At 46.5% G+C, this 1,153,433-nt stretch overlaps 1 protein-coding gene and 1 pseudogene across 1 annotated transcript; one reads left to right on the forward strand and one right to left on the reverse strand.

Annotated features, from left to right (window-relative positions):
• Positions 1-185,884: 185,884 nt before the first annotated feature.
• Positions 185,885-665,254, forward strand: PHLPP1 (PH domain and leucine rich repeat protein phosphatase 1). The gene is made up of 16 exons (XM_086965387.1): positions 185,885-186,078; positions 206,743-206,868; positions 243,038-243,204; positions 350,605-350,751; positions 386,311-386,541; positions 395,177-395,379; positions 435,388-435,448; positions 469,646-469,741; positions 490,713-490,868; positions 532,468-532,668; positions 589,550-589,712; positions 591,141-591,271; positions 596,455-596,571; positions 619,700-619,894; positions 621,065-621,293; positions 663,199-665,254. Exons 1-16 carry the CDS (start codon positions 185,929-185,931, stop codon positions 664,354-664,356), a joined length of 3,531 nt encoding a protein of 1,176 aa, XP_086821513.1. The 5' UTR covers positions 185,885-185,928; the 3' UTR covers positions 664,357-665,254.
• Positions 665,255-1,070,760: 405,506 nt separating this feature from the next.
• On the reverse strand, positions 1,070,761-1,071,263 carry LOC147722988 (small ribosomal subunit protein RACK1 pseudogene; annotated as a pseudogene).
• Positions 1,071,264-1,153,433: the final 82,170 nt, after the last annotated feature.

Here is a 1,153,433-nt window from a genome sequence, read left to right on the forward strand (position 1 = left end):
ACCATTGGCTCTCATAGGCACTTTTTTTTATCTTTTGCTGTAAATCTAGTAACGTTTTTAACAATTGGTACGTTCGATTTCCCTTATTGGATTTATCATTTAGTGATATTTTGTTTTTTAAATTTTACTCTATTTTTTGTTTTGGAAATTTTATTGTTTTGCATTTTGACTTTATTCCTGTTTTAGTACTGAATAAATACTTTAAACATTGCCTCAAAGTTAACCCTGTAGGCTCTGTGCAGTAGCTACCGGGGGTTGAGTTCAGGTTTATTTAAAGTGGTTCACCCTGAGAAGGATTGTGTTTGTTTCTTGAGGAGGGTACTTATACCCCTCAACTAATAACCCAATTTCTTATCTTACATGGCATGGCTTTTTTATTTTTGTTTGTTGATCCTAGTTGAATCAGCAAATAAAAAACAAAGCTCAAAAGGGATTTGTTTTCCTTTGGCAGCATGGGTAGAATGAAGCAACAGGGCTGGGGCCTCACGGAGGCCATGTTTGGGGGAAGCAGTGCATGGGGTGGTGAGGAGAAGCAACAAGTGACCAAAGGAGCCTCAAGGAAACTGAGTCGTTGGGGGGGGGGGGGGCAGAAGTAGCACAGAGGGTCGGAATGGAAAGAAGAAGCAATGGGGGACAGAAGGAGGACATGGGTGGAGGGAAGCAACACAAGGGCAGTGGTGGGGAGGAGCAGCAACAGGCGGGAGCAACCTGGACAGGAAAGGTGGCTAAACATGTGGGGGAAGAAATTATGGGAGTGCAATATGGGTGGTGAGGATAAACACACTGGCCACAGTGAGCAACACAGAAACAGGCAAAGATAAGTACATGTGGTAGACAACTGGAAAATGCATGCACTCTTGTGGAGTGCTTAACCAAAAAGAAAAAGTATCAACTGGAAATCCAGCAGAGAAATCATAGAAGCCAGCCATTCAAAAGAGATAGTAAAAGTTATACGGGAGTAATTCAAGATTTGACAAGATGTGGCATGAATTAGAAGCAAGCAAATAAGCAACAGGAAAGCCGACCAATGGTAGGTAATGGGTGGGCTTCAAGCTACTATATTTTCTTGGTAAGGCCCCAATTTTTTCACAACCGGACAGCTGCGCAGCATGGTAGACTTGACCAAAAATTGTGGATATGTGCCATTTTTTGGAAAACATTTTGTAAGAGAATTTGTATGAATTGTTTTAATGTTGCCCATTCGCTAAACTCACCGTTTAAGACAATACTAAAACTGAACTATGCTTTGAGACATTGGAATATGGATGCTGGATGGGGATTGGGTGTAAAATATTAGCCATATTGCCCGTTTTATTCAGAAGTATATGCCCTTACTTAAACTTTACATACCTTTTGCAACGCTAAGCCACATTTATTTGCAAATATATAAAAAAATCTTTTCAATTAATAAAATTCAATATATTTTCTGAGATCACGGAGAACATAGTAGCACATCAGTGGTAAAAGTCCCATATATAAAAAAACGCATTTGTATCTATTGTTTACTGATGGTGTAATATTTTTATAAATAAGTCTGTAGTCTCTATTATAGTCATCTAGCGAAAAAGAAATGTGTTTTTCAGTTAATGCATTTCTGAATGTTGTTGTTAATTTAGATGGTAAGTGAATGGTGTAGGAAGGTGGATACCTGACTATGGTTGCCCCCAACTTTTTTCCTAGTGTTTTGCTGGTTTTCCGACTTAGTTGGCCTGGGACCCTGCCAATCAGGACCCCAGGCCTACTGCTCTCTCTCTAAAATGGATTCCATGTACCTTAGGTACATTTCCAATTGGTACTGGGCCACCTTATCAGACCCTGTAACTCAGGGCATAGGTGTACCCAGGGCCTACCAGGGGCTGAAGCATGTATTATGCCACCCCTGGATGGCCATCTAAATCTGACACAACTGGCTGCACGACAGCTGGGGCAAGGTGGTGTAATCACCATTTGCTTTAGATATAGTATACCTATATCTAACCCTAAAAATGGACACACAGATTCCTATCAGTCACTCCTATGGCAGGCCTTGACAATCCTGAAGGCAGAGTGCTTGGAATCGTGTGAAATGGTGCTCTGGCATGAGCTGAGCCCGTTTGCAGCTTGCGGAACCAAGTCCTAATAGCTGTTCCATGATAACGCATACCATATACTCTTAAGTGCATTATAATCCTCGCGGTTAAATGCTATCTTTGGTATTGCTTTATCAAAACATGTCGAGTAAGGTGTCATACGAATTGGAATACTAACCCCTCGCCAATTCTGGCGACGGGGTTAGCATTCCACCCTTCTAGAGGGACACGACATGTATGTAACTGTGAACCCCGGTTAAAGTTAACTGAAGCCTCAGCTCCACAAAATGGATGCTGCCACCACAGACACGAGTCTGACCTCCTGCTGCTGGGAGTCCTTCCAGCGAGGAGAGCTTGGAAAAAGGGTTTCCTGTCAGGGGCGGTGCTAGCACCATCCCAGACAGGGTTTTGTGTATCCTGGGTAGGCAGGGCTTTACAGGAAGGTGACTGCAGAGTGGCACCGGTGCTCACTACGCATCTGCCAGCTAGAACCAGTTCCAGGGGCACACCAGCCCCTGGCCTGGGGAAAGTCGGGCATGGGAGAGGGGTGTAACCACCCCCCTTCCTGGTCCCACCCCTAGGGCAGGACCTAGTCGCGTACCCACCCCTTTCTTTAGGATAAAGGCAGGAGCGGGGACCCTTCCAAATTTAGATCATCTTTGAATCAAGAAACTACTTTCTACGAAAGGAACTCTCGACTCTTCTCAAGATTTCTCCCTTGTGGCTAAGGAGTAGTCACCCTGCATCCGCAGGCACCATCTAAGAACTCTGCGGTTTGCTGCATGTCCTTCCTCAGGAATCTGACTGCCCAGCTCGACGAGAACCGGCTTCCCTGGCACCTCTGACCTCTACCCACATCGTCAGCTCAGCTGAGATCCGTGGGTGCGATGAGACATCGAGGGACCGGCCATCATCAGAACCTGCACGACTTCTAAACCAGCACGACCGCCGAGGGATCCTCTGGTGAGTGCTTTGGGGTCCGAGAAGCCCCGACCCTGAGCAGCTCCAGCACCGAAGTTCAGCCTCCCAGCATCTCCACGATCTGCGTGGGGCCCTTCTGCTTTTTGCTGCTCATCACGTAGTCTGGCTACTAGCCCCCTGGCTTGTGGCCTTCTCGACGACGCCCGACAACAACGTTGCTGGTCTGGTTGCTCCAGACTGGCCCTTGCTCCCTTCTGAAAGAGGAGCACCCCGGACCCTCCTGGTCCACTCAAGACGCCATTTTAGGTCCACCACGTGGCCCTGAATTTGCCAAGGCTTGTTGCCCCAATCCTGGGCCCAGCGACGCGACCGCATCAATCTTCGTGGGACAGCTCGCACCTCCATCCTGGTCGCCGACAACGCCTCCTGGTCCGTGAGACTGCAGAGCCTAGCGTCGCCCACTCACCTAGTCGAGGTGACGATCATCCGGTGCCCTCCTGGTACCCTCTGACTACTGGCTAGTAGTTACGAACTTGGTCCCCTCTGCTTTCAGGTGTCATCCATCTCTGATCCAGGCTTGGATCTCTACGAACTATCTCCACTGGTCGCCGGCCAGCAACTCCTTCCTTCCGGCTCCTGGTTCGTCAGCGAGGATTCCCGACGTCTGTAAAGACTTATGCAGCCGCAGCCCCTGGGCTAGGTAACTTTGGCATTTCGGTGCCCGCATAACCTCATTATCTAAGGGTCCAGAGTCACTGTCGCTTCCGACTTACCTTATCGGGTCCGCCCGAGAACACTACACTTTCCGTGCCCTTGGGCATTTGTGTAGATTGTGCACTTGAAGTATTTTCCTAAGAGTTTTGTTGTGTGCTTAGTACCCTGTCCTCATAAAGAGTACAGGGCTGTTGTGATTCTAATAAATACACTGTTTATTTTCATAACACTTGTGTGGTGTCCTTTCACTTGGTGTTCAAGGGGAATATGTGATGGTATAACAGCTGGCTTAACACGCCCTCTAGAGTTTAGCCCGAAGACTGCTCGTATCCACGCTACTAGGATAGCTGGTCTAAGGTTGACTTACAACCAATCACCATAAGGGTCGTTTGGACTGATGCATAGTGATCACTAGAATAGTGAGCACTGCATATCAGGCCAACTTCTCACAAATGGTATTGCACCTAAAAACGACATCTCTCTAAGTAATTCTTTAGTTGATGGTTCTGTGCCATGCTCTTGGAGAGCTGCTTGGGTGGCCCTGTTTCTATATGTTCTAATCTAAAGAGTGGTTTAAGATACTAAATGCATAATTTCTTGTACTTGAATTTCAAACTACGAAGTAAGCAAGAATTGACATAATACATACACAAGATAAAAAATAAAAATATTACAACTCCAAAATGAGTAAAATGCTCCCATTTTGAAACTATAGCTGCAGCCACAAAACATTTATATATGTAGTGAGATTTATATAGTCCATAGTTACTTCAGGCAAAATGTCCATGCGCTGAGGGTCTAGGTCCAGAGTTCAAGAGAAGCACAACACTAAACAAATCTGGGTCAAGCCAGCCTAAACTACCAGGTTTTTAGGTCGAGGACCGTAGGCTGCGCTTGCGCAGTCTCGGTCAGAGTTTTAATGTTTTGTAGTGTGGGGCTTGAACCCGCCCCTCTTCTCCATTGGCTGGCTTCGTAAATGCTGGCCAGCCTTTGGAGGAGAGGGGCGTCACTCCCTTTAAGCACAGTCTTTTTCCGATTTGGGGGCGTTTTTTTCTCTTCTTTCTCTCCCTGACGTCATCGGGAGAGAGCACGCCCCTCGTCACGCTGCCTGCACTCCCAAGTCAGCTCTCTGATTGGTATTCCTTATTAACAAATCGGAGGGCTGACTTGGGCGTGCAGGCAGCATGAGCAGACACATCGCCTCCTCTCCCCCCAATTCATTCCCTCGATCTTCTCCCCTCTTTTTCCCTCTCCTGATCCCATAGTTACATTACATCTCTTCTGCCCGCGCCCGGTATTATTTTCAGGGGCAGCTGTGTATGCGGGTGTTAGGGAGAGGCTGTGTGTGTTGTGGGGGAGCTCTGATGTGTTGGGTGGGGACAGGAGCGTTAAGGGTTCGGTAAGTGTTCTGTGGTGAGTGTTCGGGCTTGGAATATTTTCTCGGATGCTCGGTATACATGAGACGCCGCCCAAAGATAAACAGGGCGAGTTTGACGAATGCAGGTGTGGCCCTCTCAGGACATCCCCGTCCTCCATCATGCTTCGAGGGGTCAGGTGTGTGTATGATCGAGCTGTGGCCTCCGTCGCTCGCTGCTGACGTCTGCTGTGAGTAGCAGGCCGCACGCCGCCTTTCACCCGCTTTGTGTCGATCGATTGAGTGCCATTTCATTATGTATCAGTAACTCCCGTTATGTAGAGCGCCTATACAAGGCTGTTCTGTGAGCGCTAAGGGTTATGCTTGGAGCGGAAGTTTGCAGGGGACTCCTTCGTACTCGCACACATCATTCGATGTTTGCTCTTCAGAATTGTGGGGACTTACAGCCCTTTCTCCTCGGTGCGTGTCCGCAGGTGCATAAATAGGACTGTCCGTGGGTGAAAGGTTGTCTGTCGCACATGCTGACGAGGGAGGTCACAATACCAGAAGAGCTCTGTCTGCGTCAGAACTGACCGCATTGAAGGAGCTCGAATGATGAGCACGGAGAAGATACAATGAAAATAACCCAACCTCTAGCATGAGTGAAACACCCCCAGTTCCCTTCGCTGGCCGCGCACTCTTGTGGCTGATATTCCTTTTATGCCCGTGAGGTGTAGGACCGCCTGACATCGACCCGGCCCCTCCAGTCCGACGTGACTAGCTCTGATGACAAACAGCACAGGAGCGCCCTGCGGTCCGGCTGGGTACTGCACGCAGGAGACCGCTGTAGTCGAGGCGCTAGGGCTGATGGCAATCAGTGAATCCGAAGCCCGGGCCTTTGTGTCGCTAAGGGTGATGGCGCACATTGCAGCTGCTCGTTGCACGGGGTAAAGGTAGGCAGTATTGTGTGCGCGTGCGCACATATATTCTGTGACACGTGACACACACATCAACTTTGTATGTGAGGTAAGTGGCCAGAACACAACTCAGCAGCCTACTGCGCTTCACGTGGTAAGAAACAGAGAAGTGAGTGGCACGTGTGTGTGCGTTGCCATACACAACAGGATGTGTATGTCTCTGTACCCTCGTTGCCGTGATACACAGCACAGAAGATTTAACAGTCAGTAGACCGCTCCTGTTGACAAACAGCTCAGTCGGCGACGATTTCGCTGTGCGTAGGAAGAGGTGGCATTAACGAATGGGGTTAATGGGGAGGGTGTGGCGTTCCGGCCCGATCGCCCAACTTTGGAACTAGGGAACCAAGTTGGAGCCTCGGCGTCGGCTCAACATCTCTTCAAATCATGTAATCCCCTGTGCCAAAAAACATGAATGTGACTTTGTGTAATGTAACTGATGCTGCTGTAAAGCGCTCCAATACCTCCGGTCGCGCCCGAGCTGTGTAAAACTGCAAGAAAAAAATGGTCATCTCTGAGAACCGCCTCTCTTGGGGCAGAAATCCGGTATTTTGAGATAGAAGGGGAATATGTGTTTCTCTCTATAAAGTGTATGCAAACCTGAGTGGCAGTTTTACACCAAATGTTTTACTTCTTGGCAGAGTCCTCATGCCTCGAGGTGGAAAGGAGTCCAAATCATCTAATATGCAGAGTTACAGATCCCCCTACCCTCAGCCCGACCCCCACCCCCCGCTACAGTGCAGTCACGGGCAGTATGTGCAGTGCTGGTCGAGTTCAGATCCTGTCTCACCTCGAGGGGCACGGTGCAGTCACAGACAGTATGTGCAGTGCTGTTGAAGCAGAGCAAACCGGTGCATGCTGTCTCCAAGACAGCTGGAGGGGCAACATAGAGGAAGGACAACGCAACAGGCAGGCTTGGTATCCTCTGGGCTATTTGCCATAGCCAAATGAGGTGACCATCTTGGAACGGGAGATGTTTTAACCTCCATTGATGTCAAATATGAGCGCTACCCCTCTATATCAAATGCAAGAGGGTATGTTAAAGCACTGGACAAGCAAACTGCCCTTTAGACTGACAATGGATCACGAAGTAATATAGAGATCAAGCAATTTGCATTGTAAATAAACATCATATAGTCTTTTAGAGGCTATGTACTGACCGTATACAACATATTTATCAGAAATAGACTATCACAACTTCATAAAATATACATTTTAAAAAGCTGTGCAACACACTAGCTTTTTAGGTCACACCTTTTGCCTACTCCAAGCAGAGATCAGTCATGCGAATCAGACTTGGTTCAATAGAATCAGTCCAGCTGTAATTATTTGACCAAGACTCTAATCAGGAACACAGCAGTCCCAAAACGGTTACTACGACCTTGTTGTGCACACATGCACACATCCACCTCCCTCTGCACAGTGTGGCGCCAACTGAGAGGTATCAGTGTCTAACCTTGGCTTGGTCTATGGTATCTATTCTCTAGCACTGCCCTTGCTACCCTGGTGTCATGTGTAATTAAGGCAACTGCAGGAACAGAACAAACTGGAGGCTGATGAGTAGCAAAGGGGGCTACAGAGGGGTTTTCCTTGTGATGGCACTGAAGGTAAAAGGTACAGTGACGTCACTTGCTGTATCTCTGGCATTTAGGTGAATCTATTTTGGCTAATCAACATCCCTGCTGCACAGGGGTTTTCCTTGTGATGACACTGGTGTGTGTGTGGGTGGCTCTGTGTGTGGGTGGCTCTGTGTGTGTGTGTGTGTGTGTGTGTGTGTGGCTCTGTGTGTGTGTGTGTGGCTCTGTGTGTGTGTGTGTGGCTCTGTGTGTGTGTGTGGGGGTGGCTCTGTGTGTGTGTGGGGGTGGCTCTGTGTGTGTGGGTGGCTCTGTGTGTGTGGGTGGCTCTGTGTGTGTTGGTGGCTCTGTGTGTGTTGGTGGCTCTGTGTGTGTTGGTGGCTCTGTGTGTTGGTGGCTCTGTGTGTGTTGGTGGCTCTGTGTGTGTTGGTGGCTCTGTGTGTGTTGGTGGCTCTGTGTGTGTTGGTGGCGCTGTGTGTGTGGGTGGCGCTGTGTGTGGGGGTGGCTCTTTGTGTGTGGGTGGCTCTTTGTGTGTGGGTGGCTCTTTGTGTGTGGGTGGCTCTTTGTGTGTGGGTGGCTCTTTGTGTGTGGGTGGCTCTTTGTGTGTGGGTGGCTCTTTGTGTGTGGGTGGCTCTTTGTGTGTGGGTGGCTCTGTGTGTGTGGGTGGCTCTGTGTGTGTGGGTGGCTCTGTGTGTGTGTGTGTGGGTGGCTCTGTGTGTGTGGGTGGCTCTGTGTGTGTGTGTGTGTGGGTGGCTCTGTGTGTGTGTGTGGGTGGCTCTGTGTGTGTGTGTGTGGGTGGCTCTGTGTGTGTGTGTGAGGGTGGCTCTCTGTGTGTGAGGGTGGCTCTCTGTGTGTGAGGGTGGCTCTCTGTGTGTGAGGGTGGCTCTGTGTGTGGGGTGGCTCTGTGTGTGTGGGTGGGTGGCTCTGTGTGTGTGGGTGGCTCTGTGTGTGTGGTGGCTCTGTGTGTGTGGTGGCTCTGTGTGTGTGGTGGCTCTGTGTGTGTGGGTGGCTCGTGTGTGTGGGTGGCTCGTGTGTGTGGGTGGCTCTGTGTGTGTGGGTGGCTCTGTGTGTGTGTGTGGGTGGCTCTGTGTGTGTGTGTGGCTCTGTGTGTGTGGGTGGCTCTGTGTGTGTGTGGCTCTGTGTGTGTGTGGGTGGCTCTGTGTGTGTGTGGGTGGCTCTGTGTGTGTGTGTGGGTGGCTCTCTGTGTGGGTGGGTGGCTCTCTGTGTGGGTGGGTGGCTCTGTGTGTGTGGGTGGCTCTGTGTGTGGGTGGCTCTGTGTGTGTGGTGGCTCGTGTGTGTGGGTGGGTGGCTCTGTGTGTGTGGGTGGCTCGTGTGTGTGTGTGTGTGGCTCTGTGTGTGTGGCTCTGTGTGTGTGGCTCTGTGTGTGTGGCTGTGTGTGTGTGGCTCTGTGTGTGTGGCTCTGTGTGTGTGGCTCTGTGTGTGTGGCTCTGTGTGTGTGGCTCTGTGTGTGTGGCTCTGTGTGTGTGGCTCTGTGTGTGTGGCTCTGTGTGTGTGTGTGGCTCTGTGTGTGTGTGTGTGGCTCTGTGTGTGTGTGTGTGGCACTGTGTGTGTGTGTGGCTCTGTGTGTGTGTGTGTGTGGCTCTGTGTGTGTGTGTGGCTCTGTGTGTGTGTGGCACTGTGTGTGGGTGGCTCTGTGTGTGTGGGTGGCTCTGTGTGTGTGGGTGGCTCTGTGTGTGTGTGTGTGTGTGGGTGGCTCTGTGTGTGGGTGGCTCTGTGTGTGTGGGTGGCTCTGTGTGTGTGTGGGTGGCTCTGTGTGTGTGTGGGTGGCTCTGTGTGTGTGTGGGTGGCTCTGTGTGTGTGTGGGTGGCTCTGTGTGTGTGTGGGTGGCTCTGTGTGTGTGTGGGTGGCTCTGTGTGTGTGTGGGTGGCTCTGTGTGTGTGTGGGTGGCTCTCTGTGTGTGGGTGGCTCTGTGTGTGTGTGGGTGGCTCTGTGTGTGTGGTGGCTCGTGTGTGTGGGTGGGTGGCTCTGTGTGTGTGGGTGGCTCGTGTGTGTGTGTGTGTGGCTCTGTGTGTGTGGCTCTGTGTGTGTGGCTCTGTGTGTGTGGCTCTGTGTGTGTGTGGCTCTGTGTGTGTGTGTGTGGCTCTGTGTGTGTGTGTGTGGCTCTGTGTGTGTGTGTGTGGCTCTGTGTGTGTGTGTGTGGCACTGTGTGTGTGTGTGGCTCTGTGTGTGTGGCTCTGTGTGTGTGTGTGTGGCTCTGTGTGTGTGTGTGTGGCTCTGTGTGTGTGTGTGTGTGTGGGTGGCTCTGTGTGTGGGTGGCTCTGTGTGTGTGGGTGGCTCTGTGTGTGTGGGTGGCTCTGTGTGTGGGTGGCTCTGTGTGTGTGTGGGTGGCTCTGTGTGTGTGTGGGTGGCTCTGTGTGTGTGTGGGTGGCTCTGTGTGTGTGTGGGTGGCGCTCTGTGTGTGGGTGGCTCTGTGTGTGGGTGGCTCTGTGTGTGTGGTGGCTCGTGTGTGTGGGTGGGTGGCTCTGTGTGTGTGGGTGGCTCGTGTGTGTGTGTGTGTGGCTCTGTGTGTGTGTGTGTGTGTGTGGCTCTGTGTGTGGCTCTGTGTGTGTGGCTCTGTGTGTGTGGCTCTGTGTGTGTGGCTCTGTGTGTGTGTGGCTCTGTGTGTGTGTGTGTGTGTGGCTCTGTGTGTGTGTGTGTGGCTCTGTGTGTGTGTGTGTGGCACTGTGTGTGTGTGTGGCTCTGTGTGTGTGGCTCTGTGTGTGTGTGTGTGGCTCTGTGTGTGTGTGTGGCACTGTGTGTGTGTGTGGCTCTGTGTGTGTGTGTGGCTCTGTGTGTGTGTGTGGCTCTGTGTGTGTGTGTGGCTCTGTGTGTGTGTGTGTGGCTCTGTGTGTGTGTGTGTGGCTCTGTGTGTGTGTGTGTGGCTCTGTGTGTGTGTGTGGCTCTGTGTGTGTGTGTGTGGCTCTGTGTGTGTGTGTGGCTCTGTGTGTGTTTGTGGCTCTGTGTGTGTTTGTGGCTCTGTGTGTGTGGGTGGCTCTGTGTGTGTGGGTGGCTCTGTGTGTGTGGGTGGCTCTGTGTGTGTGGGTGGCTCTGTGTGTGTGGGTGGCTCTGTGTGTGTGGGTGGCTCTGTGTGTGTGGGTGGCTCTGTGTGTGTGGGTGGCTCTGTGTGGGTGGGTGGCTCTGTGTGGGTGGGTGGCTCTCTGTGTGTGTGGGAGGCTCTCTGTGTGTGTAGGTTGCTGTGTGGGTGGTTCTGTGTGGGTGGCTGTTTGTGTATGTGTTGGTGGCTCTATGTGAATGACTGTGTGGATGGCTCTGTGTGTGTGTGTGGCTTTGTGTGGGTGCAAATGCAATAGGTCTGGCATTTGCGAGCGATTAAGCTATTGTCATTGTAAATGACAATGCCGCCATTTATTTATGTTTTAAAAACAAAAACATAAATAAAAATGTCGTGAGCAATGCCAATAGCTCTAACTTTAACAATGCCGAGACCATTGCATTGTAAATGCTTGTTAATTCTTCTGATTTTGCCTGTCTTACATGAAGGGGAAGTGAGTGCCACAACTCGGGTGCGAAAAAGCTGAAGGAGCTACCCCCAATGCAAACTTTCATCACAGTGGTGACACAGGTCAGCAAAACCCTTCAAATCTGAGGCACCTGGAGGGAGAGTAAAGCTTGATGAGGGAGTGCAGATAGCGGGCACCCTTATTCATAAAAGTCCTGTAGCAGTAGCACAGGGCTTTAGAAGAAAGTTTCTTCTTCACAGGAAGCTAATGCAATTTAAAGAGTGCAGAACCCATGGGGGCTCATCTCTGAAGTTTCAACAACAGACCAACTGCAGAGTTCTGTACACACTGAAGTCTCATCAAGCGCAGTTGAGATACTCCTAGGTATAAGACTTTTCAGTAGTAGTCCAGCCTGGAAATAACCAGTGCCTGGACTACTGTTTTCCTGGCAGATTTAGGTAAAAAGCAAATTATATTCTTGTATTCCGAATGGAACAAATAGCTATTTGATTCTGTTGTTTTTAAACAGTACCATAATTGTTTGCTCCTTAAGAGTTCCTATGGTTTCAAGTAAAGTTAAAGTAGATCCTAGCTGTTATAGTTGACTATCTATATCCTACTTAAAGACATTAGTCGTCGTAGGGTTGTTCCTGTTAAATTGTTTTTGGTTCTCATCGGCTTGCGTTGGTGTAGCTCAGTGGACCCATCACTTATAAGTGAATGGCTCAATATCTATAGTTCTTCAAGCATAGTTTTCTTCATGTTTATACCATACAAGTACACGTCTGTGCTAGACAAAAATGCTTAATGCGCATCATCTTTTGTCCTGTCAAACCTCTGCCATAGGCAAAAGAACAATTGATTGACAGAATACAGAAGGTCTTACATTCACCCCAGTACAGAGATCGGGGCCTAAATCCATCGTTTTTTGCTCCACATGCCATTCCAGTTTAAACCCAGCCTCATGCAAATCAGTCTTGACCCTGTGCCCAATGGGAACAGTCCAGCCCGAACTGCCAGCTAGGTTCTCCCTGCACTGGAAACATTCCTAGGGTCGGTTTCGAGGTTTCACCCCCATCCTACAGGATTGCTCGACTCCAGTGGCATGGAGAGCACAGGACCTATGTCTGGGCATACCCGTCCCACTCAGGGCGACGAATGCAAAAAAGAACAATTAATGGACAGAATGCTGAATAATGTCATACATTCACCCCAGTATAGAGATCTGGGCCTAAATCCATTGTTTTATTATTTAACCCCTTGTATGCTGGTGACGAACCCCAGCCGTCACGCTCCATGGTGCTCGTGTGCTGATGACGGCTGGGGTTCGTCACGGCCCCGCCCTGTTCGTTTGTTTGCCGCACAGCGGCGGAAACGGGCCAGCAGCGAAGGGGTTAAACCTCTGCTATAGCCCAATTAGGCCCCTCCTGTTTGTTGGATGTCTGCTTGGCTAACCTTACTCTTGGAACCCACTAAGAGATCCTCAAAGTGTATTCTTACTCTTCTTTATACAAAGCCCACCTTATAATCCTTGTATTGGTTGGTCTTTTTTGTAGAATTACTGACACATGAAATACCGCCTCTGCAGAGCCGCATGCAAGATCAGCCATTACAGCTAATCCTTTCTTTTACAGGTTAGACAGGCAGTGATATCCTCGTATGTCTTGGTGATTTTATAATCGTACTGCACCATCCGTTAGATTTGCTCCACTTTTCCCCTGCCCATCTTCTGGCAGACGATATTTCTTCATTTGTGGCTGATCGTTGGCCAGTAAGCTAGAATGACCTTCAGATTTCCTAAGAGAAGTGGCCATCTCGGAACTCACCGGCTCAGGACTCCCACACTAGTTCAATTTTTCATGTGCAGGTTTTCTGGCTACCAGTTTTCTCTCGGGCCACGGATAAGGACACTTGCTCCTGTCATCTTATCTGACTTTGCCTTCAGGTGAAACTGTCTTTGCATTTATATCTTAACAGTTTTAAACATTAATACTGGTGCATATATGCAAAAAGCATTATGCCGCTTAATAGCAGCTAGATATAAAGAAGGCAGGTTATTTTGTTGTCGAAACTAGTACGTTTTTAATTTTTACTTGGCCAAAATATTTTCCACAGTTTGTATAGTTTTGAAGGCAAATCACCTTTTCACCTTTGCAAGGAGAGGTATATGTGTATTTGTCCTTAAGAACCATTACTTTCTCTTGATCAGCTGTAGCGCACCGTGTGACAGTCACTAGGGATAGCCGTGAACCATTTGAGGGGAGGAGCTGTGCAAAATATTTCTCTTAAGGAATTGGATATTGATCTGATAGCTAATGATTGTTTTTGGTTGATTGCACTATTTGTCACGTCCTGCTAGGAAATGCTCTTTCTAGAGCATATTTTTGCTGTGACCATACATAGCCTTAGTCCATTAGTCGGACTGTTTTCAAGCATCATGACCAATAGCTCCAGAATATTTTTTATTGGCGAAATATGTACTGCTGTCTTTATGAATATTTGTGAGCCTGTTTTGAAGTATGTATTTTATTCTTGCATGCAATTACATAATGTTGCCGTCTAGCTTATATCTGAGACCTAATATTGATTTCTGATTGTTTAGGGAAAGTAGAGTTTTGTGAGGTTGCCAGATGCTGTTAATTTTGGTTTCGCTTGTAGGCCGCCCTCCTTCTTCGGTGTAATCCCTGCCATATATTCTAAATGACAAGACTAATAACATTGTAGTAACTGAGACCTGCTGTACTACCCTGTCTCAGTTTGGTGTCGCACATAGGCTGTCGAACTGCGGTTCCCCACACAGTATGAATGGCAAATTAACTTTTTAGTTCTGGAAAGAATTGGACTGCATGTATTACACAGATCCAAATAATATTTGCGGGAAAGATAACATTAGTTCAGGTTAATATTCTCAGAAAGACCTATTGCAAAAGAAAACCAATACATTTTGCTGCAACTGATTTTCAAATCTGGTATGTTAAACCTAATTACCCGCATGTGCTAGTTTGGCGATTCCATTGGCAAGCTTAAAGCCAGGTCTTGGCACAGTCTTGATCTACATCTCACAGATAAACATTTGGCGCATATAGTCAGTGATAAAGAAACCATACTCAATTTGATTTGGTTGCATAAGAGACCAGCCCCCCAAAAAATATGAATGTTAACCAGGTTCTGGAGCCACTGAGTACTATGGGGGATGTTCGGGGAACTCGCGCTCCCAATATTGGTCTTTTTAAATGGCAAGCCATCACAATCTGCAGTTCACAGATGCTATGTCGCCAAAGCTGTTAAGTGAAAATTCTGAAGGTGCACTATTCTGGTAGAAGTTTTTGGGTAGAAACCTTCAAACCATTCAAGAGTTGTGAAAGTTTAACTTCTAATTTGACAAGGAGGACAGACTTGCTTACTGTCAACTTGGTTCTCTGGGCTTTACAGAGAACAGAATAGCAGGTACAAAGGATCTCCCAATTCTGCTTTAACATGATTTCTTATGCTATACATTTTGATGGAAATGTTAGGTTGTTTTAGGGTATCTTCTAAGTTGGACAGAATGTACCAGTTGGTAATTTTCTTGATCTTCTTACTGCCTGGATTGAATAAATCACACACATGAGTCAATATTGTGTGGTGTGACTTTTAGGGTCAGTAGATGTTTCTGATGTCAAAACCTGGCTGAAGTCATGTTTTACTAGTCATGTATGGCGTCCTCTTTCTGTTAAGCTTGATACAAGGATTTCTGATTTAGTGAAACAACTCAGAACTCTTCAGCTTAAATCTCTACTCACTGTCAGGAATTGACCTCACATAAGACTGTCTCGTAACTCAGATCGGTGGTGGGCACTGTAAGAGATTTTCATTTTTGTCCTTGATTTTTCAGTAGAGTAGCACAATGTTTTCCTTTCAGAAGCACAGCACCTGGGTAGCATTTGGGGGTGCCCTGGTAAACCTTGAGGGGGTACAGGCACAGTGGAGATGCAAGGAGAGTAAGCCCTGGTGGGAATGGGCAGCTGCTTTGCAATAGTAGCTGAAGAGCATGTCGTAGGTGGGACACCACAAGATATTGAGGCAAGCAGTATGTATGGTGAACAGAGCTAACAAGCCATTGTCCCTAGCCCAGCAGTAACGTGAGTCCTAGCCACCTCCTGCGCAGATTTGTATACCTTCTTGTGCACAAGAACATTTGACTTGTGGTTGCAACAGTTTGTAACTTTAGATTTATTAGATCTAGCCTGGCGCAATCTCAGCAGCTATAAATGGCCCAAATTCTGAAGAGCCTTAATCCAGCCTTTGCCTGACATGAGGCTCCTGTTCCACATTGGGGGTGCAGGATCCTGGACACTTTGTGTCCAGTCACAGAGACGAGTAGAGGAGTCCCCTGAAGCCCGGCCAAGGGAGTGGGCTCTTGGTGCACATGGTCGCTATGGTTCATGTCTTCTAGCCCAGAGGCACGCAAAGATTTACCGAGACTCTGTCCAACATATTCAAATCCACTCCGTAAATAACGCTTTTAAATGATTGCTTCCTGTCTCCCTCGAGAGCTTCCAAATGCCAAGGTTGTGTGAACCAAGCGTCCCCAAGGGTTCATTGTGTACAGCTGATCTAGGACTGCCTCGTTTCCAGATATACCCTGTTGATTTCAGCCTTTCAGGCTTGCTTTAAGAATGACCCCAGACCATTTTATTAGGGAGATTTTTCATATTGGAGACATTTTTCACCTTTGTTTCTGGTGTATAGTTTACAACCGAAAGAAAGGCAGAAAAAAGTCTGTCGTGGTTAGGCGCATTGTAAAGGTTATACATTGTAGTGGAGCAAAAGCACGCTAAGCAATGGTAGTTGAGCACCACAGTTCTGTCACCCCAGGACGTCTTAATTTCCCATCTATGCAGACTCCCTTATGCCATAGTTGTTATTTCATCTTAAACTTAGATTTTTGCTTTCAGTATGAAAACGGGTTACCCATCAATACAATGAGATAAACCCAAAGTGTTACTGTTTAGTTTCTTTTACTGGTTTTTACTTGATATTCATAATTTTGCATTCCAACAGCTTGCTGCACGACAGGGTTTGGATACTTAGTTGTCGAGTATTACAGCAGATAGCAGTCGTTCAATATTTGTCGTTCATTTATGGTTAAGGGCTTGAATGACTCCGAATAACACAAGTAAATAGATGGAAAATAATAATTGTGGAAGAAGGGTGCAACAACAATACCTACTGCCCTGCTACCTTTCGGTAGAAGTATTTTTCTCATTATTTCTAAGCTAGTCACCTACAAGACGAAAATATCATTCTGTTCAAGCCTCATGAATCAGATCTGATATCCAGCAGTCAGAGTATTTCGACCTACGGATTTTCTTGAGGCTTAAAGATTGTTTCTTCCAATCGCGCGACAGGGTAAATGAGAAATTTAAATCGTGCTAGAAGTTATTTGTGCAGTGTTGTAAATAGTTGCAGTAAATCCGTTGATGAGCAAGCTGGCATCATAAGTTGTAGTGTATTGTACAGTGGTGTAAACAAATACAATCTGTTATTAAAAGGGAGCACAGTAGTGCTAGCGGGCCTAATAAGCATTAGAGTGCCCCACTTTTGTTATAATAAGGCCGTGGTAAGCCAGAAATTGTAAGGTAGAAGAATTACTGTAGTAGCCGTGGCTTCCCTTCACTGCCGGTGGCAAAGCTTGTAGGTTGCCAGCCCACGGCAGACCTATTGGCTTTGCCAGTGTATTTTTTTCTTCCATGGACTTTCCGGCCGTTATTCGTAATAAAGTTAATTGCATTCTCAAGTTACTTGTATGTGCCTTTAGCAAGATATAGAATCACTTTGAGGTGATGTGTAAGTTCATGTAGGTTGTGTTTGTTTCATAAGTAATCTAAATAGATCCCGATAATAAAGTTATCATTGTGAAGCACTCAGCTGTTTAGTCTGCCTGCTTGCCTCTGATGGTTTTTCAAAGGACATTTTTGGAAATGCATGTACATGGCGTATTTTCAGAGACACCCCTACTTACTCAGGAGTTTCTGTATGTTTAATAAAGGCTTCCTTCAGATCCCTTAAGTTCTTAATTTGTGCCTGTGGTTGCTGCAGGGAGGCACCACCACATATTTTTACGAAGCCGGACTTTTCCTCATTGTGCATAAAACAGGAGAGAGAGAAGGACAACAAAGGGAGAGAGAAGGATGGGAAAACAACGATACGGAGGGAATTTGGGGTTGAACAAGATCCTGCAAGTGTGAAATAAAGTAGAAGCATAAAGTTGTGGAATGAAGAGGCTCAATGGTTCAATCAAGACTAGGCAGTCTTGGATTTCAGCAACTCCAACATTCACCAGTGGGGATCTATGAAAAACTTTGGGCACCTGCATGTGTATTTTTGCGCTAAGTAAGCTCCGGGATCGTTAGTTTTTAGGTTTCGCTGGGGGGCGGAGCCGTCAGGCTCCTCCTCCAGAGAAATCTGTAGTTTCTAGTATGGGTGACTTGAACACGCCTCTCTGCTTCATTGGCTAGCTCCATAAATGGAGGCTAGCCATTGGAACAGAGAGGCGTCCCTCAATGCCGGACCAGACACGGGGGCGTTCCCGAGATTCTTTGGCTTTTGCCGACGTCACGCGACGCCGGGAACGCCCCCGAGTCTGGTCCGGCCGGGCCGTGCTTGCTGCTGTCCTGCCTTGTGTCCCTCCTCCCGCCGTCCCCACGTTTCCCGCCTCCCTCCCGCCGTCCGTTCCTCTCGTGTCCTTTCCCGCCCCCCTCCCGCCCCCTGTGTCCTCTCCCGCCCCCTCCCGCCGTCCGTTCCTCTCCCGCCCCCCCCCTGTCCTCGTAGGTGCTTGTTACTTTTCTATTGGTTTCATTGTGCGGCCGATCTCCGCCAGAGGAAGTCCAGGTGAGTGCTGGCCGTTCCCGCCCCCCCTCCCGCTGTCCGTGTGCCTCCCCGCCCCCCCCTCCTGCTGTCCGTGTGCTTTCCCGCCCCCCCTCCCACTGTCAGTGTGCTTTCCCGCCCCCCCTCCCACTGTCTGTGTAGCGCTGTATTGTTGCTGCCTCTGTGTGCCGTAAGAAAGAGCAGCGAACGAGTTTACGTGATAGAGCGGGAGGATTGCTTAGCGCTGCATTGTAGTCCACCAGGCGCTGTAAAAGACAGGAGAGGAGACTGGTCGACCTTACTCTCTCCGTCTGGCAAGAATACGTGCCTTCCTCTTTCCCATCCCTTTTCTGGGTGCCTCTTCTAAACCGGTGTGCAGAGCACTGCTGGCCCCGCTCCCGGCTCCGAGCGCTAGAAACACTATCAATACACAGGCCGTACAAATGTATGTGGGAACAGGACGTGGATCTTCTCAGACACAAAGGTGCTTCTATTAAGCAGCATTTAAAATACATATTTAACACTCCGTGGTTTAGCAGCGCTCTCTGCGTGTACAGACACTAGAGACCCGGAACAGACCCGCCTGGGAAAAATAGCAGCATTTAAAATACATATTTAACACTCCGTGGTTTAGCAGCGCTCTCTGCGTGTACAGACACTAGAGACCCGGAACAGACCCGCCTGGGAAAAATACACGAAGCAAATGGTTCTATAAAATAATCATGCGTTCCCCCCATATGAGCTGCGATTCTGAACACTTTCATCGATTTTATTGGGTTTGGAGGAGGGGCCAAATGGTCTATATGGCTCAGAGTCCATATAGACCACTCGCATCCACTTCCAAGAGACCCGTGATGAGCAGGCGCCTCGCAGCCAACCTCGGAGGCTGCCTCGAGTGCAGGCGCTCGGGGTTCCTCCCGGGAGTTGGCGGGGTGGTGCTGTCGGCCCCTGGCCCTCTGCCTCTATCTAGGCAGCTACTAGATGCTTCTCACATGCCCAAGTGCACAGTGTCCATACGAGGATGCGCTGGCCTGCCTCCCTGAGGGTGCGGGACGCAGGGTGGCAGACGCGGGTGTCTGTCAGTGTCAGCATTTGAACCGTCAGTGACTTTTTTCTGACGTGGTATCGGTGATCAATTTTCAAAACACACTCGCACCCTCCCCTGTGGTTTGGTGGGATTTGAGGCGTGACATACGAATGCTGTGCTCATGCCAACTTCATCGTCTGTAACAAAACGGGGCGGGGTAATGCCCATCCCCCACTTAGTTCACCATTTTTGCTCTGAGCCTCGATGCGTGATGCTACCTCTGGTAGCTGCCACTGCCCATGTTTTCTATATTCCGTATTATTTTAGTATTTCAGAATGTTTACAGTGCTTCGAAGCCATCCGAAAGATGTGACTAGAAGCATGTTGGCGCTAAACCCCACCTAAATAAAACACGAGCACCCTGCTATGGTGCCCCAGATTTCACCTGGTGGCGCTTGATGGCAGAGCAGCTTAGGTACACTTCCGCCAAGGATGCCCGAAGGGGTCTCCAAGGGACATCAGATATCTTGTTTATTCTGACACAGCTACCACTTGCAAGGCGTCCAGGACCCGCGTGACCTAAGCTCCCCTGCCTGTCCCAATTAAGCAACAATTCCAATGCCAAAGGCAACTGTGCCGTTTGCATACAGCGCCCCACCCTTGCGTTCCTGCCTCTTACTAGGCGCTCCCATATATTTAAATGAATCTACTGAGGCATGCACCAATTAAGTGCCCAGGATGACACAATTAGGCCAAGTGGGAAAGCTGCGACCGCTTTCCCTTGGGTGCTTCATCGCTTGATCTCAGCTCCTAGAAACCTAACACCAATCTTCAAAATGTTTGTGTGCCATTTTCAGACACTTTTCTCCTTTCTGGTGCCACTGCTCAGGGTCAGCTCTTCCTGAAAGAAGGCTAACAACAGCGACTGGGTCAGGGCAATGTGAAAACCAGTGGTGGTGGGGGCGGGCAAAGACAGTCATTGTAGTAAATGCACGTTTGAGATGTTGCTGCCATTACATTCTGTATTAGGCCCTACATTATAATAAGACACTAAATGAAAGATAACTTTAGGCATTATGAGGTTGCATTATATGTTCCTGTTTTTCTATTTATATTTTTTGTACATGCATTTATTTCCTTAACATGCATGCATACATCAGAGGAACGGACGTACACACTTGAATAATCTAAATGTTACCTTTATGTTACAGAGGGGAGTGCTTCCTAAAAGCTTCCATTGTAGTGACGCCCTACAAAATATATTGTTATTTTCTATAAAACAGAATTAGATGTTCTGGGTGGACCAAATAAACCGCTATACGTCCTTATCTATACCTTATGCATTGTATTGTAAACAAGCGGTGTATTAGATGAACTGATTCCTGTATTACTATCTGGAAAAGTCATCTAGCAACAACACTACATGGAGGCTGGAAGGCATTTCACCATCACACTGTTTATCACTGGCGGGTGAGGGCGGGAAAGCACAACTCGGACGCTGAGCCGCTTTCCAAGGCCGACCTTGTCCTTAACCGTGTCAGTGATTGACTTATTTTTCAGTGTGATTCTGCAAATGCCAGAAGTTGTAAGGCCCCTATTTCATACGCATGACGTCATCCCTGCAAATAGCGGTATTTCAACCCCCAAAAGAACGTTTTATTGTTAATTACTCATAACAATTATTTTCCATTTTTGGGGGGGGTCCTACAATGCCATCTCATAGTCCTATGACAATAAAGAACAAGGCCGCGATTGACCTTGTCTCTAATATCCCATATGCAATTATAGGTCCATAATGCCTGAAATGTTCGCTTCACCCCCTCTTATTTCGTTGTCACTAACTGCGTCTCTTTTTCGGAGTCTGGCTCGCACTTTCGCGCTCTCTCTCCCACTCACTTTATATCTGTATCCACCGTATATATTTCTGACTACCATTCTCCCCAAAACAATGCATTTCCATTTCACAGTACTTTTCTTTCCATCTTTTTCTTCCTCACACACACACATATTTTTCCTCTCGCGCTCTTCCTCTCTCTCTCTCTCTCTCTCTCTCTCTCTCTCTCTCTCTCTCTCTCATTCTCTGATTCCCTCTCTTACACACGGACATCATTTCTCTCTCTTGCTCTCTCTCTCTCTCTATCTATCTCTCTCTCTCTCTCTCTCTCTCTGATTCCCTCTCTTACACACGGACTTCATTTCTCTCTCTCTCTCTCACTCACACTTTCTGTTTGTTTGAACATCTCACCATACTCGCTCTGACTCGGACTCGGTCACTTTGAAGGTCTCCACTGTCTTCTTCTCAGTTCTCTCTCCCCTCCCCTGTTCTCACTCTATGGTTTTCACTCTCTCTCTTTGTCATGGTCTCCGTACATATGTACTCACATAAACACACGCAGACATTCACATACAAACACCTGTATACATGCATGTATAGTCAACCCTATCAGAGAGTCCTGGGCTCATTTTTAGGTTTCGCCTGGGGCCGGAGCTCCTAGCTCCGCCCAGGAGAAATCTAATGTCCCTACAGTGTGGAGCTTAGTCCCGCCCTCTGTTCCATTGGCTAGCTCCATAAATGGAGGCTAGCCATTGGAACAGAGATCTGTCCGTCATGGCCGGACCAGACTCGTGGGCGTTCCTGCATTTTTTTCCCTCTCCACCCTTTTTGCATCGTCATCAAGGCCGTGGGCGGGGTTTATTTTTTTTTTTAGTCAGTTTCGTTTGGTCATTGTGCGGCCGATCTCCGCCAGAGGAAGTCCCGCTGTCCGTGTGCCTCCCCGCCCCCCCTCCCGCTGTCCGTGTGCCTCCCCGCCCCCCCTCCCGCTGTCCGTGTGCTTTCCCGCCCCCCCTCCCGCTGTCCGTGTCTGCATCGACCCCGAGAAGGAGCAGAGAAGCGGCTGGCAAGTGGGATCCCGAGCGGAGGACCGGAGCAGCCAACATGACTGGAAGGTGGGAATCCTCAACCCCCAGCCCTAATATAACTTACGACTTATCCCCTACTTCTCTAGCAAACACATAGCCCACCACATGATCATCTCCTCGTGCACCGTAAGCATCGACTGAGGATTTTTATTGGAAACCGTGCTTGCCCGCCACACCCCGCAGATCATCACCCGGCATCGCTAGGACAATGACTAACTATTTTAAAAGAACTAGCCCCATCCTCTGCCTCGTACCCCCAGGCAAAACCTGCCCACCAGATCCTGTAGAAACAGTGTCCATGCAAACACCAGCAGACATACATTCCCGTAAATTGCCTTAAAACACAATCCTGCGGCCAGATCTTTTAAACAAACACCTCACCAACTTATGATCTAAGAACACCTTGCAAGAAATAAATAGTCCCAGACCAACCGGCATGACTATGAGAAACAATATCTTAAATAGCCCTGGCAGAAACAGTACATTGATCAGCCCCTACCAATGACTCCCATCCTCCCAACACTAAGGCCCACGACTACTAAAGGCAAAAACCTCAGCTGCCAGACCACCTCCATCTCTTCGGAAACAATCCCCCCGAATAACAGACACTATCATACTTCTAGAGCTATACTTACGGCCACTTGTGCCAGTAACAGCGCTCAGATCCAACCTTTACCGTAAACAAATTCCAATCACTATCAACATCATGATATGGACCTTCTGGATACAGTTCGAATGATATCTGAATGACCGCATTATAAATGAGTGATGAAGTGGATTATGACAACTCCAGTGAGTCTTGACGTTGTAGCCAAACACCCTTTGCACTCTAAGACTTGCACTAATGCATTATCATTTGTATTTCGCAATTACTAGCCCTGCCTATATGGGCAGTATGCTACATCTTCTAAGGTGTGGGGCTGGAAGGGTGTTGTCTTAGTTTTGATTCTATGTTTGTAGTGTTTTTATGTAGCATACGATGACCACCAACATGTGGCTATCATGTTATGGGATGCAGCACTTGCTAGTGTGAATGGGGGAAGCAGTGTAGGTAGGCATGCAGTTTATCGTTTCCAGTAAGCTGCCAGCTTTGGTCAGTGCTGCAAGTTTCATTAGGGTACTTCCTATAGTGGTTACTGCATATAGTTGTTGTGAGATGTCAAGTAGCAGCCCTCACAGTATTTTGTTATTTGGGACATGCTGCAGTAGACTAAATTAGTCGTCCGGTGGCATATCTCATTAGTTTTTCCTGTTAAGTTGATGATTGGTTGTTTATTTGTATGTTGCTGTGGACCTGCACATTATTGGGTGCCAAACATGACCTGTAGCAGTACTGTCTTCCGAAAGCGTGAGAGGATCGAGCAGTACTAGTGAATTACTATGAAGCCTGTTTGAGCTGCGTGCCTGCTGGGTGAGAGCCAGAAGAGTTGTTTGTGAATTTATATTCCTGTATAATACCCCAGTTAGACACAAGTCAGCCCTTCATAACTTATCTGGACATAGAACGTTGTTTGCTTGGTAAGGCTGTTCTATATGTATGAACTGTAGATTGTACTTAAAGGAGCGATTACTGTTCCAGGTTCTAGCTCAGAGTCATTGTATAGTGTAGTTATGTTGCAAGCAGCTGTTTCCCCTCCCTCCAAAATGTTAAGGCTCCGAATCTTGGCTGATAGTGAGCTCTAGAGCTTGGCGTTATGAACATTGCTTATCTATCTAGTTGTGAATAACCAGTGGAGAGCTTCCAGGACTGATGTCATATATTCTCAAGGGTGGAGGGGGAGACGTAGTCTTGCAACACCATTTTGAATTAGTTACATTTACATATGATGTAGCTGGGGAGCCGAGGATGGGCTGTTTTCATAGTTGAGCTTGGAGATTACGAGTGTGAGGATAGATTGTAGTTTAATTACTTTGGGACAGATGCACAACCTTTTTTTTGCGGTCGCAAATGGGAAATTGGCCCGTTTGCGACCGCAAAATAGGAAAATAGGCCTGTGCAATGTACAAACCCTGTTTTGCGAATCTGCAACATTACAGACTCGCAAAATAGGGTTTGCCACTCGCTATTATGAAGGGATATACAAGGCTGAGAGAGCTGTGTGGTCTGAGAGAGCTGTTGGCAATGTAAATAACAATGCCATTTATTTATAAGTAAAAAAAAAAAAAGAAATGTCATGAGCAATGCCAATAGCTCTAACTTTTCCAAAGGCGAAACCATTGCATTGTAAATGCTTGTTCCTGATAGACATAGTGCTTCAGTCGGGTGTTTCGAAAAAACTTAAAAACCTGGCTTTTCCCCAAATAATTGATGCTACATCAGTCCCAAGTTTCTGTCAAGGTTGTTGTTCTTCACTGCAAAGCGCCCTGAGAGCTTACGGTGAATCGTGCGCTATACAAAAGCATCTGACTTATGAATTTTATGAATGCAAAACTAAAACGAAGCTTGCCCTTACTGGCAGTTTGCATCTGATAGAGCTGCTAATACATTTGTAGTAGAGGACGTGCAGTTCTGTGTGCCCACAGCCTACCGTTTATTGATGGATTTAAAGCATGCATACTTAAAATTCAGTGTCTGTGGTGCACATAAAAACATTTCAGAAAAGTGCGTGAAGTAATGTTTTGTCTGTAGGGTCAGCTTTGAAGCCACCCAATTCACTAGCATTGTTGACTTGATGCTTTCATTTGGTTTTGGTTCTCAGAAAAAGTCGGTAACCACAAAATTATAAAGGGCTCTTGTTCTGTGAATCTAATGGCGCAGAATACTTGTCAGGTTATTGTTTTTAATCTTTTGTACTTATTTCATAGTTGTCCAGTCCCTGATCACATTTTTTAGGTCGAGCATAGCAGACAGCACAGCTTACTGTTTGTGTAAGATATATTGTGTGATTACCAAGAAAGTATAAGTGCTTGTAGGCCACCCATTGTGTTCCATTGGTTGGCTTTACTCATTTGCCTGCTTATTTGATGGCTTGGCTTATCTTTTTCGAGTCTGTCCCTTTCCTGGAGTATTGCTATTTTACTTGTGTCTCTCCACTGCTCACTTTTTGGGTACTACTTTTTAGGTCTCGTGCCTGCGTTGCACTGCGCAGCAGTGCTCGTGCAGCACGAGAACTTTAGTCCGTGAAAAAACGGGGAAATCAAGCAGACCTAGGAATTGCACACGCTTGTGCGTGTGCGTTTCCTTTTCAGCCACCCCATTGGCATTTACGTGCGTCTTAATCTAAAAGACTCCACACAATTTGCCAGAGGTGGGCGCATTGCTCCGCCTATGGCCTATTGGTGTCTATTACGTGCTTGGTGCGCGTAATAGACACCAATAGGCCATGTGGTCACGTGTGTCGCTGGGGCACGCACGCACCTCTCGCGGGCGTGTTAGCAGCAGAGGCGCTGCAACAGACTGGCTGCTTGATTTCCATTTATAGGAGGCATTTGGGCATAAGGTCAGCTTTGTTGGTCAACGCAGGGATTGTCTGTGTCGTGGCAGATTTGGGGTAGACCGGATTTGTTATTTCTTTGGATCTTTTCAGAGATTCCCGTTGTCGTGCTGTTCCTGGTGATTTAGTTTGTCACGGGGGTGGGTGAGTGCCCCCCGAGGGGTAAAGCCCTACTTGAGTATTGTGCGCCATTGGTTCTAACAAATGGTATTCTTAACCTACAACATCCATACTTCCTGGATAGTCACACTGCCTCATTGCACGATGGCAGAGGTTTCCAGAGATTAGCGTGATTCACGGGCACTGATATGCTCTTGAACACATTAGGGGCTGTGCTGGCCACGAGTCCAGCTTACTTGCATTACCTTTCCTGTGAATTAAGGGTATTGAGCGCAGTTCCGGCGGTGTCTCCTTCTGTCTGATAACTAAGCGGTGAACTCTCTCAGACTTGAGCTACGCAATGTTGCCTTCCGGTGCATGCGGATGCTGTGCTTCACGAGTGGCAGTAGGTCAGCAGCTTAGTGGTTATAAGATGGAAGGCACTAATCCTGGGCGCTGCATGTGCAGTTTATTCTACTGTCCGAGTACTAGGTGTCCGGGCAAAGCACACGCTGATCACTCTTCAGTGCCTGGGACTGTATGTTTTGTACTTTCTGGGAGTTCTGGGTGACCCTGTGCAGGACGTAAAGATTGCACTGGTGTTTCAATTCTGGGTACTCGGACGCAGCCTATGCAGGTTGTACTTCAGGTCTGGAGTTCTGGTTGCAGATTGTACAGGTCATCTGTGTTTTGTGGACTACCTGGCTCTCTCTAGTTTTGTTTTGCTGTTTTTTATAGCGCAAACTCGTCCCAAAGTTATCAGAGCGCTTGTTTTTTAAAAGGCACGTGCCTTACCCCAAAGCCCTTTCGCAGGAGTTTTACTTTGTTTTAGTTGTATGTTTTTGTATAGTACCATACATGCTAGTGAGTGGAGCGTCTGAGTGCTAACAATAGACATGTATTTTGAATGTGTGTGGCTCGAACCACACCAACCCATCGTAGTTCTGGTGTCAAGATTCCGTAGAGTGCGAAGGCCAAAGAAGGAAAACTTTTTGAATTTCCAATATCTCTTCTTCTTTTGGACGCAATGAGAACATCGTGATTTTCATTGCTTCTCACCCTCCAACTCAACAATATATTTTTGCTGGTCTCCATCTTTAATCCGAAAGCTAGCATGTACCTCGTTGCTATTGCCCAATTTGATATACAGATGAATACACTAAGCAGTCTGTTTACATTGAATCTGTCATTTTAACAAAATGCTTATATATCGCATAAGATGGCTTTTACTTTTGGAATTGTTCTCATAACATTGAAAAGTGTAGAGTGGTTGTATGCTCATCTGGGAATGCTGCGTCCCTCTGGAGATAAATCATCACAGTGCTAAGAGGAATGGGACCAAAGTTAGCTCACTGAATAGAAAGTCAAATATTCCCTTTATTTTGAAAATCGGCCTTTGCCGATATTCAGTGTTTATTATTCTAGTCAAAAAATGTTTGCCTTTTATTTAGCAAACTCACCAAACAGGGGCCTAAAGTCCTTAACTGGCAGGCTAAAAAGTTTTTCCTTTGCTACTTTAAATTACGGTTTGTGGAACTGTTTTACTTCCTGAATATGTTGCGTCTACTAACCTGCTTTTTTTTTTTAAAAGGTGCAATCCAGCACCCACATAAAACCCGCACCCACATAAGTGGCATGGTTCATCATGATGTCTTTTCCTCACCTAGGCCAGTGGATAAAAGTATGGCTTATCCAGAGTGTTTGTCAGAGATCGGTTTTATGGCTCTCGAGTGTGGCTATTCAGTTTACCTTTGAAGGTTAACAAGCAGTTTTTTTTCTTTTTTCAGTTTTACATAGTACGAACTCTGCTCAAGGGCACTGAAGTGCTTTACACGAGTATGAGTTACATTACACAAGGCTAGATTCTGTTTTAGGCACGGGGGGGGGGGGGTGAGTAAGTGATTTGCCCAAAATCACAGGATGTTGAGGTGACGCCAGGACTCGGACTCTAGTTCCAAAGTCTGCAGTTCTGGCCATAACAGCAGCTAAGGTAACAAGCATTTGCAATGCTATAGGTCTCACATTATTAAAGTTTGAGCTATTGGTGTTGCATTATTATTACTAATGACAATAGCTCAAACTTTAAAATTGTGAGACCTGTTGCACTACAAGTGCTTGTTTCTTTTATCTTGAGCACTCCACAAGAGGGCATATGTGTTCCTACGGTCTCCTTAGTGTACCTGTCTTCCCCCTCAGCACTCTGTTGATCTCTCTTGCCAAGTGCTTCTCCCAGCTTTCTCCATAATGTTCCTGTCCTAGTTTGCTTTCTCCCTGCATTGCTTTCTCGTCTGCGTGCTTTTCCACCCCAGCTCCACATTGCTCTTTTGCCTGTTTGCTTCCATCCCCCTACCCTCCAACTTGCTTTCTTTCGCCTGTTTGCCATTGTTTTTCTTCCACCTTCGCCATTTGTGTTGCTTACCTGCCACCCACGCTCTGTTGTTTCCGGTCACCTCCCTCCGTGTTTACATCCACCTGCACCCTCAGTGTTGCGTCCCCATCCCCCCGTTTTGATTGTGTTGCTTACTACCTCCACACCACCTTTGTTCTTTCCTCTCCCCACCCTACCCCATGTTTCTTCCGGTCACCTGCACTCCCCTGCTTTAAAGCTAACAGCACTTTTTCTCTTTTTCCCTCTTTTATTTGCCGGTCTAAATCTTATCGGCAAATAAAGTAAAGTGCATGCATTATTTTGTAGGCACTGCATGTGTGGTGCATGCGCCTTCAACATTAAGGCAAGCGGCCACATCTTAGGCTCGCCTACTGATGCACTTGCGCATAGCTGGCGAAGCTCTATAGTGGCTTATCCAGAGTTTATCAAAGGGGGCGTAGGAACATCCCACGCTGAATCTTGGGGAGCGCCAATGGGCCTTGGCCTCTGGAATTTTCAGACGTTACTCCAAGTTTGAAGTTGAATATGTTTTTATTCACATTATATCAACATTGCAGTATATTCAAATATCATATATTCAATTGTAGATTGGTTATTGGAATCGTTATAATCCTTTAGAAATCCCGTAGTTAATCCCAATGCATTTCGGGACAAGAAGTCCCTTCATCAGGGGATCTGGTGAGGAGATAAACATCGTATTAGGGTGGACACTAGGGTAAAACTCATCTATCACCCGTGAAATTAAAGAAACAGAAAAGTGAAATGCGTCGCGTAAACCCAATCTGGTTACTAGTTATAGGATCCATTCTGTGTCGAGGTGATCTTAGCATGCAGGTGATTTAAAAAAATGGGCGTCCAAAAATCTAGCGTCAAGAGAAACGGCATAAAATAATAATAAAAGTCTGGCAGGAATCTTTGCAAAAGTGCTCCAGTGATCGAGAACGTAAACACACTGTTACACGCGAGAGTAAAGATCGAGTATATGAATCGACCCGCAGTCAGGATGGTTATAGTGAATAAACAAGAGTGCTCGAGTTATAGTGAATAAATAAGAGTGCTCGAGGCGCAACCAGTTCTAACGGACTCAAAGGTCCGGTGTAAAGTGCCTGTTGGAACTCACCAAAAGGTCGGGCGTGCAGTTAGTAATCCGGCGTTTCCGCGTTCTGTGAAGCTGGATGGCGTGTTATAGCAGTTAATAAAGTAAAAGACGGACAGCGTGATTAGGGGAGTACGTGAAACGAAAAGTGGACTAAAAAACGGACTGCGTGATTAGGGGAGTACGTGAAACAAAAAGTGGACTGAAGTGGAAGAATTATGGGTGAAACAGTAACAAGTAAGAAAACGGACCATAGGAGAAGGCTGAGATATTTGACACAAACAAGGGACTATGTAACCATCTAACGAGGGAGTTTACTGCTAAACATGACAAAATCTAAATCATAGACATTAAATGATGCGGTTAAAACGAGAAAAAATGATATATATGAAAGATGATATATATAAAAAAACACAAATGGTGGAACTGAAAATATGAGAGATAGAAACTGAGAGTAAGAAAGTTATAAAGGTGGGTAAGGAAGATAGGAGAAAATGAGTGAGGGAAGATGAGCTGGAAGGTTTGGAGAAAGGACAGTTTTATAAGAAACAACTAAATTCTGTACGGTCATTAAGACCAAAAGGTTGACACGAGTCCAAGATTTTCATCCATATTAGTTCTCGTTGTAAAAGTCTTTTATGATTGTCAACTCCCGGTCTCATGGGGACAACCTCCAGTGCCAGGAACCTCAACTGACTGATGTTATGTGAGGCAGATATGAAATGAGCGGCTAGCGGAGATTTAGTGTTTTGGGTTCTGATGGTACTTTTATGTTCCGTGAGACGGGTCTTTAATTTCCTCTCGGTCTTTCCAACGTAAGGTAACCCACATGGGCATTTAAGTAGGTACACTAAGTTCATCGAGTCACATGTAGCGTTGGTTTTAAGGTGTATGACTTTGCCCGTACGTGGATGGTTGATGGAATTGCCACTGATTATATTGTGACAGTGACCACAGTTGTGGCATGGTTTCGTTCCAGAAAAAATTTCAGCTCTGTGTGGTTGACTGTATTCTAACATGTTTTTTAAGTTCTTTGCTCTTTGGTAAGCAAACAGGGGGGTACTGTCGAAAATTCCTTGAAAGTCAGGTTCTAGTTGTACCATGGACCAATTGTGTAAAAGGATTTTCTTGATGTTAGGACTGTTGGATGAGTATTTTGACACAAAAACCGGTCTCTCAAGTTTTTTTTGACGTGTGCTCTGGGACAATAATTCATCTCTGGTTTTTGTCTTTATGCGTTCTTGTGCAGCTGACAGAATTGTGTCAGGGTATTTCCTGTCTTTGTATTTGTGTAAGATGTTGGTTTCAGATTTTTGGTAATCCAGAGTTTCAGAACATATTCTTTTAGCCCGTAACAATTGGGAATAAGGTAAGTGTCTTTTCAAAGAAGATGGATGACAGCTGGTGTATAATAAGGCATTGTTGCGGTCCGTATCCTTAATGTATAGACTGGTTTTCAGTCTGTCGTTGTTAATAGAGACCTGGATGTCTAAAAAAGGCAAGCTGTTAGAGTCCGTGTTGTGAGTGAATCGTATATGATCATCAACCTGGTTTAGATAGGTAAAAAACTCACTTATTTCTTCTGGAGTTCCAGACCAGATTAGGAAAATGTCGTCTATGTATCTCCAATAAGTTTGGATTTTGTTGCGCCATTGAGGAATTTCACATCCAGGTCTCTATTAACAACGACAGACTGAAAACCAGTCTATACATTAAGGATACGGACCGCAACAATGCCTTATTATACACCAGCTGTCATCCATCTTCTTTGAAAAGACACTTACCTTATTCCCAATTGTTACGGGCTAAAAGAATATGTTCTGAAACTCTGGATTACCAAAAATCTGAAACCAACATCTTACACAAATACAAAGACAGGAAATACCCTGACACAATTCTGTCAGCTGCACAAGAACGCATAAAGACAAAAACCAGAGATGAATTATTGTCCCAGAGCACACGTCAAAAAAAACTTGAGAGACCGGTTTTTGTGTCAAAATACTCATCCAACAGTCCTAACATCAAGAAAATCCTTTTACACAATTGGTCCATGGTACAACTAGAACCTGACTTTCAAGGAATTTTCGACAGTACCCCCCTGTTTGCTTACCAAAGAGCAAAGAACTTAAAAAACATGTTAGAATACAGTCAACCACACAGAGCTGAAATTTTTTCTGGAACGAAACCATGCCACAACTGTGGTCACTGTCACAATATAATCAGTGGCAATTCCATCAACCATCCACGTACGGGCAAAGTCATACACCTTAAAACCAACGCTACATGTGACTCGATGAACTTAGTGTACCTACTTAAATGCCCATGTGGGTTACCTTACGTTGGAAAGACCGAGAGGAAATTAAAGACCCGTCTCACGGAACATAAAAGTACCATCAGAACCCAAAACACTAAATCTCCGCTAGCCGCTCATTTCATATCTGCCTCACATAACATCAGTCAGTTGAGGTTCCTGGCACTGGAGGTTGTCCCCATGAGACCGGGAGTTGACAATCATAAAAGACTTTTACAACGAGAACTAATATGGATGAAAATCTTGGACTCGTGTCAACCTTTTGGTCTTAATGACCGTACAGAATTTAGTTGTTTCTTATAAAACTGTCCTTTCTCCAAACCTTCCAGCTCATCTTCCCTCACTCATTTTCTCCTATCTTCCTTACCCACCTTTATAACTTTCTTACTCTCAGTTTCTATCTCTCATATTTTCAGTTCCACCATTTGTGTTTTTTTATATATATCATCTTTCATATATATCATTTTTTCTCGTTTTAACCGCATCATTTAATGTCTATGATTTAGATTTTGTCATGTTTAGCAGTAAACTCCCTCGTTAGATGGTTACATAGTCCCTTGTTTGTGTCAAATATCTCAGCCTTCTCCTATGGTCCGTTTTCTTACTTGTTACTGTTTCACCCATAATTCTTCCACTTCAGTCCACTTTTTGTTTCACGTACTCCCCTAATCACGCAGTCCGTTTTTTAGTCCACTTTTCGTTTCACGTACTCCCCTAATCACGCTGTCCGTCTTTTACTTTATTAACTGCTATAACACGCCATCCAGCTTCACAGAACGCGGAAACGCCGGATTACTAACTGCACGCCCGACCTTTTGGTGAGTTCCAACAGGCACTTTACACCGGACCTTTGAGTCCGTTAGAACTGGTTGCGCCTCGAGCACTCTTATTTATTCACTATAACTCGAGCACTCTTGTTTATTCACTATAACCATCCTGACTGCGGGTCGATTCATATACTCGATCTTTACTCTCGCGTGTAACAGTGTGTTTACGTTCTCGATCACTGGAGCACTTTTGCAAAGATTCCTGCCAGACTTTTATTATTATTTTATGCCGTTTCTCTTGACGCTAGATTTTTGGACGCCCATTTTTTTAAATCACCTGCATGCTAAGATCACCTCGACACAGAATGGATCCTATAACTAGTAACCAGATTGGGTTTACGCGACGCATTTCACTTTTCTGTTTCTTTAATTTCACGGGTGATAGATGAGTTTTACCCTAGTGTCCACCCTAATACGATGTTTATCTCCTCACCAGATCCCCTGATGAAGGGACTTCTTGTCCCGAAATGCATTGGGATTAACTACGGGATTTCTAAAGGATTATAACGATTCCAATAACCAATCTACAATTGAATATATGATATTTGAATATACTGCAATGTTGATATAATGTGAATAAAAACATATTCAACTTCAAACTTGGAGTAACGTCTGAAAATTCCAGAGGCCAAGGCCCATTGGCGCTCCCCAAGATTCAGCGTGGGATGTTCCTACGCCCCCTTTGATATTGTTTCCAATCCTTTCTCTCACCGGCCGGGAGAGAAACATTCTTGAGGCGCCCAAAAAAGCGAAGTAAAAGCTGATTACGTAGTACCACCGGATTACAAACTAAACCCTTATGTGTGCCACACCACCACTTTGTTTTATCCAGAGTTTAACCACTGGCGATACCATGCAGTGCATGTGCGCTTTTTAGGTCATTGCGCAAGCCCTAAAAAGAGCGTGCACAATGCCACCAGCCGCCTGCCTGCCTCGCATTACCACATCAAAGGCAGCCCAGCCTCCCTCCCCACAAGCTTCTCAGCGTGCGCGCTGCATTTCTCCTCCCAGCGCATTTCTCATCCCCTAATTATTCATGGCCGGCCGGCCGTACTTTCAGTTTCACGGCCGCCAGGCCGTGTCTCCTTTTATCCAGCGCATTTCATACGGGTCTAAAACTTTTTTATGCTGGGTTTACCCTGGCGGATCATATGTTAGTGACTTCCCCCTACCTGGCACCACCTCGTTGTCGCATGCCTTTTACAAATGCGGTACCGGCACTTTTGTTTTAAACATCCTAATCAAAAGCGTGAGTGCCGCATTGCTTTCAATATAAAGAAATAGAAAAATAAAATTTAATGGAAAAGGGACTTGGGTCGGAGACTTGCCGTTATCGTAAGGATACACTAAAACAGCGTTTAAATACAACTCGATAACCTGTTCTTTCATGGTCCTTACCCCGGATTATGTGCACTTTTTATCTCTTCCCTGACCTGGTCGCTCCAGCTCAGCTCCTTGGAAGGTCTCTGTACAGCTTCACACGCAGTGCTGCTGCGCACAGAAACATGGCTCCACCTCTAGGGAAATAATGTGGTTGTCAAGCTGTGGCGGATATGGCAGTGTGGGGACAGGTGACCATTTCATCCGCACTGAGCCGCTGGTGCCCTAAGAACATCCAAAGGGGTAGCATGGACTTTCATCACTATCGTGCACCGCGCAGGCCCAGATGGAGAATAAAACATGCATGGCTTGCCCACAGCCCTGAAAATGATTACGCTCATTTACCATAAACAAAGAAAGCGCATTCAGCCAAGTCACCACCCATCATGGTGACACACGTTTGCATACGGATTAAGTTTACAGATGGAGACAATGGCTCTGATATCATTAACAGTGGCGGGGGGTTTGCAATGCGAACAGCGCAAGATAAATAGCACCATCATTTTACATTAGGCAGCCTACTGCACATCAAGGGGGCTCGGCTTCGCTGCATCTCACAGCTGCTGTTTGTCTGATCTCAGACTTGCAAAGAGAAACATTACGACACTTATTTAAAGACGATAAAAACATTACAAATATGTCGCCTACATTTTCTTGTGGGCAGGAATAGCTTGCAATGAAAAAGTAGTAGGCAGGATGAAGTGTGTTTTAGGAAGATGGGAAGAAGTGTTTTCTCCTCCCCTAATTATTCACTGCCCACGGCCGGCCGGCACATCAAAGGCTGCTGCTCCCCATGCGTTTTGTCACCCTTACTCTCCCCTATTCTACCCTAAACTATTTCTGCTTCTGCACAAATGCATCCTCAAGCCTTTGCTTTCAGGACAAGCGCATTTTACCGAGCTTCACATATAATTTCGGCTCAAACTTCTTAATCGAGGGAAACCGCAGAAAACATTATTATTCTTTCACAGTCTCATCAATCCAGAACGGAAGTATTGTCAATACTATATGCCACAAAGCGAACATTGTTGCTTATTTATCTTATGCAACTAACCGCCCTTGACAAAGCCAATAACGCTAGCTTGTTGTAGGTAAAATTACTTTTTGTATTATAAATTTAGATGCAATCACAGAGGCAGCAAAATGCCAATCAGGCGGCACTCTATGATCTGCACAGGTTTTTAGCTGGGGTGTTTTAAGCCACACTCTTAACTGCATCGGCCACGCCCCTTTGAGAGACACCCCCTCCCCCCAGGTCTGATGGGGAGGGGAGCCCCTGAACTATCACAGCTCCGCTGGTACATCTTACCATGAATGAATGTTATTCATTAGTAATGTGTTTATTGGACGAATGTCACACTAGTGCTCAAAGGTGATGTGGAAAGGAAGAGGGGCAAGTGAAAAAACACTGCTTGCACCAGCAGTGGCAATTTAGGTCATCTACTCTAGTCCAGGCGGTGATACCCTCAGCTGGTGAGCCGTGCACTGTCACAGCGTGCGCCGTGCATATGGGGCTGGTGTATGACACCATGTCCCCAAGCGGCCTTTCACTCTCAACCTTGTGACTTTCCTTGTAGGGGCGGCTCGTTTTATTCGTGTATCCAATAGCTCGGGGACCCCTTTACAGCCCCCCTGAAGGCACTGCCTGATTAGAACTCAGACTATCAGCTTTTGGTCGAAGGTTCATTGAAAAGACAGGCAGAGGCTGCGGTTTATCCACAGCGCTCAGACTCGAGTCACCCCAGCTGCAAACGTGACATATCCATGCGGAGGTTCAAGTATCTTCAAAGGCCGCAAAAGAAATAGAGCTGCAAGATTAAAGAAGCGAGATGGAGAGGCACCTCAACTCATGACTTGTCCGAGCCTGTTACTCCCGATTAAAGATCTGATTCACATAGAAAGATGAAAATATATAACATAAGAAATACGTCTAATATTCTTATTGAATTGCATTTGGGGACTTCTAAAATAATAATTACACATGAAATAAATCGAAATACCCTTCCCCCTCCCTCCCCTCCCTCTCCCCTCTCCTCACTCTCCAATCCGTCTCTCCCCTCCCTCTCTTTCCCCTCTCTCCCCACTCCCCTCTCTCCCCACTCCCCTCTCTCCCCACTCCCCTCTCTCCTCACTACCCTCTCTCTTCACTCCCCCCTCTCCTCACTCTCCCCTCACTCACCCCTCACTCTCCAATCCCTCTTCCCCTCCCTCTCTTTCCCCTCTCTCCCCACTCCCCTCTCTCCTCACTCCCCTCTCTCCTCACTCCCCTCACTCCCCTCTCTCTTCACTCCCCTCTCTCTTCACTCCCCTCTCTCTTCACTCCCCTCTCCCCTCTCTCCTCACTCCCCTCTCTCCTCTCTCCTCTCCATCTCCCCTCTGCTCACTCAACCCTCTGCTCACTCAACCCTCTGCTCACTCAACCCTCTGCTCACTCAACCCTCTGCTCACTCAACCCTCTGCTCACTCAACCCTCTGCTCACTCAACCCTCTGCTCACTCAACCCTCTGCTCACTCAACCCTCTGCTCACTCAACCCTCTGCTCCCTCAACCCTCTGCTCCCTCAACCCTCTGCTCCCTCAACCCTCTGCTCCCTCAACCCTCTGCTCCCTCAACCCTCTGCTCCCTCAACCCTCTGCTCCCTCAACCCTCTGCTCCCTCAACCCTCTGCTCCCTCAACCCTCTGCTCCCTCAACCCTCTGCTCCCTCAACCCTCTGCTCCCTCAACCCTCTGCTCCCTCAACCCTCTGCTCCCTCAACCCTCTGCTCCCTCAACCCTCTGCTCCCTCAACCCTCTGCTCCCTCAACCCTCTGCTCACTCAACCCTCTGCTCACTCAACCCTCTGCTCACTCAACCCTCTGCTCACTCAACCCTCTGCTCACTCAACCCTCTGCTCACTCAACCCTCTGCTCACTCAACCCTCTGCTCACTCAACCCTCTGCTCACTCAACCCTCTGCTCACTCAACCCTCTCCTCACTCAACCCTCTCCTATCTTATTCTCTCTCACCTCTCTTCTCCTATCCACTCTCTACCCTCTTACCTCTATCCTCTCCTCTCGTCCCGCTCCCCTCAGCACCACCACAACATCACTATGTGCCACTACAGCATCACTGAAGGCCACAGCATTATTCATCGCCACCACAGCATCACTCAGCACCACCCCAGCATCACTCAGCATCACCCCAGCATCACTCAGCATCGCCACATCATCAATCAGCATCACCCCAGCATCACTCAGCATCACCCCAGCATCACTCAGCATCACCCCAGCATCACTCAGCATCACCCCAGCACCACTCAGCATCACCCCAGCACCACTCAGCACCACCACATTATCACTCAGCACCACCACATTATCACTCAGCACCACCACATTATCACTCAGCACCACCACATTATCACTCAGCGCCACCCCATTATCACTCAGCGCCACCCCAGCATCACTCAGCGCCACCCAGCATCACTCAGCGCCACCCAGCATCACTCAGCGCCACCCAGCATCACTCAGCGCCACCCCAGCATCACTCAGCGCCACCCCAGCATCACTCAGCGCCACCCCAGCATCACTCAGCGCCACCCCAGCATCACTCAGCGCCACCCCAGCATCACTCAGCGCCACCCCAGCATCACTCAGCGCCACCCCAGCATCACTCAGCGCCACCCCAGCATCACTCAGCGCCACCCCAGCATCACTCAGCGCCACCCCAGCATCACTCAGCGCCACCCCAGCATCACTCAGCGCCACCCCAGCATCACTCAGCGCCACCCCAGCATCACTCAGCGCCACCCCAGCATCACTCAGCGCCACCCCAGCATCACTCAGCACCACCTCCGCATCACTCAGCGCAACCACAGCACCACTCAGCGCAACCACAGCACCACTCAGCGCAACCAGAGCACCACTCAGCGCAACCAGAGCACCACTCAGCGCAACCAGAGCACCACTCAGCGCAACCAGAGCACCACTCAGCGCAACCAGAGCACCACTCAGCGCAACCAGAGCACCACTCAGCGCAACCAGAGCACCACTCAGCGCAACCAGAGCACCACTCAGCGCAACCACTGCATCACTCAGCGCAACCACAGCGTCACTCAGCGCAACCACAGCGTCACTCAGCGCAACCACAGCATCACTGGTTCAAATATGTTCTTTCAATGTTTCAAGCTGTTTTCAAGCTTTCACGCTTTATTACAAATCACAAAAATGTTAATATTTCACTTCTGTCCTTGGATTTTCGTCACAATAAAAAACACTTAACATAATCTTCACAAAAGTTATTTACAAATGTTTAAGCTATTGCCATTACAAATTAAATAAATTAAGTATTAATTATGTAAAACAATTAAAAGCCATTGTTATTTGTAATATCAATAAATCTAAGTCACGTAAATACAAAACCTGTTGCATTACACATGCTATAGGTGTTCTACCTGTATTTAAACCCTACTGCTTCAAGTGGTAGACTCATCATAAACCTGAAAATAAGAGACTATGTATTTTCTTTCATTGGCTTCTTGTAAAACTCAGTATTTTCTATGTCAGTGGGTGCATGGCCAGCAGCAGAATCGGAATATGTAATTTAGGTTTGGTGTTTTGTAAGAATCTCTCCTTCAACCCACAAGCAACCATCTACCAGCATCACTCAGCGCAACAACAGCACCACTCGGCACCACCACAGCATCACTGGTTGTTTTTTAAATGAACTTCTTTAGCCATGCTGCACTGCATCTGGAATGCTGTACAGAATCTTAAAACACCATTGGCAAAGCCAGTAGGTCCCAAAGGCAAGACCTATTAGCTTTGACAATATTTTATTACTAGAGGGCACTGTTACACAACATTTTTATGCTAAATTCTATTGGGCAATTTGTCCCAACTATTTGAATATTTTAGATGGCTGTCAACTTGATTAAATGCTCTTTCTTCCCTACTATGAGAGCCCTGGGAATTAGATGAGGATGTTTTAGGCTCTTATCTTTTTTTTGTTGATGAGTTACATTTAAAAAAAAAAAGTGTTTTTATTTTTTATTTGTAATATTTATTTTTATTGATACAAGGCATTCAAATAAGTGCATAGAACAGAGGTTAGACATTTCCACACATCATTACAGCAATTCAAAAATACTCGGGGGATGTGAAAAGAAGGGGGAGGGAGGTCAAGATACTGTTACAGACAAGGGTCACGGGGATGCCAGTGTATCCAAAAGAGGGTCAATCGGTGGTACACAAATCTCACCCCTGTATCGATTCCACAGCCCCCAAACAGTTGCCCATTTACGGGGTCGGCCCCTGGCCAGGTAGACGGTCTTCTCTCAGGACATACACCAGTCCATGCTCTCTTTCCATTCCTCAAGCGTGGGCGGTCTACCGGATCCCCAGTGCAGTGCTATATTCCGCTTCGCTATCATTGCCCCTAGAGTGGCCCACTTGGTCTGTGCTATGTTTAGATCTGTGGGTTCCCAGATATTAAGGAGGCATCTCCTCTCTTCTGGCAGCATCGCTACCCCCAACACCTCCCGCATAACATCATGTATCAAACTCCAGTAGTCCACCATATAGCGGCATTCCCAGAGGATATGGAGGAACGTGCCCACTTGCCCACATCCTCGCCTGCACAAACCTTCTTCAGAAAGCCCCATCCGGACCAAGCGTGGACCTGTCACATACACTCTGTGTAATATTTTTAACTGGACTAGCCTCAATCGCGCCGGAATCGCAACTTCCTTTGGGGAGGACACGGCAGATTGCCAGTCTTCATCATCCAGTTCAATACCATCTCTCATCCATTTACCCATCAACGCTACAAGGAGATCTGCTCTCTGATTGATCAATTTCTTATAGATGAGGGGGATAGTTCTATCCGGCAAATGTCCATCCAATATCCTATCCTTCAATGGCGAGGCCTCGGGTAGTTCCTCCTCCGCCGGTAATGCAGACTGCAGCGCATGCCGAACTTGCACATAGCAGAAATACTCCGCTCCACTCAACCCAAACTCGGTTTGTAATTTAGTGAATGTCTTAATCCTGCCCTTGAACCAGATTACCCCAATTGTAGCATAAGTACCCTGGTTTATGGCTGCCAACTGAGAAGCCCAATAATATCTTCTGATGTCAGGGAGGGCGATACCACCGTCGTACCACGGCAACGTCAATTTAGTCAAAGCTATACGGGGTCTACCCTCCCACAATAAACTACCCTGCACCCCCTCCACCTCTCGGAAATAACTGGCCGGAACTATATCTAATGAATTCTGAAGGGCGTAAAGAAAGCGAGGTAGGGACATCATCTTAAAAAGGGCCGCCCTCACCAACAGGGAGAGAGGCAACTTCCTCCAACTATTCGCGTCACTTTTCAATCTAACTAAAGGGGGAAGGAGGTTTCTCTCGTATCGGACTGCGGGATCTAATGAAATAAAGATTCCTAGATATTTAAACCCATCAGTGGCGATTTGAATCAGGCAGTTTCGTGGAGGAATCGGGGTATTCCCACTCAGCACATACAAATAGGATTTCTCCCAATTTATAGTGAGCCCCGAATTCCTACCATAAGAGGCCAGAACATCACAGACAACATTTAAAGACTTTCTGGGTGAAGTCAAATAGAGCAGAATATCGTCCGAGTATAGAGAGATCCTGTCCTCCACCTGAGGGGACCATCGGATACCTCGAATGGAAGGCTCCCAGCAGATCCAGGCCGCCAAAGGCTCAAGTGCCATGAGAATAAAAGGGGAGAGAGTGGACACCCCTGTCGGGTGCCTCGCCCCAAACAAAACGTTGCCGACACCCGGTTATTCACTACCACCTGCGCAAGAGGGTCAGTATACAACAGATGCACCCAACTAATAAACTCAGGTCCAAATACGAACTTAGTCAAGACTGCCGACAAATATGGCCATTCTAACGCGTCGAAGGCCATTGTTGCATCAAGCGAGGCTATTATAGCCTGTTCCTTCAGGGTATGCGCCCTGGCCAACACCCTGTGCAATCGGCTAAGATCTAAGGCCGTATTTCTACGGGGAATGAAACCCGATTGATCAGCATGTACCAGACCGCTGATAACCTTGACAAGCCTGTTGGATAATAGTTTAGCAAGAATCTTGGACTCCGCATTCAATAAAGAGATAGGCCTATAAGAGGCACATTTGGTTTTTATCTTACCCTCCTTATGAATAGCTACAATAGATGTCACTCTCTGATCGTACGGCAACACTCCCTGTTCCTGTGCCTCCACGAACATACCTCTAAGATAAGGGGCAATCCTATTGGGTCTGAGCTTATACAGCTTAATCGGTAGCCCATTAGGACCCAGTGCCTTACCAGAGTTCAAAAAACGCACCGCAAGAGCCACTTCATCCACGGTAAGAGCGCTATCCATAAAATCACGGTCTTCCTTAGTCATGCCTGGGAGTCGGATGTCTCGCAATAATAGGTGGGAGTCCTCCTCTGGACGCTCCACTACTGAGGTATACACCATACGAAAATATTCTGCAAATCTATCCACTATACCTTGGGGATCTGTTATTCGTGTACCATCTGCTGTCTCTAGTTCCAGAACAACCCTGTCAGCCCTGTCTTTCTTATCTAGCCAGGCAATAAGCTTCCCGGCCTTATCTCCTACATCATATAAGCTGCCCTGCTGTTCTCTACTTAGCGCTCTGGCACTTTCAGTGACTAACGCTCTATATTCTAGCTGCTTAAGATTCAGGACATGCAGTCTAGCACGGGTCACCTCTTGCTCCAATTCTGCCTCAATACGAGCAATCTCAGATTCTATTTTCACAGTTTCCGCGTTCCGGTCATTCTTTGCCCCTGCAATCTGTGACGAGGCTTGGCCCCTCATGACCACTTTAAAAGCCTCCCATAGCGAAAGTGAGGACGACACCGATCCCTCATTCTCCTGAAAATAATGGTCCAACGCCTTCAGCAAATCCTTATGGATTTTAGGATTTCGTAAGTGCCAGGGATTAATAGGGGCTATCCTACCGCCCGACCCCAAGGACACATCGAACCTGACCCAAAGCGGCGAATTATCCGATATGCCTCTGGCTAGGTGTGTAGACTCTGTAATGCAATGTGCCTGTGCCGCCGGCACTAAACAGTCATCAATACGTGATAAACTACCATGTGCACCAGAGTGGAATGTGAACTGTCGCTGGTCCGGGTGAAGCAATCTCCAACCATCAATCAGCCTCACTGCATCCATCAACTCAGGAAGCCATTTTTGCGCCCGCCCCGTGTCTCTAGGGGGATGCCTATTCATAGTGCCGGAGACCACAGCGTTAAAGTCACCCCCCAGAATTAGAAGACCTTTTGGGAGGTCCAGAAGGATTTTCCCCAAATCCACCAATGTGGTTGCCTGCATACCCGGGGGGACGTACACTGACAGCAAGGAGAGGGTGTACCCCTCCCAGCGACCCGACACCCCTATATATCTGCCCCTATCATCCTCCATAACAGTCAATCACCATAGGGAGCGTCTTCCTAAGGAGAATCCCCACCCCCTGGATCTTGATGCGAACCCTGCGTGTGCCACTAAACGGTATCCCAACCTGTGCATTGCCCTACAGGTGTTCCCCCACTAAATGCGTCTCTTGTAGCAGTACCACATCCGGGGCTTGACGTCTACGGAACTGAAGAACCACACTACGTTTGATTTTGTCCCCCAACCCATTTACATTCCAACTTAAAACCGTGAGCCCTCTACCCCCCATCATGAAACATGTAGTGGATCAGTCCCCTCTCCAGTTCCTGCTCAGTAAACATGCCACCTTTATGAAAAAAGCCTTGAAATGCAATGCCAACAAGCAACAATACAAACAAGATAAATACATTCCCACCCCCAAACAAACCCCGTGCACCACCCCCCTCCCCGTACCCCTGCTTACAGTGTTTTTCCGCCCCCAACTCGCAGTGTGCCTGTCGCCCCATATTCTAACTACTAAACTATCGAAAAGTAACCCTGAGGAGAAGTACGACCCCCAAGCTCCCACCCGTCCCCATACCTTCCATCAGACGTGGCACAAAGTGTCTACAACTGACTTATCTGCATGATGTTATCATACCGTCCCCATCCCTCTATTCAGTTAAACATCACCAGCAAGAGGTTTAGTTCTTATTCTTGCTCTTGTGCGCCGTCCTCTTCGTCTCCACTCATTCGTCGCTGATCATTCTGAGAGGAGATGGTCTCTAACTAGTCCGAGGCAATTTCAGGATTATCAAAAGAACAGTGCCCTGCCCGCATTTTCAACTCTCAACTTGGCGGGGTACAGAATGGCATATTTAAGTCCTTTATCTCGAAGTTTCTGTTTGACGCCCATGAAAGTCTGCCGTTGTTTCTGCACCGCCTACATAAAGTCTGGATAAAAACTTAGGGTGGAGTTTTCAAACTGCAGAGGGCCCCCGGTCCTGAAAGGCTTGCAGGATAACGTCTCTGTCCCTAAAATTGAACACCCTCGCGATCATCGGCCGGGGTGGTGCACCAGGTCGCGGTCTTCGTCCTTGTATCCTAAGTGCTCTTTCAATTGTGAAGAAATGTCCCAGACCTTTACGTTTTAAGTGATTGAGAATGATGTCTTCGACGAAAATGTCAGCAGCTTGTCCATCTGCCTTTTCAGGCACTCCTATAATGCGCACGTTGTTTATACGGGCCCTCCCTTCATATTCATCCAACTTGCGACTTCACTGGAAGTTTTAAGCTCACAAACCTCCTGCTGCAAAAGGGCCACATCGTCTGTAAGACTGGAGGTTTTAATGTCTAGTGATTTAACTTTTCACTTGTCTTTCTGAGGTCAGCTCGAATTAGATTAACTTCTATAGTTACGGCATCAAGTTTATGGTCTAGGGATTTCATCTTCTTGCCGAAGGAGGTTTTCACCCCGTCTATCGCTGTCATCGCATCCTGTAGCGTAAGCTCCGCTGTAGAGGCCGGGTCCCCTATATGTCCCTCTTGGGACTTTCCAAACCCAGTTGGCGACCCTCTTGGTTGCGTGTAACGATCCAGCTTGTTGGTTTGGGTGAACCTAGCTCCCCTAGTCGTCTTGGACTGCAGCTTTTCAGTTTTAGTCGCCATTGTGTAGAGAGAGGGGGGGGCAAAATAAGAGGTAGTAGAGCTCCCACGCCAATCACTTTGTTCCGCCACACCAACCGCCCCAGAAATGTTCCTGTTTATTCAGCACTATTGCTCACTTGCGGCCCAGCATGATCTCCGGGTGAGGTAGGGTCTGTGATCATCCCAGTCTCACCATCAGTCTAGCACAAGGACTCCATAGTGATCCGTAAGGCTCACGATAATGACTCCTCTACAGGGCGCATCCTCACCCGGATGGCCTCGCACTGTATATACACGGATTTCAATATACGGTATTCGCCACCCTCTCACCACTGACCACAGCTGTAAAGTAGCTCCAACCTGCTGCGTCACAGTTCATGCACACAGTCCGCACGTTTCACAGTGGGGCCCTCTCAAATGCCAGTGGGTCTGTTACTCATAGTTCTGGGTGTCTGCCGTTATATATACTTCATTTCACAGTGCAGCGCGAGTCCCACAGTTGTGCAGCAGCAGCTCACAATTCTCTATTGCGGCTCCCACCGATCCACAGCACCCCAAAGCACCCCAAAGGCGTATGTGCACCCTTCTATTTGTCCATCAGTGCAGTACTGCGGGGGCAACGAGGGGGTGGGGGGGACGCAGTCAAACACGCGCCAGTAGCGCTGCTGGCCCTTTCACGGGGCCCTACCGGGGACTTCCGGGGTAGACTCCGATGTTGATGCACTGTGGCCCGGGTCTTCTCACCACCTGAGGCCCCGGCTTTTGGGCCTATCGGTCATGAAACTGCAAAGCCCCTTTTCTCCCTTTCTAGAGGGCCGATTGGGACACGGTTTGTCGGATCCAGCGCCGCTTCACCTCTGATGGTAATTCTGACGCTCTGATGGCAGGATGTTACTCAGGATATGCCCCGGGCGGCAGGGGTCTCGGGAGCCCGGTACTTAAGCTGCCATTTTGGTTGCCCTCCTGTGTTATTTGTTTTGATTGATTTTTACACAGCAATCAGCTAGGCTTTATAACGTGATACAGTATCATAATGGTACATGACATAATTACATACATTTGAAATCAGTATAGAAGAATACACAGTGACAGTGCCAAAGCACTATGAGAATCCTCACAAGTTGTTGCCTAGTAGTCTAAAATCAGTAACTGAAGCTCCAATTGCAAACAAGTATGGATAATTTCCAGCTTTTGTTCCCATAGCAGGAGTCTAATAAAACTTACAGTGATCAATAAAATCTATCATTGCTCAATACGTTTATAACAATTCAACTAAAACTTACCAACCCTTCCCTCCCCTCCTCGCATGCCCGGCAACAAGTATCTATAGTAGCATTTTCACATTTCCACATCTGGATTCATGTGCATCTCAGTTCCCCAATCTGAATTGGGTACATTGTGCAGTCATGTGAATCATACAATGTAAAAACTCATTGATAATGTAGGGAGCCCATGCGTCACATAGCAGTAGTCCAATCCCCCAATCTACAATAACAGTACACCCCAGTAGGATAATATATCTATCACAGCATATTCCTCCAGCATTGCATTCCAGCTCAGCGATATAGGTGTTTATCAAAGGGCCTCTATACTCCTCTCTTTTTATTTCAGCCCCCTCAGCCCTTCCCCATCTCCCCACTTCCGCATGCCAGTCCTGTATGGAGGGGGCTCTAGTGGCTTTCCATCCTGTGGTTATAGCTCTTTTAGCTAGAAGGAGCGTAAGGCTAGCAAATTGAGAGGCGGTATTACCCTTCTTTCCACAGGGCTCTAGTCCCAGTATGCAATATTCCAAGCTGATGGTATGGCACACCGGGGCTACATTCGCCAGTAGTTTGCACACTGCCGCCTAGTAGTACTAGTCGGGGGCAATCCCACACCATGTGTATCAATCCCGCATTGGGTGCATGACAGCGCGCGCAGGTATCACTTGCTCCCGGAAACATAGTGCTCAATTTGCGTGGTGTTAAATAAGCTCTGTGTAGCAACATCAATTAGATACATTTAAATCTAGATTACGAGACCCCTTCCTGGGGTATCCCACTATAGTATCCCATTCCTTAACTGTAAACTCACGGCCTACATCCTCTTCCCATCAGTCGCGTACCAGTCGTAAGGAGATCGCCATCTCAGTTCGAATACTGTGGGTGAGCCATTTTGTCAGTCGTGCTCCGTGTCCCATTAGGTATTGCATGGTAAGTAGGGCATTCGTGGTCGGTTCAGTATCACCCAGTGGCCATGTGATGCATATATATCTGCATATTTGTGCGTGTAATAGGAACATTGTATCGGGGCACCGTGTACACGCTCAAATGTTTCATGTGGCATTAGGACACCTTGCGAATAGAACTCTCCTATTGTGGTTACGCCCGCATCCGTCCAGTCCTGCAGAGCTCGGTTAGTGGTCAGTCCCAACCTTGTAGGGATACCCAGTAGCGGGATAGTGGGGGCATACAGTACTATCCGTCTAGTGTATCTCACCACACTCGTTCAGTAAGTAATGGCTAACTTCAATAAGTGGGGCATCGATGCCGGTAAGGGGGCCTGAGGTAGTAAAAGCTGTGAATAATCCCCTTGTCCCTGTCTCGTGGTGTCATGTCCAATTCATGCAAGTTACGTCCTACAAGCCAATAGGCTAGCCACTGCAATAAGCTAGCATAGCAAAATGCACGTAAATCCGGCACTCCCATCCCTCCTTGTTTCGTAGTTAATTGCAATTTCGCTAGGCTAATATGCCTGCGCCCTTTGCCCCACACCAGATCTATCACCAGATAGTTCAATACTTTAAAGATCCTCGAGGGGACAAGGATGGGTAGATTAGTGAAATAATAAAGGAGCCGCGGTAGCAGCACCATTTTTGTGATGGCCACTCTGCCCGCTACCAAAAGGGGCAGTGAGAAACCAGAATTGAATTTGAGATTTGAGCGCAGCGATCGCACGTGATAAGTTGCCATCTAAGAGGTTCCTGGCATTGCGATATATCTGTATTCTGAGATATTTTAATGTATTGGGCGCTATTTGGAATGTCCAGGGGCCGAATTGAAAGGGACCGTTCCTTGCAGAGTCATCAAAGAAATACGCATACGACTTATTAGCATTAATAGCCAGTCCAGAAAGGTCTTGAAACAACTCAAATATGGAAGGCATTGGGTGCGGGTCAGCCTCCATGTCTTTGATCTAAAGAATAAGATCATCTGCGTATGCTGAGACAGTGTGAGATGTGCGACCCGCGCTATTCGCCTACAGGTTGCAAAGGCACGGAGTCTGTGCAGAAGCGGTTCAAGAGCCAGGATAAACAGTGGCCACAAGCGGTAGTCCTGCCTGGTTCCCCGAGCCACCGTATATTGTCCTGAGATGTGCTGGCCCGTGCGCACCCGTTCAGTGGGGTTTGTGTATAGTAGGCGCACCCATGCTATATATTCGCCTGGTATACCAAACCGTGCAAGGGCATAGAACATATAGTCCTATCGCAAAGAGTTGAATGCTTGTCTCAAATCAATTGATATGCACCCCACCTTGGTACCTGTGCCAAGTGTGCCCAACATGACCTGGTGGGAGTCGTCTGATATTAAGTGCTGTATTTATACCCGGTACAAACCCACATTGATCAGTGTGTATTAGTGTAGGAATAAACTGATCGAGGCAAGTGGCCAACAATTTGCTCAGAATCTTATAGTCTGTATTCAGAAGTGATAGAGGTCTGTTGCTCGATATAAGTAAACCGTTACTCACTGGTTTTAATAAAGAGACCACTAATGCCTGCAGGGCAGTAGCAGGGAGCCCACCCACCTCCAACGACTCTTGATATATGCATTGCAAGCGGGGAATCAGCAGGTCAGCATATACAGCATAAAATTTGTCCTGTAAGCCAACACTCCTTGGGGTTTTATTGCGCGGTAAAGCCTTAATCGCCTGTCGAATTTCCGTTCCCGTTATTTAGCTAGTCACGTTGTTGTTGTGAGTTTTGGTAGGCGCAGTACGTCGAAAAAGGGTTCTAATTAAACGTCCGTACCGCCATTAAGTGGACCATAGAGTCATTCATAATAGTCCCTGAACGCGTTATTGATGTCTAATTGCGTGTTCGCCACAGCATCCACACTGTTCCAGATTTCCAATATGGGCATCGGGGTAGGGGCATTATGAACCAACCGTGATAGCAATGGCCCTGACTTATCTGCCTGTGTGTGTTGTTTCTGTGTATATATAACCGGTAATCAACAACATGTAGTTCCTCAAGTAGCTCAGCGTATTGAATATTGGCTTCCCCTAGTTGTCAGTTGTTCATTCGTCCCCAATGCCTCCCCTTCTAGTGCAGCCAAGGTACCCTCAAGCTTCGTGAGCCATTCTATTAGAGCAATTTGAATTCCTGTCTTAGTGCCTATTGCCACTCCTCTGATGACCATTTTAAAGGCATCCCATTCCGTCTGGCGAGTAGTAGCAGATCCTGCATTTTCTAAGAAATAATGATCAATCGCCTCCGATGGGGCATGACGGAAGACCGGGTCTTCCAGCATTAGGGGCTGCAACTTCCAAGTCGGTATTTGTGTTGGAACCTTACCCCAAAGCAAGGTTAATAACACAGAGTTATGGTCTGATAGGGTTTTACCCATATGGATCACAGAAGTAATGGACCCCATCAGGGTGTCGGAACAGAGGAACCGATCTATCCGGGTGTGTAGCCTGTGTGGTGGTGAACAAAAGGAATACTCCCTGAATTCTGGATGTATAGCCCGCCATGCATCTCGAAGTTCCCATCCCTCTGTCCACCTCTTAAGTTCCTCAGCTTGTTTTTTGCTTTCTGTAGCGTGTAATGGCGGGTGGGACCTGTCTAAGTCGACATCTAATACAGCATTAAAGTCGCCCCCTATCATATCACCCAAGGATACTCAGTCCAGTCTGTCAAGGCTGCGCTTAGTGTAGCTAGGCACTTGTCTTGATCAATGTTTGGTGCATATATACAACCCATGACGACTGGAGCCCCATTCAACAGTCCATGAAGTAACACATATCTGCCGTTGATGTCTATTTTCTGCTCTAGGAATCTGGAAGGGATATTGCTTCGCATCCACACCGCCACCCCCCTAGAGAAAGCAGAGTACGTGGTAGCAAACAGTTGCCCCCTCCCCTTCCTCTGCAGCTTGGCTACCTCATCAGCATTAAGGTGGGTTTCTTGTAGGTTAACTATAGCAATCTTCCTCCTATTTAGTTGCGCCAATATACGGTGTCTTTTATGGACAGAGCCCATGCCTCACACGTTCCAGGTGCAATAAGTGTTTTTATTATTTAATGCCATCACAGTGCAGAAAGTGTAGTAGCCATGCAGTTTGTGGATACAGAATCCCTGTAAAAATAAACTGTCTGTGCGCCGAGCATGCGTTAACATATAGATTCCCCAATACTAGGTTCCCCCAGGAAACATCAGAGGACCAAACCTGAAACAAAAATCCACATGGATTCCAAACAGTAAATGCCTAATCGCAATCGCCTGGGGTGTAAAGGCCTGAACTGCGACAGTTCGTAGAGGCAACCAATTGCCCATTTGAAAATGTCCTTGTTGTATTAGCAAATTTCCCTATACAGCTTAGTTACACTAGACCCATTACAGCAGTCACCAAGAGTAGCATATATTGCACATTCTCTGTATACGTTACCCGTCCTGGACCACAGCATTAGAAGTCTGTGCTGTAATCGATGGGAGCAGCGTTATGCTAGTTTCAGAGTCGGAGCGCACCGTGTCTCCAGCCGAAGAGTGCTCCGAGGTTGCCGCAGTCTGAGCATCGTGAGCAGCCAGCGCCGCCGCCGTCAGGAGCACATCTTTCTGGCTGCTCGTGATCTGTTCCGATGTCTGACCAACATCCATTGTGTTCATAGAGCTGCCAGATCGTAGTCTGGGTAGTCCGGTAGATCGTATCGGCCTGAAGTAGCTGTCCTGACGGAAGTGATGTCTGAGAAGTCTCCGGTGTAAAAGTTATATCGAGCCTGTCTGCTGCTTCCTCTGGGTTTTCAAAGAAATATGATTTTTGCCCGTGAACAACTTTCAGTCTAGCAGGAAAGAGCAGTGCATATTTCAAGTTGCGTGCGCGCAGGTTCTTCTTGACTCCCAAAAAAGTAGCTCTAGCTTTCTGGACTGCCGGGGTAAAATCCGGATAGAGAGAGAGAGAGAGAGAGAGAGAGAGAGAGAGTCTTGTTCTCGAAGCGTATGGGAGCATTTTCTCTGGCAGTTCGTAGGATCGTGTTGAGGTCCTTGTAATGTAGTATGCGTGCTATCAGCGGGCGTGGTGGTGCACCCGGTTGGGGAGGCCTGGGAGGCACTCGGTGCGCCCTCTCCACACTGTACAAGGACGTTAGACCCTCTGTCGCCACATGATCTCTCAGCCAGCCTTCAACGAACTGTGTGGGGTTGGATCCCTCGCTGCGTTCTGGTATACCAAGTATGCGGACATTATTGCTTTGGGACATCCCCTCCGCATCATCCACTCTGTCCTGCAGGCCTTTAAGTTGACGTTGGAATTGTTTGAGTTGAGTGGAGTGCATGGTCTGCTGGGGTATGAGATCTTCTAGTGCCAATTTAATCGATTTGACCTTATCGACCAGTTTCTTGTCATCTGCCTGCAGTAGGCAGAGATTGGTGGACATCGTTCCCATGCGCGCCTGTAGCGCCATCTGCGAATATCGTATTTCTTTCAAGATTAAGTCCAGCTTCGCATCGTGTAGATCTGCTCCAGTGGGAGGTATCACGTCATTGTCGGAGGCATTGGAGGTGTCACTGCCAAATGGGAACTGCATTTCACCTTATTTTTCAAAGAAAAAGAAAGCTGTTCCTCTGTGTTGCAAAATCGCCTACCAACTAATTAGTAGTGGTGAGTTATGGAAGAGAGAAAGGAGGTAGAGGGATCGGGGATCCCGCTTTTGCGGAACTAGGGTCCTCACACACCCAGCAAGCTGGGTGTCATGCTTCATCATATGGACCTGCTCCTCGTTGAGCCGGCGCTGCAATGCTCAACGGGCACCCGCGAAGGGGCTCTTTATCGGAGATCTTTTGTTCCTTTGCCGTATGATGTATTGGGGGTGTGTGGCCCGTGTGTGTGTAGATAATGTGTTGTGCTGTGGGGTGAGTTAAAAAAGGTTGGATATTCCAAAGCGATACGTTTTATTCTGGTTGGTAATCCACCTTACTAAAAAGAAATATATACAGAAGAGGCACCGGCCCTGTCCGGGGATGTTCATTCACTAATATGCTCTTCTCTTTGGGTCGACATGTTTCTTGTCCTGTTGGTCTGATAGTACCGTGGCAATTCTTCAGGACCTATATATGTGTAATCTGTGAAAAAGGAGGGGTGTGGTGTTGGGTATCTACACTAAACGGTGCTGTTAAATAAGGAGCTACCATTCAGAGGGGACTACCTATCTAAGTTAGTGTAGTCTGAAAGAAGAGGAGCTGGGGATATAAAAAAACAAAGGAGAACAGTGCGTTAAGAACGTGGTGTCCTGGTTATCTCCAAACAGCTCTATACCCTCATTCCTTATCTATCAGACCTCCTAGCTAAGCAATGTAATTACAGTGCCATTAATTAAAACCAACTAAAACACACATGATACAGTGGTAATTTCGCTCATACAATTTGGACCCATGTTGGTGGCCAGACATTGTCTATGCATTAATTAATGTCATCAGGCGCGGTCATATTGTGATGGATTGGTCACAGGTATGTTGCATTTGGTAAAACGCACGTAAAATAACAGGTTTATAAAAACAGGTTTAAAGCAACATATTCTCTCACTATATTTTACTCATTACGACTAACAAACGGCTCCTCAGAACAGGGACTTATCCACAATATACCATATCTTTTTCCCAAGCAGGGCTCCTGCTATTGAGGCGCCCCACGAACCTCCCGCCCACGTTGAAGCACCTCGCATCTGAGGGAGGTGAGTTTGGGCACATCTGACACCAAGCCTGGTTGTTTTGAACATCCCAGCGATAACTTGGTGCCATTCCAAGCGGATGCTATCACCGCTTGATACTTATACAAACGCCGTAATGAGTGAAACATAGTGAGAGAATATGTTGCTTTAAACATGTTTATATAAACCTGTTATTTTACGTGCGTTTTACCAAATGCAACATCCCTGTGACCAATCCATCACAATATGACAGCGCCTGATGACATTAATTAATGCATAGACAATGTCTGGCCACCAACATGGGTCCAAATTGTATGAGAGAAATTACCACTGTATCATGTGTGTTTTAGTTGGTTTTAATTAATGGCACTGTAATTACATTGCTTAGCTAGGAGGTCTGATAGATAAGGAATGAGAGTATAGAGCTGTTTGGAGATGACCAGGACACCACGTTCTTAACGCACTGTTCTCCTTTGTTTTTTTATATCCCCAGCTCCTCTTCTTTCAGACTACACTAACTCCGATAGGTAGTCCCCTCTGAATGGTAGCTCCTTATTTAACAGCACCGTTTAGTGTAGATACCCAACACCACACCCCTCCTTTTTCACAGATTACACATATATAGGTCCTGAAGAATTGCCACAGTACTATACTTAACATGTTATAAAAAAAGTGATTAGTTTGGAAAGGCTTCAGAGACTGCCTTGAAAAACGACATTTTCAGCACGCAATGATAGTGAGTTAAGCTACTTAATTAGGTATCAAGCAGTGATAAAGTATGACTTTGTTATATACGTAGCATTGTAATGAAGTTAATATACATGTGTTTCTGTATTGTTTACAGCGTACCCTGACGAAGAGCACTAGATGCTCGAAATGCATTGGTTTTAATAAACGCTGTTTTGGAAGAACCCCTGCATCTGTTGTGTTTGTGCAAGAGGTCTGGATCGGCACAGCATTCTCACTAGAAACTTGAAAATGGAATGATTATCCAGTTTGTGGATGGAAGCAAAGGATGATAATTTCAGAGAAACAGATTAAAAATGGTTGAAGAAGTGAAATATTGGATCAAAATAATTAAAACGAAGAAAGTGTTTGCCAGAGAGGCGCCTTGCAATAGTGCGGTCGGTTGGGGCAACATTTTGCCCCCTTCATGGACTAACCCAAAGAGAAGAGCACATTAGTGAATGAACATCCCCTGACAGGGCCGGTGCCTCTCTTCTGTATATATTTCTTTTTAGTAAGGTGGATTACCAACCAGAATAAAACGTATCGCTTTGGAATATCCAACCTTTTTTAACTCACACCCCCCCCCCCCCCCCCCCCCCCCCCCACAGCACAACACACTATCTACACACACACACACGGGCCACACACCCCCACTTCATCATACGGCAAAGGAACAAAAGATCTCCGATAAAGAGTCCCTTCACGGGTGCCCGTTGAGCATTGCAGCGCCGGCTCAACGAGGAGCAGGTCCATATGATGAAGCATGACACCTAGCTTGCTGTGTGTGTAAGGACCCTAGTTCCCTCTACCTCCTTACTCTCTTCCATAACTCACCACTACTAATTAGTTGGTAGGCGATTCTGCAACACAGAGGAACAGCTTTCTTTTTCTTTGAAAAATACGATTAAGGAGGGCATTAACCCCTTGCGTGCTGATGACAGAACGGTTCCGTCATCAGCATTGGTTGAGCTGTGCTGATGACGGAACCATTCCGTCATGACTCCGCCAGCGCAAGGCGGAGTCAGCACAGGCGGAAAATACGCCCCGCACGCAAGGGGTTAAGCTTGGACCTCTTTAATAAGCCCCCACTGACTTCCCCCCTCTTATTGATAAAACTGCATTTCACGGCCAGCGGCTGCATCTGCCTGTTTGCTTTTGGTGGTGCGTCCCATCGCGCCTCGGCGTCCGCCCCTCTCCAGGATGGTCACCCGATGGGCCACCAGGGCACTATATCCCACAGTGTGGCACCCACAAATAAGTTACGGGCCTCGTCTCACAAAAACGGCGTCCACAGCCCCAAGTCCCTCAGGTCACAGGTCCTGAATGTCATCCATGCGCTGGTCCTGCACCTCTCGCCCACACCGTCAAGAATGCAGGCCCCTCGTGCCACCAATGAGTAATAAATTCGCCCCAGCAGTGACGGTGTCAATGTAGTCACAGCCTGATCCCGTGCACTCCTCCACAATCAAAGCAAACAGCAGTGGGAGGGCATCACCAATCTCTGCATTTGTGGTCGCTAATCCTGTGGGCAGGAGCACAAGCAGTCACAAGAGGGCCCAGCAGCAGCGCTCTGGTCCGTGCAGCAAAGGTCAGTACCCACAGCAGACAGAGGCAGCGCGCGCAATACACTGCGATATGGCCGCATGCAGTTCGCGGTCTCCCGTATGCAGCGGGGTTCCGCGATGTCCGACGCTGTACCAGGGGTCCCCCCCCCCCCCCCGCAGTTCCTCAATTCTGCCTCGCGACCGAGGCTCACCTCAGAGTTGCCAAAATATGCCACAAGCAGGGGAGGGTTAATGCGGCCGCCGACTCCACCCTTCGTGCTGCCAACAGTCCCTGCACTCGCTCCCACACTCAGCAGGGCGCATCTCTTCTCCAGCTTCCTCAATGCCGGCCAAGGTCCGTCCCGCCCACATCTGCCATGGCCTTTGTTTTCGCGCCAGGAGTCGGAAAATCAAACTCTCACTGCAGGTTTTCTCCGCAAACCCGACGACCAGGCACGATGGCCGCAATCTTCTTGGCGACACCACCCACGGCCTCCATATGCACCGCAGCGATTGCAGAAGGTCAGCGGGACGGCCTCGTTGGGGACCTGGCTCCGCCCCTCGTTCCACGGCTCCGATGCCGTTCAGGATCTTCGTACTCCTTGACAGGATTTGTCTGATGTACGGCGTTCAGGAACACAGCCGCCGGGTCCAGAAGTGTTCCACCACGACAGGATGGGCGACCCAGCCATGCAGGTCCAGTAAATGCCAGGATATTCCGCTATTTGTCAGGGTAGGGAACCAAGCTCTTTCAGTTCACGTCCTCCATGCCCAGCAGTTGGCCACGCCCCTGTGTAACCGATTACATTTACTTGTATTTTTTTTCCTGTATTCTTTAGAAACTTACTGCATAGTCTTTGCAATGTAGTCTTCTTTCACCGAGCCAGGCTATTTGTACAATTCTTTCAAGGATTGTGAACAAATTGAATTGAGTCGCTTCTATGGTTCCAGCAGAAAGACAGGTAGTACATTAACCGATTACATTTACTTGTATTTTTTTTCCTGTATTCTTTGGAAACTTACTGCATAGTCTTTGCAATGTAGTCTTCTTTCACCGAGCCAGGCTATTTGTACAATTCTTTCAAGGATTGTGAACAAATTGAATTGAGTCGTTTCTTTGGTTCCAGCAGAAAGACAGGTGGTGCATGTACTAAGCACACAGCTACTAAGCAACTTGGTTTTGCTGCTCTGTATTGCGTGGTGACCGTCTTGAAATTGTACTGTTAAGTACAGCTTTTCGAGACCATGAATGTCTTAATTAAGCCCCTCGCCCATCTCTGCATTAAAAATATAACTGCTCCGTTTCCTTTCCTTGATGCTCCTTCCCTTTTGGAACGGACACTGCGTCCTGCAGCCCTTGCCAAGGATTCCCTCGCATGTCGCCATACCACTTCCAGTGTGTGCTGATTTGGATTCACTCCCATCAGCATTATGAAAGTAGCTGTCAGCTCACTTTTGTGAGGTTTTGCGCCATAGTGGAAGGTGCTATTTCAATTATTACCCCAAGTTCCAATGGAGATTATTATTGACGGGGATTTTAATTTCCTTCAAAATCTAAGCATTGATTATATGTAAAATGTAAAAGACCGCAAAAGTCTTAGGTCGCCAACATTATGCAGAACTACAAACAAACCCTTTCTCTCATTGACCCCTCGAGGGAGGCCTTTCCAGCAAAAAAAAGAATTCAAATGCCTATCAGAAATGTTTGGCAGTTCCCAGCAAATTTGTTTTTTTCATAATCTCAAACACCCTGATTTACGGGTCAGCAGACCCTCCCTAATGGCTTTTCTTACCGTGCAATTCTTAAGCTGTAGATTTTGGTGGAGTGAGGCAGCACACTAGTTAGGGGTGGGTTTTTATGAAACCGTAACAGGAGGAGGGATGGGTTCGGATATGCAAAGAAGAGTTTAAGGATTTTTTTTTAAAAGGAACCATGCAGCCGTCCCAGCATATGTGGTGTGGGACACTTTAGAGACTTTTGTGAGAAGGGTGGTGACAGCAAAGGATGTGGCAAATATTAGGAATGCCAGAGCACAGAAGCAGACCCTGGAGAAGGCCGCCCACGAAGTGCACTATAAGACAACCTTCCGCTGCAAATAGAAAAGAGCTGGAGAAGGCTAAACGGGCGCTAAGGGACTTCTATTTAACTACGTGCTGTGCATCCAACCTAGCCTACATGCAGAAAGTGCACAAAGAGAATAATTTTACGCGGTGGTATCTAGCTTGGAAGGTCGAAACCAAGCTGAAAGTAACACTATCCATTCCTTGAAGTGCCCAATTTCTGAGGTTAGTTGTAAGGTACAGAAAAGGCTGGGCGAAATTCTGCTTTAACATTATAGGCACATTTATTGTCCAAATCAAATGATCGATAAGGAAGCCATAGGAAATTTCCTGGCGGGGTTAGATATTTCCACTCTTACCGAGGAGGTTGCAGAAAATATAGCCTGCCCGTTATTGAAAGAAGTTTGTTTAGGTGGTTAGAAGCCTTCCAAACTGTAAGGTATGTGGCCTGAAAGGTTTTCCAGCCGAATTTTAGAAGTCCTTCCTTGAGTTGTTAGTGTTTTTTTACCACTAGTTGCTAATGCCATGTTGGAAGGCGGCCCCATACCTTTGTTTGAGACTGGGAATGCAGTTAGTTTTTTTAAAGGGAAGGATGGGGGAAGATCCAAGTTCATATCGCCTAATTACATTATTAAATTCAGATGACAAGATTATAATGCAACTATTATCCAATAAATTTAATTCCATAGCGGCAAACTAATACACCAGTACCAGAATGGTTTCATTGCTCGACGCCAGTTAGGAACCAACCCACATTATTTAGCTGAGACTCTGAATTATCTCTACGTTAATAATATTCCTGCCATAGTTCTTTTCTTGTACACTGATAAGGCATTTGACGTTGTGGTCTGGGGGTGCTTTTTTGTATTTTAGTCAAGTTTGGGGTACCTACCCAGATCACATAGTTGATATATAAGATGTATGAGAATGCTGAAGCAAAGATTATAGTTAATACCACTAAGGTGGGTAGACTACCAGTCTGCTGTGGTACTAGACGGGTATGCCCCTTTGAGATCTTCTCTTTTTACCAGGTGTTAGAGGGCTATAAGATTAATAGAAAGCAGACCAAAGCCATTTGTTGTAATTGTAAGCCAAACCTACTACTCCCAGATATAGCATCCCATGTAAACGCAGGGCACAGTTGTCTCTTCCTCTCAGTGCCTTCGGCCCCCGCCCAGTTCTACCGAGTCCGGAAATCTGTGATGCTCCTTTACCTACAAGAATGAGGACAGAGTTGGTGTGCTGGGTCCCTTCGCCTGTCAATTCAGCTCTACCTCAGCTCTCGGACCCTCAGACCACTGGTACCTTCCCACCGTTAGTCTCTCACCCCCCTGTCCACCGGTCCCCCAGCCACCCCTGCCTCCACCACCTGTTCGTCCGCTGAAAACCTCCTCCCCTCCAACATCCTCATCCCCGGTGTCTTCCTTTTTCTCCATTCCAACATGGTCACCACTAAAGCGGATGCGGGGCTTTGCCTGTCTGAGCCATGTCCTACTGCTCTGTTATGACTATTTCGAACAACCCATGACCCTGCCCCAAGAATGTCCACTCCTCCCTGTCCAACCTCCCGCAAATTTTTGTGACTGGAGCCTCTGTGGGGCCCTCTGCAGCCACTCCCACTTCCCCAAATGCGTCTCCTGCTCTATATCCTGGCCTCTGTCCTGACCTCTGTCCTCCTCCCAAAAGGCGTGCTTATCCCAGGAGAGCCCTTCTAGCTCATGGCCCTCCCCCAATATGCCCTTCCGCCCCTATGCTGCCACTTTTGGTAATAGGTTTCGTGATATCCAACTATCTATCCTCCGTCACACCTCTTTTTTTCCCACATAGCCTCCATCAGATGGTTCCCTATATACCGCCCTCTCTGGCTCCTCATGTCCGACCCCTGGGGCTCAGCCAATAACTGCATCCTTATTAGACTACAATTCCCCTTTCCTTGCAGGGGCACTCCTTTGTTTTTTGCCTAATGGGCATTGCGGGGAAACTCTGCGGATGCCACTTGCTTTTCCGCCTGAAGGGACACAGCCTGACAAATTCTGTTGCGGGCGGCTTTGCAAACGCCGCCTTTTTGCCTAGAGCACTGCTTCCCACTGCTCCATACACACAGGATGCGTTCTCTTGTTTCCTGGGTGCCTCGCGCAGCGGCATCATCCTTGACTGCAAGTTTTTCTCAGCTCTCCCCGCTCCTAACTCTCCCCAGGAAACGCTACGGTGCGGTTGGGCGCAAGGCCTGCCCCTGACATAAAAACTCCCCGTCTCCCTGCCTCTCAAGGGGCCACTCTTTTTGACACCGAGTGGCGCCTCACACTTACCCTCATATTGGACGATACCCGCCACTTGTGTGGCAGCAAGCAGGCTACCATCGTGGTGGCAACACGCGGCAACGCTGGTCAAGCCGGGCGTGCCGTGGTCACTGCTGCCTCGCTTCAGACCACGAGGTTGAGGCACCCAGCCTCCTTAGGAAGCCGCATTGCTTCAGCTAACATGCTATGCTCAGACATGCTGCCCAATATATATATATTGCAACCTGCAATGAAGCGAACCACGTCGTCCCACCAGAGTCTTATAATCCCCACAAACTGTTCAAATACGCCTAAAATATCTCATTGTCACCCGGTCACCTGAACCTAAAATGGTGGTAGGGAGCCCAAAGGGACTCCATATATGCTATTGGGCTACACATGTAGCTCAAACCAAAATGGCAGTTGTGGACTACACCACTCTCCCAATCAGCCGGGTGGAGACCTCCCCGTGGTCTCCTGCCCCCTCTAATCCCCCATCTCCTACACAGAAGAGTCATCCTTCACTTCCTTACTATCCTACTTTAAATCTGTGAATACTCTGTTATGTTAATGCTATTTAGTCTGGGGCACTTTCTGTCTTGAGGTCCAACTATCATCCAGCAACGTTCAAACTGATTCAGAGAGTTAGGCTCATGGAATCAGACTATGGTCTCAAGTTTCTAGGCCCTGTCTCAAAATTAGCCCAGGAGAGGACCTCAGGAACTCTGTAAATTTAGTTACCCTAGTGTTACCTGAATGCATGCTTCCTTAAAGTTCTGTACCCTCCTTTCGTTTTGAATGGTTTTGTGTGCTGGTTGTTTCGGATATTTCAGCGGTTTACTGCTTACACGAATTAGAGCTATTTTTGCCTTTGACTGATGAGGTTTCCATAGATTTCATTTTTTGTGTGGAGATTGGTATTCCACTGATTCCTTTCTTGTGCTAAAGAATGGTAGGTACATCGAGGATTCGGGAAAATCTGTCCACAGCTTTAGTTCAAGACCTGGATTGCATTCAACCTGCACAATTGGTATTTTACAACGACCTCATTCTAAGAATGGAAAGGCTTAGTGTTTAAAATATTAAATTCACAGTTCATCGCATGCCTTGCACTTTAGTTTGCGTGCCATGCTTTTTCGATATGAACAACACTTTGAAAAGAGCTCAGTAGTTCACTTGTATGTGCGTGATTAATGTACCTTTGCTCCCTACCGGCTGGGGCATTTATCAAATGGGAAATAAGGGGGACAGTACTCACTAATGGCATGGACTGGCTACGCTGTGCGAGGGTGCGAGCACAGAGGGAAACAAATACTGGCAAAGCTCTGCTGTAGTCTGGCAGTTTTTTTGGTTTAGCGCAGGCTCATTTTATTTTTTGAAAATCTTTATTTTTGGGGAAACTACCGGGCCCTAAATCCCAAACCCCGCCCCCCAAAAAAAACATTGGGCGAAAGCAAGAATGTACTTTTGGTATGAACAATTTGTGAAGGAATGTTAATAAAATTCAAATTCTGAAAAAAAATATATATTTTTTTGTAGTGTCAGAAAGCACACTGAAGGGAATAATTTGTGGGTGGATGTTTTCATTGTGAAAGGGACGAATGTAGTTACTCACAATGAAGTCAGTCAAAGGCTGAAGTTGCCTGACCCTGTGTGCCATGCTGTATGTTCTAGTTGGTGGAAGAAAACTGTGAATGGCACTATAGCAGAGCAATGGATGTAGAGGGCTAACTGAAAGTCTCCTATAAGTACATAGATTATACATATCATTTTATTAAAATCAAAAGCTCTTGGCTAACACCAAACCTTTAACCCCCCCCCCCCCCCCCCCCAAAAAAAAGATAAACTACCTTGAAATTCCTTGGATGATTGTGTAAAAGACAGCGTGCATAGCAGTTTTTAAGAGGGTACCAATTATTGGCATTGGCACTGAAGATGAAGGCCGAATTAAGTAAGTATATTTGTTTCAGTTAATTAAAACCTTAACATTTTCTGCAGGTAAGCCGAAACATAATTTCTCACAGTCTTATGTTATTCCATCAATACTTAAGGTTTAAGTGCTAGATGGTAGTGCAAATTTCCTAAAAAGTTCCAAACAGTAAAATTGTAAGCTAGTACAAATAGTATCTCCACATCCTTCTTATTTCTTTCCTTAGGCAGTAGCATTAACTCTTTCCATGCTCATGACGAGCTGAGCTAGTCATGAGCCACGGCGCTCCGGTGCTCATGACGAGCTCAGCTCGTCATGAGCCGTGGAACGCTCGCATGCGGGGATAATTCCCCTGCTGTGCTGAGCGTTCCATGGGAACGGGTGTGGTCATGACGAGCTGAGCTCGTCATGAGCACAGGAGTGCCGTGCCTCATGAGGAGCTCAGCTCGTCATGAGCATACAGGCGCCGTGCGCGCCCCCTCCCCCCCAGCACAGCGGGAAAATAACCCCCGCAGCGAAGGGGTTAAAGATAGAAATATTGATACAAATGTAAAAAAAAGTGTAAAACAGTAACATTGTAAACGAGTGCAGCTAGTATTATTTCTTGCAGTGTTTTAAATTATTTCTTTAAGGCTTCTAAATTAAGTGCAAAGATGTTAGTGCAATTTTTCTAGAAAGTACAATGCGTTTAAGTTCAAATTTAGTACAAATAGTATCTCCACCCCCATACATTCTTGTTTCATTAGTCTGTGAAAATAAAGATGGAAATATTGGTGCAAATTTCGCAAAAAGTGCAAAACAATGAAATTGTGAACATGTGCAGAAAGTAGCCACGTCTATACGTTCTTAATAGTGGGTACAATGTTACAGCCCCTTAACAGCAGCTCGTATTATTTATTGTGCCTGTTGCAGAATAGTCGGTGAACCCTTCACTGCCAATAACCCTTCTGATTTTGATAATTTTATGTAGGCTGTAGTTGCTTGAGGGGTTTTACTTTTTGATCAAATAAGTAGCTCATGTCGACATGATAGAATATCATGCTGGTTAAAAAGATCTGCAACAAACCCTTGCCTCGCTTAACAGCATGGGGCAAATCAATTGAATGTGAATCAAACTTTCTTCATGTAGGTGGCAAAGTCTGAACTTGATAGTGAGAGGTTTCTGAAGCCATTTACTGATACAGTCAATTGTTTGACAGAGACCAAAGAAGATGAAGGCCGAATTTTTGATTTTACACCCTTTACTGCAAATTGTTTCATGCTGACACAAGAGCATGATAGACAATAAATCAAAAGCTCATGTTTCATGGGCTTGGTGGTACAATATGAGAGTTTTAGAATAAACTGATAATCCAACAAAAAAAATTGGCCAAACAGCTTGAAACTGGGGTTATGTGGAATTATTGAATATGGCAAGCTGTAACACTAAACTGAAAGACTTTTTCAAGGATCTACTGTATGTTCCAGTTGAAGTACTGTGTGTTGCGGTTTAAACATAATTGGCAGAGAAGAGCTAAAAAGCTAGAGTAGAATGTCATATAGTGGAATGGCTTGAAGTACTGGAGTGACATAGAGTGGAGTAGTGCGTTTTAGAATAGAGTGAAGTAGAGTAGAGTGGAGTGGGGGGGGGGCAGTGGAGTGGAGTGGGGAGGGGGAGTGGAGTGGGGAGGGGGAGAGTGGAGTGGGGGGGAGAGTGGAGTGGGGGGGAGTGGAGTGGGGGGTAGAGTGGCGTAGAGCAGATTGGTGCAGAGTATACTGCACTAGTGTACAGTACAGTGGCATACAGTTTAGTGGCAGAAAGTACAGTGTTGGAGAGTAGGCTGTCGTAGAGTGTAGTGGAGTGGGAGGGAGTGGAGTGGCGTAGAGTGGCGTAGAGCAGATTAGTGCAGAGTAGACTGCACTAGTGTACAGTACAGTGGCATACAGTTTAGTGGCGGAAAGTACAGTGTAGGCTGGAGAGTAGGCTGTCGTAGAGTAGTGGTGTATAGTAGAGTGGTGTAGCGTGCTTTGTGGCAGAGTGCTTTGTGGTAGAGTGCTTTGTGGTAGAATGGCGGAAAGTACAATAGTGTAGAGTACAGTGGCGTAGTATGTTAGAGTATAGTGGTATAGAGGGCAGGTGCGTAGAGCTCATTGTTTTATAGTAATGTGGTGTTGAGAGCATTGGCATAGAGTGCAGTGGTCAGAGTGGTGTGGTGCAGATTAGATTGCAGTGATGTAGAGTAGATTGCTTCAGAGTAGAATGGTGCGGGGTAGTAGAGTGCAGTGCTATAGAATGACGCAGAGTAGAGAGGTGTATACTGAAGTCGGGTAGATTGGAGTGGTGCAGAGTAGAGTTCAGTTAACTCTGTGTGGAGTGGTGTAGAGTGCAGTGGTGTGGAGAAACTCAAGTTAGATCACCTAAAACAAAGCCAGCAAATACAAAGCAAGAAAACGAGTTAAAATCAAAAAGCCAATGTTAAGCAACAGGCAGGATGTATTACTAGGTAAGCTTTTTGAATGTCCCCAAGGTGTTTACAAACCAGACAACTGGGCTGTCTGGTAGGCTTTGACCTAAAAAATAATTAATTGTGTGTAGTGTTAATTAAATCCTCCCCCTTTATGCACAGTTGGTGTGGTTACAGCCCACGATGCTGTATGGCATTTGTAACGGCACCAAATCACTATTCAATGTAAATGTGTCAAAATTTTGAGTGGCAGATGGATCATCGTGGTTGACCGCAGAAAAATATCGTCCACGTGGTCAACTGCATTAGGTACATCTTGGCCGAATAATGAAAGTATATGAAATAGCGCATCTACTTTAGTCAAATTCTGAGTAGCACTTTACTGCCTGATGTAGAAGACAGATGTTAAAGATATGGTGCCTGTAGGATTGTGGTTTCTGTGTTACTACTAGAGAAGGTCATTTGTGTTGGTAAACAGACATCCACCCTCTCTATTTTAGGCGTTTGGGTGTGCTTATCTATGAACAATCTTAAAGCACTGTTAACCTTATATTGATATGCATCTTAAGGGGTTTATGTAGCACACATGGGCCCCAGGTGTAAAAGAAAAGGGATTCGCGTTTTGTGGTTTAATTCCTGCATCATTGAGGGCTGAAAGTGTTGATTGGGTGAATTCTGTTCACTGTATTTCAGTAAACTCTACAGAAGCTCAAAGTATGAGTCTGTTTTTTCTTGTGATCTCCAGGATTGTCCCTAAATGTATTGCTTTTACTTCGGTCTTGGTGTCCTCTGCAGTATTTGTTTTGTGTGTTTGGACACCTGTAACAGGTTTAGTATCTCATAACACACTGGTTTATTTAGTCAGCTATGCGATTTGACTCTTTGGCAGCAACCAATTCCATCATCTGTGTTTTTGCTTAAACAGAACAGGGCAGGCCCGCCCCATGTGCTCTATGTTCAAGGTGACTTGGTGTGTAATGATTTGTTAAGGTCATGTTGTTCCCCGCCTATTCTCAAAAGATGAGCCTACTGTGCCAGTATAACAAATTTCAGGCATTGTAGTTGACTTTGGGTCAGTTGCTGCTTAAGACGATTGCTTGCATTTAGCATTTGTCGTTCCTGTGCTACTGAGAGAGATGTTCTACGGCTTCCCTCCCGTGATATGTGTTGTGGGATTATATCTTGGCAACCTTTTATGATGGCTGCTTGGTTTAAGCACTCATAACTAACTTAGCAAGTATTCCACGAGTCGCAACTTTGAATCCTGGTACTGCTGAATTATCATTTGTTCCTTTCCAAACCTACAAGTTGAGCCGTATACCAAAGGTCCAACTGAACCATACTAAGGTTAATTTAAATTATGGTTTAATACAGTTAAGCAAGCTTGCAGAATGTCCTTCCTAAATAAAGGGAGGATCTCTTATTAATAGAACGCTGGACTCTCGCCCACAGCTATATGGGGCATGGTTATCTTTTAGTCCACCCTTATCCAAGGACACATTGTCCTAGGAGAGCTTCTCTATTCTGTTTTAGAACAGTTGTAGATGTGTAGAGATGCTTCACTCTGAGGTGGCCTGTTAAAATCGTGCATTGAAAGTAGATGTATTTTTTTTATTTTTTATCTTGCTATCAAAAGATTACAAAATAAATTTGGAAGGCCTATAATGGTCCACTAGAAACCTACGTGTGATATTTTTAAGAGTTGACTTGTCTCTGCCTTCTGATACATAGCTTAACAATGGTCTTGGGCATTTGACAAGACAGGAAAAAAAATAGATCCCTGCGTTGTCACTACTGCGGACCTTCTCACTGTTTGTAGACTCATAATTACAATGTTAGCTCTGGTGAATTAACATGTAATGAAAAACAAAATACAAACATCGCATCATTCAAAAATGTCCCTTTGTTACTTCATCAAATGGAAAAAAGCCCTGTCAAGTGAAGCTTCTCGTATTCATTCATTTGCCACATAGCCCAAACCTCCAAAAATGTTAATCATAGAAAACCATGCAGTCCTAAGGCAGAAAGCCACACGCATCCGCATGATGACATTGGTGCGTTCGCGGTTCTGGCAGTAGTTCCTTCCAGTTTGATCACAGGCAGTGAGCAATGTTCACACATTCTTTTCAGTGCTGGATATTGCATTATAACGTATACTACCTAGGGAACAAAAATATGACTATTTTGACAACTATCAAACCGTATCATCCAGTGTGAGGGCCTAGTTGTGTATCCCTTCTGTCTGAAAGACTTTCAATATATTTTGCGTATGGGAGGCTTACTCCTTATATGGCATGAGCCTTTCTTTTAGAGATGAGGAAAGCTTAACAGCTAATTTTTCAGGATAAGTATATAATGAGGACCAATCAGCATCATCATGTTAGTCCTGTAACATGTATTGGCCACTCAAAATTCACTCTTGTTCTGGTGAAGTAATCTGACACAGTGTGCGGAGTCTAGTATTGTGTGCATTTGATGTGATAGGCTGCTAATCTATTTTCTGTGAGGTAGACTTTTTCAAAACAACGAGTAATGCTTAATTTTCATTTAGTACAATCTGGTAAAACATAAATTTAATTTAATTTAAAAACCTGGCTTTTTACTCTTTAGTTATGTTATTGTGTTGGTCTGGAAAATCTTTCTTCTGTTATGTTTCTCTTTTCTGAGCTGCCAAAACAAAGCGCCGGGACACTCCGTTGGAGTAGCCGTGCGCTATAAAAATAAAGTATAACATAACATAACATAACATAACATAACATAAATGAGGGGAAAATTCATTCATTTGGAGCTTCTTATTTTTACTGCATCCCACACATAACGACCTACTGCATAGCAAACGAAATGGTTGAGTAACTAAATCATCAAACATTGGCAAAGCCAAAAGGTCTTGCAGATGAGAATTATGGACTTTGGCAATATTTTGTAGCCATTCTGTACAGCAAAGGTACAGAAGAAAGGGTGAACCCACTATAGTCACTGGGACCTGGGTACTTGGACGATACATATACAAAGGGGTCCCAGTACACAAAACTATCTAGCAAACATATGTTATGTTATGTTAATTTAGTCTTTTGGGTGAACCCACTATAGTCACTGGGACCTGGGTACTTGAACGATACATATACAAGGGGGTCCCAGTACACAAAACTATCAAGCAAACATATGTTATGTTATGTTAATTTAGTCTTTTATAGCGCGCGGCTACTCCATAGAGTGTCCTGGAGCTTTTATTGAAAGCCTGTAGCAGAATAACACAACACAGTAAAATAAAACGGACCCAGCAGAGAGAGAAAAAAGCGAACTAAAGGGCAAAAAGCCAAGTTTTAAGGCCCTTCCTAAAAGTCAGCAAATTAGAGGTGCTGCGTAATGCCAAAGGCAGAGTATTCCAAAGCTGTGACGCCAACAGCCTAAAAGAGCGACCACCAATGCGGGCCCTTTTTACTCGAGGGACCACAGCAAGGAACAATGATTCAGATCTCAGAGATCGGGCCGGATGGTAAAAGGCAAGCCTCCTTTGGAGATATTTTGCTCCCGAGGCGTGGAGAGCCTTGTGGGCCAAGGTCAAGGCCTTAAAAATTATCCGCTTACGGATAGGCAGCCAATGGAGCGACTGCAAAAGGCCAGAGACTCTGGCTCGCCTATACAGGCCAAAAATGGCCCGCGCTGCCGAATTCTGGACCACCTGCAACCGTTGCAGGAGATATTCCGGCAGGCCAAGGTATAGGACGTTGGAATAGTCCAGTCTTGAACCAATTAAGGCCTGCACCGTCGTCTTCCTATGATCTTCTGAGAGCAAAGGAAGGAACTTACGGAGCATCCTGAGGAGGCCAAAACATGTTCCCGTAAGACCAAGGATCTGAGATCTTAACGTCAGGCCATTATCAATCTTGATCCCCAAATTCTTTGCAAGCTGGGACGAGCGCGCTGGAGGAAACATATTAACAGGCCACCATTCCTGCCAGTCTGGGTCAGATGGACAGCCAAAGAAGAGTACCTCAGATTTGTCTGAGTTGCACTTGAGGCTGTTAAGCTGGAACCATTTAAAAACAGCCCCAAGGCACTCACGGATACTCTCTCCATCAAAATCTTCTCCTTTCCTGCACGTAAAGAGGAGCTGGGTATTGTCGGCATAGGATACGATCATATAAAGAAATACACACAAAAATAATCTGAAATCTCATCACACTTGTTTTTACTCAGTGTGAGAAAGAAGCAAAAATTACAAAACAGAGGCATTTTATCATCATCATAGAAAAGTGTGCCCCAGGTGGTGAAAGGAAGGAAGGGTAGTGCAACGTGAGGATAAGTAGGAGCAAATCTTTATACAATCATGGGTGCAATAAAAACGTAATAGTTTGCAAAACAGTACATAATTTGCCCTGGTTTAAAACGTGAGCCAGCTACACAAGAAGACACAAACTGTTCATAACATTATTATGCTACTACTTAACATTACGTTGCACTACCCTTCCTTCCTTTCACCACCTGGGGCACACTTTTCTATGATGATGATAAAATGCCTGTCGTTTTGTAATTTTTGCTTCTTTCTCACACTGTGAGTAAAAACAAGTGTGATGAGCTTTCAGATTATTTTTGTGTCTTTATATGTTTGCTTGATAGTTTTGTGTACTGGGACCCCTTGTATATGTATCATTCTGTACAGCAAGGCAGCTGATTTGCAGTTTTTTTAAAGTGCGCTATGACACAGCCTAGTTAAGGCATTTTTTTTTAAAGTACATAAGAACTGGATGCATTAGGGTTTTTTAAAATTTTTAGCCAATGATTCACAGAAATCATCCTGCTATACAGCATGGCTACAAATCATTGCTAAAGATTGGAACTGCTCCCATGTCTGTGTTTTAATAGAAATGCATTTGTAAGCAGATAACATCTGTTGTAACAATAAACATCTATTTCAAAGGAAAGAAGGGCTTCTTTGAAGTGTGTGTGGCATAGTAAAAGATACCTAGAAGTGGCAAGAGGTTAAACAAGCATTGGAAATGCAATAGGTCTCGCATTAGGAAAGTTTGAGCTATTGGTATTGTAAATGACACTTTTTTTATTTATGTGTTGGTTTTGAAAGTAGCAAAATTAATAGCTTTGTCAGTTACAATGTCAATAGTTTTAACTTTTGCAAATGTGACACCTATAGCATTTGTAATGCAATGTCTGTTGTATTTACGTGACTTAGATGTCTTGATATTACAAATAACAATGGCTTTTAATTTTGTAAATATTTAATACTTAAATAAAAGTTATTGTAATTTAGAATGGCAATGGCTTAAACGTTTGTAAATAACTTTTGTGAAGATTATGTTCAGTGTATTTTATTGTGACGAAAATCCAAGAACATTGCATTTGCACCTACACACACACAGAGCCACACACATATAGATGTGGTGGTGGTGGATCTGGGGGATATGGTGGTGGTGGATGTGGTGGTGGTGGTAATGGTGGATGTGGTGGTGATAGTGGTGGATGTGGGGTGGATGTGGTGGTGGATGTGGTGGTGGTGGCGGATGTGGTGGAGGTGGTGGATGTGGTGGTTGTGGATGTGGTGAAAGTGGTGGTGGAAGTGATGGTGGGTGTGGTGGATGTGGTGGTGGTGGTGGTGGATGCGGTGGTGGATGCGGTGGTGGATGAGGTGGTGGATGTGCTGGTGGATGTGGTGGTGGTGGATATGGTGGTGGATGTGGTGGTGGTGGTGGATGTGGTGGTGGATGTGGTGGAAGTGGTGGTGGAAGTGGTGGTGGAAGTGGTGGTGGTGGAAGTGGTGGTGGTGGAAGTGGTGGTGGTGGAAGTGGTGGTGGTGGAAGTGGTGGTGGTGGAAGTGGTGGTGGTGGAAGTGGTGGTGGTGGAAGTGGTGGTGGAAGTGGTGGTGGTGGAAGTGGTGGTGGTGGAAGTGGTGGTGGTGGAAGTGGTGGTGGTGGAAGTGGTGGTGGTGGAAGTGGTGGTGGTGGAAGTGGTGGTGGTGGAAGTGGTGGTGGTGGAAGTGGTGGTGGTGGAAGTGGTGGTGGTGGAAGTGGTGGTGGTGGAAGTGGTGGTGGTGGAAGTGGTGGTGGTGGAAGTGGTGGTGGTGGAAGTGGTGGTGGTGGAAGTGGTGGTGGTGGAAGTGGTGGTGGTGGATGTGGTGGTGGTGGATGTGGTGGTGGTGGATGTGGTGGTGGTGGATGTGGTGGTGGATGCGGTGGTGGATGCGGTGGTGGATGCGGTGGTGGATGCGGTGGTGGTGGTTGTAGTGGATGTGGTGGTGGATGTGGTGGTGGTGGTGGTGCATGCGGTGGTGGTGGTAGATGCGGTGGTGGTGGATGTGGTGGTGGATGTGGTGGTGGATGTGGTGGTGGATGTGGTGGTGGATGTGGTGGTGGATGTGATGGTGGATGTGGTGGTGGTGGGGGTGGTGGTTGTGATGTGGTGGATGTGGTGGTGGTGGATGTGGTGGTGGTGGATGTGGTGGATGTTGTGGTGGTGGATGTGGTGGTGGATGAGGTGGTGGATGAGGTGGTGGTGGTGGATGTGGTGGTGGTGGATGTGGTGGTGGTGGATGTGGTGGATGTGGTGGTGGTGGATGTGGTGGTGGTGGTGGTGGTGGTGGTGGTGGATGCGGTGGTGGTGGTGGTGGTGGATGCGGTGGTGGTGGTGGTGGTGGATGTGGTGGTGGATGTGGTGGTGGATGCGGTGGTGGATGTGGTGGTGGATGCGGTGGTGGATGCGGTGGTGGATGTGGCGGTGGTGGTGCTGGATGTGGCGGTGGTGGTGCTGGATGTGGCGGTGGTGGTGCTGGATGTGGCGGGGGTGGATGTGGCGGGGGTGGATGTGGCGGGGGAGGATGTGGCGGGGGTGGATGTGGCGGGGGTGGATGCGGTGGATGTGGATGTGGCGGTGGATGTGGATGTGGCGGTGGATGTGGATGTGGCGGTGGATGTGGATGTGGCGGTGGATGTGGATGTGGCGGTGGATGTGGATGTGGCGGTGGATGTGGATGTGGCGGTGGATGTGGATGTGATGGTGGATGTGGTGGTGGTGGATGCGGTGGTGAAGTGGTGGTGGATGTGGTGGTGGTGGATGCGGTGGTGAAGTGGTGGTGGATGTGGTGGTGGTGGATGCGGTGGTGGATGTGGTGGTGGATGTGGTGGTGGATGTGGTGGTGGATGTGGTGGTGGATGTGATGGTGGATGTGGGGGTGGTGGTTGTGATGTGGTGGATGTGGTGGTGGTGGATGTGGTGGTGGTGGATGTGGTGGTGGTGGATGTGGTGGTGGTGGATGTGGTGGTGGTGGATGTGGTGGTGGATGTGGTGGTGGATGTGGTGGTGGATGCGGTGGTGGATGCAGTGGTGGATGCGGTGGTGGATGCGGTGGTGGATGCGGTGGTGGATGCGGTGGTGGTGGTGCTGGATGTGGCGGTGGTGGTGCTGGATGTGGCGGTGGTGGTGCTGGATGTGGCGGGGGTGGATGTGGCGGGGGTGGATGTGGCGGGGGTGGATGTGGCGGTGGTGGATGCGGTGGATGTGGATGTGGCGGTGGATGTGGATGTGGCGGTGGATGTGGATGTGGCGGTGGATGTGGATGTGGCGGTGGATGTGGATGTGATGGTGGATGTGGTGGTGGTGGATGCGGTGGTGAAGTGGTGGTGGATGTGGTGGTGGTGGATGCGGTGGTGAAGTGGTGGTGGATGTGGTGGTGGTGGATGCGGTGGTGGATGTGGTGGTGGTGGATGCGGTGGTGGATGTGGTGGTGGATGTGGATGTGGTGGTGGATGTGATGGTGGATGTGGGGGTGGTGGTTGTGATGTGGTGGATGTGGTAGTGGTGGATGTGGTGGATGTGGTGGTGGATGTGGTGGTGGATGTGGTGGTGGATGTGGTGGTGGATGTGGTGGTGGATGTGATGGTGGATGTGGTGGTGGATGAGGTGGTGGATGAGGTGGTGGTGGTGGATGTGGTGGTGGTGGATGTGGTGGTGGATGTGGTGGTGGTGGTGGATGTGGTGGTGGTGGATGTGGTGGTGGTGGATGTGGTGGTGGTGGATGAGGTGGTGGTGGTGGATGTGGTGGTGGTGGATGCGGTGGTGAAGTGGTGGTGGATGTGGTGGTGGTGGATGTGGTGGTGGTGGATGCGGTGGTGGATGTGGTGGTGGTGGATGCGGTGGTGGATGCGGTGGTGGATGCGGTGGTGGATGTGGTGGTGGATGTGGTGGTGGATGTGGTGGTGGATGTGGTGGTGGATGCGGTGGTGGTGGATGTGGTGGTGGATGCGGTGGTGGTGGATGGGGTGGTGGTGGATGGGGTGGTGGTGGATGGGGTGGTGGTGGATGGGGTGGTGGTGGATGGGGTGGTGGTGGATGGGGTGGTGGTTGTAGTGGATGTGGTGGTGGGTGTGGAGGTGGTGGTGGTGGATGTGGTGGTGGTGGATGTGGTGGTGGTGGATGAGGTGGTGGATGTGGTGGTGGATGATGCGGTGGTGGTGGATGTGGTGGTGGTGGACGTGGTGGTGGATGTGGTGGTGGTGGTGGATGTGGTGGTGGTGGATGTGGTGGTGGTTGTGGCGGTGGATGTCATGGTGGATGTGGAGGTGATGGTGGGTGTGGTGGTGGATGTAGTTGGCCCTAGCCTGAGTAAAATGGCTGCTGGTACTGCTGGTACTCGAAGCGTTAGTGTGCGGCAAGGCTACATCCAGACTGGGCTGAAGCCCTGGCGAAATTTGTTTTAGTGATGATGCCAAACCCTTGTGTCCTCCTTTGTTTGTTTCTTTTGGGGCATTGTTGTGTTTTTTTCACGCATGAAATTTTAAGACTGCGTTCCCTACTACTCAGTAGACAACTTGGAAAAAGTTCCTGCCTGTTTGCACTTTCTCCGTTCAGGCGTTCGGCAGCCTTCCCCAGCCAGGTTTTCAGTGAATTTTGGGAAGGAGGGAGACGGAGATAGGGCGAGTGAGTGAGAGAGTTTGAGAGAAGGAAAAAAAGATGGGGGTTGGCTTTATTCCTGCTCGGCCTGAGCCTGCCTCTCGATATTTGCCAACTTTTGAAAGCAGCCAAGAGGGACGTGTTGGAGATAGTGCAGGGGAGGGGGCGGAGTGGGGAGAGGGTGTTAAGCAGCAAATAAAATATATACAACCGGGCGCCTGGTTAACAGAATTGGGCAAGCCGTGCGGAATTACAATAAGAAACAAGACGGATTGAAGGCAGAGAAGGGGGGGGAGGAGAAATGCAACACGGCGGGCAGGGAAGGGGGCGGAGTGGGGAGAGGGTGTTAAGCAGCAGGGGCCTTTGAAGTGAAGCTAAGCTTCACTTCAAAGGTGTGGGAGGAGTGCGGCTGAGGGAACAGACGGCGATTTGATGATGTGCACGCGCATTTTAGGTCAATGCGTTTGCGCATTGACCTAAAAGCCGCGGGCACAGCACCAAATCGCCCAGTCTAGGTAAAGCTTAAGTCCCTATATATCTTCGCTCCCGCTCAATGCGCATGCGCATTGGGATAGGTCGCTCGACCTAAAAAGGACATGGAAGAAGAAAAGTAGTACCTCAATTACGGCGTGATTAGTGGAAGGACAGCAATCAAACTGAAGCAATCGGTACTTGGTCCATGCTCCAGCCAAACGAAGAGGAGGTGAAACCAGCATGTGCTGGTCAATTAAAAGGCAACAAATAAGTGTGACATTGAAGCCAATGAATGTTGATCAATGTGGGGGCTGCAAGCCCCTTTTTAGGTCTCGCCTGTCAATGCGCATGCGCATTGAGCTTGCAAGACTATAGGGGCTTAAACAGAGTTTAACTAGACTGGCGATTTGATGAAGTGCATGTGCGCTTTTAGCTCAATGCGCAAGCGCAATGAGTTAAAATGCGCGTGCACAGCATCAAATCGCCAGCCATCTGTTGCCCAGCTTGGTGCCGCCAGCAGCTCTTCCTGCTCCACCCCCTGCTGCATCAAAGGCTTTCACGGCGGGCCGGCCGGCCGTGCTTTCAGTTTCACGGCCGCCAGGCCGTGTCTCCTTTTCTTTTTTTTCATTAATTGCCATTTTGTACAAGGAATGTTTTAAGCATGACCATTGATATATTGATATGCTTTATCCAACTATCATCTAAACCAAAGTACATTTTACCGGTGCTGCCGCACGTCAGTATGTCTTTACAATTTACTTAAATGTATTTATATCTACCTCCAATCATTTGTTCACGGATACATTATTGTACTGTATATAACAACCGCAATGCTTACTTCTTTAACTTAAGACGCAGTCCACTGTTACCATTGTCATTCTGCCACGCAATTAAACAGTTTTTCAGGCCGTAAGATGCCTAGGAACGCCCGGACTTGCCACTCTGACCGGATTAGGTTACCTTTTGTTCATTTGGCATATTTTTACGCACAATGAGCCTTATTAATGTGCTATTTGACATTTTGACCGTCTTGGCCTCTTGTTTTGACATAAATCACAAGCCTGCTCTTTTAGTGCTCCCTTAACTCAAATCATTGTTTCATCAAACCAGATGCAGAATGGGTTTATCTTTCCTTAACACCATCGAGTTTTTGTAGTTGGCACGTCTGTAGTAGTCTGTCCCTGTCTATACAGGCGGGATGACGCGATGCAGTTAGCATCTAGCGTCTGTTACCTACTACGTCACAGGAGGACTTGGGAGTTCGGGCGGCACTATTTAATAGTTTTTGTAATGCTGCCTTGTTTCCCACGTTCATGCATTATTCTTGAGTAATCAGCGAGTAGCGGTAAGTGTTTGTTTGCACCCCTTCAGTTAGCAACCCACGGCAGACACGCTCTTTTTATTACCCAGTACTGACGTAAGGCCTTTTGTTTTGTTTTGTTCAGACAAAGCACCTCTTGGGTAGTAAGGCGTTTCCTTCCCCGAAGACTGGTGAGTTTATCAGGATTCTAGATATTTCTACAGAGTAGTGTTGGGAGAAACTCGAAATTTGACTGTGCCAATTATTTTTCCGTTTCTTTCACAGATACAGTGCCACTGGCACTTTTGCCGTTTTCTGACACAGATCAGGTATTGACATTGTGGACCAGCCCACCTCTTTGATTCTTGGTTGTGTTTATCATAATAAAAAAATAAAAATAAAGCTACAGAACTCTCTCTCCTACTACCTTTTTTTTGCCAAGAACATTATTTCAGGCAGAACATCCTCACTAGCCATAGCTTTCTCCCACTACTCGATTGTGACAGTGCCACTGCTCCAAACCACCACATAATTCACACAAGCAATAGCTCCTTCTTTCTCTCTTCAGCTTTCACGGCCGGCCGTGCTTTCAGTTTCACGGCCGCCAGGCCGTGTCTCCTTTTCTGTTGCCCAGCTTGGTGCCGCCAGCAGCTCTTCCCGCTCCACCCCCTGCTGCATCAAAGGCTTTCATGGCCGGCCGGCCGTGCTTTCAGTTTCACAGCCGCTAGGCCGTGTCTCCTTTTCTTTTAAATTGTCTGTAATGTGCTATTTTATGTATTAATTTGTCTTTAATAAAAAGAACAATAAAAAAAAATCTATGTGGCAAGGCAAGTGGCTTTTGTGGGACACACGTGGTCTTAAATGTATGCAGTATCTCATACTCATTTTGCCGAGGACATCTTGTGAGACTGTCCGTTACATTCACTGTTTAAAGCAGAACATTGAGATGAATCAAAACAACTTATTTACTAGGCGTGTGTGTGTGTATATGTGACACAGAGCAATATTTCACAAACTACTAGACCAAATCATTATGCGTGTTACTCCTTAAAGTGGAGTAATGCGTCTGTGATTTTCTTTTTATTATGCATCAAGCTCCTAAACCAAACGTGCCTTCCTGGTATTTCATGGTGCTGGAGTCAATAACATGGTTCTCACTCTCTTCTCCTCTATCCCTCTCCCTGCTCTCCTCTCTCTCCCTCTCTCACTCCACTCCCTCTCCTCTCCCTCCTTCCCTCTCGTCCTCCCTCTCTCTCCCTGCCCTCACTCACTCTCCCTCTCTCTGTCTACCTCTCTCCCTTTCCCTCACTTTCCTCTCCTCTCACCCTCTCCTTCTCTCTCTCCTCTCTACCCCTCTCTTTACCTTCCCCCTGCTCTCCTTTTTCTCCCCATCCCCATCTCCCCCTCTGCTTGCTCTCCTCTCTCTCTCCCTCCCTCCCCTCTCTCTCCCCTCCGTCCTTCGCTCTCGTTCTCTCCCTCTCCTTACCCTTCCACTCTCCCTCTACTCTCCCTCTACCCTCTCTCCCGTTCCCTCTCTTCCTTTCCCTCACTTCCCTCTCCCTTTCCCTCTCTTCCCTCTCCTCTCTCCCCGTCTCCGTCTCTCCTCTCTCCCGCTCTCTCTCTCCTCTCTCCCGCTCTCTCTCTCCTCTCTCCCCCTCTCTCTCCTCTCTCTCCTCTCTCCCTCTCTTTACCCTCTCCCTCTCCCTGCTCTCCTTCTCCCTCTCCCCATCTCCCACTCAGCACCACTACAGCATCACTCAGCACCACCACAGCATCACTCAGCACCACCACAGCATCACTGGTTCAAATATGTTCTTTCAATGTTTCAAGCTGTTTTCAAGCTTTCAAGCTTTATTACGATGTTAATATTTCACTTCTGTTCTTGGATTTTTGTCACAATAAAAAACACTGAACATAATCTTCACAAAAGTTATTTACAAAAGTTTAAGCTATTGACATTACAAATTAAATAAATTATTTAAGTATTAATTATTTAAAAAAATTAAAAGCCATTGTTATTTGTAATATCAATACATCTTAAGTCACGTGAATACAAAACATGTTGCATTACAAATGCTATAGGTGTCACATTTGCGAAAGTTATAACTATTGGCATTGTAAATGACAAAGCTTTTAATTTAGCTATTTTAAAAAACAACACATAAATAAGTCATTTATAAGACCAATAGCTCAAACTTTCCTAATGCGAGACCTATTGCATTTCCAATACTTGTTGTATACAAGATCTCTTGCAAGAAAGAGTGTATATACAGCATGCGCTGACACACACTTGACCTAAAAATGGCTAAAAAAAACTCCTTCATTTAGCACTTCTCAATACAGGTTCAAGAAATCTTGGACAAGCGTTTTTGTAATAAAAGTATATATAGTATAGAATGTAATTTGAGCACATTTGCAATCTCAATGACGTAAAGTGCAGTAGGGGCTTTAGAAAAAGCCAAAGCCTTTGGGGAAGTTAGTTCTGATTCTGCATCTTCACCCTAAAGGTTGTTGGTAGGCGAAAGAGACCCCGCCTGGGTATGTTCCATCAAAGGAGGCGTTGTTTAGTACTTTAAGGAACACTTTTTTGGATGTTTATGTCCTCTTCAGAATTCCTAAACTTCAATGGTGATTTGACAAAAATACCTCCGGTCATGTAGCTGTGGTTTGAAACATGCCTTAAGATTAAAGGGTCATCCTGAAACCTAGTAATAATCACATTCTACTTAGTCACAGTTTATGCTGTTTTGTAAGTGCTGTTACTGTTGCCTAATTTAAAGGTTCCCAGTATTCTATTCCTGGAAGGATAAAGGGCTAAAATGGCAATACAATAATAATTGTGCCCTGCAGCTCGCACCAGGTATCAGTCCATGCTTAACTTACTGAGCCACCTGCAGTCATGAAAACTCCTTTTTTTCAACCCTGGGCAGCGCATTTGCTGCTCTGCGGGTCATGCTGTATTCAGGTATGGACTTGAAGCTCCGCCCACTCCACACATATTTTTCATTGCCATTGTCGGGTAGAGAATGTAGCTCAACGGCTCGGGCGGTCGACCTCTGAGCTGGGGAACCGGGTTCGAGCCTTGGCAGGGACGCTCCACATTTTGTGATTCAAATCACTCAATCTCCCTGAGCCTAACTAAAATGAATGTGTCAATCTCTGGTGCTCATGTAAAGCGCTCCGATACCTGCGGGTCTAGTTTGCGCTATATAAAACTCCTCCAAATCTTTTCTAAGCAAAGGGGCAGTCTACATTAAAGTGAAATCGACGCATGCGCGCTTTTACAAATAAGCATGTGCATTGCAATAGATCTTGCATTTACGAGTTTCGGAAATGCGAGACCTATTGCATTGGAAATGCTTGTTATTAAAAGATGGTCTCTACCATTTTATTTCCTTGTTTATTTTATTTAAGACTATTTAATTCCGTGTCTTTTCGAGTTACACGCCAGGGGGTTGGTTTCAGATGAAATAAGGGCCAATTCATCATGAGTACTTTCACAGAAACCTGTTTGGCTGAATCAAAAGCCAATAGTTGTCGTGAACAAAGTAGGTGACAACAGTTGAAAGTTTCTGTAACCTCTCATACATAAGATGGCAGAAAAGTCTGGTGATCAACATAAATGAACGTGATCCGAGGCAGTGCCAAGCAGCTGATGTGAAAGCAGACCTTGGCAGGATCCCAGGTGACAAGAGTCTGTCGCAATTTGCAATTCAGCGGAGGCTATGACCTTTCAGTTTCTGTCAAAGGATGAGGCTGTTGGCCAGGTTCAGGCTAGAGTTAGCAGGCAGGGAGCGCAGTCTCCCAGCAAGCAGGCAAAATATTGCCCCAGTAAATAACGTCATTGGATTCGCGTGGTTTGGATTGGAAACGTGACTGTAAAGACCTGGGAACTCCCAAAGGAAGCGTTGACTGTCTGTGCGAATCTGCTTTGGTCTGCACCAAAGAAGCTGGGGTGTTATGTCCATAAACGTGTTCGAAATTTTCGGCCATGGAGCTTGGTATTGAAAGGGAGTTTTGTAACCAATACGTGCTTGAAGGCGAATTTACATGTCCATGGGACTGACTAACAGTTCTTCTAAGGTTTTATAGGTTTGAAACCGAAAAATTATGCTAAATTTCACCAGTGAAGCTTGACCATTTATTAAAATCGAGACGCTAGGTTATTCACGTCAGAATTTGTATTCATTTTTTAAACTTGCAACAGCCACGCCCACAGCTGTAGTCCAGGAACCATGAAAGCTTTATACAGGTGTCACTTGAAGTGAGATCTTTGTGTCATCGGAGCTTGTCCTATGAGCTGTGATCTTGAATGTAGATTTCACTCAAAGATCCTTGGCTGCGAATGAATGATTGAATGAACCAAAACACAAGGGACTCTGGTGAAACGGTCTGAGCTTAAGTCTGTTTCTTGCATTTTGGGAAACATAATGCGCACAACTTAATAGTGTGACAGGGTTAACCACAGTAATTCTTTGAATATTCGCTTGCAGCCCCCCTGGTAAATGTGGTTGCACGTTTGCATGCTGCAATTTATAACACTTTTGTATCATGCATTAGAACTTCTGCGACGAGTATATCTTGATAGCTGTTGAAATAATGTGGCGATTCATTTTGCACAGCTTGCGCCAATATTAATTATTATTAATTCGGATATCAGTACCCAAGATTAAATCCCCAATATATTATAGGGTAACTTAGAGAGGGTCCTGTTACACAAGGGCAATCAATTCCTTTTGTACACACAGACCACTTGTGTGTATTGGTCCTAAGGCTGTTGTGACTGCTGTATAACTAAGTAGAACTTTTTCTTTTTGATTACATGAGCTGGCTTCCAGCTGGGCTTTTAATCTTACATCTTCTTTTATTCATATCTGCTGTGCCATTTTACCAGCAAGGACATTTTGCACCTGCACAAAATCCTAGTCGGGTCACATTTATTTTCCCGTTCACTTTTAGGCAGTATACATGAAAGCTGTTTTGGGAGAACTAGAAAAGTGTTGAGGGCCACAAAGTAATGAAAGGAGTGAAAACTTTGCCTATGAGTTTGCACGGTGGTCGTTGTCTTGAAAAATCCGTGCTAGTCAGGGTTTTTGGATTCTCTGGCAATTGAAGCTGTGTTGACGAAACAGGTCTTGACTTAAAGTTTTAAATCACTAGCCAGCGATTTATCTCTTGCAAGAAGTTGGGAGAAGAATTCTTTACTGAGTTATCAAGTTTCGAGAACTCTAATTTTAAAAGGCATTTTTAGTTCCACAATAATTAATAATTTTTTTTTGTAAACATCTTTTTATTGAAAGAAACAGTTCCATCATAAGACAAGTCATGGAGCAGTGAAAGTACAGTAGTGCTTACATTAGTGAAACATCCCATCAATGCAGTTATTAGCGGTTAAAGTGATGGTCTACCTTGCATTCAGTGCGTCCTATAGCCCGACCCCCTCCTTCGGCTCTTCCCCCACCCTCCTCGCCTTCCTCCCTCTTGCCCCCCCCGCCCCCTCTAGAAGTGGAGAACAAATCCGAGCCTAGGTCCACTACCTCCCTGAAAGGAAGAAGCGTTCGCAATCCGTGGGCAGCATCCCGCAGAGGAAAAGACCCCATTACTCATCCTCTGAGTCGTCCAGCCACTCCCCTCTGTACCTCCTCCAGGCCTGCCAGATATTTTCCCATTTTTTGGGGCAGCCCGACTATTGTGTATGACCTTTTCCGCCCTTTGGCACCAATCCATATCTCGCTCCCATCCCTCTATCGTCGGTACCAGATCACTTCCCCAGAGACATGCGATATTCCTCTTTGCCACCATGCTTACAAAAGCCAACCATACCTTATCCCCCTTGGGCCACGTTACCTCTCCCGTGACTCTCAGAATATGCCACCTATCCTCCAGTGGCACCTCCGCCCCTACCACTTCCTCCATTATGTCCTTCAGTCTAACCCACTATGAACGAATTTTAGGGCAATCCCAAAGGATGTGGAAGAATGTGCCTTCCTCCCCGCACCCTCTCAAGCAGAAGTGTGATGGTGCGAATCCCATTTTGAACTGCACCGTGCTTGAGGTGTAGGACCTGTGACGAATGCGGAGCTGCACCAAGCGGAATCGCGCTCGAATCGCCACTTCTCTGGGGCACTGCAGGGCCTCATTCCAATTAGCGTCCTCTAACAAGCCCAAATCGGATTCCCATTTTTCCCGCAGTGGACCGAGTGTATCTGGAATATTGTTAACGAGTTTCTTATATGTGAGTGATATAGCCTTATCAATCATTGGATCCAATAGCAGCCTGTCTTCGAGCGGGGCATATTCAGGTAGTTGGTCCCCCGGTGATAGATGAGAGTATATAGCATGTTTAAATTGCTGATAATGGAGGAATTCACCATTCCCCATATGAAATTCCGACTGTAGGACCGTAAATTCCTCCACTTGTCCCCTCTTCCAGACATCTCCCAACAGATCTATGTCTATCAGGCTCCATTGGCGTAGGTCTCGGAGTTGTACGACTTTCCTCAGGAAGTCGCCCTTCCATAAGGGCGTCTGAGCCGTGAGCCTCCTTTCCCAACCAAGTATTTTCGTTGCCCGCTTCCATATCTGGACCACCATCGCGGTCTGGGGGGCAGAGGCTGGCCCCGCCGAGTCCTGGAGTAGAGGGCCGCCAAATAAGGATCCGCGCCCAGGGCCATGCGGTCCACCCGATACGCCGGTTCCTCTTGCGGGGCAAAGACCCACCCGTTACCGTTAACCAGCTATGCTGCCCAATAATACAGGCGGATATCGGGTACTGCCAGTCCACCCTCATATGGACCGCGCTGTAGTTTACGAAGGGCAATCCGCGGACACCCACCGCTCCACAGAAGGGACTGCTGCTCTGCCTCCACCGTTTTGAAGACATGATCCGGGATCAGAAAGGGGGAGCTCTGGAGCATGTATAGCAGTCGTGGATAGGCCATCATTTTAAATAGCACAGCCCTGCCCATGAGGGAGACCGGGAGGGTCCGCCAGTGTTGCACGTCACTGTGCAAGCGGTCAAGTTGTATCTGCACATTGAGGCGGAGAAACTCTGAGTCAGACGGCGTAATCCATATTCCTAAGTAGCAAAACTACTACCGCCAAACCAGGCCCTCGCAGCCGACCACTGCGGGCGGTTGGGACCCTGTTAACACATAGCCTAGGGATTTGCCCCAATTGACACGGTACCCGGAGTATTCCCCAAAAGTGCCTAACATAGCCATTAGTCGTTGTATCGATTCCGCCGGTCTGTGGGTGTACAGCAGTATATCGTCGGCATAAAGCGATATACGTTCTTCCCAACCGCCTTTTATTTTTATCCCCCACACCCCAGGGTCCGTCCTCACCCAGTGTGCCAGTGGCTCTAGTCCCAAGGCAAAGAGGGTCGGGTACAAGGGACAGCCCTGTCTCGTGCCACGCCCCAATCGGAACTCACTGGACATGGCCCCATTAACTCGGACTCTCGCCAGCGGTCCTGCGTACAGCAGTTTCACCCAGGAGCAGAAATTGTCCCCAAAACCAAGTTTCTCCAGTACGGCATAGAGATAGCGCCATTCGATACTCTCAAAGGCCATATGGGCACCTAGGGAGAGCCGGGACGCCGGAACCACACCGGGCACTGCGGCCGTCTGTAGAACCCCAAACAGACGGCACAAATTGAGTCTCGTGCTTCGGTGGGGCATGAAGCCCGACTGGTCCGGGTGGACCAGTGATTGGATCACTGCTCCCAGGCGTGTAGCAAGGGTCTTCCCCAGGACCTTTGTCTCATAGTTAAGGAGGGAGATAGGCCTGTATGAGCTGCATTCACTCTGTGGTTTCCCCACTTTATGGATCACCACGATCGTGGCCAGTCGCAGATCTCTCGGAAGTTGCCCCCTTCCCGCGCCTCATGGAACATATTACACATATGCAGTGCAACGTGGCTAGCCACACAACCGAATGCTTCCACCGGAAACCCGTTGGGCCTGGGAGCCTTCCCTGTCTGCAGGTCCCCTATGGCATCTTCCACTGCTTGACCGTAATGTCCGCCTCCAGCACATCCCTATCAGTCGACTCAAGCACCGGAAGCTGCAGGGGGGCCAAGAAGTCATAACATTCCTGGTCATCACGAGACGTATGCGATCGGTAGACCTCCTCATAATAGCGCGCAAAGTCCTCCGCTATGGCCCTGCTCGTGGTATTCACCGACCCATCCGGGTGCTCTATGCTCGGTACCCAGCTGCGGTCCCGATCTCTCCTCTCCAACCAGGCGATCATTTTGTTCGCCTTGTCACCCAGGTCGTTTACTCTATGCTGAATAGCCAATGCATGCGCCCGTGCTTGTTCCGTCTGGTGATCCCTTATTTCTTTGCTGAGGAGGCGCGCCTTATGCATTCTAACCCGGTCCTGTTCTGGGAGGACCCCCGTCTCACTGTCCAGAGCCAGAAGCTCCGCCTCCAGGCGCTCCACCTGTGCATGCTTCTCCTTACGCCTCCGCCCCACCTCAGCCTGTACAAAATCCCTGGCCACAGTTTTATACGCCTCCCAGACTATCCCTGGGGAATCCACTGAGCCTACGTTGTCGTCAAAGTATTGACCTACTCTCTCCTTGAATCGCTCCTGCAAGTCCCTATCTTTAAAAAGAAAGGAGTCAAGCCGAGGGGGGACGCTCCAATCTCGGGTGGGACCCAACAACTGGACCCCCACCGGCGCATGGTCCGAAATTCCTCTAGCCTTAATGGGCCCACCCTGAAACAGATTCATGCAGTCAGTGCGTGTGAGAATTTAGTCGATCCTTGAGGAGGAGCCAAGGGCCGCTGAAAGGTGCGTGTAGTGTCTGAGGGGCGGGTTGTATGCCCTCCATAGATCGAGTAAACCCAGAGCCTGCGTAAAGTCCCTGAGATGGTGTATCCCTCTCCCCACCCAGTGAGGGCGACGACCTATCCAAATCTCTGGCTATCACATCATTCATGTCCCCACCCATCACCAACGTCCCCGGAGGCAGTTCCAGTAACAACTTCCCCACATCTGGTAGGGTGGACGCGTGCAGCTTCGGAGGTATGTATAGTGAGCAAAAGTTCAGAGGGCGACCCTCCCATTGCGCAGACAGTGCCGCATAACGACCCTGGGGATCAGACCAGCTGCACCCCAGAGCCAATGGTAGTGAATTTTTAATAAGTATACCCACCCCCTTTGAGCCTATCGTAAAGCCAGAGTGCACGCGCAGTGTGTAACCGAATCTATCCAGGGCCTTACAGTGATTCCCAAGCAGATGCGTCTCCCATAGAAGGACGACGTCTGGATCATGTCTACGAAGGTATTGTAGAACGACCGTCCGTTTGAATTTATTTTGTAGGCCATTCACATTCCAGGATAAGATGTCTATATGTTGCGTCTTAGGTGAGTGTGTGTCTATCATACCGTCCGCCATAGCTTCATGAGGAAGAGCCGTCCCTTCCCTCCCTCCCCCTCCCACCCGCCCCGTGAGTGTGTCGATGGAATCAGAACTGTCAATGTATTTATTTATTTAAAGGTGATTTATCAAGCAGTATATGCCACTAAGCCGCTTCAGAGCGCAGAACAGTGAAGGAGGCTTGGGGAGGATGTTAGACTTGAGAGGGAAACCAGGAAGGAGAATGCAAGGAACCACAACTAAATGAAGGCAGCCTTGTAAGTGGGTTTGGGTTTGATCTGCAGTCAAAAGTGGAACGTTCCGGAACCAGATGGGGATTAACACTTGGAAGCAAAGAACAAGGGAGGGGACAAGAAGAGAGGACTAGAGCATTGAGCAAAGATTTAGGAAGGCCTTGGACTCTCGGGGAAGTCTTGGCAGTAAATTGTGATTTTCAGTTCTTTCCTGAATTTGAAGTGATCCTGCTGGGCCAGAGCTTAGGAAAAGGATGGAGGTGGATTTTCTGTGATGATCCACAAGTGTTCAGCATTTTCCATCCAGGTATTTTTTTTACTGAATAGTGCTTTGCGAATCATGTTGTGTAGTTGAGATCTTGAGTGTGTTTGAGGGCTATTAACTTGGGAAGTTTTGAGAACTGTTTTGTTATCAATATCAAGTATGTTAAATATTTACTTATTCTTTCTGACATTGCTGCCTTGTAGCACATCCATTTGCCAGATTGTCGGTTCCATTATACTTCATTATCTGTTACCCACTTGCCTTTCCCTTTCCATTATCCACTCCTTCACTCTCGGTTTTCTAGGTTGCCGATGCCCAGCTTTCTGCTCTGCTTCTATCCTTTGTTGTGCCCCCCAAAAAACTCTTAGCCCTAGTGTTCCTTTCTCACACATTTTCTTTTTTCATTCCTACCTATTTCCCGCTTGAACTTCTTCCCCTTTGCCTCTTGATGTGACCCACTGCCATAGCATTTTGAAGTATACTTTCCACACCTCATCTTTAGAGTAATTCTCCTTCTACTATGTCTCTCTGTAATAATGGGCTTCTCCAATATCCCCCACCCAATAATTGTGGCTTCTTCACCACTACATATTTGGAGGGCTCGTTAAAACAAGTCTGCTAGTCTCTGTTGACCTCTAATAAAACTAGCCATTTGCATACTAGTCATAAACAAGATAATGTTTTGCAAGAACCAGGCAGTCAGTGTGGGACTACAGTACGCACTTTGAAGGGGAAAACGGGGGGGGGGGGGGAGGGGGGGGGGACAAACTGTTGTTATTGGAGGGGGTAATTCCAAACCCAATTTAAGAATATCTTCTTAAATGCGTGTTCACAGAGCTTGCAGGAAACAAACCAAACCTCTCTCATTGACTTAATGTTGAGAAAATGTAAATTATCTAGTTTTCCCATTGCCAGTTGCAACACGGATGCTTTGCATTGCTATTGGCAGCACAATTACCTGGATGAGGTTGACGTTCTAGAACGATTGTGATAAGCATTCTATTTATATTACTAGTAAACTAGTAAGTGGCTTCAACGGGAAGCTTTAGCTTCAGCAAAAATATGTTCTCATAATTCATTGGTGGGTGTGAAGAGTTCCCGGTTCCACAGATTATCCAACATACCTTCTCGACTCCCCCCGCCCCCCTCCCCCTTAAATACACCAGGTCCTGCTTAGACCTTTTGATACTTACACCTGTAGAAAGAGTCGATAGACACTCGCCACTTATTTATTGATACTACCATTGGATAGGAAGATCTACTTGGAAAGTGTATGGAATTCATCTTAAACTAATAAACATATCCACACCACCCAAGTGGTGTGTTTTATGACAACTCTATCTCACAGTGGGAGTACAGGGCAGTGCAAATGTAAGCTGCGTTTTTTCACTGCTGCCATCTGGGAATTGGTGTAGTGACTGCCTTCCTTTTCTTACCTCCTTACCTTCCCCAGATCTAAGCCAGGGGTGTAAAGGTGGATGTGGGGCTATCACCTAATCTGCCTCTACGCAGACTGGGTTGCCGTGTTGGAATGGTGGGGTGCAGTGGCACCCTTGCCTCGCTTGAATCTCCTGCCGTTTGCTGGACTTTTCAGACATGTCCGCAGCTGAGAATCTCTGTCATGCTCTGCAGCAGTAATACAGTAGCTTTTGCTGTGCATGGTGCCTGCTCATCGTTTCGTAATAGAGGAGGACTATGTGCACTGTACAAAGGGGGGAGAGAACATGGGAAACCATGTAGCAAGTTGCTGGGGTGGTCATTCACCAAATGCTGTGTATTCATTCTGTACGTTCAGTGGAGGTGGAAGACCAGAGTGGCTTAGAATAGCGAGAGATTAGCTATTTTGGGGAGGAACATATCACAGAAGGCTCCTATGTAAATTGTGCTCTAGATCTCAAACCCCACACTACTGTTCTGTGGGTCAACTGTTGAATGGAATTCATCGGAAGAAACCCCCAATAAGTTTTTCTATGGGTAGCTTGCCTAAGAGAGGTTTTCACTTCTAGGTTCTGATTGATATCATGGCCAACTTTAGATTCGTATTTTTTCTAAGATAAAACTGAGAGCCCCTCTGTAAGAAAACAGCTTTGGTGTTGTGAGCTACTTATCAGCAGTTCTGTGCATCAAAGATCCTGTGTAATGTGGATTTAGTGCTGCCTTTTGTATGCGGTGTATTGGAGGAAATGTGTCTCTGAGGGATTTTTGTGGTTTGCTAGACTTCCGTACATGGATGGACCTCGTGGCTGTTCTGTCCTGGTGGTGATCAGCAGGGTGAGGGTGATTTGTTAACGCCAGTCTGATGATCATGCTGGAAGATGCTGGCTGCGTCGATAACCTGTTGTCCAAATGCCATGCTTTCATTTTAGATGAGTCAGCATGACTTTAATAATGTGCTAAGGCGTGAAATCTCATTAACTGGTAACTATGAAAGACCTATTAACTGGTTCCATGCTGATGACGGAACCGCTCCGTCATCAGCCACGGTGGCGCTGTGCTGATGACGGAGCGGTTCCGTCATGGCCCGGCCACCGCGCCTGCGCGGCGCTGATTTCGCGCCTGCGCGGCGCGTTCTATTGAGCGGGGCGGGCCATGACGGAACCGCTCCGTCATGAGCACAGCTCAACCGCGGCTGGTGACGGAGCAGTTCCGTCACCAGCATGCGCCCGCCGCGCGGCCCCCCCGCCCCCTTAGCGCTGCGGCGGAATAGCCGCCGCAGCGAAGGGGTTAAGCTACCTATTTCTCTCTTTATCTGTCTAGCTCTCTAGTTAGCTCCCTCTCTCGCTTTCTCTAAACACAGGCGTGCACTGTCATTAAAGGTATGAGTTCTAGAAAGCAGAGCTCTTGCTCTGCAGAGCACAGAACACTGGAACATGTTATGATAGAGCTACTTTGCTTTCAGATGGGTAGCTCTGTAAAGAATAAGAATTAGTACTAGTAAAATGCACAAATGTAAGATACTTGAAGCAAACGGGAAGTTCCTTTCTCCCTTTAGCATGCCTGTGCTTTCTGGAACAGATAAATGGCTTCAGAGTGCTGGCTTCCCTGCAGAATGATTGCCCAGATCACAGAAATAGCACATTAATCCACATAATCTTCTGATTTAGAAACATCTGTAGTGTGAAAATTACTAAGCCTGTCAGGGTTTACTCATTCTCCGATGTATTAAGCCTTTACAATTTAGTATCTGCTGTTTCCCTTGTTCTTTTGTGGTGCAGATTTGTAGGGACATGATCTTCAATTTGTCAGCTTTCCTGAATGCTTGGTTAGGAGGATTGTATTTTGCGAAATAGCACTTTTAAATTACAATCTATTCCTTTGGTATTTCCTAGGTAAAGTCAGTGGGAGAACCCATCACTTAAGTCCAATTGTCAGTCTTTTTACCCTTTCAGCCAGTCTCTATTCCATCCCTTCTTGCGGTCAACCTCATGTGCTTACCATTCTTATGGCTTCTTCATCCCAGCTTATTGATTCCTCTGGCTGCCATTTCCTACCCATTTCTTTCTTGCTAACCCCCTTGTTGTGAAAGCAAGAACAGCTCTAAACTGCATGTGCTCCTGCACTCTCAAATGCCTATTTCTCAGTTGAGAAAGTCCAAAATAGGTACATGAAGAAAATCGGTCTTTACAGTAAATTATTTTGCAGGCTTTCAAATTAAGCTTAAACACAGACCAACCTGAAAGTCTGAACTGGTGCCAGCTCTTCTGTTAATCCCATTATTCAGTGACAACGTTCTAACGTGAAGGAATATATTCGATTACATTTGGCCATTTGTTGGTGGTGGTTATTTTGTTCTTCGTCTGGACTTCTAGATATACGTTTGAGGCTCAGTTATGTTAAAGCAAAGCTTGTCTGCCTGCTGCAAAAAATGTCTTTGGAAAGTTACTTGGGAATCCATCTGGTAATTGTTATCTTGTGTGTTGACTGCTGTGCTGTAAAATGTGACGTTTCTGTTGCAAAAAGGCCTGCTTCATGTTTGTGGGTTTATAGGAGGCAGTCTCTGGTTTCTTGCAGTTATGAAGGTCATCTGAGAATGAGGTGCCAGTCTTCGGAGTAGGTGGGTTACTGGGGCTTTTGCAGCCAGCTTGGGGGACTGGTGGAAGCTCTGTAGTGTGAAAGCTAGTTTCCTCAGCAAGCATTTGGTATTGTGGTCTTGGCTAGGCCCTCTGTGCATGTGGAAGACCTCACCATTGCATTGCAGATGCTGGGCTCAAGGTAGAAGGGTGCATTGCTCTTGGGTAGTTCTGTGGACTTGAATGGCTCCTGCAATTCAGTGTTTCCCTCCACGGGGTGGAAGTGGTCCACCTGAACCATAGGAGGAGGGTGTAAGTGCGACGCTGCCTACAGGATGAAGATTATAAACTGGCTAGAGGAAAGGTACCAAGCAACTACTAGGAGGATAAAAAAAGCTGTAGGTGGCATGTAGCTAATTCTAATGGGAAGATTATTGTATTGCAACATTTTTATTGGGCTTCGTAACCCAATTTGGAACATCGGAGAGCGTTCCTGTGTAGGTATCAAGCCACACCAATATGGGCTGTGATTAAAAGGGTGTTGTCAATAAAAGTATGCCGCTGTGGAAAGGGTTTTGGTGTTGCGTCAGTGACCAAAGAGTAGCTCTTAAATGTTCTTATGGTACTGTATTCAAAGGTGTAATGGATGAAAGCAGTGTAGGAGATTGAGACTGAAATTGAAACTTGTAGTACCTCGTGGGTATGAGATAGCTCTCCAGATGCCTGATTGTGAAATCAGTCTTTCAGGAATGGGTGAAGGTTGGGTTGGGTTGGAATGGGCTGAGACAGATATCCACCTGAAGGGCTTGTCCTAGTCATTCTTCTTGTGATTGGTATAAAAGCTGAAGGCTGATTAGATTGATACGGGCCTGTAGGAATTATCTTTGCTAGAGTCCTCCAGGTCACCCGCTGTGTATAGCAGATGGATTTATTAAAGGTTTTCTACCTATCTGGCATTGGATGCTTATGTTGAATTGGCCTCCTAATGCATTTGGTGGAACTGTCAGTCAGTGGATATTAGGTTGGAATTCATTTGAATGAATTGTGTTGAGATGTATAACATGCACGCTGAAAAAACGCTTTGCATCATCAGGGGTAGTAAGTGCTATACAATTACAATTACTCCTCTTTAGGATGCTCTATGTGGAGGTAAGCAGAGAAATCTTGGAAGCATTTTTAGCGCCTAGTGTGGTCTCTGTTAACAGCATGCGCATTCAATAATAGTGGTCATTGGCCCTCAACTCTCTACTTTCCACGCTCTACGCTCCACTCTACAGCGCTCTATTGTACACCAATGGTGAGAGAAATGGGCAACCCAAACTACCCTTGAGGGCTCGGGCAAAGTGAGAGGGATGGGTAAATGTGCCTTCCAGGGATTTATTCAATTGAATGATTAGTTTATTTTAAGCTAACATTTGGGAGCAAGATGGAAGATATGCTTGCTAATTGATTTCTTTCAACATGTCAATTCTTTTAGGCAATTTCTTGTAAACGGGTGCAACTCCGTTCAAGCGCAAACAATCATATGGAGTAAATCTCAGAGGTGTGTAGAACAGATAAAAACGGGTGTATATATGAAAGTATTCAATTTTATATTCGAATTTTTCAGGGTACTTATATACAATACATAAAATGAAACAAGAGGGTAATTATTATGCACTTGAAAATCTTCACTGTAACAATTGCAACACTTTTTCTTAAAATAAACCACAAATCAATATCAAAGAAAAAAGTGTATGAGTCGACGTTTCGGTCCCTAGTTTTGCATTAGTGAGACCATCTTCAGGACTGTATAGGATTGAGGTTGTAGACCCCTGTTATAATGTAGAACAAAATAAAATTACTGTTTGTTCTAATATATACATATAAAAGACAATCTTGTCATAACACCTGTGTAAGTGTAACACCATTATACAATTATTTCATTGGAAAAAACAAACATACTTGAATATACAATATGCATTAGAAAGCATTTGCAATTCGTGGGATATCTTCATGTCCTTAATTTGTAATGTAAATGCACATATCTAAGGCAGATACAAATAATCATACAAGATTGCGGTAGCCGTTCGTGTCCTGGTGGATGTGTATTATACCAGCTGAACGCCTGTCCTAGCATCATAGTTCGTTTGCTATTATTATAAGAAATGAGAGTTTTTTTTTGGGAGATTTTTTTAACTTCATAACCTCCATAAAGTGATGCCATAATGGCTTTTGAATCTAAACATTGATGGTATTTAATCAGTTTATTGCACATATCATACATTAGCCTATCTAATTGGGTCACTATATCTGTACTTGCATGTTAATCAAGAACTTGATACTAAAACTTCAAACATACCTAGAGACCATCAGACCAACTTGACTCAATTTTTTAAAAATCATGGTGCAGGAGATGTGCAACTCGATCTCATAAAAAGCAACGGAAGAAGAATATTTTTCAAATTATTATATATTCCCAGGAATCAAATAAACGTAAGCGCCTGAAGCACGCATTGTTACCTTAGTTGCCCTTGTGGCAGTGTGTTTAGATTTTTGTCACGATTCGCTCCCTGTATTCTCGTGTCCACCACCATGGGTCTGAAATGTGGGACTCTCCAGTGTTCTAATAAGCTTCCAGACCCTCCCCTGCATGAATATCCTGACTTCCAGCCATTTGGACAGTTATTGGGACCTGACATCCATTCCCAATCCATGCCGGGTTTTGTGAAAGCCAGCCTGCTCATGCCTAAAACTCCATTACCCAGAATTCCCTGCTCACTGCTTTGTCTCCACCCCTGCAGGCCAAGGATGGTTGGAGGAATTGAGCTCACCTGTGGCTGGCTTCTGCTAGCCTGCTCACACCTGATGCATGTGATTACTGTGAGCTATTTTAAGCCCCAGCTACCTTCAGGCCAAGGTTGGGCATTGTAGCTGTTTACTGGTGAGACCGATCCTTGGTTCCAGTGCTCCCTGAGCTTTTGCTATCCCTGTTTCCCGAGCATTAGTTATGCCTTGTTCCGGACCTGCTGCTGTTTTCCTTGTTCCTGAATTAGCACTGCCTGCAGTGCTACCTTGTTTCCTGAGTTCCTGAGCTATAGTTATTCTTTGTTCCTGGGCTTCAGCTAGTTCTTGTTTCTGAATTGCACTGCTTGCAGTGCTCTCTTGACTCCTTGTTTCCTGAGCTGTAGCTATGTCATGTTTCTTGAACTAGCACTGCCTGTAGTGTAGTGCTACCTTGTCTCCTGAGCTAAAGTAATTTCCCTGTTCCTGAACCAGCACTGTTTGCAGTGCTACCTTGACTCCTCAAGCTTTAGTAATTTCCTGTTCCTGAACCAGCACTGCCTGTAGTGCTACCTTGACTCCTCAAGCTTTAGTAATTCCCTGTTCCTGAACCAGCACTGCCTGTAGTGCTACCTTGTCTCCGGAGCATTAGCTCACTTCTTGTTCTTGCCCTAGCACTGCCTTATATTCTACTTTGTTTTCTTGATTTCTTAACCTGCACTATTCTAGTATACCCTTGTAGCCTCCCCTTCTGTATATCCTTTTCCAGTCCCTGCCCTTCTTCCCTTTTTCTTGGTTCCAGTTCCAGTTCCAGTTCCAGTTCCAGTTTGCTGTCTTTCTATTCTGATGTCTTGCTTCTGTTGCCTTGTATGTGTTACCTGCTTTCTGTCAAGTGTGCCCTGTCATTTCCTTGCTTTCCTGTTAAGCACTCCTCCTTGCTAGTTCCTTGTCTATTGTGCCTGCGTTTAGTTCTACTCCTTTGCTGTTTGTGCCTTATGTGTTCCGGTTTGATCGCCAGGATCAGTGGGTATAGCTGTCTACCTAGGTGGTGTTTCTTGTTCACTGTGAGTATTGTCTTTGAGTTACCATTATAACATCACCATAGGTATAAGCTCCACAGACCCTGCCTTTGCATCCATATCCTACATGTGGGTATTTGCAGTCAGTATCTGTTGCAGCAATTGTGGGTAAGAAACTCACTGAGCGTCCGTCTTCCCGTGTGGAGCTCCTGAGTGCTTTACGCCACACCTCCCTTTATTGTTAATGTTGTTTCATATATGTCTTGCACATTTGTCCTGGGTGTAGTTATTCTGAATGCTAAATTGCTTTGTGAGTATCTTTCCTTTCTAAGTCTTACCCATCTTGTTCACTTGTACAAGCTTCCCCTTTAGATCCCTCTTACTCCCTGTATGATCCTGGGCAGCGCTGTACTCCTCTTCCTGTGTAAGTTTTCTACCCAGTGGCCGGTCCTTGCCCAAGTCCCTGACTGTGTTTCCCACATAGTCCCGGCGAGTCCCTGACAATTTTATTGCATGTCGATAAAAACTTCCTCAGAATGGAGGGAAGTCTCGGGATTCATAAGAGTGTAGAACTAGAGATGGACTTATCAATCTATTGTGAAGTGAAAGAGGGAGGCTTTGTAATTCATTCAATTTTGCTTTTTATGAGCTAGAGTTGCACATCTCCTGCGCCATGATTTTGAAGAAATTGAGTCAAGTTGGTCTGATTGTCTCTAGGTATGTTTGAAGTTTTAGTATCACGTTCTTGAATACCATGCAAGTACAGATATAGTGACCCAATTAGATAGGCTAATGTATGATATGTGCAATAAACTCTGATTAAATACCATCAATGTTTAGATTCAAAAGCCATTGTGGCATCACTTTATGGAGGTTATCTAGTTAAAAAATCTCTCCCAAAAAATCTTTAATTTCTTATAATAATAACAAACGATGAACTATGATGCTAGGACAGGCGTTCAGCTGGTATGATACACATCCACCAGGACATGAATGGCTACCTCAAACATGTATGATTATTTGTATCTCCCTTAGATATGTGCATTTACATTGCGAACAAAGGGACATGAAGATATCCCACGAATTGCAAATGCTTTCTAATGCATATTGTATATTCAAGTATGTTTGTTTATTCCAATGGAATAATTGTATAATGGTGTTACATTTACACGGGTGTTATGATAATATTGTCTTTTATATGTATATATTAGAACAAACAGTAATTTTCTTTTGTTCTACATTATAACAGGGGTCTATAACCTCAATACTATCCAGTCCTGAAGATGGTTTCACTAATGCAAAACTAGAGACCGAAACGTTGACTTATACACTTTTTTTCTTTAATATTGATTTGTGGTTTATTTTAAGAAAAAGTTTTGTAATTCTTACAGTCAAGGTTTTCAAGTGTATAATAATTACCTTCTTGTTTCATTGTATGTATTGTATACAAGTACCCTGAAAAATTCTAATATAAAATGTAATACTTTCATATATTCACCCGTTTTTGTCTGTTCTATACACCTCTGAGATTTACTCCATATGATTGTTCGCTCTTGAACGGAGTTGCACCCGTTTACAAGAAATTGCCTAAAAGAATTGACGAGTTGAAAGAAATCAATTAGCAAGCATGTTTTCCATCTTGCTCCCAAATGTTAGCTTAAAATAACATTCAATTGAATAAATCCCTTGAAGGCACATTTACCCATCCCTATTGTACACCACGCCACTGTTTTTCCCCATGCTGAACATCAGCCATGCAGCTGTACAATATTACTAAAAGACTTTGAGAAAGCCAAACAAAGCAGAGTAGCCTCTAAATAGTTTAATTATAAACAGCCAGTGGAAATCTTGCAAGGTTAGCGTTGCGCGTCCTTGGATATAGGTGAAGTATTAGTCTTGCAGCAGTGTTCTGACTCCTTTGAAGTTTTCCTGTTAGAATTAGCACGGGTGAGGATGGCTTTTAACCAGTGATGGAATCGAAATATGCGAATGAAAAGTTTTCTCCTTGTGGTATCACGATATGTGGGATTAATACATTTGAAACCGTTGTCACTCTGAGATTCCTCACTTCCCTGATATTGCTGATGAAACTTAAGCTGTAAAGGTGTGAGCTGGAGGTTGTGCCATTGCCCACAGGTCACGATCTATGTTTTTGTGCATTTCAGTTTGAGGTTGTTCGTCATCGTCCATTAGAAAGTGGTACAGAGGTAGTAACTGAATCTCTGGAATGAAGATCCCCAGAACTGGCCATCCTTGTAACTGTAGCATGTTATAAAAGATTCCTTCTGATTCGGTAATGGTGTTTGGTAATTGTCGAATAGAAGAGGGAAGATGAGTGATCCCTGTGGAATGTTGCAGCTTGGACTGTAAGGGGGTGGGGAGGTGGATGGGCAGTGGTTTCCACCCATTGTCTGTCTCTTTGAGGTAGATGATTAAATTCAGTATGTTTCTGAGTGTCCCTAGACTTCCCACGTCGCGTAGTAATATTTGGTGTACTGTGTGTAAAGATTCAGATAAGCAAATAAGATCTATTCCGACATTTTGGAGAGAATGAATTTCAACCGTCCTGAATCTTGACTGGTCTTGAACCATACAAGACCTCCTCGAAAACAACTTCAAACAAATTGCTTAGATGGCTTTATAAGGAAGAGCTAAATAAATTGCCTGTATTACCATTACTGGTTATTTTCGTTGATTTGTTCCCACCTGTATGACATACGGTTATCGAGGTCGCCACAAGATTTTCAGCAAGCTGTCTTATTATGTACTATCTGTTCCCGCCTCTTCTGGCCTTACCCTATTGGCATTGTTGACCTTTTCTAGTTTGTTAGAAGTTAGTCGTTCTCGCAGAGATTATTTCTTGTATTACAGAACTGTTTTGATTCCATTAAATATAGACATTTAAATTTTATATTTGCCTGCTGCTGCAAGTGACCTTCGACTCCTCGGGTATTGAAACAAAAATCAATCTCATACTCTTTTTCTACATTTCTTTAATGATTGCAAATTCTCATTTGCTGAAGAGGGTGGTCTGACTGTAGTTAAAATTGACAATTGGAGGTAAGGTCGGCATGCTAAAAAGCCCCGCAGCAGAGAAAGTAATCTTTCTGACGCTGCCTTTTGCCCGCTGTGTTAAGAATCCGCATACACAGATTTAAAGTAAGTTCTGTATTTATTAATGCCAACACGAATGCTCCTACAGATGTCGGAGCGAACTACCAGTCAGCCCGGTGATCAGCTGATAACTGTCAAATGTGACAGTTCCAGCTGATGATCTCACTGCCAGTATGGTGTCCGCACAGGGACACTAGAATGCGCACTTGGTACTGTGTCCAGAGGAGGACACAAGTATTACAAACACAACACATCTTCCCCCTTTAGGGAGAAGTGAACCAAACAGGAAACAAGAAGGAGCATAAGGCTCCACTACTCACAACACAAACATAGTCCTTACGTTTAGCAGGCGGTCCAACAGTCTCCCTGCCCTGCTTCTGTCAATTGATTGTGCAGGTTCACACACTGGAATGGTAGGCAACTTGCGTCTGGCACCTTCAGGTCTGGTCTGATCCGTTGAACAGTTCTCCGGCATGGTATCTTTGTGCATACAGCTTCCACTCCTCTCTTCTGAAGGTGCTGGCCATACATCGTCTGATTCAGTGTCTGAAAAGTATTGTCTGGCAACACAACCTTCCTGTGCTCCAGGTTGCCCTTCAGTAGATTCAATGGGTGAATTGTCCTCCGTCTCATCCACAGGATGTTTGTATGCAGAAAGAGCTCTTTTTCACTTTTACAACATCTCCTGCCTTGATTACCACATCCTTGCATCCATGTTTGTTATCGTAGATGCTCTTGCCCTTGGATTGCGCTTGGGTTAGCTTTTCCTTCACTATCCTTGATGACCAGTGTACTCTGCGGGCAGCTTTTACCCAGCCCACATTGTCCTTGGTGAGCGGAGTCCGTCCCCGCATGAGTTCAAACGGACTGTGGCCTCACATGGCGTTATCTGTAGGCCCACACCGTCTTCAGTATTTCCTTCTTCCAGTCCAGCTGGTTGGAATTGGCTATTTGAATGATGCCTTTGATGACTCTATTAAATCTTTCCACTGCCCCGTTACCAGCGGGATGGTAGAGTGAAGTTGTCTTGTGCTCAATGTTGTGCTTCGACATGTATTTTTTGAAGAATTCAGATGTGAATTGCACTCCATTGTTACTCACTACCTGTTTGGGCAGTCCCTCGCGTGTAAAGGTGTCTTCCAGGAATTGGACTACATGCTGTGTGTCTGCTTTCTTTGTAATCCTTATTTCGGGCCACTTGGTGTAATGGTTAATAATGACAATTACGTATTGTTGTTCATTGTCACTGAGTACAGGTCCCATTATGTCAATGCCTATCCTTTCCCACGCCATGGATGGACATTATATGGGATGAAGTGGTGGCTTGAAAGTTACTTGTGTTTTGTCAGAATCCATGCATAACTTAGTCTCTTACTTTCCTTTCCACATCAAGGCTAACACCTGGCCACCAATACATGTTCTTTACCCTGTCTTTGGTTTTTGCGATGCCCAAGTGTCCTTCATGGCATATTTCCAGTATTTATTTTCTAATAACAGTGGGTGGTACAGATCTTCCCCTTCTCACCAGTAGTCCATCTTCCATAGATAATTCGTTTTTCACTTCCCAGAAGGGCTTTAATTGTTCATTTAATTTATTTTTGTTTGTCCAACCTTCTTTGATCATTTGAATTACAATTTCAATGTCTTTGTCTTTACTTTGTTCTATTAACCACTTCTTCTTCGTTGTCCCACTGGAACACTCCCATAAATTTGCTATACATAAATCATCCACCTCATTAATCTCCATGTTGGTGTTTGATTCAAGTGGCATTCTGCTTAAGAAGTCCGCTACCACGTTCTTTATGCCTGAGACATATTTTATGTCATACATGTAGTCGAACAGGCGCATTGAAATTCTTGCCAACCTTGGTGATGCTGTGTACAAACCGTTGGTAGTGAGCACCTTCGTTAAGGGTTTATGGTCCGTGCAAAGATTTACTTTCCTACCCCAGATGTACTGTCGGAAGTGCTCGAATGCGCAGACTCTGGCCAATGCTTCCCGTTCTATCACGGAAAATGTTTCTTCTGCTTTCGTTGGGGATCGTGATGCAAATGCAATTGTGTATCTCACTCCTTTAGTATCTTTCTGTGTAAGTACGGCTCCAATGCCCTTGTTACTGGCGTCCGTTGTTACGTACTTTTGGAGATTGGGGTCAAATCCTTGTAAAGGTAGTGCTTTGCACTGTCACTTTTGAGGTCTTGAAAGGTTTGTTCACATTCTTCAGTCCACTCAAATTTGTTCCTGAGTTTTAATTGTTGTCTTAATGTGTATTTGTCGAAAAATTCCTGATTAACTTCCAGTAGTAGTCCACTAACCCGAGAAATGATCTAAGCTCATCTCTGGTGACGGGCACAGGCGAGTCCTTTATGGCTTGGATCAGTTTGTTCTTTGGACTGATGCCATCACCAGTTATTCGATGGCCCAGATAGTTGACTGAATTGCTAGCGAATTTGCACTTTGAGTGATCAGCTGGTAATCCTTTTCCGTTCAATATTTCAAGAACTTGCTCCACTCAGCTGCCGTGTTCCTCTCTCGTCTTACCCATCACTAGGAAGTCATCTTGGAACAATAATATTCCGGTGACACCATCAAATAAATTGTTCATTAATCGTTGAAACATCGCGGCCGCAGTAGCCAAACCGAAAGGTACTCTGGTGAATCTAAAGCACCCAAACGGCGTCACGAATGTGGTCCGTGATTTACTTTCTCGATGTAGCTGTACCTGATGGTATGCTGATTTTAGATCGATGGTGGTAAACCTCTTGACTCCCTTGGTTGTGGACAACATCTCATTTATTTTTGGGAGTAGGTATTGTTCCACAATGATGTTTTGATTTAAATCACGAAGGTCTATGCAAAGTCTCAGCTTGCCATTAGGCCGTTTAGCAACGACAAGCGGTGCGACCCACTCTGACGCTTCCACTCTTTCTATTATACCATCAATGAGTAGTTTGTCAAGTTGGTTTCTGACTTCGTCCTTTATTGCAAATGGTATGTTTCTTGCCTTGTGCACTGTAGGTGTGGAGATTGGTTTCAATTTTATTTTGTGTTGGTATCCCTTCAGCACGCCCACGGTTCCACTGAACACTCATGGATATTTTGCTAGTATTTGGCTAGCATAGTCGCTGGCGTCTGATATACTTAGTACTGGCTAACTACTGTTCAGATCAAGCATGATCCCCAGGCTCCCCTAGTCCATCCACTCTGGAACGGATGGTCCCACCTTGGAAACGTAAAGCTTACAATCTGATTCTCTGCCTTTGTATATGAATTTTAGACTTTTGTACCCACACATTTCAATGGGTTGACCATTGAATGATTTTATCACAATGTCCGGTTTATTAAGTCTTTCACCAATCCTTTCTTTGAATTTTGCACTCCAGACTTTCTCTTTCACAATGGTGTATGGTGAACCTGAATCCGCTACAATGCTTATTTCAACTCCACCAATCGTCATTTTACATACAGGTTTTCTAGTTTTAACGCTGTTCTGCCTTTTCTGTAGCAGAATACTGCTTTTAAATACTTTTTGGATCTGGGGGGTCGCCTGCTAAAGGTTCGCCTGACGCAGACCGTGGGAGTGCGCCCTTACCTTAAAACGGCCCGGGCTTTCCTCGGGTGTACCTACACTACAGTAAGAGCGAGCCTGCCATTTGTTTAAGAGCTGCGCCGTTCCCATCACTACACTGAATGCTCAATCCGTTCCGAAAGCCTGCCCTTAAAGGGAGCTTACTTTGAATAGATAGTGGAAACAGCACGCCCTAGGATCTGATCGAAGCAGCCAGTTTTATGCAGTCTGAAGGTGGGATCGAATTCAGCGTGCGCCAAGTTAGGTTATATTACGTTTGTAATACGGCCCCGGCCCCTGGATATTAACAAACAATGGGAAATAAAATTAAGCCCGCAGTGAGAACCATTTACAGAAAGCGTTGATGGTCTGCAGATGGTAATGAATAATGATGCATGTACATCTAAGTTACATTGGACAGTGGCGTTAGTGCAGCGATGCATGCTAGTTAGAGGCGGCACTCTACTCCTGAACAACATTTTGCAGCTTTAGCCTGTAAATTCCTGCTGCTTTCGCTGAAAATGAAATAGTACGTTCTTGGAAATGGAATTGCAAAACAAACACGTTTTTGGCACGCTTGCTTGCTTTAGGGAATGGCATGTTTCATTTGAACTCGCCTTGTTATCTCACTGTGCAATTCTGTCAGACAGACTGTGCCAGAGCTCTCACTGGGAGATGTTCTGCTTTGCTTTTATGGTCATGCGGGAAGCGTGCTCAGTTGCTTCTAAATTCTTCTTTGCCTCTTTAGCTTTTTATGGCCCCAGGGTCTGAGTTCACACCCCTGTGACGACATTTTGATGGCCCGTATCCTTACAAAGGGCCATTCTGGGATTATTTTATATTATGCTCTTGGATAGTTTTTGCAACACACACTGTAATGAATTGTTTTGCTTTTACATAAGACAAAGGGGTACTGTTATCAATGTTAATACTCCGTTTTCGGAAACTGAATATAGTGCACTGTAGGGGGCACAACTAAATGAATCTAAGCTAGTAAAATGTGTCTGTTTAGTGCTTTCTTTCGACATCAGGAGTATACTATGTGCTCTGATGGTATCTCTTGCCTTCGGCATATGTCTTGATGCCGTGGAGGTATTTAAGTTAGCCAGGAGCATACATACATTGTTTGGATGATGCTGAGCAGTTACTTGGAGTGCAATTCTAATCTCTATTGCTAGTGACGTATAAATTAATAAGATTATATAAACCTTGAAGGTCTCTGGGCAACCTACTCTTGTGGGCTAGTTTGATGAATGCTGATGTAGTATCCCAGTTAGACCGCATGTGCAGAATTGCATAGAAGGACGCCTGTAGCTTTGTGCTCTTCATCTGCTATCCTAAGCAGGTTATCCCACGTGGTCTGGTGCAGTTTCATTCCTATGTAATGAAGCTTTTTTTTAAAATTTCATGCAGGCAGTGTTGTTTATTGCACTTGGCAAAGAAGATCCACCACCAAGTTTTTGTCCAAAGCTTTGAATTAAAGGTGATTTTAAATGGCTGACTAGCAGTAAAAATGTTGATTGTTAGGGATTTTATTTTTAGAATCTTTATGATCGTGTCAATGTGTAGACTCCCTGGAAAAGACTTCAGAGGGAACTCTTTCTGCGTGGTCTATGGCTTCTGTCTTGGGCAAGATTCAAGTCGAAGCCAGTGGTCCTTGTACAGATAATTAAGTTCTGCACATTGCTTCTCAAGCATAGACCGCTGCTACACCAAGATCTGGCAGGGTTACGGAGTGGCAACACAAACCGCTAATGGTGTATTACAATTCGTCACATTCATTCCGTATAGTGTTCTTTTTTCAATACAGAAATGCAGATTTTAGCAGGTACGACGACATCGGTCGTTTTTGTATGAAACTAAAGATACAGTGACCAAATGACAGACAGCTTGTAAATAATTTTGTTGCCGTTTAAATCATTCATCTAGAGTGAATTTCAGTTTTTAAGATGGTTTTCTGATTTGGAGGACATCATGCTTTGAATTTCGTTCTGTTCAACTGGTTGGAAATTTTAATTGGCAGCAAAATTTAGTTACAATTTGGATTTCCAAATCTGTTTTTTTATTTTTTTGATCAAGTTTATTAGCATTTCGAAAAAATAACAAACAAATTGACAGCACACAGTTTGCATGGTGAATCAAAATCCATCATCAACGGACAGCGAAAACCAAAGCCACAATAGGAATATTCAAGTAAGCCACCCCGGCTGAAAGGCAATACATTGGTGCATGAGAAAAACAGAGCGAATAATTTAAAACAGTAGGTTCAGCCACTTGCCCCAGACCTTGTGGAACTTCCCAGGACATCCCCGGGCCTCAAAGAGGTTCCTTCTGGGCCGAGCACCACCAAGTCTGTTTTTTTCCTCATGCTTTACATGCTGACTGTCTGAGTGAACAGATGTGCATTTAGAATGGGGGGATAATAACGTGTGCACACATAGGTGTTACCTAGAATGAAGGAGTGTTATTGTTTTCAGCTGCATTGTCCAGGTTAGAATTCGGTTATCTACATCTGAGCTTATACTTGTCCAATGTTATTGTTAAGCACCAGTTAAAAAATGTAGCACTGAGAGTGAAAGGGCGCATAAATCGTCCATGTAACCCGAAGAAGACTTTCCATGGAAAGATGTCTTGATCTTTGAAATCTTTTGTGCAGTCACATCAATTGCTGGTGGTCCATACTGAGAATGCACAATTGTGTTTAAGTTTACATTTTGAACGGTTTGTCGGCACCTCCTTTTTAATGGCTCTGCTTTTCTCTGTGACTGTGTACTTCTTATGATCCATGTAGCTCCCAAGCATTAAACAGCGCACACTCTGCAAAGGTTCTCATCTGCCTTACTCTTCTTTTCAATCATTACCTCGTATTCAGCACTAACACCCAGTGCTTCAAATCTTCAAGAGTAACCCGTCTACTTACTCATCCTCTCTTGCCTTCTGTCATAGAGTACCAGTGCCACCTTTCTTAAAAAAAAAAAAAAAAAAAAACCCTGAATGCCTAGTTTTTAACTTGTTTACACTATACCACTCCGCCTATGACATGCTTTACCCCTCCAATCAACTTTCTGCCCCTAGACTGCAGAATTTGCTTTCCATATGTTCATCACATTATCTCATCACATAGGCTGATTATAATAATGTATTCTTCTACACCTTGCAATCTCAGCATGTTTAATCAACTCACTAGTCTAAGCTTTCTGAACTCTTAAGTATCACTGGTTTAGCCTGGAAAAGGCTCTCCTATTTCTCTGACCAGTGATGGTCAGTCTCCTGGGACAAAAAACTATTTACATCCAGGGCAGTACCAATTGGCTTCCCTGAAGGTTTACTCCTGGGTCCACTGTTATATCCCCCTAACTCACTCAGTGTCTTAATTTTCTTTCTTTATTTTTTGCTTTTTATTTCAACCTTTTCATTGAGCCATATATCCTTTGCCCCTCCTTTCTTGAATTCTCACCCCCTTTGCCTAACCGTGATCTGCCATTGAATGGAGTTACGCTCTCTCGTGCTAAACTCATCAAAGACCAAAGTTTCATTTTTCCTTGTTCTACTGCACCTGTTTCTACCTTATTCAGACCAGTGGCAACTGTATTTTCCCCTTCCTGCGAAATGTTTTCTCCCTGTGCACCTAGTTTGTGCATCCAGGAGAAGGGTAGAGTGATAAGGGGTGTCTACCTATGGTCATTTCCTGTTAGAGCTTCTTAAAGCTGGGTCCTGCTTGGTGCCAGAGGCCCTGTCTCTTTGCCTTGACCATTGTCTTTTATTTAATTTAATATTTTTGTCTTCTCTGTCCCGCCTCTATTTCATACTTTACCTTTCATAGGTGCTCTTGTGAACTTATAGTTGGCTAAAAGCGAAGGACTACACTATAGTATGTACTTAAAAATGTATAGGTGGCCTAACAGTGTCTCTAAGGGTTGGGCGTACATTGATCGGAAGGGGCTTAACAATTCATCTAGTGATGGCCTTGTGTTCTGGATTGTACCCAGAGTATGATTTTCAGGGCTTCTGTACATTTTTTAAGGACCTGAGGAAACGTTAAATTATACCAATTTTGCGCAACCTGAATTTTTAATCAATGTCCCCCAGATTTTTTGTATTTGCAAAAGTTACCATCTTTATCGATTTGCTATTCTGTTGCAATTTGTGTAGAGTTTTGTAATCCATGAAAAAATTCGTTTTATAGATTTTTTTCGATGGTTTATTTTACCTGCTATTTTTGTCGTAATATACATGTGTAAAGTTTTAACTCCACTCAGGAAAGATTGGTTTTATAGATTGATTTTATGATGGCTAAAACTGCATATCGTTGCTTTTATGATAAATGTATGATTTTATTATTTCTGTTAAAATCGAATAAAGTGGATGTGATAGATTGACTTTTGGATTGCTTAACAGTACATCGACAAAAAGGCTTTTCTAACCCCTGGGTGTGCTTTTACAGAAAGTCAGTGGTGGAACTCCTCCTCAGGCCAGATACTCAAGGCTTGGAACTCTCCCAAAGAGTAAGAATCCTCTACAGCTGCTTAGAATTTAGGAATGCAGTTCAGACCTGCCACTTCCAAAACCCCGACTACAAATTCTAGTAATTTCTTAACACAGCCTGCAAAACTGTGCCTCACCCTGCCTTTGTATACTGCACCAGGTATATATTGCTGCTGTATTTCCACACCTAATCTGGAGAGTAGCTGCAGCCTGAAAACCCTATCCATAAGTGTTAACCTACCCAACACCCTTTTCTTCAAACCTGTATAACAAACTGAGTAGCTTCTGGCTCTACCAGCCTGAAGGTTTTTACGGACTTTGTCAAGGAGAAAGAAAGGGATAAAGAAAGGCTTTCAGGCACCAGTGAACATCCTGTGTTCGGCGGCCGCACCGGGTGGTGGTGGGAGAAGGACAGCGCCCCGAGGCCCTTGTGTGCTCTGGCGCTTGCCTTTGTACACCGGGAGTCAGAGTGCCGCCTGGTGACAGGGGTGCGTGCTCCCCCGAACAAGCCGCTCAGTGGAGCCCTGAGGCAGCAGAGGATGCCGTGGTGCGGCCCCGGGTGGAGGTACGCTTGGGCAAAGCCTGGAAAGTGGCTTCAGCGGCCCCCCGGGCATTGCTGTGGTTAGTGGCAGCAGTTGGTGGTTGGATCGGGCCATAGCCGTGAAGCCCTCTGTGGTGGGGCGAGGGTGATCCGGTGGCCATTTTGTGCGGCCTTGTGGCGGTCCTAACTTGCCGAGTGGCCTGGAGGAGGCGACGATTGTCTTGGGGTCACGATTCCTGGATGTCAGGCTGCTCCCACGGTCTGCCCTCAGAGTGATCGCCCTTGTTTGCTTAGGAGAAGCACCTGATCTACTGCCATGACACGCGATAAGGGCGGAGGGGGCCACACCAAGCAGGGCACCATTGACAAATTCACTGGGGGGGGTGCAGCGGCAGGGACTGCGGGTATTCAGGGCCAGTTACCAGACAATGCGGCACTCCAGGCGGCCATTACCCAGTCCAGGGAAATGCTTGACGCTAAGATCGGGGCCGTGGGCTGGGATGTAATGCTTCTGAGGCAGGACATGCGGAACACAGTGGAGTGCATTATGGCGACCGAGACCCGCGTATCGGAGGTGGAGGACGACGTCACGATCCTAAAGAAAAAAGTGCCAGTCATGGAGAAGGTCCAGAAAGGTCTGGCGATCCGGGCTGAGGATGCTGAAGAGCGGGCCCGGGGAAACAATGTCCGGTTCGTGGGATTTCCGGAGGGCTGCGAGGGAGATAGCGTGGAGCGATTTCTAACACAGTGGCTGGAGGGCTGGCTCCCCCCAGATGTCTTCTCACGCTGCTTCGTGGTGGAGCGGGCTCATAGGGCTCTAATACAGAAACTTCCGCAAGGGGCCCGCCCGCGGCCAATTATTGCCAAGTTCCTAAATTATATGGACCGGGACACTATTCTGAAGCAGGCCAGAGTTAAGGAATCCCTCACCTGTGAGAACGCATGTATCCTCATATTCCCTGACTACACGCGTCCAGTGCAGCAGCAGCGACAATCCTTCCTGGCGGCTAAAGCTCGCCTCGAAAACCTTAAGCTACAGTACGCACTTTTGTTTCCGGGCCGCCTAATAGTAATTTACCAGTCCTGCACACATTTCTTTGACTCTCCGGAGGAAGTCTTTAAATGGACGGATGATACTGAGGGTGCTAGTTCATACGTCACCAGGCAGGGAATCTGATTCATTGTTGAGCAAAGCGGCCCGGGGTGCCCCCGAGGTCCGCGGAGGGGCAATCGGAGATCGAGGTCCAGGCGTCGTTTGCTGTCCCGTGCCGCCCTCAGGCAGAGGGATTTGACACCTGAGAGACAGGCCATGGCGGACTGATCCGGGGATCTGGTGGGTGCTGAGAATCTGGAGACACTGGTTTTATGTTCAGATAGGCACACTGTTTTGGGCTGGGCACCTGGTCACGCAGTGGTGGGCGGGACGTGGTGAGGACCACTGTTTATGGGTGGCCAGTTGTGGATCCATTGGGAGGTATTGCTCATGTCCCCCCGGTTGGTGACTTGGTTCCTATCCGACCACGACAGATACTTCCATTTTCTTGAGGTATGGGGTGAGGGGTTAGTTGGGGCGGTAGGGGATTTGTTTTACTTGTTTGATTGCGCGCCCAGGTTGTTAGCTTGCAGCTCATCTCATGCACCGGGGTACACATACACCGGCCACAAGGGTACAAGTCACTTGGAATGTCTGGCACACAGAAGGGAAGGCAGATAGTCCCTGGTTCCCTGCGCATAGTTAGCTGGAATGTTCGTGGGGAGCTGGACTAGGTAAAGCGAGGGGCCGTTCTTCCCTATGTTAAACGAGCTAAGGCTGATGTGCTCCTGCTACAGGAAACACACTTACTTGGTACAAAAGCCCTATGTCTACAGCGGTACGGATATTATGTCTTTCATTCAGGCTTCACACGGGGCTCAAGGGGTGTGGCGATATTAATCCATTGCAGGGTCCCCTATGCACATGAGAGAATTTGGTCGGACTCACAGAGAAGGTATGTCTTCATACAGGGTAGAATTGCGGAGGATACTTTGATGCTGGGTAGCGTGTATGCTACACCACCGTTAATGTGGTCCTTAGTGGAACGACTTCTGGCTCTGTGTGGGGATATGCCAGATACAATTTCTGTTGTGGGGGGAGACTGGAATGATGTGAAGGAGCTGGGTCGGGCTAGATGGAGGAGTGGGAATGCCGACGAGGGGGGACCCCCCACCAAATTACACTCCCTGGTGACTGGGCTAGATTAGGTGGATGCATGGAGACCTCTACATGGCCTTAGCCGGGCCTACACATGTTTATCTACAACACATGATTCCATCTTGAGGTTAGATTGTATACAAGCCCTCTGGGGACAAATATGTAAAGTGTTGTCAGCTGATATAATTTGCCCAGAGGCCTGTCAGACCACTTACCCGTTGCCCTTACAATCCAAATTGGCCCGGGGAGGCAGCCACTCCGATGGCGTATGTTGGGGTGGCAGCTGCAGAAGGAGGAATACAGGGAACATTTGACCAAGGAGATAGATAATTATCTGGTGGCGAAAGTGGGGTCGTCGAATCGCCAGCAGTGTTTTGGGAGACATTGAAACCCACGCTGCAGGGGGTAGATATCTCATGGTGTGTGGTGGTGCGGCGGGAGCGACAGCTGCAACTGGTGCGTCGAGAGGCGGAAGTGGAGGCACTGGAACGTAGGGGTAAAGAGGCAGACGGCAACCAGTGTTAGCCCAGCAACAATATGCAGCCCTACTGATGGATGAGGCCCGTCCGGCTTGGCTGGCAACGCTTAGTAGGGTCTATCAATGGGGCGGGGGGATCAATCAAGCAAGATGATCCACCGCCTCTGTCAGGGCACCCTGCACGCCCAGCCCCTGCTGCGTGTCGTTAATCCTATGGGAGTGCCGATTCACGAGCCCCCAGCTATTGTAGAAAGCTTTGCGGCATATTATGAGGACCTGTACGCGCCAAAAGAATGTCTTGCAGCGGCAGTCATTACGAAATTTATAGATGACCTTTCCCCCCTCAGACCGTCTCGGATGATGTGCGGGACCAACTTGATAGGCCCCTGTCGGACGACGAGTTTGGTTTGGCTCTGGGGGAGTTGAATCCCGGGAAGGCCCTGGGCCCGAACGGCTTTCCCAGTGACTTTTTCAAACGTTTTTTTGTACAGCTGGCCCCACATTTTCGGCTGGTGGTGGAGGAGGCGCTGGAGCGCGGCTTGCTTCCACCGGACTGGAGACACGCGGAGGTGATGGTATTCCTCAAGCCAGGTAGACCTCCAGAGCAGCACACGTCGTACCGCCTGATCTCCCTCCTCAACGTAGAGGCAAAGGTTTTGGCCAAGGCATTGGCCATTGGCTCAAGCCAAACATCACTGCACTGGTACACCCAGACCAGGCCGGATTTATGCCTCAGACTGCGACTCGTCATATCTGGCATGCGCATGTTGCTGTATCAGCCAGTGGGCGGCTTGGGGAGCCAGCAGGGTTACTGCTGGCCGACATGGATAGCCTTCGATTCCCTGAGCCTGGTGTACTTGTTTGCTTTGCTGAAGAAACCTAATTTTGGCCCGCGCTTTTTGGCCTATTTGCAGCTGCTCTACACTGATCTCACGGCTTCGGTGCGTGTAGGAGGGGCGGTTTCTCGCTCGTTCTCCATCCAGCAGGGCACTTGCCAGGGTTGCCCCCTTTCCCCTTATCTTTTTGCGCTAGCCATGGAGCTGCTGGCGGCATATGTGTGCGCATTGATGCCGAACTTCGGGGGTTTGAGTGGGCACCGAGCGTCACAGACAAAATAGCACTTTATGCAGATGATGTCTTGTTCTTTCTTACTGCTCTGGACAGGTCGGGCCACGGCGGCTGTGTATCCTACAGATCTTCGGGGAGACCTCAGGATTGTACATGAATCCATGTATGTCCACGCTTTGGGTCCTGGGGGGTGCGTCGAGGGTGGGAGCATGGGCCTCATCCCTTCAACTGGCGACGGGGGGGCTGAAGTATTTGGGGGTCTTTTTGTCAGATATACCGGCAGTGTCCAGGGAACGCAATCTGATCCCGGTGTGGGATCGAACATGGGAAGACCTCAAGGTGTGGTCCTGCATGCCCTTGACCATACATGGTAGATCGGCCATCTTAAAGATGGTGGCGCTTCCCCATCTCCTATATCAATTACCGAACCATCCCTACTAGATTTCACCTCGATGGTTCCGGCAGGTGAACTCAGCACTGGGTGGGTTCTTGTGGGAAGGGGGCGCAGTTAGGGTGGCCCTGCGTACCTGTTTTTTATCTACCTACACCGGTGGTCCTGCTACCTCGGATGTTCTCTCCTATTACCAAGCTGCACATCTGTTGGTCCTCAATGAGTGGTTGTACGGGGACTGGGGGAGACCCAGCCTACGCGGTTGAGCAGCAGCTTATGGGCGTGACCTCTCTGCACACGTTATTATATTCAGCAGCGCTTCGGAAGCTTCTGCCCCCGGCCACTCGATGGTGTTCCATTTCTGGAGGCAGGTCCAGGGAAGGATGGGGTGGTGGAATGTCTTGACCCAGGAGACTCCTCTTTGGGGCAACAGGCATTTACCTCAGCTGGCGACCTTGCAGGGTTTCCGGGGCTGGGACTCTGTAGGTATTTCGGCCCTGGGGGACGTTAAGTCAGACCTGACACTTAAATCGTTCCAGGAGTTACAGGACGAATATGTGATGCCACGTTCCCAGTTCTTCGGATACTTACAGTTCCGACATGCTCTGGCACGTAGACTGGAGGGTCTGGAGTCTCTCCTCGATTATAGCCCCATAGAAGCGAAGGTCTTTATGGGGGAACTACCGGACCGCAAGATATCTTGCATATACCAGGCATTGGTAAATCACTGTTCCATGAATCTGCAGAGGCTAAAGACAGCATGGAAGGAGGATGTAGGTGAACTGGAGGAGGACTGAGCAGAGGCTTTAGCAAGTCCGCGGGGGTGGCAAAAGCTGCGCGCCTGCGGTTGATACAATTCAAATATCTTTGGGGAGGGGGTGTTTGTTCTAATGTGGTTCATTCATTTTCAGAAATGCCAATGTCATTCTTTTTGCATTATTGATGTGTGCAGTAGTCTCTGGGATGCGGAGCAATGCAGTTTATGTGAACCATGACAAATAAAACCTGTTTAAAAAAAAAAAAAATGCTTCAATACACACCTCTCTCCTGCCGCTCACATTTGCCTCCCTTGAAAATAATCTATCTTTTTTCCAATCCTTCTATACAAATAGAATCGTTAATCACTGAATAAAACTTGGCATTGAGTTCAAAACATATAGCAAAGACGCTCTATCATTCCTTTTTATGCAGTTAACACTAATTTCCTTGGTCGTACAAAAACTTTGTTACAATAACACTCTGCTAGTCGACCTTTTTTTTTTTTTTTTCTTTTTGTAGAGTTTTATGTAGCGCGAACTAGACCGAGAAATCTGGTATCAGAGCACTTTACATGAGCACCAGCTTCAATATAGATGGACACATTCATTTTTGTTTGGCACAGGGAGATTAAGTGATTTGCCCAGAATCACAGGATGTTGAGTGTCGTTGGCGTGACGCGAACACGGTTCCCCATCTTCGAGGTCGACTGCTCTAGCCGTATTGCTACATCCTCTCCCCAAAGCTCCTTTGCATCTTTGGACAAAGACTTGCACTTTGCAATAAGAACACTTTATGATCTCCCTGGCTATGATCTCACCTCATCTATTCACCACCCTCTGCTACCCGCAAAAACAGGGACCTTTATAAATCCTTGATCTTCATTTTCAAAGCTATCCATGGGTTATCTCCAGAACCTTTCGACCACACTGATCTGCTTTACCTACCCCCCCCCCATCCAACCCAACCCATTGTCTAGAGACTGCCTGTCCGAAGAATCTGGTATGACCTAAACCGCCCTGTGCTTCATGCAGATTCCAGTACGTCTATCTTCAAAGCCCCCATCACTCATAAGCCATTCCTCCAGTTACCCAGGCCTGCCCCTCCATTCACGATTGTAAATTGGCCCGAATAATCTTCTGGCACCAGAAGGAAATGGTGAGATCTGCCTCACATATCCCACATACAATATATGTGTGTGCATCTTTTTGGGTTTAAAGCATTTTATTAAAACATAAAAAAACATGGGGAAGGGAAGTAGGAGGTCAAGTTTACATACAGTGCAAAAAGAGACACGCTGCAGCAATTCTGGTGGAAAGTGGGGAGGTCGGTAGTCCCGGAGGGGAAAAAAGGCATATGCTATAAGGCAATAAGGCAGTGCGAAAAACCCTCCAAACGTCCCCAACCTCCCAATCAAAGCTAAGCACGAGCAGCGTCTCGCAACACAGCGAAAACAACACAGTCCCTCTAAGCCCCCCGTCCCCAGAAAAGGAAAAAAAAGGAAAACAATACCCCAACATCCCCGTCCAATAGCCCGTTGTAGAAACATTCACCCCAAGCCGCCTACCCCCAACCCCCAGTCCCCCTGATCCCATCCCTCTTAATCCGCTGGAGCCTCCGGCGGCGTCAGCCTAAGAAGGCGTAGGTACCTCGGACATGTGAGCTCGCGAAATTCCGTGGACAGCAGTGCCAAGAAAGGGTGCCAGAGCTCCTCGAACTGGTCTACATTTCCAGCCACAGTGAGCGACATCTTCTCCATACCCAGTACCTGCCAGAGTCTATGTAACCAGCCAGTGATAGAGGGGGCAGTGGGGGTGCGCCAGTGTACAAGGATATTTTGAACCGCTGAGCCTAGCGCAATAGCAATCTGCCTACCCCTGCGGGACTTCAGCGGGTACATCAAGTCGTTGGGAAGGCCTAGCAGGACGTATGCTGGGAAGCGCGGGAGTTCAACCTCAAAGTGCCTGTCCACCTCATCTAAGACCTCCTTCCAATAAGCAGACAGCACCGGGCACCCCCAGAGAATGTGCGATAGAGTACCCTCCTGCCCGCAGCCTCGCCAGCAGCCCTTGTCGGTGAGTTTGTGCATCTCGTAGAGCCTCTCCGGGGTGTAATACCAGTAGGTGGACACCTTGGTAAAGGTCTCCGTCAGCCCAGTGTGATACGCAGAGTGCCTCGCCCGATATGAGATCTTGTCCCACTCCTTGTGGCTCAGGGTTCTGCCCAGCTCCCTGTGCCAGCGCTCCCTCCCCGGGTTGTGGTAATGAAACGGCGGGGGTTGGAGAAATTTATACAGATCGGTGATAAGCTTGGCATCCGAGGTCCGGGTCACCAGCCACCACTTGTAAGGTGTGATTTGACGGGCTGCGACGTCGCGCACTTGGGGCTGGAGAGCCCAGTGACGGACCTGCATATAACGCAGTCTGTCCACCTCAGTCAGACCAAATTCCTGTCGGATTTGTTGGAAAGGGAGCACGCCCTCTGGCCCGTACATCTGAAAGAGCACCCTGCAACCCGCACTCACCCAGTGAGAAAAAGCTCCTGGTTCTAGGCCCGGAGTAAAGTCTGGGTTACCAACTATGGGTGTAAACGGTGATGGGAAAGTAGTTAGCTCGCGGAGCTCACAAACCGCATCCCACACTCGCAGTGGAACCTGGGTGACAAAGGAGGCGTAGAGATTAGCCGGGCGATGTGCGCGCCGCAGGAATGGAACCTCTTGAAGGGTGCGACCTGCAACCGCCTGATCTTGAAAGAGCCAGTGCTTGTCCGACTCCCACCTGCTCCACTCCACCAAATACCGGAGTTGCGCCGCTTGAAAATACTTCCGGAGGTCCGGAACACCGAGACCCCCCGCCTCCGGGGCAAGCGTGGAAAGAACCCGCTTCATCCGAGGCTTGCGGCCCTGCCACACGAAACGGGAGATGTCAGCCTGCGCTTGCTGTATCCAACCCACAGGGGGCTGGAGAGGTAGAGCGCGAAAAAGATACAAGATCTGAGGCAGTACCGTCATCTTCACCGCTGCGATACGGCCCAGCCACGAGAGCAGGCCCTTGCCCCATCGGCCGAGTTCCTCCTTAATCTTCTTGCTAAGGGAAGAATAGTTGGCTTTGACCATTTCAGGCAGCGAAGGTGTAAGCAGGATCCCCAGGTACGGCACCGTGGAAGAGGACCACTGCATAGGGAAAAGACGCTGGAGGTCCCGCCTGGTGTCCGCGGAGAGCGACACATCCAGGGCAGCCGACTTGGACATGTTCATTTTAAAGCCGGCCACGCGTGCAAAGGCGTTCAGTTCCTGGACACAAGCGGGGAGCGACCGCCTGGGGTCATCCAGGGTCAGCAGGACATCGTCCGCATATAGGCTAACAGTATGGGTATACTGACCCATCTTAACCCCAATAGCGTCCGGATTGTCGCGAATCCTCTGGGCGAACGGCTCCATATAGAGGGCGAATAAGAGCGGTGAGAGGGGGCAGCCCTGTCTCGTACCACGCTCAATGGCAAAACTGCTAGAGCTGTGTCCGTTGACTCGCACCGATGCTGACGGTCTCTTATAACAATTGAAGACCATGGTGCGAAACTTCTCGCCGATCCCCAGTTTCCCGAGAACCAGCTCAAGGTACGGCCAATGAACCCTATCAAAGGCCTTCTCCGCATCGACCGACAGTAACATCCGTTCCCCCGGGACGCGTGAGGCCTTTTCTAACACGTGCGTCACCCTCTTGGTGTTGTCGACTGTCTGCCTACCGGGCACAAAACCAGCCTGGTCCGCCTCCACCAGGCCCGGTAGGTGCAGTCCAAGTCTGGCCGCCAGGATCCCCGTGTAGAGCTTAAGGTCCACATTCAGAAGCGAAATAGGCCGATATGAACCGCACAGGGTCCGATCCTTCCCGGGCTTCGGAATAACCGACACCGTCGCGGAAAGGAGGTCCGGCGGGATAGCCCCCGGCTCAGAGAAGGAGTTGAACAGGCGAGCCAGGATAGGCGCCACAGTGGAGCAGAAGGTCTTGTAGAACAAGGCCGTGTAGCCATCCGGGCCCGGGGCCTTACCGTGCTTCAATCGTGCGATAGCGGAGATGACTTCCTCCACATGGATGTCCCTCTCCAGGTGGTCCGCCTGGGCGGGTTCCAGAGCCGGGAGGGTCACAGACTCCAGATAGGCCTCAGCTTCTCCCGGTGGGGAGGGTTCCGCGGCGTATAGCGCCTCGTAAAAGCTACGGAAGGAATCCGCCACGTCCGCGTCACCGGAAACCGGAACCCCATCTGCACCCACTAGCTCCTTCACCACATTGCGTTGCTGCGCAGCCCTGAGCCGATGGGCCAGGAGCTTACCGCATCTGTCCCCGCCCGTATAAAAGGCATGCTTCAGACGCAACGCTGCGTATTCCGCCCGATCTAGATCTAGCGCAGAGAGGAGTTTCCTCGCCGCTTTCAGCTGCCTCCAAACTCGAGGAGCCCCCGTTCGGCGGTGAACCTGCTCAAGTTCCCTGACTTGCGCCGTCAGTTCGTCCCTCTTACATTGCCGCTCTCTGTTCTCCGCCGAGGAAATGGAGATAAATTCCCCCCTGAGGACCGCCTTCAAGGCCGCCCACTGCGTCGCTAGAGACGTGTCGGAGTTGCTATTGTGGACCAGATACTCCTGAATGACTTCCCCCACGCGCTTCACCACCGACTTCTTATGTAGAAGAGTATCCCGAAGCCGCCACATCCCTCTGGAGGGGGGGGCTGCCGGCCAAGCAAAGACTCCGGACACCGGTGCATGATCGGACAGGGACAAAACCCCGATGTCTGCTGCCGTGGCGGCCGAGCGAAGCGGTCCGCTCACCAAGAGGTAGTCCAACCGCGAATAAGTGCGGTGCGCGTGGGAGAAGTATGAATAGTCCCGATCGGTGGGGTGCATAGTGCGCCAGAGGTCGTGCAGATCCATCTCTGCAATCCGGTCCTGCACCGCTCGGGAAAGCTCCCCCGTCTGCGGGAAGTGTTGGGCAGACCTATCCATAGCTGAGTCGAAGACCATATTTAGGTCTCCCCCCAAGACAACATGGCGATCGGGCGAGGCAGTGACGTCCACCAACACTGATTCCAGGAAACGATCCTGGTGGTCATTCGGGCTGTAAACGGAGCCAACCGTGAAGGCGATACCCCCAAGCCGCATGCGATACACCAGGAGCCTCCCCTTCTGCTCGGCATATTTGTACAATACCTCGCCCCTGAAGGAGCTGGCTAAGAGAATGGCTACACCCGCAGTCTTGGTCGCCGCCGAAGTGAAGAATTGGGTGGGGAACTTGGCGGAGCGCAGCCTGTGACAATCTTTGGAAAGTAAATGAGTTTCCTGCAAAAGGCAAATGTCCGCTTGCGTCCCCTCTAGCAGGGAAAGGATCGCCCTATGCTTTACAGGGTTGTTCAGACCCTTAACATTAAGGGTCACCACCTTCAAGGACGGCATCGCTCCCAGGGGATCGAAGCGCTATGCAGCAAGCGAGGGATCAGTGGAGGGGGCGCGCGGGGCAGGAGCGCAGGGAAGGCCAGGACCGGCCTCACGTGTGCTTGGGCATTATCAGACGGGACCCCACCAACAACAAAACAACTCTTACGCCCTCCCAAAACCAACCCATGGCAACTAGCCAAAACCACAAACAAATAAAAACACCCCATTGTCTCAGTCCAGCCCGGACGGGCAAGTCTGTAGAAAACAATCAAGTGGACGTTCAGCCACTCACCTCCAACCGTTCCCTCCCAACCCCCAGCCCCAACCCAGCATCGTAGAAGCTAAGCATCTCTCCCCCCGGAGTGAAATCAGGCCGTCAAGGCCACGCTGTCGGAGTCAGGCAAGTTTCTGGCCGCCGTTCTCAGGGCTTCTTCCATATCTGCCCTGATGGTGGGGGAATCAGGGCGACTCACAGTCGCTGACGATCTTCTCCTCGTCGATCTCCGCCGATTCCGTCTCTCCGAGCGCCTCCACGTGGGCGTCGCTCCGTCTTCCTCCGTGGCCGTGAGTCCCAACACCCCACAGATGTCCTGGAGGGAGCGCAGCTGGTGTAGCACACCGTTCCATCGAAAGATGAGGCGGAAGGGGTGACCCCAGGAGTAGGGCGTCTCGTGCTCCCGCAGAAAGTCTGTAGCAATCCGGAAGGACCTGCGCTTCTGCAGCGTGATGGCGGACAGGTCCTGATAGAGCGCCACAGGCCGCTCTCTGAAAGTGAAAGGCTGCTTCCTGCGGGCCTCCGCCATGATGCGCTCCTTCAAGGGGAAATCAGGCAGGAACGCCAGGATGTCCGGTGGGGGTGCTGAAGACTGGCGCTGTCGGCCCACTCTGTGCGCTCTGTCTATGCGGATCGGGAATTCTGCGTCCTCTCCCAGAATCTCCCGGAACAAGTCCTGTAGATAGGCCACCAGATCCGTCCCCTCGTCCGCTGATGGGACACCCCGCACCCGGATGTTGTTCCGTCTGGACCTGTTCTCGAGGTCTTCAGAGTGGGCCTGGAGCTCGACACACTGCTCTCGGAGACGGAGAACGTCCTGCTGGAGATGGACTATCTCCTCGTCACGGCGCTGGGCCGCCGTTTCCACCGTGTCAACACGCTCACCAAGGCCCTCCACCTCCTTGCGCACTTCTCGCACCTCGCTGGCCACCTCCTTCTTTAGCGTTTGGAAGTCGTCCTTGAGGGAGCTAAATAAGTCCTCCATAAAGGACCTCGTGACCGGTGGTTCGCCTCCAGTTGCGTCTGCCGAGGCCCGGGAGGACCCCGGCGACGGCTGCGTCCTGTCCCTTAGCTGCTGGGCCCTGCTGAGCATGTCCGGCAGAGTGCGATCGCCCCTTCTCGAGCCTCCTCTCCCAGTCATCGTGGCCACTGCAATGGGCAAGGTTCAGGGCCGGCCGCTGTAGATGCGTTCAGTCGCCTGCGGGCACCAGATGTGAGACCCCGCCGAGGACAGGGGTGCTGCGTCACAAGCGACAAAATGGCGGCTCAGGCCGGGGCGAGACAATCGTTGTACCGTTGTATCGTTGTACCGACCAAAGTGGCAATCAGGGGGGCCAAAGTCAGGGCCTTTCAGAAGCGCACCCCTTGGGCGATCAGGACATGAGCCAATGCGAAAGTGGGCACCCGCCGGCCAAAGGCACGGGTGGAGGTCGCCAGCTCCAGCTCCTCAGGGAGAAGATGGCGGCAGGGCGGGGCCCAATAGAGCGGCCCGTGCTGGCGAGACAGTCGGCGACCCCCGGGGCACAATAAGCAAGGAAAGTACACAGCTAATGTCTCACAGTTCCGCCAGTGGGTTCGCCCAGGTCGGCTGCCGTGTAGAAGCCTCCGTCCCTCTCCGCCAGGTCCGGGGCCCACGCCGCGCCATGCACCGTTGTCGGTAGCGAGGGGCCAAAGTGCCAGCTAAGGTCCAGGGTCTGCTGCGCGTCGATGGTACCGGTCACGTAGGCTTCGGCCGGGGAGTGCTGTTTTCCTCCGGAGCACGTCGGGACCGAACACTCGGGATCACCAGCTTTCAGCACCAGGCCCAGCCGAGGCGTCTGGACAGCACTGCAATACGCTCCGCCTCCCAGGCTCTCCTCCGTGCTCCGAACTTTAAGCAAACTTTCGGGGTACTTCCCCCGGGGCGATAGGAGTCAAAGTAGTATCAATAGGTGCGCCAGGAACTCCGACACATTCCTCTCACCCGCAAAGCAGCCGCGGGGGGAGAGAAGCGCTGAAATCGGGGCTCGAGCTGAGCCGGGCCGGAGGAGCTACGGGAGGAAGCGTCCGCTCACCCCGCCATCTTGGCCACGCCCCCCGTGTGCATCTTTTTAATGGTTACTATCGTATCACTTTTTATTTTAAATTCTCAACCTGGAATGTGTTAACCAGGCATCCTTCGGAGCTACTAAGTATATTTTACGGTTGGTTCTCTTGTAAAATGTTGGCTTGAAGTATAGCGCTGCCAAATTAAATAAATGTGTTCTGTGGTAATGTTGGTTCTCACTTCAAGAATGTGGGGCGAAATGCACCCCACTCCAGACGCACAGCCATCATTTAGGCATAACGAAGATGCACCAATTGTTCCAATCTTGTCCAAAATATTTTTATTCCTTTAATCCACAGGTTCTCTTGTGTTAACCTAGTTTCATCCAGTCACACGAAGGACTCTTATGTTTACATAAGTCTTAGTGCAGTAGAAATGCCGATAAGGGCCTTACTCTAGTGCATGGCATGTTACATAAATCCTCTTTCATGAATGATTTTCAATACCCAATGCATTTCGGGCCCTTTTTCAGCCCTTCGTCAGGGGTTATCTACAAAATGTAAAACATAGTAATTAGATTTTTGTATTGACAACTCATGTTTAGCCACATTATGTTGAAAATGTAAAACATACATGCTGATGATTTAAATGAACCCCATAATCAAACGTATTGCCCGCTGAACTCTTAAATGCATGTCCGATCTTTCCCATGTCTATACTATAATCCGATCAATCCCTCAAAACTATGGTTAACCTATTCCCACACGTACGCAATACCACATAATCAAAGAAGTCCCCCGTTTATTGCACAAAGCCCGCTCTTACCTCGAGCGTTTTTAGTGACTGCTTTCTCTCCCATTCAAAAACGATCTACAACAATTCACTCTCCTGCTCTATTTCAAACACCTGTGACGTGTCCCCGCTCATTCAAAACCCTCCAATTGCCGTTCGCTGATTCATCAAACTCCAGGGCCCATACTGCACTGCTTGCATTGTTACAAAATATCTACTTGTAAATGCTTTCACATTGCCTTGATGTATGATCTCGCATAACAGAATTACTTCTACATCGTATGTGTTTCAAAAGTTTTCTTTCCATCTCTAACTGCAATGTTCCATACCCCAGTAGATACGTATATAGTGTAAATTTAGACGGTGACTCTTCTCCCTCTCTTTTCGATTAATGTGGTGATACTCCTATCAGTTGTAAATCCCTCAATACATTGCCCAGTTATTAAACCTATCAATTGCGTGAAACTTTTAACCACTCGTATTTCTGGCATCTCCCTTAACCGCATCGCTGCTGCGGGGATTTTCGCGCTGTGCGGCATTTTTAAAAATACCGCGTTACATGACGAGCTCAGCTCGTCATCAGCACACGCCATCCGTGGCTGATGACGAGCTGAGCTCGTCATCAGCAGCGAAGGGGTTAATGTTGACAAACAGAATTCCCCGCCCACCCGCTGATGTAATTTTCCACGTAGATTAAACTGCATGTCTAATTTGTATACATGTGACTCCACAGTATAACATACAATAAACAATGAGTGCAACTAATCATTAACCATTTTCTACATTTTTAAAAAAAGTAGTTCATATACGCTTCACTTTAGAGAACTAGCTGTTCCAATAGTCCAATGTGTGACGAAATCATTTTTATCTATTTTACTTCGATCATCCATGGGTGCAACTCGTCGAGTAGGCAGCAAATTGTTAGTCACAAAAAAGAGAAGTGACGGAGTGCACACCGAATATGTTGGTTCTTTCATTTCAGTATAGATAGACATGGTCATTTTAATATTAATATTCCCTTTTCACTTGTGCTTTCTTTTACTAGTTCATGCATAAATTGTACTGTGTTGCTCGATTCGCAAGGAGTTAAAACGTGACAAAAGCCTTGGACTGATGGGCAGACATATTTGACTGCCAAGCAGGCATAGTTTCATGCACACTTTAAACATAGAAACTAAGGGTGGATAGAGAAGAACAGGTATTAATTAACTTCTTGGTGCAAAGATAGATGTGTGAGCTGTGAAATGTTTAAACGTTTGTGTAACTTGTACTATTGTTTGAGTGATGCTTATTAAAGGGCCAGCACAGGCAACCTAGGCCACTTCCTCTTGAAACAAAAGGTTCAACACTATCTCTTGATGTTCATTGTGGTAGTGAGAGATCAATATGTTTATTGGCACTGTTAACCTGGTCTATGTCCTTGTGGGTGATTGTTCCTACTGTGAAATAGTTGTTGGCTGACCGTGTCGCATTTCTGAAGCAGTCTTGGAAAGATTTTGACAAGGTTACTCTGCCCAGGGAGTGTGGAGAGGGAAGCCTCCGCTATTGTGCTGGTCACAATTAGGAAATGTGTGCAAGTTGTGTTTCGGAGCAGAACAATGATCAAAGCTGAGCTCTGCACTGGACATGGCATTTTTTGACTTGCAGAACGATCCATTTAAGGCCTTTTCCGAGGAGTTCTTAATTAAACTTATTTTGGTGCATGGCAGCTAAAGACCTTGTAGTCAAGATGTGTATTGTGTATTGTGTAATGTGTACATGAGTGACAAAGCCTTCCCTACGTTCTGGAGTGGTGCTTTAGCGGGTCGGGTGAACTTGGACACCCGTTGGACAGTAAGTAGTTTAACATAAACGGTATGTATTGAACACAACATTCCTGCTGTCACTGCAGTGCGAAAAATAGACCACCTGTGACAGGGTACAAAACTGAACCCGATAGGAACCCTTTTAGAGGTCCCTTTTAAAAACTGCAGGTATTCCGCACTTGCAGGACCCTGCACAAACTGTTATACGTCCACGAATCCCCCAGTGTAGTTCGATGGAAATCAGCAACTCTTCCTCCCATATCTGTCCTTGGGATGAGATTGCTTACCTGCCCTTCCTTGGAGTAAAATGAGGGGCCTCAATCTGCAAAATGCCCACAGGCAAGACCGTATTAGTCTCCTGATCTGAGGTGAACCAATGGCACCTGCTCTACGTGCGTCCATCAGTACTCTCTACAAGAGCGCAGACTCCCAGCAGTCCCTGCGGAGCCGATCGATGCATTCATTGGGTGTATGGGAGTCACGCAGCAGTCCCAGAACACTCTGATGGTGCCTGCTGCCACGCGCCGAGTGGAGATAACGACAAGTACGTTCAGGGCCTCGTACCTACGTGAAGGCGGCAGGCCCCTACGCGGCCAGCGCCGCAGGGCCTACGCCTAAATCCCAGTCGGTGCCTCCTCTGTGGGCTTCTGGGGTGACAGTGAATCATTCTGAATCATTGTAACTTGGCTAATGACAGAGGAGAAAGGTCTACATGAAATCACGCTGTTCTCTTTAATGAGAAGATGAATCACTGCAGAAAACCCTTCGCTGCGTGCCTGGTACCTAATCATCAGTGCTTCTGGGGTAATCTTCCCACTAAATGTTTTCTTTTTGAAGCTATGCTGATTTACTTGTCACAGCCAGAAGCAAATGTTCACAGTGATTTCGTTGCTCTCTGGCTTTGGCGACAGGGGTTCCTGTCATGGCTGCTGTGCCTCGAACGTGTTTGTTTTTGTTTCTAATTCGGGAGGGTCTCCCTTCTTAGTTTCAGGAATGTCTAAAGCTCCGAGTTAGTAGCGAGTGGCTGGCAGACCCGAACTTGGAACTGGGTGAGTTTACAAAAGCCTGCACTGGAAGCTGTTGATTTGAATTGTAAGCTGAGACTGTCGTAAAGTGGTATAGGTAATGTGAGGTTTGGCTACCTGTGAGGTGAGTGCAAGTTGCTAATTTACTGTGTATAGGAGAAGATATTAACTGACAGTGAATAACTACCCTCTCCCGGCTCCCCAGAATTTCGGCCCCAAGATGCCTGCGGGTTTTTTTAAATGGTAAATTGTAGGTGAGCAGGAAGAGATGGAGGGTGGTTTTTGAGTGGGTGGTACTGAGAAGAGGGTGCTGTTAAGATATTCTGAGAGGCCAGTTGCAGTGAATCAGTGACACTTTATATGTTCCATTTAAGGGTTTTGGCATGATCGTGATTTGTGGGGAAATACGCGATTCCTTTTTTTAGTGAATGTGGAGAGCATGATATTTTCTTTACGTTTTTTTAACCACCGGTTAACATTTTGATGTTTTCATAATTCTTCCTAGCAGCTGCTCGAAGACAGTACGTGCACTTTAGGCACATCTTGGCGAGGTACACATGAGCGGCATGAATAAGCTGGCGTTAGGCTCCAGTTCTTCAAGGAGCATGAAAAAAAACATTGAAGCCAACACAACACCCTGGCCGACTGTAAAGAATGAAGTACTGCAGTTACCGCTTGTATCCAGGCATATTAGAAGTGGAGGGAGGACCGGACAGCTTTCGTGTTTCGAGGCCTCAAACGAAGACCAATGTTTTCTAGTTCTCAAGGGCCCATAAATTACAGAGTATCTTAATTCGAGGACCTTGTCAAACAGCCACTACGGCTTCCTTTGGTACTTTAGTTTCCCTTTTTGGGTGGCCTAGTTGTCTCATTCTTGCTCCCTGAGCTAGGAGAGCGCTGAATTTTATAATTGCTCTCTTGACCTCTAGCCCCTCGCCTTGTGCCGTCGCACGGTGTGTCCAAGCGCTCGGTCTGGTGGAGTCCTCCCCTGAGGACCGGCTTTACTGCTGCGGTCAGTTGTGATGACCCCGTTTCCCATTTGTCACCGCCAGCCTTTGTTTCAAGGTTGTCGGCGACTTGTGCCCGTGCGCCTGTGCTGAACCGCAGTTGTTTCTGGGCTGGTGCCTCCTTATTTGACAAGCAGGCCGGGCAAGGGCAGCAAAAAATGCTTGCAGCTGAGCGACATTTGGCATTTCAGTTAGTTTCCTCATGGTCCGGGCCACCTCGTTCCTTGTAAAGCCTTTGCTCCCCTCTTCCCCCAAAATTGAATGCACTGGTATTTTTCATCCTCGGTTTTAAAACCTGCTTGCATCCGTTATTTATGTGCTCTGTTAGAATTGCTACTTTTTTGAATAGGCTATTGACACTATCAAAATGTAACACTTGATCTATAGATCATGTGTTAGGTTATAGGTATTTACTTGCTATGTCACAAATCTGTTAAAAAGGGAATCATTTACAGCTTGCGGGCAGTAGGTAGATAGGATTGCTGCACATTGAATATTTTGTTTTCTGCTACCCGTACTAGCATTGCGCAGAAACACCAAGGTTTACCGGTATAATGAACCTGACGAGATGTGCTTAGAAAATAATTGTTGGGAACTTGCGGAGTGTGGAGCAGTCATTTGTTTGAGGTAATGTGCTGAACAGAAAATAGGGGCTCTAATTCCTTAATGTTTTTTTCTTAACATTTTCTCATGGCATATAAAACTAGACAAAGAACAGTCCCAAAGTATGGGAAGCACTCAAGTGTGAACAATATAGCAAGCAGTGCATCGTAGAGACTACAGGTGACAGCAGGAGGTATATGAATAACCACAAACCGTGGTACACGGAAGGGAGATGCAAACAACCCAGTGTAGCCACAGAGTAGGCCGCTTCAGGCAGTCACAGTCACAGTTACGAGTCTGCGGGACCGTGAGCGAGCCATTGGCCCAAATCTGGCCACCGGTTTGTAATACATGAGCATGATCAATGAAATGAAACCGTGTGGCATACCCAGTTTCAAGAGTTTCGATTTATTCTCTGGAGTGGCCCTTCCTACAAAGGCCGTCTCTGCGTCCAACAGGGCTACGGTGGCTGGAACATTGGGGGAATTTCTATTAAGGACCGAGAAGACACTGCAGAAGTTCAAGGATGTGGAGCGGTGGGGAAGAAAACCCAACTGAATGGGGGAAATAATCTGGTCCATCAGGAGGGATACGGGATTAACAGTAACCTTAGCTAATATGTTATTATCAAAACTGAGCAATGACGAAGGACTGTAGGAGCGGCAATACGCCAGGTCCTTGCCAGGTTTCCGTACAAGGTAATCATTTCTTTCCTCAATGTTAGTGTGAGCACCCCAGCTTCGAGAACTCTGGTTACATGGCTAGCAGGTGGGAAGCCAGAATGATATGGTCTATCTATTTACCTTATTAGGGCCATGATTGTCTCAAAGAAATCAGGAGTATCAACATTCGGGGAGTATACATTAACCAACAATACTCGTAGCCCAGCAACCAATACATATATACGGTTCTCATCAAGGAAGTTAGAGGGATGTAAAGGAAGTTTTTTTGTGCATTAACGTGGATACTCCACACAAGTATGAGCTGTAGCTCGAAAAATATTGCTGTGGGCCCCATGAGGAAGCAAAGGAGCTTGAATTCCCAGGAAGAAGGTGTTCATCTTTGCAAATTGCAATCTGTGTGCTGTTGGGTCAAATATTACAATACTTGTTTACCCTTGTGGGGGTTATTGAGGTCCCTGATACTCCATGACATGAATGTGAAGGTGCCAATAGCAGAGTCTTGATGTAAACCACAGAGGCATTTTGGCTTTCTGAGATTTCACACCAAACCATTACAGAACAAAGAGTCAAAAGTCAAAGTCAAAGGGGATCTTTATTCGGATATAAAAGCATCCATAAAAGTACATGTTCATCACGATAATTTCATTATAAACAGTTTAAAACATTTTAAGAGCAATTTAAAAACACAGTGCAATGATAGCCTAACAGTCTATATTAGATGGGAGCAATCCGATAAAAACATGTATAAAAATACATCATACTTTATAATCTAAGCTGGCGTTCATTAGATGTAAGCACAGTGTAAACTAATTACTTTGTTGCAAACTTTATATAACAGAAACATTTTGATACGTATCATCAAATCAACAGTGGGGGCTGCTGCGTAGGGTAAATATGCAATAAATAAACGTACAAGCTCTTATTTAAAACCGCAGTAATGTGCAAATGATCCAATTTATCAGGGCATGTCCATAGTTGCTCGAGAACATATCGCAGATTGAAGAAAGCAACTTACTCTAAAGATGATTTCATCACAATTCAACAACAATAATTCATTAAATGCTAGATTAAAGTCCACCACAGCATGCTCTTTAAAGTAAGGAATTAGATAATGTTTTGTGTATCTAGCATAAAAACCGCAAAAGAACAAAAAGTGTAACAAAGTTTGTTTACACCCTAAGTTACAGGGGCATTGCAAATTTCCCAGATTTTTATTAAAGCCCAATGGGAATGATAAGGAATATTTAATACTTCCATCCCTAAGACGAAAGAGCAAACTTCTGTTCCACCTCCCCAGGTTTTTTCTGAGGTATCCCTGCGGCATGTTATGCCTGCCACACTGTGCCAAAAGGGGGATATACCTTATAAAGGCCGGTTTTTGATGCTCAGACCTTTCTCTTTCTTTCTGATATAAATTATACAATGCCCCTCTTACTAGCTTATGTTGTGATTGATCAGTAGCTATGGCGAGGGAAAATAAATACTCCATATCCACACTTGCCAGGCTTCTTTTTACTGCCCCTAGCCAAGGTATGCGATTTGCCCTATCGCACCTTAAACAATCCGTAATTATTTCTTGGGTCAAATGAGCGGCCGGGTTCCGCCATATTTTTAACCAAAATAATGCCGGCCTTGACCTGATGAAATCCTCCACATAAAAAAGATTCTGCTCCCAATGACAAACGTAAGTGGGTGCTGAGATACACGCCCCCAAGGTCTTTCTACAAAATCTATTCTCTTCAATCTGTATATTGAAGCTATTTGAGTACCCCCACACCTCTGCACCATAGGTTGCTGTAGGTAGGCATCGAGTTCTATAGATTTGTAGTAGCGGAATTACTACCTCAGCACGTTTAGGCTGTTGAAGGCTGATTATAGAATTTATTGCCTTACCCAGTTTATTCCTCCCATGCGCCACATGGGGCTGCCAAGATCCTGTATTTGAGAACATCAGGCCTAGGTAGGGGAAAGTGCTAGTGCTTTTTAGGGTATCGTTCTCTGACGCAATGTGCTGGATGCTATGTTTCTTAGGCCCGCACGACATTATGTATGATTTATTAAAATTGGTGCACAGGCCAAGATCCGCCATATACGAGACAAAGCCAGTTATTAAAGTGCGCAGTGCATTGGGTGTGCGGCCCATAAGAACCGCGTCATCTGCGTATAAAAGGACGGGGAGTAGTGTACCATTGATGCTGGGGACATCACTTGTTAATTTGGACAATGAGTTACTTAATTCATTTATATACAAGATAATAAGCAGGGGGGCCAAGACACAACCTTGCCTAACCCCCCTGCCTATTAAAATGTCCCCTGAAACCTCCCCTTCATTGTTTGTCCTAACACGGGCTTTCAAGTCACTGTGCAAATGGGCCAGGAAATATACACGTGCTTTATCCAATCCATAATTTAAAAGAATTACCCATAATCGATAACGGTTAACAAAATCAAAAGCAGAACTTAAATCCATAAAACCCAAATACAATGGAACTTTTTTAGCTATAGTATATTTGCCCATTATTAGGTTTAAATTCAGACATTGCTTCACAGTCCCCACATTGCTCCTAAAACCCAACTGACATGAATGTAAAATCTAATTGTCCTCCCCCCAAGCCCTAAGCTTGTTAAAAATTACTCTTCCTAGAATCTTTAAGGTGTTGTCGATTAAAGATCTAGGACGATAGCAGCTAGGATTGAGTCTGTCACCCTTCTTAAAGATGGGGACAATGATGCTATTGGACCAGGTTTCCGAGGCAGGGGTATGGGGTATGGGACAGGTTATTAAAAACGTTGCACAGTAGAGGTGACCAAAATTCAGGCTCTGATTTAATTTGATCAATGGATAGTCCGTCAGGACTGGGTGCTTTGTTGCCTGCGCTTTTATTTATGGCATCTTCTACCTCCGTTATCGTAATGTTAGGTGCCATGACTAGATAGATGATGATGGCTGATGCGCATGTTTGTGAAATGATCTTCCCACGTTTTGCCTGTTATGTTACAATTAATGGGGGTGATATTTGATCCTATGGACCTCAAAGATTTAACCTCACCCCAAAACCCGGCAACATCTTTCAGTGCGGCTGTGCGGGCAAGGGATTCCCACTGGTCCTTCAATAGCTCTTCAGCCCGAGTTTTTGTGGCACGCTTATAGTGTATCCTCAGTCTTACCAGGGGCTGATCCCGTGTTTCTGCTGAGAGTGCTGCTCGTAATTCCCGGTTTGCTTTAGAGCAAGAGCTATCAAACCACCTAGGATCTTGTTTAGGACGTATAACTGGTTTGAAAATCTCCTTTTTAAAAGCTACACATAGCCGTGCAAAAGCCTCAATAATTTCAGGACCTTGGTGTTCGCTGGATTAACAGATTTTAACAAATTGAGGTGCTTAATAATAATACACGCTAAAAGCCCCTTATTGTCAATCCCCTTCCAAATTACCCTTAGTTTATCAGTTGATGCCACCAGGTTAGTTGCCCCTATTTCCAGTCGCTTTTAATGGATTTAAAGGTAGTCAGAATGGGATTATGGTCACTATATGCAGTACTAGGGACGTCAGCCTTTATTAAACAGTCCACAAGTAAGGAGGATATAAATACGTAATCAATTGTGGAAGAACAGCCGCGCCCTATATAAGTGGCCAAGGGGCCTTCGCCTGTAATGCGACTAGCTATCTCCATAACATTGATTAAATCACGAATGGCTAGGTGATTGAGTAGTTCCTCCCCTCTTATGCAGGGTAACACCCGGCCAAGAGGAGCAACTGAGTTGGCGTTACCCTTGTGAATATGGGCATTAAAGTCCCCTCCCAAGATGATTCCATCTAATTTACCGTAGCTTTGTCCGACCACTATATTGTCTATAAAATCGAACAGCCGTATAAAATTAATATTCGGTTGTGATATAAAATCATTATTTTTAAAATTAATTAGACACAACTTTATCCTGCTTGAATAGATTAAGGCCTGGAAATTCTCATCATTAGTCTCCAGGATTTTAGTGTGACATACTGCTGTGATCTTTACCCATATTGATAGAACTCCACTAGGTCGTCCCACAGCCGGACATGGTACAATGGAATTATGGCAAATATAGCCTTCAAGAAGCAGACTACTGGTGCACCATGTTTCCTGGAGCATTAGGATGTCGAAATTATTAATCCATTCAGTCCAGTCTATAGATTCCATTTTTGCTTTTAGACCGGCAATGTTCCAGCATAATATGGTTAGCCTATCGGTGGAGGTAGCCTCAACAGTAACAGGATCAGTTATATTTAATTCCCGTGGTGATGCTGCCGCCGCACAGTCCATGGGAGCTATAATAGTGGTGCTTGGATTATTTTTATCAAGGGGGCCATTGTCATTGATCGTACATATTTCTATAGCGTCAAGGGCACCCGTTGATGGTCAACCCTGACTCTCTAGGTCAGATAGGGCACTAAACCTGTTAGATAATGGGTAAATTGGTGTAACTGGGTTATATAATCTCTGTGGAGGTCTGTAAAAATAACCCAAAGGTAATGGAGTCACAGCAGTTGAAGGACTAAAGTGGGTATTGTTGCTATTTAATATATATTTTACAGTTAAGGGATTCCTAAAGTTCATGACTATACAGTCACCATTAATATTCTTGGGTGTGGGACCAACCCAACCTACCCGTCGTACTGTCAGAATTTCCCTAGAGATCTGCATCCCGACACCTTTGTGCCTGGACAGCCAATCAATGCACTTATTCTTTAGCCGAACCCAAGACTCACTTTGATCATCTTTCAATGGGGGGACACCTGCTAGGATTAGGACGTACGGGCAAGCTTCGGGGGGCAAATGGAGGACTGGCCCTAGTTGTTTTTTGGGCCGTATAACGTCTGTAGAACCGTTGTTGGAAGCTGCTTTTTCCGGTTTCCCCGGTTTCGCAGAGGCCGGTTGGGAGTCCCCCGTTGGGGCTCCCACCACCCCACCATCTGGTACCTGCAACGCAATCTGGGATGGTGTAGCTGCAGTAAAACTATGTGATGGCAGAAGCTGGTTTTTCCCTGTATCATTATCCCTGGTTACACTCTTAGTGCCTAATGCGCCACAGGTGGGTCTTCCCCCCCCATAATGCCCCTGTTGACTGCCTCCATGTCTTTCAGGAATCGGTCTCCCCTTAGCTGATCAATACTAATGGCACCTTTCCTTTTCACATCTTCCTTTTTTACCAAGCTTTCTAATCTATCCAGTCTTTTAAAAATCATATTAAACTGTTTGTCCATTTGACTTTTCATTTATTTAAAAACGGAATCAATTATGGTCTCAATAAAGTTCCAGTTTAATTTGTCCTGTAAAACGCTCCCCATTGTAGGCTCAGTCTGTGTACAGGCAAAGTTTTTCCCTCTCCCTGTAGAGATAGCGACAGTGTTGCTGTCACATGATGGTACAATCTCTGTCAGGTCCCCTGCTGGATGTGGTTTTCCTTCGGGACCACATACTCAGTGGAGTTGGTTGCCCTTTGTTACGAGGTGGTTGTTTTCTTTTATTTAATGTTGGTTTAGTGGGACCTCTCTTCCGTTTCCCTCCAGCAGTATTATCACTAGAAGTCGGGGTGGGAATAGCAGTTAGGGCCGTAAGATCTTGCTGTGAGTCTATGATGGTGATAGTATTACAGTCCACTGGTAAAACAGCGGATGGCATGGCCGGCAAAACTGTTTTTGTAATTGTAACCACTAGGGAGAGCGGCAAGACATCATTTGTACGAATAGACTGAGGTTCTGGTAATTCTCTATGCGAGTTTGACAATCCCATGGACATTCTTATTTCAGTGTTAGCTATCTCTGTAGAGACTAAGTTAAAGGCATCTTCCAGCATGCTTTCAATAGAGGCAGGTATAACAGAGGGGGCTTTAGTAGGCTGGGAAGCGGGATTAATGTTACGTTTTCCCATATTCAATGATAGGCTCACCTTTGTCGCAGCTTAGGGGGTGGCCCTGCCCGGCCTCTTCTGGCCCCTGATGGCAACATATGGCCCCGCCTTTCTCCGGGCGCGACCCAGCGCGCGTCCCGCGGGGCGGGAGGAGCTCCCTATCCTTAAGGCGCCTCCGGGTGCACCGCTGACCTCACTCCCGTGCCAAAAGCTGGGGCAGCTGGTAGTGGTAGTCTAACCCAGCCGTTGCCCTCACGGCGCTCGGCGGAGCCCACGGGTAATGGTTGCAGCAGGCAGCAGGAGGCAGCAGGAGCCGTTTCCCTCACGGCGCTCGGCGGAGCTCAGGTGGCAGATGGGAAATGGGTTATGCACAGGAGGAGCCGTTCCCCTCACGGCGTGCTGCCTCTGCACTGCTGGTAGATCTTAATAATAATAGCAACTAACTATAGTTGTATGGAAGCTTTACCCACATAAACTGGTACCAGCTTTCCTCTTGCCATGCTACTCCTGCTCCACTCCAGCTCCAGTTTTCAACCCAAAAGAGCTTTTCCCTGCTCTTCCCCCGCTCCAACTCCAACTCAACCCGAACTCACTGTTTTTTTCAGGTTTGCAGATTTTACAGGCAGGGGCTGTCTGGAGCAATCAGGAGCAAGGCTCTGTTTCAGCAGTCCAAACCTCACTCTGCAACCACCGCCTTCACCCGCAGAAGTTCTGGTGCTCCGGGACGTCCCGACATGAAACCCGATCCGAGACTGACACAGGCTCGCAAAGGACTGGAATCAGCTGTTCAGCTTTTTTTTTTAAAGGCGTTTTCGCTGTGTTTTCCGCGATTCCTGCCACTACCACTATCGAGTTTCCACGTCTTCTGCGACGCTGTTGCTGCCCTGCTGTACCTCTGCAGCTTTTGGCAGCCACGGGCAGCCCTTCTCAACCCTCCTACGGCTGTGAGGAGAGCTAAAAAACGCACTCGGGAGCCGCACTCGGGAACCGCACCGGCAGCCTCTCGCACCAAGGAGCAGCTGAGATCAGGTGAGTCTTCTACATCAAACACAACTCGACTGAGCTTCTCCAGGCTTCCTTCGCTCGCCTCCAATGAGGGCGCTGCTCTATGTTGACACTGAGCACAGAACAAAGAATTCCAAGCATGAGGTGCAAAAATCTGTAATGTGCATACTACTTCTATAGGAGTGCTCATGATAAATTAGTTTGCATAATCACTTCCCGTACATGCATTATTTGTACTAGATTTGATTTAAATATGATTTTACTTTTATTATAATAATGGAAGTCCTGGTTATTTTTTTTTAGTCGCATTTGGTGGGCAGCGGCACTCGTTTTTGGGACGAGGATTTTTTAACATCAAACAAGCATTGGAAATTAAATCAATCTCATATTCGAGTTTTACAGCTATTGGCATTGTAAATGGCAAAGTAGGCAACTGAACGCAAACCTTTTATTTCACCAGCATAATGAAAAGCAATACACCATAACCATACAATTACCCCTTAAACATTTCACTGATATGGCGTTACACTTCCTTAGGCCTTGTAAGACGTTACCGTAAACACATCCTCCCAGCTGTAGAGCATTCGCTCCAACTATGGGAGAGTGAATTTAAAATTCATCCCACAGTGGGAAAGGTAATTATTTTGAGTCCCCCCCCCCAACTTCAGGTGAGGACCCAGATGTTGACCTGGAAAGGAAAAGCATGCTGTACAGAATTATTTTGTGGTGGTTCCTTCGTACAAGGACCACCACATGCTGAGTTATGGGCAAAAATGCGTTTTGGATAAAGGGCCCAGCAAAGCAATATAGTACGAGATTCCCTAGTGCAGTGAATCTTATAGTATCTGCTCCCCTGCTGAGAGAGGTGCAGTAACAATTTCCTTTTGTTTTATTTTTTTCTGTGGCCTAGTGGCTATTTTAAAACGTGGTCTGTGGCGCCTAGGATAAGCGCCAACTCTCTGAGCACAACCTCTGTGAAACGAAATCCGTTTCTATGTTCAATGCGTAGAATGCCAAAATAAAGTTTAAACCAAAATTGTATCAAACTTCTTCATGTTTTATTCACATGGGTTTCTCATTATTGGTCACAAAGTTTCATTTCCATAACTCATATCTGAAATCCACTTTAGTATATGCATTATAACATCATTTCCCAATGCATTTCGGACAACAGTCCTTCATCAGGGGAATCTGAAAGACAATAATCCAATCTAAGTATGATCGACCGAGACAAAACCAAACATATAAATGCATTCAGTCATATCCATTACTAAGTTGAGCAATATATCAATCACTTCTAAAACACAGAACCAAAGTGATAAATCATACAGTAGTATTGTTCCCGAATGCGTGTTATCCCGAAGTTGTGTTATAAGATAAATGAATTTTAGGTTGAATGAAAGGTAAAGCGAACCCAGTGCTAAGAAGAAAAGTGCCCAAAAACTCAATGGTGATTGTTCGTGCGAAAACCACGTGCAAAGTATAACCACAAATGATATCCAAAGCCAAACAAGATCGTGCGAGCCTCGTGTCTGTGAATAGAACTTACAGATAAAGTTGAGCAAGATCCCGCGTCTCACTCGTGCGCCCTTCGCTGGTAAATGTGAACGACGTGTGCCCTATATACGGAAGTAAAGTGAATGAAACCGATAGCATAGAAAGTGGCGGCCATCTTACAGTAGTTCCGAAGAATGGTGAAAAAAAACCGTAAACCCGCTTAGAAAATAGTGCATAAACAACAAATAATCAGAATTCTTATATAAAATAACAGTTCTGCATACAGTGTGAACTTAAAGGGAGATAAAACATTTCAGTTAGTTACTCAAAATAGCGGAACCAATGAAACAAAAAAATGCCGTTCTGAACATAGTTCTCTACAGATAACATGTAAATTCCAGCCGGTCATTAAGACCGGATAGTTTCATTGATTGAAGATATTTTATCCAGTGGTTTTCACGCTGCAACAAGAAATTGTTATTGTCTCTGTCATCACGCTTAGTAACCACTTCCACAGCAGCGAACCTGAGTTGGCTAATGTTGTGTCTGCTGTCTTTAAAGTGTAAAGCCAAATTAGATTTTACTTTCACAGTTCTTATATTGCTTTTGTGTTCGTTAATTCTCAATTTCAATTTGCGTGAAGTCTTTCCAGTGTATACCAATCCACACGGACATTTAATGATGTATATTACATTCTCAGTGTCACATGTTGCATTAAATCTCAATGTTATGTTGGTGCCCTTGATTGGGTGTTTAATAACAGGACCTTTGAGGTGATTACAGTTTTTGCAATTGAGACAAGGTTGATTCCCTTTGTACGTGATGGAGGAAATGTGTTTAGGGTTTTTTATGATTTCCTTCAAGTTGTTGCCTCTTTTGTATGCAAATAGCGGCTGGTCACAAAAGATATCATTGAAATCCTGTTCTTTGCTGATAATCGGCCAGTGTCTTAATATTGAACTCTTGTATGCCTTTGATGCCTCTGAGTATTTTGATACGACCACAGGTCTTCTGACATTGCCCTTTTGTTTTGTCGTCAACACATCTTGACGTTTCAATTTATCACAGCGTTCTTTGGCATTGGCCAAAATGGTCTTAGGATACCCTCTTTGCTCAAAACGTTTTAACATGTTAGATGCTTGCTCTTCATACTCGGAGGTGTCAGATACAATTCGTTTTACCCGGAGGAGTTGCGAGAATGGAAGATGATTCTTCAATGATCTCTGATGGTAGGAACTGTAATGAAGGGTGTTGTTTTTGTCTGTTGCTTTTCTGTATAAATTGGTTTCTAGATGATCACTGACTCTTGTTATTCTGACATCCAAGAATGTAATTGTCTGTTGGCTGATTTCAGAGGTGAATTGAATTCGATCATTGATGTTATTGAGACCTGTTAATGCCATTGTTAGAGATTCCTGGTCTCCTTGCCATAAAACAAAAATGTCATCTATATATCTCAGGAACATCCTGGCATGCACATTCCAAGGAGTCTGGTTCAAGATATTGTTCTCTTCAAAGTATTTCATGAATGCATTGGCATAGACCGGTGCTGCACAATTGCCCATAATTGTCCCGGACAACTGTGCATAAAGTTGATCTTCCCAAGAGAAATAGCTTTGGTATAATGTAAAATGCATGAGTTGCATGATAAAAATCTGAAAGTCACTAGTGGCTATTTTCACTTTTTTAAATGGGCGCACTAAAAAGCATGTGTTAAGTTGACAAAGAAATGCTTTTGTTTGTAAAAGTGCCCCACGCCGCGTTTTCGCGATAATGTCGGCTGCGCTCCGTTCTTTACATGAGCCGCGTTTAGAGGAAGGGTGCGGCCCCCATTTTAAAGTTTAAAAAATCAAATGTTGCAAGAGAGCTTGTCCTGCCTGCCTATTTAGCAAAATAGTGCTGGTAGGCCATAATTAAAGCTTACTGAGTAACGACACTTGTAATCTGGCGTGTCATCATGGGAGGTTACAAATTGAGACAAAGCGGTACTAAACCTACTGACCAATGAAAAGCTGTAGTTTCCAAAGGACAATCACAGGCCAATGAAAATATGGGCGGAGCTTCTAGTCCATACCACAATACAGGTAGTCGTCGTAGCTGGTGGGTGTTACCAGGGTTCACACACAATTTGTCGTGACCCAATTTGGGCGGTGGCACTTACCAAAACGGTGGTTTCACCCAGTTACCATCTGTTTCAAGGTAGGTATTACCATGTGTTTGTGATTTTTTTTTTTTGTTCATAGAGATTCATAGGGTGAGTACACCCCCAATTTTTCTTTTGAACGACAGGTATACTGCAGAAAGAGTGGAGTACTCGTTTGCGGTAGTCTTTTCTTCTTTATTTGAAGACTTGTGCAAACATATGAAAACGCGGACATGTGTTTCGCCCAGGGGCCTGCAGGCTGGGGCTTTCTGAAGCCAGAAAGATCTGTTAGTTGGTTGTATTCTAATTGGGTAAACACCCGTACTGGCAAAAAGTAGCGTCTTCTGTATGTTTGGTAATCTCTGTGGTCTGAAGCATGGTTTGCAGAGCAGCGCATGCGCTGCCCCGGCTCGACCTAAAAAAGGCAGAATGAGAGAGAGACTGGAAAACAGTTGCCAAGGGAGAAAGCAAGGATGAAAAAGAACCTTCTGTAATGAGGTTAAGGAACAGGCAGCGTGGTGGGGTGGGTGGTGTGGGGCTGAGGGAGGAGGAGTAAGAGGCTTGAGGTAGAATCAGGACCAGGCAGCCTTTGTGTTTGGCAATCCCAGCTTTCAGCACTGTCAGCAGCAGACACCTTAGAAAAACTTAAAGCCTCTGCACATGTTTATTTATTAACAAATTAAGCACTAGAAGGATTTCCTTATTCTTCGATTTCACAAGTTCAACCTGCCTGAAATTATAATGGCTCTAGCTTTCAGCAGGGATACTTTGAAAGCCAGAGGTGGTAGCATTAGTATGTTTATGGAAGGCTAAAGACCAGCAACTGTGTGGAGGATGCAGCGTACCCAAAGATTGTCTTGGTAACAACCTGTGGGAGGAACGATTGAATTATCATTTTGAAATGAGCTTTCGCCTTGCGCTGTAATAAATGCCTTTGTAAAGAAGTGTGTGGGTTTTGTGGCAACAATGAATTTGTACAATCTTTGCCAAACACTCCATTAAGATGAAAATTGTGATCCATTCTGTAAATGTACCTCTTTTTCGTGTACTTTAAAATTTACATTTTTGTACTTTTGTAACTAAAGCCACAGTCTTATAGAAAACTACTAGCAAGTTGCCTAGAACCAGTTAATGCTCTACTTCCATTATTAGAGCTTTATGCATGCTCACGGTCAGCAAGTGAGACCGTAGCCTAGCCCAAAGATCATAAATTGGAGAATTTCAAGTTGGTGTTTACTTGAAAATAGTTATGCCTTCCCAGTACCACAAAATGTGGTTTCTGCACTACAGTGGCGGCTCCTCCACTGAGAGCAGAGCAGACCCACCCCACTGCTTTTAGCAGAGGAAATGAAGGAAAAATTAAATGATAATAACTGGAATTTATCATTTTAGTTGATCTTGCGTCTTTGCAGGCTCGGTTGCTCTACTCTTCGAGTAGGGGAATAAGTGGCGGCACTCTGTAAAGTGTGGATGAATGTTTGACCAGCCCTCTTGCGCCGGTCAAACAGTTGTGCACATTTTGCATATTCTTCATGGAGTCTGCATTACAGTCTGCTTGGAGAACATGTCCAGGCCCTCATTCCCCATCTGAGCGCCTAACTACAGTGCTCCGAGCAATCACAATGCTGCAATGCATTGTTGTGATTGGTCAAGGTAGCCTGACTGCTGCTGCTTCCGGCTGGAGCGGAGGTACGATGACGAGGGACGACACAGAGAGACGTGAGGAAGTACGTTCTCTTTTTAATTTTTCCCCTCCTGCCCCGACCCATGCCAGCCGCTGCTGCTGCTCATCTCATGTAGAGGAACGATTTTCTGTAAACAACGCAGCTATATGCCCTTGTAGTAAGAGAACACGCTTATGATTGTACCTCCAGCCACTGTGACTGCATACCTACTTTAAAGGATAACTTCTCCTTTTCTATTAGTGCAACTGCCATCTGTATCTCAGTTTTTAGTGGTTATGAAAACCCCACTAGGAACAAAAAAGAAACGGGACACCTTTTACTTTCTATGGTTTCCACTCGGCCAATCTACTATTCAGTTAGCAACCTCAAAGGACACTATTAAGGAGCTAGGGCTGAACGAAGGAGGAACCTAATCTAATTAAAGGTCAAAAGGTATATGATGTCACTTTCACTACTTCTAAAGTTTTTTGAATTTGTGTAGATTGAGGATTGCAAAAAAATGCAACAGAAATTTAAGCATTCCTTGTGTTAATTTCTTGTTTTTGCAGAATCTGCATCCATGTTATTCACTGTTTTTGTGTGGCGAACACAAACGGTCGACCGAGGATCTTTTTGGGGGTGGAGATATGCCTTTTATCTGATTTTGTGCTTTACACACTGAAGGCCAAACGTGTTTTTTCTATGTGTAACTGAAAATAATATATCATCTTCGTCTCCAAAATAAATTAAAACCTGGGCAAAAGATACGGCTGGCAGCCTTTTCAGGCCCACATACCTAGGACTGGTTTTCCTCTAGTCGTAAAGCACTGATTGCTTATGAGCGGCAGGTAAAACTGCAATGCAGTTTAATGGCGCATAGTAATGCTGCGTTTCAGTTTGAAAAGCAGAGTAGAGTTGGCGGCCTCCATGTCCAGGCTGAACCTTCAACCTTCCAGTCCAAGGTCAATTCTCCTTCCGTCTCAGGTGATTGATGCCCGCAAGCAAGGGCGGGCCTACTGTTGTACATTGATTCTTCATGTAATATGCTTGTCTTTTGTCTTAGTCCTTTCTTTGTGTTTTCTTGTTCCCTGTCTACCACAATGCCTATGTATGTTCTGACTTCTACCTGGAGAATTCCATGAGTGTCAGTTGGTGGTCTGGTCAGCTGGCGAGGATTGTACTCGGCTGTGTCCTGCATTAAATCTATTTGTAACCAACCAGAAGTATCCTGTCATCTGTCCGCATCATCTTTACAACATTTTGGGTTGCACTGACATCTGGTGCCCCATTCTAGTCTGCAGGGCCATTTCCTCTGATGTACTCTATCTAGGAGGGCTTATATGTTTTTCCTGCTGTGTTTAACCTTTTGAGTGTTTTGGGGGTCAGTGTGGAAAGTGTTTTGAGAGCTGTTGTGGCTCTACTTTCCTATGGCGGTGTCTTTTACCCAATAGTGTACCCTTCTTTGGGGAGGGTGTGGGGCCAGTTGGTACCCATGGTATACCCTATGTAGGGCATGCGTTTTGGGGGTCAGTGTGCAAAGTGTTTTGAGAGCTGTTGTGGCTCTACTTTCCTATGGCGGTGTCTTTTACCCAATGGTGTACTCTTCTTTGGGGAGGGTGTGGGCCAGTTTGTACCCATGGTATACCCTATGTAGGGCATGTTGGTGTATAAGTTCCAGGGTGTGAACCCTGTGCAACCTGTTGTGTGTTATTGAGGTTAGTGAGGAAAGTGTATTGAGATTTGTTGTTGTTGTACTTTCCTATGGCGTTGTTTTTACCCATTGGTGTACCCTTCTTTGGGGAGGGTGTGGGGCCTGTTGGTACCCATGGTATACCCTTTGTAAGGCATGCTGTAGGTTTGGTTTCAGGGTTTGAACTCTGTTTTGTACCCTTCTTTGGAGAGATAGTGTTGGAAGTTAGTCAATCTCCAGGTTAACCATCCTGTGCTGTCGTGCGGTGTAGCCTACTTTGGAGGGTGTGGTGTTGGTGAGTGATCAATACCTATATTAGTTCTCAGGTTGACTGGTTTAGTTTTTCTGAAATGAGTAGTAGTGTTAGTGCTGCTCTTATTAGTCATTGCCCATGTTAGTTCCCAGGTTATCTATCCTGAGATGTACCCTGTTTAAAGAAAGTTGTGTTATTTGCCAGGCTTAATTCCTTATGTTGTTCCTTATTTTGAGGTGTCATGTTTACACTGTCAATGTGTCCGTAAAAAGGGGAACTTTTGGTTTCTTTAACTTTCTTAGGGTATGTTGTGTCTCTCCCAAAGGTCTTTGTTTATGTCTACCTTTGGTTAATAGGGTTTTTACCCTATGGTGTACTCGTGTTTGGGGAGGTTGTGGGCGTGAGCATCTTTCCTTGTTGGATTGATTTTCTCTCTTCTAAACCTTGTTTTGGTTTCTCTAAGGGAGGGGGATGGAGTGTGATGATATTGGTACTCATGTTTTGTTATTGTACAACATGGGGTAGGTGTTGTTCGATTGATAGTGTTTTGTTTCATCTCACTCTTCTCTTTTCATCCTGTGTCTCTGAATTCTCTTTTGTCTTTGTGTTTGTCGTTGCAGTCTCTTGTATTGTAATCTTTGTTTTCCTTTATTTCTTTTCCTTTCTATAAAGGAGGGAGATGTGTTGTACATTGATTCTTCATGTAATATGCTTGTCTTTTGTCTTAGTCCTTTCTTTGTGTTTTCTTGTTCCCTGTCTACCACAATGCCTATGTATGTTCTGACTTCTACCTGGAGAATTCCATGAGTGTCAGTTGGTGGTCTGGTCAGCTGGCGAGGATTGTACTCAGCTGTGTCCTGCATTAAATCTATTTGTAACCAACCAGAAGTATCCTGTCATCAGTCCGCATCATCTTTACAAAACCTACCTTTGTATCCATGCTCTTCTAGACTGTATTTTTGTGGCTTGGATGTGGTACCATTAAAGCTAATGTTTTCTTACTTTCGCTTCACTGTGTGCCTTTGAGAAAGGTTGCTGCATGGTGTGTAGCCTTTTAATGAGAATATTTCTAGTTTTCTGACTGCCACGTGTATGCTTTTGTGTTATTTTGTGTCATTGTAACATTTCAGATTCCCTTCTGCGGACCTACCTGAATGCAAGTCTAACATGGCATTTGCTTCCTAAAACTTAGAAGTTGTGGTACAAGGCTTGTGAGCCAGTTCCTTCCGAGGTCACCTAATGCATATGATTTTGTAGACCCCCTGGACGTATTTGAATGAATTGGCACTTATGAGTTAAGAGAAAAGAGTGCACTAAATGTTCATGCACACTGGTCAAAATTTGAACGATCACATGATCTATCAGAAACCGTATAATTGGATGACTGAAACTGTCAGAAAGGAGACGCTTAGAACTATTCAGGTATCCTAATGGGTCAGGTACAGGGATTTTGGGTAATATGCTGTTTGTGGCGAGGAATTTCTCAGTGTTGGAGCTGTTGATTTTACGGGTTTGATATAGAGTGCAGTTGTTGAGCAATGGGAAGCTGGCTATTGTCCCTTCGGAACCATTAGAATTTTTTTTTGTTTTTGACTTCTAAACTCTAGACCTGTTTGACACATTAGATCTGTGGCCAGACCGGCCAGCGGCACTGCCCATTGGGGAGTACACCTCTCACTTGTCAAATATGACCACAGCGGAGGAGCTGTTTCTACCCCTTACACTGCGCTAGTAGGGTGCAAAAAGTCAACAACGAAGCCACTGCAGATGTCCAATAAAGGTATGACTGAGTTCCCCGGAGGTACAGCGTCAAGTAAAGTAGGGTGGTTGCCAAACAGGCGACCAGTAAGCCTTGGCAGCAGTCAGTACAGTAGAACGTTATTTCAATGTCCGGCGCTCCTGAGGAGCACAGTAGCCTCATGAAACTTAGTGGAGGTCAGCACTATGCTTCCCACAATGCACTGGACCATCTACTTCTGGGAGATTCCCTCAGAGGGTGCCTGATGGCCAGCGATTATTCCTATCCGGTATGCTGTTTTTACCTGTGGTTGCAGGACACTAGTGATCTTAGTCCTGGGGAGTCTGGTGATGCCATGGGCAAAGGGGCCCCTCTGTCTGGGGGAACTGAACTTTAGTACTGGACGAGCTGTGTTGGTGCAGATCCAAGAAAGGTTGTCTCAGGTGTACAGTATTGCGCCTTTTGTTTGTGCAGCTCCTGTTGTTGCGGACACCGGTCTCTTCTTTTGTCCATGTAAGTTAGCTATGAATTGAGGTTCTGGTATCAGAGGTATCCCTGAAATCCTAGATTTAGGGGCACTAAGGTTGTGGGTACAAGTTGCCAATGGGTTAGTAAGCCCAATGGCTAACCTGCCCCTGTGATGACCACATCTGGGGTTGTAGGTCTCCTTTTCTACCCAGTACCCACTATTCAGCCATTTCTAAAAATAGGGGAAGTCTTCCTTAGCTGGACAGACCTGGTAGTCCAACCTAGAGGCGTGGATAGCCTTCTGTGGGGTATACATCTCCTGAATACGTAATTTTCCCCTCTACCTGGGTGCAAATGTGCCTGGGAAAACAGGGATGGCCGTTTCCTCCTTTGGGAGGCAGCCTGGTTGCATATCACAGGCGGTGCAGCATTTGAAGCTCACCACCTTGATGTGCCACTTCACTAGATAGCCAGGGAGGGAGATGTGACCTCCTTACCATCCAGGCTATTGTTTCTGATTTCTGTGAGTTAACACCTCCTGGCTGGGGGTAAGATTACTGTCTTGGTGGCAGCAAGTGCAGGCTGGCAGCCAGAGCACAGGAAAGGCTGGGGCAGCCGGGTGGGGGTAGCCACTTGGGTGCATCCCACATTGTCCTTGACATAGGATTCGTGTCAGGAGTGACGAGACACGTTGTTTGACACCAAACACAACATATTTAGGTGGTACCATATTGGAGCTGCCAACAACGGGTTTAACCAGGTGCCAGCCCATGTTATCCTATAGACAGTTTACACTTAGTGTCCTTTAATGGTAAAGGCCACTATAGAGATATATATGCTTGCACTTACATTTCCACACCATTAATATAATGCACCCTGCCTCCTGGGCTCAGGAGGCCTTCCCTAGGGATAACTGGCATATAATAAAAATAGTACATGGATTTTGCCTCAGATAGTGAAGCAAAGTAGAGTTTGAGCCTTTAACACTGCCCCTGCAGTCTGCAATGGCAGGACTGCTATCAGTATTTTACTTGGGTCACTCAGGGTGCCATAGCAGTGCTTCAGGCCCCGGTGACCTCTTTAACACACATGCCCTGTGTACCACTGATGCCATATACTAGGGACTTCTAATGGGGTTAAAGTCCTTTGCCAGTTCATGTTACCAATTCACCCATATCCATTTAGGGAGAGAGCACTAGGGGCCTGGTTAGCAGGCTTCAGTGCACTGCCAGCCAAAATCCAGCATCTAGTAGTCCAAATGGGGGCAAAAAGTTAGAGGAACTTGAAAAAAGGCCTTGTTTCTTACAGTTCTGATTGAGTATACAGACTTAAAACATGGCTTACATTTTTAGGTCGAGCCTAGCGGCAGCGCGCATACCCTGCTCCCTCTGCGAGGCATGCAGTATTAGAGTATGCACTGGAAGCCCTGCCTTCTCTCCACCCATATTGCTCATTGGCTTGCGTCATTGTCCTAGGTAAATGCTGGCTTCTGTTTCTTAAATAGGCTGGTTAGTCCCTCCTCAGTACCGCCATGTCTGCATTTGTTAACGCTCGTAACGACTGGACCGTTTACTTGGCTTCTTACACGGTCTGCTTCATCTACTGGGTGAGCTCTAGTTTGTTTATTGACACTGATGGGGACAATGGTGGCCAGTTTCCTTATTGAGCGCTATGCCACTCTAATTTGCATACTGAGCGCGGCACCCGTTTCATGGACACCACGCTCTGCAATATAATAGGCATTGCTTTTGCAAAACGTTAAACTATTGGTATTGTAAATGACCATTCCTTTTAATAATATAAAAGGCTTTGCCACTTACTTAAAAACTCGCAATTGCAAGACCTGTTGCATTGTAAATGCTTGTTTAAGAGTGGTCCGTCTCCTTCCACACATTATATGTACACCGAGGTCCTTTTATGTTGAACTGAAAAAATGGTGCGTCTTCCACTTATATCCACCTTTAGCAACAAGTCAACAGACCCTGAGCTAGTGTTAAGATTTTTTAATGTGCATACATCTTTTCATATTATGTTACCTTTTTCTTGCTACTTTGGTGCATAATGTAAAATGTCAAGGCGGGCATGTTTGCCAGTGAAACGAATCCGCTCTGACCAGTGTCTGTGTACCCCTGAGATTTGATATGAGAGGCTGTCCGACTGCATTTAGGGGACGTTTTTGTGGGCAAAGCGCATCTTATACTTGACATCGTTGCTCAGGGGAAGCTACCAGTGTTGTAGGAAATTCGAAGCTTAATGGCTGCCTGAGGTGGAATGCCCGCTCCCGTGCTCAAATGTAACCTGCTATTTTTGGCTCCGTTGAATCAAGTGACAGCGCCGTTGGCACGTTTCTTGCCAGCTCCAGGTCTATAAATAGAGCACGTTCTGCGTGGGTCGTGGGCTTCTGTGCTGGCTCGGCTGCCTTGCCGTACTTTCATAGCACTTGTGAAAGTTAGCACGCATGGAGCTTGCATGTTGCTCCTCTTTGCTCTGGAGGGACGCCGGCAGAAACACTGCAGCAGGTGCAGTGACCTCAGGACCAGTGCTCTTGAGAGCCCTAATGCACCACCGTTTTGACTGCCTTTTGCAATCCAGCCACGGTGGTCCCATATTGCACAGCTGCATTTTTGACACATGGCACCCTCCACCAATGCGCTCGCATGATGAGTCCCGTCTCTTTCTTCTTTTAACATTCGCCACTAAAAAGGTCACCGCAGAGGCTTTGGCCCTTGTTACCGGGAGGGTTATCACAATAGGGTCAATAAATGCACTTTTTTAGGCGTTTGCTTATACCTTTACGGCAGGATGCGCATGATTGCATGTTCACTTAAAGAGAGATCCAGGCAGCAATAAAGATGCACTCTGGTGACAATGCTTAATTAGATTTTTACTTAGGCTGCATTGTCTGCTTTTAAGTAGGCAAACCAAGGTCTCAGCCCTGTGCTTCTTGTTAACCAAGGCTCCCGGGAACACCTTTGCATGTTCAAGCCTTTGTAGGTCAGTAGGAGGGTGTGAATAATTTTGATGTGGAACATTTATCGCTTGGCTGTTCCACAGCCACAAAGGCCTTTAAAACTAGGACGCTGGCTGCGCCATGTTAATCATCCTGAATGTTGCCTCTTAATGTCATTGAATGTCATTCTGGTAGTGCGACAAAACTATATTGGTTGCAAATCTTTTGTCGGCAATAGATGCCTTTATAGCGTAAAAATAGTCTATTAAAGGGTAATTTAAAAAAATGATTTCCTCACACCCCAGTATCTTGGCCAAACCCTGAATTGCCTTACTTTCCTTGACATACGCCCAAACTGGGGAGGGAGCTCACTCCATGGCATGCCAGCACACAATTCTCTAGTGCACTGTGCTAAATGAAGTGCATGATAACACTCACTTTAGTTGAGGAACTTTAGTTTTCACTGTTTAAAATTGGGTCTCTGGTTGGCATAGGTATGCTCTGTGTCCAAGCAGGAACCACAATCCTAGTCAGGGGAAGTCACAATAGACCCTGAATTATCCTTTGCACACCCTCTGGTGACTTGGCACAGAGCAGGCAGGCTTAACTTAAGAGGCAACGAAAGTGTGAAGTATTTATGCAACACTTCAAACAAACATATTGAAAACACCACAAAAATGTCTCTACACCATGTTATATAACTAGAGATTAATTTTCTAACAGAAACAAGACCAAAACAACAAAAATCCAACTAGTAGAAGTCAAGATATGAATTTTGAAATAATAAATGCAAAATGGCGCTTGGAGGCAATAAGCGCTTAAATGGGTTATCTGGTTATACAGGGCAAAATCAAACGTTCAGGTCAGCGCCGATGGCGCACAGGCCAGATACAGGGACCATTGAGTCTGTGTCCAGCTCTGCGGTGGACAGGGGCGGTTTGCAGACCTTTGTGTGTGGACAGAACAAATCCTATTCGCGTGCGTTAGCCCCTCTCATCCTGCCCAGGAAGGCCCATCAGTAACACCAAAGCTCTGTTTATGTCTGGCATTCTAGAGGGAATGCACAAAGCCCAGCTGTCACCCACAACAGATGTGTATTCAGAGACAGGCAGCAGGCACAGAATGGTTAAAGTAAGAAAATGCCAACTTTCTAAAAGTGCATTTGCTAAACTGTAATTTAAAATTCAACTTCACCGTAAGTTGTGAATTTAAATTGAGTCAATTAACACTAAACTTAAAGTCTATCTCTTCACAAGTGTGAATAACACACAAAAGATGTACTAAGTTAATCCCAATGCTACCCTATGGGAGAGACCGGCCTTCCAGTAGTGAAATAGCAACATTTGGAGTTTTTCCCTACCGTGACATGCAAAACTTGAAAGTACATGTCCTGCCTTTTCCATACATTGCACCCTGCCCTGTGGGTCATACAGGGCATACCTTAGTATAACAAGTATTGGGATAGCCAATATGTCTTGCCTTTGGTACCTTCTAAGCCTTTAGCCATGTAGCACATCATCCTGGGTGCTGTGCTGCCAGGGATTGAAGAGCTGTACAGTTACTACCAATTTGTCATTCAGTGTGATTCAGGAACACATGCTTGCTTCCGGAAACATTTATGGACACATGAAGCAGCCAGGGCTAATGCACTTTTTTTAAAGTGCATTAGCACTTTATGCATTAGAATCCTTTTTTTGATTATTATTTCTAGTCATGCTGGCCAAAAAACAAACCTGTATACCAATTTTTTTGTGAGCCAAAACTGTCTAGACAAATCGCAGCCTCTCCATCGAGTGCATTACCACCAGTTATTAATAACGTTCTTGTAATTATTGCCCAAAAAAATCATCCATACAAAGATTTCTGTAACCAAGCTATTCTGTTTTCACCTCAGCCTGTCATTCAAAGACCGCCCATACCAGCTTGGCTCCAGGTGTGACAGCACAGGTCGCATCGACCTAACCTAAAGCCAGCACTGAGTACTAAAGAGTTTTACCATCGTGCTGAAACATCTTGTCCTAGTTTTCAAATCCTGTACCAAAAATTTGAGGTAACTAATTTCGTTTTTGGTTTCCAACTTCATCGTGGTTTCTGCCAAAACACACCAAAACGCGTCACTATAATCTGTCGTACTTTGACAATACTGCCACTTACTAATTACCGATCTATATCAGTCATGCCAGACTGCACTGAACCATTAGGGAGGATCAGAACGAAAGTGAAAGTTTGGCAGTCATTTTCTGTTTGTACGACAACTGACTAACACTCATTACAAGACAGAGATGGACGACTGCAGCACTATAGGAAATAGTAGGACACCGTACAGAAAGCAATAGGTATCTAGAAAAGTGGCAAAGGGAAGTAACCTGGAACAAGGCAAAGTGGGGCTGGGCAGTAAAGTGTCCCTTTAATAAAGCAAATTCTGCCATCGTTTGGGAGCGACATCGCAAACTAAAGTAAAGGAGGAGCGAACACTAGTGTTCCAGCCAAAAAACAGATGTTAAGCAAAACACATGCGCACAGCAACTGAAAACACGAGTGCTAGTGTTCCAGCCAAAAACGCATGTTAAAAAGAGTGCGGCACAAGTATGAAATGGCCTGAAGTGAAATGACCCATGTAAGATGGTCAGTTGCCATGGGCATGACAGACACACCTGAAGGAGGGACAAATGGCACCATTCACGACACAAAAGAAAAGTAGTTGCAAAGGCACAGGAAGGAACCAATTAGAAGTGGTGGGCATGCCAAACTCCTCATACGGAATACAGCATGCCTCACTGAGCAGCACATGCGTGCTAACACTAGGCTCGATCTAACAAGCATTGGAAATGCAATAGGTCTCGCACCATTAGAGTTAGTGCTTTTAGAATTGTTTATGGGTTTTTTTTGTAAATGTTTAGCATTTTTGTTTCCTGTAGCCAATGCTAAAGTATTACAAATAAAAAAAGCCATAAACATTTCTAAAAGCTCTAACTGAAATGGTCTGAGAACTATTGCACTGTGTGAGGGTGAGGGTGAGGGTGAGTGAGGGTGAGTGAGGGTGAGTGTGAGTGAGGGTGAGTGTGAGTGAGGGTGAGGGGTTGAGGGTGAGGGTGAGTGAGGGTGAGTGAGGGTGAGTGAGGGTGAGGGGGTGAGGTGTTGAGGGTGAGTGAGGGTGAGTGAGGGTGAGTGAGGTGTTGAGGGTGAGTGAGGGTGAGGGTGAGTGAGGGGTTTTGGGTGAGTGAGGGTGAGGGGGAGTAGTTGAGGCTGAGTGAGAGTGAGGGTGAGTGAGGGGTTGAGGGTGAGTGAGTGAGGGTGAGGGGTTGAGGGTGAGTGAGGGTGAGGGTGAGTGAGGGTGAGGGGTTGAGGGTGAGTGAGGATGAGTGAGAGTGAGGGTGAGTGAGGGGTTGAGGGTGAGGGGTTGAGGGTGAGTGAGGGGTTGAGGGTGAGTGAGGGTGGGTGAGGGTGAGGGGTTGAGGGGGAGGGGTCGAGGGGGAGGGGTTGAGGGTGAGTGAGGGTGAGTGAGTGAGAGTGAGGGGTTGAGGGTGAGTGAGTGAGGGTGAGGGGTTGAGGGTGGGTGAGTGAGGGTGAGGGTTTGAGGGTGAGGGGTTGAGGGTGAGTGAGTGAGGGTGAGGGGTTGAGGGTGAGGGGTTGGCGATTCTAAGGTGGCCCCTTACTGCAAAACTGGTTGCGGAAATCCTGGTGCATGAGCTGGACTGCTGCTGGGGCGCAGTCAGTGTGTGTGGAAAGCATCCAAATAAATATTGGAATGAGAAAGGCAGAAAGACAAAAATTGGGAGTAAGAACATGAGTGAGAGGGAGAGAAAGACAGAGGGCGTTATAAAATGAATGACAAATAAACTGAAACACAAATATAAAGATGCCGGAATATCGGAATTACGATAACATTAGAGGGTAGGAGGGAGAGAAAGGAAAACGGCGGGGCAAAGAGGAAAATATGGGAAGGAGGAACAGCGAGAGAAAACCATATAGGAGACAGAGGTGTGGAAATATAGAAGAAGTAATGCTGCGAGAGAGAGAGAGACCAAGAGAGTGCAGAAAAGTGAACCAAACCGATAGTGGAGAAGACAGTGATAAAACAAATGGGGATTTGGATAGAGAAGCAGGGACAGTGAGGAGGGAGGGTCGAAGGGGAGAGATCAAACGAGGGGAAAAAGAGAGAAAGGTACGTCAGGGGAAAGTAGAGCTTGGAGAGAGATGTCATCTAGAGAGGAATAAGGAGATATGGAAGTAGTAGAAGAAGGAGAGATCAGTGGGGAGGGAAGTCAAATTAGGAAACCTGGAGGTGGAGGGAAGAGAGTGACAGAGAGAGAAGGGAAGGAGAAACAGGTAAAGAGAGGAGGAGGGAGTAGAAGAGGAAGTGGGGACTTAGGGAGGAAGAAATACAGGGAGAAGGTCTAAGAGATGAGAGGATGCAAGTTAATGAATAATAAAGAGGCGTGAGAGAGAGTGGAGGAGAAAGAATGAAAGAATGAGTTTTCTCAGGTGGAGTTAGGCTGGAAGGAGAGAGACCAAAAGAAGGAAAAAGAGAGTGTAACACACAGAGAGGGACGCTTATAGAGATGTGCAGACAGTTGGCAGAGGGAAAGGGAGAAGGGGAGAGCATTGGGAAGAGGCAAATGGAACTAGAGAGACGGAATGTCGAGGGAAGGAGTATGTGAAAGATCTAGAGAAAAGAGAGAGAGTAATAAAAGAAGAGGAAGCTATAGAGAAAAGGTTAAACAGGGAGAGGCGAAAGGAGAGTGGACGACTGAGAGGGAGGGGCACAGAAACTGAATGGAGTGGATAGGACGGGGTATAGAGAGAAGAGGGGGTAAAGAAAGAGTCAGTGAGGTGGAGTGAAACAGAGATGGAGAAAGAGACGGCAAAAAGAAAGGAAAGGCGTAAAAAAAGGTGCGAGAGAGGGTGGAGGAATGAGAAGCCAAAGAGAGAGGACATTGGGAGAAATACATGTAGAGTGAAGCAAAAGAGAAAGAAAAAAAACAGAGACAACGTGTATACGTAAAAGGGGAGATGTTTCATCATAATTCAACTAAGAATAAAATTAAACTGATAGCAGCATGCGACTCCGAGTGCAGAAGCGTTCTATGTACAGAGACCTAACGTGAATAATTGTTTTACTCAGTTGCTGAAGTGGAATTAGTGAGCACACGCACAGGGCGAGCAGACAGACAAGGCGGCAGTCAGTATGAACTAGTAACAAAGTGCTCAGTAAAAGATTAGGAGGGAAGGAGCGAGGGGTTAGCAGGGAAAGGAGGGACGCGGGGAGGGGTGGGGGGAGAGAGCGCGAGTCTGTGTGTGAAGACAGTAAGGAGAGCAGCCTGTCAGAATATGGGCTGTACCTCCCCCTCCCTAATCATAGGTTTACTCATAGACAAAACTCCTTCCCTCTCCCATTCACTCACTCACTTCAGGCCAAGTCGTCCCCTCGCTCTCTCCCTCTCTCTGAAGTCCCCGAGACAGAGTCAGATCTCACTCCTCTGACAGCAACGTATCCGAAGAGCACTTATTTCTTTCTGAGAGGGAGAGAGCCTGCTCTGCAGAAACTTCACTGCAAACTTTTCATCATAATCCGCCTTTAGCCGGAGAGGAAGGAAAACGAGAAACCTGTGCGTGTTTGTGGGGCGAGGAGTTACACCAAAAAGCGAGGCACTTTTTAGCCAGAGGTTCACCACAGGCTGCTGCCAGGATGCTGCGCGTGCTTCTGCTGAGAGGATTGCTGCTGGGGCTCTGCTGGATTGCGACGAGGGCTTCCCCCACCCCGGGGACTGAGGGGCAGGGCTCGGTCACCGACTGCCCGTCCTGCGCCCTGGGCAGGCTGGAGAAGGCGGCTCCCTCCTCACAGGCGGACATGGTGGAGGCTGTCAAGAAGCACATCCTGAGCATGCTGCACATGCGGAGCCGGCCCAACATCACCCAGCCCGTGCCCAAGGCGGCCCTGCTCAACGCCATCAAGAAGCTGCACGTGGGCAAGGTGGGCCAGGACGGCTATGTGGAGATAGAGGACGACGTCGGGCGCCGGGCGGAGAGGAGCGAGCTGCTGGAGCAGACCTCGGAGATCATCACCTTCGCAGAGGCAGGTAGGTGGCCGCAGCCCCCTGGTCCCGGCCGGGCGCGAGCGCATGCACTGTGCCACATTCAGGAGCAGACTTGGGACCAGGCGTGAAGGGGGAGGCTGACCGGACAGGCGTGGACGGGGAAGGGTGACAGTGCCGGCGTGGAGAGAAAGGGTGACAGTGTCGGCGAGGACGCAGTGGCTGACAGGGACTGAGGTACGAACACTCTTGACCATTTTTACCCTAAAGACGGGCAGGTGATGTGCACACATACGCTTTGCAATGCGGATAGCAGAATTGATGAAGTAGAGCGCCACCCCCATAGGCATCTTACATTTTAGAGTTATGTAGTTGTGCAAATACATAGGTCACGCTAGGCAGCAGCTGTACTGGCATCTCTCGTGTATGCGCGCCCTGAGGCAGCCGATTCCGTCAGGCGGCGCTGAAAAGCGGGTGGCAGCAGGTAGTTTAATGCGGCAAGGGTGAATTGTTAAAATCCTAACGCTTCAGACTAGGTGCCCATCAGCAGCACCCTTCATATGGTGAGACAGCGTCACACATTTGCATCTTGAGGCACTGCACAGACAACAAGCGCTGGCAAAGTTCCTTGCCGAAAACGTGCAGGCGAGGTGCGACACGGCAGGACGGAAGGAAGAGAGGGGAGGGGGAGGAGAAATGCGACACGGCGGGAGGGGGCGGGCAGGGGAGGGGGCGGAGAGGGGAGAGGTGCGACACGACGGAAGGAAGAGAGGGGAGGGGGAGGAGAAATGCGACACGGCGGGAGGGGGCGGAGGGGTAAACAAAGACGGACGTGCACGCGCCCGTGACTTTTAAGGTCAATGCGCATGCGCATAAGCTTAATGCGCATGCGCATTGACCTTAAAACTCACGGGCACTGCAAGGAATCGCCACGATTCCTTGCAGTGCAGATAAAGTGTGGATAACTCGCAATAGTCTCGCTTTGCTCGATGCGCATGCGCATTGGCAACAGGCGAGACCTAAAAAGGGAGGTTTTAGGCCTGGCCAGAGGTTTATCTTGCCAGGTCGAAGTGTCAGTTTAAAGCTGCACATACAGACCCTGCAGTGACAGGCTTGAGTCTTGTTAGAGGGCTACTTAAGTGGATGGCACAAGGAGTGCAGCAGGCCCTGCATTTAATAGTATTTAATTTACATGCCTGGGGCACATGTACTGAATTTTACTTGGGTTTTATAAGTAAATTAATTATGCACGTTGGGGGTAAAGCCAATGTTGCCATGTTCAGGAGAAAGAGCTCAAGCACTTTAACACTGCAGACCAGTGCTTAAGTGTGCAGTATTAAAACCAGCAAAAACGAGGTCAGAAAAGGAAGGGAGGCAGGCAAAAAGTTGGAAGACCGCGCTAAGGCTGTTGTGTTTTAACATTCACCATTGTTGGTACAGCCTATGCAGTGTATCTCTAAGTTCATAACTTAAGATATTTGTCAGTTTGTAGTTCAGCCTCAGCCCATGCTATTAAAGGGCGTTAAGTCGACACACGCAACTTTAACAAAATGAAAAGTTAAGACCAGGTCTTGTTTGGTGAAAGTATGACATGTAGAATATGAGTGTTCAGTTAATTGATAGCGTGCATTTGCTTAGAGGCAGGTATGCTAGTTTTTGGTCCTGATTTAAAGGCATGCATCCTCCAGAGTCTATACTTTAATCTTAATGGGTTTTGCCTGCTTTCTCTGTGTTGCAGTTGGTTACACACAACCTCCTGGGTAATTTCCAATTTTGGAGGAAAATTTGTTTAGCATTCACCAGATTTCTCGTTTGTCAGAGTGCAACATTTGGGGGTTCAACTGGGGAGCAATAAGTGCAATCAAAAAAGGTCTACTTTTGTTGATGTGTTCATTTTGGCAGAACCTTTTTCCACCAAGACAGAACACATTAACATAGGATACATATATGCACATTTCTAGCATTAACATTATTGCATCTCTCGCAATGATTTTTGTCTTTTAGATGTAGTTTATGGAGTATTTGGGGAATGATTAACTTTTTCTAGATTTCTTCCCAAAGTAATTGCAACCCTTTTATCCCAAATTGGACGTCTTGTCCACAATGCCTGCCTTGGGTGGTCTGTACACATCCAGTATTGAATGTCTACTTTTGTCTCCTTTCTGTCCATCTTTGACTTCTTGTTGACTTGTAATCATGGGAGTTAGAGCACAAAAATATAACTGAACCTCATCTGAAGTACAACCAGACAGCCGGACACCGTTTAGAAACGTCTACTACCTCCTTCATGTCTAGATTTGAAAGGTTGAACTTTGTGAATAAGCGTTCAACTTGTATTACCCAGTGTCTTAATGGAATGCCAGCCTAAAGAGTGTCTGTGTGTTTGCCATGGTTAGCGGAGCCATTGGTACCACTCTGTCTACTGTGTGCAACTGTCTCCATTCCAATAAAGAAAGTTGGGAATTTAAGTACATCAAATGCTTTTACAGTAATAATTAGTAAGTGTATAGCATAGTGTAGTATCTCAAGACTGTGGAAAAGCAGAGTGGGCCAGGAAGTCTATAGATAACTTTGAGCAGTGAAGGCTATGTTACCTCTATAAATCTTGTGTCCTTGTAAACATGAAAAGACTTAACTTGCATCTATGCTTTTCTCATTGAACGCTGGTTTGGATTGGAAACATTCTTGTACCACATTCCATACCTAATGACGCTTTTTTTTAAACTTTGGATTGCAATATGTACAGATTTGTGCCAGTGGTACATTGGGGAACCAAACCTGCAGATTTCATTTGGCCATTTGGCGTGATTTGCCATATTGAATCAAAGAGGTGTAATTCTTAGTCTTTTTCAGATGTCCAGGCAAGTGGTTTGTCGGCTTTAAGGACAGCAGCGTCAAATCATTCGTGTTCTTTAAGAAATCAGGCTAGGTATACTGGTCTTGGCGAAGTTTAGACTCATTTGGATGACATTTCTGCTGACATTTAACCCACCGCATTATCAGCAGAAGACATGATTGATCATGCATTGGTGCCCACAAAGGAAAGCTCTTAGAACTGATTTGTGTCATGCTGTTGCTACATCTGCATATGACTTTCCTTACATCTTGTCTCAATATCCGTCTCCAGCTGCCCCATCTATGTGAACTGTTAAGTGGCTACCAGTGCGTGCCTCTACCCCCCCCCCCCCCCCTTTTCTGTTCTCCCTACTCTTCTGTTTATGGCCCGTTCTACTATTCTGTGCCCATACCTGCTTTGATCAGTGCCCCTCCCACCAGTATCTGCTTGTGATCCACCTGTTTCTACCTCCACCTGACTCTGAAAGACCTGTATCTATCTGTGCCCCCATTTTGCCCACTTCAGTCGGTGCTCACTCTCTACCGTGAGTTTGTGTTCTCAATCGTCCATTACATGTCTGTCATTTTATTTATTTGTAAGGAAGGATGTGACCTAAACCCATTGTAGGGTTAGTTCAGAGTTTATCTAGTACCATGAAAACTATCTAACTTTTATTCACACTACATGCAAATGTATTCTGGTCACGTGCTGTTTGCCATTTAAGTGTATAGCTTGCATCTTGGCTTGCCCTAGAGCAGTGATTCTTACCCTGTGGTCTGAGGATCCCTGGGGCACACAAGTCTTACTTATGGGGTACGCAACTGCTTAGAAAAAGACATAATCCCTGATAAAACAAGCATTTTCATAGCCAGATGATCTGGCAATGCAAGAGTTATTGGCGTTGTCAATGTTCACTCCTTTCGATCACTCGAAGCCAAGTTGCCGGACAAACTGGCAGGAATATCTATAGCCAGGCTATCTGTCAGCAGCGTTTAGGAGACCATTATTCGAATCATTTAGGTCATAATCTGAAGTCGAGAAAGAAATAAAACCCTAACACGCTAGCCAGCAAAGAGCTTTGCATGCGGGTGCCGCGACAGTAAACACCTGAGAGCTGAGGGTGCACTCAAAGGCCTCATGATGTACTTCACAGCCAGCACTTTTACCTGCTATACCTCATAATGGTTAATAATCTGGGCACCTAGAAGACGGCGTCACTGGATGTGACTTGATTTAAAGGTTCTTTATTTTTTTAGTTTCAAGAGGAAAGAAAAAAAAAATTTAAGTTCTTGGATGATGAGGAATTTCACTCAATTATGTTATCAGAGGAGGCTTTTATTTCCTTTTGGGCACCTGAATTCATATCATTTATAGAGGTACTGCTAAATTGCAGTTGGCTTCATGTTTTAAATTAAGTCCCTACAGAAATGCAAATAGTGTTTAATTCAATACATTAATTTGCTGCTGACTTAAATGGCTTAACGTTAGTACACTAACATTTATAAACGAACAGCCCGATTGGAAACATGGCGCCCCAGTTGACAGATGGTGACACTGCTATTGGGAGATATGAAGCTCCACTTGCCGAAGTACAGTTGTGAGCGGGGATGTGACCTGGTATTTTTATCAGTGGCTCCTCTGTCGCAGCATGTAGAAAGTTTCTATTATCCTCCGAGGGTTGGTGATGGCCAGAAGGTCAGAATGAGTGGTGGTTCCTGACGAGGCTGCAAACTGCTAGTATATGTCTTAGGGCAATAGTCTTCGAGGTATAGATCAGGCGCAGGCAAATACCCACTTCCTTGCCCTTTTGTGAAAGGCAGCAAGTCTTCCAAGACCCCCAATGCTGCCCGGCGCAGGGTTCCGCCTCTAATTCACCTTGGGTTTGTTACCAAAATAAGGAGGCAAGCGCTGGAAACTGGAAGACAAGAAAAAGTGTTATTTCTCATGAGGAGAGCACGTCAACTGCAGACACCGGGATGTCTGAGGGAGGTGTTCTGCCAGCAACCACCTTTTGGCTCTTCCTTTTATACAGGTTTGACACAATGCATTTGTTTTCATCAACATGGTTTCACAAGCTTGAGTCCCCGCCCCGGGCAGGTTATCACACAAGCCCAACATTGTTTCATCAACATGGTTACACAAGCTTGAGTCCCTGCCCCGTGCAGGTTGTCACACAAGCCCAACATTGTTTCATCATCCCACCCGGGCCAAATAGAACATTTTATCTAGCAGCTGGACCTTGCTTCAGGGTCTAAAACATGTGAGACCGGCCAGATCGAAGAGTCTGTTCTGTTGAATAAAACGGGTCCCATTGTTGGAAAAAACAAGTCTTCCTGTTTGCAGTGCAATAAACCATGTTTGCAAGAGTCTGTTTGGTATTTGGATTGTGTATGAATGTCCAAGGGTTTGCCTGTAAACAGAGATGAGAGGAAAAACGAGTTTGTGGCAGCAAGTAGTGTTGATGTTCGTCGTGGCAATAGAGTTTATAGCCCCCAGCTCACATACCAGGTTGGTCAGAGGCATGCTAGTAAGGGCAGGGTGAAACAAAGGTGACCAACAGAATACAAAATGGCTGCGATCGGTCAGAGTGACTGCAGTTTATGTGCATGTAGGAACTTCCACCAGACAAGATGGCGCAGGTAATGTTTATGATTGTCGTTTTGCTTTTAACACTTTGGCCACCAGCTACAGCCTCAGTGGGCCCACCTAAAAGTGGTAAGAGAGGAACTGTAACTGCGCTCTCCCACAGTCTTCTCAGCAGCAGTAACTATGAAATACCAAAACCTGCCTGCTATTGCGTAGAGTTAGAAAGAGGACAACAGGGCAGCATTGGCTTGCGAAGAAGCGGCCGCCCTTTTAGAATAGCAGTTACATCCTTGTCTCTTAATAAATCATTAGCTTATCCGTTTGGTTTTTTACAATATCATTTATAAGAATTCGGTTTTCTTGCCGCTAAGGCCTGGAATGACCTACCTATGGAACTGAGGACCTGTCCATCGGAGACAATATTGCGAAAAAAACTGAAAACATGGCTTTCAATCTCCCCTGGGGGGGGGGGGGTGGGCTGGTAGCAGGCCTCTCACATTTTAGGCACTAGGAGAACTTGGGGAGGGGGGTCTGGGCCAGTTGCTGTGGTCTACGGTGTCTTAGCGCGAGGACACTCCGTTGGAGTAACCAGGCGCTTTATAAGCTGAATAATAATATACTATGTTACTTTCTGAGTTTTTTTCTTCCAAAGGTGCATTTATTTTTTGTGTCCACCACTACTACACTTATATATTCCCTTGAACATGAATAAATCGATTGGATAATACAACTTAGTGTATTTCAATTAGAATACCACTGTCTCATTTTTCAACTGTGAAGTTTACTATTCAGAGTGGACGCCTAGTTTTCATTTATAGCAGAGAATGTGCTCCTGTACTTTTGGGCTGAACTGCTCTCGTAGTCTATTCGTACCTCTCATGCGTCAACACCTAGCAGAGTTGCGGAGTCTGTGACTCATGTATGCCCGGATTTTGCACAGATGCTGCTGCACCAATGAACACCAGCCCTCCCCTTGCAATGCCACATAATTGAGAAATAAAAAGGACCATACCACACAGAAGCCCACGCGGAAAAGAAAGGCAACCGCAAGAACTGTATATCAATCTCTGAAGTAACCTTGACCTCATCTATGAAACAGTGGCATTTCCAGTTCTCCTTAGCATGTAGGTCTTTTCTGTGAAGCAGACCATGGAGGCATTGGCCACCAGCAGGGTCTCCACAAGGCGGTCTTCGGATAGGAACCTCCAATAGCTCTGGTAAAGTACGTACAAGAGCCAAACAAACAAAAAAATCAAGTGTAAAACAGATGCCCCATTAGGACTGGAGACTAGTAGAAGAGGGGGTTGCTTCTTGTGTCTTTTGCATTCGGGCTGCTGATTCTAAAAAGTAGTTCAGAAAGAATGCCCTACAATGACCATTGGCTTTGTTCGACAGCAGTTGGGACAGTCTCTCAGGCAGGGCTATAAACCGGACCTATGTATGCCCTTGGCAAAAGAGGAGACCGTAAAATGGAGCGACGAGGATTGCAGCCTATGGGCTGTCTGAAGCCAACGATGTAGATACACCATGTCTCGGTTTGAGACTGCATATGCGCGCCATCTTTGAGCTGAGACCTAAAAAGTATATATAAATACAGTAGCAAAATGTAAAATTGTAAAATTGAAATGTTGATTTTATTTTTCTATTTGCTTATAACTTAAATAAAATATGTCATTGTTTGTTTGATGAATGCTTGTTTTTTTTTGGGGGGGGGGGGTGTATTATTTTGAGGTTTATATCTTTGAAAGCAACTCTGGCCTGGGTCCGTGGCTTCCAATAATGACTCTGTGGGGGTCCTTGGATTCTAGTAATTACTCAGTGGGGGTCTCTGGGTTACAATAATGATTCAGTGGGGGTACACAGAAGTCGAAAAGTTAAGAACTGCTGCCCTAGTGCATTGTTGTACAGTTAGCTTGCAATTCACGATTTCTCTAGAATGAGGCTCATGGTAGTGGAATGGAACCTTTGAAAAATGTACCCAGTGTACTGATGCAGAAGCTAAGCATTTCTCTGCATTTTGAAAGAATGTTGATGTTAATTAAATCCAGCCAGGTTGCAAAGTGTAAGAAAAAATATTTTCCCACATGATAACCTATTAGAGCTTTTCACTGTGCAATGAAGAAAAGTAAGCAACATCTGTTAAGTATACCTTGCATTGAACCATTTGCTTAGTTTTGCATGAGTATAAGTAAATGTGTTGCTAAAGTCCTGATTCTCACAGGCAAGTGAAGTGAGGAACAGTGGCATTGTTCCCGAACATTTGTACAGCTTCCCAAAAAAGTTGCAACTTCAAACACCCCATCCAGAAAATGTGTTGGTTTGTATCCATTGTACATCATTCTTTAGAGTCACCTATATATATATATATATTTTAATTTGCGACTCTAGCTGTACTCCACATTTACATATGTTGCTCTTCAAGGAGAGCTGGCATTTGTAGCGTCATTGCAGGCAGATTAACTCTCTATAAAGCTTGAGCCAAGCAGGTTTTTGCACCAAGCTCCTCTTTTGCCCACGGAAATGAAGCAGTGCTTTAAATGGGCTGGTACTGCCCGGTACGGAGAACCAGCACTTTTTTTATTTTGAAAGGGAGAGTACTGGCACTTCTCAAGAAAGTCGTAATACTTTTAATTGGAGAGTACCAGCACTTCTCGGAGGCAAGCAGGTACTCTGGCACAGAGTACCTACACTTCTATTTTTTTCATTTCAAGCACTGATGAGAAGGGCAGAGTTAGCTTCCTGAAGGTCCACTTTATTCAGTTTTGCTATTGAAGCGGATCTCTACTCTATTCCAGCTGAAAGGTTATTGCTTGCAAACTGCATGTTATGCAGCGAAACTCGCATGAAAAACCAATAACGGCCTACAAGATGATGTAGCTTGTGCTGCAGAGACCCATCTCTATTACAAGAAAATCTTGCTCTCTGCGACCCTGTGACCTCTCTAGAATGAGGAGAGTTGTTGCAGGGTAATGGGGTCCTGGGGGGGGGGGCCGACCGTAGGGAGGCCTGCCCCGCCCGGGGGAATTTGGGGCCGGGGGGAGGGGGGGGGGGTAGAGATGGCGCCGTCACGGGGCCGGGGTTAGGTGTTCGGTAGCTTTTGGGCTGGGGGGCGGGGCTGGGTTGGGCTTCCTTTTGGGCGGGGCTTTAGGATCCGCCCGGCCACGCGGCAGAGACACCATTTTAAGTGAGGTGTCTCGGCCGCCGGGCGGGGGGTGGCGGGTGGACAATTTTTGAGTGGCGGGGGGCAAATTTTGGACAATCTCCTCAAGTCCCCATGGTTGCGGCACGAGCGGAGGGCCTGCAGCGGAGGGGACTTCACGATAGTGGGTGACGGGACTTTGCGGGCTTTCCGATGGGTCAGGTCGGGCTTGTGAGGAGACTTTTCAAGGCGCGGGACACATCGCTGGACACATCGCTGGACGTGGGAGGAGCTCGGCGAGAGCAGCTTGCGGCTCCACGTGACCGAGCGGATGGGCCTGTTCTGGCTAGTGCGGGCGGTCAGGCTCCCACGTGGGACTAGGTGAGTCACTTCTGCCCCCTACCCGAAGGGTCCGTGCGGCCGCCGGGGTGCCCCAAACAGTACAGCTCGGACGATAAAAGTTTCATTGGAGTGCCAAAGGCCCCCGTTGGGGGCGGATTTCCGAGAGTGGCGAGTCAAAGGTTAAAAAGCGGATTGCTCCTCGAATGCATCACTGGAAATGTTGCTGTTTGATTTCTGTTCCAATGCTCGCTGTGCTGAAGTAGGATAACGTGCCGAGTTGAGCATTCGCACTTGATAATTATCAACTACGCTCTTTTTCAGGCATCTGTGTAAAATATTTAAACAAGCCCTCTTACTTAAAAAAGGCAACCAATACTGTTAAATGTATTTATGCATGTGTTTTTAGACTGCTACAGATGGGCTCCTAGACTGTTGTATTGGGGGCGGGGGCGGGGGGTGAAGACCTTGAGTGTTGGTTCAAAACGTGGTTTATTGTCCGGATATTGTTTACAGGGGCTGTTGTCTTTCCCCACAGAGGGGGGGTGGAGGCAGGCTGGAGCTAAATATGTGGCTAGCAAAGTAGATGACCACGAAGTCTGCCTTCTTATTGAAAGTCCCCTTCCTCTTCGCGGGTATTGTCTCCATCTTCTAAGTGGGTGCCAGTGACTATGGGTGTTTAATGAGAAATGAAAAAGGTGGTTGGTTACCTATTTGGTAGTTTGTAAATTTTCGAATGCACGTTCAGATAACTTGTCGTCTGGTCGTAAGGGGTGCCAGTTTTTACTGATGGCCAAGCGCAGTATAGCCATGCACTGGGGAAGAAAGAAGGCGCCCGCTCTGGAGGACTGGGTTCGGGATGTCACATTTGGTCAAACACAATTAACAACTTATTGGGAGCTGATGCCGTCGGCATCCAGGCCTAGGGACATATGGTGCCCCCTTTGTGGAATGGGCACGCGCTCATCGGGAGGAGGATGGGGGCACTTCTGGTGCCCGAGAGGCCTCGAGGGGAACTCCTGTCAGTCTTCTGAGGTTAGAAAATGCGGGACTGTGTTGTATGATATACACTAGATATGTCTTCATAGTTGTGGAGGTGGCAGGCTAGAGGCTGAATGTGTAGGAGTGGTAAAAATGCGTTATTTATGGTGTTAGATGGTATTTTTGGTGGCGTGCACTCCCTACGTTAACAAATATGTATATTCTCTTTATTCAGTACGGATGGAACTGTACACTCGATTTGTATTTAAGCAATACAATAACATAAAAATGGCTAGACGCTGATACATAGTACGTAAATGGCTGTTGGTTGGAAATGTTTGTTATTAATGGAAATGCTAATAAAGATAAACAAAAACATGACATTTCTACACCTTCACTGGACATGCCTCCTAAGCTGGGCGTGGCCTCCACACCAATAGAGAGTGAACATCTAGGTGAGGTGTGTGCCCCTGAACTGTCCTAGGGACAACAGCTTATTTCGTTTGTGAGGAATGCCAGCTTATTTACCTGAGAGGGATTCTTTATTTTCTACAATGGAATCTGTTGAGACCGGGCATTTGCGGTGCAATAGGTATCACATTTACGCGGGTTTGAGCGGTTGGCATTGTGGATGGCTGTCTTTTATTTATGTTTTGGTTTTAGGGCATGGATGAAGGGCATTGTCGTTTGCGGTGCTGATGGCTTAGGCTCGCAGGGGCGGGGCCTATTGCATTGCAAATGCTTGTTTTTAATAGATACAAAAAAAAAAAATAAATAAAAAATAAAAAAAAAAAAAAAAATGCCATAACGTTAATGTTAGCAGCAGTTTTCCCCGTGATCCCTGTAGCTAGTGCCATATAGTGACATGTTGTGAATACTAAGCTAACAAGGCGATAGTTTACCGCGGTATTTAAAATATTTATCGCTAACTGACGTTTCGCAATTTCTTGAGAATATCCCCCTGGGTATTTTCTGCCAGCCTGTGGGGAGATTTCAGGACTTTTTATGACCAGAACAACCATAGTTTACATAATTGTCCAGTCAAACTTCTAAATGTGAGGTACGGTAGTAGTCTTTCAATACACCAGCTGGTCAGGGAAAATAAAAAGAAAAAGGAGCAGAGCCTTTTTTATTACCGTATGGGGAGCCCTTCATCATGAAAATTACTTTTCCCTCGAGCTACAAACATCCTTTTTTGAGCCCCATTAAAGCCGTTTAGACAGGCACTGTGTGGAGGACAGGGGGGGGGGGGGGGGGTCGCGACGAGGTCACGGTCGCGCGTGCGGGGTACGTGAGGCAGTGGGTTTCTTCCTGGCGGACAGGCTCTGGGGGTGACGCACTGTGTGGAGGACTTCTTCCGGGGCGCCAGAGAGGAAGCACGGTCCCATGGCAGTGTGGTCGTCTACGTGGTGAGCTCGACTCCGTGGCCAGGGAGCACGCCCGCCGGGGGACTGGGGGTCTGACGCCGAACGGCAGGGGTTTCTTCCTGGCGGACGGGCGCAGGTGTGGGGACACGCACCCGGAGGGCTTCTCTCTCTGGTGGGGCGGAGCGGCTCTCAGGCCTGGTGTTCACAGGGGTGGGCCTCTGCGCCAGAGAGGGGGCACGGCCCCGTGTTAGTGCGGCATACCTGTTAGGGAGCTCGATTCCGCGGCCAGGAAGCACGCCCCGGGGGGTGACGTCGACTGAGGGCATGGCCCTATACGGTTAGTGGCGGAGGGCATGGCCCTATGCATGGGTGTCGGAGGGCATGGCCCTACGCATTGGAGACGAAGGGCATGGCCCCTAAACATTGGTGACGGAGGGCATGACCCGATACGTTGGTGACGGAGGGCATGGCCCTATACATTGGTGACGGAGGGCATGGCCCTATACGTTGGTGACGGAGGGCATGGCCCTATATATGGGGGACGGAGGGCATGGCCCTATACATTGGTGACGGAGGGCATGGCCCTATACGTGGTGCGGAGGGCATGGCCCTATACATTGGTGACGGAGGGCATGGCCCTATACATTGGTGACGGAGGGCATGGCCCTATACGTGGTGATGGAGGGCATGGGTGTCGGAGGGCATGGCCCTACACATTGGAGACGAAGGGCATGGCCCTAAACATTGGTGACGGAGGGCATGGCCCTAGACATTGGTGACGGAGGGCATGGCCCTATACATTGGTGACGGAGGGCATGGCCCTATACGTGGTGACGGAGGGCATGGGTGTCGGAGGGCATGGCCCTACACATTGGAGACGAAAGGCATGGCCCTAAACATTGGTGACAGAGGGCATGGCCCTATACATTGGTGACGGAGGGCATGGCCCTATGCATTGGTGACGGAGGGCATGGCCCTATACATTGGGGACGGAGGGCATGGCCCTATACATTGGTGACGGAGGGCATGGCCCTATACGTGGTGACTGAGGGCATGGCCCTGTACGTGGTGTCGGAGGGCATGGCCCTATTCATTGGGACGGAGGGCATGGCCCTGTGGTTGGGGGGAGGACCTGCCGGCGGTTTGGACGCGTGGATAGGAGCACAGGGTTTGGGGGATTCCGCGGCGGCCATATCGTTAGGGGGTGGGCCTGCCGAATGGGCCAGGTGGCGCGCCCCGGGTTTAAGGAGGGGGAGTCCTAGGGGGGGGTCGAGGACCGTTAGCTCGTCCCTCGAGTGGCGGTTCTTCCTAATATATGGGGGAAGAGTGGAGAACTGTTTGGAGTATCGGGGGGTAGGTCTAGCACAATAAAGTATTTAGCCAGGTGGAGAGGCAAATTGACGTTATGCTAATTGTTAATGTTTGTGGATTGTGGGAATCAGTTAGGGGAGGGGGTGGGGGTGAGGCAGGAAATTACATATTTATGAGGTTTAGATTGTGCGGCGCAGGCCGAGGATGTTATTGTGTAGGATGCACCTGCTTCCAATAAAGCGGCCTTTATCACACTTACATTGAGTCCCGGGTCGGTGCTTTCTCCCCCCCCCCCCTTTCCCCAATGGGCCCCAATGGGGTCCTGGGGGGGGGGGCCGACCGTAGGGAGGCCTGCCCCGCCCGGGGGAATTTGGGGCCGGGGGGAGGGGGGGGGGGTAGAGATGGCGCCGTCACGGGGCCGGGGTTAGGTGTTCGGTAGCTTTTGGGCTGGGGGGCGGGGCTGGGTTGGGCTTCCTTTTGGGCGGGGCTTTAGGATCCGCCCGGCCACGCGGCAGAGACACCATTTTAAGTGAGGTGTCTCGGCCGCCGGGCGGGGGGTGGCGGGTGGACAATTTTTTCCCTCCCTCCCTCCCTGGGCCATGATTCGGGGGGGGGGGTGCCCGCGGGCAGGCGATAATCTTTACGGGGGATTTTCCTTTGCGGGGGAGTTTGGGGGCACTGGGGATTTTGGGCAATTTTTGTTGGAGGCTGGTGCATGAAGGGGTGACCGGGGTGATAAGTTTGGTGGACGGCGCATCTTGGTGTCCTTAGGCTCAATAGAAGCAAAAGAGTTCTTGCTTTGTGGATCATTGCTCTTTATTGTATAGATGAAAATGTGGTAGCCGACAGGTGCTTCGACTCTGTGGCGAATTGCGCCAGGGCTTTTCAAGGCTATTTACAATGTTTTGTATTCTGTGCAAAAAGGGGTTTTAATTTTTTGGATTGGGTGGGGGGTTTTCGCATGTCGCTGGAGCAGGTGTGGGGTGCATTATGTGTGTAGGGCGGTTCTTCCTAATATATGGGGGAAGAGTGGAGAACTGTTTGGAGTATCGGGGGGTAGGTCTAGCACAATAAAGTATTTAGCCAGGTGGAGAGGCAAATTGACGTTATGCTAATTGTTAATGTTTGTGGATTGTGGGAATCAGTTAGGGGAGGGGGTGGGGGTGAGGCAGGAAATTACATATTTATGAGGTTTAGATTGTGCGGCGCAGGCCGAGGATGTTATTGTGTAGGATGCACCTGCTTCCAATAAAGCGGCCTTTATCACACTTACATTGAGTCCCGGGTCGGTGCTTTCTCCCCCCCCCCCCCTTTCCCCAATGGGCCCCAAATACATCTCGCATTATCGACTGCTACTTACTGATTGTGCAGATAAAAATAATTTTCTGCATCTGGTTCACCCCTCATTAAAAGATGTTTCCTTGAAGGCCAACCTGAGCCGCTGCTAAGACAGACCAGATACTGGGTTACACTGGACATTGTCATTCATTCCAGAGGATCACTTTGTTAAAGGGCCATTCCTGTATTTTGGTTTAGTGGTTGATTTCAAATATATTGTGTGTTAAATGGGAAAGGAATCATACAAAGGGAGAAAATAAGAGTGGGATGCGGGGTGCCTCCAGTCCACTTTTCGCTTTTCTACTTTTTGTCTGTAGTAAAATCAAGGTCACTGATAAGGTCCACGTTGTTGTCCAGTATTGCCTCTTACTGTGTAGTACCCCAACCCAGTTATTCAACCTGATAAGTTACAGTGGTTCTCTTAACAGTAGATTTCCGGTCATCCCAGACTTTGTAGGGGAAGGGTCCGGAGACTCAATTGATCTTAAGGTTTTGCATCCGATTCTGAGTTTGTGAATTAAAGTATGGTTCCAGCACAAGGTTGGCGATAGTGTAGGCGTTTTTCGATTTAATAACTCTATTGCTACATGAATTTTGTGTCCACATGGGTCCGTTATTGGAGTTAATTACCGCCGTCAGAGGTCTGTCCCGATGTCGGCCTCCTCAGAAACTTGGTCCCCTGATGCTCTTATTGTGTTATCATTGTATTTTCAAATTAAAATGTAATATGTTACAACAACAAAAAAGCACCCCCCCCCCCCCCCCCCCCTTCAGCAGTGTGCCGGGACGTTTGCAGGTACCGCCAACAGAGCAACGTCTGGATGGCCGGTTTCCCGCGGTTCTGTTGGAAGCAGCGTGTTATATTTTGAACAATTTGATCGAAAGCTAACGAAGCACAGCACACTGCCGCCATTTACAGAAAGCCGGCGCTGCGACGCTAGCGTGATTAATTCAGTCGGACAAGTAGCGTTGAACTTGTGAATGGCTCATTACAGGACGCTTGAGTAATTCGCTCGGGTAGAAACCACATCCTTTGTTGTGGCTTAACAGGGTGCTCCACATACTGCAGTGAGTGGCCAGATTTCGCTCAAGTGCACATTGTTTTGTTAGAGGACAGTCACGAACGGTACAGAGGAGACTGGGAGCGGGGGAGGGTGGCGCGAGAGGAGGCGAGAACAATAGTGCTGTGTGCTGAGCTGCAGTCCCCGAGTATCTTTGCAGTTAGTGGGATGTGTTGTAATGTCGCGTAGAGGGGAGGAGATGTGTGCCTACTGCACCTTAAGCCAGGGACAGGTGGTCCTCCATTACTGGGGCATTGCTGGAAAATGTTCAAATACTCAGCAGTCACCCAAATATTTTTTAGAACTGCTTTCAGGAGTACCTTTTTGGATCTTGTTTGTGGGTAGGACGAATTAAAATATGGCACGTTTGAATGTATTTGGATCGTTTCCTATCCACCACAGTTTTACAGCGACAGCCATGCCTGCCCCGCCTCCATGACCTTGACATACAACTCCATAGCAAGTTCTCTGTGCACGCTGGTTTGAGTGACTTTTCCTTCAATTTTCCAAGAAAAAGACTCTTGCCAAAGTGCAGCTCAGAAGAGCCATCATGCTGCGAGGGACCTTTCTTCCATGTTCGGGTCAAGTCGTAAGAACTTCACGTTCAGAACACTGTGGCAGCAGGCAGCCTCCCGCCTGATGAGTTTAGTTGTCCGCTCAATACATGTATACATCTCTGAGATTTAGCCAGGAACTCAGGAGTTCCTTTATGCAGTGGATTATTTCAGTTTGATGGTAGGATTCTAGTAAACATATTATTTATTGGATGTGTTTTTGCTTTTTGCCTCTGCGTTCTCGAACTGATCCCTGCAGTTGGCAGTCTGCTGTGTTCTGTGGTCTTAAGGCACCCTGCAGCCTCCTGGGTTCACTTCCAAGTACACGGTCCATGAAAGCTTTAAGAAATGCCTTTGTACCTAGTTTTACGCTAACTTTTTTTTTTAGGTTATTAAAAATTATTTTCTCCTAAGAAAATATGCAATCTGTTAAGTTTTTTCTTGAAGAATGGGGCAGGAATGCAAATAGCTGTATTTGTACTAACGCGTATGACCAGTTACAGATATCTACATAGAATGGAGGGGGTTAGGCACTGGATGCAGTACATTTGGCTGCTGTCCTGTGAACTTCTTAACTTAGAGCACCTTTCGCTGCTGGCCACTAAGGGACTTTTTGACACGCATGCTACAATCTAAAAGAGATTGACTTTATTTGCGGTCTTTAGTGTGGATAAAGTACGTTTTTATAAGTCCTGTCTGCTCATGTATTAATGATTGTTGGAATATCCCTTAATTGAAACCAGTTTGAGGATAAAAGAAGGATTTATCCTACAAGACCCAAGAAGGAGAGTCTGCAATTCAGTGTTTAGTGAGCAATAGCAAATCTGTATCAAGTGGATGACCTGTCTGTTGATTGTTGTTTGCATCACGCTAAGACAACTCTTCTACAGAACACTCATCTAGTGAAGAACGCTCCTCAACAACGGAAATGCATCATAGCCAGTTTGTTTATATTTAATTCCTGATAAATGTTATTGTATGCTATTTTTGAGCCCATAATGTAGCATGGGAGGCAGCAAAGTACTTTACAGGTGTAGTGGTAGCCTTAGAGCAGAATGGATTAACATGTTATGACCGTGAGGAGCTACAAGGTAGGACAGGTATTGTGGGGAGATGCAGGTAAGGTAGTAAGGCTATAACTTGTTTGTAAGTTTTACAGTGTTGACGTCTCTTTGGGTTGATTGTTGTTTTCTTTAGGCTGCAGCTGATGTTCCCTGTGATGTGCCTTGGACATAAATATTTTCTGTTCTTCTAAATTTCAGGAAAAATCGGGCCCTTCTGAATGCGATGAGCAGTGCGTTACAGAGCCTGTGGGTTACAGCTTGGAAAGTCTGCGCAAAGTATCCATCTTTGTGACAGTGGGCAAAGGCACTTTGTTTGTGTCATGGCTGAGAAACTTGTGGCAGGCAATCTGTCAAGTTACCCATGTGTCTGCGTAGAATCGCAGTTTTAGGTCTGGCATAACAGCACTGCTTTTACCTGACATATTGTTACCTGTTCTTTAAAATATGTAGTGTGGATTTTGGATCTGCCAACAGTAGTATATCTCCCTTACTTTCTGCCAGGTTGTTTGGTGTATCATTCTAGTTCTTATGTAGTGCTTAGATTGCAATCCAAAAGGAAGTAATTTCGACCTCCAAAGATCTCAGAATCATAATAAACTAATTACGTCAAAGATTAATTTGATACAGGCTTTTGTTTTATAATTTTTCCACAGCATACAGCTTTTTTTATGGTGCAATCAAAACTCGAAATTCAAGCCAGACCTCTTGGCCTTTCCAATGCCGGTTTGTTTTGTTTGATTGAAAAGACCTTTCAGATTATGTATTTTGCAACAAAATATCTGGGTGTGCTCATCCTTTAAAAACCACCCATATAGTTGGACTGCAAGAGGGTGCACGTGCTTCTTTCAGTAGGCTGATGACCAGGAACTTCGAATAAAAGGTATTTTTTGTTAGCAGCCCTTAAATTAAGCACTTTCAAACCTACAGAATTACATTGTATTATTTTATAAACGTCATACAGATGTGTGCAATCTATAGTAAACACACAAATGGTGATGGGAAGAATTCTTGCAATCTGTCTTAACCACTAATAATTGCTCAAGGTAGCATTTCAAGCCATTACTTTTAGCTCACTACTATTCTAGGCAAGGCCCCGTGTATGCAAATCATTGCTGACCGTGCTCCTCACGGGACAGTCCATCCTGAACTGCCAGGCATGGCAGTTTGGAATGACTGCTCCCATAAGCAGGCTGGGTCAGTACTCATTTGCATAAGACACAGAGGGTGGGAAATGATGTGCTGGAATGCCACCCAGCTCAAATGCCAATGCTTTCGATTATTTACAAGATTTCTTCCCCTCACCTTTTATGTGTTGGGTGCAATCTATATGAAACATTATGACCTTCTGTGGAAGTCAAAAAAAAATCTGTTACATTAGAAATACATTTTTTAGAAAAAAAAATCGTAGCAAATGTAAGTCTTTCAGGTAGAGACAAAATATCTGTGAAATAAATAGCTATTTTCAGCTCCGGGAACCCCCCTAATTGGAAAGGATGATAGGTGTGACGCACCTGTCCGTTATATTTAATCGTGTTAAAGCTTAAAGCAAGGCTGCAAAAGGGTATGTTTTGCAGATGTTACCACCAGTTCCAGGCCGTTGCTTTTGCAAGCCTCAGAGTCAGCCAAATAGACATTTTCTCTGACCAGTTCAAGGGTCATTATGCACATTCACTGCATAATGTGCAGCATAAGATGTTGGAAAAAACGTCCTTATGCAAGCAATATATTAACCTTGTTTTCTCATCCTTTCTGTCAGCACATTAGTAGAAACTTTAAATTGTGTTCTTTTCAGGGCAGGTTCACATCTTAATAGTTCAGGATACGCCGAGCGCCTCAGATAAAATAACTTTTTCCAAATGACTGTCTATGTGCTCTGTTTGCTAGAATTTCATTGGCAGGCAGGCTGCTCCATGAAGGAAAATTGCTGAAATTTTACTTGCATATGCCTTATTAAATGATCCAATGTCCCGTTCTCTCGTGTGGGGAACACACATTTCTGAAGGCTTCCCAGCTACGCTTTTAAAACCTTTGTAATGTTAATAGTCTGTAAATAGCAAGATATATTTGCAGAAAACTGCACACAAAGACAATTCTACTAGCTGGCACTCTCTAAAGGAATATTCGGCAGCATCCATGACCTATTTGACAAGGTATCTGAAATTATAAAGTTAATAGCATCAGTCCGCATATTCGGAAACCCCTTAGGCGTCATTTGACCTGCATTCTACAGTTCACTAAATCTAATGCAGTGAAACAATCCCTGAACTCTGCATATGCTTACATGGGCACAGTGCAATGTTGTTCCAGATGAATCATGGTTGTTCTTTGGGAATCTGATAATGCAATGCTGATAAACATAGTTGTTCAGAAGAGACTGAAAGGCGTCAGAAAATGTTACCATTAACTCAAGTAGTGTTATGAAACAATAACTCTGGAATAAAGCCAGTGCTCGTTTTATGAGTGGACGCTACTGTGCCACCCTTTGAGGAATTTGGTACTGTTCAACAAGTAATCGGACAAAGTGTGGCGATCGGGGTTTCATTTAATTCGATATTGGGATTCGGTCGAGTCCTTGTAAAGATAAGGCGTTTGCGCTATCAATTGCTTTTGTATTTTTATTACTATTCCCTGGATGGTTTTCCAAACCAATATCGCGTGCTAATTTTAGATGGTAGATACGTCTAGCACTACTGCTGGCCAGGGCTCCAGTCGGGGTACCACACGGGTGGACGGCGTCCCCCCAGCCGAACAGCTGGACTTCACTCTTTGCCCTCTCTGGGGTGAGATCGGTGCTTACAGGACACTGCACACGCGCTGGTTTCGCAGATGCCATCGCATCTAAGGAGTGAGCGAGAGGAGGCAATGAGCCCGATAGTGCAAGCCACCTTTCGTGACTTCACTTCCTTTCGTGACGTCACTTCCGATGACAGCGTCCCCCCCAAACCCCCCCCCCCCCCCCCACACTTCTTTTTTTAGGACTTCAGCCCCGCTGCTGGCACTGTAAAGGTTCTTAACTGAGAGAGCAGTGCAATTTCTGCTATTCTTGGATCTTGTAGTCCATCGTACCAGCCCCGGAAGCTCCTTCCTTAAGGTTGTTTTAGGTGATAAACAGACTACAATTACCAACCCGTTACAAGCTGACGAGTCCATTTCACAGGCTGGCTGAATGAATAGATTTAAAATGGCCTTCTCGGAGCTGGGTCTTTTTGGAATGACAGGGAGTTCAGCGCGTCATAGTTGCTTGTATTGCGCTATCGGCAGCAGCTGTTCTGTATAAAGTCGAGGTCGATGACGTTGCCCACGTCTCAGCCTGGCCTCTTAGCAGCCACGTGACTAAGTTTGCAACGTTGTCCAGGCTGCATGGACCGCTTTACTTTAACAGCCTCTCTGTGGACAGTAACATGTTTTCTTTTTTAAATCACAGCCTCTGCAAGACTGACACCCTCTGCTATGTTAATTTTGTAATTGCATGTGTATGCCCACCGCTTCTAGATAGCAGTATGTTTTATTTTTTCTACTTGTGTTCTTTTAATTTGTCTTGCATAGGTTCAGTTTGTGTTTTATTGCAGTTGTGCCAGAGGGTCAATGCAAGAATGAGTCAGTGGATGGATGAATAAATGCATGAGTACAATGAGTGACCCCTCATGTATCATGACTTGTTGAATGCCTAAACCAATCAATGACTCAAAAGGAACTTTCATTCATAAACTAGATTGTATGATATTGCCAATGCTTCTTTTTCCATAAGTTTTTCTGATAAATGCCTTTATAGCCTGTTTTGAAAACGATTTTGATGCATCGTAACTGTGAAAAGCCAAAGGTTTTTATTGATGTAATATCGTTTATTCTTATGTGCCCTACTTTTTGAAAGATTATATGCTAAATTATTAACATTTCACTAAGATCAGAACAATTTGCTGAATTAGCAGTTCTCCCAATTTGAAATACTCCAATTCATTTTCTTTTTTTTCTAAACTATTAGCATAATATTAGCGCAAACATGATGCTACTGTTTCTTATTTGCATTTAGCTAATTTATTGCCATTTATCGATGTTGGATTTTTTTTTTAGTCGAGCATACTAAAGGATATTTTGTAAGTACCTGCGTCATATGTAAACACTTGTGGTCCTATTTTGGCCTGGGTTGACAGCCAGCTGTCAACCAAATGGTTTCCTTACAATATATATTTGGATTCAGCTTTGAAAGGCACTTCCAATTTCAACCGTTTTGTTTTTGTTTACTAGCTCTATCCAGTCTTTGGCCTAAGCCCTAAGGCAATGTCAGTTGCACCTTGGTTCACTGTCCGTAGCATTTCTTTCATCCATGCTTTTGACAGTTAAGGTGCGTCTTTCCAACACCATTTTAGTGGTAGAATTGAACTACACGAGGAACTACTTTAAAACTAAAAGCTCATGTTTTGCTCTTACTAGCATTGTCCATCCCCTCATTCCTGTGTACTTAACTTTTTGTATTTCTATCTTGCCACCCTTCTCATTCCTCATTCTTTCTCCTTTGTGCACCTCATTTTAGGACCTTCTTTCCCCCCTCATGTGTATTCAAACACGGCCCGCTCTTCGCTCCCTGCATCGTCTGTTCTTTTCTTTCTTTTTTCTCTCTACATAGAAGCAAGAGGATCTGTATATTGATTCGCTTTCCTTCAATACGGTTCTCTATGTATGTCAAAGTATGGTGACCGTGTCTGTTATCCTTTCGTTCTTAGTTCTAGAAACTAAGCAAATGCCATAACTAAAGCTCCCTTGCTCTGCAAGCTTCATTGGACAGATAAACAAACAGGGCTGTACTGAAGGCAAGGGAGCCATCTATATAGGTTGTGATTTTATTTCCAACATTGGTCTGTCTGAAGTGTACTTGAGGTGTATACCTTAGCACAACAACTATAGGCGTATTGGCTTTACCAGTGCATATTAAATCTTGACATGAGGCACTAATGAAACGAGACACCATGTATCAGAATCATCGTGGTTATTGTCATCAAACCTTTTCCCGGAAGTTAGAACCTCTTTACTAACACTTTGGACTACGATCGTCAATGCATTACTTCGGCAAGGTGCTGTTCCAGATTTCCTAAAATCTGGTCAAGTTACGCCGATTCTAAAGAAACCATCTGCTGATCCCACGGACCATCATAACTTTCGGCCAAGCTCCAACATCCCCACCTTGGCAAAGCTCCTTGAGAAATGTGTGCTCACCCAACTCTGTAACCGCATCGACCATTTCCAACTCTTGGACCCATGCCAATCTGGTTTCCGCCCGGGCCAAAGTACAGAGTCTGCGCTAACGCACATTGTGGATGATGCGCTAAGAATGTTGGACCATAATGAGTCGTGCCTACTGATCCTTCTTGACCTTTCATCAGCATTCAATACTATCAAACACGATAACCTAATTGACCTCCTAGAACACAGGATGGGGCAGTCTGGGCCTGGTTCTCTTCATTCCTGCATAACAGATCCCAAAGCTTCAAGGTGAACCAATCGCTGTCCCATCCTACATGGGTCACTGTGGGGGTTTCCCAGGGTTTAGCTCTTTCTCCCACGCTCTTTAACCGGTTTATGTAGCCTCAGACAGAAATTCTGAAATCATCCAGCATTCACTATCCCATGTATGCGGATGATACCCAACTATACCTGAAGATCGCTTCCCCTGAGGACATTCAGCCCCTCTACTCAGTCCTTCTGAAAACACAAAGCTGGCTGACACGTAACCACCTGAAGCTAAATGCTCTAAAAATGGAATTCCTCCTTTTCGCGCCCCACAAGCAATCTTCTGTCATGGAACAATGGTTGATTCAGCTTACTGCTCTTAACTGTAGACCTCACCTTGTTGATTCGGCAACCTCGCTGGGTATTATGTTAGACAAAAGCTTGAATATGCAGAAGCACACCAGTACTCTCACCAAAGGAGCAAACTTCCATCTCTGCATCCTAAGGAAACTCAAACCCTATCTCCCTGCTCATGACCTAAAGGTTGCAGTACAAGCAATAGTGATCTCAAAGCTGAACTATGGTAGCGCAACGCTTTGAAGCTTGCCCAGAGTGAAGATGGCTCCTCTTAGGGTTGCCCTCAATGCTGCTGCTAGGCTCATAACTGGCACTAAAAAATACAACCATATTTCTCCGGACCTGCTGGCCCTGAACTGGCTGCCTTATGAAGCTCGGATACAGTTACAAATTGCATGCATGGCACACAAAGCCACCCACTTCAATACCCTGCTGTACCTCGCTCAGAAACTGGAGCTCTCCTGTGGTTAGAGAGCCTCCAGAAGCGCCAGCACCCTATTGCTCAAACCACACAAATTCAAGTAAATAAGACCTACAATCGAGCTTTCTCAGGTATGGTTCGGAGGATCTGGAACTCCCTTCCCCCCCAAGTCCGGGTGAACCTTCCACTGTCCAAAAAAAAAAAAAAGTCAAAGGGCTCCTAATGAAGACATTTCCGCCTCAGTCGGGTTACTCCATTTGATATTGGGAATTTGCCATTGATTTGTGCCCCAGCTGCCTGGTTCACGAGAACTTCGGACTTTATTAGACTGTGAATATTTATTTTCTTCGCTTTGTTCATTCTGTTTTGTTTGCTTGTACCCTGCTTGATGTATAAACTTTAAAGCGCTCTGATACCCTCATGTTCACACTATATAAAACTTTCTAAATAAATAAACTGTCTCCTCAAAAATATGTAATCAAAGAAGCAAAAATAAATGTGCAGCTTTTCTGGAACTTGGGCAAAAGTAAAATGTTGATATTTTAGTTGATTAGTAGAATTGGCAAAGCCATTTAGGTCTAGTCTGCGAGACCGTAGTGCAGAGATATTAGCTTTGCCAATGGTTTGTTTTTGCCATTGTTTAGGTCAAAAACGTTCTCGCATGGTTGCAAGTGCCGGTATGGTATAAAAAAAATAATAATGAAAAGCACTCATAGTTGTTCATGTGTGCAAAAATGTGTACGCTTGGACGGCTGTCTGAGTGTGTTTTTTTTCCTCTACTTATCAACATTCAAAGAACAGCTGTCCACTGCACTGCTGGTGGCCTGAGCGCCTGCAAACAAGTGGGTACAGGGAAGCACACAGAGAAATGGAGTGGATCAAAGCATCAATGACTGCTGGGAGTGCGAGGTGGAAGGCAAAGTGAGGAAACAAGCATTGGCCAAGCCCATAGGTCTTCCCTGTGCAAGAGATATTGGCTTAGCCAATCTGTTTTAGCCATGTTGTACAGCAGCCATGATCAGCACAGCTAAAAGTTAGTGGTGTAGAATGGCGAGGAGTAGCCTAGATTATCGTGTGGTAGTGCACTGCCATTACAAACAATACATTTTCAATAGAAATTACCATTACATTTTCAGATACATGTAGTCAATCAATCAATACAGTCTTTATTCGATTTAAAATATAAACCATAAAAGCACATTTTTAAAATGTTTATGATCACTAAAAAAAATAGATAAAATTCAATTTAAAAGTGACGTGTCATATGATAAACAGGTTCATATTCTACATTGATTTCCTAAATCTGATTACACGTTTCAAATACTTTACTAAGGAGCTAGTAAACATTCATGCTTTAAAAGTTGTAATGTTAAAAAGGCAGGGTGGCATTGTCTCAGACCTAAAATCTTTAAAATCGGTACAATCAATCTTTTCCTTGGAGCAGTATAAAATTTACAAAATTGAAGGATATGCATTGTAGACTGTTGGTACATATCATCACATGGATAAGTGCGCAGGCTTCTGGACCAATCATTTGTATCTGGAAAACTTGGAAGTCTGTGAAAATTCCCCAGGCGAAAGCGGGTCATCAGCATCCTGTCGTACCCCCAGTTACACATACCAAATATGGTTGAATACCAAAACAAAACATTTGGTTATCCCGAACTGTGTGTTTGACAATTTCTTTAGAAAGTCTGATTGTCTCTAGATGCATCATGCACTCTGCTTTCAGAGTTTTTCTTGGGATTGATCTAATACTTCCTGGGTTAACAAAATATTTGTGATACCCAATGTCTAACATACATTTTTTTATATAACTTAGCCAGGGAATACTCAACACATTTTGCAGTTTTAGACAATTGTTTATGATGTCCTGATTAAGGCCAGTATTTGTTGGTGACCATACCTTATGCCATAGTAATATCGGTTGAATCTTAATTAGGTCAGATATGTATGGGATCCCTAGTTCTGCATTGCAAATACATGTAGCAGTACTCTTGGGGACTGCCAATAAATATCTAACGAAAGAATTCTCGATTAATTGCAGGGGCTGGGAATCCGCATTGCCCCCTATGCCTGCACCATACATGGCAGTGTGACACATTTGGCTTTATATATTTGCAATAATTCTGCTACAGGCCTTCTGCCCAGTTTCCTGGCAAAATTAGCTATGGCGGATGTTGCCTTAGAGAATAACATTTTTCTAGTTAAAATAGCGTGTGACCAGCTCCTCCTTTAATCAAAATGGATGACTAGGTAGGAAAATTGGTTAGTAAACTCCACTTTAGTGTTATTAATAAAAATCTCTCGGCATTTAGCACTTTTCGGTCTACATTTAATGAACCTTTTTGTTGTGTTTACGTGCCGACCCAAATTGAGCGTTAATGCTGCGAAACTGGTCACTACTCGTTGTAGTCCTAATTGGGTACGAGACATTAAAACGCATAGTCTGCATACAGTAATGCTGAAATATGGTGCTTTTCGATGTATGGCAGATCCTGGCATTGATTAATTAAAACTTTGCCAAGGGCGTTATTTTTATTTAGGGCAATATTCTGTACGAAATGTTCGAAATGTGCTTTCGTTTAACACGTTGCTTGGAAATGTGAAGTGATACTTATTAGGAAATTATCGCTCATAGCGTTGGTATGTGTCACAAAATTGTTCAGCTTGCTTGAATATCGATTTGAAATACAAATATAATCAATAATTGAGCACAGCCCTCTGCCATTAAAATTACGTTTAAATGGAACTGTAGGGGAACAAAGTTCATTAGCAAATCCGATACCAAGTGAAAACATGATCACATTTATATGATCCCCAAGTGTTGAATGTATAAAATTCACAAAATAGCCATCACCATCATTATAAGCTAGACCACATGTACCACCCTTGTTGTTTGAGCCCCAAGACCGTATTGAGGTCCCCTCCCCAGAAATCTTGTTGTGTTCTGAATTTTACACTGGTCATTTTGTAATATGGTCAGCGCACCTACGGCCTGGTCTTTGGTAATATTGTAAAAATTCATATGGGCAATGCTATGCTTTGTCAACAAAGAACAATACAATCTGGTAATAAGTGTCCGATATATTGCAAATGTAATCCTTTTAACGTTCACTCGTTTAGACACTTATATACACAAGCCTCCCTTATTCCTCCTGTGTGCTGATACAGTCCTGTGGAGTAAAATGTTTTATAACCATTGATATGTAGGGCATTCTCGAGCCAGGTTTCTTGGATACATAGTATGGTGAAGTCATCTACAAAGTCGACCCATTGGGGATTACTAGCTTTAGATCTCGAAACCCGCTACGTTCCAAAATAATGTATTGCAGGTCGGTGTCCTGCCATCGTATCCTTCGCACTGTTCATTTATTGCTATGCCTTATTATATTTGGATGGTCTGGTCTTGCGAAGTCAATATAGCCTGGCTACAGGCAGTAGAGAGGATGGGACCTTTATCTGTAAGAGCTGCTATGTTTGAATTCGGGATGAACATGGTGATGCATCCTGTCCCCTAGTTTGGACAATGGGTGTGTCCGGTGTGTTAAGTCAATCTATGTCTTCCGGTGTGGGTAAAATGTCATAACGATTATATACAGGGACATTAAAGGTATGCGATGGAATGGCATGAAGACCCTTATATTGTATTCTGCTATAGCCAATGTAAGGTGGTTGATAGAAATACCCCAAAGGCAGAATATTAATACCAGTGGTCACAATATGTTGATTTCCAACTCTTGTAAGAATCACGTGTTAGTTGTGGGGATTTCAATGTTAATACTACACAGTCTTAACAAAGGAGGGAGGGAGAGGGAAAGTGGATTCGGTCTCCCCTGGCAATTTACATAAACAAAATAGAATCCACTCTAGTGGGGGTACTGGTCCCTACAATGGTAGGGAGCACACAGTGTTGTGTAAAATACCCCTCGCACACCAAGAGGCCCCTTGGTGTCATGCTTCATCATTGGGGTCTTCGCACCCCTCTACGGGTTGCAGCGTGCTACGACTCACGACTACGTAGGAGCACTTGAAGTGTACTATGTGTTGGTGTGTGTGAGGGGTTAAGTGTGAGTGGTGAGGTGGTGAAAAGTGATAGTTAAAAAATACCTGGCTCGTAGGGTAAAAATAAACTTTATTAAGCCCTCGGCTGGTATCGTTAAAAGGGTGCAGGGTGAGGTTGTTACTGTGTTATAAGGTACATCAACCTCAGAAAGTGCGTAGACATGTTTCGGAGTGTAAAAACTCCTCCTTCAGGACGAGGGAGTGCACAAACCTCCTCACCTTACTCACATGTAGTGTAGATGTCAAAGTGATTTTTACAAAAATACTATCTACAAAAAATTAGGTGTAATGTTCCTAATTGTATATTAAGACAGGATGGCCTCATGAGCCCTGCGTGGTTCTGACAGAACGTCGGAGCCGCGTTGAGGGGAGGACAGCCCATCGAGGCTTGCTGTAACCGTAGCCGCATTGAGCCGGAAGACAAACCCCAATACCACGCAGGGCTCATGAGGCCATCCTGTCTTAATATTTAAGTCTTGTTCTAGTATCGCCAACTGGGCGCAGCAGACTATTGTATTATAAAAACAATTTGGGCACGGTTTGGAGGGCTGGCACGCTCTGCGCGGCCAGTAAACTGTTGAAGGTAGGGATTGCTAAGGCTTACCTTAAGCGTAACATCAAGCCAAGCAGCTGTAAATTGTCAACCTTGAATCCCGGATACTGCAGTGCGAGACTGTAGAGGCGATTTATGCCATAGAAGCGATTACCCGATAATTGAATCTTGACAGGACCTCCCATTGCCAATTTGTGTCTCAAGATGCCCGTCTGTGTTGGCGAGCAACCTGTCAACGTGTCTACAAACACAGAGACTAAAATAGTGGCCAAAAGAAATATTGGTTCAGGGCTGGTCCCCACCCTTTTACACAGTGCAGGGACTCTGGTTATTTTAGTTGAGGACATTGCAACCACATTTGCAGTTTACTACAAACGTTTCTGTGCCCCCCCAGCCTCCCCCCGAGCTTGCCCGTCCTTTATCTGACATTTCTCTCCCTCATCTGACACGTTACCTACAGTGAACCCTGGAAGAGCCTATTACTGAGTTCTAGCAGCTATTTGGGACTTAAATACTGGGAAAACTCTGGGCCCAGATGACTCCCTTATCTCCTTGAATTCTACTTGGAGGCCGTTCAGTGGGGATGCTTCCCGCCAGAAGACCTGGCCACTATTGTAGTCGCCTTCAAGATCTCTCAACCGTTGCCGTATTGCCCGTCCTTTCAACCCATTTCTTTAATTAATGCAGACATTAAAATATACGCTACGTTTCTGGCAACCAGATTCTTGCTGATCCTTGGTTTATTGATCCACCCCGATCACTGTGGCTTCATGCCGGGCTGTAGCACCAGACACAATCTTCGCCGATTGCAAGTAGTATTTGAACATGTGGGGGTGCTCCAGGAGGCGGCAGACATGTTGCTTCTTGATTTAAAAAAAAAGCACTTGACACAGTCATCTGCGGCTATCTTAAATTGGTACGTAACCAGTTGGGCTTTGGCTCCTGATTTTGGGCTATGGTGGTGCTACTAGACTCTCTCCCGAAAGCCCAGGTTATGGTCTGTGTAGTTTTAGCCTCCAAGTTCCTGGTCAAACGTTATACCTACCAGGGTTGTCTCCTTTCTCTGCTCCTCTTCTCCCTTGTTATTAAAGCCTTGGCTTGTTTGATCTGCTGTGATGCTCATCTGCGAGGTTGGAATTGGTGCAGTGCCACTGATAGTAGGATTGCTTTGTATGCAGACAATGACCTCCTGTTCCTATCAGATCTGGCAAGCTCCAGCCCACGAGCCCTCAGGATCTTCAGCCTCTTGAAGATACCTTGGGTGCCCGGGTCGATAAAAGCAAGTTGCTACTCGTCTCTTTGCGAGGGGGCAAGGCACCAATGGACTGGCTGTTTGACATCCCCATCCACTACATTAGTTTTCAGTATTTAGGGGTATATATCTCCACACTTCCGGACCCCACTTGGGTGCTTAACCTTACCACCCTCTTGAAGGGGATTAGAATTAGTCTTCTAGCATGGCAAAGTCTCCCCCTTAATGCTCTGGGTAGGGTAGCGTTGATCAAGATGATGATTTTACCCTGTTTCCTCTATTTCTTGCAGTTCGATCCACTACCAATTCCTGCTGCATGGCTCACAGAGGATGCAGTATTGTTTCAGTCCTTTCTTCGGAAGGCCTCCCCCCTCCCAAATTAATCGAGCCAAATGTTGCAGTTAGGTGTATGATGGTAGCATTGTAGCTGTAGACATCCGCTTGTACAGCTAGGCCCCTAAAATACTCGTTTTAAACGATTGGCTGACTGGTGGCCGTGATGACCCAGCTTACCCACTGGAACGTTCCGGCCTTGGTCTTGACAGAGTCCTGTACCAGTTGTGTGGCTGTGCAATTAAACTTGCTCTCCGGGAAGTCAAAAGAGTGGTCTTTTTGGCATGGAGGGGTGCACTACAATTTAGGGCCTGGGAAGGATGCTCAACCCGTTGGATGCTGCTGTCGGCCAACGGCCGTCGTGTGCACTTCCTCTGTAGTGCTGCGCACGTCCGTTGGCTGACGCGGCCCCGCCCGCTCAATAGAACGTTCCGCACTGGCGCGGAATGTTCAGAGCATCCAACGAGTTAACCTTGCAAACTCCCCTTTGGAGGGAACGTGGGCTGGAGTAGGTGGGCCACTTGGAAAGATTTCGCTGATGGGACTACTTTGGAATCACCATGCTGGGTAATGTGAGGTGGGGATCCGATCTGTACTCCATCACTGTCCTTCAAGAGCAGTTTACACTCTCCTGCACTCAGTTCCACAAGTTTCTGCAGCTACATCTTGCCCTGGGCTATTACAGCGCCCGCCTGCATGAGGTGCTGGAGTTTGGGGTGGGAGGGTGGGGGTAGGCTAATATCAGTTATACCGAGCCTTTTATGCAATGCCCTGGAGAGACTATACCTATTAAAACAGAAATGGGAGGGTTGGGAGAGTTTGAGGAGGTTGAATGGCAGGAGGCCTGCATGACCCTTAGTGAGCTGGCGATCTTGGCACAGCTCCACTTTAGCCAGTTACACTATCTCCACCAAACTTACATGACTTCCTAGCAATTGGGACGAGCTGGTATCCTCTTTCACCCTAGATGTGCTCGATCTTACTCCTCAGAGGCAGATTTTTATCACATGATCTGGCTGTGTCCTGTGATTGCCCAATATTGTGTATAGGTACTGCCTGCTTGGTGGTTCTGGGTGTCTCGGTTGCATTGACCCTGAAGCTCGCATTGATCCTGAAGCTCGCCCTAGGGTACTAGATGACTTAGGGAATACTAGGGGAGACAGAGCTTTTGTTGGATTGGTGACCCTGATAGCTAAGAGGGACATTACGAGATCTTGAAACCAGCCACATGTACTGATGCTGAAAGTGTAACGTAAGGGCATGGACTGGTGTGCTAAGCAGGAAGAATCGGTCTGTTACCTGAGGGTGCATGCAGAAATTCACTACGTTTTGGGGGAAGTTGTGGGAGTACTATGGACTATCAAGTTTCACATTGGGAATCATGTCTTGATTGTTAGAAAACTGTGCTTGGGTGCGGGTGGACAGGGGCGAGAAAGTGGTGCAGTAATTTCTGTTGTATTTTGACCTTCAGTCATCAAAACCAATAACATTTGTTTATCCAAAAAAAACCAGAAACCGTCAAAATAAGCAAAGAATACTTTGAAAGTTGCCTACAAATGCTACTGTTGTCCTGTTTACCCTTTTTTTTTTAACCAGACATCGTCACTCCATTTCTACACCTGTATTCTTGGTTGATTATAACCCAGCCCAACCAGATCCTGAACTAATCAACCACACTCTTAGTTCAGGAAAAAAATCCATGTTCTCATCCATTAAGCCACAGTAATGAATCTTTCCGCAAAGTAATGAAAATGTGAAGCTTAAACAGTGTTTGACGGCTAATTCCATGTGAAAAGAATAAGAGTATGCAGTTTAAAAAAAAAGGATTGAGTCCTCTTTCACGTTACTTAATTTAGAATCCTAAAACGCACAGAGCCACTGCGGTCACCCTACGCTTACATACAGCGGACACAGGACTCATTCTACAGTCACGTGCCACAAGCGCAGGACAAAGTTGTCCTACACTCACTCAGGGTGCTCACATTGGCCTCGCAAGGTTGTTCACATGATGGCTGGTGACTGCACTCTCAAACAAGATTTACCAAGCACTGGCAAAGCCTATAGATGTCGCCTCTGCGAGGCATGTTGGCATTGTAAATGGCACACAAAGTAATTAAAACATTGCACTATGGCGTGGCCAGAGCTGGCCGCCATAGCACTTTTATATTAACTTTAATCCATGTTGGACATCAGTCCGCCCAGCAGTGCAATATTTAATACAAAAATTAACAAAGCCAAATAGCTCTGTGCGAGCTATTTGGTTGTTAATGTTGTTAAAAATTGCATACAGTAAATAAAACAAAGTGCCATTGCGCTTTTGATCTGGTGTGGTGGCTGGGAAATTGGGTCAAAAAAGGGCACAAGTGGTTGAAAGGAGGGAAACCACGAAGCGAGTGTAGGATGGAATGCTCTCAAAGCATCGTCTTGGGGGGTATTTTTGAGAGGAGCAGTCTCAAGTGGCCCTTTTTAGGTTGAGCATGGGCAGCGCATGCACTGGTCTGCGAGGCACGCTGTATTAGAGTGTGGACTTGAAGCTCCATCACTCTCTGCCCAGATTTTTCATTGGCTTGTGTCATTATCCTTTGTAAATGCTGGTTTCTGATTCGTTAATAGGCTTGTTAGTCCCTCCTTATTACCTCCTCGTCTTCATTTGTCCCATCCCATGAAGCTGGCCCTTTTACTTCTGTTACACAGTATGTCACATTTAGTCTGTGAGCACTATTTTCTTTAATGAGTTTTCCTACTGCAGGCATGACTAGTTTCCTGCAACTTTCTGCTAGCCATGTGCTCTTTCACTTTCCAAGCAGCCCGGAACAATGGTGGCTGCTACTTTGAAATGAAATAGGTCTCGCATTTACAAAAGTATAAGCTAATCGCATTGTAAATGACCATGCCTTTAATTACGTTTTAATTATCAAAACAGATAAATAAAAGGCATTGTCATTTACAATGCCAATAGCTTAAACTTTCGCAAAAATTAGACAAATTGCTTTTCAAATGCTTGTTAAGTGTTATTGCCGCTGCAACTTGAAAATGGGATGTTGTACATGTGTATCTTTGTGTGCAGGATGGGGTGGGATTAATGCCTACAGCAGGACCTGCAAAACATGAACCGAGGTGATAAATATTAGTTTGTCTGCGCGCCGACTGCCCTTTATGAAGTGCAGCACTTCCTTTAGCACTCCGAATAACCCCCCCTTTCTTAGTAATGAGGTTGCAAAGCGAGGCAAGGAACTGGAGAGAATGCTCCGGGGGATGAGAAGGACCGAACGTGAAAGGGTTAAAGTCCCACCCCAGAAAGTATCCCTAGAGTGGCAAGGATGTGGCAGTATGACCAGAGCTGCTGACTTTTGACCTGTGGATCCAGGTTCAGTCTCTGCATGTCCTCAACATCCTGTGATTCAGGGCAAAAATCATTATATCTCCCTGTGCCTATTGAATGGACATGAGAGTTGAAGATGGGGAAAACGAGAGATGGCGAGGTGGCGGCGGAAAGGGGGGTGTATGAAGCAACGGAGATTGGGATGACGAGGAGGGGGGAGGTGGTGGGTTAAAAGCATGTGGGCTTGGTTAAAAACAGCAGCGGATTGTGAGTTAAACAAAGAGGGTGGGTTAAAATATGCTAATGCATGTTGAAAAATAAAAAATAAAACCACAAGAGTACCTTCAGGAGCCTGTGTCCAGTGGAAGGACACTGGCTACAGGAAAGAGTACCTAGTCTTCACCCGTGGAGCTTGGAAAAAGCCTGGAACGAGTCCGGTGGCAGTTCTGACCAATAGGAAGCAAGGAAGCGAGTGATGTGGGAGCCAACCAATGGTAAGTAAAGGGCAGGCTCTAAACCCGTTAAGATTTTTTTTGTTCTTTCAAGAGGCTTTGCAAACACAGTGCAAACGAAACCTGAAAAGGGCGAAACAAAACATGCAGGAAGTAATACGATGCATAGCTGTATCAATAATTATCAGTAAGTCTACTGGCCAAACTAAAATGCAAGTACAGGAACATAGCGAGTAACTGCTCTGTTGCCTCTCTAGAACCTCTCAGGCATGTACTGTTGATAGGGAAGAAGCAGTATCTCTCCACTGACGGACATTATCTCGGTTTCCACCGTCCTCATACCAGTTATTACTTTTGAGGTGGCTCTCGCCTGAAGACCGAGAAAAGTTAACAAGTAAGTCTGCTGAAAGCCCGAAGGCATAGTCTTATCGGAGGTTTTCCTGTTTTTTCCTCTTTACATGACTGGAATGAGGAGTATTCTTTTGGTATCCCTGCTGTCCTTGAATCTCTGACTGCGTGCCAGTTATCCTTCCTGTACTGGGCACAGGAAGGTCAGAAACACACTTGATGAGAGAAATAATGGCTTCCAAGACATTCAGAGATGGTCTTTGGAGGAATCCTCTATTTGCTTGTGCCTGAGAATTGATAATGAGTACAATAATTGAAGGTAGACTTGCAACTTTATCGCTTTGTAAAATAAAAGGATCCTACCTTTCTTTTTGAAGAGGCAGTTGCAACATGGGAATGAATTTTGAGTCACAACGAGCATTATTGTTTGATACGTGTACAATCGATGTGCTCGATGTGGGTCGTTTGCGCATGGTTCTGCTTTGGATTGAGAGCTCCAGAATGGTCTTTTAGGTGTTAATAGGAGCATGCTGAAGTGGTAGAGAGGCTCTGCAAGTGATAATTATTTAAACAAGAGTCTGGGTCCTCTGTACCAAGATTCAGATCTTGTTCTCCTTCTAGTAAGAAGGGATAAAAGAAGGAGAATAATCATTTACAGATCGAATAAGCATGATAATTTAAAAACGTAGAAACAATGTCCTTCTTACAGCATCTTTCCTATATAGACCGATGTAAGCTATAGATAATATTAATGACAGGAGGACTGTCACCGATATAGTTTTGTGCAGTCAAACCAACTAGTTAGCAGTTGGATTAAATTGCGAGTGAGATACAGCATATCTTAACCAGTTCTCTGGACACTGAAATTGCTCTGAGAGAGTTTGCACTTATATTTAGGTTTAGATAGTGGTTTTGCTTTCACATAAGTTTAAGTAGTTTATCTCATGTACTCCAGTGAGTAAATTATGTTGCAGTTATGTAATCTACACAGGACTAGAGTCTCAATTATTTTATTATAAATGATTTAATCTATACAGATAACTTACTACCCTACCTAATGGTGTTTTTGACAACTAACTATGGCTTGCTGTGAGAAACCGCTCTGCATCAATCCAAACTCCTAAATGAATTGTGCTGGAGATGGAAAAGCTTCTAACAACTATCGCCTTTGAAGTTTGTTTGAGGGTTGCTGATAAACAGGATTTTAGTGTTTTTTCCAATCAATCAAGATGCCTGCCAATCATGAAACACAGATGCTGTGCCTTATTTGAAGGGGCCAATAACAGGAGTTGATGGATGTGCCTGACAATAAGTGAATAGGAAGTGATTTGAGAGGAAACTCTACCTAATCTCAAAGTTTCTGTTTCATTTGCAAGTTAGAAGACTGGCCTTTGAAGACCAGCTGTAGGGAAAGAAAGGAAAAAATCTGATTAGGTCTTCAGGATGGTTTGTTGCTTCCTTACTTTTTTTTTTTTTTAATAAAAAGAAAACACCCTGGTACTGTGTGTGGCAAGAAGCAGAAAAGGATGAGAGATGGAATAGCAAGAGGTGGCATATACATGCACCTTAAGTATAATTAATTATCTTGAATAGAGCCTAGGGTACTAGTCAACGAGGTAGTGGCCTAAAAATACGAGCTGATGGTATTTATGCAGTGATTGTTTTTTCCCCGAGAATTCAGTTTTCACCTACTTGTGTTAGCTCATTTTTAACCCCATTTTTGTACGGGCCATGTATGAAATGTCCACCAGCAGTACGACAGTTTTAATTTTTTTTCATTATCAGCACTTTTTCTTCATAGTCTAGTATGCATTTCAGAAGTGTGTAAACCGAATCTTGGTGTAACCTGACACAGCAGTGTTGGCATATCTCTTAAATCTGTAAGAATTATTCTGTAGTTCTTTGCATACCCATGCTCCTCTTTGAGCCTCGTATAGAGAGCGCTATTTTTTTCGCCAGCCTCATGTAATTGAAAAAATCAATACAAAATTAATCAATAAATATACGTTCCTATATGCATAAATGGGGGTGGGGGCTTTTGGTTTGCCGTTTGTATCAATTGATGGGCTAAACTGTATTCACATTTGTTTAACTAACACATATTACATTAGGCAGTGGGTCAGCTTACTTCAGTAATTGCCTTTATGCACTGCAAGTGATGGCATTTTTGCCTGATTATATGTGCACATTTGCCTGAAATAAAGTGCACTTCATTGCCAGGGCTATTACTCTTATCTACTTTGCCAGTGTTTAACTTTACAATCTTTATCCTTTTTTAAGTCATTCTTGTGTATTTGAACTATCCTTGGGTCATATTTATTGATGTACATTGAAACTAATGAGAAGTTCTGTGTCTTTTCAAAGTATGCCTCTCTGATAGAAAAACCTTATAAACCTTTCTATTAAAATTTCAGGTGGCAATTGTTTTTTTTTAATGCAAACATTTATTGCAAGTATATGAACACCACGTTTAGGCAGTGGCGTGTTTTCTTGTTTACTCATTTTATTTCTGACATCTGGTTGCTATAAATAAAAACTTTGCTTCAGCTTGCCAAGGCCAGACCTATTGGCTTTGCAGGTAGGTGCTCCTTAGCATGTGTAGAACCCTAGTCAGGTTCTGCTTTTAAGACATGAAAAAAGTCTGAAGTATCTAATGTGCAGGTTAAGTAATGTTTTGGGGCATAGTCGCTTGATTGCTCTTCCCAGCCCTTCCTGCAACAGCAGGCTTTGGGTGTAGCCTTTCCTCATTTGTGACAAGGCTATTCACGAGTACCATGAAGCTATGCTGCAAGCCACCAGCACCATGAAGCTACGCCCTGCGAACTTACGGTTTAATGAGTTTGTCGACTTTCTCTGTCATTGGTTCCGCTAGACTTGGCATTGCTTCCTTGCCATTGCAGAACCGGTCCTCCCCAGTAGAGAAAAGCCAATAAACCTGTAGGCAATGGAAAAACCTTTCTCTGTGCAGGGTTTCAGTCCTGGCAAGCGTTGATCACATAGCCTGGCTAATGTTTATCAGAGCAAGACACGAACACCAGAACTCGTTCCAGGTTTTGGATTCTTCTAATTGGATTTTGCTAGTTGGTACAAATATGCTTGTTGTTGTGTGCTCCTCAAATAGGCATTTTTCTTATTGACCTGGTGGTGGTGTGGTTTGGGTGGTTTTGAATTGCCAACATTTCAGCTCATGCATCCATGTTCGGTTGTACTACATCAATTGACCTGATTTCTGCACTTGGGCAGGAAGGAGTAGGGGGGTCACCTGTCCTTCTATGTGTTGTTTTGCAAACTTTGTTCACTATAGGCCTGGAGTGCGCAGTAAACTGAGGGCGTTCATCTGGCGTGACTGCAGCTTTGCTCCTGAGCTTCAATCAGCAGCTGGGAAAGACAACTAGGCGCCTGCAGAAGATTGTAAATGTTCTTACACCAGCCTAACTTCCCGCCTTGGAAGTGACATTGTTCCAAACTTTTCGCCACTAATTAGTGATCCAAGTACTTTGTTTCCCACCCGAGCCAATTGGCGGACGCTTAAGTGCAATGAATAAAGATGCACATAAGTCAAATGTCAGGCCTTGTCTTCTGCTGCTTATTTTTTTAACATGGGGATTAGTGTTTATAAACTCTTCACACTTTACAGTCTGAGAAAGTAAAGTGAATTATGTGGCAATCTTTCTGGGGTACATGATGTGAGAGGAAATGGTTTTGAATATAACTTGTTTCGTAACAGAACACAATGTAAATACCTGTAAATTAACTTTCACAGTCAGTAGTTAGAAAAGCAAAAATGAAGCACATTTTTTTTTGTAATTGTGAAGGGTGATGTAAACTACGATTTAATAGCATCCGAACAAATTAAGACACTTTACTTGGTGATCAACCAATAATATTCTATGAAACCCGATTTCTACACATAGTTTATGTGCAGTATAGTTTTAGTAGTAAAACTATTTGCCTGTGGAAATCTAGTGGCCATTTCAGTGGAAAATATGCATTCTGTAAATGATGAGCTACTTACCACACGGTACTTTACTTACATTAAGAAAAGGCCATCTCCTCCATTAAAGCAAGGTAGCATGCGAAGGTCTGTTTTACTATGAAGTAGGTTGTGCTTCTAAAACATTTGTGAAACATGGCCTTATAAGATTCTCGATATGTGGACCTTCTGGGTGCCTAGTCATTGTGACTCTAGTGAGTGCGCGGCATGCCATCATTTGAAATCTTTAGTAAACATCACAGTAGCTAGACGCTAATCAAAACTGGATTATAACATTATTACTGGAATACGAATTCTTAAATATATTTTTGTTACCCTTCACTCTGAGCTAGTCTTTAGGCTTTCACCCTGCCCCTGAACCAAATTCTTCCTGATAGGTGTAACTGTTAGTGATCCCTACTCAAGCCAAGCCATAATGCCCAGAAATCACGTGGTGAAAGTTACAGCGATACTCGCCACACAGTTAAACATTGCCAGACACTAATGTTCTGTACTTAATAGCCAGGGGCAATATGGTGTTCAGATCTTATCTCCAAACTACCTGTTTTTCTGTAGTATGTTTCTCTAGCCCACTAGCAGATATCACTGCACCAGGTATAGCCGAAATAGGGGCAGCACAGATGATTGATGGAACAGGGAAATAGGCCAAAGGGGTTCACCTGATATAGGGAATTCAGCAGTTTAGTAATCGTCTTGGCCAAGATGACAGGAAGTTGATTGCATGCAGTGCAAGTCCATGCAATTAATCTGAGCGCTAAAGTCTGTAGGTCGGTCGACCTGTTCCCACTGATTTACGTAGTGTGTGACTGATCGAGCAGGTTGATGAAAATAGTGGTAAGTCTCTTACCACTATATCTATTCACCTACGTACCTGGCAGAATGTGCATCCCATCTGTCCTTCCACCTCCTTCACCTATCTCTTACCCCCTGCAAGGCTGCTATCCTTCGCTCTGTTGGTCCATGGCAAGCGCTCACTACACCACTCCTCTGTGTGCCTCGCACTCATTACTGCAGACTTTGAGACCTTGTTGGTCTTTTCATTATTGCTTGCTATGTTTCTGTGGTAGGGATTGAAAACTACAGAAAATCATGATGGGACATTTTCAGCATTGCATGTCGGCAAAGAATGCAGGGTTGTAAACATCCGCATGATGCAGAGGCTGCCTTCGCAAAATGATTGCGAGTGGTCATTTCACTGAAGAGTCTGTTAAACGCAGCGGTCGGTCCCCTCAGGTCTAAATGAATCAATCTGTGTCCCAAGTTTAAACAAGCATTGGTAAATCCGATCAATCTTGCCTTTATTAGCTAGGCAGACAGTTGTTGGCATTGGAAAGTGTTTATCCTGAATTTACTGTCCCAAGGTGTCCAACTGCCATTTTACGAACAGTTAAAATTACAAAGTACGAGAAAATAGAATTCCAGAATGGCCATCTGTGAGTTGCGTGCATACTCGCGCACCAGTGGCCTACTTGAAATTGATATTCACCTAAAGAAAAAGCTGTCTAGAAGTATACTTGCCCGCTGAATCAGCAGTAGCTATTTTCAAATGGTGATAAATTAATATATAAAGTCTGCATGGGATGCCATAGGAATGATTGAAGCAAGTGGCCTTATAGCAGTGCGTTGCTGTCGCACCCTCGGCTGTTGCACCCTCGTAAAATAAATTCATAAGAATAAAATAATAAAAAAAGGAACAGGGGTTGCTGGTAGATCATCTAACAAGCAGGGATTCGAGAATGAGAAGTGAGGAAAAGAAACGAATGGGGTTATGGGGCAGGGTGAGCAGCACTAATGTAAGGGAGAGGCAGGAGAAAAAAATTGTCCCATATTTGGTGGAATGCTAGGACTCTTTTGGAGACAGGAGGAGACATAAACAGCCAATTGAATATGGTCAGAGAATCAATTGTTTCTGTGTTGGCTTTGTGACTGACAAGTAGCTTGAAGTAGGTTACCCAATACCCACTCGTAAGTATATGTTAATTTAAAGTACGAGATACAACCGCTCTGCTGACGACATGCTTACATGTATGCAAGACCTAAAAATGTTTGACATTCCTTTTACTTTATTGTTCTAAACAATTGTCCAGCAATTGTGTTCTCTTTAGACAAATGTTAAGACTGCTCTGCGTGATTAATTATACATGTGTCTTCAATGGACAAAATAAAATAAAACTGTTTTGGAATTGTTGACATTCAAAAAAATGCAGGTTACAATACCTGGAGAAAAATTGTTTTTTGTGTGAGAGAAACTCTCAACTCCTCTTTTTAGTAAGAATGTACTTTTGTAAAGCTTAAATTTGTTGTTGGCACCCTACTGGCTTTATTTAGATGTGGGAGCAGGAAGCAAGTGATTTTTCGCGTTTGTGCATCAGAAATGTTTAAAGTGTGTACCCTTTATTTCACTTGGACCCATCATGGATTTTTTTCAAGTTGAAGTGTAAATTTTGAATCTGAAGGGATAATAGTACAAGTTGAATCTCACTTGCCTCTGTTGTTCCCTTTACAGGAAAGCCCCATGGGATTGGCAACTCTGAGCGCATCCAGCTTTCGGGAATGTACAACGTTCGGAAAGGGAAGATGCAGCTGCCTGTCAATCGGTGGACGAGGCGCCAGGTTATCCTTTGTGGAACGTGCTTAATTGTGTCATCAGTAAAAGAAAGCCAGTCGGGGAAGATGCACGTTCTGCCACTCATCGGTGGTAAAGTAAGCTGAACCAACTACTTTCTGACTAAAATGAGCAGTTATGATTTTTGAAGAGTACTGGCAAAACAAATCTATGTTTGGTCACTCATCCTGTAACCTAATTGGTGCGTCTGTGCCAGGCAGTTGAATTGTACACTGGTGTCCATGCTTACCTTTTATTGTCACTTTGTTGATGGCTTGGCAAAACCCAAGGGTATCCTGCTTTTTCCACAAAGAGCAACAAGACTCTGTTGTATGTCCACATATAAAGTTACTCAATTTGGTTTCATAAACAAGCCACAAAGCATACTCCATTTGCGTGTCATATCGTTGAGTTCTGGCACAGACTATTAGAGATACCCAACCAAGAATGGTGCAGACCTCCTTTTAGCATCTAGTACCTCACCGCCACTGTTCACTTCCAAAGGTTTCAAGTTCGTCTATCATGGTAAGGCTATGTGTATGTAGAGTTGGCTAGATTTACACAAGAAGAGCTTCTAATTTGACCGGGACTTTTAATACAAATGGTTTTCAACTGACATTTTCTATTAAGTTACTGCCAAAATCAGCCCATTTAACCTTGAAGGGGTGCATTTTTACAATTAACATTGGTGTTGTAACCAGTTGTAATCGCTCAGTTTAGAAGTAAGGCGACAAGTTTGTTTTGCAATTCCTCATAAGAAATTATAAGGTACATGTACCTTTTTTCAGACTTCGATAAAATGAGTTTTTCCCATCTATAACTAAGCAAAGATCTGACTAATTGATTTGGGTACATTTGAGCTCGCTGGATGTTATTCGTTCAATAAGTCATTATCATTATTTTTTTTCTACTGGAATTTTTGTGTGTTTTGATGTTCAGTAGTTCACGTAAGTCTGGAAACCTTGATGTGGTTGTATGGTAACGAAATGTTCGAGGCATATGGGCTGCAGATGGTACATTATGAATAGATCGCCATCTGATGTTGGGCTCGGATGATTGCACTTGTTTTTCTCTTGGAGAAGTCTTTTGTCGTCACAAGACTGGTGACTCCTGCTTTGTGTGCTAATGCGCATGGGCATCGGCTCCATCCTTAGATTGTTTTTTTCCGCTATCTGGTTCGGATGAGGATTGAAGCGCTCCAGATAGACTTCGAGAAAAAGTGATATTTCGGCGCGTATTCCCTTTCCAATTCAACGTTATTGTTATCGAACGCGATTTCATTTCCATTCTGACTCGTTTCGACTCCAACAATAAACATTTTCTTCTACGTCGACAAGACCGGGAGGCCTTTCTCGACGTAGTCCAGTCCGGAGTCCATGGAAAGGACTCCATTTAAGAAATGTCCAACGTGTGGTGCTAAGTTCCCACACAAGGACCTACACAAGGTGTGCAATCTCTGCCTATCACCTGAACACGACTCCAGGGACTGCGAAGCCTGCGCAGCGTTCTCCTCCAAGTCGACGATTAGAAACCGTCGAGCCCGAAGACACGAGGTCTCAAGAATGCAATCGGAGGCAATCCCGGAGCTGTTCGAAGACCAACACCTCGAAGAAGAAGAAAAGGAACATGAAGACGAGTCGGGTCGGAAGGGGACGAGTCTGATGTCGAGGAAATCGACGTTCAACAAACCGTGAGTGACGACGTCCCCTTACCAAAAAACCGACCCCGTGTGGTACCGACCCCGCCTTCGAGCCCGGTCAGAACACCGAAGAAAGTTTCTGACGCCCCGCCTTCGGGCCCGGCAACGAAACCAAAACAGAAACCGAAACTCTCGGCCTCCCACCATGTCGGATCCGAGAAACGGTCGACATCGACATCGACACCGAAGCTCCATACAAAGGAAAGCTCGACATCGAAACATTCCATGTCGAAACCGAAACATGCTTCGACGTCGAAGACTTACTCGACACTGAAAAAATCGGAATCGAGCAAATTCTCGGTGCCAAAAACACAGAACATTGACAGTCAGAAGCAAAGGCACCTTTCGGAACCAAAAACTTCGGTACCGACACAGGAGCAGCAGACAGATTTTAAACAAAAGACTTTGTTTATCGATCCGCAAACTGGCAAAGTGGTGACAAAATCACCGAAAAAGAGGAAGAATGAACTAGATGACAAAGCTCCTCCTCCTAAAAAGAGAACAATGGGGACAAATACAACTCCTCCCCTTTCTCCTCAGCCTAGAGACTCACCCTCTTCTCCTATTCCTCACACTAGGCCAGCTATTCCCCCCCCCTTCTACACCAAGACCATCTACACCTCAAACAGATGTAGACAGTGATGCAGGGGAGGGAGAACCTCATGGAGATGACAACACTATCCCAGATGAGGAAGACCCATGGGAAAATTATGATGCAGGGTCAGACGATAACGACCCACAATTATACCCCTCAAAACCTTCACCAACTGATGATAATATAGGTTTTGTGCAGTTAATTAATAGGGCAGCTATATACCATAAAGTAGATTTACATACAGAACCTCAAATAGAGGATTTCCTTTTAGAAACGCTACCTGCTGCACAAAGAACATCAGGCACACTACCTGTGCTAAAGGGTCTTCTCAATCACACAGCAGACGTATTCAAAGACCCTGTGAGGGCTAGGGTATTAAACCCAAGAATTGATCAAAAATATAAGGCAGCCCCAAAGGACCCAATATTTATCAAAGGACAAGTACCTCTGGACTCGCTTGTAGTTACAAACGCTCGTAAAAAAGCAAATTCATTATCCACAGGAGAATCTCCTCCTCCTGATAAAGAGTCCAAGCTAATAGATGCATCAGGCAAGAGGGTAGCATCCCAAGCAGCAAACAGCTGGCGCATAGCTAATACACAAGCGCTACTGGCACGTTATGATAGAGCGCATTATGATGAGTTAGAAAAGCTCATCACACATCTCCCTAAGGAACATCAAAAAAGGGCAGACCAGCTTATACAGGAAGGGAAGATAATAACTGACACTTCCATTAAGTGCGCATTAGATGCAGCAGACACTGCAGCAAGATCCATCAACACCAGTATCATGTTAAGAAGACATGCATGGCTTAGGGTCTCAGGGTTCAAACAAGAAGTACAAACCTCTTTATTGAACCAACCTTTTGACCAAAAAACACTTTTCGGCTCAGGAACAGATGAGACTTTAGAAAAGATGAAAAAAGACACAAACGGCTAAATCAATGGGAGCATTACAACAGCCAACTCAAAGAGGTACCTTTCGTAGGTCCACCTATAGAGGGGGGTCACAAAATACAGGCACAAGCCAACAATCTACCGCTTTTACACCAACATCACCCAGAGGTAATTCAAGAGGGAGTTACAGAGGTAACAACAACAAGGGTAGAGGTCGCGGAAATAACAACCGCAACTCCCCAACCCCAAAACAGTGACTTAATACAACTCCCCCCAGACCATATAACACCGGTCGGGGGACGTTTATCACAGTTCCTACCTGTCTGGGAAAACATCACATCAGACAGGTGGGTGAGACAGATTATCCAACATGGTTATTGCCTGGAACTCACAGCTACCCCACCAAACATCCCCCCAGACAGTGTCCAATGAGTCGAGATCATCTAACATTGTTAAAACAAGAAGTACTATCACTGCTACAAAAGCATGCCATAGAGAAGGTTCCAAAACATCAGCAAGGGACAGGAGTATACTCTCAATACTTCCTAATCCCCAAAAAAGACGGGTCTCCAAGACCAATCTTAGACCTCAGACCACTCAATGCATACATAAACTCTGAACATTTCCACATGGGCACGCTCCAACAAGTACTTCCTTTACTGAAGAAAGGGGACTTTCTTTCTACACTAGATCTAAAAGACGCTTACTTTCACATCCCAATTCACAAAGGCCACAGAAAATACCTCAGGTTTGTAGTAGAAGGACAACATTATCAGTTCAAAGTCCTTCCATGTGGGATCACAACAGCACCAAGGGTGTTCACAAAATGCCTAGCAGTAGTTGCAGCACACCTAAGAAGACAAGAAATACATGTCTTCCCTTACTTGGACGATTGGCTAATAAAAGCCAAGTCACAGGAAGAATGTCTTCAGAACACACAAAAGACCATTCAATTGCTGCACCAGCTAGGGTTTACGGTGAACTACACAAAATCCCACCTACAACCGAACAAAATTCAACTATACCTAGGGGCTACTATAGACACAGGAAAAAGCCAAAGTATACCCCAATCCAGTCAGGATCCAAACAATGATCACGTTGATCCAAAAATTTCAACCACAACACTCACTAACAGCTCGAGTGTTCATGCAGCTGTTAGGGATGATGTCCTCATGCATACTGCTTATACCATATGCCAGACTACAAATGTGTCCACTGCAAGAGTGTCTAGCGACACAGTGATATCCGGCTCAAGGTCAGATTACAGATCTGGTGTTGGTAGACGGCCGCACACATCGCTCTCTGAAGTGGTGGAACACAACAAACATTTCCAAGGGACGGTCGTTCCTAGAACCGATTCCACAAGTGATACTAACAGCGGATGCATCGCTCACCGGATGGGGAGCGCATATGGAGAAATATACAGTACAGGGAAAATGGAGTGTACAGCAAAACAGACTGCACATCAATTATCTGGAACTACTAGCAGTGTTTCTAGCATTAAAAGCTTTCCAGATGCAAATCCTCAACAAAGCAGTCCTGATCAGAACAGACAACATGACTGCAATGTATTATATTCAAAACGGGGGGGACACACACTCTCCAACTATCCAGACTAGCACAGGACATTTGGAGATGGGCCATTCCTCAGAAGATCTATCTGTTAGCCGAACACCTACCAGGAGTTCAAAATCAGATAGCAGACATCCTAAGCAGAGAGTCAGAACAAATACACGAATGGGAACTGCACAACCAAATACTGCAGCGATTCTTCCAAAGATGGGGACAACCAGAGATAGATCTCTTTGCCACTCATCAGAACGCAAAATGCCAAAACTTCGCATCCAGGTACCCACACCACCTGTCCCAGGGCAATGCGCTATGGATAAATTGGTCCAACAAATTTGCTTACGCTTTTCCCCCTCTCCCACTAATTCCATTAGTGGTTCGGAAACTGCAACAACATTCAATGACAATGATACTAGTAGCACCCACGTGGGCAAGACAGCCGTGGTTCACCACGCTACTGCAACTCTCACAGGTGCCACATCAAAAGCTGAGATTATTACCCATGCACCTTACACAGAACCATGGAGAAATAATGCACCCAGATCCCAAACAATTGAACCTAGCGATCTGGCTCCTGAGGTCATAGAATTTGGATACTTAGATTTACCTCCAGGCTGTATGGAAATCATTAAGCAAGCAAGACTTCCTACCACCAGAGCATGCTATGCAGCAAAGTGGAAAAGGTTTGCTGTATACTGTAACAGTAATAACATCAACCCTCTGTACGCATCCACTAAACAGATTATTTGCTATTTACTACACTTGCAGCAATGTAACCTTGCCTAAACCTCTATTAGAGTACATCTTGCAGCTATAGCGGCGTACCTACAAAACAGACAACATCTTTCCCTGTTTAAAGTACCAGCAATAAAAGCTTCCATGGAAGGCCTCAAAAGAGTCATTCCACCAAGACTACCACCTGCCCCAGTCTGGAATCTCAACATAGTACTTACCAGACTAATGGGACCACCTTTTGAACCTATGCATAGGTGTGAAATACAATTCCTCACATGGAAGGTGTCCTTTCTTATAGCTATTACTTCACTCAGAAGAGTAAGTGAGTTGCAAGCATTTACAATACAAGAACCATTTATGCAGCTACACCAAAATAAAGTGGTTCTTAAAACAAACCCAAAATTCTTGCCTAAAGTAACTTCAGCATTCCACATCAACCAGCCAGTGGAACTACCAGTATTCTTTCCAAAACCACAGACGGTAGCAGAAAGAGCCCTACATACATTAGATGTCAGAAGGGCAATATTGTACTACATAGAAAGAACACAAACTTTCAGAAAGACAAAACAACTATTTGTAGCGTTTTCTCCTACACATAAGGGCCATCCTCTCTCTAAAGCAGGCATTGCCAGGTGGATTGTAAAATGTATACAAATATGCTACTTAAAAGCAAAGAGGACATTCACTGTTCCTCCTAGAGCTCACTCTACACGTAAACTAGGAGCATCTATGGTATTCTTAGGAAACATTCCCCTAGATGACATATGCAAAGCAGCTACCTGGGTTACACCGCATACTTTCACAAAACACTACTGTGTAGATGTGCAGGCAACACAACAGGCTAGAGTGGGACAAGCTGTACTAAAGACTTTATTTCAGACTGTTGCAACAGACACTGGTGGCCACCGCTAGGGAGATAACTGCTGTATAGTCTATTCATAATGTACCATTGCAGCCCATATGCCTCGAACGGAATATGCTACTTACCAGTATGCATCTGTTCTTGGCATAGAGGGCTGCAGAGTGGTACATGCCCTCCCAGCCTCCCCGGAAACCTGTGTCTGTTCCAACACTATCTTATTTAGATACACTTACATGGGCATTTCTCTCTGTATTTTATCATACTACTCCATCTAACCCTACTATGGCAAAACAATCTAAGGATGGAGCCGATGCCCATGCACACTAGCACACAAAGGAGGAGTCACCAGTCTCGTGACGACAAAAGACTTCTCCAAGAGAAAAACAAGTGCAATCATCCGAGCCCAACACCAGATGGCGATCTATTCATGATGTACTACTCTGCAGCCCTCTATGCCAAGAACAGATGCATACTGGTAAGTAGCATATTCCTTCCTGGGATTCCTCTCTTGCTCATTTTTAATCTTCATTGATTTGTAATGGTTTTGGAAAACTCTTTACAGCATGTCAGACCTTGAGCTCCAATGCTTCCTTATAGCTTTTATCAGCTTCTATTGTGAATCTAGTCATGCAGTTGTAGAATGCAATTAAAATCTTGTTTTATTTGGAAAGTTAAAAAAGCCTGAGATCAGAGTTACCAGACAACATAATAAATAAACGTATCTTCCCTAGAACCCAAGTGAATAAAGAAGTTAAGATTTAAATCCAGCAGTTGCATCTGTTCACAATGCCTCAAGCATAACTATTCCAAATCTGGGCATCAGATCAACCAGTTATGTCAAAATGGGGTGGAAAGTAGGACACCACAAAGTCCACAATAGACAAGTATGCTGAAAACATTTATTAGTAAGTATTATAACATTCCTAAAGCCAAGCAAAAAGAGGTAGGATAAGGAGTACCACCTGCAGTATCTTTAGGGTGCGTTTATTTTAATTTTCTCCAGATAATACCTGTGTGCGAAAGAGACTGTTAACACAATTGTTGTACTATTCAGTTCCATTTTCAAATGGACCAGATGACAGATTGAGGCCTTACTCTCAGTTAGCAAAAAGATTCTCTTATACGTAACCTCTTCAATTGTGAAATAATAGCATCATTGTCTTCTTGTGGTACAACACATTTTTTCTCATCAGTGTCCAGAACCACAACTAGGAGACACCGCTAAATTCCAACAACAAGGTACTCATCTTTTAGGTCCCTGAGGAGGCCTCTTGTTCGTAACCTTCCTGTACCTGTTGTGGGCACTAGGCCCAGCCACTCAAGTGAGGTAGCATTTCATCAATACAAGCGAGTGAACACTGCCTGGTAGGAATTTTGTGGATTCCAGAGGAATTTTGTGGAATCCTGCTGATTCCCAAAGTTTGTCACAGAAATGCATGAAAATGTGCAATTTTAGGCAAAGTCTGAAGGTTGCAGGGCATTGTGGGTAAGAAAACCTTGCAGTGAACACCATTTTGGACTTCACTGAATGTCTAGTTTTCAGAAATGTCTGTGTGGTAGGTTTCCTGGATGGTCATCGATCCTTGGTTAAATAAACATTGCTACCCTGGCAAAAAAAATGCTGCTACCCAATTGCCAAATAAGGTAACTTTTGTGACAGGAAATTTTGATGTCTCCATATTGTGTTTTGGGGCCTTTCCCATTGCGGGCACTAGGCCTACCCACACAAGAGAGGTACCGTTTCTATTGGGAGACTTGGGGGAATGGTAGGCGGTAGGAAATGTGTCTCTCTCTCTGCAGATTCCAGTACTTTACATCACAGAAATGCGAGGAAATGTGTTTTATTTTAAATCGAAGTATGAGGTTTGCAAGTGCTTTTTGTTTAGTAACCCTGGTGAGAGCCATGCAAGTCACTCCACCCTGGATTCCCCCAAGTTTATAATTTTCAAATATGTGCAGGTTTGCTAGGTTTCCCTAGGTGCCGGCTGAAATAGGTCCCAAAATTCACAGTAAGATGCATTGCAAAAAAATAGTCTGTTTTCAGTGGAAAAATTTGATGTCTATGTTGTGTTTTGAGGCCTTTCCTGTCTCGGGCACCAGGCTTATCTACACAAGTAAGGTACCATATTTATCAGTAGACTTGGGAGAGTGGTAGGAAATGTGTAGCTTCTGACAGACCAGGAAATTTTCTTAGTTATGTGAGAAAAATGTGTTTTTAGTCCAGCTTTGATGTTTGCAAAGGCATCTGGGTAGGAAAACCTGGTGGAAGCCACAGAAGTCCACCAATGGTGTATTCCGTTACATGTCTAGTTTTAAAAAATGTAAAATTTTACTAATTTCCCTAGTTACTGGCTGAACTAGGGCCCATAATCCACAGCTACCCAAATCTCAAGAGGCAATTTAGTGGAAAAATTTGATGTGTCCATGTTGCATTTTGGGTCTTTCCTGTCATTGGCCTTAGCCGCACAATTAAAGGTACCTTTTTTTTCCGGAAAGCCTCTGGGAATCCACAATAATAGATCATTTGTTAATACCAATTGCATTTCTCTGCATTTGTGGCTTTCAAATGTAAGCCAGTGTATAAGGAAATAAGCATTTTGACAAATGCCCTCTGAATCACCTGCTGGTATGGGTACACACAAATTCAGAGATGTACAAATAACCACTGCTCCTCAACTCTGTAGCTGATAACTCATAGGTTTCATTGATACTCATTTTCACTCTTTATATTTTACCATATGAATTGCTCTATACCCGGTACACAAAGAAGAACCATTGTAAGATGCAGTTAGGTTGTTGGATCTGGGTACCCTGGGTTCTTGGAGAATCTGCAAACCCGCAACCAGAAGGGTCTAACAGACTGAATGGTATATTGCTTTTGTTAATCAGCCATCATGACAAGAAGTTACAAATGAAAACATAGTCACAAATGGCTGTTTTTCCTACTGCTTTTGAATATTTACTTTTATTTCAACACTTATTTTTTGGGGGGAAACCCACAAGGGATCTACACAAATGACCCTTTCTTAAATTCAGAATTCTGCCTTCTTTTCAGAAATCTATAGATTTCTAGGATCACTCATGGGTTTCACCCTGTTGTCCACCACAAAATGGAAGTAGGTTGAAAGCACAACAATCGGGAAAATTTGACTATTTCTTTGAAAAATGCGAAAACTGTGGTTTAAAAAAATAGTTTTTTTGATTCAGTTCTGCTTGTTACTGAAAAAGTGGAAAATGCTGACATTAGCACAGCAAAACTATGGTTGATGCCGATTTAAAAAAAACAAAACAATTTTTATTAATAACAAAGCTTCAGTTCAGGCATTGTACAGAAGTCGGTGGCAAGGCAAAACAAAATCAATACATTGCTTCACAACATATGCAGGATCAAGGATATATAGAACTTCTCTCACCGGATACCACAACCGCTATTACAGTGACTACATCTTTACATGGTCCAAAAAACATTCGAAAACAGATATGCGGTACAAGTACTAAGTTACACTAGTGTTGGCTACCTGATGCAGGGGTCCCCACAGTCTCATCCAGCATATTCATCAATGTTTGCCTCTCCCTCCTCGGTTCCACCGTGGAAGAAATGCAAATATCACCCTTATATTTATTCCACTTTTCCCATTTGTGGTCCCACTTCTTGGGGCAGCCTCGTCCCTTAAACACAGTTTTTTCGGCTACCATGGCAAAGTCCATGTCGGTTGCCCAGTCCCTTACCCATGGCAGCACGTCGGCCCCCCACTTCTGGGCATTGTTCCGTTTGGCTATGGTCCACCCCATGGTTGCCCATGATTGCTCTGTCTATGTAAGATCAGTTGCCTCCCAAATATTGAGGAGGCATAGTTTGAGAGAAGGTTGAATGTTTGCCACAAGCCCTGGTTAGTTGCCGGGTGACATCCGTCCAATATTGTTGGATGTGGGGGCAGTCCCAGATTGTGTGTGAATGTACCAGTCTGGTTTCATCGTCGTAGACAGAGTAGGTCCAGCCTCCTACCCAACCTAAACCACAATTTGGCATCAAAATAGACCCTGTGGAGCATCTTAAGCTGGATCAGTCTGAGTTGCATAGGTATCGCCACCTCCCTGGGAGAAGCGAAGTGCCTCCCTCCAGTCCACATCCTCCATCTCCCCAGGTCGCGCTCCCAGCTCTCCTGTAATTTCAACATTGGGTCCGGCCGATTATTCACACATTTTATGTACGTGAGGGAGATGGCGTTACGGTCCATTGGGTCTAACAATAGTCTGTCTTCCAGCGGGGAGGAGTCTGGAAGGGGGGTACCCCCGGGGAGGGCTGAGTCAATGGCGTGGCTAATTTGTATATACCTAAAATCTCAGAGCGCAAGGTGGTATTTCATTTGAAGGTCCGCAAAAGTGGCCTTTTTCCTTTCACCCACAAGTTCCCCACCCTAGAAATCCCAATCAAGTCCCACTTGTCAAACCCTGGACATGCGCTAAGGTGACCCAAGATATCTGGTTCCCACAACGGAGTCACCTTAGTAAGACGATTAGCCACCCCAGCTTACGCTGGACTGCCAGCCACACTTCCACTTTGCGAGCCGTGGGGTCGGTCAGCCGTAATTTACAACTGTACGTGTAAAGTGCCCTGTTGTATTTCCCCTTCCCCATCAGCCAATGGTCTGTCCTGAAATTGGGATCATCGTGCGGTCCAAACACCCATCTGTTGATGGCTGTCAACTGCGACTCCTGATAGTAAAGACGTAAATCCGGCAGCCCTATACCCCCGTCATACCACCCCATGGTGAGTTTCTTTATGGCAATCCGTCTTTTAAACAGGGAGGCTCGTCCCAAAAGAGTAAGAGAAAGGGGCAACTACCTCCAATGCGTCACATCCGACTTCAAGCATTGCAGGGGCTTCTTAAGATTCCATTCATAGAAAAGATTAACGTTGGGTGTGATAAAAATGCCCAAATAACGAAAGCCCTGTACTACCACTGGGATGTTATAGCCTCTAGGGCTATATGGGGGTTCGCCCCAAAGTGCATACATTTGGGATTTTGACCAGTTTATCCGATACCCCGAGTGTGCCCCAAAGATATGAAAAATATGCAGGACCCGAGGTAGAGATCGTGCTGGTGAGGCCAAATATAACCGAATACCGTCTGCGTAGAGCGATATTCGGTCCTCGTGCTCTCTGGTCCATTTAAGGCCCCTGATTCCCGGGTGGCCCCCCCCACCCAGACTGCTAACGGTTCCAACACAGTGGCAAAGAGGAGCTGTCTCGTGCCCCGCTGAAAGGGAAAAGAGGCGGAGCAATGATTTTTAACCAAGACATGTGCCGTGGATCGCTCATATAACAACCTGATCCATCCAATCAATTTGGGACCAAACCCCATACGATCGAGGACAGCAAAGAGATAATCCCACTCAACCGTGTCGAACGCCATCGTGGCATCCAGTGACAATAAGATCGCTTCCTCCTCAATCGTATCTATCCTCCTCAGCACCCCGTGAACGCAACTGAGATTTCTAGCCATATTCCTACCGGGCATAAAGCCTGACTGATCTGGATGGATCAAGTCAGTCAGATACGGGACCAAACTATTAGCTATTTGCTTGACAAGGATTTTCGCTTCCACCGTAAGCAGCGAGATAGGGCGATATGATTTGCACTCCTCCGCCGGGTTTATGAATCACCACAATGGCAGCATTTCGGATATTGGCTGGCAGCAGCCCTGAGTCCTAGCATTCGTTGTATAAGTTTAACAAGTAGGGCACTAGCTTCGTAGCCATGGGTTTAAGAACCTCGATGAGTATGCCATTAGGACCCATCGCTTTACCCAACCAAACGTTCGATATTGCTTTTTGGTCCTCTTCCACCGAGAGATCTGCGTCAAGTGCCTCTCTATTCAGAGGCGAGAGCTTCACCATATTTATGGTGGGCAGCAGGTCCACCGCCATCGAGGCTTGCGAATTCTGCGGGACCCTATACAGCTCTTCGAAGTAAGACTTAAACGTTTCAGCATTCCTCTGGGGGTCCGTGATCAACGCGCCACTGGCTGATGCCATTTTTAGGGGAAAAAAACAATTAAGACAATTTGTACAGAGCTCTTTTTGTCTATTTTTCCCGCAAAAAACTAATTTCAGCTCTATTTTGCCTATTTTCACGGTTCTCGCCAGGGGAATCTGCAAACCTTAAGTACTTTGAGAATCCCAAAAATGTTGGACAAAGGAGGTGTATTTGGCGTGGATACCTTATGTGGGTAACAAATAAGCTATCGATCACTAAGCGCGAACTACCCCAAATTCCCCAAAAAAGGCGTTGCATTCTTGGGGGAAAATGCCTAGCAGAAACAGTGTTGGATAAGCTAGAATTGCAGCATAATATCCACGAAGGCCACGATCATGCTCAGCTAGGAGGGAATACCAGTTGTCGTCCATGTATTCACCAAGGTTTTTTGCAGCCTATCCTTTATAGTGCACTTCGGAGGTTTTGAATGAATTTCTTCTAGGAATGCGGAGCATAGCCCTGAAATCACACCCCTGAAAGTGCTCCAGTGTTTTAAGTAGAGATGGATAGAAGATTCTAATAACCGAACAGTAAGTGAGGGTAGTTCTAATTTAAGATTCCCTACAGGTGTGCATCATCACGTTGGAATTCAATTTGTAATGTTTAAAAAGATTTGACTGTATTGCCCTCAAATAATGGTCTGAAGTGAATAATGCCTTTGGTGTTCAAGGGTATCAAGAATATGGGTTGACCACCAATCTGAAACCCAGAATTGTTCCAAATTGGTGCCAGTCCTTTTAACGGCCTAAGCATTGAAGAGTTTTGTGTGTAGTAGGCCACACATGATCAGTTTACCTGAACAGAGGATTCATAGGTTTTGAGGAGAAGGGTGTTGTAGAATAAATCTAGCTTGCATCAGAGATGTTTCCTCTCAGATGCTTTTCTGTGAGAAGCAAGTCTGTGGTTTCTAGCTCAGAAGAGAAAAAATATGCAAGGCGCACTAGGTGTTGTGCTAAATCTATGTGGTGAAGTCCAAATCCATCAGATAGTGGCAGCTGCAGTTTTCACATTTTAAGAAGGGGTGATGAGATGTTCAGACATATGTCTAAATTAGTTGGTTCATTTGTAGAATTATTGATTTTGGAAAAGTTAAGGGGAACAAACCGAATATATAAAAAGAAGCACCACCACCATCCTAACTGTTTACACTTTACCACAAAGGGAAAGATGTAATGTGGACCACTTTGAGAAGTTTCTGACTGTTTTGTCTAGTAGAAGTGTGGTATTTACAACAGTAGAATTCCCACATTTTTTATTGTAGTTGGAGACCACCAGAAGGGGTGCTATGCCATAGAAGAGGCATTTGTTCAGTGGAAGAGCTTAATTTTTCGACTAAGTGTCAAATCTGTGAAACCTACTAAATTCAGATGTCAGATCCAAGACCTTTGGGATTGAGGTTTCCAGTTCGCGGAGCAGCAGCAAGATTATACCCTCATAGAGGAGTCATTTATGTTCCCTACATCATAGAGGATTCTAAGGACATCTGCTGACAGCTGGATGTTTGCTGCCAAGGGTTCATTGGCTAATAGAAACAACAAAGGTAATACGATGCATTCTTGACCAGTACCTCCATGTATGGAAAAGGACTCTGATTTGAAGCTATTAGCAGTAACCAACACTAGTACAGTCACTGAAGTTTTTGCTTAAACTTCTCCTGTAAGCCACACTTCTCAGCTTCTGAAACAAATATGGATGCTCAGTGCTGTCAAAGACCATGTTAGTGTCCTGGGAAAGGGTGAGTTCATTGCCTGGGTAATTTCATACTTTCTACATTAGATGGAACAGGATGCACGCATGAGGTTCCTGTCCTTCTGTAAGAATGACTTGATCAGCTGTTCACCCCCAGTAATCCTTCGCCCTCACCACCCCAAGATCCTCCACTTAGAAGCTCACTCCTATGATGTATTTGTTTGCTATGCCTCTACTTCCATCTATTTTGGAGTCTTTTTCAATTCGAAAATGTTTATTAGGTGTTTTAAGGCACTGAATGACTTTGGCACTGGAAAACTCTTCCAGTCAGTAAAGTGGTGCCTAGATAACATGAACCTGCTTACAACCCACATTGGCTGCTGCGGTGGCCTAATGCGTACCTGCCAGAGGGGAGATGGAAGGCCCCTTCAACAGGTCTCAGGTCTTCAGCCACTCACAAAATGGTACTGCACCTCTGCAGTTTCAGTGGTGGATGACGCCATCTATCTCGGGTAAGCTTTATCACGGAACTGCCGTGTATCTTCACTTTCAAAACAACATTGTGGTCACCATCAGAGTCTCTTGCACTGGACGTAGTTGTTCCAATGAATTTCTGAGTGCCTCATCTCTTTCAACATAAATTGCTGTTCACAGGAGACCATCAGCACTCCAATCCTCTGGAGTGGTACAAAAGTCTGCAGCATTTGCTAGACCCAGCACTCCACAGCTCATGCAACCCCATTTTATGACTAGACGGGACAGACAGGACAGTAGTTGCCATCTAGAGACTTTTAGATGATTTAGGAGAGGAGAATGCCCTCCATAACAATGTAGTGTGAGTGTTGTGCACTTCGGTCTGCCCATTCATGAAATGTTGCAGTTAGTTGGGTTAAAACTTGTCAATGTTGCCATATAGTTCCCAAGTCTACACTACTGTGAACAAATTCAACTTGGGCATTACCTAACCTTCTAGGTGCCTGGCCCAACACCTTTTTATGAAGTTTGAAAAAACTGTTCTAGTGTGACATTATGAAATATTGATTTGGGAGTAGGTTAGCCCACCAAAGTAATATGACCTCTTTCTAGGTCAAAACCCAGCTCCCTGAGAACTTGGTTATTCCTGCACAAGCAGCAGGCCTTTCTCCATAGAAGTTGTTTGTTTCTAGCAGTACCAAACAACATTAATGTTGAGAAAAACACAAACTTCCCAAACCTGTTTAGATCGATGATTAAGAGGTTGGGCTCCGATTCATCTTTTTGGTCACCTAGATGGTGGCCCGCTAGTCTGGGTGACTGCCCAACCCCAGTGCCTCAGGTTAAAAATCTAGGTTTCATCTTTGATTATAAACTGACATTCAATAGTCAGATCTATATCCTCTCTTCAACCATTTGGTTCAGCCTAAAAATTATCAGGAAAATCCATCCGTTCATCGCACGGATTCCCTAAAAACAGTGGTTACAGTTTTAGCTTCATCCAGGTTGGACTACGGCAACGCCCTGTACATGGGGATCCAATCTCCATATCTACTAAGGTTGCAGGGCCCTCAAAATGCAGCGGCCAGATCAGTATTGGATATCCCCCGGTTTGAGTCAGTCTCCCACATTTTAAGAGCCCTCCACTGGCTCCCTGTGGACCTGAGGATTAAGTTTAAATCCCAGCGCCTAGCCTTTAAAGCACTACATGACGCCAGGCCTCAATTTTTGAGGACTCATTTGAAATGGTATGCATCGTCTAGACGTCTAAGATCGGCACACAGCAAACTTCTGCTCACACCCAGGTTCAAGAAAGCACTCTGGGGCTGAAGAAGCTTTTTGTTAGGGACATGGAACCTACTGCCGGTCGCCATAAAGAGCTGCCCTGTTGTATTTCTATCTAGGACCCTAATTCGATATTCCCGATTCATGCCCTCATGTGGTTATAATAAATAATATCCTTTTAAATGCATAAGAATCATATCCATATTTAGTAATAGCCCATGCAGTCCAAAGCACGGCATGGCTACTCCCATAGACTCCTAGAAAGCACAACGCGTTCTTTAAACAAACCAAGCCTCCAGCAGCCCGGGAAATCCCCCTGCTTTTGTTTTGATTTGCACAAGAACTCCTGGAGTCCAGAAAGAACTGTTAGTTCTTAGTGACGTCTTATGTCCAACCTTACGTCAAACCCGGCACCTTTCAGGTATAAATATACCAACGTTGCCTTAAACAAACACACTGTTGTGGGGAGCAGAGCGACGTTCTATTTGTCCGATAGCCCAGCTGTTGCCAGAGCCGAAGGAAGCCGCCCCTCCCTTTTTGACGCGCTGGAGAAGCTGCCTTTTTTCACGCCGAGAAATCCAGCTCCGGTGTTCCCAAGTTACCCTCGCGGGTTGCTGGGAGATTGAGTCCTGAGAAGCGAGATACAAGACCTCCTTCATTCTATAACCAAGGTACAGAGCTGATTAAAACCTTGGAGAGAATTCTTGATTCCGATACTTGGCAAAAACCTAACTTAACTTAAAAACTGCAACTTACTTACTCCTTCCCACGTATTAGGCTTAGGTCAGGTACACTGGGGTAGGCGTATCTTAGAAGCACCAGTTGAGTTCGTTAGTCAATGTTTTTATGTATGTATATATTTTATCCATTTTAAAGTATCATATGGCTAAGAAACCATATCAATGCTTTTACAGTATTATTTCATAATACTACTTTTACTGTACGCATTTTACTTTATAATGAGTATTGCAATTGTGGCAATTCATTTCTCTTGCATGAGAAAGAAGACTGCTCAATAAAATAACACCTTTTTATTGAAAACGCCTGTCTCTCTATTTCTCTGCATTCTGGTGGAACTAAGCATGCACGATTGACTGAGTGAAATAGCTGTCTATTGTTTTCACACAACTCTAGAGATACACTCTTTATTCTGAGGGAACAAAGTTGTCATGCTTATGCGGTTGTCAGAACGAATCCCTTCTTGTCTAAAGGGGATGGTTAACTCTTTCCTCAACATTCGAGAAAGCTTCTAGTGATCTGAGCTAGCTGGCAAAACTAATGAAGTCTAACATAGTCAGTAGAGACCTAGATGACCTCAGTCCTACGTCTTCACGCTGTTTGTAATTCCAATGCACAGAGCCTGTTGGGAATATAGGAACTACACTACATCCCTACGCTTTTTTTTAATAGAAATGCACTGAAAACTTTGCTCTTTTCCAATTAACATGACTTTTACACCATTCCGGCAACCTTACTTGACCCACCTGTCTCTAGCGCCAAGACGCCCCTGCGCATTCGTGCACATTACACATCTACTAATCAAATCAAATGTAAATGGGCAACATGACCACAAAATTAAGAAAATCTAATTGAGGGAAAGGGAGACATGAATTTTTGAAGTTTTATGACAAAAGCACCAGGAAAAGCTATTTGCCAATGAAAGTTGATGGTTGTGTTTGACCAAGAACCAGACATAATTTCAGGTTTATCTATATAGGTCTGGTTAGGGGTAAAGTGAGGCCATTGGGGTTCCTTGGGGCTTGGTCTTTTTCTGGAAGTTGAACTTCTCCAGCAGGCCATGGTAAGATCTGGAGTTAGTGAGGGTTCCTCGACGACATATGCGTAGAGTCTGGGCACTAGGTGAAGCCTTGAAGTATGTTGCTAAAAGCTCCAAGTTGGACAAAGCTGGATTCCATACCTACTGAGGTCACTCTAATGCTGGGGTGACTTTGCTGCCTTGTCCTGGTCCCAAGCTTCTTGTTCAGTCTTTGTCACCTTTTGGTTTAATAAAATTTCCAGTCGAGCAAGACAGAATGCTGTAAATGACAAGAGTTCTGCAAGGATGGATATTTATTTTCAGCAGTCCCGCAGTAGAATTTAACTTTGCTTAAAAAAAGCTTTAAGTAGTACACATCTAGTAAAGCCTGTGTTCGCAGGTGAGTGACGTGTTGCAGTGTTCTCTTCAATCTGGAGCTTAGGAGAAACTTGCTAAAGTTCAGGTACAACTCATTACTAAAGCTCCCCCTTGAGAATATTGCTCCCTGAATAAACATGCACTTGCCTTTTGTATTGAGGAATGGCAGGGTATTTCTCAGAAAACTGATGCATCTGAGTATCAATGGACTGGTCTTAATCGTGCAACTCCCATAAATTGCAAACCTTAATGGCCTAAATGGGAGGTGATCCTGATATAAATGACCACCTGGTGGATGACCAAATGGAATGCTAGCCATCTAAAACACAAACCTGTTTTATCAGAGTTTAGGTATAAGGGCGATTTCTACGTTGCTCCCCAATGTCAAACCACTTTCAAATATAGTTATAGAGTCCGCTCTAGTGCCATCAAGCGGTTGACAGGTTTTGTTATCCTTGGTTTTCTTAAAGAGCGTATTTCCATGGTTTATGAAAAGAGCTGTCCAAGGACCAGCATAAGCATCCAAGAGTTTGGGACCGAGGGGCGATCCTCTGGGGTCTTTGCAATACTCGTTCCTGTTTTGGGAATGGAAAGGGGATAGAACTACTGCTCGGGCACTTCCTCATCAGACCTGGATCCAGTCTACAGCTAAGGATTTGACTCCCGTGTCATGGAGCCTATAGGTGACACTTGGATTGAGCAGAGTCACAATGTGACGCAGCTTCAAGACATTGTAAATGTACATTTTCTGCGTTTGGGATTAGTTCTACCAGCTTGTTCCTGAAATGACTGTTTAAATTATTTTATAAATATTTTAAACCATCTGCTTTTGATATTAACTAAAAACATTTTTTCCACTGTTACCTAAAACAATCATGCCAATTTACAGTGGCAAGATCGGATTACATGTCTGGCCCTCATTCATAACACCCAACTTTTTGCATTGAAATGTAACACACTAGTAAAGTAGAAGCTCTAGTCCGCAATCCTTGGATAAGATAATGGCTCAGAGAGGCCACTCCTCAGGTGTAAGGGCACTATACAAATAAAAGGGACAACTATTTGATGTGAAATGATTGGGGCATGTAATATAATGTATAATTGTCCTGCACCATTTTAGCCCCACCCGTTTTAAACGAAGTGAGTACTGTGATGGTGTCACTTACCCTCCTTATTTTAGGTGTCTTGTCTTTAAGTTAAAGCACCAAATAATGTTGTTTCCTTGTTGTTTTTCTAATCTCTTAAAGTTTCAATTACCCGTTATATATGAAACTTGGTGATAATCAAGCTAAGCTTGTGATATTCATAGGCTGGTGCATCTTTAAATGCCATGTGTATTTATATTCCTTCCTGAACTTGCAAGGAATCAACCACATCCTGCTGGTCAAATTTCAAGCTTGTTGCTCTAAAGTGAACCTTCTTCCTAGGATGGGAAACCTGCTTAACTAGAACCTGATGTTAGCCGCCACACAGCATTTTCCCAGTCAGTTAGAAGGCACCTGTAGGCCATCATGTGCTTCTTCCTTTAAGATCCTTCATTAATTCTTGAGACTGCCTTGTGTGCTTTGTGTATCCAATACATTGATCATCAATTTGATTGGTCTGTAATGAAGATCCTGTGTTTTCCAAGTTGCATATATTCTCTCCCACACACTCTTCTGAGTGAGTGTTGGCAGTATCTTGTGATGAGACAGTTGGGATGCATGAAACCTATGATCTTGCTTCTGGTTTTCCTTATTGCATTATTTTAGGTATGAGATGGCTATCTAGCTTAAATGTAGCATTGGAACATCCGGATGATGCTCGTTCTGTGGCTGTAAATGGCCAATTTTTGTTGTTAACATTACGAAGACCCCAAATTCCTTTTTCATAGTAGGGGGTCTTGTTGTCCTTTTGATGCTGTTTTGAGGAATTACTCCCTCTGTCTGGATTGAGATTTGCCACACAGTGCCGGGACATATATGATGTTACCGTACCATCATATATCCACCTGATGAGGTCTGGGAAGGGCAAGATCAGCTCCATCACTAGGTTAGTCTAATGATTATCTCTGTGCTTGTTGATGTCTCTTTGGGGCTTAAAAATCAAATGACCTCTCTGAAAGAATAGATGTAAAACTAGTACTGATATTAAAGGCTGGAACACCCAATTCTTAAAATAGTTCCTTGTCACGTGGATGGTTTGTACAATCTCAGCGCAAGATTTTGACTTAACCCCTTCGAGGCTAATGACGAGCTGGCCTCGTCATGGCGCTTACCTGCCGTGCGCGGATGACAAGGCCAGCTCGTCATAAAACAATGAAAAAGAATAAAACCCAGCGCAGGACGGGAAAACGCCTAGCAGCCATGGGGTTAAATAGATTGTATTTGAACTGACCATACTAGCTCTTCCTCAGTAAGTAGACTAATCACAGCCCTAATGTAAGACTTTCCTCAATACTAACTTAACATGCAATTTCAATATAAATACTCACTTTTTCATCCTGATTGAGTACTAATGGTTATTGTCTCTGGTATAGTCAACACAGTTCTGTTTTCCTTTTTGCTGTCATATTACCATCTCTTGTAACATTGGCTTCCTACAGTCTGTATGTGAGCTGTAGTCCTGGTTTGAATTCTGATGGCTTAAGCAAGTCTTTCAAAATTTCGAAGACTAATAAATGTGAAGCTACTTAATTGTATTTCTTTTTAATTTGCAGGGTTGTATTACAAGATTGCAGTCACTCATATGACCAAGCTTTTTCTACTGATGAGGTTCAAAATTATTAATTTTTGTTGTCTTGTAGGTAGAGGAAGTGAAAAAGCACCAGCACTGTTTAGCTTTCAGCTCTTCAGGACCTCAGAGCCAGACGTATTACATTTGCTTTGACACCTTCACGGAATACTTGAGGTGGCTCCGACAAACGTCAAAGGTAAGGGCTTGCAGTGAGGATGAAACTCTGATTGACCAAATAAAATGACGAACATTTAGAGTTTCAAAACTGACAGAAGTAGAACGTTTACATGTGTGGATTAATCTTTCCTGCAGGACTGACAAGAATGTAACTCTTGATTAAAAGGATCATCTAGATCTATGCATTGTCCTATACATATTTTTAAAAAGTGGATTTTACAAATGACTCATAATGGGTGCCTAAATGCCATTTTCAGCATTAATGTGCATTGTTTTCTTTTTGCCATTGCCTCTGTATCAGCTAGTTTTTTTCCCTGGGCTTAGAAACGTGATCCACAGTTGGTCATCTCAGCCCATCAGATCAGCATGTGATGGTTACTGAAGGAGCCACTGGTTCCTTTAGATGTATTGAAAATTCTAGTGGCAAAGAGAGCCCAGTTTGGTATGGCCCTGAGGAAGTTTTAATATCATTTATCAGCATCTTTATTATCATGTATGTTAAATTGGTAATCTGGCTAGACTTGGTTGGATTTGCCTGAGTGATCTCTAATGTGAATCAATTAAACAAGTCTTAACTGACTCGCCCCCTCAGTGGTCTTTGAAAAGCTATTACTGCGGTTCATTTGTGTAACTTCTTTATGAGCAAAGATTTGAGAGACCACATTTTGTCACTCACTCTGGATGTTTCACCTGCAGCAGTGTGTTAACCTAGCAGATTTCCCGTTTGGAAACAAAGCAAACCTGGTGTTGGCTGTGATCGTAGTTTATTAGCTAATCTGTGACATTTCAGTGCATTAAGATTTCAGGATATTATAGTTAAAAGAAACTGCTTGTCTTTTGCCCTTTCTGTAAAATTAAAAAAATTGAAAAAGCCTTGGACACATCAGTGTTTGCATCCCAGGGCCCTTTTGTGTTCTTGCCCGGGGCTTGGATGCTTCTCTAATACTCATCCCTCAGATGGGTATTTCAGTGCCTGATCAATGTCAAGTTGACATTTCCATTTCAAAGTGGCTTTGCCACAGGCTGATTATGGGCAACTTTAATCCCTATGCCTGTCCTTTATTACTGATGCTGACATGGGGGACGGTGGGGGGAGGGCAAACTCTTTGGCAGCAGACTAGCCAATCTCTGTTACACGAAACACAACCAATAGTTAGCAGGCCTTGGTTTTAGCAGTGATTGTGAAGATAGACAACTATTCAAAACTTACTGGTCATCCACTTGTTTTGCAGCATGAATCGTTGCTGGATTCACATGCTGTACATTATTCCACCTTCTAGTGGTTAGGTCTGGAATCTTCACCCCAAAACTTTTGTCCCTCTACTATGTTTAGGTCTCGCCTGGCATTGGAGCGCGCATGCGCTCCTTGCCTGCGATAGCTATAGTCAACAAGTCAGTTTCAAGAAGGGGACTCGAGCCCCGCCCCTCATTTTCATTGGGTAGGGTCAGCGTTTATGTTGAACGCTGGTTTCCCATTGAAAAGGAGGGTTTTTGGTTGCCTCCCTTTGGCTTTTTTGGACGGCCCCCAAGGACTCGGTTGCCTGCATTACGCTGTCGTGACGAAGTTTCTTATCAGAAACTTCGTCACGCTGCCTTGCACGCCCCAGTCCGGCTCTCTGATTGGGGTGGACAAAAAAGACATGGCGCCGCGTGTTTATTTTTGCATCGCGCTTTCACTTTTGAAAGCACCATGCAAAAATAAATAGTGGATGCCTGCAGTTATCCACCTCCAGTATCTCTAGCTACATTACGCTTTTTACAGTCTAGGAATTCAAGCTATGTTTACTTAAAGGTATTACCTTAGATGGCATGTAAAGTGTTCGGCTGCTGAAGTTTCCTATTTATTGAAAATGCTTTCAAATGCAGTTAAAGAAAATGTTATTGCTACTCACGTATTTACACAATTTTCGGGGTTTAGAAGGCTTCGGGCTACGAGCTCCTCCATTAAATCAACTTGCTGTTTTACTTTTTAAGTGTCTCTGCTGGAATGAAGAGCTAATTATAATTACTCTGAGCGATAGTACATCAGGGTCGCAGCTGTTCCCAGAAATTCTTCTTCCTCGGTGTAAAACGCAGACCCGCTCAGTGTTTAAAATACCCCAGAAAGACTCCCTCAGACAGCAGACGGTGTCCGCGTTCACTTGGATGCATGCAGTGATTATTGCCCTGCCATGTGTGATTCAGTTTAAATATCTGCGCGTCCTCGTACGTGACTGTCATTCCCCGTGTCGTCCTGGATCAATACTGAGGGTTGGGACATCCGTTCATATAGTGTGGAAGTGTTCATTATGACTATTCTTGGCAGGAAAGGGTCTGGTCTCGGTCATTAAGTATACAGAGTGTGAAATGTGCAAGTAACCAAAAAGCTTCTTCCAGCATTTCTTCAGAGCGAATAACGCCTGTCATTGTTCTTGGCCGCCCAAACAGTGCACATAGCCCACAACCTGCGCAAACTGACCCACGTGGAGGGTGGGGGGCAGAGCTCATCGCTAGCATGAATTTATAGACCCAATCTGAAGACTTTTGACCATCTCTCTGGTGACCAAGCGAGGCTCCTCGTGTTTTTATCCAGAGCTCACTGCAAGGCTTGGCTCGTACATCTTAATCCAGCCCCAGTGGCTTGGGGGTCTTTAATGTCTGTCCAGATGAATGAATGCTAATGTGTTTCTATCCATCTGCCTAGAGTCTGGCACCAAAAAGCTTCCATTACTGGTGATATCAACTGAAGCAAGAGTCCGGCGCTGCAACAGTGACTCAATGCCTGCTGAGGTCGGGGGGGGGGGGGGCGGGAGTACTGCAGCGGATGCATAGGACAAATGCCCTCGCAGCGCTTCCAATAAACTTTTTAAAATGAGATTTGGTGAAGTGAGTCATAGGTCAAGTGATTGATCCGATTACTCGTCTTCCTCAAATACAAGGGAGCTCTGGGACTAGGGCTACCTGTACCATTGGCTGCTTGTACTTTGGTTGGGACTACTGGTAGGGCTAAGGCCTTTATTGGATGTAGAGATCAGGGTTTTGAACTGATTGGGTGCTTCGAATAGGGCTTAAATTGGCTGTAAGGTCCTGGTCTCCTATTGGTTTTAGATTTTAGGGCTAATGTTGTGATTGGATAGTGTTAGGGCTAGGGTTCCCAGTGGCTGAAAGGGTCACCTGATTACTAGGGCTATAAACGGCCAGGGTTAGGGCGTCTCAGCCCTTGCGTCGAGGCTAAGGGCGGAGAGGACAAGGGTAGTTGCCTGTTTGAGCCTGTTAAGGGCGGAGAGGACAAGGGTAGTTGCCTAGTGATTGGGTCCGGAATCTTCTCCTAAAAACATTTGTCCTACTACTATTATTGTGTTTTGTTGTTGGTGGGCATTGACGTACCTCCATTTGGTGCCCCCAAGCATTTATTTGTTGAAGCTTGGTTATGGTTTCACTAGTGCTGTATAGTGAGGTGCTGATGTACCAAGAAAATACTGTTGGAGGATATTGAACTTTGATTGCCGCTCACAAGGGTAAGTGGATGATGAACAGCAGATCAGTAGTTCTGGTCTTGGAACCTGTGTGTTTTGAGGTTATCATAAATCCATGCCTTCATAAAGATGATTATTTTTAAATTTTGGTTTACAGTTAACTACTCTACACCAGTTTCTATCACAGCATACAGTGTGGTCAAAGTGGAGCACGGTTGGTGATCTGCTAAGCCCATAGCATTTACTTTCCTTCAGGAACAGCTTTTGGAGCGGCTAGAGAAGCAGTAAAACCTAAGAAACTATTGTAATCTTCACATGGGGGAATGTGTGTACTACTTCTGACCACCTGTGATCAAGAGATACTGGAAGGTGTCATATGTACCCCGGACGAGTGCATGCCAAAAGGGGGTATTTTATTCCATTCCATTTCAAGCACGGACTCCTTTGTTGAGATGGCTAATACGTGGTAATGCTCTGCTACTGCTTGTATGGCAAACCGATTTCCTTTTACCATTAAAAGTAAAGCACTGCTGGTCGCTTTCAACGCTTTGCACTTGTGAATCATACGTGCTCAGAAGGTATAGTGCAGGGTGGGTGATATTCATCGGCATGCTTCCTCTGCACAGGCTTGCTTGCCCACTGAACTTTAAACACATTAACACAGGTACCCGTTTCACTCTTAATTCAGTATTTCGATGTTTCTTTAAGGAATTATGGAGATGACCTGCTATTCGTTTTTTTTTTTTTTGGGCTGGCTAGGTGCGAGGAGAACACGTGCGGGGGGGTAGACCTTAATTCCAATGTAGATATATTTCTTCTTTGTAGCAGCAGTAGACATTAGGTACATTTGCATGAATTAGAGCTTGGTATAGCAAGAACGTTTAAATATCACACTGTACAACTTCCTAAAATCTTTCAAAGTAAAATCTAGTAAGCTTCAGAGCTGGAGCTTCATCTTGTGTGGATGAAGTCGACCAAGCACAAGTCGAGGGTACACGCGGGCACAATGCGTCTGCCCGTATTTTTACAGGGTGTACACCGTCCATCCTGCTAAACAGGTGAGCCCCACAGAAATATGTTGAACTTGTCCTGTTGTAATTTCCAGACACCGCACACGTTCAGCAGTGTCTGCACTTTGTCTGCTTTCCACTCCCCGCAGCAACAGCAGGCTGGGAGGGGGACTTTTTTTTTTCTTTCCACCTCCAGCTGGGCCAAAGAAAGGCCGAGGTTAAGGGGCCTTCAGGCCTCCTTTTGAGCAGTATCCTGACTGGACGCGGCCTGGAACCTCACTCTAAAATGCACATGCAACAAAGAAGAAACAAAAGCACACAGCTTACCGCTTCCAGCAGAGGTATGCTTTAGACTTGGTTCAGTCCCTGGACTGCATGCGCTGTAAGAATGTCAAATGTGTTGATCTGTACTGGAATGTACACAAAAACAATGTAAATAGCACTATTTTATTTCTCTTTTAATATTACTCATCCCAATGCAGGATGCCAGAGCGCTTTACGCAATATACACATTATACATTGACAATAAATCATATAACTATGTAAATAAACGTGCAGTATGTGTTACATAACACAGTGAGGGTTACCAGGTGTAGAAGGTACGTGTCCTTCGTAGACCACTGTTATATTAGAAGGATTACATTTTTTGACCTGCATGTAACAAAGGGATCTTTGTGTTGAAAGCAGTAACCAACTTACCCATATTCATAAAATAAAAATCTGTCATCTGAATGTTACATGATGTGCTTTGCAGGAGACACATCAACCTGCTATATACTTTGATTAATTTCTAGCACAGCACAAACTACAGATCTCTCCAGCAAAAGCATTACGGTCCAAACTTATCTTGCCATTATTACTAATCCATTTTTGTGGCAGGGTTTAAATAAAATAAAAAGTATTAGTTGAGTCCCATATTTGTGTCAGGGTTGCAGTACTTTTTTGGCGCAACACTTTTTTTTAGCCTAACTCCGGCGCAAAATCTCATTTGTTAAATCGCACAACGCTCTTAAATGTACTTATGATATAGCTGATAAACAGTGCATCCACATGCGATGTCACATTTTGTGACGTCATGCGCTGTGATGGCAAGCACCATGTCACTTGCATGCTGACCAAATTGGTTAGTCCCACCTCTTTCTTTTACAAGACGTGTGCCCTGGAAGTCAAAATAAACCGCTGGAGCCACGTAGCCAGCCCTCCATTGCATCTCAGTCCTCCAGCAGTGCAAAGTTTTAGAGTGAGAGTTCGTGAAACCACCTTTTCTGGCTCGTCTTAGCATCCAGTATCGAGGTTCAGATATTGTAAAGTTTGCACGGTTGCCAACCTTTTTTACAGTAGCAAAAAAGTGAATGGATGAATAAACAAATGGGGATTGCAATACCTTTCCAAAACACGTGAAACCTCTTGAAGGGGGCCTAACTGGCTACATACAGGTTTGTATACCGATGTTTAGAAAGTTTGCACCATTTTATGCAAGGCGCTGTCTCAGGAAGTGCAAATAGTGTGGGAGATAGTCTTGACCTAAATAACGCTACAGAAATAGTGGGTGCGTGCGTGTGCTGGCAATTAAAGGTTCTGGTTGTGACATACCTTGTCTGTTTTCTAAAGTTATTCTTTAGCTTATTTCCCTCTTAATTGCATGTAAACTTAGTTGTACGCTCTCCTAGCATAATACAGTGGCCTGTTTAATTAAGCATGTTTTTAAAGGCAGTCATCGAAATATTGCATTTTTATTACATTAATCAGCCCACAGCCTTCCACAGACCGACCAGTCGGGCCTCTGGCCAGGCAGATAATCTCGGATGACTATGTCCCCCACTTCCTCGGTGTCCTTGAACTGTCAACTACATTTTACGGTCAGTCTTTGGACTCTTTTCAAAGCCTGCATAGGCCTAATTAAAGCAGACCGTAACTCTATATTTGATTTACCGTCCTAATTTCTATGCAGGTAAGTACTTAGTCAATAATAACTCAATCGGAAAGAAAGAGGCAGAGTCCGTGGTGTTAGAGTTCTTAGGGGTTTTATTCCTTAAAAAGGAATGGTCAGACCGGATATCATGTTCCTACCACCACTGGGGTGTAGGAAGGGATAGAGCAATATTTTATTGACAATACATAGCTTATATACTTAAGTCACATTATAGAAACCAATACAGTAGGCGTAACAGCTGAGAGAAACAAGATAACAGCATCCACGTGTTAGTAATACGTAATCAGAAGGCGTGAACTGGGCGTGAACATAGAGGTGTGTGCTAGAAACGTCATAGGTAGGTGTCACAAGTGGGTGGCAACAAAGCAAAATCTTGTAATGTCAGCAGAAATCTAAGGCCTGGATGCGCGCGCAGCTGCATGACGTGTGATTGACGTGAAACCGGAGGGTGCAGGGGACTTGACATTTACACTGGCGGAAAGAGACAGAAGTCTGGCATGTCAGATCAACTCGTACCTCTATCATATCTGATATCTGATGTTTGGGAACCATATTATCTAGAAGGAAAAGGTCTCTGGGGCATAAGCTATTCTATACTGACTGCGAGTGCGTGTATAAGCGCCTAAGTGTCTGCATGAAAATGCGAGGGGCATGGGCCTACCATGGTAACAGAGGCTATGAATTACTTGCACGGAGACAGTGAGGCCGGGCCCTTTGCTCTGCAGCTGGGGGAATGTTTACTTAAACTAGTAGGTAGGAATGCATTTTCGAGGAGCGGAACAGATAATTTGAAGGTTGAATACAGTCTTGGCAGGCAGCAGGCTGAGCTAAGCGCCGTTAGCCGCACAGGGAGTAAGGCAGAGGTCACGGGTACAGAGACAGCCTGGGCTGATGCTTCCAGAGTCAGAAGGCAGGAAAAGGCTCGATGGCAGAATTCAGGGCCTACTTTGCCAGAGCTGAAAAACGTGTAAAGTGCACCACAAAAAGACGTTGGCATGGCATACTTAGAAACGGAATATTCAACCCATTCAGGGTGGGTCTGAAAGAGGACATGTTAACGTTGGACGCAAATGTATTTGCGTCTTCATAACTGGCACAGGAGGGAAGTTACATGCACTCTAAGCTGGTACATGGAGACGGTGGGGTACACGTTAGGGAACATTACTTGACCATAAAAATTTATATTTCCTCATTCCCTCCTTGTTCCCTACGGACCCTTCATGATATATCGATCCTCATGAATCGATCAGTCTGTTCTTGTAACATCATTTGCTCTTCTTTCTTCCTCTCACGTTTTGAGAGAAAACTGGAATGTTCAATACACAATGTGGCACACAGTCCACATATCGCTGGCCCACACTGTAGGCACAGGCAGCAACTGAATACTATAACAAGGGCTATGCCTAGGAAGGATAGGATCTTCCATCCCCAAGCGGTCAACGTTGTCCAGAACCAACCGGACCAAGTCCAGGTGCCTGGATTCTGATGTATCAGGTTTGCAATTTTGTGAAGACGTGTAATAGCTTGGTATACCGTTGGCGCGTTTTCTGGAATGAAAACACAGCAACTTGACCCGATGACCTTACAAGCTCCGCCTCTATCTGCCAAGATGACGTCAATAACAAGACGATTCTGAAGAACAACAACCCGCATGGTGGACTGCTCCTCTGTTAAGTTGCCTAGAGCGGAGGCAGTTTCATTCACTACTGCTTCAAGTGTTCTAGTTAATCTGCGGATTAGTTTACTATTTTGGACGGGGCCTGTGAAGAAGAAGAATCCTTTATTGAAATCTGTGTATTGCTCCCATGCCGTTTCAGTATAGTCGACAATCGGGAGATCTCTTCGGAGTCTATTCTTTACTAGATTTGTATTTCTGTGATAATCAGGAGGAGCTAGAAAAACGGGTGGCAGAAGGAATGCAATGTAACAGGTACCATCCCAATCTGGAGGTAAGCGTATGTATGCGGTATGGCCACAAACAAAGTAGGAATGACGGGTAGCTCTAAAGGAAGACTTGCCTTGATCACTGAATTCAACCACAGTAGTACATTTGCTATGACCTAAGTGTACTGAACCCTTCTTACTGACACATAATTCACCAGTAACTGGTAATACTGACATAGCAGGGAGAACTGGTGCAGCTTCGGATTCGACAGTAAGAATCATAAGGTTAATTGTATAATTACCTAATCCATATACTTCATTTTCTAGATCAGTTCCTATTCTAATGGGAAGTCCCTTTTTGTCAGGGTAACAGGCATTAAGCAGAACTAAGTTCAAGTTTCCCCAAACCCAGCTCCCTTTAAAAACAGCAACATCAGGATCTAAGGAATTAATTATTCTAAACCATGCACCACAGGAGCCATTGTGAGTGAACGGGTACGGAAAGAGGGGCAGAACTCCCTTGTATTTCTGGTAGGGAGGGAGTCGGCCACATATCCAACAGTTTGTAGCATTGTTAGTCTGATGGGAGTGATGTAACATACTAATGAATGTGTTGTTGCGCAGTGCGAGTCTGTAAGATAGTTCGTGGGGAGGTAATTCACTAAAAGAATGTTCGGCAGTGACATTGTAAGCAGATTGTTCACGCTTGAAGATAGGGTAATATATGGGAAGCAATATACTTGCAACAATAATCAGAAAACTTAGAAAAAACATAATCAATAATGTCACTATACAGTGACTGCGGAGTGATTTACAATATGTACGTTTCTTGAGTTGTCTCTCTCTCTCTCTATCTCGATCTAGGGGATACATGTCAGAAACTATTTAACCGATTCACCTAGGGGAGGACTTAAACAATTAAACTGTCTGACTTGCTAGATCGAAGTTTCATTCGGTACTCCTCTTGGGGAGTTTTCTCTTGTTTGGTAACTTTAAAGTCTTTAGTATCGAGGCAGTCCTTGGAGGGGGTGGACGAGTCAGTTTCTGGCAACAGTTCATTACATTTTTTAATATGACTCGTGTGGATCCACCCCTTTCGGCCTTCCACCTTGATAGCGGTCCTCGTGGTAAGAAGGACGGTCTTCGGCTCTTTCCAGCGGGGCTCCAGCGGACTTTTCCTGTCGAAGTTCCTAATTAGCACCGTATCGCCAGGACGGACATCGTGCGGCTTTACATCAGTGTTGTCGGGAAAGGCTGCGGCAACCTGTGAACGACATGATTGGAGTGCAGACATCAAGGAGGCAAGGTAATCTGTCAGCATATTACAATCAACATCGGTAATTTTCTTAGGCATGGGCGTCCCCCACATATTCGGTGGTCTGCCAAAGACCACTTCGTACGGGGATAGTCCTGATCTCGAATGGGCGACCATTCTCATATAGAACAATGCAACTGGCAGGGCGACTATCCAGTCGACCCCTTTCTCTTTACAGATTTTAGCAAGGCGGGTTTTTAGTGTCTGGTTATGCCTTTCTACAAGGCCAGCGGCTTCGGGATGTCGGACACAATGGAATTTCCACTGATATCCTAGCAGCAGGGAAACCTGTTTCATGAGCTCGGATGAGAATGGCTGTCCGTTGTCTGAGTACACGACACGAGGCAAGCCGTATCGTGGGAAGAATTCTCGAACCAGCTGCCTGGCAGTGGTCGGAGCAGTGTAATCTGGGACTGGATATGCTTCGGTCCAACGGGAAAGTGCACAAACAATTACGAGGACATATTTGAATCCTCGACAACGGTCCATCTGGATATAATCCATCTGGAGGACTTCAAAAGGGTGATCGGGAGGATGAAATCCACCTTGCTCTACAGGGACGCTTTTACCTGGATTGAACTGACAACAGATCATGCAAGTACGCACTTTCTGTTTTGCTGCTGCTCGTAAGTGTTTGTTGTACCAGAGATTCTGTAAACTGTCTAACATCGCTTTTTCTCCTAGATGTGCTGGACTATGTGCTGTATTTATTATGACTTGAACCATAGAGTCGGTGAGAAACCATGTAGATTTTCCCTTCGTCATCCAACCTTGATCTGTCTGAATCCCTCCTAGTTCAGTCCATTTCTTTATTTCGTCTGCCGTAGCATGTGTCTGAATATCGATTACATCTAGTGTGGGATCCCTGACTGTCATACAATGTGTCGGTACTATTGTCTTTGTCACGTCAGTTGTCTGGATGTGAGTCAATGCTGTATGTTTTGCTGTCTGGTCTGCCAGGTCGTTACCCTGGGAAACAGAGTCTGTAACTTTAGTATGTGCTTTACACTTCATGATGGATATGCCTGAAGGCAGATGTATTGCTTCTAACAGTGCTTGAATGAGGGGACCGTGTTGGATCTTGGCACCGTGAGAGGTCAAAAAACCTCGTTCTTGCCATAACACTCCGAAGTCGTGTACGACTCCGAAAGCATAACGGGAATCAGTGTATATGTTAACATTTCTGTTCTTGGCTAGTATACAGGCTCGGGTCAGAGCAATGAGCTCTGCCGCTTGAGCGGACAGTGTATCAATACGATATGTTTCTTTTACTTCAGTTTCAGTGGTCCCTGCATACGCGGCCACTAATTCTCCTGTACTTGTTCTCATACATGAACCATCCACGTAAAGTGTCCGGTCTGGATTTGTCAATGGAACATCTGTTAAGTCTCGTCGGGGCTTTGTTACTGCATTAATGATCTCTATACAATCATGCGGGGCTGGATCTGTCATAATCGAAGGTAACAATGTTGCGGGGTTTAGAATGCTGCAGCGTCTGATTTCTATGTGTGGCTGGAATAGCGTCAATTCATAACCTGTCAACCGTGCTATAGTCAAGTGTTGAGTCTGAGTTCTGTTTAAAAGAACCTCTACAGAATGTGGAACTTGAACTGTTAATGGATGTCCTAAAACAATTGAGTCGCTCTGTCTGATTGCTAGTGCTGTTGCTGCTACTGACTTCAAGCACGCAGGGAGTGCCTGGGCTACTGAATCCAATGTACTTGAAAAATAAGCACAAGGCTTATGTGAACCTGCTTGGTCTTGAGTGAGGACAGACAACGCTGTACCATCACGTTCTGTAACAAAAAGTGTAAAAGGTTTGCTGTAGCATGGTGTCGCTAAAACTGGTGCTTGGCATAAAGCTTTCTTTAATTCCTCAAAGGCCTGTGTATGTTCCTGAGTCCAAGGAAGGACAGTCGAAGTCGCTGCCTCCTGTGTTGTCAACTGAATGAGTGGTTTGGCTAGAAATGCATACTGAGGAATCCATTGTCTGCAGTACGAGCTGAGGCCTATAAAAGCCCGCACTTCCTTTTGCGTCTGGGGTTGTGGCATATTTACAATTAACTGGATACGGTCAGGAGTGAGCTGTCTCCCCACTTTGGACAGCAAGTGACCCAAGTACACAACTTGCTGAACACAGAATTGTAGCTTCGAAGGGGACACCTTGTGTCCCTTGTCGGCCAGAAAATGTAAAACTGTCAGTGATGCTTGTTCACATTCGGGTTCACTTCGTGCGGTGATCAACAGATCATCGACGTATTGCAGTAAAGCGGTGTTAACTGGCATTTGAATACAATCAAGTTGTCTCTTCAGTGCTTGACTATAGATGCTGGGGCTTTCTGTGAATCCTTGAGGTGCGCGTGAGAATTTGAAACTTCGTCCATTTAAACTGAATCCGAAGAGATATTGGCTCTCTGGATCAATAGGTACACTAAAGAAGGCGTTCTTGAGATCAATTACAGTAAAGAACATTGCTTCTGAATCAATAGCAGTCAATAGGGAAGAGATGTCGGGAACCACAGGGTACTGTGGAACGATGCATTTATTCAGTTCTCGTAAATCAATCACCAGCCGATATACTGGCGGTGCATTGGGATCAGTACGTTTAAGAATCGGAATGATAGGGGAATTACAGATATTGGAGTCGGTCTCTACGACCACTCCTTGGGCAATGAGCTCTTCAATGATTTCCAGTAAAGCCACTACAGCATCGGGTGGTAACTTGTATTGTCTGATTCGGGGTAAAACAACACCTGGCTTCAGTGTAACACGGTATGGTGTAATGTGCATGCAGCCTACATCGGTTGGGCCTTGTGCCCACAAGTGATCCGGTACATTTTTCAATCTGACATCAAACTCTCGTAATACATAGTGACCCTTAAAATCTCGCAAGAAAAGTCTAACTCCTTCCGGAGAACAACATATCACTGCTCCTAGAGCCTTCAATGTCTTTATTCCTAACAGATTTTCTGGACATGATTTCGTAAGTAACAGGTCTGTAACACGTGATAATGGACCCACAGCCAGGGGGACGGGTTTCGATACCTCATTTACAATAGGTTGTCCTGAAAAACCAAGGGAAACATTCTGTGAGCCTGAGAGGGGTGCCCCTGGGACTTCATCATGGCTGATTGTTGTGCGACTTGCCCCTGTGTCAATTAAAAACTTTCTGTCTTTTCCCAATACTTGACTGTGTACATAAGGACCCTCTTGATCTACAGGAATCTCAATAAGAGGCAAGCCACCCTCCCTCTCTAGGCTGTTTCATGTGTATCGTGGATAATCGGGGTAATCAGATTGAGCATACTGGTACATCTGTTGTGAAACTTGCTGAGTCGCGGCAATGGGCTGTGGCTGTGACTGTGGTACCGCTACTGTCTGTGCTGTATGTGGTGAAACATGCATAGGCTGTGTATTCTGCATGGGCTGTATATTCTGTGAAGTCTGTTGCTGGACCTGGTCTTGTCTAGGCGGACGCGGTCTTTCTTTAGTTTTACCTGTTGATATATTATGTTTCAGGACTGGGCATTCATGTACGTAGTGACCTGGCTGCTTGCAATAGTTGCATGTCCCTTTAACGGGAGCTGCGGCGTTACCTGTCTGGGTCGTACCCTTTCTCTGGCCGTCGGCTGGAACCGACTGGGCCACTAACATTTTCATTTTCGTGTCTTTCATGCGTTTCTGTTCATGATCCTGTTCTTCTCTAATTCTGTTCTGATGGTATTGTAACATCTGTAACATCTGGGATGGCGTATTTGCTTGCCATGTACTCTCAACCTTATATACACGTGTTTTAACTGCTGTCAGGGAATTCTCGACTAACTTTGATACAAAAAGATGCGGGTACGACTCGCTACTTGGTTTAAGGCCACTATTAATAATGAAACATTTCTCGAATCTTGAATAGAAGTCACTAGTATCTTCATCGTGTTTCTGTTTACAGGCCGAAATTGCGTCCCAGTCTTCCTTTCTAGTTGTCAGTAATCTTGGCAGAACCTGTACTATCAAACCTGGTAATGCTTTAGTTTTCTCCCCAAGGCCTAGTCCTGGGGTACGAAGTTTCTCCTCGTCTTCTATTTCTGTCCATATAATCTTTTTGTCTCCCACCTCCCATTCTCTTTCCTTGAGTTTCTCGTAGATGCCTGTGGGCAGCAGTACCTTTAACATTTTCATGATATCTGCATATGTGTAATCTCCCATCAGTAACATGTCTTTAAGTTCTCTGTGAAAACCTGCAGGGTCTTTATCATGACAGGGTACTAGTTTCTTCATTTCCAATAGTTCTAACTTGGTCAGAGGTGTGTGTACATACACACGTTTCAAGGTATTATCGGTACCCATAACTGGATGTACTTCTCGTAAAGGGTTCTGTCTTTCAAGACGCTCCATATGATACATTTTTCTTTCTGGGGGCGGAGCGGGAACATATTCGGAGCTTAAGAAAGTGTTATATCTGTGCCGTTGTTCTAGAATTATTTGTATTAACTTGGTACTTAGGCCTCTCCATCTATCCATGAGTAGTGCTTCTAATGTATCGTGTAAGGGACCTGGATCAGAATGTTGATTTCTGTATAACCTGAGGAGGTGCTGAATCATATAGGTACCTGCTAATTTCTGCTCGTCTGGGGATAGGTTCAGGAATGTCTGCGCTACTGTTTCATCATTGTATATGTTAGGATTGTCAGCCCATAGTACTGCTGATCGTGCTAGTTCTTGTTCATCCATAGAATTGAGTACATGGTACCCCATTCGTTCTCGAAGCATTTTATCAGTGTCTTGAAACTGATGTTCAGGAGAATTCGGTTTTGTTATGCCAGAGAGAAAAACTCTCTTGCTTTCTGGACGAATGCCTTTCCTAAGGTAAGTTCCCTTACCTACATACGCTATCGTATCTGTAGTCTTTTCTGGTTCTTCAGGTCCTTCCTCCTCCTCTGAGGAGTCAGTCATTCTCTTTTTCTTTTTCGTGTATGTCTATTACTGCTTTTCTTATTTTCTTGTACATGCTTGATATACAATTCTGTCTATCATGCTTTCCCTCGGATATATTTTGGCCCCACTTGTTTAGTGCTTCCATTTCATCCTGTTCTGTCTCAGGTCTATCTCGTTCTCTTATTAAGCAATTTATGAAAAAACGTAATATATATGCTTGAGTGTCAACTTTCTGATGTGCCAGGGCCTCCTTAATACTTTCAGGATTTTCCCCAGTCTGGACAAAATGATATATTTTATCTAGGTGATCGGTCATCCCTGAGAATAACATTAGATAATCTGTAGCTTGTCGCAAGCGTAGTGATGCTATCAACATTCTATCGTCTTTGCCGGGTACTGGATCATATCTGCAAACTGAAAGCGGTGCTTTGAGTCTGTCGAGACGGGGTGATTGGAGCGTAAGGTGGTTCTGCATGTCCCTAAGGTGTAATCTGTGTGTTGCTGGCGGGGTCTGGTAACCCCCGGTTGCACCTCCTGAGGCGGAGGCTTGGGCATTTTCCTTCTGTGGAGTCTGTATGTGTACTTGAACTTGTCTTTTAGTAGGATCAGGTAGAAACGGATTTGGTATATTAATTTTAGGTGCGGGAAGTGGTGGAGGTGGAGGAACGACAGGTTGTCGGACGGGGAAACCTTGTTGCGGTAATGGCGGGATATGGTCTGGAGGCGGATTGCCATCTCCGTCACCGTCAGTAGGCGGGACGTGGGCACGTGGATTGGTGTAAGCGGGTGCTACATCGTTTAGATAGGAATTCAGAAATATGTCCTTAGTAGTCCTGTGATTTACTTTAGTTGGAACCAATGGTGGCGGCAGATCTTTCGGTATTTCTGAAGTGGCTTCAGGCGAACCCTCTGCCACAAGATACATGCCATTTACGAGATTGTTTCGTGCGCGGTCTACTTGTTCTGCTTTTACTCGGATCCCTTCAGTAACTAATTCGTTTTCTCGGGCTTTATCTGACTCTTCTCTATGTCTGTCTTCTCTACGGAGTGCTTTTTCAGTACGTTTATGTGATTCTTTACGCCAAAATTCTATGGCGTCTTTCTGAGATTGTCTGGCTTTCTTTTTCCATAGTGCTTCTTCTACCTTCATGATGCACTCAGCATCCCATGTTCCGGTAACAGGCCATCTGTGTCTCTCGTCTAGATGCTTAGTATAATCGGCCCATAAATCTAGATACAATATGGCATCTAAGCCATGCTTATGATACATGAAATTTCCAGGAGTGTCCCTAGGGGGGATAGGAATTTCTTCCTCTAGTATCCCTTTCCTAGTTCCTATCTGCTTTAACTTATTGAAAAACGGCATCTTGCTACTTAACTCTGAACACAGCTAGTTACACAAGAACACAATAATGCACATTAAAAACAGTCACTCATACCACGACATTAATCACATGAAAGACATTTGAGACATATATGACTACCCCCCTATACTGGATGTACTGCTAAACAGCACAGATACACTGCTAAAAACAGCGCAAGAACTGGAATAACGGATATACTGCTAAACAGTACAGATACACTGTCTAAAACAGTGCAGACCGAATTTGTGTACCCAAACCCGTCTTTACCGGATACATAATAATGCACCCGTCTAGATACGTCCCAGCAATGGTACTCACCGGGAAGCACGGAATCAGAAGGCCTCGGAAAACTCGACTGGACTTGGACCGAACTGGACTCGACTCGACACGTGGATACTTCGGAAACTGGTGGGCCTCTTGACACCTCGGACCTTGCTTCTTTCGGCTAGGCTCTGGTCGGGATCCTCCGCACTCCTCACCGCCTCGTCTGGGTGCTGATCGCAGTCTTCGTCACCTCCGTGGGCCAGAGGGAGATACAGGAAATCCTGCCAGTACGCGTAGTTCCGTCTAACTGATGGCAGGGGACAGAGCTTGCAACGCACCAACCGGCGCGTGGGGTGGGGGAGGGGTCCCTGTTCGGGCGCCAGAATAATGTGGTAAATATTTGATTTACCGTCCTAATTTCTATGCAGGTAAGTACTTAGTCAATAATAACTCAATCGGAAAGAAAGAGGCAGAGTCCGTGGTGTTAGAGTTCTTAGGGGTTTTATTCCTTAAAAAGGAATGGTCAGACCGGATATCATGTTCCTACCACCACTGGGGTGTAGGAAGGGATAGAGCAATATTTTATTGACAATACATAGCTTATATACTTAAGTCACATTATAGAAACCAATACAGTAGGCGTAACAGCTGAGAGAAACAAGATAACAGCATCCACGTGTTAGTAATACGTAATCAGAAGGCGTGAACTGGGCGTGAACATAGAGGTGTTTGCTAGAAACGTCATAGGTAGGTGTCACAAGTGGGTGGCAACAAAGCAAAATCTTGTAATGTCAGCAGAAATCTAAGGCCTGGATGCGCGCGCAGCTGCATGACGTGTGATTGACGTGAAACCGGAGGGTGCAGGGGACTTGACATTTACACTGGCGGAAAGAGACAGAAGTCTGGCATGTCAGATCAACTCGTACCTCTATCATATCTGATATCTGATGTTTGGGAACCATATTATCTAGAAGGAAAAGGTCTCTGGGGCATAAGCTATTCTATACTGACTGCGAGTGCGTGTATAAGCGCCTAAGTGTCTGCATGAAAATGCGAGGGGCATGGGCCTACCATGGTAACAGAGGCTATGAATTACTTGCACGGAGACAGTGAGGCCGGGCCCTTTGCTCTGCAGCTGGGGGAATGTTTACTTAAACTAGTAGGTAGGAATGCATTTTCGAGGAGCGGAACAGATAATTTGAAGGTTGAATACAGTCTTGGCAGGCAGCAGGCTGAGCTAAGCGCCGTTAGCCGCACAGGGAGTAAGGCAGAGGTCACGGGTACAGAGACAGCCTGGGCTGAGGCTTCCAGAGTCAGAAGGCAGGAAAAGGCTCGATGGCAGAATTCAGGGCCTACTTTGCCAGAGCTGAAAAACGTGTAAAGTGCACCACAAAAAGACGTTGGCATGGCATACTTAGAAACGGAATATTCAACCCATTCAGGGTGGGTCTGAAAGAGGACATGTTAACGTTGGACGCAAATGTATTTGCGTCTTCATAACTGGCACAGGAGGGAAGTTACATGCACTTTAAGCTGGTACATGGAGACGGTGGGGTACACGTTAGGGAACATTACTTGACCATAAAAATTTATATTTCCTCAGCACTACTAGCCAACAAAGCAGTATTTTCTGATTATTTAATTCAAATGTCTTTTCCCTATCAAGTAGAGTTCCTAGGTTTTCTTTCCTGTCCCCTTGATAATCCTTCTCAATAGACAGCCTCTTGTGGCCCTGCTGTTTGATCAGAACCGTATGATGGTGACCTGCATACCTCATAGTGCTAATCATAACTTCTCTCCTGCATCTAAGACGCTGCTTTAAATGCATCTACTTACCGTTGTCGGTTTTGTGTTGAACATGTGCGCATTAACGTCTTCAAGCGGTCTCATTTTCTTTTAATCGCTCTCCCGTAATTTCACGATGTCCAGAGTTTAATTTTACCTTAAAGTTGTCCATTGAGATTTTCAAACGTTTCTGTATTGAAAAAGTGTTGTATATCAATAGTTGTTCAACATTAAAGCATTGCACATGATAAATATATTTTTGTAGTTTTCTATTGGCACCAAGCGACCATTTTACCTTCTTCCCAAAAATGTTTTAAAATCCAGCCACTTGGAAGATTGTTCTTATTTCGCATGTGCAGTTGTTTTGACTTTAGCATTGTCCACCATAGTCTGGTAGCACTTTTCGATGTCTTCTTCTTCGGTCTTGTGCACAGCTGTTTGTCTGGCTGTGGACTCACTCCAAGCAATATCATCTTATTTGTAGTACTTGACATGTGATAATATTGGTTCCCACCAAAATCTTCATCGAGATTTCAAATATTGCATGACCTAGTGGAATAATCATAGTACAAAATAAACCAGGGTAGTGCAGTGAAACAAAGACGATGGAGATTGTTTAGATATTAAGTACTGTCATTTTAATGCTCTGTGAGGTATCATTTTTGTGGCTCCATTTGGAGTATGATGGGTGAAATCTGGTAGTAGATTGTAATATATTCCATCACAGGCAAAGCCTGGTAGGCTACCTTTGTTATGTGGGCTTTTAGCGTGTAAAGTATCAGTCCGGGTTTCATAGCACTTAAAACCAGCAGTGGCATTACTCTCTAAAAGACCCATGTGAAACTTATCGAAAACGACTCAAATCTGTATTGTGTGTTTACAAGAAAAATGTTGCCCGAGTCTAAAAATTGTCTTCGTATTAAGGTATTGATGAAGATGGAATTTTTAATGATTATCCTTAAGGCTCAAATGTTGAGCAGTTAAGGCAATAGTGTGTGTGCACGGAGGTTAAGACGAGCTGCTTTGAACCAGTGGGCAGACTTAATTCATGTTGGCTTAATGTGTTACAGTAAATTCATAATCTAAATACATGCATATAATCAATATTTACATTTGGCTTCTGACCACTACAGCATGGGTCAGTAAGTCAACCCACATCGTCCAATGGCTGTCTTGAATTATGCTTGACAGTGGCTGTCAAATAACATGTGAACAGCCACCTGAAAAGTAGTGCACTTAAGTTATAGTGCTGGCACGAATAAAAAAAAAACATAATTCGAAAATGCTCGCCTAACATGACTAGATTTACATTTTTTTTCAATGTTGGGGGTTTACTGTGTTTAAGTCCATCTACTGTCCTGCCACACTTTCAATTCCTCTTGTTTATGTTTTAATACATTTGGGAAAGCATTCTACTGTTCTGCCCAAGCAGGTCTATGTGTGTTTATGCTTAAGTATTTGCAAATGCTGACACACTGAGACCAAAACATTGTTTTGCTCTTTATCTACTGCAAAAAATTGGCCGAAGATAGGCCTGGTATTTTAATGTTAATGTTGTGGCTCAAGCTGTTTTCTTGTTTTAATTAAGCACTAGAGTTTATTGCGGTTCTACTAGAAGACTTGTGCATCACCATTTCGGTGCTCATCATAGCAATTGTCCATTTCATGAAAAGGGTTATAGGCGGGGAGTCAAATTCGACCCATGGGGCATTTGCCCTGGCGTCTTCCACCCCCATTCAGCTTGCAGTTTTTCCCAGTCTTCCAGGCACTCCCCAGAACTTTTGCAAGGCTACTTGGGACTTTTTTCAGCCCACCAATTCTAAGGGAGTGTTTTTAGGATGAGCCTAGGCAGCAAATGCTCTGCAGCATGCTGTATTGGAGTATGGAATAGAATCGCCCCCCATATTTGTTATTGTCTTGTGCCATTGTCCTTCATAAATGCTGGCTTCCAATTCATTAACAGGCTTGTTAGTCCCTCCTTAGTACCGCCTTGTCTTCAATTGTAACCTCCCATGAGGACTGGCCCTTTTACTTTGGTTGTTACATGGTACGGCTTTTTTAGTCTGTAAGTACTAAAGGAAGGAGATGTTGTAGTAATTAACATATTGCCATGCTATGTCCTACTATGATGTCAGTCCCTTCGTTACAGAATGTTAGAGTTTGAACACCAGGGACTGTTGCTGGTATTCTCTGAAAGCTGTGGAGATGAACGGTCAATAAACTTAGTGCTCTTAAAAAAAAAAAAAAAAAAAAAAAGGCTTGTTAGTCCCTCCTTGTCTTCAATTGTAACCTCCCATGAGGACTGGCCCTTTTACTTTGGTTGTTACATGGTACGGCTTTTTTAGTCTGTAAGTACTATTTTCTTTAATGAGTGTCTACTACTGTAGACACGACATGCTTTCCTTCAACATTCAGCTCGCCATGCGCGCTTTCACTTTCCGAGCAGCGGGGACATTGGCAGCCCCTTCTTTGAATAGTTCTCGCATTTACAAGAGTTTGAGCTGTTGGCATTGTAAATGACAATGCCTTTTATTTATATGTTAATTAGCAAAACCGATACATAGAAGGCATTGTCATTTACAATGCCAATAGCTTAAACTTTAAAAAATGCGAGACCTATTGCATTGCAAGTGCTTGTTTCCTGTTTTTCCAGCTCAAGAACAGGTGGTAGTGCTCAAGTTAGCAATTTTCTTTGACTGGGGGAAAACGGGGAATGTTGTAGGCTTGTTCCCTTTGCCGCCTGTAAAGAGACCCTCTTAACCAGCTGTGGAATTTAGCAAAGCTCTAAAAGTCCGACAACTCGCTTGACCGAGGCTCCTTCCCCCATCTCCTCAAAACGCTTATATTTTTATTTCTTTTCTTACTGAAATGGCAGCGGGAGGTGGGAAGGGTGAGGCTGAAGTATTGCAGAAGCACGATTGCCATCCACAGGCGTATTCACACCTTACATTACTGGGGCAGCCAGATCATGAGACTTGGTGGTTAGAAGCTAATTCCATGACGGCTTTTACCACACAGGGTTTCAAAGTCAAGACACTCGGTTGCTGAAGTGCTTCTTTGTTGGTATTTAAGGCCCTTTCACACACTACCTTTTTGTATATCTAATTTCTGAAACAAAAACGTTAGCCAATCGGCTACAAGTTAATCAGATGGGCCTCTGCCGTAAAACTTGTAATAAAAAACACTAACTCATGCTCTCATGTAATCTAGAGACTGCGAAATCATGTTGCTTTGCTTATGTAACACTTGTTTTTAGTACACCCATGCAGTGCATGACCTTGCATTGCTTCCGAAATAAATTGATTAGGGTTAATATGTTAGTCTTTGATTAACAAGTGGAACGGTCTCTTCAAATGCTTGTTAAATCACTAAGTTGGTAAACCGAAGGGCATAGGTGCACACTAGGCTAACAAATCAGATTAGCCTGGCAATGTTGTGAAATGAACCACCGACTGCTTTGTACACATAGACAAAGCAGACCGTTGATGTTAAGTGGATTTTTTTATTTTCTCCTTAATTGCAACTTCGAACTTAGTAGTATTTATATGTCTCAAACTGCCTTTGAGGTCTGATGTTAGCAGAGACATGTTTTATCAAAAATAAAAAAATACACCAAAATAAAATTCCTACATGGGTCTTGTAGTCTGCCTTCTTCATCCGATGGTCTGTTTTAGTGTTCACATTCTGCTTCCGCCCACCATAGCATAGGGCAGTAGGTCAGCGCACCTAAGCTATTATCTTATCTGTGTGCATCAAAGTCAATAGTAGACTCCTTCAGTGCAAGCTTCTAGTGGGTCAATGTCTATATTGTTTTAACATAACTTTTTCCTTTTTAAACTATTTGATTTTGTGAGTGCTTGGCAGCTCCCTGGACACTGCCGCGTGCTAGATCTTGCAATGTGCCACATCTTGCAAGGGCACTGCAAGCCACGCCCATCTTTAAGTGCACTTTAAAACCATTCAGAGAGCTGTCTGTGCGTGCACATGTGTACACCTGGGCGGTCATCTTTGAATATTTTGTACCAGCCCACACTATCTATATATATTTTGGTAGTTTTTTTTCACTTTACTGATCCAACTCGGATCAAAGCTAGAAAGGGAAAATAAGTGGCTGTGCCGTTTTGTAGGCGAGCATGTGTGGTGTGTGTGTGCGCGTCTGTCTACAAAATGATGCAGCTGGTCTCTGCAAAAGCCAATGGATCCCGAAGGCAAGACCAATGCTTTGCCAATTATTGTTGGTTCAGCTTACTAACCCTTTTTGGTTAATTTGCAGTTATTCAGATTCTTAATGGCACTGCCTCTTATGTGTACAGGATTGCCCATCCGTTTGGCATACCGCCCTTGTGTTGTGTAGATGCTGCTGTAGTCCACATGCACTTCTTAAAATTGAGACATCTCTTGGCTGGCACATTGTACAACAAAGCCTACAGATGGCAGTCTTACTGAGCTTGCATTCAGATTTTACTAGCACCTTGGTTTTGAGGTGGACGCAGTGTCAGGTGTTGGAACCTTACCCTTCATGAAGTCTGCAATCCACCAATTCTCCCCCGCTATGTCTTTGGAAGTTCTAGCTAATACTCCTTCAGTCTGGTCTTGAGTAGTCTTCTTTGCTGTTCTTTGAAGGATCTGAATTGCAGAAACCTATTGTTTGTCAATTTCAGTCAAACAAGTGCTTCCTTACAAGCAAATCAAAAGACACCTCAGTGGCATTTTGCCGTTTGGTATTTGCTGCTGTTTAATATCATTCAACATAATAGGAAGTAGAAAGTCCTAATGACTTGACCCCCAGTGCTTTTTCATATTGTAAATTTGAGGCTAAACCAACTTGCACTGGGCAGCATGCACCAATAGATAAGTTCTGTTGCATAGGGCTTACACAGTTTGGCTAAATAAATTGGCCTCAAGGAAAATTGCACTTGATGCTGTTTTCGTGTTTATTTGCTTAATGTCCATCTTTTGCCTTCTGACATTTCTATCTAACCCAGTCTCACACCTTGTCAATCAGCGTCACACGTAACCTACATACTCCTATCCATGTTTTGTAATCTACCTCTACTGGCCAAGTTCAGAGGCTCCAGGAGATGCTTTAGTTTTGCTAGATGAAATACGAGCCACAACCTGAGCCAGGCTGCAGTCCTCAGATGCATAGAACGCCACTGTATTAAACGAGCATTGGCAAAACCAATAGGTCTTGGCTATGTCCAAGATATTAGCATTGTCAATGTGAATGTCTTTTAGCCATATTGTCTAGCGGCGCATCTGCTGTTCAGCATGGCTGAAAATTACTGAAAGCCCAAAATCACAGGATGTTGAGCTGATGCAGAGTTTCTTTGCCCCTCATGTTGAGTTTATTGTCCTGCCCCTCCTAACACATTAAAAAACACTGACGTGGCCTGAGCTGGCTGCATCATAGTATGTTTCAGTGACTTTCAGCCATGGTGACCAGCAGATGTGCTGCTTGACAGCATGGCTAAAAACAAGCAAATTGACTAGGCCAGTAGCTCGGGCGTTGCTTAGATCTGTTGACTTTGCCAGTGGTGGTTCAGCGTTGATGTGGTCTTGCTAAACAAATGCGGACGTGATAGTGAGAAACAGTTGAAGAGCTTTGTAGTGAAGTGAGGATATGGTGCAACTGCTGGAGCTACCGACATTGGAACCAAGTTCGAATCTCTGGGTCGGCTGAATAAATTGGGATTCTGGGCAAATCACTTGCGCTTCCCCCTGCCTATGACAATGAATGTGTCATTGTGTAATGTAACTGTTTAGCATTGAAAGTGCTTCAATACCATTGGCTGGAGTTAGCACTATGGCAAGATGGATGGCAGAACAAGTGCTTCAATACCATCTGATTGTGAAAAGAAAAAAGCGTGGATGAGGTTGGTAGTGGGAGACAGGCCATGCAGTCAAGCAGGCGTTGATAAGGGGAATGGTCAAGCAACAACGGGGAAAAAAGAAATCTTAATCGAAGCAAGATCAACGACAAAAACAAATGTCATTGTGCAGTGTAACTGGTGAGCACTTAAAGCGCTCCAATACCATTGGGTTGTATTCGCGATACGGCAAGAGGGACGATGGAGCGAGCATTCCAATACCATTAGATTGTGTAAAAATAAAAGCACTTTTCGTGTTTTAGCAACTTTTCAAGAAATGCATTAATTTATGTACATGCATTTTAGTGTTGGTCCAAGGTGGGCGGCTGGACAGCACACGTACTCCTATGGAATGTTCAAAACAAAGAAAAGAAAATTGCTCCGCAAACTGGGAGCAGTGTAAGGAGACATGGACTTGAACACAAGAAAGGGAATGACACCCGCATAACACGACTAATAGCATCAAAGAAAATGAGAGTGATGCTGAAGTTTACCAATGGTAGGAGATAAGCCCATAGATGGAACACAACATCTCTTCGGGACTGATGAGCTACCAAGTGACCTGGAATTAAAACACTCCAATAAAAAGTATTTCTAGATCCTTGTACTTCTGTTTCAAAAAGCAGTTCTCTTCACTGGAGTCTTGTGTACTTCTGAGGTGTGAAACTTCCACCATCTTTTTTCGATCACCTGAATGATGAGTAGAATTCATTTCGCTGGGATAACAAAATGTTACATGCAGATTACATCCAGATCTCATCAGTTTGTGCCTTTTTCCCTCTGATATGATGCTGGCATAACCCAAACCTTAATGGACTTTTCGTGTTGTATGAGACCACAGAACTGACATGAGCGTTGCTAATGCTCAAACCTGTTGCAGTCAAGGTTGCTTTCTAACTCCGGTGTGAGAAGTCCCCCAAGACCAGTGTTATTTGAGCATGTCTGAGAGATGCTTCTTTTCAGTGGAATGACAAGTCTTCGGTTAAACACATTTACAGCATAGCAGTCACATTCTGCTATTATCACAGTTTGTTTGCTCACCCGGTTTGTGAAGAACTTGAAGTAGAACCCATCTGTACTTGATGAAGAATGCCCGCTGTGTCCTATAGAGAAAGCTCTTGCAGATGACCCGTCAACTGAAGAGGCATTGTATCATTCTACACTGGCCACGTCAGAGTACAAAGAATATCAAATGGCATAGAACGAAAACAAATCTGAGGGTCGCTGAAAGGAGCTGCAGTTACCATTGTAGTGAAGAGCTGCTCTTCGAAAAATTAGAAGGCTCGATCTGAGTCTGGCTTTGTTCCCTTTATGGTAATCTCTCACCCTCAATACAGTGTGTACAAATTTAGTTTCTACGAATTTAGTTTCTAGCAATTAGCAGCTAATGTGAGTTGGTAAAATAAGTTCATGATGCTGTATTTCAATGTATGGAATATTTTTCTTCCATGACGATAAAGATTAAAATGAAAAATTGATGAGCTTGGGCTAAAAGTAGCTGCTGGAGGCTGGGCAGCATTTGCTGACTGGACACCACCTGCATGGAAAGAGAAGGTAGAGTAACATGTTTGCGCTAGCAGGGTTTAATGTTTCGTCCTAGCTGTGGAAACAGTATTTGGCACAGCATCTTTTGAGTGCTTTTTAGACTACTCAAGATAGTTTCGCAGGTAGAAGCAATAGGTAATACTGATCACTTCTGAAAGCTTAGCACTGAAGGATCAAAATGAATTAGTTGATGAATACCCTGTCTTTTGTGCATCCTCTTCGAATCTCGAAGACCCTAAGGCAGAAAAGTGACCTGAAATGTTTGTATATTCTGACACTGCTTTATTTGTGTTCAGCAAAGTCCTGCTATTTGCATGTTATTGAGATGCCACCTACACGCTGTATGCAAATAAATGACAGCAATGTAACAAGAGTTGGGCAATAAACATGTATTTTGTTCAAATTTGGAGAGCTCAGAATAGCTTTGGTAGCAACTTATACCATCACTAGGATCTAGGCTATGAATCGGAGCAGGTTCATGCCCAAATTCTGTTAAATCAATGGTGTGTTGTGTGCGCCAACCTAATATAGCACTCCATCTTAAGAACATGGAAGAGCTGGGTATCTGTGCTGCGTAATGTTTGTGTAGCACCCATTCTGCTATGGTATGGTCTTGTGGCACTTTAGGCAGTAATCACCAGGTCATTCATCCTGTGTAACAAAAGAACTGTGAGATACGCCAGTTGTGGAAATCTGTTTAGAGACTATGCCTATTGAAAAACTAAACCCACACACTACCTTTCACAGTGGAACATGGGACACTATTGTTTACGGAGAACGTGAAGTAGGCCAGTTAACGGTGCACTGTACGTGGAAGTTGTTTACAGCTAGTTTGCTGTTCCAGCAGGAGGGTGGAGTGGATGAGCAGGCACAGATTTGCTGATTACTTGTCTCCCTGTGGAGATCCACGCCCTATCCTCCCTGGGGAAAGCCGGCACACCCAGGGTCATGGAAGAGCTGGCTCGAGAATTAAAAGGCTGCATGGCTTGCGAGACCGTTCTGATTTGCAACAGTGAGAGGGACTGAAGCTTAGCATTTGAGCAGCCCTATCACTGTAGGATTGAAGATATTTTTTTAGATGAATTGTACAATTTTAAAACTGTCCATTTCTAATTTCAAGCCCTTTTGCAGATCTCTTGAAAGAGAATGAGTAGTGCTCACGTGACATGCTACGCATGAAAGAATGGTGTGCACTTTCTACATGAGGTGCTAGTCATGAAGTATCAAGTGGTCAAAGTAAGCTTGGCTCAGAACACGTCTTTTGATTGTTTGATTTCACTGCAACTTAAGAGATTTCAGGTGAAGGATGCACTGTTATTTAAAAACGCTGTTCTTTTGCAGATACTTCCAAGCAGAGATTTCCACATGTTATGAATCACCTGAGATCTGGAAGGTCTTGAAGTAGCTCCAGGTGCCAGCAGGTAGCTCTGTCAAACTGAGTGTTGCTTCCGTTCATGAGACAGAGTCATAATTAGGCAACGCCTCTGTGCACGGGCGCCAGTTCCTCTTTTTAAATGTACTTCAAAGTGGGTCCAAAGTTGTTTGGGTTCAGATTTTAGCACTTTGCAATGATTTTGCTTCTGAAGAAGCCATATTTTAAATCCTATTGTGTGTGCTGAAAATACAATCACAGACCCGCACCCTGTCTGCCTGTGGTGTCTTGACACCAAACATTTCTCCAAGTGTTATGAGAATTACGCCCCTATTTATTGAAAGCAAAACTTCATGAAATCGAACATAAGAAGCGGGGTCAATCCCGACCTAGATCACCCTCATAAGGTAAGTCAAAAGAAGAGTAAAAAAAGAAGCATAGGAAAGGTAAATTAGTCTTTGACATCTAGTCTCACACTAGAGAAAGGTCGGGTTTTCTGCGTTCCAGAGATCTGATACTGACCTTGCCTTCCTCTTCAGATCCGATGTTGAATATGGAGTATAGTTCCTATTCTGGGTTCTGGGGTCATCCATCAGCTCCTCAGTAGGGTGCGTTGTTTAAGGAGGGCTTGCTGCAAATCTTCAAATTCGCCCTGCCTCCCTCTTTCATGCCTTCTGGCCCCATTAAGCTGGTGGGGTCTTCTATTGAACTTACGTTGGTAGGTCTTTGACTCTAGCTGATCCTGAATTAACTCAGCCCGCTCCAACAAGAACCCCTAGCTCTGCCTTTACTGCTGTTCTGCAGGCATTACCAGATGTCCTTCCATTGATCACCTCTGGTGAATCTGGCTTTGGCCTCAAATTCAGACCTATCTTTGGCTAGCGTTCACCCTGTGTTGTGATATATCATTACAAATGAATGCACTTTCAATTGGGGAGGACATCCCCTGTCTTTGTTCTAGCTCCTCTGCCATCTGTACATCTGGAAGATAGATGGTATCTTTAGGTCAGACTCTTCTATACAAGGGCTTCTACCTGTATAGCATAGTGATGAGGGTGCAGATGACTTGCTGGTGCTGGTTTATATTTTGACTTGTAATATGCCAGTGACCTGGATCATTTCCCAGAGTACATCATGGATTCTTCGTTGGGGCCGCAAAAGATTAAAGTGCCTTTTTCACACTTGTGGGTAGGAAGGCATAAGCAGTTTTGGATATGTCACGCCCCACTTTACCCAGAACATAGGACGACTCTCTTGACCGATCTAGCAACCTGGATTTTGTTTGTACATTAGCACTTCTGTTTCCATTTAACAAAGTGGGATAAATTGCTCCAATGTTCCTGAGCTGCCTCCACATTTTAGAGTATTGGGTGGAAATATAGGGGGCAGCGGAGTAAGAGAAAGTTCTGCAGATACCTCCTGATCACTGTGGCATCTTAGTGGAGAGGATACGGGAGACTGTATGGGGTTGTACAAAATAATCCTTTTAGTTGCTCAGTAGAGTGCTGCATTGTGCTAAGCATGTGTTATTAGCACAGTGGGGAGCTTAGATACATCCACTAGTCTCATAGTACTGGAACATTCAGGGACTTGTGAGTGTCCCATATGGCATCAAAGACTGGAACATGTGATCTTGAAACTTTGTATGATGATTTTGCATTATTTCCCAAAGATTATTGGGGACTTGCAAGCCCAAGTAGCTCCGAGAGCTGTGCAGATCGTTTCAATCCAAATACTTTGTATGACTATTCGCCTGCATTGGAACTGTAATAAGGGGAAACGAAAGGCTGTCCAAAGAACTTATTGAGATGCATTGTTCCATGCATCAAGCCATGTTATGCCTTGACCAGAAATATCTTCGTAAAGGCTAAAGTAGTTGCTGCAGGCCAAAGAGCTCCAGCAGTCATTTTTTCCCCTGAAGTTTGCATAATTTTGCAAGACTTAAAAGGAATGAAAGTTAGGTCCTTTATTTAAGTTGGGTTGCAGCATTGGCTAATCTTGCTCTAACTACAAAAAGGATACTTGATCACAGATAAGACAATGTCCATTAGGAGCTGCCAGGGGGTTGATTGGGTCAAGAAGTAAGTTTTGTATCTCCCATTGACTTGAAGGCCAAGATACATTTTTTTACCTACAGCTAGAGTGCTTAAATATTTTGAAATATATTCATATTTACTATTTTAAAAATAAAATTGATTTGATAGAAGATTTTTTGCTTGGAAAGAGCTTAGTTTAAAATGATCGGGACAGGTGATTAGAGTTCTTTATGCCACAGTCAGTCTATGTATTCCTCCTCAGTAATCTGACCGCTTTTTTTTCCATGAAATACCCCCTTAGCAAACAGGTCATGGTGAAAGAGGCTCTGCAGAACAAACTAGTGCTCCTCACGAATTTACAGTGTTTGTGGGGCGGGGAGTGCATCCATACTCCAGATGCTTTTACCTCTTAATTTGACATTTTCATATATAGCTGTAACGTTCTGTTTCGGAAACCTGACCTTGATTATCGGTAGGAGTCGGCGAGGGGGGCACAATGACAATGTATGGGTCTAGGAAAAGCTGGTGTGTATTGAACTCTGCAATGCGTTACGGATGATGAGCTTTGAAATTGGTCACGATCAGGCAGTGAAGAGTGAGAAATACAGTGCAAGTCAAGACTCCAATGGAATCCTGTGTCTCTGGAGAGGAATTGATCAGGTTTTCTTCATTCTTTGATTATTCAAAACCAGCTAATGCTCGTTAGTTACATTCATTCTTCTGTGAAAGAGCTCGTTCGTTCTCAGACTCCTGACTGCCAATATTCATTTAAACACCTAATGATGATTTTATGCGATAGACCACACATTTACCCATTAAGGTATGTTGTCACTGCAAACACCCATGGTGCTAAATTGAAGTTGTGAAAACCAATAAAATATTGTGAAATTAAAGAAGTTGTCGAATGTGTCAGTCTGTTGGGGAAAACAAAGTTCTAGAGCAGACCTGGTTAGATGTCTGATAACATGAAGAGGAATTTTTTGCCACAGTGTGAAAGTTTTGCAACCTTTATGCTAATGGATTACTCCGAGATACAATTAAGTGCATTGAGTAAGGCCCAGATCAATAAGGTTACATCTCCATGATCAGGAAGATTTTTCCTTATCTCCCTTTGGACTCCCGTAAGACTATTGTCCATGCCCTGATCACGTCGCATTTAGATTATGCCAACAGTCTTTATGCTGGCGCCCCCCTTTACCTTATTGAAAGGTTACAAGTTGTGCAAAACGCAGCTGCAAGACTGATCGGAAATATCCCTTTCCACCACTCGGTAGCAGCCTACCGGAAAGAATTGCACTGGCTTCCCATCTCCCGCCGCATCCAGTTCAAAGCTTTGATCCTTACCTTCCGTGCTCTCATCGAACTAGGCCCGGTCTACTTGAGTAAGAGCCTCAAACTATCTTTATCTGTCAGATCGTTGAGATCAAACAGCCTACGTCTCCTGGTGGTACCTAGATTTCGCCGTGTCAGGAGCGGGGGCAGAACGTTTGGAGTTGTTGCTGCCAAGCTTTGGAACAGCCTCCCACTGGATCTTAGGTTCATTGAGTCAGAGCTAGTGTTCCGCCGCAAACTCAAGACCTGGCTGTTTACTACCTCATAAAGCAGCTTTCTTTTCTCTGTTGGTATGTAATCTGTAGCGCCGGGACACCCCCTCTGGGGGTAGCTCTGCGCTCTATAAGCTTCTTAAATAAATAAATAAATAAATTGACCTTCTTGCTCCTCTAGTTCATATTTATTTCTGCACAGTTTCTCTGTGAAACTGAGGGAAAGCTTAAGCTTTCTCTGCAGGGAATGCACAGGACTCTGAAGGTTTCCGTATCCATGACTGGGAGCCAGTGAAGAGAGCCAGCCTGGTGGTTGTGAATTAACGTGCCCGGCACCAGTGGTCAACGAGCTTTGACCTTCTGAACCATTTAGAGTCCTTAATCAGGATATTGTGGGAGACTGGGTTATCCACTGTCATGACATTTATGCAGCCCTCTTTTTTTTGAGGGTGCAGATTTACTTTTTTTACTTTCCACAAAGACATTATTGGGTGGATTTAGTGGTCGACATGTGATTTAGGGAATTTAGTGGTGCCAGGTTAAATTAAAATTCTGGTTTCTAGACAAAGATACCAGTGAACCCGAAGTTGAGTATTGTCTGTTTTACATTTGTATGCTGAAACTGGTGGGTTTTTCGTGTCATGCTCAAACAAATAAAACAAGCATTTGCAATGCAAAAGGTCTCGCATTTACGAGAGTTTGCGCTAACTGCCTTTTATTGATGTGTTATTTTTAAAACTGATAAATAAAAGACATTGTCATTTACAATGCGAATAGCTTAAACTCTTGCAAAAGTGAGACCTATTGCATTGCAAATGCGTTCAGTGCCCCTTCTATAATGTATTTAAAGAGTTCGGAGAGAGCGTGTCCTGCCTGCAACAGCAGGCATGACAAAGCTATTTGAGAAAATAGTGCTCGGATGCTGTAATTAAAGCCCACCAAGTAACAACACATGTAACGGGGTATTGCCATGGGAGGTAACAAAATGAGACAAGGCGGTACTAAGGAGGCACTACTTAGCCTATTTACCAACGAACAGCCACAGTTCACTGCGGACAGTGACACAAGCCAATGAAAATTATGGGTGGAGAGTGGGCGGAGCTTCAAGTCCCTACCTGAATACAGCCTACCTAGCAGAGCAGCTCATGTGCTGCCCAGGCTTGGCCTAAAAACATAGCTTAAACAAATCAGGGGTACATTACCTCTGCAGCCATATCTTTTGCAACTAAAGTACAGACACATTTAAATTGAATCATTGATACCTTTCACCCTGCTTGCTGCTCATTCAGTACACCCACAAAGAGAGGGACTATTCATATTTGCTCGTCCCTTTGGGTATTTGGGTCCCTTTCCAGGTGAATCACATATCTCTGCTCTCTTGTAAAAATAATTCTAGGTTCAACTCGAGTTTTATGAACCACGAAAGTTACTGTGCTGGCTTACGCCACTGTCCTAGGTTTGGTGTAGTCCTACTTTTTTCATCATAGGCTGCCTAGCAGCATCTGTCTTCTTGGGCCATATGCTCTTTAGCATAGGCATGGTTGTAGCCAGAGGGTATCTAATGATTTATAATTATGAACCTAAAGTAAGGGAATTCTTCACAGCTGATGTAAATCTGTACTTCCGCTATGGAATGGAGTGAGATATAATACTCCGTGCACAAACTCAACATGCCCTTTCAATGTTGCACAAATCTGATGAATCTTATTAAACATGTTGCGGTCTGTGATGGGGGTGATCCGGCTTTCTCCTGTGGCCATTGGGGAATTGCTATATTTAGAAGATGTAGACAAAGTGGACAGGGGTAGGTACCACTACAGTAGCAAAAAATTAAAAAATCGAATATGTTAGCAGGTGAGGAAAAAGTGGTAATAAAAATATTGATAAAAAAAATAAACAAAGGCAGAAATTTTGAGAACCACAGGAATATGGAAGAATTGAAACAGTTTTTATTGATAATATTGGTAGTGAGTATATAACGGAAAAGAAACATACTCTTCCAATTCAGACCCTTTAGTTTTACGTTTTTATCCAGAAAGTTGTTATTTTTTTAAACAATGTTTCTTTTTCCACAATAAAACTGTTGCAATACATGAATTATGTGAAATGATACATATTTTCCCAAAGCCACGATGGATTACTGCTAAATATGACAGAGGAAGACAGGTGACTTCAGTGCAGTCAGTATATGCTCTTTATAAGTGATCTACACACCCAATGGTAACTATCGTGTCTCGGTTTTTATACCTCCCATCATCAAATCCATTGATAAATGCACAGCTCCACGCGCTTCTATTTGCTATGAAACCAGGAAACCCCAACAAAACCCTCCACCCCCACTCCCTGCAGTCCGTCTGTTTACATTTAGTGCTTCCGAATATACATATCAACCATGTTTTAGGATCCAACAGCACTTTTTGAACAGCCCTTTCACATGTAACTTACACATACAGTTCTAACTTACTTGTGGTACATAATCATACATTTGCAATTACTTCGTTCAGGGTGGTACAGTAATTTTGCTCATTATTCTTTATTGCGAGCCAGGAGGGGTGGTATTAGAGTCTAAGTCTTGCTCTTTAAGGGCCTCCAACATGACGTCCCACTCCAATGCTATCAGATTTTTATGCAGACCCTTGGCCTTCTTCCTCTGTATGTTCGCACTTTCTGCACTACACAAGCGGATCAGGTCACTGTGCCACACATTTGCTGAGGGGGGGATTCTTGGATTTCCAACGCATGGTAATTGCCCGTGTTGCCAGGGGCAATGACAGGTTCACAAATTTGTATTGTACTTTGTGCTTATAATAAGATTTATGGAGACCCAGGAGACACTCGTCCATAGTATTAGGTATGTTCCTGTGCGTGACTGCCTGCGTGTAGCCTCTAACTGCGCGGGCAAGATCACACCATGTGGGCTAGGTCAGCTCCCTCGCAGGGGCATCTTGGGCAATGGTGTTGGGTCTGTGGGAACATTTTGTCTAATCTGTGTGGGGTAAGATGAGCCCTGTGTAATATCATGGTTTGAATAAACTTGAATTTGGCGTTTCTCAAGGTTTTCCTAGGGTGCTCTATGATTATCTCCCATTCCATATCTTCTAAAGCCTGTCCTATGTCCTCTTTTCATCCAGAAAGTTATGATGTTGTCTCCGACACCATCTCTTGGACTGTTTGATCCCTGCTCATTGCTTTCAGGTTTTAACGTTGTGATTGATCTTATAATTAAGTACTTGAAAATATTATTGTACTAAAATCTTTTCCTTACTTTTTCACTGCGGGAAAGAGCATTGAACACAAGTGCTTTCCTGCATTAAAGATGAAGCATTTGCTAGGAAATTGTATTTGCTAGAACCATTGTAACTCTCTATTGCCCCCATCTAGAAACACCATTATTCCACTTTTAGCTGTATACCCTTCACCACGGAGTGTTTACTAGCTTGTCCATAGTCACCATACTCTTGGCATCCATTCAGACTCCTGCACAACCATGCTCGTGGTCTCACCTGCCTTCAATCTTACATTACGACCTGTACAGCATGTTGCATCCTGCTCCCATTCATACATTTCCTACTGCTATTTGTTGATCATTTTTGCTCATTCATTTTCAGTGAGAATATTTCTTAAGAACTCGTATTTGTTGAAAGCCACTTCACAGAATACCCCCGTCAATTTGTTGAGCTCGGTGTGGCCTACATGTGGTTCCAACTTAAAAGCCAAGCCTCTAGCTTCCCTGCACCCCGCCTTCCTTGGTCACATGCCACTATTTGCTTTCTGTTGTGCATAAGCAGTAATCATTGCATAGTTTGAATTGACATTACTGGAATGCATGCGGTTGCTTGGTTTAGTACAGTCCAGTTCTTTAAATGGGCCGGTACTGTCTGGTACTGATTTACCTGCACCTCATTTTGAGAGGGAGAGTACCTGTACTTCTCAGCAGAGGTGCAATACTTTTAATTGGAAAGTGTCAGAACTTCTCAGAAACAAGCAGGTACTCTGGTATAGGGTACTTACACGTCCTCATTTTTCATTTCAAGCACTGCTGCAGTCTGACGTCATGTCCATGGAGTGGAACTCATAATGGCTTCTTAAAAAAGCTGTTCTTACAAGAGAATAAAGCACACAAATTGCCTAAACCACACTTACATAAACGAAAAGACGTTTTTAGGTTAGAAAAATATTTATTACATTCCAACCAGGCATGCTTATTCAATGCCAATTATATTGACTTTTAACGTATCTTTTTTTAACATTAATAGGCAGAAATGAAACGGACTGTGCATTCAATATTTACATCACTGTACAATTGGTTTGATACACATAGAAACAATGTCAAAATAATATATAAAACATCAAACATCCTACAAAGAAATTAATACATAACAAAACACCAATATCATATACATATAGAATCAATGAATGAAACAAATCGAAAGAATGGGGAATATGGTCAACTCAATGACTCGAAATTGATAATGTCTTGACTGGCTAATCCTAGTATTGTTTGTTAATAATGCTCTATTCCACCAAAGCTGCTGACGCGTTTCGAGACCAGGACAAACGTCCCTGGGCTCTCATCAGGGCTTTTATTCTTTGTGTCTGAAAGATGCAAAGAAAAAAGCGTTTTACTATTTTGATTAAATGAAAGCCTCTATTCTAAAGTTGCTACATATACTACTAGTTTGTGCATGGATAGACTCTACATACCAGGCTCTTTTTATGGGGTGGAGAAGGCTTGTAGGACTTGTTGTCAGAGTGCGGGGAACCAAAGGGATCAATCGTTTTCTGTAGGCAGGCGATTTTATCTGAAAAATCAGGGTTTGATTGAATAAGGCTGAGAGTTTACATTGTTGCCTAATGAATAAGTGAATAGGCGGTATAACTCATAACCAACACTGACCTTGTGTCTGCCACCAACCGGCGAGGTGGCTTGTGAAATATGACCATCCGCGTTATTTCCTAGCAAGGGCAAAGTAAGCGCATGTAAGTAAATTTGAAAAAAGGGGAGGGGGTGGGTCCTCATCTACATTAGTGAACACTATGGAGTGACAGCAAGAGCCTACCTTGTAAATGCTTCCTTATTCTTGAATTCAATGTGTTCCCAGCACTCGCGGTCCTGTCAAGTGAAAGGGACGCTTATTGGAAATTCAAACTAAATTCAAGTTTTGTCTCAAAAGTGGCACCTTTAGAGTAGAGAATTACCTTCTCCAAAAGCGCTTTCTCAGCAACTGTGTTTCTCGAGGTCTCAATCAAAATGGCCGTTCGTTTGTGGGCTGGATTTATTTGAATCGAGCCCCAGTGCATTATGGATCTAGTAATTTTTGGTGATAAATAGTCACAGTGAAACAGATTATTGATTAGCTGAACGTCTTTTGAGTTAACTGTTCCTTTTATTTTGTATCCTCCTATGTTGAATAAATGCGTTTTTGTTATTTTGCTTTACAGTCTCCCCTTTCCCCACCATGAGCAGTTTTACATATTTAGTTGGCCTCACCCCTGCTCTGCAATGATAATGGATTGCTAAAAAGAGTAATTGATGCTTGTTGCTGTTGCAACTTCATCGACCGTGTACATAGTGATTTTTAATGTGTGGGATATCTTTTTTAAACTGTAATGTTAATCTACAATTTTGAATGACTTTTGAGTTCTAATAAAAACAAGGTATAAAGTAGACCTACGTTATATAAATAACAGACTTGTACATTTGATACCACATTTTCTAGAGATCTTATGTGGCCCTGGTGTGCAGTTTTAGGAACATTGTAATTGCAAACTTGATTCTTTTCCCCAAAATTGAACATTATACTGTTGTGCATTACTTTGTGGAACAAAGTTTATTTTTCTAATGCTGTGACCTACCATTGAATGTTTTTCCTTTTTTTAAGGTGGCTTCCCAACGTATTAGTTCCGTAGACCTGTCTTGCTGCAGTCTGGAGCACCTGCCCGCCAACCTGTTCTACAGCCAAGATCTCACTCATCTCAACCTGAAGCAGAACTTCCTGCGGCAGAGCACTACCTCTTCACCCAACGGGGAGCTAGGTGAACTGCAAAGGTAAGCTAGACTGCGGCCTTCTGACTCCACATGCTCTTCTGCCGCTTTTCAGAGGATTTGAGTTTATTCTGTGTTTAGGATCTACCCAGTCTGCCAGCTGGCATTCGCTTGCTGAACACTACACCGCATCTAGTATTGTCTTTTTAACTATTTCAGCTTGGCATACTTGGATTTACGGCCCTGTACCTGTGTAGAGAAATGTGAAACTATAAACCCATCAACTCTTGTAGCATTTGGCTAAAAAGCAATGATTGGTTTAAGGTACTTATGTGACAAAGGCAGCTTAATAGACCTGCAATAAATATATGCACAAATTAATTGTACTTCATAGAAATCTAGGGTAGGACAAAGACATGGTTTTAGAACCTCCACCACAAAAGGACCTTCTGTAGGAACCAAAAGATCTTATTATGACTCACAGTGTGTTCCACCAGAATAGTTTATTTTACAAATGTATTTAGAGCTGCAGCTGGTGCTTTGCAGTGCTTTTCAGATTTTCAGGCAATAAAGGTGACATTGTAACTTAAACAGAAGGTTGCAAAAGTATTCATCTAAAGGAGAAATGTGTGAACAACGTCTATCTTAAAGACAACTGCATTTCGGGTTTCGTTTCAATTGAGAGGTTTACAATACCCTCCTTTGTGACAAAATCCGTTCCTGAAGTTTTGCGATGTTTGGAATCACAAATAGCGATTCTTCCTTCAGAGACATCTTCGTTTAAAGCATTGAACTTTGCACTCTGCCCTGCTGGCCAAGTATTGTATTAATTTTTACTTGAACATAAATGTATACTTTCCGTGTCACTCCATTAGTATCTGCTTAAAACCTCAATACAACAGGCAGCTGTTGAAATGTTGGACTAGTTACCCTTTGCAAATGATCTCCCGCCGCGCATCACCACAAGCACACTTTTTTCATTTTAGTAAGTTTTGGTTCATTTTCAGTAACAAAAAGGTTGTTGGCGCCATTATGGAATGCATCTCTTGGACATGCCACTTCGTTTCCCCCTACTGCCCAGTCATGTTGAGGAATTTAATAATTTTTCCTTATTTTCTATAATCATTTCTCTATTTAGTTCCATAATTATCTTTAAGCAGCATGGGATGCTTTAAATTGGGGGTAGTGCTAAGATTTGAGAAGGTGAGGAGCAATGTAAAGCACAACATGTGCCGTAATCGCAACATTTAGTCGAAGTACTGCATTGCTCACAAAAATCGGTGGTGCGTTGGACTATTTTCATGAAGTGCTAAGTCGTCTTTGCCACAGGTAATCATTTACTTTTCATTTAGATCTTTTTCTCCTTGTTGAGTTCTCACGTCAGTTTGTAAGGGCTCTCTATCTGAAACTTTGGAATAATCTCTGTGATTGGTAAATGGCCACTATTGTGTGAAAAATGTGTCCTGTTTGGTGAAGAGGCGTGTTCTCCTGCCCCGACTACTGATGCGCTGTGAAACTGGTATTCTCTTTTATTTTTTTTTATCCTGGCATCACGCTAATTTGGGGAATGCACATAGGCTTCAGGTTACCAACTGTGTGTGAAACTTGCATTCTTATTTTTTTTCGCGCTGTAATCACACTAATCTAGGGTGTGCGCTGAGGCCTAGACCTGTTCCTGACAGTGCGAGGTCCTGGATGTGAGCTTTAATACTGCACCTAAGCTTTCCTTTATAGTCGTGACTACGGTTCATCTTTGGTTGTAATAAAAACAAGCATTGGCATAGCCAGTAAGTCTCGCTTTTGGGACCTTATAAGTATTTTGCCATGCAGCACACTTTTATTCTTTTTTTTTTTTTTTTTTAATTAAACACCTCATGGCGATCACGTACTCGATTTTGTATCAAAAGCAAGCGGTATATGACTTACCAATGTAAACTTGCCACAGTGCTCAAAGGTGCAAGTAATTCAAGATTTCCAAAATTAACAAAAATAATTATAGGGACCTCCACCATCTGGTAGGAGTCTAGAATTAGATATAAGGACCAGTCATTCTAGAGTAGTGAAATATCACCGTACACACGAAAATAAAACCGATGTAGGGGGATCCTAACTTGTTTAAATCTGATGCTTAATTATATTAGACCTCCACCAGCTGGTAAGAGTCTAACCAGAGAGGAACTACGTGTGTATGAATATTAAACCATAATGAATTAAAATGCCCAAGGTACACAACCATGTGAGCAAAGCTCAGGACATAACTGAGTTAGAGCTGAAACGCTTCCACAAGCCAGTTGGAAAGGGTAAATAGTTTGTTCCTACCACACTGGGTCGGGTACTAAGGGATAGAAAAGTTTTCAGTTTAGCTCAAATAAGAGCTGCCTGTTACTCAAAAGCAAATGTGAGGCATACACGAGCATGCTAGATAAATGCTCCTATCTCGGGCCTGACTTGCGAGTGAAAATTCCTTTCTGGTATTGCCACGGGAAAGTTCAGAGGATTTTGACAGATTCATGAGGTAGCCATCAGATGTGGCAGGCTGTATGCACGCCACGGTGCGGCAGCTCAATCAGGCTTCTCCCATTCACATGTGCTGATTGGAATGTAGAGTGCCTCAGTGACAGTGCAAAGGTCAAGGCAGGGAACTCAGTCATGATATTATTTGACTGGTGCTCTGTTTCACGGATTGTGCGAAGCGAACCCAATGCTCCTTATTTAGAAGATACCAATGGCGCCTCAAATTACCCTCAAAGACCTCGCTCCATCTCGGATGGTTTAAGTGCTCTTGAGAGCCTCAAATGTGACAAGAAGATGAAAACAAGTGGTCTTCACTGTCTTCACCGTCTATTCATGGCAGTGACCACTAGATGGCAGTGAATCAAAGGGAAATCCACCACATTAAAAAACAATCAGTCTTCACTTTTCAAGTACCGCACTCGTGCTTGTGGCGTGCCTCTGCTCACTCCCCCAAGGTGGATGCCTCCACAAGCACGAGTGCAGTTCTTGAAAAGTGAAGACCGATGGCTAAAGGCCCTCCTAGAGTAGCGCATGTGCGCTGCCTTGGCGAGACCTAAAAAGTGGTAGTGGCAGTTTGCTATGTGAGTGTGTGCGTATCAAGAGGAGGAGAGGACCAGAAAGCTAGTCAGAGTCCCCGTAGTTTATATGTGTTATCAAAAAAGAGACTAGCTTAAATATGACCAATATTGTTAGGACTCTGATTAGATTTGTCATGGGCACCTCGTTGGTGAGTTCATGAAGCCCTCACCCACCAACCTGGTTGGTGGCATGCTTCATCATCGGGCCCACCCAGTGACACCTAATGTGTCCCAGGAGTGCTGCGACGCCTGATTACAGCAGAGCTGGTATTTTACTGAGAGTGCAGTGTGAGGTGTAAAGTAAAGTGTGAGTTAAAACGGCTTGGCGAGGGTCCTAGTACCCGAGGGTAATAATAACTGGGCCCCCGTCAGCGGTTAAAATAAGGCTTGGGGATTTTTAAGGGAGGCGAGTTACTACCTCCTACATCCATCAGTTGGTCGACATGTTTCAGCCAGTGCCTTAAACTAAATCTGGCTTTCCTCGGGACCTTTTTAAAATAGTGTAGTGCAGGATAAAAAGGGGTGTAATCCAGGCTATGTGTTACACTCACTAAGGTGTTTCTCTAAGTGTGAAAGGGGATTCCCTTCTCATATATGCGCTTAGATTTTGAAGCCAATGCTTCGAGGAGTGAAGCGGTAAGGGGTTGACCAGCTTTTCTGGTCAGAGCCTGCCTTGTACCTGTTGCACCGTCCTCGTACTCCGGTAGGTACTGGGACCATCGCCAAGCCGTTTTAACTCACACTTCACTTTACACCTCACACTGCACTCTCCGTAAAATACCAGCTCCGCTGTAATCAGGCGTCGCAGCACACCCGGGACACATTAGGTGTCACTGGGTGGGCCCGATGATGAAGCATGCCACCAACCAGGTTGGTGGGTGAGGGCTTCATGAACTCACCAACGAGGTGTCCATGACAAATCTAATCAGAGTCCTAACAATATTGGTCATATTTAAGCCAGTTTGCTATGTGACCCATCTGGTGTAAAGGTCTGCTGTTATGTGAAGCCTAGAACCTCTGTCCGTGGGACTAAGCTACTGATCTGGAGTTTCAACCTGTACATAATCAGTCGGTCTTGCCACCAGAAACTCTTTGAGTCTGGTTAACTTTTGTGACCTCTGCCACATTGTCAAGTAGAGTTCTCACTCACGTCTTGTTCTAAAGAAGAGTTCTAAACATTTGTGGCAATATTTGTGGAAAAAGATGCGACTAACTTCTTTTTAAACTGTGCTTTTTATTGATCTATAGCGGAAAATAAAGTGAACCATTGGCATTTCGTCAAAGATGCTGCTTCCCCTCAAATATTACTTAAAATAATTGAGGGCACTGTGGCAAAGTTGCCAAAGAGTTTCATCTCCAAATTTAGGGCAGGGGCTGCTCCATGTTCAGTTTGAATCTGTTTAAGCACCTCAGGAAAAACAGCAATTGAAGGAGTACCTTGAGTAATGCTGTAGAAGGAAGCAAATACAGTTTCCCACATATTACACTCCTCAACTGGGTGAACCATACCAGTGGAAGAGACATAGTGTGCATTCAAATATAACTTTAGGTCCTATGTAGTGAGAACCTGCTTGAAGCTGATTTTTTGAGCAACCCAAAATTCAATCTCATCATGTTTGACTGGGATTTTACCCACAATAGCACTACTGGTAATGGTCTAATTGCATGCACAGCTGACTGCACCTATCCAGCTCGAGGAGCCCTTGCTGGAGCAGTAGTAAATGTACGCATAATGTTACTGCATCAGACGTCAATACAGTCTAACCAGATGGTTTAAGAGTACAAACGTCTCTCGCTGTGCTGAAGCATTTGCATTCATTAAAGGCGTATAGCCTGCTAAGACTGGCAAAGTTGCCCCTTCATTACTGAGAGGGCCCAGTCTTACATTCTGAGGTGTATGTGGGATGGCTCCTTGGAACCACTTGTGATGTTCCTGATAAGTTAATGGTAGTTAAAAAACAAACTTGTGAGGTCTATATGCTGCCGGAACAGCAAACTCATCATATGTGAGAAATGTTTGTGAATCTGCATGAACTGCAGGAAAAGTAACCCCAGGAATTTTGTTTCTCTGCATTTTATGCTTTGTGAGCCTCAAACCCCAAAGGTAACCTCTCCACTGCCATTGGCGAGCCTATATCTATTTAAAGGATTTTTTACTGCTTGTCTGCAGATATTAGCAATAACCACTGCTTGCTCTGCCATATTACTAAATTAAATGGAATTCAAAGAAAGTAAAGACTAAATGGGATTTTACTTTTAAAAGACCAAGCTTGATCAAACTAGAGTGATAAGTAGGTGCGTCCTATTAGAATAAATCCTTATCACCACAAACTTCTCTGTATAAAGGCAATGAAGTAACTTTGGCCACACTAGGGAAACTACTCAGGAGACCCATTAAATAAGTACCAAAGCCAGATCATTGGTAGCGCCATGTTATACGGTTCCTACAAATTTATTAGGACTGTGTAATAATATAAGAAAACTTTACAACATAGACACTGAGTCTACTCATATCATCAGAGAAGGTTTGTTGGGCTATTTCACAGTACCACATCTAAATCTTCAGATTTGTAGATGCTGGATGGTACCCTCAAATATGTCCACTCTTATTCACAAAGAATTTGTGTTAACAGATCTAACCCTTTCGTTTGTCACTTTTACACGCACAAAATTTTACAAAAAAAAGAAGCAACAATATTTTTTCAAATGTTTATTTTGAATGTCGAATCCTTGTAAGTAAAACATTCATTGTGATTATTAAACGGATGAAACCTATTGTTATAAGCGTGATAAGAATGGTGAGCAACACAAACAGTTCAACCTGGTTAATTGTTACTAATGTTACTCCTGTCTATCGCTTAAACTCCTTCTCTATCGAGAGCATGATGGAAATACCCTTCTGCCAGACCCTGTAATGTGTTGGAATGATCTAACCCCATAGCATGGTTTAATGTCTCCTGAAGGCTGTCTCTGCATTAAAGAATGCACCCCGTCTCAGTGCGCAAGATTGCACATCTATCTTCCTTTTAGGATAAATGCCAGGGCCTGTGGGGCTGTATCGCATTCACAGCTGCCTGTAGCATTCATGATAGCGCCAGTGTGAAGTGCCTTTCACTGAATTCAAAGTGGAGGCTGTTTATATAATAAAACACTGGCTTCACTGCATTCTGCTAGAAATTCAGAATAACTTGACTTAGACTGGAGAAAAAACAGTTTCCCCCTCAAACACATAATAAAGCAAGGACAACATGTTCTTGTTTGTGCCCCTAGAACTAACAGTGCAGGCTACAAAACAACATTTACTAAAAATAAATGTATGCATTGCATTCTCTTGTTATTGAAAAACATGTGCAAACTTCCATCTTAAAAAGATGCTAAGTTAAAAAGGAAAACTAAATTGGAGACTAAATATAATCCCTATAACCGCATTCCTTCATAGTAGTGACTACTGTCTGTCTTTGGGTGTAATAAAAAAAAATGACAGCAATTTACTACTGTCCTTTGTGAATCTTTATTGTGACTAGACATTTTTTGAATTTTTTTTATCTGCGCCAGTTGGAGTGTGGCCTGAAGTGTCCCATCCGGAGTAAAGAGCCGCCATTTTGTGAAATCTAGAATCTTGTGCAGACTTCCCGTGTGCATGAGCTGATATCACCATGACCTTGTGACACATGGACTGTGTTTGTGTCTTAGTACTAAAGACAATAGGATCCATCGTTTGGTTGTCCTGATTATAGCATTGCACAGGATGGAGTGTGAGGATGGCTCCACTAGACCGTGGAATTGTAGCCCATGCATTCCTGGGGCTGGAGGATGGAGATCCAGACAAGGAAGACAAGGGGCTGCAGATTAGTTCTTCCTAAGTACTGCCATTTGGTAGATGATAGTGGTGTGCAGTGGGACTTCATTTTCTGCTGTTTAAGGTAAGAAGGCTTCCAACCCAGGTCTGACCTTTAGTCTGTTTTGGATTACTGCTTCAGCAAAGCTGATGACTGCTAGGTAAATAGTACCTAGAGTTCATTGTCCCCATCTTATGGGTCCTTTTCCTTGGATCGCACTGTTTCCCTCGAGATTAGGGTCTCTCCAGAGCACTCAATACAATGTTCATCAATTTATTCAAGAGAGGTAATCAAAGTTCTATGGTATAGTTGATTTCATTCTTTTTATTTGTTTATTTTTTGGTTCATCACATGATCATTCTCATGGTATTTAAGCAAGTTGCCCGGTGGCCCAATGCATCTCGGGCTTTGCCCTTCCTCAGGGGCCGTGTAGTATTCTGAAAAGTAACCAAGTACAGTCTCAAAAGAAATATTCATATACATTTCATATTGTATACAAATTCATTCAGTACAAAACATTTGTGGTCATGCAAAAAGGGGAAAGAGGAGATTACAGTGTAAGTCCTGAAATGTGACACGTTGTTCTTCATGCATATCGGAGAGAAAAAATTAACAGAGTGTCATGCAACAAGTTTCAATGTGATAGATGTGTCTACGACTGTGTTGTCACAAAACCGTGGGGATTAAGATGTGCAAGCCGTGTGTCTGTATTTTTCGTAAATGCGTGCTCAGGATAGTGAACTGACATGCAATAGCTGGTGCGGTAACCGTTCAAACCTGTTGGGGCTGTAAATCAACGTATGTTCAACAGGTAATTAGGAGCCTGTAAAAAGAAAGTAAACCCGGTCAAATGGCGAATCAACGCTGTAGCGTGTTCGCTGTTGTGTGCTGATAAAGTGTCCTGGTCCTCCATTTAAAATGTAATGACTTACCGGGTAGTAATTGTCTTGGGTGTTCCGCGCTCGTCAATTCGAAAGCGTTCGAAGTTCCGACATTGTGCGCACGCTGTGTGCTGTGCTCTAAATGGGTATGCTGGGTCATGTGATGCAGAAAATGTTTCCTGTATTTTGATTGGCTGAAAAATGTTCACGTGAAATAACACACTTTCGATCGGTATAATCGAACGGTTTGGGCAGTCTAAATAAGTTTGATCCAAACAATGTTGGCATTAATGAAGAATAATGTAGAAATGTTCTTGTGTGGACGATGTTTCGCCCAAAATAAACTGTACGAGATAATCACGTGACATCACGATGTTGTCAAGGTGCTAAAGCTTTGTGTATGTAGAAACTGTCAAATGGACAAAAGATAACAAGAGTGCGTGTGAAGTGTGTATTCGTGGTAAAAATAAACGATGGAGTTACTATTTAGATATTACTGTCACAAAACAGGTGATAATTTCTTAAGCACTGTATTTAAAGATCAGTGAACAAATAGAGAAAAAGTAAATAAACTCTGTACATTAACCATTCGTTTACGACCCTAACTAATGAGTTAGTGCAGTTGGTTTATAAATGACAACTGAATTCCAGCCGTTCATTCAATCCTCTTGGCACAGTCGATGAAAGTCGGTGTATCCAATAGAGTTCTCTCTTTAGAAGATGTTGGTCATTGTCTCTTCCTGGCAGTATGGGTACCATTTCAAGAATGCTAAATTTTAACTGACTTGGATTATGTTGATGTTCGTTGAAATGTACTGCGACTGTAGATTTTGCAGATTTTACTCTGATGTTACTTCGATGTTCCGTTAGTCGAGTTTGGATTTTCCTTGACGTTTTACCCACATATGGAAGTCCACATTTCAACATGTAGATCAATTTGGTACTATCACAGGTACCGTTGACTTGTAATTTGATTTTGGTTCCACTCAATGGGTGATTAATTTCATTTCCTTTGATTATTGAGTTGAAATTTCCGCAAATGTGACAGGGGAGAGTACCTTTGTATGTTTCTGGAAATGCGGTGGGTATATGTTTCAACAGTTATTTTAAATTTCTAGTTTTCATATGCAAACCTTGGATTTAATATAAAGATGCCATGGAAATCAACTTCTAGTGCTAGTAATGGCCAATGTTTTAGGATGACTCTTTTGATGTTGTAACTTCTTGTAGAGTATTTGGAGATGAACACTGATCTCCGCTCCTCCCTTGTGCTAGCTGGCGTTAATAGTTGTTGTATGTTCATTGTTTTTATTCTGTCAACGGCGTGTTTCAACGTGGTTTCTGGATATCCTCGATCTTTAAATTTGTTGATGGTATTTTCTTTTTGTTGTTCATACATTTCCTTAGAGGAGGCAATTCGTTTGACTCGTATTAATTGAGAAAATGGAAGGTGATTTTTCAACGAAGGTTGATGAAAGCTCTGGTGATGTAGTAAATTGTTCCTGTCAGTGGGTTTTTGAAATACGGTGGTGTGTAATTTATCCAGGTCCTTGATGACCAACACATCCAAAAATGACCATTGATTTTCATTGTTATTGTATGTAAATTGAATTCGTTCATTGATATTGTTAAGTTCCTGAATGGTTGACAATATTTGAGTAGTGGACCCATTCCAAAGAATGAAGATGTTGTCGATGTATCGTTTGTACAGTATGAGATGATCTTGCCATGTTTGATTGGACAGTATATGTTGTGTTTCAAAATGATGTATGAAAATGTTGGCATGTGCCGGTGCCGCACAATTTCCCATGGAAGTCCTGGTACATTGGGCAAAAAATGCATCTTCCCACTGGAAGTAACTGTGGAATAAGGTGAAGTGCATTAGTTCCATGATTAGTACTTTGAGGTCCTCCTCCTTTTCACAGTGGAGTAGAATGTTCTCCAGTGCGACCAGCCCCAAATCATGAGGGATTGAAGTGTACAATGCTTTCACATCAATGCTGGTTAAAATGATGTTGGATGTGAATGATGTCTTGTGGTCTTCCAGGATATTCAAAAAATGGGTAGTGTCTTTTATGTAAGTGGGAATTTTTTGTACTAGCGGTTGCAGATGTTTATCAATGAACTTTCCAACAGGTTCATGAATAGAATTGACTGTAGAAACGATCGGGCGGAATGGGGAAACTGTAGGATGTTTATGTATTTTCGGAATCATGTAAATGTAGGGTATGGATGGATTTTGTTTGAGATATTCCTTTTCCTTATTGCCAAGGTTTCCTGTATCTATTGCTTTGTTGATAATCGTCGTAAGAATTTTCGTGTATTCCTTCGTGGGGTCTCCCGTCAATTTCATGTATGTATTGACGTCGTTGATGTGTTCACTGACATTTTTGTTATAGAAATCAGTATCCATGATTATAAGGGCGCCTCCCTTATCAGCCTGTCGTATTGTGATGTCCTTATTTTCTGCCAAGTTTTGGATGGCCTGCCTCTCTTTTTGGGTAAAGTTGTTTTTTTTGGTTCTAGGAGCTTTAAAGATCTTGACGATGTCCTGGTTCACAACTTTTTCAAAGGCGTCGAGCACCTTGTGGCTCACAGGAGGTGCGAATCGGCTAGGATTCCTAAGACCCATGAGTTTGTCTGGTTCTGTGTCTTCCTGTGATTGGTCTCTCAACAACGTTGGTAAAAAATGTCTTAAGCGTAAACTTCTCAAGAATTTGTAAACACAGATCTGTGTTTCGAGTATGTTGGAATGGTAAGTCGGGTCAAAGGATGTACCCTTTTGTAAAGTTTGTAGTTGAAAATTGGAGATATTATGACCGGAGATACTGATTACTAAGTTCTGTGACTCCTGGTGTTTTGTGATACACTTTCTGTGGATTGACCTCTTCCTGCTTCTGCTTCTCCCCCTCCTGGTTCTTTTTGGCGTCCATGGCCTCTCTCTAAAAAAGGAGTTGAAGCGGTTGAAGTGGTAGTAGTTTGCTGTCTACTGTGGTCTGATGTTTGAGATTCATCCCGAGATCTTTGGACATTTCTTGAAGTTGTGGGAACTCTCCTGTTTGATTGCGAATCGTCTGATGCTGTTTCATCTGATGATTTGTATTGTGGTTTTTGTTGATGTCGACGGGCGTAAATGTCTGCCCAATTGTAAGCTTCTCCTGTACGGTAATCAGTAGTATCCCTCTTAAACTTCCTGATTTTGCGGTCATTTATGTCTTTGGTGTAAATGTCCATTTGTGTATTGATATCCTTCAGTACTTGATCCCATTCTTCCTTAGATAGCGTGGAGTTCAATTCATCTTTTAATTGTGCTGTTTCTTTGTTCAAATCCTCAATTAGTTTGGCTAATTCTTCAATAATTAACAGTATGAAGTCGAGAGAGCATTTATTGAGTATTGCGAAACATTTTTCTGTAAATTGTGCGTTATTTTTGCACAAGGTAGATTTTAATTATATCCGTAAGCCACGTGGAATTCGCTGTGCTTTATGATATTTTATTAAGGTACTAGCGTGGAGCCTTTGATTGACAATACGTTTAGACATGTATATGAGTTGCTTAATGTTTGCTTGGGTTGAACCTGTACTTGTACTTGTACTTTCATCCTCCTGTATGAGTGAATAAATTCGTTTGGAGTCTTCCTCTGTGAACGCCAGAGTTTCAGCTCTTTGGTCAGTTGAGTGGAACATGTCTTCAAATTGCATGGTCGGTTGGGTGCTGTGTCCTCTGTAGTACAGTTAAGTGAATGATATATCCAAAAGTGGGTAGTAGGATGCGCACACCAGTGTTGAGTATAGTTGAAAGTCTATTTAGGTAGGTGGTGCCAGTGGATAACACCCCCTGTACTTGGGGTTGAACAATACTAAGGATCGCACTGTTTCCCTCGAGATCAGTGTCTCTCCAGAGCACTCAATACAATGTTCATCAATTTATTCATGAAAGGTAATCAAAGTTCTATTGTATAGTTGATTTCATTCTTTTTATTTGTTTATTATGTGGTTCATCACATGATCATTCTCATGGTAGTTAAGCAAGTGGCACGGTGGCCGAATGCATTTCGGGCTTTGCCCTTCCTCAGTGGCCGTGTACTATTCTGAAAAGAACAGTCTCAAAAGAAATATTCATATACATTTCATATTGTATACAAATTCATTCAGTACAAAACATTTGTAGTCATGCAAAGTGTAAGTCCTGAGATGTGACACGTTGTTCTTCATGCATATCTGAGAGAAAAAACTAAGGGTGTCATGCAACAAGTTTCAATGTGATAGATGTGTCTAAGACGGTGTTGTCATAAAACTCGTGGGGATTAAGATGTGCGCGCGGTGTGTTGGTATTTTTCGTAAATGCGTGCTCAGGATAGTGAACTGACATGCAATAGCTGGTGCGGTAACCGTTCAAACCTGTTGGGGCTGTAAATCAACTTTGTTCAACACGTAATTACGAGCCTGTGAAAAGGAAGAAAACCCGGTCAAATGGCTAATCAACGCTGCAGCGTGTTCGCTATTGTGTGCTGATAAAGTGTCCTGGCATGACTTACCGGGTAGTAATTGTCTCGGGTGTTCCGCGCTCGTCAATTCGAAAGCGTTCGAAGTTCCGACATTATGCGCACGCTGTGCGCTATGCTCTAAATGGGTATGCTGGGTCATATGATGCGGAAAATGTTTCCTGTATTTTTTTTTTTTTAAAGTTTTATTTTTGTTGTTGCTGTCTCATGGTATACAGTAACGTACATTAGATCAGTATTGCAGCGTCAACATTCCGCTGCCTTAATCAATAGAGCAACTTTTTAATATTTTACCCCCCCAACTTAAAGTGCTACTTTCAGGGTTTAGTCAGTAACTAGTAACGTTTTACATCAACATTAGAATGTCTAAATGCATCCATCAGGTCGCGGTTCATGTATACAATCCAGTATGATCATCTGCGGGCAAGTGCTCGTGGTCCTGTGCCCCCTAGTATCCCACAGTCCCTTCCCCCCTCCCTCTCCTCAATCCGGGCCTTCGTCATCCTCTGAGCTGTCCCCCTCTTCTTCCTCAGGCAGGGGCTCACAGAGGTCTCCCCTAAATTTGTTCCAGGGCGACCATATCCCGTTCCATTTCCGAGGATTATGTCTCTGCTGATACACAGCCCGCTCAGTTAGCATAAGCACATCCATATTTCTGCACCATTGCGCCAGTGTCGGTGCTTCCTGTGCCCCCCAGTTCTTTGCGATGTCACGTTTCGCTAGCATAACCCCTATGACCACCCACCTCTTTGCCTGCAACGAAAGGTCTGTTGGGCCCCAGACATTCAGGAGACAGATCCTGGGATCTGGTGTAAATGGGTTCTGTAGAGTCTGACCTATCGTGCGCGTGACGCGCCGCCAGTAATCCTGAATATGTGGACACGTCCAAATAGTGTGGTATAGTGTGCCCTCCTCCCCGCATCTTCTCAGGCAGTGTGGGTGTTCTGCTCTATGTATTTTGTACAGCGTCGTGCGGGTGTAGTAGACCCTGTGTAGCACTTTGAACTGGATCAGTCTGAATCGAGTGGAAATACCCGCCTCCCTGGGCGAAGCCAGCGCTGCGTTCCAGTCTGCCTCATCTAGGTCCCCTACCTCGTCCTCCCAATACCCCTTTAGTTTCCCCAGGGGGTCCGGCAGGTTATTCATGAGTTTCCGATAAGTGAGGGATGTCGCCCCGGCCTCCATGTAATCTGTAAGCAGTCGGTCCTCCAACGGAGCCGACTCCGGAGGCGCCGCGCCAGTGTCCAATACCGACAGGAGTGCGTGCCTGATTTGTATGTACCTATATATTTCGGTCTCTGCAAGGCTGTATTGTTCTTTTAGTGTCGTGAAGGAGAGTACACCCTCCCCGGTCCATAGATCACCCACCGTGGAGATCCCAATGGTGTCCCACTGGTCGAACCCCTTGGAGCTGCGCAGGTTACCGAGGGCCTTGGCGTCCCATAGTGGCGTGAGCTTGGTGATCACTCCCTCCCACCCCAGCCGTCTCTGAGCCTTGTGCCATAGGGCAACAGTGTGTTTGGTAGGCCCTTCTAGCTTCCTCACCATCCCTTTATTATAGAGCGGGGCTAGCAGAGTGGACAAGCCCAGTTGGTGTCTATCCGCCCTGTACGCTGGGTCGTCTTGCGGTGCGTGGATCCACTGGTTAATCACCTTGAGATGGGCCGCCCAGTAGTACAGTTCAAGATTGGGGAGGGCTATCCCACCGCTGTACCAGTCCCTGGTCAATTTCAACTGTGCGACCCGGGCCGGTTTGTCTCCCCACAGGAGAGTGGACAGTTGGGCCGAGACTTGACGGAAGAATGACACGGGGACCACCGCCGGCGTGTTTTCTAGAACATATAGGAAGCGGGGGAGAGCCAGCATCTTAAAGAGTGCCGCTCTACCTAACAGTGTTAGGGGGAGATTTTTCCAAAGGCGCACATCAGTCTTCAATTTGTCCAGTTGGGGCTTAAGATTCCGGTCGAGGAAGGCCGAGTGCTCCCTTGTAATCCGTATCCCTAGGTATTTAAAGGTGTCGTGTTCCACGAGTAGTTGGCAATCTGCGGGTAGTATTGGGAGGTCGCCTTTTATCATATATAACACTGATTTGGACCAATTGAGTTTATAACCCGAGGCCGTGCCGTGGCTTTCACATAGTGCCAGCAAGACCGGGATACCGGTCGTGGGGTCCGTGAGGTAGACGAGCATGTCGTCAGCGTATAGGGAAACCCTATCCTCGCCTCCACCTTCCCAGGGTATACCTTTCAGCAACTGGGTAGTCCTGAGGATCGTGGCCAAGGGTTCTAACACCAAGGCAAACAGTAGTGGCGAGAGTGGGCACCCCTGTCTCGTACCCCTTGCCAACGGGAACTCTCTCGATATGTATCCGTTCGCAGTTACCCTAGCCATAGGTTCGATGTATAGCAGTCTGACCCATGATATGAACGTTGGGCCGATACCCATGTGTTCCAGGACAGCAAAGAGATATCGCCACTCCACCATATCAAATGCCATTTTGGCATCAAGCGACAGTACCGCTGCCGCTTCCTCCAGCTGCGGGGCTCGGGCCAATACCCCGTGCAGCCGTCGCAGGTTCAGCGCCGTGCTGCGGTGTGGCATAAAGCCCGATTGGTCCGGGTGTATAAGGTGCGCCAGATGGGGTAGTAGTCTGGTGGCCAACAGTTTCGCCAGGATTTTACTCTCGGCATTAAGGAGGGAGATCGGGCGATATGAGTCGCACTCCTCCGGGGGTTTTCCGGGCTTAGGTATTGCGACTATCGTGGCAGTGCGCTGATCAGGGGGGAGCCTTCCCCGTTCCCGGCACTCCTGAAACATATCGAGCAATGGTGCGGACAGTGTCTCGGACACGAGTTTGTACCATTCTATTGGCACACCATTGGGGCCCAGTGCTTTCCCGGGGTGTATTGCCGCTATGGCTGCCTGTAGTTCCTCCTCCGTCAGATCGGAGTCGAGCTCGTCCCGTTGGTCCGGGGAGAGAGTGCGGGTCGGCACTCCCGCCAGGGAGTTTTCCACCATTTCCCGTGTGACCTCATATTCAGGGGAGTACACGGAATGGAAATGGTCAGCTAGGAGCTCCACTATTTGCGCCGGACTGGTGCGTATCTCACCCTGAGGGTCTCTCAGTTGCAGTATCGCTCGCTGGCCACCCCGCGCCCTCTCTAACCATGCCAGGAGCTTCCCCGCCTTGTCGCCTATGTCGTATATCCTGCTCGCTGTGGCGGACATATTGTCTCGCACTCGGCGGCGCAGAAATTCGGTGTGGCTCTGCTGGGCTAGTCGGAGTGTGTGCTGGGTGTCTCCAGTCGGGTTCCCCTCGTGGTCTCGTGCGGCCTTTTCAAGTTGTTCCTCTAGGTCTGTTAGCTCCTGACGTTGTGTGCGTCTGTGCTGTGCGATTACCGAGATCGCCTGTCCTCGGAGGACAGTCTTATAAGCCTCCCACAGAATCGTGGGCGACTCCACGGACCCCACGTTCTCTGCAAGGTAGGACCGAGTGCCCCTCTTCAAGGCCCTGGTGATGCCCGATTCTTTAAGGTAACCCGGGTAAATCGGGTACAGTCGCCTGCGGGATTGTCTCTGACTGAGCAGAGTCAGTGTAAGTGGGGAGTGGTCAGAGATCCCTCTCGGCCTAATTTGGGAGTCAGCGAAAGCGAGGAGCCCCCCCCCCAATGTCAGGAAATAATCTATCCGCGACAGGCTGTCATGGACTGTCGAGTAGTAAGTGTACTGCCTATCATCTGGGTGGAGTCGCCTCCACACATCTACTAGACCCTGTGCTTCCATGAAATCATGCAGTTTGGAGGGCCCTGGTGTACGCATGCGCGCTGGGTGGCGGTCTAGGGAGTCTTGTGCCACTGCATTGAAATCTCCCCCCACGACAAGCTCCCCTTCAGGAAGATCTAACAGGAATTTCCCCAGTTCCGGGAATGCTATGTTGTGTAGTGCTGGTGGGATGTAGACCGAGACCACGTTCAGTGGCTTCCCCTCCCACTGGCCGTGTACCGCTGCAAAGCGCCCCTGTGTGTCTGTCGCCGTTGATTGGGCTATGAACCTGGATGAGCGATGAATCAATATCCCGGAGCCCCGGGATCCCTTTGTGAACCCAGAGTGCGCTATCATGGTGTATCCTCTCCTGTCTAGGGCCTTCGTAGCTGTGCCGGTGAGATGCGTTTCTTGTAATAGGACCAGGGCGGGGTGCAGCCTCTTTATACTCTGCAGTACCAGCCCACGTTTAATCTTGTCGCCCAGGCCTCTCACGTTCCAGGACATGAGGAGTAGCGGGGGTGTTTGCCCTACGTTAGTGTCCTCCCCCATCCTGTGTTGGATTACGGCCTGTGACTGTACTCTCGGGGATGGCCAGGAGGTCTGTGCAGCGCCCCTGTGTGGTGCATTGTGACCATACCATCTTGTATTCGGGTACCCCTTCGTAGCTAACCTGACCCTGTGTTGAAACTACAAACCAAAACCCCCTTCTACCCCCAACTCCCCCCCTCCCTGCCCCCCTGCTCAACGGACTCAGAACTGCCCGCCCCCCCAACTCAGCAGAGTGCCTGATCCCACCCTTTAACATAGTACTTGCTCGCTGGAGTGAAGGTTTCTCCGTGATCGGCGGCCCCCATCTTCAGCTGCGGAGGCCGCTCCGCCCAGTGTCCAATGCAGCGTTTCCTGTTCAAATCACGTTCCTTTCAGTCGGGCCATGGCTGTGTCTCACAGATCTCCGTTTGCCTCGTCCTCCTGATGGTTGGGTAACGGGGAGTGCACCTCCAGATCTCCGTCGTTGGTTTGTGAGCCCTGTCGGGGGTCAGCTGTTCGGTGCTTGTTCTGTCTATTTGAGCGACGAGGGCCCGCCGCTCTCCAACCCTCCAGCCAATCCTGCGCCACCTCCGGTGATTCAAAAAACCAAGTCTTGTTGTCCGCCACGACCCGAAGCTTGGCCGGGAAGAGCATCGAGTATGGGATTTCCCTAGCCCTGAGTTCTTTTTTGACCTCAAAGAAGGTTCGCCTCCTCCGCGCCACCTCGGCCGTGTAGTCAGGGAAGAATGCCAGCGTCGCGTTCTGGATCTTGATAGGGGGCGAGTTCCTTGCCGCCTGTAGGATGGCATCCCGATCCCTGAAGTTGAAGAGTCTCGCTATGATCGGTCTGGGGTTAGCTCCCGTCTTGTGGCGTCCCCCCGGTACCCGGTGCGCCCTTTCCACTGTGAAGAAGGCTGAGAGTCCTTTGGGCTTCAGAGTGTCCGTGATCAACTTCTCGACATATAGGTCCATTGCCCTCGTGTCTTCCGATTCCGGCACACCAATAATACGGATGTTGTTCCGTCTCGAGCGCCCTTCTTGGTCATCGAGCTTGTCTCGTAGTTCTCTGTTCTCCTTCGAGATGCGTTCCATACTAATCTGGAGTTCCGAGACGTCCTCGACCAGGGATTTGGTCACAACTTCCATATTGTTCACTTTCTCTGTCATCTTATGGAAGTCCGCCCTGATAAGTGTGATCTCGGCCGAAATCGACCCAACTGTGGCCTGCACCTGCGTGAGGGCCCGCATGACGTCGTCGATGGTCGCTTTCTTGCCCCCGGTCATTTCGGTCGTCTTGCTCGCCTGTGTTCTGGCTTCCTGCGAGGGGGAGGGGGAGCCGGGTTTTTCGTAGGCAAAGCGGTCCAGGCGTGATTGTGATGTTCCGCCTTTATGCCCTTTGCCAGCCATCCTGGGTTCGCCTGGGCCAATCTGCCGCCCTCTTCCAGCTGCCGGGGGTCTATCCTGTGCTCCTGCTGCGGCTACGGGGGGGACTGTGGCCTCCTTGAGGCGTCCCAGTAAGTTTGTAGATGTGCACGGGCCTTCGGTGTGTGGTGGCCGGCCAGGTCACTGACTCCCCACTGGGGCACGCTGTCGAATGTCGCCGTTTTGCAGGACTCCCCCTGTCCCTCTCCGCCACCGCCTACAGCGACCCTGGCACCGGAGTTTTCGTGTTCGGACCCCTGAGGGGGGGGGGGGGGGGGGGGGGGGGGGGGGGGGGCCCGGGTTTCACCCAGAGTAGTCTTTTGCTGCGAGGACGGGTGCCCTGTCGGTTCTCGGGCGGGGGCCCCTTCGGGTCTGGTGCGCTTTGCCCGGCTCTCTGACCATCCAGGGGGGGGGGGGGGGGGGGGGGGTCGCCATACTCACACGGTGCCGCCGCCGCCAAACTCTGCTCTCCGGCCGCTGCTGCTGCAGTAGCGGCGTCAGCTTCCCCCGTCGTCGCTCCGGGCGCTGGAGCCCGCTTCCGTTGAGCGTCCCCCTCACCTCCGCTGAGCCTCCTGACAGTCCGATCTGCTCCCCTCGGTCCGGTACCGGATACTGGAGGGCTCGGCTTCCGAGTGCCCTGGCGTCCTCCGCGCTCCGCGGCTTCCGGCTGATGGCTGCCTGACTCGAGCCGCTTCCGGTCGGCGCGCCGCTCACTGTGCCTCCCGGTCCGGCGGTCGCCCTCAGGCCCGCTCTGGGCGCCGACTGTAACTGGTGTTCCTGACCTCGGATTGAGGTCCAGCTACTCCGAATCGCCGCCGCCTGGTCCTGGGCTTCGCTGCCTACCCGCTTGGGTAATTAAAGTGCCGGATAAGTGTACGGATTGTACTGGGAGCCGCCTGCAACACGGAGCTCTCCTTCTAGGCTGCCGCCATCTTCGGCTGCTAGCCACGCCCCCCATGTTTCCTGTATTTTGATTGGCTGGAAAATGTTCACGTGAAATAACAAACACTTTCAATCTGTATAATCGAACCTTTTCCTTGGAGTCAGCCCCACTACTATCTGCTGTAAGAGGCTTTAGTTTGCGCAAAGTGGTGTCTCCAGTACAAAAGGAGGACACTCAAAAGAGAACCAACCCAAACTAGCTCTGAAACTTTGAGGCAGTGGATCCATTTCCCTTGCCTGTAAAATGTGTAGAAAATGTAATGTAATGCAACTTATACCTTATAAAGCGCAGCCTCCTGCCCTGGAGCGTCTTGGTGCTAGCGCAGATCTGATTAGGCTGAGATACTGATTTTGTTGGAGTAAATCAAAAACGCAGAGAAAAAACTTCTACTCATGAGTGAAAAGCCAGGTTTTGAAGGCTTTTCTGAAGGAGCGTAAGGAGGTAGCAGTTTTTAAGTCGAGGACCGTAGGCTGCGCTTGCACAGTCTCGCTCCAAGATTTAATGTTTTAGTATGGGGGCTTGAACCCGCCCCTCTTCTCCATTTGCTGGCTTCCTAAACGGAGGCCAGCTATTGGAGGAGAGGGGCGTCACTCCGTTCAAGCCCCGTCTTTTTCCGATTCGGGGGCGTCTTTTTTCGCTTCTTTCTTTTCTTTCTCTCCTCTTCCCATTGGCTGGAATTTTACCTTTCAGGCAATGGGAAGAGGAGAGCAAGAAAACCACGCCCGAATCAGAAAATGACCGTGCTTTCTCCGAGGCATTTCTGCCTCGCCTCGCAGAAACATGGTGGTGTTAGGCTGCCCTCCTGATGACTTGTTCAAGAGTTCTGTGCCAGGGTCTCGCTCTGTGATTCAGTAGGAGGTCCGTGATCCCGGTCCACCGTTTACGAGCTTTGTAGTAAAACCTGCATATAATGATCTGCGGCAGTTTCACCCCAATTCTGTACAAGGTTCTCGGTTCTCTACGCGGTCCGTGCTTCTTTACCCGGTTTTGTGTTCAAGTCGCGACAGCCCCCTCCCCCTCTTGAAATTTATCGTGAGATTTGCGGTTCTGTGTACGATTGTGTACCCAACTCCTGGATAAACCTCCCGCTCAACAGCTTCCGTGTCCCCTCGGTGTCCACGCAACTCCAGGACTGGGCGCAAAGTCACAGATGAACCGATCTAGTCATGTGGCATCTGTCTTTTCCTGTGCGGACTCCCGACCCAGAGCCCAGATTTTTACAAATTGAATATTTTTTTATTTTTTGGAGAATAGCAAGGATTAAAAAAAGCCTCTTTTCGTACTGCTTCCCGAAATGGCGAAAGTACATTTCATGTCCACAAACAGTAGTGGAAGCAAGCGCCAATCTAGGTTTTCCACTTTGCCACACTGCGATCAGAGACAGAGCCCACCCCTCCCCCCGAACAAACTGTAGAGATTCCTAAACCTTTGCATTGCAAGATGTACTTACGGCAGTTGAGCTGCTGATGAGTCTGAGATCAGTCCCTCTACAGCCCCGGCTCCGCAGGCGTGGTGTCCCGATGCCAGCCTCCGAGGAGTGTCAAACAGAAAGTACAGTCAGCGGGAGCCGCGGACACGTCATGTGATCCCGACACACACTGCCTCTCATTTACTCAACTTCCTGCGACACAGCCCTCTGCTCTGGCTTTTAACTGCTTCGGTGTCTCCAGGCGGAGCAGGCGTGGGGCACAAGAGCTGCCTTACACCGAGAGGGAAGTGAAGCTGCTGTCTCTGCCTCTCCTTCCGCCCGAGTCCCGGCACCCAAGCAGGTTTGTGCACTCTTATGCAAGTCAATCAAAGTCAGGGTTCCCACGTGACGTCACCGGTCATAGCAACTGCAAACACTGAGTTTGGAGGCACAAAGTTACACAACTATGCAATCTCATGAGTGGCTCTGTGCCCCTTCCGGGCCTCCCATTTTATACAATAACACGCATTCTGGGAGTTGTAGTCCTCGTTTAACATCAAATGATCTACATTTATTAAAACACTTCATAACAATCATTTCTAAAAGCAAACTCCAGGACTGGAAAATGTAGGGCTTGTGACATGGGGTTCTATGGTAACCTTAGCCATGGATCAAAAGGTTCTACCTCTTTTCTGCCTAGCCTTCACACACAGACCACAACATGGTCTCCAGCGTTGTCACTGTGTTCTCTCAACTACTGCCCTCTCAATGGACCACCTTCCTCCAAGACCTGTTCAAACCTGTAAAGTTTTTCTTCCACAAAATTATGGTTTTTTCCGAACCTTTGCAAATGGCTCGAAATTTGCAAAAAATGATTAAACAAATCCTGAAAATGTCGTTTTGATGAAGCACATATCTACTAAAAATGGCTTTTGGTAAAATCATTTCTTGTGATAAAACAATTTTTCAGGTTAATTTTGCAAATCTTTTTTGCGTGAGTTTCTACCGTAGGCCACATTTTGACACGTTTTCAAAACTTCACAACATCAAAAGTGTGAGTTGGTCAAAATTTGAAGAAACCTGTAGGGGGATTTACATTTCGCCACTCTTTCTTAATACTGTTTGGAATTTGCATTGTGGGACTGACAAGTGGCGCTATGAAATATAAGGTGGCAACACAACCTGCCAGCGCTATAGTGGGAGAGACGGGTCTTGGCGGTTTAAGAGCTCACAATGTCCCTGCACGGGAAATGGAAGGAAATCTACAAGCCTTAGGCAACGTGGTCTGTCTACGCCATGAATTGGCACGTCCGTCCCGACAAGCGCTTCCGGCTGGCCCTGGGTAGCTTCGCCGAGGAGTACAACAACAAGGTGCGGGTCTCTGGGGACTCTGATGAAGGGAGAGGTGGTTACTGCACACGATTCTGTCTATCTGACATCTCCTGTGTCTAGTGTGTGGGGCTATGTGTGTGTGTGGGGCTCTGTGTGTGTGTGTGTGTGTGTGTGGGGCTCTGTGTGTGTGGGGCTCTGTGTGTGTGTGTGTGTGTGTGGCTCTGTGTGTGTGTGTGTGTGTGTGGGGGGGCTCTGTGTGTGTGTGTGTGTGTGTGGGGCTCTGTGTGTGTGTGGGGGCTCTGTGTGTGTGGGGGGGCTCTGTGTGTGTGGGGGGGGGCTCTGTGTGTGTGGGGGGGGGCTCTGTTTGTGTGGGGGGGGCTCTGTTTGTGTGGCTCTGTGTGTGTGTGTGGGGCTCTGTTTGTGTGGGGGGCTCTGTGTGTTCTCCTGAAAAAAACCTACAAGAGTATCGCAAAATTATTGATAAGTTCCTGCATTATTCGAACTAGCTGGTGGTGTTAGTTTTTTTATCATTGAGAAAAGAGTCTTATTAGCATCAGATGCAGCTTTTATGTGGCTGGAATAATATTGCGTTTTACCTTCAATTATATATTTTTTGTGTGTGGCTAGTTTAGTTTTATATATGGTTTTCTTATCCTCATCACATTTTTTCCTCCATTTTTGATCTGGTCTCCGAAAGTCATGCTTTGATTGAGTTTTTCGTTGTACCAGGGTTGAGATATTTTCTCTCAGATAGTTTATTTTTATTTTTGGAGCAACCAAATCGAGTGCAGAGTTCAGCCAGAATGCAAAATTATCTACACTATGCTCCATGTTTTGCCCTGATTGGCAGGTGGGAACAGCTCCGATGGCCTCTTCCAAGGTATCTCACCGAATTTTGTGCCAGGCTCTACTTAGGGTATGTTGGGTGGTGTTTCTGGTCATGGTTGATTTTTTTTTTTGTCATTATTTGTCAGTTAACCGCCCAATGGTCTGACCCAACTCAGGGGGGAAGATGATAGTAGCTTGGTATCCGAATAATTGGAAAAAATCCCATCTAGCATGTGTTACATCTTCTGCGTTTGACCTTTGGTAACTAAAGGCAGACTAAACGTATTCATAATGTCAATCAGTTTTTTTTTAGTCCGGGTCTGATTTCTATTTCAAAGTGAACATTAAAATCTCCCAATACTGAAAATTCTCATTAATATTAGCTGATTCTATTAGTGTGCTAAGCTTATCTGTAAACCTGCATCTGGATCCTGGGGCGCGATAGGCTAACATTCCCTTGATAACCTGTGAATTTATAGGCAGCACAGAAAATGCTACGTCCTCGAATCCGGGCAAGATGAGTGGCTCGAAACTTGTTTTATAGCGCTTGGGATAAAAAAACCTGCCAAACTGCCACCCCTTTTTAGGTCTCTACTAGTAACGCGCAAAGCGCGTTCTCGCCAGAGAACTATAGCTGGCGTCTCAGCCGACAACGAGCTGGAATGTGGCTACAAGACCAGGCCGCGCGCGCAGCATTCTCTATGGCAGCGTCTGATTACGATGCGCGCTTTCGGATTGGGTCGCGCGCGTGAGCTTGTAACGTAAACAGCTCACGCGGGCGACCCAAACCCAAGGGGTGCGTCGGAATCTTCCGCTGCCATGATGGTGCCCTGTCCGCTCTTGCCGAAGTGCCGGGCAGAGCTGTGCCAGAGTTTGTTCATTCAAAGTTTAACCCGGTTGCTCGCGGCCCGATCGACTACCTCTGAGGCATGTATATTTGCACAGTGCTTCGCTGGGTGTCGATGGCCGCAGTCCTGCAGTTATAAAGGGTGAATTTCCTTAAGACTCTGCTGACATCGCGGATCTGCTCTCGGATTTCTGCGCCCTGCCTCTCTCGCGCGCCTTCCATTCAGGTAATTTCAGCTCCAACTTGTTTAAATTCTCAGTTCCACTTTCGAGAAATACACTTTTATCCCTAAATCATTGTTTAGAACCCGCTGTGTGTATTTTTCGCAGCTGTTGGACAGGACACGCTGGCACATGTATGTTAAAAGACCGAGGGCAGCCGCCATCACTGCGCACGAGGGCCTCCGAGCGAGGATGTGCATTATATGTATCCGACTCCAAAGAACTTGCATTGTTTTCCATTTCCGGCCGGAAGTGAGAAGCATCGAGCATTGGTCCAGTCAGATGAAGTCTGCTGTGCCAGCTTTTCCTTTATTGGTTATTCATATGTTGTTTGTGTAAGCCAGATCACCATGCCACTAGATGTGACTGACTTCTGTTTAGTGTGTATGATGTGTGGCTGCATGCACGGGATCTGGAACCCTGCTAGGGTTGCACATTCTAGTAGGCGTTAATGAGCAGAGGCCCACTGGCCTGCAGGGAGACGGGAACTCTGGTGATGGTTGGGCCCATCCTCACTGGCTTCATGTCTGCCTGATCCATGATGGTCTAACAGTAACGAGAGACCCCTGCAGGGGTGCAGGGTGCTACTACAGACATTTGGGGTTCCTTTAAGACAGGCTAGCCCTGGGAGGGAGACAAACTTTCAAGTTCACACTCATTGTGAGCAGAATTCAAGGCATTTGAACAAATAGTATTGTGAGTGGAGACTCTAGATCTGATTTTGCAGATCTGGGCAGTGGTGCATTGCCTCATTGAGGCGTGTGTGAGGAGCTATAAAGGATTTATCCCTTTCCATTTAGTGATCCAGTTGAGAGAAAATGTATTAAAAAAAACTTCATGAAATAATTATTACTTGCACCTCCCCCCCCGAGGAAAGGTGATCTTCATGTTCAGTAATAATTGAACCTTTCATTTAAGCACTAGAGACAAGTTTTTTTTTTGAATGGTCAGTATAATTATTAGCTACACTGTGACAGGAGGCACAGACCCGCTGGTCACAAATCGGTCTGCAAGAAATTCCACATTAGGAGGTACTACCCATCTGACAGTCCACGTGGCTGCAAGTTCACACCAGCCGGAGAAACACGACACACCGATACCAGGTACTAGAGCATAGTGCTACAGCAGTGGAGAGGTGAACTCTGAGCTCCTTGCCCTGCACCCACACTGGGGTCCAGGGGAGCACAAGTAACACAAATGGGAACTTCTTACTGAAAGTAGTGGTGACTCTACAGACTTTCCTCCTGCAAGATTGGTGGGAGCAACGTCCAATCGTAGCTCTAAGCGGCACGCAATGGTCACAAGCCAAAGTCTTAGAAGATGACGAGTAACAACAGACCAGGTGTGTTCTGCGGTTTGTAGGAGGGTCAGATCCGTGTGCACGTTGTCACCAGGAGACCCCTCGGCGAGGGCCTCTCACAATGCACGATAAGTGAAAGCACTGTACAGGAGTAGTGAACAGGCTCAGCTTCATTTACAAACCATGTTTATATACCAATTGCAAATAAATTAAAAAATCATGCAAAGCATTGTCATTTACAATGCCAGTAACTCAAACTTTAATGCTGCGAGACCTATTGCATTGCAAAAGCTTGTTTGTAATAGTCTATTTAAACGATAAACTGCGTAACCAGTGGGTGTGGCAGCAACAATATCTGGACCCGAACTAGTGTCGGCCCATGTCCCCGTAACAAAAACCACGTCTGCTCTTTAAATCTGTATTAAATCACAGAATTGCAGTTGATGTTTAACCAGAGCTCTGGCGTTAAGTAGCATGCAAGATATGATTGCTCCATGGTTACTGCAGTCTTTTGTGTGTTGCTGAACAGTTGTCCTGGTAGCTGTTGGGTTGCTAGCCGCATAGAGTCTAGGACCTCCTCTCTTGTTAGTCTGGTCTCTGGCCTGCAGTTGTGGTGGAAACCTTGTACCTAAGAGCCAATAATACATCCTGCGAGTATTTGATTGTGTATTGGCTTTTTTGTGTGCTACGATCAGGGGGACTGGCACTGGGCACGGGCCAGGCGCAGACGTGCTTGCCTTTGGTGCATTCACTGCGCGTAGGTGCCATCAGCTGTATTTGTAGCTGGAACTGACCGGATGGAGGCAGAACTAGAACGTCTCGCCTCCAATATGGGGAATTGGCATGGCACACCGGAAGAGAGTATTCAGGTGGAAAGACCTCCAATTAGGAACCTCCCGTCACTCAATCAGGAGTTAGCTGCTGCAGTGGACCAGGGAGGAAAGAACAGCGTGGCACGTGCAGCAAGGTCGAGTGTTTCTTAGTAAAAATAGCCCAGAATCAAGGTTACCCCCAAATTAAAAGTAAATATATTTTTAAAAAACGCCAGGTTCATTGAAAACACTACAAATGAAAATGTTAATGCAGAGTGCACAAACGCAAGATTGTGGAAGGAGTAAAACAGCAGTTCGTGCCAAGGACTAGTTTAATGAGCCTAATCGAAAAGTGAGATACAAACCAGCCCACTTTGATTTATTCCTAAGTTGTTCATCTTGACCGAGGAAGAGTGTGCGCAGCAAATTACTCAAAGAGCTGGTGCGTATGCAAGGCTAGTGACTGTCAGACAGTCTCCCAGAGATGAAGGGACATCACCTGAAGTCAGCACCTTATACTGGAGGTACAAAAGGTCAGCCTGAAAAGCTGAGAGGCCTGCAGCCTCCTGAAAGAGGCAAAGAGTGTCCCTGTACCTGATAACGGGGGACTGCCCAGGAGGAGATGCACTTGAGTTCCCAGCAAGGGGAATCCCTCATAAAAAGTGAGAATCCAAAAGATTACTCCAAGAGACCCTTGCTGTGAAAGGGTTCCCACGGCACCTCTGCATAATTCATGAAGAAAGCTGTATCAAATTTGTGCCAGAAATGTCACCTAGTAGATGAATGCTGGTGCCACTGCTGAGAAGCGAAGAATTGTCACTGATGAACGGAGAGCCTGATCTGCCAGGAGCTGCCACTGGCACAAACATTTTGGCTTGAAGGCTGCAATTACCTCCACTTCTGTGAAGACCTACTTCTCCAAATGTGTCTTGAAATGCCATGTAGAATTGCCTCCGTTACTTCCACATAATGAAGAGTAGGCTCTTCGAAAGTAGGTGGTGCTGATGGCATCGCATGCATACCTGGAAATGTTGAGAACATCTTGCAGGCAATCTGTGGGTCTTAGCCAGTGTCCATGGATGAGACACAAAGGTGGCCAGGCTGATCTTCTGCACCCAGTGTTGACTGTTTTTGAAGGTAAAGGAATAATAATATGTTGAACTATTTAACTGAGCTGTGTACTTAAAATAGGGATAGCATTTGAGGTAACTGCCCTTGAGCCGGTCCAAATCCTTAGGTGTTTGGGGAAGATAATGTCAGAAATCTTTGCCCTAGCTGGAAGGACCGCGGTAATCGGCAGGAGATAATATCGCTTCACTAAAATGGGAAGCCAACAATATACATGGGATTCTTCCAATAACCCCCGAGAGTATGGGAGGTGACTAGAACAGCAACAAAGTACTCTGAGGGATCATTTGAAAATCAAAATAATGATTTTTAGGGGCAAAGTATCACAAGGGAAAACTTGAGTGCTTGGAAAATAAATTACTATTGTACCCTTCTACGGAATATATCAATCCGCTTATTTGGTATAAATTACCCGTATAACACCAATTCATCACTCATATTGTTAAAGTATATTAATTTTAACATAACATATATACTTTTGAATCTGAAGCAATGTAGTGTTGAATACACAAATAACTAAGGAAGCGCTCTTGTGTATATATTGTGGTAAAAGTCATGCTAATAAACTTTTCATTCGGATTCTGGCAAACAGTACAAACCCCATTCGACTATTACTCTCCCGACTATACTACACCAACGGTTTAGAATGCAGAGCATCTCAACTAGTGATCAGAATGCTACAGAAAATTCAGAACACAGCTGTGAAACTACTTATAAGACCCTATCCGATTGTGAATTTCTCATGCTTTTCAGACTCTACATTAACTGCCTGTGGCTAGATGTAGCACCTTCAAACCAATGTGTGTTGTAGCTCTGTATGCCATTTGAAGCCTTAAGCCAAAACTCTGTTCTTTACACCCATCCAGAGTACTTTGTTCCAGCTGTGAGCCACTCCTTTCTGTCCCTTTCTTTAACAAACCCCTGTACCAGAGGGAACTTCTCTCTTCAAATAACTCCCTGCAAGAATAACAGTAATCGGCAACCACCTTGAATTCTGGAAGGCGTTACAAACCTGTTAGTTCCCACGTATATAAATGCCGTTTTAGAATTAATCCCAAGAGTGTAGGCATCTGCAAGTGCAAATGAATCTATTCTCTCACTGTTCCGTAAGCACATCATCCTTAAGCTCGGTGCTGCTGCCACACCATGTCTAGAGCATATCCCCACTTCTCCTATATAGGTCACTACAACCAACACCATTTTTCATCCCTGCTGACTGAACAGTGTGTTTGTGATGCAAATTGGAACACTTTGCAAAGTGCGCCTGGGGTAGGAAGCACTGTATACACGCTTTATACAGTACATGCGCTTTTTTGCCTTTTTTTGTAGCAGAGCTGGTTTGCGTGTTGATGGCAGAAGATGCAAGTTTGATCAGTTGGTGATGTGATGTTGAGGGTCAAATGCGTGTTTATGTAAAAGAAGGAGAAAGGTTGTGACCACAGCTTTAGAGCCCGGGATTGATGAGGCAGAGCTAGATTTTACCATGAACCCAATGTGGTGTGGTGTGGGGCTACTGAGAAGTGATGTGGGCTTTCCGTGTGGTCGATGTTATGATCTGTATGTTGTAGGGATGGACCGGAGTGGTGTATGAAGGTGGGCAGTGTTGTTGTGTTGTGAGAAATTCTACAGTAGACAGTTATCAAGGAGTAGCTTATGTGGGGAAAATCTACATTGGAAACTGTTAGAGAAGTGGCTTAATATAGAATTATAGGTGTTGAAAGTGAGGTTTGGCAGGTGAACTGAAATAGTGGGTTCTGATGGTGTGTTAAAGGGGAGTGAGGTAAAGTAGCATGGTCCTGTTGTGTAGTGAGGGGTCAGTTTTAGTGATCCACGTAGATCCAAAGGTCTGTTGTGTTCTGTAATGTAAACAGCAGAGTGGAAAACTGACATAGTGTCAACTGGTGAGATAATACTGTTGACTGTATTCTCTTGAATGGGATGAAGATCTGTGAATATGGCTTATTGACATGCAAGGGGGATAGATGTTAAGCGTTTGGCTTTATTATTGAAGGTCGGTGGCATATATGCTAGCATTTAAGAACAGAGGAGGGAGACGTGAAATATGCAGGATATCAATTTCTCTTCATTGAAAATGATGATTTTCCAGGTGAGACAACTGAAATGAAGCAATTTTTGGCCCAAAATCAGTACAGTGCATTCATTGCAGACACTCTTGCTTCAGGCTGGACAGTTACAGATATATATAGGCTCCGGTGATTCAAGAGATGGGCAAATATGGATTCAGGTCTATCGCCTACAATTTGCATCACACTTATTAACCAGGGGTGTATAAAATCGTTTCCCCTCCCAATAATTAGGAGTATTATGCAGAATACTGTTGGATGACCATCTGCAAGAGTTCTTTCCTCGTGTACAAAGGTCACGCCATGCTCCATATAGTTGCATAAAGGGCCGCTGCACACATCCAGGAAAACAATTATAATAATAATAATCCACATTTGTAAAGCGCACAATCACCCGTAAGGGTCTCTAGGCGCTGGGGGCCGTCGGGAAGATTAAGCAAGCTATTGCCCAGAGTCACATGGTGCTGGGCTAATCTGCCGCCGGTGCCGGGGATCGAACCGTGATCCCCAGATTCCGGAGTCAGTCGCCCTAGCCGCGGCGCCACACCTCTTCCTATGCAAGACTTTATTCCCGGCTCACTATGCTGCACATGCCAATGCCCATTAAATATAATGGGGTGGCCCAATGACCCTCAGAACCTGGGTTCCAAGTTTATATCATCATTTGCATTGTTATTAGACAGATTCTGGCATTATTAGAGAAAAGAATCTGTCTAATAACAATGCAAATGATGTGAATTACCTATATAGAAGGTTTATGAAAGAGATTGTTTCCCGACAGAACAATTGTCTTTATATAAAAATGCACATGCCAATGCTACAGGAAAAGCTGATGAAAAATAAAAAATACGAAAACTACTTTTAGCCAAATAATTTGGATGTAATCAATGTTACTCTAGCCCTAAAGTATCTCCAGGGTAGATTATTAACCCCACTAGATTTTCTCAATCTTCTAGCATGATTTGGGACTGCGTGCGCCGGGGGGCTTTTCCAAGATGGCGGGGTGAAGAGGCCTGGGTGCGGCAGCTAAGTCGGAAGCTCCCTGCTTGCCTTGCTCTGCATTGAAAATTGGAACCATGGGAGTACGGGAATATGAGAATATGAGAGGAGAACAGTATAAGAATCGTACGAACCATGGCAATACAAGATGGAAATATGACTACCCAATAAATGAACAAGAAATTAGCAGAGCTGCGGAAAAGAGAACGGATTAAAAAACGGAGCGGTTGGAGTTTTATTAAGCACTCAACTGAACTGTACTTACCGGGCTGCTTGTTCTGCTACTTTGTGCCGGGTTAGGCTTGTTCAAATTTTATTGCGGACCTGAGGTGCCGTGAATGTTTCGATTTCTCCGGACCCCTTTACAAACAACACAGAGCGTGATCTCACGGCTGGTCAGCAGGTCGGTGCTCGGCTGGTTTGGGCTGCGGTGGTGGCAGAGTACACGCTCTACCTGTGCCGCGCAGGGGAGATTGTTCACATCACCATCGTCCACGCCAGTGACCTTGCTGGTGGTTTCTGCCCCTTTTACTATACAAGGGGCCCAGCTATTTCAGATACGGATGGCGCCAAAGAACAGATCGACCTGCACAGGAAAGAGCGCTGCCCAGGAGGCTACTGTAAAAATCCCCCCTGCTGCCACTTCAGCAAATGACGCGACTACCTCGCCCGGTAAGACAGAGCTGCCATTGAGAAGGAGAATACTTCAGCCTCCATCGTTGGTGATGTCTGGTACGCTGCCTACTAAAACCCCTGAGGAGAATAGGTTGGGCGTATCCGTCAATGGTAATAGGATTAATATGGCATTACAAAATTCAGGCAGCAACAATGTAACTACCACTGGGGAGGCAGAGACAGAGACAGTGCTATTCAAAGTTACAGAACCGGCAGAATTGATATACGTTCCTGAAAGCAGCCCTAGAATCCCCTGTTTGAAAGATAAAGAGATTGACGCCTCTGAGACAGAAAGGGCAGACAAATCTGATGGATCCAATGGGGGGGGGCTAATGACATATTACCGGAAAGGTCTGAACGGGAAAATACATCTCTGGAATTAGTAATTACAGAGAGTGAGCATACCTCTAATCTCATAACGAGTGAATCAGATACATGTACATGCACTATAACATCAGAGGGGTCAGAAAAGATAAGTCTAAACTCAAGATTAAAACCAAAACCAAACCCAAGAAAGGAAAAGTACTAACTTCGGCAAACATGCCCTTTCTAACTGGTGTATCAGCTTCAAGGAAGCATGTGCTGATCGATAAAAGCCCACTTAGAAAATGGATACAGACTAAGGGGCTGGTGAAGAGTATGACTATCCTATATCTGGAGCTAGTCCAAGGGATAATGATCTTTATAAGGACTGCTCAACCTCACTTGAACACCCTCTCATAGTTAATAAAGTATGCTGAGTGTCTTCTGTAAATATTTCATCTACATCCTCTTTGGAGCCTCTAACGACACCTTTAGGCTCTGATTTGACTCTGTCTGAGGGACCTGCACCTTTGAATGAGGACACTGCAACTAAAAATTCTGCTTCTAGCTCAATCTTATCTATATCATCGATCCCACAAGCGTCTACTACCGCTGAAGGGCAGACAGTTCCAGCCTCTGCCCTAATTCCAGCATCAGTAGCCCGGGCTTCACCCTTGGATACTATTCTACAGACTTTGCTTAGTCATCGGCATGATGCACAAGAACATTTCTTGCAGCTGAGGGAGGATAATAATAAAATGCAATCAGCATTATTGGAGATGACGACGAAAATGGGGAGTTTCTCGCAGGACCTTGAAGATTTGCAAATCAGGGTAGCAGATGTGGAAGAAGGAGCTACTTGTACGGAATCTTCTGTTACTCAGCATGATACCAAGATACTAGCTCTTCAATTGAAAGTTTAGGACCTGGAAAACCGCCAGAGGCGATCGAACTTAAGACTTTTCGGTATTCCAGAGGGATCCAAAGGATCAGACCCCAGGGCTTATGCCGTAAAGTTATTTCAGAAAGCTTTCCCAGAGCTTTCAGATTGGGATTGGGACTCCCAACTCCAGATAGTCCATTGGTTACCCTTAATCCAGAAGAATAAGGAAAGTAAATTTCCTCGCCCTCTGCTTATCTGTTTTGGGAATTTTTTACTAAGACAAGCGGTCTCACTGAAAGCCCGTCCTAACTCCCCAGTTATAACAGAGAATGTTTCTTTTTTTGTGCGATCGGACCTTAGTAAAGCCACGATGGATAGGCGCTGGCAACTACGAAAATTCATTGATCCCTTTAAATCTCTAGGTGGGCAAGTGTTTCTACAGGAACCGGCCCGCCTGAAAGTCATTAAGGGGGGACGCACATACTTTTTTACTGACGAAAAGGAAGCAGAGATGGCACTTTCTAAATTCTTAGTCACTGTGGCTGAACTGTAGAGAGGACAGGTTTGAGTGGTATCTCTTGATATTTAATTATTTAAGAGGTTAGATTTACTCTTATTCTTTCCCTCCTACTTGAATTTTCCCTCTTTCTTGAGACATATTTCTTTTTGTGTGTCTCCTTGTTTTTTTTTCTTCTTTTTCTACCTTTTTCTTTTTTTTCTTTTTTTTTCTCTCTATTTTTCTGCAGGGCAAGGTAATAGGTTGAGCCTCAGGTTGTCGCTACTCATGGCTGCCCATCCAACGGCAGCAGGAAAATAAAGGGCTTCTCCCCCGATGGGAGGACAAGGGGCGAGGGGGGACGGTCCGCCAGGGTTCTTTTTTTTGTTCTGATAAGGGGTATAAAAGGTTAAAAAAAAAAAAAAAAGCAACATGAGAAAGGATTTACTTAAATAGACAAAGGGGAAATAATTACTTGTTCTCTAGAGCAGTATGGAGAAATTATACATTTTTTTCTTTTTTCGAATGTCTAAAATGTATTGCATTGAATGTTGCGGGTTTAAATAGTAAAAATAAAAGTCGACTGGTAAAAGAAGAGCTAAAAATGTATGATCCACATTAATTTTTTTTATCAGAGACACATATAGCTTATAAAGATAGGAAACTGTTGGAACAACTTGGTTATGAAGTTATTGTTTGCTCTGCTTTAAATGTCTCAACAAAGGGGGTTGCTGTGCTTAAAGATAAAAGACTGAGAGCAGAAACTCTTAAAACTGCAGTAGACAAAAATGGAAGATGGGCTATCGTACAAATGGTTATTGAAAATTGTAAATATTTATTTTGTGTGGTTTATGGGCCAAACTCAGATGAGGCTGATGTCTTCGATCAGTTAAATTTAGAGCTTCTGGGTTGAGAGGGGGAGCTTCTTATCATGGCATTTAATTGCATAATGGATTATGCATTAGATACCACTCGGACGGGCGCTTTTCAGCGAATGCGTAAATCACGTGCGGCTATTTTAGAGATAAGCCGTCTTCATAATATTAGTGACATATGGCGCAATATTTATCCCAATGTAGCGGGGTACACCTACTATTCTGCTCCCCACAAACTATGTTCTCGTATAGACATGGCCTGGGCTACAAACAACATCTTGTCTACCAGTCTCATTGAAATATGCCCACGGGTTACTTCAGATCACAACTCTATCTTGCTCACATTCAATACTTCACAAACTAATCAAGGCCCCCGGATGATTTCTTTCCCCAGGTACCTACTGTCAGATACGTTATTTATTTCTCAGCTTAAACTACATCTTGTTGAGTTTATTAAGATCAATCTGAATTCGGCGGCCTGCACTATCGTGTGGGATGCATGCAAGGCCAGTATACGGGGGTTTGCCCAACAATTTGTTTGTAGACAGAACTCTGAGCATTGTAAAGCAAATAAAGATTTGATTGCTAATATTTTATTGCAAGATTAACTTCTAGCTGAAGCTTTACAGTCGGGCTCCCCTAATGCGGAGGAAATGGGTGTAAAACTGGTGCATCTGAAATAAACTATGAAAACGGCACTGAGGGAAAAAAGCAGTGTCAAACTACATAAGTTCAGAGTATCTCAATATGAGAGTGGATACCAAATTGGGGAAATCCTTGCTTATAAAGCTGCTGATGCTAAAGTTAGCACCCATATTAAAAGCGTAAAAGGTGCTAATTATACTATTTATGATCAGCCGGAGCAGATATTGGAGCAATTAGTGGAGTTTTATAGTACCTTATATACCCCAGAAAACCAGCCCAATCTGGACAGAATACAAGACTATCTAGATAACAGCATCATAGATAATAGAGGTGTCTCCGGGATAGATCAACTATCGGACCATATTAATCTGCTAGAAATTAAACAGGCTATCTTTTCACTACCATCAGGAAAGGCAGCAGGGGAGGATACTTTACCATTAGAGGTATATAAAATCTTCTGTGACTAACTACTACCTCTTTTTCATCTGGTAATTAGCTCTATTGGTGATACTGGGAATGCTCCTGGCTCCTGGAATATGGCTAAAATTGTATTTTAAAAAAAAAGGGAAACCATCTGAGGAATGCGGGTCTTACATGCCCATTTCTCTTATAAACACAGACGCTAAGGTCTTTGCTAAAATTCTAGCCACCAAATTAGCCCCATTTATCCCGAGGATTGTCAAGCCACAACAACATGGGTTTGTTATGGGTAGGGACACCACTGCTCATATTAATATGGCCCTTACCGCTTTTGATGTAGCAGAGATAGATTCCACCCCACTCGGCATGATAATGCTGGATGCTAAGACCGAGTGGGGTGAGACTTCTGGCCCCCGGGAATGATGTTAAACACATAACTTGTGTACTTATTAATGCTCGCTCCCTTATAAAACACAGAGAAGACGTTGCAGAACTAATTTCCAACCAAATATAGACATCCTGTTTGTAACGGAAACCTGGGCAGATCTAGCATCTGGCCCTGACTTCAGTATAGCCACCCCGAATGGCTATCACGCTATTAGACAGGATAGATCGTCCGAAAAAAGGGGTGGTGGCTTAGCAATAATTCACTGAGCCAACTTAGCAATAAAGACAGAATCATTAGATTGTACATCCGCTGAAGCCTTGTGTTTTACCATCACACTTTCTCCCACACAAACATTTAAGGGGACTCTGCTCTATCGACCTCCTGCCACACGCACGCTTTTCCTGAAATCCATTAATTTTTTATTAGAACCGGTAGCAGCCAATTCGGATTATACTATTTTGGGAGATTTTAATTTCCATTTTGAAAATCCTAAAGACAAAGACTCGCTAACACTCATTGCCGACTTCCTGGCTGCTGGTCTAATACAACGTGTTTCCACTTCCACCCATAGAGCAGGCCACACTTTGGATGGCCTATTTACAAATAATTCTTATATGACTTCCCCAACAGTAATTCCGCTTACATGGTCGGATCACTCAGCTGTGAAATTTACCATTCTAATTTCGAAAAACAAAAACGTACACCCTCCCAACGGTCCCCGGGTCCTTTGTCGTGACTGGAAGAATATTGATTCTACTTTACTTCAAACTACCTTGGAGGCTACGAGACCACTAAACACAGCAGATCCGCACATAGCCTCTAAAGACTATGGTCAATGGCTGAATAACGCCTTTGACCTGATAGCACCAGTTAAAAACTTGCGGCCCAATCGCATAAAACCTTCTGCCCCTTGGTTCTCGGAACCCCTAAGATTAGAAAGACAGCGATGCTGTAATTTAGAGAGACGTTGGCGCACTAAATACGACAACAACGACAGAGACACTTACAAACAAGCTCTGTCAAGTTACAGGAAGCTTATAACTATAGAAAAATGTAAATTCTATAGTAAACAAATAGTCATCCCAAAACTCGAGCAAGCAATTGTATCAAGTGGTCTCAAAACCTGCCAATCCACTTGCATCTGTCACTACTGAGACTTCCCAAACCTTCTGTAACAACGTCGCAGACTTCTTTATGGCAAAAGTTAAAGATATTTGAAAGAATTTCTCCAATAAAAGGGTCACTGAGCCATCCGGCCTGAATAATGGTGTTACATTCCCCAACTCCACTCTGGAGGAATTTAGTCCGCTATCTCAACTCTATATTGGAGAACTCATGAACACTGTTAAATCAGGATCACCTCAGGATCCGTGCCCACCAACAGTTCTTAAATCTGTATCCAACTCGATAGCTCCAGTGCTTACTAACATCTGTAATTTCATGTTTCAAACGGGGGATTATCCTTCAATCTGGAAAAAAGCCATTGTAAAACCTTTATTAAAAAAACCAAACCTCAATCCATCAGAGCCCAAAAGTTATCGCCCCATTGCCTCTCTCCCGTATCCATCTAAAATATTTGAAAAGGCAATGAACATCCAGCTGGCCAATTACATCCACCAGAATGACATACTGGACAACTCCCAGTTTGGGTTCAGGAAGGGCCACGGGACAGAGACTACTCTGATAAAGGCGGCGGAGGAGGTCAAAATGATCATGGATCAAGGTGGCGCGGCGGTCCTGATTTTATTAGACCTGTCTGCAGCTTTCGACACGGTCGATCATACCAACCTGATCGACTGTGTCGCTGCCATAGGCATTCAGGGCAAAGCCAAGGCACTTCTGGCCTCGTTCCTTGCTGACAGAGAGCAGTCAGTGAAGATGGGGAGTTTTTACTCGCCCGTTTTCTCTCTGCCGTGTGGAGTCCCCCAGGGATCCTCGCTAAGTCCGACACTTTTTAACATCTACGTGTCGGACTTGGCGAGGGTCATTAAATCATATGGAATTGGGTTGACTTCATACGCCGATGACACCCAGTTGGTCCTGGCGATACATAAAAATGGAGGAGCAGTGGCTGCGAATTTCCAGGAGGGTATGAGAGCTATCAGTCTGTGGATGGATCAGAACTGCTTAAAGTTAAATTCGGACAAGACGGAGGTCATGATATTTGGTGAACTGACCCCGTCTTGGTCCCCAGTATGGTGGCCTTCTGATGTGGGCATCCCGCCAACACCAGTTCCCAAGGTTAGAAACTTGGGGGTTCTATTTGACAACAAGTTAGCATTTACCAGGCATGCTAACGCAGTAGTCTCAGACTCTTTCTACACGCTGAGAATGGTGAAGAAACTGTTACCGTTTCTCCCTTCTACGGCGGGTAAAACCCTTATGTCCTCTTTGGTATTGTCCAAAGTGGACTATTGTAATGGACTGCTGCTGAACGCCCAAGAGCAAGTTTTTAACAAACTACAGCTGGTTCAAAACGCAGCTGCAAGAATTCTGACCAGTACCCCTAAGTTTTCTTCCATCTCACCTGTTATTCGTCAACTTCACTGGTTGCCAGTGAGAAGTCGCACAAAGTTCAAGGCCTTGTGTATCACGTACATAACTATGAACGACATAGGACGAGAGTTCTTAAAAAAGGCCTTGTGTGTAATATACCTAGCCGAACATTAAGGTCCTCCTCATCCCAGCTTCTCCAAATTCCACGGACAAAAAAAGCTACGTGGGGAGATAAACATTTTGTAGTTGCAGCGTCCAAATTATGGAACTCACTACCTGATCACATCAAACTCAGCCCTTCCTTGTTAATATATTTAGGAAACAGGTGAAAACCTGGCTATTCAATCAGTAACACTGACAAGGATCCTCTCTGCAATTGTAGGTATCAGCGCCAAGACACCAATCGGTATTTGTGCGCTATATAAGTTTTATAAATAAATAAACTATCTCTGGTCAGTGCTGATGAACTTTGGCTTTAACGGTCAGTTTGTAAGATGGATACAAGCTTTATATCACAATCCTATAGCCAGAGTCAGCTATGCAGGTTTGATGTCCTCCACCTTTCCTATACTTCGGGGCACTCGGCAGGGGTGCCCATTATCTCCCCTGCTGTTTGCGTTATCAATGGAACCATTTTTACACGCCTTGCATACACACCCGCAAATAATCCCTTTTAGATTCGGTCCTCAATCTCTGAAAATTACAGTTTACGCTGATGACATAGCGATTTATTCAACAGATGTGGTGGGGGCACTACAAGGGATAATTACTGAGGCTAACAGGTTTGGCTTGGTGTCCGGATACAAACTTAACATCAACAAGACTCAAATAGTAATGAACTATAGACCAGTGGAGCCGATAATAGGGGTTTGTCGCACTGCTACTTATTTGGGGGTTAAAATCTCCTTAAAAACGAATGAGGAAATCACAATTAATTATGATGCGTTATTAAACCCTACTGCTCTGCTATTTAAAAAATGGCTTAAGATTCCCTTAAATATTATTGGTAGGATCAATCTGATTAAAATGAAGATATTGCCCAAATATCTTTATTTATTTCGGTCTATTCCGCTATCACTAAATCTTTTTTTAAAAAACTGGACAGGCTACCGTAAAGCTCGTAGATCGATCGCATTACTTAAAGGCTCCCTTGACAAAGGAGGGCTCAACTTCCCTGATTTTAAGTTATATTTCTGGTCAGCTTTCCTAGGTCGCCTACGTAGTTTGCTCAACAAGGAGACACAACTCTATTTTCATACATTTATGCTAAGTACAGATGCTAACATGTTTCTGTTAAGGATCAACGACCCCAATTATCACAAAAGGGTCAAATTTAAGACGGCTAGGGATACAATTAAGATTTGGTTTAACATCCTGGCATTCTGTAAAACCTCTTTTTTTTCATCCGAAATTGGGATTATGGGGCTTTTGATGATGGTCTTTATGGGATCTTTGATGATGGTATGTCAAACATTTGGGCTTCACATGGTATTGAAACTTTAGACGATCTATACAATGCCCATGGTTTCTTAGATTTCGAGATACTTAAAAATTTATACAAATTAATAGATTCAAGTAGATTTAAATACAGGCAGATACACGACTTTTTGATACACAAAATGAAATTGCGAGAAATCGCGGATTCTGATATATGGAACTGTCTATACTCAACTAATAGTAAATCTGTAATCAGTGAAGCTTAGAAGTGTTTTAATACCTATAAAACCAGCGATTGTCCTAATTTAGCGGAGAAGTGGAGCACTAAGCTGGGAATTAATATAACTCCGAACATGATTGCCGAGTCTCTGAGTAAAATTAATAACTGTGTTCAATCATCTAGTCTAAGACTACAACATTTTAAAACAATCTGTATGCTTTATCATACACCTGAAAGGATCTCTAAATGGCCCATAAATGTTTCTCACAGCAACCGCACCAAATGCCCAACATGCGATCTGGCTGCGGCAAATTTAGAGCACATGTTATTTTCTTGTCCAGCTTTAACTGAGTTTTGGTCTGCTATGGATAAAATACTAAAAGTAAAACTGACCAGTCCGCCTCTACTATCTGCATCGACAGTACTATTAGATGTACATACCGTCACCAATCAGCAGCAAGCTCTGGTAACTATTCTACTCTCATCTGCTAAATTAACACTCGCCCGAGCATGGATCTCTTCGAAACCACCCTATATCATGGAATGGTGGGCATTGGTTAATGATATTCACTCCATGGAATATGCTATGGCTAAGCAAAGAGGTGCCCGATCACTATTGAAATGTGATAACATTTGGGGTACTTTTATATGTGAAAAATCAGCTGATATATCGCATTACCATTAAGGATGAAGAAAATAGTATATATATACATATTTTTCTTTGTTGGTGCGACTCCGCAGTGTTTTCATATGGCCTTCTTCTGTTCTGTAACTGATTATGATTGAACTTATCTCCAATCTGTGATACTGTTTACTTCCTCTATACGGATATCTATGTTTTTTATGTTCTTTCATTGTCAAAATTGTAAAATTGTCTCCATTCTCGTGTTGCTAATAAAAATATTTAAAAAAAAAAGAAAAAGGAACTGCGTGCGCCAGTGAAGGTCCAAGCAGGAGAATTGCAGTATTACTTGGCACTTGTCCAGTGCACAGTCTGCCATTGGTATAGCTTGCAGTACTTCTCAAAAGCATGTTTTACGAATCCTAAATAATCGGTATTTTGACTTTTTTCAGATTCTGCTGGCATGTGAAGTAAGTCATAGGTACGCACAGAGGGGAAAACACTACTGTCTAGCTACCACTTAAAAATTTAATGTGAGACATCTGCCCACATGAGAAATGCAGGTCCTGTGTGTTTATTTTTAGTGTGTGTGATAGTTAAACCGGGTCACACTAGGCTGCACTGTAATTTTTTTAGGTCTCGGCTAGCGTAGGCTGCGCACATGCGTAGTCTCGCTGGCGAGATTTAATGACTGAGTATCGAGATTAAGCCCTGCCCCTCTTCTCCATTGGCTGGTCTCCTAAACGGCAGCCAGCCATTGGAGAAGAGGTCCCAGTGACGACATTCTTTCGATCTAAGCCCCGTCCTTTACTGATTGGGGGGCGTGTTTTTTTAGTTTCTTTCTGCCCTCTTCTCCATTGGCTGAACGGTCAAAAACACGCCCCCCAATCTGAAAAGGACGGGGCTTAGCTCTGGGTGGTTGTCAAACAACGTGTTTACGCGGGGGCCTACCCCGCTTAATTTCCGCTTTTATTATTAATTTTGTGGGAGCCTACCCCGTATTAGCCCCCTAGCGGGTGGCCACCCCGCCAGTAATTGTTGCATTAAAACGGGTGCCTACCCCATGTGGTAACAAAATTCAACGCCGATCAGCCCAGGAGTCCCAGGAGCACCGCGCTGGCTCCCCGCTGACTTCAGAGGGGAGCCGCGCTGTAATTGGTGCTCACGACAGGAGTGCCTGGCAACAGAGGAAGCGTCCTTGAGGGCGCCCACAATGGCGGCCTGATTGAGACTGCTGCGTCTGCCCCGCGTGCACCCGAATAAAGAAGCAGACGGGAGCATACACTGTGCTTCGGGATCCACCCGGAGTAAAGCCAGTGCCCGGAAAGTATAGGAGCGGACGGGAGCCTACCCCGCGCTCCAAGACCGGGAGATAGAGGAGCAGCGTGGTACGGAGGAGGACTGGAGCCCACCCCGCCTCCACAGGACACAGGCTGGAACCTCGCCGGCTCCCCATTGAAGTCACGGTCCCAGAAGAGGGATCGGGCGAAGAGGAGTCCCCGCAGAGAAGAGCCGGGAAGGTTACGGAGAAGAGAGGTGCTGCTGCAGAGTGTGAGGTGAGGTGAGGGGCGAGGGTCTAGGGGAGCTGTGAGGCCTTAGGATGCATAGTCTGCAAGGCAGCAGGGGAGTGCCTTGCGGCAGTGGATGGTGCTGGGGGGGGGATCGGGCCGGATGCGGGGGTTGCACAGAGCGGGCATCCCACAGGGTCAGGAGCCTGTCTGCAGGAGTCTCTTGATGGCTCGGTGCAGTGTCTGGTCGAGTGAGGGGCGTGGGGCTGGGTGTATGGGACCCGGCCTTCTGCGCTTTCATGGCAGGGCCTAGATACTGCAGGTGGCCTTTAGGCGCGGAGGGTCTTTGAACATCGGTCCTCCCCCCTGGCCCTCGGCTCGCACGTAGGTCTGACGGTGGAGGAGAGGGGTTTTCCCGCATGCCGGCCGTCCCTAGGGCGTTCCGCAGGACCCGCTACCAGCTTTGGGGGGCATTCAGCCGTAGTGAAGGCTGGGCCTCGAGGTCTTTTAGGATAGTACAGCAGACAGCAGGGGTGGGGGGGATCCTGGGACACTATGGGCATGCTGTGACTGAGTGCTCAGATTGCCAGAAATGACTGAGTGTGTGTGTGTCTCTCGGATTGGTAGGAGGGATGTTGTGCAATTTGCAAATTAATACAATGTGGGGCTTAAGGACGTAGATGGGTCCGAGGGGAGTTAGGGTGGAGGAGGAGCACTTTCTTCATTGAAGACTTTAAGGACGGACATGGAAATGAATGCCGGTTTATTGGTAAATTAGCCAAGGGAAGGGTTCTAGGTAAACGCAGGGTTTATGGCTTTAAAGAATAGCGGCTGCTTAGGAGACCGCGGAAGCACGCATGAGGAGTGTGGAGGGTTGCAGTGCCAGGCCCTGGTGAGCGCTACACCCACGGCTGGACCCCGGGTGACTGGGAGTGAAGGGCTGTCTGTGGGGGAGAGAAAGAGGCGTAATACAGGGAGCCTTCCCTGTGTTGTTCTGTCAGTTATTGCAGTATTATCCTTCTACCTGTGTTTGGTACTAGTTTGTAACATGCACACATCACTTTTCTCTTGTAACACACTGTTTGCTACCTCTTGCATTTTGTTTGCTTTAGATACTTGCACAAGTGCCACCATTGCCTACGTAACGTTTGTTCTTGTGCTTGAGTGTGTGCCATTTATTGCAGTATTGTACCTCTACTTGTACTTTGTACGCTTTTGTAACCTGCACACATGTCACTTTTTCCTCCTGTAATGCACTGTTTTCTACCTCTTGTATTTTGTTTGCTCACAATTGTCATTTTTGCCTCATGTTACTTAACGTTTGCTTTTCTACAGCACTATAATACACACTACTATCTACTACTCTACTAATAACACTAATACTAAACACACTCTACTACTCACTCTAATACTCACTCTGCTAAAACTATTGACACTACTAACACTCTACTACTCCACTACTCACTCTTTACAAATAACTGGTAATCACACTCTAATTAGAACACTTTGCTACTCACTCTTTAATAATCCCTCTCGAATACAAAATAACTCACTCCACTACTATACTAATTACTACACAACTCATTAATACTCACAAATCACTCTACTACTCACACTCTACTACTCTCTTCTCGCTAACTACTACTATCAATACTCACTACTACTCACTAAAATACTGTTTACAACTATATAATACACTACTACTCTACTTACCTATTACTCTATACAAATAATTCTAATCAAATACACACTCTCTACTACTCACTCTATAATACTCACCATTACTCACGCTACTAACTGTCAACTTCTTACTCATTGCTACTGACTTTCATACTCACTCTTTACTACAACTCTGCTAATCATACTACTCCTCTGTACTACTCTCTATTCGCTCTCTGCTACTCACTCTCTACTATACAAAAAATATTACTCAGTGATACTCACTATTAATAACTATTACTCTATAGTACTAACTACTACTCTACTACACACTCTACTCCTCTAATACAAACTATCTACTACTCACTATTACTCACTCTACAACTCACTCTCTATTACTAACTCTATACTACTCTGTTTATAATACCCTACTCACACTTTACTAATAACTCTCTACAATATACTACTCACTCGCCACACCTCAAATAACTCTATACTACTCACTTCAATACTATATAATACTCTACTCCCTAATACTCTCTACAGCTCTACTCACTACTAATAATTGTCTACTGTACAATCTATACTACTCAAAATAATTATACTACTAACTTTCTACAACTATCCAAAAAACTCAACACTACTCTACAAATCACTCGTTACTACTCAGTATAATACTCTCTATTATAACTATATAATACACTACTGCACTTTACTTACTACTACTGTAAACTACTCACACTTTACTCAATCTCTACTACTCTCTAATACTCTCAATTCACACTCTAGTACTCACTCTACTAATCACACTATAATACACCCTCTAACTACTCTCTACTACCTACTAGTCCAACTCCTCACAACTCACTCAATTACACTATCCACTATATTATACTCACTCTCTAATACTCTCTACTACACCCCAATACTCTAAAGTACTAACTAAATACTGCTCTCTAATATCTACTGTTTTAAAAGTCATTCACAACTCAGTCTACTAAATCTATCTACTACTCCATATACTATCTACGACTCACTAGACTACATATATTTCTATTTAGTACTTTTCATTACTCACTACTACTGTCTCTACTACTCACTATCTACTACTGCCTACAACTCACTCCTACTCTACTTTATACAAGTATACTTTCTATTAATCAACTAGTCACTCTCTGCTAACTACTAATAAATGCTAGTAGTCTCTACTACTCTCTAATGCTCCACTATTGCCATTATAAATGACAATGCGTTTTAAAAACAAAAACATAACGAAAAAAAATCATTTGCAATGCCAATAGCTCTAACTTTAACAAAGACAAGACCATTGTTTCTCTTGATTGTTGCGGCCCAGGATAGAAAGCACTTAAGAAAAACAGAAAAACCCTTTCCTCAGACGTGCGGAGATGATGGAAAAATTAAATGACCCCGAAAATCTGATTAGACGAGGAGAGGATGAAGCGAGCAGTGAAGGGTATAAAAATGAGGTGAATCGACAAAGGTGGCGTGATGGAAGCCACAGAGCACGAGTGCTTTAATGACACTATAAACGTTAAATTAAAAGAACTGCGCGTAAATCAATGTTTCAGACCCTCTGCTCTCTGGCGCGATGTCCTGCGTGCGTCCGGGTCCTTAATAATAATGCATCTGGGGCAGAAGATTCGGATCAGTTCAGCTGGCAGCCTTAATTCCCCATACAACCGACCGCCGACCTCCATAAGCTGTGTGGATGCGCACTGAGCCCCCGAGGTGGAAATGATATCACTCGGACGGAAAAACGACTTCCTTTCGAGATTTTGGCTTGTAAACCCCTGAACCGCTTTATGACTTTTTTTCGGAGATCTATGTTGCACAAAGGGGAACCTCACAATGTGCAGAGAAACACTGATTAAATGATTGTAAAAGTGGCGGTTGGTGACATATAAAACGATAGGGTGGTACATAAATAAAAACAAACACATACATTAAGTAAGTACCTTGCAATAAAATTAAAATAAAGGAAAAAATACCAATTTCACATACCCTAGCCAGCACCACGTACTCGATGCTCTCAGTCCTGGACTCCAGCCACTTCAGAGCGCGACGTTACTTCACAGAGCCAACTGCTTTATCCAATCCAGACGCTGCTCTTATGGTGCAAGGCAGCATGACTGAAGCGTCTGGATTGTATGGAGCAGGCTGCCTCAGCACTCCAAAAGGCACCGGAAGCCTTCGCCTAAACAGATTTGGAGAGGTTTGTATTAGCATGTCAGGTTGACCGTAGTAAGATAGACGGCCACACTTACATGCGCACTTCAAACTGAAGTGGCAACTCCTCATTGCTACCAATCAGCAGCAACGATGCACTGGCCCCTTCCCCGCACTCCGTCCGAGAGTAAAAAATAAAATGGTAATCTAATCATTATTACCATTTTATGGCACACTTCTTCTGCAGCAGTGTGGGGGCGATGCTCCTTGGCTCCCATGGAGGAGTCACTGCTGTGCAAACCCCCAAACTTATTGAAACAAAAGTAAATTACATTGGCTAGCTGGATTTCCTGTGGCATGGCCCTCGTTTTAATTGTACCCTGGATATTTCCCTCCTAGCTTTCACCCTTAGTCTGTTTTGTACGCAGAGTGGAACAATGTGTCCTAGCTATAATACACTCTTAAGTGTGAGTGCTCGGCTTAGACGAGACAGGGCACCCTACAACAGGAAAAGTGCTGTTTCCAGTGCAGGTGTGAACCCATGCATTAGTGAAAGGTCATATGGATGAATTTAAGGTGCAGGTCCACATTCCGCTGTGCTAAAGGCAACCCGGCCTGCATGCTAAAGGGGGGCTCTTGGGGGTTTCTAGCAACTGCTATCCTCCCTTTAAGGAAATGCCTCCTCGCAGCACACCATGTGTCATCTCTGTGGCTCACAGTTAGTGTGCCTCCTTACAGTCAGTTAACCTCTGCATCTGTAGTTTGGAGTGAGCACAAAGAATTCCCTCATTCTAATAGAGCAGTGTCCCCATGCAAATGAGGGAAGGACCCCTTGAGATCATGCTGGTGTACGTTTAGTGCCGGTGGGATCTGTAGTACAGGAGGGGCTCTTCAAACTTCCGTGACCCCTTTTATATTCTCAAAGTGCAGGTGCAAACCCCTGTTGTGACTTGAAGCACTTTTTTTTTTATTTGGTCCGGGGGACGCTTTAGATAAAATGCCCTGGGGGCACAAAGGGCTTTTGCTCCCGCTTTGCATGCCCGTGGTGCACTTTGATATTACAGAAGGGGCTGCAGACACTTATGCAGCCCCTTCTTTAATACATATAGCGCTGCCGCTCAGCAGAGAGCGTTCCCTCATAGCGCTGCCGCTCAGCAGAGAGCGTTCCCTCATTTGCATTGGGGAATGGCCCCATGTAAATGAGGGAATCACTTTGACTGGGCCCACGCGTATTACTGGCTTGGGTGCAGATGCAAACATGCCCCTAGGTTGCACTATGATTTCACAGCTATCCTGAGGGTAGCACATTCTTCACAATAGGGTTCATTTTCCCTGTTTGTAGCCAGCGTACCTGCTTAAAGGTGTGCTGTGTCCAAACCGGGTAAGTGTGCCCTTTCAGTAATATGGTACAAAAGGGGGTGGTGATGGACGGAGCATCTGAACCAATCAAACGCTCACACCCAGTCAACAGATATGGGTTTAATCCATCACTGTTCTTTAGCCCACTCTGCCACCCCAGTTCAGACATGGCCATATGCAAATCAGTCTGTCCCTGTGCCTCATGGGAACAGTCCAGCTCGAACTGCCAAGCCATGCCTTCCCTGGACCAGAAACAAGCTTCCTAGGACCTGTTTCTGGCATTCCAGCCATCTCCAGCCAGGCTTGCTTGAATCCAGTGGCAAAGTGATCAAGAAACTGACGTCTGAGCATACCCTGCCAACTTATGCGGAACAAAGCGGTACAAAAGGGGGTGATGATGGACGGAGCATCTGACCCAATCAAACACTCACACCCAGCCAACAGATCTGGGTATAATCCATCACCCTTCTGTAGCCCACTCTGCCACCCCAGTTCAGACATGGCCATATGCAAATCAGTCTGACCCTGTGCCTGGGAACAGTCCAGCCCGAACTGCCAAGCCATGCCTTCCCTGGACCGGAAACAAGCCCCCCTTTTGTATCGCTTTGTTCGCCATAAGTTGGCAGGGTATGCTCAGACGTGAGTCCCTTGCTCACTTTGCCACTGGATTCAAGCAAACCGGGCTGAAGACAGCTGAAATGCCAGAAACCGGTCCTCAGAAGCTTGTTTCTGGTCCAGGGAAGGCATGGCTTGGCAGTTCGAGCTGGACTGTTCCCATGAGGCACAGGGTCAGACTGATTTGCATATGGCCATGTCTGAACTGGGGTGGTGGAGTGGGCTAAAGAACGGTGATGGATTAAACCCAGATCTGTTGACTGGGTGTGAGTGTTTGATTGGTTCAGATGCTCCGTCCATCACCACCCCCTTTTGTACCGCTTTCAGTTATATGGGGCCTGATGTAATGCATCACTTACTCAACTCCACATTCTTTCTTGTTTTGTTTGTCGTTCTCTACGTGCCATTTTTTGTACCTAAGAATCCTATTTTCTTTCCTGTTCCTATCTTCCAGCGACTCCACTTTTGCTTTCTGTCCCTTTTCCTTAGCGCTATTTTAGCTGACTTATAATTTTAGGAACTATGCTGGCCAACGTGTGTGTGCTTATTATCTAGGAAATCGGGCAGTCTGTTTCAAGGTTCCCCGTGAGCTTTCATATGTTCCGGGATAATTCACTTAATCTTCCAGGGGCCTCACTAAATCACCTGTTTGGTTAGATCTGAACTATAGTAGTAGCCGTCATTGTTTATTTCTGGGTTTTTTTTCAGGGTGATTCTTTCTCATCAATTATAAAGTGTGCCCTCCTTTTTTCTGCGTGTATGATTAAATCCCTTTTCTGCCACGTTGGTAAGAAATCCTGCTTCTTGTTGTAGGTTCTGTGTGACTGATGTGAGTCTTAGAAAGGCTGAGTAGCACGGCCATTTGTCCTAGGTTGATAAAACAAGTACTAATTCTGATAGATAGGTAGGCTGTAAATATGTTTGAGTACAGTTGGAGTTATTCCTTCCCTATCACACTGGAGAGGTGCCCAGTGAGGCAGCATCTATCTGCCAGTCAGTCACAGTGAATACCAAACACTTCCTATGTAATTTCACTATAAATGCAACACTCTTCTAACCAAGCTTTCTCGTAGGGTGCAGAATTCTAAATATTTGATAAGGCAACTGTGTACCCCAAAGTGGAATTTGCGAATCTATACAAAAGCAACAAGGCAATAGGAAACAAGCATTTGCAATGCAATAGGTCTCGCATTATTTAAGTTTGAGCTATTAGCATTGTAAATGGCAATTGTTTTTTGCTTTGTGCTATAGTTTTTTTTTTACATAAAAAGCTACATATAAAATATGTTTTATTAAACTTATTTATGCAGTATCTAAATTTTGTTTGCATAAAAGAGTACAATAATATCTTAGTAAAAAAGTCAAATATGTTAATGGTAATTCACCAAATGTTCATTTATGTGTTGGTTTTGAAAATAGCTAAATTAATAGCTTTGTCATTTACAATGCCAATAGTTATAACTTTCGCAAATGTGACACCTATAGCATTTGTAATGCAACATTTGTATTTACGTGACTTAGATGTATTGATATTACAAATAACAATGGCTTTTAATTTTTTTTAATACTTAATAAAAGTGATTGTAATTTATTATGGCAATAGCTTAAACTTTTGTAAATAACTTTTGTGAAGATTATGTTCAGTGTATTTTATTGTAACGAAATCCAAGAACAGAAGTGAAATATTAACATCTTTTTGTGACATTTGTAATAAAGCTCGAAACATTGAGAGAACATATTTGTGCTGTGGTGGTGCCGAGTGATGCTGTGGTGGTGCTGAATGGGGCTGTGGTGGTGCTGAGTGGTGCTATGGTGGTGCTGTGGTGGTGCTGTGGTGGTGCTGAGTGATGCTGAGTGATGCTGAGTGGTGCTGTGGTGGTTCTGAGTGGTGCTGTGGTGGTTCTGAGTGATAATGTGGTGGTGCTGAGTGACTGTACTCACTGTCACTCTGCACTCACTGTCACTCTGCACGCACTCTGCACTCACTGTCACTCTGCACGCACTCTGCACTCACTGTCACTCTGCACACACTCTGCACTCACTGTCACTCTGCACTCACTGTCACTCTGCACTCACTGTCACTCTGCACTCACTGTCACTCTGCACTCACTGTCACTCTGCACGCACTCTGCACTCACTGTCACTCTGCACTCACTGTCACTCTGCACTCACTGTCACTCTGCACTCACTGTCACTCTGCACGCACTGTCACTCTGCACGCACTGTCACTCTGCACGCACTGTCACTCTGCACTCATTGTCACTCTGCACGCACTCTGCACTCACTGTCACTCTGCACTCACTGTCACTCTGCACGCACTCTGCACTCACTGTCACTCTGCACGCACTGTCACTCTGCACGCACTGTCACTCTGCACGCACTCTGCACACACTGTCACTCTGCACTCACTGTCACTCTGCACTCACTGTCACTCTGCACTCACTCTGCACTCACTGTCACTCTGCACGCATTGTCACTCTGCACGCACTCTGCACTCACTGTCACTCTGCACACACTCTGCACTCACTGTCACTCTGCACACCATCTGCACTCACTGTCACTCTGCACACACTCTGCACTCACTGTCACTCTGCACACACTCTGCACTCACTGTCACTCTGCACACACTCTGCACTCACTGTCACTCTGCACGCACTGTCACTCTGCACGCACTCTGCACTCACTGTCACTCTGCACACACTCTGCACTCACTGTCACTCTGCACACACTCTGCACTCACTGTCACTCTGCACTCACTGTCACTCTGCACTCACTGTCACTCTGCACTCACTGTCACTCTGCACTCACTGTCACTCTGCACTCACTGTCACTCCGCACTCACTGTCACTCCGCACTCACTGTCACTCCGCACTCACTGTCACTCTGCACGCACTCTGCACTCACTGTCACTCTGCACTCACTGTCACTCTGCACTCACTGTCACTCTGCACTCACTGTCACTCCGCACTCACTGTCACTCCGCACTCACTGTCACTCCGCACTCACTGTCACTCCGCACTCACTGTCACTCCGCACTCACTGTCACTCCGCACTCACTGTCACTCCGCACTCACTGTCACTCCGCACTCACTGTCACTCTGCACTCACTCTGCACTCACTCTGCACTCACTGTCACTCCGCACTCACTGTCACTCTGCACTCACTCTGCACTCACTGTCACTCTGCACGCACTCTGCACTCACTCTGCACGCACTCTGCACTTACTGTCACTCTGCACTCTGCATTTGTCTGCTGCAAGGAGTCACCATACTTCTTTTCAAAGATTAGCGTGCGATACAATCAGCAACAAACAAAAAACCTCGAGCAGGCGGACATCTGCTGTCTGGCTGGCGCTAGAAAAGAGAAGGCGAGTGAGACGGGCACTGATAAAAGAGGGACGAAAGATGAGCCAAATACACCAACGGGAATTTCTAGTTTTGTTCTATATAAAGGGCGCTGGAGGTTCCCCTAAAGACCATCCTGCCTGCTGAATGGATGGATGCGTTCTGTAACTAATACCTTCAAAAAGTAAAACGTGCCCCTGGCGTTTTCAGGAACTAAGGCGGAGAACGTTTAAGTTCATCATCCAATGAATCGTAACAGCGCTGGAAGTCCGCACTGGAAAGTCTTAAAAAGGCTGACAAATACACAGAACACTAATTAAATATAATGAAATGAGAACAAACTCCAAGTTGTCGTCCTCCTGCTGGGCTCTCACCTCCCTATACCACGCAAACACCAAACTGCCCATCCCCCTGCTCAAGCCGCCGGCCTCTCCTTGGAACAAGCATGGCGCGTGCTGCAGTCCGCCGCCGGCCTGCGACCAGGAAGTTAGGCAGGCCGGGCGGGACAACCGGAAACAGGAAGTAGGAGGGCGGGAGCCTACCACGCCTCCCACGGAAGAGCCGCGATTGTTTTGAGCACCGGAGCAGGCAGGAGCCTACCCTGCGCCCCGGTGCCGAAGAAGGAAGGAAGAGTCCTGCTGCCGGTGAGAGCCGAGGAAGCCCGCGATTGTTTTGAGCACCGGAGCAGGCAGGAGCCTACCCTGCGCCCCGGTGCCGAAGAAGGAAGGAAGAGTCCTGCTGCCGGTGAGAGCCGAGGAAGCCGGTGAGTTGGGCTTCGCCTTGTTGGGGGGGGCGTGTGTGTGTGTGTGCGCGCGCGCGCGCGTGCGGCGACGGGCTGTGCATGTGTGTGAGCGTGCGTGTGTGTGTGTGTGTGTGTGTCTGTGTCTTGGAGTCTGTGTGTATGCGTGTGTGTGTGTGTGTGACTGTGGGGGGTTGCCTGTCTGGGTGCCTGCGTGTAAGTGTAAATGCGTGTGCATGCATGCGGCAGCGGTGAGAGGCGAGAGGCGGCCGCGAGCTGCTACCAAGGAACCTGAGGTACGGAGCTCACCCACTAACCGCGTACTGCAAGAGGCATCGCAGAAAATCCCTGGGGCTCTGAGGATCACGGTATCAGCAGTGGCAGCAGAGATAGTAGCGGGAGGCAGAGGGCAAGCACGAGATCATCACTGGTGCCGGAAGCCGAGACCGGAAGTCGCCGGTCAGACCTGGGTGTCCCTACAATCCTGCCTGCGCTGGTGAGCGGACTCGCGGCGTGAGGGCTGCGCACCCGGGGGCGACCTGCCCCGCCGAGAGATTGCGGAGACAGGATCCCGGCTGATGGCGAAATAGCGGTGAGGATGGCCCTGGCTGGGGTAGCGGAGTGATCGCCTGGTGTGTGGGTTAGGGTGGTCGAACATTGCGGAGGATCACCCCCCCTGTTTTGAGTGTCGATGGCCGGATGTGCGAGCAGGCGCTGGGGCGCGTGTGCTGCGACTCCCGTCGACACAGCACCTTCCCGGACCGGACCTTCCCCTGAGGCAGGAACCCTGAGACGGGCGGCTCGAGCTGAGGCAGGCTTGGTCTAGGAGCTGCCCCGACGCCCTGAAGACTGCCACCGCCATTCATGCACACACCGGGACAGCCTCTGTTGCTTTGCTGCCTGGGCTGCGCCGGGAGTTGGAGGTGTGGCGCCGCCGCCCGGAGAGTTGCTGGTGTGATCCCTGAGGCAGGCAGGCATGCGTTAAAGACACATGATATTCTATTTATTTCGTGTTGAAAAGTGACCCTGTATTTAAAATGTGCTCTGTGCTGTTTGATTGCACGCAGTCGGACGGCTGTATTTAAAATGTGCTCTTTGCTGTTTGATTGCTTCGTGTCAAGTGAATGTGTGCCTTGTGCCCCATATTTCGTGTTCAGAACAAACACACTCTAGTCTGAGACGAGAAACAAAATGGTCTAACACGGGAAACGAAAGTGAAACAACGATCACACCAAGAAAGAAACATTGTCGGTTAAGGCAAGCTCACACAAAGAAAAAGAAACATTGTAAAAGAAACTGAAGGCTGAAGGCAGAAAGCTCGTGCACGCAGCTCAATCCAGCCAAGGATAAGCTCGTGACAGTTTCTTGTCCCTCATTCCCCCGTGTCAGCTAGCTATAAGTCTCCAGCCTGGACGCATCCTTCGGATGCTATTTCCAGGCGAGACCTAAAAAGTGTGTTATAAGTGTGAAGTGAACTTGCAAATAAAACCCTGTGCAGTGTAAGTGATATATCAATTGCGATCAAAGGAAAACTGCTCTGAAAAAAAGTACAATCTCGGTTCACATTACACATCAACCTTTCTTTGCTCCATCCTTACCAGAACATGGAGCCTAATCATGATCGAGAGGTGTTTGTGTTTTGTACATATGATGAATGCAGTTTTGAAACTATGTGCAGTTTCCTCCTTAAGGTCCTTTTCTGGTTTTTTTAATACTTAATTCCAGATTAATGCCACGCCAACGAGGCATGTACTAACAACTGTGCATTGTTTACTTCTGAAAACCTTGCACTTTCTTATGGGAACCTGGGAAGGACATAAAGCTTACACAAATGTGCGCCTTTTTGGACTAATCCCAGTGAGCTGTGCATGTGCACGCCCGTCTGCCCTAGCCTTGCTCCTGCACCTCCATCTGACCTTGTTTCCTCCTTCCACACGGTTATGGATTAGAACCTGTACCTAATCATTGTTTTCTGTCTGCGCTCAACAGTGCACTTAACATTGATTTCTTGAGTGAGTGCGTTTTTTTAATTCATGGTGTTTCTGTACCAAGGTTGCACAACAAAGTTTCAGCAGTTACTCAGTCTGTTGAAATTGGCGCTTGATAGCACATTAAGTACATTAGGGGGAATTCTGCACTCCTTTTTGCTCATTTAATAACACTTAATTTTTTCTCCCATAGAACATTAGTGTGCACTGCTTGTCTTATGCCTGCCTAGCACGTACTGCATATTAAATTGATTTAAAGTAATAGATTACCTGGACACAAACCTCCACAGCATAAATTATCTACTTCATTTACAATCAAAGATACACCTTCATTTATAACTTTGCTTTTTTCATAGTATTTAATCTCATACTATTTCAATTAACCATATATTATCATCAGTACAGTATACATTTTATTGTACAAATCACTTTTCAAAACTCGTGATATGTTTCACAATTCAATTTTCAAATTAAAAGTGCTTGAGAATCTTCGTCCAATGCATTTTGGGACAAAGGAGTCCCTTCGTCAGAGGCAATACCTATCAAGAAACATATACATAAAATCATATGTCAACGCTTTCCAGTGGTCAACTTATACATCATTCTTCATTATTCAATTAGCAAAAATCATTATACTACCCTCGTGGTGATTTCAGTGCCATGTCTCAGTACTATTGCAAAGGTCATATGTCACCATTCACTATCTGTGTGTAAACAATCTACTATCACCTTAATAAGAATCAGGGTACACTCACATGTATTTGTTCTTTAAGCAGTCAAACCATAAAAACCGCCTAATCAATCAATCACGCAGCGCCTGTATGCACAATATCAAACCGCATGATCACGATCCCGCAAGATACTATCACATTATGTTACACGTCACGAAATAGAAATGCTCATACCTGTGGACTTTCGAAACTTGATTGTGAACGCAGTCACTGACATACAAACACCCGCTTCTAGCGTCGGTCAAGCGTATACCGTCGCGGCTGCGAAGCCGAAACGTGTGACTCCTCTTTAATCTGAAATTTTATATGTATCCCCGATTAGCTCAGTAAAACGTCGATTACAGTCACAAAGCTGTATGCTATTATTAGCGTGGGACTCGCCTATTCCCTGCAGTATGCGGCCCACTCTTCTCCGTTGCTTTACTGCTGCCTACGCCCATACGGTTAACCGTGTATTATTGCGAGACCGTTTGTGTACACTCTACAATTTCCGCATTTTATCATGAGACGATCCCGTAACGGAGTGCCGCGGCAATTTTCAAATGTTATGTATTGAATATCACAGCCTCTAGATACCGCACAATACTTGCGAGAAGATCCGATTGCAGAGCGTCACCGCCATCTCTAAATGTTTAGTATTGAATGTCACAGCCACAGGTATGAGCAATTCTGTTACGTGAAGTGTAACATTATGTGATAGTATCTTGCGGTATGGTGATGGTAGATTGTTTACACGCAGGTAGTGGATGGTGACATATGACCTTTGCAATAGTACTGAGACATGGCACTGAAATCGCTATGAGGGTAGTTTAATGATTTTACTAACTGAATAATGAAGAATGCTGTATAAGTTGACCACTGAAAAGCGTTGACATATGATTTTATGTATAGGTTTCTTGATGGGTATTGCTCCTGACGAAGGGACTCCTTTGTCCCGAAATGCATTGGGCGAAGATTCTCAAGAACTCTTAATTTGAAATTCAAATTGTGAAACATATCACGAGTATTAAAGTGATTTGTACAATGAAATGTATACTGTTCTGATGATAATGTATGGTTAATTGAAATAGTATGAGATTAAATACTATGAGAAAAGCAAAGTTATAAATAAAAGCTTGATAGCACATTCCCATACAATAGCTGTTTTGCTTTTCCTTAGTACTAACCAAGACAGCATGGTATTGCAGCTAAACATACTAAAAAAATGTATTTCTGCTTCATCCATCAAAAACACAAAGAATGGTAGAGGTTTTCCCAATTCCTGGTTTTAGTTTTGTTAGAGGTTTGTACATTGTTCCTGTTCCACCATTAGGTGAGTCACTTCACAATGGAGGTGCTAACAGAGTGCACTCTTCGATTGGTTTGGCATTGTTAAGCAGATATTCTGTCTTTAAAAGAGATGATTGGAGAACCTGCAATTGCTCTGGGAAACATCCAAGCATTTCCCCATAATTATGGGTGAAATGGCGAATACATTTTTTGTTATTAAACAATATCCTGGTAGTGTGTTTGGGACAGGTCATTGTCAAGTACTTTGTTGATTTCTCAGGCACAAATAGATGGGCTCATGAGAGTGAAGAGCAGGGTTGTAGTGATGCATGAGATCCTAGCAAAACAGTCTGTACCACCAGCTCTTGTACAATATTGCTAAAACAGTTCTTTGTAGCCATTGCAAAAGCATTCCCTAAAGTATCTAACAAGTTGCTCTCTCAGTAGGAAATATTGAGGTTTGTCCTTTTTGCAATTAATATTACTCGTATAACAGCAACCCCAAATTCATGTAGATCTGGCCAAAATTGACCTGGCCTGGATAGAACATCAGAGTAGTATTTTTAATTTCCTAGTGTATGGAATGAGAGTTGCTATGAATAAAAGCTGTTATTTTCCCAAATTTTCTTGAGCTGCACTAATTACTTCAAGACCACACTATGATCATTTGCTAATAGAGCAAACCGTTGGAATGCGTAATACTTTTTGATAGAAGTTGGATTGATGTGAGTGTGTTCATAAAAACGGTATTGTTTATTGCCAGGACCCCTGGAATTATGCAATTCTGCGGCCACTGCTTTTTTCACATGTTTATGGATTTTCCACTTCCACATGATCCATCATCTGCTGCATAATCTGCGGATTTTAACACAAGGAACAAACAGATCAAAAGTTACTAAAAATGTGGTTACGTGCGTTTGTGTGCAGTCGAAGGCTTTTCGCGAAAGTTAGTCAACTGGTCATTTTTGTTGCTTATGTCTGTATTTGCTTGCTACACTGGTACTAATGAGGTGAAATATTTGACCAGACTGTATTACCATGTACAAAAATGGCAATATATTGAAGTAATACACTTACATTAAAAAAAGTGCTGCATTATGCAGCTTAGTTTGCCTTTTCTTACCTTATAATTTAGTCAACCCTGCTGCCTAGTGTAGTGCTCCACTGTTGCATTATTCCAGTGGTCCTGTTTATTGCTTGTGAATCGCCAAGGAGGAGTTTCAAACATGAATGAGTAAATTGAATGTCTGCATCTCATTGGACCTATTTGTTTGTTGACCACACTCTCATCTTTGTATTATAGTGAATAGTTTTTTCTTCTGAGGGTTTTACGATGTTCTTATCCTTCCAAATGTACTGCCTAGCAAGATTTGAAAGCTTTCAATTACTTCTTCCTTTAAACCCTCAAGGCTTCTTTCCCATCATGTGAATGTTTAAGAACGTATGAATGACCTGTAGATTTCCCTGATGGGTAAACTTGGGCAATATAATTCCATTGCAGTGGTTTTTGCGAGAAGAAAACCCAAGGTATATTGACTGCATTTACAATTCTTTGCTTCATGTCAACATTATTACATTTAAGCTATGTTCAAAGTGCACCGTTCGACCCCCTCAAAGCTTCATAGATTGCGGACAATGGCAGGTCCCTTGATCTTAGTCTAAAACGATCAAGATGTCATCTGACGTATACAGCAAGTACATGCCCCATGAAATAGTGAAGATCTGTATAAAGTCCTTTAATGAGCATAATAAAAAAACTCACAGAAGGGTTCTGTGTAGCAATCCTCACAGATGTTATTTACTCAACTTGCTAATTACTCAAGCACAGGTTTGTAAGTTGGTGTGCTCCCATTCCTGCTTTTGTCATGCTCTTTTGATCATAGTTCTGCCTCGCCACTTGCAAGATTTGTCTGTATGCTCTTTGGTGTACAATACTAATAGTTTTTTGCTTAGTCAATGTACTTAGAAAATCTTAAGATGGTGGCCAGTTCTGGTTTTTGATGTCTTAACAAAGCAGATTAGGAGTCTTGTAGAGCACTGAGCAATCTTGGTTCACCTTGGATATTAGGTGAAGCCAATTGTGGGCTCCAGAAATACAAAAGGTACAGTGAACGTACATTTTCGTACTCCATTGAAAACTATACTCTTGTCTACACTTCCGTGTGAACATCCACAGCATCCCTGACACACACATCGTACTTTTATTATTAGTTTTATTGATGCACTTTTGAACTCGCTGTTTGCGATTTTTCACAGAGCTGACATTTTCAACCATATTATCTTTTTAGCTACATGTATTATGGTTAACTGAGACCTGGCTGCATAAATGTGCGCCAAATATTCTTGTGTTTTTTCCCCTCATGATTTTTTCATATATAGGTTTTAGGGACACAGCTATAGGGATAGGTTTGTTGCTAACATTTGCAAGTCTTCATTCAAATGGCAGGTAAAAAATCATACATGATTCCTTTGCATACTTGTCTCTTAGCTTAACACTCTCTCCTACCAAATCCACTGATATTGTATAAAAAGTATCCACCATTAAAGTTGTGTATTTAAAAAAAATTACTCGAAAGACTAGGCAAAAAATGTGTGTTTCATTTGTACCTGTGGCATTTGTTGAAAATGTTGAGGTACAAAAAGTTGTAAATATGATTTCTTTTCATTCAGGTGCTGTTTCCACCCTTTTTATTGCTCAAAGCTATTATAGCCTATCCATTTCAATGCTCCTGTTGCGCAACAACGCCCCCCCCCACAACACTAGAGTTCTTAACCCTTTTCTTTGGACTTCTTTATGTTTGATGGTTCAATAAGGCCATTATAACAACTTTATTCCTTCCTTTACACTCCTTTCTCTGGTCACATTTCCCCTGCAACCTTGTTAGTACATCCCATCTGTACACTCCACTCACCTCCCTCACACCATTTTCTTCTAGCGCCCCGTCATCTTTTCACGTTACATGCAGTTTTTTTGGTAGGTGCTCTTCCTTCGGTGTCCTAGTTCCCTGCCAGCAAATATTTCCAAGACATTGCAAGCTGTCCAGATTTCTTTTCTTGTAGTGCATTGTTTTCCTTTGCAGTAATATTAGGCTATAAGTGTAGTTTTTTTATAACCACTTTTCATGACATTTTCTCTACAGCCTTTTTCTTGTTTTACTCTGGCAGGTTGTCCTAAAGTTTGGTTAAGATTTTTCTAGTATGATTTTCTTTAACTCCACTTTATCGCTGCCAACCCTATGATAACAGTACTCTTCCATCTGCATGGTGGCTGAGCTTGTGCTTACCATGCATATGTTGGAGTACATTAATCTGTTAAATTTTAAAAGTAATGTTTTTATTCTCTTTTGATTTTAATGTTCATTTCACTCATTCAGTCCCTGTTTTGTTTACTGCCAAAGAAGCCATCTTAGTGACAGCAGTTCACTGCTTACCAGTCATCCACGATCTAATTAGTAATCTAGACTTGTTTATCACTCTCGTTGGAATATAAAATGTGTCTCAAACGTTTTACTTTAACTAGGGCTCCCGGTTTTATGGTATTTATTTTTTCGACATTTCCGTCTGTATTTACCCATTTTTATTTTTTGTCAACTTTACCTGTATTTATCCATATGTATTATGGGTTTTGTGAAAAAAATAAAGCTGAAACAGGTATCTGTCCTCATTTATTTAACCAATAAATATGCAGTCATGCTTGAATGCATGCCCGGTTTCAGTGATATGAACACCCGCAGAAGATAAATCAATGCACTTATATGAGAATATGCACATTTCAGTATCAGACTTGTGCATATCTACTGCTGTTTAAGCCTCTTTACTAAATTTACTTTTTTTTTTTTAACCCGCCCCTTACCTATCAATTCACACAGGTATTGGCCTGGCAGTCATGGCATAGTGTATTTAGAACCACTCAAAAAGCATCTCATTTCCATTTTTATCCACATTTAAAAATAAATACAGACGAGAAAAGGAATTTCTGTCTGCATTTATCTGTAAAAATCAGTGAAAACTGGGAGCTTTACCTTTAACTTATCTGATCATACATTTTTCTTTTTCCTCTGACAGTATGGGAATTGTGCTACTAAAGCTGGGCCAAATTTCCAAGGACACGTTTCAGAAATGTTCTGCTGTCCTACTCTTCCCCCATGAACCATAACTGCTGAGGATTAAAATGCTCAGTCCGCAACAATCATTGAAGTCATTGCTCTAAATTCTTTTGATCAATGCTGTTTTTTTCCCAGTAATGAATATCCTTCAGCAGGAGGTTTGACGAGTGTCTTGTGTGGTATAAATGTTCGGTTTCTACACATAAACCACTGCCAAACTTAAAAATCAACAATTGAGACAGCACCTGTTAAGGTCCTTAACATTTCGTGCATTACAGACCCTTATGTGAGACATCTCTAGACCGATATAGCGAAAATTCCACTTCCTTTCTTTGACCTGTTTTCCAAGATAAAGTAGCAAATTCCTTCTCCCTTCTGGGTTGATTTTTATAACACACATCAGCCCATAGAACTATTTCTATTTTGTCCACCACACATCTTCAAATACAATTTTAAAACCAACAAGCTATTTTTCCTTCTTTGTATAACCTAATGTTCTCTAATTCTGTCCAGGTGCTTCAGAAGGCTCAGTTGTTCAATTACAATAAAGGTATTAAAATGGCACCAGTCACTCGTCTCACCAAGAAACTATTTCTCGGTTTAGTGTGCCTGTCTAATTGTAATCCCAGTGTTGCCCTGCTATAACTCAGGAAAAAATATGGGTTGGGTGATCACCTTAATGCTGGATACATTTGGACCTGACCTCCACGGCAACGCTGGAGGGCCGTACCCCATCTTAACACCTTCGAACTCCATTTCAGATCCTTGGCCATCCAACTTTCCAATTCCACCAACAGCCTCCCATATCCTCCACCTCCTCTCTCCTCACAGACCCTGGCCCACCAGCCCACCTCTCCCGCCCGTGACCTTTCAACAACCAATGACACTATACATACGTTGTCACCCATCCCCTCTTTCCTCACTATGACCTCCCCTCTCCCCTCACTATGACCTCCCCTCTCCCCTTGATCCTCTCCTCACCCCCTCAGTCCCAATCCCCCTTGCTTCCACCCAGCCCACCCATTCCCCTCCCTACTACCCCACCCTCCTGGCCCTCTTTCACAGTCTCCCCTTCCATTCCTCCTCCAGCCCCCCCCCTCACTCCTCGTCTCCCTACTCATCCTCACGCCAAATCATAATACTCATCACCTAGATTCCCCTTCCATTCCTCCTCCATCCCCCTCACTCCTCCTCTCCCAACTCATCCTCACTCCCGCCGAATCCCAATACTCCTCACCCAGATTCCCCTTCCTTTCCTCCTCCACCCCCTCATTCCTCCCCTCTCAATTCAGCCTCACGCCCTCTGAATCACACTACCCCACACCCTTCTTCTCCCAACTCATCCTCTCCCTCCCTGAACTACACTCTTCCCATTATCCCCCCTCACTCCTACACCAATCCGCAACTGTACCTCCTTGCTATCTCCAAACTTCTCATCCACAGAGGTCTCCTCTCCCCTCTACCCCGACATGCCACTCCGTCTCCCCTTCAACTACAGCCCTCCCTGCTCTCCTGCCGGCTTCGGCTCATCTCCTCCTCAGAACAGGCCTCCTGCCTGCATCTGCTCACTGCCTCCTCAGAGCAGACCCCCTTGTGCAGCTAACTCAGAACCCCATGTGTCCTCCTCCCCCCCACACTCTATTTCCCCCCTCACTCTTACCTCAAACTCCCTTCGCAACATGGAACTTAACATCTCCACTCTTACCAGAGATCTCTCTCGTCTTAGGAACGATTTCCTCAACCTCAAATCCAGCGATCCCCCTCCCTGAAGAAACACCGTTAGCCCTGGTCTAATAAACCCCACCACCTCCAAACCGTGGAAAACCACTCCCTTGCTTTGCCGGGCTCAAAGTCCACTCTGCACCACTTGCACCCTCTCTCACCGGGAGATCTCAGACCTTCAAAATTCCTACCCTCCTTACTCATCAACCATGAACACGCCTCCCCCCTTCTCAAGCATCCCGTCATATTGGGGACTAGTCGTATTCCCCTTTCACCTGTTTCACCTAGACCCCTTCCTCATCTCACCTCCATCCATGCACTCCCATCTCCCAAATCCACTCCCAAACCCCTCACCTGCATGCTTGTTAACTGCCGCTCCGCTGCCCGACATGCCATAGAAATCTCTGAAACCATCCATAGCGAATCCATCGACATTGCGTTCCTTACAGAATCCTGGCTTAATGACCACTCTACAAGCATTCTTGATATACTCTCTCCCCCGGGCTACGCCATTATTAGGAAAGATAGACCCATCCGAAAAGGAGGTGGTGTAGCTATCATCTTTAAAGACAAACTACAGCTCTCCCTTATCAATAACGCCAAATCTGCCTCCTTTGAATACCTCGTAGCCGAACTCAAAATTCAGGGTCCCCCATCCGCCTTCACAATATATACAATCCGCCTGGAAATCACTACCCATTCATTGATGAGCTATCTAACCTTCTAACCCAATCCTCAATTTCCAAATCTAATAACATCTTCCTGGGAGACTTTAACCTCTATTGGAATGATACTAAAGATCCCTCAATCTCCCTCCTCTCTGACCTTCTCGAAATTAATGACCTCAAACAAATCTGTCAGTCACCAACCCACTCCAAAGGAGCCACACTTGACGCTATCATAACCAGCAACGATCTAGCCCTCCTATCTAACATCATTCCCATTGACTGGTCGGGCCATCACCTTATCCTGTTCTCCATAACCACCTCTGCCTCCCTCCTCCCTCCCCCCGCTTCCAAATCTATTAAACCCATGAAACTGATCAGAAATCTCAGTCATATCCCTCCCGACTTACTTGAATCCAAACTTCATGCCCAGCTTCTCGCTATCCCTCCCTCCCTTAACACGAATGAACTAACCGAACAATATAACAAAGCTGTCACTGCTACCTTTGACCTTCTTGCCCCTCTCAAACTCAAAAAACAAATAAATACCCCCTCAAAATCATGGTTTAACACAGACATAAATAATGAAAGACGTAGACTCAGACTGACTGAAAGATTATGGAGACAGCACCCCTCTCCTTCTAACCTGGCCCGCCTCAGTCTTGCTAGATCGTCCTACAAAAAACACATCTTTAGACAAAAAACTTCCTTCTTCAGGTCAGAACTAGATCGAGCTCAGAATAGGCCAAGAGAACTATTCAACATAGTCCGCAATCAAACTGCTTCTGCTCCCCCTTTCCCACTGGCCTCGACGACTGGATGTGAAGAAATAGCTCTTTTTTTCCAGACAAAATTAAACTAATTGAGCAATCCTTCCTCCCTACTGTGATCCCTTCCACCAATCCGAACATCTCTCCTAATATCCCACCCTCCACCATAACTCCCCCTACACCCACTACTGCCCATCAAAACTCTGATCTCCCTCGCCCCCCCCTTGCCCTCCATTTTGCTGGACTCCAATCATCCTAACTCTTACTAAAAATAATGCCACTTGGATTAACTTCCAGCCAGTCACTGAAAGAGACGTCTTTAACATCATTTCCAAACTCAAGCCTTCCTCCCACACCAAAGACCCTCTCCCCTCCAAACTTGTCCAAAACCTCAAACACATCATCACCCCTTCCAGGACCTCTATTATCAACAGCTACCTTGCCACCGGCTGTGTCCCCACTTCATTGCAACTAGGCCAAATCACACCCATTATCAAAAATCCTTCGGCAGACCCAAATGACCTCAATAACCTTCGTCCCATCTCAAACCTTCCCCTTCTTTCTAAAGCCCTGGAAAAATGTGTCCTCCTCCAACTAGATAGACGCATTGAACACTTTAACTTACTAGACCCCTTCCAATCCGGCTTTAGGAAAGGATGCAGCACTGAAACCGCCATGCTAAACATTGTTGACGACATCCACCACTCACTAGACAATGGTGAATCTAGCCTGCTGATCCTCCTTGATCTCACTGCAGCGTTTGATACTGTTAACCACTCTGCTCTACTAAATGTTCTTAGAGATCGATTCGGCCTGAATGGTACGACACACAAATGGTTTGTCTCATACCTACAACACCGCTCTCAACAAATCAAAATTGCCTATCTAACCCTACCTCCATCTCCTTAGGAGTTCCGCAAGGATCCATCCTCTCTCCCACTCTCTTCAACCTTTTCATGGAACCCCTCACACTCATTCTTAAACAAGCCGGGATCAACTACCATCTCTATGCTGCTGACACCCAACTCTATTATAAGATTAAAACTCATGCTGACATCCTTCACTTCAACAACACATCAAGATTCAAGCCTGGTTCCACATTAACCACCTCAAACTCAACCCTAAAAAAACTGAAATTATTCCCCTAAAAATAACCAGCTCCCCATTCAGAATTGGATCTCTGACCTAAACGCCCTCAACTGCTCCTTATCTTTGTCCTCCTCAGTCAAATCACTAGGGATCTCTCTTGACAACCTCCTAACCCTCAAGGTACACATCAATAATTCTGCCAATGGAGCCCTCTTCACTCTCCGCCACCTTAAGAAAATCAAGCCCTTCATCCCTATCGATGATTTCAAACTAGCAGTTCAATCCCTTGTTCTTTCTCGCATCGACTATGGCAATGCAATACTCACTGGAATTCCCAAGATCCACCTAGCACCTCTCAAATCTGTGCTTTACCTTGCAGCTAGGCTTACCTCAGACTGCAAGCGATTCGACCACAAATCCCCTGCACTTAAAACCCTTAAATGGCTCACCATTGAAGGTAGATCCACTTACAAAACAGCCTGCATTACTCACAACATTCTCCATCAGAATACAACGACCTACCTCGCGAGCAAACTCACTAAAGCCGGTTGCTCCCGTTCCTTGAGAAGTACTAACGCCCTCCTTCTTATCCCCCCCTTCTAAAAAAGAAAACCACCCAGTCTCGATCCTTTTCCGGCAACGCTCCTTGTATTTGGAATGCCCTTCCAACTGACCTTCGCTGCAACCCTTACTACTCTAGTTTCAAAAAAGAACTCCAAGTACATCTCCTCAATAAATACTGGGGACCCTAATCCTTATCTGTTCTCTTCCACTGACTACATCTGTCTGACCCTAAATGCATCTGCCCTCCCTTTTTCAGCCTTACTCGCCCTTCCTCCTTGTCACTTCCCCCTCCCTGTTTACCACCTTCACTCCTCCTTGCACCCCTCCTTCCCTTGTCCACCCTCAGCCCCTCCAACCCCCCCCCCCACTTCTGCCCCTCCCCATTCTCTTCCTCACCAACTTAACGGACCACTAACCTCCCTATCCTGACTCTGCAATTTTCCAACTATTTTTCTACAATTTGTGCCTTTTGATATTTTTTGATTATCACATCTTCCACTTTTTGTTGTGCCCTTTTCCCATATTTATCATTTTGAAATCTGTCAGGCGGAGACTTGTATGTTGTTTATATACATTGATGCTATGTATGTCCCCTGTTTTATTGACCTTCTTGTCTCTAAAATGTAAAGCGCTCTGTTACCCCCGGGTCCAGCCAGCGCTATATAAAACCTCTAAAATAAAAATAAATAAATAAAATAAATGTTAACCCTATAAACCATAGGAAGCTGTTGATCGTAGTGAAAATAAAATTGGAAGAACCTTTCAGGTGGTTTGGTGCCCTTGGTTTTCCTAATCCCTGCCACATTGTTTCCAGTTAGCCAAAATTGAGGGTCTAGAGTTCTGATTTTGGGAGTAAGAGTGGCAGTTCCCTCTGTGAGAAGTCTTCTGCTTATGATATCCGAAAGTAATTTCCATATTCCCTCGCTTTCCAAATCCTGGCAACAATTAATCATACTTTCATGGTACAATCAGAGTAATTCTTATACCCGTAGTACGAAGATGTTCATAGTTACATTATTTTCCTGGTCAGAAGTGCAAGTCCTAAAATAATGTTGGATTTATGCAATGTTTACTGTCCAATGTACTCACTTGAATATTTTTTGATTGTTACCATCTGTGCCTTAGCGTTCATTACATTGGTGGCTGGCTTCTGATGTGCTTATGGATTTCAACCTAGCTCATACCGAGCTACAAGGACTTTGAAGGGATATGGGTTTACACCAAAAGAGCATAGTCTGACTAGACTCAGAAATTATGCTCCTTTTTAGGACCAGGATGCTGGAAACTGTGTGAACGTAAACCAAATGTGAAGAATTGCAGTTGGAGCAGCAATCCAAGTTGAAGTGCACTGAAGCTCTGCAACCTTCTTAAAGGCAGGGGTAGTATGTAGTAATGTGCATCAATGCAAAGTTAGTGAGATAGCTATCGGGCCCTTGATTATCCACCACACAGCATTCTGGAGGTCCAGATTTGACCTCTGCTTATTAGGCTCCTAAGCCACATTTTAAGAAGCATCTTGAGCTCAAAGGCCACTAAGCCAGCTCATTTCCTCAATGATGAATCTTTATATGTTAAATTGCTGCCTCCTGAGCATCAAGCAGTGGATAGTAGATCTTATTTGAAGTTTAATGCTTTAAAATTGTAAGTGATTGAGAGCCTAAAGTGTCTACTAACGGTGCATTACTGAATTATTGAGTTGACAGTCATGAGCCTCTCGCTGCCTCTGCCAAGTTGCCTTCACCCTTCCCATGCAATGGGCCATCGTATTCAACCATTCTAGTAGCATGTATTTGTTTTTCCCTGCATTTTTGCAAGGGTTTGTTTTTCTACCTTAAGATTTTCACATAACTGCATCAGGCACTAGTAGCTTCACAAATGGTCTCGGATGAGACTGTACATTGATTTTCTCATAGGCCATTGGAGACTGCAGCCTGCCTGTAGATGCTGGAACATTTGATCACATTTGACCTGTACTCAAATGCACAAACTCCCTCTGTGACTATGCTCTGGAGGCTTATCGGGAAACATCTTGTGGCTGATGGCTTAAGGAGTACTCCTTTGTTACTCCTTGATGTTACTCCTCAGAGCACAGAGTATGGTTGTATGTATAATGCCTTTTCCAGATGGGTTGTTACCTGTTGCTCCTGGGTTGACTCCTCTGAGACTGTACAGTGGCTGGTTGCATAATGGCAAGTTCTGTGGATCTGAAAGAGACACGTTAGTGATAGATTCCTTACCTTAGAATATCCCCAGGAGTCAGACTGGATCTGGAAACTTTTGCGTAGCAATACTCCTGCGCGTCGGTAGGTGTTGTCCGCGGCTCCGCGTCCATCGTCGGCGTCGTTAGCGCCGGAATGACGTCGCTGGAGTACTTAGACGCCGCCCTCGCCCTCTGACGTTATTTCTTCTTTTTTCCGCGCCAGCTAGCGCAGATTCGGAGAAGCTCTACCCCTTAGTCACTTTTTGACTAAACTTTTTTGATCTGTTTTTTCTCGAGTCGTTCAACTCCTACGGTGCCGGTAGGGATGCCTAGGTTCAAACCCTGCTCCAAGTGTAACTGAATGATGTCGGTTACCGACCCCCATCGCCGGTGTCTTCAGTGTTTAGGCCCTGACCACGACGACCGTACCTGCTCCGACTGGCGGGCCCCGACGTCTAAGGCTAGGCGGGAGCGGTCCCGCAAGCGACTTGAGATCCTGCAGTCGGCCCCACGCCGTTCAAGGTCCCGGTCCCACAAGAGGTCGAGGGACCGGTCGCGGGGTGGGAGCCATCGTAGCTCCGAGAGTCTGCATCCATCTTCGGGATAAAGATCCTCAGGTAAGAGGCATGAGAGGTCGGACAGGCGTCATCGCTCTTCCGACCCACCCCGACGCGGCCGGGGGTTCGTGTGACACCACCCACGAGACTCCGACGGAGTCGAGGGCGCCATATCCTGCCCCACACCTTCCGGTCCCTGGGCACGATGCAACGCCTGAGGAGGTCGAGCGGTACCTCATGGCCATGAGGTCCCTCCCTCTTCCGCCGGGTTCCGCGGCGCTTTCGGGCCCAGCGGTCCCGGCTGGGGGGCCTAACGGGTCTGGTGCTTCGGCCCTGACGCCGCCGGCGACTTCGGTCCTGGCGCCGCAGGCCCCCACTGGATCCGCTTCCGGATCTTGGTTGTCGCCGGTCAACCTCACCGACGCCGGCCCCTAGGTTGTCACCCCCCCGGCGCAGCCTACGGGCGACGCCATCCCCAGTCCTACCCTCGATTCGGTTCCGGCGCCGCTCTCGGCGTCGTTTGGAGATTTTTATTTCCACGAACTGGCCCCATCTTTTGAACCTGAATTTCAGGTGATGGGTGACGAGGGGGATTGGGAGGGGTCTGTGGACCCTCTGGCACAGGAGTGCCAGTCTCAGCAGGACTGGACATGTGAGCTTGGGGATGCCAGTGGACTGGACACTTCGCCAGACACTGGTTTTGTCTCCCCTCCAAATGTGGCTAAGGAGGAGGGGGCTGCCTACAGTGTAGTGTTGACGCGGGCGGCCAAGGCCTTGAGCCTGGAGCTCCCCGTCGCGGCCGTGAGGACTAACCTCCTCACTGAGGTCCTTAAACTCCAGGCAAGCTCGGCTTAGCCTCTGCTGCGTTTAATGAGGCCTTGTGTGATGCTCTTTTGGGCACTTGGTCCAGGCCCGCTACAGGTCAGCCTGTGGATAGGAACGTGGCCAGACGCTACCGCCCGGCTCCGGGCGACCCTTGCTTCTTGTCCACCCACCCCACCCCCGAGAGCCTGGTTATTCAAGCCTCTACTTCCCAGGCCGCATTCCCAATTGCTCCGCCCGATCGGGAATACAAGAGGTAAAAAAATTTGGTAAGAAGGTGTTCTCATCCCTGAGTTTGGGATTGCAGTCAGTCAATACCGCCTGCCTCTTGGGCCGCTACACCCACACGTTGTGGGACACTGTCGCGGACGTGCTGCCACAATGTCCGGAGGAGGCCCGGACTAAACTCGCCCAAGCCGTTGCGGAGGGTCGAGATGCTGCACGCTATTCCATCCGGTGTGGGCTGGATACCACGGACTCACTGGGCAGAGCGATGGCAACAACGGTGGCAGTTCGACTCCACGCCTTGTTGAGGACCGCCAACTTTTCGGCTGATGTCCAGGCTACCCTTCTGGACATGCCGTTTGATGGCTGTTGCCTCTTTGGCGACAAGGCAGACCATGCGCTTGAGCGTTTTAAGGACTCCAGGGCTACGGCCATGTCCTTGGGCCTCTCGGCCCCAAGCCAGCAAACGGGTGCCTTTCGCTCCTTTCGTGGCCAAGGAAGGGGTTCTCCCACATGTGCTGCCAGCCACGCACCGCAGACTAATACACAGCACGGTGGCGGCTGTGGAAACCGCCGTGGCGGCGATCGGGGACAACGGCGAGGCCAGTCCACACTTTCCCCTGCAGCATCCGCCTCAAAACCCTCCTAGTCTGTGATTTCAGGCCCATGTGATGCCTGTGGGGGGCAGGGTTCGCCATCACCACTTCCACTGGCGCACTGTCACGTCGGACACGTGGGTGCTGCAAATCGTCCAAAGGGGCTACTCCCTCCCCTTCGGGGCGACCCCTCCAGCCACGCCACCGCAATACCACGGCGTGTTGGGGGATCACATGCAACTTCTGCAAGAGGAAGTTACGGCCCTCTTGGCCAAGGGGGCCATCGAGCGCTTTCCTGGGCCAGAAGTAGGAAGTGGTTGTTACTCCCACTACTTTCTGGTACCCAAGAAGGGCCAAGGGGGCCTGCGCCCTATCTTGGACCTACGGAATGTCAACGGCTTCCTCCGGAAAGAGAAGTTCAAAATGCTGACATTGGCTCAGGTCTTAGCTGCCCTGGACCCAGGAGACTGGATGGTAGCGTTGGACTCTCAGGACGCTTATTTCCACATCCCTGTCCTGCCGGCCCACCAGACGCTACCTACGGTTCACCGTAGGCCACGAGCACTTTCAGTTTACCGTGCTCCCCTTCGGCCTTACCGGGTGTTCACGAAAGTGATGGCGGTGGTCGCAGCTCATCTGCGCAGGTTGGGGGTTTCAGTCTTTCCCTACCTCGACGACTGGTTGTTGAAGGCGGGCTCGCCCCAGACAGTACTCAGCCACCTCCAGACTACGGCGGACCTCCTGCACCAGCTGGGGTTTTCCATCAACGTGCCGAAGTCACACCTGTGCCCCTCTCAGAAGCTCCTCTTCATTGGAGCGGTCCTCGACTCTGCGCAGTTTCGGGTTTATCCTCCCGAACAGCGGGTCCGGGATATTCAGGCTCTGATTCCACTCTTTCAGCCTTTATCCCGGGTCTCGGTCAGGTTGACGCTGTGGCTTCTGGGGCTGATGGCCTCCTGCATCCTTCTGGTGCATATCACGCCAGGTGGCGGATGCGGGCTCTGCAGTGGGACCTGAAGTTTCAGTGGGCTCAGCATCTGGGCAACCTGTCCGACCATGTCATGATCTCAGAGGGCACTGCGAGACAACTGCAGTGGTGGCTCACGGACCGCGATTGGGTCAGCGGCAGATCCCTCTCCCTTCCCCAGCCGGAGCACGTAGTTGTGACGGACGCGTCCCTCCAGGGCTGGGGAGGCCACATGGGAGAGGCGGAGATCAGAGACCTCTGGTCTCCGACGGAGTCCCAGCTCCATATTAACCTTCTGGAGCTGCGGGCGATTCATCTAGCACTGAAGGCATTCCTCCCCTCTGGGGGAGTGTAGTGCAGGTGTTCACGGACAACACTACTGCCATGTGGTACTGCAACAAACAGGGCGGGGTGGGGTCGTGGACCCTCTGTCAGGAGGCTCTGCACCTCTGGCAGTGGCTGGCATATCAGGGCGTGACCCTGGTGGTTCAACACCTGGCAGGTTCTCTGAACGCCAGGGCGGACGAGCTCGGCCGAAGGTGCATGATGGATCACGAATGGCGTCTGAACTCGGACGTGGCGCAAGTCCTCTTTCTGCAGTGGGGAGAGCCTTGATTAGATCTATTCGCCACCGAAGAGAACGCGCAATGTCATCAGTTCTGCGCGTTGGAATTTCCAAGGCGGCACTCGCTCGGGGACGCTTTTCGTTGGGAGTGGAGTTGCCGTCTGTTGTACGCCTTTCTGCCTATACCAGAAAATCAAGCGCGCCCAGGCCCAAGTCATCCTTGTGGCTCCGGACTGGGCGCGAAGGTACTGGTATCTCGAGCTACTCAGTATGTCAGTCGATCCCCCGATTTGTCTGCCTCTTCAGGAGGACCTTCTTCTGTCGCAGCAGCAGGGGACGGTCCTCCACCTGAACCTTTCCAGTCTTCACCTCCATGCTTGGCGATTGAGCGGCGACAGTTGAGGCCATATGACTTGCCTCCCGAAGTCTGTAATGTCATTCTGGCAGCCAGGTGTTCCTCCACAAAGTCGGTATACGCCTGCAGGTGGAACAGATTTGTGGCATGGTGCACAGCAAAGGCTGTGGATCCTCTCAATGCCCCTCTTTCTGAGGTTCTCCTCTTTCTTCTTTCTCGTGGCCAGCAGGGCTCTGCTCTGGGCACTATCAAGGGCTACCTTTCTGCCCTTTCAGCCTTCTTAAGGCTACCTGATCAGCCTTCTTTGTTCAAGTCCCCCATTGTAAACAGATTCTTAAAGGCATCACTCATATGTTCGCTCCTGTTCCTTTCGTGATGCCCCAGTGGGACTTGAACCTGGTTCTAACTTACTTGATGTGCACTCCCTTTGAGCCGCTTCATAATTGTCCTCTACGTCTTCTTACCCTTAAGACTGCTTTCCTGGTTGCCATCACCTCTGCCAGGAGAGTGAGTGAGCGAGCTCCAGGCTCTAAACCTCCTTTCCTTTCTGTCCATCCGGACAAGGTTGTGTTGCGGACAAAACCCACTTTTCTGCCCGAGGTAGTCACAGCCTTCCACATCGGGCAGTCTATCACCTTGCCCACCTTCTTTCCACCTCCGCATCCCTCGAAAGAGGAAGAGGCTCCACCGTCTGGACCCAAACCGTGCGCTCTCTTACTATCTGGATCGCACACGCCAGTTCCGGGTGGATGACCAACTCTTTGTTGGTTACGTGGGCGCTAAGAAAGGACGGGCGGTGCACAAGCGGACCATCTCTCGGTGGATCGTGTTGTGCATCCAAGCGTGTTACTCCTTGGCTAAGAAGGAACCTCCTGTTGGGCTGAGGGCCCACTCCACTCTGGCCACGGCGACTTCTACTGCCCTGGGCCGAGGAGTCCCCTTGCAGGACATTAGTCAGGCAGCTACGTGGGCCTCGCTGCTCACGTTCGCAAGACACTACTGCCTGGACAGCCAAGTCCGGAGGGATGGCTTCTTTGGCCGTTCCGTTCTCCAGTACTTTCTGGTGTGATTATTGGTTTGCAGATCCACCACCGGGGTTTGTATTGCTGGGGTATCTATTCTAAGGTAAGGAATCTGTCACTAACGTGTCTCTTTCAGATGCACAAGTTACTACTTGTGTAATGCTATATCTGTAAGTGACATTAGTTAGTGATAGATTCCTTACCGACCCACCCATCCTCCCCGTTCTGCGAACCGATATCTAGGGTTAATGTCCTCCCCTTTCAGGGCAGTTTCATGGCACCAGTGTTGGTTCTATCATGGCTCTGCGTATCTGGCGCGGAAAAGCTGTGTATAAGAACTGACGTCAGCGCGCGAGGGCGGCGTGTAAGTACTACAGCAACGTCATTCCGCCGCTAGCGACACCGACGACTGACACGGAGCCGCGGACGACGCCTACAGATGCGCAGGGGTAATGCTTCGCAAAAGTTTCCGGATCCAGTCTGACGCCTGGGATATTCTAAGGTAAGGAATCTATCACTAACTAATGTCTCTTACAGATATATTGTTACACAAGTAGTAACTTGTGTGTTACTTCTCTGCTGCCCATGTGTGGGCTCTGTAGCATACAGTAAAATGATGCAAGTTTACACCCCAGGAGTATCCTTCGCCAGTGTACACTTTATGCCCATATTAAATGTTGGTTAATCTGTATAATGCACACCAATCCAAAGCTTGCTGGTATCCACATGCATGCAGAATTGTTTTTTCTCACATTTTTCTGCAACTATGTGCAGACGTAACTTCACACATTGCGACAGAGTTTACGCAGTCAGACATATTTGCACGAGACAAAAACACTGCACACTCTCACTTTCTACCAATTTTCTACTGATTTTGACTATCCTCCAATGCTAAGTGTCCTATCTTTAACTCCTTGCTTCAAGTATGTGCATAGGTGCAGCAACACCTCACGATAAGAGCGATAAGAGCGCAAGTCCACCTATATGTGACATCAAAACACTACTAAGACAGGCCATATCAGACACATGTTCCATTTATAGGACTTCCGTGAAGCAGCCTGCTACCCATTCACAAACTACAATTGATGCTTCCTTACTGCTACTAAGCACTGTATAAATGGAGCTACAGTGCAATACAATAGCCACAGCCGAATTTCTTTCATTTAATCTTCGAAATCCTTGTTGTGTGAACAATAAGTTTGTCTAAGTGCTCTTTCTCATTTTAAGTCCAGCGTTCGGTAAGACCCATTGATTTACTAAACATATAAATATAATATAATTATTTATATTGGTGTTTAGCCAGTCCTCTTCATCCGCTGGTCTTTTGTTGCATCACTCACATTTGTCTTCCATTCAGCATGTGACACTGGGTCAGCTCACTCCAGTCCTTGGCTAAATTCACTATGCGTGTGTGCAAATATGCTCCTTGTGAAACAGCAGAATGCCACCAGTGTGATCCTTATGTGTGCAAATAACTATTGTGCCAATGTTTGCTTTTTGAGACCAAAATGTATTTCTTCTTCTAGTCATTTCTTTATATATTGGCCTCGGCCTGGCAGCTTTCCCAACATTTCAAGTTTTGCAAAACAAATTACAAATCAAAGTATGTATTGATAGAGCCAAAGAGGCTTGCAGTCAGTACCAGTTAGGTTGCTTTGCTACTGCTTGTTATCTATTGGCACAGTTACAGGTTTGCTACATCATCTTATTTTACTGTCCTGGCTTCAGTGGTATTTTGATGCTGTTGTTCAGGCTTATTTGCCATGTTCACATATTGGAAAAATATTAATAAATGCATTTTAAATTCTGTTTATTTAAACCACCGATCTGGCTCTTTTTTTCCCCTTTGTTTTTTTTCCTCCTTCATACTCTGAATAAACTTTTTTTAAGGTGTACAGTCGCATGTGTGCCGCATGTGTGTTGCGACTTGATTATTTTCCCTTACATTTATGTGAAGTTCTCTGGGGAAATCTGCCAAACTCTGGTGCATGAACCAGCTGCTGACCTCCTGATCATCTTGAATTTTTCATAAATCAATGGTCTGTCTTGGCTGGCTGCCTGATTGTAACTTGATGGAATGATGAATGCACGCATTGGACAGAGGATGGGCCTGAGACTGATTGAAAGGGTAGACGAGTATCCGTCAAAGCTTAATGAATCTCAATTTATCATTGAGTAATGTTTCCTTTTAAGTCTGTTTCAAATGGTGCAGGGGCATGCTGCGCTTTAAAATGGGTAAAGGTGGCCACTTTTAAATTGTTATATCTCCCTTTTTATTGGTTCCTCAAAACTCCTCGGTGTTAGTTTAGTTAATCATTTTACTTGGTTGCCCAAAATTAGGCCCAATGTGCTTGGGTCTTCGGAAATGCACAGCAAATTGCACTGAATTACATGCTCACTTCGTTATTTATTGGTGTCAGTTTGCATAAAGCGATCCATTCGCTTGGAATTGCATACCTATGCAATCATCTGGACTCTGTTTGGCTGCTCATACTCAAATGCCGTAGATGCAGTATGGAGGAGATATCTCACCTCTTTCTTGGGCAATGGTGCACTGCCAGTGGTCAGAGGACAAGATTGTAAACATTAACTGGACCGGACTGAAAGCAGTATTCTTTGCCTTGAAATCCTCGACCTGCACTCCCTCAAGTGTCACGTGGAAAAATATTTGCTGTCCAGGAAGAAAGCGGGATGTGCTTGTTTCTTTGTCTTACTGGCTGCCGATGGGTATCTGGGAGTGACTCTTATGCATTGTTTCATCCCTGCTGCTTTTTCATGCTGGGAAATAGATGTGGAGGCAGTCACAGTGAGCAGATTAAATTGTGCTTTGAGTCAATAAGCACTCATCCATGATATCTGCCAATTGATATTCAGTATATGCCTTGCCCACAAAGGACAAGTGCAAGTGTCAGCAGTTTCCATCCTTAGAGGTCGAGGCTCCCACGTAGATAGTGTTTATAATCCTCTGTTCATTGGACATCCTAGCCATCATCCCTCTTTCTTTCCAGTGACGCCTAAGGTTCTGCCGCACTTCCGGGTCTGTTATAATACACAAAAATTATTCTTAGCCCCAATCAGACTTTATTTACCTAGCCAAGATCAGAGCTATGGGTCTTTCTCAGGAGCCATATTTTGTCACAGCAGGGTGACTGCGGCCTCCACTCTTCTCTTTCATTGTGAATTCTAAAAGCCTGCTGCCCAAGGAAGTATTGTCTGGACTTGTGGACCTATTTCATTCAAGCATAAGAGTTCTCTCTTTAACCTGGAAACAAGCCATCTGGGTCAAATGCAAAAGTAAAGTTGCTCTCATTTAGTTGCTGATCCATTAGAAGATAAAAATAATATCATTACTTGTTCAATTATTAATTGGAAGTCCTTCGCCTATTATCTGGTGTAAGCAGACAAGCTGCCTCGTAGATATTAATGTTCTGCTGTGAGGGGTTGCAGATAGGCAGATTTTAGTAAATGGCTTTTGGAGCAATGACCCACTTTCCAAGTCAGATCAACAGGTTGCAGTGAGGGTAACATTTGGTGGCTTGGCTGAGATTGCCATGTGCGAAAAAAAGCAACTTTAGAATGTTCATGTAGATAGTATGTAAAATAAACCAACATCTCAACAAAGCATTATGATGTAAAGAACTTATAATGTCACACCAAGTTTACATGACGTACTAAAATTGAACGAGAACAGTTAAAAAGCAACTCTGTTAGAGTTCAAATGTTTAAATAAAAAAATGACAAATGGAGAAAAGTTTGAAATCAGAAAAAGTTAAAAACGTTGTTTTCTTGCAGTTCCTCAACCAGTTTGCTTTGGAACAAGTAACATACAAACAGAAATATTCAAAATGCCATTATCAAGTTTTTTAAAGGGAAAGAATGTCCTAATCTCTTCACTCGAAACGCAGAGGGAATGAATGGAAACATTCATTAAGTAAGCACTGTCTTTTCAGAAACCACTGCAGAGGGTAAGCAGTGTGGCCTACATTTTCACAAGCCATCCTCAGCCCAGCGCTGTCCTCCAATTGGAACTGCCTGGGTAAAGTTTTTTCTATTGATGCTCTCAAAATCGCCCTGTTCCTCTGTGGTAACATCACTGGAAATGCCCATCTGCCGCCCTATGAGAGTATCAGGGCAGGCTTTCATTGCTGCCTTGTGGAATCCGCACTCCTGGCTAGTTGGACGGCAAGCACAGGTCAGCTGTTTCCTCTAGGTACAGCATCCATTCCCAGGCTGCAGCTTCTTGGAGCCCAAATGAATCCAAAAAGGGCAGGAATATCTAGCAGGCATGATATATCTGTGCAGTGCATTGTATGCATACACAGCCACTCTACTATGTGCAGGCCGTGCCCATCAGCACCAGTCACTGCACTGTAAGCATACACCGCCCCTGTACTCTGCAGGCCTTACAGTACATTGGAAGCGCACATAGATAGCCCTTTTACTCTGCAGGTCGTGCCTTGCATAGTAATCTTACCCCCCCTCTACTCTGCAGGCTGTGCACTGCATTGTAAGCGCACATATGGCCTTTACTCTGCAGACCATGCAGTGCATAGTATGCGTACATCGCCCCTCAACTCTGTGCTAGCCGTGCAGCAAGACTTCAGTGCCTTGTGAGACACCTATATTACAGAAAACACCTACTGCTTACCCTCACAAATCCATTCCCACAATTCTATCCCTACTCTGAACTCTACTAAACACACAAGGTTCTGTCAGTTCCCATGTATATTTCCTATAAGGGGAAAAGGAAATCAACTGCTTCTTGTGTTTCGTAAACAATATGAAAATGCTGTGGAACGTGTTTTTAGGGAAACTACTCCTTTGCCAATGGATTAGGCACATTACTCTATAAAAAAACAGTTCTCACACTCTCACTACACTATTATGCCACTAATATTATTTGGGATTTGTTTTAAGCACATCATGTCCGAGGGAGCATTGGAGGACTCTTTGCTAAATTGAATGTCTTCCAAAAGCTATACTGCCTCCCTCTCCCTTCTTCCCTCACGTAAAAAAACTGAACTGTTAAATAAAAAAAATCATTGCGTCAGTCACCATAGCAGGTTGTCCTTTTAGTGGCCTCATGGAGGTCCGAAGTACATGCAGGACTACGTGAAAAATGTCTCCACAGGGATAATTCACACCTGTTTACCAGCAAGAGTATACCTGAACGACTCATTCTGCCCTGGCCCAGCCTCGGTCAAGAAAAGCTTTTGCTTTGTATGCATTTTAAAATTGGTCGTATGTCAAACTAGCTTGGCATTCAAGTCACTTTGAAACATGTGCTTTTCATGACAAAGTGCTCATAGGCTTTTAATTTGAAGCTACTGGCAGGTAGCAAGTTTTATTAAATCTCATATACACGTTTCGAACCTAGGAGAATAACAGTCTTTCCCTAGTCTAAATACAGACTTTAATTTATTTCACTTGTGAACTTACATATTCTTTTTAGTAGAACACTGGTGTTGGAACATCCTGTGAGAACCTGTCCCCAACTGCATGCTGTACTTTAAAACTGAAAGCCTTTCATTTGGCAGAAAGCATACAGTGGCAAAGCCTGTTTAGCAGGACCTAGTTTACAGGGAAGTACAGTACAGTAGTTAAAAATGTGAAAAACCTTGATATTTTTCCTTCAAAGAAGATTTTCTCACAATTTGATGTAAGTCTTTGGCCACATCTAAACAGGTCATAAATAGACTTGTTGAATTTATGATTTTCCTTCTGTATGGAAGTGTCCGTAATGGTGGATCTAACCACTAATTGCATTTTTGAGCACATATTAGGTGACTCTTTTAAAGTTTAATGAAACCTTTCACACATCTCTCTCTCTCTCTCTCTCTCTCTCTCTCTCTATCTCTCTCTCTCTCTCTCTCTCTCTCTCTCGCCCTTGCCCTTGCCCACCCTCAATCCTATAAATACCCTTGCCCACCCAAATAACCGTACTCCCCCTAAAAATGCCCTAGGCTTAAGAAAATCTACACACACACATATATATATATATATATATATATACTCACTCACGCAGTCTTACCTGCATTACACTTACATTTTCGTTGTAAAGGCATATGTGGTATAAAAAATAGTGCATGTTAAAGACACGTGGTAAAGGCATAATTCACAGTTATTGATGTGTGGTAAAGGTAGTGTGTGGTAATGACCGCGTTGTAATTGATGTTTCCCAAGACGACTATTGACTTCCAACCCTTTCCTGCTCATGTGAATAATAGTATTTCACAGACCGAAAGTGCTGTTCCCTACAGATCGTTCATACCCAAAAAATTGGCAGGGTTTCGAGCTCTTAGTGGTAAGCCCAAGACCGTTGTGAGAGTGCTATATTGGCTCACTGGCTATTGCGCTTAATTTCACACTGCCCTCTAGAAAATACTACTATAGGCTTATTTTTATCTAAAGGGTTGTTACACATGTTCCTGGAAAACGAAAGCAATTCTATTACCTTACCAGAGGCACATCCGAGTCTGTAAAATCAGCTGGCGAGTCCCAAGTTTCTGCATGTTTTGCGTGGGTTGATCAATCGTGCAGAGCTAAAGCATCATTTAGCCTGGCAGTCTTTCATCTTTGTGTGGTGTTACTTATATTTGTACTGCTTAAAACATAAAAATATATTGCCTTTGTTGTTGTTTCCCCACAAGTTGAAAATCAAAAGCCGATCGAATGCAAGACTAATTTTTTGATGTCTGCCAAACTTAGTTCAATGTATCTCCTGCTGCCGACTCCCACCCTTTAGCCTCTGTTGAGCAGAGGTTTAATGGTCCATTTGTTTCAATGTTTAGCACTCTGTTGCTTGCTCCTAATTCGACCTTAAATAGGTATATATTAATAGGCTGCCCCTCTTTAATGTTTGAGCATGAATGGCGTAGAACAGTGCCTAGAGAGCTCATTGAATGGGACGGAATGATGGCCATAAGAGTTACCATCACCTGTAGTCCATTCTGCACAGAACATGCTATTTCATTTTGAAATAATTTCTGGAACATTTTCTGACGTCGTAGTTCGATAGTAGTTAACTCAAGTATGTTATGAAAGCCAGTAAATGCCGTGTATCAGAGATTTGATGAAGTCGGCCATTGTGATTAAATATTTCAGTTATGTAATTGTACAGAACAGATTGACATTTGAGTAGGGATGTGGAGGTGACATTGAGGAAAGTAGTCTTATGCGCTCACTAAATGTAATTTTTTTCCTTCACTGCTTTTCTTATGCTTTGTGTCAATTCGGTTGCTTGGTATTAATAGGTTTTTAATCTTGCATCTACGCTACTTCACAACTATGTACTAATCATAGAGAGCCCCTCTGTTAGAAGAAGGGTTTTTTCTTTCCACGTTGATGTTTGTTGGAAAATGATGTGTTTTCTTTAGATAACCCTCATCCCTCCAGGGTTACCGCATGTTAGCATGCTTCTAATTTGGGTTCTGCGTAACTGGGTGTGCTAGGACCTAAGGGTACGTGGGAGCACTTACAGTTGGTACTATGTGTTTGAATGAAGTGCACCGAAAGGAGACACGGACCGGTGCTAACCCTTAAGCAAGGGAACATCCTTGAGGCAAGTGTGACTACATGCATCACTTCCCCCTGTACGGTCTCATGTTGCAATTAAGAAGAGACTAATATTTTATACAAATCTGTTGTGATATTAATACCAATGGTTGCTGAAAACACTTATTACATTTATTTTTTACATGTTCGTTTTCTTACTATTAGGAGATGTAAGAGTGGTACCAGGGAACTCAGGCACATTGTCCCCTTTAAGTTGCATTTGTCTCCCCATATTTTAAACATACCGGATACAGGTAATAGTAAAGAATCTTTTCCTACTAGCCAGGTATTTTTAATTCCCCCCCCCCTCACACACCTTAACACTTCATCCAAAGGCATAGTACCAACTATAATTGCTCCCACGTACCCTTAGGTCGCAGCATGCCCGTTCAGCAGCGAAATGGGGAGAACGCGATGATTAAGCATGCCGCCAAGGGGTAACTCTAGTAAGTGAGGGTTATCTAAGGAAAACACATTGTTCTCCAACAAACCTCAAAGTGGAAAGAAAAAACCCTTCTCCTAACAGAGGGGCACTCTATGATTTAGTATGTGTTTATTTGGAGGACGAGTCCCCCTGTTTTCTATTTTGGTCTCGGCTGTTAAAAGCAGCGCACACACGCTGCTCTTGGCATCCGAGAGCTTCTTGGAACCAACACAGATTCCAAAGCTCTCGGAGGCGGAGTTGAAGCCCCGCCCATTTTTTTAATTGGCTAGCGTCCGCTCCCATGCAAAATTCTGGCTTTTGGTTGTAAAGGAGGCCTCTTAGTCCCTCTTTGTTGCCGCCTTTTCTCCTTTTGGCCACGCCCACAGGCGGTGTGACACTCTCCCCTTCATTACTCCCCACACACTTTTTTCTTCTCAGTCGGCATTGGTAAAGTCAGCCCCGTGTTCATTTTCGTAATGCGCAGGATGCGAAAGTAAACACAGGGCTGACTTTGCAGGTACCCCACTTATTGGATTTGAGCTTATTACGCATATTGTTTTCCAGCTTCACGCATAGCAAAACAAAGCTCATTGCGCATATTGTTTTCCGGCTGCATGCATGGGGAAACAAACGAATGCCACACACAGAAACCTCTTCGACCGGACGTTGACTCCGGTAACATTGAAACTAGTGGGAACTCGTGCGCACTGCCCCTTTAATTCTTGTTCCCACAGCACCGAATGCTTATTAAACAGCGTCATACGGCTGCAAGCAGAAAAGGTGTTTTTCGTCACTTCACTTCGCGCCAACACCGTCCACTGTTACCTACAGCAGCCAAATAAGCCTTTTATATGTGCAACTGTAATAATGAACTCTGCCCCTTTAAGTGCGGGTATAGGTAGTCGGCCATTATTGTGAAAATTGCTCGACTTAAGGAGGAACACTCTGGGGGAGTAAGCAGTAAATCACGCATAGGGAAAACAACCAATGCCACGCACAGAAACCTCTTTGACTGGAAGTTGACTCGGGTAACATTGACGCTAGTGGGACCTTGCGCGCACTGCTCCTTTAATTCTCATTCCCACAGCACCGAATGCTTATTAAACAGCGCCATATGGCTGCAAGCAGAAAAAGTGTATTTCGTCACTTCGTGCCGAAACAATCCATCATTACCTACAGCGGCCAAATAAGCCTTCGATATGTGCAGACGCAATTAAGTGCTGCAATCTCGCCTGCCCGGGGTGAGGGGAGCTGCGTGTTCCCCTCCCACATCTGCCTGGAGACGTGCAGGGAATGGGTGCTGGTGTGTTTTCACTAATTATTCTTGAATTTTTGGATCTGATCTCTTTTGTGGTCTCTTTTGTGGTGCGCCTAGTATGTTGTTGCTGTTGTGCGCTGGCGCAAATGCTTTACACATTGCCTCCGAGTTTAGCCTTACTGCTCGTGCCAAGCTACCAAGGGGGTGAGCAGGGGTTACCTTGGCGTGTGACTTCCTTGCACTGACTAGAATGGTGGTTTCTGCCTGGCTTTGGCGTCGGCCTTAGCCTACCAGAAATAGCCAGTTCTAACACCCCGCCACCCAGAAAGGTGGGGAAGGGAAACTACCCCCCTTTCTGCCCCCCCAGTAGGAAAAAAGGCCAAACAATTCTTTACTTACGCACATTCAAACATCTGGCCAAAACTTCTCTCAACTCCAACAAATACAGGTCCATCCCCAATTTAGATAAATGGACTCCATCATCCCAGAAAAACTCAAGACTCAAAACGGATATCCCTGTGGGACACTCTTCCAAAATTCAATTGACGGCAAAACCTGGAAATCTCAGAATTCACCTTCTTCCTGGCCCTGTAAATTTCTCTAGGATTCACTGCCCCTCTCCAGATCCTTCACGGAACCAATTCTGTCTATAAAGCATGGCAACCAGACCAGCGCTCTTAATCAAAGATAAATCCCTACTAATTGCCTGCAACAAAACCACTCCATTTACCCCACAAAGATAATTTTCTCCAAGGTGTATAATTAGAATGTCCGTGCCGTAACCTCCCAACATTGCCTTATTTAAACATAGAATGAGTTCTCCCAAAGCATACCCCCTTTTCCTTTCCACACAATAGAAAACATTTTATCATTAGATCCCAATAACGTTCAGAAATACCTTTGAGCCGCCTGAACCCGGGCCCAATTGATGAACGAATGCCCCACTATCCAAACTGTCACTTCTCGAGACTGGGGCCCAGCTACAGAACCTGTAAAAGAAAAAACAATGAATACGCAAGGCAAAGAGGATGACTCATGCGCCTCCCCCGCACATAACGCTGAAAACAATTAGAAGATCAGCGCCCTAGCCGCATGATGTCTCTTTGATACCATCCTCTATTGTGCGCTTCTGTGGCTGCACCAAACTTAAAGAGTGCGTTCTATATCGCTCCCCATCCAAACCAATCTGCTGCAGAGCTTTACTCAACACCATGCGCAGCTGAAACGCTGTGACCGACGACCCGTTGGTGTGCAGAAAAACAGGGTCGAAATCATCACCCCCTGACAGTGTTCGCCAGCGGCGAGCCAAACGCAATGGACAGGTAACCTTCGTGGACAGAGCTTCCAACCACACCCCTTTCCCCAACTTCCTCCGATCCGACTTTGAACTAGAAAGCCAAACGTGCACACCCTCATCTGATAACATCACTTCTCGCCAGTAAATCCCCTTTCTAGATTTGGAACCCAACAACTCCGAGAGCCTAAAGGCCCCGAAAAACATGAAAGCCATCAATATGGAAAACAAACAAGCTTCAAAATCATCTCTGCAAACTCAGGGAAGAAACTCAAACTCCAATAACCGGGCCAAGGTCTGCCATGATAGGGGAACACAGGACAACTGAACACCTCCCTACTCACTAGCCCAACCTTCAAGCATTCTCTTCCCGACCTCGCCCGCCGAAGGAGAATAACCCTAAAAGAGTTTCCCCATAAAAGAAATACCTGCCAACTTCCCTGCTATGGTCACCCGAGAAAGGCCTCTCTCTATAAGATCCAAAATGAACTGTACTACATCTTCAGAACGACGCCAAGCTTCCTCACGTCTACAAGCCCCAGATGCCACAAATTCCTTCCATGCCAGGGAATATGCTGTTTGCGTGGACGCAGACAAAGAACCTACCACCAGTTGTAATACCCTACGTTGCCTACATACCACAGATGTTCCGGCATTGGGGTCGGTGTCCTGTCCGCCTCCTTGGCCAGCCCACGGAATCTCCCCCACTGCGAACGAGACAAAGTATCAGCTATGCCATTGACCACACCAGGAATGTGCAACGCACGAAATGTAATGTCATGCTTCAGGAAGCCTAGCACAAAAACCCTCATTAACTTCAAAATCTGTTCATCTCTGTCTGCCTATTGACGATCTCAACCACTACCCTGTTGTCCACCCGGAAAAGTACCTTCTTGTTTGCCAGTTCCTCCCCCCAAAGGGTCAATGCCACGAACAATGGAGAAAGCTCAAAAAATGTGATGCTCCTCCCTCCATCCCTCCATTCCTGTGGCCACTTTTCTGCACACCACCTGCCTCTCCAATATAGGCCAAAACCGTAACTGCCCGCTGCATCCGAAAGCATTTGCACATCCCACTGCACATCCCTCTCTGACCAGTGGCATACCATTAAATGAATTTGAGAAAAAAGGACAAGATCTGCAAATCCTCCTTCACTCCAGCTGACAAGCGTACACGATGGTGAGGCAAATGCTGACCAGCCAAGGCTCTGCCGAATCTCCTACAAAAAGTTTTCCCTGCTCTAACCACCCTGCAAGCGAAGTTAAGATGTCCCAGCAAGACCTGAATCTCCTTCACCTTTTGCTTTGACAGCATGGTGGCCAGCATTTCTAGCATTTTCAACTTTTTGTCATCCGGCAAGCGAGCCCGCATTGCCACTGAATCAATCTCAATACCCAGAAAGGATAAAACTGTAGCAGGTCCCATTGTTTTTCCAGGAGCCAAAGGCGCACCCACAACCTCCATGAGCTCATGGAAAGTGTCCAGAGCTGTCTGGCACTCCGCGGAGCCCGGGGAAACCACAAAGAAAGAATTATCCAAATAGTGTGTTGCCAACATATGACCTGTGTAGTGCGTGAAATGCCACTGCAAAAAGGTGCTGAAACATTCAAATAGAGCACATGACATTGAGCAACCCATCGGTAATGCTTTGTCCACGTACCATTTACTCTCAAAATGGATACCCAGAATATCCCAATCATCTGGATGGACTGGAAGCAACCGAAATGCAGACTTAATATCACATTTTGCCATCTCTGCAGTTGCGCCCGCGGTCACTACAAGTGACATGGCCACGTCAACTGAGGAATATGAAACCGAGGCAGCCTCCTCATCAATGAAATCATTCACCAAAGACCCCTCAGGCCACGACAAGTGCTGAATTAGCCTGCATTGCCCTTGCTGTTTTTTGGGCAGCACTCCAATAGGTGATATTATCAAGTTCTGGATCGGCCAGTCATCAAAAGGGCCTGCCATCTTTCCTTCATGAACTTCTTTGCTCATTGTTTCTCACACCACCCCGCTATGTTCAGACGCTGACTTCAAGTTATCAGCCCACCTTCTCTGCCATTGGTCCCAGATAACCCAAATGAAAACCATATTGAAAACCTTCCAAAAGCTTCTGTTTCACTCCTACATCCCCATACCCCTGAAGTGCCTGTACTAACTTTGACAGCCTAACTGACATAGGAGCCCAATGTCCCAGAGCCCTGCGCCCCTCTACCTCCCCGACCCCTTTGAAACTGCTGTGGGGCGCCAGATGTACCTGCCCCTAACTGATTCCCTTGCCCTACCTGGTGGTTTTTGCCCCCAAAATTTAACAAGGGGATAGCGCTTACCACAGTTGGAGCATTCGTGTCTGTACTTGCAATATTCCCTAGTGCATAGCCGTTTGTCGAACTCCCAACAAGCTTCAGTTCCAGCCTGTGTAGCCGATCCGCTTTCCACCCCACCCCGGCTTCCCCTGAAAGGGCCGATAAATTAACGGCAAACCACTAGCTGTACAAATTGTTTTGCGGCCCGTAGCCGCCCCCATGGTATGCTGCCATAAATCTGTATCTAACTCCCCCCACTTAGCTTCTGGATCCCATGCCATCCGAGCCCGAAACTCCACATCGTATTGGGCCCATGCATAACCTGCCCCCGTAAGCTGGGCTTTGGGGATCACATCCATATATTTAAAGATTGACACGCTGCGCTCCGGGAATTTGTCACAATATACGCTTGCATATATTAGAAACGCTGCTGTCCAGTTCTCAGTAGTCAATGGCACTTTAGGGCGCTTAGCCAATTCATACTCCTCCTCCTTAGAACCTTCTTTTGACCTGACCTCCCTGTGAAGGAGTTCCAATATCTCAACATACTTAACCTTCCAAATGCGCTCTTTTGTTGCCAACATTAAATGAGCACCCAAAGGCCTATTTACTCCCATGTAAGACAGCTTTTTAATTTTCAATTCTTTACTATCAAGTGGCTCTTTAACCCCCTTTGCTTTATCCGTATTAGTCCTGCTCTCCACCTTATTGTCCAAGGCCACATTTCCATCCACAGTGCCAACTCCTGTGTCCTTGACATATTTACCCCTGAGCAGTCTACCCTCCAACTCCCCGGCCCCCCCACCCGACCCCCTCCTCCCCAGTCCCCACAGACACCATTTTTGGTTTGGCCTATGAATGAGCTTTCTCACCTGGCTCTAGAAAGGCTGGTCTAGCCGACTCCGACAGCCGTGCCGATAATTCCACTCTTTCCCTTGTCCGAGAAGCCCTCAACAAGGGGCCGCGCTCTCGTCCGTTCCTTGGCTGCTGTGCCACTCCTGAAACCTGTAAAACACTATGAGAAGCGTGAGAGGGCCCTCCCCCCTCCATATCCTGCAATTCCCCTTCCTCTGGGCTGTCTTAATCATAATCAAGCAAACCCGGCTCAACCACCTGAAGCCTTTCATTATCAAATACCACTTCACGGGTCCCACCAAAACCTCCATCAACAATACTGTCCTTCATGTACACTTGGCGCTCCTTTGGCGGGGAAGCCGACTGTACCCGCTGGTACTCCCCCAAGCGTTGACTCTGAAGCTCGATAGCCGAAGGTAAGGTAAACCACCTAGACCTGCTATTCGTTGTGGCCAGCGAGGTCGCGCCGGACCTTCGTGCGCTGACCACGACGGGGTCCCTCGGCAGTACGGAAAGTGCTGCGCAAGGCTCTGTCCTCCTTTCACCTCGGCGCAGCTGGGCCGAACTGCAACCCTACCAAGTATCCTGTGTCGCGCTGATCCGAATCCTGAAAAAAAAAAGTTTGGTCTGATATGCTGGGGACCCCTAATAGAAAAAAACTGACTCCGGCCGTGGCCAACTATACACACCGGGCCCGCTGACCGCCTTCTTACACGCCCTGACTGCACCGTCCTGCCGGTACTCGCCATGGGGAGATGTGACCCCCCTTCATCAACATCACTCCAAACCAACCAAGACCCCAATGCTGCTGAAACTTGAGCGCAACTTCTGCCCACTCTAGCAACAACACTCTCCCCTTGCTGCCTCCCGACTGGCCCACTGAAATCCAACCGGCCCCCCAGATACTCCACTGGGTCATACTGTTCCACCACACCACGGCCCTTTACACCTGCTGACCAAGAAGGAAAATTAACCAGGCCCTCCCAAACTTGCCCACCACTTGCTGGCTCCAAACCCCCCTTGCACCCCCACCACTGAAATAGGAATAACACTCCCAACACTCTCAGCCGGAGACATTACGTGTGACCTCACAGGTGAAACCAAGAAAGCACCATCATCACAAGAAAAACTCCCTTTAACCTGCCCTGCAGTAACACCAGAAAAACCCCTTTTGACAAACCCTCCCCCCTCCACCTGAGCCCACTCCCCATCTCCCCTGGAGCTCTCCCCCCACTGAGCCCACTCCTACCCTCAAAGAAGCCGGTGTAGAGAATAGCAAAGGACTGCTGCCAGCTTCACTTAAAAGACGAAGCGCTTCAAAGACACTGAAATCTTCCATCATAAAATTAAGACAAAATAACTCTAGACGCTCAGAAAAAACTAAATAACACGAAAAATTCCACACACAAAAAATTCCTGCCTAAGCTCCCAGCCACCAGGTCACCAAACCTAAAATGGTGGCTTGGAGCAGGATCCCAACGCATTTATGCTTGAGCTCCATTTGGGCTACAAACTAGGACAAGCCCAAACCCTAAGATGGCCGATGCTCCTGCATACACTCCCCCCCACAGCCTCTCCCAAATCGCCTGGGGGGGGGAACCTCCCTGCGGTCGGCTGCCCCCCTCCCCAAGCCCCCCTTGTTCTGCATAATAGAAACCGCAGCATTCAATTTTTGCTGCCCGCCCCCCCCCAAACCGCCTTCCAGAACAGCAATATCTTGTCATGACGTACTTGCTTTGAAAGGTGGCGAGCGAGTTCATTTGGAGGGCATCATAAATAATCGCGTCCGAAACCGATGTTCAGCAAGGGCCTCCGAGTGCAGGCAGAACGAGAAGCAGCTAAATGGCATAAGTGTTTTGAACACGGGGACGGCTGGCGGAAATAAACCCAGAAAGTCTAAGGAAAGATGAAAGAACGTCACGACCAAACGCTCTTATCAGTCGTGCCTCAGTCCATGTTGTGTTCGGTGGAAACCCAGAGGCGCCTCAGAGTGCTAGGCCTGGGACAGTGGTGGAAAGAGAGGACCCAGGTTAGGGGGGATGAATACAGTGATCTTCCACCCAGCCAGCTGGGCAGTATCCTGGGTCTATGCCTGGCTATGGCAGGACAGGCAAGGGGGGCATAGACGCCTTCCAGCAGCTAATTAGTAGTGACTGAAAGAGGTTAGGAGGTGCTGCTGAAGAGGGGCGAGCCTGTGGCTTTGAGAAGAATAGGGGCTACTAGGGATTGGAGTTCATGGGATGGAGCGCACAAGTGTGCGTGATTGAATCAAGAATCCATGTCTGTGTGTTTGAGGGGCGCTTGAAAGAAGTGTAAAGCCCTGGTAACGTGTCAACAGGAGCAGTAGGCTGGAGGGGCTCTGTGGAGCAGCAGAGGAGCATTTTCCTTTCTTTGGACAGTCTTCACTCTTACTTCACAAGTGGCCTGTCCTTCATCAGTACATTTACCTTCAGAGACCTCAAGCTGATAGGATCTTTAGCCATCATATGGTTGTAGCGTCTCCCCCATGACCTTATCTGAGTAGTGAATCATATGCATTATGTAGCCACCTGTTCCTCACCCAGCTGTGAGGTTTCCTACAAGTGCATGCATTCATTCAGATGTATTCATGTGAGAGTGAAGATAACATTCAGGTTTCCATAAAGATTAAGTGTGGCGCTTCGTGCAGTCTCGGTGCGCTGCTATTGCTTCAAGGATGCAGTGATGAAGCACAGAAGGCCAACTTTCTACCCCACCTTTCACAACCTATCCCCTCTCTACCTCTCAGTGCTAATGTCTTTATAGCAGCCTCGGTACCCTCTTTTTGTACCTCCCCTCTCTCCCCATCACCCTACCTTACTGCTCTGTTTCCATTTCATCTAATTGAATTTCTCCTCCATCTAACCTCAACTCTCTCATCCCTATATAATCCTCATTTCTCCACCTTTCATTTCACTCTCTACCTCATTTATCTCTAGCCCAAGTCCCTCATTACCTAGCCTCTCAATTTACCTCCCCAGTCGTTCACATCCTCACCGGCTTCCCTCTATTTCTACCAATATTCCCTTTCCCTCCCTTTGTTTACTACCTTACGCCATATTTGTTACCTCTTTGCGTAGCTCTACAGCTATTTCATTCTATTGACCACTACCTCTTCTCTCTCTCCTCTGTCTCTACCTCCTTCTCTTTCAGCTCACACCTATCTTCCCCACTCTTACACACATTTCTAACGCACGTCTGTTGTTCAACACTCTTTATCCATGTAATAACCACACTTATTTCTATTTCACCTTTGCATCTCTACATTACCTCTTTTCTCTTTACAACTTATCTCATTGTACCCTTAACCCTCCTCACTCTGCCTTTCATCATGCCTCACTACTCACTATACCTGACCGGTCTTTCTTTACCTTACTACTCATTTTACCCTTTTATGTCCACTCTCTCTATATTGCATTTCTTTATAATTCTCTCACAAACTGGCATCTACCTATCGATCTATAGCTCTAACGTATCTCTCTAACTCACCGCACTTTGTACTCCCCCACTCACCTCCTAGCTATATTTCCTTCTATCTCTAGTTTGTTTCTACATGTCACACTTTCTTTAATTCACTCTAAAACATTACCCATCTCTCTACCTCTCTTTCTCTACCTATCTTTGCTTTCTACGCCTTAGTAGCTTGCCGGCTAAAAACTCTTTCACTCTTTTCTTTCTATCCATACTTCACGTATCTGTCCGCCTCTTCTGTCTCTACCTCTCCATATCTCCTCCTTCACTTCGCTCGCTTTTGCATTCTTCGCTTGTCTACCAGCCCATTGTAATTCTCTTACTCAGCAGAGGAAATTATTTAACCATTGAAATATATACACCGAAATGAACAAGCATTGAAAATGCAATAGGTCTCGCCTTTGATTGAGTTAAAGTCATTTGCTTTGCTAATGGTATCGTATAGCTAAGCAAATGGCTTTAACTTAATAAAACGCGCATTTTTATGTTTAAAGTATTTTATTGAGAAAGAGTACACAGATAGAAAAAGACATTCAAGTAATGGCATCAGTGCTATAAACCCGGGAGCCCATCTCAAAGTAGCGTTGGGTACCCCGCAATTGAAGTAGGGACTATGTAGGCTCCGCTCCCGTGTGCATAACATTAAACAACACCCTGAGGTAGGAATAAACCCTCTGTACCCTTCCCATTTTGAAGAAACTACCCCCCCAACTCCCTCCCTCACCCTGCCCACCCACATCCCTCCTACCCCCCATCCAGTCCCCTGTTCAGCCGAACGTGCATAACTCCGCCCCCACCCCTCCCTCCCCACGCTTCCCGACCCGCTGGTTGTTAAGCAGTGTAGACTATCAGTGGTGTAAGTCTTAGTAACCTCAGGTACCTTGGACAGGTGAGTTCCCTGAACTCAGTGGCTAGTAGTGCATGGAAAGGCTGCCACAGCTCCTCAAATTGTTCCACCTCCCCAGCCATCATGAGTGACAGTTTCTCCATGCCCAGGACATGCCACAATCTGTGGAGCCAACCTGTAGTGGACGGGACAGTGGACGTGCGCCAGTGTATTAGGATGTTTTGAACCGCTGAGCCCAGTGCAATAGCAATTTGTCTACCTCTGCGGGATTTCAATGGGTACATCAACCCGTTAGGGAGGCCCAGTAGGACGTATGCTGGGAAGTACCTCTCCCCTGAAGGATTTAGACACTAAGATCGCTACCCCAGCTGTCTTGGTGGTGTCCGAGGAGAAGAACTGCATGGGGAATATGCGGGACCGTAGTCTGCGGCAGTCCCGTGTGAGCAAGTGAGTCACCTGGAGGAGACAGATGTCTGCCTGCGTGTTCTCTAACAAAGACAGGACCGCCCTCCTCTTGATGGGGTTGTTAAGCCCCTTTACATTAAGGGTCACTACCTTAAGGGTCGCCATGGTGGATCAGAACGATGTGATAAAAGCAATGGGGTCCATGTTAGAGAGGAACGGCCTGTGGGCCTAGCTGCCAAAGGTGCCCTGTTGGGGCCTCGCGGATGTATCAAGAGCACTGGACGGACTGTACCTACCCCTCCCCCAACCCAACTCCCAACCCCACTGTCCCACAACTCCCCAACTCTCCCCTCCCCCGCACCCCTCCCTCTACCCCAACTCCCCCTCTCCCTCCCCACTCCCAGCCCCCCAACACCTTCGAAAAAATTGTCCCAGCCATGTCCTTACCGGACAAGGCCGTGGTAGAATATCTAAGTGGACGTCAAGCCACACCCTTTCCCCCTCCGCCCCCTCCCCACCCTCCTTGTCCCCAAGCCTGCAATAACAGCAATGCAATGTCGTTCTCCCCCCAGAGCAGTCTTACGCTGTCAACTGACTCCTTCATGCACAGCAGTGTCTCTGGATGCTGCTTGGATGGCGCTCGCCATGTCGGCCCGGATGGTGGGTGAGCTTGGCCGCTGGGATGCCGCCGATGTTCTGCGCCTCGAGACCCTGCGCCACCCGTCCTCTGTAGCGCGTCTCCTACATGGCGAGGCGGATTCCTCTTCCTCCGCGGTGATCCCCAATACCTCGCACGTGTCCTACAGGGACCTCAGTTGATGCATCTCACCGTTCCATTTGAAGATGAGGCGGAAAGGGTGGCCCCACGAGTAGGATGTCTCGTGTTGTTTTAGAAAGTCTGTTGCGATTTTAAACGCCTTACGTTTTTGCAGGGTGATAACAGACAAGTCCTGGTATAAGGCCACAGGGTGCCCTCGGAAGGCCAGTGAAGGTTTTTTCTGTGCCTCTGCCATGATTCGCTCTTTAACAGGAAATCTGGAAGAAAGGCCAGTATGTCCGGGGGTGGGGCTGTTGCACGCCTCTGGGGCCCCACTATGTGAGCCCTATCTATCCGTATAGGAAAGTCCGCTGCTTCCCCCAGTATATCTCTGAAGAGCTCCCGCAGGTAGCCCGCCACATCCGATCTCTCTTCCGTCAATGGTATTCCTCGAACCCTTATATTGTTCCGCCGAGACCTATTTTCCAAGTCCTCATTATGTGCTTGGAGGTCCATCTGCTGGTCCCTCAGGCGCAGTACTTCTTGTTGTAGCTGCGTGATTTCCTCGTCCTGCCGTTGTGTAGAGCATTCCACCGTGGCCACTCTCTCCCCTAGGCCATCCACCTCTCTCCGAATTTCACGGACTTCCCCAGCCACTTCCTGCTTCAGCGCCTGGAAATCTTCTCGCAACGTGCCGAAGAGAGATTCCAAAAAGGATCTGGTGACCGGAGGCTCACCGCCTCCTGCTGAGTGAGAGCCACCCGCTGCTCTCGGTGAAGGAAGATTTCTGTCCCCCCTGGCCTGGGACCTGCCGAGCATTTCAGGGAGCGTGCGTTCATTCCTCTTACTGCCTTTCTGATTCGCCATCTCGTCCGCAGGGAAGCCTCGCTTTCCACAGATACTTTGCCCGACCAAGCCTCTGGTCTCCAGCCCCACGCGCCCCCTCCTGATGGGGTCGGAGTGTCCCTCTTGCTCCAAACCTGGGTACGCTATTCCAGATGGTCCGCAGCTGCGCGTACCCTTCAGGCCGTGCCAGTGTCCACTGTGCTGCGTTCAGCCAGCGCTCTGAGCGCCCAATCCTGTTGGCCGTGCGCCTTGGTCGCGGAGGGGCCGCCTGGCGTCCTCCTACCCCCCCTGTTCGACCGTTGGGGGTCCTTCAGTCAGTGATCCTCCGGGTCACTCAGCGCGAGTCACCACAGGGGCCGGACGTCCTTGTGGCCGGCACAGACCCCTGCGCCAGATCGTCTCTTGAGGCCCCTACACGTATAGGCGGGCCCCTTCGATAGTGTCAGGCCCGGACCCTTTCGGCTGCCCTCGGCCTCTGCACCCAGGGTGGTCGCAGATGAGTGCTCTGACTCCGCTCCCCTCACAGAGCAGGCCTCAGTGGTCCCCGCTGCCACAGCAGCTCTCGTGATCCTCCTCAATAATGCTCTCTTGCAGGACCCCGAGGCACCTGGGAATGTCCTCCTCAGCCTGGGTGCTTCAGCCCCTCCTCGGCTGCGCAGCAGGCGGGTGCTGGGCCCAGCCCCTTACTGCTGTCCACCTGGCATGGCCCCCGCACCGCAGGACCCAGCTCCTCCTTCGGGCTCCCTCCTCATAAACCTCAGACGCGGCCCTCAGTCCATCGGCCGTCCCCAAAGCGTCTCTTAAGGGTCCGGCGCACCACAGTAGGCTGTCGACCCCCTCCTCACCTCATGGGGCGTCTATGGCCGGTGTCCGCTCGACTGCTGGTCTCTTCGCAGCCTCCTGCCCCTCGGGCCTCTTCCGCACCTGACCTCCGGGACTGTTGTACGTAACCCACTGTCAGGCGTATCCAGTGCGGTTTCCTGGTTAGCCCCGATTCCAGGGCCCGTCGCTATGGTCCCCGGACCCGTCTCTGCTCCCTGCGACACCCACGCTCCGATCCGCAGAGTCTCCTCCCGCCTAGGCCGCAGCCGCGGCCTCGATTTGCGTCGGGACGGCGTCAAGGGGAGGGGCCTCCCGGAGGGCCCGCCGGTGTCTCACAGGGTTCCCCCACCACCGCAGCGGCGCCCGGGTGCCTCGCCTCTGTCCTTCACAACGCCGCCTCAAGCCTCGGCGGGTGTCTGGGGCAGTTCCTCTCACAGCCGTGTCTCGGCCACCTTCCGCCGTCGCTCCCGGCCTCAGAGCTCGATCAGCGCTGCTCCCGGGCCACCGCTTCCCTCGGCAAACTCGGAGCTGGACTTCGGTCCGGAAGCAGCTCGGCCGATCCCTACACCTTTCCCACTCGGTTCGGTGCCGAAGGGGGGGAGAACCAGCAATTCGGAAGGCTTAGGCCCAGGGCCGGTTCGGGAGCTCCGGGCACAAGAGTCTCCTCACCCCGCCATCTTGGCCACGCCCCAAACACGCATTTTTAATGCTTGTTCCTCTATCTCTCCCCTTTTTTAAAGTACTTCACAATTATGACTGACAACACAGTACAAAAGTGGTTTGTGATTGGTGTACTTCTTTGACCGATATCTGTATTTGTCCAACTAAAACACCATTTCGAATTTTCGGTGGATTTGGACATTGTGAGCTTTTTCGTGGCATCCTTCAAAGTAATGAAAAAAATTTCCGTTCCACCTTCTGCTTAGTTTTCCCTTGTAATCCTTCACAAGAGCTCTACTGTGATTGTTGATGTGTAGCTTATTAAATCTGAAAGCTTGTTTTTAAATCTTCTGTTTTGAAGGTGGGCAAAAAAGGTAGCCAGATGCTTGTATAGGACATATCAAAAATGTTTAGTCTGGTTACTTATCGTGCTGCAATGAAATCTTTAGAGGTAATTTTACTTAAGCAAAGCCCAACTAGACTTTCAGTCTTTTGAACTGTAATCGATTTTTCCTTTTGAGCCACAAGAACTGTCTAGAGGACCAGGTGTCAGCCCAGGGGCTGTCGTCAAAAGAAAGGAAAAGCCATTGCTTTCAGGGACCTTGGAAACAAAGATGGGGAATTGTCAGGGTTAAAGATAAACAAAACCAAACTCCGCAATCGTGCCAGTGGACTCGCTACCTTTCATCAATCTTGAAATGACTGAGCTTGTTCTCTCATAGACTCCATTTGTCCTTTTTCGTGGTCTCGGCGGCTTGTCGGTGTACCTTCATTCCAGTAGTAAGGCAAATAGAGCAGGAGATTTTCACATTATATTTTTGCCCCTTTCATACGTATATATCTTCAGTTCTTGTTTTTAGGTCTCGCTAGAGCCAGCGTATGCGCTGCTCTGCGAGACATTTAGTAGGGGCTTTAAAAAGTGCTGCCACAAGCTGCTTTGGCTGGTCTAGCGCTTGCGTTCACGCGAGCGTGCATGCGCGCAGCCGCCATCACTCCCCCCACCCCTCCCACTTGTTTACTTTTTGCAGCGTGCATTTTTGTGGGCTGTACTTTCCGCTCCTGTTGGCCCCTGCCCTCGGTAGGCGTTCTTTGCGGCCCTAGTTCAGTCCAGATTCACCTTCCCGGCCCTTGACTATTCTTTCTTTTAAGTTTTTTTTTTTTTATCCGGAACTGTTCATTATTTGCTCATCTTAACTAACCCTGCTGAAACATTTTCCTGACAACCCATAAAAAATACAAAACATTGTAACCACTGCTGTGGAAAGCTCTTTTCGGTTTTGATCTTTTTCAAGTTGGATGGGACTTCTCCTTGAGCCTCACTGCCTCATTCTCATGGTGTTCTCCGTTTCTCCCCCACCCCGGCACACATTTAAATTTCCCGTCACCCTTGGGAGAAGCCCGCCTCCTGCTTGGCTCCGAGCTGGCAGGCGGCCTTAAGCTTATATGAGGCATGTACTAGAAGTGAAACTTTTATTTTTAACTCTAGAAAACCAAAAGAGCTTCTCTGGGACGTGCTGTGTTTTGAAACGTCTTGGCCCTTACGCCCGGCATGCACACATAACTGGGCCCCACGGACAGTACGCTGAAGGCACTATGTGTTTAATCCTTTCTAACTACCCCCTTGGACAAGGGAACTCAACCTATTCTAACTTCTCTACAGCCCTGACCCCACACCCACCTCAGAGTCTGCCTGCCTTGCCATTCTACGAGAGATCTCACCAGCCCCAATGAAAGTCCACTTTAACCCGACCAATCACCTCAGTTCTGATCGGTAGCATGCAGCACCGCCAACCCAGGGAACCAAAGGCCGGTGCCAAGGCCCCTCAGCATTGGACTGCAGTGTTCGCAGACTGATACAACTGAGACCTCACACAGCGCCGTCAATGTATATTTCATAGCGGAAAACAGCAAAACAGAAATTAAACACTGACTGCAGGTATTTTCTCAAGCTACATTTGATGCATGGATGGGTAATGGATGTTTAGGTGGAAACTGCTGGTGCAGAGGTTGGTAAATGAATGCACAAAGGATTAAATAAGTGATTAATAGGATGGTTTGATGAATACATGGTTGTTGGTGCACGGACCGATACCTGGATTGTTAGAAGGATGCACAGGGAGTCTACCCAAGTGTCAAGGCTCAACTGACCCCTCCCCACACCCTCCCCCAAGCCTGGGTATCTGACTAGACGCCGATTTCAAAGCAGCAGTGTAGACAGGTAAGTCTGAAGACAGTTTTGTCTGGATGGCTGGGCGAGGGGTGGTCCTATGTCAGGCCTGCCTTACAGAGGCACCAGCCAGTCACCTCTTGCCAAACACTTATAGGATCCCAAAGGCGAGACCTATTGGCTATGCCAATGATTGTTTTTATTTGTGGAAAGAGCACACAGACTTGCTGTGTTGTTGGGAAAAGCCAAACATACAGTGCGAGATGTACAGCGCTTTTTAGAAGGATGGAAGGTAGGACCCAGAGTATTGTGTGTGGTTCAGTGATTTGTGCTCCTGTAGCACCCGCTTGGTCCGACAGCATCCGCAAAACAAAGCGAATAGATGTCAACTTGGCTGTTCATGGGCTTTCTTGAGCGGTGGAAACTGTATGTCACCTACTTGTATTGTAGTAAAAGCAATATAATTTCCTCTGAAGGCTCACAATATCCTGAACCACACCACAGCACAACCCTTGTTTCTGAATACAGATTCAAGCTTATTTGAGGTGGGTAAAATGTAAAAAATATATGTTCGACGCATATGAGCTGCAGATTCTACACTTTGCATTAGATCGCCACCTGGTGTTGGGCTCGGATGATTGCATGTTGTTGTCATCTTGGAAGAAGTCTTTGTAGTCACGAGATAGGTGACTCCTCCCTTGGACGATAGTGCGCATGGGCATCGGCTCCATCCTTAGATTGTTTTTTTCCGCCACTGGGTTTGGATGCAACTTTTCCGCTCTGGTTTGAAAATCTACTTTTCAATGACTTCGACGCGCACAACTTTCTAAAAACAAGCTTTAACTTCAATATACATAGACTTGACCTTATCATTTCGATTCAGGTCGTCTACGCGGGCCGCTAAGCCTACCCACGTGGTGAGGCCTACAACTCATGGAAAGGACACCATTCAAAAAATGCCCGTGTGTGGAGCAAAATTCCCACACAGTGACCATCACGAGGTGTGTAACCTGTGTTTATCACCTGAACACGACGAGTCGAGCTGTACAGCTTGTGTGTCCTTTCGATCCAAGAAGACCATTCGAGATCGGACGGCCCGTCGACGCCACATGCAGAGATTCACTCCGGAACCGGTGGATATCTTCGAAGGTCCATGTGTCCCCGAGGAAGATTCAGATCTCCAGATTGTATCTGAGGCTGACGACTCCGATGACTCCATACCATCAGGTCAACGCGTGAGTACGACTGCCTCTACCCCAGCCCCAACACCTAAACCAAAGGCTAAGGTCAAAACTCCGCCTTCGGGCCCAGTCGAGACCGAGACATTGCTTTGAAAGCCCCGCCATCGAGCCCAGCTCCCAAGAAAATATTAAAGCCTTCTGGTAGCTCCATACCGAGCAAACCGCACGTGTCAATACTACCAGCTCCCTCGGCACCGAAACCGAAAGAAGTCCCGGTTCCGAAAATCACTCAGAAACCGTCGACTCATAAAGACAAGACGGCACCAAAACCAATGAAGCCTTCTTCCACCCCAAAATCTTCAGTGCCGAAACCCACAAAGCCTGCTTCCGATGCCTTCAAGCCCTCGAACCAGGCCTCGACTCCGAAAACAATACCTTCGGTACCGAAAAGTACGCCACAGGACTATACAACCACTCCTAAGGCTAAAGACCAGCCGAAACCAGGCCCAGAGCTGAAAAAAATCTGCGCCGAAAGCAATTTCTCAAGAAGAGCTTTTTAGACCTGATCCTTTGCAAAAGAGGATATACATAGATCCAGAAACAGGACATGTTTCGACAACACCACACAGGAAGAGGAAGTCAGATACAGCACCTACACCTCCAGTGCCTGTCGAGAAGAAGGATTCTGCCACATGTCCTATGCACCCTTCTTCTCCTGTATCTCCTTCTCCTGCTCTCCCTTTAAACATTTCACCTCAAAATTCTCCTCCTCATTCTCCACAACATACACCTCCTCAGGATGCTGATGATGATCAGTATAGCATTTTGGGAGGGAAAGACCCTGATGACCCTTTTCCCTGCACAACAGGTTCAACAGAGTGGAAGTATTCCAACCCACAGGATATACCAGATAATCCTGACCCACATATACATCCATCTAAACCTTCTCCAGCAGACAATATTGGGTTTGACACTTAATTAATAGGGCTGCCATCTATCACAATGTCACCATGCATTCAGATGAGGCAGAAGAGGATTTTTTACTAGACCCTTTTGAGCAATCGCAAACATCTGTGCAAATACTGCCAATGATTAAAGGAGTAATTAAACATGCACCCGAAGTGTTGAAAGATCCTGTACGAACTAGAATCATAAACCCAAGGATAGAGAAAAAGTACAGAGCTGCTCCTGGGGATCCTGCTTACATTAAAGGACAGCTACCCTTAAACTCCCTAGTAGTTTCAAACGCTAGGAAAAGAGCAAATTCACAAATATCAGGTGAAGCACCACCTCCTGATAAAGAATCAAAGATCATAGATGCTTCAGAGAAAAGAATAGCTGCCCAAACTAGCAATACATGGCGTATTGCTAACACACAGGCCCTCCTCGCAAGATACAACAGGGCTCACTATGAGCAGCTAGAGAAGCTCTTACAACTTCTACCTGACCAATATAAGGCACAAGCAGATGACCTTATATAAGAGGGTAAGTTATAACAAATGCCTCCATTAAATGTGCACTAGATGTAGCAGACACTGCATCCAGGGCAATAAACACCAGTGCCCTCCTTAGACGTCACGCTTGGCTACGCATTTCAGGATTTAATTAAGAGGTACAGACTACCATCTTAAATCAACCATTCAACCAACAACAATTGTTTGGTCAGAAGTAGACACAGCTCTTGATAAAATGAAAAAAGACACTGACACAGCCAAGTCTATGGGAACTCTGCAGTCCACCCAAGCAAGAGGCTCCTTTCGTCGCTCCTTCCACAGAGGAGGCTCCAAACAAGCTGGAGCAGACAATTCGGCTTCCTTTAAAACAAATACACAAGCATCCTCTAATAAAGGATACTTTAGCTGGGGCTACATAGGTAATAACAATAAGGGAAGAGGTCGAGGTAACCCCAACAATCGATCCTCTTCCACCACTAAACAGTGACTTCCTTCAGCTCCCCCAACAGCATACCACACCTGTAGGGGGGAGATTAACACAGTTCCTCCCTGTCTGGAATTCCATCACAACAGACATGTGGGTTAGACAGATTATCCAGTATGGTTCCTGCCTAGAGCTTACAGCTACCCCTCCAAATATACCACCCAGACAGCGTCCAATGTCCACAGAACATCTAACGCTGCTCCAACAGGAGGTTCTCTCTTTGTTGCAAAAAGATGCAATACAGCTAGTTCCATTGCAACATCAAGGAACAGGGATCTACTCACTCTACTTCCTAAAACCCAAAAAGGATGGGACACTAAGAACAATTCTAGATTTAAGGCTTCTCAATCTGTATATACACTCAGATAATTTTCACAAGGTCACTTTACAACAAGTGCTCCCATTACTGCAACAAGGCGATTTCCTCACTACACTTGACCTCAAAGACGCCTACTTTCACATTCCCATACATCCTTCTCACAGGAAGTATCTCAGGTTTGTGCTAGGACAACACTATCAATTCAAAGTCCTTCCATTCGGGGTCACAACTGCACCAAGAGTGTTCACAAAGTGCCTAGCAGTAGTAGCAGCACATCTCAAAAGACAACATATACATGTCTTCCCATACTTAGACGATTGGCTCATAAAGGCCAAGTCATTCAACCAGTGTGTTCAACACACATCTCACCCAATTCAGACACTGCACATCTTGGGGTTTACAATAATCCACACCAAGTCACATCTACAACCCTCTCATGTACATCAATACCTAGGGGCTACCATAAACACCAATACAGCTCTAGCTTATCCCAGTCCAGCCAGAATACAGAGCATTCAAGCCTTGCTCACAAGGTTTCAAAACCAACACTCTCTCCCAGCCAGAGTGTTCATGCAATTAATAGGCATGTTGGCATCTTGCATTTTTATTGTACCATATGCAAGACTGCAGATGCGTCCATTGCAGGAATGTCTAGCTTATCAGTGAAATCAGGCACAAGGACAACTAAAAGACCTGGTGTTGGTGGACAGCCGCACACATCGCTCTCTGCAGAGGGCGGCTGTTTCTCGAACCTGTTCCACAGATAGTACTGATAACAGACGCATCTCTCACAGGATGGGGAGCACATCTGCTCCACCACACAACTTGAGGAGGATGGACGCTCAACAAAAGTTACTCCACATCAATCGCCTAGAGTTGCTGCTGATTTTCCTGGCACTAAAGTGCTTCCAAGTACACATACAGAACAAAGCTGTCTTAATCCGGACGGACAACATGACAGCCATGTACTACATACAGAAACAAGGAGGCACACCTTCCCTGCAATTGTCCCAGCTCGCACAAAACATTTGGAGATGGGCAATTCCACAAAAGATATATCTGCTTGCAGAACACCTTTCAGGAGTTCACAATCAGATAGCCGATCTGTTAATTCGACAGACACAACAGATTCACGAATGAGAACTACATCTGCAAGTTCTTCAACCATTTTTTCACAAGTGGGCTCATCCAGACATAGACCAGTTTGCCACACACTAAAACGCAAAATGCCCAACCTTCGCCGCCAGGTTTTCACACCCGTTGTCCAAGGGCAATGCGATATGGATGAACTGGTCAGGCAGATTTGCGTACGCTTTTCCGCCAACCCCACTAATACCACTAGTGGTACGCAAGCTCAGGCAACAGTCTGTCAAACTGATCCTGGTAGCTGCCACATGGGCACGCCAACCAAGGTTCACCACACTGCTAGAACTCTCTCTAGTTCCACAACAAAAACTGTCTCTGACACTATCCATGTTAACGTAGAACCATGGAGACATCAGGCATCCAGATCCAGGTCAACTGAATCTGGCGATCTGCCTCCTGAAGTCTTAGAGTTTGGTTACCTTAACCTGCCACCAGACTGTATGAGTATCATTAAAGAAGCCAGAAGACCTACTACTAGAGCTTGCTATGCTGCTAAATGGAAAAGAGTTGCCATTTACTGCAATAATAATTAAATTGATCCTTTAGATGCTTCCATCCAAAACATTATCTGTTACCTTCTCCATTTACAAAGATGTAATCTGGCTTATTTATCTGTACGTTTACATCTTGCATCCATTGCCGCATGCCTACAAAACAGACAACATATGTCGTTGTTTAGAGTACCAGCAATAAAACCTTTTATGGAAGGATTAAAAATAATTATTCCTCCTAGTTAACCCCCCTCTCCAGTGTGGAACCTAAACATTGTTCTTACAAGGCTCATGGGACCCCCTTTTAAACCTTTACACAAATGTGAATTACAATTTCTCACATGGAAAACAGCTTTACTCGTTATTACCTCTCTTAGAAGAGTTAGTGAGATTCAAGCTTTCACTATACAAGAACCATTCTTACAATTACACCGTAACAAGGTGGTTCTAAGAACTAATCCTAAATTCCTTCCTAAAGTAATTACTCCTTTTCATCTAAACCAATCTGTTGAGTTACCAGTGTTTTTTCAAAACCCAGACTCTGTAGCAGAGAGAGCTTTACACACACTAGATGTCAAAAGAGCTCTTCTCTATTACATCGATATGACCAAGTCCTTTCGCAACTATTTGTAGCTTTCTCTCCACCAAATAAAGGCAACCCCATTTCTAAATCAGAAATTGCAAGGTGGATTGTTAAATGTATACAAATATGCTATCACAAAGCAAAACGCACATTAACAGTTCCTCCTAGAGCGTACTCCACACGCAAACTAGAAGCCTCCATGGCTTTCTTAGGAAACATTCCCCTAGAATCTGCAAGGCAGCAACATGGTCTACAAGACACACCTTCACTAAACACTATTGTGTTGATGTGCAAGCCAAGCAGCAAGCTGCAGTAGGCCAAGCTGTCCTTGAAACTCTCTTTCAAACTACTGCAACAGACACAGGTGACCACAGCTAGGGGAGACACTGCTGCACAATCGATGCAAGAACATGGACTCCTTGGGACGGAGAATGTGTAATACGGCTGGTTCCTTAATGAGTTGCGAATGCAGCCGCTCTACTGGGGCGCTGCTACGACCGACTGTTATGGGATTCCCTGACAAGATTTGTTGAGAAATTGCCCAAGGAAGATCAAAAAGATTTCTTGGAAATTGTTCACGAAGGAGGTTTGGTTGCCAACCAGATTATTAGTATGGCTGCCAACTCTGTTGATTTAGCAGCTCATGGTTATGCCCATGGCATCTGTTCCAGAAGATCATCCTGGCTCCGCCTCACGGGCCTCAAGCCTGATGCTCACAGAAAAATTGTTAATTTGCCTTTCAATGGATCGACGTTGTTTGGGTCGCATGCAGAAGATGAGATGGCTAATATGAAAACTGAACTAGATACTCTTAAGGCTGTTGGCCTAGAGAAAAAGAAAGTTTTGTCGTAGTTTTTGTCCCTACGACAAGCGGTCTTTTCAACAGCGTGGGCAAACATCGAACTGGTCCTCAAAAAACCAGGAGCAATCTCAACAAAGGTTGTAGTTTCAGCAACTCAGACCTGGACGGGGCAGAGGCGGTAACAGACAGCAGTCTACAGCTTCAAAACAGCCTCAGAAAACATGAGATGGACCTTCCTCCAAAGCTGTTGTCCACTCGGTAGGAGGAAGCATTGCATTATATCTGGACGAGTGGAGGCATTTAACAAAAGACAGGTGGGTCATCGACATCGTTCAGAACGGATATCTACTCAATTTCAAGAAACCTCCTCCTTCCATAGTTCCAAAGGGTGTTTTACATCAAAATCACAGTTTGCTGCAAAAGGAAGTGAACACCTTATTAAACAAGAAAGCCATAGAAAGAGTTTCAACTCCACAAAGAAATCAAGGGCTCTACTCGCACTTCTTCCTTGTTCGAAAGAAAGGTCCCACCTCAAAGTACAGACCTATACTGGATTTGAGATTGTTGAATGGATTCATTCGAAGAGAAAAATTTCGAATGTTGGCACTTCCTCAAATCTTTTCTCAACTTTACCAAGGGGATTGGATGTGTTCCATCGATCTGAAGGATGCATACTTTCATATACCAATTTCAAAGAGGAATCGCAAGTTTCTAAGGTTTTGAGTGTCTGTTCAACATTACCAATATGCAGTTCTTCCGTTCAGACTGAAGTCAGCTCCCCGGACATTCTCCAAGTGTATGGCGGTGGTAGCTGCCTTCCTTTGGAAGCAGAGGATTTTAATTTACCCTTACTTGGGCGACGGGCTCCTGAAGAGCTCGTCCCCATCTTTGCTAAAGGATCATCTCTCAAACTGCCTTCAACTGCTACACAAGCTGGGACTTAAGGTCAATTTCAAAAAGTCCATACTAAACCCAACTCAAAGGATTCACTATCAGGGTTCCTTCCTAGACACAGAAAAAGTAAACGTGTGTCCTTCGGAGGAGAGGTGGTTATCAATTCGAACAAAATGCCAGACTCTTCTTCATACAAGTTTCCCGACAGTTCGTCAAGTGTCATCTCTGCTGGGGTCAATGGCGTTGTGCATCGTTATAGTACCAAACTCAAGATTGCACATGCGTCCACTGCAGCAATGTTTGGAGGATCAGTGGATGCAAATATCTGGGTGCTGGGAGGATCAGATAATCCTTCATCAGGCAGCCAGGGATTCCATCCGATGGTGGATGAAGAGATCGCACCTAATGAAAGGAGTACCGTTTCATCAGGATCCTCCAACACAGACTCTGATCACGGACGCCTCTCTCCAGGGTTGGGGTGCTCATATGGGCTCTCTGCAAGTACAAGGTCTCTGGTCTGATTCGGAGAGGGGTTACCACATCAATCTGCTAGAGCTAAGGGCTGTACATCTGGCTTTCAAGTCCATGTTTCCTTCGTTCAAGTCTTGATCCCTTCTACTTCAAACAGACAATACAGCAACAATGTAATATTTAAACAAACAGGGAGGTACCCTGTCAAGGACTCTCTCCATGGAGGCTCAGACCATATTGAACTGGTTGCTGGCAGGGGACTTGTCAATAGTAGCTGTTCATCTGCCGGGCTCTCACAATTCTCAGGCGGATTTCCTCAGCAGAGACTTCATTGAGGCTCACGACTGTGTTCTGAACGACTAAGTCGCTGGCAGCATCTTTCAGGCAGGGGGAACTCCAGACATCGACCTGTTTGCAGACGCGGGAAACGCAAAATGCCCCGTTTTCGCATCCAGGTTTCCCCTGAAAGGATCTCAAGGGAATGCCCTTTTGATAGAATGGTGTCAGAACTTACTGTACGCTTATCCGCCTGTCCCATTAATACCAGCAGTGATCAACAAGATGTACAGGGCCAACTCCTGGACGAGTCTCATAGCCCTGGAGTGGCCTTGCCAATGGTGGTTTCCAGACCTCCTTCAGTTATCGGAAGTGCCACACAGGAGATTGCAATGTCGCCCGGATCTTCTATCCAAGCAGGCGGGGTACTTGTCCTCCCTTTGGCTGGCAGCATGGCTCCTGAAGTCAACCAATATAGTCACTTACAATTGAATTCAGACTGTATGAATATTCTTAAGGAGGCGAAGCGTCCTACGAGGAAGTAATATGCTTTCAAGTGGAAGAGATTCTTCCTATGGTGTGCGGACAATGGGCTTGATCCCATCCAAGGTCAAGAGCAGGTGATTTTACCCTATTTGCTGCATTTGGCGAAGTCTGGCCTTCAGTTTAACTCTATTAAAGTTCATCTTGTAGCAATCACCGCCTATAGAAAGTCACTTAACCAGACTTCTTTCTTTAGGATGCCGGTGGTGAAAGACTTTCTGGAAGACTTAAGAAAGGTGTATCCTCCAGTCAAATCTCCCTCTCCTCCTTGGGAGCTTAACATTGTGTTAACTAAGCTAATGGGAGCTCCTTCCGAGCCTATTCACAAAGCTTCCTTACAAAATTTAACTTGGAAAGTTGCGTTTCTGGTAGCCATTACCTCTGCTCGCAGGGTGAGCGATATCCAGGCTCTTCGTTGTAAGGAACCTTTCACTGTGTCTCATGCTAACAGGGTAGTTCTCAGAACACATCCTGATTTTCTGCCCAAAGTAGTTTCAGACTTTCACATTAACCAAACTATAACTTTACCGACTTTCTTTCCGAATCCGTCAAATCCTCCAGAAAGATCTCTCCATTCTTTAGATCTCAAGAGGGTTCTCAAGTTTTATTTGGACAGAACAAAGGCATTGAAGAAGTCAGACCGTTTATTTGTTAACTATGGTCCTATTAACAAGGGGTCTGCAGCTTCCAAAAGATCCATATCTAGATGGATTGTTTCTTGTATTATACTGGCCTACCAATTAGCCAACAGAGCTTTGTCACTGAGGACAAAGGCTCCTTCTACGAGGGGAAAAGCTTCTACCACAGCTGTCTTGATTCAGACACACAAGCAGATGCTCAGGTTGGGCAACCCTCATTGAGAAACTTGTTTGCTTATACTAGCTAAGATGCATGTTTCAAAGTAGTTTTTCTATTTTCTGCTCGTCCGCTTGGAAGTGGGTATGAGCTTGCTACTCTATTCAGTGCTCATGACTATTGATGAATATCATAATACACTATACTTTGGGTAGGGTCCGAGGCCAGAATTTAAAGACTCAACGGGATATTCAGCCCCACTATAAACGTTCAAACACAACATATATCCTGGGGTCTAGTGGTAAGGAACACAGATACTAAAAGTGTCCAAGACTCTAATGGAATATATAAAAATTGTGTTCCCATCACTCACCATTCCAGGTGACATGTTTCATCATCTGGGTCTCCTTAAAAAGGGCTTCAACTCCACCCGAATGATTGAGGAGCCCAATGATGTTTTTAGGTGTTAATACAGATGTGAGCAAATATTTTCATGGAGTGTATGGGAAAAGTGCAGTGCAATTAATGATGTGAGGTTTAAAATTGAAGCGTAATCAGACCACAATTTATTCTTGTCTGATACGATCAATGGTTAAAAACAGTGGAAGAGAAGGATTAGTTACTTACCTGTAACCCTAGTTCTCTTCCAGGGGTATACTCATCAAAGTCATAAGCACCCTCCCTCCTCCCCGGCCTAGCAGTAGCATTGTTTTGATATGTTATTATTGCATTGTGTATGCAGGTTCCTACAGGTTTTTTTATACCGTACAAAAGAACTGACCTAACTGTCACCTGTGGGGCATGATGGGAGCAGGCTTCTCCTGGAGGCCTTAAAGGCAAAGTGTTCAGATTCTCTGAGGCCTTAAAGGCGAGGTGCCAGTCACCTTTTCTGTACAGGGATGTTATTTGCGTATGCAGCCTGTTTAGGCTAATTGCCTTTAATTACCTGTTTTCTTTGAAGTAAATAAAAGGTGTTTTTCTTTGGAATGCAACTAATGTTAATGTCCTTTTCTTGCATTATATGTTATGAGTATTTTCATACTACTGAAAGACATGTAATTATGGCTTTATTAGCCTATTGGATATGGTTTTGGGCTGCATACTATTAGTTTATACATGTATAATATATGTGAATAATTTTTTAGTACTATGTACTCTTCTATATTTTACATATATATATCTATATATATATCTATATATATATATATATATATATATATAGATATTAGGATATGTGTTCCGGGTTCCCGTATATGGTTGGAGATAATTCAGTGCTTATGACTTTGATGAGTATACCTCTTGAAGAGAACTAAGATTACAGTTAAGTAACTAATCCTTCTGGTGGTTTGATTCAGTTTTACATCCTTCTTAGGTGAATAAAATGAAATCAAGTGAGTTAGGCAGTGGTATACCCTATTATTGGCGCCCAGAGATAGCCGTTGGTGGCGCCGCATTTCCTGGGGTTATTAAGTGGTCGCAGTTGGCAGTTAGGAATTTTTTTGGAAAAGCTGCTTCAGCGATCTGGCCAGAGCCTAAGTACAAGTCGAGCCATCGAGAGACTATCATCTGAGTCACGCAACAGATGCATTCTAATATCGTGTTGGCATTTTATTATTCTAAATAGTGCATTTTTAACTTCAAAATAACTAAGAAAGAATGACCCATCGGTGCTGCCATAAATGAGGCAAGAGCCTATTACATTTCTGTTGTGTGCCTATAAAACAGGCAACAGCATGGCTTATGGAATACTTTATGACCTCTTTATCCTTGAGTTTTTTGTTTCAGCGGACGCTCCATAGTAAATCACTTCAAATGTAAATTGATACTTGTATAGTGCACTACTCACCCGCAAGGGTCTCAAGGCGCTTGTACGAATACCGCTGTGGAACCCGTCCTGGCTTTCCCTGCTTCTTAGGCAGTACACTTGCGCACATGGATTAGTTCATCAAAATAATCTACTCTTCTACGTACTGCGCATCTTTCACTGCAGTCAAAATATGAAAACCTGCTGCTTCCTCCACAGCCTCCCCTGCACTGTGGCGAGTGGGAGCAGGCATAATTGCAACAATGACACCAGTGTGTGATGGTGATTGACGAGGTGCACAGCATACACTAAACATTAGATCACCTCATCGCCTTTGTTAATCCATGAAGAAGAAAAAGGATTAAGAGAGAGGCCAGAAGAGCTTTGCTAAATTTATGAAACTTGTGTGAAGTGAGCGATACGAGTGTTGAGGACAGCACTCCTTAGTGAGGCCTTGCTTGTGCCTATCGGTGGCACTAGAAAAATTGGCGACTGCAGATCAATGGCTAATATGGAAGGGACCTCTTTATTCTTGACCTGAAAACAGGCAAGCTCCTGACCAGTCATGCACCCCTGGACAAAGAAGAAAGATTTTTAGTTTTTCAGATTGAACTGGGATCCATTTAAGTTGTTCAGAATTTAGGATTGTGTTTGATTTTTCTGGGTATTGTTTCCTTTTGTCCACCCAAAGTGTAATTATCCTCCGACCCCCTCCGCAGTCTTAGTAGTGAGCTCGTTGAGTTGAGGTAGCTGTTGGTGGGCGCACATGAAAATGCTCTCCTCATCATTTACTAAAAAGATTTACCTGGTAGTTTATACATAACTTTTAAATCAAAAGCACACTCCAGTTCCATCTATTAAGCACAACCCTATAAAGATATCATGCCTCTTTCTGATGCACTAATTTTATAAAATACTAAATGTCTTCCAGTGAACTGCACCACTGCGAGAGGTGTGATTGGGAACAAGATCTAAGTCTCTTCAATTATGGCATAAGTACGTCCCAGCAGCATACGTGCACCAGTTTCCAAAGTGGCACAGCAAAACCGGAACCATCGGTTTCCTCCTGGAACACTAACCCACTGAAATGGTCCTGTGCCATTCTGAAAAAGGAAATATGACTCCTAGGCCTGAGAGTAATTACTTTTGGGTCAGATTGCTGAATTTAGGGCTCCTGAACGATTATGGCTGTCTAGCAGGTATAGTCTGGTAATCTAGATTTCATAGTCAAGCTGGCACATTTTCTTTCACTGCAAGCAGTCCTGTATGTTAGTAATGTGGAGGTGGCAAGAGGACTGTGGTATTGCGAACACATCTGTTTTCTTGGTTGTCTGTCATTTTTAATTAGAATACTGCGTTGTGTGGGTGACAAATTTAATCACCGCACCTCTCCTGACACTTTTGTCATCTGGACCAGCGTGGATTATTAAACGGTTTTCTGCTCAACTGTAATAAGTATTTATCCTGGTCGTGCCAAAACTCACTTTTTTAATGTATTCGTGTCATTCACAGGTTCACAAAACTGAAGAGCCTCAACCTGTCCAATAACCACCTGGGAGACTTTCCTTTAGCAATCTGCAGTATCCCAACGCTGACGGAACTCAACGTGTCCTGTAATGGTCTGAAAACCCTTCCTGCAGCCGTCAAAGAGATGAGTAGGTGGGTGTTACCTTAACTGTGTGTTGAGGATCCATCAAGTCACTGTTCAATTATTGGGACAAAGTGGTGCAAATGTGCAGTATGGCAATCAGTAATGGGGCGTGGAGGGTGGGCAGTGCCAACATGATTACATTTATAAAAATTTCACTGCGAATTTATACAGGTTTGTGGAATAAAATATTTAGCGATTTTGTTATTTTTGCCAATTCTTGTTTGCTTTTTTTTCTCTGCTGCATATGGATGAAGGAGCAGTAATGCACTCGATGCAGTGTTCTCAGTGTGGTTTCCCATACTGAATAGTTACTTAATTCTGTTTGCTGGACTACTGTTAAGTATAAAAACAAATTCACACGAATAAAAGCCTTACATTCCTAATGGATAAATGAAATTCATTTTAATGTACATTCGTTTGAGTGTGTCCTTTTAAATACTTCCCGACTGTTAATGCTACGGTTGGCTCTTCCAAAACAAACAAAAAACTGTTGGCTCGGAACAGCTCATTGATGCTACAGTTCATGGGTACAGGATGAAAATACAATTTTCTACATTTCTCAAACAGTGGACACGTGAGTAACGGATAAAAGATGTTATCATATGCTCAAGGTTGCAGTTCCTTTTTCCCAAGAAAGACCAGAGCAATAATTTTTAGAGTCAAATCTAATCTCAGAGTTGGATTTAAGTGGGGATCAAGCGTCCATCTTGAGTGAGAAGTTATATCTGGGAAAGTTTTTGAGCTGCACTACATTTTTATTGCCTACATATTTCCAATTAACTGTAAATTAGTGTGGGTTAGATAACATTGTAACTGTAGAGTAATTATCAGGGCCTCTGGAACTATGTGACTATGCGCCCACAGCTTTTTTTCTCATAATCCTGGATTTGTCGCATTTGCCATGTAATCCATCATCCGCTGCATAATTCGCAGATTTTAACAAAAATGTTTGTTTCTAGCTCAGGCGGATCAAAAGTTACTAAAAATGTGGCGACACTTGTTGTTGTACAGTGGAATGCACTTTACAAAGTTTGATTTTCACATTTTAGTTGCATATAGCTGTATTAGAGTATTAAACTAGTACTTATAAGGCAAAACCTTTGTCCAGACAGTGTTAACATGTATAAGAATGACAGAATAATAAACTGATACCATCATAAAATGTGCCGCATTATGCTGCATGATTTACACTTCCTTGCCGCATAATTCCAGGGGCCCTGGTAATTATTCTAAAAGACATCATTCTTGTATCTCCCTCTCTTTAGCCCCACCCCTCAAACCCCCTAATACTATTTTTCTGAAACAGGCTATTTAATTTGATATGCACAGTAAGACCAGTGAGCCTTTATTTCTCGTCTCAGACAAAAATAAAAACCAGAAATTAATCGAGGTTGTTGCTCATTAAAATGTTTTATTTTATTGAGACATCATCTACTGTATTAAAGTAGCGTTAGCCTAATTCCAAACCCAGGGACTAACTTGGAAACACTCTGTGCTAGACACAAGACTGATTTCCAACACATGCTCTGATTTACTGTACTTCTGTGCGTCCTCAATAGAATCACGGGACACCCAGTACAAAATTAGTCTGCCACTTTGCAGTTAAAAGCGCTCATGCATGCGCTTGGCCTCCATAAATGTGGTTAAATATTGACGGTGTGCTCCTTGTGAAACTTTCAGAAACTACCTGAAGAGCCAGGTAACCCTAACTTATTTCTTTCTAAAGCTACCCTGTGGGTTTTTACCGATGTGAAGTTCAAGTCTATGATTTTCAGGAGCTATCAATGCAGTTTACTTGTGCAGTTAACATACAAACAAATGCGTCATCTATGCGAGGGAAAGTGAGGATCTTCCTTTCCTGAATACATTTGGGAGACCAGAGTGAAATAGCGGAAGTGACAAGCGCACCCTTGTTTTAGTTTCTTAAAAATTGTAATTTCTTGTGAGTGCTGATGTTAAATTGCACATGTGCCCATTTCAATCAACTAAATGACATGTTTTTAATGACTACAAAAGACATTTAGATATGGTAAAGTTAGCAAAAAGGATGACAACACACAGTGTCAAATACATACATAAGGTCGATAGGTTAGAATACAGCGAGGGTCTAGGGATAAGAGATTTGACTGTTCTTTAGGTTTTAAGAGAAGAAATGTGCTGAAAATGTTTTTTAAACTATCCGGTAACGACATTAGGCCTGTAAGAGGACGCCTCATGTTGAGTGTCTTAATTAGGTCTCGCCTAGCGTAATGCGTAAGCAATTGCTATGTGGGAGATATAGAGAGCTGCTCCAGGAAAGCTTACCAAGGGGCTTTTCAATGCGGATTATGGACAGTGCATGTGCTCAGTGCCCGTGCACAAACCAGCCACGTCACAAACCACCATTTGTCTGTACCTCGGAGACTTCAAAGCTGACGCTCCCTGCCCCCGCATCAGACTTCAAAGGAATGCACTCCCTGCCCCCCCCCCTCGCCACAGCAATGCCGAGAGCTTGTTAATCTTCCTTGTAATAAAAACCAGCCACTGCCGCTCCCCGGGAAAGTTTGCTCGAGCTGTCTCCTTTACTAAACCCCACCTCTCGGTCTTGTTCGCCTTCACGTCTCATACTTTCTTCTCAGCGCCCCTCTCGTTCACCCTCCGTCGTCTTCATTTCTCTCCACTCGCTTGTCATATTTTTTTATTTAACTCCTTTCTCGCATTTTATTCTCTCTTCTTGTTTACCTTCACTGCGTTCCTCTCACCTCGCATCTCACCCCCACCCGTACTTCTGTTCTCTTTTGCTTTCTCTTCTGTTTTCTCCTCTTACCTCACCTCATCACTCTTTCTTCCTCTTAGTCTCTTTTCTTCATGTATTACCTTGTCTCTTAAATTCCTTTATCTTACCGGTATTTCCCGTTTAATTTTATTTCCCTCATCTCCTTTCCCTCCCCTTGCCTCTGTTTTATTTCCATGACTTTTTCTCTAGTCGCTCCTCATTTCGCATAGTTTCCTTTCACATTTTCTCTTCTTCCCATCCACACTTCCTTGAACCTAACTCCCAATCTCCTTTCTTTCCTGTAGGTGTTATCCTGTCTTCTCTCCTTCCATCTTGCAGAACTTCTTCTGTCCCCTCTCTTTTCATTCATTCTTTCATTCTTCCTCTCCTTCACCCTTCTACCCAACTCTTGCCTTGCAAACTCCTACAACCTTGTGTCAGTTCCTTGTGCACAGAAGTGATCTGGTCTCTTCTGTGTTAGAGGGTTTTAAGCGTAGAAATTATTTAAGGCCCAGTGTGTTCACAATCGGGTGTCAGACTTCAGTGCCTGGCGGTGTTTCATACGTAGGCACTATAGCAATGTATGCAGACGCTTGTTTATTTCTGCAGAGTGTCACTTATAAAGTGTTAAATGTAGAGGCCGACTCATTTTCTCAGTAGCTGGGGAATTCCCAGTCCGACTAAACTGCGTCCTTCCCAGTGGCTATACTACACTCGCTATCAAATTTGACAAGAGCTCTTTTGGACAGTTAGGTACTGAATGTACGATCTGTCACAAGGGCCTCTGGAATTAAACGGTAAAGGAGGTCCCAAGGTCAGGCTAACACAATCAATTAGCAGAATGCTGCAGCATATCATGTGACGGCATACGCTTGTTGTTTTATCAATTTCTTAAAGATGCAGATTATACAGCAGATTATGGAATATGTGGCAAATACAGTAAATTCACAACTATACCGGAAACACCGCAGATTAAACCGCATACTTAGTGGCCCTGATTATAACACGACTTGCAGGATTTGCTAGTTCTGATATATGGAGGATAATGGATGTTCCGAACACTTAAGAAAGTACAGCTTGTATTTTATTAAATTACCAAAATTATGAGACATAACGTGCTCAAAACCTTTTCTTACTGTCTCTAGCCCCCCTTTCTATCTTCAATCATCTCTCACTTTGTTCTCGCTCCAAGTAACCCCCTACCTCTCGCTTCTCGTTTCTCCTTCTGTCTTTCTTACTCCTACCAATCTGGTTATAGTCCTCTTCCACCTACACCACGCCTCACACTGCTGCACGCCACACACTGCTGCACGCCACACACTGCTGCACGCCACACACTGCTGCACGCCACACACTGCTGCACGCCTCCCACTGCTGCCCACCTCCCACTGCTGCCCGCCTCCCACTGCTGCCCGCCTCCCACTGCTGCCCGCCTCCCACTGCTGCACGCCTCCCACTGCTGCACGCCTCCCACTGCTGCACGCCTCCCACTGCTGCACGCCTCACTCTACCACTCTACCGCCCTCCTTCACTCTATTGCCCTCCCTCACTCTATCTATTGCCCTCCCCCACTCTATCTAGCGCCCTCCCTCACTCTATCTAGCGCCCTCCCTCACTCTATCCGTCGCCCTCCCTCACTCTATCCGTCGCCCTCCCTCACTCTATCCGTCGCCCTCCCTCACTCTATCCGTCGCCCTCCCTCACTCTATCCGTCGCCCTCCCTCACTCTATCCATCGCCCTCCCTCACTCTATCCATCGCCCTCCCTCACTCTATCCATCGCCCTCCCTCACTCTATCCATCGCCCTCCCTCACTCTATCCATCGCCCGCCCTCACTCTATCCATCGCCCGCCCTCACTCTATCCATCGCCCGCCCTCACTCTATCCATCGCCCGCCCTCACTCTATCCATCGCCCGCCCTCACTCTATCCATCGCCCGCCCTCACTCTATCCATCGCCCTCCCTCTCTTTCACCCACCTCCTTCTCTAACTCCTTGTTCTCTTCTCCTGTGCTAATCTGCTGCTCTCTTCCACCCGCCTCTTTCTCTAACTCCCTGTTCACTACTCTTCTCCAGAGCTGATCTGCTGCTCTCTTCAACCCGCCTCCTTCTCTACCTCCCTGTTCTCTTCTTTTGTGCTGTTTTGCTGCTCTCTTCCATCCCACCTCCTTCTCTAACTCCCTGTTCTCTTCTTTTCTCCCTCTGCTGATCTGCTGCTCTCTTTCACCCGCCTCCTTCTTTAACTCCCTGTTCTCTTCTGCTGATCTGTTGCTCTCTTCCACCGCTTCCTTCTTTAACTCCCTGTTCTCTTCTCCTGTGCTGATCTGCTGCGTTCTTCCACCCCACCTCCTTCTTTACCTCCCTGTTCTCTTCTCCTGTGCTGACCTGCTGCTCTTTTCCACACGCCTCCTTCTTTAGCTCCCTGTTCTCTTCTCCTGTGCTGACCTGCTGCTCTCTTCCACACGCCTCCTTCATTAGCTCCCTGTTCTGTTCTCCCATGCTGATCTGCTGCTCTCTTACACCCGCCCCCTTCTAAAACTCCCTGTTCTCTTCTCCCGTGCTGATCTGCTGCTCTCTTCCACTCTGCCTCCTTCTCTAGCTCCCTGTTCTCTTCTCCTGTACTGAACTGCTGTTCTCTTCCACCCGCCTCCTTCTCTAACTCCCTGTTCTCTTCTCTTATCCCGTACCGATCTGCTGCTCTCTTCCACCCGCTTCCTTCTTTAACTCCATGTTTTCTTTTGCTGTGCTGATCTGCTGCTCTCTTCTACGCCGCCTCCTTCTTTTACTCCCTGTTCTCGTCTCCTGTGCTGATCTGCTGCTCTCTTCCACCCCACCTTCTTCTCCAACTCCCTGTTCTCTTCTCCCGTACCGATCTGCTGCTCTCTTCTACCGCCTCCTTCTCTAGCTCCCTGTTCTCTTCTCCTGTGCTGATCAGCTGTTCACTTCCACCACCTCCTTCTCTAACTCCCTGTTCTCTTCTCCCATGATGATCTGATGTTCTCTTCCTCCCGCCTCATTCTCTAACTCCCTGTTCTCTTCTCCTATGATGATCTTTCTGCTGTCTTCCATCCGCCTCCTTCTTTAACTCCCTGTTCTCTTCTGCTGATCTGCTGCTCTCTTCTACGCCGCCTCCTTCTTTTACTCCCTGTTCTCGTCTCCTGTGCTGATCTGCTGCTCTCTTCCACCGCACCTCCTTCTCTACCTCCCTGTTCTCTTCTCTTGTGCTGTTTTGCTGCTCTCTTCCATCCCACCTCCTTCTCTAACTCCCTGTTCTCTTCTTTTCTCCCTCTGCTGATCTGCTGCTCTCTTCCACCCGCCTCCTTCTTTAACTCCCTGTTCTCTTCTGCTGATCTGTTGCTCTCTTCCACCCGCTTCCTTCTTTAACTCCCTGTTCTCTTCTCCTGTGCTGATCTGCTGCGTTCTTCCACCCCACCTCCTTCTTTACCTCCCTGTTCTCTTCTCCTTTGCTGACCTGCTGCTCTCTTCCACACGCCTCCTTCTTTAGCTCCCTGTTCTCTTCTCCTGTGCTGACCTGCTGCTCTCTTCCACACGCCTCCTTCATTAGCTCCCTGTTCTGTTCTCCCATGCTGATCTGCTGCTCTCTTACACCCGCCCCCTTCTAAAACTCCCTGTTCTCTTCTCCCGTGCTGATCTGCTGCGCTCTTCCACTCTGCCTCCTTCTCTAGCTCCCTGTTCTCTTCTCCTGTACTGAACTGCTGTTCTCTTCCACCCGCCTCCTTCTCTAACTCCCTGTTCTCTTCTCTTCTCCCGTACCGATCTGCTGCTCTCTTCCACCCGCTTCCTTCTTTAACTCCGTTTTCTTTTGCTGTGCTGATCTGCTGCTCTCTTCTACCGCTTCCTTCTCTAGCTCCCTGTTCTCTTCTCCCGTACCGATCTGCTGCTCTCTTCTACCGCTTCCTTCTCTAGCTCCCTGTTCTCGTCTCCTGTGCTGATCTGCTGCTCTCTTCCACCCCACCTCCTTCTCCAACTCCCTGTTCTCTTCTCCCGTACCGATCTGCTGCTCTCTTCTACCGCTTCCTTCTCTAGCTCCCTGTTCTCTTCTCCTGTGCTGATCTGCTGTTCACTTCCACCACCTCCTTCTCTAACTCCCTGTTCTCTTCTCCCATGATGATCTGCTGTTCTCTTCCTCCCGCCTCATTCTCTAACTCCCTGTTCTCTTCTCCTATGATGATCTTTCTGCTGTCTTCCATCCGCCTCCTTCTTTAACTCCCTGTTCTCTTCTGCTGATCTGCTGCTCTCTTCTACGCCGCCTCCTTCTTTTACTCCCTGTTCTCGTCTCCTGTGCTGATCTGCTGCTCTCTTCCACCGCACCTCCTTCTCCAACTCCCTGTTCTCTTCTCCTGTGCTGATCTGCTGCTCTCTTCCACCCCGCCTCCTTCTTTAACTCCCTGTTTTCTTCTGCTGTGCTGATCTGCTGCTCTCTTCCACATACATCCTTCTCTAACCTCACACACATACATACAACCATGCACACACACATACAACCACACACACACATACAACCACACACACAACCACACTCGCCCTCACTCTATCTATCGCCCTCACTCTATCTATCGCCCTCACTCTATCTATCGCCCTCACTCTATCTATCGCCCTCACTCTATCTATCGCCCTCACTCTATCCATCGCCCTCCCTCACTCTATCCATCGCCCTCCCTCACTCTATCCATCGCCCTCCCTCACTCTATCCATCGCCCTCCCTCACTCTATCCATCGCCCTCCCTCACTCTATCCATCGCCCTCCCTCACTCTATCCATCGCCCTCCCTCACTCTATCCATCGCCCGCCCTCACTCTATCCATCGCCCGCCCTCACTCTATCCATCGCCCGCCCTCACTCTATCCATCGCCCGCCCTCACTCTATCCATCGCCCGCCCTCACTCTATCCATCGCCCGCCCTCACTCTATCCATCGCCCTCCCTCTCTTTCACCCACCTCCTTCTCTAACTCCTTGTTCTCTTCTCCTGTGCTAATCTGCTGCTCTCTTCCACCCGCCTCTTTCTCTAACTCCCTGTTCACTACTCTTCTCCAGAGCTGATCTGCTGCTCTCTTCAACCCGCCTCCTTCTCTACCTCCCTGTTCTCTTCTTTTGTGCTGTTTTGCTGCTCTCTTCCATCCCACCTCCTTCTCTAACTCCCTGTTCTCTTCTTTTCTCCCTCTGCTGATCTGCTGCTCTCTTTCACCCGCTTCCTTCTTTAACTCCCTGTTCTCTTCTCCTGTGCTGATCTGCTGCGTTCTTCCACCCCACCTCCTTCTTTACCTCCCTGTTCTCTTCTCCTGTGCTGACCTGCTGCTCTTTTCCACACGCCTCCTTCTTTAGCTCCCTGTTCTCTTCTCCTGTGCTGACCTGCTGCTCTCTTCCACACGCCTCCTTCATTAGCTCCCTGTTCTGTTCTCCCATGCTGATCTGCTGCTCTCTTACACCTGCCCCCTTCTAAAACTCCGTGTTCTCTTCTCCCGTGCTGATCTGCTGCTCTCTTCCACTCTGCCTCCTTCTCTAGCTCCCTGTTCTCTTCTCCTGTACTGAACTGCTGTTCTCTTCCACCCGCCTCCTTCTCTAACTCCCTGTTCTCTTCTCTTATCCCGTACCGATCTGCTGCTCTCTTCCACCCGCTTCCTTCTTTAACTCCATGTTTTCTTTTGCTGTGCTGATCTGCTGCTCTCTTCTACGCCGCCTCCTTCTTTTACTCCCTGTTCTCGTCTCCTGTGCTGATCTGCTGCTCTCTTCCACCCCACCTTCTTCTCCAACTCCCTGTTCTCTTCTCCCGTACCGATCTGCTGCTCTCTTCTACCGCCTCCTTCTCTAGCTCCCTGTTCTCTTCTCCTGTGCTGATCAGCTGTTCACTTCCACCACCTCCTTCTCTAACTCCCTGTTCTCTTCTCCCATGATGATCTGATGTTCTCTTCCTCCCGCCTCATTCTCTAACTCCCTGTTCTCTTCTCCTATGATGATCTTTCTGCTGTCTTCCATCCGCCTCCTTCTTTAACTCCCTGTTCTCTTCTGCTGATCTGCTGCTCTCTTCTACGCCGCCTCCTTCTTTTACTCCCTGTTCTCGTCTCCTGTGCTGATCTGCTGCTCTCTTCCACCGCACCTCCTTCTCTACCTCCCTGTTCTCTTCTCTTGTGCTGTTTTGCTGCTCTCTTCCATCCCACCTCCTTCTCTAACTCCCTGTTCTCTTCTTTTCTCCCTCTGCTGATCTGCTGCTCTCTTCCACCCGCCTCCTTCTTTAACTCCCTGTTCTCTTCTGCTGATCTGTTGCTCTCTTCCACCCGCTTCCTTCTTTAACTCCCTGTTCTCTTCTCCTGTGCTGATCTGCTGCGTTCTTCCACCCCACCTCCTTCTTTACCTCCCTGTTCTCTTCTCCTTTGCTGACCTGCTGCTCTCTTCCACACGCCTCCTTCTTTAGCTCCCTGTTCTCTTCTCCTGTGCTGACCTGCTGCTCTCTTCCAAACGCCTCCTTCATTAGCTCCCTGTTCTGTTCTCCCATGCTGATCTGCTGCTCTCTTACACCCGCCCCCTTCTAAAACTCCCTGTTCTCTTCTCCCGTGCTGATCTGCTGCTCTCTTCCACTCTGCCTCCTTCTCTAGCTCCCTGTTCTCTTCTCCTGTACTGAACTGCTGTTCTCTTCCACCCGCCTCCTTCTCTAACTCCCTGTTCTCTTCTCTTCTCCCGTACCGATCTGCTGCTCTCTTCCACCCGCTTCCTTCTTTAACTCCGTTTTCTTTTGCTGTGCTGATCTGCTGCTCTCTTCTACCGCTTCCTTCTCTAGCTCCCTGTTCTCTTCTCCCGTACCGATCTGCTGCTCTCTTCTACCGCTTCCTTCTCTAGCTCCCTGTTCTCGTCTCCTGTGCTGATCTGCTGCTCTCTTCCACCCCACCTCCTTCTCCAACTCCCTGTTCTCTTCTCCCGTACCGATCTGCTGCTCTCTTCTACCGCTTCCTTCTCTAGCTCCCTGTTCTCTTCTCCTGTGCTGATCTGCTGTTCACTTCCATCACCTCCTTCTCTAACTCCCTGTTCTCTTCTCCCATGATGATCTGCTGTTCTCTTCCTCCCGCCTCATTCTCTAACTCCCTGTTCTCTTCTCCTATGATGATCTTTCTGCTGTCTTCCATCCGCCTCCTTCTTTAACTCCCTGTTCTCTTCTGCTGATCTGCTGCTCTCTTCTACGCCGCCTCCTTCTTTTACTCCCTGTTCTCGTCTCCTGTGCTGATCTGCTGCTCTCTTCCACCGCACCTCCTTCTCCAACTCCCTGTTCTCTTCTCCTGTGCTGATCTGCTGCTCTCTTCCACCCCGCCTCCTTCTTTAACTCCCTGTTTTCTTCTGCTGTGCTGATCTGCTGCTCTCTTCCACATACATCCTTCTCTAACCTCACACACATACATACAACCATGCACACACACATACAACCACACACACACATACAACCACACACACAACCACACTCGCCCTCACTCTATCTATCGCCCTCACTCTATCTATCGCCCTCACTCTATCTATCGCCCTCACTCTATCTATCGCCCTCACTCTATCTATCGCCCTCACTCTATCTATCGCCCTCACTCTATCTATCGCCCTCACTCTATCTATCGCCCTCACTCTATCTATCGCCCTCACTCTATCTATCGCCCTCACTCTATCTATCGCCCTCACTCTATCTATCGCACTCACTCTATCTATCGCACTCACTCTATCTATCGCACTCACTCTATCTATTTATCTATCGCCCTCACTCCATCTATCGCACCACCACAGCATCACTCAGGGGCACCACAACATCACTATGTGCTACCACAGCATCACTGAACGCCACAGCATCACTCGTCGCCACCAGAACATCACTCAGCGCCACCACAGCATCAGTCTGTGCAACCATTCAACAACTGGTTCAAATATGTTCTCTCAATGTTTCAAGCTTTATTACAAATTTCACAAAAAGATGTTAATATTTCACTTCTTTTCTTGGATTTTCGTCACAATAAAATACAGTGAACATAATCTTCACAAAAGTTATTTACAAAAGTTTAAGCTATTGCCATTATAAATTACAATAACTTTTATTTAAGTATATATCATTTAAAAAAATGAAAAGCCATTATTTGTTATATCAATACATCTAAGTCACATAAATACAAAACATGTTGCATTACAAATACTATAGGTGTCACATTTGCAAAAGTATTGGCATTGTAAATGACATAGCTATTAATTTCGCTTTTTTCAAAACCAACACATTAATAAAAAATGTCATTTACAAGACCAATTGCTCAAACTTTCCTAATGCGAGACCTATTGCATTGCAAATGCTTGTCTTTTTTTTGTTTTTTGTTTGCAGTCTCTCTACAGGCAAATTCAGCTATCTGTTGCAGTATTGTATAAAATAACCCACAAAATAACCCATGTTCGTGGAAAGCTGTTTTTTCTTGACAATCAGTTCTCTGCTTTTTATTGGCTGACCTCCTTTTTCTGTGTTTTCCCATTTCCTGCAGCATTGGTTTTGATTGGCTATCAAGTAGCCTTCCACTGCTGTCATCTTGGAAATACTTGTTCTGTTTTTAAATGTCATTATTTGTTTAGCACGCCACAGGAGTGCATGTCATGGTTTCCAGAGCACCCTTCTCTTTACTTTCACCATCTAACCCCCGATGTTTCCCAGAGGCATGCCGTTCGGGGGCCTTGGTGATAACCTCAATGTCACCTCTCACTCCTGATGCTCCAGGTGCCGGCCGGTGGCCTTTGTGGTGTCCTGGATGTCCTCTTCTATGCTTTACACGATTTTACAAGTAACAGACATTCTGATAGATACATCTGCCAGTGGATTCCTCACCTTGTGAATATCCCCCTTGCACCAGCAACGTTCGGAAAAGCCTTTGTAGCATCGCGCGCGACTCAGTCTGACATCACCGACCCCATATTAGGCCTACATCGGCGTGATGACATCAGTTCCCTTTTTTCCGCGTTGTCGACGCTAACGGTTTCTGCGATCTTCTGTGATTCAGATAGTGACTTTGTTACTATTTGTGTGTTACTGTGTTTCTGTTCTTCGTCAAAGATGTCGTCGAAGAAGACTGGGTTTAAGCAGTGCGGCTCGTGTGCCTGGATGATGTCTATGACGGATCCACACGACGATTGTTTGTGGTGTCTGGGTTCAGACCATGATGTTAAAGGCTGTCGATCCTACTTTAAGATGAACCCTAAGATTTTGCGAGAACGGGAGGCAAAACTTCTGCTGGCAAAGGTGAAAGGTAAAGAAGCCAAGAGATCTTCGAGGTCAAGGTCTAGACGCTCTAGATCGAAGCCGTAGTCCAGGTCGAGGGCAGGTCGGAGTCGACGTCTAGGGCGGCTTCGGGACATGCTTCGGGTTCCTAGAAGAAAAAACACAAGAGGAAGAAGCATAGCTCAAGACCTCATTCTGGGTCATGGGACTCAAAGAAGAAGTCTTCTTCTCGAAGTCATCATAAGGATTTTGTGTCTCCTTCTCCTGTTTGTGAGCCTGAAGTTGGTGCCTCGCATGTACAATCTCGTGAGAATACACCGGAGCTGGAACCGAATCCGGATTCGTGTCAGTCTTCGGAGCATGAAGAAGACGAGGAGATTCCTCAGGCACCGACTCCGGTGGATAACCCAGAGGGTCAAGAGGAGCCGAATCCAGAGCAGCCTCTTTCGGAGCAGCCATTGGGTTCTTACCGTCCCTTTCCTGGTCCTGGTCAGGACCCTTCGCATTTCCTTAATGCCATGTTTGGAGTCTATGCGAGGGCAATGTACCCCTTAACTTTGGTGTCCCTCAAGCTTATGCTCCGGCGCCTTTTCTGCCGTTCATGCCGACGCCATATCCACCTTGGCTCGGTACGACGCCACAGATGTCATTGACTCCGCACACTGCTTCGCCGGCTCCGGAGTGACCTCGGGATTTGGATCGGGGCTCGACGCCGGTTCCGGCTTCCCATCCTCCAGATGTTCCGGTTCCTCGTTCGACGCCGGCACCGACTCAGTCTGAGTCATTACCGGATCCGACTACTTCGATTAGTCTGGAGTGGTCAAGGCGTAGAGCTCAACGTCTCCTGGAGGAGAAGGAATATGAGGACCCTGAAGTGGAGGAAGGAGAACTTCAGGTGCAGGAGGATTTCTTTGTGGATCTCCAAAGTGCTAGTGGCCTAGAACTTTCTCCAGAATGGGGGTTGCCTGCAGTTTCGGATGCACCCTCTAGGGATGTGGCGCCATACCTTGTGGTTATTAAAAAGGCTGCTGAGCTGCTAAATTTGACCTTGCCTACAGGGGAGTTCAAATCTAATATCCTCACAGAGGTTTTACATTCGCCTTCATCAGTTGTTGAGCCGACTCTGCCATTCACTGAGGCTCTGACTGAACCAATTTTATAAGTCTGGAAAAACCTTTGTCTGCTCCTGCGGTTTCCAGATCAGTGGCGAGACGATATAAGGTAGCACCTGGTGACCCTGAGTTCTTGACTTCCCATCCTTCGCCGGAGAGTCTGGTGGTGCAAGCCGCTTGTTCGAACAGGTCAGCAGGCTCTTTTCCCCAGGTACCTGGAGATAAAGACTCCAAGAATTTGGATCAAAATGCTAAAAAGGTTTTCTCCTCAGGTAGCCTGGCTCTGAAGTCTACGAATGCTACTTGCCTGCTGGGCAGATACGTGCACGCTTTAATGGATTCGGTAAAGCATTTGTCATCTAAGCTTCCGGAGGAAGATAGAAAGAACTTTAATGAGGTTGTCTCTGACACTCAGGCGGCAGCCCGCCAGGTTATTCAGAGTACAATAAGGAGGTAGGTCCTTGGCGGGGCTGAGGGAGGGCTGGACCCTATAAAGTGCAAACCAACAAGCTGTGCCCCCACACTCAATAACTTATTCCAGGGACCAAATGAACAAAACCGTTAAATTTGATCCGGTATATTTATTTATACCTTTTTCTTTAAATCATTATTTCAAAAGCAATTTTGTTTGGCAGTAAACGATACAACGTACACAATTATTGACAATGAACTCAAAAAAACATTAACACAATAATATTGACAAACTCTTGTAGAAAGAAGAAAAATTTCAAGTGTAACATCCCACAAATACAACAGTGCTAAACTATAAACGTTACAATTGGACAATTTGGTGCAAACAAATCAAAAAATATACGAAAAAGAGCCAATTCGAAAACAAGAGCAAAACAGCGTAAGGCAGATATAATTTTGAAACACAGTAGATGTATATAATTGGCTCTTGCTGGGTTGCCGACGCGTTTCAAGTTTGGACATGAAGTTTCCAAACTCTCATCAGGGCTCTTGTTATTATTCTGTTGGAATGTAAAAAATAAACTGTTTTAATACAACCAAATGGCCTCTTCTAGGAAAGAAGAACCGTTTGAATAGAATTAAAAGTACCTGGGTATTAGTGTTAGGTTGGCCTGCGCAGGTTTCTATAAATGGACCAAATCCTTTATTCAGGACACAACCAGGGTGACTTCAGTGACAACACCAACCTGGGAAAAGAGGTGTTGTCTATATTTAACGTGTGGTCTCTTGGCCATGGAATAACGACCTGTATTTTATTTACAAACCAAGGTATAATGTTAAAAAAATTCATACCTTCAAAAGATCGATTTAGTGGCCAAAAAAGGGTCTGGGGGCGGAGGGTTGTCTTTTCATGGAAATTATATCTGCCTTACGCTGTTTTGCTCTTGTTTTCGAATTGGCTCTTTTTCGTATATTTTTTGATTTGTTTGCACCAAATTGTCCAATTGTAACGTTTATAGTTTAGCACTGTTGTATTTGTGGGATGTTACACTTGAAATTTTTCTTCTTTCTACAAGAGTTTGTCAATATTATTGTGTTAATGTTTTTTTGAGTTCATTGTCAATAATTGTGTACGTTGTATCGTTTACTGCCAAACAAAATTGCTTTTGAAATAATGATTTAAAGAAAAAGGTATAAATAAATATACCGGATCAAATTTAACGGTTTTGTTCATTTGGTCCCTGGAATAAGTTATTGAGTGTGGGGGCACAGCTTGTTGGTTTGCAGGTTATTCAGAGTGGCATGGACACGGCGGACTCTGTGGCCAGTATTATGGGTTCTTCAGTGGCCACCAGAAGAGCCGCTTGGCTCAAATCTTCTGAGTTTTCAGCAGATGTTTAGGCTGCTCGTATGGACTTGCCTTTTGACGGCACTGGCATCTTTGGGAAGAAAGCAGATGCAGCATTGGAGAGGTTCAAAGATAGCCGGGCGACGGATAGGTCTTTGGGCCTGCAAACTAGAGGCTCTTCCACCAGGAAGTAAAGGGGCTTTGGGAGGTCCACATTTTCGTCCCTTTAAACAAAGCCAACAACAGCAGCAACAACAGAACCCTTTGTATAAGTCATACAGAGGTAGACAAAGGGGTCGTGCCCGTGGATGTCAAGCTTCCTCCTCGAATACCCAACCCCCACCTACTACAGCAAAGCAGCCCTAGATCCACCATTCCGGATCATGCGAGGTCGGTAGGGGGTCGCTTACTAATTTTCTACGGGATTGGGAATCTGTTACATCAGATCTTTGGGTTCTCAATCTCGTAGAAAATGGGTATGCTATTCCTTTTCAGGAGTTCCCTCCCAATTACCCTCTTTGACAAGGTTATTGTTTGGAGGACCACCTAGTTCTCCTGCTGGAAGAAGTCCTGGCACTGTTCAGAAAGGGTGCGATAGAGGTGGTTCCGGAGCAGGAGAGGGGTCAGGGGTGCTACACCCGGTATTTCCTGATCCCCAAAAAGGATGGCAGACTTTGTCCAATCCTGGATCTCAGGATCTTGAACTTGTATCTGAAACAGGAAAAGTTCAAGATGCTCACTCTTGCGCAGTTTCTTCAAGCGCTGTTGGAAGAAGACTGGATGGTGTCGATCGACTTGCAGGATGCTTATTTCCACATTCCCATCCTGAAGTCGCACAGGAAGTATCTCCGATTTACGGTGGGATTGCAACACTACCAGTTTGCGGTCCTTCCGTTTGGACTTACTACTGTGCCTCGAGTTTACACCAAGGTGATGGTTGTGGTGGCAGCACATCTCAGGAGGTCGGGGATAACTGTATTTCGGTATCTGGAAGACTGGCTGATCAAAGCAGAGTCGCTGGAGAAGGTGCTCCATCATCTGCAGGAGACAACTCAGTTGTTGCACAGGTTGGGTTTTTCGATAAATGTACCCAAGTCTCACCTGGTGCCCTCACAGCGCAACCTGTTCATAGGTGCGGTACTGGACACTACTGTATGCCATGCATTTCCCTCCTCCTCAAAGGATTCGCGACATACAGGATATGATTCCTTTATTCTACAATGGAGCGGTTGTTTCAGTCCTGAGGGTCCTTTGTCTGCTCGGTCTGATGGCTTCCTGCATTCTGTTGGTCAACCATGCACGCTGGCTCATGAGGGCACTCCAGTGGTGCCTCCGCAGGCAGTAGTATCAGCACAACGGAGATCTCAGGGAGTCAGTGAGGATCTCCAGAGAAACTGCAGCGGATTTGTCTTGGTGGAGCGTGGAAGGCAATCTGTCTCAAGGAAAGCCTTTTCAACTTCCTCCATCGGTGGCCACAGTGATAACGGGTGCATCCACTCTAGGGTGGGGTGCTCATCTGGGGGATCTGGAGGTCAAAGGTCTTTGGTCTCCAGAGGAAAGGTTGCTTCACATCAACCTTCTATAGTTGCGGGCTATACGTCTGGCGCTCAAGGCCTTCCTCCCTTCCCTTCGTGGTCAGTCGGTTCAAGTCCTGACGGACAACATGACCGCGATGTGGTATGTCAACAAGCAGGGAGGAGTAGGGTCGCAGTGTCTCTGCAGAGAGGCTCTGCGTCTCTGGTCCTGGGTTCAGCACCACCAGATTTGTCTGATGGCAAATCATCTGGCCGGAGTTCTGAATGTACGTGCAGACATTCTCAGTCGGCAGTTCTCAGCCGACCACGAGTGGAGGCTCCATCCAGAGGTTGTTCACGACATCTTTCAGATGTGGGGGACTCCTCGGGTGGACCTGTTCGCCACTCGCGAGAATGCTCACTGCATGTCATTCTGCAGTCTCCAGTATCTGATGCAAGGAGCTTTGGGGGACGCGTTTCAGTTGAGTTGGGGAAGTCAACTCCTTTACGCGTTTCCTCCCATACCTTTGATTCCTCGGGTTCTGAGGAAGATTCGCAGGACCGGGCCCAAGTCATATTGGTAGCTCCGGATTGGCCAAGAAGGGTATGGTACACAGATCTTCTCCACCTCTCCTCGTGCCTGCCGCCCCGTCTCCCTCTCAGGGCAGATCTCCTCTCTCAGATGGAGGGGCAGGTTCTACACCTCCACCTCCAGAAATTACACCTTCATGCCTGGAGATTAAACCTGGCAACCTGAATTCCTTTTCTCTCCCACACGATGTGGTGGATGTCATATAATCGGCCAGGCGTGACTCCACCAAGTCCATCTATTCTTATAGGTGGTCTAAATTTGTTGCTTGATGTGGGGAGAAGTCTATTGACCCTTTGAGGGCTCGCTTGCCCTATATTTTACAGTTTGCTCTTTCTTTGGCGCAGCAAGGATTTGCTGTCGCCACAGTCAAAGGTTACCTTTCGGCGTTGTCGGCATTTCTCTGTTTGCCGGATCAGCCGTATCTTTTTAAATCTCCAGTGGTCTTGAGGTTTCTGAAGGGCCTCACTAATAAGTTCCCTCCTTCTCCAGTTATCGTGCCTCAATGAAACTTAAATCTTGTCTTAACATTCTTGATGGGTTCTCCCTTCGAACCCTTACACAAGTGTCCCATGAGGCTTTTGTCTTTTAAGACGGTCTTCCTAGTTGTGATCACCTCGGCAAGGAGGGTAAGTGAGCTTCAAGCTCTTAGTTCCAAGCCCCCATTCCTGACCATACATGCACAACGTATGGTTCTTAGGACCAGGGCTGCTTTTCTGCCTAAGGTGGTATCTTCCTTCCATCTAGGTCAATATATTACCCTTCCTACCTTTTATCCTCCCCCTCACCCTTGTAAGGAGGAAGAGAGACTGCACCGCCTGGACCCTAAGAGGGCGTTGTACTTTTATCTTGATAGAACAAGAGACTTTCAAATGGATGACCAGCTGTTTTTTGGTTTAGCTGGCTGCCGGAAGGGTAGAGCGGTGCACAAGCGCACACTTTCCAGGTGGATAATTCTGTGCATCAAGATCTGCTACTCTCTGGCGGGTAAGGACCCTCCGGAGGGTATAAGAGCTCACTCTACCAGGGCAAAGTCTGCTACTTCTGCGTTGTCTAGAGGTGTACCTGTTGAGGACATTTGCAGAGCCGGTACTTGGGCCTCCCTCCACACTTTCGCGAAGCATTACTGCTTGGATACCGAAGTGAGGAGGGACGGCCACTTTGCGCGCTCTGTCCGCCAAGATTTCCTGGTATAGCAGAGTGGACACCCTCCTCTGGGAGTGGGGACTGCTGTGGGACTCTATTCACAAGGGGAGGACTCCACTGGCAGATGTTTCTAACAGAAGAACAAGTTACTTACCTTCGGTAATGCTTTTTCTGGTAGATACAGTATCTGCCTGTGGATTCCTCACTGACCCACCCGCCTCCCCGTTGTCCACTCTGCTATACCTGAGTTTATGTAAATTTTTGTATATTTGTTTGTTTGAATTAGGTTTTCTTACCTTTGTTACACACTATGTGTGTGTAATTTTGAAATGTATGTTCTGTGTACAATGTATTTGTATATATCTACTGTCATTGGTCCGTCCGGGTGCCTCGAAGGCACGGAAAAAAGGGCGGAACTGATGTCATCACGCCGACGTAGGCCTAATATGGTGACGGTGACGTTAGCCGGAGTCGCGCTCGATGCGGTGCTTCTATGACGTCGCCACGCCGGGGTGCTACAAAGAATTTTCCAAACGTTGCTGGCGCAAGGGGGATATTCACAAGGTGAGGAATCCACAGGCAGATACTGTATCTACCAGAAAAAGCGTTACCGAAGGTAAGTAACTTGTTCTTTATTTCCATAGTGAATGCAATAGTGATAAAAAAAACAAAGAATAACATTTCCCATTGGCAGACCCCTCTCCTTCGGCTTCCAGAACCGACCGTGGTGACCAACACATCTCTTCTGAGCTGGGGTGGGCACTTGGGAGAGGTGGAGATCAGTGGCCTTTGGCCTTCGGCATATTCCTGGTTTCATATCAACCTTCTGGAGCTGAGGACCATCTGCTTGACGCCCAGGGGTAGGTTGGCTCCATCTGCTTGACGCCCAGGGGTAGGTTGGCTCAGGTTCTCAAGAACACCACCACTGCTATGTGGCACTACAACATACAGAGCAGGGTGAGGCCACAAACCCTGTGCCAGGCGGTCTTGCCCCTCTGGAAGTGGCTGGACCACAAAATAATTTTCCTGGAGGTGAACCACCTGACAGTGTTGTTGAATGCCAGGGCAGATGAACTAAGCCATTGGTGCCTTGTGGATCCTACGTGTTAGTTACACATGGAGGTGGCAAGAGGTCTCTTCCACAAATGGCTAGATCTGTTTCCACTACCATGAACACGCAATGTCAGCAGTTTGCGCATTGATGTCTCCAAGGTGTCTTTCTCAGAGATGCATTCCGCCTTGCGTGAAACTCTGAACTCGAGTATGCCTTTCCACCGATACCACTCCTGCCCAGAGTTCTCAAGATCAGGATTGGCCGGGCCCGCTTCATCCTAGTAGCTGTGGATTGGGCAGGGTAAGTTTGGTATCCTGAACTTCTAGGCTTGAGCACATGTTCTCTGGTCAGATTGTCCACCCTGGAGAACGTGCTGTTGCAGCAACATTGCAGGGTTCTACATGCGAGGCTTCGCAATTTCCATCTTCATGCTTGAAGATTTAGAAGTGATAGCTGAACGCATACGACTTTCCTCCTGAGGTACTTAATATTAGCTTGCAGCGTGGCATTCCTCTATGAAAAATGTATATGCCTGTTGTTGAGACAAATTTATAGTTTGATGCAACACACTCCAGATTGATCCTCTCCAGGTACAATTATCTGATGTTATTGTATTTGTTTTTTCTGTTGCTCGGCAAGGTTTGGCTTTGGACAAACTAAAAGGTTATCTTTCTGCCTTTTTATGGTTGTTCGATCAGCCCTCCTTGCTTACGTCACAAAGTTGCCACTTGTGATGCAGTTTTTGAAAGGGCTTTAACAAGTTTCTCCCATGTCCTTTTGTGATGTCCCAGTGGGACCTTAATCTAGTCCATACTAACTTGAGGTTTACTCCGTTCAAACCGCTTCACATCTTTCCCTTATGGCTCCTTACTATCAAGACTGTTTGTAATCGTTATCACCTCAGCACAGGTGTCAGTGAGCTTCCGGCTCTGTTTTAATGTGCCATACCACCTCCTTCCCAGACTAACTGGTTCTGTGTACTCTGACATCTTTTCTGCCTAAAGTTGTGACGCCGTGTACGTTGGTCAAACCATCACTCTGCCGATGTTATATGCTTTGCTTCACCCCTCTAAGGATGAGGCGAGACCCATTATTTGTAGCCCAAGATAGCGCTGAGATTCAACATAGATCGTACCAAAGCACACAGGCTGGACAATAAGCTCTTTGTGGGGTTCGCTGGTGTGAAAAAAGACAAAGCTGTGCGAAAGGTAATTCTCTCCTGCTGGACCATGCTCTGCATTGCAATATGCTACGCATTTTCCCAAAACGATCCTCTAAATGCCAAGCTACCAGGGCCAAATCTGCTACCATTGCGTTGGCACGCAAAGTCCCTGTCCTAGACATATGCCGGACTGCTACATGGACGTCCCTCCATGTGTTCATGAATCACTATTGTTTGGTCAGTTAGGTCTGCAGATTAGGGCATTTTGTCTGCTTGGTGCTGCAAGACTTTCTGGTTTTAATTAATTCACAGATTGCCTCCAATAGGTACTGCTTTGGTATCTGTTCAGAAAGTGAGGAATGTGCAGCTAGAAGTCTATTAGAAGAGCAAGTTACTTACCTTCAGTAATGCTTCTTCTGGTAGACATGTAAAGAATATCTAGCCACAGATTCCTCACCCATCCTCCTAGTTTTATGAGTAGACTCTATTAACCCAAGTCTAGGACTCTGCACACTACTCACAGCCAATTCTTTCTTGGGTCTCTGTGCCTGAGGGCGCCTACATGGGCCCTAGACCCAATTTCCTGAGCGATTGATAGGGTGCCAGGATACTACTGAAAAGTATTTGGATCCAGTCTGACTCTTTGAGAATATTCAAAATGTGAGGAATCTAGAGGTCTCAAAGAAGCAGCAGGTCATTTCCAACAGACAAGTCTCCTGGAGATTTAATATATCGCAACTGTTAATTTCATAAGGAATTTGAAATTCAGACTAAAATCCGCCATGTATTTTCACCTCCACCCCTATTTTACTTTAGGAATAGTTGGAAAAGCCTCCTGATGCAATCTGTGTGAGATTCTTCTCATAATTCTTATGGGCTTGTTCGTCTTATGTAAGCAAGGCAGTCCATAATTTAGTTAACGAATGTGGCGATCTACAACAAATATGAATTATACTGTAAAACACCTTTGTGTTGACCTGTTTGGAAGCAATCGAAATGTGAGCCCCACCCCTGCTTTACAGTGCGTTAAGTCTTGACAGAAAATCGGATTTCAAAATGGAACACACAGATTCAGGGGGACAATATTAAGAGAAGGCACAGATAATTATCTTGTTTCCAAAATCTGATTGTACTAAAAAAATTGCGAAACTCAGCAGTGGGAGAGCGTCAAAGAATATACTCCACTGCAATGTAGCGGTTAGAAAAACAAAGTTTTTCTTAGAAAACCCTCACCCACCAACGTTGCCCCTTGGTGGTATGCTTCATCATTGGGGTTCATCCCGATCCGCTGCGTATCGCGGCCTGCTACGACCAGGTAAATACACAGAAGCACTTGGAAAAGATGTCTATGATAAAGACAGATTAGGTGAGGGGAGTGTGAAGTGAGTGATAAACAGGATTAAAATACCGCACTAGTAGGACCCTTACGTTTATTTCTTCCTCTAGTCAGTATGTTTAAAATCAGGGGGTTGTGTTTGAAGAAGCAGTCTAAAATGTGCCTATTTCTTGAAATCAGTCAACATGTTTCAGGCCTTAACCCCTATTGGCTCTTCCCCAGGACCTATAGGAAACCAGTTCCTATTGGTACCACTCCTTACAGCCCCTTAAAAGGAACACAATCAATGGCATGCAGTGTGTGATTCACATAAGATAGTTCGTAATAAAGTAACCTGTAACGTCCTTCTGTATTTTATTGACGCTGTACTAGTGCGTCATGTTCTTTAGGGGAGGAGGGGTCCTGTAGTCATACCTTTGTCAAGCCCGTCCTCTGCCTTTTGTGCCTGACTTGATCCCCAGAGAACGCATTGGCAAAATGCTCTAAACTAAAGGTAACTTACTTCAAATCTTCCTTCCCTTCCTGCCCAAGGATAGTTAGACGCAATGGTAGCAAGGCAAAAGTGTTTTCAATAGGTTAACTACAACGTGCTTTACTACAAGATACACTTCTATGTGATTAGTGCTTGGAGTAGGAAAGAAAAGGTTTTGCTTAATATACTTTCAACGAAATTCTTAGACTAATGAGGTTAACCTTTAGATCCAAGTTCTCTTCCAAAGAATGTGTCTTCCAAAACTGAAAACCATCTTTGAGTCAGTCGTCTGCTTGTGGTCAGTGCCAGCATTACAAATGCCTGAACAATAAGGTTGTCCACAATCAGTTGTATGGCAATCTTAATGCCACTGGCGTGTTTTTTTGTTTTTACTCTAGCGAAAACTTAACTGTCTGTCTTTGAATGAGTCCCGGCATTGTTGGGCTCATCTGACATTTGTTTTTAAGCCTGTTTGTTGTTAGTAATATGATAAAAATCTGGTTTTAGACACGAGCAATCCCAGCCCAGCACACCTTCCGATGTCGTGTCGCACTCTACTATGTATTTGTTCTTTTCCAAAAGACAGAGGACCTGTGTGCAATTTTCCTTTGTAGTTCATGACCATTAAGAAATGTGTATGGTTTCCTTCCCTGTCTACTGAACTGTTAGTACTAAAGATTTTTACCCTGTTGTGCTTTGGATTCTCCATCTTTGAAAGCGGATATTCTTGCTTGTGGTCACAATGTGGCTCGATCTGGCTTTAAAGCACTCGGCACTTGCTTCTAGCCCACTTTAAGCAAGCCAAGTGTGCCCCTGTTCTAGTTTGTTTTGCTAATTTTGAGCACTTGTACGGTTCAGTGCTTCAGTGCCCAATTTGCATCGATTGAGTCACAAACAAGCTACAGATGCCAGATAGGTTGGTTAACTTATCTAGTTAGGGCTTGAGCTATTAGAGAAACAGGAGACATTGCATCAAGGTACTTCCTAAGCTTCTAAACTACAGATTTTTCCAGTTCATCTGTTCTAGCTCTCCATTGGGCATAGTCCATTGTTACTTCTGCATTGGTTAAAGTTGTTTATTGTAGAGAAGAAAGGTGGGTTTTTTTGTGTGTTTTTTTTTAAAGTGGGAGCGAAATTGTGGATAGGAGGCCAGTGTTTTTGCTTCCTGATAAGGCCTGTGTTCGAGGCATGTGGGCTGCTGAATTCATATCTGTGCATAGATCACCACCTAGTGTTGGGTCCGGATGATTGCACATTGTTGTCCTGGAAGAGTCTTCGAAGTATCACAAGATAGGTGGCTCCTCCCCTGGACTACAGTGCGCATGGGCATCCTCTCCATCCTCAGATTGTTTTTTTCCGCCATTGGGTTCGGATGTACTTTCTTGACTCAAGTTTGGAATCGACAAAAACTCTTTGCGCAAGGCCAAAAGGCCTTCGGGGCGTCGGTATTGTCTCGTTCGGTGCCTATACTTCATCCAGTTCTTCGAACAGGACGTCGAAGGCCGTTAGCATTTTCGACACCAGGCCCCAACTTCGACGACGATGGAACGGAGCCCGTTCAAGAGATGCCCCGTCTGCAACTCTAAGTACCCTCAAATTGATGTGCACCCACTGTGCAATAAATGTTTGTCCCCGGACCACGACAAGGCCAGCTGTATGGTCTGTTCAAAGTTCCGGTCGAAGAAGACGCTTCAAGTTCGACGCGCCGCGCGACAGTCGGCGCAAAAGGGGAGGCCTGACCCGGACAATATCTTCGAAGCCGATGACGATGAAGGAGTCTATGAAGAGGTTCCTGACCAGCAGTCAGACCCGGAGTCGGAGCGAGATTCTACCTTCGGTATGGACGACGATGAAGACTACGTCCATGAAGAAGACGTCGTCGAGGTAGGAGACGACGCAGAGGCCATCGGAGCCGTCGATGACAACTCGAGCGATGAGCAAGGCCCACCCACAATCGTGGGGCCTAATATTGACACAGTACTCTCTAAGACTTAGGTCGAGGCATCGCCGGAAGGCCTTAGCCGAGATCCTAAGTTACATTCTATAGCCCCGCGTCAAGGCCCGGCTAAGAATACGTCTACGGCACCATCGGTCGATCTACAAAAATCGAAACCAACAGAGGCAAAATCGAAACCGAAACTGGTGAAAGCAGTCCTCGGATCGACGCCCTCGAGCTCCTCGGCTCCAGTCAAGTCTACTAACGTCATCGACCCTTCGGGGCCACAAGGCGGCGCCGACCCCAAGAGCGGGGCGCCGAAGCCAGTCTCGACGGTCAAGCACGTCAGCCTGGCGACGTCGACGTCCAAACATGGCGACACTGCCAAAGGTCTCCAGGCTAAAAAGACTGTCGAACCGACGCTTGCAGCCTCAAAGACTCTATTCAGTAAGGCCCTCGAGTCGAAGACCAAACCAGACCCGAAGCAGCAGGTCGCGTCGAAGACCATGACCGAACCTGCTGTGCACCATCAGCTTGAGTCGACGCAAGGCCGGAAGCATGCTGTTGATACATCGAAGCCAATCGGATCAAAGATGACATCGATCCCTAAGGCGGCCGGTTCGTCTCCGGTGCCTCCACCACCAATTAAATACGGACCTCCCCCGACCGCTCGACCCAAAACGCTCGAGCCACAAAGGAGCGCCGAACCCTCCAAAAAGGTATCGGGACCTTCTAAATCTCAGTCCATTCCGGAGGAGGTAATGTTCCAGGCACCCTCGTATGACAATCAGTCGAAGCTCTTCATCGACTCAGATTCTGGCAGACTCACCATTCACAAAAGGAAAATCGCACCAGAACATCCTTTGGAGTCCTATAAAATCCCCCTCAAAAAGAACAAGCATTTGCAATGCAATAGGTCTCGCATTATTTAAGTTTGAGCTATTAGCATTGTAAATGGCAATTGTTTTTTGCTTTATGCTATAGTTTTTTTTTACATAAAAAGCTACATTTAAAATATGTTTTATTAAAGTTATTTATGCAGTATCTAAATTTTGTTTGCATAAAACAGTATAATAATATCTTAGTAAAAAAGTCAAATATTTTAATGGAAATTCACCAAATCTTCATTTATGTGTTGGTTTTGAAAATAGCTAAATTAATAGCTTTGTCATTTACAATGCCAATAGTTATAACTTTCGCAAATGTGACACCTATAGCATTTGTAATGCAACATTTGTATTTACGTGACTTAGATGTATTGATATTACAAATAACAATGGCTTTTAATTTTTTTTAATACTTAATAAAAGTGATTGTAATTTATAATGGCAATAGCTTAAACTTTTGTAAATAACTTTTGTGAAGATTATGTTCAGTGTATTTTATTGTAACAAAATCCAAGAACAGAAGTGAAATATTAACATCTTTTTGTGACATTTGTAATAAAGCTTGAAACATTGAGAGAACATATTTGTGCTGTGGTGGTGCTGAGTGATGCTGTGGTGGTGCTGAATGGGGCTGTGGTGATGCTGAGTGGTGCTATGGTGGTGCTGTGGTGGTGCTGAGTGATGCTGTGGTGGTGCTGAGTGGTGCTGTGGTGGTTCTGAGTGATGCTGTGGTGGTTCTGAGTGATAATGTGGTGGTGCTGAGTGACTGTACTCACTGTCACTCTGCACTCACTGTCACTCTGCACTCACTGTCACTCTGCACGCACTCTGCACTCACTGTCACTCTGCACTCACTCTGCACTCACTGTCACTCTGCACTCACTCTGCACTCACTGTCACTCTGCACTCACTCTGCACTCACTGTCACTCTGCACTCACTGTCACTCTGCACTCACTGTCACTCTGCACTCACTGTCACTCTGCACGCACTCTGCACTCACTGTCACTCTGCACTCACTGTCACTCTGCACTCACTGTCACTCTGCACTCACTGTCACTCTGCACTCACTGTCACTCTGCACTCACTGTCACTCTGCACTCACTGTCACTCCGCACTCACTGTCACTCTGCACTCACTCTGCACTCACTGTCACTCCGCACTCACTGTCACTCTGCACTCACTGTTTCTGCACGCACTCTGCACTCACTGTCACTCTGCACTCACTGTCACTCTGCACTCACTCTGCACTCACTCTGCACTCACTGTCACTCTGCACGCACTCTGCACTCACTGTCACTCTGCACGCACTCTGCACTCACTGTCACTCTGCACTCACTGTCACTCTGCACTCACTGTCACTCTGCACTCACTGTCACTCTGCACTCACTGTCACTCTGCACTCACTGTCACTCTGCACTCACTGTCACTCTGCACTCACTGTCACTCTGCACTCACTGTCACTCTGCACTCACTGTCAATCTGCACTCACTGTCACTCTGCACTCACTCTGCACTCACTCTGCACTCACTCTGCACTCACTGTCACTCTGCACGCACTCTGCACTCACTGTCACTCTGCACGCACTCTGCACTCACTGTCACTCTGCACTCACTGTCACTCTGCACTCACTGTCACTCTGCACTCACTGTCACTCTGCACTCACTGTCACTCTGCACTCACTGTCACTCCGCACTCACTGTCACTCCGCACTCACTGTCACTCCGCACTCACTGTCACTCTGCACTCACTCTGCACTCACTGTCACTCCGCACTCACTGTCACTCCGCACTCACTGTCACTCAGCACTCACTGTCACTCAGCACTCACTGTCACTCCGCACTCACTGTCACTCCGCACTCACTGTCACTCCGCACTCACTGTCACTCCGCACTCACTGTCACTCCGCACTCACTGTCACTCCGCACTCACTGTCACTCTGCACTCACTCTGCATGCACTCTGCACTCACTGTTTCTGCACGCACTCTGCACTCACTGTTAGTCTAAAGGCGAAACTCAGACTGTTGAATTGTCGATAAGGCAGCTTCTTCACACTGCATGCAATCTCCTGGCCTGGAGAAGCCGGAATGCCGGCGGGACCGCTTGCCGGCTCTGCCACTACCCAAAGATAGATATTTGCCATATCTGCACTTGCCCCGTCCGAGAAGAGAGTGTTCTTGAAACAGCCGGAACCCGCACATGTACGAAGGTATTATAGCCTCACTTCAAGAAGATCTTATGCTTTGGGAAATTCCCAAAATGTATGACCTTTGCTGAATCAAAATTGACCTTGCTGGCATCACAGAATAGGGGTACCTGATAACTGTGCCCTGACCGCGCTGGCACCGCAGAGCACGCACGCCAAGTCACTGTCCACGTTTGCCGTATTCCGAGTGCATAACGGTTCTGGGCCTTTTATGACGGTGGTTCAGTTTTCTCTTCATTATTCATGCCTTTCCTCGCCAACAAGCAACTTCATTATTCTACAAACCACGGCCACGGTCCAACAGCTCTCATGTGTTTAACTTCTGATGTTATAACATGCACTTTTCGTCGTCTCTGAGCCCTATTTAATGATCAGTCCTGTTCCTGCCCCAGCCCTATTTCTGCTCATTTTAAAACATGCACCACACACTTTTTCCGCACTCTACTTCATGTTCTTATTGGCATGGAACAATGCACCTAGCACGCTCCTCTTGACTGAGCACGGATTCAGCAATAATGCTATCGAATTAGCATTGTGTTTAAACAGGGAACGATGTCTGCTATGTGATCTTAACACGAGACTAAATAGCTCTTTTACTGTGTTTTTTATTGTAACGAGCATTATTTTATTGTAAGTTTTAATAAACTGTAGTTACAATCAATATGCATTCACTTTCGGTCCTTGCGGCTCAAGCATGTCGATGGGTCTCATATTCTGAAGATATGGACCCACAATCTCTGCTTATACCTTGGTTAAGAGCCGAAATCTCTCGGATTTGCGATCAGTAGGGTATGATGGAAAGGATTTTCCAAGGGCAGTTGGACTTGTTTACAAAAATGGTATGTGTGCGCATAATACTGTTGAAAAGTACAGACCCACTCAGGTATTCGGCCCCAACAAAAAAGAAAGAGGAGCGACTTTGGTTGGGGGGTGGGGGGTTAATACCAAACGCTGTGTACATGGAAACGAGTGGCGGGAGAGGAAAATAAATTCCAGGAAGCAATCCGCTCTTCAGCTTTCCTGTCGGGTTTTGTAAACGGACGCTTAAATTGTGGAGCGTGAGCAACCGGTTTGCGTGATCAAGATGAAAAAAAAAACCACAATCCTAATTCCTGGCCCCCGGTGCCTATAGCAACGGACATCCGTCTCCTTGGAAACTAATCTCGTGGTATTCGAACAATGCACCGGGGGCCTTTAATCTGCCGAACACTGGAAATCTGTATTCGAGGCTGCTTCTGCTTCTCCCTCACCGTCAGGAACTCGAACCGACCTAAAAAACACGCAGTTTCCCAGAACACGGGGGCGGGGGCTTATTCTAAATCCAAACAAGCACTCTTCAGCGTTTTGCGCCGGCCTGCGACCAGGAAGTCAGGCAGGCCGGGCGGGACAACCGGAAGTAGGAGGGCGGGAGCCTACCCCGCCTCCCACGGAAGAGCCGCGATTGTTTGGAGCACCGGAGCAGGCAGGAGCCTACCCTGCGCCCCGGTGCCGAAGAAGAGTCTTGCTGCCGGTGGGAGCCGCTGCACTGAGGAAGCCGGTGAGTGGGGCTTCGCCTTGTGTGTGTGGGTGGGGGTGGGGGGGTGGGGGGGCATCTGTGTGCGCGCGCGCACGCGGCGGCGGGCTGTGTATGTGTGTGAGCGTGCATGTGTGTGTGTATGTGTCCTGGAGTCTGTGTGTATGCGTGTGTGTGAGGAGGGGGGAGGGGGGGGGGTTGCCTGTCTGGGTGCCTGCGTGTCTGTGTAAGTGTAAATGCGTGTGCGTGTGTGTGGAGCCGAGAGGAGAGGGGCTGGTGTGTGTGGAGGGGTCTCTGTGTATGCGTGTAGGTGACGGGGGTGTGCCTGTGTATGCGTGTGTATGTGCGCATGCGTGAGTGCTGTGTATGCGTGTGGCTGTGATGTGCGCATGCGTGAATGTTGACGCGCGTGCACGCAGCTCAATCCAGCCAGGATAAGCTCGTCACAGTTTCTTGTCCCTCATTCCCCGGTGTCAGGCAGCTATAAGTCTCCGACCCTGGACGCATCCTTCGGATGCGAATTCCAGGGCGAGACCTAAAAAGGACTCTGCAACCTCACCTGTTCTCTTTGAACATGTTCAGTCCTATACACAACATGGTGCCGATTCTCCCACACGCAGCGACGAGGAAGTGGGAGATGATTATAGTCATATGGGATTCATTTACAATACAGACGCTGATCAAGGGGAGTCTCAACACTGGACTGACCCTGCTGACCCTGATGATCCCCACACTACGCCCGACACTCAGTCTTATAGTGTCAAAACCTCGCCTACTGAAGACACGGCGGCTTTTAATGCCTTAATTGAAAGAGCAGCCCTCAACCATGATGTTGACATGCACGCAGAGCCAGTGGAGGAGGACTTTTTCTTCGATACTTTCTCCACCTCAGAAAGATCGGTAAAAACACTGCCTATGCTAAAGGGTGTCCTCAAACATGCTACTGACATTTTCAAGGAACCCACAAGGGCAAGGGTTACAAACCCAAGGATTGAAAGAAAGTATAGGCCTGCGCCTGTGGACCCTATGTACATCAAGGGCCAACTCCCATTGGACTCCCTAGTAGTGGCTAATGCTCGCAAGAGAGCAAACTCTCAGACAAGTGGTGATGCTCCTCCTCCGGACAAAGAATCCAAAATCTTAGAGGCTTCTGGTAAACGGGTGGCAGCTCAAGCGGCTAATATTTGGAGGATCTCAAATACACAGGCCCTATTAGCCAGATATGATAGGGCTCACTACGACACGCTAGAACAGCTGATGCAACACCTGCCTGATGCTTACAAAGATGGAGCAGAAATGCTGATACAGGAAGGAAAGTTGATTTCAAATGCATCCATCAAGTGTGCACTCGATGCAGCAGACACAGCAGCTAGAGCCATCAACACTAGCGTAATGCTGAGACGTCATGCCTGGCTCCGCATCTCAGGTTTCAAACCAGAAATCCAAACAACTTTGCTCAATCAGCCTGTTAACCCTGACTTTCTCTTTGGCCCTGATGTAGACACTACCCTTGAGAAAATTAAGAAAGACACTGACGGCAAAATCCATGGGGGCTCTGCAGTCACAGCAGTTCAGGGGCAGTTCCTTTCGTCGCTCCGGTAACAGGGGAGCTTCTAGAGGTCATGCATTACAGCAAGCCCAGTACAACAAGGGGAGCACGCAGACCACCTATCACAAAAATAACAGGGGTGGATATCGTGGAAACAGCACCAAAGGCAGAGGACGTGGAAATACAGTGCCAGATCCTCTGCCCCCAACAAACAGTGACGCCTTGTCACTGCCCCCAGACCATTTAACACCGGTCGGGGGAAGACTCCAGCAGTTCCTGCCGGTTTGGGATGGCATCACTACAGACAGGTGGGTGAGACAACTTATCCAATACGGCTATTGTCTGGAACTAACCTCCACTCCCCCCAACATACCCCCAAGGCACCGTCCTATGTCCGCAGAGCACATGCACTTGTTTCAGCAAGAAGTACTCTCCATGCTGCAAAAAGGGGCAATAGAACTTGTGCCTTTAGAACAGCAAGATACAGGGGTGTACTCTCTGTACTTCTTAATCCCAAAAAAGGACGGTTCCCTGCGGCCCATTCTAGACCTCAGACCCCTGAACCAGTACATCTTGTCAGAACATTTTCATATGTTGACTTTACAGCAAGTCCTACCATTGCTCAGTCAGGGAGACTTCCTGGCAACCCTAGATCTAAAAGATGCATATTTCCACATTCCCATCCACCCAGGTCACAGGAGGTATCTCAGGTTCACCGTCCACAACCAGCATTACCAGTTCAAGGTCCTGTCTTTCGGGGTCACCACTGCCCCCAGGGTGTTCACCAAGTGCTTAGCGACTGTGGCTGCGCACCTTCGGAGACAACACATCCATGTCTATCCCTACCTGGACGACTGGCTTGTCCAAGCAAAGTCAGCCCAGCAGTGTGCCAGCCACATGTCACGCACAATTCACCTCCTACACAGTCTAGGATTCTCATTGAATTACCCAAAGTCACACCTTCAGCCCGCTCATGTACAACAGTACCTAGGTGCAACATTAAACACTCTAACAGCAACAGCGCAGCCAAACTCTGCCAGAGTCAACAGCATGCAGTTGCTAATCCAGAAATTCAGGCCCCAGCACTTGCTCCCAGCGCAGGTATTCATGCAGCTGATCGGTATGATGGCCTCCTGCATCTTCATAGTCCCGCACGCGAGGCTACACATGCGTCCGCTTCAGGACCAGGCTCATGGGCATCTGAAAGACCTAGTGTTGGTGACCGGTCGTGCATACAACTCTCTGCATTGGTGGAACACACAAAACCTTTGCAGGGGACGACCGTTCCAAGAGCCTGTCCCACAAATAGTGCTGACAACGGACGCATCTCTCCAGGGCTGGGGAGCGCATGTCCTCCATTATACCGTGCACGGACTATGGACGACGCAGCAGCAAAAGATGCATATCAATCTGTTGGAGCTGATGGCAATCTTCATGGCGATGAAGGCATTCAAATTGCATCTGTGCAACAAAGTCGTGCTGATCCGGACGGACACCATGACTGCAATGTATTACATCCAGAAGCAGGGAGGCACACACTCTCCGCAACTATCTCATCTAGCCCAGAGCATGTGGAAGTGGGCGATCCAGAGGAACATGTTCCTCATGGCAGAACATCTCCCAGGTAAAAACAACCAGATGGCGGACCTGCTCAGCAGGCACAGCCACCAGATGCACGAGTGGGAGATACATCCCTCAGTACTCCAACCATATTTCCAGCAGTGGAGTCATCCAGAGATCGACCTATTCGCCACACAGGAAAACACAAAATGCCAAACCTTCGCCGCCAGGTTCCCACACCCGCAGTCTCAGGGCAATGCGATATGGATGATCTGGTCAGGCAGATTTGCGTACGCTTTTCCTCCAGCACCACTCATACCGCTGGTGGCACGCAAACTGCAACAGCACTCCATGACGCTCATCCTGGTTGCTCCAACGTGGGCACGGCAGGCCTGGTACACCACGTTCCTAGAACTTTCAGTGGTGCCCCACAAAAGGCTGCGCCTCACGCCCAGTCTCCCCACTCAGAGCCATGGAGACATTCAGCACCCAGATCCACAACAGTTGAGCCTTGCGATATTGCTCCTGAGGTCATAGTTTGGCTAACAGGCAGCATCTTTCCCTTTTCAGGGTGCCTGCCATTAAAGCCTTTCTGGAAGGACTCAAGATTGATCCCTCCCAGGCACCCTCCATCACCTGTCTGGAATCTAAACGTGGTTCTCACCAGACTAATGGGTCCACCCTTTGAACCCCTGCACTTTTGTGAAATACAGTTTCTCACATGGAAAGTGGCTTTTCTGGTATCCATCACATTGCTACGGAGAGTTAGTGAGCTTCAAGCCCTAACTATTCAAGAGCCTTTCTTACAAATTCATGCTAATAGGGTAGTGCTACGAACCAACCCTAAATTCATGCCGAAAGTGGTGTCGCAGTTCCACATTAATCAAAACATTGAACTGCCAGTTTTCTTCCCCAATCCAGATTCTGTGGCAGAGCGAGCACTGCAAACCTTAGATGTTAAAAGAGCTCTCCTGTATTTCAGCGACAGGACAAAAGATTTCAGAAAGACCAAGCAGCTGTTTGTTGCCTTCTCTCCACAACACAAAGGCAACCCCATTTCCAAATCCGGTATAGCCAGATGGATTGTTAAGTGCATACAAATCTGTTATCAAAAAGCTAAACGCACATTAACAGTTCCCCCAAGAGCGCATTCCACACGCAAGTTAGGGGCATCCATGGCTTTCCTAGGTAACATTCCCCTAGAGGATATATATAGAGCAGCCACATGGACCACCATACATACATTTACCAAACGCTACTGCGTAGATGTACTCTCCAAATAGCAAGCTGCTGTAGGACAGGCTGATCTCAAAACCCTTTTTCAGACTGCTGCAGCTGGCACGGGCAACCACCGCTAAGGAGGTAACTGCTGTTTATTCTATGCACAGATATGAATTCAGCAGCCCACATGCCTCGAATGGAAAATGCTACTTACCAGTATGCATCTGTTCTTGGCATGTAGGGTTGCTGACATTCATATCGCCCCCCCTCCTCCCCGGTGCCTGTCGCAGATGTAGAGCTCAGAATCATTCTCAGGCATGGTCATCACTTACTGTATTAAACTCCATCTCTGCCAAAATGGCGAAAAACAATCTGAGGATGGAGAGGATGCCCATGCACACTGTAGTCCAGGGGAGGAGCCACCTATCTCGTGATACTTCGAAGACTCTTCCAGGGCAACAATGTGCAATCATCCGGACCCAACACTAGGCGGCTATCTATGCATAGATATGAATGTCAGCAGCCCTACATGCCAAGAACAGATGCATACTGGTAGGTAGCATATTCCTTTCCCATAGGTTAGGTTCCCCAGACATATTTGTATTCTTTGAAGAAAACATCTATGTTGTCTGTATAAGTTCTGGTCTGCTTACCGTTCAGTCTCTGAGCATTGAGGCACTAAAGTTTGTTTCTTGTTCTAGATCCATGAATCACCCTCTGTTGCTCATAAATATTGATTTCTGTCTGTCAGGGAACATAGGACTGTCAAAATGATATCCCTGGACACCGAGCAGTTTCTCTTTAATGATCATGTTTTTAGGGAGGTGTTGTAGTTGTTTGATAGTACCATCTGATCTTATGCCCCTGCTTCTTGAAAAAGGTTATGGTAAAAGTGTGATGAACCGTTTAGAGTCAACTGTAAGTTGTGTAGGAACTTGTCTAAGATTGAAACATCCTGTAATGCTCGCTACATAATCTTAGTTGAATGATGGATGCTTTACTCTTTAGTCATTTTTTGGGTAGCCGCACACCACTATGCTTGTGATTGGAACTTGTAGCAGGATTATGGTTATCATTGTGGTTCTGCTGGAGGAAAGAGATAACACGATTTGCTTAGCGCTCTCCTGTTTTCCTGGTCACATCTGACCTGCATCACGGGTTCCGATAACCTTTTACTCTCCTCCCTTTCTTTCTGTCTCGAAATGCATTAACCTAATAATTTGGCAATTAACCTAGAAACTTTAGCTGTGGCATGGATGCCTTTTTCGTCTACTCTCCTCATTTCTGAACTAGAGCAGGGGCGTGACGGTAGCAGCCAGAGGGTAAAGTCTCAGTGACTTTTATGATGTGAATTTTTCCAATGAACTGATGTATCGTGGCATTTGGATTTCTGCAAAGGATGTATCACTTCCAAAAGTTCCTCTAAGTTGTAAATCATTTGGAACAGGAACCAAAATCTACAACACTTGGCACTGTGAATGAAGTCTGCCCTATAGTGTTCAATCTAATATTTAAGAAGGTATTGATTATCCCATTTGCCTAAGGGAGCTAGGGATACCATCCAAGGACAGACCCAGGATACTAGTACTACCAATGTGCATGGAGCAGCGTGTGGTAGAGGGTGTTTCATACAAAACGAAAACAATTCATCACAATCAAATTTCTTTTTCAGTATTTGAAACGTCAGGTTGTCTGTCCCTGCTTAGAACCCCTTTGTTCTCAGTGCGTCTGTCTAGAACCTAATGCTGGTTCTTTTGTTTGGTGTAGTGAGGTTAAATCTCCTTCGTTTACTTGCCCTGTGTTAGGCCTTTGAGGTGGGAGTATGCATCTACCTTGCTTTGAGCCATTTTTACTGGCCATCTATGAAACACGCACTCAACCACCACATCTCCCACTTTCTTCTTTTTCCTACGGTTTCAGTGACTGAATTTGCTTTTACAGACGAACATTGAGGTTGGTCTGTTAGAGCAAATACAGGCCTTGTCCTTCGAGTTGAATGGCACTAGAGCTCCCTAAATGCATCTCATTAGTGCAGTGGCAGCTTGAGGTAAGGTACGGTCTCAGGGCACCATTAACGTAAGCTATGTACATTGTGTTGCTGCAGTTCTATTCTTAATAGTGCATGAGATTCTGATGCTTGGGAAAACTGGGTCATTTCGCACTGCTGCATGGTTGATGGCTCCAGCTTTGACTAATGTGAAGGTTGAGCATACCATAGTCGCCGCGTCCTTGTAAGCTGTAGTTTGAACTGAATCATTGAAAGTCCTTTACTTTAAACAGTAACTTGATTTGGTTTTCTCCACAGGCAGGCACAGTTTGGTATAATGCCTTTTTCTGCAATAGTGGGAAGTGAATTCTCTCTGTGCCACACAGGGTATCAATGCGACTTTGCAAATGTTGTGCCAAATATTGCATCTTGCTTCTTGCTCGTGTTGCCCTTTTCCATTCTGTGAGCCTTGTGTATCATTGCCGGTTTCACAGCTGCTGTTGGCTCGGGAGGTTGCTGTCCACAGCTATTGTGTTCCTTTTGTCTTCATCCACCCCTTTCCTTTTTTGCAGTTTGCAGACATTTCTGCTCGATGGGAATTGCCTAGAGACGCTTCCAGAAGAACTTGAGACTATGCATCAGCTCGGTTACTTGGGCCTCTCTTTTAACGAGTTCACGGACGTCCCAGTGGTGCTGGAGAACCTGACTTCCATGGACAAACTATGCATGGCTGGGAACTCTATGGACACGCTCCGGCTCCAATCCTTGAGGAGAATGCCACACATTAAACATGTGGACTTAAGGTACATATTTACAAGGCTAAATCCTCGGCTCTCCGGAGACCTTTCACCCTAGCTTTACTGTTAACATGATGGCATATCTAGTGTCATTGCTGGGTAAATTAATTTGATGGCAGAGTGCATATTCCATATTTCTAGAGATGCTTAAAGCTTCACTAAATCGAGAAATTATGTTTTAAAATTGTTGCTTCTGATGGTAACAGAACTTGGATGTGTTTATCCGTACTGGTTTATTGAGAATAATTTTTCTCTGTCTTCTCAGTTCAGTATATTTTTCAGGTTGTTGAACGTTGAAGAACCTAATGCACAGATTCACAGCATAACTGTTATTTTTTTATATCACGTTGAGGACTGTGGAAGCAAATATTTGCCTTGAAATAAGCAGAAAGGGCAAAAACAATCTTTCAGCTCGTCCCGTACGTAAAAGAGTAAACACCATGCCAAGTTATTCTGCTGATTCCCGTTGAGCACAATTGGGAAACTCTGAAGTATGCTACCTTTTACTCTTTTCTACAATGGTTGTGTTGTCTTAGTGTGATGCAGACGCAGTCCAAGATTTGAAAGGCAGATTGCGTTCTTGGGTATTTGTATCATGCAAGAAAAACTGGCACGAGAAGGCTAGGCTAGACTAGACTTCTGTTTTAACTTCTCTTGACATCGGGTATCCGCAATATGAGTACATTTCTGTTTAATTTTCCATTTCACTGCTGGCTCATTTACATTGAGCCCATTAATTGCATTCTTTAGTTGTCTGTTGCCTCTGCACAGAGGGATACCTCATATCCTTCTGTTTTGTTTTGCCTTTCTCTACTCAAAGGCCAGTATCCCAAATTGCTTTGTTTTTTTTAGGTTGGAAATGAGCCAAGACCTTTTGATTTTACAAAAAATATGTATATCATATGCTTACATGAACTTTAAGTTAGCCCTCTACTTCCATTGGTCTGTCTTCATTGATCTTTCCTCCTTTCATTCTTGCGTATCAAATAAACTTTTTTGTGTCCCTTATGACACCCTCACCTGTCTGTCCTGCCTCCCTTCACTTACTCACTTACTCACTTCCTCACTAACTTTTTCATTTGCCACTGTTGCTGCTTCCGCCACTTCCTAGGTTTTGCACACCAGCTGACATAGAAGCAAGATTTGCTGACGCTGCCCTTTACTATAAATACAGTGCAAGTTCTGTCTGTGTACTGCTTTTTATATGCTTTGGGCTGCTGCCACAGTTGTCCCTTTCTTGTTCTCAAGTGGTTTGAAAAACAATTATCCCCATTGACAAAGTAACATATTTTCCTTGTTCACGTTTTAAAACGTATATGCTAGATTTAAATCCACTTTTCATTTATATATTGCTTATTTATGCCCCTGAGTTAATGATCCTGTAACAGCAAAGCAGTCAAAAGAGATAGCTTTGATGCCACTAGGTGACTAGATGCCTCCACCTATGATGGCAGGTACAGTACGGAATAATTCAAGGTTCACAGAGGGAGAGAACACCTCTACTTAAATAATAACTATTTCTTGAGTTATTGATAAATAATTGAAAACATGAATAAGGTAGACAGTGGTGAAACTAGCTTAGCTTTTCAGGAGACTCTGAGTGTAGGGATATATGGGGGTAGGGTGGGGCTGGCATGGGAGAAGGAGAATGCAAAGAAACTGATGGAGTTAATATGTGGAGGCAATATTTATTACAGTCATTTTAATGATGAATTACTCTCAAAACATTGTGTGGGGCAACATGAAAGAACTAAATGTAAATCTACCAGTAAATGGCAATACCTTCCGAGACTACGACAGAGTTGGAAGGCAGAGTGTCTGTTGTGCAGTAGGATGCTGCAGTAGGAGACGCATACATTGCAGCATCCTGGTATACATAGCACAAACCTTGAGCATGAAGCAGAGGATGCGGACTGCTATTTACGAAGTAATCCGAGAATAGTGATTTTGTTGGAGAGACTGAAGGGAAGCAACACTGAGAATTGTTTAGAAACTTGGATAAAGTAGTTTGTAGCATTGTAAGGCCCCATTTTTCTTTGCGGTAGAAACTGCACACCTCTCCTGTTGAGAAAATTCCACAAGGAATAATTTTGAAGGCAAGAAATCACAATGGTGTTTATTTAGATAAATCAATAGTATTAGCCAAAAAAAAACTAATAATGGTCTAATTTGATCTAACGGCACATGTTTGTGTTTCTGACGTGCATCCAGTACATAAATAAGTCCAGTCAATGGAGTAGTGTGGCTCACTGGTTAGAGGCGGCAGACCCGGGAGCAGAGGACGGCCCGGGACCAGGGTTCAATTCCCGATGCGGCAGGGTTGTGGACCAGGGTCAGCGGACTCGATAATTCTCACCTCGGTGCCTACTCTAACCAGGGATCACACTCGGCAACTTTGGGCATTAGCTTGCCTCATCTCCACAACGGCCCCCCACATACGCCGGGGATGCCTGGTTTTACCTTGGAGATACCCAGTAGGGACCATCTCACAGGGAAAGCCAGGACGGGTTCCCCAGCGGTCTATTCGCACAAGGATACTCCGGTAGTAATTGAGCGCGGTATAAAACAGCATATAACATAACATAACATTTGTTAAGTTTAATGGGAGTGAGAGCCAGTTACAAATTAAACACATTCTTGCTGTGAGGAAACTAGGTGTATTATATGGTGTGGTTGTGTAACTTCACTGTGTAAGACACTAGCAACCCCTTTAGGACCAGTCGGGGTTTGTTTATTTAATCATAGTTCAACCCTAGGTAGCTGTGGCTCTGAGCATTCAAGTTTATATAAAGGAGCAAATGTAAAGCATTTAAACAACACCAACACAATTGATGAAAAAAATGAGACACTTAAGAAATCTGACACCAATTTATAAAAATAGAGTGAATTTTTATTTAATTTTAGACACCAAAACGATAAAAGATCCACTGGAGGGTTCTGAAGATACTTTATTTACAAGGTATAGTAAATCACAGCTTTTTACTTAACCATGAACAAGCATTTGCAAGTTCAACGAATTTCAAGAAAAACTTCCGTATCAACACAGTTACTCTGAGTTACTTTAGTCGACTAACTCCAGCAGGGAGGCAGTCAGGGGGACCAGCAAGGGCCACAGAAACAGTTACCTCCCTGAGAATAGCAGTCTTCAGTTCAAGCATCAGTGGCTCCTTGCCACTGACTTCTATGGAGTGGTCCCGATGCAAGGGACACAGGATGCTGAAGATGCTGTGCTGTTGATGGGGGTCTTCTGGGGCTACTCCTCGGTCCACGGGCTTGGTGATGCAATCTTGAGCACAGGGGTCTGCATCATCAAAGTCCTTTCAATCATGGAGGAAGTCCATTCGCCCAGTGCAGCAGTTTCATTGGTGGTTGCCTTTTGGGCGATATAGCTGCATTCCAATGACCTCCCCCCCGCCTCCCCGGGTCCAGCAGATTCGGGGGCATCATTTGAGCATCTGGTCCTGGTCCCCTGGGCTGCATGGCAGCGATGAGAAGGTCCAGGAATCTTGGCTACCAACTCACCCCAGCAGGCTTCTTCTGCTGTTGTGGTCCTGTGTTGCAAATAGTTCAACCAACAGACCCTTGGAGTATCTTGCCTCGGCTGGGCTCAGGAGTCAACTTCTCCACAAGCAGAACACAGCAGGCACAGTCCTTTTCTTTGCAGGTGCAGTCCATGTTGATGCAGCCTCTCTCTATTCAGCCCTCTTCTCCAATCCGACTAGATCTGAGTTCTGGGTGCCAGGAGTTCCTTTTTATGCTCAGAAAATCCCATTCTGAGAAGCTCGTAGTCACTAACCAATGGGTAACTCTTATGCTCAGAAAATCCCATTCTGAGAAGCTCGTAGTCACTAACCAATGGGTAACTCTTCCTGATGACTACTTCCAGTGAAGCGTGCCATCTGGCTTTCCGAGAAGGCTCCATTCTGCCTACCCCCAGCATGACAGAACCCTTCTCCCGATGTGCAAAGCTCCATAGCCCAAATCAGAGATGTGGCTAAAAAGGGATCTACTCGCCCCTGAAAATTCTGTTTAACATCTGGCTTCACCGCTCTGTCACTAGTGCTAGCCTGTCTACCTAAAAAATAGAGCTGCCCCTCTCCCAAGTGTTTGCTATTTTCCCTTCAGAAGCAATTTTCTCTTCCAATATCGCCTTTTGGGCCAACTCCCATGTGACTTCCTGCAGTCTTCTGTTGTGTCCTTTCCTGGAAGTTATTTACACGTCTCCAAGGAGGGCTAAAAGCGGTCTAGGGGACAGACCCCGTTTGCAATCATGAATTGGCACAGGAAACTTTGTGCAGCAAAGTGGCAACATTTTAAAAATGGCACACCACAACATATTGCATACATTTTGACATCAGCACGAAGTCGGGCTTAATATAACTAGTTGTTTGATACCTTATAGGGCTAACTTTTGTTGTCCTAGTCCGGTTTAGCAGGGCTGAGATGTCAACCAGCACTCTGCACTTGCCAATTACTAGCCTTTTCCTCCGTACAAATGACAATTGCAAGTTTTTACTGTTGCTTTCTAATGTACAGTACCCTCCCTTTGGTCGCAATAGTCCTATCTGAGGGGGGTGACTTATATTAATATTATAAAGGGAGGATTGGGCTTTGCCATTGTTTTAAGTCTCAACATTGAGTGAGCGGTTTAAAACTGCTCTTCCAGTCTGCAATGGCGGTGCTTAATTTGAGCTGGTAGTTTCCGGTGCTTGGCCCGGCACTTTATTGTTGACTCAGGCACTTGTAACAGTCTGCCGCATGGTGGCGTTGTTTGGCTAATTTAGAACAGTCCATCATTAATTTAATATACGTTAAAAGTGACTATTACCTGCCACCCAAGCCATTCTTATAGCTTTCGGGCCTAGAATAGTTTGAATTGTCAACCTTGTAGGAGTGTGATGGTTAGTATTTGTGATGTTACTATCATTGGCGGTACAAAAGCGGGTGGTGATGAACGGAGCATCTGAACCAATCAAACACTCACACCCAGTCAACAGATCTGGGTTTAATCCATCACCGTTCTTTAGCCCACTCTGCCACCCCAGTTCAGACATGGCCATATGCAAATCAGTCTGACCTTGTGCCTCATGGGAACAGTCCAGCCCGAACTGCCAAGCCATGCCTTCCCTGGACCGGATTCAAGCTTCCTAGGACCGGTTTCTGGCATTTCAGCCGTCTTCAGCCAGGCTTGCTTGAATCCAGTGGCAAAGTGAGCAAGGGACTCACGTCGGAGCATACCCTGCCAACTTATGGCGAACAAAGCGGTACAAAAGGGGGTGGTGATGGACGGAGCATCTGAACCAATCAAACACTCACACCCAGTCAACAGATCTGGGTTTAACCCCCCTTTTGTACCACGTTACTATAATTGGCAGCATGGCAAGCTACAGTGGCCTCCTGGGAAGAACCCTGGAATTATTTTTATTTTTTGTATAAATTGAGCAATGCTGGGGGCCATGTTTTTTTACCTTTCTCTCATCTAGGGTGGCACAAGCAGCGCTGCAGTACCTGGGCCGACCACCTACTTACAGGTCCTGGGTACCACATACTAGGGACTTACAATTAAGTTAGTTTATGCCAATTTGGCAGAAGCCAATCAAGCATGCATATTTTAAGTTCAAGGCACTGATACTGAGGTCTTTTTGCAGGCCTCAGTGCACTCTCAGTCGACAAAAAGCAGCATCAATCCAAAACGTTAGGGGTGACTATACAAAATGAGACATTTCCTTACACTTGCCCAGAAGATCATGTACTGTCTCCTTTGAGGCCTTTGGATTGGGTAGGATTGAAACCTGGGGAGCTAAGATATCCAAGGATTGACCTGGGGTTGCTCAAGGAGGGGTCAGTTAGGATCTCATAAGAGTCATCTTCGAAGTTTAACCCCTTCCATGCCCCTGACTGTCCGCTCGTGTCAAATACGCCCCGCGGCGAATCGGTTAAGACTAAGAGGGGAATGAAAAGACAGTGCAGGAAGAGATATTGTGTTATTTAGTGTCTAAAATATTTAGCTGTAATGCATGTGAACCAAAGCAGGTCTGGAAGGATAATCGTGAAGTGCAAAATAACATTGAATATTTCAGAAGAGTGTTCAATGAAGGTATAGCTGGTGATCTTCATGGTCAGACCCTCAATATTAAGTTTATTCTGCTTTACAAAATATTTGGGCTACCAAATTTGTATAGTCTTCGTTTACGTTACAATGTTGAGGCAACAGGTACCTCTGTGTAAGAAACCAATTGAGATGGGGCAGAGCAAGCGAAGTTACTGGAATGTGGGTAAAAGTAAATTTGCACTGTTCCCATGAGGCACAGGGTCAAGACTGATTTGCATATAGCTGGGTCTGCACTGATGTGGTGGAGTGCGCTAAAGAATGATGATGGATTCAACCCAGATCTGTGACTGGGGGTGAGTGTCTGAAAAGTTACAGTGCTCCGTCCATCATCTACTTGTGTTTGAGATGGCGTGTATATTGTTTGAGGCTAAGATGAAGAAGTGCAGTGGTGTTGCCTTTTGACACTGCAATCTGAGATTCCTTATTCCAAAAAGACCTTTCTTCTGATAACTGAATGTCCATTCTGAGAAAGACCACGTGTACTTAAATGATACCTGCAGAATTTTCAAGTTTAGGAGGAAAATGATTGAGGACTATTAGTAAACTCAATGAACTTATACTTTGGGATCTTGGAAAGGACCCCGGAGGAGGCAACGTGTTAGACTACAAACATCAATAGGTCTTATAATTAGACGTCCTGGAAAGGGTGAGGAAGCTTGAGGAGGCCCTCTAACAGTAATTCAGTAAACACTTAGGCTCGCAATACCAGCAGCCCGGTTAATTGTGCTATGTGTGCTTACTGTGGTTAAAGCACATATCGCAGTTATGGGCTTAGTGATTGCAGCGGGTCACACCTGCCGATATTTATCAGTCAAGTTAGTGGAAATTCCAAATATTTTACTGGAACATGTGGATTTTGGTACAATAAGGGCCAACATCTAAAAGGGCCAAAATCTAAAAGTTATTCTTCAAAATGTCACAAAAGGATGGTATTTATTACACCCAGTAAATTCAGAGTCTCATTTTTTCCAGGTGCAAACAATATCACATTTACATGGCTGCTCCTAGTGAGGGCCTTAAATGGAAAATAGGCTACCAAATTATTTTAAGCAGTTAAGGATATCAGCGAGTGACCTTAATAAGGATGTTTGTAATTGACCTATTTATGTTAGCAGTAATTAGAGTAAACCTGGATATATTGAAAGCAGGGGGTATTAATCGTGCAAACAATTGCAAAATGCCATCCGAGAAAGTCAGGAAGGTCTCTGTCGCTGTGAGTTTTCAGTGCAGTATTTATCGAATGTGAATGATGTTGCATGAAGGTAGAGAAATATCAACTAGAGTGTAGTTAATTGTAAGAGATCCACAATAGGCCTCAAAAGTCATTACTCGCAAACAATCAAGCTACTACCTTAAGGGACCTCCAATTGCTCAATTTCTTTTGTTAAAATGTTGAAGGAGGTCATAGCATAAACCTTAACTCTCTGCTCTGTATGTGGAGATTAATGTGAAGTACTTTGACCAATGTGGTTTTACCTCTAAAAGGTCTATCTGACAATTTTTAAGAAGGCTTCAGAATTCTGTTGCACTGGGAGGGCCATAAAGCCAGACACACAGAAGTAGTTGTTTGACTTGAAAGAAGAATTTCTGTTTTCTGTACAACTAGAACCACATTCTAGAACGGATGTATCATGGATGCTCCAGCTGGAAAACGATGCAAGACAACACCCCCCACCCCTCTGTGCACACAACGCTCTTGCCCAATCAGCACTGCTACAACTGTAGCATTCAAACCTCTGAAGTTAAAGGATATGAGTGAAATATTCAGAAGGCACTTAAAAGTTGTGTTCCTAGTTGAGGGGAAATAATTCTAAACCTGCTCATTGATGGTAGCAAACTTATAAAATATTTCGCAATCCAAATTAGTTACAAAAAGGTTTCTGGACCTGTATATTGAGCTTATCACAAACGTCATTAATTGTTTAGAGTGTTAACTGAAATCCCTCTGGTCCTGAATTTAGAGGTGTGTTCCGCACAATAAGTCTCTCAGGATTATTTTTTCTTTTTTTTCGGAATATGGTGTTTGAGGAAATACCTTCCTCTCCCCAGACCGGCTGAGACTTACCATGATTGACCCATAGCACTTAATATTTGAAATAACAGTTCACCCTTACACTTCGGACACTCAAATTTGTCTGCTTTTCTATAAAAGGGTAATAAAAATAAAAGAAAGGAGGGTAAAAAAATAAATCTTATAAACTACATGCCAGAGGATCTACTGTTAGGGCTAAGTAAATTGCTAGACTATCCTGATCCATAAGGTTAGCTTGCTTGTAAGTGGTAAGCTACCAACTCCAAATGGGTTTCTGAGAGCCATGGGTATAAACAAGTTACTTTTTGTAAGCAAAAGCAGAAGTGAGCTGTGTGTGTGTAGTGAGTGCAGTTGTATTTTTCTTCCACTTGTTTTTAAAGACTTGAAATACATTAGAAGGAATTAATGGTAGAAAAACATCTTTTTGTGTAATGATTTGGTAGTGTATAAAAACTATAAAACAATTTTTTTACCAAGGTCTGTTTTATTTCACTAAGAATGAACAGAATAAAGGAATTATTGGTGGATGGTACCGATGCCCTGCCTCATGTGACCCACTTGGATGTTCGGGACAACGAGCTCAATGAGCTGGATGTAACAGCAATGGACAGTCTTGAAGTGCTCCACTGTGAAAGGAATAGACTACCTTCTCTGAAGATCAGCGGATGTTCTCTAAAATCTCTTTATGCCTCTTCCAATGGTAAGATCTTGTCCCACATGAACCATACCTTTCTGAAACAGTGTGCTGAAAATTGAAAAAATGTAAAATGTGTAGATGTACTGCAGACCTGCAGATGGGAAGATGCAGACAGTGATATAGAAAACCGCTTTTAGCAATCTTCATGCACAGTTTTTTTTATAAATTCAGTTTGTTTAAAATGAAGAAAGGTGTGGCTGACACAACCAGACCTATCCAAATGAATAAGTAAGGTTTCAAAGTCAGTCCTACTAGTTCTTTGTGGAATGACTTATATTTTCCGTTGTGCATTTACTTTTGCAATTCCGATCTTTTTTATCTTTACCGTTAGCTCTTCAATTCCGTATAATAAATGACTTGTGAATTGAGGTGGTTGTGAATATTCTGTAGTGACAGACACCATGTTGATTTTTTGCTCAGATAGCAACAGTTTTCCCTCAGCTAAGCATTGTGTTGTATTAACTTTTATTGCGCCAGCTTTATGGGTGCCTCCTGATTCATGAAACTGGGCAAATCCCAATATAAATATGGCTTTCCGCTGGAACTAGGGTGCTTTTCCCTGTCTGCCGTTGCTAGTGCTGGAAATTACTATCCTACTTTAAATACCAGTATTACACTACTTTAAACCTATTTCCACAACAGCTGATCATAAACCTAATTTGCCTGCCTTGTGGAGGTGCATTTCAGTAATCAAAATGCATGTGGTGCATCAAATGCAATTGGGAATCTAACCAACTCTATAAGCACCAGAGTAATTTAACTTGTAAGGCTGCCAGAAGATCATAACCACTAACTTTAGAGTAGTGCTGTCGGTTTTTTGTATGAAAGGATGGGTTTTCTTAGGGGATCTTCTATTCTCAAAAGCCACTTTCTGAAATTTTCATCCAAAAGATGCTGTACCATTTTCAGCCTATTCATGCTTATTCTGTCTAACTATAAACAATGCCTGTCATACTGACCCAGATTCTTCTTTCCATCCAGCCAGGCATCGGTGCATTTTTATTTAATGTAGGTTACACAATGTTCGAGGCATATGAGCTGCAGATCGTACACTTAGCAATAGATCGCCTCCTGGTGTTGGGCTCGGATGATTGCAGGTTGTTGTCTTCTTGGAAGAAGTCTTTGTAGTCACGAGATAGATGACTCCTCCCTTGGACAATACTGCGCATGGTCATCGACTCCATCCTCAGATTGTTTTTTTCCGCCAATGGGTTCGGATGAAAGTTTTCCGCTCCGGCTGGAAAAGACTTTTTCAGCTACTTCAAAGCGTGAAACTTTATATAAACATTTTTGACATTGAATAGACTTTTTCGACATCACCAGCTACATTCCGGTGCGTCGACGCGGGCCGTTGGGCCTATCGGCCGTACAGCCTACGCCTCATGGACAGAACTTCATTCAAGAGATGCCCGGTATGTCGAGCAAAATTCCCTCAAAGCGACCATCACGAGGTCTGCAACCTCAGTCTATTGCTGGAACACGACGAGTCGACCTGCACAGCCTGTGCCTCCTTCTGATCGAAAAAGACCATTCGGGATCGGAGGGCCCGTCGACACGAAATGAGATCAGCACCAGCACCAGAGGCCATCTTTGAGGAGGAGATCGTCTGAGAGGACGTCTCCGGGGACGAAGATATCTCCGAGGACGAGGCTCCACTTGTCTCTGAGGAAGACTTGCCTGATCTTCAGATCATATCGGGGGGCAGAGGACTCGGTTGACTCGATTCCATCTCGACACCCCTGCCCCTGTACAACATACACTACCCAAGCCAAAGGCAGCGGTCGGCACTCCGCCCATGGGGCCCATTCGAGACCGAAATCTACCCTCTGACGCCCCGCCTTCGGCTCGGCTCCGAGGAAAAGACTACGCCTTCCGGTGCCTTGGCACCAAAAAAAACGCCCTTCGGTGCCCAAAGACAAAAAGATAAATCGGCGCCGAAGCCAAAAAATGTACCGGATCCGAAAGCTTCGACTCCAAAACCTTCCGGTTACAAAAATAAAGATGGAAAGCCAGAGTCCGGCGCCGCAGGCCCAACAAAACCTGTCTCCACGCTGAAATCTCCAACATCGGTACCAAAGACTCCAAGGCCTGATACAGAGACGCTTAAACCCTGTAACAAGCCTACCAAGCCGAAACGACCTTCGGCACCGAAAAATTTGCTACAGAACTCGATAACTCTTCCTAAAGCAAAGAACACTAAACAATCACTATCGGCACCGAGAAAATTGACGCCGAAAAATACTGTAGAAGAGGAAGAACTGTTTAGACAAGATCCTAAACAGAAAAAGGTCCATATCAACCCAAAAACTGTACATGTGGAAGCCATTCCTTACAAGAAAAGACCAGCAGATACGCCACTTCCACCTGTGGTTCCTGCCAAAAAGGATTGTGCAACTTCTCCAATGCACCCTTCCTCTTCTTCACCTTCTTCCTCTCCCATCCCTCCTTATATTGAACCTATAGATTCTCCTGTTCAATCTCCTGATCATCACACCACACTGACGAGGAGTATGATCTAGGTGGGGGGAATGACGTACCAGAGCCACACGCGCACACCCTTTAGATGAGGATGTCAATCCAGAATATCCTAAGGATGACGACCTATATGGTTTTCCACCACACAATGTGCCAGACATTCCTGATCCTCAGTACTACTCAACAAAACCTTCCCCTCCAGAAGATAGTAAGGGGTTTAATCATCTTTTAAATAGAGCTGCCCTCTACCATGGAGTTCCAATGCACTCTGATGCCATTGATGAGGATTTTTTACTGGACACTTTTGAGCAGTCACAAAGGTCTACACAAATACTACCCATGATCAAAGGAGTCATTAAACATGTTCCAGACATATTTAAAGACCCGGTATGAAGTAGGGTGGTAAATCCCAAAATAGAAAAAAAGGTGCACATACTGCCTCAGGCTGGCTGCATCTAAGGATGTACAGAATCGGATGCAGAGGAGTGCTCTCCTACAAAACTGGCACGTTCAGACTACACATACCTAGTGCTACATACTAGGCAGTGGGTGTGTATGAGAATTACTGTGTTTTCCAACATTACTTGATTAGCCCTGATGAAGTCTGCTGTTACTGTACCGGCAAAAGGCAAACCACGTGTTGGTAAGGGCAGAATGGATTAATGGAAGTACAATAAAGAACACATGATGAAAACGCGTCCTCAGCTATTAATTCCCTGAGTGCTCAGACAATGTTCTCTTACTTTTAGAATCTTTCCAGCTGAGGAAGACTCTGGGTTTGTTCCTGTTCCTAGCAGCTCCAGATACAATGTTCTGTGTGTGCACCAACATTACCCAGCCATCACATATATAACTTTTACGCAAGTGGGATTAGCCTATCCCAATGCAGCAAGGATTCAAAATTCCTGACAATGCTACCACAACTTCAAACCAATCAACAACTAACAGTAAAAACAGTTATGCATCTGCTAGGCATGATGGCCTCATGCATCACCATAGTACCACATGTACAGTTGGACATGCATCCTCTGCAAGAATGTCTAGCACACCAGTGGTCTCAGTCACAGGGTCAGTTACAAGATCTAGTGTTGCTAGACAGTTGCATTCATCGCTTCCTGCAGTGGTGAAGCACACAAAAACTGTTTAAAGGGAAGATCTCAAAGTTCAGGATCTCTGGGACACCAACCACCAGGGTCTCCACACCAACTACCTCGAGCTTCAAGCTGTTCACCTAGCATTGAAAGCGTTCTTACCTCACCTGATAGGCAATCTTGTCTTCGTCCGGACGGACTATATGACAGCCATGTACTATATACAAAAACAGGGGAGGACTCACTCTTTACAATTATCACTCCTATCTAAGAACATTTGCCGTTGGACAATACAACACAATGCTGGTTAGCTGAACCCCTACCAGGAACATACAGTGACTTTGCCAAACTTCTTCAGGAGGATGTGACAATAAGTCCATGATTGGAAACGCCACCCCAAGTCCTTCCCCCATACTTCCAAAAGTGGGGGTTTCTACAGATAGACCTGTTTGCAACCGCAGACAAAGCAAAATGTGCAACCGCAGACAAAGCAAAATGCCCAAACTTCGACTCCAGGGTCCAACACCCACTATCCAGGGCCAATGCTTTATGAACTGGTCAGAAATATTTGCCTATGCTTTTCTGCCTCTCACGTCTTATGCTTCTGTTTTGGAGGCTCAGGCAAACGTCTCTCACCCTCAATCAAGTAGCTCTCACTTGTGATCGTAAACCAAGGTTCACCACACTTCTCGAACTCTCTGTAGAGCTCCACGAGAAGCTTCACCTCAACCCGGACCTTCTGAATTAGGCATCCAAATCCAGAGGAACTCAACCTTGTAATTTGGCTCCTGAGGTCATAGAATTTGGTTGCCTGAATCTCTCACCTGAATGTATGACCTTTCCTAAAGAAGCTTGTAGGCCTACAACTAGAGCATGCTATGCAGCTAAATGGAATATACCATAAGCATGTAGATCCATTTAATGTAGCTGTTCAAAATTTTGTTTGCTTCCTTCATCTAGCTGCAGTGGCTGCCTGCCTACAAAACAGGCAATACTTATCTTTAAAAGTGTAAGTTATTAAGGCCTTTATGGAAGGCCTTAAAAGAGTAATTCCACCTGAACCCACATAGAATCTCAGGATTTTTCTCACCAGACTTATAGCTCCACCATTTTACCCACTATAATTGTCCCTTCCAATTTCTCTCTTAGAAGGTTGCTTTTTTAATTACCTTTACTTCACTTAGGCGTGTCTGTGAGCTCCACGCACTAACCTTAGAAGAACCTTACTTCTGTAGTAGGGGATCTCTGTGTATAGTCATAATCTAGTGAATAGTCCCGCCCATGTGCGCGGACCCCGGAGCAATCAAAAATAATCTCTTAAGCTGTCAAAACATGCAGACCTGCATAGACACTTAAGAGAGAATTTAAAGACAGATAATGCAGCCTATATCCACAGGCTACACTGTCCAATACTTCAACTGGAAATTCCACCAAAAACCACAACAGCAAAGCCTGTCCAGGGTTTTCCACAGAGAAAAACCTTGCTTTGAACAGCAAAACCCTCTGGAATGATAGAGAGGAAGGAGTGGACAGACAAGCCCCATAGGCTGCCATTATGTGGCTCAAAACAGGATACTGTGCCTTTAAGAGAACTTCCCAGAAGCCTCACAGTATCCCAGAATGCAGTGCAGGTCCCTTTCACCTTCAGTTCTTTTTTCCGGCTCCTGCTAGCAGGACCCTGGAGCATTAGCTCTTCTTTTCTGAGCTTTTTCTATACTATTTTTGTGATATTTTTGGATTTTTGTAGCTTCACTCGACGTCTTTGGCCTTTATCTGCATTCTGCTGTGGTTTTTTGGCAGAATTTCTGCAGTCTTTTTGTCTTTAGACTATTTCTAGTCTGACATGTGCTTTGTCTGCAGCTGAACTGAAGGCCAAAGCTGAAGCTCACAGGGTTTGTACTCTGTGCTTGCCTGTGTCTTTGGACACCTGTCTTCTCTGTACCTTCTTTTCTAGGGGGCTTCGGCTTCCAGGTTTCAAACAGAGGAGTTTGAAGGCATCTTCAGCCTCTGGGTGAGGTGAGGGTAGGGCCTCTACCGAGTCCCATGCTGTAATCTCTGGGGTTATCCCCAGTAAGGGCACGTCTGAGCTATGACGCGGTTCCAGTCGGCACGTGGAGTGCCTCGACGTCATGGAGTGCCTCGACGTCGACGTCATGGAGTGCCTCGACGTCGACGTCATGGAGTGCCTCGACGTCGACGTCATGGAGTGCCTCGACGTCGACGTCATGGAGTGCCTCGACGTCATGGAGTGCCTCGACGTCATGGAGTGCCTCGACGTCATGGAGTGCCTCGACGTCATGGAGTGCCTCGACGTCATGGAGTGCCTCGACGTCATGGAGTGCCTCGACGTCATGGAGTGCCTCGACGTCATGGAGTGCCTCGACGTCATGGAGTGCCTCGACGTCATGGAGTGCCTCGACGTCGACGCCATGGAGTACCTCGACGTCGACGTCATGGAGTACGTCGACGTCATGGAGTACGTCGACGTCATGGAGTGCCTCGACGTCATGGAGTGCCTCGACGTCATGGAGTGCCTCGACGTCGACGTCATGGAGTGCCTTGACGTCGACGCCATGGAGTACCTCGACGTCGACGTCATGGAGTACGTCGACGTCGTGGAATACCTAGACGTCGACGTCATGGAGTACCTCGACGTCATGGATTACCTCGACGTCGACGTCATGGATTACGTCGACGTCATGGATTACCTCGACATCGACGTCATGGAGTACCTCGACGTCATGAGGTGCCTCGACGTCATGAGGGGCCTCGAGCATGGAGTGTCTCGACGTCGACGTCATGGAGTGTCTCGACGTCGACGTCATGGAGTGTCTCGACGTCGACGTCATGGAGTGTCTCGACGTCATGGGGTTCCCCGACGTCATGGGGTGCCTCGACGTCATGGAGCAGTGTTGCTCGACGTCATGGAGCGGTGATGCTCGACGTCATGGAGCGGTGATGCTCGACGTCATGGAGCAGGGATGCTGGACGTCATGGGGCAGGGATGCTCGGCGTCATGGGACAGTGAGGCTAGACGTCATGGAGCGGTGAGGCTCGACGTCATGGAGCAGTGATGCTCCTTTTGGGGCATTGGTCACTTGGGCTCTGCCCTCTTCCGTTGGGTCAGGACGTCACTGTTGGGGATGGCTCGGCGTCTCCTTGGTTGACACCTAGTGACGTTTTGACGTCTGAGGGTTGGTTGTCATAGAGACAGTCACTGTCTTAGTGATGGTGACGTCGTAGTGAGGTCGGCGTCATGGGTTACAGCCGCAGAGTACTGCCGGCTCTTGACGCCTGGGTCTGGTTCCAGGCCTCGCTCCTTGGTGAGCCTCCCGTCGTAGAGGGGACTTTGTGTTCCCGGCACCTTCCACTCACGACGCAGAGCAGTTGATCAGCGTCGAGGAACCCTTCTGATGGGGAGTTTGTGGTTACTCACCACGTGTACACGAGGGACGTTTGTCCTTTTGCTTAGTTTTGAGTGCTTGCATGCCTGCACGGCTGCTAGGTCGCCTCCTGCTCAACCACTACTGGTGAGACCACCGGGGATGTTTCAGAATCCCCTCGGTTCCCTCTTCCGTCCACCACCCCAGTGGCCCTTTGCCCCTCAGTCTGCGAACCTCCGTGCCTTGATGCCAGGGATGCGTCTGCCATGAGTACGGGGAGTCCCTCTCCGACTCTTTACTGGTTGGCGGGGCTTACCTTTCGTCCACTACCGCCTGGCAGGAGGTTCTGGCTCCGACCGTGCTCCTGACTTGGTCGCAGGGGTGGCGGCATGTAGGCCTCGCGCTGTGGCCCGCGGTTGTTGGACCGTTGTTGTGAGATCCCTCTGTGGGGGGGGTTTTCTTCACCGATTTGTGGTTCCTCTGCCGAGAGACAGCAGGGAAGCCTTACAAGAGGTGGTCTAATGGGCCTGATAGTTTCGGATCTAGGCATCGGTGTCGGAGCGAAGTTTTTCTCTCCTGCCGACCCCCAGGTATTGTGGGTTTGTCCTACATTGCCATATTTTTATTTGCCTGACGTCTCTGCAGCCTGCGGCTCAGCAGTGTGCTTCTACTCTCCCGTTCTTTGGGAAACCCTTGGGTTGCCATGAGAGTAGTGAGTGGCCCGCATGAAGTCTGTATCGGAGACTTTTGGACGGCTGTAGGTTTGGGGCATGAAGAACGGCCTGAGGCCTTCTGCCCTTCCTAGCGGCGTTTTTCCTCCCAGGATTTGCCAGTGGTCCCGGGCCGCCATTTAATGCTTTACAAGTATATTGTGCGCATACGCGGGAGAGCTTGTGGCTCCTTGGCGAACAAAGGCCGGCTGGGTCTAAGTCAGTCTTCGGTTCATCGGCCCTCCTCCAGCACTTCCTCCGGTCGGCTCGCGGTTTCAGCGGTGCGAGCTCTAAGCAGAGGCCGTTATCCTGTCTAGGACAAGGGCGATAGAGGACGTACCTCTGTCTCAATAGAGGAGAGGTCTGTACTCCCGGTTCTTCTGGTTCATGAGAAGGACAGGAACGAGTTCCGGCCCATTCTGGATTTGCGACAAGCAAACAAGTGGATTCGCAGTAGAGGAGTTTCGCATGCTGTCGTTGCATCAGGTTTATGCTCTGCTGCAACAGGGAGATTGGCTTGGTGCCATAGATCTACGGGATGCATACTCCCATGTGCTCATTGCACACAGGAAGTTCCTGCGATTCCAGGTCTGCGCCCATCATTATCAGTACACAGTACTGCCAGTCGGGCTGAAGTCTGCGCCCAGACTATTCTCGAAGTGCATGGCAGTGGTAGCTGCACGCCTGTGGAAAAACAAGGTGGCTTCTCTAACCGTGCCTGGACGATTGGTTGATCAGGGCCTCCTCCTTCTCGGAAGCTCAGGCGCACTTCAGGAGGACGTGCGTTCTCTGGAACGAGCTGGGGTTGCACATCAACATGTTCGAGTCTGTCCCCATTCCGGTCCAGTGCATACAGTACTTGGGAGCCTCCGTCAATACGCTGTCAGCAAGCGTGTCTCCTTCGGTGGAGAGTCGATTATCTCCCCTTGGGAAGGCTCAGGCTCTTGTGACCGCCCCATCTACGGTAGTGGAGACGGTGTCTTCTCTACTGGGGTCGGTGGCCTCTTGTATGTTCCTCACGCCACACGCACGGCTGCTCATGAGACCTTTGCAGGAGTGCTTGGAGGATCAGTGGGATTAGAGGAATGGATCCTTGGGCGACAAGATATGACTGTCTCTGCGTGCTCTTCAGTCTCTGAAGTGGTAGTGTTCAGCGGAGAATCTCCTAAGAGGGGTTCCCTTTCACAAGGACATTTCCACACAGACTGTCGTGACGGATGCGTCTCCCCACGGCTGGGGGGCGCTTTCCGGAGACTTGAAGATACAAGGAACGTGGTCCCCGATGGAGTCCACGTATCACATCATTTTCTGGGATCTCAGAGCTGTTCCCTTGGCATTGAAGGCGTTTCTTCCGTCCTTCCACACCAACTCTCTGCTTGTACAGACGGACAATTTGAACACAATGTATTACCTCAACAAGCAGGGGGGTTCGAGATCGCGCACTCTGTCGCAGGAGGCGCAGGCGATCTGGCGACTGACTCTAACGGCTACCCATCTGCCAGGTGTGCAGAATGCTCGGGCAGACGTGCTGAGCAGACTGATTCAGGAAAGCCATGAGTGGGTCATAAACGACGAAGTACTAGGAGAAGTCTTCTGCGAATGCCGAGACTTCGCCTCCAGGTACTGCCTGTGGGGAAGCTGGGGAATGCGTTCTGGATTAACTGGTCGAACAGCTTTCTGTACGCTTATCCACCCTTTCCCTTGATTCCGGCGGTGTTCATCAAGCTGTCCCAGTCCAGGGCGCGGATGATCCTGATTGCCCCAGAATGGCCCAGACAGTGGTGGTTCACGGACCTGCTTCACCGGTCTCTCCGTCCTCTCATACGGTGGCCTTGCAGGCCGGACCTTCTCGCAAAGTTCAGGGGGCAGACGTTGCACCCCAACCTCTCGTCTTTGAGTTTGGCTGCATGGCTCCTGAGATAGTGTGATATGGCCATTTGAATCTACCAGAAGTTTGTATGGACATACTGAAGGAGGCTAAGCATCCTTCCACTAGGACTTCTTCTGCTTAATAGTGAAAGAAGTTTTTGCATCTGGTGCAAGTCCAAGGACCATGCCCTGTCGACGTGTAAGGAAGATGTCTTCCTTCTGTATCTTCTACGCCTGGCGCAGTTGGGCCTTAATGTCTACTCCATTACGGTTCATATGGCTGCGCTGACTGCCTACAGGAAATGCCCTTCAGACTTCCTTCTTCCAGATCCCTGTGATCAAAGATTTTTTGGAAGGCTGGAAGAAAGCATTCCCTCCTGTCTGGCTTCCTTCGCCTTCATGGGAATTGAATGTGGTGCTGTCCAGATTGATGTAGGAGCCTTTTGAACCTATTCATAGGGCTTCGTTGCAGCATCTGTCCTGGAAGGCGGCGTTCCTCGTGGCCATCACATCGGCCCGCAGGGGGAGTGGTATTCAGGCGTTGTGTTGCCAAGGACCTTATACTGTATTTCATGCTGCTGAGGTTGTTACGCATACTCACCCTAAATGTCTTCCTAAGGTTCTTTCTGGTTTTCATGTCAATCAGACAATAACTTTGCCTACGTTTGTTCAGAATCCGGCATCTCCAGCGGAAAGGTCCCTACATTCCCTGGATGTTAGGAGGGTGTTGGAATTTTATCTGGCTAAAACCAGAGATATTCGTGGTTCAGATCAATTGTTTGACAATTATGAATCAGTCTGGACCGGTTTTGCTACCTCAAAAGAGTCCATCTCTAGGTGGATTGTGTCCTGTACACTATTGTGTTACCAACAGACTAATACGACCTTAGGAGGTAAACCTAAGGCTTATTCCACCAGGGGCAAAGCTGCCGCGACTGCTTTGCTGCTTAATGTTCCGATTGCAGAAATCTGCATGGCCGCCACTTGGAAGACGGTCTATACCTTGGCTTAGCATTACTGTCTGGACACTGATACCAGGGCAGATGCTCAGGTTGGGCAGGCTTCGCTGCGAAATTTGTTCGCACAATAGTGGTGTTGTTTCTCATTTCTCCACCGCCGCTTTGGTGTGGGGATGGGCTTGCCATTCTATTCACTAGATTATGACTATACACAGAGATCCCCTACTACAGAAGGAGTAGTTTCTGTCCTGTAACTCCAGTTCTGTAGTAGGGGTATCTCTGTTATAGTCATAAGCGCCCGCCCTCTTCCCCGGTGGAGAGAGATATTCATGTAATGAATGCTACAGGTCTGGCGTGTTACGCCTTCAAAAAGAACTGAAGGTGAAAGGGACCTGCACTGCATTCTGGGATACTGTGAGGCTTCTGGGAAGTTCTCTTAAAGGCACAGTATCCTGTTTTGAGCCACATAATGGCAGCCTATGGGGCTTGTCTGTCCACTCCTTCCTCTCTATCATTCCAGAGGGTTTTGCTGTTCAAAGCAAGGTTTTTCTCTGTGGAAAACCCTGGACAGGCTTTGCTGTTGTGGTTTTTGGTGGAATTTCCAGTTGAAGTATTGGACAGTGTAGCCTGTGGATATAGGCTGCATTATCTGTCTTTAAATTCTCTCTTAAGTGTCTATGCAGGTCTGCATGTTTTGACAGCTTAAGAGATTATTTTTGATTGCTCCGGGGTCCGCGCACATGGGCGGGACTATTCACTAGATTATGACTATAACAGAGATACCCCTACTACAGAACTGGAGTTACAGGACAGAAACTACTCCTTCCAGCTACACAGCGATAGGGTGGTCCTTTCTACTAACCCAAAATTCTTTTGAAAGTTGTTTTCCGGTTCCACCTTAACCACTCAGTTGAGTTACCCATTTTCTTTTCTCAACCAGAATCAGTTGTTGATAGAGCTCTTCATAAACTAGATGTTAAAATGGTTCTAATGTATTATATTGACAGAACCAAAGATTTTTTGTAAAACCAAACAACTTTGTTGCTTATTCGCCCCATCACAAAGTAAAGCTCCTATCTAAATCGGGCATTTCTAGATGAATAAGTAAATGTATTCAGACATATCTGAAAGAAACACGTTAGTGTTAGATTCCTTACCTTAGAATATCCCCAGGCGTCAGTCTGGATCCGGAAACTTTTGCGTAGCAGTACCCCTGCGCGTCGGTAGGCGTCGTCTGCAGGCGTCTCCTGCGGCTCCGCGTCCGTCGTCGGCGTCGTGCGCCGTGATGACGTCGCCGGAGTATATAGACGCCGCCTCCGCGCGCTGACATCAGTTCTTCTTTTTTCCGCGCCAGTGGACGCAGATCTGAAGAGCAGTACTCCGGTCTTTTGACCAAGTTTTTCGAATAGTTATTCCTCTCTTTGTGCCTGATAGGATGCCTGGGTTCAAGCACTGTGATGACTGTGAGCGCACGATGTCGGTCACAGACCATCACCGCCTCTGTCTCCGGTGTCTGGGCCCCGACCACGACGTGGACTACTGTGTCGACTGCCGGGCCCTCACCAACAAGGCTAGGCGGGAGCGGTCCCGCAAGCTACTGGAGCTCCGGGTGTCGGCCCCACGTCGGGACCGGGAGCGGTCCCGGTCCGGCCGGAGGTCGAGAGAGCGTTCGAGGGAGCGGTCGCGGAGCCGCGCCGAGCGTTCCGGAAGTCGACACCACTCGTCAGGCTCATCAGGTAAGAAGCACAAGAAGTCGGGGCGTCGTCATCGTACCCCCGACTCCCCCCGACGCTCGCGCGATGCGGCCGGGGGCTCGGGTGACCCCAACCCCGCGGCTCCGCGAGAGTCGCCGGCGCGGCCTGCCTCATACCCTCCGGTCCCTGGGCACGGCGCGACGCCTGAGGAGATCGAGGCGTTCCTCATGGCCATGAGGGCGCTCGCTTCTCCGACGGGGCCTACGGCGCCTTCGGGCCCAGTGCTACCGTCTGGGGGCCCTGGCGGTTCGGGTGTCCCTGCCTCGGCGCCGCCGACGGCTCCGACCCCGGCGCCGCAAGGGCCTTCGGGATCGGCTCCGGCTGGTCTTCCGGCCTCTCCGGCGCCGTTACCATCGGGGTTACCCCCGACGCCGCCCCCGCGCGGCGCCGGTTCTCCGGTGCCGGCTCCGGCCGGCAACGGGGCTCCGACGCCGGCTCCGGGCGGCGCCGTCCCCCTACCTTCCCCGACGCCGGACGCGGAGCCGGACCGGCGTCGCTCGACGCCGGGCTCGGCGCCGGTGGGGCCCATGAACCCCGAGGAGCTGGTCTACATCGTTGACTCCGAATACGGAGAGGATGAAGAGTTCGGCGAAGGTTGGGAGGGGTCCGAGGACCCTCTGTCACGCGAGTGCCAGTATGACCCGGACTGGACAGGTGACTTGGGGGATGCCAGTGGTCTGGACGACTCTCCTAACCCTGGTTTGATCTCTCCTCCAACCGTGGCATCGGTGGAGGGAGCTGCATATTCAGTGGTGCTGATGAGGGCTGCCAAGGCCTTACACCTTGAGCTCCCCGTCGCGGCCGTGAGGCCTAACATCCTCACTGAGGTCTTCAAACCGCAGTCATGCCCACAGGAGCCACTGCTGCCGTTTAATGAAGCCTTGTCAGACGTTCTGTTGGGCACGTGGTCCGCTTCAGGTGCGCCTGTTGATCGGAACGTGGCCAGGCGCCACTGTCCTTGTCCGGACGACCCCAAGTTCCTGTCTACCCACCCCACTCCTGAGAGTCTGGTGATCCAGGCCTCGACCTCCCAGTCCGCATTCCCGTCGGCCCCGCCCGACCGGGAATCCAAGAGGAATGACCAGTTTGGCAAGAAGGTCTTCTCGTCCATTAGTTTGGGCCTGCGGTCTTGCAACACCGCTTGCCTCTTGGGCCGCTACACCCACTCTGTGTGGGACACAGTCGCGGAACTGCTGCCAGAATGCCCCATGGAGGTGCGGGCAAAACTCGGTCAGGCTGTGGCTGAGGGCCGAGATGCAGCGAAATATTCGATACGGTGTGGTCTTGAAACGACCGACTCGCTGGGCAGGGCTATGTCAACGACGGTGGCGATTCGTCGCCACGCCTGGCTGAGATCCGCCAACTTTTCGGCTGATGTCCAGAATACGTTGATGGACATGCCGTTCGATGGCTGTCACCTGTTCGGTGACAAGGCGGACCACGCGCTGGAACGCTTCAAGGACTCCAGGGTCACGGCCAAGTCCTTGGGTCTCTCGACCCTGCGTCAGCAAACGGGTTCGTTTCGTCCCTTTCGTGGCCAAGGAAGGGGCGCCCCCACACGTGCTGCCAGCCACGCGCCGCAGCAATCCTTTCAACGCGGTGGCGGCCGTGGAAACCGCCGTGGCGGCGGTCGGGGACAACGGCGGGGTCAGACCACACCTCCCCCCGCAGCATCTGCCTCAAAATCCTCCTAGTCCGTGCTTTCGGCCCCATGTGACGCCAGTGGGTGGCAGGGTTCACCATCACCACGCTCACTGGCGCACGATCACTTCGGACAGGTGGGTGCTGCAAATCGTCCGAAGGGGCTACTCCCTCCCCTTCGAGACCACTCCTCCAGCCATGCCACCGCAGAACCACCGTGTGTCGGGGGACCACTTGACACTTCTGCAGGAGGAAGTTACGACCCTCTTGGCCAAGGGGGCCATCGAGCGCGTTCCTGGGCCAGAAGTAGGGCGTGGTTGTTATTCCCACTACTTTCTGGTGCCCAAGAAGGACAAGGGGGGCCTACGTCCTATCTTGGATCTAAGGAACGTCAACGGCTTCCTCCGGAAGGAGAAGTTCAAGATGTTGACGTTAGCTCAGGTCTTGGCTGCTCTAGATCCACAAGACTGGATGGTAGCGTTGGACTTGCAGGATGCCTATTTTCACATCCCCGTCCTGCCGGCCCACCGGCGTTACCTGCGGTTCACGGTAGGCCAAGAGCACTTTCAGTTTATCGTGCTTCCCTTCGGCCTTACCAGCGCCCCACGGGTGTTCACAAAGGTGATGGCGGTGGTCGCAGCCCATCTGCGCAGGTTGGGGGTTTCAGTCTTCCCCTACCTAGACGACTGGTTGTTGAAGGCGGGCTCGCCCCAAACAGTCGTCCACCACCTTCAGATGACGGCAGACCTCTTGCACGACCTGGGGTTCTCCATCAATGTGCCGAAATCACACCTGTGTCCCTCTCAAAAGCTCCTTTTCATCGGAGCGGTTCTGGACTCGGCGCAGTTTCGGGTTTATCCTCCGGAACGGCGGGTCCGGGATATTCATGCTTTGATTCCCATCTTTCAGCCGCTATCCCGGGTTTCGGTCAGGTTGACGCTGCGGCTGCTGGGACTGATGGCTTCCTGCATCCTTCTGGTGCATCACGCCCAGTGGCGGATGCGGGCTCTGCAGTGGGACCTGAAGTTTCAGTGGGCCCAGCATCAGGGCAACTTGTCCGACCACGTCTTGATCTCGGAGGGCACTGCGAGACAGCTGCAGTGGTGGCTTACGGACCGCGATTGGGTCAGAGGCAGATCCCTCTCCCTTCCCCAACCGGAGCACGTTGTTGTGACGGACGCGTCCCTCCAGGGCTGGGGTGGCCACTTGGGAGAGGCGGAGATCAGAGGCATCTGGTCTCCGGCGGAGTCCCGGCTCCATATCAACCTGTTGGAGCTGCGGGAGATTCGTCTGGCACTGAAGGCATTCCTCCCCTTTGTCAACGGGAGTGTAGTGCAGGTGTTCACCGACAACACCACCGCCATGTGGTACTGCAACAAACAGGGCGGAGTGGGGTCGTGGACCCTTTGCCAGGAGGCTCTGCGCCTCTGGCAATGGCTGGAACGTCAGGGCGTGACTCTGACGGTTCAACACCTGGCAGGTTCCCTGAACGCCAGGGCGGACGAACTCAGCCGTCGGTGCTCGATGGATCACGAATGGCGTCTGAACTCGGACGTGGCGCGAGGCATCTCTCTGCAATGGGGAGAGCCTTGGTTAGATCTATTCGCCACAGAAGAGAACGCGCAATGTCATCAGTTCTGCGCGTTGGAGTTTCCAAGACGGCACTCGCACGGCGACGCCTTTCGGCGCGAGTGGAGTTGCGGTCTGTTATACGCCTTTCCGCCTATACCACTTCTGCCCAGAGTGCTGAAGAAGATCAGGCGCGACCGGGCCCAAGTAATCCTTGTGGCTCCGGACTGGGCTCGAAGGTACTGGTATCCCGAGCTACTCAGCATGTCAGTCGGTCCCCCGATCCGCCTGCCTCTTCAGGAGGACCTTCTGTCGCAGCAGCAGGGGACGGTCCTCCACCCGAACCTGTCCAGTCTCCACCTCCATGCTTGGAGATTGAGCGGCGGCAGTTGAGGCCATTCGACTTGCCTCCTGAAGTCTGTGATGTTATTCTGGCAGCCGGGCGTCCCTCCACTAAGTCGGTATACGCCTGTCGGTGGAACAGATTTGTGGCATGGTGCACAGCAAAGGCTGTGAACCCTCTTTCTGCCCCTCTTTCGGAGGTTCTTCTGTTTCTTCTTTCTCTTGCCCAGCAGGGCTCTGCTCTGGGCACTATCAAGGGCTACCTTTCTGCCCTTTCAGCCTTTCTAAGGCTTCCTGATCAGCCTTCTTTGTTCAAATCCCCGATTGTAACTCGATTCTTGAAGGGCATCACTCACATGTTTCCACCTGTTCCGTTTGTGATGCCCCAGTGGGATTTGAACCTGGTTCTAACCTTTCTGATGTGTGCTCCCTTTGAGCCCCTTCATTCTTGTCCTCTCCGTCTCCTGACTTTAAAGACGGCTTTCCTGGTTGCCATCACCTCTGCCAGGAGAGTGAGTGAGCTCCAGGCTCTTTCTGTCCAGCCCCCTTTCCTGTCCATTCATCCTGACAAGGTGGTGCTGAGGACTAGGCCTTCTTTCCTGCCCAAGGTTGTTTCGGCCTTTCACATCGGGCAGTCCATCACCCTCCCTTCCTTCTTCCCGCCTCCGCATCCTTCAAAGGATGAAGAGCGGCTCCATCGTCTGGACCCAAAACGTGCGCTTTCATTTTACATGGATCGCACACGCCAGTTCCGGGTGGATGACCAACTGTTTGTTGGCTACGTGGGTGCGAAGAAGGGACGGGCGGTCTGTAAACGAACTATCTCTCGATGGGTCGTTCTCTGCATCAAAGCGTGCTACTCTTTGGCTCGGAAGGAGCCTCCTGTTGGGCTGAGGGCCCATTCCACTCGGGCCACGGCGGCTACTACTGCCCTGGGCCGGAAAGTCCCCTTGCAGGACATTTGTCAAGCGGCTACGTGGGCCTCGCTGCACACCTTTGCGAGGCACTACTGCCTGGACAGTCAAGTCCGGAGGGACGGCTTCTTTGGCCGTTCTGTCCTCCAGGACTTTCTGGTGTAGTATTGTATTGGTTCGCAGACCCACCACCGGGGTTGGTATTGCTGGGGTATGTATTCTAAGGTAAGGAATCTAACACTAACGTGTTTCTTTCAGATGAACAAGTTACTTACCTTCGGTAACGATATATCTGTAAGAAACATTAGTTAGTGTTAGATTCCTTACCGAACCCACCCATCCTCCCCGTTCTGCGAACTGATACCTAGGGTTAAGGACATCCCTTTCAGGGCCCTAGTTCTACATGGCACCAGTGTTGGTTCTCTCATGGCTCTGCGTCTCCTGGCGCGGAAAAGCTGTGTACAAAGAACTGACGTCAGCGCGCGGAGGCGGCGTCTATATACTCCGGCGACGTCATCACGGCGCACGACGCCGACGACGGACGCGGAGCCGCAGGGGACGTCTGCAGACGACGCCTACCGACGCGCAGGGGTACTGCTACGCAAAAGTTTCCGGATCCAGACTGACGCCTGGGGATATTCTAAGGTAAGGAATCTAACACTAACTAATGTTTCTTACAGATATATTGTTACCGAAGGTAAGTAACTTGTTCGTTACGTCAAGGCTAAAGGGACTTTACCCATGCCCCCAGATTACACTCTAGTCGTAAAATAGGGGCTTCTGTGGCTTTCCTGGGCAATAGCCCAATAGCTGACAAATGTGAGGTAGCTACAAGATCTGCACCACACACTTTCACCACTAAACATTATTGTGTGGATGTTCTAGCACGCCAACAAACTAATGTAGTTCAAGTAGTGCTTCGTACAGTTTTTCAAACAATGGCAATACCCACAGGAAAGTCACCACTTTTGGAAGGCACTGCCTTACAGTCTATGCAAAGCATGTGTATTCTCAGCCACACACGCCTCAAACTGAATGTTACTTACCCTGCAAGCATCCTTTCTTGGCATGTCGTGCTGTAGATTTACATGCACACACCCTCCTCCCTAGACACCTGTGGCCATTGCAGTTCCTTTTTTTACTATTTCTTATGCATGGACATATTCTTACCAATACTTATTCACACGTAATTCTCAACTGCCTTCTGGGAAAGCAATCGAACAATGGTGTTGATGCCCATGCGCATTATCACCAAGAGGAGGAGTTACTTTGCCTTGTGACTTGAAAGACTCCTTTGAAGAAAAACAACTTTCAAACATCCGTACCCAACACTAGATGGCAGGAGTATGCAAAGCATGTGAATCTACAGCACTACATGCCAAGAACAGATGCTTACAGGGTAAGAAACCTAATCCTGTCCTGGCGAGGTTGAATATTGTTTAGACCAGTCCTGAGCCTTTAGATAATACATGGAAAGAGTGCCTTTCTTGATATCAAGTATGCTTGACGCAAATAGTATTGATAAGTCCTGAGAGCCTTGTATCTTGGGTATGGGCACTGACAGGTTCGGTTGTACCTAGAACGCGAGTAGTCGGCGAGGGAGAATGGGGTGGCTGGCTGATTTATAGCTGCTCTTGCAACGACTCCTTAAAGAAGGCTTTGAGTTAACAAATTGATTGCTGTTTAAATCAACCTGTTTTTTTTGTTCTTATAATGATGCTGTTTTTTATGGTGGTGCTTCCAGATAGATATATTGTGCGGTCTTATTTTGTCTAAAAGGGTAAAAATAAGAGGAAAACCATAAAATGTTGCCTTGTTTGCATGATTTCTCTTAATTTATTCTACTACGAAAAGATGACACCCCCCCACACACAAAAAAAGTTACGTTCTAGAATTGAACACAGTTGCGGAGATATTTTATCTTTTATGAATTCAGAGAAAATACCCATGGGGAAGAAATGGGATTGTCCAAAAGAGAAATGAGTGGCCCAACTATCCAAGGGTCAGGGTACCACCAGTCATGGTAAAAATCTTAATTCCCTTGGAACTAGTGTAATCCTCAGTCACAAACTCGATCACAGTTCACACTCCATCCATACTCCGTGCCGCAAAAGGGGGAATCCCATAGTTATCAATACAAACACACCAGTTTCATCAATAGACCCAATTGTTAAAAAAGTATACATTTATTATCACTTGATATTAAGATAAAAACATTAAAATTTCATAGATACATATTATACATATGATCACTTCATTGAAGACCTAAAACAAACATTTTTTGCTTTAAATAAAACATACAAAATATACACGAAAGAGACTGAAGCAAGTGATATTTTACGAAATCATCAAAACTTTAATTAATTAGAATCTATTGCAATTGTGTCAGAATCACATTGGTGAGTGCTGACAGAATAGTTCCTCGAATGTAACTTCGATTATAGCGTCAACGCGTTTCAGTGTGTTGCCAGATATGCACCACCTTTGTCAAGACTATTACAGATGCTTGTCTCTTTCACAAACAGAAAATGTTTTCATAAGTATCTAATTAAAAACACCAAAAAGATATACTCAATATGAAAATACAATTATCATCCTACATCAATAAAACCAAGGACTATTCAGCATCTTTTTTTAGTTCCCACTGAGGTGTAAACATGTAATTTACATTATGCAGGGAAAACACAGTGCAATGGTTCACTACATACTTAAAAGATAATCCTACTAAAACCTTTGACGCTGATATTAGTCCACATATCACAATGAACTCATGACCTACAGTTTGACTTGTACACAGAGAAATGGGATTACAAGTAACTTTTCCTTGTCAATATTAAAGCTCATGGTCCTGTCAGGTTTACTTAAAACAACTTCAACAGTTTCCAGGGACATGTACATTTGTAGAGATAGCCAGGGGTTTTGGCACTGAACTGAGACGCAAGCAGGCTGATACTTGCACCTGCTCACATTCTCATATTCTCTCATACTTTCTTACTCAGTCACACACAGACTCTTAAAGCCTCAGATGTTAGATCCTAATTACCTCCAACCGGGGTGACAAATGTTGGTGCCTCTGCAGCTCTTGGCGAGTTTCCTTCCTGCACTACAATGCATCATCCTTAAGTGCAGGAAACAATAACTGCAGCAGATCGCGGTAGAAGGAGGCACTAGACCTCCATAGGGTTCAGGAGGCACTAGGCCTCCGTAGGGTTCAGGAGGCAGAGCGTGACTGCTGAACACGACATCCTGAGCCCTGCTGAGACAGCACACTGACAAGGAAGAGGCTGGGACAGAGGCAAATGAATCGAGGATGGGCATGCCTGGGAAGGCTGAAGTGTAGATGTCCGGGGTGAGAACGGGCGGTCCATAATCAGTTGCACGTTGCAAAAACATGCCATGTATGCTTGGAATTAGGCTGGCTCAGTAAGACCAGCAACGATGCCAGTTTGAATTTTGTTTAAAGACATGTGGCACATCGCCCCTGAGAGGGACTAAAAGAGTCCTGGTCCCTAAAAATAAATCCAGTGCTGCTCACCAGCACACATTAAGTACTGGCTTCAAAAGTTGGCCTATTAACGTGTAAAAAAGGTCCAGATGCAAAAAGCTGTTTTTTGTTGTTTTTTTCTTCCTTGCACATCGCTTTTGGTTTATACTTGCCAGAATATAGTACTTAAGGTCTAAGTTTAACTTCTGTATTGTGCTGTAGAAGGTCTAAGTTTATGTGCTTTGTTTAGATCATAATGCAATATTGTACTGTGTCGAGGTCTGCGTACCTTGCGGAAATACACGTGATGACACTTAGTTCGAGGCATGTGGGCTGCTGAATTCATATCTGTGCATAGATCGCCGCCTAGTGTTGGGTCCGGATGATTGCACATTGTTGTCCTGGAAGAGTCTTCGAAGTATCACAAGATAGGTGGCTCCTCCCCTGGACTACAGTGCTCATGAGCATCCATTCCATCCTCAGGTTGTTTTTTTCCGCCATAGTGTTCGGATGTATATTTATTAACTCAAGTTCGGAATCGATAAAAAACTTTCTTTTTGGCCAAAAGGCCTTTAGTTATCGCCGGTATTGTCTTTGCGATTGGTGCCCAGTATTTGTTCCAGCTCTGTCCCCGAGCCGAACATCTAGAGGAGCCGCGTGGCTTTCGGCACTGAAGGCCCCGTCCACGCCAGAGGCCTTATCGACGATCCATCATGGAACGGAGCCCGTTCAAGAGATGTCCCGTTTGCAACTCCAAGCATCCTCACATCGATGTCCACCTGGTGTGCAACAAGTGCCTGTCTCCGGATCACGATGAAGCCAGCTGTATGGCTTGTTCTCGGTTCTGCTCCAAGAAGACGATTCGCCTTCGACGCGCTGCGCGGAAGGAGGCCCAGCAGACGGCACCTGACCCGGTGAACATCTTCGATGCCGAGGAAGATGAGGGAGTCGAGCAGGAAGTTCAAGAGAACCTGTCTGATCCTGCATCGGAGATCGACTCCAGTTACGACACAGATGTGGAAGTGGTCGATAATGAAGACGTCGTCGACAAGGTAGGAGACGACGATGAGGCCTTTGGGGCCGTGGAAGATAGCTCGAGCGAGGAGCTGGGCCCAACCGTTGGTACGGGGGCCGCAACCAAAACACACGATAAGGCTCAGGTCGAGGGATCGCCACATGGCCTTACCTAAGATCGTACACTTGGTTCTACAGCCTCGCCTCAAGGCCCGGCTACGGACATTTCTTATGAGCCATCGGTTGACCAATCGAAACCGAAAGCATCGGTGTCCACACAACCGAAAGCACTGGGCGCTAAATCGAAACCAAAAGTGCGTATTACTTTGGTCGGTTCGAAGACCTCTGAACCATCGGCACTGACAAAACAGAAGAGTGTTATCGACCCGGTGAGGTCGCGAAAGAGTGTCGAGCCGAAGACCGGGGCACCGAAGAAACTGGTCAAGGACGTCGACCCGAAGAAGTCTGCGCCGAAGGCCGTCGACACAGACAAGGGACTCGGAACTCAGAAAGTTCTCGATCCCAAGCGTCGACCCGACAAGGCTAAAAGCAGTACAGACCTAGAGTTCACACCTGGCGGTGGCTCGAAAAAAACAGTTGAGTCAACACAGCCATCCGCCTCCTTTTCGAAGCAGGTGTCTGACTCGCTGAAACGCATTAAGGAGAAGGCTACTACTGTCGAACTAAAGGCTACTCCACCCCCGAAGCCGGTCAGTAAACCTCCAAAGTCGTCGGCACCAATCCAGTTCACACTGCCGCCGAAAGTGGTACCCAAGGCCTTCGCCCCTAGGACGGCCGTCGAAGCGACCAAGAAGATGTCCATGGGGCCGAAGCCTACAACTGCGGAGGTGGCCACCAAGCATCGACAGCCTCTGCCTGAAGATCAGTCGAGGCAATTCATCGACGCCGAGACGGGTAGACTTTCTGTTTTCAAGCGAAAGATCACACCTGAACAGCCTATGGAGTCATATAAAATTCCATTAAAGAAAAAGAGGGAATCTGCTAAGTCACCTCTTCTCTTTGAACCTATAACACCACATGGACAAGACACTGCTCCTATCTCACCCACATACTCAGATGTGGAGGCAGGGGATGGTGACAATGAGGAGTACAGTTATCCTTTAGACACTGATCCTGAAGATCACACTGAACCCTGGACAGACGCTGCTGACACAGGAGATCCACAAACTGCCCCAGACAGTCATGTCTATGCTGTTAAAACCTTGCCTTCTGAAGACACGGCTGCGTTTAATGCACTTATTGAGAGGGCAGCAAAAATCATGATGTCCAGCTCCATGCTGACCCTATTTAAGAGAGAGAACTGTCAAGACTCTACCAATGCTAAAGGGTGTCCTAAAACATGCTGGAGACATTTTTAAGGAGACCACAAGGGCAAGGGTGATAAACCCCAGAATTGAGAAAAAATACAAACCGGCACCTGGGGACTCTACGTATATCAAGGGACAGTTGCCGTTGGACTCTCTGGTTGTTTCCAATGCCCGGAAGAGGGCGAACTCGCAAACAGGTGATGCTCCTCCCCCTGACAAAGAATCTAAAGTGCTAGAAGCATCAGGGAAAAGGGTGGCAACTCAAGCGGCCAATATCTGGCGCATCTCCAACACACAGGCACTCTTAGCCAGATATGACCGGGCTCATTATGATGCACTTGAAACCCTGTTACAACACTTGCCAGATGAGTATAAGGAGGCAGCAGAGATGCTAATACAAGAAGATAAACCTATATCAACTGCATCTATTAAGTGTGCGCTGGACGCAGCAGACACCGCAGCCTGGGCAATTAATACAAGTGTGATGTTACGGCGACATGCCTGGCTGAGAATCTCCGGTTTCAAGCCCGAGATACAAACCACCATACTGAATCAGCCTGTTAACCCTGATCACTCTTTTGGCCCAGAGGTGGACACCACCTTGGGAAAAAATCAAAAAGTACACAGACTGCAAAGTCTATGGGGGCTCTACAGTTGCAGCAGTTCAGGGGTGGTTCCTTTTGTCGCTCGAACAGTAGAGAAGCTTCCAGAGGCCAGCTGTCCCAGCAGACACAATACAGTAAAGGAGGCACGCAGACCACCTACACCAAACAGAGTAGGGGTGGCTATCGTGGAAACCGCACCAAGGGCAGAGGTCGTGGAAACAGCTCCCGATCCTCCGCCACCAACAAACAGTGACGTCTTGTCACTGCCCCCCGACCATACCACACCGGTCGGGGGGAGACTTCAACAGTTCCTGCCGGTCTGGAAATCCATCACTACAGACAGGTGGGTGAGGCAGCTTATCCAGTACGGTTATTGTCTGGAGTTAACATCCACTCCATCCAACATTCCCCCAAGACACCGTCCTATGTCCACAGAGCATTTGCAATTATTGCAGCAGGAGGTAGTTGGCATACTGCAAAAAGGAGCCATAGAGCTCGTGCCTGTGGAAGAAAGAGGGACAGGGGTGTACTCGCTGTACTTCTTGATCCCAAAAGAAAGACGGGTCCCTCAGACCCATACTGGACCTCAGGCCCCTAAACCAGTACATTCTCTCAGAACACTTTCACATGCTCATAATACAGCAGGTTCTACCGTTACTCAGTCAGGGAGATTTCCTCGCAACATTAGATCTGAAGGATGCATATTTCCATATACCGCTACACCCGTCACACAGAAAATACCTCGGGTTCACCATTCAGGATCAGAATTATCAGTTCAAGGTCCTCCCTTTCGGAGTGATGACAGCGCCCAGGGTGTTTACCAAGTGCCTGGCGACAGTGGCTGCACACCTAAGGAGACAAAATGTTCACGTCTACACTTATCTGGACGACTGGCTTGTTCAGGCGAAGTCGGCCCGGCAATGTGCCGCCCACATGTTCCACACCATTCACCTTCTTCACGATCTGGGGTTCTCACTGAATTATCCAAAGTCCCACCTTCAGCCCGCCCACGTACGGCAGTATCTGGGCGCAACAATAGATACTCTGGCAGCCAAAGCACAGCCAAATTCCGTGAGGATCAACAGCATGCAATTGCTGATACAAAAATTCATACCACAACACTCGCTTCCAGCGCTGGTGTTCATGCAGTTGATAGGCATGATAGCCTCCTGCATCTTCATAGTCCCGCACGCGAGACTACACATGCGTCCGCTTCAGGAGTGCTTAGCACATCAGTGGAATCAGGCTCACGGACAATTGAAAGACCTAGTGTTGGTGACCGGTCGCGCATACAACTCTCTGCATTGGTGGAATCCACAAAACCTTTGCCGGGGCCGACTGTTCCAGGAGCCTGTGCCACAGATTATACTGACAACGGACGCATCTCTCCAGGGATGGGTAGCTCATTTACTCCACTACACTGTGCAGGGACTATGGACAGTACAGCAGAAGAAGATGCACATCAACCTTCTGGAACTGATGGCTATCTTCATGGCGATGAAAGCATCAAAGGTACATTTGTGCAACAAGGTTGTGTTGATCCGGAAGGACAACATGACGGCCATGTACTACATACAAAAGCAGGGAGGTACACACACTCCACAGTTGTCTCACCTGGCTCAGAGCGTGTGGAAGTGGGCCATTCAGAGGAACATCTTCCTCATGGCGGAACACCTCCCGGGCAAGGACAATCAGATGGCGGACCTGCTCAGCAGGTACAGTCATCAGATGCACTAGTTGGAGATACATCCATCAGTACTCCGACCGTACTTCCAGCAGTGGGGTCATCCAGAGATAGAGCTGTTCGCCACAAGGGAAAACGCAAAATGCCGAAGCTTTGCCGCCAGGTTCCCACACCCACAGTCGCAGGGAAATGCAATATGGATGAACTGGTCAGGCATATTTGCGTACGCTTCTCCCCCAGCACCTCTAATACCGCTAGTGGCACGCAAGCTGAAGCAACACTCGTTGACTCTCATCCTGGTTGCTCCAACGTGGGCACGTCAACCATGGTCACCACGTTTCTAGAACTCTGTGGTACCGCATCAAAGGCTGCTCCTCACACCCAGGCTTTTGACGCAGAGCCATGGCGACATTCAGCATCCAGATCCGCAACAGCTCAACCTGGCGATCTGGCTCCTGAGGTCTTAGAATTTGGCTACCTCAACTTGCCTCCTGACTGTATGGATATCATAAGGGAGGCAAGAAAGCCCACCACTAGAGCATGTTATGCGGCAAAATGGAAGCGGTTTGTCATTTATTGTGCCGACCACAACATCAATCCGCTAGATGCATCTACTCACAACATCATTTGTTATCTGTTACATCTATACAAATGCAATCTGGCCTATGCTTCCATTCGTATACATTTGTCCGCAATAGCAGCTTATCTCCAAAACAGGCAGCATCTCTCACTCTTCAGAGTGCCTGCAATCAAAGCCTTTCTGGAGGGACTCTAACGAGTTATTCCTCCCAGACACCCACCAGCACCTGTATGGAACCTAAATGTGGTCCTCAACAGGCTGATGGGTCCACCTTTTGAGCCTCTACACTCATGCAAGATTCAATTCTTGACGTGGAAAGTGGCTTTCCTAATAGCAATCACATCGCTACGACGAGTTAGTTAACTTCAGGCACTAACTATCCTGGAGCCATTCATACAGATTCACTCCAACAGGGTGGTACTCCGCACTAACCCTAAGTTTCTGCCTAAAGTGGTTTCACAGTTCCATATCAATCAGACTATTGAACACCCAGTGTTCTTCCAGAATCCTGAGTCAGTGGCGGAGAGAATGCTCCACACACTAGACGTCAAAAGAGCTCTAACATACTACATAGATAGAACAAAAGATTTTAGGAAAACAAAACAACTGTTTGTTGCCTTTTCACCACAACACAAAGGCAACCCCATTTCCAAAGCAGGTATAGCCAGGTGGATCGTTAAGTGCATTCAGATTTGCTATCAAAAGGCTAAGCGCACATTAACTATTCCCCCAAGAGCCCACTCCACGCAAAAGTTGGGGGCCTCCATGGCTTTCCTTGGAAATATTCCTTTAGAAGACATATTTAGAGCAGCCACATGGTCTACCACACACACACATTTACAAAACACTACTGCGTAGATGTGCACTCCAAACAGCAGGCAGCTGTAGGGTAGGCTGTTCTAAAAACACTTTTTCAAACTGCTGCACCTGGCACGGGCGGCCGCCGCTAATGGAGGGACTGCTATATATTCTATGCACAGATATTAATTCAGCAGCCCACATGCCTCGAACCAAATATGCTACTTACCAGTATGCATCTGTTCTTGGCATGTAGGGCTGCTGACATTCATATCGCCCGCTCTCCTCCCCGGCGCCTGTAGCGGCTGCAGCACTCAGAATTACTCTTAGCATGGTCATCACTTACGGTGTTACACTCCATCTTTGCCACAATGGCGAAAAACAATCTGAGGATGGAGTGCATGCCCATGCGCACTGTAGTCCAGGGGAGGAGCCACCTATCTCGTGATACTTCGAAGACTCTTCCAGGACAACAATGTGCAATCATCCGGACCCAACACTAGGCGGCGATCTATGCACAGATATGATTGTCAGCAGCCCTACATGCCAAGAACAGATGCATACTTGTAAGTAGCATATTCGTTACATGTGCAGGCGCCATTGAGGCTGCTTCTGTTGATGACTGTTCAATTATTGTGGTGCCCCAAAATGTGTTTGTAACTATAAAACTCAATAAAGAACTATAAAAAAAACTGGTAACAGCACCTTGATGATTTTGAGTAATATATTCCACGTCCTTCAAATTGGTCATGTTTGTAAATTCATTACTAGACCTGCCACCTGAACTGTGGCTTTTTACTGTTTGTGAAGGAAATAGCTTCGAGGCTCTTGGGCTTTGTTTGGCTTTGTTTGGATATAAAAACATAAAAACATAAAAAACAGGAGACGTACCAGGCTCTTTTGCCCTGGGGCCAGTAACTACGTTGTTGTTGCTCTTGAAAATATTGATATACTGTTTCGATGGCCCCCCCCAAAAATACCAAGAGCAAGACAACCAGGGGCACTCCCTTGGAAGATGGAGTGGATGAGGGGAGCTCTCCGATATTTAAACCAATTTCACCAGCAGTGGTCGCAAGAGTGCCCCGCAACATGGATAAACACACTGGTAAGCAGCCAGCTATTCAACTTTCTTTAAAAACCCCTATTAAAGTTAATACCGCTGCTATAACTACTACTAAAAATAAGGACAAAGGAAAAGACAAAAATGAAGCAACAGCTGATAATAACTCTGATAAATCCATTGATAATTCAGCTAAAGATTCTAAAGGGGCACTGGATATGGTGGGTGCGAGTGCTGCACATAAGGTGGTTAGCGCAAATAACGCTGGGCACAATGAGATCATCGTGGTGGATGCTCTTACTACAGATGACGTTGCTGCTGTTACCAAACCTCCTCTTACGTTTCCTCAACCCTTACCAGTTTTAGGTCTGACCCCAGCTGATGAGAGAAGTTTTGATCAATGCAATGGCGCTGGTGTAAATGATATTATTGATAACGAGATATTTCTAGAAGCTAGCTCTGACGATGCAGAATACGAGGAGTTGGCGGAGACTGGAGACATTGAGGGGGGAGGAGATTTAGGTGAGGACATAGAACATACTTCTGTGCAATTAAAGGCTATTAGATCCACTGCTCTTAAAAAAAGGGGGAAGGCAAAAATAAAAGCTAAGAAAGGAGGGAGAAATATGAACCCTGCAACTTTATTAAATACACTAATACCAACTATCAGCGGAGGGAAGCTGTTTACAGACCAGAGCCCACTGAGTAAGTGGTTCCAAGCTCAAAAAAAAGAGATCAAAAACCTGTCATCAAACCTATCAGGAAGTAATTCTACGGCAGTGGAGAGCCTTGAAGACAACTCAATAAACTCACAAGCTACCCCGATTGAGAGTATCTCTTTACCAAACACGGATGCAAATAAAGACTTGGGATCTCTGCTGCCGCCTCCTATAATTGATCCTATAACTCATCCATCTGCTTCTGTGAATATACTACCTACTGATAACACTACAGATGACAATACTGCTACTGTCAGGGACACTCGGAATGATAAATCTTTTGCACTGACCTCCCCCCATTGTGGGTCAGTAGTAACACCTATTATCTCTATCTCCCCTCCATCGGCCTCTGTTAATACTAATGTTACATCTTTGGATTTAATCCTAAAAACATTAATGGATCACCGTCAAGAGGTACAAGAAAACTTTCGACAACTACGAGAAGATAATACTAAAATCCACAGCTCGCTCCAGGAAGTTACTAATAAATTGTCAGGTGTAACAAAAGAAATTGAGGAATTACAGCAAAGAGTTGTTACAACAGAGGAAACCCTCGCTACTACTACGGCTTCATCAGATCGTCATAATGAAGAAATAGGGGTTCTGCAGAACAAAGTTGAGGATTTGGAAAATCGACAAAGGAGGCAGAACCTAAGACTCTTTGGAATACCTGAAGGATCTGAGGGAGCTGATGCAAGGGCTTATATGGTAAAAATTCTACAGAGGGCATTCCCGGACTTGTCAGACTGGGACTGGGATTCACAGCTCCAGCGGGTACATAGACTTCCAATTATTCCCAGAACCAAGGAGAGCAAATATCCACGGCCCTTCCTAATTCACTTTGGAAACTATTTGCTGCGACAAGCAGTCTCAATGAAAGCAAGACCCAGCACCCCAGTGACAATTGATAATGTAACCTTCTTTGTTAAATCTGATCTTAGCAAGGTTACTATGGATAAAAGATGGGGGCTACGTAAATTGATTGACGCTTTTAAGTCGCATGGAGCAATGGCTTATCTACAAGAACCTGCTCGCCTCAAAGTCATTAAGTCTGGACACTGTTATTTTTTTCATGACGTTAAAGAGGCGGAGCATTTTCTTTCAAAAATGGATTTAAAAACTTAATAATGGGATCAAATGAAACGGAGATAAAAAAAAATACATTAGATTAACCTGCTATGGTTGCTATTGCCGTTTATAACTGATTAGGGCAATTTTCCTTTTTTCGGGTTTTTTTTACTTTTGGGCCAACAGCCTTTTTGTATGAAAGAAATAGAGAGGGCTCGGGTTCCTGTGGTATCCTCTCTGGTTAGCTGCCCTTCAAGCGGCAGCAGAAGATAGAGGGAGGCTTCCGGGTAGGTACAGGGGGGAGGGAAGTAGCGGGGTTAGGGGTAGTTTGGGTAGGAGAGTCGGAGGGAGAAGAAGGGGAGGGAGGAGGGTTGGGTGGAGTTCTGGGTTGGGGGGGAAAAAAAGGGGAGAAAACTTTTTTTTTTGCAGGAAGGCAGAATTGTTCAGATGTTTACAAATCAGATCTGTTTATATTAATAGTATGTTTCGTGCAGAGGACAGACAATTGTATGATTATAGGAAATGTCCAAAATTAGATTTCTAGTTTGGAATGTTGCTGGCCTCAATAACAAACAGAAAAGAAAATTAGTACAAGAAGAGTTGGACATGTATAAGCCTCATTTAGTATTTATGTCTGAAACTCACATTAGTTACCAAGATAGAAAATTATTGTCTCAAATGGGCTATGATTTGGTTGTTTGCTCCTCTTTAGGAGCTTCGATTCGTGGAGTTGCTATACTTAAACAGAAAAGTTTACCGATGGAAATTATTAAAACTGTTTCTGATGTACGGGGCAGATGGGCGATTGCGCAAGTTCAATTGGAAATTAAGAAATTTGTTCTGTGTTTGATTTATGGGCCTAATATTGATGATCCGAAATTGTACGAGCAGCTAAACATCGAGCTATTGGAGTGGGAGGGGGAAATTTTGGTAATGGGTGATTTTAATTGTGCAATGGACTATACAATAGACACTACTGGTTTAGGCAGTGCTAAGAGGATGCGTAAGGTTAGGGCAGCTATTACGGAGTTGGGCAGAATCCACAATTTAAAAGATATATGGCGCCCAAAACATCCAAAATTAGCTGGTTTCACTTATTATTCTGCGCCTCATCGATCTTGTTCTAGAATTGATATGGTATGGGCTTCTGATCATATAATAGAAAATTGCACTATAGAACTATGCCCGAGGGTGACCTCGGATCACAACCCGATATTAATGGAACTTAGAATTACTGACCAAAGTCCGGGTGCTCGACTTTTTACATTTCCAAGGTATTTGTTTAGTGACTCACAATTTGTTTTACTTTTAAAGGAACATATTAAAGAATATATAGAATTAAATATCAACACTGCTCAAATAAATACAGTCTGGGAAGCTTGTAAGTGCACCATTAGGGGCTTTGCCCAACAGTATATTTATAGGAAAAATGCTGAAAGTCGTAGAGAAACTAACATAACTATTTCTAATATTTTGCGGGTAGAGCAACAGTTAGCAGAAGCTGTCATTCAAAAAACATCAAATATTGAACTATTAAGGATGGAGCTGCTAAAATTACAATCTACCGTCAAAAAGTCATTAAGAGAACGGTATAGTGCTAAAATCCATAAATATAAATTGGCTCAATATGAGGGAGGGGACAGAATTGGCAAAGTTCTTGCATACAAAGGTATTTATTTATTTATTTTATTTATTTTGCAAATTTATAGAGCGCTCTAATACCCGGAGGTGTCCTGGCGCTGACGGATGGACTGGTGTGGGGGAGTGAGCTTACTGGGTGAAGAGCCATGTTTTTAGACCTCTTCTAAAGGCCATCAGATTCTGGGTTTGTCTGAGCGCAAGAGGGAGTTTATTCCATGTCTCGGCCGCCCCAAGAGAGAAGCTCCTGCCTCCCCAGCGGACTTTTTTAATTCTGGGGACCGCCACCAGGGCCAGTTGTCCTGATCTCAGTGTTCTTGTTGGTTTATGCCAGCGGAATAAAGACTTCAAGTGCCTGGGACCTGAGTCGTGGAGGGCCTTGAAGACCATGCATACTGCCTTGAAAATGATTCTTTTACGAATGGGCAGCCAGTGTAGCTTAACCAGTTCCTGAGATACTGAGGCAAATTTGGGGGTGTCAGTGATTAGACGAGCGGCAGCATTTTGCAGAAGTTGAAGTTTATTGAGTACGCTCTGCTGGGCGTTTAGCATCAAGCTATTGCAATAATCTAGGCGTGAGAGCACTAGACCCGTGACTATAGTTTTCCTATGTTTCTTTTCAAGATAAGGTAGAATTTTTCTGATGGTCTTGAGTAAGAAATGAAGGGAGGAGGAGAGGGCGCTCACCTGGGATTTGAAATTCAGGGTGGTGTCCACCAGTATACCAAGATTTTTCACTTTATCGACTGGTTCTGGGAGAGGTCCCATTTCGTCTGGCCACCATCTTGGGGACCAGAAGTTATCCCTGTTGCCAAAAAGCAGGACCTCGGTCTTCGAGGAGTTCAGCTTAAGGCAGCTTTGTGCCATCCAGCGGCCAACTTCAAGCATGCAGTTTTTGAATCTATCGGCCGTGCTTTCTGTTTCGCCGGGAAGGAGGGACACCACAATCTGTGTGTCATCGGCGTAGGCCGTTAGTTGAAAGCCGAATGAACGGATTACCGGGGCGAGAGTGGACACGTACACATTAAAAAGAGTTGGGCTTAACGAAGACCCCTGAGGAACTCCACAGAGGAGTACAAAGGAGCGAGATTCGTAACTGCCCAACGCCACTGTCTGGGATCTATCGGCTAGGAAGGCTTGTAAGATCTTAAGAGCCTTTCCCTGAATTCCACAGGCCCTCAACCGGTCCACCAATAGCTTATGGTGGACCGTATCGAAGGCCGCAGAGAGATCCAGTAGGATCAGGGCTGCTCGGCCTCCTGCATCCATTACCTGCCTGATGTCTTCCATGGATTTAATCAGGGCGGATTCCGTGCTGTGTCCCTCTCGAAAACCGTGTTGGGAAGAGTCCAGTACATCTGCTGATTTTAGGAAGGCGCTAAGTTGTGTGTTCAAGTGGCCTTCTATTATTTTGGCAGGAAGGGGGAGTCTGGCAATCGGGCAGTAATTGTTCATCTCGGTGATATCAAGATTGGTTTTTTTTAGCAGGGGTAAGATGGAGGCTTGTTTCCACCTTGAGGGATAATCCCCTGTCTCCAACATCTGATTGAAAAGGGGGGTGAGACCCCTGGCAATTGCATCTGGTGCAAGTTTGGTTATAGATGTAGGGCAGGGGTCATGAGGGGAGCCTGATTTAATTTTTAGCAAGCGACTTCTCACTTCTATTTCCGTGATTTGGGGGAAATGTTGTAGCGTGGTTTCAGGTTTGACGAGGTCGGAGGCCTCCCTCAATGAGGAAGTCGTCGCTGTTCTGTCTAGGGGGAGAAAAATTTTCTCCACCTTTTCGCGAAAGAAGGTTGCCAAACTTTCGCAAAGAGAAAGGCTTGCTGGTATTTCAATGGGTTTGGGGTTTGCTAAGGAGGCAACCGTGAGAAAGAGTTCTTTGGGGGTATTGGTGGCGTCTTCTATCCGTCTCGTGAGGTTTTTTTCGCTTGTAGGATGATTTCCTTATAGCGCCTTTGTTCCGCGTTAAGCGCTTTTTTGTCTGATTCCCTGTAGTGCGTACGCCAGATTTTTTCAAGTTTTTTGCACCTTATTTTGTGTTCCCTAATTTGGTCCGTGAACCACGGGGCAGCGGGCTTAGCCCGGCTGGAGTGGATAGTTTTGGGGGGGGCTAAGCGTAGGCAAGCCTGGTTCAGCCAGGTGGTATAAGACTTGGCTGCCTCCTCCACGTTGTTCGGAAGAGGAGGCAAGGTGATGTTCAGTGTGTTCTCTAGGGCGTCCCCAATGATGTTTTTCCATTTTCTCACTATTTTCGGGGTGTTTCTCTTGTTAGCAGATTTTTCATGGGTGGTGAAAGGAATGGAAAAGTGGATTGCTGAATGGTCTGACCAGAAAACTGGTAGAACCGAAGAGACTTTCAGATTGGACTGATTGGAAAAAATCCCATCTAGGGTGTGTCCTGCTCTATGAGTCGGATCGGATACCAGTTGCAGCATGTCGATCCCAGCCATTAGGTCAATTAGTTCTTGGGTATCGGGAGATGTCTTACATTCCAGATGGAAATTAAAGTCACCCAGAATGGTGAATCTTTGGGAACAGGCTGCTGTTTCTAATAGTTTGCTCAAGGCAGCTAGAAATCTAGTTTTCTCGCCCGGAGGCCTGTAAACCAGGCAACCTATGAAGGACTGATGATTAGAGAGGGTAAAGTTGAACAAAAGAGATTCGTCTAAGTCAGAGGGGCCGGGTTGAAAGGAACCTCTGATATCTTTATGATGTATGACGGCTAGTCCACCCCCTCTCCTCTTGTCCCTATTTTGGGTATAGCAGATAAAGTTCTGAGGGGTGGCTTTGACTATGTCAGGACCTGATGCTGCATCCGTCCAGGCTTCCGTGACGAATTCAATTTTTATGCCTTCCTCCTGGATGTACTCAGCCACTTCTGAGCTGTGTTTAACTAGAGATCTCGTATTGAGGAGGAGGCATTTAGCCAGGGGGTCAGTAGCTGATGAGCAGGTGTTTTGGTCTCTTAGTTGTGCAATAGGTAGCCACAGGGGTTTAAACAAACGTACTACAAAAAATGGGAGTCTAGAGGGAAAGACAAACGGAACTAGGACGCCCTCCACTCTGAAAGCTAGTCAACAACAAAGGTCCTAGTTCTCATGGCAATTTTCTTATGCTACACTGTAAACATCTATGGTCAAAATTTGTTATCCAAGGGATCTCTTTAGTCTCGAGAGAATCCTAAGATGTTTCAATCTATTGCCTCATTAAAACCACAACCTCTCTGATTGATACATACAAGACAGCACAAACAAAAAATGTGTGAAAAGCGAGATGACACCTCACGGGCGCACCACCAATGGGACCCCTGGTTGGTACTCACCAGGACGGCCCTGTTCTCATCATCGGTGTCATCAAGCTAAAACCAAAAAACGTGTCTCGAACCTCAAAAATAAAAAGACAGTGAATGGTGCAGTGGACACAACTTATGTGTGACAAAACTGACAACATTTAACATATAAGACACTGGGCAACTGGGACCATAAACTTTACTATTTTTCCCTTTCTCTGTTGCAAAACAGTGAACACACATATACTAAAAAAGAAGAGAGTAAATACTACCTATCGATTTACTCTCTACTCACAGCCGACATGTTTCATTGCCTTGGTTTTTATCAGGCAATTTCTTCAGGGCAATACACTTTGAATGCCACTGCAAGAGACACTGAAGCTTGAGTGCTGTAACATAAACAGACAAGGGTATGGTCACCTGGTGTCCCTATCTATTTTCTGCATATCAAATTATCAAAACACCATGCTGTATTGGTAAGTAAATGAAAGAATAAATGAAAAACTACCATTTACCCTGCATGCAGTTTTGCCTCTCATACCAGTGATGAAGTAATATAAAAAACGGGAACCAGCTCCCTTAGGTGAACATGGTCCTTACTCTCCGTACCAGAAAGTCACTAGAATGTAAAAACACAGACAATTCAATGTTTTTAGTCTACGAGTTTACCAATGCCTCGCGTCTTGTGCATAGCCTAAATCTAGTTAAGCTAAATGTTACCGGTTTTAGAGTAGCGGTCGGCGTCCTCTCAACTCTCGAGCGCCGACCGACTGAGTCTCTGTTTATTTACCGGGTGGATGCGCATTGCGATTGGTCCGTCCCGGTCCATCACGTGGGTCAAGGCTGCCGGTTTCCAGGCTATCCGATTGGTTCCTGCAAACACGTACAGCGTATTTGATTGGTTCCTGAAAACGCGTACAGCGCATTCTATTGGTCCCTAGCGTAGGAAGACACGGGACTCGGCCACCGCGTTTCGGGGGATGTGATAGGCCCCAGGCTCTCCTGTTATTAAATGCCGGTCTTAAGTAAAAAGCGCGGCCATTTATAAACGGTCTTGTAGCCCCGAAACATCATAGGGATTAAGTCTGTGAGGTGTTATTTAACACATGCCCATGTTTAAAACTGGACTACACTAAGGGAACGTTCAGAAATGGTTCAACGTATCCTATAATAGTGTAAATAAATAGGATTTGGAAAGAGCGCAGTCTATTGAGGCTGGTCTTCAGAAAAATGCGGCCATTTGTGGACGGACATTTGGGCAAGCAGCAGTGTGGAGATGGGGATTAAATCAAGGAAATGTGCACCCATGCTTGTAGGAAGACTACATGATTGTAACACTCAGAAGTAATTCCACGTGTTCCTACTTTAGCTAGTGTGAAATATGTGTGTTGGCCCAGTTGCAGTATATTTTTATAGGAGATTATCATGGTAGCTCAACTCATCCTCTAATAGAAAGGCGTTGACGTGACGAGCACTTGGGGCAGTGGGAAAAAGTAGGACGGAATATGGTTCCGGGTTCCCAAGTTTTGCAATCCATGTTAGGATGTGCGAGGTTTAAGGCTAGGAGCGTGTCTCTGCTGTAGACAAGCCTGGGTAAGTGATAGGGAATGGGTGAGACAGGGGGACCGGCCCTGGGCGCGGGTCCGGCGCGGACGGGCGCAGACGGGCCCGGATAAGAAAGCTAGAACCAGGATTAAACAAATTAAAGGCACTGATCTATACAATTATGAACAAACAGACCAGATCCTTGACCAATTTACTAAATACTATCGCAAACTATACACACCTGACAATGTCCCCACTACTGCTAAAATTCTTCAGTACCTTGACAAGTATATGCCCACACCTATAGACACTCAAGCTGTGCATCAGCTTAACTCCAAAATAACCATGTCTGAAATAAATGAAGCAACATTCGCCCTACCCTCTGGCAAAGCGGCAGGTGAGGATAGCTTGCCTATAGAGCTATACAAAGTATGCGCACAAGAGCTACTCCCTCTTCTGGAAACAGTGATGGACTCTATAACTGAGACTAGAATGGCTCCTACGTCTTTGAAAATTGCAAAAATAGTTTTCTTTTTAAAGAAAAATAAACCCCCGGAAGAATGCGGCTCTTATCGGCCGATTTCTTTGATCAATTCAGACGTAAAAATATTTGCCAAAATCTTGGCTAAACGTTTAGCCCCCTTAATGCCAGTTTTAGTTAACTCTCAGCAACACGGCTTTGTGACCGGGAGAGATACCACAGCCCATGTAAATATGGCAATCACTGCCTTTGATGTTGCTTCAACTACTCTCACCCCACTCGGGATGGTGATGTTAGATGCGGAAAAGGCATTCGACCGAGTGGGGTGGGAGTACTTGTGGGAGGTGTTGAAGAAGATTGGTATTGTGGGCCCTTATTTTGATTGGATATGCTCACTCTATGATGCACCTCGGGCAAAGATTAGCTACGGTAGAACGGAGTCACCCACGTTTTTGATAGAGAGGGGAACAAGGCAAGGTTGCCCTCTGTCCCCTCTACTTTTTGCGATATCTTTGGAGCCTTTTTTAAATGCATTAACAGCTCAGGATAGTATCACACCTGCACAACACGGGGGTAAAAATCTGAAGATAACTGCCTATGCAGATGATATAGCAATATACACTACCGATTTGGCTACAGCAATTCCGGCAATAATACAAGAGGCTGAAAACTTTGGAGATGTGTCCGGCTATAAACTAAACGTAAGCAAGACACAAGTTATTGCTAATCACAAACCTTCGGAACCAATCCTGGGTTTATGCCAAAGCGCAACTTACCTTGGAATTAAGTTGGCAGCCAATATAGAAAAGGTGATAACTATGAATTATGACTCCATGTTAAAGGAAATCACATCACTTCTAAAAAAATGGCACACGATTCCGCTTAGCCTAGTGGGGCGAATTAACTTAATTAAAATGAAGATTTTGCCCAAACTTCTGTATTTATTTAGATCAATCCCTTTACAAATTAACAAACTTTTCTTTAAGAAACTAGAAGGCATCTGTAGCAATTTTGTGTGGGGCTATAAAAAAGCTCGCAGATCTATCAAATTATTGAAGCTGCCTATTGAAAAGGGAGGCTTGATGTTTCCTGATTTTAGATTATATTATTTTGCTACTTTTTTTTTACGTATTCGAAGCTTGCTGAAAAACGATAGTTCCCTATTCTACCACCATTACATGCTGGGACCTGACTGCAACCAATTCTTATTTCGTGCACACGATCCTAATTATTTCAAAAGAGTTAAATTCAAGACAGCGAGACATATCAAGAAAATCTGGGACCAAATTATGACTTTAGAAAGAATTTCTTACTATAATGCCGAGCTTAGATTGTGGGGCAATCCTGGGCTACCTGGTATTTTTTCAGATGGTGTAGGGAAGATATGGGCTATGCATGGAATTACTACTCTGGGAGACCTTTATGGCCCAAATGGTTTGTTAGATTTTGGCATACTTAGGCTTATATTTCAATTAAATGAAGACATGTATTTTAAATATATTCAAATCAGAGACTTTTTACTTCGTAAGATGAGGATTGTAGAAGTATCACACTCGGACACTTTAATATGTCTCTATTCAGATAAAGTTAAATCACTTATAAGCCTAAGCTATGGTTATCTGACTGCAAACAAACGGGATGACTGTGGGAATCTAGCGGCTAAATGGTCGACTAGACTAGGAGTCAACATTAACCCTAAACAGATCTCAGCCTCATTATGTCAAATAAACCGGGTTGTTCAATCCTCAAATTTAAGGCTCCAGCAATATCGAACAGTAACCCAGCTATACTATACTCCACAGAGAATAGCTAGTTGGACATGTGGTAACCAGACTAATGATCGTACTAAATGTCCGAAATGCGATATGGATGCAGCTGGCATCGAACATATGCTGGTTTTATGTCCGAAGCTATCTATATTTTGGAAAGGAATAACTGATGCTCTGCTGAAGAAAAAAATTAATACTCCGCCGATATCGCCACAACTGATCTTACTTGATATTCAAGACAACCATGGTCAATGTAGGGATTTATTAACAATTGTATATGCTTGTGCAAGGCTAGTCATAGCCAGATCCTGGATCTTAAAAGATCCTCCAAGCGTAATGGAATGGTGGAGCTTGATAAACGAAATTAATGTTATGGAACTTTCCTTAGCAAGACTTAGAGGACCGAATGCCTTGAAAAAGAAAGAAAAAATTTGGGGAACCTTCGTTTGCTTTGAACTATAATCATGTTTACAGGCCAGTGTTAAATCTATTGTTCTAACTATGGTTTTCTGAAAAGCATTTTTATATTGGTTTATCCCCTGTTTTAGCTGTTAAATGAAAGATTGTATATCATTTTTTTGTTTTGAATGATGATGTTCTTCCTGCAATAATAAAAAAATTAAAAAAAAAAAAAAAAGGAAATAGCAACATTTTAATTGTTCAGATACAAAGGTCAGTAAAAACTGAAAATTACAACATTAAATATGACAATAATTGAAGTATTCATGTTCAAGGTAATTCTTTTTTGAGTGCAATAAAATTAAGCACACTTTATTACCGGGTTCCTCATAAATAAGCTATTCTAATAACAAAATTGAAACCCTGCAAAGTATTGGACTTGGAGTCCTAAGCAAATTCTCTTACTGCATCAAATAACCTTATTTTAAAAAAAGTACATAAAGGAGCGCTTTTCTTTGTAAAGTCTCTTTGCGCATGGAAAGAAAACTTGATCAGCTTCTCCTTCAGATATGTCTTAGCTACTACAATCTGCTCATTTTACAGTAAAGAATAAGGTTCGTACTTAATTCATACTTATTAAATAGATTAGGCATCCTCCCATAGGTCTGCTGATGGGGACTTGATTCACTTAGGTTCAAGTTCCTCCAACTTTCAGCAGCAAAATTGTTCATATCGTCCCTCTTTATTGAAACTGTACATTTTATACACAGGACTTAACATTGTGTTTGTAATGAGGGCAGCCAGAGTTCAAGGTGAAGTGTCACCAGTAAAGGATAGGTTGGATGCCATTCTGAGTGCTTTACTTAGGTCGTGGTGATCTTGACGAAGACAAATTTGCAGTAATTCTACCACCTTGAACCTCTTAAACCTTGTCCCAAAATTTTCAGTATACTTTGTCTCACCGTTACCACGTCATCAATATTTAGTCTTTTTAAAGACAGACTGAAACATGTCTTTAAAGATGTCAAATTGTCCACTGTGGTCTTGTGTAGGTCTGCTGTTCTCTTTGCATATGCTTACTCTAGTTCTTTAATTCAGATGGGAATATTGAAATTGCAAGATTATGAATTGATGGAAAACCTACGTCTGAGCTACTCAATAAGTAGATGTATGTCCCTGCCAGTCTAGAGCTTTAGCAGGAGCAGAACATGATTATATGCTACAATGTTCTATATAACTGTAAAATATGTTCCAATTTTTTTATTGTTAAAGGAGCACGGAGTCTATGAGAAGAGTTTTTATTGTTTTACAAAAGTGATCACCTTTATCCTACGGCGAGTAAGCAAAATCTGTTAGCTGCATACACCCATGCGCCTACATAATATTTTTGGGGAGAAATCTCTCTAGGCATCTTACTGGGAATGCAAACTACCTTTTAGCTTAATCACTAGTCTAGTTCAAACATGACAATATCCAGTTATTATGGAAAGAACACTTTTTATCTCTTAGACTTGCAGGGTTCAGAGTTAAACAAAAGTTGGATTAGCTTAATGAAGAGTTGATACGTTTTTTAAAGATGCCTTGCAGTAGTTCTAACTTTTCTAAAGCGTGGGGGGGGGAGGGGGGGGCGTGGGGGGGGGGCATGTTTCCTACCTTATTTCTTAGGAACCTCTAACAGATGTAAAACCCCTACAGTAAAGCCTTTTCATTTGCTGTTGCAGCCGTTCCTTGTTCCACAAAGCACGATTTTGTTATGGAGTGTCTCTGATTTCAATCATATTTAGTAAAACTGCTCAACATCCCTAACGATTAACAATTGCTTCTTTTTCTACTTTCCTAGAACTTGCGCGGCTAGATGTTCATCCATTCCCAAGCTGTCTGACCTTCATGGATATTTCCAGGTAACTAATTATGATCATGCAGAATTGTGCACGGTCCCATTTTAAACAAAGGGCCCACTGTGTTGTAGAGCAGTCTCAATGTAGTAATCTTTCTTCCACTCATTTGTAATAATTTTTCCTTAGTTTCGGAACAAGTACATTACACTGAACTGACTATTAAACCTTTCTTGAATCTTTAGAAAGAGAAATACAGTAGAATGTGAACTTGTTAGGTGTATTTTGTTCCTTGCATTTTGCCCAATCTTGCAAATAGTTAACACAAATGTCACTACGAGTGCGTAGCGCTTTTCTAGAGGAAGGCTTTATGTTCTCATGTAAGGTTGCCCTTTCCAATAAAGTGTTTCATGCAACCATGTTATTTTAAAATCCTGAAAGTGAATATCGAATAGCAGTAATAAATGTGTCTCGACATTTAGTCTTTGATTATCCTAAAATAAAGTGCAAGTGCTTGCAACTAGAAGGGTGTAGATTGACACCTGTATTTCCAGATAAATATATCCAAAACCACTGGAATTATGTGATTGTGCTGCGATTTGTTGCATTCCTGTAGATTTACCGCCTTTTCCACATAATCTATCATCTGCCGCACAATCTGCAGAATTTTAGCACAAACGTTTCAAAAGTTAATAAAAATGCAGTGACACGTGTTGTTACTCGGTGGAAGGTCCCTTTGCAAAGCTAGATTGATTTATTTATTTAAAAAGTTTTTATATAGCGCTGGCTAGACCCGGAGGTATCTGAGCGCTTTACATGAGCATCAGATCATAGTTATAGGTTCCATTCCATACAAAAGGTTACACAGTTCTTAGAGCATGGCAACATAGTTACTTGTAGGGTCGAGATAAACAATAAGCACAAATACGTAAGGGGAAAAGAAGGCAAGGTGAGAGATTCAGGGGAGGGGGTTGGAGTAGGGGGAAGTATACAGATAATGAAGGTGGGAAAGAGGAGGGGAGGGTGAGAGACACAGCATGGGGAGAGGAGGGGAAAGGCGACTGGGACACAAACCGGTAGACGAGTCAAGGCAACTTCCAAAGTCCAGTAAACTGTGATCCCAGGGAAAGTGGTATCCCTTCCCTATCTCTATTGCGAGAGGTTCCCTTTACGCAGTGGACTCTCTCAGAGGGGTCTCTGAACTCCAAGGCCTACATACTGGATCCTTCCCAAAAAGGGGAGAGGGAGTGCTTTGGCAAGGGGTGCCATACCATACCTCAAGTGTGAGTGGCTCCCTTGGCACAGTGGACTCACTCAGCGGGTACGCTGAGACTCTAGAGTATAAATATTGGATCTTTCCCCAACAAGGGGAGAAGGAGTGCTTAGTCAAAGAGCACAAAGGACAGGGGGTAGGCAGAGTAGCAGGCAAGGGGAGAGATTCACGGGAGAGAGGATAGGAGCTAGGGAAGAGACAATAAGGAGAGACAAAAAGAAGTCTGCCTAAAGACCGACTGGGTACGTGACGACCAAGGCGGGAATCCACGACCCATCTCCCCTATAGCTAAACTGAGTAGCTCCATCGGGCATCAGACAAAATAGTTCAGTCTCAAAACATTGAGAGAGGAGGGAGGGAGATACATAAATAGAGGGAGGATGCGGTAGGAGACGACAGGAGAGACAAAAGGAAGTGCAACAATGTGGTTCAACAATATACTAGAAGATCAACAAGTAAACATTAAATCAAACAATCAGCAAAACAATTAGGGGAGGAGAGAAAAGAGAGAGAAAGTAGTGGGGCGTAGGGGAGGAGGGAAAGTGCGGATAAGGGAAGAGAAAACCGTAGAGACGAAAGGAAGTCTGTCTAAAGACCGACTGGGTAAGTGACGACCAAGGAGGAAATACACGGCCCATCTCCCCTATAGCTAAACCAGGTATCTCCATCGGGCATCAGACAAAATGGTTCGGTCTCAATACATTGAGAGAGGAGGAAAGGAGAGACATAAATAGAGGGAGGATGCGGGAGGAGACTACAGGAGAGATGAAAGGAAGTGCAACAATGTGGTTCAACAATATACTAGAAAAAGAACAACAAGTAAACATTAAATAAAACAGTCAGCAATACATTAGGGGAGGAGAGAGAGGAGAGAGAAAGTAGTGGGGGGTAGGGGAGGAGAGGAGAGAGAGTGAGGAAAAGGAAAGAGACAACCGTAGAGACGAAAAGAAGTCTGTCTAAAGACCGACTGGGTAGGTGACGACCAAGGAGGGAATCCACGGCCCATCTCCCCTATAGCTAAACCAGGTAGCTCCATCGGGCATCAGACAAAATAGATCAGTCTCAAGTGGCGAGAGAAGAGGTTCACAGAAAAATAGGGTGGGGACAAAGGGCAAGGGCATGTGAGGGCAGAGGCAGAAGCTGGAAAGAGTAGGAGCGGCGAGGGGGGGGGTTGGGGCAAGGAGGAGGGGGAAGGTAAGGTCTGGAGAGACGCAGGCGCGTTAGCCCGAAGTCCGGCTGGGTAGGTGATAGTCAAAGGAGGAAGCCTAAAGTCAAACTCCCCCATAGCTGTGATATCTCTTCTTTTCCTCTGTCGCACCTTTTCAATAAACTCTCCAATGAGAATACTCTTGATCCAATTATTAAAGTTCCGGAGGTAGAAAATGCGACTTTGGCTGCGTTGTTCCATTCCACACTCCTAAAGCACGTTGTAAAGAGCAGCTACTTTTGACCAATGGCCTTCAAGCCTTTTGTACTTTGCCGGTGGCTCTTCAGTCTCTAATGTAGTATGGGAGGAGATATATTTGGAGAGTATGAGAAGTCGTAGGCCTCCCTGATTAGTTCAAGATGATGACTTCTTGGGATAGGTCTTCACTCCATTACCATTAGTGGGTCCCGTGGTGGTAGGTGGTCCTTGCTATTTGTAAGGATGGGATTAACTTGGCTTACTATGTCCCAATCTAGGGAATGCCCTGGGATCCTTAGTCATAAATATTAGCGGTTAATTATAGTTAATAATAACATTTAATTTGAGGGTTAAAGTGTTCGGGGATGAGATCAATGAGCACGCTCTGTTTTAATTGCATAATGTATCAGTCGTTCCAAGATGGTTGCTTGCTTATTTAGTGGTGGAATAGATTAGTCCTATCACTCTTTCCCTGCAACAAAACTACCTGGGTATAGTTCTCTATCTGTTTCTATGGGGGCAGATCAGCCTGCATGGTCCTTTGTTTCTGTTTGATAGCGTGCTGAAAGCAATTAGTCCTATGTCTTTGCCTATGTGGTGGTGTGAGGTGAGTGGTCCTTTCTTTTATTAACCAATACAGCTAGCTAGCCATTTTGAAGTTCAACCGTTCAGGCACAAAATGGTGGGGCTTGTACTGTTCATAGAGGTGTTACCATCCAAATCACCCCCTCCACAGTGGCATCAGGTGCAGTACCTGCCCAGCCCAGGCCTCCTTTCAGAATGCTCCAGAGCCAGTCCCAGCGATGTGAGCCAGTACTCGAGTACTGCTACTAATGAGATGTAACCAATACCCATACAGTGTTACCAAGTTTAAAGATGATGAAATAAAGTAATATTACAAAAAGTGCCGACTTATACTGCATAACTTTGCTTTTTTTGCTGCTGAATTTCTTCTGCCCTGCTGCATAATTTTTCCTTCTCCTGATGTATAATTCAGTGGCCCTGGATGTATCCTCTTTTCATAATATGTAGCACTCTGAACCCCGAAACTCATTATCCTTCAAAGGTCTTAGCAGTCCATTTCTCTTAAATTGCTTAACAGTTATTACAAGATCTAATTGTCCCAAAGATTATTCTCTTGCTGGAACTGCTTTTTTACTGCCCAGCCATTTGAAAACTTTGGACAAGTCAATGAAGGGTTGTCTCTGGGTCTGTAACTCTGAGTGAACAGGCAGAGACTGAACGATTGTAGTTGTGCAGAAGGATCTGAAATGAGTAAGAGAGACTTACCTGTACCCCTTCTGTGTCCTGATGGGATTCCGCTTTTGCAGTGTCCTACCAAAATGGAGAATTGAAAATGAGTACCATCAAGCTTGGTTGAGGCTGCAGCTGTTACTTATTAGAAACATATACCCTACTCATCCACTGTAGCTGACTCCTTCTGCCTTAATCCTAAGTTTCAAGTAGCTGTTTGTCTGCATATAGCTCTGTAACCATCAGAGATGTGCAATTACTGTTTTTGGTGAAGGAACAGAGAGACTGACAACAAAAGGTCTTATGAGAAATGTAGTTATTTTTGCTACGTAAGATATATTACACTGTGAGACCTCATCATGCTCCTTAAGGCACTACAGCCTAATGGCTTAATACTACTTGAAAGTTATTCATAGTGGAATATTCAGATATCTCCATCTTACGTTTGAGTGTCCTCAGAGACTTATCAGACATGTATCCTGATGTGGGCTTAAACCAAAACCCTGTCATTGATGATCGTCAATCTGTATATCAATTGAATGTACAGCTGTCCTTGGCTGGTTGAGAAAATCTGGGATGGAGACCATGGCAGTCGTCAGTTCATTAAAGAACGTTCTCCACCATCAGGGGTTCTCAGACACCCTCTGAATGTCGTACAGTGCCTACTCAAACATTAATCTAGTGGTGTTGTATTTACCGCTAATGACAACCTATGCAACATTAAGACTGATTCAAGCTTATAACTCATTTAATCTCAAGTGAGTAGCACAAATACAAAGTGGTCTCCAGGGGGAGACCAAACCATATACTAATAAAGTGGAATGCGACCCACAATCAAAGTTGAGACTGGACCCAGGACACTTAGAAGAGCCGGGGACCAAAGGAACCACCCAATGTAAGTACCCAGGAACCCCACGAAGGCTGTATGCAGAGTAGAAACACGACCATGTGCTCTTTACAAGTCAATAGGGAAGTTTCGGTTGCAGTTTTCAAGAAGGACGTTTCTGAGAGGACCCTGAAGAAACCCAGTGAAATATGGAAGATTGGAGAGTCACCCTCCTGGGGATACCCCGGGAACCAGAATACCTACACCAAGGAAATTGGGTGTATATGTGCGAAGTGACGTCGGGAACCTCCATAGACCACAATGGAGGACTTGATAAAAGAAGCGGCTGGCGAAGAAAGTGAAAGAGTCCGGTGGCATTCAATGGTGGATTCAGGAAGAGAGGTCCCTGAAAGCAGAGGTTACAGATTCTATGCCACTCAGAAATGACCAGGAGGCACGGAAGACGAATGCCCACTGATGTCGGAAGATACAGGAGAGTTTGACGGTGACCCTTGACGGTGCAGCTGTGCGGACCAGGCGATGCTGTGGAAGACCAGGAGCCGTTCACGAGCTCTCCCACGTCGGATGTCAAGAGCCAGGGCGTTTGTGTCTGGCGGGGGCACCAACAAGCCTTGGTAGCTGCAACAAACATGGCAGACAAAAAAAGTGCAGTGTTGGGACCAGCAAGGGCCATGGGGCTCACCACAAGCTGGAACGTCAGAGCAGGCCCAAGCAAGCAGGGGAGCCCACTGGAAGCAAAGAAGACCCTCAAGAGAACCCACAGGCTATAGGCACAGGAGGCTCAAGAGGACCTTGAGCAGCTAACCAGTGATGCAGGCCCTTGGTGCAGAGGATGCGGTCAGGACGAAGATTTTGGTAGCAAAAGATGCTGGAGGCTGGAACGTCTTGGAACCCAAAGATCTCTGGAGAAGAGGCAACAACCCTTAGCAACGACAAGCCGATGCGTGGCACAGGGGTACTGCTCCAGCAGTTCCGATGAGGGATACTGACTACACACTTGCTGAGAAGACAAAGCAGGCCTCGAGGTAGTTGTAGAAGCACCAACTGTGTTGCTGAGACTTTCAGAGTCCGTGGTACATTAGGAGCAGCAGACCATGCAGCCCTTAGTATCCTTGAGGGCGAGAATTTCACTGGTGCCTCGCTGCTGTTCGCGCTGGTCGCGCGCTATTCTGCCCAGTTAATTTTTAACATTTCCCGTTTTTCGGATTTTTGTTACTTTTAATTTTTGCCTTCTTCCCTGCTTTTAATCTGTTTCTGGCCCCTACCTTGCACTGTAATTCAGGAATCACCACCGCTGTTTGGCGGGTCCGGGTTACCGGGAGGTTGTGGGTTCAGCGCCATCTTAGTTTGGGAGGAAGCGCGAGCGCCATCTTTGAGCGTCCAGGTCACCTGGGACGCCGAGACGACGCTATTTAATGCTCGCTGGTAGCGCGCAGTGGTAACGCGCAGCGGAGCGCCTTCCCTGCGCCTGAGTCGTGCCAGAGTCCTGCCCGTCTGCGCTCGTCCGCATCTCGGAGGCGGCCGAGGCCGGACTCTGGCTCTTGGCTCTATCATCTGGTACTGGGTCCCTGCTGTCTGCCTGCCTAGTGGTTGACTTCCAGCTGTTCCAGGATGATTTCGTATAGCGCTGCTACCTTGTTTGCTTTGCGCCCCCCTCGCTCTGACTGTCTGTCTCTTTTCCCCGGCGGTCGCCGACTAGGCAAGGGGTGCCCTGTGTGCAACTGGCGCCCTACGTTAACATCTATTCGTGTTCTATCTACCCCTCCTTTGCATTGTCATTGCGCGTTGCTTAATACTAGGTCCCTTCCTCGCCACACCTCGGACATATGGGATCTTCTCGCGCACTCCAAGACCTCTTGCTTATTCTTAACTGAGACTTGGTTGGGAGTGGGTTCGGAACCCGATATTGCCTGTGCTATTCCGCCTAATTATTCCATCTTAAGGAAGGATAGAACTGAGGGAAGAGGAGGCGGGGTGGCCCTGATAGTGGACAAGGCCTTTGATTGCTCCTCCTTTACGGTGGACAATATTGCTGGATGTGAAGCCTTAGGTTTTACGCTCCGCCTATCGGCGTCTCAGACCTGTACAGGGATTCTCCTCTACAGACCCCCTGGACCCATCAGGTACTTTTTTGAGGATCTACAGTCGGCTTTATCAGTACCATGCATGCGTTCTGCGCATTGCTTGCTATTAGGTGATTTAAATCTGCACATGGACTGTCTAACCGATGCTGAAGCCGCCAAACTCCGAGACATCACGGCGATGTTAGGGCTAGCCCCTTTTATTCACAGCCCCACTCATGTGAAAGGCCACACATTAGATGTGATCTTTTCCTCCATGCCTATTGAGGTGTCCCCCCCACTCCCGGTCCTTTGGTCAGATCATTATCTTATAAACTTTGCCTTAGTACTTGAGTCTAAGCCTAGCCAAAGGGCTCTGAAGGATGGGTCCCGGCAATCTAGAGCCTTCCACCTAGTGACAGCAGATATGCTTTCTGATGCTCTCTGCCAATACCCGTGTCAACTGACAGGGGTTCTGGAAGCCGACTTAATCCTGGTCCAGAACTGGATGCAGACAAGATTCGAGGAGCTGCCCCTTTGAGGTCAGCTAGAACAGCCCCTCATCTTGATTCTGCTCCTTGGTTTTCCTCCACTCTACGCATAATGCGACAAGACTGCAAAAAGTTGGAAAGGCGTTGGCGGCGCAAGTACGACCTTGTGGAGAAAACGAAATTCCGCGACGCTATAAAGTCATACCATAAACAGATTGCTGCAGCTAAAAAGAACTATCTCGAGCAGAGAATTGACAAAGCCGATAATACGAGCCGGGAACTCTTTAGGATTGTGAAGGAGTTTGTCAATCCTGTCGTAGGCACCCCTGTTCATTCACATACTGAAGAATGGATCAAACAGCTTGCAGACTTTTTTGTGGCTAAAATCTTAAAGATTCAGGACACTTTCCCATCTGTGGATCCTCGAACGTCTGACGCTGTTTCAGGGGGTAAGTCGAACCATATAGCTCCCTTACAAGCTGAATCCGGGCCCTTACTATCTGTCTTTCCCCAGTTGTCCTGTGAAACATCGCTCGAGCTGCTATCCCGGCTGCAATCTGGCTCGCCTCTGGATGCCTGTCCGGCGAAATGCTTGGGCAGGGTGGCCTCAGCTGTGAACAGCTTGCTGAACCCCCTGCTTAATCTATCATTGAGCTCAGGGGTGGTTCCGCGACAATGGAAACACGCACTTATTCTGCCGTTGATTAAGAAGCCTCTGCTCGACCCCCTGCAGTGGGCTAACTACAGACCGATCTCCCTCCTCCCTGCTCTGGCGAAGGTGTTGGAGAAACATGTTCAGCATACTCTGACCACCTTTATTGAGAACAACAAACTGCTGCATGACTCCCAGTCTGGCTTTCGTGCGAACTACAGCACGGAGACAGCTCTGGTAGAGGTTACCGACGCCATCAGGGAGACGCTCGATCACGGGGGAAAGGCTATGTTAGTCATGTTGGACCTGTCGGCGGCGTTCGACACCGTCCCACACGCAGGTCTCCTTTCAAGACTCAGGGAGATTGGTCTGCGAGGGACGGTGTTGGACTGGTTTCAATCCTTTCTTGCCGACCGCCGACAGGTGATCTGGGCTCCGCCGTTCTCGGCTGAAATGCCTTCGCTGGAGGTGGGGGTGCCTCAAGGCTCTATCTTGAGCCCCACCATCTTCAACATATATATGGCCCCTCTAGCGGAGGTAGCGGAGGCGTTTGGGGGCCGGGTCTTCTCATACGCTGATGACACCCAGCTCCTGTTCACCTGCAGGAAGGGAGAGGTCTTCAACGGCGGCAGAATCAAAGACTGTCTGAGTGCAGTCTTTGCGTGGTTTCAGCGGCACAGCCTGAAATGCAACTCAGACAAGTCTGAGCTGCTCTTTTTCGGCTGTGCCCCTGATCCGGGTTGGAAGACATGGTGGCCCCAGGACATGTTCCCCCCAGAGAAACCATCTTCTCAGGTAAAAAATCTTGGAGTGGTGTTTGACGATGATCTTTCTTTCCGTCCACACATTCTGGGATTATCAGGGAAATGCTTCGGCATCCTTAAGATGCTTAGGAAATTCCTCCCTCTGCTTTCATTGCAGTATCGTAGGAATGTAGTCCAGGCGCTTGTGGGATCCCGCCTGGACTATGCAAATGCGCTTTTTGCAGGCCTACCTAAGTATCTTTTATCCAGACTGCAAATTTTCCAGAATTCGGCGGCCAGAGCCATCTATGGCCTGCCCAGGAGAGCCAGCGCCTCTGCGCTACTAGCTAGGTTGCACTGGCTGCCAATCTCTGGTAGAATCAGATTTAAACTCCTCACTCTGGCGTTTAAAGCCCTGCATGCGATTGGTCCCAACTATCTTAGGAAGCGTATTGCTTTCTATGTGCCACGGAGGTCGCTGCGGTCAGCGGACTTGGCCAAAATGGAGGTGCCTGTGGTCAAACGTGTCCGGATGGGAGGCCGATCCTTCCAACACGTGACAGCTTGTTTGTGGAACGAGCTCCCACTTTCTCTTCGGAAAGCGAACAACCTCCTGGCTTTTAGGAAGGAGTTGAAGACTCTGCTCTTCACTAAGTAATCCACTGCGACTGTAGTGTGTATGCCTCTGGTTTCTTGTCTCTCTGGGCCTCTTTGCTAAAGCGCCGGGACACCCTTTTGGGGTAGCCGTGCGCTCAAAAAAGTACGGCTTAACATTAACATTAACATGTATCGCAATGGCTGATGCACTTACAACGCCTGAACAATGGAGTCCGGGGATTACACGGGTGTCCTGCTCATGTAGGTGCACCCTCACACTTATAACCAAGCACCCTGCCTTCAGGATTGAAAGGCCTGCCATGGGGTGACTTATAGTTTTCATGTGTAGTGACCTCAGATATAAGAAACAGTATATCTGTCTTAAGTGGTGCTAGCACTAGTTTACACAGTCTGCAATGGCAGGCCTGTAGTCTGAATTTAAGTGGTCTCCCATGTTTGGCATAACACATACTTCACCCCTGGAAGACCCCTGGTGTATCTATCTCTAGGTACCTTAGTACCATATACTAGGGACTTACAAGGGTACACCAGTAGCCAATCTGGGGGGGTACCCAATTACTCACTATGGTGCAATTTATGGTGGAAGCACAGAGACTGATTAGCAGGATCCCTGTCAGACTAGTCAGAAAACAGAATGGCACCAGCAAAAAGTTGGGGTACCCATGTCTTCTAAGCTAACATCTGAGAGAGGGTCTTTCAGAAGCAATCTGGGAAACTTTGCTTTAGACATCTACACAGTGCTCCTGAACAAATTTCATTTGTGGTGAAATTCAGGTTCACCATAGAGGAGCGGAGGTTCAGGAAGAGTAAGCCTTTATGCTGCTTGTCTACCACTACTTACTTTCTTGGTAATCCAAGAAGGTTAATTTTGCCTATTTCCTCTGCTTACAAAATTAGTCAAATTTCCATTATGAATCGTTCTATAGGTTGTGTTTACTGGTGTACCACTGGGGTATTTGATCGGAGATTGGGAGGTTGAATCAATTTGTATGGCCTGGTGTCAAAGTCCTTCTTTTTCGTGAATTATGATTCCCCTCTGCTGTTCCAAAATAAGGCATCTGTATACAAGACATACCAATTTCTTGTTCGAAGTGCAGATATGGTGGGCCACATACTCCTTTTCCTTGATGGCATTCTTGTAATTTTAGAGAAAAAGACACAATCTAGGAGTGGATCTGACCTCTTTTCTGTATTTGAAGTAGTGCCTCATTACAGTTAGTGGTTTGCAAGGGTGTGATCACCCAGAGACGACTACTCAGACAACTTCCACAGCTTTCAATTATTCACAGTTTAGTTACAGTTGGTCTGTGTGCTGTATTTGGTAGCCCCACCCCGGTGTTTCAGAGGCATGTGGGCTGCTGAATTCATATCTGTGCATAGATCGCCGCCTAGTGTTGGGTCCGGATGATTGCACATTGTTGTCCTGGAAGAGTCTTCCAAGTATCACGAGATAGGTGGCTCCTCCTTCGGACTACAGTGCGCATGGGCATCCTCTCCGTCCTCAGATTGTTTTTTTCCGCCATTGGGTTCGGATGTACTTTCCAACTCTCTAAGTTCGGAATTAACTAAACTCTTATCTAAAGGCCAAAAGGCTTTCGGATCAGTCGGTATTGTTCAGCGCTAGGTACCGATACACTTTCTAAACATCTATTGCACTTCGGTCGTCGAATCGGGCCGTGAGGCCTTCTCGACACCACGTGGACCAGCTGTCGATGGAACGAAGTCCATTCAAATACTGCCTGCAGTGCAACTCGAAGTTCCCGCACACAGATAAGCATCCCGTGTGCAACAAATGCCTATCTCCAGATTACAAAGAAGATAGTTGCCTGGCCTGTGCCCAGTTCCGGTCAAAAAAGACTATCCGGAATCGATGGGCGGCGAGGTAAGAAATGCAGCGGTCGGCACCAGAGCCTGATAATATCTTCGACGATGAGGAAGAACTAGCGAGCGCCGAAGAATCGGATCAAGACGAAGACCGGTACTCTGAGCACGACTCCGATGACTACCTCGAGGAGGAAGACCAAATCATCGATCTTGAGGAAGACTATCAAAACATCGTAGCTGTTGAAGACTACTCCGAGGACGACGAGGGGCGAACCGTGAGTACACCGCCCCATATAGACACTGTCATGATATCAGAGACTCGGGTCAAGGCATCGCCAGCAGGCCTTAGCCAAGATCTACGCTCTAGTTCTACAGCCCTGCTATACCGCCCGGCTAAGAACATATCCAAAGAGCTCTCTGAGACACGCCATACGGCACCGGTTACATTTAAACCGAAGCTCGTCGACAACACCGTCTTCGGACGGAAAGTCATTGAAACAAAAGTATTTAAACAAAAGGTCATCGAGCCCAAGGCCGTAACTCCAACACAGCCTTCGAAGCCAAAGACCATCGAGTTGACATCGAAGATCAAAGCTATCGAGTCGAGCTCAAAGCCAAAATCCGTCGACTCCACATTGCGGCCAAAAACGTCGATTCGACGCAAAAGCACATCGAATCGAACCCGAAAACAAAGCACGTCGAATCGAGCAAAGTAGCATTGAGTATCGACAAGGGGACAAAAACAGCCGACGAAAGTAAAAGGCCCACGCCCAAAACCAACGTCGAACTGAAAGTGAAACCTAGGGTGGAACAGAATAAAGCGGTCGAGCCGAAGCACCTCGAACCAAAAAAGGGCACCGAGCCAAGACCTCAAACACCTAGAACTCCTAAAGACACTGTCGAACCAACCAAACCGCTCGGTCCGAAAAAAGTGGTGAAGCCAGCCAAAGACATGCAACCAACAAAACCACAAAAAACGGTCGAACCCACTAAACAGATCGACCCAAAAACAACCAAACCAAAGGCTACTGCACCAACGCCTAAAACTGTGGAGGAACAGCTTGTTCACCCAGACACTGACACAGAGGACCAGTCAAAACTGTATATTAACCCAGTAACTGGTAAAGTGACTGTTTACACAAAAAAGAAAAGGCCTTTGCCAATAGCAGACTTTCCTAGAATACCACTCAAGAAGAAGAGACTGAGCTACCTCTCCAATACTTTTTGAACCTATCAATCCAGATATGCCTACAACCCCATATACCCCAACTTCACATGACTACAACCCAGATGAAGATCAGGATGCAGATGTAAGGTTTGGTTATCCACAAAACCCAACTGGAGACCCTAACCTGCAGCCATGGGGTGCAGGAGGAGAACCAGACAATGAAGGGGCTCTGCCCATTACAGAACCTGCAGTTTACCCAACTAAGCCATCACCCACAGAAGATACTGTGGCCTTTAATTCTTTACTTGATAGAGCGGCTACCTACCATACTGTAGATATGCACTCTGATGCTATTGAAGAAGACTTTCTCTTTGATACTCTAACAACATCTGAGAGACATGAAAAAACACTCCCCATGTTGAAGGGCGTCTTAAAACACGCACATGACATTTTTAAGGACACTGCTAGGGCACGGATCTTAAACCCTAGAATTGAAAAGAAATATAGGGCTGCACCTATAGATCCTACATACATTAAGGGTCAGCTACCCTTAGACTCCCTAGTGGTATCCAACGTAAGTAAACGGGCTAACTCCCAAACTACCGGAGAAGCTGCTCCTCCAGACAAAGAGTCAAAAATCTTGGAGGCATCAGGCAAAAGAGTAGCTGCTCAAGCAGCAAACTCATGGAGAATTGCCAATACACAGGCCTTGCTGGCCAGATAGGACAGGGCACACTATGACAGCTTAGAAGAAATTCTCCAACACTTACCTGACCCTTACAAACAGCAGGCAGATTAACTTATACAGGAGGGAAAGCTCATCACCAATGCCTCAATTAAATGTGCCCTAGACGCGGCAGATACAGCGGCCAGATCTATCAATACAAGCGTGCTGCTAAGGCGACACGCATGGCTCCGCATATCGGACTTTAAGAATGAAGTTCAATCCACAATTCTTAATCTGCCCATCAACCCAGACTTTTTATTTGGTCCAGCAGTTGACTCAATTCTGGACAAAATGAAAAAGGATGCCGAAACAGCAAAGTCCATGGGAGCTCTCCAGTCCCAACAGCACCGGGGCTCCTTTCGTCGCTCCAATTATAGAGGAGGAGCGCGAAGTAATACATCACAGCAATCCTCCAGCTACAAAAGTAACACATAATCCACATACAGCAAAAACACTAACGGGGTGGATACAGAGGCAATAACACCAAGGGAAGGGGTCGCGGAGGAAATGCAAATAGATCCTCAACTAACACCAAACACGGACTTCTTGGCACTACCCCCAGACCATATAACACCAGTCGGGGGAAGACTACAACAATTTCTGCCAATCTGGTTGAATATCACAACAGACAAGTGGATCAGGCAAATATCCAACATGGCTATTGCCTATAACTCACCTCACTCCCACCCAACATACCACCCTTGCACCGTCCAATGTCACAGGAACATATAACACTACTGCAGCAAGAGGTCATCCGTATGCTGCAAAAGTGGGCCATAGAACCAGTCCCACTACAACATCAGGGAACAGGAGTATACTCCCTATACTTCCTAATCCCAAAGAAGGACGGGTCTCTCAGACCAATATTGGACCTCAGGCCCCTCAACCTGTACATTTTGTCGGAGCATTTTCATATGCTCACTCTCCAGCAAGTCTTACCATTGCTCTGCAAGGGAGACTTCCTAGCAACTCTGGACATCAAAGACGCATACTTTCATATACCAATACACCCTGCTCACAGAAAGTATCTCAGGTTCACCATACAAGGACAGCACTACCAGTTCAAAGTACTACCATTTGGTGTCACAACAGCTCCACGCGTCTTCACCAAATGTCTAGCTACAGTGGCGGCACATCTCAGAAGGCAACACATCCATGTGTACCCATATCTGGACGATTGGCTAATACACGTGCCATCGGCCCAGCAGTGTGCCAACCACATGTCAAAAACCATCCATCTCCTGCACAGTTTAGGATTCTCGCTTAACTACCCGAAGTCACATCTTTAACTCTCCCATGTACAACAATACCTGGGAGCAACTATAAATACACTGGCAGCGAAAGCTTACCTCAATGCAGCACGTATCAACAGCATGCAAGCACTAATCCAAAAATTCAGGCCCCAACACTCAATATCAGCTTGAGTGTTTATGCAACTAATAGGCATGATGGCCTCGTTCATATTCATAGTCCCTCATGCCAGACTACACATGCGTCCTCTCCAAGAGTGCCTAGCAAGGCAGTGGAACCAGGCTCAAGGGAAATTACAGGACCTAGTGTTGGTGACCAGTCGGGCATACAACTCTGCATTGGTGGAATCCACAAAACCTTTTCAAAGGACGACTGTTCCAAAAGCCTGTCCCACAAATAGTGTTAACCGCGGACACAGCCCTACTAGGATGGGGAGCCCATGTACTACACTACAAAGTACAATGACCATGGACTGTACAACAAAAGAAAATGCACATCAACCTTCTGGAGCTGATGGCTATCTTTCTAGCTCTAAAAGCATTCAAGACACACTTATGCAACTAAACCGTGTTGATCCGGATGGACAACATGACAGCTATGTATTACATTCAAAAACAGGGAGGAACAGTTGTCACAGCTGTTGCACCTAGCTCAAGCAATGTGGAAGTGGGCCATTCAAAGGAACATGTTTCTTATGGCAGAGCACCTCCCAGGCAAGGACAATCAAGTAGCCGACCTGCTCAGCAGGCACAGTCAACAAATGCACGAATGGGAGATTCACCCCAAAGTGCTCCAACAATTTTTCCGGAAGTGGGGACACCCGGAAATAGATCTGTTTGCCACAAGCGAAAACGCAAAATGCCAGTACTTTGCCGCCAGGTTCCCACATCCACAGTCGCAAGGCAATGCGATATGGATGAACTGGTCAGGCAAATTTTCGTACGCTTTTCCCCAGCTCCATTAATACCGCTAGGGGCACGCAAACTACGCCAACATTCACTGACTCTAATCCTAGTTGCTCCCATATGGGCGAGGCTACCATGGTACACAACGTTCCTAGAACTGTCAGTGGTGCCTCATCAAAGACTGAGACTCACACCCAATCTTCTAACTCAGAGCCATGGAGAAATCCAACATCCAGATCCGCAACAGCTGAACCTGGCGATCTGGCTCCTGAAATCCTAGAGTTTGGATACCTAAACTTGCCTCCATACTGTATGAACATTATCAAGGAGGCAAGAAAACCCACTACCAGGGCATGTTATGCAGCTAAGTGGAAACGTTTTGTCATTTACTGCAGAAACAATTATATAAACCCACTTGATGCCTCTACTCAAATTATCATTTGCTATCTCTTGCACCTACAACGCTGCAATTTAGCCTATTCATCCATCAGGATACATTTAGCTGCGTTAGCAGCATATCTTCAAAACAGGCAACACCTTTCACTTTTTATGGTGCCAGCAATTAAAGCGTTTATGGAAGGACTCAAACGCGTAATTCCTCCAAGACACCCACCTTCACCAGTCTGGAATCTAAACATTGTTTTAACCAGACCTCCTAACCCCCCCACATATTACCTCGGTCAGTGACCTCAATGATCACTACTCTACAACGATGTCGAACATACTGGATGACCTAGCCCCTCTTAAACTAAAAAAAACTCAGGTCAAAGATAGAAACCCCTGGTTCACGGGTTCCCTCAATAACGAGAGGAGATCCCTTCGACAAGCTGAAAGAATCTGGAGACAGCACCCCTCGGCCGCTCACCTAAAACTTCTCTGCCAGGCCAGAAATGCATACAACAAGAACATCCTCAACTCAAAAAAAGAGTTCTTCAGAGCTGAACTAGGAAATGCCCAGAACAGACCACGCAAACTCTTTGAGCTGGTCGAATATCCATCGAACAAACTGACCAAAACAGTGAAAGAAACCCCAAGTCTCTCATATCAGCCGAGGAATTCTCCTCGTTTTTTGCAAACAAAATCAAAACCTTAGGTAACAAACTTAGTGCGGCCTTAATATCTCTACCGAACCCTGACCGACCCCCCCCCCACCCCCTGCCTCCACAGTCCTCACCTAAGAATCTAGCACATTGGACCAACTTTTCACTCTACGACGAAGACTCTGTTGCCAAAATCCTTTCCACCTTAAACCCGAACCGTTTCAATGACCCGCTTCCTTCTAACTGCCTTGCGACCGCTGCCCAATCCATTATTCCTAGCTGGACTGCGATAATCAACATCAATTTCAGACCAATTTCCAACATTCCTCTCTTGGCTAAAGTGCTGGAGAAGTGTGTGCAACTGCAGCTAAGTCACTACATCAACAACTTCCATCTACTCGATGACTGCCAATCTGGTTTCCGACTTAGACACAGCACTTAAACCACCATGCTCCACATAGTCGATGATGCCCTACAAGACCTTGACCAAGACAAAACCTGTCTCTTAATCCTCCTAGATCTATCCTCGGCCTTTGACACGATCAACCATAAGATGCTACTCGAACGCCTCAAACTTAGGATGGGATTAGATGGCACTGTCCTCGACTGGTTTAGTTCCTACCTCCAAAACCGATCTCAGAGAATCCTTATCAACGGCAACCTGTGTGCTCCCTCCTCGGTCACGGTGGGTGTCCCTCAAGGATCAACGTTGTCCCCCACCCTTTTCAACCTCTATTTAGAATCCCTTGCCGAGGTCCTTCGCTCTGCAAACATCTTCTACCATATGTACGCAGACAACACTCAGATCTACTTAAAAATCACATCTCTTGAAGAGATCCTCACCTTGAATGAGGCCCTGAGCTGACCGTCTAATGGCTCTCCTCCAACCAACTCAAACTCAATGCAAAGAAAACTGAGTTCCTCCTAATTTCCCCACTTGAAAGCAACTCGGAGATCCAGACATGGATCAAAGCTATAACAGCCTTAAACTGCCCGCCGACAATTGTGGACTCGGCCAAATCTCTGGGTATCACCTTGGACTATAACCTAAACATGCAAGACCACATCAACTCAATGGCCAAATCTGCCAGATTCCACTTGAGCTACCTTTGGAAATTGAAACCATTTCCTGACGCTCACGACCTAAAACTAGCAGTCCAAGCACTAGTTATTTCTAGGCTGGAATATGTCTGCATCACCCTCTCTGGTTTACCCAAGATCTCCTTAGCACCCTTAAAAGCCTGCCTCAATGCAGCTGCCAGACTACTTACCGACACAAGGAAATTTGATCACATCACCCCTCATCTGAAATCGCTGAACTGGCTTCATCTCTAGGCTAGGATTCGTCTCAAGCTGGCATGCATCACGCACAAGGCCCTACCCTCAAACTCCCCTTCGTATCTTGCACAGAAACGTATGACATCCGGAGGAAGCAGAAACTCACGATCGGCCAGTGCCCTCCTACTCCAGCCTGCACGCTTTCGAAAAAAAGGCGTTCTCTGGGGCTGCACCAAGAATATGGAACTCCTTCCCACCCGCCATCAGAAGAATCCCCTCTCTGGCAAGCTTTAAAAAGGAGGCCAAATCCTTCCTCATGGATAAATTCCTTGACTAACCCCGTTCCACAACCACCGCATAGACTACTGCCTCCATCCTGCGACCTCTCCTCACCAAGAAATCTGAGTCCGTCCTCAACAATTGTATTATTGACTATCCTTGTATAGTGTTTTCCCTCTTGTATCCAGCACCCCTCCTAATTTACAGTATTCTTGTGTTATCCTTCCTATTGTTTGACTCTGTAAAGCGCTTTGATACCCTAACAGATCAAGTTTGCGCTCTATAAAACATTAAAATAAATAAATAAATGTGTTGATTATTTAAGAAAGAAGCTACGCCTCCCCAATTTTTACTGCTGATGTGCTTTGCCATGTGCTCTCATCTGTCTCACATTGGTGTGAAAAGGGATATATGTGAAATCTTTTTGGGACCAGCTGTCCTTCAGGAGTTGATACATTTTAATGAATTCCCTCATATATATTTCGAGAACCTTTCCTTATAATGGAATACTATCATTGTTTTGATTGTTGCCAAAGTAATTTAGATCCAAGAGGTTCTGATGAATTTATACTTTTGACTTTATAGGCAGCGATCTATTCAAACTGATTGAGCTGTATGCTTGGTAATCTTCTGTATAACGACTTGGTGAAAAGGTTTGCGGGACAAACCTGTGTAAAGCTTGATTAATAATGCTTGCTTGCTTTAACTCCTGTCCCTTAAGCCTTCCGTTAATCTCATGCCATATGATGGGAATGTAATGACAGGCTTCATTATTTTAAACTATGCTAGATTTGATGTAAGCACAATCTAAACGGTCATTGTGAAACTAGATCTTTTTAGTACCTCAGACAACTGTAATGTGACACATTCCAACAGTTCAGTTTGGCTGCAGATACCTTTGTGTTGATCAAAGTGATTTTAGATAAGATGAATGGCAAGTAGTTCTGTGCTTTGGTGGCTTGGTTGGAATCTTGGTGTAGTCTGCATTTTTTGTTTTTTTACTTCGGTGTACTCCAAATGAAGACTTACCTGTGTAGTAAGGTTGTGAAAATTGTAGACATCACTTTTTCCAGCAGCAAGTGACTTTGGGCCTTGGATGGAGTGCCTTCTTTACTGATATTGTCCCGTACTAAAAGACAATTAAGCTGCGAGTGAGGAATATCTATATGACTTGTATTCAGCAGTAGATCTGGCCCTGTACATCAGCATCAACAGCAGTTCTGATCGAAACTGGAAAGTAGACCAGGGCACAGCCAAGACTGCTCTGGGGTCGGACAATTCTTAAGAGAACTCCGATCTGGGGCCATATATAATACTTCAGAATCCTAAATAGCCCCACAACTGCCGCAACATAATGAGTCCCTGCATCCCTCCGTCATCGAGGCCGCCGATGTGTGACACAGCGACTGACTGGCTAAGCAATGGAAAGCCACTCAAATAGAGGGGGCCCTTAGGCAAAATGTGGGTAGAGAAAAACAGGGGAAATCCGCAAACTGCTCAAAAGAAACATTCTCTACCTGTTATAAATAATAATGTGCAATACGTCACAATTTTACAGTCATCTGAAATACTGGCCTACTGACATGAACACACCAAGACTGAAGTATCAAAACTTATTATTTTTTTTTATTGTCAATTCAAGAGATTTAATTTTTAAATAGAAACATAATAAAAACAGCACATCCACCCCCCCCCCCCCCCCACACACACACACACACTCAGCCATTCGACATCCAAATTCATACCCACACATACTCATACGTCCTGGAGTTCAGGAATCCAACAATACATAATTCACATATGAAAAATGAGTGGACAGTAAAGCTGCGAATGAGGAATATCTATATGACATGTATTCAGCAATAGATCTGGCCCTGTACATCAGCATCAACAGCAGTTCCAATCGAAACTGGAAAGGAGACCGGGCCATAGCCAAGACTGCTCTGGGGTCGGACAATTCTTGAAAGAGCTCTGATCTGGGCCCATATATAATACTTCAGAATCCTAAAAAGCCCCACAACTGCTGCAGCATAATGAGCCCATGCATCCCTCTGTCATTGGGGGCTGCAGATGTGTGACACAGTGACTGGCTGACTAAGCATCGGAAAGCAACGGTAGCCTCTGCAGAAAGCAGTCTGGCTGAGGCCCCTGGAGGCAAGACACAAGGTGAAAGCCCCGTACATGAGCCCAGCACAGCTGTGCAGCAGTGGATTGGATATCTCCCGGAGGAACGGATCTAGGCCAGGAGAGGCTCAGAATAGACGATGCCACTCTGCAATGCTATAAGTCTGGCTTTGAGCAGGCGCTGCCGATTGGGCACGACTGCTGTGCCCGCTGGCCCGAGCTCGCTGGCGGGATCACGCCGAAGGTGGTTGTTGGTACGGGTACAGGCACTGAAGTCTTCATGCATCCGGCTCCTTCCCCTGACATGTATGACCTCCATCAGGTAAACTGCAACATTGGTAATATGTCGGTGATGGGTTTAGATTAATACCCAGGAAGGGATGGCACTCTTGCTGATACCTGTAAAGGATATGGTAGTGAAAGTAAAGTATACGGTGCAAACAGGTCAGGGGAGAACAAACCCAAAACAAAACAACCCCTGCGTTTGTGTGGCTATTAATCCACACGTACAAATGAAACAAAAGTCCTGTGCACACGTGTGTGTGAAGGGTTTGCAGTAAAACAGGTTTTTCAACACTTGAGAATGTCCAAATAATGCAAGATGAGACCTTGAATGTTCGAGCAAATGGATTTATAAGTCAATCCAGATCAGTACAACGTACATTCTACCAGCCGACACGTGTTTCGTCACAACGTGTACAATTGTGACTCTTCAGGGCTGTAGGATGTAAGAGGGCCAGAGTTTCAGTAATAAAACTGGGCAGGAAAGGTGGCGGTTTCGGTGTATGCTTGGTGATGTGTAATAAACATCACATGCGTAACGAGTAAAAGAAAAAGTAGGACAGGTCTGTCCTTTCCGAAGTAAAGCATTATGCTTGAGACGCCGGTCTCTTCGCTGGTTCTGTTGTATCCGCACGGTACAATACAAACCGGAAATCTATATGGGTGAGCCAGCCCTGAACACTAGACAGAGAATCCCCAATGCAACACCAGTAACGCCTCGGCCATTCTGCTGCACGTAGGCAATCAGACCCATCCCACACCCTCTAGCAGGTGAGCCCAGAATCTCCTGCCCGTGCTGGGTTTTTGAGCAGCAGCAGGGCCTCCGCCGCCACGATGTGTGAGATGAGTTAATAAGAGGGCTGCTGTCTCCCACTCCTACCTTGAGGTACAGCGGAGACTGACCATGTCACTCTCTTCCCCTTGTGAAACTTAGCCGGAGTATAGCCCCACTACAAGCAGGTTTGACTGAATAAGGGCATTTGGGGCAAAGGTCCAGTGAGGAGAACTGGCCTGCGACAACCGAAGTCCCCCCTTAATGCCAGGGGAGAATTGCCTGCTATATTAAGGTAGTAACACCACTGATGGACATTGCTCCACATACAATACCTGATAATGCTGCCCTTCTGGCTCTCCAGTCTTCCCAAGAGGCCCTGGAGGGGAGAGTGGGTGAGGTGCGCTCAAAGGTCTCCCTCCTGCATCAGCATCTCCACACCTTAGTGGAGAGGGTTAGTTTGGCAGAAACCAGGATCTCTGAGCTGGAGGATGCAGTTTAGGGTCTCTGCAAAGAGGCTTGAGCTACTTCTAAGGATGTGTTGTAGAGACTGAAAGATGCTGAAAAGCGTGCCCTTTGAAACAAGGCTGAGGGCTATAGTGTGGCACGGTTCCTAAAACAGGAGGGGGGGGGGGGGGCTTAAAAATATCTTGCCCTAAGACAAGCTCTTCTAATTTTTGTATTATTGAGCTGGTGCTTTGGGGGATAGAGGTCCCTCCAATGTTCTTTTCCCGTGCAGCAGCTCTGTTGCATCCTGGAAGAAGCTCCGGAACCTGACCTTCACCCATTCCCACCACTCACTGGCGGATTGAAAGAGGCCCTTCATGTCAGCGCCAAGATGCTCCTTTCGGAGCGAACGTTGCGCTCTACAAATACCACTACAAATTACAAATGATAGCTCGCACCCTGAACTTCAAGGACACTACCGCGATCCTCACTGAAGTATTCAAAAAGGGGAAAGTGCACAATGAAAACTTCAAAATCGTGATCTTCCCAGATTACACTCAGGAAGTTCAACGGCAGAGGCGTACATTCGACTCTGAAGGCCAAACTGCGGAATCTCCAGTTACAGTACATACTACTATTCCTTGCTAAGCTGAAATCCCTATTGCAAGGGAAATCTCGTTGTTTCCAAACACCCGAGGAAGGTTGGGAGTGGTTGGAGGAACGTCCTAGGCTACAGAGGAGTCGGGGAGGAGAACCTGCGACGCGCCCTATCAGTGGAGAATGGGCTTGACCCAGAGATAGACAATGCCTCGAAGGACTGCAGGGCGTTCACAGAGAACAGGGGAAGAAGATAAAACATAGCGAGGCATTGATCTGGGAGGCAACAGAAGGCCTTCTCTAATTTGGACGGAGACAGGGTGGACTGACAAAACAAGCATTTACAATGCAACGGTCTCGCCTTTGCAAAAGTTAGCGCTTTTGGCATTGTAAATGACAAATGTTTTATTTATGTGTTGGTTTTGGAAACAGATAAATAAATGGCATTGTCATGAGCAGTAGAGAGTGAGTAGTAGAGAGAGTAGTAGAGAGAGTAGTAGTGAGTAGTAGAGAGAGTAGTAGTGAGTAGTAGAGAGTGAGTAGAGAGTAGTAAGTGAGTAGTAGAGTGTGTAGTAGATAGTAGTGAGTGTGTAGTAGAGAGTAGTGAGTGTGTAGTAGAGAGTAGTGAGTGTGTAGTAGAGAGTGTGTAGTAGTGAGTGTGTAGTAGAGAGTGTGTAGTAGAGAGTGTGTAGTAGAGAGTGTGTAGTAGAGAGTGTGTAGTAGAGAGTGTGCAGTAGAGACTAGTGAGTGTGTAGTAGAGTGGTGAGTGTGTAGTAGAGTGGTGAGTGTGTAGTAGAGTGTGTAGGAGAATGTGTAGTAGGGAGTGTAGGAGAATGTGTAGTAGGGAGTGTAGTAGAGTGTGTAGTAGAGAGTGTGTAGTAGAGAGTAGTGAGTGTGTAGTAGAGAGTGTGTAATACAGAATGTGTAATACAGAATGTGAAGTAGAGAGATTGAAGTAGAGAGATTGAAGTAGAGAGATTGAAGTAGAGAGATTGAAGTAGAGAGATTGAATTAGAGAGATTGAAGTAGAGAGATTGAAGTAGAGAGTGTGGAGTAGAGAGTGGAGAGTCTGTAGTAGAGTAGTAGAAAGTAGTGAGTGTGTAGTAGAGTAGTAGAGAATGTGTAGTAGAGTAGTAGAGAGTAGTAGAGTGTGTAGTAGAGCGTGTGTGTAGCAGAGTGTGTAGCAGAGTGTGTAGTAGAGTGTGTAGTGTAGAGTGTGTAGTGTAGAGTGTGTAGTGTAGAGTGTGTAGTGTAGAGTGTGTAGTGTAGAGTGTGTAGTGTAGAGTGTGTAGTGTAGAGTGTGTAGTGTAGAGTGTGTAGTGTAGAGTGTGTAGTGTAGAGTGTGTAGTGTAGAGTGTGTAGTGTAGAGTGTGTAGTGTAGAGTGTGTAGTGTAGAGTGTGTAGTGTAGAGTGTGTAGTAGAGTGTGTAGTAAGTAGTGTGTAGTAGAGAGTGTCTAGTATAGAGTGTGTTGAAGAGAGTAGTGGCTGTAGTAGTGAGTGTGTAGTGAGTGTGTAGTAGAGAGTAGTGACTGTAGTAGAGAGTGTGTAGTAGAGAGTGTGTAGTAGAGAGTGTGCAGTGATTTGAGTTTTACATCAAATTAAAAACGGGAACGGAACAAACTCATCCTATACATTATTGTGGTAGGTGCCCACGCATATAGGGTTAAATGATGCGTTAGATGCCACAGGTCCCACCAACACGCTTCCTTTATGATAGGAGAATGCCCAACATCGCGGAGATTTGCTCTCTGCTCTTCCCGGATATTTGTATTTTCAAATGTATAATGTTATCCTGCTAAACGAAGACGATGCTCAAACTATAAAAGAAGAGGGTTTCACAGATATGTTAGTCCTTCCGGGCAAACGAAATGACCCAAAGAAAGATCAAGTGACAGTTTAGAGCTCCAAGTGAGTCTTAATAAAATCAGTGTCTGGAACGCATAGCATCAAAAAACGAGCGGGGCATCAAACTGCAGTGTTATTCAATCAAAGCTTCAAGGCTTCTGAGCGCTAGCCGAGAATTTTTTTTTGTGAAGCACTAATCACTGTGGAAGGTGCCCCTGCTATCCCAGATGTGAGAAGTCAGTCTGATATGAAAATAAGCAGTATTTGGAATGAGTGTATTTGGCAGGGGGAAGGTGGGGCGGCGCAAGACCGTACTGACGAGTGAACAGGAGCCATTTTGTACCGAGTGATTCTGCCTGTGTGCATGTTGACAAACCAGGCAGCAGCATGAGCATGTGATTCGGTAAAATAACAAGCATTTACAATGCAATGGTTTTGCCTTTGTTAAAGTTAGAGCTATTGGCATTGCTCTGGACACTCTGAAGCTCCACTCTGCATTCTGAAGCTCCACTCTGCACTCTGAAGCTCCACTCTGCACTCTGAAGCTCCACTCTGAAGCTCCACTCTGAAGCTCCACTCTGAAGCTCCACTCTGAAGCTCCACTCTGCACTCTGAAGCTCCACTCTTCACTCTGAAGCTCCACTCTTCACTCTGAAGCTCCACTCTTCACTCTGAAGCTCCACTCTTCACTCTGAAGCTCCACTCTGAAGCTCCACTCTGAAGCTCCACTCTGAATCTGCACTCTGAATCTGCACTCTGAAGCTCCACTCTGAAGCTCCACTCTGAAGCTCCACTCTGAAGCTCCACTCTGAAGCTCCACTCTGAAGCTCCACTCTGAAGCTCCACTCTGAAGCTCCACTCTGAAGCTCCACTCTGAAGCTCCACTCTGAAGCTCCACTCTGAAGCTCCACTCTGCACTCTGAAGCTCCACTCTGCACTCTGAAGCTCCACTCTGCACTCTGAAGCTCCACTCTGAAGCTCCACTCTGAAGCTCCACTCTGAAGCTCCACTCTGAAGCTCCACTCTGAAGCTCCACTCTGAAGCTCCACTCTGAAGCTCTAAAGCTCCACTCTGAATCTGCACTCTGAAGCTCCACTCTGCACTCTGAAGCTCCACTTTGAATCTGCACTCTGAAGCTCCACTCTTCACTCTGAAGCTCCACTCTGAAGCTCCACTCTGAATCTGCACTCTGAAGCTCCACTCTGAAGCTCCACTCTGAAGCTCCACTCTGAAGCTCCACTCTGAAGCTCCACTCTGAAGCTCCACTCTGAAGCTCCACTCTGCACTCTGAAGCTCCACTCTGAAGCTCCACTCTGCACTCTGAAGCTCCACTCTGCACTCTGAAGCTCCACTCTGAAGCTCCACTCTGCACTCTGAAGCTCCACTCTGAAGCTCCACTCTGCACTCTGAAGCTCCACTCTGAAGCTCCACTCTGCACTCTGAAGCTCCGCTCTGAAGCTCCGCTCTGAAGCTCCGCTCTGAAGCTCCGCTCTGAAGCTCCGCTCTGCACTCTGAAGCTCCGCTCTGCACTCTGAAGCTCCGCTCTGCACTCTGAAGCTCCGCTCTGAAGCTCCACTCTGCACTCTGAAGCTCCGCTCTGCACTCTGAAGCTCCACTCTGAAGCTCCACTCTGAAGCTCCACTCTGCACTCTGAAGCTCCACTCTGAAGCTCCACTCTGCACTCTGAAGCTCCACTCTGAAGCTCCACTCTGCACTCTGAAGCTCCACTCTGCACTCTGAAGCTCCACTCTGCACTCTGAAGCTCCACTCTGAAGCTCCACTCTGCACTCTGAAGCTCCACTCTGCACTCTGAAGCTCCACTCTGAAGCTCCACTCTGCACTCTGAAGCTCCACTCTGCACTCTGAAGCTCCACTCTGCACTCTGAAGCTCCACTCTGCACTCTGAAGCTCCACTCTGCACTCTGAAGCTCCTCTCTGAAGCTCCACTCTGAAGCTCCACTCTGAAGCTCCGAAGCTGCACTCTGAAGCTGCACTCTGAAGCTGCACTCTGAAGCTGCACTCTGAAGCTGCACTCTGAAGCTGCACTCTGAAGCTCCACTCTGAAGCTCCACTCTGAAGCTCCACGCTGAAGCTCCACGCTGAAGCTCCACGCTGAAGCTCCACGCTGAAGCTCCACGCTGAAGCTCCACTCTGAAGCTCCACTCTGAAGCTCCACTCTGCACTCTGAAGCTCCACTCTGAAGCTCCACTCTGCACTCTGAAGCTCCACTCTGAAGCTCCACTCTGCACTCTGAAGCTCCACTCTGCACTCTGAAGCTCCACTCTGAAGCTCCACTCTGCACTCTGAAGCTCCTCTCTGAAGCTCCACTCTGCACTCTGAAGCTCCTCTCTGAAGCTCCACTCTGAAGCTCCACTCTGAAGCTCCACTCTGAAGCTCCACTCTGAAGCTCCACTCTGAAGCTCCACTCTGAAGCTCCACTCTGAAGCTCCACTCTGAAGCTGCACTCTGAAGCTGCACTCTGAAGCTGCACTCTGAAGCTCCACTCTGAAGCTCCACTCTGAAGCTCCACTCTGAAGCTCCACTCTGAAGCTCCACTCTGAAGCTCCACTCTGCACTCTGAAGCTCCTCTCTGAAGCTCCACTCTGAAGCTCCACTCTGCACTCTGAAGCTGCACTCTGAAGCTGCACTCTGAAGCTGCACTCTGAAGCTGCACTCTGAAGCTGCACTCTGAAGCTGCACTCTGAAGCTGCACTCTGAAGCTGCACTCTGAAGCTGCACTCTGAAGCTGCACTCTGAAGCTGCACTCTGAAGCTGCACTCTGAAGCTGCACTCTGAAGCTCCACGCTGAAGCTCCACGCTGAAGCTCCACTCTGAAGCTCCACTCTGAAGCTCCACTCTGAAGCTTTAAAGCTCCACTCTGAATCTGCACTCTGAAGCTTTAAAGCTCCACTCTGAATCTGCACTCTGAAGCTCCACTCTGCACTCTGAAGCTCCACTCTGCACTCTGAAGCTCCACTCTGCACTCTGAAGCTCCACTCTGAAGCTCCACTCTGCACTCTGAAGCTCCACTCTGAAGCTCCACTCTGCACTCTGAAGCTCCACTCTGAAGCTCCACTCTGCACTCTGAAGCTCCACTCTGAAGCTCCACTCTGCACTCTGAAGCTCCACTCTGAAGCTCCACTCTCCACTCTGAAGCTCCACTCTCCACTCTGAAGCTCCACTCTGAAGCTCCACTCTGAAGCTCCACTCTGAAGCTCCACTCTGAAGCTCCACTCTGAAGCTCCACTCTGAAGCTCCACTCTGAAGCTCCACTCTGCACTCTGAAGCTCCACTCTGAAGCTCCACTCTGAAGCTCCACTCTGAAGCTCCACTCTGAAGCTCCACTCTGAAGCTCCACTCTGAAGCTCCACTCTGAAGCTCCACTCTGAAGCTCCACTCTGAAGCTCCACTCTGCACTCTGAAGCTCCGCTCTGAAGCTCCGCTCTGAAGCTCCACTCTGAAGCTCCACTCTCCACTCTGAAGCTCCACTCTGAAGCTCCACTCTGAAGCTCCACTCTGAAGCTCCACTCTGAAGCTCCACTCTGAAGCTCCACTCTGAAGCTCCACTCTGAAGCTCCACTCTGCACTCTGAACGGTCAGACTCCAAAAATCGGCCCTAATCACAATAGTATTATTTCACCTGCGTGAATATAAGTCTTTGAAATTCTGGCCAGTGGTAATACACACAAGTAATATTAAATTGTTGTTCCAAAGAGAATTAAATGGAAATAAAACAAGTACCAGACCCATTGATGCCTGCACCTTAAAAGTGAAACTGACTGAAGCAAGCGCCAGGGCCAAGTTGAAAAAAAAAGCCACACACATTAGATGCAGTCAAGGCGCGCTCACGAGGTCAGAAGGCACTCCACATGAACAACTACCAGACACATTGTTTCATTTCACTTTGAAAGTGCAGGCGTCAAAGTGAAACTGACTAAAGGAAGCGCACGGCCCATTAGATGCAGTCAAGGCGCGCTCACGAGGTCAAATCTCCAAAGGAGAAGCTCGTGACAGCCTGACTACAGCAGAAAAAGCTCGTAACAGTCTGATGTCCACAATATTCCCAGAAAAGTGGCAACATAAGTTGTCTCGCATAGACAGCAAAAGCTTCGCTTTTGCTTTCGTCTAGGCGAGACCTAAAAAAACAAGAAGGCCACTCCAGAGGAGGGGTCCACATACAAATACGCAGGTGATGACTAGGGGACTGAGACAGAGACCCTACACCCCCTGGGGGTTGCCATTACCAACCTAGGACATGAACCCAAGATCCCACACTCAGACGGCACAGCATCTGGACTGACAGGCACATCATAATCGTGGTGCTTATGACCAGAAGTGGGGCTCTGGAGAGAGATTCTCCTTGTCAAAATATGGACCTCTCAGAGTTGAAGCGGGCAACTTTACAATCGCATGTACAGAACCCCAGCGTACAGAGGAGGTAGGTTCAGGTTGCATGACATTGTAGAGTAGTTCTTTGGTTAACTTATGTGGTTACACACTTGCAGGAGCCATTAGGGGGTGGGGTGGAGGGAGTATCAGACACAAATTAAACAGTATGAAGTTACCATAGTTCAAGAAGTGAAGGCAGACACCTCGACGGGTGCTACATGCAACGCACTGACCTGCCGGCAGTAGTTTGGCAGTCACCCTATCCCCGTACTCTTTGCCCTGATCTACAGAGTCATGATGGGTACTTCCAATATATTACAACCTAAATCTTAGTCCTCTCCTGGAATGTGATTGTGAATGGTTTGAGAGACAGTCAGGAAAGGGCTGGTGACCCAATATATTAAATGAATACAACCAGTTATACTTTTACAGGAAACCCATCTTAAGGGGACACAATGCAGATTCCTTGGGAGAGGTGCTTACACCCCGCTTGCACATTTGGGGTACACAACAGGGGGATGGCCACTCTGTTCAGGAAAGATCGCCCTTTACAGTAATGAAACAATAGATAGACCAATCTCCAGATATGTGGAAGTGAAGGGGTCTAGGGTATGCACTGTATATCCCCCCCCCCCCTTCTTTGACTACAGGCCTCCACGTTGGAGAAGCTAGCTGCTGTTTTGCTTAACAGACTCTTTGCTACACATTGTGGGAGGGGACTTAAACTATGTTATGGTAAGAGAGCAAGATAGAATGGAAACCTCTAGCCTGGCTGCACAACCCACCCCACATGTGTGTTATGCTGCTACTCTAGACCTTCAAGAGCTCTGGAGGCGAAAACACCCCTTTGATAAAAAAAATACTCCTACTTCTCTGGGCCCCACAGAGTGTTTTCCCACCTAGGTTATGTATTTGTTCCGGCTGGGGAGGTGGGAACCATGCAGCAGGCAAACTACAAGGCCCGAGGCCTCTCAGATCACTTCCCCCTCTTGGTGAAGATGGGTAGGTGCTGTGCTGTGGTGGGAGGGGATGGGCTGAAAACTAAACACATGGGACCTGTGTGACTGGGAGGTGGTAGTTGGGCTGAGGGTGTACTCTAAGCACTACTTTACAGAAAACAAAAGCTCAGTCACATCCAAGATAGTGCTCTGGAAAGCATATAAAACAGTCCTGCGGGATAGTGGTCAGAATCTGATAGCCCAGAAAAAGTGTAGCCATGGAGCGGATTAAAGGGCAGGGGCTGAATGAGGCCCAAAAAGTGCATCTCCGAGTAATGGAGATCTTCTACTTTCCAAGCCTGGCATGCACTTTCTGGCACTCCCTTGCCAGAGCGCAGTGGTGGTTAAGAAAATCACTGCTTGGGGTTCTTTTGAAAGTGGGGGTGGGTTGATCAATTTACCAGCTATTGGGCTGACATGGGAGGAAGGAAACGAGTTGGGGTGATAAGTTAATGTTTATGGGACACCTTTCAATAACTACACTATCGTACTGAGATGTCTGATGTGACAGTACCTAGCACATATGAACCCCTAGACGGCCGCTTAGTATGTAAACCCCACTCAAAAACTGATTAGCTTTAATGTCAGAGGGATTCACAGTCCAAGGAAGTGCATATTTGGAGCGCCATGGTGCCTTTCTTACAAAAAGTGCATGTAATGCCACAGCTGCTGTCTAGTTTTGCCTCAGCGTGGGAAATTCACAGATTATTTTCCTGATATTCCACTTATTCTAGAGGTGTGGCAATCTAAGTAGAGAAAAATGTGAATTTTGTTTTGCAAGAGTGACGTCTAGACATGCAGGCCCACTGGATCCTGGTGTTGGGGCATATGTATGACACCAATTGTAATGCTTAATATGTATGTCTTAAATGTAGATAACCTAGCCTTTTTGATAAACTCATGCTCCTCTGCTGTAGATATGATTTCCCTATGGTGTGGGGCAGTTTTTTAATTTGGTTTTACCCACAAAGCATAATACATCTTTGGGAGCCAGAGACCTCTAACACAATCTAGTATTGCACTATGTAGGATCATGCAAACATATGGTTGGGTCGATGCATGGATTTATTGAATCCCATAGACACAGATTTCACATTTTATTCCTCAGTTTATCATGTCAGCTCTCATATAGATATCTGACTGGTCCCGCAATCATTTATTAGTTCGATTACTGGGCTGCACATATTATCAAGGACCTTGTCTGCAAGTTCCCCCGCAGAGGGTAAGGAATTGGAAATAGAGGGGATTTAAATTAAAGGACCCAGTGTTCTGGTTACAAGCATGAACCGGATATTAGAATATGTCAACATAATGTAGGATTGGTAGCAGAGGTAGAAGTATTATGGGAGGCTTTTAAAGCTTTTACTTGAGGTAGTTGCAACTCTATGGGAGCTGGCATTGTAAGATCGATATGGACTCGCTCAGACACATTAGAACAAGATTGAACACAATTAGAACTGGAATGTGAAAAAACGCAAGAAACCTGCCCTACCATGTAAGCTACAGGAGAAGCTGAAAGTTTTCAGAGATACAGCAGCATGCAATGTACTATATTTGGGGGGGGATCATGGCTGGGCCAGGTTTTTTTTGGTGAGGGTGATTGACCAGACAAGGCACTGGCCTGGATGTTAAGGTCGAATAGGGAGGCCATCTCAGTGGCTAGCATAGTAGATGAGGACAACAGAATAAACACAGCTTTGGTAGACATTCTCATGGTTTAAACAATACTATTAACAGCTATACATTTGTTGTCTGCTATATGATACACAGGAAATCTCAAGGAATTTGAATAACTTAGCATTAGCCTCGTTTGAGGGAGAGAACTGCAAACTGTTCAACTCTCCATTAGCAGAAGACAAGCTGTACTGCCAAGAGGAAAAGCTTCGGGAACCAATGGCTTCCCGGTTGAAGTTTACCCAACATTCTCTGATAATCTTGCTCCCTGACTGTTGGAGATTTACATGAGACAATTGTGAAAGACAACACCCCCCCACCTTGTTGGAGCAGTCATAGCGGTGTTACTAAAATCAGGCTGTGGTCCCAGTAGTTGTACTTTCAATAGGGCTCTTCAACTATTAAACGTTGGCAACAAGATTTTCGCCAAAATTATAATGAAGTGGCTTCAGCCACTGATTCAAAGATTATTATTGCCAGAACAAATGAGCTTTATCCCACAAATAGCATTTAATCTACAAACTCTGAATGAGGTGCTGCAGAATGTGGATCTAATGATCCTCCTCTTGGTCATATTATTTAACACTTTGAAAGCATTGGATGTTTTAGAGTGGGCATATATGGTGAAGTATTGAGACGCTTGGGACTATGGAAATATTTCCTCAGTGTGATTAATTTGCTGTACACTTATTCATCTGCCTGAGTAAGCGTAAATGGCATAAATTGCTGCAATTCTACCATAGTTAAGGGCACCCGGCATATTTGCTCTATCGATCAAGCTTTGCCTTTGTGCCAGGTGTGTTTGCATAGCAGGATCTATGTCCGATCAGGGTCTCTACTGGTGTCGCTTTACATGCTCAATATTATTTTTTTATATTCAGAAGCTTAAATAAAACCTTGCACCAGGACTTATTTCCCTTAATAAATAATATGGTCCCTTTGGGCGAGGAGTACCTGCAGCAGTGGAACACAAGGGAATTAAATACCTTAGAGTCTTCAAAACCAGAAATACAGGGGAACTAATGGGAAAGAATTTTGTTGGAACATTAGAGGAATTAATAGTATGTGTGGACGATAGATCACACTACTTCTGACAGTTGTGGGTCACATATCTATAATTAAAATAGTGATCATGGTAAAGCGTTTATTTGTTAACATCACAATAAAGATCCCCAAGAGAGTACTTGAGACAACTCCTGCAGCTGTGAATTCGGTGGATTTTGGGCAGAGGGCCGTCGAGCATTAAGGTAGATGCTCAAAAGGCCTATGAAAAAAGGGGCATCTGGAATCCCAGACCCGTATTTATATTCTCTATTGTTTCCTAGAATCAGTAGCTGACACGCGTCAAGGTCGAGAGAAAATTGACTAGATCATACTTCCCTAACCATACTTGAGATGGAGTAGGTATAATAGAGCACAGTTTGGGCCTGGTGGGAGATTTTCTCTTTTGGAAGAGAGAGATAATAACCTATTACTTTAACCATTATTAGAAAACAAAGTATGTCTGTTGAATAAGCTGGGTATTTAGGTGATGGGCGATTAGTTTCCAGATGGGATAGTTCTCAGTTTAAAGCAGTTTAGGAAAATGGTTGGTGTGCCACTGTCAACCCTACATTACCACCAGCTATGACACTAAGCGTGATCTGTGTTTCCCGATTTCCTTCACTGGAGGTGGAAATATTGACTAAATTAATGCAGAGAGGAGAAGCGGACAAGACATTTTCCTTTTTGCATGATGAGTTAATCAGCACGGAGGCACTATCGAAATACATCTCTAAGCAGGCATGGAAGATGAAGCTGGGCAAATCAGTATGCAATAAAAGCTGGAAATACGCCTGTGCACAACTTAGACATCCAATTCACGTACAGACACAAACTCATACACTTCAAGATCTTACACTGTTTATACCAGGCTTCTCCAACCAGTCACTAGTGAGCTACTGGTAGCTCTCTAGCTACTTGTAAGTAGCTCTCCTATGTGCAGCCCAGCCTACTAAATTAGAGGCTTTGTTGAATCATCATATGTATACTAAACTTAAAAAGCATCTGTTCAAAATGAAAATGTGTTTTTAGAGCTTATGTTTGGAGAAAAATGTTTGAATTTCCATAATATATTTAAAGCTGATATTTGAGTCATAAAACATGTGGAGCTGGGGAGGCTTATTATTCTTACTATAACCATGGTGACAGGGACTTCCTGCTGCGCCTGTTACGTATTACCCATCTGTAGGCATTCCAAATAAATAAGTCCTTTTTTGCATTACTACTGGCAACCCTGCTTGATGCACTGAGGTGATCACCACAGACAGTGTTGCATAGGGTGACCACTAATGTAATCTGGCCTGATGTGGTCACTATACAACACTAATAATAATAGTAGCTCTGGATGATTTTCATTGAACATAAGTAGCTCCTATTTCAGTAAAGGCTGAAGACCCGGGGTCTATCAAATCAAATGGAGGGTCACTGTTCCCGAGAGAGAGAGACACAAAAGAGATCTAGGTTTTAAAAAGGACATTGGGGACAGTAACCATGACAATCTCTTGTTGCCCTCACACACCCCTGGGAATGTAATGCTTTATCTTCAGGCGGGTGCTCCTCGTTGGGCCAGGGCTGCCCCTGAAGGGTCACTTTAGCGGAGATCTTTTAGTTTTATCGCCATTTGAAGAGTGCAAGGTTGTCCAGGTGGGGTGATTGTGAGTTAAAACTGAGTAAGGCATGTCACATTAAGCTTTAATGTATAGACTCCTCTGCCATGTTAAAAAACCTGGCTAGGTCAGTGCTACTGTAAAGATTCTAATGTGCCCAAGTTGCTCTGAGTAACTTAGTGAAGTAAAACATGGGTCAACATGTTTTGCGCCTCTGTGGTCTCTAAATGATCCGTGGCGCTTCTCGAGACCAAAAGGATAATGTTGCCTACTCCACTCTTAAATCGTTCTGAGCGGTCCGCCACAAAATGGGAGGTACCTACTTGTTCATGGTTAAAATGATCGTCCAACGTAATCAAACGGTCTGCTATGCCTCATCGGTCAGGTCAGCGGTTTTGCACAGCTGCGGGGTATCTGGAGTGCATCCATTGCGCCAATCCTACCCTCCTCCTCTGCTTCACCGGGGCGAGAGGGTAGGTTTGGCGTACTGGGCACACTCCCGATATACATCTGATGTTGTGGATTTCAATACAAAAAAGACAATAGGAATTAGAGATTTGTATTCCCAAGGAATTGTCAGCCTGCTGACATGTTTGTGTCCGGGGGGTTTTGTTTACCATAGGTTTACCACTGCAGAGCAAATTTGATGATTTGGTTCTTGTGTTTCTGCAGGAATCACCTTGAAACCCTCCCCGAATGGTTATGCGACAGCAAAAAGCTCGAGGTCTTGGATGTTAGCCATAATCAGATATGCGAGCTGCCTGCTGGGTGAGTTTCTCAAGTCCAAATTGCACAGTCTGAAACAAAACAAAGACTGTAATGAAAATAAAATTGTTGTTTTCTGAGTTATTTGTTCCAGTAACTGAATGCCTCGTTCTATCAGATGTTTCTTTTTCTGGTCTGATCTTTGTGTTGAATTTCGATCATGCCTGAAATTTCTTCATTTTGAAGTAGAGAAGCTTTTTTAGCTTTTTAGGTGTTGAGATATTCCAGTAGTTACAAGTGAAAAACTTTTGCAAATCTACGCTGATGCTCATTGCCTCTCACATCCACAGATGAACCAGATAAGACATTGGTGAAATGGCTGCAGGACATAGCAAGAACACTGATTTTCTAGTCATTATTTAATGAGGATTTAAGACTGTAATGCACAGCTTCATGAATTGCCTTTTTTTGTTGCTAATAATTGTAACATATACTTTTTTAACTCACTATTGTGATGGTAAAGGTTGCACCCTGCAGTTGCATATGGAGATACGTCTAGGGACGTTTTGCTACTGTTTGCATAATAGAAACTTGCTTTTGTCATATTGTCTATATTATAGAACAAGGAGACCCCACAATTTACGAGAACCTGGGGCGATACATTTTTTTAAGGAAATAAAACTATGGACTTGATGTACAACTGTATATTGAGCCAAGTAACAGGACATTACTCCCTTTGTAAGTGAAGCCGATGTGTAGTCATTACCGTAATGACCGTGATAACATGCACATAATGTCTATTCAAGCACACATGTTATTGATGAAGAATCCATATAAAAAGTCAGGCACCTACCTAAGCAATGCCACGAGTCTGCGAAAAAATTAGCTGTCGCCGCAGCTAGTTTGTAAAAAAAAGTCTGTAATAAAGTGGCGTTCGTCAGCGGATGTTAAATAAATACAAAGATACCGCGGAAACGCTGTAGGTAAAACGTGTGGCTTACCTAGCCAATTGTTATATGGGTTCTCTGTGGTAAAACCGGCTTCCGTCGATACTAGGTCTCTGTGTGTCGACGCTGGAACTTTCAAGTATATGCGCGTTTCAAGCCAAGTGAAATAATATTTCACTTGTCTCAATATACAGTTGTACATCAAGTTCTTTCTTACCTATAACGCGCACAATAAATTTGCAAAGTTTTTACCAACATCACACTCCCTTTGTTGTCTTCTGGCACGTTGTTCGGCACTAATGTACGTTTTATCATAACGAATCGTTACTTAAGTGGCGGTAACCTCTCTAAAATTATCACAAATCTCGAGCTGAGTTAAATCACTGAACTCATTTTCTTCTACCTATCGAATATATTCTTTTCGCTTTTATAAACGAGTCACATATATGCGCTTGATGACCCACTATATACTTTCCTTTGAATTTGGCAAATTTAATGTGAGGCTCCAAGTCCTTGAATTTTGATTAATTTCTTTGTTTTCAGAAAATAATCCCCCTGATGAAGGGTTTCGACCAGAAATGCATTGAGACGATATAAATGCCACGTATGATAAAGTTTATATCATGAAGCTGCTTTAAAGAACTATATGTTTCATATTCACATGTGAAAATTAACACTGTGATTCCTTAAGCATTAACTAATTGGACGAAAGGAACCTCTTTGAAAAAAGCGAAAGAGATCGTTTGTGAATTAATTTAAACTTTAGAGCAAGGGTTGTTTAAACCCTCAGGAGGGCAACAAGGGGACACTAAGTAGGACCTACCTAGCGCTTCCTGTCCAGTAAGTACGGTCCAGTACCTAGCAGAAAGGAAAGGTTTAAGTGTGCTAGGTCATCTGACAATGAAGATCAAATATGTATCATTTGCCCTAGGCAAGATCCAAACGTTGCTCGATATGACAAAAGCACTTTTGCATTATGCAAACACTAAGAAAATGTAGACAATCATTGGGTTGCCTGTAGACTTGCGTCCTTATCCGCACTGTAATATCACTAAACAAACCAAATATGCACATTTATAATTGCACCTTTTACTGAGCGCCAGGTGTTTTTCAAGTGAAACAGTTAGGTCTGATGTGATCGAGAATGTAGTTGATCCATTTAGGGGTTCCTGCATGAGATTAAGGTAGTGGCAGCTGTGGCTACTATCTGGAGTACTGTGGTGCCAATGTATTATTGACCAACCAACATTAAAAGAAAGCAGTTGGACAGATGAGGAGAGGAGGCGTAGCATTATGGAAGCGTGTGAACTGAAAATAAAGCTAATATGAGTTTTAGGAACCTTTAAAAAAAAAAAAAAAAAAAAAATGTAATGCACATCGGAAGTTATAACTGACTGATATTTCACATTCTAATAACAGTGGAACAAAATGTGAATTTCTATTTTTGAGGAGCTATTGTTTGCCTCTCCACAGGGCTCAACTCGAGTACTATTCATTCTGAGCAGCTCAGGGGGACGCTGTGTGAGCTGCTGTCCAAATACCTCTTAGAGGCTGTGTGGTGGCTATAGACTGCCATTGAAAGTGTTATATTCTGTTCTAGGAATAGGATAGCAGTGGCCACATTCCTAAGGTGCCGTCAAGCTTGTGCAGAGCATTTGTAGCGAAGGCAATAAGTGCAGTCCTTTTTTGTTAATCACCTTTGACTGTGCACTACTTCTTGTTTCAAGTTGCCTGTTCTTGCTCTGGTCTGGTCCACAGCAGTCGAAGGATGTGGAATCAGTGTCTCTCTGCTGAAAGGCCCACCAATCTCCTCTATTGCAAACTTCTAGGATACACCAAATGGGAGTCTGAGCAGCAAGCACTACATGAGCATTGTGTGCCAGGGCTTCCGTTTGGCTTGATAGGGCTCCACACTTTTAATGGTCACTTTGCCGCCGATGTTTCACCTGGCTTCTGCTCCAGGAGTATTGATCTGGGTCACTAGAGGCTTTTACGCACTTCTGTTTTGCCATCTTTTTTAACGATGGTGGAAGGGTTAACATGGATTCTAGAACAAGGTGTTAATTATGTCTCTCTTTTGGGACTCACTGTACCAAGATGTTAATTGTACTCCTCTTTTCATTTAGGTGGTAGACAAACTCCTCACTCACCACCATATTAGTTCAAATCATTTTTAGAACACTTTTATGCCAAAAGTAGGCTTGCTTGTCTGATTCACTTTATTTTGATTCCATTCATGCTTTAAGATATGTGATTAGTTTTCAAAACTTTTTCTTCTGATTGAGCTGATAGTGTAATGTGAATTGTCGCATTTGTATAGTGTTTTACCCATATGTCGGGACCGGAACGCTTATCCGTACGGATTACAAGCTACACATTGTAGGCTGTGTGTTTGGAAGTAATTTGTCTTTGTTGTGAGCCTGTGTGTGAAGTGTTTTCAAGCCATACGGGATGACCACTGAAGTGAAGACCAGAGTGCTGAAGAAGATCAAGCGCGACCGGGCACAAGTCATCCTTGTGGCTCCGGACTGGGCACGAAGGTACTGGTATCCCGAGCTACTCAGTATGTCAGTCGATTCCCCGGTTTGTCTGCCTCTTCAGGAGGTCCTTCTGTCACAGCAGCAGGGGACGGTTCTCCATCCGAACTTGTCCAGTCTCCACCTCCATGCTTGGAGATTGAGCGGCGACAGTTGAGGCCATTTGACTTGCCTCCTGAGGTCTGTAACATCATTCTGGCAGCCAGGCGTCCCTCCACAAAGCCGGTATACGCCTGCAGGTGGAACTGATTTGTGGCATGGTGCACAGCAAAGGCTGTGGATCCTCTCTCTGCCCCTCTTTCTGAGGTTCTTCTCTTCCTTCTCTTGCCCAGCAGGGCTCTGCTCTGGGCACTATCAAGGGCTACCTTTCTGCCCTTTCGGCCTTTCTGAGGCTGCCTGATCAACCATCTTTGTTGAAGTCCCCTGTTGTTAATCGATTCCTGAAGGGCATCACACACACGTTTCCACCTGTTCCTTTCGTGATGCTTCAGTGGGACTTGAACCTGGTTCTTACTTTCCTGATGTGCGCTCCATTTGAGCCACTTCACAACTGTCCTATCCGTCTTCTTACATTAAAGACTGCCTTCCTGGTTGCCATCACCTCTGCCAGGAGAGTGAGTGAGCTTCAGGCTCTATCCTCTAAACCTCCTTTTCTTTCGGTCCATCCGGACAAGGTTGTATTGCGGACAAGGCCCTCTTTTCTGTCCAAGGTAGTCACAGCCTTGCACATCGGGCAGTCCATCACCTTGCCCACCTTCTTTCCGCCTCCGCATCCCTCAAAGGAGGAAGAGCGGCTCCACCGTCTGGACCCAAAACGTGTGCTCTCTTTCTATTTAGATCGCACACGCCAGTTCCGGGTGGATGACAAACTCTTTTTTGGTTACGTGGGCTCTAAGAAGGGAAAGGCTGTGCACAAGCGGACCATCTTGCGGTGGATCATCTTGTGTATCCAGGCGTGTTACTCCTTGGCTAAGAAGGAACCCCCTGTTGGGCGTAGGGCTCATTGCACTCGGGCCATGGCGACTACAACTGCCCTGGGCCCGCGAGTGCCCTTGCAGGACATTTGCCAGGCAGCTACGTGGGACTCACTGCACACGTTTGCAAGACACTATTTCCTGGACAGCCAAGTCCGGATGGCTTCTTTGGCCGTTCTGTCCTCCAGGACTTTCTGGTGTGATTATTGGTTCGCAGACCCACCACTGGGGTTGGTATTGCTGGGGTATCTATTCTAGGGTAAGGAATCTATCACTAACGTGTCTCTTTCAGATGCACAAGTTACTACTTGTGTAACGATATATCTGTAAGAGACATTAGTTTGTGATAGATTCCTAACGACCCACCCATCCTCCCCGTTCTGCGAACAGATATCTAGGGTTAAGGTCATCCCCTTTCAGGGCCCTAGTTTCAATGGCACCAGTGTTGGTTTTAAGCATAGCTCTGCGTTTCTGGCGTGGAAAAGCTGTGGCTAAGAACTGACGTCAGCACGCGGAGGCGGCGTCTAAGTACTCCGACGTCATCACGGCGCCCACGACGCCGACGACGGACGCAGAGCTGCAGACGACGCCTACCGACGCGCAAGCATACTGCTACGCAAACATTTCCGAATCCTGTCTGACGCCTGGGGATATTCTACGGTAAGGAATCTATCACGAACTAATGTCTCTTACAGATATATCGTTACACAAGTAGTAACTTGTGTAGTGTACCCCACCTATTACATTTGTTATAGATTTGCCTAGTCCTAGGAATGGGCGTGCTGCTTTTTTGGCTTTATTTTATGATCATTTGAGTTTCTTGATGTGAAAGATGAACTACTTGCTCCAAGTTAAAACCACACTTGCTTTTCTCCCTGGCTTTGCCTTGAACCTAACCAGCCATGGAGCAGAAATGAAAATATCTGTCCAAGACGATGATTTAACAGAGTTTTCTCCTAATAAGCAAAAGACACCAGTGAAGAGCAATAAACTACATTTGAATAGAATCCATCAGTAAAGCATCCAAGCAGATTTAAATGAATGGATGACCTGTCCATTGTCTTTACATCATTTCTGCATCTCATTTCATTTATCGTTGTTTGAATGTTTTTTTTCTTGATTATAATATAAACAAAAGGAAGGTTTAGAGTCTAGAGTACCTTTTTCTCCTTACCACACAAATGGAAGTCCTTTTGTTGCTAGGTACCAGGAATCCTGGAGTCTACATGGGTCTCTGTATCCATCTTCTTGCATCAGGAGTCCTCTGCGCACTTTCCACTTTTACTGTGCCCTTTCTTATCTATCCAGTTGTCGAGTTCTACCCAGCTCTTACCTTTTGGTCTTAAATTAATTTTGCTGAAAAACATAAAAACTATCTTAACCTGACTATACTGGCTATCCCGTGTCTTATTTGGCTTTGTATGTATTGGTTAACTTGCACGAGAAACAGATATTGGAACAGTTTAATATCTTCAGAGTTTCTTGGCAGTTTATTTCCATAAATCTGATTTTCAGCAAATGTATGCCTTTGGGCCAAACAACTTCTGCATGACAAGGGAACATTTTGCGGCAGTGCCCTGTTTATTATTTTTGACTTGCCGTGTCTTTTTTTTTCCTCTCGCCACCCCCAATCTGCTTTTTGTAGCCTCGGAAGGGGCTTCCAGTCACGTCTCTACCCGTCCAGCTACTCCGGCCGGCAAACTTCTCTGGAAACGGTATCCACGGATCTCCTGGGCTGGGCAGCCAGAGGTAGGGCCATATGCCAGAAGTAAGTCTTGGTTGCTATACCCCCTACTTTATGGTACACAAGAAAGACAGAGGCCTTCTTCCTATCCCAGATCTCCACGCTATAAATTTCTTCCACAAGAAGATTAAATTGCTCACACTTGCTCAGGCCTTGTGTACCTGTGAGACTGGATGGTAGCATTTGATTTGAAGTACTTGTATTGCTGCATTCCCATCCTTCCTGTCCACAGAGGTTACCTGCGGTTCACAGTGTGCCATGAGCACTTTCAGTTTGCAGTACTCCCTTAGGCCTTATAGCCCCCCTCTGGTGTTCACCATGGTGATGGTGGTAGTTGCAACTAATGTGCGGAGATCAGGGGTGCAGTCTTCCCCCAATCTCGACGACTGGCTGTTGAGGCGGGCTTGCCACAGGCTGACGTCTCCGATCTCCAGACTGTAGCGGAATTCCTGCATTTGCTGGGGTTCACTATCAACAAGCTGAAGTCACACCTGACTCCCCCTCAGACTCTCCCCTTCATCACAGCTGTTCTGGACACAGTGCATTTTCTAGCCTGTCCTTCCCAACTGCGAGGCAAGGTTTTTCTGGCTATGTTGCCGATGTTTCAGACTCTATCCTGAATTTCGGTGAGACTGACTGAAGTTTTTGGGCTTCGTGGCCTCCTGCACCTTGCTTGTGACATGGGCCTTCTGGTATATGGGCACTCTGAGGTGGACTTCAAGTTCCAGTGGGCCCCGCATCAGGGATCTCTCTCCAACATGGTCCATATCTCAGAGGGAACTGCAAAAGATCTGCAGTGGTGGTTAAAGAACCGTGATTGGATAAGTGGCAGACCTCTCTTCCTTCCCCAACCAGATCCAGCAGTGGTGACCGGTTTGAAACTCCTGGGTTGGGACGGCCATCTAGGAGAGGAGGCTATCGGAGGCCTCTGGTCTTCGATGGAATCCGGGCACCACATCAACCTGCTGAATCTCAAGGTGATTCTGCTGGCATTAAAATCGTTTTTACCCTTCACCAAGAAAGGATAGTAAAGGTGTTCACGGACAACACCACCACCACCATGTGGTACTGCAACAAACAGGGTGGGGTTGGGTCGTGGACCGTTTGTCAAGAAGCCCTGCACCTCTGGACAGGACTAGATCGCCAGAGCATATCCCTGGTGTTTCAACACCTTGCAGAATCTCTAAATATCAGGGTGGAGGTACTGAGGTGAGATTTTAGTGGGGCACAAATGGCATCTCCATCCAGATGTGGTGCAAGGTCTGAGCAGAGGGGAGAGCCTTGGTTAGATCTCTTTGCTGCAGCCAAGAGTGCGCAATGTCAGCAGTTCAGCGCATGAGAATTTCCAAGGATACTCTAGCATCTGAGACGCTTTTAGTCTTGAGTGGAGCGCAGGCCTCCTGTACGCCTTTCCGCCCATACCACTCCTGCCCAGAGTTCTTAGAAAGATCGAGAACGGCCGGGACCAAGTCCTCTTTGTGGCTCCGGACTGGACTCGGAGAATTTGGTATCCTGATCTGTTGAGCATGGCCAACTCCTCCGATCAGGTTGCTCCTTCAGGAGGATCTTCTGTCGCAGGAGGTGAGGGTTCTCCACCAAACCTGTCCACACTCCGCCTTTTTGTGTGGAGATTAAACAGCAACAGTTGACAACTTTTGACCTTCTACCCGAAGCCTATGATGTTGTACTGGTAGTCAGGCACCCCTGCTCCAAAATGGTGTGCAGTTACCGTTGGGTCTTTTGTGGCATGGTGTGCAGAAAAGCAGATTGATCACCTTTCTCAGGTTCATCTGTTTATTCTTTCCCTTGTCCAGCAGGGCTCTGCTCTGGGCATGTTAAAAGGTTATCTTTCTGGCATTGCCTTACCAGCCACCCCTCTTCAAATCCCCATTTGTACATAGGTTCTTAAAAGATTTGCAACATATGGTTCGAGGCATACGAGATGCAGATCTCACACTGAGCATTAGATCGCTACCTGGTGTTGGGCTCGGATGATTGCATGTTGTTGTCATCTTGGAAGAAGTCTTTGAAGTCACGAGATAGGGGACTCCTCCCTTGGACGATAGTGTGCATGGGAATCGGCTTCATCCTTAGATTGTTTTTTTCCGCCATTCTGTTCGGATGCAACTTTTCCGCTCCGGTTCGAAACCTACTTTCTAAGTAGTTTGACGCGTCCAAAAATGAACTTAAACTCTTCTAAACAACTTTCAACATAAAGAACCATCGACTCGATCTCATCAGCTGGATTCCGGTCGTCGACGCGGGCCGTTGGGCCTATCCACGCCGTGAGGCCTATCCATGCCGTGAGGTCTACAGCTCATGGAAAGGACACCGTTCAAGAAATGCCCCCAGTGTGGAGTAAAATTTCCGCACGGTGACCATCACAAGCGATTCAGAAAAGGGGGTGGTGATGAACAGAGTTTCTGAATTAAGCAGACCACTCTTACCCAGTCCAAAGATCAGGGCTTGATCCATCACCGTTATTTAGCTCACTGCACCATCCCAGCTCAGAACCTGGCTATATGCAAATTAGTCTGTCCCTGGCCCAGTGCATCATGGGAACAGGGCAGACCAAACTACCAAGCCAAATTCTTCACCAGAAAGAAGACAAGCTTCCGGGGACTGGTTTCTGGCATTTCAGCCGTCGTCGGCCCGGTTTGCTTGAATCCTGATGGTGCAGTGAGCAAGGGACTCATGTCTGAGTATACCCTGCCACACCTATAGTGGCCAAAAACGATTCAGAAAAGGGGGTGGTGATGAACAGAGTGTCTGAATTAAGCAGACCACTCTTACCCAGTCCAAAGATCAGGGCTTGATCCATCCCTGTTATTTAGCTCACTGCACCATCCCAGCTCAGAACCTGGCTATATGCAAATTAGTCTGTCCCTGGCCCACTATACTCAGATGTTAGTCCCTTGCCCATTGCACCATCAGGATTCAAGCAAGCCGGGCGGACGACGGCTGAAAGGCCAGAAACCGGTCCCCGGTAGCTTGTTTCCTTCCCAGTATAAGAATTGGCTTGGTAGTTTGGTTTGCCCTGTTCCCATCATGCACTGGGACAGGAACAGACTAATTTGCATGTAGCCGGGTTCTGAGCTGGGATGGTGCAGTGAGCTAAAAAATGGTGCTGGATCAAGCCCTGATCTTTGGACTGGGTAAGAGTGGTCTGCTTAATTCAGACACTCTGTTCATCACCACCCCCTTTTCTGAATCATTTTGTCCACCATAAGCGTGGAAGGGTATACTCAGATGTGAGTCCCTTGCTCATTGCACCATCAGGATTCAAGCAAGCCGGGCCGACAACGGCTGAAATGCCAGAAACCGGTCCCCAGTAGCTTGTTTCCTTCCCAGTATAAGAATTGGCTTGGTAGTTTGGTTTGCCCTGTTCCCATCATGCACTGGGACAGGAACAGACTAATTTGCATGTAGCAGGGTTCTGAGCTGGGATGGTGCAGTGAGCTAAAAAACGGTGATGGATCAAGCCCTGATCTTTGGACTGGGTAAAAGTGGTCTGCTTAATTCAGAGACACTCTGTTCATCACCACCCCCTTTTCTGAATCAGTGACCATCACAAGGTCTGTAACCTGTGCTTATCACCTGAACACGACGAGTCCAGCTGTCCAGCCTGCGCTTCCTTTTGATCCAAGAAGACCATTCAAGATCGAAGGGCCCGTCGACACATCATGCAGAGATCAGCTCCGGAACCAGAGGACATCTTAGACGTTCCAGATGCCCCCGAAAAGGATTCCAAAGATCTCCAGATTGTATCTGGGGCAGATGACTCCATACCTTTGGGTCAACGCTTGAGTACTACTGCCCCTGCCCTAATCCCAACACCTAAATCAAAGGCTAAGGTCAGCACTCCGCCTTCGGTGCCCAGTCGAGACCGAAAATCTACTTCAGAAGCCCCGTCTTCGAGCCTGGCTCCGAATAAAATACAAAAGTCTTCCGGTAGCTTGGGACGAAGCAAGCCGCATGTGCCGATACCACCAGCTCCCCCGGCACTGAAACCGAAAGAAGTCTCGGTTCCGAAAAGAACCCCAAAGCCGTCGACTTCAAAAGACAGACCGACTCCGAACATAATAAAGCCTGTTTTCGATGCTTCCAAGCCGACAAAACCAGCTTCGGCTCCAAAGCCAAGATGTTCAGAGCCAAGATCTACGCCAAAGGACTCTGCCACGTCTCCTAAGGCTAAGGACAAAGAAAAGAGACAACCACGCTCTGAACCGAAAAAATCGGCACCAAAAGCGGTTCCTGAGGAAGAGTAGCTTTTTCACCCTGATCCTAGACAGAAAAACATCTATATTGACCCAAAGACAGGACATGTTTCTACTGTGCCAGACAGAAAGAGGAAGTTAGATACAGCACCTCCAGTGCCTGTAAAGAAGGAGTCTGCCACATCACCTATGTGCCCTTCTTCTCCTATACCTCCCTCTATTCCTCCTCCTCATTTTTCACCACAACATACACCTCCTCATAATAATGATGATGATATTATGGGGGGAGGGAATGACCCAAGGGACCCTTTAACTACCCAACAGATCCACCTGACTGGGAGTAACCAATCCCACCAGATGTCGCACCGGATGTACCAGATATCCCTGACCCATATACATACCCATCCAAACCATCTCCTCCAGAAGATAATTTTGGGTTTGGACACTTATTCAATAGAGCTGCCATCCATCATGGAGTCACTCAGAATGCACTCAGATGAGGCAGAAGAAGATTTTCTACTTGACACTTTAGAACAATCCCAAAAGTCAGTGCAAATATTACCTATGATCAAAGGGGTCATTAAGCTTGCACCAGAAGTGTTTAAAGATCCTGTATGTGCTAGATCATAAATCCCAGAGTAGAAAAGAAATATAGGCCTGCTCCTGGGGATCCTGAATACATAAAGGGACAGCTACCTTTAGATTCACCAGTCGTTTCCAACGCTAGAAAAAGAGCAAACTCCCAAACATCAGGTGAAGCACCACCTCCTGATAAAGAGTCAAAGATGATAGACGCTTCTGGCAAGAGAATAGCTGCCCAAGCAAGTAACACATGGCGCATAGCTAATACACAAGCTCTCCTCGCAAGATACGAGAGGGCTCATTATGATCAGCTAGAAACACTCTTACAACATCTACCTGACCAATATAAAGCACAAGCTAATGACCTTATCCAAGAGGGTAAGCTAATTTCTAATACTTCTATCAAGTGCGCACTTGATGCAGCAGACACTACATCTAGAGCAATGAACACTAGTGTCCTCCTTAGACGCCATGCATGGCCACGCATCTCGGGCTTTAAGCAAGAGGTGCAAACTATCATATTAAATCAGCCATTTAACCAACAGTAGCTTTTTGGCCCAGCTGTAGACACCGCTCTGTAAAGATGAAAAAGGACACTAATACTGCCAAATCTATGGGAGCTTTGCAGTCCACACAAACAAGAGGCTCCGTTTGTCGCTCCTTCTATAGAGGAGGCTCACAACAAGCTGGAGCAGACAATTCAGCTTCCTTTAAAAATAATACGCAAACATCCTCCAATAGGGGATATTTTAGAGGAGGCTACAGAGGCAATAACAACAAGGGGAGAGTTTGAGGTAATAACAACAATCGAACCTCTCCCACCACAAAACAGTGACTTCCTTCCGCTCCCCCACAGCATTCCACTCCTGTAGGGGGGAGACTAACACAGTTCCTACCGTTCTGGAATTCCATCACAACAAACAAGTGGGTAAGACAGATTATCCAGTATGGCTACTGCCTAGAACTTACAGCTACCTATTCACATATACCACCCAGACAGCGTCCAATGTCTACAGAACATCTTACGCTGCTCAAACAAGAGGTTCTATCATTGCTTCAAAAGGACGCAATAGAAATTGCTCCATTACAACATCAAGGAACAGGGGTTTACTCACTGTATTTCCTAATACCCAAGAAGGATGGGACACTAAGACCAATTCTCAATCTCAGGCCCCTCTATCTGTATATACCATTTTCATATAATCACTTTACAGCAAGTGCTCCCATTGTTGCAACAAGGCAAGTTCCTTACTACACTAGATCTCAAGGATGCCTACTTCAACATTCCCATACATCCTTCTTTCAGGAAGTATCTAAGGTTTGTACTAGAAGGACCACACTATCAGTTCAAAGTCCTTCCACTCGGGGTCACAACTGCACCAAGAGTGTTTACAAAGTGCCTAGCATTAGCAGCAGCACATCTCCGAAGGCACCACATCCATGTCTTCCCATACCTAGACGATTAGCTCATAAAAGCCAAGTCATTCAATCAGTGTGTCCAACACACGTCTCAAACGATTCAAACATTGCATGACTTCGGGTTCACAATCAACTACACCAAGTCGCATCTCCAGCCCTCTCATGTACATAAATACCTAGGGGCTACAATAAACACGTCTACAGATCTAGCTTATCCCAGTCCAACCAGGATACAGAGCATTCAAGCCTTAGTCACAAGGTTTCAAAACCAACACTCTCTCATAGCCAGAGTGTTCATGCAACTAATAGGCATGATGGCATCTTGCATTTTTATTTTACCATATGCAAGACTGCAAATGCGCCCATTGCAGGAATTTCTAGGACATCAGTTGAACCAGGCTCAAGGACAACTTACGGACCTGTTGTTGGTAGACAGCCTCACTCATCGCTCTCTGCAGTGGTGGAACACCAAAAACATTTCTAGACGGCAGCAGTTCCTCAAGCCTGTTCCGCAGATAGTGCTTACAACAGACACATCCTTGACAGGATGGGGAGCCCATCTCCTACACCATACAACTCGGGAAAAATGGACCACTCAACAAAAAGTGCTCCACATCAATCACCTAGAGCTTCTAGCAATATTCCTAGCACTTGAGTCCTTCCAAGTACATGTACAAAAACAAAGCTGTCTTGATCCGGACGGACAACATGACAGTCATGTACCTCATTCAAAAACAGAAAGGGACACACTCTGCAACTGTCCCAGCTTGCACATAATATTTGGAGATGGGCCATTCCAAAAAACATATATCTGCTAGCAGAACACCTTCCAGGGGTTCACAATCAGATTGCCGATCTGTTAAGTCGACAGACACAACAGATTCACAAATGGGAACTACATCCGCAAGTTCTTCTACCATTCTTTCACAAGTGGGATCACCCAGACATAGATCTGTTCGCCACACACGAACGCACACAATGCCCAACCTTTGCCGCCAGGTTTCCACACCTGATGTCCAAGGGCAATGCATTATGGATGAACTGGTCAGGCAGATTTGCGTACGCTTTTCCGCCACTCCCACTAATACTACTAGTAGTGCGCAAGCTAAGAGAACAGTCTCTCAAAATGATCTTGGTAGCTCCCACATGGGCACGCCAACCGTGCTTCACAACGCTGCTAGAACTCTCTCTAGTTCCACACCAAAGACTGTGTCTAACACCATCCATGTTAACGCAGAACTATGGAGACATCAGACATCCAGTTCCAATTCAATTGAATCTAGCGTTCTGGCTCCTGAAGTCTTAGAGTTTGGTTATCTTAACCTACCACCAGACTGCATGAATATCATTAAGGAAGCCAGAAGACCTACTACTAGAGCTTGCTATGCGGCAAAATGGAAAAGATTTGCCTTTTACTGCACCAATAATCAAATGAATCCCCTGGATGCTTCCATCCAAAATATCATCTGCTACCTTCTACACAAAGATGTAATCTAGCCTATTCATCTATACGGCTACATCTTGCAGCCATTGCTGTGTACCTACAAAATAGACAACATCTGTCATTATTTAGAGTACCTGCAATTAAAGCATTTATGGAAGGATTAAAAAGAATCATTCCTCCTAGGTTACCACCCTCTCCAGTGTGGAACCTAAACATTGTTCTTACCAGGCTCATGGGACCCCCCTTTTGAACCTTTACACAAATGTGAACTGCAATTCCTGACATGGAATACAGCTTTCCTTATTACTATTACCTCCCTCAGGAGAGTGATTGAGATTCAAGCTTTCACTATAGAAGAACCATTTTTACAAGTACAGTAGAGTTGAAAGTGTTTTTTCAAAACCTGGACTCTGTAGCAGAAAGAGCTCTACACACCCTAGACGTGAAGAGAGCCCTTCTCAGTTACATTGATAGGACCAAATCCTTTAGAAAAACAAAACAATTGTTTGTGGGTTTCTTGCAACGACATAAAGGCAGCCCCGTCTCTAAAGCTGGAATTGCAAGGTGGATTGTAAAATGAATACAAATATGCTATCAAAAAGCAAAACATACATGAACAATTCCTCCTAGAGCGCACTCCACACGCAAACTAGGAGCCTCTATAGCTTTCTTAGGGAACATTCCCCTAGAAGACCTATGCAAGGCAGCAACATGGTCTACAGCACATACCTTCACTAAACACTATTGTGTTGATGTGCAAGCCAAACATCAAGCTGCTGTAGGCCAAGCTGTCCTCAAAACTCTCAAACTACTGCAACAGATACAGGTGACCACCGCTAGGGGAGACACTACTGTATAATCAATGCTCAGTGTGAGATCTGCAGCTCATATGCCTCAAACGGAAAAAGGTTACTTACCAATATGCATCTGTTCTTGGCATGTAGAGCTGCAGAGTCTCACATGCCCACCCACCTCCCTGGGACCTGCATCTGTTCCAGTTCTATCTTAATTAGATATACACGCATGGACATCCTTTTTTTCTTTCCACTAACTCCATAATTTCCCATCATTGCGAAAAATAATTTAAGGATGGATTCGATGCCTATGCGTACTATCGTCCAAGGGAGGAATCACCGATCTCGTGACTACAAAGACTTCTTCCAAGACGACGACAACATGCAATCATCCGAGCCCAACACTAGATGGCGATCTAATGCTCAATGTGAGACTCTGCAGCTCTACATGCCAAGAACAGATGCATACTGGTAAGTAGCATTTTCCTTTCCTCCTTCTCCCTTTATCATGCCTCAGTAGGTCCTAATCTTGCCTTGGCATGGAAATTCACAAAAAAACTGACGGAGGGCTGTGTTGGCACCTATATAGGCATTGTGCATGTTACTTCCAGCCCGGACAATGCCATACAGAGCAGGACACCACACACCGGTGCGCAAGGGTACTGCTCAAGAAAACAAAAATCTGGATCCGGCTTGACACTTGGGAAAATTCTAAGGTAATGAATCTGCAGCTAGGTACTCTACAAGATAAGGAACTCGTACAAAGCTCACTAGTTACGCGACCCCCAGCGGGATTTGTGATAACCTGCTTCAGAATGATTTATCTGATGATGGAAATTTAATTTTGGATATCTTACGTTGATTATGAAGCAGCAATTTCAACAACTGTTGAATAAACAGTAAAGACTTAATGAACTATTCGTCGTTTAATCTGCATTAACTCTTGATGTTTAAATGAATTAGACCCACAAGTCTTTCTTGTTGTGCACAGAGGTGCTCTCTCTCATTAGAGTGAGCTTTGTACGAGTTCCTTGGATTTCACACTGCTTGGCCAGACAGTGTTTCCTCTCGTAGCACACTACACATTTACAAAACGGATCACTTGTAAAAAACTAAGCTGTGTGAGCTCCCCCTTCACTCTAGTACTCTACAAGATAAGGTATTTCCAAAAGTAGCTTATTTGTTTAGAGTGCCTATTAACTTCTTTTTCCTTACTCTTTTATTTCACACCCCTACTGGCTGGTGGTTTTAGGTGTGTGTGTGTTAAGAAAAAAACAATAGATTTTCTTTTTTGGCTGAAAACTCCGTGTGTCAAATTAAGTGCTTTTTCTCACCTTTTTTCGTGGAAGTCCCTCATGGAGTAACCTTGTTCACTGATGCTTAAGATTGTTTATAAAGCCTCTTAATTTGATCTAGTACATATTCCCTGTGGTATTGGTCATATGTAGCAAACCTCTCCTCATTTATATTGCACGAGTAGGGCACTACCCCGCTAAACCAACAGTTACCCTGCCTAATTTAGAAAAGCCTGTGATCTAACAAACTACCTGCCACAGGGCCCCCGGACGGGAAGCCCTCCTTAGGATTGGGCCTTCCGACTTATATTTTTCATGTCGTGGGCTGATGTGTGAGACCATTGATCTCTCTGTATATCAGAATCGAGTAACTGCTTGGAAGTTTTTCAGAAATGCCCAAACAATCAATATGGTGGCTGGCTGGGATTAAGTTTAGCTAAAAGTGATCCAGCCACAGTAGCTGGAAGGCCTTTGCCAAAATGTCCCCAGTGAGACATTTGGGGGATCTCTTGATTGGATTGGGTGTGAAAGCGCCTAAAGCAGGCTATCTGCTTACCCTAAAATTGGTTCTGAAGGATAGAGACCCTTCCACTGGCTCCTTGTGAAGGATGTGGCACTTGAAGATTAGTTGGCTGGGATTTAAAGGTGTGACATTTTGCTTTTCCTTAAACTTTCCTCTGAAAGGAAATAATACTTCCGGTCTGTCTCACAACCTTAAGGCGCCTATTAGGGCCACACGTTTTCAAGCTTTGGCATGCCACCAATAAGAGAATCATGCAGGTAGTGCTCCATGTAAGTGCATTAAATCAGTTTAATGAGAAATGTAATACCTTATTGACTTTTCAGAATACACAAACTAAGTTGCACAGTCTAGACCCATGATTTTTAGAAATCCACAACTTAGTTCAAAGTGGCATCAGAAAGCAGCAATGCGGCCTAGCTGTTCTGCTAATTCCTGACCCTTTATTTTCCACAGTATTGCACATTGCATGTTTCTCCTTCTTTTACTTGTTTGCGTTCCAGGCTTTTTTTTGGAAGAACATTTGGTGTGCTGCTCAGCACCTCTGCTGGAAGGCTAGTTTTCAGGCTTTAAATTAAGATGGGATGTAGGGTTACAAATGTCTGTGCTCGGACCCTGAGTTAAGGTCCCAATCCTGAATTTGCTCCCAATCCTAAATTTGCTCAAATGTGCAATGCCTACATAATAGAGTAGACAATACAACAACCTTGGATTTGTTTTTATTTCCAGTTGTAAGGGAAGTGGGCAATGTGCCAAAGAATCCCATCTCCCAAGGTGTCACGAGGATCATTGATCATATTAAGGAGCCACTTTTGCATCATCTGACTACCACAGTACCATGCTGTCACTGTAGATAGATGAGTGCTGAAGTACCTAGAAAGTGGGAAGCGCACTGTATTTAAATGAGTAATCCCCTCCAACATATCACTCCCGGAAAATGATTGTGGACCACACATTACTTTCTCAAACAGACAAAGGTGAAGAAGCTTCCTTCAAATCATTTGGTTGGTTATTCTCTACCTGCTGATGTTCAGCACCTGGTGGCGCAAGCCTTTCTGTGTGTTTCAGGGTTTGTAGTGTGGCCTTTCACGTCTAAAACTGTTCACCTACCACCCTATTGTGTAAGTGAAGGAGTTCACAATAGGCAGAGGCACGTGCTGATTACTTTGACCAGCCACAGTAAGCTTAATCTGGTGGAAGCTGAAGAAAAATGTGTCCGATAAATAGATAGTAAGTTTCCTCTACTAAAATGGATTTTGATCAACTTTAAACTCAATAGTTTTTTTTATCCTTAAAGCAATATATTTGTTTTGCTCACCTAGACAGTTTTATTCAACCTACAGAAATCCTTTTTTCGTTTAGCTTTTGCTTGAGTTTACGCAACTCTGCAAACGTCTTTGAGTTTTCAAAGCGGATTATAGGCATTTCATTGTCCGTGAAACTGGAAGGAGGCTTTACTGCTTACCTCTTTATTAAACGTTGGGAGTGGATTATGTCACCTACTGCATGCTGGGATTGAAGCAGTGTATTTGGTTTGTAAGCGGGGGGTTTGGAGGGGAGGTTGGCATATGAACAGGTTGGTTCGTATCCACTGCAAATAGACGACAAAAAGACTCTTTACAAATACGCAGTTTTCTTAAAGTTAGACCATGAGAATTTAACTATCTGGTGAGTATACATGGTATTTCACATTTTTTGTGGCAGTTCTACAATTATTTATATTTGGAAGTTGCAAATTGTCATTATTATTTAGAATTTGAAACCATATATTTTACTCAAAGTGATATCCTTTAGCTGCTTTTATTTTGCAATCCTGTAGATTCACATTCACAGATTTGTCCTGTTGGGATAATGCTCAATATTCTTTTGTGCAATTTTTTGGGATGTCCATTTGTTTTGATTCCTGCAGTGTCACTATGCTGTGAAAGCTGGACATCTCTCTGCAACGTTTTTTTTTAGTTTTCACTGTTGCATGCAGATCATTAGGAATCATGTCTTGCTTCTGCCATTGAAACACTTAATTAGATTTTACCACCTTCATTTTTTAGCATTGTTTTTTGTTTGACCTCTTGTTATCTTTCTGGTCTCTTTGATTGCGAGATAGAAGTTGCCATTCCTTATTTGTCCCTTGGTTGGACTAATAGTTGGTCTTTTTTAATGGGCATAGCAACAGTGTGCGTTTTGCAAGATGTTAGAAGTCATAATGATAATTATCTATGAAATAATAATGGTACCCCTGTTTCACCTCACCAGCCATTTTTGAGTATCAAAGCCATGAATTTGCTGAATGTGCCCTACAGTGGGGACTCATCTAAATCTGACGTCTCTCTTCAACACTTTAACAACCCAGTTAATTTCTCTTATGATTTCTGATTTCGACAGACAGGATTGCCACCATTAAAAAATGTGGAATGCCTTTACATGGGTAATGCACAGCAACCATAGCTTTAACACTCCTGGTACCAAATTAACACAAGTCATAAGTGTACCTCATGCTGCACGGTTTATCATTCAAATACAGTCTTTAAATATGTTTTTCAAAGTCTGTCCTTTTTCACCAAAACATCAGCTTATGAGTTCTGAAAATACAAACATTTCATCTCCAATGCACTCTTCTCAATTTTGGTATACATATATTAATTCAACCTAGCGAAACCTTCTAATTTAGTAGTCTAGGGTATGCACAGCAGTGCTACTTACAGGTAGCTGGAGAGCTACCAGTAGCTCACAAGCCTATTGTTAGAGAATGCTGTCTTAGCTACTGAGATACAATAAAGATTTGAAAAGAAGATCTTAGAAAGGTGTTGAACATCGTGCTTTCCATCATTTGCAGGCCTCATTCATTTTTCATATCTCAAATTTATCTCAATTCAACAACTGATGTGGGTTTAGTAACCACAAAAAAAGCCAATGAACAGCTTTGGTGGAGGATGAAGGGGCTCTGAAGGTTCCTCAAAGCCATTCAGTCATGTAATCTACCTTTTTTTTTAAATATACTTTAAACCTCTAAGTAGGGTGGATGGATGCTGGGAGAGATCCTTTTTTTGAGTGGGAATCCTTTTAGACAAGTAGGTGTCAGAAACCATCATGCAAGGATAGCCCAGCATTTAATTTCCTTTGACTCAAACAATTTCCATCAAGTACAGGATTGAGGGGATAACTATATTATTTATAATTCATTTCTCCACATATAAGCGTTGAACACCTTTCCTCATCTGCATAGGCGCATTCAGTTTATTCCTGCTACTTCCCCACATTGTACTAATACAGACGTTTTTAATCTTTCTTAGCCCTAAGAGCTTTCATTCCCTTGATTCGACCGTATACTTGTGTTTTTTCCCCTAGGGAAATCTAAGATCCTGAGTGGAGAACCATTACTGATATGTGGCTAAGGACATCTCGGCAGGTCGTTTAACACATCGCTGCTGTGCATTTTCCCCTCCTGTGCTGTTTTATGATGAATTCTATTGTTTCATGACGAGCTCAGCTCGTCATCAGCACAGCTCCACTGTGCCTCATGACGAACTGAGCTCGTTATTAGCATGGAAGGGGTTAAAAATGTCTAGCAATAGTAGACATGAATACTCATCAGCAGTGTGTAAGAGCTGTGACATGTGGAACCTTCCCATTGTTGCCCTAAAATGTATGGAGCACAGTTATGAGAGTGAGCTTAACTGTTCTCAGCTGAGTATGCCTTAAATCCTAGCTTTCATGTATGATTGGCAAATAAGGAAATGCAAGTGCAACCATATCAGGCACCTTTTTACATTTCTTAAGTGCAAGGAAAATAAGGAGCAGGAGATTTTTTCTCTTAAATTTTTCCAAAATATAATGGGTTGTAGCAATTTATTAATGCATTGCTTCCTAAATTTGTCCAAAACTATTTTCAGCGTATGCTGGACTATTCTCAATGCCCATATACCCAAGTTTATGATGTAATTAGTACATAAGAAAATTGAAGCACAGGAGTTAAAAATCATACACAATATTACTACTTTCTGTAAGTACAAAGAAAAGTGTTTTTTCTTGGTGAAATCATTTCAGTATAATGTTTGTAGCTGTAATTGATATTGTTTTATTGTATCATCTCATCTTTGGGAATAGTGAAGCATTTCAACGTTTAAGGCACAGTACACTTCGGACGATTCCTAGGTTTCAATATAAGTTGTACAGTGTGACTTGGGTTGTAATCCAGGAGCATCTCTTGTTTTAGAGTTGATTTTAGGTCAATTAGCTGAAAACTAGTGCTTTCATATGATCATTTTGGGTATTTTTGCTTCAGCCTAATTAAACAGAAATGATTAGTAAAGGTAATCTTAATTCTCTTCCAGGGGATACTCATCAATAGTCATAAGCAGTGAATAATCCCTGCGCACGTTAGGGGATTATTCACTGCTTATGACTTTGATGAGTATACCCCTGGAAGAGAACTAGGATTACAGGTAAGTAATTTATCCATGTTTACCATCTTTCCTATAAAATTGCTGAGATATAGTATACGCAGCTCTTGTATGTTGGCAATGCCTGGAAATTTTAGCTTATATTTTGCCCTTTTTTCAAGGTTGTTTTGCAGTAGTGGTTTGCGGAAACTGCTTGCAGGCCACAACCAGCTCCAAAGGTTGCCAGAACGCCTTGAGCACACCCAGATTGAGGTGCTGGATTTACAACATAACCACTTACTGGAACTTCCGGCCAACCTCCTGCTAAAGTCTGAGAGGTAAACCACTAGAATTATCTGCTAATGTTGTGACTTGTTGACATTTACATTGTTCAATAGTTAACTGATTGCAGAGAATTTACTGGTATCTAATTAGACACAAAGTATGCTTTGTGGGTGTACCTTACTGTTTTGCGAGAATGACAGAGTGGGTTGCTAGTGTCCATATAAATGCATTGTGTATTTCTTCTCAATGCTAAGTTAACAAGCTAGCTTCATGTTTTTTTCCGGTACTAATAAATGATTTGTGCAAATCTTTCCACTAATCCTTACTTTTCCATAAAACTTATTTTTTCCTCTAAATAAGTTCAATTTTGGTGGGCAAGCACTTTTTGTGGCTATTGCGTTTGAGAGATCTGCCACAGGCTATACCACTTCTGTTTTCGACATATAAGTTGAAAAGCTATGTTCTATTTACACCCCTTCCCCCAAGTTAATAACCTTGCTTGTTCGAGTTCACAGCAAGGCAAATGACTGTTGCTGTTGTCAGATCTGTTTGTATGTTAAGAACATCGCAAAACCTTTTGTTCTGTAGGGTCTTTTTGTAACTTATTGATGTAGGCGTGGTCTCCTCAGTATGTTCACCATAAAAAAGTCCTCCTTCATAACCCTAGGTGCCTCCAATCAATCGATTGTGAGCTACCAGTAGCTCCCAGACACCTTCAGAGTAGCTTCCAGCCCTAAGTTAATTTCTAAATAAGCACAGGGTCACATTTTCCTTGTAAAGTTAAAGGAAGGCTGTGTTTATTTTACATTATCAAGCTGCAGATAGCAGGGCCTGATAATGAGCAGTGGTCAGTCAGATCTATGACCCATACTGGGGCTGGGCCTCAGATGTGAAGAATTTACATACTAAGGTATTTACCTCTTAAATAGAAGTCCTTGTCAACTCTGTATTGGAGAATGAGAAACAAATGATGTTTCTGAATGCTTTTAAAAGGGAGAAATGTAAAATGAAAAGTTATCTTAATGATTTAAGGTAACTCTTCATTTTAATCTTCTCCCATTTTGGTGTTGCAATTACAAACAGCAGTCCTCTTGCTCCCAGGGTCCAGTAGACAATGTTCCACATTTATAACTGACAAATAGTCAATTTTGTGTTAAATGGGAGGAAAAGTTCATTATTTCTAACGTTTTTCTGCACTTTAAATGTATCCCATTCCAAAAAATGGTTGTAGGTTTGGGTTATACATTCAACAATGCCATATATGGTGAAAGGTATATCCTGTGTCACAAGTACATACAACCCAGGCTCTCAGTCACCCATACACATATATCCTAGTCATGCACACACGTTCATGCATCCCTAAAGACCATGCTCTCACCGGCACACATGGCAGTCCTATTATGGTGACCCTAGTCAAAGTATTTTAATCAAATCCTCGTATGTGGCTTTATGGACATTAGGCTTAGTCAGTGATGTTGGGTGTGGGATGTCTGAAAACAATGTACAAGTGAAGCCTTCAGTAGCTCACAATGATTTTCACTGATTCGAAGTTGCTCTCCATACATTAACGGTTGGAAACCCCTGCTCTAGAAAGTGTCCTTTGTCTTCACAAAAGTTCATTAAACTCCAGATTTGATTGGGTACTGGATAATAATTTTAAATTCTATTCCACATCCTGACATGCCACTTCACCCCAGCCAAGCCCTGCTTTTTTCATTCTATATCTCCAGCATTAATGACCATGAAGTCACTTGATGCATGGTGCTACTTATTGAGGCCCCTGCTGGTTATGAGCTCCTCATCTGTCATCTTCCTATGCCATGGGTGTTTGCTCTTTCGATGCCATGATAATTGCCTAAGAGATGTCCGGAAAGACACCATAGGTTCACATAAATTATCTGCCTAGGTCTTCAGGTCTCCGTCCCATTTTGCTTAGACTTTCTCTTGCTGACTCAAATGCTCCATTGCATTCTGCAAGGCTCATATACAATTTTGAGGAAGAATCTGAGAATCATTAATGCATTGGTGGTATTGTGCTTGAGGTGGGGCAACGTTGTATTCCCAGTCCCCTTCCAGGAATGATAAATCCTCTTTATTTGCTCCAGGACAAAATGCTGGGTTCCAGGCTCTCCCTCAAAGACCACCATGTGATCTGGATAGGTCCCTGAACAAAGACTTATTTTATTTATAATAACTTAAAAATCACAATTCTAACCCCAGAGGTGCAGGAGTGCTATACTCAAGCAATACCACAGGAGAAATGTTTTTCGTAGTAAAGAAAAAACAGCAAAGACCATATTTCTTAAAAGCGATTTAAAACTAGTCTTCTAGAATGACCATAACAATGCCAGACTTTAGAGGAAGGAAATAACACATTGTGAAGAGGATAGGCTGGTTTAAAGCACGTTTTCAGCTATTTATTAAACAACAAAAGAAATGGGGCTAGCCAATTTCTTTAAGGTGTAGGGTTCCAATGGCGTGGGGCTGCACTTGAAAAAGGATTGGCTTATATATCTAGTATCTAAATTATTAGCATCTTTGGACTCCTCATAGATATTTAGCAAGCTGACCAGATTCTTAGTTGTCCCTCTTCTTGCTAGTACTTTAAAAGTGATATACCAGTTTTAAAATGAAAAATGGTAATGACAAGGTGCCAAAAATGAAATTTAATAATGTGACCAAAAATACTTCTCCCAGAAGTCAAACAAGCTGCAGAATTAGCAATAGAATTGCGAAGAAGCTGATATAAGTCAGGAAGAAGAGAAAGAAAGTAATTGAAAATGCACATCGTAAAGGTTTGAACCACAGAAGTTCTGAAACATAAAGAAACTATTTAATTCTCCCCAAAAGATGCAAATGGAAAGGACAACCATACCCAGGTTTAGCAATATGAGACAAACTTGGGAGCAGAATGTAACTTTAAAATGTCACTGGGGAAAAGAGAACAGGAGAAATGGTGAGTGAAGATCGAGGAAAGCCATGACTCAACCGAAGGAGAAAGTAATGAAAAAGATAAAAATAAACACTTCGATTAGGCTTTACTAAATGATGAGACTGCAATTCCTGGATATCACCATTCTAGTCCGACAGACATATGTTGCACATTGTTAACACTATAAGATGGAGTGGTTTATAAATGGCACATTGATACATCGAAATAACTTTGCCTCACAGCAGGTGTGATATATGAATCCGTATAAGGGTTAGACATATGCACTCACTGGTAAAGTGGGGGAGGAATTTCCGTCTTTTTACTGGTGCTAGTTGGTGAATCCTCCTGATTATGAGTAATTCACTTGATAGGCTGCCCCCAATGTATTGGGGGGGGGGGGAGACTCCAATTTGCACTCAATTGTCCTTTTTAAATAAAGTTTTTCAAACTTTACACAGTTTTGTTCTCAAAAATTCTTTTTATTTGTTTTGTTTTTTCTCATTTATTTATTTTCTTCATTTAGTAAAATCCATTCTGAATGATCAAACTCATATATTCAAAACGTAAATACGCCCAATGCATTTAGGACATTACCCTTCTTCAGGGGATTTCTCCTGAAAACCTAGAAGAAACAAGAGTTTAGTCCAAATTGGTACCTAAATTTTGTTCCTGAAATTAATAAACCTGTCTATGATATAAATGTTTCTTTGTACCCCCAGTTATATAAGGTCTTTTGCTAAAACGTGAGTGTTAACTGGGAAAAAGAGAGTGCCGTCATGCCGAAAGCTCTAAAAATTCACTTGTGCCCGTGTTGTGAAAAGCTCATACACAAGTGTAAATTAATTTGATGACTTTTGCGTGATCTTTAAAGCGTTGTTAAGGTGTTACGAAAACCTTGTGCTGAAGATTTAATAAGAACAACAAAACTTCAAAGTTTCTGTGCTTGTCAAACTCAAGCTGTTGATCAAGACTTGTGGCATTTTGTAAACGCGGTTACAGGAACAAAACTTATTAAAACAGTAGAGTAGGGTTGTATTCAACACAGCAGGTATCCCATTGGTTACAGAAGGATCATAAAAAGAATAGGTAGAAAGATTTACCTGTGTTGACTGGCTAGCTGCTGCTATTTCTTATGGCTGTAAGATTAGATATTTGTAAGAGACTGTTCTTTCCTTAAGGGATTAATTTTGGTATTTATCGATCAAAACATCTACACCTTTGTTTGAGATCCCAAAAGTCTATTTCCAAATCAAGTTTCACAAATAAATGAAGAAATTTCGCCTATCTTGAGGCAATATGTCTTTAGTTTGAAAACTAGCAGAAGTAATAAGAAAGTATAAAAAGCCCTTCTTAATGAACGGAAAATGGTAAATGCATTTCATGCTGCCATTTTCTTCAGTACAGTCTGATGTAACCGTGCATTGCTAGTTCATTTTTATGCTCTTTAAGTGAATGTTCTCCGCCAAAAAGTGTTCTGCTCTTCATCCGTTTCTTATAAAGTGTTTTAGTAGCTCATTTTCTTTGTAGCTTCACCTGATATTTTTTTCTTTATCTAGGACTTCGCCTTGACCCTTTCCTGCTCACTTGTCAAAGAAGCCCTGGGAGGTTTTACTTTGACAGGAATTCCTTTTGTGCTGAAAGCCTGTTTGATGGCAGTCATTGCCTTGAAGTGCTCTTTTTTGAAGAATGTGGTTTGCCTTGGCAGTTGGCTCCTTGTTAGCGGGAGATTTGTGCAATCATTGCTGGGCTTACATGGATGTATTGCTGGCGCTTCCTGCCTCAGAATTGGGTTCGGCCAACAGAATGATCAGAACGGGACCTGCCCTTTCTTTTCTTCTTGCTACTCTGCCCTTGATAGCTATGGTGGTACATAAATGACCTTGATTCTAGCACACGAAGGTGTATTTCGGTCTCCTATGAAACAATCATGTTCTGGTTCTGCAATGATAAGGACATTCTTCAATTGGTTTCATGGTATATTTTCACTGAGCATAGCTGTTAATAAAATTATGTAGGGCTGTCATTTCCAGGGCAACAAAGGGTTGCATGGAAGACCAATTTATTTTGCCTTCTCTAATGACTAATTCAATTCTAATTGGGCCTCTAATGGATTCCATTGAAAACTGTACTGTAGGTATAGAAAACCAGATGCAGACCTATTCAGTGTTTTTGAAAAGGACAACAAACTCCACAGCTCTTATGACCAGCATTGCATCTTTTGCTTACCCACATTTATATCAGGTGCATAGCACAGCATCCTCCCATATTAGACAGGTTGCTGTGTAGTTTTGAGCTGTCCAGCCAAATCTTATTATTTTTGCTCAGATTTTTACAAGACCCAAGTTTAGTTCTTTGTTTCAGATGGTCATTGGACATGCCTTGGGTATTCAGCAATTGACATTTTAATTGCAACATCACACTTTTTAGTATATTTCAGAGTCTTTTTGCCAAAATCAATATGGTGCTGCAACCCTTTTGCGCTAACAAAGAAAACCTGTACCTTGGATCCTCCTTTTGTCTATGATATGTTGGGTTAATATCTTTGGCCTCTGCCAGCAACCACGGTATGCGGTTTACGAAATGGTAGCAACTTTGTCATATTTCCAACAAGAGTACCAAGTCAAAGCAACATTTAATCTATTCTAATAATTATATCCTAATGTATGGCCCTTTTGGCAACATGCTTTTCGTGAGGTGGATTCCCATGAGTAAGCCTCTGTCTTTATTCCTATGTAAACAGATGAACTGGAAATTAAGAAATGACAGCTTTTAAAGTGCATATGCTCTTCTAATCGACTGCTAGCAAGTAACCGCCGGATAATTTTCCTTCTGTCCACTGTGAAATTTTTTTTTTTTCCTTGCAGGATCTGATGCCACATTGTTTTATTCTCTCAGGAGCCTGTGATGGCACCGTCAGAATTCCATTTACTTGTTTTAAAAATTAATTTCTATTTCTGAACTGTTTTGCGTGAAGTACAGTAGTGGTGTTGATGAATTTTGTTCAAACATGAGCTGCTTGGAACTCTACTCTGAAAACGAGTTTTCGGCCCCTCGGGTTAGAATTGCATTGTGGCTTTTTCTACTGTAAGTGCTTGTTTCATTATATCAACTGAGCTAGTTTTCTCTACATCCGTTTCCTCCTTTCATTGCCTGCCTTCGTATTGTCTTTTATTTACTATGGTAAATATTTGTGTTATCCTTGTCAAGCATGCAGCGTAGTCACCTCTTTGACATTGTAGCAGGCAAATGACTGCTTGTCCACTGGTGCGCCCATCATTTGCCTCGATATTGTGTGTCAATAACATTTTTTTAAAGAATAGAGCTTCTGGCATGAGGCTCCTCCCTGTGATCGGTTGTTAGTGAAAGATGGGCACATGCGGAAACTGAGTATGGAACATTAATCTGTTGAGTTCGGAGTGAAGTAACAGGATTCTGAGAAGGACGGTTGTAGCATCTGAGAAAGAAGTCCATCAAGCTCCTTGCTGCTCAATGTACGACGCTCTGACATTCTCGATCTCAGTTTTGAGGAAGGTCCCAGGATCGTTCACAGAGCTTCTTCAAATGCAAGTTGTCACAGTCCGAGTTGTTTGGGTGTTCTTGTAAATCCCACAAACAGAAGATGAGCAAGAAGTCAAAGAGGTCTTTGACTTAATCCAGTCCATCAAAGTCATTCGACAGGACGAGGTAATGTTGGTGTTGGAGGCCTGGCTCTGAGGTTGAACCTATGTCTGGACCGTCTCCGCTCCTTCCTGAATTTCAAGGAGCTGGAGCAACCCCTGCCCAACTTTGCTAATTTTATGAGGCCATACTTCTCATATTTGGGCAGCCCATCCCTGCTGGAGTGCATTCTGGCCCCGCCGGGGAGACTTCGGGACCTTCTGGCTCGGAAGGGGCCCCTACTGGTCTTTTCTCAGCAGGCTCGGCCCCAGCACCAGCCAGGCCCCTTGGACCCATGGATGAGATCCGTACCTGCACCATTCGAGCCACCTCGACCTTCTCTAGTTCCACTGCCGACGTCCTGGCGCAACCCACATACTCATTCCTGACACAGAGCTGGATGGTCATTGTCCGAGGCAGACTCCAGTGCCAATAAAAGGCAGACACCCAGGCTGGAGCCTGTGCCCTAACCTTTGAGCTACGATTTGGGGATGATTGGGAGGGGCCATTGGACCCTGATGAATACCAACCCCTAGATGTCACCAAGGACACCTGATGTGAGGATCTGGTAGTTGCCAGTGGACAGAACTCCTCCCAAGATACTGACTTGGTTTCTCCTGCAGTGGCTACGGAGAAAGGAGCCTCATTTGCAATGTTGGTGAGGAATGCAGCTGAGGTTCTGGACCTTCAGCTACCCACTGTGACTGTCAAGACGAATGTCTTTACTGAAGTACTTCAATCAGAAGTCACCATATCTGAACCACTTCAAGGACTTATCAAAGCTCTCCATAGCAGCTCCTGTGAATAGGTTTATTGGCTGCCGCCAATGTCCTTCCCCAGGAAACACCTGTTTCCTCACAACACACCCAGCCCGGAGAGCTTGGTGGTCCAAGCCTCCACTTCCAAGTTAAACCCTGGCACATTCTGTTCCTCTTCCCCGGGCAGGGAATTCGACGCTGAATATCCTTGGATAAGATTATGTTCTCTTCCACCAGCCTAACACTGCGTTAGGTGAGCACCTCTGGCCTTTTGGAATGATATTCCCACTTGCTTTTGGACTCGGATGTGCTGGTGCTGCCAATGGCCCGAGTAGGTCTGAGCCATACTCTCTCAGAGAGATGCTTCGAAGTCGTCTATACACGGTGGGCTGAATACAATCAACACGCTAGGCAGAGCAGTTTAATTGTCTTTGGGCCTTATGGCGCCACAACTGTCTTTTTCTGGGGATGTCCAGGCCTCACTCATGGAAATGCCCTTTGATGGCTTCCATCTCTTCGGAAACTAGGAGGATTCAGTGCTGGAGCACTTCAAGGGCATCAGGGCTACGGCCAGGTCCTTGGGCCTTCTCATGGTCCCTCGCCAATCACTATCCACTCTTTTAGTGGCCTCAGAAAGGGTTTCCAGCTATGTCGCCAACTGCCCAGACACCATGGCCAGCAGACTTCCCAGTCATTGTGTTGCAATGTACGCAGTAGCCACAGACCTTTATGGTTCAGGTAGCCATTGGTCAGGCCGGTCCTCCACCACCCACCTAGCAGCCACAGCCTCCAAGCCCCTTTAGTTTTCCCTCCCACCATCATGGAAACCCAGTGGAAGACAGGATACGCCATAATCTGCACCACTGAAGGTCTATAACATCCGACCGCCAGGTGCTCCAGCCTCCTCCTTTTGTTATGCCTCAATGGGACCTCCGTTTGATTTATTGATGTGCACTCCCTTTGTCACTTCATAACTGCCCTCTGAAGCTCATCATCATCAAGATGGCCTTTCTGACGGGAATTACATCTGCCTGAAGAGTCAGTGAACTGCAGGCACTGCCATCTTAGGCGCCATACATTTTCTTTCCCCCAGACAAACCGGTCCTTCGGAATCAAGCATCCTTTTTGCCGAATAACAACAGTCTAAAAGTGGCAGAGTCAACTCTGCGCTGAGTCAGTGCAAGGTAGTACAATCAAAATTGCAAAGTTTGCTCCAAGGATTAGTGGAACGGACACCCAACGTTGCAAGGTTTTGAGATGGAATCCCTGAAGAACAATACAAACAAAATCTTATTCTGAACAAATGTCCATTCCAAAGTAAATCCAGTAGTCCGTAGTTATGGTAATTTTTATTTATTTATTTATTTTTTTAAGACCTTTATTGGACACTTTCGAAAAAACACAGCATAAGGCCTACAACCCCTAGGGCCGGCCGCGTCATTTGCATTTTCTTGTCAATATTGTCAGACTAAACACAGCCCTGTAGCTGACAACCCTGGGGTCCGGCGGCATAGTAGTTGTGAATGCAGTAATAAGCAACCTGTGTCGATTCCGGCAGAGTTTCAGGTCTAACATTTTCATTTTTAACATAACTTGCAACTGAGTTCAAGATATAAAACACACACGTCAACAGTCACCACGTCCGTGGCGACACACTGTTTAGCGCCACAAGCGCATTGAGATGGAGCTATGAGGTACGTCAGATCTGTGATGTATCACACTCTCCCCCACCCAGGTTGCACACCCGTCTATTCCCTGTCTATTCCCCCTCCTCCTCCTCATCTGAGCTTGTACTTTCCTCTTCCGAAAATGGGTCACACAATTCCACTCTGTATATATTCCATGCAGTCCACACTTTGTTCCATTTGCGGGGGCAGGCCCTAGTCACATATACCGCCCGCTCTGTGAACTTCAGCATGTCCATGTTCCTGCTCCACTGCGTCACCGTGGGCAATTCTGATGCCCGCCATTTTTTGTGCGATGTCTCTTTTGGCTACCATAATGGCCAGTGTGCCCCATATGTGGCTATATCTAGATAAGTTGGTCGGTTCCCATATATTAAATAGACATTTACGTGGTTCTGGTACCAGGGAAACTTGAAGTGTTTGTGAGATAGTGCGCATCGCCTGTCGCCAGTATTCAGCTATGCGTGGGCAGTCCCAGAGTGTATGAAGCAGTGTACCTTCCTCACCACAGCCACGAAGACAGAATGGGTGTGGCGCTCTGTGTAGTTTATGTAGCATGGGTCTAGTATAATATATGCGATGTAGGATTTTAAGTTGTACTAATCTGAATTTAGCTGAGATTCCCACCTCTTTCGGGGATGCTAGTGCCTCATTCCATTCCGTGTCATCGATGTCGCCCACTTCCTCCACCCACCTCTCCCGCAGCTCAGTGTAGTGTCTGTCAGGTTATTTAGCAGTTTCCGGTATGTAAGTGAAGTCGAACCATGTTGCATTTAGTCAGTGAGTAGTCTGTCCTCCAACGGTGATGATTCCGGGACATCGGTGTCTGCCGGTATCGCCTGTAATAATGCATGCCTGATCTGCACATATCTGTAGGTTTCGTTTGGTCTCAGGTAATATTGTTGCTGGAGCATGGTGAATGGGACCACAGTGCCCTTATCCAACAGATTCCCCACCGTGGATATGCTGATGCTATCCCATTGTGCAAACCTCTTACTTTGTCTCAGAAGCCCTAGTGCCTTAGTGCCCCAGAGCGGGGTGAGTTTAGTGATCTTTCCCTTCCATCCCTGCTTCGCCTGCGCCGCGTGCCACAACATGGCCGTGTATCTCGTGGGTCCTATCAGTCTTGTTGCCTGGTGTTTGTTGTAGAGTACGGCAGCATGCTGTCAGTTCCTAGTTGATCCCTGTCAGTCCTGTAGGCTGGGTCGTCCCTCGGAGTGTGTATCCACTGGTTCACAAATTTGAGTTGTGCAGCCCAATAGTACAGCTGTAGGTTTGGTAATGCAATCCCCCCCTCATACCAACTTCTGGTCAACTTGATATGGGCAATGCGTGTCGGTCGATTACTCCACAGTAAGTTGAAGACCAACGCTGTGACCTGTTGGAAGTAGCGCGGCGCGACCGGGTATGGGGTGTTTTTCAGGGCGTATAGGAATCTCGGAAGTGCCATCATTTTATAGAGGGCTGCTTGCCCAAAGAGGGTCAGTGGTAGGGTCGCCCAATGTTTCACGTCAGTACGGAGACGCTCCAAGGGAGGTTTTAAATTTTTGTCGAAGAATTCCGAATAGTTGTCGGTGATATGTATGCCAAGATACCTGAAGGAGCCTGATGTTAGCATAGGGGGGCAATCTGCTGCGAGAGAGGGAGGCGTCCCCCTCAAAATGTATATTACTGATTTCGACCAATTTAGCGTGTACCCCAACGTTTTCCCGTGCGTGTCACAGTGTGCAAGGAGTGCTGGGATGCCCCTGTCCGGGTCAGTTAAGTAGATCAATATATCATCGGCGTAGAGTGACACTCGGTCTTCCCATCCCTCTTTCCAACTAATTCCTTTTAATAACGGCGTTGTCCTAATCAACGTCGCCAGAGGCTCCAAAACCAAGGCGAAGAGCAAGGGGGACAGGGGGCAGCCCTGCCGGGTTCCCCTTGCCAACGGGAATTTGTGTGAGATGGTGACCTGAGCGACTGGGTTGCCGTACAAGAGACGGATCCAGACAATGTACTTAGGGCCAAAGCCCATGTGGGGCACGACTGCGGACAAGTACTCCCACTCCACCATATCGAATGCCATTTTGGCATCCAAGGAGAAGATTACCGCCGCCTCCGATAATGAAGGGGCTCGTGCCAGGATCCTGTGTACACGCCTGAGATTAAGGGCCGTGCTCCTATTAGGCATAAAGCCCGATTGATCCAGGTGGATCAACAGTTGGAGATGATTCATTAGTCTTAGCCAACAGTTTTGCGAGAATTTTTGCTTCAGCATTAAGAAGGGATATCTGGCCGTATGATGAGCAATCCGCCGGCGTTTTACCGGGTTTTGGTATGGCTATGATCGTTGCGGTACGTTGTTTCCTGCGGGAGTTCCGCTTTTGCCAAGCTCTCCGTGTACATCGACAACAGTGGCGTGCCAAGTTTGTCGGGCATGAGCTTATACCATTCTATGGGAATCCCGTTCGGGCCTAGAGCTTTCCCGGATTGTATCGCATGGATCGCTCTCTGTATTTCTTCCACCGTCGGATCCGCCTCCAGTTCGTGGACCGCTTCCGGCGGAAGCGTCGGGATTTTTACGTGACCGAGGGAATCCAATGCTGCCCGGTCTGTGGCCTCCCTCTCTGGAGTGTAGACTTCCTGAAAGTGGTCCGCTAGTGTTTGTACTATGTCTTCAGGGTGTGACTGCATCAGTCCCTCACGGGTGTACAGCTGCTGTATGCCTCTACTGCACCCTCCCCTTTTGTCCAACCAGGCCAGCATTTTCCCGGCCTTGTCTCCAATGTCATAAACTCTGTGTGTCGTTCTAGAAATACTGTCAATTACTGATATTGCTGCTGGCGCAGTTTCAGTTTGTGTGTGGAGTCTCCCGTGGGATCATCCATATGTGCCACGTTCGCTGCGTGAAGCGCCAGTTCCAGCTCCCGCCGGTGTGCTTGTTTGTGTCCCGAGACGGACGCGATTGGCTGTCCTCGCAGGACTGTCTTGTAAGCTTCCCATAGGATCGAGGGAGAGGTTACCGATGCCGCATTTTCAGCAAAATAAAATGTGGTTGCCGTCTTGAGATCTTTCTTGATTCCGGGGACCGTCAGATGGTTGGGGTATATGGGGTATATCCTTGCTCGTGTCCTCTCCCGATTGGAGAGGGTCACTACCACTGGGGAGTGGTCTGAAATACCCCTGGGCAGTATGTCTATGGAGTCTGTCGCTCATGCAAACCCCCCCCCCCCCCCCCCCCCCCCCCAATGATTGTGTCCCCAGTCGGGAGATTCAGTAGAAATTCCCCCAACGCTGGCATTGCTATTGACTGGAGAGCCGGAGGGATGTAGACGGACACCACATTTAGAAGTCTGCCTTCCCACTGTCCGTGGATTGCCGCAAAAACGGCCTTGATCATCCACTTTATGTTGTAGTATAATAAAAGGTGAAGTCTTTTTGACCAAGATACCTGTCCCCCTCGAGCCCGAGGTGAATTCTGAATGCGCCGCCATTTTATAGCCTTGCCTGTCTAGTGCTTGACATGCCTTCCCTGTAAGGTGTGTCTCCTGAAGTAACACCAGTGTAGGGCCCTGGCGTTTAATTGCTTGTAAAACCAAACCCCTCTTGATTTTGTCCCCCAGCCCTCTAACATTCCAAGTGAATACTTTAAAGGGGGGGGGGGCGCAATGTGGTGTGTCGTGCCATTAGTGGCAACGGAACGGGATTGTTGTGCCATCATGAGGTGTTGTGAATGTGTCCTGCCTTCCTGTCGCCATCGGTGCAACATACTCGCCGCCACGTTGGAGCCTGTGTGTATAGTCTAAGACATAGTTTGCCGTAACGTGTGGATCTTGAACTAAAACAATTGAACATCCCCCCTCCCTGCCTCCCTGCTCCACGGACTTAACACCGCCCGCCTCCCCAACTTAGCAGAGTGCTTTACCCTTTCCCAAACCATTGTACTTGCTTGCAGGGGTAAAGAGTCTTGTAACAGCGGCGGCTCAGTTCACCCTTCTCAGCTTCTCCCAGCCTTGAGTCCAAGGGCAGTCCGTCCAGTATCGGAGATGATCGTTGTCATAGTTGTGAGTTTGCGATTTTTTAGGAGTCCGGTTGATGCCTGCAGTTCTCCGACCCCGTCTCAGATGTCCTGTCCTGAGACCCCGGTCTCGATGTCTGTGTCTCTGTGAGCGGTCCGGCCTGTTGGTTTCGCTGTCCTCTGTTGGAGCGGCGAGGCGCCCCCACTTGCTGCCATCCATCTAGCCAGTCCTGAGCTATCTCAGGCGTGTTGAAAAACCACGTATTTTCGTCAGCAACAACTTGTAGTCTCGCCGGGAACAACATTGAATAAGGCAGCTCTTTCGCTCTCAGTGCTTTCTTGACCTCTAAGAAGGTCTTCCGACGCCGGGCCACTTCCGCCGTGTAATCTGTAAAAAAGGCAAGTGTAGAGTTCTGGATCTTGATGGGAGGCGAAACTCTTGCTGCTTGCAGTATTACGTCCCTGTCTCTGAAATTGAACAGCCGGGCCAATACCGGACGCGGTGCAGCACCCGGTTTCGGTGCTCCGCCGGGCACTCTGTGCGCTCTCTCCACCGAGAAAAATTGAGACAGACCTTTGGGCTACAATTTAGTCTTTATGAGGTCTTCAACATAGAGGTCCATCGCTCTTTTACCTTCCGATTCTGGAACACCCAAAATTCGCACGTTGTTTCGTCTTGAGCGCCCCTCTTGATCATCCAGCTTCTCTTGAAATTATTTGTTCACGGTCTCCATGCGCTCCATTGCTAGCTGCAGTTCTGAGGTGTCTTCCACTAGGGATTTCGTGACCACTTCCACCTGTGCTACCCGTTCCGCCATTTTGTGGAGATCCGCGCGCAGTAAATTCACATCTGTAGAGATTGACCCTACTGTCGTCTGCACATTGAATAGTGTCTTCATGATGTCCTCGGGTGTCACTTTCTTGGCCCCCTCTGCAGCTTGACCTTATCCCGTGGAGGTGCGTCCCTGTGCCTGTGGTGGGTTATGTTTCTCATAGGCGTATTTATCCAGCTTGGCTTGCGTCAACATATTTTTGGGTCCTCTGCCTACCATGATGATCGTCGTCACTGAGTCACAGGGAGGGAGCTATTCTGTGGCAGTGTCCGCAGTGTCGAACGTGTTCCGCACTCTGATCCGTGGCGATCAGAACTGCTCGGGAGCGGTCTTCAGTGGGGAGATGTTACTCCAGTATAAGCAAACCACGCCAACAGCCCGGTTTCTCAGGGGTGTGTCAGGTTATCTGCTGTCTGGAGCGGTAGTCATTCCATTCTCGCAGAGAGGGGCCCCCATTATAATGATTCCGTTTTCTGAGAACTCATTCACTGCTAGTGAGCTTGCTAGCCTGCGGCACTTTAGCTTGCTTCTCGCGCCTTGGCACTCCGTCCTTCTCCCAGGGTCCACCGCACTGCCTCCGTTCTTGGGTTCCTGGTTCTCCCCTTTAAGCTCCCTGCCTTTGCACCCAGATTATTGTCTCGCTGCACATTCCGAACCTCCCTCGTGTCATGCTGGGGCACTGTTATCTCAGACTGCCCGATCAGTGTGGTTGGGTGCATTCAGTTGTGGCTCTGCAGAGTTCATATGTTCCTATTATTGCCTTTGTGGTCACGGGCGGCGTTTGCTCACGGCCCGCTCACCATCCGTTATTAAGCAAGGAGGGGAGGTGGGGGGTACGAGTCCAGTCTAGGCAGCTGCCTTCTCACCATCGGTGAGCAGTCCCCGCACTTCCCCTTGCCGCCTGGTCCCGCCGTAAGGTCACTATTGTGGGGCCAGGTTTGTTTGTTCAATCTCTGGCAGTGTCCCAGCCTTAGGGAAGCAATCTAGCTACTTCCTCTGCCACCAGTGTCGCTGCCTCGGTGTCCGTGCCCCACCGTCTCTGGCCTCATCGATTTGTGCTCTCCGATGTCTGTTTTCGAAATGTGCGCCTATGTCCCTCGACCTCCAATGCGCAGGCTGTCCCCCGGGTGCCGCGTCCTTAATCCCCCCCGCCCCCTCTCCGCTACTGGGATCTGTAATGCCGATCGTATGACAATGGCGACCGGCCACGCTGTGGTATGGTGCGCCCGTTCCAGTCACTCCTGCGGCGGCGTTTTGAGATCATGGGGGAGTCCCACAACCGGAGCTCTACCTCCTCTCCTTCCCATACATCCGAGTCTCGCCACATGCGCCCCACCGTGGGGAGAGTTCCAGGCCTCCGGCAATCGGCACCGCCACCACGGCAGGGAGGCGATCCGGTCTTTCGCTTCAATCCCCGTGCTACAATTAAGTTGTAGGCGAGACTCTGCTTCAGGTCGTTGCGTTTGCTGCTCTTCTTGTTGGGTGTTCCGCCTCCACACCTCCGGAGGTCCGGTCAATTTCGGCTTCTTGTGGCCGTCCACCTCGCACTTCTGCCGGGGCTCGTGGGTACCTGAGGCCGGTGTTGCCCCTATGCTTCCAGGCCACAATCCAATGTTGTGTGGCCAGATCGGTTCCGGACATCTGATTCACACCGGGGTCGGGTCGGATGATGCCGGCTGCCCTCCGGTCTCTGGATCCGCCTCTTGGGGTGAACCTAATGCGGATAAAAGAACGATTAATGAAATTTGCCGCTACGCTTAGAGAGCTCCTTCGCTACGCAGCCGCCATGCTTGGCTGCTAGCCACGCCCCCTGTTATGGTAATTTCTTGGTTGTATTCCAAATGCCAGAATTCCAAATGAGTAATATCACAGCCAGTCTGAACAGAATGCAGCCAACACGTGTTTCGTCTTATGGACAACTTCCACTGACTTCCTCAGGGCCAAAAAATTATATAATATTTAAAATATATAAGCAACCACTATTTTATTTGCCTACTCCCACTAAAGTTTGTGAAGTTGTGCGAAAGTGAAGAAAAGAAACAAAGGCTCGTGATTTGTGGTTAATCACATGTGAAGAGTGTAGGGATCCTTTTGTAAATAATAAAAAAGGTATGAATAATCTATAAAAAGAAAAAGTGTCCAAATTTATCTTTGGCTTTTAAGCCCCTAATACATCTTAAAGTTGTTGTGCCAGGTCCGATTCACCAAAAGAGTGTGCAGGTGGGAACTGAACACGTTCCAATAAACAACCACAGCCAACTGTTCATCCAGTTATGACTTATCTAATAAGTCATAATCAAGTTCAGTCCTCAGTAGTACAGCATTGTTTTCCAGGCTGCATCCTCCTCCAGAGAAAAGCATTTGAATAAAGATCTCCACATCTTCAACTACATCTCTTTCCTCTTCAGCACCCTCTTTTCAATCTTCACCGAATGAACTTTCCTGCATCTCCCTCACTAAATCACTTCCAAACATGCACTGCACTCATTCACATTCAAGCAATTTATTTACTTTTGATTTTGCCCTGTAAATATCTTGCCATCTGTGCACCACCTTCACACAATTTTTCAACATTGCAATTACAACTGGAATGCATGCCCATTGTTCTGTGTGCTCTGCAGAGAGGCCCGCCCACTGACATGCACTTTGAGCTGTCTCAGGGTCAGAGCTCTCTATCGAATCCCCTCATAAACACCTGCACAGTTTAAAGTATGCACGAAAAAGAAAATACAGAAAGAAACATAACACCATTAAATAGCTAACTCTGAGGAAGGCAAGATTAAGTAAAACTTGAAATAAGAGAGGAACTAAATTGCGGACATGCATTGCCTTAACGTTTTTTAACCCTCATTGTTCGTAAATCAATCCATGTTTTTAAGGGCCTGAAAATAGGGCCAGTTTAATGTCATACAGCAGATAACAGTCTATTGTAAGCACATATCTCTCGCTTTTCTCTTGACTCTGATATTACGATCAACTTCACAAGGGAACAAGACTGCTAGTCTTTTGAATCCATATCGTGGGCGAACAAATGCAGCAACTCCACTTCGAACGGGGCCAGGGACAAGCAGCTAGGACCTGGGGTGTCACACTGGGGGAGGTTAGTGTGGCGAGGGGTTTCAGCACAATGCATTCTAGCACTTACCATTACTGTGGACATTGCACCAAAACACAGGTGCTTGCATCCGCTCCTACGTGTGACGAATGGGAAAGGATGGGATCTATGGGAAAGGGTGGAATCTATGCCTGTGAATGAGGCACAGCTGCTCTCATGTAGGGACGGAGACTCCAGCGCTCAAAACCAAGATGCTGAAAGCGTCACTGGCCTATAGTGGATACTGCCATAGACTACAAGGGCATCGATATCATTATGAAGGGCTTTAAGAACAGTGAACCTTGCGTCACAGTTCAGAAAGTTGATTTACTGCCTGGATTCTGTCTCCTGCTTTTTGGTTTTTTTTTTTAGAAATATGATCATTTCTCTAAATAAATTGATCTATTTAATATTTGTGCAAGAATGTCAAGGAAATAATTTCAGGGGGTACTGCCCCAAAACCCTAATGGAGAATCACCCCTGGATTTACTCCCACTTCATTTTCTGTAGCCCTACCAGACAATGTTGAAAAAAATTGAGGCATTTGGGAAACAAATGTTCTCCTCAGCCAGCTTACCCCTTTGGTATTTCCGCATGGGCTGTTTGCTGACCAGGTATGTCCACATGTTGTGCTGTGACATGGTTGCCATGAACTTGCCAGCATTTCCGGGGCAATTCCAAGCCATCCTGACAAACTATTCAAGATGGCTAGGTCGTAGCAAAATATGCCATCAGATCAGGTTGGGTGGGCATTATGAATTGCTTGGGCAAAATAGTTGGAACTAGCGTGGTGCTCCAGTGCCACACATGGATAAGATCCACAAGCTTCTCCGGTGATGTCTAGCTGTCATGTATGGATTTTGCCTGTGGCGGGTGACTCCTGTGTGGCGAGAAGGCCAATTCCTCATTACAGCACTAAAAAGCAATCAGAGCCACAGCCCACCCTTTGGGACTCTCTAAGCTGGTAAAGCTGTATCCTCAACAATTTTGCCTCTTCTGAGGCATTGCCAAGGGATCAACATACAGATATTGCCAAGGCCCAAATCCATGGATCCAGTAAACATCTGGGTCCTCTGGGACTACGAATCTCCCGATCCCCCATCCCTCTGGCATCTGCTGCTAAGTCGTTTGCCTTTAATTTTTATTATTTATTTTAGGAACTTGTAAAGCGCGACTGCCACCATTGCAGGCATCCTGGCGCTGATAAGATCAGAGGAAACGGAAGTGAATACAGGGAGTGTGAGCTTTCAGGAGGTTAACAAGGGGAATAACCAGGTTTTAATCCTTCTTCTGAATAGGAGGAGTTCAGTGAGGTGTCTAATCTCGACAGGGAGAGTATTCCAGAGTTTGGCAGCTGCCACCTCAATGGATCTGCCTCCGGCTCTGACTTTCCTGAATCTGGGTACAACTACCAGCTTGGCCTCAGAGGATCGAAGCTGTCTGTTTGGAGTGTACCAGGCAAATTTCGATTGTAAGGGGGCTGGGCCAGTTCCATGGAGAGCCCTAAAGACTATGCAGAGGGCCTTAAATTGTATCCTCTGTCTTACCGGCAGCCAGTGCAGTTTTCCCAGAGCGGACAGTCCATGAGATCTTCTCGGAAGCCCCAAGGCCAACTTAGCAGCTGCTGATTGGACCCTTTGGAGCCTGTCCAACAGGTACTCGGGGAACCCAAGCAGGAGGGCGTTACAATAGTCCAGCCTGCTGAGGGTGGTACATCTTACCACTTGGGCGCGAGCATGGGTTGGTAGGAGAGGCAGAACTTTCCTTAGGGAGCAGGCAGACGTCTTTCCTGCAAATTCATCGGCACCGACAACATCTCCGCTACAACCACACCACAGATTCCCGACCCCAATCACCTACAATGCATCCTTCTCAACACCCGATCGGTCCACAGACACGCCATTGACCTATGGAATCTACTAGACACCATCTCTCCAGACGTCGCCTTCCTAACAGAAACATGGATGAACGCTTCCTCCGCCCCAGACATCACCATTGCCATCCCTGAAGATTATAAGATCACACGCAAGGACCGTACCGGCCACACAGGAGGAGGAATCGCTATTGTCCATAAAAAATCTATCCACATCTCTACCAGCTCTGACGTCAACCTCGCCAACTCTGAACACCTTCACTTCCAGATCCACATCGACCCCAAGACCACACTCAGAGGCACCCTCCTCTACAGACCACCAGGACCCCGCGCAAAATTCAGTGAAGACATCACGGACTTCATCACTCCACACGCGCTCCCCTCCAAAGATTACATCCTTCTGGGAGACCTCAACTTTCACCTTGAAAAGAACAACGACCGCAACACCACCACCCTCTTGGACAACCTCGCCAACCTCGGACTGGTCACTTCCCCCACCCACATCGCAGGTCACACACTCGACCCCATCTTCACCTCCAGCAATCATGTCTCCTTCAGCCATACTACGGATCTCCTCTGGACTGACCACAGCTGCATTCACTTCACCTACAACAAGCCGAAACCCATCAACCACCTCCAACCAACTCTGCAAAGAAACTGGAACAAAATCACCATCGACCAGATCTCCTCATCGCTCCTTCTAAACACCCCAGCCCACTCTTCTAACCCAGACCAAGCCGCCGCCAACTTCACCCTATGGTTATCCAACACCGCCGACACCTTAGCACCACTGAAAAAACGTCAAAGCAAACCTGGCAGCAAGAAGGCCTCATGGTTCAACGATGATCTTAAGAAGTCCAAGAAACTCTGCCGCTCCCTTGAAAAGGCCTGGAAAAAAGACCCAACCACTAGCGCCAAGGACGCCTTCAAAAACGCCACCCGCTCACACCACCAACTAATCCGAAAGGCCAAGAAAACAGCATTCAAGGATCGACTAGATAACAACGCCCACAACAGCAAGGAACTTTTCAACATCGTCAAGGAATTTACCAATCCCTCGGCCAACTCCAACGACATCACCCCCTCTCAAGCCCTCTGCAACTCCCTAGCCTCATTCTTCCACAACAAAATTGCAGACATCCACAACAGCTTCGACAACCAACCCGGAGACCAACCCACCCAACCATATGATGAACATTCTCCCCCCTTGAACACCCTTAACGACTGGAACCCAATCTCCACTGAGGACACCATCCGCCTGATGAACTCCATCCACTCAGGATCCCCCACAGACCCATGTCCTCACCACATCTTCAACAAAGCAGACGCCGTCATAGCACCGCACCTCCGAGACGTCATCAACTGCTCCTTCAACTCCGCCACCTTCCCGGAAAGCTGGAAACACGCTGAACTCACCGCCCTTCTGAAAAAACCCACAGCGGACCCCACCGAACTCAAAAATTACCGCCCAATATCACTCCTTCCTTTCCCAGCCAAAGTCATCGAGAAAGCTGTCAACAACCAGCTCGCCGCTTTCCTCGAAGCCAACAAATCCCTCGACTCCTCACAATCTGGCTTCCGAGCAAAACACAGCACTGAGACCGCCCTCATCGCAGCAACAGACGACATTCGAACTCTACTGGACAATGGAGACACAGTCGCCCTCATCCTCCTCGACCTCTCTGCAGCCTTCGACACAGTCTGCCACAGCACCCTTTTACAACGCCTTAGAAACATCGGAATACAAGGAAAAGCACTTGAATGGATCACCTCGTTCCTCACCGGAAGAACCCAGAGAGTCCGCCTTCCACCATTCAAGTCCGAGGCCACTGAAGTCATCTGTGGCGTACCACAAGGATCCTCACTCAGTCCCACCCTCTTCAATGTATACATGAGCCCCCTCGCGGCCATCGCACGCCAACACAACCTCAACATCATCTCTTACGCGGATGACACTCAACTGATCCTATCTCTCACCAATGACCCCAGCACCGCCAAAACTAACCTACACGAAGGAATGAAAGAAGTTGCCGAATGGATGAAACACAGCCGTCTGAAACTGAACTCAGATAAAACAGAAGTCCTCATCTTAGGTACATCCCCCTCTGCATGGGACGACTCTTGGTGGCCGGAAGCCCTTGGAAAAGCACCCATCCCGACAGACCACGCACGGAACCTAGGCGTTATCCTGGATTCTTCACTTTCAATGAACAGACAAGTCAGCGCCGTATCCTCATCCTGCTTCAACATTCTTCGCATGCTCAAAAAAACATTTCGCTGGATCCCCACCGAAACCAGAAAAACAGTCACCCATGCTCTGGTCACGAGCAGACTGGACTACGGAAACACCCTCTACGCAGGTACTACCGCTAAACTCCAGAAGAAACTCCAACGAATCCAAAACGCCTCAGCCAGGATCATATTAGACATCCCGCGTAACGAACACATCTCTGGTCACCTGAAAGACCTCCACTGGCTACCCGTCAATAAGAGGATCACTTTCCGACTGCTAACCCACGCACACAAATCACTCTACGACATCGGACCAGAATGCCTCAACTCACGACTGTCCTTCTACACCCCCTCCCGCCAACTACGTTCTTCCAGCCAAGCCCTCGCCACTGTACCTCGCATCAACAAGACTACCATGGGAGGCAGATCCTTCTCATACCTGGCTTCTAAAACATGGAACTCACTCCCCACTTACCTTCGCCTTACCCAGAACCACCTAGCATTCAGAAAGCAACTTAAAACGTGGATATTTGACAAGTAATCCTCTTCCCCTCCCTAAGCGCCTTGAGACCCTCTGGGTATGTAGTGCGCTATATAAATTCTCTGACTTGACTTGACTTTTGTACATGCGTCTCCATACTAAGCCTATGATCCAGCTTGACCCCTAGATTGCGGACTGATTCCACCGGCCGTACTTTGGTCCCTGTTTCCGGGGGCCAAAAGTTGTTTGGAAACGGCCGGGAAATCCTAGTTCCGGCACTAAAGAGCACCTCCGTCTTCCCTGCGTTGAACTGGTGGGAGTTGTCTTTTAGCCACCGAGACGTATCACGCAGACAGTTGTGTAGGACCTCCACAGATGTTGAGTCCTCACCTTCTAAGGAGAGGATCATCTGCGTGTCGTCAGCGTATTTGACAATCCTGATGTTAAAGCTTTTGATGAGTGAAATCAGAGGTCTGAGAGGTTAAGGACATGCGAGCGCCCTGTGGAAGGCAGAATCAGTAATTTCTTCCAGGGGTGCAGATTTTTAACATCCGGCAGGTGGGTCCTGCAAATCATTCAACAGTGCTAGGCCCTGCCATTCCTTTCCGACCCTTGCATCTTCTGCCCACATCAAAGCGGCTTAGAGCGCCTGTCCGTTTTGCTGCAGGAAGTACATACTCTTTCAGTAAAAGGAACCACAGAGAGTGTGCCGACCTCATGAATGGGGACCAGATCTTACTCCTGCTATTTCCTAGTACAGAAAAAAAGACAGAGGCCCTCGTCCTATTTCAGATCTTCGGCCTCTCAAATTCTTCCTGCAGTAGGACAAACTCAAGATGCTCAGGCTGGCCCAGATTCTATGTGCTGTGTATCCAGGAGACAAGGCAGTAGCGCTGAACCTTCAGGTCACCTATTTTCTTGTTACTCGTCCTTTAGGCCCACAGGTGCTACTTGTGGTTCAAGATGCCTTCTGAGATCAAGCATTCCAGTCTTCCTCTTATCTTGATGGCTGGCTGTTAATCCAGGCTCGCCACAGTCAGCCACCTCTAGAGAACGACGACCATCTGATATCATTGGTGTTCACTATCAACTTGCGGTAGTCACATCTGACTCCTTCACAGAGGCTCCTGTTCATCTGAGCCATTCTTTGTATAGTGCATTTTCAGGCAGTCCTTCAACAAGAAGTCAGGGCATCCAGTCTATGATCCTCATGATTCAGCCTCTATCCTGGTTCTCAGAGTGAGTGGCTCTGAGGCTTCTTGGCTGATTGCCTTCTGCATCCTTCTAGTTAACCGTGCCAGATGGTGAATGTGATCCTTGCCGTGGAATCTGACATCCCATGTGTAAGCAGCAAGGGAATCTGTCAGATTCCATCCAGGTGTCCGAGGAGACACAAAAGATCTGCAGTGGTAGATGATTGACCGCAATTGGATCAGCGGCAATCCCTTTCCCTACCACAGTCAGAACTGATGGTGGTGAAAGACACATCATGGCTGGGTTGGCAAGTTAATTTGGGAGAGGTGGAGCTCAAAAGACTCTGTTCTCTGGCGGTAACCCAACTCCACATTAACCTGTTAGTTACGGGTTATCAAATGGAGGCTGGTACGCATTCTCATGAACCACACCACCGCTTGTGGTATTGCAGCCAGATGGGGCCCTAGGCCCTGTGCCAAGAGGCCCTGCACCTCGAACTCGATGGTGCATTAGGCATTTCCCTGGTTATGCACAACTGGCCTGGCAGATAATAAATGGCAGTAAGGCTTCTTCCAGCACTGGGGAGAACCTTGGCTGGCACTGGGGAGAACCTTGGCTCGATTTGTTTTGGCCACTATCAAGAGGGTGCAATGTGAGCACTTTTGTGAGCCGAAGTTCACAAAAAGCTCTCTTTGGGAGATGCATTCCACCTGACTGGAGCAGTATGCCTTTCCACCTCTGCCTTGAGTTCTGAAAATCACCAGGAATGAGCGGGCTAGATTAATCGTAGGTATTCCAGATTGAGCCAGTAGAGTGTGGTACTCAGAATGTTTGAGCAATTGCACTCCCTTTGAGCTGATGCACAGCTGCCCATTACACCTTCTGACCCTGAAGGCTATTTTACTCAACATAATAACTTCAGCTTGTCACAGGAGTAAACTCTAGGCTGTCATTCCAGCTGTCCTACACCACCTTTTCCCAGACAAACTAGTGGTGAAGTCTAGAGCGTTTTTTTTGCTGAAGGTTGTGACTCCTTTTCAAATCGGACAGTCTGTCACTCGTCCAGTGTTTTTTGCTCTGCCTCAACCTTCGAAAGAGGAGGAGAGAATCCATTGTTGGCCCACAAAAGTGTAATGCGTTTTTACATCGATCGCAACAAAGACCATCGGGTGGACTATCAGCTTGTTGTGGGTTTCTCAGGAGCATACAAAGGCAAAGCTGTGTTGAAAAGGAATTTATCAAGATGGATGGTCCTCTGTCTTTGATAAAGAGAACTAGCTGCAAGTTCCCCATCTTTTGAATGTCCCCCCAGGCCTCAGACTGAACCCAGAAGCTTTTTAACAATGCTTCTGTGTGCCAGAAGGTGGCACCTTGCGACATCGTTATGCTCCGAAAATTATGTGCAGGGCCTATAAAGGTACCACTACTACATCCTGATGTCCATTCCTTTCTTTCTGCACCTCCAGATGATGATGCAGATCTTCTCTCGTCTAAGACCACTTTTATCGGTTTGGTTTTCTTCAAAATTCCAGTGTGCAAGGGATTATCACCCGCTAAGAACACTGTTAAATCTTACTGGACCATCTGAGCCACTTCTGCCCATGGCTTTAGCACTCCCGTCCACCCCCCCCCACCCCCGCCCTCCACTCGCACACGTCCTTGACCTGGATATAGGTCAAGGCCAAGGCCAATTTCGCTGCTTCAACAAGTGACCCTATTTGTCCTCCCCGACGCAGACTCGATGGAGATCTGACTTTGGACGTCACAACTGAATGAGGCTGAGGATTCTGCACTCGCTTTATTACAAGGCAGACAACAGTCCTTACACTTCCTTTTAGGAACGGACTCCGGTAAATACTATGACCACGGTGATGAGTTTGCTCAGCCTTATGCCGATGACAATTGGTACAATGACTTGCAAGAGGCGAGTGGGCTTGATAACTCCCCAGAAACAGCCCTGTTTTATGGCATGTTTGGCTGTAGATACACATGTTCTCTATACTCCTGCCATCTAGTGTTGGATTCTGAGTTGTGCAAGTTGTTTTTCTTCAAAGATGATTTTCGAGTCACAAGATAGTGTCTCCACCTCTTGGTGATGTTGTGCATGGACATCAGCTCTTTTGTTAGATTGTTTTCTCCCCGCCATCGGGTTTGGACGAGTGTGCCATTCCTTAGTGTTGAACTGTTTGGTACGAGTATTCAGTCCTATTTTGTCTCTGACTATATAGTTTGTCTTGACCGTGCTTTTCCATTACTGTGCAGCTTGAAATCCTTTGGTTTGCAGCCATTCTCAGGCCGACCATCTCATGTGCACAGACGATGTACAAGATGTATTCCTGATGGAACAAACACCTTTTTGATTTTATCCGCAGTGCCACTCCAATTATCTGCACTCTGATTGGCACCCTGAGTGCAACCTCTGCCTCTCACCTAGCCACTTTGAGTCGCGCCTGCAAGTCTTTCTGTTCCAAAACTACTTTTCAGGGTCGAAGGGCTCATCGCCTGGAGATGTCTCGTCGGAGCGAAGACCACACTCCTGATGTATTCTGGAGGGGCATGCCCAGGAGTCGCCAGCTGCAGAAGAGGAAGAAGGGTTTTCTCTGTAGAAGTAATCTCCGACTCCGACGTGGTGGAGTAATTGGAGTACACCCTGCTACCAAGGCTGTGCATGAGAACTATTGCCCCAGACCCTGCTTTACAACCCAAGCAGATCTTAAAACACTCGCCTTTTCCAATACTAAAGATCACCAGACTGCCACTACTATCTGGCCATTTTCGGATTTGAAAAAACACTATGGATGCCCTGCCCCTGGGCCCGGCACTGAAATTTCACACCAAGGCTAAGCCCTCATTGTCAACCTCATTGGATCTAGCGCATGCTTTGGTGTCTACCCAACGTTCGAGAGAGACTATGCAAACGTCCCCATTTACCTTTGTACCAAGCAAGAAACATTCATCAGTCACAAAATCTTTGTTTGCAAAACTTTGAAGCATTCCTCGGTATCCATGTCTCCTGCTGAGCCTATCCTTAAAACAATGGAGATTAGACAACATAAGATCCAAATTCATGAAGGCACTAGGCGGATTAATGGCCTCTCCTCCATCAAAGAGGTAATTAAGCTTTGAGGATGCATTGGACGCTTCTGTTCTTCCCAGAAAGAGAACAAAGGACAATGCTACCAGTCCTACTCATCCTCGTCCTCTCCCATCACCACCTCTACCTCTACCTCCCCCCCATCACCACCTCTACCCCCCCCATCACCACCTCTACCCCCCCATCACCACCTCTACCCCCCCATCACCACCTCTACCTCCCCCCATCACCACCTCTACCTCCCCCCATCACCACCTCTACCTCCCCCCATCACCACCTCTACCTCCCCCCATCACCACCTCTACCTCCCCCATCACCACCTCTACCTCCCCCCATCACCACCTCCCCCCATCACCACCTCTACCTCCCCCCATCACCACCTCTACCTCCCCCCATCACCACCTCTACCTCCCCCCATCACCACCTCTACCTCCCCCATCACCACCTCTACCTCCCCCCATCACCACCTCTACCTCCCCCATCACCACCTCTACCTCCCCCATCACCACCTCTACCTCCCCCATCACCACCTCTACCTCCCCCATCACCACCTCTACCTCCCCCATCACCACCTCTACCTCCCCCATCACCACCTCTACCTCGCCATCACCACCTCTACCTCCCCCATCACCACCTCTACCTCCCCATCACCACCTGTACCTCCCCCATCACCACCTCTACCTCCCCCATCACCACCTCTACCTCCCCATCACCACCTGTACCTCCCCATCACCACCTGTACCTCCCCCATCACCACCTGTACCTCCCCCATCACCACCTCTACCTCCCCCCATCACCACCTCTACCTCCCCCCCATCACCACCTCTACCTTCCCCATCACCAGCTCTACCTTCCCCATCACCAGCTCTACCTCCCCCACCACCAGCTCTACCTCCCCCACCACCAGCTCTACCTCCCCCACCACCAGCTCTACCTCCCCCACCACCAGCTCTACCTCCCCCACCACCAGCTCTACCTCCCCCACCACCAGCTCTACCTCCCCCCATCACCACCTCTACCTCCCCCATCACCACCTCTACCTCCCCCATCACCACCTCTACCTCCCCCATCACCACCTCCACAGTCCCCTCCTCATTCCCCTGCATCTCCATATCCCGACCCTCCTGATGCTACACCTCCAGGGTCACCAAGATCAAACATGGGGGATTAGGAGAGCTACTAGGGGATCCTGACCCATGGTATACATATGATACGGATCCTATGACGCCAATTGATCTGGATCTTTACCTAGCCCACCCCTCCACTCCCCTCCTGAAGATGCTAGTTCTATCCAACAGGTCATTGCTAGAGCATCTACCTATCATGGGGTTGAGCTACACAAAGCCTCTTTGGAACAAGATTTCCTCTTTGATACCCTCACATCCACACACAAAGATGCGGTTTTTGCCTGTGCTTTCTGCATGTTATGACATGCTCACAATATCTTCAAAGAGTCAGTATGTGCCAGAGTTATTAAGCCTCTTTATACGTGGGCGGGGGTGCCACCAGACTCCATTATGCCCAGTACTGCTCATAAAAAAAGCCACCAGCCAGACAATTGGGGATACGCCACCTCCTGAAAAGTAGAGTAAGCGTATTGACGCACCGGGAAAAAGAATAGCAGCGCAGGCAGCTAATCACTGGCAATTCCCAGGCCATTCTAGCTCGTTATGGTAGGGCTCATTGAGATGAGATGGAGGAGCTACTACAGTATCTCCTTGAGGACCATCGTAAACTAGGAGGACAAATTGTTGCAGAGGGTCAGACCATCACCAATAATTCCATCAGGGTTGCCCTAGATGCAGCGAATACAGCCTCTAGAGGTATCAGTACCAGCTTGCTTCTTAGGAGACCTGCTTGGCTCAGATGCCTGGTTTCAAGCCAGAAGTCTATCAGGCAGTTGTCAGCCTGTCCTTCGACAAAGAACATCTTTTTTACCCACAGGTAGACAACACCATAGATAAAATGAAGGACACAGGCACTGCTAAAGCTATAAGAGCATTGCAAACTAGTGCACCTAGAGGCTCCTTTCGTTGCTCCGAGGGCGGATATAAATCCATCACCACAGATGCTTTCACTTATCAGCAAAAGCAGGGCAAATCCATCTATAGTAATTGGCAATTTCAGGGGCTCCATCAGAGATGTTCACAATAAAGAAAGGGGCAGTGGTGCCTTCGTATGTGGAGCAACATCCATTGCAAAACAGTGACTACTTCATCCGTCACCCGACAACACAAGACCTGTAGGGAAGACTACAATTTTTTCACCCAGTCTGAGAGTTCATCGCCACAGACCAATGGGTACTAGCCATTATCCAACATGGCTGCTGTCTGAAACTCATTACCATACCACCCAACATCCCACCTTGCATTCACAGGATCACCTAGCACTTCTCAAACAAGAGGTCAAAGCCCTTCTCAGAGGGGTCATAGAACCAGTCTTTCATCAACAAGGCACAGAAGTATATTCACTATACTTTCTGATTCCACAAAAAAGACAGGTCTCTTAGACCAATCCTAGACCTCAGACCTCTCAACCACTACATCCTATTAGAACACTTTCATATGGTTTCCCTACAGGATGCCACTTCACCTCTACAACAGGGCGACTTTATGGCAACACTAGACCTAAAATACGCTTACTTTCATATCCCCATACATCCTGCTCACCGCAAATACCTCCAGTTTGTCATAGCAGGAAAATACTACCAATTCAAAGTACTACCTTTTGGGGTGACCACAGCACCGTGAGTGTTCACAAAATATTTGGCAGTAGTTGCAGCACATCTAAGAAGATAAAACATTCACTTATTTCCTTACCTGGCCTATTGGCTCATCAAAGCCAGTACCTACATTCAGTACCAACAGTACACTCAGTTGACGGTGCATGTTCAACACAGCTTGGGATTTACAATAAATGTTCCCACGTCTCTTCTTCCAACTCTCCAAATTCAGCCATACCTAGGAGCAGTCCTCCACAGTGTCGGTATTAGTATATCCCAATCTAGCTCCAGTTCAGAATTTTCCAAAAATTCACCCACTTTTATGTTATGTTATCCGGATTTATTACGCGCGCAGCTGCCCCAGCGAAGGGGCGTCCTGGCGCGAGGACAGAACCAAGGGGACCGGACAGAAGGAAAGAACACAACACAACAACAACGGAACTAAGGCGCCAAGGGGAAAAGGAAGGTTTTTACTGCTTTCCTAAAAGCGAGGAGCCCCTCAATGGCCCGGATATGGACAACCCAACTTATGTCTCACAGTTCGTACTGTGATGCGTCTGCTGGGAATGATGGCCTCTTTTATTGCCATATTCCAACATGCCAGGATACTTATGGGTCGAGATATGGAGATCAGAGCCCTCTCGTCTTTCAGCTCAATATCAACCGTCTGGAGCGGAGGGCCATTCGCTTGGCGCTAAAAGTCTTCTAGCCATCATTCTTGGGGAGGCTGGTACTGGAGCTCACAAACACCACCACTGCCATGTGGTAGTGCAACAAATAGGGCCTGGTGTGGTTGTGGACAATGTGCCAGGAGGCCTTGCACCTTTGGAAATGGATGGACCGTAACAGTATTTCATTGTGGTGAATAACCTGGCTGGCACCCTGTGGGAGCGCATGTCTAATATACAGGCGAGGAGACTGGATGAATTTGCGAACAGGTAAAGTTTTATTTTCAATAAGATTAGGTTCAGGTAAAACAGATGTCTGGGCGTCGCAATAATCCTCCTCAGGTGAGTCTTCCTCTTTAAGTATTGGGGCGGAGGGCGATGGTTCAGGCTCCTCGTCTTCGGAGTCCAAGGGTGTTCCCTGGAGGCTCATAAAAGAGGAAAAAGAAGGAGCCGTCAGACACCAGTTTCCTAAATATCAGTGGGAGGTAACCCATCACCGCACCGTGGATGTGTTCAGACTTAGTCCCAAAATAGGCTTGAAATCAGGTTTATGGAAAGGAAAAAACTCGTGAGGGGGGGTTAAAGAAAAGAAGTAGGAAGCCCGTGTCCTTAAAGTAAGATGTTTAACCCCAATAAACACTATTCGAGGCAGACTCGGGCCCTCTCAGTATCATGAGCACAAAAAGACATTAACCAAATGCAGGGTTTTTCACGGGTCGCTCATACATCAATAGGCATTAGCATGAACAACAGTGCAATCTACCACCTAAATTACGCTCCTCCCGCAACCCTCCGTTACCTTCCCACCTCCCTCAAATCCTTGTGGTAACCCCTCACTCACCGGCCCCTGCTGCAAACTCTCCTGAGTCCACGGCCGCTCTTCAGCGTCCTCCGGTGGAATCCACCACTCTTCACTCCAGGGCTCGTCCGTGTCTTCTCCCTCGATTTCTCCTCTTCTGGGCTTCTCCAAGCTGTTCACTCCGCAGGGAATTTCCTTCTTCGCTGCTCCCACCGACGTCTTCTCCCGCTTTCCAGCTTCGTGTAGATGCCCGCCCTCTTCCTCGCAAACCGCCGATTTCATTGGTCTTCCATGATCGCTTCCGGGGTTGCCGTCATCCTCTTCCGGGTCCCGACTCCCAGCTCTTTGTAGGGAGACGAAAAGACGGCATGGATTCGGATCGGGATTTTCCTCGTTCGGATCCTGAGCCTGAGCACGATGATTTCCAGCCCATGGGACCGCCTCGGTGGGTACTTCCTCACACACCCTCAGTGCTAGAGTGGAAAAACTCAGCCGTCTGTGCTTAGTGGATCACGAGGAACAGTTACACACCGTAGGTGGCGCAGGGTCTCTTCTGCAAATGAGGAGAACCTAGGCTAGATCCGTTTGCCACCAGCAAGGACGGGGAATATCAGCACTTCTGCACATTGGATTCTTTAAGGCGTCTCACTCTGAGACTCATTCAGGAGTGGAACTCTGATTTTCTGTATGCCTTTCTGCAGATACCACCCCTGCCCTGAGTTCGCAAGAAGAGCAAGACAGACTGGACCCAAGTCATCCTAGTGACTCTGAATTGGGCACAGAGGGTATGGTATCCAGAACTCCTGCGCTTGAGCATATGACCTCAGATCAGGCTGCCCTTCCAGGAGGACCTGCTGTCGCAGCACCAGAATAGAGTTCTGCACGCACGTCTAGTCCACATTCATGCATGGACATTGAGCGACAACAGCTGAACACCTTTGACCTTCCCCCAGAGGTGGTTGAAATCATCTAGGCAGCCAGGAGTCCCTAGACAAAAACTGTATACGCCTGTCGATGGGACAAATGTGTGGGTTGGTGTTGCGTGCGCCAGGTACACCCCCACAGGCCTTGCTCTGGGCACAATTGAGGATTATCATTTATCCCTCTCTGCCTTCATGCTCTGGGCACAGTTAAGGGTTCTCTTTTGTCTCTCTTGCCCTTCTTACGGTGGTCTGATCACCCTTTGTTGTTTAAATCACCAGTTGCAGTGCTATTCCTGATAGGGTTCCAACATGTTTCCCCTTTCTCCATTTGTAATGCCTAATGGACCTAAATCTTGTCCTAACTTATCTGATTTGCACTCAGTTAAAGCTTCTCCAAAGCTGTTTCTTACTGCTTCTTACCATCAAAACTATCTTCCTGGTTGCCATCACCTCCGCACAATGCAAGTGGTTTTCAAGATGACTGTAGTCATCCACTGTACACCATCACCTTCTCCTATAAGCTAGTTGTGTGAACTAGGACAACCTTTCTACTTTCTATCAACGGTTGTGATGCCCTTCAGCTTCGGCCATGCCATCAATCTGCTGGCGCTCTGTGCTTTGCCTCACTTCTCAAAGGAGGAGGAGAGAGGTCATCGCTTGGAACCCAAGAGAGCACTCAGCTACTACATTGATCACATCAAAGGCCACTGGGTGGACGGCCAGCTTTTTGTGGGGTTTGCTGAACCGAGTAAAGGAAAGGTGGTGCAGAAGCATACCATCTCACGCAGGATCATGCTCTGCATGAAGATCTGCTGTGCACTGGCAAAGATGCAGCCTCCAGGAGGCCTGCAAGCCAATTCTACTTGGGCCAACTCTGCTTCCACTATGTTAGCCTGCAGAGTCCTAGACATCTTAAAAACAGCTGTATGGGCAGCTCTCCATATGGTCACGAAGTACTATTGTCTGTACAATCAAGTCTGATTTGAAAAGCGCTTTGCTCACTTGGTCCTACAGTACTTTCTAGTTTGAGTCCTTCACAGCCCACTTTCGTTCAAGTACCGCTTTGGTATATATTCAGAAAGGTGAGGAATCTGTGGCTAGAAGTCTATTGTAAGGTCAAGTTACTTACCTTTGGTAATGCTCTTTCTGGTAAAGATTATTTAGCCGCTAACACATTCCACCACAGCCACGCTGCCACCACTATTTTTGCAAGCTTAGTACCCGTTCGATATCCGCCAGGTTGCAACTTGAGTGCAACTGTCTTGACAACCAGATTTAATGGGAAGGGCATTTTGCCCATTCAGTCCTGATTGACTGGTTTTTATCTGAAAAATTCCACAGATCCACAATTTGGGAGGTATTGTTTTGAAATCTGTTCAGAAGGGAAGGGATCTACAGTTAGAAGTATCCATTTGTTATTGCTCTTTCTGGTGAATTCTCTATCTAACCCTAGATTTCTCATTCTCCTTTTGCCTCCCTGTTTTGTGCAATTGTCATTTTCTCCATCTGAAAATATCCAAATTTGAGATCTGCACACTGGTACATCCGACTTGTGCTTTGCACCAGAGGATACAGACAGTGTCGAGAAAAAAGTGGATGTCTGCACGCATGGCTGGCACTTGCATGCTTCTCAACCATCACTTACGGTAATGAATGAGGTCAGTGGTCACACACAGTGCTACTTACCAGCTCGCGGGGACTAGGGTGTACAAATCTTTGTGATCTAGTGACTCTCCCCGGGGCATTCACAAAGCGAGGAATGTGCAGTTGGTCAGAGAATCTTAGAAAGACTGTTACCAGAGGTAAGTAACTTATTCCGGTATACAATTCAGTTCTTTCTTAAACATGAATGACAACTTGTGATGGAGTATAGTACTTTAGGTTGCAGAGTTTCACAGCTCAAACTACTTTTAAAGTGTTACTAGTTTTTACTCAATTCAGTGGTCCTGGCTTAAGCTTGAGAGCTGGGAGGCTAAGCTAGCCACACTTTTCCCTAATGCATGCTCCATCTGCAGAGCCATCTTGCAACAGCCTCATAGACAATCAGCCACACCTGGTCTCTGCCACATTAGTGCAGAGTTGTCAGTCTGTCTTAATTGAATCCCTACCTTAAATTTTGTCTACCTCAAGCCACTTGAATAGGAAGGTCAGAGTCTGCTCCTTCTGGAGGCAGTTTTATACTTTTATTTTAGAGAATTGATTTGCCTGTGTAGAGCCCTGTCATGACAGGCATTTTCCTCTGCTATTGCTTTAATTCCCACACCCATTGTCTAAAAATCAAATATACATATTCTTTTAACATCAACATTTCGCAACTTAATATAAACAGCCTTCCATTTTTAATTTCTGTGCACTTTTTATTTTTTATATTGATTATCAATTTTCAACCTACTACTTTGAGAACTTATATGTTCGTAGCACATAAGGCTGTAGTTACATGCTCTTGCCATCTAGTGTTGGCCTCAGAGGTCAGTTATTTTTCTTCGAAGAAGTCTTTCCAGTCGCAAGGTCTGAGTGACTTCTCTTCTGGATGTAGATGCACATGGTCACGTAATCTCTATTGTTAGATTATTTATCTCTGCCATCGGGTTTGGATGTGATCCAGGGTGCTCCTGGTCTTGACTAGTTCCCTGTTGTGGCCTCGAGCCTGCTTACTTCCATTCCTGTTGTGAGAAGAATCTTCGACGCAAACCTTTTACTTGCAGCGCCATTTCAATCGACTAGTGTCTAGGCCCTTTTGGCCTCCGTGTGCTCCAAGCTCCTTTCGGAGAATGAAGACGCTCTTGAGTTAATGGAATGGAAGCCCCTTTGGAGATGCACCTAGTGTTACTTATCTCTAAGTATTTCTGGGCCGACTTCCATGCCATGTGCACCATGTGCCACTTGGCACACCATGACAGGAGCTGCTGCAACCTCTTTTCGGTGTTCCACAGCAATAAAACCCTATGACCGCGGAGAGAGAAGTGGTGGACATAGAGCAGATTGGCCCAGTCCACTTCAGAGATGCCTGTCATCTAAGGTGCTGCTGATTGCCTGGGCATTGAAGAAGCGCAAGAGGAGGTGCTGGGTGAGTAGCCTGAGCTCCCTGCTCCTTAGCCCATCCCAGAGTACATTGACTCAGATTCTTCTGAGTACAGTGAGGAGTTCTCCCATAAAGAGGAAGAAGACTCCCTTGCGGATGCTCCATCCACTTCGGTTGGCGCCGGTCCATGCATGAGTACTGTTAATATCCCCGTTCCCATCATCCTTCATAAGAGGCTGTATACTGTAGCCAACCACTGCCCCTCTAGGGGAACGGGAATCAAGCCCAATGCCCAAACTACTGCCACTTTCATTTGCGCCTTCACCCTGTAGTGCTGATCGACACCAAATGAAGGGCTTGGAGCCTAGGAGTGACCCAGCTAAAAGCCTCACAATGCCCCGGCCTTGAAGGTGGCGACATCCCATTGGATTTCTAAAGCCAAAGGCTGCCCAGCTTTAGCCACCCTTGCAGCTACAGCCACCCTTGCCGCCGAAGTCTGCCACCCTTGATGGTAAGGAATGCCCCATCCTGGAGAACCTTCAGCATGAGCTGGATGTGAGACAGGGGAAAATCTACCCACGCACCAGCAAGATAGCAGCATCTGGCAAACGTTTGCCCCTAAAGCGTAAGCTGACTGCGGAGGATACCCAGACATCACTAGAGGCCTAAGGACAAACCCTCTCTTCCTCCATCTCCCACACCACCTTCCCCTCCATCTCCCACACCACCTTCTCCCTTATCCCTCATAGGTCTCCAAAGTCTTATTCCAACACTGGAAGCCAGGCTCTAATTCGCCAGCTGAAGATTTCGCACTTGTCTACCCTGGTGTTTTAGGTTGGTAGGGTTGCGACGTGGAGCCTCCCAGTGACTATGATTTAGAGCACGTTCTTGTCCGGCTCAAACCCTCCAGACGATACTATATTGTTAATCAACGTGCAGCAGCCTACCATGAAGTGGAGATGCACACTACTCTCAAGGAGAACATCTTCCTAGTATAAATGCTTTTAAAGACAACGTGGGCTGTCTTAATATCTCCGGAGGCTCAAGTAAATCACCAATTCTGCTCCTGAAATCTTTAAAGAGATGGTCAAACCTCACATGGTCACCCCATGCATTGGGAAAAAAGTACTTACTGACCCCTTCTGTCCTGCTCTACATCGAAGGTCATGTCCCACTCAACTCTTTGGTATTCTTCACCACAAAGAAGAGAGCAGCACGCAAGCCACTTCCCAGAACCCTCCAGACAGCAAAAGGGCTATTACCAGCAGGGTACAGAGGGTTTACGAGGGCTCAGAGGCAACCGCTTTGTGTAGGGGTAGAGGCACTACCAGTAAGGGAACATCTACCTCAAAAAACTGATTTGCCACGTGCTGCCTAAATCACCCCACCCTTCCCAACCCCTCAAAAAACCTGTCTGGGGAGACTTTAGGTATTTCTTCCCCATTAGAAGGGTCTTGTCCACAGTCGAGCATGGCTAATGCCTAGAGCTCCTTGCCACCTAACCAAGCATTCCTTAGCACGCACACCTTGAGCCCCAAACCTCACACGTTGCTCCACAAGGAAGTTCAGGCGCTCCTGTCAAAGCAGGACATTGAACCAGGGCATGGGCACCTATTCCTTATATTTACTCATCCCCAAGAAGGATGGATCCCTCAGACCAAAACTCCACTTCTCTCCTCTCCAGATGCCCCTGGTGATACATGCCCGGCCCGGGTGTTGGCTGCAGTGGCAGAATCAGTGGCAATAGAGGTTTTGCAAATAATGGCCATATCCTTTAAAACATCTAAGGTTCCCGAGGAATGGAAACAGGCAAAGCTTCTTCCCTTGCTGAAGAAGACGGGTGCTGATCCTGCTGTGCCGGGCAACTATAGACCTATTTCCCTGCTTCCAGCCATGGCGAAAATTGGAGAGAAACTTGCTTTTAGTCAGCTGAATGCCTTTGTGGAATCCTCTGAGGCCCTCCATCCTGCCCAGTCCGGCTTTAATGCAGCACATAGCACGGAGTCAGCTTTGGTGGAGATCACAGAGGCGATTAGGGAGTGTTTGGACAGTGGCGGCAGAGCGGCTCTAATTTTATTGGACCACTCTGCCGCGTTTGACACTGTCCCGCACTCACTCCTCCTGACTCGATTAGCTGAGATTGGTGTGCTGGGCTCAGCACTAGAATGGGTGAAATCTTTTTTGTCCAATAGGTCCCAGCAGGTTTGGATCCCACCTTTTTCTTCCTCGGCCAAGCCTCTTACCACTTGGGTACCCCAGGGGTCCACATTGAGCCCCTTGCTTTTTAATGTGTACCTTACCCCGCTTATAGTGATGGCTGAACAAATGGGGGCCAAAATTATAGCGTATGCAGATGATACGCAACTTTTATTTACATGGCCTGTTACAGCACTCTACACTGCGGTCATTTGTTCCTGTCTTTCTTCGGTTTTTAATTGGTTAGCAGCGGCACAGCTGAAATGCAACGAAGACAAAACAGAAATTTTGTTGTATGGACAATTTCCGCCTAATTTCAGAGACCTCTTGTGGCCTCTAGATTTTCCCCAGCCAAGCTCAGTTACCATCCCTGCAAAGAACTTGGGAGTATGGTTTGGGGAGGATCTGAGATTTGAGGCACACATAAAAAAAACTTACAGGGGTGTGCTTCGGATCTCTCAAGGCTATGAGAAAGTTCGTTCCATATCTTCAATCTTCAGCAAGAGAGTCGGTCGCGAGGGCTTTAATACTATCACGGCTCGACTATGCCAACTCTCTTCTTAGTGGAACCCCAGCCAATCTAGTCGCCAGATTACAGATCATCCAAAATGCGACGGCGAGACTTACTGCAATGTGCCCAGTAGAGAGTGTACGAATCCATCTGAAAGAACTACATTGGCTGCCAATGACTCAAAGGATTACTTTTAAAATAAATCCTAACACTAGCATTTAAAGCAGTCAATGATCTTGGGCCTTCTTATCTGAAGAAAAGATTCAGCCGCTACACCCCCACTCGATCTCTACGCTCAGCTGATTGTAATTTACTGAGTGTACCCCACTTTTGGCGAGTGCGCCTTGGAGGCCAGTCAATTGCTGTCCTTGCGGCTTCTGCCTGGAACACTGCCTTTGTTCTTGAGTTCAATTCAGAATTTTGTACCTTTTAAGAAGGCACTGAAAACTTATCTTTTTAGATTTGCTTATTAGACTTTTTTAAATTTCTTCTGTTTCCTTTTGGCCACCTGCTTGTTTTTTCCTTTCGCGCCAGGATACTCTGGTAGTAACAGAGCGCGTTATAAAACAGCAAAACATAAATAAAATAAAAATAAAATAAATACATCCTGCCAGGGCATTTTCACATGGTCACCCTTCATGATGTTATCCCCTTTCTGCAGCATGTCCAACCTCAACTGGAAGGATGTCTACTTTCACATACCAATTCATCCAGAACTTTGGAGCTATCTCTGCTTCATGTGGTCCACACTACCAGTTCAAAGTACTGCCCCTCGGTGACAGCACGCTTAAATAGAAAGGCATTAAATGTGTTCTCCTATATCAACGCCTTGCTGATTAAGAGTGAAAGCAAACAAGAATGCGCAGCTCACACCCAGGCCACAGTTTGCTTCCTTCACAGCTTGGGGTTCACAGTAAATGCCACAAAGTCCCACTTGAACCTCTTCAGGTTGAACCCTTCCTAGCGGCAGTCTTCAAATTTGTAGTCTGAAAAGCCTTCCCCAGCTCACAAAGGTTGAAGATGTTAAAAAAGTGCTGCCTCTTTTAAGCCAATCAATCATCTTTCAGGTCTCACTGTAATGTGCCTCTTAGGAATGGTGGCTTCATGCATTGCAATAGTGCCCCATGCCAATCTGCATATGCACCTGCTTCAGGAGTGCCTCTTAAGCCAGTGGACACAAGCAGAGTCACATGGAGGATCTAGTGTTGATAAGGGCCAGCACCCATCGCTCTCTGCAGTGATGTAACAGTAATAATTTGTTGCTGGGCTGGTCCTTTGCAGACCTTGTTCCGCAGCTGACCATCAACACAAACGCATCCCTATCCAGCCAGCCATACTTAAACAACATGGCAGTCCAAGGTCTGTGGCCACCTAATCCGCGGGGTCTCCACATCAACTGCATGGAGCTGTTAGCCATTCTACTAGCTCTGGGGACATTTCTCCTTCAGATCCATGGCAAGATGGTCCTGCTGCATACCGACAACATGACTGGGCATGTTCTGTCTGCAGAAGCAGAGAGGCACTCACTCACCTCGGCTATCAGCCCTAGCCCTCCAGATTTAGCACTGGGACACCCCTCACCAGGTCATCTCCTGGCAGAGTACCTATCTGGAGGGGACAACAACTTTGCAGGCTTGCACAGCAGAATGCAGCAACAAGTCCACAAGTGGGAATTACACTCGCAAGTCCTGCTCCCTTCCACACCCCAGCCCATGGACAATGCTGCAAATTAATTGGTCAGGGATTTCAGCCTAAGCTTTTCAGGCTCTCCCACAGGTTCCATACGTGGTTAGGAAGCGGAGCCAAACATCCATCACACTCATCTTGGTGGCTCCGACATGGACCAGACAACCATTGTTCTCCACCCTCCCCAAGATGTCCATTGTCCCACATAATAAGCTCCCCACAGCCTGGACCTTCTCACTTAAGATCACACCAGTGTCAGGCACACAACTCAGACACCTCAACCTAGCTATTTGGCTTCTGAAGTTATAGTTTGTTTACCAGATGTTACTGCAGGAGCGCTTGGACATACTCAAATGAACCTGTAGACCCACCACATGCACCTGCCCTGCTGCTAAGTGGAAATGTTTCGTACATTACTGTACCCTAAACAACATTAATCCATTCACCCCAACAGTGTAGGACATTATTTCTTACCTCCAACACCTATAAAGGTCGGGCTTGGTTTATACATCAATCATGATACCCCTGGGTGCTATTGCTGCATATATGCAGAACAGGGAACACTCTTCTCTCTTCAAAATCCCTGTTATCAAAGTCTTTATGGAGATCCTTAAGCAGGTGAACAAACCTAGCGAACCTCCTGCCTCAGTCTGGCTCCTTAACATTGTCCTTATCCGGCTGATTGGGCCACCCTTCGAGCCCCTGCATTTACCACCCCTGCAGTTCTTCTTTGAAGTTCGCCTTCCTTTTCACTATCACTTCACTCAAAACTCAATAATGAATTGCAGAACTCCACACTTCAGGAACCCTTTTTTCAAGTACCCAGGTAAAGAGTGGTTTCAGAACTAATCCACATTTTTCCCAAGGTGGTCTCTTTTCTACCTCAACAGTTCCATTGAGCTTCCAGTCTCAGTAGCTGCAAGAGCACTCCAGATGCATTATGTTGAGCATGCTCTTATGTAGTACATTGGCAGGACCAAATCCTTTTGTAAGAAACCACAATGTTGTTGCTTTCTCCCAGCCTCAAAGGGCACCCCATTTCAAAGGCAGGGATTGCCAGGTGGATCATTAAATGCATGTCTTCCTACTATGCTAAAGCTAGAACCACCCAACCTTCCCGCCCCAGGCCACATTCAAGCAGGGAACTACTATGGCCTTCCTGGTGAACTTACCCATAGCAGGCATCTGTAAAGCTGCCACTTGGTCCACTCCACACACTTTTACAAAACATGATTGTGGAACATCCTATCAAGACGGCAGGCCAGATTTGGGCAAGCTGTTCTCAAGACTTTGTTTCAGACCTTCGCACCATCCACTGGCTAGCCACACTTGGGGAAGTACTGCTTTTAAGTCTATGCTGAGCATGTGTACTCTAAAGATTTTTTCAAAGAAAACCAACTTGCAGCATCCAAGCCCAACATTAGGCACAGCATTCAGTGTTTAGAATCCTCTTTTTTGTCCCATACTGCTTAACACCGTAGTTCTTTTAGGTCTTGCCTGAGACCGCGCATGCTGTCTCTTCGAGACATTTAGTAAGTGGCTTTCAAAAAGTGCCACCAGAGGCTTTTGCTGGCCTACAGCTTGCGTTCACAAGCTCGTTTGTGTCTTCCATCACTGTGAATGCTCATGATTTCACCCGGTGCACACACCATCAGTCGTCCGTGCACGCTTTCACCAGGCACACACACCCCCAGCCCTCCGTGCACGCTTCCACCAGGCACACACACCACCAGAAGTCATTGCACGCTTCCACAAGGCACACACACCACCAGCCGTCAGTTCACGCTTTCACCAGGCACACACACCACCAGCCGTCGGTGCACGCTTTCACAAGGCACACACACCACCAGCCGTCGGTGCACGCTTCCACCAAGCAAACACACCACCACACGTCAGTGCACGCTTTCACCTGGCAAACATACCACCAGCCGTCAGTGCACGCTTTCACTGGGCACACACACCACTAGCCGTCAGTGCACGCTTTCACTGGGCACACACACCACCAGCCGTCAGTGCACACTTTCGCCAGGCACATACACTACCAGTCGTCAGTGCATGGCAACAAAAAACAAACAATCATTGGCATAGCCAATAAGTCTCGCTTTTTGGACCCAATTAATGTTTAGTTATGCAGCAGAATATCCTTGGTGCAACACCAACTGTTGCATGGCTAAACACTTATTAGGTCCCAAATGCAAGAGCTTGTTATTTGTGCTTTTCCTTTATACCACAGCTCTCATTGCCTTTGAGTGCTATCGTAAAAGATCTCATGCAGTCAATTGCTGGGGGCATTACTTGAGGGTTTAGTTTGACCTTTGTCTTCCCAGATTCGTGATTTTATACTTTTATTAGAAAGGCATAAAGCACCAGAGCGATTGTTTTGTACAAAATCCTCTTAAGGAGAACCTAATTCTATACCTTTACGAGAAATAATTATAATTTTTCATCATCCTATAAATCTTTATTTTGGCTAAAAACCATACACATTTACAATGTTTTAAAGAGGCAATAAACTGTTACCCATAATTACATGGTTAATAATAAAGAGACCAGCTTGAAATATACATATAAATACAATTTAAATCCAAGAACATTTAGGGCATTTTTAGCAAGAACCTAAACACACATGAAATTCAATTAATGAAAAGATACATGCTGCAAATTTATAACCATTATGAGAACATCTTGCCTTGTACGTTTTTTTCTCAAGCTGCAAATACAATGGACGTATTTTGCCTAACTACAAACAATAACATCTCGTCAGTCTTCAAAATCTTTAATGCAGTAGCATGTTGCTTAACCCCCACAGTGTGGCATACCAGAACAATCCATTTCCTATGAGGCAACATATATACCGTGCAAACACATCACAAGTTACCTTTTCCTTGGTCACATTACAAGCCACTTAGCATAGGAAAGGAATAAAATATCCTTCATGAAGTTTTTCCCCAGATTTCGCACCCCTCAAAAAAGGCTGGTATAATTTGTGATGGTGCATCAGATAGATTGTTCTGTTGCAAAGACTGCCATTGCACTTGAGTTTTTCTGAAAATAAGGCAATTGGTTTGGTCTCACTTAATGTATGTAACTGTCATCTGGATTTGGTAATGATTTAAGTTAAGTTCTGATGAGTCTGTGACTTTAAATAATCTCCACATTGCTCTCCCCAAAGGGAATGGCTTTAAAAACATGTGTTTGTACTACTCCAACTGCTGAATTATTTACAGTGGAAGATTAATTTAATTGTGGTCATTATCAGTGTTTTTCAGTGATACTTTTTTGTTTGCAGCTTGAGATGTTTGAATGTGTCTGCCAATCAACTAGAAGCACTTCCTCCTGCCACCCTTTCTGAAGAGACGAGCAGCGTATTGCAAGAGCTGTATTTGACTAATAACAACCTGACTGATAAATGCGTGCCCTTGCTCATTGGTCACACACACCTAAAGATCTTGCATATGGCTTACAACCGTCTGCAGAGCTTCCCAGCAAGGTAAGGACGTTTTGTGGTCAGACTTCCTTACACTGAAAGAAAGCTGTGCTTCAGTCATCCTGCTCATGTTACAAAAATATTCTCTGCTTCCAGCCTTCTGTACAATGTCTTTGCAGCAGAGCGTCAACATCTGTGTGACTAGCAATCAGAGGGGCCATCCTGCCTTTCTGGAAGAAGTCTTGTGGTTTCTGAGAATTTAATTTGATAGAAGTGTGAGGTCTTCTCTTTCGGTCCTGTAACAGTCTGTGGTTACTGGGCAGTATCTATTATAGCTACCGTATTTTCCAGCTGGAGTACTTGGGCTTTATGTATTATTGGTTCCCAATTAGATGACATGTTTTCTCTTTCAACACCTATCTCTACAATATTAGCGCAATGTATCCTTCAGTGCCAACCCTTAAAATGTGACGGTAGGGTTGGAACTCAAATACAGTATGCCGTAGTAAGTACACACTATAATATCAATGTCTTGGAAGAGTTACCACTTGCAAAATGGGATCATGTGGGAAATGTAGGACTGTTGCAGATAGCCCCAACATGGAAAACTTGAAGGTCCTGGCACCATGTAGGGATGAGATTTGACCCTTAACTTAAAATAAACAAGCATTAGCAATGTAATAGGCCTCGCATTATTAAAGTTTGAGCGATTGGTGTTGCATTATTCAGCAATGACAATAGCTAAATTTTTAATAATGCAAGACCTATTGCATTGCAAATACCTGTTGTTTTTCTTGTTAAACTCGTGCTGCAAGGGACGTGGAATGAATGTGCTGCTGCACCCAAAGTCATAAGACCCAGGAAGGGCTTATCAGGGCTAACTGTGCTAGACGATGGATTTAGGATCTAAGGAAGAAGTTACTGATCTGGCACAGAACTACTTGCCACTGTCACTAATTCAGCTACTACTGCGCAGGAGCAACCACATAGTAGTACCTGGCTGTGTGAAAGGCCTGTACTAGGAGTAGGGTGCACAATGCTGATAATGTGAAACCTTGACATCTTTAGGGAATATTTCTTAAAACTTAGCAAACTTTAGTATCTTCACAAAGTTGGTGATTTTTAAAAATTTTTTTTTTAAAGCAAGCACATCTCAAAACATTTTTTGAGTGTGGAAAGGACAGTGCAGAATGACTTTTTATAGAAGAATTGAAAACTCTCCAACAAAGGCATGTGAATGTGGCAAACTTTTCAACTTGACAAGAGCAGCCGACTGCTTCTTTAAATTTTACACCTACCTACTTAAGTAGTGTAGGGGAAAAATGAACGATACAGAAAAATGAAGAAATCTGGTACTCTGCAAAGGTTCCATCAGGGAGGAAGGAGGTGGAATAAAGGACTTCTGTCTCTGTGCAGGGCAAACTGAGCATACTTAAAAGTTAAAAAGACGCTTCTTTCCTTCCGTTGCTTCCCTGAGAAATGGAACCAAAAATGAACAATCCAGCGAGTGGTGCGCACGAGCCACAGGAGACGTGCTTTCAATTATCGCGCCAGTGTCTGGGCCTATTGGTGTTGGTGTGCGTAAAAGACACCAATATAGGCCGTGGGCGGAGCAACGCGCCCGTCCTTGGCCAATTGCGTGCAGTCTTTTATAAAAAAGATGCACACAAAGGTCAATGGGGTAGCACAAAAGGAATCACACACGCACAAGCGTGTGCGATTTCTAGGTCAGTGCTAAAACCCTGTTTTTCACTCACTAAAGGTCTCGTGCTGCGAGCACTGCTGCGCATTGCAACGCAGTTGCGAGACCTAAGCAGAACATTTTAACATAAGGACTGAATGGCTGCTGTTAAAGGGTTCTGCTAGGTAAATGATCATGTTCAGTGATAGTTATATCAATAATCCCAGGAAACTCCCTCAGACTCGTCAATTACTACTAGGGCAGTTTGTTTGCACAGGTTTGTTGTATGCGAAGCTTTACAATACGGGGGTCTCCAAGCTCCTGTGCAAGTAACAGGCGCTATCTGACCATTTAAGTATCCTAGTAGTGACCCCACAATGGTCCTACCTGATGTTCAAGGTGGCAACTTGTTAAGGAAATGTGTTGGTGTCACATGGCTAGTACTTCAAGGGTGTCACAAACTTCGGCATCCTATTTGGTGACCCATAGCTAGTTGTTGTCAGGTTCTGAAGGTTGAAAGTGACCTTTATGAACTGGGGCCTTGCTCTTTACTGGTTGACACCCTCTTGAAATGAACAGCACTCTGACTTTACGGTTGGGGTACACTCGGGCCACCTGACCGTGATAATTCTGGATCCTTGGGGCATTAGGCAGTGGTTGAGTTGAGGGTGGCATTTATGGGTACCTAAAGTGAATGTGGGGAATTGCAGTTTATCTTGGCCTTTCACAAATTCAAGACAAAATGCTCGAAGATATTTTCTCTCAAAGTTTTGTCTGTGCATGTCTCAGGCAGCTGTTTTTTTTTTTACTATCCCCAGCTTACAGTATGAACACATATCAGATGAAATTGTTTGGAGGTGAAGAACTAGATAATTTATCAATAACTTGCTTGTTGGGCAGGTTGAATCAGAACAATAAAATTCCACCTGAATTGTTAATGTGTCCTCCCATTCTGTATGACCCCTGCAAAGACACTATCTGCGAGAGTCCTTTGCTATCTAACTAAAACTTCATTCGGAGTAAAGCACTGACATGGTTGTTGGATGTAGAATGTGGAAGGTCCCATATGTAACTTAACACGTGGTTAGCCAACCGAAGTTTAGCAGTGTTGGTGTGATCGTGCAATTAAGGTTGAAGTAGCATTACTCATAACGTGCATGCAGATGTGTTAGATTCTGGTATACTAAAGTCTGGTTTACATCACAGTATTCTGAGCAACTATTTCGCAATTAGCTTGCACAAACGCTTCAATAAATACATCGTAATTAATTTCCATATGTTACAAAAATGTTTCTTTGTTGGAGTGTCAATTTCCATGTTGTTAAAAAAAATCTTAAATATTTAACAGTATGTATTAGGAAAATTGAAATCAAGCAAACGTGAATAAATGAGCATTCTTGTTTAGTTTGACAATAGTTGTGGCCATGCATTGAATTCCTTCAGGTAATAGTGTTTGATGGAGGGAATCTTGGAGAGGGCACATTTGTGCCTCTTCACAACCTGGCATTGGTGTGGCTTGGGCTGCATTTGGGATACCCAGTCCCTAACTGTGGTTTTAATCCACCAATTTCAGAAATAGAAAAAGAAAACTTCGCGAAAAAGCTTGTATTCAGATTTCTTCAAAAGTGTTCGTGTTTTCGATTCCTCACATCTGGCCATAGTGTGTTACCGGGTTGTGCACCAGTAACACATTTATTTTTGCTTCCACCAGTTTTCTGGTTGAATATGGATTTTACAATCCGATTTGCTTGTGCTTCTTCTCAGACTTAGCTAGTATGCATACACACGCGGAAAAGCGTCTTGGCAGCGAGACTCAGGCTGCTGCATACATGGAAACTTCCTATGGTATTTTGCATTTCTGGTACTGACAGCGATACACACGGTTGAGTACCTTTCAGCAAGATCTCCCGTTTTCACCCGGTAGCTGGGACGGAAGTATAACCGGCGGAGAGCATACAAGTCGCTGAAACTACTGCCTTTGGAGCCCTGATGAAGTCGTGGGCGACGTGCCCTGACGAAACACGTGTTGGCTGGGCGATGTGAAACACGTGTTGGCTGGGCGATAAAACCGATTTGAAGAAACACTTCTATCAAGACTTCGGCTGCATATGTTATTTGTGTTGCTTTCATGTTGTGATTACTTACAGTATTTATAGTGCCATAAGTTGACGTGTGCACAGATCTATGTTGTAACAATGATATATGGATCTTGGTCCTAATGGGAGGTTAAAGGTTCTCCTCCTTTCTGTGGCACCATCATATAAGTTACTTAAGAACATAAAGTTGTGTTACACATAGGAGGCACCATTTTCTGATCGACACGACAAAAAGCCTGTTTCTTGCCTTAGCTAGCTATGTAACTTCTGTAGTTGGTTAAAGCCAACACCCTTGCACAGTTTGAAAGCTGAACAAACAGTTTGCATTTTATTCTTTGTGCCAGAAGTGAAGCTCTTTGTGGGATGAGTTATTGTGACAGATTCAAACATAGCCTGACTGCTTCCAAAGCACCAGTACCCCATGTAAGCTGTGTGGTTGTATTATTAAAGAAAAGGTATGATCCTTAAGCTGATACTTTTTTATACAATGGAAGTTTAATGTGCAAATAAGAATTTTTGTATCAAACCGAATCCAAAGGTTTTAGTGGCTCTGGACATGATTGGGGATCATGCCCATTTCCTCTGGTCACTTAGTGTACTGGTTACCTGACAATGTTGTTCTTCAAGCCATTGAGTGTTACTTTCTTACAACCAAACTTGTTTCACACAGATGAAAATGCAATTTTTCTGATATCATGGTTACCTACATGGATGTGGACTTTAATATCATCCGCTTACATTTATTGAGATGAGTATTGTTTTTTTGTAAGTGATAGGACCAGAGCATTGTCAAAGATAATTTATAAATACTTCAAAGTTTATGCTCAGTATTGGAAATTGTTAATTGACGTTCTTGATGACATGACATAATTTTGGTGTGCCTTCTATTTAGAGGATTTGGATCTCACGCTTGCATCACAGCTGCTTCAACATTCACCATCTTGGTGGCCAGCATGCCCGTTGACTAAACTAAGTCTTAGAATAAGGATTCCCAACTTTTTTCATTTAGTAAGCAATAGTTGTAAGTCACTTGAAGTAGTGAGCAACATTGGAGACTCGCTAGTATGCATCAGCATTCAGGGTTGACAAAATGCATCACAAATTATGATGGTATTACACCTAATCTTAAAACTCATCATGCTAGTTTAAATTACTTAACCTCATTTCTTTGTACAGCAATTTCTAGACTGGTTTGTCAGTCTCACTGAAAAGATTATTGCTTATGAGGAGCGTCATAATTGCAAAGTACCAAAAGCAGTTGACTGTAGACCGTAGACCATAAAACTATACTGGAGATAAGGGCAGTGTATTTTCAAATGTTCCATTTTGAGCACCCTCTGTTCCAAATGCAGGTCAGTGGTGAAAGGTGTCTGAAGCCAGGAGCCAGTCATGGTATGCAGAAGACACAATGTCATTTTGAGGGACATCCTTTTGTTATGGACAACCATAAGAAATTATATTGTAGCAAATCTAGTAGCATCCAAGTTGTATTTTTAACCATATATTGAAGTCTTGAAATAAACCTATATATGATCTGATATTTCTGGCACCAAATTCTGATTTTCTTGTTGGCTTCCTTGGGAAGTGCTGCAAAGCACTGAGGTCAGAGTTGCAAAAACAGTGACAGTACCCTCTCTGGCTTTAGTACCACGCCAAGCATGCACACATAATACATTGACCAAATTGAGATCCACATCAGTACCATTGGCTGCTTTCACGGAAGAGGTATTGTGGAATGATTTCAAGCGAAAAATGATGTTCAAGTTAGGCTTTCCCAGTTACAACAAGAAGTTTTTTTCCCCCGTCATCTAGCACAGTCTGCCAAAAGGTTTAGAGCAAGAAGATATTTGCCTCTCTGGAAATAGTTGATTCTCTTTGTGGTGCGATCATGAAAGTATTGGTGCTTACGTTTTTTTCATTTAGCGATAGCAGTCATTCATCAGAGCGGTTTAACAAATTCTTACTACGTGGTCATCAGTTACTTAAAGAACCAAATCTGGTTCTATTTGGAGTTGCTATAAATAATTTAAATCATGGCTCAGCGTACTTTTGTTCCGAATGTGAGGTCATACAAAATGAATAAGTACATTTCCAGTCATAGGTTGGTGGTACACCTAGTTGACATCACACATTGTTACTTCAGGACACAACTTTCAGGTGCTATCGTGATCTCGCTCTACTTCCAGTAAAGGAATGCCCAAATGTTGGGTGGGTTGGGAAAGCATTCACCTCAAATTGAGGCAATGTGTCCCAGATACAAGGTTATAAACAGCATTTCTAAATTCAGTCAATAACCAAAGGATTGGCTCAAAAAGTGGGTTCTAGAGCAGAAATAAGAAAAACTATGGAGGTATATTACAAAATTCAAAGGTACAATACCGAAATAGTAAAATGCATATGCAAAATTAGTCTTTCAAATGCATAGAATCCTTGCCACTGCTATCTCGGATCTCTTTAAGGACAGTAACCCAGACTTTGGGTTTCTCACGGAAACGTGGATCAAACTCTCAGCGGTTCCAGCGATCGCCCTAGCTCTCCCACCCGGCTTTCGAATTCAAAGGCTTGATAGGCTAGAACGAGCGGACGGAGGTATAGCTATAATTCATAAAGAGCAGATATCCGTTACCATACTCGACCAGCTCTGCTCAGAATTATTCAAATGTCTTATTTTTAAACTTGATCTACACCCCCAAAAAAGTTGGAAAGGGGCCCTGGTTTACAGGCCCCCAGGCCCAATACACAACTTTAATAGCCGCCTTTTAGAATTTACCTCCCCCCATATTGTCGCTACCCGCAATTTCCTGCTCCTAGGAGATTTTAACATTCACTGCAAAGACTTAAATAACCATGATGCAAGAACCTGTCTAGAGGTCTTGGCCTCCTATGGTCTCCTCAAACTCAACAACGACCCCACTCATCTAGCAGGGCACACCCTTGATCTTATTCTTTCTAACTCTCAACACATTGAATATAGAGATACTCTCCCTCTTACTTGGTCAGATCACTCTTTAATAAACTTCCATCTGACAAGCCCCTCCATCACATCCTCTCCCATACCCCCCACAGATAGATGGTACAGACCTTGGCATAAAATCAAAACTCACCACCTTGCCTCCCCTTTTTTGACATGGGACATTGACACTCGCAATTTCAATGTCGAACAACAACGACACCATTTTAATAACATCATCTTCTGTGTCTTGGATGAAGCAGCACCTTTAAAACCGGCTACTCACACCCAAAAAGTCTCTAAAAAACTGGAACGCACATGGCGACTCTCCCATCTAGAACAAGACAAAACTAGATACAAAAGCGCCTTAGCAGCCTATCACAATAACATTAGAACCGCAAGCAAAACCCACATTACTCAGCAACTGGAGCAGGCTGATCTAACTCCAGGGCATTATTTAAAATAATGAAGGCCTAGTCTAACCCATCGGTATGTGATACCGTGGAATCCCCCTCGCAATCCCTATGCAATTACGTTGCGACACATTCCACTCTTAAAATTGATTCCATCTACCAGAAAATTATCGCAGCCACTACTCTTTCCCTTCCCTCCACGGTCAACCCTCCTGATACACACACCACATCTGCCCAACTCCACATCTTCCCCCAACTTCAACAGGTGGAAGTCATATTCCTTCTAGAGAATATGAAATCAGGCTCACCTATGGATACCATCCCTGCCAGGATTTCTGCCAAATTTGCGGAACAATTGGCCCTCCCCATTTGTTCTTTTATTAACTGTTCCCTCAGCGAGGGTCACCTCCACCCTGCTTGGAAAGACGCTCAAATTAAACCTATACGCAAAGACCCCAAGATCCCTACCACTGAAGTCAGTAATTATCGACCCATATCTCTTCTACCCCTACAGTCAAAGCTCATTGAGAAACACATCAATAGACACCTGTCAGATTATTTGGAGACACACCAACTTCTGGATATTTCTCAATCAGGGTTTCGGGCTAAACATAGCACCGAATCTGCCCTTTTTGAGGTCACTGACAACATACACATGGCTGCTGACAATGGTCAGGCAGCACTCTTGGTGGTGCTTGACTTGTCAGCAGCGTTCAACACTGTCTCCCATCACATCCTTCTGGAAAGACTACAAGACATAGGCATTCGGGGGTTAGCACTGAAGTGGATCAACAACTTTCTGACAGATAGAACACAAACAGTCACTATGGGATCTTTTACATCTGCCACTACCAAGGTGAGCAAAGGGGTCCCGCAGGGCTCCTGCCTAAGCCCGACCCTCTTTAATATTTATGTCGCCCCTCTGGCCAGACTCATGAGATCTTTGGGATTCACTCCAATTTCATATACAGATGACACTCAGCTCCTTCTAACATTTGATAAAAACACACCCAACATCGAACTTTTGTTCTCGGAAGGCATGAAATCAATTGCTGCCTGGATGCGTAACAACTATTTGCAACTTAATGGGGGCAAATCTGAAATCATGTTGTTTGGAGGAGCTGCCACTTATTGGTCACCTACATGGTGGCCGGAAGAGCTGGGAATCACGCCTACCCCCAAAGAAGTGGTCAAGAACTTGGGTGTCAGGATCGATCACAGACTCACCCATAACACACATGCCAATACTACTGCAGTTTCCTGCTACTATATTCTTGGCCTCCTGCATAGGTATTTCCCCCTCCTACCTTCCTCCACAAAAAAACGCTCATGCAGGCCCTGTTATTGAGTAGGCTTGACTACTGCAATGCCCTGCTGTTTTCAGCCAACGACAGCACCATTAATAAACTCCAGGTGGTGCAGAATACTGCTGCCTGACTCACTACCACTGCTCCATCAAGAACACCCTCTGCACCCCTCCTAAATCAACTTCACTGGCTCCCCCATAAAGAAAAGGGTACAATTTAAAATAGGCTGTATTATTTACAAAGCCCGTAACGGCAAGGACCCCTTGTATCTCGCGAACAAGCTCTCCTCCTACACCCCGGCACGAATTCTCCGGTCCAGCACTGAGCATTTGCTCACCATTCCCAGAATCAAAAAGGCACATAGCGGTGGCAAGGCATTCTCCTATCTTGCCCCCCTATTTTGGAATAACCTGCCTTCTCAGTTACGCTCGGGACTCAATCTGGCCCAATTTAGAAAGATTCGAAAAACCCACCTCTTCTAATCCTCCCCATTGCTCTGATGTTACTCACCGTCCTCCGCGCCGAGATACCCTCATGGGGGATTCAGCGCTATACAAATCAATAAATATCAAATATCAAAGACTCTCAGTAATGGGAACAATCGGAAAAATCCATAGTAGACTAAGTTCCAATTGTTCAGCAAAATCTGTTAGAATTCGGGCAGTATCCCTATTGGAAGGCAAACCTAGTTTTGCTCGACCCTAAATTCAAAAGTTTATTTAGCCAGTTTCTCCATGAGAAATAAATCAATCTGCAAATCATGATGCAAGCAAATAATTAAATGTTTAACAACTCATCTTAAAGTAATCCGAATCGTAATATAACCCTATCACCTTAAAACTAACCCACTATGTGAATAATGGTTCAGTACTTCTCACCAAATTTTGTCGGGAGGTTTCGGAACAAACTAGTTACATAAACAACAGTGAACCATTGTGAATGAATGCAATACTGCATGAAAGCGAAAGGTCCGTGAAAATTGTTACTAAAGCGTCCCTAGCAGGCTCTCTTAGAAAACGGTGTTACTCAGAAATAAGCAAATCTACATGTGGCTGCTCATAGTATCAGGCAGAAATACAAACAGAAAATGAACATGATACAGCATCCATTTTGGACAAGATGGCTCTGAGACGTAACAGAGGCCCTGTTAGCCTAAGCCAGAAAAGCACACGTTAACATGTCGTAGGAAAATTGTTTCAATTGTTATATCTACATTTTATTTTACTTGTGTGAATTTAGGTGTAGGCTAATTGCCCTTCACATGGTTATGAATGCACATGTTAATTAAAATGCATGAAAGCTCTAACAACTTCCTTGGACTTTTGAAATATGAAGTACGGTGTGGTCTGCCTAAAGTGAAGATATTTTGGTGCAGTACATAGTTATGTCTGGTGCGAAGCTAATGTGTATAGTGAGTCCTAGGTCATTCATTGCCGCAAGCACAAATCTCATACCGTGGTGCGGCTGAGCAACCATCATATCCGTTTGGGTTGACTATCAGTAGTAGAGTGGTCATGGCTTAAATGGTTTAAGTATCATGCACCAAATTTTTGTTTGGATGTGTAATTCAATATATACCAAAGGTACCAGAGGGTCTAAGGTAAGTATGCCCACATACAAGAAACCAAACCAGGACTCACCCTTACAACCAAGTAGTGACACAGAGAGCTCTCCGTGGATGAGGACAAGTACCCATCAGTCACCATTCGGATCCGCCCTTCATCATTTGGGGATTTTGTCCGTACCACCCGTCAGAGGTTTATCGGTGCTCTCTTAGGAGGTCAACCCGGTGGTAGGGGGTAGCCTCACTAAAATAAGAGGACGACAGTGTGGTATACCACTTGATGTAAGTAAGTGGTAAATGAAATGGGACTGGGGTGTGTAGTGCAAAAGAGAAAGTGAAGGAACAAAAAAACCAAAGGGAGTGGATTTAAAATTGGTTAGGGCTAAGCACCCAACAATGATTTTATTCCAATTGTGCTTACCGTACCAATGTTAAAAGCAATATGCCTGCTCACTGACCAATGATGTGGACAGCCTCAGGGCAGTGTGGTCGACTAGTTTCAGCAATTTGGCGACTTATTATGTCAATTGCTTTCTTCAGGACCGAAAATATCAAAAAAAGCTACTACACCATGTGAAAGAAAGTGAGTAAAAGAAAGTAACACCCTAAAGAACACACAACAAGTGCAAACAGTCACCTGGATGTTCTGGGTGTCCTTACAGTCTGTACACACTATAGGATGTGGATGAGAGAAAATGGTTTACAAGTAATAGAGGGCCAAATAGTCTAACCATAAATATATGTTTTAGACTGCAACATTACAGTATATTGTCAATAAGCACTACCTTAGTGCAAACTAAGTACAAACACATTTGGAAAAAAGTTTTAAATGCCAAAGGTAGATAAACTCTTACCTAGACGTGTAAGGTAAGAGGGCCTCACCCCACCTGGCTGTGGCTCAGGGGAAGAATGAAGCACCGCTCTAGGAAACATGTAGAACACACATTAATACATCACTTGCACGAAGTAGAAACATAGACAAAGTCGCCCCTCAGTTTTTTTGGCAAACAGAGCACGGTCAGCTAGACCAGTAGCAGTGATAAGATGGTAAAAGAGCACTGCAGGGCACTGTTATTCACCCACTAGCACACACGTAAGAATCCTCCTTACCTAACCGTCGGTACTCCTGGCCGGCGTCCTGGCCATCTGGGGAGGTACCGACCATTGGCGAGGCGGTGTTAATATCCTCGCTCGTGATTGAGAGAGGTCACGTGGGGTAGCGCGCTGGCAAATGACTAAAAGCGTTGGAGCGGCGTCATATGGCATATGTTTTGCCGATTAAGCTTGGTAAACAGGGACGCCGCAGGGAGCTCTCGTCACCGCCCTGTTGTTAGGTGCGCAGAGATTAGACGCGTGAGCATCGCGTCTCTCTCGCGTATTACCATTGGACAGCGGCTCGGCTCATCACGTGGGTCACGCGCCTATCAGGAAGGCTGGAAGCTCGGCTCATCACGTGGGTCACGAGCCTATCAGGAAGCGTGTAAGGCGCTCGCGCCTGTCAATAAACTTGTAAGCTGCTCGTAACGGACCTGCATACTGTCGCCACAGCAACGGGAATAACAGAGAGGAGTAAACAAACAACTACTGTTAAAGGAGACTGAATAAGCGTGTGCTGGACATGCACACAAAAGAATAATGTTATTCATAAACACTGATGGTAAAGTAACATGGGATAAACGGGCTGCAGTAAAACGAAGCCAATGAGATTAAACTGAAGGTGTTGGTGGTATCAAAGCACACTATGCCATAAACCCAGAGACTGAACAAAAAAATTGCCTATCTCATCAAGGCTCAAATAGTGATAGGGTGACATGTCTCACTGGTAACATTCCTGTGGCTTATTCATACTGATATTAGCGTAAGTGACCTGAAATGTAGAAGATCACAAGGAGGACCACGGGATGTCATCGTTAAGTCCCTCTTTGTGTGTCTTCAATTTCAGGACCCATCTCTGTTCTTTTTTTAACAGATAATTGGCCACATCTGTGGTATGTGCTGGAATGAACGGCTGTTCTAGGACAGTCCAAAGGAATTCAGTGGCTTGGTGTTTCGCTTCCAGGAAGTGAGTAGTTAACTTGGTGGCTTGTCTGGCACAACGGATCGTGCTCTTATGCTCTGATATCCGTGTGCGGATCTTCCTAGTGGTCATGCCCACGTATCTATACTCACAGGGGCAGGTGATGAGATAGATCACGTGGTCGCTGTTACAGTTGGTAAACTTAACTTGCTTCCACGGTCTGTTGGTACCTATATCCACTTCCAATGATTTTTTAGTTTGTGGACAGACCTGACAATTCCCACAGGGATGATGCCCCTGCACTGGGGGAAGATTCCACAAAGTGCCCACTGCTCTGGGCATCTCCTCACGTGGTCTTGTATGGACCAATCTGTCCCTCAAGTTTGGACCCCTTTTAAATGAGACAAGTGGGCGTGGAAGGGTAAGACGTCCAGAGTTCAAAATAGGCCAGTGCTTTTTCACCGCCTTTTGAATGCCATTAGAAAGACTCCCAAAGGTATGAACAAAAGTGAGACGTTCTAAATCCGGTTTCGGAGGTCTGGGTTCCAAAAGTGCTTCTCGGTTGTTATTTTTAGCCCTTTTCAAAGACCTCTTGATAAGTTGAGGAGGGTATTTACGTGCCACGAGTTGCCTGCTGAGATCTTCAGAATGTTTTTCAAAAGCTGTCCTAGTCGAACAGTTCCTTTGTAACCTTAAAAATTGGCTAAACGGAAGGCTCTCTCTGAGTGCTCGCGGGTGGTTACTATCGAACAACAACAGGGAGTTCCTTGCAGTAGGTTTCCTGTATAGCTCAGATTGTAGGCCATATGGTCCTGCTGTTATAAGAAGATCCAGAAAAGCTAGTTGTGTCCCTCCGATCTCAATGGTAAATCTAAGATGGTGATTCCTGTTATTAAGCCACCCCAGAAATTCAAGGCAGCTCTCACTCGAACCTTTCCACACGACGAAAACGTCGTCAATGTATCTCTTCCAAGTTTTCAATTGGTGGATATAGGGATTGGTCTGGTTCAGTACATGAGTCTGTTCAAAGGAATGGACGTACAGATTAGCCAGACTGGGAGCGTAAACGCTCCCCATGCTGGTCCCTGAGACTTGAAGGTAAACCTGTTCCTCAAATTTAAAGAAGTTTTGCTTCATGGCCAGTGTGGCACAGGCCATTATAAATGAGACAGGAGTAATGCTGTTGAGCTCCCTGGACTCTAGAAGGTGGTGTATCACGTCCAGTGTCTCATCCTGTGGGATGGAGGTATAAAGTGCCTCAACATCAAATGAAACTAAGAGGTCAGTCTCTCTGTCAAACTCCAAGTTAGGTAGCAATCTGAGAAGGTCAGTGGTGTCCTTTAAATAAGTGGGCATTTCCTGTACCATGGGTCTCAGGAAATGGTCCACGAAAGTTGAGAGGGGTTCAAGGGCTGACCCTATCCCGGAGATGATCGGACGCCCCGGGGGGGGTCTTTGCTCCTTGTGAACCTTGGGCAAGGTGTAAAAGTAAGGCATTCTGGGGTGCTCACTGCAAAGGTATTTGGCCTCGGCTGGAGTGATCCAACCTTCAGTAGAGGCTTCTTCCACCATGGTTTTGATGTTCATTATCAGCTCCTCTGTTGGATCATGATTAACTAGGGCGTACGATTTTCTTATGTTCAATTGTCTAAGGCACTCAGTTCTGTACACTTGAGTGTCCATTACCACAATTGAACCGCCCTTGTCTGCTGGCTTAATAGTTAGGTTCTTATTGTCAGTCAAGGATTTTAGCGCAGTATGTAGACTTTTAGGTAAGTTGTTATATACTCTGTGGTTACTCCTAAAGAGCTCGTCCATCTCTTTCTCTAGAGCCTGCTCATAAGCCAAAACCTGGGGAGGCATCAGGTGGCTAGGGGGGGTAAAAGTAGACTTGCACTTTAATCCAGTGTTAGTGTCCTCCTCCACTTGTGTGTTCTCTTCTTTATCTGCAAAAAAGAAGTGTAGTCTAATTTTTCTGAGGAACTTGGCTAGTTCTAGCCTGGTTTCAAACTCGTCATTGTGGTGGGTGGGTACAAAGCCTAGGCCTTTATTTAAGGCCTCTTCCTCCTGTTGGGTCAGCACATGACTGCTCAGATTGATAACTATACTGGGGCTGCACTGCCCTGCCCTGTCTCCTTGTTCTTGGAGGAGTTGCTCCTCAGAGTCCTCCCTTCTGATGACGTTGATGGGGGGCTGAAATGTACTTGGGGCTGTGGGTTCCCTCTCTTTCTGCCACGAGACCTCCCCCGGCCAAACCCTAAAAAAGGCTGCCCATTGAAGTTGTTAGCTTGAAAGTTGGTTGGAAAGCTGGGCATGTTGGGACCCATCGGCTGTGGGAACGGTCCTGGTTGCTGTGGTGGGAAAAAAGGTTGCATACCTCCAAAGTGCCATGGCTGGGGTGACCACCACTGTTGTTGTTGGTTGCCCCTCCAACTGTTTCTAAAGTTCCTTTTACCCTGGCCCCTGCCTCGTGGATAGGAGTTATCACTCCCAGTGTCGCTACCTGATGAATTATCGCCAGAGCTGGATGTACTATAGGAAGAGCCTTTTCTGCGATTATTATTTCCAAAGTCTGGGGGAGTATAGGTGTCACTAGAGTAGGGGTAAATCCTTTCAAACTGGAATTTGTCAAGATCTTTCTTAAATTTGTCCATCTTGACAGAAAGGGTATGCTCCCTAAAATCTCTGTTATTTTTGTTAGTATCATCTAGGTTCTTAGTAAAGACCTTAGGGGCAATTGTAGTCTTAATCTTAGACTCTAGGACTTGGATTTCTACAAGCATGGTGTCAGCTATGCGTTTAGATGTTTGAATGATCAAAATCAGCCAGTCTCTGGTGCACCTCCAAGCAATCAAGGCCCAGTTCTTCAAAAACTCTCTATCATTAAGAAATAGTCTAGGGGTGTTCGTGACTATAAGACCTGTTGGTGCACAATCATTCCTAAGGTATTGAGCCATAATAATACCATGAGTGGCTGTCCTTGTCTGAGATTTCTTAAGAATTAACAGTTTACCCCAATCATCCTCACTCACAACGGCTGTAGGCCCGGATGAATCTGTTAGGTCAGGATGTTCAGCTAATGCTGCTTGGAGGTCAGCCTCGGAGAAAGCTAGACCATGATTCTCCGCCATGTTAGGGGGACGATGTCTAATAAAACGTGCAAAAAATGATCTAGAGTGGTGAAACGGGTTCAAATCACAACTCTGTGATGACCCAACTCTACGACAAATCGTAGGGAAAACAAGGTCCGCAGTTAAAAAACTGCACTAAACAACGAACACAAAACGGTAGAGGAGGACCTAGGGGAGATTTAAAGACCTAGCTCTGGGTACTATCCCCAACAGAACCAATATATACCAAAGGTACCAGAGGGTCTAAGGTAAGTATGCCCACATACAAGAAACCAAACCAGGACTCACCCTTACAACCAAGTAGTGACACAGAGAGCTCTCCGTGGATGAGGACAAGTACCCATCAGTCACCATTCGGATCCGCCCTTCATCATTTGGGGATTTTGTCCGTACCACCCGTCAGAGGTTTATCGGTGCTCTCTTAGGAGGTCAACCCGGTGGTAGGGGGTAGCCTCACTAAAATAAGAGGACGACAGTGTGGTATACCACTTGATGTAAGTAAGTGGTAAATGAAATGGGACTGGGGTGTGTAGTGCAAAAGAGAAAGTGAAGGAACAAAAAAACCAAAGGGAGTGGATTTAAAATTGGTTAGGGCTAAGCACCCAACAATGATTTTATTCCAATTGTGCTTACCGTACCAATGTTAAAAGCAATATGCCTGCTCACTGACCAATGATGTGGACAGCCTCAGGGCAGTGTGGTCGACTAGTTTCAGCAATTGGATGTGTAATTCAACAACAATGCAGTGAGTGGGTGTAATAGGTTTGTATGATTAGCGGGGTATCACCAGAACAGGACGATCTTGTTTCCCCACAGAGATCGCCATAACAAGCAATAGTCAGGAAAAGTCGACTTTTGACTCCAATAATTGTGAACCCCTTCTAAAGGTTTGTTACTGACAACACAGATGTGTTGGTCAACATGAAGTACTGATGTTTGACAGATTTTAGGCAACTGGTGCATATCGGAATTATTACTGCTAGAAAACTGACTGATGGACTGAAGTTGTAAGATTTTGTGTGGGTGTGAATGCACAAAATGGTAGAAAGCATACGCTGAAAGGTTGATCAAGGCACGCTGCATAATCCCATTATTTCAGTTAATAGGACTTGCCGAGTTTTAGAGCAGTGGTTGACTTCTGTGCACTCTGAAAGAGGCATACCACGTGAAGGGTATGCTAGTGCATGCACTCGAATGTGAAGAAAGAGGTCCAGGATGACATTGGTATGGAAGTGTCTTTGCCCAGAGTTGATGCTGCCAGAAATCCATAATGATTGAAATACATGTTTCTTTAAAAAAACAAAAGTGCATCCCACGTTAGTAGCAGTAAAACCCACGGGAACTCAATCGATTGTATCCATTTTAACTGGTCTTTTTCATCAGGTCTCCTTTGTTATACCATGTGCGATGGACTTGTCCAGCGAGTCTTCGATGCTTTTTTTACCAATATTCCTTAGTGATGTTTCTTTGCTTCTGCGGTTCCTTCTTTCAGTCTACTCGTTCCTGACTGACGTCTGGCTGTTGGGTTTGAGAGAGATTTCTGAATGCAATTTAACACGTTTTCTAAGTTGCATTAACATAAATTATAAAGCACTGCTGCCTGCAGGACAATGTGCAAATTGCACTGGGAATTGTTCATCATTCCATCGTTGTCACTAATCTATTCAACATCCACTACAATGCTGTAATGTGCCATTTACAAATGTGTAGGCTAGTAATATTTCACCGACTTTTCATTTTTACGTAGGATGGCAAGAAAAAGGCATTCTTGCGCAACTGAATGAGAATTGCAGAGAACTGAACTTAAGTGGGTTATTTTACACTCCATGGTTCTAGTCTAAACCATGTTTATAGGTCTGAGAAAACCTTACAAAATGTTTCCACATCATTTTTTTTTGGTAATTTTCTTTATTGGCATTTCAAAAAACAGCAACCAATACAAACAACTTAGCCAGTTGCACATAGTAATATCTCACTCACATTTGCGAGATCCAGTACTGTACATTAGATTAGTCTAGTAATTACAACATCCTGTAATAATTAGCAAACATAGTACATCAGTGTGGTGGGAGATGTTAAATTACAAACTAGTCCTCATTGCAACAGGAGCTAACAGTCGGATTAGGTCGTATATGGGTGTCCTAGTACTGATAGTTATCGTGTGGTCAGTTCAACTCCTATTCCGGGTGGTACCTGTAGTGAGGCTTGTGAGCACATACCTACAAATCGCTGGACTCCACTTTGAAAACCAGCCCCTTCGTTTTGTGTTGTGCGCGCCCACTCCAGAAACTGACCCCATGTGTCCTTTGGCCTGGATGCAGACGGCATCAGCTCCCAAAAGATAGTTAGTTGTGTTTGGCTGAAGGTTACATCTTGGATCCAAGCCTCCACGGAGGGGGCTCCCATTCTCCCCCTGTGCATGGCAACCCGGTGTTTAGCAAAAAGTAATAACATAGTGTGTAATTTACGGTTCCCAGCCGGTATGTCTCTTAACACATCCCAATAGTCCAAGTAATGGATCTGGGTAATCCGCCATGCCAATTATATCATGTACTGTGGTGAAGATCTTTGACCAGAATGAGGCCAACTGGGGGCAGCTCCATGACATGTGTAGGAACGTAGCTGGGACATAAGCACATCTCCAGCAGCAGTCATCTGCCTTGATCCCCATGCGGTGTAACTGGGATGGGGTCCTATAAAATCTGTGAAGGTATTTAAAATGCGCAGCTTGTAGTTAGGGGACAGTACTGTGAGTTGGCTGCAGCAAAAGGCCCACTGATCCTCCGTTATCTGGTTTTGCCATTCGGCGTTCCAGGACTGAAAGACCTTGGGCGTTAATTAAGGAGCAGCGCTCTGCATATTACAATAGATGCGTGTTATGAGTCTGCTTTTAACACATTTTCAAGGGCAAGCAGTGTAGGATGAGGGCTGGGGAATGTCATGCAGAGCCCTACAAGCGGCCCTGAGTTTATAGTATAGAAACAATTCGGAAAAGGGCACTGCGCGCTCCTCTGCGGGTCCCATCCCCACGGGGCAATTTGAGATGGGCTCTATCCCGGAGTCTATCCCATGCCCACCTCAGGGTCTTGACCGTGTCGATGCTGTCTTGCGGCCTTCTGTATGCCTGATATATGGCCACCTGAAGGGGAACTGGTGCTGTAACATACATCTCCACAGCTGTGTGTGGTTGGAAAGGGGTGGGTTGTACCCCAAAGTGCAGGAACTGGGCCTGTGCACAAAATGCATACAATTGGATGTCAGGGGCTCCCAAACCACCATGGGACAAAGATAGGGTTAAAAGTTCCCACGAGATCCGTGCCTGTCGACTCGCCCAAATCATAGTTATTATTAAAGTCCCCTCCCCACATGATAGTGTTGCATCCTGTTGCTTTTATGTTGGCCCATATGTTTTGAAAAGAAACCTGCTGCTATTGTGACCCGGACTCCACCCAGGTCACCAAGTAGTATGCTGTGCCTGCCTTTGCATTCGAGGTGAGATTTGCACTCCTCCCAGTCCCTGCCTCACGAGCACCGCCGCCCCTCGAGAGTAATTTAAATATATGGAAAAGTAAACATGTCCCCATCTCCTGTGCTTCAGCCTAGTGGAGGGCGTGCTGATGAAGTGCGTCTCTTGTAATAGGCCCACGTCAATGTGATACCTTAGTAGGAGTGAATTAATCTGGTCTTTCTGTTGTCGTTCAGACGACGGATGTTCCAATGTTAAAAAACTTAGACATGACATAGCAAAGCTGTTGTTGTCTGATGTGATACCTTGTTGTGGGCCTTCAATGCCCGAACCTCCCAATGGCCATTCGGTGTGAGGTTTTTGCATGTTTGTCATGTTGCCCACCCCTGTTGAAATCTAAAGACATTATGGATGTAAACCGTGGTTCCCATATGTGGTTTTCTCGGCTATGTAGCAATAAACTGGCTAAGAACATAACATTAAATTCCCCCCAACCCCCCCAAAGGGGTTGTTAAACCTTCCCCTTCAACGTCATCAACAACGAGTTGTTCCCCGTTTAGAGCAAAACAGCCAGGAGCTCTCCCTGGGGGGCGCCGTGTCACTGGCGTACCCCCCTGCTGAAAGCAGAGTGGCCAAGAATAGGGCCGAGGGCCAAGTCTATAAATCATGGGTTGTATATAAACAGACCGCTGCACAAGGACACTGTCTGACCCCAATATTGAAACCTTCACGTGTCCCAGCCAGGCCTGGACACGACAAAATCGCGTTTACAGTCACATAATTGCAGAACCCCAGTTAATCATTATCACTAAATCTATTGACAGATGTGTCCTCAGCGTGCTTACCCCCAACATGTTTAGCAAATTTCAATGTGGATTTGGAGTCCGTGAAAAACTGTGCAGTGCACTCAGTGCAGTGCTTGGCAGTAAACAGCAGAGAGCAGGGGATCTTAGCTTGTAGCAAAATGCGTTTTGCAGGCAGGAACTCCCAGCATACCGCCGGAGTGAAATCAGGGTAAAATGAGATTGTGTTCCCTCTATGGGTTATTGTCCTTCGCTCTCTTGCTAGTCTCAGGGTAAGGTTGCTGTCCTGGTAGTTCAAGAGCTGAGCCAGGATAGGCCTAGGTGTAGCTCCGACTGGAGGTTTGGGGCCCAGGGCACGGTGTGCTCTCTCGACCGCAAACACCGTGGACAAATCGGGGTCAAAGAGCTCGCGCAGCAGATCAGCTATGTAAACCTCCATTTTAGATATGCCAATAGTCTCCGGAATCCCTATGATCCTCAGGTTATTTCGGTGGGACCGGGCTTCCAAGTCCTCATTCTTTGCCCTGATCAGTCCCAGTACTTTGTCCATGTGCAGTAGATGCGCTTTAGTCTCAACATGAAACTCGTGACAGTCAGAGTTGCGATTTTCGAGCACATCCATCATTGTCTAGTGAGTTCCCAACCTGTTTTTGACTGAGTCGAGCTGAGAGTGAGCACATCCAGCTTCGTCTCTATAGTGCGGAGGCTTGATCGCATCGCTAACATTAATGTACAAAGGTCCTTCCCCCAATCATCTGCCTGCAACTCGGGCGGGCGTTCAGAGCCTCCCTCCAGGTCTGACTCTGTTAATCTGGTGGTCCTTCTATTATCAAATGTTCGCTTCGGCTGTTTAGCGTCCTGCTTAACCATGGCGGCTGGCCTGTGAGATACGCTGAAATGCTGTGCAGTGAATTATGGCAGCTCCAGTGATCCACACCTCAACGGTTGCCCGCTCCCACAGCACTGGCACACGTATAGCAGCATCCGGCCTGTGACAACGCTGGTACCCCTTTTTTTGGGGGGTGTTGAGCGCTGGAAAATTGCGGGCCATGCAATGCCCTCTGGGGTGCATTCACACTTGCCGCCTCGTATTATCGTTTGTTCCTAACACCAAATGTGCTGGCCCATGAGCGCCCTCACCGCTGATGGCACAAACAACTGTACCGTTCGAGGCAGATCCACTGGGCTTCGTGTCTAACTGGACGGGCCCACCACCACATGGCCGGCAGGGGTAGCCTTCAACGTACCCTGGAGGGTCCCGGCAGAGCGTAGTGTCAATGAGGGGGAACGACTCCTACCTCCCGGCCCAAGGGAGACCTCTCTTCACCGCAGGTCCACTGTCCGTCCTCCCGATCCGTGAGCTCCGGGTTGGCTGGTTTAAAGATGGCGGCTTGCCCTTCGCACAGCGGTCCCCCTCATCTCACAGCACAGAATCTGCCAGCGTCTGGGGAGGCCCAGGAGGAGTCTCGTGCTCACCTTGCAATATGGGTGAAGCTCTGATGCGCCGCAGGTCCTCCGGCAGAGTCTCCCAGTCCGCGCACAGATAGCATCTGGTGCACCAATGACGGCTAGGCTTGCCCGCGATTCTGGAGCTCCAGCCCAAGTGCACCTGGAAGGACAGAGCCAGCACCTCGACAGCACACAGGGAACCAGGCTACAGGATTCCATGAGCCTCCATCAGCCCGGCCGTCAGACTTCAGGTAAGGGGTTCCGATGACTCGATTAGGCCGCCAACATACGGGGCTTCTTGTACACTGCGGAGGCGGTTTGCTGCCGCAGCGACCAGCTCCCTCTAGGCGTAACCACCTAGGCAGAGCCCAGGGGCAATTTACAAGCCGCGTTGGCCCTCCATTTGTGCGGATTCTGTCAAGATAGTGTCTCTGCCAGCAGAGCACGCTTAGCAAGCAGCCATCTTGCAGTGCAGTTAAACCACGACCCCGTCATCCGTCTTTAGTTTTAATATCTTAATATTCAGGGAGGTAAAAATGGGTGGTAGGAAGGTCATGTGACCGCACGCTCATGCTAAAACACTTATGTTCGAGGCATGTGGGCTGCTGAATTCATATCTGTGCATAGATCGACGCCTAGTGTTGGGTCCGGATGATTGCATTTTGTTGTCCTGGAAGAGTCTTCGAAGCATCACGAGATAGGTGACTCCTCCCCTGGACTACAGTGCGCATGGGCATCTTCTCCATCCTCAGATTGTTTTTTCCGCCATTGGGTTCAGATGTTACTCCTATACTCCAACTTCGAAATCGAAACAAAACTTTTCTAAAGGACAAAAGGTATTCGACTTTGACGGTATTGTTCTTGCTCGGTACCTCTTGACTCGATCAAGCTTTCCATCTCGAAGCGGTCGTCGACGCGGGCCACGTGCGCCTGCTGTCGATGGAATGGAGCCCGTTCAAAAGATGCCCACAATGACACTCCAAGTTCCCGCATACTGACAAGCACTCAGTATGCAACAAGTGCCTTTCTCTCGACCATAAGGAAGAAACCTGCCCAGCCTGCGCCCAGTTTGGGTCGAAGAAAACCATACGGATTCGACGGGCCGCTAGGCAAGAGATGCAGCGACATGCACCAGAACCGGACAACCTCTTCGATGATGACCAAAAACTTCCATCACCACCCCCTTTTCTGAATCATTTTTGTCCACCATAAGCGTGGAAGGGTATACTCAGATGTGAGTCCCTTGCTCATTGCACCATCAGGATTCAAGCAAGCCGGGCCGAAGACGGCTGAAATGCCAGAAACCGGTCCCCGGAAGCTTGTTTCCTTCCTAGTATAAGAATTGGCTTGGTAGTTTGGTCTGCCCTGTTCCCATGATGCACTGGGCCAGGGTCAGACTAATTTGCATATAGCCAAGTTCTGAGCTGGGATGGTGCAGTGAGCTAAAAAACGGTGATGGATCAAGCCCTGATCTTTGGACTGGGTAAGAGTGGTCTGCTTAATTCAGACACTCTGTTCATCACCACCCCCTATTCTGTATCATTTTTGTCCACCATAAGCGTGGAAGGGTATACTCAGATGTGAGTCCCTTGCTCATTGCACCATCAGGATTCAAGCAAGCCGGGCCGAAGACGGCTGAAATGCCAGAAACCGGTCCCCGGAAGCTTGTTTCCTTCCCAGTATAAGAATTGGCTTGGTAGTTTGGTCTGCCCTGTTCCCATGATGCACTGGACCAGGGTCAGACTAATTTGCATATAGCCAAGTTCTGAGCTGGGATGGTGCAGTGAGCTAAAAAACGGTGATGGATCAAGCCCTGATCTTTGGACTGGGTAAGAGTGGTCTGCTTAATTCAGACACTCTGTTCATCACCACCCCCTTTTCTGAATCAAGAACTTCCAGAAGCTCCAGATTCGGACCTAGAGATCGTCACCCTCGAGGACTACTCGGACTCCGATGACAAGATCCCACCGGGGCAAATCGTGAGTACACTGCCCCCGACACCAATTACCCCGTTACCGAAGGCTCCGGTCGAGGCATCGCCAAAAGGCCTTAGCCAAGATCCAAAAAAACATTTGCCAGCCCCGCCGTCCGGCTCGGCTCTGAAACCGAAACCTAAGCCTTCAGAGACCCCAGGGCCAAGTACCGTGAGCCCAAAGAGGGTTCCAGAGCCTAAAAAGGGTGTCGACCCGCAAAAGACCGTACAGACTAAAGGCGTCGACCCAAATAAAACCGTCGACCCAAAGAACGCCGTGCAGCCTAAAGGCGTCGACCCAAACAAAACCGTCGACCCGAAAACGACCGTCGAGCCGAAGGGCGCGACCCCAAAAAGGACGCCAAGCCAAAGGGCGCCGACACAAAGAAAGACGTCGACCCAATAAAGCCGGCTGTGCTGAAAATCGCCGAACCGAAGAAGGTCGCCGACGGAAAGGGTGCCGTATCTGCAACCTTCCCACACACAACAATATCTGGGAGCCACTATAGATACCTCGGTGGAAAAGGCATACCCAAACTCAGCAAGGATAGCCAGCATGCAGATGCTCATTCGCAAATTTCTGGCACAACACTCTCTGCCAGCTCGGGTCTTCATGCAGCTCATAGGCATTATGGCCTCCTGCATATTCATTGTCCCCCATGCCAGACTAAAAATGCGTCCATTGCAAGAATGCCTAGCACGGCAATGAACCAGGCTCAAGGACAACTTAAAGACCTAGTGTTGGTAGACAGTCGCGCTGACAACTCTCTGCAGTGGTGGAACCCACAAAACCTTTCCAAGGGGCGACTGTTCCAAGAGCCAGTTCCACAACTAGTACTAACAGCGGACGCATCACTGACAGGCTGGGGAGCCCACCTCCTTCACTACACAGTACAAGGGCTCTGGACAACCAAACAAAAGAAACTGCATATCAACCAACTAGAATTGCTAGCGATATTCCTAACCCTGAAAGCATTCCAAAAATACTTGTACAGCAAGACTGTGTTGATCCGGATGGACAACATGACCACAATGTACTATATCCAGAAACAGGGAGGAACACACTCTCCACAGCTGTCCCACTTGGCACAAAGCATATGGAAGTGGGCAATTCCCAAATACATCTTTCTCCTAGCAGAACACCTTCCAGGGAAAGACAATCAGATAGCAGACCTGCTCAGCAAGCACAGCCAACAACTACACGAATGGGAGATTCACCCCCAAGTTCTCCAGCCATTCTTCAGAGTGGGGTCACCCAGACATAGACCTGTTTGCCACAAAAGAAAGCTCTAAATGGCAATACTTTGCCGCCAGGTTCCCACATCCGTTGTCACAGGGCAATGCGATATGGATGAACTGGTTAGGCAGATTTGCGTACGCTTTTCCCCCAGCACCGCTAATTCCGCTGGTGGCACGCAAACTGCGGCAACAGTCACTCACACTGATCCTAGTTGATCCCACATGGGCGAGACAACCATGGTACACAACGTTCCTGGAGCTTTCAGTAGTTCCTCATCAAAGTCTGTGCCTCGCACCCCATCTTCTAACTCAGAACCATGGAGAAATCAGGCACCCAGATCCCAATCAGATGAACCTAGCGATCTGGCTCCTGAAGTCTTAGAGTTCGGATACCTTAACTTGCCTCCTGATTGCATGAACATTATCAAGGAGGCAAGACGACCAACTACTAGAGCATGCTATGCAGATAAATGGAATAGATTTGTTATTTACTGCAACAATAACCAAATCAACCCATTAGATGCTTCCATACAAAACATTATATGTTACCTGCTGCATCTTCAAAGATGCAACCTAGCATACTCTTCGATAAGACTACACCTCGCTGCTATAGCAGCATACCTTCAAAACAGGCAACACCTTTCACTGTTTAGAGTACCAGCAATCAAGGCTTTTATGGAGGGTCTTAAAAGGGTGATCCCTCCAAGACACCCTCCTTCCCCAGTCTTGAATCTAAATATAGTACTTACCAGACTTATGGGGCCTCCTTTCGAACCTCTACACTCATGCGACCTGCAATTCTTAACGTGGAAGGTGGCTTTCTTGATTTCCATTACCTTACTCAGGCGAGTTAGTGAATTACAAGCACTAACAATTCAAAAACCTTTCATGCAAGTACAGGCTAACAGGGTGGTTCTTAGAACAAACACTAAGTTTATGTCAAAAGTCGTATCCAATTTCCATATTAATCAATCGATAGAATTGCCAGTGTTCTTTCAAAATCCACACTCAGTAGCTGAAAGAGCCCTACACACACTAGATGTAAAGAGAGCTCTGCTTTACTATGTCGACAGAACGAAATCATTTAGAAAGACAAAGCAATTATTTGTTTCTTTTTCACCACAACATAAAGGAAATCCAATATCAAAGTCAGGAATAGCCAGATGGATAGTTAAATGCATTCAAATATGCTATCAAAAAGCAAAACACACTTTAACCGTCCCCCCAAGAGCAGACATTCTACAAGAAAAATGGGGGCATCCATGGCTTTCCTAGGGCATATTCCTCTTGAAGACATATGTAAGGCAGCCACATGGACTACCATACACACTTTCACAAAACACTACTGTGTAGACGTGCAAGCAAAGCAGCAAGCTGCTGTAGGCCAGGCTGTCCTCAAAACCCTTTTTCAAACTGCTGCAGCTGGCACAGATAACCACCGATAGAGGCGATACTGCTATACAGTCTATGCACAGATATGAATTCAGCAGCCCACATGCTTCGAACGGAATATGCTACTTACCAGTATGCATCTGTTCTTGGCATGTAGGGCTGCTGACATTCACATAGCCCGCCCTCCTCCCCGGTGCCTGTCGCAGCTGCAGCATTATCTTTTGTATGGCCATCTCTTACTTTACAATCTCCATCTCTGCCACAATGGCGAAAAACAATCTGAGGATGGAGAAGATGCCCATGTGCACTGTAGTCCAGGGGAGGAGTCACCTATCTTGTGATACTTCGAAGAGTAGACTCTTCCAGGACAACAAAGTGCAATCATCCGGACCCAACATTAGGCGGCGATCTATGCACAGATATGAATATCAGCAGCCCTACATGCCAAGCACAGATGCATACTGGCAATTAGCATATTCCTTGTTGGTCTAGGGTGAGAGCGATGCTGTCAATATGTTACTTAGTCAACAGAAGCATTTCCGAAGCACTACTGAGAGAAGGGCTTAGGCTTCTCCCACATGTTGATGGCCTTCCATATAGAATTTAATTGGACAGACAGTGTTTCTCTACTTGAAGAGTGCTTGTATTGCATTTTTTTTGTTGGAAACTTATGTGAAATTAAGCAGGCCTCTGCTGGTTTGGGTGGTGGTTTGGGTCGCAAGCCAGTTATCAAAGCTATTGGTCCAATCTACATTTGTGAAAAGTTACAATAATATTAATTGTGAAAACCGTTTGTAAAAGTCAGTGGTCATTTAAGGGATGCGTTATTACTCTGTACTCAAGCCTATATTGAGGAATTTTGTTACATGGAATCTCGGACTTCCCCAGTAGGTAAGGGGACTGATTTGGTGTCATTACCCCATCTGACAAACTGTAGGAATAGAACATTTGCATTTTGATACTCCTTGTTAGACTTTCTTTGTAGAGATACTGTTTTATTTTGCCAGCTGTAAGTTAGTATAAAATTGTAATTTGTATGACTGAGTGCATGATGGTTGACTTGTCAGAAAGCTTGTGCTCAATACAGTAGGGACTACGTTTGTTATGGCGACAAGCCAATGATCAAGCTGTTGGCCTAATTGTTTCTCCAGAAACCGTTGTGTGATGCCACACTTCTGATCTGTTTATTATAAAAGGTTATAAAAAGTGCAGTAGTCCTGATTTGTTTATTATAAAATGTATACGTAAAAGCCCATAGGCTTTTATGGGTGGATTGTTCTTGCACTGTTCAAGCCTGCAGATGTGTACTTTGTCACAAGAAAACTCACAATTTACATTAGTAGGCAGGGATTTTTGTGTTAAGGCACCTTGCCAAACCCTAGGGAAGGTTTAGTTGTCTGCCTGGATCTTGTGATAAAAAGTCCATTATTGGTCTGTCTGTTTACCTATCTAATTGTCTGTCTTATCTTACCTCATCAATCTATATACTTACCTACATAGAGAGGCTTTTTTCAGCACTCCTCTGCTTTTGAATGTGTGCGTGCCATTTGCACTCTGCTTCCATGCTTGGCAAAATGCAGGCTATGGGGCAGTGGATCAGTCCTGTTCAATCATTGGCTCGGTTTCCTAAATGACAGCATTGGTCTTATGATGTGCACATCCACCTGAAAATGAATGTGCTTCAGTCCCAGAACTGGTGGGCCAGTTCCATTAGTTTTTGTTTTTTCTTTCTATAAGACCCCTTTTGTTTCATTCCTTCTCCTTTATTCATTTTCATTTTTAGGTCGAGCTTTCAAAACCTCTTGTATATGCTTTAGTATAAACTACTTTGTGGGCTTAAAGCCTGCCCATTGCTTTCCATTTGTTTGTTTGAGTCTGTAAACTGAACTGATTTGAACTAGGTCCATGCCCCTCTGCCTTCAGAGGACAAAGTATTTGCTGGTATAAATATTGGGACGCAAACCCCAAGATTTTACATCTCGCTGGAATCAAGGAACCTGCCAAGAATAAGAGCTGGAAGAGCTGCCAGGAGGAGTACTGCCCCTTTGCAGTGTTGTTGCTTTGTTGGGTTGGCCTGCAGCTGCTGCTTCTGCCTTGGGCAGTGAAAGGATTGGACTGAACTTTCTCTACTTGTGCTGAGTATCTCCAAGGGCCTGAACCAGAGCTGCCCTCCTGATGAAAAGTCTCAGGAACTGCAAAGACTTCACCAACCTCTGGTTACCGCCTCCGGAACCGTTGTTTCAGTTGCCACAGCGGAAAGGGAACCGCAACCGACTCTGTCAGCCGACTCCGACACTGGTCTTGTTTCCTGAAGGCACCCCAACGAAGCACCGTCTCGCCCTGCACCGCCCGCCTCGATCTCACCGACGCCGTCCTGGACGATTGCCACCATTTCGTTGCACGCTCCGCATCGAGGGGCACCGCATCCTGCATCGCCTCGCTTCACTTCGCTGGCCTAGGCTCACCATCATGGTCACTGCTGGCTCGACACCCATGACCGCCTCGTCACGTACAGCTGTCCGGCTCGCCTAGCACCGATTCCCGCCAACCGGCTCTGTCGCTGCATTGTAATTTGCCAGCACCGCAACGAGCACCGTCTCGCCCTGCACCGCCTGTCTTAGTCTCACCGATGCCGTCTGGACCTCCGTCACCGAGCCGCTGCTCGCACCACATCGAGGGACACCGCACCGTGCACCGCTTTCACTTTGCACCATAACTGCGACGGATGCCACGACCGGCTCTGTCCCCTGCATCGCAACCTGCCAGCACCGCATCGAGCCCCGTCTTGCCCTGCACCGCCCGCCTTGGCCTTACCGACGCCGTCTGGACGATCGTCACCGAGTCACTGCTCGCACCGCATCGAGGGACACCGCACCACTGCCACTTTGTATTACAACTGTGATGGATGCCAAGACAGACTCGCACCTCCGTGTGAGCCGCCCTAAGAAAGGTACTGTAAACGAGTCTGTCCCGCTGTTGCTGACCCGTACTGACACGGTCAGCTAGAACTGTGAGACTCTGTTGTTTTCAGCATTGCGGTAAGCTCGGACTGAGCTACCAACTGGTACAAACTGTGTTTTCAACGTAACTTTGCAATTTAAAGACATTTTGCAACACACCTACTTTTAAAAGTACTGTACTGTTGATATTTATTGTACTTGGTCTTGTTTGAGTATATAAAAAAAATTGGATATTTTTCTAAACTCGTGTGTTGCTCGTTTGTAGTGCTTATGTTGTGTTACTGTTGGTCATCTGCAAATGCTTTACACATTGCCTCTAAGATAAGCCTGACTGCTCGTGCCAAGCTACCAAGGGGGTGAGCAGGGGTTATTTTAGGAGTGTAACTCCCTTATCCTGACTAGAGTGGTGGTTCCTGCCTGGCTTTGGTGCAAACCTTAGCCAACCAGGAATCCCATTTCTAACACAAACTGTCCCGGTTGTCTAAAAAGCACAAAGTGCTGAAGGTGAGAGGTGGCTGTCAGCACCAAAAAAGCCATCTCTCGAGGTTTGTCTAGGTAGAAAAAAACGTATATTATAATTCAAGAACTTTTGGGTTATAGCAGGGGTCTCCGAACCGGTCCTGGAGGGCCGGATCCATGCCAGATTTTTTGGATATCCCCATTGAGATACATGTAGTAATTTTAAAAATCTGGCATGGATCCGGCCCTCCAGGACCGGTTTGGAGACCCCTGGGTTATAGCATTCACCTGAAATCAGCTTTGTTCCAGATTGAAATTAGTTCCTGCTCACAAGTCCATCAAAACCGTTGTGTTCTTGAAGTCAATCAAAACCGTAGAAATTCTGAGTCACTATATTATTCAGTGCTCTTGAAATAAATTCTTAGTGTGGTTAGATTTTACATTTTTGCAGTTTGTCCAAATGAATCCCTTTAACTTCCTTATGTATGTGGGTGATGTTGCAAACTTTTTAGTGCTTCAGTCGTATGATAGACCAACTGATCATCACTTTCACAAGCCGTGTTTATCTTCAAGGGCTTAAACTGGCTGTATGGCGTGGTCTGCACTGGGAAGTCGGCAGTGGTATCATCCAAACAGCAAATTAGGATACTTTTTAGCTCAGAGTACCAGACAGTGCAGCTGTCTTGTTTGCTAAAGAAATCTTGGGGACATTCAGAAAGTTGACCTAGGAATGCATCTTGCCCGTTGCTTATCATTGGCTTTGTGGTTTGTAACTCACTTTTTCTGGTTTTCAGTTTGTTGGCTTTATTTGCTTTAGACTGTCCAGCTGTAGTTAGTCCCTCTCATTGCCCAAACCTTGTTTACTGTATTCTTCCACAAACTCACTTTCCGCAAACAAGTTGTTAAATCTTGTACTTACCTTATCACATTTGCTGTTCATTCGAAGACGGAGGGAAAATGTCAAGCTGTGTCTTCCAGGGAGCTTGGTGTTTATTTTTCTTTCTCTGACTTCAAAGTGAGAGGATTTATATGACAATTATGCTGGCTACTGGGGGTCTGCTTGAGACTGTAAGATGTTGTTTTCTTTTCTACTATACAACAAAATGTAAATGTCTTAACTGTGCTGACGATCAAATCAATACAATGGGTTATGACATTTTCACACTTAATCGTTTGTGCGCTGTACTTTTATCTGTAAAACTGTGTGCGTGCAAATGTAATGGCCATTCAGATTGAAGATGTGTTGTCTGTAATGGCAGTACGCTACCATACTCTGCATACCCCACTCTATTCTGCTCCACTCCACATCACTGCACTCTGCGTCTCTGCAATCTACTCTTCAGTACTCCACTCCTCTCTACTCTATGCCAATGCACTCTACCCGCACTACTCAATCATGCACCACTGCACTTTTCGCTTCTGCACTGTACTCCACACCACTTCACTCTGTCACACCCTACTCTGCCCCACCCTACAAATCTGCATTCTATTCCACTGCACTCTACGTGAATTTTCTCTACTGTGAACCACTCCATTGTATGCTCTTGCACTCTATGCCAATCCCCTCTGCCATTCTAGTCTACTCTGCACCACTGTACTCAGTGCCACCCCACTTTACTTTGCACCACTCTATGCGAGTGTACTCTATGCCAAAGCATTGTCCACTACTTTACTCAAAACCAATGCACTCTAGGCCAATCTACTCTGCACCATTGCACTCTACTATGCGACACTGAAATCTATGCCACTCTATTCTACTTTGTGCCACTGCTCTCTGTGGCACTCTACTCTACCCCACTTCACTCTACACCATTCTACTCTGCACCACTGCACTCTGTGCCAATGCCCTCTGTGCCACTTTGCTAAACAACACTGCACTCTACGACAGTATATTATGCTACACTGCACACACTGCCACTATACTTTGTCACTCTATGCCATTGAACTCAATGCCAATAATCTGTATTGCTACATTCCACGCCAATCCACTCTAAGCCATTCTGCACCACTTCACTCTGGCACTCTACTCTATACCACTGTACTATTCACCACTTCACTCTACTCTGAAACAATCTACTCTGTTCAGCTGCAGTCTGTGCCACTCTATTCCACTCTGCGTCATGCCACTCTGCACCACTGCACTCTGTGCTAACCTACTCTGCATCACTTTACTCTGCACCCCTCTACATCACTACACTTTGAACCAATGCACTCTACACCAATGCACTCTACACCAATGCACTCTACACTACTGCACTTTACGCCACTGAACTCTGTGCCACTGAACTCTGTGCCGCTGCAATCTACGCCAATGCACAGAAGAAAGTAGAAACGCACCTCCAAAATAAAGCTGAGTCCGAAATCAATTAATCAACAAAAAAATGTAATATCTTGGAAATATTTCTATATTGTTTATTTACGTACCTACGCGAATAAAGAAAACAATAATTTAACCCCTAGCATGTGAAGCTCATTCCCCCGCTGTGCTGGGGGAGGGAGGGCGCGCACAGCGCCCTGGGGCTCATGACGAGCTGAGCTAGTCATGACCACACCCGTTTGTGTAGAACGTTCACACAGCAGGGGAATTAGCCCAGCATGCAAGCGTTCCAACGGTCATGACGAGCTCAGCTCGTCATGAGCACACGAGCACCGTGGCTCATGACCAGCTGAGCTCGTCATGAGCGTTCAAGGGGTTAATCATATATATATGAAAACTCATCTCACCCCCACTAACAATCTAAATGACATTACAAATTCAGACTCCACACATACCACTCATACCTAAACAACACATCCTAACACAATAAATTTAAAAATCTCATGTAATAAGCCACACAAGAACACCCCTGTTGTTGTTACTAGATGTAAACTGGAAATATTCCAATGACCATTTTACTTCAAAATATCAATGGACCACATAATTACATTTCCTGGTTCATTGGAACCTTTTTTCCTATTATTCAGTGTACTTTTTATATATCCACAAAGAGCATAATTTATAAATCCAATGATTTCCCTGTGTCAGGATGGCTATGGTGCTGGCGCCAACGCGCGTTTCAGTAAAGGTGATCAGCCAACCGTTCACCTTCAGGGTACAAACGGATCAATTAGTGAAATATGCTCATCTAAAATGACAAAAAGATACAGTTTATATGTAATCTCTCTTCAAAGTAGATGTGTCTACCTCAATATCAGACAAAACACCACATGCAACCAATGCTATAACCCTGTCATCTGACAAGCAAAATTACACGTGCGAAGAACACAACTAACATATTGTGGCTCAGGGGTTAGAGGCGGCAGACCTGGAAGCTGAGATCGGCTCTGGACCAGGGTTCAATTCCCCGCCTCGGCGGGTCTTGGGCTAAAAATTCCACGGACTCGATAATTCTCGCTACGGTGCCTTCTCGACTCATGGGTTCACACTCTGCGACTCTGGGCAATAGCTTGCTTAATCTCCACAACGGCCCCTCGCGGCGGGATGCCTGGCTTTCACCTTGTGGATACCCTGCCGGGGTTATCTCACAGGGGAATACCAGGACGGGTTCCCTAAGCAAGCGCCGGGAAACCCACTGCGGGTAGCTGTGCGCTATATAAGCTCAAATACATTTACATTTACATTTACATCCCATCATGCAATACTAAATCTGTATATCCCAACAACTAAGTGTACAGGTGATCTTTTATAGGCATATTAACACCCAAGTGTATATAAACCCATTATCCCTATCCAGTAGCACCATCACCATCGTTCAGCTGTTTGAACAAATAATGCACCTGATATCCAAAGAACAGGCTATGAAAATGCAGGAAGTAATATCTTGGATTCTCTGGTAACCGAGCACAATAAAGGCTTGCAGTGGATGTCCGGAAAATAATTCTTTACCAAAAATGGGAACTAGACCAATAGAAAGAGATTAGCTTCTACCAGAGCATTAAGAAAAACCATCCTAGTTCCTCTAAAATGTACCCCTGTTACCTATAGAGACTTCTGTTTTTTTTTTTGGAAAGGGGTAGTGCTATAGATATATAAGGCCCTCAACATAAGGCGCGTAGATCTAAAGGTGGTAACTCTATGCCAATGCACTCAACGCCACTCTAATTTACTGTCACAACTGCACTCTGACACCGCACTTTACACCACTTCACTCTACACCTCTCTACTCTGCGCACTTCTACTATGCCCCACTGCAGTCTAGGCTACTCTGCGCCACTCATCTCTGCGCCACTCATCTCTGCGCCACTCATCTCTGCGCCACTCATCTCTGCGCCACTCATCTCTGCGCCACTCATCTCTGCGCCACTCATCTCTGCGCCACTCATCTCTGCGCCACTCATCTCTGCGCCACTCATCTCTGCGCCACTCATCTCTGCGCCACTCATCTCTGCGCCACTCATCTCTGCGCCACTCTGCTCTGCGCCACTCTGCTCTGCGCCACTCTGCTCTGCGCCACTCTGCTCTGCGCCACTCTGCTCTGCGCCACTCTGCTCTGCGCCACTCTGCTCTGCGCCACTCTGCTCTGCGCCACTCTGCTCCACCCTGCTCCACTCCCCTGCATCACTCTGCTCCACCCTGCGCCACTCTGCTCCACCCTGCGCCACTCTGCTCCACCCTGCACCACTCTGCTCCACCCTGCACCACTCTGCTCCACCCTGCACCACTCTGCTCCACCCTGCACCACTCTGCTCCACCCTGCACCACTCTGCTCCACCCTGCACCACTCTGCTCCACCCTGCACCACTCTGCTCCACCCTGCACCACTCTGCTCCACCCTGCACCACTCTGCTCCACAATCGACTCTATGCCGCTTTACTTCACTCTATGCCACTGTACTCTATGCCTCTGCAGTCTTTGGTATGCCACTGCACTCTGCGCCATTGCACTCTCCAACACTATGCTCAAAACCTGTGCACCCTACGCTATTGCACTTTACACCACAATACTCTACAGCATTCTACTCTATGCCTATGCACTCTGCGCCCCTGCATGCTGCATCACTCTACACCATTGCACTCTACATCACTAAACTCTAGTTCACTGCGCTCTACCCCACTTTATTCTACTTTTCACCATTGTATTCTGTCACTGCTCTCTGCACCACTCTGCCACTCTACTACTATGCACCATGCTACTCTGCACTCTACGATTCTGCACTCTACTCTGACACACCACTTTGTATGATTGCACTCTGCCACTCCGCTCTACCCCACTCTACACCACTGCATTCTATGCCACTCTAATGTTGAGTCCACTCTACTCCTCTGCACTCTACTCTACTCCACTCTATGCCACTTCACACTATGCCACTATATTCTGTGCCATTGCACCCTATACCACTGCAGTCTACTCTGCACAGCTTTACTCTATGCCACTGCATTCTACACTACTCTGCGTCACTATATTCGACATCAATGCATCCTACGCTACTTTACCCCAAAACAATCCACTCTACACCACTGCACTTTTCGCCAATCTAATCTGCACCACTGTACTTTACACCACTTCACTCTAGGCCCCTCTACTACACTCTGCTCTACCACACTCCATTCCCTGATACTCCACTCTGTGATGCTCTACTCCATTGAACTCTGCTCCACTCTTTTCCACTCTGACCTACTCCACTCTATGGCATTCTACAACAGTACTCCACTCTACACAACTCCCTCTATGCCACTCCATGTCACTTTACCCCACTCTGTTCTACGATACACTACTCCGCTCACAAACTACTTTGCTCTACACCCCTCTACTGTACTCCACTCTACGCAAAAACCCTCTATGCCACTCCACTCTGTTCTACACTATTCCACATCACTGACACTCCACTCTACTGGCACTGTTTTCCACTCAACCCTACTCCCTTCCACTTTACGACCCTACCCTTTCATTGCCACTCGGCTCCACTGTACACCACTCCATAAGACTCCACACCCTGATGCTGCACTCCATGCCACTGTCCTTTATCCCACTAACTGTTAGCCGTGCTGAACAGCATCCACTCTGGTGTACTACATTGCTAAAACACATTGGCAATGCCAATTGCTCTTGCATAGGCCAGAGATATTGACTCTGCCAGTGCTTTTTTTATAGTATACTCTGGCTTCTCAGACACTGCGGACGAGCCACTTGCTGCTGCTCATTTTATCCGTAGTGCGCCACATTCCGCACAACTACTGCATCTTTGTTTTACCGTTTCAAAATGGCTAAAACATTAGATCTAAATGTAGCGACTATACCGGTACTTTAAATCAACAACATACTATATAAATCACTATGAGAAGATGTGCTATTGCAATGAATATTCCTTCTATGTTTAGTTGACAGCATGTTTTTTTCTTTTTCTACTTTTATTATTATTTATCTCGTAATTTGTGATTAGCTTGTATGTGTTTTACTGTGCTTGTGTAACGGAGTGAATGCAAGATGAATAAGACGCATGAGTGCAGTGAAGAGGGACAGAGTGCATTTATCAGGACTAGTTGAGTGCCTAAACAAATTAATGATTGGAGAAGCACTTTAAATTAATAAGCCAGACTTTGTCATTGCCAATTATTGTCTATCAAAACAGTAAAGTGAAAAGCACAATTTTTCTCCCTGCAAAGATGCCTGTTCCCGATTAGGATGCAGCAGTGCTATGTTACGCTAGTAGATCAAAATAGGATGTTCAGTGCAGTTGTATGCAGCAGAAAGCAAGATAATGCTCTGCCCAAAATGTTTAATTTCACCAGAAGACACAGTCTGAGATGTAGTAGCACCAAATCAAATGTCCGTTATCTTGAGCAAAGCAGTTGTCTTCACGGACGCGGGTGTCCTTTGCTGACGGGTATCTCTCCTTTCAATGACCTTAAGATTTCTTTGTGAAAGCCTTTTCTATCTTCTGTATTGGTCAGTATTCTGTAAGCTTCAGGAAACTGGAAATGTTTGCCACCTCCCCAAAAAGTTTCAATAGTATGCTTGAAAATGCATTTGAAGGCATTTTGCTTGTGCGTGTGATCTCCCCACCCCCGACCCCCCTCATTGCTTGTGTGTGTGATCTCCCCACTGACCCCCCCTCATTGCTTGTGCGTGTGATCTCCCCACCCCCCCCCTCGTTCCTTGTGCGTGTGATCCCCCCACTGGACCCCCCTCATTGCTTGTGCGTGTGATCTCCCCACCCACCCTCGTTGCTTCTGCCTGTGATCTTCCCACCCGACCCCCATTGTTGCTTGTGCGTGTGATCTCCCCACCCCGACCCCCCTCATTGCTTGTGCGTGTGATCTCCCCACCCGACCCCCCCTCATTGCTTGTGCGTGTGATCTCCCCACCCCCCTCATTGCTTGTGCGTGTGAACTCCCCACCCCTCGTTGCTTGTGCGTGTGATCTCCCCACCTGACCCCCCTCGTTGCTTGTGTCTGTGATCTCCCCACCCCGACCCCCCGTTGCTTGTGCATGTGATCTCCCCACCCCGACCCCCCTCATTGCTTGTGCGTGTGATCTCCCCACCCCGATCGCCCCATCATTGCTTGTGCGTGTGATCTCCCCACCCGACCCCCCCTCATTGCTTGTGCGTGTGATCTCCCCACCCCGACCCCCCCGTTGCTTGTGCGTGTGATCTCCCCACCTGACCCCCCCTTGTTGCTTGTGCGTGTGATCTCCCCACCCGACCCCCCTCGTTGCTTGTGCGTGTGATCTCCCCACCCCGACCCACCCTTGTTGCTTGTGCGTGTGATCTCCCCACACCGACCCCCCCCTTGCTTGTTCGTGTGATCTCCCCACCCGACCCCCCTCGTTGCTTGTGCGTGTGATCTCCCCACCCAACTCCCCTTGTTGCTTGTGCGTATGTTCTCCCCACCCGACCCCCCTCATTGCTTGTGCGTGTGACCTCCCCACCCCCCCCTCATTGCTTGTGTGTGATCTCCCCACCCCCCTCATTGCTTGTGCGTGTAATCTCCCCACCCCGACCCCCCCTCGTTGCTTGTGCATGTGATCTCCCCACCTGACCCCCCTCGTTGCTTGTGCGTGTGATCTCCCCGACCCCCCTTGTTGCTTGTGCGTGTGATCTCCCCACCTGACCCCCCTAGTTGCTAGTGCGTGTGATCTCCCCACCCGACCCCCCTCGTTGCTTGTGCGTGTGATCTCCCCACCCCCCTCGTTGCTTGTGTGTGTGATCTCCCCACCCCGACCCCCCTCGTTGCTTGTGCGTGTGATCTACCCACCACCGACCCCCCCCTTGTTGCTTGTGCGTGTGATGTCCCCACCCCGACCCCCCTCGTTGCTTGTGCGTGTGATCTCCCCACCCCGACCCCCCTCGTTGCTTGTGCGTGTGATCTCCCCACCCCCGACCCCCCTCATTGCGTGTGATCTCCCCACCCAGACCCCCCCTCGTTGCTTGTGCGTGTGATCTCCCCGACCCCCATTGCTTGCGCGTTTTGATCTCCCCACCCCGACCACTCTTGTTGCTTGTGCGTGTGATCTCCCCACCGACCCCCCCTCGTTGCTTGTGTGTGATCTCCCCATCCCCGAACCCCCCTCGTTGCTTGTGTGTGATCTCCCCACCCCCGACCCCCCTCGTTGCTTGTGCGTGTGATCTCCCCACCCCCGAACCCCCCTCTTTGCTTGTGCGTGTGATCTCCCCACCCCGACCCACCCTCGTTGCTTGTGCGTGTGATCTCCCCACCCCGACCCACCCTCGTTGCTTGTGCGTGTGATCTCCCCACCCCCGACCCACCCTTGTTGCTTGTGCGTGTGATCTCCCCACCCCCGACCCCCCTTGTTGCTTGTGCGTGTGATCTCCCCACCCCCGACCCCCCTTGTTGCTTATGCGTGTGATCTCTCCACCCGACCCCCCCTCGTTGCTTCTGCGTGTGATCTCTCCAACCCGACCCCCCCTTGTTGCTTGTGCGTGTGATGTCCCCACCCCGACCCCCCTCGTTGCTTGTGCGTGTGATCTCCCCACCCCGACCCCCCTCGTTGCTTGTGCGTGTGATCTCCCCACCCCCGACCCCCCTCATTGCGTGTGATCTCCCCACCCAGACCCCCCCTCGTTGCTTGTGCGTGTGATCTCCCCGACCCCCATTGCTTGCGCGTTTTGATCTCCCCACCCCGACCACTCTTGTTGCTTGTGCGTGTGATCTCCCCACCGACCCCCCCTCGTTGCTTGTGTGTGATCTCCCCATCCCCGAACCCCCCTCGTTGCTTGTGTGTGATCTCCCCACCCCCGACCCCCCTCGTTGCTTGTGCGTGTGATCTCCCCACCCCCGAACCCCCCTCTTTGCTTGTGCGTGTGATCTCCCCACCCCGACCCACCCTCGTTGCTTGTGCGTGTGATCTCCCCACCCCGACCCACCCTCGTTGCTTGTGCGTGTGATCTCCCCACCCCCGACCCACCCTTGTTGCTTGTGCGTGTGATCTCCCCACCCCCGACCCCCCTTGTTGCGTGTGATCTCCCCACCCCCGACCCCCCTTGTTGCTTATGCGTGTGATCTCTCCACCCGACCCCCCCTCGTTGCTTCTGCGTGTGATCTCTCCAACCCGACCCCCCCTTGTTGCTTGTGCGTGTGATGTCCCCACCCCGACCCCCCTCGTTGCTTGTGCGTGTGATCTCCCCACCCCCCTCGTTGCTTCTGCGTGTGATCTCTCCAACCCGACCCCCCCTTGTTGCTTGTGCGTGTGATGTCCCCACCCCGACCCCCCTTGTTGCTTATGCGTGTGATCTCTCCACCCGACCCCCCTTGTTGCTTATGCATGTGATCTCTCCAACCCGACCCACCCTCGTTGCTTCTGCGTGTGATCTCCCCACCCCCCACGCCCCCTCGTTGCTTGTGCGTGTGATTTTACCAATTTTTATAATGTAATTAAATTTTACCATCTGATGGTAACTTGGGTTTATTTACTTAAAGACTCTGGTATTCAAATAATGTTTATTTAACTACAACACCCTTGAATCTTGATCCACACTTTTTATCAAACCAAGGATGTTGCCTGTCATTTTTGTGTATATCTAAATTCGTTGTTTTCAGTTTTTTTCGGTATTTTCCTTTTGGAGAGTAGGAAGTCCACTGATCTATAAACTGACTACTTTGCAACTTATATTTGTATATTAACAGTTTTTTAAGCATAGTATAACACTTGATCAATGTTAAGGAATCTACTGATGAGACAGTTTGCCAAGAAGGCAGGTTAAACATTCACTGCAGTCCTAGAAAATATATGGATATTTAATTTTGTGCCTTTTTTTTTTGCATTAACAAAGAGAATACAATGGCCTAGTCGGAGAGTTGCCTTAGCATGGAGCGCCCTTCTACTTTGCTTGTTCCATTGTATATATGAAATATACGAGCTTACATTCAGCCTTTTAAATCCACTTAAAATGTTCTAGTGCAGCATCAAGCCCCATTTGTTTCCAGTCATCCTCCCAAAACCCCTGTTATATTGTTCTCAAACCAGTATTTGCTTCCCAGATTGTAATATTCAGTCTGTTGAATCTTTTTCCGTTCTCTCTTTTTCCGCTCCTTAGCCTTTTCTGGGCTATATTTGCACTTATTCATTTTTTATTTTTCTGCTTTGGTGTTTTCCCCTTTTTCATATTTTTCAAATAATTACGTTTATTTTTTCTAGAGGAGAGGCTGCATTTTTTGTGTTGCGGAAGTTCTAGTAACTCGGGCACTTTTGACTATGGTTTCTCTCACCAGTCATTCATTTCATGAAGCTTTATTCGGTACATATTATACACTCACCAGTCATTTTGTGACAATTCCAGGTGTGTGTTTTGTATGTTTCTGAAACCTGCCCCCTCCTTGATATTTTGCTGTGCTTTAAACAAACCAATGGCTGTATCTTTCTCTCCTAGTTGCCACCAGTTTTAACACTTCAAGTAAAATGTAGAACTATGAGGAAGAGGAGCAGGGGTCCGAGGCCAATTTGTGACTAATGGCATCTTCAACATAATGTCAGAAAGCAGACAAACCATATTTATCCTTTGTTTAAAAAACACTCTTCATTGGTGTTTGCTTTTTAAAGACCGTTGATACTTCAAACACCGATTTAATCACTCCCATCGTTAGGAAATGCTACTGAATCTTTTGACTTTCTAATTGCTTTTACTAATTATTTACATTGGGGAGGACCGCTGCTTTAATTTATTTTATTTATTTGAAAAGGTTTTATATAGCGCTGGCTAGACCCGGAGGTATCGGAGCGCTCTACATGAGCATCAGATCATAGTTACAGGTTACATCATTACAAAGGTTACACAGTTCTTAGAGCATGGCAACATAGTTACTTGTAAAGTTGAGATAAACAATAAGCACAAATACGTAAGGGGAAAAGCAGGCATGGTGAGATATTCAGGGGAGGGGGGGGTTGGAGCAGGGGAAGTAGACAGTTAATGAAGGCGGGAAAGAGGAGGGGAGGGTGAGACACAGCATTCTGCTTCTCAGTGCTGACATGAAAATTTTGTGTTTGCAGCATGCTGTTACCATTTACTCGTCTCGATGTGAGATCCAGTCTTTTCAGAGCATATTCCCTCCGATCTGTTAGACATTTCAGACAAAGACATTGTTATCCTTTCCAGGATTCATGGTCACCTACAGATCTGTTTCTCCTGGTACAATGCTTGAAACTCCACCGGGTATTTTTCCATTGGTACCTGGGAAACTGTCCCTTTGTCTATCACATCTTGTAGTGGATACAATAAACTTAAGTATTTCGAGTAAATCACCCTGCACAATGGTGACATTTCCTACTTCAACATTTGACACGTGTGGCACAATGATGAGCTCAGAGTTGGTAGTTTAATTTGCCAATCTACTTGCATATCAACAGTAGGGCTTCAGTTTATTAGGTTGGTTTTCTTCTCCTTTTGATTGAGGTTCAGATTATTTTCCTGATTAAATTACCACAAACTCCGTGCTCTATATTCCCAACTAACTGCCATGCAATTTCCTGCACCTTAAATACAATTTTTAGCTCGAAGGCTGCGCTTGCGCAGTCCCGCAGGGGAGATCTAATGTCTCCTAGTACGGGGCTTGAACCCGGCCCTCTTCTCCACTGGCTGGCTTCCTAAACGGAGGCCAGCCATTGGAGGAGAGGGGCGTCACTCCGTTCAAGCCCCGTCTTTTTTGGATTCGGGAGTGTGTTATTTAGTTTTTCTTTTTTCTTTCTCTCCTCTTCCCATTGGCTGGAATTTTACCTTCCAGCCAATGGGAAGAGGAGAGAAAGAAAACATGCCCCCTAATCCAAAAATGCCGCTGCGTTTCTCCGAGGCATTTCTGCTTTGCCTCGGAGAAATGTGGTTGTGTGGAGTCTCTCCTGGTCGCGGCCCGCAGCTTTGATGACGCAGATAAGCTCTCCTCCACCCCGTGTCCCCTTGTTGAGTGCTTTCTCCCCTGCCCCCCCCCTCGTTGCTTGTGCTTGCTCCCCTGCCCCCTAGTTTGTTGTGCGTGATCTCCTGACCCCCCTTGTTGCTTGTGCTTGTTGTGCCTCTGTTCCCTGCTTGTGCCCTCTGTTGCCTGCTTGTGACCCGGTTTTCGTGTCCTCTGTTGCCTGTTTGTGACCCGGTTTTCGTGTCCTCTGTTGCCTGCTTGTGACCCGGTTTTCGTGACCTCTGTTGCCTGCTTGTGATCGGTTTTCGTGCTTGTGCCTCTGTTCCCTGCTTGTGCCTCGGATTTCGTGCCTCTGTTGCCTGCTTGTGACCCGGTTTTCGTGCCTCTGTTGCCTGCTTGTGACCCGGTTTTCGTGCCTCTGTTGCCTGCTTTTAGCCATGTTTTTCGTGCCTCTGTTGCCTGCTTGTGACCCGGTTTTCGTGCCTCTGTTGCCTGCTTGTGATCGGTTTTCGTGCCTCTGTTGCCTGCTTGTGCCTCTGTTCCCTGCTTGTGCCTCTGTTCCCTGCTTGTGACCCGGTTTTCGTGCCTCTGTTGCCTGCTTGTGACCCGGTTTTCGTGCCTCTGATGCCTGCTTGTGACCCGGTTTTTGTGCCTCTGATGCCTGCGTGACCCGGTTTTCGTGCCTTTGATGCCTGCTTGACCCGGTTTTCGTGCCTCTGTTGCCTGCTTGTGATCGGTTTTCGTGCTTGTGCCTCTGCTCCCTGCTTGTGCCTCGTTTTTCGTGCCTCTGTTGCCTGCTTGTGACCGGGTTTTCGTGCCTCTGTTGCCTGCTTGTGACCCGGTTTTCGTGCCTCTGTTGCCTGCTTCTAGCCATGTTTTTCGTGCCTCTGTTGCCTGCTTGTGACCCAGTTTTCGTGCCTCTGTTGCCTGCTTGTGATCGGTTTTCGTGCTATTGCCTCTGCTCCCTGCTTGTGCCTGGTATTTTGTGCCTCTGTTGCCTGCTTGTGACCCGGCGGTTTTCGTGCCTCTGTTGCCTGCTTGTGACCCGGCGGTTTTCGTGCCTCTGTTGCCTGCTTGTGACCCGGTTTTCGTGCCTCTGTTGCCTGCTTGAGATCCGGTTTTTGTGTGGCTGTGTGTGTGTGTGGCTGTGTGTGTGTGGCTGTGTGTGTGTGTGTGTGTGGCTGTGTGTGTGTGTGGCTGTGTGTGTGTGTGGCGCTGTGTGTGTGTGGCTGTGTGTGTGTGTGGCTCTGTGTGTGTGGCTCTGTGTGTGTGTGTGTGTGTGTGTGTGTGGCTCTGTGTGTGTGTGTGGCTCTGTGTGTGTGTGTGTCTGGCTCTGTGTGTGGCTCTGTGTGTGTGTGTGTGTGTGGCTGTGTGTGTGTGTGTGTCTGGCTCTGTGCGTGTGTGTCTGGCTCTGTGCGTGTGTGTCTGGCTCTGCGTATGTGTGTGTGGCTCCGTGTGTGTGTGTGTGTGTGTGTGTGTGTGGGTGCAAATGCAATAGGTGTCGCATTTGCGAGATATTAGGCAATTGGCATTGTAAATGTCAATGCCATTTATTTATCTGTTTTCAAAGCCAACACATAAATAAAAATGTTGTCATTTACAATGCCAATAGCTCTAACTTTTGCAAAGGCGAGACTGTTGCATTATAAATGCTTGTTCATCTTATGCTAGAAAGGTATGGCAGGAGCAAAGGTCATTGGCTCCTTAGCTACTGTGTCATGTTGCCCCTCACAATCGCTTGGCAGATGGCCAGTGGAATTTTAAATATTAACGCAGTTGCCAACGAAACTAAGTCATAAGATTACAACATAGGCCAGTGTCCGACAAATGGAATCATTAAATCCAACGATTCTTACTACCCCAATGTCATTTCCATCTGTGCCTGGAGAAGTGCATTGTCTTGTCATGTATAGCCTCCATTGTCTTGTCATGTATGACCTCCATTTTGCAAAAACAGTTTTCCCAAACCCGTGCAGGGTGGCATTAGGAACAGACTAGTCGAGCAATACATTAACTGGAAAATGCCAGTCAAACGCAAACACTTTCATTCCGTTATCTTTACAGTAAAGCGAATAAGCTTGTTCAATTGCAGCCCTAAAGTCCACGGCTCAAGAGGATAAACTACCTATCTACTCTGAACCTCTGGGCCATCTACCATAGACTATGCACTGATTTACTGTTGAAAGGTTGGGGTTATAAATCAGCTTTTACTAGAGGAATTAGATAGTTTTTTATGGACAAACTGGTACTCTTTTGCTGATGGGACCATATGGAATATCCTAGCATTGCCTTGCCGGAGAACAAGCTTTGCATTAATTCAGCTCCCTTTCCATTAATGATGTGTTCCTCCACCCTTTACATTGATGCAGAATCTCTTCCATGGTGCCTTTCTGTATGTCCGGTATCCAAACCTTAGCATTGTTCTACCTGTCCTTGCATGGTCCCTCAATTTCGTTCCTGCTCTCTTAGTGGTTAGTTAGTCTCACAAGTCACCTTATTCATTGGTGCAGCTTTGTTCACCTCCTTAGCGCATGCATGCTCTCATCACCCTCTGGCACTTTCTCCATTGGTAAAACTTGAGTTGAGGTGAAAATTCTTGACCGTTTTCTTGAGGTAGCATGTCGGAGAACATGGCTATGGTAGGGCAACCTTCTACTGATGTATCATCTGAGGGTTGTAGGCTAGGTCACTTAATTTGCTCCTTTAAGATTGATTTTGTAAAAGGACTGAAAATCGTGATTCCCAGTGACATCTGCAGCGAATGTAGATGGAGTATTGTATTTGTCTGCAGATGGACCTATGTGATATGAAGGTATGGATCAAATGGAACTTTCACTCTCCCACTACATAGCTTTGTTTGTTTACTTGTGATAATGCTGGGTTTTCAGTTTCCATATGTGTGCCATTTCAGTGCTTTGTCTGACAGTAAGAGAGATCCTTTATCACAGCTGTACAAAGACAGTTATGTTCATGTAAAGAGGTAAATTTCGGAAATCAACATATCCTGTGCAGTTTGATGGTGTAGACTTAATCTTCAAATGCTGTGATGCTTTTAAAGTATTCACACAGAGGGCCGGTGGATAATCATGTCTATTCCGTAGATGCACAGAAGTGTGACCGCCTGCTTCAGGCCGCAGGACAAAATAGTGTGAAGTATTTAAAGAGAGGAGATGCCACAGGCCGGCCTCTTAGAAACATGTCCGTGATCTAATCCTAATCTACAGCTCCACTATTTACCAAACAAGCATAACCTTTGGTTCACTTTAGACATGTAAATACAGCAGGGACTAAGTCAGTCTTTTAGAAAGCGGTATGTTGTGTAAATGGAAATACTCCTGTCTTGTTACCCCATCTGGTATGTGCACTGCATTTATCCAGCTGTGAAACCGTCTAGTAAATAGCAGGTAAGTCATTTTCTCCATCCATTTTCTACAGGAAAGTTTGAGTAAGCTGCTAAGGGATGGTGGCACCTGTTGTAAGCCTACAAGCGTCTGGGTCTGTATCTTTGACCTATCTCTCGAATCATCCAGGCCTACAGGGTACTTACTGTACACTCTTTCACTAATCCTTACAAAAAGCTCCAGTACACAGCCTGTTACATTGAGTACCACCGTTCTGGGTCCAGAGTACAGGACCTTTGTATCTGGTAGGATAGCTAGGAGGGTGCCTTGCATCTTTTGGAAAAACCTGTGGGCGTCTTGCAGGTTATCAGTTGAAATCCCACCAGAGCCATCTCAGACTCTCAGCTTTCAGAGGGTGATAAAGTAAATGTAATTGAGTTGGATCATTGTAACACCTGGTAATTCCACTGTAATGATGTAGGAAGAAGCTTCTAGCAAGTACCCTATAAAATAATCTCAGCTGAGCAGAAGGAAATAATTTTTCGGGTTAGTCCATAATTTCCATGCAACAAACGTCCCTAGTTATCACCTTAGTTTTCTTTTCCATTGATAAAAATGCTTCTCTGTGTTCCTTGTACATGTTGTGCTTAGAGACCTGTCGGTTCCTTTGAGGGTATCACATTGTCGCCTGTAATCAGTTTGTTGGCGTTTCTGGTGGAGTCTGCTTGAGCCTTCCGCCACTCCTTGACATAGCCTATTGATAACATGAAACATACAGCCTAGGCACACATAAAAAAGAGTAAAACGATTATGTAATCACTATATGAAACCGAAAAAACAAGTAACTTTGAGATGAAAGGAAAAGGTCTTGAGTGGACGAAGTTGAATCTTTTAATCCTTTTCAGACGTAAAGGCAGATTAGAACAAGCCAGCCGACACGTGTTTCGTCGCACATTGTAGAATTGCTCCGCGATTTCTTCAGGGCTGTGGCATTGACTATTACTCCGTGAGAGCACTCAGCCGGTGATCATTCCAACCCGGCCGGGCTACTAGGTGAACAGGCGAAACAAAAAGAGATATGCTGAGTAGAAAACAAAGAGTAAATCCACTGCTAGCAGGCCCGGACTGGTGATTCCGGGCACCGGGCAATCCCCCGGTCGGCTGGAGGGGGTGGGGGCCGGTTTTCAAAAAGGGGGCCGGTTTTGTGGCTGGGGGCCGATTTTCAGTCCGACTGTCACAGCCTGTGACGGTCGGACTGAAAATCGGCCCCCAGGCACAACAACACTACAGCGTCACTCACAGTAGTTAGTTCAGAGAGATTAGAAGTCACCACCGGCACCAGGTCCAGGTGTTGGGTACTCGTAGTCATGATGATGTCATTGATGTGACTCATCATCGTCTGAGACTAATACGCTAGCGCCCCGCCATCAAGCCTGATTGACCTTCGACTGTGCAACCTAACCCTAGACAAAAGTTTCAGGAGGAGGAGGTGCCTGTGCGCGCAGAATTATGCCCTGTCTCCTCCTCTGCGGCGTCTGCGCGCTGTAGGGTGCGTCCCGCATGCGCATTGGGCAATAACTGCGAGTGACGAGAGGAGCAGAGGTGCGCACGGTACTTTAAGGGGCCTTACTTTTATTCTACTGACTAGCGCCGACCCCCCTGTGTCTGTCTGCAGTGCCACCACCACACAGCAGTCAGCAGGCCTGAGGTGAGTCCGTTTTTCTGTCCGGCGGCCCCCGAGAGGGCCTGAGCACACCTGTGCAGAGCAGATCCTTGGGTACTTCAAAGGCCCCTGAGTCGTCCTGACTCCTGAGAGAGAATAATTATCTGTACATCTCACGACTCGAGTCACGACACCCTGCAGGCAGGAGGCATGTCGGAGGCTTTTGTGGGGCGGGGGACACATTTCTCCCTTGGCCTGCGTCATGTGATTCCAGTAACCTGTCTCTTGAATTACGTGACTGTGTGTTGAAATCAATCAGGAAGCATTTGTAGAAAATGAGTAGCTTTAATATCCAGCACAGCATCAGCAAGTACACAGATCAAGATCCTAAGTACAACTGCTTCATTGCCCTTAAACCTTCTAGAATACAGGTGAGGTTGGAATCATAACATAACATGCAGGGAAGACATCAGTAGAACAAGGTGATGTCATACAAGCACAAATAAATAATTAATAGTGAAGTGAAATACAGGATGTAACACATCCCCCTTTTCCATAACAACGATACACTAAACATAGTCCCTATATCTCAAGGGTCTGTTGGTAACCCGCAGATCACGTTTGATTCTTGAGGCGATGGTGTCTTGATTACCCTGCCCTGAAGAATCAGGACACGGTAAATTCTTAGCATAGTCACCCTGGGCAGGATGGTTACATTTTGCAATTCTTTTAGTGTTCCATAACTTACCATCCTGAGTAATAACAGAATTAGAGAACACTTTCTTTACTTGTATAGGTCGACCAAACTTAGAGGAACCCTTAGTCATTAAACCAGGTTTCTTAATTCGCACCCAATCCCCTACAACAAAATCATGCATTTTGACATTCCATTTTTTGTTGTACCAACACATGGTCTTGTTCTGTTTCTCTTCGACCCTTTTGGCCGTATAATGTACACATTCCCTAGTTGACAATTTGTCTTGACATTTGTCCATAAGCCACCATGGACAAATTTTGGAAGCTGGATCTCTACCCTTCAATAATTTGAAAGGACTAACTCCAGTCGTACTATGGGGCGTTATCCGATAAACCCACAACCTCTCTCTCAACTCACTCAACCATTCTCCACGTGTGTTAATGACATCAGTGACATAAGATTTCAACACCCTATTGAACCTTTCTACTTGACCATTTTCATGTGGTTCATACAAAGATGTACATTTGTGCACAATACCATGTCCCTTCAGAAAGTTTTCCATCTCTAATGATTTTAACTGGACACCATTGTCCGTTACAAGAACCGAGGGGCAGCCTTCTCGAGCAAAAATCTCCTTGAAAAACAAAATAACAGCATTAGTGGTGGCAGAGGAAACAAACTTCACCTCTGGCCACTTAGAATGGAAATCAATTAACACCAATGCAAAACGTGAATTCTCTGGTAAGTTCTTGAAAGGTCCCGCAATGTCAAAGGCCAATTTTTTCCAAGGCACCTCTGGCCATTTGGTCACCTTTAAAGGAGGAACATTAGTTCTAAGCATCTTTTCACTAGATATACACTCACTACATTCCCTCACAGTTCTGTCAATGAACGCATCCATTCCTGGCCACCAAAAAAAAGTTCTTATCAATCTCTTCATGGACGATATACCTGGGTGTGTCTTATGAGCCAATTTGAGAATTATGTCATATATACCCTGCGGTGGAACACATTTGCCAGCTTTAAACAAAAAATCATTCTCCATTTCTAACTCCTCTGCAACCTTAGCGAAAGGCAATAACTCCTCCTTAATCATATTTTTCCTGGGCCAACCCTCCATCACAAATTTTTTGAGAGTGCTCCATTTATCATCTTCAGTAATGCACTTATTCCACATCTCCTCAGTAATTTCTTGAAACTGATCACCCAACACATCAGTAATAGATACAGAAAAATCAAACTCTCTAATAACATCAACACCATCTTGTTTACATGGAAGTCGAGAAAGAAAATCCGCTGTGACATTTCTTTTTCCTGGGACATACTCTGTACTAAAATTATACTCCTGTAACTTGGATGACAATCTTGCAATTCTGGCAGTGGAATTCCATCCACCACCAGTAGATAGAATATTCACTAACGGCTTATGATCGGTTCGCAGAATAAATCTACAGCCCCAGACATACAAACGGAAATGTTCAACAGCCCACACACATGCAAGAAGTTCCCTCTCGATCACTGCATACCTCCTTTCACAGTCATTTAGCGTCCGAGAAGCAAAGGCTACGTTCCACTCCTCTTTTCCTTCTCTCTGTGACAGAACACCCCCAAGACCATATAGACTCGCATCTACAGTTATAATACATTCTTTCTTCATCCTGAAGGGTTTCAATGTGGGAGCATTGACAATATCCCTTTTTATTGACTCAAAAGCCTCCTGTTGTACCTTAGACCAGACATACATCACGTTTTGTCTCAACAAACTCCGCAACGGTTCCATTTTGGTGGCAAAACCTTGCACGAATTTGCTATAGTATTCACACATTCCTGTGAATGACAATAATTGATCTCTATTGACCGGTGAAGGTGCTTTGAGTATAGCATCAACATTATTTTTCTTGGGAATAATCCCATCTCCAGATAAAGTATGTCCTAAATATTCAACTGACCGTTGGAAAAGTTTACATTTGTGGGCCTTTAAAGTAAGGCCATGATCTTCTAACCTTTTGCACACTTCATAAAGATGTCCTACATGGTCATTTTCATTCCTTGAAAAGATCAGGATATCGTCCTGAAAGCACTTAACATATTCATCTAAGTCTCTGAAAATCATAAACATGACTCTTTGGAAAACTGACGCAGCTGACGCCAACCCAAAAGGCATTCTAGTGTACTGATATAACCCAAATGGTGTAATAAATGCTGTCAGTTTCTTGGATTCCTCTTTAAGTTCAATCTGATGGTACGCTGAACGCAAATCCAACGTTGAAAATATTTTTGCACCTTCAAACATTGATACCACTTCGTTGATATTGGGTAAAGGGTGACAGTCTATTACAATATTAGCATTTAGAGCCCTGAGGTCTACACACACTCTTAATTTTTGATCCGGCTTGCGGACTAAAACTATGGGGGAAACCCACTCCGCTGACTCAATGGTTTCAATTATTCCCTCATCTGACAATTCTTTTAACATGTCCTTTAGTTCTTGTCTCACACTGATAGGTACACCCCTTATCTTTTGTTTCACCGGTATAGCATTGTCTTTTAAAACGATCTTATGTGAGAAACTCTTTAACCTCCCCAATTTGTCACAAAAAACATTTTTAAAGGAGTTGACAAGTTTTTGTTCTTCACCATCAACCTTAAAATTCTCTTCCAGTGTGGCTACTTCGTTATAAAGTGCATCATCACATAACATAACTGGTTCCTTAGCTCTCGGATTAAGTATAATACCTAGCTTATATTGGTCACGCCAACCTAGGACATTAACACCTTTTTTTGCAATATAAAGTTTTATGTCAGCAGATCTGTGCTTAAAATGTATGGATACTTCAAAATAACCTTCAACTTCGATATGATGTCCTTCAAAACTAACAGCCATGATGTCTGGTTGTTCCAACTTACTAATACTAAGATGGTCACTTAACTTTTCAAACAAATACTGTTCTGTCATGATGGTCCATGGTGAACCTGAGTCTACCATTAAGGATAACTTAACTTGACATATAATGAAATCAGCGTTTGGTGATTTTTTTATGTGCGCTGGAACCATATCAATTATTGAGACAACAAAACCCTTGTCTATCATGTCTGTCACTTGTAATGAATCTTGTGAATCGCTATCAAGAATGGTTTCATTACTAGTGAGAACAGAAACTGATCCCTTAGAGGATGTGGTGTTACGTTTGACATCTTTGCAAACACTGGTAAAATGTCCCATTCTACCACAATTCCTACATACCTTATTGAGAGCAGGACAACCAGGGAAGGAAGCCAAATGTGATCTATTTCCACATCTATAACACACAGACGTACTACCAAACGTTCCCTGAAAATTTCTATTAAAACCTCCTCTGTAATTTTGTTGAAAACGTGAAGGTTGAGGACGTTGATAGGTTTGTTGCAAATAACTATCATTCTTGAGCTTAACATTACATATTTCTTCTTCAGTGGCCTTCTTATTAGCATTATCTTTAACAACTTCCATCCATTTTTCAGATTGTTCTAAAGCTTTAGCTTCTGAAATGGCCTCAGTTAACGTGGGATTACCCAACACCCACAATCTCTCCTGTATTTTTTTATTCTTAACATGCACTATGATTTGATCTCTGATCATTTCATCTGTTAACATTCCAAAATTGCAATGTATTGATAAAGATCTCAAACCTGTAAGAAAATCATCAAAATTTTCATCAGATTTTTGTTCTCTTGTATAAAATTTAAAACGATTGAGTGCGATACTGGTGACAGGTTTAAATCTTTTCTCTATACGTAATAAGGCTTCATTATACACATTTAGATTGTCACCACTACCATCATTCTGTACTGTAATTTGAGGTAAAGACCTAAAGATAACTTGACCTTCTGATCCCAAACAGTGAAGGAAAATACTTTTCTTCCTTTCTGCTCCCATGCGTTCCCCATCAATTGCCTTCATATATGTAATGAACTCCTCCTTCCATCTTACCCATGGCATAGGAGGGTCACCCTTAGTTTGTAAAAATTTCGCTGGAGGGTCGAACTGCATACTGATAGTGACAATAGATAACACAATATTATATGAATGCTAATCTTAAGAATTCAATAAATAGTATAAGTTGAAATATCAGTTAAAAATGAACAATTGGAGAAGTACTGTAAAAACGATATGTAAAAAAAAAATCCTGTACCTATATAATAAACCAAAATAAGTTAAATATGAATAAAATAACAATTAGTGATCTTGCCGTGTGAAAGTTTGTGTCCAAAAATCGAACAGGCAGAGAATGTGTTCCGTTGTCGGAGCTCCGTGAAATGTTGATTTCTGTAGTCTTGGCAACTCAAAATGGCCGCCGACGTTATGACGCGGTGCGCAAATGCGTGATGACGCGCTGTTATGCAGACGCGTAACGATGAGCACTCGCGTAGGCAGGCGTCTTGGTAACTGGCGTCTTGGTAACTGGACTCCAGGCGATGACGTGCTGTATCCTTGGTGAACAACGCTCGAGGAGCTGCTAGCGAGCGATGGAAGGGGTTGCTCGTGTAGCGATCAAAAAATGCAGAAGATGATGTCGGTTTGAAAATTTGACCAAAGGTACGAAATTAAGTATTTTAAAGTAGAATAATCACAGGAACATCCGGTTTGAATGAGAATAAAGAGTACAGTTTAACACAGGCACGATGCAGTAAAAACGCTGTATCCTTTTTATCCTCAAGACGAAACAATAACCACAGGACCAGTAGAAGTAGGTACAATCCAGGGTAATCCAAATATAAAATAAGAGAATCAGCCGCAGGTGCTATTAAGGCACATATAAACCAAATTTTGTAAATTAGAAGCTGCCGCTGGTGCAATCAGAGCACATTTAGAAGAAAGTTTTTTTTTTTTTTTAAATTGACACTCCGTACCTGTGCTGGTGAGATGACAGGAGTGTAGAATGGTTTTTTCCCTCGTCGCCAAAATATGTTGAAATCAATCAGGAAGCATTTGTAGAAAATGAGTAGCTTTAATATCCAGCACAGCATCAGCAAGTACACAGATCAAGATCCTAAGTACAACTGCTTCATTGCCCTTAAACCTTCTAGAATACAGGTGAGGTTGGAATCATAACATAACATGCAGGGAAGACATCAGTAGAACAAGGTGATGTCATACAAGCACAAATAAATAATTAATAGTGAAGTGAAATACAGGATGTAACACTGTGTGTGTCTCTGCCCTCCTGCTAGTGCTAGGAGGCACCCTCATGGGATGTGGCTGATTTTCACAAGTCCTGTTACCGCCCCGATAGGTGAGATGCAAGCCGTGGCTGCCCGCTGATACTTATTTGTCACCACAGTATATCCGAGCCCAGGTTCTGAACATCCCATAGCAAAGCTTTTTATCAGGAACTGTACCCACTGGTGTATCACTCAGCTGCTGTGTATTCAGTGGCACAGCCTCTCCTCTGCCCCCAAGCTGGCTCCCTTCCGAGGTAGATGAAGGGAGTACTGTCCGGTCCGTCCGTAGTCGTAACAACACAGCATCTTCTTGTTTGATATTTGCACAGGCACCAGTTGTAAATCTGGCGTGAAGTCGGAGTAGAGGGGTGCACATTTTACTGCTCCACTGTTTTTTCTGCAGTGTTATTGATCGAGATTCAACATTTGAAGAATGAAAGGTTAAACTAGCTCTTCCTTCATTCAAACCAGTGGCTCAGATGTTAGTGCATGTCTCAGTCGCAAATGCTTAACCTTATGAGCTATCCTGCTTGTTTGGCAAAAATATTTTATTTGAAAGCCATAGTCTTCTGTTTTCTTTCCCATCTTCCACCTATAGCTCCCAATATCATTGCACGACTGACTGCCATGGTTTGGACTGGACATGCTCATCCTGGTTCTCGTTCGCCAGCAGCCTGACACCCACGGCGAAGGGTTACCTCTATTGTTCAAAGCACCAGACTGCTCATGGGCAAGAGTTGTTGGGGTGCTAGGGCACGCCCTGGGCGTGGGTCTTGAGGTGCATTCAGTGGGGGAGCCACTAGGGATTTATGGAGCACAGCTGGAATGGGCAGTAACCTGGCACATTAAACCTAGCACTTCACGCCCACCTTCATCGTAGCACTGCCTACCTACCTACCTATTCCTGTTATCAGTCTAGAGAGGTCGCCTTACCTCACTGACACACCAGTCCTTCATTAACACACCCTAGGTTAATAGCAGCTCTCCTTCCACCCCTAGTTTTCGCTTATAACAGTTTAGCCACTCTGCTCCTGGCCCTTATTGCTCAAATTCTCAAATCATTGTACACATCAGGCGTCCATATAGCTTACCCAGTCCTATTTTATGACATTATTTGACTTGTGAAATGCGTACATTTGCTTTTCAAAGTACATGCATGACTGGACATTGGAAATAAAAAGTAAATGAGCAGTGATGAAAAACTGGAGGCCTCTGAGTTTCTGACAAAACCCCCAGACTTTCGGGGTTATCATAAGTAAACTTGACATGTGAATGATTCTTTCAGAGCTTTTAAGATCTCTAGTTTTGTGGGTGTGAAGCTCTGTTTTCTTATTACTGTCTGTGATTTGCAGTACTGTTTAATCAATTATAGAACCAGAACTACAGGTCCCAGAATGCCTGACAGGATGAGCTAATCACGCTTGGAACTGGAAAACGTGGGAGCTCTGCAATTTCAAAGCCCCGCTGTTCTTTCAGATGCGACAGACACCGTACTGTCCTCCTGGGTTTACAGAAAAAAACGTGCCAGTTATGTGACTAACTCTATACCAGGCTCAACTTGGAGGAATTCAGATTATTGACTAATCTAACTGACTCCACCAGAGCCTTCTGGCGTTTCAACTGCACGGGCCTGTGACTTACTTTTTCAAGTCCCTGCCAACCTTTTCAAAGTCCAGCCTCTACCACAACAAGCCTGATAGTCAGAGGAACTAGCCTAGCAGACTTCATTTTTATCCCACTGGGTAATATAGTTCAGCATTTAGCGGGTCCCTTTAAAGTTGAAGCATTTAAGTAGTGAGTCCGCCTTTCATCTGTATGAAGTCAACTGACTAACAGTGAGTTCGGAAATATTAACTCCATTTGTTCAAATGTGTTAAAATGATGCCATATTATGTTACCTAGGATTCCAATAGAACATAGTTATCACCAGTGGGGTATCATGGCACTTAAACTCTCTGGATGTGGTAATTGTGTTTCAGAATCGGTTTCTTCTATGGTTTTGCTTGAACAGTGTTTTTCTGTTTTATTTGACCCATGTTTTTTCTTCTTTGTGCAACTTCCTAGAATTTCTGTAATACTGCCTTACGGTGTGTGTTGATTTATCAGAGATTATTTTGCACCCACAGTCACTGTCTATCACAACCATTTTAAAAGTCCTCTAGAACTGAAATGTCATTAACTGCCCATGTTCTGTCTCAACTGGCACTCCCAGCTATGGAAGTGCAGTGTAATCCAGCTCCTACCTCCCCTCTCAAAACAACTGGAACGGAAATGTATTTAACTGCTTGCAATACTTGGCCTGTATCTATGTCTAATCTACCAGGACTGAGATGCAACTAAACTGCAAGTAACCTGCCAGAACAGCCCATGTTCTCTGGTCACACTCGCCCCCTCTCTCTCCCTTTCTCTCTCTCCCTCTCTTGCTCCCTCCCTCTTTCTCTCTCCCTCTCTATTCCTCTATTCCTTGCTCTCACTCCCTCACATGCTCTTTTTATCCCTCTCAATCTCTCTATTGCTATCCCCCTCTCAGTCTCTCTCCCTCTCTCTCTCTCTCTCTCTCTCTCCCTCCCTCTATCCCCCTCTCTCCCTCTATCCCCATATCTGTCAGTTCCTCTCTCACTCTCTATCCCTTTCTCTCTATCCTTTTCTCTCTCTATCCCTCTCTCTTTTCTATCCCTGCATTTCTCTCCCCCTCTCTCTCCCTCTCGCCTCCCTCCCCTCTCTATCGCTATTCTCTACTGTCTCTCTCTCTCCCTCCCACTCTTTCTTTCTCTCGCCCCCTCTCTCTCACTTTCTTGCTCCCTCCCTCTCACTCTATTTCTCTATCCCTCTCTCTCGCTCCCTCACGCGCTGTCTATTTATCCCTCTCACTCTCTCTATACCTATCCCTCTCTCACTCTCTCCCGCTCTCTATCCCCATATCTCTCTTGGTTCCTCTCTCACTCCCTAACCCTTTCTCTCTATCCTTTTCTCTCTCTATCCCTCCCTCTCTCTCTTTTCTATCCCTGTATTTCTCACCCCTCTCTCTCCCTCTTTCTCTCCTCCCTTTCTCCCCTCTCTCTATCTCTATCTCTATTTTAAGAGAGTAGGGTCTGCTTCCTATGGTAACCCCCACTTTATGCTCCACTGGTTTTCGACTTTAGTGTGGCTGTGGGCCTGCTAATCGGACCCACAGCCCAGCTGTGCTCTCTCTAAATTGATAGCATGTACTTTAGGTACATGCCACATTGGATATTGGGTCACCCTTGTGAGTCCCTGTACAGTGTACCCTAAGTACCCAGAGTATAGGTGCACCCAAGGCCTACCAGGGGCTGCAGCATGTATTATGCCACCCCTGGCTGGCATTCCTAAATTGACACAACTGGCTGATCACTCAGCTGGGACAAGGTGGTGTAATCACCCTTTGCTTAGATATAGAATACCTATATCTAACTTATATATAGACACATAGTAACCTGTAAGTCACTCCTATGGCAGACCTTAACAATCCTGGAGGCAGAGTGCTTGGTTTTGTGTGAGAGGGTGCCCTAGCATGAGCTGAGGCCCTCTGCTGCTTGCGGAACCATGTCCTTATAGCTGTTCTATGATCTCGCCATACCATATACTCTTAAGTGCATTATAATCCTTGCGGTTATTGCTAACTTTGCTTTCTGTCTCCCAAATTTTCTTGGGGGGAGAAGCTCATCTCCCCAAACTCCCCCTAGCAGTGGTTGCTCACTGCGCTTGCTCGCTACCTACCGTGTGGGGGCTGGTCTCACTTTGTTCTCTCTGATTCACTACTTGTGTCTATTTTTGGTGTTCTCTGAAAGAATGTCCTATGGGTACATATGACTGGATGGGTAACCTGATGTTCTTTATGGTCATTATCTACTATTTTCTGTGCTTTGAAAGTTGATACAATTTGAATATGTAATCAAAAATGTGCTGTAAAATTCACCATTTTGGTCTGTCGTTTTCCAAAATTTTCCCCCAAACCCCCCTAGTGGCGGTCGGGGGCTGGTCTGCCAAAATTTGCCAGGGCTGCTTTCATTTCCCAGTCCGGTAGTATTCAACAAGTTATTCGGAAACCGGTCTTAAGTGCAATGTGTCGATACACATTAGGGTCATGGAAGGGTCCTCTGAAAAGGCTGTGTGGCAGTTTCAACGTGTTCAATCTCATGAGTTTCAGTGTACGCAGACCCTTCGACTCCCCACTCGGTACCAGGTAATGGACCATTGTCCATTGGCTGGTTGGCAATCCATTGCCAGTGTCTAATGATGCTGGGGTCCACCTGGAACACTGAGGTGTGATGTGCCTGCACTTATGCTACCTGGAAGCTGCAGTCTGATTCCTGTGAGAGTAACACTACTCTCCACCTGCTTGCGGCACAAAGCACGCACCACCTTGAGCTCTGATACCGTTGGTCTCCTTTAAAACCTCTGCCAGGGATTAGTCTCCACCCTATTGCTGAAACCGAGGGAAGACAACCATTGGGAGAGGCAGGGGAGGACGTCTTAGGTTATTGTGTCCCAATCAAAATGAAAGAATCCCGTGGGGGGGGGGGGGCTGTACCATGTACATAGTAAAAAATAAACCTGCTTAAAAACACCCATGATTGGTTGATATGTATATGTTTCAACGCGACAAAGGCTTTGTCAACATGCACGGAGCCGTGACAGATGGGCAGTCCCAAAGTGTAGCACAGCCTGTTGCACGTTTGGTGCCTCTGTAAAGGCCAATTGTATAATGACAGGGGCTCCTTACGTTATTGTCCTATTGACCCTCTCGAAGTTGTGAATGGAATGTATCAACATTTGGTTTACATAGTTTTCTCACTGTCTGTGTCTTTTTTTCCTTAGTAAAATGGCCAAACTAGAGGAGCTGGAGGAGCTTGACCTCAGTGGGAATAAACTGAAAGCAATCCCAACCACCATCATGAACTGCAGGCGCATGCACACAGTTATTGCACACTCCAACTGCTTAGAAGTCTTCCCCGAGGTGATGCAGCTCACAGAAATCAAGGTATCGTTCACTGCTTCGAAACCAGCATATAAAACAGCTGCATGCTTTCAGAGTTTTAGTGCACTGCATTGTTATTCTTTAGTATGCAATTTTGTGTATGGATGTATTGTGGAGAGGATGTGGCCTAATAGCTAGGGCGGTCGCCTTCAAATCTGGGGAACCGGGTTCAAGTCTTGGCAATGGCACACACCATCCTGTGATTCTGGACAAATCATTTAATCTCCCTGTGCCTAACAAAAATGATTGTTTACTTGTGTAACGTAACTGGTGCTCTTGTAAAGTGCTCCTATACCTTCGGGTTAACTTTGCCCTATCTAAAACCGGAGGGGGGGGGGGGGGGGGCGATAATTATTGCGATTTGTTTTGTTTTAAAGTATTCTTTTTTTTAAATTATTTTTTGTTTTCCAATTGTGCTTCAATTTCTATATGCATTGGTGGTTCTATATATGCAGATAAATGCATGTACATGTGTATATACTAAGATGCAAGGGGCTAAATTACTGTAGTGAGGTAAAATCCCATTGAAAACGCTTCATCACTATTTGGAGAGTTGTTGTCCTGTGTAAAATCAGTGTGCTATGCAATGCATGAGGCCGCTAGCAGCTTTTTTTGCAGGTCAGTTTTGCTGTGCTCTGGTAATACTATGCAATTTGACCTTTGCTCTGTAGTAATAAATATGAGTGTACTGATTAGTATATTGGACCTCAAGCATACCCATGATCATTGTTCCATTATTCTATTACTTTTTCAAGGAGTTGGCTATCTAGGTCTGTTTAAAATTCACGCAAAGAAACACCGTTTAGTTGAAGTTGTGGTCATGGAACAAAAAATCTACAAAAATTCGTAACTTGCATAACAGCCAAGCAAACCATAACTTGCATACCAAATGGTACACTCATTGAGGCAAGCCCCAGGGACCCATAATAGATGTGCAATTCTGGAGTCTGGGTGACAAATCCAGTTAATGGCCCGTACTTTTCAAGAAACTGTTGTTAAGAAATTGTTTCAGTCTAGACGTAGCTATTCAATTCTGGATCATAGTAGAACCGTCAATCTGGTGATTGCTGACCTCCCTGTCGCCTGACATAAGTAGAGTATTTGTTACACAAGGATGCCTATCGATAAGCACAGCAAATTCGAAAGCTCTTCAAAGAAGGCGGTTGACCAACCTGCAATGATTATGTTAATTGATTAAGACGTCTGTTTCACTGGGAAGTATTGGATATCCTGTATTCATTTAACAAAGATATGAATTGTGGATGTGAGATTTCACTTAATATGTAGCCTTTCAGTGAGTTATGATGACAGAGCTCGCTGGATGTGGTTGATTAGTCTGTGCATTACTCAGTTGGACAGCAAGTGATGCTTGGTGCTGATGCTGTTTCAGGCTATCACCTTTTGACTCTTTGTTCTTTTTCTTTTCTGCAGACCGTCGACCTAAGCTGTAACGAGTTGAGTGAGATCACACTACCTGAGAACCTGCCTCCGAAACTGCAGGAACTGGACCTGACTGGAAATCCCAGGCTCGCCTTGGATCACAAGACACTTGAGCAGCTTAAGTGAGAGCATTTTACTCTTCGTTTTTCCAGCCCTTGGGGCACAGTGTTTTCTGTGGGCAGGTTAGATGAAGGGCTGGCAATCTATTACACTATGTTTTCGTTCAGTCCGAAAGATATTGCAGGACAAGACCACCATCATGAATAAAACACAATTCTGTTTGCATGGGTGATGGGTCGATAACTGTAACATGAGTTATGGTGTGGGAAGGTTTGACTGTTTAAGAGCAGGTCCTGTGGCTCTATCGACTGAGCACTGTACTACAGCTAAGTACACCCTAATGACTGCTTCAGCAGTGACATTGTCCCTTTAGTCAGTATTGAGAGATCTTTAGGAGTGTGTCAGACTCGCAGACCTCTATGTAGGTCGTCTTTTACAACACCTGGTTCTCCACGGTCACATGCTTGGTGCATGGGGGGGGGGGGGGCGGTGTTTGGAACAATGTGGCTAAATTCTGAAGCAATAAATAATATTGAGGACCTCGCAAATTCACAAAAAGTTTAACATTTTGTTGCAGATTGCAAAGTAATCAAGTTGTTGGCTGTCTCTTATATATTTCATAACATCTGTGTCTAAGTGTTTTTGCTGAAAATAATCTGATCTCATCTGCCAAGGAGATACGGTTTTCAAGCTGCTTCCCAATTTAATAACCTCATCATTCCTTTCAGATGATCTCAAATTATGCCTTCCTCCATTTGATTCTCATATTTATTTCATAATATACCTACATGCATGCCCAGGCCCTATATGGCTGTGAAAATGTCTCTCGCATGGCCAATGGAAGCAGTACATGAGCATTTGTTTTCCAGTAGATGTAGACAGCCATTTCCCTTTCCTTTGAGATGGTTTATTAATGGTCAGCTCCGTGGAGATGCAGTTAGGAAAGTGTTCTGACACTTTGATTGGCCTGCATGGAGACCTTCGGTAGCCAGGTGGTTGTGATCATTCTACCAAAAAATCAATTTTTGGTGACTGTATACAAGATTAGACAGAAAGATGCACCTAGACAACTGCTCTGTTTGGTATTTTAACAGACCTCTAGATTTACCACTGGTTCAGGCTCTTCCTGGATGCGTATCAAACATGGACCTAATGCACATAGCATATGTCAGTCTTTGCTAAAATGTTGCTTTGGAGTTTTGTAGAGCAGTGATAGATTTTTATCCCAGGATTAAGTGAAAACAAAGGAAGCATATTTTGAAATCCGTACACTGTAAAAGGAATATGTCGGTGGCAGACATTCCTTAAATTGATTGGCTGGCTGGCTGGCAGACAGCATAGGAGCAAATGTTTCTCTAAAGTGATGTTCCCTTCTGGCCTCATCTTTGCATCACGAAATGTCTGAGGCATACATTGGCCTAAGTATGTGTGCCCCTGGATCTCCAGATAATGGGGCAGCAACTGTAGATAGTTTCCAGTGGGTTTGCTGTGCCCACTATTGCTAAACCAGGCTTCTCATTGGCACCTTGGACTAGTGTGGGCTACCTGTACTAATTTTGCAGAGCTCATTCTCAGATGGTGCATAAGAGAAAATCAACACCATTTCCAACAACTTCATGACCAATGGCCTTGATCACTGGTAACACAACTCCCTCTCAAGGAACCGGCCAGAAGACCTTATTAAAAAAGATTTTTATGATTGGCTTTTTTTTTCCTTTTCCTAAATTTGACTAAAAATGCAAATTTCTATATAGTCTCTCCTGCTTAGAAGTGTGTCTTTGTGAAGGAGGACTCATGTTTGTTCTCAATTTCCTTATTGTAAAGCTACCAGTCTTTCATAGGGGCGTAAGGGACTCTGTCATGCATAACACTCTCACTAACTGCTACTGCTATTCATGTGAACAGCATCATAAGTATTGGCACTCTGAATATTTGGAACATAATAATGAGACTGTTAGCTATCTAATTCGCTTGTGGTGGCCAATTTACTTTTGGTGCCTGGGCCTATTTTCTATCTTAAAGCCGAGCCTGAGGAAGATAAATAAGTTGGCCAAATAAAGAGATCTGTGCGTAGTTACCAGTCTGATTTTCCTACAGATGCCCTTTTTGGAGATGTATGTGTGTATGTATATACAGACAAACACACACACACATACACACACATGGTCTGTGCCTGGCGATGGAAAGTCTCTGTTACACTTTCAGCTTTCCTCTGACGCCAGTCATTGTAGACCGTCTAGCTACTGCCAATTGAGTGTTAAATTGAAATGCTAATACTTTTATTACAAAAATTTGTCCTTACAGATTTTTTCATCTATGGTTGCCAATTTCCTACTTCCAAGTATTCTTAGAGCATTCATTTATAACAAGTGTTCACATTGAACTGATTTATAAAGAAAGTTTTTTATTGTCACAGAAAATTTCAGTGTGGAATTTATTCAAAACAAGAAGCTTTATAATTATAAAACAGAACACATCTTTCGTAATCAAATTGAAGAACAGTTTCTATGGCCTGATCATAGCTGTCATTACACTCAATTCAGCCAAACAGAGTTTATTTTTTGTTATCGTACAAAAATACATAAAAGTATATCCATCTATATATTGACACGTATTGTTTCAGTGATTGGTGTTTAAGAAATAGGCAATAAAGAACCCCAAGTTAAGTAACCATAAACAAACATTTGGGAAAAGTGACAATAAAGTGACTTATATATTTTTTATTTTTTATTAACAGGGGTTATTTGTATATACAAGGACATCTATATGATCATTTAACAATAGAAAAGAAGCAACCAGATTGTTTTCTGGTATTCCGTCTACAGACTGTCCTTTCTTTGGTGTCAATGGCGTTTCAACCCTACTTGTAATATGAAGGTCTCATCAGGACTGTAATGACCTGGGGACCAAGGTTAGAGGACAATCATGTATTTCTTTATGTATCCTGGAGAACAATTGTTTCTCCATGGGGAACAGTGTTGGCTGGAACTCCATCTTATTCTTGAAGATTCATGGATAGCGGCCTTCCTTCTGCTAGTCCTGTATGTTGTAATTGATGAGATCTAGGTATACTCCAGATCAATTCCCGGGCTCCTGGATGATACATGGATAGCGGTCTTCCCTCTTGTAGGCCTGGATATCGTAATTGATGCAATCTGTGAGTACTCCTGATCAATTAGCGGGTGCCTCTTGTTGCGCCTGTCAGTTGCACGTCCGTCCGGGTAATTACAAGGCATACTCCAGATCGGAGAATCGCCAAAGTTCTGCTTCTGTGACAATAAAAACTGTCTTTATAAATGAGTTCCATGTGAACACTTGTTATAAGCTAATGCTTAATGCCCAGTTCACATGGACATATGGGTTGCTCTTGTTTTTCTGAAATATAAAATAAGGTGTTCTTCGAGGCCATAAACCTGTGGCTCCTCCTCACTATGGATGCCTCATTGATGCCTTGAAGATTGGAAAGCAAATGTAGCTAGGCTATATGACAGAGCTTCAGAATACCCACTGCATATTTGCCACGTGGTCCCCAAGTGGCCCGAGTGTGAAGCAGGACATGAAAGAAGAGCTGAGAAGTAATTATATATTTTTTAAATGGCCCATTTGATTGTTTATTTTCAAATTTGTGTACAAATGCATCAGCACCATACACGTTTATATCCCACAGCCAGGTCTGTTATCTAGTAACGTACCCAAACAGAGGAGAAACACCCTCAGGGCAGGATGAATTTGTCATGGCTGCAAATTTCAGAATCCACATATTTTGTCCATGGACCTCTTATTACTTTGCAGTACGTTCAACTAAGTTCAGTTGACAAATTTTCAGAAATGTGTACGAAATAATGCGCTTCAGCCATCATCTCATTTTTCTCTCAAATCTAAATGTAGCCACAATTTTTTGTACAAGTATTAAATAAAAATGCCTCAAATATAAAAACAGCCTGGGAACTGCACAGGAAGAACAATGTACACTGTTATAACTGAACTTGCGTCTTCACTAAATATTGTGGTTTGTGAAAGCAGTGCATTTGTGAAGTGAAATTACCGGTATCTCTGAAAAAACTGGCAATTCTGGCAGAATGCTTCACAACAGGGCAAGCACATAATGGAGTTACAGATGAGAATTTCGTAAAAACTACAATGGGTAGTTTTTGGAAGTGATCTGTGATGGTCCTAAGTTCGATCAGCAGATCTACCTTTGGAAGCCCTGAAAGAGAAAGCACTGTTCCCCATGTTGGGTGTGTGAATGTTGCAACTCAGAATTGAAGTTTCCTGGAAAACAACCCTGTTGTATTGTCAAAACATTCTGCTGTCACCTTTTGCCAAGTCTTGTAGTCCCTCAGGCTCTGGTGTCCTGGTGTTTTTAGGCTGTAGTTTCAAATACCTGTTCAGTTTTTTCCTGTTTTACTATAGAATGCCCTGCTCGGTATTTTGCACCAGACACATCATTACTATAATGTTTCAAACTTTAGAAAAGGTGTCTTTTTCATTTGTCCTCGTTGATCGACATACAAGTAGAGCTTCCGGGAAATGTTTGAATGCCTTTTCTTTGTAAAGCTTTTCATGTCTTGCCTTAACCTGTTACATTTGTAATGTATCACAAATTATGAAGGTATTACACCTAATTTTATAATTCATCATGCTAGATCTTCTAATTCATCATGCTAGTTTAAATTTCTTAACAATCATTTAAACCTAGGCCTTTTTAACTTGCTTTTCAATTGAAGATTGAAATGTGTGTCCCCCAAAAGTATTTGGGAAATTACACTTTGAAGTGCATGAATCCATTAATATTAGTCAGAAGAGGGTACAGGATAAATACCACTCCAGAGGGTGACTTGTATGTCCCAAAAAGTATAGTTGCAAATACTGACAATGCTAACCTCATGTAAAGAGCTCTGATACCTCTGGGTCTAGCCAGCGCTATATAAAACTATAAAAAAAAGTCTTTCTTGGTTTTTCCCTCATCTGTTGGTATATGCTTGTACACTTTCTCATACATGTATGTACACTTTAACCTATGTACATGCAATAAGTACATTTGTATAACCTTTCTCCTTGTAAGTGATCTACTCAAAGGTTTCCTTGTATGATAGCCTCCAGCGAACCTATGTGTTTCTACACTTGGGAATCAGATCTTTATTTTTAACGTTTTCAGGGTTTTTAAAACTTGCAGTGCTACACTTGGCATGAAGTCTAATAAATAAGCTATATTTGAGTGTTTCTTATTATTTTGTCCCCACAGTAATATCCGTTGCTTCAAGATTGACCAGCCATCTACAGGTTTCTCTGCGACTGACTCTTCAGTTGCCCCAGCAGTTTGGAGTCATGGTTACACAGAAGCCTCAGGAATTAAAAATAAGTAAGTTCACATTTTTCATGAATTTTCACAAATGAAGGCTGTTACTTTGTAGTCCCCCTTTTTCATCCAAAGCCAGGATTTTCCAAATGAGTTGGTTCGTCACCTAATTGTGTTCAATTTCCACAACACTACTGCATCAGGTAGGCGCCCGTTTTTCATTACTTGTGACCCAACCTGCTTATTTTTGGTTTATCCTCCCCCCCCCCCCCCCCCCTTTTGTCAAGTGTGCACATATTACTTTTGTACACTTATACTTTCTTCTGTGAAAAGATTTTCTGTCAGTAAGCCTACCAACACAGTTCCCTGGGCTTTTGTTGGCTCTGTTTCTTTGTAAGGCAGTTGCTATGATCCTTTTTCCGCTCATACAGTGTTCATCCCAGTTTTTACAAGCTGGAGCCGAGCATTTAAATGCTCAAACATAATAGGACCTTTGTCTTTCACTTAGCTGTTCATTCATTTGAACTGTAATCTTTGGATGTGGTAGAGAAAGCAAGTGCTCCCCCTTTGGTATCTGAACCGCTCTTTAAGGAGAGCTGTAATGTCCAAACCTTGAAATGTTTAATGATTGAATGCCATCCAGTGATTAGAGATTGTTGTCCTCTTGTGATTCCTTCATTTTGCTGTGCTGTGTATTTATATTATAGAGGTAAGTATAGGTATCAAAGTTTGCAGCTGGAGATGATATAGGGTGTGTGTCAGGATTAGGCTGCTGTAGACCAGATGAGCTTAAAGGTCCTTCTCTGCATTTTACAGTCCTTTTTCTTTTTACTATTTCTGAAACAACTGCCCAAATTATCCAGCAGTGGTGTAAGGGACATGAAGTGTGGCAGAACGTATAGAGGAAACGTTTTGAAAGCTTTCTAGAATCCATATGCAATGTTTACTTGGGACCCACATAATAGAGGAGTGTTCCAACCCCACCTTGCAACTCTAGGGTAGATGGAGAGTGGAGCTGGATCCTTCATCCGTCCCCTATGCAACAGAAGCACAGTTACTCTATCATGGGATTGTGTCCAATGCTATTTATATAGTAGGCTCTCTATCTAATGTATATGGGATTCCGAAACCTATTTTAAATATACATTTGTTTAGATTTGAAAATAATTTAAATAGGAAAAGAATGTTTCTATGTACCAGCCTTGTCTTTCTTTTAAAATGAATAAATCGCTTATCCAAGTTAATCATCATGGTGTTTTTTCGACTAGAAGCACCAACCTTCTAGTTATTTTTGGTTGAAGAAATTGGAAGTGATGTTCCAAGTTCAGACTATACATTTGTGGAAACTGACTACAACTTTAAGTATTTTAGAACCCACCATCCCATCATGCACAGCAGGGATGGAGACAGCTTCTTTCCACTCAACAATCAAGTATCCCGAACACTGCAGACTTTTTGTAAGGTTGTTATTTAAGACTACAGACCTTCTAGTATTCTTAAAGAATTCTGTTTCAACAGAAAGTTCCTTACAGACTACTCTGAATGGTGCACTGATTCACTATTAATTCTGAGCCAAATATGCGTGTAATGACAAGCTGCGGATTGTAAACGAATGAGATGTTGACACATGTTTTTTAAAAAAAAATAATTAGCTAGGTGAATAATATCTTAAATTGTAACTTGCTGACTTAAGGGCACTAGACCTGCCTGGTAAAACAAAGGGTCATGCCAGGAAAAGCAGCTACATTTGGTCATATGAGGAATTTGCCCATTCCAGGCATTTGCAGTGCCACACCTTATCAGTCTAGACCAGGCCTCTCCAGTGAGTAGCTCTTTATCTGCCTGCAAGTAGCTCTCCTGTGTGCATCACAGCCTATTGATTTAGAAGCTTCTGTTTGTTTGAAAAAATATAGTTATACCAAAATTGAAAAGCGTGTATACAAGACGAAAATGTATCTCTTTTCTGATCTCGTGTGCTGATGTTTGACAAAATGGTTCAATTTGCAACATATGTTTAAAGCTGATATTTAGATTCTAGATTTTATGGCTCTTCTGGGGCTTATTGCTCATATTGTTAACAGTGCAGATGTGGCTATTCTGTATTACCCACGTAGGTGAAACAAAGCACAAAGAGAGAGACTGGGGCTTAACACAGGTCCATCACACACTTCCCAATGCGTCAATTGAAAGAACAAGGATATGCAGTTCCTAATTGCAGCAGCAAGAAGGGAGTGGGGAGGTGTTTATTGTGTTCCAGGTGTCAAAGAAAGGACAGATGAGGAGTAGCTCCTTTAGGAGAAAGGGCCCTCACATACACCAAGGGATGTCATGCTTCATCATCGGGCAGCTCCTCGTTGCACTGGTCCTGCAATGCCTAACAGGCCCGCCAGGGGTTCTTTGCCAGAGGGCTTTTCTTTTTGCCGAAATGAGATTGAAAGGGTGGAGGGGCGCATGTTTAGAAGTGGCATGACTAGAGATGGATAAATGGTGTGTGCAAGATAAAAATAGCTACAGGAATCCCACAGGGTTCTTTATTAGCTGGGTTCCTCTGCTAAAGTAAAAACAAAAGAATAAAGAGTCGTAGCTGGAGAAGGACATTCTAGGACTCTCAAGCTCAAATCATTGTATGGGAAGTGAGAGGGGTCAACATGTTTAATATCTTTTATAGTCCGAGGGATCTTGGCATTTCGTCAGGACCGGGAGATCCTGATATACCTACTCTTGTAGGGATGGTGTAGGTGCGTGTCTGTGTAGTACAGTACCCTAAGATATTAAACATGTAGTGTAATATAATATATATAGACACACAGTGTAACTTCTGGATGAACCTAGAGGACATCGGTTGATGCTCCGTATGGTAGTTTTCCTAACATACGGAGCATCAACTGATGTTCCTACCCACTCAATGTGCGAGCGTCCTAGCTGTAACGACAGGAACCAGCAGCCCACTCCTTGAAATGAACTGCACACATTTCATAATATATCAGCAGTTAGGAAACCAAAAAGGAATCACATTTTTTTGGTTTTCTGCAGTGAGATGGAAGACTAGATGTATTCATTGAAAGCAGATTTCCACACATTTGTGTACTGTATAGTTTTATCAGTAAAATTGTCTGTGCAAATTTAGTAGCCAATTCAATAAAAAATGTGCAAATGACCGTGCTACCGCACAATATATTATATATTTTAGACAGTGTGTGCCAAAATGCATCGCCACCTACATACTACACCCTTACCACTCTCATGCCGAATACATTTATTTGACTTTGAGTAAAGCGAGGATTTTTCACAATCCCTATTACTTCAATGATGTCAGCGCCCCTCTCTGAACATTTTTCCAGCACCTCTGCTGAACTACATCCTTAAATCCAGTTTTAAAACCATCCTATTGCAAGTATTCACAAGGAAGACCCCCTGTGTACCTTCCTGTATTTTTGGCTGCTGTTTTATTTTTTTTAACTATTTAAAGCCATTTGAACAGAGAATGTGCTCACTATACGTGATCATACAGAATCATCCCACTTGTGTATGAAGTTCACATATAGTTAATTTTAGCACAAACATAGATATGAGACCGTATCCTGTACTCTGCTGCAGAAGAGAATTTTCAGATTTGCTAATATAACTGGTATCAATATAAAGATTTTTCAGAAGCCATGTCATTTTAGTTCAGATGCCACAGGCCAGCACCCGACTCTAAAAAGTATTCTTGCTCCAGTGGACTTCACCATCAGGCACTTTTATGATCAGATCAACATTTTAGCTACAGTTCCATAAAGGCATATCGAAGGGCGCAGTCAAGGTTGTGATATTTACAAATAATTGCTCTTGGAGAGGAACGCAAAACATATCAAAGACTATGTTATTTTGGTACTTCAAAGCATTTTTAAAGCATGTCCATTATTATATTTTTTTTAAATCGTCCTGCCTCATGTCCATTAAACTAAGTGGGTCCCAAAAGTTTGTTCTAAAAATTGGGTTGTGATTCTAAAATTTTGGAAGTACTGCTGTAGAACTACCCTGTCAAAGGTGTCTAGGAGACACGCTCTGCTATTCTTTGACCTCCTGTATGCCTTTTTGCCTCTGCACCCATGGACCTTTAGAAAATTAGGCAGGACCTACCACAGCTCCTACTAATCGCTCCAGGCTGGGTTATGGTATTCTGAGCCTTTGACTCTGCATAAATGTATTCCATTTTAGCTACCTATTTTGGAGGATTTATTGTCCAAGCAGCAGTGCAAATGTTTTCTCTCCCAGCACAAGTAGTGGATGTTACACTGGCTGCTTGCTGCCAACCTACCACGTCTCTTTATTCAGGATATTTGGTCTAAATTTGTCACCTGGGCCCACATTATGTAAGGGGTGCAGTGTCCCTTCAGTTTGGAGCGCGGGACTTGCATGAAGTCCAAGAATGGTTCTGGGGTGTACAGCTTCACTTCAGGTGCTTGAGGGTGCATTGGATTAAACCCAGATCTGTTGACTGGGTGTGAGAGTTTGATTGGTTCAGATGCTCCGTCCATCACCACCCCCTTTTGTACCGCTTTGTTCGCCATAAGTTGGCAGGGTATGCTCGGACGTGAGTCCCTTGCTCACTTTGCCTCTGGATTCAAGCAAGCCTGCTGGAATGCCAGAAACCGGTCCTAGGAAGCTTGTTTCCGGTCCAGGGAAGGCCTGGCTTGGCAATTCGGGCTGGACTGTTCCCATGAGGCACAGGGTCAGACTGATTTGCATATGGCCATGTCTGAACTGGGGTGGCAGAGTGGGCTAAAGAATGGTGATGGATTAAACCCAGATCTGTTGACTGGGTGTGAGTGTTTGATTGGCTCAGATGCTCCGTCCATCACCACCCCCTTTTGTACCGCTTTGAGGGTGCATTCATGGCATGACTTGGAGTCATGCCCCAAATCCAACACCAAAAGACACATCTTGTGTTAATCAGTTACCAACATCTGTTTCCTGCCGTTATTGCATGGTTTGAACTCTGTAGTTTAAGGAGGGTACATCTTCCTTTGCACATTGGATTTTGTATTGGGAGTCTTCCAAAGACCAAAGAAAGTGCGAGCAAAGATCCGGATCCTCATTTGAACTCGCAGAAAGGAAAGGAACTGACAGCGCGCAGAGTGGGATGTTTTATGTGGCTCCCCTGGCTCACAGTCCAAAGTCTGTGAAGCTGTACAGTGCCACCTAGTGGTTTGCAGGAGGACTGCTATGAAAAGTTTTTGTATCCAGTATGGCGCCTGGGGAATATTCTAATGATGAATTATCTGTGGTTAGTTTGAGGATCCACCAGAAGGAACAGTACCAAAGGAAATTAACTCGTTCAATATCTAAATAACTACAGCTTCTCCGAAACACATATACATAATATTGAGAAATGTATCTGTGGCTGAATTTCTAAACTGGATAATGGCCCTTTTTCTACAAAGGTCTTTGAAATTAATTTCCAAACTGATGCAGTTGCAGAAGACCTTTGCTTTTTGCTGCCATAATGTTTCTCATTGAAAAACCAGCATGAAGGAAAAGCTTTCTAGTATTTATACTGTATAAGTCACTCATCCAGTAACCATTTCTGCTCAATATCCTGTATGATATGGGATTTACTTCAGAGTGCTATGTAGTAGACATCTTACTAACCGGTCTGGCCACTAATCAGCCCTGCCATTAACCGGATGAAGTCACCTCTTAAAACATTTATGTTCTGGTATCTAACGACCCCCAAAAATCCTAATATTAGCACCCTCCATCATGTACCCTAACAGTAATAGTTTGAGATCTGAGACACCACAATCTTAGTAAACACAAACGCATAAATTAGTTCCTGAAAGCAATGTCAAAATGTCTTCAATATCTAGGACCTCCTGTTGTCAAGCAAGCCATGCATCCTGATAGAAACCTGGCGCTAGTGCAACTGCCCAGCTGTATTTAATAAACAGTATCTCTATGGCTATAAAGTTAAATACATGCACATGATTAACAAAAGGTGAGAGCTTACCCTTTAATAATTTAGTGTAAGTAGATTTACTCCAAGCAGTGTAACTGGATTGACTCGCATCAATAACAGAAAAGTCCTCTTTAATGCCTCTGACAAAAGTCAAAATGACAGCCATCGTTTTGCAAGACCTATGAAACATGCAATGTGGTCAAGCACATCAGCCTTCTACATTTAGTAATCCATATCTGAAAGAGACACGTTAGTGATAGATTCCTTACCTTAGAATATCCCCAGGCGTCAGACTGGATCCGGAAACTTTTGTGTAGCACTACCCTTGCGCGTCGGTAGGCGTCGTCTGCAGCTCCGCGTCCGTCGTTGGCGTCGTGGGCGCTGTGATGACGTCGTCGGAGTACTTAGACGCCGCTTCCGCGTGCTGACGTCAGTTCTTTTTCCGCGCCAGCCAGCGCAGATCTGGAAAAAGCAGTAACCCAGTCAATTTTTAACTAACTTTTTTGAGATCATTTTTGATCCTTCTCGAAGTCTTGCGACTCCGATCGGTGCCGTCGGGATGCCTGGTTTCAAGCACTGTGAAGATCGCGACCGCACGATGTCGGTCACGGATCCTCACCACCTGTGCCTAACTTGTCTAGGCGTCGACCACGACGACCAGGCCTGCTCTGACTGCCGGGCCCTCTCTTCGAAAGCCAGGCGGGAGCGGTCCCGTAGGAGACTCGAACTCCGGCAGTCAGCCTGCGCTGCGTGAGGTCCCGGTGCCGGTCCCAGGGGAGGTCGAGGGACAGGTCGCGGGGACGGAGCCACCAAAGCTCCGGGAGTCGGCCCAACTCCTCCGGGTCGAAGTCGTCTTCAGGTAAGAAGCACAAGAAGTCGAAGAGGCGTCATCGCTCTTCTGATCCCCCCCCCGACGCTCACGCGGCCGGGGGTTCGGGTGACACCGCCCACGCTGCTCCTTCGGAGTCGCGGGCGTCACGTTCCGCCCCACACCCTCCGGTCCCTGGGCGAGACGCGACGCCGGAGGAGATTGAGCGCTTCCTCCTGGCCATGAGGTCCCTTTCTCCTCCGACGGGCTTCGCGGCGCCTCCGGGCCCAGCGGACCCGTCTGGGGCCCCTAGCGGGTCGGGGGCTTCGGCCCCGATGCCGTCGGGTGCTTCAGCCCCGACGCCGCCAGCGCCTTCGGGCCCGGCGCCGCAGGGCCCCACGATCCCGACACCGCCAGCGCCTTCTGGCCCGGCATCGCAAGGTCAAGCCGCCCCGGCGCCTTTGGGTCTGGTGCCGCGGGACACCGCTGGACCTTCCTTGGGCTCTGGATCGTCACCGGTGGACCTTACGACCCCCCCGGCGTCAGTCCGTCAGGTGTCGCCTCCGGCGCCGTCCTTGGGCGGCGGCGCCCCCGATTCCTCCTTTGCTCCGGTTCCGACGTCGGAGCGGCGCCGCTGGGCGCCGCATCCGACGCCGTTTGGAGATTTCCACTTCTACAAACCGGCCCCATTGATTGACAACCCTGAGTATCAGGAGATGGGTGATGAGGAGGATTGGGAGGTGTCTGAAGACCCTCTGACCAGGGAGTGTCAGTCTCAGGAGAACTGGGCAGGAGACCTTGGGGAGGCCAGTGGCCTGGACACCTCTCCAGACACTGGTTTTGTCTCTCCTCCTACTGTGGCTTCGAAGGTGGGGGCAACCTATAGTGTGGTGTTGACGAGGGCTGCCAAGGCCTTGGGCCTTGAGCTCCCCGTCGCGGCCGTGAGGACTAACCTCCTCACTGAGGTCCTTAAACCGCAGACAAGCTCGGCCGAGCCTCTGCTGCCCTCTAATGAGGCCTTGACCGACGTTCTTTTGGGCACCTGGTCCAAGACCGCTATGGGTTCGCCCGTAGATGGGAACTTGGCCAGACGCCACCGCAAGGCCCCGGGCGACCCATGTTTCCTGTCCACCCGCCCCCCCCTGCCCCCCCGAAAGTCTGGTCATCCAGGCCTCCAATTCCCAGACCGCATTCCCGTCGGCTCCGCCGGACAGGGAATCCAAGAGGTATGAGAATTATGGAAAGAAAATATTCTCCTCCCTTAGTTTGGGACTGCGGTCTTTCAACACCGCATGCCTCTTGGGCGGCTACACCCACTCTCTGTGGGAGACTGTGGCGGAAGTGCTGCCAGTGTCCGTTGGAGGTACGGGCCAAACTCGGCCAAGCCCTTGTGGAGGGCCGAGATGCAGCCAAGTATTCTATCCGGTGTGGGTTGGATACCACCGACTCGCTGGGCAGAGCAATGGCAACGACGGTGGCGGTGAGACCCCACGCCTGGCTGAGGTCCGCCAAATTTTCGGCAGTTGTCCAGAACACTCTGATGGACATGCCGTTCGATGGCCGTCGCCTTTTTGGCGACAAGGCAGACCACACTTGAGCACTTGAAGGACTCCAGGGCTACGGCCAAGTCCTTGGGCCTCTCGGCCCGCGCCAGCAAACGGCTGCTTTTCGCTCCTTTCGTGGCCAAGGAAGGGGCGTCCCCACACGTGGCGCCAGCCACTCTCCGCAGACTAACATCCAGCGCGGTGGCGGCCATGGAAACCGCCGTGGAGGCGGTTCGGGACAACGGCGAGGTCAGTCCACACATTTCCCCCGCAGCATCCGCCTCTAAACCCTCTTTGTCCGTGCTTTTTGGCCCATGTGACGCCAGTGGGGGGCAGGGTTCGCCATCAACACTCTCACTGGCGCACTGTCACTTCGGACAGGTGGGTGCTGCAGATCGTCCGGAGGGGCTACTCCCTCCCCTTCGAGACGACTCCTCAAGCTTTGCCACCGCAACACCACCGCGTATCGGGGGATCACTTGCGGCTCCTGCAGGAGGAAGTTTCGGCCCTCTATGCCAATGGGGCCATCGAGCGCGTTCCTGGGCCAGAAGTAGGACGTGGTTGCTACTCCCACTACTTTCTGGTACCCAAGAAGGGCAAAGGGGGCCTACGCCCTATCTTGGATCTAAGGAACGTCAACGGCTTCCTCCGGAAGGAGAAGTTCAAAATGCTGACTGGCTCAGGTCTTAGCTGCCCTGGACCCAGGAGACTGGATGGGAGCGTTGAACTTGCAGGACGCGTATTTCCACATCCCCCTCCTGCCGGCCCACCGGCGTTACCTGCGGTTCACGGTAGGCCACGAGCACTTTCAGTTTACCGTGCTCCCCTTCGGCCTTACCAGTGCCCCACGAGTGTTCACGAAGGTGATGGCGGTGGTCGCAGCTCATCTGCGCAGGTTGGGGGTCTCAGTCTTCCCCTACCTCGACTACTGGTTGTTGAAGCTGGGCTCGCCCCAGACAGTCGTCAGCCACCTCCAGACTGCGGCGGATCTCCTGCACCAGCTGGGGTTCTCCATCAATGTGCCGAAGTCACACCTGTGTCCCTCTCAGAAGCTCCTTTTCATCGGAGCGGTTCTCGACTCGGGCAGTTTTGGGTTTACCCACCCGAACAGCGGGTTCGGGATATACAGGCTCTGATTCCAATCTTCCAGCCTTTATCCCGGGTTTCGGTCAGGTTGACGCTGCGGCTTCTGGGGCTGATGGCTTCCTGCATCCTTCTGGTGCATCACGCCCGGTGGCGGATGCGGGCTCTACAGTGGGACCTGAAGTTTCAGTGGGCCCAGCATCAGGGCAACCTGTCCGACCATGTCCTGAACTCGGAGGGCACTGCGAGACAGCTGCAGTGGTGGCTCACGGACCGCGATTGGGTCAGCGGCAGATCCCTCTCCCTTCCCCAACCAGAGCACGTAGTTGTGACGGACGCGTCCCTCCAGGGCTGGGGAGGCCACATGGGAGAGGCGGAGATCAGAGGCCTCTGGTCTCCGGCGGAGTCCCGGCTCCATATCAACCTTCTGGAGCTGCTGGTGATTCGTCTAGCACTGAAGGCATTCCTCCCCTCTGTCCAGGGGAGTGTAGTGCAGGTGTTCACGGACAACACCACCGCCATGTGGTACTGCAACAAACAGGGCGGGGTGGGGTCGTGGACCCTCTGCCAGGAGGCTCTGCGCCTCTGGCAATGGCTGGAACATCAGGGCGTGACTCTGGTGGTTCAACACCTGGTCGGTTCTCTGAACGCCAGGGCGGACGAACTCAGCCGCCGGTGCATGATGGATCACGAATGGCGTCTGAACTCGGATGTGGCGCAAGGTCTCTTTCTGCAGTGGGGAGAGCCTTGGTTAGATCTATACGCCACCGAAGAGAACGCGCAATGTCATCAGTTCTGCGCGTTGGAATTTCCAAGGCGGCACTCGCTCGGAGACGCTTTTCGTTGCGAGTGGAGTTGCGGCCGATTGTACGCCTTTCCGCCTATACCACTTCTGCCCAGAGTGCTGAAGAAGATCCGGTGCGACCGGGCACAAGTCATCCTAGTGGCTTCGGACTGGGCACGAAGGTACTGGTATCCCGAGCTACTCAGTATGTCAGTCGATCCCCCGGTTTGTCTGCCTCTTCAGGAGGACCTTCTGTCACAGCAGCAGGGGACGGTCCTACACCCGAACCTGTCCAGTCTCCACCTCCATGCTTGGAGATTGAGCGGCGACAGTTGAGGCCATTTGACTTGCCTCCTGAAGTTTGCAACATCATTCTGGCAACCAGGCGTCCCTGCGCAAAGTCGGTATATGCCTGCAGGTGGAACAGATTTGTGGCATGGTGCACAGCAAAGGCTGTGGATCCCCTTAATGCCCCTCTTTCTGAGGTTCTTCTCTTTCTTCTTTCTCTTGCCCAGCAGGGCTCTGCTCTGGGCACTCTCAAGGGCTACCTTTCTGAGGCTGCCTGATCAACCTTCTTTGTTCAAGTCCCCTATCGTTAATAGAGTCCTGAAAGGCATCACACATACGTTCCCTCCTGTTCCCTTCGTGATGCCTCAGTGGGACTTGAACCTGGTTCTTACATTTCTGATGTGCTCTCCCTTTGAGCCACTTCACAACTGCCCTCTTCGCCTTCTCACTTTGAAGACTGCCTTCCTGGTAGCCATCACCTCTGCCAGGAGAGTGAGTGAGCTCCAGGCTCTATGCTGTAAACCTCCCTTCCTTTCAGTCCATCCGGACAACGTTGTGTTACGGACAAGGCCCTCCTTCCTACCCAAGGTAGTCACGGCCTTCCATATTGGGCAATCTATCACCTTGTCCACCTTCTTTCCGCCTACGCATCCCTCGAGAGAGGAAGAGAGGCTCCACCGTCTGGACCCAAAACGTGCGCTCTCATATTATTTGGATCGCACACGCCAGTTCCGGGTGGATGACCAACTCTTTGTTGGTTACGTGGGCGCTAAGAAAGGGAAAGCGGTGCACAAGCGGACCATCTCACGGTGGATCATCTTGTGTATCTAGGCGTGTTACTCCTTGGCTAAGAAGGAACCCCCTGTGGGGCTGAGGGCTCATTCCACTCGAGCCACAGCGAGTACAACTGCTTCGGGCCGAGGTGTGCCCTTGCAGGACATTTGCCAGGCAGCTACGTGGGCCTCGCTGCACACGTTTGCAAGACATTATTGCCTGGACAGTCAAGTCCGGAGGGATGGCTTCTTTGGCCGTTCCGTCCTCCAGGACTTTCTGGTGTGATTATTGGTTCGCAGACCCACCACACCGGGGTTGGTATTGCTGGGGTATCTATTCTAAGGTAAGGAATCTATCACTAACGTGTCTCTTTCAGATGCACAAGTTACTACTTGTGTAACGATATATCTGTAAGAGACATTAGTTAGTGATAGATTCCTTACCGACCCACCCATCCTCCCCGTTCTGCGAACCGATATCTAGGGTTAAGGTCATCCCCTTTCAGGGCCCTAGTTTCATGGCACCAGTGTTGGTTTTTGGCATAGCTCTGCGTTTCTGGCGCAGAAAAGCTGTGTCTAAGAACTGACGTCAGCACGCGGAGGCGGCGTCTAAGTACTCCGACGTCATCACGGCGCCCACAACGCCGACGACTGACGGGGAGCCGCAGACGACGCCTACCAACGCGCAAGGGTACTGCTATGCAAAAGTTTCCGGATCCAGTCTGACGCCTGGGGATATTCTAAGGTAAGGAATCTATCACTAACTAATGTCTCTTAGTAAATTGTGCTTTAGTCTAAAATAGATTAAATCCTTCCATTCAAATGCAACACAACAGCTTGATGATAGAGAATTCTCGTATTTATAAAATATTCTCAGGGAGTGGAATCTGTGCTTGCACACTCCCTTCCTCACACAGTCTTGTCAGCACAAACGAATGCTCTCTACCCATCTTGGTCAACAACTTTGTGCTGAAATGTTATTTGTATTCCGATGGCACTCTAATCTCTTGCTAAGTGTGTGTGGAGGGTTGTGCACCTGGAGGACAAGAAGTATACATTTGCCCTTATGGCCCTTAAGAAGTCGGCAGTCATCAACAGGCTTGTCCAATATCTGCTTCGGGTCTATTTAACACCAGCGAGGCTCTGGAAATTTCATACAGGAGCGGGCCAGAATACTTAAGATGCCACACAGCAATAGGTGATTTCATTCATGCTGTATGGTTATGCCCCAAATTGAAACCCTTTTGAAGGGCATTTTCGAAATCTTCATTACTGTACTGCTCAGACCACTGGACCTTAACCCCACGGTGACCCTCTTAAATGTAATTGATGGTGAGGGATTCACAAGAACAGAACGTATCTGATTGTGACTGACTCACAAAAGGGACATTGCTCAAGCATGGAGAGATGCAGCCTCCTCCTCCTCCAAGTGTTGTAAAATAGAGGAGAGGTATGGACCGATGTTGCATTTTACATCTTCCTTTATTCAAAGCTAGAGGATGTTTCCCACAAGCATCGCCGAATAAGAGATTCATTGGTTGAATATTTCAGTACCTTTAAGGATAACTCATCGGGTAAACATACCTGTGGTTACAGGTGGGACTGTATTCGGAAAAGTATATTCCTTGTACCAAATCATGCCTGTCGATCATTGTTCCTGATAACAAAACATCCTCATATATTTTGACCAGGTATGATCTTTTGAACATTTACTTTGCCATGTTTTTGATGATATTATTGTTTTCCAAAATCCAATAAAAGTTATCAACAAAAGTTGGTTTTTCTAAACTGGTTGAGGTGGGGGGAGGTGGCGTTCAAACCAACAAACTTTACAAATGTGGAGAAGTGTGGCTCACTGGTTGGAGGAGGCAGACCTGGAAGCAGAGGTCAGCCCGGGACCAGGGTTCAATTCCCGGCTCGGCGGGGTCTTGAGTCCTAAAATGTCCATGGACTCGACAATTCTCGCTCCGGTGCCTACTCGATTCACGGGTTCACACTCTGCGACTCTGGGCAATAGCTTACTTAATCTCCACAACGGCCCCTCGCGGCGGGATGCCTGGCTTTCACCTTGCGGATACCCTGCCGGGGTTATCTCACAGGGGAATACCAGGACGGATTCCCTAAGCAAGCGCTTAGAAACCGGTTGGTGATTTGCGCTATATAAATTCCTGTACATTTACATTTATGAAATGTCTCATCCCTGGAGGGATATGGAGGAATTCATCTGTCTTAACAGCTCCAAAAGCTTGAGTTTCTATACATAGCCCTACCAGTCCACCACAGTACCTGCAAATACCCCACACCCTCTCCTCTGCCCACTATGCCAAGAACCGATTCCAGTACAAAAAAATGCCTGCATCCTTGAAGGTTTAAGGTCAAAGTGAGGTAATTGTACGTCAGTGGTCCTTAAAATGCCTGTTAGGTTGGGATTTAAATTTCTTTCTTTCACTGCAGTTGTTCCGCTAGAGTTGGCCTCCTTTCGAGCATTGAGACGGTAGATAGTTATTGTCCTTGGAGCATGTAAATGATAAATCTTTCCAAAGAATGCACACACTTGTTTAATATTGTATTTTTGTCCTCATTGTGAAGATATTGATGACTAGGCATATCCTGGTATTGCAGCCAATTTTGTTTTTCATTTATCTCATTACCTTAGTATATGTTGCATTGGTGTACTGCTGGTGCAGTATTGTTCTTCTTATATTCACATCACATGTCTCATGTTGCTATTTTCTTTTATACACACCTTCAAATTACATATCACAAATTGAGACTAATTTCGGACCTATTCACAGCTCTGGATATATTTGGGATTTATTGTAGAGCTTCTTTTGTGCGCGGATGTTAGTTTTTTTTCAGGGGTGTCTCCATTTCTTTTGCTTTCTTGTTATTTTGTTTATTTGTGGTTGCTTTGAGTGTTGCTTAAAGTAATTTGAGGAACGCCGTAAATGCCTTTAACACTACAGAACTTTAAACTAATGTGGCCTTTAAGAAAATGGGGAGAGGTAGAAAATAAGCTAAAAAATGATTTTTTACAAATGGTGTTCACTAGCATGGGGCAGATTTTGTGGTGCAACATCATTGTGCAAACTTTTATTTGTGTGAAGAGTGAAAAATGAACGTATTATTTTTCTGTATGTTTAACTTTCTAGTATGTTTTTAAATGCACCTTGTCCACAACTATTCTTAACTTGTAAGTGTTGGGAAAAGACTGTTTGAGTACTGTATTTGTAGAGCCGAGTAGGAGAAAGCCTGTTCAATTTCATGTTGAACAGCATGGTGACATACCTTGTAGGCTCTGTAAATTTGTAATGATCTTGTATTTTACGTTTCTCCTGTAGAAGAAATTGAGTTGTACAGGTATGGGCTTTCGCGATCGGCTTATCATTGAATTGTGAAAGGAGAAGTCTTATTTGAGTCCCAGGGCTGTCTTCTGTAGAAATGCCTGTAGATGCTCATACTCTAATCTCGAGATGATCTTAAAATCATGTGCTTTGGTTTAACTCACTTTAGTAATATGGATGAAGGGCAATGTTTTTTTGTTACATGGGCCATCTTTCAAACAAACAACCTACAAGTCTACAATATGCCAGGCAAATGTGTCCTTGGACAAAGTAACACGACCATGCTAATCTGACTGTCTGATTTCTCTAGTGAGCTCCCTTTTAATTGCCTATAAAATTATCTTTACAGTAAGCACTTTGCTTGTTAATGGGCACCGTCTACACCAACAAATTGTTTGTCCAATGTGCACCAAAATTAACACTCCTATCTTGGACTGAATGTACAATTTACACTTAAATTAAAAAACCCAGAAATTAGTCTTACAGTGTAAATGCCCAGATGCCAGGAAATTCTTTCAACTTCCATCATACACTGAACTGAGGTCAGCTTAAGCACCTGAAATTTCATAAGAAACTCTAAACTTCACATTTTCTCCAGACGTGAGTAACCTGGTGCCCTGAAACTTAACCACTGTAGTAACACCTATTGCTCTACCCTATATTTTTTATGCAACACAATCAACATGGAATGTATATGGGTAACCTGTTTCAGGACGCTATATTTTTCTCTATCTGTGAACCAGTTTTTTACTTTTATGCTGCTGTCTTTGCAGGGAACAGCTATTAAACTGCTTCTTCGTAAATAACTTTATATGAGATATGTCTTAAAATAAGCATCATCCTATTTACCCACCAGATTCATTGTTTATATTCTCTTATCTCCTGTTTTAGCAAAAACATGCTATACAAATAATATTACAGTGTAAGTGGTTCTTGCAAAACAGTTACAGATGTAGACTGAGACAAAAATGTTTACCTTTCACACGTTTGGTTAGTGGGGAGCAGCAAATTTTATTTTGGAAGCGCAAGTTCAAGAATGCTATTTGGCACATGAAGTTGAGGAAGGATGCTGAAAACAAGTGAGTGGACTTGCAATGACTACGCTTGACTTGCTTTGCAGGGGCCTGGCTTTACAGATGTACTCTAATAATACTTGACACAAATGCCCATTTGAATATAAACAGAAGGTTAAAGTGCTGAGGACTTAGGTTAGGCCTCTGCCTATCTTTGTGTCTTGGTAAAACTAGAGAAAGTAGAATAAACTCTAACTCATTGCATACCAGGTTCAAATTTTTGGGATGGGGTTACCATACCCAAACATGTACGCTTACAGTGATTGGACATCATTAAACCACACCTTCGCTTCTCAAGGTGATCTGTAACCTATGCACTCTTTAGGACTATTTAGAATCCCTAAAAGAACACAATATTTGAGTCTTTCAAGTACAGTCCATATTGGATTGTAATTAACATCAATATGAATGCATATAAAGCTAAGCAAAACAGCCTCTTCACACAAGACTATGCCAAAGCCCTTAACTTACAGATGCACTTGACCGTTCAAGATTGTGCAAAATAATGCTGCTAGGACCTGACAGGATATACAACAAACACATTACTCCTGCTCAAAGAAATCAAGGTAGTCTGCAAGTTCATTCATAGATCACATTCAAAACTCTGAGAAAATGTATGTTCCCCTTAGTCCTCAAGTACTGCGAACATCTCTTTAGGGAGGTTTTCGATAATTGGACATTGTTGTAATACGTGATGTTTGCAGTAAGGGTAGAATTAGCTTTTTAATGGCAAAAATGAACCCTGCTGTTTCAGGGAACTTCCTTAGAATAGGTCTTTGAGCCATTGTCTGCTGCAATGCTAGCACAAATCGCATATCCTCTCAAATGTGTCACTCCCTCTGGTTCTGTGCACTTGTAAGCAGTCTCTCTGGGAATCCAGTGTTTACAAATGTACAATTACAATTAATAAATACCTTTTAATCTCCTTATAGCAATGGTGGACTGATGAAGATAATGAACAGCCCTGACTTTAAAAGACTAAGATAATTCGGATTTTAAGTAGAATGTTCTGTATGTTTTATGCTTTTTTTTTTAAAGATTTTAACAAAAGTTGTACACTGTTTTATTAATAACTAATTATGTACATTATCCTGAATTCTATTCGATTTGGTTTTAAAGACTAAGGTCTAAATAAAACAGAGTTTTTCTCTCCCAAGAGACCACAATTAATAAATGCGATCTAGCTTGTGTTATGGAAAGTAGAGGAGTTTTTGAGGTCAAGCTAATACCGGTTAAACTTCAATCCTTAGCACTGTTGTAGATAATAGAGGGTTTCTATAGATGAATATAACATCCACACGTTTATGTAGTGCAGTTTGCAGCAGCCAAAAGTGGGAACTGCTTCAGTACTCTAAGACGAGCATTGTTTTAGATTCTCAGTCTTCTAGATTATTGCCATCTGTTGGTGATCCTCTTGGAACAGGATTTCAATGCGGAAAAAACATTAATATTTGGTAACAGAATGTTCGAGGCATGTGTGCTGTAGATGCACATGCAGTGCATAAGCCCTCCATCTAGTGTTGGGCTTGGATGATTACAAGTTGATTTTCTTCGAAGACGTTGTTTGAGTCATGAGATTATGCGACTCCTCTCTTTGGTGATCGCGCACATGGCCATTGACTCCATCTTTAGATTGTTTTTTCGCTGACTGGTTCAGATGTAATCTTGCGTGCTCCGGTTTGAGTTTCTCTCCAGCGTCCTTCGGTTTGCTAACAAGGAGTTCAAATCAATTGTATTGTCTAAAGCACGTTACTATACTGCAATTTATGCCTCTCGCCCGATCATTGAGAGGAAAACTGTGAGCACTACAGATCATTTGGACCAAAAAGGCACTCCCAAGACCAATGCACCGGATACCAAGAAATGCTGAGTGGACAGCCAGACGACTCACCGGACATCTTCAGTCAGAAGAGGAAGCCTCAGCAGCTCAAGAGGAATCCTTTACTATCCATTAATCTGATTCTGGTTCTAACATAGAACAGGATTTATCCAGTCTAGATTCTGCTCAAAAACATCGGTCTGTGAGTACAACTGTCTCCGATCCCAAAACTAAAAAAAATCTGTTTCATCCGAACAAAGCTGAGTCTGGTCCGCCACTGCATAAAAAGCCATGGCACGCACAGACAAAAAGATTCGCATGACCCGCTCTCGGACTCCGCACCGAAATTAAGGCCTCCACTTTTCCAATTCTCATTCATCTGTTCACTGAACATCCACCTCGGTCCCGAAAGACCAGGGCCATAGTGGTTTGGTTCTGTCCACCCGCCACACCAAAACAAACTTTATTAGGCTCCGAAATTCTTCACGTTCGGACCGAGAACTTCGCGCGAACCAATCCCCAATATTATGCAGGGAAAGGCTCAATCCGAAACAGAAAATGCTGTAAATTCAACCCGGAGCCAAGAAGATAATTCTTCAACCAGTAAAGCCTCAACCATCTAAAAGACAGCTTTCTAATAGGATACAGATCTTCCTATACAAACTCCTAGAAAGAAGAAAAAGGACATTGCTACTAGCCTTTTGCTTCTTTGTACCTACCTCACCAGACCCACCACTACCAGCCACTCCGTCTTCTGATTCACCACAAAATTCTGAGTTTTGGCCACACATCTCCTCATTCACCTTTAATTGAAAAGGATGATATGCCAGAGGGGATGCATCCTGGGGATGCTTGGGTTCTAAATGACATAGAGCCACAAGAAAATACAGACCCAGACCTTTACCCCACTCGTCCATCACCAACAGATGATGCCTCTACCTATTAGGATCTAATAGTCAGAGCTGTAGCTTTTCATAATTTGTCTTTACATAAAGACCCAGTGGAAGATGACTTACTTTTTGAAACATTATCCACTGCTCAAAGTGGGGTCACAATAGTTACCAGTCCTTAAAGGAATGTTACATCATGTCAAGACACAAATAATTACAACAAGTGACATTCTTAGCTGCGTATGTCAGGTTTCAAACCTGAAGTGCAACAAACAAATATCAATTTCCCCTTTGACAAAGAGCACCTCTCTGGTCCTCAGCTGGACGCAATGCTTGAGAAAATGAAAAAGGACAAAAAGGAGGTTGCCAAATCAATGGGGACCGTACAAACTTCCACATATCGAGTTTCCTTTCATAGGCTCAAATACAAACAGGGTGCTAGATCTTCCTCCACTGACACCTGCAAAATCAAGCTCAATCCACCACTGGTAAAACCTTTTTATAGAGGATCTTTCAGGGGAAATAACTGCAACCATCGCGGTTATGGAAATAATACCCGAAACCCAAATACAAACACCAAGCAATTACTTTCTTATCATTTCCCCGACCATTTAACACCTGTCGGGGGACGTCTTTAAAACTTTTTACCGGCATGAACAAGCATTACTTCAGATCAGTGGATGTTGAACATTATGCAACATAGTTATTGTGTAGAGCTTATCACAACTCCTGCAACAAATTCCACCTCGCAAACACAAACTATCCTTTCTGAATCAATCTCTACTAGTACAAGAGATACCAGTTCTATTATTCAAAGGAGCTATAGAACAAGTCCAAAGACCACCATAATCACAGAACAGGAGTATACTCACTATTCCCTAAACAAATGGCTCACTTCGACCCATTCTGTATCTCAGAACAATCAGTATATCCTTTAAGAACACTTCCACCTTGTCACTCTCCGGGAGGTTATTCCACTGCTACATAAGGCAACTTCATGGCAGCTATGTATCCGAAAGATGCCTATTTCCACGTACCCATACACCCATCACCCAGAAAATACCAACGGTTTCTCTTCCAAGGGAAACATCCCTTTGGAGTCACCACCTCACCAAAGGTATTTACAAAATGCTTAAAGGTAGTCGCAGCACATCTGCTCAGGCAAAATGCACATGTGTTTCCTTACCTGGACGATTGGTTGATAAAGGCAAACCGCTCCCAACAATGCAAACAGCATAAACCGCAAACTCTCACCCTATTACATTAATTAGGGTTACCATCAATCTGCAACAACCCTACTTTTGACCATCTCCAGTACAGCCATATTTAGGAGCTATGCTCAAAGCTCATTTGGAACTAGCATGCCCAAATACAGACAGAATACAGAACATTGTATCACTAATCGAACACCTTCAACCTCCCAAGTAAAAGTCAATTTGGTCATGAATCTTTTGGGCATGATGGCATCCTGCATATCAATAAATCCACATGCCCAATTACCTATGAGATCGCTACAAGAGTGCTTCTCATGTCAGTGGATACAGTCACAGGGTCAATTAATCGATCTAGTGTTGATAGCCGCACACATTGCTCTCAGCAGTGGTGGAATGCACAAAATCTATCCAAAGAGCAGCCGTTCTAGACCCAGTTCCCCAAGTCATTCTTACAGCAGATGTTTCCCTGACAGATTGGAAAGCTCACCTTCGGGATCTAACAATTCAGGGTGTATGAGACTCCAATACAGAAGCCTAAATACCATTTAGCTAGAGCTTCAAGCTGTTCACCTAGCATTGAAAGCGTTCCTGCCTCTTTTACAGCCTACAGCACAAAGTTGTACTAATATGAACAGACAATATGGCAACAAAGTACTATCTACAAAAAATGGGGGGACACACTCTGTAATTATATCGCTTAGCCCAAACCGTTTGGTGCTTAGCAATACATCTCAACATTCAGATTCTGGCAGAACATGTTCCTGGGACAAGCATTCAAATTGCAGAACTGCTCAGCAGGATGCAGCAACAAGTACACAAACAGGAACTTCAACCGAAGGTTCTCCTACCGTTCTTTCAAAGATGGATGTCCCCACAAATAGTCCTATTTGCAACCCCAAAAAGCCCAAAATGCCCAAACTTCACATCCAGGTTTCCACACCCCCAATCTAAAGCCAGTGCCCTATGGGTGAACTGGTCCGGGATATTAACCTACTCTTTTCTCCCAATACTTTTATTAGTGGTATACCTCCCATACCTTAGTTTTAGTAGATCCAACATGAGTGCTGTAACTCTGTCTGCTACTGCACAATTTGGCTCCTGAAGTCATATAATTGAGTTACTTTCATTTACCTCAACAATGTATGGATAGTCTTAAACAGGCATTAAACCTACAACCAGACAATGCTATGCTGCCAAATGGAAACTTTTTGCTCTATACTGCCAGTAGCAAAAGGTTAACTCTCTATGTGCACAAATACAAGCAATCCTTTTGTATTTGTTGCATCTCTAAAATTCTCTAAAATTCTGGTCTAGTGTATACCTCAATACCCTTATACCTAGCACCCATTGCAGCTTACTTACAAAATGGACAAAACGTCTTTTATTCACAATACCTGTGATTAAGGCTTTTATGAAAGGACTTGAGTCATTCCACCTTCTCCAACATGGTAACTTTCCACCTTCTCCAACATGGAATCTTAATATTGTACTACCAAGAGTCATGGGACCTATGTTTGAACCAGATATTCCTGCCAAATGCAATAGTTATCTTGGAAGGTCGCATTTCTATTAGCCATCACTTCACTTTGGTGTACTGGTGAGATCCTGGCACTAACTTTCGGACAAATCCAAAGTTTCTACCTAAAGTGGTTTCTCCTTTTCACATCAGTCAATTGAATTACTGGTTTTCTTTCCACAACCACAGTCTGTTGCAGAAAGAGCCTTACATACACAGGATGTCAAACAAGCTTGAATGTGCTACATTGACAGACCCAGACTTATAGGATAACTAAGCAATTATGTATTGCTTTTTCACCTCCTCACTCTAGAAATCCAATCTCTGAGATGGATAGTAGAATGTATCCAAACTTGTTATGCTAAAGCTAAAATACTTTTACCTGTAACCCCTAAAGTTCTCTCTACTCATAAAATTGGAGCTTCAATGGCATTTTTAGACAATATTCCCTTTGCTGACATTTGCAAAGCTGCAACATGGTCCACACCACACACCTTCACAAGACATTATTGTGTGGATGCACTTGCACGCCAACAGGCCAATGTTGGCCAAGCAGTACAAAGGAATCTTTTTCAAACAACTGCTACCCCCAATCCATTGACACATTACTGCATTTCCGTACGTCTAGATTTCAAATCTGCATCCTTGTTTTCTCTCTTGGTGACATCAGAAAGCTCCCCCCCCCCAATGCATTTTGTTTTCTGGAAATCAAAACAAAGTGTATGCAAACATTTGTGCAGCCTACTCGCGTGTGAATCTCAAAACTTAAGTGCACTGTTGAACTTGGGTGCGCCGTGGGAATTTCCCTGGGCTTTATTGTAAGCACAGGTCAGGAGCCTCCTGCAAATATGCAGTTCGCTCTCATGTCCTTGCAGAGTTTACAAAGCATTTCAGATGCTGTCGTCTCCAACTAGAAAAACAGGTTATCTTTTGGATTTCTCTTAACGTTTACATTTAAGAAATGTGCTTTATCTAGTTGAACCCAGTAGTCTGACACCTTTTGTTTCTATTTTTTGGAGAGCTAGTCTGGCGTCTCTTATAGATTCATGCCTTCTTGGATCCTTGTTAATTCATATTTTTGTGTGGGAGCGAGGTTTGCAGGAGGGTGAGACCCTGCAAGTAAAAGTCTATGGCAGGTTATTCTTTATTGTTTCACTCTGTGACTGTTTCCCTTGTGCACGTTAGTTGAATAAGTGGCACAGTTAAGGGTTAACTTTGAAGTATGTATATGAATGTTTTTAGCCTCCTTTTTTTGTTCAAGTCCATCGTGGATGTGTAGACTTAACTGCGTTGTTACCTCGCAGGGAAACCGTGCTAACACAGGAGCAAGGAAAAGTGCACAAGTTGAGGTCCTCACGACCTTGAGAAGCGTCAAATTATGTTTTTTTTGTATTATAAAGTTACAGAGGAAGTGGTGGTAACGTTTCGCAGCCCATTTACATTATGATTTGCGCGGTGGTCTGACTTTCAATGAATCATTGGCAAAGGGTAGACTTGTTATATAAAGAAAGGTCACTTAATCAGCCACAAAGTATAAGTTAATGTGTAGCAAGATCACTTTGGGGGTTTCAACAGTCCAGTCCTGTTTTTCATGTCTGCAAAGTGCACGAAGGACATGACAAATGTGCAAGTATAGGAAACATTTTAAACAGGAGGGGGGGCTTACCAAACGTAAGCATCGCATGGGTTGGTTGTGCCATCGGTAAGTATATGTGAAGGTCATTTAAGTATTCCAGTCTGTTTTTTCGGACTGAAGGGGTAACTGTTAACATCATGGTGCCGTTATCTTAAACCACAGCCTGGCTCATTTATTTTGCTGTGATATGCTGCTTATCTCAGTTCTGGAAATGTAGAGGTCTGAAAGAACTCCCATGGTGCCGCAGTGGCCACTTGCAATGAAGGATGTGATTCTGATCATGGGAACTGATGTAGTTTAAAGGGAAGCAATCCACTGAACGAAATAGATGATGATTAAACGTGCTCTTCCCTTCATGTGGCCTGAACAGATTCACTTGACTTGGTTGTTGTCGTGGGAAAGAAAATTCGCCCCTCCTGCTAGACAAAACCTCTCTTGTTAACACTGCTGCCTTTTTTGTCTCTATTTTTTCCCTCAGGCTGTGTGTAGCCGCCCTGTCTGCTAACAACTTCTGCGACAACCGGGAAGCACTGTATGGCGTCTTTGATGGTGACCGCAATGTGGAAGTGCCCCATCTCCTCCAGTGCACCATGAGCGACATCCTGGCCGACGAGCTGCAGAAGACCAAGAGTGAGGAGGAATACATGACCAACACCTTCCTCGTGATGCAGAGGTAACCATCCTAAGCAGCCTTCAAGCCCAAATCACTTACTGACCTCACTCCGCATTAGAAGCATGCCCAGTGACTCCTCTTTTGAAGTTGCTTGTCTTACGCAGAATAAGAAACCTTTATGCCGTTCTTAATATTGCACCTATTCAGGTTGATATTCTAATATTTGACCACTCAGTTCAAAGGTAGGACTCTCCCTTTACCACATTCAAAATGGAAGCGAACAAAGACTTCAAGTGGTGGTTTGAAAATCATTTGACCCATTCCATCTTCTAGTTTAGGGGCTGTACATATTCCTTTAAGATAGATAATCTAACCTCAATCAATCAACAGAATTTGTATAGTGCGCTACTCACCAGTTAGGGTCTCAAGGCGCTCAGGTGGGTGGGGCCGCTACTGCTCGAACAGCCAGGTCTTGAGTTGTTTCCTGAAGGAGAGATGGCTCAGGGTCAGCCGTAGGTGGGTGGGGAGGGAGTTCCATGTCTTGGCTGCCAGGTAGGAGAAGGATCTTCCTCCGGTGGATTTGCGGATTCTTGGGACGGAGGCGAGGCTGGCGGAGCGGAGCGGAGCTGGCGGGTGGGTGTGTAGAATGTGAGTCGGCTGTTGAGGTACTTCGGGCCTGGGTCGTGGAGATCTTTGTGTGCGTGGGTGAGGAGTCTGAACGTGATCCTCTTGTTGACGGGGAGCCAGTACAGGTCTTTCAGGTGGGTAGAGATGTGGCTGTGGCAAGGGATGTCCAGGATGAGTCGTGCTGAGGCTGAACCTAATAAACAGATATGTATATATCTGACCTATTTGGCTCCTGTCATTGCACAAACAGCAGTGGTTTACAAACCAATATTTATGGAAAAGATGCCCTATCTGTGATCTATTCTCAATATGTGATTTCACTCGGTGGGCAGAATAGAAAATCCGTTTATTAATCTAATGTCCTTAATAGCGTTAAGCATGGCACACCTTTGAATAGTCAAAATATTTCCAACTTGATCCTTGCTGTTAGTTAAATTTTGGTAAATATAAATAACCACCGACGTTGTGTACCATACAGTCTGTTAGTGCAGCATTGCAAAAAGTTACCTTAAATTCATTGTGTTGTATGACAGGATATTCAAGTGTTTTTTGATGGTTGGTGCTGTGCAGAACTCACATTTGAAACCTACCTTGTCTCTGCAGAAAGCTTGGCACCGCGGGACAGAAGCTCGGGGGCTCAGCAGTGCTTTGCCACATAAAGCACGACCCCCTGGACCCTGGCGGCTGCTTCACTCTGACCTCTGCAAACGTAGGCAAGTGTGGAACAGTGCTGTGCAGGAATGGAAAGCCACTGCCCCTGTCCAAGTCATACACGGTGAACTGTGAAGAAGAAATGAAGAGGATAAAAGAGCACAAGGCTATTGTCACGGAGGTGAGAAGGAATATTCTCCAGAAAGTGTAAAGTATCTGCAGTGTCTTAATGAAAAGTGAATTTAATGCAGAACATGTTTTTCCTTTTAATCAGATACAATTCCAGATTTTTTATACTAGTAAAATCATAATTGACAGCAACGCAAAAAGTATTATTGTTTTAAATGCGGAAAGTGCTTAGGAAAGCTACATTATTGAGTTAATTCATTTAGCTTATTTAAAGACCTGCCGTTGTCCTAAACAAAAGCTTTGGTCTTGGCTACTTTCAGGCATCCTACATTTCTGTATCATGTCCATGTCTCTGAGTTGAACCATTGCACTCTCCATCAGGCCTGATGAGATGGATCAGGATGGTCCTGGCTTTGGACCTACACATCATCCTACAGATTATTTTTGTGCTGCATTTCACAGTTTGCAGGGCTTTCGATCATAATGAATAAATGGATCTTGTGAGGGTTGCTGTGTTCGAGTTCAGAATAAATGCTTGATTGTGACATCCAGCATGCATTTTCTTAATCCTTGTTTTTCCTTTTCTTGTGCTCAGAAGACTTGAATGACAAACCACTTGGGAATGCCCAGCAATTTTGTTGCAGCAGCCTCAGCAGAGTGCTACTCAGTTGCACTGCGGGTATCCAGTGTAGGAAGTTGCCTATATATAATGTATCACAACGAGATATATTGAGCACAGAGTCCAGTAAGTCACCAAAGGTATAGCGGAGCATAAAGTAGATCATACCTTGCTCTCAATTGAGTGGCAGCTGAGCTAAGCAGTTAGGCCTATCAGAGTGTAGTGTGAATGAATTTGTTGTACACACTCATACAAGGCAGGAACACACACTCAATGACTAACTTCAGGCAATGTTTTTAAAAATATTACTTTAGTTACTTTGATTTTAGGAACCAAGTGGAACTCAGTTACAGGTAAGTAGGCTTTTCAGTTATGCAATACTTTAAATATACAGTAGAAGCATTATAAATACTTTAAAGGTGTATGAAATACTTTTCAATGTCAAGAAGATACTTTTACTGTTGTCAGGATCAACACCTAGTGCAATAAGGAGAGAAAACAATGTAATCCTAAGGGAGGAAAGACAGGTAAGTACACAACTTTCAGGTTCAGTCCCTGGGATGCAGAGCCTACACTGGGCATGGACTAGAAAGACACCAGGGGTACACCGTCAACAGCACAGGGGCGGCCGGGTGCAGAGGTCAAGGGTGGTGCTGGATGCCCAATGCAGGTTCATGGAGACACCGGGGGGTCCTCAGCAGAGCACTGGTTAAAAGTAAGGAGCCTCGGTTTCATGGCAAGGACCTTGGGTTCAAAGGACAACGCGGGGGTGGGGGGGGGGGGGTGGTTACCAGTTGGCACCATGAGCTCATCTCCAGCGATGGCCGGGTGGCTCTGTTCAGTGTGCAAACTGGCGTCAAACTCTCAGTGGAAGTCAATGAGTATCTTCGGTTGAAGAAAAAGGCTGTAGGCCCAGACCAGAAGACTGGCTGAAGGGCACCAATGACTGGAATGGTAAGTTGGATAGTTGCTGGACACCAGGACACAGTCAGTCGCAGATCCCAAGACTTGGGAGATTTGAGTGCAGGGGTGTCCTTTGGCATCTGGTTTCTTTCACCGGATCCAGTCACAATCTGGGGCACCTTTCAAGATGAGGCTGCAGGCATCATGGGGAAGCTCAAGAGAGGTCGTCCAACGCAAGATTGCTGGGGAGACTTCACCGGATCATTGGGCCACCTGGACTCGGACCGGGGACGATCGGTACAGAGTGATGAGGGCTCGCAGTTCCAGGAGGCACTGGAGTCCTTGTTGGAGGTTGCTTTTGCTGGGCAACTCGGGACTCTGGAGTTGCTTGAGAGATGCTGGACACAGGACAAGCTGATTTCTTTAAGAAAGGTCACTGGAGGAGGAGACAGGCCGTTTGGGCTGGGGCCAAGTCACTTGTCTTCTCCACTGCTGCATGGCTCTTCAGTCCTTCTTCATTGGTCATCGAATCTGAGGAGCATAGTTCAGGGGAGCCCTTAAATATTAGATTTAAGGGCGTTACTGTGGTTGAAGGGCAGTAGCCAGCGGCTGCTATCCTCTAGGGTGACTACACCCTTTATGTGCCCCCTCCCTTTGAGGAGATGGGCACATCCTTATTCTTATTGGTCCTAATCCGCCAAACCAAGATGGACAGTTCTGAAGAGAGGGGGGTTCACCTCAGGTCCTAGCCATACTAGGGCTGTGCCAAGCCAAGGTGGACACTCCTAATCAAATTACTAATTTTCACGCCTGTCCTGCCGTCAAAATTGGGGCTAGGACGGTAGGGGGCACCTCCACTAGTTGGAGCTGCCCAAATCAGCATAATACAAGCTGAGTGTTCACTTCCAAGTGCTTCTGTTCCTATAAGGGGAGGTGCGAAGCACCTCCACCCAGAGCAGGCTTTGTTTCTGATCTCCGAGAGCACAAAGGCTCTCACCCCATGAGGCTAGATACCTGTCTGGTGCCGGCTGGCTGGCAGTGTCCAATCAGTCAATACACTAGAAGCTGGTCATTTATCATGGGGCATCTCTAAGATTCCCTCTTAGTGCATCTTATAATAAACCCAACACTGGCATCAGTGTGGGTTTATTGTGCTGAGAAGTTTGGTACCAAACTTCTCAGCCTTCAGTAAAGCCATCATGGAGCTGTGGAGTTCGTGTTGACAAACTTGTAGCCCCTGTACTCAAAATGGCTTCATTGCACTTAGTGTCCAAGAATGGACTCGGACACTGTAGGGGTATACTGTTCATGTAGCTATGCCCTCACCTGTGGTCTAGTTCACCCTGCCTTAGGCTTGTAAGACCTGCCAGAGCGATGACTTACCTATGCCACAGGCAGTGGTGTGTAGGTATGGCACCCAGAAATGTGTGCTGTGTCGACTCTTCTAGTTTAGCCACACCACAGCATGTAGCTTGCAATGCGTGTGTGTGTGTGGGTGGGGGGGTGGAGTCCTTTAGGGTAGCATAATGCATGCTGCAGCACTTAGGGACGTTCTCTGGTCACGAGACCTTTGGTACCATTGGTACCTTTTACAAGGGACTTGTATGTTGGCCAGAGGTGCACCAACTGTGGCAGCAATGGTACATGTTTGGGAAAGACAACAGGCCCTAGTTAGCAGAAACCCAGCACACACTCAGTCAAGTTAGCATCAGATATCAGTCTAAAATGTTTGGGGTAACCGTGCAAAAGGGGCACTTTCCTACACCCAGTGTGTCTTCTCCCATGAAGGAGGATGATGATTATTGTTCCATTGCTAAGCTGTGGGAGGTGGGGGCTACTGATTGGTGGCAGTCAATTGATAGTTATGGGCACAGACCTTTTTTTTCTGGTACCCTTTACAAGGTTGTCTCCTGACTTTTTGAAATCTCTCCAGTAAATGGAATCCTCACTTTCCTAGGAGTGTGTGTTTGTAGATGGCGTCTGCTTTGAGACTCTGCCGTGGGATATGAATGGGGCCAAATTCAAAGACCGGTTGGTTGCTTCCAGTGCAAACGGTGGTTCCTTGCACAGGGTAAGGTTCATTCCGGCTTCCCTATCCTTGTGAAAGCCACTAGGGCTGCACCTTAGAAACCCTGTGGACATTTCATCCTAGTCTGGTGTCTCAATGCCATCTACATGCGCTTTACAAATGCAATTACAATACAGTAAATCCATGCTAGGCCAGAGCAGTGCCAGAAGGCATGAAGACGGATCATTCTGATTGCCAGCGTAGCATCCTCTTTGTGTTGAGTCGACAAAGACCAGAAAATTGGAGACTTAACCTTTGTGAGTCTGGCCTGATGCTGTACAATATTTTTTTCTGATCTTATCCCTTGCAATTTTTTTTTCTAGAAATACCTAGGAAAACTTACCTCCCATGGATTGGTGAAAAGTATAAATATTAGGTCCCACAGGCAGGTTTTTTTTCACCTACCTCTCAGATGAAGCTCTCCAGCACAGCCTGTAGATGGGATCTCGTAAGTAAGCCTATTGTCGTCCTCCTCCTTTGATATGAAGACTAAGCCTAGTACACTGTAGCCTCAGTCCTTTATTGCCCTTGCCTGGAATACTAGCTGCTGTATAGCTCTGTGGGAGGAGCGACTCTTGCTAGGAGAGAAAACAGTGAGACCCCGCTGACTGAAGAGCTACAAGGAGAGCATCTCTGTGAAGTGCACCGCCAGCAATGCATGATCACAGTGGAGAACTGCTGGCTTTGGTCAAACAGAATGCCCTCTCTACACCCAGAGAGCCAGACGTGCAACAAACATTGAAAGGCTGAGTTTACAGGGCTCCATGACTGCCTCTGAATTTGAGGGAATTTTTATTCTCCCATTCGCAGTACACAAGTATTTTCCTTTCACCATAGAAGTCAACTTGAGTTTCCTTGGTTGAGTTTGGTTGACTTGAGTTTGGGACTGTTTAATCATTATCTGTGAGACCCTTGCCATAAGACTAGCTCCCCAGCAGCGGCTGGTAATCGGTGAGTCCAGTTGGTGCCCATAATAACATGGGTGCTCCGCCACCTAGAAATTCCACCTGCAGCTTGAGACTTGAGACATAGGTCCTTATAACTGGATAACTTTTTTGGCAATTTCTGAAAGTTCTAAGTAGAGACAAGTAGTGCTGGCAGTGTAATTCATATCCTGCAGCCATGTACTGTCATTCGACAAATTAACTACCACCAGTAAACAGTAAAGGTCTCTCCATTCCCCATGTGTGGCTTTCCTTGCCTTAATCATGTCAGACGCATGAGGAATGAATGGTTGGATTGAAGGGTGTGTGTTGAGGGAGTGCATGAAAGTACTGATGAATGGTGGCGCCATTATGCTCGTTATAGTCTCCCTGCGGTTTGCAGACTCAAAAGCTGTTGCAGGCAACAGACGCATTTTCAGCTCCAGGATCTGAGTAGGGCTCCTGCTTTCTGATGTTACAGAACCTCTGGTTGACTCCCTGCCTTGATGATGAGACTGGTAAACGACTTGACCCCTCTACCACTCCAGTCCAGGATTTGGTCGTAGTTATTGTCAGGACTCTAAAGAGGCCTGCATGCCCGTGTACTAGCAGAGGACCTGATCAAGGAGAGGTACCTCAGCATGGATGTCCTTCTTATTCCAGACTTGGCCCAAATCTGAGCGGTCACAGAGATGCGTTATAGCTCTGACCAGTGGTGAAAAAGAGAATTTTAACCCGCCTTCACGAGGACCTGAACTGTGCCTGCCATGAGCAACCAGCTCGATCCTTGGGTAAAACTGCACAAGGAAGAGCTGACTAAAAGTCTTTCATGGCGGTGTCTTAATCCACTGAGACTGCCCCGAACCCAGTAGGACCCCATAGTAGAGTTGCACAGCAGGATCCTAGAAAGAACAACATCCGGAATAGTGAACCTGCACCCTCCTGGCTCCTGTCCGTGTGGTGCCTATATTCACTCTTCTTTAACTCCATAGGGACAAAGCAGCAGGCGACCAAACCATTCTCCTTTCCGGGACTATCCAGACTCCTAACATATTGTGTATATACATGTTTGATTAATGGGATACAACTGTTTTATTGCAGACCGTAGTGGGCACACAGATATCCACATGTAGAATATCGCTCAATTGTCACCTCGTTTCTCCTTCCATGTCCCCTTAGGTTTTCTGTTTTGATGCATACATTTCAAGTCTTACATCCTACAATGGTCCAGTCCTATTTTGCTCGGCTCAGGGCATCCGTGGCACTCCAGTTTGGCCAAACCTCTTTTGGTCAAAACTAAGCCCAGACCATATCAGATCTATTAGTATACAAGTCATCTGTAACATTGGAAAGGGCTATCTCCATCTGAAGGGTAAGGCTCTCGGGTGTGGTGTCATCTATTTGCATGTTCTATGGCTGGGGAAGATGCTACTGTAGTTTCCTGTATAGAGTCTGCAAGGCCTGCTCATTGTTCACTAAACTGTGACAACTTTCAGAGATTCATGCAGGACATTAATATTCTACATGACAAGATCACGTAGTATAATTTTATGTCAAACCCTTCTAAACAACAAGTGCAGAAAGACCTAGTAATCTTTCTGTTTACCGTCTTCAAAAAAAATAAAATATATATATTTTTATTTTATTTATAAAAGTTTGTATGGCGAGAACATGGCGCCGCAGGGTCTCGGAGCGCTTCACACTTAGAAACGGGGAGAACATAGTACAGGGAAATGGCAAAGGCGGTAACAGAGAATAACGTATTTAGCTAATACCATAGAGTACCAAGAAGAAAGCAAAAAGTACTTGATAGGGTACACAGACAGCCCTGAGCTTTACCATTGATAGACCCAAAAGAATGTGGTCAGAGGGTTATTGAGAAAGCAGATGTATATCTCAGCACGTGTTTCCAGACTGAAGAAGACAATCTATGCTATAATACATCTATGGCGATACAGTTTTAATAATGTTTACTGCCCCACCCTCTCTGGAGTGCAAGGAATATTTTGTAAGGAAAGGAGGTTGATATATATATATATATATATATATATATCTCCACTTCATCCGTTTGGTCAACTGATATTCATAATTTGCATTCACCCACTACAGCAGAGGCAATGAGTCATTGCTTCCTTTCTCGGAGTATTGGCATTCTGACAAATACAGTGTTGTCACCTCAAACAGTAATCTCCTTCAGCTGCAGGCACTTGAGCCATATCTTCTTTGATTTTTTTTATTATTTAATTTCCTTTTTTTCCTCTACTTTTTTTCAACTTTGTGAGGGCCCTTCTGTCCCAGACGCTGGCTACTGCTGTCAGTGTGTTGCATTACATACGTTCACGCTGCCACTTTGTTTGCGAATTGGCCTTCAATCCATTCCTAGATGACTGCCTGTGCAACTACTGGCATTTCGTCAACCTTTACCAAAAAAATAATATTTCAAAGATGGCCACCAATGTATGCATACATGTGCATGCACAGCCGGCATTTTCTGTTTTTCTGATAAAGATGTACAAAGCTAATTAAAAAAGAAATCCCAAAGTAATAGATGATTTACCAATGCCAGACCTCCAGGCTTTGCTGGCTCTTGTTTCACTGCTATAATGGTGAAGTGCACTTGGTAAAGAAAGAAAACACCTAAGGAGCCATTACTTCGTAGCTGGCTTCACTTATCACATGTAGTGACTTTGTATATTGCATTTCTTAATATTTACGGTTTAAATTCTAACCTTATAGGCAACCTGTTTATGTTAATTATGTGCAAGCGAAACAGCTTTTTTTTGCAGTAGGTGAAAATAATACCGGCTCAAGTGCTGATCTCATAACTTAGGTCACCCATGTATACAGTATACCTGGTTCTAATGCTTATAGTGTACAGCACACCTGCCACATATGCGAGTATTCTCCTCGTAACTGTTAGACGGACCGGGAGGGTCGGCCGAGGACAAGGGGAGAGGCCTCCGGGGAGAGCCGTCTCCAGCGATCGTACAGACAAGTAACTTCCCCCCCACAGATGTACACCACACAAGGATAAGGTTCAACGTTACTTTATAAGCAATTCTTCAAGTACGGTGAAATGGTACAAGGAGGTCTGGACTCAGGGGTCCCCTCTAGGCTAGTCTCTTTGGTTGGGAAAAGGGTAGCGGGACAGTCTTGTTACCAATCTGGTAGATGGAATAGCTCACAATCCTCGAGCTCGGCGTTCTAGATGATCGGGCTGCGGCGGAGCCAGCAGGTCCCGATGGTTTGAAGGTAGCGACGGTCCGCGGCGGAGCCAGCAGGTCCCGATGAAGGTGTTGGTTACAAACGGTCCGCGGCCACGCCAGCAGGTCCCGACGACGATGAAGGTTTCCGAAGGTTGCGGCAGCGCCAGCAGGCAGGTCGATAGTTCACAAGGCAGGGCTACGGCAGCGCCAGTAGTCCGTCAAGGATGAGTTCTTCACTGCGTCTCTCGACTCCAGGATACAACTGCCTTCCTGCTCTGGAGCTGCCCCAGTTATAGGTCTGGCGCCCTTTGATGTCCGGACCCTCGCACTTGGAGGTCGGGAGGTCCAGGATGAGGGAGTCCAGACACCCAGCAGGGGGGTGGAGCCAGCGCCTCGGGGAGCTGGGGCGATCGGCACCTGGCGGGGGAGAGCCATCGACACCTCTTTCTCCCATTGACCTGCCAAGTAGTCCGCTCACCTCCTGGGTGGATGGTGGTGCCGGGATGTCGGGGCCTGGCCAGGCCCAGGGTTAGGGTCGATCGGAGGCCACGCGGCCTCGTGGTGCTGTGTCCAAGATGGCGCCCAGGCCGGGCGAGAGGGCCGGTAGGAGATGGGCCCATGACGGGGAGATGTCCAGGGGCAGGGGGTCCCATATGAGTCTGGAAACGGGTGGTGGTTGTGTGTGACACCTGAAGAGCCCGGTTCGGGCCTGGTCGTGCGGGGAGGGAGCAAGCCCTTCACGTGGCCTGTCCAACATGCGTCCCCCCCAGCTGAAGGCGGGGAGAGTCACCCATCCTCTTGGGGACTCTCTTCGTCGAGGCGGAAAAAGCGGGACAGGCCATCTGTGTTGGCGTGGTCTTGCCCGGGTCGATGTTCTACAGTGAAGTCCATTCCCTGCAGGGAAATGGACCAGCGCAAGAGTTTCGGATTTTCCCCCTGCATCTGCATTAGCCACTGCAGGGGCCGATGATCGGTCTGTACCCGGAAGTGGGTGCCGAAGAGATAGGGCCGGAGCTTTTTGAGGGCCCACACCACGGCGAAGGCCTCCCTCTCGATGGTGCTCCAGCGTTGTTCTCGGGCCAGGAGCCGTCTGCTGATGAAAGCCACCGGCTGGTCAAGTCCTTCGGGGTTCAGCTGGGAAAGGACTGCCCCAATGCCATGGTCGGAGGCGTCCGTTTGAACGATGAATTCCTGGCTGTAGTCGGGGGCCTGGAGCACAGGGGCGGAGCACATGGCGGCCTTCAGCTTCTCGAAGGCGGTTTGACAGTCGGGGGTCCAGTTGATCTCCTTTGGGTGGTTTTTGGAGGTGAGTTCCGTTAGGGGCCCCACAATGCTGCCATAGTCCCTCACGAACCGCCGGTAGTAGCCTGTAAGTCCCAAGAAGGCGCGGACCTCGGTCTGGGTGATGGGAGGTTGCCAAGCCTGGATGGCAGCGATCTTGAGTTGCAGAGGGGCCACCAGACCGCTTCCCACCTGGTGCCCGAGATAGGTCACGGACCCCTGACAAATTTGGCATTTGCTGGCCTTGATCGTGAGGCCAGCCCGTTAAAGGGCCTGTAGCACCTCTCGGAGGTGGTGGAGGTGGTCGGACCAGTGGCGGCTGTACACAGCGATATCGTCCAGGTAGGCGGCGCTGAATTCTTCGAGTCCCGCCAGGACCTGGTTTACGAGCCGCTGAAATGTTGCTGGGGCATTCTTCATGCCGAAGGGCATGACCTTGAAGTGGTAGTGCCCATCAGGGGTGGAGAAGGCAGACCGTTCTTGGGCCCGGGGTGTGAGACCGATCTGCCAGTAACCCGCTGTCAGGTCGAAGAGGCTGAGGTAGCGGGCAGCCCCCAGGCGGTCGATTAGTTCATCTGCTCGGGGAATGGGGTGTGCGTCTGTTCTGGTGACCGCATTCAGGCCCCGGTAGTCGACGCAGAACCGGAGCTCCGGCGTGGTGCCGGGGGGCGGCCGCTTTGGGGACCAGTACCACTGGGCTGGCCCAGGGGCTGTCTGAGGGCTCGATGACCCCGAGTGTGAGCATCTTGCCCACCTCCTCTTGGATGCAGGCCTGTACCCGATCTGGTACGCGGTAGGCCCGGTGGCGGACAGGGGGACTCTCTCCAGTGTCCACGTCGTGTAAGCACCAGGGGGTGACCCCTGGGGTGAGGGAAAACAGGGTGGCGAACTGCAGCAGGAGGTCTCAGCAGCCCTGGCGCTGTTCCGGGGTGAGGGCTTCCGAGAGGCGGACCCCGTCTACGGAGCCATCCTTCTCTCGATTCCGTAGGAGGTCAGGAAGGGGTTCGGAGTCCTCCTCGGCTCCGCTGTCTGTTGCCATCAGGAGGCTGAGCTCTGAGCGCACAAAGTGGGGTTTCAGTCTATTGGCGTGGAGGACCCAGAGAGGGTTCCGTGAAGATTCCATATCGATGAGATAGGTGACCGGACTCTTGCGCTCGACTACTTTGAAGGGCCCTGCCCATTTGTCTTGCAGGGCGCATGGTTCGGTGGGAGACATTACCCACACTTGTTGGCCGGGTTCAAATTCGATGGAGGAGGCATTTTGATCGTACCATTGTTTCATGTCTTCCTGACTGGCCTCCAGGTTTGCTTTTGCCATCTCTCGGAACCGTCTGGTCTGGTTGCGGAGGGTTAGGAGATACTTGAAAACATCTGGAGGGTACTTTAGATGGGGCATTTCCCAGCCTTCTTTGACTAGGCTGAGCGGCCCGCGCACAGGGTGTCCATACAAGAGTTCGAAAGGGCTGAAGCCGAGGGATTTCTGGGGGACTTCTCGGTAGGCAAAGAGGAGGCACGACAGTAGCACATCCCACTGGCGACGGAGGGGCTCTTCCAACCCCCCAATCATTCCTTTGAGCGTGCGGTTGAACCGCTCAACCAGTCCATTTCCTTGAGGGTGATAGGGGGTCGTGAATCTGTAGGTGACCCCACACTGTTGCCAGAGGGACTTCATGTATTTTGAAATGAAGTTTGTGCCTCGGTCGCTGACGACTTCTCGGGGGAAGCCCACCCGGGAGAAGATCCCCATCAAGGCCCGGCCGACTACCGTGGCGGTCACAGTTCGTAGGGGAACAGCCTCGGGGTAGCGAGTGGCGTGGTCCACCAGTACCAGGATGAACCGATGCCCTTGTCCTGTACGGGGGTCCAGGGGCCCCACAATGTCTATCCCCACCCTCTCGAACGGGGTGGTGACCACCGGGAAAGGTTGCAGAGGGGCTTTAAGCTTGCGGCCGCTCTTCCCGCTGGCCTGGCACGTGGGGCAAGACCGGCAGTGCTGGAGTACGTCGTTCCTCATCTTGGGCCAGAAAAAATGGGTCACCAGGCGGCTGTAGGTTTTGTCCTGGCCCAGGTAGCCAGCCAGGGGGACATCGTGGGCCAGGTTTAGCAAGAAGTCTCTAAAGCGTAGGGGCACCACTAGCACTCGACTGGCCCCTAACTCTGCGATTCTCTGTTCGCTGTACAACAGGTCATTGTCCCAATAGACCCAATGGGTTCCGGAGGTATCCCCTGCACTCTGGGCGAGGGCTTGTTGGCGGAGTCCCTCGAGGGAGGGACAGGTCTTCTGCTCGTGGCGAAACTGTTCCTGGGTGGGCCCCCCCCCCTGACGCCACTGAGCCAGGCCGGGAAGGTCCTGAGGCTGAACCAGCCCCTCGGGAGTTTGCTCTGGGGGGACGGCACGGTCGGCGTCTTCTACTGGAGCGACCGGGGGCGGAGGTGCCGGCCATTCAGGTTCTTCGGGACGGGGGGTGGTACGGGCAGCCATGGACCGGGTGGTTATGCACGCCCAGTCCAGGATGCCCAACATCCCCAGGTGCTCTCTCCTCTCTACGGCGGCCCACGGGGAACTCTCCAGATCATTTCCCAGGAGACAGTCTACGGGGGCATCATCTCGGACCGTCACTGTCAACATGCCGGAGACTCCTCCCCACTCGAAGGGGACGCAGGCCATCCGACATAGACTCTCCGAATTGTCGGCTGACCGGACAGGGCAGAGAACGTTCGGCAGGATCTGTTCTGGGGTCACCAGGTGACAGCGGACGGCCGTTACACTGGCCCCGGTGTCACGCAGGGCTTCGGCCCGGCGTCCATTAATGTTCACCCACTGACTGTACTTCCGGGTGTTGGCGGGTAGGGGGACCCGCGGGACCATGTCTTTTCCCCCTAGGCATGCTAGAACCATGGCGGCGGGTTCCCATTCTTGGTGTTCTTGCTCACATTCCTCGTGTTCTTCGGAGATTTGTTCTTCCCCCAGGGCGGCGGCAGCCATCTGGCGGGGTCTCGGAGTCTGGCTCTGTGGACAATTCGGGTCGTTTGCGTAGTGGCCGACTCGCTGGCATCGGTGACACGTGACATTGGCTCTGTATCCCGGCCGCGCCGGGGTGTTGCCCCGGTTGGCCGGGGGTGGGGTGCTGGTAGCGGGAGTGGCCGGGGCGTTGTCTCTTCCTCGTCCCTGGCCCCCTCCTCCTCCTCGGGGACGGTGCTGACCGTGGTTGTTCCGGATCTGTTCATGTGACCCAATTCGGCCCACTCTGGTAATTTCCCACCGGTCAGCCTCGGCGGCGAGCTGCCGCGGATCAGTCAATTTACTGTCGAGGAGGTGCTGCCTGAGCTCGACGAAGCAGTTGTTTGATAGGTGCTCCCATACCATGAGATTGAATAGTTGCTCGTAGGTCGTCACGTTGCTTCCCTTGATCCAACCCTCGAAGGCTCGGCTGAAATAGTTCACGTATTCCACCCAAGTTGTACCCGGGATCCGGGTGCAGTCTCGGAACCTCTGGCGGTACATTTCGGGTGTGAGCCCTTAGCGGGTGAGGAGGGTAGCTTTCATGTGGTCATAGGAGGTCATCAGATGGTCTGGGAGCTGTAGCAGGGCATCACGGCCCTCATTGACGAACCTCCCCCATAGACCGGCTCCCCAGTCGCTGCGATCGATCCGGTGGGAGGTCATAGCGATCTCATAGGCCTTGAACCACTGCTGTATGTCGTCATCTCGGAAATATTCTCGAACGACATCCTTGGGGATGTGTACCTTTTTTTCTGTTGCCCCCGGGATGCGCGGTTGCTCGGGCACCCCTAGTTATTTGTTCTGCTTGCGTAAGTCTATTTCAGCTAGCTTGCGCTCGTGTTCATACGCCAGTCTCTTCTCTTCGAGCTCTCTTTGTCTCTGTTTCTCTTCCCGTTCTTCTCGGAGCCGCAGGTGTTCCAGGTTCAGTTTTTGTTTGGCTAATTTGAGTTCGCCATCCATTTTGAGCCGGGCCATTTTTAGCTCGTGTAGTCGGTTTCTTTCTCGTTCTTGGATCTCCTCTTGCGAGAGACCCGTTCTTTGCTCCTCGGGAGCCGCAGTGTTTTTTTCTGCTGCTGCGACATTTTGGTCCGGGGGTCTGACGTCCCCGGTTTCTGCCCATGACTCAATGGCGTGCTTGAAATCGTCTTTAGTACTCAGACCGGTGGTAGCGATACCTAGTTCAATGCAGAATTGTTTCAGCTCACGATGGTTGTATTCTTCCAATTTCTCTATCTGGAATTTCTCGGTGGATCCGCTGTCTTTGGTTGGCATTGTGGTTTTGTCGTGGGGTGAGCTACTCTCTGTACGATTACGCGTTGATTCGGATCGCGCCGCTGGCCACCAATGTTAGACGGACCAGGAGGGTCGGCCGAGGACAAGGGGAGAGGCCTCCGGGGAGAGCCGTCTCCAGCGATCGTACAGACAAGTAACTTCCCCCCCACAGATGTACACCACACAAGGATAAGGTTCAACGTTACTTTATAAGCAATTCTTCAAGTACGGTGAAATGGTACAAGGAGGTCTGGACTCAGGGGTCCCCTCTAGGCTAGTCTCTTTGGTTGGGAAAAGGGTAGCGGGACAGTCTTGTTACCAATCTGGTAGATGGAATAGCTCACAATCCTCGAGCTCGGCGTTCTAGATGATCGGGCCGCGGCGGAGCCAGCAGGTCCCGATGGTTTGAAGGTAGCGACGGTCCGCGGCGGAGCCAGCAGGTCCCGATGAAGGTGTTGGTTACAAACGGTCCGCGGCCACGCCAGCAGGTCCCGACGACGATGAAGGTTTCCGAAGGTTGCGGCAGCGCCAGCAGGCAGGTCGATAGTTCACAAGGCAGGGCTACGGCAGCGCCAGTAGTCCGTCAAGGATGAGTTCTTCACTGCGTCTCTCGACTCCAGGATACAACTGCCTTCCTGCTCTGGAGCTGCCCCAGTTATAGGTCTGGCGCCCTTTGATGTCCGGACCCTCGCACTTGGAGGTCGGGAGGTCCAGGATGAGGGAGTCCAGACACCCAGCAGGGGGGTGGAGCCAGCGCCTCGGGGAGCTGGGGCGATCGGCACCTGGCGGGGGAGAGCCATCGACACCTCTTTCTCCCATTGACCTGCCAAGTAGTCCGCTCACCTCCTGGGTGGATGGTGGTGCCGGGATGTCGGGGCCTGGCCAGGCCCAGGGTTAGGGTCGATCGGAGGCCACGCGGCCTCGTGGTCTGTGTCCAAGATGGCGCCCAGGCCGGGCGAGAGGGCCGGTAGGAGATGGGCCCATGACGGGGAGATGTTCAGGGGCAGGGGTCCCATATGAGTCTGGAAACGGGTGGTGGTTGTGTGTGACACCTGAAGAGCCCGGTTCGGGCCTGGTCGTGCGGGGAGGGAGCAAGCCCTTCACGTGGCCTGTCCAGCAGTAACGTACAACTTACGCCACAATGATGACTCGGGATGACTTTTTGTTAGTGCGAGAACACTGGACTTGTTACTCTGACAGCTTGGATTTCACTTTGTATTTCAGGTAGGATAAGAGCGATAGGCGCTCATTGTAGATCTAGAGTTCCTTTTAATCCCACAAATGGTTGCATTCCATACACTGTACATTCATGATACTCCGGTTAGAGGGAGGCAGTCAGGCTCCAGGTTGGAAAGTAAGAGTGCAGGAAGGATAAGTGAAGGCCTGCTAGAAATTAGCAGAATACCAACCGCCATGCAAGGAGAAGCCATATGTGAGAGAATGAGTACAACATGGCGTCACTCGCAAGCGCTCAGCCACTTCTCTCCCATGCCCCCACTGAAGATGCATTGTAACTCTGCGTATACAATAGAGAAAATTCACACAACTGCAAGTTGCCTTTTTTATTTTTTTGAGCAGAGACTAGTACTTTACGAATGCGTGCATTAAGTTAATGGAGATTGATACCGCCCTGTATTGGCAATAGTGCGGTCTCACATCGCTATCGGATAGTGCAAGTTCTGGACCGATCCAGTCCACTGATGTATTAAATTATGCTAATTATAGGTGCAAGATTTAGTTAGTCATCTAACCACCTGGAATCGCTGGAACTCCCCTTGTCAGCTGACGCAACTTTGAGTAGTGCCATAGTGGGCTTGAAGAGTAACAAAAAATCTGTGTCATTTGAGAGCATGCACCTGAATGAGTGGTCCATTTGCTATACTTGTAACGGCAGAATGATGCATAGCTTGTGCGTTCCCTTTAAACCAGGTATTAAAACTCTTATTCCATATTCAAGCCACGTACTTTTACCAGTCTGATTTATTATAAACATTGTGGTATCACAATTTCAAGAATATCTCCTTGGAAAGGTTTCCACAAAACGATTCACTTTCAGAATTACATTTCAAGTCGAAATCCTGAGGCTTGGTTCTTTAACAATATGCTTTGGCTGTAAGCAAAAAAGAACAAGCATTTACAATGCAATGGCCTCGGCATTATTAAAGGTAGAGCTATTGGCATTGCTCATGACATTTTTTTTTTAAATCATAAATTAATTAATTAATTAATTAATTAATTGTGTGCTTATATAGCGCAGGAATCACTCCCGAAGGGGTACCTCCGCGCTTCGACCGCTGCGAAACCCTTCCTGGCTTCCCTGAGAGATGGTCCCTTAGTGGGTATCTCCAGGGTGAGACCAGGCATCCCCGGCGGTCTGGTGGGGCCATTAGTGAAGATGAGGCAAGCTAGTGCCCAGAGTTGCCGAGTGTGATCGCTGATCAGAGTGGGCACCGAGGCGAGAGAATTATCGAGTCCGCTGACCCTGGTCCAGAAACCTGCCGCGTCGGGAATCGAACCCTGGTCCCGGGCCATTGTCATTTACATTGCCAATAGCTTAATCGTTAAATAAATGGCATTGTCATTTACAATTCCAATAGCTTAATCGCTCGCAAATGCATTACCTATTGCCTTCGCACCCACACAGAGCCACACACAAAGCCACCCACACACACAGAGCCACCCACACACACATACTGAGCCACCCACACAGAGCCACCGACATAGTCATTCACATAGACCCACCTACACAGAGCCACCCTCACACAGACAGAGCCATCCACACATAGAGCCACCTACAAAAAAAGCTATCCACACAGAGCCACACACACTCAGAGCCACACACACACACTCAGAGCCACACACACACACTCAGAGCCACACACACACGCAGAGCCACACACACAGCCACACACACACACAGCCACACACACACACAGCCACACACACACACAGCCACACACACACACAGCCACACACTCTGTTAGACGGACCGGGAGGGTCGGCCGAGGTTACGGGGAGAGGTCTCCAGGGAGAGCCGTCTCCAACGACTGTACAGATAAGTAACTTCCCCCCCACAGACGGACACCACACAAGGTTGAAGGTTAACGAGACTTTATATGCAATTCTTAGGTTACGAGGATGGATACAAGGAGGTCTGGACTCAGGGGTCCCCTCGGTTCTAGTCTCTGGTTTAGGAAAGGGGTAGCGGGACAGTCTTAGTTACCAATGAGTACAAAATAGCTCTCAATCCTCGAGCTCGGCGTTCTAGATGATCGGGCCGTGGAGGAGCCAAGCAGGTCCCGAGATGGATGAAGGAAGGACGACGGTCCGCGGCGGAGCCTGCAGGTCCCGGTGGAAGATGACGGTTACAACGGTCCGCGGCCACGCCAGCAGGTCCCGACGGCGATGAAGGATGAAGGTTACGACGGCTGTGGCAGCGCCAACAGGCAGGACGAGGGTGCACAGGACAGAGCTATGGCAGCGCCAGTAGTCCGTCCAGGATGAGTTCCTCTTTACGTCTCTCGACTCCAAGATACAACTGCCTTCCTGCTCTGGAGCTGCCCCAGTTATAGGGCTGGCGTGCTTTGATGTCCGGACCCTCGCACTTGGAGGTCGGGAGGTCCGGGATGGGGGAGTCCAGACACCCAGCAGGGGGGTGGAGCCAGCGCCCGGGGAGGCGATGGGCGAGCGGCACTTGGTGGGGGAGAGCCATCGGCACCTCTTTCTCCCATTGACTTGCCAAGTAGCCCGCTCACCTCCTGGGTGGAGGGTGGTGCCGGAATGTCTGAGGCCGGGCCAGGCCCAGGGTTGAGGTCGATCGGGGGCCAGGCGGCCTCGTGGTGGAGTGTCCAAGATGGCGCCCCAGGCTGGGCGCGTGGGCCGGCAGTGGATCGGACCCTCGAGGTCGGCAGGCTCGAGGGCAGGGGTCCCTGAGGGGACGGAGGACGTGCAATGGTGGTGTGTGGTACTTGCGGGACTGGGCTCAGGCCTGGTTGGGCCGGGGGAGAGCGGCCCTTCATGTGGCCTGTCCAACATGCGTCCCCCCCAGCTGAAGGCGGGGAGAGTTACCCATCCTCTTGGGGACTCTCCTCGTCGAGGCGGAAAAACCGGGACAGGCCATCCGCGTTGGCGTGATCTGGCCCAGGCCGGTGTTCGACTGTGAAGTCCATACCTTGCAAGGAGATGGACCAGCGTAGCAACTTTGGGTTCTCCCCCCGCATATGCATCAGCCATTGCAGGGGTCGGTGGTCGGTCTGCACCCGAAAGTGGGTGCCGAAAAGGTAGGGCCGGAGCTTCTTGAGGGCCCATACCACAGCGAAGGCTTCCCTCTCTATGGTGCTCCAGCGTTGCTCCCGTGGTAGGAGTCTCCGGCTGATGAAGGCCACCGGTTGATCAAGGCCTTCGGTGTTCACTTGAGACAGGACTGCCCCAATGCCCTGGTCGGAGGCGTCCGTCTGGACGACGAACTCCCGGCTGTAGTCTGGGGCCTGGAGCACAGGGGCGGAACACATGGCGGCCTTTAATTGTTCAAATGCAGTTTGACACTCTGGGGTCCAGGTGACTTTCTTGGGCTGGTTCTTTGACGTGAGTTCTGTGAGGGGCCCCACTATGGTACCATAGTCTTTTACGAACCTTCGGTAGTAGCCCGTGAGGCCCAGGAAGGCTCGTACCTCGGTTTGGGTGATGGGGGGCTGCCAGGCCTGGATGGCGGCAATTTTCAGCTGTAGCGGGGCCACTAGGCCGCTTCCCACCTGGTGTCCGAGGTAGGTTACAGACCCTTGCCCAATTTGACACTTGCTGGCCTTGATCGTGAGGCCAGCTCGCTGAAGGGCTTGCAGCACTGCTCGGAGGTGGTGGAGGTGCTCGGTCCAATGGTGGCTGTATACAGCGATGTCGTCTAGGTAGGCGGCGCTGAATCCTTCGAGCCCCGCCAGGACCTGATTGACGAGCCGTTGGAATGTTGCTGGGGCATTCTTCATGCCGAAGGGCATGACCGTGAAATGGTAATGGCCATCGGGGGTGGAGAAGGCAGAACGTTCTTGCGCCCGGGGTGTGAGGCCGATCTGCCAATAGCCTGCTGTCAAGTCGAAGATGCTGAGGTAGCGGGCAGCTCCCAATCGGTCGACTAGTTCATCTGCCCGGGGGATGGGGTGCGCGTCTGTTCTGGTGACCGCATTCAAGCCCCGGTAGTCGACGCAGAACCGGAGTTCGGGTGTGGTGCCGGGGGCAGCTGCTTTGGGGACCAGTACGACAGGGCTGGCCCAGGGACTGTCTGAGGGCTCGATGACCCCGATCGTGAGCATCTTGGCTATTTCTTCCTGGATGCAGGCCCGTACCCGGTCTGGCACGCGGTAGGCCCGGTGGCGGATAGGGGGGCTGTCCCCGGTATCCACATCGTGCACACACCAGGAAGTGACACCCGGGGTGAGGGAGAACAGGCTGGCGAACTGTGATAGGAGGGCTTGACACTCCTGGCGTTGTTCTCTGGTGAGGGCCTCTGAGAGCCGGACCCCATCCACGGAGCCGTCTTGTTCTTGAGTCCGGAGGAGGTCAGGGAGAGGCTCGGAGTCTTCTTCAACTCCAGTGTCTGTGGCCATCAGGAGGCTGAGCTCTGTTCGCACAAAGTGGGGCTTTAGTCTGTTAGCGTGGAGGACCCGGAGAGGGTTCCGGGAGGATTCCATGTCGATGAGATAAGTGGCAGGACCCTTGCGCTCTATTACTTTGAAGGGCCCCGTCCATTTGTCTTGCAGGGCGCATGGCTCAGTGGGGGACATCACCCATACCTGTTGGCCAGGTTCGAATTCAATGGATGAGGCATTCTGGTCATACCATTTTTTCATGTCCTCTTGACTGGCCTCTAGGTTGGCCTTCGCTAGTTCTCTGAACCGCCGGGTCTGGTTGCGGAGGGTGAGGAGGTACCGGAAGACATCTGGAGGGTTCTTTAGCGGAGGCATCTCCCAGCCTTCTTTGACGAGACTGAGCGGCCCTCGCACTGGGTGTCCATATAGCAGTTCAAATGGGCTGAAGCCCAGGGATTTCTGGGGGACTTCTCGATATGCGAAGAGGAGGCACGGCAGCAGCACATCCCACTGGCGACGGAGGGGCTCTTCCAACCCCCCGATCATTCCCTTTAGCGTGCGGTTGAACCGCTCAACGAGTCCGTTCCCTTGAGGGTGATAGGGGGTTGTGAATCTGTAGGTGACCCCGCACTGTTGCCAGAGGGACTTCATGTATTTGGAAATAAAGTTCGTGCCTCTGTCGCTGACGACTTCTCGGGGGAAGCCCACACGGGAGAAGATCCCCATCAGGGCCCGGCCGACCACCGGGGCTGTCACAGTTCGCAGAGGAACAGCCTCAGGGTAGCGGGTGGCGTGGTCCACTAGCACCAGGATGAATCGATGGCCTTGTTTTGTGCGTGGGTCCAAGGGCCCCACAATGTCTATTCCGACTCTCTCAAACGGGGTAGTGACCACGGGAAAAGGTTGCAGGGGAGCCTTTAGTTTGCGGCCGCTCTTCCCACTGGCTTGGCACGTGGGGCAAGATCGGCAATGCTGGTGCACATCGTTTCTCATTTTGGGCCAGAAGAAGTGGGTCACTAGGCGACTGTAGGTTTTATCTTGTCCCAGATGTCCTGCCAGGGGGACATCGTGGGCCAGGTTTAACAGGAAGTCTCTGAAACGGAGGGGTACCACTAGTACTCGGTTGCTCCCCAGCTCGGCGATTCTTTGCTCGCTGTACAGCAGATCATTGTCCCAGTAGACCCAATGAGTTCCGGGGGTATCCCCTGCGCTTTGGGCGAGCGCTTGCTGGCGGAGTCCCTCGAGGGAGGGACAGGTCTTCTGTTCTTTGCGAAATTGTTCTTGCGTGGGCCCCCCTTCTTGAGGCCACTGGTCGAGGTTAGCGAGGTCGGTAGGTTGAGCTGGTTCGGCGGGAATGTTACGGTCGGTGTTTTCGGCCGGGGCGACCGGAGGCGGTGGTGCCGGCCATTCGGGTTCTTCTGGCTGGTGGTTGGCACGGGCGGCCATGGAACGGGTGGTGACGCACGCCCAGTCTGGGACGCCCAACATCCCCAGGTGTTCCTTTCGCTCCACGGCGGCCCACGGAGAGCTTTCCAGGTCATTGCCCAGGAGGCAGTCTACGGGGGCATCGTCTCGGACCGTCACTTTCAACATGCCGGAGACCCCCCCCCATTCGAAGGGGACGCAGGCCATCCGACACAGGCTCTCCGAGTTATCGGCTGATCGTACAGGGCAGAGAATGTTCGGTAGATACTGTTCGGGGGCCACCAGGTGACAGCGGACGGCGGTTATACTGGCCCCGGTGTCACGAAGGGCTTCGGCCTGGTGCCCATTGATGCTCACCCATTGGCTGTACTTCTGGGTGTTAGCGGGTAGGGGGACCCGCGGGACCATGTCTTTCCCCCCTAAGCAGGCTAGAGTCATGGCGGCTGGCTCCCACTCTTGATGCTCTTGTTCGTACTCTTCCTGTTCCTCGGAGATCTGTTCTTCCCCTAGGGCTGCAGCGGCCACTTGGCGGGGTCTTGGGCTCTGGTACTGCGGGCAGTTTGGGTCGTTCGCATAGTGGCCGACTCGTTGACATCGGTGACACGTGACATTGGCTCTGTACCCCGGTCGCGCTGGGGTGCTGCCCCGGTTGGCCGGGGGGGTGGTGTTGGTAGCGGGGGTGACCGGGGCGTTGTCTCTTCCTCGCCCTTGGCCCCCTCCTCCTCCTCTGGGTCGGTGCTGACCATTGTTGTTCCGGTTCTGTTCGTAGGACCCATTCCGGCCCACTCTGGTGATCTCCCACCGGTCAGCTTCGGCTGCGAGCTGCCGGGGATCCGTTAACTTGCTGTCGAGGAGGTGTTGGCGGAGTTCAATGAAGCAATTGTTCGACAGATGCTCCCATACCATCAGGTTAAATAGTTGCTCGTATGTCGTGACGTTGCTTCCTCGGATCCAGCCCTCGAAGGCTCGGCTAAAGTATGTTACATAGTCCACCCAAGTTGTACCCGGGATGCGGGTGCAGTCTCGGAACCTCTGACGGTACATCTCGGGTGTGAGACCATAGCGGGTGAGGAGGGCCGCTTTCATATGGTCGTAGGAGGTCATCTGGTGGTCCGGGAGCTGTAGTAGGGTGTCGCGGCCCTCATTGAGGAATCTTCCCCAGAGACCGGCTCCCCAGTCGCTTCTATCGATCCGGTGTGCAGTCATAGCGATTTCATAGGCTTTAAACCATTGCTGGATGTCGTCCTCTCTGAAGTATTCTCGGACAACATCCTTGGGGATGTGTACCTTTTTGTCTGTGGCCCCTGAGGTGGGGGGTCGCTCGGGTACCCCTGCTTCTTTATTCTGCTTGCGTAGGTTGATCTCGGCTAGGTTTCGTTCGTGTTCGTACGCTAGTTTTTTTTCCTCGAGCTCCCTTTGTCTCTGTTTCTCCTCTCTTTCTTCTCGGAGACGCAGGTGCTCTAAGTTGATTTTTTGTTCGGCCAACTTAAGTTCAACGTCCATTTTAAGTCGGGCCATTTCTAGTTCGTGTAGTCGGGTCCTTTCTCTTTCCTGGATCTCGCCTTGCGAGAGACCCGTTCTTTGCCCTTCCGGGGCCGTGGTCGTTTTTTCTACGGTGCTTTGATCAGGGGTTCCGGCAGCCCCGGTTTCTGCCCAAGATTCTAGGGCATGCTTAAAATCGTCCTTGGTACTCAGTCCGGTGGTAGCGATACCCAGTTCGATGCAGAATTGTTTAAGTTCACGATGGTTGTACTCCTCCAATTTCTCCATTTGGAATTTCTCGGTTGATCCGCTCTCTTTCGTGGTCATTGTGACTTCGTCGTGGGGTGAGCTACTCTCTGTACGTTTATGCGGTGATTCGGATCGCGCCGCTGGCCACCAATGTTAGACGGACCGGGAGGGTCGGCCGAGGTTACGGGGAGAGGTCTCCAGGGAGAGCCGTCTCCAACGACTGTACAGATAAGTAACTTCCCCCCCACAGACGGACACCACACAAGGTTGAAGGTTAACGAGACTTTATATGCAATTCTTAGGTTACGAGGATGGATACAAGGAGGTCTGGACTCAGGGGTCCCCTCGGTTCTAGTCTCTGGTTTAGGAAAGGGGTAGCGGGACAGTCTTAGTTACCAATGAGTACAAAATAGCTCTCAATCCTCGAGCTCGGCGTTCTAGATGATCGGGCCGTGGAGGAGCCAAGCAGGTCCCGAGATGGATGAAGGAAGGACGACGGTCCGCGGCGGAGCCTGCAGGTCCCGGTGGAAGATGACGGTTACAACGGTCCGCGGCCACGCCAGCAGGTCCCGACGACGATGAAGGATGAAGGTTACGACGGCTGTGGCAGCGCCAACAGGCAGGACGATGGTGCACAGGACAGAGCTATGGCAGCGCCAGTAGTCCGTCCAGGATGAGTTCCTCTTTACGTCTCTCGACTCCAAGATACAACTGCCTTCCTGCTCTGGAGCTGCCCCAGTTATAGGGCTGGCGTGCTTTGATGTCCGGACCCTCGCACTTGGAGGTCGGGAGGTCCGGGATGGGGGAGTCCAGACACCCAGCAGGGGGGTGGAGCCAGCGCCCGGGGAGGCGATGGGCGAGCGGCACTTGGTGGGGGAGAGCCATCGGCACCTCTTTCTCCCATTGACTTGCCAAGTAGCCCGCTCACCTCCTGGGTGGAGGGTGGTGCCGGAATGTCTGAGGCCGGGCCAGGCCCAGGGTTGAGGTCGATCGGGGGCCAGGCGGCCTCGTGGTGGAGTGTCCAAGATGGCGCCCCAGGCTGGGCGCGTGGGCCGGCAGTGGATCGGACCCTCGAGGTCGGCAGGCTCGAGGGCAGGGGTCCCTGAGGGGACGGAGGACGTGCAATGGTGGTGTGTGGTACTTGCGGGACTGGGCTCAGGCCTGGTTGGGCCGGGGGAGAGCGGCCCTTCATGTGGCCTGTCCAACACACTCACACTCACAGCCACACACACAGCCACACACCCACACACACAGCCACACACACACGCAGAGCCACACACACACACGCAGAGCCACACGCAGAGCCACACACACACGCAGAGCCACACACACGCAGAGCCACACACACGCAGAGCCACACACACGCAGAGCCACACACACACGCAGAGCCACACACACACGCAGAGCCACACACACACGCAGAGCCACACACACACGCAGAGCCACACACACACGCAGAGCCACACACACACGCAGAGCCACACACACACACGCAGAGCCACACACACACACGCAGAGCCACACACACACACGCAGAGCCACACACACGCAGAGCCACACACACGCAGAGCCACACACACGCAGAGCCACACACACACGCAGAGCCACACACACACGCAGAGCCACACACACACACGCAGAGCCACACACACACGCAGAGCCACACACACACGCAGAGCCACACACACACACAGCCACACACACACAGCCACACACACACAGCCACACACACACAGCCACACACACACCCACTCACACAGCCACACACACACGCAGAGCCACACACACACGCAGAGCCACACACACACACGCAGAGCCACACACACACGCAGAGCCACACACACACGCAGAGCCACACACACGCAGAGCCACACACACGCAGAGCCACACGCAGAGCCACACACACGCAGAGTCACACACACACGCAGAGTCACACACACACGCAGAGTCACACACACACACACGCAGAGTCACACACACACACACGCAGAGCCACACACACACACGCAGAGCCACACACACACACACGCAGAGCCACACACACACACACGCAGAGCCACACACACACATGCAGAGCCACACACACACACACACGCAGAGCCACACACACACGCAGAGCCACACACACACACAGCCACACACACACAGCCACACACACACAGCCACACACACACAGCCACACACACAGCCACTCACACAGCCACACACACACGCAGAGCCACACACACACGCAGAGCCACACACACACGCAGAGCCACACACACACGCAGAGCCACACACACACACGCAGAGCCACACACACGCAGAGCCACACGCAGAGCCACACACACACGCAGAGTCACACACACACGCAGAGTCACACACACGCAGAGTCACACACACACGCAGAGTCACACACACACACACGCAGAGCCACACACACACACACGCAGAGCCACACACACACACACGCAGAGCCACACACACACACACGCAGAGCCACACACACATGCAGAGCCACACACACACACACGCAGAGCCACACACACACAGAGCCACACACACACACACGCAGAGCCACACACACACAGAGCCACACACACACACACGCAGAGCCACACACACACAGAGCCACACACACACAGAGCCACACACACACAGAGCCACACACACACAGAGCCACACACACACAGAGCCACACACACACAGAGCCACACACACACAGAGCCACACACACAGAGCCACGCACACACAGAGCCACGCACACACAGAGCCACGCACACACAGAGCCACGCACACACAGAGCCACGCACACACAGAGCCACGCACACACAGAGCCACGCACACACAGAGCCACGCACACACAGAGCCACGCACACACAGAGCCACGCACACACAGAGCCACGCACACACAGAGCCACGCACACACAGAGCCACGCACACACAGAGCCACGCACACACAGAGCCACACACACACACAGCCACACACACAGAGCCACACACACACACAGCCACACACACACACAGCCACACACACACACAGCCACACACACACACAGCCACACACACACACAGCCACACACACACACAGCCACGCACACACAGCCACGCACACACAGCCACGCACACACAGCCACGCACACACAGCCACGCACACACAGCCACGCACACACAGCCACGCACACACAGCCACGCACACACAGCCACGCACACACAGCCACGCACACACAGAGCCACGCACACACAGCCACGCACACACAGAGCCACGCACACACAGAGCCACGCACACACACAGAGCCACGCACACACACAGAGCCACGCACACAGTCACGCACACACACAGAGCCAAGCACACACACACAGAGCCAAGCACACACACACAGAGCCACGCACACACACAGAGCCATGCACACACACACAGAGCCACGCACACACACAGAGCCACGCACACACACAGAGCCACGCACACACACAGAGCCACGCACACACACAGAGCCACGCACACACACTCAGAGCCACGCACACACACTCAGAGCCAAGCACACACACACAGAGCCACGCACACACACACAGAGCCACGCACACACACACAGAGCCACGCACACACACAGAGCCACGCACACACACTCAGAGCCACGCACACACACAGAGCCACGCACACACACACAGAGCCACGCACACACAGAGCCACGCACACACAGAGCCACGCACACACACAGAGCCACGCACACACACAGAGCCACGCACACAGTCACGCACACACACAGAGCCAAGCACACACACACAGAGCCAAGCACACACACACAGAGCCACGCACACACACAGAGCCACGCACACACACAGAGCCACGCACACACACAGAGCCATGCACACACACACAGAGCCACGCACACACACAGAGCCACGCACACACACAGAGCCACGCACACACACAGAGCCACGCACACACACAGAGCCACGCACACACACTCAGAGCCACGCACACACACTCAGAGCCAAGCACACACACACAGAGCCACGCACACACACACAGAGCCACGCACACACACACAGAGCCACGCACACACACAGAGCCACGCACACACACTCAGAGCCACGCACACACACAGAGCCACACACAAAGCCACGCACACACAGCCACGCACACACACACAAAGCCACACGCACACACAAAGCCACACGCACACACAGAGCCACGCACACACACTCAGAGCCAAGCACACACACACAGAGCCACGCACGCACACACAGAGCCACGCACACACAGAGCCACGCACACACAGAGCCACGCACACACAGAGCCACGCACACACAGAGCCACGCACACACAGAGCCACGCACACACAGAGCCACGCACACACAGAGCCACGCACACACAGAGCCACGCACACACACATAGCCACGCACACACACAGAGCCACGCACACACACAGAGCCACGCACACACACAGAGCCACGCACACACACAGAGCCACGCACACACAGAGCCACGCACACACACAGAGCCACGCACACACACACAGAGCCACGCACACACACACAGAGCCACGCACACACACACAGAGCCACGCACACACACACGCACACACACACAGCCACGCACACACACACAGCCACGCACACACACACAGAGCCACGCACACACACACAGAGCCACGCACACACACACAGAGTCACGCACACACACACAGAGTCACGCACACACACACAGAGTCACGCACACACACACAGAGCCACGCACACACAGCCAGAGCCACGCACACACAGCCAGAGCCACGCACACACAGCCAGAGCCAGGCACACACAGACCTAGCCACGCACACACACAGACCTAGCCACGCACACACACAGACCTAGCCATGCACACACACAGACCTAGCCATGCACACACACAGATAGAGCCACGCACACACACAGACAGGATAACAAATAACTGAGCCAGTCTAGCTTTTCCCATTCAATTCAGTCAGTTGTAGGACTCCTTTAGCAGTGCATGCTACAAGTATCAGAATGCAAAGCCTGGTTATCTCTGACAAGGGTCTAGCAAACTTGGGAACTCAGTTGGGTCCCCGACTGACATAGAAAGCAGCGGGGGACCCTTCAAGCATCTACGACAAGTAGCCGTACATGAGATGCCCTTCTGTCCTGACGGAATCCCTTTCCCCTTCCTCCCAAAGCTGGGAATATAGGGGTGCAGGAGGACTGCAGCCAGGAATTAAAGGGCCTACCAGTGGATGACGTCAAAATAGATCTCATGACCCCAGAAGACGTCATCAAAGAAAGTAGCAACCTAGAACGCCGATTGTTAGAGCTGTAGGATCTGGGGAGTGAGGGGGTGATCTGGACTTTCTGTACACTGGGCGCCCTTTAAGAAAAGAAATCTTGCACGAGCAGCCCGTTGATAGACAACATCTCTGCCGAAGGGTCCGGCCCTAGCTTGCCTTTCATTCAATCATGCGAATTATGATGCAGCATCATTTTTAGGAAATAACAAACGTTTGCACAAAACTAGTAACTGCGCACACCCCTCAAACACAAGCGTGGAAAAGATGGATATTCTGAGTTAAGAAAAAGGACAAATATTTCCCAATTCAGTGCAAAAAAATAAATAAAAACTTTGTATTTAAACATAGATCCCAAAAATCTGGACAGTCGGATGGGGGCACGTGGCCCAATGCTGCCAGTTGCGAAAAACGTGGTGTAAACTGACAACTTTCAAGGTTAATGTTGAGGGGGGGGTCTGGGCGCTAACTTCTCAAATATAACTCATTATTTGCATGCGCTCTCATCATATGATGAGCTTACAAACTATAGATTCTAATCCGTCCTTCTCTACTTGGCCGGAATTGTGTGATCTTGGACAAAACTCTAACCGCCTTAATTCCGTATACGACTAAATTAGCGGTCTATAGAAACGACAAACTTCATGATATTTAAAGAGCCAGATACATCCATTTAATTTGCACGGACGCCCTCCCAGGCTGCTTCAGCACATGCACCGGCAGCCTGCACCCACCGCAGCGTCTGCCGGCACAACCCCCAGCCCCTACATGCATAACCCCAGCCCCTCCCTGCACAGCTCCCAGTCCCTGCCTGCACAGACCCCAGTCCCTGCCTGCACAGACCCCAGTCCCTGCCTGCACAGACCCCAGTCCCTGCCTGCACAGAGCACCACTCCCTGCCTGCACAGCTGTCTTCCTGGTTGACACGCTGTCAGTTTTCCGTGGCTTCTCCTGCGCCCTGAAGCAGGGCTCGGGGAGGGCTGCGGGGGTCGGGGAGGGCTGGGCGCCCCTTACCTTGGCCCGGGAGAAGCAGGACCAGATGAAGTCTTGGAGCGGCATGATGCGGCGAGGGCCGCGTCCTCGGACCCCGTTCAGTACGGGGGCGACCCTCGCTCAGCCGGACAGAACCCCCTGTCGGACAGTGCCTTGATCCCTCTCACAGCTGGAGTGAGGCGCCCATCACGGGTGGAAGGAGGGACCGGAGGGTGAGAGGAGGAGCAGGCGATTCAAACTGCGCACCATTACTCCGTTGGCTGGAAACGAGCCCCGCAAATTCCCCAAACATTACGAAAGAGACCTCTTTCCTGTCCCTGGAGAGGCGCTGCCTGCACCGGCTGCGGCGGAGAGCGAAAGCAAAAGAGGAGAGAGGCAGACACTGGGCCGGCCATAGAGAAACTATAGAAACAGGACCAGGAGAAATGGGCAGAGAGGAAAAGGAGAGAGGGAGAAAGATAACACAGCGCGAGGGAGAGAATGAGTGAAAAAGATGAGGACGAGATGGGTCAGAAGAAACCTTACCTCGAGTGGCAGCGAGGCTGTTTCGGGGAACAATGGTGGCCGCAAACTTCAGAAATGTTCGGAATCGGCGTGTTTTTGGCATTCTAAGTGACAGATGAGGTCACAGTGGAAAGAACTCAAAAAAACACGCCCCCAATCCGAAAGAGACGGGGCTTCATTGGAGTGACACCCCTCTCCTCCAATGGCTGGCCTCCGTTTAGGAAGCCAGCCAATGAAGGAGAGAGGAGCAGAGTGGCGGGGTCAAGCCCCCATACTCCAAAACATTAAATCTCCTCCCGGAGACTGCGCAAGCGCAGCCTTCGGTCCTAGACCTAAAAACATTCCCTTGCAGACCATTTTATGCCGTATTTTCACTTTTAACCGTGGCGTTTTCTTTAACGTTACATTACAATAATCCTTCTTTAATTGGTGTGCTCGAAATGCAGCAATTTGTGGCAGTTTTAGTTATTACCAAAAGTCTGTGGCCCTTCGCTGCGATGTATAAAAACACCCAAAATATTGTTAAAAAACATTTTGGGAACCCTTTCATACCTGAAGACAGAGACCCCTTATGATTTTGGGACAGTTGCTGATCAGTCAGTGGGCTTTTGACTCTGTGTGTAATCGAGGTTGTTTAACTGTCTTTCCTCACCATTATTAGTGTTTCTTCTGTTATCTTTTCAAATATTCGATGGACTTCATCGCTCTCACCCTGGGAACTACTACTTGTTTTTTCAAGTTAGCCACTAGACCATGCTGTGAGGAAAAATTAAATAAAAGATTGTTGGTAAGACTCGTGCAGCTCTTGCCAAATGGATCTAACTTTGTTCTGGCTCTTGGTCCCACCCTTTTCTGCAATAGCTAAAAGTGCACAGCAGCGGTGAGACAGGATACTGGAGGCCCTCATGCCCAGTAACCTTTTGTCGTTTCTTCTAAGTGTAATCGACTTCAGTGGCGTTACTTTAAAAACTCTGTTGGTGTACATTAGGGAAGTTTGCTGTTTGTCCACGCATCCCTGTTCTCAATGTTAACTGACACCACAGTACCACCTGTGGCAAAGTGCGTACAGTGAGAATAATGCTGCACAGACAGTGTTTTCTCTTCAACCACGGATTGAGCTGCATTAACCTTATGCCAGGGTTATAGCTTCTGACTAGATATATACATGCCTGACACTTAATGTCTGTTATTTTTCTCCCACTTCACATCATCTGCGGGAGACCTTAAATTATCTGTGGGGTGGCAGAAATGACAGTGATGAAATGTACTTGATTCCAAGCGTAGTTCCTTTGTTAACAAAAGGCATCCATTTTGGTAAGCCTAGTGTGCAGTTAAGCATCCCATGCGGTCATGACTGCCAATTAGTCATCAGTGAGGGCACATTTATATTTTTGCTCCTGAATATTTGAAAGATATTGCAACCACCAATGACTGAAGGGGCTGACATTTTTAAAGCAAAACATATTCTGGGGATCAAATTGCAAAACTTTAATGGTCTCCGATGCTCACCAGTCGAATGTTTACCAGTAGACTGTGAATTATTACTAAGCGTCAAATCCAAAGACCAAAACACCTCAGGAGATCTAGCATCCAGATAAATCTTGTTGGCACACATTAGCACACCTCCCTAATAGGCCTATCGATCGTACTGCCTCCTCTGTAGCAGCGCCCGAGCGCAACTCATTTAGAGTGGCCAAAAGCGAACAAGAACAGGCAATATCAGAACATATCTCTAGGTATTAACAAAGCAATTAATCGACAAATAATTGCCCCCTGGATGAGCAGCTGATATTCCGCATGGAGGTCCGTCCTCTGTTTCTCTTTAGTGAAGTAGAGCGTTAAATCACAATCAGACTCAATTATATTAAATCTGTAATACACCAGTGGTCCAGCAAACAGGTGCACATTCTTGTTGAACTTCCGGGACATTGCATGTAATTTGGCCCCTTTGTAGAGTTGGCCCTTGTTGTAGAGCTTCATTATAAGATACCAGCCTTATTATCTGCTGATGCAGAGCTATTCGATAAGATCTTTATGGTATTATCCTTTGGTGAAGAGCTATATGCGAAGATAAGTCTTATTACCTGCTGATGCAGCACAATGTTATAGGATTTTCGTGGTATTATCTATTGGTGTAGAGCTATATGATAAGATACCTGGCTTATTATCTGCTGATGCAGAGCTATATGATGAGATAGTCATGGTATTTTCCCTTTGTGTAGAGCTATATGATAAGATACCAGCCGTAATATCCTGTTTGGGTTCTGGAGTAATGTGCTACTCACCGAAAAGCTCTTCAACACTTCATCAGGGGCTAGCAAGCGCTATACAAATGCAAAACGTTTCCCTCTTCTATCCCTCCACTTTCCTTCTCAGTCCAAATAACTGACTAACATATCCACCACTCAAATTACTTTCATAATTCATTATACTAATTCACCAGTAATCCTTTATGGGTTCCGGAATAGCGTGCTATGCGACGAAAAAGAGCTTCGATGCCTCCTCAGGAGTAGTAAGTGCTACACAAATTCAATACAACAGTAATCAATAATTGCACGATGTTGAAGTCGTATGTTCGCTAAAAATCCAGGAATAAAAATTTGCATCTCTAAGAGCAAGTCCAGCTCACTGATTTTAAGCACCCGCGCTAAAATCCGAACGCGGTCACAAGAACTCTTGTCTAGCCATTGTCAGTTAACTAAACCCCATAGGCCTATGCCACTATCAACCAGACACCTTCACAACTTCAACAGCAATTAAACTAGAAGAAATAGCGAATAATTCACCACTGAAAAAAGATTATGTACCATTGTCAATCCTAACCTGATGAATTATACATCACCCATGACTAACTTGCCTGAGCAGAAAAGGGCCTGGAAATCACCAGGCAGCATCCTTTGACGAAATTGAAACGCTATTGGCAGCCAAATGTCTGGCTGACTCAAGCTTAGAGCGCACCACTCTTCTCCATCTACAAAAGGAAAACCGCAAGCAGTCTGGAAGTGACTTTTCCCCACCTTACATACAATGGTGGAAGGAATGTACTGTCAGTTAACGAAATTTGAAATACAAATATCTCTGCTGGAATCTCTCGCACAGTATACAGCCACAGTAGACGCAAGGCCTGAGAGCCTCTCAACATATATAAAGCAACTCGGTGTGAATGCAGGCAGTTTAGCTGAACAAATCCAATATACTTGCTGATGTGTACCCCTCAAGGATAAATTAGGGTCTTTGCACGTGATAAGGCCTTCATTAGTGGAGGAAGTCAAATCAGTGAAAAAGGCAGAACAAGCACAACCAGTAGCTTTCTCACCAGCCATCTACTTGCAATGAACAATAATTGCTGCTACATACGGGCAATACCGGTCAACAATAACCAAAGCACATAAGTAGGAAATAACCAATTACAATGTGGGGCAGAGATTCACCATACTTCAAATACTTTTAAACGTGTACATTTCCCTCTTCTGATACCAATTTCTTCTATCAGGTGTACCCTGTGACTGTACGAAGCCTCTGCCAATCAAAAAGAGGACAGCCAATAATTAATTTCTGTAATTAATTCGGTCGAGGAAAGTCTATTTTCTTTCTAAACTCCAATAATATAAAGATGAAAAAGTAAAAACTCAGGAAACTTGTAAAGAAATTGTCTGAAGAGGAGAAATATAGCAACAAAATGCCCCACAAACAAGTTTTACCTCCACAATAACAATCTCAGGGAACCGCCACGAGCCCAGAGCACAGTACTAACAAAGAGTAGGAAGAAACTATACAAACAGAATCAGATTGGGATCAAAAATCGGCAGGGGCACCCTAAAAAAAGTGTCCCCCATTCACCTCTCACAAAACATTTGTTGGTCAGTGTCACACAGTTAATTGTTGGAGATAGCTAGTGTAAATGAATAACCTGCCAATAACCAGTTAGATCAGGTGATGAACACTCATCTTACTGAGCTATCTCTTGGGCCTACTGACAGATAGTTTGATAGCTGATGAGTGTGCAGCATAATTGATCCCAAAATAGTACTGGTTTTAAACCAGCCATTACAATGGTGTTACTGCTTGAATTGGGATTAAAAAGACGAATGAGGTCTCTAATATGGATGTGACCCAATAAATGTAGCTAGGAATCTTTTATAAGAGAGGCATAATGTAACTATATGGACGTGGCCTAAAACGTAAGCTCAGATCCTGTGCTTTCAAGGCTGGCCAGTATTTGAATTCCTCTGCTATTATTGAATTCAAATACATCACAGAAAGAACGTATCAAACAAGTCAGACTATTTGATTTTAACAGTGATTATTGGCACTGATTTTTATTTAATATTTTATAAATGAGTATTCTTCCCTTCACATCTCTTTCCACTGCAGTCGCCCTCTGTTAGTTGCTTGCACTCTTTTCTCATCACATCTTCTGAAGTCTAACTGCATGACTCGCACTTCATCTTCTGCCCTTTTGTTTTCACTTTCTCCTTCTGCATACTTTCTTTTGTCACCTCCACTTCCCAGTCCCCTCTCTTACATGCACATAGACAGAAACACTGTATTTTTTTACCTTCGGTTCTAATGTTTTGACTTCAGTATTTGTGTACCAATTTTACACACTTTCACCTTATATGGTAATTCCGTTTAACAAATATACAGCTATTGCTCTGTGCTCTCAGCAGAGAGGCCAAGAATTAGATAAGTGAAACACCTTTGCAACTCACTGCCAGGCACGGGGAAAAACGCGTATTTCCTTCAGACTTCTCTCTAGATTTGTGATTTGTGCCTCGTCTTGTGCACGCGCCAGCAACCTAAACGCACCCAGACGGATGTATGACGTTAGCGCGCATACTATTACTACGCATACCTTTACAACGCGGTATTTACAACGAATACCGTTACAACGCATAGCGCTTTGAGGTGCTGGATAGTGGTAAGTATAATGTTATATTCCAACTCCAGTCCCAGTGGACACTAGTGAAGGTGTTGGATATAAAATTATACTTATTCCCCGTCTTAGAGCGCCCCCAGTGCAATGCGTTGTAATGGTATGCGTGGTAATGCCGGCGTTGTAATGGTAGTGCGTTGTAAAAAATGCGTGCTAAACGTTGTATACCCACCCAGACATGAGGTCTCTGTTGATAGAATGTGCTATGGAGAGTCATAAGTAGGGCCCCCAGAATTATGTGGCAAGAGAAAGTAAATCATGTGGCACATTGTGAAGCAGTAATGCTTCAATAGTTTGCGTTTTTACACATGTAAACACTCTAGGATCCAAGCTCCAACCCTAAATACAGCTATTAGCAACTGAAAGATAGCCTGTCTCTGTGCAAAAAAAAGATCTGCCACTGAACTGGAACATGTTATAACGTTTTTAGCAACTTTTGATCTGTTTATTTTGGTTAAAATCTGCAATTTATGCTGGAGATGATAAAGTATGTGAGAAGTGCGACAAATTAATAACTATACGGTAAATGCCGCAGCCACAGAATCACAATACTGCCGGGGCCCTGGTTGCTTGAAAAACGAAACTACAGAATTGCACCTGGAAAAACGAAATAGGTTATTGTACAAATAAAACTTGTGAATTGTGATATGGCTACCTAAGTGATCTTGACTACTAAGGGTTCTCACATGTCGAGCAAGAGATCAGTGCTTTGCAATGTAAAGTGAAGGATTAATAAATAGGGCCTTGTAGAGACCTGTTTCACTGACTGTTTTTATTGCTACTGATTAGCACTGCCACTACCCTCCTCCCATTCAAAGAGAACCTTAAATATTGAATTGGTGTTCGTACCTTTAAACGTAGAGTGCGGATAAAAAAAAAGGTAAAATAACATCCAATCTCTCTTCCGTGTGGTCATGTATGGTCTGCCCAGGAAAAAGAAGGAAATCAGGACTAAGTCTGAACAGCGCCTGGTTTGGCCATTAATGAACCGACCCTGCAAGGAGGAGGGGGTGACAAAGACCAACCTGGTCTCTGCTTTAGGAGTCTGGCGGGATCACTTAACCACCCCCACCTCTGCCCAACTGGTTGGTAGGGGAAGGACTCAGACCACAAGCAATTCATTTTTGCCCAGGAGGATGCATGGACCACCCAGCTCAATCGACAACCAGGCCCGGTGCATTCCCATTAGGTCAACTGTATAGGCCAGTCCTATATTCTATCAGGCCTGGGGTAGCCAAACAGACCTTTGGTGAAGGAGCAAAGTGCAAAAAACTGCACAAACTTTGATCATCACAACGCACAATAAAACAGCCCACATTCACTCTCATGCACCGGGCCATTGCTCAGTGCCCGACTGCCTGCCTTCCCAGTCCGAGGCTGAACACAAAAGCAAAACATAAAAGGTGACCAAAATTCTATTCATTCAAACACCAAAGACAACAGTTACAATCAGCATTGCAGGTTCGAATCTCTGCTTTATTCCCAATGGGAAATAGCATCAAAGGCTTACTTAATATGATATGCAGGTAGAACTTAAGTGAAGGATTTTAAAACATTCCCTCCTGTTCCACCCTTTCAGCAATGTAGAAATAAGACCTCAGCCATTTGTGATGCATTCAAACTACTCCCTGCACCGCCTAAAACAAAGTACACTTTAATCCCCCTCTTCCAACCAAAATACAATTCGAGAAGTCAGGCTCACATTTTAAACAGAAATAACATAGCAACATTGCTGGCAGCGCATGAAGAGCTAAGGCATTTTTATTCCACGTACATCGCAACCTTCCAGTTTCCACTGTCTGTCATAGCTGAAAAATAAGGCCATACTAGTTATATGGGCATCAGAGGAAACTGCCAAATACATACTGTCAAAAAGAGAAATCTTTTGTAATTGGGTATTCACAGTCGTAAAGGGAATACCTGAACGCTATCCATCAGTCCTACAAGAAGTGACAAAAATTGCAACAAATCTATTTTATCTTCAATAGCGACACATGCTATTGGCCCATTGCAAACCAACAGACTGAATTACCCTTTAAATATAGTACCTAGAAACTTCAGATTAGAAAGACATCGTAGGGTGTTCCAAATGACATAGACGGTATCAAAAGATGGCAGCTGGAAGTGGCACTCACATATTAAACTAAGCAGGCAACCAATGACATGCATTGAAATTAGACTTCTTGGCACAGCGTGGAGTTTCATCAAATGTAACTTGTGTCATGGAATGTAGGTGAAATCAATAAAATAAGGCAGGACTCGCAGGTTAACGCCTTTGCTTTCGCCCATATTTGATCTGCATGCAGATGTACCCCCTCCCCCCCGTCCCTAATGTCCCTACAGAAAAAGACCAGGTACTGCAGGGCGCAAACTGCACCTGTATGGTTACCAAATCCAGAGACCAGTACAAACTATACAAACTGTCCGAAGTTCTACCTGGTCTATCTGGCATATTACAGTAGGCTAGTAACACTTGTACTCAACACACATTCCTCTCCTTAACCCAAGCCTCCCTCCAAAGCTAGACAAAGGAGAAATTTGCAGGTTGAGGGATGCCGGACTGCTCTGGATGGGACAGCTATATGTAAACCTAACCTCTGACCATTCTCGTGCTAAAAGAGACACCACGCCTCTTGATGTCTTTGAGTATATCTGCGCTTAAAGCATGCAGCATCATCAGCCTAAGCCCATCTCTTGCTTCCCTAACTAATTAAAAAAAAAAACACACAGAAAGGGGCTGGAGCTCCACTTTGTACAGGTTATAGGCAGGGGTATGCACAAGCACAGATCGTAGAGACTTTGAGAAATGGAAGATACCTATCGGCCTACGCGCATGGACACGTTGCTGCTCCCAACTTAGACTTATATCTTGCAGTTATAGGCAAAAATTGATCCATTTAAAGTTGGTCAAGAGATCAGAAATATTAACAAAGTGCCCTCGGTGTCCATGTGGCTCTGCTCGCTTCTATAATCTTGTGTGGGAGTACTCGTCAGTCGGACACTACTGGGAAGATATTTTCCATGTCATAAGAGATAGTGAAATCTACAATTGACTGTGCTGACGGCACTATTGGTTGCACTAAAGATAATCTGAAGCAGGTTTGGTGCCTGCTGTGGTGTGTCTTCTCCTGGCACAAAAAGCTCTCCTGTTAGTGGATGAGGCCACCCAAAGATGCAGACTGGTTGAAAGATGCTGACCTTTCCAGGAAACAGGGCTGAGAACTATGCATAGCTACAGCACCCTCAGGCCTTCAACTGGTTCAACTGGTCATTATTTATACATGTGCTTAGACTGCTGTTGCGAGCTCAAATGTGATTTTGTTTATTGCGGCTTCTTTGATGGTATGATCCTGACGCTGCTTATCTTGTAACGTATGCCTCTGTGTTCGTTGTACTGTTCAATACAGAAAGTCAATACTATAAAGTAAAAAAAATAAAATTCACACCTCAGCACTGAGACCCAACAGAATGGGCCACGCCAGATGGGGTCTTGCGATCTATATAACTATAACAGCTGTTAAATGTTTTTAAACCAATAATATAGATTGGTTATTCATCTGTGTTAGGCATTTTAATTGAGAATTGGGCATCAGACCAGCGAACAATTCAGTTATCATTAATCCATCTGTTCATAAAACCATCATCCAAACGAAAGAAAGAAAACATCAATGCGTTTGTCCCTATCCTGACAGAACTTAAACTAAAACACAAGGATTGTTATTGCACAATTGAAGAGACTTCAGTTCTAACCTAGATAAATCCATGGCAAGGGGGGCTCAGTATCACATGGAAAATGTTATCTGAGAGATACTGCAGCAAACCACATGTTAACAGAGAAAAGACACCAATGAAGAACGATTGTTGTTCATCCTACAGAGCCTCTACCTGCGTACTTCAAACAGATGCTTTGTAGTGACCAACCTATATCACATACTCATTATACAACCAATAGCTCTGTAATCCTGGACTACCCCCTTGTTGCCTGCTCAATTGTCTCCCAAATCACAAGTTTTCCCATACAAAAAAACTGCTATAAAAGCCATCATTTTCTATACATACTCACCATTACTAGTGCAAATACTTATCTAGATAAGCAATAGCTATACGTGAAAGTAATAACAATGTATACAGAAAACAATCTGGTGGAATTTTAAAGCTGAGGCACAATATAAAAAGTGGAAAACACAAAACTTACCGCCCTAGTTAACGCCGATAGCAATTAAAATGGGCATTTGGGAAAATATATAGTCTTCATTATTAACATCTGAGAGCAATAGGGAAGCAACAGCAAAGATGCATGCTGGCCCCCTGGAAGGCTAATAGATGATACAATCAATCCTTGAGGTGCACTCCATACCCTTTAAACAGGGAACAAATTAAATTAACAAATGACCTAGGAAATGAGGACTTAGCACAGATGGTTAAGGAATTGCGTAGAGGTTACAAAAGCAGTTTGGGAAACTAAAATTATGCAAGAAGAAAGGGACTGCTTGGAACTATACACTGTCACCATAAGTAACAATCAACGAAAATGTTTGCAGACGATCAATAGGAAAGTTAACCAACAGGCACTCGCACAAGGCAATAATGTTCTGCCTGATGCTTGGACAAAATGCATTTCCTGGTATTACTTGAACCCTCTAGAAGAGCAACTTGGCTTCAAAGCAGACTACTTTCCACACACAGCGATCAGCAGGCCCGAATTAATAGGACACCATATCAGGAAAGGTAGAGCAACAGCTCGCCAGGGCCAAACAGCATACCGCTGCACTGTTAAAGCCTGATCAAGAGTACTAGATCCCAACTTTACTATGCTTATTTTCTCATTGCTTGACTACTATGAATATTCCAGACTCCTCCTGGCGCAGGTCAGTTCTTCGTCTGATTTACAAAAGAGGGGCCATCTTCAGATCCTAAATCTTACAGACTAATAGCTCTCTTAGACACAGAGGCTACGTATTGCTACTGAGGGTCTTGGATACTTGAGAAACCAATCTTAATTAATTGTCGTTCAATCAGTATTCCATAAGCAAGCACCACCAATGTCGTGGTCAGACTTGCCATCTTAATGGACAAAACAAAAGCAAAAGAATCCTTTGTGCTCCTGTTTCATAAAAATGCTCTACCTATCAACCTGGGTAAGAGTGAAAACAGCAGCTGATCAACCCGTGTATGTAAACACCCATACCAATTCAAGTTTGAAGCAAGGCTGTGTATTAAATCCGCTTTTGTTAAAATTGTTCACAGCAGACTTGAGCCGTCTGCTAGATGCAGCTGAGACTCACCTGCCCAGATTGGGAACTTGCACTGTCATTCTTTGCTTTATGCAGATATTATGTCACTGAACCAAACGGGGATGAGCTTACAGAAGCTTTTGAACTTTTTAGCCTTTATTGCCAGAATCACCAAATAAATAAAAACTACAATAAAATCAAAGTAGTCCTCTTCAACAGGTGGATTTGAACAGGGTTCATAGCAAATGGACGGAATCTCAATAGCAAACGTCACACACTATAAATACTTAGAATTATTGCTAAAGGCCGGAAATTACATCAACAGATATTAAAACTGGATGTTGCATCATTATGCTGGTCTTCCAACTCTTTGTTAAAAGCTACAAAAAACTAGCTTTTTCCAATCCAAGTAGTTGTGAAAGCTAGACTGACTTCCACCATGAAATACGGTGGCAAAAACCTTCAGTAAATGTTCAGCCAAACATGCAACCTTCTACAGTGCAACATTTACAGACCATTATTTAAACTCCTTAGAAACTACTCGCAAGCACCAGTAAGGTTTGAATTTCGCCTTACGAACCAATCGCTAGGTATGTAAGCATCCCTGCCCAAGTACTGTTACTCATTAAAAGGAGTGAAAGGTCAAACACTGAAGTCTTATATTGGGACAGAAATCACTGGAGACCAAGATACTTATATTAACTCTTGGAACAGTTGCAATGGAATTAATACACGGAAAACCCCTGTGGTGGCAAAAAACTCTTAACACATGATGGACTTAAAAGAACCATGAAAAAAATTGAAGTATCTTACACTGCAAAATGACAGATGTATATAGCAGCACTAGACTCATCATTGATAGCTACAAATAACGGCGGCCGCAAAAATACTTAGGAGACACCTATCAAGCTTACTACAGCTAAAGCTAATGCATCTGCGTTTTGGGCTTAATCCAACTTTGTGGTTTATACCTTTCCTGGGTTCCTTAACAGAGTACAAAAGAAGGTAGGCTTTCCAGTTATGATCTGGAGACCCTGATGCGCATAGTCCTTACCCGCCCAGGGCTTGTAGGAGAACAAAGATACTGGCCTTGAACTCTATTCAATCTGCATAACATTTGCATTTGCTGGCGCAAAGTTATTTTCTTTCTTGGTGATGGGCACCCTCAGCTCAGCTCGTGACCAGGTTCATTAAATACTTGTCTGGTGCGGAACAGCTTTTAACCATTCCAAATTAGCACTCACCTCTCCTTTTGACTGGCAAACATGCTGTGCAACTTCAAATCACCAAACACTTCACACTCTGATCTCAATGTTCTAAATGTAAATAGGCTCAAGGGGTTCCTTTTACCTAGGACTTTATTACAGACTGTGCAAGATTCACAAAAAAAAAACGCCCACAGCAAGAAGCTCCTTATTTATCATCATTGGACCAGGACTAGACCAAACATCAGGCCCTGCTTTACAAACACCGTTAATATGCTGCTGTTTGGACATATGACTACTTGGATGATGCCTTTTTAATATTTTTGAACAATGGGTGTTTTTTAAGTTTGGACTCAATGCAAATTTTAAGTGTAGTCTAGCAATAGGACTTACCTAGCACACTTAGTTCGATTAGAACATTGGAATGTTGAGACCTCCATTGAAAACGGGAGTGCTCCAGGCTTCCAATGGCCGGTAGAAGCCTGGAGCATCCACATTCCAATGTTTAACCAAGGCCTCACGGAGCCCGAGGGGATTTCAACCCTCTTGGGTTCCAAGAGGCCTTTGTTTTACAAATGAGAACATTCCGCCCTCTAGGGACAGAATGTTCTAATAGCCTTAGAGCCCTCTTTTGCGGGTTCTACTGACCATTGACGACCCGCTCCTTTGTTAAAGGCTATCGCTGAACGCTGGAGCAGGCCTTTAATGGCCGGTAGAGCCCGTTATAGTGGGCTCTAAGGCTATAATAAATACATCTGACTTAAACTTAGATTGAACACTAGGTCCAGCTCCTGGTATTGTTCAGTATGCTGTTACCTGGCCTTTATTGTATTGCCAATCCATGAAAAATCCCACTGACATGTGAGATCGTAGAGAGAGAGAAAGAGTTCTGTTACAGGGCTGTCGGATACGGTCTCCCTACCTGCACTGAAACTTACAAAGGGCTTTAGTACAGGGTTTTAGGATCCCTTTTGTAAGTTTCTTTATTGTACTGACCGCACTGAACAATGCTATTAGTCTGGATCAAATGTGAATTCTAAGTGAAGCCCACATTTCTTTACTAGTATGCTCTCTCTACACAAATAATTTGTCAACTCTGGTATTGTAAGGCCAAATTAAGCCTTTTTCTTTTTTATCTCAAGTGTAAACATCTTTTACTGTACTAATTTTTTTATTTACTGAAATAAATAAAATAATTAAATGCAAGCAATTTTTTTGCAACTCATTATGTTTAGGTGTTGGCGACTGTCATTTACTCCTAATTTCACACCTCAAAATATGAACAAAATGTTTTTCTTTGCAACCTCATCACAGCACCCTTTGAATATCAGAGCTGAAATAGGTACTTAATGTTTTTTAATTTGTCTAATTGACTCAGAATTTGGCATACTATCATGTTTGCTGCTTCTCAGATATTTTGTTCACGCCTCTCCAAAATATGTTTCAAAGTTTCCTCGGCTAATAATTCCATGAATACACACACTTAGTTCCCTCACTGTAAACACTGACTCGCTGGCAGAAGCACAACATATTTAAATACTTATGTGGATTTCTAGCTCCGTACAGACTCTATGTGAAATTAAGTTTCTGCCTCAGACATAAATCTCTTTATCTACAAATTGTGACCATACTTTAAAGCCTATTTTGCTCCTAGATAGTACCCTGTTTTTCTCCTGTACTTTTCATGCCTATTTCCCTGAGAAAAATAAATGTTAAAAGAGTTGTGGTGGAAATGTACTTTCTGTTTCAGTGTAGATGTAAAAGATGTAAAGTTATAATCTAATAGTTCTGAAAGCTTTTTTTTTTCTTGTAGGATGGTAAAGTGAATGGAGTAACGGATTGCACAAGGATTCTCGGATACACGTTTCTTCACCCAAGTGTTGTGCCTCGACCTCACATCCAGTCAGTTACTTTGACGCCACAGGACGAGTTCTTCATTCTCGGTAGCAAGGGCCTGTGGGATAGCATGAGCAGTGAGGAAGCTGTAGAAACAGTCAGGAACGTGCCTGATGCATTGGCTGCAGCAAAAAAACTATGTACGCTGGCACAGAGCTACGGTTGCAATGATAGCATCAGTGCTGTGGTGGTCCAACTGAATGTAACGGAGGACTGTTTCTGCTGCTGCGAGCTAAATGGATTGCCGCCTCCCAGCCCTGGGGTCTTTCCATCCATTAACGTAGTCATTAAGGACCGGCCCCCAGACACTCTAGGCATGCCCTCTTCCAGCAGCGGCATAGCTTCAGAGATCAGCAGTGAGATTTCAACCTCAGAGATGAGTAGTGAAGTAGGTTCCACGGCCTCCGATGAGCCCCCTCAGGTAGCCATGAATGATCACAGCCCGGCATATCCCAGTGAGCAGCGCTGCATGCTTCACCCAGTCTGCCTATCCAACTCTTTCCAGAGGCAGCTGTCCAGCGCAACTTTTTCCAGTGCCTTTTCAGACAATGGTTTGGATAGTGAGGACGAGGAACCCATAGAAGGTGTGTTTACCAATGGCAGCCAGGTTGAGGTGGAAGTAGATATCCACTGCTCCCGGACAAAAGACAAACACCTTCCTCAATCGCCTGCAGAAATTATTGATGAAGGCATTGATGTTCGTGCCAATGAAGACGAAATAGGTTTCTTAACGAGGTCTGATTACTCTACGACTGGCACCATTGGACGCCGACGTGGCAATGGCTCAGTGGCACCACCAGAGAAGAGTCATAACCTAATTGAAATAGCTGCAGATGCACCTCTTCGTAAGACTGGGGGGTATTTTGCAGCACCAGCGCAACCGGATCCAGATGACCAATTCATTATTCCACCAGAGCTGGAAGATGAGGTTAAAGAGATTATGAAACAGCACCAAGAACAGCAGCAGCAACAGCCTCAGCAACAGGCCCAGCAACAACCACAGCAACAACCACAGCAGTTACACAGACAATATCAGGTGGACCATCTACCAGACTATTACGATACTCCACTATGACCCAGCCAGCTTACTTTTGAAAGGGAAATAAGGACCCAATATACTAAAAACAGGCTGTTGAAAGGAAAAATGTTCCCTCAGCTTGCTTGGGATCTCCTCCGGAACACCTCCACGGGTAGCTGCAGGTTCTCCTTTTACGTTGATTTTAATATTTTGAGAGTATCTTTCTAGCAATGCTCTAATCAGTGCGATTTTAATAAATTAGTTTCAATGTTTCCCTTAACATATCATGTGAAAAAAAGCTAAGAAAAATGTTTAATATATTACAGAGGAACAGATCTGATTGCAATGTTATTTTGTTTTAAGTGACTATTTGAGAACAAGGCAGTGCAGCGGTGCTCGATTTTTAAGTCCTGTTGTAATACAATATTTGTTTGGGTGATGCGGGGGCGAAAGTTTTATTTTTTTGGATATTGAAAGTAATAGATGTGTAGAATAAAGACTAACTCCTAGGAGTTGCTTACTCTTTCAAGTGGCTTAAAGTCACTGATATTCACTAATTTTCTCTGAGAGAACATTTGATTGGGACGTTACTACTGTGTAAATAGTTCAGTGTTGTATAGTGTTGCTTAAAATATTTTGTAGTCTCAGCAGGACAGAACCAGATTTTTTTCTAAAGAAATGTCAGCCTTTCAGACCCTAGTCTTGTTATACTAAGAGGGTGGAGTGGGTGAACTGTATACCTGTCACAAAGGTGTCTCACGAACAAAAAGGAATCTTATCAGCCAGGCAGACTGTGGTTTTCTTCAAGAATATGTGTTCTTTAGTGCTGCCACAAGCCAGCATGATTGTATAGAACTCCGTTAGACTATTTACATACCGAAAGCTATATTGAAGCCGAATGCACAAAATGAACATCGTCAATTTTGTTAAAATAAATCTATAAATTTACAAATAATGAACTTGCCTCATCAGTTATATTGACGGTCTTCAGTGTATGGTTCTGTGGCATTGCTCTCATCTGATCTTTATTTATTTCCTCGAGGATAAGGAACATTAGGCATGTTGAACATCATCACCACTAAGGCTGGTCGAGACAATCACTATAAGAACCAGTATTTGTTTTTAACGTTTTTTTAGCAATACAAGAATTTTTTGTGTACTTCAAGGTAAGTTATGGTCCATGCAGTGGCGTAACAAAGTCTAAGGCCCCTCCCTTGCAAGGTATGGTGAAGCGAGTCTCCATACCATCACGCAGACACTGATCATACGCAAGTGTCTTACGTCCTGCTACACATAACACAACTTCATCATGAGCCTGAAGATACAACTGTGTTAAAAGAGAATACTGTTAACCAGAAATGGTCAACATACACAGTAGCCAGTGGCAGCAGAGCGCATTGAAAATCAGTTTGTATTCTTCATTTACAAAACGTGAATTTATGTGCTGATGGTGTGCCCCTGTGATCTCAAAAACATGAATCAAAAGCGCTCTTAAGAAAAAGGTATTTAGCAGGTTACTCCCAAAGGTGTGTGGAAATACAAATTAAATTACTTTGCCAAAAAAGTAAAATGGTTATCACTCCTATGTTCACCCCATGATTACCAGTTGCGTTTCCAATTTTCTCAGTCTGTATTTTGCTTTTTTTTTAAATAATACAATTGGTGAGTTGTCACCTGCATACCAATACTAAATCAACTTTGTTTGTTTTGCACAAGAAATGGCTGTGTACCTAAATAGCCCAGGATACCTAGGTTCACATGCTAGCTCTGCCTTCTACAAACTGTGATCCCAGAAAATCAATGTATCTCTCAGTGCTTTGGTTTCTGTGCCTGCCAGCATTTGGATTGCAAAGAGGCAATTCATTGCACCTTTGAGCCAGGTGGACACACATTTCCCCAATAATTCAATGTGTGCGCAATCCAGAATCTTTGTAGGGGGCTAGAGGTGTTGTGTCTACCACCAACAAAATTGGAGAGAAATTGGGAAAATCTTGCTTTTTCCAAATAAATTTATAATCCTTCGGTTTTACAGATTGGTCCGAAGGAAACTCCTAGTTCTTTATGAACTGCCATAGTATTCATTCAGCAAATCGTGCATTTTCTCATAAAATACATGTGCCACAAAGTAAAACACCATTCATATTGCAGATATAATTGTAAAATAGTAGAAAACATGGTGGTGTTATTTTTTGGCAGTCAAAATTGCATGTTAAGTGTGCTGCCTTAGAGTGCCAGATTCCTTCCAATATGTAGGGCGCTTGAACATTTCAGGGTGCTCTAATGTTCTAGATTGCGTCTGCTAATATTTATCTCAAATGGACCTGACAACCCACATGGGTCAATGGGGAACTAGCCAATTAAGAACGAATGCTTAGTGTGTCAGTGGGTTTGCTGAGTTATTGTTATTATGACTGCTCAAAGTGCCAATAACTGGCATAGTTTACCCTTATTTTGCAGATCTTGCACATCACCCAATACCACGAATACTGCCATTTAATCTCCACCCATTATGCAAAATTGCTACAACATGCACTTGATGTGGTTTCGTTTCCAAATATTCGACACACAGCAAACTCATCAAGCAATCTATCATAAAGCATTGGCAACTTTTGCAATTGGAAACAGATTTTAATCAAATTTTTCAAAACCTACCCATATTTGCATATCAACGTTCACGCAATTTGCAACAAATACTGAAACCACGAACTATTGAACCGACAATATATAAAGGGACGATGCAATGTTATAACTGTGCAAATTGTAATTGTATTATTCCAGGCACCGTAGTGATGCATCTGACTCAAGGCACCCCCATTCATCTCAAAGTGAATGCAACATGTGACACAACGAATTTTGTATATTTTTTTAAATGTCCCTCCCGTTTACCCTACGTTGGGAAAACCGAGCGCAAAATAAAACCAGACTTACAGAACACCGCAGCAACATCAGAACAAAAAACGTAGTCCTGTATTGCGGCACATTTTGTGAACAGCAGTCACAATCTAAGTCAAATCCGCTTTGAGATCTTTGAGGTGGTGAGGGGATCATATGGGACAGATCCCCAAAAATTCTTGTTTCAACGAGAACTTTACTGGATGCACAAATTGAGCTCAATCCATCCGACTGGCCTCAATGAGAGACTGGAATACAGCAGTTTTCTTTGATTGATCATTTTATCTATTGACACATTATCGCCCCGTTTTTTGCCCTCACTCTGACTCTAGTGTACCTTTCATACTTCATGCACCCTGTGTAATTCTTTTCTGTATTTTTACCATGTTCCACCTTTTCCATGCTTTATTTTCACATCTTTACTTTTTTCTCTCTGGTTCCTGCTCCCTTTTTACGTTTCAGCCTCTCTCTTTGTTCTCCCCTTACCACACATCCACCTCTCCTACCATTTTTTTGTCTTTTGTTTATTGATCCACACGAATTCTGATTTATCTTGCTTTCACATATTGTATGCTATTCGCTTGGGCATGACCCATGGTTTCAGGCTGCTTCCTTATACTTTTATGCTTAATTCCCGGTACGACCCCCGTTATTGTTCAGGTGACTTTTACGTTTCTTGTACCATAGATTTTTGCACGGGCTTTATTTGTGAGACTCTCCATTTTCGTACATGACACTATTTATCCATTTTAATAGTTCGTGTCTGATCACTTACTATAACAGCACATTTTTTCCACTCTTTTTCCTTCACACCGCACTTTATTTACATTTTGTAGTCTTCTTTCTACACCCATTATCGTAGCACTTTACACGCATGCTCGCGCATCGGCAACATTTCTCACCGGAGAGTTTGAACGCCAAACGCTGCCGGCACTAAATCCAGGTATGCATGTTAATTTAGTTCCTTTGTGATTTAAGCCATACTGGCATCCATCTCGGCACCAGTTTCCCGCACTAATTTTTATGCACCATGTTTGTTTGTTTAGCTCACCAGCACTGCCGCACAACGGTTAGCACTTCTTTCATACCCCTTCTTCTCGCCAGCACTAGCGGTTTTACCTGTTTCACTATTCACGTTTTCCAACTGAGAGGCCCACCATGGTGGTCATTCACTTATGACATTTTTTATCTCCATACCTTTTCCCATACCTGTCTCGGGCTCCTGTTCTCAAAACTGCCATTTGTATTTTTCCTTTAGACGCTTTCCCCCTGAAGAAGAGCCCATGACTTGGGGGTGACTTGTATATCGTCATGCTACTGCAGTAATTCCAATTAATGCATCTGCACAACAACTTTGGATTTGTTCATTTCTTTAATTAAACTTGGAACATATGAAGTAATATGACTCCAATCATAGACTGAATAAAATTCTTAATACTCAGTCACACTACGTTTGGACATTTGAAATTCATAAATACATATTCAATTGACTTTGCATACAGGTGTGCTCAAGTTTCTTCCCTTACACTTGTAAGGCATCAATCTTTCTTAGTTATTCTCGCGCTTCCACGGGCAGAAGGCGACATTCTTGAGCACCCTTACCTTCGAATTCCTGATAAACTATTTGATTACCTTTACACAAAATTGGAGTGCTGCGGTTTTCATTGGTTTTCAATGGGGAACTGGCCAGTTAAGAAAGAATGCTCAGTGTGTCAGTGGGTTTGCTGAGTTTTTGTTATTATGACTGCTCAAAGTGCCAATAACTGGCATAGATTACCCTTATTTTGCAGATCTTGCACTTCACCCAATACAATGAATTCTGCCATTTAATCTCCACCCATTATGCAAAAGTGCTACAACATGCACTTGATGTGGTTTAGCAATGACAAAGAAGCACATTTGGATGGCTCTCAGCCAGAGAGAAAATACAGATATACAGAGGTGCTACTAGCCTCAATATTCTACCTTAAACGTAGTGGAGCAATCTGTGGTGAAATGTTGAACATCCACAATCCTAAACATGGGACTATAAGCACCTCGAGGATGACACTGAGCAACAGTGTTAACTTGGGTCTACTAACAGTTCCTCTCCCTCATTTCATTTCTTGTTTCCAACTTTCTCGCAGTTCTCTTACCTTTACATCGACTCCACATTATTACACACCCATTTCTTCCTCTAACATGCTACAACATATTTAATTCTTTCCAAACCTCATTCCATGTCTGAACTCCACCATACCTCATTCCTTTTACTGCCATCTCTTCCTCTGTGATTCTCATCCTTCCCCTCCGGTTTCCCTTTTTAACCTGTCGCACTCTTCTTTGTCTCAAGTTTCTCTTACAACATTCAAATAAATACATGCCTTTTTTAATTTACCATTTACCTTCAAATTTACTTAGCGTTCTTATATCTCTAGCTCATTTTGTTTCGCCTCTGACCACCAACTCTGCTGTAATCCTTTTCTTACCTCTGTGCCCCTCACATGTGTTTTCCAGTTTCCCTCCCACCTCCACCATTCTCACCCATTTTCCTCTCAACCCCACATATTGAATTCTATCACTTCTATCCCATGCAGTCTCCCTTTCACCTTCTGTATTTTTGACCATTATGCATCTCTAACTCCTTAGTTACTTGTTTACTTTATCTCCCATTATCACAATCACCATTCAGTGTCCTTAGTTATCCACCTAACTCTACATCTTTCATTCTTATTCCCATCTCTTGAAGTTATTTTCATCTTCCAGTTTCCATTTTCCTCAATCAACCCTAAGAATTTTTTTTCTCTCCCCTGTTTTTTCTAAGGCTTCTTGTAGCTTACTCCCTCACAACCCCTCCTATTCTTGCATATTTCACATTGTTCCCCATCACTGTTGCGTCTCTTTGCAGTCTAGTGATACTGTCAGGCCTCTGTCCACCCTCTCTTACATCCTTGTGAACCTTGCACTGAATGGATCTATTCCTCTTTCACTGTCTGTCCCCTGCTCTCTGTTAATATCTCTCTCGGCCCCCTGTTTCACGCCTTCTCCCACATTTGTCTATCTTTATCTAACTCATCCCCTTCTGCCGTATTTCTCCTCTTTCAATTTCCTTTGTTTCTACTCATTGCTTTTTCTTATTTATGCATTTTCCTGGTATTTTCTTCCCTTGTTTATTCTGTTTTCCTGCCTCATTTCCCCCTTTTTACCTGTTCTTTCTCATTTCATTAACCCCACTTCAATTCTTTTCATAGCCCTCAATTTGTTTTAATTGTTGCCAACATCTCCATTTTGGTTCCTGTTACCATTTTTTCTGCCTTCCATTGCCTAGTGGTTCTCCTCTATTAGTTTCTTTATCTTTTGTATCCCTTTTCTTTTTCTTTTATATTTCACTGTCTTTTCATTCCATTTACCTTCCGTTTACTTTACCTTATTCTTCCGTCCCCTCTATTATTCCTCAATCTGTCGTCCTTACTGTCCCTTATTGCTCCTTTGGTTCTCCATTACTTGCCTTCTTTCTTCTTTACTGTCTTACTACATAACCATGTAGAATTATTTTCTCCCCTGTCCACTCAGGTTATTTCTCATGTTATTATCCTCTTCCTGAGTGAGTGCTGAGGTCAGAGTTTTATTTAATGGGGCATAGAAATCAAATCAGCACTCGCAGCAAGGTGCATTAGCAAAGGCAGCACCACAAAAGCTTACATCTCAAGAAACAGGTGAAGTGCAGGTGGCAACAGCATAAACCTAACTCGCACAAAACAGATACAACAAAGATAGTAGTGTTGCTAGCTTCATGGGTACACAGAAGCAGTACATCAGGAATGTAAGATTCTCCATTGCACATAACACTATGGGTAGAGCACTGGAATATCAGTTGAAAGTTAACTCGTATTGGAAGGCTTCTTGTAGCTTACTGCCTCACAACCCCTCCTATTCTTGCATATTTCACATTGTTCCCCATCACTGTTGCGTCTCTTTGCAGTCTAGTGATACTGTCAGGCCTCTGTCCACCCTCTCTTACATCCTTGTGAACCTTGCACTGAATGGATCTATTCCTCTTTCACTGTCTGCCCCCTGCTCTCTGTTAATATCTCTCTCGGCCCCCTGTCTCACGCCTTCTCCCACATTTGTCTATCTTTATCGAACTCATCCCCTTCTGCCGTATTTCTCTTCTTTCAATTTCCTTTGTTTCTACTCATTGCTTTTTCTTATTTATTCATTTTTCTGGTATTTTATTCCCTTGTTTATTCTGTTTTCCTGCCTCATTTCCCCCTTTTTACCTGTTCTTTCTCATTTCATACATTTCATTAACCCCACTTCAATTCTTTTCATAGCCCTCAATTTGTTTTAATTGTTGCCAACATCTCCATTTTGGTTCCTGTTACCATTTTTTCTGCCTTACATTGCCTAGTGGTTCTCCTCTATTAGTTTCTCTTTCTTTTGTGTCCCTTTTCTTTTCCTTTTATCTTTCACTGTCTTTTCATTCCATTTACCTTCCGCTTACTTTACCTTATTCTTCCGTCCCCTCTATTATTCCTCAATCTGTCGCCCTTACTGTCCCGTATTGCTCCTTTGGTTCTCCATTACTTGCCTTCTTTCTTCTTTACTGTCTTACTACATAACCATGTAGAATTCTTTTCTCCCCTGTCCACTCAGGTTATTTCTCATGTTATTTTCCTCTTCCTGAGTGAGTGCTGAGGTCAGAGTTTTATTTAATGGGGCATAGAAATCAAATCAGCACTAGCAGCAAGGTGCATTAGCAAAGGCAGCACCACAAAAGCTTACATCTCAAGAAACAGGTAAAGTGCAGGTGGCAATAGCATAAACCTAACTCGCACAAAACAGATACAACAAAGATAGTATTGCTAGCTTCATGGGTACACAGAAGCAGTACATCAGGAATGCAAGATTCTCCATTGCACATAACACTATGGGTAGAGCACTGGAATATCAGTCGAAAGTTAACTTGTAAATGAAGGCACGTGGGAAACAAAGATTATTATAAAACTTTTTTGCAGCATGAATCCTTTTCTGGATCGACATGCTGTGCATTGTTCCGCCATCTAGTGGTTGGATGTGGAATTGTCTTTCTTTATTTTCTTGTTTTGATCTCTGTTGACCACCATTTGGTGCCAGGTATGTTCCCTGTGTGACGTCAAACGGTATCCTGGAGGTCGACGTGCCTGGTGGCCATCTTCAAATTATTGTTTTCCGCCGTTGGGTCTGGAAGCAAGACCGGAAGCTCTGAAGAAAGTTTCGATTTTTCCCCAAAAACTGAGAAACAAGAAGATTGCTGATAAATATTGATCATTGACGTTGTAACTGGAGGCATGAGCAGAGCTTTGTTTGAACACCAGAGGAATGCTCCTGCTCACAAATGGCGAGGTAGGGGTCATGGAGAATACCCCCTTGAAGTTCTGCCCCAAGTGCCACCACAAGTATGCTTAAAGCGACCCACAAGACGTCTGCAACCTTTGCCTGCCAGAAGATCATCAGGACAAGGACTGTGAGGCGTTCGTGGCGAAGACGCTGAGGACACACCGAAATCAAAGACCGGCCCACTATGCCACAATGTCACAGACGACAAAGAAAACTTCTCTGAGAGACCTGGGTTTCTCTAGCGACAATGAAGAACATGGAGCACCAGCGGAGACGATGAATGAGGGATCGGATGTCGAGATCTTACAGGGAGACGCCGAGCAAGAAGGCGATCGAGGGTCAGCCGCGATTAGAGGAACCCCACAGAACCCAACCGAAGGTTACAGAGGAGGGAAAATTGCTGAAAACGCCGAAGCCAATGGTCCACACCGAACCCGCAAAGAAGAGCACAACACCGCCGAAGACTAACGTCGACGTCTGGAATAAAGGAAAATCTCCGGCCTGCGACGCCGAGGGCCCTCGAGGTCGAAAGAAAAAGACTTGAGGGGGAAATGGCAACGTTCCTACTAAAGAAAAAGTACTTTGATGCCTCACTGAAGGATTTTCTAATCCCAAAGACATTGACTGTCAACCTAGAGAATGTTGACGCTAAAGAGGCAGAAGATGCAGAGGGAGAAGAAGGTGGTATCTTTGACTCCCTTCCAACCCCGGAACCTTGAGGCGAAGACCCCAGGAATAAGGAGACATACCTGAAGTAGAGGAAAACTCCAAAAATGTTCAGGACACATGGAACGACCTCGAGAGTGCAGAAGAGGAAATTTGCAGTTCCCCTTCGAAAGGTTCACCTCCAGATAACATAGCTTTCTATAATGACATTGTAAAAAGGGCAGCAAAGCAATTTGGAGTACCCTTAGAGGCAGAAAAAGGGGACACGTTTCTTGCTAGAAACCCTGGCACCGACGGGAGTTGCAGAGGCAAGCTGGCGGATGCGTCTGCATCTGAGTGAGTAGCTCGAGATGCTTCTCGCTGGTGTTCGCTCCTTATCACCTGTCGGCCTGCTTTTACCTTGATGTGAGGGATGTCTGATATCTGATATCCGGACAGCTGCTGTGCCTTTCGCGGAGCCAGGAATGCTCCTGGATTTCTTATCAACATTATCGTCGGGCTCTCCACAGTGTTTGGCGTTTCCCGGGATTTACAGCTGAATGGCCCGCAGGCTGGATCAGCGGGCTGCGCTGTGCTGCTCTCGGCCTCCGTGGTTTGGAGGCGATGTCTGGGCGCCAGAGAACGATTACGAAGAGACTGACTGGCTGGAGACGTCGAAACGAGATGGTGCCAAAGAATTCTAATAACGTGCCTAAGGGGTCGAAACCAAAGACGAGCGCAGTAACTGCAGCTATGGAGGGAGCCGCTGAGATGTCTGGGATACAGAGTAGCAGCAGGAACATCGAGAGTGATACTGATACGGAAACAACTAATACCTATGCTGCTAGCATTGCAACAGCTTCAGTATCGGCTCCGACAGCGGCTGCAGTCTCGGGCGAAACCAGAAGGGTCGGAGCTACTGGAGGTACTCCTAAAATTCCGGGTATGTTTAAAAAGAAGAATTTAAATACAGTCAAAGATGGGCAGCAATCTCTTGCTGCTTAGAATGCTCTTCAGTGCTCTAATGGAACTATAACTGTTGCTGATATGACTAATGTGGCCTCAGAAATTCAATCAGTCGGAGAAATAACATTGGTAGAGGCCGGGCAGGACCCCGTAGTATGTATACAAGCTATTACTGTTACTAAAACATGGGAAGCTGCAACTTATCAAACCAGTAGTGTGCCCCCGATTCTGAACAGGGAGACAATATCAGAAGAAGCTTCAGGAGGTGGTGGAGGCCCGGCAATAATTAAAAAAGGCGGCGCAGCGACTGGACTTACTGACTCGCTTGAAGTAATCGGAGATATAGAGTCTATCCACTCTGCAGGAAACTTTTACTTTATGTCAGAACTTTCTAATGCATTAGAGTCTGAGAGCCTGGAGGGGAATGGAGGGATGATAGAAGTATGACTAGCCTAACGAGTTCTGCGCAGTTAATTTGGTGTATCTGATAGAGATCAGGGAAAGGTACATCATGATCCTGAAATTACATTAACCCCTTTACTGCTAAGGCTATTTTACTCCTCTCATATAATTTCCATTGAAATCAATGGAAAGTCCATGACGAGTTACCCTTGTCATTAGCAGCCAAGAGGTTAAGCACTATTTACCACGTAATGTTACAACATCACGAAGAAACAAAGGCGGAGAACTTGCGTATGCAAGGAGCAGTACGAAGACTCCAAAACCATGTTCGGCGAGTGGTTAAGACCTGTAACGAGATGGTGGTTAGAGCACTAGAGGCAGAAGGAAGGATCTCTGCAATTGAAGACGAAATGGTCCAACACAAAACTAAAGATCTCCTCTTTAGAGACATTACGTGAGGACATAAACTGGAAATTAGTGATCTAGAAAACGGATCTAGAAGAAACAATCTGCGAATCATGGGTATTTCGGAAGGGAGTGAAAGAACCAATATTCGACAATTTGTCACTGAACTTTTTACAGAAGCCTTTCCTGAACTAACCCAGTGGCAGTGGGACATAGAATTACAAAGAGCTCATCGATTCCCCTTCCAACAGAACAATGTGAGAGGGACTTCAAATCTCAAGCCAAGAGCTATATTAATTTGTTTGAATAATTTTCTTGCACGTGAAGTTTTGTATGATTTGGCTAGGCCTGACCGTAAGCGAAAGGAGTAGAATTATTTGTTCGTCCCGTCTATTGTCGGGCTACGGTTCAACAGAGATGGCAATTTCGTCAGCTTATACCTCTTTCAGGCCAAAGGTGCACAGGCATTTCTTCCTAATCCCTCCAAGTTTAAGATAATACACAAGGAGAAAACACATTATCTGACTTCGGAGAGTTTAGCAAAGGAGCTGTTGGCTTCAATTTAGTAAGATGTTAGTGAAATGTTTTTGCAAATAGTGCTACCTAGACTCTTCTTTTTCTAGGTGGTTTAGATTGCTTAAATACAGTGAGATTTTTCACCTTGTGATTATTGGTGTTCTCCTTCAGGGGGTGGGATGCGAACAGCGGGATAAATCATGCTTCTCTATCCATCTCTAAGAGGGACTCTCCAGTCCCTTTGCCTTTTTTGGGTGGGAGTCAGGGAGGGTGAGGGTGGGTGGAGGGAGGGCACAGGATGGGGGTTGGGGTGGGATGGTGGCGGGTCAGGTAAGAGCAGAACAGGTTTTTCTAATACAAGAAAGTGTTGTAATTTGCTAAGCAAATATTTTTGTGCTGTGGAGACTAGTTTTTACTGTAAGAGTGAAAGTTGCATTTTTTGATTCACTGCTAGGAAATTATTTGAATTATGAAGATGGTTAAATTAAGGATTTGTTCTTGGAATGTCTGCGGGCTGAATGATAAAAAAAAAAGAGGAATAGCATCACAGATCCTCCAGAGTTTGAGGATTGCTATCCTTTGTCTACAGGAAACTCACTTAATGTGGAATAATATACACTGGCTTAATGATTTAGGTATGGAAATTGTGGGTTGTACCCGGCAAGGGACCACTACAAGGGTTGTAGCAATTTTGAAAAAACGGGGGGTGGGGAGCTGTAAACGGGTAAAAACTGATTCTTATGGTAGATGGGTGATAAGCGAAATTTTTATTGCTGGTAACCCATGGACTATCTGCTCAATTTATGGTCCTAATCTGGACGATCCAGAAATGCTAAATCACCTCAGCATTGAGCTTGCTGGATAGCCCGCTCCCTTAATACTATGCTGAGACTTTAATATTCATCTTGAGGGACATTTTGATATAACCAGAGACCTGGCATACTTGAGGGAAAAATGGAAGATTTATAAAGCTATGAGAGGTTTAATGAAGGAATTCGGGTTATTGGATGTGGGCTGTGTTAAAGGTATAGCTGCTCCTGGCTATACGTTTATTTCAGCTCCCTATCAGAAATGTGTTCGTTTGGATTCTTTTTTTATTACTTCTCGTTTGCTTAAGGATGCTAGGTATGAGATCTTTCCTAAAATAATGTCTGTCCATAACCCTATTTTTTAGAGATAAACTTGGAACGAAGTGGTACCTCTAAAGGGAGCTTATGGACATTTGAACGTAAATTACTGGCAGACCCGTTATATATTGAACACATGGGAAGGTGGATACCTGAATTCATGGAACTTAATCGGAGATCTACATCAGTACAGATGATTTGGGTCGCTTTTAAAGCAGGGGTACGAGGGGAAACGCTATCTTATTTAATAAATAACCAAAGAAAATCTTGTGATAAATTAGCAGCTTACTTCAGGAAACCACAGGAATGTGAATCTAAACTTGTAACAGCTATTAGACTTACTCAAGATACGGAACAAATAATATCCAATTTGGCTATTTATAAATCAAGGCTTTATGAGATCTTTGCTAAGAAATTAGCAGAACAGATAGCAGTCTTTAGCACACAAGTTTATGAAGTAGGCGAAAATGCAGGCCGTATTTTAGCTAGAAAGATCCGGCAAAAAGAAGCTAGTAATTGTATAGATAGCGTTCAGGATGAGACAGGACAAAGCCATGAAAAACCTGATGAGATTTTAGAGGTGTTTTGACAATATTACAGCAAATTGTACAATGATGAAGTAACAGCTTATTCATCAGACTGTTTCTTGAACTTCTGTGGTAGTGGGAATATACACAAAATAACTTTAGACCAGGCTGCAGCCTTAGAGAAAGACTTAGCATGGGAAGAAATAGAAGCTGCTATTATCCAGTATTGGGGGTGTCTTTCATAGATTCACATGCCTGAATCATTCCCCGTCGTCGAGACGGGAGCCTCCGGTACATAAAAAAGTAATGTCCTATAGACATACATAGAGAAAATAGGCCTAAGGGCCTCACCTTAGTAGCCTATCCTTGTCCTTATGTAAAAAGGACCAAACTCTCAGAGCCAGCCAATCAGCTATGACCTCCCTCTAGAACCTTCCTGGCAGGAGCCTCAGTCCCTCAGATTTTCTACCGCACGTTGTGCTAGGGAGTCTCCAGCCTGAGTTCTCCTCAGGATCTCTTCAAAACCAACTTCTTCACTTTAAAAGTGGTTTCTTCATTCAACATCTCGTCAAGGATTACTTCAGTCCACTAGCTCTGCAGTAAGTGATTTATTTCTACTGCATTCTGCAATGTCTGAGTCCCAGAAGAAAGCCCTTTTCAGGGCCTGCTCTTCATGTGGGAAGAAAAGGCTACATGTGGAGGATAAGCGTGCCCTGTGCTTATATTGCCTTTATCCAGACCACGTCCCTAAAGACTGTAAAATATGTAGGTCTTTCCCCAACAAGACCTTGAGGGACAGAGAAGGTCGCCTGCTCATCTGGCTTGACAGGCTCAAGGAGAGAGACAATGTGGAATCTTCAGAGGGTAGCGTTTCAAGGACCTTAGAAGTCTCTCTAAAGAGGCCAAGGGTAACTTCCCCTGGCCCCTCAGACACTCCTCCTAGGAAGGCACAAAAGAAGTCTTCAGAGGCAAGATCTACGACATCTTCAGTGTCTGCCAAGGATACCCAGACTTTTAAGAAGCCTGCGCAGTCATCCAGCAGGCATGCGACGGCTTCCTCGCAAAGAGTTACCACAGCGACAACGACTGTGTCGACGACAGCGTCGTCGGTTTTCCCATCGACGACGACCACTCCATCGTCGTCAGCAGGTAGACCTATTCCATCTATTATCCTGCTGAAACCGCCGTCGACGTCGAAAACCTCGTCGACGACGATCACACCGTCGACGACGACGTCGTCGATGAAGAGCCCACCGTCGACGATCACGTTGACGACGAAGGCGTCGACGAAGACTCCGACGACAAACTTCGACGACGAGCTCGCCGTCGACGAGAAATGACACGCCGACGAGCGCATCGTCGACGAGCGCACCGACGTCGAGGACGTCGTCTACGATCAAAATACTGTCTACGGAGGCACCGTCAACGAAGACCTTACCGTCGACGAGGACACCGTCGACGGATGACTCATCGTCGACGTTGGCCATTTCGGAGCCGTGGAAGAAATCCAAGCTGGTAGAAATGTCGTCTCTAACACTGCCACCGTCGACGACACCGGAAACGACGGCAGGAGCTCCTGCAACAAGTTCTGCGTCTGGCAAGATAGCCAAGCAGCAAATTACACCGGAAACAACGTCTCCGAGTAAAGTGCAAACTCATTTGCCTTCAGAAATTTTCCAGAGTGAAGAATCTGAAGAAGAGGAACTCCTGGATCCAGCTACTTCCATCTCGGACCTTCATGTCAAATGTCAGAGCACAGACGAGGAACAGGAGGACATGACTTACCATGAACACTCTGTCCAAACTCATGTTCGCACGGAGGTCACCCCGATGGTATGCCTTCCGGCTTCTATTGTTAATGACCTGAAATACCTTATCCAGGATTACAAACAACGTTTCCCGGAAACTGGGGGCCAGACGCCTGCTATAAATAATCCAGCGGCAGCCCCAAAACAGACTCGGCCACTCCCTCAAGTCCGCCATGAGAGAGTCCAACCTCAAGTGGTAGTGTCATCAGATGAGGAAGATGATGAGGAACTGGAAGAGGGAGAAGTCCAGGAAATCCAGTCGGACCATGAAGAGGAGGAAGACTATGTAGCGTCTGCCCCAGCTTCACCCCAGCCACGCCAGGCAGATTCACCACCTGTGGATATTGGCGGTTTCCATAAAATAGTGGAAAGGGCGGCAAAACGATTCCATATGGTTATGGAATCGACTGAAACTGAGTGCTTCTTACACGATTTCAAGGAGCAGACACAGAAAACAACGAAGTCTATTCCAATAATAGAATTTCTCTGGGACCAGGGCAAGAAACTAATGCTGATGCCAGCTTCTGTGCCTGCGGTTGTTCCGCACCTGGACAAAAAATACAAGGCCCCACTTACAGCGGCAGCTTGCCTCAATGGGCACCCGAAACCAGATTCGGTTGTTACACAGGCGGCCCAAAAGAACTCCCGCAACCCTTCCTCTCCTCTGTCGTCCCCTCCGGACAAGGAAGGCAGGAAATTGGACACGATCGGTAAACGATTTACGACAACTTCGGCCATGACCATCAAAGTGGCCAACTCCATAGCTCTGTTGGGGCGTTATAATCGCCAACTCTGGGAAGATATAGTCCCGTATTTAGCGGAACTACCTGACACAGTTCAGGGGGAAGTCAAGGCACTGCTTACGGAGGGTCAAACCTCGGCAGCTGAAATCATTGACTGTGCCATAGATGCAGCCATGACTGGTTTTCGTCAACTAGCTGGAGCAGCAGTCCTGCGCCGTCAAGGATGGCTTAAAGCAACGTCGTTCAGGCAAGAGGTGCAGACGAAAGTGCTGGACATGCCCTTCGACGGGCAGCACCTTTTTGGTGACAAGATTGATGAGGCGCTCCAAACGATAAAGAAGGACACTGATACGGCCAGGGCACTGGGTACCTTGCAGGCATGGAACCAGTCCTTTTGAGGCAACAGATCTAGGGGACAGTCCTCTTACAGAGGTTCCTATCAAAATAGGTCCTCATATTCCTACCAGAATAAATCTCAATACCAACAGAAGCAGCAACAGAGTCGTCAGTCTTCTTACGGAAGGTCAAGCTTCAGGGGCAAAAATCAGAAGAGGGGCACTGGCGGCCGCCAGTGACCAATTACTCCAGCCAGTCCAGCAACTATATCCCTCATTACAAATTGGAGGAAAATTGACCCATTTCCTAAACAATTGGCATCTCATCACCACAGATCGGTGGGTACTTCAATTAATAAGATTCGGCCATTCCCTAGAATTCACCACCATCCCTCCAACAACACCTCCCCGCAGACTGCCACACAAACATCTACGCCTGCTTCTCCAGGAGATATCTGTGATGCTGAAGAAAGGAGCAATCGAACGAGTTCCATCATCTCTAAGAGGGAAAGGCTTCTATTCCCGCTTCTTTCTTGTACGCAAGAAGGAGAAAAAATGGAGGCCCATTCTTGCAGAGGCCGCCGCACCCACCCGAAGGGCGGGGGAGGCTCGAAGGCCGGCGCCATAACCCTTGTGGTGCCACCAGCGGGGGTAAACTGGTTCTGGGCGCTTCGATGCGCACAGGAACCAGCGGAAGCGGGGTGCGCACCAGCCACCCGACCGGAAGTGACCTGTTGACCTGAGCGCCCCCAAAGGGCGCCCAATGGTCAACCTGGCTTTGTTTGAACCCCCCAATCAGGGGGACTCACCTGAGACCTGCATGGAGGGCTCAGGAGGATTTAAGCGACGCCGCCCTCCCAGCAGAAGCACATCGCATTCGAGGAGCTGGGAGAACGGCGCGACAGCAACAACGACTGAAGAGGTAGAGAGGCGACGCGGCGAAGGACGAAGAGGAAGACGGCAAGGCTCCAGTTGAAGATCAAGGTCGTCATCACCGAGGACGCCTTACGGAGCGCGGCGCGCCGTGCCAGCTCCCCCGAAGCAGCAGCAGGTAAAAACCGCAGCAAGCTCAGAGCCCGGGATAAGCACACGCAGCTAGTTGTGCCCCCAGCTGACGGCCTGACGCAGACGCGGGAAACCAAGAAGCCACACACCAGTGCGCAGGGGCTCACGACATGTCGGAAGGCCAGCCGGACGAGATGGCAGAGGTGCTGTTGAAGATCCGAGAGTTATCGGCCATCCACGGCGACGACTGGCTTCACCCCCACCTGGGCAAAGGGAAAGAGAACAGACCGGTAGAACAGGCGGACGAAGAGCCAGGGCCTTCCGCACCCAAGAAGTTAAAAAACACGCCGATGAAGAGAACATCGAAGAGGAACCCTCCGAGGAAAGTGCGGCAGACACCCCTCCCGCCGAGACCAGAGGGCGGCGACCAGAGCGAGACCACCGACCAAAAGAAAAAGGGTGAGCATATTAGCAACATCGTAAGGGAATGTCTAAAATCGCTGGCGCCGGGGCTACTTAATGGCACAGGGCAGGGGGTACCAGGGCCTAGGGAGCAGCGCGCGGAGGAAGCGGCAGGTCTCACGTGGCATATGGTCGACCCGGGGTGGGCCCGTCAGACAAGAGTGCAAGAACAGGTAAGCTTGTCCACCCAGGGGGAACAAATCTCCCCACTACCCGGTTGGGGTTTCAGCCCCGTTTCGAGAAGCCCGCCTCCGAGTGGGGTAGTCAACGATCACTACATCAGGCCATCCCCTGGTCCGGCGTCCCTGACTACGAAAGCCACCGGCTTGGCATGTCTCATCCCCCTAGCGGTGAAAGAGAGGATATGGCGCAAAGAATTCATTGACATATTTTCGCTGCTCGAAATACAGCTAGAGGGACTTGATCTAACCACGTGCGACAGGAAGGAAGAGGACAGGAGAGAAAGGCGTGGGGCCAGAAAGGAGCGGAGTTTCGACAATTGGTTAGATGCCTTTAGAATCATGGCGTGCATTATAGTGGAAAGATTCCCCCATTGCGCGGCTGACTTGTGGCTTTACGAGGCCAATATCCACCTAGCACAGAGGCAGTTCCCGGGGGATGCCTGGTTAGAATACGACAAAGGGTTTAGATTAAAAATGCAGAGGCACCCCGAAATGGAGTGGAATGAGGAGGATGTCTCGGGTTTCATCCACAAGATGCTCACAGCCAAAGATGTTAGGGCCTGGGCGGGAAAAAGCGACCAGCCCTTTCGGAGCTCCTACCAAGAGGGGAAGAGCGGTGCTTATCAAAGGCGGTCGAACGGGAGATCGTACTCCCCAACCGCAACCAAGGCGATCTGTTGGAGATACGAGGCGGGGGACTGCTCATGGGGCTCGTCTTGTAAGTTTCAGCACGCATGCGCTAGCTGCGGGGGCAAGCACGCCACCGTTGCGTGCAAAGGTTCCAAGCACGAAGCGAAAAGAGAGAAGAGAGAAAAGAGCAAGAAGCGTTAGCCCCAACGCAGGGGAAAGGGGGGGACTGGTGGACATTTGTAGGCGCCAGCTGGCCAGATCCCCCATTGTTACGCAACAGCTGCGCAGATTAACAAACAAATACCCGAACAAAGCGGAGGCCAGATCACTGGTAGAGGGCTTCGAGCAAGGCTTTGTTATTCCATTGCAGGGCCCGCTCCCGTCGGCGGGAGCGAGTAACCTGAAGTCGGCAAGCCAACACCCCGAAGTGGTGAGCGCCAAGATACAGAAAGAGTTGAAACTGGGTAGAGTTGAGGGCCCCCTCCCAAAGGAATTGCACGAGGGCATAGTCATCTCCCCGCTAGGCGTGGTCCCCAAGAAGGAGCAAGGTCAATTCAGGCTGATACACCACCTATCGTTTCCGAAAGGTTCCTCAGTGAACGACGGTATCGACCCCGAAGCTTGCTCAGTGAGTTATGCGTCAGTCGACGACGCTATCGAGCTGGTTAAGGCGACAGGCAGAGGGGCCCTCATGGCGAAGGCCGATATTGAATCTGCGTTTCGACTATTGCCGGTCCACCCCTCCAGCTTCCATTTATTGGGTTTCCAATGGGGCGAGGACGTGTTTATTGACAAAGCCATGCCCATGGGATGCGCAATTTCATGCGCATACTTTGAGCAGTTCGCCACTTTCTTAGAATGGGCGCTGCATGACCGGCACCAGGAAGGTGGAAAACTACACTACCTAGACGACTTCCTGTTCACAGGCCCGGCAGGGTCCTCAGTGTGCGCAAGCTCATTGGCAGCCTTCGAGGAGCTATCTAGGTCCCTAGGGGTCCCCCTCGCAAATGAGAACACTACAGGCCCGACCACAAGTCTCACGTTCCTGGGCATAGAATTGGACTCTATAGCGGGAACGGCCAGGCTGCCTCCCGACAAGGTGAAAGAATTTCGCGAGGAAGTATCGAAGCTACGGGGTCGGAGCAAGGCCACCCTGAGGGAAATCCAACGAGTGATAGGGAGACTTAACTTCGCGGCTCGGGTTATCCCGCCCGCCAGGGTATTCTCAAGACGTCTAACGGGGCTAACGGCCGGCGTCACCCACAAGCACCACCACATCAGGCTGAGCGCAGGCGTGAAACAGGACCTGCAGGTGTGGGACGAGTTCCTACAAGATTTCAACGGGGTGCTGATTTGGAGGGCAGGTTGGGTAACGGCCGAACAGATAGCGCTTTACACAGACGCGGCCGGAAGCCTTGGCTTCGGCGCGGTCCTGGGAAACAGTTGGTGCGCCAGCCAGTGGCCGGAGGAATGGCATGCGCAGGGGCTCACCAGGAACATCACGTTTCTCGAGCTGTTCCCGATCATTGTGGCTCTGACCATATGGAGCGAGAAAATAAAAAACCTGAAACTCACGCTTTGGTCAGATAACATGGGAGTAGTACAGGCCATTAACGGAGGCGCAGCGAGATGCCCGGACATGCTGAGGCTAATGCGACGGTTAATTAAATTACAGCTGGAAGGGAACCTGGAGCTGAAAGCACGCCACGTGCCAGGAGCAGAGAACTCAGCAGCAGACGCGCTCTCACGGGCCCAAATGAAACGTTTCAGAGAACTGGTGCCCGGGGCGGACAAGGAGATGACCCCCTTTCCATCGTCCCTTTGGGACCTGGGGGAGTAGAATTATCATGGCTAATAGGGCAATCACTTACCGCAGAGGCCAACAGAAGGTACAAGACATATGCGGGCACGGTAATGAGAGTGGGGGGCCTAAGATCGCTGGAAGACAGGGCAAAAACTCGCACAGCAGTCGAGAAATTTGTGCAATGGGCATTCGAGTCGAGAAAAACGAGATCGTGGGCCCAGGCGCATTTGTCCGCCATCGCCCATTTTGCCATTTTCCACAGGCGAGGACCCCACCACCTCGGCCTATCTAAAGACGGCCTTAAAAGGCTGGAGGAGGGTTGAAGGTAGAAAGAAGGACGACAGGCGTCCCATCGATTTTGCCAAACTGGGCCAGCTCCTTGGAGCCCTCACGGGCTTAATATCGGATAAATATGAGCTGCTGCTGTTTAGGGCGGCTTTCACGACGGCTTTCTTCGGAGCATTCCGTATCAGCGAGCTGGTAGCCCCCAGCAAATCGGGCCCAGCGCAGCAATGCCTGCAGGCAAGAGACATTAAACCAATGGAGAGGGCAGTCGAATTAACGTTGAGGCAGTCCAAAACGGACAGGGCAAGGAGGGGGACGACGATACGTCTCCATTGCATCCCAGAGTCGGGGCTCTGTGCGGTATGCTGGTTATTTAAGTACATGGGGGCTCGACCAGCTGGTGAGGGCCCTCTCTTCATACATAAGGACGGGAGGAACCTGAGTAAGTTCCAGTTTACAGCCATAATGCGCCAAGGCTTGGGTAAAGCCGGGTATTGCGCGGCATCGTTTGCCTCTCACTCCTTCAGGGTCGGTGCAGCGACCTCGGCAGCGCAGCATGGCATGCCAGAGGACAGGATCCAGGCAGTGGGCAGATGGCGCTCCAGGGCGTACAAGTCGTACATACGCCTTCACCTCATATAAAAAATTAAAAAAAAAAGGGAAGGAGAAAAGAGAGAGAAAGCCACGGGGGGGGGGGGTGAGGGAACGAGAGGAATTCGCCTTGGGATGCCGCACGGCAGGGTGACAGCACCCCCCTCCTCTCTACTAAATGCACACGGTGCGCAGATAAGCCACCTAACAGACTGCTTTCTCTCGACAGGGGGACGCCCGCAGCTGGTCTGGGTGGTGGGGCACTCATTCGTGTCCCGGATGGAGTCTTGGTGGCGGCAGGGGGGCCGCAGCATAAACAGGCCCAAAGCGACGTACATCCGGTGGATAGGGCAGCCAGGTATGAGATGGGAGCAGCTACTGCCGACGCTGGACGGCCTCATGGCAGATTCGGCCTGGTTGCCCGACGTCCTGATCATCCACCTTGGGGGCAACGACCTGACCCGGCTAGGGCGAAAAGCAGTCGGGCAAGCCATCCAAAGGGATCTCACCAAGACGGCGGCGTGGCTGGGACCCACGACGGTAGTCTGGTCCGAAATGATCAGCAGGAAACATTGGAGAGGGGCCGATTCCAACAAGGCCGTCGACAACGCAAGAAGGAAACTAAATGTGGCAATGCACAAGGTTTGCCTCGCCAATGGCCTGGAATCAATTCGGCACGGCCTCATCCACCCGGGCCGCCCGGAGCTCTATGGGCAAGACGGGGTACACCTATCCGAGAAGGGGATGAAGGTGTTATGGGATAACTTGTGGGGTGCAATGTCACTCGCAGGTTGCATATAAAAAAAAAAAAAAAAAAAGGGGAAAGATATGGTGAAAGGTGGGGAGCCACGAACCAGGTGCAGGGGGGGGAGCCGCAGTGAGACGTGGGCCTCCCTGCGGCGTGGCGGAAATCCTACACTGGTTGGCTAAGAAAACACACCGGCGGGCGGTGTGTAAGAGGATGGCCACTCACTTTTGAATGCCGCACGGCAGGGTGACGTGGCGGCATAAAGGAGGGGAGTAACAGGAGGAGACGGCACTCGCGGCCCAGACCCGGCCGGACGGCAGGGCGCAATTTGGTAGCGAGCTGGGGACCTAACTCCCGACTGGAAAGCTCCCCTCCGCAACACGCAAAGGGCGTGGCCAACCAACCACTGGAGCACCAATAGACTGGCAACAAACTGGTTTGGGTACAAGCCCCATTTTCGAACTAAGGAGGGCACAAAGAGACTGACACCCGCCATCACAAGAGGGTGTCATAATGTGTAATATGCCAATTATGATTGATAATTATGATTGATGACTAATGTTCGGAAAATGGAAGATTGCTTGAAACCAGTTTGTGTTATTAATATGTCTTTGGTTATTAATAAACTGCGGCCAACAACGACCACTAATGATACCAGGTTTTGTTGGCTGACATTATTTCCCACCTTTGGCAACAGCAGAATGCGGGGGCCGGTAAGTATGGAGACTGGGGTCTCCGCTGAATAGGCACATGCGAGGGTTATGGACCTCCGGGCGCTCAACTCTTTCCTAAAGAGCCAATCGTTCAGGATGGTGACGATCCAAGAAATACTAGGCATGCTGGAAAAAGGAGATTTCATGACATCTTTGGATCTCCAAGATGCCTACTACCACATCCCAATCCTCAAGTGTCACAGAAAATTCCTGAGATTCGAAGTTGCAGGACAACATTACCAATTCAAGGTCCTGCCGTTTGGCCTCAAGTCCGCTCCGCGGATTTTCACAAAGTGCCTTGCACCGGTGGCAGCTTTCCTGCATCAAATGGGTCACCAAGTCTTCCCCTACCTCGACGACTGGCTGGTAAAGGCAGCCTCAGCTGCAGGCGTGACCGAATCCTCCAACGCCTGCACCAATCTTTTTCAACGGCTAGGATTAACTCTCAATCTCGAGAAATCCTGCATGGTCCCTACAAGAAACATCACCTTTCTCGGGGCAACCTTGAACACGGAGTGCGCAAGGGCATTCCCTTCGATGGAAAGGACAAACAAGATAATATCTCTGGCCACGGCTGTGGCGTCAAGGAAGTCCCTAAAAGTTTGGACCTACAAGTCACTCCTAGGCATGATGTCTTCTTGTATACTCCTCATCCCTCACTGCAGACTCAGGATGCGCACATTGCAGGAGGCCCTCACGAACCAATGGACACAGAGTACAGGTTCTTTCGAGGACATTGTGAAGATAACACCAAAAATATCCAAGAGTCTGGACTGGTGGAGGAGTCGCAAGAATCTATCTATAGGACTGCCATTTCTACTTCCAGCAGCACCTCTGGTGATCACCACGGATGCCTCCCTGGAAGGCTGGGGAGCTGTCCTCCAGGACCTTCGAATAAGCGGCAAATGGACCGCTCAGGAGAAACAACTCCATATAAATCTTTTGGAACTGAGGGCTGTGTATCTGGCACTACAAGCCTTTTTACCACGCATCCAGAACTCCCAGGTGCTCGTCAAAACGGACAACACCACGACGATGCACTATCTCAACAAACAGGGAGGAACGCGTTCGCTCACTCTCTCACGCGAATCGCAAAAGGTCTGGAACTGGCTTGTACTCCATGGAATCACACTCAGGGCGGACTATGTCCCGGGCAAGGACAACACCATTGTGGAGACACCATAAGCAGACAAAGATCCCTCTCCCACGAGTGGGAACTCGACAAGAGTACACTGGATCACATATTCTCAAAATGGGGAGTCCCAGGAATCGACCTGTTTGCCACCAGGGGGACCGCTAAATGCCCAAACTACGCAAGCTGGCATCCCCAACAAGGGTCACTCAGAAATGCTTTTTCCATCGGTTGGTTCAGCGTATTTGCGTACGCTTTTCCACCCTTCCCGATGATCCCAAAAGTCCTCAGGAAGATGAAGGCGGAGTCTTGTACCCTGATCCTAATTGCCCCGTTCTGGCCGAGGCAGCACTGGTTCTCGGATCTTCATCGCCTCTCCATCAGGACACCGATTCGTCTGCAGCAGTACCCGAACCTACTGACAATGTCCAACGGGCAGGTACAACACCCGAACCTGCAATCGCTCAGGTTATCGGCCTGGCTCCTGAGCACAGAGAGTTCTGTAGCCTGAACATCCCACAGGAATGCAGGGACGTACTGGCAAAAGCGAGAGCAGACAGTACCAACAAAACATACTCTCTCAAATGGAAAAGATTCTGCATTTGGTGTTCAGAGCAAGGCCTGCGACCACTACATATCACACCCGAATAGATATTGCCATATCTGGTACATTTGGCACAGTCAGGACTGGTGCATGCATCCATAAAGGTTAATCTGGAGGCTATCTCACGATTCACCAGGACCTTCACAGGACCATCTCTGTGGTCCAATAGGCTTGTCAAGCAGTTCCTAAAGGGACTTTATAGATCCTTTCCGAGACCTAGGAGGGTTCCTCCGACATGGCATCTCAACTTAGTCCTCAACCAACTCATGAGGCATCCTTTTGAGCCCATTCATCGAGCATCCATCAAGTACATCTCATGGAAGACAGCGCTGCTACTCGCCCTAACATCTGCCAGGAGAGTAAGCGAGCTACAGGCTCTATCCATTCAAGAACCCTTCATGCAGTTCAAACATGACAGGGTGGTGCTGAGGACAAATATTAAGTTCATACCGAAAGTGCCTTCAGACTTTCATCTCAATGAACCGATGGTTCTACGTTCTTTCTTTGCTAACCCTTCCACCGCAGCAGCAAGAACGCTACATTCTTTGGACCTCAAACGGTGCCTAAAGTTCTACATAGACAAAACTAAGACTTTCAGAAAATCATCACAACTATTTGTGGCCTACAGTAGACTAAGGATGGGTATGCCTCTCACGAAACAAAGCATCTCAAGGTGGATCTCCTCAGCGATAGCATTCTGCCATGATCAGGCCGGACGGCCTTTGAGTGCTCATGTTGCAGCGCATTCCACCAGAGCGATGTCCACATCAGCAGCACTGTTCGCTGGAGTGCCGATCTTGGACATATGCAGAGCGGCGGCCTGGAAGTCACCGCACACTTTCTCCAGGCACTACTGCCTGGATGTTGAACTTCAGAAGGATGCAGCAGTGGGCCAGGCGGTGCTTCGCCATCTATTCCAGTGAGGTGAGCCTTCCAACATCCCGCCATCCTGGTATGCACATTTTTTGTCTTTATGATATTTTGATTTATGCTATCGTTTCAATGTCGTATGATAATATGGGTATTATCTAAAATGACTGTATAGCAAAATTACATCAAAAATTTGCATAATTTATTGCTGACTACTCTGATTCAGGCATGTGAATCTATGAAAGACACCCCTAATACTGGATAAGAAACGTGTTACTTACCTGTAACAGCAGTTATCCAGTATTGGTGTCTTTCATAGATTCACATGCAACCCTCCTGCCTCCCCTGGAAGGACTCACATCCCTCTCTAACTGTTTTACGCCTACCTAGCTGGGTGCGTACGAAAATCTGAGGGACTGAGGCTCCTGCCAGGAAGGTTCTAGAGGGAGGTCATAGCTGATTGGCTGGCTCTGAGAGTTTGGTCCTTTTTACATAGGACAAGGATAGGCTACTAAGGTGAGGCCCTTAGGCCTATTTTCTCTATGTATGTCTATAGGACATTACTTTTCTATGTACCGGAGGCTCCTGTCTCGACGACGGGGAATGATTCAGGCATGTGAATCTATGAAAGACACCAATACTGGATAACTGCTGTTACAGGTAAGTAACGCGTTTCTTCTTTCTCTTGCTTTAGGAAAGGCCGTGGGGCCGGATGGTATCCCGCTGAAATTCTTTAGAATATTTCGTCATTTGTTTAAAAAAATCTGCTTTTAACTTTCGAAGAAGCGCAAAAAGGTAATGCACCGGAATCTCGGCGCCATTCAATAATTATGGCTTTCTGAAGAAAGATAAGTCACCTTCCCTTCTGGCTTCTTATAGACCTATATCTTTAATCAATGCTGATAGTAAGATATATTCAAAGATTTTAGCCTCCTGAGTTTCAGGTATAATTTCATCTATTGTTTCCTATTTCCAGCGTGGCTTCATCCCCAATCGGGATACTACTGATCATATTCAACGCTTGATCGCTCTAATGGGTTGGGCCCAGGCGACCAAGACGGCACTGGGTATTACCCTGTTGGATGCCGAAAAAGCATTCGACAGGGTAGCCTGGCCGTACTAATGGGATTTGCTTTATCAGAAGGGCTTTGGCCCAAAGATTCTCTCAGCCTTAAAGGCCCTTTATGTCTCCCCAACTGCTTCCGTTAAATTAGCCGGCCAGGAACCTGCCTCTCAGTCTATCTTTCGTGGAACACTGCAGGGATGTCCGTGTTCCCCATTGTTGTTCGCCCTATATAACGATATTTCTTTCAATACGTTTAATGAAGCAGAGGATATTAAGCCAGTACAAGTCTCTTGCATGAATTATAGGGCTCTCGCATATGCGGATGACATTGTCGTAGTAACAACAGATATTCAGAGGGCAATTCCAATAATTGAGGACCTAGCAACCCAGTTTGGATCCTTCTCAGGATAGAAGTTGAATATTTCTAAAACCCAAATATTATATGTATGACAGGATCCTCTGGCTCAAATGAAAACTGTGTCTGAAGCTACATATTTAGGTATTAAAATTACATTATCAGTGTCTATAATTCCGGAACAAAAGTTAAATACGGTTTTAAAAAAAGCAAATTCATCGCTGGAAAGAATCGACCATTTTCATTTATCCTTATTTGGTCGGGCCAATGTCTTAAAAATGTTGATACTTCCTAAGTTTTTATATATGTTTCTTGCTATACCTCTTGAATTTCCTCTTAGCTGTTTTAAACAACTGGAAAGGATGTCAGTAAGATTCTTATGGGGTTACAGACGTCAGAGAAGGGCACATAAAAAGATGATATTGCCTAAGGATAGGGGGGGCTGGGGTATACCGCATTTTTTGTTTTACTATCTGGCGTCTGTTTTGCAGTTTATTAATCCGTTGATGATCGGCGAAAAAGTACGGATTCCACAGAGTCATTCTCCGTCCATTTAGGAATTTGCATTGGGGGAGGATTGTCGTGGATATTTGATTAAAGTGATAGAGCCTAGTTACTTTAAAAAAAAAAAATTTAAGATCTTGAAATCAGCCTATATGGTATGGAGAATAATTAAGCGACAACTAGGTATTTAAAAATGTACGGCTTATACACCTTTTGCAGCACCAGGTACCCTCCCTCCAATCTTTCAGGACTCTGTAATGAACAGATGGTGTATTAGTGGAATCCAGTATATGGGTGATCTATTGAATAATGGCCATCTTGTTTCTTTTTCTGAATTACAAGATACATTTAATTTATCAAGAACTGACTTTAAGTATCTGCAGATCCGCAGTTACTTTAACTCTCTAGGAGAGCAAGTGGAATCTCAATTGTGGAGAATTCCTCTTATTGATGGCATGTTTAGTAAAGAAATCCATAGGACATTATTATAAATTGATTATCTCATCATGCCCAGATGATATAGAGATATATCAAAGTAAACGGGCAACAAAGCTAGGCAGGGATGTTATCAAATTATAGGAAACAATCATTTTAGCAAACAAAATATTAATTACAGGTAGATCACATTCACAGCACTACATGGCCTTATATGACCTTTATTATACGCCTTCTAAGATATTGAAATGGGGGAAGACAGTGGGTACCTCGTGCAGCAGATGTGGGGAATTTGCAGCCGATGCACTACATATGGTTTTTTTTATGCCCACAGCTGACTAATTTCCTTTCTTCAATTCAGAAATTTTTGGGTGTACTATTAGGGTCAACATTTACGTTAACAGGGGAATTGCTTCTGATAGGGGTAACATCAGATATTTTTTCTGAAGAGCAGAAAAGCTTATTATTTATTTGTATGGCATTAATACGGGCTTGGACGGACCACAGCTGCGTCCACTTCACCTTCAAGAGAACGACGACCCACCACCACCAGCAACAGGCCGCCCGCAGAAGCTGGAACAAGATCACAGCAGACCAGCTCGCCACCTCCCTGAGCCAGCACCCTCCTGCCAGCTCAGCGAACCCCAGCCAGGCCGCCGACAACCTCACGAAGTGGATCAACATCTGCGCGGACGAGCTCGCCCCGCTGAGGACCCAGCCCAGCAGACCCGGCAGCAAGAAAGCCCCGTGGTTCACCGACGAACTCAAGAGCTCCAAGAAGAACTGCCGAGCCCTCGAGAAAGTCTGGAGAAGGGAACCTACACCGGACAACAGGACCACCCTCAAGCTGGCCACTCGGAAGCACCACCAGCTGATCCGCGCCGCCAAGAAAACTGCTTTCAAGGACCGGCTAGACAACAACGCACACAACAGCAAGGAACTCTTCAACATCGTGAAAGAGCTATCCAACCCCAGCGCAGGAAACAACGACATCACCCCATCGCAAGACCTCTGCGATTCCCTCGCTTCTTACTTCCACAACAAGATCGCGGACATACACAACAGCTTCAACAACCAACCAACGCACACCATGACCGAACAACCACCCCCCACCACCACCCTCCACGCCTGGACCCCGATCAGCACCGAAGACACCATCCGCACGATGAACTCCATCCACTCCGGATCACCGACCGACCCCTGCCCTCACCACATCTTCAACAAGGCCGACGCTGTCATCGCACCCCACCTGCGAGACATCATCAACACATCCTTCGACACCGCCACCTTCCCTGAGAGCTGGAAGCACGCCGAACTCAGCGCTCTACTCAAGAAACCAACAGCGGACCCCACCGAACTCAAGAACTACCGCCCCATCTCGCTCCTCCTGTTTCCAGCCAAAGTCATCGAGAAGACCGTCAACAAGCAGATGGCCGCCTTCCTCGAGACGAATGGATCCCTCGACCCCTCACAGTCCGGCTTCCGAGCCAACCACAGCACCGAGACCGCCCTCATCGCCGCCACCGATGACATCCGAGCCCTGATGGACAACGGAGAAACAGCGGCCCTCATCCTCCTAGACCTCTCCGCGGCATTCGACACTGTCTGCCACCGCACCCTAGTACAGCGCCTCAGCAACGTCGGAATCCAGGACAAGGCGCTGGAATGGATCATCTCCTTCCTCGACGGAAGAACACAGAGAGTCCGCCTACCACCGTACAAGTCAGAGGCCTCCGAAGTCATCTGCGGCGTCCCTCAAGGATCCTCTCTGAGCCCCACCCTCTTCAACGTCTACATGAGCCCCCTCGCGGCCATCGCACGCCAACACAACCTCAGCATAATCTCCTACGCCGACGACACCCAGCTGATCCTCTCCCTGACCAACGACCCCGCCACCGCCAGAGCCAACCTGCACGAAGGGATGAAAGAGGTAGCCGAGTGGATGACGACCAGCCGCCTGAAACTGAACTCGGACAAGACGGAGGTCCTCATCCTGGGCTCTTCACCCTCCGCCTGGGACGACTCCTGGTGGCCTCCCGCCCTGGGCACCGCACCCAAACCGACAGACCATGCACGCAACCTGGGCTTCACCCTGGACTCCTCCCTCTCCATGACCAGGCAAGTCAACAACGTCTCCTCGGCGTGCTTCAACATCCTACGCATGCTACGGAAGATCTTCTGGTGGATCCCCACCGAGACCAGGAAGACCGTCACCCAGGCCCTCGTCACTAGCCGACTGGACTACGGCAACGCCCTCTACGCCGGTACCACCGCCAAGCTCCAGAAGAGACTCCAGCGGATCCAGAACGCCTCAGCCAGACTCATCCTCGACATCCCACGAACCAGCCACATCTCCGGACACCTGAGAGACCTTCACTGGCTCCCCGTCAACAAAAGAATCACCTTCCGCCTCCTCACCCACGCACACAAAGCCCTACACGACCAAGGCCCGAGCTACCTCAACAGCCGGATCAACTTCTACGCTCCCAAACGCCACCTCCGATCAGCCAACCACGCCCTCGCCGCCGTCCCCCGCATCAGAAGAGCGACTACAGGAGGAAGGTCCTTCTCCTACCTGGCCGCCAAGACCTGGAACTCCCTCCCGACCGACCTGCGCCTGACCCAAGACCACCTCTCCTTCAGGAAGAAGCTGAAGACCTGGCTGTTCGAGCAGTAGCGGCACCCCCCCTCCCCCAAGCTCCTTGAGACCCTACGGGTATGTAGCGCGCTCTATAAGTGTCATTGATTGATTGATTGATTGATTGTATTACGCAAGAGTGGATTAACCCAGTTCCCGCATCCTTTGAGACATGGCGCGCTCGCCTGCTAGCCACGTATAATATGGAAATTGCTTTATATAGAACGAAGGGCCGGAAAAACAGAGCGATAGGTATGAAGATTTGGCCACCGGTTATGGATTGGATTCAAGGGGAAACGGTTTAAGTATCTGATTTTTCTCTTCAACTGTATTATTCTTTTTGTGTATGTATCCTATTTGTGATCTCATGAAGTGATATTCTATTATGTTATTTCTGGTATGAAACATTTTTCTTTTGATATATGTTCTGCTCTTCTTGCATAAAATGGGAGAAAATTTCAATAACGGTAAAAAAAAGAAACCCTGGCACCAGTTACAAAAGGAACACAATACCTTCCTATGCTGCCCGGTATTCTGGATCAAGGCAAAGAAGCCTTCAAGGAACCAGCCTCAAACAAGGGGGTAATCCCCAGAATGGAAACAAGCATTTGCAATGCAATAGGTCTCGCATTATTTAAGTTTGAGCTATTGGTATTGCATTATTTTTAGCAATGCCAGTAGCTCAAACTTTAATAATGCGAGACCTATTGCATTGCAAATGCTTGTTAAATATATGAAATGACCGTAGCCAATTATAACGTCATTTTATCCTTTGGTGTTTTCAGTGACAAACATATGCAGTGCCAAAGCAAATGTTCACAAATATACGAGCACAACATATACACGTAAATATGTGCATATAGATGTGTACAAATACATAGAAATAAATGCACACATATGTATAGGAGTACATGTGTGCGTGTGCGTGTGAAAGTGAAAGTCCTAAAGCATTCTGAAGATTATGGATGCCGGGGCGACCAACTGCTGAAATTAGAAAACCTGAAAGCGGACGCGCATTGACATTTACTGTAACGAGGTCAGACAATTGCCAGGCCCACTATTGCATTACATAATTCAACAGCCTCGGGCTCCCTTCATCCAGCGACCCTGCACTGAACCCATCGCTGGGGTTACATGAGGCTGGCAGTCTGATCAGACTTCAAAGCGCCATATTTCGATCCTACACTGCTCCGGGAAGGACTTCTGAAGCAAAACGTTGCCAAAGAGTTGATTTCAGGGAGGAAACCTCTCAATAACACAGCAAACAGATCTTTGCCGAGGTTTTAATTTTGTCTGCAACATATATGATGCTTTTCCAGATTGGCAGGCCACATTGTCACAGAATAAGACTAATGAAACTTTAGGGAAGCTTCTCAAGCAATCCCATCCATAACAAATTACGTATGGTTAGTAAAAAGTTCTGAATTCGGACTTCGCCAAATGAAAAGCAGTAGAATGAGTATCTCCAGATACAGCGACTCAGAAACAATGGTACATTTACAGACGAGATGCCCCCTAGCGTGCCTGGGTCACAGGGTTCCTCACTAGCCCAAGAGCATGAGCTACTCAGCAGCGGGTTTCAAGGCACCGGCCCTTATATCTGTGCACGAACAGACGTACACAATGAAAGAGCAGAGGCGTGTCGAGAACTGAATGTTAGGGGGACTGGTGTGTAGGAGAGTAGGGTCTGCAATCCTATGATCACCCAGATTTTTTTTGCTTTTGTTTCACTGGTTTACGACTTCCTCTGGCTGTGGGCCTGCCAATCAGACCCACAGCCTGGCTGTTCTCTTTCTAAATTACCTCATGTACCCTAGGTGCATCTACCAATTGGTACTGGGCCACCTTATCAGACCCTGTAACTCAGGGCATAGGTGTACCCAGGGCTGCCAGGGGCTGCAGCACGTATTGTGCCACCCCTGGCTGGCCTCCTAAATTTGACACAACTGGCTGCATGACAGCTGGGGCAAAGTCGTGTAATCACCCTTTGCTGTAGGTGTAGTATACCTATACCTAACCCTAAAATGGACACACAGATTCCTATCAGTCACTCCTATGGCAGGCCTTGACAATCCTGAAGGCAGAGTGCTTGGAATCGTGTGAGATGGTGCTCTGGCATGAGCTGAGCCTGTCTGCAGCTTGCGGAATCAAGTCCTAATAGCTGTTCCATGATATCGCATACCATATACTCTTAAGTGCATTATAATCCTCGCGGTTAAATGCTATCTTTGGTATTGCTTTATCAAAACATGTCGAGTAAGGTGTCATACGAATTGGAATACTAACCCCTCGCCAATTCTGGCGACGGGGTTAGCATTCCACCCTTCTAGAGGGACACGACATGTATGTAACTGTGAACCCCGGTTAAAGTTAACTGAAGCCTCAGCTCCACAAAATGGATGCTGCCACCACAGACACGAGTCTGACCCCCTGCAGCTGGGAGTCCTTCCAGCGAGGGGAGCCTGGACAAAGGGTTTCCTGTCAGGGGCGGTGCTAGCACCGTCCCAGACATGGTTTTGTGTATCCTGGGTAGGCAGGGCTTTACAGGAAGGTGACTGCTGAGTGGCACCCCGGTGCTCACTACGCATAGGCCGGTCTGAACCAGTTCCAGGGGCACACCAGCCCCTGGCCTGGGGAAGTCCGGCATGGCTGAGGGGTGTAACCACCCCCCACCTAGTCCCACCCATAGGCAGGACCTAGTCACCGGGTCAGCCCCCTTTTTTAGTATAAAGATGGGAGCGGGCCCCCTGTTAAAATTAGATCATCTTTGGAATCAAGATACCACTTTCTTCGAAAGGACTTCACGATTTCTTCTTCAAGATTCTCCCTTGTGGCTAAGGAGTAGTCACCCTGCATCCGCAGGCACCATCCTAAAGAACACTGCGGTCTGCTGCAAGTCCTTCATCACGAATCCGACGACCCAGCTCGACGAGACCCGGCTTCCCTGGCACCTCTGACCTCTACTCACCTCTACAGCCCAGCTGAGAACCGTGAGTGCGACGAGACCTCAAGGGACCGACGATCGCCAAGACTGCACGACATCTTTACTGCAAGCCCACCGTGTCCTCCACTGGTGAGTGCTTTGGGGTCCGAGAAGCCCCGACCCTGCGCAGCTCCAGCACCCAAGATCAGCCCCCCTGCATCTCCACGATCTGCGTGGGGCCCTTCTGCTGTTTGCTGTGCACCGCGTTGTTTGGCTACTAGCCGGCTGGCTTGTGGCCCTCTGAACGACGCCCAACGACTTCACGACTGCTGGTCTGGTTGCTCCAGGCTGGCCTTTGCTTCCTTCTTCAAGAGAGGCACCCCGGACCCTCCTGGTCCACTCCAGACGCCATTTTAGGTCCACCGCGTGGGCTTGAATTTGCCAAGGCTTTGTTGCCCAATCCTGGGTCCAGCGACGCCGACAGCTTCTATCTTCGTGGGACAGCTCGATCCTCCATCCTGGTCGCCGACAACGCCTCCTGGTCCGTGAGATCTTCGAGTCAAGCGTCACCCACTCACCTAGTCGAGGTGGCTACCATCCGGTGCCCTCCTGGTGCCCACTGACTACTGGCTAGTAGTCTCGAACTTGGTCCCCTCTGCTTTCAGGTGTCATCTATCTTCAAGATCCAGGCTTGGATCCGACTGAACTTTCTTCACTGGTCACCGGCCAGCATCTTTTCTTCCGGCTCCTGGTCCGTCTACGAGGATTCCCGACGTCTTTTCAGACCTATGCAGCTGCAGCCCCTGGGCTAGGTAACTTCGGCATTTCGGTGCCCCAGCATAGCCTCACTATCCAAGGGTCAGAATCTACTTTCGTTTTCTCCCTACCAGGTCGGGTTCGCCCGAGAACACTAACTTTCTAATCCCTAGCTACCATAGACTTTTGTCCCGCATCTCGCGTGAGAGTGCACACACTGCACCCGAGTCCCCTAGGCCTCCTAGACATAATCTAACGATTCCCTAGTCAAGTCCTAGCGATTCCAAAAGCTATTAGTACTGTACTTACCTGCTAGGAATTTCGCATTCCACTTTCAGAGTATATGGTTTTCCGTGCCCCTCGGGCATTTGTATATACTGTGCTAACTTAAGTATTTTTGTAAGAGTTTTGGTTTGTGCTTAGTACCCTGTCCTCATAAAGAGTACAGGGCTGTTGTGATCTTTAAATAAATAACTGTTTATTTTCATAACACTTGTGTGGTGTCCTTTCACTTGGTATTCAAGGGGTATATGTGTGGTAAACAGCTGGCTTAACGCGCCCTCTCGAGTCTTTAGCCTTAGACTGCTCGTATCCACGCTACTAGGATAGCTGGTCTATAAGGTTGACTTACAACCAATCATCAATAAGGGTTGCTGGACTGATACATAGTGTTCACTAGAATAGTGAGCACTGCATATCAGGCCACCTTCTCACATTGGTGAGCAGCGGTTGGGATTTGAGCTTGCTGTTGTTTTACCACACGTATCCTAAGAATATCTTGTTGAAAGATCACATAAGTACTGTTAGGTACACATAACTAAAGCTTAGAATACTCTGAGTTCTACTGAACCAGCTGTTGTAGCTCCTCAAGGCTTAGCACACCTTGGCTGCAACTCTTAGCAAGGGATCAGTAGGTAAACACATAGTGTAGGTAGGTGCATCACTTACACCACACTAGAAACAGTATGTCGGACAAAGGAGGAAACACTGAGGTTCCCCTTGTGTCAGTTGACCCTCCACAGGTCATCCCTTCAAGATATACTGCGCTTAGCTTCCATGAGTTACGACAAGTGTGTACCTCTAGGAAGATTAAGCAGGGGTCTAACCCCACAACTGCCTTTCTGATTGGTCTCTTAGAGACTCATGATGCAAGGAGGGCTGGTAACCCAGACCCTTCTAATTCAGATGGCAACATGCCCTCCTTACAGGGTCCCTTTGATGCCCAGGACCATCCTCTTCAGGAAGCAGATGATGCTGATGATGAGGATGATGATTTGGTATCAGGGGATGAGGCAGAAAAGGAACAGGTAGAAGTCAGCAGACTAACCAGGTCCAACTTAAGCAGACATGAGATGGGCACTAGGGGACCCTTGGGGCCACTCTCAGGTCAGCTTAACATTGGGAATGGACGAGATAGATCTCTATCAAGAGGCTCTATCAGATCCCTTCATACCAATGGCTCTCAACGTTCCTCTCAAAGGGGAATGACATCTCCCCAGAGGAGAATGTATGAAGCTAAGGAAAAGGCAGCCAATCTGAGGATTGAAAGGGAAGAACTTGCCCTGGCCAAAGAGAGGCTTGCCTTTGCTAGAGAGCAACAATTGAGTGGGACAGTCCCCACTGGTGGCAGCATTGTACCTAGCAATAGGGAAAGGAGTTTTGATACAAAACACCTTGGTAAGATAGTGCCCCCCTTTAAACAAGGGGATGACATCCACAAATGGATTACTGCTTTGGAGAGGGCCTGCACTGTGCAAGGTGTTCCCCCAAGTCAGTGGGCAGCTATCTTGTGGCTCTCCTTTGAGGGTAAAGGAAGAGACAAGCTCCTCACCACAAGGGTGGAGGATGCTAATGATTACCAAGTCTTGAAAAATGCACTGGTTGATGGGTTTGGCCTAACCACTGAGCAGTACAGGGTGCTGTTCAGGGATACCCAGAAAACTCAGTCTCAAGATTGGGCTGACTTTGTAGATTGTGCCACTAAGGCTTTTGAGGGCTGGTTGCTGGGCAGTAAGGTTACTGATTATAAAGGATTGTACAATTTGATGATGAGAGAGCAAATTTTAAACAATTGTCAGAACCAGTTGTTGCATCAGCATCTTGTTGACTCAGATCTGACCTCTCCCCAAGAATTGGGAAAGAAGGCAGACAGATGGGTTAGAACAAGAGTTAAACAGAACCAGGGCCAGAATCAAGGTGGTCAGAAGAAAGCAGACCAGAAGGGTAAGGATTCGAAAGGGGAACAAAATGACCAGAAGTCTTCGACAGGTCCCCAACAACCCAAAGAGGGTGGGGGTCAGGCTCCCCAAAAGAAGAAAGAAGGCCAATCTAAAAGGTGGTGCCAATACTGCAAAAGTAAAACTCACTGGTTTAGTGAGTGCACCAAGAAAGGAGGAGGGCAGACTCCTGCCACTGCAGCCCCTAAGGCACCTGTGCCCCCTAGTACAGCCAGCAGTGGTAGTGCACCTCCCAAGGGTTTAGTAGGGTTAACCCTGGGTTCTGAGGGGAGTGACAACTTAGTTGGCACCCTCACTCAGGCTGTCCTTGTCAGTACAGGGGATATGGATATGTCCCCTGACATAAGTCCCAATACTTTGGGCAAATACAGACAGACACCTTTTATTAATGGAAAAATGGCTCAGGCCTATAGGGACACTTGTGCCAGTGTCACAATGGTGACACCTAGCTTTGTGGACCCTGGACAGATCATGCCAGGTACAGAATTCCTGGTGACCAATGCAAGCAATGTCACTACCAATCATAGTATGGCAATTGTAGCTTTCTCCTGGGGAGGGGTAACTGGCCAAAAGAAGGTTGTAGTTAGTTCAGACCTCCCAGTGGATTGTTTGTTGGGCAATGATTTGGAGTCATCACAATGGTCAGAAGTGGAGCAGAGGACTCATCTGGAAATGTTAGGTTTGCCAGCACATGTGTTTGCTGTGACTAGGTCACAGGCCAGAAGATGCCCCACTGAACAGGTGCTGGATCCTGGAACAATGGACCAGACACCTTCCAAGAAAAAGAGCAGTAGGGTTAAGGCTGTGCCTTCCCCCTTGCCCCAGGTTGTGGATCAAGTCTCAGAGGAGGCTGACCTGCAGGAATTGAGGGAAACTGAGCCTAGAGAGTTTGAACTTGATCAAGTTGAATTCTTGGGTTCAGGGGGACCCTCAAGGGAAGACCTGGGGAAGGACCAGTTAGGCTGCCCTTCTCTTGAACCCCTCAGACAGCAGGCTGCTGCTGAGGCTGCTGGGAACGCCACAGGTACCCACAAGGTATACTGGGAAGATGGACTCCTGTACACTGAGTCAAGAGACCCCAAGCCTGGCATGACCAGGAGGCTGGTTGTACCCTTGTCTCAGAGAGGTTTCCTACTTACCTTGGCCCATGAGATTCCCTTAGCAGGACACTTAGGCCAGACAAAGACTTGGGACAGGCTTGTCTCACACTTTCACTGGCCTCACATGAATGAGGATACCAAGGAGTTTTGTCGCTCCTGTGTCACTTGCCAAGCCAGTGGTAAGTCAGGTGGCACAACAAAGGCCCCCCTTATACCAATGCCTGTGGTGGGGGTGCCCTTTGAAAGAGTGGGGATTGACATTGTTGGTCCAATGGAACCCCAGACAGCATCAGGGCACAAGTTTATACTGGTGGTAGTGGATCATGCCACCAGGTATCCTGAAGCTATTCCACTTAGGACCACCACAGCCCCTGTGGTGGCAAGGGCCCTAGTTGGAGTGTTCTCCAGAGTGGGCTTCCCTAAGGAGGTTGTCTCTGACAGAGGTGCAAACTTCATGTCAAGCTATTTAACTGCTATGTGGAAGGAGTGTGGTGTCAATTACAAATTCACTACACCCTATCACCCACAATGCAATGGGCTTGTTGAAAGGTTCAACAGGACCCTAAAAGGGATGATTCATGGACTACCTGAAACACTCAGGCGTAGATGGGATGTCCTGATGCCCTGCCTTCTGTTTGCTTACAGAGAGGTCCCACAAAAGGGGGTTGGCTACAGCCCTTTTGAACTTTTGTATGGGCATCCTGTGAGAGGCCCCTTGTGTTTGGTGAAGGAAGGATGGGAGAGACCTCTCAAAAAGCCTGCAACCAACATAATGGACTATGTACTTGGTCTCCGCTCCAGGATGGCTGAGTATATGGAGAAGGCATCAGAAAACCTTAAGGCCAGTCAAGAACTTCAAAAAGCTTGGCATGACCAAAAGGCTGTCCTGACTGTTTATCAGCCTGGACAGAAGGTGTGGGTGCTGGAGCCAGTGGCCCCAGCAGCACTCAAAGACAAATGGTCTGGGCCCCACACAATCCTTGAGCAAAAGGGAGAGGTCACCTACCTGGTGGACCTTGGAACTCCCAGGAGTCCCCATAGGGTACTCCATGTCAACAGGCTCAAAGCATATGTCGACAGGAAGGACATGAGCTTGCTCATGGCCATAGATGAGGGACAGGAGGAAGAGAGTGACCCTCTCCCAGACCTGCTCACTCAGAATCCTGATGATGGGTCAGTAGATGGTGTTGTCTTTTGTGGCAGCCTCTCTGAACATCAGCAGAAAGACTGTAAACAGGTTCTTCAGTCTTTCAGACGTATGTTCTCTCTGACACCCAGTCAGACCAATTGGTGCACCCATGAGGTTGACACTGGTGACAGCCTGCCAGTCAAGAGTAAAATCTACAGGCAGCCTGATCATGTTAGAGACTGCATAAAAACTGAAGTGCAGAAAATGTTGGAATTGGGAGTCATTGAACCCTCAGATAGCCCTTGGGCTAGTCCAGTAGTTCTAGTGCCAAAGCCTCACACCCAAGATGGTAAGAGAGAGATGAGGTTTTGCGTAGACTACAGGGGTCTCAATGCAGTCACTAAGACTGATGCCCATCCAATACCAAGGGCAGATGAACTTATAGATAGATTGGCTTCTGCCAACTACTTAAGTACATTTGACTTAACAGCTGGGTATTGGCAAATCAGGTTAGCTGAGGATGCCAAGCCCAAAACAGCATTTTCAACCCCTGGTGGGCATTATCAATTTGTGGTAATGCCCTTTGGTCTGAAAAATGCACCTGCCACCTTCCAAAGGTTGGTGAATCAAGTCCTTACTGGGCTGGATGACTTCTGTGCAGCATATCTAGATGATATTGCTGTCTTTAGCTCCACCTGGGAGGATCACCTGGTCCACCTGAGGAAAGTGTTAGAGGCTCTGCAAGCAGCAGGCCTCACTATCAAGGCCACCAAGTGCCAGATAGGGCAGACACAGGTTGTATACCTGGGCCACCTTGTAGGTGGAGGCCAGGTTCAGCCACTGGAGAGCAAAATACAGTCAATCAGGGACTGGGCTCCTCCAACCACCCAGACTCAGGTTCGAGCTTTCTTGGGCCTGACTGGATACTACAGAAAATTTGTCAGGAACTATGGTTCCATTGTGACACCATTAAATGAACTGACAAGTAAAAAAATGCCAAAAAAGGTTCAGTGGACAGCAGGCTGTCAAAAAGCATTCGATGACCTAAAGCAGGCCATGTGCACAGCACCTATCCTTAAGAGTCCAGACTACTCCAAACCATTCATTGTCCAAACAGATGCTTCTGAGTTGGGTGTGGGAGCTGTTCTTTCTCAACTGAATTTTGATGGTCAGGATCAGCCCATTGCTTTTATAAGCAGAAGGCTGACCCCCAGAGAGAAGAATTGGTCAGCTATTGAGAGGGAGGCCTTTGCTGTGGTTTGGGCCCTGAAGAAGCTGAGGCCATACTTGTTTGGCACTCACTTCAAGATTCAGACCGACCATAAGCCCCTCTTGTGGCTAAATCAGATGAAGGGTGAAAACCCCAAACTGCTTAGGTGGTCCATTTCCCTACAGGGGATGGACTTTACAGTGGAACATAGACCTGGTACTGATCATGGCAATGCCGATGGGCTCTCCAGATATTTCCACTTAGAACAAGAAGACTCACCTGGTCAAGGTTAGCTTATTGTCCCAAAGTTTGGGGGGGGGTCATGTAGGAGAGTAGGGTCTGCAATCCTATGATCACCCAGATTTTTTTTGCTTTTGTTTCACTGGTTTACGACTTCCTCTGGCTGTGGGCCTGCCAATCAGACCCACAGCCTGGCTGTTCTCTTTCTAAATTACCTCATGTACCCTAGGTGCATCTACCAATTGGTACTGGGCCACCTTATCAGACCCTGTAACTCAGGGCATAGGTGTACCCAGGGCTGCCAGGGGCTGCAGCACGTATTGTGCCACCCCTGGCTGGCCTCCTAAATTTGACACAACTGGCTGCATGACAGCTGGGGCAAAGTCGTGTAATCACCCTTTGCTGTAGGTGTAGTATACCTATACCTAACCCTAAAATGGACACACAGATTCCTATCAGTCACTCCTATGGCAGGCCTTGACAATCCTGAAGGCAGAGTGCTTGGAATCGTGTGAGATGGTGCTCTGGCATGAGCTGAGCCTGTCTGCAGCTTGCGGAATCAAGTCCTAATAGCTGTTCCATGATATCGCATACCATATACTCTTAAGTGCATTATAATCCTCGCGGTTAAATGCTATCTTTGGTATTGCTTTATCAAAACATGTCGAGTAAGGTGTCATACGAATTGGAATACTAACCCCTCGCCAATTCTGGCGACGGGGTTAGCATTCCACCCTTCTAGAGGGACACGACATGTATGTAACTGTGAACCCCGGTTAAAGTTAACTGAAGCCTCAGCTCCACAAAATGGATGCTGCCACCACAGACACGAGTCTGACCCCCTGCAGCTGGGAGTCCTTCCAGCGAGGGGAGCCTGGACAAAGGGTTTCCTGTCAGGGGCGGTGCTAGCACCGTCCCAGACATGGTTTTGTGTATCCTGGGTAGGCAGGGCTTTACAGGAAGGTGACTGCTGAGTGGCACCCCGGTGCTCACTACGCATAGGCCGGTCTGAACCAGTTCCAGGGGCACACCAGCCCCTGGCCTGGGGAAGTCCGGCATGGCTGAGGGGTGTAACCACCCCCCACCTAGTCCCACCCATAGGCAGGACCTAGTCACCGGGTCAGCCCCCTTTTTTAGTATAAAGATGGGAGCGGGCCCCCTGTTAAAATTAGATCATCTTTGGAATCAAGATACCACTTTCTTCGAAAGGACTTCACGATTTCTTCTTCAAGATTCTCCCTTGTGGCTAAGGAGTAGTCACCCTGCATCCGCAGGCACCATCCTAAAGAACACTGCGGTCTGCTGCAAGTCCTTCATCACGAATCCGACGACCCAGCTCGACGAGACCCGGCTTCCCTGGCACCTCTGACCTCTACTCACCTCTACAGCCCAGCTGAGAACCGTGAGTGCGACGAGACCTCAAGGGACCGACGATCGCCAAGACTGCACGACATCTTTACTGCAAGCCCACCGTGTCCTCCACTGGTGAGTGCTTTGGGGTCCGAGAAGCCCCGACCCTGCGCAGCTCCAGCACCCAAGATCAGCCCCCCTGCATCTCCACGATCTGCGTGGGGCCCTTCTGCTGTTTGCTGTGCACCGCGTTGTTTGGCTACTAGCCGGCTGGCTTGTGGCCCTCTGAACGACGCCCAACGACTTCACGACTGCTGGTCTGGTTGCTCCAGGCTGGCCTTTGCTTCCTTCTTCAAGAGAGGCACCCCGGACCCTCCTGGTCCACTCCAGACGCCATTTTAGGTCCACCGCGTGGGCTTGAATTTGCCAAGGCTTTGTTGCCCAATCCTGGGTCCAGCGACGCCGACAGCTTCTATCTTCGTGGGACAGCTCGATCCTCCATCCTGGTCGCCGACAACGCCTCCTGGTCCGTGAGATCTTCGAGTCAAGCGTCACCCACTCACCTAGTCGAGGTGGCTACCATCCGGTGCCCTCCTGGTGCCCACTGACTACTGGCTAGTAGTCTCGAACTTGGTCCCCTCTGCTTTCAGGTGTCATCTATCTTCAAGATCCAGGCTTGGATCCGACTGAACTTTCTTCACTGGTCACCGGCCAGCATCTTTTCTTCCGGCTCCTGGTCCGTCTACGAGGATTCCCGACGTCTTTTCAGACCTATGCAGCTGCAGCCCCTGGGCTAGGTAACTTCGGCATTTCGGTGCCCCAGCATAGCCTCACTATCCAAGGGTCAGAATCTACTTTCGTTTTCTCCCTACCAGGTCGGGTTCGCCCGAGAACACTAACTTTCTAATCCCTAGCTACCATAGACTTTTGTCCCGCATCTCGCGTGAGAGTGCACACACTGCACCCGAGTCCCCTAGGCCTCCTAGACATAATCTAACGATTCCCTAGTCAAGTCCTAGCGATTCCAAAAGCTATTAGTACTGTACTTACCTGCTAGGAATTTCGCATTCCACTTTCAGAGTATATGGTTTTCCGTGCCCCTCGGGCATTTGTATATACTGTGCTAACTTAAGTATTTTTGTAAGAGTTTTGGTTTGTGCTTAGTACCCTGTCCTCATAAAGAGTACAGGGCTGTTGTGATCTTTAAATAAATAACTGTTTATTTTCATAACACTTGTGTGGTGTCCTTTCACTTGGTATTCAAGGGGTATATGTGTGGTAAACAGCTGGCTTAACGCGCCCTCTCGAGTCTTTAGCCTTAGACTGCTCGTATCCACGCTACTAGGATAGCTGGTCTATAAGGTTGACTTACAACCAATCATCAATAAGGGTTGCTGGACTGATACATAGTGTTCACTAGAATAGTGAGCACTGCATATCAGGCCACCTTCTCACATGGTGGGGCCACCCACAACCTGCAATCACGAAGACGGGGTGTATATGTGTAATATATACACACAAAAACTGATGTAAACATTTAAGCAGACTGAATTTAACATTACTATGGTTCATCCCGCATCCCGCAAGAATGTGTCACTCATAGTCATTAAAATGTCACCCATAATTACATCGAAATTATGAAAATGTCACACATAGCGATTTGAAACCTTGGCAGCTGTTTGTGTTTGTTGTATATATCGTGGCAACTACAGGGAGAGCAGGTTTGTGTCGCTGCGTTTTTTAACCTGTTTTCGAACCTGTTAACTGATTGCTCCCCCCGCTCCTGGTTACCTGCTGCCACTGGACCTTGTTTTCGTTTCTCCTCGGGCGGGGGCCACCTCCATGTGGGCGTCATGTTGTGGTCTGCTGAATGAAGTCATGGGGACTGGAGCCGTCCGAGGCCAGCAGGCCGGGTTTGGAGGTGGCGCAGGGCCCTTCAGATTTGCACCAAACGCCGAGTTGAATAAATACAACAAGTGAAAACGAAACCTAACAGCCGCGCTCGTGAGCTTCTACCGTAGACAGCTCACGTTGCGCGGCTGTTAGGTTTCGGTTTCCAAGGCGCATGGCAGTGAAGCGGGTGCTCAGAGACAAAAACCTGCTGTTTATCAGCGCTGCGCGCTGGTATGCAGACTCCCCTGCATTCCACATAGGCGTGCGACGCGATCCTTTCCTGCCATGCTGTGGACACAAGACCTGGCCTATGGGGAAACGCTGCGCGCGGCCAGGTCTTGTCTCCCTTCGTCGGTCTCAGACTGCTGAGACGACGACTATAGTTCTCGCTTGCGAGAACGCGCTTTCAGCACGTTCGTCATACGCGAGACCTAAAAAGTATAAACCCTCCTCAAAGGACCATAAATATTTTGAGGGAAGTACAGTACCTGACTCAATTATCTTCACCACAGCCAGGAGACGACGAATGCAGTCTCCAACACCAGGCCTCCAACAGAAAAAGAAAGAAAGAGGATTGATATGGTGGGGAGAAGGATGGAAAAGGAGGCATCAACAAAGTTGAGTATTGCTATCTCAAATGCCCTACTAAATAGATATGGCCACCAACAGTGGGATGAGAGAGAGGAAATTTTTAACAAACTCCCTGAGGAGGACAAGATGAGGAAAATATCTAACGTCCCTGAGGAGAAAACGTGGCAAACACCTGTCTGAAGTCCGCTTCCGATGCAGCAGATACTGCTAGTAGGCAGATGTGTACAGGAACCATCCTGAGAAGACATGCCTGGCTCAGAATCTCAGGTTTTAAGCAGGAAGTGCAAATCTCCATCATTATTAGGCCATTCAATGGAGAAGCACTGTTTGGAAAAGAGGTAGATGTATCCCTTCAACAGATAAAGGACAATGAAACAGCAAGGGCAATGGGGGCCCTGAAGCAAAGAGGTTCCCTTAGAAGAGGGGGATTCAATAACAGAAATCCCACAGGTAGAGGCACCTTTGGTCAAGGACAGCAGTTGTCACAACAAACTCAAGTGCAACACAAATAAATTATGGAAGGAATGCTGAATGAATCATACATTCACCCCCAGTCAAGAGATCTGGGTTAAATACATTGCTCCTTTGATCACCATGCCTCCCAGGTTTAGACACAGCCATATGCAAATCTGTCTTGACCCTGTGCCTCATGGGAACAGTCCAGACCAAACTGCCAAGCCAGGTCCTCCCTGGACCGGAAACTAGCATCCTGGGACTGGATGGACGGAATGCTGAATAAATCCTACATTCACCCCACTCAAGAGATCTCAAGTCAACAAATGGGTCAGTAGTCAAGCTATCAAGGTTGTCAACAACTACAGAAGCAGCCCTTTCGAGGAAGAGGCAATAGCAGAGGAAGAGGTCAACCCTCTAGAGGAATAGGAAATGGGTCAAACTGACTCAATCATAAAGAAGGACCCACACAAGACACCAGTGGGGGAAGAATATCCTGTTTCCACAGACAATGGGAAAGGATCTCAACAGACAATTGGTTATTAAATCTGGTAAAATACTGCTATTGCATAGAGCTAACAAAGATACCCTCTGCAAACCCACCAATAGCAAGGAAATTAAGGAGATCCATCAGTTCTGTCTGACTTGTTCAATAACTTTTCAAATAGTCGAAATATGTGGAATGTAATGCACACTATTCTGATCTTAATATTTGTTTTAGAAGTAAGTAATGGTGCCCTGTCTATACTGCTATTTTTTTACAAAGCTGACGGGAAAGTGTTCCTTTCCACGCTTCTCCAGAATTGAATGGAAATGGTGCTTTTGAAATTCTGCTACCCTGGGTAGTACTATTGTTGATGTATTGCATTTGCAGTCACATTTATCCTCTTTTAGGAACGGAATTGTGAACAAATATTTTAAAAGTTTATAAAAACAAACAAAATTAATATTTGAGATAACGTTTTTAGAAATCTGGACGAGTAGCTAAAATATTGTGATGCTTGTTAGAAACAGAACAAAGGTCCTAAGACATTAAGATAGCCTAGCACTAATAAATGCTTTGAGCTGCAAATGCCGGTACAATGTAAGAAAAGAAAATTTCGAAATACATTATTTTGATTAATTTAGCACAAATAAATTGTTCTCTTTTTTTTTTAAAACAGAACAAGCATTGCTAAACACAGAGATCAAGGAACTAAGCCTAAAATGGGCAATAGAAAAAGTACCAAGACAAGAATCGTTAACAGGAAACTACTCCCCATATTTCCTAATACTCAAACAGGATCTAACTCTAAAACCAATCATGAACTTGAGATTCATAAACAAGTTCATACAAACACAACGCTTCAAAATGTGTACCCTCCAAGAAATAATCCCACAAATTCAAAAGCGGGATTACTTGGCAACAATGGACCTCAGACGCCTACTTGCATATCCCCATGAGAAAAAGATACAGAAAGTACCTAAGGTTCCTGCACAATAGAACACACTACCAATTCAAGGTACATCCTTTCAGAATAAAATCAGCTCCATAGGTGTTCACTAAGTGACTCGCCGCAGTGGCGGCACACCAAAGAAGATAGAGAATCCACGTCTACCCCTATCTAGACGACTGGCTCATAAGGGGACATTAAAAAAAACATGTCACAGTCATGTTCAAAAATGATCCAAACACTACAAACACTGGGTTTCTTAATAAACCACAAAAAAACTTCAACACCAGAAAGAGAAAAAAACATTCCTGGGAGTAAGGTTAAATGTGGCAAAAGCAAGGGCATACCCCACATAGACCAGGATACAATCAATCCATCAAGAAACAAGCCTCTACCAGAGGGGTCAGTCTCTGACAGTGAGGAATGTCATTTAACTAATGGTCATGATTGTATTGTGCATCCCACTTATCTCTCACACCTGCCTACACATGCGCCCATTCCAAGAATGGCTTACCAACAGCTGGTCTCAAGCCACAGGAAGTTGGGAGGATCTAGTGGTTGTTACACAAAAGGGTGCAAGCAGAGATACAATGGTGGGCATCCAACAAAATAGTACAGGGGAGACCTTTCAGTAACCCAACCCCATCTTTGAAAGTCACCACGGACGCCTCCCTCAGCGGTTTGGCAGCGCATGTTAGCCAGTTGAAAGTTCATGGTCAATAGAATGAAAAGGATTCCACAAAGCACATCAACCTTTTGGAAATAAACTGTGCTTCATCCTATGTGTTGGTCTATACTTTGCACAGAATGGAAAACCATTGTACACAGCAGCTCAGTTTGTGGCTCTCTGTACCTCTGGTTCTCATCCTAAAAACTCTATATATCCCTGCAACCAAAAGGGTCTGGAGGAAGTAATAGTATATTGCTTATATAAATCCACCATTGTGACAAAAAAAATTCTAACAAAAACGTCACAGATGGCGGGTTTTTTCCTACCCCTTTTCAATATTTCTTTATTCAACAATTAGTTTCTTTGGGAAACCCTTGAGGGATGTACACATATGACCCCTTGTTGAATTCAGAATTTTCTTGGTTTTAGAAATATTTAGCTTTGCTGGATCACTCATGGGTTTCACACCGGTTTCCACCACAAACTAGAAGTAGGTTGAAAGTACAAAAAATTTGAAAAATTGTCTACCTCTTTGAAAAATGCCACAACTGTGGTAAAATTTAAAAAATAAATTATTCAACTCTGCATGTTCCTGAAAGCTGGGAAGATGGTGATTGTAGCACAGCACACCTTTCGTTGATGCCATATTTCGGGGAAAAGCACTTTTTTGTGGAACACTTTTTTCTAATTTTTCTGGTTCTATTTTGCCTATTTTCTTGGTACCCTCGGGGAATCCACAAACCCTGGGTGCCTTTATAGTCCCAAGGATGCTGGAAAAAAAGAATGCAAATTTGACAAAATGGATACCTTATGTAGAAAATAAGCAATGGAGGCCTAAGCACAAAGAACCTCAAATAGCCAGAAAGTGCTCGGCACTGCGGTGAAAAAGCCCCAGCAGTTAAGGGATTAAACAGTGGCACCGTACACATGCCCTGAGTGGTAACACATACTGTACAGCCACATTGTAATCTTGAAAATGCCTGTTTATTTGCCAGTAACAAAGCTTGCATGAATTTGTAAATTTTCCATTTGTGCACCTTAAATTGTCCCTCATTTTGGAATGTCGTTTTAGAAAAGTGTACCGTAGCCCATCCTAGTTAGCAGGTAATTTACCTGAAGTAAAACAACTTGGAAAGTTAGAAAGAGGTCAACCTGAGCCACCGAGGCACAATGTTGCAAGACCTTGTGAACATAATCACTGCCAGTCCCACTCTCGTTCCGAGTCCAAGTACAAGGCAGGATCTTCTGCAGACCTGAGAAAATGAAACTGACTTTCCTAGTTCTATGTTGCACAGCGCTTAACACTGTGGTCATTGCAGAAAGGCCTTCAGCAGTCTCAGTACTCCAGTTCACACACAGTCCAAGGTGGCTGGCCAAACATTCTTACGCACCACTTTTCACCCTGCTCCTCTGTCAGCAGAGTAGCCACACCTGCAAAGATGCTGCAGCAAGAAAAAAATAAAATGATAATATTAAGTTATTAGCATTGGATTTTTCCTTTATTTATACTGCTAAAAAGCAGTGGGGTGATGCTCCTTCGCAATAGCAGAGGAGCCGCCACTGCTCCTACCCCTTCTTGTGATGCTATTCAGCACGCCTTAATCTTGGGTAGTACCAGCTGAGTAAGCACTGCAGGGCAGCGCCTGCAGCAAGTGCTGCATCTGTGTGACACATGGCACAATTAAGTCTAGGCCCAGAATGTAATAAGAAAGAGGTGACAGGACATTGTTTTTCCTTTCTTTGTCTCAAAATACTTTAACTGCTCACATTGTTCTGGTAAACAATGTCTTTGGCCGGTTTGCAAATACATTTTAATGTTAGTCCATTGACCGTGAGATGCTTGCATTTGCATCTGAAAACTATCTCTGCCATTTAGCCCACTGGGATGTTTAACCAGTGATTGCCTACAAGAAACAAAGATTGGCAAAGCCCAATAGCTCTTGCCTTTGGGACTTATTTGCTTTGCCAAAGTTTTTTAGCACCGTTCTACACAATGGGGTATGATGGTTTATGTGGATGCTGCGACACAGTGTGCCATTTTTAATACCATGGGTGCTTAATTAAAACGGATAATTCAAAAAATGTATCCAACATCACACACTGCATCGCGGAAATGTTCAGTTCAGTTGTATGTCAGTAGTTCGTTGTTGACCACCTCAAAGCACTTTTTTTTTAATAAAAACCTTTATTTTCAGATTGCACAGTACACAGCGTCTGCCTACAACCCAATCGGGCCGGCCGCTATGACAAAAAGTCTGGATACCAGACAACACATTATGACATCAAAGCCATGAATCGCAACATATCGGTGCACTGCCATCAAAACACCATAAAGAAAGGATCGACCAGGTTTCGTTTTTATAAATTTTGATGAAAAGAAGAACAAACATCACAAACATTCACATGGTAAGAGCAATATCTAGGGTGTGGGGTGGAGAGGAGGAGAAGTCAGTTTCCCCCAAAAAGTTTTTGACTACTATCGAGGGGCGGGGGGATGGTGAAAAGGATCACAAAGAAGTTTTATTAGTCAGTCTTCAGGAACGTCAATTACGGGGATGAAGGGACATCAGCGGTGTATTCGAGTGGAGGGGTGCAAATATCTCCACGGTACTCATTCCACTGTGACCAAATCCTGCCCCACTTCCTGGGACGGCCCCGAGCCTCATAGGCTGTCCTCTCCCGAAACATGCACCAGCCCATGTTTTCCTTCCAGGCTGTTATCCCAGGCGGTCTATGAGAACCCCAGAGTTGCGCTATGTCCCTCTTGGCAACCATGCACGTCAGAGGGCGTTGAGCGACTCTGCTATGACGTCTCCTAACGTGCCTACAAACTGAGTCCGTATAAGTCCTCCCTGACATACTATGTCAGTTCCTTCTTTCCTGTGCTAACCAAGTGGATCCGCGCTGCAGTTCTCATGGCAGTTTTTTGAACTACTTGACGTTTTTTCATCAACCGAGTTGTATGCCCTTTTTACCTCCCTTCTTTAATGTCCTCGGGATTCAAGCCTTATGAGTCTTGTGGATGACAAATGTCTGCCACAGACGAAAGTGTGCTGAGAACGTTGCATGGAGCTCCTTGTGCGTGGATGTCAGTCATCAAAGTATTCTCGTCATCTTCGATTCCTCTACCCTCTCTACAGACTGTCCACGATAGGAGCCATTCCAGCAGGCGTCATTCTCCTTCCATGTGCCGAGGTCAGTCTCTGTCGGTGGTCGAAGTTGCAGTACCACCCACCTTCATCACCTACTGCTGGTCTCCCCTCTCTTCTGCTGAAGTGTCAGGTATGGGTCCGCCCAGCGTCTCCCCACATATCCAGGGGCTGGGGCGTCCTTGACCCAGCTGAGAAAATATTCTCTCACTCTTCATTCTAATCCTAGATCGTCACCGCTCTTTGAGCGCCCTCAGGACCCACGGAAGTGCATGAAGTTGTGCCTGTGACCCTGCTGACTGGTTCTCCGCTGACTTCAGGACGGCCTCCTGTGTCCAACACCCTAGTGACGCTAGTGCACAGCCCGTCGAGGCTCCCACCTAAGACTCTTGCTTCTGGTCTGTCAACTCTGATGTCTGTGTCTGACTCTTGTCTGCCGGTCCCTGTTGTGGTGCCATCGATGCTTCTTCTGACGTCGAGGCATCACAACGGCTTCGGTTGCAGTCTCAAATGCAGCCCTGATGGAGTCAACCATCTTAGATTCCCTTCTTCTGTTTTTTCCTTCTGAGTGCCAGGGTTGTGGACGTACTATAGACTGTGTGGTGAGTTCTGCTCTCATAGCTGAAACTGCACCACCCCTATGCAGTCTAATTTGTTACTTGATTTGTCTGTCGCCAGTAGCTTGGAATATTCTCCAGTCTCCTCCAGGTTTGGCTATGAAGGTGAGTTCCGCTCTAGTAGACATGCTCAATCGAGTTTCGTTCGTACTGGGTTTACAGCTTCCTTCGAAGGAAATGTCAACAGACCCTTTACTTGGCGTTCTATATCTTTAACCAGTCTGTTAAGCCTTTATTTCCTATCAGGGCTGCCTGTGGATTGCTCTCTCTCTCTCTCATAGGCATTTCCTGCCGCCGGGAGATACCTCCTGACTCCTTAGACATTCCTCTATAAGGAGCTTTGTGGTTCATGCTGCTTTAGCTACATAAAATATTGATTTCCTCCCTCCTGACCCTCCAGAGAGAGAGGCTAAGAAATGTGATGCTCTTGGTAGGTGTATTTTCTCTTCTAGCGCTTCCCTGTGGTCTCTGAACACTTCTTGTCTACTTGCCTGCTTCTCCCTTGCCTTGTGGGACCCAGTGTGAATACCTCTTGCCCTCCCTTCTGGCGGAAGCCTTGAATGCTTTTGTTCCCCTGATACGTGATGGCCAGCAGACTGCCACTCTTAGCATCCACTGTGGTATGTATACCACCAAATCTGTTAGTCTGGCTATGGCCTCTTCCATAGCTCTACGTTGGCATGATTGGTTGTGTACTTCCAGGTTTTCAGGGGCTGTGCAAACTACCTTGACATGCCTTCTGATGGTGCTTCCCTTTTTGGAGCACACACTGACTCTGCTTTATGCTGATTCAAAGATAGTCATCGTGGTGTGGAGTCTTCTGTTATGTTGTGCCGATGCACTGTTGCCCTGTTCTCTGTTTTCGAGGACCTTATTGTGTAGGCCCTTGAAGCATTTTATAAGCAGTCTATACACTTAGTATCCCTTATAGGGACTTGATTCTTCTTTTCTCTGATCCCTCCGTATGGGTGACACTGGTACCACAGACAGGCAGTGTAAGAAGGTGGGTTGGTATATGCTGTCAACTACTTAAAGTGGGCACCTTGTACCAGGCCGCACGACCCTTATGATGTCTGAGGTCAAAGATAACCCTATTGAAAGCAATCCTAGTGGTAGCTATGGAGAGAGCCTTCAGGCTTAATGCTTGAAGGAATGTAAAGCAGCTTGTTTTACCAGAATATCATCTACTAAATGAAAGGAGAACCACACTGTTGGACCCGGCCTCGTGGCATGGTCCCACTCCTCCCGCATGGCGGGCCCTGGACTATATTGACCCCTGCCTCCAGCCTTCACGAGAGCTGCCACTCCTGGCGACCCCCGGCTCGCCCCCTCCGGAACACGGCGACCCCTATCCCAGGCCACCATCTCAGGCCCTGACCCCATCTTGGACCCTCTACGTCCGGACCACGTGGCCCCGGCCCGACCTCGGCCGCGGCCCCATCGAAGCCTGACATTGAGGCACCAAGACCCGACCAGGTGGTAAAGCGACCACTTGACGGATCCAGGAGGGGGAGAGTTTCGATGGCCCTCCAGCCGTCCCCGGACGCCTGGTTTCGATTGCCCTCCGGCCTCCCTGGGCGTGGGCTCCACCCCCCTGCTGGGTGCCTGGGCCTTCTCCTCCCGGCCCCTCTGACCCCAGGCGCGAGAGTCCGGACATCAAAAGACTCCCAACTTCTATCTGGGGCAGCTCTGGAATGAGTCGGCAGTTGTATCCGGGAGTCGAGAGCCCTGCAGAGAGAATCGTGGCTGACCCTGAGAAGAACGGACGACTTCTTGAACCCTGAACCCATCTTCGGAGCCCTGCTGGCCCTGCCGCGGCCCGACCTCGCTGAACCCATCTCCGGAGCCCTGCTGGCCCTGCCGCGGCCCGACCTCGCTGAACCCATCTTCGGAGCCCTGCTGGCCCTGCCGCGGCCCGACCTCGCTGAAACCGTCTTTGGAGCCCTGCTGGCACTGCCGCGGCCCGACCTCGCTGGAACCATCTTCGGAGCCCTGCTGGCCCTGCCGCGGCCCGACCTCGCTGAACCTATCGTCGGAGCCCTGCTGGCCCCGCCGCGGCCTGACCTCGCTGAAACCATCTTTGGAGCTCTGCTAGCCCGGCCGCGGCCCGACCTCGCTGGATACTAAGACTGTCCCGCTACCCTAGTCCCACAATTGCCGCGACATTAAGGATCCTTCGATCCGTTTGTATATATTGCCGAGAGAACCTGCCTAAATTGCTGATAAAGCCTCTAAGAACCTATCCTTGTGTGGTGTCCATTTGTAGTGGTGTGATTGTTCGGCTGTACGATTCTAGGAGAGGGACCCTGCCAGGAGGCCTCTCGACGGCGCTCGGCCAACTCCAGTCGGAGAAGGGGGTCTCGGGGTGGTCGGCCAGACAACTTCTGTCCCCCCCTCAGATCGCCTTTCTAACATTGGTGGCAGGTGGTGCGATCCGAGCCGACGCAAATTGTACAGAGTGTGACTCACCCACTACTAACACACCACAACCATGACTACCAAAGAAACAAGACCGACCGCGGAGTTCCAGAGGGAACGGTTGGAAGACTATAACCACAAAGAATTGAAACAGTTCTGCAAGGACCTGGCCATCGCTACCACTGGACTAAGTACCAAGGACGATTTCAAGCATGCCCTACAAACATGGGTGGAGGCAGGAGCGACGCCACCCCAGAACGAAGCTGACACGGTCCCAGATATGCACCCGGAAACCACCACAACCCCAGCGGGGGAAAGAAATACCAACGTCGACACAGGCCTCTCCCACGAAGACGCCAGAGAGCGAGAAAGGAGCCGGCTCCATGAATTGGAGCTCGCCCGACTCCGTTTGGACGGAGAACTACAGCTGGCCGAGAAAAAGATAGCCCTTGAGCAACTACGGCTGCAAGGAGACCTGGAGGAGAAACGGAGGCAGAGGGACTTAGAAGAGAAGAAGCTCACGTTTGAGCACGAGCGTGGCTTAAAAGAACTTGAGGTCAAGGCCAAAAATGGGGAGACCAGCGCCTCCGGGAACCAGAGCCCACCTCCTCCTGCCGACACAAAGGTCCACATCCCCAATGATGTCGTCAAAGAATACTATAAGAACGACTACATCCAACAATGGTTTAAAGCCTACGAGGTAGCCATGACCTCGCATCAAGTACCTCAAAAAGACTGGGGTGCCGGCTTGTGGGGGAAGTTTGTCAGCGAAGGGAGAGATGCCCTGCTGGAGCTCCCAGACGCCGAAATGACCTCTTACGATCATATGAAAGCCGCCCTCCTTTCTCGCTATGGCCTCACCCCCGAGATGTACAGGCAGCAATTCCGAGACTGTAAGAAAATCCCCGGTACTACATGGGTGGAGTACCTGAACTTCTATAGTAGAGCCCTAGAGGGGTGGATCAAAGGCAGCCAGGTCACCACCTACGAGCAGCTGTTCAACCTCATTGTATGGGAGCACCTCTCCAACAACTGTTTTGTCGAACTCAGGCAGCATTTCCTCGACAGCAAGCTGACCGAGCCACGTAAACTCGCCGTCGAGGCCGATCGATGGGTGAGCACCCGGGTTCCCCGGAACTCGATGGGAGACCACGGCCGAGCTCCCCAGGGGCCCCACCGTCCGCGAGGCAGCGGGGAGGCCAGAACAGGAACCGAGACTCCCCCGCGGTGCCTCCCCCGACCAACACTTCGCCACCCCTGGCTAGAAGGGGGGCCCCCCCAGCACAGACGGAGCCCCGCTCGAACGTTATCTGCCACAAATGACAGCAACCGGGTCACTATGCCAATGACCCCAACTGCCCAATGAACCAACGGGCCGCCCCCCTCAGTCCTCCAAACCGCCAGATCACGGCCGCCTCCCTGGGAGAGGAAGGGGGCGAAGAAGAGAACTATGACGAAGTCTAGACCGAGTGGGAGCCCGCCTCCATGTCCCTGGTGTGTCTAGGCGAAAGAGACATGGTCCCCCGGGCCCGATTCCGGGCAACACTCAGAAATACTGCCAGTGGGTCACCATTAATGAGCACTGGGCCGAAGCCCTCCGTGACACAGGGGCCAGCATGACGGCCATCCGTTGCCACTTGGTGGCCCCGGACCAGATCCTGCCCAACGTACTGTGCCCAGTACGGTCGGCGGACAACTCGGAGAGCCTGTGCCAGATGGCCCGAATCCCCTTCGAGTGGGGGGGGAGTGTTGGGCGTGCTGAAAGTGACCGTCCGGGTCGATGCCCCCGTGGAATGCCTCCTCGGGAACGACCTGGAAAGTTCCCCCTGGGCCGACGTCGAGCGAAGAGAGCATCTGGGGATGCTGGGCCTTCCCGAGTGGGTCTGTGCGACCACCCGATCCATGACCGCCCGGGCCACCGTCCCGACGGAATCCACCCCGACCGAAGAACCGGAGGGGCCCGCGCCTCCACCGCCCTCCGTCCCCGAAGACGCCGACCCTGAGCCCAGTCCACTGGGGCCCAACCATGAAGAAATTGCAGCGCTCTGCGACCTCCCGGAACTAGCCCAATGGCGCCAGGAAGGCGGCCCCACACGAGAACAGTTCCGTCAAGAACAGAAAGCGGGCTCCTCCCTCGAGGGGATCTGCCAGCAAGCCGCCGCTCAAGCCGGCCGAGACCCATCGGGGTCCCACTGGGTCTATTGGGACAACGATCTCCTCTACAGCGAACAAAAAGTTGCCGAACTGGGGGCCAGCAGGGTGCTGGTGGTCCCCCTCCGGTTTAGAGACTTCCTCCTGAACCTGGCACACGATGTGCCCCTCGCCGGCCACCTGGGGCAGGACAAAACATACAGTTGCCTAGTGACCCATTTCTACTGGCCAAAAATGAGGAACGATGTGAACAATCACTGCCGGACTTGCCCAACCTGCCAAGCCAGCGGAAAGAGCGGCAGGAAGCACAAGGCCCCCCTTCAACCATTCCCAGTTGTCAACACCCCATTCGAGCGGGTGGGGATCGACATTGTGGGGCCCCTGGAGCCCCGAACCTCTCAAGGTCAGTTTTATTCTCGTCCTGGTGGACCATGCTACGTGCTATCCCGAAGCCATCTCTCTCCGGACCGTGACGGCCCCTGTGGTGGGCCGGGCGCTGATGGGGATCTTCTCCCGGGTCTGCTTCCCCCGAGAGGTCGTCAGTGACTGGGGTACGAACTTCATTTCCCGATACATGAAGTCCCTGTGGCAACAATGCGGGGTCACGTACAAGTTTACGACCCCCTACCACCCCCAAGGGAACGGACTGGTAGAACGTTTCAATCAAACACTCAAGGGGATGATCATGGGCCTAGAAGAGCCCTTGCGACGCCAATGGGACGTGTTGCTGCCCTGCCTCCTCTTCGCCTATCGGGAAGTTCCTCAGATGTCCCTGGGGTTCAGCCCCTTCGAACTATTGTACGGACACCCCGTCCGGGGTCCCCTCAGCCTGGTCAAAGAAGGCTGGGAGGCTGCAGCCCAAGATGCTCCCCCCGACGTCTACCGGTACCTCCTGACCCTCCGAAACCAGACTCGGCGGTTCCGGGAACTTGCCAAGGACAACCTCGAGGCCAGCCAAGAGGAAATGAGACGCTGGTATGACCAAAACGCCTCTTCCATTAAGTTCGAGCCGGGCCAATAGGTCTGGGTCATGTCCCCGGTCGAACCATGTGCCCTCCAGGACAAATGGACTGGGCCCTTCAAAGTGGTGGAGCGCAAGAGCCCTGTCACCTACCTGGTGGACATGGAGTCCCCCAGAAACCCCCTCCGGGTCCTCCACGCCAACCGGCTCAAACCTCACTTTGTCTGAACGGAACTTAGCCTACTGATGGCTACTGATGGCGGGCCGAAGACGACTCCGAGCCCCTACCGGACCTCCTGAGCACCTCCGAGAAAGACTGCTCCGTAGAGGGAGTCCCCCTCTCCTCCGCCCTAACTCCTGAATAACGCCAAGATTGCCAAAAGCTGTTGAGTCAATTTGCAGACTTGTTTTCTCTCACCCCCGGAGTCACCCAGTGGTGCGTCCACGATGTCGACACCGGGCCTACCGACTTCCCGACCGCGTTCGGACCTGCATTCAATCGGAGGTCTCCAAGATGCTGGCCCTGGGGGTAGTCGAACCCTCCGACAGTCCGTGGGCCAGTCCCGTCGTCCTGGTCCCAAAAGCCGCCGCCCCTGGCGCCTCTCCCGAACTAAGATTTTGTGTAGACTACCGGGGATTGAACGCTGTCACCCGGACCGATGCCCACCCCATTCCCTGGGCCGATGAACTGATCGACCGCCTGGGGGCGGCCCGCTACCTGAGCACATTCGACCTAACCTCCGGCTACTGGCATATCGGACTCACACCGGGTGCCCAAGAGCGCTCCGCGTTCTCAACACCCGATGGCCACTACCACTTTAGGGTGATGCCCTTCGGGATGAAGAACGCCCCTGCAACATTCCAGAGACTGGTGAATAAGGTGCTGGCGGGGCTAGAAGAGTTCAGCGCCGCCTATCTGGACGATATTGCGGTGTACAGCCTCCACTGGGCCGAACACCTCCAGCACCTCCAGAAGGTCTTGGCGGCCCTCCGCCGGGCTGGACTGACCATAAAAGCCAGCAAATGCCACATCGTCCAAGGTTCCGTGACCTATCTGGGACACCGCGTGGGGAGCGGCCAGGTGGCCCCCCTCCAACCGAAGATCAACGTCATTTTGACCTGGGAGTCCCCGGTTCACCCAGACAGCGGTCAGAGCCTTCCTGGGGCTCACCGGGTATTACCGGCGCTTTGTGAAGAAATATGGGAGCATTGTGGGCCCCCTCACCGAACTCACTTCCAAGAAGCAGCCCGAGAAGGTGCACTGGACACCCGAGTGTCAGGCCGCCTTTGAGACCCTAAAGACAGCGATGTGTACCGCCCCCGTGCTCCAAGCCCCCGACTACAGCCGGGAATTCGTAGTCCAAACAGATGCCTCCGAGCACGGTGTCGGGCGGTCCTTTCCCAAATCAACGCCGAAGGAGTTGATCAACCGGTGGCCTTCTTCAGCCGACGACTGCTGGCCCGAGAGCAACGCTGGAGCACCATTGAACGAGAGGCCTTCGCCGTGGTGTGGGCCATCAAGAAACTCCGACCCTATCTCTTCGGCACCCACTTCCGGGTGCAGACGGACCACCGACCTCTGCGGTTGCTGATGCAGATGCGAGGGGAGAACCCAAAGTTGCTGCGTTGGTCCATCTCCCTACAAAAAATGGACTTCACTGTGGAACATCGTCCCAGCAGCGACCACGCTAACGCCGACGGCCTGTCCCGCTTCTTCCGTCTTAGCGAGGAGAACCCCCAAGAAGATGGGTGACTCTCCCTGCCTTCAGTTGGGGGGACGTGTGTTGGACCCGGCCTCGTGGCGTGGTCCCACTCCTCCCGCATGGCGGGCCCTGGACGATAACGACCCCTGCCTCCAGCCTTCACGAGAGCCGCCACTCCTGGCGACCCCCGGCTCGCCCCCTCCGGAACACGGCGACCCCTATCCCAGGCCACCATCTTAGGCCCGACCCCATCTTGGACCCTCCACGTCTTTACCACGTGGCCCCGGCCCGACCTCGGCCGCTGCCCCATCGAAGCCCGACATCGAGGCACCAAGACCCGACCAGGTGGTAAAGCGACCACTTGACGGATCCAGGAGGCGGAGAGTTTCGATGGCCCTCCAGCCGTCCCCGGACGCCTGGTTTCGATCGCCCTCCGGCCTCCCTGGACGCAGGCTCCACTCCCCTGCTGGGTGTCTGGGCCTTCTCCTCCCGGCCCCTCTGACCCCAGGCGCGAGGGTCCGGACATCAAAGGACTCCCAACTTATATCTGGGGCAGCTCTGGAATGAGTCGGCAGTTGTATCCGGGAGTAGAGAGCCCTGCAGAGAGAATGGCGGCTGACCCTGAGAAGAACGGATGACTTCTTGAACCCTGAACCCATCTTCGGAGCCCTGCTGGCCCTGCCGCGGCCTGACCTCGCTGAACCCATCTTCGGAGCCCTGCTGGCCCTGCCGCGGCCCGACCTCGCTGAACCCATCTTCGGAGCCCTGCTGGCCCTGCCGCGGCCCGACCTCGCTGAACCCATCTTCGGAGCCCTGCTGGCCCTGCCGCGGCCCGACCTCGCTGAAACCATCTTCGGAGCCCTGCTGGCCCTGCCGCGGCCGGACCTCGCTGGAACCATCTTCGGAGCGCTGCTGGCCCTGCCGCGGCCCGACCTCGCTGAAACATCTTCGGAGCCCTGCTAGCCCTGCCACGGCCCGACCTCGCTGAACCCATCGTCGGAGCCCTGCTGGCCCCGCCGTGGCCCGACCTCGCTGAAACCATCTTCGGAGCTCTGCTAGCCCGGCTGCGGCCCGACCTCGCTGGATACTAAGACTGTCCCGCTACCCTAGTCCCACAATTGCCGAGACATTAAGGATCCTTCGATCCGTTTGTATATATTGCTGAGAGAACCTGCCTAAAATGCTGATAAAGCCTCTAAGAACCTATCCTTGTGTGGTGTCCATTTGTAGTGGGGTGATTGTTCGGCTGTACGATTCTAGGAGAGGAACCGCACCAGGAGGCCTCTCGACGGCGCTCGGCCAACTCCAGTCGGAGAAGGGGGTCTCGGGGTGGTCGGCCAGACAACTTCTGTCCCCACCTCAGATCGCCTTTCTAACACACACAATATATAAAAATATGTATTTATTAATATAACACTCTTTACTACTCTCTATGTGAGACTAGGTGTAAGAAACTGGCTCTATATATACACTGCACCAAAGTGAGGTACAGTGTGTGTATAGAGTCCAAGGATCTCCACAGTTTGGCAGAGTTTAAAGTTAGGTCGAACCTTACTCTCTAAAGTGGTAGGTTGGTCAAGCAGTAAGGCAGGATCAGAGGACAGTGTTAAGCATTTGATGTGCACACTCAATCAGCAAATGAATTCACACACTCTAACTGAATGCTAGGCAAATTGTTTTTGGATAGAAAATATACAGTTTTATTTCTAGAACCAAGCAAGCCTGGCACAGGTAAGCATAAAATACTTTGCAGTAGTAAATTACTGGTATGAATACAGTTCAAAATTGCAATGTAACTTGTACTGGTTTTGGTTGCAGTTTGCAATACATTGCAGGTATAGTACATTCAAATGAATGGGCTTTTTAAGTAAACTGCAGTTAATTACTTTTCAGATTGCTTTTGCTAACACAGGACTGGATCCTAGATTCAGCCATGGGACATTTACTGAAAACAGGTGAGTAAATGCGTTTTAGTTAGAAGTACGATTTTTAAAGAATATTATTACGTTTCAAAAGTTGACAAACGTTTTCACGTAGAATCACCAATGTTATCCTATGGGAGGAAATTCACTTTGCAGGTAAGTTATGTTTACAATACTTTTTCGTACTCCGTCCTGGATACCTAGATTTCGCACTGGGACATTTCCTGAAAACAGTAGAGAAAATGCATTTTGGTTATTTGACTGATTTTTAAGGAATATTTCTAGTTTCAAAAGTTGACACTAGGAAACTTTTTGGGAGAAAAAGTGTCAATGTTATTCTATGAGGAAAAAGAGGTGATCAGTTTCCAGGTAGGTGATCGGTCTTTGGAGTTAGGATCCTGGGGTTAGACTCAGGGGTCTCCCAGGGTCAGTGATGCACTGGTGTTGCACCCTCAGCAGCACTAGGGCGGCTGGGTGCAGAGTTTTGAGGCCCAATGTTATCCTATGGAAGATAGGGGGACTCCGTTTGGTGGCTGCTGGCAAGCAGGCCACGGGGTTGTGGGAGCCAAGCTCCCAGGGATAAGCTCAGGGCAAGTTGGGGACCAAGTTAGCACAAAAGGGGGCAGCCTCAGTGACACGAGGGTGGCCGGGTGTAGGGTGCTGTTTTGAGGTCTGGTGCCCTGTTGATTTCAATGGAGATTCTCCGGGACAAAAAAACTGCAGGCTCAGGCACGAGGATTTTCCAGGAGTGACTACCACTTTGAGGGGTAAGTAGGGATAGAGAGAGTTGGTTAGGCACCGCTGGATTGGGCACACAAGGCCGTGGGGCGTCGGGTCCAGGGGTGCATTTGGACGTCGGATTTTCTTACCCGCTCTGGTCGCGGTAGGGGGGGTCCTCTGGATAGAGGCTGCAGGCGTCATCTGGAGGCTTGAGGCAGGTCAGGGGTCACCTGATATCGGGCCAGGATCAACAGGGGACCTCTTCATGGTATTTTTCAACTCACTCGGGCCGGGCTCGGCGGGTGTAGAGTGGGTTGGAATTGCTGTTTCTGGCTGGCACCAGAAGCTGCAGTTCAAACACGTCTGGTGTTCACGGGAGAAACAGCTTGGAAAGTGAATGCAGGTAGGTCCTCCGGGTTTTTGAGGTTGCTGGCTGCTGGACGCGCCAGGGTTTTGCAGGAGCAGGTTTGAGGTGGAGGCAGGCCTATTGGGTTAGGGCCAAGTCAGTGGGCGTTGTCCTCTTGTTAGCTCTGCACAGCTTCTCGTCCTTCTTCTTCTCTTCTTTTTCATGTTGCTGGATCTGATGAAGGAAGGTTCAGGGTGCCCCTAAATACTAAATCGAGGGGTTTACAGGTAGGTAAAGGGCAGGGACCAATGGGTCCCTTCCCTGGGGTGGGAACACCCCTTATTCTACCACTCCCCAGTGGGAAGGGGGGCAGGATCCTGTCCCTGGTTGGCTGGGTCCCACCATCCTCAAAATGGTGGGGACTCGAGGTTGTGCTTCACCTTGCCTCCCCCACCTTAGGGGTGGAGTTGGCAGAGCTAGGCACACCTCTCTTCCTCACTTTGTTTTTCCCGCCGGGTCTCCCGCCTAAAGTGGGGGGTAGGACCAGGGGGGACCAGTTGCTGAAAGCACCAAATAGTCTGGAGAGGCTCACACCGACGGCATGCCTTTGAAGCTTCTCCTTCGTGAACCCTGCCCATCCTGGGGTAGGAGGCTTGGCACCTCATTCCATGATGTGCATTGTTTCAGGCCTCCAAGAGCACCAAGCTCTCGACCCAGGGGTCCAGAAACATGTTTAGTGGTGGCAGCCGAGGCAGCCACTCAGTCAGGTCGCTGGGAGTTGGTCGAGTTTCATGCGGCACTTCTAAGATGCCCTTTGTTGTGCATTTTACATTAATTCCCACACTGGCATCAGTGTGGGTTTAATGTGCTGAGAAGTTTGATACCAAACTTCCCAGCGTTCAGTGCAGCCATTATGGTGCTGTGGAGTTCGTAATGACAAACTCCCAGCACCATATGCTCTTAATGGCAGCACTGCACTTATAGTGCCCAGGAATTGACCTGGGTACTGTAGGGGTACAGGGCTCATGCACCTGTACCCTCACCACTGGCATAGGGCACCCAGCTAGAGGGGTGACTGATGTAGGCCAGGGCAGTGTTTTGTGGGCAAGGCACACAGGGATGTGTGCCATGTCGACTCTTCACTTTGTTCTGCACCAAGACATGCAGGGTACAGGGCCTCTAAGGGTGGCACAATAAGTGCTGCAGCCCTTGGGTGCTTTCTCTGGTCACAGTGCCCTGGGTACCTGTGGTACCATTTACCAGGGGCTGACATTTGGCCAGAGATGTCAATTGGGTTAGTTATGGGGAAAGAACACAGGCCCTGGGAACCTGATTGGCAGGGACCCAGGGCACACCAAAGAAAAGTGCATCAGTAGTCTGGCAAAAAGTGGGGAGGTTACTGCAACAGAAACCCACTTTCCTACACTAGGGCATAAAGCACACAATACTGAATCAATAGAACACTTGTAAATAGCACAATGCACAGCGGCCTCCAGGGGGGGAGGGGGGCGAACCATATACTAAAACAATGGTATAACAACAACAACAGGACTAGACACAGTGCCTAGAGCATGTAGAATTGCTGGGACCTCAAGGAACCACCCAGAGGAGTGACACAGGGAGCCCACAGAGGGCGGATGTAGTGTGGAAACAGACGCGTGATCCGTACAACTCTATGGGAAAGCTGCGGTGGGAAAATTACAAATCTGATAGACACTACTAGCCGCAGATTCCTTAATGTAGAGTTATCCCCAGGCATGAGACTAGAGCCAGAAAGTCTTTCTTTTTCTCTATGAGCTGGGGGCGGCACCGCTTGACTCCGCTCTGACTTCTGCGGGTGTGACATCAGCGAAGTCACATAAGCCCTATCAGGGCGCGCCAACATCAATTTTTTCTTTTTCTGCATGCTACGTGGGTCCAGTTTGTGCTCTGCGCCTGCTTAGGCCTTTCCCTTCGCTATTGCGTAGTGACTTGTGGGAACAGTGTGCGGATGCGGATGCCTTCAGGTGTTAAAACGTGTTTGTTTTGTGGACACCTGATGTCGGCGACGGACCCTTACCTCATTTGCATGTGGTGTTTGGGAGAAGATCACAGCTCCACTGACTGCGATGCATGCTAACAGTTGAAGCTGAAGTCACAGCGGAACGCCGGATGAAACTTCTCTGGTATCGCATGTCCAGGTCGGCTTCATCACCTCGATCAGCTTCCGCGGAAGGTTTTTGAAGCAGCAGTCATCGTCGTCGCCCTCATCCCTCTCCTGTGCCGCAAGAGCGTTGCTCCACTGTCGGTAAGTGTTGCAGTGTGTCCCCGAGGGCTGGTTTCCGGCCTGTTGAGGGCGTGGGGTCTCCATGGGTGATGCGGCCCTGCGTATCGTCCCCCTATCCACCGTTTCCCCGGTGAGGGGGCGTCGAGAGCGCAGATGTAGGCATAAGCGGTGGCTTTGCAGGCCTGGCTGGCTCCTCCTTCTCCTCCTTCCCCTCCTGGGACATCAGCGGGTCCCTTTCACGGTGCAGGGCCTTCCGCAGCGTCGCCGACTGGTTCGGATCCAGGCTTGGAGGATGTGGTGACGTTGGGGAACGGTCCTTCGGGGGTCCCTCCTTCGGACCACGGCACCCTGGCTTCGCCGCAAACTCCTACAGTAGTCCCTGTGGTATCGCGGGAGATCGCCGGGGCACGGGTCGCATACTCGAGCCTCTCTCGGAACTTTGATAAGGTGATCCTGTCTGAGGCCGAGGTGACGCCGCTATGGCGCCGGCAGCTGATGGCCCTGGCGGCACCGCAGGGATCGGCGGACCCCCTTTGTCCAGTCATGGGTCGAGGCTGGCGGGGAACCCCTCCCTGGGACCCTCTTGTTAGTCCGCGCAGGTGGCCGCCTCGTCGGGGGTCGAGTCGGCCGTGACAGCATCACAGGATTCGGCGTACCCCTCGCGTCCCCTCGAGGCCAACGAGGGTCTCCCTGTCATTCCCCGGGTCGCTCTCGTCCCTCCGCGCAGGTGGTTGTCTCGCCGGAGGTCGAGTCTGCCTTGACGCCGCCATGGGGATCGGCGGGTCCCCCTTGCCCACTAATGGGTCAAGGCTGGCGGGGGGCTCCTTCCCACTCCCCGGGTGCCCCTCGTCTTTCCACGCAGGCGGCTGCCTTGTTGGAGGTCGAGCCGGCGCCGCCCCTAAGCCACGCCGGCTCCAGCTCCGGCCCCACCCTGGTCTCTGGCGCTGTGTGATGTGGCGGAGGCCTGTCTGGCGTCTCTGGTGATGCGGGATGGCGACGAACACACCCTGCTCCTGGTTGCGGATTCTACGGACCCGGGCAGGCGTCTGGTCGTGGATTTCTCTTTGACATCCCCTCTCCTTCGGAGGTTGGGTGCTTGCTGGTGTCATCCTCGCTGGAGGCGGGCCGCCGGGTCATGGCTTTTTCCCTGATGTCATCCAAGGCCGGCTCCTCTCCGTCACCACGGCCGCGGTTTTCGCCAGAGGAACCACAGGTCCCCCATTTCTCGGCGCCTCTTTCTCCCATCCGTTCCTGGCCTTTCCTCACTCAGATTGGCTTAGGGGATGGCAGCCTTAGCTTGCAGCCGTCGCCAACAGAGGAGCTGCTTAACCTACCGCGGGGCCCCAGGGAGGCGGGTGCTGCCTTCACTCACGCTGTTTCCACGGCTGTGGGAATTCTGCGCATGGGTGATTCGGCTGCTCATTTCCCCGCGGATCATCTTTTGGAGGTTCTGCACCAGGGCTGTGGTGGGAGGGAGCTGGTGCTTCCCTTTGAGAGTTCGCTCTGTTCTTCTCTGATGGGAGCTTGGGGGCGGCCGCCATGGGGGATCCCGCGCCCCGACACCTTCTGCACCGGAACCTTCCAGGACCGCGTGACCCGGTGTGCCTTTCCCTCCACCCAGTGGGCCCCTTTTGCGGACCGCCTTTCCCTCCCTGCCGTCATTGTTGTCCCACCATCACGGGAGGCCCGTTGGCTGGATTCTTGGGGGTGCAATATGTTTACCTCGACCAGTACGGCTCTGCGGGCCCTTAACACTGTATGTGTGCTGACTAGGGCCACCTCTTCCCTGTGGGACTCGTCGGAGTCCCTCGGATCTGCAGCTTCTCAAGAGGGTGCTGGTGTTGACTTGCTACACCACACGTTAGATGACCGGGAGCTGGCAGTGTTCATTCTTCGCTCCACACTGGACATTTCAGAGGTGCTTAGTTTTGCCATGGCGTCTTCGGTTGCCCTTTGCCGCCATGCTTGGCTTCGGGGCAGTGTGTTCCCAGAAAATGTTCGGGAAAGGCTGGTGGATCTTTCCTTTGATGGCACTCTCTTTTTTTTTTTCTTCAAGCGCTGGCAGACTACGCCATCCGGAGGTTCTTAGCAAGGCTTCGGCCTCCTCCTCCTTCTCCTCCCCCTCAGTGATGTGTAGGTTGATCTGGTTCTTGGGAGCTGTTCTTTCGCTGGGGCGGGTCGCCCCAGTTGTGTGATCTGTGTGACTCATGTGCCCACAAGTCCTCTTTTATTGGGACTGTGGCTCTGTTGGCTACTGGCCGGCCCCTTTTTGGTCTGTGTTTTTGCTTGGTTATCTGCACCAGGTTGGCCCTGAGATTAGGCCTTCTGTTGTTTGCGTCTTGGCTGCTTGACAAGCCTTCTGCAGGGCTTTTTTCCCTGTGGTTCTTTCTGTTGTCCTCTGCTGCGGAACTTTCTTCCTAAGAGGGTTCCCCTTGTCTTGGGACTAACATACCCCAGGTGGGGTAGTGGTAGCTGTTATATAGCTTGTAAGATGCTTGGGAGTTGTGGTCCCCTTTGGGTCTCTGCTCGCCCTGGCGTTTACGTACGTTGCAGATGCAATTCCCTTCTAGGAGGTCGGTATGGCTTTGGTGGCGCCTCGGAGCACCCTTCTCCGGGGCCGCTGTGCTGTTAGCCTGGTCTGTCCTGCCATCTGTGGCCTGGTGCCATGGCTCCGGTTCCACGTTCTTTTGTGTTGTGTGTGCGAACCCCTTCCTGAGGGGTGTCTGGGGCCTTCTTAAACTTCTGGCCCTCTGTCTTGGGGGCTGTGATGGATTCTGTTCCTTCCTCTTTCAGGTGCACCCTGCCCGGTCTTCCTGGGTGTCCCCGGACTGCTCTTCCTGCCTGCTTTATTGCTGTAGGCGCTGTTCTGTCTGGTCTATTGACTCTCCCTATGGTAGGATCAGCTGCCCTCTTCGTGGGATGTGTTCCTGGTGAGGGGGGAATTGCCTTCGTTCTGTCTTGTCTCCTTGGCGCCTCTGGGTGGATCTTCTTTCTCTTCCTTGCCTTGGCCCTGGATGGAGGTTTTTTTTTTGCCTGATGTAGGCATGGGGTGCTCCGGCCTCCTCTTTCTTTTCCCCTGTTTCCGCTGCAGAGTGTGAACGGGCTTCCTCTCCCTTCCTTCTTTCCGCATCTCCTTGGGATTAGTGGTACTCTGACTGTTGGGGACAGGGCTCCTCACCCTTCCGGTCTGACTCGTCCACTATAGGACCCTCTGTTGATTCCAGGCTGGTGGGGTCCTCTCGCAGACCCTCCTCCCCTGTGGGTATGGCTAGGGTGTCCATTCTACATTAAGGAATCTGCGGCTAGTAGTCTCTATCAGATGTACAAGTTACTTTACTTCGGTAACTATGTATCTGGTAGAGACCCTTCTAGCCGCAGTTTCCTTCACGACCCACCCTTCCTCCCCGTTCTGCAAGGGCCTTCAGCTTACTCTTCCACACTCGCCTGCCTCTGGGTATCTTGTCTTCTGCGAGTGCTCTCTTTCACCCCTCCCTAGCAGGATGCTTGTTGGTGGGTTTGCATCCATTCCTCCTTTCTGATACGTAACTGGTAGGTTCATGGGTGATCCTGCGCCCCTACACTCTGGTGCTTCCAGTGTGGGACCTTCTCCTTTTTCCCCTTCCTTTTTCCTTGTCTGGAGTTTCTGTCTCATGGGCAGTCCTCTGTGTTGGGGTCTCATGGCTGGGCCTCAACCTCTGCTCCTTTCAGGGGACGCAACTCTCCCTAGTGGTGTTGCCTTGGGATGAATTGTTGTTGGTCTTCGGTCTTTCACTGTTAATGGACTGTGGTTGCAGGCTTCTTCGTCTTCTGCACAGTTTTTCATATGCTTTCCCTGTCTCCAGGGAGACTGTTGTATTGTTAGTGGGGTTGTTTCGCAGTGGCTGTGACTGCTCTTCCCTTCTATGACTTTCGGTGCCATGGTACCTGGCACGTTCCCCAATCGGCTGTTCCCCTCCATTTGCTTCTTTCTTTTTTTCTTGTCTGCTGTTTTGCACACAGTTCCCATATTCTCACAGTTTTTGTTTGTGATGGCTCTACGTTGTGGCGCGGAAAATTTCTCCGAAGAAAACTGATGCTGGCGCGCCGTGGTAGGGCTTATGTGACCTCGCTGACGTCACGCCCGCGGACGATGTCAGGGCGGAGTCATGCGGTGCCAGCCCCCGGCGCGCGGAGATGCTGGGAAAAGAGACTCTCCGGATCCAGTCTCACACCTTGGGATAATTCTACGTTAAGGAATCTGCGTCTAGAATCCTCTCTACCAGATACATTGTTACAGAAGGTAAGTAAATTGTATGTTAAGGACACTTCTAAGAGGACTTCCAGCAAACCCTTTGGAACTTAGGAGGTTCCAAGGTCAACCCACCGGTGAGTAACGAGGTACCCGTGTTACCTATCCCAGAGGAGCCAAGTGCATAGATGTCAAGTGGTGTCTGAAACCTACGTCGTTTTTGGAGAGCTGCAAAGAAGTACTGCTGCCAGGAAGGCAAAGATTGTCTGATGGAATCCAGGCCTGGATTCGAGGTGAAAGGAACCTGAAAGCAGAGGGGACAGAGTCTTGGTCACTCCAGGTGACCAGGGGCTCGGTAGTCTAATGCCCCCCGATGTTGGGTGCTTCAGGTGAAGAGAAGGGTTGGTTGACTCTGCAGCCACAGGGACCAGAAGGCGTCGAGGGTGACCCAAGTCCGGAGGTGAGCTGTCCCACGAAGGATGTCGAGAGCAGAGGGGTCGATGTCTGGCTGGAGCACCAACAAGCCTTGGCAACTGCAACCCACGCGGATGGAGGAAACTGGTAACGGTGTGTACCATCCGGTCCAGGGGACTCTCTAAGCAATGGAGAGTCGGGGCACGTCTGGAGCAACTAGGTAAGCCCAAAAATTTACAAGGTGGCCCTCGATAGGACATAAATAAACAAATAGGGTCGAAGGGAATATTTATTGACCAAGCATTGTTATCATCCCTAATGACTATGAAAACCAACTACTAAGATAACAATGGGTCATGAAAATAAACTATCTAACAAAATCTGTGTTGTCTGGAGGGTACAACCGCGAAATCTACAAAGAGTATACCGTGGTGAAAATGATATTTCCCATCAGATTCCCATCCTGTACCGCCCTACATCATTTGGGATCCTTCACCCCGAAGGAAAGTGGTGTTATCCACTGTAGATTAGGTAGGTTGTAGCCTAATCTAATGGAAGAAATCTCTAATGTAGGTGCGAGATTAAATGGCATCAGGGGGTAAACTGACTAGCAGTGTAAAAAATCTGAAAGATTAACAGTGCTAAGTGCAAAAAGATGGTTAAGATTGGGTTGTGGAAATGGAAAAAAACTATTTTAATGGAATCCTATCCACACTCAAGGCTAAAACAGTGCATAGTAGTGTAAAACAAATAACTACTGAAGTTGGTTGTAGGTCGAAATGTTTCTGCAGTGGATATGGAGTCAAAAGATCTCCTCCTGCTTCCTCATCCGTCTAGTCCTCCCTCCAAGACAGCTTAGACGGATGTCCGGAGTACCGACGGACAGAGCGGTGCTCCGTTTTACCTGAGCTGTAGCCAGGTGAGGTGGGGCGTGTATTCCCCAGAAATTGGGCGAATTCCAGGTGACACTGTTTATTTGAATTCACCATTATTCACACTATGCAGTAGCATTATATTAAGGTATGCAAAGGACCAGCCCACAGGACACTTGGAGAGTGGAGGATGGATATCTTTGGTGCAAATACTGCTCGGGTCGGGACTACATGGAGTCCAAAGCACAGGCTCAGGATTCGTCACTAGACACCTGCACTTGCAAAAGTATGCAGTGCACAGGGGTTCAGGTTGCAAGGTCCCTACGAGGGATACTGGTCTCAGAATTGCTGAGATGAAAGATCGACCTCGGGGACCTTCGGGAACCCACCTCCTGTGTTGATAATCTTCGGAGTCCTCAGGAGCTTGGGAGAAGTAAGCCAGTCAGATGCATTTAGGTGCCTGCTTTTGCAGGGGAGTAACTCCTTTATTCCAAGGGAGACTCTTCAGTCGTCCAGCGTGGTGCAGGCAGTCGAAGTACTTGGTTTCGTCTTAGCAGAATCCTGTCCAAGTAAAATCTAAAGACCTGTAGCCATGTAACCCACGTTATACCCTTGGGAAGGGCTTGGATAGATTCTGTGGACAGGACAGAGGGGTGGCTACAGAGGGGTGGCTCCACCCATGTCCTTTGTCCAGTTGTGCGCTAGAGCAGAAACAAATGGCTCTTGGAATTGGTTTGAGCTGGACAATGCACAGGGACACCAAATGTGCCCCCAGGGCAGACTTTATGCCACTCTGAGAGTGCACCCACCCAGCCCCAAAACACTAAATCCTGTCTGGGAGGTGGTTACACCTCCCTGTGACAGGACGACTCTTGTCATGCCTTCCTCTGCTCTAGCTTGGCTCAGCAGCAGGAGAGCAGAAACGTGTCTGTGGCTGACAGCATCCATTTTGTGCTGCCCAGGTCGAGAAAGCTGGAACCGGGTATACCGGTGACCCACATATGTCCCTTTAGAAGGGTGGAATCATACCTCACACACAAGTTACTGGTGTGGAGGTATGATTCCAAGGAGTTTGACACCAAACACAAAATGTTTCTAAGCAGCCGTTTTAAAGTTAGCATTTACCGCAAGGTTTAATGCACTTAAACATATATGTCTGGCTGCATCACAGACAACCCCGGAGAATGGTCTCTGAAGGCTGCAGAGGGGCTCTGCTCATGCAGGGACTCCCTCTCACGCAAAACACCCTGTCTTCAGGATTGTTAAGGCCTTCCATATGGGTGACTTATAGGTATATAACTGTAGTGATTTAGACAGATATAGTGAACCTATATCTCAGTAAGTGGTGCAAGCACCATCTTATACAGTCTGCAGTAGCAGGCCTGTCGTGTCAATTTGGATGGCTTCTCATGGGTTGCATAATACATGCTTCCGCCCATGGGAGGCCTCTGGGGTACCTATGCCCTGGGTACATGGTGTACCATATACTAGGGACTAATAAGGGTACCCCAGAATCCAATCTGGAGTGTACCTCAAGTACATGCATATCAATTTACAGGAGAAAGCAGGTAGACTGGGGTCCTGGATAGTAGGATCCCAGTCGGACTAGGCCAAAAACAGTGCGACATCAGCAAAAAGTAAGGGTAACCATAAGAATCAGATACTACTTTCCTATAGGCAGGCTCTTGGCTTGGTTATCTTTTGTTCCGTTCGTTCACCCCCTTGGTCTGTCTCTGAGACACTTGGATTTCTCCTATTCATACTATGTTCCTCTGGATCAGGGCTGGATTCCATGACTGCCCCCCTTTGAAGCCCTTATGGTATCGTTATCTTGTTGGCGTACTATTCCGATTTGCTCCTGGGTACTGTTTTCTTATGTGCCCCCTCCTTTTCTCCTTTATTGTGCCCATGATGCTATTTATCTTCCACATTCTGGTGCTTTTGTCTGTGTTTTCTCCTTTTGGTGTTCTGACTACCTACTTGTGGTATGGTTGCTGCTGTTGTCTCCTGTGGGTTTGTTTACACATCTCTGCCATCACCCCTTGGGTTATCTGTTGTGTCTGCTGTTCTTTTAGCTCTCTTCCACTGGGACACCAGTCCACTTCATTGCTTCGATCCTTTTCTGGTACCCTTTTTTCAGAAGATGCTAGGTTTCCCTTTCTATCCTATCTTTCTTCATGTTTCTATGAAGAGTTGGTCAGGTGTTTCACATGTTTCCACCTGCTTCCATAAGTTGGGCAATGTGTGATTGTCATAATCGACTATCTATGCCTTTTGTTTCCGCTGGCCCCTCGTTCCCCTAGTGGTGGTCTTATTCTCTTTTCTTCATGGTGGAATTTCCACATACTGCTGCTTCTTCTTTGCTTCTCTTACTACTGCCTGCTGGCAACCTTCCTCAGTCAGTGGATTGGTTTGTGGACAATTTTCCTTGATTTTCTATAGTTGGTGTTGCCTTCTACTTCCTGCTTTGTTGCATTGTGTTGCGGTTTCCTGGCTTTGTCTCTTTGATTCGCTCTTAGTTACTGTTGTAATCTTTTGTTTTCCTATGGTAGAATTTATTTATGTCCATTTATGGTTACCTCTGTTCTTGGAGTGCCCCTGGTTCCTTCACTTCTCACTCATGGCTCACTGAGGGAGGACATGAGCGACCTTCGAAGTAGTGGATATAATCTTGCTGTTTCATGTATAACTTGTGTGTCCACTGGAATTTCTATGTTTTTTAAATGCATATATATACCTATCTCTTGAATGGATTGCTTGTAGACCTTTCACATCAGGTATATATACATATGTGTGTGTTTTGCACTTATGGTTGTCTGGCCTTCTATACGGTTTGTCACTGCATTTTACCTACACCCTTCTTTGCTTGCATCTGTCTGTTTCCTGCCTTCTCTTCAATGAGCGTCTCTGTTACATTATTTCGAAGGATGCCTTCTATATCAAAGTTCTCCGTGTAACAGCGGTTTCTTTTACTGTTCTTATTTTTCTAGCGATGCTCTTCCATATTCATTGTCCTTTCTTTTCTCTTTCTCCATCATTCTATGACTAAAGGTCCCCTTTTTTTCTGACTGTGTTGCTCAGGATAGTTTCCTCGACGATCGGTGGGCGCACTTTATTCGTTGTAAGTGTTAGCTGTGGCTGAGCACACTGTGTATGTTCCTTCCATTCGTTTTGAGCCTGGACTCTTTAAGAACTTTGTCCTTGGTCCCTTTGCATTCCCGATTGTATGTTGCATCGCTTTTTGGAACTGTCTTCTGCTGTTCTATACCGTGTTTCTCACGGTCTTGTTGGTTTCCACTCCCTACGGGCTTTCCATTGTCCTTTTTGGAGATGTGTGTAAATGTAAATGTATAGGCATTTATATAGCGCACTACTTACTCGTAGGGTCCCAAGGCGCTTTGACCGCTGCGAAACCCTTCCTGGCTTCCCTGAGAGATGGTCCCTTAATGGGTATCTCCAGGGTGAGACCAGGCATCCCCGGCGGTCTGGTGGGGCCGTTAGTGAAGATGAGGCAAGCTAATGCCCAGAGTTGCCGAGTGTGATCGCTGATCAGAGTGGGCACCGAGGCGAGAGAATTATCGAGTCCGCTGACCCTGGTCCAGAAACCTGCCGCGCCGTGAATCGAACCCTGGTCCCGGGCCGTCCTCTGCTCTCGGGTCTGCCGCCTCTAACCAGTGAGCCACACTAGATCAGTCCTTCGATGAGCATCTTGCTATACCTATCCCTTTCCAGATAGTCTGGTCTCTTCTATCTTTTGGATCAGCTTCTCTTATTTGTGGATCTTTGGTGAGGACAGTTTGCAGCCCCTCCTCTGAGATGGTATTGTTTGTGTCTCTGATTCTAAGATAAGGAATCTGCGATTAGATGTCTCTATCAGAGGGACAAGTTACTTACCCTTGTTAACACCTTATCTGAAGGAGACAGGATCTAGCTGCAGATTCCTCATCGACCCACCCATCCTCTCCACTTTGCAAACTGAGGGCCATGCAGTATCCTAGATACCCTCTTTGCTTTCTTTTGCCATTTTTGGCGCACTGTTTCTTGAGACTGTTTCTCTAAGTGGCTCTGCATTGTTGGCGTGGAAATGGTCACAAAAGAAACTGACGTCCGCCCGTTGAGGGAGGGCTTATATGGACTCCGTTGACATCACATTAGGAAACAACGTGGCTGCGAAGTCACTCTATGCCCTCCACCAACTCGCAGAGGTACTGCAGGAAAAGTTTCCAGGTCCAGTCTGGTGATTGGGGAGGATTCAAAGATGAGGAGTATGTGGCTAGGTCCTGTTTCTACCAGATAAGGCGTTGCTGAAGGTAAGTAACTTGTCTGCAAGAGCGCTACTACAAAAGTTCTCTCACCAGATAAAGGAGAAACTACGACATTGGGTCAGGTCAAGCAACTAAACAGGCAATTGGGTGGCCAGGCAACACCACAGACAGCTGGAATGGGTAGGCAACACCACGAAGAGTGGGAGGGGGCAGGCTTACCACAGAGAGTGGGGGGGGCAGGCAATACCACGTAGAGTGGGAGAGGGTAGGCATCAACACAGGCAACATGAAGAGGCAAACAACACAAGCAACAAGATGGAGCAAGCAAAAACACAAACATCGGTGGGAGGGGTCAAGCAATATCATGGTCAACTTGGGGGGCAGGCAACATCATTGACTGTGGGTGTTTTATTTATTTATTTATAATTACATTTGTTAAGCGCGCAGCTACCCGGAGGTTTCCCGGCGCTAAGGCAAACTGAACGGTATAGAGGGTGGGGAGGAACATCAGACCAGAAGTCTAGGTGTTGAAAAGCCAAGTTTTAATTCCTTTACGGAATGTCAAAAAGCACAATTCAGAACGCAAAGATCGGGGTAGGGAGTTCCATAAGGAGGGTGCCAGCAGGGAAAACGAACGTCCTCCCATTTTGGCTCTGTAGACGCGAGGAGTCCTGCACTTGTTCTGAGTGGACGATCTAAGTGTGCGAGGGGGAATGTATTGCTGCACCAGAGCAGAAAGATAGTGAGGGGCTCTTCCAGTCATGATCTTGTGCATGTAGCAAAGTGCTTTGAATTTAATTCTGCTCTCGATTCGCAACCAATGCAATTTACGCATATGCTGTGTGACTGAGGATCTGGCAGGCAGGTGACAGACAAGGCGAACTGCCATGTTCTGTACCACCTGGTACTTCCTGGTAACCTCCTTGCAGGCACCCAGGAGTAGGATGTTCCCATAGTCCAGGCGTGAGGTGACAAGAGCCTGGACTACAGTCCTCAGGGTGTCAGCAGGCAGCATCCACGTGATTTTCCTCAGCCACCTGATGATGGTGGTACAGGTGGCAGAGACTTTCACCACGTGTTGCTTGAAGGATAGTTGGTTGTCGAGGAGAACCCCAAGATTGCGAGCTGACCCGGTTGGAATAGGTAGGGGGCCCATCTCCGGTGGCCAATGTTGCGGCCCCCAGAGCGAGGTGTCTGAGCCAAACAGGAGCAGTTCTGTTTTGTCCCCGTTTAATTTTAATTTGTGCTTCAGCATCCAATCAGATATTTGTTTCAGCCTGGATTGAAGAGAAGAGGAGGGAAGGTTTTTATTGGTAGAAAGTGAGTAGATGACTTGAGTGTCATCAGCATGGGAATAAATTGTGAGACCAGCCTGTTCCGCCAAAAAAGCAAGAGGTCTCACATACAGGTTAAAGAAAAGGGGACTAAGGATAGACCCTTGGGGAACACCGTGAGTGGAGGGGAGTATGGACGAGACAGATGTGGAAGAGAAGACTTGGAACGTGCGGTCAGAAAGGAAGTTAGCAATCCAGGCCAGGGCTGAGCCACCGACACCAGCAGCCTTCAGGGAGGACAACAAGATGGAATGGGAGACGGTGTCAAATGCGGCACTCAAGTCAAGCAAGATGAGTGCCACAGTCTCCCCATTGTCCACCTGACGTCTGATGGTCTCCGACACACCAAGGAGAGTGGTTTCCGTGGAGAAGCCAGCCCTGAACCCGGATTGAGAACCATGAAGAAGATTAGAAGTTTCAACATAGGAATTGAGCAGGGAATTGACGTGTTTCTCCAGGATCTTGGAGAAACATGAAAGCAGAGAAATAGGGCGAAAATTAGATGGGTTGTTGGGATCTGCGTTAGCCTTTTTTAGTAATGGGACCACCATTGCGTGCTTCCATTCGTTTGGAACAATCGCTTCTGTTAGTGAAGAATTTAAGACATCCAAAATAATGTGGAGTAGGGCTGGGTCCAGAGAATTCAGAAATTGAGGGGGCATTGGGTCAAGGGGGGAACCAGATGTGATGTCTTGGAGATACTTTTTTAGAAGCGGGGGGGAAATAGGATCCCAAACGAGGAGTGGGGGAGTAGTGGGGGTAGAGCAGGGGATGGTAACAGGGGGGGAGTGGCATAAAACTTGAGAGAGTGGAAGCAGCGGGAGTTGAATTAAAAATATCATAAATCCTATCAATTTTCTCGAGGAAGAAGTTGGCTAAAGCATTACACTGGGCAGTGTCAAGACAGGGGTCCTTGGGTACAGAGGACGCACCTGACAGCTCTTTGACTATTTTAAACAGGGCCTTGGGTCTATTTTGAGCCGTAAGTATAGTGCTGTTAGCAAAATTGGCTCTGGCGATGCCACAAGCCGAGTGGTAGGCTTTAAGGGCAGACTTGTATTTAGCTTTGTGCTCTGGGTTGTAATTGGAACGCCATATGCGTTCCAGTTTTTTACAGTTGGATTTTTCTTGGCGAAGGGAGTCATTAAACCAGGGTGCCGGTGGGTGATGGATTTGTGATTTATTTTTTTGAGTAGGGAGACAGGAGTCCAAAGCAGTTGTCAGCCATGATCTAACCACAGGTAGCTCTATAATAGTCATGCTGGAAAACGTGGGTTTTGAATTGGCAAGAAGAGAGTTTAATTTGTCTACGTCTAGACGTTTCCAGTTCCTACTGGCTTTGTGAGGGAGAGCAGGATTAGAGGAGTTAGCCACAGTCGTTTTGATTGAAAAGTTAACAATATAATGGTCCGACCAGGTGACCGGAATTGAAGATTGATAGGAAATGCCAGTAAGGTTAGAAATGATGGGGTCCAGAAGATTACCGGCCTTATGGGTAGGGTCGGAATTGTGAAGGTGTAGATCTAACGCTTCAAGATCCTGTAGGAGGCGTTTGGAAATGGCACACGAAGCAGAGTTGAAATGAATGTTTAAATCACCAACGATAGTGAAATTAGTAGATTGTGCTAAAAACGGGGCAATGAGTTCAGGAAGTGAAGCAGCCCAACTGCTAGCAGAGCCCGGCGGGCGATAGATCAGGGTACCGGTTAAAGTAAAATGGGGGGAGAGAGTAAGTTTAAACAAACCAGCTTCACAGTTTGGAAAGTCAAGGTCTTCCCATTTGCAGGAGAATTCTCTCTTGAAAATAATGGCAATTCCCCCGCCATCTTTAAGAACTCGGTTACGCCCCACAAAGGTGTAATCATTGGGGAGAGCCATGGCGATGTCAGGGCCAGAGCTATCATTTAACCAAGTTTCAGTGACAAACATGGCAGCTGGACTAGCTGTCTCCAGAAGATCGAAAATATCCCTCTTGTGTTTCGAGAGAGAGCGACAGTTAATGCTGATGAAGCTCAGAAGGGGGCAGGAATTGTGCAAAGTAGAAGGAGGGGTATACTTAGGGGGGGAACTTCCAGAAGGTAGAGGATATGCAGTCAATGCTTGAATTGAGGGAGTCCAAGGCAAGGGAGCAGTGTGGGCAAGTGAAAGGCGCATTTTGGCAGTTCAAGACAATGTCCGAGGGACAGGGTAACCCCCGAAACCCAAGTAAGGCGGTGTGAGAATAAGACGTAAGAGTGCGGGCAAGGGGACTGGTCCCTGGGCCCGTGCCAGCGCGGACGGGCGCAGACGGGCAGGACTTTGGCACGACTTCGGCGCGAAGTCGGCGCTCCCGCTGCGCTCGTCCGCTGCGCTTCCGCCATTGAGTCATGAAATATGCAAGGGGAGAAACACACTAGACCGCTAACCTGCCAATTGGCCAGCAGGGCGGAAGTGAGTATGTGGGGGCGGAAGTGAGGTTGTGCTCGTGTGGCCACCGCCGCTGCAAACGGCACAAGCCGTGGCGGATCGGTGCCGGGAGCCAAAATACAGCGTGAACACAATGCCAATAATTAAAAGATTAGATGAAGGGGCATTGCGCCAGGACGGCGATGAAATACAGGTACCCTTTGTTATTTACATCAACAATTGTACCAGGATCACAGGCGCTAAGGCGCGATTATTAAAATAACAATTGATCTGTTAGAAGTTTTAAAAGTTGTTCAATCATGCAATCATGCACGGAGCCTCTGCAGCCTCTCTTACCAGCCGATTAGCCAGTGCACTACACTATTTTGAAGGAGCAAGCAACAACCACACAGAAAAGGGCAGGCAACAACATGGACAGTGGGTGGGTTGTGCAACACAGTGGGTGGGGGCAGGCAACAAAGACAGTGGGTGGCGGGCAAGCAAGAACATGGACATTGGGTGAGGCCAAGCAATAATAACATAGCGAGTAGGGACAAGCAACAGTATGGAGAGTTGGTGGTGGCAGGCAGCTACACAGACAGTGGAAGGATGCAAGCAACAACACAGCGGGTAGGGGTCCAGCAACAACATAGCGGGTAGGGGTCCAGCAACAACATAGCGGGTAGGGGTCCAGCAACAACATAGCGGGTAGGGGTCCAGCAACAACATAGCGGGTAGGGGTCCAGCAACAACATAGCGGGTAGGGGTCCAGCAACAATATGGACTATGGGTAGTGCTAGCAACATGGACGAGAGCAGATGGGTAAAAGTAAGCAACACAGGCGACGGAAGAGGGAAGCAGTTGGAACCAGGAGGGAGAAGAATTGCATGAGGAGGGCAGTTGAAAAAGACACGCTGGTAGCGTCCTTAAACACTGAGAAAAGTTGCACCTAACAAAATGAGTATTGGAAGGACACAAGTAATGTGCCCATGCTCTACGAGAGAGACAAACACACATACAGGAAGAAAGCAGATCAGATGACCTATAAGGAGCAAGCCAATGAGAAACTATGAAACCAACCACTGGTAAGCAATGGACGGTGTCTGAGGCCACTGATCGAAAACAAAAGGTCTCAAAGCATGCACTGTCTAGGCGAGACCTAAAATGCTAGTAAGCCAGGAACTTAATTCTATTTTGTATTTCAAAACTCTGTGCTTTGGCACTACCACATAGGATACCATCAATTTTTTCCAGCAAAGTGTGGGTGTGGCTTGTAATTTTGCTTTTAAAACTTTAATTATGGGCTCAAAAGCCTAACATGCAGTGTGTTGTTTGCTAAAATGGCAATACTGGCTGGAGGTGTTGTACATGATATGGAGCCGCTTGTCAGCTAGGTTTTAACATTTTACAAAGTCGCCTATCAATTTCAAAAACTGCTAATTTCTTGCGTAAAATCAAGTTACCTGCTCACATATTTTGTGTTCACTCATCTCGCATCCTGCTTCAAAGCTAGCATTGGCAATGTAGATAAGAAAAAAAGTTGTGCAGTGGAACCTTTTATGCCAAGCTTCAAAACAAAGTAGAGGTACAACATGGACAGCAGCACAAACTTCCCTAACACACATAATAAGTTAAGGGCAGGTGACGGTTACAAAGGAACATCCCACAATTCCCGCACACAGGTAGCTAATACACTAAAAGGTGAGTTAGCAGAGTTAAAGGATTGTTGCAGGCACTCTGTAAACAGACAAACGTACAAGAAGTACAAAACAAGAAAAACAGTCAAATTCCCTATGGAATTACCATAGATTCATGCACTCTTTTTGGATGATGAATCTCACCTACCTAGAATGGTACACTTCATCAGTAAGATCCGCATCTAGAACCAGGAGGCATCTGAGAGTTGCCATGTCTCACCAGGTGTACATTTTTCTAGTTCTAGGTTTCCTAGGATGGGAGAGGTTAGGTCACTTTGATATTTATGTTCTCCCTTTGTTGAACTGTCAGACCTATGTTAAAGCTATATGTGGGTAAGCTCAAAATGTATTTACTGGTGTCTCCATAACACAGTATTAAAAATAGGAGTGCGGAGCAACTGACTGGAATTCTCTTTTCCATAAGCATGCTTTGGTGCATGAATATTTCCCCTATGGGGTCAAGGTATCTTTGAAAAGGCCTCACAACTTTGTATTAGCAAGGCTTGTTGGTATGTTTCACATGGTGAGCCACTGTAATAGTAGCCTGTGCTATGGATTGTGCTGCGTATGCGCTGACTGGGTGTGGGCAGTGGGAGGGCACACGCATTGAGATAGTGAACCACGCACACAACATCAAAGCGTTTCCTGCCTCACTAACGGTGCCAATAGGGCAGTGGTGGTGAAGCAGATATGGCCGGGTCCCATAGTCCTTCAAGGCTGTCTGGCGTAACCTCTTTGGAAAATCAGCGCAGTCGAGGAGGGGGAGAACAGCTCTTAGGACAGCCTGGACCGCCTGCCCTGGTGCAAATGTCACTGACTGCCATTTTATTTATATATGAAATTTGAAATAAAAAAGTGTATTTTGGATTGTTTCGTGTATGAACCTACGATTAAATCACTGCACTGAGTTGGTTTTTCTTTAGAATTAGTTACCCACTACCTTTCTGCTGTGACAGTTATATTAGACTCGAGTCAGTTGTCTTTTTCATGCAAAACAATCTTTTTTTATAGATGAAGCAACTTTATTCTGTGTTAAACCTTACAACAGAGAGATTGTTCGACAGTGTGCATTCTGAACTGAATTATTTCAAGGTGCTGTAAAATATGATCACAGAAAAGGAGGCAGTGGGGAGAAAAGTCATTTCCGTTGGTCACACAGCTTTGCCACCCTGGAATGCTGTGATTGAAACCAGGGCCCTGCAACTGGTTTTCCCCTCTGTAGTCCAACGAAAGCTTCTGATCGGGCTAGTCATGTTATGCAAGTGCACTGACAATATCCGTAGTTATTTATTGAAGGGAGCATCACCTGTGGAAACAGCCCCCTTCGCAGAAACAGTTCAGGCTTCCCTACTTCGTACGATACAGCTAGGGTAGCAGCAGCACATGCATTTCCCATCACAGGACAGGTACAACTTGGGCGACAGTAGTGCTAGCTTTACTTTATCTAAGAACAGGAACAGCATGAAAGTAACAAAGCACGCTTTCCTGTCAGACAAGAGGCAATAGGTTCAATCTTCGATTTCCCACCGAACAAACCCAGCAGGGCAAACCGGTACAAGCTTTAATCTCTCACAGAGTATGCACAGTTGAGGCTCGAGTGACATGTAGGTGACAAATATAAAAAGAATAATGGATGGACAGGATGTTAAACAATGTCAAAAATTCACCGCAGTACAGAGACTTGGTCCTAAATCCATTGTTTGGTTTGCTCCCCATGCCGTTCCAGTTTAAACCCAGCGTGGTGAGCAAAAGAAAGATTGATTAAACCCAGATCTTTGTGACCGGGGGTGAATGTTTGCATTGTTCAGCATTCCGTCCAGCATTTCTTCCTCTTGCTTTTGTCGCCCTAAGTGGGAATGGTATGCCTAGACGTGGGACCCGTGCTCACTGCACCACTGCTTTCAAGCTAGCCTGGCTGATGAGGGGTGATGCTCCAAAACCGGTACCAGGGTGCTTGTTTCCGGTCCAGGAAGGTCCTGGCTTGACAGTTCGGGTTGGACTGTTCACATGAGGAACAGAGTCAAGACTGGTTTGCATATGGCTTGTTCCAAACTGGGATGGCTGTTGAGCAAAAGAACATGGATTATGTTTTTGAAATTTCTAAAGCGCAAACTGTTACACAAGGGTGTCCTGGCGGCTGGCGCTGAAACCAAATGTCCTACAGAGGCCTAAGCATGGAAGTGAGTTGATATCTAATTAGATTGGAAAAGCCAAGTCTTCAGGGCCCTCCTGAAATCCAGGTGATTAGTTATGCACCTAAGATGAAGCGGTAGGTCGTTCCATGCCTTGGCAGCTCCAACAACAAAACGTCTGTCCCCCCCCCAGTTGGCCTTCTTTACAAAGGACACTGATACCTGTTTTGCTTCTGAAGAGTGCAAAGTTTTTCTAGGAACATACCACTGGAAATTCAGTTTCAGATGAAGGGGTCCGTATCCTTGGAGGGATTTGTGGACCACACACAGAGCTTTAAAATTAACGCGTTTTTTTGACGGGCAGCCAGTGGAGCTTTTTAATCTCAACTGAGATTGATGCATGCTTTGGTGTGCCGGACAGTAGTCTGGCTGCTGCATTCTGCAGCAGTTGAAGTCTTTTCATAGGCCCTTCCTGGATATTGAGGTAGAGGCTATTACAATAATCCAGTTTGGACATAAACAAGGCAGTAATGACCGTTTGTTGGCTGTCTTTAGGATGGAACGGCATAATCTTCTTGCACGATCTCAAAGTGTAAGATGTTGCAGAGACCACGGCGTTTCCATGATTCTTGAAATTGAGCTTATTTTCTATATAGTCTATATAGACTCTTAAGTTCTTTACCTTCCTTATCGGAGTCGGAAGGGAGCCCATTGTATCCGGCCACCATGACGGTGACCAGAAGACTGGGTTGTTGCCAAACAAAACCACCTCCCTCTTACTAGAATTAAGCTTAAAGCAGTTTTGGGTCATCCAGTTTCCCACAGCTGTCATACAGTCCTGGAAGGAGGTTGCTGTTTCCTGTATCACATCCGGTAGCAGTGACACTACAATTTGAGTGTCATCTGCATATGAGGTTAGATTAAAATCAAAGGATTCAATCAAGGGAACAAGTTGGGAAACATACATATTAAAAAGACTGACTAATGGATGACCCCTGTGGAACTCCACAGGGCAACGTAAAAGGTTTCGCAGTGAACTCCCCAAGGGGCACAGTCTGAACTCTCTCGGATAGGAAGGATTTGAGCTGCTTGCAGGTGGTACCCTTGACCCCAATCTCCTGCAGCCTGTCCATCAGTAATCTGTGGTGGACAGTATCAAATGCCGCAGAGAGAGCTAACATTATCATAGCTGCTCTTCCTCCCTGATCCAATATGGTCCTGATTTCTTCGTTGGATTAAACCCAGTCTTTGTGACTTGGGGTGAATGTTTGCATTGTTCAGCAATCTGTCCATTATTTGCTCCTTTTGCTTATGTCAGTTACAGACAAATCTCTGGAGCCAGTTGTTCACTCAATGAATGGACTGTATAGGTGAGTGTGAGTTCTGACTCGATTCTCACTTGGGTGATATTCCAAGTTAGTCTGCTGCTGTCACTTGGAGGGCTATGATTTGTGTTCATTCTTCAGGGTTCCATGTTTTGACTAGTTACAGGAGCTGTAATTTAGAGCAGCCGAGGCACTGCCTGAGAAACCTAACTCTAGACACGCACACAGGTGTCAAACTCTGAAAAGATTCGGAATGTGTGCGCACCAGGCACTGTGCAATCCGAGTTTTGGATATGCCCCTGCCAGCAGCGTTTTGCATATCCGGCAACGACTAAATGTTTATTTAACACATTTAAAAAAATATTTAAAAAAGAGAGAGAGAGAGAGAATTCTGGGAAGCGTGCTCCTCCTCTGTTGCTGTTTTCAGCCTGAGCTGGTGGGCATCTTCATGCAAGCCGCTTTCTCTCCTCTCCGGGAACCCTATTACAGCCTTCTTGGGACGCACTGCACACTGGAAAGTGCAGACTCCCGGCCTAGTTCACCCCGCAGCTGTGGAGGCCTTACTTACCCATCTCTAAATGGCCCCACCCGCTATGGGTGGCCTGAAAATCTGCCTGTGCAGTGAATCCTCAGCAACTCAGCTGGCCTCTGTACATGCAGCAACTGTTACACAGATTTTCTGTTATGTTTTTGTTTTTTTACCTGTTTTGGGGCCAGCTAGGTTAGTGGGGGCCACCAATGTAATGTTAAGTGTGCCCGTGTCACATGGGTTGTCTGTGGGGGCCTTTGTTACGCCCTCACACATTTGAACACTACAGCAGTATCCGGCATGAAGAGTCAGGATGGAAGACTACGTCACAGTCATGTTTTGTCATGGCATCAGGGCTTTAAGTGGGGGGGGGGCTTCAAAAGGGGGCACTAGGGGGCTCTATTTTCGGGCCTCAAAGGTCAAAGGTAGGGTGAGCAGACGTCCCGGTTTTTGTTTGGTGTTACTAGTGTGGGTAACATGTCTTGATAGTGAAATACTGCCAATTTCGTTTTTTACTACTGAAAGGCTATCTTGCCCATAGGATAACATGTGGAATGCTGTGTGACATGTTTACCTGCATATCTTGGAAACACGAAGAGAATGGAACTCGCACAGCAGGTAAATCTAAAAAGTTGTAGATTTGTAAAGTTCTGTAGTGTGCTCAAAAAGGTAACACTGTCTGGCCAAACAGTGAAAGGATCTGTGAGAACTAATACAAGGCTCCTCCACTTGGGGAGGGGCACCTCTGGGCACAACTTCGGGGGACTCAGACGGTCTTATTCCATATGTCTGTGGATCAACATAAGTTCATTCCAAGAAGTTCATTCCAAAAGTACCATGTAGTTCATCCAACGTGTGAAATTTATTAAACTTATTGCAAATTCATAGTTTAAGTAGCATCACGATGTTCAAAAGAGTCTGGATGAATAATGCGATGTGACACATATTAGCAAATCCCGATGCATTTCGGGCACCGCCCTTCCTCAGGGGATTACTCTACAAGCAAACACAAAAATCTACGTATCAGTTACATAACCTCAAGGTTGGCGCCTTGGTGATTATGGACACTACTTTTTACGATGAACAGATTGAGGCTCACATAATGGATACCAACATTTATGACATTCTTCCTGGGGACCCTACATTGGAATTTTCCAATAAGTTGACCAACATCCTCAACCGTGCATTTGATAATGGTACTATCAATGACAAAACCAGAAGATATCTGGTACCTGTCAATCCGAAACCCCCTGTGCTTTACATGCTACCTAAGATGCACAAGCATCCCACCAAACCTCCATTTCGTCCCATCGTTTCTACCAAAGGCAGTATCCACGAGAACACAGGAAAATTCTTAGACAAATATCTGCAACCATTTGTCGTGAAAACCGGGTCTCACGTACGTGATACCACGGACTTCATCTTGAAGTTGGAACCTGTTTTAGAAAAGTTGAGAAACACAGAACTTATCATGTGCACAGTGGACGTCTGTTCACTGTATACCTCTATCCCCCACGACAGAGGTATTGAAGCCATTGAACAAGTCTTAACTTCATCTGATTTAGATCAGGACTTTCAAGTATTCTTGATGCAATTGACTATATTCACCCTATACCACAGTTATTTCACTGTACAGGATAAGTGGATACATCAACTCAATGGTACGGCCATGGGCAATTGCGCAGCTCCTTGCTACGCTAATATCTTTATGAAGCAATTTGCGGAGACACACATCTTGAATCACAGTAGCTGGTTGGAACATGGAAAACTTTACTTACGATATATTGACGATATCTTTTTGTTATGGAGTGGACCCATTGAGACTCTGGTTGACTTTCTCAGAACATGGAACACCTTCAATGAGAGAGTGCAATTCACTTGGGATTACAATGAAAAATGTGTTCATTATCTGGATGTGGAGATACGTAGAGAAGCAGACAATTGGTCTACCACCATTTTCCGTAAACCCAGATAGGAATTCTACCTTACACTATGAAAGCTTTCATCGTTTAGGCCTCAAGAACAACTTACCCTATGCACAACTGTTGAGAGTTAAACGCATTGTGTCCAATGAACAGGAGAGCAAAAAAGAGATGAAAATCATGTTAGAGAGACTACGGGCACGTGGATATCCTCCACAGATCCTTGATTTGGCTGCGGACAGAAGTGAGAAAATGAATAGGAGAGACCTCCTTCAAACTAAACAGAAAAAACACACAGATCGTGTGGTGATAGTCTCCAAATATTCAGTGATCTCAAATCAGTTTCAACGCATCATCCGTAAACACTGGCCTATCTTGACGATGGAACCTGATTTTAATGGACTGTTCAGCCAACCCCCTATGTTTGCTTTCACTAGAGGTAGAAACATCAAAGAAATCCTGACCAAACTCAACATCTCAGACACACAAATCACATACAAGGGTCTAAGACCTTGTTACAATTGTAGCAATTGTAATAACTGTATCCAGGGGAACACTACCAACCACCCGATGAAAGGCTACCCGATTAAACTTCGAGTCAAGGCCACCTGCAACAGCAGTAATGTCATATACCTACTGAAATGTCCCTGTGGGAAATGTTACATAGGTCACACCGAAAGAAAGATCCATGTGAGGATCCTAGAACACAAAAGTAACATTCGAACCTTGAACTTTAAGTCCACAGTGGCGAGACATTTTCATGAGAACCGACACAATGCTGCTCAGTTGAAATTCCAAGTATTGGAACAAGTGAAGGTTACCCAGAACAACAAGAACACTTTACTTAAAAGAGAGAACTTTTGGATCCGATTCATGTCCACAATGGTGCCCCATGGGTTGAACGACCGTATGGAATTCTTATGTTACCTATAACATGCTCCCATCATTTCTTGTTATTATTATTTGTTGATTACATGATGACTTCTGATATATGTCCTACCTTCTGGTTTATTTGGTTCTCTTTCCCTTCTTTTCACGTTCTGTTTTTCATTATCTTGCCCGTTACAAGATGGCGACCACATACAGGCTATACTTTGTTAGTCCTTCTTCGGTGTTGATCACCCTGTACACAATTATACGCCCGCGTAGTTGTGGGCTCGGTTCACCTTTCTGATGCGGAACTCCGCAGAGTTCTCACGAAGTTCTGACACTGTAAGTACCCTTCCGGGACTTCATAGTTTGAATCGTCACATTTTCACCATTGAGTGTGGGTCTGTTGTTTGTTTCACACTGCTAACACGCAATAATGTTTTTTGACACTGGGGGGTTACTTTCACTGGGTGACCTCTCGTCAGCTTGGGATTCATCGGCGTTAGTTATCAACACAGATCTCTTGTTATTTTACGGGCTAGTCAACATTTTTCCTATTTTCGATTCACTTCTTTACTGTTATAGCACCGTCTTTTTCTTTATCATATTTGTCTGATTACTTTTCGTTTGATTGGAGACCTGTTAATCGCTTCTGTTTTAATGTGAAGATGAGGTTATGTAACTGATACGTAGATTTTTGTGTTTGCTTGTAGAGTAATCCCCTGAGGAAGGGCAGTGCCCGAAATGCATCGGGATTTGCTAATATGTGTCACATCGCATTATTCATCCAGACTCTTTTGAACATCGTGATGCTACTTAAACTATGAATTTGCAATAAGTTTAATAAATTTCACACGTTGGATGAACTACATGGTACTTTTGGAATGAACTTCTTGAAATGAACTTATGTTGATCCACAGACATATGGAATAAGACCGTCTGAGTCCCCCGAAGTTGTGCCCAGAGGTGCCCCTCCCCAAGTGGAGGAGCCTTGTATTAGTACCTGCATATCTTCCCATAACGGCAAGATATACATATGGAATCTGGTATCCCTGAACTCAGAATTTAATAACACATCCTTCAGTGAAGATGGCTTTTAAATTCTAAGTTTGGAAATAGCACTTTTAGAAAGTGGCTATTTTCCTGTTCAACCTTTCTGCGTGCTTCTGCCTGGTTGTGTATTGACTGTCTGGTTTGTGAGTGACAGGGGCTGGGGGCGGCTCCAGGAGGCTGGCTGAGTCAGCACAAGGCTGAATAGACACATCTGCATGTAGAGTGGTGGGAGGAGTAGCACCGTGGTCTCAATAGGGCTGTTCCTGCCTGCCACAATACTGGCTCCCCTCCTGCGGTGCAACTGATGGCCCCGGCCCACACTCACAAAGGAAGAAGAGGTGCACTGGCAGAGTGCACCCAGAACTGGTTTAGATTGGGTCCAGGACCCCTCACACAAGAAGAATAAAGACTTTTCGTGTATAAAAGTACGACTGGAGCCCCAGTAAAAAATAGATTAGGAAACGTTGTGATCAAGAAGAAATCCGTGCTGAGTGTCTGGGAGCTGACCTACAGTTGCTATGATTGCTGAGGAAGGGACTGTCTGCTGTGTGCTGTGTCCCCCTAACTTGAAGAGGAGCTGTGCTGTGTGCTTTGCCCCTCTTAAGCCTGCCTGTCTCCTAGGGCCTAAGAAGAGCTGGGAACTCAGGGATACACTCCAGCACCCACCCTCCCAGCTGCTGTGTTGGTCTCTGCGCTGTGCCTTCGTGAAGCTGCCCCCCTGTGAAATCTGTCTCTGTGTGCTCATCGGCACACAGCTGGGGCGTAAGGTCGTGAGACCTGCTCTGCCTCAAAAGTGATCTGCCCCAGGATCGAGTCCCTCCCGCTCTGTGTGTGCGGATTAACGCCCGCTGAGTAACTTTGGAGAGCCTGCTTTGCCCCGAGCGCTGTGTGCGAATTGACTCCACAGCCGCTCCTCAAGCTGTTTTGTGTGCCCGAGGCCAGGTTCGCCTCTCTGAGAAAGAGCCTTGACACCCTGCCAGTATTCACCACCACCGGCCTGGGATTGTCATTTCCGAGCCTCGCTCAGATTGGTCACAGCAACGATGATTTCCCCCAACAACACGGAGGTTCGTCAGGCGGAGCTACTGATAGAGCGCGCAGGTCGCACGACTCTTTATTTCACCAGATTTCACGCACTTGGGCCCATGACGTGCTTATGACTGTATTTTTGTGAATCGGGCGAGTTTACATGACACCATCAGTAATTCTATGTGTTTTTTTTACCACTTTTACCAGAGTACCTGACTTACCACCTTGTCACAGGTACCTATGTCTCCGACAGATCAGGAGCTATCAGTGGATAGTAGATAAGCCTAACAAATATCTCTTATACATTTAATAATACTTTATACCTCTGATAATGACCACAGACACCTGAAGAGTTTTAAAGACTTTATATAGTAAGTTTAAATTCCAAATGCCATGAGAATAAAATTGATACAGATTAGAATATCAATAATCAGGATTATAACTATAATGTAACTATGAATAAGAGCAAGTATCATTGAGTGCGAGTGAAAACTACAGGGTAAGGGTAACAGGGAACATGCTATTCAGTTTCAGGCTTATACTAAGGCTGGTGAGTTAAAACATATTAGTCAGTGGATTGCTAAATTTCTACAAGCGATTTAAACTGATCTTAGTATAACTGCTAACTTAAGCATAGATTCTAAACACAAGTAACATTAGATCACACTAATTAAGTAAACCATTTCAATAATGTCCTACAGGTAAGGGAAGAATGGAACATAGCTAATAAACAGTTTGCATATAAGTCTTTGAAGATGACAGGGAAAATACCATGGGCAAGAATGCTTTATTAAAAGGAAAAGAAAGAAAGAGAATAGATTGACGGACACCCACGATTATATTTACCTAGGATGGGAATGAGGACGAACCCAGGCCACGGGTCAGTTGGGGAAAAGGCGAGAACAAGGACCCTCAAGGACTTAGGATGCCAGTAGGCGAGCAGGTACAGCTCATGGACAGTCCGGACAGGATACCCATTAGGATTTGCATCAGGACTGGGCTCACCAAAGGGCACGACCAACACCTGCAGCTTCGGATGCAACGCCTGCGCTACTCCCTCTCTGCACGGAATCCGCCAGTAACCCCGATTGGGTTCTCAAATCTCCCAGCAAAGTGCTTCGCCAGCACTTAAGACTATTCCACCCCTTGGAGTTTGTGGAAATTACGGACAGAGTGCTCCGCAGCTCTCTGTATCAATCACCTATAGAGTTTGTGGGGTCGGTGACAGGTCTGCTACTCGGACAAGTCGGACAAATTCTCTAGCTAAGACTAGGCTAGTTATACTATTTTCGGGTCCCTAGACCACCCACAAATGTTGCAAGTGACAGGATCCCCAACTTTGGATTGGTCAAGAGAGGTGGTTAGGTCATTGTCACCACCTAAAATTCTGTGTTCCCACCATGAATATTGAATTTTCGTACCCACCCCTTACATTCCAGTTCCCATGGCATGTGGAAGGTGTAAAACAATAGAACACACATAAAAAAATATACATTTGTATCAATTTTAGGAACAGACGAAATCTTCTCCTGGTGCAAGGGTGACTTTTCCAGGCGCATCTCAGTTTCAGAAGCCAGCTGGCTTGGTTTTACTTCTGCGCAGTTCGGTTTTTCCCTCATCACGTGATTAGGGTGACATGGGTTTCAAAGATGGAGCGGCTCCCCACTCCCAGGCCCACAGATACGCGGTACATGAAAAGTAAGCGAAAACAAATTAGAAACACAGAAAAAATGAATACACTGTACACCATGATTAGCTACACTGCACCCCTTACTTTATAATATCTATAGCATTAGAGGTTACGCAGAAATAGACAGCTGGGCAAAAGCGGCAGTAGCAAGCGGAGAGCATGTTAAAGACAAAGCGGCCATATTAGCAATAATGCACATGAGCGAAAAAATCCCTCCAGAACTACGAGTGCGTCACATCACATGGGTATGACCGACGCATGCGCAGACTGGATTTCTGCAAAGCAGCGATTCTGTAGTATGCAAGCATCGTTAAGATTAATAGACACATAGGCAAGCATCTCTGGGACACCCGCGTGTTGTGTGAAAGTGCACTATTAATGACAAAATAGGTTGATTAATGACATTATAGATTAAACGAGGTTCTTGAATGTGAGCAAGTCGCTTTACGTGCGAATCCTTGCTCCATCAATCCCCTCTTTGATGATATTTACTATCATCACTATTAATGGAAACAGATGCCAACTTCTTTCAGATCTCATTCATCTCAATCTCTACAAATTTATTGTTGAGCCTCTTCTCAGCATCCTTATTGGGATGGAAACTTTTGGCCTTTTTATAGATTTGATTTCTCAGCTCTTCTAATTCCAGTTCATCTATATTCCGTTTCACTCCTCTCTTATTCACGGTATATTTCTTTCTGCATTTTTGACATTTGCAGCAAATTATAATGATCAGCACAACCAAACTTATTCCAGCTATTGGCATCAGTACTTTTCCCACAAGACTCCTACCTATGTTAGAAAACCAACTACCTACAGAGGAGAGACCATCAGTTAGTCTCTTCCAGGCACTATCAACCTCCAGTGGTTTGAGTTCTTTTTCCAGATTAGTAATGTTTCTTACATATTTCTTAATCTCAACACTCTTATCAGGAATGTAAGTGCAACAATGTTGTGCCTTCAGCATCCTGCAGACTCCGCCCTCTTTTGCCAATAAGGTATCAAGAGCAAGTCGATTCTGTAAAACCATTGATCTGATCGCAACCATTTCAGTATTGACCAGCAGGAATCCAGCATCAGTGTCAGTTGATAACCTATCCACTACTGCAGACAATTTGCAAATTCTGTGAGTATTCAGAACCACTCCCACTCCAGGTATCAGTGCACTAAATATATCACCTATAATTTCTCCTACACTTTCTCGTCTACTACGTACTAAACCATTAGTATTTTCATTGCTTCCAGCGGCGTTGTTCACATGGTATATTTTCGGGAAGACAATGCCAAAATAGCAGCTTCCATACCAGTGATCCGGCAATTTGAAATAAGCCTTGTTTCCACATATATAATAAATTCCGGGAAACACAGGTTCTGACCCATTTTTGAAACCCCAACCTCCAATTACCTTGCAATTATGTTCGCATTCACTGGAACCGATGAATACATTGTTATAATAACTAGTCTTTTCTCTATGAAGACAGAGTTTCCCTTTCCGTTCGAAGTTCAGCAACAGTGCAGGATTAGCCTCACCATTTGAGGTGCTTTCTATGTTTTCAGCCCATATAGAGGTTTTCTGTCTCTTATCTGCCTTTTTCTGGAAACTCTCCCTTCTATTTTCTGCCATTTTCAAGAACATTTTCTCTTGTTCATGTAATGAACAAGTTAAATTACTTCTGCGTGCTTCATTTAAATCTATGTCACCTATAGTCAGGAAATATTCTCCCATATAACGAGTCACGTCACTTCTAATATTTACAATGTTCAGGTTTCCCCGAATAGGAAGTTCAGAAAAGATTACATCAGAGTTTGAATAGTAGTACTGTAAGGTGCTTCTATAAAATAGGCTTGCTAATATACTACAGGAAATTCCATAGGTCAGGGGTAGATGGTGATAGGTCACACCTTCAGCTACAGAAGTAGGTAGCTTCATGCAGACATAGCAATCTTCTATTTCCATGGCTTCTACATAGTGTACTAAAAGATTTGCAAAGACATTTAAATGTGTTCTGTTTTTGATTCTGTGTTAATGTAGTCCTCCCTCATCTGATGCATCTAAGTCAGGTCTAGTTTGTTTCAGGCTAACTGCATTCTCACGTCTTTCTACACTTCGTGGTGTTTCTTCGGTCTGTACAACTTCTGTGTCTGGTGTCACTTGTTTAGTAGGGTACAGGTTAGTATCTTTACTTATCATAAAAGGTATAAAGACTGTTAGTCCTATCCATACTAACAGTACTATTGCTACGCTATATAAGCATATTTTACAGCAGTTTCCTCTAGGTCTTCCATTCACATTTGAATCAGACATTTTGGCTCACAAGTGGCTTTCCAATCCCTCTTTCTAACTTTACACAAGAGGCTTACGTATTAACACTTTCAGGTTGAGTCTTCTTCTTCGGAACCCTGATCAGTAATTGATTCTTTGTCACTTTTGTCGCTTATTTCGAGATCTTCAATTTCTTCCAACACCAAGTAAGTCCATTCAGGACTCCGATAATTTTTGTTTTGTCTTTTTATTCTGGTACTTCGTCTGTTTGGCTGAGTTCCTGTTTTCTGTCTTTCACTGGCAGCCCTTTTTCGGTCTTCTAATTTCTCTTCTACTGTCTTCAATCTTAGTTTCAGTCTCTTTATGTATCTGGGTTCACTTTTCTTCTTGAGCCTTTTAGCTGTCACGGTAGTTTGGCTCTCCTCACGAGCCCTTTTATTTTCGTTCAGTTGTGGCACTGTTACTTCGACGGTATCTTTTTCCCTTCCTGTCTGACTAGTCCCAGGTCTGTCTTCAGTTTCTTCTGCCTGGTTTCTAAGCTGCAAACAAAACAGGTGATGGACAGAATGTGGATCAATGTCACATATTCATCCCAGCCCAAAGATCTGGGCCCAAATCCATTGTTTTTTTGCACTCCACACCACCCTGGGTTAGACAATGGCGATATGCAAATCAGCTCTGACCCTGTGCCCCATGGGAACAGTCCAGTCCGAACTACAAAAGCCATGTCCTTCCCAGAACGGAATCAAGCATCCGAGGACCGGACCGGTTTCGAGGTAACACCTCTCATCAGCCCGGCTAGCTTGACTCCAGTGGTGTGGAGTGCCTGGGACCCACGTCTGAGCATCCCCAGCGCACTTATGGCGGCAATTGCAAACAAAACAGGTGATGGACAGAATGTGGATCAATGTCACACATTCATCCCAGTCCAAAGATCTGGGCCCAAATCCATCGTTTTTTTGCACTCCACACCACCCTGGGTTAGACAATGGCGATATGCAAATCAGCTCTGACCCTGTGCCCCATGGGAACAGTCCAGTCCGAACTACAAAAGCCATGTCCTTCCCAGAACGGAATCAAGCATCCGAGGACCGGACCGGTTTCGAGGTAACACCTCATCAGCCCGGCTAGCTTGACTCCAGTGGTGTGGAGTGCCTGGGACCCACGTCTGAGCATCCCCAGCGCACTTATAGCGGCAATTGCAAACAAAACAGGTGATGGACAGAATGTGGATCAATGTCACACATTCATCCCAGTCCAAAGATCTGGGCCCAAATCCATCGTTTTTTTGCACTCCACACCACCCTGGGTTAGACAATGGCGATATGCAAATCAGCTCTGACCCTGTGCCCCATGGGAACAGTCCAGTCCGAACTACAAAAGCCATGTCCTTCCCAGAACGGAATCAAGCATCCAAGGACTGGACCGGTTTCGAGGTAACACCTCTCATCAGCCCGGCTAGCTTGACTCCAGTGGTGTGGAGTGGACATTTTGGCTCACAAGTGGCTTTCCAACCCCTCTTTGTAACTTTACACAAGAGGCTTACGTAGTTTCACTTTCAGGTTGGGTCTTCTTCTTCGGAACCCTGATCAGTAATTGATTCTTTGTCACTTTTGTCGCTTATTTCGAGATCTTCAATTTCTTCCAACACCAAGTAAGTCCATTCAGAACTCCGATAATTTTTGTTTTGTCTTTTTATTCTGGTACTTCGTCTGTTTGGCTGAGTTCCTGTTTTCTGTCTTTCACTGACAGCCCTTTTTCGGTCTTCTAATTTCTCTTCTACTGTCTTTAATCTTAGTTTCAGTCTTTTTATGTATCTGGGTTCACTTTTCTTCTTGAGCCTTTTAGCTGTCACGGTAGTTTGGCTCTCCTCACGAGCCCTTTTATTTTCGTTCAGTTGTGGCACTGTTACTTCGACGGTACCTTTTTCCCTTCCTGTCTGACTAGTCCCAGGTCTTTCTTCAGTTTCTTCTGCCTGGTTTCTAAGCTGGCCTTGTTCAGGTATATTTTGGATTTGTCTTGGATTTTCAACTGTTTCAGGCTCTGCCTCCTGAACACATTCGTCTATTTCTATCTGTTCCTGTTCATGCACTTCGAACCCTTGATTTTCTTCCGCATGATCTTCAGCCCTAATTACTATCTGTCCCTTTTCAGTTTCTGGAGTCTTCGGAGGAGTGTCGATAACTTGGTCTGTCCCTACTTGACCTATTTCCTGATCAGGTCTGATGTGATTCTCAATAACCTGATTTTCTCCGTCTATTTCTGTCTCATCCTCACTATCCCACTCTCTATCTAGGTAGGAATACTTTCTGGTTCTTATTGGATCAAGAATCAGATCGTCTGCTGGGAACCCTTCGACGTCTTGACTGGTGCTCTGTAGTTCGATATCAGCTAGTTCCGGACCCTCATCTGGAGACTCCTCAGCTGCACCACCTTCAGCTTCAGTCGCTTCTTCTCCGGTCACCCGCTTAGTATGACTGGCATGGATCCACTTTGGTACGCCTGCACACTTCACTGCAGTTGTAGTGACAAGGATCACCTGTCTCGGTTTCCCCCACTTCGGTCCGAGGCAACACTTCCGGGTGTGTTTCTTTAACACAACCCAATCACCAGGTTTCAGTTTATGAGCTGGAGTTGTAGGCCAGGCGACGGCGTCCTCCCCAATCTGGTGAGAGATAGAACGCACTTGGTCACCCAGCTGCTTGCAGTATTCTAGTACCAAATCATCAGAAATACTTAGCAGTTTGTGTCCAGGTACCCATGCCTGTCGCATCACTCTTCCCATTAGTATCTCATGGGGACTCAGGCCTGTCTTTCGGTCTGGAATGCTTCTCAATACCATCAGGACAAGGGGCAAAGCTTCTATCCAGTTCAATCCTGTAGAATTACACATTTTTGCCAATCTTGACTTTATAGTGCCATTCACCTGTTCGACTACTCCAAAAGCCTCTGGATGATATGTACAGTGCAGTTTTGGGGTCATTTTGAAGGCTTTATATAGATCTTCTAAGATTTCGTTGGCAAAATGCCCACCTCAGTCTGTTTCAATTGTTTCTGGAAAACCGTACCTAGGTATTAGTTCTCTTAGTAACAATTTGGCTACAGTAATGGCATTATTTTTCTTTGCCGGGTAGGCCTCCACCCATCTTGAAAACAGGCAGACTATAACCAGAACGTACCTATATCCTTTGCACATGGGCAATTGAATAAAATCAGCCCGTAGTCTGACAAAGGGACCTTCTGCCTTTCCAATCGTACTCTGGTCCACTACTGTTCTTTTTCCTGGGTTAAATTGCTGACAAACCAAGCACCTCTGGCAAAGTGCCTCCGCAATGTTTATGAACTTCGAATTGTACCACACTTCTTGAAAAACACGGCCCATTGCATCCCTTCCTATGTGTGTTTCTCGGTGTATTAATCGGGTCATTGGAGCAACCATACTGTCTGGCAATACAGGCATACCCTTCCCACAGACAACAACACCATCCCTATCTCTAGGTTGACATCCATCTTTTTCCCATCTCTCCTTTTCCTCTTGTTCTGCTGCTTGCTGCAACTCTTTCAGTTCCCTCCAAGTAGATACATTCTCAAACACCATAAGTTGGCAGCTGTTTCCGCCTCCCCATAATTTAATTTTTAGGGACATTTTGTATCGGGCACAATATTGGGCAATTTGGTCAGCATATCGATTTCCGGCTGTCACATCGTCGTTGCCAGATTTGTGAGCAGCACACTTGACCACCGCCAATTCTTTGGGCAACTGGATTGCTTCCAGTAGGTTCTGTACCACTTTTCCATTTCTGATAGGGGTACCTGAGGAAGTCATGAATTCTCTTTCCAACCATAACTGGCCGAAGTCATGCACAACCCCGTAACCATATTGACTGTCAGTGTATATGGTTACCCTCTTATTTTTCCCTTGTTTACAAGCTCTTGCCAAGGCAATTAATTCAGCTACTTGGGCAGATTTTATTTCACTTAAGTAGGATGCTTCTAGGGTCGTTTCTAGAGTGACTACCGCATAGGCAGCACTCAAACCTCCATCCTCAAGTCTCAAACAGGAACCATCCACCAACATCACAAGGTCTTCTACAGGTAAGGCTGTTTCTTTTATATCAGGATGTGGTTTAGTGCTAAATTCAGTTAAGTCTATGCAGTTATGCTCCATATCACCCCCAATTTCTGCACTTTGGGTGTTTGGTAACAAGGTTGCTGGATTGAGAATATTACATCGGGAAATTATCACATTTTCTGCACCTATTAGAATTCTCTCATACTTAGTCAGCCGACTGGGTGTGAGATACTGAGTCTTAGTTCGGGTCAGCAGAATCCCAACTGAATGTGGAACATATACAGTTACAGGATGTCCCATAACAATGTTTTCACTTTGTTCTAGACTAGTGCAAGTTGCAGCTACTGCTTTCAGGCATCCAGGCAATCCAGCAGCTACCGGTTCTAAAGTAGCCAAAAAATAGGCCACCGGACGTCTGGTCAAACCATGTTCTTGTGTTAGGACTGAGAGTGCACAATTGTCTCGTGTATCACAAAACAATTCAAAGTTCTTGGAATAATCAGGCATTCCTAATGCAGGAGCTGAACACAGACAGTTCCGCAATTTTATCCAGGCCGTCATACTTTCGTCATCCCAGGTAACTGGATCTTGTACTCCTTTCCTGGTCATTTTTATCAAAGGTTTGGCTAAAACAGCAAATCCCAAAATCCACTGTCTGCAGTACCCTACAACTCCTAGGAACGTCCTGACTTCTGTCTGGGTTCTAGGTAACTCCATATCTCGAATTATTCTGATTCTTTCTGAAGTGACCCTTCGGATACCTTTTTCTATCTGGTGCCCCAGATATTTCACTGAGTTCTTACAGAACTGCAATTTGTCAGGTGACACTTTATGTCCTCTTTTGCCTAGATGATTCAATAAGGCAATGGTGTCAGTAACACAGTCATTCCGACTTTTAGACGCTACCAGAAGGTCGTCTATGTACTGGACCAAAACTGATTCTTTAGGCAGGATTAGTGATTCAAGGCATCTTTTTAAAATCTGGTTGAAAATCGAAGGACTTTCTGTGTACCCTTGAGGGACACGATTCCAGACGTAGACATGACTGTCGAATTCAAATGAGAAAAGAAAATTGCTGTCTGGATGTAATGGGATGGAAAAGAATGCGTGACACAAGTCAATAACGGTAAACCATTCCGCATTCCATGGAATCTGGTACAAGATCACTGCAGGGTTCGGCACAATAGGACAGCAAGGTACAACAATTTGGTTTACCATTCGCAGGTCCTGCACTACCCTGTACTTCCCACTAGGCTTTTTGATCCCAATTATGGGTGAATTACAAGGACTGCTCATTACTTCCTGTATGATGTTTGCTTCTAGCAATCTTTTTACTTCAATTGCAACTCCAGCTTTCACTTCTGCACTCATTTTATACTGTCTGGTTTTCGGGTAAACAGCATTTGTTTTAATGGCTATTTTAACTGGGTCCACATTTGCTATTAATCCCACATCTCTCCCAGTGAAATCCCACACATCTGGTATCACCTTTTGTTGGAGCTCTTCAGGTAAGTCCTGTATTGTCAGTGTCTTAATTTCTGTGTCAGGTCTTAGTAACATCAGTTTGTACAGTCCATCTTCATCTGGGGTCTGAATTTCGACGCCCTTTGGTGTGCAAAAGATGGTACAGTTCATTTTGCACAACAAATCACGTCCCAGCAGGTTCATTGGACTAGAGTCACAGACAACAAATCTGTGCATTTCTTTGACGTTCCCTATAGAAATCTCCATTGGTTCAGTTACTGGAGTACTTATTATTTGGTTTGACACACCCACTACTTGGATGGCTTTTACCGAGAGGGGTAGGTTTGGAACGTCTACTGTTCTCACAGTAGAATGGGTAGCACCAGTGTCCAACAGAAAGGTGACATTGTTTCCTTCAACCTTTCCTTCAATGTATGGCCCTGTCTGGTCTACCGGTAAGGAGGCGCCAAGCACACACTCCTCGTCCTCCCCCCTCAGGCCCCGTCAGTATGGTTCTTCACAGAGGAATGTATCATTTAACAGGAATTGCGAAGTTGCTGCATTTCTCTCATCCCCTCCTTCCCATTTTGCTGAGCCGGATTCTTATAGTTAGGTCTAGGAGCTCGAGGCAACGGAAGCTGTTTTACCTGTTGCTGGTTCTTTTGTGGCCCCTCTTTCTGCACCTGTGGATTTAAACCATTTATGGGGGCATTACCAGCCTGCAAATGTGGACACTCGCCTCTCCAGTGCCCTATCTGACCGCACCCGTGGCAAGGAAACTTCTTTTTAGCCTCTTCTTTACTCATCTTTACCCGAGGCTTTCCCCCTCCCCCAGAGGTAGTGTTTTGAGTATTATTATTCATTTTACTTAACTGTTTCTCCTGTTGTTCAGCCAATTTTACTTGTGCCCACATCACTTTTTCCTTCAGGGCTTTTCTTTTGTTCTCCAACTCATCCTCACAGTACATGGCATACTTGAGAACCTCATCTATGGGTTTGCCCTGCCAGCAGATTTTATTATCTCTGATCCACTGAGATATTTCAGGCCTCAAACCCAACACGAATCGATAAATGAAATGGGTCATATCCTTCATTTCAATGTTATCGATTCCACTGTAGGTTTTGAATACCTGTAGTAATCGTTCATAGTAGGAGTGCACTGTTTCATCACGATTCTGGGTAGTTCTATCTATTCGGGTCCAATCAGTTTCTTTTGCTGGCCCTTTCTCTTTTAGGTATTGTATGACTTTATCCTTCTTTCTCATTACATCTGGGGAGGGAGCTCCGGTTCTGGAGTCTCTCTCATATTCTTCACTGGGCCAATCAACTGCAATTTTGCATTCTGTCCACAAATCTACAGGAACTACAATGTCAAAGAACCCACCCAGGTCCTTCAGGAGACATTTTTGGACCTTCACGAATCGCTCAACCTGCCGATACCACTCTACAGGTTTCTCTCTTAATTTTGGGAAGTCATTGGTAAAGGACACAATATCCTGTCAGGACCATGGGACATGTACATATTTCCCACCTGGTACTTCTCTCATGGGATACAGATTTTCTGCCTTGCCCACTTCCTTTAGAACATATTCAGAAGTCTTTGGTTTGGCCTTACTGTCTTCCTTTTTCTTTGCCCACCTGGCTTTCCATTTGTCTAGATCCCCCCCATGTCTGCAGCAAATTCAACAATTCTTTTATCTGTACCTTTTTTCCTGACACATTCATGTTCTCCAGGTCTTTATCTGAAAATTCGGCTCTATAGGGCTTTTGTAAGACTTTGGATTTGCTAACATCTATTCCCTTATTGGCTGCAGTGTCCATTAGTTTCTCATGGAACACTCTGGTGTTTCGGGTAAGGCTTTTGCTTATAAACAGTAACTCCTCCTCACTAAGAGTATTCAGTCTGTCTAATCCCACATTTCCGGCTATTCGTTCCTCCATTTCTATCCTTAATTTGTAGATCTCTAAAGGTTTGGGCTGGGGAGTTTCCTTTTCTATTTCTCGGGTCCATCGATCTAGTTCCTCCGGAGTCACTACTGTGGCACTCCGGGTCCCTGAAGCTGTTTCAATTAGGACTTCTTTGGCCCTAGTCTGATTTCCTGACTGTGGTTCACTGGTTCCTGGTTCCCTTATGGGCAGGTCCATCAGGGAGATCACAGACTCACATTCGCTTGCCTGATCATCAACTATGAGCGGCTCTTTTCTAGGCGGTGCTACAATAGGTGTAATAACTGGAGTTCTTGGACTAGCCTGTCTATCCCCATAAAGGGGAACAACTGGACCTATAGTAACTGGAATGGTCAAAGCTTCAGGACTGGGATTTATCTGAGCTATAGTCTGAATAAGTTCATTTAGCTGTTTTATCAATGCTTCCTTTTCCCGTTCATGTAGAACCCTTTCCATAGAGTTGTCATGCATTACTTGGGGTACTAATGGAGGGTATATACTCGGGGCAGTTGGGATTGCCAAACCTGGTCTGTCATCACCAAAGGGTCGGTAATTTGGAATTGCTGTGCCAGGCCTACAAAATCCATCACTATTACTGGGTTTGCTACCAGTACCAGCTACATCTGTCTCACTGGCCCTTCTACTTCTCGGATGTCGGAAAAATTGATTTTTCGAGCTTAGGGGCCCAGACTCTTCAGCATAAGGAGGTGGATTTTTCATTAGTAAATCTTCCAGGTATTCATCCTCTGAATCCCCCATAGCCATTAAATGTCGGGTTTTCTCTGCCCTTTTTCCTCCCCCTTGTTCAGTTACCCCAAAGATGGGAAATAGTCCCTCAACCATCATATTCTGTCTCCCCTGCTTCATCTTTTTCTCCTTTGTCTCCCGCTGTAATTTTGGATACCACTTACTCACTCCCTTATCCATTCGGGGTCTGTCTCGCTCTAGAGCCTCAATCTCCCATTCCTCTAAAGCTTCATATTGCGTTAGTCTAGGTCTGGGGTGTAGTTCATTCATTCGGGTCCTTAAGTTAAACAGGATTCTACCATTAAAGGTACCATCGAGGGGAAATGCTAAGACTCCGTCATCTTCGGTATACTTTACCCAATTTTCCAACCATACACAGGTATGATACCCTTTGTCAAACATCATAAATGATGCGGGAGTATTAGGTGGTGGAATGATAACACCCTCTCTAGTTCTGATGCGCTTGTCTTTCTTAAAATAGTTCTTAATCTTTTTGGCAAATTACATTTTTCTCTTGCTTCCGTACATATTGTAAGGTCTACCTCTTAGCATCTGCTCCTTATGAAAACCTAGATTTTTCGGATCAGGTAAAAATTCAGGATACCACATACACCTCTCCAAACTATCTTCAAGCTCGGATTGATTAATTTTGTTTACTTATGTGCTTCCAATGCTAGCGTGTCTTTCAATTCACAGCAACCAATCAGCACAGAGGTTGCATAACACTCTCGACCAATGGGTGCGCGGCCTCTTCGTGAGACACGGTCTCACTCTTCGGCACTCACCCCTCCCTTACAATTCTAGCTTCGCTACACACCCGCTGGCTCAACCAATACCAGCGCGGCACGGAGTGACGTCAGTGCAGCCTTGCGACCGACTCCCTCCTTCACAAGGTAACGGAAACTTTGAATTTTTCTTAAAGTGCAAGTGCTCAATTTAGTTAACAACGTATAACATTCGCCACTGTGCTTGAGGGTTTTAAAAAGGAAAAGGGTTTTTCTCACACTACAAGTAAACCACTTCTGTCTACTTTTCATTCACTATGGATAGATCTTTCTACCTATCTCCTCACACGAGCATTAGAGAACCTGCTACTCCTTTGACTCATCCACTTCTTTCCGGGATATATACTAAGTCAAACTTTCACCAGCTGACTCCTTTGCTTATCACTCAAGCTCCGAGAAACCTACTACTCCTTCCGCATGTGACCCTTACTAGGTGATATCACAACGGGAGTTTCAACAGTGGACTCGTAGCTATCATTTATGCAATAATTCATTCAGGAAAATCCTAATTAGCGCTTCCAGTTCTGCCTAACCATGCACTAATCTCCCTCCCAGCCAATGACCTCACAGCCAAGTGGATTCTACTCACCACTTGCTATTCTATTTCCCCGGGGATTCCACACAACATAAAACAATCATGGACAATTATGTTAATTACATGCAATAATATAGCAGCAATTCATAAATCTTATTTCAAAACCTTTATAACATTTAAATGCAATAATAGAAAACTTATTTTAGCAGCAATAAATTTTATCAGCACATTTTATTTTTCACAGTTCATCAAAACTATCTTATCTACCTATCTTAACTAGTCCTAACCATTCTACTGCTACCAGAAAATTACTGATAGAGCGCGCAGGTCGCCCGACTCTTTATTTCACCAGATTTCACGCACTTGGGCCCATGACGTGCTTATGACTGTATTTTTGTGAATCGGGCGAGTTTACACGACACCATCAGTAATTCTATGTGTTTTTCTTACCACTATTACCAGAGTACCTGACTTACCACCTTGTCACAGGTACCTATGTCTCCGACAGATCAGGAACTATCAGTGGATAGTAGATAAGCCTAACAAATATCTCTTATACATTTAATAATACTTTATACCTCTGATAATGACCACAGACACCTGAAGAGTTTTAAAGACTTTATATAGTAAGTTTAAATTCCAAATGCCATGAGAATAAAATTGATACAGATTAGAATATCAATAATCAGGATTATAACTATAATGTAACTATAAATAAGAGCAAGTACCATTGAGTGCGAGTGAAAACTACAGGGTAAGGGTAACCAGGAACATGCTATTCAGTTTCAGGCTTATACTAAGGCTGGTGAGTTAAAACATATTAGTCAGTGGATTGCTAAATTTCTACAAGTGATTTAAACTGATCTTAGTATAACTGCTAACTTAAGCATAGATTCTAAACGCAAGTAACATTAGATCACACTAATTAAGTAAACCATTTCAATAATGTCCTACAGGTAAGGGAAGAATGGAACATAGCTAATAAACAGTTTGCATATAAGTCTTTGAAGATGACAGGGAAAATACCATGGGCAAGAATGCTTTATTAAAAGGAAAAGAAAGAAAGAGAATAGATTGACGGACACACACGATTATATTTACCTAGGATGGGAATGAGGACTAATCCAGGCCACGGGTCAGTTGGGGAAAAGGCAAGGACAAGGACCCTCAAGGACTTAGGATGCCAGTAGGCGAGCAGGTACAGCTCATGGACAGTCCGGACAGGATACCCCTCAGGATTTGGATCAGGACTGGGCTCACCAAAGGGCACGACCAACACCTGCAGCTTCGGATGCAACGCCTGCGCTACTCCCTCTCTGCACGGAATCCGCCAGTAACCCCGATTGGGTTCTCGAATCTCCCAGCAAAGTGCTTCGCTAGCACTTAAGACTATTCCACCCCTTGGAGTTTGTGGAAATTATGGACAGAGTGCTCCGCAGCTCTCTGTATCAATCACCTATAGAGTTCGTGGGGTCGGTGAAAGGTCTGCTACTCGGACAAGTCGGACAAATTCTCTAGCTAAGACTAGGCTAGTTATACTATTTTCGGGTCCCTAGACCACCCACAAATGTTGCAAGTGACAGGATCCCCAACTTTGGATTGGTCAAGAGAGGTGGTTAGGTCATTGTCACCACCTAAAATTCTGTGTTCCCACCATGAATATTTAATTTTCGTACCCACCCCTTACATTCCAGTTCCCATGGCTTGTGGAAGGTGTAAAACAATAGGACACACATAAAAAAATATACATTTGTATCAATTTTAGGTACAGCCGAAATCTTCTCCTGGTGCAAGGGTGACTTTCCCAGGTGCATCTCAGTTTCAGAAGCCAGCTGGCTTGGTTTTACTTCTGCGCAGTTCGGTTTTTCCCTCATCACGTGATTAAGGTGACATGGGTTTCAAAGATGGAGCGGCTCCCCACTCCCAGGCCCACAGATACGCGGTACATGAAAAGTAAGCGAAAACAAATTAGAAACACAGAAAAAATGAATACACTGTACACCATGATTAGCTACACTGCACCCCTTACTTTATAATATCTATAGCATTAGAGGTTACGCAGAAATAGACAGCTGGGCAAAAGCAGCAGTAGCAAGCGGAGAGCATGTTAAAGACAAAGCGGCCATATTAGCAGTAATGCGCATGAGCGAAAAAATCCCTCCAGAACTACGAGTGCGTCACATCACATGGGTATGACCGACGCATGCGCAGACTGGATTTCTGCAAAGCAGCGATTCTGTAGTATGCAAGCATCGTTAAGATTCATAGACACATAGGCAGGCATCTCTGGGACACCCGCGTGTTGTGTGAAAGTGCACTATTAATGACAAAATAGGTTGATTAATGACATTATAGATTAAACGAGGTTCTTGAATGTGAGCAAGTCGCTTTACGTGCGAATCCTTGCTCCATCACTACGTTGCGTCTTGAGAGGCGCGAGGCATCCCCTAGCAACCGGAGCTCCCTCGCGCGCATCATCGAGGAAAGGAGCTGCCTGAACCTGAGGCTGACATGCCCCACCAGCGAAAGCAGCTTCACGGGAGATCAGCGCGGACCTTCACATCTTAAGGTACACGGTAACCGGAGTTTGCACAGGGGGGGAGATTATGATCACACGCGCTACCGGCGGGCCTGCCGTCTCTTTACAGGTTGCCCTGTTGCTACTTACTTGTCAGTGGCGTAATGAAACTTAAGGGGGGCCCCCTGCAAAGTACCTGGAGAGGGCCCCCTCTGACCACACTCAGGAGCTTGGGGAGCCCCGCATTGTGGGGGCTGCGGGGGGCCTTTGTTACACCACTAGGGGAGATCCATATTCAAGACTTCTTCTGGACTTAAGCCCAATAGCTGCCCTCGCTTTCCAGTTTATAATTCAGTTCACATCTGGTTGGCAGCCCTCGCAGTTGCTCATTGTCGCCCTCTCTATTTCTTGGGTCACCGTTGGCACCTCTCCTGCCATGCCCCTTTGAAGTGCTGCTTCTTGACTACTTTGTTTGGTGGGTCTTACAAGTGTGTTTGCAGCAGTGCGCCGGGTCTTTCAGTCAGATTCCTGGCACGCCCCCGGGTCACTGTTGTACCACTCACTGCTGAAGCCAGTACGGCTTGTTTCATAAGGAATCTATTCCTTGTTATATGCCCAGTACTATCTGTACAGCACATGCCCTCAACCCTACAGCCAGTCAGCTTTCCTCTCCTTGTAACACCAAGACAGGAGATCCTGTCTCTTGAAACAGAGCTGTGCAAAGTAGTTGGGCTCCAGTTCACCATTGCTCTTCTGCTCCCATTCCCTGGTTCTCTAAAGACCGAGGGATTCTCTTTATCGCCTGATTTCTGGGCCTGTTTGCACTATCCATCCTGTGCATCTGTTTGCACTTTCTATCCTGTGCATTAGTGCAGAGATTGCTGGAGCTGGCAGAAACAAATACCCTTGACGTAAAGACAACTCTCCTAAGCTACGTCGAAAAAAATGGACACACAAAAAGTCTGCTACATGATATCTTGATTGCAATATGTTCAGATGGAGCAGCAGTAATGATTTGTAAAAAAGGAGGAGTAGTAGCATTGCTGAAATCAGAATTTCTAAATCTTGTACTGACATGGCACTTTTTAGCTCACAGACTAGAACTTGCTGTGGCAGATACAGTTGATGAGGTTGCCGGGGTCAATCACTTCAAGATTTTTATGGATTCATTGTATGCCGCATACAGCATGTCACGGAAAAACTAGAGAGCTAAATCTGGCCGCCAGCGAGCTATGTGTACAGCTTCATAAGATAGGAAAAATGCTTGATACTAGATGGGTAGCATCCAGTTACAGATCTTTGAAAGCTGTTGGGAACTGCTTTACTGCCTTGTGCAACCATTTTGAGAATGCTTCTAAAGACCCGTCCAGACCCATAAGAGACCGGAGTAAGTATGAAGGTCTCTTGAAGAAGCTTACATCCTATTCTTTTATCAGAGATTAGGGGGTAATGTGTGATGCACCTCAAGAGCTCAAAGAGTTATCACTCTCCTTACAGAGGAGGGACATTACGATTGTTAATGCCCACAGACCTTTGGTTAGTCAAGTACCTAGATTTAGAGCAATGAAGGACTCACCAGGGAAGTTTGCTTCTGCGGCTCAGAGACCAGTTGACAAGGGCAAATTCAAGAATGTTCCACTTTTCCATGGTAGAAGTAACTCTGTTGCCCTTAATCCAAATCAGTTTTCCAAAAGTCTGTCTGTAAATATCAATAAACGATGTGCCCCGGATTCTGAGAAAGAACTTATAGCCAGCTTCAGTGTGCTAGATGCAGACAACTTGCCTTTTGGTGATGAATGCATTCTTTATGGTGAAACAGAGAAACTGTGTTCAGAGTTTCAGCTGCCAGAAAGAGATACTATCCAAGTTTTTAGACTTTTCAAAGATTTTGGTGGAAAGAAAACCCCTGAAGCATTAAAAAAGTTAGCAGTTTGCATGGAAACCCTGCCAGCAAGTAATGCGGATTGCAAGAGAGGTTTCAGCGCAAATAACTTAATTGCTTGTCCAACAAGGGCCTCTCTTCTTGTACAGACCATTTCTTCATGCTTATTGGTAAAACTCAATGGTCCTCCATTTAAAACATTTGACGCAAAGCTGTATGTAAAGAGTTGGCTGGCAAAAGGTAGAAGGTCTGCTGAAGAAAACTGTTGTGAGAAACCCCAGCAAAATAGGCACAGTGAATATCTTCAAGGGTTTTGGGAAATTCTGCAATAGATTTCTAAATAATGTCAATCATTTTTATGTGTTTTTTAAAGTGTTTGGTATTTTATGGCTTATACTTAATAAATATACTTTTTGCCTATTTTATTATCCTTTGCTGGATGTGACTTCATGATTTTAAGCACACGATGCTAGCGATCTTGATTTAGACCACGCCCCTACTTGGATAGGCCACACCCCTTTTAGAGCAGCCCAGTTCCCCCCCCACCACCACTTAAAGCCCTGCATGGCATGTCCATTATTTACCTGCGAGTTGGGGGAAGGATCATGTGCATCCAGGCGTATTAGGTTATCCTCTGCGTTTTTGCGCTTGTTTCCCTGCACCGGAAACGCCCTGAGTAGTTTGTCGTCTTTCCTGTCAGATCGGTTTTGCCGCACCCAACAATGTTTTTACCTCCTCTGGACCTTTATTACACATGAAAAGTCACTATGCATCTCTCTCTAAACTTCAGCCACCTACGAAATCTCGAGACCCCACTTGTTCTCTCTTCTTAATCTTTCAAATACTACACGATTCTTCCCCGCACCCCTCCAACTACCAACTAACTATATTTTACACTAATGCAAAAAGAAAAAAAAGAAAAACATTTGTTTGCTCTGCCCAGAACGGATTGGTTGACACTGGAATACCCAGTGCTGCTTTTCATCACATTTTTATATAAATAAAGTCGAAAGTGTAACCGCATGTTGCAATAACTGTAAAAGGTTTTGGAAATGACATTTCTATGAAATAGATGCATATGTTTAAAACTGGAAACTTGAACTCCTTGTTAAGTAGTTTACGCAGTGTCCAGTGTTCTCATATTATCATTAATGGGAGACTGCTGCCACCATGGGTCTCTACAAGAAATTGCATGTGAAGCTGTTAAATCCTGGAAATGGTGTACTGTATATATATATATATATATATATATATATACATATATATATATAAGGGTCTCCAACTTTGTCCATAACGAAAGCTGCTTCTTTTCAAGGAAAGCTTCCCGTGATGCTGACAAATGCTTTCACCGTGCAATGTGATCATATCTGTTAACAATAAACCAGTAGCCATCCAAACATTTCATTCAGGATTACTGGCAGAAATACCTGGAAAGCTACTTGGAGAAATGCCTTCACATGAAATACCAGCCAAGGGTGCACGCACCCCATTGCACAAAGAACATAACCATAACACTAGGTCTCCACAACTCCGGTTCAGTTATTCAACCTTCTGAATTAAATAATTTTTGGGAAATGCAGACTTTTTTTCTCCATCAGCATTTCTTTCTGAAAATAAACGTGTTTTTTTCATCAATACCTCTTCTAATTTGGGTAGACCGAGACCTGCTCCCCATCCAGCAGTGTATCTATGGGGCAGTGGAAATATGAGTTTGACATTCCCTCATTTATTAGAGGGGGGTTGCTTTCTTTCAGGGAAGACATTTTTACACTTGTTCTTTTACAGTTTAGCACGCAACTCCCTGTGAATCTGAATATTTCGGTTTCAGCTACACATTTAGAAGCTGTGCCTGCTGCCCGGAGATTGATATATAGTAACAAACAGCATTTTATTGTGTGAGTGTGAAGTAGTATTGAGGGAATTTTTATTTACGCCGGTGTAATTAGCGAAATTCCAGAACTTCGTATTACACACATTTTCTTGAAATTTAGCGGTGTGCAATTACGTAAATGTTTTTTTTAACCACGCAAACTCCTTAAGTAAAAGCGTCTTGCAAGATGCCCTGAGAAGACAGATTAGCACTTGAACCAGCCTCCTTCTGGTCTCTTCCAATAATTTTTTATGTATGTTATACTCTCGGGTAAAAAACAATTGACGTGAGATATCGGCACAGCACGTTTTCCTACAAAAGCTTAATTTCACAAGGTTTTTCATGTAATTTCTCAATTTTAGAAGCAGAAATTACGAGGTTTTCCACACACCTTGTATGAAGATCTATTGTCAGTTTTCTTTCGAATGATTGTGTGCTTGATAGGGGTACTAGTGTAGTGCTGTTTGTTTCTGTGAACTCCCCAATATCTGTATATGCTTCTGTTCCTTTATCTGAAAGCATTTGGGCTGCTTAGAAACAGACTGTTAAACCATACCTATACATTTTTGTTGCCCGAAGGGCACAAGTCCTAAAAAGAAGTGGGGGGGACTAACCACGTTAGGCAGTATACAAGTGAAATCATGATGCGTTCCATCACAGTGCATGATGTCACGACGCATGACTTTGCACGTGACATAACAGGACGTGACCTCACTGGACGTGATGTCACAAGAAGTGACATCAGATGTTAAGTCCTCAAACATGTTTATCAGGTATAACATGAGTACATTTAAGCGCATTACTAGATTTAACACATTTTATTTGGTGTTGGAGTTGTGCCAAAAAAGTGGTGCAATCCCGATGCAAAATCTGGGCCTCAACTATTATATATATATATATATATATATATATATATATATATATATATATATATATATATATTTTTTTTTTTTTATAAAGCCTGTCACAAAGAAATTGACAACAAGGAGAAGCTTGGAGGTAGATCTGTTCTAATTGGTTGCAAAGTCTGTATTTTAAAATATGTTAAGGGATCTGCTATAAAGATGCCCAGTAAATCTCAGGGAATAATAATAATGGTGAGATAACTCTGGAGATTAATGCACTTGCTGGAGAGTTGTGTGTTTGTGAAGTCCGAGATTTGAATCAAAGTAGTATAGAAAGTTAATATATTTCCTGCAAAGCACAATCTGCAGCACGCAGATGACATATTTTTATTTTATGTAGATAGTAAAGTGGGTTACTGCTTTGAACACAGATCATTGTGTTACCTGCAGTTAATCAATTGAAATCCTTGTAATATAGCACAGTGAGCTATGAAGGACATGTGACTTCTACGCCTTGCAATCCTGTCTCATGTAACTCATCTTGTACATTGATTTACACATGTACATGATTTATTGTCAATGTGTATGTTACGTAAAGAGCTCTCACACCCTGCATTGAGTTCTGTAGCATTATAAAAGAAATACAATAGTGCTATGGAAATTGTTATTTGCAGTGCTTTAAATGGGCCGGTACTCGCCGGTACTGAGTACCGGCATTTTTTCATTTTCTCCCCTTGAGTACCGGCACTTTTCCTAGCACAAAGGAGAGTACCGGTACTCATGGGACCTGATTTTAACTCAGGCTGCGCTCCTTTCATCAGTCAACTAATACCAGGGCAGCCCCTTTAACGAGCACTGCAGGGATTGAATCACTGGAGTTCTTGTCACCAAGATCCAGCGTGAGCTGCTTTGGAAGTCTTCCGAGCGGGAAGGGAGAGAGGTCTGCAGAGTGGTTATCTTATCCACTGATCTTTCACAGTGGGGCTGAAAGGGGGCTGTACAAACAAATGGGTGGCGGTGGGACGCACTGTCTAGGATAGAATATTCTGTGGACAGAACAAAAGAAGGTTTGCTAATGCTTGTTTTCTGGTTTGACAGAAACACTCACTAGTAGCGAGAATGAAAATAGTGCCAGATGAATTCCTCCCTTTTTGCAGGTGTGCATTCACCAATCGTGAGAACCAGAAAACGGAGGTCCTTCCCATAAGTAAGTGAGCTCGGTGCATCGTAAGTACCAATAAAGTGGATAACTCTGGAGGTTCATGCACTTGCTAGAAAGATCTGTGTACATTCTAACCAAGGGTTAACTTAACCATAAAAGTGCATAGAGGATCAATGTGTCTGCTGGAAAGCATAGCATGCAACATGTAAGTCACAGATTCGTTTTTTTTTATGTAGATAGCTTAGTTTATTACTGCTTTTGATGCATAGAGCCGTGTGTAACCTGCAGGTCAAATGTTAACATCTTTGTAATGTAGCTCAGTGAGTTATGAACATGCAGCAAGGACCTGCCTGCAAACAAGAAGGCATATATTTAGAACCTTGTTGTTTTATCCTCAATTTTTCTTATTTTAAGGATGCTAAAAAAGGCTTTGTTGGGTAGTAATAAACACTTATTACTAAGTGCCATATATATAGTTATTAGTGAGATAAATAATAGACATACATATCCGACTTTCTAACATATGCATGCAGAGTTAGTGCATACAACCATGGCAAAGTCAAAAACTAACCCTGCCCCTTTTTGCACCGTAGCACCTCCCTAAACTCCGCCCACTTCTCGTTTTGATGAGTACCTGCACTTATTTTTTTCCATTTAAAGCACTGGTTATTTGTGTAAATACCTGGGCAGACCAACACACCTGACATTCTTACAGTGCATGCAAGCATCTCTTACATACAAGAAGTGAATAAAGGCAAACACAGGCCTCTCTGAAGTACCTGTGAAGAGATAACAAACTGTGTGCCTTTGTTTCCCCTGTGTGGCATTTACATTTAAGTGTGTGGTTCCAGGCTGCCTCCAGTCAGGATGTTCAAACAATAGGATGCCTGATGGCCTCTTGACTTCTGTTCGGCTGGAGGTGAAAAAAAACCACTCTCGCTGCCTGCACATTGCTGCCGGGAAAGGAAAACAGACAACGTGCAAGCGCTGCTGATCGTGTCCTGGTATCTGAAAATTAGACCGGGACAAGTTCAGCATATTTCTGTGGGCCCAAGTTCTTGGCAGGGGGACGGCGTCCACCCTGTGAAAATAGTGGGTGGACGTCATGTACCCCCAACTTGTGCCCTGGCTGCCAGTCTCAGAGAGGCCACAGGCTGTAGTTTGGGGCATCTCAACCCTTGTGGCATTTCACACCTTACTGAACAGGTATGAAGTACCCTGGTGGGACCTGTGGGTGATCCCAATACCTTTCAGGCTTATCAGAGAGAATGCTCAAATGTTTTCAAATGGACTTTATTCATAGTTCTTAGTTTGCTCTTATAGTTTTAATAGGACAGCACCAGGATAAATCGGCAGCACTACTATACTTTTATTGAAAAAGAACCAGTATTTCTCAGGCACAGTGATCTAATGTTTCATCAGAACTTTATTATAAAACTAAAGGCACAGTGCCAGCATTTCTGAACACGCCCAAGATTGTACTCGGCACTGACTGTGAAGAAGAGGGTAAGAGGAATTGGGATAAGAGTGAAGGCTGTCAGAACACCATTCAGAGAGCCAGGGGGCAAGCAGGGGTTACTGGGCCCACTTGTGGGGGCTGAGGTTTTAACTTCTGATGTACCGGGGCCTACTGTGGATTCTGAGCAACTGGGCCAAGTACCCCATCAGCACTTAACTCTCATTGGTAGTGCGGGTTGAGCAGTCCAAGGCTTGGGGGGGGGGGGGGGGAGTCAGACATAGGGGGATGAACACAGGCTCACTACTCGGAATACACACAGCAGCAATAAAAGATTGTCCAGTCAAATACATGCTTTTATGAAAAAAAGTCCATTTGTACATGAAGACAAAGTAAAATATGACATTCATAAACAATAAATACTGTTCCCTGAGGTCATGGGTCTGTTTCATAGGGGGGTCCCAGTGTGCCTCTCCCCTCAAGCTAGCAGCAGTGGTTCACATTAACTATTGGTGACATACAGGTTAAGCCCCACTAGTAGTCTGAGTCTCTGGAATCTCTGAGGGTGCCCTCTTGGCGGGCTGCAATCGTTATCTCCAATAAGTCTTTCACATATGGCCCAGGTTGGCTGCGATTGGCTGTTCTCGAGTTCCTCATGCAGCCCTGCAACAGCAGCGGCAGAGGGGTTCTTGATGATCCTCTGATCCTGGGTAAGTTCTTCATTTCCTCCAATAGGTGGGCGGGGGGAGGTGTGTGAAGATCTTGGTACCGGTCTTCAATCATGTCTTGGGCCCACTATACTAGGGCCATTACAGAATCCTTGTTCATCCACCAACGGTCTCGACCAGACCTCCCTTCTTGCTTGGTCCTGGTGGCCCACTCTGGCTTACGGGGTCACCGTTCCTACTCTGTGCACAGGTTCCAGCCTTATTGGCACCGCAGCAGTTTTCACGGTGGCCTAAACTGGCATGTGGGGTAAAGTACTTAATATTGCCCAAGGGTTGGTAAGCAGGCAGCTGCTATTGCACCAGGCTCTAGGACAGGTGGTCTTGGATTTCCTGGGTGATGCCCCCTCACCCAGCTGGGAAACAAGCAGCCCTTGGGCCCCCTTTTCTGGTCTGAGGCAGAAGTCTTGCAGAGCTTTTCCTTGCCCAGCCCGACCAGCTGCTTGACAGGAGACAATTTTTGAGGTCTCAAGCTCCCTTTCTTATAGTCCATTACCAGTCAGCAAATGTGATTTAGAGTCGGAGTGTTTGAAGTTTGTTGGGGGTCTGCTGCCATTTGAATTTCCCTCTTCTCTGTTCTCCATTCCTCCAGAAAGCAGTCTGTCACAGCAGGAGCAACTCAAAATCTAATAGCCCCACAACACAGGCCATGTGAGCGATTGAGGATCCCACCTGGATATCAGCCACAGTGATGTGCATCAAAAGGTTACCCCAGGGCCTCAGTCGTACTCTCTCTTGATTATCTTATCAGCCCCATCTACTTTCTGAGATGTGCCCATGCCCCTTGCCAGTGGCATCTCTGAATCCAAGACCACCCTTTGAACTGTACTAAAAAGCCTGACTTCCCATACTTCGATTGTGTCCCACCCAGTTTACAGGAATACAGCAAATTCACAAATCCGTCTGAGGTGGGAATCTTTGACCTCCTATCTGATGTTACTCCATTCATCCCTGGGTCTCCCAAAATGGAACCCGGAGTCTTCCATGTATTCTACCTGTCACAGACGCACATACTCCTAGCACAAGCATATAGCATATAAACATACACTGCACAGCGCTACATCTTTTACGTATTGTACTAGTCATAGGCACACATACACCCAGTACATGCACTTAGTATACATGTACAGTACTACTTTACCCCTGTATTGCACCATTCACAGGTACTCATATACTCCGCACATGCATCTCCAGACATACTGTGCAGCATTAAACACATCACGGATGTAGGCCAAGAGTAAGTTAAGCACACTTCAGCAGAACTTTAAATGAGTGAGCCTGTAGGCTTCCCACCAGTGACACAGGTAGAAGGCCTATTCACTCCTACCAATCACTACGTAGTATCCTGGCACCACTGCACTAATGCGGCTTAGCTCCTCACAAAGGCAGTTGCCTTTCGCCCCTATCAGGGTAGCGCTTTGTGCAGCCTTCCTGGTCCAAAAAGAATGCAATCTGTAAGGCAGTATAATGTCATGGTGTACATGCATGATCCATGTTCGCCCATGGCAAATAAAATCAGCATTCGGGATTCAGACATAATTATAGTTAGGGCACTCAGGACAGGGGTGCACGTCCATCACCATACGAGGAACTTATCCGTTCCAACTAAAGCGCACATAAGTCTTTGGCTTGTTGTCACACAGCTCATCTTGTCAGATGGAGCGTCCCTCGGATTGTCTACAGTCTCTCATGAGTGACAGTTTTTTTTAATACTAATCAGAACACAGGACTACTGTTAATTTCTTCTCTTACACCAACTTAAAATACGCACAGTTTTTTCATGTACATGGATTTCACATGAATGGTAACATTTTACAAGAAATGAGACATACACAAGATTTACTGTAGCTGTAGTATCTGATGCACTATGGTAAAAATTCATCATGTCATCGGAAAAATATCTTTGTGTTGTTAAAGCCCAAATAATTGGCATGAGGCTGTTTTTTTTCATATCTTTATTCATAACTTTCACATGTATGCACCAATAATGTCCAACTGCTCGGTAGGGGGTCTGTTAAAGGCCCCCTCCTCCCCAGTAACAAAGTGGGGTTTGTTGACACATTTGACCCCATAGCTGATGAAGTAGTTGTGTCTGTCTCTATTAGGTCCATAGCAGTCGACAAGCCTAATTGGGTATGTTGCAAGCGTGCCCCAGGCAATAACAAATCTATCATGGTTGTATGTACGTGTGCCAAGTGGGCACTCCGACCCTCACAAGCAAGACTACCACCATCTTATGAGGAGAATGAGGAGAAAATCCGAAAGGCAGCCCCACTGTGCCGCAAAACATGGGGAAGGTGTGGAGAGGTGTGGCTCACTGTTTAGAGGCGGCAGACCTGTAAGCAGAGAACGGCCTGGGACCAGGGTTCCATTCCCGGCCCGGCAGGGTCGTGGAACAGGGGAAAACGGACTCCATAATTCTCGCCTCAGTGCCTACTCTAACCAGGGAACACACTTGGTAACTCTGGGCATTAAGCTTGCCTCATCTCTACAACGGCCCCCCACAGACGCCGGGGATGCCTGGTTTCACCCTGGAGATACCCAGAAAGGGACCATCTTGCAGGGAAAACCAGCACGGGTTCCCCAGCGGTCTACAGCGCCAGGACACTCGGGTAGAGTAACAGTGCGCTTTACAAGAATACCACATTCAAGGTGATGCGCCCAAGTGTGTTTCCTGTTGCAGTGCAATACTGACAGTGTGCCAGTCCAGATGCGCTAAGATATGCCTACACTTGCAGGAATTTTTCAGTCCACACACACTCAATGTTATGCAGGAGTAGGAGGTATGCATTTGGGTAGGACATATTTTATGCAGTTTTAATAAACTGTGCAAAGTTATTAGTGAATGGAAGATTTACTGCCTCTTCGTTTATTTTTTTACTCCGGACGGATCTGCCGAACACTTAACATACCAACAAAATATTAACCTACTAAACATCTGCTAAATTTATTGCAGAGTCCTCAAATATTGCCACATTTACCAGCAAATGAGCATCTATGTCATTCTTCCTTTTGATGTTTGCACCCATTATGAACCTGCATGAAATTGAGAATGATAAGTTATATAAGAATGTTCAGTCTCTGCCAGACTTCAGGAAGATCCATCAAATGGCGCCAACGTCATGAGCACATCAAACATGTTTGACCTCTTCTTCTTTTAATTCGACCCATCCCCTAAGTGTAGGGCCGGACTGGCAATTCCGGGCACTGGCCAATCCCCCGGTAGGCTGGACGGGGCCGGTTTTGTTGCTGGGGCTGATTTGGACCGAGCAAACAAGCACATTCTGTATAAAATGCAGATGCTGCTGGTGCTGCACGCACCGTCCGGGACTGTGTCCTTGATGTCATCTAATTTTATTTTAATTATTAACCCCTCCCATGCTTGTGACGGAACCGCTCCGTCACAAGCCACGGGTGAGCTGTGCTTGTGATGGAACGGTTCCTTCACGGGCCCGCTCGCCGCGCCTGCGCGGCGCTGATTTCGCGCCTGCGCCGGCGCTTTAATGGGCGGGCGGGTTAAAATACCACCTCTGACCTGGGTTGGGTGGTGGGTGCACCATGATGCGCGGGGCACAGTGACTTCTACTTTCAGTCTGCGCGCCGCGGTTTTGTCATTCACCCTTAGGGTGGAGTCTGGAGACAGCACAAGCGCATTGGGGGTCGGCGGGCCGGGCAATAAAAAGTGCGCGTGGGAAAAACGACTGAAAGACAGGCTGGCATGGATGGAGTAGAGCCTGCCCCTTGTCTGCCGCCCGGGACCTGCAGCCAAAGGTGAGTGAGTGACAGGCCATCCCCTGCGTGAGTTTCATGGTGGGGGGGGATGGGGGGGGTCGGGCGATCGGGCCCGGGCCGCAATTAAAAACAAAAACCATTAGCCATTAACCTACCCATGATAATCAGCAATGAGGCTCCTGCGACAGAACATGATTATTAATCACCAAAACACAGAGCCTGCCTGGAGTTCGCTGGAACTGGCATTGCAGCCGTGAAAGGGGTTCTTTGCAGGGTCGGATTGGGATAGCAATTCGGCCCGGGCACCCCCAAAAAAAGTGGCCCACTTTACCAGATCGTCCCTTTCATGGATCACCAACTGGTTAGTCTCCTTTGACTAATTTCTTTGAGAAATGTTTGGTAAATTAAATATTTTAATGCTTCTAGAACCACTGAGATTGGCATAACTAGAAGCTTTGCATGCAGGCGAGGAGAAATAAAATAGCCTAGGGCCACAACACTTGATCTGGCTAGGGTTACCACCTGGACGGTACCAAATGGAAGAAAATTACCCAAAGCCGGTATTTTTTCATCTGACAGATATGTACTTTAAGTAGTAAATGTAAGGCGAAAGCACTTTAAAATGTGTTCTAAAGATGGCTTAATACTCTGTGACTGATAGTAAAACTAAAAAAGAAAAGCTCTAAAAATGTTACAATGGAATAGGGACTTTTTTTGTATAAAGAATTCTCTTTAATTATCATTGCCCAGCCTTTGCTTCTTGTTATTATTTTTTTGTAGTTTTATATAATGTGAACTTGGCTTGAAGTCATTAAAGCAATTTACATGATCACCAGTTACATCATACACAATTATGCTAATACATTATACAAGATTAAATTCATTTTTAGGGTCGAGCCTGTTAGAGCATGCCCTAGCTATTGTTCACAAAAAGGACTTGTAGCCCGGGCATTGCTTACTATTTGTACGTTCGTTGCCACTCTTCTTTACAGGCTCCCTAATTGGCCAGCCGAGGCCAAACATAATTTCCGGTCATTTCAGTGGAGTAGGGACAAAGGTACAGATTCAGTCAAGTTAATCTATCCCCATCTGTTGCTCAAGACTGATTGAGATACTATTTCTTTCCCCCTCCAACTTCCCCTGCCTGCTGCTCCCTCCAAATCGTTTGCACTTTTTTTCTTGCTTTTTATATTTTCAACACGGTACAAGGCGGAGAGAGTTTTTTTTTTGTAAAGTTTCAGTTGCTGCTCTTGGCTTGAAAATATAGAAAAACTCTGTAATAGTGTTATTATCAAACAGTGGAAAGAAGTCCACTGACCCCTTTCTCTCATTTTTCCCCAGCTGTATGAGCGCTATTAGTGAGTACTGCTGGGGCACTCATATTACTGGTGTAGCAATATCCCTGGACTGCTCAAAGTGGCAGAAAACAGAATCTGAAAATGTGCTGGGAGAAGCCCCCTTCTGTGCCCCAATGTCTTCTTTATAAATACAAAGGGCTGATGTGTTATGTATTTGTTTTATACAGCGCCACCCGTTGACCTTCTCAGTGCCTCGATGTAGCCACAACTGTGCGTTGTGACTAAACAATGAGAAATCTGGATACTACTAGTTACCATTTTCTGATGTTATCCATGCCTGAACGTTCTTGAAACAGGCAATCCTAAAAAAGTAATACATTTTTAAAAACCCTGCACCCCACTTTTCAAGAAGTGCAAATTGCACAGACCTTTCGCAAGCAACTCTCACAAAGTCAGGAATACCCCTCCTTTGTTTGCATCAAATATCTTCTAAAAACACAGGGAATCCCTTTCTGTGGCTGCATAACACCCTTTCTGTCTGACAGCAGAGAAGTCTCTGATAGTTAAATTTAGGAAGCTTGTCTTACAGGAGCTCATGGTTTACAGGTGACGCTCTGTTTATGATATAATACTCTATTCAGCTTTACTCAGTTACCTATAATCAGGGGCCCATCTGGTTTTGCCACATGTGTGCACTTGCTTTGTTTTGCTGATATGTTCCTGTACTGCATTGTGCATTTAACTCTTGTAAATGTTCGTTTACAGCACTGACACTGTTCCACTCAGTGCTGTCTGTACTTTTATAAACACACATTTTGTGCGGTGCCATATCCAGCCTTTACGCCACGCACCTCTCCAACAAGGCCTAAAAGACACTGGGGCTGAGGTAGGTGACAACACCTGGCTGTTAGGAAGGCTGCTTCTCTTACCCCCCTCCCAGCCCACAATAGCCTGAGGTGAGAATGACACAAAGGCCACCCATCACCCCCGCGCGTATTTGCACCCTCCTTTATTGCCCCCATAACCTGAAGACCAAGGCCCAGCAGGGGATGACACTGCTACTTGCCAGGAGGCAGTCCCCATGAGGCAGGGGGCCGAGGCAAGAATTCCCCAAAGGCCAGAGCAACACCGATGCCCCCAGCCTCAAATTACAGCAGGTCAGGAGAGAACTGTGATGCTGGCACCTCATTAGAGTGCCGTGGACTGGCGGGGATTAGGGAAGACTGTACGTCTCTTGGGCCAGTTTGCAGAGGCCCAAAAAAACGGCCCACAAGTGCCCCTGGAGCCCCAGCCCATCGGCCAATGCCCGAGTGCCCGCCTTCTCAATCCGACCCTGGTTCTTTGTATTAAGACACGTGGAGCGCAGTTGTTAACATACATTACGGATTGTTCCGGAGAACTTGAGCAGGTAGACACAGACACACACCCAGATAAAGATACAGAGAGAGGAAAAATAGAGCAGAGGGACACCAGTAGAGCAGAAAGATACAGGCACACAACTGAACACAAATGCAGAGACAGGAACAGAGGTAAATGAACAGACAGAGACAGGTACACAACCCGACAAAGAGGAAGAGAGGGGGACACTAGAACTTAGAGACAATCATAGATTCACAAACACACAACCAGACAAAGAGAAAGACAAACACTAGAACACAGGGACATGAGCAGAAGGACACAGACACACAACCAGATATGGATATGGTGAGAGGACCACTAGAACAGAGGGACAAAAACACACGACCAGATAAAGATATAGAGACAGGAACGATAGAGAAGAGAAGAGGGATGCCAGTAGAGCAGAAAGATTCAGGCACACAACTGAACAAAGATGCAGAAAGGGGAATAGAGGTAAATGAACAGAGAGATACAGGTACACAACCCGACAAAGAGGAAGAGAGGGTGAAACTAGAATTTAAGAGAGGTGAGCAGAACTACACACGCACAGAACCAGACAAAGAGAGAAACACTAGAACCCATGGACATGATGAGAGAGACACAAACACACAACTAGACAAAGATACAACATAGAGAGGAATGCTACAACCCAGAGGCACTGAGTGTAGGGCTGCAGGGGTGCAGCTGCAACCCCAAAATAACCACCATGGAGTTTATAAGTGGATGAGCAATAAAACGCCTTAACTTGTGTTTTTATTTTGTCACATTTACTGTGAGTTCATAGACAGAGGTCAAACGCCAGGCCAGGCCTTTAGACACATCGATGCTTATTCCTTTAACCTGGAGATTGGTGTTTTCATTACTTTCTCCGTCAGCTGTTAGGGAACCAGAAAAGAAGCACTTTTTGTAATTTAGAAGTGTGAAGGAAACAACGATTTTACTAGGATCAAAACAAAGTCACAAGACTTTACATGGTGATGCACACAACAAATATTTGCTGAAAACAGATTACCACAAATATTATTGTTTGTGATGTAGGTAGTTTCACAAGTAAAACTGGATACCTGTGCACATGTAATGCCCATCTCGATGGAAATGACTGTGCTACTACACAGTCCTTTAGTAGAATATTTGTGAGAGTGTGCCCTAATACATATCTGGCTACACACCACACCCTCACCCCTCTCCTGCTGAAGGGGAGTGGCTCATTTGTAACACTTGCTCTTTGTGTGATGTTTGGATGTGTCACAACCCCTGTGACTTCAATGCAGTTACCTTGATGGCAGCACCCCCACTCTGAAAATGGAACCAGCACCATTGCTAGAACAGAGGGACACAAGCAGGAAAGAAAAGATAAGGCACACAACCAACCAACGAGAAAGAGAAGAGAACACTAGAATATAGAGATGCAATCAGAGAGACACAGGCACACAACCAGACACAGGTACAAGAGAGCATCACTTGAGCATAGGGACACTAGCAGAGAGGCTCAGGCACACAACCAGACACAGGTACAAGAGAGCATCACTTGAGCATAGGGGCACTAGCAGAGAGGCACCGGCACGCAACCAGAATCAGGTACAAAGAGAGCATCACTTGAGCATAGGGGCCATAGCAGAGAGGCACAGGCACACAACCAGACACAGGTACAAGAGAGCATCACTTGAGCATAGGGACACTAGCAGAGAAGCACAGGCACACAACCAGACACAGGTACAAGAGAGCATCACTTGAGCATAGGGACACTAGCAGAGAGGCTCAGGCACACAACCAGACACAGGTACAAGAGAGCATCACATGAGCATAGGGACACCAGCAGAGAGGCACAGGAACACAACCAGACACAGGTACAAAGAGAGCATCACTTGAACATAGGGACACTAGCAGAGAGGCTCAGGCATGCACCCAGACACAGGTACAAAGAGAGCATCACTTGAACATAGGGACACTAGCAGAGAGGCACAGGCACGCAGCCAGACACAGGTACAAAGAGAGCATCATCTTGAACATAGGGACACAAGCAGAGAGGTACAGGCACACAACCAGACACAGGTACAAGAGAGCATCACTTGAGCATAGGGACACAACCAGACACATGTACAAAGAGAGCATCACTTGAGCATAGGGACACAAGCAGAGAGGCACAGGCACGCAGCCAGACACAGGTACAAAGAGAGCATCACTTGAACATAGGGACACTAGCAGAGAGGCACAGGCACACAACCAGGCACAGGTGCAAGAGAGCATCACTTGAACATAGGGACACTAGCAGAGAGGCACAGGCATGCAACCAAGTCATGATCAGCTCAGACTTTTAAATTAGCGGCAGGGCTGGACGAGAGAGCCGCTGCAGATTACAAGGGACAGAAACAAGTGCTGGTCGTAGGCAGAGCAGGAAAAGGATGAAAGCGAGATGTGTATGGTTTAATGACCAAGGAGCAGGGCTCGAACCACCTGAACTGTCCTCGTTGTTCATGCTTAGCGGAAGTGCCTGCATTCCTAGGCATGAGGGTGACTCTGTCTGGGTGATAGGACCAGACCCCTGGGGTAGGCCTGGAGCCACGGCCTGCCTCCTCAATGTATTGGACAGGAAGGTAAAAATTATGAAATTCATTATTTGTAATGACACAAGCTTTTTCCATGCATAAAAGTGTCAAATAAAAAAAGACAAGACATGTGATGTAGCAAGATATTGCAAAAATAGAAATGCAACCTGGAAAAAAAAACTTGGCAATAGAATTTTTTTCTGCAGCGAACTTAAGGCGCTGGATCGGCAGGCTCGATTCTCTGCCTAGTAACTGGATGTAGATATATACTGTACTGGTGGGCACATACGCCACATTTCTAGCATTTCCGGAATGGGTGGATTGTAGGTGAATGGGTTTCTGGCGAGTGGTACTTCCGCCATTGCAGCCTCAAGCCTGAGTGATGACAGCCATCAGTGGCAGCAGCCTGAGAGATGCCACTTGTAGATGATGCCTTTGCGGCCTAGATAACAGGTGTTCCTATCCCCAGGGGCAGACGTAAGCCAGTGTCTGAAACAGCTCTCCAAGCATCGCTGCACCCAAGGAGCATACGTTGATTCAGCACCTTCTGATGAGCTTTTTCAGGTCCTTCTTACATTGCACACGGGGATGACAAATCCCGGACATGTGTTGCTCTGCTTGGGAAGGGCTTTCCCTCTGTAATTGTTTTTATAGTGACACTATACGTTGTAACACGGTAAAAGCATTCATTCTGTTCACTAACAGACACAATAACAGCCTCGGATACAGAAAGCCAAGCTGATCATCATACCTGAAACCCAAAGACAGAAGAACAGCATCAACCCCTGAATACAATACAGGGGTGCTACATTACCTGGGACTATATACTTGATAATGCGCACACAGTCACACCTGTCTTGCTCCATCTGCTGAATACGTGCATCTCTGTGCCTGTATGTGTACACTTCGTATCAAAGTCTACCATGGTGGCTTTCTGAATACTTTTACATAGGTCCCTGTTTGTGCCTAGCAGCGCCAATGGTGTTATCCTGATACCACTGGCTCTGCAACTTATCTGGTCAGTCAGAGCAATGATCACATGGTGTGCAGAACAGGTATAAGACGCAGCTACCTTTACTAAGAAGTGGTCAACCTAATGCCATCTTGCAGCACCTACACTGGGTGGGACGCTGACTAGGGCCGCACAGTGATTCCTAGGGAACTGGCCTGAGATAACTCCTCTTAGGACCAAGTGCGCTCTGGAGATTCAGGCAGCCCTAGTCAGTGCAGCCTATAATTATAAATCTAGCGCGCAGTGACCACGCTGGTGCTGTTCCAACTTTCAGTGCATTCGGCGTCACATAGTGAAGAGCCTGGTGTTTGTAGCAGCTCTGTGGCAGCCACCGCCTGCTGCTGTCATCTGGTGCTGCGGGGTTGGGCAGCAGGCAACGGGGCGCCCACTCGGGCAGACATCGCTCAGCAGTGCTTGTAATCACTTTTATTAGGGTTGAGCAAGTCAAGTCTAATACAGTGTCCTGGCTGGCTTTAATGTGTGCCTCGCTCTCCTGATTTCTGGTGCTTTGCAGCAGTTGCAAGATCTTCATAAAGTTTCTCGATGTTCCAATGGGTGTAATGCCTGATATTTCTATGTTTCCCTCCTCTTCATTGCTTGATTTTTGCTTGCAAGAAAGTGTCACTCACAGAAGTTGAAATGTCACTCATAATTACACTGAAATTGTGAAAATGTCACACACAACATTCTGAAACCTTGACAGCTATGTTAAACTAATCCTAAATACTGCTGCTGGTCTCCTCATTGGCATGTAGAAAATAGGCAACCCCTCCCTTGAGTAGCCATGCTGGCTCTGGCCGGGGAGCTGCATCATGTTTAAAACTATCATGCGTCACTTAAACGGACTTCAGAAACAACATCCCTGCTTACCTAAACCAGAACTTGGCGATCTCAGGTGGACAGTGCGCACAGGAAGCCGAAACATTGCCAAATTGGAGATCAGGAGACACTGGGCCAAAAGACTGGAACACTGCCCTCTATAGCAGGGGTCTGGAGCAGCATCCAGACTGACCTAAACACTGCTCAAATCCTGTGGTTCAGAAGATCCTGAAGAAGCCCTTGTTCACTTAAATACTGCCACCTTACTTGTTGGTTACCCATCTAAACTGTACCTTGGGCTCCTGACCTTTATTGCTCCATTGCTTTACCAGACACATTCATGCTTTAGAAGTACTTCTACATCTATTTTGTAATCATGAATTACGTAAATGATTCTCGTTTGGATTTAAATGCACGCAAATTTCTTTTGTGGGCATTCTAAATCTGCCATGGCTTTAGCTGTTTTCAACCCGCATTCTCCTATATGGTTAGTAGGTGAGGGTAGCTTATCCGACTCACTGAAATTTGTGTGAAGAAACCTTGCAATCATTCTGCCCATGCTAAAATGTTGATGCGTGTTGGCAGAGCGTGCACTGTCGCTGTGCTTTACTGGTCTTCTGCATAAAAAAAAATAATAATAATGATACTGCAGACCGTGGCATGTACCTACCTGAGAGGGAAGCTTGCACTGCTTCCTCTTATGTTGCCTTGCGCCCGTCCTGTTAGGAAGGTGCGCATGCTTGATGCACATCTCGTAATTGTGCTGTCTGCGTTAGGGAATCTTGTGCTGTTGATGTACATTTCTGAAATGGTGAAGCTCGAACTCACTTGCATGTGCAAAACATTGAACTTGTATTGAATTATTTTTTTTAGCAGCAGCCATGTTTTGTATACAGAGATTTATGACCTGACCCATGTTTGAGAATGCAGCTATTAATGTAGTCTGTTTTGGGCTTGTATGGGCCAGTGTGCCTGAAGCAGAGGAGTGGTTCTTGTTTTGATTGACATGTGTGGTCATTTTCCTTCAGTCCATAGAGACCATCAACCATGATGGCAGTGGAAGGCTCTCTTTCCCGGAGATACTAAAGAAAAACCAGGATCCGGTCAGGCTGGCGGTGTTCGAGGGCGGATTCTTCTCATAGAATCTGTGATCTGGTAGGTGGGGTGTTGGCGCCTCGGCGTTGTTCGTGGGATACCCTGAAAGGCCTCAGGATGCCGCCCCCATGAATAATGTTGCCTTAAACACCTGATTAGACGTTATCTCTGCCCACCGTAATTCACCACCCCACCAGCCCATCCATTACCAAGCAGTCTGTTCTAGTCGCTTACACTAGGCACCAGGTTCTGGCTGCGGCGGTACAAGCCTCAGCACTGAAGTGTAACATATTAGTTGATGCTCATACTTTCGAGATTCGAACCACCGACTCTCTTGCTACTGTGATGTCAGCACAGGGCGCGGAGAACCTGCCCATTCAGGCAGGTATATTTCCTTAGCTCGAAATAGAAGTGAGAATAGCTCAGCAGGTGGGGACACTTCTTGCTCGATCTGGCTGGAGCCCCGTGAGCATCAGACATAAAGCAAAGGACTTGCATGCTTTAGAATATTGCCTATCAGTACATAAATCAGAATACCCACGCAGTGTATCCTCTTCTTTTTATGTTTGTGTTCTTCTTCTATTTCTCCAAATTAACCAGAAGCGCTTTGTGTATTCAGTCGCTACTTGTAAATGATGCCATTAAACACAGTGCCCCATGCCTTGTAGTGGGAGGTGCAGTGACATCCATCTTCAGAGCCTCCTTGCAAATAGATGCGTGTGAAATAGCAGCACGTTGGTTGTGCAGTGCAGTAAATACTGCCTTACTTCCCCCGGGTAGATTCCATCATCTCTGGGACTCTCACAGACTTCCTTGCCAGACTAATAGTTATCGCCCAGCATGGAAGAAACTCATTAAAAAAAGGAACAGCCAATGCCAATTGTTTGGGCTTTTGTATAGTGGATAATGTTAGTCTGCATCAATGCTACACGGAAGGGGTGGCACAAGGGCAGTAATGGAAGGTGTTTGCTTTCCCACACTCAGTCTCGTTCTGCTGAGGAACGTGGCTTTAAGTGGGCCGGGTCCTGCCGGTGTAATTCTAAAAAGCATGCACTGAGACGGGTCCCCATCGGGCTCTCCATTTTTGCCCTCACCCTTAGGGTGACAAAAAATCTCAACTCTACAGCAGTGCCACCCTTTGCTGCCTTTAATGCAACTTCAAAGAGCCTCGTTATTGTTCTTTCAGTCTCATCATTTCAGAACTGAAGCATTTTCAATATTATATACTATGAAGCCATAGTTGTCGCTTATATATCTTGTGCAACTAACATCCATTGACAAAGCCAATAGTGCTGGCTTGTTGTAGGTATAATGTTACTTGCTGTATTATGTATCTGGATGCAATGACAGACGCATCAAAATACCAGTCGGGCGGACACACTCTGCTAAGCACAGGTTATTAGCTTAGGAATTTTCAGCCACAGCCTCAATGACATCAACCATGCCCCTTTGAGAGACCCCCCAACCCAGTTTTTATTAGCTCACTTAAAGCCCTGCTGAAGAACATTTTAAACCTGTCGCCATGATCATGTTAAACAATCCTAGGCCTCAACCACCGACCTAATTTGAGGCACCGGCATTTGAACCTATATAAATTATAAAGACACAAGACAAACCAGAATGTCACCCCACACACAAGATTAGAAAGATAAATAGTTTGACGATTTATTTAATTATTTTTTTTCCACCTAGGAATTTAATTTCGGGGACTAAGAATTATGTAGTTCCTAGCCAGGAGAGAGATTTTTCCGGTTACAGAGGACTAGTTCCAGGCATCTGACAGCAAAGCTATCTCTTAGGGGTGAAATAATTCCCACAGGCTCATCCCAGAGAGCTCTTCCTCAGGTTACAGGGTCTTCAGGCAACCCTATAGTCTTTAAGATGAAGCCCAAAGCTTTGTCTCTTCTCACCACACTCTGCGAGACCCCTAGAGGCCTGAGGGCTGCCCCAGGCACATGACACAATGCTGAGGGCTAAGCAGGGATCTGAGTAGGAGGCTGCAGAACAACTTATCATGGAGGTCAGGCGGATTCAGTTTGGGAACCCCCCAGAAGCTCTACATAGTAAGCGAAGCATTTGGAGCAGGATGCACTGGTACGGTCTTCATAATCCCCAATGTGAACTGTGGACCTCTTTAAGGCATTAGCTACTCAACTACATTGGAATAAATGCAAGAGTTAAGCCTTCAAAATGTAAGTCATAAAACCAGGAAACTCTGCTAGAGAATAACTATAATCACCACAAACAATTGAGTAAATGAGATGATTTCTAATTGACTACAATGTACTTCCTGTATTTTGTTTTACACCACCTGTACATATTGTAGTGCCTTCTGTGTATATATATTGTGGTAACAAACAACGCACACATTGGGTTAAGGTGTTTCAGCAGGTGTGACGGAGCTATACTTTCATTTTGGTTCCTATTCTTCAGCCTTAAATCTGTCCCGTGTCTTCACCAAGTCTCTGAGCTCATTCATGGGACTTCTCCACAAGCTGGTGATCTCTGCCCATTCATGCCTGAAAGACTGGATGACTCATAAAGGGTCATACAGAATGTCACTTCTCGGGTCTGCAAGGTGCTCTGTCTTCTTGGATTCTTTGTAAACTTGTCCAAACCCCCTCTCATTCCAAAGTGGGCCCACCCATTTATTGGCTCCCTCTCCCGGACAGATCTGTGCGCTGTATTTATACCTGATGCTCTGGCTCGCCTTCACCTCAAGCATTATTAAAATAATTTTGAACATTGCCCTGTTGTCACTAACAGTAACAGCAGCCTGGTGGCTCTTGTAGCATCAGAGGCTCGCGTCCCGTCAGTGATAGTGAGGCCCATGCTGTGCTTAGATGCTGCTTGCACTCTGTCACGGACTCCGGAACTCCTATTTGCATAAGCTAATCCCTCCTTTAAACATGGTAAAATAGGCTTACACCGAATTGGAAAATTAAATTTACTTGTAAGCCCCTAGAAATGTGGTTCTACATGTACCCAAGGACTGTAAATTAAAGGCTGCCAGTGGGCCTGCAACACTTATTGTGCCACCCACGTAAGTAGCCTATTTAAACATGTGCCAAGGCCAGGGCCTGTCATTGCAGTCTGCCTGTGCAGTTGTAAAACTGCCATTTTGACCTGGCAAAAGGAACCTTTTGCCAGGCCTAAAAATATTCCGTTTTACTACATTTGTCACCAGGATGTCACCACTAGGGCAAGTCCTTTCCATAGGGAAGGCTGCAGTATGCAGAGTGCTGTGTATTTAAATGGTTTGGCATATACTTTTAAGTTTTATGTGTCCCGGAATAAGCAAGGCTGAATTGTTACCCTTGTTCTTTGTGTGATTCTTGAATTTTTCACAATCCCATGACTGCAGTGATGTACAGGCAACATTGATGGCAGCACCCACACTCTGAAAAAATTTCCAGTGCCACTGGCCCGGGTGCCTTTGTGTGAATTTTTCATGCTTTCTGGCTAGGGTGCCATGTGAGACATTTAAATGCCTTCTGGCAGCCTGGGTGCTTATGTGTGACGTTTCCATGCTTTCTGGCCTGGGTGCTTATGTGTGACATTTCCATAGCTTCTGACCTCAATGACCTGGAGACTCATTTGTGACATTTCAATGCTTACTGGCCTGGGTGCTTATGTGTGACGTTTCCATAGCTTCTGGCCTCAGTGACTTGGAGGCTCATTTGTGACATTTCAATGCTTTCTGGACTGGGTGCTTATGTGTGCTATTTCCATAGTTGCTGGCCTCAGTGACCTGGAGGCTCATTTGTGACATTTCAATGCTTATTGGCCTGAGTGCTTATGAGTGACGTTTCCGTGCTTTCTGGTCTGTTGTGATCAGGCCTGGCTCAGTGCCTAGGTGCTTATGTGTGAATTTCCAGTTTCAGGCCAAACTTTACACGCTTCCTTTGAGCACTGTTTACAAAACTCAGGATATAAAAATCATTTAATGTTTTCATATTTACTTGTACACTTTTTACTCTGAACCTTTGCACAATTGCTTGAGGTTAAATTTGTTTTTAAATGTCTTAATGCTATTTTATATGAAGAATAAATTGGTTATATTTAAATTCATGTTTCGTGCTAGACATTCCATTTTTTAGTGTTCTCTGTAGGAATGTCTGTGCTTTATGACTGGTTATCCTGGTGCTCCATAAGGTAATCATTTACTATGCTTTAATGAAAAATGTGTTGACAAATGCTTTGTTTTGGCCAAAATTTTCTTGGGGGGACAACCCACCAAACTCCTCCTAGTAGTGGTTGCTCACTGCGCTTGCTCGCTACACACCATTTGGGGACTGGTCTCACTTTTACTTTGTTCTCTCTGATTCACTTCTTGTGTCTATTTTTGGTGCTCTCTGAAAGAATGTCTATGGGTACATATGACTGGGTGGGTAACCTGGTGCTCTACAAGGTCATTATCTACTATTTACTGTGCTTTGAAAGTTGATACAATTGAATATGTAATGAAAAAGGTGCTGTAAAATTCACCATTTTGGTCTGTCTTTTTCCAAAACGTTCTTGCGGGGAGAACCCCCCCCAAACCACCCTAGTAGCAGTTGGGCTCGCTCGCTGCGCACGCTCGCTACTCGCCGGACAAGGGCTGGTCTGCCAAAATTTGCCAGGGCTGCTTTCAGGTCCCAGTCCGGCCCTGTGGCCTACTTGAGACCTGAAATAACTGCACTGGAATAACTTGCTAACTGCCTCTCACATTTAATGCAGACTCATCAAATTGCACAAAAAACATTGAGGAAAAGAAAGTGTTATTGCCCCTTCCTTATGTTCGTTTCCTAATTGATTGGCACAAATTTGTTATATAAAAATTATGCACAGATTCATCAGACAGGGCCAAGTTATTAGCACATGGATTGTTTGGAACTCACATTTTAGCTACACCCTTAACATTAACTGCCACGAATTGGTAACTACCAAGAGTAAGCTCACTGTGCTAAGTGTCTGCCAAAAGTCATGCATATTGCTAAAATCATATCAAATTAACAAAAGCTTCTTCCATTGTCAAAACATGCAAAAGCCCTGACACTTTCAGGCCAAACCTCCACCCTTTTCAAATATCAAAATCTTAAAAACTAGTGAATGGCTTTTCTCCAAACCACAAAAAACATGATCTTTGAGTTAATCTGCTAGTGGTCTTTACTGTAGCTGCGAACAGAATTTCCCAAGAGAGTTCAAATGGTGATTGGGAAACACATATTTCCCCCTCACCCTTATCTTGGGTGCAGATATGTCCATGGGAACCAAAGTTCTAGGTAAATCAAAAAATGCATTTTCGAAAGAAAGTGTTGCTGACCCATTAGCCCTATTGACAACCACAGCTGGGTAACATTTTATTGTATTTATTTATAAATCAACATTTTTCCAATTTGAATGGATGTGCAACGCAACACGTCAAATCATGACACTGTTTTAAAAAATTTTAAAAGAATTTTCTAAGGGTAAGTATTGTCTGTTAATGGATTGTACCAAGCATACTTAAGTGTCTCAGCAGGCAATACATATTTTCTAGTTTGAAAAAATGATTTTGTGTATTTCGTTGTATAAGTATTTACGAACTTGCTTTAAGTCGAAGAAGAATTATATGGCATATTATCTTGAGGGCGTTTTTTGTTGTACCAAAAGATAGTTGACGCTCTAACTTTCCCTCAACTTATTATCAGGTTGTTTACCAGAGGTAGTCCAATCATTTTCAAACTTAGGAAATGAATGTCTCACTCTGTAATATAATGTGGCTAACAAATATTGTTTCATCACATTTTGCTCTGCATATACTGTTAATGATGATAATCTCTTGCTGCTCAAATGATGAAGCACATTGTGTTTGAATCTAAGGACCCAATTCACAGAGGTAACTTATAATTTTTAGCAAGTTTACACTTTTGAGTAAGTTTACAATTTTTCAGTATTCACAAACTACACTTTTGTAGTAACCTAAACTTTTGTAGTAACACTACATATGGCCAACTACTGGGATGATCCTCATCCTCCTATAGAAATTAATAACAGTAGTAACAAAATGAAACTCCATAGGATTTTTTAAAATTTAAATATATAAAATTTGAAGTTAAAAAGTATAAAAACAATTTATATTGTTAACTATTTTAAATGCTTTTAACTATTTTTAAATATTTTATTATCAAGGAATAAATATTTACTATTTATATATTTGTAATTTTAGCAAATGTATTACAAAGTGCTCAGTGATCTCTGCTTTGTAGAGCATGTTTGACCGCCATCCATTTTGTGTTTCACCCTTCTTTTTGTCCATGTGTATTTGAAGGTGACACTTCGTTAAAGTTGTTACTGTTTTATGCCACTATGAAGCCTTTCATTCCATCCTCTTTAATTCCTGCATTTCCCCACCAAATGTGATCAGTTGATTTGTTAGCCCAGTATTCAAGGAAGTGTCCATATTAGGATTTTGATGTGAAGTGGAGAAGCTCTTTGATATATTTGAGCACATCTCCCATATAAAGGTACTGAAACACATGTTGCCGATGTTTCAGATAAAAGATCCGTTTATAAATAGGTTGTATCAGTTCGGATTATGGAGAGGGTTTTGATTCATATTTGTTTCCAAATTTGTAGATCTTCTAAGCAATATGGATCTGCTATGGCTTTTTCAGTACAATGTAAATTTCTAACAATTGGGTAGCATGGCCACAGTGATGTGTATCCCTCCGCATCTCTACTGACAGAAGATACTTTACCAATAGAACACTGATAAGAGACTGTCTAGTGTTGGCATGGGCTCTTTAATCTGGTTAATCTCCGATTTTCATAGGTGAAACTGCCGCTTCCAAGGGTAAAGTTCATCTGTGCATCCTTGTGTAATCAATAACTCCCTCTTTTATCTGTTATCCAATTATAAATGTCAGCAGGGCCCAAGCCACTTAAAGAATTTGCTTTCATTAAAGCAGAATCGCAATAATATAGGTGTTGAAGTCTTCCACAAAAATACAGAACCAATTTGGATTGTCAAATTTAACTGATTAAATCTGTAGGAACAGTTCTGCTAGGTCCTTGCAATGTAGTAAGCTAGGAGAGGCATACATATTCAAATTTGGATGTTAGAACATATGAAATATGCACCACCAGCACACTGAACACTAGGTACTATTTCACACCAAACTGAATTTGAAGGTTAGACTGAATTAGCAGCTTTTGCGTGTCCCCTTTTCTTATTCTATACTATTGATTTTATATACACATGTTGGTTTTAGTCAATTCTATAATCATGTTTTCTAGAAAGTTAAAATATCGGGTGTCACAAGAAACGTTTGCTATCTGGTCTAACAGAAGCTTGGCAAGATTGTCTGAATTCCAGCTCATGAATTTAAAAGGTGTACTGGGACTGTTGCATGTAATGTGCATGGTTAGACCTCAGTGCTGAAGAAAAGCAGAACCACTTAATGTTCCCTACATCCTTATTAGGTCTCACCTAGACAGTGCATACTCTGTCTCTGGGACCATTTGTTTTCTAACAGTGGGCTTAAAGCCCGCCCATTGCTTACCACTGGTTGGCCTCATTGACACTCTCATTTGCGTGCTTCTAATTGATCTGCTGCCATAGGCTGCCTTTTTCTTTGTGTGTTTGTCTCTCTCCTGGAGAATGGATGCATCACTTATGACCTTCCACTGCTCAATTTTTAGGTGCTACTTTTTTCTGTGTTTAAGCACTTTACCAGAGTGTCTTTTTTTCAGCTGGCTCCCTCATGTGCTTCTCTCCCTGTGTGTTCCATGCACCCTCCAGCCTTCACTCATCCATTTTGTTTGCCCTCAACCTCCCTCTCTCCCTCATCTGTACTGCATGACCCCATCCACCATTCCACCTTCTGTAGTCCCAGCTATTGCTGGCCATGTTCTAGTGGTTTTTTTTCAACTTTCAGACACGCTGAACTGCAGTGGCACTGTTGTACAACATGGCTAAAAAACATTGAAAAAGTGAAAAATTGAGACCTGTTGTTTTGGCCAGTGCTTGTTTGATTTAATTTTTGGTTGCAGTGAGTTGCCCTCTAAAAACATTTTTCCCATCTATTAGGGATTGTCCACGAGTCAACATAATCTGTAAAAAAAACAGTAGCATTGGTCCAGGATTTACATAACACTCCGTTTTTTTCTGTTCCAAGGTCAATACTGCAGTGTACATTAGTGTTATGGCAATGTCACTGATACATTCAGAAAGTAAAAGATCTTACGCTCACATAGTCGCAACTAAACACGTTATCAATCCACATCAATCCCAGTTATCATACTGTTAACAGCCAACACCCGTTCCTTTCGTGTGTACCACCCTGTCCTCTGGTATATGCTGCAATTCATTGTTAATAAATAGTTTAGCAGTGGTGTCTAGCTATATGTCTGGTAGTTTTGCTGTAATCGGTTGTGTTAATAAATACAGTTTAGCATTATCACTCAGAAAATTGCATCTTTGAACCAATCTTGTGCTCTTCAGAGAGGAGAAAGGCCAAGACATAGCTATTCAGGGCCTTGCCAGCAGTAGAAGCAACAAAGTCAGTCGCTGGAGAGACCTTGAGATGTCGGCAGCATATCTCAGCAGTTGCATCAAAGGTGAGAGGTCAACAGGGCGTGGTTAATGATCTTGAATAAAGCATCCAAAACTGTCTGCTAAAAGTCCTGGGTGCCTGCACAGTTCCATGTTAAATGAATGAAGTTTGCATGCAAGTGTGAGTATCTGTGACATGCCAGACTACCTGCTACAATGAATTTGTAATATATGCTATGTATGCATTTAAAGTGGAGGACTTTGAGACTATAGGAAGAAAAGCTGTGGCAGTTCCAGGAATGTAATTAACTTAAAAGGGACAGAGGTGAAGCCTGCCCTCTCATAGCTTATAGTAAGGAGAATTTAAAGAATGAGGAAGCTGTTGTTGTCTAGCTCTAGGTAATTGGGTACCAGTCCAGTGCGAAGGGAGTTGGTTGCAGAAACAGTTTGTGTAATTTAGGAGTAAGGGACTGTTAATTTCAATAAACACATCGATGCCTAGCACTCGGGCTCCCTCCAAGAGTAGAAGGTCTGTGCCATCTTAGATAGTTTGTAACAAGGCAAATAAGATCTGCTCTAAAAGTGGGTAGAGGGCGTGGCCAAGATGGCGGGCTGAGAGGTCGCACTTGCCGAGAGCTCCCGTGCCCCTGAAACCCCGCACCGCTTGCAACCGCTGATTCCCCCCCGGATCAAGCGGTGACTGCGCCTGGTGACCCGGGTGGTGGTGTGGAGTGGCCATTGAGCTTTGATTGCCTCGCCGGAGGTGCGAATCTGACCGAAACAGCCCGAGGCGGAGCCCGCTGGGCGGCCGGTGTGCGATCCCGAGGCCGCGAGGCTTCCAGGCTTGGGGTCTCGACGGCGTGCTCAGCTACCTGTGGTGTCCCGTTGGAGTGTCTGAGCCAAAGTGGCCGAATAGGCGCCGGCGGAGGCTTCGCCGGCGGAGCGGAGCCGAACGGAGGAAATCGGAGGAGATCGAGGGAGGCGGAGTCGGCCTCCGGCCGCTACGCAAGACCGGGGCCTGGAGAGTCCTAGCCTCGTGCGGCCGTTCCGGCCGAGCCCTGGTTGTGGAGGAGCAGTGTTAAGCCCCCGGGGGTGTTAATCTACTAGGAGTGCCGGCGCCGACTGCCTACGCCTGCCCTCCGGCGGTGTTTTTCGCTACTGGACCCGCGACGGAGGTAGGCCTCACTCCCTGGGCGTTGGCCCATTGACTGTAACGGGCGGCCATTTTGTGAACCCCGGACCGGCTGCCCGGCCTTGCTCAGGGCCTCTATGTGACGGAGCTTTCTGGCCGGAGTATAGCTGCCTTGGCACTGGTCACCTCTTCGCCGAGCGACAGCCATCGTTGATTCCCGTACCGCCAGGATGTCGAACGCTAGGGGCCAGAGGAGGGGTGATCGGACTTTGCCGGACATGTTGGGGCGCGGGGCCCTACGCAGCGGAGGGAGCCAAACAGCCACGACCTCCCCGGCCCCTTCCAGAGGCGCTGAGGGCGGTGAACCCCCGGTGACGCGTTCGTTCCTCGAGTCGCTGTTTAGCTCCTTGCGGGAGGATTTTCAGACTTTGAAGCAGGAGGTGGCCGGGGAGGTCCGCGAGATTCGGCGAGAGGTGGACTCCCTGGGAGAACGAGTCAACACCGTGGAAGAAGCAGGTCACTCCAGGGACGAGGAGATCACCCACCTGCAGCAAGAGGTCCTGCGGCTGCGGGAGCAACAGATTGAGCTGCAGGCCCACGCCGAGGACCTCGAAAATCGGTCCAGGCGGAACAACATCAGAGTCCGGGGCGTCCCGTCGGGCGAGGAGGGGGAGGACGTGACCGCATACCTGGAGGCCCTCTTCCGTTCAATTCTGGGGGAGTCGGAGGACTTCCAGGTTCGCATAGACAGAGCGCACAGAGTGGGCCGCCCCCGCAGAGCTACGGCGCCTCCCCCGGACATCTTGGCCTTCCTGCCGGACTTCCCCCTAAAGGAACGGATCCTTCGCGAGGCGCGGCGGCAGCAGCCTTTCCGATTCCGTGATCGCCCGGTGGCCCTCTATCAGGATTTATCTACGGTTACACTGCAGAAAAGAAAATCCTTCAAAATCGCCACGGACTTCCTCCGGGAACAGGGGACACAGTACTCTTGGGGGCACCCTTTCCGCCTGATTTTTCGGTGGAACGGAATATTGCACCAGCTCCGGTCCCTTCAGGATGTCTGCACAGTATTGGGCATCACGGCATCGGATACAGACACCCCGACGCCGCGCCGCAGACGCAGCACCCGGGACGGTTGGCAGCAGGCGGGGGAGAGGCGCTCCCCGCCGCCGGAGCGGCCGGACTCACCCACGATTCGGGCGGATATGTCGGCTGCCATCCAGGAGGCCTCCAGAGCGACGCGACCGGTGAAGTGGCCCTGACGGCCTGAACTCACTCCGGGGGGAGTCTGCATTAGCCTTTTCTTATCGCAGGTGCGGGGGTTCTGGGGGCGGGTGGGGCGGGATGGCGAGTGCAGGTGTTGGTGGCTGGACGTCCACTAAACTGACTTTCCACGGCCTTGTCTGTAAAGGACCGGACTGGGACAATGACTTCTTTCTATGGTTTGAGAAGCGGGGGACAGGAATGGGAATTGCAGGGGGGTGTTTTGAGTTTGGGGGTCAGCGAGGGGACTGGGAGTTGGCAGTGGTGTGGGGTTGAGTTCGTGATGTTCCAGGGGAAGGGGAGGGTTCCTTCTGTTGTGGGGTTGTGGGGTTCAGGGTCTGTACTGTGCCGCAGAGATGCCTATGTTGCTGCGCGCTGGGGTTTCGTGAAGTGGCTTCTATGTTCGCTTGCTGGGCCTTGCCCGCTTATGTGCGTTTCGTTGGTTTCCCTCCTTGATGGCTCTTAAAGTTGTCACTCTGAATGTGAAAGGGCTGAACAATCCGGTTAAAAGGCGAGCGGTACTGTCTCTGCTAGAGAATTCCCAGGCGGATGTCTGCCTGTTACAAGAGACCCACTTTCTGGCAAAAGACTGTCCCAGAATGCGTACCCCTAAGTTCCCCACGCAGCTTTTCTCCTCCAGCGCTTTCAAAACGGCAGGGGTTGCACTTCTGTTCTCCAGGGGGTTCCGGGGGGAGATCTTACACAAAGTGGCGGAGCAGAAAGGGAGGCTCTTGGCGTACAGGATTAGGGTGGGAGGCTTGGTGCTGACTGTAGGCTCTATCTACGGCCCCAATGACCGCCAGGAGCAATTCTTGCATAGGGCACTGGATGATGTGGCGTCCACTTCTGATAGGCACATAGTGTTGGGGGGGGATCTGAATCTGGTTTTTGATGCGGCGCTAGACAGGTCTGTGCAACGGCGCCACCAGTTGGGAGAGCTTTCGGGCTCGGTTCGCACCCGACTTGAGGAGCTGGACTTGCATGACATGTGGTGCCACCTCCACCCTACTACCCGCGCGTACTCTTACTTCTCCCACGCACACAAGTCTTATGCGCGGCTGGACCATTTACTCGTGTCGGGACCGATGCTCGTTTCCGCCTTGAACGCTGACATGGGGGTCCTCTCTCTTTCCGATCATGCGCCGGTAGAGGGCACCTTCAATCTGCCCCCGGTGGCCCGGCCGAGGGGGGTCTGGCGACTCCGGGACACATTATTGCACAAGCGGTCGACGGTGGAGCAGATTCGCGCGGCCATCGCGGAATTTCAACGCGTAAATGACAATGACGAAACCTCCCGCGCGACGCAATGGGCAGCTCTAAAGGCTGTGCTTCGGGGCGAGTTTATCGCTCTCTCCTCGGCGGAGAATAAGGACCGACAGCTCAAAAGGGACGAGCTTACCCGGCAGGTGCGGGAGCTGGAGCAGGTTCATCTCAGAACGGGAGCCCCCAGGATCTGGAGGCAGCTGAAAGCCGCCAGGAAACTCTTGTCCGCCCTGGACACGGACCGGGCGGAATACGCGATGCTTCGTCTGAAGCACAAGTATTATACCGGTGGCGACCGCTGCGGACGGCTCCTAGCCAACAAGCTCAGGGTGCAACACCAACAGCACCGAGTGAAGGAATTGGTTACCCCGGCCGGGCACCCGGTCACGGAGGATGAGCAAATAGCGGATGTTTTCCGTAATTTTTACGCAGATCTCTACACTGGTGAGGTCCCTTCTGCTCAGACAGAGACGGACTACCTGGAGTCGGTGCAGCTCCCTTCGCTGATGCCGGAACAGGCCCAGTACTTGGAACGGGAGATCCGTATCGAGGAGGTGGTCACGGCGATCTCCCGGCTCAAGCCGGGCAAGGCCCCGGGCCCGGATGGCTCCATCCCTCTGTTTTATAAAACCTTTTGTCAGGAGCTGGCGCCTCTGTTGACCCGCCTTTTCAACACGTTCGCGGAACCGGGTGCCATTCCCCCTGAATTCCTGCAAGCCACGGTCTCCGTGATCCCAAAACCGGGCAAGGACAGGACCGCCTGTGGGTCTTATCGCCCTATCTCGTTACTGAACACGGACTTGAAAGTGTACACCAGCATATTGGCAGCACGCTTGGCACTTCATCTCCCGGGCATGGTCGACCCGGATCAGGCGGGCTTTGTACCTGGTAGGCAGACAGTGGACAACACAAAGAGGGTGACTCATATTCTTGAGAAGGCCTCCAGGATCCCCGGGGAAAGAATGCTCCTTTCCATAGATGCGGAGAAGGCATTCGACCGGGTGCACTGGCCCTACCTGGAGAAGGTCTTGGGCAAGTTCGGGATAGGCGGGAGGTTTCGGCACTTAATCTTCAACTGTTACCGGTTCCCGTCTGCGGTGGTCCGAGTGAACGGGGGCAGCTCCCGGCCCTTCCCCATAGAGAGGGGCACGCGACAGGGATGCCCTCTGTCCCCATTGCTCTTTGCTCTTTATATGGAGCCGTTTGCTCAAAGGGTTCGGCAGAACCCCGACATTGTCGGGGTCAAGATGGGCGCATTTCCCCACGCGATCAGCCTATATGCAGATGACGTCATTTTGACGCTCGATGACCCACGGAGGTCGCTGCCGGCTTGCATTGCTGAATTGGACCTCTTCGCCGCGGTGGCGGGCTTCAAGGTGAACCTTGGGAAATCAGCTGCCCTCGACATTTCGCTCACCGGCGCCACCAGGTTGGAACTGCAGAGACTTTATCCTCTGAGCTGGTCCAGGGACCAAATTCCGTATTTAGGGATTCTGTTGGCGCCCTCCCTCCCGGCGATGGTCACGGCCAACTATGCGGCTTTGGGCTCCAAAATCAGAGAGGAATTGGGCCGGTGGGACAAAGGCACGTTGTCGCTGCTCGGTAGGGTGGCCGCAGTAAAGATGACCCTCCTGCCTCAGGTGCTATACCTGTTTAGGGCGTTGCCGCTCCAGCCTCCCGCAGGGTGGCTTGCAGAGACTCAATCGGCCGTTGTGCGGTTTGTGTGGCAGGGCCGCAGACCGCGGATTAAGAGGAACATTGCAACGCTGGCGCCCGAATCTGGGGGGCTGGGGATACCAGATTTACGGAAATACTTCCAGGCCAACCAACTTCGCTACCTGGTGGAATGGAGCCGGTGGGAGTCGGACAAGCACTGGCTGTTCCAGGACCAGGCGGTAGCAGGTAGAACGCTACAGGAGGTGCCGTTCTTGAGGAGGTCACACCGGCCCTCCAACCTCTACGCATCTTTTGTGACACGTGTCCCACTTCGTGTGTGGGACTTGGTGGCCACTAAGCATGAATTTACTACCTTCCCCTCCCCCTTCACGCCGTTAACTGGCAATCCGGACTTCGGTCCGGGACTGGAGCCTGTTGCTTACGACCGCTGGCGGGAGGCCCGCTGTTGCACTTTGCATCACCTATATGGCCCCGAGGGTGTCATCCCCTTTCAGGACTTACGGCGGGAATACGGCTTCCCTGAGACAGAGCGCATGAGGTATATGCAGGCGCGCCACTGGGCACTACAACCCCAAGTGCGCGACTCGGCGGATCGGGAGATCACGGTGTACGAGCGCTGGTTAATCACTCGCACGTCGGATGCTAAACTTATCTCCGATTTGTACAAGATGCTGCAGCCCCCCCCTTTTACATTCACAACCCCGGTAGGGAGCGCTGGGAACGGGAGCTCGGACGAGTGTTGAGCCACACAGAATGGGACCACATCTCCTACCGCTCACGCCACTCGGCCTATCACATGGGGCTCACGGAGACCTTCACTAAAATTTCGACCTACTGGTACCGCACTCCTGAGAAATTACATGAGATGGATAGATCAATCCCGGGGACGTGCTGGCGTAACTGTGGCCAAACTGGCACGCTTACACACATACTGTGGGATTGTCCCCTTTTGGCTTCTTATTGGGAGGAGGTTCTTGGTGAGGTGGACAAATGTTTTGAGATAGAGCTGCCACGGTTCCCTGCCTATGTCCTGCTGGGGTTGCCAAATGGGTTGATGTATCCTCTCAGGTCTAGAAGGGGCAGACAGATTGCGATAGCCTTAGGGTCAGCGGTGCAAAACATTCTCATACACTGGCGCTCCACCACACTTCCCACTGTTGTCGGCTGGCTGCATAGATTGTGGCATGTCCTTGGCATGGAAAAGATGTCTTTGGTAGCACTGGGGGAAACAGATGCTTTTGAGGAGCTGTGGGCGCCTTTCCATAGCTTGTTGTGTTCTGAGTTCAGGGAGATCACCTGCCCCAGGTATCTTAGGTTGCTACGACTGACACCGCCACCGGATCCGCCTGTTTGATTGGTCGGAGTTGGCGTTGAGTAGAGGAGTCGACCGGAGGGTCGCTATGAGGGGAGAGCTGGAGGTCATTGGCACAGTACAGGGGGTGGGTTGGGGTGTGGTAGTTGGGGGGCTTTGTAGGTTGGGTAGGTTGTGGAACAGGGTTGTTTCCCCATCCCCCCCTTTTTCCCTCCCCCCCTCATTTCCCCCTCCATTCCCCCCCTTCCCTTCTCCCCTTCCCTCCTCTTCCCTCCCCCCCTCCCCCCCTTCTTTCTCTTTTTTTATTTGTCCTTAACCACAGGCGAACGAGCTGTGTATCCATGCCGAAAGGAGCCTATGACAGGAACTGAACTGCTTTGATGTATCTAATACACTGTATGCATTTATTGTGGAGCACCTGTGGTTTTTTCTTTTATTGCCCTGTTGTTTCCTTCTTTACCCTGCTTCAGTAAAATACTTTAAACCTAAAAGTGGGTAGAGTTGCCCTCTAAAACATTTTCCCCATCTATTAGGGATTGTCCACGAGTCACCCCAACCCACAGGCCACTGAGCTGTACTAAAGTGGACTTCACCACCAGGTCTTCTGAACACTTTCTGGACCAATGGAAGAACAGAAGGATGGCACCAGCTGTTTGAGATCTATGAGAAGACCCGGAGGGCTCGAGTTGCTCCCATTTGCACACAGGACAAAGATGTGGACTCTGACCATCAGTTAGCTGACCTCCTGTGTGGCTAGAGTGCCACTACAAGCTGCAAGAGTTCTTTTCCTGAACTGACTAGTTGCAACTTAAAGAGGACAGGACCCAGCTAGTGGTTTCTGCTGCAGTAAGTCCTGACTCATAAGAGTTGTTTCTGAGCTTCCCTGGGAGCCTTAGTTTTGTCCAGAAGGGTTAGAGAAATTTTGGAAGTATAGAGCTCTTGAGGATCCAGAACAACCACCAAGTCAGTCCACCCAAGGCGCATCGTAGCTAGGATAGAAAATTAGGCTGGTCCCTCTCAGAGCTTTTTGCTGCCTAAACCTGTACCTCAGGAGACCATTGCAGCAAGCCTTTCTGACTTTGGTACTACCTTCCCAGATACATCTTGCTGCCATGCCCACTGGTGGAATCTGAGATCTGAAAGGGAGACTAAGTCAGAATTTTGGAATTTCCAATGGGTGAGGGGATAAGCCGCATTCAGCCAACAAGAGAACTTCCTTAGGTGCATAATGTGACTTTTCCCACCTGGAGCTTTTCCTGCAGAGACCACTGGCTTCAGCAGGTCCTTGCTCAATGCCTACCTCATTTAGAAGGGACTTTGGTAGATGCAGTTTGGTACCTTACCTGGCTGGAAAGTTTTGACTTGATTTCAGAGATATGTTGGCCTTTCCCCCAACATAATGGTCCACCCTTTAACAGTGACGGATACTACCCTGTCTCTGCCTTGGTTACACCCCACCGACAGCCGGATGGAGTAAGGGCCAAAAGGGGTTGACATGTATGTTCATCCACCTAATTTAGATGAGTGGACATGCAGTTCATGTTCCACTGTCCGTCCCCACCAGTAAGCCAGTGGCGGGAAGTGGCAGTAAAACCTGGAAAATGGTCCCCTAGCCATGGAAGATAACTCCCATGGCAAGGGGAAGGCATTTTTTTTATTTTCAATAACACAATCTCACTATGGTGTTTTGTTTTTGAAAATGGAAACAAATTGTAACTTTTCTACATGAGACTGTTATGTTCTATTGGCAGCAACATCCATGAAGGGGGTTCCTGTCAATGCTTGAAATGTTCGCCGGCTCGACAGCCATTTCAAAATTTGGTTGTGCGGACCTCTTCTAGGGCGACAAAGTAATTTACTTCAGTGCTCTGTTGAAGTACGTCCAGACTCCCAAATTCTAAATTGGACCTTAAGTCCAAAGGTAATTTCCTTGACCAGGAAGAGCCTGCTTCGTGTATCCGATCCACTCTTTATCGCGGTTAGCCTGAAAGTGCACGTAGGTCCCGATCAACTGCAAACCGTGATTACTGATTGGTGTTTTACTTTTTCTTGTCACTTTTTCTCTTAAATCTTCAAAAAATCATATCTCTGGTTTCCCTTTTTGGGCTCACTTTTTTAAATTACATTTTTCACTATTTTATAAATTGTACTGGGGTTTTTATTGTGTTTTGTTTTTGACTTCGTAAGTGGTTTGTTCTACTAAATGCTTCACACATTTTGACTAAGCCAATGCCTGTTTTCTTTGAACTGAAGAGGTTAGTGACTTTATTACTTGTGATGGACTACATCTAATAAAATTAACAATTCATTTTCTTACATCAGGAATATCACTTACTTTCATTCACATAAGGGTTTTATTGGAAGCCACAGCACCACCCTCCAGATAGATCGGATATCCAGTGTTCTGCGATAATTCACCTGCTTGTGTAGTGTAGTTCCTATTTCCCTTATAGGCTCTGCGCATTGGAATAACATACACGATAGGCTTGGCATAGGACTGAGGTCAGTATGCCCGTATTATGTATATTAAACTTAATTACTGTGTACCAGCTATCTCAGATGCCACTAGAAACCTCTTGAAGACAAGAAGGGAATAGCTTCTGGCAACCACATAACATAAAACCCTGATCCCTCAGGATCGTGGAAACAATATACTACTTTTCATTCAGTCACTCATCTCAGAGAAGTACATAGAAGAAACAGTCGGTGTGTTTACATTAAAATTTATTGCACAGTTGTTATTCTAGTACTGGTTATATGTGCTGGGCCAACTGTTGGACAGTAGCAGAGAATTATGGCCAGCAGTGCAGTTAAATAAAAAGGTATTGTATAGTTCTACCATTTTGCAATAGTAATGTACACATACATGAAATACAGAATGCATTAAGATAAAGCCTATACCCCTATGATGCTTAACTGGATGTACCTAAGTGTACCTAGCATGTGTGTAGGTCTTAGAGAGCCAAGAATCCCCCTAGGATTTAGTCTAACCCCATTACCGTAGTGGGACTTCATCCTTATTTCGAGCTGGACCCTCCAGGGTGGGTGAGGGACTTCTGCCAGCTGGAGCTGTGGCATGACGCAGGTTGCAGCGTCTCGGATCAGAGTGTCTCCGTCAGAGTGTCGGCATGGAAGTCTTGGTCTCTTCCGCCTTGCTTGGGCAAAGGGAGGTATATTTATATCAGATAGGTGCCTTGGAATGTTAGTATTGACGTCATGCATATTTAATGAGTTCTTGGAGAAATCAATAATCCTGTGCTAGGGAAAATCCCAAGAGCGAAGGGTCTGTTTCTAAGAATTCGTTGTGACTTAGGTTAGTCACTGTTGGACATGGAGATTACGTATTTAGGATGGACCGTCTTCTGCGCCCAGAGCACACATCAGATAAGGGACAGCCTCTGTTGCTCGTTATTGTAAAGGGAGGGCTAATGTAGGTGAAAGGGCCTTAAGTGGGTGAAATGGCCTGCCTGTCTTTGTGGCACGAAGGATTTGTGCCTCTGAAACGGTGCACCTATGTTAGGGCCTTAATTTAACATATAACACCCACTCCAATCTATGGACAATCGTGAATAACCCATTAAAAGCAAACTATATGACTAAAATAGGCATTTGCATATAATTGGCAGGTAAATGTAAATGTAAATGTAAATTTACATTTACATTTACACATTTACATTTACACATCAGATAAGGGACAGCCTCTGTTGCTCGTTATTGTAAAGGGAGGGCTAATGTAGGTGAAAGGGCCTTAAGTGGGTGAAATGGCCTGCCTGTCTTTGTGGCACGAAGGATTTGTGCCTCTGAAACGGTGCACCTATGTTAGGGCCTTAATTTAACATATAACACCCACTCCAATCTATGGACAATCGTGAATAACCCATTAAAAGCAAACTATATGACTAAAATAGGCATTTGCATATAATTGGCAGGTAGTTGCATGAGTGGTTTATGAGCTGAAAATATAGCTGTTAAAATATGTAAAATTACTATAAACTCTGTGTAGACAGGAAAAATCTATAGTGTCATTAAAAAAATACTCTTTAGAGTCAGTAGTTACTTATAAACGTTTCTGTTTATAAAATTGAAAACTCTTACATGCTGTTTCAGAAGACCAGGCTTTCTCTAGAAAAAACAAAAGGTTAATTTAGAGGGAAAGCTCCAAGCACTCAGTAAAAGTTGAAACAATAAGAGAAAAAATGTGTTTCAGGACATGTTTTGCAAAAATAAAGATAAAAAATGCTGGCTGGGAGACACAACATTTCGTTGCTAGTTGCTGCAGGGAACAGACCTTTTTAATACCTTGCAGAATAGTTGTGGGAGCACAGAATGAATGGTGCTGCCAGTCGCTGGTTCTGAAGCTGTAATTGATACCTTGGTGCTGCTAAAGGAAGCAAAAGGCACCCACTGGATTTGCAAGGAATGCTTAGGTTTGATGGGAATACGCTTGGGACACAGCCAAGCATGGAACTTCAGCAGACCCAGCCTGGTGGTAAATGCCACTTGCGTCTTCCTTTGGAAGTGTCATACAGATGATGACCACGCATTCTTCACTGCTAAAAACAGGCATCAGAGAACAGGTATGTTGCAGTCATTTCAGACTGGTCTTTTAAATATTAGAAACCATGAGAAGCATAGTTCCTGTTCGAGGTATTCCCAAGGTGTATCACACTGCTCGTATGTGAAAGATAACATTTATCAAAAAGGAAAGAGGGGCAGTCTGTATGTAAGAGTGCTATTTTGCAAAAAAGAAAAAATATTTCTTTAGCTGATGTGAAATGAAAAATAAAAAGTGCTGCACAAGCATGGTTTTCAGATTTCCTTGAGCATTGAATTTTACAAAGGAAACTTTCCTTTCACTACTGTCAGTGTTGGGGCTACTAGCCAGAAAAATAAAAAGGCACAACCTCCCTACACTGTAGGATTTCACTACCTCTGGATGTTATCTGTACATAACGTAGGTCTGGCCTATGTATACTGAGTCCCCTGGTGACGTTCAGGAATAATTTTTGTGACAGGTATTTGTGTCAAAAGGCCAAACCACCCATACTTTCCAAACTGGGTTCTGATGTTGTTTTGTAAATAGCATCTAATGTTGCCGCTGTTGATGTATGTGAACTATTCCACCCCCGTGCAATGGTGTTTGTTGGTGTTTGGCAACGTTCATACTGGTGTTTAAACAACCACATTTCTAGATGCATTAAAAATGTAGTGTAGTACTTGATAACCTTAATTAAGGTAACCGGTATAAAGCGTCACAATACAAATAAATCTCTACCATTTCATGATCTTAAAATGTAGCAATTATTCCTAAAACAGACAGCATATTATTCACTGTATCAGTAACCCAATTTCAAAAATTTTTACTGAAGGTAATGACATCACTGAATGAATGATAAAATGAATGAAAATTAATGAAAGTTCAAAATACATTAATCAGAATTAAAAACAGGATAATTAAGTATATCATTTAGAATACAAAGGCTTGTTCAGGCCGAATGCATTTATAAGTCTCTTTTGCATTTGAACTAAAAATGGACGTGGCTTCAGTTTTATGTTGATCCTGTGTTGTAGAAAGTGTCCACTAAGAGTCATACTAAAAGCTAGCTTTAAGCAAAGCCAGAACAGAAAAAGATGAACCCAGAAATACTCCATAGTTCTACTCATGGTGAAGCCAGGTCCGTATCTTTTGGAAAAAGAAAAGGTTCAAAACTTTTTACTTGCATGTTTGTTGTTTGCTTTTGGGCTGGCTGCCGCTTCCTGTTCACGTGGAGCCTTGGAAAACGTATCACAGTTAATGAAATAGCCAGTAGCTGTAAGATCAATTGTTGAAATTGCATCGTATTTAGTTGAAGTTATTTCTGCAGTTTTTGTTGAAAAACGTTGAAATGTTGAAGTTAATAGTTAATGTCTTTGCTGAAAAACGTTCAGATGTTGAAGTTATTATTTGATGTTTTTGTTGAAAAACGTTCAAGCTTTTATTATTTGATGCTTTAGATGAAAAACGTTGGCGCTTTTATTATTTGATGTTTTTGTTGAAAAAACGTTGAAGCTTTTATTATTTGATGCTTTTGTTGAAAAACGTTTAACCACATGGATGCTGCACATATTCATCTCCTGTGCTGAAAGTCAATGAAAACGGGTGTGGTCATGACGAGCTCAGCTCGTCATGAGCACAGCTCCACTGTACCTCATGACGAGCTGAGCTCGTCATGAGCATGGAAGGGGTTAAGCATTTATTATTTGATGTTTTTGTTGAAAAAATGTAGAAGCTTTTATTAATAGATGCTTTAATTGAAAAAACGTTGGTGTACACATTTGCTTTTGGCCAAATTGCAACTTGAGTGTTGTCTTGACTTTTATTTTGAATTTGAAAGGTTGGTTCAAGGAGAACTGGTTCCATTGCATTGTTGCATAGTCCCCCACTCCATGGATTTGATTTCTCAAACCTGATGAGCCTTTCAGTTTGAATTTCTTGAATAGTAGTGAGAGGGACGCCTACTATTGTGGAGTTCACAAGGCCTACTGCACAGTATTGGCCACATAGTTTTTGGTTGATTCTTTCATTTGAAATGAATCTGGTGCTTTTATCACGGCAGGATGCGGCAAAAGTACAGTACTTGTTCCTTTCACTTTAAGGACTGGCACATGTACTTCTGTATGAGGGGCCAAATTCCTTTGTGTCCGCGATCTTTTTCTCTCTCTGCACAGATCCCCTACTTTTGGGATTCAGACAGGACTAGCCGTGATTACCTCGACTTCCCACTGGCGGCCTGTTTCACTTTGTCAGAATCTTTGTTTGTTTCATTGTTTCCTTTAGTTCCTGTAAAACAGCCAAACGATCATAGATACAGAATGGTTTTCATCCGCCACTGTGCCTTCACATTTATGATCAGGTTCCCACATTTGTAAATGGAGAGACACCTCCTAGAGAGCTTCTTGGCTGAGTGTGTATTTCCCCCTGAATCCATATAAGTGTTTGACCCCACTAATGCCCCGCCTAATACCCTAGCTGTTCAGGATTGCTCTATGCCCCAGTCCTTCCTCTCCTCTACCTTAATTCCCTCAGGATGGCGTTGGAGAGGAGTACCGAAACACTGTGTCCATCCCTTCCATGGCCTCTTAGTAGGCTCGAGAGCCAAGTGTGGAGCCACAGTCAGGGTGTAACGTTGCTTGTGTATCTCCTATTATGGACTCGCAACTCTTTCTATAACAGTTTTGAGCGTCAGCCGATTGCGGAGGTCATACCAATTGGAAACCTGAGCACGGATACACTGCCCCTAAGATATATTTTTAAGCCACCTCAAAATTTGAAGGGCCACAGTGGTCATGTTACATGACACAATCAAGTCTGATGCTGTCTAGCAATGGGACCTACACGGGTCTTATGATGGTGTAGCCAGGCATTTGTTTGCAGATGTTGCAGTTCAAGATAAAGCCAATAGTCTGACTTCTGATCCCTGGACACCAACAGCACTGTTGCAATGAAGAAATAGTAGCTATGACCCCTGAATGCGCGGAGCCCAAGCCCTTGTGTGTTTTAAATGATTAATTCCTGCCTACTATCCATATTTGGAAATACTCTATCCCCCACTCCAGGAATCTGAGCATATGGAATGTTGTTTGCACCTAACTTGTACGAGTATTTGAGTGGAAATTTCACTGCTGTGCTGCCTTTGAATGAAGCAATTACAGTCACCGTATTCTAACAGTCTTATTCTCGTTGTTGGACGAGTGTGCGCAGCTATGGAAGCTGTGTGAACAGCCCCCTTTGTGGCTTCAACAGCCACTGAATTCCCTTCAACAGTAAGCCATCACGTTGATGACTCAGCGTGTTAATCACGTGAGTTTTTGGTAGGTCGTTTTTTAACTCCACTACCTGTTCCCATAATTTTTGTGTTTAATTATGCCACCTTTTTTTCATCTTTAAACCCATTTTGTTCCCAATGGTGTAAATATTTATTATATCATTGCACACAGTAAAAGGAATCACACACTATGAGTGTGGGGAATTCTCGATCCGTGTTCACAATTGCAAGTATCAGGGCTTTTAAAGCTGCCAACCAAGCCATGCTATTACCTAGAGGTAGTTTTTTGGTGCAATGAGGACAGAAATTGCCATCCAGCATCTGATCTTTAACATAGGCGGACAGTGGGGCAGACTCATCAGTGTAAATTAAAATACATACTGATCTAGAGGCAATATTTCATTTGGTAGATGGTTTTCTTTTTCATATTGCAGGAATGCCTGTGTTTTTAAACGTGGATCAAATCTGCATTCAAAGTCTGATGCAGCAAAAGAATTAGCCCTTTGTATCCATTCTGGATGAAAGGCTTTGGCATTGGGAATGCTATCCCCGGTACTGGGGTGACGACAATAATGCATCTTCCCATGAGCCAGTGCTCTTTATTTTGTTACAGAAGTCTGAATGGTTGTCAGAATTATTTTTCTGTTGAATTAAAACTCATTTCTGTGTTTGTGTACAGATGAAATTTGTATGCGATTGTTATAGTTTCACCTTCATTAAAGGTTTAATAAGTGTACCCGCATTGACCCAAAATAATACTGAGTACCAAGTGGTGCACATTTACCCATGTATGTATGTGTTTGGAAGCAATAATATCTTCCTGGAGTGAACAAAGAATATTGGTGTGTTCTGGTGTCCAGTGTTTGACTGAAAAATCAGGTTTGAAAAAGATTTTAGAAATGTTTTACTCTCTCTGTGAAATCAAAAATGTATGTTCTGCCAAAATCTAGAAATCTCAGTACTGATTGGAAGTTGTTTAAAGTCTTTGGAGGCTGGAGCAGCGCACACTTTTCTAAAACGTTAGCTGCCAGGCTTTTCCCTTCACTTGAAAGCTCATATCCCAAAAATAGGACACAGAGTTGGGCAAATTCTGATTTCTCAAAATTAAATTTGTAGCCCCCAGGGGCCAATCCCAAAATAATGGTGCTCATCCTGGTCAAGTGTTTCCCCAAAAGGTTGTCCGTTAGATAAATATCACCCATATAGGACAACACTTTTTCATCAAAGTGCTTTAGCAATTCAGTAATTCTTTCAGAAAATACCCCTGAGCTATTCTTATACCCAGGGAGAATTTAAAATAATTGTCACTGGGACTCTAATATAGTAAATGCTGTTAGGTACCTGTTTTCAGGTGCTATAGCTTTGACAGAAACATCCATTTGAGACAACTGGTGTTTTTTTGTATTTTTCCCGAATAACGTTATTCATTAATGCAGCACTATCTGCATGTTGGACAGCATATGTCTTTGTGCAAGTGTTCAAGTGTCTGTAAATGAAAACTAGACTAAATGTATTATCAAGTTTTGATAAGTGATGCAAGAAATTGTTCATTTGTGAAGTGCATTTCAAATGATCTCCTGATATTCAAGTTGATGTTAGCGGGGTACTATTTGACTCCGAACTGTCATTTGCGCCCCAGATTAATCGGGTTGTGGGAATGTGCTTTGGGATACTCAAGACCTTACGTAAGGTCCTTGACCTGCTCCCCGTTGGTGACAGACAGACCCTTGTGCACGCCCTGGTAACATCAAGACTCGATTATGCCAATCTCCTTTACTTGGGTAGTACGGCCAGCAGTCTCAACCGTCTCCAAGTATTGCAGAATGCGACAGCCCGGCTGGTGCTAAGGCTTCCTAGGCGAACTTCCTCTAAAGCTGCTCTAAAGTCCCTTCATTAGCTGCCGATCCGTGAAAGGATCAATTACAAAGCCCTTTGCATATGCCATCGCATCTCGGGAGGTAGAGCACCTGCCCCCCTAAACTGTCTTATCACCCCCTACAGATCAGAGCGGATGCTTAGATCTTCTGGCACTGGCCTGGTCGCAGTCCCATAAATCCGTAGAGCCTGTATGGGGGGCAGATCGTTCAAGAATTGGAACCTATTACCGACTGAATTACGCCTTGAACCCTCTGAGGCCAAATTCCGCAGAGCCCTCAAAACACACCTGTTTCGCCTACCACTGCCTTAAATTTCCACCCCCCCACATACTCAGTCTCAGTGCAGGGACACGCCGGAGAGCGTAACTAACCGCTTTATAAAAAATTCCAAAATAAATAAATAAATGATGTAAGATCCCCCTGACTGTGTTTTTAGCTTCTTGCTTAATAGGACATTGTCTTTGAGCATGTGGTGAAACTATTAACAGGATCACATGGTGGGTTGAGCCTTCATCCCATCCAGCGTGATTTTTATACAATGCTGGAGCTTGGGTTACTGCCCACTCCTGTGCATATGTATATATAAGGTGAACGGTAACATGGTTGGAAAATGGAGGAATACTATACTTTCTCCCTTTGGGCGCTCCCTGACGCATGCTGGCGGCTAACTTTGTTCTGCTAACAGTATGTCAAAACCAGACTATAGGTTCTTCACAAAGAGACCTTTTACTTTCCTGTGTTTGTCCTCATCCATGCGGAGTGTTATTTCTTATAACTTGTGTGGGACTTTCACCCTTTTGTCTGGTGTTTCCACTGTGATGTAGTCCTTAGTATTCTGTGCATGTCTAACTTTGAGACCTGCAACTTTCTTCTTGTTATTTTTTTTATTTTTTAAATTGAGGTGTGGCTTGTCTTCTGTTTTAGAAGAGTCCTGAGCGTGCTTGTCCCTGGACTTCTTGCGCTCTTCTTTGTGTGCTGACTTTCCTTCGCTCCCTGTGTTGTTTGTCGAGAGGAATGTGTATCAGTATCCTGATACCTGTCAGGTTTCGAGTGCTTAATTTGTGCAGGGGCTTATGACTGTCTGCCACATGGTAGTGATGTCTGCCAATTTAGGTACGAACACAGCAACTTCTGTTCATTATTTTTATTTACATTTCCAATTAGTAGTATTTGCCTCAAAAGCCATTCTTATAGCTTTGGGGGCCTGTAATAGTATGAATTGTCACACTTTTAAGAGTGTGATGATTAGTAGTGTGTAGTTGCTGTCATTGGCAGTGCTGCCAGGGGCAACGAATGGTGCAAGCTCTAGTGTCCTCCTGTTGAGAGCCCCGGTACTACGTTTTTTTACAAATTAAGCACAGAGGTTTCCTAATATTATCCCTGTTCAAAAGGTTATACCTCTTTGCAGAGGGCTGCTGTTGAGGAGACCTACCTCGGGACTGAGAATTTTTTCTGAAAAATATTGTTTTTTTATTATTATCCCACTTCTTTTTAGAAGAAGTAGGTGTCTGCTTAGAAGTGTCCTTCTCAGGACTTCCCATTAGCTATTGTTTTTAAAAGCTTTTCCACCCAAACTGTCCCTTCTCAGTTCTGCATATGCAGTTTTAATTATTTTGGGAAGTTCTTGTGGTTGGTCTATAAGACTGACCTCTCTTAGGTGTTGGCGGATCGCCACTGAAGCTGCTTCCCCTTTAATGTTAGCTAGTAATATTGTTGATACCTGGTCATAATTACCTAGTAATTTCATACCTAAGTTCAGAGCTGGTTCAGCTCCATACTTGTTCTGTATCTGTCATAAGACATCTGGAATTACTGCTAAGGAAGGAATACCATGAGTTCTGGTATATATGGCAGCAAAGACTGTACCCCAATTGTTGCAGTCCTCTAACTGTGGTGTGATCCCCATGGGCAAGCAGAATGTTAGCGTTATATGCTTTCAAATGGTGTGGTATTTAGAAATACTGCTTCTAACTGGGTAATTTTCTGAGTTACCCAGAAAGGAATCTCTTCACTTTTCTTGGGCAGTATACCCATTACTGTGTTTATGTTTTGTGGAGTGATTTTAGTAGCAGTGCTCTGTGTAGGAGCTGTATCATTTGTAGCTACTGTGGGCTGGACACCAAGTGTCCTCACAACGAGTTGTGTCATGGCTCTGTAAGAGTTTTACTAACTCTTTGTGTTGAAAGAGTAGGGCATCTTGTGGCATTATATCAATGTCAGGATGTGGTGTGTAGCCGGTAATGTCGGCCATGTAGCTCCTAGTCTACCTAGTGGACCAAGCCTGGTTTTATTTATTTGTTGTAGGGCACCATTAAACCAGAAATTGTGGTCCTGGTTAGTGAGCGGAATCTTAATCTCCTCAATAGGAGTGTAGACCGCTGGGACTTTTTCATGTATGTAAGAATGAAAAGTCTGAGTTGTTGCATTTACTGCTGGGAATGTAACCCAAGAAAATAACACATCTGTTTGATAATCTTCGTGTGCCTCTATAAATATTACTGTACCTCCTCGGTCTGTTAAACCATGTCTGAGGGGTTTTTGTGTGAGTGTATGCCTGAGTTTGGTTGCAAAATGTATTGCATTTGCTTCCCCTTTGTCGTTTGAGACCTGTGTCTCAGTGACAGGAGCAGCTGCCTCGACAGACATAAGGTTTTAAAAAGGCACAATTGTTCGGAAACTTTTTCCTTCAAGCTTGATTAACCAACAGCCAATACATAGGAAGTTTGTCTACTCAGCTGTGGTGGAATTTTGTGCCTACCCACTCCAGACGTCTCTGGCGTTTTGAGAGTAGGGGTCTCTGAGAATAAGCATGACTGAACTACTCCGATTCTACTGTTAAATAAGTGCCACATTCACGTTAGGTGCCATGTAGTGTAGTTCCTATTTCCGTTATAGGTTCTGCGCATTGGAATACCGTACACGATAGGCTTGGCATAGGACTGAGGTCAGTATGCTCCTATTATGTATATTAAACTTAATTACTGTGTACCAGCTAGCTCAGAGGCCACTAGAAACTTCTTGAAGACAAGAAGGGAATAGCTTCTGGCAACCACATAACATAAAACCCTGATTCCTCAGGATCTTGAAAACAATATACTACTTTTCATTCAGTCACTCATCTCAGAGAAGTACATAGAAGAAACAGTTGGGTGTGTTTACATTACAATTTATTGCACAGTTGTTATTCTAGTACTGGTTATATGTGCTACGACAACTGTTGGACAGTAGTAGGAAATTATGGCCAGTAGTGCAGTTAAATAAAAATGCATTGTATAGTTCTATCATTTTGCAATAGTAATGAGCACATACATGAAATACAGAATGCATTAAGATTAAGCCTATACCCCTATGATGCCTAAATAGATGTACCTAAATGTACCTAGCATGTGTGTAGCTCTTAGAGAGCCAAGAATCCCCCTAGAATTTAGTCTAACCCCATTACCTTAGTGGGACTTCATCCTGATTCTCGAGCTGGACCCTCCAGAGTGGGTGAGGGACTTCTGCCCGCTGGAGCTGTGGCATGACGCAGGTTGCAGCGTCTCAGATATCAGAGTGTCTCCGGTCAGAGTGTCGGTGTGATCTCGGACCCCAAGATCGCCATATCCGAGACGGTATATCCCCTCCGTTACCACCTCGCACCATATCCCGTTCAGGCAGACACGTAGACTCCCCAACAACAGCGTCCCTGACGACAGGCATCCCGCCCCTCTCTCCCTTGCAGGAACCAATCAGACGCACCGCAGGACCGGAAGGAATACCCCGAGAACCCGGAAGTCCCGCCTCTCCTCCGACGGACGGATACAGAAAAGCCGGAAGGGAAGACACAAGCGGCGTCGAAGGATTGTGGCAGGAGACTTCGGCTGGATCGGTGACGGACGGAGAAGACGGGATCGGAGAACGCGAGGAGTGGTCCGAAGAGTGGTGGAGTCCCACGGAGGTGGCTGGAGAGCGGCCGTAACTCGGAGGAGAGTTACGGCGGAGCGCGTGAGTACCAGTTGCTCCCTTGTGCCTGTGTACATAGTTAAGAAACCCCTCCCAGTGTAAATTGTTCCCGCTATCCTAGGCACGTCACCAGTAAGCACTAGTTAGGTTGTAAATACGCACTGCCCACTGTATAATAGAGCACCCCTCTCCCCCACCTCCCGGAACACTTCTGTTTCTTTTCTTCCCTTGAGCCCTTCCTTACCTATACCGCCCCCACTTCCCCTTCATTTCCACACACTCCCGGGTTAACGGTGAAGGAACCGGATCAAGAGTCCAAGCACAGCTAACGGCTCCCTCTTTTTCTCTTGTTTGCCCTCCGAGGTGTTCTCCGACCACAGCAAGGCGGCTACACCAAAGAACGAGGACGATCCTTGGACCCCATCCCGCCAGGACCACAGAGAAGAAGACGCATCCACCCTACTGGTTGTTGGTCCGGACCCTCATACCGACCCCGAATTACCTTGTACAAAAACCCTCAATAAATCACTATCGCCCACTATATCCGGCCTCCGCGCCTGCTTTACCAGTCCGCCGACCGCCCACGATCACATCTGGTGTCAGAAGTGGGATTACCTGGAGGAATGGAGGCCGTGATGAAAAGGATGGCGGAATCCCAAGAACAACTGGGAAAGTTGATGGAGCAGTTCCTCAAAACTGCCGAGGACGATCGAGGACAGCTCCATGATGTCTTAAAGGGACAGGGAACCTCCCACGATCAGGCTATGGGGAAACTGACTGATGTCCTGGGTCAACCACGCCCGATGTCCTCTCTCCCGTCAGTGGTACTGCAGAAATACGTACCGGGGGAGGACCCTGACTTTTTCTTTACCAACTTTGAACGGCTGGCCCATGCCGCCGGATGGCCAGTGGACCGATGGGCCCATTATTTAGGCCCCCTGCTAACGGGGGATCTACAGGCGGCCTATCAGCAAGCTAATATTCAAGGTAACACCCCATATGACGACGTAAAGAAATGCATTCTTGAGCGGTTGGGTATAGATGAGGAAACCTACCGAGTACGTCTCCGCCAAGTAAAAGAAGGGCCACAAGAGACTCCCAGAGCCCTCTCCTTCCGAATCAAAGACCTCGCCAACCGCTGGCTGAAACCCGACAACTCTACTAAAGAGAATATCCTGGAAAAAATTTACTTGGAACAGTTGCTATCATCTTTGCACCCAGGCACGCAAAGATGGGTACGTCAGCATGCTCACCTGACGCTGAATACAGCAATCGAAATTGCTAGCGCTTATAGCAGGGCACAGGAGCTCCAGAGAGGAAAGGACGACCACCCCCACAAACCTCATCCCCCTACAGGACTACGACCTCCACGTCCCCCTGTCCCGAGGAGACCAGATCCTCCCCTCTTTTTCCCCACCCCAGTGCTACATCGCCCTGTTAATCCCGGACCACAATGCTATAGCTGTGGCGGATTCGGTCACATTGCCAGGAATTGCCCACACAAGGATGAGCCGATGGAAGTGGGTCTGGCACGGAACTATGTGTGCTCCGTACCGGGGGCCCCTCCTCACCCTTTCCGACGTCCAGTGAACTTTGATGGACAGACCCTCATGGCTCTTACGGATACCGGGTGTCGACAGAGCGTCCTCAGACCTCAAGACCTATCGCACCCGGTCAAACCTTCGTCCGGCATGGTTGCCATCCAATGCGTGCACGGAGACACAAAGAGTTATCCCACCGCACAAGTAATGGTCCAACATGAAAAGGATCCCGGCACAGCTCTTACAATGGGACTAATCCCCGCCCTTCCAGAACAAGCAATCCTAGGAAGTGATTACCCCGGACTGCCCGGAATGCTGCATGATACCACAGAATCCCTGACACACTGGTGGGAAGAAGCCCCCTTCCCAATGGGATTGTCCTCCCCCATGCAGAACCGTAAATCAGCAAAAACCAAAGCACAGAAGAAAAAGGAGAGAAGGGAATATGCTGGCGCCTACCCAGTGCTTCCGGATGAACACCCCTGGCAAACGGACCGTGAATTCCGGGCAGCCCAACTGGAAGATCCTCTGTTACAGGAAGCCTGGAGAAGGGCTGTGGATCAAGAGGACCCCCTTAACGTAGGTCCCTACTTCTTTAAGAAAAATGGCCTTTTATACCGGAAAGGGGGGGTCCAACAGAAACCCCAACTCCTAGTCCCCGGTCCCTTTCAGGAGAAAGTGCTCTTCCTAGCACATAGCCATCTCCTGGGTGGACATTTCGGAGAAGAAAAGACCAGCCAAACAATCCTGGACAAGTTCTACTGGCCCGGAATATATCAACATATTAAAAAGTTTTGCAAAGAATGTCCGGTCTGCCAAAAGCATAGTAGATACCGACCCCCTAGAGCCCCGCTGCAACCCCTTCCCATCATTGACATACCATTCAGCAGAGTTGGGATGAACATAATCGGACCCCTGTTACCGTCCCGGAGCGGGTGTCGTTACGCCCTGGTTATTGTTGACTATGCCACCCGCTTCCCAGAAGCCCTGCCCCTGAGACAACCCACCACCCAGAACATTGCGAAGGCCCTCATATCTGTATTCACTCGGGTGGGTTTTCCCCGGGAAATACTAACAGATCAGGGCACTCCTTTTGTCTCCTCTCTGATGAAACAAGTATGTGCCAACCTGGGGATCAAACAAATTCGAACCTCAGCATACCACCCGCAAACCGACGGCTTAGTCGAGCGGTATAATGCCACCCTCAAACAGACCCTTAAGAAATTGCTGGGCTTAGAAGCCAAGAGGTGGGAAGATATGCTACCCCTTGCCCTGTTTGCTATCCGTTGTGCCACCCAAAGCAGCACCGGGTATTCCCCCTATGAACTGTTATATGGGCGACCCCCTCGCACTTTTCTTGATATGGCCCAAGAAGCATGGGAAGCAGAACCCGACCGTACCCGGCCCCTTCCGGAATACCTGGAGAACCTAAAAACCCACCTAGCCCTTATGAGAAATATAGTAAGCCAGAACCTAGAGAGCGCCCAGAACAGGCAAAAAGGACAATACGATAAAGGCACAAAACCCAGAACCTTCCTGGTAGGAGACCTGGTGTTACTTATGCTTCCATCCTCCGATCAAAAACTCCTGGGACAGTGGCAGGGTCCATATAGCATATTACGTCAGGTGACCCCAGTCACTTACGAGCTAGACATCGATCCCGTTCGTGGAGTCACTCAAATCTATCATGTCAATCTTTTAAAGAAATGGGAAGGTCCTCGGCCCGTCTTAAGTGGGTCGGCTAACACAGATCCCCTCTCCTTCACCCCTTGTATCGATCCCGACATCACCCCACATCAGAGACAGGAACTCGAAACAGTCCTCTTCCCTTTACGACAGGTGTTCTCCTCCTCCCCGGGACATACCACCATCACAGAACATGCGATACAAACCATCCCCGGGAAGGTAATCCGACAAAGGCCATACAGAGTCCCCGAGGCCCGCAGGGAAGTGATACGACACGAAACGGAACAAATGCTGAAGATGGGTATCATCGAGCCCTCGGTAAGCGAGTGGAATTCCCCGATAGTACTCGTACCCAAACCGGACGGGTCTGTCCGGTTTTGTATCGATTTCCGGGGGTTAATAAAATATCCTCCTTTGACACATATCCCTTACCCCGCGTCGATGAGATGGTCGAACGCATAGGGAAGGCCCAATACATCTCCACGCTAGACCTCTGTAAGGGGTATTGGCAGATCCCCCTCCGGGAAGAAGACAGAAAAAAGACGGCCTTCTCCACCCCTGACGGGTTGTATCAATTCCTAGTCCTTCCATTTGGACTTCATGGCGCCCCAGCCACTTTCCAACGGGCCATGAACAAAATCCTACAACCTCACTCTCTCTATGCTGGGGCATATCTCGATGATATCGTGATTTACAGTGACAACTGGTCCCAGCATTTAGAACATCTGTACCAGGTCATCTCCTCCCTAGGGGCTTATGGTTTTACCATTAATCCCTCCAAAACCACCCTAGCGGCACAGACCGTGAAGTACCTAGGCTACCTCCTGGGAGAAGGTTTGATCAGACCACAGGAGAGCAAAATCGAAGCCATACAGTCCCTCCCCTTCCCTCAGAGCAAAAGAGACCTTCGTGCTTTCCTGGGACTCCTGGGTTACTACCGACGGTTCGTCCCCAACTTTTCACAAAGAGCGGCCCCCCTCACAGACCTCCTAAAAAAATCTACGAAAACAGACACCCTCCTTAGATCCCCTACGGTTGAGTTGATGAAAGCCTTCTCCGACCTTAAGAACGCGCTGACCTCACATCCCGTGTTAGTTAGCCCGGACTATGCACAGCCTTTTATCTTACAGACGGACGCCTCCGAACAGGGACTCGGGGCAGTCCTGTCTCAAAAAGACCCCCAGGGAAACGAGAGACCTATACTCTTTCTTAGCAGAAAACTGTTTCCAAGAGAGAAAAACTACGCCGTGGTGGAGAAGGAAGCCCTGGCCATAAAGTGGGCGGTAGACAGCCTACGTTATTATCTGGAGGGGAGACAATTCACCATCTACACTGACCATGCTCCCCTGGAGTGGATGGCGCGGAACAAGGGACACAACGATAGAGTCCTCCGTTGGTTCCTGTCCCTACAACCATATCACTTCGCCACTGTCCACAGGAAGGGCTTGGAGCAAGGTAACGCGGACTACCTTTCTCGTTACCCTATGTCCCAAAGGGGTACAAGAAAGACAGCTAGGGGAAGGGAATGTGATCTCGGACCCCAAGATCGCCATATCCGAGACGGTATATCCCCTCCGTTACCACCTCGCACCATATCCCGTTCAGGCAGACACGTAGACTCCCCAACAACAGCGTCCCTGACGACAGGCATCCCGCCCCTCTCTCCCTTGCAGGAACCAATCAGACGCACCGCAGGACCGGAAGGAATACCCCGAGAACCCGGAAGTCCCGCCTCTCCTCCGACGGACGGATACAGAAAAACCGGAAGGGAAGACACAAGCGGCGTCGAAGGATTGTGGCAGGAGACTTCGGCTGGATCGGTGACGGACGGAGAAGACGGGATCGGAGAACGCGAGGAGTGGTCCGAAGAGTGGTGGAGTCCCACGGAGGTGGCTGGAGAGCGGCCGTAACTCGGAGGAGAGTTACGGCGGAGCGCGTGAGTACCAGTTGCTCCCTTGTGCCTGTGTACATAGTTAAGAAACCCCTCCCAGTGTAAATTGTTCCCGCTATCCTAGGCACGTCACCAGTAAGCACTAGTTAGGTTGTAAATACGCACTGCCCACTGTATAATAGAGCACCCCTCTCCCCCACCTCCCGGAACACTTCTGTTTCTTTTCTTCCCTTGAGCCCTTCCTTACCTATACCGCCCCCACTTCCCCTTCATTTCCACACACTCCCGGGTTAACGGTGAAGGAACCGGATCAAGAGTCCAAGCACAGCTAACGGCTCCCTCTTTTTCTCTTGTTTGCCCTCCGAGGTGTTCTCCGACCACAGCAAGGCGGCTACACCAAAGAACGAGGACGATCCTTGGACCCCATCCCGCCAGGACCACAGAGAAGAAGACGCATCCACCCTACTGGTTGTTGGTCCGGACCCTCATACCGACCCCGAATTACCTTGTACAAAAACCCTCAATAAATCACTATCGCCCACTATATCCGGCCTCCGCGCCTGCTTTACCAGTCCACCGACCGCCCACGATCACAGTCGGCATGGAAGTCTCGGTCTCTTCCGCCTTGCTTGGGCAAAGGGAGGTATATTTATACCAGATAGGTGCCTTGGAATGTTAGTATTGACGTCATGCATATTTAATGAGTTCTTGGAGAAATCAATAATCCTGTGCTAGGGAAAATCCCAAGAGCTAAGGGTCTGTTTCTAAGAATTCGTTGTGACTTAGGTTAGTCACTGTTGGACATGGAGATTACGTATTTAGGATGGACCGTCTTCTGCGCCCAGAGCACACATCAGATAAGGGACAGCCTCTGTTGCTCGTTATTGTATAGGGAGGGCTAATATAGGTGAAAGGGCCTTAACTGGGTGAAAGGGCCTGCCTATCTTTGTGGCACGAAGGATTTGTGCCTCTGAAATGGTGCACCTATGTTAGTGCCTCAATTTAACATATAACACCCGTACAGCCATTTCTTTATCTGGTCTAGTGAGGGTATTGATATTGCCACTGATAGCTCAAAGACTGTTCTTCATGTTCAGCTAAATTATTTTCATCTCATCATTAGCATTTTCCGAACCCTCCATGTGCGACTGTTTCTCTTGCCTCAAGAAGCATCTACCTGCTGCCTTGAATCTTTTTTGTGCTCAAATGGCAGTATGTCTTGTTTCAGGTCAAACGTCCCCCTATTGCTGCTGAGTTGCATCCAATTTGTATCACTTTTGATACACCCAAAATTAATTAAAGGGCATGTGGTATGCAGTAACTTAGCTAGAGCCCAAGCAACCTCACAGTGGTCCAGTCAGCCAGCCAGCCTTGTTTGTCATGGTTTCTCAGCTCCCTCAGATTGGTTTACTTACTGCACAGAGTGTTCAATGGGCATTTGTGCTGTGAATTTTTATGCTGTTAAGGATCTTCTAATGATCCTCATTCCAGAGGTAGATGCTGGCATGAGTCCTCCTGGTGTTACATCCGATCAAAACTAGAGTATCTCCTCACCCTCTACACCCATTGCATGAGGATGTCATGCGTGCCTGGAGTGGGGGCATAGAGCAGAACTCTTTGAGTCTCATCCAGAAATAAGGCTTACTATCTGATGTGTAGGAAGCTGGCTCTGTATATACTATACCAAAGTAAGGCATACTGTACACATAGGCCAGTGGATACCCAGAGGCTTAAGTAGAATTAGCTCTAGTTGTACTAGTGTGGTTGAACATTTGGGCTTATCAGAGGGCTGTGTTAAGCATTTATTGCACACATTCAGGAAACAAAAGATTGCACGCAGTCAAAGACTGAATCCAGGCCAATTGTTTTGCATAAAAAGTTATTACTTTGTTATTTTATTCTTAGAGCCAAGAATAGCTCAGTTACCGATAACAGTTTACAAGTAGCATTACTTTTCAAATGCAGTTGGAATTGTTTTGCAAGGCAGTAAACAATGCCTTACAGTAATAGAAATACTTCAAAGATATCAGTTTGGAACGATAGAACTTTGCAATAGAAATAGACTTTTGTATGCAATAGGATGAGCATGCAATGCTGTCTTATGGAAGGAAAATAGTGTTATGCATTACCAGGTAAGTACTCAACTAACAATTCTAGTCTGAAAAGGTTTGGACTAACACTGAGCAAGGGTCAGTTCAAGGTTGGTACTTCACCACCAGCGGCACTGGGGCGGCTGAGTGCAGAGGTCACTGGGCCCAATGTTGGTCAATAGAGACTGGGAATAACTCGAAGAGGCACGGTTTGCAGGAAGGTACCCGTGGTCTCAGGACACAGTCCCAGGGAGTTTAAGAATAGCACAAGGGGGCCACAAGGCAGCACCAAACCTATACCATCAGCGGCACAGGGGAGGCCGGGTGCAAAATCGGCATCTTGCATTCAATGCACTTCAACTGGGAATCTTGGTCTCACAAAGAGGGCTGTAGGTTTGAGCCAGGAGGCTGGATGAAGGTGACCACCGGGTGGGCATGTAAGTTGGACAGTTGAGGGACACCTGGGCACCATTGGATAGCTCCCCAAAATCAGGGGGTGGAGAATGCAGGGGTGCCTTTTGATGTCTGGTTTACTTCAACCGAGCCGCTTGTGGTCTTGGGGACCCTTCGTGTTGAGGCTGCAGCTCTGTTGGAGACGAGGTCAAGATCACTGGGGAGACTTCACAGGACAGGTGAGCCACACAAACTTGGGCCATGGTCGTCGGGTGCTGAGTGGGTAGGAGTTGCAGATCCGCCTGGATCCAGAATCCTTGAAGATGGAGTTTTTCTGGACAGCGCCATTGTCCTCGAGAGATCTGGTCTTGGCTGAAGAGTTTCAGCCTTCCTGGGGCTCTTTGAGGTTGCTGGCCAAGGGACAGGCCTTGTTTTCTTCACAGTGTCTTTGAGCCGAAGACAGGCTGGTAGGGCTGATGCCAAATCAGTAGTCGTCTTCCAGGTTCGGCTGCACTGTGACTTCTTCGTCATTTTCTTCTTGGGTCACAGGAATCCGAGGATCAAGTTTCAGGGGTGTCCCTAAATACAGAATGTGTTACAGGTGCTGACAGATAGTAGCCAATGGGCTACTTGCCTTTAGGGTGACTACACCTTAGGATGTCCCCTCCCTTTGGGGTAGGGGCATCCCCCTAACCTGATTGGGTCTAATATTTGGGACAAATATTCTTGCTGACCTTGGTCAAGGGGGTGTGCTCCTCCACTAGCATATTAAAGGGCAGGAAGCCTTTGAGGCTCACTGCCCTGAATGCTATTCTGGCTTAGGGCTTGGTGTGACGCACCTCCACCCCAAGCAGACTTTGTCGCTGACCTACAAGAGCATAAGGGCTACCACCTGAGGGGGTCAGAAAAATTTCTGTGTGTGGCAGGCAGGTGCCGGTTGAGTTGGTTGTTTTTTAGGGGCATCTCTAAGATGCTCACTGAGTTCATTTTGTAATAAATCCAACACTGGCATCAGTGGGTGTTTATTATGATGAGGAGTTTGATACCGAATTCCTTAGCATTCAGTAAAGCCATCACCAAGCTGTGGAGTTCCTAATGTCAAACAGCTAGCACATGCATTCAATATGGCTCCACTGCACTTACAATGTCTGTGAATGACACAGATACTGTAGGGTACAAGTAACAGGAGTGCAACCCATATACCTAATTCGGACTGGGTAATGAAGGTATTAATAAAAAACAATGTCCTAATAGGAAGTAATGAACAGTCAGTTATATATGCATGCACATTGCATTGCTGCCAAGGGAAAAAGGAGACTCTATAAACTTTCAGACAAGATAGTGATTCATCTTGTTTTATAGTTTAAATTCATGGTCGGAATTATACAGTTGTAAGCAGCACTGCATATATCAATTTAGATGACAACCATAAAAACTTGGTGCTCTACAAAAAGTGACTGTGGTGCAGGTGGCGACGCAAGTGAAAAGGTGAAACAGCAAAAACGGCGCACTGTGAGGAGGTGCAAATTATCTACAGTGAGTGGTTCGGATCATGTGACAAGGTGGAATCACAGATACAAAGTTATATTTTCATTTTTAGAATTTTAGGAACCACAATCGAGAAATGCGCCCATTAATACGCTGTGTAGTCGACGGTGTTTCGATCCATACTAATGAGGATCATCATCAGGACTTGGTTGTCTTGTTTGGGGCGTGCTGCAAGGGAAGAAGAAGGGGAGTGAGGGACAAGGCACCAGTAATGGAGTGAGGACTGGGGGTTGGACAATCACGGTAGAAAAATACCTGAAGAATGGGGTGATCTAGGATGATCGTCAGTGAATGAATCGTGACCTGCGCGGGGGCTCTGTAAAGGGAGAGATGGTATGGGATCAGGAATTATACTCAACTGATAACCATTGCAAATTATGCTGTTAATTCTAAAATACATACAGGTATAGAGGAGCTAGGCGGTCGTCTGTGATCCGCCGAACCAGCACGAGTGATGAGTACTACCAAATATGATCTGGAAATCCAAAAACAATTGGCGAATCAACAACACTACCGCCCTCTTCCCAAAGATCCCTTGGAGGATATTCATACCAAAATACTTACCATAACTAGTGAGGCAAAGGACAGAGACATAATCACTAAAAAGGAATTTGAATTTCTAAATAATCAGAGTCCACGCACACCAGTGCTATATGTCTTACCGAAAATTCATAAGAACAATCAAAACCCCCCAGGAAGACCAATTGTATCGGGCTGCGGCTCTATTTTAGAACCGATTGGAAAATACAAAGATTCAGTCATCAAAGAATTTGTCCCGGAAACAGACACCTATATCCGGGATACTATGGATCTAATTAACACCATTGAGGACCTTCCTTTTGACACTACGAATCAAGTAATGGCAGGATTGGATATAGAATCACTCTATACAAATATACCACATGACAAAGGCCTACAAGTCATTCAGACTCTTCTACTTTCCAGACCTCAACCCGCCCGGATTCCAACAGACTTTGTCATGAACCTTTTGAGAGTAGCACTTCAAAATAACTATTTCATGTACCGTGACACGTTCTACCTGCAAATTAAAGGTGTGTCCATGGGGGCTTGTTTTGCCCCAAATTTTGCTATTCTATTCATCCATAACCTCGAAAGTTCCTTGATTCTAACACCAACGAACCCCTTCTTCCATCAAATCAGTCTATGGCGCAGGTATATAGACGATGTGTTGCTGCTATGGAATGGCACAGCTGAAACTCTGGACCCTTTCATTACTTGGCTTAACTGCTCTCAAGAACACTTAAAATTTACAAGCGAATGCAAAAATAATGTCCTTCCATTCCTGGACATTACCATCCATGCAGAAGAAGGACGATTGGGTACCGCCTTATATAGGAAGCCTACCGAAAAAAATACCTTGCTCCTCTATTCCAGCTACCATCCACGGGGCCTTCGTGATGGGCTACCGTATGGCCAGTTCCTACGGATCCGCCGCAATTGTAAATGGCGGAAAGGTTTCTTTAGGGAAGCAGATACCCTTTCCCAGAAGTTAATACACCGTGGATATCCACGATGTCTGGTGAATAGAGCGAAAAAACAAGCTTGGTACTGTCACCGAGACGTCCTGCTCACTATCCAACCTAAGAAAACCATGACAAGGATCCCTTTTGTGTCTACATTTAGTCCACACAGTAATAAGGTCACTCAAATCATCAAGAAAAATTGGCCTCTTCTTCGCTCCCATGAACATCTTCAGGAAGCTCCACTGTTCTCTTACAAACGAGGGGACAATCTGGCAAGCCACCTGGTACACGCCATTACGTGGCCACAAACCACCAAGAAAAGTAACACCATAACAGCAGCTTGGGGACTCAATCCAATTGTGGGACACTTCAAATGTCAAAGTTGTAGTGTGTGCAGCCTGACCCTCAATACTAAAGACTTCATGGTTAATGGACGTTCATACAAATTAAAAAATCACACGAACTGCAGATCGCCGAATGTCATCTATGCGATCAAATGCCCATGTGACCTTTTATACATCGGCCAAACAACACAGATGATTAAGCAACGCATCATCCAACACAAAAGTAGGATAAACTGCAAGACCTTGACGGCACCTCTGGTGACACACTATCTGGAACTTGGACACCTGGATACAGATATTGTGTGGCAGGTGGTGGAGAAACCAACCCTACCAATCCGTGGAGGAGATATGAAATCCTTGCTCAATAAAGCTGAATGCAAATGGATAACAATTTGTAACTCTGTGAATAATGGCCTCAACACCATTGATGAATGGAACAGTACTGTTACTACCTGAGGATATACATCTCTCTCCCTGATGATATACATCGTTCTCCTTGATTCTGCAATCTGTCCACTCCGTTCCTTCCAGTTGACACCTACTTGCCAATCTGTCCTTTTCAGTCAACTCAATAACCTTCCGCTCTTTCCAATTCTTATCTGTCCTGTCGTTCCCATCACGCCACCCTCCCCCCAACCCCCCCCCCCTCCCCTCACTTCCTCTCACTGCCCTCTTTCCTTCTTCGCCCCCCCTCCCCTCCACCCTCCGTCCACCCCCTCACCCCTACACCCGCTTTTCCTCCCCCCTAATTCTGTTGCCTCTTTCTTTAAAATTCATATTCACATATTTGTATAGTACTGTAAGCTATATTTATGGTGGATAGACTTACTTAATAACAATCGTGCTTATTAGGCATACAGTTACCTATATTATTGGGACATGTAAAATTGGCGGCAGAATACCCTTGCTATCATTGTATTTGTAAGTCACTCATATCTCAGTGACGCTGTATTTGCAAAAAGAGTAATGCGATGATGTACATTGTATTGATTATATTATGTCTACATTGCGCCACTCATTTGTATGAAATTACGATCCTGTACTTATCGGACCACGTCCTGGACATGCCCTTTAAATTAGTGATTTCCCTTTAATTTTCGTGACTCCACAGCCAAGCCCCCGTTCCTACGTCACTTCTCCAATACCCCGCCCACTCTCCTCCCACATGCGGAAGTATATTCGCGGTCTTCACTTGAACGCCAGCTGCCTACCAGCCTGTGGATTTATTCCGGTGCCGGCACGCTGATCTCAGGTAACCCAGCCTTACCCTACCTCCTAACGCACCTTCCTAGACATAGGAACCGCTCGTATATCTAGCATTATTCACCCTGCTCCTGTCCCCTTCCTTCACAGGACACGTGCAATTTCGGCAGATTTACTCCGGTATTGGCACGACTAATTTAAGGTAAAGTAGCCTTACCCCACTTCTTAACGCGGCTTCCTAGACATAGGAATCACTTATATAACAAGCAATATTCACCCTGCCCCTGTCCCCTTCCTTTACAGGACTCGTGCTGGTTCGGCGGATCACAGACGACCGCCCAGCTCCTCTATACCTGTATGTATTTTAGAATTAACAGCATAATTTGCAATCAGTTGAGTATAATTCCTGATCCCATACCATCTCTCCCTTTACAGAGCCCCCGCGCAGGTCACGATTCATTCACTGACGATCATCCTAGATCACCCCATTCTTCAGGTATTTACTACCGTGATTGTCCAACCCCCAGTCCTCACTCCATTACTGGTGCCTTGTCCCTCACTCCCCTTCTTCTTCCCTTGCAGCACGCCCCAAACAAGACAACCAAGTCCTGATGATGATCCTCATTAGTATGGATCGAAACACCGTCGACTACACAGCGTATTAATGTGCGCATTTCTCGATTGTGGTTCCTAAAATTCTAAAAATGAAAATATAACTTTGTATCTGTGATTCCACCTTGTCACATGATCCGAACCACTCACTGTAGATAATTTGCACCTCCTCACAGTGCGCCGTTTTTGCTGTTTCACCTTTTCACTTGCGTCGCCACCTGCACCACAGTCACTTTTTGTAGAGCACCAAGTTTTTATGGTTGTCATCTAAATTGATATATGCAGTGCTGCTTACAACTGTATAATTCCGACCATGAATTTAAACTATAAAACAAGATGAATCACTACCTTGTCTGAAAGTTTATAGAGAGTCTCCTTTTTCCCTTGGCAGCAATGCAATGTGCATGCATATATAACTGACTGTTCATTACTTCCTATTGGGACATTGTTTTTTATTTATACAGATACTGTAGGGACACATTGCTCATGCAGCTGCACCCTCACCTGTGGTATAGTGCACCCTGCCTTAGGGCAGTGATGCCTGCCAGAGGGTCGACTTACCTGTGCCACAGGCAGTGGTTGGTGGGCATGGCACTCAGGGATGTGTGCCATGCTGACTCAATTTTTTTCTGCAACACAACACACAGTCTGCAATGGTAGTTTGTATGTGTTTGGTGCGGGGACTCTGAGGGTGGCACAATACATGCTGCAGCCCTTAGAGACCCTATCTGGTCACAAGACCTTTGGTACCAATGGTACCTTTTAAAGGGAATTACATGCGAGACAGAGGTGGGCCAGTTGTGAAAACAACGGTAAAGTTTTGGGGAAGAACACAGCCACTGGGAACCTGATTAGCAGGGAGCCAGTACACACTCAGTCAAAGTGCATCAGATATCATGCAAAAAGTGGGGGGTAACCATGCAAAAGCATCCCTTTCCTACAATATATATGTAGGAGATACATTTAAACTGTGGCAAGCCTTCCCAGTGGGCCTTGAATTATCTTCCTCTGCAGGCCCACCTTGAGTCACCTGCTTGTTCGCTGCACCTTAAAGCTGGCAGATGCTGTATGCCCTCGAGTATGGGCAGGTAGGCCTCTCAGACAGTTCTGCTCTCAGTGGTTCCCTCAGCCACCATGCGTCCCTGCCATCCTGATAGGTGGAGTGGTCTCCAATGCTCCCCGACACAGCAGAACAAGTGCGGGTGCATTCTCAGGCTTACCGCAGGCTGTCTCCCCTCTGGTCCTCTAAAAGACACACTGCTACCTGGCTTCATAAAAGGCCACAGCCAGTAAAGGATCCTCTAGCACCACAGACATGAGTGTATGAATTATCTTAAAGACTACAAGAGATATCGAGGTGTGCTTTCCCCTCCACATACAGTTTTAAAAGTGAGATCTCCCCAGAATGTAGTACCTATAGGTGGAATATGCATATGCTTATATTTATCCATGTATGTATGTATCTATATGAAAAGTCTACAGTGCAAACCTACCCAAAAGTAAGCCTGGGCAAAGTGTGCACTACTTCGCACTACGTGAATTGCACGTAGCACAGTGCAAACACGCGTAGCGGTCATTTTTTGCTTGCTCGCAGTCAAGTTGGCGACCCCTAGCAAGCAAAATGACATCCCGGCGAGACTTTTTCCACGTTCGCGATCAGCAGCATCAAGTTGCCACTCACGAGCGTGGAAAATAAACCTACCGGCAAGATTCTCAACGCAGGGAGATCAGGTTTTCCATTCGAGTGCTCACTACCGCTCGCGATGAGAAACTACCCGTCTGCGTTGAGAAAGCTGCCGCTCGAGTAAAAATCTACTCGAGCTGCAGAAAACGACAGCTCGCACTGTGCAAGATGCCGTTTTCAATGATTGCACAGTGCGGACAAGAATCCGGCACTGTGCAATCATCGCGAACAGCGCACTACGCAGTTCGTGTAGTGATACGCGTAGTTTGCGTAGTGCACTTCGCGTAGCTACGGGTAGCGCTACTTTGCGAACTACTCCAGGATTACCCAAAAGCCAGCGGAGTACAGTACATGGTCCAAGATGAGCATGAAGACAATAAGTAAGAGGAGAGGAAGTAGTATGATAAAGTATGATGAAGTGTTCTTTATCAAGGTGTGTCTTCAACTTTTTCCTCAACTGGAGCTGCATTGCTGCATTGAGGTGGAGGGGGGGGGTTCTGATTGTCACAGGGAAGCTGTTCCAGATCCCGATTGCATAGATGGGAAAGGCCGGCTGTCTGGTATCCTGGATGTGGTTATGCCGGGATCCACCCGAGATGGTGAGCTTGCCTACAAGATAAGTGGAGGTGCTGGTTATGAGGGCTTTTTAAATGTTGCTGTTGGCTTTCAAGATGGTGTAGGCCAGCAATGGGAGCCAATGGAATTCCATCAGGATGGGGTGATGTAATCATATTTCCTCTTCCTCAAGACCTGGATGAGAAGTGCTGAGGCGTATAGGGGTGCCAGTGCGGAATCTGATACGCCATGGAGTAGGGCATTACCATTATCTAGATGTGAGTAGGAGGGCTTGAACAACTGTTTTGAAATGGCTTTCTGGAAGAATGGGTTTACTTTACATAAAAAAAGAAAGATGGTGCCAGGCTGTCTTTGTTTTATCGGCTTCAGCCCGCCTTCTTGAGTTTTGAACCAGCCACGACCTACGGGAGGGTTGTGACTTCCTAGGTAGGTCTCTCAGTGGTAACACTGCTGAAAACGTACCTCGATCCTACCCCACTAGATTTGTTTTCTTCCCTGTGTGGTTTACGTTGCCAGCAAAGCGACGACACAGCGTGAAAGGTAAAGGTGAGTGGTGTAAAAGGAGAAAGGGTGGAAGTGACTGAAAAGGGGATGCACTGATTTACACCAGAAACTCTATGAATGCCTGAATCTTTAATAGGGAGCTTGAGTTGATAGTGACAGTAACTCATAGCTTCCACTTTAGTGTTGAAACCTGAAAGGAAAGAGAGGAAGGGTCAGAAATCTGGGTCAATACAAAGCCTAACAAGAAGCCAAGCACTACATCTTTAGGACTTATAGGAATGACATACCTGCATGGGCTTGAATTTAAAGCTTTTGAATAAAACCAGAGGAGGAATTGTTGAAACAGTATCTTGATTCTTCACTTCTAAGATGATTTTCACACTCACATCCTACAGGTACATGATACAATGCTACCCAATCATGTAGTGATACATCTGACTTATTGTTACACTTACTAGCCTTTGTTTTGTGTTAATTAGCGATTTGTTGTGAGTCTTGTAGGAAGCGTTCTCTATATATTGCACCAAAAACGAGGTACACTGTGCAGAGTCCAGGCGATCCTTATTGATTTACAGAGGCACAAGTAACAAACCCAAATGTTCTCTTTTGTGGTAGTGCTGCTGAGCAGTTTAGGCTTATAAGAGGATAGGGGCTAAGCATTGGTTTTCAGTGGCGGCTGGTGGCATTTCAAAGTGGTGAGGCGTGAAAGGTAGGGCTGAGTTTTACGTAGCAAGTGAGAAAGGCGCAAGTCCGACTGCCATTAGGAGTGCAAGGGGATCTCCCCTGAGAACGTTTTGAAAAAAAAGAGAGGCAAGTGGAGCATTATAAAGCAAATTTAAATAAAGAATTGTGTGAAAAAGTAAGCAGATTTATCAAGCAATTGTGAATGTGGGGCTTGAAATATTTAATCACAGGAAAAATAGTCTTATATCTTACTGTATTAAATGTTCAACATGTTACTGTAGTGTGCCAATTGTACATTGCGAGAAGGTTTTTAATTATCTCACCTGCTCACACAGTTGCCTCTGCACTGCAATTGATTGGTAAAACAAACATTTTCATGTCATATTGATTAATGATCTCTTACGAAGCATGGTCATTGCAAAATTAAAATGCAAGTTATGTTCTCACCACCACTCCATGTTTCTATTTCCCCATGCTGTTCTCCAATATTGTTAGCCTCTCTCTATATTTTACACATTTTGGATCATTTTGTATTCTCTCTCCCTGCCTTTTCTTGCCCTCACTCTCTTCATGTGGCTTCCGCTTGCCAATTATGCTCTAACCTCATGGGCCAAGAATTGAAGAACGATCACTCCCCTTTGATGTAAAACAGAAGAAAGGGATACCCATCTAGTTACTGTTTTGCACTCTGTGAACAAAATATCCTTTGGTTAATCTCGGGTAACATGTGCGACCAAAAATGTATAATCATTTGCATATATCTTACTTTACCAATCCTCATTTTTATTCATTATAACATATGAAAGTTCCTTCAGATACGTGAGTTCTGGATGAGCACTGTACAAAAACCCCTCTGCAGTGGGCGCTTGACCTACAGAGCTGGTATTCCATATTCCTTTCCATTGTCCTTAAAAGAAATAACTAATCGGCAGCACGCCTAAAAACTTGTGAATTGTTGCTCTCCTCGCCAGTATTAAAAGTAAAAATGTGTGAAAAGCAGCGACCCTCTGGCATCCAAGCCCAATCAAAGGTGACTTGCTGCCACTGCCAGCTAATTCAAACATGAAAGTTGTGGTTGCACCCACTTGCAGCTAATTCAAACATGAAAGGTGTGGTTGCAGCCACTGGCAGCTAATTCAAACATGACTGGTGTGGTTGCAGCCACTGACAGCTAATACAAACATGAAAGGTGTGGTTGCAGCCACTGGCAGCTAATACAAACATGAAAGGTGTGGTTGCAGCCACTGACAGCTAATTCAAACATGAAAGGCGTGGTTGTAGCCACTGGCAGCTAATACAAACATGAAAGGTGTGGTTGCAGCCACTGGCAGCTAATACAAACATGAAAGGTGTGGTTGCAGGCACTGCCAGCTAATTCAAACATGACTGGTGTGGTTGCAGCCACTGACAGCTAATTCAAACATGAAAGGTGTGGTTGCAGCCACTGGCAGCTAATTCAAACATGACTGGTGTGGTTGCAGCCACTGACAGCTAATTCAAACATGAAAGGTGTGGTTGCAGGCACTGGCAGCTAATTCAAACATGAATGGTGTGGTTGCAGCCACTGAATGCAGCTAATTCAAACATGAAAGGCGTGGTTGTAGCCACTAACCGCTAATTCAAACATGAAAGGTGTGGTTGTAGCCACTAACCGCTAATTCAAACATGAAAGGTGTGGTTGCAACCACTGCCAGCTAATTCAAACATGACTGGTGTGGTTGCAGCCACTGACAGCTAATTCAAACATGAAAGGTGTGGGTGCAGCCACTGGCAGCTAATTCAAACATGACTGGTGTGGTTGCAGCCACTGGCAGCTAATTCAAACATGAAAGGTGTGGTTGCAGCCACTGGCAGCTAATTAAAACATGAAAGGTGTGATTGCAGCCACTGAATGCAGCTAATTCAAACATGAAAGGTGTGGTTGCAGGCACTGCCAGCTAATTCAAACATGAATGGTGTGGTTGCAGCCACTGACAGCTAATTAAAACATGAAAGGTGTGGTTGCAGCCACTGGCAGCTAATTCAAACATGAAAGGTGTGGTTTCAGCCACTGGCACTCTTGGGAGCTCCTGCGCCCTCCCCAGCCCTAAAACAACTCAGACAATGTGTCACCCAGCATTGATGTGAAGTACAGCCCCACCCTTTCTGCCAGTAAAACTGGAGCTGTGTAAACCTCAACCCCCCCCTCCCCCCACCCCCCCCACTGTTCCTGGGGGTCCGACAGCAAGGAATGTCTAGGAGCACTACAGGAAAAGGGAATCAAAACGTTTTCCTGAATGGTCCTGTGCCTAGACAGCTACAGGAGGAACAACCCCTTTAAAGCCTATAGTTATGTTTGTGCTAGAGGGAGTGTATCCAATTATTAGGTTGTGGTAGATATTTGATATCACTGTATTTACCCCAAAAAATCGATCCTGGAATGAATAATTGCCAGAATGTCACAACAGCTTATATTAAATGTAATCACACATAAGCACACATTTTGTCACTAGCCCCCAGAAACAGCTCTGTCCCTTAGCAAACAACATTTAACCACTGTGGCCTGCCTACCTATTGTTCCTGCTGCCCAGTAGCGATGGGTGATGGTGGCCGATGAGGCTTTTGGAGGCTGGAAGAGTGGGGAAACCCACCCTTCGGCAACTCGTCATAGGGCGCTGTGGGGTCTGTGCCCATGATACTTACTGATCACACCCCATCCTATGATGACTTGGGAAAGGGTAGAGTGGGGAGCCATTAATCAGTGCCATGTGGTCACTCCTCCCGAGCTGATGCTCATGTCATCCAGGGCAGCTGCAAAAAGTGGCACTATTGCGCGTCATCTAGGGGTGGAAACCAAAGCCTCCAGATAATTGAAAGCCAGGGCTGAAGTGATTTAAGCCCATTTTGCTGCATTTGGTGTCCTTACAGTTTTTGAATCCTGCTGCCACTGCCTGGGTCACTGTTGTGGAGGTGCGAGATGCTTGGAAACCGCCGCCTGCACGCCTGAACTTGCTCGACCCACTAAGCCTGCCAAGCCGGAAAATCCACATCTCCCGGCATCCTGTGCGGCGCGCACGTCGTACACCGCAACACTGAGCACCAGGAGGCATTCATAAGGGGGTGAGGGCTCCTGCAGCGTGGGACGTGCACGGGCGTGCCTGGGCCGCGCCCGGGCAAAGCCCGGGCCAAGGGTGAGCCCGTCTGTGCCAGTCAGGGGCAGGAAGAGGCAGCGCAGGGCCACCCCCCTTGGTTGCCGTCCTCTCAGGCATTGAAGAAGAGCGGGTAAGATCCACATTGAACAATCTTCCCCAGCCTTAACGATATACCACCAATGATGGACAGGTCCGTATTGAGACTTTGAGACTTTGTCGTTACTTACTAAGGCCATAGTGAGAACAGGGATCTTAAAGTCCCAAGGCCAAACGGATTGTATTGTTATATGTACTAACGGATACTGGGAGAGTATTACAATGCATTCCAAGGTGCAAGCTAATTTAGGTAGACGCAAACTAGGCTTTAACCAGTGTTAATTGACCCCACCAAATAGTAGGTTCCAATAGATAATAGCTTATTGCAGAGGTCTTCAAACTTTTTTACTCTGAGCCCCCCTATGCAAAATGTTTTGAGGTTGGGCCCTCCTCCAAAACTTTATGGCAAGGATTGGGGGAGCGGGATGGACATGGCTGCGTGCAGGGAGCGGGCTTATGAGATTATTTCATAAATACTTTTTCTATAGCTTATGAACCACACCAAATATGAAACTTATAAAACAGCAAATGCATTAAACAAAAACATATATCCCAAACAAACTGCTCCCCTTAATTGGGGTGTTGTGAGCCCCTCACACTCTTTGACCCCAATGCAACTATACTTGCTGCACTAATGATAACTGCAGTCCTGAGTAGCAGGCTACCTCCTCTGCCTCTTTTACCTCTTCCCCACCATGATGGATCATCACCTCTGTCCTATGCTTGAAAGGTCAATGCGCTTGGATGCCCCTTTTTTTAAAGGTAGACAGTCCTAATTGTGATGCAGTGGGCCCCCCAAATTCCTGGACCCAAGTCCTTCTGCATCTGCATCTACTCCTTTATGATAACCAGCAGTGGCCACTTACACACTTGGCAGCAGTACCAGCTTCACTAATGTCCCTTTAAAAAAAAAACTTAATTGTCCCCTTCTTTGGGGTATCTCTCTAAAGAAGCGGTCTCTGGCCATTTGTAAACATTTGCATAGAGTGCTCACTATTCTGGGCCTTCTCTTTGACAACATCTATGAATCTCGATCCATTCCTCTGTCTCCTAGACCATTTCTGTGAGGCCCCAAGGATCGAGAGGATTAGGGCTCTGCATCTGAATGCAACCCTACTGGCCTTCTACCAGCCACCCCATGGACTCTCACACAAAAAACTTCTCCTGAGTGGTTAATACTGACTTTGACATGCCTGTGCCTGAAATTGAAGTGGGTGGTGGTAGTGCAGAAAGTTAAAAAAGAATCCGGCCTTCTTACCAGCCATTAATTGATTGAGTCACTTAAAGCCAGGGCCACTTGAATTATGAGTTTCTGCAGCAGCAGCGCTTTCCACATAATTATCAGTTTACTGCATTTGCTACATAATCTCCAGGTTTCAATGACAAAAAAAGTTGATTCTAGCTCAAACGGAACAAAAGTTACTTAAAGCGTGACAAAGTGTTCTGGAGCAGTGGAAGGCCCTTTGCAAAGACTGGTAATCTTGTAGTTGCTTACTGCTGTATTTGGGTGTTAAACTGGTACTAATGAGGTGAAATATTTCCCCTGACAGCGTTACCGTGAGTTAAAATGACAAAATATTGAAGTAATGCTAACTAAAAAATGTGGCGCATTGTGCCGCATAATTTACCTTTTCTTGCTGGATAATTTAGTCAAACCTGCCGCATAATTGTGTTCTCTTCTGCTGAATAATTCCAGTGGATCTACTTAGAGCTTTATGGTGGCAAATATCTATTCTTTTTAAGATGTAATGTAACTGAGTTATCAGCTGGGATCTGGAATAGTGGAGACACTTACAAGAATGTCTGCATTAGATACAGTTTGATTACTTACTACTAAAAAGTATATTTTGTAAGAACTTGTTTTATCTCAATCACTGCATCATTTTGCAGCAGTCTAGCTTAGAGTATGTAAATACTGTTTTAAAATAATGACTTACATATTCACAGTGCTTCCTGCCACAGGCTGTGACTTCTTAGCACTATTAACAGGGCCATTGGAATTATGCGGCAGGAGAAGGCCAAATTATGCAGCATGGTTGACTAAATTCTGCAGCAAGCAAAGCAAATTATGCTGCATATTTTGTGATAGCATTACTGCACTATTTTGCTATTTTTACACTTGTTAACATTGTCCTGGCCTTTATTACCCCTCATAAGTACCACATTAACACCCACATATAGCAATAAGCAACAGAAAGGTGACCAGTCTACCTTTAGAAAGGGCCTTCCACTGTGAGGTAACATGTGTTGCTGCATTTTTTAATCTGCAAATTATGCAGCAGACGATGACTTATGTGGCAAATGTGGGAAAACCATAACTATGCTCTGTAAGTTCAGGGTGAGTGTGAAAGTGAAGGGTGAGAATGAGGACTGAGTTGTCTGAATGCAGGGTTAATTCCCAGACCCTTGAAGTTAATCAGCATGTTATTGGCGGGGTGCAGGGTTTTGGATATAAGTTAAACTATTGCTATTATGGAATTAATCAGGAAATCGAGGGTGAAGGAAATAAATAATGTGCTGATCCTGCAACAAACTTCCAGTCTTATGATTAGGGTTGCCAGCTCATTATTTTGATGTTGCAGACGGCACAAAAATAAACAGTCACCTAAAGCCCTATTTTCAGCACTTATCTGCACGTACTCAGAAAAGCAAATATAAAGCACTTTTAAATGTGTTCTAGGGCTGCTTGAATGATTCATGACTGAAAATAAAAGGAACAGACAGAAAGTCACATTACAAATGAATACATACTTTTTTATTTAAAACCCTATAGTGTCAAAGCAAGGTCTTTGCAGGCTCTTTAAACATACATGGCTGGCATTTTTTCTATTGGCAACCATTTTTTGTATTCCTTTTCATGAAATGCATCTTCACACTACATTAGAAATGCAAATGTAAGGAATAGGCAGAGTCGGGCCCAGGGGGTACTGGAAAAAGAAAAAAAAACTAAGCTTAGGTAACCAATTTCCAAATGTATGCAAATGGTCTTTAAAGACCTGTGAAAAACTCAGCGTACTGGAGTCTTAATAAGACTCCAGACACTGCCAATCCCCCAGCAGCACACCCACTGACCTCTGGCCCCGGGGCACTCTGGGGCCTTCAGAGTGAACGAAGACAGCCTGGAAATGCAGCAAATAAACATTGCTGCAATTCCAGGCGTCTTCATTTACATGTGATGGCAGAGGCCTTTGCGCCCCCCTGGGAACCCATCCACGCCCCCACCCCAGGGGGGCGCGCCCCACAGTTTGAATAACTGTGGCTTATTGGTAGAAAACAAGAGTAGGTGGGCTATAATTATTACATCATTCTACTACGCGGCTTGCACTGTTAATTCTTTTTACAGCGCTGTCTCATAGGACCGATTTTATTTGTCTTGAGAAGCACAGATGGCTAATGGACCAGGAGCATGGATAAACGCAAGGGTTCAGCAGGCACTTTAGACGCCTTTCTAATTATAGCAGAGTCTCTGCTTACCCATGAGATACAATTAACAGAAAGACAGCTATCACTTGATCCTACACAGTTCCTGCTGTCTAGAGAGTCAAATATACCTTTAATACCTAGAATAATACTCCAAAGTGGACATGAAACATCGCCCTCGCTAGACCCAAACCCAATATTTCCAAATCAAGTATCGGGCGACGATAATAGTCCAAACCTAGGAGTTAGATCCCGAGCCCGAAAAAAACCAGAAAAGGCTAAAGGAAAAGCACCTAGAACAAGACAGAAGTGTGCTAAGGGGGGACAGAACTCAGGAACACAGGGGGTTTAAAGTCCAATCCTCAGGTAACTCAACAAATAAAGGAACGAACAGTGGCAATACAAAAAACATGTAGCTCGCAGACAGAAGCAGACTTTATATTTACCTCTGAGAAAGAAAATGTAAAACCTGAGGTTCTTGAGAGTGTACTTAGAGGGATACTGGAAACAGCACTAGGATCCACGATGACCCAGATAAGTGGCCTAATAGACGCAAGATTTGGTTGCATGGAACAAAAGATTGAGCAGTTGAATGAAGCTGTAGGTAATATGAGAGACAAAATAGATAGAATTAAACCTTGTATTGAAGAAAGGGGTAGCATCCCAAGGCAACTAGAGGAGCCCCGGTCTTTGAGCTTTGCCGGAGAGAGTGGGACGGTACAAAAGGGGGTGGTGATGGATGGAGCATCTGTGCCAATCAAGCACTCACACCCAGTCAACAGATCTGGGTTTAATCCCTCACCGTTCTTCAGCCCACTCTGCCACCCCAGTTCAGACATGGCCATATGCAAATCAGTCTGACCCTGTGCCTCATGGGAACAGTCCAGCCCGAACTGCCAAGCCATGTCTTCCCTGGACCGGAATCAAGCTTCCTAGGACCGGTTTCCGGCATTCCAGCCGTCTTCAGCCAGACTTGCTTGAATCCAGTGGCAAAGTGAACAAGGGACTCGCGTCTGAGCATACCCTGCCAACTTATGGAGAACAAAGTGGTACAAAAGGGGGTGGTGATGGACGGAGCATCAGTGCCAATCAAAAACTCATCACCGTTCTTTAGCCCATTCTGCCAACCCAGTTCAGACATGGCCATATGCAAATCAGTCTGAGCCTGTGCCTAATGGGAACAGTCCAGCCCGAACTGCCAAGCCATGCCTTCCCTGGACCCGAATCAAGATTCCTAGGACCGGTTTCTGGCATTCCAGCCGTTTTCAGCCATGCTTGCTTGAATCCAGTGGCAAAGTGAGCAAGGGACTCACGTCTAAGCATACCCTGCCAACTTATGGCGAACAAAGCGGTAAAAAAGGGGGTGGTGATGGACGGAGCATCTGGGCCAATCAAACACTCTCACCCAGTCAACAGATCTGGGTTAAATCCATCACTGTTCATTAGCCCACTTTGCCACCACAGTTCAGACATGGCCATATGCAAATCAGTCCGGCCCTGTGCCTCATGGGAACAGTCCAGCCCGAACTGCCAAGCCATGCCTTCCCTAAACCGGAATCAAGCTTCCTAGTACCGGTTTCTGGCATTCCAGCCTTCTTCAGCCAGGCTTGCTTGAATCCAGTGGCAAAGTGAGCAAGGGACTCACGTCTGAGCATACCCTGCAACTTATGGCAAACAAAGCGGTACAAAAGGGAGTGGTGATGGATGGAGCATCTGTGCCAATCAAACACTCACACCCAGTCAACAGATCTGGGTTTAATCCATCACCGTTCTTTAGCCCACTCTGCCACCCCAGTTCAGACATGGCCATTTGCAAATCAGTCTGACCCTGTGCCTCATGGGAACAGTCCAGCCCGAACTGCCAAGCCATCCCTGGACCGAAATCAAGCTTCCTAGGACCGGTCTCTGGCATTCCAGCCATCTTCAGCCAGGCTTGCTTGAATCCAGTGGCAAAGTGAGCAAGGGACTCACGTCTGAGCCTACCCTGCCAACTTATGGAGAACAAAGTGGTACAAAAGGGGGTGGTGATGGACGGAGCATCAGTGCCAATCAAACACTCACACTGTTGGCTGACAAAACATAAAAACTTCAGACTATGGAATATCAATGAAATTTTGATGGTCCGCAGAGTAGGGTGGGTTGGCGATTCTCCTAAGAATATAGATGGCGATTGCATAATAGTAAACCTCCGTCGCCCGCAGATGGTTCGATCGCTACTAAACACCAGGGAGGAAACCTTCACCCTAAATGCCTGCATTAATGCTCTTCCATTGGGGTATTTTTAGAAACCAAATCTCAGGTTACCAGGTACTGATGAGGTTACAATATAATCCACGAATATGTTCCAGGCCTTATCTACTTTAGATGCAGTGGAATGGCAACCTATCTCTATAGGCAAAACTCAGACAAAACAGAAGTCCTCATCTTAGGCACCTCCCCCTCCGCCTGGGATGACTCTTGGTGGCCAGAAGCCCTTGGAAAAGCCCCCATCCCGACGGACCACGCACGGAACCTGGGCGTCATCCTGGACTCCTCACTCTCGATGACCAGACAAGTCAACGCCGTTTCATCATCTTGCTTCAACATTCTTCGCATGCTCAAAAAAACATTTCGCTGGATCCCCACCGAAACTAGAAAAACGGTCACCCATGCACTGGTCACGAGCCGCCTGGACTACGGAAACACACTATACGCCGGTACCACCGCAAAACTCCAGAAAAAACTCCAACGCATCCAGAACGCTTCAGCCAGACTCATACTAGACATCCCGCGTAAAGAACACATCTCTGGTCACCTGAAAAACCTCCACTGGCTCCCCGTAAATAAGAGGATTACTTTCCGCCTCCTAACCCACGCACACAAAGCACTTTACGAACTTGGGCCCGAATGCCTCAACACACGTTTGTCCTTCTACACCCCCTCCCGTCAGCTGCGATCCTCCAACCAAGCCCTTGCCACGGTACCTCGCATCAACAAAACCACCATGGGAGGTAGATCCTTCTCCTACCTCGCAGCTAAAACCTGGAACTCACTTCCCACTCACCTTCCCCTTAGCCAGAACCACCGAGCATTCAGAAAGCAACTTAAAACTTGGATATTCGACAAGTAACCCCCCACCCTCCCTCCAGCGCCTTGAGACCCTATGGGTATGTAGTGTGCTATATAAATCTATTGACTTGACTTGACTTGACTAGCTGGCGAAACGCTTCCTTTGGAAAAAAAATACAAATAGTGTTCAAATAGGGCATATAAATATACTCTATCAAGAGGAGGGACGGGGGGAGTTAATGGAACACAATACGTACAAGCTATACACAACTGCTAGGGAGGAAAAGCAAAAACGCCCATTAGTTATGTCCACAAATGCTTCTACTGACCCAGTTAGTAGTCTATATAGGCCATCTATAACAAGCCAGGGAGCAAATAGTGGGAAAACCATAAGACTCACTTCCTGGAATATAGCAGGGCTAAATAGGGATATCAGTGACCTAGAATCGATGGAATATACAGAACAGAGTGATATCATATTGTTACAAGAGACATGGGCCCTAGAAACCCTGCATAGGGTAGGGTACAAAACCTTTAATGTAAATGCTATCCCATCAACAAGAGGTAGGGCCTCAGGAGGCCTCACTATATGGATTAAGATAACCATCAAAATATAATCAATTTTAGTGGACATACCATCTGAGGACCTGACCGGTGTAAAAATAAAAACACAGGATACATTTTTTTATACTTAATTAATGTCTACAACAGGCCGAGTCGCACTACAAAGGAATCTGTAGTAATAAATCAATTGGATCTATTCCTGAATTCAATAGAGCAAGGTTCTATGGTAATTATTGAGGGTGATATCGATTTTAAGTTGGAACTTGTAGCGGGCTTCGACAATATTTTTGAAGACGATGACATTACTAACAATATTCCAGTCCTACAAAGTAGCCCGACAGTGCCCTGCTCTACAGCAGTAGTGCAGATTATGAAATTAGTACTAGGCCAAGGACTTAGAGCATTTAATGGCAGGTCACCTTCGGTTAAACCCAATATTGCAACCTTCTGCAGAGGCAATTATAGGAGTAGCATCGATTACATATTGGCATCTGTCGATTTCTGGCCAAACATAATACATATGAAAGTTGATGAGTGGTCTGACAGTGACCATCGCCCTCTGCATCTGTCGGAAATTTCATGTCTTTTTGTTGAAAAGACTTGGGAGAGTGAGGAAATTATTTCTCCCATTAACGTCAGCACAGTGAGCAATAATCGCCGTGCTTTAAAATGTTCAAATATAGTTGGAAAAGCCGAATCTATGACGTCAATATATAACATCTTTGCTGACACAGTCCAATTATATTTAGATACCTCTGAAACGGAACTTCCAATGGTGGCCGCACATCAATTATTACAGGCAGCATTGGTACCAGGATTGAGTAAATTATCAGGGGAACACAGTAGAGCAGGATCAGGTGCAAAACCAGGGGCCAACCAATGGTATAATAGGGAGTGTCGGGAGGCTAAGGCTGGCCTTATACTGTCAAAAAAGGATAGCGTAACAGTTATAAGGGAGAAAAGAAACAAATATAAGCAAACCTTAGCCTATGAAAAAAAACCATGGGAGGACAATACTTGGACAGACCTAATCGAAGCGGCAAAATCCAAAGATCAAGTCGGCTTTTGGCATATAATAGCTAAAGGCAGAAAGTCAAGCGTGGGAGGCTAAGGACCTCTTTCTGAATGCAAAAACCTGGGAAGAGCCCCTTATCTAAACTTTATTGTCATGATCAAGTGGTGGAGACATCTTGCTCCATATTGGTGGTTCCCAATTCCCCCATTAATAATCTCCACTTTACCCTGGAAGAAACATTATTGGCAATAAAAGCAGCTAAACCGGGGAAAGCTCCAGGACCCGAAAAAATACCAGGAGATCTACTGAAACATGATAGTAGTGTTTGGGGCCCCTATATCAATCACCTTTGTAACGTAATTGCAGCAGGCTCACCAATACCAGAAACATGAAAGGGGAGGAAATCGTCACAATTTTTAAAAAAGATAATCGTAGCGATCCTGCAAACCTACTGTATCAAAATTTTACAAAAAAATATTCTAGAAATATTTTAACGAGATTAAATGATTGAGAATAATGTGATTTCGAAGTTCCAGGCAGGATTTAGAACACAAATGAGCACAATCAATCAGGTTTTTAGATTTTTATGTTTATGCTGGAAATATGTAAATATAAAAAAGGGCCATTTGTATATTGCATTTGTAGATTCAAAGGCCGCTTTTGATCTTGTGCCCCGAAATTTGAATTGGGAAGACTTGAAACACCTAGACGTCCCTCCTGAGCTCCTGACGCAAATAATAAGATTGTACGAAGAAAACTTTGCAAAAGTAAGATGGGATCCGAGGGGTGAATTATCAGAGACAATCCCGGTAAGAAGGGGTGTACGCCAGGGGTGTGTGCTGGCACCTACACTATTTTCGCTTTATGGTAATGATATTCCGAGTTATCTACTCGGATGTGGACATGATTCACCCAAATTGGGAGGAGATTTTGTGCCAGCTCTTCTATTTGCTGACAACACCATACTGATATCACAAACCCCCAAAGGTTTACACGCTTTATTGAATTCTTTTAATACATATTGCAAGGAAAAGGCCTTGAAATAAATTCTCGCAAAACAAAGTATATGGCAATAAACCCACACAAGTCTTTTAAAAAGAATGTAGCTATTAGAGGCTAAAAGCTAGAATATGTACATAATTTGAATTATCTGGGGATAATGTTGGACACAAATTGTCTTGGAAACAGCAGCTGGAAAAAAATAAGATTGTCCTGCTTTAAAATTCGTTCCCTATAATAAAAATGCACGGGAGCAGTGCCTCAAAGGCTCCCTGGAAGTCTTCAAACACAAAGTACAAGCGGCTTCGCTATATGGCGCCAAAGTTTGGGGACCACATGGCAAAAGGAGCTTTCAATTGGGAGAGAATAAATTCATTAGACGAGTACTGGGGTTGCCAGTCAGAATACCATTAATACCTATTCTAATGGATTTAAATGTTAAACGCACAGACCATCATGCTGTACTGAGCCCTTATTATTTTGGGTGCGACTGTGGTCAACTCCTGAATTAACCAGCTATAAGGAGGGTCTGCAAAAGTTTTTAGAAATTGATAAAAGTAGGGGTACCCCATGGATAAAACATTTCTCATCTTGGTTTGAGAAACTAGGCCTGAAGAATTTTTGGGAAGCTCCAAAACAGTTGACCATGTCTAGCAAACAATTGTTAAAAACTACTTTCTGGACCCATATTCAAAATGATGTGATACACTGTGTGGGTAATGGCACATTGACAACTACGTTTCTTCTATTTAAGGGAATAGCCAGTAGGCACCCATGATGTTTGACATATGCGCACTAGCACATGTATCGGTGAATGTGCCTGCCTGACTCTTGCATAAAGAGAGCGTCAGAGTAGGACTCCAACAAAGCGCACTCTGAAAGATGCCTTTTGTTTCTGCTTTATGTGCAATCCAGACAGTTAAATTATCACTATAGGCCGCTTTTAATGTCATTATTTATTTATTGATTGTAAATAAAGCAGGAAAATTATAGAAGGGCGCAGCCCCTGCACCCAAAGAAAGCAGCCACCCCTGTTTGTTTGTACTCACAGAGGCAATAAAAGAAACACACACTCAAGAATACATCCAAACACAATTTAGAAAAATAAAAACGATTTTTATATATATTTCAATACCAACATCTTTGGGATAAGGTAATTACTTTTCGAGATATTGATGTCTACAGGTAAGTAAAATGTTCACTTAAATATGTCTTTATATGTTAATGCTTTCCTTGGGGGAAAGGGCATACACTGCATACAATTACTTGCAATTTGTTTCCTAGGGTCCCCTTCAGGACAAAATATGGTAGAGGGTCAAAAACCGTAATACCACAAGCAGTTTTTACCTGCCCTGGAGCGTCTGGGTGCAGAGGTGCTGGTCTGGTTGGTAGCTTTATGCTCTATACCAAAGGAGAGGGGGGCACCTAGAAACCTGCTGTAGAGGAGGACTTGGTGACAAATCTGGGAGCTCCCAATGGGGGCTTCTGTTCATGAGGGCCCTAGTAGAAAGGAAGCTGAGTCGGTTCTCTGGATTCCGGGATGGGGAGCTTGGGTGCAGAGTAGTTAGGCTGTACTTGTGTGTCACAGGCACTCATGGTTGTCAATCTTACTGGTGTAGGGGACAAACACAGGACAACTGGGCCTCTCTCGAAGTGGGTCTCTGCGGTGCTGACATCCCTTGAAGGCTGCTCAGTCTTTGAGTTATTGGAGTCCGGACTGGACTCAAACAGGTTTTGTTTGCTTCAAGGGGTCTTGCACTCCGGGTATTGGTGTTGTGTGGCTCCAGTTGGTCCTGGCATTTCCTCACTTGGTGGGGAGATGAATTTGACATTATGAAGCATGAGTACCTCTTCCAGGGTGGCTGCTGTGTTGGTGGAACCGGAGAGCGGCATAACGGTGTATCAGACTTTGCCGTTGGTGCCTGCAAGCTGCAGGGTAGTAGCTCCTCTACTGCAAGGGAGATTGTGGCAATTTGGGATGTGTTAGCAGTCGATTGGGGTTCTGGGCAGATGTACATTGGCAGGATGAGTTGGTTTGTTGCGATTGTCAGGAGAGGTGCAGGCAGGCAGGGTTTTGGCGCCAAAAGGTTCACAGCTGGTTCTCAGTTCTTGCTTCTTCGCTCTTACTTGTCCTCTAGTTCTTGTGTCCATTACATCCCAGTTCCTGCTGTCAGGGGTGCAACCTAAATACTCAATTTAGGGGCATTAAGAAAGTGTATGGTAGTAGGCAAGGGGCTACTTACCTTTGGGGTGCCTACACCCCCTATATGACCACTTCCTGTGGGAAGTGGGAATCACCTTGACCCAGTGTTTCTAATTTTACCAAAACCCAAGATGGTGAAATTCTACTTTTCGTGTTCACTGCAAATGGCCCACCTTCGGGTGTAATTAGTCTGATAGTGAAAATGCCTACTGATTAGCTAATTTTCCTGCCTGTCCTAGTGTCAAATAGGCCCTGGGAAGGGGGTGGCATTTCCCCTCTTTGGGGGAAGCTGGGGTTGCATACCAAAGGTGGAAGAGGCCTTTGAAGTATCCTGCCTTGATATGCTGATTACTAGCCATCCTGCTTGGAGCAGGTGACAAGATCTCCGGCCAGAGCAGGCATTGTTTTTGCCCTCAGAGAATGTGGGCTCTCACCTGCAGGGGGTCAGAAACATGTCTATGGTGGCAGGCTGCTATATACTAGTCAGCCAGTACTCTAGAGGCTGGTAGGTTTTCAGAGGGCACCTCTAAAGTGCTCTCTGGCTGCATGTCTTAATAAATCTACTACTGGCATCACTGTGGATTTATTAAGACTAGGTGTTTGATACCAAACACCATAGGTTTCAGCAAAGCAATCATGTAGCTGGGGAACTCGTATTGACCAATACCCAGCATATATACCTAAGAGTGCTTCCCTGTTCACTTGTGCTATCTAGTAATTGAACTAGACAGCACAGGGGCATATCTGCGCATGCAAATATGGCCACATAAGTAATATAATGGTGAAAAGTTGCGAGTTTCCCTTCCTTGTTGGGACACACCTGGGAGCTTTTGGAGGTTGCTGCTTGTCCCTCCGAGCTCGGGACCGACTGCTGTGCTGCCGCTGCCTCTCGCCTCACCCGCTCCGCGGGTGCCGCTTCGCGGCTGCAAAACGTGGGAGAGCCGCCTGTAAAGCGCTGGTCACTGGGAGACGCTGGAGGAGAACACCAAGACGGCGCTGTAGCAGGGACTCGGAAGTCCAGGAGTCCCTGCTTCCCCAGGTGCGCGCGGACGCGCCCACCAACAGACACGCCCCCCGCCTGGCGAGAGTGAAAAGGCGCGTGTTTCCCTTCCTTGTTGGGACACACCTGGGAGCTTTTGGAGGTTGCTGCTTGTCCCTCCGACCTCGGGACCGACTGCTGTGCTGCCGCTGCCTCTCGCCGCACCTGCTCCGCGGGTGACGCTTCGCGGCTGCAAAACGTGGGAGAGCCGCCTGTAAAGCGCTGGTCACTGGGAGACGCTGGAGGAGAACACCAAGACTGCGCTGTAGCAGGGACTCGGAAGTCTAGGAGTCCCTGCTTCCCCAGGTGCGCGCGGATGCGCCCACCAACAGACACGCCCCCCGCCTGGCCAGAGTGAAAAGGCGCGTGTTTCCCTTCCTTGTTGGGACACACCGGGGAGCTTTTGGAGGTTGCTGCTTGTCCCTCCGACCTCGGGACCGACTGCTGTGCTGCCGCTGCTTCTCGCCGCACCCGCTCCGCGGGTGCCGCTTCGCGGCTGCAAAACGTGGGAGAGCCGCCTGTAAAGCGCTGGTCACTGGGAGACGCTGGAGGAGAACACCAAGACGGCGCTGTAGCAGGGACTCGGAAGTCCAGGAGTCCCTGCTTCCCCAGGTGCGCGCGGACGCGCCCACCAACAGACACGCCCCCGCCTGCAACATGCCTACTTGACGTTCTGCTCGACGCTCAGCGGGACGCGAGCGGGACGCCGAGCGAAGCCCGAGCAAAGGGCGGGCAGTCTGTGGCAGTCAGGGGCTGTCAAGGCTGGGCTGGGCCACGTCCCTTTCCACCAGCGCCGAGCACAGGTGGGCCTTGTGTGACTCTCTAGGGTCTACCCCTAACTATGTCAACCCGTTCTGGCAAATTGCTCAGGAGTGAGGGCGAAAGAGGAGTTGTTGGTGGGAGCCCAGTGATTGGAACTATGGACCGCTTTATCACCAGGGTGGCGGCAGTAATAGAAAAGGAGATTGCTATGTCCGAACGCCGCCTATCCGAGGTCTATCTCCCTTCCAGACGCTCATCTTTGGGGGCCGTTGCACAGGCCCTGACACCGGCTTGTGAGCGGGCCCAATCCGCCCCCCCTGTTGATGTCCCGGGCTGCTCTATAGACCCCCCCCAGCTGCTAGAAATAGGGCAAAACATAGACCGGTTGGAACATCTGGCCGCGCTTCTTCCTAGTGGCATTGAGGAAGAGGGTGGCCCAAGTACACCACCTCCACCTGTACCTCACACGCCCCTAAACAAAGCTATAACTCAGCCACTATTGCCAATACCGCCCACCCCCACTACAGTAAACCCAGATGGGGTGCCTTCTGTAACTGTAACTGACGCAAGTAGGCTGAATAAAAGGGCTAAAAGCAAAAAGGCAGGTAACCATAAAAAGGGCAGGCTGGTGAGACAGGCCGCGCTCTACAAAAGAACAAGAAAGTCCCTTGGCCAAAGCGGGAAAGACGCAAAGGGCCTGCTCCCTGAGGATAAGGCTGAGGAGGAGGGGGATGCTGTGGTCTCTCACATGGGTTTAAATAACTGCCCACCCACTAGTAATAGTACTGATTATGTCCCCAAGCTTATCGATCCCGTGACTATTGATACCATTTTGGAGAGGGTAAATAGTCTCTTGATGCCCTTACTGACTCAGGTTAAGGGCCTGGGAGCTAGAATAGATAAACTAGAGCAATCAACCCTCGATGGGTTCTACTCACTTAAAACTACATTTAAACAGCTAAAAAGAGTGAGTATTAATCAGGACATGGGACCAAAGGGGAATGCGCCTTCAGTAGCTTCCTTACCACCACAGGTAGATTCCAATCCCCCAAAAAGGTCAAATAAGGTTGAAACTAGTAGAGTGCAAGCTCTAGCACCTAAAATTCCTTCCCCACCTAAAGCAGGACCCCAACCCAAGGGAACGCCAACACCCATAGAGGTTGCCAAAACTTCACCTAAGCCACTTCCACAAGTGCAGCCCCTGGCAAGCAGAGGTAAAGCAAAAGCTAGCCAAACACCTGGCTTACAAGATAAAGCTCAGGGAACAGCGACAGGAATGGTCACTAAAACTGCTCCCCAATCTATAGCCCCAGCTGTTACCACAGTGGCCCCTCGAAATTTCACACGCCGGATCCCCCCTGTAAACCTCCCGCCAGACTGCCAACCATTTGTCGCTGTTTTGGTAAATGTTCCCCCTCTGAAGGAAGGCCAGTTGGAGAACCACCAATCTCTTAAGAATAAGTGCATCCACTGGCTAAAGTCAAATAAGCCAATTCCGACTGGTGTGGATGGGCTTATTCTAAGTGTTCGCAGAGTAGGGTGGGTAGGGCAGGGGAAAAAAACTCAGGAGGGGGACTGTAAAATAATAAACTTCCAAGACCCCAGAGTAGTGAGCTCCATCTGTAGTCCTATAAAAAACATGGATTCAGCAGGGGTTAAAGTAGTGGACCTAACCTATTTCTATCCAAGGCAAATTGTTGTGTCGCCATGGGAGGGTCCTAGTACCCCTGGTTTTTATCAAAACTGCGATACACGCTGGGCTGGGGGCCTTGGGGGCAATGGGCTGAACTCTCCGTGGGTGCCAGGGAGCTGCTGACTGGAGGAGGGCGATTCAAGGGAATTTACAGATGCAGTTACAGTTAAAGCAATTGAGAATAGAATAGACCCAATGGTAGCATCACCATCCCGAACTACCTCACCCTCAACTGTAAGCGCTAGTGGGTTGGTAGCCTCTCTGCCCATTCCTCTAGATTGTTATTTGCAAGTTCCTTCTGTGAGGCCTACAGACAGTAGTGTTCTCGCGACCAGTGACACATCAGCTGTGACGGACCTAGTTTTTAAGGTTTTCAGCTGGAATGTCGCAGGGATCGCAAGAAAGTTGGCTCTCCCAGATTGGAATGCCTTGGTTGATGAACACTCCTTATGCATCTTCCAAGAGACCTGGAGTTTGGAGTCGGTACATAGGGTGGGATTCTCCTACTACTCTGTACCTGCGCTAACCTCGGAAACAGGGAGAGGACGCCCCTCGGGCGGCCTGCTCATATGGGTAGCAGCCTCCTTAGACTGCAGAATAGAGGAGCCACAGACAGGTTGTCCGGATATCCAAAATATTATTTTAAGAGACCAAAGGGGAAGAATAGTATTAAATGTCTATAATGTTTACGCCAGAGGGACTAAGGGCGGGAGGAAGTCCTCTGTACTATCTTTCCTAGAGACCCTTTTGAATAAAACTCCACACAAGTCATGTATCCTGGTCGCGGGTGACATGAATTGCACGTTCGAGCCCTTGGGCTCGGACGTTGCTCTTGACCAGGACGAGGAGGATACTAGGATAGGGATCCCTGTATTAGAGATTCCACCCATTAGGAGATGGTCAGAAGTGGCGTTACAGCTATACTCCCTGAGCCTTGAACTAAACCTAAGGGCAGTGAATAGAAGGACAATTTCGGACAGGGGGGGCCCACACTTATAATAGACCAGGACACACCTCTAGAATAGACTATATCTTACTAGATGTATGTCTCTGGAACCATGTGAGGGATATGGTTGTGGTCCCGACGATTGAAAGTGACCACAACCCACTTTCCTTAACCATGGCCCAGTGGTGGTGCCTTGCAAAAAAGGGTCCCATTAACCCCGTATTAGCTCCCCCCGATGAGTCTGTAGTCTCTCTCTGTGGAAGACGTCTAAAATGGGCTAAATTGGTCCTCTCTGAGGAAAGGGTTGGAGAAATCTCAACCCTCTTAAACCAAGCAGTGACAACTCTGGGGTCTCTCTCGGAAGGGGTGGGTAGGGTGAGTGGGCTCTTTGTCTCTCTAGTAGAGGCTTTGACAAATGTGTTTACCATCCCTTCCAGCAAGTCAGGAAATAACCGAAGTAAAAAGCAAGGTAATGGTTGGTATACTCAAACATGTAGGGTACTTAAAACAAGGCTTGTCGAGGCAGTGAAGCACAAATCCCATAGCGGTATACTGGAAGCAAGGAAGGCCTACAATAGATCCCTTAAAACTGCCAGGATGGAGTGGGAAGAGAAATTTTGGGAGGACCTACTCCATGCCAGCAAAAGTAAAGATTCAAGGGGCTTTTGGAACCTTGTAGGCTCCCGGAACAGGCCTGAGGAAACCATGAGACCCTGTAATATCCCCCCACAAAGCTGGGTAAAACACTTTGGGGCTTTATACCTTCCGGCAGATGGGGAACTAAATGTTAGGGTAACCTCCCCACTAGTATCCGAACCCCATACCTATAATCTCTTTACACCTTTAGAGATCGAAAAGGTAATTGGGTGGGTAGCCCCCCGTAAGGCAGCAGGTCCAGATGGCCTACCGGGGGATCTCATGCGGGCACACCCAGTGGAGTGGGGAAGGGTTATTGCAGATCTCCTTAATGACATTATGATGGGAGGGCCAGTGCCCGATTCCTGGAAGGGGGCGGTGGTGGTCCCGATCTATAAAAAAGGATGCAGAGAAATCCCGGGGAACTACCGCCCCATAAGCCTGATAGACTCCACCCAAAAGATAGCAGGCAAAGCTATACTTGGTAGGATTCTTCATTGGGTGGAGGAGAATAAAATATTATCAGACTTCCAGGCAGGTTTTCGGGCAGGAATGGGGACGATAGAGCAGGTGTTTAGGTTGGCACTTCTGGGGTGGAAGGTGGTGGAGCTAGGCAAGGGCAGTCTATATCTGGCCTTTATAGACCTGAGGACTGCCTTTGACCTAGTCCCCCGGGAGGAGTTATGGAGGGTGCTTTATGGGCTGGGATTGCCTCCTTACATCTTGTCCCTCCTTATTAGCCTCCACGCCCATACCTTTGCTCAGGTCCGCTGGGGAAGAAATGGAGAGCTAACAGAGAAAATACCAGTGTCTAGGGGTGTGAGGCAGAAATGCGTTCTGGCGCCCACCCTTTTCTCATTATATGTGAATGGGGTGGTGGAATATCTCCAGCAAGAACCAGCCGACGCCCCCTGTCTCGGAGGAGTGCGGATCCCCACCCTGCTTTTTGCGGACGACACGCTCTTGATCTCTAAGACTCCGCAAGGCCTCCAGAAACTGTTAACCCGTTTCCAGAATTTCTGTGCTGCAAAGGGCCTAGTAATCAACGTGGATAAAACTAATGGTTATGTAAGAGCAGAGAGGCGCACACAATGAAGTCAATAGTATACGGGAGTCCAAAAAGAGTTGTAGATCTTCGGTTCTGATTTGTAAAAGTTTTCTTTATTTTCATGTACAGCGGCACAGCCAACGCGTTTCATTCCCATTCGTGCCTTGGGAATTTCATCAGGGCTGCAAAAATACATTGACATGTATAAGTATTTATCAAATATTAAAAAGACGTTTGCCCAGAAGGGGCACCAGTGCAAGTCAAATTGCATCAACGTACGCACCCATAGATCCAGATACATTAGCCAAGTTATACAATTACTAGGTGTCAATTTCAAATTTTAAAATTTACCTCGTGAAAGCATATACCCCCTCACCGGTACTATGCATTCACAAGGCCAGTCCAAGCCAAAAAGTGCTTGGTCCTGATTAAAAACACCATATCATGCCTGTTGGAGAATTAGGCACCCGAGATGTGCAAGTATTTGGGTCATACGGACCCTTAGAGAAGAGAGAAAGAAAGACAAGTTGTGATTCAGATATCCTTGTTCCCAGTGTGAAGAAATAAATAGAGATCATGGTGAGAGAAAGTGATCCGACTACCCTGTGCTCAAGCTTGAAATCCAAGAGTTTATAAAATTGAGAACCAAGGAAAAGGAGGAGGTTCCCTAGTGAAAAGGTCCAAACTCGACAGGTCAAGAGACTCTGAAATGCATGAGGAGATGGTTGAGAGAATATTACCGCTCACCATGTTTTAGACAGTCTGGTCTGTGCGGTTACTCTCGATATCGTGCTTCTTCAAGAACAATTTGAAGGACAGTCACAGTAGGTCACAATGTGTACCTATAATGAAAATGTTATACGAGGATTCGAAAGGACAATATTATTTACAGATTCGATTTTTCTCACGGGAGCAATGAATTCCTGTTTATAATGATGAAGGAAAGGGGAACATCAAAGAAGGAGAGCTATATTGAATATAATTTAAGGTAGTTACAAAGCAGAATAATATAACAGGTTGTAGGAGTCTAAGATGCTGAACTACCTTTTATGCCACAAGATGACTTTTGTTAATGTAGGTAATGGAAGATAACCAGCAAGGCGATTGAAGTGACCCCTTTTGAGAAAATGTATCTAAATTGAGGGTAAATAGTACCTGCAGGATGCTTTATGTTAAGATCCAAGTGGAATGAAGGTCCAAGTTCCCACGAAATATCAGGTCACTGTCACTATGATAGGTCAATAAAAGTAGAAAATCCGGACCCCTGTATATAAGAGGTTGAACGGATATGTGAGAATTGGTCCTATATATATATATATGTTAAAAAACCATATTCTTATACTCATAGTCCTACATATAAAGAGAGATAGTTGTCACATTTAAATAGGTGTCATAGATCAATATAAATCTTTTGGTCCCATTTGATGTCCCCATTCATAATAACCAATTGTAAGCCCCCTTCTGTTGATTGTGTCAAGTGGCAGAGTCACGGAGTAGTTTGTTGATAGGCATAATGGTGACTGTGCTCCTTTGTTGGGCAGCATGTAAATCACTGAAGTCGGCATACAAAGAGTAGTAATTTCGCGTTATTATACATCAGCCAGCGCTGTTTCAGGAGCATAAGGCAATAAAAGCGACATATGTTTGGAGAATGATATCAACGATAGACTGCTAATGACTGCCATACGCTAGTTGTATGTTAATAGATCAACCCTCGATCCCGCCCTAATATGTTGTTTCCCCCAATGACTGCAATTGCACCTAGTATGAAAAGGTGTACCTCTGGGGAACTCCGGAGGGGAAAGGGAGTCTAAGCGCCCAACGAAGTCTCCGGCTTCAAAAGGGTCCGCAGAAGCGTAGTAACGCCACGGTGCCTGCAAGTAATCAGAATTGTAAGGTACTACAGCCTTATCTGAACCAGCCCTCGGACGCCCATTTAATTAAGTTCAGCGATGCCCGGTAGTCTCGCTTACCTTCGGTATGGCCCCCGTTCTCCGCTGCTCCTCCTCCTGGAATTTTGGACGCACCAGAAGTTCGTAGCGCGCCGTGTTTTAAAGCAGAGAGAGTCGTCATTGGGCAATGGTCACATGACGCCGGGATCAACCCCTGTCATGGATGGTGGAATGTCCATTCTAATGTAGCGGCCATCTTAGAGTGAAGCCGATGAAACGATTTAAATTATAGTATAGTGCTGGCAAGGCGATTTCGATTATAATACCGTGTTATGGTCCAGCACATTGGCCAAATCAATCAAAATAAAACGTGGTTTATAATTGGTTGCTTAGTAGATCGAGCAAATATGAAAGTCCAGGCTCTTTTCCGTTAGTGTTGATTAATAGAGACAGGGTTAGTGTCTGAAGTATACGGTGTTACAATAATGATTGACAACCCAGGTGATACCCGACTGAAGGTCAGTCACTTAAGAGAATAGGTCATATAGCGCAATGCATATTATTTTCGATTGCCGTGTTAAGAAGCGAAATGCATCGTCACCGTGTAATGGTCACATGTTGACGAGATAAGCCCCTGTCATGGATGACGAAATATCTATTCTGATTTGGCGGCCATATTAGAGTGGTGCCGGCAAGGCGATTCTTAATTGTAGTATAGTGCCGGCGAGGCGAATTTGATTGTGATATAGTGTAATACTCCAGCACACTGGCCAAATAGGTCGAAATAATCTGTGATTTAAAATTAATCGCTTTAGTAGATTGAGTAGATATGGAGGTCTAGGCTCTTTATCGCTAGTGCTGATAACAAGAAATGGGTCAATGTCGAAAGTATATGGTGTCACTATAATAATTGACAACCAAGGTAATACCTGACTGATAGCTAGTTATTTAAGAGGATCAGTCAAGTAGAGTAGTACATATTATTTTCGCTTGGTGCTTTATAAATACAATAAGTCGGTATAAAAAGCGTTTGATGTCATGAAAATGACAAGTCTCAAGAGTAATGTATAGTTAAAATTCCGTCGATTACGTGAACAAGTTAAGCTGTAAGAGTCCTAGCTATTTTCGTTGATGCAGTACTTAAAAATTACCATATTTAAGTGGGATATGCCAGCACCAGGGCAATATTGTGTAACAGAATATGGTCCATGATGTTTGTTAGGGCTTTTCCGTGTTTTGTGTACGTTATATAAGCGTGCAAAACTCTGCTGAACAGCGAAGTATCGATTATGACAAGTATGGTTAAAATAGTGAAGGGTAGGGGAGGCGCATTCATATTTCCGTATTCGGAAAGTGACCAATTCACGGTATATAAGTGTGCAAGACGTTACTGATTGGCGAGATTTCGGTTATAGTAGATATGTTCAAGTAATGAAAAATAAGGAAGGCGCATCCAGCCGTGCTATCAACAGACTGAAGCGTGAACAGAGGATTGTGGTTCCCAGATGAGATAGATATAATGAAATATCGTGACATGCAAGATCTCAAAATGTTGAGGTAACCCCAATAGAGAGTACAGTGGAGAGTAGGCGGTCAAGTATATCTTAGAACCAGTTGCCAAGTTTTGTAAAAGTTGTTATGCAGGCACTGCAACGTTGTAGGAGAAAAGGGTAATGCACCATAAGGCAATATTGTACAAAGTTATAAAAGTGCTCTACACAAAGATTTGCTACATGTACACGTAATCACATATTGTTAAGCAAGAGATTGTAGCTTCGAAGGAGAGAATAGGTGATATACCTGTGGAAAAATAGAAAAGTGTTACAGCAATTTGTTTCTTACAGAGTAACATAACATCCTTCCATTTGTTCAGCCTGGTTAAATTAGCATCTCCTTTGTTTTGAAGGAAGCAAGGTTCCTAATTGCAAATACAGGTGTGGAAAAGGGGAGATTTATTATACTGGGGGAGAGATTACATCAAGAAATAGTGAAGTTCTTTATCTGTATTATGTCCCCTTTGTGTCGCTCGCAAACGGCAAATCCATTTGGCTTCCCTCTGTCTAACAGTTAGCTCACGGTCACCCCCTCTTTTATCCAATGGTATGTGATCAATTCCATGGAACCAAAATGAGGTATCATTTGGATGTTTCTCATCATAGTGTGAGCTTACAGGGTAGCGTTTGTCTTTGTTGATGATAGCCCTTCTGTGCTCTTGGATTCTAGATTTCAGAGGGCGGATGGTGCTCCCCACATAAATGATGTTACAACTACACCCTAAGACGTAGATTACGTGAGTTGTATTACAATTGATGAAGCTATTGATTTTATAGTTTTTCGAGGTGTTGTAACTAAAGTTCGTCTTTTTGTTTAGGCCCGAGTCGCAAACAATACATGACCCGCATGTGTAAAAACCCGAGGGTTTAGATGGAAACCATGACTCACGTGGGGTGGTTACGTAGCTCTGGCATAGATCATCCCTGAGAGACCTTCCTTTCCTGTACGAAATGAGTGGTCTGTTAGGTATTTGGTCCCATAGCCCGGAGGCACTTTGCAGTATGTCCCAATGTTTCCTCAATACATTATGGATTCGATTGCTGTTGGAATTGTATTGAGTTGTGAAGGTAATACTACGATCAGTTTCTTTGTGTTGTCTTGCATTAGGTGTAGAGTTTAGAGTATCTTCCCTACGTAGGTTCCTCGCCTTTTGTATGGCTGTATCCACAACCTTCTGTTTATAGCCCCTTTTAAGGAACCTATTTTTTGCACTGGCCAGATTTTGGGTATAGGTGTGTTCCTCGCTACAGTTTCTACGTAGTCTTACCATCTCGCCGTATGGTATGTTTTCCACTACAGCGCGAGGGTGAGCACTATCTGCATGCAGTACAGAGTTACATGAAGTCTCTTTCCTGTATAATTTGCTGTGTACCACCCCCTCCGTTACGTAAAAACAGATGTCTAGAAAATTGATAGTTTCCTTGCTGTGTGTCATGGTCAATTTTACGTTATGTTTATTGTTGTTGAGGTATGCGTGGAACTGTAGTAGGGATTCGACCGAGCCAGACCACAATACGATGATATCGTCGATGTACCTCCCCCAGATCACGATTTGTTCGGTCCAGGGGGAGGCACATTTGTTCCAGGCATGCACCTTCTCAAAATGACCCATGAACAGACAAGCGTACGATATTGCTGCCTTTGAACCCATGGCGGTGCCACGGGTCTGGTGATACCAGGCGGAATCGTGTAGGAAGTAGTTGTTGCAGAGAATGATATTTGTCATATCCAATAACATGTTATTGAAATCATGCTTATCAGCTAGTTCCCTGTCTAAAAAAGATTGCAGTGCCTCCATGCCCATGTCTCTGTGGATACAAGTGTATAAACTTTCAACGTCAAATGTGACGAAGGAAAGTTCATCTGACCACTGAAAATTGTTTAGTTTTGCTAAAATGTCCTTGCTGTCTTTGACATAAGATGGAAGATTTATTACGTATTTCTGTAAGTGGAGATCCACAAACTCTGAAATTTTCTCCGTGGGGGACCCAATTCCAGAGATGATTGGACGTCCTGGTGGGAAAGCCCCCCCCTTGTGGACTTTGGGCAGGATATATATGCATGGGAATCGTGGTTTGGTTACCCTAAGATATTTTAGTTCATCTTCCGATAGAAGACCTGTTTCTTTCCATTCTAGCAGTTTGGCTGTTATCATGCCAGTTACTTCATTGATAGGATTGTGAGGGATGCGTTTGTAGCAACTCGTGTCACTGAGTTGGCGATCAATTTCAGACATGTAGTCACAAAGATTCATAACCACAACATTCCCGCCCTTATCTGCCTCTTTGATGACAATTGTTTTGTCTGCCTTGAGTCTTTCCAAGGCCTGTCGTTGTTTGGCGGAAATGTTGTGATTAGGAATGGTAGAGAGTACTCCGGTGTCTTCGAGTTTGTACAGGTCTGCAGACACCCTTTCATAAAAAGTATCAATGCTGGGATGGTAATTAAAAGTAGGAGTGAACGTGGATCTGCATTTGAGGTGACTTTCCATACTGTAATCTTGCTCTATTGCTAGATTCCTTAACATGGTGGACATGTCTTGTTCCTGATCTTCATCTAGGTTATATAGCAGTAGGGTTGTGCGAATGTCTGCCACTGTGTGTGGTACTGGAGGGGTAACCTCTCTCTGCGGTGGAACCCTAGGTGTTTGACGTGAAAAGAAATCTTTTAGTTTTAACAATCTGACAAACTTAAAAAGATCAATATGTACATCGGTCATATCTCCATGTTGTGCTGGGCAGAAACTGAGACCCTTACTCAGGACAGCCAGTTCGTATTCATCAAGTGTTTTGTTTGACAGGTTAACAATCTTTAAGTCATCAGTACATTCTGGTACACATATTTCTTGGATGGGAATGGGCAGAGCTGTTATTTCTGTTTGGCTCCCATCCCTGTCTTGGGTATTGCTCCTTTTTCTATACCTGGCCTTTGCCCGCCTTCCACCCCTCCTTGTCTTTGTATAGCCCTTTGGGGTTTGGGTTGGTCCTTTTTCTGTTGTAGGCGGCTGCTCGTCCGTATTTTGGCTAGCTCCTTCTGAAAAGAAGAAGCACCTTCTTCTAAAGGGAGATCTATTGTTGAGTTAGACCTAGTACTATTCACTGAGGTGGTAGATTTTCTTTTAGATACATTTGGTGTTCCTCCATCACCTTTTTAAGTATGGCAAAGTTTTTTTCTATAAGATCCTTGGGTTCTAGACTGTTAATTTCAATTATCAGTGCATCAATTTCAGCCATTAATTTCTCACCCTTCTCCTGAGCATGACGGATTAATATTCTCATCATGACTTCAGAGGCCTGTTCTAAGTTGCTCTCCCATTCTTTGAGTAGACCCTCTCCTAGGTCTTCAAACTCAAAGAATGGGAGAGCAACTTAGAACAGGCCTCTGAAGTCATTTTTTTTTTTTTTTTTAAATATATTTTTATTGCAGGAATTAGTAAATCATTACAAAATCGACCAGCATTATATCACAAGCAATATCAGCGAAATACAACCCTCTGTCCCCGCACCGTAAGTTCCGTACACAGCCATCCAGCCCACAACCCTGGGGTCGGGCGGCGAAATTCAATGGGGGCTCAGAAGGATGTCAGAGCTGGTCCGGATGATCCACTGTCCGTCATCTGCTTTTCCAAACAAGTCTATAAACCCAAAAGAAAAACCCCCACCCTCAAAATACTACTAACCAAAGTAAACCCACCCAACCCCGCCATCAGCGCCTGGGGACTACTGCAACAGGATCTGCTATGGGACCCACGGGGAAAGCAACAGGACTAATGGTGCAAATGTTTAACGGGACTCGGGGCGAGTCGCTTCTTCACCTTCAGAGTCGCTGGGGGCGCAATAATCCCTGAGGGCCTGTACTAACATTTCCCACTCCAACGCTGCCTCCTGCGCCTTCTCATTACGCTGCCTCCAAGCCAGTTGGTATCTCAGTGTGCTCTCCCCCGCCGCCCACTTCAAGAGCTCGCTGTGCCATCGGCTTCCTGTCGGACCAACTCGTGCCTTCCAGTTCCTGGTCACCTCTCGCTTAGCAAGGAGGAGCCCTAGGTCGATAAATTTGCTAGAAATTTTATTCTTGGGGGTATGAGGGAACCAGTGTAGGAGTCCCACCGCCGCATCAAATGATAAGGATCTCCCCGTCACCTCCTCCAGGGTCTTCCCCACTTCCACCCAGTAGGATGATAATCCCGGGCAGGCCCATAACATGTGGAGGAGGTCCGCCTCCTGAGCTGGGCACCTAGGGCAGTCCGCCGAAGTCGTGGCAAAATATCGCTTAATTTTCACTGGGGTCAGATATGCTCTATGGAGAACGTAATAATGGACCAGCTGAAAACGGGCGTGGCGTGTGCCCTTCCAGGCTCGCCGCACCAACTGGGACCAGGTCGTCTCCGGTATCTCCCTGCCAATGTCCTCCTCCCAGCGGTTTCTCAAAGTAGTGAGAGGAGCCAACCCTTCGTTGATCAATCTACCGTAAAGGCAAGTGACCGCCTTCACCGTGCCCGCAGACATCATCACGTATTGGCACACCGGAGATAAGGCGGGTTCCTCCTGCCCGCTCTTCCAGTGTGCCTGGATCGCTCAGACAATGGCCGAGTGCAACAGAAAGTCACCACGGGGGATCTCGAAGCGGTCAATAAGATCCTGGAAGGGCAAGAGCGCCCCGTCCTCATACAGATCCCCAACTAGCTGTAAGCCGGCGTCCTCCCAGGCCGCCAATCGCGACCAATCGCCTCCATGGGGGAGGGCCGTCAGCATCCCCAAAGGTATTTCGGGCGCGTACGGCGTTCTCAGATGGCCTCGGGCGTGAGCCCGATTCCAACACAGGCGGACGGTCCGCTCCTCCAGCGACAGATCCCGCAGGGCCAAACGTTGTCGCAGCGCTATGAAGGAGAGAACATGCCTGGCCATGCCCGTCCCCCTTCTGTCTTCCGGGCCCCGGAATTCTCGGGCGATCTCCTGGGTGAAGGTCTGGAGCTGCGCCGCCAGATAATATTTTTCAAAGTCCGCCACCGCAAGCCCCCCCTCATCTTTCGGCCTCATCAGGGTATTGAGGGCCACCCGACGGCGGCCCGAGCCCCAGAGGAAACCGACCATCATAGATCGTAATAGTCGAAACGTGGCCGGTGGGACCCAGATCGGTAGTGTCCGGAAATAATATAATAGCCGGGGAAGCGCCACCATTTTAAGCAGAGCGATCCGTCCCGCCACCGAGAGCGGCAGCGTGGCCCAGAAGTCCATGCAGCCTCGAAGTGCTCGAGTGCTGCGGGCAATGTTCCCATCCAGGAGGTTGGATGGGTCGTGATAGACGAATACCCCCAGGTACTTAAAGCAGTCGGGTTCCCATCTAATCTCCCTACTTAAAGTAGGGGCGGGGGCACCCTTACGAACCGGGAAAAGACAGGTCTTGGACCAATTCACCCGGAGTCCCGAAACCTCCCCAAACTCCGTAAGTGCCGTCGCCGCTCCATGTAAAGCGTCGAGTGGGTCCTCTAGGAAGAGCAACAGATCGTCTGCATACAGCGAGACGTAGTGCGGGCCCGAAGGCGTCCATAGGCCCATATAGTGGGCTCCCGATCGAAGATGCAGCGCGAGTGGTTCCACCGCCAGCGCAAAGAGAAGTGGGGACAACGAACACCCCTGCCTCGTGCCGCGTTCTACCGGATATTGTGAGGAAATCAGTGGTCCCGCCCGGACCCTGGCCGATGCAGAGGCATAGAGAACCGCGGTCCATCTGATGAAGCCCTCACCAAGGCCGAATCTCCGCAGCACCGTGTAAAGGTAGTCCCACTCCAGGCTATCAAAGGCCTTCTCTAGGTCCACCGATAAGACAACCGGGGACGGGGCATCCATAAACGGTTCCCCTAGCAAACGGAGCAACCTGCGAATGTTCATAGTCGTGTTACGCCTTGGGATAAAACCCGCTTGGTCCACATGCACCAGGGAACTCATGTGTCCCAGCAGCCTCGAGGCCAAGATACTGCTCAGTATTTTATAGTCCACCGTCAGCATCGATAAGGGACGGTAAGACCCCGGGTCGGACGAGTCCCTTCCTGGTTTGAGGAGAGGAACCACCAACGCCTCACACATCGAGCTCGGGAGCCGCCCCAGCCTCTTCGCCTCTCTGTAGACCACCAATAACCTAGGGGCTAGGAGGTCAGCATAAGCTGCATAAAACTCCACGGGCAGGCCGTCTAGGCCCGGGGTCTTATTTCTCGCCATCCGTTTAATGGCACCGCGGATCTCCCCCAATTCTATGTCAGATCCCAGGGCTTTCGCCACTTCTTGCTCCACTGTTCGGAGCTCCAGTGGGCGTAGATAATTATCGAGCCGGTCAGGGTCTCGGGCGGAGCGACTGCGGTACAAACGTTCGTAATAATGCCGGAAGCAGCTGAGAATCTCCGGTTGAGTGTATACCTCGGTTCCGTCTGCCTTACGCATACTTGTCGTCAATGAGGACTGACGCGTAGGGTTGGCCAGCCATGCCAGCAACGCGCTCGATCTGTCCCCCTCCGCGATGGACCGGACCGTATAGGCCTTGTAGTCAAAACAGCGAAGCCGTTCGACCTCTGCCGCCACCTTCTCCCTCGCCTCCGCCGTGTGTACCTGTAATTCCGGGCGCCCGGGGCGGCGAAGTTCCAGCTCGCGGAGTTTCCGGTCTGCTGCATCTAGGTCAGCTAGGATAACTCGCCTCATGCCCACCTTTTTAGAAATGCAGTAGCCCCTCACCACTACCTTAAAAGCGTCCCACTCCAACGCTCTCGTACTCGCGGTGCCGCCGTTGGACGCAAAATATTCCGATACCTTATCCCCCAGGTCCGCCCTGAAAACACTGTCCTCAAGAATCTCGGGTCGTAACTTCCAGGTGGGCACCGCCGGCGCCCCGGGGAACCAGCGAAGGTCCAGCAGGAGGGGGTTATGGTCTGAAATGGTTCTGGACAAGTACTCAGATCGGACCGCTGCCGAAACCAGTTCGGGCGAGCCAAGAAATCCATCCAGTCTGACATGCAACTTATGGAGGCTCGAGAAGTATGAATAGTCCCTAGATGTGGGGTGGTGCGCCCTCCAGATATCCGTCAGACCCCAGTGGGTCTGCCAATCCTTATGACCCTTAGCCGTGCGACGAACCGGAGAATCGGGAAGGGGCGGATGTGAGCGGTCAGTGTCTACGTCCACTACTGAGTTGAAATCTCCCCCGAGCAAAAGGGGCCCGGAGAAGAAGTGGGCCAACGAGCCCGATAACCTGGAAAGGAAGGCAGTCTGGTCTATATTAGGAGCATACACACAGCAAACGTTCAAGTCCCTCCCTCCTAAAGTGCCCGAAATGGCCACGTAACGCCCCTCTGGATCTACCACTGTTTTCGTGACCTGGAAGGGGACCCCACCTCTAATCCATATTAGCGCCCCTCTGGCATACGCGGAGTACGATGTGTGAAAGACCTGCCCCCTCCATCTACGCTGTAGCGCCGCCCCTTCCGCCCTGTTCAGATGAGTTTCCTGCAGCAGCGCCATTTGCACTCCCCTACGCACTAAATAAGCGTGGACTTTGTGGCGCCTGGACATAGTATGAAGCCCCCTCACGTTCCAAGTAACACATTTCAAGTTAGCAACATCAGCCATTGTCCCATATTGTTCTCGCACAGTCTCCCCATCCGGGTCCCCACAAAAAAAGGGCATCATTCACCCCAGCACTGATGGCGGCCATTTTCCCCAACCAAAACCAAACAACCCAAGAACGAACCAAACCCCCACCCACCCTCCCCAGAACAGGACCCAAACAGCACCATCCAGATCCCATCCAAACCTTGCCCTCCAACAACCCAATAACCCCTACTAATCCTGCGGTCGCCACCGTAGGAAGGCCTTAAGGGCCAGGTGCGGGCCGGGCGGAGGCAGTGGGCCCTCGACGCTCAGGCTACCAGGACTAAAACAAGCCCAAAACAGTGCCGAAGACCTCCGGGGCAAAAACAGGGGCACCCCACCCTCCCCGCCCGCGTTGTCAGCATCAATTGACGGCAACCGCCTCCCCCCTGCCGGGCCCCCTCCCAAAATGAAGTAGCTCACCCCGTTACCCCTGTCCATCCAGAAGGTCTTCCACCGATTTCGGTGTGATCACCGGCGTTTGGGTGCTATCAGTCACTGAGTCCTCGGAGTCCGATGGTGCCTCCTCGTCACCCGGGTCTGCTTCCTCTTCAATGGCATCGTCTGGCGCGCCAGATAACTCAGATAACACCTCCAGCACTCCCTTCCGCTCCGTCGACGTCTCTGCAGTTGAGGGCCCCCCCGAGCGGCCGCGGCGATTCCTAATCCTCCTGGATCGCCGTCTCTGTTCCGGCTCCTCCGCCTGTTGGGATGAGGAGCCGAAGCCATCTTTCCCTGCCCTGTAAAGCTCGAGCCAGGCACAGACATCCTCCGGGGTGTCGAAGAATTGAGTCTTGTCATCGACAATGATGCGGAGCCTTGCAGGATAGAGGAGCGAGTACTGGATGCCCTCGCTCCTGAGCTCGCGCTTGACCGCCAGGAAGGAGAACCGCCTGCGTTGAGTTTCGTAGGTGTAATCTGGGAAGATGTTCACCTGACTGTTCGCCACTTTGAATGGACCATTATGTCTGGCGGCATTGAGGATTAAGTCTCTGTCCCGAAAGTGCAATAACCGCGCCACCACTGGTCTCGGGGCACGTCCCTGCTGCGGTGGCCGCGCCGGGACTCTGCGGGCACGCTCCAAGGTGTAGAAGGAGGATAGCCCCTCCGGGGCCACCGTGTCACGGAGCCAGGCCTCCAAGTATGCCACCATGTCGCCATCCTCGATCTTTTCCGGAAGGCCCACCACACTGATGTTGTTCCTCCTGTTGCGGCCTTCCGCATCTTCCGCTCTCTGCTCTAGGGTCGCAATCCGGGATAAGGCATCCTTCATAGTCGCAGCCAAGGTTCGCTGCGCCGGCTCCAAGATTTTCACCGAGCTCTCCACTTCCTTGACCCGGTCCGAAAGTTTGCCGTGGTCCGCTCTAAGGAGACCTAGGCTCGTCGCCACCTGGGCAATGTCCTGCTGGAGGGCCGATCGCGTGGTCGCTATCGCCTCCAGGACGCGGTCGAACTGCTGTTGCATCGATGCACCACCAGAACTCTTTGGGTCCCCATGTTCCTCTTTGTCCTGGGTCTCCGAGTCTGAGGCGGTTGGGGTGGTCCCCTTGGCTCCTCTAGGTTTCCCCATGTCGCCGGGGGCACTCCGTGATGGTCCAGGAGCAGGCGTCTCCGGGTGCAGATGCCGACTACGACCCTCCCGGTTACTGGGCCTCAAATCGAGTATCGGAGACCTCCTTCTCCAGGGCCTGTGGGAACTTCTCCGCTTCGGCTCGCGCCACCACCACGGCGTCCGAGGGCACCGATGAGGGGGCGGAGACAACCGCCGCCAGGTCGGGCGGGCCCGCACAGCCGCTATAGTCCCGGGGTGAGGGTCACCAACTCCACCGGACGATTTGTGGCGCCAGAGTGTCGCGCCTCCCATGGAAGTGGACTGGCCAGGAAAATGTAGCGAAGTGCGGTGTCGTGAGTGGGGCCACCACCTGGTTCACCAGACGTCCGCTCACGGGATCCACTATAACGTGGGCATCCGCCCAGTCACCCAACCGAGTGCATTCTCGTTGTAGAAAGTCCGATACAACCGATATCTAGTGCACAGATCAGCAAGGGATGGCGAAGCCGGGGGCGAGACGCTGCCGGCGACACTCCTCCAGTTCAATGGATCCGGCCAGGGGGACAATGAAGTCCGGGCGCCATGTTGGGTCGCACTCCGCAACTCCGCAAACTTCGGTTTTACGCCGGATCACCACTCGTCCGAGCCACGCCAAGGGCCCTGGCAGGTCTTCGTCGGTCCGTCCAGCAGAATGCGGGGTCTGGGGTGCCCCGCAGCCTCCGATTTACAGGATAATCACGGGCTCAGTCCCGGAGCCGAGCTCTCAGGCGACCATCGCCATCGGCGCCCAAGCCACGCCCCTTCCAGGCCTCTGAAGTCATGATGAGAATATTAATACTTAAAAAGGTGATGGAGGAACACCAAATGTATCTAAAAGAAAAGAAAATGAAAAAAATCAGGCGAGATGACAGGGACTATAGAGATGGGCGAATCTATACGTTCGCCAAGAAATTTGATCAAGTCCAAGGGGCAGAAGAAAGAAAGAGGGTGCGCGAAGAAAGGGAAATAAGCGAGGAAGCGCGTTCTGAGAGTGGGGCATCTACCACCTCAGTGAATAGTACTAGGTCTAACTCAACAATAGATCTCCCTTTAGAAGAAGGTGCTTCTTCTTTTCAGAAGGAGCTAGCCAAAATACGGACGAGCAGCCGCCTACAACAGAAAAAGGACCAACCCAAACCCCAAAGGGCTATACAAAGACAAGGAGGGGCGGAAGGCGGGCAAAGGCCAGGTATAGAAACAGGAGCAATACCCAAGACAGGGATGGGAGCCAAACAGAAATAACAGCTCTGCCCATTCCCATCCAAGAAATATTTGTACCAGAATGTACTGATGACTTAAAGATTGTTAACCTGTCAAATAAAACACTTGATGAATACGAACTGGCTGTCCTGAGTAAGGGTCTCAGTTTCTGCCCAGCACAACATGGAGATATGACCGATGTACATATTGATCTTTTTAAGTTTGTCAGATTGTTAAAACTAAAAGATTTCTTTTCACGTCAAACACCTAGGGTTCCACCGCAGAGAGAGGTTACCCCTCCAGTACCACACACAGTGGCAGACATTCGCACAACCCTACTGCTATATAACCTAGATGAAGATCAGGAACAAGACATGTCCACCATGTTAAGGAATCTAGCAATAGAGCAAGATTACAGTATGGAAAGTCACCTCAAATGCAGATCCACGTTCACTCCTACTTTTAATTACCATCCCAGCATTGATACTTTTTATGAAAGGGTGTCTGCAGACCTGTACAAACTCGAAGACACCGGAGTACTCTCTACCATTCCTAATCACAACATTTCCGCCAAACAACGACAGGCCTTGGAAAGACTCAAGGCAGACAAAACAATTGTCATCAAAGAGGCAGATAAGGGCGGGAATGTTGTGGTTATGAATCTTTGTGACTACATGTCTGAAATTGATCGCCAACTCAGTGACACGAGTTGCTACAAACGCATCCCTCACAATCCTATCAATGAAGTAACTGGCATGATAACAGCCAAACTGCTAGAATGGAAAGAAACGGGTCTTCTATCGGAAGATGAACTAAAATATCTTAGGGTAACCAAACCACGATTCCCATGCATATATATCCTGCCCAAAGTCCACAAGGGGGGGGCTTTCCCACCAGGAGGTCCAATCATCTCTGGAATTGGGTCCCCCACGGAGAAAATTTCAGAGTTTGTGGATCTCCACTTACAGAAATACGTAATAAATCTTCCATCTTATGTCAAAGACAGCAAGGACATTTTAGCAAAACTAAACAATTTTCAGTGGTCAGATGAACTTTCCTTCGTCACATTTGACGTTGAAAGTTTATACACTTGTATCCACAGAGACATGGGCATGGAGAAACTGCAATCTTTTTTAGACAGGGAACTAGCTGATAAGCATGATTTCAATAACATGTTATTGGATATGACAAATATCATTCTCTGCAACAACTACTTCCTACACGATTCCGCCTGGTATCACCAGACCCGTGGCACCGCCATGGGTTCAAAGGCAGCACCATCGTACGCTTGTCTGTTCATGCGTCATTTTGAGAAGGTGCATGCCTGGAACAAATGTGCCTCCCCCTGGACCGAACACATCGTGTTCTGGGGGAGGTACATCGACGATATCATCGTATTGTGGTCTGGCTCGGTCGAATCCCTACTACAGTTCCACGCATACCTCAACAACAATAAACATAACGTAAAATTGACCATGACACACAGCAAGGAAACTATCAATTTTCTAGACATCTGTTTTTACGTAACGGAGGGGGTGGTACACAGCAAATTATACAGGAAAGAGACTTCATGTAACTCTGTACTGCATGCAGATAGTGCTCACCCTCGCGCTGTAGTGGAAAACATACCATACGGCGAGATGGTAAGACTACGTAGAAACTGTAGCGAGGAACACACCTATGCCCAAAATCTGGCCAGTGCAAAAAATAGGTTCCTTAAAAGGGGCTATAAACAGAAGGTTGTGGATACAGCCATACAAAAGGCGAGGAACCTACGTAGGGAAGATACTCTAAACTCTACACCTAATGCAAGACAACACAAAGAAACTGATCGTAGTATTACCTTCACAACTCAATACAATTCCAACAGCAATCGAATCCATAATGTATTGAGGAAACATTGGGACATACTGCAAAGTGCCTCCGGGCTATGGGACCAAATACCTAACAGACCACTCATTTCGTACAGGAAAGGAAGGTCTCTCAGGGATGATCTATGCCAGAGCTACGTAACCACCCCACGTGAGTCATGGTTTCCATCTAAACCCTCGGGTTTTTACACATGCGGGTCATGTATTGTTTGCGACTCGGGCCTAAACAAAAAGACGAACTTTAGTTACAACACCTCGAAAAACTATAAAATCAATAGCTTCATCAATTGTAATACAACTCACGTAATCTACGTCTTAGGGTGTAGTTGTAACATCATTTATGTGGGGAGCACCATCCGCCCTCTGAAATCTAGAATCCAAGAGCACAGAAGGGCTATCATCAACAAAGACAAACGCTACCCTGTAAGCTCACACTATGATGAGAAACATCCAAATGATACCTCATTTTGGTTCCATGGAATTGATCACATACCATTGGATAAAAGAGGGAGTGACCGTGAGCTAACTGTTAGACAGAGGGAAGCCAAATGGATTTGCCGTTTGCGAGCCACACAAAGGGGACATAATACAGATAAAGAACTTCACTATTTCTTGATGTAATCTCTCCCCCAGTATAATAAATCTCCCCTTTTCCACACCTGTATTTGCAATTAGGAACCTTGCTTCCTTCAAAACAAAGGAGATGCTAATTTAACCAGGCTGAACAAATGGAAGGATGTTATGTTACTCTGTAAGAAACAAATTGCTGTAACACTTTTCTATTTATCCACAGGTATATCACCTATTCTCTCCTTCGAAGCTACAATCTCTTGCTTAACAATATGTGATTACGTGTACATGTAGCAAATCTTTGTGTAGAGCACTTTTATAACTTTGTACAATATTGCCTTATGGTGCATTACCCTTTTCTCCTACAACGTTGCAGTGCCTGCATAACAACTTTTACAAAACTTGGCAACTGGTTCTAAGATATACTTGACCGCCTACTCTCCACTGTACTCTCTATTGGGGTTACCTCAACATTTTGAGATCTTGCATGTCACGATATTTCATTATATCTATCTCATCTGGGAACCACAATCCTCTGTTCACGCTTCAGTCTGGTGATAGCACGGCTGGATGCGCCTTCCTTATTTTTCATTACTTGAACATATCTACTATAACCGAAATCTCGCCAATCAGTAACGTCTTGCACACTTATATACCGTGAATTGGTCGCTTTCCGAATACGGAAATATGAATGCGCCTCCCCTACCCTTCACTATTTTAACCATACTTGTCATAATCGATACTTCGCTGTTCAGCAGAGTTTTGAACGCTTATATAACGTACACAAAACACGGAAAAGCCCTAACAAACATCATGGACCATATTCTGTTACACAATATTGCCCTGGTGCTGGCATATCCCACTTAAATATGGTAATTTTTAAGTACTGCATCAACGAAAATAGCTAGGACTCTTACAGCTTAACTTGTTCACGTAATCGACGGAATTTTAACTATACATTACTCTTGAGACTTGTCATTTTCATGACATCAAACGCTTTTTATACCGACTTATTGTATTTATAAAGCACCAAGCGAAAATAATATGTACTACTCTACTTGACTGATCCTCTTAAATAACTAGCTATCAGTCAGGTATTACCTTGGTTGTCAATTATTATAGTGACACCATATACTTTCGACATTGACCCATTTCTTGTTATCAGCACCAGCGATAAAGAGCCTAGACCTCCATATCTACTCAATCTACTAAAGCGATTAATTTTAAATCACAGATTATTTCGACCTATTTGGCCAGTGTGCTGGAGTATTACACTATATCACAATCAAATTCGCCTCGCCGGCACTATACTACAATTAAGAATCGCCTTGCCGGCACCACTCTAATATGGCCGCCGAATCAGAATAGATATTTCGTCATCCATGACAGGGGCTTATCTCGTCAACATGTGACCATTACACGGTGACGATGCATTTCGCTTCTTAACACGGCAATCGAAAATAATATGCATTGCGCTATATGACCTATTCTCTTAAGTGACTGACCTTCAGTCGGGTATCACCTGGGTTGTCAATCATTATTGTAACACCGTATACTTCAGACACTAACCCTGTCTCTATTAATCAACACTAGCGGAAAAGAGCCTGGACTTTCATATTTGCTCGATCTACTAAGCAACCAATTATAAACCACGTTTTATTTTGATTGATTTGGCCAATGTGCTGGACCATAACACGGTATTATAATCGAAATCGCCTTGCCGGCACTATACTATAATTTAAATCGTTTCATCGGCTTCACTCTAAGATGGCCGCTACATTAGAATGGACATTCCACCATCCATGACAGGGGTTGATCCCAGCGTCATGTGACCATTGCCCAATGACGACTCTCTCTGCTTTAAAACACGGCGCGCTACGAACTTCTGGTGCGTCCAAAATTCCAGGAGGAGGAGCAGCGGAGAACGGGGGCCATACCGAAGGTAAGCGAGACTACCGGGCATCGCTGAACTTAATTAAATGGGCGTCCGAGGGCTGGTTCAGATAAGGCTGTAGTACCTTACAATTCTGATTACTTGCAGGCACCGTGGCGTTACTACGCTTCTGCGGACCCTTTTGAAGCCGGAGACTTCGTTGGGCGCTTAGACTCCCTTTCCCCTCCGGAGTTCCCCCGAGGTACACCTTTTCATACTAGGTGCAATTGCAGTCATTGGGGGAAACAACATATTAGGGCGGGATCGAGGGTTGATCTATTAACATACAACTAGCGTATGGCAGTCATTAGCAGTCTATCGTTGATATCATTCTCCAAACATATGTCGCTTTTATTGCCTTATGCTCCTGAAACAGCGCTGGCTGATGTATAATAACGCGAAATTACTACTCTTTGTATGCCGACTTAAGTGATTTACATGCTGCCCAACAAAGGAGCACAGTCACCATTATGCCTATCAACAAACTACTCCGTGACTCTGCCACTTGACACAATCAACAGAAGGGGGCTTACAATTGGTTATTATGAATGGGGACATCAAATGGGACCAAAAGATTTATATTGATCTATGACACCTATTTAAATGTGACAACTATCTCTCTTTATATGTAGGACTATGAGTATAAGAATATGGTTTTTTAACATATATATATATATAGGACCAATTCTCACATATCCGTTCAACCTCTTATATACAGGGGTCCGGATTTTCTACTTTTATTGACCTATCATAGTGACAGTGACCTGATATTTCGTGGGAACTTGGACCTTCATTCCACTTGGATCTTAACATAAAGCATCCTGCAGGTACTATTTACCCTCAATTTAGATACATTTTCTCAAAAGGGGTCACTTCAATCGCCTTGCTGGTTATCTTCCATTACCTACATTAACAAAAGTCATCTTGTGGCATAAAAGGTAGTTCAGCATCTTAGACTCCTACAACCCGTTATATTATTCTGCTTTGTAACTACCTTAAATTATATTCAATATAGCTCTCCTTCTTTGATGTTCCCCTTTCCTTCATCATTATAAACAGGAATTCATTGCTCCCGTGAGAAAAATCGAATCTGTAAATAATATTGTCCTTACGAATCCTCGTATAACATTTTCATTATAGGTACACATTGTGACCTACTGTGACTGTCCTTCAAATTGTTCTTGAAGAAGCACGATATCGAGAGTAACCGCACAGACCAGACTGTCTAAAACATGGTGAGCGGTAATATTCTCTCAACCATCTCCTCATGCATTTCAGAGTCTCTTGACCTGTCGAGTTTGGACCTTTTCACTAGGGAACCTCCTCCTTTTCCTTGGTTCTCAATTTTATAAACTCTTGGATTTCAAGCTTGAGCACAGGGTAGTCGGATCACTTTCTCTCACCATGATCTCTATTTATTTCTTCACACTGGGAACAAGGATATCTGAATCACAACTTGTCTTTCTTTCTCTCTTCTCTAAGGGTCCGTATGACCCAAATACTTGCACATCTCGGGTGCCTAATTCTCCAACAGGCATGGTATGGTGTTTTTAATCAGGACCAAGCACTTTTTGGCTTGGACTGGCCTTGTGAATGCATAGTACCGGTGAGGGGGTATATGCTTTCACGAGGTAAATTTTAAAATTTGAAATTGACACCTAGTAATTGTATAACTTGGCTAATGTATCTGGATCTATGGGTGCGTACGTTGATGCAATTTGACTTGGACTGGTGCCCCTTCTGGGCAAACGTCTTTTTAATATTTGATAAATACTTATACATGTCAATGTATTTTTGCAGCCCTGATGAAATTCCCAAGGCACGAATGGGAATGAAATGCGTTGGCTGTACATGAAAATAAAGAAAACTTTTACAAATCAGAACCGAAGATCTACAACTCTTTTTGGACTCCCGTATACTATTGACTTCATTGTGTGCGCCTCTCTACTCTTACATAACCATTGGTCTGATATACATCCTTGGCAGCGGATGGTGAGAGTAGCCGCACCGCCTAATAATTTTGAAACAGACGAAGTGGATGTGCGAAACCTTAGTCAGCTGCTGGTTGCTTCTGTTTATTGTGGATAAAACTAAGTTCTTAGTCCTAAATCCTCCAAGGAAACTGGGCCGCCCTCCTATTCTTAATTCTGTTGCCTTGGAGAAAGTATCCGAATTTGACTACCTCGGAATTCGGATTACGGATAGCATGAACTGGTCCCCTCACATTGCTAAGATGGTCCTCAACCACAAGAGAGTAGGAGGTGCCCTCCTGAGGGAATTCCGGTCATCACCGAGGAGGTCGCTTACCCCAGTAATTGACATCTACAAGGCTAAGGTAGTAACATCAGCCTTGTAAAAGGGGGCGAACTGTGGGGGCATTGCTGTCTGGACACCTTGGCAACAGCAGAGAGTAAGCTCCTAAAATCCATAATCGCCATCCCTCCGAGCACCCCAACAGTACCCGTGCTGTTGGACACAGGCTGTAAGAACATTAAAGACCAAGCCCGGCTTCGCCCACTCCTTCTATGGACACGTATCTGGAGGGGTGAAGAGTTAAAATCGTATGCTGTTGGGTTGGCGGAGATAATGAGCCTGGGCGGTTGGGCAAAAATTAGATGGTTGAGAGATACCAAAAAACTTTTGGAGGAAATCGGACTGGGGGACTGTTTGTTATCAAGATCGGCTCCACCAAAAGAGGTTCTGAAGAGACTATACTGGAATTGGGTTGTGGAACAGCTAGTTATAAACTCGGAACACTGCAAGTCCACAGCTGCCTTTTTAACAGTAAAAGATGCAGTAGTTTTCGAGCCTTATCTGGACCTAATTACTCTTCCAGTTGACCGAGCACTGTATTTTAAATTTAGAGTGGGCTCCCTTCCACTTGGGGCTCTGGTATCAAAGTGGAAATCAGGTGCTCACACGTCCCCTTATTGTGCATGTTGTCCCACTAGGATAGAGACCATAACGCATATCCTATTCGAATGCCCGGACTATGCAAAGCCCAGGAGCTTTTGGCTTAAACCCCTTTGCCGCAATATGGGCACACGTAGTTATCTAGTAGCCCTGCGCATCTTAATGACGGATACTTCCTCCCCTATTGTATGTGGTATAGCCAAATTTTTAAAACAGTTTTGGTTGATTCGATGCAAGAGACTGTCAGTAGCGGTTTAATTCACTTTTAGCTAATTTATTTTGGCATCACATGTCCTTTTATCTTTTTAAAATGTGCATTTAATATTGCTTTTTTAAATGATTTTTGTAGATTTGTAAATGGCTGTATTTGTGTACGCTTACAAGATATCTTGCATATCGAATAAAAGCTTATCAATCATATAATGCAACCTGCCTTAAGGCTGTTGGATCTGCTGTAGGGATGACTTACATATATTCCATGCAATGTCTGGGGTCTTGGCGCAAAGGGTGTGTGCCATGTCATGTTTTCACTTTTGTCTGCACCATTTCACGCAGCCTGCCATGGCAGTCTGCATGTGTTTGGTGTGGGTGCCTTAGGGTTGTCACAATACATGATGCAGCCCTTCGAGACCCTCTTTAGCACACATGCCCTAGGTACCAGGGGTACCATTTACTAGGGACCTACAGGGGTGCTAAAGGTCTTGCCAATTGTGAAACAATTGCTCAGTTAGCTTCTTTTTGGGAAAGAACACTGACACTGGGGACCTGGTTAGCAGGAACCCAGTGCACTTCAGTCAAAGTTGCATCAAATACCAAGCAGAAAAAGGAGTGTGACCATGTCAAAATGGGAATCTTTCCTACACTTGTTAAGAAGACAAATGATAATGAAAAAGTGTTGCATATAAAATGATTTACAAGTATAGAACCAAAGAGGAAGGAGGGCCTTGATAACTCAAGGGTAGCAGGGCAGTTAATGAGATATGATACTGGAATACCACACACAAGCATTGTCCTGTTTTCTATAAAGCGTGTTGTTGGATTTCATAATTAACAGCAATTTGATTAGTAACAGGATAAAGGAGTGTTGGCACTGGAATACTATCTGCATTGTGTATAGGTTTGTTTCCCTACCCGAGTGCCTGACTGCAAGGATCTGATGGTATCCCGGTTTTTGATTTTGCCAATATATTCACAACATTCGAATGTGTGCGCAGAGGCCTAGGCCTGTTCCTTTGACATGATTGAGGGAACAGATGTATCCTATGACCTGGAGGGGTGCTCCAAGCATACCCTTATATAACTGACATAGACTACAATCCCTGCCATGGTTGTAGCATTTAGAGTGGTGATGGCAGTGGATTACTCTGTTTAAAATGGGCCCTGCTTACGTACAAATAAATTATAATTAAACTTAAAGTATATGCATGAGATTTCACTCTCAACGTATTGGAGAGATATGATATAATAAGGAAAAGATTAGCATCTGATCAGGAATTAGTTCTCTGCAGGATTCCTGCTACATCCGGGATGAAACCCCTTGGCTGTATTTCATACATGATGCTATATGGATGAAATAAAGATTACCATATTCTAATAAACTGCCTTTGGGCCACTGGACTATATAAGCACGTCAGTTAATGCATCTGGGCTTGCTTTCTGAAACTTGGGCTGTAACATTTATTTGCATCATGAATTAAAAATGAGAGAACATCTTATGCTTTGTTGTGCCTCTTCAATGTTGCGTATAAATCTTTTAGAGATTCAACTAACGCTTTTGCTGAGAGGAGCTGCTGATTCTCTTTATGTGGTACTTTCATTTGGCAGATTGTGGGAGTAATTGGAGGGACAGTAGTCGTAGTTGTTAAGGTGAAAGGAAGCCCTTTAGTTGCAGCTTGTCTTCTGTCTCTTCCCTGATAACTGTTTGTGTGGCTGTTGATTGCCTGGTGCTGTCAGCTCACACCTCTTTGTGCCTCTTGTGGGTGTTCCATGCTGGAGACTACCCTGTTGTAAGGAGCATCACTCTACGCAAATGAGGAGCATGGAGGAGTAGCCTGCGGAGGACTCGTGAAAGAGGAACTACCTCAAATTAGTTCTGAAGATGCAGACCGAAAATCTGCAACTCCTGTCTTTTTTTACTGTATGAAAGTGGGATCCACATACCCTTTTTTGTTTCAGTTCCAACTTCTCTTTAAGCAAGGAAAGGAGTGTTCTGCAGAGTACTCTGTGGACTGCTATGCATCCAGAAAATGTGTCTGCCTAGAAGTCAGCATCTCATAGGTATGGGACATCACCTGGGGAGATATTCTCAAGAACTTGTGATAACTATCGCAAAATTACCTTAACGCAACTTTCAACATCGTAGTCTATTGCGGGAAAATAACACTGTGTTAACATGGTATTCCCCACACTGTGGTACTATGCGATAGGCACACAATAACATGTCAAATGTCCGCGATAAAGTCAACGCAACCCAGCAAAAATGTGAAACACGAATGCAGAAAAAGTTGCGATGAAGCCAATCGTGATACAAAAAAAACAGTAACAGGCCTGCAATGCACAGACGTCAGGTGGGAAAAATCACCATAACAGTAGAAAAAAAAACAGACAAACAAATGCCAAACAACAGCGAAGCACAATGGATGTTGCCGGCGCAAGTACGGAGGACAACCAGAACCCCACAAGCCCCCCGAAGGACCAGCCTGGGACTTTGGGGTCAGGGAAGGCCTAGGAGAAGAACACCATCAGCAACTGTCATTGGCAGCAAAAAATGGACTATGGCAGTCTATTGTGGACAAGGCGAATACAGTTGGAGTGCTGAAGAGGACACTGGTAGAGGTCAGTAAGCACTGGAATGATGTCAAGCGCAAAACCAAGCTGAAACTCGCCAACAACCTGAAGGCAACAATGCCGACTGGAGGTGGGAGTCCTGCGCCACAGGAGGAGCTGGACAAGATGGAGGAAATGGTGTCCACAGTCATCAGTGGGGAACGGACACTGCTCAACATGACCGGACACAACAGCACCCGGGTGAGTAATGACCAGGGACTGGCGGGACGGGGGAGATGTGCACAATGGCACACATGTACAATTAAGTAAAGCACATCTGTGGACAAACCATGCCCCAGCCCCCAACTCCCACCAAGAGACCAATGAACCCAAGTATGCAACATCTCAGCACTGTACAAGCACAGAAATCAAAGGCACACCGCATAAAAGGGATAAGGGGCAGCAAAATTAGAGCTGCAGGGGTGACTCCCCCGAAATGCAGCACACACACACATAACATCCAGAGCACATCAACATTGACAACAACGTGGTACAAACCGCAACACATCCACAACAGAAAACAGGACACCACTTGTGCCGCTTGTGTGTAGAAACTTGCCAATCACATTTGGCATTGCAGGGAAATGTGAGTTGATAATGCACAAGTACAAACACACATCCGTCCTGTTGTTGAAATGTCTACTGTCCCCCATTAAATAGGAAGCTCCTCCCAAACAGCCACAATGTACACAGTCATGCAGTCTGTATGAAAACATGTACAATGTGTGAACATACATGTGAACACATTTTTAAACTGCATCTCCCCTTCACATTGCAGAGGGAAATACAACACCTCCTGCAGAGCAACCCAAACCTCTCTTCACTAATGACGAGGAGGACCACCACAGCTTCAACTCCGACGCCCTCCAACAGCTCGTGGAGAGCCTCCGCACCCCACCTCCAGCAGAAGGGCAGCCAACCTGCCCCGAGGAGACCCCACCCCCTGTACAGGCAACGCAGCAGGCAGCACCCACCACCACGGCTGCCTCCCAGGACCCCCACAAAGAACACATGAGAAGCTGACTGAACAGGTGCTGGTGGGCTTCGACCGCATGGCAGCCAAACTAGATGCCATATGTGGGTGTCTATGTCCCATCAGGGACCACTCACAGTCCCTAACGGACACCCACAGTCAGCTCCATGCTCTCCAACGAACCATGGCTGACATCGCTGGAGCCCTGTCTCAGAGACTAGAACAACTGTCCAGTCAGAGTGGCTCTAGAGATGTCACACAGGTGTTGGGACACATGCGGAGGTTAATGGAGGCCATAGAGCGGACGGAGTCGGAAAGAGTGGCTGCCACAGCTGCACACCAGCTAGAGGTTGCTGAGTTCTTCAATGACCTCAGGACCATCCTCATGGCATTGCTGCCACATGGCCTGGCGCTGATGCATGCGGCTGCTACTACTACATCCACCTCCCCGCTCCCTGAAGTGTCAGTGCCACACAGTGTGGCAGACATTCCACCTCCGGCCACTGATGTGTCACTGCCACAGATTGCTGGATACAGAACACCACCACTAACACGTGAGGCACATGAAACAGGAGTAGACGAAGATGCGGATGAACCTGCCTTCATGGTATGAATGATGCAGTAGCATGCATCTCGGCCATAGGGCCTATTTCTGCTTGCATCTGCCCTCTATATCATCACCTTCCACTGACCCCCGATACACTCTGCAACACTCACCTTGGACCCCGACACGGACTGCCATATACTGTTTGATCGCCAATGACGCAGCAAGCAGACTGTGGACTGAAGTCTTCCTCATCTTTGGACTTGTCATTCCCTGTAGGACTCTGGATGGCCCTCCTCGGGTCAACATTGTAAAGTGGGGTTTGCATGACCCTGTACTGCTCCAGCTGCAACACTCCACTGAATGTGCATTAAACATTCCTAATCACACAGATGTGTCATGTCTATGATCTTTCAAGTGTGGATGTATGGATGAATGTAGGGTTTTAGATTCCCCATTACGTTCATGTTGCTCATGACATTAGACTTGGGTCCCAGGGTGACATATTGCCGATTGCGGTCCGGGTGGTGCCGACACAACAACAGTGTCACACGTATTAGTTACTTCCTTGTCCAGCCCAGTGCGGAACCATGCCAAGAGCCCTGGGGTCATTGTTCAAACCCTTACGCTGGACTGGCATAAGCCAGGCCAGCCCACTCCGCTTATGCTCACGGGGGGGACGACAACGCTACATGTCCCAGGTCTACCATGTATTGTTCTGCAGATCACAGATCTAGTTGTCCGCATGCCACAGCCACTCCCTCATGGCTGGTTTACACCCACACCACTCCCATCCAGCATACGCGTCACAGGACATGTGAACCTGCCAATGAAAAGGGCTGGGCGCATGTGCTCGATGCCATTTCCACTCCCTATCTGGGTGTATCCATGTGGTGTTAATGTAGGCATGAGGGCCTTAGGGCCCTGCAACATCACATTCTCCAGGGCCGGAGGTGGTATGATGTAGTCCGCACCACAATACTCAATCATAGAGGGTCCCTGACTTGTAGGGCACAGACTTGGTGGCACCGGATACAATGCATCTGGCACAGGCACACTGCCACGGGACGGTGACTTTCGGTGCACTGAGGTAGGGGCACCTTAAGTGCTGAGCGGGTGTGCAGCCTGCGATGATGCCCCGTCCTGGTTGTCTGGACTGGTGACGATTGTAGTGAGCCCTGCTAGACTGCAGTGTAGGCCTGAGCCAGCGGGCAGTGTGTGTCTACCGCCAGGTGGCGTTGCCTGGTGAATCTCAGAGTTAGTGGCACCTCAATGGCTTAGCAAGTGTGCAGCCTGCAATGATGCTGTGTGCACTGGTATGTCCTCTGCCATAGCGAAATCAAGACCCAGAATCAAATGTGAGACCTGGTAGCCCATGGAGCGGGGCTGCATGATGTGGGGGGGTGATATGTTTGCAGGCCCCTGGCTTGGGGCTTGCACTGGCACATGGTGGGCCCTCTTTCCCAAACGCCGGTGGTGGAAGGTGAGGAGTGAGGCCGGGGTGCGCAGGGGCGGGCATGCACCGCTGGGCGGTGGGAGGGGCTGAGGTGCAGCTGCCTGGGTGCTCAGGGGCGGACAGGCGATGATGGCGTCTGCAATTGTATGTACTGTGCCATTCATGTATCTGGACTCTGTTTCAGATGAGGGATCAGTTTCAGATGAGAGAACTGATGAACTGCAGTACATACCGGCAGGTGGTTAGAGACACACCAGTGGCAGCAGGGGAGCAGTGAGGCCTGGGTGCGCAGTGTCATCACTCTTTCTCCCTGTCCCTCTCTTCTTTTCTCTGTGTCTCTCTCTCCCTCTCTTTCTATCTTCCTCTCTCCTGCCCTTTCTTTCTGTCTTCCTCTCTCTCTCCCCCTCTCTTTCCGTCTTCCTCTCTCTCTCCCTCTCTTTCTGTCTTCCTCTCTCTCTCCCTCTTTTTCCGTCTTCCTCTCTTTCTCCCTCTCTCTTCGTCTTCCTCTCTCTCTCCCTCTCTTTCCATCGTCCTCTCTCTCTCCCGCTCTTTCCGTCTTCCTCTCTCTCTCCCTCTCCCTCTCTTTCCGTCTTCCTCTCTCTCTCCCTCTCTTTCAGTCTTCTTCTCTCTCTCTCTCTCTCTCTTTCTCCCTCTCTGTATCTCTCTCTCTACTTCGCTCTCTCTCTGTCCTTTGATGAGCGCATGACACACATTCTTATCTGGATTTTTGTCTTGCAGGCTGTGACCTACAGATTGTCCCGAGAAGACCCACCATGAGTCTTCATTAATGTTCTTTTGAGGTTTTTTAATACATTTCCGTTTGGTAATTTGAAGGTGAATGTGTGAGGCTCATTTTTGTGACGACACATGGATGTTACCTGTTGTTATTGTGCGACATCAATCGAATGTTTTTATACATGATTTCGTGAAGTGGATGTGACATGTCTTTACCCTGGGAGAGGGGGGGGAGGGCACTGGGGTGGGTCCTTGGGGTGGTGGCGGTGGGTGTTGTGGCCCTGTTGGGGCTCCCAGCTTGCGTGTACAGTGGCTCCATGGCATCTGTTGTTCTTCAGGTGTGGCTCTGGGCTGGCCTCCCTTTTCTGGTGCATGTTGTCGTCCGACTTTACATCAGGTCAGTGCAGGTGTTCATTTCCTGCTGCTAACGTGCCTTATCGCATGTTTTGGGATCTTATCGCCGATCTGGCTGGTCGTTGAGAATGTTGCGGAGAGGTGTTGTCGTGGCTTTTTGCACAGGAACGCCTACTCTGCATTTCATTAGCGATGGTTGCCGGGGTCATCTGTGGCAATGTTTTATGTGGCTGCTATCGCAGGTAAACTGGTGATATGGTCTGTTATCACCACTTTGGCTGCAATAAAGTGCCGCTAACTCAGCGATATGTTCTTGAGAATATGCCCCTTGGAGTCTTGCCTTGCTGAAAAGCTGTACCCTTGACATTAAGTGCCTGGAAACCAACCTGTCTGCTGAGAGAGGGAAGAAGTCTGTCAATCCTGAAGGAAGGTGTTTCTGTTGAGGGAGTGCCAGAACCTGCCCGACTCCAGTGCTTTGCTGCTGTTGTGGCTTATGATTCAGCTAATGTGCCCATGCAGGTCACACACCTCAATTTATGCCCAGACTAGGCTTAAATTAGTGAGCTGCCTCCTTAACATATCTTCCTGTGTTGCTGTTGGTTCTCTGAGGAGGGCCTGCTCTTATGTGGCACATGTAATACTGCTTGCATGTATCTTTGAGGTGTTATTCTTACATCTGTGTGTTTTTGTCTGGAGCTCGAATTTGATCTTTATTGTTTAGTTAATTAAAACCATAACAAATTTTCTTTCCAATATTCACGCAAAAGATAAAATAACCTAAACAGAAAAATCAAATAATCATTAATTTCAATAAAAAATAATTTCCAAATAATATCTTTCCTAAAACCTTAAAATAAAGACTACCTTCAGGCTTAGACCTCTGTCCTAATAAGACTTAAAGATATTAAGTAGCCAATAAAGTGTTTGCTTTCAAACCGTTTTCAAAGGCCAACAGAAACTTTATCATCTTACAGTTCATTTGGGGTGCCATTGAATCCAAGCCTCCGATAACTGCTGTCCTACATGTGCGTATTCTCTTTACCAAAAAGATATTCTTCAAGAAAAACGCTCGCTCCTTATTCAGCTTTTTATAATGACATATTATGTGGATTAAATCTTCCTTTGTGTGACCGCAAAGGCGACAAACAATAGATTCAACGTGCTTCCAAGTTGGTTTGTCAGCAAGGGTTGGAAATTTGCCAAAACGCAGAGCTATCAATCTTTTTTTGATAAAAATAGAGTACGTTGTGTCCAAGTAAGCCGCCAAGGTAAGAATTTTGTAGCTATTGATCACAGTCCATGAATGGGAACAATGAGAAAAAATGTCTTTATCTGTGATCAATGAGTGGAATTTGGCGGCTTTATTTAATGCCTGTTTAAATGAGGTGAACAGCAAATTTTTATCCCAATTTTTTTTGTCTTTCAAGCTCCTGCCATAAAAATGTATTAAGATTATGTTTATTGCTGGCATTCCCTTTATTCGATACCACACTTTGATGCATGTGTACAGTCTTCCCAGTGATTCATTCGTTAATCCGAATTCTAACCGCATTTGCTCTGGTGATGCTGACCTAGGGAGTTGGAAGACATTTTTATAAATTTTAGTTATTAAGGGCCAGATGTAGGTTACCAAATACCGGTCGGTAACGGCCGAAAATACTGAATTTCGGCCGTTATCGACGGGTATTTGGCATTTGAGATGTAGGGGACAGAAAATCGTCCGAATCGGTACATTTACCGAATCGGTAAATTTACCGAATCGGTAAAGTTTCGGATTCGGTAAATATTCCGAATCGGTAAATTTACCGAATCGGTAAAGTTTCCGAATCGGTAATTTTACCGAATCGGTAATATTACTGATTCGGTAAATAAGAAATGGTAAAAATGAAGTTTGAGATGTAGGTAACCTTTTAAATACCGAATTTGCATGAAATTCGGTATTTAAGAGTCGGTATTTACCATGGATTGATATCAGGTGGTAACCAGGTGCAGGCCATAAAAAAGGGCCCAGAATGTTTTACCAGAATGGCGGCATTCTATGTGATTGCGAGGCGGCTACGGATCCAGGCAGAAGGAGAGAGGGAATGGAGAAGAGAGGAGCAGGTGTACAGGCAAAGGATCACCATATTCCAACAGACTGAGGCAGAGATCCTGCAAAGGTACAGACTACACCCCCAAACCATCCTGGACCTAATCAGGGACCTCCACCCACTGTTGGAGCACCCAACCCCAAGGGCCCATGCCATCCCACCCCATGTGCAGGTGCTCTGTAGCCTACACCTGCTTGCCTCTGGGAGCTACCAGAGTGTCATTGCATCGATAGGAGGGGTGTCCCAGAGCTGCCTGTCCCGGTTTTTCAGAACATTTCTGGACGCCATGTTGCAGAGAATGCATTTGTACAACAGCTTCCCTGCAACGCCCGCTGAACTGGTCGGGACCAAGACTGACTTTTATCAGATGGCGCGATTTCCCAATGTCATTGGCTGCATTGATGGTACCCACATCCCAATATGCCCACCTGCTGCCACAGAGTACATTTATAGAAACAGGAAATCCACACACACCATAAATGTACAGGTAATCTGTGATTCCAAATTTATCATCACGGACATAGTTGCCAAGTTTCCCGGGAGTACCCACGATTTCTACATCTTTCAGAACAGTGGCATCTACTCACGGCTGACAGCGGCGGAATTTGGCGAAGGCTACTTGCTAGGTAATACACTGTGTGAATCTCCCTTGATACATATTGCAGCTGTATGTGGATATGTGCATGTGAGTAATGTATTTCTATTCTTACAAATAGGAGACAGTGCATATGCCCTTCGGTCCTTCATCCTCACACCCTACCTCAACCCAGCCAGAGGAGCAACAACAGGGCACACAAATCCACCCGCAACATTGTGGAGCGCACCTTTGGACTGTGGAAGAGCAGGTTTCGGTGCCTGCACGAGTGGAGGGGCACGCCAGTACACACCAGTGACCTGCTGCAAAATGATTGCAGCCTGTGCAATGTTGTGGAATTATCAGATTTCGCGGACCATGATGATGACCAAGCTCTGCCTGACCCACACACATCTGGACATACAACACCAACAGATGGTAGACACAGACGGGAAGAGATCACACGCAACTTTTTTAAGTAAGTAAAGAGACACAGACAGGTGGAGTATGCACCCAACGTAGTTTAATTTTGTTACTACGCAGGTATTTAAGGCACAAATGTGCAACACAAACTTTGAACTTTCAAAATTGTATATCCAGGGTCACTTCCCCATAATATTAACTGTTCAATTACTTCCATGCTTAGTACTGCCAGATGTATGTGGCTCACTGTGTTCGCTGGGCGTTTGGGCTGTGGCCTCACCTTGTCGCCTGCTGCTCCTCCTTGTCTCTACACCAAGGGGGCTTGCCATGCTGCTCCTACTTGTGCTCCCTTCACTCTCTGGCACATCAATAGCAGCCGTTTGTGCTGTTTGATTATTTATTAGCGCCTCAAGAGCACCGGTCATCCTGGCTATGCCCCTTGTCACCTCATTGCTGTTTTGCGTCAAACACTCCTGACTGTTTATGCTGCGCCTGCATAGCAGGGATGTGGCTGTTGCCAGGCGGTGAATTGCTTTGTTGTTTTGCTGTGCACGCTGCTTCCCCCTGCGCCTTGATTCAATTTCTGTGTCCAGTTTGGTGCACAGTAGCTGCACCGATTGTGTCATTTCATGTATCCCTGTAGCCATGTTCTTGTTCACTTCCACCAGTTCCCTGATGCCCTTTCCTATTTCTTCCATATTGCTATTCAGGTTGCGCATTTGGCGTTGACAGGACATGATGGCCTTCCCCTGCATCCTCTGGATCCTCACCATGCTCCCCTCCAGGCCTTGGAACACACTGGACCCCTCCCCATGTGCACCTACACTCCTTTGTTGGACTCTGCGGCGTCTAGTGCTACCACGGACAACCTCTGAACTGGACTGCAGTGTGGCAGAGAGATCAGCTCCAGGCAAGGTGTGTGTGTCTTCCACCTCCATTTCACCGGCAGATGTGTCCATTTCTATCAGTGGGGCAACGACATGCCTCCTGCTTGATTGTGCTGCAGGTGTTTCAACATGCAGTGATGCTGGCATATCTGGTGAAGACATTAACAGATGGGACTGTGAACGTCGTGGGGATTCCTGCAAGTCTTGAGTGATTTCAGGGTCTTGGGAAGGTGGCTGGCTACTCGGTACACCTGTGTCCTGTGATGCACTGGGACCTGGCTCCTGACTTTCATCCCTCTCGGGTGCCGTGCCTTCAGTCTCCTGTGACCGCCTTCTGGATGTGTGACCTGTGGACATATGAGCGTATATCAGCTAAGCGCAAATGTCTCACAGCCACTACAATTAAATCTTTTCAATTTGCACAATGTACATGTTGCCTGCCCTTCATTATGTCTGCAATAATTTGCCTAACTTGGTGGTTGATGTGCTGCATGACATGGTCTTTTATTAACTGACTACATGTCCCATGATGCATTGCTACTGTATAGTGCTGGCACACCTGGACTGGGGTCACTTAGCTTCAAGGGGTGAGGGAAGGATGAGGGTGTGAGGGGGATTGCTGTGCATGCATCTTACCTTTTCTGCTTGCAGCTTTGGCTGAGCTGTCCACTTCTCCCAGTCCGCAGACGCTTTCTGGCTCTAAGGTTGAGGCCACCATCTCCTCCAGGTTAGTAAGGGGGGGTGCTGTGTTCTTTCCTCCACCAGTCATCAATGCCTGTTTGTGGTGGTCTGCCAATTTCTTTTTTGTGAGGCTCCTCAGGTCATAGAACCTTTTTTTCAAGTCCTCCGTGTCTCTGGTGGTCACTCCCACAGCATTGACTTTGTCCAGTATATCATGCCAAATCTTCCTTTTGGCAGATTCTGCCACAGTGAGGGACTGCCTGCCAAAGAGTTTGTGGTGCACCTTCACCACCTCCTCCACAAAGAACTGTAGCTCCATGCTGCTGAATTTCAGCTTTCTCTTCCTCTCTGGCTGCTCTGTGTCTTTGCTGGTTGCCATTTTACAGGTTTTAAACTGCACAAACTCTTTCTGCTGCTGCTCCCAGTCTCTCTGCTCCAACTGCCTCTCCAGGACCTTCTAATTAGTTGCAGCTGCCTGTGTAGCCACTTCCTGGTAGGGAGGGGAGGGTGGTAGCACCTGATTGGCTGTTTTCTTAAGTTTCACTTTTGCTTGCTTTCCGATTCGGTATTTACCGAATCGATATTTACTGAATCGGTATTTCCCATTCATTCCTGTGGGTCTTTTGGCCCATAGGAATGAATGGGAAATACCGATTCGGTAAATACCGAAAGTCCGATTCTGAATATTACCGATTCGGTAAAAAATACCGATTTTTTACCTACATCTCATTTACGGATTCATGAATACCGAATCGGTAAAATTCGGTATTTAAGAATCGGTAAATGAGATTTACCTACATCTGGCCCATGGTGTTTAAAAATTCGGAGTCCTTACCATGCATTGCAACACTTGCATAAGCTAAGGTGGGTAACGCTTTACTTGCAATCACTGTTAGGAGCGGTTTTAACAATGGACCTTCCAATTTTTTAGACAATGTGCAGAATGCAAATAGTAAAGCAGCTGCTCTTTGTGTCAAATAGTTTTTCTGCTCTTTTAAGGCAAGCTTGTCATCAATGTAATAACCCAGGTATTTATAATAGGATACTCTTTCCAGATGATTTCCTTCAAACATGATATTATATTGTACAGATCGTCGATTAGTGATTAACATTGTTTTGGTTTTTGAAGAATTAAGGGCCAGATTATTTATAGGCTGAAAATTTGAAGTTACTGTTGGCAGTCTGGACAATCCAATTTTTGTTAAACTCAGAAGCACAATATTGTCTGCGTATGCCAGATGTGTAAGTTGTAATTTGCCTAATTTCGGGGAGTGAGCATTACAGTTATCTAGTTTGCCAGAGAGATCAGAAATAAATAAGTTAAATAAATGTGGAGCAAGGACGCCACCCTGTTTTAGACTAATTGTAGTATACACCTTTCTCGATAAACGGGATCCGTCCCCCAGTTTTACTTGCGTCCATGTGTCCGAGTAAAATAACAACAGGCCATTAATATGCTCTCAGGTATCCCCCATGCTCTTAGCTTTGCCCACAACAGGATCCGGTCCATGCTGTCAAAGGCCGCTTGCAGGTCTATAAAGCACAGGTGCAGGTCTTGTTTTGTGCGCTGGCATTTTTGGGCTATCATTGTAATAGATAGAATGTTCGAGGTTTTTCCGATTCCTTCTCTAAACCCAGTTTGGTTTATAGGGATTAGTTCTCTTTCTCCAGACCAATTTACCAGATCTTTCAGAACTAGCGATGCAAAGTATTTGGCTTCCAAATCCTGTAGTGCTATTAAGCGGTAATTGAGTGGTTTAGTTCTATCTCCGCCTTTAGATATGGGCATAATTATGGAACCTTGCCAGCTAGCCGGAACTTGGTTGTTGATCTGCACGTCAGCAAACAGTTTCTCAAGGTGTAGGCTCCAAAAGTCGGGTGCATATTTATAAGTGGCTTGCGGAATACCATTCGGTGTCGGTGCCCCATTACCTTTGCCCTTTTTAATTATTTTTATTATCTCGCCTGCGGAATAAGTACCATATTTTGCATCAGGTAATGATATGTTGGTTGGAACCATTGTTGAGAGTTGACCGCAGTGTTCTTCCTCAGTTATTGTTTTGTTAGCATTTTTCAAAATGAGCTGTTTCCCTGGCAGTTTTGATGGATTATCTTTGAATTTTGACAAGAGAAAGGTAGCCCATTCTGATTCCTGCACGTTGGAAGTGAGAATATTTCGGGCCCTTGTAATTGATTTAATATTTTCCAAAATGTGTTTGAATTTGGGTCCTTGGTACTAAAGAGCAGTTTAGACCAAAAACTCTTGTTTTTCCTTTTGTTAAGTTCCCAGACCTCCTTTTTGTATATTTTTCTTTGTAGTAGAAATGATTCCCATTGGTGTCCATCTTTATCATGCAACTGCAGCTTCTTTTGGGTTTTGCGCAAGTCCCTTCTTAAGTCTAGCAACTTTTTCGGCAATTTACTATTTGGACCGAATCTCTTGGCCTTTGTGTCTGATAATTTCATTTTAGTCTTTAATTTCTCCAGGAAGAGGGACCATGCTTGTATCTTATTCATAGGAGCGTTCCCTAATTCATCCAGCGTCTTCTCTATTATCGAAAATCACTCGATTTTGTTTGCGTTTGACCAATTTATACGTTTTTGATTAACGGTCCCTAATTGGCCTCTAGTATGTAGGATGGCGGAAATCTATCCATAAAGAAGTTGAGTTTAATATGCTGCTTCCCATGATCGCTCAAGGGAGTATATTCAATATAAAAACTCACTAGTAAGGAGATTAATGAAAGACTCACTATGGTAAAGTCCAATGTTGATTGGGCATGCGGGCCGTAATACGTTTTTCTTGGTGGTCGATCTTCCTCGGTCCTACCATTAAGGACTCGCATGCCTAAATACTCTAGGTCTGTTACCAATTGAATACCAGTTCGGTCCTTGCGAGTCCTCGCCCCTCCTTGGAACTGTTGAGGAACACACCGTTACATGTTGTCTGCTGATAATATTTCATCTTTCTCTGGGGAAAATATCAAATTTGAATTAAAATCGGCAGTTACTATTAGGTTCCAAGATGGCTCAGTGGTGCGAAGGTCCGTTATTACTTTGCATAATAGAGCTTTTTTTACCTTTTTAACTCGTTGTTTGGGTTGGATATAATAATTGATCAGAATTGTCGTCCTGTTATTAGTGGCTTTTTGATCTGAGAATTGAATTATTTGAATACTTGAATTGGGTGATTCAAGCTGTTCGGAATTGATTTTTAAGGCTGCTGACACATACACTGAGAGTCCACATATGGCGCGGCCAAAGATTTTACTTTTTGCTGCGGCAACGGTGAAGTGAATGAAGCCAGCTAACGTAATGTCTTCCTGCATCCATGTTTCTTGCAGGGCGATTATATTGCATTTAACCCATTCTTCTAAGGCTAATCCGTCCTCTAACAATTTTTTGGCTCCTGCGATGTCCCATGATAGAACGTGTAAACCATCATTTGCTGCGTGATTTGCTTTATCTCTAGTTGGTCAGATCTTCCGCTTCTCATTTAGCAGGCTGGGCAGCCATTTCCACTGATCCGATGTTGATTGTGACTCTCCAACTCTATTTTCATCCACTTCTTCCTGGGTGGAGGCGGTGTCGCTTCTGCCTTTTGCATTATGTGAAACCGAATAGACTGACGTTTGAGGAGCATGTTTGTCCAATTTCTGGTAAGTGACTGTCTGATGGCTTTTTTTTAGAGGAAACGGATAGCGGGGAATACTGGGCAATGATAGTTGTATGCCCCATGCTAGAAATAGATCCGATCTCCCTAATATTAGTTGCACTATACCTGGGGATTTCCAAGTAGTCAATGTTTGTTCATTTGTTTCTTCCTTGGCCCCTCTTAGAAATTGAACTGATTCTAAATCTGTGGATTTAATATCGCTTAAGTCCCTGATTTCTGTCATAAGTTTCATAATATTGCTCCTGTTCAATATGTCATGAACACCCTGTGTCCTATACTCCGGTGTCCAAATAATTTAGAGATGATCTTCTCCAGACTTCGTTATGCTAAAGCTTAATTTACCCTGATTCAAATTGGTCTGAGTTCCTAATGTTGACCCTAAAGAGTGACATTTGGGTTTTTCTACGATATCTTTTGCTCCCGTATCTATCGCTATTTGTAATGAAGGGACAGTCGATGCCTTTTCCGCTACTTCTCTGCAGTGTACCGTAGGTAATTGACTGATTCCGCAATCTGATACCCCGTCTGTACCGGCTGAGCTGTTTACAGCTTGCAAAATTTGAGGATTTAAAATAGTTATTTTCTCAGTTGATTTTATGTTGTCCTCTATGTTATGGCTTCCCAGGGCTGGAGGATTGTCTTGGAATGAGGTGCTCTTCAGGATAATTTTTGACTGCGTGATCACTTTAAAACAAGGATCGATGTTTTTTTCCTGATCGATGGCTTTATTAAAGATTTCATCAGAACCTGTAGTTGATATATCATTGGCTCTTGCTAGCTCTTTCTGCTGATTTATCGTCATATTTGAGTGACTTTTCGCACTTCCAATTACTTGGGAGCCCTTGGGTTCCTTTTTGATCATCGATTCAGCATTGAGGGATTTATCAACTCTTCCTGTTATTTCCAGGCTATTTTCCAATCTGTTGTCCTCTTTTGTTATTCTTGCGTTTATTTATGAAAAAATGGGGTATGTTCTGATACCTGACTGTGGATCTGCGTCACATTTTTTATTCCTGCCTTTCCGTTCTTTTTTCCTTTGTCTCTTAGTTAGTATTTGCTTTCCTGGTTCCGAAACCATAGCCTCGGTCATAACTATTTTATTGGCATCATCCCTTCTTATATCGTTTGCAGGCTTAGAGATTTGTTCTTTATAAAATTGCCCTGAGGAGGGATCATTATCTGATGATTGAGCCTTAATTATGCCTGTTCTTAGGTCGACTATCTCAGTGGCGGGACTAATGAAGTGTTTGTTTAAAGTAAGTGTCTGTTCAAGTATAATTGGTAAATAACTCAATTTATCGAGAACAGGTCCACAAGAGCAGATTGATTGAGGTTGAGGCTGAATAGTAGTCGTTTGTGCTCTTATAATTAAATTATTTAAATTGTCTAATTTTGTGTTTATCCCGGCAATGTATGAAGCAATTATATTCATTAAGTCAATTTGAATGTCCAGCTTATCTGATTGCATTATTAAGGTTTTCGTAGATGTTTGTAGTGTATATAATAGGGGAGCTACAAAGTCCGGAGTCCCTTCGTGCCTGGAGGAGTTTGCCTTAACCTCATTGGTTGAGGTTGTATTACCACTATCATTTGCTGCATGTAAAATGTTTTCACTTGGCCTTCGTTGACTTTCTTTATGACATAGGCCGGATGGTTGAGGCTCCTCCTCATTGCTTCTCTTTGCAGCCACTACTAGAGCTTCTTCATTGACTGAATGTTTGTCTGCCGATGATTCATTCTCTAAGTTTAACAAATAGCATTGATTAAGCCCAAGATCAGTAGGCTCCTCAAAACTTACAAATGACGATTGTGCATGTCTTTGTTGAGTTTTAGTCATTGCTTCTGGACTTGGTCTAAGATTTTTGGTATTTATTGGTAGCTCTTGTTGCGTGGATATGCTTTTGCAATCATCACAGGCAGCATGTACTATCACTGAGGTCATTAAGCTTCTTTTTACCTCAATTGGATTTGTTTTGTAGTCTGAATATTCCAATTGGTCAAGCCCATTTAGTGGGTCGCAATTATCGCTGAGCTGAAGATTTAGATTAGCTGAAGTAGTCGAATGAGTAGCATCGTAAAACAACTGATCGTCCCCTGCGAAGTTATTTAGGGGTACTGTAGGAGTTTTTAAACCCGAGACGCCCCCTGTTGATGAGAACAGTGCGGATGCAGGGTCCTTCAGGAATTGAAATCGTGAGTTCTGTGTAAGGCTTTTGTTTGAAACAGGTCTTTCAAATAAAGAGGCTATTGGTGAGATTAGTGGATTTTTTAAAGTATTAATTGCCTTATTTGCGTTTGTTTTATCCATTCTTCTCCATTTTGCAGGGCCCTTTGGGGCAGTTGTCCTTTCTCCCGGAGCCTTCCGGATTTTGCCAGACCGCATTGCTACTCGCTCCTAGACTTAGGCTTAGGCGTCAGATGCCAACTGGCCAGGTATCTAGATGGGCAAATTCCAAAAGTAATGCAGGAATACCTGCTTTGCGCTGCGCCGACCAGCTGCCTCTCAGTGCAACTGTGGGGGAAGATGGTCTGTCCGTAACGCTTTCTTTTCCTTGATGTTTTAGAATGCGCAGTTATCCAATGCTAGGGCCAGTGGTAAGACCCGGGATAATGCAACAAGAGGGCACACTTTTTAACCACTTTTAACTTCTTGCGGGAGATAGGCAGTCTGTGGGGGACAGAGGAGCGGGGAGCAAGTTCAGGGCTGGTCACGTCTTTACTGCCACGGATGCCATGTATACCAACCAGTGCCTAATACCCTGAGCCAAAATAACCTGTTTAACCACTTGCTCAATGCCAGAAAACAAAGGCCAATGGCTCCTCACACTGAATCAACTCCCTTACCCCCCAATGCTTCTCCCAGGCCGCTGTTTTATGCTGCTTCCCGGACTTTCCGCCGGGTTCTCCACACTTTGTGTGTTTATGGCAAGAAGTATGGCAGTTCACAGTTTTTGCAGTTCGCTAATTCCTTTCCCGGCTTCCTGAACTGCTGGGCTCCTGAGCTACTGCCCGAACTCTCACTTGCTCCGTCTCCGTCTGCAGCTGCTTTGCTGAGATACCGCTGAGATACCGCGGCAGCCCGAACTCTCCCGACCTCTCCCTGGCTCAGTTTCCGTCTCAATCTTTGCAAAGACGCCGCAGCACCCCCCGCAGCTGGCTTCCGCTGACTACCTTGCTGGAAGCCGGGACCCGGAACCTTTTTTGCCGGATGCCAGATAACGGTGCAGGGCAGGGCGCACAACACAGGGTGCCGGCCACGGGGCGTTTGGCGTTCAGCTGAAACTCAGGCGGGCGGGATTCGCCTTCTCGCCTACTGGCCTACTCGCCTTCTTCTCGCCCGCCACTGCTAGCTGCTAGCTGCTCCCAGAAGTGGAGAATGGAGACTAGAATCAGCTTGCTGCCACTCACTACTGCTCTCTGCTGGCCACCGCTGGTTTACATCAGTCTAACATTGTCTGGAGCTGACTTTGAAACCCATCCAATCTTGTCTGATACCTTATTTGCTACTAACTTTCCCAAAATGTCTTTTGTGGATGCTCTCCAAACTGCCTTTGAAGGTTTCTTTAAATGCAATCATAATGGCCTCAAAGGAATTGGTTGAGTGTATTATTAGTATACACTTTATAGCAAGTTTCCCAACTATTCTATTGCTTGCTTGAGGATGAAGACAATAACTAAAATAAGCATTCACAAAACAAATAGGTTTGTGCTGGATGCCTGTCTTTTCGCGCTACCAACGCTTTTGTTTGCCATGGTTTTTGCAAAAAGTTCTTGTTAGAGGATCAGAGGGGGCTCCATTAAAATAAAAAAACAACCATTAGCTAAAAGCAAAAGAATTTCTGATCTCAAAAAGCACACAGTTTCACAGTAGATCCTTGCATTGAAGAGAACTAGTTTGAGTCCGGCTGTGCTCCTTGTAAAAGAGCTAAATACAGTCACTCCAGTGACGTTAGCCAATAGCTGAAGTGGTCTGGCCCACCTGCCATGCTGTATGCTGTAGTGGGGGGAGGAAATATGTGAATGACACAAAGTCAGACCAATTAATGTAGGGGCCTGATGTAAACCCCCTACATATAAGTATATATAGATATAATTTTAATTACATCAAAAGGTATTGGCTAAATTGGGACCTAGACATGTACCATGTGTTAGAAATCCTGCACATAGTAGTTCTTGGACCTGGACCTTTCTGCAGAGTCACCCCAGATTCTTGCCTTCCTTTGCTGAGCATGTGTTTTGACTTCAGGACTTTGCACACTTTACTGTTAACAACCAGTGTTAAAGTGCTTGTGCTCTCCATTTCAAACATGGTAAACTTGGTACGCACCTAATTGTCACAATTAGCTTACTTCTAAGTCCCTAGTAAATGTTGCTACATGTACCCAGGGTTTATAAGTGAAAAGCTACAAGTGGGCTGTAGCACTCATTGTGCCACCAACTAAAGGAGCCCTGTAAAACATGCATCATGCCTGCCATTGCAGCTTGAAGTGCAGTTTTAAAGTTCCACTTCAACCTTGCAAAATAGACATTTTTGCCAAGCCAAATACTTTCTTTTAATACCTGTAAGTCACCTCTGAGGTAGGGCCCAAAGGCTCATAGGGTAGGGTGGTATTTAATGTGAGAAGTTAGCCTGGCATATGATGTCCACTAGTTCTAGTGGCCACCTTGCACCGGTCTAATCAACCCTTATTGATGGTGGTTATACAGTCAACCTTATAGAAATCTATCCTAGTGGTAGCATGGACCAGCACTAGCATGGTTACCCCCTGTCTTATGGTCCACTAAGCAATCCCTCACCCTAAGGGTATCAGTGGGTCTCCACCATTGGGATTTACTTCCTATGTGGTGTTTTGGCAAAGTAAAAGGCTGGTGCTGGGATGGAGTACCGAAGTAAGGCTCCACTAATGTTGGGCTCAGCTTCCGCCAATCACTATCCACCATGTATGCCTTTCTTTCCATGACTGAGTTGCACTGTGCTCTCAGGGTCAACCTTTGACTACCTACAGCTGGAGGTTGGGTCCCTTTGGTTGGACTACTGGAGAGACAGGTCAGGTTTTGGACCATTGGGTTCCAGGTTTGCCTGTGTCCAACAGAGTCCATCTGGGGGAGGTTCCTACACAAGGGTAAGGGATATCCCTCAGAGGTTTGAGGAATGTTCACTGCTAGGGCTGCTAGACTCGGTGCCCCTAATCTGCTGATGGGGGGTTCCTCTGGACAGGGGGCCCTTTGGGGTCCACTGGCCTCCCTGACCTCTACAGCCCTGAGCTGACTGGGGCAGGGTAGAGAGGGGCAGGTTGCCTGCTCCAGACTGGGTACTACCTTGGAAGGGTCCACTGACATCATGGGCTCTGGGGCAGTTCCTTCACAAGGGGTAGGGTCAGTTCCCTGAGGAGGCTGACCCTCACCTAATGTCTGATGGGAGGGAGACTTTTCTTCCTCCCCAATGCTCTCTGTCTGAGTGGAGTGATCCATAGGTTCAGGCTTCACAACACAAAAATCTGTTTGGGTTTGGGCTGTGACCATCACAGCCCTACTAACTTTTTCAGGAAGGCCTATCATTTTGGAATGGGCCTGTTGCTCTACCTCAGCCCAGGCTGAGATCTCAAGATCATTGCCCAGTAAACAATCTACTGGCAAGTTTGTAGACACTGCCACTCTCTTTGGGCCAGTGACACCTCCCCAGCTGAGATTTTTTACTGCCATGGCATGATCTGACCTGACTCCATCAATGTTGGTCACCTGGTATGTAAACCCAGGTAAAAGCTGTTCTGAGGGGACTAGTCTCTCAGTCACCATGGGGATGCTAGCCAATGTGTCCCTATAGGCCACAGCTGTCTGACCATTGATGTGGGGCTCCTGTCTGTACTTGCCCAAGGTATTGGGACAAGCAGTGAAGTTGGTACACCCCATGCCATTATCACAGACTAGAGTTGCTGTAGTAGGGGACCTGGTTAGGCCAGGGTCCACCTGAGTTCCCCAAGTAAACCCAGCCAAAGTTTTGGGGGCACTCCCACCACCTGGGGGATTACTACTAGTAGTACCAGGAGGTGTTGGAGTATTCCTTGGAGGAATATTTTCCTTATTGCTGGCTTTTGGGCAACTGCTGGTAGTTTTCCAGTGGCCAGGTTGCTTACATCCATGGCAATGAGGGTTCTTAACATTAGAGGAAGGAGTTTGGGACCCACCCCCCTCAGAGGATTTTTGGGGCCCTGTAGTGGATTTGTCCTTAGATTTATCCCCACCTTTCTCTTGAGGTTTGGTAGAATCTTTCTTCTGGTCACCACCCTGATTTCTAGGCCTCACCCTGGTTCTGACCCATTTGTCTGCCTTCTTTCCCAATTCTTGGGGAGAGGTCAGATCAGAGTCCACCAGGTTTTGGTGCAAAAGCTGTTTTTTTACAATTATTAAGGATCTGCTCCCTCATAATCAAATTGTACAATCCTGTATAGTGATTTACTTTACTACCCAGTAACCAGCCTTCCAGAGCCTTAGTAGCACAATCTACAAAATCAGTCCAGTCCTGAGTCTGTGTCTTCTTAGTGTCTCTGAACAGCAACCTGTACTGCTCAGTGGTTAAGCCAAACCCATCTATCAGAGCACTCTTCAGGACAGTGTAGTTGTCAGCATCCTGTTCACTAACTGTTAGGAGATTATCTCTGCCTTTATCTGAAAAGGAGAGACACAATATTGCTACCCACTGCTCCTTGGGGACCTTTTGCACTTTGCAGGCCCTTTCCAAAGCAGTTATCCACTTGTGGATGTCATCCCCAACCTGATAGGGAGGGACAATCTTGTTCAAGTTTCTATGGTCATGAGACCTTTCCCTATCTCTAGGTACTATGCTACCACCAGTGGTCTCTGGCCCACACAAATTCTTCTCTCTCTCAAGATCTAGGGTCTCTTTTGCAAGGGCAACTTCTTGAATCTTGATCCTAAGCTTGGCTTCTCTCATTCTAGTTTTGTGCTTCTCCCCAGAGCAGAGGCACTGGATCCTACCGAGGAATCAGAATGATCAGAGCCACTGGACAGTGATCTGGACCATCTGGTTCCACTTTTAGGCCTATTTGGAAGGTGAAAGGGGGTCTACCATGGCCCTCTCCACCTCCAGACAGTCCTATGTTGCCCATGGGAGCTTCATCAGCTGCATCCTGGTCATCATCCTCATCAGAGATCAATGGATCATTTCCAGTGGTATTTTCCTCTGTTGAGAGATGGCCCCCTTGTCTACCCCCTTGGTTACCTGGGTCTGATACATTCTCTACATCAGGGGTCCCCAAACCAGTCCTGGAGGGCTGGATCCATGCCAGATTTTTAAAATTACTACATGTATCTCAATGGGGATATCCCAAATATCTGGCATGGATCCGGCCCTCCAGGACCGGTTTGGAGACCCCTGCTCTACATCATGAGCCACTAAGATATCTACCAGGTGGTTGAAGGTTAGACTCTGTCCTTGTCTCAATTTTCTGACTGCACACAGGCTTCTCAGTTCATGAAAAGTGAATGAGTCATACTAAGAAGGCACCCTCTGGGTTTCTTCTTGAAGAGGTCTACTAGGGCCTACTTCCAAGGACATTTTCTAGTGAGGTGTGGTGTGTGCACCTACCTACACTAAATGGTTTCCTACTAGAACCTCTTTAGGAGTTTTAGTCAGGGTCTACAACTGCTAAGTTCAGTAGAAATTATGTATTATAAGAACTTGATTTATATATACCTACAGGTACCTTAATGTGATCTTTCAAATGATATCTCAAGATTATATGGTAAAACAACAGCAAGCTCTTATCCCATCCGCTGCACACCAATGTGAGGAGTTAGCCTGGCATATGATATCCACTAGTTCTAGTGGCCACTTTGCACCAGTCCAATCAACCCTTATTGATGGTGTTTGTATAGTCAACCTTATAGAAAGCTATCCTAGTGGTAGCATGGACCAGCAGTCAATAGGCTAATACTTCAGAGAGCATGTAAAGCCAACTGTTTTACCAATTATAATCCCTTGAATACCAAATGAAAGGGCACCACACAAGGTATATATCAAATATATATGTATTTATTCTAAACACAACCCCTCTGCACTCTTTATGGGGTCAGAGGTAAAAGTACATCACAAATAACTCAATTAGCATATGATAAGTTGCACAAGGCCCCCTGGTCCCGATGGCGCTTTTCGCCAAAGCCTCCCGGAGGTGATCTCCTCCCTAGTTTTAAAAACTGCTAATTTTACAATCCTAGGTGACCTCAACCTCCATATGGACGTTCCACTCTCCAACTCGGTACATAGCTTGCTGGCGGATCTTGAAGCGCTTCAAATGATTCAAATGGTACAACTACCGACCCATACGGGTGGCCACATATTAGATCCCGTTCTGACGAACCTTGTAACTAATATTTCAGTGCTGCCCCCTAGACCTATGGCATGGACTGATCATAATTTGATTGAGATCCGTATCGTCACTACTCTACCTCCCCCGAATAATAACATCCCAGCCAGTTTCAGACGCCCCTGGAGAAATTTGAATTTAGAGCATTTCCACCAGCTACTGATGAAATACCATCCCTCACCTCCTACTGAAGTCTCCCGGGGCTATGATACTTTCTGCGAATGGCTCAATCAGTCCCTAGATATGCTCATTCCGGCCAAGTGGAGTAAGACCAGATCGAGTCCTTCAAGCCCTTGGTACGATGAATCCCTTAAAGCCCTTAAAGTCTCCTGTAAAAAAGCAGAACGCGCATGGCGTAAAACGTATGATACTGACCTCAAGGCGGCCTATAGGGCTTGCACTAGAGTGTATCATCGGGCCATATGTGCAGCTAGGGCTGCTTTTTACGCTCAGGAGATTAAGAATAGTACTAACCCCTCTAAGGTCATCTTCAGGGTGTGTAAGGACCTCACAAGCAAGAGGACGGACATTGCTACTATTGAGCCCTCCATGGCACACTGCGAGGATCTAGCCTCGTTTTTTGTTGAAAAGGTGGAGGCCATCTACAGGTCATTTTCTCAGCTTCCCATCAGGGAGGAAATGTCTACTTCTATGGCTCTTAAACCATTGCTAATCATCCCCAGTCCGACCCGGGATGAGTTTTTAGCTTTGACAACAAAAGTTAAATCCGGTTCTCCGGATGATCCCTTGCGACCCGCTCAATTCCGGGAACTTGCTGAATGTTGCTATCCTGCCCTACACGATCTCATCAATCTGTCCTTTAGTTCGGGCAGTGTTCCCAAGGCCTGGAAACAGGCGATGGTCATTCCGATCCTTAAAAAACCTACCCTTGATCCGACTAAGCCAGAACACTACCGGCCCATTTCCCTTCTTCCTTGGCCAGCCAAGCTAGCGGAAGCACATGCTAACCGTATTCTTTCTGATCACCTGCAAGAAATGAATCTACTGGACATCTCCCAGAACGGATTCCGTGCAGGTCACAGCACCGAAACAGCTCTCTTGGCTGTGGTGGAACATATTAGGAAGATGTTGGATCAGGGTCAGACGGCGGCACTGATCCTTTTGGATCTCAGTGCCGCCTTTGACACGGTGTCCCATCAGATTTTATTACATCGTCTGATGGAGGCTGGAGTCGGAGAGACGGCACTCGAGTGGTTTCGCTCTTTTCTTGAGGATCGAGGTTTCAAAGTGTCCACACCTCCTTTTGTCTCTGCTTCACGTCCTATTCTTCAGGGTGTTCCCCAAGGTTCGGCTCTCAGCCCCACTTTATTTAATTTATATGTTCAGCCTCTGGCGGAGGTAGCCCACAGTATTGGTCTTTCCTTAGTGTCATACGCCGATGACACGCAGCTGGCGGTGGCACTAAACGGCGACTCCAACATGGACGCCCCCACCTTCCAGTCAGCGTTAAAAGCTGTTTCTGGCTGGATGGCGAACAACCAGCTTCAACTTAATGCCTCTAAGACTGAGGTCATTATTTTTGGTAAGGAAAGCGGCCTATGGGGAGATCAATGGTGGCCTACTGATCTTGGCCCTGTCCCTACCCCTGTGAGTGAAGTCAGAAACCTCGGGGTGTGGTTTGATGACAAGCTTTCATTTATCTCCCATACCAAACGCGTGGCTGGCGTATGTTTTGGTACTTTGCATTGTCTGAGACCCATCTTTAAATTTTTCGATGCTGAGACAAGACAGATTATGGTCCAGGCTCTGGTTCTTACCAGACTGGACTATGCCAACTCTCTGTTCTTGGGTTTAAATCAGGCCGAACTGTCCCGTCTTCAGAGGGTCCAGAATGCGGCCGCTAGGATGCTTGTCGGTCTCCCGAAATTTGTCTCAGCTCGCCAAACTATCCGGAATCTCCATTGGCTTCCGATTGAGCAAAGAGTTAAGTTTAAAGCCCTCTGCTTAACTTTTAAAATTCTTAAACTAGCCTCTCCCCCTATTCTTTCACAGACTATTCTGCACTATGTTCCTGCTAGAGCTCTTCGCTCTGCTGGATTGAACCTCGCCACAGTGCCCCGTTTTAAACGGGCTAGAATGGGTGGTCGCTCGTTCTCAGTGCTGGCGGCTGCCCTCTGGAACTCTCTTCCAGCTCCACTCCGTTCAATCCCAGACCTGTTTCTTTTTAGGAAGACCTTGAAAACCTTCCTCTTTTCCACAGTCTAGTTTGTCTTCTTGCCTTTGCCTTCTTATATGTGTTGTGTTATTCAGATCTCCAAGCGCCGGGACGCCTCTTAGCTGCGGCATCCGTGCGCTATATAAAAAATTAATAACATAACATAACATAACATAACATAACAATATACAGTAATGCCCTAGGGACCTCACAAACCAAATACTAAGAAAGTGGTATAAGTACCACATGAGAGTTAGAGAGTAGGCCTAGGGCCTAGGGAATCGCTGGGGCTACACTAAACAACCAAAGGTTAGGAAGTAGGAGACCCACGGGAGTAGCGTGCAGTGTCTAAACACAGGCACAGGTTCCCATTGACTTTCTATGGAGTTCGTAAAAGATACAAAGTTACAATTTAAGGACACTTCCGGATGGACTAGGATGGACCCCCTTTAAACTAGGACACTTCGAGAGTCAAGACCCACGGGAGCATTGGAGTACTCGTGTTACCTCACCCAGGGAAGCCGGGTGCATAGGTGTCTTTTCGTGTCAAGTTCCTTCGTCGTTTTCTATGGAGAGCTGCAAAGAAGTGCTGCAGGCGACCAGAGGAAAAGTGTCCAGGTGGATCGTAGATGTGAAGAACCTGAAAGCAGAGGGGACAGAGTCTGGGTCACTAGCCAGTGACCAGGAAGGAACTAGGCGATGTCGGATGCTTTAAGGTGAAGAAGGTGAGTTTGCCTCTTCAGCCACGAGGTCCAGGAGGCATCCATCGATGATGACCAGGAGCTGGATTCGAGCTGTCCCATGATGGATCTAGATGAATGCAGCGTCGGTATCCATATTGGACCCAACAAGCCTTGGCAACCGCAACCCATGCAGGATGTCAAGATTGGCTCTGTTGCAGACCAGCAAGGTTTGTGGCACTTCTCCTTTTCAGGGAAGAAGGAGCAAGCCTAGAGCAACCAGGATCACAAGTTAGATTCAAGATGGCATCTTCAGCAGGCTCACTAGCCAACAGGCAAAGAGCGGAAAGACGTGTCAAGCACAAATGTAAAGGTGGGGCCCACGGGACACTCGCGGAGTATGGCGGCCTGAGCTTTGGTTCAAACAATGCTCGGGCTAGGGCTTCTTTCTTGTACCCCTCAGCATAACTTACTGAGGCTTCAGGAAAGGAGTGCAGGTAGCAAAGTGTAGGATATCCAAGATGTCCGGTCCCACGTCTCTCGCGTCCGCCACGGGTCTCAGCTTTGCTGTGAATATAGATCGGGGTCAGAGAAGTCTGGAAGTTCAGTTCTTGAGTCACAGAGTCTTTGGGTTCCGACGGGAGCCTTGAAAGTGCATTCCAGCAAAGTTTGCTGTTGGTGCCTGTTTGCACAGGGTGGTCACTCCTTGACCACAAGGGAGATGTATTCCATCTTCCAGTCAGAATGGAATGTCAAAGGTCCAAGATATGTCTTTCAAAGATTCGTCCAGGATAATCTAAAGTCCTGGGGACACAGCTCCTATACTTATACTAAGGATGGGGGCTGGATTACCTGACTAGGTCCCTCCTATGGGTGGACCTGAGAAGGAGGTGGTTACACCCCTTTCCCTTTGTCCAGTTTCGTGCCAGAGCTGGGGCTGGAGTGCTCCAGCAACTGGTTTGAACCGGGCTATGCATGGAGCACCGTGTGTGCCCCAGGCAGAGTCTAGATGCATTCACTGAATGCAGCCTTCCCTGCCCCAATACACAAAACCCCTGTCTGGGGAGGTGCCAGCACCTCCCTGGACAGGAAACCTATCGTCCTGGCCACCCTTGCTGGAGTTTCCCTCAGCAACAGGAGGTCAGATTCGTGTTTGTGGCAGCAGCATCCATTTTGTGATGCTGAGGCTCTGTTTAACTTTAACCGGGTAAAGCAGTAACTTACATGTCTTTTCCCTCTAGAAGAGTGGAATGCTACCCCCAGCCAGAATTGGCGGGGGTAGCATTCCAAAGTGTTTGACACCTTACACAACATGTTTTGATAAAGCCAAACCACAGTTAGCATTAACCGCGAGGATTATAATGCACTTAAGAGTATATGGTATGGCTATATCATAGAACAGCTATAAGGAGATGGTTCCGAAAGCTGCAGAGGGGCTCAGCTCATGCTAGGGCACCCTCTCACATAAAACCAATCACTCTGCCTCCAGGAATGTCGAGGCCTACCGTAGGAGTGGCTTATAGGTGTATATGTGTCTACATGTAAAGGTAGATATAGGTATTCTATATCTAAGTAAGGGGTGATTACACCACCTTACAGAGGCTGTGTGAACAGACCTGTGGTGTCAGTTTGGAAGGCAAACCAGGGGTGGCACAATACATGCTGCAGCCCCTGTGTAGGCCTAGGGTGCACCTATGCCCTGGGTACCTATGGTACACTATACAGGGGCTCACAAGGGTGACCCAGTAACCAATCTGGTATGTACCTAAAGTACATGGAGTCCATTTTATAGAGAAAGCAGATAGTCTGGGGCCCTGAATAGCAGGGTCCCAGGCCAACTAAGTCGAAAACCAGCAAAACACCAGGAAAAAAGTTGGGGTAACCATATAGTCAGATTCCACCTCTCTACATTTAAGAAGTAGGACATGTGTACTTAAGTTTTACATGTCCTGGCAGTGAAAAACTCCCAAAGTCAGTTTTGACTGCAGCAAGACTAACTCTTCCTTAGACTAACACTGGATTACCATATTACATTTAGTAAGTGATCATTTCAGTTTGGGGAAACGCTAGTCAATTACTTCTTACACTCATTTGAATTGTAAAGTCAGATTTTAAATTACTATTCTGAAAATTGCACTTTTATAAAGCTGTCATTTTTCTACCTAAACCTAATGTGCCTTTTTTGCCAGTATCCATGGTCTCATGACTGTTAGTGGCCCTCCTGTGTGATATGTATTCCTTCTGGACAAGGGATCATGTGTGTGGGGATGAGTGTTCCTCTTCTGAGCAGGATGGCCTGGGGGTGGCACCCAGCCACTTCCTGACTTCTGAAGATGCCTGTCCTAGTCAATGACAAACACAGCTTACATCTTGGCCTGCCTGTCCATAGTTTCACTAGCCAGGCTGGAACCAGACCCAGGGGAAAGGGAATAACTGGCTGTAGGAAGCTGGCTCTGTTTATACTATACCAAAGTAAGGTATAGTGTGCACAGAGTTCAGTGAAACTCCAAAGGTAGGCAGAGGTAAAAGTAGATTTTACCTTACTATCTATTTGTGGTAGTGTGGGCGAGCAATAAGGCTTTATCAGAGGGTAGCATTAAGCATTTATTGTACACACTGAACTCAGACCACTTTATTTGTATAAAAATATTTAGTGTTGAGGGAGGAGCTACGAAGGCGACCAAAATGGCCGTTTGAGTCCCGGGCTCCCGAGACCCCCGACGCCCCGGGACATATCCTGACAACAATCCTGTTTTAAGACCGGTGAAAGCGATATCGGAAATACAGCGGCGCAGGATGCAGCAAACCGCGTCTTTCCCGGCCCACTAGAAACAGAGAAAAAGGGGCTTTCAATATTGCACTGGTAGGCCCAAAAGCCGGGACCTATGGTAGTGGGCATACCCGGGCCGCAGTACATCAACATCGGGGCCTACGCCGGAAGTCACCGGTCGGGCCCCGTGGAAGTTCCGTTTGAGCTGCTGGGACCTGTCCGACTCCGTTCCCCCCCCCCCCTCGCTGGCCCCGCAGGGCTTTATGGCTGCAAGGACGGAGGTGAACCACAATTTTGGGGCGTTTTGAGGTGTATTGGATCAGCGGGCCTGCAGCGCCTGTAATACCGTGGGCTCAACTGGCTGGACCTGCACTGAGCGCTATAGTGGAAAGTCAGGCTGTTACCCACGACCTCCAGTGACGAACCTGCTTGTACCTGAGAGGACCCCACTGTGGCATAAGTAGACTGCAGGCCTGAACTGCGACGCACCAGGCTGGGATTAAGCCATAGCGGTTTGGGAAGGTGGAGAATACCCTGCGTGGAAGACCGCGTTCACTGAGGGTGAGGCCACCTGGAAGGAAGTGCGACCCGCGCAATGATCATCGTCTGAACCTTACAGATCGCGGCGGTGTACCTGAGCTACCTGGAAGGGGAGACTGAGGTGATCACCGGCCATCCCTCCCCCGGAGACTGGGTGTGAGCCGCAATTGAGAGATACATAATCAACAGGACGAATTCTTGGGTGGTCGGTGTGGCTGAACACTGTGATCGGCGCATTGTCGAGGGAGCGTTGCCATCTTTTGCTCCCCCCCCCTCTGTCCGCATAATGGTGACTAAAACTGAAGCTGAAAAGATGCAGTCCAAGGCAACTAGAGGAGCTAGGTACACCCAAACCAACAAGTTGGAACGCTACACGCAACCCAGATGGTCGCATCCTGGGTTTGGGAAGTCGCAGGATGGACATGTTGGAGACTCGGCCTCTGCAGCGGAGCCTACGCTGCAAGATGTTATGGCAGCGATAGACAGGGTGAAAACCTCCCTCGGCAGTAAGATGGAATCCCTCGATCATAAACTTGATACTGTAACTATAGAAGTTAATTTGATTCGAGCAGACCTCACAAAGACCAGTGAAAAAGTTAAATCACTAGACATCAAGACCTCCAGTCTTACAGACGATGTGACTCTCTTGCAGCAGGAAGTTCGTGAGCTTAAAACTTCCAGTGAGGTTGCCAGTCGCAAGTTGGATGAATATGAAGGGAGGGCCCGTAGAAAAAATGTGCGCATTATTGGCGTGCCTGAAAAGGCAGAAGGACAGGCTGCGGACCTTTTAGTTGAAGACATCATTCTCAACCCAAGGGCCTGGGGAGTCTCTTCACGATTGAAAGAGCACATAGGATAGCGGGAGGAAGACCGAGACCTGGGGCACCTCTCTGGCCGCTGATTGCGAGGGTGCTCAATTTTAGGGACAGAGACGTCATCCTGCAAGCCTCCAGGACCGGAGGCCCTCTCCAGTATGAGAACTCCACCCTAAGTTTTTATCCGGACTTTACGCAGGCGGTGCAGAGACAAAGACAGACCTTCATGGGCGTCAAGTGGAAACGTTGAGATAAAGGACTCAAATATGCCATGCTGTACCCCGCCAAGTTTAGAATTGAATATGTGGGCAGGGCAATGTTCTTTGACAACCCCGAAATAGCCTCGGACTGGCTGGAGACTATTTCCTCTCAGAATGATCAGCGAAGAGTGAGTGGAGACGAAGAGGATGGCGTGCAAGAGCAGGAATAAGAACTAACACTATGGCTGATGATGTTTGACTTAAATTGAGTAATCGGAACGGAATGAACAGAGTACGCGGATAAGTCAATTGTACACACTTTGTGTCACGGTCTTATAGAAGGTATAGGGGCAGGCGGGGAAATCGGGGGTCACACTCCTCCTCAGGGTTACTTTTCAATAGTTTAGTAGTTAGAATATGGGGCGACAGGCACACTGCGAGTTGGGGGCGGAAGAATACCGTGAGCAGGGGTGCGGGGAGGGGGGTGGTGCATGGGGTTTGTTGGGCGGGTAAATTAAGTAATTCTTTTGTATTGTTGTGTGTAGGCATCATATTTAAAGGCTTTCTTCAGAATTGTGATGTGTTTATGGTGCAGGAACTGGAGGGGAGACTGATTCACTACATGTTTTATGATGGTGGGGTAGGGGGCTAACAGTTTTAAGTTGGAATGTAAATGGGTTGGGGGACAAAATCAAACGCAGTGTGGCTCTTTAGTTCCTTAGGCGCCAAGCCCCGGATGTTGTGCTGTTACAAGAAACACATTTAGTGGGGAATTCCTGTAGAGCAATGCACAGTATGAGATATCGATTGGTGGCACATGCAGGGTTTACATCAGGATCCAGGGGGGGGTCGATTCTGCTTCGGAAGACGTTCCCTATGGTGATTGACTCTGTGATCGAAGATGATAGGGGCAGGTATATAGGGGTGTCGGGTCACTGGGAGGGGCATACCCTCTTCTTTCTGTCAGTGTACGTCCCCCCAGGTCTGCAGGCAACCACATTCGTGGATTTGGGGAAACTCCTACTGGACCTCCCGAGAGGTCACCTAATTGCGGGAGGTGACTTTAACGCGGTGGTCTCTGGCACTATGGATAGGCATCCCCCCAGAGAACCGGGGCAGGAGAAAAGATGGCTTCCTGAGTTCATGGATGCAGTGGGTTTGATTGATTGTTGGAGATTGCTTCATCCAGACCAACGACAGTTCACTTTTCACTCTGGTGCACATGGTAGTCTGTCACGTATTGATGAAATTTTGGTGCCTGCGGCCCAGGCATATTATATCACAGAGGCTACGCACCTGGCGAGAAGTATATCGGACCATTCGCCGCTTTGAATAAGGTTCGATGTGTCCTCGGGGTCAGGCGGTAGGATAGCCCCCATTAATCCCTGGTACATACGCAACCCTAAAATCTGTAAGGATTTGCTGAAGGCGTTGGACCACTATTTTCGGGAGAATGAGGGGTCGGTGTCGTCCTCACTTTCGCTATGGGAGGCTTTTAAGGTGGTCATGCGGGGCCAGGCCTTGTCATTGATTGCAGGGGTTAAGAGAGAGCAGAATGCAGAAATTGTGACAATTGAATCTGATATAGCCTATATTGAGGCGGACTTGGAGCGAGAGGTGACTCGCGCTAAACTGCATGTCCTGAATCTTAAGCAACTTGAATATAGAGCGCTAGTTACTGAAAGTGCTAGAGCGCTGAGTAGAGAGCAGCAGGGTCGGTTATATGATGTCGGGGATAAGGCCGGGAAACTTATTGCATGGTTAGATAAGAAAGATAAAGCTGATCGGGTTGTTCCGGAATTAGAGACAGCTGACCGAACGCGAATAACGGATCCCCAAAGCATAGTGGATACCTTTGCAGAATATTTTCGGATAGTGTATACCTCAGTCGCGTGGCGGCCAGAGGAGGACTCTCACTTATTGTTGCGAGATATTAGTCTCCCAGGCCTGACTAAGGATGATCGTGACTTTATGGATAGCGCTCTAACCGTAGATGAAGTGGCTCTTGCAGTGCGCTCATTGAACTCTGGTAAGGCACTGGGTCCTAATGGACTTCCTATTGAGCTGTAAAAACTTAGACCCGACAGGATTGCCCCTTATCTTAGAGGTATGTTTGTGGAGGCCCGGGAGAAGGGAGTGCTGCTGTATGATCAGAGAGTGGCATCTATTGTAACCATTCATAAGGAGGGGAAATTGAAGACCAATTGTGCCTCTTGTCGGCCTATTTCTTTACTGAATGCAGAGCCTAAGATTCATGCTAAACTTGTATCCAACAGGCTTGTCAAGGTGGTTTGGTACATGCTGATCAATCAGGTTTCATTCCCCATAGAAATACGGCCTTAAATCTTCGCAGGTTGCACGGAGTGTTAGCCAGAGCTCATACCCTGAAGGAACAGGCTGTAATAGCATCGCTCGACGCAACGATGGCCTTCGACACGTTGGAATGGCCATATTTGTGGGCAGTCTTGACTAAGTTTGGATTTGGGCCGGAGTTTATTGGTTGGGTGCGTCTGTTGTATGCTGACCCTCTAGCGCAGGTGGTGGTTAACAACCGGGTCTCTGCAACGTTTTGTCTGGGGCAAGGCACCCGCCAGGGGTGTCCGCTCTCTCCCCTTTTATTTTCGTTGACACTTGAGCCGTTGGCGGCCTGGATCCGTTGGGAGCCGTCCATACGAGGTATTCGATGGTCACCTCAGGTGGAGGACAAGACCTCTTTGTATGCGGATGACATTTTGCTCTATTTGACTTCACCCAGAAATTCTTTAAATGTTGTCGGGATTTTTTTGACTCCTACGGTAGGAACTCGGGGCTCACTATAAACTGGGGGAAGTCTTATTTGTATGTGCTGAGCGGTGATGCTCCGATTCCTCCACGAAATTGCCCGATTCAAATCGCTGCAGATGGGTTCAAATATCTTGGAATCTTTATCTCTTTGGATCCCGCAGTCCGATACGAACAAAACCTCCTCCCCCCTTTGGTTAGGTTGAAAAGTGATGCAAATCATTGGACGAAGTTGCCTCTCTCCCTGTTGGTAAGGGTGACCCTTTTTAAGATGATGTCCCTACCTCGCTTTCTGTACGCCCTTCAGAATACCTTAGACCTGGTCCCTGCCAGCTATTTCCGAGAGGTGGAGGGTATACAGCGTAATTTATTGTGGAAAGTTCGGCCTCGTATTGCCTTGGCTAAGTTGACGTTACCCTGGTATGTCGGTGGTATTGCCCTCCCTGACATCAGAAGATATTATTGGGCCTCTCAATTGGCAGCTATAAACCAGGGTACTTATGGGCCAGGCTCTGATCCTGGATATGCTATGGACATATGGCTGCTCCCGGGTGGAAACTATAGCAGAGCTTTATATGCCAAATCGGCGGCGAAAAATTTGACGGGACCTACTAAGGTGGCGGTGCGGATATGGCATGAAGCCACTAGCTCTTTAGGGTGGAGAGGCCTCCTAACGCTGGCCACTCCGCTATTTGACTCGGACAGACTCGGTAAACTGTGGAACATGAAAGGTTTTGATAGATGGGACTTGATAGGGATTGCCACAATTGGAGATATTTGGGTCAAAGGCAGGATTAAGACGTTCGCTGAATTTACAAACTGAATTTGAGTTGAATGAAGCGGAGTCTTTCCGCTATGCGCAGGTTCGGCATGCGCTGCAGTCAGCAGTACCGGCAGGGGAGGAGCTGCCTGAGGCCTCGCCATTGGAAGATAGAATATTGGATGGCCATTTGCCGGATAGCGCTATCTCCCTCATCTATAAAAAGTTGATCAACCATAGAGCAGATCTCCTTGTAGAGTTGAGGGGCAAATGGATGAGGGATGGTATCGAACTTGATGATGAGGACTGCAGACAGCTGTGTCATCCCCGAAAGAGGTAGCGATTCCGGCGTGATTAAGGCCAGTCCAGTAGAAAATATTGCACAGAGTGTATGTCACAGGTCCACGCTTGGTCCGGATGGGGCACTCAGAAGATGATTTATGCAAACGAGGATGTGGGTAGATGGGTACGTTCCTTCATATCATCTGGGAATGTAGCTATATGGTGGATTACTGGGGCGCGATACATGATGTGATGCGAGAGGTGTTGAGGGTGCCATTGTTGCCAGAGGCGAGGAGATGTATACTCAATGTCTGGGAACCCACGGATCTCAACATAGCACAGACTAAGTGGGCCACTCTTGGGGCAATGGTAGCGAAAAGGAATATAGCACAGAAATGGGGCTCCGAAAGGTCGCCCACGCTTGAGGACTGGAAAGAGAGCATGGACTGGTGTATGTTTCGTGAGAAGAATGTATACCTAGCCAGAGGCCGACCCCGTAAGTGGGTGACTGTGTGGGGGCTGTGGAATCGATACAGGGGTGAGATTTGTGTACCACCGATTGACCCTCTCTTGGACATACCTGCATCCCCGTGACCCTTGTCTGTAGCGGTACCTCCCCCCTCCCACCCTCCTCCTGACCTTTGATATCCCCCCGAGAATTTATGATCTGATGTAATGATATGTGGAAATGTCTAACCCCTGTTCAATGCACTTACTTGAATGCCTTGTTTCAATAAAAAGAAATATACAAAATTAAAAAAACTTGTGTTATTTTATTACTAGAACCAAATCATAGGCAAAATTGTACTCTCAAAGGCAAAGTATCACGAATATGCATTTTATATTGGCTTAGCTTTTGTTATAGGTTTGTAGACTGGCAGTAAACAGTCAGTGTTGGAACTGGCCCTTCTTGCAGGGTCATCCCCAGACTTTTTGCTTCTTCCTCCCTTATTTTTCCTGACCCGTGGCTGTTGGCAATAGGACTCTGCGCACTTTACCACTGCTGATCAGTGCTAAAGTGCATATGCTCTCTGTGTAAATTGTTATTATGATTGGATACACATGATTGGCATATTTGTATCACCATGAAGTCCCTAGTAAAGTGCACTGGATGTGCCAGGGCTGGTGATGACAAATGCTACTAGTGGGCCTGCAGCACTGATTGTGCCACCCACATGAGTAGCCCTAAAATGGTGTCTCAGGCCTGCCACCGCAGTGCCTGTGTGCAGTCTGTGAACTGCCATGTCCTCCTGGTCAGTGGGGACACTGACCAGGTCTAACCCTTCCCTTTCTGTGCACATTGTTCACCCCTATGGAAGGCCCAAGGTACACCCCTGGGCAGAGTGCAGTGTATTTGAAAGGTAGAGCATGTACTTGTGCAGGTGACATGCTCTGGTAGTGAATTACAGCCATTTTTGTTTTTCACTGCTGCAAGGCTATCTTGGTCCATAGACTATCATGGGGATGCTGGCTACAGTGGCTACGAGCATGTCTTCCCATAGGAACAAGATAGGACATAAGAGTCTAGTATCCCTGAACTCAGAATTTAATAACACATCTTTTAGGAAAGGTTGTTTTTGAATCCTGTGTTTGAGAACAGCACTTTTAGAAAGTTGCTGTTCACTTGTCTGACCTTCCTGTGTGCCTTGGCCCTAGGCTGAATAACTGCATTTGCAACTTGAGTGGTGGTAGGAGATAGCACCTGGGCCTGAATAGGGCTGTGCCTGTCTTCCACAATGCTGGCTCCACCTCCTGCTGGGCGGCTGATGACCCTGCCCCTCACTCTGAAAGGAAAGGAGAAGCCAGGAAAACAAAGTGCTCAAGAAACACCCAGAACTGGTTCAGACCGGGCTCAGGTCCCACTTGCACAAAGAGAACAAAGACTTTTAGGGGTAAAAGTACAGGACCCCTGACAACAGAAAATTAGATCATCCTGGAATCAAGAAGGAACCTCTGCCAAGGAAAAAGCTGAAACTGAAGAAGGAAGATTGTCCAGCTGTTGCTATGCTGGATTGCCATGCTGCTGCTTTGCTGCCAAGGAGAGGGAAATGACTTTGCTTTGTGCTGTGTCCCCTTGCTTGAAGGAATCTCCAAGGGCCTGAGAAGATCTGTCTCCCTGTTCTGAAGTCCCAGGAACAAAAGGACGTCACCCCCAGCTTCCCCTGAGCTCTACTGAGAGAGTTCTGTCCTTCCTGGAGTGCATGGCCCATGTGTGATGCCTCTGGAAGTTGTACCTGTGCTGGGAAGCTGGAAACCAAGAGAGAGACTTTACTACAGAAAAGTTATCGCATCGCTCGCTGCGGAGCGCATCCCCGACAGTACGAGGAAATTCCCGCCTCTACGAAGGCCGAGATCGTTGCAGCACCTGTTGCCGCTGCCAGAGCCGTCGCATCCTTCATTTGCGGGATGCACCAGACCGGTGTTGGAAGACTAACATCCCTGTGAGAGTCGTCGCAGAGCCTGCCGTCACTGGGAGAGATCGCCGCACCGCTTGCTTGCGGACCGCATCACGCTGCTGCGAACATCTTCGCAGATCATCGCACGAGGAGCTGCGAGAGAGAGGATCACCGCTGGATCGCGCATCGTCGCCCCGGAGATCTTTGCAGCCCCTACGAGATCGTCGCATCATGCCTTTGCGAGAACAAACTTCCTACGGAACCTACGCACCGGAATCCATAGAAGTGGCCTTCCTCCCCATACAGACCGGATTCGTCGCAACACGCCCGCTGCTGCAGCGGGGCTGTCGCAAACGCCTCCCCAAGGTCTCAGGAGCAACGCATCGCTTGTTTTCCACTGCACCAGCTTCTGCTTTTGGAACTTTGTCGCAACTAAAGGTACTGTCGACTAAAGCGTGACGCAACTGTGAACTTTTCATGCAACTGTGGATTATATTTATCGCAACCTTAAGAACTCTTTTGCAACCATATTCTTGAACTGTGTATGTTGGATTTTTGTTGTTTTGGTCTTATGTAGTTTAGATTAAATACCTTTATTTTTCTAAACTGTTGTCGAGTCAGTTTTTTCACTGTGTTACTGTGAGTGTTGGTACAAATACTTTACACATTGCCTTCTGATTAGCCTTGACTGCTCATGCCAAGCTACCTAGAGGGTGAGCAGGGGTTCTCTCAGAGGGTTTCCTCCTTAACCTGACTAGAAGCAAGGGTCCCTATTTGGACAGTGGTACCTACCTCTGCCAACTAGAGACCCCCAGTTCTAACAGTCAGAATTACTTTTCTTACTAAGTGAGGTATCTCTAAATACCACGCTGGTACATTTTCTAAGATAAGGAAAAGGAGCTAATGCGTTTTGTAATACAGTGTACAGTTTGCAAGGTTACTCACAAGACCCTCTTCATCCTGAAAGAACAATGTATTTATTTATTTATTTATACCATTTATAGAGCGCACTAATACCAGCCGGTGTCCTGGCGCTAAAGTGGTAACTCCCTGGGTTTCTAATCTCTAATCTAAGTCGAGAATAGCCAAGTTTTCAGTTTTTTTCGAAATGCCAAAAGGTTGGCACTTTGCTTTAGGGCTAAAGTAAGGGCATTCCAGGCCATCGCTGCCCCTCTCATGAAGCTTCGGCCCCCCCAGCGCGCCTTCCTAATACGGACAGTTTTGATCAGCCCCAAGTTAGCCGACCTTAGTTGTCTTTCCGGCGTGTACCATTGGAAGAGCTGCTGGAGGAACTTTGGACCTATTCCATGGAGCGCTTTGTAAACAATGCATAATGATTTGATTTGATTTGATTTTGAGTTTTGTAGAGCGCACAGCTACCCTAGGGCATCCCGGCGCTGGAGACCGCGGTCCTGGAGGATAGAAAGTCAGGGGGGGGGTGCTCAGGGGAAGAGAAGGGTCTACAGTCTCTTCCTGAATCTGAGGTGGTTTTGTTCTTGCCTCAGAGAGAGTGGGAGGGCATTCCACAGCCTGGGGGCGTTGTATGAAAACAGACGACCACCTGTTCTGGCCTTACTAATTCTGGGGACTTTTACAAGGGAGAGGGAGTTGGATCTGAGATGTCTAGTTGACTGTTGATGAGACACAAGAGTCCTGAGGATGGGAGGGCCTTCATTGTGAAGTATTCTGTGGGCAATGCACAAGGTCTTGAAGTTGATCCGTTCCTTGACTGGCAGCCAATGCAGACTTCTGAGGGCTGGCTTAGCCGAGTTCCTTGCTGCGGTTCCTGTGAGTATTCTTGCCGCCGCATTTTGTGCACATTGCAGTCTGTGAATTACAGAGACTGGGGCCCCCAGATATAGGACGTTCCCATAATCCAATCTGGAGTTCACCAGCCCCTGCATCAAGAGCTTCCTTGATTGAAGAGGAAGTAGATGGAGGATCTTTCGAGCCATCTTCATAAGGCCAAAGCACGTTCCAGCAGTTTTCCTCGCTTGAGTTTTAAAACTCAGATCCTGGTCCAACCATATCCCTAGGCTTTTTACCTCGGATTTTGGGGGTGGTGGAGATCCCATGCATGGTGGCCAGGGAAGGGGTGAGGGGATTTTCTTTGGGTTTCCTAGGAGAAGTATTTCTGACTTTTCCCCATTCAACTTTAGCCGGGACTCGCACATCCACTGGTGAACTTTTTCTAGACAGCTAAATAGATTGGGGAGGGCGTTGTCTGATTGGTTGAGGGATACGACAAGCTGAGTGTCGTCGGCATACATTATTGATTTAATCCCAAAAGGTTTGACAATGTCCTCGAGGGGTGCCATATACACATTAAAAAGTGTGGGGCTCAGGGAGGATCCCTGAGGCACCCCACACTTGAGTGCCTGAGCCTTCGAGATGGAGAGTCCATCAGTCACTTGAAAAGACCTATCTTCAAGGAAAGACGTAATCCAGGCCAACGCGGAATCCGCCACTCCAATCAGTCTCAGACGGTGAACAAGGGTTGCGTGGTCCACCGTGTCGAAGGCGGCACTCAGGTCGAGGAGGATCACTGCCACTGATCCTCCTTCGTCCAGAATGCCCCTTGCTTCCTCGACCACGGCTAACAATGCAGTGTCCGTCCCCTGTCCAGGTCTAAAACCTGTCTGGGTCTGACGGAGGATGTTATTGGTCTCTAGGAACTCGGAGAGATGTTGGTTTGCTACTCTCTCAGCGATTTTGCTAATCGCCGGTAGCAGTGAGATCGGTCTGAAGTTTGATGGATCTGTGTGGTCGAGGTGGTTTTTTTTTATAAGAGCCTTCACAGTGGCTTTTTTCCAGTTTGCTGGAACTGACCCATTTTTGAAAGAGGCATTGATCAGGTTGGTAAGAGGAGTGGCAATGGTGGAAGCAACATGCTTCAGTTTACTTATCGGGGCTGGGTCTGATGGGGCTCCGCTTTTGACTTTATGCAGGACATTGAGGAAAGTTTCGGTGGTAATTTGGGGGAAGGAAAGTAGCCTCGGGCTATCTTGGGAGTCCGGATGGTAAGGGTCTCTTAGATCGATTGGGGCCGCCGGGAGGGAGTTCAGAATTTTTTCGATTTTTTTCGAAAAAAATTCAGCCATCTGGTTGCATTTTGTCCCATCCTGGTCAGGAGGTGGTGGGGGATCCTGTATTTTGGAGAGGAGTTTGACTATCCGATAGGTCTCTTTTGCGGAGTTAGATGCGGCTGCTATTTGATCCTCAAAAAAGGAGGCTTGTGCTGTTTTTAGTGCGTTTTTATAGAGCCTGATATGAGCTTTGTATCCACTTCTGTCTTCTGTTGTCCAGTGCTTTCTCCATTGGCGTTCCAGCCTTTTGCCTTTCCGTCTTAATTCCCGTAGTTCATCGGTGAACCATGGTAGTTTGGATGATTTCCTATTGGGGGGGAGGGCTTTGAGTGGCAGGACTGTGTCGAGAGAGTCGCTAATCCATTTATGTAATTGGATTTCAGCTTTTGATGGGTCGGGATCCATAATGGGAAGGGAGGAGGACAAAGAGTGTTCCCATAAGCTGGTATCAAGTTTTTTCCATGGGCGTGACGGGGCCCAGGGATGGGAGGTGTCCGTAATCTTCCCTGGTAGTTGGAATTTGAGAGGGACCAAAAAGTGGTCTGACCAGGGGATGGGGAGAGGGGTTTGGACCGTAAGTTTGGAGAGATTCGAAAAGATAGGATCCAATAGGTGTCCTTTCGAATGGGTGGGATCACTACTGAGTAGTTGTAGATTTAAGGAATTTAGATCGGTTTTTAAGTCAGAGGCAGGTTTGTTGCTAGGATCATCGAAGTGGAGATTTAAGTCCCCGAGGATAGTGAAATTTGGCGTCCCACAAGCCAGCGAGGAGACGGCGTCCATGAGTGAGTTTGAGAAGCGACCCACCTGTCCTGGTGGCCGGTAGATTAGTACACCAGTTAGTGTGGTAGATGGAGGAAGGTGTAAAGAAAAAAGGACATTTTCGCTATCAAGAATGGGGCTGTCTTTGAATTGACATGCGAGTTTCTCTCGATAGATAATCGCGATGCCTCCTCCCGTGCCTATCGGTCTATTAAGGGATTTAATGAAATACCCAGGAGGTAATGCTTGAATAATGTCTGGGTCAGAACTCTCGGACAACCACGTTTCAGTTAAAAACAGAACGTCAAGATCTGATTCTGTCAGTAGCAAATTGATTTCCGTGTGGTGTTTGGGGAGTGACCTGCAGTTCAACAGGGCCATCTCCAAGCAAGTTGCATAGGGACTTGAACCTGATCCGTTTCCGCACCGGGAGCCAATGCAGCTTATCCAACTCCCTGGAAACGGAAGCGAATTTCGGCAGGCCGACAATAAGACGGGCCGACGCATTTTGTAATACCTGCAGCTTGTTAAGCAGCCCCTGTTGAGCTTCAAGTAATAGACTGTTACAGTAATCAAGGCGGGAGAGCACAAGGGCTGACACCACCGTCTTTCTACTCCCTGCTGGTAGAAAAGGCAGGATTTTCCTGATAATTTTCAAGGTCCAATGGATGGATGATGAGAGCGCCATTACTTGGGGTTTATAGGAGAGTTGGTCGTCAATAATCACTCCTAAATTCTTCATCTTTGTAGCAGGGGAGGGAGGGGGTCCCATGTCTTCCGGCCACCATTCAGGGCTCCAGAGATTGGCGTTATGCCCAAAAAGTAGCACCTCCGTTTTAGAGGAGTTCAACTTTAAGCAGCTTTTTTCCATCCAGATGCTGACTGCCTTCATGCAACCCTGAAACCTGGCAGCAACGCCTAGATTTTTCCCCGGAAGCAATGATACCATGATCTGGGTATCATCGGCATAGGATGTTAACTCGAACCCGTAGGATCGGATCACCGGGGCAAGAGAGGAGACATAAAGGTTAAATAGTGTGGGGCTTAGGGAGGATCCCTGAGGGACCCCCCTGGAAGTTCGAAAGGTTTCGATTCGAAATCTCCCATTGCCACCACCTGAACCCTGTTCCCCAGAAAAGCTTTCAGGATACTCAGTGCCTTCCCCTGAATCCCGCAGTCCTCTAAACAGTCCACCAACACATTGTGGTGGACCGTATCGAAGGACGCAGATAAGTCGAGAAGGACCAGCACAGCTTGGCCTCCTGCATCCAGAGCCTTCCTGACCTCCTCCGCAGATTTAATCAGGGCGGTCTCAGTACTGTGGCCTTCCCTGAACCCATGTTGGGGAGAGTCCAAGCCCTGTGTCGAGCGCAGGAAGGCAGATAGCTGGAAGTTCATGGCCTTCTCGATTAATTTAGCAGGGAGCGGCAGCCTGGCAATGGGCCTATAGCTGTTTGGATCAGTGATATCCAGTGTGGGCTTCTTGAGCAAAGGAAAAATGGAGGCCCGTTTCCAGCATGTGGGAAAGTCACCCACCTCAAACATCTGGTTTAACAGCACAGCTAGGGTATCTGCAATTGGGAGGGCTGCCAGCTTTGCTACTGACACTGGGCAGGGATCAAGAGGGGAACCTGAATTAGTTGCTTGCAGCAGTCTAAGAATGTCTGTAGTATGTACTGGCTCAAACGCCAGAAATTTCTCTTCCTGAGGGATACTCGCTGGAGTCCTGTGTGAGCCATCTAATAAACTCAAGGCGACCTGTGGCTCAAGAGTGGTGAAGATGGCTTGCACTTTGTTAAGAAAGAACTCACCTAGAGACTCGCAAAGTTCTAGGCTTGGAGGAACGATCACTGGCTTGGGAGTGGCCAAGCCAGCAACGGTCTCAAAGAGTTCCCTAGATGAATTCTTTGCCCTCTCAATCCGATCTGAGAAATAAACAGTCTTAGCCTGCCTTATAAGATCCTTGTACACCCTTAGTGAAGCTTTCAATCTAGCCTTGTCTGTATCATTGTAGTTGGAGCGCCAGATGCGCTCCAGCTTCTTACAGACAATTTTAGCATCTCTAAGCTCATCTGTAAACCAAGGGGCTGACGGGGCCGATCTTGTTGAGCGGCAAATTTTTTGCGGGGCCAGGGTACAACAGGCCTGATCGATCCATTCGTGTACCTGGCAGCCGCTTTGTTCACATCAATTGGCAGCACTGTCCTAGAATAGAGAAAGAGAGAGTTTTCCCTGACAAACCCAGAAAGGACTGGGAAATATTATGGCAAAAAAGGGGGATTCCTTTCTGTGGTTCTTAGATAGAAGTTGGAATATAATTTGTAAGGTAAGACACCGGCCTATTAAACTTTTCTGTCCTCAATTGCATATATACTAAACATCACATAAATTATATCAAAAAAAGATAATGTTCATTAAAACCATATTTATTAAAAGAACAACCTTTATCAAATAACATAATATAGACAAAGTCTTGTACATAAAATTTCCTACATATATCATAATAATTCACAAACACATTACAATATATTCCGGTACATTAACATGTAGAAAAATAATTAAAAGTAGCCAGTATTGTCGACGCGTTTCGGTGTTTTGATCGATGGCACACCTTCCTCAGGACTACATTAAAATTGTTCAATCTAAAAGGTATATGGAGAATTGATTAGTATACATTCAGTGAGGGATTTAAATTTCATTACAGAAAAGTTTTTACAGATCTTTTGGTGTCTACATTGCAAGGAACGAATTTCTTACATTTATCACATTTTTCAATTTGCGGTACCAGTCTTAATCCTGGAGATGGAGTAACCTTATCCACTGTTATAAGTCTCTGTTATTTCATCGAAAGACCTATATATAAAGAATAATGATATTCAATATAAATTTTATATATTTTTACATCCGACTACTACTCGAGTGCTTACAGAACATAATGATATCACGCTTACTTTGTAATTTTGATCGTAGGGTCGTGTATCTTTAAACATTTACATCAGGAGACTTAGTGTATCGGCTGCTTTGTTGGTTTAAGGCGTCTTCCCTCTTCCCGGCTTTTGTTGGAGTAGTTGAGGTTGATTAATTGGTTCTCCTGAGCACTCGCAATTAATACAAACACAATTTCTTCCCTCATCTGCCTTGATTTTAATATCCAAGAAGTCAACTGCCACTTGACTCTTGTTGGCTGTAAATTTGAGGTTTACATCCCCACAGTTGAGCCACTCTAAGAATGTAGTGAGGTCATTCTCACTCCCTTCCCAGATGAAAAAAACATCGTCTTTGAATCTAGACCAATGTTTAATGTTCTCATAGAAAACTAACTGACCAGAAATCAAATAGCCATAGGGGGAAGTACGAGAAATGAACTGACACCACGATACTAATAAACATAATATAGTGTCTGTGAATAATTACCATTTATGAAATTCACGTAAAGGATCCTTAAACAGATCTAATATGTAATATTTGCACACTAGCACGTAGAATCGGTATTCTACGTGTTTTGTCCGTCTTCGTAAATGTATAGAACTAGTAACGAAGGGACTTAAAAAACTACAAAAATGGTGCTCCGAAAGTATGCAGGTCGAGAAACGAGTCCACATCTGTGGGTACCTCGATATGAATTAACACAATATAGTGTCTGTGAGGAACCATCGTTTCTTGAAATTTACGCAAAGGACCTTTAATCTAAATAAATATGTGACTTTCGCCCTCGTACATGGAGAAATGCCACTATATGTGTTTTGTCCGTCTTCGTCTGTGTACAGAATTAGCAACGAAGGGACTTAAAAAACTACTAAAATGGCGTTTGGAAATCATGTAATTTCGACCGATCTCGGTTCAGGTGTAGATAATTGTTCAATTACACACTACCGCCCCACGTATAAAAAGAACTGCTATCCCTCAGTCCCCATACTGACGCTGGAGACCGGGGAGACCAGGCAGGCGGCACGTTCTTCCGATATTCAAGGTAAGACATGTGAGGCTAATCGGCTATGTAGCGGGTGTAAACTAGGGGTAGAGACTAGACTTTTGTCTACTACGCGGCCACAACACCAATTCGAGAGTGCTTGATGCAGATATTTTTACCACCCTAAGCCCCTGCTAGGAGCTATGTGCTTTCTCCAAATGAGGAAACCGAATGTTTGGTTCCTTCCAAATCCTTGTCTCATAACCACCCCAAGCCCCTACGAGGAGCTATGTGCTTCTCTAAAAAAGGAAACCATATATTTGGTTCCTTCCAAATGCCCAACATTGTAAGTTTTGCTCCTGAATATATTTTTAAATGAAAAAACTCCTTGTCTCACTGACTTTAGATTTAACACAACAAAGCAGTTTGACTTTAGATTTAACACAACAGAGCAGTTTCTAAAACTTGCATACTGTATTCATTGTCCATTTAGATAAAAAGGTTCGACTTCAATTAAAAAAGAAGTAATCAACCTCAACTACTCCAACAAAAGCCGGGAAGAGGGAAGACGCCTTAAACCAACAAAGCTGGCGATACACTAAGTCTCCTGATGTAAATGTTTAAAGATACACGACCCTACGATCAAAATTACAAAGTAAGCGTGATATCATTATGTTCTGTAAGCACTCGAGTAGTAGTCGGATGTAAAAATATATAAAATTTATATTGAATATCATTATTCTTTATATATAGGTCTTTCGATGAAATAACAGAGACTTATAACAGTGGATAAGGTTACTCCATCTCCAGGATTAAGACTGGTACCGCAAATTGAAAAATGCGATAAATGTAAGAAATTCGTTCCTTGCAATGTAGACACCAAAAGATCCGTAAAAACTTTTCTGTAATGAAATTTAAATCCCTCACTGAATGTATACTAATCAATTCTCCATATACCTTTTAGATTGAACAATTTTAATGTAGTCCTGAGGAAGGTGTGCCATCGATCAAAACACCGAAACGCGTCGACAATACTGGCTACTTTTAATTATTTTTCTACATGTTAATGTACCGGAATATATTGTAATGTGTTTGTGAATTATTATGATATATGTAGGAAATTTTATGTACAAGACTTTGTCTATATTATGTTATTTGATAAAGGTTGTTCTTTTAATAAATATGGTTTTAATGAACATTATCCTTTTTTGATATAATTTATGTGATGTTTAGTATATATGCAATTGAGGACAGAAAAGTTTAATAGGCCGGTGTCTTACCTTACAAATTATATTCCAACTTCTATCTAAGAACCACAGAAAGGAATCCCCCTTTTTTGCCAGCACTGTCCTAGAAGACACTAGGAGCTCCTCAAGAGCAGTGCCATCCAGTTTTTTCCAGGGCCTACAAATGATTGTGGTATTCCCACCATGCGTTAACTTACGCACCGTAGGGCTGAAGATGTTTAACAGCACCGCAGCATGGTCTGTCTAGGCCATGGGCTCGGTCTTTACAAATTTTAGACCAGGATTACTCGTAAAGATTCCATCTAGCGTGTGTCCCGCCAGGTGTGTCGCTCCTTTGACCAACTGAGTAAGTTCTGCCCCGTGCATTGCCTCAGATAATGTGAGCATGTCAGGGTCAGTGCTGTCCTCTAGGTAAAAATTAAAATCACCCAGGGCTATAAAGGAGTTTGCACACAGGGCTTCCTCAAGGATATTACTCATCTCTTCGAGGAACCGGGCCTTTGCCCCCGGGGGCCTGTAGAGAAGGCAGCCTTTAAGGGACTGATGGTTAGATAGCTGGAGCTTAAATCCCATGGCTTCGCATGTTTTACAAACCATTGGCTGAAAGGACCCTTGGATAGAGGCCTGAAAGATAATGGCCAGGCCCCCTCCCCTCTTCCCTGGCCTATCCAGAACAAAGTTCAGATAGTTAGGTGTGGTTGCTTTGCTAAGTCTGGCCCGGAAGCTGCATCAGTCCAAGTCTCTGTGATGAAGGCAATTTTTACTAGAGATCTTGTGTTAATCAGGAGGCAACTCGTATTGTGCTCCCCCGCACCTCTTTAAAAGAGAAGATCCTATGGGATGATCGGACCCGGTCCCAGATAAACACAGGGAGTTGTAGCAAACAGGATGAACACCAATGCGGGCTTGACTGTCCATCAATGTCTGGCCTGAGAGTGGTACAGCCCACTTTGCCATTACCCGGATTGAACTTCAGCAGCTGATCTCGACTGAAGACCCGTCTACACGGGGCTTCAGAAAATTGTGGACTAGGGGTCATGGCGCTAGGCGCAGGTCCGGCGCGGACAGGCGCAGACGGGCTCGCCTTTGGCACGCCCCCGGCGCGCCCGCTGCGCGGACGAACCCATGCCGCCATTTGAAGGAGCGAGAGGAGGGCAGGAAGCAGCGAGAGCTAGACCGCTGACCTGTCCTACCCCCAAGATGGCGGTTCCCTGTGCCCCCTACCGCAACAGCACTTATTCGGCTGTGCGGGGGGTCAAGAAGTGTTTGGAAGCAGGTATGTGTCCCCAGGAAGTAAAGAATCAAAACGGTGAAGAAATAATGTAAACATTAGCAGTGACGCGCAATTAGTTAAAATTTGTCTGCAGGGCTTGTCAAAACAGTTCAAACAAAGACTTTAGTCCTAAATCCTAATCCCCCGGCTTTCCGCCTCAGGGGAGTACCAACACTGCGCGGCACTTACCAGCGTGTTTTTAAGTCTCTGGGTGGGCGGGAGGCAGCGAGAGCTAGACCGCCGACCTGTCCTACCCCCAAGATGGCGGTTCCCTGTGCCCCCTACCGCAACAGCGCCTATTCGGCTGTGCGGGGGGTCAAGAAGTGTTTGGAAGCAGGTATGTGTCCCCAGGAAGTAAAGAATCAAAACGGTGAAGAAATAAAGTAAAAATTAGCAGCGACGCGCAATTAGTTAAAATTTGTCTGCAGGGTTCGTAAAAACAGTTCAAACAAAGACTTTAGTCCTAAATCCTAATCCCCCGGCTTTCCGCCTCAGGGGAGTACCAACACTGCGCAGCACTTACCAGCGCGTTTTTAAGTCTCTGGGCGGGCGAGAGGCAGCGAGAGCTAGACCGCCGACCTGTCCTACCCCCAAGATGGCGGTTCCCTGTGCACCCTACCGCAACAGTGCTTATTCGGCTATGCGGGGGGTCAAGAAGTGTTTGGAATCAGGTATGTGTCCCCAGGAAGTAAAGAATCAAAACGGTGAAGAAATAATGTAAAAATTAGCAGCGACGCGCAATTAGTTAAAATTTGTCTGCAGGGCTCGTAAAAACAGTTCAAACAAAGACTCTAGTCCTATGTCCTAATCCCCCGGCTTTCCTCCTCAGGGGAGTACCAACAAAAGTGAGTGTACGTCCGTGAGTAAGATTCGGTCAGGTAGACACTGCGTTCGCACTGCTAGCGGCTCAGAGGCGGCCGGGTGCAGAGTGCAGGAACCTCACATTAGCCAAGGGCTAAGCACGGTTGTTGGTTTGGGGACTGCTGAAGGGCAGGCCACCTGGTTAATAGAACAAAAAGCTCCTGGTGTCAAGGTTGGTACTGAAGGGCCCAATGGCCGGCACAATCACTACACTGTCAGCGGCACTGAGGCGGCAGAGTATAGGATGTGGCTGTCGGGAATCCCGAGGGTTCTCAGTGGAGACCGTTGGTCTTGGTACAAGCAGCAGAGTCGGTCAGGGATCTCTGAGAGGCGGTCAGCGACTGGGGTGGCGCATGAGCTCTTTGGACCGCTTCGGTAAGAGATAACTTCAATAATGGTTGGACGGTCCTCCCAGGTAAGGGCTGCGGGATCAGGTTAGAAGCTTGTGGGGGTTCAGGGATCACCACCACCCAGGCTAGGATCACTGGGGGGACCGCCTTAGGGTGTTGGGCCACTCAGATTCGGGCTCAAAGTGCTGGGTGCTGAGTGGTGGGGGACTCATGGAGTCGTCCAGAGTTAGAGTCGGTTGGTCTTGAGCAAGTCCGATGCTCACGGGAGACAAAGTCTTTGGTTGGCAAAGGCAGGGCAGGTCCTCTGGGTTCTTGGGAGCTGCTGACAGCAGGACCCACTGGGATTTCGCTGCAGTTGGTCGAGGTCGGGACAGGTCGGTATGGCTAGGACCATGTCAGTTGGTGTCCTCCTCTTCTTTAGCACAGCTCTTCGGTCCTTCTTCTTCTTGTTTCTTCTTGTCTGACAAAGCAAGGTTCATTTTTTCCCCTAAATATTACATTTAGGGACGTTAATTGTAGGTACAGGTTGAGACCAATGGGTCCCTTCCTTGGGGTGGGTACACCCCCTATTATGCCACCTTCCAGTGGAAGGGAGACATAAGCCTCACCCAGGTTGGCTTGGTGTCCCCATCTTCAAGATGGCGGTGACTGAGAGTTTTGCTTCACCCCTCCACTACCACCTGAGGGGTTGGGTTGGCAAAGGTGGGCACACCTCTCCTCCTAACTTGGTTTTCCCACCAATTCTCCCGCCCAAAGTGGCGGTCAGAAGCGGTGCGGGCCAGTTGCTGGGAGCAACAAATGACTTGGGTAATTCACAATGGTGGCAAGCCTTTGAGGTTTCCCCTTCGTGGCCCCAGCCCATCCTTGCGAAGGAGGCTTTAAACTACAACCCAGGATGTGCTTTGTTTCAGGCCCGAGAGCGGCAGGCTCTCAACCCAAGGGTCCTGAATCCTGTCTGGTGGTGGTAGCTGGCAAGCAGCCACTCTGCCAGTATACTAAAGTTTAGGTCTTTATTCAGGGGGCATCTCTAAGATGCCCTCTGAATGCATTTTCTCCCACACTGGCATCAGTGGGGGTTTAATGTGCTGAGAAGTTTGATATCAAACTTCCCAGTTTTCAGTAAAGCCATGATGGTGCTGTGGAGTTCGCAATGACAAACTCCCAAACCATATATTCTTTATGGCATTACTGCACTTACAATGTCTAAGAATTGACTGAGACACTGAAGGGCCCTCATCTGGTATAGAACACTCAGCTAGAGGGGTGACTTACCTATGCGTGGGCAATGGATTGTAGGCATGGCACACAGGGATGTGTGCCATCTCGACTGGTCAGAGTGCCCTTGGTACCTGTGGTACCTTTTACAAGGGACTTACATTTGGCCAGAGAGTTGCCATTGGGTTTTGCAACAGTACAGTTTGGAGAAAGAACATAGTCCCTGGGTACCTGGTTGGCAAGAACCCAGGGCACACTCAGTCAAAGTACATAAACATTAGGCAATAAGTGGGGGCAACCATGCAAAAAATTTGCACTTTCCTACACTGGCCAGAACGAGTTTAGGGTTAGGGAAAAGGTGTGACCCCCACACATAGGCTGGTTCTGAGTATAAAAGTGGCACCTTCAGAACCTCTCATCAGAACACTCCTTGGCCTGTGGAGAATTAGGACTGCCCTGCTGTGAAGACTGGACCTGCTTGCCTTGAACCCAGGACCCCAGAAGTGACTCCACAGATCAGTTGGTTGACCTCCTGTTTGGGCAACAGGGACACAACAAGATTCCAGAGGTCTTTCTCTAAAACTGCCCAGCTGCCCATACCAACTGTACCTGCCTTAACTCTGCTGCTGGCCTGTGCTGGATTCCTAACTCCCAAGAGGTGTTCTCCAGGTCCTGGACCCTTTGGCTGGAGTTAGAGTGTACTCCTCCAACTGTGAGCCTTCTAGAACTAGACTCCAAGTGAAAAACAAGAGGCTCTTGCCTCTTGGCCTCAAAAAGAACCATTCATGTTCTCCTCGGAAATGCGAGCAGACTTTACTGAGACTGATGTGGGACCTGCATCTGACTACCGAAGTGACATTCCTGTCAGGTTTTGCTTCGCTGAATCCAGATACAGCGAGTAATGGGGACCTTAAGCAACATACGCGGTCTCTCTGTATGAACGGGCTATTCCAGATTACGTTGTAATCCATAGGTTGATCCAGATCTGAAATAGACAATCCTAAATAGGTATATTACGGTGGAAGTTCTGCAGGGAATAGTCATAAAGCTTCTTCCATCCTTTAGGCAAAAAGATATCCAAGTAAAAAAAAAACTTTCAAAGCTTAGTTCTTTTTCCAAAACATAAATAATAATGGGATGTAGAACCCCTACATGAATGGACACAGTCTGATAATAGACACAAGATTGTTTTCAACAGAAACAGTATATATATATATATATACTCCACAAATTAGGACTTGTTGAAGCGTGGCTCCATGCTGCCACAATACGAAGGCAAGAACTGCAAATCAACAGAATGTACACATACATGGTAACGCATGGCACCTTGTTACCACAACGCTCCGCTATGTAAGGAACTCAGAATACGTAAGAATACACGGTAACGTGTGGCACCTTGTTACCACCACGCTCCGCTATTAATAAACCAGGTATAACAACCTACACGGTAACGTGTGGTGTCTTGATACTACCACGCTCCGCTGTAATGAATGGGTGCTGAGATAGAACACACACGGTAACGTGTGGCACCTTGTTACCACCACGCTCCGCTATTAGTAAATCAGATATGACAACCTACACGGTAATGTGTGGTGACTTGATACCACCACGCTCCGCTGTAATGAATGGGTGCTGAGATAGAACAAACACGGTAACGTGTGGCACCTTGTTACCACCACGCTCCGCTTCGTGACATAAGATCCCAAAATTCTTTCATGCTCGTTAACCTCACGAGCATATAAACTGGCTTCCGCCTCTAGGCAAGAAACGACAGCGTGCGGCGTGGAATCCATAGCAATACTCAGGGTTCCGCTGAAGTAAGATCTCCAAGGCAGGCACAGAGCGGCCCCAGAACAAAACGCTGGAACGTCCTCGCTCAGCCGAGCGAACGCGGTAAACAGCAAAACAGAATTACGCACATCGGTGTCTGTCTCATGACGTCTGAAGTACTTCCTCCGCCCCATTGCATAATGGGAATGATAGTTTGAAATGCAATGTAGGCACCGTCACGGGATAATCCTGACAATTCCCAGATAAAGTACCCAGACTTTACCGCCTGGAGTGCTTCACATCAACAACAGTTTTTTCGCCAAATTGAAGGTTCAATCGTTGACCAGTCCTTCACGAAGTGAGGTCTGAGATTTTAGCAAGCCATCATCGACGAGTCCCTCTCCGGATCCAGCCTGCAGCCAGACTACCAGCGACCTCATCAACAAGTGCTTCTTTCATGAAACTGGACTGAGTTAGAAAGTAAACTTTCCACTGGGATGAGCCTTGTCCCTGTATCTGACCCGCACTGCATTGCAATCGGCCTTAACTTTTGACTTTGACCTGGTCCAGTGTGACTGGATAACCGCAATTGGTACTTTGTGCTTTTTTGTGCTACTTCTACTGAAAACTTATGATTCACATCTCTGGTTCTACTTATTGGATTTGGGGTAATTAATATTTTTCTAAAATGGTTTGGGATTTTTCTTGTGCTATGTTTTCACTTTTTTACTGTTTAGGTGCTGCAGAAATACTTTGCATGTTGCCTCTAAGTTAAGACTGACTGCTTTTGTGCCAAGCTACCAGAAGGTTGAGCACAGTTTTATTTAGTGACTTTTGTGGTTCACCCTCCCAACAATTGTGTTTATTACTTGAAAAGGGCTCCTACCTTTTTCAACTAATAACTAGGGGTGGGCAGAACTCACAGAGTTTAACTCCGTGGAGTTACCTAAAAATACTGCGAGATGCCGAGGAGTTCCGCGAGCAGCAGAATTTGGTATATCATGCTGTTCATGCTGATTTTTAGTGCCAGGAGCTTGTCCGGCGCTGCACCAGAGGGCATGGCTTCTTTCTGACACTTGAATAGATTTTCTACTTGAGCGGTAGCTTTCTCGATGCGAGCGGCAGCTTTCTCAACGCAAGTGGTAGCAACCTGCTGTGACCGCCCACTTTGAGAAATCTCGCTGGGATGAGCTGTAGAGCTCGATTTTCTTGATTGCTAGCTTAATGTTGGCAAGCCACGTACAAGAAAAAACTCTGCCACATGGCAGTTGGTGGAGTTTTTCCTGAACTCCGTGCTCCAAGCTGAGTGGGCAAAACTCTGCGAACTCCACCAGAGTAGTAACGTTTATTGTCCACCCCTACTAATAACCCAATTTCTTACAGCAGTCTATTTTCCCTAGAGTTGTCAGGTCAGAGCCCTTCCCAGTACTGTTTTTTAGGTTTTGCCTAGACCACACATGAATTGTCTTTGCAATGCATGTTGTTTACATACAGTGAGCTTATAGCTTACCATTTGTTAGCTTCAAAGTCTCTTTCATTTCCTTCATCCCCATTTGTCATGGCATTTGAGCGTTGCCTCACCTTCTTGTATTTGGCCCTTCCCTGGAGCAAGGACCAAGTACTTGTGTACATCCATTTTTTTTTCTTTGTGTTCAAACACTCAATATGAGTGCTTGTGTTTGTTGTCCGTTACTCATTTCACAGTCTACGTAGCTTTTATTCTCTCCCACTCCCCTACTCTTCCCCACTGCACTCTACCCTGCTCTACTCTACTCTGCTCAACTGCACTTCTCTCTGGGCCACTGCACTCTATGCCACTCTACGTTATGCCCCTGCACTCTGTGCCACTGCACTTCACTCTGCACCACTGTACCCTATGCCACTGCACTCTATTCTATGCTACTGCATACTATGCCACAGCACTCTCTGCAACTGCACTCTCCTCTGCACCACTCCACGCCTCTGTACTTCACATTACTCTAAGGCACTGTGCTCTACACCACTCTATGCCATTGCACTACACTCTGCCCTACTGCACTCTACTCTGTGCCACTGCTCTCTACTTTGCCCCTCTGCACTACACACAATTGCACTCTACTCTGCACCACTCTATTCTACACCACTAAACTTTACTCTGCACCACTTAATGCCACTGCACTCTACGCACCTGCACTCTATGCCACTACACTCCACGCCACTACACTCTACACCACTACACTCTCCTCTGCACCACACTATGCCACTACACTCTACTGTACTCCATGCCACTCTACACCACGATACTCTCCGCCACTGTAATCTACTCTGCACCACTCTACTCTATGCCACTGCACTCTACGTCACTGCACTCTACACGCTGCTCAGCACCCCTCTACGCCATTGCACTCTACCCTGCACCACTCTACGCCACTGCACTCTGCACCACTCTATACTCTACACCACTCTATACTCTACGACACTACACTCTACTCTGAACCACTTTATACTCTACGACACTGCACTCTACTCTGCACCACTCTACTACACTGCACTACTCTGCGCCACTCCACTCTGCGCCAATCCACTCTACACGACTCCACACCACTCCAAGGCACTCTACTTTACTCCACATCACGCCTCTTCTTTGATCCACTCCACGCTGCTATACAACATGACGAAAAGACATTGGCAAAGCCAATATCTCTCTCATAGCGAAACCTATTGGCTTTGCGAAGGCTTATGTTTAATTATCATTACAGGAGTGAGGAGAGCAATCCCCCTAAATATACATGCTGGCTTTCTGCCACTAGTTAACTGTAGAAACCGGTGAAGTAAGACTTGAGAGTAGCCAACATTAGGCGTATGAACTGTGTAGTGTCTGGGGACACGATAGGGGAAGGGAGACCTAAGCCACGTAGTGGGGCCTAACTGTGACCTCAACACGCACACTGTCTACTGGTTAGGGCCAAAGACCACGAGCGGTCTTCCGGCCATTTATTTATACCCAGGGGCTACCCCGCCCCTGAGGTGTATGCGAGCGTGTGTGCGTAAGTGAACGGGCCGGGTGGCTCCGTTACTACATCCCTCCAAACTCACGGATCAACAGTCCCAGCCAGGGGGGTCACTTGGGCGAGTCCACATTCCATGCATAGTCTTTCAGTCTCTGGTTGGGAGTTGGTCTTGGCCTGAGGTGGTATCTCTGGCTTCGCTGGCTCTCCGTGTTCTCCATCTCCTCATGTCGCTCAGGGTGATGCCGGACTTCACTTGAGGTGTTCTCCGGACTGGTGGCCTTGTCCGGTTCAGGTCTTGGCGAAGTCGTTCCTCCTTCCTCTCGTGGGACCGTTGATGACTCACTTTCCACTAGCCCATGATCCACGTCTTCAGCACCTGTTGAGTCGGTGTTTCCACTCTCGCGAGAGACGCGCTTGAACCATGACACATTCCTAGTCACGGCTCTCGTGCCTCTGGCCGCGGATACCATGGTGCCTTGGACGTTTACGATTTCCCACCCTTCTGGTTCAAACGCAGGGTCATACTTTGAATGTCTATATCTGTTTTTGAGGACTACCTTGTCGCCGACCACTAGAGATCTGGTCTGGGCTCTCCTGGTTCGGCTGGCTTTGTCAGTTGTGTGCCTTCGTCGGTCTTGGGTGGCATTTTGATTCATTTCCGGTGGGCACCATGCCGGTACAGTCGGCACACAGTCTCTTGGTACTTTCTTGAACAACAAATGCGCTGGGGCACAGCGCGTGGTTGAGTGTGGCGTTTGCTGGTATGCGCTTAGGAATTGGGACAGGCATTCTTCTGCATCTTCTTTTTTTTCCACCCCAATCTGGAGCGCGCGATTCAGAGTTCTCATAAACCTCTCGACTTCCCCATTTGCCTGGGGCCACTGTGGGGTGATTTTCCTGTGGTGGATGCCACGGGCAGCGAGGTAGGCCTGGAAATCCCTTCCCTGGAAGGGAGGACCGTTGTCCGATCTCATCTCCTCTGGCAGGCCCATCATGGCAATTACTTTTTCCAGAGCTTTCTTCACGTGCGTGAACGCAGTGGAGGGCACCACTTCCACGATGGGGAAACGGGAGTAGGAGTCAATCAGCACAAGGGTATGTCGTCCATCCGGAAAGGATCAGAAATCCATGCTGACTTTTGACCACGGTTCACGACACGGGTCCTCGGTTATCACGGGGTGAGGAGCCGGGTCTTGGCTTGTTATGGTACACGAGTGGCAGTTGCTGACTTCTTTTTCTACAGCGGCATCCATGCCGGGGAACCACACTTTGCTGCGTAGCCTTCCTTTCGTCTTCGACACACCTTGGTGACCTTGGTGAGCTAAACGCACGACCTCCTTCTGCAATTTGGCGGGTATCACTATTGCTGTTCCTCGGAGGACCACTCCGTGGGGTCCAACACTAAGCTCGCTTTGGGCTCTCCACACCTGTTGCCTTGACAGCTGTTCTTCGGTTGTGAGGGCACTGACCCCGTCCAGGAAGTGTTTCCAGTTCCGATTCGACAGCGTGGCTTTCACTTTAATGAGGCACTCGTCTTCATCCGTGGCTTTACCAATGGCCTCCAGTGTGAGGGCTGTTGGGCAAGCCTCCTGAGATAGCATCCTTACGTACTCCTCAACCTCCTCCGTGTGTGCTGACCCCTGAGCTGTAGTGCCGGTTCCGGGGTGCCGTGACAAGAAATCTGCGGGATTGTCTGCTCCAGGTCAGTAAATGACTTCAAAACGGTATGTCTGAAGTTGGACGGCCCACCTCTCGATCCGGGGAGGAGCCAGCCTGGCCCTTCCTGCAAATAAAGGCACCAGGGGTTTGTGATCTGATACGACCTTGAACTCGTGTCCATACAGGTAGAGGTGAAAATGCTGGCAGGCCCATTTAATGGCTAGCGCCTCACGTTCAATTTGGGCGTACCTCATCTCGGTCGCTGTTAACGCTCTGCTTGCATATGCTGTTGGTACCCACTCGTGTGCCTCTGTTTCCTGCATGAGGACAGCCCCGAGACCAACGGGACTCGCGTCCACGACTACCTCTGTGCGCCGGTGGGGTCTGAAGTAGGCCATAACTTTATCATCAATCAGCGCGGCCTTGATCGCCGTAAAGGCCTCATCCTCCTTGGCGGTCCATGCCCAAGGTTGGCCCGACTTGGTGAGGACGCGTAGTGGCTCTGAGAGGGACGCTAGACCAGGGATGAAACGGCCACAGTAGGTGGCCATCCCTAGGAAGCTTCGGACTTCTGTGGCCGATGTGGGTTTGGGTGCTGCTCGGATGGCCTCGGCCTTTTTTGGATCGACTTGGAGCCCCTCCCTGGAGAATATGTAGCCAAAGAAGTCCACTGACTCTTTGTAGAAGGAGCACTTGTCCCTGTGCAAAGTGAGGCCATGATCAGCGAGGCGTTGCAAGGTGGCTCGGAGGTGAGTGTGGTGTTCCTCTAGTGTTTTGGAGAAGACGAGGATGTTGTCGCTCAGATTTATAACTCCGGGTAATCCTGAGAGTGTTTCCCTAATAGCGTTTTGGAAAACCTCGGCGGCCGACGACATGCCAAAGCTCAGACGCTTATACCTCCGAAGCCCGACATGAGTGGAAAAGGTAGTGATGTTGCAGCTGTCCGGGTGAAGTTCGAGCTGGTGATACCCGGCGTTGAGGTCCAGCTTCGAGAACCAGCGGGCACCGTTGAGGTCCGCCACAATGTCGTCCATTGTGGGCGTCAGGTGTCTTTCCCTCTTCACCGCCTTGTTGGGCAGGCGCATGTCCACGCACAGGCGTATAGCACCCGGCTGTTTCGGCTTTGGGGCTATCACCAAGGGCGACACCCATTGTGTCGGGCCCAACACCTTTTCGATAACTCCCAATTCTTCGAGTTTCCGCAGTTCTTCCTCCACCTGCGGCCGCAGGTGGAACGGTACTCTCCGGTGTCTGAGGGCCGTTGGTCGGACGGTTGGATCCACGTGCAATTTGAATGTCTTTCCTTTTAGGCAGCCAAGCCCTCTGAATAGAGCCGGGAAGTACAGCAGCATTGCGTCCGCATGCAGCTCATGTACTTGCCGAGCAAAGAACACCAATTGAAGATCCTCGGCCGTGTGGCAGCTCAGAAGCGTGCCACGTCTACCATCGGTGACGTGAAACTTTGTCTTGACTTCATGGTCGTTGCAGGCAGCTACCACCTCGATCACTTCTCTCAACGGAAGTGGGTCGTCACTGTCATAGGTATAGATTTTGGCCCTCGACGGTGACAGTGGCGGGTGTGGTGACAGTAGTTCGTATTGAGTGCTGTCCATCACATTCACCGACGCCCCTGTGTCAATGAGCGCCTGCACAGGTGATCCGGCAATGGAGATTTCACACATCGGGGGTGGTCTTCTTCTCGAGCCTTCCCTTCCAACGAAAGAGACAAAGATAACGTCGTCTTCATCGTCCTCGAGGCGAAATGCCGATCTGGAGGCGTCGCTGCATGGGCCTGGATCTTCCAAAGAGAGTTGTCGCACGGCCTGTGTGGGGCTCTTCCCGCCCGATCCGGGGAGGCGGTTGCCGCTGCTGCGGCACATCTTCGCGAAGTGGTTCATTTTTCCACAATTAGAGCACACTTTGCCTTTTGCAAAACATCTTCCCCCGGCGGGATGGTCCATGCCGCAATTAACACAAGAGTTCCGTGACAACGTCTGGGAGTTTCCTCTCTGAGGTTGCGGCCGACGCCGAATGACGTCCACATGCTCCTCTTTGATGTGAGGGACTTTTGCGACCGCACCAGGCCGGTCAAGGGCCGCTTGCATCTCATCAGCCCTGGCGTTGGATAGTTCATGCGATCGTGCAAGAACGAGGATTTCTTCCAGGGAGATCCTTGGTTGACTGAGGATGAGGCGTCTGAGTTGCACCGACCTACACCCCTGGATCAGTTGTGCCCGTATCTCCTGGCGCTGGTCTGGGAGTTCACAGGCCCAGGGCCAGCTTCCGCAGCCGTGCGTAGAAGGAGTCGATGGGTTCCGTTTCGCCTTGTCTTGCCTGGCGCAGTTTGAACCATTCGTAGTCAGGGTTCACCCTGGGGTCAAAGTATAGGTTCAGTGCTCTGACCGCGGCGTCGTAGTCATGGTCGCCACCCCTATCCGGCAGCGTCTCGAAGAGCTCGTAGAGTTCATCACTGCCGTAGCACATGAGCAGGGAGCGTTTAACCCTGCCATCGGTCTCCCGGACGCCGACGAAGTAGTGGTCTAGCCTCCCAATCCATAGGCGCCATCTTGCTGCAGCCGTGGATGGATCCGCAAGTTCACTGAATGGGGGAAGGGGCGCTGCTAGGCCACGCCCGGGGGGGGCCAACGCAGCGGGCCCGGGCGCGAGGGCCGAAGACTTCCCCCCGGTGCGCCAGCAGTGAGGGCGAGCGCTCGCCGGCGCCGCAGGTAGGGACACGCTGCACGGAGGTGCGGATGCAGGCACACCAGACGTAGGGTCGCGGGAGGGACAGGCAGCGCAGCGGGCCGCAGACCGCCGTCACAGAGAGGCGCAGGCTCACCTGATGCACCACGGCCTGGTACAAGATGGACGGCGTGCACTAGTGTGTGCGCACGCGGCAGTGCCAGCGCTGGGGGCCTGTGCACGCCAGGCACGAGCACTCTCGTGGGGGCAGGTCGTTGGGCACCGCTGTGTGGCGAGGCGTGGGTGAAAGACCGCCTCGTCGCCAGTGTAGTGTCTGGGGACACGATAGAGGAAGGGAGACCTAAGCCAAGTAGTGGGGCCTAACTGTGACCTCAAATGACGACACGCACACTGTCTACTGGTTAGGGCCAAAGACCACGAGCGGTCTTCCGGCCATTTATTTATACCCAGGGGCTACCCCGCCCCTGAGGTGTATGCGTGCGTGTGTGCATACGTGAACGGGCCGGGTGGCTCCGTTACTACAAACTGAACGTTGTGAACAGGGTAAACGAGGTTGAATCAATAAGATACAAATTGGTTGAGAAATGATCGAAAACATATGAAAAATAAATTTGTTTTTTGGTCGGGGGTGAGGCTAGAAGTCAGAAAGACATAAGGGATAAAAAAAATGAGAAAAGATATAAAAATCGCCTGCACTCAATTTTCTCTGAAAGCCGCAAATAAATATTTGCTAAAGAGTCAACTGGTGTATAATGCAAAAAAAGTGAAATATCAAAATACTTAACCCTGTGATACATTGTGTGGTAAAGACAAAGGAAAACCCCCGCTTTTTCAAAACCATGTAAAAGAACGGACCGATAAAAGTCAAATGTTTGCCTAGAGGGACATCTACTGGTGAGAATTTTAAGTACAGTCCTTCACATCTCACGTTTTAAAGAGATTGACGGAGGGAGTTTACTTAAGGATTCCGTTGCTTGAGCCTTGGCTAGAGAATGCGATACATGGTACGAATCACTTCAAAATGTCTTCTTGTTTATAGTCCTCACATCCCAAGTACAAATTTGAATAACTTTCCTGCTAGGTTAACTTAAAGTGCCAAATGTACGGTTTTCACTTGTGGTCGCAAACATGAAAAATATTTTTCGCCATGTAAAAATCCCATTTTAAGAATTGGTAAAGTTTTATCATCTTTTAAAATGGGTTGCGACTGTATGTATACCCATTAGGTATTTGGAAGAGGGGTGTTTTGTGAATCCCTTCCAAATATTGAATCGGTACACGTATTAATGGTTTGAGAGTAATTTCTGTCACAAGCCATTGAAAAATGACTGACTCCTAAGTTGGGATGGAAAATGATTTCCACTTGGAACCCCTTCCAGTTTGTGATATGTGGTATTCGTTTCAACGGGGAGTAGACAGTGGTCCAAGGGCCCATTAAACTCTCACTGAAACGTATTTTTTTTTAAAGAAACCTTTATAAATCAGTACTTTTCCTGTAATCTTTTTTAAAAGCAATAACACGGATGTTAGTCTGCTGATGCTTGCAGGCCACCGTCCATGTGACTGTAACCAATGAGAGTGATTCTAAACTTGCAACCAACCTAATTAATATTAATTATGTAGGTCAGACTGTGGCCCACTCCAATTCATTGTTTTGCAAACTGACCTACTAGTACACAGGTCTGTTCACAAAATACATTTATGGATGCAGAAAGACTGCTCGCAAATTGCAACCACCTTTTGTGACCATAGAATAGCTCCATATTCTCTGCCTGTCATCGTGCACATATAATGCCTTAAAGATTCTGGTCTTACCCATCCAACACATATATAACTATATTACTCCCATACACTACAGATAAAAAATACTATGTGGCAGATTTACGTTTTCTGGCGCATCCCTGTAAATCAGCAGGGATGGGCCCGGAAAGATGCATCAGGCAAGTTTACCCTTGCGCCACCACAGATGCGCCGCATTTACAATGCGGAGCATCATGGCGCAAGGATAAATAGATGCGTGTTGCATCTGCTGGCATAAGGTTGGCGCAATGCTGGAGTTACATCGCGGGCACTGTTCCAACCCTGCCTATGTCCAACGTGGTGCGCCAAGCCTTACGCGTGCTTCAAGCAGGCGCAGGGTTTTGACGCAACATGGCTGTAAAAGTGACTCACTGAAATCTTGAAGATTTCACTGCGTCACTTTTACGTGGCGTTCCGGCGCCGGAGCGCCCACCCTGCGCTGGAACGCCCACATGAAACCCGACGCAGGTTTCATGTGGCGCAGGGCTTTACAACGTGACGCATTTCTCTAGATGCGTCACGTTGTAAATAAGGTGCAAAGTGGGGCATGGTTTACACCGCCGCTGCGTCACAAAAGTGACGCAACAGCGGCGTAAAAGTGTCGCAAGGGGCTTGTAAATCTGCCCGTGCGTATGTATAAGTATAACTCATGGTGTTGTTTCCTCTGTTAACCCTTTACTTCGCAGTTATTTTCACCCACAATACCTTTTGACAACATAAAGGAATTAGGCTGGCGTTGACTAAAACCTTTTCCTGCATTATCTTGGATTCCGCGAACTTAGTCCCATGTTAAATGTATGAATATTCTCCTATTAAACTGTTTGTTTTTGTATTTTTTATGGTAATCCAGTCCCTTGTTATTTTCCATAGAGCACTGCAGAGGACAGCGTCACAGCTTCAAGGTGCTTTTGTAGATCAGATGTCAATGTCTTGTCTACATGTTCTAAGTTCTTCTTATGGGACTCCTTCCCCTTGCCGCTTGGCCAGTAAGCTGAATTGGCAGAATTTATAAAAGGATGAAAACTTCTTGTGTTCTGAGAGGCCTTCGCTCTAAATATCAGTGCTTATTCTCTTTTATTGCTGCTTATCCCTCGCCTCCTGAAACAGGCATTATTCTGACATATGACTGTTGTGAGCCACCAGGACCTTCCCCAGCTGACTCACGCCCCGGATATGCATCATGTACTTCCTCTGTCCAGGCGTGGCCGTAGGCTACATAACCCGCACGTGGTCTTCTGCCCGCACCGTTACCAAGTGCAGGCCCGGACTGGCCGTTGAGGGCACCGGGCAATCCCCTGGTGGCCCGCATGGTTGGGGGCCGGTTTTGGGCCCCTGGGGCCGTTTTTGTTACAGGGTCGTTATGCTTCAAAAACGGCCCTGTAACAAAAACGGCCGAAAACCGGCCCTGTCACAGAGCGTGGTCACACCTCTCCCCCCTCCCCTCTCCTCCCGGAGGGGGAGAGGGGGGCCGGCCGAGCACTTTGCCAGGGCCGGTTCTGGTTCCCAGTCCGGCCCTGACCAAGTGTGTATGTGTGTTACGTGGCAGCAGCGACTAGGCCACTGTTGTAGCATTTGCGTACTGGACCATAAACTTTTTCTTTATTTTGTTTAAACTAATCTTTAATTTGATTCATTCAACCTCTGACTACTGCTTACTCAATTGGTCCTCTGATGGATCTTGTTTTTGGGTGAAAGGGACTGAATATTTGGACGGTGAGCAATTGCCAAAGGAGGACCAGAAATATGATAATTGCTTTGCTCAATCTTATCATTTAATGCTTAAGTGGGACAACATACAGATCAGTTATAGAATTCGCCCACGTGCAATAATGAGTCAGAATCAGCAGGGTTTAGTTGAATCTTAACGTTTTAGTATTTCATACAAGAGTAAAGAACCGTGAAATGAATGGGGGATACTCTCGCCAACTTGCGCTCACTTGCCTGGGACATTTGCTGGTTGAACGCAGCGCCCTGTTCAACTTCGCTACGCGAGTGCCGCTTCGAGGCACTAATTTCCTGGGAGCTGCTGGGAGCTGCTGGGAGCTGCTGGGAGCTGTCGTCGCTCGCAGCTCTGGACGCCTGGCGGCCGTGTTGGTCATTTGTGGACAGAGAGGAGGCCTTTTGGAGGCTGGAGCGGCGCTGCAGGGACTCGCTCTACCAGGAGTCCCTGCTCGGCAGCCCACCTGGTCCGCGCTGCCTGACTGACCCACCCACAGGACACCACCTGATTGAAAAGAACTGCTTCTCGCCAGAAGAATTGGGATACTCTCGCCAACTTGCGCTCACTTGCCTGGGACATTTGCTGGTTGAACGCAGCGCCCTGTTCAACTTCTCGCCGCACCCGCTATGCGGGTGCAGCTTCGAGGCACTAACTTCCTGGGAGCTGCTGGGAGCTGTCGTCTTTCGCAGCTCTGGACGCCTGGGGGCTGTGTTGGTCGTTTGTGGACAGAGAGGAGGCCTTTTGGAGCGGCGCAGCAGGGACTCGCTCTACCAGGAGTCCCTGCTCGGCAGCCCACCTGGTCCGCGCTACCTGACTGCCCAGCCCACAGGACGCATACAAAGCCCAGGCAAAGGGCGGGCCCTCTGAGGCCCTCAGAGACCGCAGGAGACTGGGCTGGGCCCCCTCACTTTCATTGACTCAAACGTGGTAAAGTAGACTTGTCATTTGATGTAGCAAGCTGTGGGCACTATTATCAATCTGCCAATTTGTTTGTTAAGTTGTAGCTCGCGCAGCTTGTTGTGCCACAGTACAGTGTTGAACTGGTTTCACAAGTAAACGATGACGTAGTCTCCCATAAAGGATAAGCACCCACCAACAGGAGGAGTTAACCAGCGTACGCTGGATAATTTTATATTCAGGGTTAACACTGGAACAGACAAGGAACTCGCTCTTTCTGAGCGACGGGCGGAGAGACACCGCTCTATCGAATGCATTAAAAACAAGAGATCATCTATAGGTTCTCCAAAGTTAACGATTTCTCCTATCCACAGTATTTCCCCTGTAATTGGGGATAGTGAGGCATCCCTAAATATCAGTATCCCCCTACTTTTGCAAGAAAAAACTCCCCCACTAGTTGCAGTCAATGACCTGACTATAAATGATTCATCTTTTAACTGTAGCTTGACCCCAGAGGCAGAAGCCCTGCCCGACACTTTGCCGCTACAAGTGGACTTACCTAACACAGTAAAGGGAGCACCCAAAATCCCCAGAGCCCAAGGTCCACCGCCCAAAAGAAGGAAAAAGAGGGGGGATTCTCTCTATAAAAATAAGGCTATTGGTAAAATGGGGGGGCCTCCGATAAATCCTCCCCCAATGTACCTACACCAATCCTGATGGTTAATTCAATACCGACCCCGATAAATGATCCATCTAGGACCAATTTACTGGGTAGTATAGAACAATTGTTAAGATCGTTCACGCTGCCATTGGTGGAGAGATTGAAGGGATTAACCAGCCAAATTGAGAAGCTAGAAAAGGACTTAGGGGAAATTAAAGTGGCAATTAAGGATTTTTCTAAACCTGAACTAGAGCACCATCCCCCTGCACTGTCTTCAAACACCATTGCCCAGAATGGTATAAAAACCACGAATCTGCCCAAACCAAAACGCCGCAAAATATTGCCAATTAACACAGCAGTGATAAATAGTAAAAATAACGCTAAGAAGACACAGGAAGGAGTAACATCAGATAAATTAGGAAATGCCCCAATAACGAATCCTTCCAGAAATGCCCCCAAATCCATTGACCAAGAAAAACCTGCTAAGACATTCCCAGCTAAGAGGCTCAGAGTAGAGCTGCCCCCGGAAGCGGCGCCATATGTTGCGGTCCTCACCGGGGTGCCAGCCTTAGTGGACGGATGTGGAGAAGACCAACGTGGGCTAAAAAACAAAGTCATACATTGGCTGAGGCAGAACTGCCCACTTCCACCGCAAATAAATGGGGCAATACTTAACGTTAGACGTCTCCCCTGGTTGGGGAAAAGAACTAAGGATTTATCGGGTGATATTGTTATAATCATTTTCAAGATGACAGAGTTGTTAGATACATTGTAAATGGGTTTCCACAAAACGTAGGTAACGCTATTACTGTACGTGATCTAACTTACTTCTACCCAAGAGGAATAGTGGCCCCGATATCTAACCTTAGGCATTTCACGGTTCGATCCCTGGCACCGGCGGCAGATTAGCCCAGCACCATGTGACTCTGGGCAATAGCTTGCTTAATCTTCCGACGGCCCCCAGCGCCTAGATACCCTTACGGGTGATTGTGCGCTTTACAAATGTAGATTGTTGTTGTTGTTGTTGTTGGTTTATCAACAGAACAACTATGCAACCCCCTCACTCTGTCACCAGAATCTTGGTTTTGGGCCCTCTATCCAGAGGCAGGATGATTGTCTCAGACCTCTCTCTCACCATCAAGGTGACTACTCCTGGCCCACTTTTAATCGCTTCGCAGCATTAGCGGGCATGGAGGCAGTCGATTGACTCTGTTCAGGGGATATAGCAGATAATGAGGTAGTCAGAATTGTGTCCTGGAAGATCGCTGGTTTGGCCGCCAAAATTAATAATAAAAAATGGCGACTGTATATACATGAATTCTCCATAATCTGCTTACAGGAAACTTGGGCAGTTGATAACTGCTCACTACACTTACAGCAAGGAAATCTAGATCAGGTAGGGCTATGGGTGGGCTATCAATATATGTGGACCTGAACCTCCCTGGCACATGGTCAATCTCAAATTGTAATTCTCATGATATCCAAGAGGTGCGGCTCAAGGGTAATGGACTTAATTTGACAATATTGAATGTGTATAATAATGTGGCGGGTGGGGTATGTAATGTATTGATAAGGGAACTGGAGTATAGACTGTGCTAAGACTCTACTTGTGAAGCCAAAACTCATGCCCAAACAGTCTAGTCATGGGGGATTTTAACTGTCACCTCTGCCCAGCCCTTTTTCCAAGAGACGTGACATGGTCGCGATGCCCAGAGGATAATGGAGCCCACTTTGAGCACACAGCAGAAGGTGATGCCTTAACAAAATTCTTGTTGCATCAGGATCTGGTTCACACCATGGATATGGTGCATATCCCAAAAGACGAGATCCTGCCACCTACCTTTAAGGGTAGAGGATGCTCATCGTATATTGACTACATTATCGCTTCAAGGGCTTTTACAAACAGAATCTCTATGGTTGGTACTGAATGGAACCCATTTAGCGATCATAACCCTTTGGTGTTAGACATATTAAACCAGTCCATCCCAACTCGGGGAAAGCTTGTAGCAGTATCTGAGAGGGTTACTGACCAGGGCAGATGCCTAAGGTGGTCTAAGATTGACGGGGATAGGTTTTACAAATCACTGATGGAGAAAGGGAAAACAGGCGTGTTTAGACGAAACAATTGAAGGGCGGCAGCTACTCATAGCATTTGAACACATTGCACATTTGGTAGATGGGATGTTAAAGACTAGCGCCCCGGCAAAAGAGGCTGGTAGTCAGCCGCGATGGTTCGACCGAGACTGCTCTAAAGCCCTGAGGGAGCTCAAAGATAGTATCAAAATAAAGCCCAGGGACGTCACTCGTGTTGCGTCCTGCAGAAAAAAATACAAAAGTGAGCTGAGCAGGAGAAAAAAGGCATTACAAGCAGAAGGCTGGGCGGACCTTAGAGAAGCGGGGGAAAAGAGGGACATGACAGAATTCTGGAGAATTATCAACAGACCCACTTTCCAGGATGACATGGCCCCCAAATTAGGAACAAACATCACGCCTGACATGTGGATTACTCATTATAGGGGTCTATATAATCACGAAACAGGCACACAGTATGAAAAAGGGAATTTAGAACAAGGTCAGCTCGTAGTTTTTTCCTTAAAGGAAATCAAGGTCGGAATTGAGGGGCTGTCTAAAAATAAAGCACCTGGCCCGGATGGAATCCCGCCTGATTTGTTCCTTAGCTCGGTGGAATTATGGGCCCCTATAATGACGAGAGTTATTAATCTGCAATCCGCTGTGGCTTACCGCCCTCTTGGTCTACTGCTATCATTGTTCCTATTTTCAAAAAGGGTAACAGGGACGACCCACAATGTTATCGTCCCTTCTCCTTGATTGATGTATCCGCTAAAATCCTGGGAAGGGGGATATTAAACCGGTTGTCTGAGTGGACAGAAGCAAATAATATCATCTCAGACGTACAGTATGGTTTTAGGATGGGTCGTGCCACGAGTGACCAATGCTTGAACCTCTATATGATAGCAGCCAAATACACTATGGCCAGTGATGAATCCCTTTATATGGGGTTCATGGATCTGGCAGCTGCTTTTGATCATGTTAATAGAGGCAAGCTTTGGAACATAATGACCAGCATGGGGATAGAGGTTGGCCTCATTAACATTTTAAGGGAATTGCAAATTAATACCTCAGCGCAAGTCAGGTATAACATTGAGGGTGGATGCACTGACTCCTTCCAATGTAACAGTGGGGTACGCCAAGGCTGAATCCTGGCGCCTTTTTTATTCTCCCTTTATATTAATAATCTTGAGCAGTATCTCTTACAGTTGGGATCTGACTGTCCCCGAGTAGGTCGCGTCATGTTCCTGTGTTACTCTACGCAGATGACACGGTCCTCCTCGGACGCACACCAAAGAGTTTACAGATTTTAATTGATGGTTTTGTTTCTTTTATGGGCTCATTAGACCTTTCTGTCAATTTGGGTAAATCCTACGTTTTATCTGCTGGTAAAAAACCCTCTAATAAATGTACCTTCACGATAGGGAGTCACAAGATAGAGAAGGTTAAATCATTCTCATATCTGGGCTTACTATTTGACGGGTTGTTAAAATTTTATGCCCTGATAGAGGATCGTTGCCGTAAAATGAATGCCGCCAATGGGGCAATAGCTGGTTATGGCCGAAGGCTGGGGAGCTGGTGCCCCGAACAGGTGATGATCCTGTACAACTCAATGTGTTGCTCTCAAGTTATTTATGGAGCAGAGGTGTGGGGCTTTGTAAATACTTGCCAACTGCAGCGGGAGGAGAATAAACATCTACGCTCCGTCCTGAAAGCCCCACACAGTCTAGCAGCTGCAATAGCACACAGGGAGTTAGGGATACCCTACCTTGAAGATTCGATAAAGGTTAGGCCAATCTTAGCCTGGCTTAAAATCTGGATAAACCCAGAGGCGAGCCTAAGCAGGGAAATAATGAAGGACTGCTTGGGCAGAGAAAAATGGTCGCGAATCCCGTGGTTCAGTTATGTCAATTCTGTATTGGTAACCCTGGGCCTCGGGAATCTCTTTACCGATCCGACAGCGATCATCCCCCAGCAAAAGTCAATTGTTAAAAAAGCGTTTCTTGCACACAAAGCCGCACAGAGAACAGAACAAGAAAGGGCTAAAATCACGGTGTGCGCATATAACCTTGTAAAGACCACAGAAGGAATGGAACCCTACCTATATTTGTTACACAATGCACAGGAAAGGTTTTTAATGAACCGTTTTAGGCTCAATTTTTTACCATATTTATTGGGATCACCATTAGGGTATTCACCTACTATTGAGCAGAAGGGAACCTGCGGCTGCGACAATAGGTCTCCGTAGGATTCCCTTCGTTTTGTATTGCTATGTTCATTTTATTCTGAACCCAGGCGCATATTCTTGGTAGACATCCTGAAAAAATCTAATATAAAACGTGCTAAAGAGGCTTTGATTTTTTTACAACAGGCGTTGGACCCCCTTACATTGTGCTGCATTATTAATTTTATTAAAGTAGCTGTGCGACTAAGAGCAACTAGAGGGGGGGGGGAATTTTGAGACTTCCGTGATTGTTTTTAATGGATTATAATGTTTTATTTAACTCACTGAGATTTTGTTGTAGTACTTACATTAGGATTCATGTTGATTTAATGGTCTATTTTTAAAAAGAAATGAACTGAATGTATATTGAATGTTTGTACTTTTATGGTGATTTTTAATCATCGAATAAAGAATCCAATGAATGAATGAATGGCATACAATCTTAGAATTAAATTAAACCAAGTTTAATTAAACTGATTCAAAATTCAAAGATGAAGGAATTAATCCTCCTTAACCAAGGGAGATTACAGTAAGTAAGCAAATGGATCAATAGGAAAACAGATGAGCCTCATACAAACCCTTGGGAAAGTTCAGATAATTCTGAGTGACCAGTTCCATTTCGATAAAGACAGAAAATCAGTCTTAGTCTGTCGCTGTAACCTCAAAGTGACAGCAGTATTAGGCAAACCTCTTCTGTCTTTAGATGTCCAAGCAGTCAGTCTCAATGCTGCAAGATGTGTGAGTAAGCGATCCATACAACCCAATACAACTAAAGTATGAGCAATGATACTCAATGGGTTTACCGGGTAATACCCCTTGACATCATCAGGAATATCAGACCCCTCTGTCCTGTTGGTCGTCTGCAACAGGATGAGGATCATGAAGTAGGTAAAAATATACAATCCAGAAGAATTAAGTGATCCAGGTTATGTAGCCTCCATAAATAAACTATTACAAGTGTAGTCATATTGAACAATAGGATCATTTCAGAGAGTGAACAAGATTATGCTTTCATATTTTTAGTAGTTAGTTCTCAAGCACCTATTCTAGCATGGAACAGTTTTTGTTGCAAGTTCTGTCAAACTGTGTTACAAATGTCAAAGGAAGCAATTGAAAATTAGAGCACTGGGGAGGAGCTACGACACCAACCAAGATGGCCGCATAGTCTCCCGGCTCCGCTGCCCTCCGTCCTTCGCTCTATTATCCTGTCACTTATACTGGTTACCTGCACCGGATCCGTGTGTGTGATCCGACCTGCTCTTCAGTGGTGCAATCCCGGAGTTTCTCCGCCGTTGTGGAGCGGAGTTACGTCGATGGTCGTTTGAGGCCTAACCCAGCAGAGATGCCGGGGTCTCGAGTGCGGGCTCTGCCGGGTCCGAGTTGAATAACAACGGACTGCTGAACGAGGTCGGGTCCGCTCTCTGGAACACTCGGAATTTTTGATTGGTCTGCTACCACCAGCTGCCTGGTGCCCCACAGTAGGTGAGGTGACGAGTGACGTATGGTGCTGTGTCGCGGGGGTCCCTGACCGGGGATTCAGCATTTGCATCGTCGATCCCCCTGGGCCGGTGCCTCGCTGCGTATTACTGCTTGCTAACCGTCAGTCCCTCATGGCTTACTCCTGCTCCGCCTAATTTTGCCCCGGAGAAGGCACCTCTCCGTGGGGACCACCATGTTGGAGGAAGAAAGGCATCTAGCGGAGCAGGCTCGAACTGGCCCGTCACTGCGAACGGTGCTGTAGGCACTCATGGCACTTAAGGGGACCATTGAAGTCCAGACTTGCAGTTTGTTGTCTGCGACGGATGGACTCACAGGCCTGAGAGCAGATCCTGACTCGACACCCGTGCCCCGGCAACTAGCCTGCATTTCAATAGACATTTCAGAGACTTGTTTTGACCCGGCGCTGGAAGCAGAGTTTGCCCCTATTGTACTGGATCTACCCGACTGTACTGTGCCCGATCACCCAATGGAGCCGTTGGAACCCCCGACTGGGTGTCCCTTGGAATATTTACATGCCGTTCCCATTCTGGAACTTTCTACTTTTCATCTCTTGCTGTCTCGGACCTTGTCGACTCCCCTCCCCTGTCGATCTTTCAAGATGGCGGATGGAGTAAAGCTTGGCTTCGGAGACAGGGAGGGGCAACATTGGCACCAACCATCTACATTGAGATCTGCCGTTCTTTTCTCATCTGTTTACTCCTGTTCTGTAGACTCTTGCAGTAATTTGTGGAAGGGACTTACTTTAATTGACGACTTTATTGAATTTGATCGACGGGGCCAGGGTTGAGATTGTTATCTGGGTCTCTCATTGTGGCACTAGGTTTAACGGGAGTGCTTTCTTGACCTAACGGAGTCCGGGGCGGGGCTGCCTACGACGGGGGAAGGAGACCGGGAGTCCGTAGAAATATGCCCTCCTCCGCTTTCCCTCACCGAGTGGGGTTCTTTGCCTTTTCTTTCTTTCTCTTCTTCTATATTTCGGGTTCTGATTACTGGGCGACAGGCACGCTGCGAGGGGGGTGGCCGTAGTCATCAGCAGGGGTGCAGGGTGGGGGGGTGTGGGGATGGGTGTTCGTTTTTATTTTTGTTCTATGGCCTCTTTCTTCCTTCTCTTCCCTTGTCTTCTTCTCTTTTTCCTATTCCGGGTTAGTGTAGTGGGTTCGGCTTTCTTACATCCTTGTTTCTATATCTGTACCTTGACTTTTCTGAGGTTTTGGTGCTCGGGGGCGGACAATAATGCTGGAGTAGACGAATAATAATGCGCTAGTTTATCCTTCTGTCTTATGTCTTAACTCCGTTGACTTATTTTATAGCGAGTTTATTTTGGACACGTTGTTTCTTTGCTCGCCCCCCCTTTTGTGATCCGAGACACTGTGCGACACCTGACTCTTTCTACTTATTATTTTAAAATGAAAACCTCCTATCCTGTGTCCAAATTGAACTACCTTTGCAACCGATCCGCTTTGTGAATTGAGATCCTATGCTCTCCAGGGAGGCGGGTTTGAAGTTTGCTGGTATTAACGTACTAAAATGCTTAGCGGCCAGCCCTGGGGGTTGTAGGCCCTTGTCTGTATTTGATTGCAAATGTTAAATAAAGGTTTTAAAAAAAAATAAAAAAAATAAAAATTAGAGCACAAGTGGTAACTTTACGAAACGTTCACATAGGCTTCAGACTATTGAGTTCATAAGTTCACGTTGGAAAAAAAAAGCAATATTTAAGGCCTACATGAAATACAATTCGCTCACTTGAGATTTCGAAATACAGCTCGCTCACGATAAAATTATGCTAAAATATGAATCTCGCATTGCATAGCATGGAATATTAATCTCTCAACTAAATGCATTATTAAACATTTCAATCAAATCATAATTCATTCATGTAAGTATAGTGTACTCATAAAACTTTGAAAATGTGAAAATGCCAGAGACATTATGAGTTTCCTTTGCACAAATATATTATTAGGGCACGCACAACATTATAAGCATGTTTAATAAATGGTTCATAGATGTTTCTACCACTAACTCTTGTGCAACACCAACTTTTCTTTTGTTATTTTCGGTCTTCATATTAATCATGAAGATACTATTCATCTCTAACACATGAACGTTTAAATTTTGCATATGAATTTCTTAGTTCTTTTTATAATCACATTATTTAATCACAAGATCAAATGTCAGTAAAGTTGTTAAAAAATTCACATTTATTTAGTAAATATAAAATGAAATCATAAGCTCATTCCTACATTCTGCATGCTTTTACGATTCAGTATCTAAATTATAATTATGTTTTGTCATGTCTATAATTGTGGAGCTTAACACACGTTTTGTCATCCTCAATGTAAAGTAGCATCATACATTGTTTTCTTTTAAAATGTTGCAAATTAGTGAGAGGAAAACCTCTGCTCTATCATCGCTCTCAGTGGGGTACTCCTGTTACACCTGAGTAGCCTTGTCACTCTGGGGACGAAGACCTGCCATGCGTGCACTAACGCCCCCATTTGGTTCCTGTTGGGTTCAACTGGTTGCACCTCCCATTTATGGGGCCACCCCCAGAAGCGGTTGGCTCCACGGCCATGCTCCAGTCTGTCGGTGCCTGCCACACCTAGCAAGTGTATTGAAGCCCTTCGCGGGTGACAGCACCAGGGCCCATCAGTGCTACGAAGGCTGCCAGTCACATTTGTGGCGCCTCATACCGTGACCTGCGATCACATCGGCCACTGTTCTAATTGCAGCCTGCCACTTCTCTCCATGCATTTGGTCGCATGCCTTGTCGACCTCTGGCAAGTCTCTAGGCCGCATAATGCCAGCCGAGAGCTGCTCACGCCTGCCACTACTTGCTGGTACACCTCTTCCTATTGACGCACTTTCAGAGCCCAAGCACTGCACAGCGCTGAAGCAGGAGTGCAGTCTATGGCTCCCTGAGGCCTTGCAGGACAGGCCTAGCCGACCAAGCAAATAGTGGTGTTTTCCCCTCATATAAAGGCGTTGAAATTGGAAAAAAAGAAAGAAAAGGAAGTTAGGTAACAGTTTGCAGTGGAAATTGTCTGGGACATTTGCACATAAAAAAACAAATAGTAAAAGAAAAGTAATAGGGCTAAAGGAACAGGAACACAGAGCAATATTGCATTTGCAAGGAGGCACCACAGGGACTCAGGCACGTGGCACCACACATCACAGCGTACCAGCAGTCTCAGCGGCCAGCAGTAAGCCAGACACATGAGAGAAAGTGATTACACCACCATCCAGCCATGGCGGATGATGGCAATGCGGTGCCCCCACAAGGGTACCCATTGAGAGACTTTCCACTAGAACATGTACTTCGGAGTGCTGCAACCATTCAGTGACCCCACTAGAGAACACAGATAGGGAGGCTGGACAAAGATTTCATTGCCACACGTAAAAACGATGGGGCCATAAAGCGCTCCCTCCAACTACATTATGTAGGAGAAGAAATCTACAAGCTGTCAGAGCACCTTCCCAAAACGGGAGTGGCGAATGACTACGATACAGCGGTGAGAACCCTCAATGCCCACTTTGATCTGCAATTAAACCCGGAATTTGAGTGCTACAAGTTCCACCAAGCCTGCCAATGTGAGGGGGAGTCCATAGATGCCTTTTACGTACAGCAGTGTGAGCTAGATAGTTTATGCAGAGTCGATGACCAGTCAAAAGAGATAAAGGCGCAGATCATTCAGAGATGCTGGAAAAAAAAACATCAGAGGCCTCATCCTGAGGCAGCCAAACATCACCCTGTATAAATCGTAAATCATACGTTCTTATATAGCGCCTTTCACCGTAAGGTCTCAAGGCGCTTGCTTTGGGAACCCGTCCTGGCCTTTCCCTGCGAGATTACCCCTACTGGGCATCTCCAAGGTGAAGACCAGGCATCCCATCGCGGTGGGGCCATAGTGGAGATTAAGCAAGCGTTTGCCCAGAGTTGCAGAGTGTGAACCCACGATTCGAGTAGGCACCGAGGCGAGAATTATCGAGTCCGTGGACATTTTGAGCTCAAAGTCCTGCCGCGTTGGGGATTGAACCCTGGTCCCGTGTCTGACCTCTGCATCAAGGAATGCCTCCTCTAACCGGTGAGCCACACTTCTCCACTTATGATAACATCCTCATCATGGCAAGATTCCAAGATCTGTCAGCCATTAGGGCCACTGAAATGGACCACGCCATTACTCAAAAACTGGAAAAATCTCCCACAGTGAAAATAGAGCGGGTCGATGCAGTAAACACGAGAGGGAAAGCAAGCAGGCCCTAGCCGCCATCCCTCCCTTAATCCGGAAGTCCCTGCAAGTATTGTGGCCATGATGGACACCCCTTAGATGACTGCCCCGTGCATGGCCAAATGTGCTCGAACTATGGCAAGATGAATAATTTTGCTACAATAGGCAGAGGAGGATTTACAGGGAGAGGGGTCAGTAGAAAGCAGAACCCGTCTGAAGCAATTCCGAAGCTGTCGCTCGATGAACCTGAACTTCAGGGTACTGCCAAACAACCACAATGTTACAGACATCAACTAGAAGGCTCATCTCTGGATGATGAGGAAGAAGCTTTCCTCATCTCATTCACAAGTGACTCAAAAAGGCACAGAAGTCCGCAACCCACATCTGTGGAAGGGATTGTCGGGTCCCAGGCCACCACTGTCCCCATCGAAAATCAAGATGTTTACCTCTGGGAGCCAGTCGCCACTGTCCCTGAAGGGACTTAAGACAGTGAGTATGAAATCAGCCGATCAAGAAATCTGTTGGACTTGGCCCTTCTGGCATGTTCACCCCTAAACTTTTTGCTTATGAATGTTAATTGGTGGCAATGATTTTTGGTTTCTGCGCACTTTCACTGTGTCCTAGTGGAAAGTCTGTGCTCACTCGGAGTGCGTGGAGTAAGGTTGGCCTGCCCTCCCATAGGAATGCATGGGGAATGTCTGTGTCCCTGGTAGTTTCTGATGCATGAGGTGTGCAGGCTCGAGTTTGGTATGTGCGGACTCGTATGATTGAATGCTGCACAATGATATGTGCGGCGTGAATGTGTCTAGTGTGGAAGTGCCACTCCTAGACGTGGGTGTGCATGTGCAGTGAGTGTGCTGGCACGTGATTGGCTGGAGCTGGCTGGTGAGCCTGGCTCCAGGAGTCTGGATGGGTCTGCCCGGTGGTGAGTGTGGAGATTAGCATGAGTGATGTGAGAGAGGGGTGCACCTGGGTCCTGAATAGGGCTGGGATTTCCCCACACAATGCTGGCTCCGCCCCCTGTGGTGCTTCTAATGACCCTAGCCCTGCCAGTGAATAGAATGAGGGGCTAAGCACATCAAGAGTGCTTCCAGACCAGCTGCGACTGGTACTTCCCCCACCCCGCACAAAGACAAAGGGTTTCACTGTATAAAAAGGGTCTGTGTCCCCTTACAAGTTCTTCTGTTCCTGATCCTACTGAGGGGGGCTGCTGCTGGGTGCCAGGAGGAACCGCCACCTGGGACTGCCTTTCTGCCTGGAGGGCCCAGTGAGCTGGCCCCTGGCCCAGCCTTGCCCCCTCACTACCTTGCTCTGCTGAGAGACCTTTTGCTGGACTTGTTGTTCCTCTAGCGCCTGGAAGCGCTTTATTTTGCCTCAAAGCGCCTGGGAGCACTGTACTTACCACGAGCGCCTGGAAGTGCTTCATTTGTTCCCCTTAGCGCTTGGGAGCGCTACTTATCACGAGCGCCTGGAAGCCTTTATTTGCTCTCATAGTGCCTGGGGGCGCTTTATGGTCTGTGAGGGCGTGCATCCCCACAGCCGGTGCCCACCCGGCATTGCCCTGCTCATTGCCGCATTTTGCCTTGCCAGTATCGCCGCCGCCGCCCGGCCGAAAGTCAGGCAGGCCGGGGGCGGGGCGTTTAGACATCCGGAAGCCCAGGCGGGAGCCTACCCCGCCCGGGGACGTGAGGACAAGAGGACCAGGGCTGCTGGGGCTTGCGGGCCTCCCGTGAGGAGGGGAGAGCCCTGCACCGAGGAGAGAGCCCAGCAGAGAAGAGTCTGCCGCCTGTAGAGAACCTCGCCCCGCTCCCAGAGCCCGCCCACCGCCTTTAGTAGTACCCGGCCCCCAGGAGCGGGATCGGGTGACCAGGAGAGCGCTGCCCTCGCCAAAGAGCCGTGCAGAGGAGAGCCGCCCCAGGAACAGCCGCCACACAAGCCTGGTGAGTGCACGAAGCTCTCCTGTGACGAGGGAGAGAGGGAGCACATCGGGGCATAGAATTGTTGCCCGCGCCCACAAAGGGCGCCACCGAGTGTTTAGAGCCTGCGAGGCTCGGGCGCATTTTTGGTAATTCGAGCCCTGAGAGGCTCAGAGGCATTTGTTAGATTTCGAGTCCCCAGGAGGCGGACTCCAAAGGTGAGGGCCATTTTGTGTGAAGAGCCCACAAGGGTTCAGGGGGCACCTTTTCGTGTGGTAGAGCAGCCTCAGAAGGCAGCGGGCCACTCCCACATTGCCCCAAAGTGTGTTTAGAGCCCAGAGGGGCTCAGGGGCATTGCTTTGCTGTAGAGCCCAGCGAGGCTCCAAGGGGACAGTTGATTTGGCCAGAGCCTGCGAGGCTCCAACTTTGGCCCCATCATTATTTCCACAGCTGCCCAGCACTTAGTGGGCAGCTGCTCCGTTTAGGCCCCTGACTTTGGGACACAGGGCGTCCTAGCCCCCGCAAGGCCAGTTGGCCTGGGTACAGTCACAGGTGGTGACTTATGTGAGTGCTGCGCAATTGTTCTTACTCTTATGAATATTTTTAGGCATCATGTGTTTTCCTTCTCTTCACCTCTGATTGTGTTTCGATGCGTCATGTGGTGGTCTCTGACTGACTTTGGCGTAAGCCCTGGCCAGCCAGGGATCCCATTTCTAAAAAAAACACAACAACAATCCACGTGATCGACAAAGAAGTCGACATCCTGCTAGGGAGTCACAAGGCAGCAGACCTAGGCCTCGCATCATTTGCATGGAATGTGAAAGCCTACCAGACTGAAAAGCTGCTGAGACAATTTCCTGGACTTTTCAATGGCCTGGGGTGTCTTAAAGCCCCACCGACCAAGCTGCACATTGATAAGTCTGTCAAACCTGTGGCTCTCCATCACTGAAGTGTATCTTTTCACCTGAGGTCAGTGGTAGAACGGGAACTGGTAAAGCTCGAGAGTTAAGGGGTGATTGAAATGGTGTAAAAGAGAAACCAAAGCACCCAGGGAAAGTGCTTCTATGTATTGACATACGGCTTGCCAATCAAGCCATCAAATGGGAGAGACATATCACATCCACAATGGACGATATCATCGCCTTTCTAAATGGATCAAGGTGGTTCTCTACACTAGACTTGAACGCTGGATACCACCACCAGGTGCTGCTCAAGGGAGAGAGCAGGTACGTAATGACATTCTTTACACACCTTGGGCTATGCCGCTACAAACTCCTGAACTTTGGCATCCTCAGCAGCAGAAGTATTTCAGGATGCCTAAAGGCAGACATTGTCGGGACTCCATGGCATCATGAATGTGAGTGACAACATCCCGATATACTCTGCAACTGCCAAGAATCACCAGAAATACCTGCAAGACAATGCACCTTTGGGATCACAGTGTTACTCTGCACAGAGAAAAAAAAATCCTTTTTTGCGGACCTCCTTAGAGTTCTTCAGACACCCCTTCAATCAGGATGGGGTGCATGTCAACTTTCAAAAGTCATAAGCCACTAAGGAAGCTCCAGCTCCGACCACCGTTTCCAAGGTATGCAGCTTCCTCAGCATGGCTACTTACTGTGGCAGATTTATTCCCAACCTCGCGACCATTGTTGAGCAGTGACCAAGGTCAATGCCGTCTGGAAATTGGGACCCAGCAAGGAAGAGGCATTCCAGAAGATAAAGGAGGCCCTAATGAGTAAGACAACAATGGCTTACTTCATCCAGAAGAAGCGGACTGAGCTACTTGTTAATGCAAGCCCCGTAGGCCAAGTGGCCGTGCTCACTAAAGAAGTAGAACCGGGGAGGTGGGCACCACTAGCGTTAGCCAGCAAAGCAGTCACACAGACTGAGGCACAATATACCCAAATAGAAAGGGAGGCATAAGCCATCACATGGGTATGCAGACACTTAGACTTGTACCTCCGTGGGAGGATGTTCAGAGTGGTTACTGACCATCAGCCACTTGTCCCATTGTTACGAGGTATAGCAACCCACCCACTGCCGTGGATCGAACGCTGGACCATTCTGCTACAGCACTACTGCATGGAATTGGTTTACCTGCAGGGGCCTAAGAACCTGGCTGACTTCCTCTTGCAACAACCACCCCACCCCGCAGACAAAAGCAATGACAATAAGGAGGCAACAGAGGAGTATGTCCGCATGGTGTCCCAAGGGGTCTGCCTGCAGACCCTCAGCCCACGTGAGATTGAAGAGGCCACAAATACAGACACATTGCTCTTGAAGGTACTGAATGCCTTGCAAAGTGGCTTGTGGCAGAACTGCCTACATGATGCCAATAACTGGCATGGCCCGGAGAAGAAGAGGCTCACAAAGTTCTGGAGGGTAGGTGATGAAATCAGCGCCAACCAGGATAGTCTCATATGGACCGACACCTAGTTATGTCCAAGGCCTACATCACCGGGTAACAACACTGGCCCATGGGGGGACACCAAGGCACAGTCAGATTGAAATTGCGCATGAGAGATAAAGTATGGTTCCCAGATCTTGAAGCCTATGTAAACGAGATGTTGAGGTGATGTCCCTCATGTTAGCTCACAAGCTCCCTGGAAGCACCTGCACCTGTCATTACATAGTAACCCTGTATAGCCCCATGGTCCAAAATAAGTTTTGATTTTGGAAGTTTCCCCAACGGGAGAGTTACCGTAGTCCTGGTGGATAGTTATTCAAAATACCCCATCGCTGACGTGGTTGACTCGACAGCCTTCATCAAAATTGCACCAGTGCTGGAGAAAGTCTTTACACTGTTTGGTCTGCCGGAGGAAATTAAAATGAACAACAGGCCCCCTTTCCATAGGTCAGAGCATTTGGGGATATAAAAGCAGCAGCATCATGCCACAGTGGCCGCAGGCCAACAGAGAGGCTGAACGCTTCATGTGTACACTAAACAAAGCCCTCAGAATTGCCATGGTGGAAAGAGTCAACCCAGAACTCAGCCTCCAGAGGTTCCTGAGGGTATACTGGGGAAAACCACACTGCACTGCTCGGTGCCCTCCTTCGTCTCTGATGCTCAATGGGCCACAACAAAACACCATCCCAGTTGCCCCAGAATGGACCCCTTCATTTTATGACCCTGTGAGCACCCAAGCCCGAAGCACCCAGAGCATTGTGCGAGCAAGCGTGAAGTGGCAGGCTGCACCCCAGATAATATCTCCAGGTGACAAAGTAATAATAAAGGGCCTAGGTGGAAGTTTATGACACAATTCAAACCAGGAGTGTGGATAGTGATCTGTGTAGATGGTATCAAGGCCACAGATTACAAAAGCTGCGAGACAGTCACCAGGAACATCTAGTTTTTCTGGAAGATTTTTAGGGAAGAGGTGTGGCGCCGCGGCCTGTGTGACTGACACCAGACGCTGGGGCTTATGGTTCGATCCCCGGCTCCGGAGGCAGGAGTCTGCCCAGCACCATGTGACTCTGGGCAATAGCTTGTTTAATCTTCCCAACGGCCCCCAGCGCCGGGATGCCTCCGGGTAGCTGTGCGCTTTACAAATACTGGGTTTACATTTTTATAGTTCCTACTGGCATGGCTCATTTAATAACTCTCACCTTTCTCATCAGCTTAGGCCCACATGGAATGATTTAAATAAAGCAAATATCTTGCAGTGTAGAGAAAATGGTGAAACGAACAGTGGTGTAACTTCTGCTGCCTCCATGCCCATTCAGGCTCAGCAAACTACCCAGTTTTGTTGGATTTATGTATAGGGAGCAACAACCAAACATTATTATACAATGGATGTCATTCACTTAAGACTGCTCTCTATATTGTCACACACAAATCTTTAATGCTCAGATACTGCATGCTGCTTTATGCTGGTAGATCCCTCACTACTGCAAAGTCAAACCACGCTTTACAAGCTGGCATCTTTCGGTACAGTTCACAGATATTGCGATCAAAACTGGGATTGCATGGTATGTGATCTAGTTAGCGTACTCGGGGGCATATTTACAATGCCACTGTGACACTTTTATGCTGACGGAGCGTCCATTTTGGGTTGCTCTGGAGGTGCAGTGTGTGCAGTGTGTCAGCCCATATTTACAAGGCCACCCAAAGTCACCCTGCTAGGCTTTCATGGCCCTGTAACTATGGAGTAAGGCAATGCCTTACTCTGTGTAGAAGGGGCATTTCTTGGGTGTTGCTGTATGTATTCCCACGCAGCACTCATGGTTTTCAACACTGCTCCAGATTTATAACATAGTGTAAATCTGGGACAGTGCCGAAACTAACGCTTTTCCAAAGCAGGCATTTCTCCTCTTTTTTTTCCTCTTTCTACATGTGCTGCATTCTACAGCCCACATTGAACGAGGAAAACACCTCCTTAGATTGTTTGTGTGCAGTAAAGTGTCCCTTCCTGCACAAAAGCAATTGTGCCAACAACACCGACGCCCTTGCACCATGGTGCAAGTGTGTCTGCGTTGGCGCTCGGCTGCAGTTTGTTCGCCAGTGCTGGCAGAAAGGATCTTGTAGACGCGGCGCATTCCTGTCCTCTTCTTTTGACGTAGGGCAGCATGGCTAGAAGACTTGCGGCACTGCTTTATGCTAAAATATTGTAAATATGCCTCTACACTGTGTCATGGGCCCTAGTGCAAAGAATGAAATGTGCCTCTGACTGTGCTGTTGGAATTATAAAATAACTCAATAATCAGGGTTCAGGGGACCCTCAGATCTGTGTGTCACTGTACTTGCTGCACCCCTGTCTCAGCCACTGCAGACACTTCTTCATCGGATCATACGTCCACTGAAACCAGGTCTCCATGCCCTACTGCTACTTCACAGCCCAGTGATCGCTGGGGCCCTTTCCCCTTCTTACTTGACTGGTCAATTAGTGAATTTCTTTAATTCTTTTTCGATCTGCACTTCAAACATCTATCTTGTGCTTGCTGTGCTATGGAGAGGGGAAAAAGTAATAGTCAAACATGCATCGTTAAGTGAAAGTGAATGTTCGATACAGACAGCAATCTACACTGGATGAGGGAAACTAAAACTCTCTGGGGGATATTCTGAAGAACATGCGATAATCATCGCCAAAATCAGTTAACACAATGTTTCATATCACCGCCTATCGCTGTAAAATAACTCAGTGTTAACGTCCTATTCACAACACGGCGATAACACAGATATTCTCCCGATAACGCATCAAATGTCCGCGATAAAGTCACTGGGAAGGCGATAAAAATGTAAACCTCAACGTGAAAAAAGTTGCGATGGGCCCCACTGAGATAAAAAAATCAGCGATAATCTTCGCCAGACCTGCAATTCACGCACGTCAGTTGGGAAAAATCACTATAAAAGTAGGAAAAAAAATACAAACAAAAGCAAAACAACTGCAAAGCACAATGGAGGTAGCCAGAGCAAGTACAGAGGACAACCAGGACCCACACAAGTATCCCAGAGGACCAGCCTGGGACCTTGGGGTCAGGGAAGGGTAAGGACAAGAAGAAGAGGAAGACGCAGTTGAGTCCGCAGGAAAACAGGATCCTGATAACAGAGGTGATAGAACACCATCAACTACTGTTTGACACCTCCACTGTCTCATTGGCAACAAAAAATGGAATATGGCAGTCCATCGTGGACAAGGTGAATGAAGTCGGAGTGCTGAGGAGGACAATGGAAGAGGTCAAGAGGCACTGAAATGATGTGAAGCCCAAAAGCAAGCACTCACCAACAACCAGAAGGCAGCAATGCAGACTGGAGGTGGGAGTCCAGAGCCACAGGAGGAGCTGGATGAGATGGAGGAAATGGTGTCCACAGTCATCAGTGTGGAGACGGTGGCAGGAGTTAGGGGACCGGACACTGCTCAACATGACCTGACACAACAGCAACAGGGTGAGTAACGACCAGGGACTGGGGGGATGGGGGAGATGGGCACAATGGCCCAATGCACAATTAAGTATAGCACAGTGCACCCCCACAAGGATTGTAGCATGTCTCTGATCCCCTTGGCACACTGCAGCACACCTAAAAACAGCAAGAAGGCCCCGTTGACTATGTGCCCAGAGGGGGCCCTTCCTACACACCACCAATCTCACAACCAACCCATACACAAGTGTCAAACCCAGCAAAGCGGTGTGTCTGTGAGCAACACTGACAATGCAAGTTACACTGCATGACGAATAGCATTGCTGCAGTCAATATATCATGAAATGTTGCACGCCACGACACTGAGATGGCTGAGTGTGGACCACATCCGTCAAGGAGCAGGTCACACTCTGACACATCCATGTGAACAAACAACCCCTGACGTCAACAATACATCTGCGGACAAACCATGTCCCAACTCCCACCAAGATCCCAATGTACCCAAGTCTGCAACATCTCAGCACTGTATAATCACAGAAGTCAAAGGCACACCTCATGAAAGGGATAAGGGGTAGCAAAATAAGAGCTGCAGGGGCGACTCTCCCAAAATGCAGCACCCACACATAACATGCAGAGCACTTCAACATTGACAACAATGTGGTACAAACCGCAACACGTTCACAACAGAACAGAGGACACAACTGGTCCTGCTTGTGTGTAGAAATTTGCCAATCACATTTGGCATAGCAGGAAAATGTGAGTTGATAATGTACAAGTACAAACACACATCCGTGATGTTGTCAAAATGTCCACTGTCCCGCATCAAATAGGCAGCTCATCCCAAACAGTCACAATGTACATTGTCATGCACTCTGTATGTAAACATGTACAATGCGTCAACATACATGTGAACACAATGTTAAACTACATCTCCCCGTCACATTGCAGAGGGAAAATCAACACCTCTCTTCACTGATGATGAAGAGGACCTCCACACCTTCGACACTGACGCCCTCCAAGAGTTCATTGACAGCTACGTCAACCCACCTCCAGGAGCAGGGCAGCCCTGCTGAAACGAGGAGACCCCACTCCCTGCACCTACCACACAGCAGGCAGCATCTACCACCACGGCTGCCTCCCAGGACCACCACGAATAACACATGGCCTTCCAAGCCATGTGTTGGGGTGCCAGGAGAAGATAGCTGAACAGGTGCGGGTGGGGTTCGACCGCATGACAGCCAAACTAGATGCCATATGTTGGTGTCTAAGTCCCATCAGGGACCACTCACAGTCATAACGGACACCCACAGTCCACTCCATGCTCTTCAATGATCCATGCCTGACATAGCTGGGGTCCTGACTCGGAGACAAGAACAACTGTCTAGTCAGAGTGACTCAAGCGATGTCAACCGGGAGTTGGGACACATGCGGAGGATCATGGAGAACATGGGGTGGATGCAGGCGGAAAGAGCAGCTACCACGGCTCCACACCAGCGAGAGGTAGTTGGGTTCTTCAATGCCCTGCAGACCCTCCTCATGGCATTGCTGCCACAAGGCCTAGCGCGGATGAATGCTGCTACTACCACTCCATCCACATCTCCGCCTCCTGAAGTGTCAGTACCACAGTGCAGCAGACATTCCACCTCCAGCCTCTGATGAGTCACTGCCACACAGTGCCGGAGACAGAACACCACCACCCACATGTGAAGCACATGAAACAGCAGAGGACGAAGATGTGGATAAATCTGCCTTACTGGTAAGAAGGAAGCAGTAGCATTCATCCCCGCCATATGGCCTGTTTCTGCTTGGTTCTGCCCTCTGCATCATCACCTTCTACTGTCTACCGATACACTCTGCGACACTTACCTTGGACCTCGACATGGACTGCCATATTATGTTTGGTTACCAATGACACAGCAATCAGACTGCGGACTGAACTCGTCCTCTTCTGATGAACTTGTCATTTCCTAAAGGACTCTGGCTGGCCCTCCATGGGCCAACAATGTAAAGTGAGGTTTGAATGGCCCTGTACAGCTCCAGCTACAACACACCACTGAATGTACATTAAACATTAATATTCATCATGTCTATGATCATTCAAGTTCGGAAGTATGGATGAATGTAGGGTCAGTGATTCCCCCTTACGTCCATGTTGCTCATATTGTGAGACTTGAGTCACAGGGTGCAACATTACTGATTGCAGTCAGGGTGGCGCTGACACTACAACAGAGACACACATTAGTTACTTCCTTGTCCAGCCCTGGACAGAACCACGCCCAGAGCCCCGTGGTCATTGTTCACACCCCTACGCTGGACTGGCACATGCCAGGCCAGCCCACACTGCTTACGCTTACAGGGTGGATGACCACGCTACATGTCCCAGGTCTTCCCTGTAGTGATCTGCTGATCACAGGTCTAGTTGTCAGCATGCCACAGCCACTCACTGAGGGCTGGTTTACACCCACACCACACCCATCCAGCACAGGCCTCACAGGACATGTGACCTTGCCAATAAAAAGGGCCAGGCTCACATGCTCAATGCCATTTGTGCTCTCTTTCTGGGTGTATCCATGTGGTTATTATTTATGCATGAGGGCCTAGGGCCCTACCACATCACATTCCCCAATGATGGATATGACATGAGGGCGTCCGCACCATGATACTCCATCATAAATGTTCCATGACTTGCGTTGCACAGAGTTGGTGGCACCGGAAACACTGCGGCCGGCACGTGCCTACTGCCACGGGACAGTGCCTTTTTTTTTTTTTTTATAAACTTGATTTTTCATTTTCAGCCCATTACAGCATCTATAGCAATGAAGGTACACTTGTCACAGATAATATCATGAGTGATCATGTGCGGCAACAGATTACAGCTTCATATGACCTATAAGACAGTGAACAGTACAAAAGTAAACATTGTCCAACATTTTACTTACAGACCCACAAGTATATCTCTGCGGGGCTCGCAATTGCCAAACAGGAACCACACCAGCCCTACATCTCTAACAATCTCTCAAGTCTGTTTTTAGGCAGTATATAAGCTGTTCCTGCATATGCAAAAAAAGAAAAAAACAGCATGCATGCAATCAAGTACTGTTAGGAGGATCTCATCACCCCACACCCTCGGGGACTAGCCCTCTTTCCAGTTGAGAGGATGCCGCTCTCAATGTACAATCTGAACGGGCCCCATATATCTTTTGGTCGGGACGAGCTAGTTACAGTACTTGCATAAACCTCGCTGTTAGTGTTACAGTAGGCGAGGCTGCGTATCCAGCTCTGCGGCGCGGGTATCGACCTGCGGCCCCATAGTAGAGCGATCTCATGTCCGAGGGCCGCAAACCGTCTAATTTATTTGGGGTAGTTAACTGTGTAGCCTAGCAGTGCCACCTCTGGTGCAGGGTACTTGCTCTCACTAAACTTGCAGCTTAGGAAATTTCCATGTGAGGTGAGCAAAATCAGCGTGTGGGGCCTTGCATTTCAGACAATTGTGAGGTCTGGTCGGATCAAGTCTGTGTGCCATGGGGGGAGTGAAATATATACAGCGGAGAAATTTAAAATGGAGCAACTTACACCTACTGTTGAGAGAGACCTTTCCCGTCACCTCGCAGCATTTTGTCCATTGTTCGTCAGTGATGGGGCGCCCAAGTCTTGCTCCCATCCTCTGCGAACCACAGCGTCTTCTATCTACCGTGAACGTGCACAAGTTTTATATAATTTAGAGATTACATGTGCCCCTGTCTCGCTTTCTATCAGCAATGTGAGTGGTGCGAAGGGGTCAGGTTCAATTGGATAAGTGGGCAGCGTGGCACGAAGAGCTGAAGGGGGGCTTGGGGGGGGGCAGCCGACCGTAGGGAGGTCCCCACCCCCGGGCTGATTGGGAGGGGCTAGTGGGGGGGGTTGCGCTCGGAGTGCCAGCCTTGGGCTGCTTTTGGGCTTGTTTTGGGCTCCCTCGGTTCCTACTGAGGGAGCCCAGTTATATCCCCCTGGCTCCTCCTCCCGGCCACCATTTTAGGTTGAATGACCTGGTGGCCGGGAGCTCTTTAGAGTATTTTGAAAATTTTAATTCTTCTGGTGTTTTATTTGGACATGTCTGGGGAAGATTACCGAGTTCTCGAGGCAATCCGCCTTCTTAGTGAAGCGGGACGCCTGGACTTGGTGCTAGGTGACGTGCCTGGCGCGGCGCGTCCTCGGCGACAGGCCTCGGCGCGTGTTGCGGCGGTGGTCGCGGCGTGTGGTTCGCCGAAGAGGTCGCGAAAGGAGGCGGTAAGTGAGAGGGGCCGCCCGCGCTCTAGGAGAGCGGCCCCTAATACGGTGCTGCATGTGGAGGGGGAGACGGTGGCGCCGCGCGAGGCGGGATTGGGGGAGGGTGAGGTGCCGGCTCCCCTGGTGTCCGTGGGGCTGCCGGTGAGGTCGCTTTCGGTTCCCGCTGCACGAGGCAAGCGGCCCGGTAAGCGCGGAGGCAGGAAGCGCTCGGCTTCCGCCTCCGTGTCTCATGAGGCGGAGATGTTGAGTGCGGAGATGGCGGTTAGTGCGCATGCGCGCGTAGGAACCCTCGAGCCTCGCGCTGGCGGGGAGGGTGTGTTGCCGGCTGTTGGGCCTGATATTCAATTTATGGATGTGACGGATTTGGGGGCCAGGAGGACTGGACAGGTTGTAACTCCGATTTTAGGCACAGGGGCTGGTGGTGATCGCTTTTCGACGCCGGCCCGTGTTTCTGGGGAGGTTTTACATGCTGGTGATGTTGCCTGTGGCGCGGTACAGCCGGCTTTTGTGCCATATAGCCCCCTGTTGTTTTCCCCTCCTGCATCAACCCGGGGAGAGGTACTTTCTGTGCTCAGTGGTTCTGTGGGGGAGGGGGAGTGGGCGCAGGTGGAAAGGAGGGCAGGGGCAGGTTTGTTGGGTGAGCAGTCTGGTCGTGTTTTGTTGCGTGATTTACAGGAGGTTGCTGGGGCTGCAAAGGGGTTAGTTGAGCCTTCTGTGGGTGGTGCTGACAATGTTCTTTTGCAGGAGAGTGGTGATAGGCAGGTGGGTGTCAGATCTTGGGAGGGTTTGGATGTTTTTCCTTCCTGGTCGGAGGGGATTCGTGATGCGGGCAGGGCTACTCCCGTCCAGGGCACTGATATGCTGAGTGGTTTTGGGGGCACTTTGAGTTTTCCGGGTTTGCCTGTTGGGGGCAGATCGCTGGGGAGGATGGGGCAGCCCCGCTCGGATATCCAGCAGAGAGGGCAGGGTGGACTGGCTTCGGGACCTGCGTCTAGGATTGTTCAGGAGTTGTTGAACTGGAGTAGTGGTGGTGAGGACGTGGAGCCTTCCCCTCCTCGGCGGGGGTTGTCGGTTCGATCTAAGGGGTCTGTTTCTCGGGAGGTTGGTCAAGTGCAGTTTCAGGATTCTAGTTTTTGTATGGCTAGTGGTGTTGATAGTTTTGGCCGTTCTGGTAGTAAGGGTCCCGGCACATCAGTTCAGCCTTTTTCTTTGCAGGTCGGTGAGCGTCGTGGAGAGGCAGACTTGGTAGGGTGGAGTGCGACCCAGTTACACCGAGGAGAAGGGAGGGTGGAGCCTGGCGCGGCATACCCCGTACCGGCGAGGGACCCCGGCGCGGTCAACGTAAGCAGGTCAGGCGCGACCTCGTTGGCCCCAACGTCTTCCTTTCAGGATCTCGGCGCGGTCAGCAGAAGCAGGTCGGGCGCGTCCTCACTGGCCCCAACTTCTCTTTCTACAGGTATCAGCGGGGTTGGCAGAAGCGGACCAGGCGCATCCTCGCTGGCCCCATTGTCAGGTTCTTTGGATATCGGCGGGGTTGGCAGAAGCAGGACCGGCGCGTCCTCGCTGGCCCCACATGTTTCTTCTCATCAACACAGGGATTCATCGTTGGTTAAAGTGTACAAAACTGGTCAACGTTCGGGGGAGTACAGACGGGTCCAGTCGGCTCCCCCGCCTCAGGTGTCTGTACGGGCTGGTAAGGCCCAGGTTGGTTTCAGAAGTCCGCCAAAGGTGTTGGCCCCTCCTAGGTTGGAGGAATCGTTGGTTTTAGATTACGATGAGGAGAGCCCTGAGGAGGGCGAGATACGTGCTGAGGGTGCAAGGGGGGGGCTTTTTCACGCTTCTGTTGATGTTTTACAGGCACTGGTGGTGCGTCAGAGAAATACAGTCTCCAGACCAACCCGGGAGAGCGGCCCCGCGGTGAGGGTTCCTCGGTCAGGCGACGATGTTGAACAGATGGCATGGAGAGCGAGGCCGGCCCAACCGCCTTTATTGAATCCAGGTGAGCTTGCTGGTCCACAGGCCAAGCCGTTGATGGTTTCTGTTGGAACGGGGGGGGATCCTCCTGCAGAGGGCGTGGATCTTAAGCTCCATAAAGGCCGTTATGTTAAGGATCAGGGAGTGGGCACGGGTGACGGGGGTGTGGGTTCTAAGGTGGATTCTGGGACTGTTACAGAGCCCATGGAGGTAGGTAAGTATCCCCCACACAGCAAGGAGCTTAAAATAAAGAAATTGCCTTACATGGGCGTCACGAAACCGTTGGGCGCTCATTTAATGCTGTCCACTAAGGAAAGGATTTGGAAAGGGGAGTATGTGGAATTATTGAAGCTCTTACATAGGGAAGTTAGGTCTAAGGAGGGGTCTAAGGAGGAAGAGTACGAGTTGGCCAAGCGCCCTAAGGTTCCTTTGACCATCGAAAATTGGACTGCGGCATTTCTTATATATGCTAGCGTGTACTGTGAGAAATTCCCTGAGCGCTGTGTGGTCCTGTTTAAGTATATGGATGTGATCAGAAAGGCGCAGATTACTGGCAGTGGTTATGCCTGGTCACAGTACGATGAGGAATTCCGGGCTCGGATGGCTTGGGATCCTGAAGCGAAATGGGGGGAGTTAGATAATGACCTGTGGCAACACACTATGGGAGCATCAGCGGGTGGTAAGACGATTTTCACAGCTAGTGGGTATCCATTACCTTCACGGCCCTTTCAGGGTAAGCCCACTCGGGGAGGGGTGGGTGCAGCTGCGTCAGTTCAACCTGCCGATGGGACCTGTTGGGATTTTAACAGAGGATACTGCCCGAGAGAGTATTGCAAATTTAGACACGAATGCTCCCAATGTGGTAGAACGCACCCACTGTCCAGGTGTTGGGGGCCTCGGGTTACAAGGGGCAGGCAGTGGTCACAGCAGTCAGCCAATGCCCCTGCTCCTGCACAGCAGCCTCAACCTAGCAGGGGGGGGAAAAACACTTCTGGAACTGGGCCCAAAGGCTCATACGCCAGTTAATCCTTTTCACTTGGCTGTGGCTTTGAGGGGTTATGAGAATGTCGTGGCTGCTAAGTTATTGTTGGATGGTTTTCGGGAAGGTTTTCGTCTTGGTTACACAGGGCCGCGGTTGCGGCGGTGGTCAAATAATCTTTTGTCAGCCAATGAACATCCAGAGGTGGTACAAGACAAATTGGATAAGGAAGTGCGTGAGGGAAGGATGGCGGGTCCTTTTGATGATTGGCCCTTGGAAAATCTTATTGTCTCCCCAATTGGTGTGGTACCTAAAAAAGAGCCTGGGCAATTTCGTTTGATTCAACATTTGTCATGGCCGGAGGGCTCATCAGTTAACGATTTCATTGATGGTGAGGCTGCTTCCGTGTCTTATTCTTCAGTGGATGTGGCCATTGCCCTGGTTGTATCTGCCGGCACTGGTGCGGCAATGGCAAAGTGTGACATCAAATCTGCATTTCGTTTATTGCCAGTACATCCTGGGGATTGGGATCTTTTGGGGATTCAATTTCAAGGAAAGTGGTATGTTGATAAGGCTCTACCAATGGGTTGTTCCATATCCTGTGCGTTATTTGAGACCTTTAGCACATTTCTACAATGGTTTTTCACCGACACGTCAGGACACCAGCTTGTGACTCACTACCTGGATGATTTCTTTTTTGTAGGTGCTCCCAATTCCTCAGCATGCCAGAATGCTTTGCGAACATTCCAAACTCTGATGGAATTTCTAGGTGTGCCCTTGGCACCCGAAAAGACAATGGGCCCCTGCGCGACCATGTCTTTTTTGGGGATCGAAATTGATTCTACTGTTATGGAGGCACGCTTACCAGTGGATAAAAAAGCAAAAATGTTGGACCTCTTACATGTGATGTTGAACAAGGCAAAGGTGACAGTGAAGGAAGTTCAGGTGCTGCTGGGCCATCTTAATTTTGCTTGTAGGGTAGTCAGGGCAGGTAGAACTTTTTGCAGGCGTTTGGGTAGAGCTCTGTCTGGTCAGTTTTTACCTCACCATCACGTCCGCTTGTCGGCAGGTGTTAAGGAGGATCTGCGGATGTGGGTGGCCTTTTTACACTCTTTCAATGGCATTCCTCTGTACAGAGAAGAGAATTGGATTTGGGACGTCCAAATTTTTTCAGATGATGCAGGCAGTGATGGTTTCGGTCTTTACTGGCAGGGCAGATGGTGTGCTGAACAGTGGCCTGCTGCGTGGAAGAACGGAGGCAGGAGTATTGCCTTCCTTGAGCTTTTCCCTGTGGTGGTGGCATTGACTCTGTGGGGTCAGGAGCTTGCTCACAAAAAAGTGCTGTTTCGAATTGATAATAAGGCTGTAGTGGACATTATCAATCGGCAGTCGGCCAGGGATGCTCACATCTTGAAGCTATTGCGAGTCTTTGTGTTGGGGTGCTTGACGTATGACATCAGTTTTAAGGCCTTACACATTCCCGGGGTGGACAATGACATTGCGGATGCTTTGTCTCGTTCACAGTGGGAGAGATTCCATGGGCTAGCCTCGGAGGCGGACAGGACGCCGACCCGCATGCCGGAACATCTGTGGACTGTAGGCGAGACAGGGTTTTGCAGTTGGTGGTAGGTTCGCTCGCAGTTTCCACTAGGGCAGCGTATGAATTGGCCTGGAAAGAGTTTTTAGAATCTGGGGCCGGCTGGCGCGCTCCGGGCTGGAGACGATCTGAAGATGTGGTACAGTTCATTCTTCACTTGATAGACAGGGTCTGACACGTGTGACGATTGCTGGAAAATTGGCTGGTATTGCGTTCATGGGCAAATTACTGTGGGGTTATTCTCCTTCAGCAGGGGAGGTGGGTAAGCGCATGCTGGAGGGATGGTCTAGGGAGAGGGGTAGGGAACATATGGTTCGCCGACCTTTGTCTTGGCAGACGTTAACCCGAGTTTTGCAGGTTTTGCCCTCAGTTTGTTGGAATGAGTTTGAGGTTTGTCTGTTTTCTACTCTTATGGTTTGGATGTTTTTTGGTGCTTTCAGGGTTTCTGAGTTATTGGGGTCGAAAGTTACTGTTGGGGTGGGGTGGGAGAATGTTCGATTTTTGGAAACGGGGTTGCACGTCTGGTTGGCTCGGGCAAAAACTGATCAACACAGCAAAGGGAGGGGCATTTGGCTGGAAGCTTCTTCCCCTTCTGAGACGTGTCCTTTGAGGTGGGCCAGGCGCTTGCGGGACTGTTCGGGGGCCGCCTTTGAGGGCCCTGTTTTTCGGCATATGGATGGTTCCAGGGTGACTGAGTACCAACTGCGCATGGTTCTGCGTAAAGCGCTGCGCTTCATGGGCTTGGATGAGACACAGTATGGTACACATTCTTTCAGGATTGGGGCAGCAACAGAGGCTCATAACAGAGGTTGGTCGCAGCAAGACATTATGTCTTTAGGGCGTTGGTCCTCCAACTGTTTTAGGCGCTATGTGCGTACTGATCCTGTTGTGGCGCCTGCGGATGATAATTTTTCTTGAGTTTGATGCTGCTTTTCTTTTTCAGGTTCAGTGGCCGGCCCCCGTTCTACTGTCATGACGATCTGGATAGTGGGACATTCCTTCATTAGGCGCGCGGAAGATCAAGCTATAAGAAGCTATTTTGGTCCCACACTTGGTTTTAATTCTCGTCTTTTTAATGTTGTATGGAAGGGGAAGGGAGGTATGATCTGGAGGGGGCTTATCCCGGCCTTGAATTCTTGGTTGGTGGGGGGTATTTGTCCTGACGTGTTGCTCTTGCACCTTGGTGAGAATGACCTTTGTGGGGTGAAAGGAGTGGTTTTATTGAGAGCGATGAAGAAGGATCTTTCTCTTATTCGTCAGCAATGGGCGGGCTGCCATGTTTTATGGACAGAGTTGGTCCCTAGAAGAACCTGGAGGGGTGCGCTCAAGCCTAGGGCGGTTGATAAGGCGCGAAGGAAGTTGAATCTGGAGGTTTCCCGTTTTTGTAGAGATCTGGGTTTTGGGCGGGTGTCCCATAAGGATATCCGTTATGACACTATGGAATTCTTTCGCAGCGATGGTGTTCACTTATCTCGTATAGGGATGGATTTATATATATTGGAATTGCGAGAGGTGCTCTCCAGGTGCTTGAAGATTCAAAATTTCTTGGGTTGAGGTTCTGGTTCCTTGGTTGGTCAGTTTTGGGGGGCAGAAAGAGAGGAGGGTAATTCCTTTGCCCCTCTTTTCTGGGTGGCGGAAATTGGGCGTTCTTGGTCAGCAGGGACATGAAGGTTGTTGGGTTTTTGCTAAAGTTGGGGTATGGCTTGGAAAGTTTAAATAGTTGTTTCGTGGGGTGGTTACAAGGTTTTGGGTAATGTAAGTTGTTGGTGGGTAATTTTTGGAATGTGATGTTATGCGGTGGGTTGGGATGATATTTAAATGATTATCAGGTTTTGGTATTGTTTGAATTGTAATTATGTTGTGCTGGGTGGGGGCGGGGTTTGTGACGTGTTAGGGGCGGGCCTGACGTTTGGGGTTTGTAAGGTAACATCTTATTTAGTGAGGACTAGTTTTGTGAGGCGGTTGCCAGGTTTGTATTGTTGTAAATATGCACCTGTTTCAATAAAAGCGGCCTTTTGCACACTCTCAATCTGGTCTGGTGTCTGCTCACCCCCCTCACCCCTCCCTCCCAAGGGGGGCTTGGGGGGGGGCAGCCGACCGTAGGGAGGTCCCCACCCCCGGGCTGATTGGGAGGGGCTAGTGGGGGGGGTTGCGCTCGGAGCGCCAGCCTTGGGCTGCTTTTGGGCTTGTTTTGGGCTCCCTCGGTTCCTACTGAGGGAGCCCAGTTATATATCCCCCTGGCTCCTCCTCCCGGCCACCATTTTAGGTTGAATGACCTGGTGGCCGGGAGCTCTTTAGAGTATTTTGAAAATTCCCCCCCCCCCCCCCCTATTCTCGGTTAGCTCTTTTTTACTCTTTTCTCTGGGTCTTTTATTTATTTATTTATTCCTTTATTTATTTATTTAGTTTATGCTTCCATTATTTTCGGGTCTTTTTGTCGGAACAGGTGGATATGGGGTAACAATCAGATTTTGTTCATTGTCGCTTGGAACAGGTGCCGTGCGGAAATTGGGCGCTCTTGGTCAGCAGGGACATGAAGGTTGTTGGGTTTTTGCTAAAGTTGGGGTATGGCTTGGAAAGTTTAAATAGTTGTTTCGTGGGGTGGTTACAAGGTTTTGGGTAATGTAAGTTGTTGGTGGGTAATTTTTGGAATGTGATGTTATGCGGTGGGTTGGGATGATATTTAAATGATTATCAGGTTTTGGTATTGTTTGAATTGTAATTATGTTGTGCTGGGTGGGGGCGGGGTTTGTGACGTGTTAGGGGCGGGCCTGACGTTTGGGGTTTGTAAGGTAACATCTTATTTAGTGAGGACTAGTTTTGTGAGGCGGTTGCCAGGTTTGTATTGTTGTAAATATGCACCTGTTTCAATAAAAGCGGCCTTTTGCACACTCTCAATCTGGTCTGGTGTCTGCTCACCCCCCCTCACCCCTCCCTCCCAACTAATCTGACGTAGGACGAAACTGTCTATGAAGGAGATCTCGTGAAATCGTGTGTCATCTGTGTCTGAAAAGACATGTCCCTCTATTTTGGAAATGTCAAATTTAGCTAAGGTGCGTTGTACCAGTTTTTCTCCCGTGATTGTCAGCCATGGTGCGTTAGGGAGGGGGAGTGCAGGGGAATATAGTGTAGTGGCGCCTATGAGGCGTTTTAGTCTATTCTAAGCCCAACATGTAGTGGAGACCCGCTGTATGTCCTTTGGGTCCCTGGGAATGCCTTTCTGTAATACTGCGAACAGCCGTTCTGGTAGGACAAAATCTGCCTCTGGGTGGAGATAAGGAATCCGGGCATCGGGATGGAACCATGCATAAGCATAGCAACATTGGGCTATCAAATAGTACAACTGGAGGTCTAGGACTCCATAACTTTCCCACTCATATGGGAGGGTGAGCACCTGGCACCAGACACGTGCTTGTTTACCACCTCACACCAATCGTACAAATTGTGTGCGCAACACTGAAAAGAAACTATTTGTGAGGGGAATGGGAATCTTATTAACCCCATGCATGCTGTGCCTTTTCCCGCTGTGTGCTGAAGAATGCAGGATTGCATTGTTTCATGACGAGCTCAGCTCATCATGAGCACACGACCAGTGTACTGCATGACGAGCTGAGCTCGTCATGAGCAGCGAAGGGGTTACAGAGATATAGAAATTTGGGAAGCATAATCATTTTAAGTAGCGCAACTCTGCCAGCTATGGACAATGGCAATGGCAACCACCTGTCTACTTGCGCTTCCAGGGCACAAACTGCCTGCCCGTAGTTTAAACAAATGATCTGGGCGGAGTCCCAGTGCATGTGGATGCCTAGATATTTGACCCAGTCAGTGCACCAATCAAGCGGGAACTCAGAGTCCCATGGGACAGTACTTGCGGTCAAAGGAAATATCACCGACTTGTGCCAGTTAATACCGAGACCTGAGAAGCGACTGAATCTAAGGATTTCTTTGATGAGTGGATCTAAATTGACCTGTGGGTTCCTGACATACAAAATTGTGTTGTCTGCATAAAGCGAGACCAGAACGAGACCAGTGTTAAATTGCAAGCCTCTGTGTAAATGCTTTTCCTGGAAATGGCAAATTAGTGGGTCCATTGTCAGAATGAACAATAAAGGGGTCAAGGGACAGGCCTGTCGTGTGCCGTGTGAAAGGGAAAATGAACGGGATAATGTGCCTTTTAATGGAAGCCTCACCGTGGTTTTGCTGTATAGTAATGCAGTGGTAGCGATAAAACCCACCAGCATGCCCTTGCAGCGCATAACCGAAATGAAAAAGGGCCATTCCAAAGAGTCAAAAGCATTTTCCGAGTCCAGCAGGATTGCGGCAGCAGGGGTCTTTGGGTTTATTCTGTGGAGAACAGAGAAGAGTGTTCGGAGATTTAGAAAAGTGGAGCGGTGGGGAACAAAGCTGGTTTGAGCCGGTGCAATGATAAACTCCATTAACTAGGATAGGTGGTTGGCTATGATTTTTGCTAAGATTTAATAGTTTAAGTTTAAGAGGGAAAGAGGTCTGTAAGAACCACATAAGGAAGGGTCTTTGCCCGGCTTAGGAATGAGAATGATGACCGCTTCTCAAAACGTAGGAGGTAGTGTCTGTTTCTCAAGGGCCTCTGCATAGACCTCTATCAGCTGCGCAGGCCAGAAGGTCCTTATATGCCTTGTAGAAGGTCCCTGTAAACCCGTCCGGCCGGGGGCTGTGTAGCAGCGGAGAGCATCAATGGCGCCAAGGACGTCCGCCACAGAGATGGGTTCAGCTAAAAAGTCTTGCATGTGTTTTTCGAGATATACCAGTGCAATCTCGGACAAATAGTCTTCCTGAGCAGAAAGGTCGCTTTCTTCCCTAGTGGTGTTCAGCGACATGCAATAGTCTTCAAATTCGGCACAGATCTCCGATGTGGAGGTTAGCAACCGATTGGCCAAGGAACACAGCTCAGTGATGTATGCTCTACTGTATGGGGGCCGCAGCATCTGAGCGAGTACCCTGCCCGGGCGTTTCGCCACCCCATATCGTCAGGCGGTCTGATACTTGCCCAGATATAAAATGTAATGGTCCACAGTGTCACAGTACTCGACTAAGAGGGCCATACAGTGACCAGCCGCATCTGGGTCCAGTGATGGAGGTGTCCCGGAGTCCATGTCTGCAAGCTCTCGCTCCACCCGTGTAAGTGTGTTACGCAGATCCCTGAGTACTCTTGCATGCTTGGCGATGCAGAAGCCTCTGATATAAGCTTTGAAACCCTCACAGAGGACTGCCCACGTGTCAACCAACCCCGTATTTATTGAGAAGTAGTCTTCGATGGCTTCGCATACCTCCATGTTAAAAGATCATCGTAGAGGGCCCGGCTAGGAAATCGCCATTGTCTCTCAAATCCCTCCGGACGTGGGACTCTCAGATTAAGTTGTACAAGAGAGTGGTCCGAGTAGGTTCTCAGTAGAACCACTAGGCCCAGCAAGCGACGCCAGGCAAAAGCAGCCAGAAGTCTATCCTAGTCCATGTATTGTATTGGCCTGAATAATGTGTGAAGCTTGTTGAAATAGGATTTTGCTGGTGCCAAACGTCTAGCAGCGAGAGCTGTTCACAAAGATCTTTCAGCACACGACGCCCTCTAGGCTTGGAATCTGGTGATGTGGAGGTGCTATCTAAGCCGGGCTTAGGAGTAAATTGAAGTTGCCACCTATCAGGAGTAAGCACGGCTCTAAGCACGCCAACTTGTCATACAGGGAATGGAATAACTCGGGGGAGTCAGTGTTTGGGCCATGGACACATACGAGGGCCGTGTTGTGTCCTATGAGTGAGCCTCTGGCTTTTATATACCTGCCCTCCTCATCCCCCATCAGCGACCTGCAACTGAAGGGAACCCTTTTATGGCTACGGATAGCAGTGTCCCTTGAGTAGCTACTGTACCTGGCAAAATACCTATGTGCTCCCCAGCTAGCCGCAAACCTGGCTGAGTCCGATGGTGGGAGGTGAGTTTCTTGCAAGTAAGAAAATGTGTACGTCATGTCTAATCAAACAGTGGATCACCTGCCTTCTTTTGCGATTGTCATTCAGGCCCCTGGCATTCCAAGACATCAAGGATAAGCCAGAGGGACCATCAATGTTACCTAGTTGGGTCATCGGACGTCTTGTTCAAGCCTAGCACATTTAAGCAGTTGTCCGTAAATAAAATCAGTGACAGTGACCAACGCTGTATACAGAGAAAAAGATTGTGATCATGTACAAGAACCACCCCGCACCCATCTTTACTACCACCAAAGCGAGGCAGAACCATAACCAATAATATCGTAGTAAGTACCAATCAACTTTACCTAAAACTGGAATTACCTTGTAATGGTACATACAGTATAACAAGAACAAATCCAAAGGCAGACAGAAATATGTAGCAATACAGATGAATAAATAACATTAACCCTGTGTGACTAATACAATGCCTTATTAGTGTCCCATCCTTGGACTTAGCCTGTGCCCGAGTTATAGAAGAGTTCGAAACTTGCGTCTGATCCACTATGCGGAGGTGAGGGGCCTCCACTTCCCACCCCAGCCTCCGTGTTGTTTAGTTTGTAGGTATGACAAAACTCCTGCACTTCAGTGGGGTTGTCAAAGATGCGAGCCCGGCCGCCCACATCCACCCTCAGTCTGGCGAGATATAACATGCCATATTTCAAGCCAAGATTTCGGAGGGTGGCTTTGACCCCATTGTATTTACGTCTTGGGTCCTGTACCATGACTGTGAAATTCGGTATAGTGAGAGCTTAGAGCCCTACCAGATGGTGTCCTCAAGCTCTCTAGCAAGATGTAGCGCGGTGTCCCTGTCCCGGAAGTTCATGATCCGTGCAATAATGGTTCTGGGGTGAGATCCTGTATTAGGCCGTGGCCCCAAGGAGTGATGGGCCCTCTCAACCACAAATCTGGTGGTGAAGGAGTCTTTTTCAAACAGATCTGACAACAAAGTTTCAATAAATGTATCCATGCGGCCTGTGGATGTGGATTCTGGCACCTCTACGATGCGAATGTTGTTGCGCCTGCTGCGCGCCTCCAAGTCCTCAATCTTGATTGCTACCTCCTTGAGTATACGCTCTACGCGGTCTAAATGTTTTAGGGACTCAGCCATGCTATCCTCTACATCCGATATTCGATCCTCCGTCGCCTCTAGGCGTCTGTCGTGCACCTGTATTTTAGCCCCCATATCCGCTATGTTTTTGTCAAGTACATCAAATCTCTCGTCCAGTGACTTAAATCCTGCTCTCATCTCCTGGAGTATGGATGCAGAGAGCGTGGAACGGTCCGGCGCCGGGCACTCACCCTGCACACCGTCCACCATGTCAGAGTTGTCTTCAGGTGCCTTGTCTGCGAGCCTTTCAAATGGCAAGGTTTCTGCTTGGGGTCTTTACGGCCCATGCCTCAGAGCCGCCTCGCAATTGTGGCTGAGGGGAAGCAGGGCACAGCAGGGGACTATAATGATGTTGGCACAGACCAGTGCATCAGATCACGCTGTGGACTGCGATGCAGGAGAGCAGAGCAGGGGCAGCGCAAACCATGGACTGTCCCAGGAGCGTGATCCAATGTGCAGTAAGCACAAAGGTGGGGTCCTTGGAGGGCCGAACGCGAAGCGATGCAACAGGAGTGTCACAGCCCCCACTCCCGGCATCTCGATTCCAGCACTCACCCAAGGGGGATGCCGAAGTGCAATGCGAACAGGTCCAGTGCCTTCGATGCCCGACAGGCTAGTGGTTGGACCAGAGGTCTGCACAAATGGTGGGGCCTCCGTTCAGATAATATCGTCATATGTGGTAGTGGAAGGCAGTCAGGCGGTCTCAGCCAGCAGGTCCAGCAATTGAATGACGGCTTGTGATCAAAGGAGCACTGGGGTAACACTCTCTTCACGTGCGTGTCCGAGGTAGGCCTCACCACAAGGCCGATACCAAGGGATCAGGCACCCCACCACCAAACGGTTGCCCACGCCGCTGGATGGCAGACAGCGGCTCACCTCCCCCCATCCACAACACCCACTTGCGTCCGGATTGGCGCATCCCTAGCGCGCCACGGGCCCTATCCCCACAGCGGCCTCAGGGAAATGTTCGGCGCGAATGTCAAGGGTTGGCACCATCAGACTGGGCCATGTCTCAGACTGACCAATTTACGGTGGGGGGGAGGATCTCACCGCCGCCGCAGCTGGGTGCACAGCACTCACGGCCCGGTGGCAGGCCACCCTCTCACCTCTGCCTCCAGGCCTTCACGCTCGTTCCCTCCAGTCTTCGCGTAGCCTGCAGGCCTACGACTCCACCGTCAGACACTCTGCCCTCTCATCTCCAGGCCTGCAGCTTGTGGTCTGGGGCTCCGCTGCGTCTGAGTGTTGGGCTGCCGCAGTCAGGATAATTTTGTCTCATTTGCACCGGCCCCCATGCGTAAGTTGCCAGCGATTACATCAGGGATAATGTCAGGTTTGCTGGCCGGCCAGCCAGCCGTCGGAACTTCAGCGACAAGCGCCCATCTTCGCCACTTGCGTGGCCATGCCCCCACGGGATGGTGACTTTCGGTGCGCTGCGGTAGGGGCACCTTTAGTGCTGAGCGTGTGTGCAGCCTGCGATGATTCGCTGTCCTGGCGGTCCGGACTGGTAAGGATTTGTGTGAGCCCTGCTGGACCGCAGTGTAGGCCTGAGCCAGCGGGCAGCTCAGGCCCACCGCCATGTGGCATTGCCTTGCAGTTCACAGAGTTAGTGGCACCTAAAGAGCTGAGCGGGTGTGCAGCCTGCAATGATGCCGTGCGAACTGTTATGATCTCTACCATTGCGAAATCAAGACCCAGAATCACGTGTGTGACCTGGTGGCCCGCTGTGCAGAGCTGCATGATGTGGAGGCTGCCAAGGTCGCGGGCCCTGGGCTTGGAGCTTGCAACAGCACATGGTGGGCCCTCTTGGAGACACACCAGTAGCTCCTGCTTGCCTCCTGGCCCTCTGAAAGGGGTTCTGACACTATTGCTTGACACATACTCATCCTCCATGATGCACAGCAGTATAAATAGCAGGGTCAATCAAATTTCACATGCAAAAGGAACTTTGCAAAGAAAGGTGAGGTGAGCACAACACTAATACAGCATTGCATCAGGTTAAGTGAAACCGTTAATAATGTATGTGAGAGTAACATGGCGGGAATAGTACAAACACCCCAGGGATTCCATACAAAGCCAGACCAACTACAATAAAGCAATCTAACTTTGTGTGGATGTCTGGTGCCAAATGGAACCAGGCCAAAACAATAGGCAAGCTAAATATCACATGATATTTTCATGCCTAATAATTTCTGAAAAATTTATACTAGAGGGTGTGTCTGAAGTACAAATCTTGTGCAAGGCATTGCTTGCTCAGCTTTTCTCTAGGGAGCATCCTTTTAGCATTGGGCAATAATATAATCACTAAGACTCTTACTAAATATGGCTCTGCACAATTTTCTCCTATTTTCACAACACACTGTTTTCAAGCAGGATATCACTGCCCAATTTTGAGCAAATCTGGCCCCCTGTCTTCATGACTTGCAAGACCTACAAAAGCTTCACACCTGCAGGATGAAGGATTTCCCTGGGTAATGTTATTGTAAAAGCTGTTAATGGCATACTGCCCTAACAATTATTTAGCCTCCATCCAATCATATTATCCTGTTCCTTGTAACAAGTGGTAGAAGCTGGTGCAAGTGCAAGGGGATTTTATCACTGGCTTGAGTCCACGCCCCCACGCAAATGAGGGAGTGCACTCTTTACTTATCTTGGCCTCTAGCTATGCCAGCCTGCATGGCCTAAAGCAGGGGTCCCCAAACCGGTCCTGGAGGGCCGGATCCATGCCAGATTTTTAAAATAACTACATGTATCTCAATGGGGATATCCAAAAAATCTGGCATGGATCCGGCCCTCCAGGACCGGTTTGGAGACCCCTGGCCTAAAGGGAGCTGCACAAATGTTTGTGGCCACTTCTGTAATAATAAATTGGTCTGGGAGCACAAAACTCACACACTATTCTCCAGGAATTCATTTCCCTTCTCAATACTCTGGTGCGAGCATTATTTATGTTGATTACTTTTTCCTTATGTTCTCTAATTATACTTGAACTTCTTAGCTGCTGGCAGTTTAAGAAACAAAATGCAAAGTTGTAGCGTGTGTGTCTAGACAATGATTCCCTCCTTGCAAGAGGCATGTAATGCCTGATTTGGGCGTAACAGGAGTTACCGCCTAAATCAGGAACTACAAGTAACTGGTCGAAACCACAGCACAAATTATGTATTCCCTTTGACCTATCACATCCTCTAAGCAGGTGAAATGTGCTTGTGAAAAAACACCCAGTATTGATGAAAAAGGTTCAGGAATCGATGTGGAAACTCTGATTCGCAGTTGTTACCCACGTCTATGGGGAAACATGTAATGGACTGGTATTCCCACATTCCATAAGTACCTATCCCCGATATCAGTAATACGTAGTGCAGAAATCCCAAACTAGGAATTCCTCATCAGTCTGAATTGTGGTCTTAGAATACATATTAAGTTTAGAATTGTAGGTGTAAAAGTCTAGCGCTCAATTTATAGGTCGAGCCTGCAAGAGCATGCGTTTTCGCTTGAAAGATTCTTGAATACTTTTGATCCCATCTCTCTGGAAGACTCCTTAGGGCGTTAAAAGGCCATAAGTCTGGCTCTCCACGGGATCCGGCCCCCGCCTCCATTCTGGCATTGGGAGCAGAGGCAATTGACTCTCACATGAATCAGTTATTAAACCCATCCCTCCTAGATACGGCGGTCCCAACTAAATGGAAGCTGGCTAAAGGTATTCCATTGCTTAAAAAGGTCCAGGCTAACCCCTCAGATCTGGCCAACTAAAGGCCAATCTCCCTTCTTCCAGCTTTTTCGAAACTACTGGAAAAACATGTGAACGAGATGATATTGTCTTTTCTGGAAAAGAATGCCCTACTCCATCCCAGCCAGTCGGGCTTTCGCCCCAATCACAGCACGGAACCTGCTCTGTTAGAAGTGGTGGATTCTCTTCGACTGTGTCAGGAGGCAGGAGAGAAGGCGTTGCTGATTCTGTTAGATCTGTCAGCTGCCTTTGATACTGTGTCACATCAGATGCTCTTGACCCGGCTCCACACAATTGGCATCAGGGGCTTGGCCTGGAAATGGCTGACATCTTTTCTAGAGGGGTCGGGGCAGGAGGTCTGGTGCAACCCTTTCACAGCTTCCTCGCGCTCACTGAAGTTGGGGGTTCCACAGGGTTTGGCCTTGAGCCGAACCCTGTTCAATATCTATCTCACTCTGTTAGCCGGGGTGGCCGAAACCTATGGGGCTAAAATTGTGTCCTATGATGACGATACTCAGTTGTTGTTCACATAGAAGGCTAACAAGCTTTGCCCAGGGACATTGGTCAGTTCCTGCCTTACAGCTGTGTTCGGTTGGCTGGCCTCTAACGAGCTGAAATGTAATGCTGTTAAGACAGAATTGCCCTTCATTGGTAGAGCAGCAGGGATCCCTGTACACATTTTTGGGCCAGATGACGCTCCTGCCCCCTCAGCGAATAGTCTGGTGGTGAAAAATCTGGGGTTTAAATTAGACAACCACCTGCTATTTCACGCTCAGGTCAATGCAGTAGTTGGTGTCTGTTTTGCTTTGCTGCACCTTCTAAGAAAATTTCTGTTCCTTTTGTCCAAAGCTGCCAGACAACACCTGATCCAGGCTCTGATTATATCAAGGCTGGATTATGGGAACGGACTCTACCTTGGCATTCCTGGTTTTCTGCTGGATAGGCTCCAACTGGTTCAGAATGCTGCTGCCCGTACCATTTTTGAGCTCCCTCGAAACTCGCATGTCACACCGTCTGAGGAGCCTGCACTGGCTCCCTGTAAGGAAAAGAATAATTTTTAAAACTCGGCTTGTTACACAGAAAGCACTTTACGGGGAAGGACCTAGCTACCTCAAACGTAGGATTTCCTTCTATTCTCCTCGTACAAATCTTCGATCTGCTGATCTGTTGTTTGCCAATGTGCCCCCTTTTAAAAGGTCCAGGTTAGGAGGTAAGTCTATCTCCTTCTTGGGGCCCTTCGACTGGAACAAATGCCTCTTCAGTTGAGAATGCAAATAAACACCACTGGGTATGGGCTCCCAAGCAGCAAGGCCAAGCCACAGCCTTATATAATACAAAATAGAAAGACGCCAATGCTGCCTATATCAATTAACCATAAATTTACCATCTCACAGTTGACTGAAACATAAAGTGAGGGGATCTGGATGTCTTGAATAAGTCCTGAGTTTTATTTAATATTTTCTCATTTAGATTTTTTTATCGTTTTTAAGCAAATTTTTCAGTTCAAAAAAACATATGACATACAATATATGTAAAACATTCTACACATTAAAACATTCCCCTTCCAACACTCACACATACACTCACTTGTGAATCACAGTCAAACACTCTCATGCACACTCAACATTAAACCATTAGTATTTACAATTATTCAAAGTCCACTGTTTCATGTATAATGCCATAGATTATAATTAACATCTAATTCTATATTTCACAAAAACTCATTTATTAATTGATGTTCTTATGGCATGGCAAACACAAGGTCTACGCGTTTCGAACTCTTCTTAGTGTCGAGTTCTCGTCAGGACCACACACTGTGAAATGAAAAAAAGGGTGGAGACCTATGTTAGGTGTGTATTTTGAACCATATTAGAATATACTGTGCGGCCCAACAACCACCTCTACGCTTCTTACCTCTAATTTTGTACACCAAATCAATTTGTAGAAGTCCTCAAGCCCACGGCGCGGGACATTATTGACATACTGCTCAACCTATACTTGCACACTTCCTACCTTGTAGAGGGTAACATCTCTCCCCCTGTACACTTGCACAATTCTCATTCTGCACTGAACACACATCAATCACCATGCATTAAGGAACTTCCCCCCTGCACTCAGACACTTATCAGCCTTCATTCATGCACCACTCACCCTGCACAGAGAGCAATGACACCATTCTCCCTGCACTCACACACTGCTCCCCCACCTCTTAACTTATTAGTAATCCTATAGGCGAAACCTAATGCATTTACTAATACTTGTTGCCTATAGTCTAATTTCCCGTCCGATAAGCATTTCTGCGCCTGCAGAGAGCTGAGTGGTTTTGGTCACCCCAGGCACAAATGAAGCCCTTGCTACACTTTTTTTTCTCCCCCTTTTTTGACTTACATATATCTTGAAAGAACAATGGACACAAGTATGCATCAAATATCACCCCGAAAATCAAACTGTCCGATTGGGGGTACTATTTTAACATTAACAAAGATGTTTGGAATTAACCGTTTATAAAGTGCACATCACAAACTGAATTGTCCCCTGACCCAAGGATAATTGGGGTTCTTATTCAATTAATGATGACATTTACTTTTATTCTACCTCACTACGTTGAAAGACTGAGAAGGCCCAGCTTGGGGATGAAACTGGTAACCCTAGGCTCTAAACCTATTTCAGCAGTAGATACTCGACCCACTGAGCATTCTACATGGCGTCTGTTCCATAAATCAATACGCAACAATAAATCCTTCTGCCCGGCCAATAAAATGGTTAAGCTCATTTCACCTAGAAACCACTTATCATCCAAACTCCATCTGCTGGTTATTTCCCAAATCTCTAGTTCGAGACTTGGTAGTAGAACTTTTCATTCCTCATTCTCCTAAGGTGGAACGCCATGCCTCTATGTATGAGAAAAAATAGGCAATCTTCTACTTTTCAGGAGTCCTGTAAAAACATGGCTAAGCCAACTCGAGCTGTAACGACTCCTTTCGGTCTTGGCTGTTGTGTTTTAGTGCTGGGATGCACCCCCGTAGCTGTGTGCTTTACAAATCAAATACAAAAATAAAATAGACTTCTGTATTGTCTTATTTGAACTTAGATCTTTTAGGACACAGATTCCAGAAGTTAGTGGAATGTTGATGCATGTAGTTTCAAAAAATCTACATGCAAAACATATTGTTGCCAAAATATTGACAACCAGAATATCATGTATCTATCTATCTATCTATCTATCTATCTATCTATCTATCTATCTATCTATCTATCTATCTATCTATCTATCTATCTATCTATCTATCTATCTATCTATCTATCTATCTATCTATCTATCTATCTATCTATCTATCTATCTACCTATCTATCTATCTATCTGAAAAGTGTTTTTTGACTTGCCTATAACTTTGCCTCCATTCAAGCAGTAAGTGTTGGTAGCCATCCTGAGACTCCGCTTCAGCCCGGGGCCTGAAAAAACGTTAAACAAAGAAGAACCCTTAGCTCTGGTCCTGGGGACCACCACCTCCCCGGGGTTTTATTTAAAATAATGGAGGGGGCAGTGCAGACCCCCTCCAGGAACTCTTTAGAACCCGGGAACCACCACCACCTGCCCGGCATCCTCAATTAAAGTTGATGCGGGAAGGGGCCATGCGGCCCCCCCTTTCTGGGCCATATATGGCCTCGGGGACCCCCACCTCCCCAGGGCAGGCTTACGGACCCCCTCTTGGAGCCATATATAGCCCTGTGGACCCGACCCCAAGGACTGGCTCCTGCTGTGTCCAGAGGTGCACACTCTTGGAACATAGCTGTTTGCTACCAGCTTCCACCAAGCAAAGGTAAACACCCCTCTTCCAGCAAACAGGATCTGTCAAACCGTTCTCGCTTGCTGGAAGCTGAGTTTTCAACTCTTTCCCTGACGGAGACATGCCGACAAGGAAAGAGATTAAATTCTATGGCAGGACAGGAGGCTTCAGATTATGCTTTCTCTATTTCTTTTACTACCAACAGCAGCCAATAGAAACATAGTAAAGGAAACAAAAAAACACAACTCCCATGAGCCCTTAGGCAACCATAGAGAGTACATGCTATATAAGTCACCATAGAGGACAACACTTCCTCTTTCTTTGCTGCTTCGCAGCCAGTTAAGTGCTTTATTACGTTATTGTGTGACTTGCATGTATATTTTGCCTGTTACCTTGCTGTTCTGTGACAGTTGCTGAGCGCCGCTTATTGCTTTGTGTTTCTTGCCGCCGCTTTGTTTAAGCGTGTTGTGCTGCCGCTGGCGTTTTCAGCGCTTTCAGGACGTTGTCTCTGGTTGTGATTACGAGAGCGCGTGTTCGCCTCTCTGGACTTTCGGGCGCTTTGTGCCCGTGTCTGTCTTCTTGTGGAGTGGGACGGAGCTCGGGGAGTCGCGCGCGCGTGTCGCGCGTCACTCCTCTTCCGGTCGCAGACAGGCCACCGCGCATGCGCTCTGGCTATTGTTGACAAGCTCCGTGTTGACAGGAGCCCGGACACGCTACGAGGCGGCGTTTCTTCTTGCCTCAGCCCACTTTGTCTGCCGGAGAGCTCCATTTGACGCCCTCTACCTCACGGAAGGTTTTGGGCTGCATAATCTGTAGAGGCGGTGCCTAGGGTGTCGATTGCACGCAAGCTGATCCCTCCACCTTTTATCATTGCTGTTTGGTCGAGTTCTTACTCTGCCTATCTTGCTTGCGTGGGGCTGTCACCCCCCCTGACAGGGTCGCTTGGTGGTGACCTGGTTTTACCTTTTGAGTATTTTTGTGGGCATATAGATTAATTCTATATTAATCTATTTTTTCCTTGTTTTCACCTCAGTAGTGTGCCTAGTTTGGTCTTAACAATGGAAGACTATGTCGATGCTGAGGAATACTGTTATGAGGAAGAACAGGAGGAATCGTTTGAGTACGATTTAGTTGATGCCCTTGACCAGGGCGTTCAGCATTCGGTCAATACTGCGCTGGTTAGAGCCATTGGGCCGCTAAAGCGTCATTTGACTGACTATGCCCAGCAGCAGGGCTGGATTCCTTCGTCTGCTTCCAAGCATTCCTCTAAGTCGCCCAGTAATCCTCACAGGTCAGACTTCGTAAAATTGGCCAAGTCTTTGTCTGCCCCTTCTAAGGTTTGTCACTCTCAACTTCCACCTCCTGACGCGGAGGATACGTCCTCTTCGTCGTCCTCAGGTCCATCTGGTCCCCCTCCTGCTAAGAAATCCCGAAAGGAGCATTTTGTTGATGCCTCCTCCCATCCACCGGTTTTGACTTTTGAGCCAACGGATATCATACATCCCAATTCCAAGGTTTGGTGCCCTGCTCCAGAAGTCGCTGACTATATCCAGGCCCATATCCGTGATTCTTTCGATCAGGAGGTGCGTGCTCGGTTACGTTCCGAGTGCCCTCGTCCGGAGTTGGCGGATAAATTGGCAGACACTCCGGAGGTCGACCCCACGATTTTGACCTATCTTAAGAAGTTTAATAAAGATCCTAAGAAGGGGATTGACCGTTCTTGGCGCCTGTGCCAAGACAAGTTGCTGGATCTTCTTGGTCCCCTTACGAAAATCCTAGATCTGGGGTATCAGGCCCAAGGGGAGGCGTCTGGCATTGACCCCGATGTCCTTATTGGCTGGGCCCAACGGGCTATCTGTCTTTTAGGGAACGCAAACTGTGCCCTCTCAACGGAACGTAGGCGTTCCATCCTGCTGAAAATGGATCCACGCTTGTCTGAGCTTGCTACTTCCGAATCAGGTGCTCTGGCTCAAGGTCTACTATTTGGTCAGCCTTTTTTGAAGGAACTGACCAAATTTGTGGCGACCTTTAGTGGCCTGGACAAGGCGCAATCTTCCCTGCCAAGGCCGGACGTTCTGGGGGACGTTCGTTCGGCCGAGGTTCTGGTCAGCAACGTGGCCAACAGTCCCACCAGGGTGGTGGCGGACAGCGTCAGCAACACCAACAGTCCTATTCCGGATCTAAAACCACCTTCTACCCCTCCCGGAAAGGTCGAGGTCAAGGCAACAAGGGAGGCTACGGTGGAAACCAGGGAGGACGACAGGATTACTCCTCTGCAGGTGAGCCTGATTCATTACGACAGTGTTGTTTTGGGGGGCAGGATTCAGTATTTTCTAGAGAATTGGCGCTTGATCTCCAGCGATGCTTGGATATTGCAAACAGTGCAGGGGTATCACATCGAGTTCTACCACCCACCCCTTCAGGGTCCCGTCCCTTCTCCCCTTGTTTTTTCCCAACGAGATCGCGAGGTGATATCCAAGGAAATAGATTCTCTTCTTCTCAAAGGGGCCATTGTGCGAACAACCCTCCATCCACAGGGGTTCATCAGCAATGTGTTTCTGGTGGAGAAGAAGGGGGGAGGATCTCGCCTTGTACTCAACCTCAAAGAATTCAACTACGGGGTGATCTATCGTCACTTCAAGATGGAGGGCATCCATCTTCTCAGGGATCTTCTTCGCAAGGGCGACTGGATGGTTGGCCTGGATTTGAAGGACGCATACTTGTCCATTCCCATCTTTCCGCCCCATCGCCGATTTCTGCAGTTCCAATGGCTGAGGGACTGGTTCGAATACACGGTTCTCCCGTTCGGTCTCTCGTCCGCCCCTTGGTGCTTCACGAAGCTCCTGCGACCGGTCATGGAATCGCTGCGTGTGCGGGGGGTGCGACTGATAGTGTATCTGGACGACATTCTTTTGCTGGCTCAGTGCCCACTACAACTTCGTTCCCATTTGTCTTGGACAATCGTTCTACTTCAGTCTCTCGGATTTCTTGTGAATCCGCAGAAGTCTCATTTACTGCCCACTCAATCGATAGAGTTTCTGGGTTTCCTTGTGGATTCGGTCTCTTGCCAACTTCTTTTACCTGCCCAGAAAGTCAGGTCTATCAAGAGGGAGTTGAAGTCACTGTTGTCTGCACCGAACGTATCGTTGCGGTCGATCGCTCGGATTGTCGGGCTGTTGGCTTCTTCCATTCAGGCGATATTTCCGGGTCCCCTGCATTATCGAGCCTTGCAACGTCTCAAAATCAGACACTTGCAGAAGGGTCTTCGGTACTCCGACCTGGTTCCTCTGTCCCAAGATGCGAAATCGGAAATGATGTGGTGGCTCCATCACATGGAGGCTTGGAACGGGAAAGCTCTGTTCGGCTCGACTCCAGACTTGGTTTTGTAATCGGATGCGAGTCTTTGGGGCTGGGGAGCCCGTTGCGGAGACTTGACGACGGGCGGTCGTTGGTCTCAGGACGAGTTAGCCCTTCATATCAACTGCCTGGAGCTTCTGGCGGGATCGTTTGCGATCCGCAGTCTTGCTCCGCAAGCCACCAGTTGTTGCATTTTGCTCCGCATGGACAACATCTCAGCGGTGCGATATGTGAACAAGTTGGGGGGAACTCGATCGAAGTTGTTAGCAGAGATTGCGAAGGATTTCTGGCACTTCTGCCTACAGAGGAAGATCACTCTTATTGCAGAATATCTCCCAGGTCGCCAAAATCAAGTGGCCGACTGGAACTCTCGCCATCTGCTGGACTTCAGCGACTGGCGTCTTCACCCTCGGGTCTTTCGATCCCTGTCTCGCCTTTGGGGTCGCCCCTGGATCGATCTCTTCGCCTCTCGCCTCAATGCTCAACTACCCAGGTTTTACAGCTGGCGTCCGGATCCGGAGGCCATCGCCACGGATGCCTTTCTCCAGACTTGGCCTCCTCAGCTTTGCTATGCCTTTCCCCCTTTCGCGGTGATTCCGCGAGTCTTGGCCAGGACGAAGCAGTTTCTGTCGGAGATCGTTCTGATCACTCCTCTTTGGAGAGCTCAAGCGTGGTTTCCGGACCTTCTGGAAATGAGTTGCTCGACTCCATTTCTGCTTCCAACGAGGTGGAACTTGCTGTTGGATCCTTTGCTCCAACCACATCCTCTAGTTCTGTCGGGCCAGCTCCGTCTGGTAGCGTGGCGTCTCTCGGGGAACGCTGGAAAGTCCCTGGCTTATCTGGAGACGCTGAGAGATTTATCTCTGAAGCTTGGGCCCCCAACACGCGCAAACGTTATGCGTCAGCTTGGCGTCGGTGGTGTGATTGGTGTTCTGAACGGAATCTGGATCCCACTTCTGCAGATGTCTCTCTAGTGGTTAATTTTCTTGCTTCCATCGCTTCTGCTGGTTCTGCTTACAGGACCGTCAATTCTTTCCGCTCCGCTCTCTCTGCGGGCCATGCTTTGGTCGACGGAAAGCCTGTTGGGGAACATCCTCTCATCTCTGCATTGTTACGTGGTGTGCGAATGGCTAAACCACCATGTCCGAAATATGTTGCTCTTTGGGATGTCTCCATTGTGTTGCGTTTTCTAGAGGCTTGGCCTCCCAACGCTTCTCTGTCCCGTAAGCAGTTGTCTGCGAAATTGACAATGCTTTTGTGCTTAGTATCTTGTAAGCGTGTTTCGGATGTCCGTGCATTGGACCTCGCGGGTCGTTCTTTTTCCCCAGAAGGCGTTACTTTTACAGTTTCCAGGCGTACCAAAACTAATCTGTCTACTGTCACTTACCCAGCGTTTCCTCACAATCCACAATTGTGTGTGGTACGCTGCATAAAGGATTATGAGGTGAGTACTGCTCCTTTTCGTCAAGATATGTCTGGACAGTTATTGATTGCTTTGTTAAAGCCTTTTAAGCCTGTGGCGTCAGCTACTCTGGCTCGGTGGGTACGCTGGCTGATGTCTGAGGCAGGAATTGATACCTCCATCTTTGGAGCTCACTCCGCGAGGGGTGCCATGGCTTCTAAGGGTTTTCGTGTTGGTGTGAGTTTGCATGACATTGTGAAGACAGCTGATTGGTCTTCTGATACTGTGTTTAAGACATTTTACTTCAAACCCATTGTAGATATTGCATCTGTTGTGGTGGAACAGCTTTGAACAAGCATAATCTGAAACCTCCTGTCCTGCCATAGAATTAAAAATTTGCAAACATTCATGACAAGAATTTTCAATTCTATTAAGGACACGGAGGCGAGGATTATCCCACCCATTGGTATTCTACTGCATTGTTTATGTTGCATCTTGACTTTACTGTGATCTGCATTGTTTTGCATTGATTTTTTCCCCACCCTATGTGATGCGACCTTCCAAGGTTTTTGGGGATATATGTTACGGCTCTGTTTTTTCTTTCAGGTTCGGACCAGAAATGAACTGTCATCTTGGTCTTTCCGGCACCTTTTTCCGCGCCTTGGAGCTTGGATTTGCTGTGTTTCCTAATGCACCTTCGGCGCTTTTGGAGTGGTTGCCTGTTTTCCTGTTGGATTTCTTTGCGGTTCTGCCTTCGGACTTTCCTTTCTGGATGGTTGGCGGTACTTTTCTTCAAATGACTTTAGACTGTTTATAGTTCCTGGACAAAGAAAGAGGAAGTGTTGTCCTCTATGGTGACTTATATAGCATGTACTCTCTATGGTTGCCTAAGGGCTCATGGGAGTTGTGGTTTTTTGTTTCCTTTACTATGTTTCTATTGGCTGCTGTTGGTAGTAAAAGAAATAGAGAAAGCATAATCCTCGCCTCCGTGTCCTTAATAGAATTGAAAATTCTTGTCACGAATGTTTGCAAATTTTTAATTATTGCTCTCGCATGAAGGGAACTGCATTTCCAGCAACTCTCTGTGTGTAAGAGCAATGCCGGCTTCTGCAGGAGGCAGGGAGCTGGCTGGCACTGTGGGGGCCTTGAGGCTCCCCCATAGTTCCATAGCACACTAGTTGCCCTGGGTAGGACCAGGTCAACCAGGGAGATGTGGCTGGGCACTGCAGGATGGGTTCCCCGGACTGAATTTGGCCTGGGGAGGCAGGCTGCATAGCTCCACTCCCCATTTAATTTTGACCAGGCCCTGGGTAATGTGGTCCCTGAGGCTATTCTGGCCCTGATGGTCATTTCAGAGAAATTAAAATTCAACCGGAAGCACTTATCCATTTCAATAAAGCAAGTGCCCAGCTTAAGCTCCACTTCATTAAAGAAGAAATGTTCACAACTTTATGGGCTTGTCGAAGGCAAATCAAATGTATTTCCTCTTGTAGCTCACATTGATAAACAATCTAAAACCCTTAATGGAGGTGAATGCATTGATGATCTAATGGAGCTCAATCTAATCTCTAGTGACTGTGATGAGTGATTTCTTTCTTGTCATCTCCTGGTGAGAGCAGAGTCTATGGTTCTCCCTTTTAAATTCTCTAAGCAAAAATCTGCCAAAACTATATAACACCACACCCACTAATATATAGACACAGTACTCACAAACCCATTCACAGACCCACACAGGCACTCACACACCCAATCAGAGACCTACACAGGCACTCACACACCCACTAACAGACCCATAGCACCACTTAAAGAACCAGTCAGAGACCCACACAGGCACTTACACAACCACTCACAGGCTAACATACACCCACATACATCCACTCACAGACCCTCACAGGCACTCACACACCCACTCGCAGACCCATAGCACCCCTCACACACCCAATCATAGACATACACATGCACTCACACAGCCCCATAGACCCACACAGATACTCACACACCTACTCACAGACGCACACAGGCACTCACACACCCAATCAGAGATTCACACAGGCATTCTCTCATCCACTAGCAGACCCATAGCACAACTCACATAAGCAGTCACAGACCCACACAGGCACTCACAAGATGTTATCAGTGATGCTAGGGACCATGTCATGAGTGATGTAATGTGTGAGGACACAAGCAGTGCATTGTGGGGGCATAAGCTATAGTTGCTGAATTTCTATGGTTTTGAACGAGTGAAATCTGAGCCTAACTACAACATCCCTGTAACTTGTTTTTTCAGAGAATATCTGAACCGTGTGTGTCCTTCCTTCCTTCCTTCCTTCCTTCCTTCCTTCCTTCCTTCCTTCCTTCCTTCCTTCCTTCCTTCCTTCCTTCCTTCCTTCCTTCCTTCCTTCCTTCCTTCCTTCCTTCCTTCCTTCCTTCCTTCCCCAGTAGGTGGTCTTAGTTAGGACCATGTGTCCAGAGGAAAATAATGTTTTGACTTGCTGTATCTTTAGAGCAATCTAAAGAATCTTCATGAAATTTTCCCAAAAAAGTGTGCTGGTGATTCAAGTTGTGTATGGAAAGTTCCAGGTTTAATGTGTTAAGCGGGGGGAGGGGGAGAAAAAGGGGATAAAAAAAAAGTGCATTTACCATGTTAATTGCCATAAGGATTTTGAACACAACCAGAGTCCAAACCGTTAACCAAATTTAGCAGAAATCTTGCTCTTAGACCAGAAAAAGTGCTTTTTGTTATTTAGTGTAAACCTGTCCAGTATTTATGGAGTTATTAACAGAAATCCACATTTGTATATCAACGAACCCTCCCAATGATGTCTGATTGGATGCCAACACTTCAACTAGAAAGTGCTGGCAGCAATCTTGAGATTTAAATTCAGCCAAATCTCTGAAAAAAACATAAAAAAAGAAAAGGGAACCGGGTAGGAATACCCCGACCCTAGCCTTGGTCCTGGGGTCCTAGAGGGACCCCAACAGGGCAAAAAAGCATTTTTTAAAAAACATATTGCCACAAAATCATGATGGTGCCATGAATCTGTGGTAATAAAAAAATACATACGGGCTCCCACACTTGTTTTTACTGAAGTCCCCGGGTGGCCCAGGTCCCGGGGGCATGGCTTGTTTAAGATTTTATTGGATGGGGCATACATCGCGTCCCTCCAAGGGAAATTTTATGCTTCGGGTACCACCACCTCACTGGGGCTATAAAGATAATTATGGGGTATGCGAACGCCCCCAGGGTTTTATAAAAAAAGGAGGGGGATACACTCACTTCTCTCCTAGGGCAAAAATAACAATATGGAGGAACACTTCCACCTCCCCAGGGCTGGCCTGTGCTGGAGAGGGGGACGCGCAGTCCCCTCCTGGAGCCAATTATGGCCCTAGGGATAGCAGGCCCCAGGGCTGGCTCCTCCTATCTCCTGAGGTGCCCACCATCAGGAGATAACCTTTTGCTTTTGTATGGCGGGAGCTATGACACTGACTATAGATGTCTGAGTGGCTCTCTCTACTGGTGTGTGAGTGGTTGTATGGGTGAGTGACTGTATTGGTATATAAGTGAATGTGTGTGTAGCTGTAAGGTGTAGTGAGTGACTGTATGGATACGTGAGTGGCTCTGTGAGTATGTGTATGGGGAAGGGAGTGTGAGTGGCTAAATGGGTGAGTGAATGGCTGTATGGGTGAATGAGTGGACATGTGAGTGGCTGCATGGGGAAATAAGGGAGTGTGTCAGTAGCTGCATGGGTAGTGAGTGGAAATATGAGTGACTATATGGCTTAGTGAGTGACTGTGTGAGTAGGTGTATGGGTAATTGAGTGTCTGTGTATCTGTGTGAGTGAGTGGTTCTATGGGTGAGTGAATGGGTGTGTAAGTAGGTGTATGAGTGGTTGTGTAGGTGTGTGAGTGGATATGTGAGTGGTCCTGTGGGTGATGCCATCAGTGATATCATTTGAGATATCAGTGATATCACTGACCATGCCATGAATTATATAATATGTAAGGTTATAAGTAGTGCATTTTGGTGGCATAAGTTATAGTAAGCTCGGGTAACTATATCTACTGAATGTCTCTGGTTTTGTATGAGTGAAATCTGAGCCTAACTGTAACGTCCCAGTAATCATTGTTTTGTTCAATGAATTAAAATTTCTTTTTTTAAATCTACTTCTTAACCATATCCTCCCTGTAACCTTTGTTTTTTTCCCAATGGATTTCTAAGGGTTTTTAATGTTTTTTTCCTAACTTTAACATCCCTGTAACCTTTGATTTTTCAGTGTATCTCTTAGTTTGTTTTTTCCTTGTATTTCCTAACTATAGCATCATTGTAACCTTTGGTTGTTTCAGGGTATTTAAATTTTTTTTAATTCATTTTATTTTTCTAACTATAACTTGTAACCCTAGAGGGTGTTTGTGTTAGTGGTTCTATGTATCATTGAGTGTGGGTGAGTGGCTATATGAGTGTGTGAGTGGGTGTATGATTGGCTGTATGGGGTACTAAGTGGGTGTGTTAGTGACTATATGGATGAGTTAGTGTCAATGTGAGTTGCAATATGGATGAATGAGTGGCCATGTGGGTCGCTATATGGGTGAGTGAGTTGCTGTGTTAGTGGCTATTTGCCAAAGTACATGACATTGACTGCTTGCACTCTTCGGCCTCCTCCAGCGACAGTGCACCTGCTCCACTGTAGCTATGCAGCTACATTTCTTGCTGGCGTTCCTTGATGTTTTCAGACCAAAAGCTAATCTCCTTTAATTTGGGTATTTGCGCTCTTCGATCCACTCCGGTGTCACTTCAGCTGCTGCCTCATATGCACATGCCTGAGTTTATTGGTGCAGTTGCTTGCTATTTGAATGAATCAGGGAAATCTGTTTTTAATACTTTTTTTTATATGTGTGAATCCTTCTTGAACTGTCCCCACATGTATTATTTTCTTGTACTGCAGGACACTCATGAAACCACCAAGATTTTTAACAACACTTAAAATTATATATAGACATGTTCAAATGTATATTTGGGGTAAGTAATTTACTAATATTATATGTGAGTATGTATTCATAAGTGATTTAATGTCACATGCATGCTTTAATTCATATTTGAGTATTCACAGAGATGTTGCAACGCATTGCGATGTCACTGCGAAACCCATGTGACACATAAATAAAGAGATATGATTGGTTAAAACAGTCTTGTTGTATCTCCAGAGGAAGTACCTTCCCACTTCTCTATAGTTCTGGGTGTAGCTGTGTTGTTTGACACCTCTGAGTACAGCTGCAGCTTGTTGAATTTTTGGGTGGCATTAAATGGGTTTGTGAGTGACTGTATGGATATGTGAGTGGGTATGTGAATGCCAGTATGGGTGAGTGAGTGGCTATGTGAGTGACTGTATGGATGAGTAGTGGGTCTGTCAGTTACTCTATGGATGAATGAGTGCTGATGTATGTGGTTGTATGGGTGAGTGTGTGCTAGTGTGAGGGGTTGTATTGCTATGTGAGTAGGTGTGTAAGTGGTCGTGTGGGTGAGTGGCTATATGAGTAAATGAGTGGCTGTGTGAGCATTGGAAATTGCCCTTTTTTCAGGGCTATCCCCAAACCTTTTGCTTCTTCCTCCTATTTTTTCCTGATCTGCTGTTGTTGGTTTTAGGACTCTGGGCACTTTACCACTGCTATTCATTGCTGAAGTGATTATGCTCTCTGTGTAAATTGTGTTATTGATTGGTATTTCCATTATTGGCATATTTGATTTACTACTCAGCCCCCAGTAAAGTGCACTGAGTGTGCCAGGGCCTGTAAATCAAATGCTACTAGTGGGCCTGCAGCACTGATTATGCCACCCACATGAGTAGCCCTGAAAAGGTAACTCAGACCTGCAACCGCAGAGTCTGCATGCAGTTTGTAGCTGCCATGTCAACTTGGCAAGTGCACCCACTTGCCTGGCCCTAACCTTTCCTTTTCTTACATGTGAGTCACCCCTAAGGTAGGCCCAAGGTACCCCTGTGGGCATGGTGCTGTGTATGTTAAAGGTAGGACATGTACTGGTGTGTGTGACGTCCTGGTAGTGAATTACAGTGCATTTCGTTTTTCACTATGGAAAGGCTATCTGTCCCATAGGAAAGCATGGAAGTTAATTTATGACATCTTATAAATATATCTTCCCATTGGGACCTGCTAGGAAAATAAAGTTTAGTAAACCTGAACTCGGAATGTTAAAATACATTCTTTAGTGAGGGTGATTTTTACATTCTGTGTTTGAAAATACCACTTTTAGTGAGTAGGTATTTTCTTGCTTAGCGATCCTGTGTGCCTCTGCTAGGATGTGTATTGACTGTCTGGCTTTGGAATGACGGGGGCTGGGGATGTGCAGTGGCTCCAGAGAGTCAGGATGAGTCAGGGTTTGGCTGAATATTCCTGGGCTGCATTCAGAGTAGTGGGAGAAATTGTCACTAGCACCTGAATAGGCCCGGTCTGCATTTAGAGTGGTGAGAGGAGACTTCCCTTGCACCTGAATAGGCCCTGTCTGCCTTGGACAATGCTGTTTCTGCCTCCTGCTGGGAAACTGGACCAGAGAGGACCAAACTGGTTTGGACTAAGCGTAGACACTCTCTGCCTGAGAGGACAAAGGAATTTGGAGTATAAACATTGGGGCACAGAGCCAAGAACTTTAGAACTCTTTTGGAACCAAGAAGACTGCCAAGAAGAAGAGGTGGAGAAGCTGTGAAGAGGGACTACCACTTTGCTGTGTTGGCCTTAGACTGCTTCTGTCTTGGACAGTGAAATGACGGGACTGAACTTTCTGCAACTTCTTTTTGTGAGTTTCTCCAAGGGTTTGAGGTTCAGCTTGCCCCCTGTTCAAGTAGTCTCAGGAACAGAAAAGACTTCAAGTTCTTCTGCCTTCAGCATTGGAGACTGTGCGTTTTGTGCTGCAACAGAAGAAAAAGCAACCAGATACAGTCTACGATGCCACTGGCGACTCCGGTGCCTGAAGGCACAGCAAAGGGCACTGCCACAACTCCGCACTGCAACCCTGGTCTCACCGATGATGCGATCTGATGCCGCCACTGAGCTTCTGCTTGTATGAAATGAAATGAAATGAAATGATTATGAAATGAAATGATTACGCACTTGTATAGCGCACGACTACCCGTAGGCATCTCGGCGCTTGTACGAATACCGCCAAGGAACCCTTCCTGGCCTTTCCCTGTGAGGAGCCCACTCCTGGGCACCCCCAAGGTGAAGTCAGGCATCCTCAGCGTTGTTGGGGCCGTTGTAGAAATTAAGCAAGCTATTGCCCAGAAGTGCAGAGTGGGACTCATGATTAGAATAGGCACCGAAGCGAGAATTATCAGGTCCGAGGAAATTGAGCCCAAGACCCGCCGAGGCGGGAATTGAGCCCTGGTCCCGGCCAGACTACTGCATCAGGGTCTGCCGCTCTAACCATTGAGCCACACTTCTCTACTACTGTACCGTGACTTGTGGGCACTGCACTCCGCACCACCTCGCTTCACGCCGTCACCCTGGGATCCCCGACACCGCTGCTCCAAGGCGACATCAATGCCTCTGCTTGCACTGTGGTTCAAGGGCACCGCTCTGAAGTAACACGATGCATCATCCTCATCCTACACCACAACCTTGGCCCACCGATGCGGGCACCATTAAATCCAGTTTGTCAGTTGACGACAGTGCTTCAGCAACGATGTTGACACTGTTTGCACTGTGACCTGCCACCAAAGTGACGAGCATCGTATTAGTTCACACCGCAGCCTTGGTCTCACTGACGCTGCTGAACAAACGTCACCGAGCTGCCGCCTGCATTACGGCCCAAGTGCACTGCACGCCGCACCTCTGCACTGTCACCACAGCACTCGATGCCTGTCAATGCCAGTGCTCCTGACTTTAACCTCGAGGAGTGACTTTAGGAGCCTGACGACTCCTGCACCAACCTCCAGAACCGATGCCTGCGGACGCCGTGATCTCGAAGCCCATTGAGAGGTCGCCGACGCCCTGCATTTCTAAAGGTACTGTTTTGTTGATCTCACCGACATCGTAGCTGGCCCGCGACACAGCGGTCAGCCAGAACTGTTTGAAATTTGTTGTTCATTACGCCGTGATAGCCCCAGATGGAGCTATTGACTTCAATTAACTTTATTTCAAGTTTATTTTGATAACTGAAGATTCTAAAGTTCTGTATTGTGGATTTTTACAGTTTTTGGTCTTGATTTAAGTATATAAAATATTGGATAATTTTCTAAAACTATTGTGGTGTCCTTTTGTAGTGTTTTCACTGTATTACTGTTGGTTTTGTGCAAATGCTTTACATAATCCCTCTAAGATAAGCCTGACTACTCATGCCAAGCTACCAAGGGGGTGAACAGGGGTTATTTTAGGAGTGCAACTCCATTATCCTGACTAGAAGGAAGTGTCCCTACTTGGCATAAGGTGCATACCCTTGCCAACCAGAAACCCCCATTTCTAACAGTGAGTGACTGAATAGGTTGATGAGTGCTAGTGTGAGTGGCTATATGGATGAGTGAGTGGAAGTGTCAGTGACTGTATGCGTTAATGAGTGGATATGTGAGTGGCTATATGGATGGGTGAGTGAGTGGGTTTTTGAGTTCCTATATATAAGCGTAAGTGGGTATGTGAGTAGCTGTATGGGTGAGTGAGTGGGTGTCTGGGTAGCTGTATGAATGAGTTAGTGCATGTGGTACAAGATGTTTGAGTGAATGAGTGAGACTATGGCTGAATGGGTGAGTGAGTGTATGAGTGGCTGTGTGGGTGAGTGAATGGGTATGTGAGTGGCTGTATTAATGAGTGAGTGGGTGTCTAAGAAGCTGTATGAATTTGTGTGTATGTTAGTTTCTGTATAGCTAAGTGAATGGGTGGTTGTATGGGTATGTGAGTGGCTGTACGGGTGAGTGAGTGGGTATGTATATTAGTAGCTATATAGGTAAGTGAGTTGGTGTGGGAGTAGTTATATCGGTGAGTGAATGGGTATGTGAATGCCTATAGGTGAGTGTATGTCTTTGTGTCTGTATGGGTGATAAAGTGCACATTTGAGTGGCTGTAGGAGTGAGTGAGAGGTTTTGGGAGTGGCTTTATGGGTGAGTGATTGTAGGAGTATGGGTGAGTGAATGAGTATCTGATTAGCTGTATGAGTTAGTTAGCGTGTGTTTTAGAAACTGTTTAGATAAATGAGTGTGTGAGGGGCTATATTGGTGAGTGAGTAGGTGTGGAGTGGTTCTGTTGGTGAGTGAGTGGGTACCTGATTAGCTGAAGGAGTGACTGTGTGTATTAATAGCTATATAAGTAAGTGATGTACCTGTTTTGGGAGTGGTTGTATGGGTAAGAGCATATATAAGTGAGTGGTTGTCTGAGTGGCTATGTGAGTGAGTGAGTGCATGTATTAGTAGCTGTATAGGTAAGTATGTGGGTATGAATGTGGCTGTATGGGCGGGTGAATTTGTGTTTGAGTGGATGTATAGGTGAGTGTATGTTTTTGTAAGTGGCTCACTGGGTAAGCAAATGGCTGTATGGTTGGGTGAGTGAGTACCTGTATAAGTGGATGTATGGGTGACTGAGTGGGTATATGATTGGCTATATGGGCAAGTGAGTGGCTGTGTGAATGGCTGTATGGGTGAGTGAAGGGTTGTAGGAGTGGGAGTATGATTGAGTGAGTGGGTGTCTGAGTGGCTGTATGAGGGAGTTCAGGTATATGTTAGAATATATATAGGTAAGTGAGTGGGTGTGTCAGTGATTGTATGGGTGAGTGGGTGTGTGAGTGGCTGTGTGGGTAAGTTAGAGGGTGTATGAGTTCCTGTATGGTAAGTGAGTGTGTGAGTGGCTGTATGCATGAGTGAGTGGGTGTCTGAGAAGCTGTATGAATAAATGTGTGTGTTAGTTGCTGTATACATAAGTGAATGGGTGAGTGCGTGGCTGTATGGGTGAGTGAGTGGGTATGTTAGTGACTGTATGGGTGAGTGAGTAGGTATGTGAGTGGCTATATGGGTGAATAAGTAGATACATGAGTAGCTATATGAGTGAGTGAGTGGGTATGTGTGTTAGTAGCTATATTGGTAAGTGAGCAGGTGTGTGAGTAGCTGTATGGACCAGTGAATAGGCGTGTGCATGGCTGTATAGGTGAGTGTATGTTTGTGTAAGTGTCTGTATGGGTGAGTGGGTGGCTGTATGGGTGTCAGTATGTGTGTGAGTAGCTGTATAGGTAAATGAAGGGTTGTATGAGTGGGAATAGTTTTATGGGTGAGTGGGTATATTGGTGAGTGACACTGGGTGAGTGAGTGGTTGTGTGGGTGAGTGCGTGTGTGCGTGGTTGTATGGGTGAATCAGTGGTTGTGGGAGTATTTGTGAGTGAATGGGTATCTGATTAGATGTATGACTGAGTTAGTGTGTGTGTGTGTGTGTGTGTTAGAACCCAGTATATGTGAATGGGTGTATGAATGGCCGTATGGGTGAGTGATTGGGTATGTGAGTGGTTGTATGGGTGAATAGTAAAGTGAGTGACTGTATAGGTGAGTGAGTGTTCATGAGTGACTGCATGAGTGAATATGTTGTGTATGTGGCTTTATGGGTGAGTCAGTGTGTGTGAGTAGCTATATGGCTGAGTAATTGGCTGTGTGAGTATGTGCATGGATGAATGTGTAAGTGGGTATATGGATGAGCGAATAGGTGTCTGAAAAGATATATGAGTTGGGCAATGCATTTGTTAGCAGCTGTATATATATAAGTAAGTGAGTGAGTGTATGAGTTCCTGATTGGGTGAGTGAGTGGATGTCTGAGTGACTTTATGGGTGAGTAAGTACATGTGTGAGTGGCTGTATGACTAAGTGAGTGTGTTTTCAGTGGCTGTATAGGTGAGTGTATATTTGTATCATTGGCTGTATGGGTCGGTGAGTGAGTGCATGTGTGGATGGCTGTATGGGTGAGTGAGTGCATGTGTAAGTGGCTATATGGGTGAGTGAGTGGGTGTGTGAGTGGTTGCATGGATGAGTTAATGGGTGTATCAGTGGCTGTTTGGGTGAGTGAGTGTCTATGTGTATGGCTGTATGGGCGAGTGTGAGGTTGTGTGAATTGGTATATGGGCGAGTGAGGAATTGCATGGGTAAGTATATGATAAGTATATGGGTATGCAAATGGGTGTGTCAGTGGCTATATGGGTGATGAGTGTTAATGTGGATGGTTTTATGTGAGTATGTGCTGACTGGATGGATTTTAAGTGAGTGAGTACATGTGCTAGTAGCTGTATAGGTAAGTGTGTAGGTGTGAGAGTAGCTGTGTGAGTAAGTATGTGTTGAGTGGCTATATAGGTGAGTCTATATTATTATATGTGGCCTTATGGGTGAGTGAGTAAGTATGTGTGTAAATGACTGTATGGGTGTGTGAGTGGTTGTATGGGTGAATGAGTGGGTGTATCAGTGGCTGTATGGGTGATTGAGTGGCTGCTTAAGAGGCTGAATGGGCGAGTGAGGGGTTCTGTAAATAGGTGTATGGGTAAATGAGTGTATGTGTGAGTGGGTGTATGGGTGAGTGAGTAGGTATGTGAGTGGCTGTGTGGGTGAGTGTGTGGCTATGTGGGTGAGTGAGTTGTTGTGTGAGTGGAATATAGGTCAGTGAATGGGTGTCCGAGTGGCTGTCTGAGTTAGTTAGTATGTGTGAGAAGCTATATAGGTGTTTGAGTGTGTGAATGGTTGTATGGGCGAGTGAAGGTGTGTAAATAGCTGTGTGGGTACCAGTATGGATGAGTGGGTGTATGAATAAGTGAGTGGGTGTCTGAATAGCTGTATGAGTGAGTGTGTGTGTTATTAGCTGTATAGATAAGTTAATGGGTATGTGAGTGGGAGGCTATATGGGTGAGTGAGTGGGTGAGAGTGGATATATGGGTAAATGGGTATTTGAGCAGCTATATAGGCAAGTGGTTGTTTGTTTGAGTGACTGCATAGGTGTATACATGGATGTGTAAGTGGCTGTATGGCTGAGTGAGTGGTTGTGTGGCTAGGTATATGGGTGAGTGGATGGGTGTCTGAGTGGCATAGGAGTGGGTCAGTACCTGTGTTAGTAGCTTTATAGGTAAGTGAGTGGGTATGTGAGAGCCTCTATGGGTGAGTCACTGGGTGGCTTAATGGCTGTATTAGTGAGTAAGTGTGGGGGTGTTTAAGTAGATGCATGGGTGAGTGAGTGGCTGTATGGGTGAGTGAGTTTCTGTATGGGTGAGTGAGTTTCTGTATGTGTGAGTGAGTGACTATCATAACCGGGAAACCCTGTTTAGGGTAGATGTGCGCAATATAAATTTAATTTAACAATGTACATGTGGTTGAGTGGTTGTATCAGTTGTATGGGTCAGTGAGTGGATATATGAGTGGCTGCATGGGTGAGTGAGTAGCTATGTGAATGGCTGTATGGGTGAGTGAGGGGTTGTGTTAGTGTGTGTATGGGTGATTTAGTGGCTGTATGAGTAAATGAATATGTTAGTAGTTGTATAAATAAGTGGGTGGAGGAGAGAGAAGATGGTGGCTGAGTGAAGAGCCCAGTCGTGAGCTCCTTGCCAGAGGGAGCCGTTTTTTTTTGCCTAAAAATGCCCACCGGAGCTGAAATATGATGTTACCTCGTCTCCTGTCTCCTGTCTCCTGCCGTATGTGATCTGGGTCTACACAAGCATCTTGAATCACCCTGAATTGCCAGTGTTTATTCGTGTGTTCGCGTCAGCCTCTGTGCTTGCATCCGGATCCGCGAGGAGCCTGGTGCCCCGACCGGTGAGTGCCGCTGGCTGTCAGCCTACCTGCCTGCAACTGGGGGTCTGTGGAGAGCGGCAACAGCCCCGGGTCTGGGGGGCTCAAGGTTGCTTCGCATCACCTTCCATTAGCTCGGGGGCCCAGGGGACGTGGCTGCATCTTACATCTACGTTCTCCGCTCTCTTGTGACAGAAACAGTAGCCGCCCCTGCCGCCTCGGAGCTCAGCTGTTTGGTGCACTCGGCTTTCCGACCCTACAAAGCTCGGGGGTCTGTGGGGGTCGAGTGGAAAAAAAAACTGCAGGGCTCATTTGAAGAGACTTAATCTAGGAGCCAGCAGCAGGAAAAAACAAAAACTGAAAGTATATTCTGAAAAAAACTTAAAACGATCTATCAGAGAATAATTGAACTCGTTTGTGGGCTCTGTTCTGCACTGATTTGGATCTGGATTGTCCACCTCACATTTGCATCTGCGCTGCATCAGCGCAGCACAGCTTGCCGAGAACTTTCTTTGAAGCTATAAAAAACTACTGTAGCCTGCAATAATTAAGCTGAGTTAAAGGGAGTTAAAGGGAGCTAAAGTGAGTTACAAGATCGACCAGCTAAAAGAGGCAATACTGACACCCAGTGGAGAAAGGGTGAACTGCACGGCAGTGGAGTCACACGAAATTCAAAGCCCTGTGGATCGGGGCTCACTGGTAGTGTGGGCAGAAGCAGCCCGAGCACACCAGAAAAAAACCAACATTGTCCATCGCGTCTCCTTTAGGGGAAGCACTATATCCACTTTGGATTATTCTACAACATCTAACAGTGCTAGACTTGATATTTGCACCCTAAAAAAACTGAAAGGAAGATTGAAAGGAAGAGAAACAGAAGGAGATCAACAGCAAGACACAATAAGAGACACCCCTTTTCGTTCCTACACAAAAGGTTGTGAGTCTGGAGACCCTAGGGTGTCACAAAAACTAGCTCAGGAAGCTGCAGTGAAGAGTGGGGAGGGGGAAAAAGTGGAAGGTGGAACCTACAAGACAGAGAAACTGGAAAGACCTAAGGTCACCCTTGTAGGAAAAGAAAAGAAAAGTTTGGCGGAAGAGAGACATATTGGAGGTGGGTATAGCTTGGAGAGCTCGAAGAACAGACATTTGGATACAAAATCCATCAAAGATCCGGAAAGTTTAAAAATATCTAAAGACCATAAGGACACCAAAAATCCTAAAGAATCTAGAGATCCTAGTCAGGCTAGTGATAGTGACAAAAACAAGGACAACGAAAGGGACAAAAACAGAGGCAAGATACACCTTACCCCCAAAGAAACTAAAAGAAGAAACAAAAAGAGCACGGCTCCTCTTTCACAAGCAGCCCGGCTCAGTTTAGTAAAACCCGGGCTGTGTAGTACCCAAAAAATTACCCCATCACTTAGATCCTTTTTCAAGGTACAAGAAAAAAGTACGAATAAAGAGCTCCAAGCATTACTAAATACAAGTGTAGCCTCAACGATGGCCGAGAAGCCTGAAATAGGAGGCCTTGGAGTACCAACAAGCAACAAATATCAAGCACTGGTTATGGTTGAAAACCAAGAACTAGAAGGAGGAGGTAAGCCTGAAGAGCAGATGAATGATACCAGAAACACAAAAGCACAAGATCAAGCTTCTCCACCCGGAAAAGACCATGGCCTAGAGACAGCACATACTAAAAATTGTAGCAACAGTATCAGCAACAGTACCCAGGCCAGCACTAGTGCGGATCGCTCTTACGAGCCTCAGGCGGAAAAGATCTTAGGAGAGATGGGGGCAATGATGAGAGAGCTAAGAGACAAATTTGCAATTTCTGAAAAAAACCAGACAAAGATTCAAGAAACATGTGAGACACTCGACCAAAAAATAAATACTCTTATCGATAGAGTTACACATGTAGAAGGAGAAATAGAAATCTTGAACAAGAAAACAGAAGCAAACCATAAAGAGATAAACAAACTTAAAACTAGAGAACTGGAGATCAGTGAGAGGCTAGAGTCTATGGAAAACCATGCCAGACGAAACAACTTAAAAATACTAAATATTCCCGAAGGCTTAGAAGGGGAAGATATAAAGGGTTTCATAGTCCAGCTTTTAGAAGAACTAATTCCCTGGACCAAATCCATCAATCTTACTGAAGATATCCAAAGGATACATCGGGATCCCTTTAGAAAAGGCAAACAAAGAAAAAAAAAACGGAAAATACTGATTCATTTTATGACCTACTCTCTAAAGGAACGGATTCTAAGTGAGGGGCTAAAGGCGGTTTCATTCTCAAAAGATGGATGGTCTTGTAGGATTAGATCAGACATCTCAAAAACCACTCAAGACAGACAGTGGGAACTGGGACAACACATGCCACAACTAAAAGCATTAGGTGCAAACGTCCAAATGCGTTTTCCGGCCTCATTAAGGATCATGTGGAACAATAAAATGTTTAATATAAGGGATCCAAAAGAGGTAGAAAACTTCATAGACCAAATCAAGACCCAGCAGGAAGATCACTCTCGCACCCACTCTCACTCCTAATCAATAACTAATAATCTTTAACCTAACATCTAAACAATAGTATTATATGGAGACAGGCCTCAGCAACTGCTTTAAGGTGGGAAAGGAAAGTGCACAACTTTGTACTCAAAGGCAGGGAGCTCAAAATGGGCAGTGTATGCCCAGAGGAGAAAAGAAGAGGGAGGCTTCTCCAGGGGGGGGGGGGGGGACTAAACACAGTAATGCTCACCAAGGAAAAACAAAAAAGAGAAAAAGAAAAAGTATGTCACAAGGTGGGGAGCAAATTGGGGGGAAAAAATGAAAATAATAAAGTCCTAAAAACAAGCTATGGGGAGTTGAGAGGTCACCAAGTTAAAAGCATAAATTGGATTGAGGATGATTAATACAAGTTCGGGGGGGGGAAGAAAAAACGCTCAACATCGTAACTTGGAATGTAAACGGACTGCGAGTAAGAAAACGTAGAGCAAAAATCCTGGAGTATCTGAAAAACATTGATTGCGAGATAATAATAGTTCAAGAATCTCACCTAACTAAGGAGGAATGGGAGTCTATATGCAAAAGCCAAAGCTGGATAGAACACTGTATTCCGACAAACCAGACTTGTAATGTAAAAGGAGTGGCAGCCATCTTTAAGAAATCTCTTAAAGCAGTTATTGATAATTCGGAAGTAGATAAGAAGGGAAGATGGGTGAGCGTAAAAGCAAAAATGTATAACAACATGTACACAGTGGTGGGCTACTATGGTCCAAACATTGACGACCCTGAACCACTTCAAAATCTGTATTCCCATTTATTGATGGTTGACTCACCCATAATATTGGGAGGTGACTTCAATGTTTTACTAAACCCTAAAGAAGATCGATACCCGATAGGAAAATCACTTCTAACACCCAAAATGAGAGAGTGGCTTGGAATCTGTATCAAAGACTTAGGGATAGTTGATATCTGGAAAGAAAAAGGGAATAAACAGCATAAATTTACTTGTAAAAATAAGAGATTAGGCCATGAATCCAGGCTCAACTTCTTGGTCAGCAGTTGCCTAACTGAACACATAAAAAAAGTAGAACATATACCAGAACATCTCTCAGACCACTCCGCGGTAAAGATTAACATGACTCTAATAAACTCTCCCATCCCCCAAAGATGGACAGTAGATAAGAAAATATTATTGGACCAAGCCTGCATAGCTAAACTAACAGAGGAAACTCAACAGTTTTTTGATTTAAACAAAGAAGGAACAACAAAGCAAATAGCTTGGGACGCTTATAAAGAATATATCAGGGGGAAAATCACTAACATAATGGCCTACAAAAATAGGGAGAAAAGATCTTTTGTAAAAAGTATTGAGAAAGATTTAATGGAACTCAATATACAGCTATATAGGGCCAGTACCAGTAAAGAGAGAGAAGAATTAGAAATCAAAGTAAAAAGTAAGAAAAGGGAAATGAATGACTACTTGGAAACAACAGTCAGAGAAAGATGGTGGCCAGCAAACTTTCGCATTATGAATACGGTGAAGGGTGCGGAAAGATCCTAGCATGGAAAGCAAGAACTGAGCGAACTAGTAATAGGATCAACAAAATTCAAAAAGCGAGCCAGCAAGGTATACTCTCAGAAAACAATGAAATAAGGAAAGAATTTGCAGAATACTTCACAAATTTGTACACCGAAGAATCTTCTGGCTCCAGTGACGAAATACAAAACTTATTAGAAGGGATTGAAATCCCAAAGGCATCCCTAGACCACAAGTTATATCTTAATGAAGAAATTACTGAGAAAGAGGTCTCTGAGGTAATAAAGGCTCTAAAAAGGGGAAAAGCGGCAGGCCCAGACTCTACCAAATGAAGTTTTTTTGGCTCTTCAAACGGTTGTTTTGACTCCTCTCACCGAACTTTTTAATGAAATCTTCCTTAATAATAAAGATCTCCCCGGATCCTGGAATGAAGGAATAGTTAGTATCTTGCTGAAGCCAGGAAAGGATCCTACTAAATGTGATTCCTATAGGCCCATCTCACTCTTAAACTGTGACTATAAGATCTATACACAAATTTTGGCAAAAAGATTAGGGGCTGTGGCTGGGTCCATATTCCATCCAAACCAAAAGGGTTTCATCAAGGGCAGGCAAATTACGGAACTATCACATGAATTGATTACCACTATAGACATTGCGACTCATTATCATACACCTTTGGCAGTAATAACATTTGATGCTGCCAAAGCTTTTGATAGGGTCAGTTGGCCCTTCCTGAATGCCACTCTGGCTAAGTTCGACCTAGGGGATAAGTTTGAGAACGCAGTAAAAAACATCTATAAAAGACCAACAGCAAGAATTTTGGTAAACGAGGGTCTCACGGACAAGGTCCAGATAGAAAGAGGAACTAGACAAGGATGTCCCCTCTCCCCCTTATTATTTAATTTCTATATAGAGCCTCTTGCATGCCTACTAAAGGGAGAAGAAGGGATAGTACCTTTCACACATAAAGGATGGGAGAAGAAAGTTGCATTATTTGCAGATGATTTAATGATATTTTCGGGCAACTTAACAAGCTCACTGCCAAAAATAGAAAACATTTTTAGTAAGTTCGGGGCAGTTTCAGGATACCAAGTAAATTAAACAAAATCTGAAATAATGGAATGGAACAACTTGTCGGGGAACCCCCTTGTGAAGAACAAAATAAAGTATCTAGGGATAGAATACATCAAAGATATTGAAGGGATAGCCGCCTTAAACTTTAAGAGAATATATAAGGACATAAGAACTCTACTTAAGGCCTGGGCCGGCCTACACCTTTCCTTCCTAGGGAAGTCAAACTTAATTAAAATGACGATAGTTCCAAAATGCACATACCTGTTTAATTCTCTCCCGCTTGATTTTAACAAAATGGAGATAAAAAAACTGCAAGGAGAGTTATCCAGCTTTATTTGGGCCTCAAAAGGAACAAGGATCAGCTGGAAAAAGCTGAGAAGAAGCAAGATGCAAGGAGGCATTGCCAGTTCAGACATTTTGGAATATTGTAAAGCTTTCCAGTTTAAAAATATAAGGACCCTGTTGGGCATCTGCGAAAAATGGCCCATGCACTGGAAGGCCTTAATCGGTCCTGGGGAAGACTACTACCTATATAAATTTGGACACCCAAAATTAAAAAAAAAAATTAAATTGAAGACGGTAAGATCAGCAGCAAGAACCTGGTATGAAGTCAGAACCACTCTGAAAATACCCTATTACAGTAAATTCTCTCCAATCTGGGATTCCCCAGGCCCACCGGATTGCCTAAAATACACTCTAATAAACCCCTTAGGAAGCTGACATAAACCACTGGGGTAACTTGATAAGCGATAGGAAGATCATAGAATGGGAGATACTAGACAGAGAAACCAAGGGAACCTTATCAAGGTTTAAGTATTACCAACTAAATAGCTGGATCAAAGGAGTAAAAGAAAATATGCAAGGGGATGAAATTATCGAACACAAACTTCTGGACACAGAACCTTTTAGAAAAGAAATAGCTTTCTGGTACTGGGCATTGATAAGATCTGGTGAGGAAGAATACAAAGCCCCTCATGACATCTGGCGCAAATCTATGCCAGAGCTCGATATCACACAAATCCGGGAATCCTCTAACAACATCGCAGGACAAGTGGCAAAATCTGCTCCCCTGAAAAAAAATCACTTATTCACAATTCACAGAGCATATTGGACACCCAAAAAACTGTCAAAATTCAAAAACAATACAGTAAAGAAATGTCTCAAATGTGGAATAGAAAGAGCAGACGACCTCCACATGTTTCAAGATTGTGTGATGTTAGAAGAATACTGGAGCCAGATCGGTAAGACACTTTCAGAAATACTAGAACAACCAGTGGAGGTAAGCAGTGATTTGATTATTTTTGGGGTTAGAAATAACTTGCATGCCACTAATGCATCGAAAGATAAAGAAAAAATCCTCTTTTTGTTAAATCTCCTAGCTAGAAGGGAAATTTGTATTAATTGGATAAAGCAATCTCCTCCAAGATACTCAGATTGGCTTAACTCAGTACTTAGGGTATATAATCTGGATAAAAAGGGAAGGCAAAGTAAGAAAAATAGGTTCTGGAATATTTGGGAAAAATACTATTTGGTAACATCTAGTGTGTCCAATGATTAAGGCAAAAGTAACAACGATTTCAAGCGGAGTCTTGAATAGAGTAGTCATAATGACTAGCTCCCCCCACTTCCAAAAATCGTGTATCTAGATAAGGAAAAAAGGGGGCCTCAGAGGACAAGGCAAACAGTTCCCTCAGAGAGTTATAAGGCGGTCGTTTTGGAACGGATCCAAATGAGATAAAGGGGCCCCCGACTTCTCCATACTCTAAGAAATCTGCTTGCTTGATGAGGACTTAAAAAAAAATAATAATAATAATTGGGTGGGTGTGTGAGTAGCTATATGGGTGAGTGAGTGGGTATGTGAGTAGCTGTATGGGTCAGTTAGTGGATGTGTGAGTGCCTGTATGGGTAGTGGGTTGGTGTGTGAGTACCATTATGGGTGAATGAGTAGCTTTTTAACTGGCTGTATGAATCACTGAGTCTGTGCGTTAGTAGCTGTATTGGTAAGTGAGTGGTTGTGTGAGTGCCCACATAGGTGACTGAGTAGCTGTATGAGTGAGTGTTCGGGTGTATGAGTGGCTGTATGGGTGAGTTAATTGGTATATGAGTGGCTATATGTGTGAGGGAATGGGTATGTGAGTGACTAGATAGCTGCGTGAGTGCTAGTGTAAGTGGTTGTATAGGTGAGTGAGTAGGTATAAGTGAGTGAGTATACATGTTAGAAGCTATATAGGTGAGTGGGTGCATGAGTGGCTGCATGTGTAAGTGAGTGGCTGTATGTGTGAATGAGTGTATGAGTATCTGTATGGGTGAGTGAGTGGGTGTGTAAGTGACTGCATGAGTAAGTGAATGGGTGACTGCATAGCAATATGAGTGAGTGAGTGTGTACGTATCTGTAAAGATAAGTGAGTGGGTATGTGAGTGCCTGTATGGATGAGTGAATGGTTATATGGGTGAGTGAGTAGGTGTGTGAGTGGCTATATGGGTGAGTGGGTATGTGAGTCAGTGTATGGGTGAAGGGTTGAGCTAGGGGGTGTATAGGTGAGTATGTGGGTGTATGACTGGATATATGAGTGAGTTAGTACCAGTGTTAGTAGCTGTATAGGTACGTGAGTAGATGTACAAGTGAGTGGCTGTATAGATGAATGAGTGGTTTTATTGGTTAGTGAGTGGGCATGTGAGTGACTTTATGGGTGAGTCACTGGGTGTGTGAGTGGCTATATGGGAGAGTGAGGGTGTATCAAAATGGCTCTATGAGTGAGTGAGTGAGTGTGTGTGTGTGTTAGTAGCTGTTTTGGTAAATGAGTGGGTGAGTGGGTAGCTATATGGGTGAGTGATTGGGTGTGTGAGTGGTTATGTGGGTGAGTGAGTGACTGTGTGAGTATCTGTATGGGTGAGTGCATGAGTGTATGAGTACATATACCAGTATGTGTGTATGTGTGTGGCTGTATCAGTGTGTGTCTGAAAGTCTCAGTGGCTGTATCACTCTCTACCTCGGTGTGTACCTTCAGAATGCAAGTCTGCTGAACAACTCAGAAAGAACTAATTAGTACATTGAATTCCAATAGATGGTTCCATTGATCTGTCTAAAAAGAAAAAAAACATACATGTATGTTAGTATTACATTTTACAACATTGCACAATAAACATTTAATTGTAGCCAAGCATAGGTTCATATTATAAACAAAAATATAGACATTCTTATGCTGCAATAGTATCCTATATTACATTAAAGCATTTAATTTTTCCTTTTAACAGTTCTCAGCTTTCTTAAGTGTACACCATTAATTAGCTAATGTAAAAATATTCATCCCTGAACAGTGGGGAATTAACAATCACATAGGTTATAGAGCCCCCGAGAATGGCACTGTATGTCACTACAAATAAGTAACAATATGCATTGTATTCAGTACAACTAGTTTATTGTTTTACATATAGTTAGTGAACTAATCTAAGCAAACATGGTAAAACTAATTCCTTTATATTTAAAAGTGGCCTAATACTATAATAGATATAGAGGGCACTAGATATGAAAACCCTTAAAAAACACATAACCCCTAGTAGACTGAATGATGTCATTGTTAGATTTGGGGGTCTCTAGTTGGCAGAGGTTTGTACCTTTGACCAAATTGGGACCCTTGCGTCTAGTCAGGGTAAGGGGCTACACTCCTGAAATAACCCCTGCTGACCCCCTTGGTAGCTTGGCACGAGCAGGTAGGCTTATCTTAGAGGCAGTGTGTAAATCATTTGTGAAGACATACAATAATACAGTGACAACACTATAGATGGACACCACACAGGTTGTATTATAAAAGTAAGTATTTTTATATAGACTTAACACAAGACTCAACAAAAAAATCCACAATACTGTACTCAAAAATAGACTTTAAAATAGTAGAAAATAGCTCAGTTCTCTCAAGTTGTAAATGCGACACTTTACTCTCAATGTACCTTGAATGCGTAATGCAAAGAAAACAAAAGAGTCGCAGGGAAGGTGATGCGTTGGTTCCTTACATGCAGGGGAGTGGATGTGTCAGTTTCTTACTGCTGCGCAGGGGAGTTGATGCTCGCTTCCTTACTGTGTGGGGAGGTGGTGCGTTGGTTTCTTACTGCTCTCTGGTATGATGCGACAAGATGGCACCTCGATGCGATACTCTTCTCCGGTTCGATGTGAAAAAATGATGTCTTGCTCACGGTGCGATAACGTTGATGTGATGCATGCACGACCGATGGCCATGCAGCGACTCAATGATCTGTGGAACCGCAACAGGCCCTGCGACGCGCTTCTCGCGTGATGTAACGGCAACCTCTGTGGCTGCATCCCGCTTCTCTGGTGATGCACCATGCTTCGGCGATGCAATGATGACAGTGGCAGCGGCAGCTCGCTTCTTCCAGCTCCCAGCGACACGCAGTCTCTTAGAAGGCCCAGGACAACAGCAGTCTCCTCAAATCCCAGCAAGGAAATTCAGGGGGGGCTGGTTGGTGTAGTCTTGTATCCCTGAGACTTCAGTTTGGAGGCAAGCTCAAGTTCAAGCCCTTGGAGATTCTTCTTCAAGTTGATGAAAATCACACTCAGTCCTCTGTTACTTGCTTTGGCAATGAAGCAACCACTGCAGGCCAACCCCCAAACACACAGCACAGGGGTAGTCTCCTCCTTCAGCTTCCTCGTTCTTCTCCTCAGCAAAGGTCTTGATTTCCAGAAGTGATCTAAAGTTCTGGGGTCTTGGTCCCCTCTTTTATACACCAACATCCGTTGTTCTCTGAAGGCAGAGAGGCCTCTGTCTAGTCCGAACTAGTAATGGTAATTCCTGGAGCACTTTGTTGACAAGACTCCTTCTTTCCTTTCACAGTGTAGGAGAGGGACATCAAACACACCACAGGAGGTGACGCCAGTAGTGTGGAGGGAAGGCACAGCCCTATTCAGGTCCCAGGTACAACTCCTCCCTCCTATCTGCATGCAGATCTCTCTATTCAGACCTGTGCCGACTCACCCTGTCTCCTTGAATCCCCCAGCCCTGTCACTCAAACTCCAGACAAGGAATACACAACCTAGCAGAGGCAGGCTTGGATAGTTAGGTAAGAAAATATCTACTTTCTAAAAGTGGTATTTTCAATCACAGAATGTTAAAAGCAACTTCACTAAAAGGTGCTTTTTTTTATTCTGTGTTCAGACATACTAAACTCAAATTTCTATCTAGTTCCCCGAGTCAGGTAGGATTATAAGATGTAATAATCAAACTGCCCATTCTGGCCTATGAGGAACATGTAGCCTTGCAATAGTGAAACACGAAAATGGCTGTAATTCACTATCAGGACATGCCACACACATCAGGGCATGTCCTACCTTTTACCTACAATGCACCCTGCCCTTGGTCCTTCCTTAGGGGTGACTAATATGTATAAAAGGGAAGGTTAATGGACTGGCAAGTGAGTGCACTTGCCCAGTCAACATGACAGTACCAGACTGCACACAGGCTCTGCAATGGCAGGCCTGAGACACACTTTACAAGCTGCTCCGTGGGTGGCACAATCAGTGCTGCAAGCCCACCAGCAACATATGATTTACAAGCCCTGGGCACAAGCAGTGCACTGTTCTAGGGTCTTACAAGTAAACCAAATATGCCAATCATGGAGTCACTAATCCGTACATCAATTTATAACAGGGAGAGCATATACACTTTAGCACTGATCAGCAGCGGTAAAGTGCCCAGAGTCATAAAACCAAGAAAAACAGCTTAGACAAAATACAGGAGGAGGGCAAACATTTCAGGGATGACCCAGCAAAAATTCCAACAGTCATAAACACTGATGATCCGAATCTACCAAATACACTGTACCACTATTTTAACAGAAATGTGTTTTGGAACTTTGGTTGAAGAAACAAAAGATACACATTTGATAGCTTAAAAGACAGTGTTTGTTTGAATTTAAGGTTGCTGTCACTACAGTCTGTCTGTCCACTTTCACTTTCACTTTCTAAATAGACAGTATGAGGCACAGGGGCAAGCCTGATTTGCAAAAAGCTGGGTCTTAACTGAGGTGGTGTAATGAGCTAAAGAATGATGATGAATTCAACCCAGATCTGTGACTGGGGTGAGTGCCTGAAAAGTTTCAGCGCTCCGTCAATTATCTCCTTGTGTTTGCTTTGTTTGCCCTAAGTTGGCAGGGTATGCTCAGACGGGGGTCCCTTGCTCACTTTGCCACTGGATTCAAGCTAGCCTGGATGATGAGGGCCGTTACCCCGAAACCGGTCCCAGGATGCTTGTTTCCGGTTCAGGGAAGACCTGGCTTGGCAGTTCGGGCTGGACTGTTCCCATGAGGTACAGGGTCAAGCCTGATTTGCAAAAAAGCTGGGTCTTAACTGAGGTGGCCAAGTGAGTTAAAGAATGATGATGGATTCAACGCAGATCTGTGACTGGGGGTGAGTATCTGAAAAGTTTCAGTGCTCTGTCCATTATCTCCTTGGGTTTGCTTTAACCTAGAATATCTCCCTCATTCAAAACTTTTCTCTTCTTAATAGCTTCCTTGTTCTCCTTCTTTTCAGCAACACCAATAAAATCCTTTGTAAGCTTTCATTTTGGACAGATTATCAATTTTTCATAAATGAGATACTGTCCTAAATGAGGAGCATATACACTTCTTAACCAGTTGTATTCATTTTCATCAAAAGCGAACCAATACAAACTAGACAATGTCCTAACTTGAGATAACACTACATACACCATACCTTCTTTAAATACAGTACTATCAATATTAATAAAGGTGTGTCTACACTTAAACCTTGAGATTTATAGATAGTCACAGCATATGTTGAAGAAACCGAAACCTGCTGCACTAAACATACTGGTCTTTTACAAGCAAAAAACGTACAATGCACCTTTCTGCTTTATGTCATCAACCTGATCACATTTTATAGCTATGTATTCAACCTCATTCCTATTTGGAAAATTAATGAAATCATTCACTTTACCCATAGCACCATTTAATAATCCTTCCTCAGCTTTTAATTTCTACACAAAACTACTCTACTATTCTTGCAAACACTTAAACATTTCTCTAATCCCGGAGTTCTGGATACAGACTTTTCCAATGAATCCAGTTTTGCTTGTAGTTTTTTATTTCGGGGTACTGTGACATCCTGGTGTTCCATTTTGTATATTGCTGTACGTGCAACATTTCTTCTTTTTCCAATTTTAGTAATTCTTCATTGAAACAGGAGTACTCTTTAAGTGTATGCATTAGGCAGACAATCAATTTTTCTGCTTGAATGAAATGAAACATTAGTTCTGCTGCTATCTTGGTTGTAGGAAATACTTTCTTTTGTGAGAACTCCTGCTCTAATATCCTTGAGAATATTTCCATATTTAACATCATAATGCTTGCCTCATATTCTTAAGTAGTTCTTTGTATTGGAAGTTCAACCAAATGTTTACATTTCCAATACTTCCAAATGACTTCTGAATTTCATCACGGAGAAATATCTTGAACACAGACTGTCCTTTCACAGGGGTTAGTTGTAATAGGTTGCCAAGCACAATTAAGTACTTTCCTCTAAACAGAACATCAAAGTCTGTTTTTAGAACCTGTTGCATTCTCAAGCATACATAGGCAAGCATTACGTTTGAGACCATGCTTACCTCATCAATGAATAAAAGTTTACATTTCTTCAGTACTCTTGGGACTTTATGACAAGTTTCAAGGGATAACTTTTGGTGCTCCAGTGTGTTGTCATCTTTAACAGATAGCATAAGAACTCGATGTATTGTAATTCCTTGAATGCTGTGTGTGGCTGATCCAGTGGGTGCTGTTACTGCACATGACAAATTAGAGTTTGTAGTCCTCTGTGGGAAAGCAGTGATAACTTCAATTAACAAGCTTTTCCGGTGCCAGGTTGACTACAGACATATAATATTATTGTCTTAAATGCTCTGCATGTACACTGTTTCTATTCTCTCTTTTACTTCTATATATATAGTTATTTTAGCTCATCATTCAGTTGACAAACTAACTGTTCCAAATCAACACTTTCCTGTCTTTCTTGTTGCATAGCAGTTTCCACCTCATTCTTGGCTATGACAGATTAATGTTCAATATTTACTTTCCCAAGAGGATTTTGAGGCAGAGGTCCTGAACTTTGGTTGCTTTGTAAACTCTCTTGGGCTATCTCAGCAGCAATTGTTTCTTCCTATTCAATCTCTTCATTTAACATTCTCAAATAATTAGCAAATACTGAATGCTGTCTTTGATAGTATGGAAAAATTCTTCATAGTAGTCAAAGTTTCTGAGTAATTCTAATTAAGAATGCCAAGACTTGAAGAGTTGGAGAAGTGCTAAGTAAAAACTGTCATTTATCAGGAATTTGGCAACCAAGTTTTCTGTGGTTAATTAGACTACCTTTTGTATGTCGGACCAAACAGTTGTCACAACCAACTACTGCATATTTCCTTTCATCTACATTTTCAATTACATTGTTTCTATATCTGTAGTGTGGAAGTATTTCAGAAAGACACATGATTTCTAGAAGTGGTCTCCTTCTTGGATAATAAGTGTCTAACATATTTGATTCCACAATATCTGTACTTTCCGGGTCAAACTCTGCTAGGTACTAACTTTCCAGAAAATACTTCAATATTCTATTTTGCATGCTTGCAAGGCCTAGACTTACCCAAATAATCCCCTTGACTTTGAGTACAAACTGGCTGATCTCAGTGAATCACAGCATTCATAGGAACCAATTTCCCTACGAGAAAGCATCTTCAAACTGAAGATGTACAATTTCTTGATTAGAGACTTTTCAGCAGAAATATCCTCCTACATCTCCTTCCACTCTGTTTTCTCTGGTTTTGTTATATAGGAAGTCACATATTGAGCTACAGCTATAGAGTTGTCTGCCACAAAGTGTATATCCATATTAGCATTTCAATCTTTGAGAATCACAGGATTATAGTCATTAATATATTTGAGGGCCTCTGTTCTAATGATACTGTAAGTGTTTTTCGAGTCAGTGTATGTCTCACTGCAGATAAAAAAAGTGTTCTCTCTTCCTTTGCAAACCACAGGTCTTGGAAATCCAAAACAACACTTTGTGTAAAACTCTCCTTTAGCCCTGTACTTTCATAGACGGTACTTTCCACATCTATGTGCTTTAAAGTGCAGAACTTGCTGTTTCAGGCCTTTTTCACCACTGTCTTTCAGTATAGGACATGTAACATACTTTTCTATGACAGACAATACCGATTAATCTTTTTGTAACTTTATTAACTCTTAATCTACTAACTCTTGCCAGATTATTTTGTTTTGTCTGTTTTATATACATACATTGATACATCAATGTATGTGTATATAAAGGGAAAGAGAAGAAGGACCAATGTACCATACTACCGTGATCAGGAACTACGGTTCGAAACGCGTAGAAGAAAGACACGTTTGTGAAATAAAATTATTTGGAATTTACCAAGAGGAGTGCCGTGGAATTACTCTTGTCAGAGATATTTGCAAGATCTTGTCCAGGTCTCGACACGAGCACCAACTGAAACAGTGCTCCCTCTGTGCAAGACAACTTGAGAAGTGATATATATATATATCGATCCCAGCGTTTCCACATCACCTCCAGTCACGGCGTAATGAGGAAGGCGGACCACAAGGAACTTGGCAGAAAGGTATTTTATTTCAGTATTTCTGCTCAGCTGCGACGCGTTTCGAGCACAGCTGTGCTCTTGATCACACAAAGAATTAGGAGCATGTTGTTACTTTTAAATTGTGTAAAGTGACCACCCCTAGTGCAGCTATCATGTGATTCAACTTTAGATAGACATAAAAGACATAGTTGTGCAATATTCGCTTAGCCTCTTGCTGACCAGTCAGTTCGTTTTTAGTATTTCTTTACATTTCTGTTATGGCTATATCATTGTAATATATATATATATATATATATATACATGTAAACTAGCAATGCCCAAAGTGCAAGCGCGCACAAGCATGACCACGGACACAATTGTTGCTGTTGCCAATGCTGAGTGCATTATTTTGATCAACGAAGGTGCAGTCTCCAGACGAGTTTCGAACACAGACGGTGTCCTTGTTCACTTAGAGACATAGTACAAAACTGGGAAATTTAAACCCCAAAGCACTTCCGGTTCACGTGATCGGCACGTAGACAGACATAAACAAGTTACTTCACATGATATGACTACTTGCAAAAAAAAGACCCTGAATGTACACGCTTAGCTGAAATCGAGAGTTTAAAAGCATGGATGCACATGGATGCGTAAAAATGACATTTCTTTACAATAAATTGCCCCACATATGAAAACTTATTACTAGGTAGTCTTGTGTCCTAAAAATGAAAATTTTATCTTAAGGCCACAGAGGCATCATTATAGAAACCTGGGATGAGGCATTGCATTGCTGCGAGAGTTACCATCAGTCAAGTATGTGCAAAGTACGCTGTTAAGCCATTGTCTACAGATTGTGCAAATTGCACTATTTAAATATATTCAACAGATTAAAAAACACCAGATATATATTACAGAATAAACTTTGTCAATTCTATATTAGAGTGCAAATACACTAATGTAAACATTCCCAAAAGATAATGAAACATATCGGGTCATATTACTAATCTATGTGCAAATACGCAAAATTGAAATATGGTAAACAAATGACAGGTCATACCAATAATCAATGTGCAAATACGCAAATTAGGGTTGTAATGTCCAGCTGATAATAGATAAATAACCCATGTAACTGCTTGAGCCGACTGTAGCAATAAAATATAAATGTGCAAATACGCTAATGTCCACGATCCCTAGGGAAACAGGACATGACAGGTCTCAATCATATGAATGTGCAAATACGCAAAATTCAATAATGATGGTCTCATGGAAAAATAAACTGTCTCGCCATCACGTTGATCAAGAAAAGTGCTGTGCGTGCTAAGGGTGTAAAAATTATCCATGTGAAAAACCATGCTTAAAAATGAAAATAACCCAAAGCCCAAATGTGGGTTAGACATCAGATGGCATAATCACCTGGAGTCAGACTGTCTTAGAGCGTGCACTCCTACATATTCTTGTACAAATACTAACTCCTAAGGTGCACAAACAGTACCACCCCAGCTAAACTCAATGCCATATATAATCCTGAAATAAGAAAGGTAATTAGATGGAAGGTATTCCAGAATTAAATAAACGGACAAGCAGCTAGAAAACAAAACAAATATATCATGTAGTCAAATGCCCCTCCGCCAAGGCGCACTGAAGTCAGAGAAAACGTAGAGAACGCGCCCTGAAGGGGGACTAACATATAGATAGAATAAAAAGTCACAACCCTTCTTACAGGAAAATATGTAAATCCTCCCCTGTGTTTAACCCAGACGGGAACTTGGTATCCAGTTCTACAATATATTTGGACTCTGATTGGCGCAGTAATTTCTCTCTGTTCCCACCTTTCTTATAAGGGGGTACTGCATCAATAACATAGTATTGCAGACACTTTATATTGTTCTCATGAACAGCCTTAAAGTGTCTTGCAACTGGGTAAGCTGGATCCGAATTAACGATAGCACGGAGGTGCTGCAGTATGCGTATGTGCACCAATAACTTTGTGCTTCCTACTTAGCACAAATTGCAACTCCACCTGAGTATATAAACAGCGTGGTCAGTTTGGCATGTATAGTACTCAGGACACCCCAACGCCGCACGACCCATCAGCTGTAGGCGAGCCTGTGCCCCAGCACCTCAGGTCCGCCCTTGACATCGGTGCCCCCTCACTGCTGCTCGTTCTTCCTCCATTTTGCCCTGCTGTGCCTCTGCTTTGTTCGTTTTGGATCAGCACTGTATCCCTCTATTTTTGTTGTGTATTTGCACTTCAACTCTCTCTTTTTTGTAAGTAGGCTTAGCGATTTTGCCGCTTGTTCCCCTGGTGTGCCCCCCTCCGCTCCCCGTCGCTGCTCCATCGCGGCCCGCCCCTTTTCTCTCCGTGCCCCCATTGGCCGCCCCGCTCCCGCCTCCCAGCTGCTCCTCCCTCCCACTTGGCCTTAAATGGAGACCCCTGGCCCCCGGCGTTGCCAGCCCACACGACGGACCTACGACGCCGCCACCCTCAACACATTCAATGCCGGCTGAACCCCCGCCTGCTACCGAGCCACTCCGAAACGCACCCACGGACCCTTCACCTGCCAAACCTGCAAAATCACCTGCCTCCGGACCTGCACCTCACCCACCAAGCCAAGCACCAGCAGCAACCACCTCAAGTGCATCTTGCTCAACACCCGATCCATCCACAGACACGCCGTCGAACTCTGGAACCTGCTCGACACAACATCACCAGATGTCGCCTTCCTCACGGAAAACTGGATGAACGCCTCTTCAGCGCCCGACATCGCCATCCCGGATGGATACAAGATCACCCGGAGGGACCGCGTCAACCAGACTGGAGAAGGCATTGCCATCGTACACAAGAACACCATCCGCATCACAACCAGCACCGACGACACCTTCACTGCCGCCGAACACCTCCACTTCCAGATACACACCGACCCCAAGACCATACTCAGAGGCACCCTCATCTACAGACCCCCGAGACCACGCACACAATTCAGCGAAGACATCACAGACTTCATCAGCCCGCACGCCCTCCCCTCCGCTGACTACATCCTAGGGGACCTCAACTGCCACCTGGAGAACAACAAGGACAGTAATACCACCACCCTGCTGGACAACCTCGCCAACCTCGGTCTCAAGCAACTGGTGAACACCCCCACCTACTACGCCGGCCACATGCTTGACTCAGTCTTCTCCTCCAGCAAGTACATCTCCTTAAGCCACTCCACCGGACTTCACTGGACTGACCACAGCTGTGTCCACTTCAGCTTCAGAAGAACCACGACCCACCACCACCCACAACAGCCTCCTCGCAGGAACTGGAACAAGATCACCGCCGACCAGCTCACCACCTCCCTCAGCCAGAACCCTCCCGCCAGCACAACGGACCCTAACAAAGCAGCCAGCAACCTCACACAGTGGATCACCAACTGCGCAGATGACCTCGCACCACTGAAGACCCCTCCCAGCAGACACTGCAGCAAGAAAGCTTCTTGGTTCACCGACGAACTCCAAGAATAACTGCCGCACCCTCGAGAAAGCCTGGCGCAACGACCAGACCACAGACAACATGGCTGCCCTCAAGCACGCCACCCGCAAACAACACCAGCTGATCCGCACCACCAAGAAGACAGCATTCAAAGAACGACTGGACAACAACGCCCACAACAGCAAGGAACTCTTCAGCATCGTCAAAGAGCTCTTCAACCCCAGCGCCGTAAACAACGACATCACTCCCTCACAAGACCTCTGCCACTCACTCGCCTCATTCTTCCACCGCAAGATCGCCGAAATACACAACAGCTACAGCACACCAACCGTGCACCCAACCACCGAACCAACGACCCCCACCACCACCCTCTGCGCCTGGACCCCGGTCAACACCGAAGACACCACCCGCACGATGAACACCATCCACTCCGGATCCCCAACCGACCCCTGCCCCCACCACATCTTCAACAAGGCCGACTCCATCATTGCACCCCAACTCCGGGACATCATCAACGCCTCCTTCAACACCGCCACCTTCCCAGAAAGCTGGAAGCACGCCTGAAGAAACCAACAGCGGACCCCACCGACCTCAAGAACTTCCGCCCCATCTCGCTCCTCCCTTTTCCTGCCAAAGTCATCGAGAAGACCATCAACAGACAGCTTGCCGCCTTCCTCGAGACGAACGGATCCCTCGACCAATCGCAGTCCGGCATCCGAGCTAACCACAGCACCGAGACCGCCCTCATCGCAGCCCCTGACGACATCAGATCCCTGCTCGACAACGGGAAAACAGCGGCCCTCATCCTCCTGGACCTCTCCGCAGCGTTCAACACTGTCTGCCACCGCACCCTAGTGCAGCGCCTCAGCAACATCGGAATCCAAGAGAAGGCACTGGAGTGGATCATCTCGTTCCTCGCCGGAAGAACCCAGAGAGTCCACCTCCCCCTGTTCAGATCCGAGGCCACCGAAGTCATCTGCGGTGTACCACAGGGATCATCGCTCAGCCCCATCCTCTTCAACGTCTACATGAGCCCCCTCGCAGCCATCGCACGCCAACACAACCTCAACATCATCTCCTACGCCGACGACACCGAGCTGATTCTCTCCCTCACCAACGACCCAGCCACCGCCAGAACCAGCCTACACGAAGGGATGAAAGACGTCACCGAGTGGATGAATAACAGCCGCCTGAAACTGAACTCAGACAAGACGGAAGCCCTCATCCTGGGGTCATCGCCCTCCGCCTGGGACAACTCCTGGTGGCCCCCTGCCCTGGGCACCACTCCCAAGCCAACGCACCACGCACGTAACCTGGGCTTCATCCTGGACTCCTCCCTCTCGATGACCAGAAAAGTCAACGCCGTCTCATCATCGTGCTTCAACACCCTGCGCATGCTTCCGATTGATCCCCACCAAAACCAGGAAGACGGTCACTCAGGCACTCGTCACCAGCCGACTGGACTACAGAAACACCCTCTACGCCGGAACCACAGCCACACTTCAGAAAAGACTCCAACGCATCCAGAACGCCTCCGCACGACTCGTCCTGGACATCCCCTGACACAGCCACATCTCGGGCCACCTGAGAGACCTGCAAGAGGATCACGTTCAGACTCCTCACCCACGCACACAAGGCCCTCCATGACCTGGGCCCCAAGTACCTCAACAACCGCCTGACCTTCTATACGCCCACCCGCCAGCTACGGTCGACCAGCCTCGCCCTCGCCGCCGTTCCACGCATCCGCAGAGCCACCGCCGGAGGAAGATCCTTCTCCTACCTGGCAGCCAAGACATGGAACTCCCTCCCCATCCACCTTTGGCTAACCCAGGACCACCCCTCCTTCAGGAAGCAACTCAAGACCTGGCTTTTCGAGCAGTAACGGACCCTCCCCCCCAGCGCCTTGAGACCCTTCCGGGTGAGTAGCGCGCTATACAAATGTCATGATTGATTGATTGATTGAGTGCTCCCTAAGTGGGTATTCAAGGTCAGAAAAAGGTGTCTTGTACCTGGAGATGTTAATACCAAATTTGCAAGCTCTGCATGAGCTGCATCTCGTAAACCCCTTCTTAGGTGTCAGCCAATTGGTCTATTTGGTGGTTTCTGCACTGTTCTTAACCAGATCATTGCGCATCGAGTACGCATTTCGGAAAGTGACCGAGGGATTGGGAGGGAGCACTTTTTTAAGAGTCATGTCAGTCATGACTATTGGCAATTCTTTTTTGATTATCATTGTTATGGCCTTAGCTTGGTTACTAAAAGTAGTTATTAGTCTAAGCTTATTCCCTTCAGCACTAGTCTTATCTTTCACATTGATGGAACTACTGGTATCTCTGTTAGGATCTAGTAAGGCAGTCCTATCCTTCATGTTGGCTTTCCTCATCGCTATGTCCAGCTTATTGGGAGCATAGCCTGTAGCTTCTAACCTTTTCTTCACCAATTCTTGGTGATAGTCACAGGCTTCCCTAGTACTACATGCTCTATGGGTTCGCAAAAATTCCCCATACGGAATGCTGGCAATCGTATGATGGGGGTGGAAACTATTGGCGTGTAACACCGTATTGCCTCATGTAGGCTTTTTGAAGAGGCTGGTTTCAATGCGACCTTGTGTAGCTTGGACAGTGATGTCTAAAAAATCTGCACTATTTTTGTCAATATGGGTAGTGAACCGTAAATTCAGGTCATTTTCATTGATATCATTGACGAATTTATGGGCCTCATCTTTGGTACCCCTCCAAATGACGAAAATATTGTCAATGCACCTCCACCACTTAATCACATGCTCAGACCAATCACTGGTGTCCCTCACCATGAGGACATGCTCCTCCCACCAGCCAACATTCAAGCATGCATAGCTGGGGGAGAAACATGCCCCCATGGTCACACCCCGCAGTTGTTGAAATACAGTGTTATTGAACATGAATATGTTATTGAATAAACTCCACTTGGTCATACACAGTAGCATTTCATTATGACGGTACATTTGGATTGGTCTTTTGCCCAAGTAATGACTTACTGCCTTCAGTCCATCTTCATGGGCGATGCTTGTATACAAAGCAGTGATGCCCATTGTTAAAAGCAGATATTCATCTGACCACTCGGTATTCCTCAGTTGAAATAAAAAATCTGTGGTATCATTTCTGAAGGATGGCAATGATGTCACAAAGTCCTGAAGATAAAAGTCAATATACTTTGAAGTATTTTCAAAAGTGCTTTTTATAGATGATACAATAGGTCTCCCAGGAACGGGCAGTGTCCCTTTGTGCACTTTACGTATAAAGTATATATTGGGTATCACGGGGAAGTCGTTGTTTAGGAAAGAATATTCATCTTTGGAAATCAATCCTTCCTTTCTCCATTTATTCAAAACATCTTTGTAATCTTTTTGGATTATTTTTGCACTCATCAGATTACTTTTGCGATAACAGGCAGTATCGTCAAGATGGTTATAAGCCTCCTCTATGTATTCCTTTTTGCCCCACAGAACGACATTTCCTCCTTTGTCGGATTGATTAACCACTATGGCATAATTGTCTTTTAACTTTTTCATGAGCTCGAAATACTTCCTTGTATTGTATTTGGAGATTGATCAATGTCTTTGTGCATTTTTATGCAATTTTTTAAGCTGTTCTGTCACTCTCTCATGGTAGTTGTCAATGGAGTCTCGTGGCATATTAGGGACAAAAGTAGAGATTGTCTTGAATGGACTTATGCCAGGTCTTGCAATGTCCACCCCTTCCTGTTCAGCCACTTCTTATGTGTTCATCTCAACAGATGGCTGGTCACGAAGTTGATGTAGTGTGTGAAGAAGGGATACATCTTTTGCCTGTGAGGTGGCTTTTTGCATTGCGTCCAGAATGTCTTTTTCTGTATTAGGCATTTCTATGTTGTTTTTGATCGTGAAATATTTTCTTAATTTGATTTTTCTAATGAACTTGAAATTATCAACTTGTGTGTTACAGTAATCAAAATTGGTCTCGGGCAGAACGAGAGTCCCAGTGCAAGGAGTTGTTTTTTAGCATGGTCTAAAACCACATCCGTAAGATTGATGAAAGTCTTATCATCCATTACTGGGATTTCTTCCAGCGTTGGTTCAACTGCCTCCGTCCTCTTGAACCTGAGGCATGTCCTTCTTTGGTGCCTTCGGACATTCCTCCTCTGCTAGTTGAGGCGTTTGGATTATGTGGCCTCAATGATTGTTTCCTCTCCATTCTTATGTATTATAATTCCTCCGCATAGGTCAGCTGGCCCAAATCCTCTTGCTCTGTACTCTGGTTACTTGTTTCCGATTCGGTTTCACTGTGCGACAAACTGGCATCTGATGCTGACAAATTAGAGTCACTTCCAGCACAGTCAGAGGGTCCTGTGGCTGCCGATTCTATGTTCACTATCATGCCTTTTTGTCTGCATAGGCTATCAAATTTTCATGCAAATGTAAAAACCTGCCCTTGCTCATAATCATTCTTATCCCTTGCAAACTTGAAGGCTTTCCTGGTTTTGATCACTTCCTCTTGTTTCTTCAAACGATCATTAATTTCCTTGATACTTTTTTCCTCAAACTCCTTCTGGTTTTGATGCTGTGGTTTACTCAGTTCAGTGTGTATTTTTGCGATCTCTTCCATATTTTTGTCCCGATCAATTTTGGCATATTTGACCAATAAACAGACTAGACGCATGGATGCGTTGAGATTGCTCTCTGCCCATTCTTTTAGGAGCATAGGATTGGGACTGTCAAAACTAGGGGCCAACATGATTCTGAGGCCTCTTGGAATTCTACCGACTTCGTGATTCTTCTCCAATGACTTAATCTCCCACCATATCGTGAGCTCGCTCCTGCTATTTTTCTCCAGTGCTTTAATGAGGCTTCTAGTGTCATGTGTCATCATCGGAGCTAACATTTTTTTTTCTTGCTACCTGCATCGTTTGGGACTTTTGGCAAATTGAGAAACAGTTCATCTGCTGCCAGCTCCCGTTCTCGAAATATATCATTAGACATAGCACCTTCCAGATATGTTGAATAGTGTGCTACTGCAGCTGGTAGTCAATAACGCTACCGAAAGCCACATATATATATCACTGAAAAAACCATAGGTTTCAGGGACGTTATAGTTAGAAATTACCATTGAATTTCACTGAAAAAATCCATAGGTTTCAGGCATGTCATAGTTAGAAATTAGCATTTAAATAAAAACTTAGAAATTCACTGAAAAAAACCATAGGTTTCAGGGACATTATAGTTATTTGGACATTTCACTCGTACAAAACCATAGAAATTCCACTGTTATAGTTAGTTCAGCTAACTATAACTTGTGCCCACGCAATGCACTGTTGATGATGTCACATATTACATCATTCATGACATGGTCAATGACATCACTGTTGACATCATCCAGTGACTGTGTGTTTCTTTAAATTTTGAATATGTATTATATATATGCCAAGGTGCATTGAAGAATGAGAGGGTGTATAAGTGTATGGATTTTGGATTGAGTAGGTGCGTGTCTTACTGAATGCATGGGCTAGTGACTAAACTGTGTAAATGTCTGTATCAGTCTGTCTGTTGTTGTATAAGTTGTTGCATGGGTTGGTCAGTAGCTACATGAGTGTCTATATGGGTTATTGATTGGTTGCCTGAGTATTTGTATGGGTGCCTGAGTGTGTATGTGGGAGGGTGGGAGGTGTGTGACTGTGCATAGATGTGAGTGGTTGATTCACTGGGTGTATGGGTTCAAGAGTGCATATGGCAACAGCTGTATGGATGGATGTGTGTGTGTATGGGTGTGTTGGTGAGTGAATGGATGTCTCAGTGGTACATGTCCTAGTAACTACACATGTAAAAGGCAGTGTATGTGAGAGTTGGAGTATATGAATAACTATGCGTGTGAGTCATTGATTATGAGAGTGGCTGTATGGATGAGTGTGTACTTGTATCAGTGATTGTGTAAGGGAGTAAGTATGCGCTTATTTCTGTTAGAATAAGTGATGTGTAGTGTGTATAACTGTTTAGGTTGCTGCATGGGTTGGTCAGTAGCTATATGTCAGTTTATATGAGTTATTGATTGTTTGCCCGGGTATTTGTATGGGTGCTTGAGTGTGTGTGTGGGTGGTTTGGAGGTGTGTGACTCTGTGCATAGATGTGTGACTAGTTGATTCACTGGGTGTATGGGTTCAAGAGTGCATGTGTATATTATAATATTGACACTGTACTTCACTTCAGATGCATTTGGTGACATGTCGAGGCAAACCCTAAAGATTTATAAGTAACGTCATGAGCTTCTGGTTGTTAGTCTGTTTCCCCCTTGGGATCATATACTGTGAATGTGTATATTATATTTTTCACAGTCATTATGATCTCAGAAGAGTTTATGACCAGTCGCCACAAAAATTATTCATTTCGAAGTCCAGGAGAAAAGAAGCTCTAAAATATTCACAGCTCGAAAGTATTTCGTTATTGATCTTCTGTTGTATTCATAACTTTATTTTCCTTTTCTTTTTACTGTAACAAAGGTGTCACTTTTTATATTGTAATAAAGTGTCATATTGTTACAGAAGAGGAATTGGAGATTTGTCTGCGCCATCTGAAATACAGATTTCTAAGCTTTATAACTTAATTGATCAGATATTTTTTCAGTGAGCATATTTTACGAAATTGTAGTCTAAAAAAATATAGCTTTCATACATACTTTCTTACTTTAAACATTTGATAAACCCTACATTTCTAAATCTTATGTTCTAATTTCCATTTTTCCCAGTTGCGTTTCCTATCCACCTTCTCCCTATCGAATATATATTACCAGTACTGTATATTGTAATAGTACTGTTCCAAATATTCTTTAAAGAGTATGTGATTTGTTAGCGGAACAGTGTGTGACCATTAAGCCCTATGACAGAACGTTCCCAATTCTACAGACTACAAATTTAAAAAAATGATAATGCGTACATTTCTATGTAATATGAAGTCATTTGTATTTAACTGTTTTTTACTTGTTCCTCTGACCTCAGATGATGTAGTGCGGGAGTATTTCTTTTAGCACTTCTTTTCTACTTTATGTAAAAGTAACACATACCGTCTTATATTATCAAGAATATGGGGCAACCCTTTTACAAACTATACCAGAAAAAGAAGGGTGTGGCCACGTTTAAGTGATATTTTATAAAATTACATTTTTATTTGTCACCCCTTTGATATATACAGCATCAGTTTCCTGACAAAGTTTATTTGTAATTGCTCAATAAAAACTGTTTGAAACCTAGACTGAAATTTTTGCTGCGCAACCACACCTCCCCCTCAGAAAAGTAAACACCACATTACAAGTAAATAGTGCTTCTACTGGAAAGTATCCCACCCACAAACTTGATAAAAAGAAAACCGCAAGACACTCTGTTATTTTTCTGCCGTGATTTGTACACCCGATGGCAATTATATAAATGGTCCTTAAAATATATAAAAACCTATTTTTACCTTCACAATCCCTGTCCACCACCTTGTGACCACTGTACAGAGTTAATAGTGTTCCTACCCCCTCTACTACTTTGTTTCCCCATACTGACAACAGTGAACCATTCCCACCCAATAAGGAGCAAACTTGTACTCGGAACACTGTAGCCATTAAAACGTCCATGTTGTTCCGCAAAGGAGGAGGGAATGGCTGCCAATACTTCTACTTTTAATGCTTCACAGCCAATGAACATTAAGCTTGGGAAGGTCCCACTTGGAACAAGTTACCCAATGTGATGTCCCTAATACTCCGCAGAGGGGGAAGGAATGGCTGACAACACTTCTACTTTCAATGGTTTACAGCCAATCAACATTAAGCTTGGGAAAGTCCTCCTTGTAACACGTCAGCCAATCAGATGTCCCTCCTACCCCGCAGAGGGGAAGTGAATGGCTAGCAACACTTCTACTTTCACAATAGTTTGCAACAAATCAACATTAAGCTCTGGAAGCTCCTCCTTAGAACAGGTCAGCCAATTAGATGTCCCTCCTACTCCGCAGAGGAGAATGGAATAGCTAGCAACACTTCTACTTTCAATGGTTTGCAACCAATGAACATTAAGCTCTGGAAGGTCCTCCTTAGAACATGTGAGCCAATGAGATGTCCTTGCTACTCTGCGGAGGGGATGTGAATGGCTGGAAACACTTCTACTTTCAATGGTTCACAGCCAATGAATATTCTGCTCCGTTCCCGGTTCGCTCTCGTGGCTGTCAATGTGGGCGGTCTGGACAGAGTTACCGGGCACCCCCGTAATTTTACGAAAAAGACTCTCTTGGTGCAAGAAAGAAGTCCGGACACTCATGGGATTGTAAAATCGTCAGTTTAATGACAATACCATTTTTGTCATTAAACTGACGATTTTACAATCCTGCAAGTGTCCGGACATCTATCTTGCACCAAGAGAGTGTTTTTCACAAAATAGATTGCAATAAATGAATCAATATCCTAAACTTTGTGAGACAAAGGGGGTCATTAGGATGGCCGGCAGCCTTAGTCCGCCGGCCATCCCATCGGTGACTGGGACCTCCTGCCATAAGGGCGGGGGTCCCGTGGGGGGTATTAGGATGCGCCCGCCACTGTGGCGGGCGCATCCTGCATTTTTAGCATTGTGGTGGCGGTACTCTCAGCACCGCCCGCCACAATGCTCAAAATGCATGTGACGCATTTCTATAAACAAAGCGGCAAGCACCCCGCGGTGCCTGCCGCTTTGTTTATGTAAATGCAGGGGGGGGTACCACAGGTACCCCCCGTGTGCACCTCCACCTCTCCTTCACTCTGGGGGCCCGCAGGGGGCCCCCAGAGTGAAGACCGCATGCGATGCCGCCACGGAAAGGCATCCAACTTAACCCCTGGTAATATGGCTGTCGGTGTCTAATAGACACCGCCACCATATTAAACCTTTTCCACCCCGGCCGCAAGGCGACCGGGTCGGAAAAGCGGCGGACGGTCTTTCCGTCTATCGCGGTCCCCCGCCATACTAATATGGCGGGGGGGTCATTTAGCTGAGGATGGCGGACGGATTGCACCCACCAGGCCAGCGGTAGCTACTGCCAGCCTGGCGGGGGCAATCCGCCCGCCATCGTAATGACCCCCAAAGTATTTATATATCCACAGGAGCATCAAGACATTAATGACAGATAACATCCAAATCAGAAATTCATTCTAGATTATTCGAAAAAAATGATCTCAAATCATTATCCTTTTGAACTCCTTTGTTGTGCCGGGTGTTTCGAAAGATGGGAAATCAATACCTAGATTCTCATCAGGGCTTTCTGATTTTCTGTACAAGATATATATAAAAAAAACATTTTTTGAGTTCGGCATAATTTTGAAAAGTATGAAATATCATTATAAACATTATCAATACATTTTTGGGTTATAGTAATTGACTAATTTAATTTAGAAAACTATTTATAAACAATTTTTTTCAGTATACTATTAACAATATGAAATTTCACAACTGAGCAACATATGTGTGTACAATGCGCGACCCCTCCCCGCATGTATTTCCGAGGTCACTCGGAGACTCAAAAGAGCCACAACACCCACCGCCACCACCCCCAGGTGCCCCCGACTACCACTGAGACAGCACAGAACAGGACAGCGGAAGTGCCAAAAATACAGCATAGCCCCTCAGCCACACAGTAGCTGAATGTTGGCAGAGGTGAGTACCAAGTATGTGAGAAGGAGGCAAGTCACCCATGAATAAAAGTGCACACAATTCCAAGTGTGGTGGTGATGTGCTGGACAGAGCACAGACCTGTCAATGTGGACATATACTGTTGATGCTTGTAGTGTTGTGGACAGTGGATGCAACCAAGTTACCTCAGGCAGTGGGGTAGATCTCAGTCATGTAGCTGTGTCGTCCCCCCTTTAAGCTTAAGCGGAGTGGGCTGGTCGGACGTACACCAGTCCAGAGTAGGAGTGTGAATAAATAAGCTGGGGCTCTAGGCACGGTTAATTTCAGGGAAGGCCAGGGCGGTGGCCCTCACCCTGCCACGCCGCCGCCCCTGTGACCACCGGCCTCCTCGACACAGGCCACCTGCAAAACCAGTGGCACATCACCATGGAGTTATGTCTGTGCTGACTACTGCCTTCGATCTACACTGCGGACAGCAGAGCTCACAATACAAATCGAGTCGGGATTGCAAATGACGCAGTCCAGTAGGCAACAGACATTGCTAGCAGTGCGGCCCGCCCGGACCACATATCATCGCTGGCTGCGCACACGCTGAGTGCTTCAGGTGCACCTAACTCTATGCTGCTCAAGTCCACGCTACATGGCTGTGGGCCCTTGCTGACCACTGCCTCCGGCCTACACTGAGGTCAGCAGGGCTCACTATTCAAATTTAGTCTTGATTCATTAACTGCAGAGTCCAGTTGGCAACAGACATTGCATCCAGTGTGGTCCGCCCACACGACGCATCATCGCTGGCTGCGCATACGCTGAGTGCTTCAGGTACAACTAACTCTGTGCAGCTCAAGTCAACGCCACAAGGCTGTGGGCCCTTGCTGGCCGCTGCCTCCAGCCTACACTTCCGTAATCAGGTCTCACACATATCCAATCCAATCCTGACTTGCAAGGACATGCCATCATCGCTGGCTGCGCACACACTGAGCTCTTCAGGTGCCATTAACTCTGTGCATCACAACTCATGGATCCTTTATGATTGACTTTCATGATGTAGACAGCCGACCTCAGGCAGCAGGAGTATCCCGACGGGACATTAACAATTATTTTGCATGAGCACGCTCATCTCTGATGCCCCTACTTCAGTGCACTACAAGTCATGGTTCCTTTACGATAGAATCTTTTGTGTGTGATTTCAGATCTTGTGTCCCTACATTAGTGCACCTCAAGTCACAGACCCTTTATGATTGAATCTGTGTGTGTGATCCGATGATCACTGTTGTAGTTGTTGCCAGCACCAGCCATTCCCTGAGGGATGTCTTACACTCACTCCACACGCCTCCAGCACAGGCATCACTGGACATGTGACCCTGGTAATAAAAAGGGGACGGGTGCACATGTCCGTAGCCAGTTCCACTATCTGTCTAACTGTGTCCGTGTGTTCATTGTGAATGCATGGTGGCCCCTGGCCCTACCATATTACATTGTGCTGTGGACAGCGGACGCAACCTTGTTACCTCTGGCAGTGGGGAAGACCTCGGTTATGTAGCTTTGTCATCCCCCTGTAAGCGCAAGTGGAGTGGGCAGAGCCGGCGTACGCCAGTACAGCGTAGGGGTGTGCAGAATTTGCCCAGGGCTCTGGCCGTGGTTCAGTTCTCGACTGGACAAGGAAGTAACTAATGCGTGTGTCTGTGTTTTAGTGTCAGCGCCACCTGGCACACAATCGACTATGTTGCAATGGATCACTGAAATAATATTGAGCGACAGAATATCGACCATCAAGAATATCGTTGACAAAATATCGACTGACAAAATATCTAGTTTCTATCTACAAACAGGTAAGTACAAAAATATCGAGTTAAAAATATCGTTTACAAAAATATAGTTTTAAAAAATATCGACTTTACTAAAAACAATGTTAAATTAAATTAATATTACAAATTAATTACTAAAATACACTTAAAAATACTTAAATTAACTTATAATAATTAAATAATTATTGAAAGTAAAAAAAAAAATGTTATTCATATTTCTTAAAACATATATATATATTAACAAAATATAATTAAATAATAGCCAATATGATTAACGTACAATAACAAAAGTGTAAAAATTACTATTCCCACTCCAAAGAGTGCAAGCATAGGGTAAGCGTTGGATAGCGTAAGGGTTAAGCTTACTATTCCCACTCCAAAGAGTGCAACAATAGGGAAAGCGTTGGATAGCGTAGGGGTTAAAATTACTAATCCCACTCCAGTGGGTGCAACAGTAGGGAAAGCGTTGGATAGCGTAGGAATTAAAATTACTATTCCCACTCCAGTGGGTGCAACAGTAGGGAAAGCGTTGGATAGCGTAGGGGTTAAAATTACTATTCCCACTCCAGTGGGTGCAACAGTAAGGAAAGCGTTGGATAGCGTAGGGGTAAAAATTACTATTCCCACTCCAAAGAGTGCAACAGTAGGGAAAGCGTTGGATAGCGTAGGGGTTAAAATTACTATTCCCACTCCAGTGGGTGCAACAGTAGGGAAAGCGTTGGATAGCGTAGGGGTTAAAATTACTATTCCCACTCCAGTGGGTGCAACAGTAGGGAAAGTGTTGGATAGCGAAGGGTTTAAAATTACTATTCCCACTCCAGTGGGTTCAACAGTAGGGAAAGTGTTGGATAGTGGAGGGGTAAAAATTACTATTCCCACTCCAGTGGGTGCAACAGTAAGGAAAGCATTGGATAGCGTAGGGGTAAAAATTACTATTCCCACTCCAAAGAGTGCAACAGTAGGGAAAGCGTTGGATAGCGTAGGGATTAAAATTACTATTCCCACTCCAGTGGGTGCAACAGTAGGAAAAGCGTTGGATAGCGTTGGGGTTAAAATTACTATTCCCACTCCAGTGGGTGCAACAGTAGGGAAAGCGTTGGATAACGTAGGAGTTAAAATTACTATTACCACTCCAGTTGGTGCAACAGTAGGGAAGTGTTGGATAGCGTAGGGGTTAAAATGACTATTCCCACTCCAAAGTGTGCAACAGTAGGGAATGCGTTGGATAGCGGAGGGGTAAAAATTACTAGTCCCACTCCAGTGGATGCAACAGTAGGGAAAGCGTTGGATAGCGTAGGGGTTAAAATTACTATTCCCACTCCAGAGAATACAACATTAGGGAAAGTAAATATTTCATATATTATTCAAAAATCTCTATTAATAATGAATTAAAAATAAATAAAAATGTTATCTAATATAATAATTAATATTTTAAATTTACTAATTAACAATAATTATTTCAATTAATCACCTATTAATACAAATTAATTAAACATTAACAATTAATTATTTAATAATTAAAAAATATTTTACAATTATTTCCAAATAAAAAAATAGTAATTATTTTTATTATTTAATTAATTATTAATAAATTACTTCCCACTCTATGCCCCTATAAACCCACAACCCGCTACATAAATTAAATTAGTAAAATTTACATAATTACCAATTAATCAATTAATATAAATTAATTAACAATTATAATTAAATTAATTAACAAATATAAATTAATTAACAATAATTACTAACTACTATCAATAAATTTACATATTTAATTAATTATAATTAAATTACTTCCCACCCTATTCCCCTATAAACCCACAACCCGCAACAGAATTAAATTAGTAAAATTTACATAATTACCAATAATCAATTAATAATAATTAATATCCAATAACAATTAAATTAATTAACACATACAAATTAATTAACAATTAATTACACATTACTATCAATAAATAAAATTACATATTTAATAAATTATAATTACATTACTTCCCACCCTATTCCCCTATAAACCCACAACCCGTTACAGAATTAAATTACGCAATAATTATAAAAACAAAATTCATCAAATAAAATTATTTATAACATAAATACACACTTTTCACACATATTATAACATAAAAATACACTATAAAGAATTATACATTATTAAAAAATCGATATTTTTAACTATCTATATTATATACTTCGATATTTTAACTATCTATATTTTTAACAGTCGATATTACTTCACTTACCTTAAAAACGATATTTTTGTTATCTATAGTCTGTCCTGTCGATATTTTGTCCAGTCGATATTAAAAACTCATGTTATGTCCAATCGATATTTTGGACTCGATATTATGTCTGTGCACCGTTGCAATGTAGCATTCACCAGGAGGGGTGGCTCACACGAAGGGAGAAATGAAGGAGCGAAAGACCACTCAGGGTCTTGGCTCATTTATGCCAAGTGTTGTGTGTATCTGTATTGCAGTACCATGAGCCACATGCCAAGCCCTACTCACGGCACGACTTCAGCCAGGTATGAACTCTACATCTGTGTCCGCCCTATCCTTACCATAGGCCTACACTCACGTGACCGCTCACCTTCAACGGCCAACATCAGTGTGTTGTTGTCAGGCTTGTGAACATTCACAGAAAAGCATGGCAATGGTGTGGCGTAGGAGTGCAAGTGATGCAACCGTGCAGCGCACACAAGTAAATAGGCTCAGAGGGAGGGAGGAACAGCTCTGAGGCAACGTAACACACAGTGATGCCACACATTTGCTACATGCAGGACATGTCAAACATAAATCCTAACATTAGGGATGAAAGCTCCTTTGTTTGAACTGTCAGGCGGGAGCACATCTGCATCTCGGAATTGCAAAAGAATTCTTCTTGGAATTGAATGAAGCATGATACACTGCACCTTAAATGAACATCTTTCAAACCACACATGTGTGCTGCATCTTCAACCAACTATCTAAACATATGCAGCATCATTCATCTATACCTTCGTATATACTTAAAAAAGAAGCCTAATTAATAACATCAATAATTATCTTAATAAATACACATATTTCTGTACACACTATTTTTAAAACAACATTTAAGTACAATGAAACAAACATATCTACATTTAATAATATATTTCAAAGAACACAGATTTAGAATGGTTACATTTTTTAAATAAACCTCACAAATTTATAACTCACCTTGCAAATAAATGTGTTGAATGAAAAATCTCACAAACTTGTGACAGGATTTTCTTTTACACGCAATCAATATAATGCATCAGACTCCGCAAGGTAAAACCAGTAATGGCAAGGTTTCCATCTCTTTCTCCATACAAATACACATAAGCAACAAATAATATTGCTTCCAAGAGTTTTTCAAATTGTAAAACACATTTCTATTGGTTCCACAAAATAACCCTTAGCAACTGACTGATTCACCCTTTCTGCTTAATGCTAGTTTCCATAGTAACAGTTCAAGGAACATTCAACTTAGCTGAGAGACCGCAAGTTCACCATATTATAAAGTTCACCACATAATGTTGCAAATGCAAACAGCAGGTGTGGTTGCTTTGCAAAACATGACCTTATCCTTTGTACAGTACCTGCAAACATTGTTTACTAACCAATAAGAAACATGCTTTTTAAAGAAAGTAAAACACACCCTATTTTTGAATGTACAAACTTCTTAAACAGCCAATCAAGTCTCTACTTTCTTAAAAACAGCATCTTGTCCACCATTTTACATACCTCTCATTCTACCGACTAACTACCTCAGCTACAGACATCTTTTCATTACCTACGTCATCCGTTCAAGATGCTTTCAGTCTGGATTGTTGGGCACAGCTATGTTTTCTGGTGCAAAAGGTATGCTGAACGCAGAGGTATTGACAAAGACCTAGCTTTGCAAAATGTAGACATTAAATGGATTGGACAGAGAGGATTAAAGTGGCATCAATTGGTGCCTTTGGTTAAAACCTTTTTGCATCTCCAACCTCATGATTGTGCACTGTGGTGGCAATGACCTAGGCACATTGACTGGGGTAGGTCTGGAAATGCTAATGAAAGACACCTTTGCAGAATTGATGTTGCTTTTCCCCCAAACTGTCTTTATATACTCTAACACATGCCAAAGACAGAAATGGAACTGGTCCAATCAATTTTGTCCTCAGATTGAGAAAAGCTAGAAAAAATGTCAATAAAGCTGTTTTAGCTTACCTCGGAGACCCTAGGATGGGCTCCATCTATAACAACAATCTACGTTTCATTATGGATGGCATCTACAGAAGTGATCGAGTACACTTCACTGGTCAAGGCAACAGAGTGTTTCTTAACAACCTGAAGCGCTGCATCCGCACTTAAATGTACCTACAACAATCTCCCAATAAAAATAAGGGCTCTTTTTAGAGCCACCCAATAACCCAACATATAACCAAGATTTAAAAAAATAAATCTTAATTAGTTTTGCTTGGAGTAACGCCCCCATCGCTTTCACACTAGGGGGCTGCACTGGGAGCCACGCACCCATCTCATTCACACTAGGGGGATGCGCTGAGTGCCGCGTTCAAGTCGCGACTCCAAACTTTGGAAACAAATTGTCTACTTCCATTAATTTATATTCGCCCCTGAGACCCCATCCCCTGGGACATGCCCAAATGTTTATTTTACTTTTTTAAAGGGGAGGGGCCGAGTGGCCCTCCTCCCGGGCTATTTGTGACCCTGGGGACCCCATTCCCCGGGGCATGGTCACTTGGGGACTGTGGTGGGAGCCCCAATGCCCCCACAGTCCCGCCGGCTCCCCGCCTCCTGCGGGAGCCGGCATTGCTTTTGAGCAAGGGGAGCTGCTGTCACACAGCTCCCTTTGCCCAAAAGCAATCTTGCTTAGCTTCACTGAAGTGAAATGAAGCAAAGCAGAGTTTGCTACGGCAGGGCGTGAACCACACGGCTCCTGCCCTGCCATTGCAAACAGCAGTGTCCCGGGGTTGGACACCCCGGGACATTGCAGGAGCTGGCCCTGGTGGGTGGCGGATCTCAGGGCCACTATGGGTTCCAGGCAGGCCCGGACTGGCTGTAGCAGGCAACGGGCAATCCCCTGGTGCCCCGCACAGGTGGGGGGCCATTTTGTTACAGGGAAGGTTTTGCAGCATAGCTGCAAAATCAGTCATGTAACAAAATCGGCTGAAAACCGGTCCTGGCAAAGAGCTCGGCGGCACCCACAAACCCTCCCAGGAGGGGGGCGGCCAAGCACTTTTCCAGGGCCGGTTTTGGTTCCCAGTCCGGCCTTGGCTCCAGGAGAGGGGCAACGCAGCCCCCTTCCAACATTTTAGGTGCCCAAAGGAGGTGGTGGTCCCCGGGGTGTGTGGGGGGGCTCTTTCCCCCCAAATACATGATGTTTTTTTTTAAAACAGAGCCATGGGGAGATGGTGGTCCCCTGGAGCTGCTGGGGGTACCACATGCCCCCTGCAGTTTATTATCAAAGCCCTGAGGAGGTGGTGATCCCCGGGTCAGTGTGTGGAGTTTGGGACCCCCCACGCATTTTATTTTTCAGCCCCAGGGAGGTGCCGGTCCCCGGGTCTGCAGGCAGCCCCCGCAGGCCCCAGCAAATTATTTGCTGAGTGCCCCCGGACCTAGCCCACCGGGGGCCTTGAAAAACAATTATGGGAGGCCCTGGGGGTCCTTGTGAGACCCCTTGAGCAGGCCGAGGGGATCATGGTGTCCTACCCTGCCCCCTATTCTTGTTTTTCATCCTTTTTTCCACAGTTATCTTCTGACTCAGTAACCGAGTCACAAAATGGCTGCAACACTTCCTGGTTTGGATTGTTGGCAACCAAGCAGAGTGTAGCTCGTGCCTGGGAGGGTGCGCGAACCCTCCTTGGTCCTCAGAAATTGAAACTTTCTTTTTCTAATTTCTCAGGAACTACTGAAAGGATTCACACCATTTAACAAAAAAAGAGCTCTTTCTTAACCAAGGGCTAACATTTTGCCAAATTTGGTGTAATTCCGTTCAGCAGTTCGAGCTGTAGCTTTGTCTAAAGTTTCCTATGGAGGACAGATATTGAACCTTTTCTTTTTCTAATTTCTCAGGAACTACTGAACTGATTTACACCATTTTAAACAAGCATTAGAAATGCAATAGGTCTCGCAGCATTAGAGTTAGTGCTTTTAGAATTGTTAATGGTTTTTTTTGTAAATCTTTAGCATGAGGTTGAGGGTGAGTGAGGGTGAGTGAGGGTGAGTGAGGGTGAGTGAGGGTGAGGGTGAGTGAGGGTGAGTGAGGGTGGGTGAGTGTGAGTGAGGGTGGGTGAGTGTGAGTGGGGGTGAGTGTGGGTGAGTGTGGGTGAGTGTGGGTGAGGGTGAGGGATTGAGGGTGAGGGGTTGAGGGTGCGTGAGGGTGAGGGGTTGAGGGTGAGTGAGGGTGAGGGGTTGAGGGTGAGTGAGGGTGAGGGGTTGAGGGTGAATGAGGGTGAGGGAGGGTGAGGGGTTGAGGGTGAGGGGTTGAGGGTGAGTGGGGGTGAGTGAGGGTGAGGGGTTGAGGGTGAGTGAGGGTGAAGGTGAGTGAGGGTGAAGGTGAGTGAGGGTGAAGGTGAGTGAGGGTGGGTGAGGGTGAGTGAGGGTGAGTGTGGGTGAGTGTGGGTGAGTGAGGGTGAGTGTGGGTGAGTGTGGGTGAGTGTGGGTGAGTGAGGGTGAGGGATTGAGGGTGAGGGGTTGAGGGTGGGTGAGGGGTTGAGGGTGAGTGAGGGTGAGGGGTTGAGGGTGAGGGGTTGAGGGTGAGTGGGGGTGAGTGAGGGTGAGGGGTTGAGGGTGAGTGAGGGTGAGGTGTTGAGGGTGAGTGAGGGTGAGGTGTTGAGGGTGGGTGAGGGTGAGGGGTTGAGGGTGAGTGAGGGTGAGGGTAGGTGAGGGGTTGAGGGTGAGTGAGGGGTTGAGGGTGAGTGAGGGTGAGGGTGAGTGAGGGTGAGGGTGAGTGTGGGTGAGGGTGAGTGTGGGTGAGGGTGAGTGAGTGCCATTACCCTATATAGAAAAAATAACAAAATTAGCCTTAGTCTTTGTTGTGAAGCGCTCTTATGTCCATGGGAAAGGTTTGCACTATTTAAAACTGCCCAACATTAAATGTGGATTCTACCAGTCACCCACCTCTTGTCTCAACCTCCAAAATTTGAGGACAAAGCAATAACATTTGATACAAGAAAGAATTAAACCAGGTAGCAGCTAAATTACACAGTGAGAAAAAAGAATGTGGAATTAATATAGCCTTTATTGCTGGAGTAAACTGTGTGATCTTAGGCAAATACCTTATTTCACTGAGGGCCCTTCATATGAGAGTACCTTTAAATAAGTGAGCTGTTCAAAAACCTCTTTTGTGTTTAATAGCTTATAACTTTGCTCCACCTATAATACGAATCTAGGCAACATTTAAGGTATACGTGACAACTGGTTTGCCTCTTCGTTACTTGTACGCAACGTCACCTGACGGGGCACAGGAAGGCTTCTCAGTCCATAGTTAAAAACTCACTTTTAATAAATAATTTTCAAATAAACTAGTGTACCTAAGGTGAAACGCTTACATGCGTTAAAGACATACAGTTCAGCCCTGCCACCCCCCCCTCCCCTCCCCATCTCCAATATTTCAGAAGCCCCGTTTCAGCTCAAGGCTAATGAATATCTGTGAGACACGGAGCCTCTGAGGCTCCTAATCACATTTTGGAGCGAGGGGGGCAACACCAGTTCGTGTCAGGCCACTGGTCAGACAATGTTTGTGGGAGAAACAACTGAAAACACTGTAGGAGCCACAGTGTAGGATAATCGATTGGAGCAAAGATTGAGAAGGAAGGCTGAGCTATGCAGTCCTGCGGGGAGGGAAGAGTTTAAACTGCAGAAGGCGCGGCCAGGACGAACTTCAACCGTAGACCGATGACCCGAGACTTTGAAAACGAGCCTCGTCACGGGCCAACTTGTGTCGCCGGAGAGACGAGACAGGAATGCAAATTCGGCAGACAAATGCAAACCAGTACACCCCTGAGAAGGGCGGGATAAATATTTGATGCTGTCCAAATGGGAAGTCACGGATGCAGAGGACTAATCCTGAAACAGAAAGCAGGCCCTTCAAGGGAAGTCTGGCCGCTTTTCATGCATGCGGCGCGAGGCTCCTTTCCTCTGCAGAGCGCGAGCTGCGGCCGTTATTACAACACAACTCACATGCCGAGCACGAGCAAGCACTTGGATACTGTGTGTGCAAACACCGCACTGTGGAGAGCGGGAGAGACATCTTTTTTTAAATAATACAACTCGGCGCGAGGCTCCTTTCCTCTGCAGAGCGCGAGCTGCGGCCGTTATTACAACACAACTCACATGCCGAGCACGAGCAAGCGCTTGGATACTGTGTGTGCAAACACCGCACTGTGGAGAGCGGGAGAGACATCTTTTTTTAAATAATACAACTCGGCGCGAGGCTCCTTTCCTCTGCAGAGCGCGAGCTGCGGCCGTTATTACAACACAACTCACATGCCGAGCACGAGCAAGCGCTTGGATACTGTGTGTGCAAACACCGCACTGTGGAGAGCGGGAGAGACATCTTTTTTTAAATAATACAACTTTAGAAGCTAAAAAAACATTTTAACCAAGTCAAAACAGCTCACTTGTAAACAACCAGATTGCTCAACAAGCCTTTCACCGTAACACGGCGGGCAGGGGAGGGGGCGGAGAGGGGAGAGGTGCGACACGGCAGGCAGGCAGGGGAGGAGAGTAGGAGGAGGAGGGGGGAGGAGAGTAGGGGAGGCACGGCCTAGCGGCAGGCAGGCAGGCAGGGGAGGAGAGGAGGAGGGGGGAGGAGAGTAGGGGAGGCACGGCCTAGCGGCCGTGCAATCAAGTAGTGAGGGGGCGGAGTTGTGGGAAGGCTGAGAGAGAGAGTAGGCGGCTGGGGGCATGTGCACGCGCATTTAAGCTCAATGCGCATGCGCATTGAGCTTAAATTTATCGTGCACTGCAAGGAATCGCCACGATTCCTTGCAGTGTGGATAAAGAGTGGATAACTCGCAATAGTCTCGCTTGCTCGATGCGCATGCGCATCGACAGGCGAGACCTAAAAAGGGCTCTTTCTGAAGAACCACAACCTAACTGTATGCCAAATTTGATGTAATTTCGTTCAATAGTTCGGGCTGTAGCTTTGTCTAAAGTTTCCTATGGAAATTAACAGTCAGTCAAACAAGCTTTATTCGACGATTGTCATGAAAGCAATACATTTTAAAACAATTCATGCGATAAAAATAGAGATAAAATTTACACAGAAATACTGCAAAAGCTAAAATTCATCAGGATAAAAAGATTTCATCAAGACTGAATACATCAAAAATCATAAAATTAATCATAGGATGACTTATCCCTTTAGACATTTACTTCTGATGACCCATGCCCATCCTAAAAATGTGGCCACTGCTATATATATTAAGGGGCTAGTGTTTGTGCAAATAATTCTAAGGGCCAGCAGTCCACTCCGAGTGCCCAACATTTTAGGCATTGGCCGCAACTATGCTCTCCGCGGAGAAGAGTATGCTTGGCATCCGAAAAGCAGGTGGCTAATTGTTTCCTTGGAATTCGGGCAAAATGTACATGAGGGATTTCCAACACTGGACCACCTGGATGTGAATGCTCTAACAGGAATACTGCCAAGTCTCAGTTGAAAGTAAAGCTTTCTGTCCAATGGTTTAGTTATGTCGTCCCAGAATGGCTCGAATGACGTCTCATCCTTGAATTCCATAAAGACCCCAGTTAATGAGAGTGGGGGAGTGGTCCTAAACAATTTGAAGAATATCATTTCCCAATACATGCCCTTTATAGCTTTTTTTGACGGAAATGTGGCATTCGTCGGGTCCTCCCATGTCTCCACCAGACCCAGCTCTCTAAGAATCGCTCCAATTCCAGAGAGCCATTTTATCTGGTGGAAGACATCACTTTTGATGATATCAAGGAGGCCCCTTGCGAAAATTTCCAGTTCCGGAATGACCCATATTCGCCCCAAGTATAATACTGGGCAAAGGTTTGCAATAATCTTAATTGGTTTTATACCTAGGTCCTGAAAAACGGGCCCCATGGGGGTACTCTGTGGTAGCATAGTAAGCTTACTCAGGAAACTATTTTCGGAACCTGTTAACTTACTTAGGTTCCCGTGCCCCCAGATTTCTACGCCATAAAGTGCTGCACTTATAGCCTTTGCTTTATAGACCATAATTGCAGGGGCCACTGGTTTAGTCAAGGGCATGGCATGTTCACTGTTCAAAACCCTGCAAGTTGCCTATGTTTTAGGGCTGCAAGGTCTATCTGTTCGTTCCATCGCAGGTCGTGCTGGATGGTAACACCCAGATATAAGAAAGATTTTACTTGTTCCAGGGGTAGGTCATTCATTAATATTTTTCCTCTAAATGACTTATGCTGATTAAAAGACATGAATTTTGATTTTAAAACATTGATTTCAAGCCCATGATTAATACAAAAGGCTTCAAAGATCCCAAGCGCTTTTTGCAAGCCACTCGGGTTCTTGGAAATAATAAGACAATCGTCGGCGAACATTAAAATAGGTATTTTGGCGCCTTCTAAGATTGGTGCATCAACATTTGCCTCAATCAAGACCTTTACAACAAGGGGGGGTGGTGCGCACACCGCTTTTCTCTAAATAATCCATTATTAATCCATTTTTAATCGTCATCTGTATATTGCGTGCGTTGAACTGGGCATGTACCTTGCCCTATTGGTACACAAGTTGAAAATGAAGTTAACTTCATTTGCATTTGAAAGGTGAACTAAGAGGGTTAAGAAAAACGCGGTGTCGAGTCAGTTTCCCCTGACGAAGGGCTATGAAAAGCCCAAAATACATTGGGTATTAATAAAGAAATGCTGGCTCGACGAAATCTTGAGTTTTGGTCGTATTCCTGGTGAGGCCTGTGGCACGCTGTGAATATTTGAAGCATCCAAGACGCATGATTAATTATGTTAGTGGAATATATAAATGACAAGCACAAGAATGACTGGATAAAAATGGTTCAAAATGATAAAAAAGACGTTTTCGTTACATTTTTGAAACTGAGGTAGGATGGAATATCCTTTTCAGCAGTGCGACTGGGAGTGGAGTATCATTATGCTCCCCACTGTTCATTTTCAATCAAGACCTTTGCCACGTTGTTAATATAGAGAGAGAAAAGCGTCGGGGCTAACACACAGCCCTGGCGCACTCCTCTCTCTACTGGGAACTGATTAGTGACACTTCCAAGAGGACCGCATCTTATTTGGGCATAATTATGCTCATGTAGTTTAACAATCAGGGAAAGAAGGGTAGGAGGCATGCCCATATCATTCAATACGAGCCAGAGGTTTGTGCGCGGGACGAGATCAAAGGAGGCCCTCAGATCAATAAAGGCAGCGTACAAACTACCCCCCCCTCCCCCAGTTGGACAACCTTCCAATAGAGCATGGCAAAGGTGAAGGTGGGACAAGATTTGCATCTCTCGCTCCCACTCAAGAACTTTGTTTAGTACCAGTCTGCCATACATCTTTGGGATGGTGTCAATTAAACTGATGGGGCGATAATTACCTGGGAGGGACTTAACGCCTTTTTTAAAAACAGGGATTATTTCTGCCCCGTTCCACGATCCAGGTATTGGTGAACCTTTGGCTATCGAGTTTGCCAATAGTAAAATGTACTTTCCCCAAGGTACTCTATCGTGCAGGAAGATATCCGCTGGGACACCATCTATTCCTGGCGCTCTACCAGGTGTGATGGAGTCTAGCGCGCATTCAATATCCCGGATGGTGAACGCATCTTCCGCCCATAGGATATATTCCATTCTCTCTCTTTGCTCTGCGGGCAATTCCTGCCCTTTAGCGTATTGGGGCATGAAATGGGGCACCCAGTCACCTTGGGCTACCCAGTTTTGAGGCTTTTCTGGGCAGCCTTTTGACCCCCATTTTACTAAGTCCCAAAATTGTTTGGAGTTCATGATTGTGCTAGCCTCCTTAAGTTCCCCCCACCTTTTTTCATCCCAGGCGCGCTTAGATTTTTGGATGGTAATTTTATACATGCTCCTGGCAAGACGAACACTGGCACTAGAACCGGTTTTAATAGCAATCAATCAAAGCATTTGTATAGCGCGCTACTCACCCGGAGGGTCTCAAGGCGCTTGGGGGAGGGGGGTCCGCTACTGCTCGAACAGCCAGGTCTTGAGTTGCTTCCTGAAGGCTAGGTGGTCTTGAGTCAGTCGGAGGTGGATGGGGAGGGAGTTCCACGTCTTGGCCGCCAGGTAGGAGAAGGATCTTCCTCCCGTTGTGGCTCTTCGGATGCGGGAGACGGCGGAGAGGGCGTGGCTGGTCGATCGAAGCTGGCGGGTAGGAGTGCAGAAGGTCAGGCGTTCGTTGAGGTATCTTGGGCCTTGGTTGTGGAGAGCTTTGTGTGCGTGGGTGAGGAGTCAGAACGTGATTCTCTTGCTGACGTTGAGCCAGTGCAGGTTTCCCAGGTGTACGGAGATGTGGCTGTGTCGGGGCATGTCCAGGATGAGGCGTGCTGAGGCGTTCTGAATGCGCTGGAGTCTTTTCTGGAGCTTTGCTGTGGTTCCGTCGTAGAGGGAGTTGCCGTAGTCCAGTCGGCTGGTGACGAGGGCCTGGGTGACCGTCTTCCTGGTTTCGGTGGGGATCCACCGGAAGATCTTACGTAGCATGCGCAGGATGTTGAAGCATGACGAGGAGACGGCGTTGACTTGTCTGGTCATGGAGAGGGAGGAGTCCAGGATGAAGCCCAGGTTGCGTGCGTGGTCTGTTGGTTTGGGTGCGCTGCCCAGGGCAGGGGCCACCAGGAGTCGTCCCAGGCGGAGGGCAAAGATCCCAGGATGAGGACTTCCGTCTTATCTGAGTTCAGTTTCAGGCGGCTGTTCATCATCCACTCGGCTATGTCTTTCATCCCTTCGTGTAGGTTGGTTCTGGCGGTGGCGGGGTCGTTGGTGAGGGAGAGGATCAGCTGGGTGTCGTCGGCGTAGGAGATGATGTTGAGGTTGTGTTGGCGTGCGATGGCCACAAGGGGGCTCATGTAGATGTTGAACAGTGTGGGGCTGAGTGATGATCCTTGTGGTACGCCGCAGATGACTTCGGTGGCCTCTGATCTGAACCGGGGGAGGCGGACTCTCTGTGTTCTTCCGGCGAGGAAGTAGATGATCCATTACAGTGCCTTCTCCTGGATTCCGATGTTGTTGAGGCGCTGTGCTAGGGTGCGGTGGCAGACCGTGTCGAACGCCATGGAGAGGTCCAGCAGGATGAGGGCCGCTGTTTCCCCGTAGTCAAGCAGGGTTCAGATGTCGTCGGTGGCTGCGATGAGGGCGGTCTCGGTGCTGTGGTTGGCCCGGAAGCCGGACTGCGAGTGGTCGAGGGATCCATTTGTCTCAAGGAAGGCGGCCAGCTGTTTGTTGACGGTCTTCTCGATGACTTTGGCAGGAAAAGGAAGAAGCGAGATGGGGCGGTAGTTTTTGAGGTCGGTGGGTTCGGCAGATGGTTTTTTCAGTAGGGCGCTGAGTTTGGCGTGCTTCCAGCTCTCTGGGAAGGTGGCGGTGTCGAAGGAGGCGTTGATGATGTCCCGTAGGTGGGGTGCGATGACGGAGTCGGCCTTGTTGAAGATGTGGTGAGGGCAGGGGTCTGTTGGAGATCCGGACTGGATGGAGTTCATCGTGCGGATGATGTCTTCGGTGTTGATCGGGGTCCAGGCGCGGAGGGTGGTGGTGGGGGGCGTTGGTGCGGTCATAGGGTGCGTCGGCTGTGTGCTGAAGCTGTTGTGTATGTTTGCGATCTTGCTGTGGAAGAACGAGGCGAGCGAGTTGCAGAGGTCTTGCGAGGGAGTGATGTCGTTGTTTCCGGCGCTAGGGTTCGAGAGCTCTTTGACGATGTTGAAGAGTTCCTTGCTGTTGTGGGCGTTGTTGTCCAGTCTTTCCTTGAATGCGGTTTTCTTGGTGGCGTGGGTCAGTTGGTGATGTTTTCGAGTGGCGAGCTTGAGAGTGGTCATATTGTCTGTAGTAGGGTCTCTGCGCCAGGCTTTCTCGAGGGCTCGGCAGTTCTCCTTGGAGCTCTTGAGTTCGTCGGTGAACCAGGATGCCTTCTTGGAGCCGGGTCTGGCGGGGGGTTTTCAGCGGAGCGAGGTCGTCTGCGCAGTTGCTGATTCACCTCGTGAGGTTGTTGGCGGCTTGGTTGGGGTTCGCTGAGCTGGCGGGGGGGTTCTGCTCAGGGATGTGGCGAGCTGGTCGGCGGTGATCTTGTTCCAGCTTCTGCGGGGGGCCTGTTGCGGGTGGTGGTGGAGCGTGGTAGCCTGTCCTAGGTCTAGTCGAGTCTTCCTATAATCATTGTTATACCACCTAGGAGAATGGTTGGTTGGGTTTTATTTGGGTCGTATGTTTTAAAGAATAAGCCCTTTATTTGAGAAAACAAAGTTTTGTGGACCTTAATGGCACTGTCTCTCCCTAGGGTTAAGGCATCAGGGTCAGCACAGGCGCTCAGTTCCTTGGTAGCTCGTTCTAGATTTTTTAAGATAAAATCAAGGTTTGACTGGCTTTGGGCTAATTTGGCCCAATGGAAGTGGCGCATATCATTTGTGAGGAGGACAGCTTGGGGAATTACATTGCTCAGTTCCTCAACTATCACTGGCACTTTCCAGTATGAGAAAGTCATGCATAGAGGGTTGTGATCACTCTCAAGGCGGTCGACAACCATCATGTCGTCTAGGTCATTCCACAGCTCAAGATGGACTAGTATGTAATCGATTCTACTTTCTCTATTGCTGCTCTTAAATGTGACAGCACCCAGCTTGTCTTTAGGGGTTCTGCCATTGGCCGCCCTTAACCCTTTATTTAGACAGATGGAGTTAATCTGAATAACCAGATCAGTCCACCTCTTAACTGGGTCCAGCTCGAGCTTAGGAACCCCCCACTGGCTGTCCTGTTCCTCTAAAAGGTAAGAATCGTCACTTGACAAAGGTTCAAAATTTACATTAAGATCTCCTGCAACAGTCAACCGTGAATGAGCAGAGTATTTATCAATAAGATCATCGAGTGCAGCAAGAGTACCAGACTTCAGCCCTCCTGTACTCCTTGCATAGATATTGTAAATGTCTAGTGATTCTGACTGGTTATATGTAAGGGAAAGAACCTGGATGTCCTTATGACTCGTCGGGAACTCCTTTACCATGATTCTGGAGTCCTGCTTGACCCAGATTGTGAGACCACCCGAAGGTCTTCCGCGGTCACTCTTTTCAGCAGGAACGCTAACATTTAAAAACCCCTGGAAATGTTGGGGGACAAGGAGACAAGTTTCTTGAAATATACATATGGTAAACTGGCTAACAAACAAGGCCCACTCTGGGCTTTGCATCTTGGCACTTAGCCCCGCAACATTCCATGACATTATAGAGCTAAATACATCAAAACCCGCTAAAATACCTGCTTCGTGGCTTTGATCTAGAGACCTATTGTCCCCTATATCCACCCCGGAGTATGATATTGGAAAGGGTATTCCCAACGAGGGGCCCTGGAGGATGGTTAGGGTGTCTAGTGCCATGTCACCAAGAGGGTTAGATTTAGATGCCTCTGGTGATAGTCAGTTAAGTTAACGACAATGGTCCTTGACAAGAAAGATCAACGTATCAATAATTATAGGCCACAATAAGCACTATAATGAAAAAAAGTCCAGACGGACTTGAAATGTATTCAATGTTTGAATATATTAAATTAGACGAACCAACATTTAGACAGTGGGACACAGTCCTGCATCCACAATGCTACACTTACAATCAAACAATACAAATACTTGGGGTATTTCAGGCATATAAAAATTGGGAGCAAAGAGAAAATTTAAAGTGCATTTGCTTCACATATGTGGAAACGTAAGGAATTTAGGCACATAATAGTACACTACTGTTTAACCACATATCATGTCGACGGCGTTTGGATCCTACTAGCATTAAAGGATCATCATCAGGACATTCATTGTTAGCCTGAATGCAAAAAGCATAAGCTCAATCGGCCTGGTTGGGGCATGAACCAGCGTGTAGTACTGGAACCTCGAGCCAATGGAACGGAGTCAGCAATTAATTGAAGTGGTGCCTCAAAGAGTGCGGCCAGGGATTACCAAAATTCGATGAGGTAATTTTATACCGAGGGTGGAGCAGATGAGGGTATAGCCACCCGGTTGGTGTAACCTTGCAACCGGTCACGAAGGTCCAGGGGATAACGTTAGCCACTTGGAGATTAATTAGGGATCGTCGAGGACCAGAAGACGTCCCAGAGGGTGCCTGCGGACTGATAGTACAAGCTCCTGATGCGGAGCTGCAACAAAAGGGCGCGTTCCCAGAAGGGGTTCAACGTTGGGTAGTAGACACAGTTGCTGCAACAAGGCGCGTTCGAGTAGTGGACAAAATTACCTAGGGCTGCCGATTAGCAATAATAGCTCCAACAGCGGAGGCGGTGAAGTCAACAATAGGACTGCTATGGAGTGATTAGCGTGGAGCAACGAAGCCTGTAATAGGGCTCCTCAGATTCGCAATGGAACTCCGAGAATCGTCCCGGTACTCAATAGCGCCGTGGCCACGGCGCTATTGAGTACCGGGGCGATTCTCGGAGTTCCATTGCGAATCTGAAGAGCCCTATTACAGACTTCGTTGCTCCACGCTAATCACTCCATAGGAGTCCTATTGTTGACTTCACCGCCTCCGCTGTTGGAACTAGTATTGCTAATCGGCAGCCCTAGGTAATTTTGTCCACTACTCGAACGCGCCTTGTTGCAGCAACTGTGTCTACTACCCAACGCTGAACCCCTTCTGGGAACGCGCCCTTTTGTTGCAGGTCCGCATCAGGAGCTTGTACTATCAGTCCGCAGGCACCCTCTGGGACGTCTTCTGGTCCTCGACGATCCCTAATTAATCTCCAAGTGGCTAACGTCATCCCCTGGACCTTCGTGACCGGTTGCAAGGTTACACCAACCGGGTGGCTATACCCTCATCTGCTCCACCCTCGGTATAAAATTACCTCATCGAATTTTGGTAATCCCTGGCCGCACTCTTTGAGGCACCACTTCAATTAATTGCTGACTCCGTTCCATTGGCTCGAAGTTCCAGTACTACACGCTGGTTCATGCCCCAACCAGGCCCATTGAGCTTATGCTTTTTGCATTCAGGCTAACAATGAATGTCCTGATGATGATCCTTTAATGCTAGTAGGATCCAAACGCCGTCGACATGATATGTGGTTAAACAGTAGTGTACTATTATGTGCCTAAATTCCTTACGTTTCCACATATGTGAAGCAAATGCACTTTACATTTTCTCTTTGCTCCCAATTTTTATATGCCCGAAATACCCCAAGTATTTGTATTGTTTGATTGTAAGTGTAGCATTGTGGATGCAGGACTGTATCCCACTGTCTAAATGTTGGTTCGTCTAATTTAATATATTCAAACATTGAATAAATTTTAAGTCCGGCTGGACTTTTTTCATTATAGTGCTTATTGTGGCCTATAATTATTGATACGTTGATCTTTCTTGTCAAGGACCATTGTCTTTAACTTAACTGATACCCCAGGTCCTTGCTTACCTAGTGGGTTCCCTTGTCCTTTGGTAAAAGTCTGGTGATAGTTAGTCATTGAAGTCCAAACTCTACCCAACCGCACTTGTACTTGATATTTGGATTCCCCTAAGGTTTGACCACTGCTGTGGTAATGAAGATCTCATTTGGATGAGAGAATGGTCAGGGGAACAAGATCTGTACTCTAATAATGTAAGGTTGTGAGCCAGGTTTTCGTGTTTAAGTGTAAGTGCGACGCAGTCAGTTTCACATCCTGGATACGAGAGCCTAGTAGCCCTGACGATATCTTCCCTTATCACGGATCTGCATCCTCTAGTATGCCTGATCCAGTAAATAGCTTTATTTGTTAGGGAATCTTTAGTTTCTATGTCCTTCCCCGTACTCAACTTTGGGACATTTACCATATATATTTTAGATGGGTCAGGAGGGATGGGGCGAGGTAAAAAAGGGCCCCTACCTGTCATTTTACTAGGGGGGGGGCGTGTAGGTGTTGGGGGTATTGGTTGGTCTGGCGTCAAGCTTTGTTTTCCCAGTATTTTTTACTCGTTCGGGTGATTTATGTATAAGGGTTTTCATAGGCAGATGTTTCACTGGCGCCTCCCTGCCTCTAACAGCTGCACTATACAGCGCATCCATCTTTCCCCTCGTACCACCCCTAGATTGCTGAAACACTGGTTGCTTAGTTGGTAATCTTTTCTTCTCAACAAGTACCGTGCTCTGCTGCTCTTTATCTAAACTACATCTAGAGCACGTATTTGGGTTTGAAATTACATTGAGTACTTTAGTTGTTAAATTATCAACTTTGTCTTGCATGCAATGAATAAAATTACACAGACGGTTCACAAGACTACATAAGTTAGTGATATCGTCCCTGGCACCAGAAATAGGTGTAGTCGAATTTGGTTCCAATACCAATGTCCCCTCCCTAGGCCCAAGAAAAGCAGATGAGTCTAGCTGAATCAGAGGATCCGCTGTATCCCTGGTTGGACAGTCAATGTCAGCAAGGGCAGAGAACCTGTTTGAGCAAAGCACAATCGGATCAAGCGGGGTTGGAATAACTGTGTCTGCCCCCACTTCTACACCCGTTTTCGCGGTGTTTATAACCAGCCCTGGGCCATCATGGCTTCCATCAGAACAACATCTGTTTTTCTATTTAAGAACATCCCAGGAACAACAATTAGATACCGTTTGTCGCATCTCTGTATAGAGTCAGTGACATTCTCCCCCTCAATTTCAATCAAACTATGGTCTGCCGGGGGTTTAGATGAAAGTATAATATTACAATCTTCAATCAAATCGTCAATACGTGACATTACACAATTCTCCCTGTGTGCCTGACTGCTTTACTAGCCTTCTTTGACTTTCTCCTTTTCACACAAGTAGTAGAACCCTCTACTACTCCCTCCATGTTTTTCCTCTTCCCCATGTTGTTAGACTTTTGAACACAGTACCTTAGTATGAGGTGGGTAAATACAGTTGTTAATGGCGTGGCCTAGCCCAGCTACGTTCAGCCACGGACTGTCACAGACTGTCCGCCCTTTGTGCGGGCTTCGTCCCGCTCGTCCCGCGCACGTCCCGCGCTGCGGTGGCCGGATGTTGATTTAAAGCCGAAATTCCGGAGGTTGCGGGGGCGTGGCTCCACACAGGTGTACTCACGCACGGGCTCCTGGACAATGCAGTCCCGTGCGGCGTGCAGATTGAGCCCTCCTCAGCGGTGAAATTGCTGGTTATAGATGCTGGCTGGTGGATTCCAAGCTCCTCCGGGGGCGGCAGCAGGTCGGGTGTCAGTGGCAGAAGACAAACGAAGTGGGACCCGCGCCAGCGGGTCCGGCGAGGAGTTTTGTAGCACTGGTAGGTGCGGGGGCGTGGCTCCGCACAGGTGTACTCACGCACGGGCTCCTGGACAATGGAGTCCCGTGTGGCGTGCAGATTGAGCCCTTCTCAGCGGTGACAACGCTGGTTATAGATGCTATTCAGAAAAGGGGGTGGTGATGGACAGAGTATCTGAATTAAGCAGAACACTCGTACCCAGTCAACAGATCAGGGCTTGATCCATCACCGTTTTTTAGCTCACTGCACCATCCCAGCTCAGAACCTGGCTACATGCAAATTAGTCTGTCCCTGGCCCAGTGCATCATGGGAACAGGGCAGACCAAACTACCAAGCCAATTCTTTTACTGGAAAGGAAACAAGCTTCCGGGGACCGGTTTCTGGCATTACAGTCGTCTTCGGCCCGGCTTGCTTGAATCCTGATGGTGCAGTGAGCAAGGGACACATGTTTGAGCATACCCTACCACGCTTATGGTGGACAAAACGATTCAGAAAAGGGGGTGAGAAAAGGGGGTGGTGATGGACAGAGTATCTGAATTAAGCAGAACGCTCGTACCCAGTCAACAGATCAGGGCTTGATCCACCACTGTTTTTTAGCTCACTGCACCATCCCAGCTCAGAACCTGGCTACATGCAAATTAGTCTGTCCCTGGCCCTGATCTTTTGACTGGGTAAGAGTGTTCTGTTTAATTCAGATACTCTGTCCATCACCACCCCCTTTTCTGAATCGTTTTGTCCACCACAAGCGTGGAAGAGTATGCTCAGATGTGAGTCCCTTGCTCACTGCACCATCAGGATTCAAGCAAGCCGGGCCGAAGACGGCTGTAATGCCAGAAACCGGTCCCCGGAAGCTTGTTTCCTTTCCAGTAAAAGAATTGGCTTGGTAGTTTGGTCTGCCCTGTTCCCATGATGCACTGGGCCAGGGACAGACTAATTTGCATGTAGCCAGGTTCTGAGCTGGGATGGTGCAGTGAGCTAAAAAACTGTGATGGATCAAGCCCTGATCTTTTGACTGGGTACGAGTGTTCTGTTTAATTCAGATACTCTGTCCATCACCACCTCCTTTTCTGAATCGTTTTGTCCACCACAAGCGTGGAAGGGAATGCTCAGATGTGAGTCCCTTGCTCACTGCACCATCAGGATTCAAGCAAGCCGGGCCGAAGACGGCTGTAATGCCAGAAACCGGTCCCCGGCCGCTTGTTTCCTTTCCAGTAAAAGAATTGGCTTGGTAGTTTGGTCTGCCCTGTTCCCATGATGCACTGGGCCAGGGACAGACTAATTCGCATGTAGCCAGGTTCTGAGCTGGGATGGTGCAGTGAGCTAAAAAACGGTGATGGATCAAGCCCTGATCTTTTGACTGGGTACGAGTGTTCTGTTTAATTCAGATACTCTGTCCATCACCACCCCCTTTTCTGAATCGTTTTGTCCACCACAAGCGTGGAAGGGTATGCTCAGATGTGAGTCCCTTGCTCACTGCACCATCAGGATTCAAGCAAGCCGGGCCGAAGATGGCTGTAATGCCAGAAACCGGTCCCCGGAAGCTTGTTTCCTTTCCAGTAAAAGAATTGGCTTGGTAGTTTGGTCTGCCCTGTTCCCATGATGCACTGGGCCAGGGACAGACTAATTTGCATGTAGCCAGGTTCTGAGCTGGGATGGTGCAGTGAGCTAAAAACTGTGATAGATCAAGCCCTGATCTTTTGACTGGGTACGAGTGTTCTGTTTAATTCAGATACTCTGCCCATCACCACCCGCTTTTCTGAATAGGTTATAGATGCTGGCTGGTGGATTCCAAGCCCCTCCGGGGGCAGCAGCAGGTCGGGTGTCAGTGGCAGAAGACACACGAAGCGGGACCCGCGCCAGCGGGTCAGGCGAGGAGTTTTATAGCGCTGGTTGTTGCGGGGCGTGGCTCCGCACAAGTGTACTCACGCACTGGCTCCTGGACAATGGAGTCCCGTGCGGCGTGCAGATTGAGCCCTCCTCAGCAGTGACAACGCTGGTTATAGATGCTGGCTGGTGGATTTCAAGCCCCTCCGGGGAAGGCAGCAGGTCAGGTGTCAGTGGCAGAAGACACACAAAGTGGGACCCGCGCCAGCGGGTCCGGCGAGGAGTTTTGTTGCGCTGGTGGTTGCGGGGGCATGGCTCCGCACAGGTGTACTCACGCACGGGCTCCTGGACAATGGAGTCCCGTGCGGCATGCAGATTGAGCCCTCCTCAGCGGTGACAATGCTGGTTATAGATGCTGGCTGGTGAATTCCAAGCCCCTCCGGGGGCGGCAGCAGGTCGGGTGTCAGTGGCAGAAGACACACGAAGCGGGACCCGCACCAGTGGGTCTGGCGAGGAGTTTTGTAGCGCTGGTGTTTGCGGGGGCATGGCTCCGCACAGGTGTACTCACGCACGGGCTCCTGGACAATGGAGTCCCGTGCGGCGTGCAGATTGAGCCCTCCTTAGCGGTGACAATGCTGGTTATAGATGCTGGCTGGTGGAATCCAAGCCCCTCCGGGGGCAGCAGCAGGTCGGGTGTCAGTGGCAGAAGACACACGAAGCGGAGAGATGGAACTTAACATGGGAAAACAAGTTTTGGGACCCCCTGTTTTTCTCAGCCCCCAGTTGACGAATCACCCCAAAACTCACAAGACAGAAGCTGACCGGAGCTGGCCACTTTTTAAAAAAAAAATTCACGAAGATTCATCAACCGGTGCTAAAGTTATTGGAAAAAGAAAAAATGCTTTTCCTATGAAAACTAGGTCTTATCTATAACTACCTACTAGCAACCGCTAGTAGGTAATATATATATCAATGTGCATCATTATTAACAAGCATGTAAAATCCCTTTGTTGTTCTTCAATTTTCAACGCACAGTTACCTGAAATTTCTTACCACTCTCAATAGAAAAGAACCAGTAATGGCAATCTTTCCCACTATTTTTCCAGTGAAACCGAATACTTAGGAGATCATACAGCGTCAGATTGGGAAATCTTATTCCGCAAGATTTCTCACACATCCAAATGGGTGTCATGCTTCATCATCAGGCAGCTCCTCATTGGGCTGGTACTGCAGTGCCCAAAGGGCCCACACGAATGCTCCTTGCAGGAGTTCTCTTGCTTTTTGCCAATGTTAAGAGTGAGGTGCTGTGTTAAATGTGAAACGGAATTTGAGTATACTCAGGGTTTGTGAGGTTAAAAATATCTAAGGGATACCCTAGTTGATTTAATATGTGGGTTACCCTGATATCATAAAAAAAATAATGAATTGCTAGAAACATTTGCAATGGTCCAAACAAGCTCAAACGGGCATACTTAAAAGAAGTTAAACATGTTTCTTGCTTATTTTTTTTTAAATCTTTTTATTGCATTTCAGATGAAAGTACATCTATTTACATTCTTACTCCCCAACGTAAATCCCCCTCCCCCCGATCCAACTATAGCCGACAACCATCAGTCATTTAGCATTATAACATTGGTATGGTCATTAATATACACAGCCATTCAGCCAACAACCCTTACAGAGTGCAGGCGGCGTTTCACCACATTCGTTTGTCTCATGGTTGGTAGCTGACACCTTAATAGACTCATGCCTATGTCATTCAAGTGAGTGCTAGGTCAGTCCCGCCCTCTCCAAACAACATTTTATCCCTCTCCCCGTGGAGATTTAGGAGCGTTATCATCTCTCTTGCCCGTCAAATATGTGTGATAGAGACTCCAGAAATGTTTGGGTCTGCTGGTGGGGGGGTTGCAGCTCGCTATAATTTTCGGATTGAGTGCAGCAGTAGAGCATGTCTCGTTCCCAGCGTTTCAATATTGGTAATGGGCCTCTCATCCAGCAGCAAGCCAGCACTCTTCAGGCCATTAGAAGGCTCATATCAACCAGTCGACTAACTGCTCTAGGTAGTTTTTTGGTGTAGCCCAATATTGCCATCAGGGGATCCGGAGCGATCTCAACCTCTGTTAGTGCACTTATTTCAGCGAAGATTTTCTCCCAGGACCCCCAGACTCCCGGGCACTGCCAAGCCATGTGCAGGGAGTCCGCCTCAGGGGTGCTGCACCTTTCACAACCTGCCGTATCCCGCAGGCCATATTTGAAGAGCCGCGCAGGGGTGTAGTATACTCTATTTAAGAACTTGAAGTGAATCAATCTATGTCTGCCATTTAAGGGACCTTCTTAGTGATTGTGCAGCAGTAGCGCCATGTGTTATCGTCTAGTATTAGGCCCAGGTCAGTCTGCCATGCCAGCCGCGCCTTGGTATATGGGTACCGGGTAGGTGTTTGTGTGAGTTTGTATAGGCTGGACAGCAGCCCTCTGGGTGTTGTAGTTTTGAGTACATGCGTTAGTTCAGGGACCTCTGGGGGCTCCGCCATGTCTCCTCCCAATAGATCACCCAAGGTGCTGCACACTCTGTGGAACTGGAAACGCGTCAGTAGCGGAGGTGGCACCTCAGAGCCCAAGGCTTGCTCCCATGTCTTGGCCATTCCGTCTGCAAATAAGTCTCCTGCCGTATGTATGTTCAGGGTGTGCATGGCTGCGATTACTCCCTTTTCCATGAGCGGCGAGAGCCACCTAGTCCAGTCAATCGGCATTCTCGGTGAGTATAACAGTGCCCCGCCCTGCATCCACAAGAGACTGTGCCATGTGTGATTGGTGGTTGTCAGGGAGTCGAGTATGCCTGTTCTACGGTCCGAGTCCCTGAAAACGGTGTGAGGGAGACTATCTGGCTGTGCAAAAATGGTTTCCATTCGTACATGGGGTATGCTTCTGTCTCCGTGCACCCATGTGTGTAAATGTGACGCCTGCGCCGTCCTGTAGTACGCCTCCATGTCTGGTGCTCCCAACCCGCCCATCTCGTAAGGCATAATGGGTGTCGTCCATTTAACGCGTGGCTGGCCGCCCGCCCAAGCTAGTTTCGTTATCTGCTGCTGCAGTCGTGCAAAGAAGGATTTGGGGAGGACTATTGGTAGTGTAAGGAACAGGAACAAGAACTTCGGGAGCACAACCATCTTCATTATAGATATGCGTCCCATCAGGGATAGTGGGAGTTTGCTCCACCGTACCACATCATCCTCCAATCTACTCACCGCGGTGCCATAGTTGGCCTTGAAGAGAGTTTCCAAATCTGTGTGTAAGTGTATCCCCAAGTATCGAATCGTCTCTGTGTTCCAACTAGGGGGTATTCCATTTGTGTCTGTTGCGTGAGCTGTGTGAGCGGAAAGGCAAGCGACTTGTCCCAGTTGACCCGAAGGCCCGAGAGGGCCCCAAATCGTACCACTTCTCGAAGTACTGATGATAAGTTATTGTCTGGGTCACGTATGTACAGCAGGGTGTCATCAGCGTACATTGAAACTATTATTCTGTAACCCGGAAAACCTATTCCTTCGTTTCCGTGGTATTCACGCAAAGCGCAGGCCAGCGGCTCCGCTACAAGGGCATATAGGAGGGGCGAGAGGGGGCACCCCTGTCTGGTGCCTCTGCTGATTGGGAATGGGTCTGTAACCAGGTCCCCTATGCGGAGCCTCACCTTTGGACCTTGGTATAGTGCCCCTAGCATTTGTTGGAAATGCTGCCCCAGGCCCACACGCTGCAGCACCTTACGCATGAAGGGCCATTCCACGGAGTCAAAGGCTTTCTCCATGTCGAGGAAGACAGCCAGCGCCTTTACATCTGGTCTGACATGTTGGATCACCCCCAAGACAGTACGTATGTTATAAACTAGGTTCCTGCCCGAGACAAACCCCGCCTGTCCTGGGGCGATCAGTCCGTCCACAAGCAAGGCTAACCGGGTGGCCAGTACCTTGGCGAACAGTTTGGTATCAACATTGAGCAGCGACAGTGGCCTGTACGAACTGCACTCCTCTTGTGGTTTACCCGGCTTCGGTATGGCAACCAGAAGTGCCTCTCTCATGGAGTGAGGCATTTTGCTCTCCACACATATATCGTCGAAGAGGGTCGACAGGTGTGGAAGCAATTGCTCTTTGAAAGCTTTGTAGAATCCCGCCGTTAAGCCGTCCGCTCCTGGTGCGCTGCCCGATTTATTGCTAGCTAGCGTGTCTAGTATCTCGTCTTTCTCGATCGGCTGCATTAGGAATTCCCTGTCATGGTCGGGCAGTGTAGGAATGTCTATATGACTTAGATAGTCATATATTTCCTCTTCCATATCCTCCACTCGAGGAGTACAATTCCGAATAATAAGTTTTGAAAGTTTCAGCAATTTCTCTCTCGTCTGTGGCAGGAGTTCCCGTCGCTGTGTGAACCATAGGTATGTGTTGGCGTGGTCGCATCCCTTTCATAAGGTTAGCTAACATCGCGCTCGGGCGCTCCCCTTCCCCATACACCCTTGCTGTGAAGTATTTGCTCATGTGGCAAATCTGAAGGACTGGGTTTTTCTAAGACCCAGCGGTGCCAGGGATAACACCTGAAACCTTCGTGGGTAACCTGTTCCGGCGTACAAATGACAGAGACACGGGACACTTCCTTCGGCGTCAAAGATTCGAGGTTTATTACTGCAGGGAACACAGAAGTCACAGGAAGTACAACACGTGTAGGTTCGAGGAGACTGCTTCAAATTGTATCTGTGGATCGCTCTTCTTATACAGTTTTTTGAACATAGGATAACATGGTTCACAAAGGATTACAACGTGGTTCCCATCGTAAAGATCATAGGGGGTCGCTTTCATATATTCAGAGCCCGGAACATAATTACAGTAACGTTCGGCAGTTCCCAACTGTAAAAGTACATCTTCCCACCATTAGTACATTCCATTCAACAGTAAACGAATCGAGGAAAGGACAGAAACAGGTGCAGAGGAAGACGAGGACAGTGAACAGATCGAAAAGGGTGTAAAAGAGGTGGTACCAGGAAACACGAGTTGCAGGCATCAAAGGGGACGTGCCTAATGAATGCACAACTGAGACAATAGACCGGCACGGCAAGATGAGCCTCGAACGGGGCCATCTGCCTTACAGTGTCATCCCCCTCATCATAAAGACACCTTCAAAGGAAAAGTGTCTTCCGCAAGAGCTTGGGAATCCCAGGGTCGCGAAGCGGACGACGTCCGTTCGCTGGCTACTTGAGGGCAAGAAACAAAATGGATGCCGTATCTAAGATGGAACCCTTGGGTTCAGATGAAGAAACCCACGAAACAAACGAACAGTTTAGGTTAGCACAGAGAAAACGCGTACACCCACTAAACTCGTCATTTGCGGTTCGTAGATACCAGACTCGACCATATTCGTGCAAGTCAAAAAACACCACTTACAATTGTCACGGAACCTCAGACGCTCCTTTTGCCCTCATGTAGGCAAGCACTAGTCGGAATCATAGTCGATCTCGATATTCATCAGACCATCTAGATGCTGTTGCAACATAATTCTATCCATCAGAGTTCCCTTGGTAACAGGCGGCTGCCTTATACACGTCGTAGCACAGAGGCCACATAAGGCAGGACCACACTGCACACAAAGGCAACACATGAACAGGAATGCTACAACTACCCCAATGATCATCAGAATCTTCCAACCCCAAGTCGACATTAGGCCCCAAAACCACCCGAGAAGCGTCCAATCCCCTACGTCCACGTGTATGGACTCAGAGATCTTGTGCAACTTCGAGATGGCTTGGTAGACAGTCGGAGCGTTGTCTGGAATGAAAATACAACAGCTCGAATGGATCACCTTACATACTCCACCTCGATCTGCTAAGACAACGTCTAAAACCATACGATTTTGTAACGTCATCAACCTATCCGCCTGAAGCTCTGCTGTAATATTACCAAGGGCACTGGCAGTGATATTAGCAGTTGATTCCACCACTCAAGTCAACTGTCTCAGGTTCCTACTATTGACCATAGGTCCCCAAAACAGAAAGAAACCCTTGAAAAAGTCTCCCGCCTCTTGACCGGCAGTGTCCTCTTTGCTAATCACGCCCCTCACAACTCTAGTCTTGTGGTAATCGGAGGCAACCGTAAAAGTCGGTGGCAACAAGTTTGCAATATAACAGGTGCCCGCGAAGTCCAGGGGCAACCATGTATATGCACGGTCGTAACAGACAAAGTACGTACCCTTGGCAGTCAGGAGAACAGGGGAAGAGAGCATTGGTAAGACATACGTCTCAGAGCAAGCACTCTCCCCAAGGTGAGCTCTCTGGCTTCGGCCACGGCCTTTCAGACAGAAATTACCAAGGTGGGGTACGATCCATATTGGAGACGAGCTTCTAAGCTGTCTTTCGCCCACGAGCGCACTATACTCAATCTCACTCAGATCCCTATAGGCTCGCACCTCCTCCTCTGGGATGAGCAACGGCTCATAGATATCCCTATCTAAATCAGCAATCGCTATCGCCAAAGACTTATGGTACGTACCGGGACCAAAGTGTGGGGAACGTGGCTCTCGATTGGGGTAAGAATCTAGTGCGCTTCGAAACATTGTTTGGAATGCTCGAGCTGAACCCTGGGAACTATAAGGAAGGACCAGGTACGGAATTCCCTTATCGGTGGTATGTGGCATTATCCCACACACCCAACAATTGGTAGTGTTCACCACCAACTGATGCTGATGAAGGAGCTGAACGAAGGAATTGTTCATGAATTCCTTACGTCTAACCTGCTCGTGTTGGGGTAAGATGTGGAAGGAATGAGGAGAAACAGTGGAGGTAAGTTTAGGTTCAGAAGAAGGGGTAGGTGAGGCAGTAGGCAACAATGACTGTATCATGTAATACACCCCATCCACCAATAGCGAGGAAACAGTTAGGAATAAGAGGAACATCTGAAACATGAAACATTTTGTATGTGCAATTCTGCGCAACTCGAATCTGTGTGCCTGAGCCTTTTCCAATTCCGACAGCTTTGAGAAAGCCATCCTCTAAAACCGTCCGCAACGTTCTTGACGCACTTCGTTCTGTGTAGCAGTAGTCAATCCCCAGGAGTTCCTAGGAATCGACGGTCTTTGACCTAGTGTCGAGACCTACTAACCAGAAGGAAGTACCCGCGCGGCCCTACGGTCCACCCGGATGTAAGGTATTTTAATCAACAATATATACAAAATCCGCTAGCTGTGGAAGCAAAAACACATATGCGGAAAAAGACTCAAATTTCACGAAATCAAAATTATGCAAGTTTGTTCAGACTGAATAGTGGCAATGGGGTAACGTAGATGTCTGGGGAGAAAGCAAAGATAATTTTATTTGTCTCTGGTATGGGATCGAAGAAAATATCGGCTTCTCCCAGGGCGTGTCTGTTCGTCAAACAATTGGTCCGAAGACGACACAGAGTTCTGTTGACCAGTCAATTGTTCAGATCTTGAGTTCTGTGATGACAAATGTTCAACAATATCGTTCTGCTGCACTGAGGTATCTCCGACAGGCTGAGCGTCGCTAAAAGGAACGAAGGTCGGCACAGTTTCGACTTCAGACGAGGCGATGCCCTTCCTCACCCACGAGTCTGCTGGTAAAGGTATAGGTACCTTTTTGGTATGGGTGGCATGCACCCAGTTCTTACGCCCTTCCAAATGAACAGCAGTCCTCGTGGCAAGGAGCACTTGGTAGGGTCCGGTAAAACGAGGCTCAAGGTTGCGCTTTCGGGCGAAATTCCTCGTCACTACCCAGTCTCCGGGCTGGAGCTGATGGCCTGGACCCTCCGTCTGCTTCGGTAGTGCTTCAAAGACCTGTTGGTGAATTAACATCAGTTTAGCAGTCAGATCATGAAGATAATCAATCAACATTGGGTACTCAAGATCAGAGAACACACTGGGTCTAGGGACCCCCCAAACATTCGCAGGGCGGCCGAACACAATCTCATAGGGGCTGAGCCCTACTCAGGAGTGTACAGTCGCCCTTGTTGACAGAAGAGCTAAAGGCAAAGCGTCAGGCCACGAGAGACCAGTCGTAGCCTGAATCTTCGCTAGTTTCAACTTAAGGGTGCCATTATACCCTTCAACCAAACCTGCTGACTGGGGATGATTGGCGCTGTGGAATTTCTGGGTAATTCCAAGGCCCTTACACACATTCTTCATCACACTCCCTACAAACTCACTTCCGTTATCAGACCATATAATCCGTGGCATTCCATACCGAGGAAAGTATTCCTTCAGTAGGATTTTTGCAGTGGACAGAGCAGTGTTGTCTTTGAGAGGGTAGGCTTCGATCCATCTGGAGAATGCGCAAACCACAACTAAAACGTACTTCAGGTTATTGCATCGCTCCATATGGATGAAGTCTAGCTGAATCACCTCAAAGGGACATGAAGGGGGAGCAAAATGGCCAGGGGGTGTAGGGGTTCCCTTACCAGGATTGTACATCATACATATCATACAATTCCTCACCAATCTCTCAGCACACTTAGTAATACCATCATTCTTCCATACAGGGGACAACAACTTGCAGATACCTTTCGCACTAATATGTGCCAAACCGTGTGCCATTGTCACAACAGCTAGCACATACGCATCCGGCAACATCCACCTCTTATGTTCCGTCAAATCAATCCAGCAGCCATTCGCATCCAACTTTCCCGTACTCTCTTTCCACTTCATCTTTTCAGTCTCGGTGGCCTCATTCTGAATCGCTTTCACACTCTCGTTAGTGTCTTCACACATACCAGTTTCTGCAGGCCACCTACCGAACTCGTCACATACATTCTAGTGCTAAGGTTCCTGGCAGTTTTCTTAGCAACTTCATCCGCAAACGCATTACCACGACCAACATCATCCGCCACCTTACGGTGTGCACTACATTTAATAATCGCCACCTGCTCGGGCAATGTAAGTGCATCCAAAAGATCATTCACAAGCTGTCCATGCTGAATCTTTGTACCATGCGATGTCATAAAACCTCTCTCTCTCCACAATCGTCCGAAGCTATGAGCAACACCAAATGCATACTGGCTGTCCGTAAACACATTCACCCGTTTCCCTTTCGACAACACACATGCTCTAGTCAAGGCAATCAGCTCTGCCGCCTGTGCAGAATTCTGATTCAATCTCGCAGTCTCCACAACCGTACTCAACGTCACCACAGCATAAGCAGTCGTCACATCACCATTCGGCAATTTAAAACACGACCCATCCACATACAAGGTCCCATCGGGGTCTTCCAATGGAGTATTTTTCAGGTCCACACGACCTTTCGTTTCCTCCTCAGTTCGTAGGTAGCAGTCATGAGGTGCTACATCGTCTGATTCCATACTAATTGGCAACAAAGTCGCCGGGTTCAGGACATTACAGCGTTTTATTTGAATGTGACTTGCCAAAAGCGTCAGCTCATACCCAGACAACCTTGCATTCGTCAGGTGTTGGGTTTTCGTACGATTCAAGAGAGTGTCAACTGCATGCGGAACCATTACCGTAAGCATATTATCCATGACCAGTCCTGCAGATTGTCGGATGGACACCGCAGCTGCCGCTGTTGCTCTCAAACAACTTGGCAGTGCTCTAGCTACTGGGTCCAAGGTCGAGGAAAAATATGCACATGGACGCTGCTTACCACCGAATTGTTGCGTCAAGACACTCAAAGCACAACCTTCCCTCTCGTGAACGTATAGTGTAAACGGCTTACTGTAGTTAGGGGTACCTAACACAGGGGCCGAACACAAAGCGTCACGTAGTTCAGAAAAACTTTTCTGACATTCTTCCGTCCATGGCAAAGGAGTTGGAACACATAAAACATGAACAATGGGACCCCCTCAAACAAGTAATTTATGGCCCAGGAACCGAGGGGAGGAGAAAACATAAAACTAGAAAGTTGTTCCTGCAGTGGCCGATCATTCAATATTGTGTGTACATCTCAAATTTAATCAAAACAAAAAGTGACAGAGAAAGTACAAGTGAAATTCATTCAAAAAATATATATATTTTTATTTATTTCTTATATTTTGTTTTTGTATGAATATAGATACATATAAGTTAAATTCTTAATCAGCGAATCGTCTTTTATCAAATTCATAGACAATACATGAAGTGTTAGAAAAAATTCAAAAAAGACACAAGGACAAATCTAAAATCCATAACAAATAAACAGAAGTAACCCCTGAACAACAATCATATACAACAACTCACTCACGTGCTAACAGACATTCCACATGCATACTACATACAGAGATGAAAAAGGAACTGGATCCCTATTAGCGAGATGGTTACGCTAATGTGGAAAAAGGTCAACAAGATGTAGTTGTTGGCTCTTATGGCGGGGAGTTGGAACATCCTTGCACGTAAGGGCTACCAATGGTTTCGCTAGCAATGAAAAATTTGGAATCCATTGCCTGCAGTATGACGTGATACCTAAAAAGGCACGCACATCTCTCTGAGTTGTTGGCACAGTCATTCGAGCAATCGCTGCAATTCTCTCTGGGGTCAACCTTCTTCCCTCCTTTGACAATAAATGACCTAGATAGGTTACTTCTTGACAACAATATTGCAGTTTAGAAGGTGACACCTTGTGATGTAAGTCACAGAGATGCTGCAACAACGACACCGTAGCTATTTTGCAAATGTCCTGAGTATCTGCCGCCACCAATAAGTCGTCGACGTATTGGATCAAGGCCGCACCGGCCGGCAACGCAAACGCATCAAGTTGACTCTTCAAGGCTTGACTGTATATCGATGGACTCTCACAGTAGCCCTGAGGAGCACGTTTAAACCTAAAGCTGCGGCCACCTAGAGAGAAACCGAAAAGGTCTCTACTCTCCTCAGCAATCGGAATGCTGAAGAAAGCATTCTTCAGATCGATCACTGAGAACCAAGATGCAGAGGCTGGAATCAGAGTCAGTAGAGCCGTAATGTCAGGCACCACAGGGAACTGAGGAACCACAATTTTATTCACCTCCCGTAAATCGATGACAAAACGATAAACAGGGGGCTTTGATGGATCAGTGCGCTTCAGAATGGGTAGCACAGGACTATTGCACACATTTCCCCGAGTCTCCTCGATAACATCTTTCTCAATCAAATCGTAGATGATTGCTAACAGCGCTCGTTCACCATCAAGGGAGATACGATACTGGGGAATACGTGGCAAACGCACATTAGATTTCAGATGAACAACATAAGGGGAGATATCAAGCAGGCCCATGTCATTGGGACCTGTTGCCCACAAAGATGCAGGAAGAGAACTCAATTCCGGTGGAAGCTTATCGAGAGACAAGTACATAGGAGAGATAACTCTCTCACCCAAAGTAAGCTTCACTCCCGCAGGAGAACAATACAAAGTCGCATATAGACGTTTCAACAAATCCAAGCCCAAAAGATTTTCACCACAACCAGTAGTCAAAATCAAAGGAGCTTTCAGTTCACGAGGCCCAATCGTAAGGGGCAATGGGCGTGAAACCGGATTGCTAACAGGGGCGCCAGAGAATCCAACAGAAACATTTGTTAAGCCAGACAAAGGTGCGCCAGGGAGTTTCGAATGTATGATGGAACTTTTCGCTGCACCAGTGTCCAACAGAAAAGGCTCAACTACGCCCGAGGTGGCAACTGCGACGTAAGGCCCTCTCTGATCAACCGGAACTGATACTACTCCCTCTCCTTGTCTATGGCTGTCCTAGTAATTACCGTCGTCAGTGCCCTGATCGACGTAATAATCGTCCACATTGTACTGTGCAGATCTTCCTTGCGACGATCCACGTTGATCAAAACAATTATTAGAATCAGAAGAATCATGAGAACGATCATTTTGAGCACCGCGACCTCTACCACGTGATGTCTGTTGCGGACCACTGCGACCTCCTCTAGACGAATTACCACTATTGCGATCACGCAAAACTGGACAATCGAATTTCAAATGACCCTCTCCCCTACAATAGGCACACTGATTGTACCCCAACAAAGATCTCTGCGAAGAGGAGTCATTTCGTGATTGCGACCTATTCGACTGAGACTGCGATCGATTCCGCTGTTGCGAATCATTCTGATTCGAACGTGGAGGATACGCTTGTTGCAACAATACTTTAGTTTTGAGCTCTTTCGTCTTTTTATCGGCACAATCATTTTCCTCTTTCTCCCTATTCTCATAATATTGTGCCGTAGCCAATATTTGAGCAGAGGTGGAAACAGCCCACGCACTCTCAGAATTCCTTAACTTGTTGCTTAAGTCCGGCAACAAATTAGACACAAATTTGTCCACGAACAATCTCTGGCCTCCCTCAGTGCCCATATCTTGACCACTGTGATCGATGAATGCCTCCTCAAATCTCGTAAAGAAATCGGAGACACTTTCATCCTTCTTTTGCTTGCAAGCGGACAACTTGTCCCAATTCACCTTCATAGCTGGCATAAGCGTCTTCATGAGAGTAATTATTCTCTGAGGGAGATTAGCAATCAACTGTTCGGGCTTAGCCCCACCAACTTGCAAGGCATCCGCAGCAAGAAGTGCAGCCCAGTCACCACCTAATTCTGCCGCATGATTTTCTTGACGAATTTTCGCCCAAACCGGTTGCGGAACTACGTTACCAAACAACATATCGATGTCAGCAAGGTTCATTATTGTAGCATCCACTAACTGAGATAATTCTTTATAATATCCTGCAGGATTTTTGCGAGGATCAGGCAAAGATTGCTTCACCTGCAAAACTTCTGAACGTTTCCACGGAAGATGAATCCACACTCGCTGGAAGTGTGGCAGGATCGGCGGATTTACAGCGGCATCACCTGGCATCCATACTGGGGGAACCTCGCGCATAGGATACTGACCAGGCGCTGCTGGCGGTCCCTCAATGTCTTCTAAAAACAATGCCCGAGGCATTATAGAAGGACGAAAAGATAATAACTGCTCGACAGCACGTCGAACATTGCTACCTACCATTATACGACTCGCAAACTGGAGCTGAAGATTAGATAGAGCAGTCAATACATCATCAGACGCATCAGCCGATATTTGATCACGCAAAAGCTTGCACATTTCCTCAAACACGAACCTCTGTGTCGGTTCGTTGAACTGAGAAAATGTATCAGGCACCACACGTGGAGGATTCCTAAGGGGGTATCTAATCCAACCCATCGCCATATTATATAGCGAATCACGTTCCCTACTACCAGGAAGCTGACTTCGTCTTTGGGGACCATCAGAACCAGAGGACTCAAGAATTGGTCCGAGAGAAGTGAAGAAGTTAGCAGCAACAGAGGGAACACGACGTCGAGAAGATGGGGAAGAAGAGTAACTCAACGGGGTAACAAGAGAAGTGTCAGGAACAGAAGAGACAGCAGGAGTAACCAGAACAGTAGGAGCAGCGGGAGCAGGAGTATGAGGAAGTACAAGCGGAGGGGCAGTAGGGACGGGAGCAGGTAAGGGAGCAGGAACAGGTTGAGGAACGGGAACAGGTTGGGGAACAGGAACAGGAACAGGCGGAGGAACAGGGACAGGGGGAACCACAGGAACTATGGTGCCCTGTGCATACGGAGGTGGTGACTTCAAGAGATAGGACAACAAGGGATCCTCTACTACATCCTCCTTCTTATCCGTACCCGTCGGTAAAGCGGGGTAACACTTATCGACAGTCATGCGCTGCAATCTATCGAAAACTTCCTTTTCCTTTTCCTCCTTATCTCGCTGAAACTGCTCTGCGTTTCATACCGTTGTAACAATCCCTTCTCTCTTATTACGTTTAATCTGCTTGATTTCTTTCTGCTTGGCTTCTTTACGCCACAACCGAAAGGAATCAAACATGGCCGGCCTTGCTTTTCTTTGGAACAATTTAGCTTCAAGATTATCTAAAATCGGTGCCTCAAAACTACCATGAGGTGGCCAACTAAGGACACTGTCTTTTTTAGTATAACGAACCCAACACTCATTGAATGCAATTGGACCTAAACCGTGTCGGCTGTACAACTCATAAGTTGGAGTTCCAACCGGAGGTATCGGACACGAGTCCTCCAGTCGGGAATCCACACCACGACCCTTAAAGCAACTGAACAAAGTACTACAGCTAGGCATCATGCACACTAACCGAGTTTCACAAACGTCAAGGGTTATAGGATTACAATGTCCCTGCAAAGAGCAAAAACCCTCGGTTTTTGGCGACTGCAGACGTCAAATATCACAACAAAGAACAAAATACCAAGAACCACAAATGCAAGGGAACCATGCAACAACTAAGCACCCACAACAAAGGACTCTGGGAGCGACCCACAAATACTTAACTCAAGGATCAATGGCGTCACAGGAAGGCCCGTCAATCCTCTCGCTGTACCAAGGTCTACGCCAGGCGCCAAAACAGGTCTACAGTCAGGGCAGCAGTCCGTCGCAGCCGTCAGGAGGCGGGGATCTTCGCGGGAAAAGTCGTCGGGCCACTTGTTTTGACAACAGGATCGATGAAGCGGGGTGCACCTTCCCTCGGAGATTTCACACGAAGTTCCTCACGATCGTCGGGCTTGGACCGGTACCACTGATGCAGCCCCACGTTGGGCGCCAACTGAAGGACTGGGTTTTTCTAAGACCCAGCGGTGCCAGGGATAACACCTGAAACCTTCGTGGGTAACCTGTTCCGGCGTACAAATGACAGAGACACGGGACACTTCCTTCGGCGTCAAAGATTCGAGGTTTATTACTGCAGGGAACACAGAAGTCACAGGAAGTACAACACGTGTAGGTTCGAGGAGACTGCTTCAAATTGTATCTGTGGATCGCTCTTCTTATACAGTTTTTTGAACATAGGATAACATGGTTCACAAAGGATTACAACCTGGTTCCCATCGTAAAGATCATAGGGGGTCACTTTCATGTATTCAGAGCCCGGAACATAATTACAGTAACGTTCGGCAGTTCCCAACTGTAAAAGTACATCTTCCCACCATTAGTACATTCCATTCAACAGTAAACGAATCGAGGAAAGGACAGAAACAGGTGCAGAGGAAGACGAGGACAGTGAACAGATCGAAAAGGGTGTAAAAGGGGTGGTACCAGGAAACACGAGTTGCAGGCATCAAAGGGGACGTGCCTAATGAATGCACAATTGAGACAATAGACCGGCACGGCAAGATGAGCCTCGAACGGGGCGATCTGCCTTACAGTGTCATCCCCCTCATCATAAAGACACCTTCAAAGGAAACGTGTCTTCCGCAAGAGCTTGGGAATCCCAGGGTCGCGAAGCAGACAACGTCCGTTCGCTGGCTACTTGAGGGCAAGAAACAAAATGGATGCCGTATCTAAGATGGAACCCGTGGGTTCAGATGAAGAAACCCACGAAACAAACAAACGGTTTAGGTTAGCACAGCGAAAACGCGTACACCCACTAAACTCGTCATTTGCGGTTCGTAGATACCAGACTCGACCATATTCGTGCAAGTCAAAAAACACCACTTACAATTGTCACGGAACCTCAAATCTCTCTGTCCGCCTCCTCATGGTGCTCCACTAGTACTGTCTTAATTTCAGCGCTTACTGCTTGATCTGTGTGAAGGCACTGTCTGCGCTCCAATTCTCCTAGCTTCCATTCTATATCTGCCAGGTTCCGCCTGATTCCTTTAAGAATGCCCAAGTGTTTTGCTATCTCTAGTCCTCGGATATAGACCTTAAAGGCTTCCCACACTGTCTGAAAGCTCTCGACCGATCATGTGTTCTTTTAAAAAAATAAGTCTATGGCTTCAGCTAGTTCTCCCTTAAACACTGGATCTAGCAACGAGTTTGGCGGGAACCTCCAGGTAAACGGTGGAATTTGCTTGCCTGGTAAGCGAATGTCCATGAGGACTAGTGAGTGATCAGACAAGGTTCTAGGCAAGACCCTGCAGTCCCTCACTCGGTTTAGTAGGGAGGAGGAAGTCAGGAAATAATCTATCTTAGTATGGATATTATGGAATGCGGAGAAGTGTGTGTACCCTCCCTGCTGTGGATTCCTGGACCGCCACACATCCCCTAGGTCGAGGCAGGTGATTGCGCTCTGCAGCTCTAGAGCGGCAGCCTCAGGTCTGCGGGGGGGGGGGGGCGGAGGATCTGTCTAAGGTCGGGTACATCACTAAATTAAAATCTCCCCCCCCACAGCAATAGACTCCCATTGTTCAAGCGTTTGATCTTGGCCGTGAGTGACTTGTAGAAGTCCGGTGAGTCAAAGTTAGGGCCATATGTGTTGACTACTGTCATGTCTGTAAGTGGGCCGATACATCTAGATATAACAAATCACCCATCAGGGTCCGCTTCCAGCGTGTGTATCTGCAGTTTGGATTTCGGGTTAACCCACGTCAAGACCCACCCTAGAGCTAGTGGTAAACCCCGCCACCGAGATGTTGCCCTCCAATCCCCTGCAACGGAGCATGCGATTATGTGTTGGGAGGTGTGTTTCCTGGATCAAAGCTACATCGACGTGCTGGCGCTGCAGATAGCTAACAACTTTTCTGACTTTGCGGTGATCGTTCAGACCGCGCACATTCCAGGTGAGAATAGTCAATTTAGGAGTGTGTGTAGGTGTCTCGTCTAAGTTGGTGTTAGCCATTACGCCTTGAAGGTGAATTGTTAGCGAGCATATATGTGACTGTGTAAATCATGGTGTTTTTGTGCCATGTCAGATCGTGCAATTTCCCCATCATAACAATGCGAACTTCTGCATAATGCGGCGACTCTGTTAATGAGTACCCCATAACCCCCTACCCCCCTCCCACACCGGACCAACCCCAACTTGGCCCAGCATGTTAACGTCCCCCTCCCAAGTAATACCCATTATTATCAAACAATCCAGAAATGGGATCAGCATTGCACACAGCGCGGGGGCCAAGGTTGCCAGTTGTGTCAGCCGTTACTCCAGGCAGTGACTTCCCGGGTGTCACCCCTGCTGCTAACGCCCATAAGGGGTGACGCCAGTGCAGGCCATTTAGGCACAGATTGGTCGCTAAAGCGTGCGTGCAAATTTGCGCGCCTCCCAGCTGAAGTGCAGCGAACAGGGGACCAGGCCCGAGCCATCCTAGATTCCCACCCCCATACCACCGTCAGTTAGTCATGCAGGCTCAATGTTCGGCGGGGGAGAGCTAAACGAAAAGGTCTCACCAATGTCCCTGAATCTCCGGAGTCTTTATCTCTGCACTCAGAAGTGTAGACAGGAACAGCTCAGTATTCGATGTGGTCCATATGGCCATGTGTGGGCATTAGGCCGCGGCGGAGCACGCCGTCAGCAGTCAGTTGTCCCAGAAGCAGCTAACCTCCTGTTTGGTGCAGTCTTTCTAATCCTGATTGTCCAGCTGACCACCTGTGCCCTCCTCGCTGTTCTGGCTCCTAGTGCTACCTCTGAGTTCTTTTGTCCAAACTTTCAGAGCCTTGTGCAGGTCTTTAGGATCCATGAAAATGTGAGAGTAGCCTTGTCTATTTATTCTTAATTTCGCAGGATAGAGCATAGCGTAATCCAAGCCTAGGTCGCGGAGCTGTCTCTTATACGGGGCAAAGTGTCTGCGTTCTTCTTGCACCTTTGCGGTAAAGTCTGGGTATAGAGAGATTTCGGAGCCCTCGTACTGCAGGGTTCCCTTCTCACGGGCCGTGCGCAAGGCCGCGTCTCTATCTCTGTAATTTAAGAGTTTTGCTATAATCGGCCTCAGGGGTGCTCCCGGCTTCGGGCGCGGGTCCAGTGTTCGGTGTGCTCGTTCCACTATGAACATCGGCGAGAACACCTCCGCTCCCAGCAACGTCGTCAGCAGTTTTTTGACGAAGAGCTCCATTTTGCCTGCTTGTGTGGTCTCCGGTACTCCCGTGATCCGTATGTTCGATCTTCGAGAGCGGGCCTCCAAATCTTCTGACTTTTCTTGTATGACTTGCAGAATTTTGTCGTGTTGCTTTTGAAATTTGTCCTGTTCCGTTTGCCCCTCTTCGACCTCGGTTATGCGCCTCTCTGCCATGTCAATTCTCTCTGCATGCTTGTCGACTCTCTCAGTCATGCGGTCCATGCGGTATGATAAGGCATCTATTTTGGAGCCTAACGACGCTATGCTCTCTTGGAGGCCTTTTTCCATCGACACTAGCAGTGTTTTGACTGTGGTCTCTTACTGGCGTTTCAGCCGGGGGCTCTTCAGGCTTTCCTCCAGTAGGCCTTACCAGGTTAGCGGCAGCTGCAGGGCCCCAGAGCCGTCGGTCCTCCGGGCCCCCAAGTAGCGTTCCCAGGGTGGGGCAGATATGGGCTCTGCCAGCCGGAAGGCGATCTTGCAGACCGTGATGTGGCCCTCTGCCGTTCCGCAGGGGGGGCTGCAGCATCTTTACCGCGGCTCTCCGCCCCTCTCCGGGCCGGCGTTGCCGTGGCTGGCCGCACGCCCTAGCACGTGCAGCTGCCGCCGCGTCAACCCGAGGCCGGGGATTAGCGCCTAGGTTGCAGGAGCTCTCTCACCTTCGCCGCGCGGGTTACCGCAGCTCACAGCGGCTCCATTCTTCTGGATTTTGATAGCGGAGGCTCCAGGTACTATGTGGCGACCTCTGAGACCCGAGTTGGCCCTCACCAGCAGGATATTTTAAGGATCTTTTAGGGCGTTAGTGTGGAGCGTCTGTATCACACGTCCGCCATCGGCCGTGGCAAGCTCCGCCCCCCGTTTCTTGCCTATTTAATGTCAAAACTAATCATGTCAATTCATCAAGACTTTGGGCGATTTTCTGTGAATCGCAATTAGGTAATCGCTATTACAAATGTATGAAACTCATAGAGTTTCATTTAGCAATTCCTAGAGGGTCGCAAAACAACCTACCTCATTAATATTAATATTAATAAAATACATAGCAATATGTGATCACCTAGGAATAAAGCCTGTTTTCCTTAAAGGAAAATGGTTTGAGTTTAAAAAAACAAAAGATTTCTTTACATTTTTTAGGAGCAGCCATTGATCCAGGGGACCAATGCCTGCTCTTAAAAAACGTTTTCCCAACCATTCTGAAAGGGGAAGGGGTCCCTTGGAGACCCCTTCCCATGTGCATATGGGTTACCACCAACTTGAAATTGGTAGTAAATTGTGAATGTTTTGCAACCGCAATCATGGTCACACTCACACATGCAGCTGCGATTTGCTAATTGGAAGGGACGTCCTAAACATTCCCCTCCAAATACCGAATCGCAAAACCATTTTATGATTCGGTAACAGGTTACTGAATCGTAAAATAGGGTTTGATAGATGTAAAAAGCCTTTTTTGCGTTCGCACATGAGCTGATTCTGTGAAACACCCTGTTTGAGAACACAACATTGGTTGATACATGTGGCCCTAAGAAGCTAATCTACTCGTGATTGGGTCACTAAAAAGTGCATGATATTGAAATCGCACCCAACGGCATTCACACAAGTATACAGTATACCTTCAGGGTTACAAACCGATCCAAAGAGAGAGAATCATAGCAAAATGAATACAATCAAGACATTTACATTAAATGGCATGCTGTACATTTGGGAAAATGCATGCTGGGGTCATCTCCACCCAACATCAGAATTTACTTGAAAAATGTGCACACACAGAAAACAGACACACCACAAACAACAGTGACAAAACCCCAATTCACAATTCAGGGACAGTAATGAAGACAAGTGCCCGTATCTCAAACAAAGAGGTTTACTTTATTGGGAAGTACTATGCCCCAACAATAAGTGGCAGAGGAATGCTCACTGGCTTAAAATACCCTGAGATGAAACAATCATATAATTACTCGTAGTACGAGTAAATATATTGGAATGTAAAAGGGGAGCTGGTACATCGGAGCCAATACTCACAGTTGGGAAGTACACAATTTGCTTACGACCAACCCCGATCTTTACCACCACATAGGTAACTAGTGAGTAGAGCGGGTGGCATTTAAGTAGCAAAAGCATGTGTCCCAAATGGGAAAAGGTGCGCAAAGTGAAAAACAGAAGAACGTCACCGGAGTGTACGTTCTGGTGCAAGCGCCATCTTAGAGGGAGCTCGCAGCTCTGAGGCAACAATCATTTAATACATATCATTGGCACAGACTTGTGTTTCGGCTAGCTAAACCATACACATCGAGTCACAGCCTCTGTCAATAAGCCTCAAGTGAGATAAGTCTGTCTGAGTGGGTCTGCGAGTGGGTGTGTGAGTGTCTGAGTGGTCTGTGAATGGGTGTGAGAGTGTCTGAGTGGGTCTGTCAGTGTGTGTGAGAGTGTCTAACTGGCTTTACGTTTTTCAGCAGAATTCACAAATCCTCTGTGAAGTTACATGGGGGGCCATGCTGAGCATTGCGTCAGATTCACACATTTGTGCATGTGGGGAAAAAAATCAGTTTGGGGCATTTTGTTGCCCATAAGGGGTTCCTCAGAGACCCCTATATTACACCCATGGAGTCTGGGTACCTCTATAATGACCCCTTCTATTAGTTTCAAATTTTATTTTTAACCCCCCGGGATCCTGTTCCATTATATAAAATGGAGGGCACAACTTTCTACACAGATTGCGGCAACCCAATCATCGCAGGGCCGTTGGGGCGTGGATTTGTGTAGCACCGCAATGGATTAGCGAAGGGTTCGCACCTCTAGAGATACAAATCTTGTTTTTCCTTTAATATCTTGAAAACTACTGAATGAATTTACATCAAATAACAGAAAAAGGGCTCTTTCTGGACCAAGAGCTACCCCTCTGCCACATTTGTTGTAAATCCGGGCAGCGGTTCGAGCTGTAGTTGTGTCTAAAATCCCTATGGGAAATTGCATGTGGAAAACGCATTTCGGGACCAGCCCCCTGCTTTTCTCAGTACCTGCTTGACGAAGCACCCCGAAACTTTCAAGACAGTGGCTGATGTGAGTGACAAAGTAGTTTTGAAAATTTTGTAAGAATTTGACAAACGGTGCCAAAGTTAATGCAAAACAAAAAACACTTTTCCTTTGGATACTGGGTCCTACCTAAGTTAAGAAATATATATATAGATTTTTTTATACCATAATATAGCCACTGTTGATGAGCTACTGATGGATGTTGAAGCTTATAGTCTGAATCAAGCACCGACAAAGCGAACATGTGAAAATATTTTCCTTTTCATTTTCTCTTTTGTTCTTCTGTCACAGCTAATGCCTTTATTATGCACTGATGATATGATTTACCATTGATCCTTTTTATGTAAGCCCACACGGAAGTGTGTAAACAGAAACCCGCATATTTATGTTTCTGGTGGTTGAACAAAACGGTATTCTCCGATTCCAGTTTCACCGCGCCGTTTCAAATTACACTTGTAGAAGGGTGGGAAAATGATAGCTTAGATGCTGCACGTTTCCGCCTTGGGAGTATTTGTCCTGATATAAAAGCTATTGGTTCGGTTTTCACGTTAATAACTAGAGAATTGTGTCTGTTAATTCAATATTTTTAGCCTTAATGACGCGGGACTGGAAACCTTTTTATAAGAATAACCACATTCGGCTCTGACGTCGATGGCGCATGTTTTTATTCCTTTCTAAATATAAATTTCAAAGCTCCATGAACGGTTTTGTTTCGATCAACTTGGATTATTAGAAGTCCAAAGCCTAGCCTGGCTGTCTAAAATAAGCTGAATAGTATGTGCCGTTCGGGAAAAAAATAGGTTTGAATACAAATTGTCATGCTTTTCTTCGTCATCCGAGTTGATTCACCAATCGGAATGGAAGTGGAAGTGACATCACATACACTTTGAGCATTGATGACATCAAAGAACTGTCCCCTTGTGTAAACCTTATGTTCGAACAGACTCTAAATACAGAGAAATGGTCTTGTGGCCAGAGCTGCTGAAACCCAGCCTCAACTTAACAGCCTGTGAGTCTGGCCAACTCACTTAGGCACAGATTTATCAAGCCTTTGCATTGTCCTTGTGTCACGCAGGATGACGCAAGGACAATGCAAAGGCTTCAGTAATATTTACAAAGCCACCATGGGGCGATTTGTAAAGAAATGTAAGGCAACACTGTAGCTTGTGCTGTACGCTATGTTATATTCAACTTGGAAGGCGTTTCCATGCAACCACCCATGGATTTTGGCATATTCTCAGATTTACTAAAGCTATTAACCTGGGTATATACACCCACCCCAGTGAGTTGAAGCTAGGATAAATATCTTAATTGTTCCTTGGTATTTCCTCTTTCCATGGGTGCTGCATTCCCTTGCTCACTGTGACACTGAATTCAAGCTAGCCTGGCTGTTGAAGGGTCAGATACACCGAAACCGGTCCCAGGATGCTTGTTTCCGGTCAAGGGAGGACCTGGCTCGGCAGTACGGTCTGGACTGTTCCCATCAGGCACAGGGTCAAGAATGATTTGGATATGGGTGGGTCCAAACTGGGGTGGCGTAGGGGGCAAAAGAACAATGGATTTAACCCAGATCTCTTGACTGGGGGAGAATGCTTGAATCATTCAGCATTCTGTCCATCATTTTTTGCAGTTACACTTTTCGCCATAAGTGGTCGGGTATGCCCAGACATGGGTCCCTTGCTCACTGTGTCGGTTTCAGGGTCTTTCTTACCTCTCTTAAGACGTTGGGACAGTTCCCAGCTTCGGTTCTTGTAAGACCTGGTTTGGCCGAGATAGATTGACCTCTTCCGGTATCCACGGTGCTGCCAACAATGAAAGCCTAAGCAGCCAGTGCCATCCTGAAGGAGTACCAAGAGGAAAACACCAGAGGGAAAAAACCTCTGATGTTGATGATGAGACTCCATGAATGGAGGAGAAGACAAGGAGCTAGAAAACACTGGAAGACCAGGAGCACAAAAGGAAGCAGGAGATGACTGGAAGACAAGCTGGAGCAGAAGGCGCAAGGGGAAAAGAAGCGCCAACGGAAGGAACGAATCACCAAAAGGGGAGCAATGGAACCAACAGGAGAGGGGACACACCAGCAGGGACAAGGAGTGTTGCAACGCAAGGAAGGAAAGGTTCTGATCCCTTATATACAGAAAAAAACCGGAAGTGACCTACAGGAACAGACAGTGACATGCAGGAACAGGAAGTGACAAAACAGGAAGGATAGGTGTCACCATCTTGGATAGGGAAAGGAGTGAAGTGCATTACAGAAAGATCGCAATGTTAGGTAGGTAAGTAACCCTCTCCTATTGCCTTCTAGGACCAAGGTGAAGAGGAGAGCAACAATATGGCCCCCAAGGTAAGGGGATCACCAGATGCCCAGACCAGGTGAGTGTAATGTCGCAAGGTGCCTCGAGAAGTGGATGGAGTGCTGCGTAAGAATGCAGTGTGCCCGAAAATCAACGTGCGTCGCGGGTGCTTTCCGCGATGCCGTTGAAATGGTCACAGCGGGCAGCAATGCTGTACCGCAGCGCCCCGAAGGGGAGGGAGGGCCACCACGGGTTGCACTGCAGCCGGTGAAGAGGAAACAGTAAGCGCTGCAGGTCGTGAGTCGGCCCGCGGCGTAACACACTGTGCTACTGGATTCAAGCTAGCCTGGCTGATGAAGGGTGACATACCCCAAAACCGGTCCCAGGATGCTTGTTTCCGGTCCAGGGAGGACCTGGCTTGGCAGTTCGGTCTAGACTGTTCCCATGAGGCACAGGGTCCAGACTGATTTGCATATGGTGGGTCCAAACTAGGGTGGCGTAATGGGCAAAAGAATAATGGATTTAACCCAGATCTCTTGACTGGGAGTGAATGCTTGAATCATCAGCATTCCGTCCATCATTTGTTGCAGACTCTCATAAAATTCTAATTGTGCATTCTAGCAGTGGCAGCCTGGATGCAAAAGAGCTGTTTAAAACTGGACTCTAATAAATATGAAATTCTTATCGTTGTCAAATCTAGTGCAATGTAGAATCCAGCATGTTCGCCTGAGGAGACAAAAGTACAATGGCTTGATAAGCCTTACAACAGTTTCATGAATTCAAAGTTACTTTTCCTGAAAATATGTGAAAGGAGAAATGGGGTTCTTCAGAATCTTTTTGCAAATATTTGTAAATCAATATCTACCTAAGGGTTGCCCATGGTATTTCTATCAGGACTGGATACATGGAAGATGTTCATGAATACATGAAAATGTGGCATGGATCCAGCCCTTCTGGACGTGCATTGTTGAAACTTGACATTATTAAAGTTGTATGTCAAACCAAGCCTCTCACAGACAATTGGCTGAGAGGGCCTGCCTCTATTCTCACAATTCCTCTTTGGATTTCTTTCTTCAATAGAAACAATAACTTCTGGTTTAGTTGCACATTTATGGTCTCCTGGTGATGATCTGCATACATTGACACAGTTATCCATTTATCCATCTAGCTAACAATGTCTTTCCATCAGCGGACCATGCCCATGAGGTGCATTGTTGTGATTCAGCTCCGCTGTTGTCACTTATCACTTCTTGCTTCAGCTTGTACACAATATTTTTTCCCCTAGATTTCAAATCTTGATGTTAAGACCAGCGGCCACACACAAACTAGTGGTTAGGGGCTAGTGACAAAGCATTGAATCTGTTGCTGATATCTACAGTGTACACAAGTTTGCCCTTGTTCACATCCCACAACATAGACTATTCGTTCCTCCAGAAAGAGCTGTTAGGGAAAAGGAACAGTAAGGTGTTCAGGAAGCCAGTGTGCCAAATGTGGTTTACCTTCAGTTTGCAGTTAGCCATGTTCCATACCTTCACCATTGTGCTCCATCTGCGAAGGACAAATATTGGGTTACTACTGTTCAGAGAGAAGTGTAAGTGGCAGCCTATTGGGAGTGACTTACCTCCCGCACAGTGTACTTGCAGATTCCAAGTGTTTTTCACAGCTTTTTTTTATTATTGAGGAAGTCGATGTCAATATGAATACGAATACGATGCATTCATGTATAAAAAAGAAATTGCATTCTTATTAGCAAATTTGCCCATTGTGAATTCCACGTCAACCCCACTCAGAAATATGTAGTCACCTAGAGCATAGATCACTGATTGACAGGTCATAGGTGGGGAAGCACGTAGCTGGCAGAAAAATGCAGGAACAGGAAATCCCAGATCAATCGCACAGATAGGCACAGTGACACCGCAATGATCCAGGGAGATTAGCTCCAATAAAGTACACATGGCCGAAGGGGTATGTTTGCTCCCAAAACCCCAAAAAGTCAGACGGCACATAAGTGAGGAACATATAGTCAATCAGGATACAGCACGCACAGTACATGCAGTGATCAAGCGCTCCCCATAACAGATATCTACCCACTGTCCGCATTGGGTCCATGCCAGGTCGAGGCTCACCTGGATTCCCCATCGAATACATTTATTTACGACTTCAAAGACAGAGGTTCACATTCCTTACCAAAAAAGGATTGCAGAAACTGTTTATGGCATTCAATTAATTGTGTATAAACCCATTTCAGATAGACTGTAAGTTGAGACAGTCCTCGGATCCGATGCCTGTAACTGTTCTCCTGGCCAAATTGTTTAATTAAACAAACTGTTCCTGTTTTGCCAAACGCCTCTTGTCTCTTGTGTTTTTCAAGGTAGTTCATGTTCAAGCAACATTTTGGCAAGCCAGATAAATGTAAATGTAAATGTATTTGAGCTTATATAGCGCACAGCTACCCGCAGTGGGTTTCCCGGCGCTTGCTTAGGGAACCCATCCTGGTATTCCCCTGTGAGATAACCCCGGCAGGGTGTCCACAAGGGGAAAGCCAGGCATCCCGCCGCGAGGGGCCGTTGTGGAGATTAAGCAAGCTATTGCCCAGAGTCGCAGAGTGTGAACCCGTGAGTCGAGAAGGCACTGGAGCGAGAATTATCGAGTCCGTGGAATTTTTAGCCCAAGACCTGTCGAGGCGGGAAATTGAACCCTGGTCCAGGGCCGATCTCAGCTTCCGGGTCTGCCGCCTCTAACCCCTGAGCCACACTTCTCCACTCCACAGATAAGAGCTGATTGGTATCCCGAACCCAACTGCAGCCAAAGGAAGGAGACCCCACCCAGATGGATTCACATTTGCCCATCAAGGAAAGTGAGCAGAGACCGCAATTGAGTCAGATGCCATATAAGTGAGGAAAATATAGTCAATCAGGATACGGCACACACAGTACCAGCAATGATCAAGCGCTTCCCTTGCCGGACATCTACCCACTGTCCGCATTGGGCCCATGCAAGGTCTAGGTCCACCTGGATTCCCCATTGCATAAAATAATTTATGACTCCAAAGACAGAGGTTCACATTCCTTACCAAAAAAGGATCGCTGGAACTGTTTATGGCATTCAATTCATTGTATATAAACCCATTATAGATCAACTGTACGTTGAGACAGTCTTCAGATCCTATGCCTATACCTTCTCCCGGCCACATTGTTTAATTAAACAAACTGTTCCTGTTTTGCCAAACGCCTTTTTGTCTATTTTTGTTTAAGATATTTCATGTTCAAGCAACATTTTGGCAATCACGGTAGGTGAGATGACACCGCAATTTCAGCTAAATCCGCAGGGCGGAGGTCCGTCCTGATGCAGCCATACACAGATGGTAAGGGACTACATCAGAACCTTGGTAAAGCATTTGGCGTATGGCGATTTAGGAGGAAGCGTAAAAAGAGAACCTAAGCACCCTGCCACTGACAGAAATCTGGCATAATACCTATTTTATATGCCCTAGTGGAGTCGTCATAAGGTGCCTCGGAGGCGATCCTGCTGAAGTCACCTTTTATCGATAGTCAGTATGCTAAGAAAGGTGATTATTTTTGTATAACCTTTTATGGCTTCCAGGACACTACTTTTGTGATAAAGCTATCCTGATTGGGCAGAGTTGGCACCTCAATCTTATTTTGTAGTCTAAAATGGTTTCTCAGTGCCATCGGTTTCTTAACACCGTTGGTATCTGAAAGGAGTGGGAGGTGTTGGTCGTTTGGACCGCTGGGTGTAATACAGATGGAACGCTTGGCCCCTGAGTGTGATACAGGGTGCGATTAGGACATTTAGGGAAAAAGATTTGGACTTGGTAAACTAGGTGTAACTTGTGTATGGCCAAGAGGTGCCTATGCTGCTCAAGTTATTCCCTTCTTTCAGCAAACTATTGCTATTACCTTTGTCCCGGAACAGGTATTGGCAGACTATCAGGCTCACTCAGTTCCGTGTACAGCGCAGAGCTTGCCCTGGTCACAGGATAGCATGCTCTAGGAGCGGGCTAAGAGATTTTTGACAAAGTAATCATTTTTTTCTGTTCATTTTTGTTGTGATTGATGCACTGTATATGTGATGTTGTAGTGCTGTTAATCAATACAAACTGTATTTTGTAACAAATTTGATCAAAGATTGTCCTAATGGTTGTGTTTTACGTCTATGACTCAATGTTTCATATGAGGGTGCTGCTATTTCTCACAAACTGTATTTGACCCCAAAAGTCGATATCATTCAAATACTGATTTTGTTGACAATTACATATTTTAACTTTGTTGCCACCCTTCACAAGTATTCTTATTTGTGTTGATGAAATGTTCATATTGAATTGCTGATGCATCTATAGATAGCGCTGAGCTCGTGGTAACATAATTATAAGAAGTACACTCGTAGATTTTTCCTCATGATTAGATCAAGACCAAAGATTACCCAAAAAAGAACCTAAAGTGTACATTGTTCACTAAAATGACCAGACTTATCATGGAGTCCCCATTAACACATTTATCGCGGCAAGCATTCCGCCGCGGTGCAGGCGGGCGTTCGACCGAGTGGGTGGGGCTGCATCGGCCAAAGGTCGTGTGCAGCACCCAGCAGGTAGTGCTCGTGTCGGCCTTAGGCGACGCGAGTACGGAAGGGGTTAAAGCACAAGCAAACCAGGCTCCCCACACATGCTAAACAACGTAATAGGTTTTGACAAGAATGGCATCCACACACAAAGGTACACACATTTCCCTGGCCAAAGGAGGGAACACAGGTCAAAAGAAAGACAGGAGAGAGGAATTATAAGAATTATGGGCCACGTTTGAGGAAGCCCAGATAGATACTCCTACACCACAGATAGACAAGAAAAGACATCACCTACCAACCAGACCACATTCACTGAGGTGGTCTTTGAGAACAGGGAAAAACTATTGGATATTTGTGAACATGTTAGGCAGGCGGTTGCCATGCGCACTGCCTCCTACTTAAGGTAGCTAAAAAATTAAACATTTAAAAAGACAAAAGCCTTCATAGCCAATAGGGTAATTGAGAAGGAAGAGATTTGTGATTGCACTACACACACCTGCTGGGTCCCCTGGGACAAAGCAGGAAACGGAGGTAAGGCACATGGAGACAATTGCTGTAATGGCTAGAACCCACACTCCTTTTAAAACACCAAGCGTGGCCTTTGCCTCTGTCAGGAACTGTCCAGGACTGTCTGGGACATAGTCAGAGACTTGATCAAGGACTGGTGACTAGGTACAAAACGTAATCAGAAAGAGGAGCACAGTACTGCCCAGGATCACACAGGGAGTCAGAGAGGAGAAAAGGTATCCAAAGGGGAAGCCTGCATAAAGGAACAAGGTAGCTAAAACCCAGAAAGGATAAGCACTCAGGAGGGGATTTAGCATTCAGAATAACTATACCCAAGATGGATGCGCGAGGCATATATATAAAACAACATTAACAATAAAGGGAATGTGGGGTAAAACACTCAGTAGCTCAACATAATAAGACTGAAGCTCAGTAAGTTCCTCACCTACAATTGCTTTTACGGATACTGACTGCAAATACCCACATATAGGATATGCATGAAAAGCCAGGGTCTGTTGAGCTGATACCTATGTTAATGCTATAAATGTAAATGAAAGACAATACTCACAGTGAACAAGAAGCACCATCTAGGTTGTCAGCTGTGCCCACGGATCCTGGCTTTCAAACAGGAACACACAAGGGAGTAACAGCAAGGGGGTAGAATTAAACACAAGCACAATAGACAAGAAGCAAGCAAGGAGGAGTGCATAACAGGAAAGGAAGGAAATCACAGGGCACACTTGGCAGAAAGCAAGTAACAACAAACAAGGTAATAGGAGCAAGACAGCAGGAATAGAAAGACAGCAAACTATGAACTGAAACCAAGGGATTTGGAAGAAAGGCAGGGACTGGAAAAGGATATACAGAAGGTGATTCTACAAGGGTATACCAGACTAGAATAGTGCTGGATCAGGGGTCAAGAAAAGAAAGTAGCCCTGAAGGCTGTGCTGGAGCAGGAACAAGAATTGAGCAAAAGTTCAAGACCCAAGGTAGCACAGCAGGCAGTGCTAGTTGGCGAACAAGGAATTACTAAAGCTCAGGAGTCAAGGTAGCACTGCAGGCAGTGCTAGTTCCGGAACAAGGAAAACTGCAGCCGCTCAGGAACAAGGCAAAACTAAAGCTCAGGAAACACTGGAAACAAGGATATCCAAAACTCAGGAGACACGGGTTGGCCTCACTGGTACACAGCTACAATGACCAACCCTAACCTGAAAGGAGCTGGGATTTAAAAGCGCTCATGGTAATTACATGCATTAGGTGTGAGCAGGCTAGTAGCAGCCAGTCAGAGGTGAGTTGGATTCCGTCACCCATCCTTAACCTGTAGGAGTGGTGACGAAGCAGTAAGAAGGGAATTCTAGGTATTAGAGTTTCAGGAGTGAGCAGGCTGGCTTCCACTAAACCTGTCATGGATTGGGAATGGATGGCCATTTCCAAGTAGAGTCCAAAAGGCTGGAAGTCAGTATATACATGAAGGGGAGGGTCCAGAAGCTTATTATAACAGTGAAAAGTCCCACAATGTGGCCCCCTGGGGGTAGGCACGAGAGCACAGGGAGCGAATTGTGACAGCCACCACCATGGTACCTCCATGCACCTGTAGGTGGCAAAGATGAGGCTACTTGGTGCTATGTGGTGCATTTGCCATGCCTAGGGACCTCTTTCCTCTGTTGTATATGCTACCAGAACGAGTAGCTATCGTAAAGAATGCAGCACGTGAAGGAGGCAGAAACCCAATGCAAGGAAATGTCCCTGCCGATCGCATAGGGAGGAAGGCCGAGTATGGGCCGGGTGGGCAGTCACATATACCCCCCAATCAGTAACCCACCAGGACGATCCCCAAACAAGAGCAAGCCCAGAGAAGCACTGCTAAACTATGTAGATTATAATATAAGATTATTTATTCTGATTACCAATAAACCACCCTTAGTTTATTTATTTTTAAAATTTTTGGGAACCTTTATTGATCTGAAAAGCAGGTACAAGCAGAGGCCTACAACCGTCTTGGCCGGCCACTAAACACGACATGATTATCACATGGCAAGCTTAGGTAAAACAAACGCAGCAGACCAAGGTCAGGGATTCCACCTAAAGTTCAGGATATAACATGCGTCAGCGTAGGCAATCAGGATTAATGAGGTTCATTTTATCATATATAGGTCACAAAATCAATGCTATACAATCGTATCAGGTCTCGCAGTTGAAAGCACATAGCAAAAAGTCAATGAGCAACACAATTACAGTAGGAGTGGTGGAGGAGAATTACGCTAAGCAGGATAGGCATCAGTGCAAACATGGTACATAGCAAACCGCTACCCCACCCCTCCGGACTGATAATTCTGCAGGAACCTCAGGAGACAGTGATACAATAAAAGAAAAAGGAAAAAAAAGCCATAGAAAGAGGAACAGAAAAGTAACAAGAGAAAAGAGAAAGTACCCCTCCCCCCTCCCCCCACCCCGCACCCCTGCAGAAGGCTACGGCCTACCCCCCCCCCCAGCAGTGTGCCCGTCGCCCTAAATAGGAGACCCGAAATGTAGTAAGAAAAGAAGAAAGAAAGCGGAGGAGGAGAAAAGGATGAATATACGGGCTCCCGGCCGCCCACTCTTCGAGCCCAGACCCACAAAACAGTACAGAATAAAGATCCGAATCAGTCAATATACCGCCCGTCCCACGTAGTCACCAGCCGGCCATGCACCAGTGCTCAAGAAAACATTCTCAGCCTTGTCCCTTACGGTCAGTTGTAACAAAGGAATCCATCCGGCCAGCCGCCATTTTAGATGGAGTGGGTGATCGAGATGGCCGTGATGGTACGTTAGGCTGCCCACCGAAGCCAGCCAAGGACAATGGTGAATGAACCACGATGATGTGCGGGAGTTCGACGTGCAGCAATAATCCCCCAGAGCCCACGGACCAGTCCGGCAGCAACAGTTTCAGGAGAAGGGGGAGAGTCGCCCCCTCAGTCCACAGTTGAATGGCCGGGCGCATTGTCCAGAGCCGATCCTCAAGCCACGGTGCATGTCCACCATCACCTGACCCACTTCCACCAGTAACGATCAGCTCCATAGCTGTCTCTAGATCATGGTCCCCTGACATTCCCACATCCACGGGGTAACCAGTTCTTTGTGTTCGGGTACAGGGTGTGGCGCAGCGGCCCGCAGTCGGGAGTCACCACGTGTAGCGAGGCACACAATGGGAGCAATGGCATCCAGCCGGATCCCCAGGTCTCGGGCACTACAATCCAGGGCAGTGCGCAAAGTACCTAGCGCAACCAGTACTTCAAGAATCCCTGGCGTTGCCCCAAAAGTATAGTCTCCGGCAGTCCTCCTCACTCGAGGCTCCCCGTACTCCAACCGGTCATCAAACTGCCACTCGCCGGAGTAAAGTCGGGTCGGGAACACGGGGATAGCGGTCTGCATTATGCTGCGGTCGATGGCGTGGACGCGGCCCCAGTGGTCGCCTGGTCCCGCAATCGCGATCAAGAGCCCCCAGTGCCAGGCGCAGAGTCCGTGATGCTCCAGATGTCGCCCACAATGTCTCGAGGAAGATAAGGAAAGTGCCCGGGCGGTTCATAGGCGGAGAAACAGATACATTGTATTCTTCCAGGGCCACAATGTTCCACAGGCAAACAACTCCGCTGAGTGATCTGGATGGCCACAGCAAGGGAGGGACAGTTCGGCAGACTCCCTCCGGCCGGCCGACTCCTCCCAAGTCTCAAGTGGCCTTTGTTATTGCATCAGGGGCTGGCTGTCACCAACACTCGAAGCCCCGGTCTCGTGGGTAGGAGGGCCGTAGATTAGGCGAGGATGTTCCGCCGCTGTTACATCCGGCAAAGATCCCGGGGACACGCCAACGAAAGCAGCATCAGTTCTCCCGCATGAAAACACGACTCGAAGTCAGGATGATGAACAGGAGGGTTGTGCAAAGCAAGAAGGTCGGCGGAGCCGAAAGCCTAAGCGGCCATCATGGTTGCAGGCTAGGCTCCTCCCACCCTTAATTTTTAACTATAAAAAGATACCAAGACAGGGGTCACCTTCCAGTGCCTCACTAAGATTGCATAAATGGAGAGTGGAGAACATACCACTAAGAGAAGTACAAGAACCCTGGAAAAATCTTTGACTACAGCACATATGTAATGTTTTCTGCATTAACAAACTGAACCTGGGGGCATATTTTACAAGCCCTCTGCGCCGCCAGAATGTCCGTTTTTGTGATCTTCTGGTGGCACACACAGCTTATCCATATCTTTAAGGCCAGGTAAAGCCACTCTGCATGGCTTTTCATAGCCTTGTAGATATGGAGTAAGGCAAAGCAGCGCAAGTCACTTCTTTGCCTTATTCTGCGGCAAAGAGGAGTTCCATGGGTGTTGCTGTAGGTGTTCCCACGCAACACCCATGGATTTTGACGCTGTCCCAGATTTACAATATCTCCTAAACCTGGGACTGTGCGAAAACCTTTCACCTCCCTATTTATTCCTCTTTCCAAATGCACTGCATTCTGCAGTACACATGACACAAGGAAAACAGCTATAATGATTGTTTTTGTGCAGGAAGGTGTTTCTTCCTGCACAAAAACAATCCTGCCAACAACACAGACACCCTTGAACCATAGTGCAAGGATGCCTGCATTAGTGTATGGCTGCTAATTGTGTCAGGCGCTGACTCAACGCGCCTACAAAGATTAACAAAGTACAGAAACTACATCTCCCAGAATTCCTGCTAGGGGATGGGCGGATCTGATGCTACATTACCCAGCAGGCGCATGTAGGAAGTATGCGTAATTCAATCTTCAGTCCTTGGTTCACTTCATTCATACAGTTTGTGAGGAAGGTTAATGTACTGTTGAGGAGAGATGATTTGAGAGTCTGAACATTTGTTTTTCTTTGGGTATGTATGGGCTAGGCATGGGCGGAAAATCCGTTCCGCTCGCGGATTTTGCGGATTTTCGGGAAATCCGCAATCCGCGAGATTTGCGAATTTCCTGCAAAATCCGCAAATCCGCGAGCAGCGGATTTTGCTCGCACTGCTCGCACTGTTCGCGTGAGTTCGCGCCCCGCGAATAAGTGCGAAATTGCAGAAAGTAACTACTTACCAGGTTCAAAAGTTCAGGCACATCATTAGTAGCCATTTCCTGTAGTGCTTCCTGAGGGGCCCCTCCAGAGTTCAGTTGCCAGTTGAAACTATTATGTGACCCTGCTCTGAACCTCAGAATAGTTACACATATGCCACAAAGGTCATGAATTACAGCTAAGGGAGACAAGCAGGAGCCAGGCTGGAAGTTAAAATCCATTAATCAGCCCCTAATTCATTATTGTCAGTTGGGGCAGGGCAGGTGTTGTAACTAATTTTGCAACAATGAAAGCACTTAGCAAGTGCAAAAGATCACTAATCAGGGCGCACTAAGGAAGCAGGTGCCAGCTAAAAAAATATTCTGTGACACATTAATCAGCCCCAAATTAATTCAGGTCACTTGAGGCAGGGAAGGTGTGCTTTGCTTTGCCGAAAATAATGTACACTGGACAACCAGAGGGTGTGGTGATGAAACAGAGGGTGGCATGGGTGGGCCAGAGGGTGGCATGAGTAGTCAGAGAGTGGCAGTGGTGACAGAGAGTGGCAGTGATGAAGAAGAGTGTCCCAAACAGGTTGGACACGTAGAAACAACAAGTTCGCAAAACTTGCAACCCGACAGGTAAGTTCGCAATTTGCGAAAGTGTACAAAACCCTCGCGAACTGGCAGAAACACGGGCGAACACAAAAAAAAAAAAATCCGCAAATTCGCGGGAATTCGCGGATTTTGCGGATTGCGAATCCGCAAATCCGCAAAATTCGCGAACGCGAGATCCGCAAAATTCGCTCATGCTATATGAGGATATTTCTTTGATAGCAGGTATGACTGGATGATTAATGTTTTTTACCTTCCTGTTGTAGGAATACAACTGACGTCCCGGAGAGAAGTATCTCTAGTGGAACCTGTTGATATCTATATTGGAGTACAAATATTTTTCCAGCTAGCCCACAGGTACTAGTCAGACTTAGTAAGAAGTTTATGAGAGTAGTATGGATTTTGCAATGTATTAACCGTGTACTCTTTTGTTGCAGGTATTCCTCTCCCCGCTGTTCCTTTCCTAATCCCTTCCCTCGCCTGATTGCCTTACTACTCTGTGTTACAATGTCCAGAGTTGGGGACATCGGGAGGTGGACCCCTTTGTGCATCATCCGGAAATTAAGGAGAGTACGTGGATCTCACAGAATTACCGCCCACGATATATTACTCCTTCCGTTTCGGATGTGTTACAAATATGGCGTCCTTAGACGATGTTTTACAGGTGTTAGTGCTAGTGCAGCAAGAATTGGCTGCTTATGAAGCTGAGACAGCGGCCCTTAGAGAAAGGGTGGACCGTCAAGTTAGGAATCCATTTGATGCTTCGCAAGGTGCCTCCCAAATCCAAGTGAACGTGCCTCCCCCCATTCCACTGGCTAGTCATGAACGGTTTTCTGAGGATCCATTGAAAGTACAAACATTTTTAACACAGATAATGTTACACTTTTCGTTTCCGTCCAATCATATATGAGTTGCCTTTGCCATCTCATATATGACTGGTGATGCGGCCAATTGGGCGGTACCATTGGTCAAATATGATGATTCACTCCTCTCAGATTGGGATTCTTTTCGTAGAGAATTTGAAAGAATATTCGATAGGCGGGCTACACCTTTTCTGCTGACCGTGAGTTGTTAGAATAGAGACAAGGGAAGCAGGAGTTAGTGACTTATTTGACTAAGTTTAATCGTCTGATATTCGAGACAGCTTGGCCGGAAGAGAAAAGAATGTCTCTGTATTATCGAGGGTTGAGAGACGACATGAAAGATGTTATTGCCCAGATTGATCCACAGCCTACAACGTACACAGATTTAATGAACCTCACGTTACGTTTGGATCACAGAATAGCCGAAAGGAGGGGAGAAAGGGTTTATGCCCATACTGAGAAAACAGAGAGAGAAATAAGGACTCACATGTCTTCTTCAGAGTTACAGTCCGAGCCTATGGAAGTGGGTGCAGTTAGAGCTCTGTTGTCTAGGATGGAAAGGGAAAACCGTAGGATGTTAAGTCTCTGTATGTATTGCGGTAAGAAGGGCCATTTTGTGAGGGACTGTCCCACTAAACCCAAGAAACCAGGCATGTTTTATGCTCATAAGAAAATGGCTGTTACCACAATTCCCACTTTTCTTCCCAACAGAATTGACAGTGAAAGCAGGGTTAAACAAACACACTCACAGGGGTTACAGCTACCATCTTTGGCAGGGACAGAGTTGGTTACTTCCATAGCTCACATCGTTATACCCATGTATATTTCGGATAAGCTGGGAACACACCAAATTGAAGTTATGGTGGATTCAGGAGCCACAGAAAACTTTATAGACAGTGGTTTAGTCCACCGTTTTGAACTTCAGCGAGTCCCTAGAAGTTCACCAGAAAGAGTATTGGCGGTGGATGGGAATCCTCTGAAGTCTGGTCCTATCACAGAAGTAACAAAGGAGCTAGAGTTAGTTAGAAGAGGGGATGACATGAACCATGTAGAAAAGATCTCTTTGAACATAATCGAGGCACCCCAGTATGAAATATTATTGGGTATGCCTTGGTTATGGAAGCATAAGCCCACAATTGACTGGACTAAGAAAACAGTGGAGTTTGAATCAGAACAGTGTAGAGCGACATGTATTCACCATCATAGTACTCATCTAGTGGCCCTGACTCAGATGTATCATATAGCGACAGCTGCAGAAAAAGAGAAGATACTCCCTTCAGAGTATGTCGATTTCAGAGAAGTATTCAATAAAAGCAAGGCAGAGAGACTACCACCTCACCGTGACTACGATTGTCAGATTGATTTAATACCAGGGGCAATCTTGCCATCATGTCCTGTCTAGGGGCTCTAGACACTGGCCATGTGACATGGGTCTTCTGCCTACCCCTGTGCCTGTTGCTCGTAACCTCGGATTCTTGATTGACGACAAACTTTCGATGAGGCAGCAGGTGACCAAGGTCGCTGCAGTCTGCTTTAACACCTTACGCTGGCTGCAGAAGATCCTATGGATCCTGCCTGAGTCCACTCGAAGAACTGTCGTCCAGGCCCTTGTGATGTCTCGCATTGACTATGGCAATGTGCTTTATCTTGGAGCGGATAAAGCAACAATTAATAAACTCCAAGTGGTACAGAACTCAGCTGCTCGCCTCTTGCGCAATGTTCCACGGAGAACGTCCGCAATGCAAGCCTTGCGTGACCTGCACTGGCTGAGAATTTCAGATAGTGTGACCTTCAAAACACTGTGTTTTTTGTTCAAGATCCGTCAGGGTTCTGCCCCTGCCTACCTTCATAACCTTGCCCAGCCTTATCTACCTGGCCGATTTCTAAGGTCATCTAATAATGGCAATCTTCTGATTCCAAGAATCCGACTGGCAAAAATGGGAGGCCGTTCATTCGCATATCTTGGACCAAAGATGTGGAATGCTCTCCCGCTGGCGTTAAAAACAGAAACCAATCTTCTGGCCTTTCGTAAAAAGTTGAAGACTTTTCTGTTTTGATTTCCCCTTTTTTTGTTATCTCTTTGTTGCACCTGCTTGTTCTCTTTCTTCAGTCTATCCCTGGTGCCGGGAAACCCATTGCGGGTAGCTGAGCGCAATACAAATTCAATAAAATAAAATAAATAAAATAAATCTATGCCTTATCAGAACAGGAGACACAACACCTTTGGGAACATTTAGACCATTACGTAGACATAGGGTTTATCCGTCCATCGCGTTCACCAGCGGCTTTGCCTTTATTTTTCATAAAGAAAGCCAATGGAGAACTGAGGACGTGCATCGACTTTAGGGTTTTAAACAAAACACAGTCTGAAACCGATACCCTCTTCCACTCATCTCGGTCTTATTGGATCAGGTGAGGGAGGCTGTCATTTACACCAGACTAGATCTAAGAGGGACCTATCATCTGGTAAGGATACGGCAGGGGGATGAGTGGAAGATGGCTTTTAAAACCCGCTATGGTCTGTTTGAGTATCTTGTGATGCCGGTTGGGCTTTGTAATGCCCCCGCGGCATTTCAATTTTTTCTGAATGATGCCTTGAAAGACTTTGTGGACAAGTTTGTAGTTGTCTACATAGATGACATTCTGATTTATTCCAATAGTCAGGAACATCACGTTAGACATGTGTCTTTGATATTACAGAAATTATTGGAACGTGGCTTGTTTTGCAAACTGAATAAATGTGAGTTCCACGTTCAGGAGGTAGAGTTTTTGGGTGTGATTTTGAGTCCTTCAGGATTGTGCATGGCGGAGAGAAAAATGTTGGCGGTTCAGGAATGGCCTGTTCCACAGAATGTGAGGGATATCTAATGTTTTTTGGGGTTCTCCAATTATTACAGGAGGTTCAGCTCACACTTTTCTCAGCTGGTTCCACCTCTTACTCGTCTTTTAAGAAAAGGGAATCCTTTTTGTTGGACTACGGAGGCCAGGGACGCATTCTCATTTCTAAAAAAGGCTTTCACCACAGCACCTATTTTGCAACACCCGCATCCTGAGGTACCTTTCGTGGTGGAGGCGGATGCTATCGATATTGCAGTAGGGGCTGTATTGTCACGACGTGATAGACAAACATCCATCCAATTGCCTTCCTATCCAAAAAGCTAAGTCCCGCTGAACTCAACTACACAGTAACTGAGAAAGAGTTGTTAGCCATCAAGGAGGCTTTCCAGGAGTGGAGGCACTATCTGTGGGGGCTAGGCATCCGGTCACGGTATTTACCGATCACAGAAACCTACAGTATATGAAAACAGCGTGCGTGACAACTTTCAACCCGCTATCAAATGCAGTGAGCAAATGTATATCCAAAAATTGGAGAATCATCACTAGCAATAAGACACACTGGCAGAAGCCTCTTTTCTCGTACAAAAGGGCTACTAGTCTTAAAGACTCCCTGGTCCACATGCGACAAAGGGAAGAAAAAAATAACAACCAAACATCGAGTGTTCTTAACACATGGGGATTACCACCAGTCACAGGACACCACCCATGTGGGAATTGCAACATTTGCCATCTCACCTCACACACAAAGTTTCTTGATTTGACAGATGGCACACGCTGGGAACAACGCAGCCACACAAATTGTAACACCTCCAATGTTGTCCACTTGATTACTTGTAGATGCAGACTACAATACGTGGGGATGACATCTAGATGCATAAAAATCAGAATATGCGAACATCGTAGCAACATACGTTGTAAGAAATCAACAACAAAACTGACGTCCCATTTTCTACAAACTAATCACACACCGAATGACCTGGAATGGACAATCCTTGAACACCTGGAAAACAGTTCTGAGTCCTTATTATTCGAGAAAGAACAACGCTGGGTGTATCGCCTGGGCACTAATAAAACTGCCCTCTAAGACGAGATACCATGGGGCAGTGTGCTAAAGAGATAGATATGTTCAGTTTCAGTTTTACAGAAATCCCTACTTGCCCTCTAGCCTGTGATTACTACTTTTGAATACTAGTTTCTGAGATTACTACTTTTGAATACTAGTTTCTGAGTTCTTTGTAAATAGTTCAGCAAATCAGCATGCATAGAGACATAGCCAACACCAGACGGGTAGACAGAGGTCCCCACATATGAATACCCACTAGGGTTACATATGCTTCCTTTTAGGTGATGAACTGCCTGTCCACCCACTAGTCTGAATCTGTCTTGCGGTCTAAACACTATTAGACTATGGGATACTTACACCTGCCCCCTTCCTTCCTGACCGGTAGGAATGTCTATTCCACCTTGCATGCATGTCCCACGCCATTTGCGTACATAATTGTAGGATGCCCTTTGTGTGTGTAGAACAGTCATACTTATACAGGGTTCTAAATTAAACAAATTTATATTTACTCTTGTAGTAGTAGTATTAGCCCCATGATTTTCAAGTAATCAGGGCGGGTCAACTCGCAATACATTTATATTCGAACCGGGATTCGAACCCCCACTTTTTAAACCATTTCCCGGGCGGTGTAGCTTTAAGGCGTTGGGCGCGTCATCTAACCAATGATGTCATCCACCCACGAGGGCCCGCCGAGCCAATCACGCCACTGTTGCATTTAAGCCGATCCCCACGGTTCTCCGGTACTCCCGGAAGACAGCAGCCAAGAGAGCAGGTACACAGAGGGGAGCCGCGAATGCCGAAGTAAGTCCTTCCCGCCACTCCTTTTTTCCCAAAACTTGATCTTTTGATCATCCTACCCGTGCTGACACCTTGCGGTTCCTTTCTCCATCAGATAAACACCGCGTGAAGGAGTCCCACGCTGTGTTTACCGAAGGGGCGTGATTATGCCTCTAAGGAAGTGAGTTTACTAACTTTCACGCCAATTGTAATTGCTTCGTATTTCTCCCGCTCTTAGAGGGGAGTTCTCTGTCAGCTCTGTGTTTTTGATCCTAACCATTTGGGAATGATACTGATAAAAATAAAACATTTCTTTCAACACTGCATTTTCAACCTAACGTTTCACGATTGAGAAACGATTAGGACATTCTTGCCATGACCTAACAGCTGAGCAATTACTTGATGTTGGTTCTACTATACGGACGGTTATTCAAGTTGATCTAGGTGCAATTAACCCCAGAGCCTGGGGCAGCACCTCACAGCTGGTGGGATATAAATCAAATATTACGCCAAAGCCTGCACATTCAAAGAATAATTGCATTTCATTGAAGAAATTAATTATTTAATTTCTCCTCTTGTATGTTTTTTGTCTGTCTCTTTTCTCCCTACAGGTTTTTTATGTATCCCTACTAAAATTGTAGTGGGTAAATCACGGAAACTATCTGGAATTTCAACACTGCATAAATTTTTCACATTTCGAGCCTCCCGGGAGGGTACGCCTTAGCACACGTACACCACCGGAGGACTTTTGCGTAGGTCCTGATGAATTCTGAGCTAATTGCAAATTTACAGCAGAAACATGTTGACCAATTCTGATCTTTACTAGGACTCCGGTCCCTTAACTTAGAACCTGGGGAGTCCGTCCACTTTGTTTTTACTCAATGCAGGTTGGCCATTATTAAAGATTTTTGTAAAGGCACAACCTCTGCATTTTTTAATACACTTACACATTCACGTTTAGTCACCTCCTAATTTGGGCACTGTTGCACTCACCACATCCTGCTCCGCTGTAATCAGGCGTCGTAGCAAGCTGGGGGGACATTCGGTCACCCCAGCGGGGACCCAATGATGAAGCATGTCACCAACTAGTGGTGAGTGAGGGTCCTTCTAATAGGTAAGGTTCTTTCCCTCTTTTTAACACTGGGTGACTATTAAGCCCACCAGGTTTCATCCTCAGAGGAGGACCTAATGGGTGTGCATAGGGAGACAGAGAGATTTCGCTGTATGCATGCACGTGTGTGAGCATTGATCACATTTTCAGCACATAGCGGAATAACATCACACCTCACTATCTTAATTTGATAGCACCTTTATCACAGTCACTCCTTTGTTGTTAATATACATTTTATTGGGGTACAGGAGTGCCTACTCATGCCCTTCCTCTCTTGTTGTTATTGACTATGAAAACAGCCAGACATCTCACTCAAAGGCAAATGAGGTGGATGCTGTTTTTTGCAGAATTTGACTTTGTGGTTACCTTCCGACCAGGGTCCGATAACAGAAAAGCAGATTCGTTATCAAGACAAGAGAATATTCTTGAAAACAAAGAATTCACTCCGGAAGCCATCATTTCACCAGAAAGGGTGTTGTGTTCCATCACTCTAGAGAATTTCCTGGAAGAAGTAAAGAACCACAAAGACTTGGTGTGGTGGAAAAAATGGGCAAGTAAAGTACTGCAACGTACTGTTAAGCATGGATTGCCTTTCTACACGAACTGTCTGTACTTGCCTTCCCTGGGTCTCCGCTTAAAAGCTTTCAATTGGTGCCACGATTCTGTGGTGGCTGGTCATTCTGGCCGCAATAAGACATTACGTTTGCTACAAAGACAGTTCTGGTGGGAACACATGAGTTCAGATGTCCTTCTGTGGGTAAAACAATGTGACACTTGTGCTCGGGCGAAAGGAGAGCATTCTAAAGTTAAAGGCAAGCTGGTTACGATGCCTACTCCCTCTCAGCTCTGGCACACCATCAGTATGGATTTTGTTCTAGGTTTGCCATTGGATCAGGGGTGTGATGCCATCATGGTGGTAGTGGACAGTCTCACAAAGATGGGCCATTTCATTCCATGTAAAAACGTACCCACTGCAGGTCGCACCGCTCAGTTGTTGCTGTCCCATGTTGTCAGACTACACGGTCTTCCAAGAGTAATTGTGTCCGATTGAGGCCCGCAATTCATTGCCCGTTCTGGAGAATGTGGTGCAAGGCTCTTCGCATCGAGGTGGCCACTTCAACTAGTTTCCATCCTCAGACAGATGGTCAAACGGAAAGGTTGAATCAGACCCTAAAGACCTATCTACGTTGTTATTCCAAGGAAGCAAGTGACTCTTGGGTGTACATGCTGTGGTTAGCGGAATTGGCTTACAACAACTCTTGGCACAGCTCCATAAAAGAATCTCCTTTCAAGGCTAATTATGGGTTCCATGCTAAGGTCCTTCCAGTGTCCATTCCCAGTGATATGGTGAATCAACCTACAGTGGCGAGCTCCTCCATTCTCTACATGACAAAATACGGAAGAATCTGAATCGGGCCAAGACGCAATACACATTCTGGGCAGATCATCATCGTGTGGATGGTCCCACATACAGGGCAGGTGATCGAGTGTGGTTGTCGACCAAGAACATCCGGTTCCGATTCCGCAGCACCTTTCAGCCTCGGTTTGTCGGTCCCTATGTGGTGGTGCGACCTGTTGGATCTGTGGGATACAAATTGAAGTTGCCTGCTTCTCTCCGCATTCACCCTGTGTTTCACTGTAGTTTGTTGAAGCCTGCGGTAGGGACCAGGAGAGTGGCGGTTCCACCGGTGGTTCGGGATGGTCAGCTGGAATACGAGGTGCGGAAGGTGCTGGACTCCAAATTCCGTCATGGCCATTTGTGGTATATCATCGCATGGAAGGGGTATGCCACGAAGGACGACTCATGGGAACTAACCTCGAATGTTCATTTCCCCAGAGCAGTGCAGATGTTTCATGCACGCTTTCCAGATAAGCCTGGTTCTAGGAGGTGCTTGGGAGGCGGGCGTACTGTCAGGCGCTGACTCAAAGCACCTACAAAGATTAACAAAGTACAGAAATTTCATCTCCCAGAATTCCTGCTAGGGGATGGGAGAAGCTGATGCTGCATTACCCAGTAGGCGCATGTAGGAAGTGCACGTAATTCTGTTTGTTTAGGAGAGAGGCTGCTCGTCTTCTGGTTACCGTCTATCTTGGTTTCTCGTCAGTTCCGGTTAATGGCTGGGAGCCCTGTGTTAGTTTTCAAAGCCTGCCTGAGTTCTCCTGCCGTCGCGCTGAAAGGAAGCGCTTCTGGTTGGGAGATTATCGAGTCTTTACAGAGCTCCGTGCTATTTGGCGCCTCTCTGTTTGGAAATGCCATCTCCGTCGTGCTGAAGGAAGCGCTGGTTACGGAGAATACTTCCAATTGCAGTTTGACAGCTTTATGAGCGTCGTGCTGGAGTAAGTGCTGCTCATTTTTCAGTTCATCTTCCCGCCGCACTGAAAGAAGCGCCGGAGATGAGGATTAGTGCAAGAGGACACAGAAGATTTCCGAGCATCGCGCTAAGAGGGAAAAAGCGCCACTCATTGTTTTCAACGAGCTGAAGGAAGTGCTTTGGAAACTTCCAGTTCGTGTTTGCCTGGATTGAGTTAAGACTCCACTGAGGTAAGCGCTGGTTGTTCTATGAATAAGGCTTCTGTCTATTGGAACTAACTGGAGGCTATTTGACACACTGTTCTTTCTGCCTCGTTATCATCCAAAAACTTGCAATATTCCCCTTCACAAGATAATTTTATTTTCTTATTTTCTATTGGAATTTCTATCCTTACCTGGGGCGTTTTCGAACTATATTCAATCTTCAGTCCTTGGTTCACTTCATTCATACAGTTTGTGAGGAAGGTTACTGGACTGTTGAGGAGAGATGATTTGAGAGTCTGAACATTTGTTTTTCTTTGGGTATGTATGGGCCGAGATATGAGGATATTTGTTTGATAGCAGGTATGACTGGATGATTGATGTTTTTTACCTTCTTGTTGTAGGAATACAACTGACGTCACGGAGAGAAGTATCTCTAGTGGAACCTGTTGATATCTATATTGGAGTACAGATATTTTCCCAGCTAGCCCACAGGTACTAGTCAGACTTAGTGAGAAGTTTATGAGAGTAGTATGGATTTTGCAATGTATTAACCGTGTACTCTTTTGTTGCAGGCATCCCTCTCCCCGCTGTTCCTTTCCTAATACCTTCCCTCGCCTGATTGCCTTACTATTCTGTGGTACATTGTCCAGAGTTGGGGACATCGGGAGGTGGACCCCTTTGTGCATCATCCGGAATCTAAGAAGAGTACGTGGATCTCACAAATTGTGTGCCGGCGCTAGCTGAAAGGACAGGAATGAACCATATCCTGTAAATATGGTGCATTCCTGCTGATCGAATTGGCATAGAACAGCACAGCAAAATTACTTGTGTCAATACCCAGTACCAATTTATTGTAAATATACCCTCAAGTTTTTATCCAAAAGGTCTACAACAGAACCACCATGTGCACCAACTTTCAGCTGCCACATCAACACCCCACCACGGATCCTAAGAGTGCGAATTAAGATTATGAACTGCTCTGTGAACTTTTTGTTAGAACTGTTAAAAGGGAAACACCAATCACCAGAGGACTACTGACACCACCCCTGGATCCATACCAAGACCTGCAATGTTGAATTACAAGTTATGTAATATTGAAGTTCTGTGTACCCTCTGTCTATTTTGGGTCCTGCTGCACCGGTTGTATGTCACTACAACGCGGGCTATTACCACGTGTGCCATTACAATGCTATTTTTACAACGCAAGTCGTTACAACGACTTGCGCTGTAAGCGCTGGATAGTGGAATAGTTTAATTTTCTATTCCAACTCCAGCCCACGTTACAGTAGGGAAGGTGTTGGAATAGAAAATTAAACTATTCCCTATCCAACAGCGCCCTCCAGCGCAAGTCGTTTTAACGACTTGTGTTGTAAAAGCAGCATAGTAATGGTAGCGGTGGTAATACCCGCGTTGTAAAAGCTGCTTACCGCTGCACCTATTTACAGCTAAAGAACCGCCTGGCCAAATGGAGTCTGTTTAAAAAATGTCACAGTGCTTGCACAGGGATCTCTCCCATGCCACTTACAATTGCACTAAACCAAACACTAGCATTGCACATGTACTACACAGCACCCTCTTGCACAACGTGTGGTATCAGCACATGACAGCACTGGGCTCCCAGACATCAGCCAAGTAGTGTTATGTCTGTTCACTTGTCCCAAGAGGTAGCCCCCGAAAAAGCAAAATGCCTTCTCCACCTATACCTATGCAGAATTAGGGCAAAAATCCAACCCAACAAGGTAGAACCCCACAGAGTAGTAGTGAATCTGACCCAATATGAATCGAACCCAACAGCTCTATACCTTTTCACTGAGCCAAACGATATGCAAAGTGAGCTATGTGCAGAAAGGGCACCAGTGGGGAGGATACTATTGGCCCTGAGGCTTTCCAGAGAAGAGATTCTTGGAGGTAGCGAAACCCCAACTCAATACAAAAACACATTTGCTACTGCTTCCATTTGTGATCCAATCGTATCTGTGGTGGTCTTCTTTAACAACAAATGGACTCCCCGACATAGAGTTTGGGTGTACGGCCGTCCAGCGCGATGATACAAAGGGAAAAGAGTCTAATGGGGGGGGGGGGGGTAGAAAAAGCATGACCACCCCATGTCAGGAAATCTGGGACACTGAGGTAGGTGGATACACTTGGCTAGAAGGAAAGAGGCAGCCAATGGTTGTGCAGAAACGTACACTGATTTCCTTGTGCTTCAGAGTTAAAGGAATGTTTCCACTGGACACAAATGGGAACTGCAGCACGATCGTGCACATTCCGGATATACAATGGTGCACCTCCACGCTGATGGATATTTACTGGCAGTGTGGGGAGTTTGCCTACACTGAGCTCATCCCCAGATGGCACTGACCCAGTTCCCTGGTCACCATACACACACTCAGGCACTAGTCATTCCCGGATAAGAGCTGCCAGATTTGTACCAGCATCAGCTAAGGACACAGATAACCTTGCTGCATCAGGCTCGTGAAAAAAAACCTGAAGATTATTTTGGCTGGGCTCAGTACAAAGACATTCTAGAAGAATTTAGACTGTTCATGGACACACAGGTATCGGTGGGAAGGTCTATACCCTTCTTAACCCTGCAGCCAAAAGCTAATGCCCTCTGACTCCAGATAACCAGGTGAGTAATGCTTAAAATGCCAAACAGCACTAAGCTAGGCCTTAATTCAATCAAGGAAGAACTGAAAACAATCCACCTCATTGTTATGCAGGATTGGTATGTGTTAGAGTTAATGACCGCGATGGAGGGAGGGATGTGTGCCAAGATCGGTGCGTCCTGCTGTACATTTATCCCAGGGAGCAACATGGACAATAGGACATTGACTCTTGCCATCCAAGCACTACACCATTTACAAAGTGACTTGTGTGAGGAGGGACCTGACCCTGCGTATGAGTGGTTCATGAAGTGGTTCTTCTGGCTCCCCCGGTGGATCTCCGGTCTGTATAAATCTTTATTGCTGGTTTTCATTGTGTTCTTGTGTTGCTCCATACAATTGGGGATTTACTGTTGTAAAAACGTTGTCCTCAAACTGGGTTGAACGAAAGTAACTAGGAAAGTAGTAATTGTCAAAAGCAAGCTTAAAGAACAACAGGCCGCCAATAAAGTAACTGTCATGAAGTTTGGGTTAGATAGTGTAGTTGAAAATTCAACTAGATGGGGGAATGCTAATATTGAGAAAGTTGATGTCAATATAAATAATGATATATTCTTGAATAAAAACGAATTTGCCTGTTATGAACTCCATGTCAACCGGCATTCAGAAATATATAGTCAGGCAGGCTCTGAGACATTGGCCTCAGGTTACTGATTGACAGGTCACAGGTGGAGAGGCACGTAGCCGGCAAACAAACGCATAAACAGGAAATCCCAGATCAATCCCACAGAAAGGGGCAGCGATGCCACAATGATGCAGGGCGATTGACCCCAATAAAGCACACAGAGCCGTAGGGGTACGCGAACACAATAAAGGCAGATGCCACATAAGTTAGGACCATATAGCCAATCATGACACAGCACACACAGTACACACAGTGATCACACGTTCCCCATGCCGGACATCTGGACACATTACCCACTGGCCGCATTGTGTCCATTCATGGTCGAGGCCCACCAGGATCCCATATTTAATAAATTAATTTACGACTCCAAAGACAGCGGTTCACATTCCTTACCACAAAAGGTTCACATGAACTGTTTATAGTATTCAAGGAATTGTATATAAACCCATTTCAGATCGATTATACGTTGAGACAGTCCTCAGACCCTATGCCTGTAACTGTTTTCCTGGCTGCATTGTTTAATTAAAGCAACTGTTTCTGTTTTGCCAAACACCTCTTGTCTCTTGTTTTTTTAAGGTATTTCATGTTCAAACAACAACTCGATGGACACAATATGACAGTTATTGGCTGACAAGGCAAAGACGTAGGTAATAATGCCTGTAGTGAGATCCCACAGCCTCAGGGTGCCATGCCCGGAGCCAGAGAGGGCAAACTGCCCATTTCAGGAAATAGCTAGATCACCAAATAGGAGAAGCATGCATTGTGGGATGTTATAGTTTGCGTTGTCCTGGGTCACCTTCCATATGATAACTCTATCACAGTGACTAGAACTCATGATCATGTCGGGGATCTACAGTTTTAGATTCAGCATAAGATTACACTCAAAGTGCTCTTCGCTCAAAGGTAAATTTGGTTTATTAGCTTGCGGGGTCATTGTTTGCGCTCTTTAAGTCTTTAAATAAATATGAATGTCCTCTTTAGGCTTGACAAAAATTCACAAAGGGTTTCGCGGCAGATGTAAACCTATTTGTGGAGGCGGATATATCTGCCATGAGTGCAGAGATCTCCACATCTGTAAATCCAAATGAAGGGGGTGGGAATGGGCCTTTCATGGCATGGTATGCCTTTGAAGTTTTGAAGATGCCCACAAACTTGTATGTTGGTGGGCATTCGCAAACTCCGATCTGACCCTTTTCCTTTCTGGTATTGTTTAAGAATTACTCAAGCACAAGGCTGGAGTAGCTACCTTTCCTGGGTAGGAAGGGGACTGGATCCCCCTCAGATTTGGTCAAGATGTAGGGGAAGGACTTTCCCCAGGGAGAAAGTCATTTTGCAGACAGAGGAAAAATGTATATTTGCATGAGCAATCCTATTCCCCTGTGTGAAGATCTCTGCTATGGACTTCTCTGTACAGTAGGAATAGTAGCCCACAGGAAATTACCTGATATCCCCAGCAGTAGTCCTTAAATCCTGTACCTGTCACACCTTTCAAGTTACTCTTGGAAAAGTTGGTGAATAGTAAAAAGTCAGAAAAGTATGTTCAGGTAGAGATGGGAGTAAAGTTGCAGATTGATGAAGATAACTCAGGGCAAGCTGTTTTCCTTTTACTTGCAAATGTGTATGTTCCCCCGGGGAGAGCATCAAACTTATTGGTTGATTCAATCTGTACTTACGTGCAAAGGATAAGTAATGTTGGAGAATGCTCACGGATTATGATGGTAGGTGACTTTAAAGCCAAAATATCTAATGGTGCCGTTATGTCCTTTTCAAACCTCGAATTGGAGGAAGTATGGTCCATTCCAGATTCTGTTTGACCTAGTAATGTTAAATTGTAGATTTCCAGAGGATTCTTCAGCCTCTTATACTCATCGGGCGTATATGGTCACTCATTAATTGATTACATGGTGGTTTCTTTCAAACTATTTAGTGTATGTGCACAATTTAAGGTATTTTCTACAAGTATCAGTGACCATAGTATTTTGGCTGTTACTGAAGATACAGAAATCGAGAAGACAGAACTCTGGAATAATAGGGATGAGAGGTTTTATATAATCCCAGTAATGGGCGCATTTGCTGGTCAAATATTCGGCTCCAAAATTTTAGGAGCGTTTTTGAAAATACTGCTTTTATCTGTACTCAAGAAACCCCTATTGATAGGTTTGAGAGAATCTTGGTTGCAATAAGAACCTTTGGAAGGAAAAAGCAAGTTGGCAGTTCCGTACCATTAGTAATTATATCATGGGAAATTATAAAATTGAATCTGGAAATTAACGCATTGGTTTGAGAACAATTTAGGCTGTCTACAATATCTAGGCAAAAGAAAATTACCAGATTAAAACAAGTACGGAAAAGGAAAACGGTTTGGGAACGTAGAAGGGTCAAAGACTCAAATTGGGTTAAACTTTGAGAGGTTGCCCAATCCGGTGACACTAGGAAATATTGGGCACTGACAGCAAAATTTTGCAATGGGAGATAGAAGTCAAAACCTATATTAATTCCAGAAGCAGAATGATCTAAGTATATTTCCCAGCTGTATGCTTTAAATTCTACAGCTAGTTGGAATCAAGATTTTATCCTTGCCCCGTCCACGGGGAGCTAATATGGTGCACCATCATGTTCTGTAATAGAGGGTTACCTTAAAGGGGCAAGATATTCTAGTGTGATGGGCCTAGATGATGTACCAATAGCTATAATAATACAAGACGGCGAAGCATGGGCAACATTTTTGCATCCTCTGTTTGCTCATTGTTATTCCCAGGGTGATATTCCACAATCCTGGAAGGGAAGTATAATTGTTCCGCTATACAAAAAAGGTCCCAAAAGTCCCCCAGACAGTTTTAGACAGATCTCTCTCCTAGAAGCAATTGGGAAATTATTTGCGAAGAGCATTCTTACCCATCTGCAGGATTGAGCATTTGGAAATAATCTTATACCCTTGGGGATTCCAGGGAATTTATTACGATTGGTTATTGCTCTCCACACCTCTACTTGTACGCAGGTTTTATTAGGGGGAACACAGGGCCTTGTGAGAAAAATAGAAACTGATAATGGCTTGAAGCAGGGGTGCCTTCTGGCCCCTCTTCTTTTTTTCTGTTTACATTAATGATTTAACAAGAAGAGTGGGGCTCAGCAAAGGGGATTCCCCAAAATTAGGAAATGTAAAGCTGAGCTGCCTACTGTATGCAGATGATGCCTTAATAATGGATTTAACCCCAATTGGACTTCAAAGACGCCTAGCTGATCTAATGAAATACACAGAAGAAAATGATTTAAAAATAAACATTTTAAAGTCATGATTCTTAGCTACCAAGGATGTATCTGGGAAACATCTTTACTAACAGGTGTTCCGCTAGCAATCATATGGAACACTGTAAAGGCAAGGCAATTTCACAGGCCTTTGCAATTAATTGTTTGTATGCACACCGCGGAAAAAGACACTTCACACATATCTTATCAGTCTATAAAACAAAGATACCACCAGCACTGAGCTATGCTTGTGAAACAATAGACACACATGAGTGGGAAAAATTTGAGAAAGTCGAGGGGCAGATCTGGCGCCAAATATGTCATTTGAATCGTGCTGCTTCTATGGCAGTGATTAGGCTTGAATTTGGCTTACTCTTCACTTATGTGCTATGAATAGCTGCATGCTTAAGATGGAGCAATGCACTATTAAATAGCTCAGAGACTTTGTTATGGTAGCACTATACGGGGAAATTTTTGTTAATATGAAAGAAAAGAGTGCTCTTTTTAGGATTTACTTAAAAGCCATAACAATGTTCGGCTTAGATAAGGATAGTGCGGCGGATCTTTGTAAACGGGGTTTGAAAATCAGAATTAAGAAAACAATCTATGGGGCTTCCCGTGGAAGAGACATTAAAATGTGCACAGAGAATAGAAATTGACAGAGTGCTAGTGGTGTCCTGAGGTGGAAAGGCGGGACGTGAGAGTGTGTGTGCATTGCAATTACTTATTTTAAACTTCACTGCGTCCGTATTTTTTCTACTCCACTTACTGTTTTTTAAATTGTGGTATTGTACACTTGTGCGAATAAGGAACCGCTCACGCCCTTAATTAGCCTCTCTGACCTGTTGCTGCCCCATTGTAGCCGATTAGGCGCTGCCTGGGGTACAGCCTTTAGGCGACGCCATCTTGGGTGAGGAGCAGGCAAGCGGTCTAGTGCTCGACCCATCCCGCCCTCGTAGGTACAAAATGCCCCCCACTTGGGGAGCGCAGCGGCACGCCGAAGGTGCGCCAAAGGTAAGTCCGTCTGCGCCCGTCCGCGCACGAGCCGGGCAGAGGGCTAGAAAGACTGCCGGCTTAGCCAAAACTAAGAAATTCAGTAGGGAGGAGCTCCTATCACTAAAGTCTGGCCCCCACATCTGCAGGCATCAACTGGATGTATCATTATGGAAGGGTCCGGTGAGTTTGGCGAGGATGTCAGAAAACCTTCCCCTGGACGCAAATTGCCGCTCTTACAGCTAGGAAAAATGTTTTAATGGGGGGGGGGTTAATTAATGCTAGATCCCTGCCCAAACATGCACTACATATATATGATTTACTAATTGAAGAAAACTTTTTTTTTTTTTTTTTTTAAACCTTTATTTGGAGATAAGCAAGGACAAAGGAAGTGCATACACGATTCATACAGTCATAGATGGCCATTACAATGGTACGCCAGATTCGAAAAACAGGAGTTGCAAGTACAGGGTAGCATATCAATCAGCACATATAGCCACAGCGAAACGTAAAATGTATATGAGAAAGAAATGATCCAGGATGCACAGGCAAGCTAATAAAACAATACATTACGGACATACTCCATTAACTCAGAGAAATAAAGCAAAGGAGACTCAGATAGAAGGGCCAAGAGAAGCCCTGACAGGGGCCCTATCGCAATTCCTACCATCCAATTGTCATAAGAGGAACCACAGCCCCCGGAAACTCGCAGAAAGTGGCAGCGGCCCAGTCCCCCCCCCCGACACCCAAGGATCAGCAAATGTAAAATGAAATCCCAGCACAACCCTACTGCTGTCAACCAACCCCCACACGGTCCCCATGTTCAGAATCAGAATCCTGCACAGCTCTAGTCAGGAGGTACACCTGGAGCGGGCTCCAAAAGTCCTTCGGTCTGCATCTGACAGGCATCAATTCAGAGTAGACGTTATATTGGTCCTGACAGTATATGAGGTAATTCAACCAATCCTGGAAGCGCGGTACCCTGCCACGACCCCAGCAATAAGCAACCCTACGCTTAGCCAGCAGCAGGGCTACGTCAACAAATCTGCGATGAGAGGCAGGCACGTCCTTAGAATAACCCAGCAACATCACCAAGGGGTCAAATGTCACCCCATCCTCCGCCATAATTTGCAGGGCCTCATGGACCTGAGTCCAATATTCCAGCACCCCCGCACAACTCCAAGCCAAGTGCAGAAAGTCAGCGCCTACTGCTCGACACCTAGCGCATCGGTCATCCTCCGCTAAGTGAAACCGAAGTTTCCTCGCGGGGGTGTAATAGTACCTCTGGACAAATTTGTAGTGGATAATCTTAAGGCGACAGCTGGAGGAAACATTGGCCGTGAGTCCACAGCAGTACTTCCATTGCTCGTCAGTAATAGGGGCACATAACTCAGCAACCCACTGCTCGCGCACCCGATTGGCCGGGACCGAACGCTGTCGGCGAATAGCACCGTATAATTTCGACACCAGGTGTCGCCCATCTGAAACCAACAGCACGTGGAGGGGGAGGGTAACCTCCGGCTCCGAAGGGAAAGCTGGTAACAGTGCACGCATGCCCTGCCGCAAGCGGACAAAATAAAACAGCTCCAAAGGGGAGCAGGCAGCTACTCCAAAGAAATGAGCCTGCATACGGAAGGCTCCTTCATGAAACAAGTCACCCCACGTGAGAATACCGAGCCGCCTACACATCCGTTGAAACCCCGTTTCCAGCAACAGAGACAAATCAGGGTGATAAGCCAGAGGCATGACCGGCGAATAAAGAAAGGAAACGCCCAGCAATTGAGCCACCCGTTTCCAAGCATCTACCGTGCACGTCACCGTCGTACGAGGCGTTTCCACATCTGAAACCTTGCCCAATACTAACCCCTCCAGTGGGAGCGGGTGGGCAACCCAGTGCTCAGCAGCAATTTGGGGCATAAACGGCGTGGGGCGCATCCAGTGATATGCATAATGCGTCTGAGCGCTAAGGTAATAAAGCTCAAAGTCAGGGACGTCGAATCCGCCATCAGGATAGGGTAATGTTAGGGTAGCCCAAGCCACCCGCGGCTGCTTGCCCCCCCAGAACAATCGTATGAGCTCAGAGCGAAGTCTACGAAAAAAATAAGCACCAGGATGATATGGAAGGTTCTGAAAGAGGTACAAAAAACGGGGCAAAACCACCATCTTGATAAGTGACCCCCTACCAGCCATGGAGAGGGGCAAGGACATCCATCTAGTGACGTCTTCTGCAAGTTTAGTAATAGCCACACCATAATTAAGCCGAACCGTTTCTTCTCTATCCAATGACACGACAATGCCGAGATACCGCAATTCAGAATCACACCATTCCAGAGGGTAATCGAGGGGAAACCTAGCTACAGCCGCAGTAAGGGGGAAAAGTTGGGACTTCCGCCAGTTAATATGGACGCCGGAGACACCCCCAAAAGCGACCAACTCCCGCAAGAGCGAATTAAGATTGTTCTCAGGGTCTTTAACATAAAGCGTGACATCGTCAGCGTATAAAGAAATCCCGACCTGCCGCTGAAGACAATTAAAGGCGCTCTGCTAATGAAGCTGACAAATTCTGCAGGCCAGAGGCTCAATGGAAATGGCAAATAGGAGGGGCGAGAGGGGGCATCCCTGTCGGGTCCCCCTTGTGCAAGGGAACGAGGGGGATAGCACCCCATTCACCACCACCCTCGCCATCGGATCAGTGTATAAGAGCTTAACCCATGAGATGAAGATCCGGGGGAAGCCCATACGACAGAGAACGTCAATAAGATAGCCCCACTCAACGGAGTCAAACGCCTTAGTGGCATCAAGAAAGATGGCGGCAACCGGAATATCAGGAGCGATGGTCGACACAAGCGAAAACAAGGTGCGAAGATTGTGGGAGGTAGCACGGCCGGGCACAAACCCCGACTGATCAGGTAGTACAATGACGGGCATGAGCTCGGCAAGTCTCACCGCCAGGACCTTCGCGAGAATTTTAACATCGCAGTTGAGCAATGAGAGGGGCCTATAGGAACCCACATCCAACGGGTCCTTCCCCGGCTTGAGCAGCGACGTAATAGCGACCTCCCGCATGGAGCCCGGCAGACGCCCCTCCTCCAGGGACTCCTCAAAGACCTCGCGGAGAACAGGGGCCATGATGTCCACGTAGCACTTATAAAACTCAGCAGGAAGGCCATCCAGACCGGCGGCCTTCCCATTATTCAAAGACATGATGGCATTCCTGACCTCCTCCACCTCTAGGGGCCTACCTAAGAATGCTCGGTGATCATCCGATAACCAACAAAGTGCCAGTTCATCAAGAAATCCGCCATACCGTGTCTCCCCAGTCTGCTGTGTCGTGTAAAGGTGTGCGTAATGGTCAATAAAAGTACGCTGAATCTCCGCAGTGTCACGACAGCGAGTGCCATCCGGCAACACCAATTCTAGCACGTCTGACCCATGCCTTGGATGCCTAGTAAGGGCAGCGAGGACCTTACCGGGCCGCTCCCCCTCACAGTATCGTCTCGCCGTCCAGTACTTTCCCCTATGTTTAGCCTCTCTGGCGGCCTCCTCTTCATACTCGGAGAGTTTAGTACGGAACTGGGCCAGCAGATCAGGATCAGAGTCCACCTGCATCCTGCGTTCTAAGTCTCGCAAGTCAGCTTCCAAGCCCCCGAGGGCCCGTACAATCAGTTTAAGCATGCCACAACTTTTAGAAATTGTGACTCCCCGGATCGTAACCTTGAACGCCTCCCATATAACCTCGACACTGTCAACAGAGCCCTTGTTCCTAGGGAAGAACGCCTCCACTTCCTCGCCAAGCTCCTCCTTGAACACCGGGTCAAGCAAAGCAGTCGGAAAAAGGCACCAAGGCGGGCGCGGCCTGTGCAGCCCGGGGACAGATAAAACGACCTTCACCGGACAGTGATCAGAATACGTACGAGCCAGATGTGCAGCCTGCCGCAGACCAGTCACCAACCCTCTAGAGAGAAACACATAGTCCAGCCTCGCCCATGAACGCGCATGTGTAGTGTAATGAGTACCCTCCTTAGTGGCAGGGTGGGTGTGCCTCCAGCTGTCGACCAAACCAGCCTCCTCCACAATCCCACGCAGAACTTCTCTAGCTTGCACATTATACTGAGAACTCCCTTCCGATCTATCCAACTGGGCATGAAATGCAAAATTGAAATCCCCCCCCCAAACAATGTAAGTGGCATCAACAGCAAGCACATGCCCCCACAATGTAACAAAAAAGGTTGGCGTATCGACATTGGGAGCATAACAATTAACAAACAACACAGTGTTCTGCCCAAGCCGCCCCCACAGTAGCACATAGCGCCCATCAGGATCCCCCATAGATCCCAGTTCTTGAAATGCGAGCGATCTTTTAACAAGGATGACAACCCCGCGAGCATAAGAAGAGTATGAAGCAAACATCCTGGCCGCAGCCCACCTCCCACCAAAGCTGGGGGAAGGAGCGGGGCGCAAATGCGTCTCCTGGAGGAGGGCAACATGAATAGCATGCCTGTCCAAATACTGGATCACACTTCGACATTTCCTGGCATCATTAAGTCCCCGTACATTCCAGGACAAAATCGATATCTGATCTGTAACAGCAGTCGACATTAGCCAGTTTCCGGATCGCACAGGACCCAACAAGCAAATACGGAACATCCGACTCCCAGCAACAGCCAGCGACAGGACCCCACCCCAGGGAGCAGTCGTCCCCCCGCATACACTCCACACACATCCCAGCCATCTCCAAACCAAGTAACCAGAACCACAACAACCCCCCCCCCAGCTGAACCATCCATGCAGCAAGCACTCAGAAAACATCGCGCGCAGCACGCAGCCAATCCAGTCCATACGGCCCACAACTAGCACACACGTTCCTCGTGCCAAGCGCTCAACGCCACGTGGCCGCCAAAGATGGCGGCCGTTCCATCCGGGCCCATGGCGGACGGGGGCATGGGCCCCAGAACCAGTACCGCCGAAAGGATAGATGGACCAAACGAAGCAGCGGGCACGGAGCAGCGCCCGTGCACACAAACAGTAGCAGCGATCCCTACACTGACCCATGAGGCCTGGGCAAGCAAGCGTGGTCAGCCTTGTCCCCACCCCACCCACCCACCTGATGACACCCCAACTATCAGGCCATGCGCACCCCCACCCCCCCCGTTCCCCAACACACATCCAGTCAACCAACAAAGGACTAGAATCCAAACCAAAGGTACAAGTGGGGTACACCCTCCGGGGAACCTACTAGAGGTGCACGACACCACTCCCTCACACCACGCCAGTGTCCGAGCCAACGAGTATCCAACGGCCCCAGGCGCAGCGCGGGGGGTGGGTGCCCAGAGCGCGAATCCAGAAAGAACCATCCTGCGGTTCCACACCGACCCTCAAGAAGCCATACATGCACCCTCACCTCAGGCAAGACATGACCCCCGCAACAACAACAATAAGGCGGATAGCAGTTAGGCCACCAATGCGGGCAAGGAAGTCAGTAGAAGTCAGTGCAAAAGGCGTGCGTCCAGGCTGTTCCAACACCAAAAAAAACAAAAACGAATAAAAGGGCAAATCAAAGAACAAAGTCACCATAATCAGGCGACCTACTCCTCCGCCGCCGAGTGTTCATCCTCAGGGTCTCGATCGCCTCTACGATCTGCAGCCGCTCGTTCGCGCTGGAGGCGCTTTACAAAATCCTCAGCATGCTGCGGGTTGGTGAAAAAATGTTGCTTAGCCTGGTGCGTCACTCTAAGTTTGGCAGGGTAAAGCAAAGCGTAGTCTACTTGTAAATCTCGAAGTTTCTTTTTCACCCCAAGGAACTTACGACGCTGGTCCTGCACCATCGGCGTGAAGTCGGGGTATATGGTGAAAGACACCCCATCGAAGGAGAGGGCCCGATTAGTGCGGGCAGCCTGGAGGGCAGCGTCCCGGTCACGATAGTTTAAAAGACGCGCAATGATGGGGCGCGGAGCGGCCCCAGAGGCCGGTCGAGGTCCCAGTGTCCGATGCGCTCTCTCGACGATGAACTGGGATGAGAATGCCTCCGCCCCAATGGCGCCCACCAGCAGTCTCTCCACATAAGTTTCCATCTTGCCCACATTTGTGGACTCCGGCACACCTATAATGCGAACGTTGTTGCGCCTACTCCTCGCCTCCAACTCCTCATTTTTAGCGGCAATGACACGCAGTATATTGTCCATTCTCGCCAGTTGGGTGGTATGGGTGGCTGCCGTGTCGTCGTGGTCCGAAATGCGCTGTTCCGCCGTTGTCAGGCACTCCTCATGCACGTCCAGCTTCTGGCCCACCGCATCCATGCGCGACGATATCTTGTCCACCTTGTCCACTATCGTGGCAAACCCCTGCCTCATCTCCTGCATCATCTGGGTAAAGTCCGGTGGTGGTGGCTGCGGCACATTATCAGCGACAGGCGGGGGGGGGGTGACCGCGAGGTCCCAGCATCCTGGAGCAATCGCGTTCCCCTCCTAGCCGCGCCAGAGTCAAAGGACAACTTGGATTGTTTAGCGTCCGGCTTCCCCATATAATGTGCTAGTAGTGCAGCGGGAGAACGAAGCAAATAGGAGTTAGGATGTAGGCCGGACAAAGGGCATGGGCATAAAACCGAGCCTTGGGGGCACGAGCAGGCCAGCGCGCCCCGCCACTCCCAACGGCGAGAAAAATGGCCGTCTCCGCTCCCAGACCAAAGGGGTTATCCCCCAGACGCCCAGAAGGAGATCCGCCGTGTCTCCGTAAGCAATGGTACCTGGGCAGGCAGATGTATGAACCGAGAAATCAGTCCAATGGAAAGGAGAGTCCAACAGCTCGCCCGGCCAGAAAGCGTGCCCAGTGGTAAGGGGCAGAGCAGGGCCTGCACCCCACGTGTAGAGCCACGGGCTGGCGTGAATGATGACGCCGGGCTGAGGAACACCCGACCTCCAGAGCGCAAGTCGGGGAAACTTGAAGCCCTCGTAACTTCGGCCAGCAACCTCCGAATGGACCAGGAGTTGGACCGTGTGTGGTCAGACGATGTCCCAGTAGATCGATAGGGTCAGATCAGGGCGCAGCGATGGCAATCAGGATCCCTAGGCGGATGATAGCTCCGGGCAGCAGGAGCCTCACGACAGTGCGGCCATTCTGCAGTGCGCCCTCTAGCGCCCCCAATTGAAGAAAACTTAGACTGTCTTTTTGTCACAGAAACGTGGCTTAAATCATGGTGCATCCCTGACATCGTGCAAGCCCTACCACCGGGATATTGTATATAAAGAGCGGACAGAGGGGAAAAACGGGGGGAGGAGTGGCCATTATTTATAGGGATTCACTCAACTGCACTGTGGTTGAACTACCAGATCTTAAGGATGCCGAAGGTATGGGCTTTCTCATCAAGATCAATGACACTTTCACGTTTGCGGGTGCCTTGATCTATCGCCCCCCGGGCCCGTGTAAGGGCTTCCTGGAGAGCATTGGGGAGACTTTGAGCACCCTGGCACTCCGGTTCTCTAATTTCACGATACTCGGGGACGTTAACAGCCATCTGGTGTCCCCCCACAGATGCGTCAGCAATCTCTTTTAGGGACACCATGGACGTCCTAGGGCTAGATATTCGTACCACACAGCCCACTCATGAGGCAGGCCACACTATTGACTGCATTTCTACCAATTTAACTGAACTTAAGGCCAAACATCCTATGGCCCAAACATGGACAGATCATGCGCTGGTACCCTTCACTCTATCACTAGAAGGGTCTAGGAAAGGCAAGCTGTATGGAAAAAACACTCAGGTTAGGCAGGAGGAATGGAAAGCCATTATGGGACACCCGGAACTGGCTGAGTTGGCCGGGGATTGTAGGCCTCAGCTGATAGGACGTCCGGACGCGGATAACAACACTTTTAGGGAATAGATGTCCGAACTTAAAGACAAAGCAGGCCCGGCAATATATAGAAATAGGACTGGCCAAAAGAGACAATCAGCTCCGTGGTTTGACCGGCTGCTTAAAGCAAAACAAGGGGAGGTACGGAAAGCTGAGGATAGATGGCGGAAAAGCTACTGCGATGAGGAGCGCAGGAAATATAAAACAGCTAGGAGCGCATATCATGCACTGATCAAACAAGCCAAAATGAAGTTTTATACGGCAGCGATAGAGACTGCCAGTAACAAACAAAAAGCTATCTTTAAGATTGTAAATTGCTTTAATAAGCCCAAAATATTAGTGCAAGAAATCCCGCCCTCAGAGAGTCTCTGTAATACCATTGCAGATTTCTTCGAGGAGAAAGTACAGGGACTTACGAAGGATTTCGCAGTCCATGTCCTAGAGTCAGGAGATGGTAGCTATGAGGGGAACCATGCAGCGGACCAGCTGGCGACCTTTCGGCCAATCAGTTTGGAGGAGACTCATCCGGCAATACTGGCGTCCAAATTCCGGTTCACCATTTGACCCATGCCCCCCTATGCTCCTACACTTGATTGGGGAGGTAGCTAACCCAGTGATCAATGAAATTGTAAACATTTCATTGGCCACAGCCAACATACCTCCAGAATGGAAACTAGCGGCGGTTAAACCGCTGCAGAAAAAACAACTGTCCGACCCCACCACATTATCCAGCCTCCGACCAATCTCATCACTCCCTGTACTGTGTAAGATCACAGAGTCTTTTGCTAACAAACAGATTACCAAGTTTCTGGAGGATAGTGAGGCGTGGCACCCCAATCAATAAGGTTTTAGAGCACAGCACTCTAGCGAGTCAGCTCTCCTGTTCACCACCAATACCATCCCATCCTCATGGCTCTGGACCAGGGTAAGAAGGCCGTCCTGATCTTATTGGATCTGTCGGCGGCCTTCGATACGGTCGTGCATGCCATCCTGATTGACCGGCTAATAACATCTGGCATTACTGGCACAGTCCTGGAATGGATTAAGAACTTCTTGAGTGGCAGGAGACAAGTGGTCACTTTGGGTGAATTTTGCTCAAAGGAGAAACTCCTAACAACGGGAGTGCCGCAAGGGTCCAGTCTGAGCCCAACATTGTTTAATATCTATACTACCCCAATGATCAGGCTGATATCATCATTTGGCATCGATGTGGTGGCATAAGCCGATGATACCCAACTGATCCGGGTCCTTGAAAAAGACACTCAGGACTGGGAAGAAAATCTCAAATGCTGCCTGACGGCTGCATTCGATTGGATGAGGACAAACCACCTGAAATGTAATACGGGCAAGACTGAGATCATGCCAATGGGCCCACAAAATGAGTTTGAGCCCAAACTATGGTGGCCAGAGAAGGCAGAAATACCGCCTTACACCACTGACTTGGCCCGGAACTTGGGAATAAATTTTGACACCGCCCTGTCTTTTAAGCAACAGCTGGGATATCTTTCGACATCATCAAGGGACTAAGGAAGTTTTTCGATCTGCTTCCATTGGAGGCTAGAAAAACGGTCACAGTTACCCTTGTACCATCAAGGATAGACTACTGTAATAGTCTATATGCAGGGACTAACAAAGTGGTTACCCACAAACTCCAGATGGTGCAAAACGCAGCAGCCAGGTTGGTGCTGAAATGGCCGAACAGATCTTCAGCATCTGCCGCATTAAGCACCTTGCACTGGTTACCTATAATCAAAAGGGTCCTTTTTAAGATATTGTTCATCACCTTCAGAGCCATCCACTCCTTAGGGCCAAAGTACCTACGGAAGAAGTTTTCAAGGTATCACCCTATGTTCCTCTAATGCTAATCTGCTGTCTGTTCCAGCCTTCAGACTTAGCACGAGAGGGGGTAAATCATTACCAGTACTAGGATCAAAAGCCTGGAATACGCTTCCCCGTCACCTTCGGGCAATAGAGAGGGTAAAGGAATTTAGAAAGGAACTGAAAACCTGGATCTTTAAGCTACAGGACACCAGCGCTAGAGCACTAGTGTGATAGTTGGACTAGTTAACATAAGCAGCCTGACCATCTCATACATCTTTGGGTCACTCATGGGCGCCTAGATGCTCCTTGGAGCGACAGTAGCGCGGTATAAAAGGTGCATTACATTACATTACATTACATAATGACTGCATTGTGGGGAGCAGTATTTGCAAAAAAAACAAAAGTATTGTTTTATGGAATCTTAAACATGGAATATGCAGGGTCATTCTGATACTTAGGCTGAATTTACTTCCTCTTAGAATTGTAACAGGAGCTTGGGAGGGCATTGCTAGACAGGAAAGACTTTGTCATTTATGTAACTCCCGTATTCAAAATTTAAACCATGTCCTATTTGTCTGCCCCATATTACAACCAGTACATCGTAGATACCAGTGGAATGGTTTTTTAAAGCATAATATCACCACAGCAGAAGAGGCCCATAACCGTCTGCTGGCGCCCCCATCTGAACTTATGTGTTTTACATTTTTTAGCTTTTTTAAACACTTTTTAAATATATATTAGAGTAGTATTGAGTGATTCAATTTGTATGTTCCTGAGCACTTGCACTTTTTAAACTTTTCCCTTCTTCTGCTGCTAGCTAAGGAGTAAAGTATGCTGAATTTACGCATCGGATCACGTGCACTTTTCCAACTCTTTCTGCTTCTAATTACTGTACGCTGATTCACTTTGTATGCATTTGCGCACTTGCACTTTACCAACCTTTTTGCTGCTAGTTATCAAGGACTGTATGCTGAAAATTGTTCTGCGAAGTTTAAATATTCTCGCACTGCTATTATGCTGTTGATTATCTTGTAATGTATAGTGAAGTGGCAAATTCCCATTTTTTACTCCATGGTTTTACTGCTTGTTATCTAGTACTGTATTGCGAATAATCCAATTCCACATTTTATTATAAGGTTTTACTTTAGAAAGTTTTATAACCGCATTAGATCATATTCTTCTCAAAAGTCCACAAGTATCCATCTATGGTAATCTGATTTATTAGGGATCAATCCCCTTGGCGCCCGAAAGTTATAGAATGGCTCCCATTAGAGGTTTTTCTGTGTTTTTCGATATACTATGTTGAATTCAGTACTTGACTGTGTAATGTGTAATGTGTAATAATGTAATGTGTGTAATGTTGTTTTTCAGATGTACTTTTATGTGGAACTCTTCGGAGTTCCAAATCATAATAAATAAACTGTAAACTTGAGATCCATGTCCATGCTTTGGCCCAAAGTGTCAATGGTAAAGTGAGGAATTCTTGCACAAAAATGTAACAATATTTACTACTACAGTCAAAACTCCAAATTGAAAAAAAACAATGTTCCGCCTGAGAAAATGAAAAAAGGACAATCCACAAAAGTTGAAGCACAATGTCAATTGTTCATTCAAAACTTAAAGATTCAATCAATCAATCTATCAATATCTTTATTACGGCCATTAGCCATAAAAGCACAAATCATAATGCACATATAAAACATTAAAAGCATGTTAAGACTTTTAAAAAGCCCTAAAAAGAATCAAGGTAATAACAGCAAATGGGCAACAATCAATCATACTAATGCAGGAAAATAAATGTAATTAAAAAAGAAATATGAATGTTACTAAAAACAATACAATCCCACTAGTAAAGCAGATTATTCCTACAGTAGCAGCAAGTGAGCCTCAATTAATCATGATTCAGTTCAAATAAATAGCTTTAACTATGCATACAAGCAGTGTTCTAGGTCCCTAAAAGAATCAAATTATCATTTATATAATGTCAGCCAGTTTCATATTACCTAAAAAAGGGAAGTATGAAAAATACAAGTCCCCTAACCTAATCTGCAGGTGAGGAGGAAACGCATTTCAGTCTGCGCCTCCACATATGTAGTAGAAACCGTGAGACAATGAAAACTATTGGGCGGACTTTATTCAATCTTACAATTCTTATTGCAGATCTATGATCCCTGACTCCCATGTTGAGACATAATAGCAAAATCCAAGCCTTCCTGTGTCCGTGATCTGTGCGCAAAAAAAAAACATGCTCTATGATTTTCTTCATCCCAGGGAAAAAGGGGCAATCATCTTAGAGGTAGGGAACACTGCCATCTGGTCGTAAATGGCTGAAGTGGCAGTGTCCAAAAAAAGGAAATTTGATGTACAACATGCTAGGAGGCGGGGCTCAATATCTTCCATATACTCCTCCAGAAAGTAAGCGTCCCTGAACTCTAGGAAAACTGTGATCAGGGAGCCCACATCCCCAAGCCTTTGTAGCCCTTCATCTATGTGTCTCCAATACATCACTTTAAGCATGGACTTCAAAACCCTACCAGCAGTTTGTGGATGCACCCAAAGGTCCTCATAGCTGACCTCAATTAGGCTATGTCTGATGCAATCCAACCTAGGGGATCTTGACAAAACCACAGCGCTGTAAAAATGTATCCAAGCCCATCCTGTAGGGCACCAGTTTGGCGGTGGACCAAATCCTCCTCCAATACATCAAAAGTCTGAGTCTTACCCCATGTACAAGAGCTCTAATACCCAGGTCTACCAGCAGTTGGAAAGGGGGGTACCTACTGGCAGGTTGGTGAGAACTCATAAGAAATGATTCTCCGCCTTTTTTATGCCATTTACGTTATCATGCCACCATACAACTACCCCTCCCCCGTGCCTGCAGGTTATAGATCTGCAACGCTGGAGTAACAGGACGGAAGCTGGAGCCCTGAAAGGCCCTCAGAATGCTACCTGTATAATGCTCCAGTCTGGGTTTACACTTATGGATCTGGAAAGACCAGCCAAAAGACTCATTTAGGGTAAAGCCCAGATAATCAAAAGGATTAACTTTCCCTATGGGAACACCATTAAAGACTGGATGAGACCGAGATGTATGACAGGGATTTCAGACCATATACGTAGCTTTGCTGATATTGATCTCCACTCCTCTCTGCTTGCAGAAGACATCAAATTGATCAAGCAGATTTTGAATGCCCATGGGCAACTTTGAGATCAGCAAAGTATCATCTGCAAACAGGAGTGCTGGGACCTTCCTGTTAGCCAGGCTTGGGGCATCATGCATTCACTGCTCCAAGTAGGTCACCAGGTCATTAATGAAAAGAAAAACGGGTTGGAGCTAAAACACACACCTATCTCACACCCCGGGACACCGGAACAAGGCCTGGGCATAGTTATTATTACAAAGCCTACTTATGACATCCACTAGATGTTTAGGGGCACCCATGCTGGTCACAAATTCCCATAGTGTCTCCCTAGGCACAAGTAAAATGCTGGTTGAAGGTCAACAAAAATAACATATAAATGGCCACCACCCATCGTGACATATTTCCAATAAACTAGCTGCAGTTGGAGAAGATGATCAATGTACTGGTCCCAGCCCTAAACCCTGCTTTCAGGGATGTGATCAAATCTGCATCTTCCATCCAAGCCTGCAGTCAACTCAGTTGAATTTAACTAAAGAGCTTCTGTGCGCTATCAATGAGTTTTTTTAGATCAATAAATGGGAGTGACCTAAGACCCTTTTAGTAGGTCGAGATGCGTACAGCCCCAGCCCATGAACCAGGTATGGGTAGCCCGTTCATAATGCTATTAAATAACAGGGTAAAATAGGGTACCCAAATTTCTTTCTCTGCTTTATAAAGGTCGCCCGTACCTTCTCTAGGCCGGACGCTTTCCCTGGGGTAATCCAGTTAATTTCGTTTACCACTTGCATCACGGTGATTGGGCCAGCAGCACAGTCAGGCAGACTGGAAGAAACTCCCCAGGTAGGACATAAGATGGCAAACCTACCTCTGCCTGTTTTGCTAGTTCAACCATGCCTCTATCAAGGCCCACCAATTTCCTAAGCACAGGGCTCACTGAAGACTCATTATGCCCTGAATCATGCGTATATAGGCCTGAGAAGTGGTCGGCCCAGGCAGTGGCTGATACAGTACAAGAAAGAGGGGAAGAAATTCAGAGGCCCCTGTTGGCCAACATTTGCCAGAAAGAGTGATGATCTTTCCCTTTTGCTCCGAGCAGAAGTGTCTCCCAAAATGCAATTTCATGCTCACGCTTAGCCTTTGCTATTATGGCATTATAGGAGGCCCTGGCTTCCTTAATTGAGGCTCTAATCCTGCTTTTGATAGCAGCCATTAGGGAACGCCTAGATGCCCTACAATCCCTAGTATACCAAAGTGCCTCATTAGCTGGCTTGGGAAGGGACTCTGGGGCATATGTATCAATATTCTGTTTTGCGAATCTGTAATTGCGCTTTTTAGCGATTCGAAATTGCAGAATCGCAAAATGGTATGTATGTAGTATTTAGCGATTATTTAGCGATTCCCTAAAAATCGTAACAAATTCGGATAATATTTTGCGATTTCTTAAATTGCGAAATTCGCAAATTAAGAAATCGCAAAAAACGGGAATCTGCAATGCAGGTACAGGTTGATGACATCATATCCAGGAAGAGGGAGTGATTTCCTGCACCTGCTAGCCTGAGCCACACCCAGTGGCAGTTGGAAGACAGTTTGGAGGCAGAGCAGACCTGTTTGGAGTGTAATGGAGTCCCAGAACACACAGGAGGGAATGGCAGGAGACAAAAGGAAGAGAAAACACGCGTTTTCAGAAAAGGAACAAGAAATTCTGATTGAAGAAATGGTGTGCAGCCATGAGTTGCTTTTTGGGAAAAAGGCATTAAAAGTTCCTGAATCAAGGAAAAGAAAAATCTGGCTGGAGATTTAGCAAAAAGTAAATGCTGTTGGAGTGACAAACCGTACCATAGAAGAACTGAAAAAAAGATGGCATGACTTGCATCAAAGATCTAAAGAGAGGGTTGCTGAAAGAATTAAGGAAGCAAACAAAACTGGTGGTGAAACTTCAACAGCAGATCAACCGACACCACACGAGGAACTTGTTGAATCCACTCTGTTGCCAGAGAGTGTGAGTGGAGTGGATGATATAGACAGCTCTGACCCTACACCAACTGCACAAGGTAAGATGCATGCAAAGACGTGCAGAAGAAGAGTTTAATGCATGTGTGTTTGTGTAGTGCATGTACTCAGTGTAAGGAATGCAGTAGTCCTGGGAGGCAGTTTAACATATACCAAGCAATGCATCATGGGAGTTGTAGTGCACTCATAATTATACATTTCCATCACAGAAACACATGAAAAGTTTGTAATTTTACTTTGAAGGCAGAAATATAGTATAGTGAAACTTAGTTGTACAAAAAACAAAAAACTTTATTTGTCAGAAAATGCACATACAAACACAAACTCATATGTCTCACTCTACATCCACAGGACAATCAAGGGAATCCAGGGATCAAAGTGAGGGCGATGATTCACCTCCCCATGTTGTATCTGATGCTGAAGGAGGATGTACTGATGAGACTGTCTCCACTCCAATTGTGCTCAGAAAGTGAAGGCAGGTTGCTCCTCTGCCACCACTGGAAGAAGATAACAATAAAGATGAGGGTACAGTAGACAGTGGCCATGACACAGTGTGCCCTCGTGACTCTCAAGAGCAACCCCAAAGTCAAAGAAGGCCACGTACATACAGTTTGAACACATGTAGGAGCAGCAGTGGTCAACTGGAAATACCAACAGCTTTTGCCGGTTTAGAGCAGGACATGCTTCACATGCAGCGCCTGCAACATAAGGCCCTTAGATCAATAAATAGACAGTTACTAAAATTAAACAAAAATCAAGAAAGCATGGCAGCATCAATAGATCGACTGTGTCTGACCCTCGAACGTACGGAGACTTCCCGCAATAGGGCTGCACACTATGCACATGTGAGAATGCAAGGTTATACAAAAGCCATTAACCGGCTATGTACTGTGACATGCATCTTCACTAGGCGCAGCATCAACATGCAGCGTGAAATGAGTGAATGCACTCATAACATGGCAAAAGGCTTGGATAAAGTCACCTCTGCAATTGAAATGTTACAAACTGCAAACTCTGGCGCAAGCGCTCTCATTGCTTCAGCTGACAGCGAGGACACCTCCAGCAGCAGCAGGAGTAGTAGGAACCCCACACCAACTTCTCAAATGACCCAGTGCAGAAGTGGAAGGCGTTCTGGCACTGCACCTGATCATGAAAGCATGCAATCAGAAGAACACCCTGCGCCAAGCCGCCAGCGCAAGAAGTGACAGTTTACAGTGCAAGACTTTTTTCATTGATGCATTGTCTAACATGGCTTTCTTTCACATTTGTGCTACTTTACCCTTACTGTGAACTAACATTTTCAGTTTGAAAACAGTACTATGGTTTGTGTGTTGTGAATAAAAACAACACTTGCAAAAGGAGAGAAATGTTGTGAGATTGCTTGTCTTACCTAAAAGTAATTCCGTGTAATCTCAGACCGTCTTTGACGGCCAGCCGCTGCTCCTACTTCAGCTGCAGCCCTTCTAGGTGGAGGTATGTCATCATCATCAGATGTGTCTGACTCACTCACTTCAATGTCTGTGCCTTTGAGCATAGCCATTTTATGCAGCATTGCACAGCTAGTTACAATTTTGCAACAGGTTTCAGGACTGTATTGCAAAGCTCCTCCACTTTTGTGTATTCAGCGGAAACGGCTTTTTAAAATGCCAAATGTGCGTTCAATAACTCCACGTGTTGACCGGTGTGCCCTGTTGTATCTTCTCTCACTTGCATTTGCTGGGTTCAAGTATGGCGTTACGATGAAGTCACGCACTGCATAGGCACTATCACCTGCATGGAAGAAACAAAAGAGTAACTGTATGTTCCATTGTCAAATGAATGATGGATGGATGGATGGATGGATGTATGTATGTATGCATTGGTGTGATTTACCTAGCAGGTATCCCTCTCCAAACTGTCCAGCATTCAGACGTCTATGAATTCCACTATGTCTGAAAATGAAGGAGTCATGTGTGCTGCCTGGTTACTTTGACACTATATCATTGATGATATATTTGGCATTGCACACAATCTGGATGTTGAGGGAGTGGTAGCTTTTCCTATTTCGAAATACATATTCTGTGGCTGCTGGTGGAGTGATGGCAATATGGGTTCCGTCAATTCATCCAATCACATGTGGGAAATGTGCAATTTGATAGAAATCAACTTGGTTTCTTGTATGGCTTGTTGGGTGTTTGAGAAGTAGATGTGATGTTGAAGCCTGTTCAGCATTGCATCAAGGAAGGCATGGAAAAAGTGTGAAAGAGCACTTTGGGACACCCCGCCAACCTCTGCAATGACGCTTTGAAAAGACCCTGAAGCCAAAAGTTGCAGTGAGCACAATACCTGCACATGGGTTGGAATTGATTGTGTTCTGCCTGTTGGATGCTCCAAAAAAGGTTTCAATTCATCAATGAGATCCAGAATGGTGTTTGGATGAAGTCTGTATTTGTCATATATGTCTTCTTTAGTCTGCTGGAACAGCGTGATGCATAGTCTCAAAATTCCCTCCTGTCTCTGTCTCCTCTGTGCAACAGCTTGAATACGCAGCCTCCTGGCTATCAGGTATAGTCCAGCCATTTTGCAAAAAAACTCTGTGCATTGTGGTTTTTTAAATATTTTTTTCCTAGTTACCACCTGCATGTAGTTGGTGTTAAATGCGATTTCTTAATTTGCGATTTTATAAAATTCGCTAATTACGAATTTTTAATACATCTTGTAGCGATTTCTTATGCTGCGATTTCTTCTTTGCGAATTTCGCTAAACTTGAAACACGCAAAATAAGGAATCGCTAAAAAATTCTCAAAGTGCCAGTTCTCGCAAATTAAGTAATCGCAAATATTGCGATTTCTGACTTTGTGATGCGATATTTAACATACACACCGATTTCATATTTTTTAGTCGCAAACGCTGTTTTTTGCGATTCGCAGAGTTTGTGACTAAAAAATACATTGATACATCTGCCCCCTAGCCTCTACCATAAAAAAGGTCCTTTATGGAACAAAACAAGAAGTAGGTAATGACTGTAAGAGCCCCCCATGAGGTGTCTGCAAGACCAGTCCCTCCTAGATCTAAAACTACTTCCAATGAAGCAACAAGCAACTTGTACAGTTGCAACTGGATAGTAGGGGAGGAAGTAAAAACACTCCATTCCATCCTACGACAATTGATAGTTGGAAGCAGCCTCCTATCAAGTGGTTCATGTTTGTGCGAAATAAAAGTACCCACTAAATTCAGTGAGAGATCCAGAGCATTGTGATCATTTTTTAATTTTTTATTTATTTATTCAGTGTTTTCTATAGCACGAACCAGACCCAGGGTTTGGGTGTCAGAGCGCTTTACATTTCAACTACCTTCGATATCAGCAGATATCAATTCTTTCTCGTCAAGAGCTTGTCTATGTATTCCACTAACATTGGCGTATAATTATCCATACATAAGACAAATGTAATGAGGAGTAAAATAAATCATTACAGTCAAGATTGTCGTGTCGTACATTAGATTTAAGACAAAACCATTCCTGAGTTGTTCTATATCCAAGTTGGTTATAGTATTGTTATGTTCACCACAATGTTCGTTATGGGAGAAATGTACTCATCAGAAAGGACTTGGTCTCCTTTTTGAATTGTGGAGCATAGGGGATTCTTTTGATGTTCGGTGGGAGCAAATTCCAGATCCTTGGTGCAGCTCCTGTGAACGCTCTATCGTGAGTCTTTTTCTAATGGAAGAATGCTGGTTTCAGTAGAAAATCCTCCGATCCCCTCGAGGGTCTAGTGCCTCAGGACAGAATAACTTTATCAGCTAGGTAGTGAGGAGTTTTGTGATGTATTGCCCTGTGTGTAATAAATGCAATTTTTAGCTCTATTCTTGCCTAGTATGGTAGCCAGTTAAGCGCTTTCAGATGTGGAGAGATGTGTTCGTATTTTTTGGTTCCCGTCATAAGTCTAGTTGCTGCACTGAGACAGGCTTTTAGGGGAGCTGTTGATATCTTAGGAGTCCTAATAGCGCTGCGCATCCATAGTTAATTCTTGATATGACCAGTGCCTGCACTGCCATTTTTCTGAGGTAATTCAGATGAAAGCGAGCGTTTTTTGCCATTGTGTTGAAGTGTTTACATCTTTATCCAGTGTGATACCCAGTGATTTGGTTGAGTCAACTATCGTTGGGGTACCGTTTAGTGCTGTGATCATCTTGGTCTTTTCTTTAATCTTGGTTGAACTTTAAGGAGGGGAGATCAAAAGGAATTCAGTTTTTTGTGACTTTAGCTTAAGATGATTGTCAGCTAGCCATTCAACGGTTTTCTTGAGAGTTTTGGTTCATAGTGGTGATCTCTTCGGGAGATGATATCTTCATGTACAGCTGGGTGTTGTCAGAATACATGTGAAATGAAATGTTAGCTTTATACAGTACTTCAGTTAATGGTTCAATGTATAAGTTAAATAGTGAAGGGGATAGGGTTGATCCTTGAGGAACCCCAATTTGGATCAGAGATGGTGGGGATAACTTGTCCACCAGGAATCTTTGCAATCTGTTCTCTAGGAAGGAGTAGAACCATTTCAGTACAGTACCCGATAAGCCCATCCTATTTTCCAGTCTTTCTAGTAATTTGGGATGGTTTACTGTATCAAATGCAGACGATAGGTCCAGAAGGATCAGGAGACAGGTTTCATTACGGTTGAGGGCTAGCAGAGCGTCATCTACTATGTGTAGGATTGCTGCCTCTAAACTATTGTTTGGTTTGAACCCATATTGGCAGTCATTTAGTAGTTCAAATTCAGTAATCAATCAATCAATCAATCAATCAATCAATCCATTTGTAGAGCGCACTACTCACCCGTGAAGGGCTCAAGGTGCTGATGGGGCGGGGTGCTGCTACTGCTCGAACAGCCAGGTCTTGAGAAGTCTCATGCAGGTCAGCAGGTCCTGGGTCTGTCGCAGGTGGATGGGGAGGGTGTTCCAAGTCCTGGTAGCGAGGTGGGAGAATGATCGGCCGCCTGTGGTTGCTCGTCGGATGCGGGGGACAGTGGCGAGGTCAGTGGAGTGAAGCTGACAGTTAGGGGTGTAGAAGGTGAGTTGTTTGTTGAGTTACGCTGGTCCAGTGCTGTGGAGTGCTTTGTGAGCATGGGTGAGGAGCTTGAAGGTGATCCTCTAATGGATGGGGAACCAGTGCTGGTCTTTCAGGTGGGCTGTGATATGGCTGTGGTGGGGGATGTCGAGGATGAGGCATGCAGAGGCGTTCTGTATGTGTTGTAGTCCTTTCTGGAATTTGGCTGAGGTTCCCGCATGGAGGGCGTTGCCGTAGTCCGTCCTGCTGCTGATGAGTGCCTAGGTGACCATCATTCTGGTTCCAGTGGGGATCCATCTGTAGATCTTGCGGAGCATGCGGAGGGTGTTGACTCAGGAGGAGGAGACGGCTTTGACTTGCTGGGTCATTGACAGCGATGAGTCCAGGACGACCCCCGGTTACGTGCGTGGTCAATGGGCATTGTTGCAGCACCCAGCGCGGCCGGCCACCGTGAGTCGTCCCAGGCGGAGGGAATGGATCCGATGATGAGGACCTCCGTTTTGTACGAGTTCAGTTTCAGGCGGCTGTTCTTCATTCATTTGGCGATGGCCTTCATTCCTTCGTGGAGGTTAGTTTTAGTGGTGGTGGGGGCCTTGGTAAGGGAGAGGATCAGCTGGGTGTCGTCGGCATATGAGATGATGTTGAGGTTGTGCGATCGGACGATGTTGGTGAGCGGTGCCAAGACGACGTTGAAGAGTGTCGGACTGAGGGATGATACTTGGGGTAATCCCCAGATGATCTTGATGTCTTAAGATCGGACTGGAGGGAGGCGGACACGATGGGTTCTGTCGGTGAGGAAGGAGGTGGTCCCGTCCAGGGCTTTGTCGTGGATCCCTGCGTTGTGGAGGCCTGTGCGTAGGGTGTGGTAGCAGACAGTGTCAAAGGCGGCCGAAAGGTCCAGGCGGATGAGGGCTGCAGTTTCTCCGTTGTCCAGCAGGGCCCTGATGTCATCGGTGGCAGCAATGAGGACTGTTTTGGGGCTGTGGTTGCTGCGGACCACGGATTGGTATGGGTCCAGGATGTTGTTCTCTTCGAGGAAGGAGGTCAGTTGCCTATTGACAATCTTCTTGATGACTTTTGCCGGGAACGGGAGTAGGGAGATGGGCCGGAAGTTCTTGAGGTCCTTAGGGTCTGCCTTGGGTTTTTTGAGTAAGGCGTTGATCTCGGCGTGCTTTCAGCTCTCCAGGAAGGTGCCGGTTTCAAAGGAGTTGTTGATGTGTTGACTTAATTGATTGTGAGCACATTTTTCTAGTACTTTGGCTAGTAGGGGAATAGTTGTTACTGGATGAAAGTTGTTTAGGTCCGATGGGTTCTCCGTAGGTTTCTTCAGAAGAGGGATAACTTGGCCTGTTTTTAGGCAGTCCGGAATTGATCCTTGGGCAAGCGATTCATTAATTATCTTAGTCCAGAAGGGGATGACCATGAGATTGCAGGAGGGCCAGCATTTCGACGGCAGAGGGTCATTGTAATTATTTTCTGGTTTCAAAGATAGTAATATTTTAGTAATGTCCTGCTGATCATATAGTTTGAAGGGTGACCAATGGGCATTATTTTTGGGCATTATTTGTGTCGGTAGGGCATGGTTCCTCCCTTGTTCACTCCTTAGGATTGACTCTTTTTCAGCGTTGTTCTTGAGTCTCTCCAATGAGCTGGCTTCATCAGTGAAGAATGTTGAGAAATCTTCACAGTTCATATCTGATTTAGATGTTATTAGGGAATATTTGGCCTTGGTCTGTTCTTTGCGTTTTCAGGTCCTTTCTAAAAAATTATTTCGTTTGATTCGAGTATGCTTTTATTGTAGGTTTTTCTGGTCATTCCTAGTTGTTTTAAGTGGAGGATGACGGAGTTTGTCTCCATATTCATTCAATTATTCTGAGTTTATGTCTTTCTTTATTAAGTGACCTGTTGAACCATGGGTTTTTATCTTTGATCTGAATTCTTTTCAGTTTTAGGGGTGCAATGTCATCGATTATTTTAGATATCATACGATTGTAGTGGTCTGTAATCTCTCTAATGTCCGTTAGTTCAGAAGGGGGTTGCAATTCTTTCTCGCCTTGCAATGTTAAAGCCTCCGAGTTCAGGTCTCTAGTGTCTCTCATCCAATGTTTGGATTTGATAGGTTGCAAGATTGTTTTCTTTTTTTGTCTGGTATTTGGAAAGTTGGGAGGTGGTGATCAGACCAGTCACAAGGTACGATTGAGCTTGCTTGGATCGTATTTTCTTTGGAGATGATCCAGTCTAGTGTTGCTCCTTTGGAGTGTGTTGGTAGGGCACATGCTTGTACTAGTGAGTGGTCTGCTAGGAATTCTTTCAGAATGTTGACCTGATTATCTTAGATGTCGTTCCAGTGAAGATTGAAGTCTCCTAGGAAAATATCATTGGAGTGGGGTTCTGAGTTGATTGTAATAATTTCCATTAGATGGTCTATGAAAGTTAGGTTTTTACCTGGGGGTGATAGAATGCGTGTAGTTTGTACACTTGGTTGACTGTGAATTGTGCTGTGAGCCCCAGGTATTCACACGAATCTATAGCTACTGGGAGAACTTTGGAGATGGTGATGTTTGATCTGTGGATGCAGGCAACTCCTCCTCCCATTTTGTTAGCCAATCTAGTCTTATAATTTTATAGTTTGGTGGCACCACTTATGTTTCTGGAAGATGCGGGGCACGCCCTGGGTGCGGCACACAATCTCCTTGACCGTTTCGGGGACATCTCGGCCTGCGGACTAACTGGGCAAAGACCTGTGTTTTCCCAGTGTCTAGTACATGCGACCCACCAGTGTTACCGCCTGACCTGGCGTGGGAGCCGAGATGCCTTCCTTACTTAGGAACGCAGGTGTATCATGCACAGGAGGATCTTCTTGAGGGCAATATTGGGAGAGCGATGAGGGGCTTGAGGAGTAGCATCCGGTTTTGGGGGACACTGCCATTGTCGGTGGCGGGTCGCGTCGCGCTCCTGAAGATGGTGGCGCTTCCTCGTCTTTTATATTTCTTCCGGACCTTACCGTTACGAATACGGCTGCATTTTTCTGACAACTCCGTTTAGCGGTGGGTAGCTTCATTTGGGGTGCGGGACGGCGCAGAGTAGCGTTGGATACACTGATGCAGCCGTGAGCTGAGGGAGGCCTTGCTACTCCAGATTTTGAATTATACTATCTAGCTGCGCAATTCCAGGTTCTCACTCAGGCATTTGCGCTGGAGTTTAGAGGACCAGAAGGGGGGTCTATGCCAGAAGTGCCCAGGCATGTACTGTCGTTTGTGATACTGCAGCAGTGACTGAGGACTGCCGAATTATCGATGGTGGAGAGCACCCTAAGACATTGTTGGAATCGGTTTCACAGCGCAGAATTGGGGTGAAGCGTCCTTATGCACCCGAGATACCATTGGGCAGGTGCACGGCGTTGCCACATGGTGGCGAAAGGTCCGGCCTAGCGGAATGGGAAGAGTTGGGCCTGCAGATGGTGGGTGACCTTTATGCAGATGGCGTAGTGTTGCCATATAGTGTGTTGCAGGAGACCTTCGGCCTCCCGCGTGGTCACTTCCTGATGCACGCGGCCTTGATTGCAGCCCTACAAAAACATTGGGGTGCTGGCCTCTCGGAACCACCAATGAGCGGAACGTGTCAATACGTGGTGATGCAGCGGGCACGTATAAGGCGATTACCTGTCTGTATAAACGAATGTTAGGGGAAGGGCTTAACCCGTTACTAAAATTGCGGCAGTATTGGGCGATGGACTTAGATAAAGCTATCCCGGATGTGGCCTGGTCACAGATACTTAGAAGGGCATGGAAGAGTACCAGGAACGCCAGGTTCCAGTTGAATCAGTTCTTTGTGTTACATAGGGCATATCTCATGCCAGCTAAAATTAATCAGTATTTTCGAATCAATACTGCGATATGCCCCCGATGCCGGTCTCAGGGTGCGGACCTGAACCATATGTTGTGGGACTGTCCTCAGCTGGGAACATACTGGGAGGAGGTGACCGGGTCGCTCTGTAGGGTAACTGCGCGGCAGATTGATATGGATAATGGGGCGTGCCTATTACACTGGTTCCCACACACTAGTAAAAATAAGATAACTAGCAAGTTTATGGACTTGGGCCTCATCCTAGCTAAAAGAGAAATTAAGTCAAATTGGAAGGCAGCAGCTGGCCCTAGCTATGTTAGATGGAAGGCAGTGCTACTAATGTGGGCGGACAGCGAGAGTTCAGTTAGAATGCAACAAGCCCATAGACCCCATAGTGATAAAGCGCTGGAGGCGGCGCAGGCGTGGGAGGCTTTGGTGACGTGGATATTGATTCGGAATCCGGATCATCGTTGGGGAAGAGCAGGCACCGGCGGCTTCCTCTGGACTGGGGGAGATTAGCACAGTGGGAGGTCCCTGAAGCATGGGAGGTTATGATGAATCTTAGTATAGTGGATGAGATGACCTGTAAACATATTACACACGAGGGTATTACATTGACAACACTTCTTATTTAAACCACAGCGCCAGCGGCAGGGGTGGGGGGTTTGGGAGTTGATAGATATTGAGGGGGGCCACGTATAGGGCATTGATTAAGGACCTAGGCTCAGACGTGACACTATGTTGATTGAAGGGGCTTGACATTACAGCGTTAGATTTGGAATAGGGATTATATGCTTTGTTAGTTGCTGAATATTTGTCGAGTCCGATCTCAACACGAAATGTGGGGTCCTTGCATTTGTACTGGTTCCTTCTTATGTCTTGTTTGTGTTTTGAAACAATAAAAAGATTTTAAAATAAAAAAAAATAGTTTGGTGGCACCAGCACATCTAGTTACGGGGAAGATGAATCAGATAGCCATTTTCCCGTTAGAATAGCCACGTCAGTTTCTTGATTCATGATTAGGTCGGCAATGTCAGAGGCATGTTTCATTGCTAAGTGGCATAAGATAAGTAGGCATGAGATCTTTTTTGTAGGGTTTTCTAAGTCAGAATTGGAGTCGGGCCCCTCTGGGCATAGCGTTATTTCTTTCAGGTTATTAGAGTTTGGTTTTCTTTGATTTGTATGTGATGTTCTGTTGACATTGATTGGGATCACCTGAATCTTCTGGTTGCCTATTTTTTGTGTAGTTTGGAAGTTATATCATATGAAAGCAGTAGGTTTTGGGTTTCTATGTGCGACAAATATCTAAGGAGCTATGTGGATGGTAAATCCTATTGGAAAAAGGCAGTGGGGTTGTGTTGAGCTTATTGTGGAGATTGCGTGACGATCTTTGACTCTGGATAATTTTGGAGAGATAACTTTCTGAGAGCAGTAGCGTATTCTTCATGTTCCTAATAGCGTTTCACATGTCTGTAGCTGTCCTATCTGTCTGGGCCATGAGCATTTCTAATTCCTTTCCTGATGGTGAAAGTTGGTGCTTTTGTAGCGTGACTTCTGAAATGTGGTTCGTTAGGTTGGAAGGTTCATCTTCTGGCATTTTGTTTATATTTTTCGCTCTTTCAGTAATTATTTTTTTGCTCTGAAGGGCATGTCCCGTATTAAAATCGGTCATGTGATTTTATGTCTCTGGGTACTGATTGTTGGTTGCTGTGTCCAATAGAGCAGTGATTTGCAAGGTTGAGGAGGCATTTGCATCTGATGTGTGCCGGTTGGGCAACTTGTTTGATTTTACTTGAGTTGCTTCTATGGGATTATTGTTGATTGTTTTAGTATGTCTACTCTTGGGGTGTTTGCTGTAACATGTGCCTTTGTGTTTGGTCTAGTACTAGAGGTTCTAGAGTGTCGATTCTCCTGGTCTGTACTGTAATGTAATGTATTGGCATTTATATAGCGCACTACTTACCGGTAGGGTCCCAAGGCGCTTCGACCGCTGCGAAACCCTTCCTGGCTTCCCTGAGAGATGGTCCCTTAATGGGTATCTCCTGGGTGAGACCAGGCATCCCCGGCGGTCTGGTGGGGCCGTTAGTGAAGATGAGGCAAGCTAATGCCCAGAGTTGCCGAGTGTGATCGCTGATCAGAGTGGGCACCGAGGCGAGAGAATTATCGAGTCCGCTGACCCTGGTCCAGAAACCTGCCGCGCCGGGAATCGAACCCTGGTCCCGGGCCGTCCTCTGCTCTCGGGTCTGTCGCCTCTAACCAGTGAGCCACACTACTTCACAGTACTGCGGTCTCTCTTTGCAATTACCCTCAGGGGAGTATGGATGGAGGTGTCTAAGCTGTTGTGTTGTTGGTTATGGATGTTATGGACCTGGTCTTTTAGCGTGGTAAAGTAATCATCAAATAACTCAAGATCCCTGTTTTTTTTTTGTAGAAGGTTATATTTAGTGAGGCCTTTAAGTTTTTTGAGGGATTTATAATCAATTTCGTTCCATAAGGGATGTTTCTTGATTCTTTGATGTTTAGCAATTTCAATGTTGTGGTGCGTCATTTAGCTAGTGATCTAGTGTAGAAAATTAGATCGTTAATAATCACTCCGTTTTTTTTGTTAGAGGAGGGGTCTAAGATAAGTGTTTCAGGGTTCTTCCTGAGCAGGTTGTATTTGAAGGTTTTGGAAGCATTTTTAGAGAGATTGGAAGGGTAGGCTATCGCTCGGGCTTTATTACCTACGGGAATCAGATTTGTTCCCTTCATTTTGTAAATGATGCAAATAACTCCTCTTGGGATCTAAGGGCCCGATTCACAGAACTAACTTAAGACAAAATCCTAAACGTACTACTTTTGGTATTCACAGAACGTACTGACTACTTTTGGTATTCACAGAATGCACTTACTACTTTTGGTATTCACAGAACGTACTTACTACTTTTGGTATTCACAGAATGCACTTACTACTTTTGGTATTCACAGAATGGATTTACGACTTGAGACTTTTGTGAAATGTGCGCTATACAAGAAATTATGACTATGACTATGACTATGACTTTACATCCGCACTCGGGCCGGAGATTCCTGCCCGGTGGCGGAGATTCCGGCCCGGAGGTGGAGATTTCGGCCCGGAGGGGGAGATTCCGCCCCGGAGGTGGAGATCCTGGCCGGTGGCTGAGACTTAGCCACGGCCAAAATCTCCACAACCGAGCCGGAATCTCCACCTCCGGCCGGAATCTCCACCTCCAGGCCGGAATCTCCACCTCCGGCCCGAGTGCAGACGTAAAGTTAGTAGTCGTAAATCCATTCTTTGAATACCAAATGTAGTAAGTGCATTCTGTGAATACCAAAAGTAGTAAGTAGGTTCTGTGAATACCAAAAGTAGTAAGTTTAGGATTTTGTCTTAAGTTAGATCTGTGAATCGGGCCCACAGTGTTCACTTATTTTAATTTATTAGATCCCTTTCTCTTTATACTGGTGATGATTGCCATTCCTTGAATAATTAATTAATAATGTGTTTATCAATTGTTTTATTTATTCAGGGAGTGTAGGTTATCTAATTATTTAATTAACTAATTTTACAATTAGTTATTTGGGGAATGATGGAAAGTTGTAATTATGTAATTAGTTAAAAACCTAATTAATTTTCCGGTAATGTGTTTATCAGTTGTTTAATTTATTCTGGGAGTGTAGGTTATCTAATTATTTAATTAATTAATTTTACAATTAGTTATTTTGGGAATGATGTTTAGTAATTTTCCGGTAATGGTGGATGATTTTACTAACTAATTAATTATTAATAAAATTAATTATTCTGGTAATGTTGCTCTACCTCATTTATATAGGTAATTAATTAATAATTATTCAATGTTAATTACAATGGTTACAGAATTAGTCTATATTATTTACAGTGGTTTCAGAATCATGGTGGTGACACTCTTATTGATACTTCTGTAGCTTGTTTATCATTTCTCCCCTCTTACTAGTCTTCCTTTTGTTTCTATAGTTATTTCCCTTGGTTTCAGTATCCTGGAGGTGCTAGTCCTGCTTTTATTTCTGGGGATTATTTGACCCCTCTCCCTTCTCATTAGTCCTCTTTCAGAGGCTGTTGTGGGAAGGGCCAGATTACTGCTTGGCCATTTTGGTGTTTTTGAGTGCTAAATGCTCCAGGAGATTGTGTGTTAAAATGTCAGACAGTATTGGTATCAGATAGCTTTAAGTCCCTGGCATCTCAGGTTGCTTCATTATTGCCCCTTCATGCTCCCTCACTGATAGAGAGTGGTGCTCCTTCGCGCTTCCTGTCACTGGGCCATCTCCATGTCAATTACCTGCTGCCACAACGTAATATCCCCAGGATATAATCTGGAGCCTCCTTGCCGAATAAATGTAACCTTCCCTCCTTTATCTGAGAGTGTTCTCCTGTTACAGGCTCTCATACCATTGTTCATAGTAGAAGCAAGCCAAGGGGTACACAACTACAATCATGGTCACCAGCCACTATTTTATAAACAACATCCGAGAAGCTTGGTAGGTAGGAATTACTTGTATCAATAACAGCTCTAGTAGGCTTCACTACCTTCATGTCTGCAATTCACATGAATCAAGCATAACCTAACCCCATCAGCAAACAGTAAAATTACACACAAAAAATAAGGTGAGCCAAGGTCAATCACGTTATGAGAACATGTCAAAGTAGCTTCCAACCAGGTTCCAAGGCCCCCTGACTGCCTGCCCTTTCCAGAAGAAAGGGCAGGTCCTTCAAAACTAGAGAACCCTGACCGGAATGGCGGAATAACAGCCCATGTCTCTTTTGAACATACATATATTACATTGATCTATAAAATCACCCCACTTTTGGCATGCCAGTTTGCTACTAATACCAGCAAAGTTCAAAGAGACAAGCTTAATTGGATGACCTGCACTAGGCAAAAAATCACAGGTAGTGGACACACTAGAAATAACCATTGCAGTAGATTGCAACCTAGCTGTCATACATTGGGGGCAACATGCTATCAGGTGAGATGCTAGGGACATCGGATGCAGAATAAAAAACAACAACTTCAAATCTCAAAGTGACATTGGGTCTATCACCATCATTCTCAATACTCGATGGACTAGGGCGCCCTGGTAAACTCCAGTGTTTGCACAAGTCAATCATAGGCATCAAAGTCAGAAAGTGGCAAGAATATATTAAAATTGGAGACAAAGAGGACCTCCAGGACTTCATCTACACTGATGACCAGCTCTTCCACATAGTGGAATTTCAAAAAGCATCTTGATCAGAGCTCTATTAAGGGGTAACACATTACTGATGCGGCATGGCTCCTTGTACGTGTCCTCATGTAGTCATTCTGTAGGAGCATCCACTGGTGGTATGGACCTTTCATTGTCGACTGAAAGTGTGTGAAAGGACTTATCATTACCTACACATTGTGGCTTCAAAATAACAACAGAGCGGATGATGTGCAACTATAAAAGTTTATTAGCAGATTTAGTAAAAGCACAAATCCATCAATTAGTAAGTCAAATCATTTAAAAAGCATATATATCAATATGGCTATGCAGTCTTCATTTGTATATTATAAAGAAAAAGATGCAAAATATCACGATATAGAGATCACAGAATATGTAAATTGTTTCCATAAAGGAAGTTCCCAATTCTAACTAAAGCATCAAAAGTGACCAGAGGAATTTCAAAGAGAAAGGGTATCAGCATCAGAAGATTCAAGTTAAGGTTTTTGGGAAAGAAATGGGTGTTCATGCATGAAGCTCAGCACTCGGGGCAGGGGAAATTGGCAAAGTTGGGATATGTCTTCTTTCAGCAAAGTTTGGACAGGGTCTGCTAAACTAATCTAAGAAACACACAATAAGCTATGGAAAGTTATGGAAGCTTATTCTCAACAACTCCCTGTAGACTGTCCTATCAGGAGACCTCTTTCTCTGGAAGGAGGTAGGCTCTCTAGTTTCCCACTTCTAGACAAAGAAGGTTCAGGATGATCTCTCCCCTCCCCATGTACTACATGTCCACAGCCAAATTCTAATTATTCCTAGCTATCTGACAGTTTCAGTTCACTAAAAACGAGTCTATTGTAACTAAGGAGATCTCTGATAAAAACATGAAACATACTGTGCATTTTAAATTACCATTTGTTTGATTCCGGCCTGGAAGCAAGTTAGCCACGCCCGAGGCCAGGCTCTCTTTGCCTGACTTCCAGTTTGGACGCTCTGAACCAGCGGAGCTGGAGCCCTCTTCTAAGTCTCAGGAAAATGTGGCTTAGAGTGCCCATCCCGCACTCCTCACGGCCAAAGTTGGAGTCCCCTTTCTTGGGCTCTGGAAACCTGCGGGTCTCTCCTCGTCACCATGGGGAGACCCGCCCCCAACCAGGCAACAGCCGCCTGGCTCCCTGGTCTGTGGCTCTTCTGCAACGAAGCGACGGAGCCCACCAGCTGCAAAGTCGGAGCCCTCTCCCCATGCTCCAAGGGACAATGAAGAATGAAGCGCTCACGAGGCTCTAGGTCCCAAGTTCAGAGGGGCAGAGCTCGGCACAGACAGCCCAGTATGTAGGGAACCCCAGGAGACAGCAGCTGGGTGCCACTGTGGTTCCTACTCACCCAGCAGTCCTTCAGCTTCCAGCAGGTAACCAACGTTCCTCTCTTATATGGGGTCACAGCCCCAATATTTAAACCACCTATGTTATTTGTTCTCCCCCTGACACAGGGCTCGGTGCCCGGTCCAAACCAGTTCTGGGGGGCACTTACCCCTCTCTTTTCAGGTGCACAACAACCCTCATTGTTAATGTGGGCTCTCGCCCCAGACATACCAAAGGGGGCGGAACCAGCAATGTGTAAGGCAGGCACAGTCCTATTCAGGCCCAGGTGCTACTCCACCCACTACTCCACATACAGATCAGCCTATTCAGCCTAGTGCTGACTCAACCAGCCCCTCTGGACAGTGGCGTCACTAGGAGGGTGCGGGGGGTGTGGACCGCACCGGGTGTCACCCCATCTGGGGGTGACACCAATCTTAGTTACCTGCTGCAGCAGCTTTAGACAGCGGGCCACTCACTCACCGCACCACCAGTCCAGACCACCTCCCCGATCATACTGTGTATGCGTGGGTGATGATCGTCATCACTGGTGTCTGGTGTGGTGGTGCGATGCCTGCGGATGCGCGCGGCGTACCCACTAGACAAGCTGGCACTGGCAGTCACTGTCTGGCAGAAGCAGTGGGCAGAAGAACTGAATTTAGTGCAGTGTGAATTATTGCACGCACGGCCGGCTACCGCTATTCAAAACAGTCAGTACCTCCCCAGCAGCAGCAGTTTGGGTCCCAGGGCCGTCAATGTTAGCCTACTCCAATGACGGCCCTGGGACAGCCCCCGCCCGCTGTGCGCACTTGACCTGCCCTCTGACGCATCACTGCGGTCACGCGCCCGCCAGGCAGAGTGCGTGCACGGTGGTGGTGCGGAGTGAGAATAAAGAAGAAATTACGACGACACCACGGGTCCGGTCCGGCACTATCTTTTGTGCCTCCCCCAGTTTTCAAATTGGAACGGTGAGAGTCTGAGAGACTAGAGAAATAATATACTGATAATAATTTTATAAAATATGAATACTTATTACTGCATGTTATGCATGTCCATAAAGTAAAGTACGTAAAAAATGTGGAACTGGCAGTGCAGTGGCACACAAATAATGATCAGATTCAGTACATACATGCTTTGTTTCTTTCAGTTTTATTTTTTGATAGTACGAAACCCCCCTAGTGATGCCACTGTTGGGGGCAACAGGCAGTAAGAGGGTAAGAAGCTTATGTGTGGGACGGTGGCAGTGGGGACGCCTGGGGTGCATCCAGGGAGGTCCCCAACAGAAGCTGGGGCTCCTTAGTAAAACAGAGCTTTGGTTAACCTTGAGGGGTCTGTGAGCTCGGCCTCTAAATCTGGCGTTTGATGCCACGGGCTGCAGAAGCGAATGCTCCAAACAGTTTGTTTGTAGGAGGATGGGCACCTCGGTGCCACGTTAAGATGGATGGATGAGGCTGGTCCAAACACCCTCCTGCATGAAGAACAGGATGACCTCCAGTGCCTGTGGGTAACTGCTCCTCTGTGATGCTGCTAGAGCAGAAGCGAATGTTCCAGGCACTTGGTTTGCCAGAGGATGGGTCCCACGGCACCACATTGAGATGGATGGGGCGGGTCCAATGACCCCCCCTACAGGCTGAAAGAATAGGGTGACCCTCCGTGCCTGTGGGTATCCGCTCGTATTTGATGCTGCTAGTGCAGGAGTGAATGTCCCAAGCGGATGGTTTGTGTGAGGATGGGTACTACGGTGCCAGGTCAAGATGGGTGGATAGATGAATGGATGGATGGATCGATGGGGGTGGCCCAAACACCCTCCTACAGGCTGAAGTTACACAGTGGGCCCAGTGCCTGTGGTTAACTGCTCCTCTGTGATGCTGCTAGAGAAGGCAGGAACAGAATATAGCATTCGCTCATCGGCCCAGTTTGCTGGATTAGTTTAAAAAGGCACATGAGAAGGAATATTCCTTAACACCAATATTGCGCAGTCCTAGATCTTATGCTACTGCTGCTTTGTGTTGTATTTTAATAAAGGAAGTCTGCCCATTTCTCTGCAAGGTCTTCCTAACATTGCACCTGAGACCTCTGCAGCACTACTAATTCTTTTTCAACGACGCATGTGCCTAGAGTCACCATAGCACCTTGTTTCTTGATGACCAGAAATCAAGAGCACTTCCTGTTGTGGCACTAAACTGGTGCTTTTTGTACGTGACCCCCAGTGCATTGTATCAGACATGAAGGCCATTACCTTACAGCACAGCCTTCCATGCGTTTAGGGGGTCATGCTTGATGGTCGTGGGTGTTTACTTGAAAACAGTGACAGACTGCTATATGACAACCTCACTGCACTTTGTGCAGCTTCCAGTGATAGTGCAGTGGGAGCTGACTTGCTGCCTCCTTCTCCTTCCAGCACACTTCTCAGTATGATGCCTCAGAGACTCCATGTCTTCTGTGGTGTATGCCCCCACAGACAAATAGAGTGGCCTCCTTACCAAGGTGTGCAGCAGGTATTTGTGCCCATTCGTGACCCTTGTCATTCAGTCCTGGTGCATCTAGGTCGATGAAGAATCTTTGCCAAGGTGGCTAGATTGTATGGCCCTGGTTCTCGGAATGTGGTTTGGCTCATCCTGGGTTTGATGAAAAGTGGAAACCTTGTCATTGGTCAATATTCGTGCTTTTCCTTCTAACTAGTAGTAGCAAGTGATGGTCAAAACTTTAAATATATAGATTTTTTTGTATTCCTTTTCCAGTACTAGTCACAATTGTTTCATTGCAAATTAGACTAGAACAAGTGACCCAACATCTTTTACACAGAATGGCTGGTACAGAGCAAGTGAGTAATAGTGAAGAACGGAGCCTCATGGTGTTCAGTATGAAATGGGCAACAGGGTCGTAGGCAGATTATCTGTAAAGGTGCAGTTTGTGTCCACCAAAGGTTGTCTTGTTGCACTGCATCGTGCAGGGGGCTTCCATCCAGATGCAAGTCTGGGACAGAGTAGCAGGCCTTTCCTGTAGCTATTGAGGCCCTCACTGACTACTTTAGAGACAGGCACTACCACGGTAAAGAGTAGAGTGATGCACTACAGGGAGATCCTCACCACTACCCTGCTCCTCCGAGCGGGAAGATCTCAAGCATGGGCAGGTGCTTAGGACCCCTGCAGCTCCACTCTGCTTTTTGTTTGAAGAATCAGCCCCCCGCCCCTATGTTTTCTTAGCCCCCCCCCCCCCGGTTGAGACAGTCCACTTCCCGCTTGCTACAAAGGATGGTGTACTGGGAAGACCTCTAGCATACTAATAAAGCAAGAGGGAACTCCTGAGGAAACTATAACTAGGCAGAGTAGCAGGGGAATCAAAAACACTTAAGACAGAAGAGAGATCTGCCTAGGTGGGATAAATCTATGGGCTCATATAGAGTCATACATTTGTACACACAGTCCGAAGCCCACTATATTCACCAGTGTCATAACATCAGATGGTGCAGGCGGAGGGGAGATGGTGCAGGCAGAATGGAGATGGTGCAGGCAGAGGGGGAGAAGATGCAGGCAGAGGGGAGATGGTGCAGGCAGGGGAGAGATGGTGCAGGCAGAGGGGAGATGATGCAGGCAGAGGGGAGATGGTGCAGACAGAGGGAGAGATGGTGGATGCAGTGGGGAGAGAGGGTGCAGGCGGAGGGGAGATGGTGCAGGCAGAAGGGAGATGGTGCAGGCAGAGGGGGAGATGATGCAGGCAGAGGGGAGATGATGCAGGCAGAGGGGAGATGGTGCAGGCACCCCCTTTTCTGAATCGTTTTTGGCCACTATAGGTGTGGCAGGGTATACTCAGACATGAGTCCCTTTCTCACTGCACCATCAGGATTCAAGCAAGCCGGGCCGAAGACGGCTGAAATGACAGAAACCGGTCCCCGGCAGCTTGTCTCCTTTCTGGTGAAGAATTGGCTTGGTAGTTTAGTCTGCCCTGTTCCCATGATGCACTGGGCCAGGGACAGACTGATTTGCATATAGCCAGGTTCTGAGCTGGGATGGTGCAGTGAGATAAATAACGGTGATGGATGAAGCCCTGATCTTTGGACTGGGTAAGAGTGGTCTGCTTAATTCAGACACTCTGTTCATCACCACCCCCCTTTTCTGAATCGGCAGAGGGAGAGATGGCGCAGGCAGAGAGAGAGATGGCGCAGGCGGAGGGAGAGATGGCGGATGCAGAGGGAGAGATGGTGCAGGCGGAGGGAGAGATGGAGCAGGTTGAGGGGAGATGGTGTAGGCAGAGGGAGAGATGGTGCAGGCGAAGGTAGAGATGGTGCAGGCGGAGGGGAGATGGTGCGGACAAAGGGAGAGATGGTGCAGGCAGAGGGGAGATGGTGCAGGCAGAGGGGAGATGGTGCAGGCAGGGGGTGAGATGGGGCAGGCGGAAGTGAGATGGTGCAGGCAGAGGGGACATGATGCAGGCAGAGGGTGAGATGGTCCATCTGGTAAGTTGTGAGGAGGTGACACCATGAGTTACCCGCACCGCGTGACACCAGCCCTAGTGACGCCACTGCCTCTGGAGCCACTGCACCTCCCCAGCCTCTGTCATCCATAGCCAGACATGCAATACACAACAGGCAGGCACAAAGACACATAGCACAAAGAAATGCCCACTTCTAAAAGTGGCATTTCTAAAATAGTGATAATAAATCTGCGAACACCATTTCTCAGCATTTGTTACCAGTATTCAAACATACCAAACTTGACCACACTACTCCTCTCATGTCAAGAATTACCACTGAAACCCATATCAGGGAATCCCCAAAGCATTCCTATGAGAGGGCAGCTTCACAGTGGTGAGAAACCAAAATGGCTGTTTGTCACTAAGAGGACATGCCACACAGTTAAGGCACATGTCCTGCCTTTTACCTGCATTGCACCCTGCCCATATGGCTAGCTAGGGCCTAACTTAGGGGTGACCGATATGTAGTAAAAGGGGAGTCACAGACGTGGCAACCACTTTATATGCCACGTCACAGCAGCAGTAAACTGCGCGTGCAGGCCCCTGCAATGGCAGAGGCCTGAGACAAGTTTGAAGGCTACTTTGGTGGGTGACGCAAGCAGTGCTGCAAGCCCACCAGTAGCATTTAATTTACTGGCCCCGGGTATATGAGATACCACTGTACAAGGGACTGATAGGTAAATTAAATGCGCCAAACAGGTGTAGACCAATCTTACCATATTTATCATAGAGAGCACATGCACTTTAACACTGGATAACAGTGATAAAGAGCTCAGAGTCCTAAAACCACCGACACCAGGTCAGAAAAAATACTAGGAGTAGGGAAGAATGTTCAGGGATGACCCTGCAAAAAGGGCCAAGTCTACCACAATCCCCTTCCAGCCTAAAGCTAGGGTAGACTGTAGTGTAGTTCCTATATTCCCAATAGGCTCTGTGCATTGGAATAATATATCCTGTAGCTTAGACGTAGGAATGAGGTCTACTAGGTCTCTACCGGTTATATTAGATTTAATTGTGAGTGCCAGCTAGCTCAGAGGTCACTAGAAACTTTCTTGAATAAACAAGAAGGGATTAGTTTCAGACAACCGCATAAAACATGACAACTTTGTTTCTCAAGAATAAGAAATCAAATCTCTAGAGTCGCGGAAACAATAGATAACTATTTTACTCAGTCAATCGTGCATGCTTAGTTTCACCAGAGGTGCAAGAGAAATAGAGAGACAGGCGATTTCAATAAAAAAGGTATTTATTGAACAGTCTTCTTTCTCAAGCATTGAAAATGAACTGCTACAATAGTAAAGCTTACTATGAAGTACAATGCATATAATACGAACAGTATTATAAAGTAGTACTGTAAAAGCATGATATGGTTTCTAAGCCATAAAGTGCATAAAATGTATAAAATACATAAAATACATACAACGATAAAAGGATGACTAAAATACTCAACTGGTTCTTCTAGAATACGCCTACCTCGGTGTACCTAACCTAAGTCTGGTAAGAGGGAGGGAGTATAAGAGGAGGAGTTTAAGTCTAGGAGTTCTCTGCCAGGAATCTGATTCCGATAATTCTCTAAGGGGTCTAATCAGCTCCGTACCTTTGTTCTAGAATGAAGGAGGTCTTGTATCTCGTTCTTGGGACTCGTTTTCCCAGATACCCGCAAGGGTAGCCTGGAAACACTGGAGCTGGATTTCTCAGCAGGAGAAATTACAGAGTCTCGCAGTGCGTCTGCTGGAGGGTCGGCTTCCTTCGGCACTTGCTGCTGAAGGGCGTCGGGCAAGTAGATAGTCGATCTGCTCCAAACCACTGTGTGTTTGTTTAGGCAAATCAAGGCATATTTAAACTTTGATGGTGCCGAGTTTGACGCATGTTTGGACTTAATAACGTCATTCAAAGGCTCATTTCTTGGAAAACGCCGGGAGTTCTAGGAGAACTTAATATTCAAGCAGGGGGAAGTCCCGAGCTGCTGAAGGTGGGTTTTTCCAAGAAAACGTAGTTAATTCTTGGAGCTTAGTGGAAGAATCCATGCAGTATTTGGGCTGTATGGTTTAGGCCAAATATGGTAATGATTTCTATGCCTATATAAGGAAATTATAAAGTATACCTATATAAGGGCATGAATCGGGAAATTTATACTAGGGTCCGAGATTCATTTACAACACCCCCTCCACGGATATTAAGTTCAATAAAGCTAACCTAGCAAGCACTGAACATATCTAAAGCTAGTGTTTACAATCCCACCCCAATACAAAGAATGCATTTGAACTGGGTATGCAGAAAAAATATTTTTAGCATTTTCTACAGTACACAATATACTTGTCTTTTAATCTATTTTATGCAATTTGAAAAATAATCATTAGATTACATTTATGATAATGTCTCTTAAATACAGAAGAAAAGTCGAGATCATTTCACAACATAACATGTCATAGCAATCCTACTATTAATAGGGATGAGGCCTAAATCATTATTTTAGTCAGTTTTCAAAGATGACTTGTTCTCTAAGAATAGTTATACTTTAAGCAGATTATTCTGTGCCAAAAGTTCAATGTTTTGGAAAGAGAGAAAAACTACAACTTTGTTGTGGAAATATAGTTCCAAATGTTAGAAGTCATTGTTTTGAAAAATGAAGGCCGAATTTCAGAGTTCAGAGAACACTGTGTGCATGACTCAAAAGTTATTCTCGGTGTCAGGAGAAAACATCAAGTCGTCTAGGCTGGCAAAGATTTTGTCTACCATAGTAGGTGAAAGTGGAACCACTTGATCCAGCAGATCAAATGTGCATAGATGAGAAGCATTGCCATCAGCGCTTGTTGCCGCGTTAGCAATGGTCATGTCAGATGGTACCTGTGTGCCTGGTGTTTCTCGTACCTCACCCTCAGTTAGACTTACTGGTGAGATCTCAATGAATGCCGTCATCAGGATTTGTAGCCGTTGGGGGCAACACAATGCATTAGCCGTTACAGGGCCTAGCAAGGCGTCGACATCCGATGGCAGGACTGATGGAAGTGTAAGACAAATGTCTAACACGCATTCCTCTCCGCAAAGCAGGCATCATAGAACAGGTAAGATGCAATCTTGCCAGATTGGTCTGAACGAGAGAAGCCATGTCGTATTCAGATCTCTTAAACGAGCCAAGCCGGGAATCTGTGTTATCCTCTCACGATACCTCTGGGCACAGACCGTCTGTTCCATGAGGTTCTGGGTATCGGCGGTTGCTGGACTTGCCATATCGGAGCAGAAGAAATAAAAATAATATTCCTGCTACGAGTCCCAAGATGAGAGGCAGACCGCCGAACACAGAGTACACGAAATTTGGGAAAATGCCGAGGACTGCTTCAAATTGTGCTAACAGTCCCGAAAAAATCATCTTAATTACATGTGCGATGCCACTGGTATCAGACATGTTTAAGATTTGACTTAACATTTCTGCGAAATGTACAGGGCAGTTTGTTGATAATAATGCATGTATTTCTGCAGAAGTCCTTGCAACTTGCAGATCATACGTTTCTTTTGATGATATCAGTGGCACAGATTTTTGCAAAAGAATAGACTTTAGTCTGCTTAAAGTATCAATTCGTATGGAAGAGATATTCAATGAAGGCCATATTGCCGTCTGACTTGCGAGCTGGACACAATACTTGCATACAACAAGTGACCATGGACGACACAGTAACCAGATAAACTTTTCCTGGCACCATGCCACAGCAGCTGTGATCATTTAATATAACTTAACTGCCATTGGATAGCCACTTGAAAACGGGTTCTATCAGTGTGGAGGGAGTACCGTGCAGGTGGCATGAAAGGTTATTCACAGAACCATCACAGGCTTCATGTAAATTAATACCCTGGCACAGAAGTGTACCACTTAGTGACTTTTTACAATTTTTCCCACTAAGGAATACTTCTTTCCCCTTATTTCAACAACTGTGTGTATATGGTAAAGTCCATGTTGACTTAATGTATTCTTTACCCAACCTTTCATACAGGCCTTCTGGTATATGCTGTAGACAATACTGAAACTGGAAAATCGTCACTGGAATCATGATGGTGCCATGAATTATCCATTCTATTACAGGTTTCTCAGAAACTGTCAATGGTAATCTTTCCAGTTTTTCAATGCTCAGCACCGTTTAGTCTGCTCCTCCATGGCACGTAGCCTGAACGCAGATTTTGCAATGTCCAGACTAGCTGCATTATAGAACGTAATTGAGACTGGCCATGTTGTAACATTAGCAAGTCTTGTTCCATTATGTCAATTGCAGAGGATACAATGCTGTCCAATGAATATATTCTGGAGGACAGAGTAGTTAACCCATTGTCCACTACAGAGATTTCTTTCTTCAAGTTAATACGATCAATTTCTCATATTCTTTCTGCAGTTTCTAATTGTGTTATTTTCCAAGCCTCGTTGTACGCAGCATATATACCGGTGTATATGAAACGTTTTTGCTGTGGTTTGCGAGGTCCCTATAAGAAATCTCGCAAATCATTGCTTTCTTTAAGTAAAGTCAAGTGTTGTTTAATTTCTGGAAGTGTAGAAGTTTTAAGCCATTCAAGGCATAGTTTCCCTACACTATATGTTGTTACTATCCCTGGATGTTGTCTCTGGGAGTATCTTGGATATGGCCTGTTAAGAATTAAACCCTGTGTTTTGTTCAGGAATCTATCTTGACAGTTATTGGTGTCTGTGGGCCAGATTAACCATTTTTTCCAATTAGGACTAGTTCTGTTCAATTTGAAAACATATTGTACGTCTATCTCCCCTTCTGTAGTTTTGTAATTTTCAGGTATGGGCTTTGGTATAGACGGTTTATTTAAATCATTTATTTTTGCTATGCCAAGACAAGAGGTTTGTTGCTTAGTGTCATTTAAAAACATTATTTGTTCAGGTTTAATGCAGGCTCTGAGTAAAGCTTCCAACTCCTTGCACCTGCCATTCTTTTGTGCCCCAGACAGTTTTTGTCTCGATGTTGTCTTTCCAGAAGTCGTAACCCAATGTGGACAACTTAGCATAAAAGTTTGCAGAATAAATTTGTTTGGTATTAGTCAACATTGTTTTCAATCCTGTCTTATTTACATTTTTGAAATAAAACGTTTCTGGATCTGTAACATTAAACCCTGAGAAGTAAGAAAACATTTCATAAAATGTTTTAGAGCTGCCTTTTTGTGGTGTTGGACAATGTTCCCATTGATTATACATAAAAACATTTCTCGGGCTTGCAGATTTGTGCAAATAGTGATACCCAAAATGGTCAAAACAATACATTTGCTCATAGTCTGATGACCGTTCTAAATAGTCATGTTCGGTATATTTTGCAGACATTTCTAAATCTGACATCATATTATTAATTATCTCAAAGTCCCAATCATCAGAGAATCTGCTGGGTGTTACAAAGTCATTCACAGAAACCTTGAACAGATGTGGAATCCTCAGCATCTCTACCGAGCCATAGATATCATAATCAGTTCTATCCCATACTATACCTCCTGGTATAGGGACGGCTGTAATGTTTACTGATGACAGTTCTCTTTTTTCAACATGTGATGATTTGTGGGGTTTTAGGACCACGTTGATTTTCTGACTTGCTGTGTCCATTGTACTGTATTTTCCATCTTTCATTTTGCCCCAGTCTTAAAACTAATATTAGCCAGAGCAGGAGGAAAAATTCACTTAAACCAATCCAAAATTCAGTACATGGTGAAACCAGATATATTTTTTCAAATTCATGAAAAAGTTCTGTTGTTCTTTCTTTGAAAGTTTTCTTTGTTGTTGTATCTTCATGTTCACTTCGATCCTCAGAAAAGTTATCAAAGTTGATGAGATATCCAGATGCAGTTCTGTCAATTCTTTGAATGGCATCGGGTTTATTGAAATTGCTGGAACTGATTTCTCCTTTGTCATGTTAGTGTATTCAGGTGCTACATCATTGTAGACTGGTGTTTCTGATCGAACAGATATTTGGGTCTCAAGAGGCACGAGTTCCATTGCTTTGTTGCATAGTCCTTCTTTTTTTACTGCAGGTTTATCAAAGGTGATAAGTCTTTCAGTTTGAACCTCTTGGATTTTAGCAAGATTTGGCTGCCTGCTACATCTTGGGAGTCCACTTGGCCTACTACTTATTATTGGCCACATGTTGTGGTTTTACCAGGTCGATGGACACAACTCTGTTCTCCTTTTTACCAGCAAGGGGCGGTAGTACTACTTATCTTGTTCCTTGGATTGTTAAGACAGCTACTGCTTTTCTGTAAGAAGGCCCACATTCCTTCTTTCCCGCTATCCTTTCCCTGACTAGATCCCCAATCTTTGAAATCCAGACAGGTCTTTTTTGGGACAGGTGGTTTATCTTCAGTGGCTGTTGGCTTTTGTGTTGTGTTACTCAGACTTCTTCTTGTTTCATTTAAGTCCTGTAAGACAGCCAAACGATCTTTGACATCAAATGGTTTCTGTTTTACCACTGAAGTCTGACAATCAAGATCCTCGATTATCATTCTAGTACCAAATAGTAGCTCATAAGGAGTGATTCCCTCAAGAGAATTTCTTGGCAGATTGTTAAGACTACGTTTGACACTTATTAAATGTTTGACCCACCCATCACCCGAACCTAATACCTTTGCTGTTATGGATTGCTTTATTTTATTTATTTTACAATTTATGTCACAGTTTTTTCTTTCCACTACCGCATTACCCTCTGGATGGAAGGGACTAGAGTACCGCAATGCAACGCCCAAACTATCCATGGCCTCTTTGTAAGCTCGAGGGCTAAACGCAGGACCCTAAACAGAATGTAGCGTGCCGATTGCGTATGTGCCGATAAAGACTCGCAAATCCTTTATAACAGTTCTGGCGTCAGCCGAGCGCTGGGGCCATAACCAAATAAATCTCGTCCTAGTAGTTGTGGGGCCGCATTTGTCTGTGGGGACGCCTGCGGGTAGATAGCCTAATGCTGTCTAACATAGGTGTCTGTATTTGGCTGGCTACTCTGTAGTCAGGTGTCTGTGGCCGTTCATTACAGCGATCTCTGTTGCAGTCTGTGCAATTAATTGCGAAATTGTATACATCAACTCCCAGTCTCGGCCATCAGTACATTTTTTCTAACTCTATTAGAGATTTCAAGATCCCTTGATGTCTCAGACCCTGTCCCATGTGTGCTTCTTGAATCAAGAAAACTCTCTGCTTCCTGTTTGGAATTACTCTGTCCCCCACTCCAGGGATTTGAGCAAAAGGAACAGAGTTTGCATCAATTATGTATGTATTTCCAAGTGGATAGTGTAGAGGTAACGCTGCTTGATTGCCATCCATTGAGGCTTTTACTGCTAATAGCGTTTCACCATCTATTGATCTTTTTGAGCGTTTAATTGTAGCTATGGAACCCGTTTGCACAGCTGCCTTCGCGACTTCATCAGCCAACGAATTCCCTGCAACGTGAACGCCATCACGCTGATGACTCAGTGTATGTATCACGTGAGTCTTTTGTAGTTTCTTCTGCAAAAGAACTACTTGTTCCCAAAGCACCTTATGCTTGATTGTGCCACCTTTAGCGTCTTTGAATCTGTTTTGAACCCAGTTCTGCAAGTATTCATTGTAAGACTGGACGCAGTAATGAGAATCGCACACTACGAGTGTGGGGAATTCGCGATCGGTATTTTCAAGCGCCATCTTGAAAGCCTGTAGTTCAGCTCGCTGAGCTGTACAGTCTCCGAGTGATTGAGTTTTTGTGACCATAGGTCTAAATTTGCCTTCGCGCCAGCAACGTTTAACTGTCGCGTGCGCAGCACTATCGGCTTGTTTACCCTCAATTGCGGGCTGTGCTGATCCATCTGTATATATTATACAACCATAATGTTCAAGAGGAAGAATTTCGGTCGGCAGAGGACATTCGTGTTCATATTGGAGAAATTCTTGTATCTTTAGACTAGGGTCAAAAAGGTATTGGACGCCTGTTGCAGCAAGAGAGTTAACCCATTGTATCCATCTCGAATGTAGAGCTTTTGAATTAGGAATACTTGCTCTTGTCACTGTCTCTAAGGCTGGTACAGGTGTAACGATCATTATGCGTTTACCTTGTGCGAGAGCTCTCTCTTTTGCTAGGATGTATGACATTACAACGCATGCTTTTACCACGCATGCCTTTACAACGCGGTATTAATACGAAAACCTTTACAATGCATAGCGTTTTGGGCGTTTTAGTGAATACTTTAATTTACTATTCCAACTCCAGTCCCCGTGGACACTAGGGAAGGAGTTGGATAGTAAATTAAACGTATTCCCTATCCTAGAGCGCCCCCCCAGCGCAATGCATTGTAATGGTTTGCATTGTAAAAGTTGCGTGGTAAAGGCACTGCGTGGTAAAAGTTGCATTGTAAAGGATGTTTCCCCTTTTGCTACAGCAGTTTGAACCGCTGTCAGAATTTTCTCTGTAGAAGTAAACTTAATGTCTGCTTGTGTGTACAAGTGTGATATTTAAGCTATTGGTACAGTTTCTCCTTCATTAAAGGTTAGGTACGTGAATCCGCATCTTCCTGGGATGACTCGGATTACAAGGTTACGCACGTTTTCGCGTGTGTCTAGTTTAGTTTTTGCTAACATGTCTGTACTGAACGCAAAATTTCTGTGTGTGTTTGAGTCCAATGTGATGGTTTAAAATCAGGTTTGATTAATTCGTAGAGAGGTTTAACCCTCTCTGCGTAATTCAGAACGTACGTTTTTCCAAAATTCAGGAAACCTAGAATTGACTGTAAGTTTCAGCGTTTTTGGGGGTTGGAGTAGCTCACATTTCTGTAGAAAGTTTGCTGCTAGGCTTTTGCCTTCACTTGACAACTCATATCCCAAGAATATGACCTTGAGGTGGGCAATTCTTGATTTTTTAAAATTGAATTCATACCCCTCAGAAGCGAACCCAAGTATTATGGTGTTCACTCTTTTTAACTGCTTGTCCAAGTCGTCATCCGTAAGATAGATGTCAGCGACATAAGATAATGCCTCATCATGGTACGTTTGGAGTAACTCCGTTACTCTTGCTGAAAATAACCCTGAGCTATTCTTGAATCCTTGGGGGATTGTGTCCCCAAAATTGAGAAAGCGGTCAAATGCCTGCTTTCTGGTGCAATATTTTGACAGAAACATCCATTTGAAATATCTAATGTCGTTTTATATTTTTTGCGCACAATGTTATTCATCAGTGCTGCACTGTGTGAGTTTTGTACTGCAAATGTTTTGCAACAAGAGTTTAGGTGTCTGTAATCCAATACTAGACGATATGAATTGTCTGGTTTGGAGACAGGAAACAAAGGATTGTTCATAGATGAGGTGCATGTTTCGATCACCCCTTGGTATTAAAGTTGATTTAAAATCTCCCTGGCCTGTTTTTTAGCTTCTTGCTTAACTGGGTACTGCCTTTGTGCAGTGGGCTGGTTTTTTAACTGGATTTTATGGTGAGGAGAATCCTCATCCCATCCTGAGTGATTTTTATATAATGCTGGAGCTTGGGCTACTGCCCATTTTCTGGCATATGTATATTTTTATGAATTGGAATGTGATTAGAGAAGGCGGGCATAATTATCTCTTCGCCATGTGGGCACTCCCTGACAAATTCAGGTGGCCAGTCTTGTTCAGCTAGAAGAATGTCATAGCCCTTAGAGAGCTTCTCCCAAAAGAGTGCTCTTATTTTTCTAGTTATGTCCCCCTCCATCCGGAGTGTTACTTCATATAACTTATGGGGTATACTAACCCTGGTGTCTGCAGTTCCAACATGAATGCATTCATTCAAGTCCACTGTCTCCAGATGATCCTTCAGGATCTTGCGAACTATGGTTACTTCTGCTGCGCTGTCTAGCATTGTCTGAGCCCACTCCCCGTTCTTGAGTTGTGTTCTCAAGATCCTCTGCATGTCTGACTTTTATGCTTGCTACCTTCTTTTTGGAAAACTGAGCTTTTTTACTTTGGTGAACGGGTTCCTTGTCTTTGGACTTGACGCGTTCTTCCTTGTGTTCTGACCGTCCTCTTCTTTCCGATTTCTGTGAGGAAGTCTGAAAAGATCGAAAGGGACGTGTATCATTATCTTGGTATCTGTCAGGTTTTTTCAAATTATCCCTATTACTAATATTATATCTCTTTTCAGAGGGCTCCCTTTGGGGAGACTTGTCTCTCTGTTGGGGAGACCTTCCTCTGGGTTGAGAATATTTTTCTCTAGGAAGAGTTTGTTTATTACTCTCCCACTTCTTTTTTGGAATAGTGAGATTATTCTTAATAAATGTTTTTTCAGGATTTTCAGTTAGTTGGGGCTTCAATGGTTTTCCACCCAAAATATCTCTACTTAATTCTTCATATGGTTTTTCAATAATTCTGGAAAGCTCATAAGGTTGGTCTGCTATATTTGTTTCTTTTAACTTCTGGCGGATTGCCACGGATGCTGCTTCACCTCTAATGTTAGCTAATAATATAGCTGAGACCTGTTTGAAATCTTTCAGTAATTTCATACCTAGATGTAAGGCTGGTTCTGGGCCATATTCATTCTGAATTTGTCTCAGAACACCTGGTGTTACCGCCATGGACGGTACACCATGTGTTTTTGTGTAGATTGAAGCAAAGACTGTACCCCAAGTGTCACAGTCCTCCACATGCGGTGCAATTCCTATTGGTAAACAGATTGTCAGAATTCTGTGTTTTTCATGAGGTGTACTATCGGGGAATACTGCTTCTATTTTAGTAATTTTTTGTGCTAGGCAAAACGGAATTTGTTCCCTTTTGGCGGGTAACTTGCCAATGACTGACTGTATAGTCTGTGGTGTAATTTTGTTTGTGTTCCCCTGTTTGTGTTGCAGAATTTTTATCGCTGGTTGGACTGTTAAAGTCCTCATGACAAATTGAACCAATTGTCTATGTATTTTTATTAATTGTTTTAGCTGAGCTAAAAGTTCTCTGTCTGACATTTCTTCAATGTCAGGATGTGGTGTATAGCTGGCTAGAACCGGCCATGTAGCTCCTGGTCTACCTAGTGGACCGAGTCTGGTAATGTGATTTTGATGTTTTAGGGCGCCTTTAAACCAGAGCTGATGCTCTTGGTAAGTTAGTGGAATTTCAACGTCCTCAAAAGGGACATATGCCGCTGGAGGTTCCTCTATTCTGTAGTAGTGGAACTCCTGTGTTACTGGATTTGCTTGTGGAAAGGTAATCCATGAATAGAATACCTCTGTCTGCCGATATTCATGTGCCTCTATCACAAATATAACTTTATCACCTCTCGATGATACTCCATTTTCTATAAGTTTTATAGTTATGGTTTTCCTTATATTCGCCGGGATGAATATAGCATCTGTGTCATTTTGTTGGAGAGCTGTGTCATCTAAGACGGCTTGAGCTGCTATTCTAGCTCTCTCCCTTTCGTTGTCACTCTCCGCCATTTTTATTTACTAACATTTCTGCAGAACAATTTTCAAGGAAACAAAGATTAGGTGCACAATACTTTGGAACACGGTATCCTTCAACATTGACTAAACCAAAAACTAATACATAGGATTCTCGTCCTACTAAGTTTTGGCGGATATTATGCCCTTTCACCCACTCCAGACGTCTATTGGAGTTTTTACGGGAAAGAGGGGTCTGAGTGAAAAGCACGACTGAGTTACTCTAGTACCTAGCGTTAAATTATCGCCTTACCAAACGTTGGGCGCCATGTAGTGTAGTTCCTATATTCCCAATAGGCTCTGCGCATTGGAATAATATATCCTGTAGCTTAGACGTAGGACTGAGGTCTACTAGGTCTCTACTGGTTATATTAGATTGAATTGTGAGTGCCAGCTAGCTCAGAGGTCACTAGAAACTTTCTCAAATAAACAAGAAGGGATTCGTTTCTGACAACCGCATAAAACATGACAACTTTGTTTCTCAAGAATAAGAAATCAAATCTCTAGAGTCGCGGAAACAATAGATAACTATTTTACTCAGTCAATCGTGCATGCTTAGTTTCACCAGAGGTGCAAGAGAAATAGAGAGACGGGCGTTTTCAATAAAAAAGGTATTTATTGAACAGTCTTCTTTCTCAAGCATTGAAAATGAACTGCTACAATAGTAAAGCTTACTATGAAGTACAATGCATATAATACGAACAGTATTATAAAGTAGTACTGTAAAAGCATGATATGGTTTCTAAGTCATAAAGTGCATAAAATGTATAAAATACATAAAATACATACAACCATAAAAGGATGACTAAAATACTCAACTGGTGCTTCTAGAATACGCCTACCCTGGTGTACCTAACCTAAGTCTGGTAAGAGGGAGAGAGTATAAGAGGAGGAGTTTAAGTCTAGGAGTTCTCTGCCAGGAATCTGATTCCGATAATTCTCTAACGGGTCTAATCAGCTCCGTACCTTTGTTCTAGAATGAAGGAGGTCTTGTATTTCATTCTCGGGACTTGATTTCCCAGATACCGGCAAGGGTAGCCTGGAAGCACTGGAGCTGGATTTCTCGGCAGGAGAAATGACAGAGTCTCGCAGTGCGTCTGCTGGAGGGTCGGCTTCCTTCGACACTTGCTGCTGCAGGGCGTCGGGCAAGTAGATAGTCGATCTGCTTGTTTAGGCAAATCAAGGCATATTTATACTTTGAAGGTGCCGAGTTTGACACATGTTTGGACCTAATAACGTCATTCAAAGGCTCATTCCTTGGAAAACGCCGGGAGTTCTAGGAGAACTTAATATTCAATCAGGGGTAAGTCCCGAGCTGCTGAAGGCGAGTTTTTCCAAGAAAACGTTGTTAATTCTTGGAGATTAGTGGAAGTATCCATGCCGTATTTGGGTTGTATGGTTTAGGCCAAATATGGTAATGATTTCTATGCCTATATAAGGAAATGATAAAGTATACCTATATAAGGGCATGAATCGGGAAATTTATACTAGGGTCCGAGATTCATTTACAACAAGATCAATCAATACCTGGATGGACTTCCCTGCTTGGGGCGATAGAACACAGACGCGGGTCCGCAACTGCACGGGCACACTCCAGTTCTACGCCAATCTGAACCCATGTAAAATCCCTCTATCTAAGCTCCCAGGACCAACCATGCTACCACCATGGGACTCCCTAGCTGTCCGCGACCAGGACCTGGCCCTAGGCCATCCAGATGTCTCTGGTCCTTGCCATCTCAAAGAGTGGGGGGCGTAGACTCAGGTACATAGTACCCATTCTCCACACTACCTCTCATCAGTGCAGTTTTAAACTGCTACTGATCCCTTAACCAAGGGTCTGCACCATCAGGCTGACCAGAGGTCACAGGTGAGACTCTCCTCCCCCTACCTCTCCTCCTGGGGTTCCACGCTCTCCTCCTTGGAGAGGCACCCTTAGAACACAAAACTGTCAGGACGCTGGAATCAGCCCTCCCACACAATTCTCCCACTATTTCAGGACCTCTTTCCTGCAACTGGTCTACGAACCTAGGATCTAAACCCTCAGGTTGAATTGGGGTCAGAGGCAAGGACTCCCTCCCTCTGCGCCCCCTTCTAGAGTTCTGCATCTTCCCACCTAGAGTTCTACCCCAAAAGACAAACCGTTAGGGACACTGGTTATAGATGTCCTTCCCTCCAGGTCAGGCAGAACCTGAACCTGGCCTCCCAACTCAGGGACTAAACTCTCAGATTGATCCGAGGTTAGAGGTGAGGACTCCCTCCCTCTGTACCCCCTTCCAGAGTTCTGCACCCTCCCACCTGGAGTGGTACCCCTAAAGGACAAAACAGTAGGGACACTGGTTACAGATGTCCTTCCCTCCAGGCCAGGCAGTACCTGAACCTGGCCTCCCAACCCAGGGACTACACTCTGTGGCTGAGCATCTGCCTGGTATAACAGGACTTTCTGGGGAGCACGCATGCCCCCCCAGGGTAACATATGACTCATGTGTTGTGTGACAGCCTGCCTGGAACTGATCTCCCGACCCCTGTCCATCTGACAGTGGGAGAAGACCCCCCAAAACAGAAGTAGTGTTACCATGGTCACTCCAAGAAGGCTCAGCCCTTAAGATTGGCCTCTGACCCACTGGTTCTCCCACTGGGGACCGCATCCCCCTCTCACCCCTCCATCTGGACTTCTGCACCTTCCACTTAGGACACCACCGCCAGATACCAGAACTGATTGAACTCTTCTTACAGATGCTCTAAGTTCTCCTGACACTAGGAGATACCCCTCAACGGTTAACCTACCAGTACAGCCTAGGCTCCCTACCTGGCATTCCCTTAGGGAACCCCCCAGGTCCTGAGACTGGATTTCAGGCACCTTGGGATGCCTCCCATTCTCACTCCTTCTCTGCAGAGACAGGACGTGAGTCCCTACACCCTTCCCACTACAACGGGACCTATTTGGGCTACTAAGAACCTTTACCACAACTCTGGGCTGGGAAATACCTGAGCCACTCTTCTTAGGGTCACCCAAAAATCCTTCCTCAGACCCTCTGGCCCTCACCCAGAGGTCTGCCTCCAGTGCAATCTCCCTGGGGTCAGAGAACTCACACTCCAACAGGTGTTGGGTTAACCCTGGAAAACAACAATGGAACATGTGCTCTCTGACAATCAGATTTAACAGCTCCTCAAAATTTTTGCCATGCTACCCATCACCCAAACTTCCAGTGCATCACAACATTCATCCACAAACTCCCACCAAGACTGGTGAGGCAGTGTCCTACTGCCACTGAAACTCAACCTATACCCTTCATACCCTTCAGGTGTGACACCCTCTTCCTGGGAACTAGGTATCATGCACTAGATCTAGGAGTGGAACTTTTTAGACTGGTTTCACTTTTGCTGCCACTATGGACCCCACCCTCACGCGTGAATCCAGACCACTAAAACTACACTCAGGGGACATATCTTCAAGAGTTAGTTTTCTCTGACAAAGGCCCTCTCAGCCTGTGTCGTCTTCTCCTGGACTAAGGCTCTCTCAACCTCAGCCTTTTTCTCCTCCACACCCAGCTGCGCTAGCTCCTTGGAATGCTCAAATCTGAGCCTCTCCAAAGCCAGCCAGGTGATGCTCCCTTTCTTCCCTCCTATCCACCCACTCTTTTGGGGACAGGGAAAGGGATGGGGCACTGCCCTCTGGCACTGGACCCAGCAAGGGACTCCCGCTCTACGGGGCCCCCACTACCTACTGCCGTCCCTGTCCAGTCATTTCCTCCCTCCTCTTCAGACTCTTCAGGGACTTCTTCAAAACCACCACTTACGTATGCAGAGGGGTAATCTGTAAGGTCCCCCAGGGGCTCTAAGACTACTCCCCTGCGGGCTGCTTCAAAGAGGAACAATTTTCTGCGGAAGTTGCCTTCTATTGGTATCCCCCTTTCTCTGCAGAACTCATTACCTCCTCCTCAGTGTACTCCTAAAGGTCATTCTCATTATAGATTGACACCATCCTGGCAATACACAAACCCCACAGTACAGAACAAGAGTCCTAGGCATCTGAGCTGAAGCAGGAGTACACAATTCAAAAATGACACTTTTGAGGTGAAACAATAAAATCAGGCGAAATCCCCAACATGTGATTGTCTAAAATGCAGAGTTTGTAGTGCAACCATGCTTCACTGTGGTACTGCGCAAACACAAGTTCTATCCTCACCGCTGACAACCAATGTTAGAAATGGGATTTCTGGTTGCTAGGGCATGCACCTAAACCAGGCAGAAACCACCACTCTAGTCAGGGCAAGGGAATTATTCGCTGAAGATAACCCCTGCTTACTCCCTTGGTAGCTCGGCAGAGCAGTCAGGCTTATCCCAGAGGCAATGTGTAAAGCGTTTGCGCAGTACACTCACACAGCAGCGACACACTAGGCACACAACAAAAGACACTCCACACAAGGTTATATAAACATAGCCTTTGTATTCCTCATAAAACACATTAGAACGTAATCACATATGTACACTGTGCCACCTGGCACTAAGGTATCACTTTACAGGGGATTATATACATTACAGGGCCACTGTCATAACCATTAGAACTCACAGGTAATGAAATAAAAACAACCAGTAACTACTGGCAAGAGACACTTAGCATAAACACATTAGGCAGGACAGATCATCAGTAATGCATCATTACATAACCCCTTATGCGCCAATTAGGCATACACTGCACCATAGGTGATCCTTAGGCCTCACCTAAACATAAGGGCCGACCATCAGGTGTACTGACATTAACCTTGGGACCCGTTTTGGGCTTCCCCGCAATGCCCTCTGTCCAAAAGTCAGGGCTCTCCTAGCATGAGGCCTTCAACTGGCCATCTGGCTGCCGATGCAGCAGAGTACTGGCCCCAACAGGCTTGTACTAAAATGGGGGCAAGGGTGCAACTCACCTGTATCTCTCTGTAGACACCAAATGCCCCTGATGTTGCAGCTGCCCACAATCTGGCGGCGCAGCTGTGGAAAAACTGGCACCAACAGTGTGCCTTGCAAGCCCCATTCACCGGGGCTTCTCCTCTTCCTTTCCAGCTATCCACGATTTGACGGTGTTGCTGTAAGCATAGGCTGGCACCAGCAGTGTGCCTTTCAAGCTCCACTCACCGGGCTTCTCCTTTCCGCCGGGCCAATTGATGGGATGTAGCAGCAGGGAGCCCACAAAGCTCCGGTCTCTCCTTGGCGTCTGGTGAGCCTGCAAGGCTCCATCTCCTTCTGGCAAACGCGCAGGGCTCTCACCAGCACGCTGGAGCCCCGCCCACACTCACGCGCAAGCTTGCCTGACTTCTGGCTCCGGAGCTGCTTCTTTCGTCCGGCCACGACCCAGGGCAGGCTCTCTTTGCCTGACTTCCGGTTTCAACGCTTGGAACGAGCGGAGCTGGAGCATTCTTCTCGGGCTCAGGAGAATTTGGCACAGAGTGCCCGTCCCTCACTTCTCATGGCCAAAGTTGGAGACTTCTTTCTTGGGCTCCGGAAACCCACGGGCTCTCTTCGTCACCACGGGGAGGCCCGCCGCCAACCAGGCAACAGCCTCCTGGCTTCCTGCCTGTGGCTGTTCTGCCACGACATGACAGCGCCCACCAGCTGCAAAGTTGGAGCCTCCTCCTCGAACTCCAAGGGACAATGAAGAATGAAGAGCTCACAAAGTGCTAGGTCCCACGTTCAGAAGGGTAGAGCTGGGAACAGGCAGGCCAGCACGAGAAACCCTAAGAGACAGCAGCCGGGTCCCACAGTGGTTCCTCCTCACCCAGCAGTCCTTCAGTTTTCAGCAGGTAACCAAAGTTCCTCTTTTACATGGGGTCACAGCCCCAATATTTATACCACCTACGTTCTTTGTTCTCCCCCTGACACTGGGCTATGGGCCCGATTCACAGAATGAACTTAAGACTCAATCCTAAACTTACTACTATTTTGGTATTCACAGAATGCACTTACTACTTTTGGCATTCACAGAATGAACTTACTACTTTTGGTATTCACAGAAGTTAGGATTTTGTCTGAAGTTTGTCTTAAGACAAACTTAAGACAGACTTAAGACAGACTTAAGACAAAATCCTAACTTCTGTGAATACCAAAAGTAGTAACATTTTTAAAAGGGATACTTAAGTGGGTCGTATAATCAGTGTTGCAGGTCCACTTGTAGCATCGAATTGACAAGCCCTGAGCACAGGTGCTAAGCACTTACAAGTAAATTAAATGTGCCAATTGAGGGTAAGCCAATTTCACATTGTTTAATGGAGAGAGCACAAGCCGGTTAGCAGCAGTAAAGTGGCCAGATTCCTAAAAGCCAAACAAAACTGGTTCAGAACACAGGAGAAGCAAAATGGGTGGGGATGACCCTGCAGAGAGGGCCAAGTCCAAGACAATTGCATCAAGCTGGAAACCATACACCGTACTCCAAGATCATCGTTAGCTATTTAATTATCACGCTAATGAGAAGACATCAAGACCTCCTTAGACTATGGAGGTCATTTACACTTTGAAGAATTGGAAGCTAAAAGGCTGAGTCATCTCTGGTAGGCCAGAGTTTCCTGCTGCTTTAGTGGGACATTTTTCCCCAAAATAATTTCTGCTAAACTGGGAGGAGTACTTTAATCAAAACTGCAATTCAAGCATTTTGTTTTGTAGATGCAAATACCGAAAGCATGAGCTTGTTTATGTGAAACAAAATGAAAATGGCCCTGATGTACTGTGAGTTTTTCTCCTGAGCTTGAGTCATTGCCAATCTGTCATGCTGTACACTGCAAACCTGGACTGAGAAAATCAAAAGGATCGCCTCAAATAAGACTAGCCTTTGGGTAACCACAATGCTGATTCACTGGAGCGAAGAGGAGTGGAATATTTCCAACATCCAACCCACCTGATTTCAATACTGTTGGAAACATGTCTACATGAGGTGGGAGAACCATGATGAGTGGCAGATGTAGGATATCTGCTGATATACGGGGAAAGTCCTGCATCCACCACACTATATATGACCACTCAATTACTTCCATCATTTGAAGAACTTTGTTTTGAATTACCCTTTTGTGTGAGAGAAATAACTGTGCTCATACTCTGCTTCAGCTTTTACAAAAAGCTGATGGAAGAATGCTTGAATTATTCTCAGGCACTGATGATTGCTTGGGCAAACTTTCCAGACCATTTTCCCCACTGTGCCACTCTAGACAAAGACCAGCCTTATGCAAAGCAATCTTCTTCCTGCTTAAACAGAAACAGACCAACCCAAACCGCCATGTGAGGTGGCCTCCAGACCTAGGGTTGGGTTGAACTAATACTATTGAGGCAGGACCAAGACTGATTTGCATATGTCTGGGTCTACTCTGAGGTGGCATGGTGGGCAAAAAAATGGTGGACTGGGATGTGGCAGGGTGTAATTACTAATGTCTCGGACTAATGCAAGGATTGAATCTCTCACTTTTTTTTTCATTGTGACACCCTAAGTGTGACGGGTGCCCACACATGGAATTCATGCTCACTGTGCCACTGGAACCAAGCTGCACTCAACTGAAGATGCCCAACTAGGTTGAACTGGTCTTGAGTTGCTAGTGTTCTGGTTCAGAGAGGACCTTACTTGGTGGTTCAGGCTGGAGTGTTCACACTGTAGCAGGACCAAGGCTGATCTGCACATGCCCGGGTCTAATCTGAGGTGGCATGGTGGGAAAAAACAATGGATTGGGATGCAGCCGAGGGTAATATCAATTGGCTTAGATTCACTGAAGCATTCCATCATCACTTATTTGCATTTTTCATTGTGACACCCTCCGTGCGACGGCTGACTACTGTGCCTCTGGATCAAACCTGAACTCATCTGAAGATGCCCAACTATGCTGAAACCGGTCTTGGGTTGCTTGTATTCACAGAGAATCAGGGTTTGTAGTTCAGGCTGGACTGTTCCCACTGGATCAGAACCAAGATGGATTTTCATATGGCTGGGCATAATCTGAGGTGGCATGGCGGGCAATAAAATGATGGAATGTGATATGACCTTAAGTAACTACCAGTGGCTGAGATTAATTTAAGCATTCCATCCATCACTTTTTGTATTTTTCAGTGCTTCATTCTCTGGTGGTGCCTGTTCACACAGAGCCTTTTCTTCAAATTAAGCCTTTTTCATAGTATCCACTAGTCAAGTTGTTGCTAGTGATAGGATCAGGCGGTGGTACCCTATTGATGTTCCATTTACTTACAGGTTGCAACAGGTTGGTACCATAGTGACTTTAATATGCTTTGCATTCTGTGTCAGGCATACTGGAAGCTGAGTTTAAGTGCCAGATGATTCTGCAGGCCTCCACCGCTGATTCAGGGATGACAGCATGGCCTCAAATAGGATTTTTTACAGTGGGGGGGACAGGTCTAGCAAGCTACTTCATCTCTTGTGCCAGGGGGCCATGCATCCCCTGGTCCTCCCTGGGATTTCTGGGCTTGATGAGAGGACGCTCGGCGATCCTACTGCAAACGCAGAGAGCTTTGCACATTATTATGCCGCACTCTATACCCCACAGGAGGTACTGTCTGCGGAGCAAATACGTCGGTTCCTAGCGGACATTCTGCCTCAGACCCTCTCGGATGCTGCTCGAGTGGATTTGGACCTTCTGTTCACGGCGGAGGAGCTGGGTGTGGCTCTAAGCAACCTCAACTCGGGGAAGTCCCCGGACCCCAATGGGTATCCATGCAAGTTTTACAAGAGGTATATTGTGAAATTAGGACCCCGCTTCCTCCGAGTGGTGGAGGAGGCAAGAGAGCGTGGTTGTCTACCACAGGATTGGAGACACGTCGAGGTGGTAGTGTTTCACAAGCTGGGGCTACCCCAGACCGGCATGCATCTTATCGCCCCACTTCATTGCTGAATTTAGAGGCTAAGATCTTGGCCAAGACCTTGGCTAATCGCCTTCAGCCGCATATCGCCTCAATAGTTCACCCGGATCAGGCTGGCTTTATTCCCAGAGGGCAACGAGACAAAAAATCTGGCGTGCTCACATTGCTATAGACACTATTCGGGGGCTTGATGTGCCGGGTGCACTCCTCCATGCGGACATGGACAGGAAGTTCGACTCCCTTAGTTGGACGTATTTATTTGCTCTCCTAGACCGGCTAAATATGGATCCATGGTTTTTATACTATCTGAGATTGTTATACACCGACATCACAGCCTCGGTCCGCATTGTGGGGTCTGCCTCCTTCACCTTCCCGGTGGGCAGGGCAAATCGGCAGGGGTGTCCATTGTCGCTGCCTCCTTCACCTTCCCGGTGGGCAGGGCAAATCGGCAGGGGTGTCCATTGTCGCTGTTTCTTTTCGCCTTAGCCATGGTGCCCTTAGCGGCATGGTTGCGGATAAACACACAAGTTGCCGGCTTTAAGTGGGCGCAGGGATTGTCGGACCGTATTGCCCTATACGCTGACAATGTCCTTTTTTTTTATGGACATTAATAGGACGGGACATAGGTTGCTCCGGATCATGGAGATTTTTGGGAAATCATCCGGTCTGTTTATGAATCCATGTAAATATACTTTGTGGACTTTGGAGCCACGAGTGGAACTCGGTCCCTGGGCCTCTGCAGTGCAGACAACTACATTAGTGGTGAGATAACCGGGGGTTTTCTTCTTGGATTCCATGGATGTCTCGTGGGAGCATAATATTCAACCGGTGTAGAACCAGGTGCGCAAAGATTTGAAGACCTGGTTGCATATGCCCCTTTCTCTCCATGGTCAGTGGGCCATCATCAGGATGGTGTCACTACCACGATTGCTTTATCAACTGCAGAACTATCCCTTCCCTGTCTCCCCATCAAGGTTTCGTAAGGTCAATTCGGCCCTGAGGCAGTTTTTGGTCTAGTGGAAGGTTACCCCAGCTGGCTGGTCTGGCGGGTTTCCGCTATTGGGATAATATAGGGATCTCCATCCTTGGGGATGTGATGCGAGGTACATTCCTTAAGTCTTTCCAACAGCTCTAGCTGGATTTCCAGATGCCTAAGACTCAATTCTATAAATATTTTCAGTTTAGTCATGCAGTTCTTACCATTGTTACTGGTTTGGAGTCTCTTCCGGACTTCAGCCCCATTGAAGCTAAATTGTTTAGGGAGGATTTACAGGACCATAACATTTCCCAGATCTATCAGTCTCTTGTAACGAATAGCCCCACCTCACAGGATAGACTTAGGGAGGTATGGGAGGAGGACCTTGGTCCTTTGGAGGAAGAAGACTG

The sequence above is a fragment of the Lissotriton vulgaris genome, chromosome 4_1, assembly GCF_964263255.1.
Source record: "Lissotriton vulgaris chromosome 4_1, aLisVul1.2, whole genome shotgun sequence".
Taxonomy (NCBI): Eukaryota; Metazoa; Chordata; class Amphibia; order Caudata; family Salamandridae; genus Lissotriton; species Lissotriton vulgaris.

Coding starts and splice junctions, on each gene's coding strand:
- PHLPP1 (XM_086965387.1), top strand. CDS start 185,929: ATGTACAACGTTCGGAAAGGGAAGATGCAGCTGCCTGTCAATCGGTGG. Junction 469,742..490,712: donor ATATGCGAGCTGCCTGCTGG/GTGAGTTTCTCA, acceptor CCTTTTTTCAAG/GTTGTTTTGCAGTAGTGGTT. Junction 532,669..589,549: donor CTGCAGAGCTTCCCAGCAAG/GTAAGGACGTTT, acceptor TTTTTTCCTTAG/TAAAATGGCCAAACTAGAGG.